Source organism: Macaca fascicularis, chromosome 4 (assembly GCF_037993035.2).
Source record: "Macaca fascicularis isolate 582-1 chromosome 4, T2T-MFA8v1.1".
NCBI lineage: Eukaryota > Metazoa > Chordata > Mammalia > Primates > Cercopithecidae > Macaca > Macaca fascicularis.
This window is the reverse complement of record NC_088378.1, coordinates 155,995,586-156,967,525: the sequence shown is the minus strand read 5'-3', so window position 1 is coordinate 156,967,525 and position 971,940 is coordinate 155,995,586. Positions and strand designations below refer to the sequence as shown.

At 41.9% G+C, this 971,940-nt stretch overlaps 5 protein-coding genes, 2 long non-coding RNA genes, 1 other non-coding gene and 3 pseudogenes across 13 annotated transcripts; 7 read left to right on the top strand and 4 right to left on the bottom strand.

Moving 5' to 3' along the window:
* The first annotated feature begins 130,017 nt into the window (after positions 1–130,017).
* LOC102126530 (malate dehydrogenase, cytoplasmic pseudogene) lies at positions 130,018–131,309 on the top strand (annotated as a pseudogene).
* A 21,016-nt stretch (positions 131,310–152,325) lies between these two features.
* On the top strand, positions 152,326–171,421 carry MYLIP (myosin regulatory light chain interacting protein). Of its 4 annotated transcripts, XM_065544383.1 has the most exons (7): positions 152,326–152,655; positions 153,802–153,992; positions 164,758–164,943; positions 165,857–166,054; positions 166,536–166,700; positions 167,730–168,150; positions 169,824–171,421. In XM_065544383.1, exons 1-7 carry the CDS (start codon positions 152,569–152,571, stop codon positions 169,911–169,913), a joined length of 1,338 nt encoding a protein of 445 aa, XP_065400455.1. In that variant the 5' UTR covers positions 152,326–152,568; the 3' UTR covers positions 169,914–171,421. The 4 variants fall into 4 exon arrangements, with proteins under 4 accessions (XP_065400455.1, XP_073894927.1, XP_065400456.1 ...); XM_074038826.1 differs by lacking the exon at positions 153,802–153,992; XM_065544384.1 differs by lacking the exon at positions 166,536–166,700.
* Positions 171,422–171,547: 126 nt separating this feature from the next.
* Positions 171,548–171,628, bottom strand: LOC123573299 (small nucleolar RNA U3; annotated as a pseudogene).
* A 23,485-nt stretch (positions 171,629–195,113) lies between these two features.
* Positions 195,114–195,502, top strand: LOC102125984 (large ribosomal subunit protein mL42 pseudogene; annotated as a pseudogene).
* Positions 195,503–252,646: 57,144 nt separating this feature from the next.
* LOC123573145 (U6 spliceosomal RNA) lies at positions 252,647–252,753 on the top strand. Its single transcript, XR_006697894.2, has one exon. It is a non-coding gene; the product is annotated as a U6 spliceosomal RNA (small nuclear RNA).
* A 48,180-nt stretch (positions 252,754–300,933) lies between these two features.
* GMPR (guanosine monophosphate reductase) lies at positions 300,934–349,152 on the top strand. 3 transcript variants are annotated; one of them, XM_005553978.3, is made up of 9 exons: positions 300,934–301,112; positions 308,682–308,801; positions 312,142–312,225; positions 316,440–316,613; positions 328,902–328,983; positions 333,273–333,379; positions 340,569–340,611; positions 344,030–344,189; positions 348,620–349,152. In XM_005553978.3, exons 1-9 carry the CDS (start codon positions 301,026–301,028, stop codon positions 348,798–348,800), a joined length of 1,038 nt encoding a protein of 345 aa, XP_005554035.1. In that variant the 5' UTR covers positions 300,934–301,025; the 3' UTR covers positions 348,801–349,152. The 3 variants fall into 3 exon arrangements, with proteins under 3 accessions (XP_005554035.1, XP_065399119.1, XP_073894925.1); XM_065543047.1 differs by lacking the exon at positions 316,440–316,613; XM_074038824.1 differs by lacking the exons at positions 328,902–328,983; positions 333,273–333,379; positions 340,569–340,611; positions 344,030–344,189; positions 348,620–349,152 and adding an exon at positions 321,814–322,702.
* A 3,838-nt stretch (positions 349,153–352,990) lies between these two features.
* On the bottom strand, positions 352,991–811,563 carry ATXN1 (ataxin 1). The gene is made up of 8 exons (NM_001436892.1): positions 811,382–811,563; positions 803,330–803,444; positions 709,682–709,807; positions 637,274–637,401; positions 574,248–574,308; positions 537,490–537,627; positions 380,400–382,431; positions 352,991–360,768 (listed from the first exon to the last, which is right to left on the bottom strand). Exons 7-8 carry the CDS (start codon positions 382,269–382,271, stop codon positions 360,238–360,240), a joined length of 2,403 nt encoding a protein of 800 aa, NP_001423821.1. The 5' UTR covers positions 382,272–382,431; positions 537,490–537,627; positions 574,248–574,308; positions 637,274–637,401; positions 709,682–709,807; positions 803,330–803,444; positions 811,382–811,563; the 3' UTR covers positions 352,991–360,237.
* Positions 382,266–811,563, bottom strand: LOC135970357 (uncharacterized). Its single transcript, XM_065543049.1, has 6 exons — positions 811,382–811,563; positions 803,330–803,444; positions 709,682–709,807; positions 637,274–637,401; positions 574,248–574,308; positions 382,266–382,431 (listed from the first exon to the last, which is right to left on the bottom strand). The coding sequence occupies exons 4-6, from the start codon at positions 637,306–637,308 to the stop codon at positions 382,303–382,305; spliced, it is 225 nt and encodes a 74-aa protein (XP_065399121.1). The 5' UTR covers positions 637,309–637,401; positions 709,682–709,807; positions 803,330–803,444; positions 811,382–811,563; the 3' UTR covers positions 382,266–382,302.
* LOC135970358 (uncharacterized) lies at positions 411,499–422,498 on the top strand. Its single transcript, XR_010586054.2, has 3 exons — positions 411,499–411,764; positions 417,202–417,426; positions 422,003–422,498. It is a non-coding gene; the product is annotated as an uncharacterized lncRNA (long non-coding RNA).
* On the bottom strand, positions 423,618–424,358 carry LOC141410166 (uncharacterized). Its single transcript, XR_012434221.1, has 2 exons — positions 424,130–424,358; positions 423,618–423,843 (listed from the first exon to the last, which is right to left on the bottom strand). It is a non-coding gene; the product is annotated as an uncharacterized lncRNA (long non-coding RNA).
* On the top strand, positions 808,313–814,290 carry LOC135970356 (uncharacterized). Its single transcript, XM_065543048.2, has 4 exons — positions 808,313–808,321; positions 809,461–809,523; positions 810,192–811,295; positions 812,423–814,290. The coding sequence occupies exons 1-4, from the start codon at positions 808,313–808,315 to the stop codon at positions 812,516–812,518; spliced, it is 1,272 nt and encodes a 423-aa protein (XP_065399120.2). The 3' UTR covers positions 812,519–814,290.
* Positions 814,291–971,940: the final 157,650 nt, after the last annotated feature.

The window sequence follows — 971,940 nt, the reverse complement described above, 5'->3', positions numbered from 1 at the left end:
CCTCAAAAAACAAAACAACAACAAAAACCCACAACTGTCCTGACTTGTAACTCTTTAGTTTTTCTGTCTGTACTTTATATGAATGGAATCATACTATATAATCTCTTTCATGTCTGGCTTCTTCACCGGTCCTAATGTTTGTAAAATGCATTTGTATCACGAGTGCAGGTAATTGCATTTATTATCTTTATTTCAATTTCATTGTATGACTGTACCACAACTAAGCTATCTATTCTACTATTGATAGAAATTTTGGTTATTTTCAGGCTGGGGCTTGTGATGGTTAATTTTATGTGTCAACTTGACTGAGCTATGGGGTGCCCAGATATTTTGTTAAACACTATTCTGGGCATTCCTGGATGAGATTAACATTGCATCATTAGACTGAGTAAAGCAGATTGCCCTCCCTAATGTGGGTGGCCCTCATGCAATCACTTGAACGCCTGAATAATAATTTTTTTAAAAAGGTGATCTTCCGCTGGCTAAGTGATAATTCCTCCTGCCTACTGGTCTTTAAATTGAGACATTGGCTTTTTCCTGCCTTTGGACTTGAACCAAAACATCAGTTCTTCCTGGGTGTGGAGCTGCATCATTGGCTCTCTGGGTCCCAGGCCTTCAGATTGAGACTGGAACTTACACCATTGGTTCTTCTGAGTCTCCAGCTTGCCTAGGGCAGATTTGGGACTTGTCAGCCTCCATAATTGCATAAGCCAATTCCTTATAATAAAACTCCTTCTACATATACAAATCCTATTGGTTCTATTTCCCTGGAGAACTCTAATTCAGGGCTCTTATTAATAATAGTACTGTGAGCATTTTTTTTTTTTGGGGGGGGATGGGGTCTCACTCTGTTGCACAGGCTGGAGTGCAATGCTGTGATCTTGGCTCACTGCAACCCCTGCTTCCCCAGTTCAAGCGATCCTCCTGCCTCAGCCTCCTCAGTAGCTGGGACTACAGGTGCATGCCACCATGCCTAGCTAATTTTTATATTTTTAGCAGAGACGAGTTTTCACCAGGTTGGCCAGGCTGGTCTCAAACTCCTGACCTCAGGTGATCCACCCACTTTGGCCTCCCAAAGTGCTGGGATTACAGGTGTGAGCCACCACGCCCGGCCCTGTGAGCATTTTTGAACCTGTCTTTTGGTGTATTTGAGGCATTTCTCTTAGCTATATGTCTAGGAGGGGATTTCTAGGTTAAAAGGTAAGCATATGCTTAACTTTAGTAGATACTAATAGTTTTCCAAAGTGGTTATTATGCCGGCTCTTTACCATCCCTACCTTGCTCACCAGGAGAGTATGAGTGTCTACCTTGCTCCACAGTGAGACCAGCTTTGTGTCGGTTTGGTTTGTCAGTCTTTCAAGTTTTGTCCATTCTGTGAGGTGTGTACAGGTACTGCATTTTGGGTTTAATTTGCATTTCTCTGGTGACTAATGAGGTTGAGACATTTGTCTATCTCCTGTGAAGTGTCTGTTCAAATCTTGTTTTCTCTTTATCTTTACCTCGATATGTATAATAAATTTTAAAAATCACTTACTGATTTCCTCTTCTCTAAATTATTTAAATTCTTCACTTGTTAAAGGTAGTGTTTTTGTCTACTCATTATCAAAGATGAAAATTTTATCTCACCTATTCTATCTCTAAAATTTCTCCACCTCACAATGTGTGTTAGTTATAATTCTTCTAGGCTTTGTCTTAAAATTTTAAGTGATACACTTAAACTTCTGTTTTGTGATCAAATATAGAATCTGTGGATTCCTCACCATATAAAAGAAGTCACCTGGAAAAGTCCTTGGCACGTAGCAGGGCTTCAGCAAATACTTGCTGAAGAAACAGAGGGAGAGAAAGGATAAGAGAGAAAGGATGAGAGATAAGTAGTAGATAGGGAGTACATCCATATTTTTCTCCCCCATTCCCATGCATTTATGTCAGTAATATAATTTTGTTTATATATTGAAGGTTTGTAAAATTTACATTTTGATCTATATTATGGTTGCCTTCCACATTTTATCTATAGGCTGGTTTTAAAAATTCAAACTAAAAAACAGTATATGATCATGTGATCACGATGACCAATTGTATCCCCCAAAATGGCTACAGCAGTATTTTCAGTCCCACGTGATCTTCCAAAGCCTTGCCACTCTCCCATCAAGAGCTAGAATCTAACTCCCCTTCCTTTGAGCCCCAGTGGGTTTCTGTTGACTACCTGGCCTAATAAAGTCCAGTGCCACTGATGCTCTGTGACTTAGTCCAGATATAACAGGCAACATAGCTTCAGCCTGATTCTTTCTTGGAGACCTGAGCCATGTCTGGCTACACTGAAGTTGCATGCTGGAAGGCCACATGGTCACAGAGAGATGCCAAAGAATTCCCAGCTGTCCTAGCCCTCAGCTGTCCAGCTCTCTTCTTCCCAGTCCAGGCACCAGACCTGTGCACACAGAAGCCTTCAAGATGACTCTAGGACCAGCCTCCATTGCACTGCAACCTCACAAGACACTTTGCACCAGAATCATCACCCAGTTGAGCTACTCCCAAATTTCTTGCCCACAGAAACCATGAGAGAGAATAAATGATTGTTGTCTTAAGCCATTATGTTCTGAGGCAATGTGTTATGTAGCAGTAGATAACTAGTTCAATCACTTACTGTAAAACCAGTTAGCACGGTTGAACCCATAGAGAAAAAGGAATATTGTTCTATTTTATTAAACTTGTGCCACTCACAGAAAAATATTTTAAACTCAAAATCAAATTAATGCTCTCTTCTTACTCTACTCAAAACTATGCCATATTTTCATTTACTTCATATCTGAAAACAACTGCTTTGTACAGCTTTAAAAAATTTTTTTTCAGTTTTTATCTGGCTTTCATTTTCTTTGTAAACAGGAAAGATAGTTGCTTTATATTTCGTATTAGAATCTATCTTCTTCTTGAAGGCATTCTTCACAGAGTTCTCTGGTCTATTCACACTGACTGCCACATAGCTGCTATCAAACTGGGATTTCATGTCAGTACTGTCTAGATTAGCACCCAGTATTTTTGGGTCTCTTTCTTGGATTCCTTTGTTCTATTAGAACATACACTAAGGGCTGGGCTTGGTGGCTTGTGCCTGTAATCTCAGCACCTTGGGAGGCTGAGGCCGGAGGATTTCTTGAGGCCAGGAGTTTGAGACCAGCTTGGGCAACATAGCAAGACCCTGTCTAAAAAAAAAAAAAAAAAAAAATTTGCTGTGCATAGTGGTGCACACTTGTCAGGAGGCTGAGATGAGAGGATCACTTGAGCCCAAAAGTTGGAGGCTGCAGGGAGCCATCATTGTACCACTGCACTCCAGCCTGAGCAACAGAGCAAGACCTTGTTTCTAAAAATAGATTTTTAAATTTAAAAATAAAAATAGATAAAAAAACAAATAACACTCATTTTTAAGGATGCATAAATCATAAAGTTTCTGAATCATTGCATATCTTGCAGTCTTCTCAATTTTGCCCTTACTCTTCATTGTTTAGCCTCCAATCATCTAGTCCCCAGTCATTCTCCCTCAATATTTTAAAGACATGACTCCACTGTCTACTAGCTTTCAGTGTTGCAGGACAAGGTCTATTGTCCATCTTATATTTGTTCTTTGGAGGTCATCTATTTTTCTCTCTGAAAAACCCCGGGATTTTCTCTTTAGCCTTAGTGTTCTAAAATTTATACAGACATGTCTAAGTATGGGCGACTGTCATTTTATTCAAATGCTTGACATTTGTTGGGCTTTTTCAAATCAAAGACCTGAGTCTTTTTTCAGAGCAAAGCAATTTTCTTTTTTGTGTCTTGGATTACATTCTCCCTTGCATTGTTTCTAGAACTCCTTTAAGATAAACACTGGGCCTCTGTATCTATTTTCACGGATGTAATTTTTATGTCTTTTTCTTTTTATATCTGGTCTTCTGGGAAATGCCCTTTTTCAACAATGTCCCTAATTTGGTCTTCAGCTTTCATTCTGTTTAGATTTATCATTGATTTAAAAACAAAATTTGACCATCATTTTAAATTTGCAATAACTTTTTCTTGTTCTCTAATTGATCCCCTTTGCCTTCAAAGCAGCCAGTACTTGTTTTATAGATGCAATAACTTCTCAAATCTCTCTGAGGATAAACATAAGTTTAATCTTATTGTTTTTTTCTGTTTCTTCAGAAATGATCTGTGTTCAGCTCCATATTTCTCTTACCTCTCATTCATCAAATGCCTGGAGATCCTTTGTTGATCATTCATATGTATAATTGAAGAATTCTGTTGATTACATAGGTCATATAAGATGTGTTTCATGAAGAGCTGTGTTTATTTGAAAGGCTATTTTTGAATGGGAAGGCTGATCATGATTCTGTGTAAGCGGACGGCTCTGCCACAGTCAAGTTTCATCTAGCCAGCAAGTTCAGTGCTATTACAATTGTCCAAAGGGGAAGGACTTTATCTATATGCAGGGTGGAACTACACTTTGGACCGGAGCTGGGTTTCTGTTTATTGTAGAGGCTCTAAATCCTTTCAGGCTGGACAATACTTCTGTCACTACTCAAGCCCCACATCCCTCCTATAGAAAGTCTGCTTTCTACAGAATATACTCATTGGTGCTCCAGCTGGGGGAAAACAGCTTCTCTATATATGGAGTGGGGAGGGTGGGCCTGGCTGGCCCAGCTGTTCTGTGGTTTGTCTCTTCTGTGGTTACCTAACCTGATCACTGCTCTAGGTCCATGTTTGTTCTTTTTCACTCATTGGCTCCAAGCTTGGAGCCTCTCTAGGTAAGGACTATGAGTGAAGTCGTCTCACTTACATGTTGATGGCTTGTATATTACTCTGCTTTGGTATATCTATATGGATCATATGCTTGCTGACTCTTGGAAATTTATCCAAGTCATTAACATTTCTGCTGATGACACTCTTTCTGTTTCAGCATTCTAATAGACTTATTCATCCTTTATATATCTTTATTCTCATTTCAATAGGATCTTGGAAGAAAGAGTAGGCAAATATGCATGCTCTGTGTGCCTTCTTGAACTGGGATTGTCCAAAAAATTCCTAAATTTTTTAATTACCTAAAAATATTTTATTTAGGCAATAAAGCATTTCTATATTTCCCTGAATCAGAGAAGATAGAATTATGTTACTGTTTCTAATGGAAAAACTGTGGATTCAGAAAGTCAGATGAATAATCTTGTCCACTATTGATATGGTTTGGACTTGTGTCCCTATCCAAATCTCATGTCGAATTGTAACTCCCCAATGTTGCAGGAGGGGCCCAGTGGGAGGTGATTGGATCAGGGAGTTGGATTTCCCCTTTGCTGTTCTCATGATAGTGAGTGAGTTCTTACAAAATCTGGTTGTTTAAAAGTGTGTGGCACCTCCCTCTTTGCTCTCTTCCTCCTGCTTCAGACATGTAGGATGTGCCTGCTTCCCTTTCATCTTCCACCATGATTGTAAGGTTCCCGAGGCCTCCCCAGTCATACTTCCTCTACAGCCTACAGAACTGTGAGTCAATTAAACCTCTTTTTTTCCTTATTAAATTAACCAGTCACAGGTAGTTCTTTATAGCAATGTGAGAATGAACTCTTAAGTAGCATAGTTATTTAAGGCTTGGTCTTTGAGTCAGACAACCTAGAATAGATTCTTGGTTACTTTACTTACTAGCTAGGTGACAATGAGCAATTACTTGAACTCTCTGGGCCTCAGTTTTCTCATCTGTAAAATGGAGATTATGATACCTTCCTTGCAGGGTGATATAAAGATCAGAGTACTCAACAGAGTGCCTGGCATGAAGTAATCTAATGGTATGCAGTAGCAGCAGCTGCTGCAATACTAGCACTATCATCACAGTTATGAGACATTCTCCCTGTTATTATTCTACCTTCAGCTTGATATTGTTTTTCTAATTCACCAGAGCTATAAGACCTTTATGGGTTTCAGTCTTGTTTGGATGACCTTCAATCCCTGCCTCTGCTTTAATTTCCAGATTACAGAAAGTATTTCAAAGATAAGGGAGTACAAATTAAATACAGATGATGGAACAGGATAAATATTATAATAACACCCGTTGTTTTACAGCAAAGATTTTCCAGCATTTATCTCACTTATTCTTTCAAAACATTATGATGTATGTAGTTTAGGTATTTATTGGACATTTATCCAATGAACTTTTTTGAACAAGTTAACTTTCTGGGCACCTGTTATGGGGGACAGCAATTGTTTTTGCAATTAACACAGGATTTTTAAAAGAAACATTTAAATCAAATGTATTTCTCATAATACAGGGGCCCATATTCTAAATTATAGAGATACTCACTTTTAATAACTGGCAGGTGTGCCTTGGAAACTGGAAAGTTGAAAAGCACTGCCCTATGCTAAGAGTTTCTTTTCAAAAATCTCTTTCTTTTAAAAATGGGGCAGTCCAACACAGAATTTCAATATGTAAAATAGACAAACGAGGGGCTGCTCTGGTTGAGAAGGGGGTTTGGGGACGTGGAACTCTGCCTACTGGGTATCCCCTTGCCCTTCAGCAGCTGGCAATGGGAAGGCTGCAGAACCACAACTTTATCCCTCTAGAGCAGCGATCCCCGAACCCCGGCCTTGGATGAGAACCGTGCCTCACAGCAGGAGGTGAGTGGCACGCGGGTGAGCATTACTCCCTGAGCTCTGCCTCCTGTCAGATCAGCGGCAGCATTAGATTCCCATAGGAGTGCAAACCCCATTGTGCATCCAAGGGATCTAGGCTGTGCTCTCCTTATGAGAATCTAACTAATAATGGCTGATGATCACAGGTGGAACAGTTTCATTCCCAAACCACTCCCCATATGGAAAAATTGTCTTCCATGACACTGGGCCTTAGGGACAAAAAGATTGGGGACCACTGCTCTAGAGTTCTAAGGAGCAGCATTTAAAAACCATTGATCTGACTTCTTCCAAAGACGATTTCTCCAGTTTCCATCAAAAAGCTACTAGATTTAAGTGTCTTCTTTATATGCCAGACAAATGTCTACAATATTTTCTTTCTTTTTTTTAAGATGGAGTCTCTCTCTGTGGCCAGGCTGGAGTGCAGTGGTGCAATCTTGGCTCACTGTAACCTTTGTCTACCGGGGTCAAGAGATTCTCTTGCCTCAGCCAGTTGGGACTACAGGCATGTGCTACCACACCTGCCTACTTTTAGAGATGGGGTTTCACCATGTTGGCCAGGATGGTCTTGATCTCCTGACCTCATGATCCGTCCGCTTCAGCCTCTCAAAGTGCTGGGATTACAGGTGTGAGACACCGTGCCCGGCCCTATAATAGTTTTAATCTTCCTGGTTACCACTCCTGGAAGACGTTACTATTCTATTGTTATAGTAAGGAAACCATAGTTCAAAGAGGCGGGTAACTTACCCAAAGTTCCACAGCTCATAAACAGAGGATTGGTTCCCTCACAAATGTCTGACTCCAAATTCTTTGTCTTTCTATTGCCTCAAATTGAATGAGAAAATCTCTAGGCACCTTTCTGGCAATATAATTCTATAATTTCAAAGTACTTTTAAAAGAGAGGAGTATAAATCATTGATCAAAACATACACACTGCTGGGCGCAGTGACTCACACCTGTAATCCCAGCACTTTGGGAGGCCAAGGCCTGAGGATCACCTGAGGTCAGGAGTTCAAAACCAGCCTGGCCAACATGGTGAAACCCCGTCTCTACTAAAAATACAAAAACTAGCCGGGCATGGTTGAGGAGGCTGAGGCAGGGAGAATCGCTTGAACCTGGGAGATGGAGGTTGCAGTGAGCCAAGATCGTGCTATTGCACTCCAGCCTAGGCGACAGAGTGAGACTCCCTCTCAAAACAAACAAACAAACAAACAAACACCCTGAGCCAAAACTGAGATAGAGCGAGCGAGGGAGAGAGAAAGAAAATTTGAAGGCAGCCAGGGATGGATTTTGACTAGTCCATTTTCTAAAGTCATTGGCTCTTTCTAAATTTATTGTAGAGAGAAATATTTTTTTAGATGCTTCCCTCCCAGGTAGTTTTGCCTGGTTCCATCATTCTCAACAGAAACCCTGGTTACTTACTCTGCTGTTCATGGCCCTTGGGGTCTTGTTTAGTTTGTGATGATCTCCTTCCGGACCTGTTCTGTCAATGATTCTGTTGCTGAATTTCCTGGGCTCTCACTACATGCACTGCACTGCACTAAGTGCCCAGAGGCAGAATCCCTGCCCTTAAGGCAGGTACACACAGGTTAGGACAAGAGAGACATATTTGGGAGGATAACAAGGAAGTCATACTACACATGTCAGTGAGAATCACAGAAAAGAGTATTCTAGAATGCACAGGTGGGAGCGCTCACTGTGCTCTTGTCCAGTTAGGAAAGGCTTTGGGGAGGAAGAAGAGCTTGAACTGAGGCTCCAGGATAGATGGAACTTCAAGTAAGAGAGGAGAGGTGAGGTTAATTCCAGATAGAGAAACAGGCAATGGATAGAACGATCTGGCTGGAGAAGAGGGCTTGCGTCTGCCAGCACCGTTATCTACTGGCAATACCGAAGACACTTTCTGTCCACCCCACTTCACCACAGGAATATAGGCTCAGTAAAAGCACCTATTCCATATGAGCCCATCTTGAGTCTTTGAAAAAAATAAAATAGTGTCTCACCGAAAGGGAGAAGAGATCACTTCTACATATGTCTTCCCTTGTGTCAGCACCTTGGGGCAGGAATTCTGTGGATCTAAATCCTTAGGAAATAAAACTCTGGGTCGGGATTGTGTTAGTTTTCTAGGGAGGTCATAGCAAAGTACCACAAACCGGGTGGCTTAAAACAACAGACATTTATTCTCTTACAGTCTGGAGTCTAGATGTCTGAAATTAGGGCATTGGCAGGGCCACATTCCCTCTGTCACCTGCGGGGGAGAATCCTTCCTTGTGTCCTCTGGCTCTAGTGTCTTACTGGCAGTCCTTGGCATTCCTTGTCTTTGCATCTGCAGCACTTCAATTGCTGCCTTTGTGGACCTACGGCTGTCATCTCCCTGTGTGTCTCTCTCCACTTCTTCTTCTTTTTTTTTTTTTTTTTTTTGAGACAGTCTTGCTTTATCACCCAGGCTGGAGTACAATGGCACAATCTTGGCTCTCTGCAACCTCCGCCTCCTGGGTTCAAGCAATTCTCGTGTCTCAGCCTCCTGAGTAGCTGGGATTACAGGCATGAACCACAATGCCTGGCTAATTTTTTTTTTCATGTTTTTTGTAGAGACAGGATTTTGCCATGTTGCCCAGGCTGGTCTCGAACTCCTGAGCTCAGTCAATCCACCTGTCTTGGCCTCCCAAAGTGCTAGGATTACAGGCATGAGCCACTGCACCCAGCCATATTCTCTCCACTTCTTATAATGACACCAGCCCCATTGGATTAGGAGTCCACCCTGCTCCAGGATGGACCCAACTAGTTACATCTGCAATGACCCTGCTTCCAAATAAGGTCACATTCTGAGGTATAGAGTGTTAGAATTTCAACATATGTTTTGTAGGGTGATATAGTTTGAGTATTTGTCACCTCCAGTCTCATGTTAACATGTGATCTGCAGTGTTGAAGGTCAACCCAGTAGGAGGCATTTGGGTGATGAAGATAGATCCCTCATGAATGACTTGGTGCTGTTCTTGCAGCAATGCATGAGTTCTCACTATGTTAGTTCGCGTGAGAGTGGGATGTTTAAAGGAGCATGGCACCTCTCTCGTTCCCTCTTTCATCGTGTGACATGCCTGCTTCTCCTTTACCTTTTGCCATGATTGTAAGCTTCCTGAGGCCTCACTAGAAGCAAACGAGGCACCATGCTTCTTGTACAGTCTGCAGAACCGTTAGCCAAATAATCTCTTTTCTTTATAAATTACCCAGCCTCAGGTGTTTCTTGATAGCAACACAAAATGGACTAACACAGGGGGATGCAAGTCAACCCATCAAAGGAGTGAACAGGATGATTACAGGACCTGAGGAGAAGGGTTTTGGCTGGGAAGGAGAGGGCAGTGAGATTTTGAAGACCAGTTAGCATCTACTTTAGAGACTGATCTTCTGGATGCCCCCTTTTACCCCTATGAACTTCTCTTTGACCTCTTGAAAAACGTTTTTCAAGTGAAACTATGAGTAATTTCCTCACAAATTTCTGTGAAACTTTGGGATCGTGAGTCAATGAATAAAGCATAAAAGCTGGGAGAAAGAGAGGAAGGGAGAAGGGAGAGAAGAGGAGGGAAGCAACTTCCAAGAAGCTAGAAGCACTTGTTTGGAGTTACTCAAGAGTGTCATTAGTAGGACACTGTGGCCACAGAGCAAGATGGAGACTTGAAGCCTCATAAGATCTGGCCCAGGCAAATGGGAAGAAGCTGGAAAGAGTATACAAATCAAATCATATGAAGGAGAATATTTGAAAAAAGTTCACTGTCACTTGGAGTAAGAATAACAGACTTCTGCCGTGATACTAGATGACATTATCTGAAGCTTGCTCAACTTGAATCCAAAGGGAAAGTAGCAAAATCAGCCCTGATACAAAGATGCCTTATTATCAGGGTGTCCACCAAAAGAGCTTAGTAGGAAAATTATCCTGAACATCTGCAGATATGTGTCCTAGTCAAAAATTTCTAGTGGATAAAAAACATGAACTCAATGAAGACATACAATAATAGCTTTTGGAAATATTAGAGGGTCTTCGTGGGAAGGTTCCATAATTGCTATGCAGAAATGAGCCTGTGAAAGACAACCTGTGTGTCTCAGCCCCTGGGCACTGAGCTCCTCAAGCATCTCTGCTTTGCCTGCCATGGTATTTGGAGCATGTTAAGTCCTTATTGCTTGCCAAATACATGAAATCTAACTTCAATAAGAATAAAGCAGAGTGTATGCAGAAAGGCAACAAAATGAGAAAAATTAGTAAAGACTGGCGCTTCATCCACAAATGTAGATAATTATTGAACTTACATTAAGAATGTCATAAGAATGAATATAAAGACAAATAGAACAAAATTAAAAGTCCACAAAGTGACACAAGAACACCTTTGCACAATAAAGATGATATCTCAAATAACTGGGGAAAGTTGGACTTCTTAATAAAATGGATTGGGACAACTAAAAAGTCATTTGGAAAAATATAAAATTGTATCCAAACTTCACACAGAATACCAGGAAAAACTCCAAATGGATTAGCAGTCTCAATGTACAATTGAACCTGTTCATTTTTCCAAGAAAACTTGGGTGAATTTCCAACCTAGCAGTTGGAAAGCCTTTCTGTGACTCCGTATTCAGAAGAAATAAAGAAAAAAAGTCAATATACCTGCCCAAGTAGAAATAAAACCTTTTTTGTGACAAAATAGACCACAAGCAGAGTCAAAAGAGAAATGACAAACTGGGAGAAAGTTTTGCAACTTATATCAGTAAGGACTAAGCTCCCTAATAGTTGAAGCACTCTAAAAAAATCAAGAAGAACAACAAAACTAATAGAAAAATACGGGCAAAATGCATGAATAGACAATTCACAGGATAAGAAAGGAAATGGCTTTTAAGATGAAAAAAATAATCAACCAGGCTTACAAGAAAGAGAGATTCAGACTAAAATATTCTGAAATATTATTCACCTACAGATTGGTGAATACTCCAAGAGTTGAACAATGTGTTCTGCTGGCTGGACTTGGAGCCTCTGGCACTTCACGCATTGCAGGTGGAAGAGCAAAATGCTGCAACCTCTGTGGAGGGGAATTTAGCAACAACTGCCATAATTACATACACATTTATACTTTGACACAGCTTCTAGGGAGCCCCCTAAAACACATCTCTGCCAGTACAAAACAAGTTTACTCAAATCCATTAATTGCAGAATTATTTGAAATAGCACAGGATTGGAAATACAAATGCCTATCAGTGAGGCATAAGCAAATACTAAGGCCCTAGCACACAATGGAGTCCCCAGCCACATGAAAAGAATGAGGAGGAGTTGGGTAAACCGAGTGTCCTCCAGGATACACCGCTAAGTGGAAAAAGGTGGGAAACAGTGATATGGTATGCTGTATTTGCATATGAAAGCAGAGAAAATAAGCAAGTAAATATACACATATAAATATATTACTTATTCATGCATATGCTTCTATGTATGTGTTCCTGTTCTTTTGTAGAAAGAAACACGGGAAGAATAAACCAGAAACTGGAGTCACCTCTAACAGATTTGAGGAGATATGAAGCTGAGGTGATAGGAACAAAAGTGAGATATTTCTGAGAAAGTTTTTTATATAGTTTTGATTTTGAACCATAAAAATGTTTTGTACCTTAAAAAAAATAGTGAAACATAAAAGAAGAAGAAGAAAGTGACCATGCTAACTAGATCTTTAGACAACCATCAGAAATTAGGAGATTTCTGAGTCAAACTTTTCTCCAAAAATTTATCACCACCACTCAACCCCTGTGGCACCCAGCAAACTCTGGAAAGACTGATAAAAATGGAGAATAAGAGCTAAGTCTGGGTGCCCAATGACAGGCTCACAGCCAGCTCTGGAGATCGTCTGAGAAGCAGGATGGTAAGGACTGCCAGCTCCAGAGATAAGTAGACTTGGGTTAAACTGGCCACTTGTGGCTCCCTGAGAGGTGAGCTTAAGAAAGCAACCTCTCTGGGCCTGTTTCCTCCTCTGTAAAGGAGCACAGTAACACCTTCCATGCTAGGTACTATAAAGCTGAAATGAAATAGTGAACAGTCTAGTACTTGGCCTGTGGAAAATTAGTCTCATCCAACCTTGTTGGGGAAGGACCTACCAATTCCAGGAACAAGAGGTGACCATGAGGTCAGGTGACCTAGACTTCGGAAGAAGAGGGGCTCAGGCGGGAAGCACACTCTTCTTTGTGGCATATCTAGCTCTTTAGGTTCTCCTAGACTTGAGAGCAGTAGAAACAGAGAGGTCCCAGAGAAGGCATGGATGGGCATTTCCAAGGGGTGTGCTGTACATAGTGGGCCCCACAAACACTTGTCTGGGACCCAGAATTTAAACTCCTGTCTGCTTCCTTTTCCTTTTCAGTGTGGTTTCTCTTTTTCTCCAGAATTCTCCAGAAATCTCCAGAATTCTCCAGAAACTGTGGTGAAGGAATTTAAATTACTTTGTTTTCTTTTTACTTTTGTCAAAGAAAAATGATTCCATGAGGAAATGAGCTTTGAAAAATGCCTGCAGGAGATTGTTAAATCTTTGAGCTCAGTGTGGCTGTTAGTGGGGACCAGAACTGGAATTATTTTTTTCATTAATGTAATTTTGTTGTCTCCAGAAGAAGCAGAGACAAAGAGGCACCTCTGGGTTCTTGAGACTGTCAAAGATGTCTGCAACTGAGGTACAACAAGGAATGGGCGGGGATACGGGCAGGAAGCAAAAGGGAGCCCTTGGGTCTGGGTTCCAAACTCACTTCCAATACATACTGATCTGGGTGTGACAGTTTATTTCTAAGTCTGACTGATTAAGGTGAAAAACCAACACAACTACAACATTTAAGTAAATCAGTCTTAAAATCAGATTCATTCATTCATTCATTCAATTTGTTATATAAACATATATTGAGTACCTGTTACACCAGCTTGCATTCTAGCTGGGGAAGGTAGAGCCTAAGAAACCTGATTAAGGTAGCTGCTGTGATTGAGAGGAGAACTAAAACGAAAATCAGGATGGGTTCCTTGGTTTGGAAGGAATCTTAGAGGGCAGCTCACATTACCCTTCATGTTGCAGATCAAGAAACTGGGACCCAGGGCAGTACTACCCAAAACCATCCAGTTAATTAAGGGCAGAATCGCCTGACTCCAAGTCCAGCACAACCTTCATCACAACCTGCTGGTTCAGAGAACAACTCGCAAGTGCGTGAAAGAGAAAAAAGCCTAGATGTACTTAGTTGGTAAAATATTTATTTATTTATTTGTTTATTTATTTATTTATTTATTTGGTGAGTTGATGACTTAATTTTTCTCCTCAAAATTCTGGAAGAGAATTACTGAAGGGCAAGTGCTGGGTAGGTAGGGAAAATGTATTTAATTAATCGTTTCATAATTCCCTCACAATTATAGGCTTCTTGGGATAACATCCATTAAGATCCTGAAGGAAGGCTTCGCTGTGCTAATGAAGGATGAGTCACCTTACTATCTTACGTACTGGTTTGCTCTTCAAAATATGTGCCTTTGAATAAAAGGGCTTCGCTATCGCGGCTGAACTTGGATTCACTTTGTCTCTATGGCAACCACAGCAAATCCCCACAAGTCACAGGAAAAGGGCACTTGACATCTTGAAGCACAATAGACAGACCCTTTAAATTATAGCCATTCCTCTCACTGCTAGAAGGTAGAATAAAGGGAGAAGACACCATCAAACGTGCATTCCAGAGCTGCAGAATCAAAACCTTTCTGCACCCAGCCTGATTCTTTAAGCTGTTGCTGAGTTCAAGAGTCACTCATGAATATCGCTACTTAACAAGTGACAACTTCAACTTGCTCTCTGATAGTCTCCTCAACTACCCTGGCCCAAAACCCATGCAGAGTTGGACCTAGTTATAATTTACATACACGAGAAATTGATTTGGCTGCATAAGACAGATGAGCCAAATGAGCAGTGGCTGAAACCCACAAGGTTGTATTCCTTTACACAGAAAGTCGAGAGGAAGGCAGCCCAGTGCACCTATGGCTTTCAACAAAGCCTTTATAAAAACAAGATTCCTTACAGGAAACTACTCCACTCTCTTCCTCATGGTCCCAAAGCCATCACAGCCTCTTTTTAGGTAGCAGAGAAGGGAGGGATGATAAGAAGGAGCAATGTGTGTATGATCTCTTTTAAAGAGGTTTTACTGAAGTTGTCATACAGCTCATTGACGAGTACTTAATTACTTGGCTATACCTGGTTTCAGAAGAGGTAGGGAAATACAGTTTTTATTCCTGATAGTCTTATGGTTCTTTAAAAAGCAGGGGTTCTATTGTGAGGCTGGAAGGATGGAAAGAGTATAGATATCTAGATACTTAGGTAGCCCACAGTCCTAGTACCCTTGAAGAGCTGAACTAATCCCTTGATGCCTCTTGATTCAAATTATAGCTCAATTTTTGCTCCCAGCTTTAGTCCATAAGCCCATTGGTTGAAATGGTCTTGTTATAATTATGGGTCAATGATCCTAAGGTTGTAATATTTGTGGAGGTGTTACCTGTTGGTGTAGAAGAAGTCATATAATGAAGTTATCAGGCAGAGGGATATGGAGGCCTCTATGGCCTGGCGTGGTGCTGGCTGGACCTTGTGGGGGGACATGTTCCCTGGAGGATGTCAGCTCCTGGTCTCAGCATTTTGAAGAGAAGCATGGTCAGGCTGGGTAATAATTGGACATAATATGAAGCAGAGAGATGTCTTCTCCACCCTTGTGACACAATGACTGCTAAAAGTCCAAGCTTGGGTGCCAGCTTTGGGGTGGGGGGAGACTGAGAAAGCTGGAGCCAGCACCTGGAGGCCTCAGCAGCCCCAGAGGCTCAGATGCATGAGAGGCTGGATTCAGGCATAGCATTTTGTGCTGAGTTATTTATGGGAAAACCTCACTTGTCTCTTTCCAGGATTATCAAGGGTCATATTTTCAGGGAGCCTGGACTTATTGCTTCAATGAAGGAAGGCCATAACAGAACAACTTAGATTCAGAATATCACTTTTTCACTTTTGAGGTTCAATAGAAACTTTCAAACTCCCAGAAGATATAATGAGTTGTCAGAAAGGGATTTTGTGTCTCAAGGCCTGGCTCTTGGGTATCAAAAGCAAATATTTCTGCCGTAAGTGACAGATTCGGGGAAAATGCTTGATCATAAGGATATAAGAGCCAATTTTCTCAGCCCATAAGTTTTGAGTCTATCTGGGGACAGGAAGAAGAGTCAGGGAAGAGAATAAGAGAGAAGGGCAGTGATGGGGATCTGTATCCTGCTGCCTCAGGCTCAGTCTGGAAGGGTGTAGGGGAAGACCCAGACTGGTTTGGGGATTTTGTGCTCTGAATTTCCCTTGGGGCTCTGAGTGGAACTAAGAACCCCTAATGTCTCCTGCTCCACGGTGATATAGGCAACAAAAGAAGAGATGACAGCATGGGAGACAGGTTCGAGGTGGTATTACATGAACCCTATGCAAACCACCAATTGTGCTGATGGAGATCAGAATAAGCCACCCAAAAATATGCCACATTGGCATAAGGATTATTTTGAGTTGAAGGCAAATGAAAAACGGCAGATGCAGGAAAAGCTCCCTACCCTTCCCCTTTCTGCCTAAAAGCAGAGTATAAATTTCCCTCTATCAGGGTGTCGCCACTCTCCTCTCCCATAAAGAAAGAGAACTCTTATCATGGGGGATGGTGCCAGCTCAGATCTGCAGAAACAAACCTTACTGAACAGAACAGATGTTCCATTTGTTTCTTCTCATATGTTTGCCTTCCCACAATTTGTTACCCCTAGAAGCCCAAAACCTCTCCCTTTGTCTTGTCACTTCTCCACAAATGTATTGCTCTTTGTTAAAATGGTCTATAAGCTCTGAGGCCTCACAGCTTCTTTGGGTTTTCACTGTCTTTTCTGTGAGACTACTATGCACATATAACAAAAATTAAAATACTAACCTCAAACTAAATATGTATGCTTTTTTTCTGTTAATCTATCTTTTGTCAGTTTAATTTGCAGGGCCCAAGTCACTGAACATAAGAGGATAAAGGAAACAGGTTTCCCCTCCCCTATAGGAACAAGAGCAGCAGTGTTTTCTCAAGGGTCCTAGAGATTGGTAAAGGCAAGAGGTTGACAGAGTGTTTAAGCACAGTGCAGTGTGGCAAAGGGACACATCACAGTCAGCAAATGTGGGTGGACTAGCACATGATGGCATTTACACAAGCCCACACTGCCTTGATTTTTCATCAACTTCTCAGAATTTAGATGGCACCCCAAGGAGTGGGAGGAACAAGTTCTGAATGGACAGAGTTTAAAGCTAAAAGGGCTAAGAATACTGAATTAATCAGATCGAGTCATTTCTGCTATCAGAAAACATACAGGCTCAAGACAAACACTAAATTCAGGACAAAACAAAGAATGCCCTATATTTGGCAGTCCTGAGTTAAGAGCATGAGAAATTTGAATTTGCTACAGAATTGTATATCCTCCAGCTTATTAAAAAACACTGGGCTTTACATCTACCTGAATGAAATAGTAAAAGGAAGATGCTATTAATTCTGATAGGGTCAAACACTATTCAGTCAGGTATTATTCATATTTACTAATAAACAATTGCATAAAAACCTAATGAAACAAGGATCCTCTAAGGAGGAAATAGTTGACTTATCAAGGACTGCCAGAGAGAAGAAGTCCCTCACTGCTAGACCTTCACTATCTTCCAGCAAACCCTAAAATCTCACTGGTTGTTCTTCAAGTTGCTTCTCTGCTCAGCAGCTCCCAGAGGCTCTCACAATTTTATTCTGCCTCCCACTTCATGACATTCTCTGGGGAAGCTGGGTGCCATTGTTCTAGGATAATTACGGGCAAAGTACTGGATGGAGAGTCTTAGCAGTGGTGCCCTTACATGTATGTTTTATCACCTCCTCCCTTCATTGAATTTCATTCTTTAGCCATGAAAAAGAAGCTATCTGTGAATGCCTTCAGTGGAGGTGACCAGATGGTCTCCCCTGGGTTTGTTGGGTTCTTGTCTCTGGTCACTTCATTGGGAATGATTCCATCCATCTTCTGGCTGTCAAGTTTTGGCTCATTATATCACCTCTCTTAATTTTGACTTTCTCACACATATAACTTGGATATTCACTTTCCACACACAAATGTTTAGGAATCAATATCAATCTCTGTTCCTGGCACCCCGTGGGTGCTCATTAGTGTTTCTTCCCTTTCTTTTTTTTTTTGAAACAGGGTCTCACTCTGTCATCTAGGCTGGAGTGCAGTGGCATGATCATAGCTCACTGTAGCCTTGAACTCTTGGTCTCAAGTGATCCTCCTGCCTCAGCCTCCTGAGTAGCTAGAATGACAGGTAGTCACCTCCTTATGAGTCCCAGATTTCTGTGTTTGCCTGCATCTTCTTTTTTATTTTTTTGTAGAGACAGCATCTTATTATGATGCCCAGGCTGGTCTTGAACTCCTAGACTCAAGCGATCCTCCCTCCTCGGCCTCCCAAAGTGCTGGGATTACAGGAGTGAGCCACTGCCTCCCGGTTCTTCCCTTTCTTGATACCTTTTCTGGAGTGAACAATGTCTGAGCATTTCTTCACATCCAGCTTGTATTGGAATGTTTGAGTAGAATTTGCTGAACGTCTTCTGTAACCAGTGCCGCATTTTGAAGCCATCTACAAAACTGTGTACTCATACGTTGCTCTTTATTTTTAACAGATCTGAATATTTCACATCTGTTTAGTAGGAATACTGGGAAAACTTGATTTTCTCAAAGGGAAAAGTTATTTTGTCAGTTGGATAAGTGTATCCAAGCAATAGGAAATCTAACTGACATACAAGAGCCCACTCTTTCTATGGTAAGTATTGAATTATGTTAGACAAAGACCTGAGAACTGTTGCTAAGTTCCCAATGGATGCTAAAAATAGGTAGGATACTGTGGTTTCATTATCTGGAACAGGGGTGAGGAGACTTTAAAAATATCTAGTTAAGGGCCATTCATAGTCAATCAAGGTTTATTTAAATAAATAGCAATTAAATGTAGAGCATTTATACAAAAATAGAGGAAAAATAGAATCATGATCTATTTTGGCTATTAAGATAAACAGAACATAAAACTCTACTAAACAAATACAGTGAAAAATAAAACCATATATTACAAAATTTTGATTATCTGGAGCTCTTTAGAAAGGAGCTGATTGCTGACTTTTCTATGTGGCTCAGGGTTTCTATCTTCAAGAAATGATTTTTTAAAAGACTTCAAATGGAAAGCTCTCTAAAATGCACCCCGTGCTTCCAAGCATTCTTAAACATAGTATGAAGAATACAATCTAACCTCTTCCTCATATGGTTTGCATGTGTGCTCCTCCAAATCTCATGTTGAAATGTGACCTCCAATGTGAGAGATGGGCTTAGTGGGAGGTGTCTGAGTGACAGGGGCAGATCCCTCATGATATAGCTTGGTGCTGTCCTTGCAATAATGAGTGAGTTCTCACGCTAGTAATTCACGCCAGATCCGGCTGTTTAAAAGAGCCAGGAACTCCTCCCCTATCTCTTGCTCCCTCTCTTGCCATGTGACATGCTGGCTCCCCTTCAGCTTCCAGCAGGACAACTTTCCCGAGGCCTTCACCAGAAGTGCAGCAAGATACTGGTGCCACGCTTGTAGAGCCTGTGCCAAATAAACCTCTTTCCTTTATAAATTACCCAGTCTCTGGTATTCCTTTAAAGCAATGCAAAACAGATTACTACAGGGTCTCAATTCATTCATATTAATATCTACTATTCTAGAGTCCTGTGTTAATACAACAATGTTCTCAATATCAGCTTAAGTACATGGAGCTCTTTCTATTTTTTCTTTTCTCTTTTTTTGGAGACAGGGTCTCACTCTGTTGTCCAGTCTGGAGTGCAACAGTGCGATCATAGCTCACTACAGCCTCCACCTCCTGGGCTCAAGTGATTCTCCTGCCTCAGCCTCTCAAATGACTGGGACCATAGGTGCTTGCCTCCCAGATTTCTGCGTGTTTGTCTGCATCTTCTCTCTTTGCCTGGCTGTGACTTCTTACTGCAGCCATATGTCCATTTCTCATACCCCTTATCTCTGTTAGTGATTGGAAAGTTGGGTCCAAGTTTGTGAAAATTTTTTATTTGTAAACTAAAAATATCTTCCTTCTGGTGAACATCTGACACTTTAAGAGGAATGGATATGAGTCTTTTTATTTTTTGTTTTTCACTCTGCCTGTTCCAGATTATATTTTATTATCAATTGATGTATAATACAATAAAAGCTTTTTATAAACCATAAAGCATTAATACAACCATAAAGTAGTGTGAGTATCTTTAGGGATTTTTTGTGCAACCTACATTTCCCAGCTAGCCAGCCATGCCCAGCCCTTCTAGGCCCTGAACCGAAGGCACTTGTCCACCTACTGGTTATCTTTATTAAGTGACTGGGCAAGAGATGGTGCCAGTAGTGTAGAAATAGATTGTACCAGGATCTTGGATTTTATGTTCAGGAGTCACAGCTGGCTCATTTTTACAAGTTCAACTGAGCATCCTGGCCACTATGCTATTCCAGGCCGCAGGCTTGCTAGAAGCGTTGGAGTGGGTGTCCACCCCAGTGTAATTTCCCTAGAGGCCGGTGGGGCTTGGGGCACCTGGAACCCTCAGGGCAGTGTCCTCCTGCCAAGAGAAGCCTTAGTGGTTTATCCCAGTTTGCTGTACAGATTTCATTTGCTGCGTATGTCATGGTGTGAAAAATGCTGGGAAGGCCGGATGTTAGGTGGTTATACTGAATTGCAAGTCGTTGCATTTAAGAGCATGGATGGTGTGTCCTCTACCCTGCTTGGCAGATTTTGCTGTGAATGCATTTTTTGTCCTTGTCACAGTAAACAGAGACATCTATATTTGAGAGTTCACTCTCCCTAAGCTACTGATTCAGTTCCGTGGAAGACAACCAGGCTGGTGCTAATATATGAAAGTGTTTTAAAAGTTAAATTCATTCAGGCCGGGCTTAGTGGCTCATGCCTGTAATCCCAGCACTCTGGGAGGTGGAGGTAGGGAAATCACCTGAGGTCAGGAGTTCAAGACTAGCCTGGCCAACATGGTGAAACTCTGTCTTTACTAAAAATACAAAAATTAGCCAGGCATGGTGGCGCATGCCTGTAATCCCAGCTACTTGGAAGGCTGAGGCAGGAGGTAGGCTGAGGCAGGAGGCTGGGCTTGATCCCAGAAGGCGGAGGCTGCAGTGAGCTGAGTTCGCTCCACTGAACTCCAGCCTGGGTGACAACGAGACTCTGTCTCAAATAATAATGATAATAATAATAATAAAATTCATTCACTGGACATGTATTTCTTGAGCACAGACACTGTAATAAACTCTGGAGACACAGGATGAATAACATAAGACTCTTCCTCCAGTGGGCTCTGGAGGGAGATGGCTGGGTACACACATAATCACCATCTGATATGATGAAAGCCCCGCACAATTCTGGCCTTCATAAGGGGACACTTACCCTGCCTTTTCTCTCCTGTTCCAAACACGACATGAACATAACATGACAGCAAGATTCTCAATCTCGCTAAACACCTCATGGTATGTTTCACCTCCTAGGTCATAGTTCTTTGTGGTATAACAGCTTATTGCATGATTGAAGATTCATGGGTTCATTACATTGCTTATCCCCACATCCTATCTGCAGCCTCTAGTCCGAGACTCCCAAGGGCCCCACGACATCTGATGCATCTTAGCACAGAGCACGCTAACGTCGACTCATGCCACATCCCTGTTACACACAAGCGGTCAGAGAGGAAGCAGGGCAGAGCAGTTTTCCTCTGAGCCAGACCTCAGAGGTGGGCGTGGTATTTTTGTTTTTCCTTCCACCAAACAAAAGGTTTGTTAAGCCTACAAACTTTCCACTGTGAATGAGGTTGAGACTTTTGTTGAGAAAGATCTGGAATGGAACAGATTAGGTTTTTAAAACCGAATTAAGCTTTAAAAAAGATTGAGTCAACTATGATGATAATAACATTTGACCTACAAGAATGAAAGGAAACCACACAAGTAAACAAAGCCACATTTAATGATGGAGGCCTAATTGCTTTGTTTTGAAAATACAGGATTATTTTGAGCTTCAAAAGGAAATGTGCTTACGCACAATTTGAAGGTTGTAGTTTCCTTCTCAAAGAAAAATGATTGAAGATTTCACTTGGGTAAAATTTAAGAGGGCTTTGTCCTTTGAGCACCTAAACTCTTCAGAGTTAAGTTGTGATTTGTCCTTTTTGTCTGATAATGACTACAACTAATGTTAACTGAGCATTTGCCAGGGACTATGCCAATGAATTATCTCTTACTAATCTGAAATACAGGACAGTAGTGGTGAGCCAAATTTTATGTTGCTTTTGTTGCATGACAAAAGATTCAAGAGATATAAAAGACAGAAAAATACGGTGATCTCTGAATACAGCATGTGGCATCGCTGTTGTACTGATGATTATGTGAAGGGCAAGACCACTTTTGAGAACACGCTCATTACTCCTCCAAGACCACATTTAGAGTCTGTATGATCCAAGGACAGCAGCTGTGTTTGTTATCAATTCAGATCCTACTTTGTACTTTGCGGACCCCAATAATGTACCAGCAAGAAACTCGAGTCTCCTATGTTGAGAAAAATGTGACTTTGGCTGTAAGAAGGTTTCATGAGGCAAAGAATTTTAGCCTCCCTGAGCAAATTTTTTTTTTTTTTTTAACCAGGAGGGGTTCATATTAATGCTTGGAATATCTGAAGTACAGGCATTCTGGAATTAATGAATATACCACCCATTCAAGCAAGTCAGGGAGTTGTGTTGAAAACGGGAAGGCTTCTCATGGGCCTGGAAACCAGAAGGCAATTGCAGACCCCTCTTCCCAGGGCAGCCAGCTCACCAAGCTTCTGTCACACTGGCCTCTTTCTGTTTGTCCAACACATGAGTCATCTTTTGCATTGGGGCCTTTGTATCTGCTGTACCTTCTGCCTGGAAGGCTCCTTGAACTCAGCTTTTTTTTTCTTAGCTCAAAAATCAAGATTTTTTTCCCCTGACTGTCTTGTCTAAAGTAGACTCCCTCAAGTTAGGCATCTATTCTAGTCTATAATTGTATGTTTATTGCAGGTCATTATTATCTGGCTCCCTTGACCTCCATGTAAGATCCATGACAGCAGGACCTGTGTCCCTCTTGCTCACCACTGGACCCCACTGTCCAGCATGGTGCTTGACATATAGTTGTTGCTCAATGCACACATGTGTGTATGTATGTGTGTATGCATATATATACACACATATATATATATTTAGAGACAGCATCTCACTCTGTTGCCCTGGTTGGAGTGAAGTGGCACGATCATAGCTCACTGCAGCCTTGACCTCCTGGGCTTGAGAAATCCTCTTGCCTCAGCCTCCCGAGTAGCTGAGACTACAGATGTGTACTGCCACACCTGGCTTCTTCTTCTTATTATTATTCTGTAAAGACAGGGTCTTGCTATGCTGCCCAGGCTAGTCTTGAACTCCAGGCCTCAAGGGAACCTCCCACCTCAGCCTCCCAAAGTACTGGGATGATAGACATGAGCTATTGCACTGGCTCAGTGCATATTTATTAAGTGAATGAATGAATAAGTGAATTCGTGAATACATGAATAATATTGAATTTAGCTATATTAGCAAAATGGGATATTACAGGATAGCACACAAACCTTATTACTGTTGTTTCTCTGAAAAATATGCCCCCTGAGAATGCAACTTGTGAGTGGGTGAGAGACTACATATAAGGGTAAAAACTGGCTAGGGCATAAAAAGTAGAAATAACAATATAGAGACATTAAATTTGCCTTTGAAGAAGCATAAAGGAAGTCTGCTTGACCTGAATAATCTTTAAGTCTGAAAACATTTCATCTATCAAAATCTTGTCACTCATCATTAGTTCCCACTCCCAATAACAGTTTTCTTGAAAAGATAGAAATGTCCACTCACATTCTTTTTTGTTTTTTTTTTTTTTTTGAGATGGAGTCTCACTCTGTCGCCCAGGCTGAAGTGCAGTGGCGCAATCTCAGCTCACTGCAAGCTCCACCTCCCAAGTTCACCATCCACATTCTTGACTGCATCACGCTTCCTGCAAAAATTGCAGATGGAGAGGCAGGGGAGAAAAAGCATCAGGGAGGTGTTGAAATAACTCATATTAGAGACCCCTAATTCCACAGTCAGTTTTAAGTGGGCAACTCTGTCTTCAGAAGGCTTAAGCTTTTGAATCTGTAGAAATCTACAGCTCACAATGTAAGCTGTTGGCTACCAGGAAATGAAGTGATGAAACACTAATCTGATGAGTAGAGGAGGGAGGATGTTTGCTCATAGAGTTGTCTGCAGGTTGTGAGAGAGTGCCAGAATTTGGGCTTCTGGAGGAGGGAAAGAAGGTTGGAGGAGTCTGAAAGAGAAAACCAAAGTCCTCCGGTCCTGAGACCTTCCTCCAGGGATTGAGAGGCTGGGGTAGAGGTCAGGGGCTGGAGGGAGAGAAGTGGGAGCTGCAGTTTGGGAAAGTTCTGGGATCTTCTGCTTCTATCCCTGCACGTAGCAAGCCATTGGGATTTTCCAAAGCTTCAGGATAGATGAGGCAGCGTGGCCCAGTCTGAAATGGCCTCCGCGATGTAGGTGGAAAGATGTTGGTGATGCCTGAAGGTTCTTGTGTGAGCATGAGAGTAAGCTGGCAGCTAACTCCCTGCCACTGAGCCTGCCCCTTCTTATCTTAGGGTTACAGTTTTGGGTTACAGTGTAACTGACATAATCTCCAAAGATCTGATCATGTCTTCTAAGGTGTCCTAGGTACCACTTGAGAGGTACCAAGTCCTGTAGAGATTCAGAGAAGGAAAAGTGCACTTCTGGCTGGGGGTCAGGAAAACGCTCCGGGAAAAAGCTGGCTCAGAGGGATAAGGAGACTTTTAGTGGATGGGGAAAGAAAAAGCATTCAAAGATGAAACAGCAAGAGCAAAGTACAGAGGGAACGCAGAGGTGTTGTCAAAGACCGACATGGAGACCTGCGGCATGTGGTTGGGAAAAGAGGGAGGGGTTAACAGCCACTGGGAACTATGGATGGAGGCAGTGTTCTCAAGAAGAATAAAGAGGTAAAAAAACAAAAAACAAAAAACAGAGGCTGATGACAAAGGAGGCACTTGAAAAACACCACTTTTGCCAGAGATTGATTGGCGTCACCTTCTCCTGGTGAAGTAATCGTTTCTTTGACAATAGATATTTATTAAACTCCCACTACATTGCCAGGTGCCATCCTGACTTTGGGAATAAAGCAAAGGCTAGTAAAAATGAAAACAAAAGTCCCTTCCTTTGTGGAGTTTACATTCCAGCGGGGAAGATAGGAAGTAAACAAATAACAAAGTCAGTCAGAAGGTGGTAAATCCTATGGAGAAGGACACAGCCCATTCAGGGAGCAAGGGCGCTGTCAGTGGCGCAGGAGCCGTGTTGTGTGGGACCCGTGAAAGCAGACGCTCTGCCTCCCAAGGTTTCATGCACACGCTCGTTCATTCATTCATGCTCTTTACTTGTATTTTTTGCCAGGCACCGGAGCAGAGCTATAAACAAGATAAGTAAAATCCTCATGGAGCTCAGGGTCTAGTAAGCAAGTAACAGATAAATAAATAATATTATGGTAAGTAGTGGTAGTGGTCATTGTGACAAAGAAAAATAGCAGAGTGAGGGGATAAGAAGGGACAGAGGGGTAGTAAGGAGATGATACTTGAGCACAGAAGGAGTGAACTACGAGTATCCCAGGAGGAGAAAAGCAAGGACAAATGCCCTGAGAGGAAATGAGTTTTGAGTGTCACGGAACGGTAAATTCATGCATGACAATGTCTTCTCTCTCCTCTTCTCTTCTTTCTTTTATATTAAACACATCTGCTTCTTGGCAAAGGATCTGTGTAAAGCAAAGCATCATCTTACTGCAAGGGGAGACATCGCTGGGGTCTGGTTAGAAGATCCGGCTCTGTTTTCTCTAATGAAGGTCTTTATAGGAAATCTGCATTAGTGCCTTGTCCATGTTCATCGACCCTCTGCTTCATGGCGGAAGGGCACTTACTTGAAGGCCCCTAAGCAGAGAAGAAACGGGAGTTTCTGTCCCCTCCCTAGCTGGCTTCCCTGGCACATGCTGGTTTCCCTCCAATTCTGTAGTGCATGTCATGACCAGGGGAGGAAAGAATTCAGCTGGACCACCTCAAGACCTGTGTGACGGAGTCGAAAACTTTGCTGATGTACATGTTGGTGGTCAAGGAAGGCTTTCTGAACACTTACCTGGTGCCCACAGAGGTGAATCACAGACGTTCTGAGAGCTGGAAGCTGGAAAGAGTCAGTCTGGGGTCCTAAAAGGTATCTTCTCTTCAGTGCCGACATCAGGGGCATATTGGTGGTAGAAACAGGGTCTCCGCGTGGCCACAGGCACCATTAATTGGTTCAGTTTTCTTCCATTTCTCCTGAGCTCATCCTGACCCTGTGCACTGCTGACCAGGAGTTCTAACCTGCAGCATCGTGGGTGGGTCCAGCTTGCAGCCTCATCAGGGTTGAGTTTGTTACTCTTACTGATGAAGAAACTGAGACTCACAAGGATAAAGGCCCTGACCCAGGGTAACGCAGTGGTGGGGCAAGGACATGAGCCCCGCTTCTCTCACTTATGAGGAAATCTGCAAGGACGATCATTGTGCAGAAAGAGGAGGGGGAGGGGGTCTGAACTTCTGAGGCAGCCTCGCTTCTGCAGCGTTGTCTGTGGGAAGGACACACCACCCTGGCTGCACATTAGAATCACCCGGGCAGCTTTTAAAACTCCCGGGGCCCAAGTCTTACCTCGGGCCAATTAAAACAGAATCTCTGGAGGGGAGACCCAGGCAACAGGACTTTTTTTCCAAAACTGCCCAAATGGTTCCAATGTGTAGCCCAGGTTAAGAACAACTGTTTAAGGGCAAACTCTGTTGCAGCTGTTGAAAAAATTTTTTAATGCAATAATCTTGGAATTCTCTTGCTTTAAAAAGGACTAATAGCTTGCTACTTCTTCCTTCTCTGGTCACTCCAGAGTAGTCATTTTTCAAGATAAGGACCTGGGTTAAGTGAGCATAAAAACACGAATAAAAATTAAAATAAATTACTAAGTGAGAAATAAAAGCCATGAATAATGTAACAAGGGGAAGAGCTGGAAGAACTAGGGCAGAAAGCAAAGCTGAGAAAATATAAGAAGAGGGTCACTGGGGAAGCCTCTGTGGGGTCGGAATACAAATGGAGGAAGGAAAGCTGGTGTGTAAATCCTGTCTTTTTGATACTTGGGCCCAGTAAGTACCTTGGATACCTGAGGGATTTCAGTTCTTGCAGATGATTGACAAGCTCTAGCCACGGGCTGCCAGCATCCCCCAGAAAGAGCAGCCACGCCCAGGTCTGTACAGCATGTTCTAGACTGAGCAGGACATGGTGAAGAGCAGTAGAACTGCAGTCACATGGCCACGCATAGTGGCTCATGCCTGTAATGCCAGCACTTTGGGAGGCCGAGGCGGGCAGATCATGAGGTCAGGAGTTTGAGACCAGACTGGCCAACATAGTGAAACCCTGTCTCTACTAAAAATACAAAAATTAGCTGGGCATGGTGGCACGTGCCTGCAGTCCCAGCTACTCGGGAGGCTGGGGCAGGAGAATTGCTTGAATCTGGGAGGCAGGGGTTGTGGTAAGCCGAGATCGCACCACTGCACTCCAGCCTGGGCAACGGAGTGAGACTCTGTCTCAAAAGAAAAAATAAAAAGACCACATAACCATACAGGTGTCAAAAAAAAAAAAAAAAAAAAAAAGACTTGCAGTCACATGACCACATGAGCCCCAGGCCTTTGAATTGGAATCCAGGAGGGATGATGAGGAGGAAGGGGCCTTGTTTTGTTTGAAAAAGCCCCAGTGATTTGGTCACACTCCTTCCCTCTCCCTTCCCTTTTCTCCTCCACCCCTACACGGAGAATTACTGTCCCCACAAGGACTCACCCGTGTGACCAGCTGTCCTGCAGGTCCAAAACAATCCAAAACTTTGTGACTAGCATATCATTGGCACCTTCCAGGCAGCTCCTGAAGGAACACACTCCCACTGGGAAGGGTGATGGGTAAGGATTCCTAGAACCTGTCACTCAATGATTGACATTAGTCTTAGTCATGGTTACCACCAAAACTTCCCCAAAGGAGGGACATCCGGGTCCTTTGATTGACCAATAGTGTGTTCTTCAGGAAGATTTGCTTCCAACCAATTCCCAGCAAGCTCAAGCAATAGATGACAAAATGTTATAAACTCAAATATTGTATCAAATGGTAATCAAGTTTTGGGGCTTCAGATTAACACATTCTTTCTTAGACACAGTCCACTAAATACAGACCTCACCATGAACGATTTGTTTGTTTGAACTGGTGATTCTTTGTCATCAGTTTATTATGGTTGAAAGTTGAGAAGGCACATACAATTGACAGATATTTGGGGGACAACTGGAAGGCACAGAGTTTCCTAAAAGACCTCTATGAAATTGTAGTTGAACTGGGGCAAGACAGGAGCATATTTTGATGAATTTTGTTCTCAGGTATTGTAAAGAGTTACGTATATGTATATTTTTACTCCAACCTATTTGACCTGCAAAAACCTTCTTGAGGTATGGGAGTTTTGATTAACAAGTACTCATTACATTATCTGAAGACCTTGTCTGCAAGTCTAGAACATATAAACAGTTACTATGAACATCGCTGAAAAGGAAAAGTTGACCTTGCAGGGCATTCCTGCCTCCTGGATACACTCCAAGTGGCACCTTTCCCTGCTTTATAAAATGGCATATTCCAGAATGTTATCAAAGTATGTCTTAAAAGATATCAACACCCTCAATGATTTACAGTGTCACTATGGTTCTTGTAAGAAAGAAAAAAAAATCCAAGTTGGCAAACTGGTATAAACGGTGCATAATAATATTTTTTTGATGGCCTGGGACAGCCAATGGGTGCCTTTAATGTGAATGGCTGCAAAGGTGCTTTTGATACCTGTGTGTAAAGGTGGAAACCCAAAGCTTTCACACCACATGGTGTAGACCCAGCAGAAGTGGCCATAGGTGCAGAAACTCCCAAACAAACATGTAACCTAACAACTCTATCAAACTAATCAAAATGTTCCCATTGAATCATCTAAAATAAGATGAGATCTCTCTCGCCTTCACAGAATTAGTCAGGTTCCTCTCCCATGTGATTATATCTCTGGCAAAAGCTTCCTTCGGGCCTAACCCACTTTTTAAAGCATGGCTGGTATTGTACATTTGTTAGTGGGAAAGGGACACCTCTTATCTCTTAGAAATATAATCAGGTTGGGAAAAGGAGAAATAGTCACAGACCATTTGATTGGTGGCCAGGAAAAGAACGAGCCATAGGCTCAGCATTTGGGTGTTTGACCAATCCCTGGGCTCAGCTAGAGTAGCACAGAGAGAAACATGCTTGTTAACCAGATATTCAGAATCCCCAAAGCTACCCAACCCAAAGTCAAGCCATGTTCTGGGAGTCTCACTGATATCTTTTAAATAGATTCCAGCTGGGAAAGATCACGCCCTACCGAGAAATAGTATGAGTTGGCAAACGTTTTGTGAATAAGCATTTCTTTTTTCTTTTTTTGAGATGGAGTCTCACTCTGTGCAGTGGCACAATCTTAGTACCATATCTTAGTACCATATTGTGGCAGAGCATGGAAGGCGCGATCTCAGCTCACTGCAACCTCCGCCTCCTGAGTTCAAGGGATTCTCCTGCCTCAGCCTCCTGAAGAGCTGGGACTGCAGGCGCCCACCATCATGCCCAGCTAATTTTTTTGTATTTTTAGTAAAGATGGGGTTTCACCGTGTTAGCCAGGATGGTCTCGGTCTCCTGAGCTCATTATCCGCCCACCTCAGCCTCCCAAAGTGCTGGGATTACAGGCATGAGCTACTGCACCCGGCTGATAGTAAACATTTTAGGTTTTGCAGGCCACATGGTCTCTATCACAACTACTCAATTCTACTATTGTAGTGCAAAAGCAGCCACAGACTATGTGGAAACAAATGGATGTGGCTGTAGTCTAATAAAACTTTATTTACGAAGACAGGCCACGTGACAGATTTGGCTGAGGGCTGTAGTTTGCCAAATTCCTCTCCCTATTTATATTATTGAGAATGATCTGTGTAGGTGGAAGATGGACGTGTTCACCAAATTATAGAGTATGATTTTTAGAGGCCAGTATAGGGGTAGCAAAGAACATGGACTCTGAAGCCTGAATTCAGATCCTTACTCCATGAGCTGGACAACCTTGAGCAAATTATTATACCACTCTGTGCCTCATCTATATGAGGCACATACTTTGATCTATACGATGAAGTTTTATTCATCTATAAAACGAGGATTATAATAGAACTTAGTATTGTAATTTGGGTTCATCCCAAAGTGGACCCAGATGAAAGGACTTAGATATAAGTGATTTTTTGAGAGGTTATTCCAGGAAGTACAAGTGAAGGAATAAGGGTGGGTGAGAGCAGAGGGAGAGAAGCTCTTGAAGGGGCTGTAAAGGAGCAGTCATTTTCGAGGCAATGGGGGCACCATCATGTGAGGACCTTCACAGTACTGCAGAGGACAGGGAACTGGCATGTTTACCTATGCACGCATGTTCCTCAATGTCATTTCATATCAAACTGTCCACTGTGACTGCAGGTGTAATTGGGAAGTGGACTGAGGGCACATGGATGGGCAATAATGTCTGCCACACGATTTCACAGGGCTGTTATAAAGATGACACGAATTTGTATTTTCAAGGCACATGGGGAAAAAATGCCTGGTCTTCAGGAAATGCCATTTAAGTGATTGCCAAATAAAGAGTGGGCATCCTTTGAAGCAGTAGGAAAGAATATTAGGCATAACAAAAATTAAATTGCTGAAATTTCATATCTGTAAAGGTAATATGGATTGAACACTGAAACAAGTTCCACAGTAGATTATGAAGGAACACTAGAAATGCCAGGAAACATGTAGGTAGATTATAGGCAGTGGCCTCTTCAACTCTGTCAAGTTGTGAGTCAATATCATGTACTACATTAGCTGATGACAGTGATCTGGAGTGACCCTAGGAAGGCAGGGACACAGGAAAGCAAATAAAATGTATGCTATATTTAACCTATGCCTAGTTGTTATAATTTGGCACTGTAATTAGGCACAAATGACATATTCTTTACTTGAATTATTATAATTTGAATTACTTTTATGCAACCTTATAAAGTTTTTTTTTTGGAGACGGAGTCTCACTCAATTGCCCAGGCTGGAGTGCAGTTGCAGGATCTCGACTCACTGCAACCTCTGCCTCCCGGGTTCAAGCAGTTCTTCTGCCTCAGCCTCCCAAATAGCTGGGATTATAGTCATGTGCCACCATGCCTGGCTCACTTTTGTATTTTTAGTAGAGATGGGTCTTTGCCATGTTGGCCAGGCTGGTCTCGAACTCCTGATCTCAGGAGATCTACCCACCACAGTCTCCCAAAGTACTGAAAATACAGGAATAAGCCACCACACACGGCCCCATTAAAAGTTTTTCTCTTATTTGGTTAGTCTTTCAGTATCTAAAATTAGGAAAAGATTGTCCATTTTTCCTAATACAGTTTAATCATTTCAACCACCTATGCATATGAATTAAAGTGTAGAAACGTAATCCACAAACTCTGGCCTTTTGTTTACAACCTTCCTGACTCTCGATTCCATTCATTCTCACCCTGTCGGGTCTCTCCCACATACCCCCATCCGTCCCCTGTTTTTCATGTGATTTTAAGGCATATGCACGTACTTCTGAGAGATCTGCCTGCTGGTAGACTCTGGGGAAGGGTGCTCTTATTGAGAGGTAACAACGTGCTAGCAGCCCTTGCTTGCTCTCGGCGCCTCCTCAGCCTCCGCATCCACTCCACCGCGCTTGAGGAGCCCTTCAGCCCGCCGCTGCACTGTGGGAGCTCCTCTCTGGGCTGACCGAGGCTGGAGCTGGCTCCCTCTGCTTGCGGGGAGGTGCGGAGGACGAGGCGAGGGCGGGAACCCGGGCTGCGCGCGATGCTTGCGGGCCAGCGCGAGTTCCCGGTGGGGGCGGTCTAGGCGGGCCCCGCACTCGGAGGTCCCGGCCCGCGCGGCTGCCCTGGGCAGTGAGGGGCTTAGTACCTGAGCTAGCAGCTGTGGAGGGTGCGCTGGGTACCCTATCACTGACAGTCCGCCAGCGCCGCGCTCAAATTCTCACCGGGCCGCAGCCGCTTCCCTGCGGGCAGGGCTGGGGGCCATGCCCCAGCCCCGCCACACCCCCATGGGCTCCCGCGCAACACGAGCCTCCCTGACAGGCGCCACCCGGTCCCATGAATCACCCAAGGGCTGAGGAGTGCTGGCGCCCGGCGCGGGACTGGCGGGCAACTCCGCCTGCGGTCCCTGGCACCAAATCCACTAGGTGAAGCCAGCTGGGTTCCGGAGTCAGGTGAGGACTTGAAGAACTTTTATGTCTACCTGGAGGATTTTTGTATATGCACCAATCAGCACCCTGTGTCTAGCTCAAGGTTTGCAGTGCTTTGTGTCTACCTGTTCTAGTGGGGACTTGGAGAACTTTTGTGTCTAGCTAAAGGATTGTAAATGCACCAATCGGCACTCTGTGTCTAGCTCAAGGTTTGTAAACGCACCAATCAGCTGTCTGTAAAATGGGCCAATCAGCTCTGTAAAATGAGCCAATCAGCAGGATGTGTGTGTGTGTGTGTGTGTGTGTGTGTGTGTGTGTGTGTATGTGTGGTGGGGGAAGCGTGGGTCAGACAAGGGAATAAACGCAGGCTGCCCAAGCCAGCAGCGGCAACCCGGTCTGGTTTCTTTTCACAGTGTGGAAGCTTTGTTCTTTAGCCCTTTGCAATAAATCTTGCTGTTGCTTATTCTTTGGGTCCGGGCCACCTTTAAGAGCTGTAACACTCATCACAAAGGTCTGCATCTTCACTTCTGAAGTCAGCGAGACCAGGAAGCCACCAGGAGGGAAGAACAACTCCAGACGGGAGGACCGAACAACTGTGCATGTGCTACTCTTATGAACTGTAACACTTACCTTGAAGGTGTACGGTTTCACTCCTGAAGTCAGTGAGACCACGAACCCACCAGAAGGACCAAACAACTCCAGACGCGCTGCTTTTAAGAGCTATAAAACCACGAAGGTCTGCAGTTTCACTCCTGAAGTCAGTGAGACCACGAACCCACCAGAAGGAACAAACTCTGGATACACCATGTTTAAGAACTGTAACACATACTGTGAGGGTCCACGGCTTCATTCTTGAAGCCAGTAAGACCAAGAACCCACCGATTCTGGACACATTATCTTAGTACTATATTGTGGGAGAGATGTGAGGGAGACATCCTTGACCCCAGCGGGCGATAGGAGGAGCACAGTAGATACGAGCCCTGGCTCTTTTGTGTTTAGCAGTCCCAGGTAGATGGAAAGTGAAGGGTTGGGCTTAATGAGAAATAAGGCTCTGAGAAGAAAGTGTGCAAAAGAGTTGGTTCTTGTTTCCAGAATTTTACTACAAAAGCATAGACAACAATCTTTGGCATGGGTCAGTAGGTATAAGAATAAACCTAAAACCACTTTCAATAACCGGGGGAATAATCTTGAGTGGGAAGAGGAGGAAACAGCCATGCCTCTCTATCCAGCCTCGCCAGGCTCTTGACGTTACTGAAATAGAATAATCTTCAGAGACGCTTACAGCATGTGTTGCAGGCAAATGCTTTTGGCTGCAAGAAACAAAACCGACTGAAAGTGGCTTAAAGTATAAGGAAATTTAGTACTACACAAAAGAAAATGTCCAAGATTGCTAAATTCATTGGTTCAAAAAATGTAATCCAGGATCCAGGCTCTATTCTGCCAACCTTCATGTATCATCCTTGTTCTCCCGCTGGCTCTCCCTGTGGTTGAAGGTGGCTACTGCCTCTCTGTGTATCACAACAAACACAACCACATCCAGAGGAAGAAGAAACTGTCTTTATGTGTGCCTCTCTTAGGAGTGAGGAAACCTTTCCCAGAAGTCACCCAGCCGACTTTCTGCCAGAACTGTTTGGTCACAATAGACTGCAAGGTCAGTCCTAAACAAGCCATGGGCAAGACCAGGACCATCATGGCTGACTCAGATGGGTAAGAATTGACTGCTGGAGCTAGGCTGGAGTTGGTGGCTCCTTTGAGTCACATCAAGGAGAAAGAGGTTCCAAAGCAACTTTGGAACTCTGCCAACAAAGAAGGGGGTGGATTGAATGCTGACTACCAACAGTAGGGTTATGAAGATGTCCTGGAGCTCCACTGATACTGTTTCTTTTTTCCAGCTTTTCCTGCTTATTAGCAAATGGCTAAAGCTCCTTTGAAAAAATAAGAGCTCTTTGATTCTACAATTTCAAATGAAAAGCGCTGAAGTATGAATGTAACTAGGAAGAGTGTGAGTTGGATGAGTTTCCCTTTAATTGGAAAAGTCTAACATGCAGTCTTTTCTTCTTTGGAAAGAGGAAGAGTACTAGAAATCAGAAAGGTACTTGGTACCTCAAGAGGTTGGCATAACCTTTTGTATACAAATTTATTGTAGTATTTACCATCTAATGTGGTTATTTACTCATATATGTCAGCCCTACCACTCTGTGAGTCCTTGATGGACAGGGGACTCCACTATTCTTCATCACATCCCAGAAACCAGTGCAGGCCAGCACATATTTCCTGTCCTGCCAAGCTTCACTCATGCTCACCTTGGTAGAAACTGTGATGAGAAACACTCAGCTCCGTCATGTAACGCAGACATACATTATAAGTCTGGCTCATGCTGGTCAGATGGTTCCAGCTGACTAAGTACCTTTTCTTGCTCCCAGTTCCTGATGATATTTTCTTGAAAGAATTTGTGCAAATCTAATTACCCTCTCCCCACACATATTCCTGCCCCTTACATTTTGAATTACTGCTTCTCTCCTGCGTTTTTAGTTATTGCTTCTCAATTCTTCTCCCTTTTAGGTCCCCAGCCAGCTTCAAGCTCCAGAAGACACTCCTCTGCTTTATCTTTAACTAAATACCAGTCTATCGGTTATTTAAACATCTATTAACTACTGTAATACCACTATGGTTTTTGTCTTGGCCGCATTTGTCATTTCCTCTGATACCTTTTTTCTTAGGTTCATGGTTTCCTATTTTCCCCATCAATTTTCTCCTCTCCTGAGACCTATAGTCCCCACTGTTCTATTTCTGCCAATCACCATCTTATCTATTATACAGGAGCAGCCACCAAACTCTGATTTCCATCAACATGCAAAAGATGAATTACGTGTCCACAAAAAGGGGAACAAACACAAAAGAGGCAGTCCTGGATTTCCAAATGCCTCATACAAATGGGCAGTTGTACACGATCCCCCTGCACCCATCCCATTACCCTCTTCAGTGCATATAAACTAGGAGGCTGCAACATGCATAAATTCAATAAGTGCTTTCAGAAGCCTACCAGGAAGAAATCTAATGTTCTTTCCCCTTCTACAGTTGATCCTAGTTTGTACCCATGCAAATGATGCTGATATTTAGACAACTTTAAAGGGCTTATAAAGTCCACAAAGGACTCTGACACCCAAATTAAAGTTGTATCCTTAGTTCACCTCACTGTGCAAAAATATTGCAAAATATTTGGTGAAGTTAATCCCCATCTGACCACCTCCACAATCACTAACCACAACAGGAGAAGTTAAAGAAATGAATTCCGGGCGTGCTTTATGATTTATTTGCTGTGTGAGTTTTAAGCTAAAGCCTTAACTTTTGATATATATTTGATTTTCAGAATAGGCTGCAGAAGAACAACCTTAATGTTAACTGCTTCCCTGTAGTGTGAAAGACTGTCTCAGGCTCCTCTGAATCTGCTGTCGTTTCTGTTGATTCATGAGGTTGGATTATATTTTGCAAATTTTCTTTAAGGAGTGTATATGTGTATTGTGTATACGTTGCAGGTTTTTCTTTACTCCATTGTGGAGATGACTGTATAGGCTGTTAATGTCTATTCCCAGTGGTACATGCTCTCTATTCAGCAACCAAAGAGAGAACAAGTTGATCAGAGATGTGGTGGTAATGCATATGTAAGGGCCTAGAAACCAGTGGTAAGAACATGAGTTTATGGAATCACTGCGTACCAGCCCCTAAGGGAGTAATTACAGATAGACTTTGAAGCTGCTTAATAACTGGCAGCATCATAGATTTTTGTAATCACCTGAGAAGCTGCAGATTAGCCTAATTGAGTTCCAAGTACACAGAGAGTGTGCAACAACCACTTGTTGAGCTGGCTTGAAGCTTAAGAAGAAAGGCTGAAGCCTGTGCACGTGGGAGGGGAGGAGCACCTATCTCGTTCTCAGAAATGAATGAAATCTCAGTCCTTTGTCTTCTACCCCCTTTTGAGTTTGAAGTCAATTTTCCTAAGGTCAGTGTTTGAAGAGGAAGGAGTGGATTGGGGAAAAAGATCAAGGATGAAGTTATAAAGCTAATAACTTGAATTTACTAGGAACTTACTATAGACCAAATACTATCATGATGAATAAAAGGAAACTCTGGACTCAGGAGCTTTAACTCTGCTATGTAATTATGAAATTAATCTATAATATGTCTTCATAGTATTCAGTCTACTCTGGCATTTTAAAATAAAGCAAAGTCATTTTAATTTGCTTTTATACTCAAAAACTGACAATGAAACAATAATAAAGGATTTCATTATGCCAAAAAGAAAGACGACTGTGTATACAACCAGAATTAATGTTGATTTATAAAGAAAAGAAAATTGGCCAAAGTTTAGTACAGTTGTGAACATTAATCAAATTTTTTTTTTTTTTTTTTTTTTTTTGAGACAGAGTTTCACTCTTGTTGCCCAGGCTGGAGTGCAATGGCGTGATCTCAGCTCACTGCAACCTCAGCCTCCCGGGTTCAAGTGATTCTCCTGCCTCAGCCTCCCGAGTAGCTGGGATTACAGGCATGCACCACCACACCCAGCTAATTTTGTATTTTTAGTAGAGACAGGGTTTCTCCATGTTGGTCTCAAACTCCCAACCTTAGGTGATCCACCCACCTCGGTCTCCCAAAGTGCTGGGATTACAGGTGTGAGCTGCTGTGTCCGGCCTAATCACAATATTCTTGAAAATGACTTATTCGAACCAGACTGTCCTTCTCTTCTGTGGCAGGAAGAAGCAACGTGCTGTGGGCCTAACAGCAGAGCAGGACTTGCTCTTTCATGTATTCCTTCAACAAATATTTGTTGGGTCTTATTAAGTGCCATGCACTGTGCTAAACATGGAGGATACGACAATGAATAAAATGAACTCCCTATGCCCAAGAAGGTCATTGTCTGGAAAGGAACAATGTAATGTCAATGTCAATAGAATATGAACATTTTAAGATAGGGAAAGTATCAAGTGTAAGAAGCATATAAAAGGAGCATCTAGTCCAGTTTTAGGGAGAAAAGGAGAAGAAGAGGGCCATCTAAAGCAAAGACCTGGAAGAGCAGCAGAAAGCAAAGATCGGGGCAGAAAAATTTCAGAGAGAGGGAAGGAACAATTGTGCAAGGCCTCAAGTTCAGGGCCGTAGCCAGGAAGGAATGAAAACAATGGTGGAGTCACGCTGGGAATTGGGATGTTGCTCTGGGCATTCAGACCATGTTCCTAAGGGCAATAGGACAATAACCGTTATTCTAAGTGGTGTAAATAATTGAAAAGTCTGCCAAAAGAAGGAAGACATTGAGCATACAAAATGCATCTCATGTGCTTTGGGGCATTAATCTCACTACTTGAGGCTCATAATTTACACTTGGACATGGTTCACTAAGAGAACTAAACAAAATGTACACTGGGATCTAATATTTAACAATACATGCACATGTATATAAGCATAAGCCTATTTACTATTGAGTTGCATGGTAATTGAGCTTCAATAACCATAATCAATAGTACTGTTACAGAGTTAAGCCAATTTTCTTTTCTCTTCTCACTCTGTTAGCCTCTAAATGTGTATTATCATTGAAATATCATCGACTGTTCTTCACCTCATGCTCAAGTGATTAAATGCAAATTAAAAGGCAAAAATCCACAATTGTATTTCCTGGGACATGGGGCACCTCCCATCACTCCACACACTCCATGTTGAAATAACCTACATGTGAATGAATCAAACAAGCGAAGTACTGTGTGCTCAAACAGTAATAGCCTAATAAGGTGGCAAGCAGATAGATTCTGAAACTGTAATTGCTTTGGGATAGGAGAGTTTTTGTGGTGAGGCGTAAGAAACAATCACCAAATAAAGGCTTCTAAGAAAAGTGCAGACACCATCCTGATTGCATAAAAACAGGAGGGCTTACATGGTTAATAATAGACTTTTTGTTGCAGTTGTTTTCTATCAGGCGTATTCCTTTCTTTCTGTGAGTATTTTTATACTAAAGGAGAGGTGTACCTTTCGCAATGGAATAAATTGTGCCATGAACAATTATGAACAGAATAGTAAGTCAATATAAATAAAGTTGGTGAAACCTTTATTTCAGAGAATGCAATCTCAATGATTGCAAGCATGAAAAGAAAAATCTTTGTGACTTGTATATCGAGTCACACAAGCTTGATTAGGCCAACAGGAGCCACCATGAGACACACACTGGAGGGAATGCAGAAGCCCAGGGCCCAGACCAAAGCCGGAATGAATTTTCACCCACCATCATCCTACTGGTTGGGAAGGGACAGAGGTGCATGAATCATGGTAGAACAACACAATCATTGTACTTGAACATATTTCAAGTGTGCTATATGTCTCCCTGTGTGTGGCAGGATGGTATTCTCATTCTTCTTCCTTCCTTTTGTTTCTTTCCATAGCGTGGTGATCTAAAGTTATGCAATAAGTGGCAGTCAGTATCAGCAAGAGACAATTTTCCTTCTTTTTGATGACTTTTGCTCAAACTGTGGACAACAGACCAGCAACATTGGCATCACATGGCTGCTTGATAGAAATGTAGGCCCTTGGGCCCTACCCCAAACCTACTGAATCAAAGTCTGTATCTTAATAAGATCCCAAATGATTCCTATGCTGTGGATAAGCCACTCTAAAGAATATGGGCCAGACACGGTGGCTCATGCCTGTAATCCCAGCACTTGTGGGGGCCGAGGCAGATCATGAGGTCAGGAGTTCGAGACAAGCCTGGCCAGCATGGTGAAACCCCGTCTCTACTAAAAAAATTACGAAAAATTAGCCAGGTATGGTGGTGCGTGCCTGTAATCCCAGCTACTCAGGAGGCTGAGGCAGGGCAATCACTTAAAACCAGGAGATGGAGGTTGCAGTGAGCTGAGATCGTGCCACTGTACTCCAGCCCGGGTGATAGAGCAAGACTCTATCTTAAAAAAAAATAAGCACCTTTTGAGGCTCTCAGAAGCTACCATCTCCTCTAAGATGGAGCCAGGAGTGAAGTCTTCACAACCTTCACGACATGAGGCACCTGCAGGTTGGAGCTAGGACCCTGGGATGAGAGAAGCAGGGAGGAAAGAGAAATGGAGGGAGACAAATGTAGATGGGCCTCTCAGGTGCACACTGAGGCTGGCTCTGAATGCACTGATTGGTGACCCATGAGATAAATAACACGTTGCAGTATTCTCTGGACTTTTCTAAAAGTGCGTTGACTTGCCATGTGCTATTTTTTGTTGTTAGGAGGCACAATGACTTTTCTTTCGAGTTTTTGGAGAATAACTTAGCTTTGTTTAAAAATGGTAATTTGGCACTAAGTGCCCATATTTTGCTGACTCTCACTGAAGCCTGTAGGGGCAACACCCAAGCCCCCTGCAATGGCTCCCCCAAGACTATCTGGGGGAGTTCTGCAAGCGACTTATACATGTGCTCCCAAACAATTACCGTGTGGCGTCTGGACGACATCATGGCCTCTTGTGGGTAGATCCATAGTTTCTAGGGAGAGTTGCCCATGTTGGGCATGGCTGTCACTTTTTTTGGGTTCCACTGTGCCCGAAGGCCCTGTAGCCCCTGCTGACCAGACTCTCCACCACCAATGCCAGAGCCCCTAGGGGGCCAGAGCCAGGCGGAGAGGGCATACACTCTGTCAGAGAGCTACCAAAGCTTGGCTATGGCCAAGTCACTCACTGCTTTGAGACTTGTTTTCCCATTTATAGTAAAGAACAGAACTTCTACCTTGCAGCATGGGTATATAGATAAGCAGAGGACCTGGCTCACAATGGGCACATTAGCTTACTGGTGTGGTCATGCTTTTTACCTTGAATACATTTGCAATGGACTTTATTTGACTGGGCCCTAGGAAGCTATTCCAGGGCCCTTTTTTACTATCAAGAGCATGTGGATTTCTGCGGGCTGCAGAATGTAGGCTGTGAAGACAATCTGAGAGTGACTTCTAGTAACCCCGCTGATCACCAGCATGAATGGGGTCGATCTGACTGGCTTCCATCTCATGCCCCCCATGAGACCATTCCTACCTGAGAAAAGAAGGCAATGAAGGAAATGGGAGACCTTGCCCAGGCGATCCCCTCCTGATCTTGCCGTGCCCTCCCCCTGCATTACATCTGTCCTCCCTGATTCAGTTGCCTGCCTTTGAAAACTGGAGCTGCCACTGTTCACATCCTACAGGCATCATCCGACCACCTCCTCCCTTCTGGCCCAAGTGTTCCCAGTAAACCAACCTCATACATAGACACACACTACCACACACACACACACCACCTTCATACACAGGCACACACACAGTATACTTACACCACCCTCACCCACAGATCCACAGATACACACATGCACTCATGCCCAAGCTGTAAAAGGAGAATAAATCTCAGGATCCCCAAATCACTAAGCCAAAGGGAGAAGTCAAGCTGAAAACTATGTCAGGCAAACCTGACTCTCATTTTTTTCCTAAATAAGACATCTACAAAGGTAAAAAGTCACATACCTCCCTCACGATTTCCCCACAAGAAAATTGCTTGTGGACCAAGGACAGACAGAACTCAAAGTCACCCCTCTGCTCACCTGGGACAAATGCATACCCAGTGGCTTCCTCTGCCCTACCGTTTCACTAAGCCAGACTAAGACATAAGTGACTATTCCTCTATATTGTGTATTCAGTGAAAGGCTAATCAGAGACTCAAAAGAATGCAACCCGTTGTCTCTTACCTACCTATGACCCAGAAGCTCCCTCTTCTGCCTTGAGTTGTCTTGCCTTTCCCAACTAAACCAATGTACATCTTACATATATTGATTGATGTCTCATGTCTCTCTAAAATGTATAAAACCAAGGTGTGTCCTGACCACCTTGTGCACATGTCGTCAGGACCTCCTCCTGAGGCTGTGTCACCAGTGTGTCCTTAACCTTGGCGAAATAAGCTTTCTAAATTGTTTGAGATCTGTCTCAGATACTTTTGGGTTCACAAGACACACACATACCACATCATGGGCATACACATACCACCTTCACACGTGGACACACACACATGCACTTACGCACACACACTCTCAAACACAGACACACACACATACACCACAGTGCACACACACACACTCTCATACATACACGAATTGCCTTTCATTGATACAGTTGACCTCCCTTTTATTATTAACAGTCAGCCATGGAAATTTGAACATAATGCTTCTGAAAGCTCATAAATAACAGTAATGTAGTTTTTTTTTTTTTACTGGTTTCAAATCCCAATTTTCAAACTTCACATCATAACTTAAAAGAAAAAGAATCAATCTCGTGATCAAATATAAGATAAATGTGTTTCCCTTAAAAGGCTCGCTCCCGGGCCCCATGATATTGGGAACAATGTTCCATCACAGAGTATTTTCCCTTCCACATTTCCAGGGCTCCTCCCGACCCCTTCTCTCTCTGGCTTCTGTTCTGTTCCATCATCCATTGGGCAGAAACAACACTACTATTTGTCTACGGGTCATTTGTCTCAAGTTCTTCCATCATGTCCACAAAAGTAAGGCAGGAGAAAACTAGGAAGAAAAACAGTTGATTTTATTTATTTATTATTATTTTTTTTTGAGATGGAGCCTAGCTCTGTTGCCCAGGCTGGAGTGCAGTGGTATGATCTCAGTTAACTACAACCTCCATCTCCCCGGTTCAAGCAATTCTCCTGCCTCCACCTCCCAAGTAGCTGGGATTACAGGCATGTGCCACCACTCCTGGCTAATTTTTGTATTTTTAGTAGAGACAAGGTTTCACCATGTTGGCCAGGCTGGTCTCAAACTCCTGACCTCAGGTGATCCACCTGCCTCAGCCTCCCAAAGCGCTGGGATTACAGGCATGAGCCACAGTGCCTGGCCAAATGAAGTTGATTTTAAGTTATGCCACTTAGAATTGAAGTCTTGGGTTCAAGACCCAGATCTACTATGGACTAGCTGGAAGATTTGGCAAATATGCTTAATCTCTCTGAGCCTCAGTTTATTCATCCAGCAAAGAGGGTTAGTAATATCTACTTGACAAGGTTTGGGATAAGAAAAATGAAATGCTATTTCTTGTTCTTTTTTTTTTTTTCCTTCAGACGGGGTCTCACTCTGTCGTCCAAGCTGGAGTGCAGTAGCACAATCTCAGCTCACTGCAGCCTCGACCTCTTGGGCTCAGGTGATCCTCCCACCTCAGCCTCCCGAGTAGCTGGGAACACCAGCATGCACCACCACACCTGACTAAGTTTTGCATTTTTTTTTTTTTTGTAGAGATGGGGTTTTGCCATGTTGCCCAGGCTGTTCTCAAAGTCCTGGGCTCAAGCGAGCCACCCACCTTGGCCTCCCAAAGTGTTGGGATTATAGGTGTGAGCCATTGTCTCCAGCCATGAGATGCTATGTCTACTTGACTATTCCCTGGCACAGGTGATGTATTATTTGTGAAAGTTCTTTGTCATCTTTAAGCCAACATGTATACATACACACACACACACGTATATAATATACAGTATACTACATATTTTAAGTATAAAAATATATAAATATATAATTTATATAAATATATAAATTATAATAAAATACATACTGTATAGTATATAGCATTTTACTATAACATATTTTTGCTATTTACTATATTTTACTATCATAATATATAATCTATAAGAGTAGTGTGTGTGTATGTATCTATATATATACACACTACCCATTTCTTACACACACATCTCTAAGGGTCTAAGTCTACAGTCTAATAATTGTTTGTACTTTGTAAGTTTGCAAAATAAATAACAGTATTTATTGTAACAAAAATTGTCCTTTTTATAACTGGAAGCTAAATAGCCCTGAAATGAGAAACTGGGAATATGCTGCTAGGACTATTCAAACCTTTTTTTTTTACCGAGACAGAGTCTTGCTCTGTCACCAGGCTGGAGTGCCGTGGCTTGACCTTGGCTCGCCGCAACCTCTGCCTCCCGGGTTCAAGAGATTCTCCTGCCTCAGCCTTCTGAGTAGCTGGGACTACAGGCATGTGCCACCACGCCCAGCTAATTTTTTTTTGTATTTTTAGTAGAGACAGGGCTTCACCATGTTGGCCAGGATGGTCTCGATTTATTGACCTCGTGATCTGCCCGCCTCGGCCTCCCAAAGTTCTGGGATTACAGGCGTGAGCCACCGTGCCCAGCCTCAATTCTTACATATAATAAAACCCTTTAAAAATTGTTTAAAACTAATGCAACTAGAAATATTCTGCAACTAGAAGTGATTCCTGCCCCTGAATTTCTTCCAATCAGGTCAATGAACAAATAACTATTAAGGCAGATTTCATTCAAACAAATTTAAAATTGTAAAAAGACCAACACACATTTTGGTTTACTTTTTGGTAATCACATTATAAATTGAACTTCGTTCACAAGTAATTTTTTTTTCTCAAACTTCAAGAGTGAGCACAAACATCTATTTCCTTTTGTTTTGGTTTTTTCTCTTGAATATCTTATGGAAGTAAAATCAATTTGATATAAAGTTCACCCTTTCTGCCACCTCTAGTCTTATAGCCTGATAGATAAGTCATACGTTTCTTCTCTCAGTTTTAAAAATATTAAACCCCAAGATCAGAGTGTTAATTACACATATTTGATTAGAGTTTTCAGAGAAAGCATCTCAACTCAGAATTGGTGATTTGGCTGTAAAATTAGGTGGAAGGGGAAAAGCCCCTCAGCAGCTCCGTACAGGTGGACCCCACCCTCTCCCCTGCTGAGGTCTCTTTGGCTTCCTAGGAGCAAAATACCCCTAGGTCCCTGGCCAGTTCACACTGGAGCATCCTCCCATGACCTTTTTCTTTCTTTGTTTGTTTCTTTTTATTTTTTATTTTTTGAGACGGAGTTTCGCTGTTGCCTAGGCCGGAGTGCAGTGGCACGATCTCGGCTCACCGCAACCTCTGCCTCCTGGGTTCAAGCGATTCTCCTGCCTCATCGAGTAGCTGGGATTACAGGCATGCACCACCACGCCTAGCTAACTTGTTGTATTTTTATTAGAGACGAGGTTTCTCCATGTTGGCCAGGCTCCTCTCAAACTCCTGACCTCAGGTGATCCACCTGCCTCAGCCTCTCAAAGTGCTGGGATTACCGGCGAGAGCCACCACACCCGGCCCCCATGACCTTTTCTAAGACTGTGCATCTGGAAGACCAGGAGGATGGGTCTTTTAAGCAGCAAGCTGTCATTTACATGAGTGGAAATCCACGTCCTATAGTTCCTTGGTTGTCTCACAGCCTAAGGAGAATTGTTTGGCTTTCTACCATCTTTCTATGCTAAGTGCAGAACTGTAACTCGATTAGCAGTTTGATTTCAATTGAATTAGTGATCCTGTTTTTGACCTTGTACTCAGAGACCTGCATAATGAGGGGTTAATTTAGCTGGAAGGTATAGATTTTTGCCATAGTCGTAACTAAGCTGTTAGCAGTCTTAGGGGAAAAACGTTAAAAGCCGAAGGCATGTAGAATTCATGTTCAGGTACCTAGAGAAAGCTAGAATTGGAGAGAACTTGGGGGAATGGGCTGGGTCTTATGAAATATATCTGATGTTTCTCAGTTGGAAGGTGAGTTGGAGGGCAAGGCTTTGGGGGTCCTTCATTCTCGCTGACCAGCATGCTTAGGTTTCACTGAGCATGGATGTCTCCTGTCTTCACCAGTCTTTCTTTCTATGCCAGTGATCCTCGAGACTACACATCCCATTATACAAAAGCCATCTATCGGGCCAGGCATGGTGGCTCATGCCTTTAATCTCAGCACTTTGGGAGGCCAAGGTGGGCAGATCACTTGAGGTCAGGAGTTCGAGACCAGCCTGGCCAACATGATGGTGAAAACTCGTCTACTAAACATACAAAAATTAGCCAGGCATGGTGGCACATGTCTGTAATTCCAGCAACTTGGGGAGCTGAGGCACAAGAATCTCTTGAATCTGGGAGGCAGAGGTTTCAGTGAGCTGAGATCACACCACTGCACTCCAGCCTGGGCGACACAGCAAGACTCCATCTCAAAAAAAAAAAAAAAAAATCTCTTCAGCGTCAACATTATGATACATTCTCCATGATTTATGGTACGTGGATTTTTCCATGTTGGTAAAAGCTCTTTTTGATGATCCCTTGCAGATTTTTAATATACAAAACATTGAAATTTTCTTGAAATAATAAAAAGTTAGAAGTTGAATGTTAAAAATACCCATGGCACAATATAGTGTTGCCATTTTTTGCTCTATGAAGGGAAATATATTGTAGTATAGGATGTTGGCTCTGGGCTTCAGAGAGCATCTCAACCCTCTCACTTTACAAGTAAGAAACTGGGTCCAGGAAACTGTTCATGACGTGCCAGAAGTACTTCCTTGTCTCGAATTCTTCTGACAATTTAATAATTTCATGTGCCATAATTATATAATACAGTAATTGCTCATGTAAACATTATTTAATAAATATAAACAAATTTACTATAAGTAGTACTTATCTGATGATATTATTTGCCTTATACACTTTCGACAAGGATGAAAACTGAAAAATGTATTTGTTACACAAAGTGTCTTTCCTCCACCCAGAAATCAGACTTGACTGAATGGGTCCTGAGTTGTTGGTTTTCTCCCCAGGTTCAAAGCGATAGGAAATGTCCCACTGCTTAGAATAATAAAGCATCTGATTTTTTTAAGAAAAAAATTATTGAGCTCACTAGAAACCTTTTCAGAACTGAGATATCATTGATGTAAATAGTTTGTTGAATAATAAATATTTAAAATAAGAGATTGCTGGATTTCCACTTATCACTGCAGTATGGTTCTCAGGACTCCGGAAAAGGAAAATATATCTTTCTCCCAAAATCTGGAGATAAAATTTCACTTGCAGTTTTTATGAAAGTTACAAGGTCCTTTAAAAGTTTTGATCAATCCCCCCATTTCCCCTCTCCTATGAGAGACAATTTACTGAAGGACAAATAGAGGATGATACCCCTGGGGTGAGGGGAGGGAACAGAAGGGCTGAACATGGAGCCTGGCTGGCACTAGCCTGAGGAGCCACAGCCTGATCCCCTTTACAGAAAGCAGGGTCAGGGGCTGCAGAGACAGGAAATGGAGGTTCCTTGCAGACGAGGGACAGGACCCTCAAGTCTGGAGAGCTCAGTTTTGTTCCTAGTTCCACCACTACCCACCTACTAACCTTAGGTAAACACCCTCCATGGACCACAGACTGCAGTGACCTACAGGAAAGGGCAGACTGAATGATCTGCCATTTGCCTCCCACCTCTCAAATTGTATGACTCTGTCTCCCAGTCACCCATTTCTTTCAAGAATGGGGCTCTCTGAAAGCAAGTCTGTCTGAAGGCAGCTGGAAAACTGGAAGATAGAACAAAGATACTCATTCTATCTTTATTATTTAAAAACAAAAACAAAACAGACGCTGCCAAGATTGCAGAAACTTCGAGGAGGACCTACATACAGATTCCTGTCAAACTCCCCATTGAGGAATTCTGCCTAGTTCGTGGTCCCCATTTGTAAAATAAGAACCTGCACTAGTTGTGAGTTGATGACTGTTAAAATTAGATGATGACTATATGGTACTCATTACATTATGCTGTCCACATTTGTATGTTTTGAAATTTACTAATTAGATTGCTTAGCTAAATTTGTTATAATTTTGTCTTTTGATAGAAGCAAAACTAATCTAATAAAGCTTTTGGAAAATGAAGTGCTGTCTGGAGAGGTTTCTTAAACAGATTGCAAGTAGCATAACTGTAAACAAAAAGCTGGACAAGCTGGACTACATCACAAAGAAGAACTTTCGTGCATCAAACGATACAACTGAGAGTGGCAAGGCATGTGACAAAGTGGAAGGAAATAGGTGCTTCATTTAGAATAGACACAGAATTTCTACAACTCAATAAGGAAGAAAGAAACAATTGTGCATACATATTCAGCTCTCTGCATTTCATTTTGAGAATAAATCCACAGCTGCTTAGAATCATTTGAGCTTCCCAGTCACAGTTTGTGTTTCTTACCCAGAGGATATTCTCTACTCCTGAATTCTACCAGTAGCTTCAAAATACAGAATTTGATAGCACAGTGATAGTAAAGACAAAGAAACAGAAGCTCAGGTCACTTCTGTTCTATTATCCCTATTATCTAATAGAATAACTGTATTAGAGTTATTCTTTGTGCTTAAAATGTAAAACAATGAAAGAGAGTGCAAACTACAGGGTATAATTTTGCTTGGTAAGTGTAAATTTTACCTCTGCACAAATGATTTTTACTGAATTTTAATATTATTTTAATTGTTAGTTTATTTTAAAACTGAAGGATAAATCAAGAAAATTATTGATAATTATGCAATTACTTCTGAAACTCATTTTGTCACATAAAGTGTCATATGATCCTCTCTAAGTGTCAGATGTTCTAGGTATTCTATTGCTTTAGTATCAAAAGACTTCTACTAAAAAAAATTATAAAATGTTATTGAGATATTAAAGACCTAGACAAGTGGAAGTTAAAGAAGTGAAAGGCAATTATTATAAATATATTAATTCTCCCTGAGTCAGTTTGTAAAGTCAAAAAAACCTCTCTTTTTTTAATGAAGCATAAAAGAACATAAATACATTTCAATACTTTTAAATTAAGAATACGTGTTTACCAAAAGTCACTATTAAGAAATTTAAAACATAAGCCATAGAATTAGACAAGTATTTGAAACATGTATAATTGACAACTAACTCATAACCAGAATATAATAATAAATCAAGAAACAAAATGTTGAATAAAATAATCCAAAAAGCTAGACACAAAATAATGCATACTGCATGATTCCATTTATATGAAGTATAAAAATAGAAGCAAATGTAAACTCTAGTTTTCTAGGGATGCCTTCTTAAGTGGTAAAACCATAAATAAAAGGAAAGAAGCAGTTACTCTAGGAGTCAGAGAGCCCATGTCTTTGTTAGCGCACAGGCTGGGCTTCTGGGAGCTGGCAACGGTCCATTCCCGACCTCTGTGGTAGTTGCACTGGTGTGTGCTTTGTGATCATTTATTGAACTGCACATACGTATACACTCCTCTGGTTCTGCGTTCACAGTCATAACTTTTTTTTTTGCATTAATGGAAGATAATAAAGGGGTGAAATTGAGTCTATCCAGACTTCCCTTTCAAGAAACTTGGCTAAAGAGTCTGCCATAGCCCCTTGAATGAATCAACCACTCCATAGAAACTTATACCAATGCCCTGTTGTAGGCCTCTTTAGTCACGTGTGGTTCTTTTTGGTAGACATCAATAGTATGATAGTGAAAAATATTACCCGTCCTATGATGATATGTTTTCAGGTAAATTACCTCTCATGTAACAATCCTTCAAACACCACTCACCACCACCATATCCTCCCCAGAATTCTTCCAGGCCAGGCTTGTTCTCTCTCTGCTCCTCATTCCCCATCTCTCTTGGTTTCTCTGCCCATGTTGGACTTATACATTGGTTATTTTCCACCCAGACCTTTAGACAGGCCAGGTTTTGAGCTGTCTGTCTACTCTTTGGCTCTGCATCCTCTCTCATATGACAGTTCTGCTTGTGAGCCCTCCCAGTGCTCTCCATCTTAGGTGGAAATGTTTATACTACCCACCAAAGAGAAGTGTGGAAATTGTGCTCAATGGGATTGAAACCTTGCAACAGCACAGATGTTTTAGATATATAGGTCTAACATTGTATATGAATTATGCCCAAGATGGAAGTATTCTAGTCTAATGGAGATTCTGGTCTTGACTATGTGTTCTTTAAACCTATTAGCTCACAAATTTAAACAAAGCAAACATTTTATTTAAAAGTGGTCAAATCCCATTGCTAAAGCATTTTGGAGATTAATTCTTATTTCCAGCAGTTGAGTGCATAAACAGGTTTCGTTTGGTATTCATTAAGTATATGATCTACTGTTATTATTTATGCTCAAGAAGAGGTAGTGGAAGCAATATCTCCTTCTAAAAATGTGCATGCTTCAATAAAAGCCTATATAAAACATCTTAAATACTCCACATCAGTTTTTAGTTTATTTTTTTGGAAATCTTTGCTTTTCCCTATAAATTAAAAATAAAGTAGCCTTCTTGTTTTATTTCCACCTCAAAATCACTTCCTCAGTATGGATAGAATGACTGATTCCAAAACAAGTACTTTAAAATCCTGAAATTGTCAATGTTTATGTTTTTGTAAATGACAAATGACCACAGGGTTCTAGGCACGTATAACTCATTGTTTGATGTTTTGTTTTAATCCAGTTTTTGGTTGACAGAAGCTCTCTATAAGGGAAAAAATGAAAGAATCTTTCTCCCTGGAAAGCTAAACATTTTAGTCAGGTTTAAAAAGTATGTGTGTGAGCCCCACAGCAGTCCTAAGAAATGACAAAGGCCGTTCTCCAAGGAGTTGGTGTAGAGGGGTCATTTTTCATCTCTATTGTTTTCTTGTCATTTCTTTAAAAAATCCACCTCATTGCCTTTTCATGTTATTAGGTGTGCCCTTTTTTTCTCAAGATTTCTGGGCTGTTGCTATAGCAAAAATAATGATGAAATTTAGCCTAATGTCCTTTTGCTCCTGAATTTCAAGTGGGGAACTACATAGCACTACCCATGTCTCTCATGTCAACTACCTTGGGCCTTGTTTTTTTATGCCTGAAAGGAGGGTCTCCTCTGTACTTTGGTCAACCTGCTTATCTTGAACATTGCTGATTTCATCAATGAGTGTCCATTTCTCCATTCCTGTAATCCATTTCCATTGGAATGAAGACTAAAGTTGTGAACTGAATTGGTATGGCACCACTTAATTACCTTCCTTCCAAACTCAGTCAGTGATGCTAGCAGAGTGCTTAGGGATGCTGTAACGTAACTAGCAAGGGTATATTTTATTGATTTATTCATTGATTCCTCAACTATTGGTTGTTACCTACCATTTTGCAGGCACTAGGCTGGATACCAAGGATACAATGTGGAAAAGACAAACATGGTCCCTGCCCTCAAAGGAAAACCAGCTTGTTTCAGACCCAGGAAAGTGCATACAACATCTCAAGCATGATAAATGTGGAAGTACAGGATATTATTGGAGCACCAGGAGGGTTACTGGATCCAGCGTTAGGGAATCTAAGAAGGCTTCCTGAAAGAAGTAATAGCTAAATAAAGATGTAAACTCGAGTAGAAATTAAGCAGGCAATGGCCAGGCACGATGGCTCACACTTGTAATCCCAGCACTTTGGGAAGCCAAGGAGGGCACATTGCTTGAGTCAAGGAGTTTTAGACCAGCCTGAGCAACATGGTAAAACCCCTGAGGGAGATGAGAGGAAGGAACTGGTTAGGCAGATAGTTAGGACAAGGTTCTTGGTAGAAGTCCTTCCAACAAAAGAGCAGCCTGGAAGACATCAAGCTGCAAGCGCAGATAAGGAAGCAAGGTCCAACACCTTTGTCTCTTATGCAACCAGTGTGCTCTGCCTATACACGGTGGGCTTCAGTGAGCACATTTCTTTCCTTTTCAGGCATACTCAGATAAGGGAACTTGCACAGGGGGCTTGCCTAAGACAGACCTGCAGGTGTATAGATAAGGAAAGTTCCACAGAACCAGACACGTCTGCAGTGGAATATTCCATCTCCTGACACATGCACAGTAAGGAAAATAAAACAACATGGAGTAATTCAGGCTAAGGACCTGCATGAACACTAGAAGGATGGGGTGGAGCTGATAAGAATTTGCACCGTTTTTTCGTGCCTTGTGCAAATGAAACAGCCTGCTCCATTAGCTTGTTTATAAAAGCCTTTGCATTCAGCTGTGAAACAGCAACCCTCTCAGGCCCCCTCTCTGCTGCAGAGAGCTTTCCTCTTTCACTTATTAAACTTTCACTCTGACCTCATCCTTGGTGTCCACACTCCTTAATTTTCTTGGTTGTGAGACAAAGAACTCCAGGTAACACCTCAGACAACAAAACCGCTTCAGTGACCCTAGACTACTTCACTCCATCTCTACAAAAAGTACAAAAATTAATCAGGCATGGTGGCACCACCTGTAGTCCCAGCTACTTGGGTGGCTGAGATGGGAAGATGGCTTAAGTCCAGGAGGTGGAGGCTGCAGTGAGCCAAGATTGGACCACTGTACTCCAGCTTGGGTGACAGAATGAGACCCTGTCTCAAAAAAATAAATTAATTAAGAAGGCAAAACAAGGTGACCAAAGGGATCCGTCTGTTCAAAGGCCTAGAACCAAAAAGATAATATTAGCTACTTCAACAGGAATGTGTCTATAAGGGGAGACCTGGTGTAAGAGCAGCACCAAGGGCCAGATTTTGAAAGACAGAATATGTAGGATTTTGTAAGCTGAGTTGAAATATTTGGGATTGATTCTCCTGGTGATAGGAAGCCATGGGAGTGTTTTCAGCATGTGAACCCAAGCTACATCTGGTACTGGAAGTGGTTTCAGAGGAACAGAATCTCAACCGACGGGTCTCTCAATTGGTGATGATTCCATGTCAATCTCACTGGAGTCCTCTGGGGCTGTCATTAGAAAGCTGCTTGATGAATTTAGTTGCTAGAAGATCCTGTGGCACCTTCTGAACTGATGATTGGCACAAAGTATGAGCTGGGTGGAGGTTGAGCTTTGGGATTATCTCTGTTTCACTCAGCTGGGCATTTTCCTCTTGGGCACTCATGTTTACAGTGAATTTGGAGGACAGAAACTAGTGATTAGGCTGTGTCTGTGCTGGAAATGTTCAGTACATTGGACAAGTTGTTCTTTCTGAAGCATCACTAGTAGCTGCTGAAAATATCACATTACTGACTAGAGAAAGGATTGTTTGTGAGGCTTGTTGTTTTCCAGCCTCCTGGTTTTCTGTTCCCTGAAGTATTGGGAGGCAAGTCTCTGTTCAGGACGCAGGGGTGCAGGACCTCTAGGGTATGCAGTGAGCACAATCACAGAATATTTTGTTCTTCACCAAATTTCTAGGCTTCAATTGAGCACAAACTCCAGTGCAGACCCTCATCACACTCATTACTATACAGTTGAGGGACAGTCCTAACTAGTGTCCTGCCTCAAGACCACCCCAACTTTGAGGGGTCAGCTCCCTAGAACATCAGTTCTATTCTACTTTAAAAAGTATTGAGTGGTTCCTCAGCATTGGGAATAGTAGGTCTCAGCTCCACCTGCATGTTAGAGTCACCTGGGGAGATTTAAAAATATCAATGACCCATGTTCACTATATGGGCGATGAGATTGATAGAAGCCCAAACTCAACATCACAAAACATACCCTTGTAACAAACATTCACATGTAGCCCCTGAATCTAAAATAAAAATTAAAAAAAAAAATTCTTAGTGCACAGACTGTGGAGTTCTGACATGACAAGTAAGCAACAATGAGGAAGAGGCCCTAGGCGGGGGAAGGGCCCCAGGTGGGGAAGAACAATGAATAATTGTTCTGAGAGATGGCTAATCACAAACAACTTGCAGGCACAAAGATTTCTGTGGTCACAACGACCTTGTTCTGCACACAGCCCCCTCCAGCATGACCCTATAAAACTTCCCTCCAGCTTCTGCCTCTTTGCAAACAGCCCCTTTTCTGCTGTCCTGCCTGTTGCAACCTTGCAACGTATTATCATTCCTTTTCTTAATAATTCTGCCTTTCTTTACCTATGACTGTCTTGGTAAATTCCTTAACCGCCTGCACCACCAGCTCCAGATAGTCACTACCTGCCACACAGACCACTTGAATCAGCATCTCTGTATTTTTTTTATATCTCCTCAAGTTATTTTAATGTGTAGCAGGGTTGAGAATTATTAACCTACCAAACAATAGAATCCAAACTTCTTAGTTTGGTATTCAGAATCCTCCAGAATCTGGTCGTGACATGGATCTCATAACCTATCTCAGTGACCTTGCATGTTCCTCAAGAGGCCCTACTTCTGAGCTATGGGTCATAACACAATCCCACCTAGAATGCCCCTCACTCTGGTCTGCTATGTCTGTTTGTCCAAATCTGCCTGCTTTCCAAGTCCTTCACCAAGGCTCAACTCCTCTCAGATCCTCCAGCCTATCATGACCTTCCTTTCTGACTTTCTAACACTTCATTTTCCAAAAATACAACTTTATGGTAAGTCATAATGGTGACTTCTATTATGATTGATCTTTTGTATTCTTATTTATTTTTGCTTGCATGTGTGTCTCTTCTCCCCAGCACAATTCTTGAACATTTCCTCAGGGCGCAAGATCTTGCATATGGTAGGTGGTTGGTGAAAATGTATAGAATAAAAGAATGAATGAACACAATAACAGCAACTTTTTAAAAGTCCCTCAAATCAATTGGGGGTAGGAAGAGTGTGAGGAAAGAGTTAACACAGCAGGTCTGATTGCTTAGTTCTGCCATCTCCAAAGGTACCTGGAACCATGATTTACCATCCTCTGGGAATGTGGCCCTCAAAGTATTCTTTATGCTAGTGACAGATTATTTTGTTAGAAATACCTAGATCAATGAACCATGCCACACCAGCTTGTCAGCTTGCTTTGCACAAACATCAAGATTGATAATGTGTAGCTGCTTTTACTGTTGGAGTCTTGAGTTTTCTGTTGCCATGGCTGCATACATTCTAGGAGATGCCTATGTGAGCAGTCCCCTACCCACCACATCCCTACCCAGACTCACGGAGGCTTCCCTGGGTGGAGATACACCACCTGTGTCCCTGTATTTCATTGCTAGAGAGAACATTTCAATGTAGTCTCAGAAGGGAAATGACATGAAAGTCTGTGTCTGGGCTTTCTGGACTGTACTAGTGCATATCTTTTTCTTGTTGCTTTTCTTCTGTGTCATTTGCTGTAATAAACCAGACCTGTGAGTATCAGATATTTTTTAAAAATGAACGAATGGAACAAGTGAAATGAAATGGCCAGAGGATCATGTGTTTCCTATTTTCCAGTGCAGAATGAGTGAATCTGTGTTGAGATGCATTTACCTTCAACTGTAAAACCCACTCTGGCAAAGATGGGCTTTGCTTGGAAAAATATTTAACATATACGATTAAAATAGAATTTAATGAGTGCCTGAGTGTTTTAATGCTTGGATACCTCTTCGCTCACTTAGTTCCAAAGAGACACTTCTTGGACACAAATTCTTCTCACCAAATTGTTTGCCAAGCAAGCTTACCCCCCTGTTGCCTGTCATACTTACCTGGTATAGTATGTTCAGAACACTGTCCTACCCAGGCAAAAAGAGTGCTGCAGTTTCTTTCAACATCTCCCCCAAAGGCAAGTTGAATATATGCCAGCATGTGGGTCACCTGTCTGCACACACAGGTAGTAGAGAATGGCTCAAATAAGAAAGAAAAGAGCAGGCAGGAGTGGTGGCTTATGCCTGTAATCCCAGCACTTTGGCAGGCAGAGGCAGGTGGACCGTTTGAGCCCAGGACTGCAAGACCAACCTGGGCAACATGGTGAGACCCCATCTCTACAAAAAATAAAAAGATTAACTGAGCATGGTGGTACCTGCCTATAGTCCCAGCTACTCAGAAGGCTAAGGTGGGAGGATCACTTGAACCCAGGAGGTCAAGGCTGCAGTGAGCCGAGATCATGCCACTGCACTCCAGTCTGGGTGACAGAACAAGACCCTGTCTGAAAGAAAAAGTAATGAAGGAGGGAAAGAGGGAAGGAAGGAAGGAAGGAAGGAGAGAGAGAGAAGAAAGAAAAAGAAAGAGAGAAAGAAGAAAAGAAAGAAAGAAAGAGAAAGAAAGAAAGAGAAAGAAAGAAAGAAGGAAGGAAGGAAAAATAAAGGAGAGAAGAAAGAAAAAGAAAGAAAGAAGAAAAAGAGAAAGAAAGAAAGAAAAGGAAGGAGAGAGAAGAAAGAAAAAGAGAAAGAGAAAAAAAGAAAAAAGAAAGAAAGGAGGGAGGGAGGAAAGAAAGAAAGGAGGAAGGAAGGAAGGAAGGAAGGAAGGAAGGAAGGAAGGAAGGAAGGAAGAGAAAGAAAGAAAGAAAGAAAGAAGGAAAGAAAGAAAGAAAGAAAGAAAGAAAGAAAGAAAGAAAGAAAGAAAGAAAGAAAGAAAGGAAGGAAGGAAGGAAGGAAGGAAGGAAGGAGAGAGAGAAAGAAAGAAAGAAAGAAAGAAAGAAAGAAAGAAAGAAAGAAAGAAAGAAAGAGAAAGAATTCAGTTTGACGGTGTCTGTTAAGGAAGGCTAATGACACCAGTGGTGGGAAAAAGCAAGACAGCCATAGTTTGGAATCTGAATTCTGTTCACATTATGCACACTTTTGATGGAGAGAACATGGCAGGAACAGAAAAGAAGCTGGTGATAACTTGATTGGTAAGACCTCTGAGAGTGAAGGGCAAGAAAGGTGAGAAAACAAGTGTTACAACAGTCCCCAGACCGTTGCAAGTTCCTTACTAATGCTCATAATCAATTATCTAAAAATAATTTTGATTTTTAAAAAATCTTCCTTCAACTTCCTTTGTCCTCTGTGTTTCAATAAGCTGTGGCAGACATGTTTCCTGACATTGACATTTTCATCCACAGAGAAAGCCTGGGGACTTTGGTAATAGATGATCGCAGGAATCCTGGATGACCGGCATGGGCTTTGTCTCTTTGGTTCTACTCTAATTAGATGATCACAGCCAACTCTCTTGACATATCCACAAGGGGCTGAAGAGCCTTGGCAACGAATCCATCAGTCAAGCAGAGAGCACAAATGGGCTGGGTCAAAGAGGTAGCCAGAAACCGCACCTTGATGTCACATCGTTTGTCTGGAAATTAGTCTACAGGCTTAAAAAGGAGGGTATAAAACTTTGTAGATACATAATATAGATAAATCTTGCCATATTTTATTGTAGGTTAAAAGATCTGAAATTTGAGTTATTTGACAGTAATTTTTAAAAAAAGAAAATTTTCACATAAACCCGGAAATGCTAAGGCAAGCTATAAATAATAAATTTGAGTAAGTCAATCATATTTTGATAGCTAGAATCACTTGATATTTAAAGGAATTCTACAATGGACATTTTTGCAGTATGAAAAAACATCCCATATGTTTCTCTGCATTTTAAACTGTTTTATGATCTGGATTATTCTGAAAGTTGTGTCCACTGAGTAAGATAAAAGATACTGTATTTTTGGTTGTGGTTGTTACTTCTTTGTCCATTGTCCCCGAGCTTATTTAGCCATGATGGCAGAGCGGCATGACTGCAAATCAAGGAATTTTATTGATTTATTTATTTTTTTTATTTAGCTATAACCACATGGGACTCCATTATATTCCACCAGTTCTCTCTGCAGGAGAGGCACAGATAGAAGGCCACCTGAGCATTCACGTCCAGAGCTGTGAGGTGTGGAAGGCAGTCAGATGCCCCTGCCAGACAGGCATGAATCATTGACTCCTCTCTTCTTCCTACGTCTTTCAACGTATAAATGAAGTTGTGTTTATTTCAGGGCTTCAGGTCAAGGAACCCAGGAATGTTTCTGCCCTGGGAACCCTACTGGAAAGTGTGGATTTTTTGACAGCCAAGATACCTTGTGTTCTAAAGCACACATCTTACAATGAGATCAACTCTTCAGAAGTCCAGGAACGGGACACCCAATTGCAAACCCAAACCCTGCACAGCTTGAGCCTTTCAAAGTAAAAGTAATTATGGAGGGCCTACAAGTCTGAGACTGTGCTGTGTAACCTGTATTACCTCCATTAGCCCACGGAATATCACTGTGGGCAGATGTTATTTATATCTCCTTATTACAAACAAGGAAGCTGAGAGTCTCCGAGGTTAAACTACTTGCACAGTCACAGCTAGCAAGTGGCAACATTCGAATTTTAACCTAGGAGGTCAGGTTCCAGAGTCAATGCCCTGAAAGTGTTGTAACTTTACTGGCCACATTCAGTGAAGAGCTGCCACCTCCATCTCAGCTTAGCACTGAGCTGTTATTTCCTATTGAATCCCTTTTCAGCTTTCTGGGTCCTTTTTATATAAGGACCCTAGGCTTGCTGATTTTCTGTATATATATCTGCAAGTGTGTGGGGGTGTGTGTGTGTATGTGTGTGTGTGTGTACATATATGTATCTGTATCTCCTTGCATCCTTCTAGAGTGCACTGCAAAGGAATGGTAATGGGTGCTGCTCATTTGTTTGCCTATTTGTGACCCCTGGTCTGGGGCACCATTTTTAGTCCTGATACAGTCTTCATTTCTATCCGTCTGAAGCAACAAGATGTAGAAAGAGACTCCCCGTCGATCCCTGTCGTAACTGTTAAGCTCCACTGGGACAGAAAGCCCTTGCTAGCTTCTCAAACCTCTGAATTAGGCTTTAAAAAGACCATAGGGTTCCAAGCACAAACAACAAATCTTCCTTCTAATCTGTTTTTAGATCAAATAATTGTATAGTACCAGAGCATAGTAATACGCAAACCTGAAATTTATCCTTAATAATACTCTCAGTAATACTCAGTAGGTCTCATTATTTCAGTCTGCACAGGGTAATGCAGAGTAAACAAAAGTTATATGAAAGTACACAGCAAGTGGTCTCAAAATGCCTACTGTATGTCACTCAATAGAGATGTAGAGATGGATGGGATATTGACCTTCACAACGTAACAGAGGAATGAGACAATAATTATATAAGTTATATATAATGATAAGTGCAAAAGAAGTTCTCAAAAATTTTTTCTCAATATTTCATTTCCTTTTTTCTTCCCTTTCCCCTTACCACCTACACTCCCACACCATATGATGTCCCTCTCTGCTGGCTTTTCTGGGCTACCCACTGTGACTTTTTATGAAGACCTAAATTTTTCCCTAGCAGCAAAGTTGCTGACCTATGTCAGCCTTATCTCACACATCAAAACTTAATCTTACTGGGTTCTGCTTCCTCAAAACAACGAGTAGACTCATCCAAAGATGTCAATTACTATGACAGTCATTTATATGTTAACAACAGCCTGTAATACCTTGACCCCTAGGGGTAAGACACTGAGCAAGAGCTGAAAAGACAAGACATATTAATAGACATAAACATATTGTTAAGAAGCTAAAATTTGTAAAATTGTTTCTGCTTGGGCTTCTTAACATGAAGCTTCCATCATGCCACTGTAGAAATACCCATTATTTATCTGGGCCTTCCAAAGTCTTCCCTGATCTGTATACAGTTTAAGAGAAGAATTTTATTTTCCTCCATAATGATTGATGTTCAAGTCAAAGGCATCAGCAGTGAGTGTACATTTGCATTTTAAATTTAGAATGATTTATTTTTAATGAAAAGTGTCGCTGCTGTAGTTGGTCTAGCTGTGATAGGGATTAAAGATTGATATTGAAAGAATATTAGAAATATGAGCATCCCTATGAAGGAAAAGATTGGCACACTTGACTTCATAATAAAACCTCTGTACGAGAAAAGATTCCATAAACAAAATTACATGACAAACAACAGACCTAGAGAAAATACTTGCAACATACGTAATCAAAGGGTTATTTAGCATTAAGACTCTGTGAGAAGTTCCTGGCACTCAATAAGCAAAAGGCAGGCAACCTAATTTATATGAAGAAAAAAAAATAAAGACTACTCAGAGAAAACCACAAATGATTAAAAAGCGCATGAGATTCAAACATTTAGAAAACTGAAGGAATTCCATTTCTTGAACCTCTATTTGTCAATTTTTCATAAATCCTCAAAATGCTTTGTAAGGAAGTTTTTCTTCTCTTTTCCCAAAGAATTGCTTGGGAAGGGCTGTGTTAATTTCAGTTTCCTTCACAGTAGGTGTCTGACGTTCTACTTCATTAGTCTTCACTGTCTTCAAGTCATCTTGTTTACTTCTGATCTTCCACAGCTCTTCTCTCAGCAGCGCAGTGAAACCTCATCTGCCCAGCAGCTACTTCAATCCTCTGGAATCTCCCGGCTTTCTCACTTAAGCTTAAAAATCTTCTTTTTTCTCAACCATCTAATTACCATCTGCATCCAGCATTTTCAAGTCATGTTTTGAAGTAATGGTAAGATGGACAACCTAGTTATTCACTGATTTCTTAGACACAATAGCATGATATACTCTCTAGAAAAGTAAACAAGTTTTATGAGGGGAAAAACGTACTTGATACACAGAGCCAGTATCAATTCTAGAAGTCCTGATGTTCCTAATAGGGTAAAGGAAGTTAAAAACTTATTTAAGATTTTCCCATCTGTAGCTTAGATCCCGTAAACTTCTTGTATATATTATTTCAGTTAGTTTAGCTGTATATTAGTTGTCTTTAAAATAACACGTACATTTTAATGTCCTATTTGGAAATAGAAGAAAGTATTTACATAGATACAAAAAAATGCTTGAGAAGAAGCTTAACCTGATGAATTAAAGATGTGCGAGCTCTCTGCTTATCAGACTGGCGAGGTTGGAAAAGATTAATATTTAGTGTTAATGTTGGCAAACAGTGCTGAGTGAGAGCATTAACTGGCCTCACTTCTCTGTACAGCAACACAGCAACATTTATCAAAAATATAAATAAATGGTTTTTTTACTCAGCAAATCTTCCAAGAATCTTTATGGCATAAATATTTGCAAAAGTGGATGAATATGCATGTTCAAAATTCTTGATTGTAGCCTTGTAATAATGAAGTGGTGATAACCATTTCAATGTTGGCCAACAGAGGAGTGGATAAACACATTAAAATACATTCACAGGCCAGGCGCAGTGGCTCACGCCTATAATGTCAGCATTTTGGGAGGCCGATGCGGGCAGATCACTCAAGGTCAGGAGTTTGAGACCAGCCTGGCCTACGTGGTGAGACCTCCAGAATCTCCACTAAAAATACAAAAATTAGTTGGACGTGGTAGCACACACCTGTAATCCCAGCTACTTGGGAGGCTGAGGTGGGAGGATTGAATGAACCTGGGAGGCAGAGGTTGCAGTGAGCTGAGATCGTACCACTGCACTCCAGCCTGGGTGACAGAGCAAGACTCCATCTCAAAAAATAAGAAGAAGAAGAAATAAAATAAAATACATTCACACCACACATGCAAAGCAGCTAAAAAATGAGTAAGAGTGTACTCCTATGCAAGGATGTCACTTTCTTTATTTTTTACAGTTCCAGGACAATATATACACTATACACACTTTTGCAATTAGCAACAAACATCATAATCATACATCGAGATGTAAGTGTGGGTATGTGTTCATAGAAAAACGGGTGATTCAAACTGCTGCCAGTGACCTCTAGGGAGGAGCTTGGGATTGGAACAAGGGAATATTTTAAATTTTTATTTTAATTTCTAACGTGCATTAAAAAATAACTTTCATTATTAACATACTAAAAAAAAAGAAGAGAAGAAGAGTTTTAACATTTTCTTATAAAATAGTGTGCCAAATTACCCAGATTCCATTACAGTGCTACTGCATTCTAGCAGAATTCTTCTGTCTCTTCAAATGCCTCCATTGATAATGCATTTACCTGTATTTCCCACCAGTTATTTGAAAGTCTGGAAAGAGCACGACCCTGAAAGTCAGGATGTGTGAGTTCGAGTTCCTGTTGACCTAGCTGTCTGTTTGCAGATCAGTACTTTCACTTATCTGAATCTCTAAAAGTGGACATTGGTAAGATGAGTGATTTTCTAACTCTGCTCCCTGCAGACACAAGGAACTCTTCTCCACAACCACCTACCACCCACCACCCTGCTTTTCAGCCAGAGCTGCTCTGGTTCTCTCTGTTTTATTCATTTTCATATCCACCTATGATTTTGTCTGATTCTGAGCAACAGTCATTTGAAAATATTCAGCAGAGATTATTGTAAAGCTCCTTTTAGAACCAATACTTCTTGCATCTCTGAAACCCAGGTGCTGACTAGGGGAGGAAGTCAACCCTTAAGTTTACCCCAGCTAGGAAGCTGCCTGCCTTCCTCATACATCAGGCCAGAAGCATAGACCTTCTTTATTTTTTCCAGAACATACAGTTGGGCTGTCGAGGCTGTAATGGAGATGAATGAGAAGAAACAAAGTGCGTGTGTCACAACACAAGAGGCAAAGTGGGCTGCTGGGGAAACAAGGAATTCTTGATCTCCCCTTTCTTCAAATGACCACTGAGCCAGTTGGCATTAGTCTTGGCGTAATGATTTTGCTTGTTGTCTATGAACATGCTCTGTTCAGAAATAATAGCTGGCAGAATGCCTTGAGAATACATTCACTAGGGAATTGTAATTCATGCCTTACTGTTAAAGGTCATACCGGAAACTAGCACCAGCTCTTAATCAACAGCTGAATGGGGGAGGGCCAGGGCCTTATCTTCACTTCCAGAGCCGTTGAAATTCAGTGCCTGTGTTCAGGGGCAGCACCATTCAGCCCAGTAAATTGTGTACAATTTAATAATTTGGCCTCCCAGGAAGCCAACAGGCCAAAGAAAGAGGCAGACATATCCAGTTTCTCAGCAAGAAACTTTTAGTAGGGACTTAGGAATAGAAGCCATGTCTGTGTCTCAGGTGGTGGGAAGACAAGATGGTAGGCCCTGTGCCATTATCCCCCAAACCAACGCCTTATGTACCATAGGGGAGGAGTGATTCAGAAGGGATGTGAAGGACAATTGAAGTATGATGACATCAACATTGTTGGACCCAAGGGCAAGATTTATGGTAAGTACCTGCTCTCACGAGGAATAGTAGATAAACTGGAAATTTTAGAGGCCTTCCCAGAACTGGGGTTAATAAGGAACCAACATGGTAGATTAGCAATCTAAGATGGACTTGCTTTGGCCTCCATGCCATCCTTTCAAGACACTAAATATGTCATAGTGAACTCATCTCTAACGACACTGTCTGCATCATGAGTGGCATCCAGTGGCCATGGAACTATTTGCCAAAGTAGGAAGTAAAAAACAGTATCAAGATGGAGCATTCATGTGTCACATTCTCATTTCACAGCCCAGACATAATGACATAGATTGGTCATTTATTCTATCATTCTATTTTTTCCATAGGAAAGTCTTAATACTGTGTTTAAAATATCACCAACTCAACCTACTTGACTTTAACTCATGAATTCCCTGGTTGCCTTTTAACACTTCTATATAGACCACATACCACTGAAATTAATTCTCATCCTTTGAATTTGTGTTATTAAAGGAAGATTCTGTCTCCTATTTCTCTTATATCTCCTCTGAGATCCAAATAAAATGCTAACAGCCAGAAGACTAAATGTGACTAATTTGTTTTTTTGCCGTTAAAGAGACAAGAAACAGGAGAGAAGCAATTTGAGATATGTTACACTGACAAATAGGCATATTAAATGTAACAGTGTGCCTGGGCTGGACACTTTAAAGGGTAAGCTACAAAGGAAGGGAAGAGTGGATAAATAGGGAGCTGTCTCTGTTATTTAAATTAAAAAAAAAAAAGTTGAATCACCAAAAGGCTGCCATATAAACAATTTTTAAGCACCTCTTACGTGTCATTTTGTGTAAGTTATTTACTGACACAATAATGCTGAGAATCCAACCACCCCAAAACTCAGTGGCTTAAAACAATAAGCATGTATTTAGCCCAACACTCTGTAGATTAGTGATTTAGATTGGGTTCAGTTGCAGAATTTTTCTCATCTGGGCTTGGCCCACTCACACTTCTGGAGATGAGTTAGTTGTCAGCTGTTAGCTGGGTCACATGATTGTCATCTTCCAGCAGGCTAGCCCAGGCAGGCGTTCATGGCAGTGTCAGAAGGCAAGAGCAAGAACAAGTCTCAATATGCACGTCCTTTACAAGCCTCTATTTGCATCATGTTTGCTAACAGCCCGTTGGGCAAAGTAAGTTGCATGGCTAAGCCCAGAGGCAGAGAGGGAGGGCATCACACAGTTACAAAATAAAGAATATGAACACTTGAAGAAATAAAGAATTAGGGCCCCGAATACCATCTCCCCACAGACTCTGTGCTCCCTTAATTGATGCCACCTCATTTAACTTCACAATAACTCTAAAGACATTTTTACTATTACTTCCATTCAATAGATATAAATAATAAGGATAACAGAAAGACCAACCAGCTGGTGATGAATAGAGTCACTACCTCTTCCCCTCTTTTATAGGGTCTTCTGTCTGCATATATTTTAGAATTTCTCGAATCTTGATGATTTACAGAAAAGATTGGAAAATTATGGCAGAGAGAGTGAGAGAGATAGCCTTCAAATAGAATGGTGTTTGGCAGAGAATGGCAAAGTTAGGAGCCAAAGAACCTCATCTATATATTCCACTTAACTCGGATCATATTTCCTTTCCAAAAGGAATGAATCTATTGTGTGTAAATTATACCCAAATTTAAAAAGAAAAGAAAAAAGACAATGAATCTTACTGAGCTAATCTATACACAAAAAGAATACCAGATGGAATTGGGGAAAGAGGGAGAAACTAGTCAAGACGATGGTAAAAAACGTATGGAGCCAAGAGCAGTGCCTTGAGCCTATAATCCCAACTATTTGGGAGTCTGAAGTGGGAGAACACCTGAGGCCAGGAGTTTGAGACCACCCTGGGCAACATAGCAAGACTTTATCTTAAAAACATTTTTTTTTAATTAAAGAAAACATATGAGAAAATGAACAAATAATAGCCAAGAATATTCTGAAAAAATTAGAGCATTGGAAAGTCACTTGTCTTTCCATATATTATCATACATTATAAAGCTACAATAATTAAAGCAGTACTGCCACATGAGTAGGCGGATCAACAGACAGACTGAAAGTAGAGAAATATGGCAGATTCACGTAGGAATTTAGAATATGATAAAGGTGCAATCCAAATAATTAAAAAATGACAGATTATTTAATAAATGATGCTGACATAAGTGGATAGTCATCTGAAAGGTTTATTGTATATCTACCATAACGTACAATAAAAATCTTAGATCTGTCAAATATGTAACAGTGAATGAAACACAAAAACCATGAGAAAAAAATGATAATATTTTTAAAATATAATTTCAAAATGGAGGAAGACTTTTTGGGTTTAACACAAACTTAGATCCCACTGAGAACTAGCTGGGAGACTGTGGAACACTCCTCAGAATTATCCCTCTGATGGGTGACGAGACCACGTTATTTATCTAGAACTCCTGTTGGTTGAGGGTACTGTTGGGGCATTAGCCCTCAGAACTTCTGGCTGTCGCAGACGATCTTTACCAGTAGGCCAATGGGATGTGAGAGGGCACCAGTGGCATCTGATAGTATAAGAAGCAAAAATCGTGTGTGTGTCATTAGGTGAAATAGTGAGGGGTGACTCTTCCACGTTTTCCCTTGGTTCTGTATTCATGAATATGGTTTTGGGAGAAATAACATTGTATATTTGTCACTTGTTCAAAAGCATGTAGAACATCTTGTAAGGGAGACCTCCAAATTGTGAAAGCTACAGTCTCTCAGATTCCACCATAATTGATTCTTCTGCAGGCCATTCTACCATTTTTAAGGTCCGCTTTTCCTAGGTGGTGGGATTCAGGGTAAGACCAGTGAATCCCACATGTATGAGCTAATTGCCTCTCTTCTTCTGCAGTAAAATTAATTTCTTGTTTGGAAAGAATATTCTGTGGGACACCCAACCACTTTTGGATCTCTCAGGCCATAAGCCCCAAGTAGAAAAGCTGCTTGAATGTCAATTTGACCCAGCTGAAGAACCTTCTCCAGCTTTGGGCTACAGTCATGACCAGAAGCCTTGAGAGTTACTTGGCAATAGGTTGGAACACTGTGCCTCTTTTTTAATAGCAGAAAATGCAATGTGATGCAAATTGTCTTTCACTTGGAAGGCATATCTTGAAAATCTCAGTTTACTAAGCCCCCAGAATCTTCACTGAGATTCACTGAGGTCTCTAAACTTTCATGGGATTTATTACTCACCCTTGGACACATACATATTTTACCAAGACATCCAGGGTACTTGCTACTCTTGCTCAATCAACAAGATCTAATCAATAGGATGGAACAGAATAGAGCCCTATGGGATGGTGAAGTGACCAAATCTCTACAGACTAGATTAAAGCAGCTAGCTGGATGTTGGTAAAGATGTATTGCTGGAGAATGAAAGTCAACTGCATTGTGTTGTATCTGCTAATTGGTATAGGAAAAAAAAAAGTTTGCAATATTACCGTCTGCATATCAAACACCAGGCATTGTGTAGACTTGCTCCACAAAAAAAGACCACATCTGTACAGCATCTGCAATTGGAGTCACTACCCAGTTAAGTTCCCTAAAGTCCAGCTATTCTCCCCATTTCTGCACAGGTCAAAGACATCAGGTTTAAGAGAGATATGATTGGAATCAATTCCCACATACTCTCCAGGTCCTTGATGATGACATGAATTCTGCATTTCCTCCTGGAGTGTGATATTGTTTTGGCTCACAATTTGGAGGGGAGAAGATTTCATAGTGCCTTTCTTCCCATACTAGCCCTGACTCCATGAGTCAGAGAAAAAATGAGGGATTCCCTCAATTGCCAAATTATGCATTCAGGAACTGGATAAATAAATACAGCGTATATACATAGAATCCACTGAACTCTCTGTGAGACAAACTCTGGTCAAAACTGTCTTTATCACTAGAACCCCAGAGCCCCAATCTGAATGGAATACCTGTCCCTAAGGTTCCAGGAACTCTGGATACAAAAAATGCTTGAAACCCCCAACTGACCATTGTTTCTGTCCAAGGAACTCATTTTACTTCAAGAAGAGAAGTAATGAGCCTACATGCATGGGGTTCAATGAAGACAGTATCCAGAACTGCCCCCAAAATCTGGTATCTTTCCCCAGTGCACAGGTACCCTGTAAATGGCTACAGAACTAGGTAGGGAAGACTAAGATGATTTATAGTATGTACATGTAGGGAACTCTGAGCATCTTCTCTTGAGCAGTCACGGGACTTAAAGTTTCATCGGTTATATAAACCAACCTTAGTAGTAACCTATCTATTTCAGTGCTAGAGATATATGATCAATAATCTGCTGGAAAAAAAAAAGTCCCCAAAGGAAAAACCATTCTGGTCATGGCTCCAGCCCTGTGGCCTGCTACAATAACCACACCCACCTTGTTTCTAATGGTTAACTTGGCTTCTGTCACTCTGGAATCTCACTATCCCCACTGAAATCAGGAATCCTATTCCAATGGCAGCATCTTCCTGATTCATCCTCAGCCTCATTGCCAGGGTCATGTTTGTATCCAGAATGCTAGCTGCAAAACAGTCTGGAATGTAATTGTTAGCCTTCAAGCTCCTGAGATACATGAAAAGGCTGAAAATGGTTGATAAGTGTCAATAGAAAAGACCCTCACAATGAGAGAAAGAACATTTTCTATGAATAAGGAAAAAAGACTGACCTGATGCTAATGAACAGGGTAGATAAATGGATTAGGGATGCCTGTGGGGTATACAAAGAAGCTTATTGAATTTGAAGGAGTATGACACATGTCCTTTTGTAAACATAGCCCTTTGATTGCTCCAAAAATAGGCATAAGAGGAAACACACGACCCCAAAAAGCAGAGAGCTAACAAATATGAATGTTTGCAATTAATAAAAATGATGTTTGCAAAGAACAATTATGCTGTGAGGAAATGGTGATTATATCCCATTGAGTGAAAAAAGAAATGTATGACACTACACTAATGTGGTTTGACTGTGACCTCACCCAAATCTTATCTTGAATTGTAGCTCTCACAATTTCCACATTGTAGGAAGGACTCAGTAGGAGATAATTGGGAATCATGGGGGTGGTTTTCCCCTTACAGTTCTTTTTTTTACTGTTATTATTATACTTTATGTTCTAGGGTACATGTGCACAATGTGCAAGTTTGTTACATATGTATACATGTGCCATGTTGGTGGGCTGCACCCATTAACTCATCATTTACATTAAGTATATCTCCTAATGCTATCCCTCCCCCCTACCCCCACCCCACAATAGGCCCCCGTGTGTGATGTTCCCTGCCCTGTGTCCAAGTGTTCTCATTGTTCAATTCCCACCTATGAGTGAGAACATGTGGTGTTTGGTTTTCTGTTCTTGCGATAGTTTGCTGAGAATGATGGTTTCCAGCTGCATCCATGTCCCTACAAAGGACATGAACTCGTCCTTTTTTATGGCTGCATAGTATTCCATGGTGTATATGTGCCACATTTTCTTAATCCCATCTATCCTTGTTGGACATTTGGGTTGGTTCCAAGTCTTTGCTATTGTGAATAGTGTCGTGATAAACATATGTGTGCATGTGTCTTTATAGCAGCATGATTTATAATCCTTTGGGTATATACCCAGTAATGGGATAGCTGGGTCAAATGGTATTTCTAGTTCTAGATCCTTGAGGAATCGCCACACTGTCTTCCACAATGGTTGAACTAGTTTACAGTCCCGCCAGAAGTGTAAAAGTGTTCCTATTTCTCCACATCCTCTCCAGCACCTATTGTTTCCTGACTTTCCCCATACAGTTCTTGTAGTAGTGACTAAGTCTCATGAGACCTGATGGTTTTGAGAGGAAACCCCTTTCACTTGATTCTTATTCTCTCTTTGCCTGCCACCATGTAAGATGTGCCTTTTGCTTTCCATCATGATTGTGAGGTGTCCTCAACCACATGGGACTGAGTTCATTAAATTTCTTTTCCTTTATAAGTTACCGACCTTCAGCTTTATCAGTGGCAGTAATTAGTAAATGAACTAATTAGTAAATTAATAAACAAACTAATACAGTAAGTTGGTACAGGAAGTAGGGTGCTGTAGTAAAAATACCCAAAAATATGGAAGCAACATTGAAACTGGGTAACAGGCAGAGGTTGGAACAGTTTGGAGGGCTCAGAAGAAAACAGGAAAATGTGGGAAAGTTTGGAACTTCCTAGAGACTTGTTGAATGACTTTGACCAAAATGCTGATACTGATATGGACAATGAAATCCAGGCTGAGGTGGTCGCGGATGGAGATGAGAAACTTGTTGGAACTGGAGTAAAGGTGACTCTTGCTATGTTTTAGCAAAGAGACTGGTGGCATTTTGCCCCTGCCCTAGAGACTTGTGGAACTTTGAACCTGAGGGAGATGATTTACAATATCTGGCAGAAGTAGTTTCTAAGCAACAAAGCATTCAAGAGGTGACTTGGGTGCTGTTAAAAGTATTCAGTTTCAAAAGGGAAAGAGAGCACAGAAGTTCAGAAAATGTGCAACCTGACAACACGATAGAAAAGAAAAACTCATTTTTTTAAGGAGAAATTCAAGTTGGCTGCATAAATTTGCATAAGTAAGCAGAAGCCAAATGTTAATCATCAAGACAATGGGGAAAATGTCTCCAGGTCATGTCAGAGACCTTTACAGCAGACCCTCCCATCACAAGCCCATAGAGCTGGAAGCTAAAAATGGTTTCATGGGCCTCCCTGAAGTATGCAGCTTAGGTACTTGGTGCTCTGCATCCCAGCTGCTCTAGCCGTGGCTAAAATGGGCCGAGGTGCAACTTGAGCTGTGGCTTCAGAGGGTGCAAGCCTAAAGCCTTCACAGCTTCCATATGGTGAGCCTGCAGGTACACAGAAGTTAAGAACTGAGGTTTGGGAACCTCTGCCTAGATTTCAGAGGACGTGTGGAAATGCCTGGATGTCCAGGCAGGAGTTTGCTGCAGGGGTGGGGCCCTCATGGAGAACCTCTGCTAGGGCAGCATGGAAAGGAAATGTGGAGCTGTGAGAAGAGGAACTGAGAGAAAAGGGCCGGCTTCCTGCAGATCCCAGAACAGTCAACTTACACTGGCAGTTCGCACCATGCACCTGGAAAAGTCACAGACACTCAATGCCAGCCCATGAAAGCAGCCTGGAGGGAGGCTGTGTCCTGTAAAGCCACAGGGATGGAGCTGCCCAAGACCATGGGAACCCACCTCTTGCATCAGCATGACCTGGATGTGAGATATGGAGTTGAAGGAGATCATTCTGGAGCTTTAAGATTTGACTGCCCCACTGGATTTTGGACTTGCATGTGACCTGGAGCCCCTTTGTTTTGGCCACTTTCTCCAATTTGGAACAACTATATTTACTCAGTACCTGTACCCTCATTGTATCTAGGAAGTAACTAACTTGCTTTTGATCTTACAGACTCATAGGTGGAAGGACTTGCCTTGTCTCAGATAAGACTTTGGACTATGGACTTTTGAGTTAATGCTGAAATGAGTTAAGACTTTGCAGGACTGTTGGGAAGGCATGATTGGTTTTGAAATGTGAGAACATAACATTTAGGAGGAGTCAGAGACAGAATGATATGGTTTGGTTGTGTCCCCACCCAAATACATCTTGAATTATAGCTCCCACAATTGCCACATGTTGCAGGAGGGACCTGGTGGGAGATAATTGAATCATGGGGGTAGTTTCCCCCATACTGTCCTTGTGGTAGTGAATAAGTCTCACGAAATCTGATGATTTTATAAGAGGAAACCCCTTTCACTTGATTCTTATTCTCTCTTTGCCTGCTGCCATGTAAGTTGTGCCTTTTGCCTTCAGCCATGATTATGAGGTCTCCACAGCCACATGGAACTATGAGTCCATTAAACCTCTGTTCCTTTATAAATTACCAAGTCTCGGGTATGTCTTTATCAGCAGCATGAAAATGAACTAATATACATACATCATGTTCAACTTGTGTGCATGTGTACACACACATATAATGGAAGGAAGCATTTCAAACTGTTAAAAGCTGTCGGACTATAAACAACAAAAGTTTTTTTATCTCATTTTTCAAAATTTTTGCAATTACTTGCATGCTAAAAGTTAGCATTATTTTAATAAAGCATTATACAAAAGAAAATGTAATAGTTAATGAATGTTGTATTAGTCCATTCTCATGCTGCTCTAAAGATACTACCAGAGACTGGGTAATTTATAAAGAAAGAAGATTCAATTGACTCACAGTTCCACGTGGCTGGGGAGGCCTCAGAAAACTTACAATCAGGGTGAAAGATGAAGGGGAAGCAAAGCAAGTCTTCCATGGCAGCAGCGGAGAGAGAAAGTGCAAGGGAAATTGCCACTTTTAGACCATCAGATCTCATGAACGCTCCCTCACTATGACAAGAACATCATGGGGAAAACCACCCCCATAATCCAATCACCTCCCACAAGGTCCCTCCCTAGGCACATGGGGATTACAATCTGAGATGAGATTTGGGTAAGGACACAGAGTCAAGCTGTATCAAATATGTTCTAATTAAGGTCTAAAAAAGACTAGTGTTATCATTATTCAAAATCTCTAAAATTTGTATCTAATACAGTATGCAGAAGGAAACATCAAAAGAACTAGACTCAGGGTTAGAAGAAAAAAGTTGTGTTCCCAAAATCCTCAGTGTGGGTTTGACAAAAAATTCTGGAAGTAAAACCAAGCTCTAGACATCAACAAGTTCACTGACTTTTCATACTTGATTTTCATAACAGAAATCCCTGTTGCTTTTACAAGAAAATATAGATGAACTCAAATGATAAAAATTAAACTGCTTCATTTGAAACCAAACCCTCCAGGAGTATGCTTGAACTCTATAGTAACCTATTTGGAATCCACTGACCTAGTCCAACCCACGACTTTCCAGATGAACAGATCCCCAGATAGAAGGGGCTGATCTTCCTCTTCTTTAACCCAGGGTCAGATAAAAGGAAGCCCCAAGCTACCTCTCAGCAGTCCAGGGCCAGGTGACTCTTATCATCATTGCAAGTCACAGATAGAGAAGAAAATCATGTCCCACAGGACTGTGAAAGGGAAAAGCCAAAGGTACAAACCATGTTGTCCTTGAAGGGCCAGAAGGCAGAGACTAAATCTAAGAGCCAGTGCCTGCTTTTCTGAGACTCCAGTGATGGCTTGCACAACTACTCCAGGTTAGTGTAGGGAGTCAGGATGGGGCAGATATTGAATGTCTTGCTGATGAGGGTCACATGGCCAACTAGTGAAACTCTAGGACTGAAAGCCAGGTGTTTCAACTCAGTAAGATGGCCTGGCTAATTCACACACACACACACACACACGTAAACCTATGTGAACCACATAAACTTCATATTCCAGTGTTCACCTTATTGAAAATGTCCTTCCTGAGATCCTCAACGATCAACCTCAATGCCAATCCAATGAATAATTTCATTCGTTTTCCTATGTAATCTCTCCTTTGTCCTTTCCTTTGGCCATCTTCTCACTATATATTTTCTCAGAACTCTATCACCCTCTCCCATTGCATCAATTAGCATCTAGTTTTAGTGATCAGACTCCAGTATGCTTAAGAGTCATCTGAAAAGTAGGATTAAAATGACGATCTAGGGCCCATTCCCAGAGGAGTTGGCTGCCAGGGTTTTGGGGGTGGGTGCAATGTACACAGATGGTCTTCGAGAAACACTGAACAATATGGTAATGATTCTCAAAGTGAGTCTCCAGTCCAGATCTTTCTCCTGGGCTCAAGGCCTAAAATTTCAACTGCTCGATACATTTGGAGAAATTCTGTCACTTTAAATTCATCATGCTCTTATCCACCCACCCTCAAATCCACTGTGTCTTTTCCTACATGTCCACTGTGGTCCTGCCATCTCTTCAGACTCTGCCACAAGGCTGTATCCAGGTCCTCAATAATGGTGAGTTCCCACCTCTTTTCCCCCTTTGCTGGCCTCTGCTTTCTCTTTCCCTCCCTTACTTATTTCTAATGGCTGAATCTCACCCAAAGATAGGAAGAGCCACTGACTACACAACATTCAGTACTTCCCAAATCTCCGAGTTCAGTCATTACAATGACTGCTACCAGTTTTCATGAAAAAAAGGAGAAAATATGGGAATAAACATATTAATATTTCCATGCCCATACAATTTTTCCAAAACATTATTTATAAAAAGGATATCTAGTAGTCAACGTTGATGGAAGCTTCAAGACTAGTTAGGGGACAGGAAGTAAGAGCAGTTTGCCAGGTTGCTATGGAACTGATGGCTTAAAGCTGAATGTTAAGCAGACTTATTCTCAGAAGTCCTCTAATCATGATCCCCTCCTCACCTCCTCATCTATTCAAGCCCACCCTCCCTTCATCTGACTTTGGCTCCTCTACTTAGCTTTCTTCCTCTCCTCCACACTCACTCACTGAGAACCCCCAACTTCCTGGGCATTGCTTCTGCAGAGCAGTTGAACTCTTCCTATATGTCACTCTAAGCCCATTCCAACTATGTCTAGAGATCAACCTCACTAACTAGAATGAACCACCAATGGATTTTTAAATATAGATATGTTTCTCCTTCAAGAAAAAAAATTCCGTTATCAGCCCTTTCACTTTTTTTTTCCCCTATGGCATAAGTAGGATCTTTTGAAATTGCTTTGATATTAGTCACAGTCTGACCACCATGATTTTTTTTTATCTCTTCCTCTTGTGAGAACAGTTGAACAGAGCCATTACAGTAAATTGCTAGTGAGGCCAGTGTCTCTGGTTCAGTCCTTCTGAGGGTTAGTTAGCTTTGTGCTGTTGCCAGATCACAGCACTCCTCCTCCCTCCAGCTAGGCGTCTTGCCAGGTCAGGTTTATTACTAGAAAGGCCAGTTTGAGGGCGGCAGTTTGGAGAAAGAAAGGAAAAGGGTGTGGGGGAAGAGAGCACCTTTTCTTTTTTTTTTTTTCTTTTTTTTTTTTGAGACAAAGTCTCACTCTGTCATCCAGGCTGGAGTGCAATGGCGTGATCTTGGCTCACTGCAACCCCTGCCTCCTGGGTTCAGACGATTCTCATGCCTCAACCTCCTGAGTAGCTGGGATTACAGGCACACGCCACCATACCCAGCTAATTTTTTTGTATTTTTTGGTAGAGATGGAATTTCACCATGTTGGCCAGGCCATAGCACTTTTTCTTATTAACCTCAAAATATCCAGAAACTTGAAACCAGAATCAATCTTTCACTGTGTTTGAGTTAATGGATTATATGACAATATTCACCGCCCTGCCCGTTTCCCCAGGAGCTCCTTGGTAAGATTAGGTTGCTTCCTTGTGAAATCTCTTCTTAGACAAGAAAACAGACTCTGATTTTATCCTTGGCCATAGTTAGCATCTTCCAATTTCTATTGACAGTAGCTTTGAAGTTTTCAATTTTTAACTTCAGAATCTGAAACTTTACCTGCATCCTAAGTGAGTGGGTCAATGGCAGAACCCAGCCCTTGCTTCAGATGGAACAACATTCGATGGACATGCTTATTTTTCACTTATTTATTTATTTATGAGTCAGGGTCTCACTCTGTTGTCCAGGCTGGAGTGCAGTGGTGAAATTATAGCTCACTATAACCTTAAACTACTGGATTCAAGAGATCCTCCGGCCTCAGCCCATTGAGTAGCTGGGGCTACAGGTGCACATGCCTAGCTAATTTTTTTAAAAATAGAGACAAGGTCTCATTATATTTCCAAGGCTGGTCTCGACTCCTGAGCTCAAGTGATCCTCCTGCCTCGGCCTCCCAAAGTGCTGGGATTACCAGCATAAGCCACTGTGCCCAGCCATGACATGTTTATTTTTAAAGAAAAAAAAGTTTTAAATGTCATTCAACAATAGTGTAGTTATGAATAAAGATGGAAAAGGCTGATGACCCAATGGTTATTTTAACAGTGAACTAATTACAGAAAAAAAAATTATTGATGTGACTTATAGAAATAATTTTAAAGAGATTTAAAAACTTCGGAAATTTATGTTTTTTTTGTTTTTGTTTTTGTTTTTTTTTGAGACGGAGTCTTGCTAGGTCACCCAGGCTGGAGTGCAGTGGCGCGATCTCGGCTCACTGCAAGCTCCGCCTCCCAGGTTCACGCCATTCTCCTGCCTCAGCCTCCCCAGTAGCTGGGACTACAGACGCCTGCCACCACGCCTGGCTAATTTTTTTTGTATTTTTAGTAGAGACGGGGTTTCACCATGTTAGCCAGGATGGTCTCGACCTCATGATCCACCCATCTCGGCCTCCCAAAGTGCTGGGATTACAGGCGTGAGCCACTGCACCCGGCCCGGAAATTTATGTTTTTATAATCAGATATAGAAACTAATAACTTGATGCTTTAAAAAAATCCAACAATATAACTAATAGTAACTCAGTAGCTCTAATTACAAACTATTACTGTTCTCTATCAGTAATTTTTAATTGTAAATTTTGTGGGTTTTTTTATGATGGCAATACAAGACGAGATACGGTCAGTGTATTTCAGTAAGGATTTTCCTTAGTTCCAGAACCATCCAGGTGATCTTGAACAGCACACTATGTAGTAGAATCCCTGGTTTCAACTTCTGTTAAATAAAAGAAGTCATATTTCTAGATCCATTCATCTTAATACTCTATGATCTCTGACGAAAAAAAAAAAAAAAAAAGAAAAACATTTAGTAGGATTAGCAATACAGCCTATGCCAATGACTATTACACACATCTTAACCCACAGCCATCCTTACATAGAGCAATTTCAAAATTGTTCTCCTACTTCCGTTAAGCTTTAAGCAGCAATTCTTTTGTGGCTCACAGACCCTTTAGAGAAGCTGATGGAAGCTATGGCTCTTCTCCTCAATTTGAGAAAAAGAGAGAAATCCATACACAATATAGTATTATAATTTTAGGAGAGCTACTGACCTCTTCAACCCTGTAAATGGACTTTGCAAAGAACCATAGATCCCAGTTTTTAAAACTCTGGATAAGTATTTACTTTTAGTGTCTAGCCTTAAGAACTAAACTCAGACAAGATGTTGAATGAATATAAAACAAGGTTAAGACTGCAAAAAATAATCTTCCCTACCTAACTCATATTTTACACTACCATCAAAATATCTCAAAGCTTAGCACAGGGGCATTTCTCCCTGTTTCTAGCCCTCTGTGACCCCATTACCCCTCGAAGTGAGAGCACAGGCCCCCACATGGCCTGCCAGTCTCACATCCACTCTGGCCTGTTGCCCAGGACTCCCTAAAGACCACGCCTGTCAAAACAGACATGACCCATTTCCCTGTGATACTCACCTGTGTGCCTTTTCTCACATTTTTCTCATTGCCTGCACTGCTACCTTCTTTCCTAGGTTTACCTGTTAACATCTTTCCACTTATTTGCATGTAAGATAGAGTGTCACCTCCTCCATAAAGATTTCCCTGAGCTTTTGTGCTGAGTGTAGAAAGGCCTGCCTTAAAACCCATGGCAATTTATTATTACTTGTCACCTAGTTCCTTAAATTGATTCACACGGCCTGCCTTGCCCAAGTGACACATTAAAGGCTATTGAATGATCAAATGAATGAATGGTAATGGTTATTGAATGAATAAATGAATGAATGAATACCTGAATTATAATAATGAAAGTCTGACTGGATCAGAAGTTTACAAACTTGAGACACTGGGAAGTGAGAAGAGAATAAACAACTGGATGGGAAAAATTAGCACTGGCCTAGGAGCCAGAATTCCAGGGTTCTAACCCCTCTCAAACATTTCTTTAGTGTGTCACCTTGAGTAAGTCATTTAATTTCTTTAGTGCTCACTTTTCTTGTGTAAATTAAATGAAATATAAAATACATATGTATGTGTGTGTGAACGTGCTTTGTAAACTGACATCAAATTGTATATCACTATCATCATTTTATTTCATTATCATCATTCGTCACATGACTGTCAAGAAGTAAGTGGAAAATTGTACAATCCAAATAAAGGTAACCCAAGTAACTCAACTGTTTCAACAACCTTGATTTTATTCAAGCTTTGTAGACATTTACAAATTAAATCAAAAGTACAGGCAATTGGTGTTTCTCAATGTGATGATACTGCCCAACTTTCACTTTCTGTGAATTTTTTTTAATCTAAGTATTTAAACACAGTCAAAATTTATTACACAATAATTGCTCTAAGCAAGCTTTATTGCAGGGGTTCTCAGTGTGGAGTCCATAGACTACAGGGTTGTCAACGTACTTTAGTAGGTTCCAAGAAACCTCTGTAATTTTATGCAAAATTTTATGAATCTGTGTTCAAAAAAAGGATCTGAGGCTGGGTGCAGTTGCTCACAACTGTAATCCCAGGACTTTGGGAGGCCAAGGTGGGCAGACAACTTGAGTCCAGAAGTTTGAGACCAGCCTGGGAAACACAGCAAGACCTTGTCTCTACAAGTAGTAAAAAAATTAGCTGGGTGTGGGCCGGGTGTGGGCCGGGTGTGGGCCGGGTGCAGTGGCTCACACCTGTAATCCCAGCACTTTGGGAGGTCGAGGTGGGCGGATCACAAGGTCAGGAGATCAGACCATCCTGGCTAACACGGTGAAACCCCGCCTCTACTAAAAATACAAAAAAATAGCTGCGTGTGGTGGCGGGCGCCTGCAGTCCCAGCTACTCAGGAGCCTGAGGCAGGAGAATGTCGTGAACCCAGGAAGCGGAGTTTGCAGGGAGCCGAGATTGCACCACTGCACTCCAGGCTGGGCAACAGAGCAAGACTCCATCTCAAAAAAAAAAAAAAAAAAAAATTAGCTGGGTGTGGTGGCACACACTTGTTGTCCCAGCTGCTCAGGAGGCTGAGATAGGAGGATGAAACAGGAGGATCACCTGAGCCAGGAAAGTTGAGGCTGCAGTAAGCCCTAATCACGCCTCTGCACCCTAGCCTGGGTGATGGGAGTGAGATGCTGTCTAAAAAAAAAAAAAAAAAAAAAAAAAAAAAACTGGATCTGCACTTCTTATCAAACCCTCAAAGGGACCTATGACCACAAAAAGTTTAGGAACATCTATTAAAGTTTAATGAAACCTGGAAAACCCCTTGGATTTGTACTTGCCTGACACAATGATAGGAGTAGGACTCCAAAATGTATGGTAATGTGAATCTAGCTAGAAAGTTGTTAAGAGCTGGCCATGGAAGGATTAAGAGGCCCTGATGTGGGGATTACAGTGGAAATAGAAAGGACAAAGCAGATGCAAGGAACATCTTTTAGACAGCCAATCCACCCTTGTGTAATCTGTCAATTTTCGCAGACGAGAGATTCTCTTCCATCACAAGGTATTCTTAGCTCTGTCTGAAAGTTATCTCTGTTTTGGTCTAGGGATTCCATCTTCCTTCTAGTCTTATATAGTTCCAAAACTTAATGCATCAATAATTTATCCCTAATTTTGAAAGGATACCTTGAGGCTCTTGAGGTATGAGTGAGGAATGAACGATGTTTTGCTGAGTTTGATTTGAGAAGCAGTATGGGGAAAAAGGGCCCCACTGTGGGGAAACGTGGCTGGAGATGACACTGAAACAAAAAGGAGTTTCTGGGAAAGAGACAGGATAGATATAAATCTTTAGTCAAAGGAACTTTGGAAAAAGCACAGATGTTAAAAAAGGAATATTTAAGAAGCTTTGCTGTGTGGTGTGCAATGGAACCTTTTATACCCCTTTCGTGCCACTGATGTTTCAGTAAAATCCATGTTGTGCAGTTTGGCATAAACTCATAAATCTAGACTGATCACTGATTTTCAGCTTTCGCTGTCTGTTATAATCACCTGAAGAACTTCCAGTAAATAGTCAATGTTTTGACTCTGCTCCCAGATATTCTGATATCTTTGGTCTTAAGTGGGGTCTCAGTATATTACTTTGAAAAAGTGCTGCAGGTGATCTAAAGTGATCTTAAAACCTACGGTTTAGGGTCTGGAATGGTGATTTGGAGTCTTCCTCTGATTCATCGGAATCATCCTAGGAGATTTTAAACAGTACAGATGTACTGGCTCCACCTTACCCCATTTAATCTGAATCACTGGACATTACAAGTTTTTGTAAAGTTTCTCAGGTGATTCTGATGCAAGATGAAGTTTAAAAACTGCTGGCTCTAGAAGAGAAATACACCAGGTCCTAAAAGACAAGATGAATCCATTAAGAAGCCATATAGACTGCTTCTTAATGGCACTAAGTAACTAATTCCAAGGTGTCTCCCTCTCAAAAGGTACTTATCAGCATTTTATTTCTATGCTAAATGAATGAAAACGATGGTAAGAGCTATCCAAGGTTGATCCTACCCTCTAGACAAAAAAGAAGCGAGATGATTAGGATGAAAGCAAACTTCCAATGCAACTCTTATTGTGCTTTAAGAATTCGTGCTTTCAGACTGCTTTCTAATTAACAGCAATTTGAAGTGGTAACTCATAGAAACTCTAATGTGAAGTCGTATGAGGGAAAAGGAAAAGAAAACCATCTTAGAAGAACAGAGGTCTTTTCTATATTAATCTGGTTTAATTCAGCTTCGAAGAGAAAGAAAGATACACAGCCTGATCGATTTTCAGGGACCAGCAGGGACACGAGGGGCCAAGTAGAATGGGATGGGACAGTGGTGTCCTGTCAGAGGTGGTAGGTGGCCAAGATGTCCCCAATCCTTTCCTGTTCTGGAACATTCTGTGCAGGCAAGCTGGTGGCCTTTCAGGGTGTTCTGGATGGCGGCACCCCCTACACACACAGTTATTTATTAAACAACCACTTCCTTTTGCCAAAAATAATAAAAAAATTGGTCTGATGTAAAATCATGAGGCCTATTATTCCACAGCAAGAAAACCACCTCATAATTCCTCATAATTTACTACTCTGTAGTGTGGGCCATTTTTCTTTTCTCTTTTTTTTTTCTTTTTTCTGAGACAGAGCCTTGCTCTGTTGCCCAGGCTGGAGTGCAGTGGCATGATCACAGCTCACTGCAACCACCATCTCCTGGGTTCAAGAGTTTCTCCTGTCTCAGCCTCCCGAGTAGCTGGGATTACAGGTGCATGCCAACGCGTCCAGCTAATCTTTGTATTTTTAGTACAGACAGGGGTTCACCACGTTGGCCAGGCTGGTCTCGAACTCCTGACCTCAGATGATGCGCCTGCCTCGGCCTCCCAAAGTGCCAGGATTACAGGTGTGAGCCACCGTGCCCGGTCAGTGTGGGGTATTTTTTACTACTGAAGTATTTGGGGCTTAAATTTATAAACAAGCATACACACTCGCACACACACGCGCGCACACACACGCACGCACACATGCACACTCGCGCACAGACACGTGCGCGCACACACACGCACACGCATATGCACACACACGCACACACACACGCATATGCACACACAGTTTCTGGGACATATTCACAGGCATACACACATGCACGCTAGACATTCACTCATATGATTTCTTTCAGCTGATCCTGCGTGTTCTGCTCTTGTTCATAACATGGGAGCAGTTGACTGTTACTGCAGTGACTATTCCAATTATTAGGGCAATGAAATAGGTTGCCAGCGAGCCATAAAAAGCTCATTAGTTTAAAAAACTGCCAGCATTTTGTTTTTTGGTGAGATTAGTTCCTTACTTGCAGAGGACAGACTGTAATTACTCAATAAAGCTGCATTTTGTCACTCTGAAAGCTGCTGGCATACCAGGTGTTTAAGAAAGCGACACTATGATTTTCCTCGTAACACCTGAATTCTAATCAAGAATGTTTAGTGCTGTAGTTTCCATGTGAAAAAGGAAGGAGAAAGACAAAAGGCAAATCAAGAGTCTAACTCTGAGAACTGGCTAGAGCTGGTGAGAGTCCGTGGGCCAGCGCTGGAGGAATGAAGATGGTCTCTAATCATCCCGGATCATCCTAGATCAGCTCAGACCCAGTCCAGAGCCCAAGGGAACAATGCCATTGAGTTAAGACAAGGTTGATTATGAAAGATCTACAAAGCATGAAGTGTACTGATATGAAAAAAGCCTTTCTACTGACACATGGAAGATGATTCAGGCAGGATTTGTTTTGTTTTGTTTTACCATAACAAAGTAACAAATAAAATGAAAACCTTAATAATGAGACCAACTGCTGTTACAGAATTTTTTAAAAATTGCCCTATGCATACAATGGTAGAGTTTTCTGCTATTTTTTCAAAGCACTACTCACATCGATTGAGTGCTCATATTTGTCTTCAGGACCATGTTTACTTTCGCTTTGCTTCTGTGAGTCAAGAGTGAAAGGCATAAATTCAGAGACAAGGTCCATTCCAGCCAGGGAACTTCATGACGCAAGGCTTGGAGTAGGAATGAACACAGTCGTGGGGAAATCAGTATGACAGATGACTCAAGAAAGACCTGGGTTGAAATTCTGACTCCCGTTAGCTATGCTAACCTGAAAAAGTTATGTAATCTCTGTGCCTCAGTTTGCTCATCTATAAAATGGCAACACAAATACTGTCCACTTTATGTAGTCATTAGAAGAATCAAATGAATTAATGCATTTCATGCATTAATTCTTGTAAGCACTTAATTCAAGAGCATTACATGCATTAATTCAAGAGCGCTTAGCACAGCCCTCAGTAAGTCTTAGCTTCTATTAGTCATCTTTGACTCATTCTTGTACCTCCTGCATCCAGCTCACTGCCAAGACTTACTGATTCTATCTCTATCTCTTATATCACCTCCACTTTTGTTTTTTTGTTTTTGTTTCTTTGACATGGAGTTTCGCTCTTGTTGCCCAGGCTGGAGTGCAATGGCACAATCTCAGCTCACTGCAACCTCCACCTCCAAGGTTCAAATGATTCTCCTGCCTCAGCCTTCCGAGTAGCTGGGATTACAGGTGTGAGCCACGCCCAGCTAATTTTGTATTTTTAGTAGAAGCAGGGTTTCTCCATGTTGGTCAGGCTGCTCTCGAACTCCCCACCTCAGGTGATCCGCCCACCTCAGGTGATCCGCCCACCTCAGCCTCCCAAAGTGCTGGGATTACAGGCATGAGCCACCGTGCCCGGCCCACTTTTTTTTTTTTTTTTTCAATTCCTACTGTGCTGTCCTGATTCAGGCAGATCTTCCTTATTTCTGATCTGAATTCCTATAGCACGTTCCACATTGGCCTCCTCACCCTTTATTTTCTCTCTTTCCAGTCCATTCTGTATACTGAGACTAAATTAATCTTCCAGAACTGCAGTTCACATCACAGCCCTCTCTTGGGCAAAACCCTGTGAGTGCCCAGTGTCTGTAGAATGAAGCTCCTGGCATCAAAGCTGTCCAGCGTAGGCCCAACAGACTCTGACTCCCACGATTCTCCTGAACGTCCTCTGTACCTCCAGCCCTAGCATGAGGCATGCATTTGAACAGAACATCGTGTGTGCCTCCATACCATCCCCTTCTTCCACACGGGATACCTCTGTTTCCCTCCTCCTCTTCCCTCTCCTTCGCTTCCTCACTACGGACTCACCTGAACATTTCTGCTTGCTACGATTATAGGTATTCTTTATGTCTGAGCTTAAATGCCGCCTCTATGAATCAGCCTCCTTCCATCTCATCAAACAGATTCTATTTCTCATCCTTTGAATCCCTGCAGCACATTCTGGATATTTATATAAAGTAATTTTCCCTCTGTGGTACAGCCACGTGTGTTTGTGTAATCTTCCCCTCACCGCTGTGAGTTTTCTAGGTCCTGGCCCTGTGTCTTATCCATCGTTGTCTCCACTGCAGTCCCTAAGTGCTGTTGTAGAACTTAGCCTAGATTGAGAACTCAATACATGTTTATTGAGTGAAAGATGTTCATTGATATTAAAAATGTTAATGTTTCAATATCCAATGTAAACACAAAAACAAAAGATGGTTGGGATAAAGTCTTAAGACATGAGAGGCCAAGACTAAGAATTCAAGAATATGTTTCCAGCACTGAGCTGCGCCTACCTGGCATGTATAATATATAATTATTGTGGAGGTAGTGTCACGTAGCCTCTCAAGGCAGATAGAAGATATTCCTTAAAGAATCCCTTGCTGTTTGTCCTGATTATGAATGACTTTTCCCAGGCACTTGTGTTCCTAGAAGGGAGTAGACTCCCTGGTAGTGGCACCCTGAAGTGCTTATTTTCCTCAGTAAATTAATCAACCGGGGCTTTGGTTTGCAAATCAGACCAGTGTGGAATCTTCTTTCAGGGCCTGATCCTTGCTGGCAGAGTGCCAAAGGCTTCTAGGTGTGCAGACAGCCAAGACCTTAGTTCTATACTTAGATGCCATAGAAGAGTGAAAAACCAAGACAAAAACCAAACAAGTGGAAATATCATCCTTTAATAATCTTCCTCTCCTTTTCTTAAAACAAGACTAAATGCTCCTTTGGGACTCTAGTACTTCAGGATCTTCTGATTCATGCCAAACCGACGTAAATCATCTCTCCTGCCCTCTGCTCAGGACCAAGAGGAAAGTTTCAAGGACAGGGCATGGGAGTGGGGGCGTAGGACCAGAAGGTTACATAAAGCAAGAGCTGGGGAGAACCCTCTGCCCACCCAGGCCCTCCATCTTTCCCTTAAAAACCTGTATTCCTTCCAATCCTCCTTGCTCCTGTTGAGCCATCCCCACTTTTTCCTTGGGCTGTTTGTCTCTGCCTGGGAGTCTGAATGTCAGGCTGTGTGTGTCTGTGTGCATCTGTCTCTGCTAATCTGTGATGCTATTAAAGTCGTTGGGATTGTATATATCAATATGCAAATTTATGCAACAACTAATGCGTAACTTAGCATTTTACTTTTGAGCCAAAAGACTACACATGACTACTTACAATGATTCTATGTCCCCCAGAAACTTTTGGGTATGAAAAAAACAAATCTCTGCAGCTCATCTGGTTTAGCCATTGTCTCTGTTGTTGTTTCAGTCACCAGGAGAAAGCAGTCAGGGAATGTTAGCAAAAGGGCTGAAGACTGTGGAATCCGCCCTAAAAAAGAAAGCAAAAAAGAGAAGTGTACAAACTGCTAGCATATGGAAGCCAAGAAGGGAAACTTCATACTGAAGACACTGAGCATAATCATTTTTAAATGGCAATGTGAGCTGGAAAATGTTTTGCTAACCAGTCTTTGGAGAATTGAGCTCTACACTAGAGAAGGAGGAATCAATAATCTTAAATGACCTGAGAAGAAAGCAAATAGCTGGAAATACTCATACACACCATAGAATTAATGAGTAAAGCAAGCTCCAGTTTGCTATATGGGTCTACGTACTTAGAAGAATAGATTTTTTATGCAAGTAAAGTCCTGGTACTTCCTATTTATTTTATTATTCGATAAATCAAGAGACTTAAAGGATCTAGCTATTTTGAGACCTTTGTTATATTTTTAAAAATCAAAAAAGTTTTATTCTCAATTTTCTGCCCTTACCATCCAAGGACAGCCAAGGTCACTTCTCACTGCTAGAACAGACCCATTCTGTAATGTCAGATACTCAAGCTAATGATTCAGGGATTGAGTTTCTTGTCAACTAGCTTCAAATTCATATGTTAAACAATTCTCAGAGGAAGCCTGACTAGTCAAGCAGGTGCTCCAAGCCCCCAAGGGAAGGGGAAAGAGGCTTGGACGGGCCTGTAGGTATAGTGGAAAGCTTGGGCTGCTCAGCTGCTCATGAGTAAACAAAAATGAGAAGGGACAGGAGAGGCAGCTCTGCCCAGCATTTTACATACAGAGATGTTTTGCTGTGCAGTTGCCTCTGTGACACAGCCAATTTCTTATCTTCTCTGCCTCCTTTTCTTTCCTTAGGTTCAGTTGGCTCTAGAATCCCCTCTGACAGGGCTTTTTATGGTGTCCACAATGTGTCAGTTAGGATCACTTTGGGCTACATCTAACAAAAAGCCAACTGCAGAGGCCTCACCAAAGGGGGCTTTAGTTTTTCTAGCTGAATGAAAAGTCCACATGTTGGCAGAGCAGGGCGGAGACTTGAGGAAGCCATGGAGGGTCCTTCAACCAGAGTCCTTCTAGTTTCTTGCTCTGCTGTCCTGACTGTGGTTTTTGTCTTCCTGGTTGCAGGCTGGGTACTACAGGTGAGGCAGCCAGGTGGGAGGGAGTCCTTGGAGAAACTCCAACCAGCCTGCCCACCGGGGTGGAGCCACAGGAAGTTCACAACATTTGCAGCAGGGAGGAGCCTGGCCCCTCCTCTTCCTGTGTGGAACCTGGGATTCAAAGGACATCTAGCAGGAGACTCTGGCCTTGTGGAGAGTCCCTGTTTCCCCCTTTTCTTCCTTTTCACCCAATAAAACCCTGCTTTACTCACCCTTCAAACTGTCTGTGAACCTAAATTTTCATGGCCATGGGACAGACAAGGATCCTGTCTTTAGCTGGGCTAAGGAAAAGTCCTGCAACACAGGTACAGAAATGGTGTAGGAAGAAGTGGGAAAGGAAGAAGGAAAGGGAGTATGCTAGCTGAGCCTTTCTCTTTTCATGAGATAAACAATAGATTCCCAGAAGCCCCTCCCTATAGACTTCAGTTTTGTCACCAATCCGGGTCACATGGCTACTCCTACCCATAAGAGGGCCCAAGGGAGTAAGCATTTTTAACTGAGCCCATCATCATCCTGAATGAATTTACCTTCTCTTTGTAAAAAAGGAGTCGACATTGGGTAAGCAATGAATTAATCAAGACTGTTTTCCTGAGCAGTTATCAAATGCGAGGGTGGTGCAGGGTGTCATCTACATTAGAAGATGTGTCTTACACCTTTCTATTATACAATGAACAAAGTGTTACTTAACAAATGTGTGTTGATTTAGGTTAAATTCAAATAGGTCAGACAGAGGAGCCATAATTTCAATCAGACCCCGAAATCTAAGTGAAATGCAGGTAGGAAAGAATATATGGAAGGATATTTCAACCTGAGACAATCATCTAAAGCTGTGGACTCAAGTTTTTTTCTACCAAACACACTAGACCAATGATATATTTAAGTGTGATGCATGTCACCCATTTTTAATAAAGTGCATATGAAGGCAAATGAAGGTAACATCACAAGGAAACTCTGGAATTCTCTTTGCTTTCTTTAAGACCCTGACAAGCAACTGTATTTATTTTTATTTTTTTATTTTTTTTACTCTTTGAGACTGTGTCTCGCTCTGTCACCCAGGCTGGAGTGCAGTGGCACAATCTTGGCTCACTGCAACCTCCACCTCCCGGGTTCAAGCAATTCTCCTGCCTCAGCCTCCCAAGTAGCTGGGACTACAGGTGTGCACCACCACGCCCAGCTAATGTTTGTATTTTTAGTAGAGACAGGATTTCACCATGTTAGCCAGGATGGTCTCGATCTCTTGACCTCGTGATCTGCCCACCTTGGCCTCCCAAAGTGAAGTATCTGTATTTTAAGTACTACCAGTGACTCCCATTCTGTTGATTGCAGTAAAAAATGTCTACTTCTAGTTGTTATGGTCCCTTTCAACACCCAAGGGAACCGCCTCTTGGATATGCTTAAGCATGTAAACGGTAGCATAAAGAAAATGTTTCCCTTTATAAGTAGCACCTCACTGAGACTTGTTTCTCTGTCAAATGAGTCCACTGAACCAATATCTGCTTTTCTTTCTAACTCAAAACTAGAGTGGATGTCAGTCATCCTGAAATGAGGATGAAAGAAATTGCAGTGTCTTCCCCTCAATTGCTATAGCAGGGGATGTACATTGACTAGCTTCGGACTGGCTTCATGAACACGTCCTATGTAGTTACACAGGGCCCTGCACTTCGTTTAAAGCTCTGTTGTCACCATCTTGAAACTTGAGGAGTTTTTTGACAAGGAACCCTGTGTTTTCCTTTGTCATTGGGCCCACACGTTACGTAGCTACTGTTATAGGCCATTATAGGAGAGTGCCTAAGAAGTCAGGCATGGAGTGGGCATGTCTAGCCCAAATCTCTGGTCTAATTTCTACTAGCTGAGCAATTTTCACAAATGATTTCACCTCCCTAAACCTCAGCTTTCCCACCTGTAAAGTAATGATGATGATAATTGTATCAACATCACAAGGTTGTTGGAAGAATCAAACATGATAATGTGTTTAAAAAAATACTGAGTACTGGCCGGGTGCGGTGACTCACGCCTGTAATCCCAGCACTTTGGGAGGCCAAAGCCAGTGGATCACAAGGTCAGAAGATTGAGACCATCCTGGCTAACACGGTGAAACCCCGTCTCTACTAAAAATGCAAAAAAATTATTTGGGCGTGGTGGCGGGCTCCTGTAGTCCCAGTTACTCAGGAGGCTGAGGCAGGAGAATGGCATGAACCCAGGAGGTGGAGCTTGCAGTGAGCCAAGATCGCACCACTGCTCTCCCACCTGGATGACAGAGCAACACTCCGTCTAAAAAAAAAATACTGATTACAGCACCTGAAACATATCGGGTACACAATAAAAAACAACAATTATGATTTGCTACATTTCATATATTAAATTTATTCAGCAAAATATTTATTGAGCACCTACTATGTGCCAGGCACTGTCCTAGATACTTGGGATAAGTCTGTGAATAAAATAGACCAAGATTTCCACCCTAGGCCTGGGAGAGGACTTTCACAACAAGCCCAGTGAATATAAGTGAATGTAATTGGAGGTAAGAGGTAAATGGGTAAAGAAAAAACAAGGCAGGATAAACAGGGTAAGGCAGATGGGGAGGACAGTTCGCAGCATCAAATGAGGAGCTTCAATGAAAAGACTTAAAGAGGTCAGCTAACTCTTCTGGGAGAAAAGTATTCGAGAAGAGGTTTCCTCAGTAATGGAGGGCAATGCTTAACAGAGCCTCCACTAAAAGTTATATTCTTCCCAGTAAAGGCTGGATAAGTCCATCCACCAGCAATCCCTCTCCACAGCACAGAGGAAATACTTTGTAATTAGTCATTGCTAAAACATTTTATAGAGTTGGAGGTTGCAACTCAAGCATTGGCATACATTTATAACACCCAATTAGGGAAACAGTTCATTTTATTAAAGTGTAGTTTTGAGGAATAAAAACAGAGACAGAACATTTGTTATTTTTATTTTTTATTTTTTTTGAGATGGAGTTTCACTCTTTTACCCAGGATGGAGTACAGTGGGGCGATCTCTGCTCAATGAAACCCTCATCTTCCGGTTTTAAGTGATTCTCTTGCCTCAGCCTCCCGAGTAGCTAGGATTACAGGCACCCACCATCATGCCCAGCTAATTTCTGTACTTTTGGTAGAGACGGAGTTTCATCACGTTGGCCAGGCTAGTCTTGAACTCCTGATCTGCCCACCTTAGCCTCCCAAAGTTTTGGGATTACAGGCATGAGCCACCATACATACAAGTATTTAAAATAACCAAGAGAAGAGTTTCTTCTGAACTGACAAGTCCAGGATGTGAACAACTGGGCCAGCATGGATGATGAAAGATCGAAGGCCCAGTAGGCATTAATGAAGAGAGAAGACCAAGACCAAGCCAGGACCATGGTGCTCCTCTCAGCCACACCTGGCAAAGCTTTGTCATGGGGAGGAATTGTTAGAAAGCACCAGACCCACTCTGTATCCATCCTGTGTGCTATCGGTGGTAGGTTTTGCATAGCAAACAGTTTAGAATATTCTATTAATATGTCATTCCAGAATATGGGATCTGTTCTGCTTAAGGTATAATTAAGTAGATGACCAACTGGCAATTACCACCATAATCCTGGTATCTAGGCTAAAAAGAATAACAAAGCAACCTCTTTTATAGAATAGATCCTAAACAAGATCTGCTGTTATGTGAGAGTGCCAAATTGATCCTAAACAAGATCTGTTGTTATGTGAGAGTGCCAAATTACCAAGTCAACCAGAAGAGGCGGAGGAAGAAGGCAAGGAGGGCTAGAAGGAGGAGAAGAAGGAAGGAAGGAAGGAAGGAAGAAAGGAAGGAAGGAAGGAAGGAAGGAAGGAAGGAAGGAAGGAAGGAAGGAAGGAAGGAAGGAAGGAAGGAAGGAAGGGAGGGAGGGAGGGAGGGAGGGAGGGAGGGAGGGAGGGAGGGGAGGGAGGGACAGAGGGAGGGAAGAGAGAGAAAGAGAGGGAGGAGAAAAGCCACACAAAAATTTTGAGTTCCTAGTCATACCATTTGAGGCTTGTGTGTGCTGTTAGGGAAACCTCCTACTTTGATGTAAAGAAGATGAGCCACAGACAAATTGTCAACTTATAGAGTGTTTAAAATATAAGTCCAAAACCTAAATATAATGGAGTCAATTTTAAATCTTTCACTGAACAAAAGTAAAAGAAACCATGAAGTGAGTATAATTTGACATTCCAAAGACAATATTCCTGCAACTGGTGTATGGGATAATTAGATGTTCACAATAGAAATTTCAACACTATAGTGGTTTGGTCTCTGCAGTAAAATCTTAATAATTTAAATCCCACTAATGCACATAAGAACTGAGCTAAACTTTACCTTTGTACCATCTATGAGGAAACAGATTGCTTAGCAAATTAAATATGAATAAGGATTTAGATGGGTTATTTAACTTACCAAGAAAGCAAAATGCTCCTTAGCAGCACCACTCACATTTAATGTATTAATTAAGGTAAAAATTGGAAAATTGTGTCAGTGTATATTACTGGCTAAAACTTCACTTATTTTAAATACAGTATTGAGTAATGTAGATCACACTTCTTTATTTTAAATTAGTGAACTTTATATCCTTTTAGGCAGATTCTAGGTCTGGCTAAGGCCCATAGGAAAGAGCATCGAATTGCCTAGTCCTGGAGTTAATACAGACGATGATTCTGTCTGGTAATTTCTTCTCAAGCTAACTTGCCGTGAGAATGGAGTCTCTGTTTGCCAACACATCTTTGAAAACAAGCTCTAAAAGGCTGACATGTGGCAACTGTCAAGCTCCCACCTGAATTCTAGTTCCCTGGACATGGAAACTCTTTTTAACCAGCTTTGCACATTTTTCACTAACAAATGATTTCTCCAGCTCCAGCATTGTGCCGCGACTCATCTGCTTTCCTAAGCACAGTCCACATGCAGGCAGTTGTTCTTGTCATAAATCCGCTGTGCCGTTTGGTCTCCTGTGTGATACTGTCTGTGACACATGAGGTGCCTTCCCTCTGCAGTAATACCTCATTCACCATGCTCAGCCACAGGGTTTGTTTGAGCTGAGCACTGGGGTTAATTGCCCACCTGTCCTCAGAGACTGGCCAGCCCTTCTCAGACGTCTTTCATGCTGGCTGAACCTAGGGGATGACTACCCTAAGGGCAGTGCTCAAAGGGAAAGAACAAAGGGAAGGAAATGGCTGGCACTTCATTTTCTTTGGGAATGAAGGGAAGTGGATGATGTAGCCACAAGCTTAGTCACTTCCTCGAATCTGTTCAAGGATAATTGAGATGCATTAAATCCTTCTGAAAAGAAATGGGAGAGTGCTGAATTTTACCTGTTCCCCGAGTCAAAGGCATCCCTAGCAAGATAGTCTCTTCCCATAACAAACACACACACAAGAACACATCAAGTGCAAAAACATAGAGAGCGACAATATCACTAATCATCAGAGAACTGCAAATGAAAACCACAGTGAGATACCATTTCATACCCATGGGATGATGACTATCAAAAAAAAGAAAAACGGACGATAATAATTGGTGAGGATGTAGATAAATTGGAGCCCTTTTGCATTGCTGGTAGGAATGAAAAATGGAGCAGCCACTGTGGAAAAGAGGATGGCAGTTCCTCAAAAATTAAATTCCACTTCTAGATATAAACTCAAAAACATTGAAGGCAGCATCCCAATAGATAGTTTCATCCTCATAATCATGGTGCCATTACACACAATAGCCAAAAGATAAGAACAACCAACTGTGTTCAACTGATGACTAGATAAACAAAAATATGGTATGTCCACACAGTGGAATGATATTCAGTCACATAATGGAATGGAAGTGTGATGCGTGTTACAACATGTATGTACCTTGAGGACATTATGCTCTGTGAAATAAGCCAGTCACGAAAGGGCAAATACTGTATGATTCTGCTGTATGATTGTACTGTATGATTCTGCTCATATGAGATACCTAGTCAAATTCATAGGGACATAAAGTAGTGGTGGTTGCCAGGAGGTGTTGGTGGGGGGAAATGGGAGTCTTTGTTTAAAGGGTACAGAGTTTCGGTTTGAGATAATGAAGAGTAATTTAGAGGTGGATTGTGGTGATGCTTTCAGAACAATTTTTTTTTTTTCTTTTTGAGTCTCACTCTGTCACCCAGGCTGGAGTGCAGTGGTGCAATCTCAGCTCACTGCAACCGCCACCTCCCAGGTGCAAGCGATTCTCCTGCCTCAGTCTCCCAAAGTGCTGGGATTACAGGTGTGAATCATCATGCCCGGCCTTGCAGAACAATTTTGATATACCTAATGCCAGTGAACTGTACCCTTTAAAGTGGTTAAAATGGCACATTTTACGATGTGTATATTTTACCACACACACACACACACACACACACACACACACACAAACCCATGAAGAAGAAATGTGAGCAACAGGGCAGAGGGCTTCAGTAAGACTCATTTCTTTCGCAAAAGGGGAACTTACACGAAAAATTGCTTTTGCCTATTCCTTCCAAAGTCAAAATGGAACTTGCCCTTCATTCTTACTGGTTGAAAAATCTTTCACAGAGTATTTGGTGAATTGAATCTTATCGTAAAATCAGATAAGAATGTTTAGAAATCCAGCCCATTAAAGGAAATTATACAATTTTACAGGTCAGCTAGATAAAATGTTTTCCTTCTATTTTCATAGTCCATATCAACTGTTTCCCTGAGGAAGGTGGGTGCATGGAAGGAACACCTTGGGTGCCATCTCACGTGTCAAGGCTACATTGGTGGGGGCAGGGGAGCCACTGCCAGAGGCACCAAGCAGGAGGATGACCCAACACAGAACATGCCACCACTGATGCCAAGAGAAGTGGAACAGGGCCATGCCAGGGTCAAGGTATACCTGGGCTAAGTTCAGACTTGTTAGGTGAGCACCTTGGGGCTGGGCTTGTTATTTTTAACTAGTTGTGCCCTGCCTTCTTTGTGGCTACCTCTTGTCCATTTTATTTTTATATTTTATTTTATTTATTTTATTTTATTTTTTGGGACAGAGTCTCACTGTGTCACCCAGGCTGGAGTGCAGTGGTGTCATCTTGGCTTACTGCCATCTCTGCCTCCTGAGCTCAAGTTGTCCTCCTGCCTCAGCCTTCTGAGAGGCTCGGACTGCAGGCATGCGCCACTATGTCTGGCTAATTTTTTGCATTTTTTATGGAGATGAGGTGTCACCATGTTGCCCAGGCTGGTCTCAAACTCCTGAGCTTACGCGATTCTCCCACCGCGGCCTCCCAAATTGCTGGGATTACAGGTGTCAGCCACTACATCTGGTCCTATTGTCCATTTTACAAAGGCCAGTCCAGTTAGTGTTTGTCAAATCAGGTTAAATAAGGTAAATTTATCTCTTTATTTTCTATAAATAATTAATGATTTTTAAAATTATGAAAGAAAATTAAACCTGCATTAACAACTCTTGTCAAAAACCTCTGTCGTTGAAAAACCTCCATAGTAACATTAGTCAGAAAGAGAAAGCTTTGAAGTAGGATGATTCATTTCTTTTATGCATATAACTGTAGCATGTTACATAATAGGTCTAGAGCACGTTTTATCTTGTTCAAAGAACATATAGTTCTAATCTCAGGATGTAAAAACACGAACCATTTCATATACAATCACAGACCTCTCTATGGCTGTCTGTGTATTTGGGATGGAAAGTCTTTAAATTGTCATGTTTGGGCCTAAGAAACTAAGGGAATTAAAAATATATATATTGGCATGACAGCAGCTTGGTAAAATTGGAGCAATTATTTTTGGTGGGTAGTATCACTGTCCTCTGTTGGGTGGTTTTTCCAGTTTTCATTATTAGGGCTCAGCAAACTTAAATGATTTTTCATCTTTGTGACGCGCAGCAGAATTTCACACTCAGCTTTCTGTCAACATCTAAATCAACCTGAAGATAGAGTTATTGCTTCTGCTTTCACTGGGTCCTCTAGCTCAGGGAGATTTCTGCTGTTTTTGCAGAAATTTGAATGACCAACACTCCCTAGAAAGCCAAGGGCTTCACAAATTTTGTTTTGCCTGTTTCTTTTCTTTAAAACAACACTTCGAATAATGGTGACAGGGTATACGTTTAAATATGGGTTCTTTGAGTAAGTTTCACTGTTTTTAAAGTTATCTTCATTATGTAACTTCCCTTCCTGAGCCTTGAAAGCCCACAGAGAATTTGCTAGGATAGAAACTACTGAGGTCTTCCATTTCTGGAAATATTGTGGATAAGCTACTCTGGACAACCTGCCTTCTGAAATAACTTGAAATGCTGGAGAAGCTTTATAAAAATCACTGAAAGTGCATCACTGAGCTGGCAATAAAGTAAGAAATCCAGAGAGGCCAAACATGCAGAGATGTCAGCAAGCAGCCAAGCTGGCTCTCACCCTGGCAGCAGGGCCAAGCCCCAGCAACTTGAAGCTTCGGCTTTGGCAGATGCGTGGGGATACAGGGACAGAAAAGCAAAGACACCTGCCCACCCAAGGTGGCATCCTGATAACAGACTCTAATAAAGCTGGAATGCCACAGGACTATTCTCATTGTAAGGGCCTATCAGAAATAAACCTGCCTTACAGATGGAAACCACAAGGAAAAATGCCACTTCCAGCATGGGTTTGGGTGGAAGGGAGGACAATTCTACTCCAATTGAAGTCGAAAGCTAACTCTTGCAGATTTGCTGCCCAAATTCACCCTACATGTGTTGTCCTACAAACTTCCAGCTAATAATTTATTTTAAAGCATCATGGGTTTGTAATACCCCCAGTAGCCTAGAAGAAGCCAACACAAATACTTGCTGCATGAACCAGAAGGAATTATCTATCAATCCTCAAAAAAAAAATTACTAATAAAACATGAACTTATAGTCACACACACATATATATAGACACACACAGACACACACACACACAACAAAGAAGCCACCACATGCAAGAGCCAGCAGAAACAACACATAGCAAAATCAAACTCATGGTAATTTTAGATTTTAGATAATTTTAGACTTAGATATGGGCATAGACTAAAAATTAAACATGATTTAACTATTTGAAAATATAAAAGCGACCAAAGCATGAATAAGAGACAGTAAAACAAATAGAGCTAGGGAAAGGAAAGAAATATTTATGTTATTTATAAACTATAACTATATATTTATATGCCCCATATCTATTTATTTAAAATATAAATATATTTATAAATATATAAATAAGTATAAATATATTTACAAATAAATATTTATTTATTTATAAAATATAAATTAACATGTAAATCCTGAAGGACTCACCAATAGTGGATTAGACCCAGTTTAAAAAAGGCCGAGGCAGGTGGATCATCTGAGGTCAGGAGTTCAAGACCAGCCTGGTCAACATGGTGAAATCTCGTCTCTACTAAAAATACAAAAATTAGCCAGCATGGTGGCAGACGCCTGTAGTCCCAGCTACTTGGGAGGCTGAGGAAGGAGAATCTCTTGAACCTGGGTGGTGGAGGTTGCAGTGAGCCAATATCGTGCCACTGCACTCCAGCCTGGGCAACAGAGCAAGACTCCATCCCATCTCCCCACCAAAAAAAAAAAAAAAAAAAAAAAAAAAAAAAAAAAAAGAAGAAGAAGAAAGAAAAGAAATTAGTGAACTGGAAAACTGATTTGAACAAATTACTCAAAGTGCATCATGGAGCAACAAAGAAATGAAAAATGTAAACAACTAATAAGGGTCTTAGAGACTAGAAAGAACAGAGTTCATATACACCCCATTGCAATTTATTAATAGAATAGACAGAATGAGAGAGAGAGGAGATGTTTAAAGAGATAGAGGTTCCAAAATTATAGCAAGATATCAATCTTCAGATTTTAAAATCCAAACAAAATACAGTGGACATATATATTAGAGTCATGTCATTCTCTGCTTAAAAATAATAACCATTTATTGATAGAGTACTATGTGCAGGTATTATCACAGCATTTTATAATATGGAGTGACTTCATAGTCACAGACTCAGGCATGCAAAAATGTGTCTTTATCTTTGAAAAACTCAATGCGATGTTTTGTCTCCAAGCTGTATTCTGTCTGCTGGAGATACTTAATTCTGTTGCTTCCATGGAAACTCAGTCCATTTGAGTGAGTGAATTCTCGGTCAATTCAGACTTGTAACTCAGTCACTTTCAGGTTGAAATTTCCCTCTTGCTTGTTCCCCAGCCTTTGTCCCCACAAGGTGTGGAGTTGTCGGCTTTTGTACTCAAGTCAGTAGTTTTCAACCCTGGCTGCCTATTAAAATCAGCCGAGATGCTTTTGAAAACTACCAAAGACCAGTCTCCCCATGAGATATTTTGATCTCAAAGGTCTGGGGTGGAATATTCTGCAAGGCTGAAAATCCCTGATCTAAGCATGAGATGGGCTCCCTACCGCAGGTCCACCTGGCCTCGTCTGGTTCTTGCCCAGCAGGTGAGCAGCAGCCTTCTCAACTGTAACACACACATGAGCTCCCTCCGATCTTCTTAAACTGTAGATTCTGAGACAGAAGCTCTGGGGTAGGGCCTGCAGTTCTGCATTTCTAACACATGCACAGGTGATGCTGATGCTGCCAGTCTTTGAGCACCACACTCTAGGTAAGTAGCAAGGGAGGACAGAACAAACCGGATCTGTGGTTCCCAACCTTGACTCCACATTGAAATTACATGGGGGTATCTCCCCTCAGGCTGCCATAACGAAGTACTGTAGACTGAGTGGTTTTAAACAACAAAAATGTATTTCCCACAGTTTTGGAGACTGGAAGTCCGACATTGGGCACCAACATGGTGGGGTTTTGGTGAGGGCTCTCTTCCATTGTAGATGGCCAACTTCTCCTTGTATCCTCACATGGCAGAAAGAGAGCGGGCTAGCTCTTGGTCTTTCTTTCCTTCCTTTTTTTTTTTTTTTTTTTGAGACAGGGTCTCTAGGGTCTCACTCTGTCGCCCAGGCTGGAGTACAGTGGTGCAATATTGGCTCACAGCTGCCTCGTCTTCCGGGTTCAAGCGATTCTCCTGCTTCAGCTGCCTGAGTAGCTAGGGTTACAGGTGTGCACCATCACACCCAGCTAGCTTTTTGTGTTTTTAGTAGAGACAGGGTTTCACGATGTTGGCCAGGCTGGTCTTGAACTCCTGACCTCAAGTGATCTGCCCGCCTTGACCTCCCAAAGTGCTGGGATTACAGGTGCGAGCCACTGTGCCCGGCTTCTCTGGTCTTTTCTTATTAGGGCACCAGTCCCATCTTAATGGTTTCACTCTCATTGTCTAATCACCTCCCAAAGGCTAAACACCATCACATCAGGATTAGGGTTTCAACATATAAATGTGGGGAGTCCATGGTAAGGAGCTTTAAAATATAATACAGTCATGCCTTGGTATATGCGGGGGATCAGCTCCAGAACGCCCCTCCACCACCACATAACCAAAATCCACGCATGCTCAGGTTCCATAGTCAGCCCTGAGGAACCCATATATATGAAAATTCCCTATTCTCAAGTTTTGCATCCCGGGAATACCGTATTTTCCATCTACTTGGTTGAAAAAAATCCGTGCATAAGTGGAACCATGCAGTTCAAATTTAGGTTGTTCATGGGTCAACTGTAATGCTTGCATAGCACGGTCAGAGATTCTGAATGATGAGACCAGAGTGTGGCTCAGCCCTGAGAATTGCCGAAGCTCCCATGATGGAGAACGTCTGTTGTAGAAGATGGGAAATCTACCGATGCTGACACTGCTTCCCCTGGGCTCCCTGGTTCTGGGTATCTGCTCAAATGACAGTTGCCACTCTAAGACCCCTGCAGGCCCACGGACCCCTCACTACTCTTGTCTCTCTCTCACATTCTGCTGACTTCTTCCTCCCACTGGGGACCTTGGGAACTCTGAGACGTGCAGCAGCCACCACCCTCTCATTTAGGAGATGCAAGAGTCCTAGGGCAGCCAACGATCACTCGCCCTGCTCTTCACTATCCTTAGGACAAGCGACTCTAGGATGTCTCAGTGGGCCTGTGGGAGAGGAGGCTTCTCTCACATCCACCAAACTTCACACTAAAGAGGCTGCTAGGACCTTTTCCTGCCCTCTCAGATTTGCCCTGGCAGGACAGGACGACCCATATCTAAGTTTTCTTGATGCTTCTAACTCTCATCTTCCTCCCTGGATCAGGGACAGGGCTCTCTATCTCACTGGGGATGGAAAGCATGGAAACTCTTTTCTCCCTGTTCATCCCCCCTTTTATAGGTGTTGTCTTACAACATCAAGGTGCTTTTAAATTTAAAAGCAAAGCAACTGGTGTGGAGACACAGAATGTGTGTGACTTAGCCAAGGATACTTGGTCAGTAGGTGAAGAGCCAGGAGCCAGGAGCTCATTCTTGTCACTGCCACCCCCAGGGGTGTCACAGCAGCCTCCTCATCACCTTCCTTGTCACCATGCCCTATTTTCTGAGTTAACATCTGGTACCTTTAAACTATACATCAACCCTCCACATGTAGCTTAGAATGCTTCAGAAGGCTGAGGATGGAGAAGAAACTGAGTTCACCGGTCACAGAAGAGAACATATTCTCTGTTCCTTTCTTGTCACTCATTCTCACTCTTTTTGCCTCACACTATTTCTCCCCAGAATCTTCTAGCCATATAAGCAAGTGAACTTAAAAAAAAGATTGGTGTATTTTTAAAAGATTAATGAGTTCATCATGGCCTGAAAACCAAAATCTTGATGCTGAAAATCAAAATCTCTGTCAAAACCTTCATTCTGGTGGTAAATATTCCTGATGCTATATTATATGTAAAAAAACTGGGACATAGAAATGTAGGTGTATTAATTCAAGATTAGAGGAGAGAGGAAGGCCTGTGCTCACATTAAGAATAACTACTTGGCATTACAGAGTCTTATTTCTTTTACAGTCATATAGGATTGCCAGGCTCTAGTCAACAGTGATGTGAATTCAGCTGTGAGTCAAAGATATTTTTACAATTCATAATCTTATATATATATTTGTTTACTTGTGGCAAGGAATGATGTTGGGTAATTCCAGCTGTGACTGCACAAGGCAAATATCTTAGGCTGAATGATACCATATGGCTGACAAAAGAGTGTGTGTGTGTGTGTGTGTGTGTATGTATGTGTATATGTGATTTTCATGTTCCACAGATCCCAATTATAAGGAAAGATACAATATGAAAATATTTTGAAACAGATAAAATTCATCTCTTTATGAAATCTCTTAGAAGCAAAAATTTAAGTCACTAAAAACAGTAATTCTAGAATAAGTCTTTTCAGAACTGAAGATATTTGTTGCAGGATGCTTTCTTGGCCTCATTTCTTGCCCAAAAGCTGTGGAAAATTAAGGATAGTGGAGTGAGAAGTAGCCTAGTAATAAAGCTCTTGTTGGCTCAGCGACTCACATACTGACAGTTAACAAAGTCAGTGTAGCCCTCTGGGTTCCGGAAGGGCTCACCTCATTGTTACTAGAGAGAGATTATTTTCTATGTTTCATGACATCAGAAAAATAAGTTAGTCATAAGCTTCTCCTTACTACACTGCATAAAGTATTTTTAAGTGTTTAATGTGAATATTTAGTATTTAATATTCAATGTCTCCCATATATGGCATGATAAAGAATTATTAATAAGTGCTAGTGAAAAGAAACATCCTTTATGTTTATGAAGCTTGTTAGACGTTCAAAGCATGTCTCTTCTATCTTCACATGACCCCTTAAAACTATATATTCCCTGCTTATGACGTTTTCTTGTTAGGAATTAAAGAGCTTCCATGTGAAATGAAAATCAATGTGTTCATGTGACAATGGCCTAATGGGCATTGATTAATTCTATTTAAATTCGATTGCTGAATTTAGGATCAAAATGTGACTCAGGGGACACAGGATGATGGGACAACAGGGGTTGGGGGACTGCCTACGTAGGCTGGAACTTCGGTGGGTTTTCCACCAGCCTCTGCCTTTTCCCTCTACTGCAAAAGCTGGAAAGAAATGGGGATTGACTGATGCTACGGTGGGTAAAACTTTCCTAGCCACCATTGGGAGGAAAATAAATTACTCTTAATCTTATATTTCTAGAGCCAAACACAGTTGACCCTTGAGTAACATAGGCTTGAATTGCAGGGGCCCACTTATATGTGAAACTTTTTCAATTAAAGTTACGCCATGTACCTGTCCCTCCTGCTTCCCCTTCCACCTCCTCCACCCCTTCTGCCTCTGCTACCCTGAGACAACAAGACCAACCCCTCCTCCTCTTCAGCCTACCCAAGGTGAAGACCATGAGAATGAAGACCTTTATGATAATCCACTTCTACCTAATGAATAGTAAATATAACTTCTCTTCCTTATAATTTTCTTAATAACATTCTTTTTTCCAGCTTACTTTATTGTAAAAATAAAGTATATAATACATATAACATACAAAATATATGTTAATTGACACATATATAATCGGTAAGGCTTCTGGTCAATAGTAGGTTATTAGTAGTTCAGTTCTGGGGGAATAAAAGTTATACATGGATTTCAACTGTGTGTGAAATTCCATCTGGGGGCGCCCCTAACCCCCAGGTTGTTCAAGGGTCAGCTATACACCCAGTATCCCTCAATTTAAGGCCTATCTGCTTAATCACAATAATTCAATCATAGCCAACATGCTTCTGACTATTATAGAATATGAACTCAGGAATTGTGTCTACTTTGTTGTATCCTTAATACTTAATATAGAACCATGTACACAACAGATAATCTAAAAGTCTTTGTTAAATAAAAGAATAAATAGATTTTCATAGAATCGAAAGACTGGAAATCTATGGAAATCTGTCCCTTAGGTTGTTTTCAGCTGCAGGTAACAGAAAACTCAGAGTAACTTCAGAGCTGGTCAACAGAGAAATTCCATGATACCATCAAGGCCTGGGGTTTCTTCATTTCTCATTCTGCCCTCCAGAATGTTGGCTTCATCGTGATTATCTTCTAGATTTTAGGGTGACTTCCTTGAGGAAATGCAGCTGCAGGATTCCCTGTTTGTGTTTCGAGAGAGAGAAGCTGCCAAGAGTTCTTCCTTTCAGCCAAATTGAGCTGAATCAGGCCACCTGCCTGTTTCTTAATCACTATCTGACCCCTCAGGTCTGGGTCCCTGATGCAGCCACACATGGGAGGTATAGGATTAACATGATTGATTTAACCTAATCAGTGTCTACTCTGAAACAGATCTCTTCTGCATGCTCTATTGCTCTTCTGCAATGGATGAGAAAGGGGACGGAGTTGGGGAATCAACTGCAATGTCCACCTAGAGGAAGAGGTGCAACTAGAGATTTAGTTACATAGTTCACATCCAAATAAAGTGATGGTTGTCACATTTTTCCAACCAGTGCTGGAATTAGTAGTGTCTCTTTACAAATATGAAAAGTATCTCCAGCCAGGCGTGGTGGCTTACGTCTGTAATCCCAACGCTTTGGGAGGCCAAGGTGGGCAGATCACCTGAGATCGGGGGTTCAAGACCAGATTGGTCAACATGGTGAAACCCCGTCTCTACTAAAAATACAAAAATTAGCCAGGCATGAAGGCAGGCACCTGTAATCCCAGCTACTCAGGAGGCTGAGGCAGGAGAATCACTTGAACCCAGGAGGAGGAGGTTGCAGTGAGCCAAGATCATACCGCTGTACTCCAGCCTGGGCTGGGCAACAACAGCGAGACTCCATCTCAAAAAAAAAAAGAAAAGAAAAGAAAAGAAAAAAAACTCTCCATCAAAGGTCTATGCTATGGATACCTAGAGTGCTCTTCAATCCCACACAACAGATGAGCAAATCTGGAGTTTAAATTGTGGCTATTGTTTTGTTACTATTGTTATTATGGCTGGGGACCCAGAAACTAAGTGTCCCTTTATTAATGGATTCAGAAGAGCTTGAACCTAAGACAAGGCTCCAAGAAAATGGATATCTACTTCACCAGCTCCTCTAAGTACCTCTAGATTTTAAATCTTGTGCAAAGCATACTTAGATGAGAAGTACAGGGAGAAAGCTCAACAGAGCAAGCCAGTTCTGCAGAGAAAATTACTCACCGCTACTTGCAAGAGGACAGAGAACATAAATGGAATGAATGGACAGGGCTGGGCTGTCCCCCAGGAGTCAGTTCTTGCCTAGGTCTAAGACAAGAAACACAGAGTAAGAAGATGGAACTTGTGCATTTATCTTTGAGTCACACTAACCCCACCCATTAGTAAAATACTGCCCAATGAAGCCCAAATACACCCAATAATATTATCAACTTATCCTCCCTCGTGGGGGACACAGACGAAGTTCTGGTATCAGATGTTCCCCTCTCATACAGTTAGGAGATATTACAGATTAACTGATATCTACAAAGCACTTGACAGTTTGTATTCACAAGAACTCTCTGAGTTTTTCTTCCCCCTTATTCTGTGCACAGTGACAACTACTGCCCATTTTACAGATGAAGAGACTGAGATTCAAGACTAACCAGATTTTATCAATTCCACAGCAGGTGCTCATGGGACACTAGGCTCTGAAAAAGGAAACCAAGCTATCTAAATTTAGAATAAATTGTTTAATAATTGCAAAGGGAGGAAGTGAACAATAAGGGTCAGCTTGTCTAGAAGCTTGCTCCTCAAAGTGAGCTCCAGGAACCAATAGCACCAGCATCACCCATGAGACCTTGTTAGAAATGCAGAATTTTAGGCCCCAGCCCAGACCTGGTCCATCTGAATTTTAGTAAGTTACCTAGAGGATCCAAAAGTACATTAAAATATGGGAAGTATGTATCTAGAAGGGTCTAGAAGAGGTGGTACACTGTCTGGGGCATTTTATCTTCTACTGGAGATTAGGAAGTGGGGACCCAAGGGAGAGGGTATACTGCAAGGACACTGAATGGATGGACTTGAGGATTCAGGGGTGACAAGATGCTTTCTGGGGAGTCAATGATGGGCATTAGACAGTCATACAGCACAGACTGAGGTCTCCTCTATTAGCTTCTGCCTCTGTGTTCAGGGAATTTCTATGCTGCCCAGACTGATAAAGCATTCCATGGGAGTGCTCTGGACATACTTTGGTTGGTGCAAGGTTGGCAAGGCAATTATTCAGCTACATCTTGGTCTTCACCTTTGCTCATGCAAAGTCTGTTACCATGATTGCAAAAATCTTTGCAAACTGCAGGTCAAACTCTCCAGGCAACAGGTAAGGAGATTTTTATATTTTCTCTTTTCTCTCTTATATAAAAGGAGAGGCAAGAGTATTTCTTCCTGCACATTGTAAATTAGTTCAGGCCCTATGGAAAGAAGTTTGCAGATTTCTCAAAGAACTAAAAATAGAATTACCATTCGACCCAGCAATCAATCTCATTAATGGATATATACCCAAAGGAAAATAAATCATTCTACCAAAATACACATGCACATGTATGTTCCTCACAGCACTATTCACAGTGGCAAAGTCATGGGATCAACCTAGGTGCCTATCAACAGTGGACTGGATAAAGAAAATGCAGTACATATAGAGCATGAACTACTACTCAGCCATACAAAGAATGAAATCATGTCCTTTGCAGCAATGTGGATGCAGCTGGAGGTCATTAACCTAAGTGAATTAAACATAGGAGCAGAAAACCAAATACCACATGCTCTCACTTATAAGGGAGCTAGACATTGGGTACACATGGACATAAAGATGGAAACAGCAGACACTGGGGACTCCAAAAGAGGGGAGGTGGGGACAGGAGCAGGGGTTGCAAAACTACCTGTTAGGTACTATGCTCCTTACTTGAGTGACAGGATCAGTCACACCCCAAACTTCAGCATTACACAATAAGCTCATGTAACAAACTTGCACATGTACCCCTTGAATCTAAATTTTTTTTTAAAATAGAATATTTCCTCCTACAGAAGTGGTAACAGTTATGACCTAGCTTCACCATTTCCCGAGGCAAGACGAGTACACTTAAGTCTCTTTTCAAGAAAAGTTATCCCAAGAAGTCCAGTGTGCAAAGCATGCGAAGGGATGATAATAATAATCATAGAAATCAAGTCGTCCAAGAAAATTGGATTTTAATAACTGCTCTGTAAGGCTGGCATAGCCATCTGAAGTAAGGGAGGGGCCCAGCATATACCAGAGGACCAAATGCTAAAGAGAGTCATCATTTCCGCTCAATTACCTTCTGTAAGTTCACACAAGGAATTGTGTTTCATTTTTATGCTTCACCAAAACTCTCAGCAAAGACAGATTCTAAAAGCCAAAATATCCCCCTCCATAAAAAGCCCTTTCACATAATCAAGGCTTTTATTTCAGCTTTTACAATACTCTTTGCCCTTCTGTGCTTTGTCCTGAAATCTCATAAAACCAAGATTTGGCTCTTTTATAATTCATGGCGTGTGATGTTCTTGGCCCTTGAAATTTCTTTAGAAAAAAAAGTGATTACATAGTTCAGTTCTGTTGCATGGGGCAGAGAGTCTTTATTTTTCCATGAAAGTCAAGGATTTAGACTTTTCCTGATAAAGTCAGGTGCCTATATACTGCTCTCTCAGAGCAAAGTCAAACAGAGGAATATAATCAAGTGTCACTATTTTGTTTAACTAACTGGGTACGAGACCAGAGTAAAGCAATAAAAAGTTTGAGTTATGGACTCCACTTTAAAGAAATACAATTTTATTGCTTTCAAGTATATAGAAAACTCAAATTAGGCCAATCAAGCAGTGTTAGATAAAGGTCCTTCGAGGATTTTCTTTAGCAAATAAACAAGGAAGAATTATAATGATCACAGTTCACTGACTAATTAATATTTTCCATTACACGCGTTTGTTATTATTACAGTAATGCCACTGGTTTATTATCAGCTCACCAATACTCCTGATTTATTTTTATTCCTTAACAATCTTGCTTCTAACTATCACAAGAACAGAAAACCAAACACCGCATGTTCTCACTCATAGGTAGGAACTGAACAATGAGATCACTTGGACTCAGGAAGGGGAACATCACACACCGGGGCCTATCATGGGGAGGGGGGAGGGGGGAGGGATTGCATTGGGAGTTATACCTGATGTAAATGATGAGTTGATGGGTGCTGACGAGTTGATGGGTGCAGCACACCAACATGGCACAAGTATACATATGTAACACACCTGCACGTTATGCACATGTACCCTAGAACTTAAAGTATAATAATAATAAATTAATTAAAAAAAAAAAAATCTTGCTTCTATAGCAAAACTCCCCAGTTTGTTCATTTAAGTGATTGTAAAATTTTCCGTTTAATCTTTTTTACACTTTTAATTTGCCCAACAAAGGTTGATTTCAACTTTACCACTTTATAATCAAGATTTAAAGGGAGACAATGGGTCTGTAACTAAATGATTTTTAACTCTAATTTGACGATTTTTTTTTTTCTATCAATGTGGTTTAGTTCGGCGGGGGGGGGAATAAGAATAAGACCTGAGTAGAAATCAAATTATTTACCCTCCCTGATCTTATTTCTTCCTCAGATTGGGATTGCAAGATACCTCAAAAGATTGTGTTGGGATGAAATAGGATTGATGTATATTAGTATTTTGCTTACTGTTCTGTTGACAGAGAGGCAGTATTCAAATGTTGGATATAATTATTAATAATATGTTAAACTCTAGATTAATGAAGCCCAAGTTAATGACTTTTTCTTTTATGTATGAAAAGAACTTGTTCAGTCAGACATTTTTCTATGATGAATCACTCCTTTTCAGTAAGGAAGGTTATTGGTAATTCTCCTATCTTTTTCAGGCCTCTAGAGCGCTACCCTGTTTGCAAAGTATTACCCATGGTTTAGAAAAACAAACCTCTTTTTGGGGATCCAAATTAAGGTCTGCCTTCTCCAAGAAATGTGCTGTGATTACTTCATTTCAGCTATTTCTCTGCCTCCTCTGATTGACTACACCCTGCAACTGGATGAAATTTAACAAACACAGACAGTCTTGACTCAACGAGTTTTCCACTTTATGATGGTGCAAAAACAATATGCATTCAGTAGAAGCCATACTTTGAACTTTGAATTTTGATCTTTTTCCAGGCTAGCAATATGTGGTACAACACTGTCTCATGTAGCTAGGCGGTGGCAGCCCCCAATCAGTCACTCAATCATAAAGGTAAACACCTGATACGCTACAGCAGGCTGTGCTGCCCATGATTTTGCCCAGCTTTAGGCTAATGTAAGTGTCCTGAGCACATTTCAGGGAGGTTGGGCTAAGCTATGATGCTCAGTTGGTTAGGTGTATCAAATGCGTTTTCGACCTACAATGATTTCAACTTCAGATGGGTTTATTAGGACACGGTTAAGTCGAGGAACATCTGTACTGAAAATGCTCTAAGGTTAAGACACCATCCTGGATGCTGGGGTAGGCCGTGAGGAGTGAGAAGGTCACGGGCTCCAACGTGAAGAGAGGGTCAAAGGACAAATCCAACAGAGAAGCTCTCCAGGCCCCAGAATTCATAATCTACTGAAGGGCACACGTCGGACATTTATACCATATGAGGCAAGTAGTGGTAAATGAAAAATAGAAACAGAAAATGTTGAGTGTACAGAAAGAAGAGATTCACTCTGACTGAGAGCGTCTAGGAAGCCTTCTTAAGGAGAGGGGATTCTAGCAAAGTCTTGAAAGGTGTATTCAATCTGGGGAAGAAGTTAGATCCGCAGTTAGACCCAAGCTGCTGGATCTGGGGTAGGATTGCAGAACACTAGGGAAAGGAAGGAAGCTGGACCATGGGGCGTCTAGTGGGATGGACTCTTGACACAGGTAGACACCTGTGTCCCTAAACCAAAGTGTGCCAAGTATCACCATTCTTTACTCTGCTTGAATCAACTTAACCTAGACTCTGAGCTTCTATGTCACCGAGCAGGTGGAAGTCCTATCTCAGCCATGACAGGCTTTTCTCTCTGTCCCTAGGAGTATACAATGCTTTTAGGGACCACAGAAAAAAGGAGCAGAGGCGTCTATGCTCCAGTCCATCACAGTCAGCACTGAGGTCTTCAGAGTCAAAGCCTGGGAGATCATATGAACGCTTGCTCCTTTCAGACGGAGAGTGAGGAGAAGGCATCTTTGCCTTCGCTGGCATCCCAGGGCTACAGTTCAGCCTCTCTAGACCCAAAATTCGGTCATTTCCCTCTTAGGCCTCTCACCTTCCTGGGACTTTACCCAAGAGGTAGCCACTCCCAGGACTTCTATCTCCTCTCTACTTGGGAAAAATCACTGACTCTCTCTTCCTCTAATTTCTAAGATAATGCTTTAATCTTCTTCCCACCTCAGGGATCACTATAGTTGTATGAGTCCATCTAGGCTGCTATAACAGAATCCCATAGACTGGGTGGCTTCAGGAAAAAACATCTCTTTCTCACAGTTTTGGAAGCTAGGAAGTCCAAGATCAAGGTACTGGCTTATTCAGTTCTTTGCAAGGGCCTTCATCCTGGCTTGGAGACAACCACCTTCTCGCTCTGTGCTCACCTGGCCTGACCTGGGTGGCAAAGAGAGCTCTCTTCCTCTTCTTCTCAGGGCACTGATACCATCATAAGGATCCCATTCTCATGACCACATCTAAACCTGCTTATCTCCCAAAGGCTCCACCTCTAAGTATCATCATATGGGGTTACAGATTCAACACATGAATTTCAGGGAGACACAAACACTCAGTCCATAACAATAATATGTGCAATGAGCTTAGGTTTTTGCAAACTGCGGGAATGCTGTCAGCTCTGCAATGCAAGGAGTAGGAACAGTCCAGCTCTTTGTTTGAAACAGGTGGAAGAGTGGAAATACAGAAAACAAAGCTCAAGGTAACAGTATCTCAGGAACAAAATCAGCCACGTGGCTTATAGCTTTTCTCATATGGCTGTATTTTGCTGTTACTTCCCTTTTTATTTGGATGAATTTTCAACCCAATTGTATCATATATACCTTGAGGCCAATAAATATGCTTTACATTTTTTCATCCCCTGTGGCACTGAGGCAAGTTGTATGATTAGAGAAAACACTGATGAATTTTTGTTGAGTGACAAGAAATGAATGTTCTCCAAGTCTCCCAAGGATACTACCCAGGGCGGGCTCTATGTGGAAAGCAGTCTATGGCTTCTCATGAATATGGCATTTCCAACCATGTCCCAACACACACACAGATGTACGCGCACACACTCCTTAGAGCACACATCAATCAATAAATAAGAATCTCAAAGTCACAGAAGAGTTTCTCATTTTGGATGTTATTTCCCTTTTAGCTTTAGGTGATGGAGAAAGTGGCACTTACTATCACTGCAAAATGTTCTAATTTGCTGTGTGACCGTCATACGGGTAATTTACCCAATAGAAAAGGTATCAGATATAGAAGAAAGACTATGCCCCCTTGAAACCACATTTCCAAAGGTTGCTGTAGTTGAGAGTCAGGAGGAACAGTAAGTTGGATAAGTCTTCATTATCATTATAATTTAAACCCAGTCTATAAGATCCCCTTCGTCTCTACAAAAGCACATGCCAACTAGAATACACACACAGGCATGTGCGTGCGCACACGCACGCACACACACACACAACTAGAATTCTAAATAGATGTTGTATTGGTTTCCTATGGATAGAAATATATTTGTTGTAACGTTACTGCAAACTTAGTGGCTTAAACAACAGAAATTTATTCTCTCACAATTTTGGACTCCAGAAGTCCAAAATCAGTATCACTGGACCAAAATCAGGGTGTTTGCTGGGCTACACTCCATCCTGAGGCTCTAAGGCAGGATCCATTCCTGGCCTCTTTCAGCTTTTGGTGGCTATAGTATTCCTTGGCTTGTGGCCACATCACTCCCATCATCCAGGTCAACATTATCGAGTCTCTCTCTGCTCCATCTTCACATTTCCTTCTTTTCTTATGTCAGATCTCTTTCTGCTTCCCTCTTATGAGGATACAGGTCATTGCACTTAGAGCCACCTGCATAGCCCAGGACCATCTCATGACCTCAAGATCCTTAATCACATCTGCAAAGCCCCCTTTTTCGTACCAATTCAGGTAACATTCACAGGTTCCAAGGATTAGGATGTAGATATTTTGGGGAGGCCACTTTTCATCCTACCACAGAGGTGTTCTTATACCAACTCCAGAGCTCCCCTAAACAGTAATTATTAACAGGACAATTATCCAGTGTGTAGACTATTTGGACATTTTGCTTTTCTATTTTATTATTCTCTGGCCTTTCTGGGCCACATTGTTCTAAGAGTAGAGAGATGAAACTCAAAGGGTCAATTTAACAATTAAATTAATGAAAGGTTGATGAGTAGCTTTTCCTTGCATTGCAGCTCTGACAAATGGTTGATGAGTAGTTTAATTCGTTGGCTAAAATGAATATAATATTACCTGAGATTTGTTTATTCCTTGCTCAATTTAACTCAGATAATCAAGAATCAATAATAGAGAGTTGGGAACCCAAAAGGTAGATCAAATAAATCATTCATTTTCTATTTGTGTTTTCTTTAGGCTCTCCTCTTGCTAGTTTCACAAATTATAAATTAATGAACCATGCAGAAGTAGACTGTGAAATCTGTCCTCACGGGCAGGAGTCTCAGTTCTGTTTCTGTTTACTCTGGAATTACTCTGGCCAGTCACTGTGGGAAGTTTGAAAAATGATAAGAATGAATCTATTTATTTCTTTATATTACACTAGGATTCTTTAAACATAATGGATCTAATGAATCCAGTTTCTTTGTTTAACAAAAACTTCAGAAAGTGCTTTTGTATTTCTAATAAATATTTAATGATGTGGGTTTAAATATTTATAAATTCATTCATTCATTTATCTGTTTATTCGGCCACTATTTAATCAATGCCAACTGTGTGTTTGCCACTGTTCTGGTCACTGGGGTACCTTAAAAGTCTGAATGTACCTTGCAGTACTCTTAAAGCAAAGCTTAAATACTGAGAGAATCTAATTTATGTGAGTTGGTTTGCACTTCTAAGATCCTAGGAAGAAGGACGTTAAAGAAATCTAAGTCAACATTGGCCTTGACTCACTCCTTCACGTATCAGGCAGCTCTAGCAGTGCTGTGTTGTGGATAGAAGTGCCTCTTTCCAACTCCCACTAGCCTGACTGCATTGGATAGAAAGCTCTGATATGGTTTGGCTATGTCCCCACCCAAATCTCATATTGAATTGTAGCTCCCATAATCTCCATGTGCCATGGAGGGACCCCATGGGACGTAATTGAATCATGGAGGCCGGTCTTGCCTGTGCTGTTCTCATGATAGTGAATAAGTCTCACAAGATCTGATGGTTTTATAAAGGGCAGTTCCCCTGCACAAGCTCTCTTGCCTGCTGCCATGTAAGACATGCCTTTGTTCTTCCTTCACCTTCCACCATGATTGTGAGGCCTCCTCAGTCATGTGGAACTGAGTCCATTAAACCTCTGTTTCTTTATAAGTTACTCAATCTCAGGTATTGCTTCACAGCAGTATGAAGATGGACTAATACAAGCTCTAAAGCTAGGATAGTGACTGGAAGGCCCCCGTTCGGAGGGTTTAAACTTATGTTTCAACAACCCAACGTAAAATGAAGATCTGATCAATTAACCAGGTGATTGAATTGAGGAAGATAGCCAACCAAAGTTATTCTAACTCTGGAAAGAAATTTTTTACCACCTTCACGTTCCAATAGATGAATCAAATGAATAGTGATTATTATCACATTAGCAGTATAAATGCCTATGTGATTCAGTGTTGTAAATACACACACTTCAATTTTGCCTAGGTATTTTCATTATTCTCTGTACCTCCATCATAACTCCACTGTGTATGCTTATGATTTTTATCATTATAAATAAGTTATTACTCAGACAATAAACTTATTTCTTTATTAAAACTCTTTATTTAGGATGGTTGTATTAGGTTGTATTTAATCTCTTTATTAAGATGATTGGCTTTCTGAATTATTTTGATATGCACTGAAAACAAGAAGTAAATAAATATAACTTAGAAAAAACAATAGGGCAAGAGATTGAAAGGAAGGTTAGATTTCACCATCTTGGCACTGAGCATGTGTCCAACCCAGAAAACAGGAATTCTCTCCTTCTTTTCAGAATGACTATGTTTTGGCAGGCAAAACTGCCACTAATTTATTGATTTCTTCTCTTCCTGTTAAAAAAATAGTGAATATTTCACTTAAGCCTAACTTGTAAGTATCAAGACAAAAATACTATGACATCGCCTTAGTATTTTTTTGAGTTGACATTTGCACAACTCAAACATCCTATCTACTTTTTAACCAAGGATTGTGTATTATTGAAATTGGGTGGCTGTGTTTTACCTCTTTGCTCAGATGTGTTTACGAAAACCATTGAGGGCAGGCATGGTGGTTCACACATATGAACCCAGCACATTGGGAGGCTGAGACAGGAGGATTACTTGAGCCCAGGAGTTTGAGACCAGCCTGGGCAATAAAGGAACACCCTATCTCTTAAAAAATCTTTCTTAAAAAATTAGCCAGGCATGGCTAAGGGCATACCTATAGTCTTAGCTATTTGGGAGGCTGACACAGGAGGATTGCTTGAGCCCAGGAGTTTGAAGCTACAGTGAGCTACTCTTGTGCCACTGCCCTCCATCTTGGGCAACAGAGAGAAACCCTGTCTCTAAAAACAAAAATAAAGAAAAGGGTTGAGTACAAATAAGCATTTATTGGGAAACAGTTGTCAGTTTCCAGCCTTTGATCATCTTCCATTCCTCCCCCTGAATATTTCTTCCTGAATGATTGGTCAGGTGACAGCTTTAAGACTTAGCTCAAACCCATTGGAGCCTGGCTGTCCAGATGACCTGGTGTGGCTGGAAAGGATTTTGCCCTCCATGGACGTGACACTGTGGGATGATGTCAAGGGCTCTGGGGTGGGACAGAAACAAGTGGAAACTGGATCTGCCTGTCACTAGCTACTTGACCAGGGCCAAGAGATTTTTCCCTTTCTGAGTTGCCAATTTCTCCACTGTGAACTGCATACAGTCGTAAGTACAGTGGTCACGGAGTGGGTGTAGTGGGCCTGCTGAGAGAATTCATTTAACCTTCTTCAGGCTCAGGGAATGCCCACCTAGTGGGGCTTCTCTGCATCCTGTTCCTCTGGCCCTTGTCCCAGTCCTCTGCACTCTACCATGAGGAAAATCAAACTGAATTTTGATTCAGTTTGGGCCGCGTCTTTAACAGAAGCCCTATCTCTAGCAATCCTGTACTTTGTCTCTGGTTAGTGCACAAGGATTAATGTACTTCAGGTTTTACCTTTTCCTTTGGACTGTGAATTCCGTCAGGCCACAGAGTTTGACACACTCATCTTTGTCTTCCCGCCATCTTACCCAACACCTGGAGAGGTACAGCTGTTTCATAAGTGTATGTTGAAATGAAATAAAATGAATGTAGTACATGGCAGAAGGTTGTCTCTTTTAAATACGAATATAGATGAATCTATGCATTCATGCATGCATCAAATTTATATTGATTACTTCTTGTGTGAAAGATCTCCAAGCTCTCTCCTCAGCTTCAAATATGTAGAAACCTTCTGTTGAGCTGATGAGGAAAAAGAAACATAAATTTTTTAAACGACCTGTCTAAGGTAATTAAGTTATTAAAATGCTTTTTCAGTGCAAAACACTATTATCTATCTATGCATATGTATACCAGGTTCAGACTCTCTTTTTCTACTTAGGTTATGGGGAAAAGCTCATCAGCTTCAGTTGAGATTTTCACTGCTTTGAAGAACTCATTCCTAATTTTCATTGCCTTAAAAAATGATAAAAACTTCTTCGTTATTTTTATCACATTTTTGTCACATGCATTTATTGTCTTCTCTGCAGTCTCGCTATGCATCCCTCAACAGCCTCGTGACTCCACCGTGTTTTTGCATTGGGTCCTCTGGGGGAGTAGAACAATATGGCCAACACTCATGAAGCACTTATTGTGTGTGAGGTATTTTATTGTAAGCACTTTACACTTAATAACTCATATTTACCTTCTGAGGTAGGTTAAGAAAAAAAAAGGTAGGTAGATAGTTTTTGCACCTGCAAAGCCCCACTTTGCAGATGAAAAAATTGACGTTAAGTAACTTGCTCAAAGCCCCACATTTGGTAAGCTATGGAGCTGGAATTTGAACCCAGGCAGTCCGTCATTAGAATCAGTGCCCATGACCACCATGCTCCACAGTCACAGGCTACAATGAAGATGGTGCATTGGACACATTTGAATGTAATCCACATGCAGATAGGGTTTGCATATGCTAGTGGGAAAACCCTTTGAATACTACCAGGACTCTATCATCTAGTCAATCTGTAACACCCAGAGGGAGTTCACATTTTTCTGTACTGCCATCCGGCGTAATGTCAGCTCTGTATTCAGGCACAGGAGGAGATATAGTGGTGGATACTCAATAAGTACTTACAAAATATGAAGGATCACTAAATAGGAAAAGCAGATATTAATACCTTCACCTCTGTGGTTGTAATCAGTAGGCCTCCCTTTCATGAGATAAGGAATTACTTTATAATGTCAATGTTTTTCTATAAATCTATGTTGGGCCATTCTTGCATTACTATAAAGAAATACCTAAGCTGGGTAATTTATAAGAAAAGAGGTTTGGGTCGGGTGGGGTGGCTCACACCTATAATCCCAGCACTTTGGGAGGCTGAGACGGGTGGATCACCTGAGGTCGGGAGTTCAAGACCAGCCTGACCAAAATGGAGAAACCCTGTCTCTACTAAAAATGCAAAATTAGCTGGCCATGGTGGCACATGCCTGTAATCCCAGCTACTTGGGAGGCTGAGGCAGGAGAATCATTTGAACTCGAGAGGTGGAGGTTGTGGTGAGCTGGGATAGGCGACAGGAGCGAAACTCTATTTCAAAAGAAAAAAAAAAAAAAGAGGTTGGACTGATGACGAGTCTGCAGGGTGTACAGGAAGCGTGGCACCAGCATCTGCTTCTAGGGAGGCCTCAGGAAGCTTAAAAATCATGGTGGAAGATAAAGGGGAACAGGGACTTCATATGGTGAAAGCAAAAGCAAGGAGAAGAGAGCCAGTGGTAGGAGGAGGTGCCACGGTTTACAACAACCAGACCTCGCAAGGATTCACTCACTAACAAGAGGACAGCACCAAAGCATGAAGGATCTGCCCTGATGACCCAAACACCTCCCACCAGGCCCCACCTCCAACACTGGGGATTACAATTCAACATGAGATACTGGGGGGATAGCCAAACGAGATCAGTATCCTTGAATGCAGCAGAATGTAGTGATCCTCTCAAACTGAGTGTAAGGGTTTGCTGTACAAAGAATATTACTCATGGCCTCTTTATTTACACTGGTGTGTTGGAATTTAAGTTGGCTGTTGCTGTAGTTTGATGTTCAGCCACTTGCAATCTTGGCTAGCTAACATAAACTCAGACGTTTGGAGTCATACAGAGATTCTTGTTTCCAATGTAATATGTAATATAGTGACTTGGTGTGGGGGTGTCAATTTGATGACTTCAATATCTGTTACCTAAACATATAAAAAAATACAGTCTGTTTCAGTCTTACAGACTGTTATAAAACCAAATGAGGTCATGCCTGTGAACTGCTTTCAGCTCTTTGGTGGAAAATACATTATAAACAGTATGTCTTCTTCTTATACATAATAACTTTGCTGGGGAAGAGCTCAAAATTACCTTACATGGAATATAAGATATTCATGGAGGTATTTGGAAATTTATGTCAGTCTCCCTTGTACTTATTTTTGGAAATGGCAATTTTTCCCAAATAAGACATAGAAACTTATATGGGCAAATGTGGACTGTTAGAATAAAGTTTTCCTTTATCTAAAATTCTTTCCAAAACTAGACAAACAAGTAAAACCAGGTATGGGGGGTGTGTGTGTGTATGTGTAATTTTTATGAGAATTACAAATTGGGTCTGTTGATCTCAGGAGCTATCACTCACTATATAATCAGAGAAGAAAATGACTTGATGCTAGTGTCTTTGTACGGTAGTTGTTTCTGAACTATACTGTATTGCTTTCCCATCATGCACATTGATATGTACACTGAGGTTCATTCTGCATTTGCAAAATAACTCATGAACAAGCCAATGTTCAAGATAATTCGAGTGAAAATAACATCATAAATGTGTAATAACTATCTAACTATACTGAATCCTGGCATGTTGGGAACTGGCAGAGGCCAGTCCTGGATGTGCTCGCTCACTAACTGGGATCCTAGGTTGTTTGAGAACCTGGAGGCAATGTCATGAGCAGGCAACATGATCGCTCTGACTGACCCGGCCATGAGGCACCCAAAGCCCCATCAGAGGCTTTGGAGATGCCATAGGCCAGGTGTGAGGCTGAGATGGGCACCAGATGAGTGACCAAGGGCCTGGCACAAAGGGCCCTGCATGGATTTAGCAGAGCATTCCCAGCCATTTCAGCTGGCTTCTATGCCTACCTGCTTGGGAAGATTTCCCTCCTTGGCAACTTAACAGGCACTAGACAAACTTGGCCAGATATTTGGAGCAAACAGAAGCAGTTCTACAGATCTGTACTGCAATTATTTGTTTCACACAGATAAATAAAAACTGGGATCAAAACTTTGATCAAGAGAAATAAGTTATTAATCCCCCCAGAATTTTAAAAATTCATTTCTGAATCAATTTCATTAGAACAGAAATAAGTCTACCTCAATGGGACAGATATGGAGAGTAGTCTGAAATGAATGGAAAACTAGCTTGCAGTGCTGTCTGGTGGGTGTTGATAACAATGAGGTGCTTCTTTTACCAAAGCAGTGTGTCCAGGGCAGGTGACATGCTCAGAGATCAGGGTAGGGCAGGACTTCAGGGGGTGCCTGGCCAGCAGGAAAGATAATTGTTCATTTTACAGTTTGACCTCAGGTCTAAAGAATCTGCCCGGGGCTGGCCTTGAAGAAGGTTGCATCGTCCCTGCTTTCTGGCAAAGGTAGACTTTCTTATTTGAATCCTAAAGGCTAAAAGAAAAAGAAGAAAAAGAAATTGTCATTAATAACTGTTGGTGACCTAAAACGTTACACGTCATTCAAACTAATATTCCTGTTGAATGTTGTTATTACATGTCACTCAAACTAATATTCCTGTTGAATATCGTTATTTAATTACATTCAAATGATTGACTTGCTTATTATACTAATGAAAGAAAGAAAAACTGGTAAGTGGAAACCTATCAGTGAAATGGTGCTTCTGACTCAAGAGACTTATCAGTAGAATGACCCCATAAAGTTTTCACCTCAAGTAAGGCAAAGCCATATAAGGAAAAAATTCAGCCGGGCATGGTGGTTCATGCCTGTGATCCCAGCATTTTGGGACACCAAAGTAAGTGGATTTCTTGGGCCAGGAGTTCAAGACCAGCCTGGGCAGCATAGTGAGACCCCTTTTAGTTTATTTGTTGTTGTTGTTGTTGTTGTTAGTGCTTATCTATGTCTTGTTATATTTTTACCCCAAATACGCTATTTGTATTAACTATTTTCAGTTCATAGAATGTGGATGTATTTCCATGGCAGTAAGTTTTTCTGTATAATCCATATAATCATTTCAATGGGTGCATTATATTCTATAATATGAATCCCTCATCATTTAGCTGATCTTAAATTTTAATCTTTTTATTGAACATCCAGGTTTACTTTCTCTTTTTGAACAAAATACAGATGGTAATTCCTATGTATATCTTTGTTTTCTTGCTTAGTGAGGGTAGAAACAAGGTCTCTTGTTTATTGCTGCATTCCCAGGAATTAATAAAGCACACAGTAGACATGTAGTATAATAAATATGAACTGAGTGAATTAATGGCCTGGTTATTTCCATAGGATTAGGAGTGGGACCTGATGGTAAGGCAGGCAGCCTGGTGATTGGGGTGGTTGAGCTGCTTGTGGCAGGGACCAGAAGTCATTTAGGTTTGCTGACGCTAGAGGTTGCCTGGGAGAGAGGAAGAGGCACAAAACTGGAGTTGACTTCTTCAGATATTCGCTGAATGCCTACTGTACACATAAGGGCAGGAAATAAAAATCACTTCCTCTCTTGCTTTGTTTTTCCAAAGTGGTCAATCTCCCTCCTGCAGGAAACCAACGTTTAAGGCCAGTTTCAGGCCAGTGTTCCTTGTCCTTTTCACCCTGTTATGCCAGCAGTAAGTAGAGAAGAATGGCAAAGAGCCTACCAGATTTAAGTCTCTACCACTTACTGGCTCTGTGACCTTCAGTTGCCTAACCCCTGGAACACTGGTCTTATCTCTGCAATATAGGGGTGATAATAATAGCTAATAATAATAGTTGTTGTACCTTGCAGGGAGTAAGAGATTAAGTGTTAACTCTTGCTAGCTAATATTATTATGGATTCGGTAAGCTTCCAATAGGTTCCCTTTCATCCTTTTCCGTGAGAGAAAGCCACTGGAAGCCCCAGACAAACCAATTTACTGACACATGTGTATATGTTGAGTTTTCTAAAACACAATTATTTTATGGATTAGGGACCATCTGCAGCTACACTGGTTGTACAGTAACACACTCTTTGATTGAGCAGAGAAATTTTTGTTCTTGTTCTCCTAGCTTTTAAGTCATGCTTTTTCACCACATAGCTATTAATAAACAACAGTGCCTGGCACCTTGGTGAAAAGAGTCACTATTTACCAACACCCCCAGCCCTACTCCCACCCTCTTATAGTAGGAGAAGAGGTCTGTATGAGCTCAATGGAAAGCTGTTTCTGAGCTTGGGGTTGGGAGAACAAGCTGCAAAATGTCCGTTACGGGGTCCAGAATTTCAATGCATGTTGCTTTTTCAAAATAGAATAAATTGTTCATTTCTTCTCTGCTGACCACAGGTAACTCAAAGGTAACCCTAAAGCCGCGAAAGAGAAGGAAGGAAAGTGAGTCCTGACGCGGAATAAGCAGTATTGTATATTACTGAAAGATGTGGAGCTCTGAATATAAAAAGATAGAGAGTTAAGGGCCGGACACTGTGGCTCACACCTATAATCCCAACACTTTGGGAGGCCAAGGCAGGTGGATTGCCTGAGGTCAGAAGTTTGAGATAAGCCTGACCAACATGGCGAAACCCCATCTCTACCAAAACAAAAACAAAAATTAGCCAGGCGAGGTGGTGCATACCTGTAATCTCAGCTACTCAGGAGACTGAGGCAGGAGAATCGCTTGAACCCAGGAGGCGGAGGTTGCAGTGAGCTGAGACCACGCCATTGCACTCCAGCCTGGGCAACAGAGCAAGACTCTGTCTCAAAAAAAAAAAAAAAAGAAGAAGAAGAAGAAGAGAGAGAGAGAGAGAGTTAAAAGACAGAGAGTATGGTTTACTTTAAGAAAAATTCTTGAATTCCCCACCAAAAGATCTTTCTTCTTTTCTTTGAGATGAAGTTTTGCTTTCGTTGCCCAGGCTGGCGTGTAGTGACGTGATCTCGGCTCACTGCAACCTCCACTTCCCAGGTTCAAGCAATTCTTCTGCCTTAGCTTCCTGAGTAGCTGGGATTACAGGCGCCCATCACCATGCCCAGCTAATTTTTTTTTTTTTTTTTTTGCATTTTTAGTAGAGACAGTTTCACCATGTTGGCCAGGCTGGTCTTGAACTCCTGACCTCAGGTGATCCATCTGCCTTGGCCTCCCAAAGTGCCGAGATTACAGGTGTGAGTCACCACGCCCGGCCCCAAAAGATCTTTAAAAATGGCATTTCTTAGAATCCCATCAAGTTCCAAGGTGTAGAGTTAGAAGATGACAGGTATATGTCTCAGGGACTTACCAACTGGAGCAGGAGCTGCAGGCTCCTGGTGGTAGACAGAAGACCAGGTCATGTGTTCAACTTGAATCTTGGTGATGGGGCAGGTGACCATTCTTCTCTTGAATTTAAGGAGCCATTGATAAAACAACTGTTAAATGTTAAACACCTACCTTGGAGTCACAGAAGAGACTCCAGGCATCACCCCACCTAAATCTCTATTAGTCAATTGTAACAAAACAGGCCATTATAGGTTGAACATCCCTAATCCAAAAATCTGAAATCCAAAATGTTCCAAAATCTGAAACTTTGTGAGCACTGACATGACACCACAAGTGGGAAATTCCACACCTGACCTCCTGAGACAGGTTGCAGTCAAAACACAAACTTCTTTCATATGCAAAATCATGAATGATGTTATATAAAACCACCTTCAGGCTACGTGTATGAGGTGTGTATGAAACATAAATAAATTCTGTGTTTAGATTTGGGTCCCAACCCCAAGATATCTCATTATGTATAGTACAAATATTCCAAAATTTGAAGAAAATGCAAGGAGGTTTCAACTCTTTCCAGCTGTCTTCTTCTGTCCCTTAGAGCAGAGATTGCTGTCATCAACAATCACTTCTATTCCAAGTCCCTTCTTGGCAAAAGTGTGGGCTTCCAGACCAAAACTGGACTGTTATAATCATATCTATACCAGCCAAGTGAGCGGCTGCATGGATTCTCCAGAAAGACCACCTTGGTCCCAGTGGACTGTGCCCTATGCAACTCTCTTGACCATCCTCAGAGAAAGATGCATTCAGTGTAATTTGGCCCTGTACTACTTCCAAAGACCTTCAGTTACCAAGCCACAGCACATCAAAGCTACCATCAAAACATAATGAGGCTGGTATTCTAAAACGTTCAAAAAAAGAAACCCGAATAATCCAGCCCTTGGTATAAACAGGCTTTTATTCTCAAGTCAGGAAGATAAACTGATACATATGCTTCCATTAAAAGGTTGACAAACTACTAAAAATATAGCATATGTACTTAGAATGTTTGCTTTCATCCTTGAGGTCAATATCAACTGGATTTATAATATTCCACACTTCAGATATTGACATTGGGATGAGTGAAAAATAACTTTAGTAAAATGTTTTTTTATTGTACCCTTAAAAACAAAAACAAAAAGGGGCTGACTATTCTGCAAATTTTGGATACCAATTAAGACCTCAGAAAGTCTGGAGGGAACCACAGTTTCCAAAGCCTGCTGGCAGCGTTAGCCTAAGAGAGCAAGTGGCATGCACAAGTGACTGAATCAAGACCACAACAAAGTATGGAAGAACTGGGCAGACAGCATCAGGAGTATTGGCAGGAACTTGAAAACCACCAGACTGGTTCCCATTGCAGTGTGCAATAAATAGTCTTCCCTTTGCTTACAGTTATAGTTCGCTGCTCCCTGTGAGGAAGGCCCTCCTTCCCCTCTTCTCTCCTTGTCCACCCCGCTTAGGTGTCTCTTTCACTGATGATAAATAATGAAAATCCTTGGCAAGGTATAATCATAGCCTGATGACTACACTAAGTATGTGCATTTGTACATCTGAGGGTCAGGGCGATGAAGAGGGAAACCAGTCCCTCTGTAATCAAAATAACTTGATAACACATATCATATATTATAAATATTTAAAACACAGTTAACAAAAATAGTTCTGATTATTTTACTCCCTCAAGGGCATAGGCCCTTTGTTCAACAAATATCATGCCTCCCTTTCTTCTAAAATGTATATCTGAATCTCTTTTCAGACATGAACCTCACTTTGTTTATTACCTTTGATTTCAAAATGTACATTTGAGGCCGGCGCAGTGGCTCATGCCTGTAATCCCAGCACTTTTTGGAGCTGAGACGGGTGGATTACTTGAGGTCAGGAGTTCGAGACTAGCCTGGCCAACATGGTAAAACTCCATCTCTACTAAAAATATAAAAATTAGACAGGCATGGGGGTGCGCACATGTGGTCCCAGCTACTCAGGAGGCTGAGGCACAACAATCGCTTGAACTCAGGAAGCGTAGGTTACAGTGAGCCAAGATGACACAACAGCACTCCAGCCTGGGCGATAGAGCGAGACTCCATCTCCAAAAAAAAAAAAAAAAAAAAAAGTATGTTTGAATCTGGTCTCAAAATACGTACTAGAGTTTGTATTGTATGTTTATTAACTTTTGAGTCCAAGGATTATTTTCTTTGTAGACTGCAAAACAATTTCCAGAAAGGTGGTGAGGAGGAGGGCTTAGGTTGTACTCAGAATAGAACACTTGGAAAAATTATATGTTACGAATTCAGAGGGAGCTGTCACCAGGCTGGTGGATGTCCAACTCATTTCTTCCTGAATGTAGATTTTTTTTAAGGGAATGGCGAAAGCCATATTAAAAAGAAATTCACTAGTAGCAAGAGTATGTGCTAACACAGATCTTCAGAAGATTTTAAAAGCTTACTTAACACCTTCATAAATCCAAAGCGTGGAAGTATGAACAAAAGTGTTATGAAGAGCTGCTGAGTCCAGCTACCATTCCTTTTTCAAGTCTCTTACTTTAACAACACCTACCTGTGTTTTTCCATTTACATTACAAATTAGAAGAAAGTTAGTACGAGACAGACCCTTGCTTCCTTCAATGGCAAGAGTGAGGGCAAGGGCAAAGCCAGTTGATGAGTTAAGTTATTTATTATTGCCTGCATTTACTCATTCATTCATTCATTTATTCAACACTGAAAGATTGCCTTTTGTTGGGCCAGACCCCATGCCCAGCACCATATAAATAAGGCTTTGTGTGGTGAGATAAGGAAAAATTAAAGTAAGTACTATATGACAAGCAAAATAATGGAAGGAGATGTAAGAGAAGTACAGAGAAAAGATGGCTTAATTCTACTTGGGAGAAATTACTCAAAGGAGATCTCTGGGGACTTCAGCCGGTATTAAAGAATGAAGATGTCTTTCATTGGGTTTTAGAGGGAAGGAAGGAAGATTCTAGGCAGAGACAAGAGAAAGCCCAAGTGCACAGAGACATGATTCAGCATGGCTTAGGAAATTTCAACTGTCACTGGAGCACAGTTTGCAAGGGAGAAAGCAGCAATAGATGAGGCTAAAATTTCAGATAATATCCAATTGGAAGTCAAAGTTATTTTTGAAGCAATGGAAGCTGTTGAAGGGTTGCTTGTAGGATATGCTCCGGTCAGATTTTCATTTAGAGGGATCAGTCTGGTGACAGTCTTGGGGTTGGATGAGACGGAGAAGCAGCAGAGAGTTTATCGGCAATAATCCTTGTGACAGAGGGCGGAGCCCAAGCAAAGGCTGGGGCAGTGGGATGGGGAGAACGTGTATTCAGTAAATATTTGGGGGTAGCATCAGCAGGTCTCTAGCCGTAGATGGATGGTACCATAGGTAAAGTCAGAAAGTTGGGAAACCTGCAGCAGTCTCAGTTGCTGGCTTGTATTCATTATAGTAGGCCAGACTAGTGCTTCTCACACAGTTGTAGGGAGCTTTTACTTTCAATTTGTGATCACACTCACTGCCCATGAGTAGTATGTCACTCGTGCCATATGCAACTCACTACAGGAGTTCATCAGTACTCAACCCGGTTATACCCTGCTCAACGAGATGAATCCACTCATGACACTTAGGTAAATGGTAGTATCAAATTATTATAAAAGCTTCTTAATGCTTTACTCTCGAAACTATGCTTCTCTTATTGTGGACTAGTAATAAATTGTTCATAAATCAGCACCAATTCATGAACTACACTTTGAATAGCTAGATTATGATTAAAAAGTACTTTTAAAATCGTCCCCAAATCTCAATGGCTTAACACAAGGGAAGTCTGTTCCTTGCTCACTGTTAACTGTCTGCACCTGGTTGATAAGTAGTTCTCCTCCACTTGGTGACTCAGAGACCCAGGCTCCTTGCACATTCTGTGCACCATCCTCTAGGGCCTTCTCTCAGATCCAGATCTATCTGCCAAAAAATAAAACGACATGGAGGAGAAACATCCACTTCTTAAAAACTGTGACCCAGAATGGCTCATATCACTTCCACTCACATTCCGTGGGTTAGAACTCAGTTGCATGGCCACACCTAATTGCAAAGGAGACTGGGAAAGGTAGTCCAGTATTATACCCAGGACAAAGAGGAAGTGAACTGGGGGGTTGGGAGACAGTCCACGGACTCGGACACGTGAGTATTCTAGATGGTACTCAGAATGACGCTGCTAACAAACCACATAATTCCTTCCAGAAAATATATTCAGCCTGAGGTGCGGTGAAGCCAAAGACAGACTCCTCAGAGGAGTTCAAGGCTTCCCCACAGTCCTGAGCTTCAACCTATCTCACAGCTTTGTTTGGATTAGGGACAGTTCAGATACAAGCGAAGGCACATCTATAGCTTTTGCACAAGGCATACGTGCATGGTTAATTAAATATGCAAGGAGTGCCACATGCATATGCATGGACACTCAGAGGTTGTTTATTACCTTTGATTTCAAAATATATGTTTGAGGCTGGCATATTGTGAATGGACTGGTTCACACTGTGCAGGAATAGATGCCCCTTTAAGCCCAAAGATTTACAATCTTCGTATCTCTACATACGGCTTTTATCTTGGCATTATTTGGCAGTCTTGCGAGTCAAAAGCATACCTTTTGAGGTGGGTCAAGTTGATCATTCTTACAAGACAGACTAGGGGCTTGGAGAGAAAAACAAGATCATTTACAGCAAAGGCTGAGCCTCTAAAACGTTCAATGTGGATTTAGACTTATTTGTTCCCACTTATTCACTGACTAAATAGCCTCTTGGTTCATTAGTTTTAAGTGCTACAGCTAAATCATTCACATTTCATAGAAAATGTAATGAATGCAATTTAAAATGTCACCCAAATAAAGAAATGTAAAAATGTCACCACCACTCTCTGAGTCCTCTTTAGTGCTTTTCCCAATTCAACAATTAGTTTCCTTTACTACCTTTCCATTTTCTCTGCAATATCCTAAAAACGGAATTGAGGCAAACATTTTAAAGGATCATTGGGTTAAATTCCAGACACTTAAGGAAAAGGTTGCCATCCTCTTCAGAAAACAACTCCTTGTGCCACTACGTGACAATGCATCAAATATTTTAATACAATTGCTAAGAAGACAGTAGTTTTGGACCTGGCACAGTGGCTCATGCCTGTAATCCCAGCATTTTGGGAGGCCGAGGTGGGTGCATCACTTGAGCTCAGGAGTTTGAGACCAGCCTGAGCAAAAAAGTGAAACCCCGTCTCTAAAAAAAATACAAAACAATTAGCCAGGCATGGTGGTGCACGCCTGAAATCCCAGCAACTCAGGAGGCTGATGTGGGAGGATGGCTTAAGCCCAGGAGGCAGAGGTTGCAGTGAACCAGGATTGTGTCATTGCACTCCAGCCTGGGTGAGAGAGCCAGACCTTGTCTAAAAAAAAAAAAAAAAAAAAAAAAAAAAAAAAAAAAAAGAAGGAGGAGGAAGAAGAAGACAGTAGTCTTTGTGGAGGTGTGGAGTTGGAATCCCTATCTGAGCTTCTCCATCTTCTAGCTCTGTGACCTGGGCAAGTGACCAAATCTGAGCCTGGGCTTCCTCTTCTGTGAGATTTGGGCAACCCCACAGGGTTATTGTCTTCAGTCACATGTGACACCAAAGCCTGGCATGTAGCACACACTCAAGGAATGGTGGGTCTACTATTGTGGCAGTGGTTTGTGCCCATCAGAGAGAGACTTTAGAGGCCAAACTCCACTCTTCAATCAGTAAGCATCACAGGGATCTACCATTGTCCACTGTCTCCCAGTCTCTATTCTGGGAAGGATAGGGAGGAAGCAGAGCATGGTTACTGCCTTGCTGCATGGCAGGATGTATCCATTTGCTGGGGATGCAATAGCAAAGCACCACAAACTGCGTGGCTTAAAACAACAGAAACAGTCTCTCACAGTCCTGGGAGCAAGAAGTCTGAAATGAAGCTGTTGGCAGGGTTGGTTCCTACTAGAGATTCTGAGGGAGAATCTGCTTCCTTCTCACCCACCTTCTGGGGGCTGTTGGCAGTCCATGGCATTCCTTGGTAGGTGTGTAGCTGCATCACCCCAGTCTCTGCATCTGTCTTCACATGGTCTTCTTCCTTGTGCATGACTGTGTCTGCTTTCTCTCTTTTAAGAACATCTGTCATTGAATTCAATCTCACATTCTAATCTGTTGTGAATGGATATGGTTTGGCTGTGTCCCCACCCAAATCTTGTGTTGAACTGTAGTTCCCATAATCCCCACGTGTTGCAGTTGGGGCCCAGTGGGAGGTGATTGAATCATGGGGGCAGCTACCTCCATGCTGTTCTCATGATAGTGAGTGAGTTCTCATGAGATCTAATGGTTTTATTTGGAGCTTTCCCCAACTTCGCTCTGCACTTCTCCTTGCTGCTGTCACGTGAAGAGGGACATGTTTGCTTCCCCTTCTGCTGTGATTGTAAGTTTCCTGAGGCTTCCCCAGCCATGCAGAATGGTGAGTCAATTAAACCTCTTTCCTTGATAAATTACCCAGTCTGGGGTATGCCTTTGTTAGCAGCATGAGAATGGACTAATACATGAACTCATCTTAACCTGATTACATCTGCAAAGACTTTCCAAATAAGGTCACACTCATGGGTCTGGGAGTTAGGACTTCAACATATCTTTGGGGACCATCACTCAAACCATAACACAAAGGACAGCAAAGAAGCAGCCATTCTTTCTCTTTGTGGTGTTTGATTTCCACAGTGCCCTGGAATCCCTTTCACCCATTGCCTTAGCAAAGGTGTAGCAGGGACAAGAAAGCATTTCCCAGAGAGAATCTAGGGTCGGTTAACCTGCACTAAGCATCACTTGGGCCACTTACCCATTGAAACCAGAGCAGTACCTGGAAGCATCTTGGATGAAAGCTCACTTCCCTCTTTTTTCCTTGACAAGTTTCAGAGAGGAACCTAGTGTTGTCCACGGCTGTCTCCATATCTTCTTCCCTTTGTGCTCTGTCTCACCTCCTGCACTGAGGATAGTGGCAGGGACATGTAAATTTTTCTCCAAGAAATATACTGTCTACTTCCAACACTGCCCCATGCAGCTAGCAAGAAGTTCTAGGACTCAATCATATGGGATCTTTCTCGAAACCTGCTTAACTATCTGCATTAATAATCAGCTTGAGGTCAGAATGGGTAAGAGTTGGTGGTGTTCATCAGCACTCCAAGGTTAGTACACATTGCCACACTTCAATTCCTATATTTTCTCTTTGGTCTTTAGGCTCACCTATGTGGAAAGAAAGACATACATGACATGAAACTTAAAAAATTATTTGCATGCATGAATAAAACATCATTTAAAAGTAATCAAATTGCTTTAATAAAGTTTTTTTTATTCTGAATTGTGAGCACATTGCGAGCATTTGTGAGGGCCTGGGATAAAGAACAGGTGCTTGCAGCAGCTGTTTAAAATTTGCCAGGATCAGCAATGACCCCAAAGCCTGTGGCAATTACCCTCACTGACAAGTTGTCTTAAAAGATATGACAATAAGGGGGCTCACCTTCCCAAATTCATCTTAGATACCCATTTTCATTGTTGTTAACATGATGCTTTTTTACAGATAATCAAAGGGAAGTAGGCCATGGTGTCTGCGTTACTGACTTGTTGAACTATTACTGCTTTACTCAGCCTTTCTTTGTAATTATGAGGTGAGAATAAAAGGTGATAAAGCACAGGTTTTTCTGGAAACAGCAATGCACTTACATTTCCCATTTGTATCTTACTGGGCTCTTTTAAATTGTTTAGAGCCCTCAAGAGAGGCCACATTCACACCAAAACATTCAGACCAAATGAAGACATAAACAATGCACTTTCTCTAATCGTTGAACCCAGTTAGACAACATCTGATGTAAAGCACAAGAATGAAGTCAGCCTGCAGAGGATTAAATCTGCCAGGCAGCACAGCTGCAGGTCAAACTCTCTTCTAAGGTCAGACTCAAAGACCAACAAAAGACCAACAGGTGTGTAAAGTCTGGTAGGTTAAAGGTCTTGCTTGCCGTAGATATAGCACGGGGGAACAAGAGAGCCAAAGGTTTTGTTGAGACTTGTTAACTACAACTATAAGAGTTAAAAGTTGAGTTTGGATGTTGCTATACTTAGCTTATTCAAAGGATTATCTTATTTAGTTTTCTCTACCACTCAGAGATCTTTAAGATAATAGTAATAAGGCTATTATCTTAAAAGGCAGGTACCAACATGGATTCCAAGCACAAAGAAATTATATCAATGGAAAATATAGCAATTTTAACTTAGATTGTTAAATATATTCTATTTTTATGCCAAAATGAAATGCCCAAAGGAAGAATATGAAATCCATGTTATTTTAGTTATACAGAAAGCTAGTCTATTCTTGCTGTTATTGTTTTTGTATGATAAAACTTATAAGAAAATGAAACTATGATTTTTATAAGAACAAATAATAAAACATCTAGAAGCACAAAATATTTCCCCTTTAAAAAATATTATTTGAAAGTAAAAGACTGGAACTGTTGTCTTTAAACTGAGTCGTTTCCTTGTTTGGTCTGATATATTACTGAAATTTACGGTTTTATCCTAAGGTGGAATTGACTAAAATTTAGCATGTAGAGAATATAAAAATCTTTAAATAAACATTTAGAACTTAGGCACGACCAGGCGCGGTGGCTCAAGCCTATAATCTCAGCACTTTGGGAGACTGAGCCAGGTGGATCACTTGAGGTCAGGAGTTCGAGACCAGCCTGGCCAACATGGTGAAACCCCGTCTCTACTAAAAATACAAAAATTAGCAGGGCATGGCGGTGCGTGCCTATAATCCCAGCTACACAGGAGGCTGAGGCAGGAGAATCACTTGAATCCGGGAGGCAGAGGTTGCAGTGAGCCAAGATGGCACCACTGCACTCCAGCCTGGGTGACAGAGTAAGACTCTGTCTCAAATAATAAATAAATAAATAAATAAATAAAACCTAGGCACTGAGTTTACCAAAACATATATACTTGTTGTAACAAATATATATAGATAGATCGTTAAGTGGTAGCTAATGAGGGGGAAGCTATGAGTTTTAGCTTTGTTAATTCATCATTGACTTCAACCTAACGTGTGATATATAAGGATGAATTCTTTCCATTTATTTTATTCACCAAGAGAATGCTTTCTACTGTGGGACTGAATGAGTGGCAGATTATCTTTCTTTGGCGGCCATAAAATGCCAAATAGTACTTGTGGTACAAGTACCTGGATCACAGAAGCATACTGCATGGTCATTTCCATTTTCCTTTTCTGTTTTGTAAATGGAAAATAACAGACTTGATGGTCCATGGTTCCACTGACCTCCACCCCACAGATGCTCTGCCAGATGTCTGGGAAAGCACATGATAAACTACTTGCTACCCAGGGGATGGCATCATTCTGATGTTCGGTGTTTTCCTTCGCTTTTGGCCCTGGGTCTCTGGAGCGCGGGCCAAGGGATCTGATCCCAGCGTGATCCTATTTCAACCCCTGGATGCTGGGAGCGTCCCAGCTAGAAGTTTTGTGAATTACCATACCAGATGGTGAGGGTCACGGTTCTCCAACTGGGGCTGAGTTTTATTACTGCTAAATTAATAACAGTGATTGACACAATAGGAGCTAACAAGAGATTTTTCCCTTCATTCGGGCCACTGTTAATTCTAGCATCTGTAGACATTAATTTCTTTAAATTAATTAGAATATTTGGTAATGCAGGGCAGCAAGGGGGATGGTGTGGTGGGGGGCAGCAACAATGATAGAATTTTGTAGACTTCTTTGAGTCCTGGTAAGAAAACTCAGTAAGAACATACTCTTATTGTGTCCTGAAAACTGGTTAGTTATTATGCTCCCTAAAGAAACAAGACTCTTCATGCTAATTTCTGTCTTACTGCTTCCTCTGGTTAAGAACATCAGATTAATGAAGTATTGTATTACAGCAATCATTTGTTGGGAAAGTACCAGCCTGATTTGGTGCAGGTAGGAGGAGTGAGGGCAGGAACAGGGGGTTGATCCCAACATGATGCCAGAGGTTTATTTATGAACCACTTAGACTGTACCTGTTTAATTAAAGACGGATTTTCTCATTTTGGGGGTAGAGCCAGGAGTAGGTATACCTTCTGCTATGCTGCTAAGGTTATGCTCGGAGTGGGCTGGTACTCGTGAGGTACGAGTGAAACACAGTAAACTTAAATGCCACCTTCCATTAGATTGCTAGCAAAAAATGACTCGAGATTCTGTGTTTCACTGCTCCCGGAGAAGTGCTGAACATGGGAGAGGAAGGGGGCATATCCACAAAACCTGCAGGCAGATCTAGGGGACAAGCTGCACTACCACAAATCTGGGCGGGTACCTCTCAGCAGCAACTCCAACTGGGTTGTCACCTCAGTCAGCCCTGGAGAGACAGCCACCATGTTCTCTCTATTTTTGGAGTCACGTGTCATTGAGAATCCCCAAGCACAAGCAATCCTCCAGTTTTTTCAAAATATGTAGCTATACACCAAAAACATTCTTCAGGTTTTAATGTATTACTTGCAACTAAATTCAAACTGCTGCCCTAAATTTGAGTTGGATGGGCCAGCGTGATATTTTAGGCTCACCAGCTGGCTCAGGGTAGTCTGCAGACCAAAGGCAGGCAGGCTTGTTACAAAGCAGCGTTATTTGAGAAAAAATACCCCAAAAGTGCTAGGATTCTCACAGAGTTAATATCCAAAGTTTCCAGAGTTTCAATGGACATTCCAAGATTACTGGGTTTCATGGAAAAACCAAATGAGGGATACTCTCCCCAGCTTTTCATTCTTGAGTACAACCTAAAAATGGCATCATACAGCCAAGACTCACCCACTTCAGCCTAAGAGACATAAAATCACTTCCTGATCAAACCTGTATTAATTTAGAAGCTTCTAGATTATTGAATGTCAAGCTTGTCCAACTCATGGCCCACAGGCCACATGCTGCTAAGGATGGTTTTGAATGTGGCCAAACACAAATTTGTAAACTTTCTTAAAACACTATGATATGGGCCAGGCGCGGTGGCTCAAGCCTGTAATCCCAGCACTTTGGGAGGCCGAGACGGGCGGATCACGAGGTCAGGAGATCGAGACCATCCTGGCTAACACGGTGAAACCCCGTCTCTACTAAAAAATACAAAAAATTAGCCGGGCGAAGTGGCGGGCGCCTGTAGTCCCAGCTATTTGGGAGGCTGAGGCAGGAGAATGGCGTGAACCCGGGAGGCGGAGCTTGCAGTGAGCTGAGATCCGGCCACTGCACTCCAGCCTGGGCGACAGAGCATGACTCCGTCTAAAAAAAAAAAAAACAAAAACATTATGATATGTTTTTTGCAATTTGTTTTTTTTTTTAGTTCATCAGCTATCATTAGTGTTGCTGTATTTTATGTGTGGCCCAAGACAATTCGTTGTCCAGTATGGACCGGGGAAGCAAAAAGCCTGGACATGCCTGCTGTATTAATATCTATCTATCTATATATATAAAAATTATATACACATAATATATTATATATATTATATATATATAGTGGGTGCTTAGTGCCTGAATCCCTTCTCTGGAGATTGCAGGAAGCAGTAGGATAACCTGGAGAGAATTCTGGGAGTAGCAGATATGGGTTCTTCCACTGGCCCAGAACTTGTTGTGTAATCTTAGGCAAATGCCTTAAAATCTCTGGGCCTACTTTCCCAGTCTGCACAGTGAAAAATTACATCTGGGTCTCTTAAGAACTGACTCATCTCTAAAACTCTAGGAATATCTCATCGTACTATAGGCCAGAAAAATTGTTTAGCATTCATTTTCAAATCCTATATCTAGAAACATGCTTGAGGTCCCTTTATGTGTTGAGTCAATATTTGCCTAGGAGAAGCTCCACAGGAATATTTTAGAGGGATAGTGACTTACGCAGAAAAGCAGAACTCTTAAGTGTTTCATCACATTACTGGTGTCTTTCACAAGACTGTTTCTTCTTCTTCCTTTTATTCTTGAACATTAAAATGTTGTTAAAGATTGTGTCAGCCACGAGGCCACAAGTGTGAAGCAGAGTTGAGTTTGCCTGCGTGAGAATGGGTTAACGTCACCCCTCTAAAGTGGTTTGTTTTAGTCTCTCCACAATTTACAAATAAATTTTGTATTTTACCTAAGCTAGTAGAAAGTAACCATTTTTAACCAGTAATGGGAGATGAAAGTATGCGCATGTATGTTTAATGTATGTTTATACACATATGCAAATATATTTGTGTATATATAAAGGCCATGCTAATTATCATCACAAGTTAAAGTACCATATTCCACCTCAATAATGCTTTAAAAATATAACGCAAAATATATAATATTTATAAAAAAAAGTTTTAATGGGAAAAAGTTCTAAAACCACAAGATATATTCAAATCAAGACTTAAAATACTTTTCTTAAGTCTCTCCTACCTGTCTCATTTCAGACTTCAGTAAACCAGCTCTTTTTTTTTTTTTGAGACAGAATTTCGCTCTTGTTGCCCAGTCTGGAGTGCAATGGCAAGATCTCGGCTCACCACAACCTCCGCCTCCCAGGTTCAGGCAATTCTCCTGCCTCAGACTCCTGAGTAGTTGGAGAGGCTTGCGCCACCAAGCCCGGATAATTTTGTATTCTTTTTAGTAGACACGGGGTTTCTCCATGTTGGCCAGGTTGGTCTCGAACTCCCAACCTCAGGTGATCCACTGCTTTGGCCTCCCAAAGTGTTAGGATTACAGTTGTGAGCCACTGTGCCCAGCCACAAGCCGGATTTTCTTTCACTGGTCCTAAACTTGAAAAATGATTTTGACTTAAGTTTTCTGGGCACTTCTGTCCTGAGAAGTTTCCCTACAGTCTCAATATTATGATGACAGTCTCATATTGAAGAAGACTGCTCTAAGCAAGTCTAGATTCAGAGAACTAGGGATTCTCCTTCCCCAGTTCCACACAACACCAGATATTTTTCAGGGGTGTGTGTGTGTGTATGTGTGTGTGTTTGCGTGCATGTTTTCCCTCTCTTGTTTTAGCTTAACCAAACAAAAGCAGCAATGCCAACTATTTACTTACCATTCCAACATACCTAAGTATGGTACAATAAAAATATTCTAACCTGTTGTATCACAGTAGCTCTAATACCAATCTTCAAGTTATATTCAGCATCTGCCACAAGTCACATTTGTTTTTGATGTAAGTTGAGTTTACTCATGTGCCTATGAAATGGAATCATTTTTATTATTTATAGTGTATGATTTACCTGCTGTACGAATATTTTTGCAGCTTTTTGTATGTGCCAGCTACTTTTCTGAGCACTGGGTATTCAAAAAGCCAAATCAAACAAAATATAAATATATGGTGCTAAAGGCGGTCACAAGTCAGTTGTGCAGTAGAGGTAACCTGACTCCCTGAGGCTCACTTTGCAAGTGCTAAAATTGTCACACAGTTCCCCCTTGTCTGAACCAATCCCAGTCCTTGTGACTAGGGCAGCTGGTCAAATCATATATTCACTGCTAAACAGTATTATAAATGCATCTGTCTTTGGTAAAGATTAGCCTATCATTCTTGTGCCATTGGATATCACCCCTGTGCTTGTTGTCCTGAACAGTGTCCTAATGGAACAGCCAGACTGTGCCCTTCCCCTCCCGAAAGATGTCATCCAAACAAATAAAGAAGTTGCCTTCAAAGACCTGGATGTGGCCATTCTCTTGGACTCTGTGCCAAGAAGGAAAGGTGTAGAGAGGAAAGATTTACTGAAAATGTAAAAATCTTCAAATGGCAGGGTGCAGCCTTGGAGAAATATGACAAGAAGTTCATTAAGGTTATTGCTATGGGAAACCCAGCCAGTATCAACTGCCTGACTGCCTCCAAGTTGGCTCCATCCAGCTTCAAGGAGAACTTCAGTTGCTTGACTTGTTTGGATCACAACCAAACTCGAGCTCAAATTACTGTTAAACCTGGTGACTGCCGACAGTGCAAAGAATGTTACACATCTGGGGAAACCATTCCTTGACACAGTATCCAGATGTCAACCAAGCCAAGGTGAAGTTGCAAGGAAAAGAAGTTGTTTATGAAGCTCTGAAACATGACAGCTGGCCCCAGGGAGAATTCACGACTGTGCAGCAACATGGTCCTGCTGTCCTCAAGGCTTGAAAACCATCCAGGGCAATGTCCACTACAAGAGCCGTCTCCAACCACCTCAGAGACATCCGGCTTGGAACCCCATAGGGAGAGTCTGTGTCCACTGGGGTTGTCTCTGATAGTGACTCCTGTGGTATTCCCAGTCATCGTTCTACTCATTCTCTGTTGTATTCAAGAGTAAGACCTGGACATTTGTTGAAGCTCTCTCTGTTAATGATTCCTCATGTAAGAAGATGGATCTTACTGCAAAGGAACTGGCAGGGAAGAAAAAGAAACTGCTTTAGAATTGCTTTCCTCTGTCTGACTATAAATCATTTTGATGTTACTAAATGCCGCAAACAGGAGAATCTAAATGTCGTCTTTGACGCTAGTACTAAATAGTAATACTGCTATGTGTAAATTACTCGTGAAAAACAACATGTTTTGAAGATTATGTGCTTCTCAGGACAGACCTGTGAGTGACAGTTTATTATCATGCCATTAATCCTGCATTCTAACTAAAAATATATGTTCAAATAAAAAATAATAAAGGCAGTCACAGGTTCCACTCTCTCTGATAGACACTCATTCCATCCAGATTTTGCTTCTTCTCATTTCCTTCAGAAATAGATCCTAAAATGTACAGAGTCCAAGCAATGTGTGAAGTTCTATCCACATCTTCTTACCAGGCCAACCTACTTTAAAAATATGCAAACAGTGTTTGTGTGTGCATAAGTAAGATCAAAATTTATCACCATGATTCCAAGGTGCAAAAAAATGAGAGATTTTCTTTAATTGACCTTATCTTGCTCTCGTTCTCTAAAATGCTTTATTTTTGTCAACTGAAAAGTAACAAATTCTTTTAACGCACTGTGCAGAGTTAACACGGCAGGCCTGAGATTGCTATCTTTAGAAAGCCCTGCTTGCGAGGTTGGCCCTTGGCTGGTGTGCAGGAATTTGGATTTGGGGAGGGTTTCCACCATTCCCAGAACGGATAAGAAGGACTCACTGTGCCTAAACTGTACAAATTATATGGTTTCTGCCAAACAACCTCTTTCCTTGTTTGGGGGTCTGGAATTTGGGTATGTGCCAGGCAGCAGTGCCTAGTGACCCGCCCCCAATAAAAACCATAGATCCTAAGCCTCTAATGAGCTTCCCTGGTAAACAACACTTCAGACCTGAGGTCACAACTTATTGCTGGAGGAATTAAGTGTGTCCTATGTGATTCTGGTGGGAAAGGATCCTTGGAAGCTTGTGTCTGACTTCCCTGGACTTCGCCCCATGCGTCTTTTCCCTTGGCTGCTTGTGCCTGGCATTCTCCTGCTGTAATAAATCTTAGCCATGGGTATGACTCTATGTTGAGTCCTGTGAGTTCCCCTAGTAAATCCCTGAACCTGGAGGTGGACTTGGGACCCCTGGACACATAGTAATTATTGAGGTGTCCTATGTGCTGAGCACTTCTCTGGGAGCTGAGGATATAGTAGTGAGCAAAACAAAAGTCCCTGCCCCATGGATTTTACATGCCTTGGGGGTGAGAGGGTGGAGGAGGAGAGGAAGGAGACAGGCCATACAAAACAGACAAGTAAATTGTGTAATGTGCCTGACAATGAGAAGTGCTATGGAGGAAAATAAAGCCAGAAAGGAGGTAGGCAATAAGGCCTGTCACTTTAAATAGGGGAGTCATAGAAGGCTTTGAGTTAAGATCAGTAGGAGAAGGGGTAGGAATATCTGGGGACAAGGCTTTCTAAGCAAAGGGAACAGCTGGTGCTACAGGCCCTGAGCTGCAAGCATGTTCAGTTCGGGGACAGCAAGGAGGCCAGTGTGGCTGCAGGGCAGGGAGCCACAGGTCGGAGGGGTAGAATATGAGACCCAAGAGTACAGAGGGCTGGATCAGGTGGGCCATTGCCAGCTTTCTGGCTTTTATTCTGAGTGAGGCAGGAAGTCATTAGAGGGCTGTGAGCAGAGGAGCGACATTAAAAGGTTTGTTTTTAAAAGTATCACTGTGGCTATTGATGGAGAATACATTATAGGGTGGCAAAAGCAGAAGTAGGAAGGACGGTCAGGAGATTATTGTAATAACCTGGGACTCATGGGTGAATTAGATATGTGATGGGGGAAAAAAGGGGGAGTCAATAATGATTCCAGGGCTTTGAGCCTGAGAACTTGATGAAGTTGCCGTTTACTTTGGGGAAACTGAGGAAACAACAGTTTTGAAGGGGAAGGAGAAGAGAGAAATTGGAATTTTTTTTTTTTTTTTAGAGATGGAGTTTTATGTTGTCACCCTGCTGAAGTGTTGTGGCACAATCTTGGTTTGTTGCAGCCTCGAACTCTTGGACTCAAGCAATCCTCTCACTTGAGCCTCCCAAGTGTCTGGGACTACAGGCATGCACCACCACACCTGGCTAATTTTTGTATTTTTTTGTAGAGATGAGGTCTCCTTATGTTGCCCAGGCTGGTCTCGAACTACCGGGCTCAAGCAATCTTCCCACCTCGGCCTTCCAAAGTGCTGGGATTACAGGCGTGAGCTACTGCTCCCAGCATGGAAATTTGGATTTTAGATGTGTTAAATTTGAGATGCTTAACAGTCTAGTAAAACCATACGGTTGATATTTCTATTTTGTAGATGAGGAAACTGAGGCACAGAGAGGTTAAATGATTTGCTCAGGGCCACACATCTGAGAAGGTTTCAAATCCTCAGTCTGGTTCCAGCATGCATTCTCTCAACCCCTCCACTATACTGGACTTGCAATCTTCTAAGCTAAAATGACTTCCCATGATGCAATAATAGATATACATTAATAACAAATACGTAAATATTATTCAAATAAGATTAATACAATATAATAAATAACAAATACTTATTTGTAAATATTATTATTATTATTATTATTTTGAGACAGAGTTTCACTCCTTGTTGCCCAGGCTGGAGTGCAATGGCACAATCTCGGCTCACGGCAACCTCTGCCTCCTGGGTTGAGGTGATTCTCCTGCCTCAGCCTGCCATGTAGCTGGGATTACAGGCATGAGCCACCACACCCAGCTAATATTTGTATTTTTAGTAGAGACGGGGTTTCTCCATGTTGGTCAGGCTGGTCTCGAACTCCCGACCTCAGGTGATCTGCCTGCCTTGGCCTCCCAAAGTGCTGGGATTACAGGTGTAAGCCACTGCGCCCAGCCTGTAAATATTATTTATTTGCAGTTTGTTAGCATACGGATGGCTACTAAGTAATCGATAAAAAGTTTTCCCCAGGAAGCTGTCTATTGGAAACAGAAGTTTCAAGACCGTGCATTGCCATTTGATATCGTTGTTCCGCCTATAATTAATGAACGATAACCTAATAATACAATAAAGAGAACAGAGGAAAGAAAAAAGGGAAAAAATATTGTTTAAAACCCTAGGAAGACTCCCACACTATAAGAGTACGTATGCACAAGGTTAGTCTTTGCAGTGTTATCTGTAATTGCAAAGTATGGGAAATGCCCTGAATGCCTGAACAGAAAAGTGGTCAAACTACAGTATGTACACACAATGGAGAATAATGCAACTGTAAAATAGAATGAAGTGACCCGTATGAACTGATAGTGATTTCCAAAATATATTGTTTAGTTTTTCTAAAAAAAGCAAAGTCCAAAACAATGACCGATAGTAGACTACTTTTCAGTTAGGAAAGAAAGGAATTTATATATATGTGAATATACTTACTTTTTCAAAAAGGTATACCAAGCATGAAAGATATTGTTCACCCACTAGAGAACGGTATGAAACAAACGAGGGGAGGCCGGGCGCAGTGGCTCACGCCTGTAATCCCAGCACTTTGGGAGGCTGAGGTGGGCAGATCATGAGGTCAGGAGATGGAGACCATCCTGGCTAACACGGTGAAACCCCGTCTCTACTAAAAATACAAAAAAATTAGCTGGGCGTGGTGGCGGGCACCTGTAGTCCCAGCTACTTGGGAGGCTGAGGCAGGAGAATGGCGTGAACCCGGGAGGCGGAGCTTGCGGTGAGCGGAGATTGTGCCACTGCACTCCAGCCTGGGCGACAAAGTGAGACTCTGTCTCCAAAAAAAGAAAAAAAAAAAAGAAAGAAAGAAAGAAACGAGGGGGCACCATCACTTTTCTGAGTGTATGTTTTTATATAATTTTGACATTTGATCCATGTAAATGTTTTACATACTTTCAAAATAATAATAAGAATAAAATCGACAGGGGGAAAGCCCTAAAATGGAAAGTACCCAGAAACAAACCTAATGCGTTTCAAATGAGTAACAAACCACACTGGGGAAGAAGAGGAAAGAAGGATTCAACCCAAGGGAACTTTGAACACAGTGTTTCAATTACATACTCTCAGATTAAAGGCAAAAAGAACTCTAAACAAATATTGAACTCTAGTTAATAGGTCTTTTGCAGTGGAACGACTGAGCAATTCTAAAACTGGTTTCAGTGAGTTTTACGATTTGACCTAGATTAACAATGGGTGCCAGGTCTCACTATCAGAAATGGGAGCTACAGGCCGGGCACGGTGGCTCACACTTGTAATCGCAGCACTTTGGGAGGCCAAGGTAGGCAGATCACTTGAGACCAGGAGTTTGAAACCAGCCTGGCCAACATGGTGAAACCCTGTCTCTATTAAAAATACCACTGGAGTGCCACTGAACTCCAGCCTGGGTGACGGAGTGAGACTCTGTCAAAAAAAAAAAAAAAGACAAAAAGAAAGAAAGAATACCTATAAATATGGAAAAGTAAAATTATAGAATGAAACTTGTGGTGTTGAACTGGAATTGGAAATATTACTATAAACTTCTGGGGTTTTTTTTTTTGTTTTGTTTTTGTTTTTGTTTTTGGACCATGTCTTGCTCTGTCTCCCAGGCTGGAGTGCAGTGGCGCAGTCTTGGCTCACTGCAACCTCCACCTCTCTGGTTCAAGCAATTCCCCTGCTTCAGCCTCCCGAGTAGCTGGGATTACAGGCACATACCACCACATCCAGCTAATTTTTTTGTATTTTTAGTAGAGACGGGGTTTCACCATGTTGGCCAGACTGGTCTTGAACTCCTGACCTCAGGCAACCCACCCGCCTCAGCCTCCCAAAGTGCTGGGATTACAGGTGTGAGCCATCGCGCCCAGCCAAACTCCTGGTTTTTAAGACAGATAGATAGGTTCATGGATGGATGGATGGATGGATGGATGGATGGATGGATGGATGGATGGCAGACATTGATAGAGATAAGCATGTGTGTAGATGTGTCATCAGTAATCCCTGCTGCCCAGTCTTTTCATGACTGAAGGATTTATTACCAAAAATGCTGGAAACATTGTTGGCTAACAGGTCTCAGCTGCCAGCCCTTTTCGGAATTGCCTTAGCTATTGCCTTAGCTCTCTTGCGTAGAGAGCCACCTTGCCCGACTTCATGAACCCTTCCTAGGGAGGCTCATATTCAATGACTGATTGACTCAGGGGTATGAAGGCCTGAATCCCTCATCCCAACTCAGAACAACTCTAAAGGAACATCCAGCATCAGAGCTCCCATGGGATCAACTGAGGGCTGTCTTCTCCCTGTGCCCCATCCTGCTTCCTTCCCTTGCATTCCATAGTGGTTCATCCCTAGAGCACTCCCTAACAAACGTTCTGCTCACTAATTTCTGTCTGCGTTCAGTTCTCAGGGAACCCTTCCTGTAAACCGCATGTGTGAGTGCACACACACACACACACACACACATTCACATCCTAGCTCTTTCTGCTGAAAGGGCCTAGAAGCAATGACACTCCTGTAGCAATGAGCACTCCTAGTGCTCAAATATTGATATCTAAACATTATTTCCGATTAGCAGGGTGTGGTAGTACACACCTGTGGTCACGGCCACTCGGAGGGCTGAGGTGGTAGAACCACTGGAGCCTGGGAGGTTGAGGCTGCAGTGGGCCGAGATCCCATGGCTGCAGTCCAGCATGGGCAACAGGGTGAGAGACCCTGTCTCAAAAACAAAACAAAACAACAATTATTCTCCACTAAAATGAACAACGGCTCCTTGGAGAAATGGCTGATTCCAGGGTTGGAAAAGAGAAAATAAAAAATGATCCTGAAACATCTTGAACCAGAAAGTAAAGAAGTGTTCAAAGAAGGATGGGGCCATGTCAAAAGAACACGGGAAATAGCTTGAAGGGTTCCCACTAGCCAAATCTTGTACAATTTGAGCATCAAAATAATGACAGTAACAAAGTATAGCTCACTGAATAAAATAAGAATCCATGAGTCTATACTGTGATAAGTAAATAAATGAATAAATAAACGAATAAATCGATGAGAAGGAAAAGCTCTTTACTGTAGTAGAACACCAGCAAAAAATCTAGAAGAAATGAAGTGATAGTCACCACTTGACAAACCTCATTGTTATGGTTGACTTGGGCAAGAATTATCAATGGATGTTAAAAACTATTGGGTAAGAGTTTTGGTGAGGAATAGAATATAATCTATACTACGTAATCTCAAAGTATCTTCCCACAAAGTACTTATCAGTTGCAAGGGGTAAGGGGAAAGGCAGAGGGGAATAATACCCTTACTCCAGGGAAACTGGGTAGATAGCATCTTAACTTAATGATCAAAGTTAACATCACCCATAATGGAATAAATTTACATCCTGCCTCCTGATATCATGCACGGAGAATACAACATCACTTGTGTGGTACTCCTGCCAAAAATGTATAACCTCAATCTAATCTGAGGAAACATTAAGAACACCCAATTGAGAGACATTCTACAAAATAACTGGCCTGTATTTGTCAAAAATATCAAGGTTATCAAGGACAGACTGAGGAGCTATTCCAGATTAAAGGCGACTAAAGAGATTTGGCAATGTGTGATCCTGGAGTGAACTCCGGACTAGATTTTTTTCTTCCTCTATTTTATCTTATTTTCACTATACAGGACATTATTGGGACAATTAACAAAATTTGAATAAAGTCTACAGATCAGAAAATACTATTTTATTAGTGTTCATTTCCTGTTTTAATAAATTATACTGTGGTTACTTTAGGAGAATGTCCTTGTTCTTAGGAAATACATACTGAAGTGTTTAGGAATAAGAGGGAATCATGTCTTCAATCTACTCTCAAATATTATATAAAAGTATCACACACACACACAAGAATAAAGCAAATGTGGTAAAATGTTAACCATTGGGGAATCTGGATGAAGGGAATAGAAAACAACCTCTGTACAAAGAACTCTTTGTACTGTTCTTGCAACTTTCTGCATGTCTGAATTATTTCAAAATAAATAAATGTTTAAAACGTATAGAGGCCATTATTTTTTATTCTGGTAGAAACAAACGTACAGCTCAGTAAGGTTAAGAATATTGCACATTGTTGTGAAACAAAGCTCCAGAACTTTTTCATCTTGCAAAACTAAAACTCTGTACCCATTAAACAGCAACTCCCTGTTCTCCTCCCCCAATTCCTGGCAACACCCATTCTACTTTTTGTTTCTGCACATTTGAGTACTCTAGATACATCATGTAAGTGGAATTGTACAGTATCTTTCTTTTTGTGATTGGCTTATCTCATTTAACAAAAGTCCTCAGGGTTCATCCATGTTGTAGCATGTGACGAGATTTCCTTCATTTTTAAGGCTGAATTATATTCCATTGTAGACTGCACTTTCTTTATCCATTCATCTGCAGATAGGCATCTGGGTTGCATCCACCAGAGGCAACTTTTGAGTATCTTGCTTGATTGTCTGCAAAATCGAAGATATTCACTACTAGGGAAAAAATAAACTGCTAGAGAAAAAAAAAGTTTACAAGTTTGGGGATGTATATTCACTAAGATGAAAAATTTAAACAAGCTGAATCAGAAAACTAAATAAGTATGCTAGATCAAATTTTCAGTATTCTACTGCTATACGTAGATGCTATTTCAGAGGATATGCTATATAGGCTCTGGTGCAATATCAAAAATATTTTTAAATATTGTAATTGGAAAAGTAGAAGATAGTTATACCTACCAAATGATTACAACTGAAGGTGACTTGCCATAGTTTAGAAATGTTGATAAGTTTTTTCAAAATTATTGTAAAGATGATTTAGTATTTTATGTAGATTTTTAGAATATTTTTTACTTTAACATGGCAAAGGAAATGCAGAAATGATTTTAATATACATTTCCATGCAGTCACTGCATAGATATTTTAAGATAATACATTTAACAATTCATTTAAAAGAGGGAAGTATCACTAGAGTCATTATTTGAATAACTTTTGTGCAGTTGTCATTGAAATTTAATACTTTCTATGTGTTTATTTCATGTTTGTAAATATGTAACTTTACTGCATCTGGAAGCTGCATTGATAGTTTTATTTTTAGAAATCATTACATTAACTTGAGAGAAACTACCTTAACCAAGCAATCAAGGTTGTCAATGTCGTGTTTCCATCCTGCATCCTTTCATAAGACACAATGAGAATGTCACTTCGGCTCTGTGGAAATCTTACCCAAAACTTATACTTATTGTTGAATGTTTCATGAGAAAACATCAGACAAATTCAAACTGAGGGAGAGTCTACAAAAATACCTGGCCAGAACTCTTCAAAAGTGTCAAGGACATGGAAAAGGGGGCAAGTCTGAGAAGCTGTCACAGATCTGGAGCAACTAAGGATAACTGACAATTAACGTAATATCTTGGAGGGAATCCTGGAAGAGAAAAAGAACATTAGTACAGAAACTAGTGAAATCCAAAAGATGTCTATAGCTTCCTTAATAGTAATATATAATGTCAGTTTCCTAGTTTTGACAAATGTATAGTAGTTATAAGATGTTAAAATTAGAGGAAACTGGGCAAAGGGTATATGAAAACTCTGTACTATACCAAATTTACAAATTATTCTAATTAAAAAGTTCAACAGATTCTATTAATATAAATTTATTCATAAGATTGCTAAAATCTAACTTGCTTTGAAAGTTGAACACTTATTCCCTCAAAAAGTATTTAAAGTGCCTCTCTGCTATGTGTCAGTTCAGAAAGGACTAAGTTAGCCCACTGAATACATTATTAAACAGAAGCACTCAGATTATTATTAGCCCGCATGACATCCCATTTTCTACTTTTAAGACCAGAGGGGAGAAAATTTTTGAAAGCTTTTATTGGAAGTGGAGGAAACCAGATAATGAAACTACAGACATAAAATAAGAATCAGTGATGATTCCATTCAAACATGGAGTTTTGAAGAATATTAACTATTAAGAAGTTGGACTGATGACCTGGAAAATAACCTCTGATTGAGGAAAAAAGGCTACACTATTTAGTATATATACACATACCTACTTAGTATATATACACATATAACAGTCACAAAGATAAAATCCTTTACTTCCTCTCATCTGTATAACTTTAGATTGTATTTAGAAAAGCTATATAATGTACAATTTAAGTCACAATCAGGAAGGTGGAGACTAAAAAAGGAAAGACATTATTTTATGGAAACAAAGTGATAAAATAGGAGAAGAAAATCCCACGACTGGCATAATTAGAAGTCTATAATTTTAAAACTCTGCACTTAATCTTAAAATCAGTATGTTTGGGGTATGTCTGTGGTGGCTCACACCTGTAATCCCAGCACTTTGGGAGGTCAAGGCAGGTAGATCACCTGAGGTCAGGAGTTTGAGACCAGCCTGACCAATATGGTGAAACCCCATCTCTACTAAAAATACAAAAATCAGCCAGGCATGTTGGCAGGTACCTGTAATCCCAGCTACTTGGGAGGCTGAGGCAGGAGGATTGCTTGAATCCAGGAGGCAGAGGTCACAGTGAGCCAAGATCATACCACTGTATTCCGACCTGAGTGACAGAGTGAGATTCTGTCACAAAAAGAAAGAAAAAAAAAAGTCAATATTTTAACTCAAAGAAATCATTTACCATAAGCCTATTTTGCTAATACTTTTGCTGTTGTTTTTAAGGTAAAAGTCTAACTAAGCCCACCAATAATGAAATTGCCAAAGTGCATTTAGTGACTTTTTAGTAGTTAGTAAAATGAAATGTCATGTAGAAATAACCTCCTATTTAGACATGTAGTCCATACTTGATCATCTACAGCTGTCTACATTGAGTTACATGTTCCATTCATAATCTACAAGTTTTCTTCTGCTGTTCAGCTACTATATTACCTACTTGGATTATATTAGTAGCCAGGACTCTGCTAAATATCTGGCTACCATAACAGGCTTACCTTGTGGGAGCCCAAGATAGAGGGTTATTTAGGACAGTTGTGCCTGGTTCACTACAAAAATAAATCAGGTCCAACAGCAATGACAAAAATGTGGCCCAGGTTAAATATTTTCTCACATATTCAACAAAAAATAAAGGGAAAAAATATGAATTTGAAACCAATAGAACTAAACTCCAAATGAAATAGAATAATTCTAGTTTTGATAATGAAGTTTCAGAATACATACACTAGCCAAAAATGATTTTGATTATTCATCAAGTATGCTTCACTAAAGATGAATATACTAGGGACAAATTCTTTCTTAGGTAGCAGTAAGAAATTGGGAAAATGATTTTGTATATAACCTAATCTAACAGCCTCCCGGCTGGGCTCTGTCACCCAGGCTAGAGTGCAGTAGCACAATCTCTGCTCACCGCAACCTCCGCCTCCCAGGTTCAAGCGATTCTCCTGCCTCAACTCCCGAGTAGCTGAGAGTACAATTGTAATAATAGCCAGTATTTATTGTAGGCTTTCTGGGTGCCAAGGACTCTGTATAATTTCACTTAATCCTCACCAAAATCAAACAAGCAAGCAAATTCCTCAAAGATTAGGAAACCTTGAGTAGGGTTCTGCCTTAATATTTGTCCTGGGACATTGAGATGGTATTATTATAATTAGCAAGATTCAAAGGATTTCATGTAATTAGAGCATATAGTGTTTTAAAAAATGAGAAGCATGGATTTAGTAGAATTTAAAGAGAGGCAGAACTTCCTAATATCTTTCCAGTAACCTACTTGTCCAAATAAAAATACCTGCTAAACATCATTTGGGAAAATAACCTGAATAGTTAATTAGTATCTTGAATTGACAAAGTGGGCAGAATAATATTAATATTTATCCTTTGAAGTGCAACTAATGGAGTCTCGGTCTATTCATATTGGAGGTTTATATCAAAGTTTAATGTTCTTGGTTAGTTTAAAATATCTCATTAATATTTTAACTAATTCTAAAAAACTGCCACACTTGAATATTTTTAGGTATTATTTTTAGATAACAAAAGCCATGGACACTCATTAAAATAAAGTTTAAAATTAAAGTAAAGTCAGATAGTTTTTTTTTTTTTTTTTTTGAGACAGGGTCTTGCTCTGTTGCCCAGGCTGGAGTGTGCAGTGGTGTGATCTCGACTCACTGCAACCTCCACCTCCTGGATTCAAGAGATTCTCCTGCCTCAGCCTCCTGAGTAGCTGGGACTACAGGCGTGTGCCACCACGCCCGGCTAAGTTTTTGTATTTTTAGTAAAGACAGGGTTTCACCATGTTGGCCAGGCTGGTCTCGAGCTCCTGACCTCGTGATCCGCCCACCTTGGCCTCCCAAAGTGCTGGGATTACAGACATGAGCCATCATGCCTGGCCCAGATAGTTCTTTTCTTTAAAATTTCTTTTTGTAAATAGCTACCAGACAAAATAATCATGGCCAACATGAGTGTATGTCCTTCTGCGTTATTTTTCTGTATAGATTTCGTGTGCATTTAATATTCTTGTCACAATATTCTGCTGGTTGTTAAAACTTTATTCAGCCGTGAAGCATTGAGGGAGAGGAGGAGATAAGACATCACCCTAAAGTCTCTGCCAGCTCCATCAGCAGCTCGGGCAGGTTCTGTCTGCAATCTGTTCTTTTCTTAGATGATTTTTGATGAATGAGGGGGTTGTTGAGCCCCCAGCTGCTGTTCCCTCAGAGGTCTGCTTGCTCTTGGGTAAAATATGGGGACAAAGGCTGATAGTGCTTTGAAGTATGTACCTACTCCCTTAGGGCTGGAGTATTTGAAAACATCTACACAGGACTCACTTATGTGCTGCTTACATATTTTTCCTGCCATTGAGTCAATGTGACACTTCATTTTCCATTGCCACAATAGTCGGGCAGGAAAGCTGCAAACAGGAACACGAACGGGAGAGCTGAGAGGCAGCCAGGCGATGTCCTCAACTGACCACAGTCTCATTATTAGAGAAGGTAGAAAGGTTATTTAAGTCGGAGGAATCGAATAGTCCCAGTGGATGAGAGATGGAATAGTGACTAGTGAGCTCCTTTTGTAGTTTACTGCTTTTAGGGACAGCATCCACTGAAGGCTTGCATAGCTCTGAGAAACCTGCAATGTGAAGGTTAGGCCAAGGCGAAATGGCCAATTCTTAACAAAGTTGACTTGCAACCCATCTAACTGGAATTTGATGGGGGGAAAAGCGTGGCCCAACAAGTCAAGGCACAAGTAAGTCTCTAACCTGTTGTCCTTATGATCTTCAAATAAGAGTCCAGATCTAAAAGCCTCTTATATGACCATGAATTTAGATCTGTCCTAGAAAACAGTAAGAGTGTGTGAGGGACATTAAAGAGGTCTGGCTCTTAATAAATCTTTTGTTCAACTTCTCAATGCATGTTACATTCTGCTATCTTTGCTTTTACCTTAAAAATGATTATTCACAAATTGAGGGATATCGTACAAGATCTGTACTCTTCAAAATGCCAATGTCATAAAAGACAAAGAAAAGACTGATGAGTTGTTCCAGATTAAGGGAAGATAAAGAGACTGACAATCTGAATGCAACACATAATCCAGGAGGTTTTCTTTTGCTATAAAAGACATTAATGGAACAATTGGTATAATATGAATAAGGTCCAGATATTAGATAATAGTACAGTAAGGATAAAATGTTAACATCTAAGGACTCGTATGAAAATATATGAAAAGTGTTTGTACTATTATTTTCTGAAGTCCAAAATTCTTTCAGATAAAAAAATAATAAAAAAGATACCCTTTAATTGTTAAAAAAAAAAAAAAAAAAGTCTAAGATGGTTTTAGTAACATCATATAGGCCAGGTGCAGTGGCTTACTCCTGTAATGCTAGCACTTTGGGAGGCCAAGGTGGGTGGAGCTTGTGAGTTCAGGAGTTCAAGACCAGCCTAGGCAACACGGCAAAACCCTGTGTCTACAAAAACTATAAAAATTAGCCGGGTGTGGTGGCACATGCCTGTAGTCCCAGCTACTCGGGAGGCTGAGAGATGGGAGTATTCCTTGAGCCTGGGAGGTCGAGGTTGCAGTGAGCCATGATTGCAGCACAGCACTCCAGGCTGGGTGACAGACAGAGACCCTGGCTCAAAAAGAAAAAAAAAAAAAAATCACACAAATATTACAAGGCACCACTGTAAATACCTAGGATAGTTTCAATTATTGCTAATATGTGTTTTCTTTTTCATGACATTCACCAACATTCTATTGACAAAATATAATTTTTCAGTTACAATAAGGAACAATCTAACTGGCCTTACAATATGAGTATCACCTGGAGCAGCACATCCCATCAGTCATCTGCTAGCAAGAACTGTCTCCTAAGAAAGCGGATTTACACAGCAGGACGTCAAACGGATGACAAAGGCAGGTAACACAGGCAAGCAATTTAAAGGAATAATATCATTTTTGCACTGCACATTTGAAAATCACTTTTCTAAGTATTTTTGCCTCGTTATCTGTTTTTATACTTTGCATATATATACCATTTTTGGCTTGCCGTTTTTCAAGTAAACATTTTCACAGCTAGATGAGATTTTTTAAATATATATATTTGAAGCTGGTTAAAAACAACTACAATCTGAGAAAGACCTCTTATTGACTAAAGTGGAGCTTAAAAAGGGAGAGAAGGATTTGGTTTGTCTCCAAGTGCCTAGAAATGTAAGCGATGCTTATTTTTAATCTATCGCAATCCTGTATCTAAGACCTTCCTCAGACAATCTATGATAAATCAAAATATCTTTGTCATGACAAGAACAGTGATATCCACCCAGGTAGAATCTTGATTTCATGAGTATGTATTTGACATAATTTACTATGGAAAAGTGAATTAAAACTTTGCATTACAAGTCTTTCCATCTAAACTAGACCCCAAGATCAAGAGATTTGGTGTTTATCTTCCTTACATCTGTCATTGGTGGCCAGGTTCTGAGAAGAACAAAGATTTTAAAAGATGACAGAAAAGAGAAAAATAACCATGAATTTTAACTTTCATTATTTTGAAAAGGAGGTGGATTCAAATGTAAGGGTTTCTCACACAGACAATTCCTCAATTACTTGCCTATTTAATTCTATTCAGTCTTCAAAACAAGAAGACAGTAAGCTCAGTAATTTTTGGCAATAGATATAATTCAGATGACATTGTTATTCTGCCTGTCACTCCCTCTTATCTCCCAGATCATTTCTCCCTGCCCCAGACACACTGACCTCAGAACCCTCGAAAGCTTCCTGCATGGACAGTTCCTCTGTTTGGAAGGCTTTTTGCACAGATACCCATCCATAGCACTTGTCCATCCCTCCATCACCTGCTTACAGTCTTGCTTCTGTAACTTTCTTCATGAGCATTCCACGGCCAGTGTATCCAAAACTGCAAATCATGCCTTGCCCACCTCCCCATGTGCCCTATGCCCCTTCCTGGCTTTGTTTTTCTGTTTAGCTGGTAGGTGTTCTAACCAGCTGATCTGTAATGACTCCTCTCCCTCAGGCCTAAGCATGCCCTCTATAAAGGACAGAGGGGCCAACAAGATTCATTGTGTGAGTTTAGTGGGGATGGCTGTTCCCAATATTAATGGCACATTAGGGAGCCCCAACTTTCCAGAGAAAAAGCAACAACTGTTAGAAATGTTACAGATATACCAAGGGTATGCTAAATCAACCAGCGACGTATGTTGTGAAAGTGACAAGCTTTTGATCAAGATAGAAAACAAGATAAAAACTATGAGCGTTTTAGGATGAGGCACCTTCTCATTAAAGTTCACTTACACCATCTCTGCCCAGCTTCTTTACTGCTATTGATATTTGCATAGTTTATAACACTCGGTATGCAAACCTTACCCTCCTTCAGTTATTCAGTGTTGTGTCCTTCTGTGTTCTCTGAAATTGTGATTATTTGAAAATGATTTGAAAATGAAGGTCTCCTATCTCCCTCGCAATCTCTCAGTGGCTATTCATATCTAGCATCCTCTGTCAACTGTTTTCCTCTGTTTCTCTACTTCTCTCCTCTTCTCTCACCCGGTTCAGAATTCATGGACAAGATTGCATGGGAAGCCATGGGCATTCCAGGGTAAGGAGAAGCACGCTGGTTCCTCCCTACCCACATTGTCCCTCTGAAACAGACATCTCTGTTCTCAGAGCTTAGGAACACAGCAAAGATTAGGGACAGACTGCGGACATTTCTCAGGTTGCCAAAAGCAAGAGATTCTGCTCTTCCTTGGGTCCAGATTTGCCGGAGAACAGGAGTCCAAGCATGTGCTCCTCAGTGGTTGGTGTAAAGCCGGTGCCCACTAACAGTTGGGCCAGATAGGTACCTTGAAGCCCGGAAAGCAAACCAAATCTCGCATTGAGCTACCTGCTTTTTGTGTAGTTGCCCTTGGAAATTCCTTAGTCTTATCTCTGGACAGAGTAAGGTGGGAATGGCCTCAGGCCCTCCCTTGGGTCTGAGTTTTAAAGCATCCCACAAGGCCAGTGCAGAGGCAATAGTATTAAACAGTAATTCCAAGAGAGTAATTCTAGAGAAAGGTGGAATGACCAGCTGCTCAAACTGCATGGAATGTTCACTTCTTATCTCCCACCTTGGAAGATCTGGTTTTTAATTTCATTCAGGAAGACAGAAATGTTTGTGTACTCTCACACACGTTTCACATCTCAATGCATTTTCTATATCGTGGGCAAGTTCAAATGCATATCTATTAATGTTAACCTCAGAAAAGAACTGTTAGTTCATCAACTGAGATTCAGGCTTGAGTTGGAGCCTCAGGCAGATTGGTTGTCTGTTCTCTATTCTGTGGCTTCCAACTGCATCCCTAGCATCAGTGAGTCCCCAGCCTCATTCAAAACTAGAATGATGGTGAACTCTGCTGTGGGAGGCTATGCACCTATGTATCACTACCCTTGATAAGTAACTCAAAAACACGTGCCTATTGATCATTTCTGTAAGTAAAAGGTAGGCATCAAAAACATTGTTGTTAAACAAAATGTACCAAGTTGGAATTTTCTCCCGGCTCTGAGCATCTCTCAACGAAATGACACATGCTAAACAAATAAGCATATCACAAAATGTGACCTTTCAGGGCATTTTAGTAGTGAGAAAGAAGACAAACACAAGAAAGGTTAGTAGTCCAGAGAAGAAAAGGAGAGAGCTGAGAAACAGTAATAGTTGTAATTATTTTTGTGTGGTGGTTGTTCTTTCTGGTTATAACTTTCCTAATAGTCATAATACCAGGTTTAGATTTGGAACTCTGTGTCCAAGTCTCTCTTGCTCTCTTAATGTATTTCTGGAAATTAACAAGCAGTATTTGATTATACCATGATAAATATTTAGAGACCATCATATGCAAAATACAAGAGTGAAACATCAATACTAAAGAGAAATGTCTGATAAAATTATAGGTACTTCATTTTTTGCCTTATACTTTTCTCTTTTCCAAGTATTCTACAATGAAGAGTAACTCTCCTAATTAGAAATTTTTTTAACTGCCTGCTAATTAAAACAATGCCATTTCAGATCTCTCAGAGTTTTTAACATGAGTGCTGCCTATTCCTGCTTCATTCCTTCTTTTTCTCTTCAAACAGCCAGTTTCAGAAATGAGATGTTCCGGTTTGATGGTAGGCCAGGATCAAATTAAACTGCTCCTGAGTTTCACAAGTCTAATATTTCAAATGAGAGATTTCAGCTCATTTGACACATTCTAACGTGCTTGTGTTTGATGAAGCATTACTTATGTGAACCATTAGCTTGAATAATGTGTGAAAGCAAAACGATGGTTTTTTTAGGCAGTCACTAATTGTTCTTCCCTCGGTGCTTCTACAAATGAACCTTGAGAGGCAAAAAGAAGGGTGTGGCAGGTGATGAAGGCTGTCCTTCTCTGGAGACCCAGCACAGGGTTCCTGCTGTGGTACACGCAGTGTTGAGAATGCAGTGTGCAGATAGGTACCTAGCCATCCGGATCAGACCCAGGGCTCAATCAGAAGGAAGATTTTGCAGCCAAATGATCATCACATCCCACAAATACGATCTAGTGCTCAGTCTTGAGTCCTAGTATGTGAGACAGAGAAAATCCGTGGTGCTCGGGCGTGTCTGAACAGCTAGGACTCCACTGGGTTCGCCAACTCTACCGTCTAGTTATGGTTTCTATTTTTAAATTCTGTATTCATACAGCTGACCTTTTTTTTTTTTTTTTTTTTTTTTTACTATGCTGGTTAATTTTAATGCTATCTTTAAAAGATGAGAGCTAATTGAGAGAAAAAGAGAGCAGACACAGATAACTTGGGCATCTCTCTGGCTTCAGTCACGGCTCAATCCAATATAGTTCCCACCCCGGGTGTTCAGAGTCTCTTATTTTGGAGTTAGACCCAGCTGGGGCTTGAAACTGGCTCCAGACGTTCAGTAGCATTAGCAGATGGTGGAATCCTCGAGGAAGTAATTCTGCTGTGGGTTTTCTATTCCCTAACCAGGTCTTTTGAGCATAATGTGCTTTCTCACCAGCTCACTCAGCCTCCTCGTTCTGTAACTAACCAGTCTCTCCCTAGCTCTACTCAAGGAAGAAATTACAAAACAGAGATGAGAGAAAAGACAGCGAGAGACAGCGAGGAGAGAGAGGGGTCATGGTTCAATATATTCCATACATGCTAGTGGGAAGCAGAATTTTTTTTTTTTTTTCTTCCTGGTCATAAGGATTCCTTACTGCCCGCCCCTCCTACCCTCAAGTGCCATTTTCCTATTTTTAGCTTTGTTTTTTGTTTTAAGAAATCCTTCTCTTCAGTCTTATCTGGTGATTCTTAATTTCAAAACCACTGAATCTTCACCAACCATCCTACAGCAGAAGCACTATCTGGGTTTGGATTAGAAATATCCCTGTCACGAGCGCAGTGGCTCACGCCTGTAATCCCAACTCTTTGGGAGGCAGAGGCAGGAGGGTCGCTTGAGCCCAGGAGTTCAAGACCAACCTGAGCAACGTAGCGAGAACCCCATCTCTACAAAAAAATACAAAAATTAGCCGGGTGTCGTGGCACCTGCTTGTGGTCCCAGCTCTCTGGAGGCTGATGCGGGAAGACTGCTTGAGCCCAGCAGTTTGAGGCTGCAGTGAGCTATGTTCATAACACTGCCTGCCCTCCAGCCTGGCAACAGAGCTATACTCTGTCTCTGAAAAAAAATTAAAAAAAAAAAAATTCTTTGTAAATCTTATACTTCCAACTATTTTGCAAATGACAATTGTTAAAAATAGTTTGGGGTGGTGGCTCACACCTGTTATCCCAGCTCTTTGGGAGGCCAAGGTGGGCAGATCATTTGAGGTCAGGAGTTCGAGACCAGCCTGACCAACATGGCAAAACCCCGTCTCTACTAAAAATACAAAAAATTAGCCGGGTGTGGGGGCATGGGCCTGTAATCCCAGCTACTCGGGAGGCTAAGGGAGGAGAATTGCTTGAACCAGGGAGTCGAAGGCTACAGTGAGCCAAAATCATGCCATTGCACTCCAGCCTGGGTAACAAGAACAAAACTCTGTCTAAAAACAACAACAATAACAGTATTAAAAATGTGGAGTTTTGTTTGATTTTTGTTTTGTTTGGCACAGGGCCTCACTCCCTTCGGCCAGGCTGGAGTGCAGTGGTGAGATCACAACTGACTGAAGCCTGGACTTTCTGGGCTCAATCCATCCTCCCACCTCAGCACCCTGAGTAACTGGGACTACAGACACATGCCATCATGCCTGGCTAACTTTTTGTATTTTCAGTAGAGACAGGGTTTTGCCATTTTTCCCAGGCTGGTCTCAAACTCCTGGGCTCAAGGGATCTCCTGCCTTGGCCTCCCAAAGTGCTGGGATTACAGGCATGAGCCACCACACCCGGCCAAAAAGTTTTAAACAAATTAAAGCATGTCAGATTTTACCTCTCCTTCTACAAACTATTTTACAAGCTTAGATTTTTTTAAAACAATGAAATCATACTTGCAAAAGAAAAATCCCTGCTAAAACCAAAAATCTAAGTTATTTGTAAAGTAGTCCGCGAAGTGGGTATTTGGTTTGGGTTTTTGCTTGTTTTATTTTATTTATTTTTTTATTTTTTCTTGACCAACCAATATTTCCCCATTCTACTCATTTCCACACCTGGTCCCATTGATTTCTATGAGTTTCCAGTCAGCCAGCTTTAGTTTCTGTTGTTCATAAACAAAAATACTAACCAATACAACTGGTCTCCCTATTGCCCCTTGCCTCTTCTTCCTGTTCTGAAACTTGTAGCAATTAAGCATAAATTAGACAAGGAATGAACCAAATGCTATCTCCCAGATAAATTCCCCAGATTATTAGTAAACTGGAATTCAGGGAATAGGCACCGCAGCTAATACAAGAAGGGACTATTTCAGCCCACAATAGCATGAGGTGTATTTATAAGACAGAAAGATGTAAGAATGCACCTGTCCCTCTGCAACAGTGGGGGTTAGGACTTGGACAGTTTACCGTTTTACTCAGTCAGCTTTAGCAAAGAACTGTGTGTGGGAGGATCCCTCCTTTTTTTTAGCCTTGGGCTCTGATATCGTACCTACTTGATCAGAAATAAAGGCCACTAACAGATCCTTGGGACTTGTGAAGCAGGGTAGGGACAGGAAAAGTCATCATTAAGCAGTGACAGAGCTGACCTTATAGCCTCCCTTACATGCACAGAGACGTTCAAATGCTTTTGTGAACATGATTGTCTTTGCTTTGCTTCCCAACAATTCTGGGTGGAGACAGAGCAGATATTCCTGTCTCCATTTTACTGTTGACAACACCAAGCTTCAGACAGATGAAGTAAGTTTTCTCTTTTTTTTTTTTCTTTCGTTGTTTTCTTTTTGTTGTTGTTGTTCAGACAGGGCCTTTTGCTTTGTCGCCTAGACTGGAGCGCACTAGCGGGATCACAGCACACGGCAGCCTCGAACTCCCAGGCTCAAGTGATCCTCCCACCTCAGCCTCCCGTGTAGCTGAGACTACAGGCAGGAGCCACCACACCCGGCTAATTTTTTTGTATTTTGTGTAGAGATGGGGTTTCACTATGTTGCCCAGTCTGGTCTCAAACTGCTGGGCTCAGGTGATCCTCCTGCCTCGGCCTTCCAAAGTGCTGGGATTACAGGTGTGAGCCATCAAGCTGGCCTGAAGTAAGTTTTCTAAGTTTCCATGGCTGAAACCCACATCATCTGGCTTCTGTAAAGAAATAAAAAAGGTAGCCTATGTAATGTATTGGCAAAGAGGAACAAGCGGTAAATGAGTGAATAGTTGTAGACCTTTAATAGCTACTATTGCAGTAATGCCACCTGTTAGGTCAGGAGATGGGCATCTTACCTTAAGACAAGGACAACATCTGGTTGCCTGGGAGAAGGGACAGGCAGGGTATCAGATGCTGAATGAATGTTTAATGAATGAGTGAGATAAGGCAGGAGATAGAATGAGCAACCTGAGAGAAGGCCTGGTGCCCTGTAAGGCGTTTTGATTCAGCAGAACGAGTAAGGAGAAGCCCTTCTGGAGGGTAACACACCAGCACTAGACCAAGACACCTGGCTCACTGGTCAACTGCAAAAACTTTCATACTCAGACTGTTTTTCTCAATGATGAGGTCTTAATAAGGAACAACGATTATGCCTCCCAGCAACCCACTGTGGCTAAGCCTGGTGGAAAACAGTCTTTTTCCTTTCTTTTTTTTTCTTTGAGACAGAGTTTTTTGCTCTTGTTGCCCAGGATAGAGTGCAGTGACACAATCTCAGCTCAGCTCACTACAACCTCCGCCTCCTGGGTTCAAGCGATTCTCCTGCCTCAGCCTCCCAGGTAGCTGGGATTACAGGTGCCTGCCACCACGCCTGGCCTTTTTTTTTTTTTTTTTTTTTTTTTTAGTAGAGACAGGGTTTCACCATTTTGGCCAGGCTGGTCTCGAACTCCTGACCTCAGGTGATCCGCCTACCTCGGCCTCCCAAAGTGCTGGCATGAGCCACCATGCCCGGCCGAAAACAGTTTCCTTTAGGCTTTGGGTTGCTCCTTTTCCTTTTTGCTTTCACAACCGAAATGCGTGCTCGGAGTGATCCAAGATATCTGAAGAACAGTGGCAGCTTGCAGGTGTTTAATCACCGTAAATTCGAGATGGCAGAAAGGCGTCCCCGCCTGGAGCCCCGGGCGATCGCTCACTCCGAGCAGCGTCGCCCAGCGGGCAGAGGCGGCGGGTGTGCTCCCGTGCCTCCTTCCCTTCCCGCAGCACTTGGCGCGCGCAAGCTGCCACCTCCCGGGGCGGCCGGGGGAACTCAGCCGGCGCTGGGAGGCGGGGGCCGCGGTCGAGGGGCGCCGCTATTGGCTGACCGGGCGGGGGAGGAGGGGCGGGGAGACCGTGATTGGCGGGGACCCGAGCTGAAGGGGGCGGGGCCGTTATATCAGAAGAGTCCCTGTCGCGGCGCAGGCAGTTGAGCTGCTGGAGTGCGGCGCCACCGCGGAGGACAGGGGGAGCTGGCGGGCAGCGGGTGAGGGGGTGGCGGGGACGCGAGTGGCGGCCGCGGGGCGCAGGACAAGGGTCCGCAGAGCTGCAGCCTTCGAGGGCCAGCCCTCTCCGAGTCCGGGGCTGGGTCCCAGCCGTGACAAGGCGGCAGCCCTGCGCACACCAAAGAGAAGGCGGCTGTGGCGGCAGCGGCAGCGGCAGCCCCAGCCATGCTGTGTTATGTGACGAGGCCGGACGCGGTGCTGATGGAGGTGGAGGTGGAGGCGAAAGCCAACGGCGAGGACTGCCTCAACCAGGTGAGGGCGAGGGGCAAGAGGGGGCCCCGGAGGGTCCTGCGAGACCGAGGGGCCTCGCAGCGAAGCCTGGCACCCTGGCGCGCCGCCTACTAGGGGCCGGGAGGCACTGCGGCTGCAGCCGGGGAGGAGCGCGTCCCCTCCTCTCCACGGGCGTGGGGCGCGCGGTCTCCTCCTGGCGTGCGTGGGGTGCGCGGAGAAAGCGTGCAGCGGGGGTCCCCAGCGCTGAGGGCCTGGCGCAGCCCGCAGCCAGGATCCACCCCCCAGCCCCCCATCATCCCCCCAGTCCAGCACTTTCCCGGAAGAAGGCGGCTCCGCACACCTGCGGCAGGTATGTGCGTGATACCGCCTGTCGGGTCCCCGCGGCGCCTGGCAGTGCCACCCGCGTGCCAGGATGGAATGGAGTGACTCGAAGCAGTCTCGGGCCCCAGGGGTTCTTGGCAGATAAGCCGGGCCCTTGTCTCACGCTGCTTCTCAGGCTGCTGCTCTCAAATGCACCGTTCACCTGCATCTCCGGGTTTGCGGGGGACGGGAGGAATAGGTTTGGGTCATCTACTGCTCGGTTGTTTTTAAGCATGTGGTTCCTTAAGAATGAGGGAGATCGGTGCCAAATAGCGCATAGGTGGTATGGCAGACAGCAAATGTGATCCCAGGAAAACGCTATACCCTCAACCCCTCTAGCTCTGAGATGTTTGGGAAACCGCTTGTGAAGCTTAGCTGACACTTGTGGCGTGTTGCCTCAATGTGTTTGATTTTTGGAGTCCAGATGGTTAAAATTGCCCAGATAATAAGTCGCCAAAAATCAGCTGTGCAGAGTATGCTGGTGGAGGGAATTCCGGTCATTGGAATGAGACGGAAAATACCCTGTAGTTTTCCCTCCTCATCTTTTGGAAGGCTACTTTTGAGGACTCTTTTTTTCTCTATTGCAATTGGTCATGCCCTAGATGTTAAAAGGAATTATGAGTCTCCATACTATAGGTCGTAGTTTGGTGTCGTTGGAGCCGTAGAACTTTGTTTTTCCAGTTTAGATCAGGAATTGTAACACTACTGAACTTTGTAAAAAGTACCAGCAGTCGGCCTCCGGGAGTCGTTGGGTTTGCTTTGACATGTACCATTTGCTCATCCAGGCTGCATTCCTTTTTGTTTTAGGTGTGCAGGCGACTGGGAATCATAGAAGTTGATTATTTTGGACTGCAGTTTACGGGTAGCAAAGGTGAAAGTTTATGGCTAAACCTGAGGAACCGGATCTCCCAGCAGATGGATGGGCTAGCCCCTTACAGGCTTAAACTGAGAGTCAAGTTCTTCGTGGAGCCTCATCTCATCTTACAGGAGCAGACTAGGTAAAGTGAGCTAAAATAAACCACTGTCAAATAGACCTTTGGTTCCCTTTAGAAGGGCCGCCGCACCTTCCCAGAGATACTCACAGGCAAGTTTGTTTTGATGCGGAGTTCCATCTTAACTTACGTTTTCCATGCCAGTCCTTTTGTTGAGGTGAAGAGGGAGCTACCTACTTGGTCCGAGTGCATTTTCCAATTCATTTTTTAGTTTTTCTTGTCTTTACAAACTTGATGGGTGAGCAGAGTTGAATTCTTAGGAACACTTCAGATAAGTGCTACCCCAGAAAAAAAAAGAAAGAAAAACCACCTGACCCGACTGACTGACTTCCTGATAGCATCATCTAATGCCCGATAGTAACCTCTGCCTCAGCAGTGTTACTATAGGTCATTGCAGACTGTTCTAACAGAAAGCAGGAAACAGTTCCTCTTGGGTTACTTAAACTTGGTCAGTTTCTTCAGCCTAGTGTCAGATTACAGTGTGCAGCCAAGAGTTCTGTTTGACTTCATGCAGAATTTTTAAAGTTTTTAAGTTTCTTGAAAATGTAATTTCATGAACTCTTCTGAGGCTGCTGTAACTGAATTCCAACCCACAGATACGTTACACAGGATTGGTGAGTTTAGATTGAATTTATCTCTCTACGTTGTAAAACACCACCAGCAGTGGTAGACAACTGAAGCATGTAGTCTCATTTTTCACACAAAGTATGTTCTCCCCTGGACTCACTCTAATACTTTTCTCAAGAACGAGCCAAACTAGGAAATTGATATTTAATATTTATTGAAAGGCAGGAGACTTCAATCTTACAGTGGCATATAAAAAATTAAAAAGGAAAACAGCTACTTTAAAGACATAGCAAACTTTGGATCTAAGTTCTAATGCTTTTCATAATTCTTTGGCTGAGAAATATGCCATGCATGTGAAAAATGTGATTCTAAAAATTTTAAGTAATGATGAAGGAGCGTTATCCTTTAACAGTTTTTTACATGACATTTGCTTGTTTGTTTTACCCAAGGAGTGATAAAAACTCATTTTGAAAAACTATTCATTTGAATTTGAAATCTCCACTTTGCCTTGTAATCGAGCTTTAAAGGTTGAGGCAGATGTTTAATTTTGTTTCTGAATGAAGATGGTATATTGAATTCTTGGTACTCCTGAAAATATCTTGCAAAATATTCAAGTGATTGCATGCTTCAGGATGTTTTAGCTGTCTGTATTAATCAGAATAGGCTTTTAAAAATGATTATTTAAAGCTGATTTGTGAAAGCTTTGTGCTTCACTGTCATAACTTGCAGTCGAATACAAGATATAACACAACATACTGGAATTTTCATTGTGTAGTCCTATTATGATTTTGTAATTATTTCAAGATCTCTAGATGCAACCCAGTTTTGATGGCACAAATTTATTTTTTAAATCTTCAGAAGCTTGAAGTACCAAATAACTGCATTTAAACAATGGCTGCAGTGATAATAGCATAATACATTTGTTGTATTCAGACTTTATAGTTGACTAGTAGATGGTCTCTACCTGTGCTTTCCTGTAATTGGATTAGTAACTATTATCAAATCAATTTTATTCATGTAAGAAATAGGGACATTTTATGAATTATAACTCAAATCAAATTTCCTGTCTTGGTTTCTCCTTTATTGATTCAATGGACTTGGACTCTTGAGATTCATAATAGTACTCAAAGAATGTACATACCTAGTTCAACTAGGTAATTTTAATTGATTTTAATTCCTTTTTGAAATTGCATTGAAAAGTTAGTGTGGCCTTAACTTTTAACTTGCTTTTAATATATTGGTGAATTTTACTTGGTTTTGTGGGGTTGGCTGAAATACATAACTGACACTTAAGTTTTAGTAACTAAAGTGATTTGTAATTAGCATTTATACCTCTTAATTAGGACATCAGAAGCTGTACTGGATCCAGTTTACAATTAGCATTGTTTTTGCATGCATGAAACTATAGAACAAAAATACTTATATTTACAAATGCTAGCAAATGAAGCTGGTTCATAAACTTCTTTGATGTTTAATTATTTGTTGTAAAATACTTACATAAAATGCCATGAATATACAATAGGTCTGTTTATGTAGTGAGTAAATTTAGCTTTGACAATCCAGTTATGAGAGGTGATTTTTTTACTCTTTTCTAAATCATGAGAGTGCATGTAGTATAGTACACTGAAAGTGTCTAGACAGTTTATTAAATGGTGCTGAAATATCCTGGCAGAGTTGTCCTCTGGGGACAATCAAGGTAGCCAAGTTGGGGAGGGCAGTTAACATATTAGTTCATATCAGATTAGGGAGGCCCTTGTGAGAATGATGGGCAGGAAGGCCTGTTTGTCAAAGGACAGCACCAGGGAACCAGGCAGAAGCCCTGTATTGTAGTTTCAGCTCTGCCACCAACTACCAGCCATCCAGACTGCCATGGGCCCAGCTCTGCATCCTACTTGAAAGCCCCTGAAGAGATGGTTTCTAAATTTCTCTTAGCAATAACTTTTTTCATTGCTTTCGTGTCCTCTTTATATTATTTTCCTTAATGTTTTCCTAAATATGTGTCTCCGAAAACAGAAAAAGCACATCAAGTGTTTGTTTGCTTAGAATGGTAGGTAGAGTTCTGATTTGGCCTAATTTTAGATTTGATTCTTCTATCTAGATTATGCTTTGCTCTTGAATATGAACCTCAAATGTAAAAGGAGAGTCTTACTTTTCAGCTGGCATATTTCAGCGATGGAGACAGCAGGCATTTTCAGCAGATGTTTGTGATGCCATGGAATAAAATGAATAGTGAAACAAATTAATGTATTCTGGAAGTAGATCTGAAATAATAATCATCTTGGAAATTCTTGCCCTTCAAAGGCTTTGAGTTTACTGCAATTCTGACTGGATTTTGTCAACATTTTCAAAACCAGAGATTAGAGAAGTATATGCTTCATCTTCACAATGGTAATTATACCATCCACTGCCAATAAAAATCTGTGTTTTTTTTCCTGACTTAGCCACGTTTTAGCAGAGCTCTGAAGTCTTTGCTAGGAGATGTTTTGCTTAGGTAAGGCTCACCAACACATGGATTCTCTTTTCCAGAAAACAACCCCAGTCCAAGAGCTCTGTGAGTCCCAAACTAAATGTTCACAGAAATGCTATAATCCTGGATGTTAAATTTCATCCAGATTTCAATGATGCCAGCAGTGATGAGTTTGACTCTGACTCGTCCCTTGTTAAATCTGTCCTATTCTGACCTCAGCTCCATCCTCAGCCCTTGGGAAAGCCTTCTCTAGCCTTGCTTGGGAGACTAAACTCCCCCAGGACATCATGTATCTTTCCTTTACGGCATTTAATGAGCTTATAATACTACATATACTTATGTGGCAATTTGTTTATTATCAGTCACTCTAATAACCTAAACTCCATTAAACAGAAAGCTGATCAACGTTGTATTCCCAGAATCTAATAATAAGTGGCTGTTGCATATTTGTTGAATCATCGAATTAAGAACTTGGAAGTAAACAAAAATGGAGTTAACTGATATAAATTTTCCTAACAGATGTTGAGATGTTTTTCACTTTGCTTCTATAAACTGAAAAGTTGAGAGTATCTCAAAGAAACCTCACCATTTAAAAAATGTTTTATAGTGATTATTTTCTACTTGAACTTAACTTAGAGCTTCCTCACATTCTTTTGCTTCCTTTCTTTCACCCCCTCTACCCCATCCTAGACCATGTGTTTATTGTGGCTATTAGTTCTTTCCTAAAAGAAACTACCACTTATCTGGGCCATCTATGAAGGTCAGATAGTTTTCAAGTTATAGCATCACTTTAACTGCAACCCATTTATAGTCCTAAGTACATATTAACTAGGTATTTCCGTCTTCCAACAAAAATCATTTTTAGATGTGGAAATCTAGGAAAGATTGCATGCCCAAACACAAAATAGGCCCTGGAAAGTAAAAACAGTAAAAGCAGCCATGTGGTTATTTCCAAAGAAAGTATTTAATCAAATTTTGAATTTCTGATTTAATTTTTTCTTTTGTTAAGGCTATAGGATGTTTGTGTTATTATATGTGTTTATTTCAGCCAAGGAACACCTGTCTGGGTACCTTTAGGCCCTTTTTGACTTTCTGGTGCTTATATATTTGTATGAAATATTCAAAGAAGGTTTTTAAAATGTCATTTAAAATTAAATCTGAGCATTTAGAAGGCACCTAGGGTCAGACTCAGGGTGACCAGTGTTGAGCAGCTGTAGGGACACTGGGTGTGTTTCCTCTGAATGGTGTCCCACTGTGGCCTGTTCCCAGCCCTCTTCTGTACCAGCAGCAGGACCTAGCAAGTAACTCAGGATGTAAAAAGATGATGAGGTCTGAAAATTCCTGAACCTTCCCGGCCTCATGGAATAAATGTACCAAAAGGCATTCCTGGCTAATCTAGATTGTTGAGAAAGAGATTGTAGTTAACACTTTTAGATTTCAGGACTGCCTAGATTGGTGTTTGCCTAGGATAGGTATCTACTGTGAGTGAACAAGCACATTTTTTTAGAAGTGCAGATTTTCTGCTTTCAATTCGAAGTGTTCTTCTGGTGTGGGTTGTGATCACTTTTGAAGTTGGAAATTTTCTCAGCTGCTGCCCTCCACATCTTTTAACCGCTTTAGAGCAGGAACACTTTCATCAGCGATTCTCGTTTTGTACTTTCGGCTTTGAAAAGGATCTCCTTAAGCCTACGTAGAGGCCTAACTTGGTAATTATTTGGCTGTGACAAGTTTCTCAGTGGCACGCCCTCCAGGAAGTAGATAGATGTGGTGGTTCATGTTAGATATGGCTAGTTATTTGAATCCTTGACCCTAAGGGATTTTTACTAGTATTTCTTTATTAAGTTCTTATGAAAATTTTCAAACATACAGGAAAATTGGAGATTTTTTACAGGGAACACCTATATATGTACACACTATATATGTGCACACACACACACTATATATGTACACTATCTATATGTACACTATATATTCTATATAGTGTATATATACTATATATCTACTTCAGTATGTATTACATATTCATCCATTTATCAGTCCTCCACCCACCCATCAATCTGTCTTACTTTTTAGATGCATTTCAAAATAAGTTGTATATAAGTATGTTTCGCCCTAAATACTTCAGCATGCATAACATTAACTAGAACTCAATGTTTGCAGTTTTTTCTTTTGATGTAAAATTTATGTAAATCCTAATTGCACCATTTAATGATTTTTGACAAACGGCTGTGCTTGTTTAAATAAAACTGCTATCAAAATTTAAAACATCCTCACTCCAGAAAGTTCCCTCAAGCCCTTCTGCAGTCAACCCCTCCCCTTCTTCCCCACCCCCGTCCGCCGCCTGCCACACCTCTGTCATGTGTTCTTCTACCAGAGATGAGCTATGCCTGTGCAGCTTTATCTATATGGAATCTTGTGGTATGCACTCTTTGATGTCTGGCTTCTTTTGTTCATCACAGATTTTTCGAGATCCATCCACATTGTCGTACGTATCAGTGGTTGGTTCTTTTATATTGCTGGATAGTATTCCATTGAATGACTCTAGTGTTTGTTTATCCATACTCCTAATAATGAACACCTGTTTTCCAGCTAGTATGAATAAAGCTGCCATAAACATTCTAGTATGTACCTTTTTTTTTTTGTAGACACATATTTTCATTTCTCTTGAATAAATAAATACCTAAGAGTAGAATAGCTGGGTCATGGAGTAAGTAATCATTTCATTTTATAGCTGCCAGACCTTTTCCCAAAGCTATTTGGCAATTGTGCTATTCTGTACTCCCAGCAAGAATGTAAGAGTCGAGTTCCTCCACATACCTGCCAGCTTTCTGGTGGGTGTGTAGTGGTAGAGTGTTGTGGTTTTAATTTGCATTTCTCTGACAATTAATATTAAACACTGGTTCATGTTTTTATTGGCCTTTCATGTATCTTTTTCAAAGTATCCAAGTCATTTACTCATTTTTGTTGTTTGCCTTTTTTTTTTTTTTTTTTTTTTTGAGTTGTACAAATTCTTCATGTACCCTAGATACCAGTCCTTTGTCAGATACATGTTTTGTAAATGTATTTCCTCCTGTGGCTTACCTGTTTTTCTGGTGCCTTTTATGGGTAGAAGTTTTTAATTCTGGTGAAGCCTAATTGATCCACTTTCTTCTTTTGTGATTTTTGCTGTGTCCTGAGAAACCTTTGCTACCTGGAAGTCATGAAGATACTCTTACGTTTAGTTTTTAAAGCGTTACGATTTTAGCTTTTACATTTAGGCCCATGATCCATCTTGAACTGACTTGTGTTTTACTGAAATGAAAGATACAAAACAGAAAACTCTCATAGCAATTCTGTTGTGATTTGAGAGTTTTTAAATATAACTTGGCAGTCAAAGTTTGGTTTAAAATAAACTGTGGTTAGGTGACTCACTGGACTGAAGCGGGCTGACTGATGATGACAGTGGCTTCTGACAAGGGGAGAGCAGAACCAGCCATTACTCCCTATGGCTAGAGTCAGCCGTGGCTTTCCAGGAGAAATACAGTTCAATTATTGGTAATTGAGAGTTTGAAAAAAAAAATAGCCACTTAACTGTTTTAAAGATGTAGGTTAGTTCTTAAATTTTGAGTTTAATAATGAATCTGGATATAGTTATTTTACATTTGTCATTAAAAGCTCTTCAAAATGGTGTAATTGGTGAGGTCACTGGAGGGCAGTAACTGAGAGGGATCCTCTGTGATGCGCAGATCAATAGCTTCCAATTGGTTTGCAGGAAGTTCTGCTTTGATTCCTCGATAATTGCTTTATGAGACAAGCCAGTGTTTAGAGGAAAGTTCTCTGATTACAACTCTTAAAAGATAAATGATCTAACTTCATTCCTTAGCACTGTAAGAAGGAATTAATTTTTAAAAGAGAGAAAATTTGAAGTACTTTGAAGGAAAAATACAGTAAGAATATGTGATTCATTTTTAAAATTAAAATTTGGCATATCCTCACATTCACTCCATTAAAAAAAAAATCGTCCATAATGCTCAGTAAATGTTAATTCATTTGTGCCCATGATGCCAGGACATGAGTTAGCCGTAATCTTATGCCTGGGGCCCCAAAATGTGATCTATGTATTAAAAATGTCAGTTTTCTCAGTAGCTGGGTGAAACTTAGAGTCATGAATTAGAAGGTATAACCCGAAGAATGTTTAAAAGGTGCAGTTCGAGCTTAATTTGTGCTCATAGGACATATTCATGGACATTTGCTTAAGACAAAGAAAACAGTTTTTTCCAAAGGCTTTCTTTCTGTTTGTGATTCTAGGATGTAGCCTATATTGAATTGAATACATCATCTACTTTTGATCTTTAGTGCAAGAGCATTCACTGCAGGCACAACTTCTTTGACCTCTTCTGCTTGTTTTGATATGATTGGTAACCTTTCGCCTACTTTACAAAAAAAAAAAAAAAGAGGGGGCAAAACCCAGGAGCCCAGATAGTTACAATCCAGATGGTTTGAGAGGAAAATACTAAGAGAAAATACTTGATTCAAAACCACCCATAAATATTGAGCCATCATTGAAGTTCTTGTTAGAAACGTATCTCTGAGCTCTGCTGTCCTCTGTCTTGGAAAGAGCCTGTTAGAGTGCTGACCTTTGCTACTAGTACTCCGTCATACTGTTCTCCTGGAGAACATAAACTTGTCACCCAAAAGCTAGATTGTGGCTGGAGTTATTTTGATGGGATATGTCTCTTCATTCTAAAAGGCTATATGTCCATCTAAAAAGGAACTCTCAGACATGTTTACCCTATAACCCCAGCTTAGGGCTGGGCACAGAGGCAATGCAAGACAAATATTTATTGACTGGAAATGAAAAGGTTGCTTTATAGCCATGAAACTGCAAAATGCAGGAAGGGCCTATCAGAAAGCTGACATTGACAGTAAGGAGAAGGATCTTTCATGCTTATCAGGCATCCTCTGCAGTCCAGGCTAGAATGTGGAGTATGTCCAAAAGGTCAGTCATCCCCCTTGCTAGACCTTTTCTTAAATTCTGGCCCATATGCTGAGAAGGATCAGTGGTGCTCTCAGGCTGCCTGCCACCTGTTTACATTCTGTTACTGCTTCTTTGCCTTTGATTTTGGCCACTGTCTCTCCAGAAGTGTAGGCATGGACAGGTTGCAAAAAGACGGGGAATTGATTCAAAACTCTTCTTACTATTTAGTAAAGCAGGAGCTAGTCTCTAACTTTAGACTTGAAAAATAAGTTAAAAGTCACTTTTGCCTGTAATCCCAGCACTTTGGGAGGCCGAGGTAGGAAGATCACAAGGTCAGGAGATTGAAACCATCCTGGCTAACACGGTGAAACCCTGTCTCTACTAAAAATACAAAAATTAGACGGGCATGGTGGTGGGTACCTGTAGTCCCAGCTACTCAGGAGGCTGAGGCAGGAGAATCGCTTGAACCTGGGAAGTGGAGGTTGCAGTGAGCCGAGATCATGCCACTGCACTCCAGCCTGGGTGACAGAGCAAGACACCATCTCAAAAAAAAAAAAAAAAAAAAAAAGACGCCACTTTTACATAAGCAGTAATTAAACTAAGAAGACTTAGTTTGTGGCAATATTCTTCAAATCTTTCAGAGCATAATTTCTTCTTTAACATAAGCATAGATACAGATTTTAGTTTCCTAACAGCACGCCTCCACCACAGTTGAATACAGAGATGGGTACATTCACCAAGATGACGTTTATCAAATGGTCATCTAAGAAACCTTTTGAGGCCTGCAACAGTGTGGTAAACCATGGCTTGCTGAGAATGCTAGATCTCAGTCCTCAGAGAGCTATTTTACAGCAAGTTATTTTTGTGGTGATTCCTTTGCCCCAATGGGGGCTCCCTTCTCAGTTTAGCAGTATGTCAGAAATACTTTAAAGATTAGCAGATGTTTGGGTTAATAAAAAGCATGTTTATCTTCTTTCAGGCTATTACACATTCTTACTATGATTTCTTTACAGGGACTTTGAAAAAAGAAAAAAACTGTAGTATTTGGCAGTTTCATCATTTTAAATATTTCTTTATCATTACAGAATGCACAAAACATTGAATTTAAACACTTCTTAGTGAAAATAAGATTAATGGCTCTTGTCAGCCAGACATTTTAGACTCTAAGCGTAGCACTTCCTTAGATTTGTAGCCTCACTGTCTCCTCTTAGCTGATTCTTACTCGCTCATGTTCCTCTCCTGGAATGTCAGACACAGATATATTATAAACAGAAGCAGTGTTAGGGACGTCGCACCTGGCCAAAGTTATAATTCATTTGTTAATGGGAGGAATATTGTGGCAATGTTAACCTTGTTTGAGAGGTTATGACAAGTCATCAAAGGAAGGTTAAAACTTCACATTGGCCAGGGACACATGTTATAACTGAGGCCAATCTGTCTACAGCAGTTTAGATGCTCTTCAGAGTTTTGGGCAGTGTGACGAGTATCTGAATTTTACAGGAGTTTTTAAGTGTGGCATACCTTTTAGTAAATGTATAGTATTGTATACAACTAGGAGAGGCTCAAGCAGGATGAAACTAAGGCTGGAAAGTAAACTAATCACACATAATATGCAGTTTTATGTACATTTTTGGAGCGCTCTGATGTTCGAGGCACTTAAGAAGTCATATATAATATACATGTTATGTCAAATACTGTAGTAGAGGAATAGAGGATTTGCATGTGATACAGACCAATGGGTATCCAAGCAAGGGGACAGAAAGAATGGCCATCAGGACAGAGGGAGCAGCAAGACCAGAGACACCATGGCATGAACATGCTTCCTGGATTTTCCAGAGAGGAACTGTTCCCTCTCCTGGGGCATAGCAGCTGCAGGGAATGACAGGAGACGTGGCTGGAAAGCTGGGGCCAGATGGCGGAGACTCCTCAGCTCCACGTTAATGACGTGCTCCCTTGGCAAGCCGTACAGATCCCTTGAAGGATTTTGAGCAGAGAAATGACAAGTTTACACTAGAAACAAGCAGCATGGAAGGTAGGCTGCCTGCATGGAGTCTGGAGGAGGAGAGCAGCTCAGAGAATAGCGTAAATTCTTCCTGCAAGTAGTATTGAGGAGGTACAAACAGGAGCATAGAACTGGATTTAAATAGTTTTCAGAGACAAGAAAGTCAAGTGAAATTGGACAGAGTCCAAAGTCAGTCTGTGGTCTCCATTGGGAGAAAAGGGCTTTGGAAAGAATATATGGAGTTTGGTTTTGAATGAGCTGAAATTGAGGTAGTGAAGAATATCCAGGTGGTGAAGCCTATAGGAGATTGGACATTTTTCCTGTGATTCTTAGGAGAGAAGCTGGCACTGAGACTAGAGATAGGGGTATCATTTGAATAAAGGTGAGAATTTTGTCTTTATGTATAGGGTTCCTTAAGATTCTATGAGAATCTATGTCAAGATACATTTTTTCTGATTAAAATAATTTATTTTAAAACACTATAATGCAGAAATGTGTATGTGTAATTATTTTGTTTTGTAGCCTTAATGTTACCAAACTTGTATTAAATAAGTTTATCTTGTTTTTGAGTCACAACTTTTATTCCAAAGAAACTCAGTTCTTACTTTGATTTTGTCTTAATACTGATGGTTTTTTTTTTAAAGTTCTTTAATGTTAAGCATTTTCAGTGTGACTTTTTAAATTGCTCTCCTTAAAAGTGACTGTGGAATTGCTAAGTAGGCTGAGATTGATGTCAGGTTATCCCCAAGCGTAACCTCACTCTCACCTTGCTCTGCAGGCATATCTTTTTCTTGCACATCAAGGAGTCCCTCTTGGCAGGCCACCTTTTGTGTTCCCCAGAGCAGGCAGTGGAACTCAGTGCCCTCCTGGCCCAGACCAAGTTTGGAGACTACAACCAGAACACTGCCAAGTATAACTATGAGGAGCTGTGTGCCAAGGAGCTCTCCTCTGCCACCTTGAACAGGTGAGGCTGCCATCAGGGCGACTGCTTATATTCATAGAGCTATCAAATGTATGAGCATTTCCAGAAGAAGATGAATCTGTGGTACATACACATAATTCATGAGGTTAAGACTGGGCCATTGCCCAATTTAACCAAGTATTTTTTAAAAATTTGTTAGCCTTTTACTTGAAAAATATATAAACACAATATGAAATGCTATATAATGAGAATTTTTTAAATCTCTGCCTTTAAGTACAAATCTCCTAAAATAAAAAAATCTATTACGTATATTGGTGTTTTCTTCATCCCAGCAAGAATTAAACCAGGAGATCTAATAGGCATTTTAGTTATCTATTCCTGAATAACAAGTTACCCCAAATCTTAGTGGCTCAAAACAACAAAAATTGTCTCACAGTTCTGTAGGTCAGAAATCTGGCCATGTCTTGGCTGGGTCCCCTGGCTCATGAGACAGTAGTCAAGCTGCAGGTGGAACTCTGTCTCATCTGAAGGCTCAACAGAGGGTGGCCTCCATGCCAAGTTGACTCCTGTGGTTTGTTGGCCTGCCTCCTTCCCTGGCTACAGGGGCCTCAGGGGTCAGCTTTATACTTATAAACTATATGTGGACAAATGCATGAGACTTTCCAATATGTACATTTGACTTATGTATATTTTTAGAGACTTTCCATAATTCTTCAATTCATCACCCATCCAGCATCCCCAAAGTGTTTTTACCAAGTATTTAATAGTTGAGATCCCAGTGTCTTAGAGGTTTTTTACAGTAAGTTCGCTAAATACATGAAACATCAGTAATACATAAGTTTTAAGCTGTTGTGATTCATCAGTGTTAGTATATTTCACTTGTGAAGACTACATGGGTTTATCTCTAAAGTTAATATCTGTATACTTAATTCTCTGTCCTCTTGGTGTCCTCCAGCATTGTTGCAAAACATAAGGAATTAGAGGGGACCAGCCAGGCTTCAGCTGAATACCAAGTTTTGCAGATTGTGTCGGCAATGGAAAACTATGGCATAGAATGGCATTCTGTGAGGGATAGCGAAGGGCAGAAACTGCTCATTGGGGTTGGACCTGAAGGAATCTCAATTTGTAAAGATGACTTTAGCCCAATTAATAGGTAAGCCAAGACTTAACTTTTTTTGACCTAAGCATGTGTATACATCTGTAGCTCTCAACATAATAGAAAGTAGGAAGGGATTTACTCGACAGTCAGCTCTTAGGAATGAAATATTTCATTTTGGCATGTATATTAATTTTATTCAGGCCTGAATAACCATTTTAAATGTTACTCAAGGTATACAATGTGACAGAGTTAACATTTTCCAAATAACCCATTCACTGCCATAAAAAACTTGTTTTCACCTCTAGACATGCATGTGTACACACCCAGCACTTGCTCCTACACTTCCCTCCACATATGCCCAACTGCTTTTCACTGTATCTTTATGACGAGGCAGCATCATGGTGATGTGATAGCCCCAGAGGAAGCGTCTGATTTTTCTCCTAGGTCATGAGCAAATGGGGATCCCACAAAAGCACACACATGGTGAAGAATCAGTCCTTCTAGATCTGCTTTCTTTTCTCTTCCCGTCTCTTAGGATAGCTTATCCTGTGGTGCAGATGGCCACCCAGTCAGGAAAGAATGTATATTTGACGGTCACCAAGGAGTCTGGGAACAGCATTGTGCTCTTGTTTAAAATGATCAGCACCAGGGCGGCCAGCGGGCTCTACAGAGCGATAACAGAGACGCACGCGTTCTACAGGCACGTATCTCATGTGCTTGGTCACCTCAGCACCGCAGTTCTAAGGTTTTTAGGTGACAGCCAGGTTTCTACAGTTCCTTGGATTGTTGTGTCAATGAGTCTAGTACAGAATTTAGGAAATTCTGAACATTTTGTTTCTGCAGTAGCAGTGGAGTCCTTGTTAATGTAGTCTTGTTTTACCCACAGAAGGTGCATGTGTGTGAGCCACACAAACACATTCTCTGCTTGCCTCCTACCATATTTTCTTATGCCGTTAATCTAGACACAAAGTGTGTTAGGAGATTTCTACGCCTATTTAATCAATACAACAACCCTAAGAGGTTAAGTATTATTACCCTAATGTTAAAGATGAGGGAACTGGGAGAATAAATATTTACTTAGTCTAGCACTCAGGTTCAAAGCCAAGTTTGACTACCCTAAAGGTAACCCTGAGTGGGTGGGCCTGCTCCACTGCCCAGGAGAAGGATAGCACAGGTCATCTTTTCTTTCTGGCAGAGCTGCTATCCTGAATCCTCACTGTGTACGAAAGGATTTTTTAATAACAATATTGATCCCCTCATTTCAGAGGGTACTTTGAAGCCAAGTTGTGATTGGACTCAGGTATTTGGACAATTAAAGTTAAGAAATTTAAGTCGTAGGCATCTTTAAACTTTTTTTATGTTAAAATAGATATACAACTTGTGAAACAGAATGGAATATTTGTAGACATTTCTAACATAAAAGCCAAGACTTCAAGGCAGATGCCCTTTTTCTTCCATAAGCAACTTGACTCGGTAGCATCTGTCCTGCGGAGGAGGTATGTGCTCACTGCCCTCTGTATTTACTGCTTTATGGAAACCATAACGTTAGGAGACGTTAGGGAAACAGGTGTAATCACTGAGGATATCTGCCAGATGTAAAACTGGAAGGACTTACTTTCATACGTGCAGACAAGAATATGAAACATCTGCTTGTTCTTGTTGACAACAGCTAATAAGGGGGCTGCTGGGCTCTTTGGTGTTAAAGTAGATGTTCAATCTTGCCTTGCAGGTGTGACACAGTGACCAGCGCCGTCATGATGCAGTATAGCCGTGACTTGAAGGGCCACTTGGCATCTCTGTTTCTGAATGAAAACATTAACCTTGGCAAGAAATATGTCTTTGATATTAAAAGAACATCAAAGGAGGTGTATGACCATGCCAGGAGGGCTCTGTACAATGCTGGCGTTGTGGACCTCGTTTCAAGAAGCAACCAGAGCCCTTCACACTCGCCTCTGAAGTCCTCAGAAAGCAGCATGAACTGCAGCAGCTGTGAGGGCCTCAGCTGCCAGCAGACCCGGGCACTGCAGGAGAAGCTGCGCAAGCTGAAGGAAGCCATGCTGTGCATGGTGTGCTGCGAGGAGGAGATCAACTCCACCTTCTGTCCCTGTGGCCATACTGTGTGCTGTGAGAGCTGCGCCACCCAGCTACAGGTAGGGGAGTCAGCTGCCCACTTTTGCCTGCAGCCTCACCTATCCCTCCTGTTAATGGGGAGTAGGAGCCAGGTACTGGCTTGCTCGTGCACCGACGGGAAATGCCCATCTTCACCCGGAAACGGTCTTTGTACTTGGTGACCTAAAAGGTATCGACCTTTAGAAACATTTTAGATGAGTGTACTATTTTCAACAACATAATTACTCCAAATTATACAGTGTTTTCAAGTTCTGAAAATGAGGCTCAGATTCCTGGGTAACGTACCTAGTTAGCAGCTGACCTGAGGACTAGAATCCAGGCCTCCTGAGGCCTGGCCCAGGGCTGCTTCCTCTATTTCAAGTTGCCTCCCTTTTTCTGACACTTAGGAGGATGGTCTTTATTACTTAAGATATTTGGGAAAGAGGCCAGGCGCGGTGGCTCAAGCCTGTAATCCCAGCACTTTGGGAGGCCGAGACGGGCAGATCACGAGGTCAGGAGATCGAGACCATCCTGGCTAACCCGGTGAAACCCCATCTCTACTAAAAAATACAAAAAAAAACTAGCCAGGCGAGGTGGCGGTTGCCTGTAGTCCCAGCTACTGGAGAGGCTGAGGCAGGAGAATGGCGTAAACTCGGGAGGCGGAGCTTGCAGTGAGCTGAGATCCGGCCACTGCACTGCAGCCTGGATGACAGAGCGAGACTCCGTCTCAAAAAAAAAAAAAAAAAAAAAAAAAGATATTTGGGAAAGAATACTTCTCAATTATCCATGGATGGATTGTTGACTCTGTGATATTAGTGATTAATTTCCTTTTATGATTGCAAATGCCTCAAGGGCATATGGGTTGACTGTTATTTATTAGCAAGTCAAACTAATTTTAATATTAACAACAATAAAAAGAGAACTCACATATAGTTTTCTTCCTTTCTTGCATGAAGAAGAATTTTAAATTTCCTCTTATAATAAGTTTTTTCAATTTGTTTTTATTTCTCAGGTGTTTGCCAGATGTCACTATGGTTTTATGTAAAACTGATCCTAAATAATACTTAGTCCTTCAGAAGCTGCTAATTTCAGAGCTAATAAGACCAAACAACCCCTGTGTCCTTTCCCCAGAAGCAGTCATAGGCTTGTCTTTTTCTGCCCACCCAGTCCAACTCTCATCCGTAAGTCTCTCCTGAGGGCTGATGATGGGCACGGACTTTCTGAGAAGTCAGCCAGGAATGTGGAGCTGCCACCTACGGCGAGGAGCAGAGCCACCCTCCCTGGCCATGCGGGGATCAGCCCAGAAATGTTGGCCTGACTCAGTCAGCTGAGCTAAGGACACACAATTTCAAGAAGGGTCTGCTGCATTGCTGCCTGAAGTGTTATAGTCTACTCACGTAGAGACCACACTCTGCACAGAAAGATGCCTTCAGTAATTGCTTTACTCAATGTACTTTGTTTAGTGTTTGACTAAAAATATAATTAATTTCCTTCAGTTTATACTCTTTCATAATATTTATGTTTAAGCCCTTGTAAAGTATAAACTTTCAAACTTGTGAGACAGCAAAGATCTCTATCATTTGAAAGCTAGAAATCACTGTGATCACAATTGATTTAGAAAATTAAATGCACTAGAGACCGGGGGTGCACGCAGAGACACAGGACCCCACCAAGGCTTGCATGCTAACAGAGACTGTTGGCTTTTCTTTTCCAGTCATGTCCCGTCTGCAGGTCGCATGTGGAGCACGTCCAGCACGTCTATCTGCCAACCCACACCAGTCTTCTCAATCTGACTGTAATCTAATCTGTTGTGCTTTTATTGGACTTGCCATGTTTCCATGAACTGCACTATTATAAACTATAAAAATGATAGATTGTGGAGAAAGTAATTACTCCAACACCCATCTGCCACGCGATGTTAAAAAAAAAAAAAAAAGGAAGAAAAATAACACAGCTACTCCTCACTGCAAAAACATATCCATGTGTAGAATCAACAACTGCAGTGGTGGGGACCAGGAGGAGCTCTGGGACGCAGACACGTTCCTTGGATGTTGATTTTTTTTATGATCAAGTAAAAGAATAGGTAAAGTCTTTGATGTCAGTGAAGTGGCAACATAGCCAAAAAGTTGGGTACCTTTTAGGAAATGACGTTGTAAGTCTCCTTAATGTATCCCGAGGTAAGTTTCCTACTGGCAGCAGATTTTGTAAGAATTACTTTTAAGAATTTCGTTCTTTTTGTATGGTCATGGAGCTCCAACCATTTTTAATAGGAAAGTTTTCCGTAAGTCGTCGTTTTAATGTCATTTCTGTCTTTATAACTTGATCAAGAATGATTGGAAGGCAAACAGATTTACAAATCAATTCTGTGACTTTTAAAAAGTTGAAGATGTCAGATCTAAACCAGTGTGGCTAGTAAAAAGCAGCTCACTCAATGTGGGTGGCTCCCTATTCCTTTATGCTCCCTCTATCCCTACCCCCACAAGGCTTTCGATTATAAAATACTACCAATTTTGTTATAAGATTACTGTGGAGTAGTCAAGGACTCCCCGGGCCTTCTGCGCTGGTGGAATATTTTATTTCGGACTGAAAACAGAGAGCACTCTCCTTGGGAAGGGAAAGCAGAGCTTGCTGAGTGAGAGACGGAGCCTCATGGTGTACAACTGAGGGTAGTTAACTCATCACTTCTCCCAAGCACTCGATCCAGCTTCACCCACTGGTGTTGCTTTCCTTGAACTGTCAAGCCTTTTATAGCCTTACCATAAGTATTTAGATATTGTGTCCTTTTCTGTGTTTTGTTTTTCTTTGGGGGTGGGGGTGGGGGGAGGTTTTGTTGTAAAGTAACTGCTTAAGTATTAACTTTGGGTTGTCCCCTCTGTATGTTTCAAAGGGGTTTTGGTTCTTTTTGCTTCTGTATTCTTAAACATGTTTTCCACTCCCACTTGGGCATTTTGGAAGCTGGTCAGCTAGCAGGTTTTCTGGGATGTCGGGAGACCTAGATGACCTTATCGGGTGCAATACTAGCTGAGGTAAAGCTAGAAACCTACACTGTCACTTTACTGAGATTTCTGAGTATACTTTTCATATTGCCTTAATGTAGCAGTAATGTGTGTATGCATTTGTTTCTTTGCACAGACATTTTGTCAGATATTAAAACTCTACTTTTTTATGGCACATATTAGCATATAAGCCTTTATTCCAAGAGGTATTTATTTTTTCACTTGTAAAAAAATAATGTTTCCACGTAAAGAACTCTGTTATATCCTAGAGGACTCTGTCTTTTTATATTCAGGATAATAAAGACTTTAAAGCAAACATGGATGTGTGTATTGTCATAGTTATTGTCATTTAAGCCAGTTTTATTTCATTTCAAAGAAATAAGCAAGGGGTAACATCACAGTTGGTATCTAATTTGCTCCTACCTGGAATTTTTTTTTTTTTTTAATAATTTCAGTGCTCTACAAATTCAGAGAAACTTCTCTAGTAACAAACTATAGAAATGATCCTTGAGAGTATAGTCTTCCTTTTTTTTCAAGAAAATTTGAAAATATTTAGGGTATTGGTTCTAATGGAGCTCACTTCACCTAGTTACTCTCTTATTTATGTTTTTGGGTGGCTGGGTTGTAATGTAGTAGAAAATGGGGTCATGTACATAAGCAGATGAAAAGAAAAAATTAGGAAAAGTATTGGAAGCTATTGGAGAAGGAAGGAAGTGGCAAAGTTGGAAGTTAACAATTAAAAAACCCAGCTGGTGCTTGTGCTGCTGGTGTGTGGCCCGCTCAAGACAGGGGAGTGGCCTAGGTCACAGCAGTAAGGGCCTCGGGCTACAGAAGCTCGGACTGTATTCCCGCAGGACTGCTGGTCTACTCTTGCTAGGCCCTAACTGCTCTATGCTTGCCAGTGCATGGTCATCTGTTTCTTCAGAAATACATTTTGGAGTAAAGAATATTGTATATAATATATATAAGTGATCATTATCTGTAGCAATTGGAGGAAGTAAATTTATTTTGTTTAATTGGAGGCGGGGGATTTGTTTTTACTGTGCCTATAACCTAAGTCAATCTTCCATTAATTTCTAGGAATTAACTCATTTGTTCATTCAACACTGGAAATTTAACAGTCATCAAGACATAAATGATTCTGGATGCCTGTATCATGTACTTAGCCTGTAACATGTACTTTTGTCTCTGCATGGAAGTTAGATAATATTCAGAATCCAAGAATATTGGCATCAGGCATACCAGTCTTAAAATGCTAGCCAGGTTGATGGAGGGATGGATGGATGACAGGCCGACAAATAGATAAGATTACATATCGTTCACCCCACTAGACCATATGGATGCCTTAAGCTCAGTGACTAACATGAAAACCACTATATTACATGGTGGCATCATAGAACTAGAAGGGAAGTGCAGTGGAGGCACAAGAGGCAGGGATTCATTCTGCTTAGGAGCCAAGGGTAAAGGTGCTTCACAAAAAAGATCACTGAGTAGAGCGTTGACATTCTAGTTGGAAAAAGAAAGTGCATAGCCCATGCCAGGGCTGGAGCGCAGACTGCTGGGGCTGGCCCACCCCCTGCATGTCAGTGAAGTGGTAAGAAATTGGGCTCTGAAGGAACATGTGAAGTAGAGTCACAGTGGTGGGGAATCTTGAATTCCTGGTTTAACGTGGACATGGTTCTCCACTGCCTTCAGAACAAGGAACTTTTGGGACAGGGGTGGCAATCAGATCTGGTTCTTGCACAGAGAAGGGGTCCAAGAGTAGGAAGAGAACAGTGGCAGAGAACTCAATTTTGACCATCTGTCAACATGAAAAAAATGAGACAGTCAAAATACTTTAGAAATATGGTCAGCATTACCGAGAGAGACAGGTCATACGAAAATCCTGTTTCTGGCTTGGAATAGATAGCCTTTAATGGAGAGACAAAAAAGGGAGCAAGTCCTGAACGTAGAAAGGAAATTGCAACAGGGTTTGGCCACGCATTTGAGATGCCTGGTGATGGGCAAACCTGGAGGCAGTTGAAAGTTTGGGTTGGAACTTCCAGAGGATGAAGATAAAGAGAAACATGTAGTGGCCATTACATTTCATTGATATTTGAAGTCATGACGACTTAGAAGTCATCTATAGGAGTGTGAAAGGGGGGAAAGAATGAAGCTGAGTGTGTGTCAAGGACCCACATCTAAAGGACCCACATCTAAAGTGAACAGTGAGACTATGAAGGTATTTGAGAAAGAACCGGCAATGGGATAGGGATAACGAGGGGCAGAAAGCTAAGCCAGGAGGCAGCTGCAAAGAGGCGGTCAGCTGTGTTAGGACTGCTGCAGGGTCAAGGAGGGGGAGTACCAAGAAAGCCATAACATGTGGCAATATGAGGAAGTGTCAGGGCTTAAGAAAGAGTGGGTGCATGTCCAGAAGTGAGGGGATACTACAAGGTTACCAGATTGCAGTGTGCCATGTTGGTGTGCTGCACCCATGAACTCGTCATTTACATTAGGTATATCTCCTAATGCTATCCCTCTCCCCTCCCCCTACCCCACAACAGGCCCCGGTGTGTGATGTTCCCCTTCCAAGCATGCACCACTGTAGTACATAGGAGAGGCCCTCCTCTCCTCTATGCCTACCCAGGGCCTCCCGTTTAAAACACAAAATCAATGTTCTCACTCATAGGTGGGAACTGAACAATGATTTTGTGCTTTAAATGCGAGGCCCTGGGTAGGCATAGAGGAGAAGAGGGTCCCTCCTATGTACTACAGTGGTGCATGCTTGTAGTCCCAGCTTCTCAGAGGCTGAGACGAAAGGATTGCTTAAGACCAGGAGCTCAAGAAGCGAGGGTGAACGAAGATTCAGCTAAGGGGACAAGAGAGGAATAAATGAAGAGCCGGGATCTTTGGAACACTGGAGAAACTGAAGACTCAACAGGCTGATCTGCCAAAGGTAAAATTTACAGGACTTGAACAAAAGCATTCTTTGGTCTTTTTATTAAGGGTTTCAAAAATCAGTGATGAAACTAGAGAGTTATTCGCATCCTACCCCATTCCAGTATGTTTACTGTATATTTATCTTGTCACAAGATGAGCTCATGCAACGCTGGGAAGTTCTGGGGGGAGGTTCCCCTTACCTCTGCCATTGAACACCAAGTATCAGAAGCCCCACAAGAGAGCACACATGGGTAAACGCATTAGCTCTTTGAAGAACAACATGAGAAAAAAGGTATGCCCTGTAGAACAGAAGTGTGGGGAAATTTCCAAACACAAGCATTAAAGAAAGTGCAGCGGTGGTTCACGCCTGTAACCCCAGCACTTTGGGAGGTCGAGGCAGGTGGATCATGAGGTCAGAAGATCGAGACCATCCTGGCTAACACAGTGAAACCCCGTCTCTACTAAAAAAATACAAAAAATCAGCCAGGCATGGTGGCGGGCGCCTGTAGTCCCGGCAACTTGGGAGGCTGAGGCAGGAGAATGGTGTGAACCCGAGAGGCGGAGCTTGCAGTGAGCCGAGAACTCGCCACTGCACTCCAGACTGGGCAACAGAGCGAGACTCAGTTTCAAAAACAAAAAGTGCATGCACACGTCACTGCATTTGCATGCGTGCCTGAAGAAGGAGGGATCCAGGGATGTTGGTGTGTTTAGAGAGCCAAGAATAAATTAGGAAAGTTGAAATTTTTAATACCGTCTGACCAAGCGATGGGGAAAGGTACCTAAGTGGAATTTAAGCACAATCCAAATTTAAGACAAAAACACAATCATTCTTGTCTTTCTCACTACTTATCACATTGAGTGCCTTCTCATAGACATTCCAAAACATTGAAAATTACTTTTATTCATATCTGCAGAATCTTCTTGAAATTCATTTATTTAAAAACTGCAGGATATTAAAGAGTTAGCCCTATGCCTCTTCAAAACAAAGCTATGTCAGGACCACACAAATGATACAGATTGAACAGACCTCAAAGAAAAAATACGCTTTAAGCAAAAGCTAAACATCTGTTGTTCATAAAGCTTGCCATAGTGCTAAGGGCAAGAAAAACTTAAAGGGGTAAGCTCTTTTTTCTATCAAGGAGCGATTCTTCTAGTTGAGGAGAAGGTATCTATGTGAAACAAAAAGATAAGCAGTTCTAAAACCAAAACTAATGAATATATAGATATATGTGTATTATATATGTATTCTTATATGAAGGGGTGCCAGTGAATGGGGGAGCACTTTTTAAAGTGGGTAAGTTGTTCTTTGTCTTGAAGTAAGTACAGGATTTGGACTGATGGAAAGGGAAAGCATGAGAATGCAAAAGAGCCCACAGGCGAGGAGTAAAGGATATGAGAGAGGACAGCAGTAGAGCCAGTTCATGAAGAGACGTGACTGCTGGAATAAAGATTTCAGCTTTGCTTTGATGCGTGCGTAAAAGCTACAGTAAGGTGTTTATATGTTTGATTCATGTGGGCTTTTATTCCTTAACTTGGGCATTGATTTACTAATTCAGCAAGTGCAGTGCACATTACATACCTAGAATACATCAGGCTCTCTGTTAGGGCTAGGGCAGTGGTTCTGGATCAGGGGCAATATTGGCCCCCAGGAAGCACTGAGCACTGTCTGGAGATGTTCTTCAAGGGTCGCAATGCGGGTAGGTGGCTACTAGCATTTAGTGGGTAGAGGGCCCGAATGCTGCTAAACCTCCTACAATGCACAGAATAACACCCCCCACAGCAAAGAATATTGAAATTTCCAGCCCCAAACATCAATATTGCTGCTGTTGAGAAACCCTGGGCTGCATGGTACAGGTATCTGAGATGTAGTTCTTACCTGCTCTGGGAATCCAAGGGCAGTTGAGGCTGTAAACTAATAATTCCACTCTAGTAAGTTCCCACAATCGAAGCAGGTATCAGGTACTATGGAAGAGCAGAAGATGCCACTCGCTCTGCTTCAGGTTGGAAGGTGTCCTGGAGGAAAGTTGCATTGGACAGGAGTCTTGGAAGGTGAGCCAGAGCTTGCCAGGTAGGGAAGGTGGGTGGAAGGAGCCAGTTCAAAAATGTAGCATATTTGGGGGCCAGTGGGCAGTTTGGCATGACTGAAATACAGCGTATGTGGTTGGATGGGTTGGGATGAAATAATGGGAGATGGGGTTGGGAAGTTAGGTTGGGGTCTTATCCAGGAAGGTGCTAGAGGCCCTGGTAACCCCTACTCCCAGCCCTACTGATAAGGTCAGTGTCTACAAAGATCATAAAAGGGAATCAAGAAGTGCTGGCTTCCTCAGTTCTGTTCACTGCACTCTTGTCTCTTGTCCATAGATCTTACTTCCTAGCCTGGGCTCTGCCGAGCATGTGTCCTCTGAGTTTTTAGTAAAGTAAAGGGAATAGCAAAATAAAACCATTGCTAGTAATGTACCCTAGAGATGGAAGCTGTCAGGTAATCATTTAGAATTTAAAAGCTCGTCTCCACATTCCTTCAGATGAAGAAAACGGTAGGATAAAAATATAGCACAGCTTATTAGTAACATCTTACCCATTTTTTCCCTAAATGGTTAGAACACGCTGCCTTTCCATGCTCTGTACATCAGCGTTTCCGTTATTAAAGCTATTTTTCAGTTCTAAATCCTAGGAGGATTTTCCCCATGAATTTAACATGACTAAGGAAACTTGCTCCAGGGTAAAACTTTGCTGCAAATTATCTGAGATAGGCTTCTTAATAAAGAGACCAAAAATGAATCATAGCCTTTTAGTAGTTTCAAATGTGGAGTTACCGTTCTCCTTCATCCCCACTATCATGATTATTCATAATGGAAACGGGCCAGCTTTATAAATAATTACACACAACAAAAGTCCTTTGTGTTCAACGCTGGAGGCTGCTGCTGATGCGGGCCGGGAGAGTGTGTGTGCAAGAGTTACGGGAGAGAGCACGCAAGCCAGGCAAAGCTGTGGCGTCTAAGCTTCTCAAAAGGTCATCCCTACACATGAGGTACGACACCCCTAGACCCAGGCAGCACGTTCTGAAATGGCACTCGGGTTACCTGTTCAAGCCCAAGGCCCTACAAATGTATCGCCATGATTTTCCTGGTCTTTAGATATCATATAGGCTCTTGTAAATGCAAGTGTGACTTACACAAATGAACAATTGTACTAGAAAAGCAAACTATTAAAACAGCTTTATAAATCCCTCCGAGCACCCTCTCTTCTCTTCCCTCGCTGCAGGACAAAGGGTAAGCCATACCCCTATGCTTTTGTCTGTGGGAGCCATGAGCCCCACCTCTACTTCAGTAATAGATACTAGAGAGCTTTTTCCTCTTCATATCACCTCTATGTTTGAAAGCTCTTTCTCCTTTAAAAAAATTAATTTTTCTTTTTTTTTTTAAGGAGATGGAGGAGTCTTGCCATGTTGTCCAAGCTGGTCTCAAACTCCCAGACCTCAGCCTCTCGAGTAGCTTCGTCTACAGGAACATGCCATCTTTCTCCTTTTAAGAAGAAGCCATGCCTCCCTTCTCCCCTCTGGTATTTAACCTAAGTTTACATGCCGTACTTAAGGATCTTTGGTGGAGTCCCTGAGCGGGTGGTTCTAAAGGTTTGATGGGAATTGGTTCATTTCATTCTCATAACATGTCTATGAAGCAGAGATTCTCCTTGGCCTCATTTTACAGATGAGGACCTGAGGCACAGAGAGCCGGAGTGACTTGATCAAGGTCACAGAGCTGGAAAGAGGAGAGCCAGGAGTCACATACAGGGCTCCAAGTGTTCCCCACCCCCACCCAACCCACAGCACTGCTTCTGAGGGGCAGCCTTACACATGGCCAGGGATGCTTCAAAAGGTTTACCTTACCACAGACCATCTGAAGGGATGAAATGGCCAGTACACTTGTTCTCTTTGTTTTTGTTTTGCTTTGCTTTTAAGGAGTGTGACTAACAGCCCAGACCCTCTCCACTAGTGCCCTGGAGTTTGAGGGCACAACCTTTGATTGCACCAGTCCTCATTAGCAAGGGCTCTTTTGGCTTCCCCCTTTGGGCAGCCCCATCCCAGCCCAGGAAGCCATTTTACAGCAATATATGTGTATACATTAATTACCATGCATTTTTATGGAGAAAACACCTTAAAGAAACAGTTAGAAGGCAGACAGGTAAATCAAATGGGATGACAATTCTGGGATCTCCAGTGCTCTTTTTGACTGACTGAAAGGACTGTAGAAAACAACTGAAGGACTTCAGTCCTGGCAAGCCTTCGCGGTTTCAGAGTTTCCACGTTATTACTCATCTCCTTACTGGCCCTTCTCCTCCCAGCTTCGAATTTCCACCACTAAGCCCTGGGGAGAGAACAAGAGCTGTGGGCCAGTCAGGCCTTAGCAGGGAGGCAGAGAATGCATGCACGGCCTTCAGCTGTGCAGCGGACCCCCAAGGGCAGCTCCTGTTCCAGGCCCACACCCACCGGGAATCTGGCCAAAAGACCAGAGCCAACTCCACAAAGCACTTCTGAGAAATGGATATTTCACTCAAGGCTTTGAGGAAAGATTCTCATTATATAGGAAATGTGGCCAAAAAAAAATACCTAAAACCCCCTAACTTAAGCATCTCTGTTCCTCCCTTCCAGACACAATAAACAGCAACAGAGAGAGGGGCAGAAGAATGAACCTAATGACTAAAGGAAGGACAAAGTGGAAGAAGATAAAGAACAAGGGAATAAAAAACACTTTTCTGTGAATGTAGGTGAACCAAGTATCTTTGTTGGCTGAGTTAGCAAAGGGGAAGTCTATGGGGAGATGACAGTGAAGCAGGAAATTTCCCTGACCCCTTTGCAGATGGGAACTGGAGTGCAGGTGCTGGAGCTAGCCGGCTGCTTCGGCACCAGCAGGGGCAAACTCCACTCACTCGAATCCATTGCCCTCAGCCCCTCGCGGGAGGGAACACACAGGTGAGTGGATGCAGGAACCGGGGTGAGCGCTTTCAGGCACCAGCAGGAGCAAAACTTTGTGTGGGTCCTGTGGCAGCATCTAGAGGGGAGAACTTGTGATGCTGTCCACAGACAACTGAAGTATTAAACAACTCAGTGTTGCAGTGAGCCGAGACCGCGCCACTGCACTCCAGCCTGGGCGACAGAGCGAGACTCCGCCTCAAACAAAAAAAACAAAAAACAAAAAACAAAAAAAAACAAATAAACAGCTCAGTGGGCCCTCTGCCTTTTTGCATGAGGTAGTTGCTTTCCACCAGCAAGGGCAGAAGGTCAGTGTGACAGCCTTTGGTATCTGTACCTGTGGCACCTGATCTCTTGTTCAGTGTCCAGGAAAAAATCAGGTAGCATGAACAAATTGAAGAGTGGTGAATGTGGAGGATTTTATTGCTGAGGAAAGTGATGAAAGTGATGAAAGTGATGAAGGGAAGCTGAAAGGGGATGGAGCAGGAAGCTATGCTGTCAAGCTGTCTCTCTGATGTCAAGCTGCTTCTCTCCAACACCCAGCTGCTTCTCCTCCCTCTGACAGCTGAGCCTGGGGGTTTTATGGGCACAAGACTGGGGGCAGGGTAGGCAGTGGGTGGTTTTGGAAAAGGCAAAATTCCAGCCAGAAAACAGAGATGTAAACTCTCACTTTGGGCCACGGTATGGGTTTTTCAGCTTGAGGATGGGGCCCTCACCACGGACCTGCCCTCTTCTGCCCAGAATTTCTCAGCCTCCTGTCCCTATCAACAGTAAAATAAACATGTGAAATTAACATATTTGCTGCTTCTCTTCTCTTTGTGGCTCTGCATTACTTACGAACCATGAGGGTAAATTTCAACGGCAGGAGAGTGAAGGTGGTGGGATTCTTTCCAAAATTTCTCTGACCATCTCTATGCAGTTTGTCAAGAGAAGGAAGACACAAGCTGCACCTCTTACTGCAGGCCTTACTGAGGCTTTATGCAAGAAATCAATTACAAGTTATCAATTTCTTTATGCAAGAAATCAATTACAAGTTGCTCAACTACAGCTGTAAAAGGAGGATAAGTCTATCTAGCAGAGCCTCAGTTTACTGTCCTAGAACTTGAATATCCATGGCTTGGGAATAAAGGAATGATCACATTTGAATGCAAATGTCCAGGGAAAGCAGATGTAGCTTGTTATCTTGAATAATCTGAGTAATAAGACAATGCCACCTGTTACTTAATGAAAACCAAAGACTGTCCTTGCCTCAATGCCCTAGATGCCAGCCACAAGGGCCAGCACCGTTCCAGGTGTCTCCCTACACATGGACAAGCATTTCATCTGCCAGTCTTGCATCTGTAAACACATCTGCTCAGGACATTCCCTGCACAAAACACTCAGTAACTCCCCATAGCATGCAGAGTTCAACTCATACTCCTCAGCCTGGCAGTAAAAGCCTTTCATCACTTAACATCTACATAACTTTCCATCTCAGGTCCCTGTCCCACCTGCCATTCCACCCACTATTGAGGCTGGCATCAGCTACTCAGCTCCCTGAATGTGCTTTGCATCCCCCTCTCTTCTCACTCCTGGACTTTTGCTGAAATGTTTCAGATGCTTAGGGAGCGCTTTTCTCTTGCTTCCCTGTACTGCAGCGATATTCACCTGACCTAAACTTTCTTCAGGGGCCAGCTTAAATCTCACTACTTGCCAAATTCTTCCATGCAAAATCAATTTCTTCCTCCATTGTAATACCATAGCACTTTGCACCAACACATACCATCAGAGGCGTGTATGTGTGTTTCATGCATATGCCTAGATTACAAAAGTTCCTTCATAGCATTTACCATTATGTGGCATATTATACATTTACTTATGTATTTTGTATTGTCTGTCTCCTCTTCCAGAAAGTACAAAAATTTTGTATGCTTTATTACTGCATTCCCAATGCCTAGAACAGTGCCTAGCAGATAGTAAAGGCTCAATAAATATTTGCTAAATAAATAGATGAATGGGAGCCTAGAGATCCCAGACTGTCTTGTTCATCTCCTCATCACCCCAGAGTGGCTGGCGAAGTGCTTTGCACATGCTTCTTGAATCTGACTGGATGGAAGAGCTGGCCACCTGGGTTTGGCTATGTACATCTCCTCTGCTTTGAACAGAAGACATGGATTTAACTGCCAGTTACGCAGCTGCGGTAAGCCAGGCAGACATGATGGGGGCTGAGACTCATACAGGAAACCCCTAGGTTAATGGGCAGCCCTAATTGCTAAATCTAATTAGGAAGGAAATCAGTTAAATTAGGAATCCTTCATGTAAGAAAACCAAACAAAAAGCTGTTGAGCAAAATTTTTCATTCTTCGTTCGCTTTAATCAGCTTCCTTGAAGAAGAAGAGAGGATAGCAGGATTTCAGGAGGAGTGTTTTATTGGGCTAAAAGCCATGCTCCCACGACTACAGAACCCCAAAAAGAAAGAACAACATGGTCTTTGGCCACTAGGTTCCTCTTTGGCATGTGCTCTGGAGGAAGCTGCCTCGTCACCTCTCCAAAGAGCCTGAGGATTATCGCTGTGAAAGCTCAGGCTCTCAGGCTTGAATCGTTGCCAACAGGCTTCCAATTTGAAGGGCTGATCCTCTTAATTGAGCAAAAGCACACCGTCCCCACCTCCCCCCACTGAAGCAAGCGACGCAGAAGCACCATGCAATTCACCTCTACTGCTGAAGCGGTTACTTGTGTGGTCTTCAGTCATTTGGTCCGGAAAGACTGATATTTTTCTCAATATTTGCCATTTTAATGTGTTTGCATCATCATCTTCTGCAGCACCTTAAGTAACACAGAGCTGCCTCTTTCTTTTTTCTTGAGAAACCCATCAGATAGATATGAAAACAAAGAGATACAATAATATGAATATCCCTAAGAATTACCATCAATACCAACAGGATTGATATTTGTGAAAAACTATATATACATCTATACAGTATATTCAAGGCAAATATTCAGGAAGCAGAGTGGTCACGTTAGTATCAGCTCCATCAGGATTCTAGGTAAGCTCTTTCACAAACCTTGTGAACTGGGACAAGTCGAATAAGCTCTCTAAACTTTGACTTCCTCATCTGTAAAATAGGAATAAAGATAATACCTGTTCATGGTCATTTTGTGAAGATGAAATGAGATAATGCCATAAAGCACTAAACACTGTGCCCAGAATATAGTAACCACTCCGTACATGTTGATTGAATACATTAATAGGCTGCCAGGCATCCTCCAACCACTGGCCCAGACTGGCTACATTTCTGAGACAATGGGACTTATCCTCAAAACAACTGGGTCCTGAGGCTATGTTTACAGCTGTGCTGGTTGCACCATTCAAAGTTTATGCCTCAAGGATCTAGATATTGACTATTACAATTTTACAGGAAATTATCACAATTTCCCAAGAGATGGAAAAAAAGCATCGTGAGGAGTGGGGAGACTTTTTCCACTTTGCACAAAGGCACTCTACGAACAAGCCCTGGCCCTGGGCAGTAAAGACAAGCATTGGCGCCAGCCCCCTGGAAGAAAGCAACTCAAGTTAGATGACTGTTGTTTTAGCCACAGTTGGGCATTCATGGGACTCTAAACACTGTAAGTATTGTGGAATAGGGCTCAAAAGCTGCTCTCACTGGACGGTCTTTTTGGTTTGTAAATGTTAGCTAACCGTGTTTGCTGTCCTTATTATAATTATTATCTTATTTTACTAGATTCTTTGTTGTGTCCAAGCAGTCTGTTCTGTTCAAACACAGTGACCATATCTTTTCATCAGCACAATCCACCTGCCATAATAACGATGAAAAGGCCACCCAAGCTCCCACCACACCATCCTGAAGCCAGTCAGTCTAGCCTGGAATAAGGCTCTCTGCAGACTCAGCCTTCCTCTTTGGAATGGGAACATGTTCTGAATCTGGACAGAGGACTTGAATACCCTCAGGCTGTCTAGCTGAGGGTTGGCAAGAAGGATGAACAGAATAAAGCAAGGAATGTGAGCCCAGGGGATCAAAAGGAACCATCAGGGCAACTACCGCACAGCAACCAGAGATGGGCGTCTGGAATGGTCACCTGAGCAAGGGGTCCTGGGAGCCACAAATAGTCATAAGGACACGGCAGGCCACAGCTCCAGAGTGGGAGCCTCTCGCTTCTTCAAACCCTGATAATATGCTGTCCGTAGCTCCCTATATTAGACTTATACATTGCCTGCTCACCCTCCTGGAAGTTTGTTCATACAAACGTGTAAGAACCATGACTCTGTCCTCCCTCTCACTTGTTTCTACCACAGTAGTAAATCCATGCTGGTTGAGCATAAACCTATCCACTCTCTTTCATCCTATACCTTTCTCTGTCTTGATTGTAGTGATGGTGATCACACAACTGTATGAATTTGTCAAAACCCTAGAGCCATATATACCACAAAGAGTGAATATTACTGAGTGCAAATTAAGAGAGGAGGGTTATGGCAGTCGCTGTTGATTGCCTGCACAACAGCGCTTCTCCCTGACTGCTTCTTTTCTCTCAAAACCCTGATTTTATTTTATTCAGCCTCCTTTAGGGGAGGCTAAACTTTCCCAGCCTCATGGGGATACATCTCGATTAATCTAAACCAATCGGGAATTCGATTCCTCCTGTCACTGATTGGTTTGAAAATGGCATTTGAGAAGATTCTTTTTTTTTTTTTTTTTTTTTTGAGACAGAGTCTCGCTTAGTCGCCCAGGCTGGAGTGCAATGGTGCGATCTCGGCTCACTGCAAGCTCTGCCTCCCAGGTTCACGCCATTCTCCTGCCTCAGCCTCCCAAGTAGCTGGGACTACAGGCGCCCGCCGCCTCGCCCGGCTAATTTTTTGCATTTTTAGTAGAGACGGGGTTTCACCGTGTTAGCCAGGATGGTCTCGATCTCCTGACCTCGTGATCCGCCCGCCTCGGCCTCCCAAAGTGCTGGGATTCTTGCCAATCTAAGGTGTGAGGGTCTGTGCCAGGTGCGGTGGCTCACGCCTGTAATTCCAGCACTTTGGGAGGCCGAGGCAGGCAGATCACTTGAGGTCAGGAGTTCGAGACCAGTCTGGCCAACACGGTGAAATCCCGCCTCTACAAAAAACACAAAAATTAGTTGGGTGTGGTGGTGGGTGCCTGAAATCCCAGCTACTCAGGAGGCTGACGTGGGAGAATCACTTGAACCCAGGAGGCAGAGGTTGCCTTGAACCAAGATCATGCCACTGCATTCCAGTCTGGGTAACAGAGCAAAACTAAAACTAAAAATGAAAATAAAAACAAAATTAACCTAAAACATTTTTTAAATAAGATGTGGAAGCTTCTGCTCAGGTTCTCTTTACAAAGGTGCTTCACCCGGCTCTCTGCTGCCACCCGAGCCGATTATGGACCAGGGCCTGGCGGGGCTCCTGCCCTGTGCTATAGCCTTTGACATCATCACACTGGCTGGCGGGGGCTGGCTGCAGGCGAGTGACCACATCTGCACATCCTCGCTGGAGTGGAGACACTCCCACAAGGGCGGCCGCCAGGGTCTCGTGGGGGAAGAAATGGCGAAGAGCAGCTGCTATGCTCCTCTGTGGCTCTGTCACCTCGAGATCTGTTCCATCCTCTGCTTCTTTGCCCTCTATGGATCCCAAGCGCTTGTCTTCATAGGAGTGACTGGAGCCTCTCGCTCTGGCTGCTGTGTTCCGGATCATCCTTCTGGTAATACACCCGTGAAGTACACCCAGACCTTCAACCTTCATGCCAAGCCTGCTGTCACATCTATAACTGGACTGACAGCTTCAGATGGGTGCCCACAATTATCCTGACCGGCTGTGCCTTCTCCTGCTGCTGCCTCCCAAACTGCGAAGATGACCTCCTGGGCAACTTCAGACCAAGGACTTACATACATCACCTCAAGTGGGGAATGAGAGAGGGAGAAAATTGCTGGTGGGAAGATGGATTTAGAGGAAGGAACTAGTTGCAATCCATCAGAAGCCATGCTATACGATTAGAGCCCAGTTAAACTTGAAATGAAAATATCAAGCCGTTTTTTATCCTTAGGCTGTTTTCCCAGGCTGCTTTGAACCTATTTTTTGGCAGTTGATGTCACTAAACTAGTCAAAAATGCTAGCACAATTTGGGAGAAAATATTTCTTAAATACTGTTATAATTTCATGTTCTTTTTTGATATATGTTTTGTGAAGTTAAACAAGACTTTCTTTCTTCTAATTACCTCTATTTGACAATATTTCCTTATATTATCCATAGCATTTATACCACATTTGTAAAAGAATATGAATATCAAACTTACCTCTTTATATAGTAAAAATGAGAAGGCTTTCAAGATTTAATAATCTGATCAAATTTTTGTTTTTTCTAGATGGAATGGACTGAGTCTATAAAGGGCTAAAAAAAGGAAGATATTGGTAAAAATTGTCAGTGACCAAACATTCCAAAAAAAATGCAAGAAGATAAATATTTTTGCAACCCTCCATCTACTTAAAGAAGCAAAATAGTTTCCTACAGGCATAACATTTGTGAGAATTTGTTATTACTATCCTGCGTAACAGATTTTTTGCTAAGCTTCACGTTAACTTGATGTACCACCCAAGAACGTATTCTTTCATGGCCAAGGCCTGTGTGGTAGTCAGGCCTCCTTAAGAAGTGAAACGTGAAAATGAAATTTTCTCTTTTGAAGTGGTTTATGGGGTTAGGGTGTGGGAAAATGCTGTATTAATAAATCTGTACTGTTTTATGTCTAATGTTCAGGCCCAGAGCAGACCAGATTGAAAGATGGACTGGGTCTAATTCATCATGACTGATAGATTTGATTAGATTGTGTAGTGAAGCATTAGAAGGGCTATTCCTATCACAAAAAGTGCCATTCCAACAGCCTAGGGGTAAGAAATGGCTTGATTTTTGTTTTCATCTCAGGTTTAACTAGGCTCTAATTGTGTAAATACAGCTTCTGATAGATTGCAACTGTAAGCCAAAACAACATACAGTTAAAAATGTGGTCTTCCTTGGTAAATAGATCCAAAATGTCTAATGTAAAACATGCAACAGAAGATTTAAGGAGTGTGAGTTTCTCTCAATGACATATATATATCCAGAGGATTTTTATCTTGTTTGTACTTATACAATGAAATTCATTTTGCGGTCGGGCACGGTGGCTCATGCCTGTAATCCCAGCACTTTGGGAGGCCGAGGTGGGAGGATTGCTTGAGTCCAGGAGTTCTAGACCAGCCTGGGTAACATAGTGAGACCTCATCTCTAAAAAAAAAAAATAAAGAAAAAAAGAAAATCATTTTATATATCAAATCATTATTTTGTAAGTTGTGAAATAAGCAATTGCAGTTTTCAGTATGATTTTTCCCCCAATAACCAGGTATTCTAATTTTTAAAAAGAGCTAGGGGGCGGGGATTCAGCAAGATTATGTGCCCTCTGCTTTTCTGGCTTTTAGTATTGTGTAAGGATGTAATGCCTGGAGCTGCCACTGCAATCTTGTGAAGATGAGGGGTGCTAGCACACATGATGAGGATGGCAGACCCGATAGGTGGAAAGATCTAGCTCATCCTGACAACATTAAGCAGCTGAACTCACTGATCCCAGAACTTCAGGCCACCCCATCCAGCCCTTACCATCTCCTGTCCTACTGCCATGGGAGGTAATACACTTTCTGCTTATTGTTGAAGCTGCTTTATTTGATTTTCCTATTACCTGCAGCCAAAAGCATTGTGATTAATACACTGGTCCCATGCTGCTAGAAATGAATCATGCCTCCTGTAGGGTTGTATCCAACAACAAACACATGGCAGGTGTCTGTTTTGTCATCCACAAGATGCAACGTGTTTGTTTCGCAGAAATTGTCTCTATCACCTGTGGGCTTTTGCTACCCATGGAGCTACTTGTACCTAATTCAACCAATTAAAAAAAAATGCTGGAAACTTAAGCCAACAAAGCTGTCAAAATTTGTCTTGGGTTCTTGGGTTAGACAACTTGTTGAGATTTTATGATACGTTTCCTTTTTTCTCCTCTTTTTCTAGGTTCTTTCCTGCTGGGTGCAGAACACTCAATTATCACCTTCTCATGTGTGTAGGCTCCCTCACTGAGTCAGCTCTCACCGGGGCCTTCCCATGACTTTTTTGTTGTCTTTATCTGTCTAAAGCTTCATCTTCCTTGGACATTTATCTTCATCTGGAAATTCTATATTCTTCCTTTTCCTCTTGTCTTCATCTTACATAGAATCAACATTGTCCACTGAAAGTTATGTTTAAGAAGCAATGTTAACAAAACTATCATGAAGTCCCTTGTACCTTGTTAAAAATCACTTTATTCATCACTTTGTTGTTTTTTCAAATATATTTTTCTCTGGATTGAAACTGCTTACCATGCAGGTCATTGGAAGTCTCTTTATTCCCATCAAACTCTTTTTCAGGTTTGACATCTCTGTCCTCTATTAACTCAACTTTGAGTGTCTCCGTTTTAATTCAACAGAAAAAGCTCCTCCCCTATCCTTCCAGCCCCATGACTGTAAGATAAAAAATTTCCTGCTACAGACATCTTGCAGGCAATGTGCCAGGCAGGCAATGCATCAAACAGCCTACATTGATCAGAACTCAGCCCTTGTCATATATCTCTTCCTAAAATGCCTAGCAGAATAATTTATTGAGTACATGGCTCAATAACTTAAATTGTTTTGAATTAAATCAAATTAAAGTTTTACAGTCACTGCTGGAGGGAGAACAGGCAACATGTATGAATTTTCACTGTTTGGGAGCATATGGAAAAAAACATCAATAGTAGTAGCCTCTTAAGATCCCAGTGGCTAGACTCAGCCTACCCATGACAGTCAAAAGTTTACTATTTATGATGTGGATTATCTCATACCAGTCCATTGCTTCACTTTCTACTGGCTGACACCTCTGGTATATTTCATCCTTTCTTCTTCTTTTTCTCTTTTTAGAGACAGGGTCACCCAGGCTGCAGCACAGTGGCATACTCATAGCTCACTGCAGCCTCGCTCCTGAACTCAAGTGATCCTCCCACCTCAGCTGACCAAGTAGCTGGGACTAGAGGCATGCACCACCACACTGAGCTAAGCACCTTTGATTCTAATATTGAAAATATCATTATAAAATATCTAGTAGGTATGGATTAATGAATGAGTTAAATGGCAGGTGTCTGACCTTAATAAGTAAAGGTTTGGGGACACCAGGGAGATGGTAATATCTGGGATCTTCTTAGCCCTCATTACCAGGACAAAAAGAAACAAAATGAAGTTTCTCAAAATGCCCATTTAGTACATTATTTTTATTGTAATAAACATATAGCTTTTTCAGATCTTATTTTTGTTCCTTCTATTGTTAGTCCTGAGTCCCTGTGGTGACAGCCAGATTTCATTTCATTCATTCATTTATTCATTCTGACCATCACATGGGGGCCAAGCACTGTGGTGGGTACTCGGGGCACACCAGTGAACAGAACAGACAAAGCCCTGTCCTCTTGGAGTTTACATTCTAGTGCAGGCAACATAGAAATATAATAAATCCATAAACTCAGGAAGAGCTCAGTTCTTTTTAGATCAATAAGGCCTAACTGTGAACTGTGAACTGTGAAGGGACGGCTTCCCTGAAGAGGTACCGAGACCTCATTTTAAAAGAAGAATTTTTATTTTTGGACATTCTTTAGATATTGACTTCTTCTGTTCTCTAGTAGAAGTATCTTGCAGCAAGGAATAGAAAGACTGAAGTCAGTTGATGTGATATTGGGAAAGTCCTGTCTTTTGCTTCTCTGGGCCCCTGTGTGGACTTCTGTGAATGAAAGAATAAAAAAAAAAAACAAAGTGTTTTTCCTATCCTCTCACTCAACAACAATCAACACAGAAGACTTCTGTGCCCTCTGGGCAAGAAGAAGTTTGTGGAGATTTCTCCCAACCCACAGCCAATCAATCCATCCATCAATCCCGCAGAGGACACTAGCTGGGTGTCCTCTTGATTCAATTCAATTCTGATGCTATCTACCTGGAGACAGCATCAGATCCCACAGGTTGAGGGCTCAGTCCCACGAAACTGCCCTCCACCAACCCAGGATCCTCTCCTTTTTTTAGGGCCCATTGATGAGCAACCTTAATTCCATATGGAACCTTAATTCCCCCCTGCCAAGTGAGGGGGAAAAACACACCCAAAGCGTTTCCTCTATTCTCTCACTTAACAACAATCAACACAGAAGACTCCTGTGACCCAACTGAGGAGGTGTTTCTCCCATGCACCAAGCAAGCAAATAATTCCTCAGTGGACACCAACGGGGTGTCCTCCAATTCAATTTGATTCTGATGCTATCTACCTGGAGAGAGTGTCAGATCCCACAGGTTGAGGGCTCAGACCCACAAGACTGCCCCACCCCGCAACACACACACCTTCCCATGCAGATCGCAAGCCCCAGGTTGTATTATCTGTGCTTCTGACCAACTAGCTATACATTGGAGTACTCACAACCCTCCCGGGTTCACTTAATTTGTTATGGCAGCTCACAGACCTCAGGGATACACTTAAGTTTTCCTGTTTGTTATAAAGGATGTTACAAAGGATACAGATGAAGAGATATGTAGGGCAAGGCATGCAGGAAGGGGCACAGAGCTTTCAAGCCCTCCCTGGGCACACCACCTTCTAGCCACCTTCCAGGAACCTCCACTATCTGGAGGTTCAGCTACCTGGAAGATGCCAGAACCTAGTCCTTTTTGATTTTTATGAAACCTTCATGAGGGAGGCATGATTGACTAAGTCATTGGTCATTGGTGACCGACATAATCTTCAGCCCTTCTCCCCTTCCCAAGGTTTTGGGGTGGGGCTAATAGTCCCAACCCTCTAATCTTGTCTTGGTCTTTCTGGTGACGAACCCCAACCTGAAGCTACCTAGGAACCCAAAGCTATCAGTCAACTCAATAGCACACACAAATTCATTTGTTACTTTGAAGATTCCAAGGATTTTAGGAGTTGTATGCCAGGAAAACTGGAAGATAACCAAGTACTGTATATATTTCACAATATGACAGCCTCACTTTCCATGATAACAAAATAAGGATATTAGATAATCAACAAGGCTCTCTGTAGCTCTGAAATATTAACACTGTGATTTTATGGAACACATGTAAGAAATCCTCTGGCTTATTTTTTTTATTTGACTTTTCCAATAGTTAACGTCTTTTTTAAATATCAGAAATCTAACTGGTCAATACTCTTTTTAAATGAGCTTGTCTATCAGATCACCTCATTGTATACATTTATTATAGCGAAGTTGCTGCAATCTTAGCATTTCTGTGAACTGGAGAACATGATTCAGACTTGATGACGAGGTCCAAAATAACTGGGGAACATATCTCGGTAGGGTTTAGATTGTCAATCAATGAAATCAAGGAGGTATCTAAAGGAGTTCTGATCTTGCCTAATAGAAAAAGTTCAGGAAACACAGGAGAGAAATAAGCTTAAAAAAAAAAGAAAAAATCTCTGGAGGCAGCAGGATCTGACCAGGAAAAACCACCACTAAAATGTTTGCAAGTGCCAGGGGGAAGGAGGTAACATTCCTCATATTTACAGACCTTTGAAGCGCATTTTAACTTGGGAACTTTATGGACATAAGGATAAGTCCAGGGCTGCCTGGTTACGGGTTGGGTCTCATTACTCCCTAGTTAACAATTCACATTTTAAAATGAAAGAGCCAGATTTGAATGTAATCCTGTCTTTAGGCTTGAAGAGAAGTAAAATGCTATTTTTATCTAATACATAAGTAAAAGCAAGAAAATCCCCTCCAGAGAGTGAAAGATGTTCATGACTCTATTGTAATTTCTGTCTGCAAATGTGTGAAAGAAACTTTCAGGGGAAAAATGTTCCAGAAAGTAACCTTTTAAATGTTAAACCACTGCACTTGAGAAGCAAGATAAAGAGCTTTGTACCCCAAGCTATTTCTCTGTTCCTTTTTCCTGAGCTAAACCTCCTGTGTAATAATTTCTTCGGAATGCTTTGTTCTGAAGAGATGTTTCATGTGGCTGGTGCCTCATCTCAGTAATCAAAGGCACACTGAGGCAGATTTGGCCTTTGGAAAACAACCTGGATAATGACTGCCTGTAATTATATAAATGCTTAGATAAAAACTGATTTTCCATTTAATTTAATGGAGACAAAACTTAGCACATCCTTACCCAATGCCTCTCCTTGTAAATGGCCACTGTGTCTTCTGGGTAACTTGAGAACCTGGCAACTGTAACAGGAACATAGTAAGTGCTTTATAAATAGTTAGTAGATGAATGAATGAGTGAGTGAATGCTTAATAAATGTGCTTGATCTGATCCTACAACAATTTTTTTCCTTTTAGAAATTCAACCGTTTAGTCATCATTTTTTGAAGCATATTTCAAAAGTATACTAATATTGAAGGGCAATTAACAGAAAGCAACTGACACTATGTCTTCGTTAATGCTGTCCCCACTTCCCAAATAAATTTCATGGTTTATAGCTCTCCAGAGGTGAGGGAACAAAGCCACCTGGGAGAAAAGTATCTGCTGGGGTTTTTGTTTTTTGTGTTTCTAAAACTGCCTCAAATTCAGAAAAAAACGCCATAGTTTTCATGGCTATGGGGTCCACACTCTAGTCTCTGTGCAGAATCTTTCCCTAACGACTGGACTTGTTTTGGCAGCCCTCAGGGTAAGTTACCCTCCTCCCTAGCCCTCAGCAATCACAGAGGCTTAACTCAAATTCTTCTTGTAGAAATGGGATGTGCACTTGGTCTTGCCACTTGAAGAAAAAATGTTTAAACACTGCACAGTTTACCAGATCTTACTTTGATGTGTTCTCTGGGGTTAGCCAAACAAAGGGAGAAGGTCTAAGTAAACTGTTGAAGGCTTTCAGCCAATGCTGAAAGTGCAGTGCTGGAACTGCCTTTCCTCAGAGAGAGGGTAACTCTGAGGGTGCAGTTTCTAGATCAAGGCCAGGAGATGCTGACCACAATGGGGGCATGGGTAGAGGGGGATGCCTTAGGCACCACTGAGGAAGCAGAGGAAAGATCTAACCCTGGAGATCTCTTCCTCCTGATTTTTTAGTTTTTCTGGAGAGCCCCTCAGAGTATGGGAAAGTGTATAGCGGACTGGAGTTTGGGAGTGTTACCTTCCTCCCAGCGACCCTCTCCTTTTCTATCCACTTCTTGCTGATACAAAATCTCCAGGTGCAAAATTTTCTTGGTGACCTCTGTGACCAGCTGCAAGCAGCTTCCCTAGAAGGCAAATGTGACCTCAGCATTACACACAGACATTTTCAAAAAATAAAGGATATTATTTAAATTAAGGAACAATTTAAGCAAACGAAAGACAGAATAAGAAACAGACTCTGTGTGCCCACTACAAGGAGTAAACAGACTAGAACATTTTGCTTATTGATATGGTCTGGCTGTGTGTCCCCACCCAAATCTCATCTTGAATTGTAATCCCAACTGTAATCCCCAGGTGTTGGAGAAGGGAACTGCAATCCCAGGTGTTGGAGGAGGTGATTGCATCATGGGGGCAGTTCTCCCATGCTGTTGTCTTGTGATAGTGAGTTCTCAACAATTATCTGACGGTTTTATTAGGGTCTGTTCCCCGTTTGCTTTGCACTTCTCTCTCCTGACACCTTGTGAAGAAGGATGGGTTTGCTTTTCCTTCTGCCATGATTGTGTAAGTTTCCTGCGACCTCCCCAGTCATTTGCAACTGTGAGTCAATTAAACCTCTTTTCTTTATAAATTACCCAGTCTGGGGCAGTTATAGTAGTGTGAAACCGAACTAATACACTTATTTACTTTAGGCCATTTTTTTTTCTTTTTTTTCTTTTTTTTTTTTAAGAAGAGTTTATAGAGTTAAAAAAAAAACCCTCTCTCAATGGAAGTATCTGCACAGCTATTCTTTCTATTCTTTTTTATCTTTGAATTGCTCATAATTAAAATCAAAATAATTTGTGTATCTGTAAATTGTTTTGATTTTAATTATAAGCATTTCAAAGATAAAAAAGAATGGAAAATAATACAATGACTATATACTCACCATTAAGATTACATGCATGATACTATTTTGTCTTATTTGTTTTAATCTTGTTCTAAATTTTTATTGTGGAAAATTTCAGACACATACAAGAGTAGGAAGAACAGTATAATGAGCTCCATGAACCCATCCACCCAGCTTCAACAATTGTCTACTCATGGACAATCTTGTTTTATCTGTGGGGTAATTATAGATAATATAGATTCTACATTCTCCCATATATCATTTATCTACACGTATTTCATCAGGTATCTTTTAAAGAGAAGAATGTTAAAAAAAACTGCAGTGCCATTATCGTACTTAAACATAGCGATAATTCACTAGTGATTGCTATTAGCCAGTATCCAGTCAATGTTTGAATTTTCAAAAGTTTTATTATAAAAATAATTTTTTTTTTCCAGTTTTTGTGTTTGAATGAGGATTCAGATAAGGTCTACACCAAGCTTAAAGCCAACGCGCAGCCTGCAGGCCACATGGGGCCCAGGACAGCTTTGTAAACACAAATTTGTGAACTTTCTTAAAACAGTATGAGATTTTTTTTGCAAATTTTTTCTCTTAGCTCATCAGCTATTGTTAGTGTTAGTGTATTTTAGGTGTGGCCCAAGACAATACTACTTCTTCCAGTGTGACCCAGGGAAGCCAAAAGATTGAACACCCCTCATCTACACATTGACATTGATTTGACAGAGATAGTTATATCTCTTTCTTTCCAATTTTTATTCTTCTAATTGTTTGTTCTTATCTAATTGTATAGACTAGGACCTCCAGCCCAGTATTAAATAGCAGTGGAGATCATGACTATCCCTTGCCTTGCTCCTTACTTTAATGGAAAGTCTCCAGTGTTATCATATTAAATAAGATGCTGGCTTTTGAGCTAAAATACACACACACACACACACACATATAATCACATACATAACATATTAAAAAACACATATGAATATAAAGTATACATTATATATTTCAATAAATGATGTACCATATATAACCATATATAATGATATATGTAATTATATATAATCATATGTATTTTAAAAACTAGTCATCAATCTATATTTTATAAGTGTTATCAGGTACCTTATCTGCCTCTGTGATGATTATATGACCTTTTTCTCTTTAGTTGTCTTAATATGAAGGATTATGTTATTAAATTTTCTAATAATCACTCTTGTTAAAGATGATACGGATTCCTCTCGCAACTAGAATTATAAACGGAAAAGGCTACAAATTATCTCAGAAAAAAAATCTAGATTCCTATTTGATAGGGCAAGAGAATTTATGTACCATATATATGTGTGACTAAAATAATCAACTACTGTTTAATTTTTTAAACCTCCCTGTATAACAACTATAATTAGACATGAGTTTCATATACACCTTTCAGATGCTATTGCCAAGTACATCCCCAGTTTCTAAATATGTTTCTATTCTTTAGCCGAGTAAACAGCAAAAGGTGTTAGAAGGCAAATAAATGTGCAGGGAGACAGAGCAACACATGCCCAGAGTATTTTGTGCTGCCCAAAGCCATCTGGCTTTGAAGAGATTCAAAGGAACAAACATCTGATGTTCAGACACTAAGATGAAAGAGTTAAAGGGCTTCTTCCCAAAAACCCATAACCCTAGACTAATCGTGAGAGAAACATCCTTTGAATCCTAATTAAGGGACATTCCACAAAATTCCTGACCAGGATTTCTCAAAACTATCAAGGTCATCAAAAACAAGGAAAGTCAGAGACACTGTCACAGCCAAGGCGCACCTAAGAGCAAATGACAACTAAATGTAATGTGAGATCCTAGATGGGTTACTGGAACAGAAAAAATACGTTGGGTAAAAACGGAGAAAATATGAATCCATTATGGGCTTTAGTAAATAGTAACAATGTTGATTCATTAATTGTAACAAATGCACCACACAAATGTAAGATGTTAATACTGGCGGCAACAAGATGGCAGACTTGAGCTGAGGAGCTGTCAAGTGATGAAAACTGGTGTGCCTAGAAGCAAATTTTCAAAGCATTTTCTCTTCAAAACATCCTTTTTGAAGATATTTATACCACCTGACAAGCATCTCAACACCCTATGGCTGTAGCAGCAGTAAAATAGATGATAGTAAAGCAAATTGTCTTGAAACATTTATTGCCAATGCAAAATGGAGCTTTATATTGTGTGTGTTATAAATCTATGTATTCTTCTCTACCTGAAGACTATCATTGCAAAGTAGAGCTTGCTGTGACTTCCAATGGCAGGACGTGAGCCTGCTACCACTCTTCTGTGGACATTCCCTATGAACACACAAAATCCATCCTTCAACCAGATTCTGTGCACAATAATGAAGAAATACAAGATCAAGTGCTGAAAACCAGACGGGAAGAAAAACGTGAACACTTTGAGCAAAGACCAATGAGAAAACAACTTAGCAAACGTTCTTTACTGTTACGCACTGTCAGTATCCTCATGGACAGTACTAAAGATGGTGCAAGAAACTAGATCTTCTAAAAGACAGATGACTGAGGTACTCAGGGGAATCAAAGAGAAATGTTCTTCATTTGCCATTTGAGAAAATGCAATCCAGGGTGTTCACTAACATGTTATATAGTAAAGTCAGAATAATGAAATGTCTTTTCATATTAAAAAAACAATAGGGGGTAGTAGGTGTGGAGCATGAGAGGACTGTCAGCACTATCATAATAATTTTTCTGTAAATTCAAAACAGCTGTAAGATTAAAAGTTTATTTTTAAAAGATAAAGGATCTTTAAAAATAATACAGGTACATCTTTTCTCCAGATGCCAAGATAAGTAGAATTATATTCTTGAATTCCCCATCTGCTTTTTTCAAACTACCCACTAGTGCCAGCTCAAGGAGCAGTTTGCTTTTTTCATTTAGAAGTATATTTAGAGGCCAGGCACGGTGGCTCACACCTGTAATCCTACCACTTTGGGAGGCTGACGCCGGTGGATCACCTGAGGTCAAGAGTTCAAGACCAGCGTGGCCAATCTGGTGAAACCCCGTCTCTACAAAAATACAAAAATTAGCCGGGCATGACAGCAGGTGCCTGTAATCCCAGCTACTCAGGAGGCTGAGGCGGGAGAATCACTTGAACTCGGGAGGTGGAGGTTGTGGTGAGCCGAGATCGCACCATTGCACTCCAGCCTGGGTAACAGAGTGAGACTCAGTGTCAAAAAAAAAAAAAAAAAGGAAGAAGTAGTAGTATATTTAGGCTTGTTTTGGTGAAGGAAAGTGGTAGGTGGAGTGAACTGGAGAAGTGATTTGAGAAAAGCCAAGATGCAGCATCAAAGCCCCAGATGGGACATACTGCCTTCCTCTCATACGCATTCACGAGTCAACAGCTGTCTTTCCCGGTCTCTTTTCTGTCTCTCCATCTTTCCTTTTTTATTTTGAGGAGGTCAGGCCTGCAAATGAAGACAGAAACAATACTACTTGAAAACTTCTTTAGCAGCAGTCCTTGGTGCTCCAGGCTGTGGCACGCTCCTCGGTTTGTTTAGCATTAGCTCTTCAGCTCTGGTCTTTGAGTTCAGTATCTCCCAGGAGGCTTGGCTTTTCTGAGCTTTTATTGTCTTGTTATTCTGCTTACCTGACATGGAGATAAAACCCTCTCGCTCCTTTGTAAGCAGCCTGGAGTCATCGCCCAAAGATGTAACTGAATCTTCCTCAAGATGTCATTCTATAAAAAGGGACCTGGCCCAATGCTTCAGATGTATTTCAAAGACATGAAGGGCACATTTGCTGTCTTCCAGCAAGCCATTTAAGTATATAGTACTTGTTCAGAAAACTTGCCACAAAATCCATTGCAAAAGAATTATTTCAATCAAGAAGCAAAACCATCTGGATTTTTATGACGTACCAAGGTACACCAGTCCAAAGACACAAACACCACAAAGGCCTGGCTTAGATATCATGAACCGTGGCTCTTGTTGAGACAGCTGCTGGGGTCTTGGGCATAGCAGGCTGTGCATGGCTGGCTGTGCGGTCTAGTGCACTTGGTATCTTCACCTTGGCTATAGGTTGCCCTTGACAAGGTTTAGCTCCCTTTCATTTACATTCATCTTCTGCTCAGCTCCTTCCTACCGTATTTTCTTTGAATTGATTCAAAAAAAGGACTGTTCATGGTTTGTTTCTGGTCCAAGACAGTGAGTTCATGGGAACAACACAAAAGCAATTTTAAAAGGAGGAAGCTTTCTCAGGCTTTTGGGGATACTCCTCCAGTGATGGCAGGCTTCTAATCAGGGCAGCTCTGCTGTTTGAGATCACAGCCTGATCTCATGGGGCTTCCTCTTTAACTTTTCAATGTGGAATATTTCAAACTATGGAATATTTCAAAATATTTCTCACACAAAAGCAGAAAGAATCGTATCATGAAACTCCAGGTTGAACATTTATCCACTTAATGGCCAATCTCTTTGGATGTATATTTCCAGCCATTCCCTGACCTCCCTTCTTCCCTGGGTTACTCTGAAGCAAACCCAAGATATTATACAATTTCATCTAAAACTATTTTCCTTGCATCTCTAAAAGATTTGGACTCTTTCTGAAAACATAACTATTACTCTTATCACAACAAACAATCCAACAGTAATTCCTTGGCATGTTCAAACATCCAGTGTTCGAATTTGCTCATTGCCTCAAAAATAGTTTTTCTTTGTATTATTTCCTCATTTATTTTATATGTCATTTCAAAGTGGATTAAAATAAGATTTACATATTGCAGTTGGTTGATGTATCTCTTTATAAAGTTTCCCTTTTATCTTCCTATACCACATCCTCCCTCCCCCCTCCCCTTTTTTGAGGCTTTTGTTTCTTTTTTTAACATGAATAAGGTGAAGTAAACATTTAAAAATGGAACTCAAGGAGGACAACCAACCAACCAGTAGATGGGATATTTTCCCTTTCTTTTGAAAAGGCGGCTCCCTCTGGCACTGGACAGTGTTTTACTTTGTTCCCACTGACATGCAAGTCCAGCAGGTTTCTCCTTAATTTGCTTGAGGGTTGAAAGGACAGCAGTAAATTCCAGGTCACAAGCAACACTGTCTATTTATTTCTCAGAGTGTTAAACATAAACACCCAGGCCTTGCCTCTCCAGCAATCAGCATTTGTCAATACAGCATTTGTCGATAAGTATACTATGGTTTACAACAGATGCCTGGGCTTTTCTAGTAGCCTATTTTTACCCATTCACACACTCCACTCCAGCTTGCCATCAGTTCAGCTGCAAGAAAAAAACCAAAGGGAAAGAAAGTTGAAATATTTAATTTATTGCCACATGAATCTGTTTGGGTAGCTTCATAGAATCTTAACACGAACCACCTGCAGAGTTGAGATGTTGACACTAAAATGGCACAGCAGGCCCCTTCACAATCCCATCCCCCTTTTCTTTTCCCTTCTTGTCCCACTCACCCCCTAACCCCCAAATGGTTTAATTAAAAAGTCATTTAAGGCGAGCATTGTGGAGAAAGATAGGCCGAGGGTTTCTCACTCTGGGATTTGGTTCAGATTCATGGTCTACACTCAAAAATCGACCACAAAAAATTTGTACTGTTTTCCAAACACTCTCATTTTCCCTATCCCATTATGAACCCATTATCAGTTCATTTTTCAAAAACTCTGTCTGTCCGTTTGTTTGGAGACAGTCTCGCTCTGTCACCCAGGCTGGAGTGCAGTGGGGCGATCTCAGCTCACTGCAACCTCTGCCTCCCAGGTTCAAACAATTCTCATGTCCCCGCCTCCAGAGTAGCTAGGATTATAACTGTGGCAAACATGCCTGGCTAATTTTTGTATTTTTGGTAGAGACAGGATCTTGCCATGTTGGCCAGTCTGGTCTCAAACTCCTGACCTCAAGCAATCCACCCGCCTTGACCTCCGAAAGTACTGGGATTACAGGCGTGAGGCACCACACTGGCCTAGAGTTATTGTTTTCTTTCTTCTTAAGCTAGGTCTGGCCATGGACACCCTTCAGTAGCAACTGGAAGAGCGGCTTCTCTGAGAGCACCTCAGAGCCTTGTGTTACGCCCACTGCAAAGCAGGCTGAGGCCCCTGTGCTGCACTGCAGGGGACTTTGCTCTTTCCTCACCACCATTCTCAACATCCCATGTCTCTACTCTGTTTTGGGTGCTCCCACTGGGTTGCCCATGGATTAGAGATTCTTGGTTAGTCAAAGAAAAACAATAGCAGGTCAAGGAACCTGCCCCTATTGTGTCATTTCTAAAACAAAGGACATATCTTGAATTAAAATGGGGTGTGGGGGACTGTCTACTAAGATCTGGAGCTGGCTCTATAAGGAGTAAGATCCTCGTCACGGTCTGCCATTGTGCTGGGGATTCTTTGACCTCTGTGGCCCAGGCTGTGTCTTCAGGTGAATGTAAATCCCTCTGTTAGTACACCTGCAGACAGCCTACATGCTCTGGGGTCTTCAAGACCTGAAATCAATTACTTCTGCAATTTATGACTTTATTTAGGCAACTTTACTTCTCAAAGTATCAGGTTTCTCATCTGTAATAAGGAAAATAATATATATATACTTCATATAGTTGTTGATAAAGGTTGGATTTGCATCCCTGTCCAAATCTCATGTTGAATTGTAATCCCCAATGTTGGAGAAGGGGCCTGTTGGGAGGTGTTTGGGAGTCTCCCCACATGATGGTAGGCATCCCCCTTGCTGTTCTCATGATAGTGAGTTCTCATGAGCACTGGTTGTTTTAAAAGTGCATAGCACCTCCCCCTTTACTCCTTCCCCTGCTCCGGCCTTGTAAGACATGCCTCCTTCCTCCTTCGCCTTCTGCCATGATTGTAAGTTTCCTGAAGCCTCTCCAGACATGCTTCCTGTACAGCCTGCAGAACCATGAGCCAATTAAACCTCTTTTCTTTGTAAATTACCCAGTCACAGGTAGTACTTCATAGCAGTGTGAGAATGGGTTAATATAGTTGTCAGGATAAAATAAGGTAGCACAACCGGCCTACATTAAGAATGTTAGATCCCAGAACCAGAAATACCATTTAACCCAGCAATCCCGTAACTGGGTATATACGCAAAGGATTATAAATCATTCTACTATAAAGACACATGCATGCATACGTTTACTTCAGCACTGTTTACAATAGCAAAGACTTGGAACCAATCCAAATGCCCATCAGTGATAGACTGGATAAAGAAAATGTGACATATACACTATAGAATACTATGCAGTCACAAAAAAAAAAAAACGAGTTCATGTCCTTTGCAGGGACATGGATGAATCTGAAGGCCATCATTCACAGCAAACTAACACAGGAACAGAAAACCAAATGCTGCATGTTCTCACTCATAAGTGGGAGTTGAACAATGAGAACACGTGGACACAGGGAGGGAAACATCACACACCAGGGCCTGTCAGGGGGTGTATGGCAAGAGAAGAGAGAACATTAGGACAAACACCTAATGCATGCAAGGCTTAAAACCTAGATGATGGGTTGATAGGTGCAGCAAACCACCATGGCACATGTACACCTCTGTAACAAACCTGCATGTTCTGTACATGTATCCCAGAACTTAAAGAAAATTAAATTAAATTTTTAAAAAAGAATGTTATATCCCAACCTTTCCTTTCTTCTCCCACCCCCAAAGAATAATAAATTGCTTATGAGTCAATAAGATGAATTAAGTCTGCCATTGCTTTCCCAACTGTGGCAGAGTCAAAATGAAATAACAGGTTTTGTCAGGGGAAAAGGCTAATGACATAGCCCTGTAGGTTGAGCAATCCCTGGGTCTACAGGGATTTTTAGAATAGGGGATCAGGGAACTAATGGATGGCAAGAAGGGACTGGAGAATGTAAGAGCAAAGAGAAAGGTATAAAAGGTAAGACAGGAGCACCCCAAAGGTAAATGCCCTCTATGTTGGCCATTTTTGCAGCATTTGCTAATTCCTTTTTAAAATTTTTATTTTTAATTGACAAATAATAATTGTATATATTTATGGGGTACAAGATGAAGCTTTGATATATGTACACACTGTAGAATGATGATATCAAGCCAATTACCATTCTTCACATACTTGTCATTTTTTATGTAGTGAAAACATTTCAAATACATTCTTTTAGCAATTTTGAAATATACAATACATTATCATAACTGCGGTCACCATGCTGTACCATATATCCCGAAAACATATTCCTCCTTTGTAACTGGATCTTTGTACTCTTTGATCAACATCTCCCAATTCCCCACCCCACAGCCCATGCTAGGGGGGTGATTTCATACTCATGTCTATCTCCTTGGAGACCTTCAAAAGTACAGATGCTTGAGAAAGAAAAAATACTCTGGTGGAAATATTATTGGCACTTTTAAGACAATTTAATAAGCTTTCAGTTAGTTTTCCTAGGCCAATGCATATTTTATATAGTAAATGGCAACATCTAAATCTTATAGGTTGAATCAGAGTATCTGTATCTGGTTTTCTCTGGAGAAAACATACGTTAGTTCATCTGTTCGAAGGACACAGCCAAACATCTTTTGAGAATAAGTCATTTTACACTGTGGATATGTGAAGTTACACTCCCTCAGGCAACTACAGGAAACCAGAATTAACCTAAATTTATCTCCAGTAGCAATAAAGTTGATTCAAAATGGTTGAAATATACCCATTTAGTTTATGTAGTCTCATTAGAGCTGTAGACAAGTTTTACCAAACAGACATATTGTGCTATTTCATGTTCTCCACTTTTCCTCATCAGAAAAAAAGGAGTCAGAACAAAATGAAATGCCTCCTAAGCACTGATAAATGGTGCCTCACCGGGCCCTTCACAAGCAACCTGAAACTGGGCTGTTATGAGGAACCCATTTTCAGCCGAGGAATCTTACATCCATAAATAACTTGGCCAAGACGAACATGTTAGTAAGGTAGCATAATCAGGATTCCAGCTGTAGTTTGCTGATTCCAAAGTTTGTGATCTTTTCATTGAAGTTATTTGCTTTGCTGTGACAACAAATGAAACAACATATGAGAAAGAGAAAGTGCTTCGTAGGCACTACGACCCTAAGTCTTCCATTTCCATCTTCAAAATTTAAAGAGCACACAATTCAAAGAGCAAGGGGGTTCTAAGGGCCTCCCCTGCAAGGGTACAGAGTTGAAGAAAGGCAAGGCAGTTTCTGAGTATAACACACACAGTCACAAATATTAATACACAAACAAACAGCACACAAGATCACATTAAAGGCAAAATGGGAAAGTAATGTCGATGTTAAAGATGAAACTATTTTAGCTGCCCCTTACCAAATAGTGAGCAGCTGTAGTTAAAAAACTGAAATTATGGAGGCAGAAGAGTGTTTGGGAGTAAGAGATAAAATTTCAAAGAGTTGTTCTGTCTATTTGCAGAAAACAGCAGCCCGGGTAACATATCTCAGCAGACTACCTTGCACATAATAGGTGATTAACAAACATCTGTGGAATGACTTTTTCAAGTTGGCCATTCTAGTAGCAATTATAGCTTGCCATGCAAACAATCTGGCTACGTCTGTTGTTTTTTAAAATAACGCTGCCTAAAATGAATACAGTCATATGTCAGTTAAAAACAGGGATATTTTCTGATAAATGTGTCATTAGGCAATTTCTTTAGGCAAATCTAGATGGTACAGCCTACCACACACCTAGGCTACACGGTAGAGCCTACTGCTCCCAGGCTACAAACCTGTATAGTTTGCCGCTGTACTGAATACTGTAAGCAATTGCAACACATTGGTATTTGTGCATTGAAACCTATCTAAACGTAGAAAAGGTGGTCAGGCGATCACTCATGCCTGTCATCCCAGCCTTTTGGGAGGCAGACGTAGGAGGCATGTTTGACGCAAGGAATTTAAGAGCAGCCCTACCAATATAGTAAGACCTCGTCTCTACAAAAAATAAAAATAAAAATTAGCCAGGCCTGGTAACACGTGCCTATGGTCCCAGCTATTTAAGAGGCTGAGGTAGGAGGAATGGTTGAGCCTGGGAGGTTGAGGCTGCAGTGAGCCGTGGTCTCACCACTGCACTCCAGCCTGGGTGACAGAGCCAGACCCCAACTCACAAAAATAAAGAAACATAGAAAAGGTACTGCAAAAATACTTTACTATAATTTTACGGTTAAACAGAAGGCTAACCTGATTAAGCTCACCAAATTGAACCTGCTTGCCTGCTTTTAATTGCTTACTTCTAACTGACCTTAAAATTCCCACTGGCTTCCTTGCAGATAACACAGCTCTGACCGTGAGTCACTGTAGTAACAGTTGCTCAAAGCAGCACCTCTTGTCCAATTCAAGTCTATAGAGACCACCAACTCCTCAACTGGACCCGTGCCGGTGGGTGACCTCTTGACATCAGAGGGCCAAAATTTCCACCCTTACATCATGATAACGCCATCTTTTTCTGCACATGGCTCCTATAATGAACCATGCAGCCTGATTTCGCTTAGGCAGAAATCCTGATTGCATCACCTTTCCTACTCACCACTCGCCTTTCCGCACACTTTACTTTCCATTCCGTAAGTATCCTTAAGACCGTTTTAGGGAGGCAGAGTTGAGACTCGTCCTCCCACCTCCTCGCACAGCAGCCTTATGAATAACGTCTTTTCTCTTTCGCAGAAACCCGTTGTGTCCAGAGTTTATTCCTGCCTGTTGGTTCAGGGTCTCGCTGACTTCAAGAATGAAGCCTCAGACCTTCAAGGAGAGTGTTACACCTCTGAAATAACTGCCCAAAAAGTGAGCAGCAGCAACATTTATTGTTAAGAAGGAGAAAACAAAGCTTCCTCGGATTGCTGCCGCTGGCTGGGGGGCAGGGGTGGGGTGGAGGGGGCAGCGTTTATTTCCTTATTTGTCCCTGCCCATGTTCCATTTCTGTCCTATCAGAGTGCCCTTTTTTCAATCCCCCCCACGATTGGCTACTTTTAGACTCCTGATGATTGGTGCGTTTTAGAGAATGCTGATTGGTGCATTTTACAGAGTGCTAATTGGTCCATTTTACAACCCCCTTGCTAGCTACAGAGTGCTGATTGGTGCATTTTACAATCCTAGCTACAGAGTGCGGATTGGTGCGATCTACAATCCTCTTGTAAGATAGAAAAGTTCTCCAATTCCCCACTCAACCCAGGAAGTCCAGCTGGCTTCACCTCTCAAGGTGAGCACATTGATTGGCTTGTAGCATTCAGGCAGAACAAACCTGTTCACTAACAATGAGACTACTGTTGCAAACATGGTCCATCACTGACTGAATCACTGTTTTGTGGCACATTACTGTACATATTGCTGTTGCCTAAATAAGTCAACAAATCAAAATAGCAGGCTAAACCTGGCAGTCAAAGTGTGGGGCATTCCTGGGCCAAGACCCCTGCAGCAGATAGTTCAAGACTTACTGAAAAGTGTTATTCGGAGTCTCCTTACTCAACGCACCAAAGTAGGAGGTGAATGTGAAAAATAATCTGTAGATCTTCACAATGTCTCTAGGGCTTGGATCTGGGAATTGACGCTGTAGAAGAGGCTGACCTCCAGAAAGACAAGGTTTCTTATGTCCACTCCTTTTCTAAGTTAAAGTTTAAGAACACATTGGAACACAAGTGTTTGTGAAGTACCTACTGTCACCCGTTTTTTTGCAAAACTTATTTTTTGAGCCCAAGAGATTCTTTCCAAGCATGTTTTTCCTGTTAAATTAAAAAAAGAAAAGGAAAAAAAGGTTTTCTGTAGGAAATCTAATCCATATGTTTCTTTCCTTTAGTCTTCAAACTGATGCCTGGTTAATGGGAGTTCATGACCAAATACCTTTCCATTAAAACAAGAAATTATATTTTGTTCACTGTAAACAAATTAAAACTCAGAGATGTTTGAATCTCCTTTGAAGTGTGTTGCCCTAAAACTTCTGTTTTTTCTTTTCTTTTCTTTCTTTTTTGAGACGAAGTCTCTCTGTTGTCCCCCAGGCAGGAGTGCAATGGTGCCATCTTGGCTCAATGCAACCTCCGCCTCCTGGGCTCAAACGATTCTCCTGCCTCAGCCTCCCTAGTAGCCGGGATTACAGGCATGCACCACCACCCCAGGCTAATTTTCCTGTTTTTAGTAGAGACGGGGTTTCACTGTGTTAGCCAGGCTGGTCTCTAACTCCTGACCTTGAGTCATTCCTCCGCCTTGGCTTGCCAAAGTGTTGGGATTACAGGCACCCGGCTAAACTTAAAGAGCGATCTAAACTAAAATAACCATTTCCTGAGCCATGCTTTCAATCTCCTGTTTGACTTTTAGAGCTCCTTGTTATATACAAGCCATATACTGAGAATCGGGAACAAAAAGTAATACTGAAGCCACAAGAAAATTAGTTAACCTTATTTGTCTTGTCAATTAACTCTTTAAAATCCTACAGAGCAACTTGAGGACTAGCTGTTCATTCCATTCATGAAAACTGATTGAAACCTTTACCACCACCTAGAGGTCATTGAGCTGTACTGCAAAAACTAAAGTGGCACTGTAAATTCTCAGGCATTTTATGGTTTTTCCATTACCACACCAAACTGACATAATACTGGATCCTTGGGAGAAATAAATGATCCTCATAAAAGAGGCACTTTTTAAACTCCCAAACATAGAGTAAATCAAGGAATGGGAAAGAACAGCTGGGAAAACAGGTTGTTCCAAGAATATCCCTTCCTTGAGCTAAAACTGCCGCTTCCTGTACCAGCAACTAGATTTCGAAGATGCACGTTCAACACCTGCTTCAGAGAGGCAGCCATCAATGCCGCCATCTTGCTTTCTAGTAGAGAATGGCTTGGAAGACAAACAGAAGAGAGTATGTCGAGATCCAACCTTTCAATGGCTGTAGAATTCTGGCGCACCATTCTTTTTATCTTGAACCTGGAATCCTAGTCCATTCTTGATATATTTAGGTAAAACTAGAGTGAGTCAGAAGATGAAAAGTTAGTGTCTCCCATGATTTCATTCCCTCTGGAAAAAAATCATTCAAAAGATGTTTAAAAAACATATCAAAAACTTTCCATCGGAGACTTTGATAAAAAAAAAAAAAAAAAAAAAAGGAAGAAAAATGAACAAAAGATCTCTTTTTCTTCCATGTGTTATTTTAGAGAATTAGATTTAGACTTTGCCTCTGAGTAAGAACCTCAGTCTATTTTGTATCTGCAAAGTTGTCCGTTTGACTAGGGTTGCTAGTGACTCTGAAACCACCTTGGGTCTACACTGGATTTCTGTGGCCTTCTATTCCATGGAACTTGGAGAAAAAAAGGTTAGTTATGAGCCATTGGATACCAAGACCCTTCCCACAATCAAATGGACTTCCTGGTTTTGGAATTGATCTCCTTCTGCCTTGGGTTTTAGAGCCCACGGCCAATGTAGCCAACTATTATCTAGTCTGTAGGGAATCTCACCAATCCACAGCTACTTAATAAATGATCCTCAGAGGGCTAAATCATTACAGTGCCACCTCGGGCTCCAGCCTCTTGACAAATAACAGGCCACTGTGAGTACAATGGTGTGCCCATGGGCTACTGCCGAGAATGAGGAAGGGGAGGGCCCTGTGTGTGAGGTCATAAAATGACTGCTCTGTAGGCAGTGTCTTTTGAGGCTTGTGAGCAAAATTAACAAGTAGTATGTCAAGAACTAGCCTTCTTCCCAATTGAATGATTTCAAAATGAACTTTCTACAGGTGCAACAGGAAAGTGCGTCTTTACCAGGTTTGCCCACTTTTGTGTCTGGGACTGTGGTAGGGTATGGAATAGTCTTCTGTAGCTAGAAGCTCTCTCCTTTTATAGCAATGCCAGGAACATAGTTGGCTCCAGAGATCTCGGATCATTTCAGCTTTCTGCTCAAGAAAATTGCTCCACACTCAACTTACTTATTTGAAACTCAAAGACAATAAAGTTTACTGAGACATTCTGCTAATAATTAACTGCCTCGGGGCCCAGGATATTTAAATCAGGGTTCAGCAACCTTTTTTCATTTAAAGGAGGCCTTTTAGACCTCCTTGGATGAAAGCAACCAGAGTTGTCCATGGAAAGAATTGGTGTGCTTTAGAAACAAGAGCCCAAAGCAACAGACGAGTGGGCTTGAGGCATCTCTTTTAAATTAGTCGAAATGAGAATGGCAAGAAAAAAGCAATGGAAGAGTTTTGAACATGTTATATTATATATTTGCCATAAAGCCTCTTTCAGTAACACCCAGGATAACAGGGGGAAAAGACTGTCACTGGAAAAGACTGCCACTGGATGAGAATGGCACTGACTGAGTTAGAATTTGTGCTAAGGTGAGAGTCTCTGGAGTTCCACCTGGTGGTTCTACACCTAGATCGGGACAATAATCGAAAGACGGTGCTATGCAAAGACTCATACTCAGAGATGCTTCCTAAACCATAGATAAGCCAAGAAGAGCGCTGAAAGTTACAAGTTAAACCAAGAGCAGGTTGTCTGACCAAACTTTGCAACCCCTAGGGGAAGTCAGAAGGGAAAAAGGAGGAGAGAGCTGGGCCCCCAAGAATATACTGCCCTGGTACCAATTTCAAGATGCATCCTCCTACTAAAAAGGGCCATCCAGACTGTGTGTTTTCCATTAAGAAAACTACAATTCACAATCTATTTAAATTACAATGCGAAAGTGAGATTCCAGGACTGAAATGTGAATTTGAGAGGCTTAGCTCTAGTAAAGTGGTTTCCATCAGAAATGGCTGAGAAGTGTGACTTTTGTTTGTTTGTTTGTCTGTTTAGATTTGGGGATAGGAAGAAGCAGAAATAAAAACTCTTTACACATACTTTAGACTTTGTGATATGAAGACCTGGTATTTCTCTAGAGTTTCAAATGGAGTCTTCTATGATGATGGTGATTGGTGTGGTCAAGATTATTACAACGAATTACAACCATTTGTTGGGAATGTTAAGCACCACATAAAGTATTGGATTCATGGGTTTTGTGGTATAGCCTTTTCTAAGGAATTTGGTGTTATCATCTTATGCTGTCACAGTACCGGTTCCCAGACACTCCTTAAAAATATGCAGTCAAAAATACTATTTATAGTGTGGAAACCAAAACATCCATTGTTAAATGAGAGATCTTGGGGCATCCAAGGTGTCATCTGACCAGGGACATTGTCTCCTGACTCTTGTCCTGTTATAGTCACCACTGAATAAAGTTCTCTCCCCACCCTGCCCCTTCCTGCAGTTACCTGTTAATGACACCTAGCTTTCCTGTGCAATTTTAATCATGCTTGCTTGGGCCTCCACTACCCTCACATTAGTGAAATGACCTGGTCTTGAGCTTGTAGGAGGCAGTGACATCACTGGGTAGAGGGAAGCACAATCCAAGTCTACATGTTCCTCTATGGTTGAAAAGACTGGATTCCCTAACAGTTCTTCCATTCATGGCATTTAACTGTCCTTTCTAAAAGATCACCTTTCACCTTCCCACCACAGAAACTGCAAAGAGCTATAAATTCTTTAAGTTTAAAAAGTTGATATGAAGGAACAAGTCCTTGATTTAGAATTAAAGGTTCTCAGCTTGAAGACTGTCCTATCTTCCCCGTGGCCCAAAGTGTATACTCTCGGCCAGCAGTGGTGACCTACTAGCCACTGCTGTGGTAGAATTTTCCTAACATGTACTAAAACCTGTGAAGTCAAAGAAAAGTGTGGGCCGGGTGCAGTGGCTCACGCCTGTAATCCCAGCACTTTGGGAGGCCTACGTAGGTGGACCATTAGGTCAAGAGATCGAGACCATCCTGGCCAACATGGTGACACCCTGTCTCTACTAAAAATACAAAAATTAACTGGGCGTGGTGGAGCGCACCTGTAGTCAGGAGAATCGCTTGAACCTGGGAGCCGGAGGTTGCAGTGAGCTGAGATCGCGCCACTGCACTCCAGCCTGGCAACAGAGCGAGACTCCACCTCAAAAAAAAAAAAAAAAAAATGTGTGACCACTGTGCCAGCTCCCCATGCTTTTGCTAGCTAATAACAATTAAAAATTGAATTGAGTTGAGTTGAATTGCATTAAATTGAAATGTCTTGAATGATGGCTGATTCATGCTTGGGTAACAAATGTTTATTCATTTATTCATGCAAGAAAATCCTGCCATCATGAAGCTCATGGTCAAATGAATGTCTTTCAGAAAAGATTCCCAAGGGCACAGTGGGGATGGAGAAAAGCATTAGGAAATCTAAAAAATATAGGGCCCATACTTGCCAAGTAAATATGACAAGGTCAACCTTATCATAGCAATAGAGGGGGAAGTATATTAGAAGCAATGAAAAAATTATACCTAAAATATGGCAACTTGAAATTTTTTAGATTTTGTTTACTGAGGCTTACGTTTCTGTGCAACTAAAAGATTTCAAAAAAGGGATACATCAGAGGGATCTTAGGGACATGCTTAAAAATAATGAAGATTTTGGAAGCAAAGCATGTGTTGCAGAGTAGGCTGCTCATTTTGGTTTTGGGTGGAATTATTTCCAGGAACACAGATCGGCTGAGTTCATAAAACAAAAGCTCCAATTCCAACAGTATGGACTTTGAGCAGATTTCACTACTCAGACCAGAACATAAACTTGAAGGGAAACAAACAAGGCTGTATGTCCAACTTGAAACTTTCCAGGACAGGCCACTGGTGCTCAGAAAAGTCTGGGTGGGAAACTGGGGTAGCCTAGTCAGAAGTATTTTGTACACCTTCCCAAAGAGGAATTAGCTGCCCTTCTGTCCTCAACCCGTCAGCTTGATTAAGGGCCTTTGGCAACATGTACTGAATCCTGGCACCATCAAGAAGCCCAAAAGAACAACTGCTCACTTGGTACAGATGGCAGGAAGAAAGATCGGATGGGAGACCTGCTTTGATGCTCCACTGATTTTCTGCAGCAGAATTTCTGCAGCATTTAAGACAAAACGACTTCTTTTTTTTTTTTTTTTTTTTTTTTTTTTTTGAGGCGGAGTCTCGCTCTGTCACCCAGGCTGGAGTGCAGTGGCGCGATCTCGGCTCACTGCAAGCTTCGCCTCCCGGGTTCCCGCCATTCTCCTGCCTCAGCCTCCCGAGTAGCTGGGACTACAGGCGCCGCCACCACGCCCGGCTAATTTTTTTTGTATTATTAGTGGAGACGGGGTTTCATTGTGTTAGCCAGGATGGTCTCGATCTCCTGACCTCGTGATCCGCCCGTCTCGGCCTCCCAAAGTGCTGGGATTACAGGCTTGAGCCACCGCGCCCGGCCTAAACGACTTCTTTTTTGCTTGGTTTGAGTGATGTCAGTTTCTGTGAGTCTGAATTATTTACTTAATATGGAAAAGTGGGAGAAGTGTCCCTGTATAATCTTAGAATGTCTGGAAACTCAAAGATAGAGACAAATTAAGCCCTAAAGTTCTTGAATCCTAGGGTCTGGAAATCACTTTGGCTCTTTATAGAGACAGTGAACTGCAGTTAATACACAACCCTCTGTATAAACTGGGAACATTCAGACCCTACGAACAAACTCAATAAATATTTGATGAATGAATGAATGCTCAGACTTCATTTGAGAGAAATCAGTCAACACCATAAGCTTGCAATGGGTCTTTCAGGGCGTGTTTTGGTCCTTTCTCTTCTTTAAGCATCATAGATAACAAATCTTAACTGAACTTGTCTTATCCTAGGACAGCAGTGAAATGAGCCAAAAGTAGGAGTGCCAGGTCTAGATCAGTTACAAAGTGAATAATGAGTCCAGTCACTATTAAATGTTGGTCAAAGTTTGGCAACATGGTTGAGCTCTTCTGAGAAACAGAGATAGTTTAATGACCAGACTCCTGGGGCCAAGAACCAGGAGAAGGAAGCCATGTTCCCTCTGCTCAACCAAACACATTTGCACTGCTTCTTCCAGCAACAATGTACGTCTTCTCATCTGGATTTCTTCACTCTTGCTATCCCAAACTCTTGAAATGCCCTCATATAAAACCCCCACCTGTTGAAATCCAGCTTTGCTTCCTCATCCATCTGAACTCAGAAGCTACCTCCTTCATGAGCCCTTTTCAGTCTGAAGTAATTTCTCCTTCTTTTGAGCCTCTATAGTGCTTTGAATCTCAGGGAACTTAGACAATTCTTTGCAACAATATTATTAGTAAGCTTGTTTTATCCCATCCTACTAGATGGATTATAAGCTTCTGGAGAAAAAAGTACTAGTATTAGTAATACTAATACACATACACACATATACACACTAGATACATACACACACAGTATATATACACAGACATGATATATATGGTATATGTATATATAAACATATATCATATAATGTATGTAATTTAGTGTATATTTACATTTAGTAGTAGTAATATTATAGTGATTCTTGTCTCCCTTGCCTGCTACAGTCTCAGGAACACAATGGATGTCAATGGACGTTAGTTCAGTAAACTAAGTGCCAACACTTGGCACAGGAAAAGACACCCTATAGAAGGGCTCATTCACCTTTCCTCTGAGAACTTTTTGGTCACCTACTCATGTCATCAAGATGTCAGCAGGGACTCCCTGCCCTCAGAGATTTGATCAACTTGGCCTAAACTCTAATTGTCTGGCTAGGATAAGCTGATGCCTTCCCCATGATTTCTGTCAAACTCTTGCACACACCTTGTTTCCTCCCGCCTCTCTCAGTCTCAGCACTCTCAGATCCCAGCTGCCACTGTTTTGCATCACCTTAAACAGTTTGCTGGCCAGGCATGGTGGCTCCAGCCCCATGATGGAATTCCAGGCATGCTGGAATTCCAGCACTTTGGGAGGTCAGGGCAGGCGGATCCCTTGAGTCTAGGAATTTGAGACCAGGCTGGGAAACATGGTGAAATCCCATCTTTCCAAACAAACCAAGAAAAAAATTACCCAGGCATGGTGGTGCGTGCCTGTGGTCCCAGCTACTCAGGAGGCTGAGGTGGGAGGATGGTTTGAGCCTAGGAAGTGGAGGTTGCAGTGAGCCAAGATTACTCCACTGCTGCACTCCAGCCTGGATGACAGAGTGAGACCCTGTCTCCAAAAATAAACAAACAAACAAATAACAACGACGAAAAACAGCATGCCAATCTGCCTCTTCTCTTGTTTTAGCAGAAGTTCAACCACAGCAAGCATCTCTGATTGTTTTGTAGACTTGATCCCTGTGGTAGCACAGCAGTGTTCCGGTAGGTTCAGGGCCCTCTTACCACTCACTCTTCCCCTCCCCTCATCATTCCAGAGTTCTAAATAAGTCTCTTCTCCCTGCCTTATACAGGCAACTATGCCCATGCCATACCAGGTCCCTCAGGGTTCGCATCTGCTGCCTCAAATAGCTTATTAAAGTATTTCTTCCAGACCCAGACAATACTCTCTCAAGAATTCTGAAACATATTTATTCCCTTCTTTGCCTGCCAATCTGCCATTGTATTGAACCATAATATAAGAAGCCTGTTTAGGGACTCTCCGGTTTTCCATATTCCTAGAGCCAGACTCTACTGAGTACTGCTCTTTTCAGCTTTTTCACCTCAGTCTTCCTGGCTTCCAATTCTTAGCTCCTAGATCTCATTCACTCATTCTTTCATTTATCTGAGTACCTATTATACTACAGACCACGCACTTATTTTACAAAAACAATGAAGACAAATCCCTTGTGTTCAGGGACCTCCTTAAAATTAAGTCTGACTTACCTATTTGCTCAGCTGGTCCAAGGGAAATAGTTCTAGGTGTTACGTGTTATGCTAAAAGGAAGCTGCCCCTTACAACAACCTGAGACTCAGTGACCAAGGTTCAAATTCCTGTGTTTTTAATAGAAACTTGGCCAGGCTGTGGTTTCAGTTTCTTAGATTAGCAGAGGGAATTAGTAATACAATTAAACTTAAGACTAACTGAATGGCAGACCAAAAGAAATAGCTGAAAGCCAGAGTAATTAGCTGAAGGATAAAGAATGAGTTAATTTATCCAGTCATGTTGGAACAGATGAGGACACTCTGAAAATAGCCTTCCTTTTATAACCTTTGGAAATGTTCTTGTTAAGACCAAATATTTCTCTTACTTGAATATAAATACCTCCCTTTAAATATCCTTGAAATGTTTGATGAACATCTAGAGTTAAAACACTATGTACTTTCATTAACTATCAAAGAAGGAGCCAAATATTTTGAAATGCTTGTAATACTTTTAAACAGCCATATCAAGATCAAATCTATTTTCTGACCTATTGAATTATAGAAAAAAGAGAACTAGCTATATTAAAAATAGCGTGGCTTGTGCTGACTCCATAAGGGAAAATATGAAAGGGAATTCATAGTTATTAAGTATTCCTATGCACCAAGTGCTGTGCTGGTCATTTTATGTGGTGTCCTATTACCCCATTATCCACATATCCCTGGGGGAAATCGCCTTAAAGCAGATATTGTATTTTTGTTCCCACTTTACAGATAAGGAGATGGAAGTGAAGAGTGGAACCAAACCTGTGACTGCAAAGCTTATTCTCTTTAACGATGGTTCGTTTTCACCAGGGTATTTATTTGTCTCCTTATAGAATCACATGTGAAATCATGACTATCCCCCACCTTTGCAGAATTCCAAAGATACTTTGTCTACAAATTATTAACCTGTAACTCATGATTTCACAGGTAGTTTTATTTGTATGAGGATTATAGTTAGGACATATTAATTTGTAGAAGGAAAACATATTCCTTGTATTTCCTTAGGGAGGTACTAGTCAGAGGGCTGTGGAACTGTGGATGGGCTGTTTACCGTCCTTTTTTATCTGAACTTACCACATTTTGTATTAAACAACATCACTAACCTAGCAGCTGATAAAATCTGTCGCTTTAAAACTCAAAGGGATTCTAGAGGTCGTCTGGTCTGGTATTTCTCAAGTGTTGGTCTATACACAGGCTACGTGAGAATCACTTGGTAAGTGTTTTCAAAACGCAGATTCCTGGGGCCCTCCCTGGGCCTTCTTTGCAAAAGCTTAAAGACAGGACACTGGGAATCTGCATTTTAAGGTTTCTAAATTGATTATTGGGCCTAACCTGATTTTGCAACCTCTTATCCAAGACCATCTCTAACTCAGTGCAGGAATCCCGTCCTACACACCCCTGACCGGTAAGCAGGCAAGGCATTCTCCTCAGGGACACACACAGGAACAACATTGGAGGAAGCATGTTTTTTTGTTTTGTTTTGTATTTTTTTGGAGACAGGGCCTCACTCTGTCACCCAGGCTGGAGTGCAGTGGTATAATCTCAGCTCACTGCAACCTCTGCCTCCTGGGTTCAAGCAATTCTCCTGCCTCAGCCTCGCAAGTAGCTGGGACCACAAGCATGCACCACCATGCCTGGCTAATTTTTTGTATTTTTAATAGAGACAAGAGGCCTCACCATGTTGCCCATGCTGGTCTTGGACTCTTGAGCTCAGGCAATCTGTCCACCTTGGCTTCCCAAAGTGCTAGGATTACAGGGATAAGCCACCACACCCAGCTGGAGAAAGTAATAATATCTTTTTATTATTATGGGGTAATAATATCTTTTATTTTATTTATTTTTTGAAGAGAGAAGATCCCATTATGTGGCCTGGGCTGATCTTGAATGCCTGGGCTCAAGTGATCCTCCCTCCCCAGCCTCCTGAGTAGCTGGGGTTACAATCATGAGCCACTGCACTCAGCTGCTGGGATAACACTAGGTTTAAAAATCCTTTCTACACCATGGAATACTATGCAGCCATAAAAAAGGATGAGTTCGGCCGGGCGCAGTGGCTCATGCCTGTAATCCTAGCACTTTGAGAGGCTGAAGTGGGCGGATCACAATGTCAGGAGGTTGAGACCATCCTGGTGAATGTGGTGAAACCCCGTCTCTACTAAAAATACAAAAAAATTAGCTGGGCATGGTGGTGGGCACCTGTAGTCCCAGCTACTTGGGAGGCTGAGGCAGGAGAATGGCATGAACCCAGGCGGCAGAGCTTGCAGTGAACCGAGATCACGCCACTGAACTCCAACCTGGGCGACAGAGCGAGACTCCGTCCCCAAAAAATCTAAATAAAATAAAAAATAATAAAATAAATAAACAAAAGATGAGTTCATGTCCTTTGCAGTGACATGGATGAAGCTGGAAATCATTGTTCTCAGTAAACTAACACAAGAACAGAAAACCAAACACTGCATATTCTCACTCATAAGTGGAAGTTGAACAATAAGAACACATGGACACAGGGAGGGGAACATCACACACCGAGGCCTGTCGGGGGTGGCGGGCTAGGGAAGGGATAGCATTAGGAGAAATACCTAATGTAGATGACGGGTTGATGGGTGCAGCAAACCACCATGGCACGTGTGTACCTATGTAACAAACCTGCATGTTCTGCACCTGTATCCCAGAACTTAAAGTATAATTAAAGAAAAAAATCGTAATAATGTTTTTCAAAATCCTTTCTAAATTTAATTTAAAATGTTACCTTAAACTTCCATTCATTGTTCTCAACTTGGCCTACAAGAGATACATAAAATACATGGATTCTTTAGAACATCAGCCTTCAGATACTCAGAGACAGCTAATACAGTTTCCCTTGGGTCTTTTCTTCCCTGGGCTAAAATCATTCCTTTAATCTTTTCTAATAGGTCATGAATTCAGTAACCTATTATCTATTAAAAAGACAGTTCATGGAAGATCAAATCCAAGTGGCCAACAAATACAAAAATTAACTAACAGTGGCCGGGCGCGGTGGCTCACGCCTGTAATCCCAGCACTTCAGGAGGCCGAGGCAGGCAGATCACTTGAGGTTGGGAGTTCGAGACAGCCTGACCAACATGGAGAAACCCCATCTCTATTAAAAATACAAAATTAGCTGGGAGTGGTGATGCATGCCTGTAATCCCAGCTACTCGAGAGGTTGAGGCAGGAGAATTGTTTGAACCTGGGAGGTGGAGGTTGTGGTGAGCCAAGATTGCACCATTGCACTCCAGCCTGGTCAACAAGAATAAGACTCCATCTCAAAAAAAAAAAAAAAAAAAAAAAATTAACTAATAGTAAGGAATTCAAATTAAAATAACAATGTAATATTTTCTACCCATTAGAATGGCAAAATGTTCAAAGACCACTACTATTTCTTGTTGCTGGAAATATACAGAGAAGAGTATTCTCTCACATTCCTGGTGAAAATGTAGTCATATAAACTTTATGGGAAACAGTCTAGCTACATCTGTTTAAGTTAAATGCACATAAATATACTGACTTAGCAATTACTCCCCAGACTCTGTCCCTAGAAGAAAAAACTTATGTACCAGAAAATTGCCAAGTTTTGGCAAGAGTGTAGAACAATGAAAACTAACACACACTGGCCGGGTGTGGCGGCTCACGCCTGTAATCCCAGCACTTTGAGAGGCTGAGAGGGGCAGATCACCTGGGGTCTGGAGTTCGAGACCTGCCTGGCCAACATGGCGAAACTCCATCTCTACTAAAAATACAAAAATTAGCCAGGCATGGTGGCACGTGCCTGTAATCCCAGCTACTCGGGAGGCTGAGGCAGGAGAATCGTTTGAACCCAGGAGGCTGAGGTTGCAGTGAGCCGAGATTGTGCCACTGCACTCCAGCCTGGGCAACAGAGTGAGACTCCGTCTTGAAAATAAAAAAAAATTGAAAAAAAAACACACACACTGCTAGTGGCAGTGTGTACTGATGCAATCACTTTGAAATCCTGTTTGCCAGTGTCTTCCAAATCTGAACATATGAATACCTTGCGATGTAGAAATACCACTCTTGGTATATGCTCAATGGAGATGTGTGCATATGCTCACCAGAAGCAATGCAGAAGAATAGTGACTGCAACACTATTCACAGAGGTCTAAACCTGGAAACTAACAGTTATAGTTTGAATGTTTGTCCCCTGCAAAACTCATGTCGAAATTTAATTGCCAGTGGACCAGTATTTAGAGGTGGGCTCTTGAAAAGACGATTAGGCCATAACAGCTCCACCCTCAAGAGTGAGATTGGTGCTGCTATAAAAGGATGAATTTGGCCTTCTGTCACTCTCTCGGCTGCTCTCTTCTGTTATGTAAGGAACAATGTTCCTCCCCTCCAGAGAATGCCATTTTGTATGCTATTCCTTTTAATCCTGGGCTCAGGATTAAAGAGGCCTTGGTCTTGGACTTCCCAGCACCTAGAACTATGATATAAAGTTCTGTTCTTTATAAATTACCCAGTTTCAGGTATCCTGTTATAGCAGAACAAAACGAACAAAGACGATACCCAGTATCTTTGAAGACTAGAATGGCCAGATGGATTCTCATATTCTTTCAGTGGTATACTGTACAGAATAAGAATGAACACTCCAAGCATCAATAGGATTGAATCTCTCAAAAGAAGCCAGGCACAACAGCATACAAATGCATACTTCCATTTATATACAACCTCCAAACACACAAACATAGAAATTAGAAGGTAGCTGTTAATGACTACAAGTGGATAAGATGAAGGCTTCTGGGGAGCTGGTAATGTTCTATTTCTTGATCTAGAAGCTGATAATATGGGTATGTTCGGTGTAAAAATTCATTGAGCTGCATACCTCCAATTTGTCTACCAGGTTGTTTTCTTCTCCCAAACAAGCACACGCATCAGATTTGTAATGCATTGCTCTTTGAGAAAAACTGTAAATAAAGCAAATGCTGATTAGTTGGATGATGGCCAATAAATTAAAAATCTGTATACCCACATTATGGCTATTACGCAGCCACTAAAATAAATGAATTGGTACTATACCAAATTTACATATAATATCTCATTTGGGGAAGGCAAATGAGAACAAAAACTGCATTGTAGCTGGGTGCAGTGGCTCACATCTATAATCCCAGCCCTTTGGGAGGTTGAGGCAGGAGGATCACTTGAACCCAGGAATTTGAGACTAGCCTGAGCAACAGAGTGAGACTCCATCTCTACAAAGAAATAAAAAAATTAGCCAGGCGAGGTGGTGTGCACCTGTGGTTCCAGCTACACGGGAGGCTGAGGCAGAAAGATTGCTTCAGCCTAGGAGGTCAAGGCTGCAGTGAGCTGTGTTCATGCCGCTGCCCTCCAGTCTAGGTGACAGACAGTCCGTCTCAAAACAAAAAGACAACTGCATTGTATATGTTAAACATGTAATCCTCATAACAACCCTAGGATATTGGCACAATTATTATTCCCATTTACAGATGAAGACACAGAGGCAAGAGAGATTACCTAAATAATTCATCTGAAAGTCACAAAGCTGGTATATGGTAGAATTTTTAAAAGCTAGAAATTCCTACCATTTCAATACAGAACCACATCGAGAACTCCTTTTATCAGCATTGAGCCATTAATCAAAACTCTTCAGAAATGAAAATTCCAGAAGATGCAAAGCCAGATAATAATATCACCATCAAGTCAATGGTTAAATGTCTTTCCCAAGACTACTAATAGTTAATATTTGTGGGGTGCTCACCAAGAGTCAGGCACAGGTCCAAGCCCTTAATTTACCTTTCTGTTAAACAATCCTACTGCACATAGACAAGTACTGCTGATCATCTACATCCTATAGATTAATACCCAATTCCAGGTCTCGTTTTCTCTGCCCAATCCTGCCTCTCCAACTTAATGGAATTCACATGAGTTCTGAAGTGGGCAGACCTGGGCCTGCTCAAGTTCCAGCCTCTTATCAGCTATGAACTTCAGGCATGTAAGATAAATAAATCCTGATTATATTGTATTTTTATTTCTTTTCATTCATCTAGGTCAAGCTCAGATGTTATCTGCTCATTCATTCACTCATTCATGCATGCAGTCAGCACAAATTGAGAACTTACATTATGCCAGAGTTGCTGGACTAATAAAAAGATGAGTAACTCATGTTATCTACCCTCTATAAATTTCTGTTCAGTCTTCTGGGAGAGATAGCCTTACAAATGAACATACAAAATATAGTGTCCTATAATATGGTTACTTCCTAAGTTGGAGGAAGAGGAAACAGTCAGCTCTGCCTGGAGAAAAAGAGAAGGAAGACCTTCCAGCCTGAAGAGGAATTCACTCGGCAGCCAAGGAGACTGCATGGGCAAAAATGCAAGAACCATTTACAAGGACAGTGCCATGATCAGATTTGGCTTTCAAACAACTAGACATGGATGTGAACTATAGGTTGACATTTAATTTGACTTTTGAGTAACCTTTAATGTACTTACCTTTTTTGGCCTGGGCTTTTGAACTCATTTGCAGAATTAATTAACTTTTAAAAACATTTTATGGCTGGGCGCTGTGGCTCACGCCTGTAATCCCAGCACTTTGGGAGGCCAAGGCGGGCAGATCACGAGGTCAGGAGATCAAGACCACCCTAGCTAACACGGTGAAACTCCGTCTCCACTAAAAATACAAAAAAAATTAGCCAGGTGTGGTGGCAGGAGTCCCAGTAACTCAGGAGGCTGAGGCAGGAGAATGGTGTGAACCCGGGAGGCAGAGCTTGCAGTGAGAAGAGGTCGTGACACTGCACTCCAGCCTGGGCAACAGTAAGACCCCGTCTCAAAACAAACAAACAAACAAAAACAAACATTTTATTTAGGAATAATTTTAAATGTATAACGGACTGTCAAGAATTCTATGGAGAACTCTCCTATTCCCTTTACCCAAATTCACCAATTTTTATCCACTTTTAACATTTTGCCACATGTGAGCTCTTGTGCATTCATGCACTCTCTCCTCACTCTCTCTGTCTGCACACACACACATTAATTTTTTCTGAGTCATTTAAAAGTACTCTGCAGACATCATGACCCTGTACTCCTCAGTGTATATTTTTTCAGTGTATATTTTCTAAGAACAAGACAGTAATAAAATTCAGAAAATCTGATATTGACATAATGCCTTAATCTGTAATCTTATGCCAAATTTACCAATTGTCCTAATAATATCTTTTAAAGCAATTTTTGATACATTATCCAGTCCAATAACACACTGATGTTCCTTAGAGGCTCTAGGGAACAAATGCATTATTTTGAAAACATTTCATTGTCACAAATTAATTTATTTTTAATGTGGGCTTTGAATAGTTTATTCAAGAACCAACCACCCCATTCCTCTTAAACAGATCAGCCCAGTCTCGAAAAGACAAGGTTTGTGAAGACACATTTCCTTGCCCATTCTCTGAAGTGTCAAGTTGCTATTTCCAACACATACACACACACAAAATTCAGAGGAAAATATCTGGAAATGTTCCTATTTGTTGTGTGCCAGAGGCCTAGGAGGTGACGAGAAACAAAATTGTTCCCTGCTTCTCTGTCAAAATCCTGGCATGTAGACCCTCTGTTTTCTCAATTAGTTATAGAATTTTAACTGCTGAATGGGCATTCTTTAACCTGAGCTGACCATTTGGAATTTAAAATTAGCAGAGTAATTATATTTACTGGGCCACTGATTCAAGGGAAATTGAGCTCAGCTGATGAATTTGCATGTCGTGAAATGGGTCATGACAGCAGATGGTCTTCCAAGAAGCAAAAATAACTTTGAAGTTGGTTGCTCTTTCTCCTTGACTTCTTTCATTGAACCCTGCTCCAATAATGTGAAGCTGAAAGCAGGTCAAGTGAATTTGGGATGTCTGGATGGATAATCAAGGAGAGTTGCTAGTTGTCAAAGAAGAATATTTTGATCTTAAAATAAATCACCATATATCGAGATCTGAATATAAAGCTAATGCTGTGTTCAATCACCACCATCATTAACATTTATTAAGTGCTACCTCGCACAGGTGCTATTCTAAATGTTTTACCATGTATTGACTTGTCTAATCTGCACCAAAACCTATAAGCAAGGATTATTATCATCTGCATTTTACAAATGAGAAAATTGAAAGTAAGAAAATAAATTGACCACATTCAAATAAAGTGTTTTGGTTTCTGCTTTTTGTTATATGAAATAATTGAAGCCTGAGGAGATTTTGTCTATATTAAACTCAGAAAGGTCATATTTAGATTGTGGTTTCTAAATACCATTTCACACTAAAAGAAACCAGGGCACCTTGGAGAAATGGCTGATTTCATATCTGGAGCTGGAAATGTACAAGATGAGCATAGAACATCTTGTCATACCAAGTGGCAGGAAAATGACTGGGATTTTTTTTTTTAAGGCTCAAGAGCTCTTATTGAGCAAAGAGGAACAGATTTGAGCATCAATAAAGAGGAGAATTAAAATGAATGTAAACCGATAGGAAATGTTTGTTGAAACACATGGACTGTGTTTAAATCCATTGGTTTATAATAACACCAAAACAGAAACACATTTGGTATTCTTTAGAGGCTCTAGAGAACCAATGCACTGTTTCGAAAACTGATCAATAGGGAGAAAGAATCAAGCATTTTTTTTCTTTCCTTTTCTATATGAACTGTATCTCAGTGTAACCAAATATTAAAAAGGGTAAGTTTCTTTTTACATAAGTAATCTACCCAATGAATGAAGAAGGAATAATTAAAATATCACTATTTGAATCACTAAGGAGCTAATGTTTCTCAGCAATGATCAACAATGGCAGGTAACATTTAGAAAGTGACATTTTATGACTCTTGATGGAAGTATTCCACACTACCTATATAATAGTCTTGCAAAAAAAAAAAAAAAAAGAAATCTGTCCAAGCCTCATATCTAACAGGAAATACAGAGGACAGAGGAACATGTTAAGCAACACTATGGGGATGAAACCAGAAAAATCCACACTATAAGAAACTCAGGACAAAGGGTCTATTTCTTCTATACAACAACAATAACAAGAGCGAAAGACAAATGTAAGGAGGGATAATGTTTACATTAAAAGAGACTTGAGGACTGGGCATGAGGGCTCACAGCTGTAATCCTAACACTTTGGGAGGCTGAGGTGGGAGGATCTCTTGAGCCCAGGAGTTCAAGACCAGCCTGGGCAACATAGCATGACCCTATCTAAATTTTTTAAAAAGAGAGAGAAACTTAAGGACGTAGTATTAGCCAACAGTAACATATAGAGCTTTGTGGATCCTATTTCAAATGCACTTTAAAACAAAAAACAACAAAGCAAATTAGAACCAGAACATTTATAGATAATCAGGAAAATAGGAACATTGATATTAAAGAATTAGAATTATAATTTGGGAGATAAGATGATGATGTAATTATGTTTAAAACAGAATCTTTAGAGATACATACTAAAATATTTTAAATAAAACTATATAGTGTCTACGAGTTGCTTCAAAATAATTGGGAGAAGCCAGGTACAGTGGCGCAAGCTTGAAGTTTCAACTACTCAGCAGGCTGAAGCAGGAGAGATCACTTGAGCCCAGGAGTTTAAGTACACCTTGGGCAACTTAGTGAAACCCTGCCTCTAAAAAAATAAAAATAAAAATAATTGGGAGTGGATGGGGAAATGCATGGGGATATAAAGAAAAAAAATAACTAATAACCATTATTGAGCTGGATGATAAGTATGTGGAGTTCATTATATTATTCTCTCCACTTTCACATATATTTGAAATATTCCATATAAAAACTGTTTTAATATGGTTCACACATCCAGAAATGCAAATTTATTTGTGGCTGTATGATATAATGCAATGTTTCTTAAAATACGTTCTTTGGAACATTAGTTCCAAATAATAGATTGGTTCCCATTAATAGATTTCCTTCATGTAACAGGTTCTGAGATTAGATTAGAAAATGCTGAATTTGGGAGCAAGACAGCTGAATAGAAGGTTCTGGGCCAGGTGCACTGGCTCACAACTGTAATCCCAGCACTTTGGGAGGCTGAGGCAGGCAGATCACCTGAGGCTGGGAGTTTGAGACCAGCCTGACCAACATGGAGAAACCCCATCTCTACTAAAAATACAAAATTAGCCAGGCGTGGTGTAATCCCAGCTACTTGGGAGGCTGAGGCAGGAGAATAGCTTGAACCTGGGAGGCGGAGGTTGCAGTGAGCCGAGATTGCGCCATTGCACTCCAGCCTGGGCAACAAGAGTGAAACTCCATCTCAAATAAAACAAAAAGTGTCTACCAATTGTCTCTGCCCAAGAACATCAAATTTAATAACTATCTACACAAAAAAATCACCTTCATAAGAACCAAAAATCAGAAGAGCACCCTCGGTACCTGGTTTTAACTTCTTATGACTGAAAGAGCTACTGATGAGGGTAGGAAAAACAGTCTTGAATGCTGATGATGCCTCTCTCTCATACCCTAGTAGTGGTTGTGTAGCTCATGGAAACAATCTATGTGCTTGGGAGAGGGAGGGCACAGCGATTGTGAGACTTTGCATTGAACTCGGTGCTGCCCTGTCACAGTGGAAAACAAAATCGGGCTGAACCAAGCTGATGCGGATCCAGAGGGAGCATTTAGACCAGCCCTAGCCAGAGGGAAATCAGAATCGCCCATCCCAGCCGTTGAAAATTGAGTTCTGGCAAGCCAACAGCTTTAGCAACCGCAGGCTCAAGTGCTCTGGGGCTCTAAATAAACTTGAAAGGTAGCCTAGGCCACAAGGACTGCAACTCCTAGGCAAGTCCCAGTGCTGAACTTGGCTCAGAGCCAGTGGACTTGTGGGCCATGAGAACTACTGAAACACCACCTGGGGTGTCTAAGGGAGTATTTGTGCTACCCCTCCCACAGATCCAGGCAGCACAGCTTTTGATTCCAAAACAGACCCTTTCTTTCCACCTGAGTAGAGGAGAGGGAAGACTAAAGAGGACTTCATCTTGCATCCTGGACACCAGCTCAGCCACAATAGGGTAGGACACTGGGCAGGTTGTGTGACCCCCATTTCAAGCTCTAGTTCCTACATAACATTTCTAGACATACCCTGAGCCAGAAGGGAACCCACTACCAGAAGGACTCAGGACTGGCAGGATCCATCACCTGTTGACTTGGGCCCTGAATAACCAGCAGGGATACGCAGGCAGTACGCCGTCGGCCTTGTGTGAAATTCTGAGACATGCTGGCTTCAGGTGAAACCCTGAACATTCCCAAATGTGCTGGCTATGGTGAGATACTTTCGCTGTTTGAGAAAAGCAGAGGGAAAAGTAAAAGGGGCTTTGTCTTGCACCATAGGTACCAGCTCAGCTACAGTGAAATAGAGCACAAAGTGGGCTCTTGGGGTCCCTGATTCCAGTCCTTGGACCTTAGATGGCACTTGTGCTGGGCTAGAGGGGAGTCTACTGCACTAAAGGGTGGGTCCCAGGCCTGACGGCATTCTCAACAAGCTGAGTGAAGAGCATTAGGGCCTTAACTGAACATCGGTGATAGCCTGGCAGTACTTCCCATGGGCCTGTGGTGGTGTTGGCCATGGGGTGAGATTTCTCTGCCTGTGGAAAGGACAGGGAAGAATGGGAAGGACTGCATTTCATGATCTGAGTGCCATCTCAGGCACAGTAGAATGGAATACCAGGTAGATTGCTAAGGTTTTTGACTTTGGTCTCTTGCTCCTGGATGACATCTCTGTACCCGCTTAGGGTTTGGGGGAACTCACCAACCTGAAAGTAAGGACACAAGCCTGGCTGGCTTTGCCACCTGCTGATTGTAGAGCCCTAGGGCCTTAAGCAAACACAGGTGAGAGACAGCCAGGTAGTGGTTACAGCAGGACTTGGATGAAACCCAGTGCTATGCTGGCTTCAGGTCTGACCCAGTGCAGTCCCACTGGCAGTGGCCACAGGGGTGCCTGTGCCACTCCACCCTGAGCTCCAAATGGCCCAGAAGAGAGAGAGACAGACAGAGAGAGAGAGAGAGAGAGAGAGAGAGAGAGAGAGAGAGAGAGAGAAACTTCATTTATTTGGGAGAAAGTAAGGGAAGAGAACAAGAAGCTCCACCTGGTAATCCAGAGAATTCTTCTGGATCTTATGCAAGACCACTAAGATAGAGATACATGACCATTTAGATAATTCAAAATAGCTGTTTTGAGGAAACTAAAAGAAGACATTAAAGATAATACAGGGAAAGAATTCAGAATTCTGTCAGATAAATTTAACAAAGATATTGAAATAATTAAATAGAATCAAGCAGAAATTCTGGAGTTGAAAAATGCAATTGACATATTGAAGAATGCATCAGAGTGTCTTAATAGTGCAATCGATCAAGCAGAAGAAAGAGTTAGTAAACTTAAAGACAGGCTATTTGAAAATACACAGAGGAGACAAAAAGAATAAAAAAGAATGAAGCACACCTACAAAATGTATAAAATAGACTCAAAAGGACAAATCTAAGAGTTATTGGCCCTAAAGAGGAGGTAAAGAAAGACAGGGGCATAAAGTTTATTCAAAGGGGTACTAACAGAGAACTTCTTAAAGCTAGAGAAAGATATCAATATCCAAGTACAAGAAGGTCACAGAACACCAAGCACATTTAACCCAAAGGAGACTGCCTCAAGGCATTTAATAATCAAACTCTCAAGGTTGAGGATAAAGAAAGAATCCTAAAAGCAGCAAGAAAGAAAAAAATATATATATATCTATATATATATATACACACACACACACACACACAATGGAGCTCTAATATGTCTGGCAGCAGACTTTTCAGTGGAAACTTTACAAGTCAAAAGAGTGGCATGACATTTAGAGTGCTCAAGGAAAAAAAAAAACAAAAAACTTTTGCCCTATAATAGTATATCTGGCCAAAAAAATATCCTTCAAACATGAGAAATAAAAACTTTCCTAGACAAACATAAGCTAAGGGATTTCAACACCAGACCCATTCTACAAGAAGTGCTAAAGGGAGTACTTCAATCAGAAAGAAAAGGATACTAATAAGCAATAAGAAATCAGCTGAAGATACAAAACTCACTGGTAAGAATAAGTACACAGAATATTATAACATTGTGACTGTGGTGTGTAAACTACTTTAGTAGAAAGGTCTTTAGTAGAAAGACTAAATTATGAACCAATCAAAAATAATAACAAGACATAGACAGTACAATAAGACATAAATAGAAACAGCAGAAAGTTAAAAAGCAGGGGGAAAAGTTAAAGTGCAGATTTTGTATTAGTTTTCTTCTTGCATGTTTTGTTTTGTTTTGTTTGTTTGTTTATGCAAACACTATTAAGCTGCTATCAGCTTAAAATAATGGGTATTTGCAAGCTTCCTGGTAACCTCAAATCAAAATTCATATAATGGATACACAAAAAATAAAAAGCAAGAAACTAAATCACACCAGCAGAGGAAATCACCTTCACTAAAAGGAAGGCAGGAAGGAAGGAAAGAAGGAAGAGAAGATCACAAAACGACCAGAAAATAAATAACAAAATGGCAGGAGTACGTCCCTACTTATCAATAATAACATTTAATGCAAAAGGACTAAACGCTCCAATCCAAAGACAAATACCTGGAAAGACATAGTGTGACTGAATAAATTTAAAAAGTAAACCCAATGATCTGCTAGCTACAAGAAACACACTTCACCTATAAAGACACACATAAACTGAAAATAAAGGGCTGGGAAAAGATATTCCATGCCAATGGAACCCAAAAAAGGACAGGAGTAGCTATACTTACATTAGGCAAAATAGATTTCAAGACAAAAACTATAGGAAGAGAAAAATAAAGTCATTACATAGTTATAAAAAGGTAAATTTAGCAAGAGGATATGACAATTATAAATATATATGCACCCATCACTGGAGATGTAAAAAGCAGATATATAAGCAAATATAATTAGAGCTAAAAGGAGAGATAGACTCCAGTACAATAATAGCTGCAGAGTTTAACATTCCACTTTCGGGACTGGACAGATCTTCCAGGCAGAAAATTTACAAAGAAACATCGGACTTCATCTGTTCTACAGACAAAAGGGACCTAAGAGATATTTACAGAACATTTCAAAAAAACTACAGAATACACATTCTTTTCCTCAGCACGTTGATCATTTTCAAGGATAGATTGTATCTTAGATCACAAAACAAGTCTTACAAAATTAAGAAATTGAAATAATATAAAGCATCTTCTCTGACCACAATGGGAAAAAAAAACTAGAAATCAATAACAAGAGGAATTTTGAAAACTATATAAACACATGGAAATGAAACAATATATTCCTGAATTATCAGTGGGTCAATGAAGAAATCAAGAAGGAAAATGAAAATTTGCTTGATACTAATAATAACAGAAACATACCATACCAAAACTTGTGGAATACAGCAAAAGCAGTACTAAGAGGAAGTTTATACCTGTAAGTGCCTACATCAAAAAAGAAGAAAAATTTCAAATAAACAACCTAATAATGCATCTTAAAAACATAGAAAAGCAAGAACAAATCAAACCCAAAATTAGTAGAGGAAAAGAAATAATAAAGATCAGAGCAGAAATAAATGAAATTGAACAAAAAAATACAAAAGATCAATGAAACAAAAGATTGGTTTCTTGAAAAGATAAACAAAATTGACAAACCTCTAGCCAGACTAACTAAGAAAAAAGAGAGAAGATTCAAGTAAATACAATCAGAGATGAAAAGAAGACATTACAACAGATACTGCATAAATTTAAAGGATCATTAGTGGCTAGTAACAGCAACTATATGCCAATAAATGGGAAAACCTAGAAGAAATGGATAATTTTCTAGACACTTACAACCTACCTATATTGAACCATGAAGAATTCAAAACTTGAACAGACCAATAACAAGTAGTGAGATCAAAGCTGTAATAAAAAGTCTCCCCTCAAAGAAAAGCCTGGAGCCCAGTAGCTTCACTGCTGAATTCTATCAAACATTTAAAGAAGAATTAATAACAATCCTACTCAAAGTATTCAAAAAAATAGGAGGAGGGAATACTTCTACAAAACCACTATTTCCCTGGCAATTAAACCAGGCAAAGGTATAAATAAATATATATCTTTATATCAGGCCAATACCACTGATGACTATTGATGCACAAATCTTCAACAAAATACTAGCAAACTGAACTTTGCAACACAGTAAAAAGATGTTTCATCAAGACCGAGAGAGATTTATCCCAGGAATGCAAGTATGGTTCAATATATGCAAATCAATCAATGTGATATATCATATCAACAGAATGAAGGAGAAAACCCACATGATCATTTCAATTGATGCTGAAAAAGCATTTGATAAAATTCAATATCCCTTAATAATAAAAAGTCTCAAATAACTGAGTATAGGAGGAATATACCTCAACATAATAAAACTTATATGCAGCAGACCCACAGCTTGTATCATACTGAATGGGGAAAAACTAGAAGGCTTTTCTCTAAGATCCAGAACATGACAAGAATACCCATTTTCACTACTGTTATTCAACACAGTACTGGAAGTCCTAGCTAGAGTAATCAGGTAAAAGAAAAAAATAAAGGGCATCCAAATTGGAATGAAAAAAGTCAAATTAGCCTTGTTTTAAGATGATGTGTTCTTATATTTGGAAAAACCTAAAGATTCTACTAAAATAACCTTAGAACAGATAAACAAATTCAGTGAAGTGGCAGGATACAAAATCAAGACATAAAACTCAGTAACATTTCCATATGCCAACAGTGAACAATCTGAAAAAGAAATCAAGAAACTAATTCAATTTACAGCAGCTACAAAGAAAATAATATGCCCATACAAAATAATATACCTATACAAACTTAACCAAAGAAGTGAAAGATCTCTACAATAAAAACTATAAAACATTAATGAAAGAAATTGAAGAGGAAGTCACAAAAAATGGAAATATATCCCGTGTTCATTGATTGGAAGAATCAATATTGTTAAATATCCATACTACTCAAAGCAATCTATAGGTTCAATATAATTCCTATCAAAATGCCAAAGACGTTCTTCACAGAAATAGAAAAAACAATCTTAAAATTTATATGGAACCAAAAAAGACCTGGAATAGCCACCACTATCCTAAGCAAAAGGAACAAGACTGGAGAAATCACATTACCTGATTTCAAATTATATTACAGAGCTGTAGAAACCAAAATGGCATGGTCCTGGCATAAAAACAGACACACAGATCAGTGGAACAGAGTAGACAACCCAGAAATAAATCTATACATCTATAGTAAACTCGGTTTTTAAAAAAATGCCAAGAATGTACATTAGGAACAGTCTCCTCAATAAATGATTCTGGGAAAACTGGATATCCCTATGCAGAAGAACGAAACGAGGCCCCTATTTCTCACCACATACAAAAATTATAATGAATTAAAACCTAAATATAAGACCTCAAACTATGAATCTACTAAAAGAAAACATTTGGGAAACTCTCCAGGACACTGGACTGGGCAAAGATTTCTTGAGTAATACTCCACAAGCACAGGCAACCAAAGCAAAAAAGGACAAATGGGATTACATCAAGTTAAAAAGTTTCTGTACAGCAAAGGAAACAGTTAACAAAGTGAAGAGAGAACTCACAAAATGAAAGAAAATATTTGCAAACTTTTCATCTGACAAGGGATTAATAACCAGAATATTTAAGAAGCTCTAACAACTCTATAGGAAAAAAAATCTAAAAATCCAATTAAAAGTTGGGCAAAAGATCTGAATAGACATTTGTCAAAAGAAGGCATACAAATGGCAAATGGGTATATGAAAAGGTGCTCAACATCACTGATCATCAGAGAAATGCAAATCAAAACTACAATGAGATATCATCTTACTCCAGTTAAAATGGCTTAAATCCAAAAGAAGGGCAGTAACAAATGCTGGTGAGGACGTGGAGGAAAAAGAACCCTCATATACTGTTGGTGGGAATGTAAATTAGTACAACCACCATGGAGAACGGGTTGGATGTTCCTCAAAAAAAAAAAAAAAAAACTAAAAATAGAACTACCATATGATTTAGCAATCCCATTGCTGAGTACATAACCAAAAGAAAGGAAATCAGTGTATCAAAAAAATCTGCACTCCCAGGTTTGCTGCAGCACTGTTCACAATAGCTAAGATTTGGAAGCAACCTAAGTATCCATCAACAGATGAATGGATAAAGAAAATGTGGTACATATACACAATGGAGTACTATTCACCCATAAAAAAAGAATGATAGACTGTCATTTGCAACAATGTGGATGGAGCTAGAGGTCATTATGTTAAGTAAAATAAGCCAGACACAGAAAGACAAACATTGCATCTTCTTACTTATTTGTGACAGCTAAAATTTAAAACAATTGAACTCATAGAGACAGAGAGTAGAACAAAGGTTACCAGAGGCTGGGTAGTGGGGGATGAGGGAGAGAGGGTATTGTTAATGGGTTAAAAAAAAAATTGAAACTGAACAAAACCTAGTATTTGCTAGCACAACAGGGAAACTATAATCAAAAATAATTTAATTTACCCTGATGTGATTATTGTGTATTGCATGCTTGTATCAAAATATCTCATGTAACCTATAAATACATGTACCTACTATGTACCCACAAAAGTTTTTTTAAAAAACGAAAAAAAAAAAAGTGATGAATTCAACAGATTTCTTCACTATTCAGAGGCTTGTGTTTGTTTGTTTGTTTGTTTTAGAGATGGGGTCTCACTCTGCTGCCTAGGCTGAAGTGTAGTATTAATAGAGTTTTAAAGAGGCTAACATGGTGGGGCACAGTGCTTCATGCCTACAATCCCAGCATTCTTTTGGGAGGATGAGGCTGGCGGACTGCTTGAGCTCAGAAGTTTGAGACCAGCCTGGGCAACAGGTGAGACCCCAATTCTACAAAAAATAAAAAATAAAATAAGATGCTAATATGACTCTCCAAGAGGATAACACACAAGCTTTTCCAATGTATTTGTTCTCTAGAATCTTTTATTATACAACCTTTTATGGAACTAGCGTTGCACGGAACACATTTTATTAAATGCTGGTGTGATAGACCAAGCCTCAGGTGAAGAGTCAAAGTTTGATTCTTGATTCTGGTTCCGTTAACCCTAAATTGGGTTATCTTTTTTTTTTTTTTTGAGATGGAGTCTCGCTCTGTCGCCCAGGCTGGAGTACAGTGGCACAATCTCTGCTCACTGCAAGCTCTGAATCCCGAGTTCATACCATTCTCCTCCTCAGCCTCCAGTGTAGCTGGGAGTACAGGTGCCGGCCACCACGCCCGGCTAATTTTTTATATTTTTAGTAGAGACAGCGTTTCACTATGTTAGCCAGGATGGTCTCTATCTCCCGACCTCGTGATCTGCCCGCCTTGGCCTCCCAAAGTGCTGGGATTACAGGCTTGAGCCACCTTGCCCGGCCTAAATTGAGTTATCTTAATGTCACTTTCCTGGCCACCTTGGCCAGGCAGAAAATTAATTAATTAATTAAATTGAACAGGTCAGTAGCTTTTTTTCAACATTTTTAACCACTTAAGCTTTGTGAACAATTTTTTTTTTTCTGAAGCTCAGTATGTAAATAGATCAAGGCAAATTAGAAGGCAGTTGAAGAATGATTAGAATCCTAGGGCCAGACTTTTTCCATCCTCCAGCAAAGGCGCTAAAATAGTCTCCATGGAGAACACTGGGAAAATTCTGAAGGAGCTGATGTCTAATATCTAATGTCTTTTTTTCAAGTATCACAACGTTTATTGATAAATGTAAGCATATAAAATCAGAACATGAACATGACTTGATAAATTAAGTAGACTTAATTTTTTTTCTCTCTTTTTTTTTTTTTTTTTTTTTTGAGACGAAGTCTCACTCAGTTGCCCATGCTGGAGTTCAGGGGCACAATCTCAGGTCTCCGCAACCTCCGCCTCACCTCCTGGGTTCAACGATTCTCATGCCTCAGCCTCCTAAGGAACCGGGATTACAAGCATGTGTCACCACGCCCAGCTAATTTTTTGTATTTTTAGTAGAGACAGGGTTTTGCTGTGTTGGCCAGGCTGGTCTCGAACTCCTGGCCTCAAGTGATCTGCCCGCCTCAGCTTAACCGAAGTGCTGGTATTATAGGCATGGGTCACTGTGCCTGACCCTTAATTTCAATACTGTAATAGGAGAGATCAATTCACATTGTCACCATTGGCTTCACACCCACAAACATCACTTCAAGGGCATTAACGATCTCTCAAAACTGATCAGTTTTGTGCAAGTAAACCATGTTTCTTTTTAAAAGACTTGTGCATTTGCCTAGGCTCAAAGATATTAAAATCTAGCAAATAAAGCCCATTACTAGAGGTAGAAATACAGGCAATACACTGTTAGGGCAACAACCATCAATTACTGTAACAACCAAATGGATAATCAAATATTGGATAATCAAATATTGCAACAACTCAAGTATCACTGAGCAAAGTGCATTTCTACAGTATTCAGTCTTGAAGGTTAAGGTTGTGGGGGATTGTTATTTTCTGAAATGTGAAATTCAGAGACGTTTCACAAGGTAAGAAGCTGTTTTTCAACAGTACCTCCAAAAAGTCAAGGTGGGCGGGCGCGGTGGCTCACGCATATAATAACAGCACTTTGGAAGGCCGAGTCGGGTGGATCACCTGGGGTCAGGACTTTGAGAGCAGCCTGGCTAACATGGTGAAACTCCATCTCTACTAAAAATACAAAAATTAGCCAGGCATGGTGGTGTGTGCCTGTAATCCCAACTACTCGGGAGGTTGAGGCAGGAGAATTGCTTGAACCTGGGAGGCAGTGGTTGCAGTGAGCTGAGATCACGCCACTACACTCCAGCCTGGGCAACAGAGTGAGACTCCATCTCAAAAAAAAAAAGTCAAGATGTTCCTCTTGTCAGAGGTAGGATCTGGAAGTTGACCTAATAAAGACGGCGTGAACACTGAGGTTCTGGAACAAACACTTCAGACACGAGTGAAGTCTAGAATTAGAACCGAAGTATAGTGCTTCTGGTTACAGCAACCGTCCTTGTGCTTGCAATTACAGACCAGTCTCACTCCAGCCTATTTAAGGATCTGAAATTTTGACAGTACATAAAAATGAACAAAGGTTGCAGTTCAATATGCATGTTTCCTCTATCACATCACCTTTGAAAGGAAAAGAGGTGACCATCAGTGCCATTTGAATTGTGAGAGTTGACCACTCTGATGAGCGACTTCTCACCCACCTTAGAGATTTCTTCTTCTCATGTTAGCATGTAGGTGGAAGCACATCTAGAGCGGTGGCCCTGGAGTGGTCAGCTCTTACAGACTATTTCAGAAATGACAAAAACAGTTTATTCACTTGTTCATTAAGGCCTGAAGTGTCAATTGTATTTAAGTTTTACCTTTCATTAGTATTTCGGCAGTTTTACATGTCTACATCTCAAGTATTTGGGAGTTTTTTATGCGCCCACAGGAGGTGCAATGGGCTTTTTTTTTTTTTTTTTTTTTTTGAGACAGAGTTTCATTCTGTCACCCAAGCTGGAGTATGGTGCATGATCTTGGCTCACTGCAGCCTCGAACTCTCAGGCTAAAGTGATCCTCCCGCCTCAACCTCCTGAGTAGCTGAAATTCTACCACTCCCAGCTAATTTTTTAAAATTATTTTTTGGGCTGGGTGCAGTGGCTCACACCTGTAATCCCAGCACTTTGGGAGGCTGAGGTAGGCGAATCACCTGAAGTCAGGAGTTTGAGACCAGCCTGGCCAGCCTGGGCAACAGAGTGAGACTCTGTCTCAAAAAAATAAAATAAAATAAAATAAAATAAAAAATTATTTTTTGTAGAGACAGGGTTATGCCATGTTGCCTTGGCTGGTCGGAAACTCCTGGGCTCCAGCAGTCCTCCTGCCTTAGCCTCCCAGAATGCTGGGATTACAGGCTTGAGCCATCTTATCTGGCTGCAGTAGACATTTTGATTGATTTCAGAGCACCCAATCCACTCCTCCTTCACAGCAGTGAGATTAGGCATTGACCCAGCTCCACACATCTAAGCTAATCCTATAATTATATTCTCCCATGTCCATGTTAGGTCTGAGATGAGCACAGGATCCAGAGACAGGCAAGTGACCTCAGCTGGCTCTATCAGATGAGAGGGAAGGAACTCTATTTCCTGGTGACAAAGACTTCTATTTTCCCAACAGATGTAAATTATGAAGCTCATAGCCCCAAACACTGCTGACAACCCTCCTCCTATCAAAACGGGTCTAGTAAGCAGGTGAAGCTGACCCTGGAACAGCATACAAAAGAGCAGGAATAAACAAGGTACTTGTTTACACTGTCAAACCACTGAAATTACCAATCCTAAAGCCACTCAGCTGCCTCTGAACTTCCTAATAAGTGGGATAAGAGATTTCTTTATTGCTGAAACTATTGGGAACAGGGTTTTCTGTCAGTTGGAGCCAAAAACATTATCATGGATACAAGTGGAGAAAACTAGAATTGAGTTTGCAAACGGCAGCTGGTAAATTACTCTTGCTACAAAATACTCTTGATAATTAGTTAAAGGAACCATATCCTTGTCATCACATAGGAGTATGAGGATTTCAAATTATTTTGTTCATCTATTATTCTAATTTACATTTCCCTAATTAATAGGGAGGCTGAAATTATTTTTTGTACATTTATTAGCCAGTTGGATAATGCTTCAGTGAATTGCTTAATTATAGCCTTTACCTGTTTCAGTGAATTGCTTAATTACAGCCTTTACCTGTTTCAGTGAATTGTTTAATTATAGCCTTTTATAGTTTTTCCACTGAATAGTTTGTCTTTATCAACCGTCTTAGTCCATTCAGGCTGCTGTAACAAAACAGCTTAGACTAAGTAACTTATAAACAACACGTATTTCTCATAATTCTGGAGGCCAGGAAGTTCAAGAGCAAGGTGTCAGCAGATTCAGTGTCTGGTGAGAACTGCTTCCTGGTTCATAGATGGTACCTTCTTACCGTAACCTCACATGGCAGAAAGGGTGAGGAAGCTTTCTCCAGCCACTTTTGAAGGGCACTAATCCCATTCATAAGGGCCCCACCCTTGTAATCAAATCACTTCCTAATATAGTTTGGATATTTGTCCTTGCCAAATCTCATGTTGAAATGTACTCTCCAATGTTGGAAGTGGGGCCTGATGGAAGGTGATTAGATCATGGGAGTGGATTTCTCATTAATGGTTTAGCACCATCTCCTTGGTGCTCTCCTTGCAATAGTGAATGATTTCTTGCAAGATCTGGTTATTTAAAAGTGGGCAGCACCTTCCCCTTCTTTCTCTTGCTCCTGCTCACACCATATGTGATGCCTGCTCCCCCTTCACCTTCCACCATGATTGGAAGCTCCCTGAGACTTCCCCAGAAGCAAATGTCAGCATTATGCTTCCTGTATTGCATGTAAAACCCTGAGTCAATTAAACCTCTTTTCTTATAAATTACCGAGTCTCAGGTATTTCTTTATAGCAACACAAGAATGGCCTAATATGCCTCCTAAAGGACCCCTTCTTCCTAATACTGTCACCTGGAGCCTAGTTTTTCAAGATACAAATTTTCAGGGAACACAAAAATTCAATCTATAGCATCTTGATTTTTTAAAGTTTTTAATATAGTATTTTATTACTTGTTATTTGTTACTTGCATTTACTGGAAATATCTTCTCCCATCCTAAGTTTGTTTTGATCTTTGCTCTTGGAGTCTTAATACATAGACATTTAAAATTTTAATGTAGTTGAGATTTTCAGCCTTTTTCACTTTAGCTTGTGTTTTTTTGATGCTATGTTTAAAAAATTACTTCATAGTTAGAGAACATAAAGATTTTCTCTTAATGTTTTTGATAAAAATAAGGTTCTCGGCCAAGCATGGTGTCTCACGTCTGTAATCCTAGCACTTTGGAGACCAAGGCAGGAGGATCTCTTGAGGTGAGGAGTTCAAGAATAACCTGGGTAACATAGTAAGATCCTGTCTCTACAAGAAATAAAAAATTTAAACCATTAGCAGAGTGTGGCAGCATGCACCTGTAGTCCCAGCTACTCAAAAGGTTTGGGCTGGAGGATCATTTGAGTTTGAGAGTCCAAGATTGCAGTGAGCTCTAACCACACTACTGTACTCCAGCCTGGATGACAGTGCAAGACCTTGTCTCTAACAAAATAAAAATAAAAACAGTTTAACTTGTTACCTTTAGATCTGTACTGCACCTGGAATTATTTTATGTTTAATGATAGATGGGGTCTAATGTATTTTTTCTCATTATTACTTATTTTTCCTGAACCATTCATTAAATTGGCTATCTTTTCCCCACTAATTTGTAATGCTAACTCTGACAAATACCAGTTTTCCCACATAGTACTGCATTTTTTTCTCAATTGCTATTTTTTTTTGTTTGTTTGTTTTTAGGTGGAGTCTCACTCTGTCAGCCAGGCTGGAATGCAGTGGCATGATCTCAGCTCACTGCAGTCTCTGCCTCCTGGGTTCAAGTGATCCTCCCACCTCAGCCTCCCGAGTAAGTGGGATTGTAGGCATGCACCACCACACCCAGCTAATTTTTGTATTTTTAGTAGAGACAAGGCTTCATCATGTTGGCCAGGCTGGTCTTGAACTCCTGACCTCAGGTGATCCACTAGCCTCAGCCTCTCAAAGCGCTGGAATTACAGGCATAAGACACTGCTCCCAGCCCTCTATTCTGTTTTATTGGATGATTTGTACATCCCTCTACCAATATTATACTCATAATTAAAATAGTCATATAATGAGCACCCATATCATATATTGGTTCTCTCTTTTCTGTATGCATTTTAGTGTCAGCTTGTCAAAACCACTGTATTAGGATCCTAACTGACATAGAAATTAATTTTTGAAGAATATTAATCTTCCCATTCACAAATATGGTATATTTATTCCTCTATTATTGAGGTATTTTTAGGTCCATCCAGGAAGAAATAAAATCTCTCTATAATCAATAGAATTCCATAATTTATTCTAAAAGATAAAACAATCAACTAACAGAAAATATTTTTGTTTTACTCCCTTGAAGAAATCATCAGTATTAAACTCTCTTTGTTGTGTTGAACAAATACTCTTTCTTTTTGTAAACGTATTTTAAACATCCCTTTTGAAATATAATAGCTGTAAAATCTGAGGTATGTTAATCCCTGTCTCTGTCCTCAATTCTCCCTGTGTGCAAATATTTGGTAAAAGACAAAACTGTATTTAAAAATTTCAAGTTCATAAAGTGTTTCTTCCTCATATGTCTTTCAATAATGTTTTGCAATTTTTTCCCCCAAAACAGTACTCCTTTTATTGAGTTTGTTCTGTGATTCCTATTGCTATTATGAAAGTGTTCTTATTTTCTATTACATTTTTAAATTAGATATTGCAGGAGTAGAGTAACATTATTCAATTTGTATGTCAATTTTATATTCAACAAAATTATGGAGCTATATATACATATATCTATATATATGTATATGTGTGTATATGTATGTATAAACACACGCACATATCTATATATATGCAAGTTTCGTTGCAAAAAAATGTTGAACCTGCCAACATTGCTGGAAGGACTGCAAAGTTGTGCGGCCACTTTGGAAAACAGTCTGGAAGTTTCTCAATATATTAAACATAGAGTTACTATGTGAACAAGGAAGTCCACTGCTAGATATATATCTGAGAAAAACAAATGTCCACACAAAAGCTTGTTCAAGAATGTTCATAGCAGCATTACTCAAAATAGGTGAAGGAGAGGAAATAGCACAAATGCTTATCAACTGATGAACAGATAAATAAAATGGAGTATATCCATACAATAGAATATTAGTCAACAATAAAAAAGGGACATACTCATACTGGTCACAGTATGGATAAATCTTGAAAATGCTATATTACATTTAAAAAGCCAATCACAAGCAATGACATATTCTATTATTTGATTTACATAAAATGTCCAGAATAGGCAAATTGACAGAAACAAAAGGGACTGGGGGTGAGAGGTGGGAACTGGGAATGACTGCTAACCAGTATTGGGTTTCTTTTTGGCATGAGGAAATGTTTTACATTGATTTTGATGGATGTACAACTCTAAATATACTAAAAACAGTTCAATTGTACATTTTAATGGGTGAATTATATGATATAGGAATGATATGTCAATAAAACACTTTTGTTTTTGTTTGTTTGTTTTAATTTCAACATTTATTTTAGATACAGGGGCTACATGTAGGTTTGTTACATTATACTGCACCCAAGTAGTAATTATTGTATTCAATAGGTAGTTTTTCAACCCAAGCCCACCTCCCTTCTTATCCACTCTAGTAGTCTGTAGTGTCTATTGTTCCCATGTTCATGTCCATATGTGAATAGAGCAATTTTTTAAAGTTTCTCCTGAAAATTCTAAAGAAAGCTCGCATTTACAGGAAATATGGGGAGATAGAGGGACATGTTAAATGACACCAGGAAATAAACAGGCAAACTTGTAATATAAAATATTCTACAGAACAATTTACTCAGCTTCCAAAGGGCAGAAAAAATGAGGAAGATGGAGATTTAAGAGCCATAACAATCAAATATGACCTGTGGACCTTGTTTGAAGCTTGATTAGACCAAAACAACTATAAAGAATTGTTTTCAGATTATTGGGCAACTGCAATTAAGGACTCAGAATTGGGTGACACAAAAGAGTTATTGCAAATTTCGTTGGAAGTGATAATGATACCGGCATTTTTTTAAAGAAAATGTGCACATTTTTAGAGAGATATATTGAGGTGTACAAGTGTTAGGATATCTGGGGTTTGTTTTGAAAATACTTTAGCAAATGAAGATAGAGGAGAAGTACATGAAGCAAAAGAGTAAAAAAAGTTAATGTTGAGTCTGGGTGGTGGGTATTCTATTCTCTCTTTTTTGTATATATTTATGAGAGGAAAAAAGAAGAGGAGAAAGAAATTATCTGCATATATTTAGTATTTTTTGTATTGGAAACATTTTTAGAACTTCAGTTTTGTAATATTTTGAGTTCAGTTTGGTATATTTACTTCACAAGAGTTATTTGAGTACTTAAGGTGGTTTTGCTTGTCATGTCTAACAGGCAAAGTACTTATGAAGGGAAAAAAAAGGAACATATTTATAAATATTGGCCTATTAGGGTAGTGCACTCTACTGTAAGGTGTTTTAAGTTTGTAGAAGAAAGCAAATATTATTCAAATTTCTCTTAAAAGTTATTTTTATACTGTTGAATTGAATTGGGTAATATTTTCTTAGAATTTTTACATCCAAATTTATAAATTAGATTATTCTATAATTTTTTTCTAATGTTCTTCTTATCTAGTATTGAAGTTATATTGGTTTCTTAAATTGAGGTGGTTAACTTTCTTTTTTCTCTGTTCTCTAGATTTTAAAGTCTAAAATAGTTTTATAAGATAGGCATTATTTGTTCCCTAAACATTTGAAAAGTTCCCCTGCAAAAGATGCCTGACCCTATTGGCCAGGCGTGGTGGTTCATGCCTGTAATCTCAGCACTTCGGGAAGGTGAGGCAGGCAGATCACCTGAGGTCAGGAGATGGAGACCAGCCTGGCCAACATGGTGAAACCACATATCTACTAAAAATACAAAAACTAGCCAGGCATGGTAGTGCACGCCTGTAATCCCAGCTACTCAGGAGGCTGAGGCAGGAGAATGGTTGAAACCTGGGAGGTGGAGGTTGCAGTGAGCCAAGTTCATGCCAGAGCAAGACTCTGTCTCAAAAAAAAAAAAAAAGGCGGTCTTGTTGACTTTTAATAAGGGATTTTGACTACCAATTCAATTTCTTTAAAGATGTATTAGTTATTTACTGCTGCGTAACAAATAACCCCAAAACCTAACGACTTTAAAACAACATTTATTAACTCATAGTTTTGTGAGTCAGAAATCTGGATGCCTCTTGCTCTGAGTTGCTCACAAGGCTACAATCAAGGTGACAGCTGGGGTCGCAATCATCTCAAGACACAAGTGGAGAAGATCAGCCTCCAAGCTCACTCATGTGGCTGTCAGAAGCCCTAAGGTCCTCACTATATGTTGGCTAGAGACATTAGTTCCTCACTGATATGGTTTAGATGTTTGTCCCCTCCAAATCTCATGTTGAAATGTAACCTCCAATGTTGGAGGTAGGGCCTAATGGAAGGTATTGGATGATGGGGGTGGATCCCTCGTAAATGGCTTAGCCTTATCCCCTTGGTGATGAGGGAGTTCTCACTTAGTTCACATGAGATCTGGTTGTTTAAAAGAATCTGGAACCTCTTTCTTGCTCTATCTCTTGCTCCTGCTCTTGTTATGTGACATCCTGGCTCCTCATCACCTTCTGCCATGATTGTAAGCTTTCTGAGATCCTCTCAGAAGCTGTGCAGATATTGATACCACACTTCGTGTACAACCTGAAGAACTATGAGCCAATTAAAACACTTTTTAAAAAAATAAATTACCCAGCCTGAGGTATTTCTTTATAGCAATGCAAGAACAGACTAAATATACTTACCCTTTGAGCTTCTCCAGAGGGCAGCTCACAGCATGGCAGCTGGCTTCCCTCGGATCGGCCAGCAAGAGAGCAAGGCAGGATGTAGCAGACAGGAGCCACAGCATCTTTGTAACCTAATCTAAGAAGTGACATTCCATCATTTTTGCTGTATTCTATTCATTAGAAGCAAGTCACTAAATCCAAACCAGTCTTAAGGGGAGGAGATTACATAAGAGTGTAAATACTGGCCAGGCACTTTGGCTCACACCTGTAATCCCAGCACTTTGGGAGGCTGAGGCGGGTGGATCACCTGAAGTCAGGAGTTCAAGACCAGCCTGGGCAACATGGTGAAACCTCTTCTCTACTAAAAATACAAAAATTAGCTGGGCACGGGGGTGCATGCCTGTAATCCCAGCTACTCAGGAGACTGAGACAGGAGAATCACTTGAGCCTGGAAGGGGAAGGTTTCAGTGAGCCAAGATTGCGCCATTGCATTCCAGCCTGGGCAACAGAGCGAGACTCCATCTCTAAAAAAAAAAAAAGTACCAGGAGGTGGGGATTTTGGTGGACCATCTCAGAGACTCTGTACCACAAAAAATAATTGGTTTTAGATTCTATATTTCTTCTCCAATCAATTTTGATGAGTTATATTTTCCTATATAATTATCCATTTCATTTGTTTTCAAATGTAGCTTTGTTCTTGTTCGGGTGTATAAAGGCCATAAGAACAGTGGCTTAACTATGATAGAAATATATTTATCTTTCTTTCATAACGTTTTAAGCATGAGCAGTACAGGGGCTAATCTGGTGACCTCATGGTATCAGAATCCAGGTTCCCCATTCTCATTTCATGGCTTTCATTCCATGGTTTCAGATGGTTTATCCAGGTCTCACCACCTACTCCAGCCAACAGAAAGAAGACGGGAACACACCCTTTTATTTAAAGGTCATAACCTGGTGATAGAAAACATAACTTCCCCTTGTGCTATTGAGGACTGAACTCTGATTTTTTTTGTCTTGCCCAAATTTCTATCTAAGGAGCCTGGGGAGTCATGCCCTACAAATCATAAATTCTCATCAGATGGGTTTTATTTAACTCTATATATCGTGATTTACTTTCCAGCCTGACTCTGGCATAACATTACGAGACAAGGGAGAAAATCAAAATATTGACCGGGCACGGTGGCTCACACCTGCAATCCCAGCACTTTGGGAAGCCAAGGTGGGTGGATCATGAGGTCAGGAGATCGAGACCATCCTGGCTAACATGATGAAACCCCATCTCTACTAAAAGTACAAAAATATTAGCCAGGTGTGGTGGCAGGCAACTGTAGTCCCAATTACTTGGGAGGCTGAGGCAGGAGAATGGTGTGAACCTGGGAGGCGGAGCTTGCAGTGAGCCGAGATTACGCCACTGAACTCCAGCCTGGGCGGCAGAGTGAGACTCCATCTCAAAAAAAAAAAAAAAAAAGAAAGAAAGAAAATCAAAATATTTTACCCCAAAACATGTTTCTTTACTATATTTTGAAATGGCCCTGCAAAACTCTTCTTTGTGGGGGAAAATGCATCCATAAAGCATCTCTATTAACATAGCTAGATCTTATTTCTTCCAGACCCTCCCAATCCTAAAGAGATTAACTAAGAGCTGAATAAGAAACATTTGTCACCTATTGTCTCTAAGGGCAGCCATTATAAGACTTCAAAAGAACTTTGGTCTCCACAACCTTTATCTTAAAGTGAACATTCCCTTTCTATCAATCCCAGGTCTTCAGACAAACTCAACCAACTGTCAACTAGAAAATGTTTAAATTCACCTGTAGCCTAGAAGCCCCTGTTTTGAGTTGTCCCACCTTTCTGGACCAAACCAATGTATTTCTTAAATGTATTTGATTGATGCCTCACGTCTGTGTAAAATATATAAAACCAAGCTGTGCCCTGACCACCTTGGACACATGTTCTCAGGACCACATGACGGCTGTGTCGCAGGCCATGGTCACTTATATTTGGCTCAGAATAAATCTCTTCAAATATTTTACAGAGTTCGACTCTTTTGGTCAACACTGTCTTCTTCATAATCTCCTTTCTTCTACTGGCTTTATATTTATGCTATTACTGTTTTTCCAACCTCTTGAGTTAAATCATAACTTGTTTACTTTCAGTCTTTCATGGTTTTTAACTAATACAATTATACCTACTACTTAAATTGTATCCTCAGTTATTAATATGCAGTAATTTCATTATTTTTTCAAAATGACCCATATTTTCAAATTTGGGGTGATACTTTGAATTAGTATTTCTTATTTCTAGGATTTTAATTGGTTCTTTTTCATATCTTCCAGTTTTATTTATACTTGTCTGACTTTTAAAAAATATAATTTCTTTTTCTACCTCATGGATATAATTTCTTTATCTCTCTGAGTATTATAAGCATAACTTTTAAGATCTTTATCAGAATGTTCTTCACAAGTATCTAGAATAATGTTTTTCTGATTGTTAATTTTGAAAACTGTTTTTTATTTCAGTGTTTGTTTTTAAAATAGGATTTAGAATTGAGATTTGTAGGCTAATCTAGTGTGGGGCATTTTTTCCCTTATCATTCTTTCTATGATAATCCCTCCCTATCTAAAAGGTTTGTGATTGCCTCCATGCCTCTTCCTTACAGTCTGAATGTGCCATTCCTACCTTTTGATTATATTGGTGATATTGAGAGGTGAAGCCAGCTGGGCTCCTGGGTCAGGTGGGGAATTGGAGAACTTTTGTTTCTAGCTAAAGGTTTGTAAGTGCACCAATCAGCACTCTGTCAAAAAGGACCAATCAGCCCTCTGTAAAATGGACCATTCAGCAGGATGTGGGTGGGGCCAGATAAGGCAATAAAAACAGGCTGCTGGAGCCAGCAGTGATAACCCTCTAGGGTCGCCTTCCACACTGTGGGAGCATTCCTTTTTTGCTTTTTGCAGTCAAGCTTGCTGGTACGCACTCTCTGAGTTTGTGTGGGCTTTATGAGCTATAATACTCACCACGAAGATCTGAAGCTTTACTCTTGAAGCCAGCAAGACCATGAACCCACCGGGAGGGATGAACAACTCCAGATGCACCACCTTTATGAACTGTAACGCTCACTGCGAAGGTTTGCAGCTTCACTCCTGGAGCCAGTGAGACCACAAACACACCAGAAGGAATGAACGACTCCAGCTGCGCCGCTTTTAAGAGCTATAATAGTGCCTGGGAAGATCGCAGCTTCACTTCTCAAGTCAGCGAGATTACGAACCCACCAGAAGGAACAATGTCCGGACACACCATCTTTAAGAACTGTAACATTCACTGTGAGGGTCCAGGGCTTCATTCTTGAAGTTAGCGAGACCAAGAACCCACCAATTCCAGACACAGTATCACAGACATAGGGGGCAGCTTGCCTCAGTCTCTGATTAAGAGGGCAGTAATAATGTTCCTCCACCTCCCCAGGGATGCATTTTATACATGTTCTGTCAGGTGGCATTTTTCAATAGACTTTTTAAAATTAGATCCAGACTGGTTTCAAGCAATGAGACTGTCTCAAGTCTCTCAATTGATTTGAGTACGTTTTAGTTACATTTACCCTCCAGAAGCTGAATCTTTTTGCCTTTATGTTTGCTTGCACTGGCAAGCAAACCAGTGGCTCGTGACTTTACTTCCTGCTTATTTCATGTTTTTGTTATGGGTCAATGGAGATGTGTATCCCCATGGAGACGTTTGGAACAAAAAGGTGACTCACTATGCGTGGCAGACATTTTTGTGTTTACTAAAATCTGTTTCCTCTGTTTCCAGGGCACAAAACAAAACTACGTTTTCAGCCACCTTTTCAATTAGGTATGAACATATAATTTAGTTATGGCCAAAGAATGTGAGCAGAAGTGACACATGACATTTCTAGGCTTGTCCCAAGAAACCTTTCATGTCATGTTGCATACTATCTTTTTCTCCTGGAGGTGAAGGACTCAGAGATCCTAAGAGAGAGAGGAGTCAAAAAACAGCAAGAGTCTGGGTCCATGAATCACTGCATGGAAGGCAGCCCTCTGGACATCTGGTTGAAATGTACTTGAGTGAGAAATAAATGTTTATTGTATTAGGTTGGTGTAAAAGTAATTGTGGTTTTGTCCATTACTTTCAATGGCAACATTTTGGCAACACTTTCAATATTATTCCACTTAGATTTCAGAGCTTGTCAGTTACAACAGCTAGTATCACCTTTAACTAATGCACAATGTCTTTCTAATTTTGTTTTTATATTTGTATATTTATAATTTTCTGTTTTCCTATTTTATATATTGTTCTGTGTGTTGGAGGAGAAGAAATATCTCAAGGAATCAATTTACAAGGCAATCTTGGCCAGATTGCTGATCATACATTTTGAGTAATGTCTATATAACATTTTCTATTCCCAATCAAGACAAGTATCAGTCATACAGAAATGTGAAACGGTGTTGTCATTGAAATGTTCATAGCAATGTTTTGGTGAATTTCATCTCTACCACTGCAGCAGCACACTGCCCTTGGAGCAAGACATAACTGTTAGCAGCTCTTAATTCATCTGCTGTTATTTTAGGAAGCATCAAGTAACCGACTCTTCAACACAAATCCATTAACTTCTAACTGCTTGATTAAAGACATGTTTTTGCCAAACCTCTTTAATGCATGCCCTTGCTAGGCCAGTGGCTAGTGCTGTGGTAGCCCCCAAGGCACAGTTTTTTCTAAATACAATAGGCACTCCCAATGAATATTTAACCAACTTGCATTTACCCAAGCCATTCTACAGCAGGAGAAAGAGTCGCCCTTATTTGATTAGGACTATTAAAGGGACCTGAGTCATTCTGACCACTCTCAGAGTAGTTTCTCCCTTGTGGTTTTGAGAAGTGAAGCCAGCTGGGCTTCTGGCTTGGTGGGGACTTGGAGAACTTTTGTATCTAGCTAAAGGATTGTAAATGCACCAATCAGTGCTCTGGGTGTAGCTAAAGGATTGTAAACGTACCAATCAGCACTCTGTAAAATGGGCCAATCAGCTTTCTGTAAGATGGACCAATCAGTAGGAGGTGGGTGGGGCCAAATAAGGGAATAAAAGCTGGCCATCGGGGACAGCAGCAGCAGCCTTCTTGGGTCCTCTTCCACACAGTGGGATCTTTGTTCTTCACAATAAATCTGACTGCTTCTCACGTTTTGGGTCTGCACTACCTTTATAAGCTGTGACACTCCCCAGGAGGGTCTGTGGCTTCATTCCTGAAGTCAGCAAGACCATGAACCCACCAGGAGGAATCAGCAATTCCGGATTAAGAGCTGTAATACTGCAAAGGTCTGCAGTTTCACTCCTGAAGTCAGCAAAACCACGAACCCACCGGAAGGAAGAAACTGTGGACACATTTGAGCATCTGAAGAAACGAGCTCTGGACACACCATCTTTAAGAACTGTAACACTCACTGCGAGCGTTGGTGGCTTCATTCTTGAAGTCAACCAGACCGAGAACCCACCGGAAGGAACCGGTTCCGGACACAGTTTGGACATATGCCTGCTCTTCCTTTGATGCACTAAGGCACCTCAAGAGCATACTAAATATGTCATTGAAGATTTGTGTTTAGAGATGACAGCAGAAGTAAAGGCCTCTGCCTGTCAAGTTTAATTCTGTCACTGAGCATTTCCTGCTGGGTCTTTTGAATTCAGACTCTCCCCTCCCAGCCACCCTCTCACATGTTTACTTCAAATTGTTACCGGCATCGTTGCATTGCTTCCTAACAGCAATCTTGCTGATGATCTTACTCTGAGGTCTTCCCTTTCTTGGGTGCTGCTAGGATTAAAACAGGATCAACTCCCTTGTGGTGCTACCATACGGGTTTCACATAATGTATTTTTCTCAATGAGTGTATTTATTTTTATTTTTTTGTACTTCTATTTCCTTTGCGCTCCCCACTGCCTTCCTTTCTTAATTTTTTGCAGTTCTTCATTTATGTTCATTTAAAAAAGAGACTTGCACAATCCTCTTTAAAACTCATGTCCGTAGGATGTACCTATACATCAGTTTTTTGTTTGGTTTTTGTTTTTGTTTTGTGTTGAGACAGATTCTCACTCTGTCACCCAGGCTGGAGTACAGTGGCACCATCTCAGCTCACTACAACCCCTGCTTCCTGGGGTCAAGCCATCCTCCCACCTCAGTCTCCCAAGTAGCTGGGACTGCAGGCACATGCCACCACACCGGGCTAATTTTTGTATATTTTATAAAGACAGGGTTTTGCTCTGTTGCCCAAGCTGATGTTGAACTCCTGAGCTCAAGCAAGCTGTGTTTCTGAGCCTCCCAAAGTGCTGGGATTATAAACACGAGCCACTGCACCAGGTCAGATCAGGTTTTGCTTTAGGGGACAATAATCAGAGTAAGATGGCTTTGGGGGAATCTGTGGTGTTGTGTTTGTATATGTTTTTCTGGGAAGAAGTTTCATACATTTTGTTAGATTCTCCAAGTCATTTGGGACCAAATAAATTTAAAAACTATTATTGTGGCCCAACTAGGCATGTATTTGTGTGTTTATTTGTTTGCTTGCTTGTTTTTCTGCAGCATCCCAAAAGTGTGGGGCAGAGAAGGCTTTTAGGACCAGTTGTTCTCATTTAGATCATGCCTTGTCTTTGGCGAGTGTTTCTGTCAGCCTCAACTGGATATTTAAACCAAAAACCTTGAACTTTTGTAAATTTGATAGCAAGGAAAAAACATCAAGAGCAAGGTTGAAGACTTAAGACTGAAATATAATTCCTGTTCTGTTTCAATTGCAATAAGAAACTCCTTATTTTGAATTAAGTGGTGAGTTTAGAGGAAAGAACAAGTACAATGGGGTAGGGAAGGCTTATCTTTGGAAAGCTCAGTTCAAGCTAGTTAAAAATCCTAATTTCAAATTTAACGTTTTACTGTACATTTTATTACGTGCATTGTATAGTTAAAAATATAAATGTTCACTAATAAAGGAAAGTGAGAGAAGTTAATGAAGAGATTATACTTCAAAGTAATGATATTAATCAGTCCTAAGCCTTCAATATATTAATACAAAAGAATTAATTCCTTTGGAGGAATGTTCATTAAAGAAACAGTTTTTTAAGTCACAACATCCTCCTGCCACTAACTTTCTAAGAGGTCACCCCACTTTCCTCCCCAAAGGCTAATACACCTTTTCGTGCCGTAATATGTTCATTTCCCGTTTCCATGGCTCCTTGAGGCCTGGCTTCACCAAACGTTCTCACAGCTCTGTATTTTGGCTTCTCTCTGGGCATTTACTACTGACCCCCTCAAATCCTCACTGAAAAGTGTGTGATGATTTTTGGTGGTCTAGGAGCTGGATGGAGCTTGCATCCTTTTGCACAACACACAAGCAGCTATAGGCCAAGCCTACTTAGAAACCCAGAGGTTTCTCCTGGGTCCACTTCTGTACTTGACTCTCTGTGCCATCAGCAGCCTCACTGTGAGCCCAGCTGGCTGCTCTGCTGCACTGTCTGCACTCCATGAGCATTGCCTTATGGAGCCGTCACCAGCAAATCTGCCACGGGAGTCCCTGTGACCATAGGGGCCCAGGACACCGTGTATAGACTACCAAGAAAGAAACCCCCTATCCCCAACAATTCCTAGATTCTATTTTAACCAAACAGTTTGCTCCCTTTCCCTGATCAGCTAGTTTACAGGAATTGCTAACATGGGGCAAGATTATGTTTATCCTCTTTTCATTCTTTCTTTCTACCATTTGGCATCGGCTGAGCAGTAACATCACCAAAAGTCTGGAAATCCTTTAAAAAGAGGGGAGGCACTAGGCCAGTGAATCCATGAATTGGATAATCGGCTCCTGAATAATTAGGACCAGACTGTACAGTAAACAACACGCCCCTCCCCGGGAGCCAACAGCAGGCCCAGCCGTAAACTCTCCCTGCTGGAGATGCAAGGGTTTTCCTTCTGCCGGCAACGCCCCCAGTCCTGCCCTGCATGCAAGACCACAAACACTTCCCCTTCAGCGCCGGCATATCTTTCCTCACGTGGAGCGAATTTTCTGGACTTGAATGCGAATGTGACATGCTGACCTGGAATTTGCATAAGCTCCGCTTCACGTCTCGAAGTTTGCTCCAGTGAACAGATTTTATATCTGCTGGCAAAGGCAGGCAGTGGCACTCGGAGACAGGGGCATTTGAAACCACATTTTTTGGCTCATTAAAGCCATTCTGCCGATGTTGCTCCTCATGTCATTCAACCTATTTTCAAGCCGTTTCCTCAATGGTGCACTTCAGGGAGGTTGGGCACGGATTTTGCTAGGAACTGGATTGTGTCCATAAGTCTCGTCAGGGCCAGTTTATTCTCGGGCTCTGGCAACCTTTGAATAGCTCTTCCACCTTTGGGGGTTCCCACACAAAGCCTGCTCTGCGCAGTTTGCCCATGAACCAAGATATTTATTTCATCTTGTTTCTGAAGTCATGGGTGTCTTGACGTTGCTCCCAAAGTGGGAGCAGGATCTGTTTCCCCCTCGCAGCAAATAGCCACCGCAAATATGTACAAATTCAGAAATCACGTTGGATGTCTTCCCTTTCCAGGCTGGTCAGAAAAAGGCTAGAGGCACAGAGTGCTTGAAAGCACCAAGAAAACATGCCTGACTCAGAGCTTTCCTCATTAATTAGGGTGCTTACAGAATTTGTTCACTCCAAGTCTGAAAAGAAAACAGCTTACTTCATTGGTAGACTGAAAAACTGGCTGACTTTCTCTTCTTTATTTTTTTATTTTTTATTTTTTTTGAGAGAGTCTTGCTCTGTAGTCCAGGCTGGAGTGCAGTAGCGCCATCTCGGCTCACTGCAACCTCCACCTCTTGGGTTCAAGCGATTCTCCTGCCTCAGCCTCCCAAGTACCTGGGATTACAGGCACGCACCACCACGCCCAGCTAACTTTTTGTATTTGTAGCAGGGATGGGGTTTCACCATATTGGTCAGGCTGGTCTTGAACTCCTGACCTCGTGACCCACCTGCCTCGGCTTCCCAAAGTGCTGGGATTACAGGCTTGAGCCACCGCCCCGGGCCCTGACTTTCTCTTCTTTTCCATCTCACTCTGCAGTGGGCAGTGTGGAGGGTGGAGGGAGCTGGGTGGTTTGTCCAGGTCACAGCTGCAGTTCTGTCTGTACGTGATTCCCCATCTTCCTTGTTGACCTCTTCCATCCTTATCTCTGGCAGAGGCCCTGAAAGGCGTTAACCCTGGCTGAAAAGATTCCTTGTCTAAAGCTCTGCTGCTTCTCATCCTTTCCTGCCATCCTAACACTCCATCTGGAAACAGTGCTGTGACCTACCCAAGCACACTCCTGATTGATCCCCAGTGCCTAAGAGCTGTATTGCTCTATGGAAATACACACTGGATAGTATGTTTCTCTCGATGTGCATTGGGGGCTGAATGTTAAGCATTGACTACCTGGTTAAAGGAGCCGAAGCACCTAATTCAAATTTCGGTGAGGGCCGATAACAGAAATTCAGTTCCTTAGACAGCTGAGATACAAATCTAGGCCTTCCCCAGGGCAATTAGGCAAGAATGAAATAAAAAGGAATCTATATTGGAAAGGAAAAAGTTAAACTATCTCTACTTTCAGATGACATAATCTTGGATATTAAAAACCCCTAAGGTGGCCACGTGAGGTGGGTCACTCCTATAATTGTAGCACCAAGGCTGGTGGATCACTTGAGCTCAGGAGTTCAAGACCAGCCTGGGCAACATAACAAGACCCCATCTCATTTTAAAAAGAAAAAATTAACAAGAAAAAATAAAACCTAAGGAATTCATTAAAAAACTGCTCAAATGAATAATTTTTTTAGCAAGGTTTTAGGATAAAAGATCAACATGCAGGCTCAGTGCTCATGCCTGTGATCCCAGGACTTTGGGAGGCTGAGGCAAGTGGATCACCTGAGGTCAGGAGTTCGAAACACCCTGGCCAACATGGTAAAACCCTATCTGTACTAAAAATACAAAAAATTAGTTGGGTGTGGTGGTGGGTGCCTGTAATCCCAGCTATTCAGGAGGCTGAGGCAGGAGAATTGCTTGAACCCAGGAGGCGGAGGTTGCTGTGAGCCAAGATTGTGCCTCTGCACTCCAGCCTGGATGACAGAGCAAGACTCTGAATCAAAAAAAAAAAAAAAAAAAAGAAAAAGAATGTTGTTAAAATGGCAATACACCCTCGAGCTGATCAATAGATTCAATGCAATTCTTATCTAAATCCCAGCTGATTTCTTTGCAGAAATTGACAAGTTAATTGTAAAATTTATATCAAAATTCAAGAAATGCAGAAAAAACAAAATAATCTTGAACAAAGAACAAATTGGAGGAGTCACACTTCCCAACTTCAACATGTGTACAAAGCCATAGTAATCAAAACAGTGTGGTACTGGCATAGGGTAGACATATAGATCAGTATAGTAGAATTGAGAGTCCAGAAATAAACTTTCACATTTATAGTCAATTGACTTTCAATAAGGGTGTCAAGGCCATTCAGTGGAGAAAGAATAGTCTTTTCAACAAATGATGCTGGGACAACTAGATATACACATGTTAAAAAAAAAAAATGAAGTTGGACCCCTGTCTCACACTGTATACAAATTCAGAATAGAGAAAAGACTGAAATGTAACAGCTAATCCTATAAAACTCTTAGAAGATAACACGAGTGTAAATTTTCATGACCTTGGATTTGACAATGGTTTCTTGATATGATACCAAAAGCATGAGCAATTAAAGAAAAAATAGATTAACTGCGCACAATTCAGCTAAAAACCTTTTGTCCTTCCAAAGACACCATCAAGGAAATGAAGAGACAAGTCTACAATGAATGAGAGAAAAAATGTGCAAATAATATTACACGTATTACATACAGCTCAACACCAAAAACCAAATAACTAAAAAATGGGCAAAAATCTAAATAGACATTTCTCTAAGGAAGATAAATGCATGGCCAATAAGTGCACGAAAAGATGCTCAACATCATTAGTCATCAGGGAATGCAAATCAAAACCATAATTAAATATCATCTCACACCCATTAGGATGGTTAACATTTTTACAAAACAGAAAATAACAAGTATTGACAAGGAAGTGGAAAAATTAGAACTCTCATACACTGCTCATTGGAATATAGAATTGTGCAGCTCCATGGAATACTATATAGCCATAAAGAAGAATGAGATCATGTCTTTTGCAGCAACATGGATGCAGCCGGAGGTTATTATTCTAAGTGAATTAAACACAGAAACAGAAAACCAAATACTACATGTTGTCACTTATAAGTCAGAGCTAAACATTGGATACACATAGACACAAAGATGGGAACAATAGGAACTGGGGACTCCAAAGTGGTGAATAAGGATGGGAGGCAAGGGTTGAAAAAGCTACCTGTTAGTTACTATGTTCAGTGTTAAGGTGATGGGTTCATCAATCAGCATCATGCAATATATACATGTAACAAACCTGCACATGTACTCCTTGAATCTAAAATTAAAAAAAAAATTAATAAAATAAAGTGGTGCAGCTGCCTTGGAAAGCAGTCTGGCTGTTACACGAAAGGTTAAACACAAAGTTACTGTATGAGCCAGCAACTCTACTCTTAGGTATATACCCAAAAGAAATGAAAACATGTGTTCACACATAAACTTGTCCACTGGTGTTCACAGAATATTGTTTGTAAGAGCTAAAAAGTAGAAATGGCCCAAATGTCCATCAATGGACAAATGAATAAACACAATATGGTATTTCCATATAACTGTATACTTTTTGGAAGTAAAAAGAAATGAAGTACTGACACATGCTATGGTGTGGATGAACTTTGAAAAGATTACGCTAAGTGAAGGAAACCAATCACTAAAGACAACATACTGTATTATTCCATTTGTAAGAAATGTCCCGAATAGGCAAATCTATGGAAACAGAGAGTAGATCATAGGTTGCCTAAGGCTGGAAGGAATCAGGGGAGGCTTTGAGAGGTGATGGCTAAGAAATAAGGAGTGTGGCAGGTTTCTTTTTAGGGTTATAAAAATGTTTTAAAATTGGTTGTGATGATGGCTGCACAACTCTATGAACATACTAAAAACCACTGACTTGTACATTCTACATTGGTGAATTGTATGGCATGTGAATTATGTCTCAATAAAGCCATTGGGAGAAAAAATAAATAAATAAAATCCAGAGACATTGTCCTATGGATAAATACTAAATAGAGTCATTAGGCTGGGCTCTAGATTTGTCTATTCAATGCTTTTGTGGTGTTTTTCTTTATCTTCCAGCTCCGGAAAAGGCCTGTAGTTCCAGCTACTGGGGAGGCTGATGGAAGGATAGCTTGAGCCCGGGAGGTCAAAGTTGCAGTGAGCCGTGATCGCATCACTGCGCTCCAACCTGGGTGACAGAGTGAGACCCCGTCTCAAAAAGAAAAGAAAAGAAAAGAAAAGAAAAGTGCTTGCTTCAGCAGCACATATACTAAAATTGGAATGATACAGAGAAGATTAGCATGGCCCCTGAGCAAGAATGACACAGAAATTCTGGAAAAAAAAGAAAAAAAGCCTGAGCAAAGTGACTTGCCCAGGATGCCACAGTTCACAGTGGTAGAACCACAACTGGAAACCAGGGCTTTGACTTCCAGGCATCCGCCTCTTCCATGAGTTCCATGTCCCATGTGCGTGCTATGTTTGTACTGGGGTCAGTGGCAACTGTCTTATTTGGATATTCTTATTTTCCTCTATGTCCTGAGAAACCTGGTTTGTAGACAGAGAAGGCTGATTTTTGCTTCTAAAAGCTTAAGTTGACAATTTGTGTTGTTTTGTTTTGTTCTCCTGGCCCAACCTAACAAGCATTCACATAGTAGACAACACATGCTTGCTGGACCTTACTTCCTGTCTGGTGACCCAGCTCCCCAGAGACTTGAATCTCAAATAAATATTTCTGTCAGGAAGCTGAGCTCCCAGCTGTGCAAATTGGTCACAGATGTAATTGCATTTGCCCTCTGCCCTGGAAGAAAACATGCCTGCGGTTGGGGGTTTAGATGTCTCAGAATGAAAGACATTACTCCTGACTCTGGGTAATAGCCGTGACGCTCAAAATAAGCTGCCACAGAGACACACCATAGTGTTGCCAGATGTACAGGACTGTTGCTACCCAGAATCCAGACCTGCACAGCCAGTTACCAAACTGTGGCCATGTCATTGACCAATCAGGCATAGTCAAGAACCTAGCTTTTCCACTGACTCCTCATACTTTCAAACATAACTCCATCCCCTCTTCACCTCTCCCTAATGCCCACAGGATCTGAGAAAAGAGCTCCATTTCCAAGTTCCCTGAATGGCAGACAACGGCAGCCCTAGGACATCTCCACTGCACAGGCTGCAATTGCTAGAATCTAATTAAAATAAACATTGTAACAAGCTGCTGAGCCCCGCCCAGTGCCTCAGGGGCCTAACACAGCACTGATTTAACCAAACATTTCAGTAATGCCCAATAAGGAAATTCAACCTTAAAGACCTCAGCAGGAGGCGATGTGCTGAGTTAGACCTTTTCTTTGAGCACTTAAAGCCTGGAGAGGACAAGGCTGTTCAGGACAGAGTCAGGGCAAGTCTGTACTTTGCCAGCATGCAAAGCAGGAGAAAAATTGTCTGACATCCTGAAAATACGGCAAACAATCTTATGTCATGATAATAATATCCCCAGCTAGCTTTGTAAAACTAGATTTGTAGGGTCTGGACGACTGAGCCTTTTTTTCAGGAGCTGCTGGGCAGTAAACCTTCAGGGAAATGAAGACTGGTTGAATGAACTTAGAAGAAAGTTCATGAACATTCCTATTTCTGGAGGTTTTGCTTTCATTAGAGAACTGACCAACAAGTATGTGGTCCAAACACTGGAACAGAATTGGACTTTCTTGTGCCACCTACTGTGAAGGGTGAAGACTAGGAGTGCAGGCCCTGGGGTCAGGCTGTCTGGTCTTGAATGCATCTTCTACCACCTATTACCTTTGTTACTTAGCCTTCTCGGGGCTTCAATTCCTTCATTCTTAAAAGGGAAATAATACAATCCATGCTTCACAGAGTTGCTGGGAGACTATATAAAATAATCCATATAAAATGCTTCAAAGAAGGCCTGATATGTAGCAGAGAGAAAGAGAAAAAAGGAGAGAGAGAGAGAACAAGAAAACTTTTGTTGGGTGCTTAAACTTTCCAGAAAAAATAGAACCAATAGGATATGTGGTATAGAACCAATATTGATATGTAAGAGGAGAACTGGGAATTGGCTATGGGAATTGGATCACAGGATTATGGAGCCAGATAATTCCCATAATATGTGGTCTACAAGCTGGGGACCCAGGAAAGCTGATGGTCTGATTCAATCCTAGTCCAAAAGCCTGAGAACACGAGGAAGATTGCTGGTGTAGACCTTAGAGTCCAAAGATCTGAGAATCAGAAGCTCCAATGTCCAAGGGCAGGAGAGGATGGATGTCCTGGCTCAAGAACAAAGATGGAATTCACCCTTCCTCCTCCTTTATGTTTTATCCAGGTCTTCAAAGGATTGGATGGTGCTATCCACATTGGTGAGGGCAGAACTGCTTTATTCAGTCCACTGATTCAAATGCTAATCTCTTCCAGAAACACCCTCACAGACACAGCCAGAAAATGTTCTACCAGCTATCTGAGCATCCCTTACGCAGCCAAGCCGTTACATAAAATTAACCACCACTTGCTTACTATGTTCCAGGCCCTTTGCTTTTCACCTTTATCTGCTTATTTTTATTTAATCCTCACAACAACACTCAGTGACAGATATACTTATTATCCTTATATTATGGAAGAGGGAACTAGATTTAGCAAGATTATATTAATTGAACAGCATCACACTGGCAATATATGTCAGAATTTAAGATTCAAACTGCCATCTTTATAACTCTGGAACCCTAATTCTACCATATACTGTCTGTGCCCTCAGTCTCCAAAGTGGGGTACACCTTCCCCTGGTGGAAGAAATAAACAGGCCCTGATTATTTAGGGGCATCAGTTACCAGGTCCTCAATGTCTATGAGTCCCCTGAGAACATGCCTGAGGCCAAGGCTTCCCTTTTTACCAAGAAAAGCCTTCCTTCTCCCACATTCCAAATCCTATCAAAGTGCATTGTGCTGGGTATAAAAACTTCTCAGCATGACCGAATGACAAGCTGAGAAGTTTTTATATGCAGCACAATGCACTTTGATACACACAATTTGAATAATTGAATATCTGGATAATAAACCTTTTGCAATTCAGACAATTTCCAATTTGCTTTTAACAAAAGTAGAGGAATACCTAATTGACTTGTCACCTGATATATCATTTAAAGTAATTTTTGGTGAGAGACCATCATGTGATTTTTAGCACATAATTCAGAGTTCAAGGAATGATTAACTTGTTATAACAAAATATATCAAAATCACCACAAGATATCACTTTACACCTGCTAAAATAGCTATCATTGAAAAACCAAAAGATAACAATGATTGGCACAGTTGTGGAGAAATTGGAACCCTTGTGCACTGTTGGTCGGAATGCAAAATGGTGCAGCCCTATGAAAACCAGTGTGGTAGCTCCTCAAAAATGTAAAATCACAATTTTAATTTTTCTATCATAATTGGGTAATCCTGGATATTTACTCAAAAGAATTAAAGTCAGGATCTTGAAGAGATATTAGCATTCCCATGTTCACCACATCATTATTCAACATGTGGAAATAACCTAAAAGTCCATCAACAGATAAATGGATAAAGAAAATGTGATACATGCATACAATGGGATATTACTTAGCATTTAAAAAGATGGAAATCCTGCAATACACAACAATCAGGATGAACTTTGAGGACAGGTTGCTAAGTGAAATAAGCCAGTTACAGGATAACAAATATTACTTGATTCTACTTATATGAAGTATCCAAAATTGTTGAATTCCTAGGGTCAAAGAGTGGAGTTGAGGTTGCCAAGGGCTGGGGGGAGAAGGAAATGGGGAGTTATTAAAAATGGACATAAAGTTTTAATTGAACTAGGTGAATAAGCTCTAAAGATTTGCTGTATAGCAATTATTGTCAACAATAATATTTCACACTTTAAAAAATTTGCTAAGAGGACACATCTCATGTTATACGTTCTTACTATAATAAAACAAAACATTTTTAAAAGTTTTTAAGTACATCAATTCTCATCTAATTATTAAAGAACTAGTTTTATCAGTGTTTACACTTAGTTATAAAAGTAAAATTAGAGAGTCCTGAGGTAGGAGACTTGCTTGAGCCCAGGTGTTTGAGGCCAGCCTGGGCAACATAGTGAAACCTCATCTCTATATAAAAAAGAGAAAATTAACCAGGTGTGGGGTGTTGGCCTCTAGTCCCAGGTATTCAGGAGGCTGGGGCAGGAGAATCTCTTGGGTCTAGGAGGTGGAAGTTGCAGTGAGTCAAAGTGGTACCACTGCACTTTAATCTGGGCAACAGTACAAGACTCTGCAAAAAAAAAAAAGAGTGAAATTAGGAGCTGGGTACTGTGACTTTCATCTGTAGTTCCAGATACTTGGGAGGCTGAGGTGGGCAGATCACGTGAGGCCAGGAGTCTGAGGCTGACATGTGCTCACACCTGTGAATGGCCACTGAGGTCCAGCTTGGATAACACAGAAAGACCCCATCTTAAAAGAAGAAAAAGTAGGCCAAACATGGTGGTTCATGCCTATAATCCTAGCACTTTAGGAGGCCAAGGTGGATCACTTGAGGCCAGGAGTTTGAGACTAACCTGGACAATACAGCAAGAACCTGTCTCTACAGAAAATGTAAAAATCAGCTGGGCATGGTGGTGCATGCCTTCTGTCCTAGCTACTTGAGAGGCTGAGACAAGAGGATTGCTTAAGCCCAGGAGTTCGAGGCTGCAGTGAACTAGGATTGTGCCACTACACTCCAGCCGAGATGACAGAGTGAGATCCTGACACACACACACACACACACACGTAAAACTAGGAATACAATTTATATTTAACCATGTTTCAGAGCTCTAGCATCAAGTAGCATTCATTCACAAATATGTGAACTAATTGGAAAAACACACATCTCATGAATAGATGCACTTCCAATAAACTCTTACTTTTTATGTGTAGCTATTTTCAAAGTATACACAATATATAGGTTGTTTTGGATCAATTGTATAATAAAAATTACTCAATCTATATTTATTTTTAACACTATAACTTAGAGTTACAGGGACTTTAAAATTAATTTTATGGGGGAAAACTGTAATAGAGTGATCAGTAAGAGATATAAAATGTGTTATTATACTAAGATATAATCTATAGGGAAGTAGAATTGAAATACAATTTTAAGGAGAAAGGGAACAATCTAAAAGTTATGCTTATTTACAAAATATCTTGTATTCTTAAATGATGAGTAAATTAATAATGTTACAGATTTTGTTTTTGTTTCTTTGTTTTTGTTTTTTGAGACAGGGTCTCACTCTGTCACCCAGGCTGGAGTGCAGTGTCATAGTCTCAGTTCACTGCAACCTCTGCCTCCCAGGCTCATGTGATCCTCCCATCTCAGCCTCCTGAGTAGCTGGGACTACAGGTGCACACCGCCACACCCAGCTAATTTTTGTAATTTTAGTGGAGATGAGGTTTTGCCATGTTGGTCTTGAACTCCTGACCTCAGGTGAGCCACCTGCCTCGGCCTCACAAAGTGCTGGGATTACAGACATGAGCCACCATGCCCAGCCTTATTTTTAAGTTTTAATATTCTTATTTTGAATACTGTTATAAATGAATACATTTCATCTTTTGCAACAACTTGAAACTTATGACAAAACTTAAATGTCAACCTTAAAATGTGCAAAGCAATAGATAGTAGATCAAAATTATTATGATATATAAGTAAAATGTTTGAGGATGACTGATCTATATTTTCTGTGTGTGTTTGTGTGTGCATAAATATTCTATTGTGTTAACTTCTTGCCTCAATAACATTATGGAGATATAGAGGAGGTCAATCTGTATTTTCTAGATCTTTTCTTCCCCCTATGGCAGTGATCTCCAGTCTTTTCCTGGTAAGGGCCCTTTGAAGGAACACCTAGAAGGAAATATTGAAAATGCAAGCTACTGACAGTTATTGGCAAGGCAGGATTGTTAGTTAGCCTTCAAGATCAAGATTATCTGGCAACTGGTGATCAGACAGCATTGTGCAATATACAATGACTACTACATTGTAAGGTTTTAGTTAAAATGCACTGGGCTTTCAGAGAGCTTGGTGCAGAAAGGATCCCTTAGGAAATATTTCACAGAGGATGTGAGGTAGGCAATGAGTGATTGGTGAGCTCTAGGGATGGCTTTCAGAATGGAATAACAGCCTAAGTAAAAGCATAGAGGGATGCCCAAGACTCAACAGCAGTGAGTAGGCCTGCCAGCCTGGAGCAGACTTTGCCAGCTGAGGAGTGATGGACTCTTTTCCTAATCCCGCATTTCACCAGCACAGTTACATTGAATGGGTCCCCAGTTCCAGTTGGGTTTAAACTCATTCAGGGCAAGGATCTAAACTTCTTCTTCTTCCACCTGCTGGGACCTTCTGCTCTTCTGCATTTCAGTCTCAGTATTGAGGCTATCACACCCTCCCATGACTTTGTCTATTACCCTGGCACGCTATCCATTATTTCTATATCCTTTAGGGCATTGTAAATGGATATCCCTACATCAATCCCTACCTCAAACTCTACCCTCTACATCCTTCACTCGTCTCCCTCAGTCTCTTCACGGACTTCTCACAACTTTATGAATATTCTAAAAATGACTGAATTGGACACTTGAAAATGGAGAATTTGATCATGGGCAAATTATATCTCAATAAAAAGTTAAGTAAACTACACTGAAAATTCATCCATATGAAAAACACAACTAAGAAACAGATTAAAATACAGAATAATTAGTGTTCTATTTATATTAAATCATATTGCTTAGATGATCAATTTAAAAAGTTTTATTATATTTGCTTTAATGTAAAAAAAAAATTCATTGGTGAGCAACTGAATGAAGATAATGGGAAGAGGGAAGAAATAAAAAGAGTGAGAGCTGTTTCTGCAGGAATGAGTTCAGGTAAAAGGTAGAAAAGCAGTGCCAGTGAAGTCAGGGTATGACTGAGCAAGTGGGAGATCTATCTGGGGGGATAATAAATGCTAGCTGAATAAATAAAAGTCCACATTTTTGTATTAGGTTAAATAAGAAATTAACAGTATTTCCTTGCATTAACATTTGAACAAATTTTTACACTGATATGCATGTCAGTGTAGCCAATTTTAAGGACTAAACCATCTTGTTTGGGATACAAGCTCAAAAATGAAATAATTAAGAATCCTGGAAAGATATGCGGATGTCAGTTTTTACTGGCAGTATTTGATTTAGCATTTTAGAAATGTCTTTAAAATGGATAACATCTAAGCTTCTTTGTATAAGATACTGAGGATATTTTACCCCAGATCAGTGGCTCTCAAACTTTTTCACACTTCGTCTAATTCTGGAGTTCCTGGACCTTCCATGTTCTCAAGTGGGGTTTCTCCCAAAGCAAACACCACTTCGCCAAAGATAAAATAGTTTGACCTTTTTACTGAAGGGGAGAGTGACACTATCTTAAGAACTTTCCTTTGTTTCTCCCAACCCGGAAGAAAGCACATAGGGAGTGGGTACATTATAAAGTAGAAACTAGAAAACATGATTATGGAGCAGTGACTATGATTCCTGTTAAAAGAAAAACTTGAGACAAAATTAATTTAACAGAGTACATTTGAGCAAAACCAATTCATGAATTGGGCAGCACTCAAAACTGGAAGGGGTTCAGAGAGCTCCACTCCAGCAATGTGAGCAGTGAGCTTTTATAGGCTGAGCCTGGAAGCAAAGTTCAGACATTACCTGATTGGCTATGGGTAGGCATTTGCCTTATTTGGATATGGTTTGATGGGAGGTTCCTGGCTAAACAACAAATCTACTGGTTGTTTGTGATTGGCTGAGGCTGACGTTGTTGTGGGTTTGTTGTTGTTTTTGCATTTTCTTAAAGTCAGTTACAAGAAATGCATCTAAGTTAAGTTTTGGCTCCTTATGTAAGAGCTCCTGGTGCAGAGACAATCTTAGGCTAATGGCCTTCTTATTTGCTTTAATATCCTCAGTGAAACACAAAAAAAAGGCAAACAGGGATTTAATACATTGTAGCACAACAATATCTTTTGAGCTGAAAAAATCTTTAGAGAATATTATAGACCAACTTCATTTAAAATATGGGAAAATCAAATTTCTCTTCTGAAAAGATGAAGTAAACATACTTTTTCTTTTCTTTTTATTTATTTATTTATTTTTTTTGAGACAGAATCTTACTCTGTCACCCAGGCTGGAGTGCGGTGGCATGATCTTGGCTCACTGCAACTTCCGCCTCCTGGGTTCAAGCGATTCTCCTGCCTCAGCCTCCCCAGTAGCTGAAACTGCAGGCATGTACCACCACACCCAGCTAATTTTTGTATTTTTAGTAGAGACAAGGTTTCACAATGTTGGCCAGGATGGTCTCAATCTCTTGACCTCATGATCCGCCCGCCTCAGCCTCCCAAAGTGCTGGGATTACAGGCGTGAGCCACCATGCCCAGCCAAGTAAATATACTTTTTCTTATCCTTTCTGTTAAGCAAAGTGAAACCTGATATAGTTTGGATGTTTGTACCCTCAAATCTCATGCTGAAATGTCATTCCCAGTGTTGGTGGTGGGGCCTGGTTGGAGCTGTTTGGATCATGGGAGCAGTTCGCTCATGAATGGCTTAGTGCCATCCCCCAGTAATGAATGAGTTCCTGCTCTACTAGTTCACTTGAGAGCTAGTTGTTTTAAAGAGCTTGGCATCTCTCTTGCTCCCTCTCTCGCCCTGTGACACATCTGTTTCCCCTTCACCTTCCACCATGAGTAAAAGCTTACTGAGGTCTCACCAGAAGCCAGGCAGATGCTGGTGCCATGCTTGTACAGCCTGTAGAACCATGAGCCAAATAACCCCTTTTCTTTATAAATTAGCAAGTCTTAGGTATTTCTTTATAGAAAAGCAAAAGAGACTAATACAAAGCCCCTGGACAATATATGGAAGACTGTTGTGGGAAGTCAGGGACCCCAAACAGAGGGACCGGCCAATGCCATGGCAGAAGAACATAAATTGTGAAGATTTCATGGGCATGTATTAGTTCTCCAAATTAATACTTCTATAATTTCTTACGCCTGTCTTTACTGCAATCTCTGAACATAAATTGTGAAGATTTCATGGACACTTATCACTTCCCCAATCAATACCCTTGTGATTTCCTATGCCTGTCTTTACTTTAATCTCTTAATCCCATCATCTTCATAAACTGAGGAGGATGTATGTTGCCTCAGGACCCTGTGATGATTATGTGATTATGTTAACTGCACAAATTGTTTGTAGAGCATGTGTGGTTGAACAATATGAAATCTGGGCACCTTGAAAAAAGAACAGGATGACAGCAATGTTCACAGAACAAGGGAGATAACTTTAAACTCTGACTGCCTGTGAGCCGGGCGGAAAAGAGCCATATTTCTCTTCTTTCAAAAGCAAATAGGAGAGATATCGCTGAATTATTTTTTTTCAGCAAGGAACATCCCTGAGAAAGAGAATGCATCCCTGAGGGTAGGCCTCTAAAATGGCCACTTCTGGGACGGCTGTCTTTTACAGTCATAGACAAAGGGATGAAATAAGCCCCAGTCTCCCATAGCGCTCCCAGGCTTATTAGGACAAGGAAATTCCCGCCTAATAAATTTTGGTCAGACCGGATGTCTGCTCTCAAACCCTGTCTCCTGATAAGATGTTATCAATGACAATGCATGCCTGAAACTTCATTAGCAATTTTAATTTCACCCAATCCTGTGGTCCTGTGATCTCACCCTGCCTCCATTTGCTTTGTGATATTTTATTACCTTGTGAAGCATGTGATCTTTGTGACCCACACCCTATTCATACACTCCCTCCCCTTTTGAAAATCGCTAATAAAAACTTGCTGGTTTTATGGTTCAAGGAGCATCATGGAACCTGCCGACATGTGATGTCTCCCCGGACACCCAGCTTTAAATTTCTCTCTTTTGTACTCTTTCCCTTTATTTCTCAGACCAGCTACCCTTAGGGAAATAGAAGGGAACCCACATTGAACATCAGGGGTGGGGTCCCTGATAGAAGACAAACATAAGAAGGCTCTGAAAGATGGAGAGAAGAAAGCAGACCAGTGAGGGGGCCTTAGGATCCAAGGACAATGTGGTGATGAGTTCCCTCAGTTTTCTTTTTGCCTCGTATATTCCAAACCCAGAGCTAAAGAAGCCAGTGACCCTAAAACTTCAGCAGTTACAGCCAAAAAAAGACCCAAACAAAAGCCCACTCTTGGCCCGGCCCGGTGCCTCGTGTCTGTAATCCTAGCACTTTGGGAGGCTGAGGTGGGTGGATCACCTGAGGTCAGGAGTTTGAGATCAGCCTGACCAACATGGAGAAACCCCATCTCCACTAAAAATACAAAAACTTAGCCAGGCATGGTGGCACATGCCTGTGATCCCAGCTATTGGGAGGCTGAGGCAGGATAATCACTTGAACTCGGGAGGAAGAGGTTGCAGTGAGCCAAGATCACACCATTGCACTTCAGCCTAGGCAATACAGTCAGACCTTTTCTAAAACAAACAAACAAAAAAACTAAACACAAGCCTGAGCAACATAGAGAGACCCTGTCACTACAAATTTCTTTTTAAATTAGTCAGGTGTGGCAGTGTGCACCTACAGTCCTAACTACTGCAGAGGCTGAGATGGCAGGATCACATAAGCCCAGAAAGTCAAGGCTGCAATGAGCTGTGATCCCACCACTGCACTTCAGCCTGGGTAACAGAGCTAGAGCTAGACCTTGTCTCAAACAAAACAAAACAAAAAAAATACCCAAAAACTAAACATACAACTTATGCAAATCTTATGACCCAGACATTGTACTCCTGGGCATTTATCCCAGAGAAATGAAACCTTAATGTTCATGAAAAACCTGTACACAAATGTTTATAGTAGTTTTATTTTAAACACTTCACAAAGGAAATTTAGAAGTTTGGTAGGATACCAGTAGTCATTGAGCATTTATTCAACGTTAACTCTTTAATAGAAGGCTAGACTTCATGACCCTTATTATTTCAAATCTAAAGTACTACAATTTTATGCAAAGAATCCTTTTCTTGTTTTGTTTTGTTTTGTTTTGTTTTGTTTTTGAGGCAGGGTCTCTCTCTGGTTTCCAGGCTGGAGTACAGTGGTATAATCTCAGCTCACTGCAGCCTCAACATCCTAGGATTGGGTGATCCTCTCACCTCAGTCTCCCAAGTGGCTGGGACTACAGGTACATGCTGCCACACCCGGCTAATTTTTGTATTTTTAATAGAGACAGGATTTCACCATGTTGGCCAGGCTGATCTCGAACTCCTGACCTCAGGTGATCCGCCTGCCCCAGCCTCCCAAAATGCTGGTATTACAGCCACGAGCCACCACACTCGGGTTAAAGAATCATGTTCTAGGCTTCTCAGAAAACACAAAGAGCCCCTGGCTTTCAAAAGCTTCATGTGAGAGACCAGGATAGATAAGCCTGGACCCTGGAGACCACGCCCACTGAGGGGTTTATGGGAAGGACCATACAGTTCAGAATGCACTGAGAGGAGGTGACCTGAAAATTAGCTATGATGCCCAGAGTCACAGGTGAGACATGGAATTTGTCAAAGGGAATCTAAGGTGAAACTCTAAGTCAATAGATTGTTCCTCTTGTCAGGGGGGTCAAGGAAGTGGTTTTGTTCTGAAAGTGAGAAGGAATGGACAGAGGCAGTCAAGCAGAGTGGTGAACCTGGGTGCTTCGAGGTCACTGGGCCACTGGGGGAAGACGTATCTCTTTTGCAGAGCTCAATGAGGCTTACAGTCATTCTCCAACATTTCCAATCCAGGTTCTTTCTTTTATGCATTGAGAGTTTGTTCAAGCTTCTTATTAAGTATGTGTATGGTTACAAGTCCCCACCCACTGCCCTTTCAAATACTAGTCATTTCTGCCCAAAGGAAGGATCATGACCTATGTGTACATTTGATCGTTGCTTAGTCCTGTCCTGAGATGTTTCCAATGCAATGATCTCTATACTACTTGGGGCAGGGGCATTAAACAGTTTAAAATGTATCTCCCTTCTTTTCTTTACAGTATTCGATGACCTATTTCATTCAAACTCTTTTGATCTTTCTAGTCCTAAGAAGAGATAGATATAGATAGACAAATAGATGGATAGATAGATAGATAGATAGATAGATAGATAGATGGACAGATAGATAGCTTTTTCTTTTTAATTATCTTTTCTTTTGTGAGACAGGGTCTCTCTTTGTCACTCAGGCTGGAGTGCAGTGGTGTAACACATCTCACTGCAGCCTCCACCTCCCACACTCCAGCAATCCTCCGGCCTCGGCCTCCCAAAGAGTGGAGACTACAGGCATGCACCACCACACCTGGCTAATTTTTGAACCTTTTGTAGAGATGAAGTCTTGCCATGTTGTCTAGACTGGTCTTGAACTCCTGGGCTCAAGTGATCTGCCCACCTTGGCCTCCCAAAGTGTTGGGATTACAGGTCTGAGTTACTGCATCTGGCCAGATAGATACTTTAAACCCAGTATTTGTCTACCTTTCTTCCTCCGTAGAATCTGAGTGTACCAAGTGGCTGCTAGCTACACACCTGTGTAGTATGGGGCTTATCCTATATGTCTGCCCTATTTGTCTTGTTAAATCATATTATTATTCTGAATGTCTTCCTTCTAAGGCAGACAACCAAAGCATACGGTACTAGCTCTTCCTAGTCTTTTTCCAGTCCAAACATTTAGACTGCTTTCTGCTCACCCCTGGGCAGTAACACCCTCATCAATTTCCTCTTAATTGACTAGAATGCATTGTAACTATCCCCATCAGCAATCACATCTGTTAAGGATTGCAGAGTGCCATTGTTGTACAGGGAGAGCATTTCACTGGAGTCACCAAAAATTTACTAACGTGTGGACACAGGGACAGACACAGACGATCGCAAACTCGTTTCTGAAAAACTTGATTCCAAAGCAAGGGGAAAAGTGCCCTCTAGTGGCACATACAGCACACTACACCACAGCGTCCTTTGTCCAGCGCAGAGGACCAATTTCCAAAGATAATGACTGGCCTACTGGAAGCCTGGCTATTTGAATCCTATTTTCTGTTTCTTCCGGAAACGCTGAGGTCCAGACAGGATGTGACACATGAAGGTTTGAGTTAATTAAAATAGGCTGCTGACCTCTAAAACCGGGAAGAAATAATGGGTACGGAGAGGCTATAACTACTTTCATTGAGTGCTATGGGTAAGAATCCTTCACATTTCCTGCCAGTCTGCGCCCCAAAATTGAATTCTGGTAGCAATTTTTCAGCCAGAAGCGACATAACTTGATTGGTTAATGATTTATTGCTTCATTATACGGTAACCTAGAGCAACCATCTCTTCTAAGGCACTTATTCAATTTGGTGACAAGTAACCAACTATCCGGAATGAGCAAGAAATATTCCCTTCCAAACTCCTTGAGAAATGTGGGGCTGGATTTAGACTATTCAAGTTCTTTTGACATATGTATCAAGACGATACAGTTTTTACAAGTGTTCTAACAGCCTGTATAAATTACAGATGATGGGGAACTTTTAATGTAATAATTGAGTCCTGACATAAGAGACAGTGCAATGCTCAGGAAATAATACTGGCCTGAGCTTGGAGATATGGACTCTGTGACATGGCCTCTGCCACTAACTAGGTGACTTCAAGCAAGTCCTTTAAAATCTCTGACCTCAGTTTCCCCATTAACAAATGAAAGAACTGGACTAATTTCTAAGCTTTTGCAGCTCAAAAATGATCTAATTTGGCCAGGCACTGTGGCTCATGTCTATAATCCCAGCACTTTGGGAGGCCGACATGGGCAGATCACCTGAGGTCAGGACTTTGAGACCAGCCTGGCCAGCATGATGAAACCCCATCTCTACTAAAAATACAAAAATTAGCCAGGTGTGGTGACTGGCACCTGTAGTCCCAGCTACTCGGGAGGCTGAGGCAGGAGAATCGCTTAAACCTGGGAGGCGGAGGTTACAGTGAGCCAAGATTGTGCCACTGCACTCCAGCCTGGCAACAGAGCAAGACTTCGTCTCAAATAAATAAATAAATACATAAACAAACAATAAAATGATCTAACTTATAAAAATTCTTTTAGGACAGTTATATTTTGAAATAATATCTTTTGGGGATTTTGTGTGTATTTCCTTAATTAATCCCAGGGTACCCTCCCTTAGCCCACTCTTAAATAAAAACCAAGATTCGGGACGGGTGCGGTGGCTCAATCCCAGCACTTTAGGAGGCCGAGGCTGGTGGGTTGCTTGGGCCAGGAGTCCAAGATTCTCCTGGCCAATACGTCAAACCCCATCTCTACTAAAAATACAAAAAAATTAGCTGGACGTGGTGGCGCACCCCTGTTGGGAGGCTGGGGCATGAGAATCGCTTGAACCCAGGAGGCGGAGGTTGCAGTGAGCTGAGATAGTGCCACTGGATGCACTCCAGCCTGGGCGACAGAGCGAGACTCTCTCTAAAAAAAAAAGAGTCAAAGAACTAGTCGAACTAAGGGTGAGAAAGATGAGAATCAGCCCATGGAAAATGCTTTTGCTGTCCATGAATCTAGGAAATACCGGGGCTGGAGAAAGGAGAAACAGGAGACAGAGAGGTGAATTACTCAAATGAGAGAAAGGGCCCGGATAGGTAGAGGTAAGAGGTCTCAGAGAGAAATGGGAAGGAAGAGCCTCAAAAGGACAAGCTTCCATGTGTGTCCACACACCAGCTCACCACTCCAGCCCAGCCTCGGAGACAAGTGTCTTTCCTGAATAGAGGGGAGGAAGTGCACGCCCTCTGGGGGGTAGGGACATGAAGAATAATTTATTTTACCCCCCCCCCCCGATTACAGAAGCACTAAAGAGAACAAGTTGGGAGCATCTCCAAGAGAGGGAGGGCAGGGCACTGTCACTGGTACTCACAGATCCCAGAACTTTAGTGTACAGATAGACTTAGTAATACTAATATTAGGAATAGAGACACATGCACATCAGTTTTTATCCATCAATCAGGTGTTAGCATAATTTGCTATTTCCTTTTTAAGACAGGAAGTAGTTTTTGGTTGTTGAAATTGTTTCCTCTCTTGATTAAATTAATTATCCCTAAGAACTGAAGGCGTTGGTGATCTGTGAGAATTCTTCCAAATGTGAAATATAGTTATTCTAAGACATTTCAAAGCTCAGGCTATTGTATGTTGGGTCTAATGCTAAGCTTCACTATACCAGAATTCCATTATGTGAAACATCACTTTAAACGAGTAACGCACCACCTAAAACATAGAATTCCTTCTTCGACACGGCAGCGTTGTGTGTAGTCAGGGTTTTGCATTAAATCTCTCAGGCCACCCGGGGTGGCTCATGCCTGTAATCCCAGCACTTTGGGAGGTGCTGAAGTGGGAGGATTGGTTGAGCCCAGGAGTTCAAGACCAACCTGGGCTGCTACATGGCAAAACCTTATCTCTACAAAAAGTACAAAAAATTGCCAGGCAGGGGGCATAGGCCTGCAGTCCCAGCTATTAGGGAGGCTGAGGCAGGAGGATCGTTTAAGTCTGGAAGTTTGAGGTTGCAGTGAGTTGTAATTGTGCACTGCACTCCAGCCTGGGCAATGGAGTGAGATCCTTTCCCTCCAACCCCCCCTCAAAATTAAAAAATTAGCTGGGGGCCGGGTGCAGTAGCTCATGCCTATAATCCCAGCACTTTGGGAGACCAAGGCAGGTAGATCACGAGGTCAGGAGTTCAAGACCATCCTGGCTAACACAGTGAAACCCCATCTCTACTAAAAATAAAAAAATTAGCCGGGCGTGGTGGCAGGCGCCTGTAGTCCCAGCTACTCGGGAGGCTAAGGCAGGAGAATGGCGTGAACCCAGGAGACGGAACGTGCAGTGAGCTGAGATCGCATCACTGTACTCCAGCCTGGGCAACAGAGCAAGACTCCATCTCAAAAAAAAAAAAAAAAAAATTAGCTGGGCATGATGGCATGCATCTGTAGTTCCAGGTACTCAAGAGGCTAACTTGGGAGGATCCCTTGAGTCCAGGAGTTCAAGGCTGCAGTGAGCTGTGATTTCACTACTGCACTTCAGCCTGGACAACAGAGCAAGATCCTGTCTCCAAAAAAAAAAAATCTCTATGTGAAGCTATCCACCAGAGGCAGGACAGATGCCAGAATGTGTTTTAACATTAACATAAATGTATTAAACAAATACATTCAATCAAATATAGTATTAGATGCTACGAAAAAAGTAAAGGCAGTCTTAAATTTGGTTATAGATAGAGGAAGCAATGTGCAACAAAAAAATAAGGTTGTTTCGTTACTAAAGGGAAAACAAGTAAATATGCTTATTTGTAAGTGTTCAAGTTTTTCAAGGAAGACTTCTTAAAACACAAGAATTTCATTTGATGACATTGTGCTTGTTTTTAAGCAGGGGTTGAAAGAAGGCAGAGAAATCAATAAAACTCTCTGTCTGGATAACAGAAGCCGTTTCCAGGGCAACAAGGGAGGAAGAAATGCCATGGATGTAAAGGACACAGTATTTGACTAACACAACAAAAGAGGTGAGAGAACACAGAGGTAGAGACAAGACCCTTGGTCAAACTGAGAAATGGGGAAAGTGGGGTGTAAGTGTTGGAGTTTCTCTATTTCATGCTGCAAATTGCCTTCTCCACCCGTGGGCCCCCCAATCCCTGCTCCAGCTCACAGCACCTTCATGCTTGCATTCTCTCTTCTGTGTTCAACAAAATTTCAGCTCAGGTAAAGATCAGAGACACACTAAATAAAAATCCTTACTTTTCACAGAGGCTTTGGCATTTTAACATAAGAAAAAGGCTTATACTAGAGCTTCCCCAAGGATGGCAAACGCTGCTTCTCCCAGGGGTCTCAGTGGAAGAAACCCAAGACGTGGACAGTGGAATCTGAATGAAGTCCGTGTTTTATCTTTAACACATATGCACATTTTCACAATACTTGTTCATACATCTGAGTTTATTTTCATATAAAATAATGTTAATGATGATATATTATTATATCACAGCTTCCATTTATTAAATGCTATTGTGTTGGGCATAGTCATCAAGACTATGACATTAGTGGCCCCAAACCTTTTTGGCACCAGGGACCAGTTTCATGAAAGACAACTTTTCCATGGACAGGGATGGGATGGTTTGGGGATGATTCAAGAGCATTGTATTTATTGTGCGCTTTATTTCTATTATTATTGCATTGTAATATATAATGAGATAATTATACAACTCATCATAATGTAGAATCTGTGGGAGCCCTGAGCTTGTTTCCCTGCAACTAGATGGTCCCATCTGGGGGTGATGGGAGAGAGTGACAGATCATAAGGCATTAGATTATCATAAGGAGCACAAAACCTAGATCCCTCACATGCACAGTTCACAATAGGGCTTGTGCTCCTATGAGAATCTAATGCTGCCACTGACCTGACAAAAGGCAGGGCTCAGGTGGTAATGCTCCTTCGTCTGCTTACTTCCTGCTATGTGGCCCAGCTCCTAACAAGCCATGGACAGGTACCAGTCCACAGCCCGGGGATTGGGGACCCTGATATACATCCATTATCTTTTTTAATCTTCTTGGGGTTTTTTTTCTTTTTTTTTTTTTTTTTGGTTGTTGTTGGTGGTGTTTGTTTTTCTTTTTTTCTCTTTTTTTTTTTTTTTTTGAGATGGAGTCTTGCTCTGTCGCCCAGGCTGGAGTGCAGTGGCGTGATCTCGGCTCACTGCAACCTCCACCTCACAAGTTCAAGTGATCCTCCTGCCTCAGCCTTGCGAATAGCTGGCATTACAGACATGTGCCACCACGCCCAGCTAATTTTTGTATTTTTAGTAGAGATGGGGTTTCACCATGTTGGCCAGGCTGGTCTTGAACTCCTAACCTGAAGTGGTCTGCCCTCCTTGGCCTCTCAAAGTGCTGGGATTACAAGTGTGAGCCACCGTGCCCTCCTAGCCCTTTTAAGAAGAGACACCAGAGAGCTAGCATGCTCTCTCCCTCTCTCTGTCTCGTTCTCTCTCTCTCTCTAGCTCCCTCTATCTATCTCTTTGTATCTCTCTGTTTCTCTCTCTCACTCTCTCTTCCTCTCTCTCTCCCTACTCTGTGAGGACACAACAAGAAGGCATCTGTCTGGAATCCAAGAAGAGAGCCCTCTCCAGAAATCAAATCGGCTGGATCCTTTATCTCAGACTTCCTACTCTCCAGAACCATGAGAAACAAATTTCTGAAATCTGTCCTCTCATGGGCTCAGGTAGTAAATCTTAATACTGCAGTCTTCACACTGGGGTGTAGGCACCCCTGGACTATATAAAGGCATTCCAAGGGATACACAGGCACAGATTGTTTTAAAAGGGAATCCATGGCTGGGCGTGGTGGCTCACGACTGTAATCCCAGCACTTTGGGAGACTAAGGCAGGTGGATCACCTGATGTCAGGAGTTTGAGGCCAGCCTTGGCAACATGGTGAAAACCTGTCTCTACTAAAAATACAAAAAAATTAGCCAGGTGTGGTGTCATGCGCCTGTAATCCCAGATACTCCGGAGGCTGAGGCACGAGAATCGCTTGAACCCAGCGGCAGTGAGCCGAGATCATGCCACTGCACTCTAGCTTGGGTGACAGAGCAAGATTCCATCTAAATAAATAAATAAATAAATAAATAAATGGAATCCATTTCCATCAATATATTCAACTTGCATCCACTCTCTTTTCTGAAACTGACCTGAGAATACCAGCGATGGAAAGTCCATTTCTTTTTCATCCGTGCCCTTTTATCAGTGCACAAATAAGATTCCCAACTTCCCAGAAGAAAGGTATCCCTCATGCCCAACCTATCTTCATGGTGTTGCATTGCCCTGGCATATAGAATCTCTGGATGCTCTTTGAAATATTCATGTGGGTATCAGGAAAGGGGGTGCCTCTTACCACTGGGTACAAATCATTTAGCAACTTGGATTTCTAAATTGTTACTTTCCATGAAAAAGAAGGACATGATCAAGGTGTTAGCTGGTAGATCATTGTAAACTAATGCTTGTTATAGACAGATCACCATTAGACTTTTAACATATAATTCAGAAAGAATTCAAAGAATTGAGGAACATTTCTCTGGGGTTTGTTTGTTTGGAGACAGGGTCTCACTTTGTTGTCCAGGCTAGAGTGTAGTGGCACAGTCATAGTTCCCGGCAGCCTTAGACTTCTGGATTCAAGGGATAGATCCTTCAGTCTTAGCCTCCTGGGTAGCTGGGTCTACAGTTGCACGCAACCACACCTGGCTAATTTTTAAAATTGTTTGTAGATATGGGTTCTTGTTATGTTGCCCAAGCTAGTCTCAAACTCCTGAACTCCAGCAATCTTCCAGCACTTGGTCTTCCAAAGTTCTGGGATTACTCATGAGCCACCATGCCTGGCCCTTTAGTGACATTTCTCTTTGTGACCAAAATTTCTCATAACTTCTATCTATAAAGACAAACACAATAATAGCAATAAAATCACTTCTGAACTCTGTCTCATCCTAGCAATAAATAATACTCATTCAGGCAGGGTGCAGTGGCTCACACCTATAATCCCAGCACTTTGGGGAGGCTGAGGCAGGCAGATCACTTGAGTCCAGGAGTTCAAAACCAACCTGGGCAACGTGGCAAAACACCATCTCCACAAAAAAATATACAAAAATTAGCCAGGCGTGGTGGCAAGCGTCTGTAGTCCCAGCTACTTAAGGGACTGAGGAGGGAGGATGACTTGAGCCGGGGGCTCAGTTGAGGCTGCAGTGCACTGTGATTGCGCCACTGCACTCCAGTCAGAACAACAGAGTGAGACCCTGCCTCAAAAAGTATAAATATTCATTCATGAACACGTGAATTAGAAGGGAAGTGGGAGGGAAGCCCCAGGTATCTATGCAGGGCTTCGCCTGAATTCCAGTTCTTCCCTTTTGACCATTTGGAAGGTTTGCACTTCTCCAACTCTCTTGAAAGTTAGATGTGGCCCTGGGGCTGGCATGGGCTAATGAGATATAAATGGAGGTGACATGTATCATTTCCAGGCAGCCACATTCCCTTTCTCCTGCCTCAGTGATCACGGGTGCAGACATGGAGAGGAAGCCTGCAGAAGCCTGGGTCCCAGAGTAACCCTGATGAGAAATCATCTTGCTAGGTGGAACAGCAGTGTGAGCAAGAAATGCACTTGTTCCGCATCAAGCACCCGAGTGTAATCCAGCCCAAGATGCACCCAACAAAAGGTGTCTCTTAAAGAAATTTTAGTTCTGATGTTTAATAATTATGTATATATATAATTTACTTAAGTCGTTTTGATCAGTTGTGTCTAATAAAAGTTGCAACTATAATCGACCCTCCCCCAAAAAAAGTTTTAACAAGTAGATCATTATAATCACAGGAAATAATGAAACATTAATTTCAATTTATAGGATTCTTTTTTTTTTTTTTTTTTGCGATGGAGTCTTTCTGTTGCCCAGGCTGAAGTACAATGGCACAATCTTGGCTCCCTGCAACCTCCACCTCCTGGGTTCAGGCAATTCTCCTGCCTCAGCCTCCCAAGTAGCTGGGATCATAGGCACCTACCACCATGCCCAGCTAATTACTTTGTATTTTTAGTAGAGACAGAGTTTTACCATATTGGTCAGGCTGGTCTCAAACTCCGGACCTCGGGTGATCCACCTGCCTCAGTCTCCCAAAGTGCTGGGATTGCAGGCATGAGCCATGGCACCCGGCCAATTTTATAGGATTTTTATGGCAGAGAAGTGTGATAGGATGATCAGGAAAAGCCTCTTATTCCAGTGCAATTTATTTCACAAAGCTGGAAGTGAACCACCCCAGGATAAATTCCTAAGGGGGATTGTAACCACCTGCTGGGTTCATTTTGCCTGCTGTCCAGATAGAGCCGATCCATTAAGGCAGAGGAATTGCAGTAAAGAGTCCAATTCACGCAGAGCAGCTGAATGGGAGATGGGAGTTTTCATATTACTGGAGTTTTATTATTATAAGGCACTTTATCGATCTGGGTGGGAAGGCGGTTTATTTCTGGATATGGCTGCCATTATCTTTGTTTTTTGTTTTTGTTTTTTTGAGACAGAGTCACTCTGTCACCCAGTCTGGAGTGCAGCTCACTGCGACCTCCACCTCCCAGGTTCCAGTGATTCTCCTCCCTTAGACTCCTGAGTAGCTGGGATTACAGTCACCTGCCACCACGCCTGGCTAATTTTTGTATTTTTAGTAAAGACAGTGGTTCACCATATTGGCCAGGCTAGTCTTGAACTCATGACCTCAAGTGCTCCATCCACTTCGGCCTCACACAGTGCTGAGATTACAAGCCTGAGCCACCATGCCCAGCCTGTTATCATCTTTGTTTCAAAGTTAAACTATAAACTAAGCTCCTCCCAAAGTTAGTTCATCCTCTGCCCAGGAATGAACAAGGACAGCTTGGAGGTTAGAAGCAACACGGAGTCAGTCAGGTCAGACCTCTTTCACTGTCATAATTGTCTGTTATAATTTTTGCAAAGCTGGTTTCAGGATATGAAAATAGAAGTACAAGGACAAAAATGAACAATACAATATTTCAACTCTAAAAGTAGAATTTTTTCACGCATTTTTTAAGCAAATGGGGATGGACCCCAAGGAGTCATGATATTAGTTTTCAAAACAATTTGGCTTGAAATCAGCTAGAGATTACACAGTTGTTGTTGTTGTTGTTGTTGTTGTTGTTGCTGTTGTTGTTGTTGTTTTGACAGAGTCTTGCTCTGTCACTAGGCTGGAGTGCAGTGACGTGATCTCGGGTCACTGCAACCTCCACCTCCCGCATTTAAGCAGTTATCCTGCCTCAGCCTCCCGAGTAGCTGGGACTATAGATGCCCGCCACCACGCCCAGCTAATTTTTTTTTTTTTAAGTAGAGATGGGGTTTCACCATGTTGGCCAGGATGGTCTCGATCTCGTGACCTCATGATCCACCCGACTTGGTCTCCCAAAGTGCTGGGATTACAGGCGTGAGCCACTATGCCCAGCCGAAATTATGTCTTTTAAAATTAATAAACTTATGATTAAAAATGTTGATGTCGATTGAAAGTATGTAGAAGAATAAATAGTTTTATAAAATTTTGAAAGAATACTTGAACCAAAAATTTGAAGATGACAGTCTCATCTATCTAAGGTAGGATTTCTCAACCTTGGCAGTACTGACGTCTGGGTTATGTAATTCTTGGTTGTGGGGCTGTGCTGCGCACTGTGGACTGTTCAGCAGCATCTGTGGCTTCTATCTACCAGAAGCCAATATCGCCCCCATCCCCTCTCCAGTCGTGGCAACGGCAAATGTCTCTAGACTACTAAATGGTCCCTGGAGGAGCGATAAAGAGTTGAAAAACACTGACCCGTGAGTAAATATCTATGCCAAAAATGCTTTTCTTGTCTGCTGGCCACGAGTGTCTTCAAAGTCATCAATTGTTCAGAAAACACTGACAGTGGCTCTGAAATCACCTCAACCCTGTTGTCTATTTTCCTCCAAGCGTAACAGAAGTGGGCAGGAAAGGATGACTTATGCCAAAACCAACTGGTGTAAGTCAGCTGACTCATGTATTTTTCCTGCCCGCTCCTGATAAGCATGGAAGTGTGTGAAATGGAATTCGGTTCTGCTGAAGAATGAGAAACTTGAGTTTCACACTACTCAGGACTGTTTCTTGTCTACCTACCTTTTTTTTTTTTTGTGATGGAGGTTCACTCTGCTGCCCAAGCTGGAGTACAGTGGTGCAACCTTGGCCCACTGCAACCTCCACCTCCCGGGTTCAAGTGATTCTCCTGCCTCAGCCTCCCAAGTAGCTGGGATTACAGGCGCACAACACCGCGTCTGGCTAATTTTTGTATTTTTTTTTTTTTTTTTGACGCGGAGTCTTGCTCTGTGCCCCAGGCTGGAGTGCAGTGGCGCGATCTCGGCTTACTGCAAGTTCCGCTCCCCCGGGTTCACGCCATTCTCCTGCCTCAGCCTGCCGAGTAGCTGGGACTACAGGCGCCCGCCACCTCGCCCGGCTAATTTTCTTGTATTTTTAGTAGAGACGGGGTTTCACCGTGTTAGCCAGGATGGTCTCGATCTCCTGACCTCATGATCCGCCCGTCTCGGCCTCCCAAAGTGCTGGGATTACAGGCTTGAGCCACCGCGCCCGGCCAATTTTTGTATTTTTAGTAGAGACGGCCACCCTATTGGCCAGGCTGGTCTCAAACTCCTGACCTCAGGTGAGCTGCCTGCCTCAGCCTCCCAAAGTGTTGGGATTACAGGCGTGAGACACCCCGCCCGACCTCCAGATACCTTGTTTTTAATTCTTTTGAGTATATAGCCAGAAGTGGAATTGCTGGATCATATGGTAATTCGGCTTTTAATTTTTCGAGGAACCTCCATCCCGTTTTCCACGGCAGCCGCACTTTTCAGATGTCTTTTCAGACTTTCACACTTCTGAGGACCTAATGACTCCTCCCAGGGGGCCCTCGGACTCTTGACTCAGCAGTCCTGTGGCCCCCAACTAGAAGCTGGCTCAGTGCACAAGGATCGTTTCCCACACCTCTGTGACTGCATCCACAACCAATCACTAGCGCCCATTCCCCTGCCTGCCAAACCTTTCTTGGAAAACCCTAGACTCTGAGTTTTCCGGGAGACTGATTTGAGTAATAAAACTCCAGTCTCCCAGTCAGCCAGCTCTGTGTGAATTAAACTCTTTTTCTATTGTAGTTCCCCTGTCTTGATAAATCTGCTCCATCCGGGCAGCAGGCAAGGAAAACCCCTACCCTTCCCAGACTCTAGTATCCTTTATTCTAGTTTTTACTTCTATGCTAACTACTTGATGTCCAATTTTATATTAGCTACATGGACATACACATACATAATAATCCAACCTATCTAGAAGAAAAGAGATGTGGATTTCATAAAGATTAGATCTTACTGATCGGAACAATGGGATATTTTTAGTCGTAAAGGAGTAATAGGTAGGGATAAAAAGAGTTCATGAATCAATAGAGGCAAAGATAAAGGCAGCTTATTAAGGAAATGGGCAAAGGATCAGTGGGCCAAGGAGAAAAAAGAAAGAGTAGCAGCCTCCTGCTTTGCACATTCTGCAGGTAAACCAGCATGAACTGAGCAGTGAGGTCTTCATTCAGTTACACAGGAGGGGGGAACATCATAGGCTCATTAAATGTCTGCAGAAGCCAGATGCTATGTGGCTATTTAGCTGTCTGAGTTAGGGGCTGTTTTTCTTGCAGCCTTATTTAACAACCACAGCCCAGCAGGCGCAAGAAGGAGAACATAGAAAAGAAACTAAGCTCTTGGTTTTGAAAGTCTGGAGAAACTAATAATTCAGGTACCCACAGAGTTATGCAAAGAGCCAGGAGACCAGATTTGATTTGGGTTTGTGCCTTCTGGTACTGGGGAGAAGAATCTGCTGCTTGGGCAGTTCAGAATACTTCAGTATTTGATTTCTACTGTGCCCTGCTTTTCAAAGAGACACCGTCTTTAAAACTTATAATAAGGCTGGGCTTAGAATATATGATTAGAATATAATCATATATGATAGAATATAATACAGTAATTGCTTAGAATATAATACAGTAATTGTTCAACAAATGCTAACTAATACTATTATATACCTTTATAGCTGTCACTGACTTTTGCATTTAATAATATGATGATGTGCATGTCTACAGCAGCTGTTCATGTTTGAAGAACTTTAGAAATAATTCTTCTAAACAATACCCTATGTGCTCATTTGCTTTGATTTGTTCAAATAGGGTAAATAAAACAGGCAAGAGGCCCAATATTGGTCAAAGAGCTTCCTGAAGTCTTCCTTAAGTCACCTGAGGTGCACATTTTCACATTCAAGTGGAACAAAGCAATGCTTTACCTTCTTGTTTCAGCTCTCATACTGTAAATAAGCATCTTTTTTGTTTTTTTTGTTTTTTTTTTTGACAGGTCTTGCTGTGTTCCCCAGGCTGGAGTGCAGTGGTGAGATCAGGGCTCACGAAATCCTCCCACCTCAGCCTCCCAAGTAGCTAGGACTACAGGCGTGTACCACCACGCCTGGCTAATTTTTTTAATTTGTAGAGATGAGGTCTCACTATGTTGCCCCAGCTGGTCACAAACTGCTGGGTTCAAGGGACCCGCTTGCCTCAGCTTCCCAATGTGCTGGGATTACAGGTGCGAACCATGGCTGAGTTTCTTTTTTACAGTTGATCTAGTGTCTTGGTTTTCACATAGTTGTGCTTTTTATTGGAAATTTCACTGTTTAAAATGGCCCCAAACTCAGTTGCTGAAGTCCCACGACTTTCTCTCTCTCCTTCTTTGTGTCCTTTGTTTTTTTTCTTTTCTTTTTTTTTTTTTTTTTGAGACGGAATTTCACCCATGTTGCCCAGGCTGGAATGCAGTGGTGCAATCTCGGCTCACTGCAACCTCTGCCTCCCAGGTTCAAGCTATTCTCCTGCCTCAGCCTCCCCAGTAGCTGGGATTACAGCTGCCCACCACTATGCCCAGATAATTTTTTGTATATTTAGTAGAGATGGTGTTTCACTATATTGGCCAGGCTGGTCTCGAACTCCTGACCTCAGGTGGTCCACCTGCCTCAGCCTCCCAAAGTGCTGGGATTACAGGATTACAGGTGTGAGCCACCATGCCCGGCTTTGTGTCTTTTCTTATTTACTTTTTTCTTTCAGGGAATACATACTTCAATGTGACCTCTATTTGCTTTATTTGTTAATCAGATACCTTACAGCAAGGTACTTTTCTCTTTTTTGTTTTTTTTTTTTTTGAGAGGGAGTTTGTTGCGCAGACTGGAGTGCAATGGCGCGATCTCGGCTCACTGCAACCTCCATCTCAAATGTTCAAGTGATTCTCCTGCCTCAGCCTCCTGAGTAGCTGGGATTACAGGCATGTGCCACCACGCCCGACTAATTTTGTATTTTTAGTAGAGATGGGGTTTCTCCATGTTGGTCAGGCTGATCTTGAACTCCTGACCTCAGGTGATCCACCTGCCTTAGTCTACCAAAATGCTGGGATTACAGCTGTGAGCCACCTCGCCCGGCCAAAGGTACCTTTCTTGAGCTACAAAGCTATTCTCTGTGTATTTAAATTCTCCCATTTTAAGCAAACAGCGAAAGTCCACAGCTCTCACTGCCTTTTGTAAAAGTCTAAACCCATGAGGAGAAGATATTGGGTGTCAATCACAGGAGAGAGGAGCAGCACCTTAGAGAGAACACAATGGGATGAGGAAGGAGAAATATTCTTCTGGATCCTGAAGGGGAGAGAGTGTTTTCTGCAAACCTGTCCCCCACCCCTCTTCAAATCAGCACCAGGAGGATGTGCCCCAGAGACAACGGAAAGGACTCCAGGCACAGGGCTCCCAGTCCCAGCCAAGATTCCCTTACCCACAAGTGACAAAGAAGCATCAGAGCCACAAGACTCGAAGGGACCTTGTGGGCCAGGACAATGGGGACTTCTGGTGTGGCAGATGATTAAAACCAAGTCAGCAACTCGGCCTTTGTCACTGTGAGACCTGGGTACATTTGGTGTGGGGAAAGTCCCAGCAATGACTGAAAATAAATCCTGGGCCCCCATCTCAGCGAGGTGAGGGGCCAGAAACCAAGTCCAAGATCTCTGAAAGAAAGTAAAGAAGGACAGCTTTCCTGCATATGGAGTTTGTGAGCTGAGAGTTGTAAGGACCACACAGCAAAAGGAAAGGACAGAGACTTGCTAAATGCGGATGAGAAGGAAAGAGAAATTATTACCCATAGCAGGTGGGTATAGTTACCGGGAAATTGAATTATTTTGGCCTAAGCATTATTAAATATTTCAAGGTGCTTAACTTTTCTTAAAAGTGGCCTTCAAGGCCAGGCACGGTGGCTCACACCTGAAATCTCAATGCTTTGGAAGACTGAGGCAGGAAGATTGCTTGAGCCCAGGAGTTTGAGGCTGCAGTGAGCACCGCTGCACCCCAGCCTGGGTGGTAGAGCAAGACCCTGTTGCTGCGGTAAACTGAGGAACGGAGAGACCAATATGAGAGAAACAGGAGGATTGTTTATTTTAGGTACGCGTCGGCTCAGTAGATTCATATCCAAAAAACTGGGCATTAAACAAAGACAGAGCGGGATTTTTATAAGTGGACTTACAATAAATAAAACAAAAGCAGTTAATCAAATGATAGGTCACATAATCTATAGCATAGCATAACTTGTGGCCTTGCATAGCCAGTGGCCTTGTAGCTGCATTGAAAGAAAAACAAGCACTGGCTAAATACAGACATTTGTAAAACATAATCATGCTTAAGAAGCCTGGGAAAGGAGTAACAGTAAAATAATTTGTCTTTCTCCTTTTTTTTTGTTCCTTCAGCCTTGCTCTGGAGGGCGGGTGTCTGGAGCCCATTCCTTTGACCTTGGCTTCTTAAACAGTGTTATTTTATAACTGTCCTTGAAGCCAGCTTGCTGCACTAGCAGAGGCACACTTGATCTTTTCTTTTTAACCCTTGCCTTGCCTGTTACTTTTCTTAGAGTGAACGAATGCATATTTATTTTTAAATTTCTGCCTCAGTTTCCCCCCTTTGATGCCTTTTATAAAAGAAGTTTAATAGAAGGCATTACTATTGCTTAGTTCTGCCTGTAGAGACAAGTTTTCCTCTTTAGACAAAGGTTGATTTACACAGAGCCATTAGCTGACTGGTAGTTTGCCTAGCTATTATTGCCTCTATAGTTGATTGAAAGCTTCTAACAAGGAGACATAAGAGACAAAGGAGTATAAAGCAACTTCCTAGTATGGCCAGAACCACTCCTACTGAAGTCCTGAACCCTCCGAAAAATGAAAACCAGCCTCCAAAGAGAGACTCTGGAGACCACCCTTTCCAAGTTTCAACTGGAACCTGGGCTAATTTTCTCATTCTTGCAGTTATTTCCATAATTGCCTTTCCATTGTCATCGATTTCTAGGCAGCAATTTGTCAGACTGAACTTTCCACATACTCCTCCTTCCTGGGCTAGGAGGTAGTCTGAAGCTAATCTGTTCTGATAGATAGCATTCCTCATTTTAGTGGCTTGCTGGGCCAGATGGGTCCAGGTTCTCTTTTTGATAACATATAGGAAGGTTGCTGGGTATGTATGTACGTAGACATGTAAGGGGTAACCTGCAGTCCACATGGGTAAGTCTGGCTTTAGAATAGTGAAATTTACAGGATTACAGGTTTTTGCTTCACAATCTGGTTTCACTGGCATTTTGGAAAGTATAATTGACCTTTGCTGTGTGCTAGGGTGTCACGATACGCAATACCAACAATCTTTCTCTGGGGTCCCAGGGGAACAAGGTGGAGTTACTCTTGGCATGCGTATATATTTGTAGTTATTTCTATAGTATCTTTCCAAAGGTAAGTTTCCACAGACGGGTAAGTCTTGATATGCTACCTGACAAGCATCAAAATACAGAGAAATGGGCCCTCAGTAAAAGGGAGGGATCCTGGTTTGGTTTAAGAGGGGAACTTCTTTTGACCCTCCATGAATTTCAAACCATTCACCAGTTGAAAACTTGGGGTCATTCATTTATGCAGCCAACAGACACATGAAAAAATGCTCCTTATCACTGGTCATCAGAAAAATGCAAATCAAAACCACAATGAGATACCATCTCACACCAGTTAGAATGGTGATCATTAAAAAGTCAGGAAACAACAGGTGCTGGAGAGGATGTGGAGAAATAGGAACACTTACACTGTTGGTGGGACTGTAAACTAGTTCAACCATTGTGGAAGACAGTGTGGCGATTCCTCAAGGATCTAGAACTAGAAATACCATTTGACCCAGCAATCCCATTACTGGATATATACCCAAAGGATTATAAATCATGCTACTATAAAGACACATGTACACGTATGTTTATTGTGGCACTATTCACAATAGCAAAGACTTGGAGCCAATCCAAATGTCCATCAATGATACACCAGATTAAGAAAATGTGACACATATACACCATGGAATACTATGTAGCCATAAAAAAGGATGAGTTCATGTCCTCTGTAGCAACATGGATGAAGCTGGAAACCATCATTCTGAGCAAACTATCGCAAGGACAGAAAACCAAACACCGCATGTTCTCACTCATAGGTGAGAACTGAACAATGAGAACACTCGGACACAGAGCAAGGAACATCACACACCAGGGCCTGTCGTGGGGTGGGGGGCAGGGGGGAGGGATAGCATTAAGGGAAATACGTAATGTAAATGACGAGTTAATGGGTGCAGCAAACCAACATGGCAGATGTGTACATATGTGACAAACCTGCACGTTGTGCACATGTACCCTAGAATTTAAAGTATAATTAAAAAAAAAAGAAAACTTGAGGTCATAACATACATAAGGTTGGTTATTTCCTGGGTCACAAATTGAGTAGGTGGTCTGATTATAAGTACAAGTTCCTAAGTGAGTCCCTGCACATTCATAATAAGTATGGTACAATAGAGTTCTAGTTATACTGTTCCCTGACCAAGTAGTATGTGTACAGTGGGGACACTCTTCTATGGGTGCTTCTTCTAGCATGGTTAAGGGGGGTAACAACAGCAAAACAATGTACAGCATATTCATATCCAGCAAGGACAAAAGAGGTCCTTACCTGGGGAAGGAGGTTGAGCACAGCGACAAAACAATAGTAAAACAGTATTACAGGAAAACTACTAGTCCTAAGATTTCTAACTATATTTACTTGCTTGACGAGTCCTCAAGCTTTAGCCCTGCATAAACTAGTCAGCTTCCGGTGTGTGACTAGAGCAAGGCTTGTTGTTTTCTGAAGCTTCAGCCGTGCATAAACTAGTCAGCCTCTGGAGTGACCAAAGCAGGGCTGTTGTCCTCAGCAGCAACTCTGTCTTGTCGCAGAATCAGCCGAGTCAAATGGTCTGCGTCCTGCTGGCTGGTTTACTTATACCTGAGCTGCCAGTTTCAGCCAACTGTGGTGGATCCAAGGTATAACACCTGCAATTTTAACAGCAGTGGGAGTGGACAAGCTTACCATATGGGGCCCATCCCACCATGGGTCTTAGGGAAGTTGGGTTCTACTTTTTAACTTAAACAACAGAGTCTCTAGGTTTAAAAGGGTGTCAGGTTTACAGGCATTTTTTCATGTACCTAATTATGAACACTTTGCATGGCTATTTCTAAAGCCTGCATTTGCTTTCTTAAAGTTAATCCCCTAGTTCCTGGAGGTCACCTTTAATTGGACCTATGATTTGGGGGTGGCCAACTGAACAAAATCTTATAGGGCAAATACCCAGTTTGTTTGGTTGGGGTGCACCTGACTCAGAGGAGGACCATAGGCAAAACCTGATGCTATCTCAGATGAGTTTCCTAGCAATATTTCTTCAGTAGCTGCTTGAGTATCCAGTTCACGCGTTCCACTTTTCCTGAACTTTGCGGCCGATAGGCTGTGTGTAACTTCCGTTTTATTTTTAACAGTTTTGTTAAATCTTGCACTATTTCAGCTACAAATGCCAACCCATTGTCTGACTTTAAAGTTATAGGCAGTCCAAACCTGAGGATAATGTCTCTTAATAGTACTTTAGTCACTTCTCATGCTTTTTCTTTCCTGGTGGGGAAAGAATCCTGAATCCGTCCTGGAAAAGGTGCAAATAAACACTAGCATATACCAGTAGCCTCCGGCATGGGGCATTTTGGTAAAGTCTATAAGCCAGTCTCACAGGGCGTGAAGGCGTGGCTCCTTCTGTTCAGTCTCCCAGAGGAGGGATTCTCTTTCTCCCCACCTTTGTAACTTTATATAGTGGCTTAGCCATCAGTGAGAAATTTGGAATCCAGATATGGCAGAATCCTGCTGCCTTCAACTTCTAATGTGACCATGGGCTCCTGGAGACCTAATGAAAAGGAGCCCGGTCTGTCCTAGTTCTCACATCCTTCGGCTCCTGCCAGCCCAATCAGATCAGTATCTGGGTTTCCTAAGGTGCAGCAGCCCTTGGCCGATGACTTCTTTATACCACAGTTTTTACCACTCTCTTTATTACCTTCTGGACATTTATCCTTCCAGGGTCCTTTCTTTTTGCATCTCGCATATTGATCTCTTTCTAGCCTTGTCAGGCTCTCAAATCCCTGCCTAACTTGACCCCTTCCACGTCCATGTCCGAGTCCACGTCCTCTCACATTGCTAATCTCTTTTTCTGTAAAGACTGCTGCCAACAGATTGGCATTTTTCTTAAGCCTTCGCTCTGCTTTCTTTTTCCTTCCTGAGTTCTCTTGCTCCTACAGCCTGCAGGGCCAGGCAGTGACACCGGCCCCGTCCCCACGCACGCACTGCCATCGGTCTTTTCTGTTTCTTTCCAATTTTCCTTTTTACTTTCTTCTTTCCTTTTTCACACTTACTCTTACTTTCTCCCTTCCTTCTCCTTTGCTATTCTCCCAGTGCAGGTCCCTGCCCCACTCTTTTTCAAGGTAGAGCCAGGCTGGGGAAAGGGACTTTAACCCTTAGCGTGCCTAGCTGCTTTGTGCTGTGCTTGTTGCCTTTGCTCTTTTCCATTTGTTCCCTGGTCACGGTTAACATACACCGTGGTGGCCACTTTTATAAGCTGGGTGGCATTCATGCCTGCAGCTTCCACTTGATGTCACCCTGGGCTTGCCTTACAAATGCTGTGTTTACCATGTGCTGATTTTCAGCAGCCTCAGGGTCAAATGGGGTGTAAAACCAGGATGCTTCACAAAGTCTCTGATAAAACTGACTTAGGCTCTTGTCAGCTCCTTGAAGCACTTCTGAAACCGTCCTTATATTAATTGCTTTCTTTTTATTCGCTCTTATCCCTTGCAAAAGTGACCTTCTGGGTCTCAGTTGGGGCCTTAGTCTGGGAACCAACCCTGAGTGTAGGCTTGGGCATTCACTGTGTCTTCTGGTGCCTGGGCTTCTAGCCAGTGGAGAGCTGCCTGTGTTGCTCTCCTGCACTCCTCAGTGTTAAATAATATGAGGAGGAGCTGCCTGCAGTCTGGCCAGGTTGGATTGTGTGTCAGAAAGATGGATTGCTTCAGATCTATAAGAGGTTGGGGCTTCTCCGTGTAGGAGAGAGTATGGTGTTTTCAGTTTAAGAGATCAGTGGTTGAAAAGGCTAGTAGATGAAAGTCCACTTGCCCCCCTGGACCTGGCCTTGGTCATCATAGTCAATGAGTTCTCATATCACCCTGAGACGCATTTGCATAGCTCGAGCATGGCCAGATCTGAGACGGCCTGCTTGACAATCTTGACTTCCTTCCCTGGTCTCTTGAGGCTCCGATTCTCCCCTTTGGGGTGAAACTTGGGGCGTGCTAGCACCTGAATCTGGTTCCTGGAGGGCTGTTAGCCTTGGTAAAGGGGGCTAGGATGGGACATATGGAGGAAGAATCTCTGTTCCCTCTGGCAGCTCCTGCAAAACTGGCTTCTCTTGCTTTCTCTGGGACTTCCCTTTAACTCTGTGCCTGCAGGTGAAGCTGCTAAATAGGGCTGGATCCAGGCTGGTCTTGTCTGTGCTATATTTAACCATGAATCAATTTAAGGAAATTTGTCTGGGTACCCTGGCTGTCCTCCAACCCCTGTCACCACCTCAAATGCACAGTCAATTACTCCTACCTATAGTTCTTTCAGTCGGCCATCCCACACTAAAAGAAGGTCATTTTAATTCACAGAAAGTTCCCAACCTCTATGGGCTTAACTCCATAATCCCTTGCAAAACCTTTCTTAAATTTGTGTAACATGCACTCCAATGGAGTAAGTTTTGATGACTTTCCTCCCATTCCTCCCTTTACTTCGCAGCACAATCACTCTTGCACACTCACTCTTTCTCTCGTTTAGTCCGACTATACCATCTGCTATTATGAGAGTTTTCAGATGCTGCTTGGCTTTGGAGAGTTCTTTATTTCCACTACAACTCTGAGCTGTAGGGCAGCTCCTATTAGCCATATGCAGATCGCCACTAGTCTTAGTTGGCCCTACACTTTCTCAGAGCATACAGTCCATGCTAAGAGATCTGTGACTCCCGACTTCGTGGCTGATGAATCTAATTAGGTCCCTCCATTCACACACTTTCACACTGCCAGTTCCTGTGTTCATAATTGGGGTGGCAAGCCACTCTTGCCCCCTCTAGTTTCCCAGTCAGGGTGGTGAGCCACTCTCGCCACCTCCAGTTTCCCAGTTGACTTAGCGAGCCACTCTCGCCACCTCCAGTTTCCTAGTTGACTTAGCGAGCCACTCTTGCCACTTCCAGTTTCCTAGCTGACTTAGCGAGCCACTCTCGCCACCTCTAATTTCCTAACTGTCTTAGCGAGCCACTCTTGCCACCTCTAGTTTCCTAACTGACTTAGCGAGCCAGTCTCGCCACCTCCAGTTTCCTAGTTGACTTAGCGAGCCACTCTTGCCACCTCCAGTTTCCTAGTTGACTTAGCGAGCCACTCTTGCCACTTCCAGTTTCCTAGCTGACTTAGCGAGCCACTCTCGCCACCTCTAATTTCCTAACTGTCTTAGCGAGCCACTCTCGCCACCTCTAGTTTCCTAACTGACTTAGCGAGCCAGTCTCGCCACCTCCAGTTTCCTAGTTGACTTAGCGAGCCACTCTTGCCACCTCCAGTTTCCTAGTTGGGGTGGTGAGCCACTCTCACCACCTCCAGTTTCCTAGCCGACTTAGCGAGCCACTCTTGTGTCTTGTGTTGGCTGTGGTGTGAGTTTCACCCAGATTGACGAGCCACTCCAGTTGCCCCAGCCCCTCTGGGTCGGACTATTCAGCACACCCCGGGAGGTGATCAGACTCCCCTTTCCACCCCCATGGGATGGGCCCTAAAACCTTACTGCAGTATCTGAAGCACACTATTTCTGAAATCATCCTGTAGCCCTTCTTTAGGTTTTGTTGTGCTGCTGGGTAGGGGCACGGGGTAATGGGAGAGCTGATCTTCCCTCTGGGCTAAAGTTCTCCTGGTAGCACCTGGGGTCACAGGTTTTCCGAGGCCCGGGGCTCCAACCCCCAGAGGCAAAGGAGACAGTAAACCTACTGTCTCCGGTCCCTTTGTGGTCGCCAAGAATGTGGGAAACTGAGGACCAGAGAGACTGATGTGGAGAACAGGAGTATTGTTTATTTTAGGTACACATCGGCTCAGCTTTTTGGATGTAAGTCCACTGAGCCAGTGCGTATCTAAAATCAACAATCCTCCTGTTCTTCCATATCAGTCTCTCTGGTCCTCAGTTTCCTGCAACACTGTCTCAAACAAAAACAAAAACAAAAACAAGGCCCGGTGTGGTGGCACTTGCCTGCAACCACAACACTTTGGGAGGCCAAGGCGGGTGGATCACCTGAGGTCTGGAGTTCAAGACCAGTCTGGTCAACATGGTGAAACCCCGTCTCTATTAAAAATACAAAAATTAGCCAGGTGTGGTGGCACATGCCTGTAGTTTCAGCTACTCGGAAGGCTGAGGCAGAGGAATCACTTGAACCTGGAGGCAGAGGTTGCAGTGAGCCAGTATCATGCCACTGCATTCCAGCCTGGGTGACAGAGCAAGACTCTGCCTCAAAACGAAACAGAACAAAAATGAAAACAAACAAAAAAAAGTGGTCTGCACAGGTAGGGATTATGAGAAAATCAAGAAAAAGCAATTTAAAAATTTTTTGTTTTGGGCCGGGCGCGGTGGCTCAAGCCTGTAATCCCAGCACTTTGGGAGGCCGAGGCGGGCGGATCACAAGGTCAGGAGATCGAGACCACAGTGAAACCCCGTCTCTACTAAAAATACAAAAAATTAGCCGGGCGCGGTGGCGGGCGCCTGTAGTCCCAGCTACTCAGGAGGCTGAGGCAAGAGAATGGCGGGAACCCGGGAGGCGGAGCTTGCAGTGAGCCGAGATCGCGCCACTGCACTCCAGCCTGGGCAACAGCGTGAGACTCCGTCTCAAAAAAAAAAAAAAAAAAAAAAAAAAAAAAAAAAAAAAATTTTGTTTTAAGGCTGGTCAAGTGAAGCAGAGTAGTGGAGAAGGAACAAAGAAATCTGTAACTGGCTGCGATCAGTTAGTTGTAAACACCACTGCACGAAAAAGCCATGTTACATTCTTCTGTCAGTTAAAACTCAATGTCTGGGCTGGAAACAAAATTGACTTAAGAAGTGGAGGCTCCATCTCAGTGAAAATTGTGGAAAACAGCATTTTTAATAAACTACCCAACACCAGATTAACCAGATTAAAGGAAGACTCTATGGGAATTTTAATGTGGAGATTATTTTCTTCCCTTCTGCCTTATTGCTGACACAGAAGATTTTAATTAAAAGAAAGGAGATCACCAGGTTGGTAATGAGATGATTATGCCAGACTAATTTTGACTCATCTTAATAACAACAACCTTAATAATATCATTACAGGTTTTAATCTCTAACGTTATTTTAAAAATAGAATCATATCCTGAAGGCAAACCCCCTCATTTTGGTGTTGGATTTTGTAGTCTAAATTCCATTATGATGATACTGACTTGTCTATTTCAATAAGTTAAACAAACACACACACACACACACACACACACAAATTTCCCTGCCGCAAGAGACAAGCAAATTGAATTTATATCTACTTTCTCTGCACAAATTGAGCTGGAAAAGTGAGGCATTATTCTTAGTGTGTATTGTCCATCAGCGATGGCAAATTTAAACAACTATGTATGTGCCAGGAGGGTCGAGTCAGTTTTATGCATTAGAGATCACCCACCCACTCCATCTAAGAGACTTTGATTCACTCTAGCAGATGGTAGACCTCTGACGGGATGAAGGCCCGGCTAGCCTCCCAGTCTTTAAAAGTAAGCTGGCTGGCCAGGTGGAGTGGCTCACACCTGTAATCCCAGCACTTTGGGAGGCCGAGGTGGGTGGATCACGAGGTCAGGAGATCAAGACCATCCTGGCCAACATGGTGAAACCCTGTCTCTACTAAAAATACAAAAATTAGCTGGGTGTGGTGGAGCACGCCTGTAGTCCCAGCTACTCTGGAGGCTGAGGCAGGAGAATCGTTTGAGCCCGAGAGGCGGAGGTTGTAGTGAGCTGAGATCTCACCACTGCACTCCAGCCTGGTGACAGAGTGAGACTCTCTCTCAAAAAATTAAAAAAATAAAAATAAAAGGTAAGCTGGCTCTTCGGATTTTCAGTGTGAAAATTCTCAATTTGTAAATGTTTTCAACTAGCTCAAAAATGTTCAAAGCACTCTACTGGCCAAACCAAGCATCTCTTCCATGAATCGTCAGGCTGTAGTCCCTGCTATGTATTATATTAACATTATTGACAATTAGGAATGTTTAGATGCAATATGTTTCAAGCACATGTGTGTGCGTGTGTGTGATTGCATAAGGGAGGAGGTTGTAGTTTGAATAAGGATAAAGAAAATAGAGGGAGGAGGACAATCAGAAATAACAGATTTTGCTCTTATACCCTAAACCTTTCAGAATTTATATTCATTCCTGCTCTATTTCTTTTTGGCCATAAAGCAAAACTCCCCGAGAAGCCCAGCACATACATTTTATTTGGAATGCGGTGCTGGATGTGACCCGATGTTTGGCCCCTGTGGAGCGTGGATTAGTAACTGCCTAATTTTACTGGTGGTTTTCCCCTTGAGTGACCTCTCAGTTGTGACATCAATCTCCAAAGCTACTTGCAAGAACCACATCCTCCCAGAATCTTAGCTCAAGGAGCTCCACATGGAGATTGCCACAGGTTTGTTCCTCGTTTAGGCAGAATTCTCTTTCCATGGGCAATCATAAAATTCTTTTATCAGTACTTGATTACTTAAGTTACAGAGCTGGAAGGCAAGTGAGACATCGAGGGTGAAAGTTTTAAGGAGGCTAGAATATTATTTTGTCATAAAATGGAATGAAGTTCGTGGGTGCAGTGGCTCATGCCTGTAATCCCAGCATTTTGGGAGGCCGAGGCATGTGGATCACCTGAGGTCAGGAGTTCGAGACCAGCCTGGCCAACATAATGAAACCCCATTTCTAATAAAAATACAAAAAATCATCTGGGTGTGGTGGCAGGCACCTGTAATCCTAGCTACTCAGGAGGATGAGGCAGGAGCATCGCTCGAACCTGGGAGGCAGAGGCTGCAGTGAGCCAAAATTATATCACTGCACTCAAGCCTGGGCAACAAGAGCAAAACTTCGTCTCAAAAAAAAAAAAAAAAACAAAACAGGAATGAAGTACTGGTTCATGCTGCAACATAGATGAGCCGCAAAAACATCTATGAAGAAGACAGTTAAACAAGACCACATATGATATGATCTTACTTATATGAAATGTTCTGAATAGGTAAATCCAGAGAGAGAAAAGAGGCCGGGCATGGTTAACCCCAGGAGTTTGGGAAGCCAAGGCGAGAGGATTGTTTGAGGTCAGGAGTGTGAGAACATTCTGGGCAACATAGTGAGACACTGTCTCTATTAAGAAAAGAAAAAGAGATAGAAAATAGATTCGTGGTGGCTTAAGACTTTGGGGGGCAGAGGCAAGGGGCACCAATGAGGAATGGCTGCTAAAAGGATTTATTTTGGGAGTGATGAAAGAGTTCTAAAATTGATTGCGATGATAGTTGTACAACTCCGAATAGAGTAAAAATCACTGAATTGTACACTTTAGATTGATGAATTGTATGGTATGTGGATTATGTCTTAATGAAGCTGTTATAAAAATAAACAAATAATGGAAACGAGACAACTGGAAGTAGCTGTTCTGGGACCCCCCCCAAAAAAATTAAGGCGGCATCATTCTCAGGAGTGAAATCTGCACTGTGCAATCCTAAAATTCATGCCTCCTTAGTACTTGGTTTGCTTCACTGTAGTCGGTGGCCAGTCATGAAGAGTTACTTTAATCCTTAGTTCAGATTCACATGAACCAACGTTAACCAAGCATCTACCACTGGCTCACCATTGGGTTCTATTTAGTTTTTCTCTTTCCTACACATCTACATTCACTGATTCACTCCACAAAACAGCACCTACTTCATGCCAGATCTCAGCTACTCAGATAAAAATAAGACCCCTGACTCCTGACCTAACTTAGAGTCTGGTAGAGGGTAGGGATTTGGGGGAGGGGGTCTTAGCGTTTTTTGGGTCATGAACATCTTTGGATCACTTCTCAGATTCTGTTTTAAATCATACGTATAATCGAATATGGTAATTTACTATCAAACTTTTAAAAAACTGAAAATTTCCTAACAATTTGATTGAAACTGCAAATCTGAGAAAAATGCTTTTTTTTTTTTTTTTTTTTTCTGAGACAGAGTCTCGCTGTGTCACCCAGGCTGGAGTGCAGTGGCGAAATCTCGGCTCACTGCAACCTCGGCCTCCTGGGTTCAAGCAATTCTTGTGTCTCAGCCACCCAAGTAGCTGGCATTACAGGCATGCACCACCACGCCCCGATACTTTTTGTACTTTTAGTAGAGACGGGGGTTTCACCATGTTGGCCAGGCTGGTCTCGAACTCCTGGCCTCAAGTGATATGCCCACCTCGGCCTCCCAAAGTGCTGGGATTACAGGTGTGAGCCACCATGCCCGGCCTAGAATAATGCTTTGAAATACATAAAACACAGAAGACTGTACAGGAAACTATACTGAAATACAGGTATTCCAACATGAACAAATTGTGATGTAATAACTTCAATGCTTGTTTATTAATGTCTTAGATAACAAGATCTACCAGCACGTTTAATAACTACTATACGTCTGAATTTGAGATGAGGGAGTTCAACACTTGTAATCAGATATGAAAATATATGTGATTTCCATGATGACAAACACATAGGCAGCATTAATACAGTCATGGTCTGTGGTCCACATTCAATGTTAATTTCAAGGAGAAGTTAGTGAAAAACCATTCAAGAACCCAGAGACCTCTTGAGGTCTGTCTGGGGCTGGGCACAGTGGCTCATGCCTGTAATCCTAACGCTTTGGGAGGCCAAGGTGTGTGGGTCACAAGGTCGAGAGATCAAGACCATCCTGGCCAACATGGTGAAACTCTGTCTGTACTAAAAACACAAAAATTAGCTGGGCATGGTGGTGCATGCCTGTAATCCCAGCTACTCGGGAGGCTGAAGCAGGAGAATCGCTTGAACCCAGGAGGCAGAGGTTTCAGTGAGCCGAGATCGTGCCACCGTGCTCCAGCCTGGCAACAGAGCGAGACTCTGTCACAAAAAAAGAAAAAAAAAAGTAAAAAAAGAAACTTCTGGTAGGCCGGGAGCAGTGGCTCATGCCTGTAATCCCAGCACTTTGCGAGGCTGAGCCCGGCAGATCACCTGAGGTCAGGAGTTTGAGACCAGCCTGGCCAACATGGCGAAACCCCGTCTCTACTAAAAATACAAAAAAATTAGCCGCATGTGGTGGCACATGCCTGTAGTCCCAGCTACTCAGGAGGCTGAGGCAGGAGAATCACTTGAACTTGGACGGCAGAGGTTGCAGTGAGCTGAGATCACACCACAGCACTCCGGCCTGGGTGACAGAGCGAGACGCCATCTCAATTAAAAAAAAAAGAAAGGAAACTTCTGGTAGTAGAGAAACCACATGGCAGGCAGTGCCAATACAGTGTAGGGGCAGTTCAGCAGCCGGGGTTACAGAGCTCATCTAGCCTGCTTAATTAACCGTATGACTAGCACAATTTTGGAGTCTTGGTTTCCTCAACTATGTATTTTTAATTTTTTTTTTAACGTTTATTTAGCTTAGGGGTACATGTGAAGGTTTGTTACATAAGTAAACTCGTGTCATGGTGGGGTGGGTCTCTTGTAGTTTCTTTCATCGCCCATGTATTAATCCCAGTACTCAATAGTTATCTTTTCTGCTCCTCTCCCTCCTCCCACCCTCCATCCTCCAGAAGATCCCAGCACCTGTTGCTTCCTTCTCAGGGTTCGTAAGTGCTTATTTAGCTCCCGCTTATGAGATCATGCAGCGTTTGGTTTTCTGTGCCTGTTAGTTTGCTAAGGATAGTAGCCCCCAGCCCCATCCACATTCCCACAAAAGACATGATCTTGTTCTTTTTATGTGGCTTCATATTTTATTTTTAAAATTTTTATTTATTTTTTCAGACACAGGGTCTTACTCTGTTGCCCAGGCTGGGGTGCGGTGGCATGATCATAGCTCACTGCATCCTCAAACTCCTGAACTCGTGATTCTCCTGCCCCAGCCTCCTGAGTAGTTCGGACTAGAGGTGTGTACCACCATGTCCAGCTAAGTTTTTAAAATTTTTTATAGATTATGCCGCTGCACTCCAGCGTGGGTGACACAGCAAGACTCCATCTCCAAAAACCAAATAAATAAAAAATTTTTAAAATAGAGATGAGGTCTCACTTTGTTGTCCAGACTGGGCTCAAACTCCTGGAGTCGGCCTTCCAAAGTGCTAGGATTACTGGTGTTAACTATTGCATCTAGTCTTAACTGTAAAGAGGAGATGATGATAGTGACTGTGACATCTCACAGGACTGTTGTAAAGAAAACACACGAAATGCTTAGCACAATGCCTGACACACAGATACGGTAGTGTTAATTAGGAGCTTTTGGTATCCCCGGAAGCAGTTTTTGTTCACAGAAATAGCCATCCAGCCATTTTAAGGTTTTTTTGTTTGTTTTTAATTATTATTCATGCCTATAATGCTAGCACTTCAGGAAGGTGAAGCAGGAGGATGACTTGAGGTCAGGAGTTTGGCACCAGCCTGGGCAACAGCGTGAGACTCCATCTCTAAAAAAAAAAAAAAAAAAGTTAGACGCGTGTGGGGTTATGCCCTGTAGTCCTAGCAGGTCCAGAATTGGTTCCTTCCAATTGGCTCTTGGGCTCACTGACTTCAAGAATGAAACCATGGACCCTCACGGTGAGTGTTACACTTCTTAAAGATGGCGTGCCCATAATTTATTCCTTCAGACAGTCACATGTGGCCAGAGTTTCTTCGTTCTGGTGGGTTCATAGTCTCACTGACTTCAGGAATGAAGCTGCAGACTTTCACGGTGAGTGTTACAGTTCATAAAGGTGGCGCATCCGGAGTTGTTCCGTCCCCCCCGGTGGGTTCGTGGTTTCGCCGACTTCAGGAGTGAAGCTGCAGACCCTCACACTGAGTGTTACAGTTCACAAACATGACGTTTCCAGAGTTGTTTGTTCCTCCCTGTGGGTTTGTGGTCTCCCTGACTTCAGTAGGGAAGCTACAGACCTTCATGGTGAGTGTTACAACTCATAAATGCAGTGCAGACCAAAAGCATTATTGAGCAGCAAAATTTATTGCAAACAGCAAAAAAACAAAGCCACCACACACCAGAGAAAATCTGAGCAGCTTGCCTCTGCCAGCTCGGATGGCCACCTTTTATTCCGTTATTTGGCCCCACCCACATCCTGCTGATTGGTCCATTTCACAGAGAGCTGATTGGTGCGTTTTTTACAGAGTGATGATTGGTGCATTTACAAACCTTTAGCTAGACACAGAGTGCTGATTGGTGTGTTTACAATCCTTTAGCTAGACAGAAAAGTTCCCCAAGTCCCCACACGACCCAGAAACCAAGCTGGCTTCACCTCTCACTAGCTACTCTGCAGGCTGGGGCAGGAGGATCAGTTCAGCCCAGGGGTCCAAGGTTGCAGTGTGCTATGATTGTGGTACTGTATTCCAGCCTGGGCAACAGAGTGAGACCCTGTTTCTAAAAAAATACACAAATAAATAAAAATTACTATTCCATTTTAGCAAAAGTACAAATTTAAAAACTTGTTTCTTTGTTAAGTTTATACAGTCTACTTAAAAATTTTATTCTGATTCTAGTAAATTATCATAATCAACTTTAAGGGGCTTTTGAATAACACTTGGTCCCACTTACAAACTTAAATACTTTCACATATGTTAAGCTGCATTTATAAATACTATCAAATAGATTTCCTTTTTTTTTTTTTTTTTTTTTTGAGACAGGGTCTTGTTCTGTCACCCAGGTTGGAGTGCAGTGGTGCAATCTTGGCTCACTGCAGCCTCAACCTCCTGGGCTCAAGTGATCCTCCAGCCTCAGCCTCCTGAGTAGCTGGGACTTGTCACAGGCACATGCCACCATGCCTGGTTAATTTTTGTATTTTATGTAGAGACAGGGTTTTGCCTTGTTGCCCAGGCTAGTCTCAGACTCCTGAGCTCAAGTGATCCACCTGCCTTGGCCTCCCGAAGTGCTGGGATTACAGGCGTGAGCCACACTGACTGGTCTAAAACTTCCAGTAGTCTCGCTCCTTGCTACTCAATCTGTGGTCCCCAGAACCTCTGCTTCATCTAGGCATTTGTCAGAAGTGTAAAACCTTGGGCCCCAGCCTAGATGTACTGAAGCAGAATCTGCATTTTCACAAAATCCCCAGGGATTATTATGTAAAGTAAAGCAGTAGACTAGCCAACAGGCAGAGCTTTCCAAAGTAATTTAACAACTTTATTATAAATACTCTAAACGTTCCAATAATATACACAAACTTAATACACTTCACCTTGCCTTCATATGTTTAAGTCAATTAGGTAAATATACATTTCGAATTAGTATTAGAAGGCTGCTCTATTAACCCAATGGGACACATTTTGTCAAATATTACAAGTGCACGAAATATCAAGTATTTTCAAATTGTTTTTTCTTTTTATTTTTCCATAAGTTATTGGGGTACAGGTGGTATTTGGTTACATGAATAAGTTCTTTAGTGGTGTTTTGTGAGATTTCGATGCACCCATCACCTGAGCAGTATACACTGCACCATATTTGTAATCTTTTATCCCTCCCCCACTCACTCTTCCCCCCAAGTTCCCAAAGTCCATTGTATCATTCTTATGCCTTTGCATCCTCATAGCTTAGTTCCCACATATCAGTGAGAACATACGATGTTTGATTTTCCATTCCTGAGTTATTTCACTTAGAATAATAGTCTCCAATCTCATGCAGGTCACTGCAAATGCTGTCAATCAATTCCTTTTTATGGCCGAGTAGTATTCCATCATATATATATATGTATGTATGTATACACACACATATATACCACAGTTTCTTTATCCACTTGTTGATTGATGGGCATTTGGGTTGGTTCCACGATTTTGCAATTGTGAATTGTGCTGCTATAAACATGTGTGTGCAAATATCTTTTTTGAATGATGACTTATTTTCCTCTGGGTAGATACCCAGTAGTGGGACTGCTGGATCAAATAGTTCTGCTTGTAATTATTTAAGGAATCTCTACACTGTTTTCCACAGTGGTTATACTAGTTTACATTCCCACCAGCAGTGTAGAAGTGTTTCATGTTCACCGCATCCATACCAACATCTATTTTTTTTTTGTTTAAGATGGAGTCTCACTCTGTCACACAGGTTGGAGTGCAGTGATGCGGTCTCTGCTCACTGTAACTCTGCCTCCCGGGTTCAAGCAATTCTCTGGCCTCAGCCTAACGAGTAGCTGAGACTACAGGTGTGTGCCACCACGCCCAGCTACTTTTTGTAATTTTAGTAGAGATGGGGTTTCACCATGTTAGCCAGGATGGTCTCGATCTCCTGACGTCGTGATCCGCCTGCCTTGGCCTTCCAAAGTGCTGAGATTACAGGTGTGAGCCACCATGCCTGGCCGCCAACATCTAATGTTTTTTGATTTTTTTGATTATGACCATTCTTGCAGGAATAAGGTGGTATCGCATTGTGGTTTTGATTTGCATTTCCCCAATCATTAGTGATGTTGAGCAGTTTTTCATATGTCCATTGTCCACTTGTATATCTTGTTTTGAGAATTGTCTATTCATGCCCTTTTAGCTCACTTTTTGATGGGATTTTTTTTTTTTTTTTTTGAGACGGAATCTCACTCTGTCGCCCAGACTGGAGTGCAGTGGCCGGATCTCAGCTCACTGCAAGCTCCGCCTCCTGGGTTTACGCCATTCTCCTGCCTCAGCCTCCCGAGTAGCTGGGACTACAGGCGCCCGCCACCTCACCCAGCTAGTTTTTTGTATTTTTTAGTAGAGATGGGGTTTCACCGTGTTAGCCAGGATGGTCTCAATCTCCTGACCTCGTGATCTGCCCGTCTTGGCCTGCCAAAGTGCTGGGATTACAGGCTTGAGCCACCGCACCTGGCAGGGATTGTTTTGTTCTTACTGATTTGTTTGAGTTTGTTGTAGATTCTGGATATTAGTCTGTTGTCAGATGTATAGACTGTGAAGATTTTCTCCCTCTTTGTGGGTTGTCTGTTTACTCTGTTGACTGTTCCTTTTGGCATGCTCTTTAGTTTAATTAGGTCTCAGCTATTGATCTTTGTTTTTTATTGCATTTGCTTTGGCGTTATTGGTCACGAAATCCTTGCCAATGTCTAGACGGGTTTTTCCAATGTTATCTTCTATAATTTTTATAGCTGCAGGTCTTAGGTTTAAGTCCTTAATCCTTCTTTTTTTTTTTTTTTTTTTGAGATGGAGTCTCACTCTGTCGCCCAGGCTGGAGTGCAGTGGCCCAATCTTGGCTCACTGCAACCTCCACCTCCCGGGTTCAAGCAATTATCCCACCTCAGCTTCCTGAGTAGCTGGGATTACAGACCTGTGTCACCATGCCCAGCTAATTTTTGTATTTTTAGTGGAGACGGGGTTTCACCATGTTGGCCAGGCTGGTCTCAAACTCCTGACCTCAGGTGACCTGCCTGCCTCAGCCTCCCTAAGTGTTGGCATTACAGGCGTGAGCCACTCACCTGGCCCCTTAATCCATGTTGAGTTGATTTTTGTATAAAGTGAGAGTTTCATTCTCTTACATGTGGTTGGCCAATTATCCCAGCACCATTTGTGGAAAGGGTGTCCTTTTTCCACTTCATGTTTTAGTTTGCTTTGTTGAAGGTCAATAGGTATTTAGGTTTATTTCTGGGTTCTTTATTCTGTTCTGCTGGTCTATGTGCCCATTTTTATACCACTACCATGCTGTTTTGGTCACTATGGCCTTATAGTATAGTTTGAAATCAGGTAGTGTGATGCCTCCAGATTTGTTCTTATCCCCTTAGTATTAAATACTATAATTTTGAATTTCAAAAAGCCTTTAATACTTAACTTTATTTCTGGGTTTTGAGAGATACTTATTTACTAAAAATAAACCATTTTATCACTTCACATAATTTTAGTTCACTGGTTAATTCTATTAAATATTTAAAAAACTAATCCCACGCCTACACAAGCTCTCAGAAAACAGAGCATGGAACATTTCCCAACTAATTCTATGAGGCCACTATTACCCTGATAAAAGCATCAAAAGAAAACTACAGACTAATGTCCCTTATGAGTCAGATGCACAAATCCTTAACAAAATATTAGCAAATAGGATCCATCAATACAAAAAAGGATTATGCACTGTGACCAAGTGGAATTTATCCCACATAATTTTGGAGGTTATCTTCCCATGTAATTTTGGGGATAACCTTCCCCTCCCATAATATAATGTTAACAAATTGAATTCTGGATATCACTTATAGCTTTGTCTAGGCAGTGAGAACTTTAACATAAAGTCATTGTACTGATGGGAAACTATTATTGTTAGTATTAGCGTAATGAGAAGCAAAAATACGTACAAGATGCACAGGATGTTCAAAGGAGTCTCAGTTGGTGTGGGAGTGAAACTGTCCTATGCGTTCTTCTTGCCTGCTGCATAGATAAAGCCAATTTACTGAGACAGTATTACTGCCATACAGAAAGAGTTTAATAAGTGCAGAGACAGCTAACAGGAGACTGGAGTTTTATTACTGAAATCAGTCTCCCCCAAAATTCAGAGACTAGGCTTTTTAAAGGATAATTTGGTGGGCAGGAACTAGGGAGTGGGGAGTGCTGATTGGTCAGGTGAGGGATGAAATAATAGGCTGTCGAAGTAGGTTTTTCTTGCTGTCTTCCATTTCTGAGTGGGATCACAGAACTAGCTGAGCCAGTTTGCTGGTCAGGGTGGTGCCAGCTGGTCCATCAGAATGGGGGGACTGACTGAAACATATCTCTAACACCAATCTTAGGTTTTCAATAGTGATGTTAATCACAGGAGCAACTGGGGAGGTTAGGAATCTTGCGGCCTCTGGCTACATGATGCCTGAGCCATGATTTGTAATCTTGTAGCTACTTTGTTAGTTTTACAAAGGTGGGCTGGTCCCCAAGCCAGGAGGGGGTTTGTTTTGGGAACGTGCTGTTCTCATCTTTGTTTCAAAGTTAAACCATAAACTCAATTCCTCCCATAGTTAGCTCAGCCAACACCCAGGAATGAACAAGGACACCATGGAGGTTAAAAGCAAGATGGAGTCGGTTAGGTCAGATTTCTTTCATTGTCGTCATTTTCCTATGTCAGATTTTTCTCACTGTCATAATTTTTGCAAAGCTGGTTTTAGAAGAATCAGGGACTCAGGCTGACTCTAACAGAAGTATGATTTTGTGTCAGAGAAGAGGGCAGTTATAGTGGAATGTTCGTTCCAGAGGGAGAAGGAATGGAATGTGTAAAATGAACTTCTGTCTATTCTAATAGAAGGAGGACTGGCCAGAAAGAAGGAGGACCAGAGGGAAAGAGCAAGGACAACCTACAGAAGCTTCTCCTTTAAGACCCTGTATGAAACAATGAATAAAGCCCTCACCCACGCTGGCAGATACTTAACAAGGTCAGTTTCTCTTCCCTTTAAGGAGAATAATTTAAAAATAATCATACCATCTAGTAATTATATTTTACTTCTATTTTATCTTTAAAAGATCAGAATTAGGTTTCCTTTCAGTACTTTGCAAATAAGCAGCACATCTGGCCAGTTCCCAAGAATTTGTCAAGGGTGGTAAACATTGCAGAGCTGGACTAATTGTGGCTACTTTCATTCTCTCTCTGATAAATTTCATTTCCTTCCCTGAAACTTCATGAACTTCCTTTGGGGTACAGCTAATGAGAGCATGTGGGATGAGCTGAGACCTTTATCATCTTCAGCCATTTGTGTTAAATTGAATATTATGATGTATCTTTTATGGTCAGCCTTACATGCTAGCTCACGGAGGACAGTTGCTAGCTCAGTTTGAGGCTGCAGAAAAATGGAAGAGAATGAAAGATGATTCTTGCCTTTGTGCAGTTAGCATTCTAGTTTGAAAATACAAAACATAATGCACATAATGTAACATGTGACTACAAATCTGTAACTACCATGCATTGAGCAACTACTATGGGACAGACATTGTGCTTACATAAACACACACACTTTAATTCTCACAAAAACCAGGGAGGAGATAGGGTTAACCCCCTCCTGCCCCACCCCTTTTATGAGAAAACTGACTTAGAGAAATTGACTCCTCAAAGGTCACCTAGCTAGAAAGTGGTGGAACCAGGTTTTGAACTCAGGCAAAGAGATATTCCAGGACAAAATAAGCTTCAGTGAAGAGTTGTAGTAAGTTCTAAGGACTGAGAAATTTATATTGAATTTTTCTGCGACCTTGGGCAAGTTATTTAATTTGTAGGAGCCTCATTTTTCCTTATCTGTGAAGTGGCTCTTTCTTCATTAGGTTGTTCTGAGAGTGAATGAGATGATGCATGAAGCCCGGCAGCACATTCCGAGTGTATAATACCATTCCGAGTGTATAATAAAGGCTCAGTAAGGTCAATAAGTGAATTAATGAACTCACATCACTGGTAACCCCCAGAGGGGACTCAGGCTCCACTGTTTTTCTTAAACAAAAATACTGAAATCCAGGCTGGGCGCAGTGGCTCACACCAGTAGTCCCAACACTGGAAAGCTGAGGCAGGAGGATTACTTGAGCCCAGTAGTTCAAGACCAGCCTGGGCAACACAGTGAGACCTTGTCTCTTAACAAGTCCAAAGGGAATCATGGCCTCAACAATCCCAGTACAGCTCAACAGTTAACTGCCCATGCTCTTTTCCTTAATGCTGTACAACCTCCCTGGGGTTTCTCCTTCTTTGGCAAGTGAGAGGCGTGCCCCTCAGCACCGGCTGAGCACACCGGGCTTGAATTTTAAAAAGGGGGAAGCCTCGGGGCACGGTGGCTTACGCCTGTAATCCCAGAACTTTGGGAGGCCCAGGCAGGCGGATCACTTGAGGTCAGAGTTCGAGACCAGCCTGGGCAATATGGTGAAACCCTCATCTCTAGGAAATAATTTCTAAAATAAGCCGGGTGTGGAGGCGTGCGCCTGTACTCGGGGAGGCTGAGGCATGAGAATCGTTTGGGCCCAGGGGTCGAGGCTGCGATGAGCGGTGATCGCTCCACTGCACTCCAGCCTGAGCGACAGTGAGAGACTCTGTCTCCAAAAAAAAAAAAAAAAAAAAAAAAAAAAAAAAGAAGAACAAGTAAAAGCTCTCGGAGCGACTTTCCCTTGGATAAGGCAGGCACACGCTAAGTCCCCTCCCCATCGGGGACCTTGGGGACAAACAGGACGGTGAGCATTTCCCTCCCCCGTCCCCGTTCGGTCACTGCCACGGGCTGTACACCGGCGGGGGAAGGACGGGGGCGGGGGCGCGAGGAGGAAGGGCTAACCAGCCTGCTTCTCAGCCCCTGCCCGAGACGGAGGCGGCGCCCGGGGCGGGCCAAGCGTGACCGCGGGTCGGCGGGGCGGGTTTAAGAGCGCGGCGTGCGCGCCCTGCCCGCGCCCGCTCCCGGCCGCGGCACAGCAGCCTTGGCGCCCCCCGCGCCGCTGCCCCCGCCCCGCCGTCGCCGCCGCAGCCAGGAGCCGCCGCACCATGCCCCGCATAGATGCGGACCTCAAGCTCGACTTCAAGGATGTCCTGCTCCGACCTAAGCGGAGCAGCCTCAAGAGCCGAGCCGAGGTGGGGGCCGTTCGGAAGTCGCAGTGGGGCTGGGATTTTTTTTACCGGGTGGCGCCGGGCAAGTGGGTGGAAGGGGGGTGGCACGGGGTTACCCTGCCTGCTTTGGTGTTTGAGGCTGGGGCGCTGCATCCCTGTTCCCCCGACCCAGCACCTGCCGGGACGTGAGGTGTCTTTAAGGGCGGTGATACGGGGGCCCTTGAAATTCTCTACACGTCGGTCCCGTTAGGTGGCCTGGGGGAAGTTTACAATGAAACTTGACCACAGATGAGCAGAGATCCAGTGGCCAGTTGGTTTAGAAGGAATGGGGGTATGAGGGCGCATATTGCAAGAAAAGGAAACTGGAGCTAGAGAAGAGAGGACGACAAAAACAACTGCAGATCCCGGTGATTTTTGGCAGCGTCTCCTAGTGCTGAGAATTGCTGCTGCTTTCGCTTCAGGTCCAGCGGTGGAACTTAGTGAATGCGTCTGAAAAAACAGGAGAACCCAGGGCACAAGTTCAGTGTTTCCTTTCGGAGTTTGGCGGCCTTGCTGGCAGTGGGGCTTGGAGACTCTGCGGTCCTGGACAGTCCGCAGTCCCAGCCTAGCCCTGGAGAAGCGGAAAGCTTTGGGGTGGGAGAGGTGGGGGCGAATTGGAAGCCTCGGGCATTTCCCTGGTTCTGCCTGGATGTACTCAAATCCTAAGGAACAGGTGAAGACCAGACTGGAAATAGCCTGGGGCTGGGGGAAGGGAGGTCAGCCCCTGAAGGATAAACTAGTTGCACTGAAAGGCAGAGTGCCCCGGGGTGGTGTGCGCTGGTGACTGTGGCTTTGCTGAGAGCTGGAGCGGAAGGTGAGGAAACTGGACACGGCTGAAGGAGTAAACACTAGGAGGCTGGGCCAACCTGCACAGCTCCGTCCGTCCGGCTCCACAAACAAGACCATAAATAAATCCCCTCAGCAAAGAAGTCCGCTGCCCACTCCGGTGACAGGCCTAACTGCAGTGCCTGGGGCTGCCAGCCGAGGGCTTGCTTGGATTGGGGAAGCCTCCGCGTTAGCCAGTGACTAAACCAAGGGGCCTTCTGTAAGCGGCAGCATTGGCTGGCTGGAGCCCGGCAGGACTGCAGGAGGTGAGGGAGCAATGATTAAAGCTTATCACCCCAGATTGGGTGACCCTGTGCCTGTCCCTCATGACCTTTCAGGTGCTGAAGAGGGGGCCTCTCATGGAACAAAAACAGTTTGGAGGGCAGGCCTGGGTCTCTGGAAGCATGAGCTGTAGCCAGTACCTAAGGCAAGACCAAGATGAAATACCGGGATTCTGGATATGCTAATAATTTGGTGGCCTCAATATTCTTTAAATATTCAAAATGTATTTAGAAGAGAGAAACTTATTTTTCAGAAAATTGGATGTTCAAAACAAAGATATACCTATTTTCTGAACCAGAAAACATGTTGAGAAGGTAAAATATTGAACATAAATGTAATAGGGCCAGGCACAGTGGCTCACACCTGTAATCCCAGCACTTTAGGAGGCTGAATTGGAAGGATTGCTTGAGGCCAGGAGTTTGAGACCAGCCTAGGCAACATAGCAAGACCTCTGCTCTACAAAAATTTAAAAAATCAGCCAGGGCAGTTGTGCACACCTGTAGTCCCAGCTACTTGGAAGGCTGAGGTGGGAGGATGGCTTGAGCTCAGGAGTTGGAGATTACAACAGAAATTTTAAAAATTAGAGCAGTGGTATACACCTGTAGTCCCAGCTACTTGGAAGGCTGAGGCGGGAGGATGGCTGGAGCCCAGGAGTTAGAGATTACAACAAAAATTTTAAAAATTAGAGCTATGGTGCACACCTGTAGTCCCAGCTACTTGGAAGGCTGAGGCGGGAGGATGGCTGGAGTCCAGGAGTTGGAGGTTACAGTGGGCTATGATGGTGCCACTGCACTTCAGCCTGGACAACCCTGTCTCTAGAGCTAAAATGAAATTTATGTAATAGAATGAATTACTCCTCAGAGAACACTATCACATCATGCGACAATGTCATGCAACACTTGGCTTCGCAATTTGGGCAGATTGTAACTACTAATGTTCCAGTTTGGGATGGCACCTTTGCAATCTTCATGTACACATTGCAGTGAGAACTCAGTGCCCTTGAGATGTCTTTTTTACATTTTCACGTTCGTGGGAGTTTGTCAGCCATGGGCCTGGAGACTGAAGTTAACCAGCATTGCGTTTCTAATCGGTTGCCGTGATGGTTTAGCTCCCTGGTGCGTGAGGCTGTTGCCTGGCCGACCACCCCCATGATCTGACTTTACTTGCCTCAGTGGCGTTGAGGATCTAGTTAGGCCTCCCTAATCCCCTCTTAATGTTTTCTCAGTTTGCTTGTTGATGCCTGAAATTTTTCATAGGCAGATAAAAACTTTTCCTTGCACAATCAGAAGCTTAAAATGTGTGCATCCTGGCAGAAGTAATATCTGGAGGCAAATTGGAAACTGAACGGTAGATGACCGACATTGAGCCTGACAGTGGATTTGTGTGGAGCCAGGAAAGAGAACGTACACCCTGGGAGTAGAGTCTGGCTGGGGGAGGAGGGTTTTGACAGCTGATGATGGGCTTATCCTCGTGACAGTTTTGCTAAGAGCCAGGCCCAGCAATGGATCGTCAGGCTATAAGCAGGAAACGGACAGTAAGAGTGATCTCCCCCTCAGAAGCTTCAGGACTCCTGCAAGGACATTTCCACCAGCCTCCCATGAATGAACATGAATGAAATGAATCTGAGGTCACCTCTGAGAGGCAAAGAATACAGGTAGCAGTGGCCCAGGTGGCCTTAGCCTGGATTCTCTAGGGAGGCATTCATCTCTCAAATGTCCAGCCCCTGGCATGGAAGAATAAAGCTCCACAGGGTCATGTGGGGACATTTGGATAATCTTTTTCTGAGAAGTAATGAGTTTGTGGATTGAGACAAGACCTTTGTTTTCATCTGATATGCTGGGGAGCCTGCATTCTCCCTGAGTGTTTTCTTCCTTAGAACCCATTTCTGGCTTAAATATTCTACCCTAGTCTTTAAGCTAGTAAGAATGTGCAATGGTGTCATTTTGGCTCAGCACAACCTCTGCCTCCCAGGTTCAAGCGATTCTCCTGCCTCAGCCTCCCAAGTAGCTGGGATTATAGGCATGTGCCACCACACCCGACTAATTTTGTATTTTTAGTAGAGACAGAGTTTCTCAGGCTAGTCTCGAACTCCCGACCTCAGGTGATTCGCCCACCTCAGCCTCCTAAAGTGCTGGGATTACGCACCTGGAAATTTCTCCTTTTTATAAGAACAACAGTCATATTGGACTAGGGCTCACCCTCTTGACCTCACCTTAGCTTGATCATCTGCAGTGACCCTATTAACTAAATAAGGTCCCATTTACAGGTACTGGAGGTTAGGACTTCAACATTTTTTGTGGGGGGAGACATAAATCAACCCATAACAGTCTTTGTAAATTTTGCTTTGGAAAATTAAAGAGTTTGGCGCTGTTCTGAGTCATGAATGCATTAGAATCGCCTAGGGAAACACTCCAAAATACACATGTGTCCAGCACAAAGGTGGTGATTCATGAAGTTTGAGGCAGCTGGAGCACGAGTATTTTGGAACCACTTCTAAGAGGATTCTGATGGGTACCCGGGTGTGCTGGACCAGCCTCTGAAGCCCTTTCCATTTGTGGAACCCTGCGGCTTGCTGGTAGCACTGCAGCTGGGCATGAGCTTCTCACGAGCCTGATAACTGAGGGTGAGGCTTTCAGGGCTTGGATGCACATTCAGAAGTCGGGCTGGGGCCACCAAACACTGCAAAAGGCTGGAGGCCAGAACACAGTATTCTTACCTTTTAGCCAGGCGTTAGTTTATCCCACGCAATTTGAGCTACTAGAACTACAAAGTTGGAAGACGTTGTCCCTATACTCAGACAGGTGTTACAGATAATGAGCAATCTATATAATTATGTAATAAAATACAATACATAAAAGAATTGCTTTACTCGGTGCCATCCGTAGATCTAGGAAAGGAGCCTCTGACCTGGGTCCCCTGTCTGCCCCCCTAATTGCATCCCTTCTCACCAGGCAGGGCCTGTGGGCTATGCTGTTCCTTAGGCCGTGCTCTAAGTACTCGGGATCCTGGATATCCTTCCCCAAGTGACTTTGAGCTGACTCTAAGGCCTGCATGGGCTTCTTGCCCTGGTATGTTTCCAAGGGCCACCCATGATGCTGTTGTGCTCATCTCCAACCCAGAGCGGGCAAGTGGCAGTTGTTTATGGAAAAGTACGTGGGTATGCACAGAGCTTTATGTGCAGACTGAAGGTGGGGGGGCTATTCCTCTGTGCATACATAAGGATTTAGGTGAGAAGGGAAGAGGGGCAGACTGGGGCCCAGGGCCAGCTCCCCACCACCATTTTCTGATGCCTTTCTGGTTGTGAATGAAATTGTTTTTTTTTTTAGGGTAGGAGGTTAGAACCTATTTTGTGTAGCAGTTTGTTCGTTGGACTTATTACATTGAATTATTTAGGAATGTGGTAGGTGGGCCTCTATTTGTACTTTTTTTTTGAGACAAAGTCTCACTGTCACTCAGGCTGGCATGCAGTGGCATGATCATGGCTCACTGCAGCCTCAGTCTCCCATGTTCAATCAATCCTCCCACCTCAGCCTCCTGAGGAGCTGGGACTACAGGCTCGTGCCACCCAAGCCTGGCTAGTTTTTTGTATTGTGTGTAGAGATGGGGTTTCACCATGTTGCCCAGGCTGGTCTCGAATTCCTGAGCTCAAGTGATCTGCCTGCCTCGGCCTCCCAAAGTACTAGGATTACGGGTGTGAGCTACCATGCCGGTCCATTTACACTTTTGAGCCCCTGACATGTTGGGTGGCAGGACTGGCTTTAATGAAGGCCTGTTAGAGAGCAGCAGAGATGTGTGTTAGCAGATGGGGGAGGAGACTTTGTTACTTTTTGTTCCCTTTCAGGTCAGGCTTAGACAGGGAATCAAATCTATATTTGGCATACTGGCCGGCTGTGCCAGACTAAGTGCCAAGTGCTGTTCCTGTGAGGCTGAAATATTTAAAATATTTATCTCTGCTAGTGAACAACTGGCCTGGGTTATGTGTGTGTCTGGGCGGATAAAGTTGGGGAAGATCACTTTATTTCTCATTCTTAGAATTAATGGTGGCAAAGAGCTAGCTCATAAAAAGGACTGGAAATGAGGGGAAGCGTTTACTGTTAAGGCTGCCCTTTTCCATGAAGAGCTCTGCGTTTTGTGTCCTGCTGATAGGTTTTGGCGTGCCAAGAAAAGCCCATTGTGATCTCAGCCGGGTGCGCAGTGTAGCAGCTAGCCCCATGCCTGTTGGAGGATAGAAGAGTAATTTGAGACCAAGGAATTCTGATTGTTTCAAGCCTGCCAAGCCAAATGTTAGAGAGCCATTAGCCGCATACAGGGTTGCCATGGGTAGATCCCTTCAGTTCTCTTTCAGAATGTCGCTATAACGTGCTCCACTGAAGTATAACCCAGAGTCATCAGGAAGGAAGTGGAGAAAGGGATGCGCCGCTGCGCGTAGGTTCGTGCACTTCCAGCATCTCATTTCTCCTCGCTGATTGCTGTGTGAGGCCTGTGCAGTCATGTTTATGACATCATTCACCCAGGATGCCTTCTGGACACAGAATCCTGTGTTGAGAAGCAAGAGAAATGAAAAGGCTTAAGGGGCGGAGCCGTCCCGTGGTGTTTTCTGACTTAATGCTGATTGCAAAGTGAAAGTTGACTCAAGTGAAAAAAATGAGAGGAGTATCCAGGTAAACATGGCAGAAAATGACTCTTGCTGGCGTAATTCATGAAGCCAGGGTTAATGTAGGCTAAGTTACTTCAGAAGCGTAAGATTCACACCTGTGCTTCTCTGGCCAGTTTCCCTTGGGGAGGCACTCACTTCTAATGTGGTTTGTGTCTATCAGAGTCCAGCCAGAGAAACAAACAATGCTGACTGTTTAAAACATGGAATTGAATGCGGGGCATCCTCACACAACTGAGGATATTGAGGCACCCCAGAGATCAGCAACAGCAAGAAGCCATCCCTACCTTAGGGCGAGGGTCGGAGGGAGAAGACAGTGCTCTGGAGCCCAGGAAGGGACTGGGCTTGCTTCGGGAAAGCTGGAACGAGGAATACGCAGGCCTCTCTGGTCAGAGGATCCAGGCCTGGAGGTGACACAGCTGCTCTGGAGAAGCTGCCTAAGGCAGCGGGGTTCTGGGAGAACTACCCTGACTTCCCCCCACCGCTGCCTGCCACTGTCCTCCAGTTTCCCATCCAGTGTCCTCCATTGACCAATCCCAGCCAGAAATGAACTTGAGAAGTGGAACCTGTAACAGGTAGCCTTCCTGGGATAAGAGCAGGCTGAGGATGGTGGGTGGGTAGACAGGCTGGCATCTGCCCTGGGTCAGAGAAGTAATTCGGACTCTTCCAGCTCTTGGTGAGTGCCTGGCTCTATCTGGCACGTGGCTTCTGTCAAGCCCACCCTTGTGGCTGTGTTGTTCTGGATTGCCGATAGCAGGGTTAGTCCTACATGCCCTGATCTTGAAGTTACAGAAGAATTGGAGCCCCCGCGCCCACCCCTCTGCCCCCCAGCTGCTTGCAAGTCAAAGGAACAAGTGTTGATATGTGGGAACATATGGTTGCAATGTACTTTCCACCAGCTTTTTGAAAGATCCTCATAATTAAAGCAGCCGTGGAGGGTAAAAGGCAAAGGGATTAATGGCGTGGTGCTCACTGCAGGGCGAATTTGGAGTGGGGCTCTAGGTGAAAGGTAAGAAGTGAAGGGGGCCGGGCGCGGTGGCTCAAGCCTGTAATCCCAGCACTTTGGGAGGCCGAGACGGGCGGATCATGAGGTCAGGAGATCGCGACCATCCTGGCTAACACGGTGAAACCCCGTCTCTACTAAAAATTACAAAAAACTAGCCGGGCGAGGTGGCGGGCGCCTGTAGTCCCAGCTACTCGGGAGGCTGAGGCAGGAGAATGGCGTGAACCCGGGAGGTGGAGCTTGCAGTGAGCTGAGATCTGGCCACTGCACTCCAGCCTGGGCGACAGAGCAAGACTCCATCTCAAAAAAAAAAAAAAAAGTGAAGGGATTGTTCCAGGACGAGGGCCATGGTTGGCAAGGAAGAGTGGAGCAGGTGCTCCCAGGAGGGGAATGGTTTCCATAGAGCTTGGAGGTGGGGTGAAGATAACATGTACGAGGGTCTTTAGGGATGCGGCTAGAAGGCGGCAGTGGGGTTGGAGAGGCTGGGAAAGGAGGAGAGAGCTTCTGATTCTGAGGCTTGTCTTGATGGTGGAATTTCCAGTGCCTTCTGCTGGTGCTTGAGCAAGGAAAGTGAGGAGCCCATTTCAGCTTTTGCACCTGAATCCAGTGCCTTACCTGGTTTCCTTTGCGACTCTGGTGTCTTTGGAATACCTGTCTTTGACCCCTAGGAGAATCCAGGGATCTTTGTGTTGTTCTTACTCACTCCAAACTCCAGAAATTCTGCACATTTCACATAAGAGCAAAGCACTCATATCTTCCCACCCCCCCTTTTTTTTGTTTTTGCCAACAGGTGGATCTTGAACGCACCTTCACGTTTCGAAATTCAAAGCAGACCTACTCAGGGATTCCCATTATCGTGGCCAACATGGACACTGTGGGCACATTTGAGATGGCAGCTGTGATGTCACAGGTGAGGCGGTAGGCTTTTGTTTTTTTCCTTTGCTGCTCACAACATGGACATGTTATCAAGAGCCCCCCCGGCTTTATAGACAGGGAAGAGTAGAAATGTGAGATGCTTTGGGTCATTCTCTGTCTTTCCTTTCAATCAGAAAGTAGACAGTGTCTGGATTTTGTGTTCAGTGAGATGGTCTAGATCTGCATCCATTGCTTCCATGAATATGACTGTGATGGTTTTGGAAATTAGAGATACAAAAAGAAGCTAGACAACATGAAGAGTGCCATATTGCAGAAAAGTGACAACCCCTTTAAAATTAAGGCAGAGCTGTTTTGTATGCAGTCTGTGCTGCAGCATTTACTGTATAATTATGTCGAATACATGTATCGAGTGCTTATGTGCAAAACACTGCAGATAATGTATTTCTTTTTTTTTAGATGGAGTCTTGCTGTTGCCCAGGCTGGAGGGTGGTGACACAATCTTGGCTCACTGCAACATCCGCCTCCCTGGTTCAAACGATTCTCCTGCCTCAGCCTCCCAAGTAGCTAGGATTACGGGCACATGCCACCAAACCCGGCTAATTTTTGTATTTTTAGTAGAGATGGGGTTTCACCATGTTGGCCAAGCTGGCCTTGAACTCCTGACCTCAGGTGATCCGCCTGCCCCAAGTGCGGGGATTACAGGTGTGAGTTACTGTGCCTGGCCTGTATCTCTTAATTCTGGACACAGCTCAACAAGATAGGTTCCTTTTACAGATGAGGAAACTGAGGCAGAGAGGAGAGGGGTAGGTCACTTGCCCTAGGCCCTCAGCCAGATAGATGCAGGGAGAGAATCAGGATTCCAACCCAAACTGACTCTTGAATCTAAGGAATTTACCCCTCAACTTAAATGGACAGATCACAGTACAAGCTCAAGGTCTCTTTTAGTCAACTACAACAGCCTAATTTTCCATAAAGAGGGGTTAATATCCTGGCTTTGGCTGGGTGTAGTGGCTCACACCTGTAATCCCAGGATTTGGGGAGGTGGAGGCAGGCGGATTGCTTGAGCTCAGGAATTCAAGACCAGACCGGGCAACATGGCAAAGCCTCGTTTCTATAAAAAAAAAAAAATGAAAATTGGCTCGGTGTGGTGGCATGAGCCTGTAGTCCCAGCTACTCGGGAGGCTGAGGTGGGAAGATCACTTGAGCTGGGAGGCAGAGGTTGCAGTGAGCCAAGATGGCGCCACTGCACTCCAGTCGGCGTGACAGAGCAAGACCCTGTCTCAAAAAACAAAACAAAACAAAACAAAAAACCGAAAAAACAAAACTCATTGTGTAGATCAATCTGAGAAGTACTGTTTGTTAAAATACAATTTAAAAACAGATTAAAAATAGTGTCCTGGCTTTGGGAAAAATAAAGGAAAACCCGTTTGGGCAGGACCTTTATGGGTGAGGGCCAGAGCATCTTCTGCATCCTAGATGTGGAATGTCTGCTCTACTCAGGGGTTCTGTCTTTCCTGTGGATAATGCCTGCCAAGTGAAAAGGTAAATCCAATTAGTTGAGAGAGCTTCTCACTGTGGGCAGCAAGTCTAACCACAGGAGGTGCTGAGATTCATTATTAGCCAGCGATTCGAAGGAAAAGATTCTCAAATAAATTATGAGCTCCCAAAATGGAGTAGGGGTGGTCTGTCAGATTCCATGATCACTTGCATTGTCTGTCAGACCTCAGCCCCTACTGAGCATTGGGCCAGAGGCTAATACATTAATTGCTAAGGAACTGGTATTTTTTTTCTCCTCACCCTTTCCCTGCTTTGCTCTGTCATCAGCCATTGCTACTGATGGATTATGTGTTAGTATAAAAGTGAGGGGAACCAGGGAGCAATCAATTCTGATTAATTAACATAATAGGTTATAGTCCAGGAAAAACCTAGAACTTGCTGTGCTCTTCCCATTTTCCTAGGAAGTCTCCCTGCTAACGGAATAGCGTAGTCTGGTGTAGCTAACCATGGATGGCTACTGTGAATTTCCTGTTTCTAGGATCCATAGAACTAGTGCAAGTTACTAAAGTCATAGAAGTTTAGGATGAGAAGTTGTAGATGGGGACATAGGTAGCCCCAGAGAAGTTAGGTGGGAGGCTTCTGTTAAAGGGCAAGGTGTACAATCTCCATAGTCAGATCCGAGTTTGACTCTGGCCTTCGTCTGTCTCTTCCTAACCATGCATGCAGTTGTTAATTTTTGTAATTTTTTTTTTTTGAGACCGAGTTTTGCTCCTGTTGCCTAGGCAACAAGGCAGTGGTGCCATCTTGGCTCACTGCAACCTCCGCCTCCCAGGTTCAAGTGATTCTGCTGCCTCAGCCTCCCGAGTAGCTGGGATTACAGGCACTCCACCATGCCCGGCTAATTTTTTGTATTTAGTAGAGATGGGGTTTCACCATGTTAGTCAGGCTGGTTTTGAACTCCTGACCTCAGGTGATTCACCCACCTCACCCTTCAAAAATGCTGGGATTACAAGTATACACCATCGCGCTCAGCAAATTTTGTAGGTTTTATTTGTTTTTTGTTTTTTAAATAGACATGGGGGTCTTGCCATGTTACCAGGCTGGTCTCGAACTCCTGGGCTTAAGTGATCCTCCTGCCTCGGCCTCCTAAAGTGTTGGGATTACAGGCGTAGGCCACCATGCCTGGGCAATTTAAATCTCTTAAGCTCCATTTATGCTCGTGAAGCTAATAATGCTGTTCAAAGTTGTTCCAAAAATTAAATGATATGTGGAAAAGACTGACACAAAGCAGGTCAGCAGGTCATAAATGCTGGGGCAATAGTCATAGATTTAGGGTTATACTTTATGTAATTCCCACCGTCAAGAATACCAACTGCCCGATGGATTTACCTTGCAGCAAGAAGTGTTCAGGTTGTGAACACAAGAGAAACTTTCAGGGGTAAGGTGGGGTTCTTCAGGGTTGGCTAAGCAGAAGTTTGCGTTAGGATGGTCCTTCTCCTGGGCGGGGGACCTGCTGCCTGGTTTTCTCTTTGGACCATCTGTGCTGCTTTTGGCCTAATACAGGTGTGGGTGGGAGCCTGGGTGGGCTGGGCAGGGCTCTGAGAATTGTCTTTTATCCCTCTCCTGCCTCCTGGCAGAGCCTCCGTAGTCCTGAATGCAGTATTGTCTAACCAGATTAGAATGGGAAACAGGGTTTTATGATTTCAGTGGTTGTACCTTTGTCTGGTTTTGGCTGCTAGGAGCATATTCAAAGCAAATTAAGCATGGATGGCAGGAACACTGATGCCTTTGTCTTGTTGGATCACCACCTCCAGATGGAGGAGGGAGGGGGGCTCTCTCTTGGCTTCCCATCCTAATGGTGCTGTTTTGTTTCCTAGCACTCCATGTTTACAGCAATTCACAAGCATTACTCCCTGGATGACTGGAAGCTCTTTGCCACAAATCACCCAGAATGCCTGCAGGTACGACTACAACCTGGTTATCAATTAGCAGTGTAGCAGGGGGAGCAAAATCTTCAGAGCTGTCAAGAGGATTTCAGTCAGTAGCAGAGAGACATTGAGAGTTCGGTGTTTCTCTAGCCCTGTGCCATTGCCAGGGATTTGCTGAGAAAACTTGTTTCCATATCGTGTTATTAAAATACTAGGATTTATCTGTAAGAAATGTCTGTTTTCCCTTGAAAGATGAAGTGTTATATCCCAAGAGCTTGGGGAAGACCTGTGTTTCCTGCCAGCTAATTCAAGGTAGAGCCTGTCTTTTGGCTGTAGAAAAAACTTCTGAGTAAAACAAGGTGTTTTAGAGTTGAGTAAACATTATTCCCACCAAGATGGCTGTCATCAAAAAGACAGATAATAGCCAGGCACCATGGGTCATGCCTGTAATCTCGGCGCTTTGGGAGGTTGAGGTGGGAGGATTGCTTGAACCCAGGAGTTCAAGGCCAGCCTGGTTAACATAGTGAGACCTCCATCTCTATTTAAAAAAAGACAATAATTGTTGTTGAGGATATGGAGAAACTGGAACCCTTGTTCACTGCTGGGAATGGAAAATGGTGCATGCAGCTGCTTTGGAAAACAGTTGTCAGTTCCTGGAACATTAACCATAAGAGTTACCATGTGACCCAGCAATTCCATTTCTAAGTGTAGACTCAACAGAAATGCACACATTTCCGCAGAAAAACTTGTACATGAATGTTCATAGCAGCGTTATTCATAATAGCCCAAAGTAGACTCAACCCAAATGTCTATCAGTGGGTGAAAGGACATACAAAATAAGGTATAGCCATACAATGGAATATTGTTCAGCCGTAAGAAGGAGTCAAGGTCTGATACAGGCTACAGCATGGACGAACCTTGAGGACATTTCACCAAGTGAAAAGGCCAGAAGCAGCCGGGTGCGATGGCTCACGCTTGTAATCCCAGAACTTTGAGAGGCCGAGTTGGGTGGATGACTTGAGGTCGGAAGTTTGAGATCAGCCGGCCCAACATGGAGAAACCCTGTCTTTACTAAAAATACAAAATTAGCCAGGTGTGGTAGCGCATGCCTATAATCCCAGCTACTTGGGAGGCTGAAGCAGGAGCATTGCTTGAACCCGGGAGGTTCAAGTGGAGGTTGCAGTAAGCCAAGATCGTGCCATTGCACTCCAGCCTGGGCAACGAGAGAGAAACTCTGTCTCAAAAAAGAAAAAAAAAAGAAAAGGCCGCACGCAAAGGCCATAGCATCTATGATCCTATTTCTAGGAAATGTCTAGAATAGGCAAATCTAAGCCATAAAATAGATTAGTGGCCTGAGGGGCTGAGGAAGTGTGGGGAGGGAATGTGGTTAAAGGGTATGGGACTTTCTTTGGGAGGAATATGAAAATGTTCTAAAATCGATCATGATGGTTACAGAACTCTGAATGTACCAAAAATCATCAAATTGTGCATGTTGAATGGGTATGGCATGTCATTGTATTTCAAAAAGCTGTTAAAAACCCAAGCATTTTAAAAACAACAAAAAGCCCTGCTGCAACATGCCTGCACCTTCTCCTGCGACATTCAGGGGATTCTGAGCCGAAGCCACAGGCAGGTCTCCCTGGGTTAGAGGTGCTCCCTGCTGGTCAGATCATTTATGATTGGAAAATGACTTCAGATTGTACCGTTTTCAAGGACTCACTGGCTTTTTGTTGTTGTTGTTACTGTGCTTTAATTATGTGTGGATTTTGATTAGTGAAAACGTGGTTTTGGAGATAAAATAATTCTGACTCAATAGTAAGTCCTTCATTTTTGCCATATTGTGTTCAAGTGAATTATGCTTGTTTTCACTTTCTTCTGCTTTTCTCTGTAAGTTTGGGAATAATGATTTTCTTTTTTTCTTTTTCTCAGATCTTCCTCCAACTTCTTTTATTGTTTCTTTGTTTGAGGCAGAGTTTTGCTCTTGTCACCCAGACTGGAGTACAATGGTGTGATCTCGGCTCACTGCAACCTCCACCTCCTGGGTTCAAGTGATTTTCTTGCCTCAGCCTCCTGAGTAGTTGAGATTACAGGCATGCGCCACTTAGCTCGGCTAATTTTTTGTATTTTTAGTAGAGATGAGGTTTCACCATGTTGGCCTCAAGTGATCCACCCACCTTGGCCTCCCAAAGTGCTGGGATTATAGGCGCGAGCCAACACGCCTGGCCTCCCTCCACCTTTTTTAAGGGAGCTTTTGGCAATGTATTGTTAACTGGAACTGTGGCCTTCATTACCAAGTGTGATACATCGACTTACTACACAGCCCGCCGCCAAATAAAAGGCAAATTCAAAAGGGATAATGTTAAAAACTTAGTAGCAGTGAGAGAAGGCGACCAATCTCGAGTTCCACGTAGTGTACTTTAACAGAAACGAAGTAAGATTTAGAAAAAGCAGAGCTCTAGTGGGAGGGAGAGTGGGCTTGTGTGGATTGGGCTGGCACAGGGCAGAGCTGTGAACCACGAGGCCCAGGCGTGAATGCACAGAGAAGGCTGGAGTAAATATGTGTGATGTTAACCATCAGCTCACACTCAGTCTCTGCGCTGCACTACATTGTTATGATTTGGGGGAATAACATAAAGGATATTAAGACAGATCACTCATATGTGGCCCAGGATTTTGGAGATAAGAGTTAAAATATAAACAATCCATGTCTTAGTTTCACTGAGGCATAAATTAGTGAAAACAAGTCCTTTCCCAAGGGGCAGATGTTCAGAGAAGGGAGAGGTGTGAGGTGCCAGGGCACTGGTGGAAGTTAAGGGACAAGGGTGTTATAGGGGAGGATGTGGTGGCTTCAGATTTAAAAATGTACAAGTGCAGTTGTGAAAGATTACGTCAGGCTTGTTTGTTTTCACACCTTGGGAAATTTTATCCCTTTAATAGGAAAACAGATTTGCAGTTCTGTGTAGAGGTTGAGATTTGCGTGCTGTATTAGGCTGTTCTTGCATTGCTTTAGAGAAATACCTGAAACTGGGTAATTTATAAAGAAAAGAGGTCTAATTGGCTAATGGTTCTGCAGGCTGTACAGGAAGCATACCGCCACCCATCTGCTATTGAGGAGGCCTGGGGAAGCTTCCAATCATGGTGGAAGGCGAAGTGGGAGAGAGAGAGAAAGAGAGGATGGGAGGTCACACGCTTTTAATGACCAGATCTCCTGTGAACTCAGACCTAGAGATCACCAAGGGGATGGCCCAAGCCATTCATAAGGGATCCACCCCCATGACCCAGACACCTCCCACCAGGCCCCACCTCCAGCACTGGGGATCATATTTCAACATGAAATTTGGGTGAGGACAATATCCAAACTACGTCACATGCTGCACTATTATTTTATTGGGAGTGAAACTCAAAATAGAAAGGAGTTTATCAGAGGCATTTCAGACATCTTCCCCTCTCTTGCTCCCCAAGCAAGGCACTTAGGGTGAAGGCCACAGCTTTCATGTGGGGAAGCCCGAGTTGATTGCCATTTCTCCTTCCTGGAAACTTCCTAGTTCTTGCACATTGTCCTCCCTTGAGTTTCCCTGATATGACACAGTCATGCCAGTAGTTTTCTTTTTTTGGCAGAGGGGGATGGAATCTCACTCTGTTGCCCAGACTGGAGTGTTGCCCAGACTGGAGTGCAGTGGCACGATCTCGGCCCACGGCAACCTCTGCCCCCCGGGTTCAAGCTATTCTCCTGCCTCAGCCTCCTGAGTAGCTGGGATACAGGCACCTGCCACCATGCCTGGCTAACTTTTGTATTTTTAGTAGAGACAGTTTCAACATGTTGGCCAGGCTGGTCTCGAACTCCTGACCTCAGGTGATCCACCTGCCTCAGCCTCTCAAAGTGCTGGGATTACAGGCATGAGCCACCGCACTTGGCTAATTTTTGTATTCTTAGTAGAGACGGAGTTTCACCATCTTGGCCAGGCTGGTCTCAACCTCCTGACCTCTGGTGATCTGCCGGCCTTAGCCTCTCAAAGTGCTAGGATTACAGCATGAGCCACCGTGCCTGGCCAAAGTTTAGATAATTTAATGAATGAATCCCTTTTACCTCTGCTGTTGTATGTGTCTTGAGCAGGTGCATTGTGCATTTGATTAGGGTAGACCTAAAAGGGTTGTTGTACTGTCCCAGAATAGGTGCATAGATGGAGCAGGGTCTGATGTCTGAATGCTACTGTTCATGCCTGTCTTCTTGGTTTATTTTGGTGTAGCACGTAGCCGTGAGTTCCGGCAGTGGGCAGAACGATCTGGAAAAGATGACCAGTGTCTTGAAAGCTGTGCCACAGGTTAAGTTTATTTGCCTGGATGTGGCCAATGGGTATTCAGAACATTTTGTGGAATTCGTGAAACTCGTCCGTGCCAAATTTCCTGAACACACCATTATGGTAAGTACGGTAGAATATTACGGTAGAACATTCTCAAAATGGGGAAGCCACGAGGGAGTTGTTCAATGTGTCGGGGGAGCTGTATTCTCTTCAGACATTTTGGTGCTGCTTTGGTCAAAGATTAATTGAGGATCATTTGGGAAAGGATAGGTAGCCGCTGTGGAAGATCTGAAAACTAGCTTTCCTCTATAAATAATAAAAGCCCCATCAACTTCGTAGGATGTTGGCTCCAGTTTTTCCTAAGTATTATCACGTTTCTTACTATCTGATCCTTTTTTTTTTTTGAGAAGGAGTCTCACTCTGTCACCCAGGCTGGAATGCAGTGGTGCGATGTCAGCTCACTGCAACCTATGCCTCCCCGGTTTAAGCGATTCTTGTGCCTCAGCCTCCCGAGTAGCTGGGATTATAGGCGCCTGCCACCATGCCTGGCTGATTTTTTGTATTTTTAGTAGAGACTGGGTTGCACCATGTTGGCCAGGCTGGTCTTGAACTCCTGACCTCAGGTGATCCGCCCACCTTGATCTCCCAAAGTGCTGAGATTACAGGTGTGAGCCACTGCACCTGGCCCCATATGATACCTTTAAAAGGGTCTATAGTACTTCTTAACAGAGAGTGTCTTTTAATATTGAAAACATGTGACTGGGTTTGAGTGTCACATATGTAGGTCCTCCATGTCCCACCCCTACTGCCAACGGGAAACTCTGCTGTAGGAGTTGGGAGTCCATGATACGAACATTTCATGACAGTCTACTATCAGTGGCGAATCGGTCGGTGGTATATTTTATCTAGGAGCTTTGTTTCTTGACTTTTCCTGTATTTTCCTAATTACTTGCACCTTAACTAGTTAGAATGTAGATTAGTGACTTTTGGGAAAGATGGATTGGCAGAAAAAGGGATTTAGAAGCTCTAGAGTACAACTTGGGCTTTTGCAAAAACCTGTATTGTAATTAGGCAAGGTTTTGCTAATTCTAATTATGATGGCACATACTGATTGACCACTGGATAATTTAACCCTTCGTTTTTTGAATTTTGAACTTCATTTCTTCTCATATATGTCATCATTGTAAGAAAGTTGGGAGGAAGGAATTGTTACGGAGTAAAGTCTTCTGTTAAAGGACTTCCAAGGATTGTTAAGTATTTTTATGCTTTTCAAACACATAGGAAGAAAGGATCAAGAATTGTTCCAGCCGGGTGCAATGGCTTACGTAATCCCAGCACTTTGGGAGGCTGAGGTGGGTGGATCACCTGAGGTCAGGAATTTGAGACCAGCGTAGCCAACATGGCGAAACCCTGTCTGTACTAAAAATACAAAAATTAGCCGGGCATGGTGGCGGGCGCCTGTAATCCCAGCTCCTCGGGAGGCTGAGGCAGGAGAATCTCTTGAACCCAGGAGCTGGAGGTTGCAGTGAGCCAAGATCACGCCACTGCACTCCAGTCTGGGCAACAGAGGGAGACTCCGTCCCCAAAAAAAAGAAAAAAAAAAAAAATTGGCCAGGCGCAGTGGCTAACACTTGTAATCCCAGCACTTTGGGAGGCTGAGGTGGGTGGATCACAAGGTCAAGAGTTTAAGACCAGCCTGGGCAAGATGGTGAAATCCTGTCTCTACTAAAAAAAAAAAAAAAAAAAAAAAAAAAAAGGACAAAAATTAGCCAGGCGTGGTGGCAGGCAACTGTAATCCCAGCTACTTAGGAGGCTGAGGCAGAGAATTGCTTGAACCCGGGAGGCAGAGGTGGCAGTGAGCCGAGATCTCGCCACTGCACTCCAGCCTGGGTGACAGAGTGAGACTGTCTCAAAAAAAAAAAAAAAAAAAGAATTGTTCCAAGGTCAACCACCTGTACCAGTGTTAGAAGTGGGTTGGGAAATAGAAAAATTCACTGTGTTCTCTGTAATAGAACAGCCAACCTCATTGTTTTTGATGATGTTTGTTGAACACTATTAAATAGTAGGAAATGTATATGTGTTTATTGGCCTCAGCCCTTGGTTCTTGAGACAGAACTCTTAAAACCCTTGTAGATAACGGTGCCCAGAGAATCTTTTGTTCTAATATTTGCTCTTTGATCCTGGTTGCTGACACAGCTTCTAGAACCTTTGTAATTTCCGGAGTGATGAGAGCACCTGGCACAGAGCTTCTGAATCCCTTGGGATTTTCTGGGTGGTAGGAGTAGTTTTTGTTCTAATATTTGATCTTTGACCCTGGTTCCTGACACATGGCTCCTAAATCCTTTGGGATTTCCTGGGTGATAGCAGTGGAGCTGCTCTTGTCCTAACAAGACAACTTTTAATGGGCTCCTGTGTGGGGGTTGGTACCAGATAGACCAAGCTATGATGAGAAGCTTGGAGCTTCCAGCCCCATCCTCCATTTTCCAGAGAGAGGAGAGGGCTGGAAGTAGAGTTAATAATCCATTATGCCTCCTTGATGAGGCCTTCATAGAAACCCCCAAAGTATGGGGTTTTGAAAGCTTCCTGGCTAGTAACACGTCTGCAAGCCTGGAGGGTGGCAGACCCCAGCTCTGTGGGGACAGAAGCTCCTGTACTCCGGACTCTTCAGACCTCACCCTATGTCTTGCTTCATCAGGCTGTTCATCTGTATCCTTCATCATAGCCTTTATTAATATGATAAACTGGTAAACGTTCCATAAGTGGTAATCCTTTATATCTTTTGATCTTCTTTTTCTTGATAGTATATTTGAGATTCACCACGTTGCTTTATGTCAGCTGTGTATGTATATTTCTTGGTTCCTGGAGCTAATCTTTAATATCATTTCCTGGAGCTAATCTTTAATATCATTTCCCAGATACCTCACTTGCTGTTTTTCCTTCTCTTTACTTTCCAGCTGGTTGTATCACTGTTAAACTCACTCCTTAATGCTCTTTGTCTGTTTGGCCTGCCATCATAAAATACCATAAACCGACTGGTGTATAAACAACAGAATGTAATTGCTCACAGTTCTGTGATTTTGGACAGAAATCAAAATCAAGATGTTGGCTGATGTAGTGTCTGGTTTCACCGTTACTCATAGGTGGTGCCTTCTTGCTGCGTCTTCATACGGTGGAAGAGGCATTCAGGCTCCTTGGAACCTCTCTTGTGAGGGCACTAATCCCATTCATGAAGGCTGCACCCTTATGACCTAATCACCTCCCAAAAGCCCCGCCTCCTAATGCCATTGGATTGAAGATTCAGTTTCAGCATAGGAATTTGTGGGGGACACAAACATTCAGCCCATAGCACCCCAGAAATCAGTGTGGGCACATGAGCTGAGTCACACTGGGGAAGTTGCATTCTTTGTGAATCTCACTTTCCTCACCTGTGAAAAGGAGGTTGAGGATCCTCGTGGCTGGAGAATGACTCTGGGGCTCAGATGGGATGCAGTTTTATAACAGCGCTGCCTTCACTAGCAGTTGCTCATCTCTGGTGAGTGTCGTCAAGGGCACCTGCTCTGAGAACTGAGTCAGAGATGGAGAAGAAAGATGGAGGGTAATGTGGGGTTTGTTTTAAGAAGAGAGAGAAAATGTGTGTCACTGTTTAAAATGACGAGTGATAGTGGAAATGTATTAGTGTTCCCAAGCTGTCCATTGCGTTCTCCAGACTGGAGCTGCTGTGGGGTGTAGTTCACAGCTGGGCCTGCTGAGAGCTGCAAGCTGCCTGTTGGACAGTCTAGAGAGCCTGCCTGTCGCCTCTGGAAGGACAAAGACCAGGAAGGAGGGAAGTGCAGGAAGGAGGGGGCTGGGTAAGACGAGGGAAAGGGTGTTGTTACCAGTGTAGAACTTAGGAGTTGCTATGGGGGAGTTAACTGGGAGGGAAGAGATTGGTTCAGAGTTCCCACAGCTGTCTGGGAAGCCACCAACAGCGAGACCCTCTCCAGCACCTGCTGGCTGGCTGGCCCAGGGGTATGTTTTCATTGCTCTTACTGGTTTCCCCAGCAATGAACAGGAGACTTTGGCAAGGTAGGTGTTTATTCTTAAGCTGCTCTGTGCCTGCAGTGACCCTTGCAATCTGTGATTCATTTGGAAACCTCCAGTACTTTTATGTCCTTGGTTTTTGGTGTTTTTGAAATATAATTTCTCTTATGGCTTTTGGAGGCATAGTGAAGATGCATTCACATTTATCCAGTGTTTTGGAACTGAATGATGTAATATGAGGACTGAGTGTTAGGGAATGGAGTGTTATTACGATCGTTACACTACAGTGAACAGAAAGGATGCTTGCAAACGTTCCAGGCAGAAGCTGGCAGTTCCCGGCCTCTGCACCAGGAGTGAGGGCTTGTCACTCCCTGTGCTCAGTTTCTCCTGGTTTTTTTTCTTGCCTTTCACCTAAGATGAGCCTTGCCACATAGAGGTAGGAGAAGCAGGGATTTCTAGAGAACAACTTTGGCAGAAAAGGTCATATTGAGGGGCTGGCTGATTGAAGAGTATACCAGGTCCTGTGGCCAATTTGCCTGGTGGCTTTCAGCGAGGAAAGAGAATAATGTGTTTTGGGGTACATTCTCAGTACTGTGGGAAAAGGCACTAGCACAGACTAGGCACTTCTTTTTTAAAAAAAAAATGTTTGTCGAAACAGAATCTTGCAGTGTTGCCCAGGCTGATCTCAAACTCCCAGCTTCAAGCAATCCTCCTACCTCTGCCTCCTAAAGTGCTGAAATCACAGGCGTGAATCACCATACCTGGCCAGAACTTCTTTTATAATAACAAATCTTTGAGTAGAGATAATAGCGCCTACTTTTGTTGACGTGAAACTTAGTCCTAGAGAGCTCAGGGAGCCTTCTGAGGGTTACACCACCAGTGAGAGCTGGATCTGGCATTCAGGGCCAGGTGGCTTGCCTGGGCCTGCGATCCCCCACATGCCACCAACTCAGTCTTGCTGGTGAGAGGTGAAGCTAGCTGGACTTTCTGGGTCCAGTGGGGACTTGGAGAACTTTTCTGTCTAGCTAGAGGATTGTAATTGCACCAATCAGTGCTCTGTGTCTAGCTAAAGGTTTGTAAATGCACCAATCAGCACTCTGTAAAATGGACCAATCAGCAGGATATGGGTGGGGCCAAATAAGGGAATAAAAGCTGGCCACCTGAGCCAGCAGCGGCAACCCACTCGTGTGGTCTTCCTCACCGTGGAGGCTTTGTTTTTTTTGCTCTTTGCAATAAATCTTGTTGTCACTCACTCTTTGGATCTGCACTATCTTTATGACCTGTAACGCTCACTGCTAAGGTCTGCAGCTTCACTCCTGAAGTCAGCGAGACCACGAACCCACCTGGAGGAACGAACAACTCCAGACGCGCCACCTTTAAGAGCTGCGACACTCACTGTGAAGAATGAACAACTCCGAATGCACCACCTTTAAAAGCTGTAACACTCACTGAGAAGGTCTGCGGCTTCACTCCTGAAGTCAGCGAGACCACAAACCCACCAGAAGGAAGAAACTCCAGACACATCCGAACATCTGAAGGAACAAACTCCGGACACGGCATCTTCAAGAACTGTAACACTCACTGCCAGGGTCTGTGGCTTCATTCTTGAAATTGGCAAGACCAAGAACCCACCGGAAGGAACCAATTCTGGACACACTGGGACTTAGAGGTCCCTGTGTTGGCTCTGGGAAACGTTTTTGTGCTGGTGGCTCTTTCTGACCTGGCTGGAGGAAATAGGTCCTTGAGATCTGATCTGTTAAGATTAGATAGAGGCCAAGCTCTACTCCCCTGGGGCAATGCCGAGTCAGCCACCTGGGGCCAGATCTCCGGGAGCCATGGGCTAGATTTCCAGGGCTGGACCCTGATGTTTCCATGCGTGACTGGTGGCATATTGGCTTGCCCACGTTCTTTCTCAAGGTTCTGAGCCACACGGAGACATTTCCACTCTACACCTCTTCACAGAGAGATGGACACATCCTTTGAATGTTCTTAAAGGCTTGGGGCAGGTCTGGGGCATCACCAGTCGAGTGTGCCTTCCCTGAGGCACAAGGGGTGTGTATGGCTGAGAGCACCTCTCAGGCTGTGTTCCCTGGATTTTCTGTATTCACCCACTTTCTGGAATCATAGGTGAAAGCTAGGAAGGTGATGTAATCTCTGAAGAGTCACATAATAAACTCAGTTTAACAATGGCTATTGCCTTGATTCAACTATGTTTCCACCGGCAGGTAGTGGGACATTTTCCAGGTGCTTGGGAGCAGTCACTGGGGTTGATACTCCTTGTTGTTGTTGTTGTCGTCGTTGTTATTGTTGATACGGAGTCTCACTCTGTTGCCCAGGCTGGAGTGTGGTGGCGCGACCTCGGCTCATTGCAACCTCTGCCTCCCAGGTTCAAGTGATTCTCCTGAGTAGCGCACCTGGTTAATTTTTGTATTTTTAGTAGAGACGAGGTTTCACCATGTTGGCCAGGCTGGTCTCGAACTCCTGACCTCAGGTGATCCACCTGCCTCGGCCTCTCAAAGTGTTGGGGTTATAGGAGTGAGCCACCGTGCCTGGCGATATTTCTTTTTTTATGTTAGGGGTTGGCACATCACAGCCTGTGGGCGAAATCTAGCCACCTGCTACCTGTTTGCCAACCCTTGCCTGTTACCATCCAATGGAAAGGATTTTTCTTGCCAGAGGACCCCAGAAAAACCAGTAAAAAGTGGGTGAAGAAGTTGCTGTTCAATGGGTACAGAATTTCAGTTTGGGATGTTTAAAAAGTTCCAGAGATGGATAATAGTGTTGGTTGTACAACAGTGTGAATGTACTTAATGCCACTGAACTGTACAGCTAAAAACTTATTTATTAAATAAATTTTGTATTAAATAATTTAAAATAAAATGAATTTTATTTTAAATAAAAATTTTTAAATTAAAAATTTTTAAATTTATATTTAGGTGTACAGCTCAGTGGCACTAAGTACCTTCACGTAAAAATAAAAGAAATATTTAAGAAACAAAAATTTTATTTTTATTTTCTACATGTAAAATTTACACCTACTAAATTTTATGTGTATTTGACCACAATTACAAAAAAACTAAAAAGAATGGGTAAAGGAGCAGTATACCGAAAGCACTCAAGTGGAGGGACTAACATTTTTAAAGCACCACCAAGAGCTGGGCCCTGTGCTCAGAATTTGAGAGAACTTTCTTTGTAAACCTTTTAAGGACTAAAGTGGGTACATCCACCCCCATTTTATAGCAGGATAAATGGAGACTCTGAGCTGAAGTGATTTGCTCAGAAGTACCAAGTAATGAGGGAGGTCCATCATTCGACCCCAGATCTTTCTGAACTTATTTTGCCATAGATGTTGAGGCCTAAAGGAAAGCTGGAAAAATTGGGGCAAAGCAGTTTTTGTTTTTATTTTTGCCCAGAGAACTTTTGTCATTCTGTTCAGGCTGCAGTAACAAGATACCATAAACTGAATAGCTTATATTAAAAAAATGAGAAGTTGGCCTGGTGTGGTGGCCCATACCTGTAATCCTACCACTTTAGGAGGCTGAGGCAGGCAGATTGCTTGAGCCCAGGAGTTTGAGACAAGGCTCGCCAACGTGGAGAATCCCCATCTCTACTAAAAATACAAAACATTAGCTGGGCGTGGTGTCACATGCTTGTAGTCCCAGCTATTCGGGAGTCTGAGGTGGGAGGATCACCCGAGCCTGGGAAGTTGAGGTTATAGTGAGCTGTGATTGCGCCATTGCACTCCAGCCCAGGCGACAAAGTGAGACCCTGTCTCAAAAATAAATAAAAATACAAATCAGAAGTTTATTTTCACAGTTCTGGAGGCTAGGGAGTCCAATATCAAGGCAGATTGGGTATCTGGTGAGGGCCCGCTTCCTGGCTCATACATAGATGGCCGTCTTTTCATTGTCGCCTCGTGTGGATCTCTCTCAGGCCTCTTTTAGAAGGGCACTAATCCCATTGTTGAGGGCTCCGCCCCCATGACCTATGTAATCACCTCCCCAAATCCCCAGCTGCTAATATCACCACCTTGAGGGTAAAGATGTCAACACATTAATTTTGGAGGGACATAAACATTCAGGCTATACCAACTTTTAAAAAAATGGTACAAAAGTAGTTGAAGTCTTGACTTGGCTACTTTTTTGTCTTTTCCATAACCTTCAACCTCTCCTTGACACAGAGGAGCAATTGTTGCCTTCTAGAGCATGAGGGAGCCCGAAACATTCTTGGCTTCCCTAGGAAGAGGGGTTGACTGGCAGAAACCTCCGTCTGCCTGCTTCAGTGCTCTGGACAAGGGTTCATTGGTTCCATGTTGTCATGGCTGCCCAAGAAATGAACGTGCATGAACTGCCTGGGTGACTGAGCCTGCTGTGCTGCTACGCACAGTGCCATTCTGACAGTCCTCCACTCCACACCCAAGGTGCTTCGTGACAAGATAAAGAAGACTCCTCACTTAATCACCCTGACCAGCTGCTTCCTGGCCCCGGTTATCACACCCCATTCCCAGAGGCTGCTTGATGGCACACCAGGGACTTCACTAAAGCCTGACCGCACTCCTGTCGTATTCTCATTTCTGATTTGGTCTTTTCCTCTTTTCCCTTATTTTGCCCTTCTCGATTTCAAACTTGACAGCTTTTTATTCCTCCCGATGGAAACCTCCCCGTCCTCCTGGCAGCATTCTTGCTGTGCTGTGCTGTGCCTCATGGTCGAGGCATTTCATAATCACTTTGGGTTTTTCCACACAGTAGCAGTGACCACATTTGGACCATGGACAGATTGAGCAGCCTCACATAGGTAGCTGATGGGATGGAGAGACATTTGCACAAGCTTCTGGTTACTAAAGTGGTGTCAGTCTTCTTGATGTTTTTAAACTGACTTTGGCCAGTTGAGGTGGCTCATGCCTGTAATCCCAGCACTTTGGGAGGCAGAGGCAGAGGCAGGGGGATTAACTGAGGCCAGGAGTTAGAGACCAGCCTGGGCAACATAGCAAGACCCTATCTCTGTTTTAAAAATAAATAATTAAATAAGTAAGTAGAACTTACTTTGACTCTACCTGGTTGTACCTGGTACGTCTATGGTGAGCTGACTTGAATTAATTTGTCTAAAGTAGCCCCTTAAAAATAAAATGGTTCGTAGGTGGCGCCAGATTGGGGAAAAGAAATCCACATTGAAAATGAAATTGTGGCTGGGTGCGGTGGCTCACGCCTGTAATCCCAGCACTTTGGGAGGCTGAGGCAGGCAGATCTGCTTGAGCTCAGGAGCTTGAGACCAGCCTAGGCAACAAGGCGAAACTCTTGTCTCTACAGAAAATACAAAAATTAGCCAGGCGTGGTGGCACATGCCTGTAATCCCAGCTACTTGGGAGGCTGAGACAGGAGAATCGCTTGAGCCAGGGAGGTTCAGGCTACAGCAAGCCATGTTTGTGCCTCTACACTCCAGCCTGGGAGACAAGGATGAGACCCTGTCTCAAAAAGAATAAGAAAAGAGAATGTGTGGTGGGCTTCGAGTAGCTTCTCTAAAGTTTTTGTGGTTTGGTTTGGTTGTTTAGCGAGTCAGCCACTGGGGAAGAACTGGAGCTCGTGCCCTGCTTCTTAGGCTCCTGTTAGGGTCTCTCAGGGACAGAGCTCATGCTGTTCCTCGCACTTTAAAAAACAAAACTAAACACTTCTGCCCCCATTTAATTATAAAAGTAACACACTTCCTAGTACAAAATCCAGAAAAGATTAAAGAAGAAAATAATAAAAGTTAGATCATCTCTTCACCTAGACATCATCTGTTAGCATTTTGGTGTATTTTTTCATGCTCACACATACTTTTTTTAATAACAAAATCGAGATCTTTCTATTTCTCCCAACATTATACTGAAAGCATTTAAGCATTTTTCCCACGTTGTTAAACCACTCTTAGGCTGGGTGTGGTGGCTCACACCTGTAATTGCAGCACTTTGGGAGGCCAAGGTGGGCAGATCACCTGAGGTCGGGAGTTCAAGACCAGCCTGGCCAACTTGGCAAAACCCCGTCTCTACTAAAAACACAAAAATGAGCTGGACAGTGGGGAGTGTTCCTGTAATACCAGCTACTAGGGAGGCTGAGGCAGGAGAATCACTTGAACCCAGAAGGCGGAGATTGCAGTGAGATCATGCCACTGCACTCCAGTCTGGGTGACAGAGCAAGACTCCGTCTCAAAAGCAAAACAAAACAAAAAACAAAACACTCTTAAAAACATCACATGGATGGGTCATACACTGTTGGATCATTCCATTTTGGGGAATGTATTTACAGTTCTGCACTGTTACAGAGAATACATCTTTGTAGTTAAATGATTGTCCACCCTTATGATTATTTCTTTGGGAGAGAATCTTAGAAGAATTATTGAATACAAAGAAGTGCATTATTTCTTTTATATGGACAAATTGCTTTCTGGGAAAACATACTACGATAAATTTTCCCAGAAGAAAGAGAGATTCTGTCTGATGTTTTCTCTTTAGTATTTACTGTTTACAACGATTGATAATTTGTTAAGTGAAAAGTAGTACCTCGTTGGTACCTTAGTTTACATTGGGTTATTCGGGAGGTTGAACACTTTTTCCGTTTTTCTTAGCCACTTATTTCTTTCAGTAGTGTGTTCATGTCTTTTTGGCACTTACTCTGTGAGGTGTTAGCTTTTTTCTTACAGGTTTGTAAGAGCTCTTACTATGTTAAGAGCTCTTACATATGTTACCCTTTGTCAAAATCGTAGATATTTTTCTCTACCTGGGTATTTGCTGATTGTATGAATATCTGTGTTTATGTATATGTAAGTTTTTTTTCTTTTTTTTTTTTACATGGAAACAGGGTTTCACTATGTTGCCCAGGCTGGTCTTGAACTCCTGGGCTCAAGCAGTCCACTTACCTCAGCCTCCCAAGTGCTGTGATTATAGGCGTGAGCCACTGCACTTGGCCAAGTTTTTAGTTTTTATGTAGACGGCTCTGTCGTTACGTTTTTTCACTTTTGGGGAGTATAACTTTAATTTTAATTCTTTAATCTACCTGTAGTCCTCTTTCTGGGCCATCTGTGATTTTTCCCTTGTCAGCTGCTGTTTGGATTAAAGCTTTGAGCCTTCCTCATCACCTTTTCCCCACATCCTTTTATATGAAGTTAAAAGTCACTTTGTCTACGTTAAAAAAGAAAAATTCCCTCTGGGAAGCAATTCAGCAATTCCCTTGGGAAACAATTCAGAGGGAAGACACTTGGACTTCAGTGCAAAAAACATGAGTGGAATGAGTAAGGATTCATTTTGCAAAATATGACTTTGCACAGTTGTGAAAACTCAGCCAGGGCATCTTGCCAAGTATCCTATATACTGGCTGAAGAATCCACAGGGCAGTGAGTTGTAATAAAAAGGGCTATTTTTGCACTCCTAGACTCCTGCAGTGAAAGAACTTGTACTATTTCCAAACCAGACCCAGCCTTCTGTTTGATAGATTCTGCCACTTCCTGGAGGCTTGTGTGTTTATTCTTAGGCCAAAGTTTCATGTTCTGCAAACTGAGCACGTGCAGATGCTACGTGGTCCATGAGGGCTCATCTGCCCTTTCCTGTCTAGATGGGAATCCCAGCCCTAGAGAATGGGGCACACTTCTATTTTCTTAACTGTGTTTTTCTAATTCTGACTCTTGGGGGTTCCACAGAGATTCTTCAGGGGTTTTGCAAACTGTGAAACATTTTTTTTGCCCAACACTAAAGATTTTAATTACCAAGAGAGTGTTTCATTGCTGACTTTTCATATTTGGGGTCCCTCTAAGATTTTTTTTTTTTTTTTTTTTTTTGGAGACAAAATCTCGCTCTGTCGTTCAGGCTGGAGTGCAGTGGCGCGATCTTGGCTCACTGCAACCTCCGCCTCCCGGGTTCAAGCGATTGTCCTGCCTCAGCCTCCGGAGTAGCTGGGACTACAGGCACGCACCACCAGGCCCAGCTAATTTTTGTATTTTTAGTGGAGATGGGGTTTCACCATGTTGGCCAGGATGGTCTCGATCTCTTGACCTCATGATCCACCTGCCTCAGCCTACCAAAGTGCTGGGATTACAGGAGTGAGCCACTGCGCCCGGCCCCCTCTAAGATTTTTTTTATTGTTGTTGATTGCTGAGATGTCTGAAAAGCCCTGACCTGGCCATTCTAAGGTCTCTTCTAGTTCTTAAATCATATAATGTTGTATCTTCTCATGCCACCAGCTCACCCAAGGGGCCTTTCACAAAAGTGGTCTCCAGGTATGAAATTCTGTGTTCCTTTTTTGTCCCCCAGCTGCCTGGTGGCTTTAGGACGTGCACATCCTCATGTTCGGGTGTGGAGTTCCTCACCTTTATACCAGCAATAGTAGTTCACGATCGTGAGCTGTATTCTTTCTGTCTCAGGCAGGGAACGTGGTGACAGGAGAAATGGTAGAAGAGCTTATTCTTTCCGGAGCAGATATCATCAAAGTGGGAGTTGGACCAGGTAAGACTTGTTAGGAGCACGGCAGAGGGCGTGTGTGGGGAAGAATGGGATCTGGGGCTTGCGGGGACTGGAGATCTCTAGAAGGGGATGCACGAATGACTCACTCACAGATATTTAAAGCACGCTTTTTCTGGAAGCATCACTGAGCTTCTCAGGGAAGCCCCTGATGCAAAGTATTATTGAACTGCTTTTTGATGCCCCCAGGGACCTTCTGAATGAACTTGGATGTGGTTAGAATATGAGGGCTTGGTTTCAGAACCAACGTGGAAGGAAAGAACGTAGATTTCACTAATGACCTCATGCACCTTGAAGAGGAAAGTGATAGGTGAAGAATCTGTAGAGACAGTTAATAAACATGAATGACTCCAGTTTATGTGAAGGTTTGAGGGACCCCACACATTGCAAATAAGCTTGCAGTGAGGAGGCCACATTTGAACTTGACCCATGGCCTAGGTAATGATCACCTTTGGCTCCTCACCTGATACATATTAGATGTAGATTTTTGACCGTGTTCTTCTCCCAGGCGGGGTTTCTTAGGACCACCCATTGGCATCTTAAGCAGAACAAGGTGGAACCTTCTGTCCTTGTCATGGGTGGTGCCATTTTCTCATGGGGCAGAGTTACTGTTTGCTTGCCCTCTTTGCCATGCATGAAGATGAACTGCCATGTTTTAAATTCATCCATGCACATCCGTTATTAACCAGACACTAACATTGAGGAGCAAGAAAGAAGATACACATTTTCACTTGGGACTAAAAAACAGCAAAGATTTTTCAAAAGAATCTCACACCCAAATGACACTACCAAAAAAGGAAGCAAACCTAACCCAACATGAGAGGAATCTGTGGGAAAATGCACAGCTGGGAGGCACTGAAGACGCTGTTGAGCTGTGACTTGGCTCTGTGATGAGCCTGAGGGAATTGGATGTGTATGAAGAGAGTATTAGGAAGAAGAGCCCTGTAGATTCCTAAAAATGCCCAAGCTTTTAACATACAGAGAGATTTTCAAGGTTACGTTTTTCATATTGCCACTTGTTTAAGCCAGTTAATAATGTATTCTGAGCAAGTGGGAAGAGGTCTTTACTGAGTATCTATCATTATTGAAAAGACAAAGGATAAGGCCCTGTTCTTCCTTACCAGGCTGCCTCCTCGTAGGGCAGGCTGTAATAGATAGACTGATAATAGAACAAAATAGGCTAATAAACTAGGAAGACTCTTTTTTTCCCCAAAGGCAGGGACACTCACTAGTCGCCTGTTTAATCAGAAATATGGACCTGATGCGGTGGCTCACGCCTGTAATCCCAGCACTTTGGGAGGCCAAGGTGGGTGGATCGCTTGAGCCCAGGAGTTCGAGATCAGCCTGGGCAACATGGTGAAACCCTGTCTCTACTAAAAATACAAGATAAAAATTAAAAAGTAGTCAGGCACAGTGGCGTGCACCTGTAGTCTCAGCTACTTGGGAGGCTGAGGTGGGAGGATCACCTGATCCTGGGAGGTGAAGGCTGCAGTCAGCCAAGATTGTGCCACTGCACTCCAGTGTTGGTGATAGAGCAAGACCCTGTCTCAAGGGAAAAAAAAGAAAGGGAAATATGTATTGAGCGTCCGCTAGCTCCCATTGTGTTGGGTGGGTGCTGTACAGGATGTGGAGGTGTGTGAGAAGCTTCTTGGCTCTCAAAGCGTTTTTTTTTTTTTTTGAGACAGTCCTGCTCTGTTGCCCAGGCTGGGGTACAGTGGTGCGATCTCAGCTCACTGCAACCTCCGCCTCCCAGGTTCAAGTGATTCTTCTGCCTCAGCCTCCCGAGTAACTGGGGTTACAGGCATGCGCCACCACACCTGGCTAATCTTTTGTACTTTTAGTAGAGACGGGATTTCACCATGTTGGCCAGGCTGGTCTTGAACTCCTGGCCTCAGGTGATCCGCCCGCCTTGGGCCTCCCAACGTGCTGGGATTCCAGGTGTGAGCCACTGTGCCTGGCCTTCTCAAAGCTTTTCTAGATGTGATCTCGAGCATTTACTACACTTGTTTTCTTCCACATCTTTGTGTCTGCATTCTGTTTCCCCAGAAGCTGTATTGTCCTTCTGCTCTCACTATCTCTTCCCACCCCTCTGGCTGGCTGTGTAGAACAGATGTGACTAAAGAGAACAAGGGGCCTTCTCTGAGCCTGATGTATGGGAGCTACTTCTTTAAATTGTTTGAATTTAAAGTCTCACACATTCATATTTAAGTCTTACACATTCTTTATGGTAAAAACATTGCATATTACATATCTAAATGATAGCAGTACTGGATGTCTATTGATTGATAGATTTCATTCATTATTGAGCAACCCCTGGGAACTGGGAAAAAAGCATCAGAAATGGATTCCCTGCCCCTCTAGTCAGGAGAAAATATGTGCCAACTTTTTTCACCTGGGTGTTAATCAAAACCACCTGTGCCTTATTTAAAGTTGCTTCCTTGGCTGTTCCCAAGAAAGGCAACTGGTCTACCCTTTATAGGGCCCTCACTATGATCAGAGCCCCAGGCCTACTGCAGCTGAGGCCCTCACCCCTGGATCTAGCAATTGAATGGGAGAGGAGGAGAAAAGCCGAGGCTGAACCAGGGGTTAAACCTCTTATTCTGCACAACCTCCGGTTGCAGGGCGGAGGGAAGGCGACTTCGTGGGAATGAGACTTGTTGGCTCCGGGACTGTGAGTGACATATAGCAGGACACAGGGAGCTACAGGACTTCCGTGGACTCGGCCCCACAGCTGATGCAGGAGAGGGGCTTGCCCTGTGTCTCCTGGTTTCTCTGCTAAATCCAGGCCTGGGGAACACAGACATACGTCTCTGTCTGATCTTGTCCCTAAAGACCCCTGACAGAAATTAGCATCCTACAAGGTAGTGGTGGCCGGGAGCCAGAGAAGAGGCTGGGCCTCAAAGCATCCCACCCCCGGGTCTGGTGGGAGGGAGGAGTTCACGTCTACCTTTACCTGTCCTCAGAGCGCCCTCTCATGCACACAAGACATCCGGGAGGGTCTGAGTGAGTGGCAGTGCAGAGAGGGATGTGGGTGACTCATTCATTCTTGAGTCCACACATTCTTTCAGTGACTATTTATAGTGCCTTATTATATACGAGGCTGTGTTCTCAGCACCTGATAACAACAGTGAATGTCCATGGAGCCGACCACCCAGTAGAGAAGAGAGACCCTTAACATTCTCACACAGATCCTGATTGAAATGCCTCTTTTTGAAACTGTGATGAACAACTCCCCTGGGGCAGTGACATTTAAGAAGAAGCTGGAAAGATGAGAAGGGGTTGGCTGGGTGGCTGGTACAGAGGGGAGTGTCCGAGAGAGAGAACATTGTGTCCAGAGTCCCTATGGTGGGAAGAAACTTGCCCCACTGGAGAAGCAGTGGGGAGGGAGGGGAGCAGGTGGAGCTGGATTCTGCTGATCTGGGTAAAGTGGGGTGCTGCGGGGGCACTGGGAAGCTTGAATAAGGGGAGGTATGATAAAAAGGTCAGAGTGTGACTTGGCCTGGACCTAACTGGGAGAACCACCAAGACTGGGGCTGACTGTGGCACAGGCAGGCAGGAGGGTGCTGGTGTGAGCCCTGCCCTGGAAGTGAACCTCCGGCTGGGCTGCAAGGGACTTGAGGCGGGGCAGCCAGGAGGGAGATGGACAAGCAGCTGGGCCCTGTGGAGCACAGAGCTGAGTGAGAGCAGGTGAGGGTGTGAAGGGTGTAGTTGCTGCAGGCCAGGCCCTGGGCCAAGAGGTACCCCTCCCTGTGCCATCTGCCCTCTGTCACAACCCCAGGAGATTGTGTTTCTCTTTGCATTTTACAGTCCAGGCAGTGAGACTTAAAAGAGGTGAGTCATTTGACAAAGTTTGAAGGTAAAGAAGCTGCGAGGCTGTGGGAGGATTGTGAGAGGCTGTTTAAAGCAGAGTGTAGATTTGTGGAAAGGTGGAAAGGAGTAGGCGTTTAAGTGTGGAGAGATCAGTGCTTGGCCACTGCACGGGAGCCGATGCCACAGGGAGGAGTGGCAGTGACAGGTGCATGGTAGAGGGGAAGGCAATGTCTGGGACATCAGCCAGTGACAGTGATGAGGACTGAAGGGGTACATGACCAGGCGGTGTGGTTTACAGCGACCTCCGGCGTGCAGGTGGGCAGCCCGTTCCCCACATCTCCTCTGCCACAAAGGCTCACCCTGGTCACTAGAGCGGGGCTGCGAAGGTGATGGGGGCACATTTCATGTCACAGTGTTCTCATGTATAACCATCTCTTCGGGGGTCAATTTCTTTCTCTGTGCAGGTTCTGTGTGCACCACCCGCACCAAGACAGGAGTGGGGTACCCCCAGCTGAGCGCCGTCATTGAGTGTGCTGACTCCGCCCACGGCCTGCAGGGCCACATCATCTCTGTGAGTCTCTGCCTGGGTCGGGGGGCGGGGCCGGGGGCCGGGGCCGGGGTGTCTTGGGACGCCCTCCTGCACCCTTGCTGCTCTTCTTCCACTGACTGAGCATCCTGTGGGCACGGGAAGGAGCTGGGCACTGCGGTCACAGTGCTGACATTCAGCAGAAACAGAGGCTCTGCTGCCCACAAATTCCACAGTGAGGGTGGCAGACCTGGTAGGCAGAAGCCATACGAGCAGGTTGGGTGGTGCATCCGACGAGGGATGTGCAGGCAGCTTTTAGGGCACAGCGTAGGCCAGGCCACAGCTTGCTAGAACAGTTGTAGCAAAGCCCCACAGACTGGGGGCTTAAATTTCAGTATCTCACCATTCTGGAGACGAGAAGCCCAACATCAGGGTGTTGGGGGGCCATGCTGTCTCTCAGGGCCCCAGGGAAGGATCTGTTCCAGGCCTCTCTGTGACCTTCTGCTGGTTCCTTAGCTTGTGGCGTCCTCCCTGTGTGTGTGTGTCTGTGTGCAAACTCCTCTTTTCCTGAGGATACTAGTCCTTTTGGATCAGGGGCCACCCTCCTCCAGGATGTCCTCATCTGAACTGATGACATGTCCATTGTCCCTGTTTCCAAATAAGGCCATATTCTGAGATGCTAGGGGTTAGGATGGCAACATGCAAGTTTTTGGGGGGACCCAGTTCAACCCATAACAGGCCATGTATCCCGTATTCAGGGTCAGGGAAGGTTTCCTGGAGTATAATAGAGAGACCTGATGGTTGAAAAGGAATTTTTCAGATGAGAAGAAAGAAAGGAACAGAAAAGCACTGGGGAACCAAATCTCAGTCACTGCATCTGGGGCGAGTGAGCTGAGAGGGGCAGGCGTGAGGGGTAGCAGGAGATAAGCTTGAAGGCAAGAATGGACAAAAGCGGTGGGATCCAGCTTTAAGGATGGGACTTCTCCAAGAGCACCAGGGAGCTATTGCAGAGGTCTGAGCAGGCGAGTGCCCAACTCACTGCCTTGGGGCGGATTGAAAGGGGTAAGATAAAAAAGAGCCCAGCTGGGACAGCATTAGTAATTCAGTGGGGAGGTGACTGTGCCCTGTAGCAGGCTTGAGAGCCATCTCCAGAATTGACTGACATTTGGGAGGCAGAATTAAACAAGTGTCGGCAATGGAGGAGGTGCTTGGAGGGTGCTGGAGAAGGAGAAGGAGGAGCAAGGCTATGACTGGGTCACGTGCTGGCTCACCTGGAAGATGGCTGCAAAGGAAGAGGTTCGGGGCTGGTGTGGTGTTCACTATGGCACGTGTCTGTTGATTTTGAGGTGCTCGAGAGGCATCAGAAGGGAAATTGCACATGAGGCATTGTGTTCATGGTTGGAGACCTGGCAGCTTTTAGCCCATAGATGATGAGAGTCTTGGGAATGGTGCTCAGGTAACAACTGAAGCTAGGACCAAGGTCTTTCACTCGCTGTCCAGTGCAGATTGCCTGGGCTCCTTCTAATGCCACATCCAAGTTTTTCACCCACCCATCCATTCATCCAGCAAGTATCTATTAAGCATCTACTGTGATAGAATCTAAAATAAATGGTTAAACGTTTATTAGTTAATGACAGAGTTCTAAGACCCTCCACTCAATACCCTTTGCCCCAGTGAACAAATTAATATCCATTTATTGAGCAACTAGTGTGTAAAGGCTGACATAGAACTGTCGGTCTACATTTGCTAAGAGGTTATTCAACTCACGGGAGCGGCCAAGTGGTAGTACCATTCCGCAGTATGTCAGTGGTTCTCAAATCCTGAGTGCAGCCTTGTCTCAGGCTGGCTGCATGAGGATCACCAGAGAGGCTTTTACAAATCAACATTCCCAGACCCCATCCTAGTGAACTGACTCAGAGGTTGGTCCCCCAAATCCCCATATGTAATTAGTCCTGTCTCCATTACCTAATAATGTTAACCATTGAGCATCTCCATCAAGTCAAAACTTGGATCCTATATCATAAGTGTTACTTGAATGACCACTATTTCCTAAGTAGTGGAGTTGAGATTAATAAGGTTTTACTCTGAACATATTCTGAGATCCTCATGTCTTTGTAGAAACTTCAGACTTGCTTAGTTTACAGGGCTGTTTGGCCAAAGATTGGTGGTAGGGTGGGGTGGAGGCTCTGTGTGTCCCAGAGGTGAATCTGTTTGGAAATCAACGTAGCATCTCTTTACACAGTACCACCTAACTTATAGTGTATCTCAGCAGTTCTCTTAAGCCTGGTGCCCAGACCAGCAGCATCAGTATCAACTGAAAACTTGTTAGAAATTCTTGGGCCCCACTCGTGACGTGACCTACTGAATCAGAACTCTGCAGGTGAGGCCCTGGAATCTGTTTTACAAAAGCCCTCCAGGTAGTTCTGATGTCCTCTTAAGTGTGAGAGCCACTGGCTTATAGAGTAGAGGCTCAGCATACGCTGGCTGGGTGAGTGTTCCTGAACCAGGTCTCATCTGCTGGTGCCCAAGGCAGCAACTTCTCTGAATTTAACAGTTAGGGACAATGACATCCCAAGCCTGGGGTACTGGTGCAATAGGAAGGTAGCACTTCTGATCTTGCTTGTGTTCTCTGAGGTTCTTTTTTTTATTTTTATTTTTATTTTACTTTTCTATTTATTTTTTTGAGATGGAGTCTTGCTCTGTTGCCCAGGCTGGAGTGCAGTGACATGATCTCGGCTCACTGCTAGAATGCCTCCCAGGTTCAAGCAATTCTCCTGCCTCAGCCTCCTGAGTAGCTGGGATTACTGGCCCGTGCCACCATGCTCAGCTAATTTTTTTTGTATTTTTAGTAGAGGTGGGGTTTCACCATGCTGGCCAGGCTGGTCTCGAACTCCTGACCTTGTGATCCACCCGTCTCAGCCTCCCAAAGTGCTGGGATTACAGGCGTGAGCCACCATGCCCGGCCTCCGAGGTTCCTTTTACATCAGTGCTGAGAGGTCTCCTAGATGGGGTTAGGAGTTCCATTTAGCCAGAAAAGCAAATGAATGGACTTAGTAGAATTTGGACCCTTGCCCTCAGCTCAGTCCTTGTAAGCAGCTGAGCGTCTTGGGGTTTAAAGCAGCCATTGCCCCTACACTCCTTTTGTCTAACAGGGCACGGGCGTGTTTCTCTTACTTGCCAGTAGCCCTGAACCTGCTGGAAACCCACCCGATGTTTTGGATCCTGCCACTTGGTCCAATTTCCTTCCAGCTGTCCTATTTTACACTTTATTTGCTGAATTAGCACATTGGTGCTGTTGAAGTTCAAAGGAAGCCACAATGTGGTGTCTGTTCAGCATGTGCTGATACCCAAGAGGCTGGGCTTCAGTCGTGTTTCTACTTATTGTGGCCCACATGGGCTTCAGAGAGGCAGAGAGGAAAAATTCAGCATACTTCCTGCATAGGTGAAGATTAAGGTGGGATCAGTTAATTTTTTGTTGTCACACCATTATTTAGAAACACCTAAACAAATTCATTCAAATAATTAATCTTTTTTTGAGGCTGGAAAATTTTCCCAACAAAATATGTTTAACCTAGGAAAAGTTAGAAATGCAAATAAACATAAAAAGGAAAATAAGTAATAGCGGTAATGCTCTCATCTTAAGATAACCACTGGTTCTAAACTTGTTTTTCCATTTTTACAGCTGTGTGACCTTAGAAGAGTTGCTCAACCTTTCTGAGCCTCATTCCCCCCCCGCCCCCGCCTGCCGCCATCTACACAGTATCTCCTTCAGGTTCTTGACTTTGAATGGCAAAATGACTTTTAAGTTCATAATAGTTGCTGGGTTTTAGTAGGTGACTGACTTGAACTTTTTTCTCTGCCTACTCCATGTTTGCCATCACCATCCTTCCTTTGTTTTAGGAATGAGCAAGTATTTTTCTTTTTTCTTTTTTCATTGTCAGTATTCAACATAATGTGAGCAAGTATTTTTTTTTTCCTTTTGTTTTGTTTTGTTTTGTTTTGTTGTTGTTGTTGTTTTTGACAGAGTCTTGCTCTGTCAACCAGGCTGGAATGCAGTGGCATGATCTCGGCTCACTGCAACCTCAGTCTCCTGGGTTTAAGCGATACTCCTGCCTCAGCCTCCCAAGTAGCTGGGATTACAGGCATGTACCACCACAGCCAGCTAATTTTTGTAGTTTTAGTAGAGACTGGGTTTCACCATGTTGGCCAGGCTGGTCTCAAACTCCTGACCCTAGGCGATCTGCCCGCCTCAGCCTCCCAAAGTGCTGGGATTATAGGTGTGAGCCACCACGCCTGGCCTGAACAAGTATTTTTAAGCAAAAGAAACAGGCTGACAATTCACAAGTTATCATTCATGTCCCATGATGCCGTTTGTACTTAAATATAATGTTAACTCTTTTAGAAAAACAAGAAAAGGACTCCTTGTAAATTACTGCCTTTAATACTTGCACAGAACAAAATACTAGCCCAAATGTTGTTGTTGTTTTTAACAACCTTTCAGCAGCTATGAATTTTACGTGTGAATATACATGTATGTCTTAGATTGCTGGAGCTACTCTGCTTCCCGAGAACATGAAAAGACACTCTGAACACTTTTGGAAATATACACAGTAGCAGGAAGTAGACTGCCCTGTCTGTCCTGAGGCATCATGTGAAGTTGGATTACTCTTGGTTAAATGTGCAACCATTAACCACATATGGTTGTTTGGTCTACGCTGCCCATTTCACAAGTGCAAATACAAAAGCACCCTGTGAGCAGATGACGCCGTAAATATGATTTCCTTTTTGCAGCACGCCATACAGTTGTATTAACTGTGGATCTCTTGGCCCATCCTGGGAAGAGAAAGGCTGATTTTCTCGGGGTCCCAGTGGCACAGGGTTCCTGGTTCAGGCCTCATCACTGACCATAGTAATATAAAATTTTCAGGACACCACGGGAGACACAAATGAGTGAAGAAAAGAGTGATTTTTTGTTTTTTTAGACGGAGTCTTGCTCTGTCGTCCAGGCTGGAGTACAGTGCCGCAATCTCGGTTCACTGCAAACTTCGCCATTCTCCTGCCTCAGCCTCCCGAGTAGCTGGGACTACAGGTGCCCGCCACCACGCCTGGCTAATTTTTTTGTATTTTTAGTAGAGACGGTATTTCACCGTGTTAGCCAGGATGGTCTCGATCTCCTGACCTTGTGATCCGCCCGCCTCAGCCTCCCAAAGTGCTGGGATTACAGGTGTGAGCCACCGTGCCCGGCCAAGAGTGATGTTTTTTTAAAGTCATGTTTTAAAAGGACTTATTTTAATGGGAGCATGAGTTTATTTAATGCGTTTGAGGCCAGAAGTGTGAAACGCTGTGTAGAGCTGGTTTTGATAGAGAGATAAAGCATTTTAACATTAATTGGCAGGGCAAGTGAAGGGCATTTTGAGGTTGTACCTTTGAAAGGTAAAGTAAATAAATATGCCAGGATTTTGAAGCATTAACAAGGGGTATAGAGCCACAAGTCCTGTTCCTGTCTTCACACAGAGGGTTTGGGCCAGATAACATATGAGACCACCTCTGAAATAGTTATTCCTCAGTGCTCTGTGGCCCTCTGGGGGTCAGAGAAGCCATGTATGAATAACACATTTGATTGAGGAAATAACTATGGTCAGTAAATGTTTGTGAAGAAAAGGTACAGCCTTCACACTTAACCTTTTGATCAGAGCTGCAAAGAAGTAGTGAAACAGTATTGGAGTTCTAGCTCCTGGGGTGACAGGCCTCACTGGTAGATAGAGAAAGGGGACTGAGTCACAGAGACCCTATGTTCTCAGTTGGAGATGTTCTTTACAAGGTGGTTCATCCCATTTCCCTGCCCTCCAACTGCAGAGGTGCGTGCACCTTCCTGCAGATTGTAACACGGGGTAGTCTGGGTACCCTGTCTTTTCTCTGTTCCTTCCCAAAGTGGGTCCCATCTTCTGGGGACAGGTGCTTCCCTCTGAGGCCCTGTTGTTTCTCCTAGACCCACACTTAGCTTTGGGCTGTGTCACCATCACGTGAACCCTGACACTGTTGCTGTCTCGCCTTGGGCCATGGTGTCTGGCTGCTGCTCCAGCGTACTGTTGCTGTCCATTTGCCCCTTGAATTGCACCCAGGCTACATTAGGAATAGTAGGTAGCATTCTGGGCATTTGGTGTCTTGGGTTTGTAAGAAAATGCAGCTAGCGGCTGGGTGCGGTGACTCACGCCTATAATCCCAGCACTTTGGGAGGCCGAGGTGGGCAGATCACCTGAGGTCAGGAGTTTGAGACCAGCCTGGCCAACGTGGCAAAACCCTGTCTTTACTAAAAGTACAAAAATTAGCCGGGCTTGGTGGTGGGCGCCTGTAATCCAGCTACTCAAGAGGCTGAGGCAGGAGAACTGTTTGAACCTGGGAAGCAGAGATTGCAGTGAGCCGAGATCACGCCACTACACTCCAGCCTGGAGGACAAGAGTGAGACTCTGTCTCAAAAAAAAGAAAAAAAAAAAAAAGAAAAGAAAAGAAAATGCAGCTAGCTCTGCATCCTAGAAGACTTGTGCTGTGTGGTTGGTGTTTAAACATTACCTCCCACAGCTGAACCTTGCTGGGCAGCCCAAGATAACAGACTGGCCCAGCTACACATTAAACCAGCCCAGGTGTGGTCTGCGTGGGCAGTGTGGGTGGAAGAACAGATGTTTGATTTTAAGGTAACTGTGTACCATACATGAGGAATAGGAAACATGGAAGTACCTGGAAAGCTAAAAGGATTAACTCAATGTCCTTTTCTTGGCTCTTAAAAGAATTCAACCCTTGTACTAAATAAATCTCACCTCACACCAGCCAGAGAGGGAAAGGTGGCTTCTAAGTGAGAATGAGCGTGGACAGTGGAATGGCTGGGTGTGTTATAAAAGGGGCTGGCATGGAATGAGGGCCAAGCCCCTCCACCACTCACAGCCCCTGCTGCCTCCTGCTCTGCAACAGAAGTGCCCAAGCCCAGGTGGGCAGGTGGGCAGTGGGTGGTGCCAGCCTCTGAGCCACAGAGGAAGCCTGGATGGGCCTGGGGAGTGAAAGGTGCAATAATGAGGGGAGTATACTCGATCAGACAACAACAGCCATGGTGGGGGGACTTGGGCTCATGGGCTTGCTGGGGGCTGTGGTGGGTCTGAACCCCCAGTCACTGGGTCATCCGGGGACAGCCTGGCTGAGCTCCCGCTGATGGTGTCTTGTCCTTGCTTTTTCCTCTGTGAAGGATGGAGGCTGCACGTGTCCAGGGGATGTCGCCAAAGCATTTGGTAAGGCCGGGCCCTGGTGCAGAGGGAGGGAAGGAAGGAGGAAGAGAGCTCCTTGCACCTCTCCAGGTGGCAACCTGAATGAGGAGGGGGACCTGCTGGGGAAGTTCTGGGCCTCCTGGAGTTTCCTCTCCCTGGGTTTCAGCCCCAATTGGCCCAAATCCCAGCATTGATTTGGTTCTGGTCCGTGGTAGAGCAGGCCACAAATGCCCTAGGAGATGGATCTAGGCGTAACGTCCTGCAAGCCAGGCGGGGGTGAAGTCAAGGCCTTTTCATCCCAGGGAAGAGAAGGCTCAGGGGACCTGTCCGAGGGGACCGTGACAGGTGTGATGTGTAGGAACTACAGACGGGGTTTTTTGGACCCAGCCTGGAGAAGTCCCGTGGAAGGGACTGGAGGAATCCCGCAGCGATTTCTCACTGGAGGCTGGAGCCTGCCTCCCACTAGGGGGCAGCAGTGCCTGCTGTGAGCCTGTGGGATTGGGGATCAGGGAGCGGTGGTGGGTGGGCAGCAGGTCCTGAGCTTTTCTCGGGAAAGCACTAGACGGTCCAGTCTCTCAACACCACAAGCAGTAAAGTACAGCTGCCGAGCCCCGTGTTGGCCACTGAACTGCAAACTGCATTCAGAAGTCAGAGCTGGCCGTGTGGCTGCGGGCTCCAGAATTGAAATGGGGGTTGTGGGTGCCGGCTGGAGCAAAAACGAAGCTCTCACGCCTCAGCCCTTTGCTGATGCCAGAAAAAAAAAAATGGTGGCAGGAAACTTTCTGTCATAGGAATTCTGGGGTGTGTGTGTGTGTTTTGTTTTGTTTGTTTGTTTGTTTTCAGGCTGGGTGCGGTGGCTCACACTTGTAATCCCAGCACTTTGGGAGGCTGAGGTGGGCGGATCACTTGAAACCAGGAGTTTGAGACCAGCCTGGCCAATACCCCCATCTCTACTAAAAATGCAAAAAAAATTACCTGAGTGTGGTGGTGCACACCTGTAATCCCAGCTACTCAGGAGGCTGAGGTGGGAGAATCACTTGAACCTAGGAGCCAGAAGTTGCAGTGAGCTGAGATCACGCCACTGCACTCCAGCCTGAGTGACAGAGTGACCTGTCTCAAAAAAATGTAAAAAATAAAAATTAAAAAATGTTCAGACAATAACCCTGATAGTGACAAAGGAAAACGTTAGGACAGTGTTCTTAGCAACAAGGTTTCATAGCAACCCAAAGAATGTCATGAAAAATGGGATTTAACCTCATCCAAATCATAAATCCTATCTGTGGAAGGGAATCTACAGACCCTCCAGTGATCCCAGCTTCTTATTTTAAGGTTGAGGGGACTGAGGCTCTAGGAGGGAATGACAAGGTCACAGTCCTACAATCAGGGGGCAGAACAGGGAGAACACAGTGCCTCTGCTAACTGGTGTTGTCACTTACCGTGTAGTGTAAGGATCTTCGGCCAAGGGCATTTTTACGATTGGTTTTTGAGTTGAATCTACTTAATACAGGTGGTGGTCCATCTTGGACTCTTTTGTATTGCCTCACACATGCTCTCTGTACACAGAGAGAGCCGAACACACTTTAAAGTGGCTGGTTGTTGAGAAGGTGCCTTGTAGATCCCAGTTCCTGGCTTTGGACCACACTCAGCTCAGTCTCCTTTGGGTGGCATTCCCTCTTCCACTGTCTCTCAGTCAGTGTAGCCATACCCGTGCCAGGACTCAATGGAGTGAGAGGGACCATGTCAGGGAAGGATGCAAGAGTGTCCCGAAATGAAAATGGCTGGGAACCCCCTCAAAGCGTTCTTTCAGTGGGTCTGTGCTCTGCGCTCCTGCTGTTGACATCTGCTCCTTTGCAGCTGCCGAGGAGGTGCTGTGCTCCTGAATTGTGGTCATCAAGAATCCTGGCTGGACACCAGTTATCCTCTGTCTCGTTAAAATTATGGCAGGAGGACCAGGGAGTCACATTCGTGTTAGGAACCCCAAAAGGGAGGGTCTTCAGAGGTTGCTGCCACGTAGGAAGGTTACGTTGTGCTTTGCTTCCCTGAGTGCCAGAAAAGCGTGCCTTTCCGTCATGCTGAACGGAAGGGGCTGTAACGCCAATGCAAAACCCAGAGTGCTCTGCCAATGTTTAAATGACCAAATCGAAGGTATCAGGACCACTTTCAGGGGTTCCTATGTTTCCTCCTCCTAATTAGGATTTGCCAGGCTCCCCTCCTCCTTCATCCTATTACTTAATACATTTGTACCCGGCTACTGTCTTGTTCTGTTCTAAATGTAAACCCTCAGTAGGATTACTCAGGGGAGGTTGTAGCAGTTTCTTAGTTAATAGGCAGTGAAGAATCCCTCTGCACAGTGATCCATGAACAAGATGGGGAATGATAACTATTTTTATTATTTCTCCCACATGTTCTTTTTACTTTCTTGACAGCTAATCATTCAGCATCTACCATGTGCCATGCACTTGGGATAAACATAGAGCCAGCCCTGGGCCTGTTCCAGCATAGCCCACAAAGACAGGCAGCTTCAGTACCTCTGTCTCCTGTGCCTGTCCTGGAAATGTGCTGTCATTCGGTGATTAGTCTGGCAGAGTGTTTACTCTGGAAGTCTAATGCGTAGCACTGTGGTGGTGCGGGTAGAGTATCACATGACTTCCATGACACTGGGGCTTCTTTCCTTGAAGCTGTCTCTAGTGTAGGCGCTTCAATCTGTTCTGAGGCCCTTTCCTGATGTATAAGCACAGGGAATGTCAGAGTGCGGAGAGCTTCATATACAGACCAGACACCTGAGGGGGCATCATAGAGGAGTCATAGCATTAAGCACAAGATTAGATAACATGCTTTCTAAGATACTGCCCCCTTTTTGTTTTTTGAGATAGAGTCTCCCTCTGTTGCCCTGTTGCCCAGGCTGGAGTGCAATGGCATGCTCTCAGATCACTGCAACCTCTACCTCCCGGGTTCAAGCAATTTCTGGCTAAGTTTTGTATTTTTAGTAGAAATGGGGTTTTATCATGTTGGCCAGGCTGGTCTTGAACTCCTGATCTCAAGTGATCCACCCACCTCGGCCTCCCAAAGTGCTAGGATTACAGGCATGAGCCACCGCGCCTGGCGGAATACTGCCCAATTCTTAATGTTTCTCTGATTCTAAGAGAGTTAGATCTGAGGAAGGTGCTCCTAGTTAGCCATTAAAACCATTCAGCATGGTCCAGTATATAGGACACTAGCCTTCAGTAGGCTGCGTTTGTTTCTCCCAGTGTCGCATGGCCCTGTCTCCCTGCATGGAAGCCTGCCTTTTTCCAGGAGATAGACAGGAGAGGTCCAGCCTTTCTCTTGGCTATAGCTGTTGGGGAGGGGGATGAACTGGGCAAGCACTTGGATTTTTTGAGAGTCTGTTTCCCCTGAGCTCTTTTCTCTGCTACTCCCTTTTATCCCCACCGTCGGCATTTAGGAGCTGGAGCAGATTTTGTCATGCTGGGAGGAATGTTTTCAGGTCATACGGAGTGTGCTGGAGAAGTGATTGAGAGGAACGGACGGAAGCTCAAGCTCTTCTACGGGATGAGCTCTGACACGGCCATGAAGAAGCACGCAGGAGGAGTTGCTGAGTACAGGTGAGGAAGTGGCCCCGAAGCTCACTCTCGAGGCCTGGCCTTGCTCTTGTTTCTTACGGAGATGGGATGGAGGCAGGTCTGAACAGCAGCTCTGTGTATATTAACGTACTGTGGGAAGGGGTTCTTTTAAAAGAGGACTTTGTATCCAGTTAGCATTTGCAGTGTTTGGGGTTCCCAAAAGCAAGTACAGAGAAGCAGTGTTTGGGGACTGGTTGGAAGTATGACCAGGGGTATATGTGAGTGGGTACCAGTCCTGAAGGGAATACTCCAGACCTCTGGGGGTGGGTGGAATTATTGCCTTGTCCTTCCAGTAGAGCCTGTGCTGAGCTATCCCTGTAAGCTTAGATCTCTGGCTTGAAAAGAGTTCAGAATGAAAGGATTGAGTTGAAGAATGGCTCTCCTTTTGCACAGAAAGCCATAGGTGTGCCCGGCCTTTCCTGAAGAATGCTGCATACAGCTCATACTGCGTCTCACCTGCCTCCAGGCTCTGAGAGTTGACACAGCAGCATTTTCAGCCATTTAGTTGTGTCATCCACTGTAGAAGTGGGGCTTACTTCTGCTGATGTGTGTTTGTTTTTTTTTGTTTGTTTGTTTGTTTTTTTTGTGGAGGAGTCATGCTCTGTCGCCCAGGCTGGAGTGCAATGGCATGATCTCAGCTCACTGTAACTTCCGCCTCCCGGGTTCAAGTGATTCTCCTGCCTCAGCCTCCCGAGTAGCTGGGATTATAGGTGCCTGCCATCATGCCCAGCTAATTTTTGTGTTTTTAGTAAAGATGGGGTTTCGTCATGTTGGCCAGGCTGGTCTCGAACTCCTGACTTCAAGTGATCCACCCACCTCGGCCTCCCAAAGTGCTGGGATTATAGGCATGAGCCACCGCGCCCGGCTCCTGATGTGTGTTTTTAATCCATGGTCTCCAAAGACACCTGGGTCTTTTCCTGATTCACTTCCATTTTAACTGTCTGCATGTGTGTTTTAAGAACCTGATGATGGGGCTAGGCACAGTGGCTCATGCCTGTAATTCCAGTGCTTCCGGAAGCCAAGGTTGGAGGACTGCTTGAGCCCAGGAGTTCCAGTTAAGCCTAGGTAACAGAGCAAGACCCTGTCTCTACAAAAAAATTAAAAATTAGCTGGGTGTGGTGTCACGTGACTATACTCCCAGCAACTCAGGAGGCTGAGGCAGGAAGATGGCTTAAGCCCAGGAGTTGGAGGCTGCAGTGAGCTGTGATCGTGCCACTATGCTCCAGCCTGGGCAACAGAGTGATACCCTCCCAAAAAAAAAAAAAAAAGAACCTGATGACGGTATACTCACTGCCTCACCGTGCTCCATAGAGCCTACTGTTATTCTCATCAGGATTAGTGCCGACAACAAGCTATACAAAACGGGGGCAGGACCAAAGGTCCTCCATCCACAGAGGGAAGCTGGCTGTGAATCGGCTGGTTGCTTTTCTCCAGGAAACCTCAGGCTTCTCCCTCCAGTTTTCAGACTCTATCCCGTGCTGGAGTGGAAACCTAAGCCCTCCCTGGCTGGCACCCTTTATTTCTTACCACTCATTCCACACCCAGAGGGTCATTTTGAGGACCTGGGATTCAGATGTATTATATAAGGTTCATATCAAGCTAGCAGCAAAATCTCAGAACTCCATTGAGATTTGTAGGTAGGGGGATTGGGGGGTGGGGTATATTCTACCAGAGTTCTGTTCTTCTGTGGGGTTCTAGCAGACTTACTTCAGTTCTCATTCACCTCAGTCTCTTTCTCTTTTGGTGGTGAACCCCAATAAAGATATTATAATATGGGAAAAGCAGGATGGGAAAGATCGATGGGGACTGCGCCAATCAGAAATGAGAGATGCACTTCTGCCAGGTAGTCCCCGAAGCCCTCTTTCCCCCACGCGGTCCCTGATAGATGAGGAGGTTGCACGGTTGGGTAAGGAGGAGGCACTAAGCTGGACCTATGGCCAAGAAGCTTCGTGCTTTACCAGCAACTGTTGTCATCATCCAAGGGCCTGCATGTGTCTCCTCTGTGCCAGAATGTAAGTGGAGCTTTCATGGGTGAGCAGCAGCTAGGTGCTTTGCCTGGAGTACCTTTTTCACCCTCATGGCTGCATCTTTTTTGGGTTCTAAAAACAATTACAGAATCGGGAAGGCCAGAGCAGGCTATGGCACAAACAGAAGCCAGAGAGCTGAAAGAAAAACCATCTCCTGTAATTTCAGCAGTGTTTAGATATAACAGAAAAAAAAAAAAAAAAAAAAAAGATTCAGCAGTAGCAAGACTGTATTCTGGAAGTGGATTCAAATCTTTAACCAGGAAGAAAATTGCTGAGAAAATTAGAACCTTAATCCGAAGGCTGCAGCCTGAGCCTTGCAGGCTGTACCTGTCCTGCCTTTCTGTTTCTGAGTCTCAGTCTCAGTCTCAGTCTCAGTCTCTCTCTCTCTCTCTCTCTCTCTCTCTCTCTGTGTCTCTGTCTCTCTCTCTCTCTCACGCAGTTTTCAGCCTCATGACCATGATCTCATCATGAGAATGCTTCCTGACTTTCACAAATTACTTGTGGCACAGTTATGTACACACTGCTGGTTCTTTCCCTATCATTTCATTCTCATGCTGTCCCCGGGAATGAAGTACCTTCATTTTACAGATGAGCAGACTTAAGCATCAGCAAAAAATGAGTTCTAGATTCACACCAGTGAGAATCTAGAAATTTCCAACAAGCTCCAGGAAGGCCATGGAAATATCTTACGAAAACGAAATGTCAGTCATTGCAGGCACATGTGTACAGACACCTGTCTGGGGTCACGGAGTGCTGAGCCCTGAACTGTCCTGGGTATGGCCAGTGACTTTGGCTTCCTGAGCTTGGGGCTCTACACTGGCTGATGGTTTAAGTAGCTAGATTTTACCCAAGGGTAGTCCTGCCTGTTCAGCGACCAAGAGTTAACCCCCTTTTGAAATTCTAGGTAACGAATGTCTGGTCAAGAGATGCTCTTCAAGGCAGGTGGATCACCTAAGGTCAGGAGTTCGAGACCAGCCTGGCCAACATGGTGAAACCCCATCTCTACTAAAAATACTAAAATTAGCTGGGAGTGGTGGCAGGCACCTGTAATCCCAGCTACTCAGAAGGCTGAGGCAGGATAATTGCTTGAACCCAGGAGGCAGAGGTTGCAGTGAGCCGAGATTGTGCCACTGCATTCCAGTCTGGGCGACAAATGCAAAACTTCATCTCAAGAAAAAAAAAAAAAAGAGAGAGAGATGCTCTGATGCTTTTTTTCAACAGCTGAAGAGAATGGCTACAGAAGGTTCCAGAATTTGGGTACTTGTTAGAACTTGCATGGCCCTTAGATGAGAACTAGAGTTTTGCCTAGATTTCAGATTTCCTTCTGGTAATACACACATGTGTAATATACACACATTCTGGTAATATATACATGTGTCTGGACCACATCCCCATTTTGCAGTAAGGGGACATGACCTGTGTTACCCAAGTAACAATCAAGCAGTGTTACATGGTGGCCTTGTGAAGAGAGGGACATGGGCTCAGTGGGGACAGTGAAATGTTGCTTAGTGTTCACGCCATAGGCCAGACCTTCTGAATTTCTAAATACTCCTCTGAAAATGTGAAAGATACTATCCAAAGCCTGGAAGCCTCCGGTGCTAAGACAGGTCTCGGTTCTCCTCTGATTCCACCTTGCTTGGACCCACACATGTGCAGGGCGATAGGTGTAGTGACCTGTAAGAACAGGGAGGCAAACTGGGGGTGGCTGGTGTACCCAGCAAAGCAGAAAGACAGGCAGGCTATCAGAATGGAGCCACTTTAATGAAATCACCTTGCTGGTGATTTCCACGTAAGCTAGTAGGACCTGAGTTACCCATTTTATGTCCTCGTCCTGGTCGTCCCCCTTGAAGACACTTGGTTTCTGATCTTAGAGCAGGCAGGAGGTGAAGCTCTGGACTTTCCCTGTTGTTGATCAGGAGGGCAGGAGGCTGTTTCCAGGGGGAATCTGCCAGGGCCACTCTGGGGACATTTTGGGCTCCTGGTTGTTGGGAAGTTGGTGTGCGTGTTGAGGTAGAATAGAAAGGTAAAGGTGGTTTCTGTTAGTGGCAGAGGGGAGCACGTTGCTGGAGAGAATGGCACAAAGCGGGGTGGTATGGGTCCCCAACTCCTTCAAGTGCTACTCACCAGGACTTCCCTCTCCCCAGCCTGCAGGGCAGCCAGCAATGAGCCCGTGCCCTTTGGGTGGGAGGAATGTGTTCGTCTGAGATGCTGGTGATCACGCTGGCACTTGGTAGAAATGTGGGGATGGGGTCAGAGGGTGGGGTCTGGTTTTCTGAGTGCCTTGGGGGCTGCAGAAAGTGCTGGAGCTGGGAATAATTCTAACTGGGCTCTTAAGGGCATGGGGGTGGGGAACTAGATAAAAAGAAAACTTATTTTGTCTTCCAGAGCCTCTGAGGGTAAGACTGTGGAAGTGCCTTACAAAGGAGATGTGGAAAACACTATCCTGGATATTCTCGGGGGACTGAGGTCCACGTGCACCTACGTGGGGGCCGCCAAACTCAAGGAGCTCAGCAGGAGGGCAACGTTCATCCGGGTGACCCAGCAGCACAACACCGTGTTCAGCTAACCCCGGGAATGAAACGGCGTCTGGCTCGAGTGGAAGCATCCAAACCTGCTTTTCCCATCTCCCTCCTACTCTGTTCCGTCAGAGCTTCTGGCTGCTCCCGAATGGTGGAATGCTGTGTCCTCTCTCCAATCTCCTGCTGCCTGGAGGCTTCGGGGCTCTCCCGCCTGCCTTCTCGGGGCCCAGACACAAGGCACCGATTGGGCCAACATCAGAGCCCTGCTGCCCAGAACTCACAACCTCATTGTTCAAACCAACACTCGCACCTTTCTTTTTCTCTTTCTCTCTCCCTTTGTTTTTCTTTCTTTTTTAAAAGAAGATGGTTTCACTTTAATATAATGCTATTAAGACTTGATGGAGTTGCTGGAGTTTGTACTTGCAGGAGTCAAGTTGAATGGTTTGGGATTTGTTTTGCTGTCTTCCTGGATGGGCCGGTGGCAAGCCACTCCTGGTGATTAGCAGACAAGTCACCTTAGGAGGGGCAAGGAGAGGAGGACGGTGCGGGAGCCGGGGGAGGACGGTCCGGAGTCAGAGTAACTGGCATCCCCCATCTCTAGCTTTTGGTTGTTGCAAAAGAACGAAAGCAATTAACTGGACAGATGTAACATGAATTGTTTTCCCAGCTGATACTCACAAAGTTGGGCCAATGTGTTTTCCCCGCAAGTTTCATTACACGTGCTTTTCAGGGTCAAGTCATCTGTTGCTATCAGTTTGCTGTCGCTTTTAGGAAGCTGTCCCTGTCCTGGCTTCTCATTTCGTTTTGTTCTCCTCCATCTTTTTTTCCCCCCTTCTCAGTCCCAACTTGTCTGTCTTTGAAATTCCACAGGATGTTTTATGGGAAGGTTGTCTCCCAAGAAATTAGCAGATGGAGTCACACTGAAAAAGAGCCAAAGCTCTTCGATCAGTGGCATCCTAAAAGGCATTGGTTTGAGACATGAGTTAGAGCCATTCCCTCGGTGTGCCAGTGAATCCTTTCCCCGGGGGAAGGACCACAGGGCACTACTGTATACGGGTCAGTTAACGGGCTGGGAACAATGACATTGTCTTGGAGAACTGGCCTCTGCAGCTGACCTGCAGCAGCCCACCAGGATGCCTGTTTAAATAGTGAACACAGAAGAAGTGATGACCGGCCACTTACCTTTGGCGTATTGAGTTCCAGGCCTGGAAAGCGTATGTAGAGCAGGATGTTTTACTTTACTTTTTAAGGCTGAAGAGCAGGTACACAAGTCAGTTTTCTTTGGAAAGGCAAGCAGTGACCCTGGAGTAGAGAAGATCCACAGGGTGCTGCTGTGCCAGGGTGAATGAATGGCCTGATTGTCCATGGTGACTGACGGCATGAGAAGGGTCCAACCAGAACTGTCACACTGGGATAATACAGGTCCACTGCTGGTCCTTTAAGAATACATTTATAAATCCAGCCAGCAGTGTTGACTCCAATGCAATACTTTCCCCTGCTAAATCCATTAAGAATTTTTTTTTTTTTTTTTTTTTGAGGCAGGGTCTCACTTGTGTCACCCAGGCTGGAGTGCAGTGGCAGGATCACAGCTCACCACAGCCTCTACCTCCCGGGCTCAGGTGATCCGCCGACCTCAGCCTGCCTGCCACCATGCCCAGCTAATTTTTGTATTTTTTGTAGATAGGGTTTCACCATGTTGCCCAGACTGGTCTCAAACTCCAGGGCTCAAGCCATCCACCTACCTTGACCTCCCCAAAGTGTAAGGATTACAGATGTGAGCCACTGTGCCCGGCCCATTAAGAATAATTCTTGGACCTATAGAAACACAAGAGCTGCACTTTGGAGACGGGAGGGCCAAGAGGCTGTTTAACATGGAGCAAGACGTGGGGCTTGGCTGCAGGCTCCCCACCATGCTCTCTGTGGTCCTGTCTGTGTGAGGTATGAGGCTCTCACGCTGGTCCTGTGGAAGGTGTGTTTTACACGCATCTTCAAATGTTAATTTCTAACAGACTATTGCAAAATAAGGGAGAGGTGAAGGAGAGGACATCTTAAAGAAATCTATTAAAAATGGACCAGCAGTAGTAAGGGAGCTTCTTTCAGAATAGAGTGGTCAGGGAGGATGACACCCAGCTGTCGGCTTGCAGCACCCTGAGGGCTGTGTCCCTTGTAGGAACAGGTGCTGCTTTACCCATCTTCTGTAAAAACTTTGCAGACTGGCCCTTTGTTTCCACAAACTAAAAGCAGATTCTTAGCAATCCAAGTTTTAGGGAAGTGGAGACTGAGTAGTTACGAAGTCAAAAACTCCTCAGGACCATTTTGAAACAGAGGCTTCAGAAAGAGAACCTTTTTTTTTTTTGAGACCAAATCTTCCTCTGTCACCCAGGCGGAGTGCAGTGGCACAATCTTGGCTCATTGCAACCTCCGCCTTGCAGGTTCCAGCGATTCTCGTGCCTCAGCCTCCAGAGTAGCTGGAATTACAGGTGCCTGCCACCACGTCCAGCTAATTTTTGTGTTTTTAGTTTTAGTAGAGACAGGATTTTGCCATGTTACCCAGGTGGTCTCAAACTCCTGGGCTCACATGATCCACCCACCTTGGCCTCCCAAAGTGCTGGGATTACAGGTGTGAGCCACTGCACCTGGCCCATAAAGAGAACTTGTAAGGCTCCATCACCCCTTGCCTTAGCAGGTTCATCTTTGCCTCTGAGAGGAATGGGACTGGGGGAGCCCACACCGGAGTGTCCCTTGGACCAGGTGTCCTACACGACCTGGACATGAAACATAACAGCCTTGCTGCCGACCCACTGGGCTTCCTGTGCCGGCGCTGGGGGAGGAGGAGGAGAGCCAGTGAACTCGATGCCATTCACCTTGGGCTGCTCTGGCTGCTCCATCTGAGGGCTCTGGCAATGCTTTTGATGGTTTCAAGGCCTGCCCCACTGCAGCACCTGAAGCTATGGTTTCCCCGAATTGATTTCACCAGCTGAGGTAAGTAGCCCAGCCACTGGACCCCAAACTTGTCAGAACAAACAGCATCTCACACAAAAAGGGAAGGCAGAGATGCAGTCTGCTTTGCCAGGTTTGCCCACAGCACACGGGCACATTTGCCCGGGCTACTCTAGAGGACCTGGGGCAGGCCTGCTAGCCTGAGCTACACCTACGCAGCTCTGGTTTGCTGTGCGTCCTTTCACATATTTATTATATAATGTGTCAGGACCTCAACTATTAAGTAATCAGAGGAGAGTCCAAAACACCATCCCAAGAAGATAGTTCCTCCTTGGCTAAGTGAATATGAATTTAACCCCAAGCGTTCTGCCATCCCTGTGTCACCTTCAGGCTGGACTTGAGGTGGGTGCTGGACTTGAGGTGGCTTCCACCTGGAAGCCACGGGTTCTTGAGGAATTACTTTCTGGCACAACTGCTAAGCTACATCTTTCCAAGACGGCCCAGTGCAAAGCTGTACTGTGGTACTTTTGAGGTAAACGGGGTTCCTCCACGTGCTGAGAGACCTGCTCAAAGAGTTGGGTATTTTTTGCTTTTGAGGCAGAGTTTTGCTCTGTTGCCCAGGTTGGAGCGCAGCGGTATGATTATGGCTCACTGCAGCCTCGACCTCCTGGCCCCACGTGATCCTCTCACCTCAGTCCCCCAAGTAGCTGGGACAACAGGCATGTGCCACCACACCCGGTTAATTTCATTTTTTGTAGAGATGAGGTCTTACGATGTTGCCCAGGCTGGTCTTGAACTCCTGGGCTCAAGCAGACCTCCTGCCTCGGCCTCTCTAAGTGTTGGGATTATGGGCGTGAGCCACTGTGCCCAGCCTGCTCGCTGAATTTCTAATGAGCTTGAATTACAGGAAATAAAAATAAATTTTCCACTTTCAGACCACTAACCAGTTTAGAGCAAATCTGTAAAGAGTGTATAGATTATGCCACATGAGCCCATGAAGCTACCACATGTTTAAAGACAAATATACCTCTTGTGAACAGCAGTGTTCAGCTAGGAGGCATAAACATGAACTGAAGAAAGCAAGACATCAGGTATGGCTGTGTGCCTTTTATCTTAGAACCTCATCTCACACATACTCTTCACCCCAAAACATTAGCAGCGAAGGCAATGCCTCACGTCACACCTCCCCACCTCCGACCTACCCAGGGAGAACTTATGAGCGGGAGTCAGTGAGGAGGAGGAATTAACACTCTTTTCCTCTTCTTTGAGGACCCAACAGAAGGCAAAGACACACATCTGCAATTGGCACTGTTATTTTATTAGTACGAGTATACTGAAACAATAAACTTGTACTGGTATACAGACAATTTATTTAAAACAATTTTGTTCAAATTTTGAATCAAACATTGTTTTATTATAATAATGAAATAATTTCTACCTAGAAAACCTGCAAGCACCATCAAAGAAAGGGACCATAAAATTCAATAAACAGACTCGAGTGTATCCTACAAATAGACACACCACGATTAGAAAATAGAATATGAATTCTTCCATTTTTTAATATTTGTTTTAAAAAAGCTAGTGCAAGTACAATATTTTACACTGGAATTACAGAGAGTATGCACGCATATGGAAAAAAGTTCTCCTGTCACAATAAAAGCTCTTAACTATTATGTATGCACTTAAAATTTTCTTTTCAATAAGGTGCAAAACATCATTCCTTCCCTAGTTCTCCTCTGTACTGGCCATGTCAGTCTGGTAGTGCCCTCAACCCAAGTTCTGGTGTCTGTTTCCCTTGGCCTGTGGGAGGCATACGATTGGAAGTTTGGTGGGTAATGATCTGATATTAAAATATCCAGTGGTACGAGTCTCAGAGATGGCTCTGGAGCCAGGACTCCACTGGCTGGAAATGAAGACTGTCTAATCTGAAGGTCACCACAAGTACTGACAGGACTGTCTTGAAACCTCCTTTTGGCTGACACTAATTTGGGTTAAGAGTTGAGCAGTTCAGGCTGGGGAGAGGAAGAAACCCCGCCAAAAAGGGCAGTATTCACAGAACCAAATGCACAAGTATCAAGTTCCAATGCACTGACTAAAAGGATTTACCCCACTCCTGGACCAGATTACCAAAAGAGTAGGTGGTTCCTGTAAGAACCAGAGAAAACCTGTGCACTGAGCTGCTTGGTAACTGCTCTGAAGACAACAGCTTAAGCTAGTGTCACCTAATACTTGGTATTCTGGAGGACAGTATGTTATCTTGGTAAGGATTACTGTAAACAACGCTTCCAATGAAGGCCTTCAGATGGGCCACAGAAAAGGAGACAGGCTCATTGGCCATCCAGACAGCAAACAAACTAAAGGGAAAGAAAACGTGGGTGAAGCCTCCAATGTATCTGCAGTGGAAGACTTGAGTCCTTTCAGATAAGAAAAGGTATGGAAATTCTCAGAGATTGTTATTGTATAGATACTACCTGTTGGCCAAATGCACTTAATTTTAATACAGTTGAACCATTTGTATGCAAGTCATGAGGACATGAAAAACTGAAGCCGGTGTTCCCTCCCGCCATTACACAGGAGAAAGTTAGCTACCAGAACAATTGCCTTCAACGAGAAGGGAGGGGACGAGATTCTGAATTTAAGAATTGTAAGTGGGGTGCTTAATATCCCCACAGCTGTCCAGTTTCCACTGTCCGGCTTGATTTTTGGACAGGAATACTATTCTGAGAAGTAGATCCGCATTTATTTTGGCCTCTTTATATTCAATAAAAATCAAAATAAAACAAGTAAAATGAGGCATTTACATTGAAATCATGTTTTTACCCCCCCTATTTAAATGAGGTGTGGGGGGAAAGAAGGTTAAATAATTTTTTTTTTGTCCCCATAATGAGTCCTGTTTGATCGGTAGCCTGGATCCCTTGTTACAAACACTTCGTGTTCAAGATTATATTCTTTGGGTTTATAGGAACAGGAAGTGCTGAAAATGTCAAACATCATCTCTGAAGAAAAAGAAGTTGCAATGGCTTAAGAGTTTAGACTAAGAAGGGAGCTCAGAGAAGTACTTTCAGCATAGGAATGAACAGTATTCTCAAATCACAGAATACCGAGTTCCCCTCCCTCAGACGAGGGCTATGTGTAACAAAAAGAACAATAAGCATAGGTATAGTTTAAGAGCCTTTTACGTAGTAATTCTTCCAGGCCATAACCATACAAATCTGATCATTTAGACATGACAAATTTCTATATACAAAAAAACATGTAACTTTCAACCCTTCTCTGCTTTATTTATTTTTTTTTTACAAACAAAGTATGAAACTCATTGTTTCAACAGATCCATATCTTTCAAACACTGAATGAATCATTTCGACATTCATTTTTCTTTTGTGCAATTTTTAAAACATTACCTGTACTCCTCAAAGTGAGTGCTTCAAAATTTTGTTTTCTTCAGCTTCTCAAATTAGGTGTACATTAAAAAAAAAAATTCCCACAAGGTATAGTGCTACAAGAAAAGATCCTATCAGTAAGGTAACATATTTGAAGCGAGGTCATCTATGTAAAAGAAATCTCAGCCCCGGAGTAGAGGTGTGCAAGTTGTTTGGAGTTTCCCTATGCCAGAAACACAACACGGTCCGTAGAAAAGAGAGGAAACCAACCCAACACAATAGCAGATGCATGTGCTTTATAAAAAAGTATATTCTCTGTATATTTATTACTTGATGTGTTCTTAAATTCTCTATTTCAGAAATTCTGGGTTAAAAACAAATGTGGAAGCAAAGGCCTCCACGCCACTTTAAATAAAAAAAAAAAAGTGTAATTCTCTTTCCTTTCATATCACCACCGAAGAAACCGAATTGGGCCACGGAGTCTGCTGGCCCTGTTTTCACCTGGTGCAAATGGAAGTGCAAAGGGTTTCAGAAGGCAACAGACCAGTCTGTTGAGCTGCTTGTGGTTCATGAAACCGTAGCCATGACAACCAATACAGCTCAAGAAGCCTGGCCTTCCGTCCCGAGAGCTCTGCTTCCTCACCCATATCTGAAATAGCATGGCATTAGTGTCTTCAAAAGCATTGGAGATTTTTCTCTCTATGAAAGAAACAGGTTTCCTTAGTAGTCACAGATGTTAAAGGGTATTGTCAATCGTTTCCTTAAAAAACAAAACAAAACAAAATCCAGAGCTACAACAACAAAAATAAATTTTGGCAACATATTTCAGTAAAGATGAAACTATGTGCAAAGAGTGGATTTTATGATTACTAGGAGCTACTGTTCATCTTGAACATGCAGCATTATATTGCAATCTATGCGGTATCTAAGGAGTAATCCACAAGATGCAGGAAATCCAAACATTCCTTGAAATTGTACAACCCTACTCCAGAGCAGTCAAAGTGCTGCTTCTGGACACATCAGTGTACCACACACACACCAGCCCCGTCCCTGAGTAAGAGGTGTGAAAGGTTCCGCAGAGTCCCTTTAGGGGAGAAGGAGGGATGCTGCCACTTCCTGGTGGGGGGAAAAACCCAACACACTCACCTAACAGAAAACATAGAGGCTCACAATTCCGAGTTAGAAATGGGATCAAGAACAACAACAGAAATCAAATCATCCCAAACTAAACTGGGTGAGTTAGGGAAAACGAAAAATTGACCGACATAGAAAATTATCCTGAAAGTCCAAATGAAAATGCAATTTGGATTTCCACTTTAAAAGATCTGAGGTAAGTGGCATCCATTTCTGTATCCCTCCCTCCCCCCTCTGCCCCAGCGTGGCCCAGACAAACTGCAATAATTCTTAAGTTAAACATTCTAAGGAACAGTCATTTTATATATTTAGAAATCCCTAGAGAGGTTCTTGTTTGTTGGTTTCTTATTAATAATATTATTTTTTTTTTCTTTTCGCCCTGACTAATTTCTTGGTGATTGTGTTCCATTGTAAACGCAAAAGGCCTGCTGTTATTAGTTTAAAAATGGAAAACAGGAAAGAAAGAACAAAAGACGGCTGTCGGTAAATATTGCAAAGTGGACATAGTACAGAGGCACATGGCTGATCCTTGTAAGCTGAACGGCACCGAAGAATTTCTACCCCTGTCATCGTTAATGTTTGCTACACAGAAGCGGTGACAGAGGCTGCTCTGGGAGCCTCGGGGCCCACCAACGTCTGCCAACAGGAGGCTCCTGCCCTCTGTGCGTTCTTCCTATTTGAAGAGAAAGCTGCCACAAGGGAGTGGTGACCGTGGGTGGCAGGTGGTCCCCTCCACAGCCACTGGCCAGCACGCTCAGAACGCACACACACAACAGGCCACACTTCCCGTCCAGGCTCAGAGGCGGGGGCTCCAAGTCTCAAGGACACAGACCCCAAGGAGGGGCCTGCCCACTCGCAGAAAAGACCGTGGAAAATGGGTTAACTCCAGGCTACATGGCTCCAGAGTGCGTCTTAGAAATGAATCTGCCTCCTTCCTCTCCACACTCCACATTCACTATTCCGTGTGGTGACAGGGGACACTGCGGCTCCTCCCCCAGGTCTCCTTGGCTGGCTCTTTCTGCAACGTGGCGGCAGACGCGGGGCTCCTGAAGGCTCCCCGCCCCAGCACTCAGCATCCGCAGCCGGGGAAAGGTGGGAAGCTCTCTCCCTCCTGGCTCCTTCCCTCCAGCCCTGCTCTGGCCAGAATGGGAAAGACCAACCAAATAAGGAAAAAGCCAAAAAGGAATGAGCTTTAACTATATAGCACACTGGTCAGACTCTATTGGCACAGAAAGTATTGCACATGCTAAAAAAGCAAGAGAATGAAATGGGACAAGTGTTTAGAAAGAACCAATTATTTTATAATTCCTATACCTGAAATAGAACCACAAAAATTATGATGATGTTCCTATTGCTCCAAACCACGTGTGTTTTCCCATCTTAGTGTTGGTTTAGTGGATCCAGTCAGTTCAATACTCGAAGTAAGCCAAAAGGTGGTGTGTGTTTTTCTGAGTCCACATGAGTTGTAAATAGTGATACTAATGAGAACAAAGTCTATGTGGCAGCCCGTATTCCTCTTACCATCAAAGGTTAAAAAACAAAAAGAAAAAACAAAACCTAATAATTGCAAGTGCCCTGAGCAGAATATATGGAAGATTAAGCAAGTTCTCTGAACAGAAACGTTTAAAAAATACAGCACTAAATAAGCAGTATGACTGCAAGAATGAACCCACCCAGCTCTCTGCAAGCATGCTGAGAGGGTAATGAAATTCGAGGAAAGTCAAGAAACTATTCTAGCTATTCTAAACCTATTCAAATGTTTTTGGTACACCCCAGAAAATGGTTTACAAAAATCATTAGTCCTGGTGAGCCTTAAATGTAAATGAATACTAGACAGCCAAAATGTGGGTTGATACCAGATTTTTTTTTTTTTAATTTGTGAAATGAAGGAAGTACTATTTTCAATGGGGTAAAAGAAAAATCAGGTATTTGTTTAGGTTAGTTGCAGCCATCCAAGTAAGAATATTTAAAAATTTCTCCCTACTTATAAAACTGTTTTTTTAAAGCACTTTAAAGATGCATTCAAAACCCACAAATGATATTTCAGATCTCTGGGAATGAAAGGTTTAAAAACTATGAAATACCCTTTCTGGGTTTGTACCAAACATTAAATCTTGATTTGATTTTGAATAGAAAAAAAAAAAGTCATTCTGAAAATAACATTAATAACAACAATAATAAAATAATTGTTTAAAACAAAATCTTGCTCACATATATAAATGTCTTTATGGAAAACTCTCTCAATGAATCTGAAGAAAATTCTCAGAGTTTCTAAGAGCCTGCTAAGACCTGGCTTTTTGTGACAGATGTGGTAAAAAGACCAAAATGAATTTTCAAAGGAACATAACCTTATAAAATGGCCTAGAGTTTAGGCAGGTTAGAAAGAAATTTTGCTACATTTATTTATGCTCGTTCAGTCCCCCAAACCTTTCCCACAATGTTATTGGATAAAAACTGCAGGAATATCACACAAATTATAAACTCAATATGTGCAAATCGCAAGGTTCTTTAAAAGTTCATCTTAAAAAGAAAAACACTGGACAAAAATGAGTATTCTCTTCTCCATCCCTTTTCTCTCAGTTTCTCTGCCAACTCTGCATATGCCTTGAACTGATTCTCAGACATCAAAGTGAAAAGTGCCTCCCGTCAGGTAGTACTTGGTGGTCATTTATTGTCACATACTAGTTCATAATTCACATTCATCCCTTTAAACCACATTGAAACTTTCAATATCTTGCTCTTCAGCAATTCTGCAGAGCTGAAATGTAGTTACAGTGTTGAAAAAAAGAAAGCAACTTAGTTTTTTTTGTTTTTTTGTTTTTTGTTTTTCCCCAAAGAGTTTAAAGTGAGATACAGTACTTGTTGAATGAGAGACCAAGATGCTTGGTAATAAAGTGTGAACAGTATTTTTAAATGCTTAAAGATAGTAATATATGCTCATCTTCAAAATCTAATTCCTCATGTCACACTGGAATCTGAAAAAAAAAAAAAGTGGCACCCGAGTTGTCCATAGTCATGAACTATAAACAGTACTAGAGTTCAAAGACAAAAAGATTTTGCAAACTCAACGTGAAGAGCTTCTGTGGCTCTCACTGAAGGGCAGTTTGCATCTACCTCTTGGGAGTGAAGTCAATGCAATAACCTGATTGGTTTACCTAACACTGCACAGAAACCAGCGTGGGTGTTCGCTCTCTCCCCCGCCCCCACCCCCAACCCCCCTTACCCCATGTGGGGCCATGACAGCAGGGGCTTCCCTGTCCACCACAACACCCCGGTGACATCGCTGCACTAGTAAAAAGCAGAAATGAAATCCCGCATGTGGCAGTTGCTCTTTAAAAAAAAAAATATATCAGTGCAGTCAGGCCCCATAGGGGGAAATATATATCTATACAATTAAAAGTTGCTTTTATTGTAAAACAGGTTGGAGAGAAAAATGTTCTTTTAAATGGTTAACTTTCCAAATCTGCCGTCTGACGCGCCTCCGCGATGCCCTGAAGCTGGGTTCCTGATGTTGATTTTGCACATGGGAACCCCAGGAGGACACTGCTCTGAACACCCCGTCCCATGCCGATAGCAAGAGAGTGAGGCAGAGGGAGGCAGAGAAAAAGAGACCCTCACTCGCCGCCACAGCACCTGTGCACCCCCACATGCATGCACCCCTGCACCCCTGCAGGACCCTTCCCACGGGACTTTTCTCCTGACACTAGCGGGAGTCAGCGCCCCTGGCTGCTTCTGGGCCGCTACAGAAAGCAGGCGCTGTGGAGCCCGGTTCCTTTCTTCCCCGGGGATGCGTGGAGCCCTGACCGCTCCTGCTGTGCCCTTCCTCCCGCCCGCTCACTGACAGACACTCGTGGAAAAAGCATATGCACCAGTCTCCTGCGACACACCTGCTGTAACTCTAATGACAAGGTTAGAACAGAAACCTAAAATAAGAGGATAACATGTAAATACTGTGTTATTTAGCCTACAGTACAGTAATCTGGATACAAATGATAAGGGAGAGCCACGTTTCCTTTCCCCCACGCTGCCTCTACTTGCCTACATTAGACCGGCCTTCAATGCAAATCTTAACCTCCTGAGGAATTAGAGAAGGCTTAGGAAGAGTCAAAGGTGGTTCGTCTTCTGACTTCTCCAGTTTGCGGCTCTCCGGCGCCGACCACCTCCTCTTCCTCGTGGCCGCGGGCTTGCTGGGTTCTATTTTGGTGAGGAAGGGCGCTGCAGGCAATCCCATTTTCTCTGGAAACTTCAGTTCGCCATTCTCAGAGAGCATCTGGGCACTCCCCTGGTTGATTCCGTTTTCCTGCTCGGCATACCTGTGTCTGCTGCCCGCCAGGCCGTCGGCCTTTGAGTGCTTCAGCAGGACGCTGGCGGGATCCACGGGCTGGCCCTTTTTAACAGAGCCGTTCTTCAGGTTCTTGAGGGTAAGCGAGATGCACACATCCCCAACTGAGAGTTTGGAACACGGCAAATCAAAGAGCTGGCTGGTTCTCTCCGGACAGCAGGATGACCAGCCCTGTCCAAACACAAAAAAAGGATACTCTACCAAAACTTCAACGCTGACCTGTGGAAACAGGGAGAGACAGAGAGAGGAAGGGGACAAATGAAAACATTTTATTCTTGTTTGATTTTATGCGCACACACACGTATGAACTCACACATACACACATAGACACACACAGGCCGAATGGGGGAAAAATGACTCAGTTTGCAAACCTCCCTCTCCCCCAGTCACACCCTATAAATGAGGCTCTTCAGTTTGGGTTGTACCTATACTTACCATAGACAGAAGCCAGTGAAAAGACCATCAATATTCAAAATATTCCACCAAGTGTTAGCTCTATAGCTGGTCTCTGTTAGAACCAGTCAATCAAACCCCAGCAATGACAGAACACCCACTTAGCTTTCAGCACCGAGCTAGGCTCTGCGGGTGGCTCAGAAGCCCAGCATGGTCTTAGATTTTATGAGCTCAATGGACAGCTGTTATTATCATACAGGACACGACTAAACAAGGATCAGAGTGAGACTGTAGGTGAGTTCCAAGAGGCAGGCATGATGTGTTTATCATTGAGTCCCCAGCCCCTGAAAGGATGCTTGGTGGCAGGGCACAGTGGCTCATGCCTGTAATCCCAGCACTTTGGGAGGCCAAGGTGGGTGGATCACTTGAGGTCAGGAGTTCAAGACCAGCCTGGCCAACATGGCAAAACCCTGTCTCCACTAAAAATAAAAAAAATTCGCCAGGTGTGGTGGCGGGCACCTGTAATCCCAGCTACTTGGGAGGCTGAGACACGAGAATTGCTTGAACTCAGGAGGCAGAGGTTGCAGTGAGCTGAAATCATGCCACTGGGCCATCTAGCTTGGGCCACAGAGTGAGACTCTGTCTCAAAAAAAAAAAAAAAAAAAAAAAAAAAAAAAAGGTCAATTTTCAATGTCCTTTCTAGATGTAGTAGACTAGGTAATTTGGACCAACCCTCCTTCTGAGGACAACTAAAAACTCTGAACAAAAATGTAAGCAAACAAATAAATTTAAAAACTCTGGACAAAATGTTTAAAGTTTTTTTCTTATAGTACTGGACAGCAAATAAGATAGTAAAAAGGCCAGGTGCGGTGGCTCATGCCTGTAATTCCAGCACTTTGGGAGGCCAAGGCGCATGGATCATCTGAGGTCAGGAGTTTGAGACCAGCCTGGCTAACATGGCAAAATCCCGTCTCTACTAAAAATACAAAACTTAGCCAAGTGTAGTGGCAGGCGTCTAGAATCCCAGCTACTCAGAAGGGAGAATCGCTTGAACCCGGGGGACGGAAGTTGCAGTGAGCCAAGATTGCACCACTTTATTCTGAGACCAGCCTAGCCAGCATGGTGAAACCCTGTCTCTACTAAAAATACAAAAATTAGCCAGGTGTGGTGGCAGGTGCCTATAATCCCAGCTACTCGGGAGGCTGAGGAAGAAGACTTGCTTGAACCCAGGAGGCAGAGGCTGCAGTGAGCCGAGATCGCAGCACTCTACTCCAGCCTGGGCGATAGAGCGAAACTCCATCTCTCTGTCTCTCTCTCTCTCTCTCTGCCTCTCTCTCTGTCTCTCTGTCTCTCTCTCTCTCTCTCTCTCTCTCTCTCTCTCACACACACACACACACACACACACACACACACACACACACACACACACAAAGTCCCTGGGTTGGATCAGGAAAGCATGATGGCCCAGGCAGTTGAAGCTGGTGTTAGGGGCCTGTTATCTCCTGAAGACACCTGAACATTCCAAAGTGGAGCAGTTGGGAAACCAACTGGACTTTTGATAATGTTAAGAGCATAGGGAAAAGGTAATGAAGTTCAGGGTACATCAAGGGAGGGTGCTCTCTGGTGAACCCCATTCTTTTCAGTTGTGACCCCAAAGCACTGTCCCTTAGAGGTGACAGTGAACCACAAGCCAACAGGCCTTTCAAGGTCTCAAGCTCAGATTTGACTCATCTGAGTTCCTAAAACTGGATTAAGGTCTTGAATTATTTTCACAATTTTGCAAATAAAAGCATTCAATTTAAAAAGGGGAAGTGGTGGTCATGAGGAGACCAGATAACATGTATAAACACTAATAAAATATCAGATCTTAAAAACAGATGCTCCAGGGCTTCTCATATAGAGTCATACATACAGACTTTACAATGACTATGCTTACAATATTCAAGAAGATTAAAGACAGCTTGAGAATTTTGATAGGAAACTAGGACCTGTTTTTAAAAGATCCATGAAGCCAGGCATGGTGGCTCACATCTGTAATCCCAGCACTTTGGGAGGCTGAGACGGGGATGATCACTTGAGGCCAGGAGTTTCAGATCAGTCTGGGCAACAAAGTGAGACCCTGTTTCTACAGAATTAAAAAAAAAAAATAGCCTAGTGTGGTGATGCGCGCCTGTAGTCCCAACTACTCAGGAGGCTGAGGCAGGAAGATCTTGAGCCCAGGAGTTAGAGGCTGCAGTGAGCTATGATCGCAAGATGCACTCCAGCCTGGGCAACAGAGTGAGACCCTGTTTCTAAAAAAATTAATTAATTTTTAAAAAGATCTATGAGAATTATAGAATTAAAATATACACCCATTGAAATCAAGAATGCAATGAGTTTTCCAGTTGAATAGACGTGGATTAAGAAAGAATTCATGAAGTGGATTCTCTAATTAGAGCTTTAGAAGAGACTCCACAGAGTGAACATAGAGACAAAAAGATGGTTAATATGGAGGAGAGGGTAAGAGACAGATAAGATAAATTGAGAGGGTCTAACAGACATTAATATGGAGGAGAGGGTAAGAGACAGATAAGATAAATTGAGAGGGGCTAAAAGACACACAATTTGAATCCTAGGAGGAAGAAGAGAGGGGAGGTAACAGGGCAGAAGTAATATTTGAGGAGGTAATGGCTAAGAATTTTCCCACACTGAAGAAGGATAGTAAAACAGTTTCAAGAAGGCCTAGCTCAAACAGGAAAAATAAAAAGAAATCCTCACTGAGGCAGATGAGAAATAAATTGCTATAAATCAAAGACATCTTGCAGACTACACAGGAAAAAAATATCATTAAGTCTCTAGAACAGGCTGGGCATGGTGATTCATGCCTGTAATCCCAGCACTTTGGGAGGCCGAGGCGGGTGGATCACCGGAGGTCAGGAGTTTGAGACCACCTCGGCCAACATGGTGAAACCCCATCTCTACTAAAAATATAAAAATTAGCCGGGCATGGTGGCAGGAGCCTGTAATCCCAGCTACTTGGGAGGCTGAGGCAGGAGAATCGCTTGAACCCGGGAGGCCGAGGTTGCAGTAAGCCAAGATCATGCCATCGCACTCCAGCCTTGGTGACAACAGAGAAACTCCATTTAAAAAAAAGAAAAAAAAAAAAGCCTTTAAAACAAAATACATATTACCTCCAAATAAGCAACAACTGAACTCACACTTTACATCTCAACAAAAATAATGGAAGCCAGTAGACAATGGAAATAATGGAATATCTTTATAGTGCTAAAGAAAAATAATTGCCAATTGAGAATTCTGTATGGAGCAAAAAGGTCCTTCCAGAATGAAGGCAAAATAGAGGCACGTTCAGACAAACAGTAACTAAAAGAATTCACCATCAACAGATCTGCATTACAGAAAATACTAAAACGTATTCTTTAGGTAGAGAAAAAACAAATCTAGATTGAAGTTTGTACAGGGAGGAATGAAGAGGAATGAAAATGGTAGATATGTGGTAAATCTAAAATAATATTGGCTATATGTAACAATATTTAAAATATTCTGTTTTTTTTTTTCTTTTTGTGAGAGGGAGTCTTGCTCTGTCGCCCAGGCTGGAGCGCAGTGGCACGATCTCGGCTCACTGCAATCTCCGCCTCCCGCGTTCAAGCGAGTCTCCTGCCTTAGCCTCCTGAGTAGCTGGGACTATAGGCACGTGCCATCATGCCTGGTTAACTTTTGTATTTTTAGTAGAGATGGGGCTTCACCATGTTGGCCAGGATGGTCTCGATCTCCTGACCTCATGATCCACCCGCCTCAGTCTCCCAAAGTGCTGAGATTACAGGCGTGAGCCACCGCGCCCGGCCTCTGTTGGATTTTATACACATGCAGACACACAAAACCACACATGCATAATTGAAGTACCAAAAAAACTTTAAAAGTAGTAAATTTCCACGGATTGTGGCTTTTCTACTTCATCTTTTTTGTCTCCTTTGTTAACTCTGATTGATACAGTTGTGATACACTTCTAGAATGACAGAGTTTACTGGATCCACACAAGGCATGTTTTTAGAAGAGACAACTAGAGTACATTCATATGGCAGCCTGTAAGCATGAACCCATACACCTGCGTGTATTACTGGGGGGAAAGTTTCATTGTTCTGGGCTAGTTTTATAATGTGAAGCAAGCTAAAAGTTTTTGAGTGCCTACTCTCTGTCAAGCTCTCAGGTACAAACTTTACAAAAAGTATTTTGTTTAATGTTCACAACAGTATTAGTATGGAATAGTATAGATATGCCAATTTTATAAATTTTATGAATAGTCACAGAGAGATTAAGTCACTTGCCTAATGTCATAGCTATTAGCTGATGGGTTTAGGATTTTATCCCAGTCTTTGGCCCCCAAACCCATTTTCTTTTTTCTATGCCTCCTGACCTCTACCCTTGTGAGCAAAGATATTACAATGCCACCAAAAGAGATGAACTCAGCATTACCACTACCCCGCAACAGTGGTGAATATTGCCTGAAATAAGTAGGATCCAAAGGCATGAGCTCATGGGCTTGTTCCATGGTACAGATAATTGTGATGTAGTGTCTGCCTTATAGCCACTCATACAATTCTAGTTACCCTGTACAAGTGTGCGACACTATTCAGTTTCAAAACTACATTTACATCACACACACAAACATATATGTGCATATATACATAGACAAATACACTTACAAGTGACTGTATCAGATGGGGATACCCACTGTATTCTAAGTAGGAGGACTGATCTGGAACTGGCTCCACAGATCCTCTCCCAAACCTTTCAGAGCCATTAACAACACAAACTGAACAGAAGGAAACCAATCCCACATCAAGTGGAGATTGTTTTGCTGTAAATCCAAGTTGTAAAAATAAAACTCTCAGGTGTTAATATCTATCTCGTAAGACTCTCTACCAGAGTTGCGGTTTGCTTATTCTTGCCCATCACCAGGCAGAGGTAATGTGACATTCAAAAGACCAGAAACCTTATTTCCAAACATGTCAGCCTCTTTTTTGGTTCTGTGTGTTCCTGGATAACTCCCTGCCTCTTTGTTGGCAGACGGCCGGACACCTACCCATGGAGAGGCCCTTGGTGTGTGAGCCACATTATACACACTTCACAGGGCAGGCAATATTTTGTTTTCTGAAAATAACATCTACTACGTGTTCACAGATAAACCTATCTGAGGATGTCCACGTTACCAAGTATCTGTAGGCTCATCAAGAAATGTCTACAAGCCCTTTATAACAGGTACTATAATTGATTACTGCAAAAGCCAGGACACAGATGCTCATGTTCCCCACTAAAGACTTCCTAATGTTGTCGGACGTTTTAAACTCTTTCATTATTTTCACATCTCAGAACTCCAAAGACACCACTCTTGTAATCCCAGCACTTTGGGAGGCTGAGGTACAACTGTGAAATAGCAAAAGAATGAACATAACTAACTTCATTTTTGTTTAAAGGGTTTTACCCTTTCCTGCATGTAGGCTAGGATAATTTTATAGCACCGAGATAATATACACAAACAACAATCATGTACTTTTAGAAACTAACTCTGGGATTAAAGGGGAAGTATAAAAACAACTAACTATATATTGTTAAAGACTGATAGGAGTGGCTGGGCACGGTGGCTCACGCCTGTAATCCCAGTACTTTGGGAGGCCGAGGCAGGTGGATCACCTGAGGTCAGGAGTTTGAGACCAGTCTGGCCAAGATAGTGAAACCCTCTACTAAAAATACAAAAGACTGATAGGAGCATTGTGACCTGACCAAGGACAAAGAAGTTCCCAACCTTCTCGAACCCTCACTGGTGCCCAAATGTCTACGGTCCTCAGTTGCCTCGATACCAACCTCCTTGTCTCCCCCATAGCCCCCTTCCATAAAAACCCTCCAACCAGCCTAAAAAATTGGAGATGGTACTTAATTTTTTACAAATTATTATTATTATTTCTTGAGATGGATTCTCGCTCTGTTGCCCAGGCTAGAATGCAGTGGTACAATCTTGACTCACTGCAGCCTCTGCCTCCTGGGTTCAAGCGATTCTCCTGCCTCAGCCTCCTGAGTAGCTGAGACTACAGGCATGTGCCACCACACCTGGCTAATTTTTGTATTTTTCAGTAGAGATGGTGTTTCGCCATGTTGGTCAGGCTGGTATCAAACTCCTGACCTCAGGTGATCCGCCTGCCTTGGCCTCCCAAAGTGTTGGGAATACAGGTGTGAGCTACCGTGCCCGGCCTGGAGATGGTACTTTAGAAGCCTAGCTCATCATCTTCTCAACTATGCTGGCTTTCCCAATAAACCTGCGTTTCCTCTCACCAACCTCATCTCTCATATTTGGCTTTTGAGTGGTGAGCAGCCAAACCTAAGTTCGGTTACAGAGGCGGGAGGGTCACTCGAGCTACTGCACCACTCCAGCCTGTGTGCCAGAGCAGGACTCTGTCTCTAAAAACCAAACCGAACCAAACCAAACTCCAAACCTCCAAAGACAGGCCTTAGAATTAAATGCTGTGGTGTGAGCCATAGCTAGAATAGCCTACTGAAAAATTCACGAGAGAAAAGTGATGGAGAGAGAGAATATTTGAGATGTGCACTAAAATAAGATGATGTTAATGGATTTTTTGTTTTGTTTTGTTTTCTGAGACAGAGTCTTGCTCTGTCTCCCAGCTTGGAGTGCAGTGGCACCATCTCAGCTCACTGCAATCTCTGTCTCCTGGATTCGAGCGATTCTCCTGCCTCAGCCTCCTAAGTAGCAGGGATTACAGGTGCCCACCACCACCCCTGGCTAATTTTTTTATATTTTTAGTAGACACGGGTTTCCCCATGTTGGCCAGGCTGGTCTCGAACTCCTGACCTCAGGCGATCTGCCCGCCTCAGCCTCCCAAAATGCTAGGATTACAGACATGAGCCACTGTGCCCACCTGGCCTGTTAATGGAATTTATGTTAACCTAGATAGGCTTGGGAGATTCTTCTTTAATCACTTCAAAGCCTTCTCTTTGCTTCTTTTTTGCCTAAATTCTGCCTTTGCTTCCTACCAAAGGAGCTGTGTCACCCTGTGAAAAGATGCCACGACCAGCTATTAGCTGGGTCCATGAAAGCTGAGGTGGGAGCAGAAGATTATTCAGATAATCTGATCATTGTAGGCACATATTGGATAGCCTGCCAGCCCAATGCTAGTTTTCTCCTCACTAATTAGTGTGAACTATCTAGACAATGCACTTTCCCCTGCTTGGGGTCTGAATGTATGTGAAGGAAAATAACTTTTTTTCCCTTTCTTTGGTGAAAGTTAAAATCTTGTTGCACACATCTCAAATAGGTACACTCATGTATTCATAGCGAATCTATTTTTATTTTATAATTAGGTGTGTCATAAGGATATACACATTCTTAAAGGTTAACTGATCATTAACGGTTAATGAAGAAATCTCACTGAGGGATTTTTCAGTAAGAATATATATAATCAAATCGGTTGCTTGCAATTCCCTTGGAGAGGAGCCTTCTCCATCTCAAAACATGCTGTCAGTGCCAGCGGGGACTGGTTTGGATGTGAAACAGAGACGGTGTGATTTTGTAGGATGATGTCATCTTCAACTGGAACAATGAGCCTGTGAATTCCTTGAATTTAAGACTCATATGGGTGCTCCCTATGATGCTGACAGCTTCAAAATATTGTTATTATTATTATTTTTTTTTTGAGATGGAGTCTTGCTCTGTTGTCCAGGCTGGAGTGTAGTGGCGCCATCTCGGCTCACTGCAACCTCCACCTCCTGGGTTCAATCACCTCCTGGGACTACAGGCATGACCCACCACACCTGGCTAATTTTTGTATGTTTAGTAGGGATGGGGTTTTACTATGTTGGCCTGGCTGGTCTTGAACTCCTGACCTCAAGTGATCTGCCCGCCTTGGCCTCCCAAAGTGCTGGGATTACAGGCGTGAGTCACTGCGCCTGACCTCAAAATAATATTGAGTGTTCCTAATGACACATGTCAGGCTTTGCAGCTTTAATAAAAGTTCAACAAGTACACACCAAGCACCTGCGAAGTGTCAGGAACCTTAGAAGAGCAGCTATGGGTTAAGACCTAGTTTCTTGCCTCCCACGAGGAGACAGAACATACATGCAAAACAAAACACAAGGGCACATCTGGACACCAGTGACCACGCTATCTGATGATGTCCACTCAGATGTCAAACAGGCAACTCAAACTTAAAGTGACCTAAAACACATCAGACCTCCCCATGTGCCCGTGCCCGGTGGCCATCCCATGTTCTTCCCCATCTCCATAAATGGTATCCCATTCTTCTGGCTGTTCAGTCAAGGACCCGGGAATCACACTTCCTTTTGCTCTTTCTCTTACATCACATACATCCCAATTATAAGCAAACTGTATGGGTTCCTTTTCCAAATGCACCTAGAATGAGACTATTTTTCACTACCTCCACCACCTCTGTCCTGGCCATGCTGCATCTCACTCGCTCAGTCACCATATGCAAGCTCGATGTGCTCTGCATGTGCACCTTACTCCCTACACCATAGCAACAGTGGTCTCCTTGCTGGTCCTTTAACCCCACTTGCGCCTTCCATCTGGGCACCTGCTACTCTCTCCATTCATTTGGAATCTTTTTTGCCTCACGTACTGTTGCCACCCACTCTCCTTCTCAGAGACAACTCCCCTGACAGCTCTATTTAAAATAACAACACTCTAGTTTCCATAGTTTCTCTTTTCTTTTTTTATTTTGAGATAGGGTCTTGTTCTGTTGCCCAGGCTGGAGTGCAGTAGCATGATCATGACTCACTGCAGCCTTGACCTCCTGGGCTCAAGAGGTCCTCCTGCCTCAGCTGCCTGAGTAGTTGGGACCACATGCATGCACCACCATGTCCAGCTAATGTTCTGTTGATGATGATAATGATGATTATTATGTAGAGAAGGAGTCTTGCTATGTTGGCCAGGCCGGTTTCAAAACTCCTGGCCTCAAGTTCCCTCTTGCCTTGGCCTCCCAAAGTGCTGAGATTACAAGCATGAGCCACCTAGCCTGGCCCCTTCTCCTCTTTATACCAGGGATCCCCAACCCCCAGGCAATGGACTGGTAGTAGTCGATGGCCTGTTAGGTACTGGGCTGCACAGCTGGAGGTGAGTGACCATTCCCAACTGAGCTCCACCTCCTGTCAGATCAGTCGCAAGCATTAGATTCTCATAGGAACATGAATCCTATTGTAAAGTGAGCATGCAAGGAATCCAGGTTGCGTGCTCCTTATGAGAATCTAACTAATGCCTGATGATCTGAGGTGGAACAGTTTCATCCCAAAATCATCCCTGTCCCTCTTCCCATCCTGTGAAAAAATCTTCTTCCATGAAACCAGTCCCTGGTGCCAAAGGGGACTGGTTATCTTCTTATGCATTCCTTTTAATTTACTTGGGTGAGACGGGCTGATCATGAGGTCAGGAGTTCGAGATCAGCCTGGCCAACATGGTGAAACCCTATCTCTACTAAAAGTACAAAAAAATTAGCCAGGTGTGGTGGCGGGCGCCTGTAAATCTCAGCTACTCAGGAGGCTGAGGCAGGAGAATTGCTTGAACCCGGGAGGCGGAGGTTGCAGTGAGCCGAGATCGCGCGATTGCACCCCAGCCCAGGCAACAGTACAAGACTCCATCCTAAAAAAAAAAAAAAAACAAAAAAAACCTGAAAGAATAGTTCTGTTTGCCTTCTGTATGGAAAAACATTGCAATGGTACAACTAGACAACAGGGGGCAATAGAGAGACTGCCTGTCTTTTTTTTTCCTTTTTCTTTTTCTTTTTTTTTTTTTTTTTTTTTTTTTTACCAGCCAGAACTAAAGTGGGCTATGGCCTCCACCAGGGAGAGGAGCAGAGCTTTCTCCAGGTTGTGGCTTACCCGCTAACAGGGAGCTTTCTCAGCGGAGCCATAGCCACCTCACCTTGTCAGATGCTGAGGTCGTCATGATTTTATTGAATCATATACTTCAGTTATTTTCTCTCCACTCTCGTTCCTGCAGCTGTGTTAGTAATCATTAAGTCATTTTATGATCTTGCTGGGGTTCCACACATTTTTCAGAATGGTTTCTGATGAAATCTCAATGAAAATAAACTCATGGGAGCAGTACCACAGATAACCAAAGCATGTTACATAACGCCAGACAGCTCAGTAGAGCCCATTTTTTTCATCCAATAAATATATTCTGTTTCAAACACACTAAGCAGTATGTAGGGTAGCCTTTATAACTTTTCTTTCTTTCTCTTTTTTTTAGATGGAGTCTCACTCTGTTGCCAAGGCTAGAGTGCAATAGTGCAATCTTGGTTCACGACAACCTCTACCTCCCAGGTTCAAGTGATTCTCCTGCTTCAGCCTCCCAAGTAGCTGGGATTACAGGCGCCTGCCACCACACCAGGCTGATTTTTTGTATTTAGTAGAGACAGGGTTTCATCATGTTGGTCAGGCTGGTCTTGAACTCTTGACCTCAGGTGATCCACGCACCTCGGCCTCCCAAAGTGCTGGGATTATAGATGTGAGCCACTGTGCTCAGGGATGGCCTTTGTCAGCTTGAGGCCCCTCTGTCTTTCATCTCTGGATGCACTGTCGCCAGCACCTCTTGCTTTTGAGGGTGGACTGCCTCCCACCATCCTCCACTCTTTCCCTTCCTTTTCCTGCTGCTGCCAGCAAGCCCATTTGCTCATCAGTGCGGCTATAAGAGATCTGCCTACTTCTTCCCTCCAGCCCCCTCAACTGACTCCTCTAAAACCATCACCTCCAACTCCCATTTGGGATGGAGGAACCAAGACAGGGAGACAACACAGACTCACTACTGGGCTCATAATTATTTATTCAGTGTCACCTTCCTAATCTGACTAAGTGACTGGCTTTTAAGAAAAATTTTAGCTCCTCTGTATGAAAATTCAATAAAATTCCTTTTACCACTTAGTCAATAACTACTATATCTAAACACTATGCACATACACACATATTTATGCTGTTTGATTGTATATTTCAATCTTAGATTGGTGCTATGTCTATATACACACATATGTACATATCACCAAAAACAAGATAGAAAGAAAACAAAGCGTCTGTTGTTTAAATATGTCTCCCTTTTCCTTCACAAGAGTCCCTGTTTTCACAAATTGCGAAGGGCATCTGTTTCACAAAACATTTTGTCGTGACACTATCCCAGACACACAAATTTCGCTTGTTGCTGGGAGCAATGAAATCTCTCATAAGCTCGATTTCAGTGAGTATGTCTTGTTTTTGGTGAAATTATTAAATTGGGTATTCTTTTGTCTGCAAGTGAAATTCTCAGTCTTGTTTTACCTGTAAAGGCCGGTCTGCTCTCCTGGAAGGCTAGTCTGCATGGTTACGTTCTCAGCATGAAAAAAATCAGAAAACCCTGTCTCAAGGATGAAGGGGGTAAGCGAGAGACCCGTTTACTGCAATGTTTAAAAATCATTAATAAAAACAGTCAAAACTCTTTGGCTGAGTGTAAGAATCTCTGTGAGTGTTCTATTTAAAACACTGAATCATGTTCACGCAAAGCCTGACTCAGTCCTTGGTGGAAGTGTTTCAGGGTTGTTCAGTAAACCCACACCCTAGCACCGGGATGCCTCCTAACACAAATCCCAAATTAAAAGCTGGGTTTTTCTCACACGTGGTAGCGTGGCTCACAGAGTTCCCTTGTGGGAAGGCCCTGTGGGGAGGCTCAGGGCTGGCCAGGAAGGACACAGTCCAGCGAGTGACCACAGCAGCTGTGACACGGAAGCCCTTAGGCACACAGGTTCTAGCTCACTTGCCTTCCTTTTCTGGGGCCTTAAAATGTGTGCCTTAGGCAGGGCACAGTGGCTCATCCCTGTAATCCCAGCACTTTGGGGACCTGAGGTGGGAGGATCACATGAGCTCAGGAGTTCAAGACCAGCCTGGGCAACATGGCAAGACCCCATGTCTACAGAAAAATACAAAAATTAGCTGGGTGTGGTGGTGTGTGCCTGTGGTCCCAGTCACTAGGGAGGCTGAGGTGGGAGGATTGCTTGAGCCTAGGAGGTCAAGGCTGCAGTGAGCTATTGTGGTGTCACTGCACTCCAGCCTGGGCAATAGAGCAAGACCCCATCTCAAAAAAAAGATGTGCCTTAAAGAACAACATAATATTCAGTGCTAAAAAGAAATGAGCTATCAGAGCAACAAGAAGACATGAAGAACCTGAAATGCATATCGCTAAGTGAGAGACGCCAGTGTGAAAAGGCGACATACTAGATGATTCCAAATGCATGGCATTCTGGAACAGTCAAAACTCTGGAGAGAGTAAAATGATCAGTGGGTTCCAGGGGTTTAAGGTGGGATGTGGGGGACAAATGGTTGATGCATAAGGAATTTTTAGGGTGGTACAGCTGTTCTGTATAATACTGTAATGCTGGATACATGACATCAGAAATTCATCAAAAACAGCATGTACAACACAGAGTGAACTGTAGTATGACTATGGACTTCAGTTAAAAATAAGGTATCAGTATTGGCTCATCAATTGTAACCAATCTATCATACCAATGCAAGATTTTAATAACGGAAAACTTATGTGTGTGGGACCTCTCTCTACTTGCTGTACACCTAAAACTGCTTTAAACAATAGTCTTTAATTTTTTTTTTTAATGCTATAAACAACAATGGTTGGAGAGAATCAAAACATATAAGATGACCCAGTTGGGAGCACGTGTAGCACATAAAGTTTAAAGCAGAGCATTTTTCTCTCTCTTTTTTTTTTTGGAGAGGTACAAAGACCCACAAACAAAAATGCGGTTTGACATAGTTTCTCTGTTGGAGCCTTTCCAGCATCAGAACAGACAGGAAGTGTGTATTACCAACAACTGCGGCACAAATCCAGGGCTGCGCTCTGCACACAGGGCAGTCACCAACTATCTATTTTTTGATACGTTAGGATTCATCGCCACCAAGCTCGGCATGTTCAATGTTGGCAAGTGGGTCTGCCTTGGCTGCAAAGGGACTGACTCTACAAGCTCATGTGCCGCCTGCATGAGGGCCTTAGCTATTTTTAGGTACCAGCTAATCCATTCAATGCATAATGCTACCATCGATGACTCACAGCTCACAGCAGTCAAGCTAAAAAATAGTAGAATGAAAGGAAAGCCATCGGTAGACACCCAGTAAGTACATCATGATAACAACTGCTGTACAAGCACACACAGGCACACTCACACCCACGCCAGGACAGTCGGGAGGAGGAAATGGCACTGAATATTAAGCAGCCACCAAGTCAGAGAAGCAGTCACCTCAGGAGGTGCTGGGAAGCGACAGACGGCCCTAATAACACACAGAGCCTGGCATTTAGGAAAGAAGCAAAGGAACGTGTCAGCCCAGAGCACTTTACCAATAAATTTTACAACTCCACTGAGCAAATGCTGTGTACTCTTCAGAGAAGCTGAACCTAGGAAGGGTGAAACAGAAGGATGGGATAATATAGAACGTCGCCAGATGGAAGCCAAAGGCTCCCTGACTGGGGCCATCCTGGGCAGGGCTGTCCCAGCGGACACATCGCTAAAAGCCTCTTGCAGAAAAAGAAGAGGAGCCCGGGAGCCCTTGTTTCTGCATTGGTTGTCTTACCTATCTGCAGGGCTGCAGCACCAATGCATCCCTCACATCCAGTTCATGCTCAGAAATAAGACTGATATGCTTACGCAGGCTGGCATGACATCATTCAGCCTTACAAACAGGAACGGCGGGAAGGGTGCTCTCCTCGGCCACTCGCGGACTCCACCCCGAGGATTACAGGCAGGGTAAAAACGGCTTATTGTGCTCGTTGGAAAAGTTCAGCCTCTTTCTAGACTTTCATCAGCTGCCTCTCCTTCCAGAAATGCTTTTTAGAACATGAGGCCTTTGATTTATTTTTCAGCTGTGAATCACTTTCTCAGGGCCAGAGCCATCGAAGTTGAAGCAGGGAAGGGAAAACTAACATTGCACAAGGTCCCAGTGCTACTGACGGGTGAGGGATACGTTCAGACTCAGCTCTCTTCAGGGCCAGTTCCTGCATTTTCCAAGCATCTAACCTACTTCCTACATAAGGAGGAGGTGCGAAGCCCCATCCTTCTTTTGAGTCGCATTGGCTCCCACGTTGATGCTATCGCTTGGGGGGTCCCATCTGGGATGCGCCACAGACTTATGGCCTCAAACGTGGAGGATATTAAGTGGATTATATTTGGCAGTGAGGCTCAAGGGAAGTGATTCTGTCATCCTTTGGGACTCTCAACCAGAATCAAGGCATGCCAAAGTAGCAACTCTCTTCCAGGGTGGGGAATGTGCTATCACCTTTCACTGAAGAGGAAGGAGGCTTCCTTTGGTGCACACAGTAACAATGGACAATACCTGGCATTCCCCTTTCCTCCTACAGTATCTAGGTGGGGGCCTGGGGGATGCATAGACGCTTTGCCCGAGCGAGAAATGCTGCACCGGGCAGGGCAATGCCACAGGGATAGTGACAAACACGGAAAAGCATTTTTCTCCTACATTGCCTTGTCTGGAGCGTCAGCTGGGACAATGCTGGGGGCATTTTTCCACAGTCTTAATGAGGAATTCAGCCCCTTAAAAATAATCCCCAAACTAAAACACCCCTCAGTTTTACACGAGATGGCTTTAGTTCCCACGAGGTCTGTATGCCGCTTAGCATGAGGTTCATGCTAAGAGGCATACATGAACATGTTCATCTTAATACCCTTCTTGGTTTTTGGTTAACTGATGCTAATCAATTTTTACAAGGGCTGTGCTGTTCTGGAAAGTATAAAAAGTGAAGCATTAAAGAACCGAGCAGTCTTGAGAGATTATCTCCTATGAAGAATCATATGTGGCCGGGTGCTGTGGCTCACGCCTGTCATCCCAGCACTTTGGGAGACCGAGGTGGGTGGATTGCTTGAGCCCAAGAGTTCCAGACCAGCATGGGCAAGATAGTGAAACCCTGTCTCTACAAAAAATACAGAAAATTAGCTGGGTATAGTGGCACACACCCATAGTCCCAGCTACTGGGGAGGCTGAGGTGGGAGGATCAATTGAACCCGTGAGGTTGAGGCTGCAGTGAGCCAATGGGCCCACCACTGCACTTCAGCCTGGGTGACAGGGCAAGACCCTGTCTCAAAACAAGCAAACAAATGAACATAACCACCACCGCCCCCCACACACAAAAACAAAACTCATTTGCCTGGTTTAGAGAGGAGAGAGCTGCAGCTCAGAAAGGTGAAGTAACTTGTCCTGCCAGAGACCCAAAGCCGCACCTCTGGGTCTGTCACCACCATACCGTATCACACGGCTTTCCCTGGGGGTGTGATGTTGGGGGGGGGGGGTCTTATGAGGTCAGGCATCCTCAAGAGTCTATTCATGCAGGATTTCTGCCTAGAGTCACAATGCCATCTGTTTTGGAGAAAACCATCTCTTCTTCCACAACTTCCCCAATCAAATTTGTGATTTTGCTTAGTAAGCTCAACCATTTGCACATTTCTGAATTTCTCTGTGGGTGCGGTGTCAGCGATGCCTAACCCGTTGAGAAGACCAGGAAGATTCTTCAGGCTAGAGGAGAAGAGCCCTCAGGAGGGCACTGCAGAGGGAGAGAAGGATGTAGCCTTTGGAACCTCAATTAAGTTCAGATATGAATTCTCTCTCTCCCTCCCATCTCCCCCTCTCATGCTCTCTGTCTGAATCTCCGCTGACTCTGAACCTGTCACTTGTGGCAAACACAGCTGGTGGAGTATTTTAGCTGCGATGATGTCAGCCGATTTCTGATAGGCTCCTCGGTAAAGTGACAAATCATTGGTTGCGTCAGGGCCTTGCACTTTTGTTTCTACACCGTGAAGCCCTAGCTGCCTTTTCAGCAGGTCTCAGCACACGTGCCTTTCTTTGCAGAAGCCCTTCCCAGCATGCAACACAGCCACGGGGGCTGACCCCACAGACCTGCGAACAGGCCCTGACAACACTTCTACCTGCTCGTCTGCACCCTGGCTGTCAGGAGAGGGACTTAGTGATCTCACTATGGGAAAAACCATGAGAACAGGGCTCTGACTTCATGGAGAAGCCAATTTCTCTTTCATTCAATCAATACTTTTGCAAAGTTTGGAGTAGGGAAAAACACACCTAGATTCTTCCCCCCCATGAACAGAAGAGGGCTGTAAGGGGCTGGGCGTGGTGGCTCGTGCCTGTAATCCCAGCACTGTAGGATGCCGAGGCGGGTGGATCACCTGAGGTCAGGAGTTCGAGACCAGCCTGACCAACATGGTGAAACCCTGTCTCTACTAAAAATACAAAAATTAGCAGGGGATGGTGGTGTGCGCCTGTAATCCCAACACTGTAGGATGCCGAGGCGGGTGGATCACCTGAGGTCAGGAGTTCGAGACCAGCCTGACCAACATGGTGAAACCCTGTCTCTACTAAAAATACAAAAATTAGCAAGGGGTGGTGGTCTGCGCCTGTAATCCCAGTTACTTGGGAGGCTGAGGTAAAAGAATCACTTGAACTCAAGAGGCAGAGGTTGCAGTGAGCCAAGATCACCTCATTGCACTCCAGCCTGGGTGACAGAGTAAGACTCTGTCTCCAAAAAACAAAAAATAAATAAATAAAAATAAAAATAGAAAAATAAAATAAAAATTAAAAAAAATAAATAAATAATGAAAAAATAGAAGAGCCTGGGCTCTGTGGAGGCTGCCAGGCCTGCGAGGTGTGGCCCACAGCTGAAGTGTCTGCCTTCGTTCTCAAGCTGAAGGAGATGCTGGCCGGCAAGGAACCAGTCGTGTTTCTAAACAAAACCTCTTTTCACACTTGCCTCTGTTCACAAAAATGTTTTAAGGATTCTAAGTACCCTGAAAAGCAATGACTTTTCGCTCATGTTTATTTTCCGCGTTTCACCTTGGGTCTGTGAAGAGTCAACTTTGCTCACAGCAGTGCATTTTCTTTCTCCTAGTACCCACCCCTCATTCATGCAGGAAGTGAACAGCCACTACAGAGGGCTGGTGAGCTCTATTATTATGTCATTTATTTAAAAATCCTGATTTTTTTTTTTTTAAATCAAATCTTTGGGGAAATCTTTCTTGGGCCCTTCCAAAGACTGTAAACCCACAGTGACATCTCATAATACAAAGAAAAGTATTCAGGGCTAAAAGCTCTCGTCAATGCGGGGCCCTGACTTTGTGCAAGCCCCCACATCCTGTCATTCAGGAGCAGTTCTGGAAAACTGATTTGGTCCTTTGCTCACTTGGGCTTTTAAAAAATGCTCAAAAAAGCCAGACATGGGGACTCGTGTCTGTAATCTCAGGGCTTTGGGAGGCCGAGGTGGAAGGATTGCTTGGAGCCCAGGAGTTTGAGACCAGCCTGGACAACACAGCAAGACCCCATCTCTACTAAAATGTTTTTTACTTTTTAAATTAGCTGGCCATGGTGGTATGCACCTGTGGTCCCAGCTACTAGGGAGGTTGGGGTGGGAGGATTGTTGGAGTCTAGGAGGTCAAGGTCACAGGGAGCTATGATTGCACCACTGCATTCCAGCCTAGGAGACAGAGAAACACTGTCTCAAAAATGAAAAAAAAAAAAAAAAAAAGCCCAAAATAATTCAAACCATTAATTACTTTATCTTTTTTTCTTGTTTTATTTTATCTGAATGTCCCAAATAGCAGCTATTGCATGACTATTTTCAACTCAAGCTGGAAGGAGGCTCTGTCCCATTTGAGTGTTTTCAAATCCTAGATGGAAACACTTGTAGAAAGTGAGCTCGATAGCCAGGAAAGCTCTCAGCTGCAGGCTGAACCTGCTGGACTCCCAGCAACTTGGGCAGTGAAAGAAACGGGCTGTGGAATAAATGCATGTAATCGATCTAAGAACCTGGAAAAGGGTGGATTGAAGGAGCCTGTGGAAACTAAGACAGCTAACCATACTTCAAGTGACTCATCTTGGCTACAGATGACTTTACCCCAAGCCCAGCAGGTCACCTGGGACAGCCCTGACTTCTCAGATTGTATTAACCATGCTTTTACTTTCTGATGCTTTGATATTTTAGGGTCTTGCGGATCCCAGAGGTATAGTCTCTCCCAGGATTAGCTAATTCCTAGAAGCCTGATTTTCATATGCAAACCAACCAGTCCAGAGCCCACTCCCCAACAGACTCCTATATTGGTCCATCACACTTGGGGCTAACATTTTTTTTTTATTTTGTCTGAGACAGAGTCTTGCTCTTTGGCCAAGCTGGAGTGCAGTGGCCTGATCTCGGCTCACTGCAATCTCCGCCTCCCGGGTTCAAGCAATTCTCCTGCCTCAGCCTCTGGAGTAGCTGGGACTACAGGCGCCCACCACCACGCCCAGCTAATTTTTGTATTTTTAGTAGAGACGGAGTTTTACCATGTTGGCCAGGCTGGTCTCGAACTCCTGACCTCTGGTGATCCACCCGCCTCAGGCTCCCAAAGTGCTGGGATTACAGGTGTGACCCACTGTGCCTGGACCTTCCACCTGTATCGATCACCCCAGCACCAGCCGCCAGACAACAAGGGACAGCCCCTATGCCCCAGAGCACACTGGAATTATCCACTCTAGCCAATCCTAAACCTGTTTATCCTGCCTCATGAAAACCACAATAAAGGCTGTTGTCTGCCATATTTTCCCTCACTCTCTCTGCCTCCTGACCCACCTGGTGCTTCCCCAGGTGCCCCCCACTTTATGGTGCTCTACACTTCTTGGTGTAGAGTGCCCCTTCCTCTCGGGATCAGAGAGTATAACAAATTATCTCATTAAAGAGAGTTGTCTCCTGATCTATCTGTCGGCCTTATCATACCTAAATAATAGTAAGACATTATATATATGTTAGAGACGGGGTCTTGCTATGTTGCCCAGGCTTGAGTGCAGTGATAGTCACAGGTTCAGCCATAGCTCACTACAGCCTCGAACTCCTGGGCTCAAGTGATCCTCCTGCCTCAGCCTCTGGAGTAGCCGGGACCAAAGGCATATACCACTGCACCCAGCATCCATTTTAAAACATGGATGTTGCAATGGGATGTGATTGCTTCAGCACCTAATCCACTCACTCCAGCGGCATCCTCTGTCTTTTCCTGGTAGGAAAAAGTGCAGAATGACCGCTGGAAGGACCTGAAGTCCAGCAGCCTTTCCTAATCGGGGTTCCTCATCCTGACCACAGAATTCAAGAAACAACTAGAGTGGTGAGTTTCTGAATTGTATCAAGGACTCCATAACTAGCCCCACTTTCCATGCATGGAGATCAATTCATTACACACAGCAGAGGTCATGGGGAAGTGGGGCTTATTTTTTCTAGAGAACGCAGTTGGGAAAGGCCGAGTCTAAGGTCTAGGTGTACCTGAGAACCCTTAATCCTGCCTCATAGAAGCAATTCGTCTTGCCAGGAGATGACGATGGCGTTGCGGTGTGGTGTCCCATCCCTGTGCCACCCGGGCCAACATTACCTGGGCTCGGTGCTCCCCGACGGCGAACTGTATCACGGCCACACCCGGGCTATGGCTGTCTTCGATCCTCTCCACGGTGCTAGAGTCGATCTTCAGGTCGTTGCTTATCTCTGCGCTCTGGATGAAATCTTCTGTTTTTAAGTCTTCCACCTTCTTTAGCTCCCCGTTGGCCAACTGGATGATGGAGCCTTTCATGAAGTAGGGAGGCAGAGTAGGGGGAGCCGCCGCCGGGGAGGCCACGGACTGCACCACGGGCAGGTGGATCTGGGCCTGCACCATGGCTGGGTAGGCGGACTGGGTGACCAGGGCCTCGGGGTTGAAGTTCTCGCTCTTGGGAAGGGCGGTGGTGACGAACGTGTGAGGCACTGCAGCAAACTGGGGGGATGACGTGACTATGGCCGGGGCTGCCCCCGACGCTTCCATGTCAGTGCTGCCCACCGGGATGAGCAGGGGCTGTGTGCCGGGTATCACCAGGTGCTGGGGCAGGCTGCCGGCGTAGGTGATTGCTTGCTGCTGGCCGCTCAGGTAGCCGATGACAGGGGGTTGAGTCCCTGCGTAGAAGGCCGTGGCTGGCAGTCCCACCGGGAGTGGCTCTGAAGCACTGTGTGTGGTCTGAATGACCGTGTGGGGTGAGAGCGCATAGGACCGGTGGCCAGGCTTCCCTAAATGCAGGCCGCTTTTGTCGTTGAGGGTGGAGGGGGAGGCCTCGCGATGAGTGGCCTGTTGCACCTCCAGGTCGGCCGCGGGCGTGTTGCTGTTGGGCAGGACCATCACAGAGGCCCGGACCCCTGAAGGATCACGACTGCTGTAGTCTGAGGGGCTCGGGTGAACCACCACGTGCCTGGACTCGTACGGGTGAGGAACCGACTTGCCACCTGCCTTGCCCAAGCCCAGGTCGGCCGAGGACGGGGCCCCGTACCGCCGGCTCTTCTCCATCTCACCGTTCAGGACCTCCTTGGCCTGGATGGCCTGCTGCAGCCGGCTGCTCTCAGCTTTCTTGGTGGCCTCCCGAGGGACAAAGTGGCTGCCGGAGTCGGCGTATTGCATGACGACCTGGGAGGGGGGCCCCAGGGTGAGCGTGTGTGGGATCATCGTCTGATGGGGGTGGAGGTGGACGGGGATGGCCGGAGGAGAGGCGGTGCGGCCGGTGCTCTGCGGAGAACTGGAAATGTGGACGTACTGGTTCTGCTGGGCGGGTGGGGGGGACCCCGGGGTGATAAGCCCTGGAGCCCTGCTGAGGTGGTGCTGCTGCTGCTGCTGCTGCTGCTGCTGCTGCTGCTGCTGCTCAGCCTTGTGTCCCGGCGTCTGGCTCAGACTGCCCATGTTGGCCAGCAGAGTGGAATAGGCCTCCAGCTGGGAGCGCTGGGATGGAGTGGTGGCCCCGGCGGCCGAGGCCACCGCACTAGTGACGGGGTTGGCGGCTGGGGGGATCAGCTGTGACGGGATGAAGCTGGCGTAGGTCCCACTGTATTGGGAGGACCCAATGAACTGGAAGGTGTGAGGCAGGTGAGCGTACTGCACGGGGGACACCGGGGTCCCCGGCTGCGGCGTGGCGTACGCGGCGGGCAGCGTGGTGGCCACGGGGACAGACCTGGGAGCGCTGGGCGGGGAGTAGTCCAGCCCTGTGGACAGTGCTTTGTGTAAACCTATTCCCTGTTGTAAACCAAGCTCCACCGAGGTCCCTGCTGGCCCATGCCTCCCGCCCCCGTGGCCCCGGCCACCAGGGTTGCCCGGGAGCCATGCTGTGCCCTCCACCCGGTGGTTGTCGCTGGGCAGGGCAGGGGCCTTCTCCTCGGAGGACCGGCTGGTGGCGGGGATCTCGCGCTTCTTGGGAGGCAGGCATTCGTTGCTCCGCTCTTGGTTGGATTTCATTTTTCGCCGTCCCCCCTCCACGGTGACTGTTTCACTGTCTGGCTGGCTCTGATTTTAGTCTGATAAACGGAAAGTCACATTTGATTTCTGTAGGGGATCCAGGCTCTTCATGAGGAATCATCTCCCCGTGGGTACAATCCGCCAACAGCAGCTCTGGATGCTGGGAAAGGGAAGAGGGCAGTGACAAAGGGAAAAGGAAAGGGAGGAGAAAGGGAAGGAGGGAAAGGACATCAGAACATGAGCACCGGGGAAAGAACATCTTTGGCAAGATTAAGACTAGGCCCTGGACTCAGTGTGAACTCCCCAAACCCAATCCTACCCCAAGCACTGAAGCAGATAAAACACTACCCAGCACTTTGAGAGGCCGAGGCAGGCAGATCACGAGGTCAGGAGATTGAGACCATCCTGGCAAACATGGTGAAACCCCGTCTCTACTAAAAATACAAAAAAAATTTTAGCCAGGTGTAATAGTAGCCTGTAGTCCCAGCTACTTGAGAGGCTGAGGCAGGAGAATCGCTTGAACCCAGGAGGGGGAGGTTGCAGTGAGCCGAGATTGCACCATTGTACTCCACCCTGGGCAAAAAGAGTGAGACTCTGTCTCTAAAACCAAACCCAAACCAAAACAAATCAAAACAAAACAAAACAAAACAAAAAAACACTAGCCATGGCAGCTGCACATCGCAAAGGAAGATTATGAAGACACTGGGCAAGTGAACATTCTAACACACACATTTTTTAATGGAGTTAACAACTCCCCTAAGATGTTCTCAATATCCTCTCTCCTTTGTTTTTTTTCTCCTTTTCTTTTCAGAGGGTAGATGATGCAGTTCTTAAATTTCCTTTTCAGAAATGTTGGTTCCATTTCTCACCTCTCCTTCGCCTGGCTGGAAAATAAAATGAAGCCTTTGGAAAGCATGACACCAGCTGGACCCTGCCCTCAGAGCCAGGCATTGAGAAAAAGCAGGTTAGCACTGAAAGTCCAGAACAGTCCTTGCACTTGATTTCTGAATCCTCATCTGCCAGAGCCACTACTCTCCAAGATTCCCCTTAGCTCTGGGTCCATACTGGACCTACGATTTCCTCTCCCCGATACACACACACACACACACACACACACACACACACACACACACACACGCCAACTCAGCAGGGGCCGCCAGAAAGAATCCTGTTCTCTGCAAGTTTCAAAAGTATTCCCAGTACAGTCACTAATATGATAACAGAGTGAGACTGTTAAAAACTGAATTTGACTATGGTTAAAAAACACAAATACCATACAAAAATAGGGCTAGTGCACTGAAAGTTTTCTTAATGGGTTACATGCTTGGTTTGTCCGTCTCGCTCTTCCTTTCCAAGTTGACTTTGAAGTTCTCCTTCACACTGTCCCCTTTCTCCTTGGAAAGGAACAACTCACCATTAACACTAGAAACAACAGCTCTTTCAGATAGATCAGATCAGTGTGTTCAAACCTGGACATACAAACGGTGACCCTGAAGCCAGTTCTTATGGACAAGTATCTCAGTCTCTTACTAACCACTGAAGTCTGAGTTACCGCTGCTGTGTGGGCAAACCAATGCCCAACAGACAAGAGGCCGAACATCAGTGGAACTGCCATGAAGCAGGCTAGCAAGCAGCAGATGTAATTGCTTCTACAGGTAGCAGCTGTAGGTATGCACAGCACCACGTGCTGTGATCCTGAGAGCCTGTGGGATTGGGCTTTGGGAACTCCACACCCTTGGGTTTTGGTATCTCACATCCAGACTGTCTTTTCAATGATCTGATTTTCCTTATTTCTTTATTTCTTTGGAGAGATGGGGTTTTGCTGTATTAACCAGGCTAGTCTTGAACTCCTGGCCTCAAGAAATCCTCCTTCCTTGGCCTCCCAAAGTGCTAGGATTCCAGGCGTGAGCCACTGTGTCTAGCCAATAATCTGATTTTAAAACAAACACAATAAAGTAGCAGCCTTCAGCATTCAATCCTTGTCCATGCTGAAGCAACAGTGAAATCCCTATTGAAACACAACCCCCTTTCTCTCCTCTGCCCTCCTAATTTGTAATTTTTTTTGGAGGGGGCAGTGATTTTGTTCTTTTTTCTTTCTTTCTTTCTTTTTTTTGACAAGGTCTTGCTCTGTTGCTCAGGCTGGAATGCAGTGGCGTGATCTCGGCTCGCTGCAACCTGTGCCTCCTGGGCTCAAGTGATCCTCCCACCTCAGCCTCCCAAGTAGCTGGGACTACAGGTGCATGCCACCACACCCGGCTAATTTTTGTACTTTTTGTAGAGGTGGGGTTTTCCCATGTTGGCCAGGCTGGTCTTGAATAGGTCTCAAGTGATCCACCCACCTCAGCCTCCCAGTGCTGGGATTACAGGCGTGAGCCACTGTGCCTGGCTTGGAAGGGGCAATGATTTAATGGCCCTTGTTGGTTTTGCTCCAGCATCATCAATGAACATCACAGTGAAATGACAAATGACACAACAGAAAGTTCTCAATCCTTAATGTTTTGTGAGCAGATATCTAGGAAGGCAGAGGTTTAGAAATTTGGTGTCTCAATATCAAAGGACATTTCAGTAAGAATAGAATTTCTCATACGACAAGAGAGGAGCTTAAAGACTGGGATGGAAATGAAAAATAAGGTTAAAAAAACCTAAAACACTTATGCTGAAGAAATGAAGTGTTGAAGGAGTAATGTCACTTAGGTGGTTTTTTTTTTTTTTTTTTTTTTTTTTTTTTTTTTTTTTTGAGATGGAGTGGAGTCTCACTCTGTCACCCAGGCTTGAGTGCAGTGGCGTGATCTCAGCTCACTGAAACCTCCGCCTCCTGGATTCAAGTGATTCTCCTGCCTCAGCCTCCTGAATAGCTGGGATTATAGGCACCTGCCACCATGCCTGGCTGATTTTTGTATTTTTAGTAGAAATGGAGTTTCACCATGTTGGCCAGGCTGGTCTCGAACTCCTGAACTCAAATGATTCACCAGCCTCAACCTCCCAAAGTGCTGGGATTACAGGCGTGAGCCACTGCGCCCCGCCAACCTAGGGTTTTTGTAAGGCTCAAGTAACTGTGTTCTGTACAGCCTTCCCTTGTAAAAAGCACAGCACATGATTTACACTCAATACTTGCAAATCAATTACAATGACAGAATAAAATTAAACTACAAAAGCATCAAAAAAGTTGCCCCTTTTGACTGTCTGATAAGAACTAATAATGAACTTTTATTTTTAAATTTCAAGAATCACTCTTAAGAAAGGGAATGCCAAAACGCTCCCACATTTCCATACCAACCAGAAAGGAGAACTCATGCGTGAGACCTACTCAGAGAGAACCGGTCCAGGCGCCCCCTGCTGGCCCTCCTGTAGCACTGATCCAATAAAACCCCACAGGGTTTCGGGAGGGATATTCATGCAAGAGTGATATGTCAGAATGCAAAATGAGAACATTTGCATATAGTAGGCCCAGCCAGTAAGGGAATAGGTTAATTAGCCCAAGGCAGCACTAGAGAAGAAAAAGCAGCGGCATAAAAGTCCTTTCAAAGCCAAGTAAAATGTCAAACACATTCAGGAAGGGTCTATTAGCAATGCAAATGTAACATTGCCTGTACAATTGAATGCACAATACACAAAACTAGAAAACTCCTCTGAAGGTGCTTCTTGGGGAAGCCAGCTTTCGTAAATTTGAAAGAGAATGCTGACTTGGTTCTCAGTAGTGCTCAGGTTTAATTATACTGTTTATTTGAGAGACGTCGGTTTAGTAGGCCCTGAAAACTCACTGGGCTGGTCTTCTGCTAAATGATTGCTAAGATATATCGGCCTTAACACACAAATCCAAATTTATTCTTCTGAAAAGTTATCCATTGATAAACAGCATCTTTTCCAGAGACTGTCAATGAGAAATCAAGGACACAATGATTAAGACAGAAGCTGCAGCGACCGGGGGCCAATCTGTTAAAAATTTCCGCCCATCCTCCTCCTACATTTAGGACTATTTAGCAGTGCAGCACGGAGCAGACCGGGCTGTCTTAACGCTGAGGTACGTGTCCCTTCTCTGGGCCCCCCGTAAGCTTTCAGTACTGATAAGGGGAAACCCTAGGGTAGAGATCGAGTCTTGCTGTATTTTCGATGAACCACCAGAGGGCGCCCCAGGATGGCACCACATTCCTGGTCTCTTGGGTGATTATGGGACGAAAGAACAGAGAAGTAACTTATGAAGGTGGAAAAGTAGATCTGGGAAATAAAGAAGAGGGAAAAAGAAAAGAAGAAAAAAGAAAAATGGAAAGTGGGATTTCTGTTCTTAGAGTCTCCAGTTGCAGACAACTGGCCTGTGTGTCCTGAATCGCCCTCCCGGGGCCCCCGAGGAGTTTATCTCTGGAAGCACCTGCCACAACAAAAAGATTTCTTCCAAACATGGGGCCATGCACAATTATATCAATGCCAAGTTACCAGAGAGCCACATACGCAGATCGCACTGTTTAAACATTACTATTGGAAAAGGGAAATTGGAGGGGGAGTTAACAGATGAATCAAGACAAATGTATTTAGAGTTTGCTACCTATGGTTTGCCTGATAATCACCGTTCTGAATACATTAATCTTAAGCCACTTTGGAGCTACGCTATCTCTCTATCATAATTTCTAATTTTAGCCTAGTGGTATAAGGCCTTGCTAGTCGAAGTGTGGTCCTCTGATCCGTGACATCAGCATCCTCTGCAAGTTCGCTGGAAATGTAGAATCTCAGGCCCCACCCAGACCTGCATTTTAACAAGATATCCAGATGATTCATATGCACAGTAAGGTTTGAGAAATCCTAGTATCTATCAGATTACATTTTCTACTGCTAAACTCTTAAGTAAATTAAATATATCTAGCCTCTTTCTAATGGAGCAGGCACCAGGAAACCAAACTAGGTGTTGTACGTAAACACAGAGTTGATGAGGCTTCGGAGATAAACAGCTAATATTTAGGTGATGCTCCCCTGGTTCCTCTGGGGTCATCTAAACCCAATACAGCTGTAAATGACAAATGCCACTTTTCTTCTGGTTCTTTAAACAACTGCAGAGAAATATACTTTAAAAAGTCTATTACCATAAATTTTATACACAACTCAATCATTCCCAGGAAGAAAAATGAAATTTAACAAAGGAAGCTCCACACTTATATCTTTGCTATAATTTAGTTTCAAGAAATTTTTTGCTATTACCATGGATTCAGACTGCTTGAGAAGTGATAGGAAAACGAGACGCTTCTGTGCTAGGGATGCGGGGAATATATGCTCACTGACTGCAAGTCCAGTAAATAGCAGCTAACTGCTCGGAATGGAAGATGCTCTTAGAATTTGATATATAAAGTCCTAAAAATACATCTCAAACCTAGGGCAAGAAAATGGGTTGCTTTGCCTACACCCCCAATCCTGTGTTTCTCAGTTTGAATGAACCCATGGCTGCCTGGCCTGCATGTCTATGGACAAACAGGGCACAGTTTCAGCTTTAAAGAAGAGGAAGAGCAGGCTGATGAGCTTGGGCCAGGACTGGAAAAACTATGTATGCAAACACTGAAGAGGGCAGAATACCTGGGTGTGAAGGCAGAGGTGACCTGGGCACAGCGAAGATTCTCAAAGTGCTGACTCACCAATCTCCTTCCAGCTTTATTACATCACTAAACTGGAAGGCCTGTGTGGTGCACTGGCAGAAGGCACTTCATTTTGGCCAAGCATTAAAAACAGGTCCAAATCCGACATGCTTGGAGTATTCAGAATGGAGAAAGGTGGGTTGGATGATAGCTATAATTAGATGCCTTTATGGTTGACTGAACAGGCATACCCCCAAAGTGGATCACACATTCATTCATCAAACACTCATTCCATTTCTAGTATGTACGATGGGGACCTCAATTGTTCAATGTCAGCGTGAAGCAAATGGTATGCCAGAACTATTTTTTAGTTCTGTTCTATTCAACACTAATAAAGTGTTTTGGTTGTCATATTTGGAAGTAACAGAAGGCTGGAAGGGATAAACGTTGTGATTAAGATTCAAATATATTTTAAGAAGCTGGAAGTGATGGTACAGAACCAGGAAAATTAAGATCAATGAGAACAAATGTAAATGCCTGCCCTTGGTTTCAACAGCTCAATTAGCCTAGTAGCAGGGTTGAAGAGATCTGGCTTAATAATGGTTTCAATGACAGAGCCCAGGAAGTTTTTGTCTGACTATACACTCAATATGAACAACTGTTTGGTAGGGTTCTTAAAAAGTTGTAGTAATTATAAGCTTCATTTAAAAATGTTCAGGCTGGGTGCAGTGGCTCACACCTGTAATCCCAACACTTTGGGAGCCCAGGGAGCTTGAGGCCAGCCTGGACAACATATCGAGACCCTGTCTCTAAAAAAAATAATAAAAAAATTAGCTAGGCGTGGTGGTTCACATCTGTGGTCCTAGCTACTTAGGAGGCTAAGGCAGGAGGATCTCTTGAGCCCAGGAGGTTGAGGCTGCAGTGAGCCATGATTGCTCCACTGCACCCCAGTCTGGGTGACAAAGCAAAAACCTGTCTAAGAAAAGAGAAAGAAAACAATGTTCAGAATAAAGGAATAAATACTGCAATAACAGATGGCACGGGTAAAGCCACAGTTGAAATCCTGCTGCAAAGGCATGTGGGAAAGATGGGGCATGTCTGTGGGGAGGGATCAGTTGCGCAAGGGTCTGGAGGCAAGCAGGTGAGTAACAGCTGAGACAACTGGGAATGAGTGCCCCGAGGAAGGACAGAAAAAGCTGCAGCATTAGGAAGCAATGAGAATTGTTAAACATGGACTGGGCTGCCTCATGAGTCAGGGATCTCTGGGTCACCCCAAGGGTCAGGATAGAAACTCAGGGATATGGGGTAGGGGTCCCTGCCCTGGTTGGGTGTTGGAGCTACTTACTCTACATTTTTTGCCATTAGGCACATTCTGAGACTGTGATTCCACTCTGTGTCAAGGTGGCTGGCTTGTCATCCCGGCCTACTATCACAGTTTCTTCTTGCTGTGTCCTCAGTGGAAACTGACTATTGACCTTCTCTTCCATGTCTATCTAGCGTGGAGTTTCACGGGGCAGGCTCTTGGTCCAAAATGAGGAGGCTGCTGAAGGGGACTGAAAGCCCTGTCTAGGGACATCCAGGCCAGAAACCACCAGAGAGGCGAGCTGGGACCTGGCACAACTTTGCAGAAGATGTTGTCTGAGAGCCTCACCCCAACGCGCTCGAGTTTCCCTTCTTGGTTCTGCACCCCTGGAAGATGGGATCTTGCTCTTCACAGAAGTGTGATGAGTGAGAAGAGAAAAAGCAAGAAATGAAAGCTCATAATCCAAGCTAGAAGAAGTGCACACGAGGGCCTAAGGACATAAAACATAGATAAATGTATATATGTTAATTTTTATCATGAATAAGCAAGGACAGTGGGTTGAATGGTAGATCCCTAAAAGTTATACCCTCTGAGAACCTGGGAATGGCTTTATTTGGAAAAAGGGTCTTTGCAGATATAATTATGGATTTGGAAATGAGATCATGCTGGATGGTCCAGGTGGGCCCTCAATTCAGTCAAACGTCCTTATAAGAGAAAGACAGAGAAAGGTGTGAGATGTACAGAGGGGAAGGCCATGTGGAGGCAGAGGCAGAGAGCCTGGAATGACGCAGTCCCGAGTCAAGGATCATCCGAAGCTACTAGAAGCTGGAAGAAGCAAGGAAAGATTCTCCCCCAGAGCCTTTGAAGAGAGCACGGCCCCACCAGCATGTTAATTTTAGACTTCAAGCCTCCAGGAGTATGACAGAATACTTTTCTGCTGTTTTAAGCCACCATGTGTTTTGGTAATTTATTATGGCAGTCCTGAGAAACTAATCCAACTATCTTCCATTTATTGATCATTTATTATTATACATGCCAAGAACCTTACTTCAGTATCTCATTTACTCTTCACAACAAATTCGTGAGGTTTGTATTATCATCTCCATTTTCCAGATGAGGACACTGAGGCCTTCCCAAGGCCACATAGTCAGAGGTAGAACCGGCACCGGAAATCACTTTCTCGGTCTGCCCAACCGTGATGCGGCTGACACTCACATCCTGGCTATGGCGATGGCAGCCTCATAGCAAATACGCCTATTTGTTTTTCATGTAGAAAAGGGACAGAATGCACAGGAATAAGTAGGGGAAAAGATGTCTAGGGGGCTTCTGCACCATGTTGACACTAATCGAGGACTGCAGCTGGTGAGACGTTCAGTAAGGAAGAGACTGATCGGTGACCAAGGAAGAGCGGTCAGGATGTCTGTACTTGCCAAGCAAACAAGCAGGGGACCTCAGGCCCAGCAGCCAAGTTCAAGACCACCCACCCAATTGTGATCCAGGCTATAGGAGCGGTGAGACTGCAGAAGGAGCCTCTGGCACAGGTCAGACGTGAGGAACTGAGAGCACTAACATGCTTTTGAAACAAGCTCTCTCCCTCTAGTGTCACAAGAAGCAAGTTCAAGCCTGCAACCCGGCGCAGGCTCCCCTGAGTCCGTGGCAGCCAGCAGCACATACCACATTTTCCTTTTCTTTGAGGCAAGACCTTCCTGGGGGTGGTGGGTTGGGGGGAAATCTGCCACTACCACTGCCAGCTGGGATTACAGTGGGTCAAGGAAAGGCAGGAGAAAAGCAGCCCCACTACTTGTATTATCAGCACCACAAATAGTCGTGTTTTTGGGCTCCGGGCATCTATAGATTTTTTTGGCAATGGATACGACGATACTTGAAGCAATGATTAAAAAATCTAAATCCACCAAAAATAAGAGTCTTATTTGGGTGCTTGCTGGCTTGGGTAGCTCTGCGTCCAGTGTGGAGTTGTTCTTCGATTAAGTGCCCTGAAGGGGAGGCTGGAAAGAATTCCTCAAGACACACAGCTGCACTGGCTGCCATTCTGCTGACCTTGTCTTCTTGGCACGTGGTTAATTTGCTGTCTCCCTTATCCCTAAGTGGGGCTGAGTGATTTGCTACTACCTGTCTACATAATGGAGGGCCAGGCTTCATCAATTCTTAGATTCCTGGCTTCTGCCATTGCTATTCCTAGCGAGCAGGTGAGAGTTCTGGGGGTGCAGTTCATGAGCTCTGCCACCCCTGGAAACATCAGGACGTCGGCCATGTGGCTGGGGTCCCCCTGGTGGCTCATGGCACAGGTCTGTGAGTGCTGGAGGATCGGCCTGGATGAGGAAGGAGGAGGGGCGGGGCCACAGCTGGGCTGGGCCATCCCTAGAAGCCGGCTCACATGGAAAACGCGCTGCAGTGGCTGTGTAGCCAGTGTCTCTGGCGGCCTGCCCGAGCCGGAATTCCTGGAAAGGCTCAAGATGGAAAAATAACCATCTGGATCCAAGCTGGTCCCAAATGAATTGTCTGACAGAGGTTGAGTTGGAGTTTTTAAGAAAAGCTGGAAATGCCTTTCTGTCAAGACCTTTCCTGATTCAATACATAAGCAAATACGTTTTTGCTTTAAAGCATAGTGCAGGCCAGGTTAGCTACCCGGCGGCACCCACGTTTCTGTTTATCCACCACTCTGGTTGAAGGTGGGGACAGTTACACAGGCGCTTTCCACACTGCCTGGAGTTAGCGGTTCTCATCCCAGTCCAGACTAACGTGTTTCAAAGCGAGAGGAAGTGGGCCCTCTTCATTCTCTTATTTCGGAGACTGATGCAAGAAGCTGAAAAGTATTGGCCAAGGTAACACAGTTAGAACTGGGGTCAGGAGGATGAGAACCTGTCACTTTGACTCTCACTTGAATGTTTCTTACAACCACTGTGATAGATCTCACTATACAATGCATGAAGCATTCACATACACTGTCCTATTTAGAATATCAAGATACATATTAATATTATTATTACTAACAATGATGATAATAGATCAATAATATTACTACTACTGCTATTACTACTAAGGACACACAGAATTGTAGTTACAGAAGGCTACGGTGTAGGTAGAGCACAGGTTCAAACCTTGGCTTTACCTCAAACCGCCTGTTATCCATTTTTAAAAATACAATTTTGGCTGGGCGCGGTGGCTCACGCCTGTAATCCCAGCACTTCGGGAGGCTGAGGCGGGCGGATCGTGAGGTCAGGAGATTGAGACCATCCTGGATAACACGGTGAAACCTTGTCTCTACTAAAAATACAAAAAATGAGCCGGGCGTGGTGGCGGGCATCTGTAGTCCCAGCTATGAGGGAGGCTAAGGCAGGAGAATCGCTTGAACCCAGGAGGCAGAAGTTGCAGTGAGCCGAGATCGCACCACTGCACTCTAGCCTGGGCGACAGAGCGAGACTCCATCTCAAAATAATAATAATAAAATTTTAATTTTACTTACAATTATACATGTGCCCCAGTTTAACGAGGCAAAAATTTCATTTCAACAATGTGTAAAGTTGTAATCTCTGCCTGTAAAATGGGGAAAAATTAATGCGCACAGTGCCTAGTATAACACATACTCAGTACATGGTTGCCATCGTAGTTATAATTCAATAAACATTTCTTCATGAATTCTCAGTGATCACCCACACTTATCTGTTGCTCATCTCTCCTGGCCATGATGTAATCAACACAACACCTTCAAACAATCAATTCTTTCAAACATCTGTTTTCTCCTCACACCTGTGATAGAAAAAGAGGAAGTGATGGGTGTTTGAGAGTTCATTTTTTTCTTTATTTGATAGACGGGATAATATTTATAAGTGCCCAGTGTGCAGGCCCTTATGCACACCAACAAGAAGGAAGGCAATTCAACACAAGCAGAATCAACAGAAAGCTCAGACGTTAACCTCAAGGGTGGCATTTCCAGGGAAGGGTTAAGAGCAATGCCTCCGTGTTTCACTCTGCCTGCTTTTCCACAATACTTTTTGGATGAGTAATTCCCAAGACGCATGGTGGGGAAATGCAGAATCCTCCTTCCACATCCCGCAGGGAAGGCTGCCAGCTGTCTACCCGCACACACACTCACGAGCTTCACCACACAACACGATGCAAAGTGCCAGCAACTGCTCCAGGAGGCCTAGGCTGGATCCTGCCAGTCATCAGGGGGCTGGGTTTCCAGCACATTAGACAGCCCCAGTCTACAACAGAGAACATAAAACTCTCCATCAAGTCAGGAAAAAGGTCTCATGGGAACTGAGGTACTCTGGGAGGGTCTTAAACGATTCATTGTCCTTGGTGTGTCCGAATGAACGGAAAGCCAACGCCTCCAGATGATTCACAAACTAACCAGCTGTTCCTCCAGGTGTCACACACTGGCTTCCCTTCTATGGTGGTTTCAGTCACTGAGACACTGCACAATTCAATGCTCTCGACTGCAAAGACCCCAAGACCTCCTGAGACCCAGGCACCCCAAGGCACAGCAGGCAGGACAAGTCACCATGCTTACTTGCTGACTTTGTGCAGGCTACACCAATGCCTTACATATAAGTGACAACTAGCATATGATCACCCCATTTCAAAGACAAGGACACTGAAGCTCAGAGTGTAAGTCACTTGCCTAAGATTACATGGCTGAAAAAGGGCAGAAAGAACACACAAAAAGTCCCAACATGAAAACTTGGGTTCTAGTTCTTGGGTTGTGTAGCGGGTTCACTAGTGTGTAGTGAATACTTTTTTTTTTTTTTAGATGGAGTCTCACTGTGTCACCAGGCTGGAGTGCAGTGGCACGATCTTGGCTCACTGCAACCTCTGCCTCCCGGGTTGAAGCGATTCTCCTGCCTCAGCCTCCCGAGTAGCTGGGATTACAGGCACACACCACCACGCCCAGCTGATTTTTGTATTTTTAGTGAGACCGGGTTTCACCATGTTGGCCAGGATGGTCTCGATCTCTTGACCTCATGATCTGCCCGCCTCAGCCTCCCAAAGTGCTGGGATTACAGGCATAAGCTACTGTGCCCAGCCGTGGAGAATTTAACCTCATCCAAACTGAGGTCTGGCCTTTGCCCCCACCTGTAGGGAGGTGCTCTCTAGGCTTCTGGAATATCCTGCCTCAAAGGAGTATGTTTATCTGCCTGGGGAGATTGGCCACTGGATAGAGTAACAATGTGATTTATGATGGGGGCTTTGGGCCATGAGGTATACGTTCCAACCTCAGAGGAATGAATAATGTAAGATACTTGCCTGACCTCCAGGAGGGCCTAGGGATTAGAGGTCAGTCATGAGGACAGTAGCAATTGAGCTCCAATAAAAACTCTAGACGCTGAGGCTCAGGTGAGCTTCCTTGGTTGCCGATTCTCCAGGGGTACTGTCACACATCATGGCTGGGAGGAGGTAATGCTGTTCATGACTTCATGGGGAGAGGGCAACAGAAGCCCCATGTCTGGACCCCTCCAGACCTCCCCTATATGCCTCTTACCCTGGCTAAGTTTAACATGTATCCTTTCCCTGTAATAACTATAAACATGAGTAGAACAACTTTCAGTGAGTTCTGTGGGTCCTTTTACTGAATTATCAAAACGGAGGGTGGTCTGGGAAACCCCCTGAACTTGCAATTCGTGTTGCAGGCACTGCTCTCTCTAACTTTGTAGTTGGTCACCTTCTTATAGCTAGTGATGGTCACACACTTAAATAGGCCAAGTAATAAAATATAACAATGTTGAAATAAAATCCGTCAGCGTTCAGGGATAAGAATGCCTTGTGAGACAATAATTAGGTTAATCTAAATTGGTGTACCCCAAAACTGTGGCCGGGGAACAGGCAGATGGGTAGTACAGAAAGGAACAGTGATATATACTACTCAGTGTAATGTCACCGGGGCCAAAGGCCACAGAGAAAGCCTGCTTGTGGAAATCTACCCAATGACACACACGTGTAAGAAGCACTGAGTGGATCAATTTTTGGGGTACAGAGTTCAAAGTGTTGGAACAATGGGGGGAACACATCAGCTAACTTCTGGTGTCTTAATATCCTCAGGCAACTGAGTGAAACTGACTTACTAGAAATCTACCATGGTCATTGAATACTGAACATCCCAACAGACCAAATGGAGGAGTTGGCTCCTGCACTTGGCTCTCCAGATTTTGGGGACATACTTCCTCCAGAATACAGAGGAGGATGCACATGAACCTGGGACTCTACTGGTTTCACTGTGTTTGTGGTCATGCTGAATAATGGTGTATCAGTAGCAGCAGCTCTGGCTGAGAGACCAGAACCCTCATAGCCTTAGTACTAGGGCCATACTCTCTCACCTGCAGAATAAGAAATCAATGCTGACGGCACGTCAGACTCACCCAGGCAGCTTTTAAAACCAACACCTGTGTCCAGATCTACCCCAGACCAACTGAATAAGAATCCCTGGATGTTGGGACCACCACTGGCATTTTAGGAAATGCACCAGGGGATTCTAATGTGCAGCCAGAGGTGAGAACCTCTGGTATAGAGGATTTTTTTTTTTTTTTGAGACAGAATCTCACTCTGTCACCCAGGCTGGAGTGCAGTGGTGCAATCTCGGCTCACTGCAAGCTCCACCTCCCAGGTTCAGGCCATTCTCCTGCCTCAGCCTCCCGAGTAGCTAGGACTACAGGCACCTGCCACCAGGCCCGGCTAATTTTTTTTGTATTTTTAGTAGAGATGGGGTTTTACCATGTTAGCCAGGATGGTCCTCTTGATCTGCCCACTTCAGCCTCCCAAAGTGCTGGGATTACAGGCATGAGCCACTGTGCCTGGCTGGTATAGAGAATCTTTAAGCCCCCTAACTCCATCTGTCCTTGGCAGTATGTCTCAGTGATTTTTTTTTTTTTTTTTTTTTTTTTTTTTTTTTTTTGAGATGGAGTCTCGCTCTGTCACCCAGGCTGGTGTGCAATGGGCGCAGTCTCGGCTGACTACAACCTTCACCTCCCAGGTTCAAGCGATTCTCCTGCCTTAGCCTCCCAAGTAGTTGGGATTACAGGTGCCTGCCACCACACCCGGCTATTTATTTTTATTTTTATTTTTATTTTTATTTTTATTTTTAGTAGAGACGAGGTTTCACCATGTTGGCCAGGCTGGTCTCGAACTCCTGACTTGAGGTGATCCAACCACCTCGGCCTCCCAAAGTGCTGGGATTATAGGCATGAGCCACTGAGCCCAGTCTGTCTCAGTGATTTTAATTACAGCAGCCAATCCTTTCCCCCACTTTGCTAACACAAAAATTGTGTTCTAACCTCCTTTAATCATACTTAAAATTATATGCTATGTCCACAATGAGATACCACTTCACACTCATTAAGATGGACATTATATTCTTTTTTTTTTAAAAAAAAGAAAAATGGAAAATAGCAAGTGTTGGTGGAGATGGGGAAACTAGAACCTATATGCATCGTTGGTGGGAATGTAAAATGATGCAGCTGCATGGAAAACATTTTGGCAGTTCCTCAAAATGTTAAATATAGAATTATCATATGACTCAGCAATTCCACGTCTGGGTATCTACTGCAAAGCATTGAAAGCAGGGACTCAGATATTCCACACCCATGTTCATAGCAGCATTGTGCACATGAGCCAAAAGGTGTTAACAACCCAATGATCATCAACAGATGAATAAACTTTAAAAATGTGGTATATCCATATGACGGGATATTATTCATCCCCCTCTCCTTACAAAGGAATGACATTCCGCGTTACATGCTATGACATTAATAAACCTTCAAACATTATGCTAAGTGAAAGAAGCCAGACACAAAAGAACAATATCATATGATTCCCCTTCTAGAGGAATCTAGAATAGTCAAATTCAGAGAGAGCGTAGAACAGGCGTTAGCAGGAGCTGGGATGAGGGGGCAATGGGAGTTGTTTAACAGGTTCAGAATTTCAGTTTGGTATGATGGAAACATTCTGGAGAGAGATGGTGGTGATGGCTGAACAATAATGTGCCACTTAACTGTACACATAAAAATGATTAAGATGGTAAATTTCATATTATGCATATTTTGTCACCAGTCAAAAATTTTAAAAATAAGTAGGTCATGATCTTAAAAGTTTGTGAAGAAACTGCATTTCTGTTTTGAAATGACACAGCGCCCCGTTCCCTCAACTGCGTGGAGTTACAAGGATCTCTGAGATACCTGCTGGCATTAGCCTGTATTCCAGGACTGGACGTCAGGGCATCCTTCAGCCGCTAAAGCTGTATGGCCTTTCTCACATCCGCAAAGGGGACTGTGAGCTGTAAAAAGTGAAGCAGCAGCATCTTAGTGTCATTGCTCTGTCATGTCATTGCTCACGGAAGACTGAAAGCTGGCCGATATCCCTGTATGCCTCTTCTCCCCTGATTCTGTCACCAGGTTATGTCAGCTCCACCCTCTAAATTAGGGGCTGGAAAACCTTGGTGATGGGCCACCTCGTGAAAATGTGTGGCTTTGCGGGCCATACACTTCTGTGGCAATTACTCAGCTCTGCCTCTGCAGGCTGAAAGCAACCACAGATAATTCGTAACCAGTGGGTGTGGGTGGCTGTGTCCTGATCAAGTCTCAAATACGCCTGCCGCAGGCCTCTGGGTATATGTTCCCTCTGCTCTGTTAGAGTACTTTCCACACCAGCCACTGCTCCTCCGCAATGTACCGTCACCTGTTTTCTAATGCAGTGATTCTTATACTTGAGCGTGCGTATCACATTCACCTGGAGTTTCCAGATGCTGCTGATGCTGCTGATCCAGGAACCACACTTCCAGAAGCACTGGCCTCACCCATCTTTCAGGTCTCTCCTTCCATGTCACCTCCTTAAGGCTCTCCCCACTCCAACCCCATACCCTCTGCCTCTCCTCTGTGCCTCCTTAGCACCCTGCTCCATCATTCTCATCCACACACCATTCAGTAACCGTTTCCTCGACTATCCCCCAAGGCTCCAAATAGGCTAACACCAGCCACCCCCGAATGCCTTCACCATGGTGGGCGTGATGGTTAATACTGAGTGTCAACTTGATTGGATTGAAGGATGCAAAGTATTATTCTTAGTTGTGTCTGTGAGGGTGTTGCCAAAGGAGATTAACGTTTGGGTCATGGACTGGGAGGGGAAGACCCACCCTCAATCGGGGTGGGCACAATCTAATCAGCTGCCAGCGAGGCTAGAATGAAAGCAGGCAGAAGAACGTAGAAGGACTAGACTGGCTGAGTCTTCCAGCCTTCATCCTTCTCCCGTGCTGGATGCTTCCTGCCCTCGAACATCCGACTTGAAGTTCTTCAGGTTTTGGATTCTTGGACCTACACTAGTGGTTGGCCAGGGCTCTTGGGTCTTTGGCCACAGGCTGAAGGCTGAGCTGTCGGCTTCCCTACTTTCAAGGTTTTGGGACTCAGACTGGTCAACCACTGGCTTCCTTGCTCCTCAGCTTGCAGGTGGCCTATTGTGGGACTTGACCTTGTGATCATCTGAATCAATATTCCTTAATAAACTCCCCTTTACATATACATCTATCCTACTAGCCCTGTCTGTCTAGAGAACCCTGACTAATACAGTGGGTCCACTAACTGCTACTTCCTTAGGCAATCATTCCTAAAATCTCAGCAAAGCTACTTCGGACTGCTGCAATCCTTGTTTTCATGTGTCTTCCTCATTAGACCATAAACTCCGATGCTGCTTATAGACTGAAGTTCACAACCCCTTGGGCTTCTAGGGTGTTGTCCACCCTTTGTTGGTTACTGTCCTTATCCTGTGTTGATCTCTTGCAGTTTGTCTTCCCTACGAGCTGGTTATTAAAAGGCAAAGGATTTCTGGATCGTTTTCTAGATTTTGGATGTGATGATAAAAAACTGAGCTTGTGATGGAGGGACATAAAATAATGTGTCTGCAAAGAATCTGCCCCTAGAGATTTCATTTCTAACATACTTTCTCATGTGAGATTATTAACTCCTGTTACTTCCTGGATCAGGAAGGACAAGTACAATATACTGTGTGAGATGTTAAAGACACGTGCTATATGGGAAGGCCTCTAAACATTCACATCCAATTATCCAAAACTAATTACAGATTCTCTTAGGCTCAATCTCAAGGAAACGCTTCGGTAGTCTCTGGATTTACCGGAAGAGGTGTGTATTTACAAAGACAACAATTTTGTTGAAACCAGCCTAAACCAATCATAGGAAGGACAAGATCAGCTGTACACATCGGCCAAGATAAGAATTTTCTCTGCAATAAATGTTTGTTTTAAAACTAGGGGTATGACTCACACTCGGTGAATGGGTGGCTGAGTTCTGACCCTCAAAAGATGAATGGTTCATTTTGAAAAGCCCAGCAAGTGGGAAGCCTACTTTCTACCTCCACTGACTTCAGAATGAGGCTGCAGTGTAGTGGAGCCCAAGATGGCCCCGAGTTGTTTCCAATCACCAGCAAGACGGACAATGGGATGACTCGCGACCTGCAGCTGTTTTCAATAAAAAAGCTGAGTAATTACAGCAGCCTCTCCTGGGGCTCACATGCGGCCCAGCACAAAGCCAGTGGAACATTAAGGACACTGAATGAGCTGCCAGAAACCCTTCAGCTCTGGGCTGCCAGACTGCTCCTCCTCCCCCGGCTCAGCGTCATTAACTTAATCAGGTATTCATTCAATAAAAAAAAACCCTGATACTCTCCCTGGATGTAGGCAACACCCTCTGAATGAGGCACACTGTCAGATCGACTGCATCCGGCAGGAGGTGTGAGGGCGGTCCTATATTCTTTTATTTAATTAATTTATTTGTACGTATTTATTTATTTAGAGACAGAGTAGCCAGGGCTGGAGTGCAGTGACGTGATCCCAGCTCACTGCAACCTCCACCTCCTGGGTTCAAGCGATTCTCACGCCTCAGGCTCCTGAGTAGCTGGGATTACAGGCGCGCGCCACCACGCCTGGCTAGTTTTTGTATTTTTTGTAGAGATGGGGTTACATCATGTTGGCCAGGCTGGTCTCAAACTCCTGACCTCAGGTGATCCGCCCATCTTGGCCTCCCAAAGTGGGAGTAACCCACCGCTTGGGATTAGAGGCGTGAGCCACCGCGCTCGGCCTATTTAATTTATTTTTAAATTTAGGGGCTGGGAAGATGGGAATCCTCCTCTAGGCAGTACGCCTCAGACATGCAGTGGAAGGGAGGTTAGAGTGAGCAGCTGGTCACAGACTAAAGAGAAGAAACACCTTGCTCCCTCTTCACATTTAGAGACATAAACACTTGATAGCATAGTTCTGACTCCTGAGCAGGAAGCACATGGTTGACTTCAGTGTCATGTTAGACCGGGCTACTGGCATTTGGTAACTGGTGACTTTATGAAAGTCTTTCAACTTCCTCTGCCTCTCTTTTTTGACACAGGGTCTCACTCTGTCACCCAGGCTGGAGTGCAGTAGCTCGACCATAGCTTACTGCAGCCTCGACCTCCTGGGCTCAAGTGATCCTTCAGCCTCAGCCTCCTGAGTAGCTGGGACTACAGGCTTGTGCCACCACATCCAGCTACATTTAAAATTTTTTTAGCCGGGCGCGGTGGCTCAAGCCTGTAATCCCAGCACTTTGGGAGGCCGAGACGGGCGGATCACAAGGTCAGGAGATCGAGACCATCCTGGCTAACACGGTGAAACCCCGTCTCAACTAAAAAATACAAAAAACTAGCCGGGCGAGGTGGCGGGCGCCTGTGGTCCCAGCTACTCCGGAGGCTGAGGCAGGAGAATGGCGTAAACCCGGGAGGCGGAGCTTGCAGTGAGCTGAGATCCGGCCACTGCACTCCAGCCTGGGCGACAGAGCCAGACTCAGTCTCAAAAAAAAAAAAAAAAAAAAAAATTTTTTTTATACAGATAGGGTTTCATCATGCTGTCCAGGCTGGTCTCGAACTCCTGGGCTTAAGCGATCCTCCCATCTTGGCTTTCCATAGAGTTGGAATTACAGGTATGAGCCACAGCACCTGGCCTATTCAACTTTCTAAGCTTTGATTTCCTCGTTAAGAAAAGGAAAAGGAAGATAGTATGGCCAGGCACGGTGGCTCACACATATAATCCCAGCACTTTGAGAGGCCGAGGTGGGCAGATTACCTGAGGTCCAGAGTTTGAGACCAGCCTGGTCAACATGGCAAAGCTCCGTCTCTACTAAAAATGCAAAAAAAAAAATTAGCTAGGCATGGTGGTGGGTGCCTGTAATCCCAGGGAGGCGGAGGTTGCAGTGAACCAAGACTGCGCCATTGCACTCTAGCATGGGCGACAAGAGTGAAACTCCACCTTAGAAAAGCAAAAAACAAAACAAAACAAAAAGAAAATGAAGATAGTAATACACCTTATCTCATGAAGTTGTTATGAGAATTGCATGAGATAATTCAGTGCCTAGCATGCAGGCAGGCAGTAGTGCCTCAAAAATGCTACCTCTCATGATGAACTGCTTTCCAGTTCAAACTACCTCCTATGGCTGTTGCAGATAACAGCATAGGCTCGGGATCTAGGCCACCTGAGTTGAAATCCTGGTGCCCTTACTCCCCAGCTGTGTATATCTGATGCAACTTAATTAATTTATCTGATCTAAGTACTAACCAGGTCCAACTAATTCATTTCTCTGTGCCTCGGTTTGCTCATCTCCAAAGTGGGAATAATACTAGTTCCTACCCCACAGGCTTGCTGTGAGTTCACACATAAGAAGAACTTAGATGAGGCCTGGCACACTGAAGACCTACAAATACTGGCTGTGGTTGTTCCCATTATTTTCTAAGAAAGGCCCTCTTCTCTACCTCCTTCACTTTGGTCCTATTTTCATCTGCATTAAAAAAATCACATTTTCAGTCCGGGCGCGGTGGCTCACACCTGTAATCCCAGCACTTTGGGAGGCTGAGGCTGGCAGATCACGAGAACAAGAGATCGAGACCATCCTGGCCAACATGGTAAAACCTGTTTCTACTAAAAATACAAAAATTAGCTGGGCATGGTGGCACGTGTCTGTAGTCCCAACTATTCGGGAGGCTGAGGCAGGAGAATCGCTTGAACCTGGGAGACGGAGGCTGCAGTGAGCTGAGATGACGCCACTGCACTCTAGCCTGGTGACACAGCAAGACTGTGTCTCAAAAAAAGAAAAAAAACCCAAAAACCATATTTTCCTCCCTAGAATTCTTTCCCAGGTTACTTCCTGCAAGTCAGCTCCAGCAAAGATGGTGAATGGAATAATTTCTTATTAAAAGTTTCCCTGCCTCACTTCCCTTCATGAGGCATTTCAGGTCTTACCGGTTCAGAAAGTTTACTAAGTCTCTAAAATTGTCTTCTTCTAGAAAATACTCCACACTAGTGCACTGATTTTTTTTCCCCCTAAACTGGACCAAAGCCTTGTTTGCAGAACAAATGGTCAATTACATCTACATTCAAAAATAAAATTCAAATGTGCTCATGTTTTCAATTTAAGTATGTCTGTTGTTTGCTGTTTATTCCTTTGGTATAAATAGAAGCTTTCTGGCTTATTTGAACGCAGAACACATAGTACACTGTTTAGATACAATTACTCATTATAAATTAAATCAATCCTTTTCCTTTTTAGAATACCGTGCCCTAACTACAATCTCTACAACATTATAAAAACATAAAATATGACTAACGATTTAATTTAAGGCCCTAATTCCCAATGAAAGATAAATAATGCTGCTGTAGGCACCAATGACTGCAATCTAAATAGGCAATAAAATATTTAATGGACAAACGGAAATGCAAAAAAAGTAAGTTAGTCTCCTGTTTACAACAAAGCTCATTTTCTGTACTAGCACTGTGGACATGGAAGATGCAGTTAACCTCTGTAAGTCTCAGTTTCCTCATCTGAAATACGTGAATGATGATAATACGTTTTCAAAAGATTGTGGAGATGAAATAAGAGCAACTATAATGCCTAGCATAAGAAAAAAATCCAGGTGTGTTCTTCTTCCTGAACTTCAGTCTCAGCTCAAGACCCTGGGAGGAATTTCCACTTGGATACTTACTATCCCTCTCAAATTAGCATGCACTCTGGTTCCACATTTCTGCTAATGGTTTTGCACCATTTCTCCAAGCATAGGCCAGAGCCTGATATTTGATACTTCTCTCCCTCTTCACTCCTATATCCAGCTACTCCCCTAATTGTGTCAGTCTTTCTTCAAAATGTCTCAACTCTTGGGGTGAAGCTTTAAGTCCCTCTCTTTTTTTCCCCATATTTACTGTGTAGGAAAGAATTTGGCTTTGGCCAAAGAGGGGTTTGCCCTTTGCCCTTAGCTCCTAGGAAATGACCTATGTGATATCTGATAGTAGTGTCCCTATTTGTGGGGAGGGAAGGATTTTGAGTCACAGCAAATTACTGAACCCAAGCCTCGGTTTCCTCATTTTAAAATGGGAATTGGCTGGGTGTGGTGGCTCACACCTGTAATCCCAGCACTTTGGGAGGCTGAGGCAGGAGGACTGTTTGAGGCCAGGACTTTGAGACCAGCCTGGGTAACAAAGTGAGGCCTGTCTCTACAAAATAATAAAAAAATTTAGGTGTAGTGGTGCCTGCTTGTAGTCCCAGCTACTCGGGAGGCTGAGGTGGGAGGACTGCTTGAGCCTGGGAGATTGAGGCTGCATTGAGCTGAGATCGTGGTACTGCATTCCAACCTGGGAGACAGAACAAGACCCTGTCTCAAAAAATAAAGACAATGGAGATAATAACACGTACCCTGCAGGGTTAGGGTGATGACAAAATGAGATGCATTCAACAAATGTGAGGTAGAAAAAAATTCTCTTATTCAGTAGGAACTTTATCAATGTTCATTTCTTTTCCTTTTATAATTATGAGAACATGAAGGAAATGGGCAGAGGATTCCAGGAGAATTCTGCCAAGATTTTCAGTCTTTTCATAATTGGCAGTAGAGTATTTCCATTTTCATTTTGAGTTTTGCTAGTATTCTTCTACTAAGAAACCAATTTTTTCCCCGATGAATGTTTTTTTAATTTCAGGGTTGTTTTTTTTTTTTTTTTTGAAACAGGGTCTCACTCTGTCATCCAGGCTGGAGTGCAGTGGCCCAATCTCGGCTCACTGTAGCTTCAACTTCCCAGGCCCAAGCCATCCTCCCACCTCTGCCTCCAGAGTTGCTAGGAATACAGGCGCATGCCACCACACCCAGCTAATTTTTATAGTTTTTGTAGAGACGGGGTTTCACCATGTTGTCCAGGCTTGTCTTGAACTCTTGGGTTCAAGAGATCTGCCTGTTTCAGCCTCCCAAAGTGTTGGGATTACAGGCATGAGGTACCACGCCTAGCCCATTCTTGAGTATGCAGGATCAATATTTCTCCTTATAATGTAATTCCAACAGAAGGGAAACCAGGCCTCCTTTCAGTATCAAAGCTTGAGCCTCTCAGCGTCCCCTGATTTCAGAACGTAGGCTACAAACAGTCCCAGATGTGTGCTGACGGGCACTACATTCCTGGTCTTTCACAGCATTTACTTTGGATTGGGAAATGGGAAGTGAAGTCTCTCTTTCAGTATGAGATAATTTCTTAGAACAGGTTAGTTTGGCCTTTCCTGAAATATAAATAAGAAAGAGGCTTCCATCCGAAAAACATCTGAGTGTTAAGTAGATAAATGCATCCCTTCGACATTGAGACATTTTATCTCCACATCTGATGCACTCTTATTTTTTCAGCAGGACACGTTTCAGAAACTTGGATCTTCTTCCCTGCTATAGTTTCACAAATAATCCAGTTTGCTTCCATTTTGCTCTGGTTAACCCATGGGATGGTGGGTGGGATGATGAAAAGCAACAATGAGGCAGTGACTGAGTCTCAATCTATAACATTTCCAATGTAGATGATAAAATGAACCCATAATAAACATATTTGGGAAAATATACGAAGAACTGCACAGAAAGCTCTCAACGGAGAGCCTGAAGGGACCAGCCAGGGAGGCTCATGCAAGCCAGGAATAGCCAGGCATGAGTAATGCCTCAGATGGGTGGGTTTTGTTTTCTTTCACAGCTGATTTGAAACTTCCCTCAATGACAGTGTGGAAGATAATGTTTTAACAAAATGCACGGATTTACAAGCTCCCTCACACTCATGCTGACACAGCATCACACGAGGCTCTGCCTGGGAGTCTCCACATCTCAGGCTGGGCTGCATGGAAGGAAATGACCACAGCAAGGCACATCGAGGGCTCCCTTTGTGGCTCAAAAGAAGCACCATGGCAGAGTTATTATCAGATTTCAGTACAGTAGTCCCCCCCTTATCCATGGGGAATAGGTTCCAAGACCCCCCAGTGGGTGCCTGAAACCATGGATAGTACCAAACCCTATATATAAACTATGTTTCTTTCCTATACATACCTACCATAAAGTTTGATTTATACATTAGGCACAGTATGAGATTAACGATAATAGCTAATAATAAAACAGAACAATTATAACAGTATGCCAGCATCACTAAGTGCTTTGGAACCATCATTAAGTAAAACAAAGGTGACTTGAACACAAGCACTTCCATCCCACCACGGTGGATCTAAGCACCAAGACGGCCGCTAGGTGACTCACTGGAGGGGAGCGCTGCGCAGCCCACATGCTGGGGAAAGGGCCGATTCACGTCCTCCGTTAGGACGGGGTAAGGCGTGAGATTTTATCCTGCTACTTAGAACAGCACGCAATTTAAAACTTAGGAATTGTTTATTTCTGGAATTTTCCATTTCGTATTTTCAGGCTGCAGTTGGCCTCAGAAATCAACCTGTGGATAAGGGGTACGTCTGGCTACAGGGTTCTAGGAAAATACTCCACACTAAAGGAGGTATCTCAACAAGGCTGAGAACGAGGTCTATGACAGAAATGTGCCAAGAAAGCAGAAAGGAAAAGCGCTCATAGAATGGGGAATGCTGCTAGTTGGTTAGTGGCTTCAGGAAGGTGTCAGCTTCTCTTAACAATTACAGGAGGCCCGGCATGGTGGCTCACGCCTGTAATCCCAGCACTTTGGGAGGCTGAGGTGGGCGGATCTTGAGGTCAGGAGTTCGAGACCAGCCTGGCCAACATGGCGAAACCCCCATCTCTACTAAAAATACAAAAATTAGCCAGGCATGGTGGCTTGTGCCTGTAATCCCTGCTACTCAGGTGGCTGAGGCACGACAATCGCTTGAACCTGGGGGGTGGAGGTTGCAGTGAGCCGAGACTGCACCACTGCACTCCAGCCTGGGCGACAGAGCAAGACCTTGTCTCAAAAAAACCAAAAAACAAAAAACCACAATTACAAACACACTTGGCCATTAACCTTGAAACAGTAAAAAACAGCTTCGTCTATGAGAATAAATAAATAAAAACTGCTACAGGTATTATGCTTCAAGATCACAAAATGCATGAGGACATTACAGTGAGGGTCCCCTGAGTCGATAATCAGAAATACATGTGATGATGTAAAAATACACATTCGCTGTAGTTTCCCAAGATTGTGTAGGTCTGGGCTGGGACCTAGGAATCTGTATTTTAAAAATCTCTTTTGGTGATTCTGATTGGCAGCTAGGTTGGGGAACTACCACACTAGACCTGTGCTGCTTAACCTTGGTGCTTTTTAACCTTGGCAGCACAGGAGAATCACCTGGAAAGATTTTCAAAAATCTTGCCGGTCACACCACCCCCCAGGCCACTGAACTCAGAACCTATAAGGTGGGAGTGGGCATCAGTGATTTCAATGTGCAGCCATTGTTGAGAATCCTTGCAGTGGACGCTAAGTTCCCTGAGGGAGGAACGTGTTCATGTATGTACCTCCCTAAAACAGTGCCCTCCACAATAAAGTCAGACCCCTTCCTTCTATTTTATTTCATTTATTTATTTTTTTGAGATGGAGTCTCGTTCTGTCGCCCAGGCTGGAGTGCAGTGGTACAATCTCAGCTCACTGCAACCTCTGCCTCCCAGGTTCAAGCGATTCTCCTGCCTCAGCCTCTCAAGTAGCTGGGACGACAGGCGTGCGCCACCACGCCTGGCTAATTTTTTGTATTTTCAGTAGAGACGGGGTTTCACCGTGTTAGCCACGATGGTCTCGATCTCCTGACCTCGTGATCCGCCCGCCTCAGCCTCCCAAAGTGCAGGGATTACAGGCATAAACCACTGTACTCGGACCCTTCTATTTTATAAAGCTGGGTTACACATGGAATTTGTTTGTTTTAAGCCCAACTTTTCCCAGAAAACAAATCGAGTTCTTTTAAACAAAATTTTTAGATATTTAGAGGATAATATAATCATCTATGCTTTGGGGGTGAAAGCTCTCAAAAGAACCTCAGTTGCTTGGAGGCAACAAGTAGATCAAGAGGAAAGACCAACAGGTGCCTGACCACCTCTCTGGGTTGTTCTCCTGATTTGTGATGGGTACAAGAAATACGCATCATAAATGTCAGGTCCCAGATTTTCTGATATGCAGGAAACTCTGCAGAGTGGAGCAGCAGCCATGTGATCTTGTGGCTTATGGTCAGAGCACAAACAACCCCCAGCATAGCTGGAGACTGGTCACAGGCCCTGACAGCTGCACACTATGTCCTGTAACACATTTGACTTTAGGGCACCCTGCATTTCTGCATCACACTGTGCACATCTTTCTTTTTCTCCTCTCTTGGGGGAGAGGTATTTACTTTAATTATGAAGTCCTCTATTATGTATGGTGAACTGTTTAACTCTGGGGCAGTTGAACTGCCTCAAACTCGGCTGCATGAAACAGAAGAAGGAAGGTCCACAGCCATCTTCCCTTGGCTTGGCCTGGGCTTGCTTCAGTTTGCTGAGAAAAGAACCCCGCTTGGATGCCCACAGATGCTTCTGTAATTTTGCACAAACTTACACATGGAGCACCTAAACTCAGGGGCACCTAAAACCAGTAGTGGTAATTCAATTTTATGGAAAACTGCAGCAGGAATTTGCTGCCACCTTCCATTTTCCTCAGTGCTAAGAACACCTATTCTTAGTGACAGGTGACTCATCTGCCACTCTTATAGCGGACTCTTCTAAGTGAAGACACAAACAAGAGCAGTGTCGACCCTGATGGATGCGCTTGGTAGGGGAGGAGAAGCCTCATGAATAAGAAAGGGATGACATTTTTCTCTGCTCAATCTTTCCCCTTCCCGCAGGAATACTCACCCACCATTTTTTTTTTTTTTTTTTTTTTTTGAGACGGAGTCTCACTGTCACCCAGGCTGGAGTGCAATGGCATGATCTCAGCTCACTGAAACCTCTGCCTCCTGGGTTCAAGCAATTCTCCTGCCTCAGCCTCCCGAGTGGCTGGGGTTATAGGCATGCACCACCACACACGGCTAATTTTTTTGTATTTTTAGTAGAGACAGGGTTTCACCATATTGGCCAGGCTGGTCTTGAACTCCTGACCTCCGGTGATCTGCCCACCTTGGTCTCCCAAAGTGCTGGGATTACAGGTGTGAGCCACCACGCCCGGCCCCTCACCCACCCTTCGGATGGGCAACTTGAGCTGCCCTCTCCTACTTATTCTTGTAATCACAAACACCTCTTGCTCTAGCCACCACTTCTTAAAACTGCAGATGAAGGGCTGACTCTGGGCCTGCCATTGGTTGGGCTCGTTCCTTCCCTGGAACCATTCTCCTCCTGAGAGCTCTCAAGTCATTCATCGAAGTAAGTAATTTAGACACATTGCCTTGAATGCTCCTCTTGCTCACATCTGTAAAGTTTAGCAAATAAAGCAAACGCCTGAATTTCCAATCTCTGGACATACAGGCAAACATTGAAGAAGTGATTTCCTCTCTTCTTCCTATGTTTCCTGCACACAGTATGCAAAGTATATCCAGCACTCTGCACAAAAACCTCAGTGACTAAACCATGGCACGGGTCATGGATTTTCTTCCTCTTCCTTGCTTATTCTATGACTCAGAAGGTTCAAAGCAAAGGTTTTTGACCTAATTTGGCCTTAAGTGGGAAAAGGTTCCACTCCTGTCTCACACTGAGTTTCAAAGCAAAGGAGAAATGGAACAGGGCTGTATTTAATTCTGAATATAATCTCTTTGCTGTTGGCAATGTTCTGGGAATAGTAATGAATTTTTGCTTTCCATGAATAAATTTTTCAGAATCTAAAGTTGAGGCTCACATAATTGTTAGTATTTTCCCCACAGTGTTTTTCAATTTTCCTTGGAAGAGAAGTAGATTGAATCACAATACCTCAGTTTCTCATTTTGTAAGCTGCCAAGAACAGTATGAACTGTCCTGTAACTAAAGAAACACAATGACAAACGCTACCAGGAAAGCCGTTTGAAATTCTTTGGGGAAAAAGCATATAACTTATGCAGACCACCCTGGGTTATCTAGTTTTTAAAAATCCCTGCATACTAGACAAACTTCTTTTGGACCATGTTTCTTTCCTAGGAGAAGCTCGAACACAGAAAACTAATTTGCAAATTAGTCATTTGTCAAACATTTTTAGGAAGATGAATCTTGAGCAAAACAAACTTTTGATTATATTTAAAAAACACCAAAAAAAATTCTGCAGGTCTAGATTGAGAAAGCAGGGGTCATATAAAAAGCTAATATGGAGGACTGTGGTGACAATCAGACTGTAATACGGACAGTAATATGTACACCACCCCTTTATATTCTTTTCACCAACAGTCTCAAATGCTGGTTTCAGCATAAGGCCAAGAAACACAAATCTATATGGAATTTATGCAAATTCCTCATCGATTTATATGCATTTATAGTTATTCCATTTATAAAATGCAGCTTATTTTATAGGTGGTGAAACAGGCCTAGAGAGAAATGTGCACTACTAAGGTCCTGTGGGTTTGAGACATTTTATTTTACTTTATTTTATTTATTTATTTATTTGCTTTTTGAGATGGAGTCTCACTCTGTCACCCAGGCTGGAGGACAGTGGCGCGATCCCAGATCACTGCAACCTCTGCCGCCTGGGTTCAAGCGGTTCTCCTGTCTCAGCCTCCTGAGTAGCTGGGACTACAAGTGCCCGCCAGCATGCCCGGCTAATTTTTGCATTTTTGGTAGAGGCGGGATTTCACCATGTTGGTCAGGCTGGTCTCAAACTCCTGACCTCAAATGATCCACCCACATCAGCCTCCCAAAGTGCTGGGATTACAGGCATTAGCCACCATGCCTGGCCAAGATATTTTAATTAAATGCTTAACCGCGTCCAGAATTTGGTCTTTCTAACTCCACTTTCCACTCTATGCCATGGCTCCCTGTGCAGAAGACTGCAATCCGATAAGCTCAGTTCCCAAAGGGTCCAGACTCAGGCAGTGACAGTAAACATGGAAGAGAGGCACAAAAAATTGGCAAGGCTCGAGGAATGACTGATGGAAGCTGGGTTGAACCAAAGGAGTGGGAGCTCTCAGGTAGGAATAGGAAAGGTCCAACTGCAATAAGATACCCAGAATGGAGAGAGTGCTATGCTGGAGGAGAGGCAGGTAATGAAGCTCGTTAATAAAGATAGTAAGACTCGTTTCGCTTTATGAGGCTCTAAGATAAACATACAGCAACTCTCCTGAAAGGACCAAGAGTAGGTAAGGGAATGGGGTGACGGAAGCAGCACCAGTACCCGGGAAGGAAGCTGACACTGGGAGAAATACCCAAGAGAGACAATCAAAAGGGGAGAAGAGCAAACACCTACCATGATTTTGGTTAGACAGAGGAAAAGTAGTCAAGAAGGGCGAAGATGCAAGAATGGCCATAATAAAAAAATAATAATAATAGATATTGGCAGGGATGTGCTGAAAAGGGAACACTTTTACACTGTCGGTGGGAATGTAAACTAATATAACCACTATGTAAAACAGTGTGGAGATTCCTTAAAGAACTAGAAGTAGAACTACCACTTGATCCAGCAATCCCACTACTGGGTATCTACCCAGAGGAGACGTCATACGAAAAAGATACTTGCACATGCATGTTTATAGCAGTACAATTCGCAATCGCAAAAATATGCAACCAGCCCAAATGCCCATCAATCAATGAGCGGATAAATTGGGATAAATTGTTGTATGTATATACCACAGAACACTACTTAGCCATAAAAAGGAGCAAAATAATAGCATTCACCTGTTTGGGGCTGGATACCATTATTCTAAGTGAAGTAACTCGGGAATGGAAAACTGAACAGCGTAATGATGGCCGTGGCTGCTGCCATCAAGCTGGCTCTGCGGCCGGTGCTGCACACTACATGGCGCTGGTGGCAGCCCCGTTCATTCAGTTGGGATGGGAGCCCCGTGTGCCACTGCAGCCATCTGAACCGCAGCTGCAGACCCAGGTCGTCCTGCTCCACCGAGTACGCAGGAGCCCCGCCCTCTTGGGTGGGGCTACAGTCACCCAAACTGCAGCTGTGGATCCCAGCCTCCCCGTGCTCTTGGGGGAGCCGGGAACAGGCAGAATCTGCCTTCCCGGGTGCAGCTGCAGCTGCCGCACCCACGGCCGCACACCTGGGCCTCCCACTCCAGGAAGCAGGCAGAAGCGGGGGACAGGCGGGAGCCCTGCCCCTTCCGAGTTGTCAGGGCGGGAGCTCCCGGGCGCAGCTGTGGCCAACCCTCCCAGGCACAGGACCGGGGCGTCTCTGCAGCCTGCACCCTTGGGCGACCCACGAAGGACACCCCATCCCCGCATGCTCAGGTGAGTCTGAGCCCCACTGCCTGGCCTCTCTCCGTTCCAGGCACCCATTCAGATCTAGGAGCTGGGTTGGGGCCAAGCCCCGGGGCCATGAATGGCAGCAGGAGGAAGACAGACTCCGAGGCGGAAAAGAGGGAGTCCCTAGTTACGTCCCACCTTCAAGCGAGGGAGGGCCTGAAGGCTGGGGGCCGGGCTGCCAGTCCTGCCGACCAGAGTGGGGACTCGTGGTGCCTCTTCCGCCCACCCATGGCCGCCCATGGACCAATTGGCACGTATTTCCTCCCGTCTGAGGTCCATAAAAGCCCTGGGCTTAGCCACAGCAGGCAGGAGGATGGCCAGAGGACAAAGAGGGCAGAGAGAGAATGGGACTGGATGACCAACTGCAGAGAGGAGTACCCTCTCTGCTGATAGTTGGAGACGAAGGGACGACCAGCTGCAGAGATGACCTGCTGCCAGAGAGGAGCTACCCTCTCTGCTAAGAGGAGTGCTTCAGAGACCTGCACAATGACTTGCCTGCAGAGAGGAGCCACCCTTTCCAGGGCCTCCTCTCTGCTGAGAGCTGAACACTCAATGGGACGATCTGCTTACAGAGAGGAGCTACCCACTCCTCTGAGTTGTTCTAACACTAAATAATACTCTTCTTTTTCACCCTTCACTTGTCTGTATACCTCATTCTTTCTGGACGCAGGAGAAAAACTTGGGCTTAAAGTCGTTACAGCCATAGAGGTTTCCAACCCGAGAAATCGACACCCCAGAGATTCTATAACAGTATGTTCTCATGCACAAGTGGGAGCTAAGCTATGAAGATGCAAAGGCCTAACAATGATACAGTGGACTCTGGGGACTTGGGGGAAAGGGTGCAAGGGTGGTGAGGAATAAAAGACTACAAAATGGGTACAGTGTATAGTGCTTGGGTGATGGGTGCACTGAAAATCTCAGAAATCACTACTGAAGAACTGATTCATCTAACCAAACACCACCTGTTCCCCCAAAACCTATGGACATAAAAAATAAAAATAAAAATAAAAAAGACAGAAGAAAACTAAGCCATCAATTATATTAAATGCAGCAGAGAAACTGAGAAAGACTAAGAAAGGCCATTGGATTAGACCATGGGTTCTCAATCTCTGCTGAACATTAGAAGCACCAGGGAGCTTCTACAAGACACTAACCCAGAATCTGAATTAACGTCCACTGGATTAAACTGTATGGCCAGAGACGACTTCAAAGGGAACAGCTCTATAGTCCTATTTTAAAGTAGGGGAACAGATACACCCAGCGACATCAGAAATGTGTTTTCCAGTCCCAAGATTCAATATGTAAATTTGCGTTATTGATTATTTTATTTTTAAGTTTACATAAGTCAATGGGAAATAATGTGCTTGAATAACATATTCAGCATTTGAACATCTCATGCCTGGGATTACACTGGCTGAGCCTCCCACATCACCAAGCAAATGCTTGAATAAACATATGGGCTCTGAGCAAGTGCCCTGAGAGCCAGGGAACATGACTATGTTTCAATTTAAGAGAAGTAAGCCTCTTGCAAAACACTGTTCCTCTTGTTTGCTCCCTCTTCAACGGGTTTTTAAGTCCAGGGCTCATTCCAAAAGCCCTTTCCCCAATCTTAGTTCCTCTAATCGTAACATATTCCGTGAGAAAGGAGATCCTATAAGGTCAGGCAAATTGTTGTTAGAAATGTGATCCAGCAACTTTAGGTTTGAAGAAATCCAGTGGAGAAAACACACACACAAGCCCACGTCCACACCCCACATTCAGACCTGTCTGTCTCCATTATCCCAATACACCACTGAGGTCTTTCCCTGTATTCAAGAAGGAGGTTCTAGAACAGCCCTGTCCATTTGTAAGGAATACCACAAGGTAAGATGCCTGAAACTAGCAAGTGAGAAAGTCTTTACTGATTCTAAGTCAATGACTCCCAAGGACAAGGTAAGATGTAGCTCGCAGCTTCTTCAATGTGGCTGCACATTTACGACACACATTTAATTTATTTTAGCTAATGAAAATGCTCAATAGTGAATATGTCTGAGCCCCTATGGAAAATAAGTAGTGCAATACCCAAAGACATTTAGGTGTCTCTGAGAGGCAAGAAGAATCTGTGTTACGGGTGTGACTCTATATATAGAGACATTAAATTCACAGCCAAAAGGATAATAGTGATTATTACAAAATCAGGGGTAACAAGGGGGAAAAATAAAAGAGAGGGATGAGAGAACGAAATGTTTCCTTCACATTCTGTTTCTGAAACAGGATTCAAGAAGGACATTGTACCATTTGGTAGTCATTATTTTCGTTCACGCACATGGCTAATTATTTCTACAGCATTCAGATCTCTTTAAAACAAACATGTTTTGCACATACACGCCCACCTTTAAAAATATGCCTTTTATCCCCTTTTCCACAGCCTTGAGGAAATATCTGATGGATTGTCTTAGGAGCAGTGCTTTGGGAATAAATGTAGATTATATGCTAAAAAATGTAACTTATCCCTAAAACTTGCATAAACAAATCAAAGGACATTGTAGCATCTCGAGTATAAACAAAATGACTCTCAACTTAACTTGCAGATCTTTTTTTAATGTTCAGTAATAAATTTTACTCCCAAAAGATTATACTGTCCTCTCTCTTCCCAAACTTCTCCTCCTCCTCCAATCCCCCAGTACTTTTAATGTCAGACCCATAATTCAGCTGTCTGGCTTGAACTCATGATGGGAATCATTATATTTGATTTTCCTGTGAGGCCAGCCTTGAGTGAGGGTCTTCTGATCCCAAAATAGTCAATGTTTCTGTAGTTTCAGGAATCATTCTCTGAAAGTGCTTCACCTTCTTGAGGCTGTGGGCATGAGGTCATATGAAAACACGTCGTGTGATTATTTGATGAATTTGGGTGACTCCTTATCCAGCGAACTAGGAGGTTCTGTGTGTTCCTTCCCCTGAATTGCTGGGTCTGACGTGTGGATGGCCTTTGTTCCCTTGCTGGATAAGCCGGGTCAGCCCTGCTGTGTGTTGTCATAACCGTAGACATTCCGTAACTGGTGTTCATGTAACTGCTGGAGCTTGCTTCAAAACCAAGGCAGAAACCCATGACAATGGAGACCATTCTTGCCTTCCCTACACATTAACCAGTTCGTGACTACGGAGAAACAGGGCAAGTAGCTCTTGACCTGAATAGACGGATGGCATTGGAGGCCAGGCTCTGAAGAGCTGCTTGTAAAAATCTGGAGCTTAACACCCCTAAAACAAGAACCTCCTTTAAGCGTTGGCACTTCAGAGAAAGGAGCCATGTTACCCATTTCAGAGCAGGGAGATTCCAGGGAAGTCACCTGGGTGTCAGTTTCTGAGCACTGTCTTCTCACGCTCACACTCCTCCTGTTCCTGGCCCCCACCCTCCCGCTCTCACCAGTTACCCCCATTATCACCATCATCACTTCACTCCCGCTCGGTCCCTCTCCTGTCGTCACCCCCACTCCGGAGTGAAAGAAAGGAGACGCCTTACCACGGCTCTTCCCACCAGCAGCACCAGGAAGCTGCCACTGCCATTTCTATTTAAATGGACAGGGATGTTGGGCAGAGAGACCCTTTCGGAGCCTGTAAGGTTAAGCTAAGTGTTCAGATTATTCTTTGCAGAATATAATGTGAACATCTTGCTCTTGCTTGTACTGTAGAAGGTTCTCTATTCATATAGATGTGATATTCAGTTTATGTATGGGTTTACATTTCAGCACTAAATCTCCCACCCACTCATGTCACAAACCTTTATGGAGTGCCTACTACATATTAGTGATGAGTAGTAGAAATAATAATAGCTAATACCTACAAAGCACTTTCAGTCTGCTAGGGCTTTGCACAGACCAGCTCATTTAAGTAAGCACTCTTCTAGTTTCCATACCACCATCTGATTAAATGAGGTGCTTCACAGGAACAAATATACAACGATATAATCTATATGTATGCTGTTCCTTTATAACTGAATCTTCCCCTTTGCCATCCCTACCCTGCCTACTTTTCTCAGATACCTTATCATGCTATTTCACCCCAACAGACTTTTTCTGGAAAAATGATGGCTTACTACATGTCAATTGGCTGTTCACAGTTTCAGAAATACAAGTGGAGAAACTTGGAAAACATCATCTATCAACCTCTAGATCTAAGCTCTCTGAGAGCAAGAACTATGTTTTTTCTTCTCCACCCTAAGGCTCTGGCACTGTGCCTGATACATACTTGATAGGTGCATGCTAAGTATGTGTTACATAAATTAATTCCATGATGTGCCATGTGCTAATATCCTGTCTAGTAATAACTGCTGAGGACTTCGTAATATTTGCTGACCGGGTAGTCCTGGTGTCTGATGCTCCACTGAAGGACAAAACAAAATTGATCATCGATTCAAGGTTCCACTAAGAGTAAACAAAGTGTGATGTGGGATGGAAGCCATGGTATAAAGAAGAAAAGTTGGTGCTCTTTGACATGAATTGATCTGTTCAGCACCATCTAACCAAAGAACAAGGCAAAGTTTTCCTTCAAGCATAGAATGAGTTCCCTCTGGGATTTATAAAGTGGACCAATGCAGAGGGGGCATGGCTCCCACCCCTACCATTTAAAACTAGTTGATTTTTAGTGTAGTCTCCAATTTCACCTGTCTTTCCCCTCTCAGCAATCTGTTACGGATTTGTTTGCTGGAATGGCTGGGGGTGGCGGGTGGGGTCAGGAGTGAGTTAGTAAGCATTTCATTTCACCCCCAGTAAAGGGTAAGATGATTGAATCAGTCAGTCTGCTGAGATGGGGCCAGAGTTACCTGATAAATATTGGGGCCATGCCACTGGGTGAAATCTTTTCGTTAAGTGACTCTGAAATACAATCCCAGCCTAAATTTGCTGAGTCAGTGGGAATTTCTCAGGGAATCCATGTTCAGCTGGCCCCAGAAATGATTTTGATTATCAGACAAGGTATTTTGGCAACAGGTGCTGGCTTTTATTTTCCAGGTTCAGAACTTGAAAGTGTCCAGTTCATTAAGTTCAAGCACTGGAGTCGATTAAAGGTAGATCCTGAATGGTGTCTGAAGGACCCCCACTGTATTTTCATGACACTAAACAGTGGCACTTAGGCAGCTGCAAAAGCTGAAGTTTGAACTTCTGATTCAGATCATCTCATTTACAGAAAACAGTTCCCCAAACTGAATTGCCTGAACTTGACTAAATATGGGGCACCATTTTAAAAATGGCTTCATGCCGAGGTTCTAGATATTTTGAGGTGGTAAGAGTAAGGTACGGTTTCTCCTACTGCTCAGGGATACTTCTGTTTCTCATATGCCAGGGACCCAGGTGTTGAGCCCAATAGAAAACCATAGAAATTAGCATGGATGTGATGCTGTTCATGAAAGTCACAATCTCCTTAAACTGTTCTTTATTAAACTTTTCAGGGATCCACTCGTTCAGATTATTCAACAAACATTTTACGTGCCAGGCACATCATGGTGGTGGGACATGAAGTAAAATGTGACTTGGTGTCTACTTCAAGGAGCTTCCAGTCCACAAGAGGCTAAGGGGGAAACGAGCGGTGACTGCAGCTAAAGGGCGGTTGCTCCTGTCTTCCCAGCATGGCGGTGACAAGCTAGAGGTACACCCAGGATGGATGACCAGCAGAAGTGAGTCACCTCAATCAGCACTGTTGTTTTCAATAGCAGAGCGAGGAGTTCCAAAACAGAATTGCTGTTTTTTGTTTTGTTTTGTTTTTGAGACAAAGTCTCACTCTGTTGCCCAGGCTGGAGTGCAGTGGTGTAATCTTGGCTCACTGCAACCTCTGCCTCCCAAGTTCAAGTGATTCTTCTGCCTCAGCCTCCTAAGTAGCTGGGACTATAGGCACGCATCACCATGCCCGGCTAACTTTTTGTATTTTTAGTAGAGATGGGGTTTCACCATGTTGGCCAGGCTAGTCTCGAACTCCTGACCTCAGGTGATCTACCCACCTCGGCCTCCCAAAGTGCTGGAATTACAGGTGTTGAGCCACTGCACCAAGCCAAATTATTGGTTTTCAAAGTGTTTCTTCTTCCTCTTCTTCATGCTGTAAGAACATTCCAGTGACATTTGGGGGCTTCACACCCCTTGGCTTTCGCTAGATGTGTCCATGGAAAAAAATGATGACATAACCAAATAGAAAATCTCTAGAAACATGATTTTACTTTTCATCTGTTTTTCAATTTTAGTCAATTCAAAGCATGGACTACAGTCAAAGGGTGCATTCAGTCCCAAAACTGTTTACAAGCAGTGTTTAGGGAAGACAATGGGAATCTGCCTGGGCCCAAACAACCTGCAATGACCTCAATGAAAAAAATTACCTTTTCCTTCCCAGCTGTAGAAACTTTCTGCTGCTCTTCCACATTTATATAGAATTCCTGCGTCTACATCTATATATTAATAATTTCCACTTACATACCTGCCTGTAATGGGTCTATTCAGAGTCCTCTATATCTACATAGCCGTCTATCTATCTAATCCCCATATCTACTATTGTACAATTTTTTTCTGCTTACTTCTTTTTTCCCCTGTGTTTCAACTCATTCTGATCTCTTCTAAGCATCAGAGATTATGTTTATTTTTGTGGCTAAATCTTGGTCAGTCCAACAGCAATATTTAAAGAAACAATCTCGGATGTCTACCTTTTATTACCTATGAGGTCTTGGTGATATATGGAAAAGGGGGACTCTATGGCAAGTTTCATGACAGGTCTGCTTGTTAAAAACAACAGTAGTAACAGTTCTAATACCTTCTCCACCCTCCTGACCACTTGTCCTCTTGGAGGTCAGCTAGATGCTGGCAGTTCCCTAGGAAATGACATTATATTACGCAGAATACCACATTAATTCAGAACCTGCCACCTAGCTAACTTCTGGCTCTGGAACCCTATCTGCTGACCCCTTTGCGACAATCAGGAGCAGGAGTGAATTTAGAATATAACAAAAGGGCCTTTTGGATTTTGTTAGTTGATCAAGAATCTCAGAGACACTTAAATTATATATGCATGAAATAAAATAGGCCAGGCTGGGCACGGTGGCTCACGCCTGTAATCCCAACACTTTGGGAGGCTGAGGCAGGTGGATCACTTGAGATCAGGTGTTGGAGACCAAACTAGCCAATATATTGAAACCCCTTCTCTACTAAAAATACAAAAATTAGCTGGGCATGATGGCAGGCACCTGTAATCCCAGCTACTCGGGAGGCTGAGGCAGGAGAATCGCTTGAACCCAGGAGGTGGAGGTTGCAGTGAGCTGAGATTGCGTCACCACACTCCAGCCTGGGCGACAGAGTGAGACTGTATCTCAAAAACAAAACAAAACAAACAAACAAACAAAAAACCAGGCCAAAACATCCCATCAACCCACATGTCACATATTTACAAAAATATCCAATGGAGGTTCTGACGTAGAATAGAAAAGTCCTGGTTTTAATGAGCTATGAAATGAAGGACTTAAAAAATTACAAATGTGTAATTTCTTTTTTATTTCTTTAACTTTTAAGAACAATCCCATGCATAGAGCCCAAACTGGAGATCTGTAGCTTTCAGTGACTTTCTCTCTCAATTACTCTGGGGGAACCTTCCTCCCCTGTCCTCCAACCTGTCTTAACAGACACAGACACGTAGCATAATTCAATAGTGCTGCCGTTATTAGCAGCCTCTGTGAACCCAAGTAACCTTGCATACAAGTCTCATGGAAAGCACACATTTGCCAGTTGCTATTAACCGTTGACATATTGATAGTGTGGGGGTAACATTGTGTATGCTGATACTGGGGAGGGGGCAGAGATGGGAAAGGGGCAGTTATAAATTGCTGAGTTACTGTGTTTATATTCAGCACATCTTGCAGCAGAGATTCTGTTTCTCTTTCTCACACACACACATACAGACACACACACAATCAGTGTAAAGATTCCGACCTATGCCTGGAAATACAATCCGAAGTCTAGATAAAGGGAAGAGCTAATGAAGGCTCACAGTCGAAGCTGTCTGATTTGTACACACTCAGCACACATTCAGACTTGACTGTATAGGTCAGATTTTCTAGAAACATGCGATCATGGCTTTTTGAGCTCAAAATCTGTGGATAATTGTTGCTTACCCCAATATCCCACTTTCCTTCTTTTCCTTGGAAGTAGAAACCTTGATTTTGAGGTAGACACATTGCTGCCCAACTGAATGACTTGATCTTCTTCCTGCCTTGTAGCTAGGTATGCCTAAATTCTGGTTGACCTGAAGTAAACAAAAATGTGGTATGGTTCCTCTGGCAAGTGTCTTTGGAAAGGGGGTAGGTCCTTCGTCTCTTCCTCCTTTCTGCTTTCTGGAATGGTAATGTTAAAGGCTAGAGCTATGCAGCATCTGGTACCTGAGAAATAGGCTGAGGCAGGCAGATCACCTGAGGTCAGGAGTTCGAGACCAGCCTGGCCAACATGTGAAACCCTGTCTCTACTAAAAAATACAAAAAAATTAGCCGGGCATGTTGGTGCGCACCTGTAGTCCCACTTATTCGGGAGGCTGAGGCAGTACAATTGCTTGAACCCAAGAGGCGGAGGTTGCAGTGAGCTGAGATCATACCACTGCACTCCAGCCTGGGAGACAGAGCAAGACTCTGTCTCAAAAAAAAAAAAAGAAAAGAAATAAATATACTACAGGATGGCAGAATAGAAAGGTGACAATGTTCCTGAGCCTATGCAGTGACCATAATCATCCTGGACTGCCTACCTCTCAACCACTTTTATGTGACAGAAAAATAAATGTCTATTTCTTTAGGCTTTACTTCTTCTTTTTCTTCTTCTCCTCTTTTTTTTTTTTTTTTTTTTTTTTTGGTGATATGGAACTGAACCTAATCCTAACTGTTACAAATAGACCTTAGAGGTCATAATAGACTTCATTTCACAGATAAGGAAACTAATGATTAAAGATCAACTTTGATAAATGTCTCAATCGGGAAGCAGAGTTGGCAAATTAATTACACTTCTGTTTAATCTTCTTTTTCTAAAGATAGATGATGAAGGTTCTATTTTATATGCCTATCAGTATCTGCTAAATGAATACGGTTTTATATTTCACATGTCTGTGAATTTCTGAACCTCTGAGGTCTTCCAACTGGCACATCTAATCCCAAGTCACACATATTCAAGGAATAAGCTATTAAATAATAAAAAATGTGAAGAGGAATAGTAATGAACAGACTTGAGAAAATTTTCTTTTCCTGCTACGTTCATTAGATTCCACATGTCTTAATCTGCATCTTAGTACATAAATCTACAAAACTATATTAATTTGCACTGGTATTTTAGAAAGTGCTAAATGGAGATTTTCAAATTTGGGTGGTAAGTCAGTATCTGGAATGTTGAAAGGTATCTTTACTTCAATATGTGTGCAAGATAATCTATGCTGTAGCCGTAAAATACACCCCTGGATGCTTTTACAGAATAATACTGAAACACTCTCTGAAACTAATGGATATTGCTAAACTGACAAAACTCACTTATTAAATTCAATTAATGGGGTCCCAGAAATTAACGGCCTCTTCCTGGTGCTCCTCCGTGCCCCTCCCAATCTTCACTCCCACAAATCACAAAATAGCCATTAAAAATAGAAGGACATTTTCTTCCTCCATGTTAAAGTAATTTGAAATCATCTACCTTGTCTTCTAAAACTCCTCTCTTGTTGCCTTCTAAATACCCAAATGGAAAATGATCCTGGAGGAATGGGCAGTATGTGGTTTCCCCTATTCTACTAGACTCCAATCCACACAGACAAAGAAACCCGATATCCAACAGAAGTTCTTCCCTCCTTTGTACCTCCACCCACATGGATGAATAAACCTGATATCCAACAGAGGTTCTTCGTTTGGGCCTTCCCTCACAGTTATGGCCCAAAAAGCTAGGAAGGACAACGGGCATCCTTTCAAATAAAGAAATACGGTACAGAAATGAGCAGCAGAATCACAGTCCTGAACTCTGTGATGAATTTTTACTCAGGCGGTGAATGCTCATGGATAGGGGTTAACCTCTAACATTTGCGCGCATCCACCGGTTCGCTCTTGGCTCCTGGTAAGCACTTACAGGCATTTAAAGATGTGCAAAGGGTATAAGTCTTCAATGCTCTCTGCCCCTCACAAGCATCTCTGATAATATCCAACATCTGCTTAAATGCTAGCTTACCTTAAAGATAAACTCTCCTTCTTTATTTCATTCCACCAGGACTGAACCCTGACTTGGAACTATTTGCCTTGAAAAATGAGTTTTCTCTACCTCTGCAGAGGATGGCTGTTGTGTATAATGGTCTCTGAAATGCTAATGGAAGCCAAGAAATCACCTGTCATGAACTATGAAGCTATTAGTTATGAAAAGCAATACTGATATTTACCTTCTAACTCTTCATGCTGGAGGGTAAAGCAGCACACCCTGGATGTGCCTGGTGCCGAGCCAGGATAAAGAGAACATCTGCATCTCTCCTCCTCTGCCATTTTTGAACTGGAAATAATGCTCATGGTGATAACAATGTGGTGACTGTCATTCAAAGCCCCTTCACACACATTATGATCTGATCTGCTCCTCCCAGGAATCCTGCATGAGGTGGGTATTATAAATGTTATAATGTTCAGAAGAGGGAACTGATGTAGAAAGTTAAGTGATGTACTCCAGGCAACCCCGAAAGAGCCTGGCAGGGCTGCTGCTTTGACCCTGGAGTTGAGAGGAGCTGTTCTTTCCACATCAACACCCCTGGGACATATTTCACCAATGCAACTGTTTTTCATTTGGGTCTATCTTTTCTTTGCTGATAGTAATCAAAGATCTAAAAGCTACAGATTTATCAAAGAACTGAAGCTACTAAAATTGTTGGCAATGTGGTGAAAGAAACTGGCAAACACGATTTTAAGAAAAGTTGAGACAACTGTGACAGAAGAAATAAAAGCTTATCCCCCCGGGTGTTTAAGTTATCTTCAGAACTAATATTTCTAATGTACAATGCACAACTAAGATAGCTTTTTTCTGATATAAAAATAAAGTGTGCTCATATTTGGAAACACAGAAAACTTAAAAAATAAAAAACTGCTTCTAATATCTCCAACATGATATATCCACTATTTACATTTTGATTGTATTTTGGCATATATATATATATATATTTTTTTAAAAGCTCACATATATCTGTGTATATTTATAAAGTTAGAATAATTCTGAATATATAATTTTGAATTCTTTCTTTCACTTAACATTGTATTGTAACTAGAATTATAAAATAGAATCAACTAGTTTTTTAAAGCTAGTTAAAGGAAGAATGAAATAAAACCAGAAAAAACCTTAAACTACAGTTTGTAACTAACTGTAAAATCCAAGATCTCTTGGCAAATGGTAAGGAATTTTGACATATAAATTAATGGAGCTAAATTTTAATCACTGAGCAAATATTAATTGAGTCCTAAACACCTGAAATCATTCTAGGAGCCAGGCCTGGGATGTCGTGGTAGCTAAGCTCGAGTCCCTACTATTGGGAGCATACAGTGTCAGAAATTAAGAGAATGCAGTAAGTTCCAGTGGAGATGGGCTCAATTTACTTTCACACCAACTAGAATGGTGTGAAATAATGGTTTGCAAAGCAAATGAATGATGCATACCATCGTCTAAGAATAGCATTTAATTTTCTTACAAGAAGGAACTGCTTTAATTGGTTTAAAAATACTCACTACACACAAATATTTTGTTAATTAAAAATGAGTACCTATTTGAACACTTATATGAACTAAATAGGAGCTAATACATGAGACAAAAATTATGTAGTTACAATTTTTTTTTTTTTTTTGCTTTTCATTAATTGAATCAGACTGGACCTTCTCAAAGCATGTGAATGAGTGAGGATTTATTGTACCATGCAAAAACTTAGAATCTTTACAGGTATTAATATTCCTATTTAACACTAGTCCCATTTCAGCTGGTCAGGTAAGAAGAAATGTGATAGCAAAAGATATGCAAGATGTTAATCTGCTCTTAAAAAGATGAAACCAATATTTGACCTGAATTGATACAAGTGTTTTCTTTTTCTTTTTTTTTTTTTTTTTGAGACGGAGTCTCACGCTGTTGCCCAGACTGGAGTGCAGTGGCGCGATCTCGGTTCACTGCAAGCTCCGCCTCCTGGGTTCACGCCATTCTCCTGCCTCAGCCTCCTGAGTAGCTAGGACTACAGGCGCCCGCCACCGCGCCCAGCTAATTTTTTGTATTTTTAGTAGAGACGGGGTTTCACTGTGGTCTCGATCTCCTGACCTTGTGATCCGCCCGCCTCGGCCTCCCAAAGTGCTGGGATTACAGGCTTGAGCCACCGCGCCCGGCCTTTTTTTTTTCTTTTTGAGATGAGACAGGGTCTTGCTCTGTTGCATCTAGAGTGCAGTGGTGCAATCATAGCTCACCGCAGTCTCAAACTCCTTGCTCACGTAATCCTCCCATCTCAGCTTCCTGAGTAGTTGGGACTACAGGCATGCCACTAGGCCTGGTTAATTTTTTTTTTTTTTTTTCAGTAAAGAAGGGGTCTTGCCATGGTACCTGGGCTGGTCTCAAAATCCTGGGCTCAAGTAATCCTCCTGCCTCAGCCTCCCAAAGTGCTGGAATTACAGGCATGAGCCACCATGCCCAGCCCATACAGGTGTTTTAATTTGGTTTAATCCCAAATGTCTACAGAGGTCAGAGGACTTTACACATTTCTTTGACTTCTTTCTCTACTGGATCATGTGTTATTGTATAATTTCTTTAATATAATGACTGTGTGATTAAACCCAGGGCAAGCCAGAGTCAATAAATCAGTTACATGTATGTGATATTGTTGATACACATTTTTAAAATCACATTTTAGAAAATCAAAAAATTAAGGCACTTTGCAAATCCAATCTACTTTTCTTTTATAAAACAGGAAGGAATATTAGAAACACAGGAAGTTGAACATCTTGATAAATGCCAAGAAAGAGACTGTGCCTTGGAGGAAAGGCTGGCATGGAGCCAGTATCCTTCTGTGCCCCTGGTGTCACCAGACCCAGGATCAGATCAATGAGAAAGAAGGGAAAAGGGAAATTAAAAGAAGCAGGAGATATGGAGAGGAACGAGAGAAAGAAGAGAAGGAAAAGGAGTTGAGAGGGAAGAGAAGAGAAATTCACAGGTAGAATTGGTGGCTGAGCTGTGGAGAAACTGCAAAGCGAGAGAAAGCCCTCCAACGCTGAAATGCAATAAGACTGCATGACTCCATCACATGCTCAGCCCCAACCTTGCCCATTTGGATAAAGTGGATTCCATTTGGTAACGGTTGGCAGTAACTGTCATTTCTGAAATGCCGAGGGCCCACGTATACAACAAGTTGACACCTTTATAGTAGTATTTATAGCTCAGACACTTTAAAACATGACTGTGGGCTGGGTACAGTGGCTCATGTCTGTAATCCTAGCTCTTTGGGAGTCTGAGGCAGGAGGATCACTTGAGCCCAGGAGTTCGAGACCAGCCTGGGTGACCCAGTGAGAACTCATCTCTACAAAAAAAAGGTAAAAATTAGCTGGCCATAGTGGCACATGTCTATAGTCCTAGCTACTAAGGAGGCTGAGGCAGGAGGATCACTTGAGCCTGGGAGGTAGAGGCTGTAGGGAGCTGTGATTGCACCACTGCACTCCAGCTGGACAGCAAAGTGAGATACTGTATCAAAATAAATAAATAAATACATACATACATACACAAATAAGTGAACCTGTGGTAGAGTAGAGAATGCAGAGACAGAAGTTTATGTGGCAGGAAGGGGGCATGTGATACCAGGCTAAACAAGAGGCCCAAGTGGAGGGACACATAGGGCCATGTAGGTGTCCTGTCAACTCCATGGAAGAGGTTTCTGGGGATGTCCCAGGCCATGTTGCCTGAGTACCTGTCTGCCTGAGACTCATTCTATTCCTGAAAGTCTGCAACCATCAGTTGTATTCTTACATTGATTATGGTTCAACGGTATGGTTTCTCCAAATAAATGTCCTGGCCACCACTTAGAAATGATCCATAATTTCTTGTTTGGGTCTTAGTTTTTCCACTTATACAATTTTTTACTTATTTTATTTTTTATCTGCTTCATGGGCATGTTAATGTGTACGGTTAACAGGCAATCATTAGCAGTTACCAAGTGAAAGACAAATGACAGATGGAATATTTTGATCTGTCCCACACATGTTTCTTGGTGAAGGTATTCAGGCCACTCCAGGGGCCAGTCTGGAAGCCTTATCTGATCAGGGTAGGGCATGATATAGTTTGGCTGTGTCCCCACCCAAATCTCATCCTGAATTGTAGCTCCCATAATTCCCACGTGTTGTAGGAGGGATCTGGCAGGAGACAATTGAATCATGGGGGTGGTTTCCCCCATACTGTTCTCGTGGTAGTGAATAAGTCTCACGAGATCTGATCGTTTTATAAGAGGTTTCCCCTTTTGATTGGCTCTCATTTTCTCTTGCCTGCTGCCATGTAAAGCATGCCTTTTGCCTTCCACCATGACTGTGAAGCCTCCCCAGTCACGTGAAACTGTGAGCGCATTAAACCTCTTTTTCTTTATAAATGACCTAGGCTTGGGTATGTCTTTATTAGCAGCATGAAAACAGACTAATATAGGGCATCACACCCAAATTAGACCTGTTTCTCCTCTACTTCCATATGAACTCTGTAATGCTTTTCCTATTGCTGATAACAACCTGGTTGCAGACTAACATGTTTTATCAATGTTTTTCTGTAAATAGGCACATGTTACATAAAGCACCACAGCATAAACCATGTGATAATACATTGTAATGACACTCTAAAAATGTAATAATCACTCAATAAAATCCTTAGCATCTGCTATCTACCTCGAATTATACCAGAAGCTTTTAGGATACGGGGGGTGAGGGGGGAAAGACATGGACCCTGCTAAAAAAGAACTTACAATCCAGCTGGAAAAAATAAAGCTCACACATAAAAAAATTAGGGAACGAGGCCATATTCAGTTAAGTGCAAAATTGCAGAGTATGCTCAATTAGCAAGCTAGAGGGTTTATTAGAAATAACAGTAGCTTAACAACTTCCCTACTATAAAACCATAGTTTAAGCCTGCTTTAACATCAGATCTGGTTTCCCACAACTGATTAACCTGAAAATGGTTTAGCACAACACTAATCCTTTAATTTAACAACCTATAAATGCTGTATATAACAAGTTCCACAGAGCCCTTTCTTGGATTCATAATAATGACCTGCATCTACCACACTATCCAATGTTCATTTTAATGAGCACCTCTGGACTTTAATGAACAATCTTAGGTCTAAGTGAGCATCAATTAAAGAGAAAATGTCTCCAAAGGTATAAATGGTGATGTATCATCTGGGTTAGCAGTGTTGAAAGGACACCTGTGAACATCGTGAGGTTTGGATGGCAAGTATGCCCCCTTGATCAGCAGCTCCCACCTCTGTCTGACACAGAGCGAAGCTGGGGCCTGGGATGAAATAAGAAAGCCCCAGCACATAAATAGTAGGGAAATACTATGGAAAGAGGAAGTCTGAAAGAAGAGAAATACATCTGAGCAACACAGAATTGCCGCAGGATTACCTGCATGCATTCTTACACGTTTCCAAGGACAAGAGGAGGGCATGGCATTAACCCGAGCCCCTGAACATATCTAATTCTGTAGGCATGCAAATGAGAATTGGTCTGACTGACTTTGCAGCAGCAACCAAGCCCTGCTAACTTCCCTTCAGAAGAACTCGGCTTGGGCTAGCAAAGAAAAGACGCCCACGCACCCACCTACCCCAGCGGCTTTGCAGAAGTGCTGCAGGGTGAAGACAATGAAGAAAGGCAAGGCTGGAGAAAGCCAAGGCATTCTGCCCTCTCCCAGCAAAGACAGCCTGGACGTGTTCAGACCCTATCACCGCATCAAAAGAAGAACACCAAGGAGAAAGGAATCACAAAAGCTCTGGCATGCTCAGGAAGGCACCTGGATTTGGAAAGGATACGTTATTGCCCAAGCTTAACTTCACTGATTTCCATGACTAAGCTACCTAACAGAAAACTCCTTTTTTTTTTCAAGTTAAACTTTAAGAACTACAGCTCTGTTACTTAGAGTCCAAAGCAAATATCATCAGGACAAGTGTCTCTGAGGAAACAGCTGTCAACAACTCTGCAATTCCTCTATCCACTACATGCTAACACCCATCCCGAGCCCAGAGAATGTCCTTCTATGCCTGGTTACAAAGATTGGGGCATTACAAAAATTCATCATTCCCCCTTCTCTCACCCTGATAATCACGGTAGTTTCTGGGGGACCTGGATGGAATCCTTTATTAAATTTTGGAGCATGAGAAAGGCTGGGTGGTGCCCACTTGTCATTTGTAAGTGAGTGCTGGATAATTTCCATCAGACCATAATGCTTGTATCTTTTTTTTTTTTTTCTTCCTGCTCATTGCCTTTCTATGATACTAATTTAAGGGTTCTTTCAAACCCAAATTTAGCTCTCTGTGCCCACCTAGATTGCTATGAGAATTGAAATAATCCAAGCTATTTGCTTTGGAAAATATACTCCATTGTGAATGAAAGGCCTATGGCCAAGGTGTTTCCTTCTGGCACCAGAAAAAAGAAAAGACAGAACAGGGAAGGGGCAGGGGGAAGTCTGATAAAAATGGACTCTCTGTTCAGTTACCTACAGATTTTCCCACTGGGCTTTACTTTAGAAAGCTGTACAGGTTAATGCTATCCACAAGCCCTGGGCACTGGTGCCCCATGGCACAGCTGCCTGCGGGATGGCACATGGTACACTAATAGCACACTTATTATTAGATTTTCTGCATGGTTACATAAGCCTACAAAAGGGAAAAATGTAAATGATTCAAGAAGATATTCTTCATGTGGTTCTCATGAAATCTTTAATATCTTAAGACTTAGGAAGAGCTCTCCTGGCAAGATGAGATCAATTTTCACGCTTCATTAGGAAAAAAGCCCTTTCAGTAATGTTACAGAAATGGCTATAGGCAAGAGAGAAAAAAAAATACACTCTGGACTGAACAAAACCCCAAGGCACTTTGGACTAAATCCTTTCTTTGTACCCACAGCATATCTGAAAGGAGAAGCAATGCTCACTTGGGGTGTGTGGGGATTGTATTTTGACTAGTCTGTCTACCCACAGAATTTCATTTAATCTAGGTGGAGTTGTTATCAATCTCCTTAGTCTTTCACGAATTTGAATGGACTGTAGCTTAAACCAACAATCACCCCCAAGGCATTGCAATGATATGAAGGAAACAGCTGACATGGGGCCTGTGGAGGTGGGAAAATGGTGGATTGGAGAGAGGCCATATACACATTGAATTTCTGCAAAGGCAGAGGCACATTACGTCACCTTCCCGCTTTCCTTTTCATTTAAAATTTACAGGTTTTCAAGACAATTTCCCTTTATTTCAGGAGAACGGAGAATGCAAAATATCTTAAGCACACCATTTACATTATTTTTTTCTGACACTTGAATAGTTGACAAACTCTGAAATCACTTCTTTTCAACCTAATGTTGATACCAAATTCTACTTTGTGGACTCAAAAAAAAAAAAGCAGTCTTCAGAATTGTTCAATTTAAAAGCCTTGTCATACTGTAGTTACATATGCTCAGGGAAGTTATTGTATGCAGAGAGCTGCAGACAGTCTTGAAAGGTGAGGAGTATACAAAAATATAACCTGCAGGAACCTAGCAATCTAGCTCCAAAATGGTTTCATTCATTCATTCATTCACATGAGCACTTCCATCAATTTACTTTCAGTATCCCTCATATACGGGATTAGTGCCCATCTATAAGGGACCCCAGAGAGCTACCTCGCTCCTTCCACCACGTGAGGACACACCAAGAAGCTGTCATCTATGAACCAAAAAAATCAGCCCTCACCAAATACTGAAGCTGCTAGCACCTTGATCTTGGACTTCCCATCCACCAGCACTGTGAGAAATACATTTCTGTTGTTTATAACTTTATGGTATTTTGCTATAGCAGCCCAAATGGACTAAGACACTGCCAAAAGCCAAAAATACATCCACCTCAAAGGAAGAAAAGTTTGAAACCATTCAGCTGGAGTGATTGTGGCACACTCTTATTCTCTGCCTTGGAGAATAAGTCAGCTGATATGAGCCTGCTTTTCTGTGTGAAGAATGTACAGAGTTTGAAAGGAACTTCCTTCCTCTTCCCTCTGTCCTTCCCATTGCTGCGCACCTTCATGGATCATACAGGTTCTATGAGGGTCTGGAGGGTCAGAGCTGAACAGGTTACAGCCCCTGTTCCCTAAGAGCCCATGGTCTCGTGGGGAGACAGACACCAAGAAACCAGCACAGCTCACTGGGATTAGTGCTCCAGTGGGGGTAGCTGAACCGTGCTCTAAGAGCAGAGAGGAACAAGACGATGTCTGTACTCCTGTGTGCACAGGAGCGGGTGGTGAGAGGTGGCTGCTGACAGGAATGTGGCACAGAGAAGACAAGATGTAAGCTGAATCCTGAAAGATAAGCAAAGCAGTTACCAAAGACAGAAGGGCAGCATTTGCATAAACGCTGAAGAATGCTTATAAAACTATGGTGGCATAGCATAAGCACATGCAGTGTTTGGGAGAACGGCCTGTGATTTGCTAGGGCTCCATCAGGTCTTTCAAGGTTAGAACAGAGTATCATCACACATAACAGCATGTGTATGTAATATGACAAGCAAGTGAGCTCCATTTGGGAAACTAGAGCTCTAAGCACCTTCTGCCTACTTCATGGCAAGGAGGGCCATCTCGGGCACCACTAGCCCTCTGTGGCAGCCATGGGGCTCGTTCCTATGCCCCTGGTCCACCGCACACTGTGTGCAGGTACTAAGGCCACACTGCTTCCCTTTGTCTATGCCAGGTGGCCTTATTCTTCAAAGCTCTGGCCAAGTTGTAATTCTTGCAGAAGCCTTACTTGCCCACTCCTACCCAGGAACTCAGAACATTAACTGATTGTACCACTCCCCTGGTCTGTCCTAACTCAGATACTGCCTTGTGTCATAAAAGCAACATACCTTGGATTTAGATACCATGTTATCACTCACCAAGCACTTTAATATACATTATACCCTTAATATCCCCAGTAATTCTTTCAGATAGGCATTAGGCCCACTTTTTAGATCAGTAAACTCAGGCTCACGTAGGTTAAGGGAAATTCCCAGGAGCACAGAATATGTAACTTGTGGAGCCAGGACTAATCTACGGATTCTATGGACAGTGCTCTTCCATCACACCACTGGGTCCCTCTTTTGACTTATTGATTGATTGATTGATTGATTGAGGCAGGCAGGGTCTCACTGTGTCACCGAGGCTGGAGTACAATGGCGCAATCACAGCTCACTGAAGCCTTGACTGCCCCGGCTGAAATGATCCTTGGAGTAGCTGGGACTACAGGTGCACACCACCACCCCTGGCTAATTTTTAAATTTGTTTATAAAGAGAAGGTCTTACTATATTTCCCAGGCTGGTCTTGAACTCCTGGGCTCAAGTAGTCCTCCCACCTCAGCTTCCCAAAGTACTGGGATTACAGGCATGAGCACAGCGCCCAGCCCTCCTCCTGACTTATTAAGTTATTATGATGCTGATCCAGCAATCGCACTACTGGGTATCTACCCAGAGGAAAATAAGTCATTATTCAAAAAAGATACTTGCACATGCATGTTTATAGCAGCACAAGTGCCCATCAATTGAGTGGAAAAAGGAACTGTGGTATGTGTGTGTATATATGTGTGTGTGTGTGTATGTATATATATGTGTGTGTGTGTGTATATATATGTGTGTGTGTGTGTGTATATATATATATGATGAACTACTACTCAGCCATAAAAAGGAATGAATTAATGGCATTTGCAGTGACCTGGATGAGACTGGATACTATTATTCTAAGTGAAGTAACTCAGGAATGGAAAACCAAACATTGTATATTCTCACTGATATGTGAGAGCTAAGCTATGAGGATGCAAAGGCATAAGAATGACACAACGGACTTTGGGCACTTAGGGGAAGAGTGGGAGCGGGGAGAGGGATAAAAGACTACAAATATGGTACTGCTCGGGTGATGGGTGCACCAGAATCTCACAAATCACCACTAAAGAACTTATGTAACCAAATACCACCTGTACCCCAATAACTTATGGAAAAATAAAATAATAAAAATTTTAAAAAGTTATTATGATGCCACTTGTTTTGAGTAAGTACATGTTTTATCCTTGTGATGCAATGTGAATGAAGAACGACCTACCATCAATTCTATTCCTTTGTGTCCTCCATGACACTCCAGAACGGCGCTGTGCAAGCAGAAAGTCGCAGCTTATTCATTCATTCACTTGATAACCATACACCGAACATCCAGGAAGTGCTAACCAGGCCCTGCACTAGGTATTAGGGAAACAGAGATGAGTAAAATTCAGTTGAGACTCCATGTCTTGTTGGGAGCCAAGCATGTGTAGAGGTCACTCTTGTGCACTCCTATGACTCTACAGAGGCATCAGCAAGATGCTGGAAGGAGAAATAAGTCAGCAGCAACTCACTCTGCAAAGAAGTGTACAGGAAGCTCTAGATGGGTCATTTTTGAACATATCCTCGAGATGAGTTTTGAAAGGATAAACTCAATAAATGGCTTAAAAAGTAAGAAAAGAGGAAGGAAAGGAAAACAAGAAAGAAGGAACAAAGTAGGAAACGTAGGTGGGTCCACATGGACTGTACACATCCATCCAGCAGGGTGTAGAATGTTTCTCTCCCAAGGGCAATGCATTGGTTTAGCCATGGGATTCTCTTCAAAGGAGGATCTCAACATGCCAGCGGGTACTTCTCTGATTTTGGTCAGGATGCAATCCAGGTGTACATCACTGGCTTGTGACATCTGTGATCTGCCCAGATCATGCGCAGAAACAAGACATCAGATTCCCTCTGCTTAGAACAGAAGCCAGGAGAAGGGGCTGAATACAGGCATCTTTAAGATTCATACCCACGGAACAGAGACTCTACTTTTCATCAGTTCACTTTCAATGAGCGTCTACTATATGCCACGCAGACCACGGTGCAAAAAATTAAGCTTAATAACCCTTAAATATCATTCTCTGGTTCCAGGCCTCTTCAGAAGCTTGGCGATTTATTATCTAATATTCTTGTGAGTTCCTGTGTCTGGATTTCTGTGTTTAGGCTCTTTTAGGGAGATAGTAAGGAACTGGCATCCACGTGACTTTTTTTATTTTTTTAAAGCCTTCTCTGCCTGAAAATGCCAGACACATTTCAGATGTCAAAACTAACGTGGCATTCAGGGTGGGTGACTGATCCATGTGAGTGCTCTTAAGTGGGTGTAGAAGCCTGTCTGGCTCATTGTCTTTTCTGCACACGCACATTCAAATGTGCACAGGCTTGTAGGCCATAAATAGCTCTTAGGGGAGTGTGAGATTACATCACAGACTCAAGAGGGCCCCGTTACCTCAAATCAGTGAATGCTTGACACTCATCTCCCCAAAAAGGCACGCTTGTTGAAAATGCAGATACTAGACTCACCCTGACCCCAAAAAACTACCACTTGCAGCCATTGTTATGGGCTGAATTCTGTCCCTCCAAATTTATATATTGACATCCTGACCCCGTAATACCTCTGAATGTGAACTTACTTGGAAATAGTGTTGTTGCAGATATAATTAGTTAAGATGAGGTCATCCTGGAGGAGAGGGGGTTCCTAATCTGATAGAACTGGTGTCCTTGTGAAAAGGGGAAAGGTCGGCCGGGCACGGTGGCTCATGCCTGTAATCCCAGAACTTTGGGAGGCCGAGGCAGGTGGATCATAAGGTCAGGAGTTCGAGACCAGCCTGGCCAACATGGCGAAACCCTGTCTCTATTATTACAAAAATTAGCCTGGCGTGGTGGCAGGCACCTATAATTTCAGCTACTCGGGAGGCTGGGGGAGGAGAATCTCTTGAACCTGGAGGCAGAGGTTGCAGTAAGTGAGATTGCGCCACTGCACTCCAGCTGGGGTGACAGAGCGAGACTCCGTCGTGAAAAAAAAAGGCGGGGGGAAATGTGGACTCAGGCACACAGGCAGAGTGCTCTGTGTGGACTGGAGTGACACGGTCACATGCTAAGGAGCCACCAGCAGCTAGGGAGTGACCTAGAACAGATCCTTCCTGAGCATCTTCAGAGGGAGCGTGACCCTGCCCACATCTTGATCTCTGACTTCCAGGCTCCCCAGCTGTGAGACGCTCAATGTCTGTTAAGTCACCCAGTTTCTGGCACTTTGTAATGGCAGCCCTGGAAAAATATCACAGGCATATAATGCCGTTTGTGTGTGAAGGAATGACTTAATCATTCAGTGGCTGGAATTTAGTTATTATATGATGCCATCAACAACATTCACTTCCTCTTCACATACATTGTGCCCCACACCTGGACTGCAAAATTCCCATTGCAAGTTAAGACAGGTGCCTTACACAGTGACCTGAGCTGCCTCTCTTCCGGAAGGGACGACTCTGTCAGTCAGGTTATCCACAGTGAACATTACAACACACTCCACTATTTCTCAGGTATCTACGTTTGGTAGATTCTTCTCCTGCTCCTTGAGAAGTCCCCAGTGGTCAAACAGTCATGGAGAGTTATTACTAAAGTACCCAGTCTAAGAGCCACTGACATTTCTATACTGATGTATGTCCACATTTATAGATGTAAGACATGGAGTTATACAGAAGGCAAGTTTATTCAAAACAGATAAAAACATCCCCAATTCAAGTTCCACTAACTAGTAATTGGCTATTAGTAATTTTACTCCCAAATAAATTAATAATTCATTTGGGCCAGGCCTAGTGGCTTATGGCTCTAATGTCAGCACTTTGGGAGGCCAAGGCAGGAGGATTCCTTGAGGCCAGGAGTTTAAGACCAGCCTGGGCAACATAGCAAGACCCCATCTATACAAGAAAGCTTAAGAAAATAGCCAGGCATGGTGGCGTGCACTTATAGTCCCAGCAACTTGGGAGGCTGAGGTGGAAGCATCACTTGGACCCAGGAGTTTGAGGATGCAGTGAGCTATGATCGTGCCAGTGCTCTCCCGCCTGGGTGACAGAGTGAGACTCTCTCCCTAAAGAAAAGAAAAGAAAAGAAAAAAGAATTCCCTTGGAAGGTTTTGCTTTTTTAGAAGTAAGATTAGCTAAGAAAATTAATAATGCAAAGAAGTTAGGGGTGGGTGGGGTGAGAGAACAGGAATATTTAAACTATTTTTTTAAATTCAAAATTGTTTTAAAATAGTTATCCCATTTCCATTCCTCCATGACAATGAAGGTGCTGACTTTCAACGTCTGTTACTGTAGCCTATGTAGAGTGAAGGGTGCTCATCCAAGACTTACATCTAGAGCAAGGGTGTCCAATCTTTTGGCTTCCCTGGGACACATTGGAAGGATAAAAATTGTCTTGGGCCACACATAAAAGACACTATCACTAATGAGAGCTGATGAGCTAAAAAAACAAAAACAAAAACAAAAAACTTGCAAGTCTTGGCCAAATGTTTCTGGGGAGGCCTGGATGGCAGAGGTGAATGGGAGGGTGGGAGTGGGGAGGGTGGAAGTGGGGAGTGGGGAGGGTGGAAGTGGGGGTGGGGAGCATGGCACCATGCTCAGAAAGACTCCCTGAAAGCCTTGTTACTCCTCTCTGTCCCAAGTTCCCTTTTCCCAGGGTGACTGCTCTTCCTCCCACCTTGCCCTCCTCTCTTACAGGTCCCTATAATGGCTGTTCTTATGTTCCCCACTCCCTACCCCACACCATATTTTCTCTTAAGGAGCAATTTGGCCTAATCTCAGTTTAATCATTAACCTTTCTGAGCTCACAAGGAATAGCAAGCTAAATAAGCACAGAATTTGTCCTCCTTAGATAGTAAGGAAAGAGAATTGTAAATGTTTATGACTTGCTATATTTTTCTTCAATTCATGGCACATTCTATATTAATGTAAAAAGAACTGGGAGGACTGTTAGGAATACTCTGTCATACTAGCATCACTCTACTTGAGCCCTTTATGCTATAATATTAATTGCAGTTATAATTATATTTCCTATTTTCCTTCTTTTCAAACTACAAAACTTAGTCTTTCACGTAATGGGAGAGGTGATAGAGTATGGTGCTCATGGTAAATCCTCAATATATTTATCTATTATTAATGATAATTAATACTGGATTTATACTGAAATAATTCACCACTTATTAAAACACAATTCTTAAAATATAAGTTGCCCCTCCCTGCCACGTACACTTTTCTGTTTGTGGTCATTAGATCATGCTGCTAACAGCTTTGCCTAAACAGTTTATTCATTTAACATCTACACACCAGGCACCCAGTTAGTCTGGGGACAAAGACGGGTAAGACAGCATCTTTTTTGCCCCAAAGGGATGATGGAATGGAGACACAAGGACATTACTTTGACATGGGGCACTCCTTTGGCCAATGAAGTAAAGGTCAGTGAGTGAACCTACAAAGAAATGATTAACCTGTCATAGAAAAGGTTATGAATGTAATGCCAGCTACAGGACACTTCAGTTTGCTCTCATGAGATTTGGTCAGCAAAGGAATTATCTGTGTAAAGAGAAAATCAGAAGCAACCTTGCCAGCCTGTGAACAAAAGACTAGCCAATGCCAGTTCCTACCAGCAAGGTCCAAACAGTCATGCCAAGATTATATGGGGTATGTAGAATGTGTTCTCTCTGTACCCTGTCTTGAATTCTATTTTGCACATACAGGAAAGCCAAGAAATGCATGCACCTGATTGCAACATATATAGTCATATTTTGATACCACAGTTTGGATGGCAAGATTATTCAGTCCCTTTCCCTACCAGAGAGCTTCATCTATTTTCTCTGACTTCTCCATGGATCCACAACAGTCAATGCTTTAAAAAATACTCAGGACATGGACCAATACAAAAATAAAGATAATCGTGATTAAACAACTGAACATGAAATAAGGCCACAGAAGGTTCTCTAAAAAGAGTATCTGACCTTGCTCAGACTGGTGTGACCATGAGATATGAGACTGAAGAAATGGCACAGATGGCAAGTAATGCAGGTGTGTGGTATCTCTTCTTCTTCATTCCCACTTCAGTTCAGCCTAACACTTCATTCACCAAATGAGTGATCACCAACTGCCTACTATGCATCAGACATATAAAACAGAAGATCTAAAAGACACAGTTCCTGTTCTCAAAGAGTTCCGTTGATACGGTTGGCATTTGTGTCCCCACCCAAATCTCATGTCGAATTATAATCCCCAGTGTTTGGAGGAGGGGCCTGGTGGGAGATGACTGGATCATGGGGATAGATTTCCCCCTCTCTGTTCTCGTGATAGTGAGTTCTCATGAGATCTGGTTGTTTAAAAGTGTGTAGCCCCTCTCTTTTCTCTCCCTTCCTCCTGCTCCAGCCATGTAGGACGTGCTGGCTTCCCCTTCTCCTTCTGCCATGATTGTAAGTTTCCTGAGGTCTCCCCAGCCATGTTTCCTGTACAGCCTGTGGAAACATGAGCCGATTAAACCTCTTTTCTGTACACATTATCCAGTCTCAGGTAGTTCTTACAGCAATGTGAGAACAGACTAATACATCTGTATCCAGTGTGCAGAGATGATCAAGAAAGCAGACACTAAAAATCCTACATATGAGTTTCATGGGTGGGAAACACAGTGTGGCTCAGTGAGACCAGGAGGGAAAAGTCAGGGTGGGCTCCTTGGAGCTGATGTTGAGTTTTGAAGAGTACACAGGAATGTGAATGCATGTGATGTGAGAGGGAAGGTGGTCTAGACAGAGGAGGGAGCTCATGCAGAGTCACATGAGGGGACATGCCGTATTCGGGGAAGCACAAGTATGGCATACCAGGAGGGGAGGAAGGAGGTAACGAGCGCCCTTCTCTCCCCAGGATATCTCTTGAAGGTATGGAGAATCTCAGAGGGTTAGGCAGGAACATTTTTTGATTAAAAACGTCACTCTGGTCATAGAGTGGAAGATGGATGAGAAGGGACTAGGTTCTACAGGCAAGGCAGTCAGGAAGAACTTGCTGCACTGCCACTGAGCTGTCATCAGGTTTGGCCTGCTTCAGGGGCAGTAAGCATGGAGAAGAGGAGGCAGACACGGGACATGTCCCAGGCAGACTCATCACCGTGGCTGCTGAATGGCTAGACAGGGGCACATGGAGGAACAGGATAGGGCCTTCTGGCTTGGCTAGTGACATTTGCTCAAGGGATACGGGAGAAATCATGGTCTAGTCCTTTCTAACTCAGTGCTTTAATTTCTCATTTTACCTCTAGGATAAAGTTTAAAATCTCTAACTTGACACTGAAAGTTCTCCACAATCCCCGTACACACAGTAGGTACTCGATACATACCAGTTGATTCAGCAACTGAAACAAACACAACAGAAATAACTTTCTCCATCTAACATATCGATATTTTTCTGATTACAGGTTTGGCTTACTCCTTTGCCCTTGTGAAAGAAGAGAAATAGCTTGCAACTTATTCAAAGAATAAGATAAGTGCAAACATTTTTCTGATAACATGCTAATCTCAAACACATTTTCTCTCCTGATACAGGGCTACAGTGTGTTCATCTGATTATCACCAACAATCATTCCTATCTCACTCTGGGTTAGGGTCTGTCCTCTCCTTCATCCTTAAGGCTATCAGTCTTCACGATAAAGAATTCCTAGGTAGAGATAGATGCTTGGGGTTCTAAAAGAACAAGTGGTAATCCTCACATACAATGACACATTCCAACCTCTAAAGTAGTCTGTATTACAGGATCGTTATTATTTTTTCCGGCAAAGAAGCCACAATTCAGGAATCTATGCAAAAATAATGAAGTGAAGGTTGCTCCACCAAGTTTCCATCAATCACTCCTCCTTGCCATTCTGCCCTTCCCGAGATGACAGCATGTCAGCTGCTTTGAACGAGATCTACATCGCGTTCTCTGCATTGCACTTGCTGCTGCTTTGTAGTTTGCTGGGTAGTGGTGACAGCCCGTTAACCATAAAAAAATGGGGAGTTCAGGACTGGAGGGGGCTGAGAACATTTTAACATATTTGCAAAGGCATGAGATTGTAAGAACGGTTATGTTGAGAACTTAAACGTTCACTTTCAGATCAGACTGAACTCTCAACACTTTTACATGAAAGAAATGCAAGGAGAAGCCTATGATGAAACCAATACATTAACATGTGTGGATATCGTGTGCCTCTAGAAAGTCAGGAGAGCAAATATGGGAGCTCCTTGAGTTATTCTGACTTGCTGCACAAGGCCATCAGGGCTGGGTCTCTGGCACTGATAACAGCTCTCTGGTGAAGGACCTTGTGTAAAGAGTATAATGGCAACAAAAATAAAAGAAATGAAGAAATGCATATTAGGACTAAATGATGTACATAGAGAGAAACGAGCATAAGTCCTTGGGCTCATAGGCTGAATGCCTCTGAACAGGAATGGAATGTTACTCCCTCAAATCACTTTAAAAAAATATTTTGATTATTTTTAAAGGAGACGAGTCTCACTATGTTGCCGAGGCTGGTCTCAAACTCCTGCGCTCAAGCAATCTGCCTGCTTCAGCTTCCTACAGGGCTAGGATTACAGGTGTAAGCTACCATGCCCAGCCTCCCCTATATCACTTTTACAGAGATCTGTTTACCACCAGGGCTACTATTTCTTTGCGGACAAGGACTGTGTCTTAGTCATTGTAGTATGATGCATCTGATCGTACCTGACACATAGCAGATGCTTAGTGCATGTTAGCTTGTTAAATACATGCGTCTAGCGCAAGGGATCAAGTGAATCTCTGAATGACGGATTGACTAGGAATAGCGGGAGATCAGTGGCTCAATGGTGGTCACAGATCAGCACTCTCAACTAACCATGAGAACCCGGATGAAGCAGAAGCTAGGTTAAGCCGATCTTTTCCCCTCCTCATTAATTTGCCATTGCTCCCTATAGAGTCATCAGAAAGCCTAGATATGGCCCCGGTGGCAGCACTACATATCTCTGAATGCTGAAGAAGACAGATAATGTAGAGAGACACGAACTTCTTCACTGAAAATTTACTGTGGAAGACCTCTCCATCAGCCACTGAGAGGGAGGTGGTGCCCTGCTACTTTGGTACAGAAGTCAAGCTCAGACTATTCTTGCTGGTGATTCTCAACCAAGGCAGGAGTTACCCTCCCAGGGACATCTGAAAAGGAGTGGGGCCGTTCTGAATCCTTAAAAAAACTTGGAGACATTATTGGGATGAGTAGGTAGGGATGAACCGGGAGTGCTTGTTGTGTTGTCACGAGCAGGAGAGCTCTGCATAGCAGAGGGCTGTCCTGCCTGCTTCGTTATGAAACACTGCAAGTTTAACAAAACACTCTCTAGAACAGATAGCATTGTCCCAGGGTTCTTCTGTATTTAATTCTTCCTTCCACATAAAATATCAAATCAGGCTATCAGATTATCTCCTGTCAAAAATATAATATCTGAGGATGTCTGCAATAATTTTAATAGTTACCATTGACCAAACATCCACTATATGCCAGGTAGTGTACAATACACAACTAAATCTTAACAACAACAACAGTGAATTTAGTGGATACTTTTTAAAACTCCCAATTGCATAAACTCAGCCAGAGAGGAAAAAAGCGACTCATCTAAGCAACTTACCAGTAAGTGGAGGAGCCAATATGTGAATCCAGGTTCCTCCGACCCCAAGTCCATAGATGTGATCATTAAACAACAATCTTGGTTTTCATGATGGCCAATAACCCAAAGCCTACTATGCACAGGGGAGTGTGAAGATCCCGAGAAGCAGGGGCAGAGCCTTGACCTCTTAACCAAAGCACCTGCAGTCAAGGTGAAAGGGGCTGCAGGTCCCATGCAATGCTGTCAGCTGCCGGCCTGGGAAGAGTTCCATCAGCAGTAATGATGCACCGCTTATTATGTGTATCTATCTCACTGCCTTCTTGACAGGATCCCTGCTACCAAAATACAGAACTTTCCTGAGAGTGATTCTTCACATAAAAACACATGAAATTCCTGAAAAAAACTGAGGATCAAGTGGTGGTTTCTCTGAGTGGCACTAGATTGACTAATTCCATCAGACACATGGACTCTCCCAAGACCCGGGAAGACCACAGGCAGATATGCTTTTGAAACAAGGATGCAGGAGAAATTCTGCTACGTCAAATAAAGTGTATTAGATTGGGTCTAGTATTTATCTTCTAAAGGAAGTCTGCTGTCGTCACAGTTGGGAACTTCACAAGTGATTTCTATCAGCATTTTATGGACCGTATCAGAGAGCTGGCATGATTCAATAAGATTCAGAAAAGATGAGACCCCAGGAGGTCATGAGTGCTAACCACAGCCCAGCCAGTGGAATGCTATGTGACCTTTAGTGACTTGTTTTAACATTCTCATGCCTCTGCTCATGGGTTACTGAACTTTTCTAATCCAAGATTCTCTGCATCCTACAGCCTCTAAAGCTACTTCATAGGCTTGTTGCAAAGATAAATAAAATACTCCTATAGATTCAAGTAAGCTCTGGATATGACTATAAGAAATATATAATCATCATTATTTAAAAAAAATAGAACAAGAGACTTTGTATTCTACTTTGTTTATACTGCCCTCCTGACCAACGCTGTCTTCATTCACATAATTACCATCTATCATCTTTGTCTTTTCCTGAGCACTATGTGCCTAGATTAAAAAGATGATAGTGGCCAGGTGCAGTTGCTCACGCCTGTAATCCCAGCACTTTGGGAGGCCAAGGCAGGCAGATCACGAGGTCAGCAGTTCAAGAGACCAGCCTGACCAACATGGTGAAACCCCATCTCTATTAAAAGTACAAAAATTAGCCAGGCATGGTCTCATGTGCCTGTAATCCCAGCTACTCGGGAGGCTGAGGCAGGAGAATCGCTTGAAGCCAGGAGGCGGAGGTTGTAGTGAGTGGAGATGACACCACTGCACTCCGGCCTGAGTGACACCACAGCGAGGCTCCATCTCCAAAAAAAAAAAAAAAAAAAAAAAAAAAAAAGATGATAGCATCCCTTGGTAGCAAATACATATGAAAAAATTCCATGTGGTTTATGCAGTTCCAAAAGAAAGCAACAGATACTGCATTTACTATAGACCCACTTCCCAATTTCATTTGACTTCCTTTTGCCTTGAGAGTCCTTAATTTTCTTGTCTTTTTTAGGCTGTAAGACTACTGAATGAATGAAGGGGAGGCAGCAGTAGTCTTGGTTTCTGAGCTTATCAACAATCCTTTTGCTACAAGAACTATGCAGCAGATAAGAAGCTAGCATGTGACACACCTTCTGCTCATTTTCCTTCTGGAGGAAAAGGAAACAAAGAAGCGAAGAGAAAAGGGTTAATGGGAAGCACTAACTAAACATTCAGGTGTACCCTGACTCACATAGGCACTGCATTCATTCTATTTCAAATAAGTGGGACCAGCCCACAGGGCTCCCAGGTTCATTGCACGCAGCTAAATGCTTAACCTGTTCCTTCCAGCAGCAGGTGTCACGTGCAATGACATGATTAGCCCAGGATCAGTATTAAACAGTCCTGTGTATGTTCACCTTTTGTAAACCCTCTCACTGACTCACTGCACCAAGCTATGTTCTTGCTATTCATTTGCCAAAATTAGATTTCCTTACTGCAAGAAATACATACAGATTTTTAATAAGCCTACTCTTTGTTTTATATATAAGGATAGTGAAGCTCGTTCAAGGTGACATAAAAAGTATATCTGTAATGTCTGGCTAACACAAGCTTCCCAGGCTTTAAGTTAGCAGCTGGTCCCAAACTATAGACTCAAGTCCACCCTACTGCTACTAGTACTCTAACTGTGAGATCCTTGACCCGTAGATCTGTACTTGTTTTACTTTCCAAGAACTTCTGGCAATGGTAATTCTCACCTCCGAATGCCGATGTTTTTTCATTGCAGTATCTGTTGTCCTATCACCTTCCTAGCTAATCTTTATTACCCTCCATGCCCTGGATCTTGGGCTCCACTGGGAGATTTGGTGGGAGTATGCATGCAAGTATCTTTCTCTCATAAACTGCATTGCCTTTTGGATGCCTGAGTTTACACTATTTCCATTACCACCCATCCCTGAAATAGATGAACACTAGGCTTCTCCCTAGTTTAGAACTTGGGTTGTTAGACTCCTTGGGTCTGTCTTAACTTCTCTCCCTGTTTTCAGTTTGGATTTTCTATCTCCATTTGGCTTCTCTATCTCTAGCATCATACCTCCCTGAAGATCCGTGGTAGTGGCAGTAATCCATTTATGAAAAATGAGACAACATAGATTCAAGGAATGAAATACACACACACACATATACACACATGCACACATGCACACAAGCAACCAAGATGGAATAGTGGAGAGTACACCAGACAAGAAGCCGGAAGTGTTGGTTCTAGTTCCAATTCCTCTCCACTGCAGCATCTCAGATGTAAACTGGCATCAGTAACAGGTCCTGTCATCTACCTCCCAGGAAAATTGTCAAAGATAATAATTATAGCCCGGGTGGTGGCTCATGCCTGTAATCCCACCACTTTGGGAGGCCAAGGCAGGTGAATCACCTGAGCTTGGGAGTTCGAGACCAGCTTGGCCAACATGGAGAAACCCCGTCTCTACTAAAAATACAAAAATTAGCTGGGTGTAGGAGCACACGTCTGTAATCCCAGCTAATGAGGAGGCTGAGGCAGGAGCTCTGAACCCAGGAGGCAGAGGTTGCAGTGAGCTGAGATTGCGCCACTGCACTCCAGCCTGGGTGACAGAGCAAGACTCCATCTAAAAAAAAAAAAAAAGTTATGAAGCTCTTCTGAAAACAAGAAAACACTATTCAGATGAAAACTATTATATTTATAGATTACTGTTTTGTTTTTTTTTTTAAATAGAAGCTCTTCTTTGAATTACCTATATTGCAACAGCAGTACCATCAAAATTGTGCACGATTCAGAGGTTCTTAAACATGGCTGCCCATCAGAATCACCACTGTGCCTTTTAGGAAACACAGATTCTCAGACATTCACAGTCTCTAATGGCCCTGGTTTTTCTGGGCAGTGCACAGGTAATGGTATTTTTAAAAAACATTCCCCCCAAGGGATTCTGATCAGTTAGGTTTGGGATCCACTTTTTAAAAATAACATGTTTCTCTGTGACAGAGGAAATTTAAGTATAACTATGATTCATGAATTTGTTATCTGTTTTTTCCTTCAGAGGATATCAGTTTAAGTGTTGGTTTTTAAACTGTAACTCTGAAGGCAAACAACTGGCAAGAAAGAGTTTTCAGGAAGAATGCTGGCTCTGGAAGGCACTGGAAGGTTCTGGAAAAGCAAGGTGTCCTATGAACTAGACTTTTCACCTGTAAGCATGGCAGGAAGAGGCTGTGCAAGGTGGTGGATGACTACAGGGCTTTGCTGTGGACTCCAGGCCTCTAATCCCTTTCAGTCTTTTTACTTCTCTGCCCTCAAAGCCCCGCAGCCTAGAGGGGAGAAGGCGGTGCCCTTGACTGCAGCCTCATGCTTCCTCCTGGCTTCTGGTGGCCTATGGTCTCCTTTACCGTAGGTTTCTGGAGCAAAAATCTAGCAGCCAGGTTACCAGGATCAGTGACAACTATGCAATAATTAGGGGCAGGCACCAGGAAGCAGAGAAACAGCTGGGTGGCAGAAACTCTCTGATACCCCAAAGGAAACATGGAACTCTACTCAGAGGTGGTCAAGAACATGCCAGAAGCTTTGCTTGCCTGGTTGGCAGCAGAAATGGCACTAGCCAGCGATCACCCGTAACCTTGCTGCCTTCTTTACAGATGGCTGCTGTCAGGCTGTTTAATTTGGAGGAAATTCCAATGTCATCAGCAGAGACATGGCATTGGGGAGGGCTGCCAAGCACAAAGACAGAACTTGGCTTCCCCAGCTGATACCCATGGATACAGAAACAGGCTAGTCTTAACAATCTTTTAGACCTGACCTTAGCAGCAAACCGGATAACTGCTAGTCATAAAAGTGTTTCTAAATTGGCCTGATTTTCTCCCCTCCTCTTAGGATCCTGGATGCCTGTAATGCTATTTATCAGTGGTCATTTTGTGCTTACTGATTTGCTAGACATTTTTTCAACCCATTCTTTTTTATTTTTTTATTTTTATTTTTTTGAGATGGAGTTTTGCTCTATTGCCCAGGTTGGAGTGAAGTGGCTCAATCTCGGCTCCCTGCAACCTCTGCCCCCTGGGTTCAAGCAATTCTCCTGCCTCAGCCTCCTGAGTAGCTGGGATTACAGGCATGTGCCACCATATCCGGCTAATTTTTGTATTTTTAGTGGAGACAGGGTTTCGCCATGTTAGCCAGGCTGGTCTCGAACTCCTGACCTCAGGTGATCCACCACCTCGGCCTCCCAAAGTGCTAGGATTAGAGGCGTGAGCCACCATACCCGGCCTCAACCCATTCTTTATCTCTAAACTCACAAGACAGTGGTTCTCAAAGTGAGTCACCCAGGGCCAGCGGCATCACGACCACCTGTAAACTTGTTACAAATGCAAATTCTTGGGCTTTCAAGCAATCTGTGTTTGAACAAGTCCTCCAGGCAATGCCTGTGCACTTGAAATTTGAGAGCAACTCTCATAAGAGTTCACATGGCTCCCCTTAACGTAAACACACCAAAATGAAGTAAGAACCATTTTCTTTCAATAAGTTTCAAAACCTTCAGACATTTTATCCAAGTAAATTCATAAGCAAAACACAAGCACATATTGACTTTTTTGCTTAATAAATTCGATTTTCTTAGACCCACTAACAGATCACGTTTCACCCACACAAAATAGTGTATGACTTACGAATGATCAACAGAGAAAAATCACAACGGTTTTTAAAATTTTTAATTTATTTTTATGTTATTTTGTGTGTGTGTGTGTGTGTGTGTGTGTGTGTGTGTGTGTGTGTATATATATATTTTTTTTTGAGACAGAGTCTGTCTGGGTTACATCCATAACTCACTGGAGCCTCAAACTCCTGGGCTCAAGCAATCCTCCCACATCAGCCTCCTGAGTAGCTAAGACTATAGAGATGCACCACCACACCTGGCTAATTTTTAAATTTTTTTGTAGAGAGGCGTTCTTGCTTTTTTGCCCAGGCCAGTCTTGAATTCCTGACCTCAAGTGATCTTCTTACCTCAGCCTTCCAAAGTGCTGGAATTGTAGGTGTGAGCCATCATGATGGCTCATAGTGAGTTGTTTAGTTTAAAATATATGACTCTATCACCACATTATTTGCCTACAAATATGTCTAGCAAATTCATGAGATATGACCAGTGTGTCTGAATACATACCAGTGCTTATGGCACTGACGTTTTACGTCCTGCTCAGGAAAACAAAATGCACTATTCAGCTTCCATATGTGACTACTTTTAAAATATGCTTTTTAGGCCAGACGCGGTGGCTCACACCTGTAATCCCAGCACTTTGGGAGGCCTAGGTGGGCGGATATGAGGTTAGGAGTTCAAGACCAGTCTGGCCAACATAGTGAAACCTTGTCTCTACTAAAAATACAAAAAATTAGCCTGGTGTGGTGGTGTGCACCTGTAATCCCAGCTATTCAAGAGGCTGAGGCAGGAGAATCGCTTGAACCCGGGAGGTAGAGGTTGCAGTGAGCCAAGATCGCTCCATTGCACTCCAGCCCAGGTGAGTGTGAGACTCTGTCTCAAAAAAAAAAAACAAAACAAAACAATAAAATACGCTTTTTAATAATGAATCTACAATAAAGCGTAATACATTTTCAACATGGGATTCTAACACAGAACCATCTTTGTTTTGTAATTCGTGCCTCCCTCCCCTAGTTTTAACCTGTGCTTGGTCCAGATATCATGGGTCTATGTTTCTGTGGTCTAAGACACTTCTTTAAGATAAGCCCGATACCTAACACACATCTAGGAGTAAATTAACAATTCTGAAATACTGGTTTCTTTGGCTTTTAGACCTCTTAATTGTTTTGGTTATAAAGGTCTGCCTTTAACATTTTTCCTTCTGTGTTCCTAACTAGGCCTCTGAGTCTCCACTGTCAAAATGTGGCTGATCAGACTTGAAGCATCCCTCACCTCACCCTGTGATTATGGAAGGAAGTACAGAACATCGTAGGACTCCTTCCCAGACACGTGGATCATGAATGAGCTAAAATTTCAATCTTTTGTTCTCCACTGGCCATTTTTTCCCGAACCCTTTAGGATAGCCAGAAAAAAATAAATAAATCTCTTCTTGGGAATATTTTCTAGAATGTTTTCATTTTAAAATTTATTTTCATTTTATTCCATTGTTAATTGACATCTGAAAATTTTTTATATTTATGGGGTAGAGTGTGATGTTTCAATACATGTATATATTATGTAATGATCAATTCAGGGTAATTAGCATATTTTTCACTTCAAACCTTTATCAGTTCTTTGTTGTGAGAACATTCAAATTCCTCTCGTCTAGCTTTCTGGAGTCTTCTCTTTTTTTTTTTTTTTTTTTTTTGAGACGGAGTCTGGCTCTGTCACCCAGGCTGGAGTGCAGTGGCGCGATCTCGGCTCACTGCAAGCTCCGCCTCCCGGGTTTACGCCATTCTCCTGCCTCAGCCTCCCGAGTAGCTGGGACTACAGGCGCCCGCCACCTCGCCCGGCTAGTTTTTTGTATTTTTTTAGTAGAGACGGGGTTTCACCGAGTTAGCCAGGATGGTCTCGATCTCCTGACCTCGTGATCCGCCCGTCTCGGCCTCCCAAAGTGCTGGGATTACAGGCTTGAGCCACCGCGCCCGGCCCTGGAGTCTTCTCTTAAGGAGCAAAGAAGAGAATAAAAGACCCTATAAAATTCAGCTCTGTTTAAATCCTATCTTTCAAGTAACTAAAAAGTTGAATACTAGCCCCAATAACTAGATCCATAAACCATTTTTCAATACTAATTTTGTTAGCCAAAGAGATATGCACTAGAGAATGTGAGACCAAGAGTAGACGGCCCATCCAAAGTCCACAGAAATAAAAATCCATTTATGACTGCATTTTCCATGCTGGCTTTCCAGGATGGTTCTGAACTTGCTAGTTCATGGTACAACTTTGTACTGTAACACAGCCAAGGAGAAATAGTAGCACGCTGGAGCCAGGTCTGTGAAAGCTGACAGTTAAGCTTGAGAGCCAAGCGTTCAACATAGCCAATGTTAAAAATTAACTTATATAAACTTATGGTTTAATAAATCATATTAAAAACTCCCGAGGCGAGGCAGATCACCTGAGATCGGGGAGTTCGAGACCAGACTAACCAACACGGAGAAACCCCGTCTCTACTACAAATACAAAATTAGCTGGGCGCAGTGGCACATGCCTATAATCCCAGCTACTCAGGAGGCTGAGGCAGGAGAATCGCTTGAACCTGGGAGGCGGAGGTTGCGGTGAGCCGAGATCGCGCCATTGCATTCCAGCTTGGGCAACAAGAGTGAAACTCCGTCTCAAAACAAAAACAAACTCATCATCATTTCTCATTATTTTACCCTATTTTACTATTATCTGTATGACTGAGGTTAATTACGTCTATTTGTATAATGGATATAAAGTCGTGCACCGCATAATAACATTTGGGTCAATCACGGATTGCATATGTGACAGTGGTCAAATAAGATTATAATGGAGCCGAAAACTTTCTATTGCCTACTGATGCTGTAGCTGTCTAATGTAACAGTATAATACATTACTTATATGTTTGTGGTGCTGCTGGTATAAATAAACATCCTGCAGTGCCAGTCCTATAAAAATACAGCACATGCAATTATGCACAGTATACAATACTTGATAGTGAAAATAAATGACTGTTACTGGTTTGTGTATTTACGATACTATACTTTTTATTGTTATTTGAAAGTGGACTCTTTCTATCTATAAGAAATTAACTGTAGGCTGGGCGCAGTGGCTAATGCCTGTAATCCCAGCACTTTTGGAGGCCAAGGCAGGCGGATCATGAGGTCAGGAGATGGAGACCATCCTGGCCAACATGGTGAAACCCATCTCTACTAAAAATACAAAAATTAGCTGGGGGTAGTGGCATGTACCTGTAATCTCAGCTATTAGGGAGGCTGAGGCAGAAGAATCACTTGAATCAGGGAGTTGGAGGTTACAGTGAGCTGAGATTGTGCCATTGCACTCCAGCCTGGTGACAGAGCGAGACTCCGTCTCAAAAAACAAAAACAAAAACAAAACAAAAACAATGGACTGTAAACAGCCTCAGGCAGGTCCTTCTGGAGGTGTTCAAGAAGAAGGCATTGTTTTCATTGCAGACGATGGCTCCATTCATGGTGTTGCCTCTGAAGACCTTACAGCTGGACAAGATGTGGAGGTGGAAGACAGTGAAACTAACCATCATGATCCTGCGTAGGGCTAGGCTAATGTATGTGTTTGCGTCTTAGTTTTTAACAGTAAACTTAAAAAAAAAAACAACCCCTTTTTTTTTTTTTAATAAGATAAAGCTTATAAACTGGATGTGGCGGTGCACACCTGTAATCCCAGCATTTTGGGAGGCTGAGGCAGGAGGATGGCTTGAGCCTGGGTGTGGGCCTGGGCAACATAGTGAGACTTAGTTTCTACAAAAAGAAGCTTATAGAATAAAGATATAAAGAAAGAAAATATTTTTGTACAGCTGTACAATGTGTTTGTATTTTAAGCTCCGTGTTATTATGGAAGTTATCAAAAAGTTTAAAAAATTAAAAAGTTTATAAAGTAAAAAGTAAGCTGAACGTGGTTAATGTATTATCAAAGAATAATTTAAAACACAAACTTAGTGTAGCCTAAGTGTACAGTCTTCATAAAGTCTATAGTAGTGTACAGTGATGTCCTAGACCTTCACATTCACTCACCACCCACTCACTGACTCACCCAGAGCAACTTCCAATCCTGCAAGCTCCATTCATGGGAAGTGCCCTATATAGGTGTGCCCTTTTAAAATCCTTTCTACTTCACTTTTACTGTACCTATTCTATGTTTAGATGCACAAAAACTTAGGCACATTGTGTTACAAGTGTCTACAGTATTCAGTACAGTTAGGTGCTGAGTGCTATAGGCAATTGTAACTCTATGTCCAAGTTTGTATCCTAGGAGCAACAGGGTGCATCATATAGCTTAGATGTGTAGCAGGCTCTGCCATCTAGGCTTGTGTGAACACACTTTATGATATTTGCAGAAGGACAATGTAAGGATGCATTTCCCAGAATGCATTCCCATTATTAAGTGATGCATGACTGTCCTATATGATGGTGTGCTACAGTGCATCTCTTTACAATCTCATGGTTGGTAATGTCACATTGGTAGTTTGAAATTAGTCACAGTGAGAGTATTTATATTATAGAAATCAGTAAACACTACAAATCAGATGTCCTGTTACTCCCGAGCCAGTAGCTAAACCTTTTTTTTTTTTTTTTTTTTTTTTTGAGATGGAGTCTTGTTCTGTTACCCAGGCCGGAGGGCAATGGCACGATCTTGGCTCATTGCAACCTCCGCCTCCAAGCGATTCTCTTGCTTCACCCTCCCGAGTAGCTGGGATTACAGGCGCCCACCACCATACCCAGCTAATTTTTGTATTTTTCGTAGAGACGGGGTTTCACTATGTTGGCCAGGCTGGTCTCAAACTCCTGACCTCAAGTGATCTGCCCTCATTGGCCTCTCAAAATGCCACTGTGCCCAGCTGCCAGTAGTAGCTAAACTTTTATCAGCACACTGCTGGTATCCATTCTCACTTTTTCTTAAGTGAAATAGAACTAGGGGAGAACAGTAGGAATAGTCAACTTTCCACGATTACATGTGCAGGTACATACCACCAAGCCATATGCCACCAAATCACTGCTGTCCAGAGTTTCCAACTAATCTATTGCTGATTTACTTCCTCTGTTTATCTGCTACTGAAATTAGTCTGACTCAGAAACGTAATTGTATGTGTGTTGGCAAGAACTCACACAAGAACACTATCTTCAAGAAAAAAAACACCACTGGATGTTTGTATCATCCTTCACCATGGCCACAGAATATGATGGATTACCTCATTAACTCCTTGCAACCATTGCCATGTTGAGTTTCATTGTCCCTGTTTGACAGGTGAGATTAGGTGATCTGTCCAAGGCCACATATCTAGTAAGTTGCATAGACAGGACTCAAATCCAGAAATCCAAATCTTGTATTCTTTAGACTTTACCACAGGTTATTGCTTTTATACCAATCTGTCATGAAAATGGGACTTTTTTTTTTCAAAAGGGCAACATCTGGGTTCGCTTCTCTCCTTCCTTTAGTTAGCAATGCAGCCAACTTTGAGGCACCCACATCTACGTTTATGAATATCAACTCCCCCAGCCAAGCTCCCTTCCTGCCCACAGGCAGAAATTACAACCCCATTGCTGCAACGTCTTAGATGAATCAAACGCAAACACGCTTCCACCTGAATTCCTAAAGATGTCCTAGGCATGTGGGCATCATTAGCAAGTGTTTTATACTTTGTGTCTAAGTTATTCAAACCCAAAGAGAAGCCTAAGGCATCTAATTTAAATACAAATAGAAATGATCGTGAATAAAGACGCCAGGTTCTTGCACTTAATGGTGAAAATAAATATATATGTATATGTGTGTAGAATTTATTTTATACACACACACATTTCATGAGGGGGAAACCGAACTATATACATACACATATACACACATATATATATGAACATGTGTGTGCTCTCTATATACACATACATATGCACAAATACGTGTGTTTTGTGTGTATGTGTGTGTCTAGCTTGTTTTTCACCTCCTCCAGGAGTTATACAGCAAAAAAGAAGAAAAAAAATCCCTGCCCTTTATCAGATATGTACACATTTTATCCTTGCAATATGTCTAAAATGATTTTATGACTAAATCCTGGGAAAAATGTGAAGAATGCTTGGCTAGATGGCAAGCTTTTCCAGTAAAAACACAACACTGCTTATGAATTGTAGCACTTGGAGAAGCCTTTTCAACATGATGTACATTTTTGTTCTAGCTTGAGACTAAATCCTGTTTGGAGGTAGGTTTTCTTTGGCTTTCAGAGAAAGTTGAACCAATTGTACAACATGGGTCTTCGGGCCCTCTAGCGTGGACTCACCACGAGAGGACGATGATGTGCTATTCCATTAAACATGCCTCTGCCTCACGACTCCAGCCAGGGTTAAAACCTTCAGATGTTTTCTCAACACATTAAGCAGAAATAACCATCACAACGGCAAAAACTAAACCCATCTGTCCCCTTGTCAGGATTTTTCAGATTGTCAACGGACTGACCTTGTGGCCGCAAAGCATTTTGGAGGCCGTGTAACAAAAGTTAAATGTGTCGGTGAACGCACACAGAGAAATTCTTAGAGGTCACTAGTGAATTACTAACACTGTTACCCTGGGAAGAGATGATGGAGTTTCCATTTTATCTCAGAGGTTTGGTGGGTGTATGGTGATGACTTAAAATGATGTCAGGCTACATAGCCAACACTTTCTTGGAAAGGACTTTCCCGACTGTTCTATTAAAACTGTCAGCAAATAGGGCCAAGGCGCTCACTGGTCTGTGCCGAGGACACCTTAAAGTAATCAGGCTGTCAAATAAAGGCAAACACTTTCTCAGCATTTCTAAAGACGGAAATAGCGAAAAGTGTGTTGCATTCCAAGCATATCAGACTTAAGTCATTTCTGCCTCATGGTTCTAGAAGACAAGAGATGGAGGTGGCAGCAAGTGGGGAGGGGAGCCACATAATTCTCCTTCTAACCCTCTGGCTCTCAACTAGAAGCAATTTTGTTCTGCAAGGGATACCTGGCAGTGTCTGAGGACATATTTGATTGTCGCAATTGCTGGGTGCTACCAGCATCCAGCGCACAGAGGCCAGGAATGCTGCTAAACTTCCCACAATGCACAGGACACTTCCACCCCACTCCATCTTCCCGCTTCCCCAGATAGGATGATCTGGGCCCCAAATGTCAATAGTGCTGTTGAGATTCCCTGCTCTAAAAGATCAGGGAAAAAGATCAGCTGCAGCCAGAGAATTTTCCATTGACCTTCTAACTGTTGCCTGGGCTCCTGGAGGACATCCTCTGAACGTGCTTGCTTCCTTGACCTAAACACTAGCCTCACCGTGGTCCACAGCCCAGCAGCATCAGCATTACCAGGGAGCATGTGGGAAATACCAAATCTCAGTTCCCACCCAGACTCACAGAACCAGAATGTGCATTTCCACTGGAACGCTGGGGGCTTCTTGACACTTGAAACTTTCAGAAGCACCAGACAGACTGCTCTCACCTATCCTTAGGTCTGTTTGTCCTTCTGCTCACTCAGTATTATTTCCACTCTGCCCTCTGAATACACAGTAATCTAGTAAAAAGTAGCTCTCTTCTTGCTTCAGTTTTTCCTCAGAACATTCTCTCCAACCCAGACTTTAACCTTGGCTCACTGCGGAGAGCCCTGTTTCTCCCACAGCCTTCTGAGGTGGAGACAGCTCAACCCCCAAGCCCCTGTGCAGGACTCCATGGCTACTTCCTCTATCCTCATTAGAAAATTCCTTCTCTTCTGACCACATGGCCATGCTCAGACCACATGGCCATTGGCTTCCAATTATTGTTGCAAGGTACCAGTTTTCAAGCCAGTTCTAGGTGCCTGGATCATGGCATTCCTATTTGCCCTCAACCCAACTGTGGAATTCTCCAGTGACTATGTGAATGACATCTTACACAAGAATTCCTGGTTCTTGAACCTTTTCTACAGTGGCAACAACCACCCTCCCCTTCAGAACATTCATGTATTAATCCAATAATTATGATGTCCTATCTGACTCTGTGCTAAAGATATTAAGAAGATTACCATAGTGCCCTTGTTCTCAATGAGCTTACAGTCTAGAAGAGGGAGGGAGGGAGAAGTATTTTGACACTAGAAGAAGCTTCAGGAATTACAAGTCAGAGAAAAGCTCAAAGAAGTTCATGGTCTACTTTTTGGCCATTTTTATTGGCTAACACTCCAACCCAGTAGTTCCCACATGCTGGTCTGAGAACCAGGGCCAATCCATGGAAATGAAGAAAAATAAAGACAACATAGTAAATGTATCATAATACTAAATTTCTAGGACTTATTCTGATATTATACTATTCTCACTTTGGGGCTGTTAAAACATCCTTTCCTTTTTAAAAAGATTGGAAAATTTATTTTAAAGTGTCCAGTGTCCTTACATTAAAATAAAGAGTTGACCCACATATGCTAGTACCCCATTAATTTTCTAAAACTCATCCTTGAAACCTGGAAGTGGCTTTCCAGGTCTACATGGGAGGGGCTTGCATAGGCCAGGGACAGTCTGGTTGTAGCAAGGGTTGGCAAGACTTGCTTTGAAGCCACATTTGCCTGTCTCTTTACACAACACGGGAAGTCACTAACTGTTCTTAAGGAAAGATTCAATGTGCCAAGTCAAGTGGTTAAAAACTCTTGGGGGACCAGGCTCACATCTGTAATCCTGGCGTTTTGGGAAGCTGAGGCAGGAGGATCACAACACCAGGAGGTCAAGATCAGCCTGGGCAACAAGGTGAGACCGTTGACTTTACAAAGCATAATTTAAAAATTTAAAAAAAAAAAAAAAATAGCTGGGTGTGGTACATGTGCCTGCAGTCCCAGCTACTCAGAGGCTGAGGGTGGAGAATCACTTGAGAGAGCTGTGGCTAGGACTTGTAGTTGGGGCAGATGAAATGGTCTAAGGTTAGGACAGCAACAAAAACAACTTTGGCAGATTTTGCCTCCATTGGGAAGAGTGCTCCTGGTGGACACATTTTCAGTCTCAAAAAGGAAAATAATGTTGACTTTTAGCTCTTCAGCTCTCAGCAGCTGCCACAAAAGTACTATGTTTAAATCTCACGAGTGTAACTGAATATTTTTCCCCTTTAGGGTCAATGGCTCTGTCTCAGGGATCACTTGTTTCTTAAATCTCAGGCTGCTACATTTTCTCAACTACCAGTTGTATTAGTCCGTTTTCATGCTGTTGATAAAGACATACCCGAGACTGAGCAATTTACAAAAGAAAGAGGTTTAATTGGAACTTACAGTTCCACACGGCTGGGGAAGCCTCACAACCATGGAGGAAGGCAAGGAGGAGCAAGTCACATCTTACATGGATGGTGGCAGGCAAAAAATGAGAGCGCGCTTGTGCAGGGGAATGTCTCTTTTTAAAACCATCAGATCTCATGAGACTTATTCACTATCATGAGAACAGCATGGGAAAGACCTGTTCCCCATGATTCCGTACCTCCTACCAGGTCACTCCCATACACATGGGAGGTCAAGATGAAATCTGGGTGGGGACACAGCCAAACCATATCACCAGTTGACCTATATAGCTGGAAAAAGCAAGACTTCTCCCCCACAGTTGCCAGTTTTTTGTTTTTTGTTTTTTGTTTTTTTTTTGCTTCTAGTTCTAACACTTGGTCATTTATTTCTCTAGAACTCAGAATATATTTGCTGCACATTATTGACTGTTCTCCTTCCTTTTTATTTACCCTTTAATGTTTTCACAAAACAGGGACAATGTGCACAGGCCAGAGGATTTTATGGTTTTTCTAATTTGTTTTTAAAAATTAGAGACAACTGGCTTACAGCAATTTTCCAGTTAATAACACGCACACAACCCACAAGCCAAGAACAACAGAAGAGGAGAGACAGAGAGAACATAAAACATTACTTATGAGATCTTTCCCACTGCTTAGCATCAGATCTATAACGCATGCGAGGCTTAGCTGGAACAAATGATGAAAGCTGCTCCTCCTTTCAAGTGAGGATCATTTACATGGGCCCAGACCACTCCTGTTCTCATTTATTCAACTTCCAGCCCTCACTGACATTAACCAGGAGCAGAGAACATCTGGTGTCAGGACCAACTCCCGCTGTGCCCAGGGCTGTTGTCTCTCTGTTGCAGAAAAGGCCAGAGGGCAAGGCTGCCTGGCTGAAGATGGGCTTCAGAGGTTCTAGGCTTTTTATGGAATTAGGCATGAGAAGCAGCTTTGCTCTTGTACATCAAATGTTACCTTAGCTCAATAGAAAAATTTCACAAACTCCAAAACCTTCCGTTTGAAAACCAGAGGAGGAAGGTGGTTTTAACCCAGTCTGAATTCAAATCTGTACATACTGAATTTTTTTAACTCTCTTAAAACAATGCTTTGGATTTTGAACATCTTGATTGTATATACATATACATGTAGATGTGCATGTGTATATATGTATGGATATAAATACATCCATTCATACATCACACATGCACACACACGTACACACACATACACTCAGAAAGATTGGGACTCTGGCAGGAACCAGAATTCTGCCACATCCCAAACCTAGCAGAACAAGTTCAGCTTTGGAAATGCATCATCGCCTTCACACCAGAATCACAAACACACGGGTGAGAGGTTGAAATCCCAGGTCCTTGACTTCTCAGCTGACACATCAGAGTTTACACATTTTCTAAGAAGGGGAAGTTGTTCAAGTTCTTTCAAAAAAATTTTTTTAAGACAGGGTCTTACTTTGTCACTCAGACTGGAGTGCAGTGGTGTGATCTCAGCTCACTCCAGCCTTGACCTTCCGGTTCAAGCGATTCTCCTGCCTCAGCCCCCCAAGTAGTTGGGACCACAGACGCATGCCAACACACCTGGCTAATTACTGTATTTTTAGTAGAGACAGGGTTTCACCACATTGGCCAGGCTGGTCTCCAACTCTTGAGCTCAAGTGATCCTCACACCTCAGCCTCCAAAAGTGCTAGGATTAGAGGCGTGAGCCATTGCGCCCAGCCCTAAGCTCTTTAAACTCAGCAATTTTCACACTACATCGATTACCCTGTCCCCTCCCTCAGTCCCATCCTCTGACCACTTCATCTTCTTCCACCTCCAAAACTCTCCTCGTCCTGTAAAAAAGCCCAGACAGCAGGAATGGACAATCTATAGGTTGTGAGGCTGCACATGGTATTTCTGGGTTTCATGTTCTGTTCTTGAAGTAAGCATAAAGACAATAACATACTCTCCCTGCTACGGTTAAAAGAATTTTCAGGATCTTTTGAAAAAAATAATAAAAACTTAAAATAAATATGACAATATAGAGACACTGGAGGGAGCTCTAAACGTCTAGTGATAGGAAAAATGCTGAAATTATATATCCTAAAACTGAATAGAGAAGCTACTGCTTTGTGGGATAATGCGGTAAATTCTGGCTTTAGTGATCTCTGTGCCCATTCTTAATATTGATTCAGAGCGGAAGATAATTAACAACATCAACATGTGTGCACATGGGGCAGGAGGTGGGGGGAGCAAATAAAACTATCTTAATCTTAAACATATGCCTCTTTACCCAAAAAAGGAGGCCATTTATTCTTGGCTTCCACAGGGCCTCTGAAAAGTATACTCTGAAAATATTTTCTTGGAGAGTTCTTTTAAGTAGAAAGATTTAAGAGGCAGGAACATAACAAAGGAAGGATCGGACCAAAGTGAGCCTTGTTGGAACTGAGCCTGTTTTGTTTTCCCATTTTCCACTAAAAGGTGCTTTGTCTTTTGAGAGGAATCTGCCCTCTTCATCCCACCATTCCCTCCCAGAGCCCCCAGCAATGAGAGGGCGTCTGGCTCACCCCTGTCAGGTCCAGAACCTGACTACGCACAACATGTTCTGTCCTGATGGGACTCAAGAGATGCTGAGTGAGGGGGCATTTTGACCCCCTTGCGGCCCCTGTCACGCTCAGCTTCCTGCTCAACTTTTAAAGTACAAGCTTACTGGAGCAGGAGCAGGGCAGACTCTGCCTGGTAAAGTCTTTCCTCTGATTAGGGTCCCTGGGTTGTATTCAAGCTGTCCCCAGCCCCCACCACATGTGCACCATGCGCGCATGCATGCGTGAACACACACACACACACACACACACACACACACACACACACACACTCCACGTTGTTAGTTTTCTGGGTCATTTCCTGTGAAATGTCAGTGTTCCCTCTTTAATGGCCGGATCTCATCCTGGGAGTCTGACTGAGAGCAAGGGGCTGTCGGTACAGGCTGGGGAGAGGGTCCCACCCCCACCTCACACCAGAGTTTGTATTGATAATAATCACATCTCCACTCACCTGTTTCTAGCCTGGGAAACTTTCTTCCTTCATTCAGCAATATTTATTGCGCACCTAAAACATTAATGCCACTGTGTGGGGCTTGGAAAATGTCCTGGTATTTGGGTAATTTCTCAGAAGCAAGACTTTCTCATTTGGGTCTCTGAATATCAAATGTCACCAGCCAATGAGTATGTACATTTCAGTGCCTCACATTCTTCTGGAGAACATAGTTTGATACGAACATTTGCATCAGTGTTCCTCAGCACACACAACAGAATATATATCTGTTCTGGACTAATTAGTATATCACAGGCACAAACAACTCTGTAGCCAACTTTTGATTAAAGAGACAGTCTCTACCATTAAGGAGCAGCACATCTATATCACACCAATAAAAGCCAAGAGTCCCAGCAGTTTGCTACAAACGACTACACAGTGAGAGTTAGGAACTATTCTGGATCCTGTATTTTATCCTAAAGACCTTTATTTAAAATTTCCAGCCTATCTCCTCCCCATTCCACTCAGTCTCATTTGACATTGCTTCCCCCAAGTCCACTGTGATGTCATGCACCTTGTGGATGGCAATGATCTGCACTATAATTCAAAATGCTGTCAGGGAGCTGGGAGCACAGAGAAAATACACCGGTGATGCCGGAAGCAATAAAGCAATCTGTTTGAAAAGCATAGGTTTCATAAAAGGTTAGCGCTGGAATGGAAGTGATCTCAGAGATGAACTCTTGCAAGCACTCTGGCGGCCGAAGCATCCAAATTCCTGGTTGCTGTGGTTGACTGGAGGAGTCTACAACCCCAGCTCCTGCCTTCAACTCTTATTGTAGACTACTTGCAGCTCATCCTGTCCTTGGACTTGGCTAATATTTATGCATACCATGTGCAAAATTTATGCATACCATGTGCAAAGTACTGCATACCATGTGTAAAGTACCTTTACACTCATGAAATCTCAGATGAAGACATTACATTTACTGGAGGTGAAAGAAAAGTCGGGAAATGGGAAGAGGTGCTGGAACTGGGGCTGGGAAGGAATGCTGCACTTCAGTGCTCTTGGTAGGGTTAACTCTGTTCCCCTACTGTTTCATGAAGTGTCAGGGTATGAACTGTAGCATGTGAAGGACCTTACACTGCACAATGTTCACTCTTGGAAAGACAATGCTAGAAATCTGTGTTTGAGCTATTTCTCTTGCTTTCAATGCAGATTCAGCTGATTGTTCAACGTGAGGTCTTAAAGCAACCCTGTCTCCTCACAGCCTTGTCTTCTTTTCCCTTTCTTTTTCCTCCCTATGACTTTCTTTCATTAAATTAAAATGAGAGACTAAAAAAGTGGAACATTTGAAGGAATGATGAGGTCAACAGCATTCTCAGATTCCTCTCTCTCTAAATTAATCATACCAAGGAGAACCCGTTAAATAATTTTTCAAGAATCTAAATAAAACTTTAAATAAAGCTTTATTTGGTTTTACTCACAGCCAACCAATAATTGAGTCACCTCTATTTTTAAAGTAATGTGAAGATCAGGTAGCTCAAACCTAACGGATAATGGGCATTCATAACTTTTGAGGGCATACTAGATACCTTATTTCCTTAATGCAAAAAGTAAAGTAGAGGTTCCTCTTCAAAGATTTTCCTCACCATCTAATTAGGAATTAATAGTACTTTCCCTTAGAAGCAAAATTTATTCAAAGACCTGTGCTAACATTCTTAAATACCTGCTAGCCGTAAAAAAGAAATCAATGTACTTTATGTTCTTAGCTCCCACAATTTAGCCTAAATATTTGCCCTGGCATGCTTATACTGGTCCAAGCAAGCATTAGGTCATAGCCTGTTTCTCTTCCTTATTTGAAGATTTTTTACCTTTCTCAGCATTCCACAAGTTAGTTCCTCCTTCCTTTGTTTTCTTCTGCCTTTGCTGCTTTTAAAAAGTTCTAAGTTACTAGCCAGTCGGGACAAATACAGAATGTGAGGCCCTGTTCCAGCCAACGGAAACCGGACACAGCAGTAGGGTGGACGCGTCAGGTTATAAATGACCCTGTCTCCTTTGTTTGGTGTACTCTCGTGGCAAAACTGCTGGTGAGTGTACCCTTTCTGCAGAAAGTAAAAATGGCCTTGCTGAGGAAATTAAATTTATGTTCAAGTGCTATTTCTTCACGGCACCGAGGAACAAGCATTTCTAACACTTAATGTGTGTACTATGGAATCAGATTTGTAAAAGTTCACAGCGGAAGGAGACTAGCGATCATCTGTGAGGAAGCTATGGCTCAGAGAGATAATGGGGCAGGCCTGAGATCACAGAGGAAGTAGTAATGATGACTGTTAACTTGGCTTCATTTTAAAAGATCGTGTTGTGGTCACTACCCTTATCTTAAAGCCTTAACTTTATGTTAATGAAACAAATACATTATTACATTTTTAAAATGTTCTCCTCTAAGGATATGCCTTTATCATTCAAAATAATATGGTCAGAATGAATGGGAAGGATACTGCTGTGTCTACCAACGCCTAAGCGGATATTTAAATGGCAGAAGCTCTTCTTCCAATGGCACATTGAAATCACTGAGAGATGACCTTCTCATAGTAAGGCTGTCCTAAGGAATATGTTGACACATGCTCCTCAAAAGTATCTGTATCAACTTTTGGATGCCGAAGCTGGTTTTACTCATAACATCTGGTTTGCCTATATAGCGTATCAATTCAATTAGATATTAAAAAGTACTTATTAAAAACCATACTTTAGTTGGTGAAGCTGAAATGCAGAGAGGGGACTAAAATCCCCAAGGGCACAGTTGTGGAGTTAGGCTAGAAAGCTGTGCTGTGAAATCCCAGGCCAGTAGCTTTTCATCATTAGACCACGTAGCTAGAAGCCCCACTGGAGGGTCTGAGCTGCAGGCACACGGTTAACCCAGGCACATCAGGTCTCATCTGGGCATGTCTAGATACGCCTGGGTGGCCTGTGAAGTGGATGGATGTTCTGTTTGTATGGAGGCCTGTTTGACGAGCCTCCTGGAAGAAAAAGAAACAGGCAGTGACAGGAAACCTGCCAGGGATAATGGTGCCACATGGTATCTGAAGTTCAGTAATTCTTCAACCTTCTTAGCAGTTTGCTGTGTGAGGAAGGAACTGACCCACAGTGGTTGGGTTAAGGCGCATCTGCTTGGCATGTGGGATTGGGGGTATGGGGGTGGCAATAACAGAGGATGAAACATTGGGAATATCTACCAACCCAGCCCCTTGGGAAGGGGTGCAGGAAGAGACAGTGGGGCCATAAAGAACATGAGGCCACCATGTTTTGTGGTCTCAGAAGAGAAATTTCACCACTCAGGAATAGAGAGGAAACATATGCCTACTGCACTTGGCAACAAAATAAAAGAAGGACCGATCGTCAACCCTCATGACGTCACCGGGCAGAAACGGGAGTTGATAATAACATTCGAGAAGGGGCCTTGTGAAATCTGGGGCCTTGTGAAATCTCAGTTACTTTGCGTCTCCTTTAAATAAACTATATTTTAAATACTGGCCTCACCAAAGCCTGTTTTCACACTGATTTCTCCCATTTCTATATCCATTCCATTATTAAATATGTTAAAGAATTATTGTCTTAAATACTTTCCTTCATCAACTGGGAACCCTGGAAGAAGATGAGAATGAGGAACATGATGATGATGGTAAAAAAAAAAAAAAAAAGTTAACAATAACTTGGGCCTATCATCTGACAGGCACTAAGTGTGTATCATGTATTTTGTCACTTAATTTTCATGATAACCTTTTCATGGTTTTAATGATAAGGAAAGTAGGGATAATATGGTTAAATAACGTATGCAAACTGAAAAACATTTGACATTTATTTTCTCACAACTAATAAGTAGCTGAAGTAGAACTTGAACCCACGTATGTTTAATTCCAATTAAAAAAAAAAAAAAACCACTGTTTTTAGAGTTGAGGTTTCTGTCACCCAGGCTGGAGTGTAGTGGCGTGTTCTTAGCTCTCTGAAGCCTCAACCTCCTGGGTTCAAGCGATCCTCCTGTCTCAGTCTGCTGAGTAGCTGAGACTACATGGATGAGTTATCATGCTTCACTTAATTCCAAAATTTAATTCTTACCTCAGCAACCAACAGGGTGTTTGGCACACAGTAGGTGCTTCACAAAAATTGGTGATTGAACAAATCAAAACAATACATGTTCTAAGGTTTAGTCAATCAAATGATGCAATAAGCCTCATTCTTTGCCTAAATTGGTTAAGTATACCTCAGTCATTTAACCTAATAGAAACAGTTGTTATAATCAAATAATGTCACAGGATCGATATTTCCTGCTAAGGAATAAATGACTTGGACTTGCTGTGACATTTATTTTCTAAAACTTACTCAGTTTTGCCCCGACATTTATACATCAGCAGGAGATGGTTACCCCGAGAAGCTGCTCCGTTCCACACAATTGCCTTAGTGTCTGTCCTCTTTATGAAAGGCACAATAACAAAAGGAAATTAAAAACAAACCAACAAACAAACAAACCACGGTAACTGTAGTTGTTATGAGCACTGACTTTTAAAGTCTAATTAAGAATTTGACTTGCTGGCCAGGCGCAGTGGCTCATGCCTCTAATCAAAGCACTTTGGGAGGCAGAGGCAGGTGGATCACTTGAAGTCAGGAGTTCAAGACCAGCCTGGCCAACATGGTGAAACCCTGTCTCTACTAAAAACACAAAAATTAGCTGGGCATGGTGGTTCACGCCTGTAGTCTCAGCTACTCGGGAGGCTGAGGCAGGGGAATAGCTTGAACCTGGGAGGCAGAGGCTGCAGTGAGCCGAGATCGTGCCACTGCACCAGCCTGGGCAACAGAGTGAGACTCAGTCTCAAAAAAAAAAAAAAAAAAAAAAAAAAAGAATTCAACTTGCTGTTTATGCAATTTTAAAAGCTGGCTTTTGTAGGTCTAAGATTGTTGTAAGACAATTTTAAAAGCTTCCAGAAATGCAGAATCGGGGCTCTTCTTTGCCCCACCACCCCACTGCCTCACATGTCTTGGTTTATGGCTTTTAACCAGCGAGTTCTAGAGAAGTTCCACAAAACTGGGCTCCACCTGCTGGCCTTCTGGGGAAGCTGCGTCGGGGCTGATGATGCCGGATGCGGGTTGAGTGAAAACAAGGAACAGATTTGAGTTTGTCCAAAGCATGCTTGGTACTTGAAAATTAACCCTTCAAGACTGGGCATGTGTCCAGTGATGCTCTGTGGCTGGCAAAGATGAGTATCAAATCACCAGACGTGCATGGAGAGCGTGAGCTGAACGACCGCCGTGATAGGCTTGAAAGAGGATGAAGCAGAGGGGTGGCACACGAGCCCTACCTGGGTGCTGGCACTGCCTTGATCTCTTGGTTACTATGACCCCGTGCAAATCACAGCATCTAGCGGCCCTCCTTCCCCCTTACTATGACTTCCAATTTTGAAATACTGTGACTCTGCTGTGTACTTAATTGACAACTCTTTCTGAAGGAATTTACGATCCAGTTGATGATATAAGATCCACTATCATAAGCCAATCAGAGAACCAAACAAGTGCTGAAGAGACCTCTATGGAGGAAGAGGACGTGAAACAACCAGTGAAGAATAAATCGGATTTACAAAGGTGAGGAGTAGGGAGTACATTTCTTTCCTAATGCTTGCACTGGGATTTCTGACGAATACCTCAAAGGCTATGTTGGACTTTTTCTGATATAGCGATATTTTGGAGATCATGATTCAACCAGTGGTTTGTCTAAACCTGTTTGAGGATGCTTTCTAACATATCATTTCCTTCCCTACATAAAGGTAATATGCAAAAAATCCAAAAGGGTGCAATCATTTGTTTATTACTAGAGTCTTCTTTATGTTCTAAAGTCTTAATTATGCATTTCTTTCAAATTGTGAACCTCCAATGAACTACAAGCATGTCAGAATTACATCTATTCAGGTCATATACAACATCCGTGGAACAAGGTGAATTTGAAGTTAAGTCTCCTCTTAGTGTAGCAGTACGTCTTTTGAATGAGAACGGCCAGTGGTAAAGATGGAAAATAGGTGGGTGGCCAGGCACAGTGGCTCACGCCTGTAATCCCAGCTCTTTGGGAGGCCAACGCGGGCAGATCACTTGAGGCCAGGAGTTTGAGACCAGCATGGCCAACATGCTGAAACCCTGTCTCTACTAAAAATACAAAAATTAGCCAGGCGTGGTAGCACACGCCTGTAGTTTCAGCTACTTGGGAGGCTGAGGCAGGAGAATCGCTTGAACCCGGGAGGTGGAGGTTGCAGTGAGCTGAGATCGCACCACTGCACTCTAGCCTGGGTGACAGAATGAGACTCTGTGTCCAAAAAAAAAAAAAAGATGTAAAATAATTAGAAAACAAAAGCCTAAAAGATCCTTGCTGAAATCAGCTATTAGTCTGTTCTCTTCAGGAAAATGATATATTATGCATAATCAATAATAATAACATAACTAATCTTATGTCTTATTGACGCTACGGTATGGCTATCTCTATTTACTACTACCATATATGACTTTAATATTGATATTGAATTAAAGTCAGTGCAACATCTGTCGTATATTAGTAAATATGCAAAAATGGGAAATTTGAAGCCCTATTTATAGGCGATACTCAGAGAAGGCCCAGGTTTGGTTGGTGCCAACTGGAAAAAGTTTATATCTGATTATATTAATAGCACTATTGATCTGGCATTTTGCCCTGGCATAGTTTTTTACCTTCTCGAAGGTTAAAAAAAATTCTCCCTGGCTGCATCAGGATTTAAGACATTGGGGAGAAAGAAAGGATAAAGAGGGAACAAGAGCAAAGATGTGGATCATCGATGAGGTTCAAGGATAATTAAACTCCTGCCCATAGCTGGCCTGGGGGAGAAATGAATGTCACCGTAGTATGGATGTTGCTGGCTCACAGTGTGAAGACAGAAGACCTTGTTTCCAGTCAATCACAGCCCTGTTGAGATATACTTTCATGCCTAATTCCTTCACCCTCTGAAGTCCAACATTATTTAACTGATAAGATATGCCACCTATCATTTTGTCCTTTGTGTTTAAGTTGTTCTTATTAATATATATGTCTTATCTCCCTTAGTAGATTGTCAGCTTCTCGAGGTTATCTTGAATGTTTTAACTTAGTTCTCTCTCTCGCACTATCTTGCTTAGGGAAGACACCCAATAAATATTAGTTGGAGACATGACCAAGTGCATCAAGTACTGTATAGGCTTGCTAAATAAGGGCAGTAAAAATGCTGTTGGATCTTGTAGGCAAATTCTGAGGATGTAACATTGGATGAAATTAATATAAATGTTGATTAACTGAATTGTGAACTATAGAATATGAACCCTGTCAATAGGAGAAAACTTTCTAAAAGCCTTCTTCTTTGTTGTGCATGTTTTTAGGGATTCAGTCCAGAACTTTCACCCAGAAACTCAAAGTAAGAAATTTAGTTTGAAATAAGTCAGGTCTTAACAGTGAGAGGTTATTAAGATTAATAGACTGTCTTGGGCAGCCTCCTGCATGCCCCTTATCTTCTAAAGGGTTACTACGAGACTGCATCCTTTTCTGCCTTATCTCAGAGGCCCATTAAAGCATGTAACCAGACTGCTCAGATTTGTACTATACTAATTTTCCCCTTCCAAAAGAAACCAAACAACAAAATGAAACTCCACCAAGTGGCTGAACTAAATTCAAATATCCGTACAATTCTATCCATGGCAACAGCGTCAGTTTTTCAGAAATTTCATTGCCAGGCTCCCCTACTTCAATGGACAATAGAAGAAAATGTGCCTCAATGTCACAAACTTCAATGCCGCTCAAGGAACTAATTAAATCTCCTAGGACGCCCTCACCCACACCCTAAGAAATTTGAAGGGTACGCAAAATCCAAACTCAATTCGACACCATTAAAATAAAAGGCCTTTACATATAAAGCTTAATCTTGACTTTCTTTGTCCTTTTCTCCCCACAAAATAGTAGATTTCCAAATTCCCCAAAGGTCATGAGTTTGGCAATGGAACAATGGCATCCCCAGAGTGACTGCCTTGGGGAGAGAGTTTACTCCTCTCTTGGCCATGCCGTGGGGGCTGCTGTCTCTCTTGGGAGCTGCAAGCATCATCAAAGTGGATGAGGGCTGGCCACAGCAACAAGTCTGGTCTCTGTGGAGGGGGTAGAACACCAGGTACCTGTAACCCAGGTATTGAGAGGCACCAAACCAGGCATTCTGTCCTATGGGAACTGACTGCAAAGAAAAGTCCTCTAGTTTTCTAGTATTAGGGTGATGAGGTCTCTGTCTATTCACAAGAAGAAAGAGTCATCCTCAACCATTCCCAAACTATGTTAGAAATGAAGAAAGGGGAAGGGAAATAAGCACTTGCTGAGCACTTCGTTTAAATGTGCCAGTCATTATGCTGCATATTTTATATTTAATCCTCACACAACCCTACAAAGTAGAAATGATGACTCTATTTAAAGACAAACTGAAACTCAAAAGAACTTCCTCGAAATGATACAGTTAGCACATTATGGATGCAGAATTCAAACCCAGGCCTGTCTAGTTCTTAAATCCATGTTCTTCCCATATAGCATGCTGCCTCTCAAAAGGAAACACTGTGGTTTTTTTTTTTTTTTTTTTGTCTTTTTAAGGTACAAATATAGTTGGACCATTTGGAAGAAGATGTAGCTCGGAACCCATTCCTTTTGTTATAGGCTTGTGCTATAAACACCCATCTTACTCTTAGTTTGACCTTTGTGCCGTGGGCTCATGTCTGTAACACAGGAACCCAATCATTTCTGAAAGTCTATCTAACAGTGATACTGTGTGCAGCAAATGTTTAATGAATGAATGAGTGAATGTGAATCAATGGCTGGGGGAATACATAAATAAATGAATGAATGAAAGTGAAACTGACGAGCCCATACTGGGACTGAATTGGCAACGTGGGCCTCATGAAAGCAGTGCATGTTAATCACTATTTTTTTTGAGCTTTGTGACATGTTGTTTTGGTGTTTGGAGAAAAAGTCTGTGTGGTGGTGGTCTGGGCTTTTTCACTGACGCAATGGCCCACCTGATATAATGCTGATTTCCATCAGCCACTAAACTTAGCCTGAAGACAAAATTTCCTTTGGAAGGATTCAGCTTAGGGGAACAGATAATAAGGAGGTGGTTATTTGGGGAAACAAGAGTTACTTTACATTCCTATAACATATTTCTAAAAATGAAACACATTCTCAAAGTCAGAAAGTAAGGAAAATCAAACATTGCTCTACTTTGGGTTTTGAAATGAAACATTGATTGTTTGTAGAAGTGATGCTTAATTTGGGGGATAAGAAGCGAACTTCTTTCTATAGCCTCAAGGAGCTAATTAAAATGTGACAAGGCAGTGATTATATACTTAGAGGTATCGATAGGCCCTTAGTTTTCCACAGCACAGATAATCTCACGCCAGCTCTCACTTATGTTAAGTGTTAGACACTTGGTACAGGAATGGATTTCTGCTCTTCCCTATCTCTCGCTGTTCAGGGACCCTGGTCAGTTCCTCAGCATATTGTACCCTAAATGAGATGATGAGACAGCATCGAGCCAACTGAACTAACAGAGAGTGAGGTCGTAATGCTTATCGGTCACTGTTAAAACCCATCCAACCCATTTTGGTATGATTCTTGCAGTTACTAAGGCCTGGCCTTCATTCTCTCTCCACTCAGAATTCACTTTAAGCTATTATAAGAAAGCTAAAGATAAAACAGCTTCTGCATAATGAAACACTAATCCCCAGAGTGTGACGCCCACGACACAAATGAATGCTAGACAGAAGATAACCAAATGTCTAGACTTATTCAAAACCGCTTCTCATAGTTCAAACTTGTACTCACTGCTTCATCAGCTTATGAACCATAAACTGATTTAAAAACACACATGCAAAACTGAACAACAACAACAAAAAAACGCTAAGCCCAGTAGAGCCTCTTCAGTCAGGCCTTTTTGTTTGAGTTTATCTATCCAAACACAGTAATGCCTCCTTAAGCAGATACCAGCTTACTGAAAATATACACAATTTGTAGCATCCGAAACAGAATATGGCCTTTGTCCTTCAATCTATTGGTGGACTGGAATGTTTCCAGTGTAGTCCATTTTTCTGCCTCTTTAAAATTAAATTAATAAAAGTATACAATTTAAGGATCTGTAGATTTGTGTTCAGCACAATGGACTAAAAGTAGAGCTACTGGATTCTAGAACAAAATGTCACTTATAATTAGCTGAGTATATATGACATCTCAGGCATTGTACCAGGGGCCCAGAAAATTACCTCATTTCATTTTTATAATAATTTTCAGAAGCACCCACTTTCCTAGCTAGGATACCTACCAACTATGTCCTTAGGCAAATTATCTTCTATCTTGGTTTGTACAACAGAAGAAATAATTTTAAAATATATGGAACACAATACAATTAAAATATGGCCAATTAATTAATATTAGGCAGTGAAACAAAAAGTGGTTTTTTTGTTTGTTTGTTTTTGGTTTTTGGTTTTTTTGAGACAGTGTCTCACTCTGTCACCCAAACTGGAGTGCAATAGTGTGATCTTGGCTCACTGCCACCTCTGCCTCCTGGGTTCAAGAGATTCTCCTGCCTCAACCTCCCAAGTAGCTGGAACTACGGCACCTGCCACCACGCCTGGCTAATTTTTTGTATTTTTAGTAGAGACGGGGTTTGGCCATGTTGGCCAGAATGGTCTTGAACTCCTGACCTCAGGTGCTTCACCTGCCTCGGCCTCCCAAAGTGCTGCGATTATAGGCATAAGCCACCGCCCCCGGCCCAAGTGGTTATTATTTCAACACAGAAGTCCTTGTTTACCCGAAGCAGGTGGGAAATAGGGCTTCGTATAAAACCAGAGCAGAAGTAACAGAGAAAAGGATCTGTGAGTGAGTCCTGCCTGGTTCTCACTAGTCCAGCCTTGGGAAAGAGCTGGGACACCACAGGTAAGCACCTTAATTTACCCTCTGCCTGTTCGGCAAAGACAAAGTAAACTAAGTGCCACTTTTATTAATGGGAAATCATCTTACTTATAGCAAAACCAAATGCTCACAACCTCATTCGTTCTACGGTTATCCGGATCCTTCATGCTGTAGGTAGGGAACAGAATGAGGCTCTGAGAGCTCCCTCCTCCGCGTCTCTGCTGGGAGCAAAAATAATCTCAAAACAGGAAAAAGAAGGAGGGGAAATTTTTAATCGGTTTTTTCCCTCCCTTCAAAATGAGTGGGGAGAATTATACATGGGCAGCTACATATGAGCCAGTACATAGAAGTCAATAATGCAAACAAGATAATCAGGAAAGTGTTTAATTTATTCACAAGAAGTACCAAGCTTTCAAAAAAAACAAAAACAAAACAAAAACAAAAACAAAAAAACCCCAGACTTTCCTCATCATCCATTTTGCAGTCAGTGTGCTGATAACAAATGGTCATTATCTAGTTTCTGGAAAGTAGTGTCTATGAATCGGAAAAGAAAAATTGGTCAATAATTTATATGGCTGTGTGTACTTGAAGTAATACAACTTATTTCTTAGAAGGATCTCTCAATATAGATTAAATTAATGTAAAATGTAAAATGACTTTCTCCTAAAAAATGTAAATTAGAGAGTGTTTTTTTTTTTTTTTTTTGAGACAGAGTCTTGCTCAGTCGCCCAGGCTGGAGTGCAGTGGCGCGATCTCGGCTCACTGCAAGCTGCGCCTCCTGGGTTCATGCCATTCTCCTGCCTCAGCCTCCCAAGTAGCTGGGACTACAGGCGCCCGCTGCCACGCTCGGCTAATTTTTTTTGCATTTTTAGTAGAGACGGGGTTTCACTGTGTTAGCCAGGATGGTCTCAATCTCCTGACCTCGTGATCCGCCTGCCTCGGCCTCCCAAAGTGCTGGGATTACAGGCGTGAGTCACCGCGCCCGGCCATTGGAGAAATTTTATTGGCTCAATAATTAATACTACATCACACATCTACTTTCCTCTGTGCCTTCTGTCCCTGTGGCCTTTTACAGACAAAGCTTTTGCTATAACCATGGAGCACACAATAGCACAAACTATAAAATATAAGAAAGTATAACACCTGCCTTACAGGGATGTTGTGAGGACCTAATCAGACAATGCATGAAAAGTACTCAGTACAGTGCCTGGCCCAGATTAAGTATTCATAAATGTCAACTATAATTATTATTCCTTTTATATAAATTTTTATTTCATAGGGAGATGGTTCCTAAAGAAATCTCCTACTCATCTTGCTTGTACACCCTAAACGTTTAAAATAATTTCACTGTATCCAATACCTCTGACCCCTCTCAATCCCATCACATTTTCACTGCTTAGTTCATGGTTCCTATCTCTTTCTCACTGTGTTACAGCCGAGCTGGTACACACTGGAATTCCTCTAGTAGGCCTTTAGTTTCCATAAAGCAGAAACCCTGTACCATGTACCATTGCATACTCAGTAGAATGTGGTTTATATCTTGGGGTGTAGGCTTTTAATAAGTATTTATTGAATGGATACATGAAGATATGAGTGAATAATGGAATAAATCCTGGGGTCCAACAGGCACCTAACCCTACAATATTTCTAATCTTTTGTCTACTTCCCCTAAGATATTATTTTATTTATTTATTGTTTAGAGATGAGGTCTTGCTCTGTTGCCCAGGCTGGAGTGCAGTGGTGCAATCATAGATCACTGCAGCCTTGAACTGCTGGGCTCAAGTGATTCTCCCACCTCAGTTTTCCCAGTAGCTGGGACTACAGGTGTGTGCCACCATGCTAACTACTTAAAAACAATTTTTTTTTGGAGACAGGGTCTCACTATGTCACCCAGGCTGGTCTTTAACTTCTGACCTTAGGCAATCCTCCTGCCTCAGCCTCCCAAGTCACTGGGATTACAGGCCCAAGCCACCACACTAAGCCCAATCAATAATAATTTCCAACCCATGGCTTTTAATGGAAAGCAGAATAAGAAAGTCTTTCTTGATGTCTACTTCAACAAGTAGAGAGAGGGAGTTACAACTTTCTTTCTTTTTTTTTCTTTTTTTTTTTTTTAGATGGAGTCTCTCACTCTGTTGCCCAGGATGGAGTGCAGTGGCACGATCTCGGCTCACTGCAAGCTCTGCCTCCCGGGTTCAAGTGATTCTCCTGCCTCAGCCTCCCGAGTAGCTGGGACTACAGGTGCATGCCACCATACCTGGCTAATTTTGTGTATTTTTAGTACAGATGGGGTTTCGCCATGTTAGCCAGGATGGTCTCGATCTCCCGACCTTGTGATGGGCCTGCCTCGGCCTCCTAAAGTGCTGGGACTACAGACGTGAGCCACTACGCCTGGCCACAACTTTTTTTTTTAACGGTCTATTCTGTTTCTCAGCTTATGAACACTGTATCTCACTCCCAGACAACTGATGACATTCATGCTTGAAGAAGAAATCCATGACCAGGTACCAAAGAAGGCTATAAAGGCAGTTTTCTACCTGCCACTACCCTAGTTCATCCTTGAAGATTTAGTTCAAAAGTCAACTTCTCAAAACCCCTACATATTATTCCACCCTGAACCTCAGAGCTCTTGAGGTTAAAAACTATGTGAAGGAATGGATGAGTAAATGAATGAATGAAGGGAAGGTGTGTTGTTGGAGACAGGGTGATTAATGGGAGCATGGTCCCAACACTCTGGTGTAGCCAAAGATTGAGAAGTGAACACTGCTGTAGAGCTACCAAAAGATATTTGGCACATAATAGGTGCTTAAAATGTTCATTAAATGAAAGAATTAACGCGTAACCCTTCCTACTGAATGTTTGTGTCTAGAAGATGCACTGTCTCAAACTATTCCCATTATAAAAGTAAATATTGTTCCTGAGTACCATTAGTCCCGTCCTCTAGACTATTAATCCCTGGCTCCTGGCAAAAACTCCTTGCATTTGTACAGAAATGGAATTGTTTTTTGGCCATATTAAGTGATACTTCTTTCCTTAAGCACAACTCCCTCTGTGGCTTTCAGGAATGCTTAGCCTTTGGAATAAAGTAGAAAGTACAGAAATCCACTAGAATATGTGGCCTGGCATATGTCAAATCAAAGAAGAAATAGAGAAGCAGGGAGCATTCATGAGATCTGAACAGTGTGACCATGCAATACTCCCAACACTAATAACTGTAGGTGTTAATGGTAACACTTTGTTATAAATGATACAACATATTTCTATTTGTTCCTTAGCTTTCAAGCATTCGCTTGATGTCATGGTCTGAAATTTGGCCAAGGTGTTCCTATTTTCAGGCCTTGATATGCCCACAGATGCTTCCCTGGTTATCCTTCATTGAACCAACTCCTCCACTTACTAGCTGTGTGACTTTGTACAAGTAAGGTAACCACCCACCCTAAGCCCCAATTTCCTTTTCTGTTGAATAAGGGTAATAATGGTACATATGTCTTACAACTGTCATGAGCTTTTTGTATTGTTTTCTTCTTTGAGATGGATTCTTGCTATGTTGCCCAGGCTAGGCTCAAACTCTGGGGCTCAAGGGATCCTCCTGCCTCAGTCACCTGAGTAGCTGGGAGTACAGGTGCGTGACACTGTGCAGGGCTTCCCATGAGCTTCTGATGAGCTGCTGCATGTAAATATTTTAGCACAGTGCTTGGCACATAATACATGTTCAATAAACGTTATCTATTCCAATCATTATTGTAATTAATAGCCAATCCTATTCTTATGATAGTTCTATCACTATCTACTCATTTGCCTGGTAATCATACAGTCTTTGTATTTTATAAATATATACACTAATATATTTTATAAATCTTTTTATAATATCTCAAATAATTTAAAATGTCCAAATGGCTGTTTTCTTGTGATACACCCATGAAGTGCTTTCCACGGTGGGTATGGCCGTGTGCAAAGAAAAAGGCCTGGCCCTGGGCAGTGCTATTTTCAGCGTGTGTGAGGGCCAGGCTGCACTGCATCTCATATTTCCCCTTGAAGAAATCAGCCAACGTAACAAGCAAGGGTGCCGGCGAGGCCTTGAGGGTACCGGTGTACAGGGGACACTGTTACATGTGCACGCTGAGTGGCTGCCTGGGTCTGCCTTTGGGTACTAGGGGAATGTGTGGTGAGGTTGGAGGGGACAGAGCTGGTAATGTGTGAGAAGGACTCTCAGGGCTGCTGCCATCATTTGGCAGAGTCCGTCCTTCTACTCCAACCCAATCTCACTCTCAGGGAGGGGATGGATGAGGACTGCTCATCCTATTATCTACAGGGTTTTTAAAGAGTGGATCCCCATTCTCTGGCCTGGGTAGCCATGATCCGAGGGCATTTTGCTCTGGTGCACAGATACAAAGACTGGGGATGGGGAGGACAGTAATCTTTCATACAAGGACACATACACCACCACATTGGTGCCTTGGAGAATAGAGCCAACGAATACTGTGCTGCAGCATAAGTGATCGAAAGTCACACACTAATGCAAATTATGTAAATCCTTGCTAAATGACATGAATAGAATGGAGATCACCATAGCACCACTGTTCTCCATAATGTGAGCTGCAGTGTTCTATGCTGTATTTTACTTCCCCGGTATGAAGGCAGCTAGAGAGATGGTGGGATGACTTTCACTGTCTCTGGGGACTTTCAAACAAATTAGTGACCTTGTGAACAGTCCCAGGGTGCCAGCTTCCTAAATAAACATTAAAATGCATTTACTGTCTGTATCACTTAAGAGGTTGAGAATGGAGGGGGGAGCATAACTGCAAACATTTGTGGGTTTTAATTTAACAATAGCTTAGCTATTAGACAATATAGAGTATTAGAAAGACTGTCTTAGAAGACTGAAGAAGTGAAGCTGGTGTTCTGAGTATGTCTACACAGCCTGCATAGAGGCAGATGTATATAAATGATCATGTTACTCTGCCTAAAATGGATAAAACTCGGAATAAAACAATCCACATTTAGTAGTACCCTGAAGCTGACTCTAATTTGTATTCACTGTGACAAGTCCTTACTCTCAAATCTGAAGTAATTATTAGAAAGTGAGAAAACAGACATTACTTTTGGGAAGCTGGGAGATGGCTTTATATTCTAAGTTGCCACTAGATAGAATGGCCCATAACAATGACTTGGAAGGCTATTACCTTATAACCGGAACCTATAAAATCTAACAGTTACAGATTCTCTCTCTCTCTCGCTCTCTCTCTCTCTCTCGTGTGATTTTAATTAAAGATTTAAACTGCTAAGAGACAAAACTGAAAACATGTACGTAATCCAATTTTGCATAATGCCTCTGCAGTTTCGCAGTTGATTTTCCCCATCTGACCCTGACTTCCATATGATATACACACATTTACTGGTTTATGGTAGGAAAACTGCTCTGGCTGGGTACTGGCACTCGCCTTTGTGATTCAGGCATGAAACCATGAGGCACCCGGCTGGAATTCAGAAGAAGTACATTAGGACAGAGGGGCAGCTTTGTATTTATTTATTAGGTTCTTCCAACTTAAGTTGCCAGGGTAGCGTGAGCTTTTTAAAAACAGTTGCTTCTGGCCTTCCTGTTTTAGGCTTTTATCTAATAGAGTGTGAGAAGACATGAGTTCACATACAGCTACGGGTGAGATTATTCAAACTGAAACTAACCCCACATATCAAACCGTGGTGTCATTTTCGTCACTTTAACAGTAGAAAGGACACAGGAAAAAAAAAGAATGAAATCATTTACTGAACTAACAGTTACATTTGTCCCCTCCTGCCTTGGATAAATAATGACTAATTTTTAAATAACGGCTTGGTACGGCTCTGAGATTAGGAGATAGACAGCATGGAAAGGTGTTCAGACCTTTTAGGTTTGGTGTTTTCCTGTTCCTCTGAGTGATCATTTTTCAAAACTATTTTGAATGTAAAAGGCTGTAGAGTTCAACACTGGGCTTCCTCCTACTTTATGAGGTTATACACAGGTTCAAGGGTGAGGGTAAAGACAAGCAGGTGCAGAGTTTCACACGAGTGGGTGGTAGGGGGCGTGAGTGTGCACACATACATATTTGTGGGAGATGAGTGTGCATGCAAATAGGTGTGCAGAAGTGAGTGCACACAAATGCACGCGTGTGGGTGAGTGTACATACAAGTACATGTGTAGGGGGTGTATATCCATACACATGTGCAGGCGTGAGTGTGCACACAGTGTGCAGGGGCCGTGATTGTGCATGCATATGTACACCGCAGGGGCAATATGGAAAAAACATGGAATACAATGCAGTTTAGCCATGATTGGCAGCCAAGATTGACCTTTAAGCCCATTTCATGGTCAGTGCATATGCGTTTTTTATTATATGCCAATCCCAGGACTTGGTGCAAAGCCAGTAAGAAGTAAGACCTTCATCTTCTGAAGTATATAAGCATTTGTTTGTTTGTTTGTTTGTTTGTCTCTGTGCTAAGAAGAATGGCCATATCATATTCCTCTTTATTCCAAGTTGGAGCAGAACAGCCTTAGGTTGCTGCCAACTGTTATCCTTCGAGAGGGCCACACATTTTGAGGTTTCGGAGATGGTGAGGTAGATTCTACCTCGAGGAATATCAGACACTCAAGTACTCTGGCGATACACCGAGCAAATGTTTCTGCCAGCAGAGACATACAGGGGGGTTCACGGTGGCGCAGGTGAGGGAGAGGAAGCTGTGCACAGTACGCGCACTTTCTTCACTCCAGCCATCCTGGCACCACAATAGTTCCCGTTCTTTCTCCTCTTCTGTAATTTCTAAGACCTTTGCCTTAAGTGAATGGATCCTCCGCAGACAACCATAACTGCATCTATTTACGTCCCTGCTCTTTGACTTGAAAAGTTCACCCTTTCTCGGAGAGAGACTTGGAAAAGAGCGGCGTGAAGGGTCTCAAGCCCTGGCAATTCTGCCTCAGTGAATCCAATTTCTGCCTCCACAGTGAAATCTCCCTAGCTAGTTGAGAGGCAGCAATATTAATTGTTCCTGCCTAAGAGTTGTCAAGCAAATCAACCTGAGAACTGGAATCCACCCAAGACACACCTATGCCTCTTACAATAAAGACTCAGTGAAGCAACCTGCCCTTCACAACAGCCTCCTCAAGTGGGGAAAATACTACCAATAATGGACACATGACAACCAGGAACTCCTTCACCCACAGAGAGATGTTTCTTTGATCTACCTTATCTCTGCCATCTATGTTTTCCTAACCCGGGCCAATGTGGTCCAATTTCAGTTCTTTCATATTTTCACAAGTCACAGGGAAACCAGGAATCTTAAAGGTTTACTACTGAAAAGCACTTTATTTTCAGTAAGGTGCTTTAAAAAATAGAATTGTCATATCTGGACTGATTCAGGTAAGAAATTCCAGTAAGGGAACTCTAGAATGCATTTTGCATAAAGGGATAATGAGTGGAATAAAGCGCCAGGGGTAGGGGGAGTCTTTATAATCACATGCCTATCTCTGAATATGTTTCACTTGTTAGCCATCAGGTCTGAAAATTGTAGTGCTGGCTCTGTTCGGTTATTGTTCAAGTGTGATCTCAATGGCCCTGAAATTCTTCTTTGTCTTTTTGCATCAGGCTATTTTTCATGATTTCACTTTGTTCCCATCCTCACAGCCTTCTACTAAGCAAGATCTCATGATATAAATGAAGGTTATCTTCTTTTCCTTCCAGTCACTGCTCTATACAGAAATCTCCTAAATAATTGAGATGCTGCCACCAATCGGTCAAACAACCAACCCTCCTGAACTGGGACCTTGTGATGTTTCAGCGATTTAATTACAAGGAATGCTAGCTCCTAACACGTCAGATACCACGGGCTCGAAGACTTGTAACAAGTGATATTAGGGGCAGCAATGGTTTCCTCTACTGTTCTGGGATTCGGGGTTTTAGGGGCTCTCTTTACAGATGAGAGAATTTTGCAGCTTCTTGCCACTGGCTGCAATGTCGCTCCCCAGTGAGGTGGAGGCCTAGAGAGAGGGGAGGGTGACTTAGGGTGGGCAGGGCCTAGCCTTGATTACAGGTTCTCAAGGGTTAACCTCGGGAGGACAGGACAGGAGAGAAGACAAAGTGAAGCTTTGTGAGTGGAGAGAAGTTAAATAAAGGGGTTTCCAAGTTAAGTACAGGGCTCCTGGAGAAGCAAGTTGGAGGCTGCTGGTATCATGCATCCACATGCAGGGCTATTTAGTGGTACCTGATTATTCTGATCACAAACAATGGGGTTTTTATGCATCATTTTTCTTCAGAGAGTGTCTATCTGAGCTGCTTGAAGCAAATGAAACTTATGGATTGGACTAGCCTTATGAGAATGCTAGTTTCAGGAGCTATGGCTGTGCCTATAGCGCTTTGTAAGAATTTACTATATAAAGTCCTTTTCACCTCTTTGGAGCACTTTTACATCCTTGGCATCACATGATCCTCCAGGTAATCCTATAAGACTGGAAGAGCAGGTATGAAAATCCATGTCTTATCAAGACCCAGTGGGCCTACGTGATCTGTCTAAGGTAGATAGAGGGCAGGTGGCAGGGCACAGTCTGGAACTGCCTTCTGATTTTGTTTCTTTTGTCATGGTTGCTATAACATCATTGCTCCTACAGGCAGAATCAAGAGCTATGGGTTCAAGGGACGAGAGGGAGGAAGCACACAGGCCGGGTGTGTGCATGCACGTGAGTGGAGCCTGTGTGCACAAACATTCGGTGATTTGGAACCATTTACGCAGTTCATCTGGAAAATCACAGCAGAGGAGAGGTTTCCTATGGAGAAGTCTGTTGGGAACCTGACTTTACCCCTCTCTCTTTGCCCCAGGCTGCACTGGCAAACCTTCGGCTATTTAATAATAGTATCTAGCTGATTTATGTCCAGGGTTGCCCAATGTTCTAGTGTGTGCACTGCCAGGCACAAACAAGCACAGACCTGCTCATGCCCCTCAACCAAGTGGCCATTTTATGGGGAATCAACTGGAATTCTCCACTGCTGTCTCTGTCTGCCCTGCTATTCAGAATGACAGCGGAAGGAATCCTGAAGTAAGCTTCTGGAAGATCTCACTGGCCCTGGCTTTGAAAGAGAGGATCAGCTGGGATCTCTGAACAGATCAGGAGTCAGGGTGAAGACGGAAACAGAGAAGTGTTTCAGGGGCAAAGGAAATGTGGGTGCTCCATGACTCTCTGAAGGAGTCCATGGGTTGGACCATTCAGAACCTTCAGGAAGACTCAGAACAGCTCCAGCCTGCCTGGGCTGGAAGCAATGTCACTGTTGGTGTTGTGTCTCCTCTGAGGACCTTCCAAAACCATCCGATGGCATCGGGTCAGAACTAGTGACTGTTGCATTTTGCACTCAAGGCCTTCCATGAATGGCAGTTTCTGGTATCTTTGCAGACTATTCCCTAACGTGCCCTTTACACATGAATTCAGCCAACTGAAATCACAGCAATATTTGAGCTATGGCCTTTTTTCCCTCTAAAATGCTACCAAGTACTGGATCTCCTAGTTCTTTCATATTTTAAAATGCACAGATGCCTGATTTCAGATTCTGTGAAACAGAGCACAAATTAATATTTACAAATGCTTTCTGTCTCAGGACCCCTCTGTAGCTACTAACTTCACATTTGGGAAAATGTAGACCCTGCTTCATCCCACTATGCCAAGTCGTTTACCAAAAGTATCCCACCAGGTACTTGTATTCCTCACCCAAGTGCATTACTTTACAATGCCTTTTGGTAAAGGAGAATTTGAAAGCATTTTACCCGTTAACTGTCTGGGAATGCTCCCAACATAATATACTGAAACACGGAAGACTAGCTGTAGGTCCAGGTCGCCTGGTAGTGAACTATGGAAAGGCATTATTCACGCATCTTAGAGCCTGTGGATTCTCTATGCCTTCTTAATCATTCTTCAGGTTTTACTTTTTCCTTCAAAATGGCAGATTTCAGATGTATTTATGAAACAACTCAGTTGTAATCTGGGTCCCTAAAGCTTCAGTATAGACGTTTATCTTGTAAATAACAAAGATATGGGTAGATTTCCGAAGTTCTCATGCTATCCCACCTCCTGCCTGTGTTATTCACTATTCAAAATTTAAGAATAAGAAGTCATCTGGGAAAAAGGGGATGGGACAGAGCATCCCTGAAACATGGCTCAGGGCTTGGTTCCCTCCTAATGCCCATCACCTGCTCCCTCACTCAACCACAAACATGGCTGCAATATCAGGGTTAGTGTTCCACATCCCGTAGCAGAATGACCCTCTGTTCTAGAACAAAGTGTGCACCCTATAAGCATGATGACACTAGAATTAGACTTCAAAGCTAGCCTCAAGATGCTCACAGACTGATATTAACCACTGTCTGCCACAAGCATATGGCACAAGACAGGCTGAAGCAGATCACAAGGAAAGACTCGGTGGCATATTGGCCCACAATACTGCTACAGAGGCAGAGCTTAGAGAGGGTGCTAGGCAAGGCATTCATCCGCTATTTCACTCTGGAAAGGGGATCAGTTGGGGGAAAAAAATCTGCAAACCTTTTGAGGACAGAAGGCAATATTGCTTGAAAGTTATGAGTAATGAGCCATTTTGGGAGAAGGAAGTTGATTCTGTCATTCATTTTGACAGGGCTTCTTAACACAAAAGGAGGAGAGGGCTGGTGGAGAGGGTGGGGCACTTGTGGGAAGGTGCAGAGAGGACAGAAGGGTGAAGCCAGCCAGGCAAATGAGAATGAGAAATTGCAATTATGGACCTTATGGAGGAGCTGCTGGTAAGCTACCCTGGCCAAAGGAAAATGTTGATTGGACCGGTTTTCAGAGGGAAACAGACAGCTCTTCTGCAAGCAGATGGATGACAAATCTCTAGGAGGAGGCTGTGTTGTTCATGTGTGAAATGGTCTTAGCCAAGGAGTAAAAGTGCCAAGCCATGTATGTAAGCAGAGCCACCTGGCCTGTGTGTGGTGGTGGGGCCGAGTGTGTGTGTGTGTGTGTGTGTGTGTGTGTGTGTGTGTGTGTGACAGAGAGAGAGAGAGAGAGAGAGAGAGAGAGAGAGAGGCAGAGAGAAGGATGGAGAGACACTGGCAGCAAAGTCTCTTGCTGAAAACTCCAGGACACTTTAACCAAGCAGCCTCCATTTGTATATCTCTCTCTGTCTCTGTCTCTCCGTCTTATTTTTTTCTTTCTTGTTTCCCTCTCCCTCTATCCAGCATCCCCTTGCTGCTTTAACCTTTTTCCCCGTCTCTTAGATGTATCTTGTCTTGTGGAACTATAAGATCCAAAAACTGGGGGAAAGAAAAAAAAAAAAAAAACAAGTAGGGGCAGGATCGAGATTAAAGTGGCCAGAAACTAATCTGCCAGCAGAGGCCAAGCTCAGAGCAAGCCCTTCAGTGTCGCTCACCTAAAGCCCCGCCCCCCACCAATAAAGTCTATTCTCATGGACTGGATTGTATGCTGGAGAAGGGCAGGAGGCATTTTTGTGGATGGGCACGGTCTAGATCCAGACATGGAACTCTCCATGTCCTTGACTGGGGGCCATGCTTCTCTGCACTACAGATGTGGCAGACATCCCTTCCCAGGCATTCGAATTGTTCCTTTAAGGTTAAGGTAAACCAGGGTTTGTCTTGGCACTGTTGACATCTTGTGCTGGATGATTCTTTGTGGTGGGGGCTGTCCTGTGTGTTGTAGGATGTTTAGCAGCATTCCTGGCTTCTACTCACTAGATGCTGGTAGCTCCTCCCCAGTCGTGACAAGCAAAAATGACTTCAGACATTCAGACATTGCCAACTTGCCCACGGCGGGGGGAGCAAAATTAGAATCATGGAGGTAAATTTTTACAGAGAGTTGGCTGGTTCTAAGTGGAAAACTACTCTCTTATTGCATGAAGGTTAAATGCACTCACACGTGACACACACACACATTCATAAACACACACACGATATGACGACAAAACCCCTAATACAGAGTGGTCCTCATTTCTGATTTTTCCACACTTCCATTTGCCTGATTTGTTGTTAATGCCCCTAAAGTTTGAGCAGAACATCAAGAGTTCCATTTTCAAAGTGACCTCAACTGCCTCTAGTGTTTCAGGTGTTGAGCTCTAGAAGCCAGGATGGAAGTTTTCAGGCAGATACAACTCCCAGGCTTTCATTCAGCTTCTATAAAACAACAGTGCATACAGGCACATGCCTCATCACCAGTGTCTGCTGTGTGCACCCAAAAAAGAAAGCAGACGCAGAAAGATGATTGAAAATGTATTCCATAGGGCTCTAGGGTTGTCTTGAAATGCTCTGTTCTGAAACACTCTATAAAAATTCCTCACAGATTTTCAGTGACTGGAGGGATGGGACCGTGGGAGGGGGTGCTCAGCTGCACTCTTTTATTGTTGAGCTGATTCAAAGGAACAGATTTTATGTTGATAAATGTACCTGATACTGACTTTAATGTTCACGGACTGGGTCTTTTCTATATGTAAAATATGGTTGCAAGGCATAAAAACATGGACAAGACATGGCCTCTTGTCTCTGGAAGACCAGGCCCTTTTTTTTTTTTCTTCTTTTTTTTTTTTTTTTGAGATGGAGTTTCGCTCTTGTCACCCAGGCTGGAGTGCAATGGTGCGATCTCAGCTCACTGCAACCTCTGGCTCCCGGCCGGGTTCAAGTGATTCTCCTGCCTCAGCCTCTGTAGTAGCAGGGATTACAGCCAAGCACCACCATGCCCAGCACATTTTTGTATTTTTAGTTGAGATGGGGTTTCACTATGTTGGCCAGACTGGTCTCAAACTCCTGACCTCAGGTGATCCACCTGCCTCAGCCTCCCAAAGTGTTGGGATTACAGACATGAGCCACCATGCCTGGCCGACGAGGACTCTTAATAGCAAATACTGGGTTGGTGCAAAATTAATTGTGGTTTTTGCCATTGAAAGTAATGGCAAAATCACAATTACTTTTGCACCAACATAATATTTCTTCAGTGCTTGCACTGTTCTAAGAGCTTGACATTCATTTAATTATCACAGCAACTTTTTGAGGTAGCTATCATTATTAAGCCAAGTTTGCAAATGAGGAAAGGAGACAGGGGGAGGTTCAGTGCTTACCCCAATTACAGCACAAGCTGATGCCAGAGGGAGATTTGAACCCAGGCTGGCTCCCTCCAGCTAACAGCCAACTATCACATGCTGGGCCAACCCGCTCTGCTAACACATTCACACAACTCACTACACAACACCAGGCCGGCTGTGACACTTTCTCATAACCATAAATAATAAAGGGACTTGGAAGCTGCAAGTGGGGTGAGGTTAATGGGTCTGCGGTTAGAAGGCTTTGCAGAAGAGCGGATGGGAGCTGGGCCCTGAGGTAGAGGAAGGATTTTGACGGGCTGGGTCAGATGGAGGGAAACATGGCGATGAACGTGCAGAGAACGTTAGAATTACAATGTGGAGTAAGGTTTGGTTGGGACACAGGCTGCCAGTGGAGCAGTGGGGGCTGTGGGGATAGGAGGCTGGGGAGGTCACCTGCTGGACACCGTGGCGACCTGCTCCTGCCCCTGTTCCCTCCTCACTAGGTGATGGAGGCAGAGAGGACACTGAAGAGAGGAGACATGAGGGCTATGCGGTGGCCCTGGTGCATCATTTCCTACAAACCCTAAATTTAAACTCTCTGCCCTACTATTTCTTCCCCATAGAGATCTCTTAGTTCTTTCAAACTCCTTTTTCCTTACTGACTGTAGAGACCCCAAGTTTCTCACTGGCACTGCAAAATATATGCAGAAATTTGACAATGGGTGATAACAGGATGTTTGGAGCCCTTTTAGCATTAAAAAACAAACAAACAAAACAAAACAAACAAACAAAAAACAGTAGCAATAGCATCAGAGTATTTTTTTTTTTTTTTTTTTTTTTTGAGAAAGAGTCTTGCTCTGTCCCCCAGGCTGGAGTGCAGTGGTGTGATCTCGGCTGACTGCAACCTCCACCTCCCAGGTTCAAGTGATCCTCCTGCCTCAGCCTCCCAAGTAGCTGGGATTACAGGTGCCCACCACCACACCTGGCTAATTTTTGTATTTTTAATAGAGACAGGGTTTTGTCACGTTGGCTGGGCTGGTCTCAAACTCCTGGCCTCAGGTGATCCACGCGTCTTGGCCTCCCAAAATGCTGAGATTACAGGCGTGAGCCACTGAGCCTGGCTGGAGTTTTCTCTTATCATAGAAGCACTCTGTGTTTCTATGAGTTTTAGCCCCTTCGATCCACATAAACACCGCAGGCAGGTATTGCCGCCTCTCTCTTGACAAATGGGGACATGGAGACACAGGCAGTTCAGTGATTCTTTTCTGAAGATCACATGGTGACTGTGGGACGTGGAGCTCAAACCCAAGTCTGTGGATTCCTAGCTGGAGGCAAATTCTACCACATCACATTTTTAAGTACACGTGCCTGAAAACCTTGCCACTCAGGCAAAATCACAATGAGACTCAGAATCCGTAAGCGACTAAATTTGCCTGGAGTGACATTATTTTTGTGGCGGGTGTTGAGACTGAGAATAGAATTAAATGTTAGGAACAAAATTCTGAAGTTTACTGATACATGGCTTGGACCTCAAAGGTCCCTGCACTCCTCAGACAAGCGTTGGAGGAAAACGGCCACTTCAGGGGTGACAAGATGTCGCGAGTCCCCGAATCCCCCACATCTCTGATTTGGTCTTCCAGCAACTATTAGAATAAGGCTATATGATTTGTGTAACAACAATGAAAAGAAGGCAGGAAAGAGGGAAGAAAGGCTAGGAAAAAAAAGAAAGGGAAAGAAAAAGAACACCGTACTCCGACCACTAGTTATTAACAGCGCAGCCTGTGGTACACAAAGCTGACAGCTATTATGAGTAATTAGCACAAAGGAAGGTTCTGTATACACACTATTTCCAGACATGTTTTTGAAACAAGGGCTTTGCCTTTTACCACCAATAATTTGTCTTGTTGTATGTTGTTACTTACACAGATGTTCCATAATTTTTTGCATATGGCTCAGCCAAAGAAAGCTTTTTCCCCTTCCATTTTTGGGAAAGATGCAACTGACTGTGTAAGGGAGAGGAGAATGTCTAGTTTTTACATAATTTCTATGGCGATGATAGGGGTGCAGTGGCTGGTGCTGCTGGGGTGTGTGTGTGTGTGTGTGCGTGTGTGTGTAGTAACAAGATTCTCCACCCAATCTTGCCAACCATATTTTATCTAACTCTCTTGACTGAGTCATTCCTATGGGATTAGGGAGTACTGCGTACATCCAAGGTTCGTGGTGTTTGCTGGGATAACACATTATCAAAAGCCTCTCTAAAAAGGGTTGAATATTTACAGAAGAAAAAAGAGGCGGGAGAAATGTGAATGCATTTGAGATTTTTTTGTTGTTCTTTCTTGGCAGTCTTTACAACCGAAAACAGCAGAGCCTTCTCATGTTTCTATGACCTTCCTCAGCACAGTCCGGAATGCACATATACGGTATCAGAGAGCAGCCCGCCTCCATGTTTTCTTGGGAAGGAGGGTCTGTGCGGATGTGGGGGTTTTTTGGGGGAAGTGGGTGTGGGGGTAGGAGCAGGAGCGTAGATAGAAGGAGTGGTGAGATTAAATCCAAGCATACCAGGTTTTTAGAATAGAGAAATACAACTGGCTGAAGTTATCAGGGAGGAAGGGCAGACTAAAAAATATACATCTCTTTTATTGCGATACCACCAATTGAGAGAACATTCTGCTTGGGGGGGATGTCTGCCAAGGACTTCTAATTCAGTTTGTTCCACCCGTTTTATTTTTAAACTCGAGTGCAGATTTTATTCCTGGAATGTTATAAGATTGGTGTGGGCAGAAATGGGCAAATTTACTTCAGAAGTGCTTTATAACAACTTGGAAAAGACCCTCTAAAATTCTCCAAGTACATTTTAGGGGTGAAGTTCATTTCTTTTTTTTCTGAAGAAAGCTACCTTGATTTTGCAGAAGTAAAACCGGAGTATAATTCTGAAAGCATTTCAAAATAGTGATGCTATCTATTAGGTATTTAATTATTTTCCAGGGAATGTGATAACCATTTGCATAGTCTCTCATTTAATTCTCACCACTACCTCATCACCCCCATTTATGGGCAAGAAACTAAGGCAGGGAGAACTGTCAGGGTTGAGTTCAAATCCAGATCTCGACCATATCAAAATCCTTCTTCGCCACTATGCAACTACGCTTTCGCGTATTCATACCCAGGACATCATAAACTATCAATACAGACGATGGATTAAATAAGTATACAACTTAGCCATTAGGCTACTATTTGTCATTCTAACAGGATGGGGGCAAAAGCAGATTCCTTAGCCTGCTTTTCTGATGAGAGATCGCGGGGGAGCCAAAAGCAGTTTGCAAAAGAGGACCAGTCTCTGCGCAGGAGTTTTGGTGGTAAACATGTGAGGGGATCCAGAGAGTGGTGGAACTGGTGGATCATCTATTTATTTTGAAATGTCAAATGGCACTAATATAAAAACTTGTTCAACCTAACTTTGGCAACATTAAATATGAAGGGAATGTACCTTCTTCCCCTCCTCCAAAAGTATTTACTTCAAAAATCGATTTCCTCTGTCACTGGTTATTGCTGCATTTTGCTCAGTGGTTCTGAGACACCGCATGGAAAATCACAGTGTTACACTTGTTAAATTGACCCTGCAGGCCTCTACCACCAGTACATGCATCATCCCAAGAGGTAAAAAGGCAAGGCTGCCAGGCTCATGCTGAGAATATCATCATGAAATCAAGGAGGATATGCAAATCTGTCTGTTCCATAGCTCATTTGCATAGTTTTTCATTGGTTTTGTAGAACCTCTATACTAAATGTCAATTTCCTTTTCTTTCCTAAAGCTTATTAGCTGCGTGTGATGTTTACAGCTTGAAGACCAAACAGATTTAATAGTTAAAACATTTAAACTATATAATTAAAAAGCATGCAAGGAAGAGGGAAAAAAAGAGGCTCTGATGTAGATCAAACATGTAGATATATTTGTGCTGTTAAAATATGCTTTCCAAGTTTGGAAGATGCGGAGGCCTCATGCATGTCTGTGCACACATAAGCACCACCACAAAATTTGCTTAACCTATTTCTTTTTTTCTTTTCTTTTCTTTTTCTCTTTTCTTTTCTTTTTTTTTTTTTTTTTTGCAATGATCTAGAAAAAGCAGAGACATTTGCTTATAAACTATGAAGGGCTTGAACCCAGTCACTGAGTACACATTTTACTCACAACGAAATCTGAATGGAAGCCTGCCAATGTCTGGGCTGACATTCAAACATTCCGAGTTTCTATGTATTTCAATCTCTCAAAACTAATGTTTTAAAACTCTTGATATTTTCTGAGGCACTACACAGTTCAATCCTCACCTCTCAGTTCAGAGTGAATATACAGCAATAATTCTGCTTGAAAGAAGCGCAAAGAAGGTCTTGTGCTGTGCATTATGTAACTCGATCTACCCCAACAACACAATGAATAGATTATGGGTTTTGTATCATTATTTTCCTTTGTGCATCAGATCTAGAAACAGGGTGAGAAAGGAAGGTTGAAGAAATCATTGAAAAATCTATAAACATTTAAATATTAGTTACTTAAGTAGTAGACAATGTCCTATCACCATGTTTTATGGAATAAAGTGTAGAATCTTTTGCATTTCATGTGGCATCTGAGTACAGTATCTACTGCTACCAGTTATTAGTTCACAGCTCGGCCAAGAAGTAATTGGTGATCCACACCTTCTGAATACTTCTTTATTGGGAACTTTAGCACAATTAGCTGATACCTCAAATTTCACCTGGACTGCAGGAGAAACAGCTGTTCAACATTAATTAAATTGTATAGTTGTTGGCTTTAAGGAGGAAAAGCAGAATTGAGTGCTCTTAGGAGATTTTAGAGGTGGGCAAAAAACAGCAACCTGCCCCTACAAGCAAAGAGAGATGTCCCTCCTGGTTAAGCACCCCTTTGTCACATGCAGCCCAGGGGAAGTTGTGATAAAGCATCATTTGAAAGTTTTAATACCATTGGGGTTATAAGCACATTGTCTTGATGGAATTCAGCTGTGCAGCTCCTTACTGTCAAACATGATCCATCCTGTGTTAAATTCCTTCCTCTAACTGTGACAGGCAGCATGATGAAACAGGTGCATTAAGTGGCAAGAAACAGAACAAAAGTTAGAAAAGTGCTCAAAGGAAGGGCAGAAATAGTGAAGCCAGAGTGACAGTCTGTAGACCTGGGTCTCAGCAGCTCTGCCCAGGAGTTCCTGTCAGAGCCCAGGTGAGCCACTGATCGGCTCTGTGCCGCTACCTCCTCATCTGCCAAACGAGGGCCACCATGCATCCTCTAACCTCAGAGAATTTTTGTGAAATTGAGAAACTTACAACAAGCACTCAGCAAACATGGATGCCAAACTATTATCTCATAATTCAATGTGCCCAAATCAGACTGAGACAAGGAAAACCCCAAATTAATTTGATACCATATGCTATGGGTTATATTTTCCAAAAGCCTTTGGAAATTGGCATTTATAATATTTGTGGGTTCATCCTTTTCCATGTACAGAAACGTGCACACATCAAAACAGACCCAGTTAAGTCTTAATTATCTAGTGGAAGATTATCCAAGATTCTTACTGTTTCTCCCTTTTCCTGTTGCCCATTTTTAGCCTTTTTTTTTTTTTTTTTTTTTTGGCAATTCCTCCACTATTAAAGAAAGGAGATGTCAGGCAAATCAATCAGCCCCTTTCCTTCTTCACTGTAATTTCAATGATCTGTGCTACCTCAGCCTCCGTTGGCATGGATGGGTGAGGAGGTGCTGTCTTTGTCCTCAGAATTGGATGGAAAACATTCATTTGTGTTATTGGGAAATGATGTGAACTTAATTTCTCTTTGCCTTCTAAAACTTTGCTTACTGAAACTTTACTTACTGAGATCTGTTTATTTAGTTCTATATTTATGTACCTTCCTTTAAAAATAGAGAATACATGTTAATGTTTCTTTGATGACTCAGTGTGTATTATCAGTAACAGTCCATTCATGATGTTGCCATACCACACAGCATCATTTTCTATCTGTTTCTGATTGATTCTTCATTCTCCCTTGATCTCAGTTTGTCATTTAATACATCTAAGTTTTTCATTCAACAAATCAAATACTGATGGAGAATCTACTATACACCAGGCACTGTGCTGCTAGGAGCTGAGGACTGAGCGGGGAGAAATAGGAAGCTCCTTGTTCTCATAGTGCTTCTTAGGGAGAAAAGACATTCATGACATAATCACATAAATATCTATTTTTATATGTAAAAAATGCTGTCAAAGAAAAGAACAGGGTGATGGGAATAGTTGGAAGAGGCGAAGAAGGCCAGGGAAGCTGTGGCTCCTAGAGAGAAGGTGGGTTTTAGGACCAGAATGGTGACAGTGGGCCTGGAGAGATGGAGTGCATTCGAAAGATACTGAGGAGATTGCATCAGTAGGACTTGGTGACACATTAGATACAGAGGAAGAGGGAGAGAAATGCTTCAAGAAATGACTTTTAGGCATCTGTCTTGGGTAACCAGATGACGCCAATGGCTGAGATGGGGAATTCTTGGGTATGAAGTTTGGTGGGATGGTGATGGTTATAACTTTGGCTTTGAACATACTGAGTTCAGGTGATACTGTGATACCCCAAAGGAGCTGCAGAGTAGGTAGCTGGAGACACGGGCCCGAAGATGATGAGAGGTCTGGCCTGGAGACATAGATGCAGGAGTCATGGGTCCATTAAAGCACTGTGAGTTTGGATGAGATCATCTAGCAGAAAAACTTAGGTGGAGAAGCAAAGTGGTCTAGAGACTAAGCCATGAGGAACTCCAACACTTAGAGGTGTAGAAAGCAGGTAGAAAGGGAACTAGTGACTAAGCCATGAGGAACTCCAATACTTAGAGGCGTAGAAAGCAGGTAGAAAGGGAACACGTGAAGACTTAGGAAGGAGGTGCCAGAAAGGGATGATGGCATCCGAAGAGAGTGGCGTTCAGGAAGCCAAGGGAGGAGGGTATTTAGACAGGAGGGGGAGAGCAGAATTGGCAAAGCTGTGGAGAAACCGAGATGAGAACTCCTATTAAAAACACACAACTGGTCCAATGACATGGGATGGCATGGAAATCACTGATGACCAAGCAGGAGACACAGGTGCACTGCAGGGGCAAAGAGCAAGCTGAAGTCAGCTAAGGAATGTCCTTGGGCCATCTCCTAGCAGAGGCAGTAGAGCTGTAGTTGAAGGCACAGGCTCTGGAAGTGGACTGTTAGGGCCCAGGTTCCACTTAACCATGAAACCTGAATCAAGTTACTTAATTTCTCTAGGGCACAGTTTTCTCACCTATAAAACAAGAGTAACAGAGCTCAACTACTAGGTTGCTGCGAGGTGTTTTTTTTTTTTTTTTTTTTTTTTTTTTTGAGACAGAGTCTCACTGTGTCACCCAGGCTGGAGTGCAGTGTTGCGATCTCGGCTCTCTGCAATCTCCACCTCCCGCGTTCCAGTTATTCTCCTGCCTTAGTCTTCCGAGTAGCTAGGACTATAGGGCCCTGCCACCATGCCTGGCTAATTTTTGTATTTTTAGTAGAGACGGGGTTTCATCATGTTGGCCAGGCTGGACTCAAACTCCTGACCTCAGGTGATCTGCCCACCTCAACCTTCCAAAGTGCTGGGATTACAGGCGTGAGCCACAGTGCCTGGCCTTCTGTGAGGTTCTTAACCTGTAAGTCACTTAGCCCAGTGGCTGACGCATAGTAGTTGATGAACAAATGCTAGTCTTATATTATTATTAACACCCTCATAACCAATTAAATCAATATTTAGAACCACTCCCAACAACAAATAACTGTTTATCCTCATGGGAATAAAAGATTTACAATGAAGTATTTTCCATTAAATGGTGATAGATGCTAAGCAGAAAAATTAAGCAGAAAATGGGGCTAGGGTAGTGGTCTGGTGACAAGTTTTTCAAGCTTGTCAGTCAAAAAAGGCCTCATAGAGACAGTAACTTTTGGAAAAAAGCCTGAAGAAAGGGAAATAGAAAGCAATGTGGTGATTGGGGGAAGAGCCTTCCTGGCAGAAAGAACAGAAGGTCCTGGGGTGGGCTCCTGTGTGGCATGTTGGAGGAAGAGCATCCAGGCGGGGTTCCTGGCACTGAGTAAAGGGGGTGGGGAGTAGGAAATGAAGTCAGAGGGTGGGGGTGACAAGTTCTTTGAACCATGATAAAGTCTGAGGTCCTTACTCTGAGTGGGCTGTGAGGCGCTGGAGGGTTTTGATCGGAGGAGCTACAGGGTCTGGACTACATTTTCACCAGTTCGTGCTGGCTGTTGCATGGAGGAGATATTCTGAGAAGAAGCAGAGAGACTACTCAGGAGGTTACTGAGGAACTCCAGCCAAGAGATGGTGGCACTGTGGACCAGAGGGATTGCGTAGGAGGAAAAAAAGCCATCAAGGACAACACCAACGACTGTGGCCTGAGCAACTGGAAGGAGATGGGAAGACAGTGGGAGGAGCAGGTTGCGGTAGAATATCAAGAGTTCATCCCACTGGAGGCAGTTAAGAGACAGTGGGATATGCAAACCTGAGGTTCAAAGAAAAGGCCCAGGCTGGAGAAGGTGTCAGCTTTGAGATGGTTTGAAGACATCAACAAAGAACAGACCAGGTTTGAGGACTGAGCCCTGAGGCTCTCTCACATTTGGAAACCAGAGGCTGCTACTTTCCGCTCTGATTGTTCCACTTGTGATTAGGCTGTACCGGCTGTGGGTGGGAGTGCGAATCGGCACCACCCCCGTGGAAGGCTATTTGGTGCAGACAAGTTCCATCAACTGGCAAACCCAAAAGCTACACATGTATATATGGGAAGGGCTGTGCGGCACAGATCTCAGCGCCCTTCACCTGATGTTTCTGCTCTTCCCATGCACTAAGGAGCTGAGCAAACAGCAAGTCAGAAGGCAGGGCCATGGGAAGCAGAGGCCAGAGGAAGCTGGGAATTAAAAGGACAACTTATAACCTTACTGTTCTGCCAAATACCTACAGAACTGATAAGACTCCCTGGATACTTTTGTTGTATTATTTTCTAACGGAAAACATAGATAATCAAAGCTCCCTGTGTCTCTTCCTGCTTTAATTATAATTTGATTAACTTACAAATTATTGGTATTCCCTTTTGTTCCAGCCCATTTGAGGATATAATTTCTCTTCATCTCTTCCTAAATGCATAAGTTGGCTCAGCATACAGTGTAATTACTTGATAACCATGGAAGCTAGTAGCAGAGAGTGTAAGGAGAGCTTCCTATATTTTGAAATGCATTGTCCATGGACCTTGTCTGGGGAAGAGGGTGCCACGCTAATTCTGGCCTTGGCTACTACAGGTGTTCAAGAAGCAGCATCATGCTATAGAAAGATGTGACACTTCTGGTCGGGACTTCTTACAGCAGTGGTCCCCAACCTTTTTGGCACTGCTCCATGAGGCTATGGGTAGGGGGATGAGGCATTATATTCTCATATGGAGGGTATAACCTAGATCCCTCACATATGCAGTTCACAATATGGTTCATGTTCCTATGAGAAAGAATCTAATGCTGCCACTGATCTGACAGGAGGTGGAGCTTAGGCTGGCTGAGCTGGCTAATGCTGGCTCACCTGCCACTCACCTCCTGGTGTGCCACCCAGTTCCTAATAGGCCACAGACCCACAATAGTCCATGGCCCAGGGGTTGAGAACCCCTGTCTACTAGGACCTGACACCCAATTTCTGCCATCTGAAAAGCAAAGGAAGATAACAATGGACTCTGTTGACTTTTTAGCAGAAATAAAAATTTCTTGTTTTTTTTTTCCATTTTTTATCCAAAATATTACAACACAGAATAGGACACAGACACTGAAATAAAACATTTAGTGCCAGCTTTGAGTCAGAGTTCATTGTTGTCAAGAGAAAGGTAAAGGTGACGTTCAATCCATCTCCCTTGTAGACAGTAAATTTTAATTAGTTTTAATTAGAAATGAGAAGTCCTACAATTCATCTTTACAAGTCTCCTGAAACATGCCAAGATATTTTCTTTCTGTAGACTCAGAGCACATATAATCAGATGACTGGTCCACTTACTGTTTATATTGTATATTTTATCCAAGAATGATTTATAGTTATAAATCCAGCAAGGAGGATCTTAGAATAATATTTATGAGATAGGCTGAAATTTAATAGCAACACTTCTTAGGTAGATGGACTATCAAGAAACTCTTAAAATAATAGAATGAAAAAGAAGGTAGTGGTTCTGTACATAAGCCCTGCCAGCTGGTACACGGGAGGCACTCAATCAATGCCGAATGAAGGAGTGACTTTGTAAGAGGGACTGAGAAGCAATTCAAGTTGCTATTCTGGAATCTCTTGTGTAAGATGGGAATCAAGTCTAACAGAGTCATTAATAGAATTTAATAAGGAAAGCTTCCAAAAGAGGAAACTCCAAAGTTACCCTTTCATTACTGAATTTCTTAGATTCTCAGTGGATCTAAGTTTAAACTGCACAGGAAACAAGACCCTTTGCCAAAAGGTGCTAAATCTAACATACACTATAAGAAGCACGTTTGCCCATCCTGCGTTCCATGGTACGAAGGGCCTCCAAGAATTTAAAAAGGACAAACTAGAAAAAGCAGAGAGTTCCTTTATAATATTACTATCTAGCTAGTGAAAGCCAAAAAGAAAAATGTGATGTCAATGGCAATTTGGCAACTACATCTGTAAGGTTATAATAAATCAATTCTCTGAGCTAGAGACTTCTTTTCAGGGGGGAAGAAGGGCTGGGGTGGGGTGGGGATGCTGACTTGCCCATCAGAATGTGTACCAGAGTGACTCAGGGAGCTTTTTCAACCTCAGAGCTACCATTTATTCAGTGTCCGGGTCCTAACCAAGCCTAAACTTCATCTACATTGTGTCTTTTGATGAATGAGTAGTGGTTGGTTTCATACTGTGTTAATTTGGAAAAGATATATGTATTAATTTTATTTTCTACATATGTTAAACAAATAACAAATTGAGCGTGTTTTGTTTTTCAAGGCACTTTGTAGTTTTCTTGTCCCTAAAAAGTATTTAACTAAACATCTGTGACTGAAACCAAACTTTTCACATTTCGAAGTATTTGAGGTTTAATCCAGAGGCACAGTATTTAGCAGAAACATCTTCTCAAGCACTATTAAAAAACTAAAGTGGGGTCGGGTGTGGTGGCTCATGCCTGTAATCCCAGCACTTTGGGAGGCTGAAGCGGGCAGATCATCTGAGGTCGGAAGTTCGAGACCAGCCTGGGCAACATGGTGAAATCCCATCTTTACCAAAAATACAAAAATTAGCTGGGTGTGGTGGCAGGCACCTGTAATCCAAGCTACTCGGGAGGTTGAGGCAGGAGAATCACTTGAACCCAGGAGACAGAGGTTGCAGTGAGCTGAGATCATGCCATCGCACTCCAGCCTGGGGGACAAGGGCAAGGCTTCGTCTCAAAAAATAAATAAATAAAATAAAGTGGGGCCAGGTGCAGCGGCTCATGCCTGTCTGTAATCCCAGCACTTTGGGAGGTCTAAATGGGTGGATCACTTGAACCCAGGAGTTCAAGACCAGCCTGGGCAACATGGCGAAACCCCATCTCTACCAAAAATACAAAAAATTAGCCAGGCGTGGTGGCATACACCTTTAGTCCCACCTACTTGGGAGGCTAAGGTGGGATGATTGCTTGAACCCAGGAGCCAGAAGTTGCAATGAGCCAAAATAGCACCACTGCACTCCAGCCTGGGAAACAGAGTGAGATCCTGTCTCAAAAAAAAAAAAAACCATAAAAAAAAATAAAATGGGAATTCAGGAAAGATGATGGTACCAGTGTCAAAGGTAGAGCAGTTAAAAAAAAATTTTCAGAATCCCTGCCCTCCTCCTCCCTGCCAATAACAATAGCAATGATAACAACAACAAAAACAGACAAACTGAAATTACAGAGCCAAAACCCATGGACCACATCAAGACAAAATGAGGTTACTGTGTAGTCCATAAACCTGAAGACAGGAACGGGTGTGGCTGAAATATTTATAGCAACAGAGTCAGGCGGAAGCAGTATCTGTGCAAGAGAAAGTTGGAGGAGGCGCAGTGGACATCTGAAGGTTTTGGGATGAAGGGCTCCCAAGCTTCCAAAGGCCCTTATGGCACGGTCAGCAGGTTGATGAGCTATTTTTAGCACAGCAGCATCACTGGCAAGGGGTCCTGCAGAATCCAATTCACAGGACAAGGGCAAGGAACCCTGGGAAGGTGTGAAGGTGCTTAGGTGTTATGAAGCCAGGGCACTCTTGAGACCAACAAATCTAAGCTTCCTTCCATGACTGAATCACCCTGAGAAGATACTTTTGAGAGCAGAATCTAAATTGAACATGGCAGTAATAATTTAGTCAAAGTGAAGGGAGGGGGCAGATTCAAGTGAAGGGAAGCAGAGAAGATGAAGCTAAGAAAATATAGGTCTTATTTTATCATTCCATGGAAACCACAGAAGAGGGAGTTCTACGGTCTAGACACTAGAAAATATTTTCTGGCCCATCCCTTATCCCTAAAAATACAGGAAAACTCATTCCACTTAAAAATGAGTAACAAAATAGGATTGTGGTCAAATGCAGTGCACAGTTATTGTAACAAAAAAAATCAGAATAGCATTCTTACCCAGGACATGCCCCCAAAACAGATGAGAACGTTAATATTTCCAAAGAGCTAAAAGAAAATGAGGAAGTAAGAAGAGATAATGGAACACTAATCCCAATAAAAACATTCAGAAATGAAGTGATTGAAGAAAAGAAATAGTTGGATAGAGAGAGGCAAAAGAACATGGGAAAGAATTTGAAGTAAAAGAAAAAAAATCCATTTTCGAGATGAAGACCAAATAAGAAGGAACACAAGAGGGAATGCACACAACAGATAATCCTTGAGGAGTGCTAAAAAATAGAAAGGAGAAAGTGTTAAACATCAAAAAGAAATAGAATTCAAGAGAAAGACTCAGAAAAGGAACACGAGCAAAGAAAATCCAACATAACATAATAATAAGAGGCTCTGAAGAAGAAAACCAAAGCAATAAAAACAGCAAATGCTTAAAATCGTGACTCAAGCACAATTTTTAGCAGTAGAAAAAGATTTGAAACTATATATTGACAGAATACTCCATGCCCCTAGAAAAACTGACCTAGGAAAGAAAACAAAACAAAACAAAAAATTCTTTGGACACTCAGGTAAAATGACTGAGTCACTTATAAGGGACAGAAAATTAGAGTGTCATCCAATTTTTCAAGAGCCAGCCTTCATGCTAGAAGTCAATAGCGTGACACTCAGGAAAGGCAACTAAGCCAAGGATCTTATATCCAGCCAAAATGATCTTCAAGACAACAACGGTCTGTTACGAACATGCGAGGACCCGAGGAATATTGTTCGCAGAAACCCTCAGTAATCTGCAAGGGAGAAGAGTCAGGCACCCAGTCTGGCTGGAAAGGCACTGATACAAAGACTGGGTAAGCATTCAACACATCATCAGCTGTAGGTCTATTACCGAAAGATGATTACAAGGAAACAATATTACATAGAGCCAGAACGATATAATGACTACGTGCTCTGATAATATAGACAGCATAATGATTTTAAAAAAACATGCGGGAAGAACATGAAAGGAATGAGAAGAAGCTCACTAATACAGATGTTAAGTGGGAGTAAAAAGATATTACTTTAAATCAAATGATGGCCAGAGAAGAAAAGAAGAAAAAGGGGTACTAAGAATTTCAAAATCACTCAGAGTTGGAAACGAATAAACAACAGCTAAGAAAAGTGTGGGGGACATGAAGGGTGTTATGATAAGGAATTATTCTAAATGTTTTTATTGGAAGGCTGGGCGTGGTGGCTCACACCTGTAATCCCAGCACTTTGGGAAGCCGAGGCAGGTGGGTCACTTGAGGCCAGGAATTTGAGACCAGCCTGGCCAACATGGTGAAACCCTGTCTCTACCAAAAATCCAAAAATTAGCAGGCGTGGTGGTGCACACCTGTAATCCCATCTACTCAGGAGGCTGAGTGAGGCATGAGAATTGCTTAAACCCAGGAGGTGGAGGCTGCAGTGAGCCAAGATGGTGTCACTGCTCTCCAGCCTGGGTGACAGAGCGAGGCTTGGTCTGGAAAAAAAAACAAAAAAACAAAAAAACAAAACAAAAAACAGCGGGCATGATGGTGCTCACCTGTAGTCCCAGCTACTTGGGGGGCTGAGGCAGGAAGATTGCTTGAGCCTAAAAGTTCAAGGCTGCAGTGAGCCAAAATTGTACCACTGTACTCCAACCTGGGTGACAAAGTGAGACCCTGTCTCTAAATAAATAAATAAATCTGTTGGAGCAAAAAAATAAACATCTACCTAAATAATATGATTGCTTATAATAAAAATGAAGGATATGCCTAAAAATGATTATGCTTAGAGAAAGGAGAAAATAAAGCAGACAGGCACAAAAGACAGACTTCAATGACTTCAACTTGTTTTGTGGGTTTCATTTCAGGAAAATTGAAATATTTTTATATAATTATTGAACAAGAACCACTTTTCAAAAGCCCTTAGAAAGTCTCAAATTAAAATATATGAACTCAAAGTATATCCAGTTATTGGCATAAACACACAGACTGTAACTATTCCAAGTGACCCTAACACATTGTAATACAACTGTCCATCTCTAGCCCAGTGGACTAACAACCAATACAAAACTAAACAAACAAGATAAAAAAAAAAACCTTAAACGTTTTCAGTAAGCATATTGTTGCAGTGTCACTGGCATTTTTGTTCAGAAATTATTGCAAGTATAGTGTGGGATAAAGTAAATGAGTAAATTGTGTTGGTGTGAGTAAGAACTGCTATTTTCAGTTTGAGAGAAAGAAAATACTGATGTAAAATGAATGAAGTTAAGTAAAAGCCTTGTGGCACATCAGTATAAACTCATGATGTATTTTACCTTAAAAAATACATACACACAATCGATCTATATCTATATCTAAAGAGACACAGATTTCCTATCTCTGGCTGTGTCCACTGGAAAGGAGAAACAATATTCAACTCCGTGAGAATAGTCCCCCTGGGGCCCAGCCTTTGGTCTCCAAATATCATTTCTCACTAAAAGAAACCGAGTCTCCTTGGAAAAAGGCTGACCCCAGAGCTGAGGCAAGAAATGTACAAGATGAGCCTGGAACACAGTGTCATACTAGAAAGCAAGGAAACTATCAAAGACAGCCAGTATTGCATTAAAAGGACTCAGCAGCCAAACTGAATAGGATCCCAGTGCTCAGACAGGGGACCATCTGAACATGAAAAAGGGTAATCACTGTCATGGATTGAAACCACAGATATGCTACAATCTATCAATTTACAGTTATGCTTTCAAAACATAGTGACTTGGTTTGACACTGTGAACTAACTGTATCGTGAAAATTGGTAAACAGACAGAATCTAGTATATTATCCTGCTTTTCCTACAGAACCCGAAGCACTGGGTAGATAAATTACAGACGCAAGGAGTTTCTCTTCATGAACAATAATTCCTGCTAATAAATGAACAAAGAATGATAGAATTAGACTACCACTATTTGCAATCCTTGATACATTTCTGAACTCAGATGACAGTCTCGCTGCAGAAGGAGATGCCACCAACCAATCCCTCCTGAAGGAAATACACAACGCATCACCAGCTATGAAGTAGTCAGGCAAAGCAAAGCAAACAAAACAACGCCTCTAGAACTTCCCAGCAATTCCCAAGAAATTCAGGAGACAGAGGGACATGCTTAGCAACACCACATGGAGGCAATCATCCAAACCCAGACGGGTGGGAAATTCTACCAGACAAATGGTCTGGTTTCTCAACAGAAAAAATTGCAACATAAAAAAAGACAGAGGTGAAACCAAGTAGTGTAAAAGAGGCTTAGGAGACAGAAATGACCTTTATTTGGATCTTGGTTCAAATAAACTACTAAAAAATCCTACAACATAAAATAAAATGTATTAATAAGTCAATTAGGAAAATATGAATACCGATGGGATATCTGATGATATTGAGAAATGACGGCTAATTCATTCTTCGGTGTGATGATGATGTTGTAGTTGTGTATGAGAAGAAGAATCCCAATTGTTTATAGAAATACTAAAATATTTTATAGATATTTTGAGTCAACAGCAATCTGTTATGAAGACGCAAGGTCCAGGGAATACTGTTATTTGGAATTTGCTTTAAAATAATCCAGGTGCAGAGGTGGAGCAGAGAAAACGATGTTGATTCTGCTGCTGAATGGGGTGATGGGGCAAAGGCGTTCATTTACCACCTCTCTACTTTCAAATGTGTTTGGTATTTCTATAACACAAAGTTCAAGTTCCTTTGGTAATTCAGCGGTGTTTCCCAAACGTGGTTTCCCACAGCTTTCCTCTGGGATACCTATTAAAATTCACATTCCCGATGTCAGCTTACTCGGGGTACTTCTCCAAATTGAAAGCTGCCCAACCCCAGATTTGTGAATCAGAATTCTTGGGAGTGAAGCCCAGAAAACTGTATTTTACATACACTATGCAGGTAGCTCTTCTGCACAATGCATTTTGCTTTAGTTATTTGCATGAAATAAATTATTTATTTTTCAAAGCGTTTAACAGTTTAAAGTTTTTTTTCTATTAAAAGAACTTCACAGTGACCTAAAATATCCTTCACATGTTGTTTCATTGCAGTAAAATATATCCTGGTGGTGTCATCTATCAACAAGTACATAGTCTTAAAATTTTTATTATGGGAGAAGGGGATCAGACCATACTCTCTACAGTTTGCTGAGCATGTGATTAATAAACTAGAGGAACTAGACTAGTGTACCATGGATGAAGCTACAGCTATGTGCCTTTTGTATGAAAGACATGCTTGGTGACAGAGAAGATAAGTTTGCATTTTTTAAAAAGTGATTTGAACCCAGCTATAGCATTAGCATATAGTCCCAGATTATATAACTATTTCTAGACTCACAAGCACTGTTTTCCAAAAGGAGTGTGTCCCTTATCCTTAACAGAAAGAACATAATTCTTTCTAATGATAGTGCTTATCACTGGAAGCCAGAGGCTTGTTGAATGACTCAGTTTCCCTGGCAAGTAAATATAGTGTACCAGGATGATAGACAATCAGAAACAGACATCAATAGCAAAGGTATTTTTTAATTGCATTAAAAAATTTTTTTAATTAATTAATTTTTTTGAGACAGGGTCTCGCTCTGTTGCCCAGATTGGAGTGCAGTGGCGTGATCTCAGCACACTGCAACCTCAGCCTCTCAGGTTCAAGCTATTCTCCTGCCTCAGCCTCGTGAGTAGCTGGGATTACAGTTGCCCACCACCCACCTAGCTAATTTTTGTATTTTTAGTAGGGACAGGTTTCATCATGTTGGCCAGGCTGGTCTCAAACTCCTGGCCTCAAGTGATCCACCTGCCTCGGCCTCCCAAAGTGCTGGGATTAGAAGTGTGAGCCACCGCACCCTGCCTATTTTTATTTTTTATCAAGACAGAGTCTCACTATATTGCCCAGACTGGTTTTGAACTTCTGGTGTGAAGCAATCCTCCCACCTTGGCCTCCCAAAGTGCTGGGATTACAGGTGTGAGCTACTGTGCCTAGCCTAATAGCAAAGGTACTGATTAAAAAAAAAAAAAAAAAGGAGAGCAGAAAGGGACAGAACCAGCACTTAGTAAGCATCACTAAAATGCTAGTTACAGTCTTAGAAGCTTTATATAGGATTTCTAATTTAATCTTTATTGAAGCATGTAGCTTTTAAACTTATTTAAAAGCCCCAAAGATTCTACCAACGGGCTTCAGAGCATCTGCATTTTATTTTTAAATTGAATTTCTCACTATTAAGTAACTGTAGTTTCAAAAAAGCACTCCATGTGTCATATAGTAGAATAGCACTTAATTCAGGGCCTAGGGTCTAAAGTTCCCACCCAATGCAGAGTGTGTGGGTTCAAAAGCATCCTTGAAATTGTAAGGTGCAAATCAAATCCTAATACTGTTCCACCGAAACCTTTCAACACTTCCTATTACATTTATGGTAAAAATCACAGTCCTGGTCCATGTCAAGGCTTAGAAGGCCCTAAATGATCCGACCCCAACTATGTGAAACCCTCCTCCTCCTTTTTCCTGCCCATCTACTCCCTATGTTCTGCTCCAACATAGTGGTCTCCACACTGCCTTCCACATCCAGGCACAATCCTGTTCCTACCTAGAATGCTCCTCCGGCAAACGAGTTCTCTTCATTCAGGTCTCTGCTCTGATGTGTCCCTCCCTGGTCGCCCTGTCTAAAAGAGCAGGCCCCCTCTTCCCTCGCCCCTCTGATTCTTCTCTTCATTCATCACAGCTGATGTTACACCACAAAGTCCTTGTTGGTTTGTTTCCTGTGCTAGAACGATGCTCCTTATGTATTTATTACTGATATATCACAGGTGTACATATTTTGGGGGTACAAGTGATATGTACTATTGAATGCTAAAACTTACTCCTTCCATCTAACTGTATTTTTGTATCACCCATTAACTGACTTCTCTTCATCTTTGCTCCAACTGCAGCACCTATGAGTCTTAGCACAGAGAAGGCACTCTATAAGTATTGGCTCAATAAATAGAAGTGTCTTACATTGTCCATCAAGGACTCTATATAATAGAGTTTTTGTTTATACCACCCTGTGCAACAATGCTCACATACAGTGGAATTTGAAAACCACTGAGCTAGGCTAAGGCCCAAGAGGAAAGCCTACATCAGATCTGTGTCTGGATGTCCACACCACTGCACCTTTGACATCCCTAGCGGAGATCAAGCTTTCTTGCTTACGTGAAGGGTTTTCTTAACTCCATTTTGTAAGTAAGTCTCAGTATCTTCAAGATTTGCCAACTGATTTGTTTGTTGCTGTTGTTGTGAGGGTTAAAGGGGATAGCAGAGATATTCTGAAGTTAGATTCTTAGTTAATCAAATGTAACTTCCATCCTGGCATCACCACGACTAGTAATGGGCCATACCATACTGCCAGGCTTGTGCAGGTCTCAAAATAAAGGTATCCCGTCATCTCAGTGACATCCTGTTTCTCAGGTAGAAAGGTTGTTGCACTACCATCATTTTTTTTAAACATATAAACTTAAGTTCTCCTTACTTCCACTTGCATGAAATTTCACAAGTGAGCACCCTGGTATAGCATGAGTACATCATGGTCAATTAACGGCCAAGGCCAGACCAAACAGCCTGAGTTCCTGTCCTCAGTGAATTTTGGTATATAATAAACATATAGCATAAAATGGTGTAATAAAATTAAATTATTGGCATTAAACTGTCAGAGACACCATGCTTATGGTAGCCAAATGTCAGAGATTAAAGCTAAAGGTCAAGATTGGACTCGCCATGCAAAGACCATTTCTTTCTTTAAAAATTGAAAAGAAAGAGATGGGCCCTCCCTCAGGCTTATGAGTTTCTTCTTCTTCTTGTTTTTCAAGGACACCAATGAACATCTCATTAATGCTATAATTTAAAAAGTGTTTTCTCCCTCTAATGGAAGATTTAGGCTAGAGGAAGCTATCATTGGTCCTCCAAATTGCAGGCTTACCAATTAAAAAATGTAAATGGTTTCACATTGTTTGTGATTTCAACTTTGAAACAAGTCGTTTCTTCTCTTCCTTTTGTTTTAAGTGAATTCGCTTTAAGTGGATACGTTTAAGGAAAAATATATCCTGAGCTTGCAAGGTAACTGTTTAAAAAAATAAAACAACTCATTATTATTTGCAACTCCTTATTTTAGGGAATCAGAGTTTTCTCAATACTGCACGACAACATAAAAAATATACCTAACAACAAAAGGCAATACATTGGAAACTGAAGCTAAAGAAGACTACAGCTGTCATCTCTAACACTGCTTTCAAATTTCTGTGTTCATCACAAAGCTTCATTGTTCTTTCTTCTTGATTTTATAAGTCAGCATTACAAGCTGAAATCTAACATACATTATGCTATCAAAATTTTCCTTTATTCGTTTCATATATTGAGGTTTCAAGATTGTGCTTGAAAAAGAAGTAGAGACTAAAAATATTTGTAAACCACCAAGTAAAGGCAATGAATGATAGAGAATTTGTACCTGTGGGTGATCACTGCCATGGCTATATAATGCCTAAATACAGGAAAGAGAAGCAGAAGTTTACAAACACCGGTCCTTGTGGAACTATGTTCCCCTATATGATTGCAAACGCTCAGATATAAGTAATGCATGAATGACTTACTTAATCTTCCTCTTCTTTTTCACATGTTTGGGAGCAAGTAGGAAAAGCCTGGAACAATCACTGATGCAACATGTGTTTACACACATGCATGGTTCTTAGAGAATGGAAGGACAGCAGCTGAATAGTTCCATTTGCCAGTGATAACGTAGCTCCCACCACCCTTCCCATCTAGTGCTCTCTGATGCAAGGGAAGGAATGTGCTTTGGAAGAGAGGGCAGGGGTTTATTACTCAGAGAGACGTAGGTTCAAAGCCAGCACATTTATTATTAGCAGAGTAACTCTGAGCTGACTCACTCCCATTCCATCGAGCCTCTCTTATCTGCAACATGGAGATGCTATGAGTTTCTGAAGATTCCTTAATATCTCATAAAAATAACATAAAACCACCTCCATATGAAGTACTCAATGAATAGCATCCTCCCTTCTGGGGACCTTGTAGAAATGCTGATCAGGCTGCTCCAGCAACCAAAATCAACGTCCAGTCTTGGGAAAGGACCTTTTAGGTGAGGGATGCCAACCCCGTTCCTAAACATCATGGAGAGGTCCTCTCAGAAACACAGCTGCCCATCCCCACCCTAACCTCTTTCAGCCTCACTTTAGTGGTCATCTGTGAACGCACCTGATCCACGAGGACTAAAGGACAATGGGGATGGGGGGAGAGAACAAAGATTAAAAGTAGACCCCCAAGGGCCAACTCTATGAAGAGCCAAATGGCCATTCCTTGATAATTACTAATCACGAATCATTCCGTTCTCCAGGACGCTCCTTTGGCTTAAACCGAAGTCAATCTTTTCTAAGCATTAAATGGGGACATCTTCTCTTCCCATTTAAAAGGAAGCATTTGCCACTTCAGCTGTACAAATTATATAGGATTGAAAACAGTATAATTGGCTGGGCACAGTGGCTCATGCCTGTAATCCCAGAACTTTGGGATGCCCAGTCGGGTGGATCACCTGAGGTCAGGAGTTCGAGATAAGCCTAGCCAACACAGTGATACCCTGTCTCTACTAAAAATACAAAAATGAGTCTCTACCAAAAACACAAAAATTAGTTAGCTACTCAGGAAGCTGAGGCAGAAGCATCAGTTGAACCCAGGGGCCAGAGTTTGCAGTGAGCCAAGATCATACCACTGCACTCCAGCCTGGGCAACAGAGTGAGACTCCGTCTTAAAAAAAAAAAAAAAAAAAAAAAAAGGGCCAGGTGCAGTGCCTCATGCCTGTAATCCCAGCACTTTGGGAGGCCAAGGCAGGCAGATCACCTGAGGTTGGGAGTTGGAGACCAGCCTGACCAACCTGGAGAAACCTCGTCTCTACTAAAAATACAAAATTAGCCAGGCGTGGTGGCGCATGCCTGTAATCCCAGCTACCCAGAAGGCTGGGGCAGGAAAATCGCTTGAACCCAGGAGGTGGAGGTTGCTGTGAGCCAAGATTGTGCCATTGTCCTCCAGCCTGGGCAACAAGAGTGAAACTCTGTCTCAAAAAAAAAAAAAAGAAAATACTATAGTTGAAAGAAATGCGGAGTTTGTAAATTAGAGTTCTCTTTTCCCCCTTTCTCATAGCAAACAGAAACAAACTGCACAAAAACGTGTTGTTTAAAAGGTTGCTATCTTCCTCTTTCTATCTTTAGTCTTGCTGCCTTTGTCTTTCTAAGATGCCAGAGAAGTTTCCTCTGCATATAGAAAATATTCTGGGATTTGACTGTCTTGTGGCTTCACTAGGGAAGTCCCCTTAGGGGTCTGAATGTCAAGCCATTCTTAGATTCCCTTTCTTTTTGCCTACAACACACGAGGTTGTAATGTGGCTCATGAACAAGACAGACGCCTACTACAGCAAGGAGAATTCTGCAAACGACATTCAATGACATCCACAGAGAGAAGACTGGAACTTCGTAGAAAAGAAACACGATGTTTGGTCAACTGAGCACCAGACTGTGGGCTTTCTGAGGGCAAAGATTATGCTTTCTCCCAGTTCAGGGTGTATTGCTGGCATTCAGGAAGTATTTAGGGAATGAATCAATGCAGGGATGAAGATGTGATGAACAGGTTACAAATATGGTTCAGAATTCATAACTAGTAATGAATGATATAGGAAAGTAAACCTTTCCAGATTTTGTAGACAGCATAAGATTAAATTCAGGTAGAAAAGGAAAACATTTAGGAGTATCCATCTCTGAGGGATGGTGTATTAGTCTTCAGAGGAAAAACTGAATTTTTCTTTAAAAAAGCCAGTGGGACAGTCGTTTCTGAAAACTCATTTGTGAATCAAAACCAGAGGAGACCAAGTGACTGAGCATTCAAATGAAAGGGTAAAAAAAGAAGAAATATGGCTGATTTTTTTCCCACTCTCACTGGTGTGAGATTTTAAAGACATTCCTTCCTGTCAAAAGGATGGCGTCAAATGTATTTTAAGTATCAACATAAACCTGCCTCTTCATATCCCTCTTGTTCTTATAGTACATCTATTCTCGTCTCATTCCACCACAACAAGTTTTATAATAGCAGGTAGGTTTGTGCATTTATCACTTTATCTTTTGAAAATGTTACAGACAATTAATTCACATTAAAACTCTCTTACTGATTTAGAAGTTCAAGATTTAGAATTTAAGGATTCTGACGAAAGTTTAGCTTAAACCTACTTTAGCTGACTATATTTTTTAAAAGGTTTAGGAATTGTTTACCTCCGTTAAGCGTTATTAAACTTACTTCATCACCATCATTTGCATCCAGATAACATGCTAATCGAAAGTGATTTAGCCTTTAAAGTAAATCTTTATACAATTTTATTAGATTTGTTGTGGACGAAAATTCTTGAGATTTGAAGTGAGGAAATAAAAGAACTGGGTTCAAGGTCTGTTTGCAGTGTGTATCGCTTGTGTAATCTTACATAATCATGTTGCTTTTCTCAGCATCAGTCTCAGTCTTATCATTGATAAAGAGGGGGTGCGCTCCCAGCACTTTGGGATGCCAAGACGGGTGGATCACGAAGTCCTGAGATCGAGACCACTCTAGCTAACACAGTGAAACCCTGTCTCTACTAAAAATACAAAAAATTAGCAGGGCGTGGTGGTGGGCACCTGTAGTCCCAGCTACTCGGGAGGCAGAGACAAGACAATCGCTTGAACCCGGGAGGCAGAGGTTGTAGTGAGCCGAGATCGCACCACCACACTTCAGCCTGGGTGACAGAGTGAGGCTCCGTCTCAAAAATAAAATAAAATAAGATAAAATAAAATAAAATAGAAGGTAAAAAACCATAATTCTCTAAGAATTGCTCCGAGGATTACATCAGTGTAAGGTAATGAACTTTACTGAACTGTATGCAAAATATATTACTTTCCTCATCATCATCACCATCATGATCACCTGGTGATCTCAAAACTTCGAATGAGAGAGGGTAAGAAAGAACCCACTGGATCCCCTACTCTGTACCTGGCATCCTGCTACAGGTTGTGCACATATATAACTTTTTAGGTTAAAACAACAGCCCAAATGTCTATACATAAATTTGTATCTGCTGTATAGGAATAAACTATATTTCCAATTCTGGAAAATGAGGTGCAGAGAGGATTAAGTAACATGCTTGAATTCAGGTATGCTTCAAGAATTAAATCGAAGCTGGGCTAGATGGCTCACACTTGTAATCCCAACACTTTGGGAGGCTGAGGCAGGCAGATCACTTGAGCTCAGGAGTTCAAGACCAGCCTGGCCAACGTGGCGAAACCCCATCTCTACTAAAACTACAAAAAAAGGTTAGCCGGGCATGGTGGCATGTGCCTGTAATTCCAGCTACTCAGACAATCGCTTGAACCCAGGAGGCAGAGGCTGCAGTGAGCTGAGATTGCACAACTTCACTCCAGCCTGGGCAATAGAGCAAGACTCTGAAAGAAGAAAAAGGAGGAGGAGGAGGAGGAGGAGATGGAGAAGGAGGAGAGGGAGAGGGAGAGGGAGAGGGAGAGGGAGAGGAAGAGGAAGAGGAAGAGGAAGAGGAAGAAGAAGAAGAAGAAGAAGAAGAAGAAGAAGAAGAAGAAGAAGAAGAAGAAGGAGAAATAAAATATTTACTGAGTGCTTACAATGTGTGCCAAGTACTGATTTAGGTACAGGGATACAGCAGTGAGCTGAGCAGACAAAATCCCTGCCATCAGAGAGCTGACCAGGAACTGAATTCTCCCGAATTCAAAATCATTGTTTTTCCCACTCCATATTGTGCCAGTGCTTAGAGCTTGCACTTGCGCTCTCTAAAGGAACTACTGGTATAGAAAATAACACCTGGGCAGCAGCAAAATTCATAAATGGTTAACCCCCGCTGCTAGGGGCTCTGTAACCTCAGGGGTCAAGACTGCCTGAGGGCTGAGGCAATCAATACTTTGATATACTTGTAGCCCATTTGTAACAAACTGGCTTCAGAAGTTGCATTATCTACAGTGTAGTCAATGATTCAGGAATATCCCTAATTTGTACTGATTTCCTTCCATGTTAATTATTATTGCTACACAGTACGTATAATTCCTAGTATTATATAGAGACTGGCGACTTAGTGCTTTTGGCAGGTCAGCAAGATGAGGTCAAAACCTTTGTAGTCAGCAGATAAAACTAAACAGCCATCAGAAACATTTTAAAAATATGCTATTAAATTATTATAGTAGAGACCAAAACCAAGAAATTAATGCAAAAGAACCAAGAGATTTCTTAATCTTACCACCAGTTCAGATTCAGCAAAGGAACTAAAAGCTGTGATCTGAGAGCTTGGATATTATAGCAATTAAGCAGCTTGGATATAAAAAGAGATAGATAAGCTCACCTTCAGGAGGACTCAGCAGTGACCACCACTGTTATGTATGGAAAGGAGTAAAGGGAATGGGAGAGGATATATGAATTTGAGGTCAGGAAAACATGTGGCAGGCATTGGGTTGGAAAGACTGTATTTACTGAGGATCTGAAGTGTGGCAAATGCTCTGGGAGACAGAAGGAAGGAAGGAGAGCATCTTTACAAGTAGCACCCAATCTAACCAGGCAGTAAGACTCATCTTGATGTAAAAAAGAAGTAACCACAGAACAGAGCTGTAGAAAACGTCATTATGAGAAAACAAACAACCCAGTTTTTTAAATGGACAAAAGACCTGACCAGACACCTCACCAAATTAGACATAGAGATGGCAAGTAAGCACATAAAAAGATGCTCCACATTATGAATCACTAGGGAACTGTGAATTAAAACAACCACAAGATACCACCTATGAAAATGGCCAAAATCCAACATGCTGCCAACAGCAAATGCTGGCAAGGATGCAGAGCCATAGGAACTCTCAATTCATTGCGGGTGGGAATGCAAATAGTAAGCTACTTGGGAAAACAGTTTGGCAGTTTCCTACAAAGCTAAACATACTCTTACCAGGCAATGTGGCAAGCATGCTCCTTGGTATCTACACAAATAAACTAAAAACTTAAGTCCACACAAAAACCTGCACTCAAACGTTTATAGCAGCTTCATTCATAATTGTCAAAACATGGTGAATGGGTAAATGAACTGTGGTACATCCATACAATGGAATATTATTCAGCACCAAAAACAAATAAGCCATCAAGCCATAAAAATGAGAGGTGAGGGCAGCTGGACTTCCTGGGTTGAGTGGAGGCTTGGGGAACTTTCCTGTCTTACAAAGGGATTGTAAAACACACCAATCAGGAACTTTCCTGTCTTACAAGAGGTTTGTAGCATCAATCAGTGCTTTGTAAAATGCACCAATCAGTGCTCTGTAAAATGCACCAATCAGCACTCCGTAAAACGCACCAATCAGCAGGATTCTAAAAGTTGCTAACTGCAGAGAGGATTGAAAAAAAAGGGCACTCTGATAGGACAGAAACAGAATATGGGAGGGGACAAATAAGGGAATAAAAGCTGGCCACCCCAGCCAGCAGTGACAACCTGCTTGGGTCCCCTTCCAGGCTGGGGAAGCTTTAGCCTTTTACTCTTCACAATAAACCTTGCTACTGCTCACTCTTTGGGTCCATGCCATCTTTAAGAGCTAAAACACTTACCGCGAAGGTTTCTGGCTCCATTCTTGAAGTCAGCAAGACCACGAACCCACTGGCAGTAACCAACTCTGGACACATCTTGGGGGCTCCTCCCGGATATCGCTACGTGGTGAGTACCATCAGACCCCTTTTGCTTGCTATTCTGTCCTATTTTTCCTTAGAATTCAGGGGCTAAACACTGGGCACCTGTCAGCCAGTTAAAAGTGACTACCATGGCTGCCAGACTAAAGACACGGATGTCAGGCTTTCTGGGAAAGGGCTCACTAACAACCCCTGACTCTTCAAGTTGGGAGTGTTGGTTTGTCTAGAACCAGCTTCCACTTTTCCTGCACTTCCAGGTTGAGCCAAGGGTTGACAGGGAGGAAAGCCGTTCAGCTCTGGGGTCTCGACAAAAAGTTGGTTGACCCTGCAGCCATGAGTGGAACTCTCAGTTACATTGCCCAAGCGAGACTCACCCATCTATCCTATCTATCCTGACCCTTGCCTCCTGGGTCCTAACACCTATCAGACAAACTTCCTCCTGCCTCTCTTCTCCAAGGCTAGTCCTGCTTCTAGAAACTCCCTGTCCCTGGTGCTCTTCCAGTTTCTCCTATAAGGATGATTTCTAATATAAATTTCAGGACTCTGCTCCCTTCTTTAGGCACCCAGGCTCACCAATCAGAAAGACATATTTTTTGCCCAAAGCCCCATTGTGGGGGACTATCTGGAATTTTAGGATCCCTCCTCAGACTAGCAGGCCTAACAAAGGCTATTCCTGAAGCTAGGATATGGGGAGCCTCAGAAATTATATCCTTCCTATTCATAGGATAAGTGAGGACAAAAGGCATCACTCTTCCAACCCTGGAGATCCCTTCCCTCCCTCAGGGTAGGGCCCTCCACTCCATTTTGAGGCATATTACCTTTACAGGACAAGGGTAAGGTCCCAATACCAACAGAAGAAAACACTTAGGACTCTACAGGTTTTCGAGAATGCGTCGGTAAGGGCCACTAAATCTGACCTTTCTCGGTCCTTTTTGTGGTCTTAACAGGAAAGGCAAGGGTGCAGCTTTTCAAGAATGCATCGGTAAAGGCCACTAAATCCGACCTTCTTCGGTTCTCTTTGTGGTCTAGGAGGAAAACTAGTGTTTCCACTACTGCTTTGGTGAGCACAACTATTCTGAAAGCAGGGTCCAGGGACCCTTATGGGTTCTTGGGTGGGGAAAAGAGAGAGGGGGAAAAAAAAAAGACCAAAACAACGGGTGTTTTTTTCTTTCAGATGGGAAACACCCAGGCATCAACAAACTCACCCTTGAAATGCATCCTAAGCCATTGGGACCAATTTGACCCGCAAACCCTGAAAAAGTGGCAGCTTATTTTTTTCTACACTACAGCCTGGCCTCAATATTCTCTCTCTGAAGGGGAAAAATGGCCACCTAAGGGAAGTAAAAGTTACAATACTATTCTGCAGCTTGACCTTTTATGTAAAAGGGAAGGAAAATGGAGTGAAATAGCTTATGTCCATGCTTTCTTTTCATTGAAGGATAATCCACAACTATGCAAAGCTTGCAATTTACATTCCACAGGAGGACCTCTCAGATTTACCTCCATATCCTAGCCTCCCTACAGCTCCCCTTTCTATTAATGATGAGCCTCCTCTAATCTCCTCCACCCAGAAGGAAACAAGCAAAGAAATCTCCAAGGGACCACAAAACCCCCCAGGTTATCTCCTTCAAGCTGTAGGGAGAGGGGAATTTGGCTCAACCTGGGTACATGTCCCCTTCTCTCTCTCTGAATTAAAGCAGATCAAGGTAGACCTGGGGAAGTTTTCAGATGATCCTGATAGGTATATAGACATCCTACAGGGTCTAGGGTAAACCTTCGACCTCACTTGGAGAGATGTCATGCTATTGTTAGGTCAAACAATGGCCTTTAATGAAAAGAATGCAACGTTAGCTGCAGCCTGAGAGTTTGGAGATACCTGGTATCTTAGTCAAGTAAATGATAGAATGACAGCTGAAGAAAGGGATAAATTCCCTAACAGTCAGTAAGGCATCCCCAGTATGGATCCCCACTGGGACCCAGACTCAGATCATGGGGACAGGAGTCACAAACATCTGTTGACCTGTGTTCTAGAAGGACTAAGGAGAATTAAAAGCCCATGAATTATTCAATGATGTCCACCATAACTCAGGGAAAGGAAGAAAATCCTACTGCCTTCCTCAAGTGGCTACGGGAGGCCTTAAGAAAATATACTCCTCTGTCACCTGACTCACTCGAGGGTCAATTGATCCTAAAAGATAAGTTTATTACCCAATCAGCCACAGATATCAGGAGAAAGCTCCAAAAGTGAGCCCTGGGCGCTGAACAAAATCTGGAGGCATTATTAAAGCTGGAAACCTTGGTGTTCTATAATAGGGACCAAGAGGAACAGGTCAAAAAGGAAAAGCGAGATAAGAGAAAGGCCGCAGCCTTAGTCATGGCCCTCAGACAAACAAACCTTGGTGGTTCAGAGAGGGCAGAAAATGGAGCAGGCCATCACCTGGTAGGGCTTGTTATCAGTGTGATTTGCAAGGACACCTTAAAAAAGATTGTCCAACGAGAAGTAAGTCGCCCCCTCGCCCATGTCCACTATGCCAAGGCAATCACTGGGAGGTGCACTGCCCCAGAGGACAAAGGTTCTCTGGGCCAGAAGCCCCCAACCAGAAGAACAACAGGACTGAGGGTGTCCTGGGCAAGCACCAGCTCATGTCATCACCCTTGCTGAGCCCCAGGTAAGTTTAACCATTGAGGGCCAGGAAACTGACTTCCTCCTGGACACTGGTGCGGCCTTCTCAGTGTTAATCTCCCGTCCTGGACAACTGTCCTCAAGGTCCGTTACCATCTGAGGAATCCTGGGACAGCCTGTAACCAGGTATTTCTCCCACCTCCTCAGTTGTAATTGGGTGACTCTGCTCTTTTCACGTGCCTTTCTTGTTATGCCTGAAAGTCTCACACCCTTATTAGGGAGGGATATATTAGTCAAAGCTGGAGCTATTATCGACATGAATATGGGGAATACGTTACCCATTTGTTGTCCCGTACTTGAGGGAATCAACCCTGAAGTCTGGGCATTGGAAGGACAATTTAGAAAGGCAAAAATTGCCCGCCCAGTCCAAATCAGGCTGAAAGACTCCATCACTTTTCCTCATCAAAGGCATTATCCCTTAAGGCCTGAAGCTCATAAAGGATTACAGGATATTGTTATACATTTAAAAGTTCAAGACTTAGGAAGAAAATGCAGCAGTCCCTGCAACACCCCAATTCTAGGAGTACAAAAACCAAATGGTCACTGGAGACTAGTGCAAGATCATCAGTGAGGCAGTAATTCCTCTATATCCAGTTGTACCCAACCCCTACACCCGGCTCTCTCAAATACCAGAGGAAGCAGAATGGTTCACGGTTCTGGACCTCAAGGATGCTGCCTCCTGCATTCCCCTGCACTCTGACTCCCAGTTTCTCTTTGCCTTTGAGGATCCCACAGACCATATGTCCCAACTTACGTGGATGGTCTTGCCTCAAGGGCTTAGGTATAGCCTTCATCTGTTTGGTCAGGCACTGGCCCAAGATCTAGGCCACTTCTCTAGTCCAGGCACTCTGGTCCTTCAGTACATGAATGATTTAGTTTTGGCTACCAGTTCAGAAGCTTCATGCCAACAGGCTACTCTAGATCACTTGAACTTTCTAGGTAATCAAGGGTGCAAGGCGTCTAAATCAAAGGCCCAGCTCTGATTATAACAAGTCAAATATCTAGGCCTAATCTTAGCCAGAGGAACCAGGGCCCTCAGCAAAGAATGAATACAGCCTATACTGGCTTGTCCTTGCACTTAGACATTAAAACAGTTGCGGGGGTTCCTTGGAATCACTGGCTTTTGCTGACTATGGATCCCTGGATACAGCGAGATGGCCAGACCGCTCTATAATCTAATCAAAGAGACCCAGAGGGCAAATACTCATCTAGTAGAATGGGAACCAGAGGCAGAAACAGCCTTCAAAACATTAAAGCAGGCCCTAGTACAAGCTCCAACCTTAAGCCTTCCCACAGGACAAAACTTCTCTTTATACATCACAGAGAGAGCAGGAATAGCTCTTGGAGTCCTTACTCAGACTCATAGGACAGTCCCACAACCAGTGGCACACCTAAGTAAGGAAACTGGTGTAGTAGCAAAAGGCTGGCCTCACTGTTTACAGGTAGTTGCAGTGGTGGCCACCTTAGTGTCAGAGGCTATGAAAATAATACAAGGAAAGGATCTCACCATCTGGACTACTCATGATGTAAATGGCATTCTAGGTGCCAAAGGAAATTTATGGCTATCAGACAACTGCCTGCTTAGATACCAGGCGCTACTCCTTGAGGGACTGGTGCTTCAGATACGCATGTGTGCAGCCCTCAACCCTGCTACTTTTCTCCCAGAGGATGGAGAACCAATCGAGCATGACTGCCAACAAATTATAGTCCAGACTTATGCCGCCCAAGAGGATCTCTTAGAAATCTCCTTAGCTAATCCTGACCTTAACCTATATAACGGTGGAAGTTCATTTGTGGAGAACGGGATATGAAGGGCAGGTTATGCCATAGTTAGTGATGTAACAGTACTTGAAAGTAAGCCTCTTCCCCCAGGGACCAGCACACAGTTAGCAGAACTAGTGGCGCTTAGCCGAGCCTTAGAACCAGGAAAGGAAAAAAGAATAAATGTGTATACAGATAGCAAGTATGCTTATCTAATCCTACATGCTCATGCTGCAATATGGAAAAAAAGGGAGTTCCTAACCTCTAGGGGAATCCCCATTAAATACCACAAGGAAATTATGGAGTTATCGCATGCAGTGCAAAAACCCAAGGAGGTGGCAATCCTACACTGCCAAAGCCATCAGAAAGGTGAAGGAAAAAAGGCAGAAGGAAACCGTCGGGCGGATGCTGAGGCCAAAATGGCTGCCAGGCAGAACCTCCCATTAGAAATACCTATGGAGGGACCCATGGTATGGAACAACCCCCTCCAAGAGATTAAGCCCCAGTAGTCCCCGATCGAAAAAGAATGGGGACTTTCACGGGGGCATAGTTTTCTCCCCTTGGGGTGGTTAATGACAGAAGAGGGAAAGGTACTCATACCCGAAGCCAGCCAATGGAAAATACTTAAGACCCTCCACCAAACTTTTCATATGGGTATTGAGAACACTCATCAAATGGCCAAATCCCTATTTACAGGGCCAAATCTCCTCCAGACCATCCAATAGGTAGTCAAAGCCTGTGAGGTGTGCCAAAGGAATAATCCCTTGGTCCATCGTAAGGCCTCTTTGGGGAAAAAAAGAATAGGGCACTATCCTGCAGACGACTGGCAATTAGACTTCACCCATATGCCTAAGTCAAGGGGATTTCAATACTTGTTGGTCTGTGTTGATACCTTTACAAATTGGATAGAAGCCTTCTCCTGCAAGACAGAGAAGGCTCAGCAAGTGGTTAAAATCCTAATTCATGAAATAATTCCTAGATTTGGGCTTCCCCAAAGCTTACAAAGCGACAGTGGTTCGGTTCTTAAAGTCATGGTAACTCAGGGAATTTCCAGGGTGCCAGGGATACAATATTACCTTCTCTGCACCTGGAGGCCACAATCCTCAGGGAAGGTCAAGAAGGCAAATGAAACACTCAAGAGGCACTTAAGGAAACTAACACAAGAAACTCATCTCCCATGGCCTACTCTCTTGCCCATGGCCTTGTTGAGAATCTGAAATTCTCCTCACAAAAAGGGACTCAGTCCGTATGAAATGCTGTATGGACGACCTTTTCTCATAAATGACCTCCTACTTGATCAGGAAATGGCCAAGTTGGTCAAACATACAACTTCTTTGTCGAAATAGCAACAAAACCTTAAAAACCTACCCAAAGGATGTCACAGAGACAAGGGAACAGAGTTGTTCCAACCAGGAGATCTAGTGTTGGTCAAGTCCCTCCCCTCTACTTCCCCACCTATGGATTCCTCGTGGGAAGGACCATACTCGGTAATCCTCTCTGCCCCACAGCAGTTAAGGTGGCAGGAGTGGAATCCTGGATTCACCACACGCGAGTTAAACTTTGGAGATCCCCTGAAGAACCTCAGGGTTCAGGGAAGAACCTCAGTGGGACCGTCAGCTCAGGAGTCCTGAGATCAGCCAGACCAGCCTCGATACACCTGTGAACCACTGGAGGACTTGTGTCTCCTATTTCGGAAGGAAACATCCCAGACTAAAAAGGCTCCTATAGCTGATCCTGAGGAAAAACCCCTTCCTACTTAAAAAAAATAAGTGAAAACCTACATAATCTTTAACACCTCACCTTACCCCATTAATGGAATCCTTTTACTGTTTCATCACATTCTTAAGCAGTATACTAACCATTTTCTTTGCAGTAGGACTATATACTGTAGCTCCTGCCAGGACAAAAATACTAATCACATCAACCTTTTTTACGCACAATCCAGCTTTTACGCCCTTACATTTCCAACCTCACCTATTACACGAGCAATGAAAGGCCCATACGCGGCCCTGTAACCATGAATACTTTCTAAGTCCCTTTATGCATCCAGTGTAAGAGGTTATCAAGCCTGCCCCTGGGGCACCTACTAGCTCATCAGTGTAATTACGCCCTCCAACTTCAAGCTCCAACTGATCATAGTAACTTCCAGGTCACCCAAACAGCTTCATTCAGACAGCTTGTCCACTTCTCAGAGCCTCCCCCCACAAAAAAACATCACCTCCTCCCTGCTTAACAAACAGTTCGGGTTTTGTAATGGCAAACATACTCCCTGTATGACCATTCACCCCTGGACCCCCTCCAGCAGCGCCCCCACCACTAATGACTGCCTTCTCACGCCCTCTTTCAATCACTCTCTTGAATCGTTCCTAGTAGATACAAAACGGTTTTTTCTCCAATGGGAAAATAGAACACAAGGAGTCACTCAGTTTGCTCCCAACACCCCTTTCCAGCCACTCACCAGAGCTACCTTGGCAAGTACTCTAGGAGTATGGGAAAATGAAAACAACAAACTCACACACCTTTTTAACATACACAACCAGTGTCTACCCAGCCAAGGCACATTCTTATGTGGAACTTCAACCTACATCTGCCTCCCTACTAACTGGACAGGCACCTGCACCTTGGTCTTCCTAAGTCCCAACATTAACATTGCCCCAGGAAATCAGACCCTATCAGTGCCCCTCAAAGCTCAAGTCCATCAGCATAGGGCCATACAACTAATACCACTACTTACAGGGTTAAGAATGGCCACTGCTACAGGAACCAGAATAGCCAGTTTATCGACTTCATTATCCTACTACTACACACTCTCAAAGGATTTCTCAGACATTTTGCAAGAAATAACAAAATCTATCCTTACTCTACAATCCCAAATAGACTCTTTGGCAGTGGTGACTCTCCAAAACCACCAGGGCCTAGACCTCCTCACTGCTGAGAAAGGAGGACTCTGCACCTTCTTAGGGGAAGAGTGTTGTTTTTACAGTAACCAGTCAGGGACAGTACGAGACACCACCCAGCATTTACAGGAAAAGGCTTCTGAAATCAGACAATGCCTTTCAAACTCTTATACCAACCTCTGGAGTTGGGTAGCATGGCTTCTCCCCTTTCTAGGTCCCATGACAGCCATCTTGCTATTACTCACCTTTGGGCCCTGTGTTTTTAACCTGTCAATTTGTTTCCTTCAGGATCAGTACCATCAAGCTACAGATGGTCTTACAAATGGAACCCCAAATGAGCTCAACTCACAACTTCTATCAAGGACCCCTGGACCGACCCACTGGCCTAGAGAGACCCCCTCTGGAGGACACTACAACTGCAGGGCCCCTTCTTTGCCCTTATCCAGCAGGAAGTAGCTAGAGCGGTCATCACCCAGTTCCCAGCAGCAGTTAAGGTGTCCTCTTTAGAGGGGTGATTGAGAGGTGAGGCCAGCTGGACTTACTGGGTTGAGTGGGGACTTGAGGAACTTTCCTGTCTTACAAGAGGATTGTAAAATGCACCAATCAAGAACTTTCCTGTCTTACAAGAGGTTTGTAAAATGCACCAATCAGCACTCTGTAAAACGCACCAATCAGTGCTCTGTAAAATGCACCAATCAGCAGGATTCTAAAAGTAGCCAATCACAGGGAGGATTGAAAAAAAGGGCACTCCGATAGGACAGAAATGGAACATGGGCAGGAACAAATAAGAGAATAAAAGCTGGCCACCCCAGTCAGCAGCGGCAACCCTCTCGGGTCCCTTCCATGCTATGGAAGCTTTGTCCTTTTGCTCTTCACAATAAACCTTGCTACTGCTCACTCTTTGGGTCCGTGCCATCTTTAAGAGCCCTAACACTCACCACAAAGTTCTGCGGCTCCATTCTTGAAGTCAGCGAGAACACGAACCCACCAGCAGGAACCAACTCCGGACACAAAAAGACATACAGGAAACTTACATATTGCTACATGAAAGAAGCCAATGTTTAAAGGGTACATACTGTATGATTCCAACTTTATGACATTTTGGAAAAGGCAAAGCTACAGGGATAGTAAAAAAAAAAAAATTCAGGGGTTTTGGGGATTGGGAGGAACAAATAAGCAGAGCAAAAAGGATTGTTAGGACACATGCCATCTATTTGTACACAGAATGTACAACATCAAGAATGAACTATAGACTTTAATTAATAATAATGTATCAATATTAGTTCAATTTCAGCAAATGTAGCATGCAAGATGTTAGTAATAGGGACACGGTTTGTCAGTGGTGGAGGAGGCCGGGAATATAGGAACTCTTTGTACTTTCAAATCAGTTTTTCTGTAAACCTAAAACTGTTCTATAAAAAAGCCTATTAAATAAAAAACAACAACAATAACACTGTACTGACAGCTGTTTGAAGTTTTCCCCAGGTGTCCTTCCAGATACTACCTAGAGCCAAGTGGAATTAATCAGGCAAGGTGCAAAAGCCGGGTGCGGTAGCTGATGCCTGTAATCCTAGCACTTTGGGACGCCAAGGCAGGTGGATCACCAGAGGTCAGGAGTTCGAGACCAGCCTGGCCAACATTGCGAAACCCTGTCTCTACTAAAAATACAAAATTAGCTGGGTGTGGTGGCAGGCGTCTGTAGTCCCAGCTACTTGGGAGGCTGAGGCAGGAGAATCGCTTGAACCTGGGAGGTGGAGGTTGCACTGAGCCAAGATCGTGCCACTGCACTCCAGCCTGGGTGACAAGAGTGAAACTCCATTTCAAATAAACAAACAAACAAAAAAATCAGGGAAGGCCATAAAGATGACTCCCAGCCAAGGTTTGAAGGGCTAGAGGAGAGTTATTTTTTGGCCAAGAACTAGGAGGATGCAGTGATTCAGATGGGGATCAGGTCAAGGGCAGGATTTGGGATGGGATGAATGCATCGGGAAGAGTAGTCATCAGAGCATCATGTTTGACCGTAAGACAAGAGCCACAAGCCTCCAGTTCCTTAGCAGAAGAACTGGAGGTAAAGATGGGTGCATCAAAGATAGCCTGTGATTAGGAGGTTAAAATGAAATCTGAAAGAGAGTCACTCCAGACCCTGGGAAAGGTCATGATGCAATCAAAATGATGTACCAAGAGGTATCTCTGCTAAGTCCAGGCCACGTAAAGACATGAGAGGTAGGGAGGCCCACTACAGGTGAGGTCATGAGTCCTTGCTTTGAGGGAAGGTAAACAGACAATACAAGGACTCTAAGGGAAAGCACAATTTCCAAGAAAAGCCATAGCGAACTGTGTCCAGGAAGCTGAGATGGAAGAGGAATAACTTCTTAAAAGTCCTACATGTGACGAGGGAACCCAAGAGGATAACTCTCTATCAGGTAGGGATCCTAGATTTCTTCTCTTTCAGAATTCTCATCTGATCATATTTAGGACAGAGCAAGAGGGCAGTTCAATTGATATCAGCAGCAAAGAGAAAAGGGGGCATATACAATTGGTGAAGTCAAAGAATTTTCACTCTTATATTCATACACTGGAAAAGTCAGTAGTCAGAAAAACATTTTGAAAATCTGTATTTATTCAGATGGAAAGACATTCACAACTTTTGCAATGTGAGAGAAGAAAGTTTGGAAAAGTGTATCATGCATGATTCCATTTCTGTAAAGTTAGATGTATTTATTTGTGTGTGTGTATATATATATATCTCCATAGAAAATCTTCTGGAAGAAAACACACTCAAATGATAATGGTGGTGAACATCTACGGGCAGGTAGATAATAATGACATGGCAGATTCTTTATATTCCTAGTTTGTATTCCTTAATTTCTCTTCAAGCTATTACAGAGAATCCATGTAAAAGACTAATTTTTTCAATGAAAGGATTAATGTCCTTTCCATCTCATAATTCAAGTTTCCAATAACATCTTCCTTGCTGAGGGTAGAAAAGTCGGTGCCTTACACAAAAGCCAGTGTTTGCATTAAATGACTGTGGTGCAGCCTCGCATAACATAAATGACTTCGACAGCCGCCATCAGCACAAGGGAAAAAAAAGGAATGGAAATTTCAAAGAGCTAAAGTCACAAAGAGTAATGGAAGGAGTAGTAACAACAGCAGCAAAGGGAAATGCCCTGGGCGGGGAGGAGACAGACCCCCACCCACACATCCCTGGCACTTGTTTTCTTGACTCTGGAGGCGCTTTCTTGATTACTCTATTTAAAAAATTGTTATTGTTTCAAAAATTGTAGCTAAAAATAACATCAAAATGCACAACATATGCAGAAACACCCCATGATGCAAATTATGTATGAAGAGGACGCAGCGATGTGACCAGGAATTAGCATGAAGCGTGGTTACACTATCACGGAGATATGTTCCCCATCCACACACCAGAGGGATGCACAGTCCAGTCACCAATGTCAGGTTTTAATGTTTGGTTTTATTTGTCAAAACTACTGCTTTACATGCAAAGGAGGGAGGAGGGGTGTGGTCCTTGAGGTGGGGGTTGGAGGAAGAATTATAGAAGAACAGGCACCCACCCCAGTGACTGTATTTTTAAAGGCTCTATCTACCATCTTTTCTGAACTAACAATTTCACCTTGAAATCTGTTACAATAAGTACCTTTAACCAAAAGCCATCTGTTTTCAATTCTTTTCTATGGGCATACATTCACTATAGCTATTTACTGTAGCTCATTATTTCAGCATATTGCAATTATCATTCTCGTAGCCTTCAATCCTATTGCATTAATGTAGGATCATGAAAAAGCCAGAAAGAAAAACTTAAAACAGTTCATTTTAAACTGCATTGCCTGTTAACAACCCTGTCCAAAATTATAGTAGGTAAAGAAGCTGAACCATTGCCTAAAAGAAGACCAAAGGATGGGCTGAAGATTCCATTTATTACTTGTTTCCTGTTCTCTATAAAACATGGATATTGTCTTGGTAAAGACATTCCATTTCTATTTCTATCTAGTGACCAGGTAACCTGTTTACCTATTAAATAGGGAATTATAGCAATAATCATAGGAATTGCAGTGCCAATAACAATAAAAACCAGAATAATAACTTGTCTCCTATTAGCCTTCACAGTAACATTACTAAGAACTAATAAACTCTGAGGCTAGAGCCTTAAGTAAGAATTTGATTTAGGACTGTTTTATTAATTATTATTTTTATTTTATTTATTTATTTTTTTGAGACAGAGTCTCACTCTGTCTCCCAGGCTGGAGTGCAGTGGCTCGATCTCAGCTCACTGCAAGCTCTGCCTCCTGGGTTCATGCCATTCTCCTGCCTCAGCCTCCTGAGTAGCTGGGACTATAGGCGCATGCCACCACGCCCGGCTAATTTTGTTTTTGCATTTTTAGTAGAGACGGGGTTTCACTGTGTTAGCCAGGACGGTCTAGATCTCCTGACCTCATGATCCGCCTGCCTTGGCCTCCCAAAGTCCTGGGATTACAGGCGTGAGCCACCGCGCCCAGCCAGGACTGGTTATTACCTTATACAGGGAAGTACCATCAAATTGTTATCAGAGTAACTTGTTTCCAAGGAAGCCACTGTGGGATGAATGAACAGTCCCTGGAACCAGTAAGCAAGTCTATGCTATCCCTGGGCTAGGAGCTGCTGGTATATACTGAAGTACACAGTTACAAATCAATGCAAAGCAAATAAACCAAAAGAGGCAAAAGTCACTCCCCTTTCTAAGCAGATTGTTCACAGTGTCCTAAGAGAATGCAAGCATTTTAAAACTGTACATGGCTGATATTGGAAATATTGAGATTTAGAGCAACCACAGAAGTTTTCAGATGCTTGAGAATATACGTTGAAACATCACCTTACTTTTGAATAGAAGAACACAAACTTACTTAGATCGACGCTTCTTCTGAATGGAAGCAGAAACAAAACAAAACAAAACAAAACAAAAACGGGTAGGACGGTGATAGAAAACTATTTCAGAGGTTGATCCACTCATCTGGACCAAGTTCCTGCACCTAAAAATAAAGGAAGTTAGATTTTACGTTTTCTAAAATCTGCCAAAACTGTGCAACAGAGTTGGCCCTTGGCCATTCAAACCTTCTAGAAAGGCAGAGTTTTAAAATGCACTTACAGTGTGGGCACCCAATAAATGCTTGATGAATAAATGAGTGAATGAATGAATGCATGAAAGAATGAGTGAGCAGCTTATTGAAAGTTGTCTGTGACATTCTCTTAGGGTCTGAAAAACCAACAGCAATTATACAAGAATCTTGCCCTTAAGAAGCTTCTATTCTATCAGGAGAAGCAAAAATATAAATAAGTTTAATACAGTATGATACTTGCAGTAATAATGCAAGACCTTATCATGGAGCAATTCGTGAAGAACTAGGCAAGGGGGTAAAGAAAGCTTCTAAGATAGAATCTAATTAAAAAAATTCACACCAAGGTGCTAATATCTTATCTGTGGCCTCTGCCCCAGGATCATATGCATTTTAATAGAAAACTAGCTGAAGGCTTTGCTTGATACTTGAGGACTGAACTATTAGTAGCATTTCAGGCCTCAGGAAAGAGGTCAGCAGAGAGGATGCTTCAAATAACATTACTAGGCAGAAAGTCTACCTACAGTTCTATCATGAAAAAAGGTTCAAAGTGGGTAGCAGGTCTTCAAACACTTGTATCTAACAAAGATGTAAAAGAGAGTTGGTGAAGCCTGGGTGCAGTGGCTCATGCCTGTAATCCCAGTGCTTTGGGAGGCCGAGGAGGCAGATCACCTGAGGTCAGGAATTTGAGACCAGCCTGACCAACATGGCAAAACCCTGTCTCTACTAAAAATACAAAATTAGCCCGGTGTGGTGGCGGGTGCCTGTAATCCCAGTTACTTGGGAGGCTGAGGCAGGAGAATTGCTTGAACCCGGGAGGCGGAGGTTGCAGTGAGCCGAGATCATGCAACAAGAGCGAAACTCTGTCTCAAAAACAAAAAAAGAGAGTTGGTGAATGGTTTCAAAGAGATATTTGCACACTCATATCCATAACATCATTAACAATGAACTAAAGGTGGAAGCAAGCCAAGTGCTCATTGATAGATGAAGGATAAGCTAAATGTGGTGTATAAACATACAACAGAATATTATTCAGCCTTAAAAAGGAAGGAAATTCTGACACATGCTATAGCATGGACAGACCTGGAGGACATTATGCTCAGAGAAATGAGCCAGGCGCAAAAGAACAAATACTGCATGATTCCACTTACATGAGGCACTTACAGTAGTCAAAATAATAGACAGAAAGTAGAATGGTGGTTGCCAGGAGCTAGGGTGGAGGGTGAAGCATTAGTGTTTTATGGGTCTAGATTCAGTTTTGCCAGAAAAAAAAAGAGGTCTGAAGACAAGACGATGGAGATGGTCTCACATCAATATGAATGTATGACTATACACTTAAAAATGGCTAAGACAGTAAATTTTATGTCATGTATATTTTACCATAATAAAAAGAACTGGAAAATTATGTTGGTGAACTATATCATAGCTTTCAAACTTACATGCAAAATTATTTGATTATTATTAAGTTAGTTATTTTATACGGAAAGTTACAGCACAAACGTCAGAATGGGTAGTATAGATTGATTAGGTAGGCAGCTGCTTGTTTCCTAATCTGTTTGAAAAATGACATCCAAAAGATCTCCCCTGGGATCAGTTGAAATCATCATTAAAAATTTCAGGCCACGCTTGTAACTCCAGCACTTTGGGAGGCCAAGACAGGAGGATCACTTGAGGCCAGGAGTGTGAGTCCAGCCTGGGCAACATAGCGAGACTGCATCTCTATAAAAAATAATTCAGAGAAAAATTAAATCCTTCCATCCCTTAGCCCTTGAAAAATGCAATTATCCTAGCCAAGGTCTCTATCAGCTTAATGTGAGTGTCTTAACAAGACTGTTTTTCTCCACAGGCCAACCAAGGTAACTAGACTGATGTCAGGCATTGGAAGAGGGGAAATATCTGACTAGAAAGGCAACAGAGAGTGACCAGCCACTGAAAGGACAGGCAGGAACCACTGGAAACAAACTGTGCCTAGTTTGAAATTTACCCCACAGCACAGATGACCTTTTGCCACAAGTTTTCATACAAGCTTTGCTTTCTCATTCCAACAATCTCCCTGCTATCTGAAAGACTCCTGGCAATTAAAACACACACACACACACACACACACACACACACACACACAGTTCAAAACTTGGAAAGGGCTTTATCAAAAGATGAACAGGTCTTCTACTAAATAATTCCCAACCATCACAATGTAAGTTAATCACAGAAAGTAATTTTGAATTTTTAGTGACATCCTGGAACTGAACTATGGTTAGTAATTTAAGATTGAGATGTACGAAGTGAATGGAGATGACTCTGTTCCTGGTTTGCTGTAATGAGTAGTTACATTTGAAGAATCTAGATATGTGAATGATGTAATAGATAAGGCAGACAGATTGGATCAGAGGGGCTTTAATATGAAGATAAGTGACAATGATAGCTCACAGTTATGACCTTATGCCTATATCATAGAGTGACACTAGACAGCCAGTGAAATGCAAAGCAGCCATGTGCTCTGGATTAGATTCTCACCTCTCTAGCTGGGCAGCTTTCAGTAGAGCATGTCAGGAGTGTGCATATGTGTGCGTGTGTGTGTGTGCATGCAGGCGTGCATGTGTGTATGTGTGTGTGCGCGCGTGAGAGAGAGTCTGTCATTGTAATATACAGGGAGTTTACATAAAAGAAGTTTGGGAGGGCAACAACAATTTGAATTAGGGTAGCCTATTTTTCTTTATAAGACACTCAGAATACTTAACAGGCCTTACTTCATCAATCTCTGCACCATCTGTCAGACCTTAGGTTACAATGACCGCCCCCATGCATTAATCAAGAAGAGGCAACCAAGTGTGTAGCTTTGAGAAAAGTTCCACTCTTTCAGACTTGACTGTATTATTAAAATTTCTAAAAAGGTAAACAACAGGAGGTGGTTTTGATCACAGCGTTGACTTTAATTGCATACCCATGTCCCCGGCAGCTTAGAATGGTTACAGCGCTTAAGGTAACATACAAAGTGCAGGTGAGTAAGAAAAGAACCTGACAAAACTCAGTGAAATAACACGCAGGTGGCAGCATATGCACACCTGCGTCTTCACCCCACTTCCAAAAATAAGAAGACTCTATTTTTTTACTCTCTACTCCATATACTCTAGAACGGATTATATACATATTTTTAAAGAGTCACGTACTGTTTCAATATTTTATGCAAAACTTCATGTAAGGTCATGTGTTGTACAGAACAAAACATGGAATTGGGCATCTCTCCGGTCACCTATAAAGTTGAGCTCATCCCTTCTTCTGGCACTTGTTCTATACTGTGTTCTGGAAGCCAGACCAGATTGAACACAGCAAACCATATCTTCCTTTCAGTATAGAACGCAGTGAGTCAGTGTTTATGCAATGATCTGCTATTAAAGCAAATAAGCAGAATCAGGAATTCCAAAACATGCCATGTTTTCATTTCCATTTCACATGAGTATAAAGCTCGCCAAATTTGGGTACTTTAAATTAGGAAGTCTCCTATCACACACTTCTTTATCAGTCCTCCACATAACTGTTTAACTAAGACTCTGATAAAAATGTCAAAAATGCTTGCCATGGTTCTCAGCAGCAAACAAATGCCTGCAGACTCCGACCATGCCCTGGGGTTTTTCAGACCCTCTCCTGTCTTTGAAAATGCATCCCATTCAGTTAGCAGTGCTGGTGATAAGACATGGCACACAGAGGGGCTAAACCACCAGCCCCAAAGGTGCCAGAGCAGAGCCCTGCATTAAGTTTAATGCTGACACAGCACTCCAATCAGGAAGTGTGTTCGAACTCTTTCATGGGAGAAAATGTCAGAATCTGAGCTACAAAAGTGGCCCGCCTGCCCCTGGAAGATTAGGTTCTGGGTTTTTAGTTTTCCTTCTTGTCTTCCTCTGTTCCCACAATTCCCATTTATTTTCAATTATTTGGTTAGGGAAGGTGTCCCTCAAGGAAAAGAGCACAGGAATGAAGGCAGACTGCCCTACTTTTAGACTCTTCTGTATTTTCTTTTTTAATGAAAAAATTAGAAAGAAAACCTGGCAAATTATTATCTGCATTGCACACATTTTGATGCTCCCCTCCCTCATTTTTATCTATAAAAGATAGCACTTTCAACATTTGAGTTATAACCCCAAGGACTGAAAACCCAGCCGCTCTGACCTGATATCAGGCAGTTTCAGTGACAACAAACTGGTCCCCAAACGTACCGGTGAAAACCGCACGTTCTCACTCTTGGCGACTTGAATTTGGTGAAATGAAACAGTCATTTCTATTTTTGCCTTTTGAAAGAGTTACGCTTAACAGTGTAGTTGAAAGGTCAGATCTGGAAATTAAAGGCTAAGCATGGTCCTATCCGAGGTCAGAGAAGCATTTTGAGAGCACCCCAGAGCCTTAAGAACACATTGTTTATTTTGAGGTCAAAGGGAAAAACATGTTGGAAGGAAAAGTCTTTGGCTGGGTGATGACAATGACAAGAGACTTTCAGAGACTGGAATCTCTTTGACTCAGCCCCTTGGTAGGTGTTTATTTAGAATCCAAGGACATTGGAGTCTGGCAGGATCCCACAGAGGAGCGAGGTAAGGAACACTGGTGGAGTTCTCCCACCAGATTCAAACAGATATTGCTGATGACCTGAGCCTCTGTCTTTTCTGCTCTACCTTGAAGGGCCTCCAACCCCTTTTCTGGTCACATTGTTCTGAAAGTACACGTCAGCTTTGAGCCACCTCTCAGTCAAGTCCTTCCATCTTCTCCTATGCTATCCCTGGGTCATCTCTTTGGAAATTTCCTGAATTGTCTAGGCTAATGAGTGCTTTTAGGCGTTTGCCACCTAACCATGTCTCTACACATCTTATTGATCATGTCAACATCCTGCTTAAACTCTTTCAGTGACCACTCCCCTGTCTTCAAGATAAACTCTAAATTCCTCAGCAGAGCTTACTGAAAAGACACTTTATGATCTGGCTTGTTCTTCATGGGACTTCACATATGCCCGACTCCAGCCACTCCAAACTACTTGCAGTCTTCCAACACACCATGTTCTCTCTCACCTTTGAGCTTTGCTCATGTTGTCCCCCATGTGACTAGAACTAGATTTTCCCCATCCTTTGAACTGAACAAATTAAGTAATTTGCTTTGGTTAAAGGGAAATTAACAAGCATCTTGAAGCAGAGCTTGAAAAGCACTCATGCACTGGGGTTTGCCCTCTCTTGCTGCTTTTGGGAACCCTGAGCCTGCAAAGCGAAGAAACTCAGACTACTCTACAGGAGGATGAGAGGCCACCTGAAGCAGAGACAAGCTGTCCCAGCTGAAGATCACCCATCTCTCAGGCAAACCAGCCTTCTAGTAGCCACATGAGTGAGATCATGATGGATTAACCAGTTCCAGCCAAGCTGGCCCAGACTAAAATAGCCCAGGTGGCCTACAATCATAAGACTGTGGTCTTGGACCTTAACTGTTGGGATGGCTTGTTACACAGTATATGCTAACTGATACATCCACTTCGTTTTCTGGTTAACACCTACTCATCATTCAAGTCTGAGGATGAAAGCTTCCCTGATCCCAGAAGATCTCTCACATACACACACACACACACACACACACACACACACACACACACACACACACAATCTCTCTCTCTCTTTCTGTAAATATTTGCTGAAAGAAGATAAAATAATGTAGATATCCATCTTCAGACTTTCTTCTATCCTAAATTTCAAAGAATTAGACTAGACCGTTTTTTACCTATCACCACCTAGACACGGTAACCACATCAAAATGTATTTTAACGTTTTACTTTTTTAGAGTTCTACTCATATCAATAGCCTTTGGGAATCTCCCTACTCCTTTTATAGATGAGACTATTATAGCTTCCAAACTCACTCTGCCTTTCAGTTTGACTAATACTATAAAATTCACCTAAAATTCCAAGGGCCCTCAGCATATGCACATGGATAATTCTGACAAATGTGTCACCTTCACTGTCATAATTATTCTACTATATACATGTCAAGGAAGCAGAAGGTCTTAACAATACATAACTGAATTCACTGTCAGTGTAATGACAATGACAGTTAATGACAACTCCTATTACAGAGGAAATGTCTCTACAACAAAGAGACTAGCAAGTTGCAACTGCTCACCTGTTCACTTCAGCAACACATCATGATAGATTTTGTTTTGTGAAATGTATCATCATAACAGCATCATGGCTGCCACAGTTATTAGGGAGCAATCACTGGGCTAAAAACTGAACAGACTTTATCGCATTTCACTCTCTTAATAAGTCATCAGGGTAGGTATGGTCAGACCTTCTTTATAGATGAAGTAAATAAGGCTCAGAGAGGTTGGGCAATTTCCCACAGGACACACAGCTAATGAGTGGCAGGTCTGAAATCTGAACCCAAATGTGATTCAAAGAGCCTCTTATATGAACTAATACTTTAAATCTGATGCTGTTAAATGACAGTGATAATGATATTCCTTCAGAAGATAAGGAAATAGAGGCACCCAGAAAGAAAGTAGCTTGCCCTGGTCCAAAAGGGCAGGGATGGGAAGAGAACCCAGGTGTCCATTCTTAGCCTGAAGTTCCTGCTATTGGACAGCGCCCAAGGTGTTCCTATCTTCTCCTTAGTCATTAATTTTTTTTTTGAGATGGAGTCTCACTCTGTTGCCCAGGCTGGAGTGCAGTGGCATGATCTTGGCTCACTGCAACCTCCACCTCCCGGGTTCAAGTGATTCTCCTGCCTCAGCCTCCCAAGTAGCTGGGACTACAGGCATGCGCCACCACGCCCAGCTAATTTTATATATATTTTTAGTAGAGATGATGTTTCAGCATGTTGGCCAGGCTGGTCTTGAACTCCTGACCTCAGGTAATCCACCTGCCGCGGCTTCCCAAAGTGCTGGAGTTACTGCGTCCGGCCTAGTCATTAATATTTTGATTCATGCCTACCCTTGTGATCAACAACAACTTATTCAGGAAGAAGAGACAACGGGTTCTTTCCTTTCTAGTATGTTTCCAAATATTCATTGTGTATCTAGCTAGGTGGTAAAAAGAAAAGAACATGAAGCATGAAGTTCATGAAACCTAACTGGGCTATCATCTGCTTTGCCAAATTTCTTCTAAAAAAGCAACCATCAAACCCAGAGAAGAATTTGAATCTTCTAACTTTAATGCCATTCACATTAGTTGTATTTCTTATTCACATGAGAGAACTATCTTTATTACCTGTGCAACATAAAGAATGATGAGTATTTAAACACTAAGTGTTGAATTAACAGTTATACAATAATCCAAAAAAACAAAACCGTACTTCTCCACAGTATCAAAATGCACTTAATAGGTATTTATTGTTTCAGGAACACACAATGTCTTCTATCATTTAAATCATTTCGGCAATTTAAAATAAGGACCTGGCTGGGCACACCACACCCTGTCAAACAAAACTGATTTACTTTATCTCATATGAAACATCCTGAAAATACGGGATGCTCTGAAAGTGCCAACAGCTACCCTTGGAGTTTTTCTTTTATTTCAATTTCAGTCCCATATCTTCACTACCAGCCCTTATTTCAGCTATGGTAGAAGAAGTGAATACTTTTTGAGTACACAAAAGGTGCTAGAAATGGTCAGTTACACGCTAAATGCCTTTCCCATCATAAGCACACAGTTTCATGCAATTATCTTGGCTTGAGTGTGGTCATTCAGTGGAACAAATGATGAAGGTCAGTGAGACTACAAAAACTCTTTTAGTCGTGAAGGGAAAGGCAACAATGCATACCTCAAAATTCCTTTTATCTGTGGATCTTCAGTGCTCGGGGGACACCCTTTCATCAGTCTTCCTGGTTCCCCATTTCCTTGCAAAGACCCACCTTGAGTATCTTTCTCCGTGAAAAATGTCTTGGCATCTCCAGGACCACACAGACCAGAAGCACTCTAAGGAGAAAATGTCACCAAATCCATTGCCTGGGGGTTTCCACAGAGAAGTGGCCATGGAGGGAAGCCCCCAGGTCTGCCAATGTCACTCGACTGGCCATTTTAGATTTCATCTAGGCAAGGCCACCTTGGACAGGGACTTTAAGATACAATCCACAGTATTTCCATGTTCTTCGGATCCAAATCAGAAAATGGCAGAAAAAGTCATTTAGTGCCAATTCAATGTGGCATAAAGAGAGGAGAGCAATTAAAAAGAAGAGTACAAGGTGAGCCGTATTCCTCTTCAAGGCTGGGAGCATGGATAAGTTACCAGAGCTCTGTAAGAAGGCTCTCGTTACACTGGACAGCTTTCAGGCCAGACCTGTCAACAGGAAAAGTGGCCAAGAGGGACTGTCATGGTGTTTCCCTTCCTTCTGCCTCCCTTGACCTCTGATTCCTCCGAAACATCTACTCATGTCTCCAAATCTGCATGCCGGTGCTGATCAACAACCAGAACATTAACCTGATTCACAAGAAACACTGACACCATGAGATGCCCTGAGATCACCTAACATCTTGGCCCGGCAGTCCCCACATTCTGCCTGGACTACCCATTAATTCATTTGTTATTCTCCATGGGATTCTATCTGTACCAGAAAGACCATGTGGTCCATGATCCTTAGTAAGTGACACTCCCATGATACACTTAGTAAGTGACATCTTCCTCCTGGAGGCCTGCCCAGATGAGGGAAATGGAAAATCCTCTTTGAGCAAGGTGACTGCCAACTCCCTTCTGACCCTCTCGAGGCCACCCTCTTCCACCGCCACTCCCTCACTTGCCTTTAACGAAGTGCCAGCCAGCACATTGCTAGGACAACTGGCGTCACTGCAGAGGCACAGAAATAGATCACCAGTGGGGCTGGGAACCTGGATTATAAACTCCGATGACAGCGATGAGATACTGATTGGCAGCTAATCTGTTCCCTATGGTGAGTGACAGAGTAACACTACCCAGTGGGCAGCTCTCACCTTGACACACTACCCTTTCATCTACATTTGTGCTTGATGTGGTGGTGACTGAGAAGGGGCAAGGAGCTAGCTTTAGATAGACGCTGAATGACTCTGTTTTGAACTATGTGAGCCAGAAGATATGGAGTAACCACCTGACATCTGCACGTTTAATTTGTTAGTTTCCTGAAAATTAGGGAGGAAGGCTGTTCACAAGCAGAAGTATGAGAGCCAGAAACAGGTAGAGCCATCGAGGTTGCCAAAGAGAAGGAAAAAACAATCTGTTTGGACAAGTAATAGCTTTCTCCTTTCTGAACAATAGCATTCTACTCCTCTACCTCCTTTTAGAGATCAAAGAAGACAAAGTCAAAGGAAACCGGAAAACTATGGCTTGCCATGGTAGAAGAAGAGAATAATCTTTGTGCCCAGTTCTCTTTGTTCTCCAGGGTGAGTTTTACAATGCTTATAACGGGTAGCAACTCGTAGGAGCATTGGATTAAGACTGCCTATTAAAGTCTTGGATTTTAGCCCTGGAGAAATTACATTTTTTTTTCAATTCTAGGCAAGCCACAAAGGCTTGGGAAGAAGAAAGGAAAAATGAAATGAAGAGCAACCTAATGGAAACTTTAGAATACCATTTTGTCAAGAGCATTTTCATTTCTAGATGCACAAAGGAAGGCTGGTGAGGATGGCTGATGTGCAGATTGAAACACGTAACCAACAGCCCGGGACCTGTGCAGGGGTCCAGCAGCGAATTCTGCCAACAATGTGGGCAGGTCACCTCCCAGTGCCAGGCACTCAAGACTGGGAAAAGATCACAAGATGCTCTTTATAAAGGTAGTGAGAAAGAAGTAGAATTTAAAAGTAGAAGAAGATGGTTAAGAGTCCAAAGAGCATGATGATAAAAACCTGCCTGAGTTTTGGAAATAAAAGATGACAACAGAGGATCGCCATTTGTATACCATTTATGTTTCCATTTAAGGAGACTCTTCTTAAGTAAGTCGTTTCAGGAATATAAGCACAAATAGAAAAAAAATTACTCTGAAAACTTAATTTCTCTAACATAGGTTTCAAACAGCTAATTTGCTATCACACCTAAAAATCATTTTATACTTGTCAAAAATGACTTTTTCTGAATCATGTAACGTACTTGTTTAGGTGTCTGGAAAAGGTTAACATAATCCTCAGGATTTATAGAAGATGGATTAATTCTTTCAGTCTACGATTCTACTTAGCAATAATTTACTACATAGCTACCACTGGAAATTTAACATGAATTTAAGTTGGAGATGTGGTTAATATTTTTATGGTATAATATGATTCTTTTACGAAAGTGAAAAATTTAGATAATTAAAAAATGAAGTTACCTATTTTTCTCTTTACATTGGTCCTAAGGAGTAATTTATGTGTTGTTAAGAACCAATAGATTTTGTTTGGGTTCTACGACAAAACAATGTCAACTAGTTCTTATTACTATTCATTCATCCCTGCCCTTCTTTCTTGTGGATTCTTGAACATTGAGCACTTTGAACTTATACCACCTAAAAAATATATCTTTAGTTTTGGATGTGTTTTTCTGTCCAAAGTTCAGTTGGAAACACTGCCCTTATTAACTCCGGGAGGCATCATTCTTTAGGCATCTCAAGTTCCTGCTTCAACTTTTACATATAAAAATCTAAAATGGGCCAGGTGTAGTGGCTCATGCCTATAATCCCAGCACTTTGGGAAGCCGAGGTGGGCAGATCACTTGAGCTCAAGAGTTTGAGACCAGCCTAGCCAACATGGTGAAACCTCGTCTCTATGAAAAACACAAAAATTAGCCAGGCATTGTGATGCACGCCTGTAATCCCAGCTACTTGGGAGGCTGAGGCAGGAGAATCACTTGAACCCAGAAGGCAGAGGTTGTAGTGAGCTGAGATCGTGCCACTGCATGCCAACCTGGGCGACACAGCGAGAGAGTTTGTCTGAAAAAAAAAAAAAAAAAAAAAGATCTAAAATGATCCTGAAGAAAATGGTGGCCTGGTGACCATGTGCTACAAATCCTCATGCTATGTTTTTGTCAGTGTTCAAACAATTTCTGATGGAAAGCAAGCTCTGGCTCCGAGCTCTCACATGCCCAGACACAGAAATAGTACACAAAAGACTATTCCTAGTCTCTTCTCAAAGCGTCCTTTGTCTTCCCTAAATACACACATAGATTGGGTTGAAATTCTACCTCTGTTTGAAGGCTCAATTTAGATGTCTTCCCTGAAATTCCAGCGCTGATGACTCTTACCCATAGTCCCTTTCGTACACCTGACTCCGCCACCAAGTACATCCTCCCATAGCACCTTCCTAGAGTCTCAAACAGCGGTAAGTACAGATTACTCAGCACTGGATCCCTGATGGACTCAAGAACATCTTGGTACACAACAGTCTGTTAATAAATATCATGTATTGAGTGAACTCTAAACTTAAAGAGAAGACAAAAGCATTTTACCTCAGCACTATTCAGTTACAAAGCAGCCTGACCAGGCTGTTGATGTTTTCCTCCCCCCATAGAACGCGAAGGTTGTAAAAGATCCATGAACTTTTTTCCTTCCACAACGTCTGAGTGTTCTTTGCATTTTCCTCGTCCTGTCCAAGATGCCGAGAGAAGGAGCTGAGTACTTGAGGAAGAAGGCGCCAAGGGGAAAGGGTGTGCCTGGGATGGGCGCACTTTGTCAGCTGCCTCAGGAGGTAGCTCTGACACCACTTCTTAGAAGCAGTGACTCCTGCAAAGACCCTGCCAAAGGTGCCAATCCCAAATAACACACCAGGGGCAATGGCCAGGAACTAGCGAAGCTGTCAATCAGAAGCCATTCGAGGAAGTCTGAGGAAGAGAGAGAAATGGGTGAAAGAGAAAACTCTAGAAGACTTGAAGCGATTCCCAGCGCACTTGGATGGAGTAAGCTCAGTCAGACCCTCTCTGCCTTTACAATCTGCAGGTCAATTTGCAGGACCATTACAAGCAAGGGTTTAAGAAAAAGGAGATTGTTCTCCCTCACTTGTCCAACAGTGGTGGAATCTCCCCTTCTCTCCTGACCCTCTTACCTACTTCAGATTTTTTTTATGATAGTGCTGGAGAATTTGGTATCACAGATGGCAAATCTAAAAGGTACAAATTGACAGACACAGAGGGAAATTCCCAGATTGCTCTTATTAGAGAGTGTGTGTATGCAATTCTCTTACTCCGGAGATTCAGAGTAAGAGAAATTCAGCTCCCATTTTTTATGACTTATACAGACAGCATAATGCTGTTTACACAGGTACAGACGTATTTATTTTAGTCTCTCCATTTCTTCCTAGGAATAATGTAATGCCTGCACTCAGAGCAGTTATTCTGAAAAGGGACTACGCAGATACACAGAATTCCAGAAACGTTTATTATTGCTGTCCTCAAAAGCTAAATAGCACAATGCCTCCCTAAGAAAGCTTTTGTGAACTTCCCATCACACACCACAGAGACATTAAATGGGTTTCATTTGTACCAGCACACCATTTTTTCATTCTAAGGTGTGCACTGGAATGAAGTGCTATTCAGTCAGCCCCTTTCTAGGGAGATACAGCACTTCGGGCCCGGTCCTACTTTGAAAAGAAACATGAACGTAAGTAGTGATGAAATGATGTGATGATAAGAGACAAAACCACCGCCGTTCACAGAAAGCCAGGGCAGGATGCTCACAAACAAGTGACAAAGCAAACCACTCAAATGGAAAAGGAGAGGAAATACACACAGTGCAGACTTTTAAAAAAAGTATTAGAAAATCCCCAAACTCTACTGATAGGTCTAGAAAACTTTTTTTTTTTTTTTTTACACAAATTGTTCCCTCCTCACATTTCTTTATACACATCAAGTATCCACTTCTAAGGAAAAGAAAATAGTCTAGACTCTCCATCCCTTCCCCACACCCTTAAACTGCTGTCAGATTCAAGCAATCTCATCAGAACAGCATGTATGTTCCTTTTCCTAATGGCTCAGGCCCACACATGAGAGGCCTAGGGATGCACTTACTCTATCCTTAGACATTCATTCAATGAATATTTACTGATTGCCTATTATGGGAACAAGCAGTATTTTAGGTACTATCCATTCACCAGGGAAGAATAAGACTAAGAATAAGAATAAGGAGTAAGAATAAGAATAAGAATAAGAATACCATCCCTCCTTTTGCAGAGCTTGTAGACTAGTTGAGGAGACTGATGATTAACAAATAAATATATAGTATGTAAGATGCTTAAAAGAAAAAACACAGAAGGCTAGAGGACTGAGAGGGATGGGGTGGATGCTATTTTATGTAGATCAGGGAAGGCTGCTTTGATAAGGTAACTCAAGAATTCTTACTTAAGGAAGCAGAGAAGCTTAGGAATGAAATACGGATCTCTCTCTCCTTGCTTAGACTCTAACCAATATTTGAGCACAGAGGTGGTTAGTTTTAGAAAATTCAAGTTTAAAAATGGCTCCTGTTTATTTTCAAAAGGACCAATGAGTATGGACCCTAAATTTAAACAGCTAAAGCTACAGTCTAAGGATGGTCTCAAAGAAATACCTTTGAATTGTCATACGGTGCCTAGGAGGGTCTTGGGGAAAGGGTTTCATGGTAGTGAAAGATGTAATAACTCTTGTTTTCTTGTAACCTTAAGACTGTGCTCAATGTTTTAAAAACAGCTGTAAACGAGGTAGTGCCAAATCATTGATTTTTAGGAACCCAAGAAGGTAAAATAAAGGTTCAATCGGCCTCATCTAAGGCGGATACTTTATGCAACATGAGACTCTTAGGGTGAGAACCACCACTGCAAGTGATTTAACTGAATTTTCTCAAGTTGTCTATCATAAAATGAATCCCCGTGGTAGAGAGGGCCCAAGGTTATATAGCTAACAATAGCACTGTGCATAAAATCCAGGTCTGCTAACTCGGAGTTCAGTGTCAGCACCATTCTCTTCTTGTACAAGATCCCCCATCTTAGAGCCAGTCTGAAACATCTTCAGGGGCAAAGGCCATCTGCTGACAAGTGGTGGCAGATTTGAGAGGCAGTTAATGGGACATGCAGAGGAATGAATGCAAGGAGTAACATCTGCAGGGACTGCTGAGCATGGGAACCAGGACTTCCAATGGCTGCTGTGATTATCACTCACACATTTATACACCCACCCCCAGACCCTGTCCATGTGCAAACACGCGTTCTTTGAAAATCGCCTGCCTTCTCCACTGCAACAGCTCTCCATGGAACAGACTTTGGGGCACGCAGGACACTAAACCCAGGGAAGATAGAAAACCAGTGCTGTGAACATGTGCCCAGACAATGAAAGGTTACCAACATCACAGTTTACTAAGAAAACAAGGAACTCCCACTGCCCCTACCAAGCAAATGTGGTTTTGAAAAGAAAGTACTTAGCATGCAGAAAGAGTTCACTAGAATTTGGTATTTTCTTGCTCTTCAACACACTCCATTTACAGAAGGATTTTAAAATTACTTCAAGTCTGCCATGTGGCATCTTAAAATGTACACTTCAGAAGTTCTTTGAAAACCTCACTTAATCTTTGAGGTCTGACAGGGTGTCACATGAACAGTTCAAAGCAACGGTTAAAACAACAACAAAAAAACCCCACTAGATTTGAAACAAAAGCTATCTTGATTATGGTAACTGCACGAGTTATTTAAATAGAGCCTGAAACCTAAAGCAGTTTTACATAAGACACTCGTTTCCTAGGATAAAAATGCTTTAAACGATACCACCAGAAGTGCATTCTAACAGTTACCTGATTGGGAAAATGATTTCTAGTAAAACACACTGTAACTGGAGTACCCAAATCTAACATGGCTCACAATTATTCCTTGATAGTGATAGAAACTTTTATAATAAGGTTTTTTTAAAAAATAAATAAATAAGTAAGTAAAATAGTGCTTTCACAATGCTCTGCCCCTTAGAGGGACCCTAAACCAAGATGCTGATTGCTTAATAAAAAGGTAGTATGCTCTGGGGATGGTGGCTCACATCTGTAATCAAAATATTTTAGGAGGCAGAGGCAGGAGGATCACTTGAGCTCAGGAGTTCAAGACCAGCCTGAACAACATGGTGAAACTCTGTCTCTACCAAAAATACAAAAAATTAGCCAGGCATGGTGGTGTGCACCTGTGGTCCCAGCTATTCTGAAGGCTGAGGTGGGCAAGTCGCTTGAGCTTGGGATGCAGAGGTTGCAGTGAATCGAGATCACACCATTGCACTCCAGCCTGGGTGACAGAGTAAGACACCATCTCAATTAAAAAAAAAAAAAAAAAAAATTGAAAATAAGGTAGTATGGAACAATACACAGACTTGCAAAATATTTCTTTATAGGGGGTTCGCGACTTGCCCAAGGTTGCCAAGGTACTTGATCTCAACAGCAGGAATAGGATTCAGGTCAGTTGATTCCAGGTTGACTGATTTCCACTAGACCCAACGTGTACAGAATGGAAATACAATGAGGCTTCAGTGTCTCCCGCTGTCTGCTTTCAATGAAGCACTGGGAAAATTTGAATTTAATAAGCTCATATTAATGTTACTAAATTATTTAACCCTGAGGATATGACATGGATACATATGCATATTTTAATACAAATGTTTAGAAATCTATGAAACAAAAAATATTAGGAACTATTTTTTTCCATGTCAATACTTTTCTCCCTGATATATGCTGCACTTTGCGCTTTACAAATCTTGTAGGCAACTGCAAAAAAAATAGGTAATACATGCTCAAAAAAGTTTTCTGGCCGAGTTCACAAGAAGCTGGAAACCTAAAAATATATATATAGATATATACACATACATAAACAAGAATATACATATATATTGCAGAAATATTCATATGTATTTATATATACACAAAAACAACAAAAATTTAGAAGAAATTGGCTTGTCATTTCCCAAAATTTGAAGAGAGTATCTTTTCATCCTCAGAGGTGTTCATAGGCCATCCTGAGTTTCATGCAGCTATATTCTTTCCTAGTCAAAATCTCCTAACTTTGTTTTGTGACACAGTCCAGCAACAAGGTAAACTCTCCAGAAAGTAGCAGGGCTGAGCACCCTTGCATTATTTCCTAGTGGAAGGGCTCCCTGAAGTCACACTATGTCATCTCTTCCATTTCCTGATACTAAAACTTGTCATGCAAGGCGGCCATCAGGTGACAAGTGGGAACAAACTTTTCTAGTCTCAAAATCCCAAGCCAGTAACCTGATCAAAACCAGTAAATCAGCTCATTTTGAATAAGTGAAGTACCACACATAACTGCTTAAAACTTGCATACCTCAAGATTTTAAAAGCCAGAGAGAAAAATGTGATTTTCATCAACTGCACATACAGAAGAATAATTGCTGGATGGAAATGCTGATTGCTAATCCTTAGCCTGGAGAATTTTACCTGCTACTCACCAACCTAAAAGACTTGCAATAGCCCAGTTTAAAGGGGCCGCTCTAAATCTGATACTATTAGGCTGAACCAGTAGAAAAGAGGTTCCTACAATGAAAGAATCACTGCGTTCTATCCTTTTATTCCTGAAGTAGTTAGTTTGCAGCATGCCATAGAAGCTGAGAGAAAGGCAAGTTCCAGCAAATACAAACAGGACTTCTTCCCTTAAAAAAAGAAACTAATTGGACGATCACCTAGAGCTCATGCTAATACCCCTTCAACACCTGGCTCAGTTACATCAAGTGATTCATGAATCCTGACAAGGCAAGCCACTACAGATATTGTTCTTGGTTATTAACTTACAACATTCACTGCGTACTGTTCACAGGTAGCCTCAGCCTATACTTCACCATGGAGACTTCTCACAGGCGCTGGAGGGCTCCTGAGGGCTCTTGGGCTCAGGCGTGGTCTTCCTTCCTTTCACAGAGAAGTGAGAAATACCTAGCATGGAAATAGAGCAGAAGAAAAAGAAAAAGGTAAACGCATCATCAAATCACTTGTTATCTCAACAAATAAAGTCTCACGACCAATTAGACGAATTGATACTTCACCGAAGGTCATTTTCTTAAAAAAGAAGTTCAATGTTCTTGCTCTTTTCTCAAAAAGGACACAGCATGGTACAGCCAGACTCTCCTCACCCTAAAGTTGAAGCCATTTCTGGGAGATTTCAGACACAATCTTAGCTGAGAGGCAGACTTGCAAAAAAGCTTCAAAACAGGCCACGTGGCTTTACTCTTCTGCAAAAGGAGCCAAGGACTAGCACCTTCTACCACTGTCATACCTTACTGGGTCATGGAGAAGATCAAGAGGATCATTCTTGCCAAGCACACACAGTTCCCGAGAAGAAATCCACAATGTAAATGCAAAGCGTTACTGGTGGTCATAAGCCTGTTCCTGAGCCCTGGAGCCAGAATACAAAAGTCAGCACTGGCCAGGCACCAATCATCAGCTATCCCTGGAGCATCCAAACGTCTGCATGCCCGACTGTGCTGAGTTTCAGGAAAGAAAAGGAACAGAAACGAAGAATCTGGAATCTCTGGGGAAAAGAAAGTGAAGGCATCAAGCAGGAAGCTAAGAGAAAGAGTGTAAGGTGGGCCGTAGGGCACATGCGGGAGCGTGGTTATTTGGTACACGGCTCCCTCAGATTGCTGGTTTGCGGCGTTTTGTGCCCTGAATGTTTGCGACGCTGTGAAATTTTCCACTTGGCTGTCTGCCATTTCCGCCCACCGAAGACAACAGTTACACCCACCAAAGTAGCACAGCGAGGCCCTGATGGAAAAGGATTGGATAACTTTTTATTTGCTGTTGCTTTTAATGAAAAGACTTATTCATATCCTGATCATTAATATTTTCCACACCTGGATTTCTTGATTTTTTTCCCCCTTTTAAGGTTGACCGAGGAACAGCTTCTCCTGGAACGATACTATCAACTTATTTTGCCTTGTGTACTTTTGAGAAGCACACTTGAGGCACAGGAACTTATATTAGCGGCTTTGGGGATGACGAGAAACAGAATTTAAGTGCTACACTAGAATCTTGTCTGCTTCCCAAATACATCATCGACAAAGGCCAGTCATGTTTTTTCTTTCAAATCATGAGCATGCACAGAAAAAACAGAGTTGTAGTATTAGCATTGTGGGTGTCATTAATACCATTTCTCAGGGAAAAAAAAGAGTGGTCCCTCATCTCTAAAAGAAAGACAAGAATGAATAATAACAAATCGTAGATTTGGAATTGGTAACACACTGACAAGTATACCTCAAAATAAAGAACTACTAAAAAATGGAGAGACCAAATTAGGGCAGAAGAGAGAAAGGAGGTGTCTGCTACATATAATTAACCATCACTTTCATAATGAATACAGTTTACCAAGTGCTTTCCCATTAATTAAATCATTCACTTGATACAATTTTACTTGGTACTTGCTATATCCACCAGGCTCTGTGTTTGACGGGGGAATACATGGTAAACAAAATAGCTCAGGATCCTGCACCCAAGGAGCTCACTGCCTCAAGAGGAACAGACATTAAATAATTATACGAGTTTTAGTGGATGCATAAAATTTGAAAGCTGGATAGGCAGTATGAAGGAAAAATGAACATTGTGATTTGTAGTCATGATGGGGGTACCTCACTTAGAAGAAGGGTCTCAGGAAGGCTTCTCTTACAAAACTAACATTCAAGCAGGAAAGTAGAAAATGAGTAGAAGTTAGCCAGGCATCAGGTTTCCAGGTAGAGGAAACAGTCTGTGCATTACACGAACTGATCTAGCGAGGTACAACTGTTTTCTGTTATTTCACTCCTTTTTATTTTGCCATTTCAACTGAGTCCCCTTGAAAAAGAAATGAGTGACACAACTGTTCTCCGTACCTTGAAATAAGAGATGATTCATCTTTCTGACTGCTAGGCCATCAGAGCAACACACACCTTCTCTGTGATTAATTTCTGTGAGAGGAACACCCCTGAGGCAGGTGTTATTCCTGATGTGATGGTAAATAATGACCCTGCTCTCTAATGCACCCCAAGTCACTCCATCATCACAGTGAAGTAAAAGGAAGCTCTCTTGTTGACACCTGCATGCCACAGCTGAAGTTAAGAAACCCTCCCCCAAAAAGGACTGAAAACAGATCACATTACTTGTAGACTTCTGAAAAACATCTTAAGTACCTTGGATCAGGTACCAAATTTCTGGCTGCCCCTTGATGATTACAGTATTTTTATCATTTCTCTCTTGAACTTAAACAGCTTTTATGCCCACCATTAACAGTGTTCTGTCAGCCCTCTCTCTTGGTTCTTGGTTCAGTGCTCTGTTTACTTACCCACATGAGCCGCAAGCAAGGTGCAAAGAAATTAAAAGCAGTGGAAATGTCATGTTCATCTGAAGTGTTTTCTTCTTCCCTATCATCCCAGATCTGGCTCAACTTAATTCTTCCACTAAGGAAAATCAGTAGTTTGCTTTCTTCATCCTACAACATTAAAGCATCATCCAACAGGCTCATTCATGTTCTCCCCATGAATGGAGTAAGTCTGAAAGCCTGTCTGAAACAAATATGCCAAACTTCTATTTGAGTCTCTTTCCATTTAAAATACCCAAGATAAAATGTAATTTACTCTACAGGCTTCTCATACAAACAAAAATATTAACAATATTCCACATTCAAAGTCTCAGAGTACAAACCTTCACTTTGACCTGGCAACTTTGACTCACTCAGAAAGGAGAGAGAGGACAAGAAAAAGCACTTCCTGAAGCCAAGCTGTCCAATATCTGGCCATCGGACCTGGGAAATGATGCCGGGCTGTCAGTTTCATCCTCTGCCTAGAGGAGAAAATGACACAATGCCAATTTCTCCTTCCCCAGACTGCCCACAGCACTTACAGTCTCTACCACACATTCTGACCCAAGGTCCTTTTCAGTTCAGCACTTTGTTATACTGTCTTTTTATACTCCACTGGATTTATTTAAGTCTTGAAGGCTCAAAAAGTTTCTAAGCTCCCTGATGAAACAAACCTTGCCATGCCCTTCTTTTGCAACCTCCTAATAGCGTCTAGTGGAAGAGCCTGGATTTAAATTAAATGATCCATATCCAAAACCTGTTCTAGGACTTAACCCTTACGCCGAAAGAATCACCAGTCTACAGCTATACGTTAAGCCCATTTCACCTTTCTCTGTCCTCCAGGGACTTGAAACTCTGATGATGCCTGTCATCATCATGTGTCAGCCCTCCACAAACTCGAAAAAAATTAAATTACAACTAAGCCTTTATATTCTGTTCTTCCAATCCATTACATTTTTAGTCACTAGTGGATTTTGAACAGTTGTCATCTCCTTTCAAGATTTACAAACTCCCCCATTTCCTCGTCACCAGCAGCTTACATCCTTAGTTCTCATAGCTTCTCAAAGCCACTATTAAGGAAACCTTCATGGCATGAGAGGGGAGATGCAGACCTCTGAGGCAGTGATACTCAAACTTGAACAGCATCAGAAATGGCTGGAGAAGGCCAGGTGCAGTGACTTATGCCTGTAATCCCAGCACTTTGGGAGGCTGAGGTAGGAAAACGGCTTGAGCTCAGGAGTTCAAGGCTGCAATGTGCTATGATCACGCCACTGCACCCCAGCCTGGGTGGAAGAACAAGACTCCGACTCAAAAAAAGAGAAGAAAGGAATAGAAATGGCTAGAGGGTCTTGTTAAATCAGAGAACGCTAGGACCCATCTGTGGGATTTCTGATTCAGTAGGCTTGGGGTGGGGTCAGATAACTTGTATTTCTGACAAGTTCCCAGGTGATGCTCGTCCAGGGACCACACTTTGAGAACCACTTCTCTAAGGTTAAATGTTTCTGTCAATTACAGGGCCAGAGAGATGCTAAGGATCTTCTGAGTATATTTAATCACCATATGATAGCTACATTGAAAGCAATGATACCTGTCTATTTTAAAGGAGCGATAAATGACTGAAAAAAAAAAACCAACCCAAAAACCAAACAACAAAAACCTTCACATACTATATAACCCAGGTTATTACACTGTGTGTGGCCTCTCTACTTGGGCTCTTAATCCATTCTCCTCCTACTGGCTCTAGATCCTGCTGGGGTCAACTCTGCCCCCAACTTCCCTTCAGTCTTTTTCCTTTCTACTGGAAATTTCACATACTCCAAGCATACTCAGTCACTGCTATTCCTAAAAGACCTTATCAATACCCTAATACCGTCCCAAATGGCTGTCCCCTCTCTCTTGTTTACCAACAAACAGTTGTACTACACATTCAATGCCAGTATTTCACCACCTATATCTTAAAACTCTGGAGCTTGATTTCTACCACTTTTCTCTGTGTTAGTAACCTTCCTTCTCCTCCAAAGGTCACGAATGGTTTCCTGCCTTCTAAATGCAGTGACCTTTGCTGAGTCCTCCTCTTAACTTCTCTAACAACGTCTGATACAGTTCACCAGTAATAGTTCCTTCCATTTTCTTTTCCTTTTGTTTAGTAGACTAGCATTTTTGCCTCAACAGCATCTTTTCTGGAATGATCTCTCCCCTTGGCTGTTATCTGGGCTGGGACGACTTCACACGTTGGCCCGGAAGATGGACATATGACCCAGGTCTGGACAATCGTAATACAGCAACCCTCTAGCCACAGTCACTGGTCTAGGGGTAGGCATGTACCCAAGGCAAGCCAATCAGAGGCGTCTCTCAGACTACCTGGAACTAAGAGGAGCAACACACTCTTTCCTAGTGAGACCATGGGAGCAGGATGCTACTAACAGCTGATTTCTTTATTCACCTCTTAAGGAAAATCCACTGGAGAAGGCAGCTTCCCAGTAGAGAGCAAAGCTGAAAGACAGAAAATCTGAGTCCTGATGACGGTAAAGTCCCTTGGATTCAGCCATGCCAAAAGTTAGACTGATCCCTGAACTTTTTTTTTTTTTTTTGGTGAGATGAAGTCTTGCTCTGCCACCCAGACAGAGCAGTGGCACGATGTCGCTCACTGCAACCTCCGACTCCCGGGTTCAAGCAATTCTGCCTCAGCCTCCTGAGTACCTAGGATTATAGGCATGTGCCACCACACCTGGCTAATTTTTATTGTTGTTGTTGGTTTTTTTTTGTTGTTGTTGTTGTTTTTTGAGATGGAGTTTCGCTCTTGTTGCCCAGGCTGGAGTGCAATGGCGCACTCTCAGTTCACTGAGAACCTCCACTTCCCGGGTTCAAGCGATTCTCCTGTCTCAGCCTCCTGAGTAGCTGGGACTGCAGGAACCCGCCACTACACCCAGCTAATTTTTGATATTTTTAGTAGAGATGGGGTTTCACCATGTTGGCCAGGCTGGTCTTGAACTCCTGGCCTCAAGTGATCCACCCGCCTCAGCCTCCCAAAGTGCTGGGATTACAGGCATGAGCCATGGCGCCTGGCCTGATCCCTGGAATTTTTAGTTATATTATGATAGACCAAATTCTAATGTAGCCCACAAGATTGCCATGCCCCCCGGCAGACACACACCTCTTCCCAGTTAGTCAATGGTACAGTAATCAAGGTTCTGCTGTTGTGAAGGGATTTTGCAAATATAAGTGAGGTCCAAAATCAACCGACCTTAAAATAGAGAGATTATCTTGGTGAGCCTGATCTAATTAAGAGAACCCTAAAAGAGATGGGGCTGTACCAGGAATGAGAGAGGACATGCTGATGGAGGAGGCAAGTCATGTGGCAAGGAACGGAAGGTGGATGCCAGGACCTGACAGTGGCCCCCAGCTCACAGCCAGCAATGGAACAGGGACCTCGGTCCTACGAGACCACAAGAAACTACATACAAAAAACCATGTGAGCTTGAAAAAGGACCATGAGCTCCAGATGATAAGGCAGCCCTGTCGACACCTCAATTTCAGTCTTATGAAACTCTGAACAGATAATTCAAGTAAGCTATGCCTGGACTTCGGATGTCCAGAAACTGAGATAATAAATAGGTGTTGTTTAAGTCATTATATTTGTAATTTACCATACAGCAATAGAAAACCAATCCACATATAATACAATAAATTCCTTTTTTTGTTTGAATCACTTTGAGTTTAATTTGTCTATTGCAACTAAAGTAAACAAATAATCTTAATTTCTCTGAGATGGTACTTTCTTGGGTTCCTTATATTACTCCTTATAGCCCCTCTTCAGTTTTTTGCTCTCCCTGTTCTTTCTAACCCTACGGGACAGATTTCCTAAGGCTATCTGCTCAGTTCTCTTTACTTTCTATAATGATTTCCTTCTACTGTTTATCATTCTTAAATCTGTATCCTGGTCCCTGGTATCACCCCCTACAAACTCCTGGATATATGCAGTGGAAATAAATTATGTTTATTTCAAAATTTCCCAGTCCCTTGCTCCAAATCCAGCTCCTCCTCTTTCATTTCTGATGGAAGCTGACAGTATCATCATCTTCTCCTCTTTCTCCCACATTCCATCAGTTTTCAAGTCCTACCAATTCTGCACCCTTTCTATCTTCACCGCCCCATGCTAGTTCAGACTGAGTTCCTCTCACAGCAGCCTGCTCATTGGTCTTCTTATCAATGCTCTCTCTCTAAACTATTTGAGTCATCCCTGTTGGATCAAACTTCCTAAAGTAAACATTATATAACACAACTTCCCCATGCCATCCATACCTTCGTTGGTTCCTACAGCTTACTGAACATCTTTGAAATTCTTTATTTGATGTTGAAGATCTTCACAATCTGGCCCCAGCATGCTTTTCCAACTTCATTTCTACTTCTCCCTCATGCACACTGCAGCAGCCACAGTGAGCTTCTCACTTCCTCTATGAGAGCCTGCATTTCTACTCCACGTGTCAAAATGTAAGCCAGACCTCCCAAGACCAGCTCAAATCCCACTTTTTCTATGACTCTTTTATCCTCTTATTCTACAACTTTCTCAGTCAGAAGGTTTTTGTTGTTGTTGTTGTTTTGTTTTTGCAGGTGAACGCCTATGGTTTAAAAATTCCTTTTCCTTGTGTTACTAATCATTTTATTCCTTATCCTAAAATAGGTGTCATTTCCCCAAGTGGAATGTGGTAACTTCCGTAAAGGTAGGGTTTCTGTCTGTCTTCTTTTTGTAAGCTTCATGGTGCTTTTGCAAATGAGAACTCTTTGCTCAATATTCGTTGATTAACGATTGGTAACATGGCATTATATTGCATTATTCTTGAAGATGTTACATGTCTTTGAGTCTCTGTCCTCCATGGTTATCAAATGGAAGAACACCCTTTTGGGTGACTTGGAGAAAAATCATCACATAAGCCTCTAAGGAAACTCCCCAGTCCATCAGTGAAATGTTCCACAAGAGCCTCTTTTCCCAACTCAGGACTAAAGCTAACTCTTTGTATTTTCTTTCTGAGGAATAAAGAGAAGCTGCCAGGGCTGCTAGCAATTGCAGAGTTCAGAAATGCTTCCTCTGAATGAGCACACTCAGCCCAGCAGGGTGCAGAGCCCTGTCTCCACCCTGCCCACCGAGGAGCTTACGTGGCAGGCAAGCTGGGCCAAAAACACCCCTTTCCCAGGGAGAGGCATCTCCAGTGCAGGGCTGGACTGAGGGTCCAGTCAGACCTCAAGAAGAGTTGGAGGGAGGTCAGCGTGGGAGGCAGGCCACAACTCAAGGTATTCTGAAGAACATGATTTATTCACAACATATGTGTTCCCCGTTCAGTCAACATTTGATCATTTATGTGAGTTATCCATTGTACAATTTCTTACAAACTGGCTGTCCTTGGATACCTAGCACGCACTCAGAATATTCTCTGTGTATATTCACTGGTTTGTGTTCAAGGAATGAAATCCAAAATTAGTGTCTGCCTAAAGAACACATTATCACAGAGATAAATACGCTGGAAAAATGTCTATCCTCAAAAGCTTTTTAAAAAATTATAGTTCATGTTGATCCATGCCACTGTTTCTTATCATTAGCATGGCTTATCACATAAAAGTAAGGATTTATTCACACAAAGATTCTCCTGGTGCGTGTATTTGTATGCAGGTTACATCTTATGGATGTAGTGCAAAGTTTGCTACGAAATATAATTATACATTGGAGAAAAGTATGTCTGCATATCAAGAATAAAATGAAAATAAAATGTAAGTTGAACACAGAGATGATAAATACCCAATCTGTGCCGAGCAGCTGTAGAATGACATCTCAGGAAATTAGTATTTTAAAGACAAGATGTCATGTGCTCCTATTGACAACTTATTCCTGGCCTTATTTGTTCAACACACAGGTCCTTCAGGGATTGTTGTAGCATAACAGAAAGAACAGTGGGCCAGAAGACAGGGAGGTCTGGGTTTAGAAGCCCAGAGACTCCACAACCCCTGAGTTACACATCCCCTTTCTGGTTGCCGTGAGTCATCACACACCTTCTGCCCAGAGGAGAGTTTTCTTCCAGCCTGCTTGAAAAGGTCAGTGTTTAGGTGTTGCAGAAGTGCTTGGTGAAAATGGGGAAGGTGGAGACACAGGCTGTGCCTCATGCTTTGATAATTTCTGAAGCATTTGTAAATCATGAGCAGCTAAGGTCTGCAAGATGCTAATGTGTGCAGTCCAGTCCTCTGACTTTAAGTCTCTTTCAGTTCCTGCTCTATTTGCCTCTTTTTAATAACTCAATTAGTAAAAATTCTAAAAAAGAAATAGCTAAATATTTTCCTCTCATTCTTTTTTTGCCATAATATTGGGAGTTATATGATAGTATCTTCAACTGTTTTATTTGGCCTGACTTCACAAAGTACCAAACAGGGAGTGAAGACAAAATGAAGAGACAGAATCCATGTATGCATCTCCCAACTTCTGTCCTTTTGAACAGACACAAGTAACAGAAGTCACCAAAAGTATTAAAAACACGATCTTGGAAGCATCCTATCAAAGCCACAACTTCCTTTTCTTTTTATGAAATATTACTATGCAAAATTACATGGCTACAGCTGGGACATCAAATCATGCTTTAAAAAATGAGTACTGAGGCTGGGCGTGGTGGCTCATGCCTGTAATCCCAGTACTTTGGGAGGCCAAAGCAGGCGGATCATTAGAGGTCAAGAGTTCAAGACTAGCCTGGCCAACATGGTGAAACCCTGTCTCTACCAAAAATACAAAAATGAGCCAGGTATGGTGGCAGGCACCTGTAGTCCCAGCTACTCGTGAGGCTGAGGCAGGAGAATCGCTTGAACCCAGGAAGCGGAGGTTGCAGTGAGCCGAGATTGCACCATTGCACTCCAGCCTGGGTGACAGAGTGAGACTCTCTCTCTCTCTCAAAAAACAGTTAGTATTGGTATATTAGTAAAAGTCACTCAAAGCTCAAAAACAACAGAATTATCTTCCAAACTTCAAAATCAGTGCCAGATTTAACTACTTAACTTTTGCATAACGTTTGCCCCCACAGAACTTTCCATAATAATATTACGTCAACTGCACTCATTTTCTTTTTGGTCTACTTGTTTTACTAAATTAAAAGCCAACAGATACAACAACTCTATACTTTAAACTTCTCTTTTAATACTATTCCGAGTAACTGCCTCCTTGTTTAAATATTACAATTTTCTGACGCAATCAGAACAAAAGTATTGCAAGACAAAGGTGCTATTGAAAACTTCTCTTTTTCTGGAGGAGGCTTCATAAAAGCATTCTAGCTTAAAACTGGGATTTCAATGGTCTCAACTGTGAATACCATGTAGCAGAAATGCCACTTGGCATTATATCTAGGGATTACCTGTTGAAACACCAAAGACAGGTATACCTTGATGTGGGTTACGTAGGGCCGGGTAAGTAACAAGAAATACAATTATTCTTTCTTTCTATGAATGTGGCGCTGAAGATTTGATACCATATTTGGAGCACAGATCCATCATGTGGAGGGATGGGGAAACACAAGAGAGGGGTGCTGAGTGTGACCACATTCCCACACGCCTGTCTGAGCCCGCTACAAGTCACACTGCATCATGAAGGACCCTGTATTCCACTTGCTGCAACATTTCCAATGCAAATAAAGGAAAATATCAACTACTATTTTATGAGTAAAGGACGCTGGCAAGATGCAGCCATGCGTGGTGTGTCTTAAGAGTCCTGAAACTCAGTTAAAATACCTGATGACCACGTTTCATTAAAAACCCCAAGGAATTTCTTTACACTATGAGCATTCTACAAGTTTCCTACCTCTCTTTAAAACTAAATATTTAAAACTCTTTAGAATTAGCAACATCTGTGTGTCACCTGGCTCTAGGACACACATTCTCGGGGAAGAGCATATCCCCATTTCTATTAGTAGAAAGAATAACAGGATTTCTCCCCTCCTCCTTCATCTCGCAGATTTAGGGGTTTATCCTAGTATCATGGCTCAGGGGATTCTCACACTTACAACTCCTAACATATCAAAAAAGGAGAAAATCTCTCTTCACTCCTTAATTGTTTTGTCGAATAAGCTCTCAAAAGTTCATTTTTGTTACCTTTTTCAGGCAAAATAAGAGGCCTTTTACAAAAATTCTATTGCTAAAACAATGGAATTCTCCCGAGAATGACTTCGTTATGGAAATGAAGTGACAGCTTCTTTTATCTAGCCAGGCAGAAAGTCTGCATTTATAAAAGGCATTCAGAGCACTCAAGTGTTGTGTGTGGGAGGACAGAAAATGCTATTTTTAATTCAGATTGCAGCATTCCTCCCATCCAGGTCTTTCAGTATAATCATAATCATAATAAGACTGATCTAAAAAGAAAAAAAAAAAAAGATTCCCATTCCTGCTGACCCCAGCAGAAAAAGAGAGAAAAAAAGAAGGAAAGAAAATTAAGAAAATGATTAATACAGCTTCCTTCCACTTTTAGACCATTCTGTTGTCTTGGAGATCCACCTTCGAGGCAATCAGAGCAGACTATCCATTATCCAGAGTTAAAAGCACTTAAACTCTGCTAGTAACGGCATCACGTCTTCTCACACAAATTTACATTTTTGTTCGTGTGGCTTTCCCTCTCCTAAGTTTGCAGGAATTGCCTGTGCCTGCTGGGAAACGCCGTGCGAGTTCCTCCATCTGTTTCCAAGACTTAACATTCCTTGGTGACAGTGCAATGGACGAGTCTAGCCTGGTGGCAGGGCCATGCTGGGAACTTGACTTCTAATGTCAATCACTGGAATGCCCTTCTAGTAAGGAAGAGGTGCCCAAGCTTCCGTTTGAGTTAGCACAGACCTTTCTAGGTCAGGTGTAGAATCTAGAGTGATGAATGGAAGTGCTGGAAAGGAAATGAAGACCAGTGTAGATGTCTCTTTGCAGAAGTTGGACATTGGAGGAAAAAACAGAATAAGACGAAAATAGAATCACAAAGGGTAAAATGACTGGTTTAAAGCTACACGTGCAGGATTAGAGAAGAGATGGGGTCCAAGGGGTGTTTTTTAATGAAGATGAAATTCACATAATACAAAATTCAGCATTTTAACTATTTTTAAAGTGTGTAAGTCAGTGGCTTTTACTCCATGCACATGTTGAACAACCATCATCACTATCTAAATCCAGAAGATTGTCATCACACCCCTTACCCATGAAACAGTCACTCCCTGTCCCCTACTCCTCTGAGCTCCTGGCAAGGACTAACCTACTTTCTGTCTCCAAGGAGTTGCCTATTCTGGATGTTGTGTATAAACTGAATCATACAAGATGTGGCCTTTTGTGTCTGGCTTCTTTCTCTTGGCATAAAGTTTTCAAGGCTCATTCATATTGTAACATGTACCAGTACTTCATTCTTGTTTTAGTTCAATAATACTCTATTGTAGGCTATACCACATTTTGTTATTTATTCATCAGTTGATGGACATTTGGGATGATTCCATGTTTGGGCTACTATGAATCATGCTGCTATGAACATTCATGTACATGTTTTTGTTTGAATACTTGTTTGCAAATTTCTTAAGTGCATACCTAAGAGCAGAACTGCTGAGTCATGTGGTAATTCTGTATTTAGCTATTTGAGGACCTGCCAAATTGTCTTCTATAGTGACTGCACCATACTACATTCCTACCAGCCAGGTATATTCCCATTTTTTCCACATCCTTGTCAACACTTGTTATTTTCCTTTTTTAAAAAAATTATGGCCATCATAATGGGTGACCATAATAAAGTGGTATCTCATTGTGGTTTTGGTTTGCATTCCCCTAAACACTAATGATGTTGGACATCTTTTCATAAGCTTATTGGCTATTTATATATCTTCTTTGGAGAAATCTCTATTCAATGCCTTTGTCCATCTTTAAACTGGGTTGTTTGTCTTTTTCTTTTTGAGTTGTAAGAGTTCTTCATATACTCCAGAAAATAGACCCTTATGAGATACTGATTTGCAAATATTTTCTCCCATTCTGTGGGCTGTCTTTTGACTTTCTTGATAGTGTCCTTTGGCTCACAAAAGCTTTGATGCTGATGAAGTCCAATGTATCTATTTTTTTCTTTTGTTGTTTGTGCTTTTGGTGTCATATCTAAGAATCCATTGCCAAATCCATGGTCATGAAGATTTACTCCTGTTTTCATGTAAAAGTTTTATAGTTTCAGTTCCTACATTTAGGGTATTGATCCATTTTAGTTCATTTTTGTATATGGTGTGAGGTAAGCATTCTTTTTCCATTGTCTCAGCACCATTTGTTGAAAACGGGTAAGAGAGATTTTGAGTATGAAGTGATTTTAGTCTTTTCTCCTGAAAAAAGAAAACTTTAAAAAATATATTATTTTAAAAATTAATTTTCTGGCTTTTGGTTACACTATGACTGTATTCAGCCAGTATTTAAATGTTTTACCTCATCCTACATTTTAAAGATGCAGCAAGTTTTCCAGAATGATGACCAACCAGAGCCAGGATACTGAGCTTTCAGGGAAGCCAGCCACTTTTTGAGGTGGTGCTTTTGCAAGAACTAATTTCCAAAAGCAACAGTAGCTTAAAATTGCTGACTTTCCTATTCTTTGGGTTGCATTTGCTTCTGTGTTTGTGCCCCTCTAGTGAAGAGCCCCTGTCTTCAGATATCCATAGACTTCTGTTCTCTTTCCAAGCCCAACATCCACCCATTAAGATTGGCTGTTTGGAGAAAACTTAATAAACGAATTCATATCAAACTGTGTATAACCAAGAGAAATAATACACTTTTAGCATGATAGCTAAGACTCTGTTTATTTTAAGCAAAAAGAATACAGTGTAGGTTGTAGAATTCTGGCTATCATCAGTTCAGCCAATGCAAGGAGTGAAAACTTTTAAATTCCCCTAAAGCATCCGTTCTCCAACTTGGCTACACATTGTGATCACCCAGGGAGATTTAGAAAGTACAAATGTCTGGGTTCCACCCACAGAGATCCTTACTTAACTGGTCTGGGGTACAACTCAGGCAACAGAATTTTGGAAAGCTCCGCAAGTGATTCTACTATGCAGCCAAGGTGGAGAGTCACTGCCCTGAAGTCAGCAGAGGTTGCTACCTACTCCTCCCACAAAGGTGGCTCCTCTCATCACCTTGCACCACTTGCAAGCAATTAGGGATGCACATTTACATGTTTTTAAAAGTCTTATAATTTCTGATTAAAACCAACAAAACTTGAATTTCTTTTATCAGTTATCATTCACTCTTCTCAACAACCCTGTAAAAGTAGGTTTATTGTTCCCATATGACAGACGAGGAAACAAACTCTGAGAGATTAATTAAGGACAGTCCTAGATCACAGAACTTGGAAGTGGCAGAAAAATGATTTTAATACAATTATTTCAACCCTACAGTCTGTATCATTATAATCTCCCAGTAATTTCAAAAGGGCCAGCCACTGTGAGTGTGGGCATATAATCTGGTTGCATCGTCATTGTGGCACTCATCTTGTGGAATGGGACGAGGGGATATCAACTCACTGAAGAGAATAGTGGGCACTACCTCGATCGGTTACTATTTACCTTTTTTTCTCTATATTGTAGGCATGTGGGTGTGTGAGTGTATGTAAGTGTACATCCACCTAAGGAAAGTGGACCTCAAGGGTACATCTGAATTGAGAAAAATATGGCCCAACTACAAGAATATACCTGGGTAGGGTTTTCAGAGATGGCACAGGTATAGTAATTCTTTCCAAGATGTGATAAGACTGGTAAAAGGTCATGAAATACCTTCATTATGATAAAAAATAACAAACATTGAGGAATCTACCAATTCATTCATTTATGGATTCATCTAATGCCTATATATAGATTACAAAGCTCAATCAGTAGTGAGTGACAAGACTGAAGAATGTCAGGCAAAAATCTCCAATACTTAAATATTCAGGTTCTTATAATAGACAAGACACAATTTCCACATAATATCATCTTGTCTGCCAATGCATGGGGCACATTAACAAGCCTTGACACAATAGTAGAACAAATCATAATTAGTAAAAACGTATTGCTAATGATGGCGGAAATTGGGAAGTGAGTTTCATGTCACTTTTTTCTCTTATTTCAAACTGGTGCACTCAAACAAATGTGTAGGTTTGTGCATGCGTGTGAGCATGCACATATGCATGAATGCACACGTGCATACACACACTCACACACAAGGCTTGAGAGAAGACTCTATTTTAGTTCTGTCATTCTTCACAGGTCTAACAACTTACTTTTCCTTAAAACAAGGAAAGGAGGGCTGTCATGTTATTATTCTGTTTCCATTATTATGCCATAAGGAAACTGGAAGAATTCTTTATTTTTTAAATGTTTTTAAATTTTACTTTAAGTTCTGGGATACATGTGTAGAATATGCAGGTTTGTTACATAGGTGTGTATGTGCCATGGTGGTTTGCTGCATCTATCAACCCATCATCTAGGTTTTAAGCCCTCATGCATTAGGCATTTGTCCTGATGTTCTCCCTCCCCTTCCCCCCAACTCACCAATAGTCCCTGGTGTGTGATGTTCCCCTCCCTGTGTCCATGTGTTCTCATTATTCAACTCCTACTATGAGTGAGAACATGCGGTGTTTGGTTTTCTGCTCCTGTGTTAGTTTGCTGAGAATGATGGCTTCCAGCTTCATCTATGTCCCTGTAAAGGATATGAACTCATTCTTTTTCATGGCTGCATAGTATTCCATGGTGTATATGTACCACATTTTCTTTATCCAGTCTATCATTGATGGGCATTTGGGTTGGTTCCCAGTCTTTGCTATTGTAAATACTGCTGCAATAAACATATGTGTGCATGTGTCTTTATAGTAGAATGATTTATAATGCTTTGGGTAAATACCCAGTAATGGGATTGCTGAGTCAAATGGTATTTGTGGTTCTAGATCCTTGAGGAGTCGTCACACTGTCTTCCACAATGGTTGAACTAATTTACAGTCCCACCAACAGCGTAAAAGCATTCCCATTTCTCTACAGCCTTGCCAGCATCTATTGGGAAACTGGAAGAATTCTATACAGTAGATTTAGGAGCTGCAAAGGAGTAAGGATTTGCTGAAGATTTTCGTAGGCAAGTATTAGAAGTTGGTTAGACGAGAAAAGTTTTCACAAGTGGGAGTTGTACCTCCTTGTCTCCTAATTGTAGTGAATCTGTCAACTTTCTTTTCAGTGTATCAAGACTTTACTCTTCAAAATCATTCTCAGTATGCTCTGAATTGCTATACTTTTAAGTTAACTACTTCTCAAAGTGCTGTTTAAAAACTGACATCTTCAACCACATTTCAGGCTTAGAATCTATCTAAATTTGCAAAGTCTCATTGGTTCTTATAAAAGTGCTACTTAAAAAAATACACTTGACAGCCAATCTCTTGAAAATGATTTGTGCAGAAATTGTGTTCAAATTACTTTATATCAAGACATTTAAGAGAAAATGTGGTTTTCTTTGTAATAGGCTAAAAATAATGATATCCTTTATCTTCAACTGAACATGTACATATGTTGTATAAGCTGTTGCATTTAAACAAATTGAAAAACAGTAGGATTCTGGCTATAGTCCATAAAGAAACAAAACTTGCCCAGAATATCATTTTAAGCATTAAAAAATACAATTAACTGCTATTTCCCACAAAGTTCAATCCTACATACAGAATCGGAATTGTCAACCAGGTCTAAAGCATCAAATTATAAAACCTAATGTCTCAGAAATAGACAAGAAAATTCAGAAAACATAATTATTACAGTCCAATTGCACACAAAGAAAAGTGAGAATAAAAGGCAAGTTATATAGTTTATATTTCTACAAATTCCTTTTGAGTTACTGGGCAACATTCTACTTAAGTGGACCCTTATGACGGTAGTATAATGAAAATATCCCTAAGTCATATCCCTAAAATAATTCCCACTGAACATTTCATTGAATGCTCAGTATGTGCAAAGTACTGTGAGGTCAGGTTCAGAAATGGAGAAAGCATGTTTATTGCTTTGAATGCAGAATATTGATTTTTAAAACACTAAGCTAATCGTCACCAACTCTAATAATTTTTGATGATTCCTCATTGCCAATAGCATTGATTTTCAAATGTGTTTTTTAAAAGCCAGAGCTCTGCCTTCAAACGAAATCTTATATAGAAATCTAATACACAAAATAAATAAAATTGAGGCTACTTACACTATCTAATTTCATTGGTTCCTCCTACTTCTCGTCCATCACCGCCAAGTACTTCTGAAGGCAGCTCCACGGAGGTTCACAGGGCAGGGGTTGGGAGACTGAGAAATCCTTAGGCTACTGGAGAATGTGGTCTGACCTCCTCCGAGCTGAGGAGTCTGTACTCCTCAACATGGCCTTTGAGACCCTCTGTGGTTTGCTCCTGGCCTCATGACACGTTACCACCAATGGAGCACTGACTGTTCCCTGCACACACTCTGCACCATGCTGTTTGTTCCCTGTGCTTTGTCCATGCTGTCCCTCGGCAGGTGATCCCTTTATGTCCGTCTTCTCTTTGACAGATGCCAAGACACCCCACAACTCTGCACAGCTGGACACAGTCTTAACTCCACATACACAATCATATTTGGCGCACCAGGCTGGCTGGTAATTATTGTTCATATGGCTTTCACTTAAACTAACCTGAGAGTAACACAAGCACAGCACAGAAAATGTATTCATAGTTATACTCCAGCTTGGAGCACAGATGTTGACCTAACAGTGGCTTCATAAATGTTTGTTGAATGAATGAATAAAGATGGATGGATGAGTGGATGACATGACAATACACTTTCATCAAACTAGGGAAAAACCTTTATGCAAATATACATATATATTACATATATACTTCTAAAAATTGTGGTAAACTACACAAATATAAAATTTACCATCTTAACCATTTTTTTGTTGTTGTTGTTGTTGAGACGGAGTTTCGCTCTGTCTCCCTGGCTGGAGTGCGTGGCGCGATCTCGGCTCACTGCAAGCTCCGCCTCCCGGGATCACGCCATTCTCCTGCCTCAGCTTCCTGAGCAGCTGGGACTACAGGCGCCCGCCACCGCGCCCGGCTAATTTTTTGCATTTTTTTTTTTTAGTAGAGACGGGGTTTCACCATGGTCTGGATCTCCTGACCTCGTGATCTGCCCCCCTCAGCCTCCCAAAGTGCTGGGATTACAGGCGTGAGCCACCGCGCCTGGCCTCTCATCTTAACCATTTTTTAAGTATACAGTCAGTGGCATTAAGTACCTTCACAATGGTGCACAACCATCACCACCATCTACCTCCCAAACTCTTCATTTTGCAAAACTGAAACCTTTTAACATACATACATTTTTAAAAGTCTTTAAAATGTAATTTAATGATCTAGGGTGTGGGGTACCCAGGTTCTTCACTTCCCCCTTGCCCCCACCTGCTGTATATCTTGTGCCTTTCAGCCACACTTAGGGCATCTTTAGCAAGAAATGTGGTCAATGTGGTTGAGACATGTGGTCAATGAAACTCCTGCCTACGAGCTTAGCTACTAGCTAGCAGTTTGGGCTGCTCAAAATGAATTTCCTGGATAATTTTCCTAAGCCCTCACTGACTCCTACTCGCATGTATTGTCAGGAGTCAGCTTTCACTCCTGGGACTGGTTTGGGCTTCCAGAAAGCGTGCCTTGTAAAGAACAGAGCCTGTGTGTCAAACAGCCTATATACAATACACATAGCTTATATATGACAACCCTGTGATTTATCATTTCAACATTTCTGAACTCAGGACTTACTTTATATATGATTAGTACATAAAAGAGTGGTAGCACCCCCACCCCCAGAAACTAATCACTAAATCTACAGTGCATATTATCATCAGCGACACCAGAAAAATCAAAGAAAACTGGTGTCTATTTCATATTTGCACAGAATCGTTTTTAATTTTAAATGTTTTTCATATAATGATCACATTGCCGATCTCACACTTGGAGGAGCATAAAGAAAAGAAGGAAAAGGGCTGAAAAGGGTGACAAGTCACTCAGATGAATGGGATGAGGCCGGGAGGTGACCAGGCCTGGATCAGATGTGAACTGCTCCCCACAAAGGCCTCTCCTCGGCGCTCAGCCTCAGACTCCCCCCATGTGTAAAATGACACAAGGGAAATGAGAATCAAACCAGGGTTAAGCTGTTCCTGACGTGCCTCCTGCACCAACATCCATCCAGCTCTCTGACCTTCTTATGAGGCTCAGGAGTCCTCCTGGGGGAAAGAGCTGCAACACCTGCTATTCTACTTTGCATGGTTGGTTCAGGCTCTAGGAAACAGCAAGAGCCCACCTCCTTCTGCAGTCAGCAGTAGCTCTACTTCTGTTTTCCAACTGGGATCGTGGCTACTGCTTTCTACTTCTCAGCAGCTAATTACACACGCCCTCCGAGGAACCTAGGCCACTGAGTGAGGGGCCCAAACTCAGCCGGACACAATCCCCGCTTCTCCCTCTCAGCTGTGGTCAGCTGGACACCTAGGCACACATGGGGAAGCCACTCAGTCCTTGCCTGAAAGAAGACAACATTTCGGCAGCCCAAATCTCAACCTTCTTGACTAATAGGCAAGCTTACCATGTGTTGAATTTAACCAGCCAGCACCAAACCGTCAGACTTTCTGTTACTCAGAAATAAGTAAACAGTATGAAAAAGGTCCCTTATTAGGTGGGCTCAGGGTGCTGGTATCAGGACTATTTTTGCGTACTCTATCATTAGGTCAGGCTGACATCCCAAACCTTAAAAAGTTAATAAGGGAAAGAACGCATAAACGCATATAAGCTTTATATGGAAGGTTAAGTGCACTGGCAGCCTACTAAAATAGAAAGTTAAATACAGCAATGAGATTTTGAAATTTCCCCTTGCAATAAAAAAGAAGGGGCCTTAATAGGAACACAAGCCAGGCTTGCTGGAAAAGCAGTCTTTGTTCCTTAAAACAACCTGCAATAGACCTACTTCTGGAGGACTCAAATTTCCGGAAATATTGTACCATCACTGACCCGTGTACATGGCTATGAGGCTCCCATACCAATAGCACTCTCAGGGAGAATCGACAGTTTAAAGAAAGCAAATTAGGGTCTCAGTAATAAGATGACTGAGAACATAAACTATTATGCATCTATCTTTTAAACACTTAAGTAATTTTAGTGTTGCTTTACTTGCCAGAGTAAATGAGTTATAAAAACCTCTGCTTTCTCATAAAAGCCTCCACATACCCAAGGAATGGTGAATGGCGTTACAATAAGCAGCACGTGTCCCATTTCCTCCCATAAGGAATAATCCTCTTTTTGTGATTCTCCTTTTCACTTCATCTGGAGGGCAGTGTCTTCCCTCCTAGAAGAGAGGCCCAGGCTGAGAGCATCATGGTTTTGGCAGGGAACTCAGAAAATCTTGGCATCAGGGCTTACTATAAGCTGAGTTAAACAGGAATGGAAGATCATTGGAATCCCTGGAAAAATAGAAAATATTTCTAGGGTAGCACAGAAGTTTGGCCTTTTCGCTGGTGATTTGTTTCCACTTGTTCACATGCTGTGACTCATCATTTGGGTGACATGGAGCAGGCAGCATCATTTCAAGCTCATCATTTTATTAAGCAATGAGTCAAACGAAGAAAGTGGTTTAAGGGAAATGGTCATTTTCTAATGATTTTTCTCTAGTATGATTTTATTTAATAGTTTTACATAAGCAAAGCCAATGTCTCCTCTGACCTCCCCCTTTTAAAATTTCCAGAAAATAAGACATTCTGATGGAGATCAGGCCACAAGACAGTAGTTCAGAAAAGGGTAATTTTTGTTTTAATTTTTCTCCTCACTCCCTATTTAATGGTGGCCAGGATATTGAAATTCTCTGGAAAACACAGAACCCATTTACATGATGAATTCAATAATATATTATAACGTCTTATTCAGAAGTGTTAAGAGAATTGATGAGTTAATGTTGGTAAATCACTTTGCAATTCTCAGGTCAAAGATGTGAAATGAACATTATCATTATTTGTTTCAGTGGAGGCTCACTGGCAAAATGTGGTCTAGTGGGCCTAATTAGGAAACAAAAGCTTATAACTTTGCAGCAAGAGGGGAAAACATTTTTTCAGTACTTCCTTTTACCTATTTTCTCTTCTATGCTAAGGGAGTAAAGGGCATGCCAATGATTATTGATAACATCATTCAACTCCATGTAATAAGTTGACACCAGTGAAATAAACCAAAGGATGTAGGGATGTATGTATAGATGGATGGATGAATGGACAGATGGATGGATGGACAGACAAATGGCCGGTGACCAAAATAGATATACTCCTCCGTGTTATATATTAAGGTTGCTTTTTTAGAACACTGTCCTTCTTACCCAAATTATCACTGTAGAAGCAGATCATCATGCTTTAAGCCTTAGAATATGATGGATTTCAATTATCGCATCATATCTGTGAGATTTTTGGTTAGGAACTTTAAATATGAATTTGTCCAATTTTTTCAGTAATGCAAAACTTTTTGGTTTAATTTAATCTGTTGCTATTCCTACCCTTGCTGGCCAAACTCATAAAATAAAGATTTTCTAATATATGGTATTTAGAAATTCTCTACACTATAGAAGGTGTTTGAAGTTAATGAATAAATAAATGGATAAATAGATGGGTAAAAGGCATCACCCAACCACAGCACTGCAATGTCCAAAGGAACCCTGAAAGGTTCCTCATGCCTCTAGGAAAGACTGACATTTGAATACGCCAGACAAGCATTTTTCTTAGCAAACATTTATGAGCAATGGGCTCAATCACTATATTAGTGTTTAAGGGCTTTTACTATATAGAAGCTTTTTCTTTCACTAAAGTCTCCAAAGTCAAATTTATAATTGCTATGTATGCCTGAATAAAAGGTAAGATAATATGAGGTAATTATTCTCCAGACAGCCTTCAGTAAAGCCTAAGTACCCTTAATTTTTGAGTTCTTATGAAGTTTATCACTTTATTTATTGGTCTCTTAAATAAAGTAGTCTTTATGGAAGACATATTACCTTAAAACTACCTTGATAAATGCCAGTTTGGCATGTTTATATGTTTATAACAGCCACCTAACAGAACTGTTTTTCCTTTTGTTTTTTAATGGAAGAAAACAAATTTGACTAGTAATTATTCTTGGAAGTATGACTTTCCTAGTTGCAAGCACTGGATGTCACTATAAATAAAAAAGCATTTTAAAGATTACTTTTTAAAGCAACGCAGTAAGTGGTTAAGTTGCAGAGTTCATGAAAATACACTCACAGGAAGAATGAAGAAAAACATCTCTTAATAATATAGTTTAGGATATTGTTACAACAATGGTCCCCAAAGTACGATGCCTCCCAGTAGCCATGCTCACATTAACTGTGGGCTTGGCTATACGTCTTGTTTTGGCCAATGGGTCTTAACAAATGTAACCAATGAATACAGGAATGGGCACTCGTGGCTTAGGATGAAATTTCTGGTAACAGCATCAAACACAGACTAGATGAACGTCAAGATGATGTGCTTTGAAGAACGGTATTACATGACCTGCAAAGTAGTTCAAAAGATGAGGAAGATATTGATATAGTAAATAAAAGTTGTAAGTAAAATTATTTCATATAATATGAAAGGGTAAGAAAGCAATATGTCTAAATTAATGTATATATTATTTCAAATGTCTTTGAGATTAAATAATTTAAGTACAAATCTGATGGTTTAATAGAAATCTCTAAATCCTTAAATGCTTACAGTCAAACTGGTCAAAAAATTCATTGAAAGGATAAAGGATGGCATAAATGTGAATTTCTATGGTATAATGCAGGCCCAGACTTCTTGAGCTGCAGGCCTGAAGACTCAACTGTCTATCTGAAATATCCCCTAAAAAAAAGTCTCAAACCTCCGACCTATTAGGATGGCTACTATCAAAAAAATTTTTTTTAACCAAAAAATAACAACTGTTGGTGAGGATACGGAGAAACTGGAACTCTTGTGCACTGTTGGTAGAAATGCAAAGTGGTGCAGCCACTGTGGAAAACGATACAGCAGTTCCTACAAAAATTAAAAATAGAATTGCCATGTGATCCAGCAATTCCATTTCCGGGTATATACCCAAAGGAACTGAAAGGAGAACGTCCAATTTGTACACCCACATTCATAGCAGCATTATTCACAGTAACCAAAAGGTGGAAACAACCCAGATATTTATGGACAGACGAATGAATAGACAAAATGTGATATATACAAGAGTGGAATATTCAGCCTTAAAAAAGGAAATTCTGATACATGTTACACCATGGATGACCTTGAGAACATTGTGCTAAACAAAAAGTCACAAAAGGACAAACCCTGTGTGATTCTACTTATAGGAGGTCCCTAGAGTAGTCAAATTCATAGAGACAGAAAGTAGAATGGTGATTACCAGGGGGGAGGGGGATGGGGAATGGGGAATTTATGGTTTACTGGGTATAGAATTTTGCAAGATGCAAACAGCTGAGACTGGATGTGCAATAATGAGAATATACCGGATACCATCGAGCTGTATCTTGAACCCAGCTACCTCTCTCTGATGTCACTGCCACCATTCAAGACCAAACCACTATCATTTTCTATCATGTCAACTATAGGTTTCTTACCTGGCCTCCCTGTTTTTCTTGCCATCCTTTTAATGTCAGACAGTAAAAAGTGTCATGAAAATAGCAAGGCAGGGTAAGAAGACTGGCATACTGTATTAGATAGGATGGACAAGGAAGGCCTTTTGGAGGTGACATTTGTGCATTCATTCAGGTCATTTTTCCATTCAAAAGTATTCGATAGCTCATTCTGACTGTCCTATTTATGATAATTCTGTAACCATTCAGGACTGAAACCCTGACAGCCCCTGGACACCTTCTGATCCTTCTCTCTCTGTATCGCATCTATTCTCTATTTTCCCCATTGCTAAGAGTAATCATGCTATCTGTCCTATCTATTACTCCTTCTCTTGGAATGGGCTGTCACTCCCCACTCCCGTCTATCCTACATACACATGCCAGATGAATCTTTCTAAACTGCAGTTTCAATCTTCTTTCTCGTTTCAAAATCTCTTGTTGCTGGTTCCTCTTTGCTTCCTGAATTAAGTCCAGAGTTTCCATCCCAGACTGTCTGACAGTCTACAATATGGCTTCCACTTACCTTCCCAACTGTTATCTCCCACTTTTCCCCATCACAGGCATACGGGCAGCCCCTAGTTCCCAGAATGTACTCTTCACTTTCCAGAATCTGTGTCTCTGGTCTCAATGGCCCTCACACACCTCCCCCCGATCCCTGTTGCAAACTAAAATCCAATTCCCAAATCACCTTCTCTGTGGAAACTGGCCTGATTTTCCCAATCAGAAGCGATCACTTCTATCTTTAACCCTCTGAAGCATGTTTTTACTTTTATATATAGTTTACTGCCTTCTGTCTTATGCCGTATTTATTTGTATACTTTTCCTAGTTCCTTTTCAGATCACAGGATTTTTGAAAATCAAATATGGCTCCTGTCTTCTGCATCACCTAGCAACTTGTTCCTCGAAGTGTGGTCCTGGGACCAGCAGCATCTCGGGCCCCATCTCAGACCGACAGGATCAGAACCTGCATTTTAACAGTATTCCCAGGGGATTCCGAGCCACTTGATCAGGCTCACAGCAGCCACTCATCTCATACTTGACTGGTTGAACTGACTAGGAAAACAAAGTATGAGAAAACAAACATAACTTACATAACTCATTCAAAGACCACTGTGAGTGAATAATGCTTTAACTATATAAAACTAGGGCCAGCCACAGTGGCTCACACCTAGCACTGGGGGAAGCTGAGGTGGGAGAATCACTTGAGTCCAGGAGTTCGAGACCAGCCAGAGGAACATAGTGAAACCCCATCTCTACCAAAAATACAAAAATTAGCTGGTCATGGTGGCGCACACCTGTAGCCCCAAGCTACTTGGGAGGCTGAGGTGGGAGGACTGCTTGAGCCCCAGGAGGTCGAGGCTGCAGTGAGCTGTGAGTGTACCACTGCACTCCAGCCTGGGTGACAGAGTGAGACCCTGTCTCAATAAATAAATAAATAAATAAATAAATAAATAGAAATAAAAATACAGTAAAGATATAGAGAAAGCAGAAGTTTAATTTTACCAAGCTTCTGAGGGAGGAAAACAAATGTCACCTTGGCCAACCAAACAGATCTGGGAAGATTTTGTCTTTTTATAAAGCTTGTCTATTTATGGGTGGGAAGTCAGCAGAAAAACTGCTTGCCAATAGTACACTTCTCCCACTTTAATGAAATCGGTTGGCTGTGAAAATATGTGCATCAAAGTTTTAAAGAGTTTTCTGTCACATCCAGTAGACTTATTATACAGATTGCTACAGATGGAAGATTTATCCTCATTTGATGTAGCAACAGCACTACGTTCTTTGAACTGTAACAAAGCTTTTGATTTTTTTTTCCCCACGTGGTAGACAAATCTTAGTAAGAAAATACAGACTTGATATGACACATACTCAACTACTGTAAAGTGGGTGCTTAATTTAGTTAGGGATAGGAAGGGTGGAAACTGGGGAAAGTCCTGCTTAGAGGGCACCTCACTGGCCACTAGAGGGCATTAACATGTGAATAAAATCACCCTGATTTCCAGGATTCAAACAGTAGATACCATGCATGGGAATTGATGGGGCTACTGCTTCACTCTTCCTTTCCCCTTATAAATGGCCAGAGAGCTGAGAACTGTAAAGATGTGGAAGTATATCTAAACCCTTTTTATGTTTTAACACAGTAGACATTTAAGGGAATAAACTTGAGCCACGCTAGCTGCAGGACAAGGATTGACATACATTTCCTTCAGGGTGCCCAATTTCCATTCTTCAGAAGTCCACAACGTTCTGAATAGCATCGGTCTTTTCTCCCTCAGAATCAGCCTAGCAGCAAGTCCGAAACCTCCAAAAACGTCTCACACCTGTACTCCTAGCACTTTAGGAAGCCAAGGTGAGAGGATTGCCTGAGCCCAGGAATTCAAGACCAGCCATGTCTCCAAAACTTCCAAAATCTTCTCCAGCCTGCTTCCAAAAAATTCAAGTTGATAATCTATCCATTGCAAAAGGATATTTCCTTGAGGAAGTAGGAGGAAGATAAGCGAGGCTGGGGAAGACTGAAGACAACAGTCCTCAGTCCTGAGGAGAATGAGCGGGAAGTGACTGACGGTCAGTCCCAGGCCACCGCCCTGCCTTAGTGGGTGTCTTTGCCATGAGGTGGCCTTCCAGGTAGCTCGGCTTGCTTCTGCACCTAAGCTTATAATGGCAAGACTCTAACCTCGCCTCTCCAGCCCCCATCTTTCTCCTCAAACGGTCTCCCTAATCTTTGTACATACTCATGGGTTTAATTACCAGGCAGGATGCCCTGAGGCAGCCAGGTGTTAGCTGGCAAGAGAACACACAAAGGCCTCCCCTCCATTCAGCATCAGGGCGATAAAGATATCATTACCCTCAAAGCCAGCTCCTCAGAAGTTCTGCCACCACGGCAGATATGAAAGGCTTTACCACATAGTTTTCATACACAGTTCTTCTTCCTCAGAAAGCACCATTTGTTTGAGTATCCGTAAATAACTCCTACAGAAGACACAATTTGCTCTAATGTTTTGGAGCTATGGAATTTATGATGATCACAGAACCCGGAAATAGCTGAATGTGAAAACAGGAACATCTCAAATCACCCCTCAGCTCTCATAAGAGTAGGGCATTTCCAGTTAAAAGCCAAGTCATTGCTGTGTTTACTGCTCTCTCTCAATGAGGGGCCGCACTCCCAGGACAGTGTCAGCATACTTAGCATTTCAAATACTGAATAAAAACAACAGCATCTCCAAGTTCTCAGCATTTATAAAAGGTATTCTCTTCTAAAGATAAAGAAAACTTTAGAATGCAGGCCCTTTTATTTTCTCCCAATCGGTTAAAAAGTGAAGAGAAATAGAATGGGCTGAACAAAATATATAGCAGGCTCTGTGGTCTGCTTTTTCTAAAAGTTCTGCCCACAGATTTTCAGACACCAACAGCAACAAACAGTCATTCCCTCCCTCCCGCAAGTGAGGGTGAGAGCCAATGCCAGGAGCTACAGCAACAGAAGAATGTGCATTAGAAGAGAGACAGGAGAGTGGCTTAGACCCTCTGCCTGCCATCACCATCACCTCCTAACCAGAAATGACAACAAGCAGCACTTTCTAGGAATTTGTTAGTGCCTGTGATCACGCGTCCTTCTTGCACTCACATTTCTCTTTTGACCAAATATTATTTAGTAAGATGTGGCTGAGTGGCCCCTGGGAATCACCATTGAAACAGAAGGCTTTCTGAGTAAAATATCTGTTCGGTATCTGTTCTTGTGCAAGCACATTTCAAAAGTTCAGCCAACGGCTAGGAAAATGTTTGGGGCACGCAGAATCCCTTCTACGCCTTCTACGTGTCTGCATTTTTCAGCTCCTGAGTTGAGAAGACATATTAAAAACCCAGTAACATGGTTATATTCATGAAACAGCAAATGTCCTTTCAAACAAAATCCAACAGGGCAGAGATTACTGTTTGTGCTAATGGAAAGTGATCAAAAGCCCCAAGATTCTTTGGTTAGCTGACTCTAAAGCCTGTTCCTGCTTGAGTTTCTACACAAAGTACATCAAAAGAATATAGATATCACTGGAGATTCTAAATGTTTAAAGTCTCCAGGACTAGCAAGAAAATATGCTTGAAACTATAGGAAACAGGGAACAGAACAGTACTGTTGACTTCCACCTTTTCTCTGCAACACAATACATTATAATCTATAAATAGCTTAGCCTGTCTGTTTAAATATGCACCTCCCCCGGAAAAGATAGCGGCTTCCGATCATCTTGCTATTTGCAAGGAATCTTACTCACAAATCAATCTAACAGGCCACGGTGATATGACGGGGATGTAAAAGGGATTAAAATGATCAAGAGCACCACGTGTCTTCCAAGTCAAGTGGGGTCCTATGCCGTGCTGGTTTGAAGAAGTGGGAGAACCTTCATCAAGAGCAGCAACTCAGGTGTCTGTCCACTAGAGTAAGCAGGAGGTTCTGACCAGCAAGGGTAGCCTAGGGTGTGGGAGGGAGGGAGACAGTGACTTCAAAGCTTTCCTGTTCTGTCACACTTCCTGCACCTCTACCCAGAGGTGGCTGCTCCACAGACCCAAGCAGAAAGCAGACAAGAAAGGCAGGATGTCAGGAATTCTCTTCTCTCCCAGCAGCATCTTTCCAGTTCTAGCCTAAATGCAGGGAAAAAAGATTTGGGGCTGGGGCACCCCTGAATCCCAGGGAGCTCAGGAGCTCACTGATTCCTTGGAGCTGAAGAGTCGCTGTGCGCAAGCTGCACACGGCCGTGGCTTCTCTCATTAGACTCTCTTCTACCACTAGAGCCTGGCAGCTATGAAAAGTGACATGACAAGCCAGCCCCAGAAAGCAAAATGGGAATGCAATACATTCCTCCTCTCGCCCATCAAACAGCCTTCTTCCTCCTTTCTCGCAAATCAAAACTGACTCCCTCTTGTTGGATCACAAAGACCAAGAACGCAACCTGCAGTGGCCTTGTGGAGCTTAAAAAAAAAAAAAAAAAAAAAGACTGTCAGCTTGTAAGAATTTTACCAACCGGCAAGACATTACCCCTCATGTCCCAGAGCCATGGGAAGGCTGCGTCTGACAGCGAGGCCCACCAGCAGGAGAGAGACGGTTCTCATGGGTGGATGGTGAGCCCTCTCTTATCAACAGCTAGACTCGGCAACCACATACTCCGTTTTACTTTCTTGCCCACATTTAAACCATTTTATCTCCACTAGAGGGCCAGGACGGAGATGAAATTTCAGCCTGGCAGTTCTGCTGCTGATTTAAGATTTGATCCTAAACCTTGGGGAGGGAGGACTGGAAGGAAGGGACGTGGGGTTCCGGCAACTCAGATACTCACAGTGGGCAGATCTGGGTCCCAGGCGATCCCTGGGTTCTGCCACAGGCTGTCTATCTCACGGGATGACACTGTGATTAAAATAATATCCACAGCACTTTGGGAGGCCAAGGCGGGAAGATCATGAGGTCAAGAGATTGAGACCAGCCTGGCCAACATGGTGAAACTCCATCTCTACTAAAAATACAAAATATTACCCAGGTGTGGTGGTGGGAGCCTGTAATCCCAGCTGCTTGGGAGGCTGCGGCAGGAGAATCGCTTGAACTCGGGAGGCAGAGGTTGCAGTGAGCCAAGGTCACGGCACTGCACTCCAACCTGGCGACAGAGTGAGGCACTGTCTCAAAATAATAATAATAATAGTAACAACAACAATATCCACAAAGTATAACACAGGACACTTTCAGTAGCTACCTGGGCTCAAAAATTGGGTTATCTCTGACTCCATTCCTTTCCTTGTTTCTTTTTTTTTTTTTTGAGATGGAGTCTTGCTCTGTCGCCCAGGCTGGAGTGCAGTGGCGCGATCTCGGCTCACTGCAAGCTCCGCCTCCCAGGTTCATGCCATTCTCCTGCCTCAGCTTCCTGAGTAGCTGGGACTACAGGCGCCTGCCACCGTGCCCGGCTAATTTTTTGTATTTTTAGTAGAGACGGGGTTTCACCGTGGTCTCGATCTCCTGACCTTGTGATCCGCCTGCCTTGGCCTCCCAAAGTGCTGGGATTACAGGCGTGAGCCACCACACCCGGCCTCCTTGTTTCTTATATCCAAACAGTTGCTCAGTTTGCTCAACTCTTTCTTTGTAGTGTTCCCCACATCTGTCCCTTTATAACATGCCCATGGTAGTTCTCAAAACCTTATCTCCTTACAACTGCAACTGCCTTCCCTCTGGGACCCCAGTCTCTGTTTTCTCCACCATCTCACAGGCTATGGATACAGCTGTAAAGCTCATCTCACTAAAACATGGTTGGTCACATCCCCAACTTGTTAAAAAGTCTCCAGTGACTGCCAACCCCCAGTTCAGGACCCCTCCCCACAGCACTGCCCATTTACACAGTGACCACTCCTCCCTCCCACCACCACCACCCGCAAACCACACACCAACAACAAGCACCATGTCCTGGGAATCTGTCAGTGGCTGGGACTCGATCCTCCTGGCAGGCAGGTTTCTCTTCACCATATAATACACACGCAGCGAATGTGGTTGAGGGGTCCTCATTCTTTGGTCTGACACATGTGGTGTGACCCCTATCTCCCTGTCCAAGGCAGTCTCCCTCTTTCTCTCTCTGAGTTTTCCATTCTCCACATTGAGTCCCACACGGAGCTTCCCACTTACTTTACATGTTTGGTCGCTGTGTTTTGCTCAGCATATGTGTGGCCCCTGTCTGGAAGTCCCTCTTCATTGATCTGGAGCTGAACTGTGGTCTGTTCACCAGGACCCCAGATGAAAGATGAAAGCATGAGAGAAGTGGATACAGGAGGAGGATGGTATAAGGTGGTCCGTACACCTGGGATGCAATCATGGGAGCATCCCGGACAGGTTAACTTTGCCTTAATAAAGCTTCTTAATTTTTAGCAAGCATAATGATCTCCATTTCATTCAGGAGGAACCAGGTTAGAAAGACAAGATGGGACCAGATAACTCGTGAACTGTGAGTTGAGCTGTGGACTGTTAGACAGTGATGTGTCTAAGACAAGGCCAATGTCTGGCAGGCCAGGGCTTTAATATAAGTTTAGCCACCTGCTGCATTGAGTTTAATTTGCCCGTGTCCTTATGATTGTCCAATCACCATAGCTAATTAATGTTAACTATGTTGTTATTTTTATTAATGCTCTTTCCATTTTAGTAAATATTTTTGAGCCAGATCTGACTGTTCCAAGCCTGGGCTTTGGCGGCTGCCAGGTATATTACTGCTTCAGCACTACCAGGAGCGAGTCACAATGCTTTCTTATGTTCATCCATTCTTTTACCCTACACATTCATCAGGCATTTACCGTGTGCTGTGTGAGAGGACTGGGATGATGTGAGTTATATAAAAGGCTAAAAGTCATGCTTAGGACATAGCAGGTGACAAGTGTCCCTTCTAGGCCAAAGCTTTGAAGCATTTAATTGCTGGTGCAATTTTCCAATTTTTCTCTCTTCCAGTGATCATGAAAGAGGCCCCGAGATGGCTGGATAAAAAGATCAAAGCGGACTGCATCATGGAGTTATGCATGGAGGACAGTTGTCCTGGAGAGATACCGCATCCACAGCGGTCACTGCATGAATGAGAAATAAACTTTTATTTTGCTAAGCTACTGAAAGTTTAGGGTTGATCGTTTCTGCAACAAAAGCTTATCCTATCCTGACTAATATAATAGCTTTTATTTTCTGTATTATTACTGTTTGGTAATGAATCATGTCTAACAATGCCTCATGATAGGCTTTATATTTACTGCCCTCAATATCTTTTAATTGCCTTAATGTCACCTTTACTCACTCCTTGCCACTTAATGAGACAGGAGCCTCTTGAAGACAGTGACCCTGGCTTGTACTTTCAGGGCTTACCTTTTCACCCTCCAGCTCACATTTTCCTTCCTCCCTCACCATTTTCCCAAAAATTTAGTTGTGAGCCTTGCAAGCAGTAGCTGTTTAACTCATAACTGATGACTTGATATTTTCCCACTAGAAAATAATTCCCAATATGTAATGACAATTATCCATTTGCATTAACCAATACCACTATGGAGGCATGGATAATCAGGAATTCAGTGCAATGGCTACAAGAGGGCATTAGCTATTCATCTGTGACTTTATTTTAGCCATGACCTTGATTCTATGTCAACTATGGCTCATCATTTTTACTTATTTGTGTTGACCCTAATGTCTTTAGGTCTACTTAATGATTTTGGTCTGGGCTTCTAAAATTCTCATTCAGTCATTTGTTTATTCACACAAATACAGTAGCACAGAATAAAAGCTATGGAGTCAGGCTAGCTGTGAGACTGTGGGCCAGCCACGTGACCTCTTTATGTTCCCAGTTTCCTTACCCACAAAATGAGAGTTTAAAATGTATCTTGTCAGGTTGTTGTGAGAATTATACAAGTTAATATATGCAAGATACATAAAAGTTATTTTAAATTTTAAGATAAAGCAGTACTGGGCATGTTGTAAGTGCTTAGAATGCTAATATTGTCATCTACTGAGCACTTACTACATGGCAGATATTAGAGGAACAAGAAGGATTAACAGGTTCCCCAGTTCTTCAGGCATTTGCAATCTAGTATGGGTAATAGATATGTAAACAAATAAGTGAAGTATTACAGAGCCTGAGAGAGAGAGAACACAAGTACATACAAATACATATGCACAAAAGGACACAGGTATGTAGGTGCACACACATGCACACAAAGATGCACATGTGCACGCTCACCTACATGAGAGCACACACATGCACACATGCCAACTACTGCCAACTGATGAGCCACATACAGAGCAAGAAGAGACTACGATCACTGAACTAGCTCCTACAGGCTTGCCAGACAAGACAGGGCACCAGGGATTTCCAGGTAATTAAAGAGTGTGAGCAGAGGCATCAAACAACATCTATGCGTTTATTCATTCAACAAATGTTGATCAAATGCCGCCTATGTGCTTGACACAGTTTTAAATACTGAGATACATGCAGTCCATGAGACTGACAAGGCTTTTGCTTTCACTGAGCTAACATTCTAATAGAGGAGACTAACAATAAACCCACAGTTGGATGCAGAAGCCCAAGCGCCATGAAGAAAACACAACAGGTAAGAAGGCTCGAGTGAGCTGGGGGCGGGTAGGCCTGATGGAGTGCAGGGAACAGAAATACGGTCAGAGCAGGAAGGAAACACCACGCCCCGCCCCAGCTTTCTATGGGGGAGGATTTCCCTTACACCCTCTTACCTCTTGCGCCAACCTTTTCTTCCTCAAGGGTGTGGAATGAGTAACCCGGCTGGCGCTAAAGCCAACACGGTCTACGCCCCTCTCCTTGGATAGGGTTAATCTATAAAATTTTGAGCAGGGTTAGCAGGGATTTGGGCCTCTTCACACAGACAGGTGCCTGTAGACTCAAAACTTTCCTGCAGGTGGCCTGCGACCAAGCTAGACTGGGGAACAGGCAGGTGGCAAGTTAGCACATTGCCCTCAGTCACACAGCAGCATTCTGGCCCCCGTCTGCCTCAATACTCTTGTCCTATTTCTCAGTGGGCTTGGAACTTGGGACGGGAAGAGAACTCTTGTAAGATAAAAGTTTTCATAAGATGAAAGCCTTCCCTCCCCTAAACGGACCTCAAAACCAAATTAGGAATCACTATCCTTATCTATCAAACCTAATCTATCTGTCATCTTAATGGAAAAAATCCCTCCTATCTCTTACTTAATAGTTCAAAAAAATTGCTAGACTGAGAAGTCTCGTCCCAAAGACAAATTCAATACAGTGAATATTGGGAGTGAGGTGAGAAAAAGGATTATTTTGGTGCCAGTATAAAACCCAGGGGTATATGCTATGGTCAGTAGCCACAAAGAGGAAGATGAGGAAATGTGAAGATTTTAGATATTCTTACCTTGTGACTTTATATCTACATTAAAAAGAAAACCACATTAGGAAAATAATTTCTTGAGTTTATCTTTTCTTTGAAGAACTGAACAACATTTCCAATATATTTACACACTTGCCTCAGAATTTCCTTGGGAGATAGAGTGAGAATACAAGGTTGTCATGAACAAATATTAATGTCATGGTTACTATCCGCAGAGCTCAGTTGTGAGCATTAGAGAATTTTTTTTTAAGAAGATGAAGAAGAAGATACATGGTTCCTATCCTTGAAGGGCTTAGCCTCTACCTAGAAAGCCACTCAGGCCCCCAAAGCAATAGACACCAAAAAAGGAAATACAAGAGCAATGTCAAATGGATGGTAAAGATTTTTTAAAATGCTTCAGGAGTTCAGAGGGAAAAAAGCATCTGTTGAAACTAAGAGTCCTTACAATGCTTTCATTAAGGATTGTATAGATGAGAAAACATTACAGAAATGTGAAAGCCCCAATCGCACATCAGTAGAGAAACTGCAATTAGAAACTGCCTCTCTGGTCCAAGCTCCCAGAAGATGAGAAATGGGTATTGCCTTTCTTTGTGCAGTCCTACTGGGCCTGGCATGGCAGGCTCCACTGGTAGGTGTCTCCTCAATCTGCAGTGTATTAAATGAGCACTCTGTTTCCCTGGATTTTACATTGCTCCATGTCGCTACCCACACATTTCAGCCAGGAGCAGCTGACCATGATGCACGGGAAGTATCCTCCCCACCAGGCCGTTCTGACAGAGCCGCTGTGCCACAGGGAGGATGAAAAGCACAGACTCTCCACCTCCTTTCAATTGCTAAGGCAGGCAGGTGCTGCCAACCCTGCTGACCCATTCAGAGGCCTGCAGAACGGTCCTACAGGCATTGCCTTCTCTCTCATCAAGTCCCAAGATGGACCGGGACAGGAGGCAAGTGTTAATAGCAGAAGTAGATAGTAACAATTACGAAAACCACATTCTCCGCATATCACAGGCCCCAGGAGGGGAAAGGCAAGAGTGGATAAGGTGGGAAATAAAAGAGGGTATCAGGGCTGCCCTCATCCTGCCCAGGATACACTGGCTGTCACAGTCATTATATGTTTTCTGGCAGCACAGTCATGTTGCTATGGAACCAATGCATGTCATTGCCACCTGGCCTCTAGCAAATAAAATCACAGTGCTGGCAAGAGCATTTCCCTGGATTTCCCTTAAAGAGATACCATTGATGGTGACTGCTGTTTGAGCTTAGAAACAACAGCAGCATTGTTCCCAAGACCCAGCCCCATTGCATACTATGAAACTGAACCCAGGGACTCATGTTTTACAAGGTGTATGTGCATGTGGGGGCCAGCTTCTGAGCTTCTTTTTAGGAAAAAAAAAATACTCATGGCTTCTATCTGTGTTTAGTTTTTTCTTATTTGGTAAAAGCAAACGGCTTGGATAATCAAATATTGGATAATTTTGGATAATCAAATTATTATCCAAAATTTTTGGATAATAATTTGATGCCCTCTTGAATGTCGACATCAAACATGACCCCAGAAGGAAAGCAAAGTAGCCACAAGCTTCTTTCATTCCTTCACCATTTCGTGCCTCAGACCCTTCTCTACCAGTTTATTCTTTACCCAAGGAATCCTATGATGTAGGCATGGAAATGGACATTTCTTCACTTTCTCGAGGCCCTTAATTGCCCCCTTCTTTTAGTCTAATTAATCTCTTGACTCTAAAGAGACCTTTACATTCCCCAGACAGCAACAGGTGTCAGTGACCCACACTGTATCGTGGTGAGCTCTGAGAATAAACCTTTTGGGCTTTTCTCAGATAAGACAGGAAAATGGAAACAGGAATGCCAACTCGTGTAGACCCAGCTCTGCGGACAGGAGAGATCAATATTAGGGTAATTCAGCAGATGATCCCTCACAAATCAGCAATCTATGTTCTATATTCCATTTAATATGTTGGTAGAAACCAATTATGTCTGTATCTACATAAGGAGATGATCAAGTTCCACAATAATGACTCTTAATTAGGAAAGAAGACAAAGTGATTAAGTTGACAAGTTGGATAAAATAATAAACACAAGCTCTTAATGCCACGCTTTGACCACTCCCTAGGTGAGATGAAATGTTTTGGAAATAAGCGCACTTAGTTCACCAACCTAAATGAACACAATTTGAAGCCAGATTTAACCTAGGATGTCTTAAAAAAAAAAATACACAATCAAGTCTACCTTCTGGGATTCTAACTGAGAATCCTGTTCTTAACTTCTCTCCATCTTATCGCACAACTGCACTCTTATGTAAAAACCAACATAACTTTAAAAAAATGAATAAATGGGGCCGGGCGTGGTGGCTCACGCCTGTAATCCCAGCACTTTGGGAGGCCGAGGTGGGCAGATCACGAAGTCAGGAGATTGAGACCATCCTAGGTAACACTGTGAAACCCCATCTCTACTAAAAATACAAAAAATTAGCCGGGCATGGTGGCGGGTGCCTGTAGTCCCAGCTACTCAGGAGGCTGAGGCAGGAGAATGGCATGAACCCAGGAGGCAGAGCTTGCAGTAAACCAAGATCACACCACTGCACTCCAGCCTGGGCGACAGAGAGAGACTCCGTCTCAAATAAACAAACAAATAAAATAAAATAAAATAATAAATGTTTCTCAAAAGTCTCTATGACTGTAGGTCAAATTTGTACTTCAATATAGGAACCCTGATGGGCATTCTTCTGCAGGTGCAGACGACCGCGAGTCGAGTGTGTGGGTCGGCAGCTGTACTGCACACACCTGCAGGTGTACCGTGACTTCTAGCTGCAAAGCAGATGTACCACCAAGTCTCAGCATGTGACAACGTGGCACTGCAGATGCAGTGGTTTGGAAAGGGCGCAAAGGAAAATAAGCTTTCTCAGATGACGTCCGTAACAGAAGTGTTCTGGGTACACTCGCTCTGCCAACCCCTTTACTTAGTAGCCAACTATGATTATGAGAAAGTCAAATAGTCTATCAGCATCAGTCTTGACCCTTGCCTTAGGGGTGATCATTGTTAGATGACCAAGACCACTTTAAGTTGAACTACCTATAATTCTACAGCCTCAAAAAGAATCTGCAGATTCCAAAACCAGTCTTGTGCAGGGCAAACATCACGCAGCTAGGAGCCAAACACACCTGTGTCATAATCCCAGCTCTGCTACACTCCATGAAGCCCCACAAAGGTGATGTGAAGCCTTTGGGCCTCAGCTGCCTCATCTGTACATAGGGCCTTTGCCAGACAAGCTCTCAGGTCTCATCTGGGGCTCACATCCTATTATTCTTGGTCATGGAATTCAAGAGACATCACAGTCACTTGAAGAAATTGGATGGTTCCCCCTTGCCCACAGCTGTACTTCTGTGCACCAGTTGCTGAGAGAAAGAAACTTCCTCTCTGCGAGCTGGACAAGGCAATAGCAATGAAGATGACCTCACAAGAGGCAAAGCATGTGAACACCAAAAAGAAATGGCAGAAAAAATCTACAAGGGAAACCATCCTCTCCAAAGCACCCAGTGATGAGGAGAGTCGATGACCAGGAAAAATACCTTGGTTCCAAGCATGAGAAAACTAGAGAATGCATGCTGTCACACACTTTTTCTTGGCACATCATAGTAATTGGATAACATTTTGATGTGGGTAAAAATACAGGAAAGATTCAAAGGATCACTCACCCTATGAAAACAGCAGGTCGATTTCTTTTCACGAAGAAAATGGTCTAATTTCTTTGGAAAACTGGAAGAGAAAAAGAGATTTTTTAAAAAATTAATAACTCCATTTTCTAAATCAGTCCAAATGAGCAGGCCTAGAGGTGATAAGAAATTTCAGCCCCTAGCACTTTGGCCTTTATTAGGTGCACAATAAATGTCTGAAGAACAATAGATGCATGATTATTTGGCTGACTATATGAAGTTTAAAAGCAGAGCTTTGAACAATCAATACGTAGAAAACAATCACAGGCATGATTCATTTATCATGAGATGTATGGTCCTTGTGACAAAGAGTCCATATTGTGGTGCCCAAGAAATCAATTTTTTAGGTGCGTTTTTTTAAAATGTCATGTCCTCCATGCCCACCATGATGCTTATGGAAGAAGCCTTTTTTGTACTTTTTTTTAAGTAATGTTTCTGTAGAGATGTTGCCCAGGCTGGTCTTGATCTCCTGGCCTCAAGCGCTCCTTCCACCTCGGCCTCCCAAAGTGTTGGGATTACAGGTTTGAGCCACTGTACCCAGCCTTGTTTCGTTTTCTGGGATAGGGTCTTGCTTTGTCACCCAGGTTTGTCATAGATCCATGCCCATTTTATAGTTGGAAACCCTGAGGCCCAGGGGACTGAGCCACTTGCCCACGTGCATACGGTTGTGAGTGGCAGAGTTGAGCTCAGACCCTGGGATCCTCCCTCCAAAGTGCCTCTCATGGGGGAATTCAGTGACCGTGGATGGGGGTGCCATCATAGCTCACTGCAGCCTCAAACTCCTAGACTCAAAATCCTGCCTTAGCCCCCAAGTAGCTGGGACTACAGGCATGTGCCACCACACCTGGATTAAAATGTTGTGTTTTTTCTTTATTTGCAGAGATAGAGTCTTGCTACATTGCTCAGGCTGTGAAGAAGTCTTAGTAAATAACCAAAGTACCCCATTCCTGCACTTTGCTCTTTCCCAAAATGGTATACCCACAGCTTCACTCCCCGCAGTGATTTGTATGTAATTAGGCTCATATGGGAATGTGGACTTGGCAGAGGGGCGCTGGAGGCCACATATCAGGCTGACTAAGTAATCCCGTGAGGAAGCCACGGTGTCTGAGATACTGACGGGTCAAACAAAGTGTGGGAAAGAACAGAGATGATGTGAATGTTGGACAGAGGAAGCCTGAAAGACAAAGGGAGATAAGGGAGCGACGGCAACAGACTGTTTAATCTACACCACACAAGGAACTAAGTTCAAGATCCAACTCAACAATAATTTCCAGAGACTATTTTAAAGACGCCTTTGCAGGCTTAAGAGAGGCTGTGAGGCAAAGCTATTCCAGCTCCTGACGTTCTGTGGGCAAGTTGAACAGGATTCCAGAATCTTTGGGATTCATTCTACGAGCTGTGGAAGGCCACAGCCTTCCCGCCCTTTTCCTCAGAGGACGTGGACTGCATGTGGCCACCAAGGCAGGATAGAGCTTCTTCGGGATGGCCCACCAGCCTGTAGGAAGATTCCCAGACTCAGTTTCTCAGAATCTAAAGGGCACTCCTCCAAGTCCCACAGAGCAGTCCACAAGTATTTAACGTGACACTGACTATGCAGTCGGACTATCCTAGGCTAGGTGGGGCTGCAAAGACAAAGGTTATGCTCCAATTGAAAAAACTGCCAGAAAACCATGCAAACATTGAAAAACGGTAGATACTGACAAAATCTCTGAGTCTCTTCTTTGTTTTAAAGCAACACTTTACGATCCACTCACACGCATTGACCTTTTCATCCTAACAACAGACGAGATGTCTACGGTACGAATTCTTGAGACCACAAAGATAGATTTCAAAGTCAGACCTCAGTCTGAGCCTCAGCTCAGTCACAGAGGAGCTGTGTGGTTCCAGTCACTTAAACTCTCTGAACCCTTTCCTCATTTGTATAATGGCAATAACGATACCGACTTCATAGAATGTTTCTAGTTTTTAGTGTGGCATTTGGTACGCAGAAGAGACTGAATAAAACCAAAAGGCATTATCACCATTTGGCACAACACGTTCATATATCTGTAACAATGGAGGAAAGACACAGGAGACGCTTTGGTGACTTAATAATTCGCCAGAATGTGACTGGGCGCGGTGGCTCACTCCTGTAATCCCAGCACTTTGGGAGGCTGAGTAGGGTGGGTTACCTGAGGTCAGAAGTTTGAGACCAACCTGGCCACTATGGTAAAACTCTGTCTCTACTAAAAATACAAAATTAGCTGGGCATGGTGGCATGCACCTGTAATCCCAGCTACTTGGGAGGCTGAGGCAGGAAAATTGCTTGAACTCGGGAGGTGGAAGTTGCAGTGAGCCAAGATCATGCCATTGCACTCCAGCCTGGGCAACAAGAGCAAAACAAACAAACAAACAAACAAACAAAAAACAACAAAAGAATTACCAGAATGTGAGTACCTGCACCGTATTCCCCTTTTCCTCACCCCTCACAAGTAGATGAGACAAGTAGCCATATGATCCAGAAATCCTACTGCTGGGTATATACTCAAAAGAAAGGAAATGAGTATATTGAGGACAAGTCTGCACTTCCTCTGTTTGTTGCAGCACTGTTTACAGCATCTTAGATGTGGAAGCAATATAAGTGTCTACCAACAGATGAATGGATAAAGAAAGTGTGGTATATACACACAATGGAGTATTAGTCAGCCATAAAAAGAATGAGATCTAGTCATTTGCAACAACATGGATGGAACGAGATCATTATGTGAAGTGAAAAAAGCCAGGTACAGAAAGACAAACTTAGCATGTTCTCACTTATTTGTGGGATCTAAAAATCAAACCTACTGAACTCATGGACACAGAGAGTAGAAGGACGGCTACCAAAGGCTGGGAAGGGTAGCAGGGTGTTGGAGGGGAGGTAGGGATGGTTAATGGGTACAAAAAAAGTAGTTAGAATAAATAAGATCTACTATTTGATAACACAACAGGGTGACTGTAGTCAATAATAACTGTACATTTTAAAATAAAGAGTATAACTGGAATGTTTGCAATTTAATGGATAGATGCTTGGGGGGACAGATACTCTATTCTTCATGATGTGTTTATTTTACATGTCTGTATCAAAACACCTCATGTACCCCATACATATACACACCTACTATGTACTCGCAAAAATTTTTTAAATTAAAAAAAAATTACAGGACTATGCAGTCAAAAAAAGTGGATGAGACAAATGAGAACAAAATAAAACTATTTACTGTATAATAATTAGATAAACAGAAAAACTCAAGTAATACAAATCCACAGAAGTCCCACCAATAATCGCTATTAACATTCTGGTTATATGACCCCAGACTCTTTCCTATGCCCAAGTATACAGAGTATATTGTACATATACATCTAGAAATAAATCTACATATAAACATACAATCTATTTATAACATACTATGATAGTATTCATAGTACTTTGCTGTCTGATTTTTTTTACTTATTAATTATATTGAAAATCTCTTTTAACATCAATAGATGCATCAACATCATAATTTTTGAGGACTGCAAGAGTATTGCATTGAAGGACTGAACCAATAAACATTTATTTGTTGAATTTACAGAGTCTACCAAAGTGTCCCAAGTTTATAAGAAATGACTACATATTGTGGTAGCATGTGGTTTTTTTTCTTCTACATTTTTCAAGATTGAGAAAGGCAGGCTGAATAAATATAAAAAGCCTTAACAGCAAAAAAGTGTTTTGGTTTGAGTGGGTGTAGCGTAGAAGAACACAAACTAACACATATACCACAGGGAATAGAATCACACATTAGAATATTCAGTAGGTGGCCGGGTGCGGTGGCTCACGCCTGTAATCCCAACACTTTGGGAGGTCAAGGCAGGTGGATCACCTGAGGTCAGGAGTTCAAGACCATCCTGGCCAACGTGGTGAAACTCCGTCCCTACCAAAAATACAAAAATTAGCTGGGCATGGTGGCAGATGCCTGTAATCCCAGCTACTCGGGAGGCTGAGGCAGGAGAATCGCTTGAACCCGGGAGGTGGAAGCTGCAGTGAGTCGAGAGTGCACCACTGCACTCCAGCCTGGGCAACAAGAGTGAAACTTCGTCTCAAAAAAAAAAAAAAAAAAAAAGAATATTCAGTGGGTGTCCAACATATTGAAAAAGGACTCAACCTTAAAGACTCGGGATAAAGGGTGAATAGGGATGGCTAGATCAAGTATTAAATCATTAAGTCTGAAGTCAAGCAAATGTCCTTGTTTTCGGCCCAATTATGGTAGAGTTACTTAATGATACAGAGAAAAAGTTAACTGAAAACTGTATGATCTTGAGGGATCCTAGAAATTAAATCACTATTTGAAGGTGAAAACGTAAAAAAAAAAAAAAAAAATCAGGACTTACCATATTTCTTTAGAAGGTATCAAAAATTAAAATGTTCATTTGGTGTTAATATTTCTAACCCAAGTTCCTTCTCAAAGAGAATGGTTGGTTTGCTAAAAATATATGTGATAGGATTTGCTGAAGTCACATGACACACCCTTGCCCTCAATTAAGGGTGCCATACCTCCCCAGCGACTAGTGACACTCCAGGAAAATCCCACTCTTTAGGGGAGCCTGCGGAAGTGAGTGTATCCCTGCAATGGGCAGAGTGTGTGGAAATCATGTCTCCAGTCATGAAGACACGAATGCAGTTAACCTTTTCTGAGTATCCAACACTGCTCCATGAATCAGGCAGCAGATAGGGCTGGCAGAGAGCAGCAGAGGGAGAAAGAACACACAGCAGCAGCAAAGAAATGCCACAGGAGACAGATACTGGCTGCAAAATCCTGGCGAGATCAAAGGTGGAGATGCAAAGTAGAGCAACACAGAGTCTGATCTGTGAAACCAGGGTGCATAACCAATGGTAGGTGACAGTCCCTTACAACAAATGCTCCCTAAATGCTTCAACCCTGGTCCAGCTGACGCAATTTTTAAGGGGAGTGGTAATTTGTGGTGGGGGTCATGCTCTTAGAAAAAACATGTCTATTACATTTTGACCATGTGAAATAGAATCAATGTCAGGAAAAAAGAATACAGACCTTAAATGTCAGCACTGGATGGAGTCAGAGAGAGCATTTCTTAGACAATTCACTCTAGGCACTTACAAGATCATGGAATATGAACTGAGCTACTTTTAACAAATCTCTTTTCCTGGTACAATTCAGAAGCTGGTGAGATGTTTCTAGATCTAACAATGAACTTCTTATAGGGACAGAGTTTTTGCTTTGCCCAACTCTCTTGTAGTCACCGCTTTTCCATGAGTGAGCAGTAGATGGTCAGGCTGTGTTGTATGCTATATAATGGCTTTTTTACACCATCAAGACTAAATCTTGATGGGTGTGGTGGCTCATGCCTGTAATCCCAGCACTTTCAGTGGCCGAGGCGGGAAGATCACTTGATGTCAGGAGTTCAAGACAAGCCTGGGCAACATGGCAAAACCCCGTCTCTACTAAAAATACAAAAATTAGCCAGGTGTCCTGGTGCATGCCTGTAATCCCAGCTACTCAGGAGGCTGAGGCAGGAGAATCTCTTGAACCCGGGAGGTGGAGGTTGCAGTGAGCTGAGATCGCACTACTGCACTACAACCTGGGTAACAGAGTGAGACTCCATCTCAAAAAAAAAAAAAAAGACTAAATCATACATTGCTTCCAAAGGTAGCTCCATATCCTTTGAAGGTATACATGGGAGAGTCCATAACATATCCTGTATTCCAGATCTAGCCATAAAACCATGTGGTTTAGATTCTAACATCCAAATCTAATTGTGTGTCTCTGGTAAAAATGACTTGTCCAGTAAAGCTGTGCTGATACTATATGTTCCACAGTTACGTTATCATCATATTTTCAGACTAACTGACTTTTGGAAATGTTGTCTTGTCATTGTATTGTATCATCCTGAGTAAGCATTAAATTCCTTAATATTTGCAACAACCATTTGCTAAGTGGCTAATTTGTATGAACACATTTTTATCTATTATCTCTAATCCTGACAAAAAATCTCTGTAAAATAGGTTTTATTAGCCTCATTGTACAGATGAGGAAAATAAGGCTCAAGAAAAGCAACCTAACCAAGGTCACCAGTAAGTGACAAAGCTAGGTTTGTCTGGGTTTCACGGCCAAAGAGAAAAGATGAGCTCCCTGGCAACATGCACGAGAGATTAAAGTCTCGATACGTAAGCATTCTGACAAACAAAAGATAAGCACTTGCGGCCGGGCACGGTGGCTCATGCCTGTAATCTCAGCACTTTGGGAAGCTGAGGCGGGTGGATCACCTGAGGTCAGGAGTTCGAGACCAGCCTGGGCAATATGATGAAACCCCATCTTTACTGAAAATAGAAAAATTAGCTGGGCATGGTGGTGTGTGCCTGTAATCCCAGCTACTTGGGAGGCTGAGGCAGAAGAATTGCTTAAACCTGGGAGGTGGAGGTTGCAGGAAGCTGAGACTGTGCCATTGAACTCCAGCCTGGACAACAGAGCAAGACTTTTTTTTTTTTTTTTTGAGGGTAGCAAGCGAGGATGTGAGAACAAAAGTTACCCATGACATTCAGTGGAGAGTTGTGTATTAGTGCCCAACAGGTGCCAGGCAAGCGTTCTTCAGGCAGCACTGCAGGACCAAAGTGCTGACAGTGGCAACGGCACAAAATGTAGCCTTGGCAAGTCAGTCTAACAATTACTTTGCATCATTCTGATTATGAGCCACAAGCATGCAATCAACAGCATAGAGACAGTCTTAAATGATCTCCATCAGCATTTTACTTTAGTTATCAAAGCGTGGCAGATTGAACACACGTTCATCTGACCTAAGCGCAATGTTAATAACCCAAACACAAAGAATGTGCAGGAATAATAATGGCTCAAGAGCACCGGCCTTGCTGGGGGCCATTGGTTATAACAGACGTATTTTATTTTATCCAACTTTTTTCATTTATTACCTCAGAATAGATACATATTATTGCGTGTTTCTCGTCGGATAAATTTATCCACAGTCTAACTCAATTTAAATTGAGTTAGGACTTCAGTGAGTTTACAAATTCCCTAAACTTACTATGGCATGACGTGCATGTCTCCACGAGGAGCACTTTTCACACTCCACAGTAAATTTTTGTCGTACTCATCTTCTCCACTAAATTGTGACCCAGCTCTGAGAGCCTGGATTTTACATCATTTATCTCTGTGTAGCAGACATTCAAAATACGCAGAAATGAATGAATCCTCAGAGAATCATAAATAAAAGGCATGCTTATTGAGTCCGTGAATGTCCCCAAGTTGGAGAAGACACTAGCATTTCAAAGAGCAACATCTGAATTCCAAAATTTGTCTAAAATTGAAAAGACGATTATAAATATATACCATGAAATTTGGTACATATCTGTTCTTAAGGAATTAAAACATATAAATATAAAAATAAGGAACTACTCCTCTGATATTGACTGAAGAAAATCATTTTCAAAGGGACTCTTATCAAAGCTCTATTTTCAACATTCAAGCTTAAAATGTAAGGGGCAGACAGTATTTTGAGAATGGTTTTCAAGGAATGTAATTAAAATCAACATAGGTTGTAGAACCAGATCCAGAAGAGAAATACTGATTGCTATATTTCAGGGGGGAAAAAAGGTCAAATTGTCAAAAAGTAAAGAAAAGGGCATGAAAGTTTTCAATACTGTCTCAATGCCCATCACTTCACTCACAAAGTGAAGCAGTAAGATTCCATGAAAGGGTTAAGGGTTCATTTTGCTTTTAGATAAACATTGTATGTGGAGCAAAAGGTAACCTCTTGTCAGATTCATCCATTGTCAGAATCTTATTTGCACTGTACAAAATGACTACTCCACCGTTTTACTTAAGAAAACATCTACACTGGGACCTATGAGAGGGTGGAGGTGGGAGGACAAAGAAGATCGGGAAAAATAACTAATGGTTACTAGGCTTAGTACCTGGTGACAAAATAATCTGTACGACAAAGCCCCATGACACAAGTTTACCTATATAACAAACCTGCACACGTACATCTGAACTTAAAATATAAGTTAAAAAAAAAAAACACCACCTACATGTAGATGTCAATCAGGTTTTATGATTTCCTGGGTGTCTGTGTTCATGGGTGGGTATGAGTGTGTGTGTATGTGCAGGATTTCTTTCCCATTATCTCAATGGGTATTATACATAATTTTTTAAGTCAATGCTTAATACTCTTCAACTGCCAAAACATATCATATAAACTCTTCAAAGACAGTGTCCATACACCTTAACAAGTCCTCTAACAGCTAGCATAAGTTTACTGTATACATGGTCAAGGCATTGAACAGAATTTGTAAAAAAAAAAAAAAAAAAAAAATCAGCACATCAACAGTATCTCAAAATTCCAAAATTGGCAATCACTGCCTCAGCAAAGCTGCACCTCTGACCTGGAGACAGAGGGGAAGAGAAGCAGGAAACTACCTTTAGGGTGCCAGGCAGCAAGTTGCCTGCGGTCTACGTTTCGGGGCAGGTCCTCTTCCATAACTCCTCTCACCACAGCTAAAGATCAGAGCTACTTCACCAAAGGTTAGTACAAATAGGAAATATCACAGGGGAAAGGCAGGAGTCAGATTCTGTGACTTTAAAAAGTTCAACCCAGGCCAGGCGTGGTGGCTCACACCTGTAATCCTAACACTTTGGGAGGCTGAGGCCGGTGGATCACCTGAGGTCAGAAGTTCGAGACCAGCCTGGCCAACATGGCAAAACCCTATCTCTACTAAAAATACAAAAATTAGCCAGGTGTGGTGGCAGGAGCCTGTAATCTCAGCCATGCGGGAGGCTGAGGCGGAAGAATCGCTTGAACCTGAGAGATGGGAGATTTCAGTGAGCCGAGATCATGTCATTGCACTCTAGCCTGGGAAACAAGAGTGAAACTCCGTCTCGAAAAAAAAAACAAAAAACAAAAAACAAAAAACAGCGCTACCCATGTTAGAAACCTTTTGGTTACATCTGGTAACAGCCCCAGTGATGCTAAGAACATGAAAGCCATTGCCCCAATCAGGGTCTATCTTATTCAATTAATACTTAAAACAGTAATATCTACTACATAAGCTTTATTGTTTTCAAAGTGAATAGCTTGCAGTCAACATCACTACATTATATATATGGTTTGTAAAATAGTATTTCTTAAACACCTAGAACAGCCAAAGGGCAGCAAACTTTTTCTACAAAAAACCAGAGAGCAAATGTTTTAGGCTGTGTGGGCCAGACAGCTCTGCTGCAACTACTCAATCTGTCATTGTAGTGCAAAAGCAGCAATAGAAGATACTCATACAAATGGGCATGTCAGTGTTCCAATAAAACTTAATTTACAGAAACAGGCTGGGGTGATATTTGGCCCACGGTCCATAGTTTGTCAATACCTGGTCTAGAATATTATCACACTGAACAATTATAAGATGGACTCTCAACTTCCTTCCTTTCCTCTAAAGAGATTATTTTTCTTAGTGAAAAGTTAGATGACAATATCATACAGTATCCAAAAGCAGTCAGTGGTGTATTCTGCAGCATCCACCACTGAACCTCATCCACAATAAGCAGATATGGGCAAATCTTAGAATGCCAGGTGGAGTTTTCCAGAGTGGTAAGTCTCTACATATTCATCTCTGCATTACATATGTGCAAAGGGAACAGGCTGCGCCATGGAACCCCAGATAAATGCTAAATAGCCTCTTGAAGCAGTGTACTATCTAGGAATGCAAGAAGACTCTTGAGCAACAATAAAAAACAAACACCTTGATTAAAAAATGGGCAAAGGACTTAAATTGAAATTTCTTCAAAGAAAATATGCAAATGACCATTAAGCACATGAAAAGACACTCAACATCACTAATCATTAGGAAAATGCAAATCAAAACCACAATGACATACCATTTCGCGCACATTAAGATGGCTTTGATTAACAACAACAAAAAACAACCCCCAAAACAAGAAAATAACAAATGTTGGCAAGGATGTGGACAAACTGGAACTCTGTGTACATTGCTGATAGAAATGCAAAATGGTGCAGCTGCTGTGAAAAATACCATGATGCTTCCTCAAAAAATTAAAAAATTACTACATGATTCATCAATTCCACTTCTAGGTATATACCCCAAAAAACTGAAAGCAGGCACTGGAACAGATAATTGTATTCCAGTGTTTATGGCAGCGTAATTCACAATAACCTAAAGTGGAAGCAACCTAAGTGTCCATCAATGGATGAATAGATTAAAAAATGTGACATATATGTGCAATGGAATATTATTCAGCCCTAAAAGGGAAGGAGATTCTGACACATGCTGCAACATGGATATGCAGTTTTGCTTTGGGAATATGAAAAGTTCTGAAGATGGATGGTGGTGATGACTGCAATATAATGTGAATGGACTTAATGCCACTGAACTGTACACTTAAAAATGGGGAAAATGATGACTTTTATCACAATACAAAGAAGAGGAAGAAGACCCCTGTGATCACTTGACCTCATAAGGGAGCTTTTCAGGTGATCTTTTTGGATCAAGATACCCGAAGACATTTCAAATGAGAGTTGAAGCTTGAGAGTGTTGGTTTATGGGAGGCAGCTGATGAACTGTGGCCTCCTTTGAGTGTTCCAGGAAATCAGCTTCCACATCTGGCAATCATTGGACTGAAAAAAAATATGAGAGTTCCTTTGATTCAGAGTGAGCTCTCACATGAGATTTGTAATACGGCCAGAATGCTTGCAATATCCTTTTCTGAGTTTTACAACCTCAGAGATTCCATTTGACAGTGGACCAGGAGTAAAGTCACTGATAGGAACAAAAGCTACGAAAATTTACCATAACTGATGGAGGGGCATAAGAAAGGGCAAAGAGGTAAAAGAAATCCCCATAATTAAGGCAAAGCCAACCTATCTTTCAGGATCACAGTGAAAACTCACAATCTCCAGTTATGAGCAAGAGGAGTCTTCTTCTTTCCCTAACCCTATTCTCCTTCATCACGCACATGACTGCTTTTAGGTGACTTGTTTGAAAAGTAAGCTCCTTTGAGTCTAATTTGGCATAACACTTAACACCATATACCATGCACAAGAGATGAACTCATGGAAACTGTCCCTATTTGCATAGCACTCTTCCCTGGATTACTCAGGTATCATCCTTGCAAAAGTCAAAGTGATACAGGGTTGCATTACCTACTACAAGCAGAATAATGTTGAGTCATGGTTTCTCAGCTGAAGGAAAATGATATCATTTCTTCCTATATTCTTGGTAAGAATCAGAAGATACCTCCAAGCCAGCCCAACCATAAATCCTACGACCACATATATATGACACTGACGATGACCTTCAGGTGACAACAGGTTTTCCCATGCTGCCAAAATAAAGTAGAAGGCTGCATAATGGTCTAGTACATTTGAATCATGCACTTCCAACTCAGTTATTGAGAATGGCCATTAGAGGGTCCGAAATAACCTGGTTAAGCAAAATATTTTCTGACTGTTAAAGAGTTTTAACCAATATGCAGTAAAATGCAGTTTTCAATCAGGGGCACACATCTCTACTGCAACCATTTTTTGACAGTTTTTTTAGAGAATTGAAAGCACCGAATAAAAATGTGGACATACGAAAGACTGCTAGAAGAAAAAAATAAATAAATTCAGGGTAAGAGTATATACTAGATATTTAGATAGCTGAAGCCAGTGATATGTGGAGAAATGTTTAATAAAAGTGGGAGGGGAGAGAGGACCCCTGATTTGTAGCATTTGCAGACTTCTGTAGTGTAAACACTCCCACCATGGCCAATTTCAAGGTAGTAACATGATGTCAACCTGCTCCCCAAATTCCCGAACATTTAATACTTGGCTCATAAAAGTGCGTGCAAGCTGGCTCCACCACACCACTGGTCCATTTCCTCATCCCACCAAGAGCAGTCAACCCTACTTCCTACCTAAAACAAATCCAAGAAGCAAAGTCCTTCATTATTTTTAGCATCCTTCTTATCCATAGATATTTAAGAGACTATCTGTTCCCACTTCCATGTCTTTGCTTCCAGCTGCCTCATCTGGAATAAACCTTGCTAAGTCTGCTCTTGTATAAACAGCTTTCTTTGAATGCTCTTAGGCTAGGTCCCACCAGCCCTTCTGTATTCAGATTTTCCACAGCACTTCTCTGTTACTGTCCTGTCATTTGATTCTAGAGGATAGGGTTCTGTGAGGGCAGGGCATCTGCCCACAGGAATAAGCACAGCACCAAGTCTGACCTGGAATGAGCTGAATAAATGAAATCTGTTGAGTTGACTGACCGGGCGGATTTCTGTCCAGTCTGCCACAGTGAGCTAGGCTCCTCCTGTAGTGAACTAGGATTGGTGACGGACTAAAGTGAATCTGTAGCATGAAGATTTCACAGGGCACTCACTATTGCACACACCAAACTTCCACAAAAGGAAGTGGGAGAGCTAATATGTGTTGGACATAAAATTTCTGCAAGCCCCAGTACCCAAAACTTAGTTCTTAACACCGTTCTCCAATAAAACGAACCAGTGCTCTTTGGAGAAATGGCTGATTCTAGTACTGCGACAGGAAATATCCAAGATGAGCATGGAGTGTCTTGTAGTGTCAGAAAGTGGGAAAATGCTAAATAGATAAATCAATACCCCTCAGTGATGGGGGCACATCAAAGGGGACAATATTCCTAATATTTCTCAAAAGGCTGCCAATCGCCAGAACTAAAACAACCAGAGCAACAAAATAAACAACATGGTACTGGATTAGAACCTAAAGTATAAAATAAACACCCATGAGTTCATACTGATATAAATAAATTTTAAAAGGGGAAGAAAACACACATCTCCTGCGCAGAGGAATTCTAAATAATTCATGCAGATGTTCTGCCCTTGTAGAGGTAGAGTGTAAATGCCCACTCCTTAAGTGTGGGCTGCGCACAGTGACTTCCTTCCAATGAGTAGCACAGTATGAAAAACGGTGTGTGTGAGTGTCTGTGTACAAAGAGTAACTTTAAAGCTGACAAACCCTGACACACACAACCTCAGCTCAGGTGATCAAGATCAACAGCCCGTGATAGGTCACATATGATGTGATGAAAGTGGCAATCTGCTAATTTTAAGGAGTACAGACTAATGATTTTGTGGACTGTCCCCTCAATTTGGGTTTTTCTGGCCAGGCGTGGGGCACTTTGTGGGGCCAAAGAGGGTGGATCACTTGAGCCCAGGAGTCTGACACCAGCCTGGCAAAACCCTGCCTCTACCAAAAAACAAACAAACAAACCAACAAAACAGAAACAAAAACAAAATTAGCTAGATGTGGTAGCCCATGCCTGTAGTCCCAGCTACTCAGGGGGCTAAGATGGGAGGATTGCTTAAGCCCTGAAGGTCAAGGTTGCGGTGAGCTGAGATCGTACCACTGCACTCCAACCTGGGCAACAGAGTGAGACCCTGTCTCAATAATAATAATAATAATAGTTTATTTTATTATTTATTATTTATTTATATTATTTATTCATTTATATATAAATAAATATATTTTATATATAAATATATTTTTATATAAATAATAGATTTTATATAAATAATATTTATATATTTTTATATAAAACTATTTATTATTTATTATTATTTTATAAATAAAATAAAATTTACCTAAAAGCAAGAACTAAAGCCAATATTTTATTTTGATTGAGTAATGATACACATTAACTAGCCTTGAAGGGCACTGACTAAAACATGATGGACTACGGGATGGACAGATGGCTTGATACCTGACAAAGCAAATAGAGCAAAATACTACTTGCAAAATCTAGATGGCAAGTCTATGGGTGCTCACTGTGCAATTCTTACAATTTATTTGTATGTTTGCAATTTTTCATAATAAAATGTTGAGGGAAAAGTCTCTCATGAACAACGGTGCCCAGTCATAGAAGAGTTTCCCAGGAAAGATTTATTCAGCCCAAATATGCATGTATCTGATTTTTGGGGGACATCTCATTTAACAAAAAATTAGGTTCCTGATTTCTCCTTTTAACCTCTTTTACAGAAAGCTGTCCCCCTTAGCAGTGAAAGGCAGCACTTTTGCCAATGCCTTGCAATTAGGCTATTAACAGACAAAAGGCCAATCTTTATTAATTAGCAAAAAGCCATATAGGATATGAGCTCTAGACTCTGCAGAGCTTTATATTCCACATGGACCCTCCAATCATTTTTGTGGCTTGGACGGATTTCAGCACTGGTACTTGTCATGGTCAAAGATACATCATTATTGCTCCAGTCAATAAACGCTTTCGTTAAATAGCACATTTATAACACATCTATTTGTTTTACAATTTCCATAAACTTGGTTATTTACTCATTCTACCTTCAACTCTTACTTGGCCTTAGGTAACGTAAAATCTCTCTCTCTTTTTTTTTTTTTTTTTTGAATAGGAGGTTTTTCTTGAAATAGGAGTTAATTAAATGATTTAAGGAAAACGTGCCTCTTCTGATTCAAATATGAGATTATCTTTTATAAAAAGTAAAATCTATTTCAGAGCATTTTAAGTGTGCATCAACTGTCCCTGAATTCCGATGCTTGACAAATTCATTAGCGCTAGCAAATGTTAAACCTGTCTAGAGTATTTCCTTGCTATTCTACTCAGCAAATCAATGGCTTCGCCAACCACCACAGGATAAAAGTGTGTGTATTCTGCCAATGTGATGCCACCGACAGGGAGAGCCAACTCTGCTCACCCTCTGAGAAGGTCTCTAGTGCTTGAGTGGCTGCCTATGTATTAGGATCTTCTGGCCGGGTATGGTGGCTCACGCATGTAATCCCAGCACTTTGGGAGGCTGAGGCAGATGGATCACTTGAGGTCAAGAGTTCAAGACCAGTCTGGTCAACATGGTGAAACCCTGTCTCTACTAAAAATACAAAAAATTAGCAGGATGTGGTGGTGGGTGCCTGTAATCCCTGCTAGTCGGGAGGCTACGGCAGGAGAATTGCTTGAACCCAGGAGGCGGAGGTTGCAGTGAGCTGAGATTGCATCATTGTACTCCAGTCTGGGCCACAAGAGTGAAACTCTGTCTCAAAAAAAAAAAAAGAAATAATGTTCTAATTGAAATACAACCATGATACAGGCAAAAAACAGACTTTGATTTGGGAGGTAAAAATGTGTCTTGGCCTGGTGAGGTGGCTCACACCTATAATCCCAGCAGTTTGGGAGGCCAAGGTGGGCAGATCACCTGAGGTCAGGAGTTCAAGATCGGCCTGGCCAACATGGTGATACCCTGTCTCTACTAAAAATACAAATATTAGCCAGGTGTGGTGGCAGGTGTCTGTAATCCCAGCTACTTGAGGGGCTGAAGCAGAATTGCTTGAACCCGGGAGGCAGAGGCTGTAGTGAGCCACGATCGTGCCACTGCACTCCAGCCTGGGCAACACTCAAAAAAAAAAAAAAAAAGTCTTACATCTCAAGAATGATATGGTGATATGCGCGGACTGCAGACCACCATCTCCCAACTTGATCATGGTCAGCTTGCTGGCAACTTCCCAGATTAGTACATTTGGTGAAACCCTTTGTAATAATAATTAAATTCCTTCCACCAGCACAAGAAATATGTCCACTGAGAATAGGAATTTCCTTTCTCTCTTTGCTCTCAAGACATTCACCACCCAGGACAGTGAGAGGCTATAAGTGTTAAGGGCACCAGGGGCAGAGCCAATGCCTGGGTTTAAATGACCTTGGGCAAATCACTTAACCTCACTGTTCTCAGATATAAAATTTGCATAATAAAGGTTGCGAGGATTAAAGGATTAATATATTACAAAGCACTTAGAACAGTATTATATGTGTTTGCTTTTATTGACCAACATACAAACAGCTGACTGCTATTCAATGATTCCAAAATAATAATAATAATAATAATTACTATTTTTCTAAAACTGAGACAGAGTCTCGCTCTGTCGCCCAGGTACAATGGCACTATCTCGGCTCACTGCAACCTACGCTTCCTAGGTTCAAGCAATCCTCTTGCCTCAGCCTCTCAAGTAGCTAGGACTACAGGCATCAGCCACCGTGCCTGGCTAATTTGTGTTTATTTTTAGGAGAGATGGGGTTTTACCATGTTATCCAGGATGGTCTCAAACTTCTGACCTCAGGTGATCCACCAGCCTCGGCCTCCCAAAGTGCTGGGATTACCGGCATGAGCCACCGCGCCCAGCCCAAAATAACTATTCTAACCTATCTTCTCCTCACTACTTACCCCCACTATCCTTCACCTGCCCACCCACTCTAAGTCTGTTCATTTAGACTTCTACCTATTCCCATGCAGAAAGGGCCAGTTCAGCAACAGCAGGGATGTTGGCATGTACGTTTAGAAACTGTTATCCGCAAGGCTAACGTGTTGATCCAGCTTAAATGTATAGCTAATGATTCATTCCCCTTTTCCTTTTATAACAAGGGTTTTTTTGAATGCAGATTTTATCATGACGCTTACTTTCTCTCTTCTCTTGTATCAAGCATCTTTTCATCTTCAGCTCTGTCCCACCCCACTGTTGAATTTTTTTAAAAAAGAAAAAAGAAACCCAGCCAACTAGCTCAGAGGCCCATGTATTTTGCTCTGAACTTCACACTGACAATATACACAGTCATGGCAGTGACTGTATTATACACGGTCATGGAAGTGACGGAGAATTGGAATCTAATGAAAAGAGGTAAGAGGGGAGCAGAGAGATAAAGGAACCCTTGAAAATCAGCCCCAATGTCTCACCCAGATCTGGGAGGCCTCAGAGCTTATTGATACAGACTGTGTCTCTCACCAAAGGGCATGCAATTTGCTTGCCATCATTTCTTTAAAACTATTAGTCACTCTCACACCGATTTACCTTTAAACAAGGACATTCTGTAACCAGGGATCCACCTCTGTGGCTTAGTCATCAGATCAGCCTCAAGGTCACCGGCTAGAGTAACCTGATGAGAATTACCTCATTCACCCACTATAGAACAGTTCTATCACCGATCAATACAGGACGCCTCTGCACAACATCAACAAAACCTTCTCAAGGGGGCACCCTGCATGCATCAGAAACAAATTACACCCTTAAAGGCAGAAGACACATGAAGGCAGAAAGATCCTTTCTGCAAAGCAAAGCCTTTGTTTAAGTCTGAGAGGAATGCCAATCCAACCTCGAAAAAAGGAGAAAAGGAGAGGAAAGAGGATCCATGTCACAGAAACAGAGTACTGTTCAGAACTCTTCTCTTGACATGATATTTCCCCTGCCTTTCCACTTGAACACGGGATGCATCTTCTGGGGAAGAGAAAAATGGAAGTGCAATGACAAGGGACTGCAATGCTGAGAATCAAGAAACAGAATTTCACAGTGCATTGGTGAAATCACCAATAATAAACATTACAGAGTGCTTACTCTTTGTCAGTACCTTAATTATTATCATAATTATTTTTGGAGATGGAGTCCTGTTCTGTCACCAGGCTGGAGTACAGAGGCGTGATCTCGGCTCAATGCAACCTCCGCCTCCCGGGTTCAAGCGATTCCCCTGCCTCAGTCTCCCGAGGAGCTGGGACTACAGGCGCGCGCCACCATGCCTGGCTAATTTTTTATATTTTTAGTAGAGACCAGTTTCACAATGTTGGCCAGGATGGTCTCGAACTCCTGACCTCAGGTGATCTGCCCTCCTCGGCCTCCCAAAGTGCTGGGATTACAGGCATGAGCCACCACGCCCGGAACTGATTCAGCTCTCCCAACAGCCCAGTGAGATGAGTTATATTATTATTCCCATTGTACAGATTGGAGTACTGAGGCACAAGAGGGTAGGTAAAGTGCCTGAAGTAACACTGATAAATTGACTGCAGTAGGGATTCGAACCCAAGTAGTTAGGCTCCAGAGTCACTATATTAAACTGCCTGGTTAAGAACAGCAATAATACAGAATGTCAGGTTTGTTTTGTGTTTCACAGTTTACAAAATATTTGCACATGCTTTTCCCCTCTGCTTGGAATGGCTGTCTCACGTATTTACTTAGGAGTTTCTCTCCCAACAGAGCCTTCTACTGAAAGGTGTTCAATACCGTGTTCGTAGAGTGAAGGTATGAATAACTGACTCTAACTAATCCTTAAATTGCTGTGGGAGATAGGCTGAGAATATATGATTAAACTTGTTTTCAAATAAGGAAAATGAGGTTCGGGAAAATCAAATGACTTGTCTAAGGTCATACTGCTTTGAATATGAGCTCATCGTAACTAAACCAGTGGTTTAAAACACGTTTTTTAAACCACAGGACCTTTCTAAAAAATATATTTTACATAGCCTCAGAATATCACAGAGCTGAAGGAGAAGCTGCCCCAGTCAAGAGAGGCTGAGGGCAGCCCACAGCCCCAAGGTTTATGGGGAGCCTCTGGGGCTTGTGTAGGTTGGGGACTCACTACTGTACCACACTACCAGGACACCTGACCCAGCCCTGCAACTCTCAGAGAGGGTGACTAACCACACCTTCATGTCTCACCCATTTACGACTCTGACCCATGGGGGAAGGTAGAGGATTAGCATTCTTTCTCCTTCCACCCCAGCAGAGGGACCTGTTCTTAGCCTCCCTGCTTGCGCATCTCTTTCTGTTTCTTTCTTTGGAGCTCTTCTGTATTTGTTCCTTTTTCAGCCCCGAGGGCTGATCACTGGAAACAGGGCAACCTCTGTTGACCTGGTTTTTCATCACCAGCCAGGGCAGAAGAAGTCAAAGTGTGCTCAAGGGCTTTGCATGCTGCTCCCTAGGACTGGACACCTTTGAGCAAATCTGGGATTCTTCCAAGGGGCAGACTTCATTCCACAGTGGTAGAAAAGCTGGCCAGGGAGAGAGAGCAATTTTGCAAGGCACAGTACTGCAGTTGGACCTGTATCCTGACACCGCCAAATCAGAGGAGGCAGAAAGCCCTGAGTGTTACAGAACATCTCAGCTAGAGGGGGCCTCTAAGAGCCTTCAGTCCAGTCTCCTCACTTAATGAACAGGGAAATTGTATCCTGCTAACGCAAAGTGACTTGGTCAAAGCTACATAGTGGCACAGCTAAAACTCAGGATTTCTGACATCTTGCCCCTGAGCACCAAAACTCTAAAGACAGGAAGTAGGATGTGAACTACAGAAGTAACCAAAGGACTTTCTGGTGATGTCAAATGATGCAAGACAGCAAAATGCTCAAGTTAGGAATAAATTGATAGGTGCATCTATTAAAACCATCTCTTAAGTCCTTCTGGGGGAAAACGTCACCACCAAGAATTACTTGAAGGCTTGTCAAGTGCTTTAAGGCGCTATAAAGGCAAGACGCAACACTGAGAGACATTAAAAACAGATAACCTTTTCCCCACTGCCTGAGTTGCTCTTTGAGCACCTAGTGGGTGAACAGAGGAGGGAGAAGCGCCCAGGCTTCCAATGGGCTCTCTGAACAGCCACATGGTCATTAGCATCCACAATCTGCATTCACTCCAGATGAGATTTCATCACCGCATCCTATTTATTCATTCCTTAATATAAATCTAAATTATGCTCTTCAAATAGCAGAGAGCACTAGGCTTCAGTAAGGGGAAAGAGAAACGATCACATTAAGAGACGTGCTGCTGCATTTTCATCTTCTCCCTCCCCTGTCACTTCGGTCTTGACAGCCTTAATTCACACAGGCCTCACGGAGCCCTTCCCCGGCTCGTCCCAAGGATCAGCAAACACACGGCTGTCTTAGTTTTTCACGTTGGGGCTCTCTCTAGAGGAAAAGTACGTAGCCTTCCACATTCTCAACTACTGTGGGAGTCCAAGGTGTTTGCAGCAGCTGAATACAACTCACAAGTAGGAAAAAGACACTAAGAAATGCCACAATTTTGTTGTGTCTGACACATTCAAAAGACAGTTGTCCCCCCTACCCATGGAGGATCTGTTCCAAGACCCCAGCGGATGCCTAAAACCATGAATAGTACCTATACCTACATCTACTATGTTTTTTCCTATACATATACACCCATGATAGAGTTTAATTTATAAATAAGTCACAGTGAGAGATTAACAACAAAAACTAATAATAAAATAGAACAATCATAACATTATACTGTACTAAAAGTTATGTGAATATGGTATCTCTCTCTCTCTCTCTCTCTCTCTCTCTCTCTCTCTCTCTGAATATCTTATTGCATGGCACTCACCTGTTTTTGTACCATGCTTGACTGTGGGTAACTGAAACAGCAGAAAGTGACACCGAAGATGGGGTGTGAGGGAGAACTACTGTATCAACCTGGATAAGTACACAGGGAACTGAACACATTCTTTCCAGAAGGTGATGCATAAAATCACAGCATGTCCACAAATGGCCTTTGGGAATGACGGGACACTTGCGTTTACAAAATGAGAGACAAGCAAAGCCCAGGGAGCTGAGCTCTGGCCTGGGTCCTACTCATTCCTCCCCACCGTCCTGCGGCCACCACCACCTCTCATTCTGTCGGGGAGGGGACATTGGGCCGAGCACCACCACTTTCCTTATAAAAAGTAATTTATGGTATGTTTTCCCATGACAGGTAAATTGATCGAAGTTTACAGGCAAAAGTATTATTTCGAGCTCTTTTCATTTAGGGATAAGACAAGTCTCTTCCCCCTCTGTGTGTATTTCTAAAATAGTAAAAATTTTAAATGAACATCCTTTATCGGCTTGCACATATGCTAAAGGCAGGGCACATAAGACTCTTATGGGAAAGTATGCCAAGAGAAAAAGAACGATCAATTACATGTGAATTGAACTCCTAAATGTGCCTTGAACCAGGGCATACGTGACAAATTTTATTCAGTAATTCTGTTTGCATGTGTTCTAACCACTACCATTTCAGCTATTTTCCTGGGAAAAAAAAAAAAAAAGAGAGAGAGAGAGAGAGGGAGTTTAAGCACGCCTAGGGCTCAGAGGAATTTAGATGTTTTCAAGCTTTACTACTTGATGCTTTTAGAGCTTCATGCTTGAGTTAAAGATGAACACTTAAAAATTAACTCTAACCTCTGGGTTTAGGGCTAGAAGCCAATGACTTCCCCCAGGGTCACTAAAGATGCTATTTGTTGGCTAGATTTGTCCTGGGAGTACTTACGGGTCTCACAACAAAAGTAACAGGGTGTCACTTCAAACCTAAAGACTCGACTGCAACATGGGAAAACATAATAAAATAGAATAATGTTATCAAGAATCCTTTTTTACTATCAAGTCTGAAGCACTGGAGATGATGAGAGGAATATCGGGGTATTGGGCCATCAGAGAGAAAATTCCAGTTCCGGGTGTGCCATCCTGAGCAAGTCACGGCTCTCCTCTGCACCTCAGTTTCCAAATCAGTAAAACAAGGGAGTTGGTGAATTTCTCAAGTCCCTCGCATGCTCCAGGTCTCCTATTCCACGCTCCTCGTCTTTCTCTTTGCCAGCAGGGACTGAGTGTGTGAGGAAGGTTGTGCCTTTGACCCCAGAGGAATGTGACAACGGCCTTCCTTGCATTGTTCCCACAGTAACCAGAGCCAGCTGTCCAGGCCGGCTGGCCAAGTTGTGGTGCAGGATCACACACAAGTGGGGGCTTTGCTTGGGGGACTCTGCCTCCGGGCCTCCCCCTTCCCCTAGGTCTTTATCTGCAGGTCGGGACCCTCCTGAGAACACAAGAATGGGCCTGCAATCCTTCCTAAATAACTTTCGGGGGCTTAAAATCCTGGGTGTAGCTACAATCATGTGAAACTCCCCCTCATGACAGTTAGAGGATTTGGATACGTGTTCAATGCTCTGAGTCTGTGACCCTACCTCTCGGATGCTGTGGGGTGCCTGCAACCTATAGACAGCAGGTGTTTTCCAGGCGCGTTGGCGTATGATGGCACTAGGATTCAAGTGAGGATGAACATCCAAGATGAGAGCTGGAGTGAGCCACGATTTATAACCATGCAGATCTGAGCAGCAGCGACAATGCAGGCTTTGCTCCTTGCCTGCAGCTTGCATCTGAGATCCTAATAAGGGAGGATCACTGGAAAGTATTACCATTATTTTTAGCTTTTCTAAGGGAGGGAGGAGTTTTCGAAAGGACAAAATGGAAAGGAATTTAGGGCAAGGGTGTGTGTAGGTGGGGAGGTGGTGTGGAAGGAGGCGAGAAGATGAGGAGAAATAAGGCTTTCAGGACAGATAAGCAGCTTCCTTCTCCTTCCTTAATAGACGAGCACAGCCAGGCTTCCAGGCTTATGAAACGCCTGGAAGGTGTTCAGGTCCAGGTATGTAGAGGCAAAGGAGTCTTCACAAGGAAACCGTTTTTCTATGAGCATGGCAAATATGCATTCCACGTTGTGGGATTTTCTTCAACTTCCTCTCTTGAAACATAGCTGATGAGGTCACTCATAGAAGCTTCTTGGAAAAGAGTTTCATAATTCACGTTTGATTTGAAGGCCGCTTTAACTTTCATAGTACCCCTCAAAATGTCCTCTTTGGTCTTACAGAGATCATGAACGTTCCAGATTAATAGGAGATGAATGAATTCTCCTTAAATGACCTTACTATGTTCAAGTAGCAAAGTGGAGGTTTGAGTCCAGTGGCTTCTGGGGAGACAGCTGTATGGGCTAAGAACACATAACATTTTGAGAAAGGATTTCTTGTCTTTTCTTTTTGGCAATAGATAGTAAAAAGTCTCCTTAATGAGCTGAAAAGGCCACAGCATATATTCTTCAATTCAGGGACCTGGTAATCGCTGGAACCACAAGTTCAAATGCCATCTAGACCATAAGGACCCTTATGAAACACAAACCACTTCATCATCAACAAACCTATTTGCCTACTAGAACTTTTAAAGCAAGGATGCAAACTATTCAAGTAAACAGCCTTGTGGTGTGGTTGACATGGACCGACAGCTAACAAGAGAACACTGGAATTAGCTTCTCAATTTCAAAATAGGACCTAAAGGAGTTTGCACTATAGGAGAAGAGTTGCTGCATTTTGTTTAATGGAACTAAATTTGTGCCCATTTAAATCATGAGCAGGTGGCACTTGGTAGCAAAGAAAGCCTGAAAATATTCACATTTAGTGAATGCAGTTGTATGTATAATTAGCTGAGATTTATTTTAAAGTACTCTAATCTTTTGTACTCTTTTCTACAATTCAAACTGGTGAGAAATAGAGAGCAGCTTTTGAATTTATTATGAAAGCACAGCTATCGTATTAGCTGTTAAGAAATAAAAAATGGGGAGGGTGTCGGAAAAGTCTCTAATAATATGTACGTTACGATCAGACCAAAGCAAAGGGCTTTCTTTCAGAGCAGTGAGTCTGCTGCTGTTCCTGAGAAATGAGTGAGCTACACAGGACCAGCCAGTAGGAGGGGAAATGGGAAGAATCAAAGGTGTGCATTTTAGAAGCATAAGGCTTTTTCATGGAAAATTCCAAACATGTACCAAAGACTCACAATAGAACACCAAATACCCATTACCCAGCATCAACAATCACAAATCATGGTTGATTGTGTCTTCAAGCAAATCCCAGAACTGTAATTTCATCCCTAAAGATTTCATTAGGAACCATAGAATTTTTTAGCTCTCTCATTTTCCTGAGGTCCTGAGAAGTTGAATGACCCAGGGCCATCGTGTCCAACCGTGATGAGGCAGGGGTGGAGCCCGGGTCTTCTCACCTGGGGCCAGGTGTGCTCTCCTTCAAGCCCCACCCCCAACTCCCATCTCTCTTGTACTTACCACTCCCCTCACATGTTTTTAACTGGATCCTGAGCCATAACATTAACACAGAAAATGAGCATGACATTGGCTAGAAATCAGGAAATCTTGAATTTTAATATCAGTTTTGCCATTTTTCTGAGCCTTAATTGTCCCAACTATAAGTAGGGATATGAAATTGCTACTACAAGATATAATTACTTCTGACATACTTATAAAAAGGGTTGACTTTCAACTTGTAACCGTTGTTTTTAAGGTATTTTCACGGAGTTTCGTAAAAGTTGTTAGAAGCCATAAAGCTTAGACTGTGAGATGACTTCTGTGAGGTGAGATCTCCTATGTTAATGAGTGGTGGGGAGGCATACATAATTATTACGTAACTGTACCCTGAGAGCATTGCCACGACAAGTTTATTTATTTTTCACATAAAAATTAGAACCATCTATTTCAACATGCTGAAATGGAAGTTTCTATAAAAAACAAATGTTTCATATAATATAAATCAACATTTCCCAAGGAGGAAAAAGGCAGGCCCTCCCCTTGGGGAGGTTCTAGCATCTTCCAGAGAAAGAACAGGCAAGCCCAAGGAAAGGGAAAAGAAACATTCCCTCTCTTTGTCGTGGACTTGCCAAATCCCTGACCGAAGCGGACTTACAATAGAACAGCAAATATTCTCACCAAAGTGTCCAAGCCTGGAAAAATCAGAAGCAAATAAAAGGTTTTGTTTAACAGACTGAAATATACTGTTCAATTACACTCCTGTTCCTTCCAAACGTACATAAAAATACAGTATTCGGGGAGGTGATGGCAATAAGACAATTAGAATGTTTCAGAAATTCCATTCTAAATCTGCCCAAAACCTTGAGATTCGGCTTTCAATGCACCTGCTTTCAAAAGCCAAAGCAGAGGAAATCTTGTCATTTTTAACATCCACTGCCAGCAAATGCCTACCACGCGGAGCCTCACCACAAGACCCAAGCTGTGCACCAGGCGTCAGAGAGAAGTGGTTGTGTGTGGCGATGGTCTACCTGCCTGTGTTAGTTTCCTGGGGTTGCAATAACACAGTACGACAGACCGGGGGGCTTCAACAATAGAAATGCATTGTCTTATAGTCCTGGAGGCTAGAAATCCGAGATCAAGGTGTCTACAGGGCTGGTTCCTTCTAAGGCGTGTGAAGGAGAATCTGTTCCATGCCCCTCGTCCAGCTTCTGGTGGGTTTCTGGATATCTCTGGAGTTTCTTGGCTTTGGACAGCGTAACTCCAGTCTTTACACAGCGTTCTCCCTCTGAGGCTATCCCTGAGCCCAAATTTCCTCTTTTTACAAGGACACCAGTCGTATCAGATTAGAGCCCACTCTAATAACCTCATCTTAACTTGATCATATGCAAAATCTCTTTCCAAATAAAGCCATTGCTCACGGATACTGGGGGGTTTAGAATGTCAACATTTTGAGGGGGGACACAGTTTAACACAGATACCTCCTCAGCCTCACCTACAGGCATGTGTTGGGTAGTGATGGGATATGCTCTGAGAAATGCATCTTCAGGTGATTCTGTTGTGTGGATTTTGTAGAGTCTACTCACACAAACCTAGATGGGACAGCCTACTACACACCTAGGCTAGAGGGTACAATGTATGGCTTCCTGGCTACAAACCTGCACTGCATGATACGTACTGAATACTGCAGGGAAATGTGATACAATGGTAAGTATTTGTGCATTCAAACATATCTCAATATAAGAAAAGGTACAGTCAAAATAAAGCATAAAAGATAAAATATGGTCCACCTGTACAGGGCACTTCCCATGAATGGAGCTTGCAGGATTGGAAGTTGCTCTGGGTGAGTCAGTGAGTGGGTGGTGAGTGAATGTGAAGGCCTAGGACATCACTGTACACTACTGCAGACTTTATAAACACTGTACACTTAGGCTACACCAAATTTATTTTTAAAATTTCTTTCTTCCATAGTAAATTAAACTTAGCTCACTGTAACTTTTTTACTTTATAAACACATTATTTAAAACTTTTTGACTCTTGTAATAACACTTAGCTTAAAACATCATCCACTTTAAAGTTGTACAAAAATATTTTTTATATCTTTATTCAATAACATTTTTCTATTTTCATTTTTTAAAAATTTTAAGCATTTTTTTTTTAATACTAAGGCAGGAGCAGTGGTGCACACCTGTAATCCCAGCACTTTGGGAGGCCGAGGCAGGTAGATTGCTTGAGGCCAGGAGTTTGAGACCAGCCTGACCAACAGAGTAAAACCCCGTCTCTACTAAAAATACAAAAATTAGCCAGGCGTGGTGGTACATGCCTGTAATCCCAGCTACTCAGGAGGCTGAGGCAGGAGAATGGCTGGAACCCAGGAGGCAGAAGTTGCAGTGAGCAGAGATTGCACCACTGCACTCTAGCCTGGGCGACAAAGTGAGGCTGTCTCAAAAAAAAAATAAATAAATAGCAAATAAAATAAAATAGTAAGAAACAAACACGCATTAGCCTAGGTCTATACAGGGTCAGGATCATTCATATCACCTCTACCTCCACATCTTGTCCCACTGGGAGGTCTTCAGGGCAATAACACGCACGGAGCTGTCATCTCCTATGACAACAGTGCCTTCTTCTTAAACACCTATGGAAGGACCTGCCTGAAGTTGGTTTGTGGTTAACTTTTTTTTTTTTAATAAGTAGAAGGAAAACAGTCTAAAACAATGATCAAAAGTATAGTATAGTAAGTGCATAAACCAGTAACAGTTGTTTACTACCATTATCAAGTATTATGTGCTGTACCTAATTGCATGTGCTCTACTCTTACATGACTGGCAGCACAGTAGGGTAGTAGCATCACAGCAAACATATGAGTAATGAGTTGCACTAGGATGTTACAATGGCTACAACATTACTAGGCGATAAAAATTCTTCAGCTTCATTATAATCTTATGGGACTATCATGACATATGTGACCCACTGTTGACCCAAATGTTGTTATGGGGCACATGGCTATAAAAAGCAGTAAGTGAGGGAAGCCGAACCAGCTCCCATATAGGTGTGTGTTGTCCCACAGAGGATGCCACCGATGCCCCAGGTTGTCCACTACTGCTTAAAGGGCACATTCAAAAATAGGCATGCTGGCCAGGTGCGGTGGCTCACCCCTGTAATCCCAGCACTTTGGGAGGCAGAGGTGGGTAGATCACCTGAGGTCAGGAGTTTGAGACCAGCCTGACCAACATGGTGAAACCCCGTCTCTACTAAAAATACAAAATTAGCTGGGCATGGTGGTGCATGCCTGTAATATCAGCTACTCAGGAGGCTGAGGCAGTAGAATAACTTGAACTCAAGAGGCGGAGGTTGCGGTGAGCCGAGATCATGCCATTGCACTCCAGCCTGGGCAACAAGAGCAAAACTCCGTCTCAAAAAAAAAAAAAAAAAAAAGGAATAGGCATGCCATTCTCACTCATAAGTGGGAGTTGAACGATGAGAAGACATGGACACAGGGAGGGGAACAACACACACTGGGGTCTGTTAGGGAGTGGGGTGGGGAGGAGAGGGAACCTAGATGACAGGTTAATAGGTACAGCAAACCACCAGGACACATGTATACCTATATAACAGACCTGCACGTTCTACACATGTATCCCAGAACTTAAAGTAAAATAAATAAATAAAATAGAAAAAAAAAAAAAAAAAAGAATAGGCATGCCATGCTTATGGACACACCCTAGCAAGTGGTCATTGGTTTTATATGGATATCAAGGCTTCCCTCTTGCCTTCCCTCCTGCACCCTCTCAGCTCTGGTCTTGTGGCTATCACATAATCTGCATGTCAACATGGCCTCTTCCAACTACATGCTCCTGTCAACTTTCCATCCTCTTCTGCATATTCAGCCCACATTTGTTTCTCCTTCTTTCATCCCTTGTACATTTGGGGCAATCTGAGAGGGTATCCCAGAAAAGGAATCCAAATACATTTTGATCTATTCCTATGGTAGGCATAATTATTAGGCCATAAGTGAGACCATGATGGTTACTGTTGACTATGCTCTTTTGCAGTTTTAAAAGTGCCTTTCATGCATAATAGTTGCAGAATAGAATTACTTAGCCACCCTAATAAATAGCAACATCATTATTCCCAATTTATAGAAGAAGAAACTGAAGCCCAAAAAGGTTAGGTAAGTCAGCCATGGACACACAGCTAATAAATCACAGGGCCAAAATACTCATCTCTTCGAATGTCAAGTTCTATGTTGTTTTTTTTTTTTTTTTTGCAACACATAATATGACACAGTCTATATCAGATTATCAAAAAGGATTAAGTTTTTTCTTGACTACAAGCAATATGAGCAATATGGTAGCAGTAATATCACCTCATGTTTGTATTCCATCTTTGAAAACATTTTCCAAAATGTTTTAACTTTAGGTCTTATTTTTCCTTATAAAACTCAAGTGAGTTATTCCTAGCCCCATTTTACAGATTATAAATTAAAGCCGAGGTTCTGCAACTTGCCTAAATAAACTAATGAGTTGACAGTGGCCCTGAAGTTAGAATCACTGTATCCTAATTCAAAAACTAGTATGGTTTTTCAGAGGGGATAATTCAACCTAACATCCTTGGAGACATAAAACTGGAGATAAAATAACATAAATGAAGAATAAAAAGAAGAATCTTGGATAAGTTCCTACATATTTTACTGCAGGAAGAAGCCACATATATTTCTGTGATGGGTTTGCAGAATGGATCCCAGCGCTGTGAAGGAGGCCAGTCTAGACGGGCTCCCATATCCCTTAGAACACATAAAGGAAGCTATTCCAAGCAAGTCATACAAGACTCGTGATTGGTGAAAACAGAGAATATATTTTCTAATTCATGATAGGCCCCAACGTTCCCTTTGGTCTTTCACAACCTGAATTCATGAAAGAAGGATTCCAGAAGGAAGTGGAATCTGAGTTAATGCTAAAGGAATAAACAGCTTGAGAAAAAGTGGGAAGAAATGTGTGCTAATATGTTCAAGAGACCCCTGTGGTTGGAAGTGTGTGTGGGGGGAGATAGAAGTGGGAGAGGAGGAAAGCAGAGGTTACATGATAGAGGGTGTCAAAGGTCTTGCTGAGTAATTTGAGTTGATTCTGTAAAATCTGAGGGACTTCTGAAGATTTCTGAACAGGGGAATGCTTTCATCAGATATGTACTATGTCTACTGTTTCTAAGTGAGTGACTCTCAAATCCACAAGTTGAGCCCTGACCTCTCTTTCCAAGATGCAGATCTGTTTTTCCAAATGCCTGCTGTGCGTTTCTACACAGCTGCCCTGCTGTGGCGCTTCCAGTTAGGCATGTCAGATCTCTATAGTCCCTAATGGCCTGCGATTCTAGCAGAAGTTACGAGTCTGAAAATTTGACATTTTCCTTGAAAAGACTGAAAATAAACAAGGAACAGAAAAGTCATATTCGAGAGGAAGAGCAAAAAGAGGAGCATCTTTACATCGAAAAATCGAGTCTATGTTAGTCATTTCTCTCTGGTGGTGCTCAGGCTGTGAAACTGCATGATGCACCTGCACGCGTACAGGAAGGTGGATGTGTGCACAGGTGGATATGTGTGATGAGAGGACACAGGAGGTACTGCTAAGGTACTCTCCAAGGACACGTGCTCTCAATGACAACCCAGAATGGTTTTCTTGCCACTCAAAGATGCAACTCACACGTGGAGAGGCTGGCTCTAGAAACAATTAAAGTCCAGAATAAGGATCCTAAATTGCTCAATATTTTAAACATTCCATGCCACTGTACCCAACTCACACTCATTTTTCTAACCATCTCACTCTATGTCTAATGAGCAAGTCACCCCTAAATCCTTATGAGGCCATGTAGTAGGGAGTGTCCCCCATAAAGACAGGAGAAGAACTCCAAGATACTCCTTTAACAGGAATAAAGGTATTTTTCTATTAAAATTTCCTTCTGCTGCTTCAAAAGAAACAATATTGTGCTCATCGTTACATTAGCAGAGAGGAGAGGAAGCAGCACCTTCACTCACACAGCGTGTTTTGAATAAGGTGTAATTTATCAGGTAGAGAAATTTCTCTTCTCTTTTCTGGACATAGTTTCCAACAGCAAAAATTAGAAGTGTAGGTGGGTTGCCACTCCACTCACTAAATTTATAAAAGATACTCACACTTTTCACAAGTCTACCCCCATCTGCCCACATCCAGCATCTATCTTCGCTGTGACAGAAATAATTACTATCCGCTGTACAGCCTTGACTGGTGGAGCTGGCCAGAATGTTGCCTTACGGGGGTGTATCACCTTGAAGTCTGTTTACCTGCTGGTCCACGTCAATGATGTGCAGCTGCACTCCGCACTTCCACATCTGTTTAACTTCCACTCACACTCATACTAAATTCTACTCCAGAGCCACTTGGCCGGGCCTCTTCTGTCTAAGGATGTGGCTGCTCCATGTATTTCCGATGACAGAATAGCAAACCATTAACACCCCAGAGAACTAAAGGGCTTCGACTTCAGGAGACCTCCTTGTGGGCAATCGCACAGATACCATGACTTTCCAGTCTTTTCAGAGGTATTCTTCAAATTCCACTTTCTTTCAGGCTATTCACCTCTAGGATGTGGACACATCATTGACGTGGACCAGCAAGTAAACAGACTTCAAGGTGGCTATCTTGAACACTTATTACAAATGTGTAATACTCCATTTTTTCCTTCTAGATTAAAGACTATCCCTTTCATGGCATTATTTTACCCAAAACCTCTCTAAAGTAGATCTTGCTCCTGTCCGGGTTCAGGAAACTCTCAATTCACATGGAAGTCCTGCATGGCCTTCCAAGTGAGGGTCAGGTGTCCCTCCAGGATGCTTCCACCATATTTTGTATTTCTGTCTCACAGCACCTTTCTTGGTGCACGGTAATTGACTAGATATGTTCTATCCACTCTCCAATAATAACTATAACGTAGCGCTATGTGGGTAGGGGCCATTTTTACCTTGTCTACCCTAGTATCTTCAGAACTTAGCACTCTGCTTGGTACCTGGTGGACTCTCAAAAATATTAGTTGACAGATTGATTGAAAATAGAATCCATGGTTCTGAATAATGGCTATTTACTCACCCCAGTCCAGCGTGGGTACCATTGTCTGTTACCCTGTGGGCCCTCAGCAGCCCATAGCCATAGGTACTGCCTGGGACTGACCATCCCTACTAGGAATATGTCACACCCCTAAATGAGACTGTGAGCTTTCTCTGCTTAAAGACAATCAGAAACCAAAAGCTATTATAGCTTTCTCCTTCCAGAGACCCAAGAGGCCTCAAAAAATCTTAAAATAGGGAAAGCTTTGAAAGGCAGTATAGGTAAAGCCTAAAGCATTTAGGGGTGGGAGCAGTTATCCCTTTGTGCATAAACATCTTTGAAGGACAAGGCAGCATTGTGAGTCTCCATTTTCATGGAGTGCTAGGCTAGCATATTTTAAAGAAGGGGATATCTTTTATGACACAGATGCTTGCACCATACATTGTAAGCAGATTAGGATATGTTTATGCCACAACACACAATCATTTAAGATGATGTAACTGAGGGACAAAAATAATCTGGAGGCTAAAGTGATCACCTCCACACAAGAATAATCTACTAATGGTGTAACAAGTGATTCCTGGAAAAGATGATCCTGGCAAAACAATAACATTTGTTCAAGTCCATCAAGAGGTTTTTCCTGAAAATCTACTATGCATTTAGCCCTGTGCTAAGATTTGTGGGAAATACAGAAGAAATCACTACCTTGGGCCAGAGCTCATCTCCTCCACCAATCTCTAAACCCACCAAAGAGACACTATTGTCACATTTCCAAAATGCAAACGAAATGCTGTCCCTCACACGTCTACAGCTTTTTGTTGTTATTGTTGTTGTTTTTAGATGGAGTTTGGTTCTTGTTGCCCAGGCTGAAGTGTAATGGTGCAGTCTCGGTTCACTGCAACCTCCACCTCCCAGGTTCAAGCAATTCTCCTACCTCAGCCTCCCAAATAGCTGGGATTACAGGTACATGCCACCAGGCCCAGCTAATTTTTTTTGTATTTTTAGTAGAGACAGGGTTTCACCATGTTGGCCAGGCTGGTCTCAAACTCCTGACCTCAGGTGATGCACCCACCTCAGCCTCCCAAAGTGCTGGGATTACAAGCATGAGCCACTGTGTCCGGCTATGTCTGCAGCCTTTAATGACTCTCCATCATCGTGACTATAGTCTGAACAGGATACAGGGGACCGCACTCAATCCCACGCTGGCTCATCTGTCCTGTCTCAATGAGTGAAACTCCCCATCTCATACCCTGGGACTCAGCCATACCCTACTACAGTTCCCGGGGTTTCAAAGGTTCCTCCACACCCATGCCTTTGAAAATGCTGCCCTTCTATGCTTAGAAGCACTTCCCAAGACCATGCTTCCTGTTTATTATACATAATCCATCTCAACCATCATCTCGGGGGTCTTTCCTACACACACTCCTTCATCCTTGGTCCTGATGTGATACTCTTTCCATCCCTTGCTTCCTGTGCTCCATTTATGAACACTGCCTGACTAACTGCTCTCTACGAGCCCCTATGTGAGGTCCTAGATGTACAACATCTCATAAATACATACAAAAGTCCTGAACTGTAGGCAGTACTTACAGATGACAAACTAGGCTCAGAAAAGTTCAGTAGCTTGGTCAGGTTCACACAGCCAGTGAGCTCGATGCTTTTGGCTCCAAGGCCCTGGTTGGCTTCTAAACACACCACCTAACGATGCTATCATATGTCAAACTTGACACTAAGGCAGACTCGCCTGAGATGCCCACCCAGAGCCCAGTGGTTCTTACAATGGGAAAATCACATACAAGAAAGTTCTGACATGAGACTGGCTGTCAAACAGACACCTCTGCAGGCCAGGAGTGTGTGTGTCTAAAACCAACTGGGTGGCCACACTGTTCTGCAGTCTGTTTGCCCTCCAGTGCTTTCTTTCCTGCCTGTCATGCAGATGATTGTGTAGTGTGTTCCAAACAACAGGACGCATCAGTTTCTCTAATTTATGGAGTCAGCCTAAACTCCTTTTGTTTATGACCACGACACACTAACTCTGTATGTTAGATGTTTCCAACAAGCATCAAAGCCCCAATTGTTACTGCCTTTTGTTTTGTTTTCCAGTTCTGCTAATGCAAGGGACAGCCTGTCCTGGTATTTATTACTAGAGTAATGTCAGGTTTGGGGTTAGCTCATAAAATACCTCTCCAGTTTGGCTTTCTTTGCAAGAGATCAAAACATCCTTTTTTTTTTTTTTTTTTTAATGGCACCATCAAAAAGAATCAACACATAAACATGTTTCAATAGGCATTATTTTTCCTCTTAGTGGTTTCCCAATATTTGGAACTCTTTATTATTATCTTTTGCTTACAAATAATGAAATATTTCACTATTTTCTTGCAAGCCTCTTCTGAGACTCTTTATCATTTTTGTTCACAATTAGTGCTTTGTGTCATTTTTTGGTAATAATATTTTGGGAAAAAAAACTACCCTAGTAATATTTGGTTTATCAGGTGACTTGATTTGGGGGGACACTGAGGAAAATGAGGTACACTTTTATGTCGTTTCTTCCATCCCATTCTTCCACCTTTCTTCCTTTTCTCTCTCAGCAAAAGCCTTTACTACATATTCCTATAGCTTCTTAGTCTTTTCACTTGGTTGGCAAAAGAAAAATAGCATGAGATTAAAATACAATTGCTGCCTTCTTCCTTTATAGCGCAGACTTCCCACTCATAAACTCCTGTCAATGCTGGTAAGAAAAATCAGACTACTATTTTATCACTGCGGGAGAACTAACACAGCATACTTTACCTTTCTGCAAATAATTCAGTCAGATCCAGCATTTCTAAAATGTTTTCTACTCATTATAAAAGCCCTACAAATGCCAAATGGACAATAAACAGGCTCCACCCCAAAGGCAGCCTCACTGTTAATGGGGGAACATGAGAAGCATCCCATTAAAAATAGGAACAACACGAGGATGTCTACCATCATCTCTGTTATTTAACACTGATCTGTTAATCTTAGCCCATTTAACTGCATAAGAGAAATAAATAAGAGATATAAAAATTATAAGAGGCAGTAAAATTGTTATTAATTATAAATGCTATGACCTGAGCAAGTCAGTTGAACAACTTATTAATTAGAGAATTCTGTAGGGTAACTGAAACAAAAGAATATACAAAAATCAATAACCTTTCTAAAGGACAACCAGTAAAAAGGTATCCCATATTTAAATAGCAACAAAAATATAAAACGCCTAGGGATAAACTGAAGGAGGACTATATGCAAGATCTACATAAAGAGGGCCAGGCGCAGTGGCTCAGGCCTTTTATCCCAGCACTTTGGGAGGGCAAGGCAGGCAGCTCACTTGAGGTCAGGAGTTCCAGGTCAGAAGTTCAAGACCAGCCTGGCCAAACATGGTAAAACCCCGTCTTTACTAAAAATACAAAAAAAAAATTAGCCAGGTGTGGTGGCAGGCACCTGTAGTCCCAGTTACTCGGGAGGCTAAGGTGCAAGAATCGCTTGAACCTGGGAGCCAGAGGTTGCAGTGAGCGAAGATCGTTCCATTGCACTTTAGCCTGGGCAACAGAGTGAGACTCCATTTCAAAAAAACAAACAAAAAAATCTACATAAAGAAGATTGTTAAACACTACTGAGGGACACAGAAGGAGATATGAACAACTGCAAAGGTCTGTCTTCTTCTTGAATAGAAAGTCAATATCAAGAAAATAATTCTTTCTATATTTATCTATAAACGTATATGATGTCAAAAAATACCAATTAGAAAGCTAATTCTAAAGCTCCTACGGAAAAATAAACAGGAAAGAATGGCCATAACAATGATAGAAAAAGAAATAAGAAAAGAATAGCATACCAGATATTAAAATTATAAAGCCTTAGAAAGTAAAACAGTGTGCATGGGCACAGGAATACTTAGCAAGGTCAACAGAAAAGAGATCGATCCAAATAAATACTGGACTTCAGTGAATGATAAGGGTGTCACTGCATTTTAGTGGGAGAAAGAACTTCCAATAATTGGATGGCCACCTAAAAACATGACAGATCCCTAATTCATATCCTGCACTAAAATAAATCCCAGGGTGACCAAAGATTTAAACGTAAACAATGAAAGCATAAAAATATGAAAAAGAACCTTGAAAACATTATGCTAAGTGGAAAAAGTCAGTTGTGTAAGGCCGCACATTATATGGTTCCATTTATATGAGATGTCTACAACAGGCAAATCCATAGAGATAAAACATAGATTAAGTGGACACCAGGGGCCAGAAGGTGGAGGAAATGGGGGAGTGAGTGCTTAATGGGTAAAGGTTTTCCTTTTGGGGTAATGAAAATGTAAAATCAGGTTGTGATGACGATTGTATAATTCTATGAATAGACTAAAAACCCATTTATTAAAAGAGTGAATTGTGGCTGGGCACAGTGGCTCGCACCTGTAATCCTAGCACTTTAGGAGGCTGAGGCAGGAGACTACTTGAGCCCAGGAGTTCTAGGTTGCAGCAAGCTGTGACTGCACCACTGTACTCCAGCCTGGGTGACAGAGTGAGATCCTGTGTCAAAAAAAAAAAAAAGTAAATTTTATGATATATGAATTATATCTCAATAAAACTTTTTTAATTTTTATTTTCTTTTAGAGACAGGGTCTTGCTCTGTCACTCAGGCTGGAGTGCAGTAGCACGATCATAACTAACCACAGTCTCAAACTCCTGGGCTCAAGTGATCCTTCCACCTCAGCCTCCCAAGTAGCTGGGCCCACAGGCATGTGCCACCACGTTTGGCCATTTATTATTATTATTATTATTATTTTGTAGAAACAGGGTCTCCCTGTGTTGTCCAGACTGGTCTCTAACTCCTGGCCTCAAGTGATCCTCTCACTTTGGCCTCCCAAAGTGCTGGGATTACAGGCATGAACCATTGTGCCTGGCCAAAACGATTATTTTTAAAACACTAATAAAAAATATGGGACAATTTAAAAATTATAATCACTGGGTAGAAGAGACCTAAGTATGTCAAAAAATTAAAAGCCAAAAAATGAAAATCTGATAAATAAGATGACCTACATTTTTTAAAACCCTGCATGGAAAAAACATAAAGTCAAAAGACAAACAGAAAAAATTTAAATAAAATAGCCTAAGATAAGACAAAAGGACTAAATTTCTTTTGAGCTGTTACGTGCTCCTTAAAAAAAAATCAATTCACAGGATAAACCAAAAACGTTGCAGAAAAATGGGCAATGAGCATGAATATACATTTCCCAGAAAAAAAAATAGGAACGGCTTTTAAACATACGAAAGTATATTCAACCATCACCATAATAACAGAAACCCATATTAAAGCTACTAGAAGATAGTAGTTTTCACCTCTCAGATTGGCAAAGATCGTGAAGTTTAAAAACATCGTCTGTGGAAAAAAGCACACTCAAACAGTGCTAGCAGGAGCATGCAATAGGATGCATGCCAAATTGGAGGGCAATTTGGCAAGGTTTACCAAAATTAAAACTGCATATTCCTTTTGATCCAACAATTCCCCTTTAGTAATTTCTTCTCCAGAGATCCTTGCTGACATACAGCATGCTATTTATAGAGGGTTGTTCACTGAAGCATTGTTCATAGTAGCAAGTGATTGGAAACAACCAAAAAAAAAAAAAAAAAAAAGGTTGTCCATCAATGTGGGTCTGAATATGTTATGGCAAAATCATACAATCAAATACTATTTAGATACTAAGAAAGAATAAGGCTGTTCTATGTTCTGACAAGAAACGTTTTCCAGGACACACTGTTAGGTGAAAAGACGTAAAGGGCAGAATAGTGTGTAAGGTATAAACATTGTTTTTAAAAACCCATATTTTTGCTTATATAACCATAAAATATCTTCAAAAGGACTCACAAGAAAATGATAATGGTACCTGCTTCTAGGTGAGAATTCAAGTGACGTAGACACAGAAATAAGAGAGACAGTTATTTTTCCTTGTACATCTATCGTACCTTTTGTACATTCAGCAATTCAAAACAACATTAACGCTTCAAAAAGAAAGAAAAGAAACCAGGCATGCCAAGGACACTGAAATATAAACGGAGCAAAGCATGTGGTCTAATTTTGGACAGCTTTGTTATTTATAATATATTTAAGAAAAAAAATAAAGTTTTTTAAACCCTCAAAATTGACTGCCCAGGAAACTGATTTCCACTTTTCCCAAACAGAGGCCTTCAGCTAAGCTTCCTGTACACATGTCTGCACCCCCTCATCACAGGAGACGGGACCACCTCCAAGACCAAGTGGATAATTCAATCTTCATAATTCATTCAAATTTGCCCTCTGTTGCAGCTGGAGATATGCCAATGAGAGGGGTTTGTTTAGATTTATCCTCAGGATGCAAAGAAAAAGACCAATTTTATTTGTTCTGCATAGGTGAATTTTTAGGTCTTCCAATGGTCATCAGTTAGGGTTAAAACAAAAATGGCTGTAAAAATGTCCTGACAGGAGTTGGAGGCCAGCCTTGCCAACATGGTGAAACCCCGTCTCTACTAAAAATACAAAAATTAGCTGGGCGTGGTGGCAGACGCTTGTAATCCCAGCTACTTGGGAGACTGAAGCAGGAGAATCATTTAAACGGGGAGGCGGAGGTTGCAGTGAGCCGAGATCACGCCATTGAACTCCAGTCTGGATAGCAAGAGCAAAACTCCATCTCAAAAATAAAAATTAAAAAAATAAAAAATAAAATCTCTTGACAAAGACTATAGTGAGCTCATCAGACACTCCTTTAATATGCTTGTTCTAAAGGGGACAGGGGTGGAGAGAGAAGAGTGGAATCTGTCTGCAGGGCCCAGCTCCTCTCAGACACCCGTGTTGGAGGAGGTTAGCAGAAGAGTGCTCAGAGTGATGGGCCAGCAAAACTGAAATGTCCCAGACTCCAGTGAATCTTTTCATTTTACCTCTCCTGCAGAGATTCTTGCAGCAAATCCCTGGGTTTTTCACCTTGCCTGTCAAGCACAACTTTTTTGATTCCCTTGAAGACACATTCATCATCACAAAAGAGGTGGTAAAGCTTACTTTCCCCCGATTAGGACCATTTTTAGCATCACAGCCGATTTTCCACTGTCCACCTGATGGACTGGAGGGCAGAACTGGCTGAAATTCACAGGTAATTCCAACTTTATTTTAGTCAAACATATCAAACTTGCCTCTTCTAGATGAAAAAACAACCTCATGTTCCTTTCTTCTTTGTTCATAGGAGAACAAAATGGGAGTGATGTAATTAGTGGAGACAATGGGAGTGAGTAATTAGTGTGGTTTGTACACAATGTAGAGAAACTATTGAAAAATTAAATAAAAAGAATTTTATGAAATATTCTATAAAAGTCAGGCTTCCTACCCAGAGGGCCTTCAGAAAAATTTCTCTGAATCCCTGACGCCTTGGGTATCCAGTATGCAGTATATCTGACACAAGAGATTGGAGGATCCAGGAGTTCATTCTGGGCTGTGTAGTGATGCCATAACACTCACTGCTATTTTCCAAGCTTGAGAATAATTTAATATTTCCCTAAAACTATCTGGTTAATTGCAAAATGGTGCACTGAGCAATGATTTGCAATTACAATAGTTAATTATTTTCATTCAGACCATACAACAACCCTCCCCCATCCACCTCTCCACACACACATTTTGCTAAGTTTTGCTTTTCTTCATTGGTAAATAAAAATGGGACATTCACCAACAAGTTCCTATAGAGCCATACTTTTCGCCCCTTTCATTTAGCAAACATTGACCAACACCTTTACTGTGTTGAAGGACAGGGATTGAATTATCAACATACTGTCTGACGAGTCCATAGTTTAAAAGAAATGTGTTTCAACAAATAATTTGAAAACCAAGTAAAAGTAAGAAAGGTCCCATTAAAAACATGAATCGAAAAAAAGATAACTTCCTGGGGTCATTCAAGATTGTGTCCTAAGGAGAACACAGAATTTGATGTGGTTCTGGAAAAGAATACATAGAAATGCAGAGAGGGGAGGCAAGAGGAGGATCCCAGGTGAAAGAAACCAGAGATGCAACAGAAGTAGAAAACCAAGAGAGCTTGAGGTATGAGAGGAACGTGTATATAATTATGGGGAAGCCTGGGCTGCAATGAGTAAGGTTAGGAAGGTAGGCTGTAACCAAGTCACAACACTCCTTCAGGACCTGGAAGATGGAAACAAGGAAGAAAAGTGAGTATACACACTTAGGCAGAATCAATTTTTAAGAATAAGTAGGAAAAGGGACAAAAGAAGGAAGAAATAAAGTAGAAATGATCAGAGCAGTAGAGGGTAAGAGAAAATAAAGGCAGGCAAAGAGTGTTTTCAGAAATAAATAGGCCGATGCAGTGGCTCACACCTGTAATCCCAGCCCTTTGGGACATCGAGGCAGGAGGACTGCTTGAGCTCAGAGTTGAAGACCAGACTGGGCAACACAGCAAAACCCTCTCTCTACAAAAAATACAAAAATTAGCTGGGCGTGGTGGCGTGCACCTGTAATCCCAGTTATTCGGGAGACTGAGGTGGGAAGATCACTTGAGCCTGGGAGGCAGAGCTTGAGCCTGGGAGGCAGAGCTTGAGCCTGGGAGGCAGAGCTTGAGCCTGGGAGGCAGAGCTTGCAGTGAGCCACGATCACACCACTGTACTCCAGCCTGGGCAACAGAGCTAGATCTTGTCTCAAAAAAAAAAAAAAAAAAAAGAAGAAGAAGAAGAAAGAAGAAAGAAGGGAAAGGGGAAGAGGAAGAAAAGAAAAGAAAAAAGAGAAGAAAAGAAAAGAAAAGAAAAGGCTGGCAGCAGCCACCAGAGGAAACACAGCAAAGAGGTCTAGGAGTAACCAGTGAATAAAAGCTTACTAGTTTAGAGTCCGTCTTAGGCCAGTGAAGACATTGGGCCGAAAAGTTTCCAGTGCTTGGATGACAGAGAAGATTTGGTGACTCAGACTTCAGTGGGTAGTAATAATGTGGATGAAGAGAACATAGACTATGTTTTCAAAACATGTTGATGTTAAAGAAAGAATAGAGAAATGGAAATTGCCTGAGGATAACAAGGTCAAAATAAGGGCTCCTTTATTTTTTAAAAGACAGGCCACATCACTAGGCACATTCATAGACTGAAGATAAGGCTTTGGTTAAGATGAAGATAATGAAAGATCAAAGAGGAGAGGGAGATAACCTAGGTGACAAAGCCTCAGAGAAGTCAGGGTAGAGAGGGATCCAGAAAACAGGAGTCTCGGAGCCTTGCGGAGCGGGAGGTCGTCTTGCTCCTCTGGGATCCGTGAGCACAGCATGCAACACGCTTGTCTACAACTCTGAGACAGGAGCAAAGGACAGAATTCAAGGGAAAAAGAGAGTGGAAGGCTTCGTGCCTGGATTCTTCAAGATTTTTAAAAAGCAAGAAGAATAAATGCCCCTCTAACCAAAGCGAGGGTGAGGGTAAGTTTTGAAGATGCTGGAAAAGTTTGGAATAGATCCCATAGGAAATGTGATCATGAGCCCACTAGAGAAGCAATGATGACTCCCCTCAAATTAACAGTAAGAATTTACATCAGGATCCATCAGTTGGGTTTGGGGGCCTCTGAGCAGCTGTACAGGTGATGGAGATCATGCAGGATTCGTGCCTGGAAAGGACTGCATGGCACTAAGCTATTGGGCATGCACAGTGAAACTTTCAAGCCGTGAGGTCTAGGCTGGTTAGAGGGCAGGAACACAGAGCCTGAAGAAAGTGGCTATAGTGACCAAGAGTGGCGGATGAGTCAAGGCTCACAGTGAGGGGACAACTGAGTTCTGAGGAAGAGAGGGAAAGCAAGAGGGTCACGAGGTTATGCCCAGAGAGAACTACAGAGTCTGAGATTTTAAGATTTAGAAAGTTCCAAGTGGGGGATGTGGGGGTTCAAGTTGATACACAGGTCCAGGGTATGGCAATATCTCTGGGAGGCTGAAATGAAGGAGAGGTGAAGTCCGAAGGTGAGGAGATGAAGCAACTGCAGGGCAGAGAGAACGGTCAGGTTAAACTTAACACCGGTCAGCCCTGGGCTTCCATGACACCACTGCACTCAGACACGGGGGAAGTATTCCATCATCTTTTTGTCACAGAGGGACACAAATGCCTGGTCCAGGTCCAAGGACTTAGGATGGAGAGTCTGATTTATATTCTTTACTTTTCAGGATCAAATTGGGAGAAGCCCATGAATAGAAGGATAATTCTCTAAGATTTGAACAGGTGCATGATCTGGGGTCATATTATGAGGGAATCAACAGAGACCGTGGGCCTTGCTGAGTAAACAGGATGTGGATCCAAATCCCAGTCCTTCCACCTTCTCAGCTGAATGACCTCCAGGCTCAGCAGCCTCTCTAAACCTCAGCCCCCATCTATAAAGTGAGGAACATTGTAACACGTATACGATGCCTAGCAGAGTGTCTGGGCATTCATACTTAGCAAAAGTTGGTTGATATTATTACCCTTCTACAATGGTAGAAGGGCATTTTTCTATGTCCTCAAGAAAAATCATTTTTGGGAGAGTGAGATAGGTAAGAAGAGACAGGAAGCCATTGTGAAGCAAACAAATGTGTAAAATGAAAAAAAAAATCATTTACAATCTTAATTTGTAACTACCTAAAAGTAGGCTGCACAGAGAAATGAAACTATGTCTACACAAAAACTTGGAAAGGAATGTTCATAGCAGCACTGTTCATAATAGTGAAAGAGTGGAGACAACCCAAATGTCCATCAACTGATAAATGAATAAACAAAATGAGGTATAGCCATACAATGTTACATTATTCCATCATAACAAGAAATGAATGACTGATATATGCTGAAATGTGGATGATCCTTGAAAGCATTATGCTAAGTGAAAGAAGTCAGTCACAGAAGTCCGCATATTGCATGATTCTATTTATATGGAATGTCTAGAACAAGCAAATCTATATATAGAGAAACAGCTTCGTGGTTGCCAGGAGCTGAGGGTAGAGGATTGGGGGAAAATGGGAAGTGATTGCTAATGGGTATGGGATTTCCTTTTGGGGTGATGAAAATGTTCTAAAATTTATTGTGGTGATAGCTGCACGACTCTGTAAATACACTAAAAAGCAATGCATTGCACTTTTGTTTTTTAAAGTAAGCTATGCAGTCCTCAATGCCTCCTGCTCCCCAGCTCCTGAATAATGAAGACTTCCCTTCCCTGGGTGAGGCTCTTGACAGGTAGAATACTGTATACGGAATGCAGAATTCCAGCAGTTCCTTGACTTGTGAATATCAGAAGATGTCCATCCTCTTTCTCAGGAGACACTTCCAGGTGGACGCCAGAAGAGGTTATTTCTCTTCTTCCCATCTGCTTCTTTAAATCTTAGCTCCTGCATTCTGTTTCCCCATATGAGCACAGTGGTTAAAAATCAATCTCTGCTTTATCTTCACAGGCAAAAGCTTTAAAGTGGACAGGTCTTTCATACCTAAAGTTTATGAAAAAGAATGAGGGGGCTACTCTGGAGTACTGTGAGTTTTTTCTGCTTCTCCACACTGTAAGGACAGGGTCCCTGTGAGCAATCGTCCTCCAAACCACCCCACCTAATAGGCCACTTCATTTTGTTTAGGAAAGAAAGTTCAAAAAGAGATTACTGGAAAATCATTCCCCATAATCTATTTATTTGATGTTTATCTGATAAACAAGCCAAAAAATTGCCTAAGAAGTTCTCACATCGTATTATTACTTCCAGGAAATCAACCTTCTCCATAAAAATCAACAGTGTTTTTAAAGGAACGTTGAGGTTAAAAAAAAATCAGAATGCCAATTTATTCATTTTTAAAAATAACAATAATCATAGTAATAATAATCATTTCCACATGAACCAGAAGGTCTCTGGGTAATGCTGACCTTTAACCACAAACACATACATGCACACAAACAGAAACTGCCTTTGCTATTCGAACATTCCAGGAATCAAATGAAAACACTGCTCAAAAACTTTCCAGGTAAACCATGTTAATATCTAGGGTTCATAAAGTCTCTTTAAATGTTAATGAAGTCTCTCCAGAAAATGTTCAGCCCTGAAGACACAAAACAAATGACAAAACATCATGTTTTATAACAGGTTACTGTGGTCAATGGAGTATCAGCTATAAAACATAAACTTCCACTGAGGCAAGCACATTCGGCGAGTGTAAAACAGCCCACTGGGCCCAATTTCCATGAAGAGGTGCCAGCCCCATTTGGTATGTACAGTCTACAAATGAATCCAAGCACTATCAGAACTGTTAACTGCATGACTCTGGGTGGCAGGGGGAGGCAAGGGCCTCGAAAAAGAGAGAAAAAGGATTTTTCAGGATACTGGAAATTGAGAGCAGATTATAAAAGATTTAAGTTGAATAACAAGTATAAAGCTTTCATGTATCTCTATGTGAAAAAAATAGCCTAGAAATCTGTAAACGCCAACTTGTTATAAAACATAAATCCATGATACTTCATGATTTATAATCTACTCTTAACATTTCATGTTTTTGCATCCGGATATAAGAAATACAATGCCCTATTCTGTTTTTGCTTGGGTGAGGCTAAAAAACTCAGTACCACCATGTTTTTTGTAGGGTCAAAGAGATGGCTAAGAGATCCCCCTTAATTAATAATTTTTCTTGGCATTTTACAACTCTGGATTTCCCCAAACTCTTGTAGCATCAGAGTAACTTCCAGCTACTCTCATAACATTGCTGTAATCTCAAACTCCTGGGCTCAAGTGATCCTCCCGCCTCAGCCTCCAGAGTAGCTGGACTATAAGCACATATCACCATGCCTGGCCAATTAAAAAACAAACAGGCCAGGCGTGGTGGCTCACTCCTGTAATCCCAGCACTTTGGGAGGCCGCGGCAGGCGGATCACGAGGTCAGGAGATTGAGACCATCCTGGCTAACACCGTGAAACCCCGCCTCTCCTAAAAATACAAAAAAAATTACCCGGGCATGGTGGTGGGCGCCTGTAATCCCAGCTACTCGGGAGGCTGAGGCAGGAGAACCATTTGAATCCAGGAGGCAAAGGTTGCAGTGAGCCAAGATCACACCACTGCACTCCAGCCTGGGCAACAGAGCAAGACTCCGTCTCAAAAACAACAACAACAACAACAAAAACATTTTGTAGACGTGGGTTCTCACTATGTTGCCTAGGCTAGTCTCGAACTCCTGGCATCGTCTTTTATGCTTTGGCATTCAATGCTCAGTAACAACCTGAGCATATTTAATTATAATGCCTCACTTTTAAATAGTACTCTACGGTTCATAAAGTGCTTTCTTTCACACTGATGTAGCCTTCCTTGTATTAAATCACAGCTTTGCAGTTCAATTCTTGCAAAACCCTTTCAAAGGTACTTGTCAATTAATGAAGATTAAACATAAAGGTGATCTGGAATCTATGAGGACAATCTGGGGGAAAATGACTGCCAACTGAAGATGGTAGAAAAAAACATGCCATTGAAATTATTCTCACAGTTTTGACAGTAGAAAAAAGTCATCAAAAGATACCACAAAATGCATAAAATTAAAGGGAAATGTTTCTTGCATGGGCTGCAGTACTGTTTTAAACAGAAGGGAAGGACCATTAAACATGACTGGTATTCACTAAATTTTAACTACACTGGCATCAAAGTCTGAGCCCACGAGTGCAAGTCAGAATAACTTGCACTTATTCCGAAATAAATGTTTCTTTCCACTGCAAGGGTGCATGTGCGAGGGGGGAACAAAGTATTCTTTTTAATATGGAAGCACATCACCCTGACAATCTAACTCTGACAAGCTTGCATAGTCCTAGGCATTCTATTTCTACCTCCTAACAGAACAGCATCAGCAACATTTGTGATCATATTCTGTCAGCTGCTCTGCTAACAATGAGACATTTTTACTTGTATATGGATAGTAAGTTCCCTGAGAAGGTGCATCTCCAGGACCAGTGTTCCACCTTTTTACTTTACAGTCTAATGTCAGCAAGAGCATTTTTGTGCACACATTACCCATGCACACAGCTTACAAATAAACAAGGTTTGTAATCTGCAAATTGATTCTATGGAGCAAATAACTGACTCACCAGATAGCTGTAAAGGCAAATATAAAATCCATGAATTGTGTATCTGTATTGAAAAACCATAAAATGCTCAGGACCTTTATGTTAACAAAAGTATTTTGCTTCCATGTGTTAGATTTTTCCCTTATATGTGTAGAACACACACACAAAAGAGAATTATAAACGTCAGAGTTCTTTTAACCTTTACAAACCAACACAGTAATTATATTGCAAAGATATCTGACAACCCAGGGTAATACTAGAAAAGGATTCTTTCTGCGCCCCCTTCTTTCAAATAGTTCTCAATTTTTCTACAATTTATAGGCGGCCTGTGCAAAAGATTTTCATAGCCATGAATCCTACTAAAGATACATTGGGAGATAAAATAAAATCACTATTCCGATTCACAAGAATATTTGAAACTCTGCCAAAGGGAATGTTTCTCCAAACATAAAGAGAGTATTAAATTTTAAGAGACAGGCTATCATCAAAACGAAGGCAGAGAGAAGTACACGTAAGTCAACCTGACAAGCCCATATTGATAAAGCAGAGATAAAAGTTATCTCCAGGTTACATGCCCAGTACAGGCAGTTCTCAATTTGTGAATGAGTTGTATATAGAAAGTTCATTTGTAAGTCATTTATTTGAAACTCCAAACACATTTTCTCAGAGAAACAGTATTATAAATAGTGCTTAGTTTTGCAGGAAGGCAAAAAGAGCTATAAAGCTTATAATACAGACAAACTATAGTACCATGAGCAGGGGACAGGAGGTGAAGAAATCAGGAGGAGGTAGGTGACTTACAAATGAACTTTCTTTTTCAGTACCTGGAAACACCCAAAGTTGTGTGTTTTGTTTGGTTTTGTTTTGTTTTTCCTGGCATCTGCCTGCCTCTCCTATACTTCTCCCACTGTCTAAATGCTTCATCCCAGCCCATATAATAGAGCACCAAAATAATTTAAAATAGTTAACCCCTTTGCCCAAACTCCCCTTCCCGAGTCCAGTCATCCGGCAATCACAGGCTAATAAAGAGCTCAGTTCAGTAAAGACTTGTTTCTAGGTTTCGACAGCAGATCTAATCTTGAGACAGAGGAATGGGGACATGACCAAGCTATGAGTATACACACAAAGAATGAGTCATCTGGGAGGACTGGCTAATTTCAGGAATTTCCTCATAATTTAGTAATGGTAAACAAGAACAGGACCCAGCTCCTAAGAAATGCAGATGAATGAAGTAAAGTAGAAGCAGGTTCCTGACCAATAGGTATAGATCAAAGGCAGGGCTTCTATCCCACACCTGGTTTCTAGTGTCAGTATCTAGAAGGTTCCTTGCCTTTTCATAGGGAGCCACACATGACTGCCTGCTCTTCTTCCCATGAAGATAACATAAGGGACTGTCAGTTCAGACCCGGATGGTTTAAAAGATGAAGAGTCCCAGCCTGGCGTGGCGGTGACTCATGCCTTTAATCCCAGCACTTTGGGAGGCCGAGTTGGGCAGATCACCTGAGGTCAGGAGTTCGAGACCAGCCTGATCAACATGGCGAAATCCCATCACTACTAAAAATAAAAAATAAAAAAATTAGCCAGGCATGGTGGCGTGTGCCTGTAATCCTAGCTACTGGGGAGGCTGAGACAGGAGAATCCCTTGAACCCAGGAGGTGAAGGTTGTAGTGAGCCGAGCTCACACCACTGCACTCCAGCCTGGGTGACAGAGTGAGACTCCGTCTCAGAAAAAAAAAAAAAAAAAAAATGAAGAGTTCTGATACATTGACTCAGTGGTCTCCTGCTGTTCCTGGGACAGAGATGTAATGCCCTGCAAATAACAGGGTACTCATGGCCAAACCTCGGTCGGGGCTGGGATGGGAGTAAAGATGATGTCAGCAAGGTATCCAGTTGTGGCAGAAACTGGTTAGTTGTTGAAAAAACAGTTTCCCTGTACTCCTTGGCATACAGGCTGACAATTCTCCGCTTTACCTGCAGTTGACTATGTCCATGTGACTAAAGTCTGGTCAAGGGAACATGGAAGGAAGCAGTGTATGCCAATACACCAACAAACCTCCCAGGGGACCACTCACTCTCTCTTCCCCACCTCTCTCTTCTGCCAGGTGCAGAAGATCCGTAGGGTCTCCCAACACCGAGGGAATTTCTGAGCCTTGAGGTAGAAGGACCCTCGGTCTGGGAATCACCACTATACGGACGCCCTCTCCAACTGTAGGACACCCCAAATTATCCATAACACCATCAAAAAAGGAACTCGTCCTGTGTTCCACCCCAAAGAGTTGGGGTTGCTTGTTATTGCAACATCCTTGCCCACTGTACCATCACCTCTTTGTTGCATCTCAGGAAATGTCCTTTACATTCACCTGCGCTGGACAATCCACTAGGTTTGTTTGTCCTCAAATGAAATGGCCTCACACTGCTGAGATTTTATAATACCTCAAGTTTTTATAGGGTTTCTCCTTCCTTCACTGTGGTTGGTAAGTTTAACCCAAGAAAGCCCTCTTATTCCTTCTAATCCATTTGGGAAACTGAAGAAGTAAATGTGTTGAATCATTAACCTTACTTTGAGTATCCTTGTGAGTCAACAGGGCTCTGGGTTCACCAGGGCTTCATCTATGAGTACAATTCAGAATTTTTTTGTGGGCCATTTTTCTCCTTCCCAGGAAGGTTTTTCCCATTATTTCCAGATTTCACAAATAGATGAGGGTCACAGAAATAAGTATTCTGCCTAAGAAAACTAGGATCATATCACTTTTATAACTAAATCCATGGAAGTGACATCAAGTGAACTTTGTTGAAAACAGCTTGCTCACTTCATTCACTATTCATTTATTCAGCTTACTTTTAATGGAAGAGGGGAGAAGAGACTGAAGACAGATGAAAGTGAAGAATGGAAATAAGTTGTAACCATTCCCCACGCCTAACTCTGTAAATATTCCCCTTATTCTATTCATAAGTTGTTAGAGGACACAATAAAAACTAAGTTAAGATATAATTTGAAATGGAGTCTGTCTAATCCAAAACCCTAGCTTTCTACCCTTGCTCCTCACACAGCGATTTTCTGAAATTGTCCACCCTCATCACTTTGTTGCATCTCTAGAAAGATCCAGGGATTAAATAATTATGTGCTTCCTGTGTGGCATCCTAAGAATTAAGAGAAGTGACCTGTTTGATGTCTGTGTGCACCCTCTCTTTGACAAAGCATGGCTGATAGGTTTCCCAATCCTTATGGAGCTCTGTTGAGGGTTACACAGCAAAGATTCTGCCTGCCTTTACCTTGCAATTGCTATGAGAATAAATTCAAAATGGTTCCCGAGTTCAGCATGTGACTCCCACTTCTGCTGCCAAAAAAACAAGACAGCTATTGTGTTGAATGCACTCTACTCATCAGGCACTCTGAGAATGAAGGTGACCTGGCTGGTATATATGGGTCTGTGGAAAGACAAAGTATTTTTATATAGAACCATTGACTACCATTACAATTTTGAAATATGTTCCCTATAAAAAAACACTGAAGTCAATACATTAGTTTAAAAGGACATAAAAAGAGTCTTTATTCTGCCAATGTGAACATAGGTGCTTCCACAGCAAGCCCATAAAGGGAATCTAGAGGCTACTTCATGGAGTATTCTGCCATTGCCAATGTCCGCTCTACAAAAGATGTCATTCTTTTATACATTCTTTTCTTTTATTTTAGTTTTTCTAGAGACAGGGTCTTACTCTGCCACCCAGAGGTGTGCAGTGGTGCAATCATGGCTCATTGTAGCCTTGAACTCCTGGGCTCAAGCAATCCTCCCACCTCAGTTTCCAGAGCAGTTAGGACTACAGACTCACACTATTACACTCAGCTAATTTAAAAAAAAAAAATTTTAAAGAGACAAAATCTTGTTCTGCCCAGGCTGGAGTGCAGTGATATGATCACAGCTCACTGCCCCCTCAAACTCCTAGACTCAAGTGATCCTGCTACATAAGCCTCCCAAGTAGCTAGGACTACAAGCTCATGCCACCATGCTCAGCTAGGTTTTAAAATTTTTTTGCAGAGATAGGGTCTCACTATGTTGTCCAGGCTGGTCTCAAACTCCTGGCTTCAAGTGATCCTTCCACCTCAGCCTCTCAAAGTGTTGGGATTGCAGGGGTGAGCCACCACATCCAGCCTCTTTCTCAATTATAAATTCTAATAAAATATGTATTCATAGTATAACATGCAAAGCTATGTAAGTCATGTTTTAGATATGCCATGGCTGGTTCCTATTCCATGGGGAGTTCTCAGCATCATAAAGGTATTTGAAGTTTAAGTCCACATGTAAAGGTGATGCTCAATGCTCAATTCCCAGACTAGAACCAGAACTTCCACAATTTCACATTTTTAAGAATATCAAGCAACTTCCACTTATAATTAACTATAAAAAGGGTTAATTTTCTCTTCAGTTGCCTATTGTCAATAAAATGTTTACTTAGCCTAATGACTGATACCAAAGAAGGTATAAGGACTCAACCATTAAGAAACAATGATGTACAATGTTGACTGAGAAAGGGACGGAGATCTTCGAAGACCTTCAAAACATAAATCTGATTACTGCCACCCATAATCAAATGTGTATGTCTAAGTCTTCCCCAGATGGATACACCTGCGGTTCTGACCCTGAACCGATGCAAGGCCATACCTCGGTGAGGGCTAACAGGCTATAATTGCTGGCAGGGAGGCTATCAGCTCGTCACGGAGATAAAAATATGGTTATCCTTGAGCGATAGGTGGAAATTCGTGAAATAAGTGACGAAAACAAGGGTATAAAGGCTACAGAAACCCTTTCCTACCAAACACAGAGTGAGATACAAGCCTGAGAGAAAACAAAAAGAACACAGCCAATGCCAGCCACAGCATGATGTGAGGATGTGTCTACTAGGTCACATTATCTTCGTTGAAAACACATGGTACCTGAAGATCAAGAGTTTGAGGTTTAAGCATGCATACACTTTTTTCTGTTTTTTTTTTTCTACTATAAAGTTCAGTGTACTTTTGTGGCATTTTAACTTTCAGTTTTGGTACCTTGGGAACACAACATCCTCTACCTTGGCAGAGTTAAGCGGGGTATGAATGGCCTTTTCCGAAGTAGAATGGTGATTTAATAGAGTTTTTATGTGTAAGTATGGTTCAACAGTAGACCCAACATTTTAATCAAGAGGACAGAAGTGTCAATTTGAAAGATGTTCTAACACTGTTCATGGCTACTGCTAGGACCAGAGTACAGCAATCCTTCCCTTCTCTTTATGTGGACAGCAGGGACTCCTTAAGTAGGCTGACCTGGCCATTCATTCAGTCCAGCCACAGGCTTTCTGGTCCACATTCCAGTGTAGGCAGATGCTGTGTTGACGCTCTTTTTAATCCTCCTTCCTCACCTAGAATACATTCTTCTTCTATGTAGGCATGCAAATATCTGCTGAATGGATTATATCAGTTATGGACACCAATACTACCTGTCCAGTAAGTACGACCCAGAAATCATCTTTGACTCCTTCCTCTCCATTCTCCAAATTCATCAATTACTAAGTTATATTATTTTACTCCTTCAAATGCCTTTGAATATGTTGCCCCCTTTGCCTTTCCTGCCATCCTCCCAACACCCTCAAATGAATAAGCTCTCATTACCTATTATTAATTCCTGACTCACCTGCCCCCTGTCTCTCCCAACTCTGGCCACCCTACATACATTGTCACTCATTTCAGATAGATACACACCAACTCACCGAGCCCCTTCCCTAAACAAGAACTGGGAACTCTGTGTCACCTGCTGCATTAATTTCACACTCCTCTGCCAGGTCTTAGTGACCTTTAGCTCTGTCGTCCCCACAGCTGTCAAATTCTCTTTCATACCAATCTCCAGCAATGCACACAGAACTCCGCTGGCCCCTCCAACATATCCCACGCAGACCATCTGTGTCCCTTCCTCATGCTTTCGTCCCTGCTGCCACTGTGCCTAGAAGGACCCCTTAGTTTCCTCCACCTATCATCGCTACACATCCTGTTAAGGTCCCTATCAGGTTTTGCTTCTCATAGGAAGCTCTTCCTGGAGACCCCAATCCCCAGCCATTTCTCATTCCTCTACTGAACCTAACACTGGCACCCCATTACAAATTCTTAGTTGTCTATTGTCGTGGATTGCTCTATAATTGCTTCCTGGGGATTAGTATTTTGCCCTCTGCTAGATTTTTTGTTTTGTTTTTTTGATGGAGTCTTATTCTGTCACCCAGGCTGGGGTGCAGTGGCCAGATCTCGGCTCACTGCAACCTCCACCTTCTGAGTTCAAGCAATTCTCTTGCCTCAGCCTCCCAAGTAGCTGAGATTACAGGTACACACCACCATGCCTGGCTAATTTTTTTTTTTTTTGAGACGGAGTCTCGCTCTGCCCAGGTTGGCATGCAGTGGCATGATCTCAGCTCACTGCAACCTCTGTCTCCTGGGTTCAAGTGCTTCTCTTGCCTCAGTCTCCTGAGTAGCTGGGATTATAGGCATGCGCCACAATACGCAGCTAATTTTATTTGTATTTTTAGTAGAGACGGGGTTTCTTCATGTTGGTCAGGCTGGTCTCAAACTCCCGACCTCAGGTGATCTGCCTGCCTCGGCCTCCCAAAGTGTTGGGATTACAGGCAAGAGCCACCGTGCCCGGCCTAATTTTTGTAATTTTAGTAGAGATGGGGTTTCACCATGCTGGCCAGTCTGGTTTCGATCTCCTGACCTCAAGTGATCTGCCCTCCTCAGCCAACCAAAGTGTCAACTAGATTTTTTTGAAGATAATTTTAGATTTACAGAAAGTGGCAAAAATAGTACAGAGCTCCCTTGTACCTTCCACCCCGTTTCCCCCTATGTTAACAGCTTACAAAACCATAGAACCATGATCAAAACTAGAAAGTTAACCTGGGTCACGACTACTCAACAAACCATAGGATATATTAGGATTTTACCAGTTTTTGCACCAAACAGGCTTTTTTTTTTTTTTTTTTTTTTTCCTGTTTCAGGATCCTATTTAGAATTTTATGTGGTCATATTTCTTTAGTTTCATCTAATCTGTGACAGTTCCTGAATCCTTCCTCAAAGACCTTGACAATTTTAAGGGGAGGGGTCAGTTGGTTTCTAGAATGTCCTTCCATTTGGGTTTGTCTGCTATTTTCTCTTGATTAGAGTGAGATTATGCCTGTTCAGGGAGGATATCAGAGATGACATGCCCTTCTCAGTGGGACACATGACGTCAATATGTATCACTGGTGACATTAACCTTGATCACTCAGTTAAGGTGATGTCTGCCAGGATTCTTCACTGTAAACTTTTATTTTTCTCTTTGTAATTACTAAATGTTTGGGGGAGGGATATTTTGAAATTCTATAAATTTCCTGTTTCTGCATATACTTTTGCCCTCTCATTCTAATCCATCTAATCCACATCTGCCCATCTAATGCATCCATCAGTGGAACTTTCTCATGGCAATTCTTACTATGAGTTCTAATGATGTTTTCATACTCCTTCCTTCCTCGTTTGTTTATTAACTGAAATTCTGCTGTAGGGAAGAGTCATCCCTTTTCCCTTATTTATTTATTCATTGGACTCAATGGATATTTTATTCTTTGGGTTATAATCCAGCATTTATTTCCTTATTCAGTTATTCTAAGCTGTAGCTAGATATTCCACCACTTCAGAGCAGACACGGCCACGTTGTGTCCTGTGTTACAGGTTGCCCCTCATGTCTAAGACAAGGACAGGCACACAGTGGGTATTCGGCTCATTTGTTCATTCATTTGACAAATTATGTTGATGGCCTTGTGTTAGGTGTTAGAGTTACAATAAATAAAACAATCCCTCTTTTTGAGTGGTTTACAGCTTAGTTAGCAGAGACCTGCAGGCACAACTGCAAGTCCTTGTTAAAAATATTAGGCAAGTACAGCAATGGCCCAGAAGAAAATATAGTCAACTCTACCTGGAGAAAAAGGGGTGTGGCAATTGTAGGCAGGAAAGACCTCCTTAAGACCAAGCAGCATCCCGCTTCCCTTCTCTTCTGCTTGCTCTATAAAAATCAATGGGCACATAAAATATCTAGAGACGCACGCCATCACGCAGTTAGCAGGTACTCCAAGCCCCTGAATCTTCTAAACTAATTCCCCAAATCAAACCTCAAGGGCACACTATTTAGGAAGATTTAAAGTAATAAACTCAGACTCTTTATATAGTGACTATGTGCTTTTCTAGGAAAATTGGTAACAGCTACGGTAAAAGAAAAAAAAAAATCTGAAAAAGCCATTTGTCTTAATCCAGTCTTCAAATCCAATTTCATTGTTTTTATTCCTTCACAGGGAATAATGAAGAGCAAATAAGGAATATCATCAGTCAAAGATGGACTCCCCAAGTCTCTTTACTTAATTCAATTTTCTTGTACTGCTCTTACAGTATTTTCCAAACAAAGCTGTTCTTTTCTACATACCATAGTTCAGCCCTGCTAATGTCCTCAGGAATAATAAACAAACAGTGGGGGCACATCTTCTGCCACAAATTACCCTCTGCAACATTCTTCATCCAAAGCATTTTCAATTCCAAGCAAGCAAAGACACAAGGAAAATACATTGCCTTATTACAAGAACTGCACACAATAGAGAATCTGTATTCAGACACTTACTGACACTGAAACCTGTTAATATGTAACTCCTACTATTGTTCTAAAGGATGAATAAGCAAACTCTCCTGCACACACAATGTTACATCATGTACTTTAATTATAATAGTAAATACTGCCGAAGGAATTTTGCTTTCACTGTTTCATATCACCCTTTCTAATTAATGTCAATGTGTCTTTTCCATGTAAGAGAGCATAGAGCAGAGGCACATATGTGTTGTCTTTGCATGTCTGCCCAAACGCACACATAGTCATGAATGCACATACAAATAAGCTCTTATGCACACAGATTCACCCCCACGTTCGCATGCATTTATAAACACAGCTGGCCCCGCCCCTGAGCATGCATGGAGTATACACAAACAGCAAACAGGCCAGTTGACTTCCTTTCGTTAACTTTTATAGGAGATTAAGATAAAAAGCTAAAAAAAGACAAGTAGACACTTCATGGAGCCTGTGATTAAGAGAGACGCTAATGAGACAGATGGGCTGATGCATAAAGGGAACTTCAGCACACCAGCCCACACTCGGTAAAGATTTACCGCGCTCCACCGTCTCCATTTCAAGTCTTCATCACATATGCTACTTACGTTACTCTTGTCTCCAGACCACAGACACTCCTCACTTTTCTCTGCCCAGACCTCCCTAAATTAGGATTATTAAATGACACAAGATAGCAGTCTTCTGCTTTAATGCTGTTATTCAAGGTTTACTCACAGGCAATATTTACTATAAAATCATGTGGTTTGGCCAAGCACGGTGGCTCATGTCTGCAACCCCAGCACTTTGGGAGGCTGAAGGGGGTGGATCACCTGAGGTCAGGAGTTCGAGACCAGCCTGGCCAATATAGTGAAACCTCATCTCTACTAAAAATACAAAAATTAGCCAGGTGCGGTGGTGCACATCTGTATTCCCAGCTACTTGGGAGGCTGAGGTGAAAGGATTGCTTGAACCCAGGAGGCGGAGGTTGCAGTGAGCCGAGATTATGCCATTGCACTCCAGCTTGGGCAACAGAGCAAGACTCTGTTTCAAAAAAGAAAAAAAAAGGAAAAAAAAACATGTGGTTTACAGCTTAACAGAGTGGACAATTCTGTTACAGGGCTCATCAGAATATTTTTGGAAAAATTCTGTAAACATAGAAGAATTTCTGGGCCAGAAAAATGAGGAGCAGAAAAAATAATTCATATTGAATTTTTAAATTTTTATACAATAGATTTTGCCTCTGATATGATTGGTTTTCTAAGCTATTTCCACGTGATTACTGTCTCTAAGAGTTCACTCCATGCCACAAGAAACTGCAGAGTTACAGAAATAGCACATGTAGAGGGCTCTACAATTTACAAAACATTTTCAATGCATTATCTCATTTGATCACCACAATACCCCTGAGACAGATATTATAATTATCTCTATTTTATAAAGATGGGGGGAAACCCTCAGATTTTGAGTCATTTCCCTAAGGTCACAAAGCTGATAAGTTGCAGAACTGAGATTCAAAACTAGAATTTCTGATGTTGTATCTCATTTTCTCCCACTACATTAATTTTATTAAATTTTTCTTGAATTCATTTTTGGTTCTATTTTGTAATAGTAGACTATAAATTCTGCTCATTACATAAATATTTTATGTGCTTCTAAATGAAACTAACTCTTTAATCCCTAAATGTTTTTGGTAACATTCTCTTTTCTGGTTAAACTAAAATGCCCAGGTTCCTTTATCATCTGCTTTCTTCATTCCCTGGAATCTTTCATTTGAGAGATCTGATGTTCCATTATCTGAGGATCTGATGATTTCTAACTATGCTGACAAATCTTCCTTTTGCTTTTTAAAAACTGTTGCTGCGCATATTGTTCAGTAGCTTTCAATTTTATCCACCATGACTTCCACGCTCGTATCCTAATATTTATCACAATGGCTACCCCATTCCAGAAAATCTGAAGAGTTCTACATTTGTATTCAACTACATTTACTTCTCAAATCTTCCTTCTCTGTCACTGTTATTACCAAGATCCTGGAATTAAACAGAAGAGTTCTCCTTTCCGGTCAGTCAGTTCATCCTTCCAGAGCCAGCCCAATGCGTGCTTTAACATCACTCCTTTTCAGCTGAGTACTTTCTGATGTCATAAAATGCTTACCTACAATACTATCTTATGCAGGGGGCAAAAGGAAGAGGTAGCTTTAAAAAGATCCATTTATGTGCCAACACAGCCTGATAACTATAGACTAGTAGGAAAAAGAGGAAAAAAAAAATCACAAGATGATAGCTCAATGGGACATCAGACAAGGCCCCCTTTTTGGGGTATGTGTAGGGGATTCTTGACTATGGTCACTATATTCCAGCAGTGACACAAGTTAGAGCTTCTGGGGCTGAAGTCCACATTGTCTAAACAGGAGAGTCAGACTTTGGGGCAAACCATCCTCCTGTCTTATTGCCCAATTCCACTTTCCCTGCCGTTTTAATGGGATTATTTTGGAATCTGCTATTTCTGTCTCACTCCTTTTCCCAAAACTGTCATATAAGTACTGCAGCTCGACTACTTCACAGCTGCCAAATTTCACTCCAGAGATGGCTGTATTTCAGTGGCAAGTGAAGTGATGATCCCTCTGTGTCATCGAAATACTCATTTAAGGGGTTAAGCATCTGGCAGAGGGTTGCCTTTGTGCATGAACGGAGTGCTTTTGTTTTGGTTTGTTTTATTGTCTACCCTGGAGAAGGAGGTCATTAGCTCCACCTGAGCGTGATGGAAGACACACACACACCAAAAAACACTCTACGCAGCTACTAAAATGCACGGGGGAAACATAAACAGTGACCGCTTTTCATAGGTTCTTTTCCACAGGGACTTCAAAGTCTTAAAGCATCAAGGTTGCAAAATGATGGTAATTTTTAGAGGTGGAAGAAACCTCTGAGAACAAACCACTCATGTTACAGATGGGGAACTTGGAAGTACAGGGTCACTGAGTATCTTGTTCAAAGTCCCCCTGATTCATTCCCAAGTCCAAGGGCGTTTCGCTTGAATTTTGAATTTGGCTTTATCTGCAGACACACTCAGAGTATCACATCTCTGTCAGTCAAGTCAAGCACAGACCCAGCTTCTAAAGCACACGGCATCAGCACTGAATTTCTTGTTTTGTTTGGCTATGTTTATTTGTTTAGGTACTCAGGAAAACCACCAGGAAAAAAACAGGGTGTTGAATAGAAGGGGAACAGAACACAGTAGATACGGCAGCAACAAATGTTTATTGGGCATTGACTATGTGCCAGGCCAGGCATTGTTCTCAGGTTTATATGTATACAATTCTCACAGTGCTCTGTGGCTCCCATTTTAAAGAGAGAGAGAGAGAGAGAGAGAGAGAGAGAGAGAGAGAGAGAGAGAGAGAAAGAGAAGAATGATTATTTAGGAAGACAAAACAAGAGGGACAGAATATAATTGCCAACTCAAAAAAAAAAAAAACTACCTTCCCAAATTTTACTAAAACATTCAGCAAAAATCTAAAAAAATACCAGTGATATACTTCTCACTTATTCTGAAGAGATGATCCTTCTTAATACTACTTGGCATATAGCTGTTTCTTGCTAATAAAAAAAAAAGTACTTCCAAGATGTTCTGTATATTATTTCCAAATCTTACAACAGTTGTTTCAACAATCAGTGAATGAATGATTCACTATTGAACACTGAAGAAATGAGAAGCACTAATGATATTCAGGGAGCACAGGTCTTGAGTTAGGGAGAAAAGGAACTGAATGTTCATTTTCTCTTCCATCTCTAAAGACTATAACGTTAAAAGCTCTCATACCTCACATTCCTGAACTTAGAAAACATATTTAAATGCTTCATTTCATTTGATAACCTCTATGAGAAAAACACAGTAATTTGAAAAGTACCATAGAACACTGTCATTTTGATAAAGCTGTATGAAAGTTGGATTTCTACCTCCAGTTTTTTCCATACTTTGAGTAGTATGGTTTGCCAACATTGAAAGCAGCATTAGTGTACCAGGGGAAGGTCTGAGGAGCAGTCTGCTTTAGGGTGGCAATAAGAAAGACAAAATTGTAAGCTTTGATATCAACCATTTTCTAATGTGTTTTAAGAGTAAACACAGATTACGGAATAGTCTACCTTATTTCATGAGAGTTATTACAATTATGTGACTATTTCCATACTGACACCAGAAATCATATTATTTATAAAACTTTCAAAGAATAAAATGCTTCATATGGAAGCCTGGTAAGTTATTTTAAAACTTTAAAGTACTCCAAAATAGTTTAAAAGCTATGCCTACACATAAAACACAATATACTCTTGAATCTTTGACCCTACATTTTTCATTTTTCCTAAAAAATTCATTAAATGTCTCAAAATAATGCCTTTACCCAAACTGGCTATGAATTATGGAGGCTATCTACAGATTGAAGAAAGGCTGGGAGAAAAGGGAAGGGCATTTTTATGCTGAAAGATAAATTTTGGGGAAGTCTGTATTTTAAATACTTAATATCAGTAGGAGTTTCTTAACCTTAGAGATGTACATTTCAACATTTTGCCTTTTCCTTTTCAACCTTATGATATAGATGTAGTCGAAGGGTTGAGGGGACTCACATCCCTACGGTTTTTCTTTTTGTGTTTCTGTGGGATAAAGGAAACATTTCCCAAGAGCTGAGGGGCAGGGTGAGTTACATACGGTGCCTGAAGGGGAAGAGACCCCAGGTTCCAGAATGCACTGTGTGTGTGTGTGTGTGTGTGTGTGTGTGTGTGTGTGTGTGTGTGTGTTGGATAGGTGTGAGTGGGTGGGGAGTAGGGGATGAAACAGGCAACTAAACTGGACATGTTAAAGAAAGAAGAAAACATCTGGATAGAGTACGTGGTGGATGGTTGAGGTCCCGAAGAGAGCAGTTGACCAGGGAGGCATAAGATAGAGAAAAAGGCCTGTAATCCCAGCACTTTGGGAGGCCGAGACGGGCGGATCACAAGGTCAGGAGATCGAGACCATCCTGGCTAACACGGCGAAACCCCGTCTCTACTAAAAACACAAAAAATTAGCCGGGCGAGGTGGCGGCGCCTGTGGTCCCAGCTACTCGGGAGGCTGAGGCAGGAGAATGGCGTGAACCCGGGAGGCGGAGCTTGCAGTGAGCTGAGATCGCGCCACTGCACTCCAGCCTGGGCGACACAGCGAGACTCCGTCTCAAAAAAAAAAAAAAAGATAGAGAAAAAGGTTCGTCAAAGACAGTAAATCCAAAGCTAAAAATGCAGCCTTTACCAAACGCAGGTCAAGGCCTAAGGAGATAAAAGAAATCTCTGAGCAGATCCTGTTATTTAAGAGACCACTAAAAGCACCCAGGAATGTAGGGAGGAAGGTAAGAAGAACCACAATCCCACAAACAATGCTGAGTGGAAGGGTACCAAACAGTAAAGAGGTCAAGATGTGACAAATGGAGGGGCTGTTATTTAGATCTGGAAACTAAAATCTGTTTAAAGTGAACTAAAGAAAGTTAATTATGCATGTGCACAAAAGGTAGGATTAATTATTCAATTAATCTCACTCTCTGAGACAAATTATAATGGGTAAAGTAAGAAAAAGGATACGGTTAGTAAGAGAATAAGGTACGTGTGTTCTGATGAACCTCAATTCTTCCTTTGGGTGGTTAAAAAAATCACCATACTGTGATAAAGACAGGGTGACATCCATCTTTCTAACATGTTTGTATAGTTATAAAAAGTAAAAGACTCATTTCACGATTTCTTAAGGATATGGACTGTCAATAAGATGCATCATTTACATTACCTAAATTGAGAGATCAGTAGTCCTACGATCTTTACTGACGCCAGCAACTGTGCATTCGAGGGGCATTTGACAGTATGCTTCTCTCTTTACCTTCTTAATTTCCCAACCTGGTCCAGCTGTCAACAATCAAAGCCTCATTGTCAGTCCCCGACTATTCTCTGGTTCTTTCTGTTCTATACCTTCCAGATCAACAGGTCTTTCTCCACTGGTTTCTCCAGTTTCCAATTTCAGATGCACTCCATGCCTCTTTTTAGAATGGTCCAGTTCATCGCCCCTATTCACCCAAACCAGTTATGATGGTGTTGACTGTATCTCCCTGAGAACTGTAAACTCCATTAGGGCCAGTCTCATGTCTACCTTGTTTTCCTCCATTATCTTCAGTGAACCGCCCTATACTGGAACATAGCGGCCCCTAAAAAGGCCTTTGCTAAATTAATAAATGAGTGATGAATGACTGAATGGGATTAAAATTAAAGACCTTGTCTCAGTTTCTCACAACTCAAAAGCTGTGCTTTAACTTTGTGCTGGCAAAATCCTAAGGCACCCCAAAATCTCCGTGGGACTTTGCGAACTGAGATTTCAACAATGATTCTGCCTGGTCTTGCAGACAGGTCTTATAAGTGAATGCACAAATGGTTTGGGCAACCATGTGTAGTATATGGAAACAACCAAAACCTGCTAACCACAGATCTGAGGTTGCAGCACAATTAATATGGTTAAGTATTTCCCACTCTCCTGCCTCCCTAGAGAAATTTATTCTGGTAAGCCCTTGACAACCAACACGTCTGCATTTCTACACACCAGTCAGCGATCCACAGCAAGAGGATCCTTTCTTCCTCTCTGAGTCTCTCTTGATTTTGTAGTTGGGAGGAAGCTAAGTGCTATTCAAATACCAAATGTTCCATATGGTAGTGTTATTACCATTCCCACTACCATTACGTGAGGCCCTCTACCTACACTCACGAGGTGCCTCATCAGAATCTGGCAGAACGTTATGAACTCTTTTCCTGACCTGTATTTGCGAACACATTTGTTGTCCTCTCTCCCTCTATGAACTTATTAATTTTGTTGAAATAATATACATGTGTGTATAAATCCAAGTTTTGTTTTCTTATTCATCCTCATAGTCACTTACAGGGGAATGATTTATGACACATTAAGGAGGTATTCTTAAGCTAACATGTCTTAATTAGGAATTCAGATATTCCTCTTCTGCTGAGAAATACAGAGCTGTTCAAATTAGACCAGAAATTAGGGCCAAAACGAATGCAGCCTCTACATACATAAGCTCATTGCAGGGTAACCAGTGAAAGGCAGAGGCTGAAGACACACAAGTCATTCTGCGTTTGTCTCCTTCATGCTAAATGATTCTTTGACTGCTTTTCCTTTCACTTTGCAGCGTTATGATGGAGCCAAAGGGTCAAGAGATTCACAACCCTACAGCCCTCCCCTTCGTTCATCTGTAGCATAAAGCATGCATTTCCTAAGAGCTGGGTGTGGGGGTCTCTTCATCTACCTTCTCTTTCATTTATTTAGTGAAATGAAGCTTATTTAGTAATGACGGAAAGAGATGAGCCAACTAGGGCAGCTCACATATGGTGCCAGACGGTGAGGGACTCTCTCTGTGCCCAAGGCACTTGCTGTACCACAGGAGCTAGGCAGCCCTGGGTGGGAAGGAAGCTCTGCTCTTAACCAACGGCTGCTCCAAGGGTTCCCCCAGCCAGGTGATCCAGACAGCTATGGTTTCAAAGCTCTGTGAAAAATGAGTCTCTGACTTGAAGACTTCAATCAGGCAGCCTCTCCAGGACTGGGATTACTCCACTAATACAAATTAAAGCCATTCAGAAGTATGCTAAACCCTTTTTTAGATACTAGAGAAGGATGAAAAGAGGGAGGAAAAAGAAGCAAAGTAATTTTGCAAGATTAGGATTATACTGTGGTTTATGCCAATACCTTACATTTGTTTACTTCTATATTGATCATTTTCTCAAATGATTAAATACTCCTGAAATAGGAGCTTTAACAATTTTAAACATTTCATATATATTATTTGCAGCAACACCCAAGGGAGAAGGGTACTATTATTATCTGAATTTTACATGCAAAGTGACTTGCCCAATGTCACACTTCAAAAAAACAGCAGAGTTGGAATTTGAGCCCAGGCAGCCTGAAGCTTGCAGTCTTATCTACTGTGAGCTACAGCTTTTCTATCATATGGCACTAACATAGTTATATTTAATCATGCTCCCGATATTGGACATATATATATATATACACACACACACACATACATACACACATACATATATAGGCACATACATATTTTTAAACTAATGAGCAGTATAACTTCAGATACATGTCTAATAAAGATTTTTTATTAAATACCTTTTCACTCTTTTTAAGAAATGAAACATTATGCTTTCCACTGAAAAATGATTGCTATCTAGTGATTTCATAGTTGTCTAAAAATACTTGGCCAGAAAGGAAGAACTTAAAATTCCCTAGGACCCTTCCACTACTTCTGGATTTAATATTATTTCTGAAATGTCGAAATCTGGTAAGTTTCAAAGATGCTACTGTCTAATGGAGGAAGGTTCTACAAAACAGTACAATTTACTTACAAATGACCCCCCCACCCCAAAACCCAAAATACATGGAAACACCATTTTGCATAATCAGTCAGCAAAAACTCCTTTTGTTTTCCAAATTCCCAGCATTGGAAAATTGTATTAAGTAGACACTCTCATAAACTGCCTCTGGAAATACAAACTGGTATGACTTTACTGGAAAGTAATTTGGGAACAAGTTACCAAAAGCCATAAAACTTGAAAACTCTTACACTTACCAGTGTGCTGCTAAGAAATTAGCCTAACGAAATAATCTGCAATGGGAACTAACACAGAGCTATAAGAATATTTTTGGCACCATTAAAGCAATAAAATGGCTGGGCATGGTGGCTCACGCCTGTAATCCCAGCACTTTGGGAGGCTGAAGTGGGAGGACTGCTTGAGGTCACGAATTTGAGACCAGCCTGGGCAACATGGCAAAGTCCCTTCACTATAAAAAAAAAAATACAAAAGTTAGCCAGGTGTGGTGGCATGCACCTGTAATCCCAGCTATTAATACTTGGGAGGCTGAGGTGGGAGGGTGACTTGAGCCCTGGAGGCAGAGGTTGCAGAGAGCCAAAATCATGCCACTGCACTCCAGCCTGGGTGACAGAGTGAGACCCTATCTCAAGAAAATAAAAAGGCAAAAAATTAGAAACGACTAACTGTCCAGTTAGAAGGGATATAAATTAAATAAATTTTAGAATATTTACTCAATGGTATACTATACAATCATTAATAATTATACTGTAGAAAAATATCTGTTGCTATGAAAGATGTTCAGAATTACATTGTTAGGAGGAACAAGACTCTTAATAATCTCTACTACTTCTACAATCTCTACTACCATTTGATGTTCGTCTCTCCAGGTGAATTTATAAACACTGCCTTCAGAATTATCAGCAACGCCTTGTCATCTATCCTAACCAGTGACCTCAAAATAAGTAGAAGTTACTTCCTTTCCCACAAAAAAGCAAGGGTTTCATTTTTATAAAAGAGACAGTAGGGAGAAATGGAGTCTACGTAAATAGATACATATTTATGTTCTGTGTGTATGTTTGTGTAACCAGATATGTATATACCCCCACCACTATCTTGGGGACTTTACAACTCAGTGATAATTATTTTCCTTTAAAGATTTTGGAGACGTTTACCTGTACCATGTGCTTTCATCACAATGGAGAAGCATAAGCTATCAGTTCCTTGCGGCGGATCTCTTCACGAAGATTTTGCTTGAGTAGAAAGGGTGGCAGTGGAGAATCTCAATGTAAAATGCCTAGACCTGTAATTATAAAAACAATATTCCCACTGAGTTAGGCAGCTTCTGTGGTCTTCATTCACATTTGCTGATGTCACAGAAACGGGAAACATCATATTGCATAATCTCTCTCATACACACATGCACACACACAAGCGTGCACACACACACACACACACACACACACACACACAAGATTTTTAAATCACAATGTCAAAAACTCAGCAGGCAGAGACACAGCAGGTTCCTATCCCCAGAGATGAGTGGGTTCTGGCCAGGGGTTGCTTCCCACCCCATCTCCTCACCTTAGGGACACCACTATCAAAATAATCCTGTTCCTGCCCCTCCCTCTCTGCTTAATGATTCTAAGATTTCTAAGAAATAAAAAGCAGTCAGTTCTTCACAGAAAATGTCAGAAACAATGCTGAATTTGATGCTCTCTTTCTCTAAGACTCCTTCTAGCCACACAATTATGCAAATTCAGTGCATGTATTTACCATTCTGGCCTGACTTTCACTTTTGAAACTACACATGCCTCTTTGTTAATAACTCAGTTAAGACATGGTATCAGCGATGGCCAAGGTCATCACGAACATTGATTAAACATTTACTATGTTCTGGGCCCTGGACTGAGGGTTTTACACACATTGCCCCACTCCATTGCAGTCTGTGAGGTAGCCAGGAATCATGATTACCTCTGCATTATTGACAAGAAAACTGAGAGTAAATACAGCCAACAGATGTTAAAGCCAGCACTTAAGCCAACCATTTACAGAGGTCATGCTTAGGATTCTAGTACTATACCATCGCTTCAAAGCTGATATTGCTATCAACACTTCTGTAGTTAGTATTAAAACATGTCGGGGCGGGGCGTGGTGGCTGACGCCTGTAATCCCAGCACTTTGGGAGGCTGAGGTGGGTGGATCACGAGGTCAGGAGATCGAGACCATCCTGGCCAACATGGTGAAATCCCATCTCTACTAAAAATACAAAACTTAGCCAGGCATGGAGGTGCACACCTGTAATCCCAGCTACTGGGGAGGCTGAGGCAGGAGAATCACTAGAACCGGGAGGCAGAGTTTGCAGTGAGCTGAGATCACACCACTGCACTCCAGCCTGGTGACAGAACAAAACTCTGTCTTTAAAAAAAAAAAAAAGCATCACATCAATATCACCTCATTTTCCCCAGAGGGTTATGTCACCTAAGTCTTAAAATTACTATTATTTGTTTTGGATTTGACTGTACTTTGATTTTAATTCCCAAGCTCAACTAAAACCAACATGTTCATATTTCAATTGAGTGTAAGTTGATGGTTATTTTCGTAAATTAAAAATGCTAAGTAATCCCAAATCCAGATGCCAAAACACTAAGCAGAAACCTAAAATCCATGTCCTGCCGAAGTGGCTACATTTCATTAGAAACAAGTCAGATGATAACATCCAAAGGCATGTGTGAATTCCAAAGTAAAGATACAAAAATGAAGAGAGGAATTTCTATAGCTAATACAGCCATATCTTAAAAAAACACTTAAACATGTTTACCTGTTTACAAAGTCTACATAGTAATACAGATCTTAGAATCACTGCAACACAAAATGGATATGAGCATATCAAGAATCAACAAAATTATGTATGGGTCCCTCAATAACTCTCCTTTTGTATATGTGTAGGCATTTTTTTGCACTATCTTGGTTATGCCTCTGCCTTTGCATATGACACTCCCTTTGATTAACAGGCCTTGCCCCTCCTTGCCATTTAGAAAATTCCTACTCATTTTTCAGCTGGACGCGGTGTCTCACACCCATAAATCCAGCACTTTGGGAGGCCAAGGTGGGAGGATCACCTGAGGTCAGGAGTTCAAGACCAGCCTGGCCAACATGGTGAAATCCTGTCTCTACTTAAAAAAAAAAAAAAAAAATACAAAAACTAGCCAGGCATGGCAGTGGGTGCCTGTAGTCCCAGCTACTCATGAGACTGAGGCAGGGGAATCGCTTGAACCCGGGAGGCAGAGGTTGCAGTGAGCCGAGATTGTGCCATTGCACTACAGCCTGGGCATCAACAACGGAACTCTGTCTTAAAAAAGAAAAGAAAAGAAAAGAAAATTCCTACTGATTTTTCAAGGCCAACCTTGAGATTAAATTCTACTGTGATGTCATCCCCATCTATCCCCTAACGTTTTCTGGAAATCTAAGCAGAATAGATTCTGCCCTCCCCTATGTTCCCTAGCTCAGCAATGGCACCAACATCACTCTGACGTCTTCCTCTCCCAAATTATGCCCTATATTCAACCATGCAGCCATACTCCTCAACTCCCTCCGCTCCTCCTCTGCACCACGCTGGCTCATCTGGACTCTTTCCCTGGCCCCCTAACATGTCTCCCCATGTCCACCCTGCCACCCCACTGCCTTCCTTGGCTCCTGCATAAGGCACTGCAGTGGCTTTCCATTTCTAAACATGGCCCCAAAAACCTGGTGTGGTCCAGCCCCTGCATTCTCTTCCAACTTGCACTACAGCTTGTTGGTTGAAAGCTGTAGTTGGTTGAAAGGTTGGCTTCCTTTCAATTCCTTAAAAGGACCTTGCTTTCCCAGGCCTTCAAGCCTTTGCACATGACTTCCTCCTTGCTAAGACTTCTCCTCAAATCACCCACCCCTTCTATCAAACGACCTTGTATTCTTTTCTCCTTCAGCTCTCAGCTCAGTCCTCTTCTCAAGGGAGCCTTCCTGAGTTCCCCAGCCTGGTCACCACCTCCTGTGACACACTTGTATGGAATGACCTTCCCTGGTTATAGTAGTCATTTTGTAATTTTTACATTTTTTGGTTGACTCATTGATTAATGCTTGTTTTCCCCCACGAATCAATAAACTCCAGGAAGGGGGAACTGTGTCCACTCTCACCCCTCCTTTCATCTTCGGGATTCAATGGAGAGCTTTGCACATTACGGGCACTCAACAAAATCTGCTGAGTGAATAAATGAGCCAAAGAAGGAGGGAAGGAGGAAGGGAGGGAGGAAGGTGGGAAGAAAGGATGGCCATCCCTTAATCATACTGATTTACCTAGTGTTGATTGGATTCATTTGCAGATCATTTTCCAGCACACAGAGTATGATATCTACATTCCTTTGGATAACATGCAAGGCTCCTTGAGCTCTGGCCCCAGCCAGGCGGGTCTCTCCTCTCACTGCACTTGACCCTCAGCACCTCCAAGTCCCTCCCTGTAGCTCCCTGACCCCAACTTGTTTCCCTCATCTCCACACCCTTCTCTCTTCTGTTCCCCCCACACATCTTTTCAAACTCACTCAGTCTTCAAGTCTCAGGGCTGGGGCTGCTGTTCTGTGAAGAACTCCCTCACACCTTCTGGGAAGCGGGGCCCTTTTCTTTCATTTTTCTACAACCCCTGTACCTGTCCCTATTAAAGCAATTATATTTTCCTGTACTTGTTCCTTAACCAAGTCCATCTCTGCCACTACAACCTAAGTCCCTTAAAGGCAAGAAAGAGGTATCCCCTCATCACAGTACAGAGTTTCGTACAGCAGCCTGGCACATAAATTGTTAATAAATATTGGTTGAACTAACAAAATAAATAAATAAATGTGTGTATACACACACACATATTATATATCTGCATTTATACATTATATATATACACTTATATATTATATATACATCATACACATACACACGTTTCATACTGCAAAGTTCCAGAGCTGGGCATTTGAAATATACGATTAATAGAGAATATTATCATGAAGTGTGGTAAGGCATAATGATTACAAATTCATCTGTGAAACGGGCTAACAACACCTACCTCACAGGGTTGTTATGAGAGTTAACTAAGCTACATAAGTAAAATGTTTAGCACAGAACTCAGTATACTGGAAGCACTCCATAAATATTAATTGTACAGCCATTATCACTATCATTATTGTTAGGGCAACTAAGCTGAATTTACAACTCATGGGTAAAATGTAGCAGTTTTATTTGCCAGCATTTTTCATATTAAAGAATTAATTAGCATTAGCACCTGTGTAAGGACATAAACTGGCTAGAAAGGAGCTCAGAAAATTAAGGATAAAGAAGAGTCTTATTCGTTGCAGCTGAAGGACAAATGATTGTTTCGCTAATCTGTGACATATGTGTGGAGGTACCAAAGCATCAACAGCAAAGCATTTCTGTACAAAAATTATCTATGAAATCTAAATGACAGAAACAACACACATTGCCATTCAAGTGCTGTAAACATTCAGCTGACATAATTATACTTACTATACACTATTTCTTTTGCTAAAAAAACAAGTTAGAGATACATATTCATCCACTTCTGTTAATTACTGGACAGAGTAATGTGACTTCATAAATAAATACTAAGGATTTGACTAATGAATATGCCATAAAATGTCTGAATTAATAGCAAGTACGTTTCATATGTGGTCTATTAGATGCCATTCTAATTTAGAATTGCAGAAATTTAATGAAATAGACTGCAAACAGGAAAACAGAGGCAACAGTATTTTGCAACGCATTTTGGAAAAAAAAAATAAGAATGACTTGTTTACAAATGCTACCAGTACATAGTTGAACAGAATGAACTGGTAATAGTTATTTTACGAAGCAACTTATAATTCTGCCCTACGTTGCTTTTCTCTTGCATATTGGCCAAATTTAAATAATGTATATTAGTCTTTTCTATATTAAGTTATACTGAAATATAAAGTACTATCATTATTACATTTTGAGATTTCTATTCTCAATTCCATTTATCACTGATAAAAGATAAAACCCCAGAGCAAACCATATTTCTGATTGAGGCTTTTCCTCAGAGATACTAGAGTTATAGGGGAAGTATAAAAATACTAAATTCATAACATTCTTTTTTTTTCTTTTTTTGAGACAAGTTCTCATTCCGTTTCCCAGGTTGGAGTGCAGTGGTGTGATGACAGCCCACTTCAGCCTCAGCCTCTCCAACTCAGTGATCCTCCCACCTCAGCCTCCTGAGTAGCTGAGACTACAGGCACATGCCACCATGCCTGTCTAATTTTTATTTATTTATTTTTTGAGGTGTCGTTTCACTCTTGTTGCTCAGGCTGGGGTGCAATGGCGCGATCTCCACTCACCGTAACCGCCACCTCCCGGGTTCAAGCGATTCTCCTGACTCAGCCTCCCAACTAGCTGGGATTACAGGCATGCACCACCACGCCCGGCTAATTTTGTATTTTTAGTAGAGATGGGGTTTCTCCATGTTGGTCATGCTGGTCTCGAACTCCCGACCTCAGGTGATCCGCCCACCTTGGCCTCCCAAAGTGCTGGGATTACAGGCGTGAGCCACTGCGCCTATTTTTTTAAATTTTTTAGTAGAGACAGGGTCTTGCTGTGTTGCCCAGGCTGGACTCAAACTACTGGTCTCTAGCCATCTTCCCACCTAAGCCTCCCAAAGTGCTGGGACTACAGGTGTGAGCCACTGTGCGCAGCTGTAACCTATTCATTTACCATGAGCATATTAAACTTCTTTTAAATTGAATTATGATTCTATTCCCTGACCACAGCTGTTGACCAGTTTACCTTAAGTATATGGTTCTTTGCAACATAATTAAAATGAGATGGTAGAATAGACAAAGCCAAAAAAGTCTTAATTTGATCATTTTTATTCAAATTAACTATTAATTTCATTATCATGATGCTTACATTTATGTCATAACATCTGATGGAATCTTAGTAATATAAGGCAAAATTTTCGTTCGTTATGCTGGTCCTTCAATCGGGGATGTCCTCACTCATTCAAGCATTGCTCTTCCTTTAAGATTCAGCTCGATGTCACTTCCTTTGTGACATGCTCCCACACATATTGTATTTTTCCTGCTGTGTAATGATCTGTCTCCCTTTCCAGACTATGAGCTCCTTAGGGGATCCAACGAGGTCTTTTTATTTTTCATAACAACCTGCACAGTTCTTTGCACAGAATACACTCTCAGTAAATACTGGTTTGATGTGTGGGTGATTACACACACTTTGACTATGGTAAAAAGGCCACTAATTGTGATTTCAAGTTAAAGGTTAAAGCCAAAAAAAAAATCCATTTTTTAGTGAAATGAAACTCTTAGCATTTTCACTTCCAGATGCATCAGCATTACATAAAAGATGTTGAAACTATTTTAAAAAATAGTCATGCTGCACATTTTCCTGTCTGAGAATTAGTCTGAAAATACCAAATTCCCCAGGGGCCCCTGGGTGTTCTAAAGACAAATGTTCAGTTAGGTATTGATTCCATGCACTCATTTAATGGAAATCCGGAGTAAGACTCAACCTCCCCACCACTAGCCTGTCACTCATTATTCTGCTCAGCTGTTGCAGAATAAGCCACGATTTCCGAGAGAACTCTACCCACCCCACCCAGTACTGGCCAGCACTTCAGTGATGAATCCCAGCAGCAGAGAATTTCAGTACTCAAAACAGCAGAACATCAGTCCCAACTTACATTTTCCACTTCCACTGTCATTCTTATTCCCACATGGGCTTATTTCTCACATATCCGCCTTTAATTTTTCAAGACTGAACCTTTGAGCCGGTGACAGTGTGCCTGGCTGCTTAACATATTACATCATCACGCACATGTGGGACTCCTGCCTCAGAAGGCCACGTGCTGCTCAGAAGAGAAGGGTGGGCAGCAAACTAACAGGTTTCTCGTAATATCCCACCCAGACCCACAGTCAGAAGTATTAGTCACTGTTGGGACAATGAATATGGGTTTTCCAAGAGGTCACCAAACCTTTATTTGATGGATTTTCTTTCCTCCACGCCCCAAGATTTTCTAGGCTTTTGGTAGGAAGCGCTATACAGAAAGCTCCCACATCTCCTAGCTGATTCTGTGTCTGGAGTTGGTTCCATCCAGTGGGTTCCCAGTCTCGCTGACTTCAAGAATGGAGCTGTGGACCTTCTCCGTGAGTGTTACAACTCTGAAAGATGGCATGGACTCAAAGAGTGAGCAGCAGCAAAATTTGTTGTGAAAAGCTAAAGAACAAAGCTTCCACAGCTGGAAGAGAACCTGAGCAGATTGCCGCTGGTGGCTGCTGTGGGGGGTGGCCAGCTTTTATTCCCTTATTTGTCCCTTCCCAGTTTCTGTCCTATCAGAATGCCCTTTTCTCAATCCTCCCCACAATTGGTTACTTTCACAATCCTACTGAATGGTCCATTTTGCAGAGCACTGATTGGTCCACTTTACAGAGCACTGGATTGGTCCATTTTACAGAGTGCTGACTGGTACATTTACAAATCTCTTGCTAGCTACAGAGCACTGATTGGTGCATTTTTACAGAGCACCAATTGGTGCATTTTACAAACCTCTTGCTAGCTACAGAGCACTGACTGGTGCATTTTTACAGAGTGCTGATTGGTGCATTTTAAAAACCTCTTGCTAGCTGTAGAGCACTGATTGGTGCATTTTACAATCCTCTTGTAAGACAGAAAAGTTCCCCAAGTCCCCACTGGACCCAGGAAGTCCAGCTGGCTTCACCTCTCAGTTCCACTCAGTAGTTACTGTCAGCCTCCCCCTAAAACCTCCGCCACTCAAGGAGTGACACTGTCAGAAGCAGATCTTCTAATTACTCCTATGTGATCTCAAGCCCCCTCCCTGGGGACTACGAAAAGAGACTGTTAGGAAACAGAGATGGAAAAAACAAGCAATAATTCTGACTTATGCTATCACTTTAAAAATATTTCTATCATGCAATGTTTGTAACCTACAAAAGAATGCATTAACATGTACGTAACCTGTGAAGCATAATAATAAAACGAACACCCATACACCAACCACCCTATGTGAGAACTAGACATTTAGGGGTATTTTGCTATTTCCCTAAGCCATCCTCCTGCCTTCTCTCCAGGGGTAATACTATCTTAAATTTTCTATCTATCACTCTCTAAAATACATGGTTTAATTGTGCTTGATTTTAAACTTTATAATACTATCATACTATATATAGTCTTCTGTGACTAGTTTTTTTCACACAATATTGTTTCTAAGATTTAGCCATGTTGTTGCAGGTAGTTACCATACTTCCTTCATATTCACTGCTGCGTAATATTCCATTCTGTGAAGAAAAAAATTATATATATGTGTGTATGTACATGTGTATGTGTGTGTGGATATATATATAAAAAGGTTCTCAATAGACTAATATATATATTAGTCTGGAGAGATAGAAGCTAATATATATATTAGTCCAATTCTTATACATATTAGTCTAATTATTACATATTAGACTAATATATGTCTATAGAGATAGAAGCTAATATACATTACTCAAATTATTATACATATTAGTTTAATTATTATATATTAGGCTAATATATATTAGTCTACAGGGATAGAAACTAATATATATTAGTCTAATTAATATAGATATTAGTCTAATTGTTATATATTTGACTAATATACATATATGTTTATTGATGAGCTTTAAAGTGTTTTCAGCTTCCATCCGCATAAGTTTCCCGGGGTTATTGCCTAGGAATGGGTCTATGAATATTCGCTGTTACACAATAGTGCCAAATTCTTTTCCAAAATGACTACATCAACCTACACTCTCACCAGCAGTGCACCCCACCATTTTTTAAAACTGATAAATCATTTTATTATCAAGAAAGAGATCTATTTGTGCTAAAGTTGGTGTTTCTACTTTACAGGCTGAAATTCCTTTAAAATAATTTTTTTTTTGAGACGGAGTCTCACTCTGTCCCCAGGCTGGAGTTCTGTGGCGCGATCTTGGCTCACTGCAGGCTCCACCTCCTGGGTTCAAGTGATTCTCCTGCCTCAGCCTCCCAAGTATCTGGGACTACAGGTGCGCAACACCACCCCCACCTAATTGCTGTATTTTTAGTAGAGACGAGGTTTCACCACGTTGGCCAGGATGGATGGTCTGGATGTCTTGACCTCATGATCCGCCTGCCTCGGCCTCCCAAAGTGCTGGGATTACAGGTGTGAGCCACCACGCCCGGCCTATAGGCTCGAATTCTAAATATCCATAAAGAAATAAGCATCCTGTCCCTCTCTCTCACATTGGTGAGTTTGTACTTTGTTCAGCACTAAGCATAACAAACAGGAGTTATTTCCTAAGATGATGGTTACTTTACCATCTTCAAACATGGCATTAACTAATGACTTAGACTGGACTGAGGGTTAATAATTTGAAGACTCCCCATGACCTAGTCATTCAATTCTTAAGCAAGGTGGGTACCAAAAGTGTACAAAAATGCCCTAGTGTACCTGAAGTGCCAGGGGCCAAAACCACCCACTTAGAACAGGAAATCACGTACAAATGTAAGTACCTCAAGCTTGTGAAATTGACAGACTTCTTTATTTCCTTCACTATTAGAAGCAGAGGAAGAGAGGGCTGAAATAGATGGGGGGAAGGCTTAGCTTTTATTTTAAAATAGCAAAATCGAAAAACTTTGTAATTAGATTTTGCCAGACTTAGGCTTAAAGGAAAATGATTCTTTCCTCTCCAAAAGACTAAGGTCAGAGCTTAAGACTCCTAAATCTTCAGTACTGGCCCAAAAGGTGAGCTACGAATTGGCCAGTTCTTCATCATCCTCCTACATATACCTATAGATCTGTTTGGGCATGAGTATAGAATTGGCAAATACAGGGTATGCGAAGAGGCAACAATAAAATGGACAGAATGTGGTATTGTTCAGAGGTTAAGAAGTGGCAGGAAAACACCACCGCTGACACTGAAGTTAATCTGGAGGGGAACTAATCTACCTTCTTTAACACCAGTAGTGGAGACCAGGGCAACAGTCTGTGAAACACGGTCAGTGTGTTCTTTCTCCATTATGGTCTCTTTCTTACTGGTTAACTCCAAAAAGCAAGGGCATGGCTGAAAGGCAGGCAGTGAGGAGAAAGGGAGGAATGCGAGGCGTTCACCTGTACAAAGGATGTCTCTGGAAAACGGAATGTTGACACAGAGTAAAACAAGCAAAATATGCTATTAGTGCCTGTTAAGTCACCTTTTTGAGATTTTTTGGTGACTATCCGTGAAGTCTTATGCCTCTTATTAAATTCTCACACTGTTTTAATTAAGTAGGGCCTTATTTTAATCACACTGGTGGTGCCTTCTCGTTTTAAGCTAGTGAGCTGGAACCCAGCCAGGCAGTGTTAAAAAGGAGTGAGAGACTTTTCTTCTTCATCAGCGAACCTTTTGGAGCCCTCTTTTTTGTTGTTTTTCATTTTTTTAGAGACTGAATCTCACTCTGTCACCCAGGCTGTGCAATGGCACAATCATAGCTCACTGCAGCCTCTAACTCCTGGGCTCAAGCAATCCTCCTGCCTCAGCCTCCAGAGGAGCCGGGACTACAGGTGCACACCTCCAAGGATGGCTAATTTTTACTTGTTTTTTGTAAAGACGAGGTCTCTCTCTTGCCAAGGCTGATCCTGAACTCCTGGCCTCAAGCAATCCTCTCATCTTGGCCTCCCAAAGTGCTGGATAACAGGTGTGGCCACCATGCCCAGACTCAGACCTCCTTTTCTCTCCTATCCAAAGCCTGGTAAACAAAGTGAGCTGATTTGCACATCTAAAATCGGGTGCTGGATGCCTGCAAATATGATAGGGAAATATGTATTTGGAACCTCAGGTGAAACCCCAGCAAAAACATTAAAATCATCACATTTTAAAGGAGCCCTTTGTAATGCTGATATGTAAAGATCCCATTAAAACATAGCCATTCTCCACAACTACAAAAATCTTTTATTTAAAAATGACTTTGGATTCCTATGTTATGTTAAAAGTGTGTTGGGCATTTTATCCAGTGACTTAGATTATCCTTTCAGGAGAAATACTGTACTTCATTGTAAGTCCTTAATGAGGGACTAATTAGTCCTTCCCCTCCACTTTAAATTCCTCTGGGAAATGAGGTCAGAATCCACTTCCCACCCAAAGCACCTCATGGAGGCTGCATCAAATACTACAGCAGCATTTATCAAAGGGGGGCCCTTTCCAAAGGCAAGATCGGTATAAGAAGAAATCTTCATCAAGGGCCATGGCTTCCACCAACAGGCACAGAACACAAAGAAGCTCAACATTTATTCTAAGATCGTGCACAGGAGCTGTTGAAACAAGCTGAAGCACCCACCCACATACTCATCTCAGCAACTCTCTCCTTTACCTACTGCCACAGGGACAGCCTTCCTGCTCCCTGACTGGCTGTCTCGCTGGCTGTGCACTCACCTGCAGGGCGCAGGGTGCCCCACCTGCATCCCCCTCCTGCTCCATCTGCCTCATGCACTCAGAGGGGAGTGCCACTGCTCTGGGTCACCAGCCCGCTCTGGCTCTGCCGCGGTCTCCCAGGGGCTTAAGCTCCTACTCCTTCTACTGGAAGGATGGCGAGCAAATTAGAGGTTATAAACACCTCCGGTGGAAGGAGGAGAATTCCTTTGGGCTTTGTAAGGGAATTTCGTCAGTCGCAAGAATCTCCAGGGTATAAGACGTAGGTACATGCTCACCCTCGTCCCTTGGCCCTGTCGGGCATGTGTGGACCATACCTTTTTCTGGCCACAATTATGGCAGAAATGCCCATCCAGGAAAATGCTGCTTGACATGTTCGAAGAATGCCTCACATGACGGGGATGCCCTCTCTCACCACTCCTATTCAACATAGTGTTGGAAGTTCTGGCCAGGGCAATCAGGCAGGAGAAAGAAATAAATGATATTCAATTACGAAAAGAGGAAGTCAAATTGTCCCTGTTTGCAGATGACATGATTGTACATTTAGAAAACCCCATCGTCTCAGCCCAAAACCTCCTTAAGCTGATAAGCAACTTCAGCAAAGTCTCAGGATATAAAATCAATGTGCAAAAATCACAAGCATTCTTATACACCAATAACAGACAAACAGAGAGCCAAATCATGAGTGAACTCCCATTCACAATTGCTTCAAAGAGAATAAAATACCTAGGAATCCAACTTACAAGGGATGTGAAGGACTTCTTCAAGAAGAACTACAAACCACTGCTCAACGAAATAAAAGAGGACACACACAAATGGAAGAACATTCCATGCTCATGGATAGGAAGAATCAATATCGTGAAAATGGCCATACTGCCCAAGGTAATTTATAGATTCAATGCCATCAAGCTACCAATGACTTCTTTCACAGTCAAGCTACCAATGACTTCTTTCACAGAATTAGAAAAAACTAAAGTTCATGTGGAACCAAAAAAGAGCCCGCATTGCCAAGTCAATCCTAAGCCAAAAGCTGGAACCATCACACTACCTGACTTCAAACTACACTACAAGTCTACAGTAACCAAAACAGCATGGTACTGGTACCAAAACAGAGATATAGACGAATGGAACAGAACAGAGCCCTCAGAAATAATACCACACATCTACAGCCATCTGATCTTTGACAAACCTGACAAAAACAAGAAATGGGGAAAGGGTTCCCTATTTAATAAATGGTGCTGGGAAAACTGGCTAGCCATATGTAGAAAGCTGAAACTGCATCCCTTCCTTACACCTTACACAAAAATTAATTCAAGATGGATTAAAGACTTAAATGTTAGACCTAGAATAATAAAAACCCTAGAAGAAAACCTAAGCAATACCATTCAGGACATAGGCATGGGCAAGGACTTCATGTCTAAAATACCAAAAGCAATGGCAACAAAAGCCAAAATTGACAAATGGGATCTAATTAAACTAAAGAGCTTCTGCACAGCAACAGAAACTACCATCAGAGTGAACAGGCAACCTACAGAATGGGAGACAATTTTTGCAATCTGTTCATATGACCAAGGGCTAATATCCAGAATCTGCAAAGAACTCAAACAAATTTACAAGAAAAAAACAACCCTATCAAAAAGGGTGAAGGATATGAACAGACACTTCTCAAAAGAAGACATTTATGCAGCCAACAGACACATGAAAAAATGCGCATCATCACTGGCCATCAGAGAAATGCAAATCAAAACCACAATGAGATACCATCTCACACCAGTTAGAATGGCAATCATTAAAAAGTCAGGAAACAACAGGTCCTGGAGAGGATGTGGAGAAATAGGAACACTTTTACACTGTTGGTGGGACTGTAAACTAGTTCAACCATTGTGGAAGACAGTGTGGTGATTCCTCAAGGATCTAGAACTAGAAATACCATTTGACCCAGCCATCCCATTACTGGGTATATACCCAAAGGATTATAAATCATGCTGCTATAAAGACACATGCACACGTATGTTTATTGCGACACTATTCACAATAGCAAAGACTTGGAACCAACCCAAATGTCCAACAAGGATAGACTGGATTAAGAAAATGTGGCACATATACACCATGGAATACTATGCAGCCATAAGAAAGGATGAGTTCATGTCCTTTGTAGGGACGTGGATGAAGCTGGAAACCATCATTCTCAGCAAACTATCACAAGGACAAAAAAACCGAACACCGCATGTTCCCACTCATAGGTGGGAGTTGAATAATGAAAACACTTGGACACAGGAAGGGGAACATCACACACCAGGGCCTCTTGTGGAGTGGGGGGAGGCGGGAGGGATAGCATTAGGAGATATACCTAATGTAAATAATGAGTTAATGGGTGCAGCACACCAACATGGCACATGTATACATATGTAACAAACCTGTACGTTGTGCACATGTACCCTAGAACTCAAAGTATAATAATAATAATAATAATAAAAGAATTCTTCACATGGTTGAGAATGCTGCTGGTCCTCAACAAGCAGCATAAATCTATTTCCTTTTTTTTTGAGACAGAGTCTTGCTCTGTCCCCCAGGCTGGAGTGCAGTGGCGTGATCTTGGCTCACTGCAGCCTCCGCCTCCCAGATTCTAGCAATTCTCCTGCCTCTGCCTCCAGGGTAGCTGGGCTTACAGGCACACGACACCACGCTTGGCTATTTTTTTGTATTTTCAGTCGAGACGGGGTTTCACCATGTTAGTCAGGCTGGTCTCGAACTCCTGACCTCAGGTGATCCACCCACCTCGGCCTCCCAAAGTGCTGGGATTACAGGCATGAGCCACCGTGCCTGGCCTAAAACTATTCTTGATGTAAGGAGAAGCATATTCCTAAATGTTAAATGCAGTGCTGCCAAATCCATGGCTCCTAGCATAGGCTAAAGTTTTATTAGGAGATCAGGAGTGCACACATCTCTGGCCAGGGACAGCAAAGAAAGGCAGATGAGTTCTAAAGTGTGCTGGAAGGAGAAGCCAGCAGTCTGGGATTTAAAAAGAAAAAAAAAAAAAGAAGCTGAGTTTGCCATTAAGAATGAAGTAAATTGCTAACACAGATTTTTAACGTTCTTACACACACAAAAAATGATAAACTGGTGAAGTGATGAATATATTAACTAGCTTGACTGAATCTTTCTATAATGTATGCATTATAAAAACATCACACTGTACCCCATAAATATACATAACTATTGCCTATAAATATAAAAAAGTTAAAACAAAAAATTAAAAGAATAAATGGTGAAGACGTTTTTCAAAAAATGAATGATGCCTTCATGCATGCTAGATAGCTCGTCACACCCTGCCGGAATAGGTTGCCAATGAGACACGCTTTTAAGATCACAGCCTCTGGCAATGCACTGATACCTGAAACTCCATAATTAAGAGTATTTCCTTTTGTTTAAAGATGCTTTCTCTTTTGAAATTTCAGTATAATATGCTACTTTGGAAGTGGTATATTCAGATCTCCAAAATATATGCATATGCGTATTTTAAAATCAAAGCAGAGTATTGATCCTAACTTTACCACTTTCCAGCTCTGTCACTTTGGGGAAATTATTTACTGGCTTGACCCTCAAGTTCATCCGCTATAAAAGGAGTCACTAATACTTGTCTCAGAAGGTTTTTACGTATATAAAACTACACGGCCCAGACCACACCCACAGCAGCCACTCGGACACTGGTTTTCCCCTCTCTTTCTACACAGCACGTCATAAGAAGTGAGGACAACTCAAGGACGCTGGCTTCCTGGTGTGGAATGATAAGAAGGCCAGCAAGCTGGAGCAGGGGTGGCAGGAGAAAAGGACACCTGGGCTCCACGACAGAATCTGTTTCACAAATGTGGTGAGGGGAGCTCTGCTCCAGTGCACAAAAAGGCTGCAGGCTGACACTTTTTTGCAGTGTTCACTGGCAAGGCTGCTGACATAGAAACTGGCCTCCATCAAAAAGCCACACCTCTCCTTTTCCTGGCTTGGTGTCCAGCTGAAAAGATGAAGGGTTCAGGTGCATCTGGACAGCTGTACCCCAGGGGCACCTGCAAGGTAGTAGGAGCAGATGAGGCTATGGCCAGGTGACAGGGGGACATGCCAGCAGAAGGAACTAATGCAGCTTCCAACTTCCCGGTGCCCTGCCAGACCCCACTGATTTGGAGACTTTCCTGCCAACTTGCCAAAAACTGGTCTGACACCCAATGGTGTCACCAAAGATGTTTTCTTTTCCTACGCGTTAGTACCTCCACACCCAGGGATCATTCTTTCTTCACCTCACTCTAAAGAGTCAGTCATCATTGCCTTCCAAGGTATGAACCAAGAAATCTCACCACTCACTCAGGTGAACAGGTCACAGAGGACTAAAAATGGTAGGAAGGGACAGGCCCTATAGCAGCAGCCTGATGCAAAAATAGATTTGTGCACTGAAAAGACTTTTGAAATTCGAAAGGTCCCTACCCAGAAGATAAACCCTCCAAAGATTTCCTTCTATCATTGTTATTCATTAAAAAAACAAGCAATTCGGGCGTGATGGCTCATGCCTGTAATCCCAGCACTTTGGGAGGCCAAGGCGAGCGGATCACGAGGTCAGGAGATCGAGACCATCCTGGCCAACATGGTGAAACCCCATCTCTACTAAAAATACAAAAATTAGCTGGGTATGGTGGTGTGTGCCTGTAATCCCAGCTACTCAGGAGGGTGAGGCGGGAGAACAGCTTGAACCAGGGAGTCAGAAGTTGCAGTGAGCCAAGATCGCGCCACTGCACTCCAGCCTGGCGACAGAGTGAGACCCCGTCTCAAAAAAAAAAAAAAAAAGATTAAAAAAGTTTAACTTGAATGAATGGGAACAAGAGGGTTATTTTAAAAAATTATAAACAGTAACAGCTATCACACCTAAAGGTGACATTATCTAGAAACATTAACATGTCAAGGCATCAGCCCTTCTGTTCCTCCAAGAGGACTATTTGGAGTGCCAGCAAAATGCATTTGGAGGATCACTAATCTAACAGTGTTCACTGCTGTAGTGTTATGAGAGTGTTTCACTTTTAGGAAATTTCAAAATGGAAAGGTGGGAAACACTGTGTGTCCTACATGGAAATCTCGCATGTGGTTCATTGAGTCTTTTTTCTTACACAGCTGCCATTATATAATTCTTGGCCATTATTTTTTATTTAATAATTAACATGAATAATCTTGGGGTCACCCATTATCTATGTATGTGTAGTAAGTTTAAAAATTCCAGTTGACTTCTCCCCAGCCCCCAGTATACTTCTGGGCTACTTCCTGCCTAAGATGAGCTGTGTGCACACATGTGGCACAATTTCAATACTATCTAAGCAAAACCACAAACCAATAAAAGCATCATCCAGTGCTTCTCAAAGTAAAAGGAAATGATTTTGGAGCATACACATCACTGATTACATTCCATTAATACAGATAATTAAAAGTTGACTGTATAATAATGTTAAATAGCAGGCATAACTTTTTTTGAAAATTTCTCCTCGATATTAGGTATGCAAAAACACTGAATGTTCAACGCTAATCAAATTCATCTCTTCTTAAGAGCAGCGTATAATAAATGGGTAGCCTAAAAGGAATGCTTTGAACAGAATGCTTCACTATTGTCTGATTATTCTAAATTTAAAACTCCAACAAAGGAAAGGATTATTCTTCTAAGGTTCAAGATTCATGAGGGTTTGGTAATGAAATTCCTTAAGGAGAGCAAATTAAAAAATTGCTATCTACAAGCTGCCAATATTTTATGTCTGTATAGTGTTTTAAAATCAAAGTCACTACCCATTCAACAACAAATGTTTATTTGGAATAAATGAATGAAACAGCCTCAAAATACTTTACAAGTTTAATCACCTATAAGTTATGAATTAGGCAGCAACTTCAATCATCCCCAAATGCACAGGCTGGGGCAAGGTAAATGTCTGGCAAGCCAAAGCCAGAACTAGAAACTCAAGTCATTCCTTTGATTGTTAGAAAATGACCCAGTTGTTCGAGCTGGTTGCCTGCTGCAGTTGTCTTCCTGAGTACTCTCTCTCTCTCTTTTTTTTTTTTTTTTTTTTGAGACTGAGTCTCACTCTGTCGCCCAGGCTGGAGTGCAGTGGCCGGATCTCAGCTCACTGCAAGCTCCACCTCCCGAGTTTACGCCATTCTCCTGCCTCAGCCTCCTGAGTAGCTGGGACTACAGGCGCCCGCCACTTCGCCTGGCTAGTTTTTTGTATTTTTTAGTAGAGACGGGGTTTCACCGTGTTAGCCAGGATGGTCTCGATCTCCTGACCTCATGATCCGCCAGTCTCGGCCTCCCAAAGTGCTGGGATTACAGGCTTGAGCCACCGCGCCCGGCCCTGAGTACTCTCAATACAACTTGGAAGGTATGTTATCCAGGCTAGGGGAGGTAAGATGAAGGAGGCATAACAAAGTCAGGCTTGCTCCTGAAATTATACAGTTAGTCAAAAAAAAAAAAGGACCCCACCATCACCCACTAAGCCCCCACCATCACCCACTAAGCTATGTGATGGGTACCTAGCTGGTAAAAGGTGTGTCCAAGACCAGATCTAAGTTATTTCATAGAAAGCATGTCCCAACGTGTCAGTGTTAAATTCATGTGTAATTCCAAACTAGGGTATCAGTGTATGAGGCAGGTAGGAAGTCTAAGTTATGTGACACAGAGCATTTAGCCTGCATCAAAAGCTAAAACTGAAAAATGAAATTCTTATTTAAGTGTGTTGCTATCTTCACTCTAATGAGATACATGGAACAAATTACTGGTGCTAGAATGTATTATAACAATAGTAACGAAGAAAGTTCCTGCTGGATACTTGATAAGAGGTGGGGTCCAGGATTTCCGGGGGACTTTGAGTTTATTCTTCCAACACTGCTAAAATACATCTATTTTCTATTCTGACTTTCTAACAGGATGCAATCTGAGAGCCAGCCAGACACTTAAAATCTATTTATTTCGGCTGGGTGCGGTGGTTCATGCCTATAATCCCAGCACTTTGGGAGGCCAAAGCAGGCAGATCATGAGGTCAAGAGATCGATACTATCCTGGCTAACACGGTGAAACCCCGTCTCTACAAAAAAATACAAAAAATATTAGTTGGGTGTGGTGGTGGGTGCCTGTAGTCCCAGCTACTCGGGAGGCTGAGGCAGGACAATGGCATGAACCCAGGAGGCAGAGCTTGCAGTGAGCCAAGATCGTACCACTGCACTCTAGCGTCAGTGACAGAATGAGACTCCACTAAAAAAAAAAAAAAAAAAAAAAAATCTATTTGTTTCAACAATCCAGAGGAGAAATACAAGTAGAAGATTTTGTGCAAATGCAATCTATTTTGTAAGAAGAAAATTCTCACGTATTTTAGGGTCAGGGTTCTCAAATCATAAATCTTAAAGTTTTCAGAATGCATGCCAAAGGACTCAAGAAAATTAATATTGCCCCCATATAAGCTGTCCTTTGTGTACTAAGCATAAGCAAAGCATCTGCCCCCAACAGCTATTTTACTGGTCCCAGAGGAAAGATAAGCAGAGTTGTCCTTGGCAAAATCATAAAGAAGGTGAAGTTTATCTGTGGGATCCTTCCCCTTAGGCCCTCTAGGTGCCTCCCCATTGGGCCCCAGGGGTTTCTGCTCTGTAATTCCTTCCCACCCCTGCCCTGTCAACTGGAACACTACTGAAACACCAGTGTTTCAATATGAATACGCTTCAGTCAGTGTTTTTGCTCCCCCCGCAAAAAAATCCGTACTTTAAAGCTTTTAATTTTTTAAGCTTTTAATTTTTTTAATTGAAGCATCAAACACTTTACTTTCTTTTAATTTCTAACATCAGTGAGCAGCCACATTTTTTCTTTTTTAGATGGAGTCTCGCTCTGTGGCCCAGGCTGGAGTGCAGTGGCTTGATCTTGGCTCTCTGTAACCTTCGCCTCCTGGGTTCAAGCGAGTCTCTTGTCTCAGCCTCCCAAGTACCTGGGACTACAGGCGCGCGCCACCACACCCGGCTAATTTTTGTATTTTTGGTTCAGACAGGGTTTCACCATGTTGGCCCGGATGGTCCCGATCTCTCGACCTCATGATCTGCCCACTTCGGCCTCCCAAAATGCTGGGATTACAGGCGTGAGCCACTGCACCTGGCCGCAGCCCAAATTCTGAATGGGGAAAGAGGATAAGGTAACTTCTCCTACTTTTATAAGCTTCTTTTGATTCCTACGAAGGCTTGCCATAAAGATGGAAATGCTTTGACATCACAAACTGGGTTCATGTTCCACTGTGACCATGGACAGGCTACGTAACTGAGCTTCAGTTACTCACTTACAAAACAGGAATTGTCATAATATAATGTAATGTAATATAATAATTATGAGATAATGATATAAAGTGATTGGCCCACTGCAATGTTAAAGAGTCCTCTCAGAAGGAGCACCATACTTTCTAAGAGCCGATAAAATAAAAGATAAAAGCAGCCGACTGGGATTAACCCAGCCACCTCTGCTAAGGGCCTGTTACCTACAGTCACCTCACTGGGACCTGGGAGAGCATAATTCTTACCAGTTTCTGAGAGCTTGAGGTCTTGGGCCCTCGAATCAGGCGTCCCCTAAAGGTAGGTCTGAGGTTAGCCCATTTCCCAGTTACCAGTCTCCTTTCCCCTGGCTCTTCTCCTTCCAAGAGCCTTTAACAAGCCTTTCTCACTCCTCCCTCCTCTCCTGCTGCTCCCCTGCCTCAGGTCTCCCAGAGACTGAGAATGCAGTACCATTCCTCACTGGGCCACCTTCCGTTTCCAGGCTCCATAATCCATTCTGTAATAAAGTTCTCATGGGGAGACCTCCAACAGCCCAACCGTTGAGTGTACACAGCCTTGAGTGCTTAGCAGTCAGAACCTCATTGAAAACACAGTTCCATAAGGAAAGGCAGGTTTTAAGATGAGCAGGTGACCAGCCAGGCCCCCACCATAAATGGTGTGAGCTCGCCAAAAGCTAGGGTTGACTCAGGCCTCATTTGGAGGTCTGAGTCGAATTTCAAAAGTCAAATACAAAAACACTGGCAGAAGTCTAGAGAGGCAGAAACGGGCATTACCACAAGAAAAGACGCGGGAGGCTTCACCAGAACAGACAGGAGGAAGTAGATGAGGCACAGCAGGTGAAGTGGGGGAAACGGTCCACCAGGCGAAACTGGCCTGCTGGCTGTGGAGTACAGGGGAAGAGGTGAGCAGGCTGGGGTGGGGATGAAGACAGTGACAGAAGATTCACAAAGGCACTGTGCAGCACCTCATGCAGACGGGCGCCTGTCCGTCACACTTACTGGCATGAGGTTGTGGGGACCAAGTCCTATGAGTTCCTGTATCTCTACCAGGATTTTCCAGGTCAGCATCGAGTGAAACAATCTCTCCTAGAAGTGGTGGCAACTAATGGCAATGACCGTGAAAGCTGAATCCACAAACCAAGGGTCTCCTTATCTTGTCCTCTCATGGATAAGGCTTCGTAAAGCGGGGATTCCTCAAGGTCTTTTAACCCAGTCTGCACATGGGAGAAAATGATGGGAAGCAGATGGAAATGCTTCTCAAGAACCTCTCAATACAAAGAGATAAAGAGGAACAGGCCAGGCACATGGCACATACCTGCAACCTCAGCACTCTGGGAGGCCAAGGCGGGAAGATCACTTGAGCCCAGGAATTCAAGAAAAGCCTGGGCAACATAGCGAAACTGTCTCTAAAAAAAATACAAAAATTATCCTGGCATGTGATGCACACCTTAGGTCCAGCTACTTGATCGACTGAGGTGAGAGGACCATTGCTTGAGCCCAGGAGTTTGAGGCTACAGTGAACCACAATTGTATCACTGCTCTCCGGCCTAGGTGACGGAGAGAGACCCTAGATCTAAAAAAAAAAAGAAAACAAAATTAAAAGAAATAAAGAAAATGTCTCAGTGCTTCAGACAACTGGATTTTGTTTCTCTTCTTCTTCTTCTTCTCTCTCTCTTTTTTTTTTTTTAGACAGGGTCTGGCTTTGTTGCCCAGGCTAGAGTGCGGTGGAACAATCACAGCTTACTGAAGCCTCAGCCTCCTGGGACCAGGTGATCCTCTCACTTCAGCCTTCTGAGTAGCCAGGACCACAGGCACACATCACCATGCCTGGCTGATTTAAAAAAAAAAAAAAATGTAGAGATGAGGCCTCACTATGTTGCCCAGGCTAGTCTCAAACTCCTGCCCCGAGCAATCCTCCCACTTTGGCCTCCCAAAGTGCTGGAAATACACACTTAAGCCACTGCACCCAGCTGACCACACCTGGATTTTGGAAAAGAGGAAAACAGGGAAGTCTGACTGCTAGATGTGAGAGTCAGACGTTTTCATGTTATATATGTGAACTATATTCCATGCACATGTATGCAGTCTCTATCATACCAAGAGAAAGTGTTAAACACACTAACTAGAGACATTAGAAAACAAATCAAGGACTGAGGAACAATAAACAGTGCTGTAATGGTATAAACGTAATACAAATTATAGTCTTTTACGTGAACTGCTTCCACTAATGCCCAATTACTATGCAGCACAGTATCATTTTAGTGGATCATGAACTATGTATCCAATTGACTCACTTGTACAAGTTACATTTTATGACAACACTAAATTCTCCTTTATATGTTCAGGCTCCCTATTTTGTGATGCGTGTAATTGCAGAACTTGGAAGCTAGAATGGACCTTGGGGAGATCCCTTTCACCAACCCTTTCACTTCACAGATATAGACACCGAGGCTTTGAGAGGGCATGACTTTCCCAAGGCCACAGGAGGACTAGTTTACAGAAGAGCTGGGCTTATGTAACAGGGCTGCCCATGATCCCTGCATGGCTCCAGAGCTATTCTTAAGATCCTCTGCATTAAGACAATGCTGCAGGTACATACTCTCTTCTTTATTTTGTAAGAACATTTGCTCACAATTCAGAATTATTCAGAGAATGGGAAACAGGTATGATGCATGGGAAAAGAAGTATGCTCAGGGATTCAGATGCTGGAGCTCTTAGTTAAGCAACTTTTGGATGATACGATACTTAGAAGAACTACCTTCTCTCTCAGTAAGAAAATTAGCAGAAGAATACATGCGGTACAGTAGAAAAATGCAGGTTATTCCAGCAGTGACCCTAGGATGAGCCTCAAAGCTTACTAGCTATGTGATCTGGAACAAGATATAGAAACTTGCCAGGTCTATACTCCCTTAACCATAAAATGGCCAAGATAATGATACTGACCAGGTGTAGTGTCTCATGCCTATAATCCCAGCACTTTGGGAGGCTGAGATGGGAGGATCACTTGAGCCCAGGAGTTCAAGACCAGTCTGGGAAACATGTGAGACCCTAACTTTACAAATAATATTTAAAAAATTAGCCAGGTGTGGTGGCACGTGCGTATAGTCCAGATACTCAGGAGGATGAGGTAGGGGGATCGCTTGAACCCAGGAGTTCAAGGCTGCTGTGAGGTATGATCACACCACTGCCTGGGCAACAGAGTGAGACCCTGTCTTGAAAACAAACAAATGAAAAGAATGATAATTAACTCAAAAGAGTTATGGATAAGGGTCTATATTTAGAACACCTAGCACAGCACCGAGGCTCAATCAATATTCAGTATTCAATCAATATTTCTTTACTATGTCTCCTTACATAGTGCTGCTAAGAAAGCCTTACCTGTGAACACATGTGATGGGTACCTGGATGGTGAAAGGTATTTCCAAGACCAGGTCTAAGTTATTTCATGGATACTATGAAATCTAATGTTATCTTAAGATCCAAAGTACAGAGGATCTTAAGAATAATAGCTCTGGAGCCGTACAGGGTGGGCAGCCCTGTTTTTGTTTGTTTGTTTGTTTGTTTGTTTGTTTTTGAGATGGAGTCTTGCTCTGTCACCCAGGCTGGAGTGCAGTGGCGCGATCTCAGTTTACTGTGACTCCCACCTCCTGGGTTCAAGTGATTGTCCTGCCTCAGCCTCCCGAGTAGCTGGGACTACAGGCGCCTGCCACCAAACACGGCTAATTTTTTGTATTTTTAGTAGAGATGGGGTTTTGCCGTGTTAGCCAGGATGGTCTCGATCTCCTGACCTCGTGATCCACCCCGCCTTGGCCTCCCAAAGTGCTGAGATTATAAGCGTGAGCCACCGCGCCCAGCCCTAAATTGAATTTGGAGGGAAAGTATACAGTTCCATGAGTTTTCTGTGTGTGTGTGTGTGTTTTGTTTGTTTGTTTGTTTGTTTGTTTGTTTGTTTGTTTTTGAGATGGAGTTTTGCTCTTATTGCCCAGGCTGGAGTACAATGGTGAGATCCTGGCTCACTGCAACCTCTGCCTCCTGGGTTCAAGCGATTCTCCTGCCTCAGCCTCCCGAGTAGCTGGGATTACAGGCAAGCACCACCATGCCTGGCCAATGTTTTGTATTCTTAGTAGAGATGGGGTTTCACCATGATGGTCAGGCTGGTTTAAAATTCCTGACCTCAGGTGATCCGCCCACCTAGGCCTCCAAAAGTGCTGGGATTACAGGTGTGAGCCACAGTGTCCAACCAGGTAGCCCTGCTATATAAGCCCAGCTCTGCTGTAAACTAGTCTTCTGTGGCCTTAGGAAAGTTACATCCTCTCTAAGCCTCAGTTTCTACATCTGGGAAGTGAAGGTTGGCGTAAGGGATCTCTCCAAGGTCCATTCTAGCTCCCAAGTTCTGCAATTATGGGCATCACAAAATAGAAAGCCTGAACATACAAAGGAGAATGAAGTGTTGTCATAAAATGTAACTTACACAAGTGAGTCAATCAGACACATAGTTCATAATCCACTTAATTGATATTGTGCAGTATAGTAATTGAGCTTGGAAAGCATGTCCCAATGTGTCAGTGTTATATTCAGGTGTAACTTCAAAATGGAATGTCCGTGTCCACGGTGGGTGGGAAATCCAAAGGGAAGTTCTAGGAGGGAAGCTTGTTTCCATCTGACACGTCAAAATATATGAATATGTACTCATCTCCCTAGGCAACCATGGTCAATTGTTGGGAACCACTTCTTGCTTTACATCAAAATGTGTTAGTAGAAAACAAAAATACCTTGGGTCAAGCATATCCCCAAATTCCTAAAGATGGCTCTTTGCTCATGTTTTACCCCCAAAATCTCTAAGAAATTGATTACAGATCCTAATATGGTCAACCACAGGTCTGCAGCTCACAACATCTTTTTGGACATCGTCTGAAATGCCCAAGGCATCCAAGGAAAAAGAAGTGCCTGGTCTGTAGACAAAGGCCCCGCAATCAGTGGTGAGGCAATAGGATTCTGCAGTCTTCTTATGACATCCACTTCCCATATATAATCTTGTTAGTAAATGAGACATTAAAGTCTCATGGAGAAAAAAGTCAGCAGTGTCTGCATTATGCTATAAACAGATCTCCAGCTGAAATTGCTATGTACCGAATGACATTTGAGTGGGAGCCACTGGCTTTACCTGCAAGCCTCAGCTTTAGTCCAGATCTATTCCACACAGCCCTAGCAATATTACCTCTGTTCTAGAACCATCTGCAACTTGGATGTTCCGCCAAGCAAACAAAGCTGCTCTACATCTGACTACCTATCCAACTCTCTCTCTTTCTGTCTCTCCCCAAGGTCTCTCTTTTTCTAAGTCACTTTTGTTGACAATCATTGCAGCTGGACCAGTGAGAAGGGAAAAAAATAGAAGTCAATAAATAAAGCTCTTCTGGGTTCAACAAGCCTATAACCCACCTTCTGCCCATGTACACTTGATTTCTATCTTCTTGGTTTTGACTACACTGTGTTTGGATGTGGGGAGAATTATTTTTTCACTCTTATTCAAAGACATGTGACATTATTATTCTTTGTTTCCTTAAAATATGTTGGCATTCTTCTCTCCCTAGTAGGAGAGCGCCTGCAAGGATCACAAAAGCTTCTGCTTTTGTGGGAAGCAGTAGTTTGCTGAATAACCAGGCCCCAGCTGCCAAATGCCACTGGGAAAAGTGCAAAGGGTGAATCGGGCACTGCTCTGAATCATAAACATTATTACAGGCGAAGTGACTGGCTGCTACTTGAGTGTTCTTCTGTACCTAATTGGACCATGCGGCATGATACTCCTGGGGACCATTACAGGGATACAGGTGTAGCTTACAATATACAAAATCTGTGTGTCTGACAATCTACGTGTAAGCCCAACTTTATACATTATGTGGTGTGCCAAGTGTCCTGAGGGAGTTCATTATTTAGAGAACTCCATAAATGCTTTTGTAAAATTCACAGTCCTCTCCATTTGAGTTCCGTAAATTTCCTCTCTCTGTCTTTAGAGCATGTCATCAATCTGAACATCCATTTCCCACAAATATAAAGATGGGGGGAAGTCTATACCAGTGCTGGAAAATAAAAGGAGGGCACCCAGCATTTTTAACATTAAGACATTTTGTTAGATAGACCAGAGAAAGCATCACATAAAAGGCTGAATCAGAAACGTGTCTTCGGATTCTCTTTCTTGAAAAGGTGGCGCAGCACTGTGAGAAGCAACAAGAAGAGATTCTGACAGAGCACTTGTTAGAAGTCTTCCTAAAATGAACTGAACACCGGAGGCGAGAGCAGGATAGCAAACCAGATAGTGTCTGGTGTCCAGGGCATTCGCATTCGGAAGGCACTAAGTAAGAGAACCAAGCATAAGTACCTCCATGCCCATGGCTATTTGGTGGGATGTGAGATGTCTCTCTACATAGCAGGACTCTGATGCCAGAAAAATGCATCCTCTGCTACAAAGGGGGCTTGGGGTGAAGCTAGGGTCAGGGAGAAGTTCAGAGTGAGAACACTGTCTCTTGCACGATGGCTTCACCCACTGCCAAGCAGCAACCATGCAAAGAAGAAACCCCAACAGAGATTGCCCCATTGCTCCAGCTCCCTTCAAATTTGTGCAGCTGCTGAAACGCACACCTGGTCTAGTACATTTTTAAGAACCAAGCCTTTAGCTTAAGACCAAGGAAAGGAGTCCAATCTTTCCCTAATGGTACGGAGATTATTTGAGAATAATTTCCAGGCCAGGCTAGCCCTCCCATCATTCAATGATGAGTAGACCCAAAACCGGCAATACTGGGCTTATAAGGACTTGGTTACAAAACAAGAAACATCCAAGAAATAAAGGAAGAAGATGATTTCAAAAAAGATTTACTACTGGAAATAGAAACAAGTTTCAGACAAGATGTGATTTGCACCTTTGAAGGAGGAGGAGGAAAAAGAAGGGGAGGAGACCCAGACTTAGGTATGAATGACAAGTAAATGAAAACAAAAAGAAACACTAAATTAAAAAAAAAATAGGATTTTTCAATGATTGATTTTTCCAACGTATTATTTAAAACTACATTCGATGCAATGAAAAGGAAAAACAGCCTTTGGAGCATCAAACCAGCGAGTAAAGAACAAACCTGAAAAACTCTCCCAAAAGGCATTGGAGAAAAGATGAAAAGTATAAACAAATCAGATAGATGCTAATGGACATGGGAGACAAAGTAGGAAGCCAACATACAGATAGCATGACTTATGCATAGTCAAAGTAAATACCATAGAATCAATTATTAAAGAAATAATGAAAGAAAATTTCTAAACTGAAGAAATACCTGATTCTCAGAGCAAACCAACCAATCAACCAACAAACCAAAAACTCACTCTATACAACAAGAAAAAAATGAAAACTGATGTAAACATTAATATAAATTAATAAATTAAAACTGCCATCTATTTATTTACCTTCTGGTGAAACTTTTGAAGTCAAAACAACTCATAAGCATTCAGTGAGGAGGAAAAGAAATACAGGTAACCAGGTCACCAAGATGGAAAAAAATCAGATTTCTGACAATAGAAGAAATAAAACAACTACAAAGCTCTAATGGCAAAGAGTTCTGATACAAAAATTCCAAACTAACCAACTTTCCTACTGAGGTTTGAGAGTTCAAAAATAAAAAAGGCATTCTTGGATCCAAAGGAGCAATAAAAACACAATGTACTTCATAGAATACATTTGAAGAAGCTCCGTAATCAATCAAAAATTTAATTTTAAACAATAAAGAAAAGGTGTGGTTGTGCTTTAAAATAGTTTACAATCTGTAATCAGGCCCAGCACAGGAGCTCATGCCTGCAATCCCAGCACTTTGGGAGGCTGAGGTGGGAGGACTGCTTGAGGCCAAGAGTTTAAATCCACCCTGGCCAACACAGTGAGACCTCGTCTATAAAAAAAATAATAATAATTCAAGTTAGCCAGGCGTGGGGCTGTGTGCCTGTAGTCCCAGCTACTTAGGAGGCTGAGGTGGGGGATCCTTTAGAGCCAGGAGGTCAAGGCTGCAGTGAGTTATGATCCCAGCAGTGCACTCCAGGCTGGGCCACAGAGCAAGACCCTGTCTCTAATGAAAAATATATACACGTATAATCAAAGCATATAACAAACAATTGAATATGGTTATAAAAAGGAACACAGGTCATATAGATAATCCTTATAAGAAAAGTTATATAAAACTTAAAAGTAATCATAAACTGGATCAAAACATCTCTATGTCTATATCTATCTTTAAAAAAGAAAAGGAGAATTCCAAAGGAGAATAAAATGTGTTAATCTTATCTTATACAGGGAGGAGGTATGGTCATTCAGCTTCCTGACATTGCTCATACAGAAATATAGGTCATATTTTGTCAAATTTAAAAAGATAACTAGAGTAAATATGAGTATTACTAGACAGTAAATCATATCACACAAAATGGAAAATGATGCAAATATAAAGGAATCATAAAACCAAAAGAATAAAAAGATGACAAAAATTAGAATAGGCGTATCAACATTGAAGATAGGTATTAATTCATTTTGAAGAGCAAAAGAACCTCAGACAATGTCATACATTAAAAATGCCCTTAGACTATCTGCAAGAAACCCATAAAAGTTACAAGAAGATTGGGGCAAAGGAATACCAGGAAACTGCACATTTAAAAGTGACAGTTACAACTGTTAGTACAAAATCAGTATTACATATCTAAAGCATTCAACAAGGGTGAAATTTTTACTGACAAGAGATACATTCCAAAGAATTAAGTCAAAATGTTATGTGCCAAGATAGTAGAGCATGGAAATACAGAGATTGAGAGACATGCAATAGTGTCAAAGTCTACCCCATGACATTTAGTCCTTGGAAAAATAAGCAGATGAAAATTTAATAAGGATATAGAGAAGTAGGATAAAATAATAAATATGGCAGATCTGATGACAAGATAAGCCTGATTAGATTTAATTAGAGCATGCATCTTCTATACAGGGGCTCATGGAACATTAACAAAAATGAATCCTGTACTGGAACAAATAAGAAATTTTACCATCTTTCAATATTCTGTGACCACAATGCAACAAAACTCATTAATAAACAGAAGTGTAAACAATTCAAATTAACTTGTGCATTCAAAAAATATACTTCTAAATAGGTGTGGAGTATAAGAGATAATAAATTATGCAATCGCAGACTGAGACAATAAAGATAATGAGAAAATTATGTATCAGAGTGTAGGCAGCTTACAGTCAGAAGCAAATATCTTAAGTATTTTTATCATTAAGAAAAATTTAAAATAAAAGATCAACTCAAGAAATTAGAAAAGAGGGCAGGACGCGGTGGCTCACGCCTATAATCCCAGCACTCTGGGAGGGTGAAGCAGGTGGATCACGAGGTCAAGAGATCGAGACCATCCTGGCCAACATGGTGAAACCCTGTCTGTACTAAAAATACAAAAATTAGCTGGGCATGTTGGCACGACTTGTAGTCCCAGCTACTTGGGAGGCTGAGGCAGGAGAATCACTTGAACCCAGGAGGCCGAGGTTGCAGTGAGCCGACATTGCACCACTGCACTCCAGCCTGGTGACAGAGCAAGACTCCGTCTTAGAAAAAAAAAAGAAGAAAGGGAATTAAACCTAAGAAAAGCAATGTAAAGGTAAAGCACACAAAACTAACAAAACAAATCCAAAAGTTAGATAAAAATTATTTTAAAAGACTATTAATTAGCTAGTAGCAAGTCTATCTTATTTTTGCATATATTTAAAAATATATGCAAAATATTTTAAAATACATATGAAACATACAGAAAATATTTTAAAATATATGCAAAAATAAGATAGACTTACTGCTAGCTAATCTGATATTTCAGAGAACAAACCAAATTAAAAATAAGAAGTGGCATAAATTCACAAATATTGAGGATATTTTAAATGTTTAAAATATGTAATACTTGACTGTGTTAATAAAATTTTGAATATAGAAATGGTCAGGTCCGGTGGTTCATGCCTGTAATCCCCATGCTTTGGGAGGCTGAGGCAGGAGGACTGCTCAAGGCAGGAGTTTGAGACCAGCCTGGGCAACATAGCAAGACTCCATCTCTACAAAAAAGTTGAAAAAGAGCCAGGCATGGTGGCATGCACCTGCAGTCCCAGCTACTTGAGAGGCTGAGGTGGGAGGATCGCTTGAGCCCAGGGGTTCAAGGTTGCAGTGAGCTATGACTGCACCACTGCACTCCAGCCTGGGCAACAGAGCGAGACCTTGTCTTGATAAAATAAAATAATATAATATAAATAGAAATGACAAATTTTCTTGTTTTAGTATTAATTCAAGAAGTAAAAATCTGGATCAAAAAAATTATTGTAGACAATACTTTTAGAGAGGTGGGGGGCTTTCATAATATAACAAGCAAAAAATGACTTAATTCCAATAACTCTGGGGACAGGTAATTTCAAAGCCTGCGGGATGCTACATGTATCTTAATGGGGGCAAAGGTACCCTTCCTTTCTCTCACTTTTCTTCTCTTTGAGGCAACTCAGAGCAGCGATTGTGGAAATTTCCAAAGCTGCTGAATGTCAGCTTGCCCATTTGTGTATGGAATTTCATGGTTTTTGTGACAAGTCAGTCTTTTTGTGCTCATCGCATCTTGAAACTAGAGAGGAAGGGAATCGAAGGGAGAATTGTTACTATCAAAGGCTTATGGAAATCTCCGCTTTATGGTGCACGAGTCTTTCTTAAGAATGGTTCTCTTTACTGGTCGCCATTTTGGCGACAATTGGTGCATCCAGCTCTACCTCTGGGTGGGCTCAAGTGTACTTCAGCATGACCCCATCTCTTTCTTTCTCTACCAGTTTCTATGATACATACATTACATCCTGAAAATCACAGCATCACCATTCAATAGACAAAAATTATCATTATCAAAGTGGCCAAAAAGATTTTCTCTTAAATATTCTGTGGGAAAGAGGGTTGAAAATTAGAATACTATGTATTTGCCACAATAAAAGATACCTACCACAAACCAGTAGCCAATATTATATTAAAAGTTAAAAACAAGAGTCAATAACTAAATTCAGGCTGGACGCAGTGGCTCATGCCTGTAATCCCAGCACTTTGGGAGGCTGAGGCGGGTGGATCACTTGAGGTCAGGAGTTTGAGACCAGACGGGCCAACATGGTGAAACCCCATCTCTACTAAAAATACAAAAATTAGCCAGGAATGGTGTTGTGTGCCTGTAATCCCAGATACTTGGGAGGCTGAGGCTGGAGAATCACTTGAGCCCAGGAGGCGGAGGTTGCAGCGAGCCAAGATGGTGCGCTACTGCACTCCAGCCTGGGTGACAGAGCAAGACTCTGTCTCAAAAAAAAAAAAAAATTAAATTAAATTAAATTCAGGAATAAAGTCAAGTGTATTTGTATCTGCTCTTCCATTATTATTTGTCATACCATCAGGACGTTGTAGAAGAAATAAAAGTTAAAAACATTAAAATATAGGAGACAAAATTATCATTATTGGAAATGCTATTATTGTCTACTTAGAATATTTAAGGGAATTAGCTGGAAGACTCTAGAATTGAGATCAATACTATGGTCAGTTGGCTGGGCATGGTGGCTCATGCCTGTAATCCCAGCATTTGGGAGGCCAAGGTGGGCGGCTCACCTGAGGTCAGGAATTTGAGACCAGCCTGGCCAACATGGTGAAACCCTGCCTCTACTAAAAATACAAAAATTAGCCAGGTGTGGTGGCATAAACCTGTAATCCCAGCTACTTGGGAAGCTGAGACAGAAGAATCACTTGAACCTGGGAGGCAGAAGTTGCAGGCAGCTGAGATCATGCCACTGCACTCCAGCCTGGGTGACAGAAGGAGACTCTGTCTCAAAATATATTTTTATATATATTATATTATATTATATTATAATATATTTATATATATTATATATTATATGATATATGTAATTATATCGTATAATATATATTATTACACTATATGATTTATATATATTATCATATAATATATATTATATATACTATATTATACACAATATAATATATAATATAGTTATATAATATAATATATACACATAAATATATATTATATATGCATAAATATATTATATTAATATATCATATATACATAAATATATTATATTATATATTATATTAATAGATTATATATACATATATATTCTATATTCTATATTATATTTATATTGATAAATATTATATATTATATATTATATATCATATATCATATATTATATTTTTATATATGAATATATAATATGTATTATATATTTACATATTATATATTATATATTTATACATATATACACTAGAAGATATACATATACCCCTCCACACACACTTACATAGAAATACTAATAGTTTTCCTAAAACCCAACGATAATCAGGTGAAAATTTCCCTTATACAGTAGTCTCCCCATATCCACGGTTTTGCTTTCCATGGTTTTATTTATTGGAGGTCAATTTGCTGTCTGAAAATAGGTGAGTACAGTACAAGAAGATATTTTGAGAGTGAGAGAGAGATCACATCCATATAACTTTTATTACAGTACATTTTATATAAGTGTTCTATTTGATTATTGTTGTTAATCTCTATACATTAAATTTTATCATGGTGTGTACATACAGGAAAAAACACAGTCTATATAGGGTTTGGTACTAACTGGCAGTTTCAGGAATCCACCAGGGTTATGGAACATGCCCCCACTTGATTGGGGGGACTACTGTATAAAGAAAATAAAGATTAAGTGCACAATTATAACCAACACTGTAAAATCTCTAAACAAAACAAGAACTGCTCAGATTCTATAAAAACAGAAAATGCATTACTAAAAAACAATAAAGGAAAAATACTGTGCAGGTATCAAAAGTTATAAGAGTTCATTAAAGACTTTCATTCTCTCTGAATTGATATCTAATCTATTAAATTAAAATTTATTTTGAAAAGATGTTTTAAAATCTGACTAAATTAGTCTATGTACACATGAAAGAATAGACTAAAAATAGCTAATAAATGCTGAAAAAATTATATGAAGGAATCTAATTATGTTAAAAACTACTAAACTCCTAGAATCAAAACCAAAGTAGAAAAAAAACAAGTATCAAGATAACAGAATATAAGGCTTAGAAATATACTCAAGTTTCTAAAAACATTTAGTTTTTATTAGTACTTAATAAAGATGATGTCTCCTCTCAGTGGGGCAAAAGACTATTAAATACATAATGTGAGAACAACTGATTTAATATTTGACAAAAGTTCATTGAATCCTCATGTCTAAGATCACACATCAAAATAAACGCTAAATATAAACTATGAGATAATAAAGAACTACAATAAATTATGGGTAAATAGTTATCTGACCCTAGTGAATGGAAGGCTTTTCTAGGTATAAAAGCAAAAAAAAAAAAAAAAAAAAAAATTGCAGCCATAAAAAAGAATGAGATCATGTCCTTACAGGGACATGGATGAAGCTGGAAACCATCATTCTCAGCAAATTAACCCAAGAACAGAAAATCAAACACCACATGTTCTCACTCATAAGTGGGAGTTGAACACTGAGAACACACGGACACAGGGAGGAGAACATCACCCCTATCAGGGGGTGGGGACAAGGGGAGGGAGAGCATTACGACAAATACCTAATGCATGCAGGGCTTAAAACCTAGATGACGAGTTGATGGGTGCAGCAAACCACCATGGCATATGTATACCTCAGTAACAAACCTGCAAGTTCTGCACATGTATCCCAGAACTTAAAGCAAAGCAAACAAAACAAAAGAATTCAGGTGGGGTATGGTGTCTCATGCCTGTAATCCCAGCACTTTGGGAGGCCAAGGCAGACGGATCACCTGAGGTCACGAGTTCATGACCAGCCTGGCCAACATGGGGAAACCCCATCTCTACTAAAAATACAAGAAATTAGCTGGACGTGGTGGCACACGCCTGTAGTCTGGAGGCTGAAGCAGGAGAATCGCTTGAACCCAGGAGGCGGAGGTTGCAGGGAGCCAAGATCGCGCCACTGCACTCCAGCCTGGGTGGCAGAGCGAGACTCCATCTCAAAAAATAAAAAAATAAAATTTTTTTTAAAAAAGCATTCAACTATGGGGGAAAAAAAGCAAAACACTTTTTAAAAATTATTAATATGCTTGACTACACAGATATTTCGATTTTGTAAATAAAAATCACCATAAGTAAAATTCAAAGGAAAATATCAAAGTGGGAAAAATATTTCTAATATCATTAAACAAAGAGTTAATATCCTTAATACAAAATAAATACATGTAATTGTGAGTAAAAGGAAAAACTTTCTAACACAAAAATAAGCAGTGAAGACGAATGGCCAGTTTAAAAAAGAAATGTAAAAAACAGAGAAACATAAGGAAAATATCCACCCTCACTTGAAACTACACTAAAAAAAGCAAATTAAAACAAGATATAATTTTTAACTTATCAAATTGGCAGAGTTTTTGTTTGTTTCTTTTTTTTTTTTAATTACAGTACTTCGTGTTGTCCAGAGTGCAGACACATGAACATTCTTTGTCATGACTGGCAAGTGTTCAAGAAGAGTAATTTAACGACACATCAAAAGCCTTATAAAGGGTCTTACTATTTGAGCCACCAGCTCTAGTTCTGGAAATTTATCCTAAGGAACCAACCAGAGATGTTGCAAAAAGATATATATGTTCAAGAAGCCCAGTACAGCGTCACTAAACCATAGCACAGTATCTGGAAAATTAAATGCTAGATAGATTATGGATGGAAATTACAGTATCTATGAGAGATGTAAAACCTATCATAGGCCCTAAGATGACACTGTGTGGGCTTGAAAATCACACAGCAGCATGTTTACAATATACAGACCCCTGAAAAATATCAGGTAGTTCACAAACAGTAAATCAGCATGATCCCAGTTAAAAAGTCTATATGACTAGAGACACTAAAAATGTTCATGTTTATCTTGTGGGTGATCTGCTCTTCATTCTTTTCTGTATTTCCAGGTTTTCTAAATGAATATATACACCCCTTCTGTGATCAGGGAAACAATAAACAATTTTCTGGGGCATGCTCTGGAGTCAGACTGCTTGGATTCAAATCATAGCTAGACAGCCAGGCATAGCAACATACACTATAGTCCCAGCTATGCAGGAGGCTGAGGGGCAAGGATCGCTTGAGCCCAGGAGTTGGAGGCCAGCCTGAGCAATATAATGAGACTCTGTCTCTAAGAAAAAACAAAACAAAACAAAAACCATAGCTCTATCATTTTAAGATCTGCCACCTTGGGCAAGTTGCTTATTCTCTTAGAGCCTCAACTTCCTGTTCTGTCAAATGGGGCTAATAACACTATGTTGTTGGGCTGCTATGGCAATTGAATTTTACGTGTATGTAAAGCACTTAGTACAGCATCTGGACCATAATAAGAGCTCATTATACATTAGTATTATTTTCATTTTAAAACAATAACCCCCCTCAACCAAACTTTTACAAAAGTAGGAGAAACCTTGATTTTATTTCTACGCTAGAGGAAAAGCAGAAGTCTTCAAAGGCTGTAAACACAAAATGTTAAATATTCACATACATATTCTCTCTCTCTCTGTCTGTCTCTCAAACACACACACACACAGAGAGAGAGAGAGAAAGAGAGAGGGAGAGAGAGAATATGTATGTGAGTATTTAACATAACTAATTTCCATCCATAATCTATTTATCTAGCATTTAATTTTCCAGATATTGTGCTATGGTTTAGTGATGCTGTGCTGTGACTTCTTGAATATATATATCTTTTTTCAACATCTCTGGTTGTTTCCTTAGGATAAATTTCTCTCTCTCTCTCTCTCTCTCTCTCTCTCTCTCTCTCTCTCACACACACACACACACATACACACACACACACACACACACACACGGAGACAGAGAGAGAGGGAGATGAAGATTCTCATATCCTAGGATCCTAAGAAATGGGGCAATCGTTAATATGCACCTTTAAGGAGATCATCTGAGTTTGGTCAACCCAAGTCAAAGAGGTACAGGACATAAAGAAGCTAGATGATCTAAGAAAACAGAGGTCGCTGATCATCAATTGGCCCATATATGCCCCCCAAAAAGGCTTTTGCCCTCCATGGCACAGGTGTATTTACAGCTGGGTGTGTAAAGTGCCAAGGAGGATGCCACCGGGTTTTGGAAGGAGCCTCAGAAAGGGAGTCAGGCTGCACAGGTTCTAGGACCCCCACCTACTCCACTGGCCAGCACCACATGTGGTACCACAGGACTACACTCTCCTCTGTAAGCAAATGAGAACTCTGTGGGGCCCTTTCTAGATCTGAGGTCCTACTAAAAAGGGTGACAACCTCAGCTCTGAACATTAGTTGTTTTATTTCAACTCCAGAGTGGGCTCCTGCATCCCAAAACGAAAGAAAATTAAAAGATAAATAAGGCATTCCTGGCATCCATGAGAGTCATTTTGCTTTCCCCGTTCATGTTATTTCAGTAAATCTCGCAGTGTAGAAAGTGACAAATGAGCGCAGATTACAAGGCAGCACCTGTTCGGAGCCCAGGGTCATTAGATGCCATTAGCAATGGCATAAAGACACATGCATTTAGGAGATAACGCAGCTCAGTGGGTTATCTGTGCATCCTTCCCTCTTGACACCTTGTCAGCTGCTCTCACAGACCTGCTTCAGTCTCAGAGCCATTTAGACAATAGCACTAAACATGGCAAGGGCGTTAGCTGGAGGAGGTTGAAATTAGCTGAAACTGAAATATGAGTAAAGTCTTTGTATATGCAAAACAGAAATAGTCCTAAAAGGAGATATAACTATTTGTTAAAAAGGTACATACAAAGAATTAAACAAGGCCAGGCACGGCGGCTCATGCCTGTAATCCCAACACTTTGGGAGGCCGAGGCAGGTGGATTACCTGAGGTCAGAAGTTCAAGACCACCCTGGCCAACACGGAGAACACCATCTCTACTAAAAATACAAAAATTAGCTGGGTGTGGTTGTGTGCAGCTTTAATCCCCGCTACTCGGGAGGCTGAGGCTTGAACCCAGGAGGTGGTGAAGGTTGCAGTGAGCCAAGATGGTGCCACTGCCCCCCAGCCTGGGAGACAGAGCAAGACTCCATCTCAAAAACAAAAAACAAAGAATTAAAGAAATGATGAGTTGACAGTCTGAAAAGAAGAAAAGATACTCTATGCAAAAAATAAATAAATAAAAAGTCACTGAGAACTAGCAGCAGATGATAGGCAGAAAAGTGGAGTAGCTAAGACAACAGGTTTTGGTGTCAGGCACACTGGCTTTGAATTCTAGCCTCCACCACTCACAGGCTGGGTAAATGTGGGCGAGTCATTTAATCTATCTGAGTGCCACCATTTTAAAAAATCTGTAGAATAGTAACAGCAATATCTACCTCAAAGAATTGTTGGGCTAATTCAGGCATTCATTCACTTGATGATCACTGATTATGATCAGTGAGCTTCTAGGTGAGCCAGGCCCAGTTTTAAACTCTGGAAACACACAAATGAGAGATGTAAGCATGGGCTCTGCTTCCACGGACTTAACGTCACTCTCAAATTTTAGTGAAATGAGAAAGACAAACAAGTACGTGTAAGTGCAATAAGGAAAAATTAAACCAGTGAAGGGGACAAAAACTGATGGGGGTGTTATTTTAGAGCAATGCCAAGACCCTGAGGGAGGAACATGTTTGCATAAACCGTAAGGAGCTTAGCTCAGGGCTCATAAAACCATGCACTCTAGGAGATGGTGATGATGGTGATGATGACCATGGTGGCGGTGGTTGGTGGTGGTCTCATAACGATAACCAAACAAGCAAAGAGTACAACGGATGTGCGAATAGGTACAGCCCACGTTAAGTAAAAAAATGAGCTGACAAAATTAGTATCGAACACAGGAAGTACTGATTAGAACCTTGACTAATTTTCATTTATTAAAGACTACAGTTCTATTTTTAGTTATATCCTTCAATCTAACATCATTCAAGAAAAGCTTCTCTCCAAAAATTCTATTTCAGGAATGTAAATTTTTTAAAGTAAGCGTGTTCTGCATGCATGATTTCTTCTTACCCAGCCATCTTTCTGTTGGTTTTTAGCCTGCCAGTAGTGTGTATGTGATATTTTAAAGACTTACTATGCAGGGTACTTAGAAATTTCATATGAGCATTTAAAATGGCAGAAATAGCTGGTAGCTTTCATTTCCACATGTACTCTCAGAACAGAGAAAAACGAGTTTTAGTCCATGTCTTTCTAAGCTTCTAGCCTTTTTTTTTTTTTTTTTTTTAACTGTCTCAGGGTGAAATTCTACTTTACTTGTTTAATGATGCATACTTTTGAAATTTTACAAAAAGAATAATTTATACTTTGAATTTTTCTGCAACGTAACTTTTTTGGCTTCATATCAGGTTACTGAAATGTATCTATATTGCTCCTATATAGTTTTAGATCATTCACTTTCATTGTTGCATTGTATTCTATCATTTGATTATCTCATAATTTGTTTATCTATTTCACTTTAATAACATTCAAGTAGTTTGGGCTTATTCTTTTAAACCATTATTAACACAAGTAAAGCTGTGCTGGAGAGCCTCCATGTCTCATGGTATACAGTATAGAAATCTCTCTAGGAAACACCTAGAAGGAAAATTGCTGAGTCACAGGGTATACACATTTGTTTTTCTTTACTGGATAATACCTAACTGTCTTTCTAAATGGTTGTACCAATGAATATTCCTATCAGCAGTACATAAACATGAAGTGCCATTTTTCAAACTTGGACCAAAATATTCTTTTCATTACTGGGAACTCCAGATCTCAAATAACTCAAGTGTCAGTTCCATCTATCTCTTTGGTCAATTTCAAACTGGTCTTTGAACAAATCCAGACTTTAAGAAATTTCTGTTCTGTTAAATTTCTATCCAACTCATCACAACCATGCAAGCAAACAGTACCCCATAAGAACAACAATAAGTAATCACATATTGCTGGCTCCAGGAAGCAAAATGAAGACATTTCAATTAAAGCAAGAATGCTTACAAAAATATTCTGGCTATCTCAATTAATCTGAACCAAACTAAGAATAATCTAGATATTTCCCCCAATCTTCTGTTCCCATTTAGTTCATGGCATTTTTATAATGGGACTTGCCAGATAAGAAGCGTGTGTGTGTTTCAGAACTAAGGAAAAAAAGGATTGGTTTTACTCTGTCTTCAAAAACATATCCAATGTGAATAGACTAAAACCATTCAATTCTGCAGTTTGTGAATTATATCCCCATAAGGCTGGTATTAATAATACAGCAGCTAAGTGAAATAAGCCAGTCATAAAAGGACGAATACTGTATGATTCACCCTCGATGAGGTATCTAGAGTAGACATTGTCATAGAAATGGAAAAGCAGCTGCCAAGGGCTTGGGGGAGGAGGGCAAAGAAGAGTTGCTATTAATGGGCAGAATTTCAATTTTGCAAAATAAAAAGACTTCTGGGCTGGGCGCAGTGGCTCACGCCTATAATCCCAGCACTGAGGCGGGCAGATTACCTGAGGTCAGGAGTTTGAGACCAGCCTAGCCAACATGGTGAAATCCCATCTCCACTAAAAATACAACAATTAGCCGGGCATGGTGGCAGGTGCCTGTAATCCCAGCTACTTGGGAGGCTGGGGCAGGAGGATCGCTTGAACCCAGGAAGCAGAGGTTGCAGTGAGCCAAGATCACGCTATCACACTCCAGCCTGGGGGTAAGAGCGAGACTTTGTCTCAAGAAAAAAAAAAAAAAAAAAAGAGTTCTGGAGATGGATGGTGGTGACAGTTGTACAACAATGTGAATGCAATTAATACCACTGAACTGTATGCTTGATGGTGAAGACGGTAAATTTTATAGTGTATGCATTATGCCACAATGTATTACTTATTTATTTACTTAAAAGTAACATGGCCGTGTTTTGTTTCAGTATTAGGTCAGGTTCAAGCAAAAAAGAAGGGTTATTCCTTCATAATCATATAGATTCTGAACCATAGATTTAGCACTGCACCATTTTTTTTATAAGCTATACCAAATTTCAGTGCACAAATGCTATAACAGCATATACTGTGGGTGAGAATATAAAAAATTGTGAAAGTCTAAAGTTACTGCTCACATTGCAACCTTGACACAACGACTTTGCAAAAACAAGGGCTTAAATTTAACTGAATATGCCACAATTCAGAAAATGCTACTACCATATGCCCGAGGGGACTGAGTCACACTTGCAGTTTAACTTCAACTCCTGAATTTTTTGACTTCTGTATGTTTAAATTCTCATCAAACTGCAGCTTCAACCTTTGTTTCTGCCACTGATCGCAGAATGCATCTCTTATCATTTGACATAATCTCTACCGTGAAATACTTGTTTTTGAACAGCCTAAGGTTCGGAGGACACTTTTTTAAATGTTAAATAAAAAACTGTCAACGATTACTGGGAATGGAAAAACAGCCAAGCCTCTTTGATGCCATCTTTATGCCTAGAAAAATCTTCCCACTCCCACTCCCACATCGATCAAGTGAGCTGCCTCTCTTCCTTCTTTCACAGTTCACCTTAATTCACTTCTCTATGATTCTATAATGAAGGCAGCTGTGATTACAGCAGAAGTGAAGAAGAGAGTACTACCTACCCTGGGAGCAACTTAATTTATGGCCATAGGCCCACTAGGGATACACTGAAAGAACTACATTTTTTAATGTATGTCTATGCAATAGCCTGTATATGATTTTTCCATCTTTAAGAATCTTCAACAGTCCCGGATGCAGGGAAGACAGGCCATCCTGGAGAGGGCTAGGGATTTAGGGATGGCATTCCCGTTTTGTTTTTTTTTTTTTTTTTTTTTTTTTTTTTTTTGAGACGGAGTCTCGCTCTGTCCCCCAGGCTGGAGTGCAGTGGCGCAATCTCGGCTCACTGAAAGCTCCGCCTCCTGGGTTCACACCATTCTCCTGCCTCAGCCTCCCGAGTAGCTGGGACTACAGGGGCCCGCCACCACGCCCAGCTAATTTTTTTGTGTGTTTTTAGTAGAGATGGGGTTTCACTGTGTTTGCAAGGATGGTCTCGATCTCCTGACCTCGTGATCCACCTGCCTCGGCCTCCCAAAGTGCTGGGATTACAGGCGTGAGTCACCGTGCCCTGCCGGCATTTCTATTATTTACAAGGCACTGAGTTAGACAGACCATGTGTGACCACGGTGTTCCTGCTCAGAAGCTTACAATCGTTTTGGAGAGGCAAGGCATTTAGCATGTACAGAGAGCTGATAATAGCAGGCAATTTTTCAATCAGCATGCATTTATTCAGCAAATATTTACTGAAGACCTACTAAATGCCAGGCACGATGCCAGACATTAGGGACAAAAATATGACTAAGATGTGGTCCCAGCAGAGAAACAGATGGGGTTCCTTATAGTAACCATGTTATCAAGGAGTCATCAGAATGCTACTAGATGATAAAAATAGCAGCTTTCCCCTCTTCGAAAAATGCAGAGTACACATAAGTAATCTAGTCACTGAGTGAGCATTCTGGCAATGAAAAAAACATATTTGGAATGAGAATAGTGATCTTCAGAACTCTAGGTAGCAAGCATTCCAGATACATAAACGTTCTGATCCCCTTGAGAGACAACTGACCGGCTGACACTGAGGCAAACTTGCCACCATGGAAGATGTGAATTAAAACGAGTGATTATACTAAGGTATAGAAATGGCACTCGTACTTCCTGTTCCATAACAGTCCTCACAAGTTGCTTTTTAAATGTCTGCCATTCCTAACAGACTGCAATCTGAAAAAAAGGAAGAAACTGGGTCTCTCTTATTTACAGGTTTCCCCAGTGCCTAGTACAACGCCTGACACACAGTAAGCAATTAAAAACATTTATGGCACTAGAATTTTCAATGAGCTGGCTGCATATTATTGCAAAGTTAACATCTGAGAACACTACTAGAATGGTCATGTAAAGATTGGGTAACCAATATAATCCAGTTTAATAATATTTATTTACTTATTTACTTTATTATTTTCTTTTTTTGAGTCAGAGTCTTGCTCTGTTGCCCAGGCTGGAGTGCAGTGGTGCGTGCGATCTTAGCTCACTGCAACCTCCGCCTCCCAGGTTCAAGTGATTCTCCTGCCTCAGCCTCCCAAGCAGCTGGAATTACAGGTGTGCACCACCATGCCCAGCTAAGTTTTGTATTTTTAGTAGAGACGGGGTTTCACCATGTTGGCCAGGCTGGTCTCAAACTCCTGACCTCAGATGATCTGCCCATCCACCTCAGCCTCCCAAAGTACTGAGATTACAGGTGTGAGCCACCGTGCCCGGCCGGTTTAATCATATTTAATCAACTAATGAATCAAGTTAACTTATAGATACTGTTACTGGCTGAATTGTGTCCCCCCACAACCACTCAAAATTCATATGTTGAAGCCCTAACTTCCAGTTTCTCAGAATATAACTGTATTTGGAAATTGGGCCTTTCAAGAGGTAATTAAAACAAAATAAGGTCATACGAAAGGGCCCTAATCCACTATGACTGGTGTCCTTATAACAGGAGACTGGGACACAGACTTGGAGCGAAGCCCACAAGAGGACACAGGGAGCAGATGGCCATCTGCAAGTCAAGGAGAAAGACATCAGAAGGAACCAACCTTGCTGACACTTTCATTTCAAACTTGTTGCCTCTAGAATCATAAGAAAGTAAGTGTGTGCTGTTTAAGCCACTCAGCCTGTGGTACTTTGTTATGGTAGACCTAGCAAACTGACACAGATACTAAGCCCTTGTTTGAGACAGAGCTGTGGCCCTGTAAATGGCTATTTTAGAAAGACAATGTGAACTGGCAGCAACGGTACTGGAACAGGAATGAGGAGTCCATATGTCCACTTCTGGTTGCAGTCTGACTTTTTTACTTCTCTGAGTCTCTTTCCTTCTTTAAATATAAGTTTAGATCACATGAGCTCTGAGTTTCAGGTGACCTAGAACTGTATGACTCTATGCAGCAAACTCAATGTTACCTTCTAGGATATGAGAGGTGGCATAGAGGTGTGTCTGTTTTTCCCTGGCTACACTGAGCCACTGGCAGGAGGCTCCCCAAACACTTCCCATCTGCTTCTTGAACCATTTCATCCACATCACCCAACATCACATTAAAGACAGCATCCTCAGCCAGGTGCGGTGGCTCACACCTGTAATCCCAGCACTTTGGGAGGCCGAGGTGGGCGGATCACAAGGTCAGGAGTTTGAGACCTGCCTGACCAACATGGCGAAACCCCGTCTCTACTAAAAATACAAACATTAGCCGGATGTAGTGGCTCACGCCTGTAATACCAGCTACTTGGGAGGCTGAGGCAGGAGAATTGCTTGAACCTGGGAGGCAGAGGCTGCAGTGAGCCGAGATCATGCCACTGCACTCCAGCCTGGGTGGCAGAGCGAGACTCCATCTCAAAACAAACAAACAAACAAACAAACAAACAGGATCCTCTCTCAGCAAGTCTCCTACCACAAAAGGAATATACATCACAACGCAGCCCTGCTGGACCACCCTAGCTCTAAGGGGAGGTCAGCTTGTGAGCAACAAGATGAAGCAACATGAAGAAGAAACAAGGACAAGGTGAAGAACAGCTCCACACACTGTGTAATGTTCATGTATTCCAACCAGAAAAGAGCTGCTCATTCTGATCAAAGATGTTAATGAGCCCTGCAAACAGAAATTCCCACAGTAGAACAGTAGACACTTTCATTAATTATTTTCTCCGGCAATATTAGCACTAATGATTAGAAAATCTTCAATAGCAGCACAAATAAAGATAAACAGACACCTATCTTTGGTACGGCCTCTGTACAGATACATACTGGACTGTTCACTCAGCACCCAGTATTCTGGAAGTTTCCTGTTAACGCAGGTGGAAGCAGTCCTGTTCATACAATATGACCCAAACTCCAAATTCAATGTGAATTTTTGGTTTTGATTTTTGGTTTATTTGTTTGTTTTGTTTTGTTTCTCCAAGGCCCAGCTGGGCCCATCCCTAAAATCCATGGGATATCCACATGCCCTCATCAAAATCCCCTTTTCTTAGAAGCTCCCTCTAGTGAGTTACTTTTACTGGCAATAAAAAATACTAATTAGCAAAACCATATTTCAAACACAAACAAATGCGTCAGGATAGTCTTTAAAATAACCTATTTTTTAAGTTTTTATTTTAGGTTCAGGGGTACATGTGCAGGTTTATTAGAGAGGTAAACTCATGCCATGGGAGTTTGTTGCACAGATGATTTCGTCACCCCGGTACTAAGCCTAGTACCCAATAGTTGTTTTTTCTGCTCCCCTCCCTCCTCCACCCTCTACCCTCAAGTAGGACCCAGTGTCTACTGTTCCCTTCTTTGTGTCCATGAGTTCTCATCATTCAGCTCCCATTGTAAGTGAGAACATGCAGTATTTATTTTGTTCCCGTGTTAGTTTGCTAAGGATAATGGCCTCCAGCTCCTTCCATACACCTGCAAAAGACATGATCTCATTCTTTTTTTATGGCTGCATAGTATTCCATGGTAATATGCACCACATTTTCTTTGTCCAATCTGTCATTGATGGGCATTTCAGTTGATTCTGTGCCTTTGCTACTGTGAATAGTGCTGCAATGAACATTTGCGTGCATGTGTCTAAATTTATGGTAGAATGATTTATATTCCCCTGGGTAGACACCCAGTAATGGGAATGCTGGGTCGAAGGGTAGTTCTGCTTTTAGCTCTTTGAGGAACTGCCACACTGTCTTCCACAATGGCTGCACTAATTTATACACTCACCAACAGTGTGTAAGTGTTCCCTTTTCTCCGCAACCTCATCAGCATCCAACTGGTTATTTTTTGACTTTTTAACAACAGCTATTCTGACTGGTGTGAGATAGCATCTCATTGTGCTTTTGATTTGCATTGCTCTAATGACCAGCAATATTGAGCTGCTTTTCAGATTCTCCTTGGCCATATGTCTTCTTTTAAAAAGTGTCTGTTCATGTCCTTTGCTCACTTTCTCATGAGGTTGAAAGTAACCTTCCCCCTCCGTCCCCCCGAGGCAGAGTCATGCTCTGTTGCCCAGGCTGGAGCGTAGTGGTGCAATCTCGGCTCACTGCTACCTTCGCCTCCCAGGTTCAAGCAATTCTCCTGCCTCAGCCTCCCGAAGTAGCTGGGATTATAGGTGTGCACCACCACACCCAGGTAATTTTTTTTTTTTTTTTGTATTTTTTAGTAGAGATCGGGTTTCACCATGTTTGCAAGGCTGGTCTCTAACTCCTGACCTTGTGACCTGCACACCTCCCAAAGTACGGGGATGAAAATAACCTTTTTTTAAAAAAAAGTTTCGGCCAGACAAGGTGGCTTATACCTGTAATCCCTGCACTTTGGGAGGCCGAGGTGGGTGGATCACCTGATGTTAGGAGTTCAAGACCATCCTGGCCAGCATGATGAAACCCTGTCTCTACTAAAAATACAAAAAATTAGCTGGGCGTGGTGGTGTGCGCCTGTAATCCTGGTCACTCGGGAGGCTGAGGCAGGAGAATCGCTTGAACCCAGGAGGCAGAGGTTGCAGTGAGCCGAGATTGCACCACTGCACTCCAGCCTGGGCAACAAGAGCAAAACTCCATCTCAAAAAAAAAAAAATTTCAAAAATTTCTTAATGTTGCCTGCTTAGCGTCTGTATAACCTTCTTCTCAAAAGGGCATTTTTTTTTAAATATTCTATTTATTAGAGTTTATAAAGGTTAAGATGAAAATGCTTCCCAAGTGCCTGCCATGTTTTTCCTGTCATATAAATCATGTCCATATGGGCAGAATCACAAAGCTAGAATGGGTCTGAGGACCTCTCCTCTCAGGCAACATCCTTCCAACTGTGGGCATTGCCTTGGGTGCCCTCTTACACTCACTGATTCACCCAACATGCATTTGAGCACTTCTGCATTGTATGACTCTTTTGAGGCAAGTAAGAAAAAAATGTATCTGCCCTCAAGGGGAGTCTCTCCTAGAGGAGGACACTAGTCATACCGTTGTTATGCTGAAGTTGCGATGTCCATTTACAGAACCAGCCTTATCACTTAGCAATATATCTCACATACCCATAAAAAAATTCAAGGGCCTAAGTGAGTGGATGATAATGTGGTCCAAAGGTATGCACAGACATATGCTGAGGCACTTAGTGGGCTGATCAACAGGGGATTCATGGAGGAAAAGCTAACAGAAGTAACCACTCCAGTGCATTGATGATATCAGAGCAGGACGGGTCGAGACAGCCTCCTGCAAGGCCTCATCTGCTCAACTGTGAATCGGCATCTGAGGAAATAAGCAACGACCTTACCTCCCAAACGCCAACATTAAAGCGATGCATTATTAAAATAGAGGTTCTCAAGTAGTAAATGAACACTTTAAGAACTCATGCAATCATAAACATAAGAATATGCAGTAAAGAGATAATGATACTTGTCAGAAGATATTAAGAAGACATGGCAATAAAAGGAATCTGTTCATAGAGAAAATGATTCTAAATACAAAATGGTCAGATTGATAGTCAGCAGTATGGCTATTAATAGAAATAATATGAGAGAGGTTTCATTATGTAAATGGCTCGTGTGTCTGCCAGAAATGTACCCAGTAATAATTTGCATTTCTGCTATAGTGAAAATTTCAAGGATGTCTCTTGTTGGCTTATGAAGGACCCTTTCATTGGTAAGCCACAGCTTTTATAATCATCATAAAAAAGATCACCTATGCTCTTTGTTGATAATAATAATAAGAAGACACTCGTGTGTGCCTGGCACTGTGCCAACTCCCGTGTGTGCAACCCTGTGAGGCTGGGTTATTATTCATGTTTTATCGCTGAGAAACCAGAGGCTTAGGTCATCTTGCCCAGGGTCTCAAAGATGATAAATCATGGAGGCTGGATTTGAACTTGAGTCTTTCTGACTCCATGCCCACTCTCCTTCCCCTTGCAGTATAAACACAGTGGCTCAAACTCTGCTTTCATGAATATAATGTTTCACAGGGTATGCCGTGATCTTGTAAGTAGACATGGGTCTAGAAAGACGGACACTCCTGGACACCGCACTGCAAATCTCACTATCTGCTTTCGCTCACTGACACCTATATTTGCCCCTTGAGTCCCCTGAATATTGGTGCCACACTCTGCTCAGCTCTTGATATGGTGCAAAGCACTAAAATCACATGGGTGTCACGGCCAAAAATCCTGTATCACTCCAAAGCTAACTCATCTCCCATCAGTCCCAACTCTGCCCCAGAAGTCTCTCTGAAACAAAGTCTCCAGGATACCTGTCTTGCCACTCTTCATTCAGATCCTTGGTTTCATGACCCACATTTCTATAGGACTCTCCCTTCTTTAGTTCTAATTACTAAAAGTAGGGTTCTGAAATCCCAAGGTGATTGCAAAACTCCCATCTCAGCCACAAATCTTCATCTGAATGGCTAACCAGTAAGAATTTTGTTTCAGATCCCTCCACTTTACGTCCTCTACATGTCCTTTGAAGAATTTTTCAATTTGCTATGATATAACTAAAACTCAAGCATCAACAGGAAAGAGGAAGAGAAGAGCTCAGAAATAAGCCACTAGTGCTTGAAAATAGGGCGTGAGTTTGATGTTAGAGCTGGTTTAGAATCCACGCTCCACTGCATCATAGCTATGGTGGGGCATGGATTCTTATTATTAATTAGTCTTATTCCTTCACTTTTGTCTCACACTACCTGTAAAACAAAAGCAATAATGCTCACCTCATCGGGTAGTGGAGGTATAAATGAGAGGCTACAGCTGATGCTCTTAATGAGATGCCTTCCTTTTCCTCTCTGGCCAGTGAGGTGGATCATGTAACAACCTCCTTTCTCTATTCACCGTTCTTCCCCAACTAATCCCCTCAGCCACTGGCACCATGTTCCACACGCTAGAGGCATCCTTCCCGGGACAGTGAGAGGCATCCTGAATCAGGCTTGTCACCCTAAAGGGCATCTTGCAACGTTTGCTCATAGGTCAATAACACCACACAGAGCTGACATGAGGATGACATGTGACAAGATGACCTAGAGCCTGCTAAATCAACACATGAGCTAAATGCTAGGTACTACTGTGCTTTCCATGAGATTGGTAGGCAGAAGGAAAAAAATGAATCTTTGCTCTCCAAAGTTTTGATTTGAATTCATACAGGCAAGATTCTTGTCAATGACCCGGAACTACTTAAGCTGCGAAGGGGCCATGACATCAGCACAGCAAGGCCAGGTCATGAAGCCCCACTGGGATGCAGGGTTGCGGGGGGCTGTAAGGGTCTCACTGTCAAGATGTGGCCCCACCAGTGCTAAGTTTATAGTGCTCCAAAAGCCAGGAGGGGGGTTAAGAAAAAAAAAATGCAAAAAACAAGAGTTACCATGCCACAAACATGAACCTCTACAGAACCTAGAAAATGTGAAATTGGGCTGGGTGCAGTGGCTCACACCTGTAGTCCCAGCACTTTGGGAGGCAGAGGTGGACAGATCACTTGAGATCTGGAGTTCAAGACCTCATCTCTACTAATAACACACACAAAAATTAGCTGGGTGTGGTGGTGTGCACCTGCAATCCCACCTACTCGGGAGGTTGAGGCAGGAGAATCACTTGAACCTGGGAGAGGGAGGTTGCAGTGAGCCGAGATCGCGCTATTGCACTCCAGCCTGAGCAACAGGAGCAAAACTCCGCCTCAAAAAAAAAAAGAAAAAAAAAAAGAAAGAAATGAAAATGTGAAATTATTAAGACAATTTGGAGTTTAAGAGAAAAGCACATTTTTGAAAGTGGAAAATAGATGAGAAACATACATACATTTGCTATGCATTGTTAGGGTCTGTTATTGATATATGGTCATTTTGTTATAAAGAAACATTTAAAAGGAGGCATGTTTCACCTGTTAACTTGTTTACTTCGTAAGATTCTCTTGTTTGGTAGATTTAGAGATTTAAGGCACTGCCATAAATCTTTTCCAAAGAAGGAAGATTATAAACAAGGTAATTAATTAATTAATTAATTAGGCAAACAAATCACCCATTGACAAGCCTAGAAAAAATGCCTCCCAATGTTTGTTTTTTCAGTTTTCTTTTCCTGTTTTGGAAGGGAAAGTCCTTGAAACAAATATGATCACACTACCCCTGTGAGTTCTCATTGTAATGTTTTTCCCCAAGCACCCACAATCCCAGGTCCTTCCAATTTGCTTCCAGTTCTTGCCCAAGTTTAAACCTCTTAACCAATGCCTACCATCTGCAGCCTCAAAGGGAGCTGAGTACTTGCCAACAGACACCGCCACCTCCCCTCCCCGAGGTTCCTCCCTTGCGAGAGCGTGTCATGTGGCTGCCAGGGCAAGGCAGAAGTGTAGGAAAAGGCACATCTCGCAGGCTGTCCAGGAGGGTTAGAGCAAATATGTCCAGAGCAGTTTCAAGTGACTATAGACCCAGGGCTTCGAGCTAATTAATAGAAAGTGAAGCAATGATAGTGACAGCTCAAGGCAAGGGTGTGAAGCTCATGTCATTCGGTAAAGACAGCCCAAGGAAAAATCTCCTAAGGGCAGGACATTTATGCTGGCACCTTATTTGCTTTGTAGACTAACACATTTCTGTTAGAAATATGTCTTTACACGCCGGAGAGACGTTACAAGGTGTTGGCCTGCTAGTAATTACAGCAAGCCTGCGCTACAGCTAACAATATAACTCTAAATTCACTTGCTTCTGATTACCTACCTGTCACACAGAAGGCTGTTCTTCACTCCAGTTGAACAAACCTATTAGTTGTCTGGTTTCTTGATGTTGAACTCTCATAAGCAATTATCTCCAGCCTGAAATGCCCTTTTGTCTTCTTTATACAAATCACTACTATTTCTTCTTAGAAAACAGTTTAAACCACTTCCTCCCTTAATCCATCTAAACTAACCCCATCTGGTTCTGGCATCCATGCAATCAATAGATTTAGCACTTACTTAGCAAGCACCACCATGGATTTCTCTGTAATGAAAAAGTTAATCCTACACATGCCTTATATGTAATCTTGGGCAGGTCCTCCTCTTTCCTGGGCCTCAGTTTTCTCATCTGTAGAAGGAGGATAATACTCCTTACCTCATAGGGTTGTTTCTGAGAATTAAACATTTATTTTTTTAAAAACAGCTTTATTAAGATTTAATTTACATGTAACTCAAGTGTACAACTCAATGATTTTTAGTATAGTCACAGTTTTGTAAAACCAACATCACAATCTAATTTTAGATTTTCATCTCCAAAAAAGAAACCCTGTGTACACTAGCAGTCACTCTGCATTCCTCTCCCACCTCGGGCCTCTGCAACCCCCAAACTAACTTCTGTCTCTATGGATTTGTCTATTCTGGACATTTCATATGAATGAAATTGCAGTATGTGGTCTCTCAATTCGCATGATGTTTTGAGGTTCATCTATGCTGTAGCATGTATTAGTATTTTGTTTATTGGGTTTTTTTTCCTGATCAATATTCCATTAAACATTTATTTTGCGCGCGCGTGTGTGTGTGTGTGTGTGTGTGTGTGAGGGGGACACATATTTCATGAGTGCAGAGTGCTCAGCTCATTACTTGGGGACACAGCACTCTGAAAATGTCTATAGCTTTCATTACCATTGGCATTATTACTATCGTTTTGTCACTTTTGTTTATAATTGCACTGGTCTCCACCAGTTGATTATTAAGCTCTAGAGCAGCAGTTCCCAACCCCTGGGCTACAGACCTCCTGCACAACAGGAGGTGAGCAGTAGGCGAATGAACGAAGCTTCATCTGTATTTACAGCCACTCCCCATTGCTCAAATTACTGCCTGAGCTCTGCCTCCTGTCAGGTCAAAGCAGCACGATATTCTCATAGGAGTGTGAGTCCTCCTGTGAACTGCACATGTGAGGGATGTAGGCTGCACCCTCCTTATGAAAATCTAATGCCTGATGATCTGTCACTGTCTCCCATCACCCTCAGATGGGACCGTCTTGTTGCAGGAAAACAAACTCAAGGATCTCACTGATTTCTACGTTATGGTGAGTTGTATAATTATTTCATTATATATTACAACATAATAATAATAGAAATAAAGTGCACAATGAATGTAAATGCATTTGAGTCATCCCAAAACCATCCCCCACACCACCCTAGTCCATGGAAAAATTGTCTTCCATGAAACCAGTCCCTGGTGCCAAAAAGGTTGGGGACCACTGGTCTAGAGAGAAGGAGCTCTTCTTACACACTGCCCAGAAACTGAGGATGTGACAGAAGTTCAATGAGAGCTAACTAAACAACTAAGTAGCAACCTGACAAGGGCTCAGGCAGCTCCAACGAAACCTACGCTGCTGCCACCACTTACAAAAGCTCATTCATATGTGTGAGTTCAGGCAAAAACAAATACAGTCGTATCTGATTCTTTAGGCAGGACACTGACCAGATAAATAAATATGTCTGAATCTGCAGAGAAATAATTTCAAAAAGGCTTCAGAAAGACAAAGAAAATCCACTGTGGCCCACAAGCATCCAAATGCATCCTGAAAACATGAGTGGAGGAAGGCTGAGCAGGTGTGGGCTGGGGAGGGAGACAACCCCACACAGCAGCCAGCACAAACACAAAGTGACGCCCACTGTGCCGTGGAAGCACAGGCAGCACAGTCCGTGCAAGGGAAATGCGGCTCCCTACAAGGTGTTTCCAAGGTTCCAGTTTTCCCAGAGCGCAACCCCAACCTCAGGCAGTGCACAGTTCTCCCAAAAAGTCACTCGCCCATGGAGATCACCAAACACCTGAATTGACACCACAGGCATTTCCAACCTGTGTTTCTGACCACCCTCCCCACGACCTGCCTCCCTTACATCCTTTCTGTTTTCCTTTCACATGGTCCTGTGATGTATCTTACTCTTTCAGATGCAAAATGTCACAGCTGAAGGGAACCTCCAAGGATGATCTAGGCTACCGCTCTCCTCTTCATAGGGGAGGAAACTGAGATTCCAGAGAGGCTGGTAACTTTCCCAAGGTCACAAAATTAGCTGTGCAGCAGGAACTGAAACCTACATTGTGTGACCACTCCCCTCCTCCCAAAGCAATTTAGTTTCCAACTGGACCTCATCTGCCTACTTGTTTCTCCCCCAGCCCCCAGGCAGCCCTTCACTGTGGCTGCTGAGTCATCAAGAGGAGTTTTGTTGTCAAGCAAGCCACTGGGACAGGCCCTCATGTCTTCAGTAGGACAAAGTATATTTGGTCACTCCCCACTTTGTGGTCACCCTGCTCTGCCTGATACATGGGCACCTTCTGCCCATGCCAACTGTCATTCACCCTGAATAGTCTATGCCATCACACCCCATTATGACTACTGACTAACATAAAAGGTAAGTGACTAATAAGTGGTATCATGAATTAATATGAAACCTTTTATACAGACAGATACTTGATTCCATAAAAAAAGGGGTTATATTTTCTTGGGGTCTTTTCTTCCAGGTCATAGCAGCGCTGCTTCAACAGGAAATGTCATAGCTTGAATGCCAGGTGCATTTTTAAAAATAATCTAAACTAAATTAGCTTTTACATCTAACAACAGCTTAGGAATAATAAAGGAACTCTTTGAAAAAGGAAGAAAGAAACTAATTCAGCACACTAGAAGTCAACAGCTGTTTCTCCAATCAGAGTCACCTATAACAAGTGAATTCACAGCAGGGAAAATCACCTTAAAATATCCATGTTGAATTAGGAAAAAACGTTTCGTAAAATAGCCATTAAATTAATTTTTCTTGAATTGGCATGGAACAAGAAGCTATATAGTTCAGTTCTGCTAAACACCTAAAAAACTCTGATATACTGCACGCTACGCCAGGCAAATCGCAAGTTGGTGGGGGGATTCCCAGAAATACGTGAATCACAATTGTGACTCATCAGTTTGGGAAATTTAGGACATGATCACTATCAGTCAAACATGATATTATCATCTGCCAAATGTCCAAGATATAAATTTCCTTGGAAACAGCTGGCAGAGGTAGGCAGAGCCCTTTAATTTTCCTAATTTGTGGGCTGGCAGATTTTTTGGAATTTCACATACTAGTATGAAAGAGAAATAAATATGTTTTAATTAATGCATACATATGCACAGTTTATACATATTCATAATCAGGGGTGGATCCAGTCTGTGAGGTCTGCAGTTTATAAAACTAGTTAAGGGGTGAAGGAGCGTGCATGGGGTGTTAGGGTCTTCAAGAAAAGATCTCAAGGGCCAGGCATGGTCACTCACACCTGTAATCCCAGAACTTTGGGAGGCTGAAGTGGAGGATCGCTTGAGCCCAGGAGTTCAAGACAAAACTGGGCAACATAGTGAGATCCCATCTCTACAAAAAATACAAGAATTAGCTGGGCATGGTGGCATATGCATCTGGTCACAGCTACTCAGGAGGCTGAGGTGGGAGGATCACTTGAACCTGGGAGGTTGAGGTTGCAGTGAGCCAAGATCACGCCACTGCACTCCAGCCTGGATGACAAAGCTAGACGCTTTCTCAAAAAAAAAAAAAAAAAAAAAAAAGCTGCGCAAAATTATCAACATAAAATTAGGTACAGGGTCTTAAAAAGGGCCTGCATGAGTAAGACGCCTTGACATTGAAGTGTCACTAGCTTCCACATAAATCTTCCTGGCCCACAATGCATGCACACATCACAGCAGTGGGAACACATATAAATGACGAAGATCAACATATTTCATTATAATTCCCTTCAATGCCAAGTATATGGTAAACACTTTAGTACACATTTTTGCTGAGTACAAGTGGCTACATAGAAATGTTTACACACTATGTTGTCGAGCTGTTAAATGAATTCCAATATGTGGCTTTACTACCTCATCAGGAAAACCTGTATCCCACAGTCATTTATCAGGCAGCAATGTCTAGCTTACGGAAACCCATCTGCAGGTTCCTAAGCAAGTAGCCCGGATTAATATCATAGTGCAGCTGGTCGGTGGCTATAATTAAATGCAGAAGTGGTATTGCAAGTGGAAGCCAGCTGGACTTCCTGGGTCTAATGGGGACTTGGGGAACTTTTCTGTCTTACAAGGGGATTATAAAATGCACCAATCAGTGCTCTGTAAGAACGCACCATTCAGCGCTCTGTAGCTAGCTAGAGGTTTGTAAAATGGACCAATCAGCACTATGTAGAATGGACCAATCAGCGCTCTGTAAAATGGACCAATCAGCAGGACATGGGCAGGGACAAACAAAGGAATAAAAGCTGGCCACCCCAGCCAGCGGCGGCAACCTGCTCAGGTCCCCTTCCACACTGTGGAAGGTTTGTTCTTTCTCTCTTCACAATAAATCTTGCTACTGCTCATTCTTTGGGTCCCTGCCATCTTTAAAAGATGTAACACTCACTGCGAAGGTCTGTGGCTCCATTCTTGAAGTCAGTGAGACCACAAACCCACCGGAAGGAACCAACTCCAGACACAGGCTCACCGCAACCTCCGCCTCCTGGGTTCAAGCGATTCTCCTGCCTCAGCCTCCTAAGTAGCTGGGATTACAGGCATGCACCACCATGCCTGGCTAATTTTGTATTTTTAGTAGAGATGGGATTTCTCCATGTTGGTCAGGCTGGTTCTTGAACTCCCAACCTCAGGTGATCTGCCTGTCTCAGCTTCCCAAAGTGCTGGGATTACAGGCCTAAGCCACCATGCCCGGCCCCTGTGTTTCTTTCTTAAGACTTTTGGAGCTCCAGGGGGCCAGGGAAGTGCAGCTTTAACCAGCAGCAGCCGTTGTTCTAACAGAAATCTGAAAATAACACATTCATTCTGACATGCCAACTCACTACTTTTAATTGTGGCTCATTAAAGATGTAAATAGAATAATTATGTTCACCTCTACTATAATTTCATTGCTGCAGTAAAATTACAATGTTTCACTTCTATGCAGAAAGGAATACTTCTTCTCTGAGTAATAGCACCACAAGTTGAGGCCTATGATTCACCAATTCTCCAACAGTAGGCATCACATGTGACTGCCTGGTGTTGGACAGAGGCAGATGGACAGAATGTTATTTTTCTTTAATGAAAAGAAAGGACACATCAGTTGAAAGATGCAACAGGTGCAACTCATTTTATTGCATTTCACTTTATTGTCCTTTGCAGATATTGCCTTTTTTTTTTTCAAATTGAAGTTCTGTGGCAACCCTGTGTCAAGCAACTCCACCAGCATCATCTCTCCTACAGCCTGTGCTCACGTTGTGTCTCTGCCACATTTTGGTAATACAATATTTCAAACGTTTGCGCTGTTGTGGTGATCTGAGATCAGTGCTCTTTGACGTTACTATCAGCATTGTTTTGGGGCACCATGAACCACACACCCAATATAAGATAATGAATTTAATCCATAAATGTCGTGTGTGTTCTGACTGCTACAAAGACTGGCTGTTCTCTCTCCCTCCCCTTAGGCCTCCTTGTTTCCTCAGACACGAGAATACTGAAATTGGCCAGGCGCAGTGGTTCACACCTGTAATCCCAGAACTTTGGGAGGTCAGGAGATCAAGACCATCCTGGCTAACATGGTGAAACTCAATCTCTACTAAAAATGCAAAAAACTAGCCGGGAGTGGTGGCGGGCACCTGTAGTCCCAGCTACTTGGGAGGCTGAGGCAGGAGAATGGGGTGAGCCTGGGAGGCGGAGCTTGCTGTGACGCCACTGCACTCCAGCCTGGGTGACAGAGCGAGACTCCATCTCAAAAAAGAAAAAAAAAATATTGAAATTAGGCCAACTAATAACCCTAAAATAGCCAGTAAGTATTCAAGTGAAAGCAAGAGTGAGTCACATACCTCTCACTTTACATAGGAAAACTAGAAATGATTAAGCTTAGCGAGGAAGGCATGTTGAAAGCTGACATGTGTCGAAAGCCAGGCTTCTTGTGACCAAACGGTTAGCCAAGCTGTGAATGCGAAGGAAAAGTTCTTGAAGAAAATTAAAAGTGCTACTCCAGTGAACTCACCAATGATAAGAAAGTGAAACAGCCTTATTGCTGATATGGACAAAGTTAGAGTGGTCTGGATAGAAAAGCGAACCAGCCATAACATTCCCTTAAGCCAAAGCCTAATCCAGATCAAAGCCCTAACTCTCTTCAATTCTATGAAGGCTGAGAGAGGTGAGGAACTTGGAGAAGGAAAGTTTGAAGCTAGCAGAGCTTGGTTCATGAGATTTAAGGAAAGAAATTTTCTCCAAATGCTGATGTAGAAGCTGCAGCAAGTTATCCAGAAAATTTAACTAAGATCATTGATGAAGGTGGCTACAGATTTTTCAGCATAGACAAAGCAGCCTTCTATTGGAAGAAAATGCCATTTAAGACTTTCATAGCTAGAGAGGAGAAGTCAGTGCTTGACTACAAAGCTTCAAAGGACAGGCTCACTCTCTTGTTAGGGGCAAATGCAGCTGGTGACTTTAGTTGAAGCCAATGCTCATTTACCATTCCAAAAATCCTAGAGCCCGAAGAATTATGCTGAATCTACTCTGCCTGTGCTGTAGAAATGGAAAAACAAAGCCTGGATGAAAGCACATTTATTTACACCATAGGTTACTGAACACTTTAAGCCCACTGTTGAGACTTAATGCTCAGAAAAAGATTCCTTTCAAAATATTACTGCTTATTGACAATGCACCTGGTCACTCACCTAAGAGCTCTGATGGAAATATACAAGGAGATTCATGCTGTTTTCATGCCTGCTAACACAATACCCATTCTGTAACCCATGGATCAAGGAGTAATTTTTATTTTCAAGTCTTATTATTTAAGTAATACATTCTGCAAGGCTATGGTTGCCACAGAAAGTGATTCCTCTGATGGATCTGAGAAAATTAAATTGAAACCTCCTGGAAAGGATTCACCATTGTGGATGTCATTAAGAACATTTGACTCATGGGAGGAGGTCAAAATATCAACATGAACATGAGTTTGGAAGAAGTTGATTCCAACCCCCATGGATGACTTGAGGGGTTCAAGACATCAGTGGAGGAAGGAACTGCAGATGAGGTAGAAACAGCAAGAGAACCAGAATTAGAAATGGAGCCTGAAGATGTGACTGAATTGCTGCAATCTCATGATTAAACTTCAACAGACGAGGAGTTGCCTCTTATGGAGGAGCAAAGAAAGTGGTTTCATGACTGGGCACAGTGGCTCACGCTTGTAATCACAGCACTTTGGGAGGCCGAGGCAGGGGAATCACGAGGTCAGGAGATAGAGCTCATCCTGGTTAACATAGCTAACATGGAGAAACCCGTCTCTATTAAAAATACAAAAAAGCCTGGCGTGGTGGTGCACACCTGTAGTCCCAGCCACTAGGGAGGCTGAGGCAGGAGAATTGCTTGAACGTGGGAGGCGGAGGTCGCAGTGAGCCGAGATCATACCACTGCACTCCAGCCTGAGTGACAGAGCGAGACTCCATCTTAAAAAAAAAAAAAACAATGGTTTCACGAGATGTAATCTACTCCTGATGAAGATGCTGTGAACATTGTTAAAATGACAACAAAGGATTTGAAATATGACATAAACTTAATTGATGCAGTGACAGGTTTGAGAGGACTGCCTCTAACTTTGAAAGTTCTACTGTGGGTAAAATGCTGTCAAACAACGGTGCATACTACAGGGAAATCTTTCGTGAAAGGAAGAGTCAATAAGTGTGGCAAACGTCATTGTTGTTTAATTTTAAGAAACTGCCACCGCCACCCCAGCTTTCAGCAACCACCTCCCTAAATTAGTCAGCAGTCATCAGCATAGAGCCAAGACTCTTCACTGACCAAACGATTATGGCTCAGTGAAGATGATCATTAGCAGTTGTTAGCAATAATGCATTTTAAAATTAAGGTATGTACATTGGCTTTTTTTACACAAAGTGTTACTGCATAATTAATAGACTACAATATGGTGTAAACATAACTTATATGCACTGGAAAACCAAAAATATTGTGTGACTTGCTGTATTGCAATATTTGCTTTACTGCTATGGTTTATAAGTGAACCCAAAATATCTCTAAGCAGCTGGCACAGTGGCTCACACCTGTAATCCCTGCACTTTGGGAGGACGAGGTGGGTGGATCACCTGAGGTCAGGAGTTCGAGACGAGCCTGACCAATATGGTGAACCCTTGTCTCTACTAAAAACACAAAAATTAGCTGGGTGTGGTGGCAGGCGCCTGTAGTCCCAGCTGCTCAGGAGGCTGAGATAGGAGAATTGCTTGAACCCAGGAGGTGGAACTTGCAGTGAGCAGAGATCGCGCAACTGCACTCCAGCCTGGGCAACAGAGCAAGACTCCGTCTCAACAAAAAGGAAAAGAAAAGAAAAGAGAAAAAATATCTCTGAGCTATGCCTGTGTCTAAAAAATTCTGAACTCTTCCTAACAGGCACTACAGAAATATAAGCCTGGCCAGGTGGGGTGGCTCACACCTGTAATTCCAGCAGTTTGAGAGGCCAAGACAGGTTGATTGCTTGAGCCCAGGAGTTCAAGACAAGCTTGGGCAACATGATGAAACCCCATCTCTACAAAAAATACAAAAATTAACCAGGTGCTGTGGTGCACATCTGCAGTCACAGCTACTCAGGAGGCTGAGGCAGGAAGATCACTTGAGGCTGGGAGGTCGAGGCTGCAGTGAGCCGAGATTGTACCACTGCGCTCCAGTCTGGGAGACAGAGTGAGACCCTGCCTCAAAAGAAAAAAACAAAAGAGAAGAGAAGAGAAGAGAAGAACACAGGACTATAAGCCTGCTTGCAGAAATTCTGAGAAGAATCTGGGCCAAATAGGAGTTCAAATAAAGTGAGGGGAAATCAACTCCAAAGAGGCACATGAAACAAAGAGTTTGATCGTTTGTTTAATAAATGTTATTCTCTTCAGTTATCAAGGAGAAAAAAAGTCTGTATCTTCTCTGTGCCCATATTCCAATACAACCCAGTTTCTGAAATTAGAATGAGAACTTATTGATAATTACTGACATAATAAAGTATTGATAACAAGTACTTCAGAAAAGAATAGTATATTTGAAACAGTGTTATTAAAAATTAAATTATGGGCCAGACATAAAAGGACAAATATTGTATGATTCCACGTGGTCCCTAAAATAAGAAACTTCATAGAGACAGAGTGTACAATAGAGGTTACCAGGGGCTGGGAGGAGAGAATGGAGTGTTACTGTCTAATGGATGCAGAGCTTCTGTTCTGGATGACGAAAAAGTTCTGGAAATGGATAGTGGAGATGATTGCACTACACTGGAAATGTACATAACGCCACTGAATTGCACACTTAAAAATGGTTAAACTGGGCCAGGCTTGGTGGCTCACGCCCCAGCACTTTGGGAGGCCGAGGCGGGCAGATCATGAGGGCAAGAGATCAAGACCATCCTGGCCAACATGGTGAAACCCCGTATCTACTAAAAATACAAAAATTAGCTGGGTGTGGTGGTGGGCGCCTGTAGTCCCAGCTACTCAGGAGGCTGAAGCAGGAGAATTATTTGAACCTGGGAGGCGGAGGCTGCAGTGAGCTGAGATTGCGCCACTGCACTCCAGCCTGGCAACAGAGCGAGACTTCCATCTCAAAAAAAAAAAAAAAGGTTAAAATGGTAAATTTGTGGTAAATTTTATGGTGTGTGTGTGTGTGTATACACACACTATATATTTATATATATTTTAAAAATCAAATTAAGGACACTTTCAGAGTAGAGTATCTGATGGATAGCCTGGTCCCTGAGACACAGCGTGCTGCTGTGTGCTGGCTCTCCCAAGTGGGTGAGAGTGGTTCCAGGCATGGGAAGGGATGACACTGATGTGGCCGCTCACCAGGAAAGTAGAGGTCACCATGTCCATTTTCGCAAAGTGAGCACAGCTGCAGGTGAGCGAAGCCTCTGAAAATCAGCACCAGCAAGGATACCCAATATTTACGCTTCCTGATTTAAATGCATCGAGCGGATTTGATATTTTCGAGACTCTTAACAGTAGATCAATTTTGCAGAGCAGATAACCACTCCAAAACTGTTCAAGCTAACAAACACGGATTTGGGCCAAATTTACATAATATGTGCTTGTAGGTTCACTGGCCATGACCTTTGACAGCTGAAATTGAACCTTCCCCTTTCACTAAATGTCATTCCAAATTCCAGGCCGTCTTTGGAGGCAAACACTGCGCTGCCTGTTGCCATGTGTCTTTTAGATAATAAACATGGGTTCCACCAGATGGAAGAAGCAAAGTGCTTGCCCCAAATATTTAGGGTTCCTGCTAGGTACTCACACTCAAACTGCATCTACTGTGAAGAGTTAGTCGACTTTGCATTCCAACCCAGTGCAGGATGCTGGGCTCCTATAAGTGGCTTGTTTGATGGGCTCCCAGAGATGGCCAACTGCCAGCAGCATCATTTAGAATTCTGGTCCTGAGGACAGATTGTTGAAAATAATCTATTTCCATTCAACCTCTACAAAGTAGATTGGGTCCTTGTGGGGCTTTCCTTTCCTTAAAAGCAACGTATACTTACTTAGCAAAGTGGACTTAAACCAGTGGAAAATACTTAGTGGAGACTGGAAAACAGCAATAAAAGAGAGGTTCAATAGAGGGAGAGGGTGGTGGTAGACTACAGACCAAGGGCCAGGGAGCCGTGGTTTGAATCCCAGCTTTACCATCTCCAAGCAGCATTACATTCTTCAGCCCCACTGACCTCATCCATTATAATATTAATAACATATAATTTAAATGCAAAAATTACACTCTCTACCTTTAAGATTTCCTATGGGGATCAAATGAGTTGAAACATGCACAGGCAAAAAGCAGTCGCTCAATAATTTAACCAGTTTATTTCTTCTTTAAAAAGGAAAAGGTACAAAACGTGTTTCCAGAGTTTTGTTGAGGAAGCTTTGAAAACAGACTCTACCAGTATTTATGGAGTATTCGCCATACTGACGGTCTAATACCACTCCACTGGGGAGCCCAGGATGGTGCAAGATGTATCTCCAAGGCTATGTGTGGTGGCACATGCCCATAATCCCAGCACTTTGAGAGGCCAAAGCAGAATTGCTGGAACGCAGGGCTCCAGCCCAGCCTGGGCAACATAGCAAGAACCCATCTCTACAAAAAAAATTAAAAGTGAGCCAGGTGTGGTGCCACATGCCTCTAATTCCAGAGCTTTGGGAAGCTGGGGCGGGAGGATCACCTGGGCTCAGGAGGTCAAGGATGCAGTGAGCTATGATGATACCACTGCACTCAGCCTGGGTGACACAGCAAGACTCTGTCTCTTAAACAAAACAAAACAAAAAGATGTGTCTACAACTCCAGGGAACTGAAAAAGCAGATAAGTAAATCCCTGCTAAGTGTGATCATGACCCTCTCCTATTCAACAACCTTCAGTGGTTCTCCGCCACTTAAGAAAAAATGGGATTAATCCCATTTTCTCATCTGTAAAATGGGGATAGCTGTGTTGAAGGGAGTTGTAATCAGAGCTAATTTATGTAAAGTCCCAACCACAGAATCTGATATACGGCACCACTCAGTGAATAGTTCACACTCACTGTTATCTATCATTATTAAATCAGACTATCTTTCTCACAGTCTCCCATTGTTCCACCTCACATACCTTAACCCTGGGCTCATACTGGTTCACAACTTTCCTCAAATACACTCTGCTCTGCACTCTCCCTTCTCCATGCCTTTGGGCACACGCCCTCCTGTGTGGAATGCCTTGCTCCCAGCTCTGTCAGGTGGAATCCCAGCCATTCTTCCGGGTCAGCTCCGATGCTTACTCCAAGTCCTCACCACTCCCCAATCAGACTAAATATCCCCCTCCTTTGTGTTCCCACAGTGTTGCTTCACCTTCCCTAGCTGGGCTCACCAGTGTGTTTCCCCTAACAGTATAAATTCCTAAACCAAGTTCGTAGGAAGGCATGAAGAATAAACACTGGAAAAATTTTACTACAAACTGAGTAACTAACGAAATTCCATGAAAGTGATATGATAATAACAGCCACCATTTTTTGAAAGCTTTATGTGCATCGAGACTCATTTAGTTTTTTGTGTTTGTTTATTTGTTGTTTGTTTTCGAGAAGGAGTCTCACTCTGTTGCCCAGGCTGGAGTGCGGTGGCACCATCTCGGCTCACTGCAACCTCCGCCTCCTGGGTTCAAGCGATTCTCCTGTCTCAGGTGCCCGAGTAGCTGGGACTACAGGTGCCCACCACCATGCCCCACTAATTTTTGTATTTTTAGTAGAGATGAGGTTTCACCGTATTGGCTGAGGTGGTCTTGAACCCCTGACCTTGTGATCCGCCTGCCGCAGCCTCCAAAAGTGCTGGGATTATAGGCGTGAGCCACTGTGCCTGGCCTGTTTTATTTTTCTTGTTTCATGGATTGATAAACTGAGACCCAAAGAGATTAAGTTACTTGCTCAACATTAGACAGCTATTAAGTGGAAGTTCTGTATTCAAACCCAGGAAGTTTGCCTCAAGAACCTGCACTTTTCAACACATCATACTGTTTCTAAGCAGAATAATAACTATTTATTGTGAACTACCTCAGAAAACATATGGTAGCTGTAATCAATTGTCTCAGGGCTGGATTTTAAATATTTGAGATTTGGGGATTGAATATACAGCATAATGACTGCGGTTAACAATGATATATTGTACACTTGAAATTTGCCAAGAGAGTGAATCTTAAATGTTTTCACCATGCAAGAAAAAATAACTATGTGAGGTGATGAAAGTGTTAACTAACTTGATGATAATAAACATTTCACAATATATATGTATATCAAAGCATCATGTTGTACACAAATTCTATTTGTCAATCATACCTCAATAATGCTGGAAAAATAAATAAAGCCAGGCACAGTGGCTTATGCCTGTAATCCCAGCACTCTGGGAGGCCGAGGCGGGCCGAGGCAGGCGGCTCGCCTGAGGTCAGGAGTTCAAGACCATCCTGGCCAATATGGTGAAACCCCCTCTCTACTAAAACTACAAAAATTAGCTGGGTGTAGTGGCGGATGCCTGTAATCCCAGCTACTCAGGAGGCTGAGGCAGAAGATCGCTTGAACCCAGGAAGCGGAAGTTGCAGTGAGCCAAGATTGTGCCATGGCACTCCAGCCTGGGCAACAAGAACGAAACTCCATCTCAAAAACAAAATAAAATAAAATAAAACTTTGGGATCCATCAAGGCACTCTGGTCTGGACATAGATCCTTAAGATTTCAGGAATAGTTCACTTGTCTTTTACATCCTTCCTCATTGAAGTTACTATTGCTTATAGACACTTCCTTTCCTACTATAGCCAACAATAGGCAACCTTGGAGAGGGTACAGCCACAATATCACCACATGGACCCATATATACAGTCTGCAGAGGGCAGTTCAACATAAGCACCTACTATACTGAGGGGCACCTTATGTTGTAATGAAAAGTGTCATAGTCTAATTGCCTTCCTGAGTTTTTGTCACTAGGTATTTAGGATGCTTCCGAGCCCTGGCTCTCACAAAAGTGCAACAAAATATAGTCAGTACTTCCTGATGAATGAACTGTGACAGTCACCAAAAAAGTTTGCAACCCCATGGCTAGTGCAGCAGAATGGCTAAAGGGAAACTGGGAGTCTGCACATTCACCTTAGCCATGGTATATTTCATGATGGATCTTGTAAACAGCTGAAGGGTCAGGTTTTTAAATGAATGCCAAGATCAGGACAGACAAAAAAGAAATTCAGCTAAGGTTCTTTACTCTGCAAAACAGACAGGGATCAACTTACATGAAATGCTAAAAAATGACGTGGGTATTTAATGTTTCCAAGTCAGTCGTCAATTAATAAATGTTGGTGACTAATTTCTTAATTAGCTAATCCAATGACAGTTCACCTTTTGTCATGATTTTATAAACAAGAAAACTGAAGGCTGGGCAAGGATATCATGCAAAAAAAAGTGACAAATCTCAAACTGAAATTCTCTATTACAACTTACTGACTCGAAAGCATTAATAGGAAAAAACTCGATTTTATATATGTATATACACATATGCATACATATATAATATAGAATAATATATACTATTAAGTAATCTTCCCCTGATACCAAAATATTATTTTAAAAGATGTGAGTAGCATGCCTCACACACTGATCTTCATAAAATTCCATTCTGAATTCCTTGTCACAAGTACAAATGATGATTTTCTTTTTAGTGGCGTTTTTTACATGTAATATTAAAAAGCATCTTATTCCTTCCTTTGGAAAGAACTTTTGAGGAGCCAAATGAATTTTGGAGATGACTTTTCATTTTATTTAAGCCAAGTTATTTTTTTCTCTTTTGGTATTTTAGCCAAACAGACTTCTTAGAAATGAAAAAAAAAATAGTAACAAGTATATTCCTAGAGTGGAGTAGCCTTTCAGAATCGAAAATGTTACATCAACCCTTTAATGTTACCCAGTCTTGGTTTTTTAAATTCCCTTAAGAAAAAAATACCAGATATTCACAAAATGTGGCCAGAACTGGATGTGTAATTTATTTGGATTTCTGATTTGGCCAACAGGGTTATGCATGACATAGAACAGTTAAAAAAGCAGTTTTTAGTAACCTCATAAATATGGCTTACAGTGAAGCTGAAGCAATTCTATCTGATGTTAGAATTTTCTAATGCCAAAGATATACTCCAGTAGTTTAGTTTAAATGATGTGAGGCTGAATTCAACTATTACCATAAAAATCGTTTAACCAAAAACATCTATTTTTATAATTTTTATGAAATAGTAATTAGTACTAAGCTTATCCAAAAACATTTTTAAGAACCTTACCTGAAGGATTATTTGTGTATTTCTAAGTGGGCTCTTTCCTTTCTTCTTACCTTTGTAAATATTTATTAAACTGTATTATATGCAGGAATGGGCTTAACACTTGGGATACAAGGTTTAAAATAAGTCAATTTCTGTCCTCATGAATCATTTACCAAGATAGCTATATGAACAAAGAATTGCAGTATAATAGTGGTAACACAGCAAGAGGATATTTTCCTTTTTTTTATTTTTTCCTTGAGATTGGGTTTCTATCTGTCGCCCAGGCTGGAGTGGAATGGTGCAGTCTAAACTTCCTGGGCTCAAGAAATCCTCTTGCCTCAGCCTCTCAAAGTGCTGACATTACAGATGTGAGCCACCATGCCTGGCCAGGAATTTCAATTAGGCCTCAACGAATGAGTGGGAGTTCACCAGGCAGAGAACAAGAGTCTCACACAAGAAGAAACAACAGGAACAGGTGCATGGTTATTACATACACAGTATGTTTAGGAAGAAAAGAAATGTTATATGGAGGGATGGAAGGGATGGGAGTCATGGGAGATGAAATTTAAATGGTAAGTTGATAAGGAATTCCTAGGGGCCTTAGATGCCATGCATTGAAATTCACATTTTCCCTTATCAGGAGCAGAAAGCGAACAAAATCCTTTCCATTATTCATTTTACTTCACCATATTCATTTGCTACCAAAGGAGTACTTAAACACACACACACACACACACACATGGATTGCCCTAATATTAAAAATACTTTCATTCTTGTTTTATTTACTTCTAGCCTTGTGGATAGGCATAGATTTTTGTCATTGCTTTGTAATCAATGTGTTTGCACAGTTTTGAAATATGAATTTTCTACTTAACATTTGTTGGCTTTAGCTGAAAGCTGCCTTCTTCCATATTTTAAGTTTGGTCTAAAGGTTTCTCTGCACACAGTGAACTGTAACCTACCTGGATATGCAAACAGGCTGTAACCTATCCTTGTACCAATCTCTGAGTTTTGGCCAATCCCAGGCAGCCAATCGTTCAAACCCTGCTCAAATAAGGCAAACACCGAGCTGAAACCAATCTGGCTGTTTCTGTACCTCACTTCTGTTTTCTGTCCACTGTTTTCCTTTTTCTGTCTATAAATCCTCTCCAACTACACAACAGCATGTCAGAGTTGCCCTGAATCTATTCTGGTTCAGGAGGAGAGGAGTAGGGAGGAGCTGCCTGATTTGCAAAGAGTTCTTTGCTGAATTAAACTCTGTTAAATTTAATGTGTCTAAAGGTTTTCTTTTAACACATTAGATTATGAGTACTTTTCCATATTTCCACATACTACCAAAGATTTTCAAGTGTAGGAGTAATTCAATCAGACCATTTTTTCATAAGATAATTCTCAAAAGAGTAAAATAAATGGAACATAGAAAGAAAAGACTTTAGGCAAGGGACCTCTTGGAAGCCGCTGCGGCAGTCCGGGCAAGTGATGCTGAAGGCCTGCAACAGAACGGGGGCCCGGGAGTGGAGAAGAATGGGTAAACTATCATATTAAAGAGGTGAAACTCAGGCCGGGGGCGGTGGCTCACGCCTGTAATCCCAACACTTTAGGAGGCTTAGGCAGGCGGATCACGAGGTCAGGAGTTTGAGACCAGCCTGACCAACATGGTGAAACTCCATCTCTACTAAAAGTACAGAAAATTAGCCGGGTGTGGTGGCGCATGCCTGTAATCCCAGCTACTTAGGAGGCTGAGGCAGGAGAATCCCTTGAACCTGGGAAGCAGAGGTTGTAGTGAGCTGAGATGGTGCCACTGCACTTCAGCCTGGGTGACAGAGAGAGACTCCGTCTCAAAAAAAAAAAAAAAAGAAGAGGCAAAACTCCAGCATATGAGCTAGAGATGAAGCAGAGGAAGAGGAGGTGTCCAGCATCAACGAATGGTGGGCTAGTGACTCTGGAGTCCATAAATGTAGGATAATGACAAAGTCAGGTTTAGATTCAAGTTGAAGACACCTATGTGATATACAACTGGAGTCATGTGGGAGGAAGTTGGAAATCATTGAGCTTAAACTCTGAAGAGAAAGAGACAGAAATACTAATTGTGTATGCAGAGTTGATGAGGACATCATGATGGTGGAGGTGCCTTCAGGGAAAGCATGTGCGGTAACAAACTCTAGGTCACTGCTTTTCCTTTTTACTCCAACAATGTGCACGTGTGCCAGTTCAATTCTGATTTCTTTTGATGCACGGCACATGCCTCCCTTCAAAGCTCTCAAACTGTCACTAAAGAAGGGGACTGACCTACCATGAAAATCCGCATCTGTTTTGATGATGCCTGTTAGAAGACTGCATTTCCTGAATGGGTGTGGTTTTACTCACAGCTATACAAAACCACACAGCTTCTCTGAAGGACTTAGGCAATTATTAGCCTGTGATAGCATCAGCAAGAGGAACGTGTTAGAACACATTTAACAGAAGGCATTTTGGGTGCTGCTTTACGGAACACTGGCTTAAGTACCTGAAGGGAACTACACTTCCCTAGGCTGGAAAGCACTGGGAGAGCTTTCTAACGGTGGTCTTTAGAGGGGGTCCTGGACTGGTGCTTTTCCTATTTACATCTGTTCCAAAAGCAGTGCCCGTGGTTTAGGTGGTTGTTTGGAAATCATGCACCTCTCAAGGATGTCTCACGGTCAACGATACAAGTGACACAGTTTCTAACTAGACAAATGCTCTTTTGGAATCCATTTTTTCTGTTTTCCTACCATGGATGGTTACTTGCAAGGAAATAGTACATGTGCCACTAAAGACCTCCAAAACAGAAATGCCAGCCTCCGGCATTTTGCTAAAATCCTATACTCTGTAATTTTTAAAAAATCTTGTCCCTCATTACTCCTCCACCTGACATCCTTTTAAACAAAGGCTCCAAGTCAATTATGCAGACAAGTGCACCTTTCTCTTCCGTAGCTGACAACCTGGCTCTTGCCTTCCGCAACCCAAAAACAGCCCATTGGTTCAGCAACTTGGGCTTTTTCCCTTCACTTAGATGAGAATTTGAGAAGAATCCACTAGGTAATACCTTTCTGCTCGCCAAACCTCCTCTAGTCAGAACTGAATAGAGACCTGAGAGAAGATACTTCTCCAACACTGTGCTTGAAGATGCTTGCTTTTTCACACAAACTGAATTCAGGATTGCCACAACTTCTCCAGGCAAAACTGTGAACTAAGCAACAGCCCCCCCCCACCAAAAAAAAAAAGAAAACAAGTTGTCAAAAAAATTTGTGAATGCATTTGGCAGTGGTTAGGTTAACAGCTAATAAATGTCCTGATGGCCACGCTGGTTCCTTTCTAGGTTAGCTAAGCTTCTATGAGTTCTTCTGTTTGGATTCCGTCTACCAGGGCTGGAGCCACCAGCAAGGGCATTCAGGAGGTGCATCAGAAGCAGCAACGCCCCGCAAATCTCTCCTGGATCATCCAAGGCCAGGCATGCCCTTGCTGGAACAAGAGGCGGAGGAAGGAGAGGGCCAAGTGTCACCACCGCAGTCTGCTAACATTGGATTCAAATCCTGAATCCACCACTGTGCACTGTGGGTGCTTTGATGTGCGTCCACTAGAGCTAAACTTGATCCTTTTCAGCAGCGGGACCACTCTTCTGCAACCAAAACTGACAACCTGCGAGGCCTAACAGCTGAAAGAAATACCGCTCAGAATAACCTGCCAAGGGCAGCAGGTGTGGCTTTGGGAGCCAAGGATAAAGCTTCTAGTTTAGCACAGTCCCGTTCCCACCCTCAGATCTTTCTCCCAGCCTACTGCTCCAGCCCAGCTCCTCAAAGCTGACATCCCCACTATCCCAATCTTAGACAGGGGCTCCTGTCATTACCACCAACAGAGTCAGTGATTAAAAAAGATAAAGAGACAAAAAAAGATTTCCAAAAGAGCCTCTGCCCTAGGGGAACACTTTATGTATTTAGAAGAAAGTGGGTTTCTAAAGGTTCAAAGAATATGCTGACCTCACATCCTGAAAAGGCTGGGCAACTGAAGAGGGAATGCAAACTCTTATGGCTTCATGTTGCTTAGATCAACAAGCAAATATTTCCTGGACACCTACCATAGGCTCAGACCTGCACCCTTTGCTGTGGGAGAGGAGGCAAAGAGGAGGATGCACAATTATTTTCAGACAGTTATTCTCAAACCTTTGTGTGCAAAAGTTAACTAAGGTGAGTTTTCTGGGTCCTACATCCCCAGAACTTCTGCTTCATAAGCCTGGTGTTGCTGAATCTGCAACTTTAATAAACACATCCAAGTGATTCACAAGCAGGAGGTACTGGGATTAGACCACCCTTGGGAAGCACTGGTCTGTGATTTGACTCCTGCCCTGAAGCCATGTGCAACCCATGTGCAATTGTGCTGATGGCAAACACTCACAGAGTAATGCACAGCAGTACATTTTATAAGATGCAGGCCCTAAATGTGATAGAAGTTCATAAAGAGAGACCACTCAGGACTGGGCACGGTGGCTCACGCCTGTAATCTCAGCAATTTGGGAGGCCGAGGCAGGTGGATCACAAGATCAAGAGATCAAGATCATCCTGGCCAACATGGTGAAACCCCGTCTCTACTAAAAATACAAAAATTATCTGGGCATGGGGGCGCATGCCTGTAATCCCAGCTGCTTGGGAGGCTGAGGCAGGAGAATCGTTTGAACCTGGGAGGCGGAGGTTGCAGTGAGTTGAGATTGCCACTGCACTCCAGCCTGGCAACAGGTAAGACTCTGTCTCAAAAAAAGAAAAAAAAAAAAAAGAGAGAGAGAGAGACCAGTCAGTGAAGTCCTGAGGGTTCAGGGAAGACTTTGTGAGTGACAGCCAGGATTTGTGGTCAGGCAGAACTTTGACAGAGACAGTCCCCAAGCAACTGTCTTAATCAAACCTTCTGATTCAGCATGACAAGGTGGCCATGGCATACAGCATAAATGGAGATGAAGATACAGGATAGAAAACCACCAGCAAACAGGTAAAGAGGCTTCCTATGTTGATTACAGGAAGGATACTGTCACCAGGAGAATCACAAAACTGGCACTTCCAGATAACACTGTGTTTGCATTTGCTTTCTACCACATTCATGTGGTTTCCTGCACTTCATAATTTAATATTTGTAAGAGAAAAGATGCTGTTATGAAACCCCAATAATGCACCACTTGAAGGCAGAAAGCCAGCTGCTAACAAGAGTGACATCTGAGCATCATTTCTGAAGCTCTGCTTCAGAAAGGGAATGTTTAGTAAGAAAGAACAAGAATAAATGCTATTCAATGTCAAACAAAGTGTGGGGATCCACAGGGTTAACGGGCTGGCAGATAACCAGTAATGCAATGACAGCAAGCACAGAGAAGGAAAAAGTCAGATCCCCTAAAGAAAAACAAAGGACAGTCATTCAAAAGAGGCCTATCTCGCTTATTTGGATATAATACTCAGGCCAGGCACAGTGGCTCAAGCCTGTAATCCCAGCACTTTGAGAGGCCAAGGAAGGATGATTGCTGGAGCCCAGGAGTCCAGACCAGTCTGGACAACATAGCAAGACCTTGTATCTACAAAAAATTGAAAAATTAGCCAGGCATGGTGGCGCACTCCTGTAGTCTCAGCTACTGGTCTGTGATGATCTGCTTCCTGCCCTGAAGCTGTATGTACCCCTGATGAGGTGATGACAAACACTCACAGAGCAACGCATAGCAGTGGATTTTATATGATGCAGGCCCCAAATGTGATAGAAGTTCATAAAGAGAGACCAGTCAGCGAAGTCCTAAAAATTCAGTGAAGACTTTATGAATGAAAGCCGGGACAGTCCCAGTCTCATATAGTCCCAGAACAAGCTATGATTGCACCACTGCAGTCCAGCCTGGGCAACAAAGAGAAAGGGACCCTGTCTCAAATAAATAAATAACAATAAAAATTAAAATAAATAAATAAAAATAAATATCATGTTCATAAAGCACTGTGCCACATTTTTAAAAATGTTACAAGGGAATAAATTATTTACTGCAGGCCAGGTGCAGTGGTTCACATCTGTAATCCCAGCATTTTGGGAGGCTGAGGCAGGCAGATCACCTGAGATCGGGAGACGAGACTATCCTGACCAATATGGTGAAACCCCATCTCTACCAAAAACACAAAAATTAGCCAGGCATGGTGTTGCACACCTGTAGTCCCAGCTATTCGGGAGACTGAGGCAGGAGAATCACTTGAACCCGGGAGGTGGAGGTTGCAGTGAGCTGAGATCGCGCCACTGCACTCCAGCCTGGTGACAGAGCGAGACTCCATCTAAAAATATATATATATATATATTTACTGCAGATGCTGACAGTCCTGTTTGACCAAAAGGTTGGCTTTCAAATGGGCAAATGGGGCCAGGAGAACCACCTGAGGACCTGGCTCCTTTCCTCACTGGTTGATACAATGAGCCCCTTGCAAGCGACCTGCCACGCCCACACAGAAATTCTGTTGGGCAAGAACAGAAGTGGATAATTATTTAATTAATTGCACTAGAGAGAACTGAATTATAAATTTGCAAGAGACCTTGGAGATCATTTAGGCACACAGATTTTTTTTTTTTTTGAGATGGAGTCTCGCTCTGTTGCCCAGGCTGGAGTGCAGTGGCACAATCTCAGCTCACTGCAACCTCTGCCTCCCAGGTTCACGCCATTCTCCTGCCTCAGCCTCCCGAGCAGCTGGGACTACAGGCGCCCACCACCACGCCCGGCTAATTTTTTTGTATTTTTAGTAGAGACAGGGTTTCACCGTGTTCGCCTGGATGGTCTCGATCTCCTGACCTCGTGATCCGCCCACCTCGGCCTCCCAAAGTGCTGGGATTACAGGCGTCAGCCACCGTGCCTGGCCTAGGCACATACATTTTTAAAGGCGAGTCATTCGAAGACGATGAGTAAGTTCTCCAAGGTGACCAAGACAGATGGGGCAGACCTAGGCTTCAATCTGAGGACTCTGCTTTCAGGTAATATCATGAATGGGGTTGATAAAAAAAATCCTTGGAAGTCCACATTATTTTGGTGTATGGTCTGGAATGTTTTTATCATTTATTTATAGTTTAGGGTGTTTGAATTCCAACCTCCAGACTGAGACTGTCATTCAAAGGCCCATGTATAGCTAAAAGTTACTCAGTAAATGTTTGCTGAACAGGATTTGGAAACCCCCATTATCTTTTACCTTGCCCATCACAATAGTCATGCATCGTTTAATGACAGGGATATGCTCTGAGAAATGCACTGTTAGGTGACTTTGTCACTGTGCAGCATCACAGAGTACTTACACAGGCCTGGATGGTACAGCCTACTACATGCCTGGGCTGTATGGTATAGCTTATTACTCCTAGGCTATAAACCTGGACAGCATGCTACTGTAGTGAATACTGTAGGCAACTGTAATACAATGGTAGGTATTTGTGCCTCTAAACACATCTAAACATAAAAAAGGTACAACAAAAAGAAAGTATTATAATCTTATGGGACCACTGTAGTATGTGTGATCTGTCATTGACTGAAACTTCATTATGTGACACATGACCGTATTTGATCACAGAGGCAAAAAACTTGCTATTAAATTGAATCTACTTGCTCTCGTGCGATTAATCCCTTATGCTTTCAGCTAAAATGGAGTATCTGGTGGATGTAGTTTGTTTGCTGTTTGTGTGTTTAGTTGTTTGGGTTTGCTTTGTTTTTGCTTCTGTTCTTTTTTCTAACCACAAATGCATTCTATTCAGATCACACTATTCTGCAAGTTTCAGAAAGAAACACACTAAGTAAATGCGGTTGCTCTCTCAGCGCTCTGACAAGGACAACATTTTCTCAAATGTCCTGTTGTTTGGGATGTAGAGATATAGCAATGCACTTGAAGAAGAAGTTCTGGTACACCAATGAAGTGATGCCTGATGACATTTAAAGCTAAAAAATGTCAAGTCCTTTGGATGACTTACCAAAAACCATTTGTGTTTCAAGACCATCCGTGCAGGCTGAAATCCACTCTTTCTCTCTTGTTCCTGGTCTGCAGCAGCACTACGTTTGAAGCTTCAAAATAGACTTTTTCACTATGCTCCAGTATGCTGCAGTCAAACAAAACAAAACACCAAGTCAGAATGAAAATGCCACTTCAAGCAGTTAGTGGATATTCAGGGGAAAATCCCTGGCCTTTCTCAAATGTAGATTTCATAACCTCAAACAAGCATGTTAATTATCAGGATGAAGCCATCTCACTTCTTATCTACATAAGGCGCCCTAAAATACTGGAGGTGGAGTGTGGGAAGGCCGAAAGAAAAAAAAAAAAAAAAAACAAGCACGACACTGGGGAAGGTAGCAGGTCTTGAAAATCAGGATATACACCCAGTGGGAATGCACTTGCAAAATTTCAAGTTTACCGATTGAAAGATGTGAATAAAGAAAAATTCATTACATTTAAGTGATTAAAAGACTGATGTGCAGTATCAATGGTAGAAAATGAGGAAAGTTTGTTTCAAATGAAAGACTCAGACTGACCAACTGATGTGAATACTTTTTAAATAAAGAGCTATTAAGATGGAACAAAAATGGTAAAGCGTAAGAGAGAGAACATTTTCCATTTTGCCCTATAAGTAGGTAATGGATGGGTTTCCCTTGTGTGATTCTTGATAAATTGATAAAAACTTTCTCCACCCAAGTTGAAAAGCAGTCGTTACTTTACACACTGAATATGAAATGAATGTTTAAAATATGCATGCCTCTTTACCCCCACTCGGAGCAGCTGATAAAGCCTACACATTAGAACCTCGTCTGACAAAGTCACTCTGAAAAGTTCCTTTCTGCCTTGTGAGCTTTTAACGCTCGCTCGTCACAGGCTGTTGTTTAAGCATCTTCTGATGCTTTGTCAAATTCACCCCACTGTTTGTTTTTTGACAATGGCCATTTGAGAGCCTAGAAAGAGTCTTCCAAAGATGTCTGCCTCCTTTTTTAGCCTTTTATGAGCTCATACTCATCTGTGTTGAAAACCCATTAGCCGACTGTCATCCAGTTCCCTAAGTATGGTGGCCACATCATACTTGTAACTCTAAACTCTATAAATCTCCAAAGGTCCCGGGGTGATCATCAAAGATTGCATCAAGTGACCAAGTTGTAAGAAAGAGGATATGCTCGTATGCCTCAGAAGCTTACTGTGTGAATAACTGATTCCTTGAAAGCCTTCTGTAACTATTACTTTATGGAATAGTCAACCTTTTTTCCGGAACATTTGGAGAGTTGTGTCTATCTGTGTCTATCTGTGGTTAAATTCCTGAACACTAAAAACTTTTGAGGAGGAGGAGAAAGTGTCTCTCAGTTAATGTTTAAACAAGTGAGTTGAGTTAATGCCATTCAATTTTCCATCTAGTTGGAAGAACAACTGCCTGAAAATGGCAAAAGTCTTTTTATTAAAATTTTTTTGATGCTATCAATACCCACAGAAAATGGGGTTGTAAGGATTTTATTAGTTTTATGTAACTCAGCTCCCACTCAAATGTGTAACAGTAACATATTGATAGAAATCAACATAAGCCAGGAAGTTCAAAGCATGACAAACTGTCTTTAGTTTACCCGCTTGGTAAAAACAGAATTTGGAGGGAGGAGGAAGATTTAAACAAGCCCACTGCAAGTTACTGGCTTGTATCAATCTTTTCTTTTTTAACTAAAAATATCTTGCTGCATTTCTCTTATTTGTTACCAACTTCATATCTCGAGGTATTCTAGAATTGGAAGAGGTCCTTGACATTTCATTCCAATGTCTTCTGCAAAGGAACCTGCTGACCCAGGGAGGGTGACATACCTCTTTTTAAAGTCATACAGAAAGTTAATATGTACTTTGACTGCATTCTGGGTTGTCACTCATGCTCATTGATGCTTAATGGACATAAACTCATTTAATGAAATGTTACGTGGTTTTAGTTTGAAAAATTTTACCAGTAGCATAATACTTCCTCATAGTACTCTCTGTTTTGTTTTTGCTGTAAGAAAATACATTGCCGTAAGACATAAATTCATTTCTGGATTATATTATTTTCAACTGTCTTGCAGCAAAATCGATCTGGGAGAGGCAGAATGGCCCTATTTGTTACTTTAACAACCTTCACCAGCTGCCAAAGCCAGGTGTCCAGAAAAGTAAGGTTTATACTATTCATAGAGAAGAAAAAAAAAAAAATAAGGACTCATCTAAGTGACAATATTTTCCATTCTTACTTATATCTGTAGATGTGAAGGAGTTGGAGTGATTCATTTTGTCATTTATAGCTGACCCTCATTTGCACATGCTACAACAGCTATAAGGCAATTCTTATCAAAAGAAAACCACTGAAAATTCTACATACCTCTTTTTAAGCAATAATTTCAATATGCTTCCCTCTTTCAACAAACTCTTTATCAATACCATTAATAATCATCAATAAAACAAACTGACTCGGGTTTAATCTCTGCCACCTATCCCTTCTCGTTTACCATTTGAAGTTATGCCTGCATATGTGAAAGCTGGCTATATTTAAAAAAGGATCTCACTCCAGAGGGTGTTCCAATTTGACAGGCATTTTGGTGAAAATTTTCCGAACAGTTATAAGCGACAGCAGCAGCAGCAAAGTATGGGATATCAACAAGCTAGAAACAGTGACCTAGGAGTCATGAAATTTACTTTTTAGTCTTAGTGTTGTAGCTAACTGGACTTTTAAATGTAAGTCACAGCCTTTTAAATAAAATTAGTTCTTAATCTATCAAATAAAGGAACTTATTAAATGTTCACCATAATTAATTCTCAATTATAATTTGTTTTTACATAGGAAGAGACAAACAGGTTCTCAGTAGAATATCAACTCAGGGAAAAAAGTTTTTTTTTTTTTTTTTTTGAGACAGAGTTTCACTCTTTCACCCAGGCTGGAGTGCAGTGGCACAATCTCAGCTCACTGCAACCTCTGCCTTCTGGTTTCAAGCAATTCTCCTGTCTCAGCCTCCCCAGTAGCTAGGATTATAGGCGCCCACCACCACACCCGGCTAATTTTTGCATTTTTAGTAGAGATGGGATTTCACCATGTTGGCCAGGCTGGTCTTGAACTCCTGACCTCGTGATTCACCCACTTCGGCCTCCCAAAATGCTGGGATTACAGTTGTGAGCCACCGCGCCCGGTCTGGGAAAAGGGTATTGTAATCAATAAATAGTGCTGGGAAACCCGGCTCTTCATTTGGAAAGAGATCGCTATCTTACACCATACAGAAAACAAATTCTAGATATATAACTAAACATATAAACATGTGTTTATACAGATATACATATATAGCATTTATTATACATATATGCTCTTTTACAAAATATAGAAAAATAATTTTATAAGCATGAAAGCCTTGTAGGTTATTGTAAAGATGTTGACTTTTAAGTAAAATGGGAAGACCAGAGATAATTTTTAATGCAGTAGTATCATGATCTGCCTTATGTTTTAAGGGCTCATTCGGTCTGATTGTCAGGAATAGACCATAAGGGGATATAAATTAAAGCACAAGTTACTGTTACAAGCAGTCTACAGGATGGCTTCCAGTGATCCCACCTCTTGGAATTCATGCCTTTGCAAAGCCTTCTTAACTTGAGTGTGGACTGGATTTAGTGACTCACTTCTAGCAAGCAGACTGTGGCAAAGGTAATGGGAGATCATTTCCAAGACTGGGTTACACGAAGATGGTGGCTTCCATCTTGGGATCTTGCATCGTCTTCTGGATTACTCACCTGGAGGAGGCTGACTGCCAGGCTGTGATGCAGTCCTGTGGAAGGGCCCACATGGCATATAACTGAGGCCTGCTAGCATCTATGTGAGTGGATTTGGAAGCAGATCCCTACTGTCCCCACCCCATCCTTCAGATGAGACTTCAGCCCAGGTTAACAGCTTGACTACAACCTCATGAAAGACTTAGAGCTAGAGACACCCAGCTATTATGTGCAGGGATTCACACTCAGAAAAACTGAGAGATGATAAACACTTGTTGTTTCAAGCCACTAAGATTTGGAGTAATGACTTACATAGCAGTAGATAACTAATACAGTTACAATGTAGAAACACTCTTCTGGGGACTTTACATGACTTTTTACAGTTGGAGAAACTGAGCCCCAAAGAAGTTAAATCACCTGTTCAACAGCACACATCCATGGTAGAGGCGGGACTCAAACTCAGGCCATCTGACTCCAGAAACCAGGTTCTTAATCCCTGCATCACACTACCCCTCTTAGAACCATTTTTCCTAGGTGTCCATGCCTCAAATTTGACTTCCCACTGTAGAAAGTGCTAAAATCACATAATTTGCACAAGCAACAAACCATCTGCATCTTCATCAAACTTTTTTTTTTTTTCAAGATAGAGTTTTGCTCTTGTTGCCCAGGCTGGAATGCAACGGTGCAGTCTCGGCTCACTGCAACCTCTGCCTCTCAGGTTCAAGCAATTCTCCTGCCTCAGCCTCCCAAGTAGCTGGGATTGCAGGCACATGCCACCATGCCCAGCTAATTTTTTGTATTTTTAGTAGAGGCAGGATTTCACCATGTTGGCCAGGCTGGTCTTGAACTCCTGACCTCAGGTGATCTGCTGGTCTCGGCCTCCCAAAGTGCTGGGATTACAGGCATGGGCCACCACACCCGGCCATTCATCAGGCTTCTTAACCTGCCACATAGCTCTACAATTCTCACATCTTTGATACCTTAAGTATATCATAAACTATATTCAGTCATCAAAGAAGACAGAAAGGTAGCCTCTTGCTGTTTGAAGAGCAACCTCAGTATGGTTCTTCCATTTCAGTCTGGTTAATCTGGGTCATTTAACTATTAGAGAATTTCCAGCACCAGTTGCCAATGCTGTGATAGTCCTATAAACTGAGTGTCTTTTTGCAATTGTAAAGGGTTCTCCCTGAAACTACTCATTGGTGAGGAAAAGAACGAGATACTGAATAAGATAGCCACAGTATTTTCTGTTTGGATTTTTTTTTTTTTTTTTTTTTTTTGAGATGGAGTTTTGCTTTTGTTGCCAAGGCTGGAGTGCAGTGGTGCAACGTTGGCTCACTGCAAGTTCTGCCTCCCGGGTTCAAGCAATTCTCCTGCCTCAGCCTCCCGAGAAGCTGGGATTACAGGCAGCCACCACCACGCCTGGCTAATTTTTGTATCTTTAGTAGAGACGGGGTTCCACCATGTTGGCCAGGCTGGTCTCGAACTCCTGACCTCAGGTAATCCACCCACCTCGGCCTCCCGAAGTACTAAGACTACAGGCATGAGCCACCGCGCCCGGCCAGATTTTTTTTAATATAGGAAAAAATCAATTTTCAGTTGGCAACAGAAAGCCACTAAGGATTCAAACTGTACGAAGTGTTTCAGTAGGAACCGGCAGGACCAACAAATTTTTTAAAAAGAGCTTTTGATTTATAGAAAATACAATGACTATTGTCCCTATAATTATTATAACAAATGAAGATGTTTCTTTCTGTGACATAGACATGTGAAATACAGGAGGAGAAAGAAATTCTGCACTCCTGCCTCAATACACATTTAGAATGGCACTGTGGCAGGAAGAAACTGGTGCTGGATGGTGCAACTATCAATCTCACGCCTTAGGAAGATGATGCTCATCATGCAGCAGTCAGGAACATATTTTTTAAATTTGTTTTTATTTATTTATTTATTTAGAGACAGAGTCTTGCTCTGTCGCTTAGGCTGGAGTGTAGTGGTGTGATCATAGCTCACCGCAGCCTCGAACTCCTCGACTCAAGCAGTCCTCCCAGCTCAGCCTCCCAAGTAGCTGGGACTACAGGTGTGACCCATCAAGTCTGGCCAGGAACATGTTTTGGATCCATATTGATGGAATATTCTTTATTTTGGTCTGACTCTTAGGATTGTACCCACAACCAATGGAAACTAAAGAACTGAAAAGAAAGAATCATAAAAAGAAATACAACAAAACCCACTGCCATTTCTAAATCTTTCTGTTACCCAAAGTGACTGTGTTTTATTAAAGGCATGTGATGCATCACCGAAGGTATTTTTTGCCATTTAAAAATACCAAACAGTAGTAACAGCTCAACAGCTAGGATGCTACCACTTAACCTGCAATTTGGACAATTTTGTGGGGATGAAATTACTTTGTCTTATGACACATGGAGCAGATGCTACTCATTAACACACAAAAATGTCTAAAACAGAACTTTAAAAAAACATATGCATTTAGAAACACAAGTAGAAACAGCTTCAAAGAGTATAAGCAAAACGGCATAATACAATGAATGAAGAGTATGTTTTTTTAAGAAAGTCAATCAGATTAGCAAGTAAATTTTATAGGCCTCTCTCTAAATAAAGTATGGATTTGAAGGAAAATGTCTTGCTTTTGATTTTTTTGTAACGGAAAGAGGGTAGCCCATATCATATACCAGCCAGTATGTTCTATAGGATGTTATATTCATTGTGGAACATTATGTTCTGCCAAAATTAAAAGCAGGATAAAAAAAGGTTAGGATAATTTGTTTTTAAAAGGTTGGGATAAGACTTTGGAGGGACTTTGGTATGTTCATGTGCATTGTAAATCTATGAGAGGGGAGAAAGCACACATCTTGGCCCAAAATATATTTGACCACAGAACACTTTTTCCAGAAGAAAGAAAACCAGTGGACACAGGGTGTAGACACTGACCAGACTACACCCTTGTAAACAATACACTAGGCCAGTGGTCCTCACACTTTTGGTTCTCACACTTAAAAGCTCTTTGGGGTCCTCAATAAATTTTAGGAGTATAAAGTTTGCTCTATACTCCTAATACTTATTGAGGAATCCAAGGAACTTTTAATTAGGTAGATCATATTTAACAATTACTGTACCATATTAAAAGCAAAATTAAGAAAAAAATGTAAAATATCCATTAGTTCATTTAATAGAAATACTAATATACCCATTACACAGTACATGAAATAACATCTTTATGAAAAAATAATTACATTTTTCAGAACAAGAAAGTTAGTGAAAAGAGTGACATTGATTTAGATTTTTCCAGCTCTCTTTAATGCCTGGCTTAATGGATAATGGTTAAATTCTCTTCTGTGCCTCTGAATTCAATTTTCTGTGGCATGTTGTTTGGTTGAAGTATGTGGAGAAGATCTGGCCAATAGTTTCGGTAATTGTGGATATTCTTTTTTATATTATACCAAAACTCAACAAGTGGTAGTTTCTTAAAGGGGAGCAGCACCATGGAATCTGAAACATATAAATACCCTCTAAGTATTCTTTTATATTAAAATTCATTAGTCTATTTTGAACTTTGAATGGATCTTTAGCTATGCATGATTTTGTAACATCATACAATGGTCATGTGGAAAATTATATTAGCTCAGTTAATTATGCAAATCTTCCAAAAGTTGACACATTTCATTACACAGTATCATCACACATCATATAGCCTCTGAAAAACTCCGCTATACACATGTAAGAGAATGGGAATGGAATAGGTAAATAATGTCTTAGTATTATCATAAAAATAATTTTGATCTTACAGATGTCCCTCCAGAAAAGGTCTTGGGGGTTCCCAAAGTGAGAACTGCTGACTAGGCAGACATTCTAAACTCCACAGATCCCTACTGGAAGTAAAAGCACAGAACTCTGGGTTTCCTTCCAGCCTCAATTTCCATAATTCCCACCATTTGTCCTCTTGGGGATCACTGAGTACAACCTGAAAAAGAACATTAACCCATGTGGTCAATAACATGAGATAAACCATGAAGAGTTACCTGTGGGTGGAAAAATGTATTTACTTAGATTCTACCAGGCAAGAATCTGTGAGAAGTGTGCATTTTTTATTTCATTTTATTTTTATGGGTACATGATAGTTGTGCATATTTATTGGGTACACGTGATATTTTAATACAAGCATACAATGTGTAATGGTCAAATCGGTGTATTTGGGATATCCATCACTTCATTTCTTTTTGTTGGGAACATTCTAAATTCATTCCTCTAGCTATTTTGAAATATACAATAAATTATTGTTAACTATTGTTGCCCTATTGTGCTACTGAACACTAGCTCTAATTCCTACTAACTATATTTTTACAGCCACTAACCAACCTCTCTTTATTCCTTCCTACTCACTACCCTTTCCATCCCCTGCTAACCATCATTCTACTCTCTGTCTCCATGATATCATGTTTCTTAGCTCCCTCATATGAGTGAGAATATGTGATATTTGTCTTTCTGTGCCTGGCTTATTTTACTTAACATAACGTCTTCCAGTTCCAGCCATGTTGTTGCAAATGACAGAATTTCATTATTTTGTATTGTTGAATAATATTCCATTGTATATATGTACCATATTTTCTTTATCCATTCCTCCATTGATGGAGAATTAGGTTGATTCCATATCTTGGCTATAATGAATAGCTGCAACAAACATGGGAGTGTAGGTGTCTCTTCAATATACTGATTTCCTTTCTTCTGGATATATACATGATCTTTCTTTCTTTCTTCCTTCCTCTCTCTCTCTCTCTCTCTCTCTCTCTTTCTTTTTGACGGAATCTCGCTCTATTGCCAGGCTGGAGTGTAGTAGTATGATCTCGGCTCACTGCAACCTGCAACTTCCTGGTTCCAGTGATTTTCCTGCCTCAGCCTCCCGAGCAGCTGGGATTACAGGCACGCGCCACCACGCCCAGCTAATTTTTGCATTTTTAGTAGAAAGGAAGTTTCACTATGTTGGCCAGGATGGTCTCATTCTCCTGATCTTGTGATCCATTCGCCTCGGCCTCTCAAAGTGCTGGGATTACAGGCATGAGCCACCGCACCCATCCATGTTTCAAGAAACATGACTAAGAGCAGACTGTTTCTTTACATCAAACTTCTGTGCAGAACTTAAGAAAGGAGAATCACTCTAATGCTTATTCCTAATGACTGTGATAGACTTTTTACCTTGAATGGTGAATGTCCATGACTTTTCTTTAGCAAACACTTTCCTCCAATCTAGACTTTAAAAATCTAGTTAAAATTTCTTTAACTAAAGGAATAAACTTTTAAAGTACACGGAAAGAGATTCAGAAAGACCTTTTTCATGAAATCAACTCATGAAGTAACTAGGTAAATTATAAATCATTATCTATTTAGTGAGAAAGTACGCAAAGAACTACTAAACAACACTGGTTATCTTTGGGTGTTAATGGACACATGCAATGATAACAGCTAACATTCGCATGTCAAGCCCTCGAGTTTCATTATCTCCTGTAAGCCTTAGAACCATCCTAGGCAGTGGACACTTTTATTACCCTCCTTCTAATAAAGAAATGGAGGTGAAGATACATTATGTGGATACATAATGTATCCACAAGTGATAGATTGAGGACTCCAGCCTCCATCCATCTGAGAGCAAAGATTCTCCACCTCCTCAGTCTGCTGCCTCCTTTCCAATTAATAGTTGACTGATCTTCAGTAGATTCTTCCTCTGGCAGGCATTCCACAATCATGAAACATCCTCTTCATTTTCTTGTTTCAAAGTGAGGAGTTGGCTTGATGAATTGGCTCAGAGCCCATCCTAAAACATGTACGTATTGGTAAGATTCTTTTGCCTCTATAAAGAAGACTGGTTATCACATGGAAAAAGGAGTCTCACCCAAAAGCCACACGCTGGATTCTGTGAGGTTAAATCTTTTGATTCTTAGAAGGACATGAGGATAGAGCACTGACGTTCTGTAAACAAAATGATGTTCTGTAAACAAAATTCAAGGTATCCTCAGCCCAGCCCAAATCCCCTGTTTATTCCTCTGAAAACACATTTATGAAACAAGCTCAGCAAAAATGCCAGTCATCTCTAAGGCACCACGGTAAGGCAAGGAGCTACGTAGTGTTATTCTTTTTAAGTGCTTTCTAAACGCTTAGCTCCCTTGGGTCAGTTGATTCACCATCCACCTCTGTCCCCTTTGCTTATTATTTCTCTCACCTCAGATGGCTTTCCTTCTGCCAACCCACAATCGTTAAAAATATACTGAATACTTTCTAGATTATTCTTAGTCATTTTTCAATGCCCAGCTCAAGACATCTGTCTTTCTATAACCACTGCAGCTCACTCTTTCCCCAAAGTGCCTTGGGCCAGGACCCCCATCAAGGTGGGCTTACCTGTGTGCTCTCTGACCCCCTGTAATGTTGCCTCATTTGTGTGAGTCCCGGCTTTTGCAACTATTAATAGATGACAGGTGTTCTTAAAAACCTTCTAGAGAAATCTCTCAAGACAGTGCACATGGTGCCAGATACAAAATGTCATGCTTGCTCTCATTTTTCTCTAATTGAGTGAGGACTAAAGAACACAGGCATGTTTTTAATGTTGATTTTATTTTTAAACATCTTGCCTTTTGGTCTTGCGAGTCAAGATATTAGCCATGTAATTTAACTAGAAGCTTTAGATGTTATTAAAGAGAACAGGAGTCTATAGAGTACAACCAAGGGTGGTCCTACTGCAAACTGAAATAGAATAAAGTAGAATAGTATACTAACTCTTGGCAAAAAATTCTCAGCCATTCTTAATGACATCCATTAAGTTCCATGCCCTGTTCAAGTTTTTTATGTATCTCTGTTTTCAATATGAATGCTACAAACTGGTACGGAGCTATTTTATTTTATTTTGAGATGGGGGGTCTCACTATGTTGCCCAGTCTGGTCTCGAACTCCTGGTCTCAAGCAATCCTCCCAACCTTGGCCTCCTGGGTAAGGATCTTTGCAATGAATATTATTATTTGGATGACAGACTACAGGAAGCCCAGAATCCACCCCATTTTCTTGGTGTCATAATTACTCTTTGAGAAATTGTGCTGTACACTTTGTATAAAATGAGACCATGTAAATCAAGCAATAATAACAACAATCCTTCCATAGTATGTCAAACTCATGAGGCATTTCCTTCTCCTCCAAACCCTCCTTTCTCTCAGACAAACCAAGTAGTTGAAGACATGTAATTTTCAAGAAACATGGCTAAGAGCAAACTGTTTCTTCACCACATCAAACTTCCGTGCAGAAGTTAAGAAAGGAGAATCATTCTAATGCTTATTCCTAATGACTGTGGTAGACTTTCTACCTTGAATGGTGCATTTTCATTTGTAAGCTCCATTTACAGAATCACACAAGTTTTTGCCTTCCTCTGAAACCTAACACCCTGATCTTACCCTTTTTTGCATACATCACTCTTGGTGGAAATTTTCAACAACCACAAAGGTGGGGGAAAGGGCGTGGCGTACACTGACTCCTTAGTCATATTTCCTGATGTTGCCATTTTAGTGTATTTTAAGTATTTACTTATGGCAACACTTAATTATAGTTTACAAAGCACTGTTCTCTTTTTCCATCTGGCAGACCCCCTTGGTGTGCTCTACTACAAAAGGTAGTTTTCTAAATCACTGCTATTAATCAGTAAAGAATTTATGCCCCTATTTGGTGAATAGCAAACTGCTCCCATTGCTCTCAGAAGTCTAAACTCAGCAATCTTTTTTCTTTTCTTTTTTTTTTTTTTTTTCTTTAAGTTCTGGGATACACGTGCACAACATGCAGGTTTGTTACATAGGTATACATGTATCACGGTGGTTTGTTGTACCCATCAACCAGTCATCTAGGTTTTAAGCCCCACAGCCCCACATGCATTAGGTATTTGTCCAAATAGTCAGCAAAATATATTAAATTGGTCAGTTCTAGAATAACTCTTGTTGCCGACCTCCACATTCACATTGGTGATGTCTGTACTCCCTGTGCTCACTCCTGAGCACCTGTCACCCCAGACCACTGAAGCTGACCACCCCACAACCCCCAACCAAGAAACGGTAAGCCAAAGCAGAGAAACCAGCATGCGTGCTGAGAGAGACTCCTGGGTCCAGTCACTTCTGTGGGTCCACTAAGCCTGTTCCTGGTACCCCAATATCACTGAGTGGCGCAACCTAGAAATACTGGAAATCAACTCCTCTGCCTTCCCCCTTATTCCACAGGTCAGCAGGTACCAAATTCTATCAATTCCACTTCCTGGTTATGCTACTTGAACCCTTCCCTTTCTGCCTCTCCAGCAAGTCTGGCTCTGCCATCACTCACCCCTCATGCCCTCTCACCCAGATGTCTGCCTGCTCTCATGGTTCTCCAATCACCTCTCCAGAACGCCACAAAAGCTGGCTCTAGAAAGCACAGGTCTGATCCCTGTGCTCTCCAAACTGAAAACCATGGTGACTGCAGTACACTTTCCAAACTGTCACTAAAGAGGAAGGGGGATATGAAACATACACCAGTAAATGACTCTCTGTGATCTTCCTCTGTGCCGTCAACAAGCAAGGAAAAAGACATCTGGAGAAAACAGATGTGGAAGATACATGCAGAGGACCAAAAACCAAGATTTTACTCAGATTTCCTTCTGGGTTTACTTGGCTCATCTGTATTTTGGGTCAGTTTTTTAGAAACTCAATTTGACTTTTAATCATTAAATATGATCCTAGAAGCATGTCCTGTGAGGCACTGCCAAGTCGCATTGATGCATTTCATTACTGCTTGAAAGGCCACATATTCAAAACACTACTAGAAGTCAGACTAAAGAAAATAAAATGATTTTGGATATTTTTAAAGCAGTTACTAAAACAGAAACAAATGTTATTTTTAATCTCTGGCTCACTGTAAACTGACAAGATATGAATATGAATTTTACCAAGTAATGTATAATAACTGCTTCTGCTCACCACAACCACATGCCAACAACTCAATTTTATATTTCATTTCGATGTTACATGTGGAACATATAATCTAAATTACAAACCATCCTTATTACAGTCCATTTACTCTAGCTAATTTTTGATAGCATGACATCATTAGCATAAAAAAGCTTAGTGAATATTCTCAAATTTGCTTTTATAAAAGTCATTGCAAAGTTTTACATTTCTAAACAAGTGAAAAACAGTATCTGAAAAATTGTAAGATGATGTCATAATTGTCCAAATGTTGGTCAGTTCACCAACAGGCTTACTGAGTAGATTCTTTAGAAAGGAATTCTGCCAGGTAGTTTGTAGTAAGAAGTATCTGCTATGGATCATGCCCTTAGGAAGTTTACATTCCAGCAGGGAGGAAAGCATGTATAAAATTTGCACTTTTCTTTTCTTTCGTTCTTTTTTTTTTTGCAGTAATGTAACAGAATAAGAGAAGTACAAAAGAGCTATAAAGTTCCAAAAGAGGTATCATTTTATGCAGGAGAAGGTGTCAGGGAAGACTCTGGTAAGACAGTAGGCCTTAGGAACTAGGCAGATGGGAATTTTGAGCTCTGAGTGTCTATCTCTGAAGTGAAACTAGTCAATGTGTTTCTACAGTTAACATTTATTGAGCAACTACTATGTGTTACAAAGTTCATAAATGTTATCTCTAAGCTTCCAAACAAACATGTAATGACAGCCTGGTTACAAATGATTAAAAAGGGACTACAGAGTCTATTAACATTCCCAAGAGTCATTAGTTCTTACTGAACATTAGTAAGCCAAAGGCATATTTATATCAACACAAGAGTTAATCACCCAGAAAAGATGACAGTCTTAATAAGAAAAATCAAGGGTCAAAATCATTATATATTTTGAATATGAATATGGTTGAACATGACAAGGATTTGAATATGCCAAAACACAAATCACATTCCCTGACATGTAACTGAAATGACAAGAACGTCAAGAACTTAAGTACATGTTTATTTTAACCTCTAACATCAGTATTGTGCGATGACTTCATTTTAAACTAAATGATTAAAATGTACCTTTGTTTTAAAATAGGTATTTGAGTTTCTACAGCAGTTTTTCTGCAAGTGTGATCCAAGGACCTTTTACGTTAAATGCATCGCAGGAGGGTGCTCCCATTAAAAGTACAATTCCTGGGCCCCACCCCTGACCTACTTAACAGACTTTAAGGCACAGCAATCTGAATTTTCAACAGGACAAAGTTGCACATTCAAGTCTTAGGGCCTCTGGTCTAGAGTTTCCCCCCACATGTTTCCCTCTTGTTTTCTCCCTTACTGAAATGTGTCTTTGCCAATGTAAACAATTACTTTTCAACATCCTCCAAATGTTTTCTGTGTCATACGGCATTAAAAGAAAAATAACTTCTAAAACACTAAGATTATACCACTGAAAAAAAAAGGCTTTTTTAAAAACCCATTTTCATAGCACTTCTTTTGCTCTATCTAGCTCAAGTCAGCAAAATGTGGCTCTAGTAAATGCCTTGGAGTCTGTGGTAGGTAGAACAATGGACCTTCAAAGGACCTTCAAAGACACCCACATCCTAATCCCCAGAATCAGTCTGTGAATACGTGGTAAAAGGGGTTTCACAGATGTGATGACATTAAGGATCTGGAGATGGGGAGATGATACAGGTGGGCCCAACATAATCACAAGGATGTTTAAAAGTTAGAGGAGGAGGAAGAAGTGTCAGCGGAAGATTCAACTATGGAAACAAAACACAGGGAGATACAACATTGGTGGCTTTGAAGATAAGGGAAGGGGCCAGGAACCAAGGAATACAATGGCCTCTAGAAAATGGAAAAGGTGGGCCGGGCGCGGTGGCTCACGCCTGTAATCCCAGCACTTTGGGAGGCCGAGGCAGGTAGATCACCTGAGGTCGGGAGTTTGAGACCAACCTGGCCAACATAGTGAAACCCCGTCTCTACTAAAAATATTAAAAAATTAGCCGGGTATGGTGGTGGGTGCCTATAATCCCAGCTACTCGGGTGGCGGGTGCCTGTAATCCCAGCTACTCAGGAGGCTGAGGCAAGAGAATTGCTTGAACCCTGGAGACGGAGGTGGCGGTGAGCCAATATAGTGCCATTGCACTCCAGCCTGGGCGACAGAATGAGACTCTGTCTAAAACAAAAAAAAAGAAGAAAAACAAGAAAGGGAAGGAGGGAGGGAGGGAGGGAGGGAAGGAGGGAGGGAGGGAGGGAGGGAGGGAGGGAGGAAGGAAGGAAGGAAGGAAGGAAGGAAGGAAGGAAGGAAGGAAGGAAGGAAGGAAGGAAGGAAGGAAGGAAGGAAAGAAATGGAAAAGGCAAGGATATGAATTCTCCTCTAGAGTCCCTATAGAGAATGCAGCCTGGCTGACACTTTGATTTCAGCCTGGTGGGACCTGCGTTGGATTTCTGACCTGCAGAACTGTCAGATAAAAACAATGTTGCTTTAAGCCACGAAGTTTGTGATAAGTTGTTACAGCAGCAATGGAAAACTAACACAGGTGTTCTGAAGAAATGAAAATAAACACTCAGGTCACCTCTAACACAAAGACCATGGCCCAGCCACCCACATACTTTCCCGCTTTACCAAACACATAAAGACAGAATCCCAAATATTCATTTGGCACAAATGGGATATGGCCCGGGTAGTTTATTTTCAAGCAACGCTGCTCCCTCTTTTCTCCGTCTCCTTCCTTATCCTGCTCTTCCCACTCATGCCTGCAGCTTACCTCCTCACCTTTGTCAAAGCAGGCTAATTTATCTGCTGGGAAACTATGAGAAGAAAAGGGTCTAAGGCAGGGTTCCTCAACTCCAGCACTATTGACATTTTGGGCCGGATGATCCTTGGTTGAGGCAGAGGATTGTGTGGTGCATTGTAGGATATTGATTGGTTGGTTGATTGATTTTTTAAAATCGTTCATTCATTCACTCATTCAAGAGACCCCTGACTCTGTTGCCCAGGCTGGAGTGTAGTGATGCCATCACAGCTCACTGAAGCCTCAAACTCCTGAGCTCAGGCAATCCTCCTGCCTCGACCTCCTGAAGTGCTGGGATCACAGGTGTGAGCCAATGCACCCAGCCCCATTGCAGGATGTTCAGCAGCATTTCTGGCCTCTACTCACTAGATGCCAGTATTGCTACCCTGCTTTCCCATTTGAGACAATCAAAAAGCGTCTCTAAACATTGCGGAATGTCCTGCGAGGGCAAAATGGCCCCCAGTTGAGATCCACTGGTTTACAGAACGTGGCAGTTAATGTGGGGGTCTGTGTTCTCTCCATCAGTTCCCTCCCATACATGGAAATGCTCCAACATGTGTGTGTGTGTGTGTGTGTGTGTGTGTGTGTGTGTGTGTATGTATATATATATATATATATATATATATATATATATACTCTTACATTGCTGCTGGTCTCATTCAAATGAGTTTCCCAAGGATTCAGTCTGTTTGACATTTTAAAACAGCTCAAACTCAGAATTCAACCACAGCCTTTTTTTTTTTTTTTTCAAATGACCCCACTACACTTATTCCCAGCCACAGGCAAGGGAAACATGGCTTTTCCACAATGACCCGCAGCCCAACCTAGCCAACAAGCTCACAATCCATGCATACTGCTGCTATAGAGGTGACAGAGGTCAGCGCTTGCCATTTGACTGTTACAGAGAACTTTCTTTTTTTTTTTTTTTTTTTTTTTTTTTGAGACGGAGTCTCACTCTGTTGCCAGGCTGGAGTGCAGTGACATGATCTCGGCTCACTGCAAGCTCTGCCTACCGGGTTCAAGCAATTCTCCTGCCTCAGCCTCCCAAGTAGCTGGGATTACAGGTGTCCACCACCACGCCCAGCTAATTTTTTTTTTTTTTTTGATTTTTAGTAGAGATGCAGTTTCACTGTATTGGCTGGTCTCAAACTCCTGACCTCATGATCCGCCCACCTTGGCCTCCCAAAGTGCTGCGATTACAGGCGTGAGCCACCACGCCCTGCCTACAGAGAATTTTCTAAAACTCGCTGCAACTTTATTACCTAGACTTCATTAATAAAAATTCTTTCAATCAGAAGGTTTAGCAGAGTGTAGACCAAAGAGATCATTCACTGAAAGGTTGGCTCTGATGGCAAAACAGATGGTTTGGAATGAGATCCGGGGAAACGGCCACTGTACTGGAGTAAGAAATCAATGCTCCTAGAGAAACAGATCATTTCCTCAGCAAGTTTTTGCCAAGAACATGATTTAAACAAACACGTGAAGAGATCCTGTTTTGTGTAGTTCTGAATTCTGCTCAGACTTTCAATTTCAAAATAACAAAGCAGTAAACTGGAGACATAGCTCCCATTCTTTCTGAAAGCTTAAACTAACTGCAGCTTCCAAGGCTGGATGTGAATTCAGAGGAACGCAACTCATCGGGTAGGAAGCTGCAGCCCAGCAGGGCTCTCTGAAGTCTAGGGGGAGGTGGGTGTCTGTGTTGTAGATTGGTGACTTACAGAATGTGCTTCCAGGAATGTTAGCATACACACCTCTGGCAACTGAAAGTAACCAATGGCTTTTTAACAGATCCACTTTATTTCAACTTTTAGAGATGAACCCTCAATCAACTACTGCCATATGAGTTAGTGCTAAGACTTCATCATTTCACATTTTCTCTCAGAAGCCTTTCTTCAATTGCACCATCGTCCCATAAAATCTGAAAATATCACAATACTGAGGATCTAAGAGCCAAGGTCCTGAATCAAACAACATACTCATTAGGGAATCTTCTCCCTTTCCCCCTTTCATATATTTTAAAATTAAAATGAAGAGTGGAGGGAATTTATACGTAATGATATTGGCCTGATGGCAGTCAACTTACGGCACACATGAGGGGGAAAGGAGCAGGGAAAGTTTTTTCAGGGAGAGGTAGGGATGGAGCCTACATATATTCAAAATTGGAGGCCAGGCATGGTGGCTCACGCCTGTAATCCCAGTACTTTGGGAGGCTGAGGCGGGCGGATCATTTGAGGTCAGGAGTTCGAGACCAGCCTGCATACCTGTAGTCCCAGTTACTCAGGAGGCTGAGGCAGGAGAATCGCTTGAACCTGGGAAGTGGAGGTTGCAGTGAGCCAAGACTGCACCACTGCACTCCAGCCTGGGTGATGGAGTGAGACTGTCTCAAAAAAATAAATAAATAAATAAATAAATAAATAAATAAATAAATGAAAATAACATACAAGAAAATAAAATAAAATTGCGATGCAGGGCACTGCCAAAGGAGAAACTGACATGGTTATGGGGAAGGAACATACACATCATCATACATGTCTCCAATATAGAAAAATGCTGAATTCCCAAATGTTGCATTATGAATGAAAACATCAAGGCAGGTAATACCACGAAGCCTGTGTCTCCAATCTGGCTACCCAAATAAGGCTACTAATGCTCATCAACAGGGTAGTATTACATTGGTAAGTGTGAGTGAGTTTGCAATTCGATGAAAAATATATATATACAACTGAAGATTTCTAAAAGAGTATTCACTAACTTACATTCACCCTTTTACACGGCTAGTCAAGAAGAGCAAAAGAATGTTCTTACATGGATTGAGACACAGGTTTTAAGACCCTGCCAGATTTAATATCCTCTAACTTTTTACTTTGAAAGTTGCTGAAGCATACCACACAGTTGTATAAAATCAAGGTACAAAGTCGCGCATTATTTCAAAATCCACCATTAACAGCCTATGAAAACCAACTCTTGCTAGTATTCGCACTAGTTTCATACATCCTTTTAAGTGTTAGGGACATTGTAATATCTTATTTCTTCATTCAACATTTACTGAGTGCCTACTTAGTGCTAGGACCTGAGGACACACATGAATAAAATATGGTCCTTGCACTCTCCATCCAGTTGTGGAGAAAATAAACAAACAGTGGCAGAGTATGCCACGACTATGAAAGACAAAAGCAGTCCAAGTAGTGGAATGGATTCTTCTTCCTATAAAAAGAATATAAAATTGGGTTTCCTGTTCTGATTCCCAACTCACAAATTAAAGTTTTGGTTATGGATTGCTTGTTGTGATAAAATAATTTCAGTATGATTCCTTCTGTTGGAAACATCTTCCTACCAGATTTAACTACAAAACTGACCTCTACTCTGGAATGTTCAACTGGCCAAGAAAAGTGTTACACCAACACCAATAACTTTTTTTTTCTATTCCAACACAAGATTGGGGATGTCATCGTGTTCCTTTCCTCTTATGTCCACTGCACCCTCTGCTGTATTTTGTAACCTTTCAGATCTAGGCATTTATCTCATTTTGCTACTTCATTTTATTTTCATTTAACTAGTTAACAATTTTTTTAAAACAATGAATGAATCATGTCTGTAGTGGCCACTGTGAGCAAAGCACCATGGGAAATGTAAAAAGGAACAAGAGGTTGTCCTTGTCCTTAAAGATTTCCAACCTGAGTCAGGGAGACAAACATGTAAACAAACAATACGGTGTGAATCAAGGGGAATGTGGGTGAGTGCTGAGACATGACAAGCAAAGAACTCTGCTGGCAGAGAGCTCCCAGCTGCAACACAGGCATTAATTACGTGTGCCCTGGGGGAGGGGCATCTTCTATTTTTTGATTCCCCTCCCCAGAATCAGTGTTATTTGAAAATCCCACGTAGGTAAGAGGACAGGGAGGCATACAAAGCTTAGCCATGTTATTTTTACAAGTCAAATATGCTACTGCGTTTGATTTTTAATGCTTAGATCAAAATTATTTTTCAGCCCTTTGCTTACTGAATTTTCTCTCTGTGTCCTCATCATTAGGTCAGGAGTGGTTTCCAGTAGGTGATTCACAAAGAGAAAAAAGATGGGGATACAAAACTTGTATAGCAGAATTTTTTTTTCCAAATCCTATTTATCTCATCTGTTTTGCCTGTATCTTGCCTCGTTCGCACCAGAAAAGCGGATACATTTCTGCTGAAGGTTAGTCTTCATGAAATTTAATATGAACATTTGTCCTTTCAAGCAGCTAATTCCTTTTTAAGTAGCTAAATGTTCGCCTATATTTGTCTTTCACTAGATGACTAATTGTGAGTGTAAGCAAGACAATTGATGAAATTCAGATATAATTGTTTACAATTTTCTGTTACTGCTCTTAATTCATTCTGTTTTTGTCAATTATCATACCCTATTTTCTATATTTACAGTGCTCTTGAAATTGTTTATGGACTTAAACAAATTAAATGGTCATCTGAAAAGTGTTTCGTGCACTCGAATGAGATTTTTTTTTCTTGCAACTTTTATCAGGGGCTGTTTGCCTAAAAACTTGCTGCTGTAGCCAAAATGTTTTTAGCACAAAATTCTAGCAATAACCTCAGAGCTATCTTTTCTTTCTTTGCCGCTTAATTTTACCAACAGCAAAAAGAAGGGAAAAATAGTTTCTTCATTTTGCCCTTGCATGGCAAAAATGCACATTAACTTAACTCTTCTATGGCAGAAATACAAATGAAATATGTCCAATGCCAATGTCTAAATTACTTTTAGGAATTCCATTGACTATCTTATTTTTTCATAATCTGACTTCTTGGATATCTATTTTAATTTCTTTTGATTTTGAGAAAATGTACATGTTTGTACCAATACTAAAGTCTTAGCCAACTATTCAATATTTTCAGCGATTTAGGTAAATCTTATTTCAAATTCTTACTAACAATGCCACATAGTATACCAGTCATTATCATTTTCATTCTGTCTTATATTAGAAGATGGCTTTTAAGCCAAAACGTTATTTTCTAACTTACAGTTAGTTTGATATGCTATGCTCACAGGCCCGGCTGTCTTTTGGCTGGGATGTTCCCAGCTAAAAATGAGAAATCAGAGACAGGAAGCTGAGTAGGAACATAGGATGTGGAATTAAGATTGACCTTTATAGAATATTTTTATTATTCCTAAGAGATCTGAATATTCAGCATACTAATATTTTCTGATTTAAATATAAGTAGACATCACTATTTTAATTTCACCAAAAAAAAAATTATGTTAATTTACCAAAAGGAAGGCAGGGAAAGAGAAAAAGAAAGGAGTGAAGGGGCTGGGTGCGGTGGCTCATGCCTGTAATCCCAGCACTTTGGGAGGCCAAGGCAGGCGGATCACATGAGGTCAGGAGTTCGAGACCAGCCTGACCAACATGGAGAAACCCCATCTCTACTAAAACATACAAAATTAGCCAGCTGTGGTGGCGCATGCCTGTACTCCCAGCTACTTGGGAGGCCGAGGCAGTAGAATGGCTTGAACCCGGGAGACAGAGGTTGCGATGAGCCAAGATCGTGCCATTGCACTCCAGCCTGGGCAACAAGAGTGAAACTCCATCTCAAAGAAAGGAAGGAAGGAAGGAAGGAAAGAAGGAAGGAAGGAAGAAGTGATGGAAGAAAGGATGGATGGATGGATGGATGCATGGATGGATGGATGGATGGATGAATAGATAGATGGAAGGATAGATGAATGGATGACTGGGTGGGTGGGTGGATGGATGGGTGGATGGATGGATGAATAGATGGATGGATGAGTGGGTGGGTGGGTGGGTGGATGGATGGATGGATGGATGGATAGATGGATGGATGGGTAGGTAGATGGATGGGAGGATAGATGGATGGATGGGTGGGTGGGTGGGTGGGTGGATGGATTGATGGATGGATGGAAGAATACAAGGGAGGAAGGAAAAAAGGGAGAAAGGGGGAATAGAAGTAGGGAGGCAAAGAGAAGGGAAATATAGTGGAGTGAGTTTTTATGTGGGCAGTTAAGTTCAAAAGTTAAGCAAAAGTCATATATAGTCAAAATTAACTTGGAAAATCCTTTGGCTTTCCCATAAGATATTTCATACACAATTTTATGTATACTGCACAATCCTTTACAGCACTTTTCATGTGCGCTGAAGTCTAAGAACTGTTGGGTTAGACTACGGGAAAGAACTCAATAGAAGAACACATGTAAATGTCTGTCCATTCAAATCATTCCTCTTTTAAAATTAAGTAGTGTATCACTACAGTTAAATGGGGGGATTAGATAAATATCAGTAAAGTATTGGTGTTTTCCAGCAAGTATTACTTCATTCTGTTGTAATATTAAGCTTCTTTAACTTTAATGAATATTAACAAATGTACTGTTGTTAAAGTTAAAGGAATTGTAGGATATCATATTGAGTTCATAGTGTGGTAATATTAAGAGTAATTTTTAAAATAATTTCTTTTAAAGATAAATGTTTAATGTGGTTGCTATATTATCTGCCTTTTAAAAAAGTTAAAGCACATAGTCAAGTAAGTGTCAAAAATTTGCCAAGGCCCAATACACCTTTATTTTTCTTTCCTAGTTTTTCACTGTCTTAAAATATTTTACCCTTAGTCTCCCATATCTGATACAGACAATAAAACTCTATCAGAACGTGTAAAGTTCAAATAGGTATCGGAGGCTGCTGCCCTGCCCCTTTGCTCTGTACTCTTGTTTTTTCTGGTGGGAGCAGAATTGGCCTGTGTGGAGGGTCAGGGGTAGACCCAGGCATCTTTGGGACACTGTAACTAATTACCAAAACATCTGCTTTCAGAAGCCCCAGAAAGGTCCCCAACCCCCAAACATGTCCTTCTTTTCCTTCCTTTTCTTTCTTTTCCTTCTCTAATCTACAGTGTGCTGAGCTCCAAAGCAAATTCTCATCCATTATACTTTTCAGCTTCTTTTTTGAAACATACATTCCTCTGAGAGGACTAACAAACTGAGATACTAACAAGCTCTGTGGTTCATTCATCAGATCCTTCAAGGGGAAGAAGGACCCAGGGCAGCTCTGACACTGGGGCAGGGGCGAGGCATCACCGAGAGAGCGAGGGGCAGGTTCCAGAAAACAAGGGAAACCAGTTACTGTCCAATGCTCTAACTGCCTACACCTTAAAATGAAACAAATACAAGTAATGGGTGTTTTTCACTGTTATATACAAGGCAGCCTGTTGGCCACATAATTCTTAAACAGCCAGAAAAAAAGCTGAAGTATTACCATGAATATGGGACATGGAACATAACAAAAGATCGAAAGATTCTTTCTTCCCCCTCTTTAGGACTAAACAGCTGTGGGCGTAAAGAAAAATATTCATTTCCTTATTTTAGAAAGTATAATATTCCACCCTTCATTATTTCTTTGAGAATGGTTGGAACTGTTATATCAATGAGAGGTTAGCCTGTATCGATTGAGTGATTTCATCAAAAAAATTAAACCAGTGATTGAGCCAAAATAAGTGGTCAAGCTACAAGACCAAAAATTGCGTATGGTCAACAGGTGAGAGGAATGTAGAATTTAGGAGCTACCTAATCAATTCCAAACGAAGGGAGACATGACGATGATGATTCTTATTTCTCCCTACCGATGGGACAGTGTTCTAGTAGACCCCAGGATCTTCTATTTAATCGCTGTTGTTAAGACTCTATCTCTGTTCCTCTTGGAAGAAAAGGTGCCACTGAGGACAAGGGAACAAGAATCTGTGTCAATCAACAATGCCCCTGAAGTAAACCAGGCAAGTCTGCGCTGCACAGTCTCTGCTGTAATTCTATCCCGAGAAACCAGAGCACAGGACCAGAGCCACACTTAAGCCTGCAGTGTAGGGTGATGCCATGGGGTCACGTGACAGCCTGCCTCTCCAAAGCTGTCACCATCAGTAGTATTTAGAGGAAAGGAAAAAAGTTGTAACAAGTGTAACACGAACATTAAGGAATACCAAGTCAGAGCCAATTAGGACGACAATTTGGCACTCCTGCCTCATGCATATGAAAAAGGATCCGCCATCAATGAGCAATAATGCATGGGATTTGTGGGAATGCTCTAACCTCAATACATCAAAGACGCTGCTGCACACCTCCGTCGTTTTTATTCCCATTAGCTCACCCTTGTCTGGGTGAAAGAGCTCAGTGAATCAATTGCTTCTGTTGAACTGTTTATATATTTTTCAAGTCATGATTAGGCCATTAGTCACTGAGCATATTGCACAGTAAATTAGAGTAACTGCCATTATGCAACTTCCCAAGAACATACAGAGAGCATTTACAGTGAGGCCACGGTGCCAGCAAAATGTGCAACGAGACTATTTATCAGCAATTGTAAGAACTGTGCCTTTAAATGCCAAATAAAATATACACGTGGCAGATACAGAAGTTGAGGGGGAAAAGATGCATGATTAAAGTACCAATATCTGCTTTTCTGAATATATTAGAGCCTGAAAATGAAAGTCCCCCTGAACCAGACCAGAATCTTGAACTCAGTCTTGGTTAGCTTGGTTAGCAGCTGTTCTCCTTCCAAATGCTCCCATACCTGCAAACATCTGTATCTGAACACACTCAATGTTGGGTCCAACATAAGGAATTTCCCTTCTTATTTCTCATTAAAGATTCCCAGGACTCAGTATCACCCCCTACCCAAGCACTTGGATAATTCAGTAGAGGTCACTGGGGAGACCTTTTTTTTTTGAGATGGAGTCTCACTCTGTCACCCAGGCTGGAGTGTAGTGATGCAATCTCACCTCACTGCAACCTCCACCTCCCAGGTTCAAGTGACTCTTGTGCCTCAGCCTCCCGAGTAGCTGGGATTACAGGTGTGCGCCACCACACCCAGCTAAGTTTTGTATTTTTAATAAAGACGTGGTTTCACCATGTTGGCTAGGCTGGTCTCGAACTCCTGACCTCAGGTGATCTGTCCGCCTCGGCCTCCCAAAGTGCTGGGATTACAGGTGTGAGCCACTGCACCTGGCCTCTCCAGGGTTTTCTGAAGCCACATAGACTTATATGTTTGAGGATTTCCCATTTAAAGTCCTAAAAACACTAATAGAAGAAAAAGAAAGGACCCTTAGTCACATTCACATACACTGCCCATGATAAGCCAGTGACAAATATGATTGAAGTTTTAAAGTAAATGTGCAAGGGATCAGCTACTCAAAACCTCCCAACAGGAATACGAGAAATAAGGGACCATGAGGAAGAGATCCAGGTCTCCACATTTACTGTACAAGTAATAACATAAGCAAGAGCCTTCCTAAGAGTGTTTTATAGTATTTTACATGGCAAGACTCTTACTCTCCGGTCTGTTAATCCTCACTTTCCTGCTACTATTCATATGCTTTATATGTATTTATTTGTTGAGTTATACATTTCAGCTGAACTTGGAATGACAGTTATTTTTAAGAGGCTGCCAACGTGGGTCAGGAAGAACCTCAGAAACCTGGCTCACAGTTGCTCTGGCATCAGGAGCCTTGACAGCCAAAACCAGCCAGAGAGTTGATGAGCTCTAGGTTTCCAAAACACTAGAAAAAGGTATCTTTGCTTTCTCCCATCTGGCCATTAAAAAAAAAAAAAAAAAGTTATTTACCAAAGAAGACTCTTTTTGTAATACAATCAATCGCTTCCTCATGTGTGTAGGGTTCAAATCTAGATGTCCATATGTCAGTCTAGCTTAGAGCAAAATGTAGCTTTCTTCACCTTGGACTAGAACCGCCTATGGAAGAGAGATGGTGCCCAATGGGCCAGCACACAGCAGCTTTCTCAATTGACAGTCCTGAGCTTCTCCACGGACAGCCTTCCAAAACTAACTGTGGCTGTTAGGATAAAGAGGGCAGTTTCTCAGCTTCGGTGCCTTTAAGGTTATTTCAACTTTCCACCTCTGTTAACTACACTGCAGGAACTTTTGACACTGAACTCTCCTTAATATCCATAAGCCAGAGATGTTCAGATGAAAAATTTCTCACTCCTCATCAGACAGCTGAAGACCTGAGTCCTTTGTCTCCCTATTCTGGAGATCACATTGAAGGGATTTTTGGGCTACCTGAAAGTGTTTATGACAGACAGACTCTTAGATTTAGGCTTAGGACAAGCAAACCTTTCATATGAGTCCTTAAAAACAGACAGTGCTCTGTTTGTATCTTTGAACCCCATTCTAGTACAAACATGCCTGGCAACTAGTGCTGGAGGGTTAACCAAAGAGTTTTCTTCCTGGCAAATTGCTCTGCCACCACCACGGGTATTACCATTCCAGGATCCCTACAACTTCCCCTTATTCCTCTGTTCCTCATCCCCTGTCCCCTGAGATATTTTCTGTGCCCAAGCTGCAGGGGTTGAGGTCACACATCTGGTGCCAAGGAGCTGTCAGTGCCTTTGGCAGTGGCACAGTTCATGGTTCACGGTTCTTCTCCTGGCCCCTCCTTTGGTCTGGCATGCTGATGGAAAACGGCTCTTTTTTTCATCATCTGTCTGTTACTCAGAGGCAGACCACAGGGCCAACAAATCCAGCTCCATGATCATAGCTTGAAGGCACAAGGATATCTAGAAGTCATCCCCCAAACTTCAGGGACTACTGTCAAATCTTCTTGGGATACAGACATATTTCTCAGATCTCCTTTGGAAAGATCTTAGACTTGCTTGATAGGGGTCTTTGGAGATGATCAGATCCAGAACCCTCCTCTCATTTTAAAGTTTTCTTTATTGGATTCCTTATGGGAGACCAAGTTCCATTGGATTGCTTACTGTGGACCAAGGATGATGTTTTCTAGGGACTTATTGAAACTTGAGAGTCGGAAGTGGTCTGAAGGATTGTTTGATTTAGTGGTCCTGTGAACTGAAATTGCCTAATAGCTGTTGTAACATAAAGATTCTCAGGTCTCAGTCCCACCCCTTACCCAAACCCTTGGCTAATTCCATAGAGGCCTGTCTCACTGTGTCGCCCAGGCTGGAGTGCAGGGGCTCTCCAGGGTTTTCTGAAGCCACATTTGAAAACCACTTATATAACCCAACTTCCTCATTTTCCTAAGGCTCAGAGAACTTCGGTTATTTGCCAAAGGCCGCACAACAGTTAATGACAGGCCTGAGACTTCCACCCAGTTCCCAGCGTTTCTCAACCAGTGATGGTCTTTGCGTATACTTTCTGAGCATTCAGCATTCAGTAAAACCTCAATCATTTACTCTCTCCTAATAGAGATAATGTATTCTTAATGAATATATAATTCAATTTCCTTGAATGTATTATATAACCTATAAAATTTTAGAATCTTATTAGCAAGTTAAATGTCTCCTTTCTTAAATTAGGGCTGGTTTTTTTTAAAGAATTAAGGATTCTTCATTAATTCACCTTCATGTTCTAAGAGTGATAAGGGACTTCATGGGAAACAAATCAGAAGCACAAGTGAGTGAAATTTTCTTTAGGACAGCGAAAGAAATGGTCAATGAATTAACATATTTGTTAACTTCTACAGACAACACACACACACATACATACATGCACACACACACAGACACATACACACACACCCTCCCACTTCTGGCTCCAGAAATTACTTGTTACTTACTATGTGGGAAGGAATTTAAGTGGTTTCACTATTATGTCAGGTCAATCTGTTAAGTGTATTGTAAATTTTTTCACATTGGTATCCTACTTTGATCACTAGTGCCATTTGTATATTAGCTTGGAATATACACTGATCATAAAGCAATAAAACTGCGTTTTGCTAAACTTTAAAAATGAAGGCTTTTGCCCAATGACACTGACATCCTCACGCCACCACCTCCCCACCCCCGTTATTCAGAGTAAGTGGAGTGTAGAGCATTGGGTTTTCCCTTTCTGGGGAGGAACAAATGAATGAGTAACTAGTGAGGGCATCTTAGGGAGTTCCCCCGCCCACAGACTATGAGGCATCTTGATTTGAAAGGAATACACAATATTGCTGCTGCACCCACACCACACGCACAGAAAAACACTTTTAAAGTTGACTTCTTACATAAAATCCAGCAGTACTCCCTGCTAGAATCTGAAGAAGAGAATACTATTATTACTATTGTTATTTTACTGGCAAGGCCTTTCAGGGGGTTATGCTTCATTCAATTGAGCCTAACTGATAGAGCTAACACATGTTTACAGGTAATAAAAATGAAGTACAATCCACACGGAAACAAATCAGGGAACAGAGGAACCAGTCATTATTCATTCTTTAAACTGTAAAAACTAAAATGTTCTCTGAGCATTATCAAGTCCCAAATAAAAATATAATTTCACAAAGCAAAGACATTCATTTTATCTTTCAATAAATTATTTTAAGAGCAGAAAGCACTGACTTTAGCTTTACTGGCATATTTATTTGTTATCTTTGTTCTTAAAAATGGAATATTTCCAGGGACAAAAATTGTTAGTAATATATGATTAATGTAATTTCATATATTTTAAAAATATCTGACACTTAAAAGAATATATTAATACCGAACATTCTTAATTAAAAGTCCCATTTTATTTTGAAAAGTCCTCCATACATACATGCCAATTCACAAAAATGCAAATTCCAAAAATTACTCAAAATATATTGTTTTTTTGCTTCCTGATACCATATTTTGCAGTGCATGGTGGTAAAGGCAATAACGTTTTAGGTAATACTTTGTTACACAGATTATTTATACTTATCCCAAAACATATATAACACAGAGTCTTAAATTTTAAAACCATATCAGATACTAAAATATACAACCTATCCTTCCAGGTCTTTCCTAAAAAGTATACATACCCGTCTGAAGTAGTATAAAAAACGAGGATCATTTCAAATCTGACAACACACTGCGAATTAGTGAATTATCTTAACACTTGTCCTACTTAATACCAATAAGAGAGCCATGCATCCAATATTCCGCGAGACAGCCAGGCTTCCGGGTTGTGTAATTATTCACCTCATAGGGGTCCACCTTGAAGGCACGCAACACAGTTTTACGTGGATTATGCCAAAAAGAGATATTTATAATACAGAAGGAATTACTTAGGACATGTGGATGTCCGTGAAATAAAGATTCTTGACCACTCAAGCTACTCAATATTTCTCTCTAGGCTAGAAACAGAAAAGATTAAATAACATATTCATATGGGAAGCCAATGTTTCCATCAATGAAAAGCAAGAGACTGTAAGAGCATTTCAAGGCAAGATCTTTTAAAGTCCTACAAATATTTAAGTATAACCTCTCTACACTTTTTAAAAATACAGTTTATTTAAAGATATAAGGAAAGTCCATCAAATAAACAAGAAATATTTACTGAAAACCTCCTCTGTGGCCAGGATTATGTTTCTATCTAAGTCCCATGAACTTGGAGCATATTTACAAAATTATTTAACTTTAGAAAGTATTTCAATGAATAATACAGTCTTCCAAAATGTGCATGGGGCTGTAATTCCATCTAGTTTCTACGATGACACTACAAGCCTTGGATGGAATTACAGTCTTAATGGGAACAACCAGAGTGCACTACTCCATATGCTCGGAGAATTCAGGATGAACTCAACTTCTAAAATAATAAGCACCAAGCCATTGGCATGTAATTACAACCAGGAGGCCAAGCTGTCTGCTGGCTAGTATATGAGAAATGTTCAATTGAAAGTACCATCTCGCCTTTTTGTAGCAAAACCTATTTAATGTATCTGAAAAACCTCTTCCTCTCCAAAATTAAACTTTCGACTTTCATGATGAGAAAATTTCCACAAGGGTCTACCACATAGAGGTGATATGTATCAGGTGATGACATATGCTCTGGATGCTACCAATAAAATCTAAGAATCTTCTAATATCACCTACATGCACCTAAACTTAAACTCTGAAAACTACAATGTATTAAGAAACAGGAAAAAAAATCATGCTCAAGAGCCCTTTGAAATCACGGGCATTTCTTCTAATTCTTTGGGGCTAGTCTGACATTTATTAGCATAAACAAAGCAAAGTGCCTTGTGTCTGTAAGAGGGGAAAAAAACTTCAGAGAGATTAAACCCAGAGTTGTAGAAAAAGTAAGTTTAGAAACGGATTTAGAATTTCGCAGGGAAAAGAAAAGACAGTGACACTATGAATCAGCATTTTTATATAAGCAGCCTGGAATAAAAGAAGAAACACACACACACACAGAGGATACAGCACCATGAGGAATGAAGACACAAATGCATACAAATTTAGTCTGTAGATTTGTATTTAGAATAAAGATGGCTTCTATCGTCTTTTTGTGCCTTTATCATACCTAACTTTATCTGGTACTCATAGAGGTCACCGACGCTGTGTAAAATCATAGCAACCAGAAAACTAAAGAAAACAAAACACTTCTGGCAGAAATCCTCACCAAACAAAGTATAAGGCATAAAGAAACTATACTTTCATTGGCCACTTTTAACACAGCCATGCTTCTATCTGCAAAGGTATGGGACAATCCCATGAAAACTGAGTTCACGGAGGGCCCTCCTGTGGGTTATGTATCCTGGGTTCCAGCATAACCCGCTGGTTGAGAACTTACTATTAACATTAGCTCTTCAATTTATTTTTCTCATCCAGGGACTTGTGTACATTGTATCAAAGTGGTTACATAAAATAAAAAGTCATCAGATAGGAGACAGTAAAACAATATTGATGAATTTCCATGAGAATGAGAACATATCATTCACAGCTTTACTTAAAAACCTTCCTGCTAAACAAAAAAAAAGGACTAATGCAATGTCTGCTTCTCGGGGTCTCCCATGATTATGACTTGAGAAAACACACTCGATATAAGTAAATAAAGAAACAATAGTTGAAACAGTCCTGAAGTGACAGAAAAAATGGAGGTAGGGTTCTAAGCTCAACTCCAGAGGCAAGTTGGTACAGACAGCTCAAAGCTTCCCTAGTTGAGGGTCTCTATCTCAATGACAGACAAAACTCCTAACTTTGGCTTTCTCCATAGAGCATCAACTAAATTCAGTAATGATGAAGAATCTGCTTAACACTATAGGTTGAATAACTTCACAAGCTGTAACATCCTGTTGATGGAATACAGCCAGCCTTGCTCAACATAATATTGCAAATCCAAAACAGGGTAATTGTGAAAAGAGAGAATTTTGTGTACGTCCTCTTTCCAGAAAATATTTTGGGTGACATCCAATCTGCTTTTACCCAGCTCACTTATTTACAAGTGGGGCTAGCTAAAATGCAATGCCATTCTAAAACTACCAATAAACTATTTTGTAAAATCAAGTTTAGTAACGAGATTCTCATTTATGATATCCCTGACAACCACCAAAACCTGATTAGACATCTCTCTCCTTTGTCTAGGTGCTTTACTGAAAAAAAGCATGGAAATAGACTTGGAGATGCGTGTGTGTATGTGTGTTTATGTGGTGTGTATACATGTGTATTGCATGTGTATGTATATAGTATGTACATGTGTACATGTATATGCAGATGTGTGTATATGTACTCTGTGTATGTGTGTGTGTGCGTGCGCGCCCATGTATTTAAACACACTGCTTTTCCTATATGCAGCAGGAATTTCCTATTTGGCATATCAAGACAATACATACTCTTTTGGACGGAGCTGGTGAGTCAGGCAGTGTTTTGGAACTGCAATGCTGGCGTGTGCGTGACTCATAAGGAAAGCAAGTCTGGGGTCTGGGACTGTTCTATCAAAATGGGAAGGAGTGGGAAAGAAGATGGCTTTTTCTAATTTAAATTTTTATTTTTTATATTATTTTGATTTTTTACTTTTGAGACAGGGTATTGCTCTCTTGCTCAGGCTAGAGGGCAGTGGCATGATCATAGCTCACTACAGCCACAAACTCCTGGGTCCATGGGATCCTCCCGCCTCAGCTCCCGAGAAGCTGGGACTATAGGCAAGAGCCACCACATCCAGCCAATTTTTTCTTTTCTTTTTTTTTTTTTTTGTGTGTGTGTGTAGAGATGGAGTCTCCCTATGTTGCTCAAGCTGCTCTCAACCTCCTGGGCTCAAGGAATCCTCCCACCTTGGCCTAGATTTTTATTTTTAATAGACAAATAATAATTGCATGTATTTGTGGGTTATAATATGGTATTTTGATATATCTATATATACGATAAAATGATATTAAGCTGATTAACATGTCCATCACCTCACATACTTATTTTTTATAATGAGGACATTTAAGAATCTATTCTTTTAGCAATCTTGACTTTATAATACCTTATTATTACTGGGGTTAAAAATGAATAATATTAATAATCCTGCGCAATGGGTCTCAGAAACTTAGCCCTTTTGTCTAACTGAAACGTTTGTACCCTTTGATCAACCAAAGATGGCTTTTGTTGGCAATTCAATTTTTTTGACAAATTCCTCATTTTTGTCTTCATTTGGAGTTTTTATCCACTACAGGAGAGGAAAATGAAACAAGCCAGAATAGAGGAAGATGAAACAAACCACTCGGGATTCTGAAGGGGACACTGGGTTGGGTTTTTTTAATTTTAATTTTTATGTGTATTATTTGCCTTAGAGACGGGATCTCACTGTGTTGCACAATCGGCTTTGAACTCCTCTGCTCAAGGGACCCTTTGGCTGGGACTACAGGAGCACACCACTGCATTAGGCTCATCCAGTTGGGGGTTTTTAAAGTACTGTTTTCGCTCTGATTGGGTAGCCTCAAAGAGGAGGAAGAGTCACGATGAGCTTGATTCAGAATCTTCAGCCCTCCACTCTATCAGCAACCTGTCTTTCTTCAAGTCTACTTGGCCCAGTGCTGTTATTGCTCCTCCACTGGCAACTAGATGTGTGAGTGCCATCGATTCCTATTACCAAAGGGATTAACTCCAAAGTTCTCTTGATGGTTTTACAGTTCTTTTCCAGCAGTTCCTCATTCTTCAAAGGTAATTAACCTCTTGATGGGCTTACAGCAGAAGCAGTGTTAGAAGTCCCAATACATTGATGATATGTTATAAACCAGGGGAGAGGATAATTGGAAAATGTATTTCCAGCCTCATTGGAAAATATATTTCCATTTATTGAGAAAAAGTACACTCAAGTGTTCAGGAACATATGAATCACAGAATTACAGATTGGCAGAGGCCTTAGAAAATCATGCTATTTCGACTTCTACTAATAATGAGAAAATGGAGGTGGAAAGAGGGAGCGTGACCTGCCGAGCCACAGTTACCCAACCAGCACCAATGTAGTCAGTGCTGCCTGGAGCAAGGTCTGACCATACTGTGGGGCAGAATCTCCCCTCCAGTCCTCTTCATAAAGCACGATGGTGCTGTTCAAACGCAATCTGTGCCTCCTGTCCTTAGGTTGCCAGATTACATTTTAGGAGAGGATTAGGAAAAATGACTAAGCTCTGAAAACTGAGAATGAGACAAAGGAAGAAAGGGAGGTAAGAAGGAAGACAATAAGAGACAACAAGCAACTTATTGTAGTGTTTGCAATCACTACTTGTGCCTTTCATTACATTTAAATGCATGTTGAAATGATATGATGCAACCACCTTCATGCATTCTGCAGTGAAAAAGATGGTGCTGGGTTGGAATTTCATTGTAAGTGTTGCAGAAATATCCCTTTGGCATCAGGTCCCAAATCATTATTTGCTCCTTTTATCACTGTCATCATTGCGTATCATGGCAAAGCTCCCTGAGGGGAGGAGCTCTGTCTGTCTTGTTCATTGTTATATTCCTTACACCTACGGAATCCATGGACAAGCTAAGTAAAATTTACTGAAAGGCTGTATAAAAACTTCTACACGGAATGAAGAAGAAATATGCATAGTTTGAATATGCATATGCAGTATTACAGTTTTCTGTAAAGGAAAATGAAAAAAAAAGACCTATTTAAAATTTAAAACCACATTAAAAGATTGAGAGCTTGTTTGTATTTATAAAAAGCAGAAGTATGTTAAAAATGTAAAGCACCTATTAAGCTGTTACTGTCAGTTTCACCTGTTAAGTAGGTACCATTAGTTAAGCCAACATAGTTCCTGAGTTACAAAGCATATACAGGCTGAAGCACAACATCAAGAAAACATGTTAAAGGGCAGTAAATAAATAGCCACTGAGAAGATACCCTGAACAAATAAATAAGAAACAAGCAAATGTAGTTGAAATAAATGGAAGCTCTAGGCAGTGTGTGGACAGACCGAATAAAAGTGGTGACTGTGTATGCCTTGGCCTGAATGTCTGTGTGCCTCTAAAATTTACATGTCAAATCCTAACTCCCAAGGTGATAGTATTAGGGAGTAGAGCCCTAGAACAAGCCTTAGAACAGGCAGGGCATGGTGGCTCATGCCTGTAATCCCAGCACTTTGGGAGGCTGAGGCGGGCAGATCACCTCAGGTCAGGAGTTCGAGACCAGCCTGGCCAATATGGTAAAACCTCGTCTCTACTAAATATACACAAATTAGCCGGGTGTGGTGGCACGCGCCTGTAGTCCCAGCTACTCAGGAGGCTGAGACAGAAGAATCATTTGAACCTGGGAGGCAGAGGTTGAAGTGAGCCGAGATCATGCAACTACACTCCAGCCTGGGTGACAGAGCAAGACTCTGCAAATATGTACTTTATATGATTAATCTATTTGTAACCATTGAAGTAAACATTTTTCTTTGTGCTTTTAAATTCAAACCTCTACCTTAGGAGCCATATCACAGTCACAAATTAACTATATGGCAAGTAATCGATATGATTACTTTGGGTTCTCAGATTACTTGCTATGTATTTAATGAAGTAAAATTATAAGTCAAGTCAGATATAGGTAGGAACAGTAATATTAACAAACGTAATCAAAAGATGTGTCTATTTTTAAAGACTCAAGAAAGTCAGTTACACCCAGTTAACACATACATTCATACAATGGGTACAAATACCTAATTTTTGGAAAACATTTCATATAATTTTGGCCATTGTAAATATATAAATAAGAAGAAGAAGACCACGACCACCACCACCACCACCACCACCACCACCAATAGCAACCACTTTCTAAAAAATGAAGGCTAAGGAATAAGCAGTGTGCTGGGCACTTTACCTATATTCCATTGTGTTCTTACAGGGACACTCCATGTTCTATATCTTTACTTTAGAGATGTGGAAACTGAAGCTCAGGCTAAGTAATGAGCCCAAGATCTTGAACTGTCAGATCTGGGTTCAAAACCTTAGTCAGAACGAGCCCAGACCTCCCATACAGGCACAGGTCTTTGCAGATGGGAAGATACGGATAGATAAGCTTTCTCCTCTACTTAAACTCAGTGTATCTGTACACTGAGTAGCCACGTAGCATATTGGTGGAGTGTATGGGCTCTGGAGCCAAAGCTCTGAGTTCAGATTTCAGCTCCGCCACTTACTGGTGCATGCCCTAACTTCTCTGTGCCTCTCAGTGGCCTCAGCTCTGAAGATGGGAATCATAATAGTACCAGAAAAACTGATACCTACCTACTAACAGGGCTGCTGTGAGAATTAAATGAGTTACTACACATACAGCACAAAGAACATCATAGATGTGAGCAAATGTTTAGTATCCTTTGAAATACTAAAAAGAGCACTGAATTTGAATTCCAGTGGTCTCAGTCATTCATCTGCTGCATGAACTTAGGCAAGTCCCTCAAGCTTCCTGGGCTCCACTGTCCTCATCTGTAAAAATGGAACACCGACGGCCTTGCTTCCTCTCCAGAACATCATAAGAAACAAGTAATGGAAGACAAGGTATGTGAAAGGGCTTTGGAGGCTAAAAAGTGCTATATATACCACGTACATGTGAATTATCGTCATATATATACCACGTACATGTGAATTATTTCAGCCTCTCAAAGCCAAAGAGGTCAATGTTTATTCCATTCTCTCCTGCCTGAGAATTTAACACTAAGCATCAGCTCCAAAGCCTGGACACTGAACTGCCAATCGTAACCGAACACCCGTCCAGTCACCTAGGACTCGATCAAACAGAACTCTATTAACTACCTCCTTCTGCACACCCACCGTGAGAACATAATTGATGTTCATCATGACCCCAAAGCACTCCAAGACTCTGAAGTACCTTCAGGGAAAGATTAAATTATGTTCAGCCTAGTTTATTATGAAGTGTATTTAATTATACTCAAATTCTTTGAAAATTGGTGACCTAGGAAAAGCACAGAGAGTAAGTGACAGGCTCTCTGGTAACTGGAAGCCTCTTCTCACCAGTCCACCCCTGGTCACCCTTCACAGAGTTAACTGTAGAAGACACAGTCCACCCTAGGGCAGGAAAAACTGGGATTCCAACACACTAATTATAAAAGTCAAAAGAACTTGGCCTTGCACAATCTTCAAGATCACTAATGTGCAGAAATACAAAAGTCAAAACTTGAAACAATGAAAAATTTAATCTACCTGTTTACATGTTTCAAATAGACTTTTGTTCTTGCTAAGAATGAATTGCTTGAATAAAAAAACATGAATATATTACTATCTGATTATCAGTACTCAAAAGTACAAAAACAGATGAGTAAGTTAGTATTACGCTCCTGCGAAGAGGAAATTAACATTTAGTTTACTAGGTAAGTTTTGTCCCTTCTTTTTTTTTTTTTTTTTAAGAGATAGAGTCTCGCTCTGTCGCCAGACTGGAGAGCAGTGGTGTGATCTTGGCTCACTGCAAGCTCCGCCTCCTGGGTTCTAGCAATTCTCCTGCGGCAGCCTCCTGAGTAGCTGGGATTACAGGCACGTGCCACCACGCCCAGCTGATTTTTTGTATTTTAGTAGAGACGGGGTTTCACCATGTTGCCCAGGCTTGTCACAACTGTCCCTTCTTTAAAAGAAATTATGTCTATGTTAATGAGGAACATAACAAAATAATGAAAGGCTATATTGTATTATGGTTGTAAAAGCACACCTATTTACTTTGTTTAAATTATTTCAACACTGTAGAATTATGTTATCTTTTCCAATTAAAAACTGGGAAACACATGCCAGCCTTAAGGACTACATTTCAGAGCTGAGAGAGAAACGAGTGGTCATCTACAATAACCTTCTATCCAACTCGCAGCTCCTCTCTGGGGAATACCTGATAAGAGGGTCCTTCTACCTCTGCTTGAACATCTCCAGTGTCAGAAGTTTCACTGCCAAATCAATCAGCTTGTTCCATTTTTAGACAGTCCTGATTGCCAGAATGTTCCTCCTCAAGTGGAGTCGAACTCTCCTTAGCGCTGACTTCCCTCCTGTTCTTAGTTCTTGGTTGCATACTCTACGACCACTTCAGTAAGTGATTTCACTTCCCATAAGGCCCTTTGCTAGCCTCACTCATTTTATTAGTTGGACAATGACTGGCTTCTATTCACAATTGTCACTGTTATTCTGTGAACCACAATGACCATTCCTCATAACCACCTACCACCCACTGAAGTGGTGGCTCTTGGGCACCATGGCTCTTGGCGACCACGGCTCTATGGAGATTATGATGGGAATGGTCCTAAGGCCATTATGGGATATTTTGGACTTTACTGGGATCCTGCCATCACATACACTGTTTCTCTGAGAAATAAATACAAACGTTCAAAGGTCAAACTTAGAATCTTTCTGAAAAGGATCCATTTATAAATTAGTATTTCTACTTTTGGGAAAAATCTGCTTCATGAGAAAGAAGACATAATTTATCACTCTGTCTTTTTACCAGTCTTATGAGCCAAGTCAGTGTTTTGATGCATGCATAAAAAATTCCACAGCTCCTCCTCCTGCAGTAGAAGCAGAAGTAGCAGAGCTGGCAAACCTGTAGTATCCAAATGACCACCTCTGCTTCCTGGAATAACAGAAGCTGAAGATGAAGAGGTCATCGTCTCCCAGGTACCACCCAAGGACCCAAGCAAGCCCACCGGATGCATGGGACAATTCCAGAGCCCTGAAGACAGCTTCTGAAGCTTTGAGTCTACATCCAACAGGCCTCTCTTTCCTCCTTGCTGTGGTAAACACTGAAGTTCTAGAAAGTGTCTTATTAGTACCTTCATCTTGAAATGTGAATGATTTAAGCAGAGAAGTGACCGTATTTATTTTTATTTTACCCAATGTCCATTTGGGCAGTTACTAAACTTAAAAATGCAGCCTGGGCAACAGAATGAGACCCTGTATTTACAAAATTTTGTAATTTAATTTATTACAAAAAATAAATTAAAAACAAAAAATAAGTGTGGTCACACAAGTCTGTAGTCCTAGCTACTCAGGAGGCTGAGGCGGGAGGATCACTGGAGCCCAGGAGTTCGAGGCTGCAGTAAGCTATGACAGCACCACTACCCTCTGGCCTGGGCAACAGAGTGAGACTGTTTCGCTCTATATATATACAAATAAATAAATGAATAAATCAATGAACTGTAATATGATAACATATAAATATCATGCAGACCAACAGTCCTTACTTTATATATTAATGTCTTATTTAACCTTGGACAGCTCTCCTGGGCTCTCCTAGCCTTCACCATTCAGAACATGGCTATCAATGCCTCAGGCCACACTGGCTAGGTGGAGAGAGCTAGGAATGAGAATTAATGCATATGATTCAGTTTAGTGATTTTATAAGCTTGATTATCTGGTTTCTCTTAAGTTTACAGATGTAGGCAAATATGAAAGGAGACTGAAGACACGACAACCAAGAAAAGTAGACAGGACAGAGGCCGCGGCACCAGGAAGAAGTATGAGCTTCTGAGGCATCAGGACGTTACTATGTCAAGGTAATAACTTCATAGAAATGACAATAAGTCAAGAAAAAAGGTTAAATTATATTCACTATATAGTAGCACTCTACTTAGGAAGGGAAGAAATTTTATAATACCTTTTACATTGATTTCTGCCTGAAAATGTTGAGTTTTCTCCCCTTTCTAACAATGTCAGCACTTAATGCATTTAAATAATATTCTGAGTAAATATACTATCTGGAAGAAGTTATTCCAGGAGTCCACAAAATTAAATATTTAAATCTTTACTAGAGAAATATGGAAGTAAGAACAAAAGTGAATAATCATTGAGGAACTCTTAAGAATTACGGTTTTGCATTCTCTGTGTGGAGAGGAACCTATAACGGGAAAAAATAAATTTCCTTTTTGACCTACTGGTGAGTACTGTCATAAAGCCCCTCCAGCTTAGGTGACCTGAGAGAATTTTTAAACCCTCTTTTTGGAATAGTGGAAAAAGGTTTTCTTCCCTTCTCATTTCCAAGAGAAAGGTAGTGTTAACCCTACAAGCTAAGAGAGGAAAGGACTAGATGTGTGTTGTGGAATCCTTTCTCGACTCTTCTTTCTCTAATATTCTTGCTATATAAACACAGTAGTTCCATCAGTAAGAGTTTTAAGGAAGCGCTGGCGAGGCTTGCTCACGCTTTGGGACACAACAGTGACACAATGAGTGGCACCAACACCACCACAGTACAGTGGAAAAGCCACAGCGGAGCTAGTAATAGAGTGTTAGTAATAGCGGGACGAACACACCTGCTGGTGCAATTTAGGTGAATTTCCATAGCAGCACATACATTAGTTAATTTTGCTTTAGATTATGAATTGGGAAGATTCCTTAGCATATTATTAGGATATTATCATATCAGCATATCAAAAAGTATTAAGGACAAAAAATTCTAATTACAAGTGTAAGTTTTTGTCACCAAACTTATAATTTCCACTTCTTCAAATACCTGTTTGCTTTTTCACCCTTGGACTTGTCTAAGACTCTACTCAGGCCTTCTCTTCCCTTCAAATCCCAGTTAAGAAGATGCTATTTAGAATATAGCTGTTGATTCATCTTTTTAACAGCACTCTTTTTTTTTTTTTTTGGTACAAAAATCTCTAGGGCTTTTCTTCTTTCCACTTAAATCTTTTTTCCCACCCAGTGTTCCCTGAAGAGCTAAGGCTAACTTTTTCCTTTTCTAAAGATCTTTTTTTCCCTATGCTTTTTCCCCATAGTTTGACCCGCCCTTCCCCCACCCTCTTCATCTCTCATATAAAAACAACAGTCTCACTGGGCTTAATCCCCAAATGTTTTTAATTGACTCATTTGGTGAGGCTCTCTCTAGCTAAATGAACAGTCTGCCTTTTCAAAGGAACCAAACATTTCTTCCTTCTGAATATTTTAAATCTTCTTACAAAGCCAAACATGGATTAAACAGCATTACATAAGTCTCTTCACAGCACCTAAGTACAAATAAGGAATCAAGTCCCAATAACCAATGGGACATGGATACTGTTCTCACCAATAAATAACCACCCCATCAAGCTGCCCTATCCACCAGGAAGAGACCCACCCAGGCACCGGCAAGCTTTGCCCAAAGAGCAGAATGAGGTTCCTTCTGAAACTATACCACTGCTCTGCAGACACATCTCACCCACAGTGCTTTCCTATTGCCAGGAGCACCGGGAGGGAATATTTGCCCATTCTAATCATCGCTTCTAAAGGCACAGCAAGAGATCATGCCACAGAGGTGACGGGGAAAGAAAGAGCAGTGCCACTACTCTGTGGTTAACTTCTCACCTGTATTGTAAATTAACTACACTCGTTATTCATTTGAACAGCACCTAAAGAACCTTCAAGTCTAAACACATCACTCTATCATTAGTGACTGTTGCTGAAGAAGGACTTCACTGAAATATGATGGTATTAACATGTGAGGAGGCTGAAATGAATTTTCCTTAGAGCGGCTCATAGTACTAACCCCTCCCTGCCCCTCCCATTCTCACTCCCAGTACCTGGGAGATGATGCTTCACTGTTCTAAGCTTAGACTTAATACAACACTGCACTTTTCTTAAACAAATAAACCTTTTTCTAAAGTGGATGAAAACATCTCAACAGCTACGGCGCACATGCAGTCATTAAAGACCGTTCGGCATATAGACAGATAATTTCTACAGTATATGGTTTAAGAAGTTAAACAGAAAGTTAACAGAAAAACTATTCTTGAAGTGTGAGAACGATTAAGTGGAAATGTTAAATTTTCAAGGAAAAGTATTTTTAAAATAACCTCAAAAATTAAAAAATAAAAAAAAAAAGTCTTCCCTGAAGCTAAAAAGACATGACCAATGAAGGAAAAGCTTTAAATTAGGAGTCTGGAGTCTGGTTTTCGGCCTCAGCCATCAAACAAACAGGCTGGTGTGTTGTAGGAGTGGTCATTTAACCGCACTAAGCCTCAAATGTCTCCTCTGTAAAATTAGAACATTAGGTTCAATTAAAGCCATTTAATCTTTAAAATTCTACTATTGTCCTTCCAATTCAATAAAATAAGCGGTATTTAATAATACCTGCTTTTTCAACTAAGCTAATTTTTTAAAAGGCAGAAAGTCTCAAATGTCAAGAAAATCTAACCAGAAAAGAATAAAAAATGTTTGACTTGTACAACATAAACTCGGTCCAGAAATCAGTATCTGCTCTTCCAAGGAAAAAAAGTCTTTTGTTTTCTATTGTTCAGTGTGCAGCTCGCCACTAAGCAAGGAATAAATGTGGTGGCTACAGTCCATCTGTATGTGCCAACATGTTACTTTCAAGGGTTCAGTAGCTCCACGGCAGAAAGAAACTTCTCTATTACTCACCATTAAACTGCATTTCAAAACCTACCAAAACAGCTCCGAAATTAAGCAAGCAAAATGTTGCTGTCATCCATCTGAAACTGTTAGAAATCTCAAGCTCGTCATAGAATCTTTGACCTCACCATTCAATGCTTTACAAATTGAGTAACTATGTCCCTGTCATTTACTACTAAAATGGCAAAAATAAAAATAAAAGGGGAAGAGAACACTGAAGGTTAGGAGTAGGTGAGGATGGGAAAAGGGAAGAACAAACATGTCCAGCTGAATTCAGAGCTAGATTCCAAGTGGGTTTCAGGGAGGACTGAAGTCAGAGAACCGCAAATGTTGCTTCACCGTTTGTTGATTCATGGCTTTCCCTTTGACTCATCAGAGTGAGGTCTGAAGACTGTTTTTGGGTCATAGTAAAAAGAGTTCTGAAGGACAATGTGACTTCCAGGGAGAGGTAAGCCAACCTACACTGCATGAGCCAGCAGAGCAGATACTGAAAGGTGATAAGAAAAAAAGAAGCACTTGTTTTTATTAACGTAAGACCTCACCAACTTCCTCAGACTTCCCCAAATGAAATGTCAGACTCGCATGATTCTGAGTAAGAATCAACTCTGTCCCTTATAAGAAAAACATCCCAAATTCAGTAATAGTCGCGGGCCGTTCTTTTTGACCAAGTAGATTTTACTCACCAACATTTTTTTAAATGTAAATTTCCCAGTAGGAAGCAACACAGTACAGAGTTTTAAAAAATAAAATTCTTAATCCGCTCAGGATGAAACACACTACTTAAAATAAACTGAATGACACCTAAAATGATCCGCTGAATGAAAAGAAAAGCTATTCCAAGTCACAAAATAAACTATTATTAAGCCATGGAAGCTTACTCTGTATTCTCACTCTCCTTTTCAATGACATTTTTATGAAATACATGTGGTAGGCAGTTTGTGCTTTGCAGCAGAGAAAATTCAAATAATGCTTTCCCAATTAAAAAAATCCTGGGGTCTTCCAGGACCGGCCCTTCCTTGTTCTCCTCCATGCTGGTCAAACTGGCGATCTGGACAGGCTCTTTGGAGCAAGGTGCTCAACTCTTGAAGAATAGTACTGGCAAGGACTTGGGGATGTACTTCTCTGCATCTGGGGTGCAGAAAAGATAAGAACACAGTCCCTGTTTTGCCTCTGCCCCTGTTCTTATGTTTCTGCTGGTGCACATCTTGCTGTGCTCTGCAACCCCCACCCTCCCACCCCCGCCACGGCCATTCCTACTTGCTGCCTGACAACATGATCAAAGGAGGGCGGAAGAGGAGAGCCAAGTTTAATAACCTTACCAGGAGATCAGATTGTCGGGGGCCAAGCAGAAGTCCTGAGATAGCGGCTGAATCCTGGCCATTTACAGAGCAGCACAAAACTAGTCCTGTTCCTTTTCCTAGCGCGGTTGCCATGGCCGACCCAAACAATATACCCCAGCTTCAGCCTCCTTCGGCTTCCTAACCGCCACCCACAGACCTCCAAACGTGGGCAGGAGGAGGTGAAAACTGCTCACTGAAGGGAATTGAAGAGCTAGGTAGAGGATGAAAAGGGGATCTGGGCCGCAGCTTAGTCCGAAGGGTGTAACGTGATAAGCAGACGTGCTGCTTTTAGCTGCTAGGCTTTGCTTCTGTGAGTTTTCACCTCATTTCTAAGTGGAAAACAGACGTTAAGAAGAAAAAGAAACCAGCTAAAACCCCAACTTGGGAAAATTACTATCACCTGTAAACTTTGGTTTTAGCACTTTTAAACTTTGGAATGAACTGTGAACCAGCAAAACAAATGGAAAAAAAAAAAAAAAGCAGCGACATCCTGGGTATAGTAATATCTAAACAGAGGCAAGGTTCGGGAGGGGCTATTGGCACACCCTAGGAATGGCATACGCGTTGCGACGTTCTGGTTTAAAACAAATTCCTATTTGAAGATGCCATTAAAAAAATTTAGATGCAGAAACTACACAAAGAAAGAGGAAAAAAAAGAAGATTACCCTAAAAATAAACCACCAATGAATTGTTTATGACACATGTTGAAACTAATAACAGACTAGCCCAGGGAATGGCGCTCAGGCGCCATGGAGCACTTGCGCTCTGGGACCAGCGTGGCCACTGCCCAGCTAAACAAGCCACTGTCCCTTTTGGCCATTCACTTCTTCATCTATAAAGGGGGCGGAGAAGGGGAGAAGGAGTAGGCTGTCTTTAAATTGCTTTACAACTCTAAATTTCTCTTTATAACCTCTATGAAAAGTATTGCAACTAGGTTCGAACAAAATCATATAAATAAAAGACATGGAGACTAACATCTTAATTTTCACAATGACTATACTGGGCTGTGGGGGGTGATGTTTCCCTTCTTCACTCAGTTTAGGAAACTGTGCCTATAATAAATAGTACCTCTATGGGGTGGTAGTGGTGGTTGCACAACGTGGTGAATGTACTGAATGCCACTGAAATGCATATTTAGAAATGGTTAAAGTGGGTTGGGCACAGTGGCTCACGACTGTAATCCCGGCACTTTGGAAGGCCGAGGCAGGTGGATCACCTGAGGTCAGGAGTTCGAGACCAATCTGGCCAACACAGTCAAACCCCGTCTCTACTAAAAATACAAAAACTAGCTGGATGTGATGGCGCACGCCTGTAAGCCCAGCTACTCGGGAGCCTGAGCCAGGAGAATCACTTGAACCTGGAGGGCAGAGGCTGCAGTGAGCTGAGATCACACCACTGCACTCCAGTGCAGGCAAGAAGAGCGAGATTCCATCTCAAAAAAACAAAACAACAACAACAACAACAATGCTTAAAGTGGCAACTTTTATGTTAAGAATCTCTAACCATCGTTTAAAAAATTAAATCTGTATAAAAGAGCGGGCAAAAAACGTCACGGAGCCCACACTGTACGAATGTTTTGGAGGTGCGCACTGAGTTAAAAATAAAAAACATGGAATTTGTTTTCATTTCCTATCTAATTTAGTCTCCAGGGCCTACTAAGTACAGGTTCCATTTCTACTCGGGTATGAGAGAAATGGCTTATTTGTTGTTTTACAGAGCAGTTCCTTAACTATCATTGCCTCTTTCTCCCCTTTCCCCCAAACATTGACTATCAGTCTACAGAATCAGTCAAGTTCTACAAACCACTACTAACAGCTCCTGCAAGGCGCTCCCTCTAAGAATCTGTACAGATCAAAATCTCAAGTGCTTACTTGCCTAGGGACTGCCATAATTTAAGGTGTTGCTTCTTTTTAAAGTATAAAAAACAGATGCTCTAAGCTGATGAAAGTAAATGTCCTTTCAACACATCTCTTCTCCAACACTTGAAAATCTTACCGACAAGAAGTACTTCCCACACTCCGGTCGGTAATTTCTGCACTTTTTTACTTGTCCTTTGAAGCCGCAGTGCAATGTGATTCTACACCTGGGGTGAAACAATTCCTTACGGCGAGCCTTTGGAGAGCACCCCGAACAAGGGGGCTGCTGGAATTCAAGTGTGATGCCCAAGGATACTGTCTGCCTACCTCAGAGCTGAAGTGATCAAATGCTTCTTGACAACCTTCACGAGAAGTCTCAAAGTTACACACACACAGCTTAGTCATTTCCAAACGTCTGCACCAATGTATACCCAGGAACTTTCCTGCCCAGCTCTCTAAGCAAGTGAGGGGGAGGGGCCACAGGGCAAAACATACCAGTGAATCAAGCGACCTCATAGCCCTACACCAGTGCTCTGAAGGCCTCCTTAACTCCTCAGGCCTCACCTCTCTCATCCGTAATTGCAGAGACTGGACCCAGTGATCCTAAAATCCCTACCAGCTGGAGCATCCTGGAGTCTCTGTGACAGGAATATGACACGATTGCGCACAGCAGTTCACACAGAAGCCAAAATCCAGGTAGTGAGCCTATGCTGGGACTTGGGGGAGGGCTAAAGGGAAGGCAGGGACCAGAGGGTGAGCAATGAAATTGACGATGTGGGATTCCAGACCTGCTTCAAACAATAGCCCTCCTGTTTTGTTCACCCCACACTAGGTTCTAGGGAGGGAGATATAAGGATACCTCGTCCTCTGTGAGGTGACTCAACACTCACAGACCAAAACTGAATGATGGAGCAGAATAAAATCAAGTAACTTAAACATCCACATAGTCCAATTCTTTCCCTGATCCAGTAAGTCACAGAGGCCTTTCCTGAGATTGAGACCTATTTATACAAGTGCAGGCTGGGCGCCTTTCCCTGAAGGTCCCACTCAGTTATTCTCTGGGTTTCCCAATCACAGTGAGTGGTGTCATTTGCCCACTCACTTCCTCAAACCAGACACTGCCCCCCTCATTCACTTCCAATATCTAATTGCTCATCAAGTCCTCTAAATCCTTCCTTACTAACATCTCTCCAATCTGCCCATTCTTTCCATTCTGTCACTTCTATTGCCACTCCAAACTCCATGAGAACAAGGGGCCTGTCTGTCCTGGTCCCTGCAGGAGCCGCAATACACAGACCTGTGATTAGCATGGAGCAGGTGCTCTGTGGTTGTGGAATTTTCAACATTCCTCTGTCACCTGGATTTCTACAACTGCTTCCTTTCTGGTCTCCTTGCCCACCACCTGGTCCCTTATCATGCCAAATGCATAGCACTAACAGAATGAAATTACTGAGACACACACCTGACTTTTCACATCCCTATAGTCCTTAAATGGGTCTACATTGCATCCGAGACAGAATCCAAGATCTCTGCTTGACCCAGAAGGGCCCTTCCTAATCGAGACCTTGAGCCCCTCCAGCACTGTCAGACCTGCCTCACTGTGGATGTACCAAACTGCTCATTGCTCCTTCAGCCCATCCATACATTATTTTGCACTTCTTTTGTCTTTCTTTGCCCAAGCTTGTCTAAACAACTCCTCATTCTGAAAAGCTTGGACTGAAGGACGTGCTCTGAAGGCCTTCTCTGCACCCTTTCCTCCAGTCAACCTGACTCAGGTATAAAATATACCCTATCATAATGCTTAACAGAGAGCAATGGTTAATCTGTTGCCTGCTCCCAGTACTGGAGGTCAAAGACCACATCCTCTCTGATGCTTTAGCCCCAATACCTAGAGCAGAATTTGGCATCTAATACGTATGCAAGAAATCTTTGTTGAATTAATGAAGAATGGAGAAAGTGAATGAGAGGCAGAGAGAAAGAAAGAGATCTTAAAGAAGGAGAGGGCCGGGTGTGGTGGTTTACGCCTGTAATCCCAGCACTTTGGGAGGCTGAGGCAAGTGGATCACGAGGTCAGGAGTTCAAGACCAGCCTGACCAACAAGGTGAAACCCCGTCTCTACTAAAAACACAAAAAAATTGGCTGGGTGTGATGGTCCGTGCCTGTAATCCCAGCTACTCAGGAGGCTGAGGCAGGAGAATTGCTTGAAACCAGGAGGCGGAGGTTGCAGGGAGCCGAGACCGTGCCATTGCACTCCAGCCTGGACAACAGAGTAAGATTCCATCTCAAAAAAAGAAAGAGGGAGGGAGGGAGGGAGGGAGGGAGAAAGGAAGGAAGGAAGGAAGGAAGGAAGGAAGGAAGGAAGGAAGGAAGGGAGGGAGGGAGGGAGGGAGGGAGGGAGGGAGGGAGGGAGAGAGGGAGGGAAGGAAGGGAAGGGAAGGAAGAGAGGACCCTGAGAAGGTTAAGTGCTTTATTCAAGGCTAAATAAACCAGTCAGTGTCAGACTGGGACAATAATTCAGGGCTCCTAATTTTTTCTGATGGATCCTCCTTCTTCCAATCCATCCCATAAGTGCTTTTCAAGTTTCTCTTCTCTTCACTTTATCACCTGCAGCTAGAAGAGCTTCTACAGTTTTCCTAACAACTATCCAATCTCTATCATCTTTTCAATCCTAGACTTACATATACAATTTTCTGTCACCTAAATGTCTCATTGGCAGCTCAAATTCAAAAGATGAGGAAATGAAATAATTACATTTCTAACCACCCTGCCACCAAGAAGAAGAAGTTGTTCCTCCTCAGGAATCTGTAGGCTCCTCCTCCCCATTCATACAGTCAGGAACTTGAGACAGAAATGTGGAAGCTAGCATCTATGTTTTTTTAATTACTATTTCTATACTGGGATATATACCATGTGTTTTACATTTCTTACTTCATTTAAAATGGCAGAACCAAACCTTGGTAAGAAGTCATGCAACTGGAATTTGGGAGGAAAGAGAATAGGGTAGGAAAAAATAAAAGAAATCTGGTATTTGCCACTCATACTTGGCACCGTCAACTTCTCTTTCACTCAAACTCCTCAAATACAAATACCAAATCCTCCTGGTTGTTCCACCAGTCCTCCCGCTCTACTGCCACTATTCTAACCTGGACCCTTCTAAAGTCTCCTGGACTTTTTCACGAGTCCCTAGATGGTCTCTCTGTCTAAATAACACCCCAATGAATTCTTTCTTCCACTCTGCCCAGAGAATGAACTTTCTAAAAGTAGAAGTCACTTCTGGTTCCAAACCAGGTGGGGAAGTTGCACAGGCTGGAGGTTGATGCATCTGAGAGTTATTTTCCATGTGGTGGGGAATTCTTGCAGGAAAGAAGGTGGTTAAGTCTCAGTAGAGGAACACTGGGGAAAATAGCAGACTGAGAGAGAAGAGGTCCAGTGGTTATGAGTGGGAAAGTCATTTGGGGAACTTAAAAAATATTGATAATTTTTAGACATAAAGGAAACTATGTTTATATCTAAGTTTACATTTAGATAAAGGTAAATGCTATATGAATAAAATAAAATGTGTTCAGAAAAAAAAAAAAAAAATCCAATCTATCCAAAGGAAAAAAGCAAAACAAAACAAAAAGTAAAACCAAGTAGAAAACATTAAATGAGGCTAAAATGTCTTAATAAAAATGATTATAGTAAAGATAACTGGGTATAAAGTCACTAATCAAATAACAGAGACAAGTACAGAACTATACACAATATGCGGTGGGGGGGAAGAATGATGCATTTAAAATGAACATATACAATGACATTAAAACTAAAAGAAAGAAATATAAGCAAAACTGAAAACAAAAGCCAGGACAGCACTCTGAATATCATCAGGCAAAATGGAATGTAAGGTTAAAAGCATTATAAATGATGGTGAGGGACATCCTAGGCTGGCAAAAGGAACAATCAATAAAGATTATTTGGCCGGGCACGGTGGCTCAAGCCTGTAATCCCAGCACTTTGGGAGGCCGAGACGGGCGGATCACGAGGTCAGCAGATCGAGACCATCCTGGCTAACACGGTGAAACCCCATCTCTACTAAAAAAAAAATACAAAAAACTAGCCGGGTGAGGTGGCGGGCGTCTGTAGTCCCAGCTACTCGGGAGGCTGAGGCAGGAGAATGGCGTAAACCCGGGAGGCGGAGCTTGCAGTGAGCTGAGATGCAGCCATTGCACTCCAGCCTGGGCGACAGAGCGAGACTCCGTCTCAAAAAAAAAAAAAAAAAAAAAAAAAAGATGATTTTATAATCATCAACATATATGCATCTAACAAAATGGCATAGAGATATTTAAAGCAACAACTATGAAGAGAAATAAATAAATAAATATGTAATTAGCAATTAAGAAAAAAAGGGAAGCTTAAAAATTCCCCACATGTCTGTGAATTAAAATGTTTACTACTAGACAATTCCCGGAGGAAAGAAAATGGAAATACAAAATACTGAGTTAAGTGACAATAAAAATATATATCAAAATTTGTGCAACGCAATTAAAACATGAAGGTTCACTGCAAGACCTTGGCTGAAGTCTGAACAGCCTACAGCTCTAACAGCCATATCCAAATCGGTAGATTTCTACATAAGGAGAATTACCAGAGTTAAAAGGTCATTTCATAATAATTACAGGGCGTATTAATTAGGAAGATAAATCAATCTTAAAAGTGTGTGTACCTAGGAACAGAAAAAAAAGACAACATTCAAATCAGTGATATAGAGAAAAGCAAGCAAGCCATGAGCGTTGTCTGGCGCCTGTAATCCTAGTACTTTGGGAGGCCAAGACAGGTGGAGCACCTGAGGTCAGGAGTTCAAGACCAGCCTGGCCAACATGGTGAAACCCTGTCTCTACTAAAAATATAAAAATTAGCTGGGCATGGTGGCAGGTGCCTGTAATCCCAGCTACTCGAGAGGCTGAGGCAGGAGAATCACTTGAACCTGGGGAACAGAGTTTGCAGTGAGCCAAGATTGTGCCACTGTGCTCCAGCCTGGGCGAAAGAGTGAAACTCTGTCTCAAAAATAAAAAGAAAATAAAAAGAAAAAGGATGGAAAATTAAACCCAAAGTAGGGAAAAAGAAGGAAATAATGGGAAGAACAGAAAACAAACAGTAGTTCATTCTTTGAAGAGCTTAATAAAATTATTAATATCTAGCAAAACTAATCACAAAAATAAGTAAATGAAAACATCATTAGAAATGGAAAAGGGAATATCACCATAAATCCTACAGACACTAAATAGATAAGAAGAAAATATTACAAACAACTTTATGTTAATAAATTTCACAACTTGGATGAAATGAAAAACTTCTTGAAAAATAGAAAACATAACTTACCAATAGCAAGAATAAACAGAAAATTTGAAGAGTCGACTACATGTTAAGAAATTGAATTCAGTATCAAAATCCTTGGCACAGTGATGATACAACTGTTCTGTATCCTGATTGTGGTGGTAGTTATGCAACTCTACACATGTGTTAAAACTCATAGAATTGTATATCAAAAAAAGGGAATATTTTACTTTATAATGTTTTTAAATTAAATTTTAAAAACTGCTAGAACTTTCACACAAAGAGAACTCCAAGCCCAAAGATTTCACTGTGGAATTTCATCAATTTTCAAAGGAAAGAAAATCTTACATAAATTCTTTCAGAAAATAGTAAAACCCAGGAGGACTCCACAAATACATTTTATATAATCAGTATTACTAACACACTAAACCCTAGTAAATATTATATAAAGAAACAAAATTACAGACCAATGTTCTTAATAAACATAGCTGCAAAAATACTTAACAAAATATTAGCCAAAATATCCAGCAATAGGTCAAAATGATACATAATTCTAACTGGTTCTTATCCTAGGAACTCAAGGTTGATTTAACACTTAAAACCAATCGATATAATTCACCACATAAAGCAGAAAACCGTATAACATCTCAACAGAGGCAAAAATGAACTGCACAAAATTCAACACACATCCCGATAAGAACCAACCAACAAAAATTCGTAGAAAAAAGAGAATAGAAGGAAACTTCCTCAATCCAATAAAAGGCAAATGAAAAACCTACAGCTAACATCATGATGAAACAGTGGTGAAATAGTTGATGCTTTCCCTGTACGATCAGGAAAAAAGGCCTGGTTATCCAACTTCACAAAGAAGAGAATTTAGTAGCTCACAAAATGCAAGGTCAATATACAACAATCAATCATATTTCCTTATGCAAGCATTAAATAATTTGAAAAGGATGATCTAAAAATTCCATGTATTATATCAAAAAGCATAAAGTACAATTAAGTTTTACCAAAGATATGCAATGTCTCTGCAGGAAAAACAGGGAAACATTCCTGGAAGAAATTAATTAAAAAGGCGGAGAAAGATATACTGTGTTTTTGAATTGAAGTTTCAATATTCTTAAGGTGAATTTTCCTTAAATTTATCTCTTATGATTCAATGCAATCCCAACTAATTTCTAACAGGCTTTTTTGGGGGGTAGGGGGGATTTATATGGAACTCTGAAAGAGCTAGACCACCACCAAAATAATCTTGAGGGACAAAAAAAAAAGAGAGGACTCACACTATCTGTTTTCAACATTTACCATAAAGCTATTTAGTTTTTTATTTTAACATTTATTCATTATTTTTTAATTTTATTATTATTATTTTTAAGACAGGGTCTAGCTCCGTCACCCAGGCTGGAGTGCAGTGGCACGATCACAGCCCACTGCAGCCTCAACCTCCTGGTCTCAAGCGATCCTCCCACCTCAGCCTCGCCAGTAGCTGGGACTACAGGCACATGCCACCTCACCCAGATAATTTTTGTATTTTTTTAGTAGAGATGGGGTTTCGCGACATTGCCCAGGCTGTTCTCAAACTCCTGAGTTCAAGCAATCCTTCCGCCTTGGCCTCCCAAAGTGCTGGGATTACAGGCGTGAGCCACCACACCCAGCCCATTATTATAATTTTTAATAGAGACAGGGTCTCACTCTGCTGCCCAGGTTGGAATGTGGTGCTGCAATCAGTGTAGCCTCAAATTCCTGGGCCCAAGCGATCCTCCCACCTCAGCCTCCCAAGGTGCTGGGATTACAGGCAAGAGCCACAGAGCCCAGCCCATAACAGTATTTTAATCAAGACAATATAGTATTGACCTAAGTACGGACTGCAGATCGGTGGAACAGAGAGTCTTAAAACACATATACAACCAACTAATTTTTGACAAAGGTGCTATGGCAATTTCATAAGGAAAGAAAATCATTTCAATAACTGTTGTTTCATACATTGTAATAAAAACTGAATCTTGACCCCTACACCTCATATCTTAAAATTAATTTGAAATGGCTCATAGACTTAAATGTTAAGGCTAAACTAGAAAGCTTCTAGGTGAAAACAGGAGGATAACATCTTAGTAACCACAGGGTAAGCAAAAATGTTACAAAGACACAAAAAGCATTTATCTTTAAAAAACGATAAATTAGACTTCATTAAAATTTAAGGAAGCTCATCAAAAACACAGCTTAAAAAATGAAAAAGGTAAGCCAAACACTGAGAAAAAAATTCTATTTCTGATAAATGACTTAAATCCAGACTATATAAAGAACGTATATATATATATACGAGTTCAAAAAAATTTAAAAACATCTATACCTATATAGATATAGATTGTTTGTTTGTTCTGAGACAGGTCATTCTGTTGCCCAGGCTGGAAGTGAGGTGGCACCATCATGACTCACTGCAGGCTTGACCCCTCCCAGGCTCAAGTGATCCTCCACCTCAGCCTCCTGAGTATCTGGGACTATAGGCGTTTGCCACTGCTGCCGCCTAGCTTTTGTATTTTTAGTAGAGACAGGATTTTACCATGTTGCCCAGGCTGGTCTCGAACTTCTGGACATAAGCAATATACCTGCCTTGGCCTCTGGCTAGCATTTTTTAAATTAACTGTTGCTACCTGCAACAATACAGATGATCTCCAAAATGATATGCTGAACAAAAGAAAGCAGATACGAAAAAGTACTGACTGAATGATTCCACTTGTGTGAAGCTCAAGAACAAACAAAATTCAATTACAGTGACAGAAATCAAAGCAGTGGTTGACAACGGGGAGGTGGAAAGTGACAGGAAGGGGGCAGGGGGCTCTGGGGTGATGGAAATGTCCCATATCTTGATTAGGATGCTGATTATGTGGATGTATGCATTCGTCAAAACTCATTGAGCTGCTCGCTTAAGATGTGTTGATTTCACTGTATGTAAGTTCTCCCTAAATAGAAACTAATTTATTAGTGAAAAGAAAGATGTACTTTCCACCTGGAGGGCCTGTGGGGATAACCCCTACTCCATACAAAAGAACAGTGAACATGCTTGAGTGAAAACGGCCACGCAAGGCAGACAGCAAGTGAGAAACGCCTAAGGCAGGGGAAGAACGGTGGTCTGGTACAGTGAGAAGAGAAATAGAGAAGACTGAGTCAGAAGGGGAAGGTATACGCCAAACAGGAAGACACGACTGAACTGAACGCAAGAAGTAGAAAGTAAGAGACCTAAATTCGTGTTTCCAAATAATCCAGTTACCACATTACACTCAAAAAAAGAATCAAACGCAGTTTTATTTGGAAATTGTCCTCTTCCTCCCTCGACACCTCTGTTAATCCAATTGGAAGCTAGGGGAGGGGACTGAGTAAAGACAGGAACCTGAACATAGCCCTCTGTTTTGCTCTTTTTTTTTTTTTTTTTTTTTTTTTGTCTTTTGCCCCTTAATCAGCCACCTTCAAAACAGTGCCCTTCTAGGGCTAACATCCTGCCTGTGCCATCTGATCACTGATAAACATCAGGAAGTAACTGCAATTTGCCATTTATAGATTTATATTTACCTGCTAGGATAATGAGATTCACAATCTATTCATTCCCTCAGTAACTGAATGAAACTCTCATCACAAATGGCTACGAGGGAGTATCCTAGTTCACTGAAGCCCAAGCTGGCCTCAGGAACCAGAGAGAACATTTCTCCTTCTTCCAGTTGAATTACTAAGACAAGCGAGAGATGACTCATAATAAGCACAGTTGATGAAGCAATTAATGCCAACTCTTCCTCTCTGAATCATCCCTTCCAGTGAAAGAATCACTAGAAGTATTAACCCTGGCTGAAAAAGTAGATGCCATGTGAGCAAATTAAACTTTACCAAACAATGGAGTGGCAAGGGAAGAGTTGGAAGGTTTCTGTCCAAACTCTCTGAATCTAGAGGGACCGCTCCACGAATAAGTTTCAATACAATTGCAGTAATCAGCACCGCTTCCTCTATTTCAATTTACAAACGCTGGGTTTACAGGAATAGCTTTCTGAGACATTCCTATAAAATTAGCTTACTCACTGAATTTTTAAAAAGGAGAACAAAGCCAAAGGACGCCATTGGCCTCTGGTGGCATATGTGTGTGAACAAGCTGCTGCTGTGTAAAAATGATGTGTCAATATCATTTGGGCTACTTGTGTGAAAACTGCTCAATCCAAGAGTCACTTCTTGTTTCTACTGACTGAACACGAAGAGAGAACCAAATATTCCAGTGAGGGAAAGAATCTCAGAAAACACAGAGTGGAGTGATTTCAGTGTGTGTATATGAAGAAGGGGAACCAAATATAAAATTCAACTGGATGCTTTTCATCCTCCATGGAGTTCTCCACCTGCTTACTACCCCTCACTTGAAGTGTGGTCCTGGGGCCAGCAGCATCAGTTTCACGGAGGGATTTATAGGAAATACATAGTCTCAGGCTCCACCCTAGAACGACTGAATCAGAAACCCTGGGCCTGGGGCCCAGGAATCTGTAGTCTAAACAAGCCTTCCAGGTGCCTCTGAGGCAAAAATTCAATAAGATGTAATCGTCAAATCTTAACTGGCCCCTGGCTGTTCACAGTAACTCATGCCTATAATCCCAGCACTTTGGGAGGCCAAAGCGGGTGGATCACTTGAGGCCAGAAGTTTGAGACCAGCCTGGCCAACATGTGAAATCTCATCTTTATACAAATACAAAAATTAGCCAGGTGTGGTGGCGTGCACCTCTAGTCCCAGCTACTTGGGAGGCTGAGGCAGAGAATCATGGAACCCAGGAGGCAGAGGTTGCAGTGAGCCAAGATCACACCACTCCATGCCAGCCTGGGCGACAGAGTAAGACTCTGTTAGAAAAAAAAAAACACACACACACACACACACACACACACAACAAAATCTGGCCCCATTCACATGTACTACTGCTACACTCATGCCTCACTCCCACCTGCCTTTCGGAGGTAGGCTGCCCATCACTTGATTTAGAAGAGTATCCACTGACTGAAATGAGACACAGCTGGGAGGCACCCACCACCACCCGCCTTTGTAGAACAGCTACCCAAAAAGACAAGGATAGCAAGTCCCCTGAAGCTTTTCCAACCTATTCCTTTTTGTGATTGTTTTCCTTTTGAAATAGTGTTAACACATTTTAAAATTATATACATATTCATTTTGAAAACTACAGAAACGGCAAAGAAGGAAGTAAAAACCTCCCAGCCAACACTTAACATTTGTCCCATCTTTTTCTAAGCATCAATACAGAAATGTTTAACGGTATATACATATTACCTAATTTTTTAAATTTGTCATTATATACATATTTTCTTGTATACATTCCTTTGAAAGCTCTATGATGGGTGTAGGCTAAACTGCAGGGCTGTACTGTTTTAGAGCAAAAAAAGATACTCATGCTGTAATTCTAATTTTTATATGTTTCAAAGGGGGGTATTAATTTATTAAATTAATTTTTAAAATTTACTCAAGGTGAATTCTTATCTAGATCAGTTCCAGGAGTTATGGGGTGTGGAATCTGCTAGATAAGCCGTACCATTCTATGTCATCAAGTCACAGAACCTGGTTTCCCTAAACCCTAAATTGTGCCTTGTCTGTTGCTTTGGGCGTGAAACAGAATGTGGCTTCTTTCATTTCTCACATCATAACCTAAAGTGGACATATACCTTCCCATACTCTGCCTCCCCTCTCCTTCCCTAACCTATCCCCTGCCCACCTCGGCCCCATTATTTCTCGCTTCGATAACACAAAGGTCATACAACTCTCCCTTTTTCAACTCACCTTCCACTCTGGGTGAAATCTAAAATACATCTGCATATGCCACATCCACTAAAAATCATTACAATAGCTTCTATTTGAACATGAATATATCCTGTCAGCCTGGCCCCACGCTACATGCTATTCAGACATTATCATATCTTCATGACAATCTTAAGAGACAGAGGCTATTATTTTACAGTTAGAGATAAAGACTCTTACAGCTGAGGTATGTTAAATAACTTGCTCAAAGTCACAAAGCTAGTAAAATTTAGGGCAGCTTAACTCTGGAACCTATAACATTTGTTAACTCAAAAAATTTCATGATTACTACCATCAACAGCAGTAGTCCCCAACATTTTCTTCAATTAAAAATGTTGCAGACTTCAGGCACTAGATGTTTAACTCTTAATATCTGTTGATCAAGAAGATGTACAATGGTCAAAAAGATACTATGAACTTAGTAATGCTGTGAATGAACTCTGGCTAATAATGACTTACAATATCGGCCAGCTCCACATATTTGGAAGAAAGCTCCTATTTCTGTTAGTGATTCTGATGACCAAATCTACAGACCATGCTTTGTGTGGGTATGAATGTGTAGGTCCTCTTTTATAAGAAATGTGGTCTCCCATATGTTTTGGAATCTACAGATTAGAAAACTCCTAGAATGTAAGCCAAAGTCCGTACTCCTTAGCATTTGAAATGCCGTAAGTTTCCCAGTTTGGCTCCAACTTACTTTTTCAACTATATTTCCTGTTACCCCATACTACATACCCTAAGCCCTACCTCTTGTTGTGTTAGGCAAGCATTCCCAAATTACTGGATACCACGCACACTCATGCCTAGAGGATCATAGCCATTTCTGCTGAAATTCTCTACCTGAAGAACTCAGTCTCCTTTGAGACAGAGCTCAAACATCTCCAACCCTGTGGAGTCATTCCTGACAACACTCCCACCCACTCAAGGCTAAATTAACACATCCTTTGTCCACATGATCACAGCCCTGTGAGGATAAGCAACACACTACAGATCAAAGGATATGCATCTCGGTATCTAACTATCTGACCACTCTTCTCATCCAAACTTCCCAAGGCCGGGATGGTGCTTGTTCATCAGTGTCTTAGTCCCTAGCCCCATTCCTGAAATATGGTAGGTGCTGTTTATAAGATTAATAAATGAATATCAATGCCAAGCTGGCTAGTGATTTTGCCTCGGGAAGTCAGTTTGGAAAACAGCTCTGATCACTAAGAAGCTTTCTTTCAGTATATTATAATAGTTAATCATCTGTAAACCATAAAACTCACAATGACCCTACAGTGTCCTCCAAAAGTATTAGACAAATACATTAGGAATTGGATGATCTGAGCTCAGGTCCTGGTTTTCTTATAAACCAGCTCTGTGACTTTGGGCAAGTCACATTCCCTCTCTGATCTATTTGTTCACTGAATTGTGGCAGGGTTGTGGGGGTACAAAAGGAGGGCTTCTAGTTCTTCCCTGATGCAATTCTCTGACTTGCAAAGGTATAGACTACAGTTGGCAAACATTTTCTGATGAGGATCAGATAGTAGACCTTTCAGGTTTTCTCGGACTATGCTCTCTTTCACCATGACTCAAATCAAATTCTGCCACTGTAGCACGAAAACTGCTATAGACATGCGACAAATTATTGGATGTAGCTGTGTGCTAATAAAACTTTATTTACAAGAACGGGCTGGATTTGGCCCACGGGCCTTAGTTTGCCTACTCCTGGTCTGGATGAATGCCTCCATGTTGCCATTCAGTTCACAGAGCTTGATATGAAGGTATAATTCATGGGACGTCCATCCCAAAGCCTCTACCCATTCCAAAGGGATTTATAAGAAGGATAATAAAGATTACCATTCCCCAACCAGGAACTTGACAACGGGGAAGAGATTGCCTAGTTAGAGGTTTATAGTAAGAACAAAATTTAGTGGATGAGAACATGGAAATACAAAGCCAACTGAAGAAAGATAATTACTACCATCACCACTTCCCCTGCTCCAGCCAGCACCTGATGAAATACAGTCACGAATTTAAGAAAAGACTGTGTCCTCAAAAGGGTGCCAGGGCTCGCTTAGCCAGGAAAGTACAGCGTCACTAAAGTCTATGTAGCCAATGCCAAGGTTGTTGGGGAGAAGACAGTGTCTTCAGAGGCAAGGCCACCCTAGTGAGATGACTGTAGGGAGTGGCAGGCAATGACTGACGAGTTCCTGGTCCCACTAGAAAAGCCAGCCTTCTCCTGAGACGAACAGAGTGGCAGGCTATGTTTGCTTGGTGCCACTTAACAGTCAATTCATCCCACTCCCTTGTTCCGATTTCCTGCTCACTAAGCAACCACCTGACTCCATATGGATCTTCCTTAGAGAACGTGTACACTGTGACTGCTGCTGATACCTGCAGCCAGAGAGCAGCAATTTCTCAAGGCACATCAATAAAGTAGCTTCCAGTTAGGATTTACATTCCTATGCAGCTTGACACAGAGAGAGAATGTGCTCATCATGTGGGCCTGAGAATACATTAGTGATGGTTTCCACTGCGGATTAACATTCTGGCATAACGATCTCGTGGGCCTGAGGATATGCTGGCATCAGGGTCTCAACTCGGGCTCATCTGTGGCATAGCTCTCTGAATCAGCATGGCAAGCCCTGGACACAGACCAGAAGCCATCTCTAGTCTCCAAAAGCAGGGGCAGAAGGTGGCGATCATATGCAGATCCAGCCAGCCATCGCTGACAGCATGGCTTACACGCCACTTCTGGCTCTACTCACTTTGAACTGATTTTCGCAGAGCTGTTTAGGAGGATGAAGCCAAAGAACTTGGTGCTTCAGGACAAAGTTTCTGTTTGCCTCCCTATGCATGTATAGAATGGAAACTGGCACAAGATTCAATTAAATGATGTAAAAACCAGAGCAAAGTAAATAAGAGCAAGAGCCAAATACCCACAGTACCAATTAGTGACTGACAGAGTTGCCACACAACAAGGTGCAATGAACAGTTTATGTGTTTCTTTAAAAAATCTAAATCATAGTGAAGGGTCAATGATGCCCAGAAAATGCTAGCTCTTTTGCCCCAGTAAGCTGGAAAACAAAGGCTTAGTATATAGAAGTTAGAAAACTTTTAGCCACAAAAATACGACAGTGAATTATGCCTCTTAATAATATGCATGGGGCAGAATGAAAGAGCATACCAGAAGGTCAGTGCCTGTTTGCCTAAATCTTGCCAGGATATGCAAGACCAAATGCCCCCAAACCAAGGAAGTGAAACAAAACTAACTGCCAAGGAGCAGGAATGCAAAGCACCTCCTTTCCTGTTAACTGTGACATAATTCATTTTTCTCCTTCTGTTCCAGAACTTCTAACCTATAGGTCATGCTTATACCCACAGAAGAACCTAAGGAGTAAGGAAGTTGCCAGTTTCCAAAGAAAATGCTTACTTTCCATTTGCTAAGCGTTTCGCTGGAAATGCTGTGTTGAGTTACACCATCCAACTAGGAATTAAATATATTATGCTCTTTGGTAAATTATCAAAATGTAAACCAACAGCTACAGTGGAGACCATCTGAACTGCCAAGAGTTTTAACACTGTGATTTTAGTGAGAAAGAACATTTCCCCCTGCTGTTTCGTTTTCAGCTAGGTTCATCCTGGACTGTAATATGTTCACAGATGTGTGCATACAGTGTATACATGAAGACAACCACACACTTTTGTTCATAGGTTTTTACTGGGAATTTTCACATGGGATTCACTAAGTGAAGGTATGTCGCAGAATAAAATTGTCATTTTCTAAGTTTTTCTACCCACCATAATTTGGGAGGTGGCTTTGTTTCTCTGACTACTAGACTTCTCAGGGACTCTGGTCTTTATTTTCCATAACATTTGCACAGTGTCATGCACACGACAAGCGCTTAGTAGACCTTTGTTGAATGATTCGTCTCCACAATAGCAATGCAATTAAGAGAAATCTGGCCTTTCAAGTGAATTTATGATATAAGCAAAATAAGCATAACAAATTGTAAAGCTCTGCAGTCCTCTATCTTCTTATATAGAAAACGATTCAGTATTTCTACATCAAAAATTCTCCAGGGAAGGATAAACATACTTTTTTTTATATATTCCCCCAAAGCAAAGGAAGAAAGAGCAACTTTATTTCATTTGTGCAAACTGATAGATCACCTTTTGAATTCATGCTAAACAGCTAAATGTCGCAAGCAGCATGCTGTCAAAAACTGTCAAGTGAAATAATTATTGATTGGTGCATTAAAATTAAAAGCGAATGTAGGTTAATAAATGAAGATGGCTTTAAGAAAAAGCATGTAATCTACAACTAGAAAAATCTGACAGTGAATCTGCCAGTCAGGGCTGTAGGGCTTAGAATGAAAGATTAAAGAGGAAACAAGAATAATGAGATAAAAATTAACCACACAATGGCCTTTGTGACAACCCATGGCAGCTGAGATAGGCTCTTCAGATGGTCACATCCCACCTGTCCTTCCTTTTCCAGCCCCTGACATAAATGTCACGGATTTCCCAAATGGGTCCTAAATCCAATGACCACTGTTCTTCTAAGAGACAAGAGAGGACCTGTTCAGACAGACAGGAGAAGGCCACGTGCAAACAGAGGCAGAGACTGGAGTGATGCTGTCACAAGCCAAGGAACACCTGGAACCAGCAGAGGATGACAGCGGCAAGGAAAGTTTTCCCAACAGAGCTTCAGGAGGGAGTACGGCCCGGCTGACACCTGATTTCAGACGTCTGCCCTCCAGAACTTCGAGAGAACAAATTCCTGTTGTTTTAACCCACCAAGTTTCTGGTAATTTATTAGAGCAGCCCTGGAAAACTAACAGAGTTTCCCATCACATTTAGAGTAAAATCCAAGCTCTTGCAGCCTCTAGATGAACTCAAAGGCTCCTTCTGGCCTCGGAGCCTTCACCTGGCCATTCTCTTCCTTTGCAGTGCTCATCCTCAGATTCTCATCTCACCCTTCACCACTCCCATCCTCCAGGGCTGGCTCCTTTACCTTACTGCAGTCTCCGTACAAAAGCGCATCCCAAAAGGCTTTCCCTGATTCCACCGAACAAAAGAATCCCCTTCACCCCTGCCATCACTCTTTCTCCTAACATATCCTACCCTATTTTGGGGGGTCTGCAAATAGAGTCTACTTATGCAATTTACTTATCTCCACTATGAGAACATAAGCTCTCTGAGGGCAGGGACTTAGACAACCTTGTTTGTTCTCTGTTACATCCTTAGTGCATAGAATCATGTCTGGTGCAGAAAAGACATTCAATAAATACTTGGTTGTACAAGAATGAATAAATTATTTTTCTGTGCTTTCGCTCAATTATAAAAGCCTGACTTGATTAGCACCATCAAGACATCTGAGCTTAAGACATTCTCTCCATTACAAGTCAAGAATGCTACTATTAATTTTTAAACTATCTGAGGGTTTACAACCTCTCTCCAATGCTTTTCTATTAAAACTCAGTTGATCCAAACATGGCTTTTCTGCTTTTATTATTTGAGTTGAGCTAAAGCATGATATACAGGAGAGGCCTAAATCCTTTACCTACCAGCTACATGAGCCCGGGTAAGTAATTACCCTCTTTGAGCCCATAGAAAAGAATGATAAAACGTGCTGTGTCTATATCCACAGGGCTGCTATGAGAACCCACTGAGGTTCTCATATTTTGTTGCGGTTCTCATCCAACAAAATATTTCTTTAGATACTGTTCAGGCCAGATACTGTGCTAGCAGTGACACAGCTAGAACCCAGGCAAGAAATGTCTGTCCTTATCAAGCATACCTCTAGGCACATTTTGCAAACTGTCAAGACTTGTGCAGAGGTAATGAAATCTGAGATTTGTGCTTGACACACCCAGAGGATAACCAGCTCCCCCATTCCAAATTATTCCTGCTCTGCATACCTCTTAATACAAATGCAAACCAGAAGACGGTTCCCTTAAGACAGCTATTAGTCTTTACTAAATCACTCACACATTTCCCCAAATGCTCCTCATCTGTCTCATACTGAGCAATTTCTAATACAGATAAAAATCAGGAGCTACTACAAACAAGGTTACGGCATGTAGTCATCCCAAAATGTGGATGCCACAAACCCTGAAACATTATTCCTTTTCATTATTTCAAAAGAAACAAACCATGTTTTAAATATGTACCAGGTGGCTGGGCGTGGTTGTTCATGCCTGTAACCCCAGCACTTTGGGAGGCTGAGGCGGGAGGATTGCTTGGGGCCAGGGAGGTGGGCAACACAGTGAGACCTCGTCTCTATAAAAAATTTGAAAATTAGCCAGATATGGTGGCACGTCCTTGTAGTCCTAGATATTCGGGAGGCTGGAGCAAGAGGACTGCTTGAGCCCGAGCATTTGAGGCTGCAGTGAGCTATGATCATGCCACTGCACTCCAGCCAGGGTGACAGATGGAGACCCTGCCTCTTAAAAAAAAAATTAAATAAATACATACGAGGTATATCTGCAATGTAGATTTAATGTAATAATTTACAAAATGGCCATGTCATGGTTATTTTTAATTGGATAAAATAGGTAGCTTATGGCTTGTTTTCTGTAACTCACCCTTAACACCCTCCTTCATTTGTTTTCCTTGGAAGAGGTGCCTATGTCTCAATTCTAAACAAGTGGTTCCTATGAACCTTTTGAGAAACAGAATTCTTGGAGGACCTGATTGAAAGCTACAATCCTCTCCCAGAAAAACCAAATGATACACAGAATCATGTGTATCATTGAAAAACCATGATACACGGAATATCATGCTGTAATACAGTTTCTGGGGGAGCCTCAGGACATTCTGGAAAAGTTCAGTGATCAGAAATGAAGAATTCCCAACCACCTTATTGCAGTGGCCACAAAGGGGCACACTCAGTGGCTTCACCTGACCACCGCAAAGGTTCGTTCTTCTAGCCAGCCTACACAATTAGGCACCAAAGCACAGCAATATCACGTTGCAAACTACGCAGCATTAACTGATGTTGAGGAAATGAAAGGAAATAACGAGTCCAAGCACGCACATTACACACTTCTCCTAAACGGCACTGCAGCAGCGGGTGGCTGTAAGCCAGTCAACAGGAGATGCATTCATGAGCCAAGACCTCCCAATGCCAAGAAAGGGTCCAAAGTTCAGCAAATGGGGATGATTAGAAATTTTACAAGAAAATGGAATCTTGAGCTTTTAATTTTACTGAAATGTGATTTTCTGCTTTAAATTCAAAATGCATTTACGTGTTCCATGTCCTATGAAGTTATAAAGAAAAGATATATTTAAATACATAAAAGCCAAAGGAAGTGCTCACTAATAATAGTCTAATTACAAAAAAAGGTATCTCCCCTCACCCGCCCCACTGTTTGTTCAATAAAACTGATTCCATACACTGAACCATTTCACTATTGCTTTTCTTGGCTGCATGTATATGAGTGCACAACCCACAGTAAATAACAATAATAAAAACTCCAAAATAACAGGAAACATATACAATTATCCAGAGAAAATATGTCAAATTATAAAGTCTCTGAATCATGATAGTAATCAAACCTGAGTCTATATTGGCTTTACAAAACACTATTAAGATTTCCCGTAATAAAAACTGAGGTGTAGTTACTCAGGTTCTTTAGTGAGTCAACACATCTAATTTGCTAAAGCTGAAACATACTGTTGCTTTCCCCATGGCTGAGAATGCAGTGTCAGTAACATGCTAGTTTTCTGCTCTGCTTCAAAAGATCTGTTATGTTTAAGAATTTAAAATACACACACACACACTCTCTCTCTCTTATACACACACAAATGCATAAGTATTTTCTACCAAAGACGGTACAAGGTGTTTTCACCCAAAAACTCCAAATGTGTGTGATAATGCATAAAGTTCTCTTTAAGTACGATTGGTATGCTACGTTTAAAATATTTAAGACTGTGTTTCTATAAACATTTATACAGACTTCTAAGAAATAAAAGAGAATTCTACTAAGGATTAAAAGTCATTGCCGTGATTTATAAGCTATTTCAACTACAAATTCTAAACTTTGAATTATTTAGTTTTCAATGGGAGGGATCATTCCTTCCAGGGATAAGAGTAACATACTGTATTATCATTTTTCCTACGTTAAGTTTCCAGGTGTAACATCTCTGGAGACATTTTCATTTTATTAAAAAAAAAAAAAAATTTGTGTGATCCTTTAAACAACAATCTATCCTGCAGTTGAAATGAGTTCAACTACCCACAGTGAGTTTACACATAACTTATTACTATAAATCAACTAGAAAAACTAAGCTACAATCATTACTTAATCCTAAAAGGAGGAGGAAGAGGCAAAACTCAAATACAATCTTGTATAGATAAAATCATGTTCTATATCGCCCCTTTGGTTAAACCTTTTATTTATGAATCTAGCAAATTTCCCCTCATAGGCTAAATTTCCTTAAGCTTTTCTGGACAAATTCCCTGCATTCAACAGAATAAGTTCCAATGTTTAGTCAGAAAAGAGACTCTGGAGCATTAAGATAATTACACAATTTCAACTTCTAAGTATATATATTTTTAAAATTAATAACATAGTGTACTTCCTTACTTAGAAGGAAATTTAAATTGCAAAGAATCTGACGTTTTGAAATTTCTGAACCCAAAAGCCATTAAAAAATAGCCCATGAGCCAAGCAGCTTCACTAAAAGTTTCTCACAGTGTAACATTTCCACAATATACAAGTTTCTGGCTATCGTGCAATTTTAAATTCATGTCCATTTTCACTCCACTGTGTTTTTTTAACATAAGACTAAAGCATGTTGATTCTAACACAAATCATAAAAGAGACTATGAGGAAAGTTCAAAGTAACCTCAAGCATGATGACTTCATATTCAAAAGATCTTTCTCATGTTAATAACGTTTAAATCTCTGCCTGTGTGTGACTCACATGCCTCAGACTGGAGGTTCAGCCCAATCCGCTCTCCCAACTTGATTGGTGAGGGAAGTGCATACTTCATTGTCTTAAACCCAGAGTGACTGGCATTCCCTTTAACTGGGCAGTGTGTCTAAATATGGAAAAACTTCATGAGAAACTGAAACAGGCAAAGAGGAAAAATATTACTGGCACCGGTCCTTCAGTATGAATCGAGAGAAAATTCATGAAGTCTCCAAAAGAATTCTTTAGGTGTCTTTTTAATGAGCAGGAATTCCAGTGCCTGGGGCTTTCAGTTCTTTGTGCATCAAAGTTTTCTTCTAAGCATGCATGGTAATGGAAGAGCTGGAGTATCTTTCATGACAATGGTTTCTCATCAAACCCAGCGTTCCTCCCTGAGAGATGACCTGTGCACTTCACTCCATCCATCACAGGCAACTAAATATACAACCAGGGCAAGCAACCCCATGAACAGGGTGAAAAACAGCCACTGGAGCTGGCTATTTACAACCTTGCTCTGCTCTAACACTTTCTATGGGACAACCGTTCAGACCCCAGTTCTATGTACAATATGTTTCAGCCTTAGCAAATTAGACAGATGCACTGACTTACCTGCTAAAGAACCTGAGGAACGACGCCTTAATTTTTATTATAGGATATATTAATAGTGTTTGGTAAAGCTGATATAAAGTCAGGTTTGATTGCTGTCATGACTCAGAGGCTTTATAATTTGACATATTTTCTCTGGATAACTTTAGATTTTTCCTATTATTTTGGTACTGGGTTGCAGTACCCAGGTGGCACCTAGTCTTAGGACTGTGAGGATCCCGCCATGGCCTGAGCTCAGTCACTATTACCAGTTTCATCAGAGAAAGACAGAAAGTGGAGAAGTCCAGGCTAACATGAGTTTCCCAGAGAAACACAACTTATATTAATGTCAAACCTGTTAAACTAAATTATGATCCATTTGAGAGAAGGCAGGTCAGATGATTAAAACCAACTGTTTATTAAGTTTTGAAGAATGAAAGTGGCTATATGGTTTTACAACATGATCCCTTGGAAAATTAAAATGAAAGTATGTTAACTTCCTTTGGCTCTAAATGGTGCGTCTTGCTTGTAACGTTGGACACTGGACTCCTCCAGAGCCTTCTTAAGTATGAGAGCTGAGTTTTCTGTGTTTATTTAGGTTTCGAGAACTGCTATTTATTACTCCGATACCGCGTGTTTTCATTCCAGAGGAGTGTGATTGTTAATTTGTTATTGCGAGCTCCTTAAGGAGTCAAAACATCCAGAGAAAAGCATGAACTACACACAGCAATAAAGGCTAGAAAATGTCTCAACAACATGGAAATGACTCACTGCTAAAGACATGGGGGATTAAGAAACACTCTCCCATTCAATTCAGGGTAAATTCGTTCAGATGAAACAAACAAGAAAAAGAGCTAAATCCAGTTTTTGAATCAGAAACCGAATTCAGAAAAACGTCTTGGTTGAAATGCCCTGTGAAAATAGTTTTAAAGTATTTCTCTTCCTTGCTCTCATCAGTAAGGTCAATAATCACTTGCACTCATTGTGCATATTTGGCCCAGTAGCTACTCCCACATTCTCACATTCAACAATATTTATGCCCAGATAAGGGAGAGAATCATCCTTTCACAAGCTGACTATGTTTATTCCAACATTTTCCTGCACCATTTTAAAGGAAGAGAAAAAAAAGCATCAAAAGAAAGCCTAAGCATTCCTAAGGGAAAACACTCAATACATACAGACATTTTTAATCAATTCAGATCCAAGTACGCAAGGAACAAGTGCATATGGGCAGGAACGACTGGTAAATATTCGCTAACTAAAGGTAGCTGATATTTCTCTGCCCTCTTTGCCCCTAGCCCTCTGAGTCCTCCTCCCCACAATACCCACATAATTTTCCTTTTGGCCATAATACAGAATTCAATCACCATATTAAGATGAAGCCCTAGAAAGTAGCTTCTTATACTCTGTGAACTGTAAGAGGGAGGGGTTCCAGCCAGGTGCAGTGGCTTACGCCTATAATCCCAACACTTTGGGAGGCCAAGGCAGGCGGATCACCTGAGGTCAGGAGTTCAAGACCAGCCTGGCCAACATGGCGAAACCCCATCACTACTAAAATACAAAAATTAGCTGGTTGTGGTGGCATGTGCCTGTAATTCCAGTTATATAGGTGGCCGAGGCAAGAGAATCGCTGGAACCCAGTGGGGCAGAGGCTGCAGTGAGCCGAGATTATACCACTGCACTCCAGCCTGGGTGGCAGAGCAAGACTCCATCTCAAAAAAGAAAAAGTGAAGGGTTCCCAGTTCTGCCCACTAATATTAAGAGATTTTAATATGTATAATATCTTAGTGTCATTGCTAAACTAAAACACTGAGGTAGAACTCTTCTTTGTAGATGATACCAATTATCATTTTTAAATGCAAATTACTAAGACCTCTTGCACCCAATGATGTATAACATAGAATAATTTCTTGGCCGGGCCTGGTGGCTCACACCTGTAGTCCCAGCACTTTGGGAGGCCGAGGCGGGTGGATCGCTTGAGGTCAGGAGTTCAAGACTAGCCTGGCCAACGTGGTGAAACCCTGTCTCTACTAACAATACAAAAAACAGCTGGGTGTGGTGGTGCGTGCCTGTAATCCTAGCCACTCTACTCAGGAGGCTGAGGCAGGAGAACCGCTTGAACCTGGGAGTGGCGGTTGGAGTGAGCCGAGATCATGCCATTGCACTCCAGCCTGGGTGACAAGAGCAAAACTCCATCTCATTAAAAAAAAAAAAAAAAGAATAATTTCTTAACAGGGTCCTACTTCAGATGGATTGCTCAAGAGTTCAAGCCACATGAAGTAAAATTAGACATGGAACATACTACTTTCTGGGTCTGGGCCAGTATGACAAATATTACAAAAGCTATTTTTTTCCAGAAGGTCATCACAGTTTGAAACAGACAGTGACTTATTACCCTAAAGCCTTTTCAATTATGAAGTGCCTGCTCTGGTGTTATTACATATACAAAGGTGGTTACAAACATAAATAAGTAACCAAGTCTGTTTTCTCTTTCTCTCCTCCAGTAAATTATGTTAATTAAGCAAATTAAGCTGACTAAAGGTCAAAATCTTTCATAATTGTATACGACGTTCAAGTATCAGTAAAACCACAAAGCAAATAGATGTATCAAATATAATAAAAAAGCAATCATTTTGGATCTAGATGTACTAGTAGGTAAGAGAACAAATGAAAATAAATAATTCCAAAGTGAGGTTTGATGCGAAAATTTGAACCACCATCTCTATCAATTATCCTAACACACAAAAAAAGTTACTACATACTCAGTAATTGGGCTCAGAGAAGACATCTAATATTAATAAGAAAACAAGTCCAAATTACAAAGTTTTTTTTGTTTGTTTGTTTGTGTTTTTGAGACAGAGTCTCGCTCTGTCGCCCAGGCTGGAGTGCAGTGGCGCAATCCAAGCTGCAAGCTCCACCTCCCGGATTCACGCCATTCTTCTGCCTCAGCCTCCCGAGTAGCTGGGACTACAGGCGTCCACCACTACGCCCGGCTAATTATTTTCTTTTTTTAGTAGCGACGGGGTTTCACCATGTTAGCCAGGATGGTCTCAATCTCCTGACCTCGTGATCCGCCCACCTTGGCCTCCCAAAGCAAATTACAAAGTTTTAAGTAGAAATATAGTTTTAACTCTCTTAAGTACTTATAAAAAAACTTCAAAATGATCATCAAATTACTTAATGAATAGACTAAGAGAGCTTATATAATAATGTAATACATAATTATGTATATATAATCATATAATGCATGCAAACAGGAACTTCCAAAGTGCTTAAAAACAAATTTCCTTTATTCTTTACTCTTAACTGTTATTAGTCCGTGACATTATTTATATTATTTTTAGCACAAAAATCTTTTCTTCTTAGACAAATTACTAGTATAAATATTAATTCAATGTGCCCACAAATTTGGACTATAAAATGATCAAAATTAACAAAATTTCTGTCCACTGAAAGAGAAAATTCATCAGAGACCATTTCCTCCATTCACCAAGCAGAGATGCCAGTGGGCACAAAAATAACGTAGGCCACAACTGAGCAACTTGAGACTGCACATTTGTTCATTCATTCGGGCCATATTTATTCACCATCTACTACTCTAAAATGGGGAAGCTGCAAGGGCAAATGTAGAGGTTACGTGGTCTAGACCCTCATTTTGCATGAAGAGGCTCTGAGGATTACAGAGATCAAATGCCTGGAGCATGCTGAGTTTATCACAGAGAAAGGGCTGGAGAGGAGAGCAGGTCCCTTCCCTCCCTGCTCCTTGCTCTTTCTGCCACAGTACCCTGGATGCTGAGAAGAGGCAAACGCCTCCAGTCACATGGAGTCTGACCACGACGCAAGACATCTAAGCCACAAAATGAAGCAATAAATGACACGATCAAGTAAGCTGTGCACATAGGGCAGTGGGGAGGGAAGTTGGTTTGGGCTGAAGCAGTTGGGGAAAAGCTTTCCGTCCTGGAGAAGTGGAGATTCATGCTGGGCATGGACAGTGGGGCAGACTGAGGACAGGTAAAGGAAGAGAGGCTGGGAATCCGCAGAGCAAAGCAGGGCGGTCAGAAACAAACAGGATATGTATGGGCAACATCTGGGATGCAGGGCAGAAACCAGGTTCTGCCCACCCTTTCTACAACTCAAGGTCTCCCTCTCACCAACTCCACTACCACCATCACCCATATGCCTGGTATTTTGCCCTAAATGCTAAACAAATAAATTAGAAAACTCCAAAGGAGAATGTTAATATCATCATAGCAGGTGAAGTGTGAATACTAGGGGTATTACATGTATTGATTTTCTTAGTCCTTCCATTGACTATAATCCCTACTCTTCGGATGAAGAAACTGAGGCACAGAGAGGTTCAGGGACTTGGCCAAGGTGGTAAATGCCAGGGCTGGTATTCGAACCAGAGAGATACCAAAATTCTGGTACAGCCAACCACAGATGAGCACACAGGCACAACCTTCACCAAGTGTGGATTCCAGCTGCAGGAGAGCTTGGCATTCCCTTCCTCGTCACCCAGCTTCTATTCCTTCCAGTTCTCCTTCTGACTATTTAGTCCTAGTTACTAAGAATTTTTAAGGTGCTATCACACCTCCAGGGCTACTTCCAAAAGCCTATTCGAGCTGACTCAAATGGAAGGTTCTTTAGGGACCTCAGCAATCCAAACACAGCAGACATCTGGGAAATCCTGAAACAAGCCTTCCTACAGAATGATGACTGCCTGCCTCTCTGGCAACTGAGAATGGATTTTAAAAACATCCCCCTTTACTGTACAAAGTATCTGGTCACAAGGTTTGTTACTGGCAGAACCAGGATTAAAAATTGTGACCTCTGCCTTTTTTCTCTCTCACCCTTATTCTCCCAAGGTGTATATTTATATGTTTTGCAAAGTAGCCAAAGGCAGACTTCAAAAGGAGCTTTCCTGTGGGGTTAGCGGTAAATGAATAACGGCTGGACTGAGAGAGCAAAGAGAAAATGAGTCATGGATATTGTGTTAAATATATAAGCGTTCGCTGGCTTTCTTTGAAATGTTTTCTCATCTAAACTTGGAGCTGTTGGCTTTGTATTTACTCACCCTGAAACTGCATCTGGGACTCTGGAGTCAAGCTCTGAAAAACATTCAAAGCCTGTATTCTTTCGTTCGACTTTTAGGCATTGCAACTTGTCATACCCATGTCCTTTTTACAGCAATGCAACTTAAATGAGGCAATAACTGAAATGGCTTAACCAGGGAGATGTGGTTGAGCACCATGTTGCAATCCAGCCATCTAACCCTCATGGAGATCTCCGACTTGGGAGAACCTATCAGCAACTGGTTTACTGAGATCTCACAGCCCATACTGTGATGCTTTGGGTGCCGCGAACTAAAAGGTCCCTCTTTTAAATTATCTGTTGCAACGGTTCTATTTAATTTTGTTCTGTGGATTCTGGCCCTCCCACCTGATTCCTGACATGCAGAAAATGGTCCTCTGAACATCAATCACATAGGGCACTCAAGGACCAAGTGCTTAGCAGTCTGTTTGGCACACAGTAGGTGCTCAATAAATGTTGATTACCTTTCTTCCTTTTTCCCCAAATGAATGAAAAATCTCTCCTCTCAGAGGTGGCAACAGATTAAAAAGAAGAAACTTTAAAAATTAGCCAAGCACGATGGCACACGCCTATAATCCCAGCAATTTGGGAGGCCGAGGCAGGCAGATCACTTGAGGTCAGGAGTTCGAGACCAGCCTGACCAACATGGCGAAACCAATCTCTACTAAAAATACAAAAATTAGCCGGGCATGGTGGTGCGTGCCTGTAGTCCCAGCTACTCAGGAGGCCAGGGCAGGAGAATCGCCTGAACCCAGGAGGTGGATGTTACAGTGAGCTGACATCGTGCCACTGCACTCCAGCCTGGATGACAGAGTGAGTGAGGCTCCATCTCAAAATAAATAAATTAATAAATTAAAATGAACCATAACTTGGAATTTCCTTTATAAAATTAAATGTCTGCATATTAAATGAAGTTTGTTACTGCTTGATTACAATTTAAATTCAAGATTATCACTAAAAATCCCTTTATAGGTAGAAGTTATAGAAAAAGATGTATGAACGCAAAGCTCTCTGGAGTTAAAGGGTAAAACAGTATACATATATAAAATATATATTTATACACATATAATATAAAATATTTATGTATAATAACATATTTTTTAATTCTACGAAATATAGAAAAGAATATTACAAGAAAATGTCCTACCTTCCTTAGGAACCACGCGTACTAAGAGTTTTTAGGAATAGCATCCTGCCTGAAGATTGTATTCTTGTCCACTGTTCTTTCCTAACAAAATTTCCCTTCAAGTTCTCCTTTTGTTGTGAACTTCAGTTATTGCCTTTCCACTGGCTAAACACAACCACACATATCTTTCAAAAGCTAATTGAAGCATAAAGAAGTTAAACATGATTTATTCAAGGTCAAATTTCAAGTCAGTGGAAAAGCCATAAATACAGCCCTTCCTCTTGTTGAGTGTTCTGGGTGCCGGGCCACGCTGCAGGGTGAAATTTTGACTTTTGATTGGTGTTTTCAAATTCCTTTGTGTATTTAAAAGTAGCTCATGTTGACAAGATAGAAGGAAGAAGCTTGAACAAATGTCATTAACGTTGCACAATTTCACATTCCTGGACCTATCACATGTGCCATTGGTTATTAACACATTCATTTAAAACTCCCTGAAAGACACTGTATAACTGGCTCAAATGCCTACAAATGGAAGGAGGTTTAGTAGCCTAAAATATACTCTGTTTTTCCCTTTAAGTGCAACTGAAACACAATCCACGATAAGCAGTTTGTGCAAAAAGAAATGCTCTGCATTTAAGAGCTACACTAAACTGCACTAGACCCCATTCTAAGATAAGACCCGTATTAACAGAGCCAGGGGAAAATGAAAAGAAGATTCTGGGAGCGCAAGATGCATACAGGGGGAAAAAACATCACAAGCACTGAGCTGCAATGAGAAATGAGGGCATCAGAGCAGTCATAAAAAAAAAAAATTACAAGCATGTGCAGATTAAACAGATAACGAGAGAGGCTTTTTTTTCTTTTTTCTTTTCTTTTTCTTTTTCTTTTCTTTTTCTTTTTTTTTTTTTTAATAAAAAGGGAGGTCATTCCTCTTGCTTTCAGGAGCTTGAAAAATAAAACAGAGCGGCCAAGGGCTACAAGGCTTTGACCATCTGGTGAACACAGCCTTTAGCATGAGGAACCTAATCCCAGGGAGCTGTCTGTACATTGCTTTCTGCTACCACACTAGAAGACTACTAGTGATCAAACAAATGGGCATCTTTCCCGGTGATATCTCTGTATCATGAAAAAGCACATTTGTCATTTAATTTTTATCTAATTGTATTGCTGTTTTCTTCTCCGCCTCTTTCTCCCACCTACCCCCACCCCTCCTACACTGGCATTCTCTGTGGTCAAAGAATCTGTTTCAGTATTAGTGTTCAATATAGCAAATGTCAAGTAAACACTCTACACATTTCCTGTGCTATTTAAAGCACCCTAAGCAATTATTTGCTCTAAAGTATTAAACTGTAAATTTTCTTAGCTGGTGCCAATTCTTATAGTAATAGCTGTCACAGAAAAGTACTTCAGAGTACTCAAATGCGGCTTTTAAACGGGCAACACTCATGCTACATTTGCCAAGACTTTTCTAGTAATCATATTTTTACGGCATGTTTTTGAGACAATGGACTAACTGCAACAAAGTGTCATATGTAGCTCTTTTTTCATATTTGAAGCTTAATAGGCACACTGTAGTCTTTCAACATAATTTTTCTCCAAGCAAAAAGACAAGAGATAGAACATAAAAATAGGCAGACTCACATAGTCACACTTCAATCTCATTGTTACACTGCTTGGTGGTACAGGCCAGAATCATGACCACTGGAAAATATCACTCCGGCTGGGTGCGGTGGCTCACGCCTGTAATCCCAGCACTTTAGGAGGCCAAGGCGGGTGGATCACTTGAGGTCAGAAGTTTGAGACCAGCCTAGCCAACATGATGAAACCCCGTCTCCACTAAAAAATACAAAAATTAACCGGGCGTGGTGATGGGCGCCTGTAATCCCAGCTACTTTGGAAGCTGAGGCAGGAGAATTGTTTGAACCCGGGAGGCAGAGGTTGCAGGGAGTCAAGATGGCGCCACTGCACTTGAGTCTGGGCGACAGAGCGAGACTCCATCTCGCACACACAAAAAAATCACTCCATTTGATAAAGCTCCAAATCATAATAGCTGATAAAAGGGTCCCCCAACACTAGTTCTATAAAGGGTTCGCACTGTATTTACACATACAAATGCATGCAGCACTAGAAAAATATTAAGCAACCAAAACATACATATGTAAATATGTGCAAATGACTAATATACTTATACACATATGCCCTTATTAAGCACTTTTATGTGTGGCTAGACGTGGTTCTTTTGAAATCTTTTTAACTTCATTACATGTCTTTGTAATTTCATGGAGTAAATTAAAAGTAACATAGTTCTAAATCCTAAGCAGCTAAGACTGCATTAAATTGCCATCTCCTCCTACAGAATTGTATGGCCCTTGAAAAACTTCTATGGCTGAGTGCAATTTGCAACCAAAACCAAAAGCCTGTTTACCTATTTTTTAAATGTAGTGAGTTATTCAAATATATTTTCCAACTGATGAAAGAATTCTCTTATTCCTGCCACACCAGCACCCATTCTGAGTTTCACGCCCACTGTACCAGGTATTACTACTTGCTGAAAGGCTGCATTAAAGCATTAAGGGGCAACAAGGTTACATTATCTTAACATGTTCCACTTAATGGTTTTTGATTGTGTTATGAAGTGCCCTCACATTGGTTCCCAAAAATGTTTGCTATTTTAAGAGCCACACTATTAAGGACCACATGTCAGCCAGGCACAGCGGCTCATGTCTGTAATCCCAACACTTTGGGAGGCCAAGGCGGGAGGATGGCTTGAGGCCAAGAGTTCGAGACAAGCTTTGGCAACATAGCAAGACCCTGTCTCTACAAAAAAATTTTAAAAATTAGTTAGGCATGGTGGTGCACAGCGGTAGTCCCAGCTAATCAAGAGGCTGAGGTGGGAGGATCACTTGAGCCCAAGGGTTCAAGGATGCAGTAAGCCGTGATCATGCCACTGCACTCCAGTTTGGACAACAGAGTGAGAACTGACCTCTTGGAAAAAAAAAGAACCAGGCCAGACACGGTGACTCACACCTGTAATCCCAGCACTTTGGGAGGCCGAGGTCGGGAGTTCAAGACCAGCCTGACCAACATGGAGAAACCTCATCTCTACTAAAAATACAAAATTAGCTGGGTGTGGTGGCATATGCCTGTAATCCCAGCTACTTGGGAGGCTGAGGCAGGAGAATCCCTTGAACCCGGGAGGCAGAGGTTGCAGTGAGCCAAGATCACGCCATTGCACTCCAGCCTGGGCAATAAGAGCAAAACTCTGTCTCAAATGAAAAAGAACCACTGGCTGGGTGCAGTGGCTCATGCCTATAATCTCAGCACTTTGGGAGGCCAAAGTGGGTGGATTGCTTGTGGTCAGGAGTTCAAAACCAGCCTGGCCAACATGGTAAAACCCCAGCTACTCCAGAGGCTGAGACACTAGAATCTCTTGAACCCAAGAGGCGGAGATCGCACCAGTACACTCCAGCCTAGGCAACCAACAGAGTGAAACCCTACAAAAAAAAAAAAAAAAAAAAAAAAAAAAACCAACCAACCAAACAAACAAACAAAAATGTCTATAGAGTTAAGATTTGTGAATTATAACCTGACAAGTTTGTGAAAGATCTGTTGGCACAGTCATATGAAACCATCCTTCTCAGGTGTTCTGTTTGCTACAAAACATAGCACACTTTACTTGGAAGGGCATTCCTCATTTGAATGAGGCAAAAATATTGTCATCTCACCAAGAATTCCCAACACTAGTCATGACACAGGCCTGGGCATCCCAGCAAGGAACACTCTCCTTAACCTTTTAAAGGAGGTTTGTTGTGACCCAGTTCTTCTTTGTGCTCCATGATGGTGCGAGAAAAGAAGGAAGAAGGATAAGAGATGAAAAAGTAGGGAAAAAAGAAGAGAGAAAGGAGAGCAAATAAAACAGTGATCTGGCTAGCGTGCATTTTTGTGTACTTTTGTGAAAAATATATGTATACTTTTTTGAGATGGAGTCTCGCTCTGTTGCTCAGGCTGGAGTGTAGTGGTACAGTCTCAGCTCACCGCAGCCTCGACCTCCCAGGTTCAAGCAATTCTCCTGCCTCAGCCTCCTGAGTAGCTGGGACCACAGGCGTGTGCCACCATGCCAGGCTAATTTTTGTATTTTAGTAAAGATAGGATTTTACCATGTTGGTCAGGCTGGTCTCGAACTACAGACTTCAAGTGACCCACCCGCCTCAGCCTCCCAAAGTGCTGGGATGACAGGCGTGAGCCACCGTGCCCAGTCTTAAAACTATTTTAAAACATCATGTTTCTACAGTGGTTCCTTCTGAGGTGGGAAGAATGTGACAAGACTGGGGAGGTCCACATAGGGGATATCAAATTGATGGTAATTTTAAAATATGGGGGGACAGTTAAAGGAGCGTTCATGAACCCTCATTTTTTATAATTTACATTTATTTTGTGAATATACGTTTGTATTTTTATTTTACCGTATTTTATTTTATATTTAGTAAAAACGATTTTTGAACACAACTGTGCAAGTTCTACGATGACACAGGTGGTAGGCAATAGAGTGTCATTAGTTAAAAGCACAGGCAGGGTCCAAGGTTAAAATGGCATGCACTGGATCCCAGTCCCAGCACTTACTAGCTCTGTGACCTTGGGCAAGCTACTAACCCAGTTACCTTATCTGTAAGGTGGAGATAATAATGACCTATGTAGGTTGACTGTGAGGATTAAGTGATTAGTACCGTGACTGACACATCCTAAATCCTCAGTATGCCAGCCAGCCATTATTATTGTTAAAAGAACAGACTCCCTGCATTGTGACCTTTTTTGAGTGTGTACACTCCCCCCTTATGTTTTTGATCACAAATAAATATGTATTAACAATGATTTATTGAATAAAAGTATCAGCAATCAAGTTCCGCTTTTTTAAGAGACACTCCATATGTCACCAGAAGATGCTCAAATGAATAGGGGAAACAAATCTAATGGTTTATAAGAAAAGTGTGAAGAATCTGAATATCCAGGCACTCTTTCAGGGAAGTCTCATTAATATTAGTGATTTAACTGCTATATATAAGAGAAGACCAAAATTCTGTCTTGGGGTACAGACAAAATCCAGCAGTAATTGAAAGTATGAAGATATCTGCCACTCACCTGTAGGTGTACTCAGAGTTCACAAAATGCATTAAGTCTTAATATTTTACATTGACGAAGAACAATCATTAGGAAGATCCACTTAGCTCTTTTTAAAAGGCTGCAGTGAGCTGAGATCGTGCCACTGCACTCCAGCCCAGGCAACAGTGCAAGACTCCATCTCAAAAAAACAAACAAACAAAAAGCTGTCCCTCAAATAATACAGAGAAAAACAGCAAAGAGTAATCAAAAATTAATTTGTTTGAACATGGGCCACAACTTATTCAGCCTTATTTTTCCCTTCTAGCATAGGACTCTGCACATAGTAGGTTGAGAAAAAATAGAATTAAATTGAATGCAAAATGAGATTAGACAAAAAGATGTTTAAAGACCCTTCTGATTTAAATTTCATGAATGACAAACTGCCTAAATAATCCAACTGTTATTGATTACAGCTGACATTCATAGCTAAACTCCAGAATTCACTGATACATTAATAATGAAATGTATTCCTCTTTCCTTAATTTCAGTTAATGTGAGCATGTTCAATCTACAGCTTTGATTTCAGTGTTTAATTCTATTATCAAAGTATTAAGAATATGCCTCCCCTGGTAAGATTTTAGAAACATAAAGAAACTGACAATTTTGGGAAATATATATGCTCTGGAAGAATGAAATTAAGACATTTCTTTTGTGTTTTTTCTTTAATAGTTCCTAATCTCCCTTCAGTGTATTTATTGGGCATTAGTTGTTATCTAACACAACAGTTCTCCTAGCACAATGAAATCAACCTTAAAACAGAGAGCTTTTCAGGAGTAAAAAGAGACTGTTACAAAAGAAAAATACTAGAGGGGAATTATCTTTATATCACATAGTAATTTATATCTTAGAAACTTAAAGTTATATCACAGCTGTACAATTAGCCAAAACTGGATATATTTTATGAGATACTGATTACTCACAAGAACAAAGGGAAATCCAATTGAAGGATTAAATTCCTGTCAAAACCAGTCACTCACGTGTCTGCACGTATATCACAAAGTGTTTGCGAATTTGATGCATATTCTAGGCACAAACCCCCTTTCCAGAGAGCAGAAATTCCTAATCTGCCACACTCCAAACCGAAATAGATTCACCAGCATTTTGGATACATAAGAACAGCTCCCCACACCATTAGCAAAGGTTATTTATAAGTGGAAAATCAAGAGACATAAAGATGTCTAAGTGAAAATGCAATGTTATTTAGTTTTCTGCAGCACCTAACAAAGCAAAAACTTTCAGTTAGAGAGAAAAGCAAAAGCAAGATCATTGCTCCTTCACAGAGACTGGTAAGTAAAGAATGTATGTACAAAACACCTGGATTTGCTTTCCTGTTTCCTTGCCAGTAACTTTTTTTATACGATTATCTAACAGTCAAACAAACCTTCAAAGCAATGAATTACGCATAGACACACAGACACACTCTCACACAAAAGAGAGCAAAGCTGATGCTATTTAAATAGCATGAAATATTTTCCTAACCATGCACAGATGGAAGTACAGACGTTTCTGCCAACCGCCTGGTTCAGAAACTTTGCTCTATTTTTAATTATTTGGTTCACAGGACCCATTTGTGATTAACTTCTGTGTTGCGCGGCAAAGGAAGTAAAGTTCCTGACCCAAAGCAAGGAACACAGAGAGAAGCTTAATTATTTTGAAACAGCTAGTGTAATATTGTAAACCATGTGTAGAGACAACTCATTTGTCAAAGACCAGTTGATGACTGTTGCAGTTTGAAGCTGTAGGGTGTATGAAGAACAGAAAAATCCAAGGGAACTTGAGGAAGTGACGCCAAAATGAATCTCTTAATGACAACTAGATTTTCATCTCTGAGAAATAACAATGGAGCAAGAAATAGAGATGAAGAAATTGATAGTGTTGTAAGGCCTAATCTCATTAGCAGAAGTTTCAGTTTTGACCAGGAGCAGTGAATGGAATGCCATCAGCCTTAAGCACAGGAAATGGACTCAGATGCAAGACGCTGGTCAGGAAACTCAAGCCATAATATTCAGAATCACACACTAGAATTTTAGCTGAGCAAGATGAAATCCCAGAAGAGAAGTAGAAAGAGAAGCGATGGTTCAGCAATAAGACAGAAAAGATGGTCAAGGTATAAAGAATGAACAGGTTGGAACTGTTTGGAACTGTTTTATATTTTTAAGGGCTATGCATTTACAAAACAAAAAAAAAAGTAGTTTCTAAGTAAGAAAACAATAAACCCAAGTAGTAAATTAGTATAAACACAGAAAGAAAGCAAAATAGAAGGCATCCAGTTAAGAATTTTGAAAGTAGAATAGGGCTAAAACCCAACAGAACTTTATTCCTAGAGAAGCTTTCTCTTGATCAATAACCCTACAATTTTAAGACATTCTGTATTTAAGTCCTTAATGTACTTGGAAAACCTCAAAGTCTACTGAATCATACGGGCCATGAAGAGCCAAAATATTTCAGGAGTAATAGATGTTGCTAAAAATTACATTTGCAGCAGATCCAGGACCAATGCCAGAGTGATCTGGGAATTTAAAAAACAAAACAAAATAATAAACACCTAATTTCTCCTTGAGGAGTGTAGAAATGGAGAATAAAAACAGAACTTCCTTTGCTGGGGTCTCTCAATTCTAAAGCTCAGTTCCTTCAACCGCTAGCACTGGCTATTAGCTTTCAGCTGGGTTGGTTGACATGGCAAGACCCTTAGAAGAGCACATCCATATCTGTGGGTAATTATGGAATTTCAACAATTGGAAGCAACTCAGGGAGCCATCATGAGGAGAAGAAAAAAGGTAATCTGTTTCAGAAAGTCCAAAATAAAGTGACTTTATTATATACATATTCATATGCCTCCTCTATTATGCAAATAGGTGAAGTATGTGTATGGGTGTGTGTACTGGCAAAAGACTAGAATTTTTAAAAACCAGGATTTTAAAAAAAGCACATCTATGACTGAATTATTTATAGTTGCAAATGGCTTCATAATACCAACCTAGTATTATTACTGCAGGCACTGGCCCTGGCTTAGAAATGTTATTTCATTTAGAAATGTTTCTATTTGTTGTAACACTAGCCACTGTGATGGGGTTTGACCTGTCTTTGTCCATAAAACAACCCTATAAGATATGTAAACACGAATTCTATTTTCTTTAAGTGAAAGAAAGCAAAAATATGGTTGTCAGAACAAGAACTGCTTTCTGTGGGATATTCTAGTTAAATGAAAGCTATTCAACTTGAATCAATTGCTGTATCCATTCTCCAATACACAGCAGATTTATATTTCAGAAGGTTTTTGACAGAGAACAAAATGTTACTGAAATATCTCTTCCATTCCTTTTGTCCTACATAACATTCCATGGGCTGAACTCCCAACGAGGGGCATATATTTGTCAGCTTCTGTTTGCACTTGTTCTATTCTAGTTTGTCTTTGTTGCAAATTTTCCATTTTGACCCTTTCCTGACAAAACATTAATATATACCTTTTGGTTGTGTTATGACTTGTATTTAAAAAAAAAAAAAAAAAAAAAAACCTGACATTTTTATTCTGTACCACCTTGAAACACCCATAACTTTTTAAAATAAGCTCTGCTATTTAAATCAGTGATCAAATTTTTTTTATATCTGCTTATGTAAACACTCGAAATCCAGGGAGAAAATTCTTCCAATCCAACAATCCACACATTCCTACACAAAACCAATCACTTGAGTATTTAAAAGCTAGATCTGTGGTGAGAGACAGGCTAGAACTAGCACAAACAAGTCTGTGCAAGATGAATTTATCCTCCACTGCCTCTACTCCAGGTCATCCCAGGACTATGCCTGTGAGCTAATGCCAAGATGGAAAAAAATGGATGGGTGCCTTTTTTCTAGTGTATTTGTGTAAAGACTCCCCAAGAGCTCAAGAGGGAGTTGCTGCTCTACAAATGACAAAAGGTGTGTAGCTGCAAGCCAATCAGGCAGAACATTTAACATCGTCCTGGCCATTAATGACTAAGCCTGCGCCAGCTCAAAAGCAGTCGGAAACAGACGTCAGACTATGGGACGGCTAAAACATTGGTTCTCAGGGATGTCGTCCAAGAGGAGGTCTCTGAAGCTGGGTGTCATCCTTTAGGGTGGCCCAGAATAAAATGGTGACACATTATGCCTCCTGGCGAGTTCATAAACACTTTGAACGGCAAAGACACCAAGTCCCGAGGACTTCCAACGAAGATCTTAGGGCAAGAAGAGATGTCCACCAGCACTTTCTGTTCTGTGACCTGTTAGAGAGAAACATTCTTAGCTACTCCATCACCAAGCAAAAGTCCCCGCCAGGCTATCTCCTTGACTCCTGGGGGAAATGCTGTAAAGAGATTGAGGAGGGCACCTAAGAGAGAGATAGATGGCCTTTGTCTTGTTTGCAGCATCACTAATGAGGTGTCCAGATATAAAATCTGGCTTCCATCGAGTCTAAATGTGAATCAGATTCTAAGTGTTTCTGCAACTAACAATATGGTCACCACCAAACCACTTCTGCAAAGAAAGAAAAGGCTTCATAATAGTTATTGCTTCTGGCACTAAGAGATGGACAGTGTATTTTACTAAAAGATTAGCCACTAGAGTATTGGGGAAGTAACTCATGGTTTTTGCAGTTACAAATGTCCAGCACCAGCTGCTTCTTGCCTAGCAGGATAAAGCTGATTCACAGGTAGCTGGAAGAGCTTCTTCTAACGTCTTCTGTAACATCTAGTAGAAAGACAGCAGATAGCTATACAGAGAAATGATCTGATTGTACAATCTTCCCATCCACAAGGACTTCTCAGAGCAGATGACATCAAATTTCAAGATTCCATATACGAGATCAATTTGATTTCCTGATGTTCTTAACCTTGCTGACACGGGTGCATTAAAGGAAATATAGCTCAAAAAGCTCAACTGTAAAGGGGCAGTGGCTGCAAAATGAAAACCATTCTCTGTTTATCCATCAAGTTTAGACTCAGGCACTATAAAAACCTCTAACATTTAATTTTTTTTTTTTTTTTTTTTTTTTTTTAGAGACAGGGTCTCACTCTGTGGCCCAGGCTGGTCTTGAACTGCTGGCCTCAGGCAATTCCACCGCCTTGGCCTCCCAAAGCACTGGGATTAGAGGCATGAGCCACCGGGCCCAGCCTCTAACATCTAAATTTATAACAAAGCACTGTCTCAAGGGATAACTAGGAATTGCACATATCCAAAGGACTGGACTCCTGCATTTCTTCACCATTCCAGCTCCATCTCAACATTGTTCTAGTGGGCTAACTTAATTAAGCAAAGACATGTCTTTTCATCCTACAACTGTGGAAACGCAAATAATTTCTGGAGTATCTTGGCTGTACAAGGAGATGGAGAAGAAAGCTGAACTACAAGTCAGAAAATCAGGGTTACAGCACAGGCTACATGTATTTCTAACCACTGGAATCCAATTAATCAGTCAACCTCATAGGTTCTGTTTTCTCCCCTAGAAAATGAGGATACTTTTCTACTCAAGGAGTCATTATGACTATCCACTGAAACAATTTATCTGAGCCACTCTGAATTCTGTGATGTGCTATTATCAGCTGAGGCAGACTCATGACACATTAACCACTGCACATGGTCTGGATAACTGTGGTTTTAAAGGCTGTAGTTACTAAATCAGAGGCTCAGACTGCAGAATACCATCAAGAGAAAGGGTAGTTTCGACTAGTCCTACAAGAGAAACAGGAAACATAGGACTTTCCTCCCAGTACACTCTTCAAAGACCCTGGACATTTAAAATGAGAAAGTTTTAAAAACATTTTTCTAAAGGAAGTCTCATTTCTTGAGACTTCAGGGCAAAAAGTGAAATTAAGTGCACCATTCAGAGACAGAAACTTTGTGATTCCAGGTCACCGAATGTTCTCTGTACAGCAGGACAGCCAACAACAGTGTTGGGTCATGTCCATATATTAAAAAGCCCTCCCTCCAGGACTTAAAGATGATATGAACTGTGTTATGCAGTTTAGTCTGAGGAAGGCTCACATACTACTGGTAAGACCCACATTTCAAGGTCCTTCTCAGAAAGGCGTTTCTTCATTTTAATGTTGTTTATTACTCTCCTAATCACTAGGATGGTTGAAACAGCTTTGCAACTCGCTGGGAGAAAAATTAAAGAAAGTAGTCTTCCTCCTTTTATATCTGTTTACACAGATTGTTAAAATAGCACGGTTCATCTGGATGATGTTGAGATGGAAAAAAATACAACCTGTTCCTTCTGAAGAGTAGAGAAAGGTACAAGGGGTTACAGAAGCTTAAACAGAACAGGAAAGTCAAAATAAAACACCAAAATTTAGGCTTAGATGCTATCACCATATTTCCTTCAAACTCAATAGAAAGCAAAGTCGTATGGAAAGAGATTTTTTAAATAAATAACCATGTCATTTTTTTGTATTCTGTCAATACAATAATAAACTTGTCTTATGGGTCTATGATCTTTTACAAAAGAAAAAAAAATCCAAATCAAACCAAACAAAACTGCTATCTTTTGAAAAGTATCAGATCAGACACCAGGAAAGGCAGCAGCTGGGGAACACATTCTTTCCCAGTTCCTTAGACGAAGGCTGTCTCCCAATAAAAGCCACAACTTGGGGTCATACTTCTCTCTAGTCTGGGTTGCAGTGACCCAGGCAGCTCCAGAGGTGAACCGGACACAGAGCCTAGAAAAGGGGAAGAATAATCAAAACAAAATTCATCCAGAGTCCTTTCCGCCTCCACTTGGAAACTGCCAGGGCAAAGCAAGGTTGAAAGGGCCGTAGGGTACTCTCCTCTGGGGGTGCTGCAGCTGTCAAAGGACCCAGGGCTTCAGTTTCTAATGGGAGGCATTTCCATACCTCTTAACAGGTTCTGACATATGGTCCAACATATGGTCGCTCACACCATCGACCACAAACGCACTCCCTCCACCTGGAGAAGGTGTCCTCCCCTACCACCAACAGCGCAACTTCGAGATGAAGTCATTTACAACCCAGAGGCCAACTCAAAAGGGCACAGATAAGATTAGGTGGACCTCTTACCCCACTGGTTTCATACTTGATGAGAAGGGTTTGCAGAAGAGGGTTTCATGGTCACCCTACCCCTTTAAGCAGTTCTCCTTTCCATGTGGTACCTTACCTAAATCCAACCAACAAACCTCACTTAGAACTTCAGAACTACTCTCTTCCAGATCAAAGTATCTTCTTGGGATAACTGTCTCCCTAGAAACTTTCACCTGAGTTGCAGAGTATGACCATGAAAGCACTTAAAGGAAACTGATCAAAGTCAGAAAACAGACGTTAAGAACGTGAACCTCAAATTCATTCATTCGTTCAACACAATAGCTGCGTTTCTAAAAATCTTCATATAATCGAAATTCAATAGGAATTTTTTCAATGAGGAGGAAGGAAGACAGTCTTAGACATTCAAAAACAAAGGCATTTTTCCTGTATTGAATTTCAATAAGAATAGTGTTTTGTGTGGTTATAAGTGCAGTACTATAAAACTTAAATATGACTGAACGAATTCAGCACTCTATTATGTATAGCTTTCATTCCGGAAGATTCATCCTTGGGCCTTTCTTTCTCCTTAGCACAGGCTTCTTACACATTTTCGTCACCTTTATCACCCACTGTGTGATAGACAAAGCACAAAGCCACTGGAACAAACAGGTGCCATAGCTTTTTCACCACTGTGGTTCACAGGACCCCATGCTGGTTCCTGACCACAATTATATACATCACAGTCCATATTAATAGATGGAATCACATCCAATTTGCAACATAAACATCACAGGGGGAATGCCTATATGTACTGCCCATTCACTAGATGCCACATACTGAGGAAAGGCAGCCCTCCTATTGCTGGGCTTGGAGAAGGATTGTGAAGTGTTATACAAGGGGAAGAATGGGATGCTATGGGAGCCCAGAAAAGATAGCAAATAACCTAGTCCCTAGTCCAAGGACTTCGTGAGGAAGAGACTCTAAGTTGAGATTTCAAGAATGAGGGAAAGGTAGCCAGACAGCAGGGGGAGAGGAGCTGGGTTCTAAGGAGGGGGAACAACATGTCTAAAGGCTGGAACACAAAACAGAGTATAGCGCTTGAAAGAGGAAGTGTGATAGGACTGATGTGGGGCGAATACAGGGCAACATGTAAGTGATAAGGCTGGAGATACAAAGAAGGTCCTCAAAACCTACTGATCCACATGAAGGATTCTAGACTTTATCCTGAGGACCATGAGAACCCAGGGAAGAGGTTAAGAAAAACAGAGATGTCAGCAGATTTCAAATACTAACAAATGTTCATTTTGGCTTCAAAGAGGAAAAACGTGTTGGACCAGAACAACAATCCATTTAGACAGGCCATTCAGGAGGTACATCATATGCCAAACCACCCAGCTCAGCAGAGCCACTCGTCTAAACTCAGACTTTGAGACCAGCATTCCTCAAAATTCAATGCCTAGGAAGTTGTTTCCAACCTTCCACTGGAAGAGCTATCTCCAGAGAAGAGCTACAACAGGAAAGGAACCAGGGTAGCATCGTGCCTCTCTGGTTCCTACGTGGATAAAAACCAACACCAAGGAGCTCATCCCTTAGCAGGGCAGCCTGCTAGGTAACAGGGATGTATGACAGAGGATGTGAAGACCCTGACCCCGGAGACTTGGATAATGGTTAGACTTTGGCCAGGCCTGAAATTCCTGACTGATCTCTCTAGGCCCTAGTGAGGGAGGTTGCCAGACATGTTTCTACCCACTGCTTCCAGGGCAGGGTCCCTAAGAAACACACAGGTCAGCAACGGAGGGTAGAGAACTGGGCAGAGAGGATGCCACAGCCAGGAAATCGGCACAGGGTGGGAGAGCATCAAGGAGTGAGGGGCAGGTGGGAGAAGGGGAAAGGGGCCCTTGGAGATAGAAAGACTGGGACTTCGACAGGAAACAGTTCCCAAGGGGAAAAGTGAGCAGAAGAAAGAAAGAGCTATTCCCAACAAAGCCATCCAGTGGACCACTCGCCAGCCTGGTGCAGAATTTGAGCTGCTGTAATCTCATTTCTTCCTTCCAGGTTGGCCCTGGGTACAAGCAGAAGAAAAGAGAGGCTGATCATATAAAAACTTGAACCGTTGTACAACAAAGAGTATTATCATTGAAATGAAAGGAAACCGGACTAGGGAAGTAGCTCCAGCAAATATGACTTTTTAAATGGATTAATATCTAGAACACATAAAGAGCTCGTGTACATAGATTAGAAAACATCAAGACTGTCATTCGCTAATTGTAAAAAGAACAGTTAGTAAACAAACACAGATGGAACTGTTTCGTCTCTGAGAGGGATCAAAGGAATGAAAACTTTAAAACCAAAGAGCCTATTAAATTAGCCAAAAAAAAAAAAAAAAAAAAAAGTCCCACAATTATTAAGATTGAAAGTAGAGACATTCTTATATCATTAGTAACAATGTAAATTGGCACAGCCTTTTAGAAAGCAATTCAGAGCAAGCTCCCTCTAACTTAGTAATGAGCCTTCTGATGCGAGTGTGTCCTCGGTAAATACTTGTGTGCAAAGATATTCACTGCGGCGTTACAACAGTAAACCAGTAGAAACAACTCGAATGTACAAAAGTGATAGGAAACTTAAAAATCAAGATAAAACAACCTGATAGAATGTTACGTGATCCTTGCAAATGAGAACTGTAGAGCTGAAGTTACTAAGAACATTTACCCTAAATGGGAAACGCAAAACTGAAAAAAAGATATATGTTACGTTGTCAAGAACTGAAAAACAACACATAAAAATGAACTTGATTAGGGACTGGAATGGTGGAATCATAGGGAACTTTTGCTTTTGTTGGCTTTCCTTTATTATTGTAAGGTTTGGGCAATACATGTTTTAAAACATAGTATTTTCATGAGTCACGTGTAGTGAACACCCTTTTCTGTAGAGCAGAGCTACCTGCAGAAAACACCACTGCCAGGTTAGCGGAGGGTGCCTGCCTAGTCCTTCCGAAATTTCAAAGGTCCTTCTGAGATTCCAACTCTGCCTACTAAGACTGGCTGCTCTGAGAAGCTCCTCCTACCCTGACTAGACCTCAAATGCAGCACTTTCCTTTGTTCTTGCTTTTTTTATTGAGGTCTTAAATGCTATGCCTTCCGTGTGTGTGTGTGTGCGCGCGCATGCGTGTGTGTGTGTCTTTGCTTTTTATCAGTTATTGAGATACTACCATAAGCAATATCTAGAGAGTGAGTGCACATTACATCTTTCCGGTGATTCTGTGAGTTAGGTGGTATTATCATCCCCATTTAACAGATGAGGAAATTGAGGATCACAGATTTAAGAATGTGACCTGGACCACAGAGCCAGGAGCCAGAGCCAGAAGGATTCAAGCCTCAATCTCCCTGACTTCAAAGTCCTCATTTTCACCCTTCCTCTCTGTCTACGAAACAAATAAATTAAAACAACAAACCCTCTCAAATGTCACCTTTTCTATTTGCACTAGCTGCCTAAAGAAACTATTAATAATTGCCATGAATCAAGAGGCATTTGTATGAACTGCTTACGAATTAACCAAAAAGACAGGGCAATGCCGCACACACTAATTGGCAAAGTTGATGCAGAAGAGAAAAGGAATTACCTAGAGACTAAAACCTGCACCTGCAGGTAAAACCAAATGACATCAAAAGGATTTCTGCTTGCAAATTAAAAGCAGAATATGGCCCTTATGACTACTGCTTAGAAAAGCAGAGCTTCTGCACTCCTCTTGCAAAAAAATAATCCCACAATCAGCTGAAAGATTCTTTCCAGTTATACTGCATTCCACCTCCAGAAATGGATGTTGTTTGGGACATGGTAGCGAGAACAGTAAAAAGGAGCAGAGGAAGTATTCAGGTATGAAACTAATATAGATGGGGTGATAAATGATTTTAGGCACCACTTATGACTTACTCTATAAATAATGACATAATCATAGCTAAAATATAAATTCTAATTAAATACAAAATCTAACAAAGTCAAACAACAGCAAATGATGTTTGACAGATGCAAAGGTCTTGGGGGAGCCGGGAGCAAGAATTACAATAAAATCTATTCGTGGAACTGTACGATGTCACAGATAGAATAGGCCCGAGAGATCATTTCTTTCAACCTCCTTGTGTTTTGGAGACGGGAAAACTGAGACCCAGCAAGGTAGAGTGAGTAGCACAAGTCACCCTGTTGCAGGGCAGGCAACAGAAACTGAGCCTCCAAACTACCAGTCCAACAGCACACTATCCTCACTCTGTAGGGTCCTGGAAGACTACTCCATTTTAAATCAGATTTTCAAGAGAGCATTAAACGTTCTATAAATATTAAATTCCTTTTGGATAATTTTCTAATGCACAGGGGCACATTTTAAAAAGAAGCCTGGTTTTGATTTCTTTTGGAAAACTGCATGCTGCTCGGTGTTTCATCTGGTATTGAGTGAAATATTAACAGGCCATATAATGGTTTCAGTGTTCCTTCAGTAAAGCTAAACAGAACTCGAAAAACATATCCCCCAGGCCTACAGTGGAGTTTCTGGAGCACACATTAAACTCCACGGTCTGCTCAACAAGCCCATCGCTGTTAAGTAACTCATCAGAAAATAAAGAGGGAATTACCAAAGGGGAATTGCCAAGCAATTAGTTCTCTGAAGCAGATGACATACAACTGTGACAGGGAGGAGCTTCCCGGTTAGTCATATGTCAGATTCAGAGCCTGCTAATCTGTAAATAAAAATGCATCACATATGATTACAGCTGTGATGTAGGCTGAAGCTGCCAGGCTAGGGCACGAATAGTAAATCTTGCATCCTCTTCTCAATTTCCGTGGGTCTGTAAAAGCAAGAGATGTTGCCTTTGAAGACCAAAAAAAAAAGAAACACAAAAGTCGTCAGTAATTTTTCACTCAGTGTAAGAAAGACAATCTGGCCTTCCCTGAGCCAGCTAAGAGAAAAGTGATCTTTCTTCTCTATCATCTTGACATGAATGAGCTCAGATTCATTCACTGTTCCAGTGAAGGAGAGAAAATGAGACGGGGCGAGGCAGGGGCAGAGGGGATGGGAGTTCTAAGCTTCCTTACGGCCACCCTGACTGAAGCGTGACCTCCTTTCGCTGCACGTTTTATTCTTAGAGCTTGCGTTCGGTGCCACACCAGCACCTATCACACTGGAGAGATAAACAGTTCATATCTGCCAAGTCTTGCAAGCTGAGCAATGACCCAGTGAAGTTCTTTTAAGAGTCAAAAGTTCATCATCTCGTTGAGACTCTTGATGCTGAATAGCATTTGGAGCCAACTTAAGCCAATCCCCTGAAATGGATAAGCAAATTGCCACTGTCATCATTTTCTTCAATGAATAATTATTGAAAGTGCATAGGAATCTCAAGGAGATATGAGTAAGAGTGAAAGAAAGGAAGAAAACACCACAAAGCCTGCATAGGACAGCCTGTATCAGAAAGCTCATATGTGACTGAACAGACAGGCAGGCATCAAAAGAGAAGGCTCCAAGGAAGGACCCTTCCTTGATCCTGACTTCCTAGACTGTGTTGTACCTGTGTCATGACTCTTCAAATATTACTCCAAGCCATGCCTTGCCTTATGCACTCGACTGTAAGCTTCTTAAGGACAGGGCTTAAGGAACAGGGCTGAGAGTGCAGACTGGAATCCAAGCATGATTCTATCACTTAACAGCTGGGCAACCTTGGGGAAATTATTCACCCTCTCTGTGCCACAGTTTCTTCGCCTGTGCAATGGAGAAAATAATGATGCCTACCTCGAAGGATTGTAATGAGGATTCAATAAGTTAATATGCAGAATAGTAAATGTGAACTATTGATCATCTCCATATTCCCTAGAATGCCTTGTTGGCATAATGCCTCTCATACATTAGATGCTCATTAAACAATTGCAGACAGAACGATCTGCCCCTGGAGTTGTTTGCTCCATCCCTCTTGTTCCTGTCTTAACCTTCTTGTCTTTGGTGAAAGTTAAATAACTCACTGCTTTTATTCTGAGTCCTTTGGGCTATACAGAGAGCCCATCCTAACTAACTCAGGACCAAAAAAAAAAAAACACTTAATCCTCAAATTTTCTCTCATTATATTAAAACAGACTGCTCACTGAGAACATCGTAACATCATTTCCAGCCTTCTCTTTCACTTTACATCATGAAGTCTTAGACTAACTTTCTCCCCAGAGCCAAGATTCACCACTTCTATATCTCTTTATTTTCTATAAAGTATAAATGGGAAGCCAAATTGTTCAAAGGGCTGTGTCTAGTAACTAGGTATATACAGTATACACACGCGCACACAAACACACACATCTCACATTTTAAAGAGTCCACAGAAAGCCTCCAGGGAATCCTCTGAAGTTACCAAACACACCCACATTAATGTGGTTTATCAGAGTACAGTAAATGAATTGCCACAAATGAACAATTGCTACAGAGTCAAGTAGATGGCACATTGTGATTTACGCATATCACATGAGATGAATAAATCAACAGCAGAAAAGATCAAAGAAATGCTGGAATTCTTGTTAATATGTACAGGACTTCACTGAAAATCTTAATAAAACTGTTTAGAGGAAAACAGAAGGATCACTTGTTTAAAGAAATACCGCATACGCTGAATTTCAAACGTGGCATTCGTTTTTATACACACACACATTAGATTTAGCTAAAATTAGCTCAAGTTCCTATTTTTGTAAAGGTCTTAAAGGAAGAAAGGTTTTGACAAGATTTCATTGAGCTGTAGTTCAGCACTGAGTTTCCGAGGTGCCTGAACTTCTGCAGAAGAGTCCTTATGGCCCACGCATACATCACCCAACTCCTCCAGCCACCCAGCCTCCTTCACCCCAGATCATGAAAAGAAGGCAGACGAAGGCCATGCCACATCAATGTTCATGCTACTCTCCGCTGCCTCTTACCTTCTCTCTACACATTCTACACCAGCTGACGTCATCCCTGAATTCAGTCATCCCCCTCCTGTGTGTCAAACTTTTTGCCAGGCCCAAGAATCCAAGGCCTAATTTCAAAGATCACTTTTATGTCAAGGACTCCTCCAAATTTATCTTCAGACTCGATGTCTCAGTGGTTTTATTCCCACAGTCTCTACTGTCGGCTTGAATCCAGAAACTCAGATGTCCACCAGCACCTAGGCTTCAGCCAGAACATCCTGGTCAGTTACATACCGTGCACTGGCTTGTTATGTCCCAGACACACACATGGCCTTCCTCATGCTCCATCCATCTCTTCCCACAGAAATGCAATCTAGACAGCAGAGCTCAACTCAAGCGATCCCTCCTCCTCAAAGTCTTTCCTGATCACTCCTACACAGCGTCACTCTTCTGAATTCCTTCACTGTTAGAACACCGTTAGAACCCCATTCTATTTGTATTCATTATTTCAGAGAGTTTCTTCTTTCCCCTGCCTGACCATGAAGAAAATAACTGCCTTCCGGTGGCTCTTATTCACTTCTATTCCCATAGCACCATGCAGTAGTTTTTAAAAAATTCACAATGAATAAATGAATGAATCATTTCTTTACATAAATAGTGACTGTGAACAAGTTAGGTCATAACTTGCTATAGCTGTATCATATTTATAAAATAACTAGAACCAGAAAGAACTATAATGTAGGTTTAAGAAAAAAACTGAATGAATATACCAGAGTACAACGTGAATGATACTATTTTTCTGCCTACGTTGAGCCGTCAATCGTGAGGACTGTAATGAGGCCATTATTGATGCAAAATGTTTAGATAATGCTTATAAGCTTTCTTTAAATGCAACCATAGAAAATGTCAGCTGCTTAAAATTCAAGGTGACTGTGCTACTTTGTCAGTATTTTAGTATTCTTAAGACACTTAAACTTCCTAATATACTATAAAAACCTAGGTCTCTTCTCAATAAGCTGCCCATATTGACCAAGAGATACGACTTTTTGCTGCCTGTTTTTCCACAATAAAATTCTTGGGATATTTCTGTTATCACAAATGACTCCCTTTCAACACCACAGGTTAAAAAAATGCACATGTACTCAACCCACCTGCAATTAAACTACTTCTCCAAAGATCTAAATGTGAGGATTTTCAGCCTAGCACATAACTGTTAAAATGAGTATCATCCCTAAGAGATAAAGTAGCAGTAAGACACTCTACCTTTTTCTTTTCTTTTCTTTTCTTTTCTTTTTTTTTTGAGATGGAGTCTCACTCTGTTGCCCAGGCTGGAGTGGCAGGGGCGCGACCTGGGCTCACTGCAACCTCTGCCTCCTGAACTCAAGTGATTCTTCTGCCTCAGAGTCCCAAGTAGCTGGGAGTACAGGCACCTGCCACAATGTCCGGCTAATTTTTATATTTTTAGTAGAGACAGGGTTTCACCATGTTGGCCAGGCTGGTCTAGAACTCCTGACCTCAAGTGATTCACCCACCTCAGCCTCCCAAAGTGGCGTGAGCCACTGTGCCTGGCCCACTCTACCTTTTTCATTCAGCTGACATTTGTAGATCTTAAGAGATAATTTGCATGGAACTTTAGGTTACAGTCCCACTTAAAGAACACCTCTCTATTCCACAGCCAATAAAATATAAGGAAACCAGTTCCACATTTTACAAGAATATCGTGTTTGTGATGACTCCTCCCTCCTCCACCTTGTCCCCCACTGGGACTTTTTTGGCAATTTTTCCTGAGGCATAATACTTCAGTCACTCAGGTTTTTGTTTATTTTTACTCAGACCAGAAACAACCCCATTTATGCATGCAATTCATCAGTTCATCTTACAACAATCTAAAAAAAAAAAAACCACACATGTATCCCATCAGTCAGACAGTTGTGATAAATTCAGAATTTAAAATTAACCAAAAACAAATAAAAGGCTCCTTGGCTTTGCAGAGCCGTAGATGTCTACAGGGTGGGTCCAAAGACCAAGGTCCAGGTATATTTACATATTCCTAGTCATGTATGATTCAGGAGCAACCATCATAAAACATGACCATAACAATCAACCTGTTGAGGGATAAGTTACTTGATAGCATCTGTTAAAAGATACAAACCACACACCAGGTACTATTCTACCCACAGTATATCTACTATTTTACTCCATCCTCACAGCAGCCCTATAAGAAAGTTCTAATATTACCTCCATCTTATACATGAATAAACCGAGGCATTGAAAGGACATAGGACTACTCAAGGTCACAGTGGCCGCTCCAGATCTTAAGTCCAGATGGGTTGATTACGGAGCTCCATGCTCTTATCTAAGATGCCAGAGAATTTATATGTAACTTAAAAATTGACTCTTAAGGTAAAGAGGCAGCTCTTTCTTCAAAGAAATGTGGTCAATCATTGTTTAAATGAACATTTGATAAAGCAAATATCCATCCACCTCTTGAAAAATGAGTTTTGAAAATTCGAATTTTCAAATGGGAGATTTGCTAAAAGTAGAACGAGCTTCTCACCAGCTAAGTCTATCCCTTTACTTAGGAAGAGCTGCTGGAAGACTGGCTGACCCAGGGGTTCCCAAACCTGTGGAGAATCACTGCCTAGACAGATCAGTGATTCCAACAGGGAACATTCTGATTCAGCAAGTCTAGGGTGGAGCCCCTGATTCTATTTTGTTTAGGCTCTCCAGGTGATTCTGTTGCCTAGCCAGGCTTGGGAACCTCTAATCTATTCTGTCTTCACAGTTTCAAGCAGGTCCGTTTCCAAGGCAAATAGAAATTGATCCAGTTTTTTATTTCACAATCTCCCTTGGTTACTTACACCCAAACCCTTGTGTTCCGAAGCCCTTACTGCCCCAAGTTCTAGCAAACCTCTTTTTCTCTCCTGGTTTAATTCGAGGCAATATCCTCTGGCCCTTTCTTCAATAGAAAACCATGAGTCATCACCCTTGCATACACCCTGTGTCTGCATGACTCTCCAGGCCAGAAAAATTTACTGTACGTGGGAAAATCAGGAAGTTGTAAAATCCAAACGGCACAAAGAAATTCAAGATTCAACAAATACTGGTTCCCCCTAAACAAACAGGTCTCTGTTTTGCTACGCATATATTATACTACAACAGTAATCTAAAATGTAAAAACTGTGACTTAAGATAGCTGGTAGCATAGCATTCTTAATTGTATTAAGGAAAAGTGACAATTAAAATGATCAGGTTCAAGCCGCAATTGGCAATTATCAATCATCACAAAGTCAAATGAACTTCTTCATGAACCATATAGATTAAACCAAATAGATAGATACCTTAATCCAAGTTTTAAAAAACAATCTTGGCAATTTCTCAACTTCCCACACTATGCCCAAATAGAGCTTGCAAAGAAAATGATATTCAACAGCCAACAAAGTAAGGCTAGGAGGCAATTTTCCAAGTCAGGAATTTATCCTCAGATGGAAAACAGAGAGCATCGCAAAACTCTCACCTGACATGTGATGCACTTCCCTGTAGTGGCAGTGGAGGAGGAGACTGTTGTACAAGGATGACAAATAAATCTGCAGCTTGAATGGACCACCCTGGTGACTTGATGCACGATGCTCCTGCAATGGTCCAGGGAGTGCAGGAGAGGAAATCCAAAATGAAAAACAGAATAAACTGCTTTAAAAAATAAGTCCACCTTAAGTGTCTATGCACCGAAATACAAATGTTAAGAACATCACATTTGGCATTCTGTTGTATGAGAATTACACAGAACACAGCCAGCTCAAAAGGCAGGTCTGGTTTTGTTCAATAGGGCTCAGAGGGAGGCAAACATACAAAACGGTCATCTCTTCCATCAAATTAAGAGGATGGTCTCCCCATTTGAGCCAGCCACTGTCATTCTTTGGTCGAGTGATTCTAGCCAATCATCTGATAAACACATGCTGGTAACTACAAGGAGTATCAGGTGAAAATGGGCATGGATTGAACAGTAATTGAGCCAAAGCCTAATTTTAATGTGGCATATATTATCTATCAACATGCAACTTGAAAGACAATCATGAAAGTACACAGCTATCAGCACACCAGTCCAATGGAATAGAAGAAAGGATAAAATGCAGAAAAAAGTGCAAAGTGTGCATATATATTCACTAAACTTTCCACTAAACTTTAAGTTATTTAAATACTGAATGTATATCTCATTTTCATTTTGCCACAATTCCTTGCACATGGTTAAGTAAAAATTATCCATTGTATGATGAATGAGTGAATGTGTGAATGGATGAATGAAAGAATGAATGAATGAATCTTCCATATACCTTTCCATCAGGGAGCTTGGTGCTTGTAGTAGTTTTTGTGAGGTAAAACCTATGCATAGAAATGGAAGAAGTTGAAGACTTGATCTGCTAACGTATTTTTTCACCCTATCCATTAAAATTATATTCTTAAATACTGGTGATTCCCAATTATCCACATTAAACAGAAAAAAAATTTTTTTAAAATCTGTAGCAGGGTCACTATAAAATAATCCCCAAACTAGTGAATGCTGGACTGATTTTCAGTCGTTGATTACTGGAGCTGATCTGCACATTTGCTTAGGCTGATTTTAAATTTAGTTTGCGTTTCCTAAGCTCACGCCAGGTAACAGTAGGAAGGAGGCGGCCCAGGTTTATATTGGATGTCAGAAAGAAACTATTCTGGAGCTATGAATATGATCTCCAATGTGAATAATCCGTAAACAGGTAAGTGAGCCAATTATCCTTGGGTACATGGCAACACATCTCGGTAGTCATGATTATTTTCATCCATACACACTCACTATTTTTAAGAGCACAGCCCAGCTGGAAAGGAAAATAACTTCCACTTCTTTCCAGCACTTTTCAAAGTAATGAACAGTAGCCAAAATATGCTTACTTCTAACTAATCCATTCACCAAGCATTTATTTAAGCATCGATTGCCTGCCTGGGACTGATATGCAAAAGAAGTAATTCTTGTAGTCCTTGGTTTCCCCACGTGTGATCTGTGTGTACAGAGAAGGAAGGTAAGCTGTTATACACTATAATGTCTTTCAAATCTTTAGAAGGCACAGTCCCTCCATCAAGAAGCCTGTTGAGTTACAAATATAAATAATGGCCAAGTTAAGTAGAAGTTTACAAAATTCTATTTACTCAGTACTTTTTTAAGGGTGAGGGGGCAGGGAGGGAGGATACTGATTTCATCTCAAATTAAACATCAAAATACTTGATTCTCAAACAAGGTGCAGGTACCATAAATCTGCAGACAGTGCTTTTTATGAGCTCACCAGTTGGGAGAGTGTTCGCCTGTATGACAATTTGTATGCACACAATCCTGTTTACATATCACCTGGCAGATAAGTTTTTATAGAGTCCAAATTACAACCTCCTCCTAGTTTGCTGAAGTGCAGAGGAGGGTCAAACATGATGTAAATGCCGTAAAAGATTAATTTACTCTTGCAGGAGTATGCTTTCTTATTTCAAAAGTATTTGTGTTGCTGCACCAGTTAGGATAATAGAGTTTACATAACTTGTATTCCATCAGAGGGAAGAAGGCAAGAATACGAGCAAGGCAGCATGTATTTACTGCAAAAACTTACAAAATTAATATACAAGAAAATAACCTATGGGGCATTTTATACAATGATATACGCCAAAAATGCAATACTCAATATTCTTAAAATCCAGCAGAGCAACATAATACAATACTATTAATAGTGGAAGATTAACAAGAAAGACGGCCTAACCAAAACTGATGTAATGGTCAGTAAATACCAGGAGATAATGTGGGAGAGGGGGCCAAAATTAAGGGCACAAGAAAATAAAGTTTGCCATACACATTGACAGAAAAATATATTTTCTTTGAACGTTAGAAGGACAGATGCTATAGGTTAGCAGCTACAATAACTGTCACGAAAAACTTCTGTTACCTAACTTATTCAAAAGTTGTCATGTTAAAGGGCATCTAAATGGAAAAAAAAAAAAAAAAGAGTTCCTCTTAGCCCAAATCAAAACACCACAATCGGGGAAACCTCTGCCCTATGAAGTCTCAAATTCTGAGTACACTACCATGAATTTTCTGAAAAGTAATTTTCAGGTAGGATACAATTTTTGCTTACATTGTGGCAATTATCATTACATTTTCATTACTCCACAAATGCGATGCATTAAAAGTTACAGAAAAATCAATGAAACATTTCTGCTTAGATGAAATATGTCAAACAAAGTATAATGCTTGTTGCTTTTTTGTCCATAATTGTTCCTTCTAAACGTGTTTTGGTACATTTGGGATGATAGTAATGCATAATACAAATATTTATAGTACATTAGCCTGAAAGTTCAAATTATGAATGTTATAAAATATATTACTACACTGATAAAGACAAATATCCATAAATATAACTATAAAAGAGAAAAATAAAAAACCGTTTCCACAAGTAAAGATTTGTCTAAAACCATTCTTTTTATTACTTCTGTAATTTTAAGCATTTATATATTTTTTAAAATCTCAGTCTAATTATAGCTCTTTCAGCCAACGTTTAAAAATTTCTGTAAAACTGACACTGTATATCACTCCTTAAAATTTTTTTGAATGAGTAAATATGTTTTATTAAACTAAATTACATGAAAATAAAATGTGAACATAATTGATGACTAAAAATTCCTATCTTAGAAGTTCTACATGTAAGGTCCTAAAACAGAAATTATTATTTCTATTACCATTTCTACAATTTTTTGCTTTCGGTGCTTTTAACAAAATAAGGAGGAGGGCCTGCTTCTGATAACCTTGGAAGTATGACCGGAACTAAATCTGTTATTTGAATCAATTAAGCTGCACAGATCTAAATCTCTCACAGAAACTAATCATTCAAACTATTGAGTTACTCTGAAAATACAGAGCAAGGAAAGTCAAATAATCTATCTCTCCGTTAAAAATAATAGCCTGTCTTACTGCACTATGTCACTTTACCGATGCAAGTATTTAAGCTCTTCAGATGCTAATCTATGTGTTATTTTAGATAACCACAGTTTAAAGAATTAACATTCACTCCCACATTTACCTACTTATGTGAGTTTCAGAATTTTAGTAAAATATGTTTATTGCTTAACTTTTAATAGGAAACAAAATGAGTGTTACAGTGTTAGTCATCAGAAACTGTCACTCAAGGTATGTGCAAAAAAGTAAAATCCACTTGACATTTCAGAATGAAAAACAATAAAGGCACAACATTATTCAAAAGAAATGGGAGTCCTTGGACTCTATAATGACAACAAAAATAGGAGTCATAGTAATGTTTACTAATATTTCAATAATCTCAGCACTGGCCTTCCCAGGACTCCTAGGCAACTGACTTAGGTATGTTGAAATTTACGGGCATTTGACATGAAATCTTATGGCTAAAGAGTTTTTGTTTAATCTTCCTCTAAGTGTAAAAGACAATGCAGAAGTCCTGAAGTCTAGTTGCAACATTTTTGACAAAGTATCACTTCTGTTTATCAAACCCTCTTAAAATGAAATCCACAAGGAAAAATATTGCCTTTGGCCATTCCCACCAAGTATATTTTTTATACTTATTTTCACATGAATTTATTTGTGCACTGAAAAATAAATGTTCACATTTTACTGCAAGTAAAGCATTTTTCGATCTGTTGCAAAATAGAATTCAGGACCTCCAAGGCATTGTGTAATATTGACATCCTTGCTTCTCATCTATTTACCACCTTATAAAAGCAGCTGGAAGAAATAATAGCTCATTTTAACTACAGCAATGCTTCATCTGACCAGGCCACAATGAATTTACCAACCACACAAACTCACGAAACGGTAAAAACTCATAAACCCCCTGTGAAGAGAGTTGAGTAGCTCTCTCAATCCTAGCCCTGGGGGAAAAAAATTTACCAGTTTAGCTATATTGGCCATAAAATTGTAAACTGACTGGCAGTCACAACTAAATCAAGATATATTCTCAACTATCTTTTCTTTCAAATACCAGGGTTATTAAAATACTCCCCCGCCCCACTTAGCTGGATTCCCTGAGCAGCACAGAGCTTCAGCAACTAAAGCAACTTTTCCTTTTTACCATAATATTATTTCTCTTTGCTTAGGCAGCTTCATCAGTGGTGCCCTAATGCAAAGACTAGAATACTGCTAACTGCTCACTAAATTACATCCTAAAATAAAGTATATGTTTATTGTGCAAAAGCACCATGCATTATCAGTCCTCTAGCTATAGGCCTCTATCGTTTCTTGCTTAGCTAAGGAAAAAAAAAAATCCTTTTAACTTACTACCAAAGATCATTCAAATCACAGCCAATAGATCCAAATTAAGAATGAATACATTCAGAATGTCTGCCTACTGTCAGTACCAGTTTTTGTTATGATGGCTGTCAAGTTTTAAAATGTGACAATGGGAATATATTTTCCGAATAAGTTATTCCCCTGAGTAAACCCTTTAGAAATCCAGCCATCGCTATGGGCAATGTAGGTTCCAAAGGATGAACGCTCTTCACACTTGAAAGGGTTAAGTGCCTGCAAGGCCAAAGGCACCAGACTGCAAAAGAAATGTTGCTTTAGTAAGCTCTGAAAGGTTTCTAACAAGTACCAAATACTTGTTGATCTGTTCACAATAAACACCAGCAGGATTGTCAGGCTCCTTTCACTGTCTGGGGAGATGCATTTACATACTGCACCTAGGAAGAACAGTATGTTGGTCTCCTTTACAAAAGTTGAGTAACTAGAAGCCTCATTCAGTGTCTCCCATCCAAATGACTGAAAGAAGATGCAATTGAAATCGTGGAGTCTCTCGTCTGGCTTGGGCAGCATAAATGCTGTGCACAAAACACTTGGAGTAGTTCAGGCACAAGACAAACCCACCTGAATGGACGAGGAACACTGTCTGTTGCCATGGCAGCCTGATCTAATTACATGAGCGATCAGGGCTGGAGTAAGTGCACCGAAAACCTACACCACTGACAGGCAGCCAGGAGGTTCAGGGGAGCCCTTCAACCTCTGCTTTATGTAGAAGATGGCATTCAAGTCCATTTATTTGCGGAGCTGCTAAAATATTGACTGATGCATGCACAGTGAGAGGGCAATCAGAGGAGATTAAATGGCACAGCGCTAGCCGTTATGGTGCAATCCCTTTCCAAGAGTTCCTGTGCAGGATTTTCTCTTCTCTCTGGTGGTTTCCTCAGGCATAAGCTTCATTCCAAAAAAAGCTCGAGTATCAAACTACCTTTACCCACCAAATAAACCGAAGGGTGGGCTTAACGGGGGCTTCTAGGAACTGCAGCCTCCTAAAAAACCCAAACAGAAATGTCTTAGCTAACACTGTTGAAAAAGTAACTAGCTATGCCTAAAAATAACCAAGTAACTACCCACTGCTGTGTGCAATATATAACGATGATGTTTAAATATTAAAAACAGCCTGCATTATAAAACACAAATGTCATTGAGATGTGACTACTAGATTGCCAAAGGAGAACTTATTTGCATACACACATTCCCGTGCATGCACGACAGGATGTGCAGGGAGAAAGCCACTGTAAGGCATTAGTTTTTATTCTGTGGGTGTAATAGGGTCTTCTAATTTTGCTAATTGTATCCTGTGGATCTCACAGGGAAGCTATGAATCTCTTCGGGGACAGAACCAGTTTGGAGGAGTCCCTACTGCACAGCATACGGTAAACAAAATAAAAATAGCTTGCCTTTCTTGTTAGCCACATCGCGCATTATATAACCAGCTTCTTCCGACTGGCTTTTTTTTTTTTTTTTTTTCCTGCCCTTACTACTCTTCAGCAATTTCTCAATCTTCTCAAATATTTGTATTACCCTTTTATCTGTAGGATTATATACCAAGAAAGCAAAACAAAACAGAGCAGCCACGGGCTCGAACCTAACCCCCGACGTCCTTAGAAACTGATTTTTTTTGTTTTGTTTTGTTTTCTGGCAGAGTCTCGATCACCACCCTACTTCCACCCCCCACTAAGGTTCTTGCTCAATCTCCCTAGAAAACCTGAATTGTTTCATCCCTTCCAGTCAGCCCCCTACGTGGTCTGAAATAAAATGAAAGCACAAGCCACGGAGTTTAAGAAGGCAGCCTGAAGGCGGGGGGCTGAAGAGGGGTCGGGGCGCTGCAGAGTCAGCCAAGTAGCCAAGGAAGGGCCACCTCCGCGTCGCGACTGCCCTCGCACCCCGCCCGGCGCGCGCGCACACACACACACAAATACACACACACTCACTCACACACACACTCACTCACACACTCACGCCGCGCTTCGACACCGCCTCACCTCTCGCTCCGCCCGTCCGGCCCCCTTCCCTGCCCCCTGCGGGACCGGCCTGCGCGCAGCTCTGGAACCACGTAGGAGGCGGCGGCGGCGGCCCCGGGAGTGGCAGAGTCTCCGGCCCGGCCCAGAGTGAACGAGCAGTGGGGCTCCAGGGCGCATCCCAATCCCCGCAGCGCCTCCTCCGCCGCCGCCGCCTCCTCCTCCTTCCCCTCCTCCTGGCTTCATTCACCCTCCCAGCAGCCGCGCAGCCGTTCACTCCCGGCTCAGGGCAGCGCCTGCCGCGGCTCCTCGGCTCCTGCCGCGGGTGCTGGCGGGGTCGCCGGCCCGGACTGGGGCGCTCGCGGGCTCCCGGCTCCGGGCGGCGGCTGCCGCTGCACATGATCAGGAAGCGGCCGCACCAACAGGGCGGCGGTGGCGGCGGCGGCCAGGGCCGCCACCGCCACTCCAGCCGCTCTCCAGGCACCCGCACACCCGCTACCCCTGCGCGGTCCCCGAGGCCACCCCCTCCGCGCCCCCCGCCTGGCACCCGGCCGCGCGCAAAGTCCCGGCCAGGCTGCAGGAGCAGTCCCTTCCCCGCCCGCAGCCGCACACCCGGCGACGCCGGACCTCCGAGAGGAGACCCCTACCCCGGGGCGCCGAGGCCAGGCGACCACCCGCGTGGAAGTCCAGCCCTCCCCGAGACCCCCTGTCTCTCACCGCCCTCTCCGGGGAGGAGGAATGGGAAGAGGGCGGCCGGGAAAGGGACCACCCCGCCACCCCGGCCGCCGCCACCTCCCCCCTGCGCCACCCGGAGGGAGGAGGACATAGCTCTCCGCACTCGCGACCGGACCAGCAGCCGGGGGGAACGGGGCCCCGCCGCCGCTCTCCCCGCCCGCGCCCCCCGCCCGGGCGCGCCCCCTAGCCTGGCGGGCGCCCACCCAACCCCTGACAGCCCCCTCGCCGGCCGCCCCTGCGCCCACAGTGGGGGTGTCGGCCCGGGAGCCTGGAGCCGGGGACGGTTGTATGTACACACACACACACACACACACACACACACACACACACACGCACACACAGAACACGACGCGTCGATTTCCTTCGCTCCTCTTCCAGCTGTTTTCCGTGCAGCCGATTGGGGTTTTGGGTTTGTTTGCTGGTTGTTGCTTTTGCCCCTCTCGGGAGATCGGGTGAGGAGGGATTTTAATCTAAATAAGGGGAGAAGGGGATGGGGGAGGGGGGAAGAATCAGAGGAGGAAAAAAAATAGCCACTTACTGTAAAGTGTAAATGGATCTGGGGTTGCGTGGGGAAGGGGGGGCAGAGGGAGAGAAACAATGTCTTGCGGCTGCTGTTGCTCTGGCTGCTGCTCCACGGGGCTTGTTTTGGATCCCCCTGCAGTGAAACAGGTCCTGTACGGCTCCGCCACTGTAGTAGAAATGATGTCTGCGGTATACTCTGCTCTCTCCTCCTCCTCCTCCTCCTCCTCCCCCTCCTCCCGCTCCCCTCCCCTCCCTCCTCCCTCCGCCCGCCCGCCCTCCCTCCCTCGCGCTCTCTCGCGCTCGCTCGCTCGCTCGCTCCAGTATGTAAATGTGTAATAGAAGCCAAATATGGAGCAGTTGGCTGCCGCCGCCGCAGCTCAAGGATCCGACTTCATGGGGGTGGGGGGCACCCTCTGGCGGGCGGCCCGGCAAGCCGCACAGAGCACGGCGAGCGCACCGCGCGGCGGCCGGCCCGCGCCCTTAACCCTTCGCTGCGCGCCGCCTGGGGAGGCGGACACCTTTCCCAAAGAGTGGCTCGGGATGGGGTGCGGGGCAGGGGAGACGCGGACCGGAGGGCAAGGTTCCTTCCAGGTTTGGGATGGGGGCGGGGAGCTGGGCGATGAGGTAATTTGAGCGGTGACGGGTCGGTCCTCGCGCGCCTCCCTGGGTCCCTGCACCTAGTTGGAGGGGACTGAGCGACAACGGGGCGCTACTCAGGCAACCTGGGGGACTCCCTCAAGGGGTGTCAGGCTTCAGCTGGGAGCCGATGAAACACCCCAGGGGGGAGGGGAGGTCAGTCAATTCTAATCCCTACGTGCCCTTGGTCCCCGGCGCTCGGAACAGCGTCTAAAAGGGCTCACTCTGATCATCAGCTGCACGTTAACCCGCAAACCGGCGTCGCTTCGGCGTTCCGGAACCCAGGCCCGGGGGCCGCGGGGATTGCCTCTGCATGCAACTCCGGAAAGTTTCAAGGGGCCCCTTGACTGCACAGGCACCCTCACCTTTCCTGCCTGCGAACGCTGGCGACCGCCGGACCCTCCCCTCCCTCTCTCCGCAGGTCCGGAAATCGGCTTTGATATGGAACTACTCCGCTCTAGCCTGGAAAGGAGACCCGCGCACTCCTCTCGCAGCTAATTTGGGATCATTAATTTAATCGGAAATGAGGTAACCAGTGTAGGAGACAGAGAAAGCAACCGGAGCATCAAATGGCAGTTCTCTACAATCGACGAGGAACTTAAATCTGGACTCAGGGTTTCATTGCGGTTCCCGACTCCCACCACCCGGCCCCTCCGCCTGTCCCGCCGCCAGGTGTGACCTCCACGCGAAGGAATCTTCTGCGGATGGGTGCACCTTGCCAACAGGTGTGGCACCTGGAGGATTAAGAGGCGCCTCCAGACTAAAGGCGCTCAATGTGGTGTTCTTGTTGCAGATGATTCTGGAAGGCCAGTAGGTGTCGGGAGACATTTGACCTTCTTCAGGTGCTTAGAACTAAGTGTCTGGAAACATGATCCCTTCGCGTAAGTTTTTTCTGAAAGACACCGCTCTTGACTGTAAGCTGTATTTGAGAGACCTTTTGGCTCAGTTTACTTAAGACCTAACGGTTAGTCACCAACTGAGGCAGGGCACAGGATGACCAAAAAAAAAGTGTCAGTTTTTACACAACTCTGGCCTGCAAGAGTTTACGTGCTTCATAAATAAAAATAAACATCCGAGCAAGGAAGGTGCAGAGCCCCGGAAATATTTTTTCTCACGTTTTTGAAGTACCGTGCACATATACGTGACTATTTAAATGTAACTACTACTGTTCACTGTTACTCATTTCTACAACTTTCTTTTTTCCATTTAAAAATCGATTATTGTTACGGTTTAAACCTCGGGTTGTTCTAAAGTGACATTGTTGGTCTCATTACAGCCTCTAGTGGACAGTTAACATCGGTTTCCTGAAAAGGCTCGGACTGATTTTGTTTTCATTGACAAGCTTGGCCAAGGTGAATGTTAGTACGTAAGAGCATAATCGGGTAAAATGTCCCCCTACCCCTAACCTCACCCCCGCCCCCAACACCCTACTTGGCAAAGACGACTTCGAAAAGGAGCAGTGGCTTGTTGGCTTTGTATAGAAAAGACGTATGCTTTGTGCTGCAGGTATTATTATTACTGGACTGTGAATAAACAGAAAGCTTCTGCTATTCATTTCAGTTTCAGACAGCTTTCATAAAAACTAAATTCATCTCAAATATTTTTATAACAGAAAATATTGGTTGCCATGTTTTTGGCTTAACTGCGATGTTTTTATTCCAACTCATAATCTGCAAACTGTCCAATCCACCTCCACGCTATTTTTAGACATCTTACATTTAGATAATTTTCAGTTAAAAAAAGCTAATATTGTAATTATTACGTTGGCACAAGCAGTTAATTTATGTGATTTTAGCAACCTTGAATTAAAACACATAATTCAGATTAGAGTTAGTCAATTAATTTAAATGTTCTCTCAAGGAAGCTAAATATGTATATTACCCAAATGGTAAAAACAACTAATAAGAAATGTGTCATTTACTTTCTTAGCCATTAAGATTAAAGCCATAAACTGCCACCAAAATCTGTAACTATTTCTTCCTGCAAGATCCAACATAAACACCATACTCATGAAACAGTCTCATTACCTTTAGTACTGAAATATTTTGTTTTCAGATGGCAAAATATTAAATGTACAATCGCAAATAACAGGCACTGATTCTTTAGAAACAAGACTTTCTCGTGCAAATAAAAACTCAAAGAAAAAGGGCAGAGCTTCCAAGAAGCTAGTAGGCAAATATATAGTACTACAGTCCTACTCATAAGGCTGATGTTATATTTGTAAAAGCATAAGTCAACCTTTGAAATTACAGGAAATCAATAAATAAGGCCTGATGAGCTTGACTCATATCCTGTGTCATAGATTGCTTAAATACCATGAAAACTAATTGCAATCACATATCTATTTTACTGTTTTGGTGGTATCTACTCTTGAAGGTTTTAAATGGGCCAGCAAGTATATATTATATAATGACATATTACACCCTTACTTCTTAAAGTATAGTCTTCAAAGTAGCTGCAGCAGCACTTGGGAGTTTTTTAGACATTCAGAGTCAAGGGTTCTACCCCAGACATACCAAATCAGAATCTGCCTTTGAACCAGGCCCCAGGGGATTCCTAAACACATTACCATGTGAAGAACACTGGTCTCTACCACAGGGATCAACCTAAATAAATGCAGGCACAGGTGCAGAAGTTAATTCCTCTATTTATTTCTTTTTTGCTCCTTTTTAGTAAATACAGCCCTTTATTAATTTGTGCTTTTCAATGGAAAATTATTACGTTATATGCTTTGGATAAATACTACTGCATTGTAAGTGCACACATCTGCATCATTATTGCCAAAAGAGAATGCTCTGCTGAGGAATGTACTGGGGTCTTGAGCATGAACATTTTCTTCATGGCAGCAGAGGGAGCACAAGAGTGCTTAATAAAACCAATGCACAGGTCTCTCCAAATCATGACAGATTTTAAATTGTAGTAGATGCTTTTATTGGAAGTAGCCCATTACGTAGTTCAAAATGAAGCAAATCAACCAAGCAAACACAAATAGGCTTACCAGGTCATAGTAACTATGTAATTGAACAGATTAAAAGTTGAATAAAACAAAGATAAAGTTCTTTAGAGTTTTAGGCTTGAATTCTTAAAAGAAAGTGGACCTCAGAAGTGAAAAAGATGCTTTAGCTTTGCTCAAAAACAAAGATAACACAACACAGAATCAGGCAACCCTAAGAGTAGCTCCTGTTTATCTAAAAACAGAGTCAGTTCACTGGACCCTGCATCAGGTAAGTTAATTTCATTTGGTGTCATACATGTTGGTTAAGGTCCATGCGTCTTTCACTGTGTTTACATTCAGAATAATTTTAGGGGTTTGTCCTTAATACTTGCAGTGGTAAGGATTTAGGTTTCAGTTATACCTATGTAGTATTTCATACTTTTCACTACTCTTCCATATTGCATCCTCAAAAACTCCATTGAAGCAGATAAGATACTTGGTAAAAGTCAAGTATCAAAAAAGTTATGGAACCAGGTCGTGCTTTCATAACACTGAGTCATTTAATTGTTTCAGTAATGCTTTGAGGTGTTCATTAATGAGGGAAATTATACAAACTAAAGATCCAGAGCATTTTTTATAGTTTTAAAGGTTTTTCAAAGTTATTCTTAGTTAATATGTTTATATATTTATTATTTATTTACAAGCAGTCATTTATTCTGCATCTACAATAACTAAGACCTGAGAATATAAAATTGAGTAAGACATCTTAGTGTGCAAGGAGATCAGAGCAGAACAGATCTTACCTTTGGAAAACTGTTAATTTTTACCCTGATGAAACACAAAGATTCATAGTTGATCGATCCAGCACCTGCCAGAATCATAGCAATCAGACTTCCAAATATGAGAAGCAAACACTAGAATCATTAAAAATTTGAGAGGCAGGGGGTGACAATTGTACAACTCTTGAGCAAAAGTTGGCTTATAAGCTAATATTAATATTTCAAATTTGTACGACAAACAAATGTGAAGATATAATGTGTATTTTATTTGAATGTCTTCCCTATCACAAAATCACATGAGTCTGTTGAGTTGGTAAACATTTATTTATTTTTATCTTTTCTAAAATGCTAAAAAGAATTTTTCTCCCACACTAAAGAGGGTTTGCCAAGTTTCTGCCTGGAGCAATTTGTTATGGCTGTGTAATAAATCCCAGAAAGTTTGAATTTTTAATGGAAACACTGACAGAATAAAGAGGGTGTAATCCTACATATGTCATTTAAAAATCTGAGCAAACCATAGTGTGCTTGCAAAACAAATATACTTTCCTTAGATTGCACTGACAAATAAGGCTGGGGAGACCAGAAAAGTAAAACAAACTCAAAACAAAAGTGAAAAACACTCACACAATAGACTCTGAGGTCACCTCACCACACCCAGACTAAAGTCACTGGGCTCTGTGCGTGGCACCAAGACTCTTAAAAGACATACTTCTGAATCATCTTTCTTGACCCTACACCAAACTGTAGCAAGACAGGCTTCCTAGGAATGAAAATGACGTTACCATTAGTCAAGAGTGAAATTAAAGTCATTTTACTCAAACATCTGCCAACAGTCTATGATTTCATAGTACTCACCTCTGAAATAAGACTCTGTCTACAATTAAAAACAAAGAAAAAAAGGTACTTTAGGTCTTCACTATCCACTATGTCTATTGAGCACTGGAAATGTGTGATTAGTACAAATTAACATGTGCTGTAAGTGTGAAATATTCCTCAGATTTTAAAAACTTGGTTTAAAAAACATATTTTACATATAATATATATTATTCATTATTCTTACATTATTAATTTTATGTATTATATACACACACACGCAATATCTCCATATTTATATTGGTTAAATGTCGAAAATATTGGGGTTTTTTTAAATAGTGTATATTGGGTTAAATAAAATGTATTATTAAACTTCATTTTACCTGTTTCTTTTTACTTTTTTTTTTTTTTTTGAGACAGGGTCTAGGTCTGTCACCCAGGCTGCCTTGCAGTGCAGTAGTGCAGTCTCTGCTCACTGCAACCTCCACCTCCTGGGCTCAAGTGATCCTCCCACCTCAGCCCCCTGAGTAGCTAGGACCACAGGCATGCGCCACTACGCCCAGCTAATTTTTGTATCTTTTGCAGAGGCGGAGTTTCACCATGTTACCCAGGCTGCTATTGAACTCCTGGGCCTTGGCCTCCCTGATTATAGGTGTGAACCACCCCACCTAGCCTCTTTTTACTTTTCTTAATGTGGCTACTATAAAGTTTAATATCACATGTGTGAAAGGGTTATCTATTTCATTTCTAATGAACAACACTGATACAGATATTGGGGCTGAGAAGGCACAGGAATTGGTTCTAAGAACCCAGTTTGAGACCTTAGACTCCCAGCATGGCTCCCTGCAGTGGTGTGGTAAATAGCTTATTTTTCTTCCTTCTTCATGTTCCCCCCTTGCACTGTGTAACATAGACCTTATCGTACTCTGTTATAATGATCACTGAGAGTAGACTGTCAGTGAATGCGTGATCTCACTGGTAGATCTATTACAGGCCTATGAAACCAAAATTTGTTAGGCTTATCTGTGACTCAGTCTTCTCAGGGGAGGTCTGGTACCTTGTCACCTTGGGAGGCTGATGGAAAACCTATGCTCTGTTTTCGAAAGCGCGAGCACAAGCATCCTAGAGTTACAGCTGGTTTTGCTGCTTGCGGCTAAATGGTTTGGGGCCGATACTTTCTAGTGACAGATGGCTTTGGACACTGATAATGAAAATTATATAATTTGTTGCTTAAATAAAAAACATCAAGGCCACCAAAAGGAAATCTGTTTAAAAATAAAAAAAAATTTTTAAAATAAACTTTTCTAATATATTTAGTACCATAGGATGCTCTGAAAAGAAATGATTATTTTTAACTATCATTATTTATTCTGCAAGCAAGGCCTAGATACATTTTCATCAATGCAGCTCTGACCAAGATTGAATGTAAGGCAAGTATCATAATTTATGGTCTTAGTCATCTAAAGAACACAGCTCTTCTTCCATGGAAAGAAAGCAGACAACATTTTAAGGCTTGGAATGAATGAGTTGAACTTTGGTATTGGCCAGGAGCATTTGGAAATCTATTAAAAGCATTTCATTAACAACTTGGCATGTTGTTTCCTCAAAAGAAATATATTTTCCAAATTAAAATCAAAGCCAGAAGCCACCATTGTTTGAACTGAAGGTAGTGGCAGCTGATGGGTTGAACATGTTAAGCTGAGGGTGCCTTCGAAATAAGATCATGGGCAACAACAGGCTGCAAAAATAAACATCAAATTTTTATGGAAGGAGTGAAGCAATGTTCTTTGTTGTTCTAACTTCGTGACATTAAAATATGTGGCTATAAGCTCTCTTAGTTACTTTATTTTTCTTGAGTCAATATTGGCCAGGAGAAGCTGATCTGAATGAGGGTCAGAGTTTAAGAAAATTATTTTATGAGGAATTTACCAAGTTTACCCCCAAAGAGGGAGAGTGAGAGAAAGATGCATTGGCAAACTTTGCTTTTTGACATAAATAACTAGAGTTCACCAAGGAAACGGCCTGTGTCAGGATTTCAGTGAGGGTTGTCAGGCAGTCTGATATTTGCAGAACCCTTCTCTATCAGGCCTTTCCAAAGTTTAACTGCTGGGAGACCTGGGAAGCTCTCGAGACTGGTGACTGAAGATACTGATTGGCTTTGTGTCTGAGACACAGGCATAAAACGATGGCTATTGCCACAGATGCTTTCTGACAGAGCAGAATAATAGCACTCAGACTTAAACTGTACATTACAAACAATCCCTTTTTGAGTACAAAACGAATGCACAGAATGGAAGACCCTGTCAGCTAGAATACAAGTAAATCAAGTAGAAGAAGACAAATTATTCACTCATACCACTACAGCCAAATTTTTATTCTGCTAACTGCACTGTCATGAGAGAGCTTTTCTTCTTTGTCAGATGTTAACATTTATGCCTAGTGTTCCATTATCGGAACGCTAAGCATGTGGGAGTTATTTATATCCTGCTGCTCAAGGTCATCGCCAAGGTCTGATTGCAAAAATTCAAAAAATTGCAACCCTAAACAGATTGAGAAAATTGATACATCATAGTTATTACAAATATGTGAGGCACTGGATGCGTTTCCTCTGAAAGCCAATCAAATTACAGGATATGTTTCCTAATTCCCCACACCTATTCCAGTTTAGAAGTTGTAGCTTGAGTACCAGGAGTAAGAACACGTGACCCCTTCACTCCCAGGGCTGGCTTTTCCTGCTGTCAATTTCATAATTATATTGCTCCGCCCCTTGGCTTAGCACTTCCTTTCCCCTCACTACCTTCTCACCCCAACCCCCAGCAATGAATCATCATGCCTTTAATGAGACTTAGATGACCCAGTGTGAACTTTGCTGGCATCCTGTACATTCTTATGCCAAAAAAGGGGAGTTGCTCTAAGACAGAAACTAGGCAGACCCTAATGCAGATCTTGGAGGCAACAAGCTTGGGTGCTTATCTGGGAAGATCAGCGAGGAGTTAATTTTCCTAGATCACAATGGTGATTCAGAATTGCATATCTTAGTTCATGATCGGGTTTTTAAGAACCCAGTTCAACCCTTTGTGCAGAAAGGAATATATCAGAGGGGAAAATGTTGGCAGATCTCCTTATGCAATCAGGGCAAAGGAATTTATACCACATTCAACCCTTTGATTTCTCCATATCTGGCTGAGGGTGGGGTTTCCATATTTGTGCTTTGGCAAATGTGTCCAGTAATTAACTCCTCCTGATATAAGCCCCTAGTGTTCTTCCAGGTTATCATGTGCTTATTTGTGCGTTTATTAAAACCAGAGACATTTTTGTCCCTTCATTGTTTAAATACTGTGTCTGAGTAATACAGGTTAAATAGACAACAAGAGCCTTGCCTTTTAAAGACTTTACTCCCTACCTAAGGAGGTAAAAGAGGTGTCGTTTAAATAACATTGTGCATGTGCATACACTTTCTATATGGAAAGCCCTTTCTTCTCCTCCCTCTTTTTTTTTTTTTTTTTTTTTGCTTGGAGATTTTATCCTCATGCTTTTTGAGATCCGGCTCAAGCATCAACACTTCTGTGAAGTCTTTCTTGATTATCACAGGAGTCTGCGGCTCTGCCCAATGTGTGAGTCACAGAAGTGCTATTTTCTTATTCTTTTTATTTATACAATATTTTTTTAAACCTCTAACCGAAAAAAACAGGGCCATAAGCACAGATGGAGAGAGTATCCTAAGTGGGAGCTCTCTTATTTGAATACTTCCTGCTACTCCCAAACCCATTTGACCTCCCTTACAGTTTCAGCATGCAACTGCGCTTCCTTTGTTTATGCTCCAATTATGTGACTCCCCTCCACTGATCAGTTCTTCATGTAACTTTCCACTGCCCTCTGTTACGAGTTGAATTGTGACCCCCAAAAATGCATCAAAGTCCTAACCCCAGTAACTATGAGTGTGGCTTTATTTGGGAGTAGGATTTTTGCAGATGTAATTAGTTAGGATGAGGTTTTGCTGTTTTAGGGTGGACCCTAAATCCAATACAACTATTGTCCTCATAAGAAGAGAAGACACAGAAACAGAGGAGACACAGGGTAGATGACCATGTGAAAACAAGGCAGAGACTGGAGATATGCTGCCACAAGCCAGGGAATACCAGGGATTGCTAGCAACCACCAGAAGCTACAAGAGGCAAGGAAGCCTCATCTCCTAGAGCATTTATTTCAGAATTCTAACCTCCAGAACTGGGAGGGAATAGATACCGGTTGTTTTAAGCCACCCAGTTTGTGGTACTTTGTTACAGCCACCCTAGAAGACGAATGCACCCTCCTGATGAGATCCATGATTCCAGGTCCATTGCACTCCACTTTCTTCTCTTTATTTACATATATGGCCCTACCTCTTTCTGCTGCAGATACTCCTACTTTTGGTCTTGCACCTGTGACAATACCAATAAACAAAAGAAAAGGTCTAATGGAATAGAAAACTTAGAGTTCTAGAACCACCTCCCCGTCATCCCAGAAAAACGTCTGGCCCCAGGCCTCAGAGAGCACAAGTACATTACACTCCTGCACAGGGCCTCAGGTGGTGTCGGCGTCCTCCTCAGCCCTCCTCAGCTCCCTCTGCTGGGCGCCCGATGCACCAGCAACTTCCTTCTTCAGAAGTGGTCTTCCAGCATGTGGGTGGGGTTGGGGTCAATAAGAGACGGAAAAAACTAAATTAATTTGATATTGAGGAAATACAATGCTAATTATTTGGCTTTCTTTTACTGTCTATTTGAGTGTTACCAAAGTGCTTATGAAGACCTTGGTCTTTCTGATTCTCCTTTTTCAAAAAAAAAACGAGCAGCTCATTTGTTTCAGGAAGTTTCCCTCAGCAAGTGGAAGGGGAGGCCTCACACTCAAGCCAGAATACCAAGGAAGTCTCTCCAGATGGACAACACAGTTCTTATATGCGAATCTCAGAAAATGGCAACTCCATCTTGCCACCTGTTCAAGCACAGAACCATCGGCAGTATCTTGACTCTCTCGTTCAGACCCCACATCCAATGTGCCAAAAATCCAACTAAATCTACTTTCAAAACATATCCAGAATCTGATCATTTTTCAGCCCTGGGACTGCTACCACTGGAGTTAAACCACCACCTTCCTTTGTCGGGGTTACTACAATAGTCTCCTAAATTGCCCTTGCTTCTCCAGTTACCAGCCCACACCAGTCTTCTGCCTGCATAGGTCGATGCCACAGCTCTGCTCAGAGACCAAGGGCTCCCCCATAGTCAAGTAAAAGCCTTTCATGGCCTACAAGGCTGCCCTTGATCAGATCCTCAACTTTTCTGATTTCATCTATCACTGTCCTTGCTCCCACACTGCCAGCCTCACTGTCCTCTTTCCTGGTCCTCAAACAAGCCAGCTGCTCTCTTGCTCAGGGCATTTGTATTAGCTGTTTTCTCGGCTTGGAATGCTTTTCCTTCTTGTGTTCACGTGACTCACTCCTTCATCTTCTTCAGGTTCCTTTTTCTAAGAATCAACCTCCTAGTGAGGCCTGCTGTGAACATCCTACTGAAAACTCTACTCCCTCACTTTCCTGATCCACTTTGCCCTGCTCTTTTATCCCACAAATGTGTTGCCTTGTAACATTCTATGTCATCTACTTTGCTTACTTGTTTATTGTCAGGAGAGCGGAGGTTTTTTTAATCTGGCTTATTAATCTAGAATAGTTCTTGGCACATGATAGACACCCACTAAATAGGCACTGACTATTAAATGAATTCATAATATTTTCCAGAACCTACTATGTGCAAAGTTCTATCAGCCCCAACACAATGATTATCTCATTAGGAGCTGATCCAAAACTAATCCATCTGGTCCACACTATGGAATAATACATGTTCTCTTTACTTGACCCTTGCCTTAGTGTCTGACATGACTGTTAAAGTTGAATTGGAATGAACTGAGTCTCACATTCAAACTTTGCAGATGTCACTTCATTTCATCCCCATGATGATACTGTGAGATAGAGATCATGCTTCTCACTTAGTGGGTGATTAACCTGAGGCTTGGAGTTTAAAGGACCTGCCCAAAGTTCAAGGTCACCCAGCACTGGTTTCAAAGTGAAGTTATCCACCTATGCAGCCTGAGAATTGTTAACAAGTCATTACCTGAATGAAATAGGACAGTTAGAGTCATAACACTGCACTGTCATCTTTTGGCTAAGGGACCATTTTTAATACCAATCTCTAGTTTTTGGATTATACATGAATTGTGAATAACACCTGTATCCCTGAAATTAAAGCTGGTGATGCTCATTGAGAACTGAGTATTTCTCCATAAGCGAGTTGGCTTCAGATCAACCTAAGTGGTTTCCCAACTAACAGAACTATATTCCAGCTTATAATTTTTACTCATGCTACTACATGGGCTGGAAATGATTCTCACTTGAAGTTCATGCTTGAATCCCTAGAACCCTTTCCTATTAAAATCCTGTCTAAAGTATCCCATTACGGTAAGGACGAAGGAGATTGTAAAGCGCCAACATGAATTCTCAAGCCTAATTTAATGACTTCATTTCCTTCGGTTACTCTGGGCTGAACTTCTCCTGTTCTACCCGCAAGCTTCCCAGAGTCCTCTGTGACCAGAATCGAAGCACAGTGTCTGAAAGTAGCCTGGCCACACAAAATGTGCGAAACACTATAACCTCTTCACAGCCTCACTCCACTTTGTATTTGAGCGAAATGATTTTAGAAGCTGAAATAGACCAGAGTTCAACAGTCTGGGAAATTTGAAGAAGAGAAAAGGAAGGAAAAAAAAAAAAAAAAAAAAAAAAAAAAAAAAAAAAAAAAAACAAGCCCTGCATTTGCAGAGATGTGAAGAGAACCCAGCTCTCTGAAGTTGGAAGGAAGTGAGAAGACCCTATTTGTGGCTGCAGGAGAGGAAAAGAAAAGAGACCCGCAAGGAAACTACCAACAGATGGTAAATACATTTTTAATTCTTCTGTCATACTGTGTGGACTTGTGCACATTTGTCCTGCTGTGTTAGGCTCCCGAAATAGCTAGCCATGGAATTGCAGAACAGTTCTGCTGCAATTTGAGATTTAGGAAACCATGCTAGCTGACAAAACAGGAAGGGCTCATAGTAGGATGGAGTGGATTTGCTCCCAGTTTGCAGCTCCTCAATGTGGCATCTGCTGTCGTTCTTAGTGCAGGAAAATTCTCTCACATGTCAGGTCTCATTGGTGATGTTTTGCAACATACTATCTCAAATTGCCCTCTGAGCCCTAGTTGTAATTATTAAATGTTGACACTATGCATACAACTCCCAAAGGTTAAAGAGAGTGAGGTCCGTTGATTTATGAATCCTGAGTCCTCCAGGGAGCATCACAAACACACATGGCAGCCCAGAGCTCTTCACCTAGTCTTCCTCGTACTTTTAGTTGTGGCATAATGTTCCCATAGAACATCATGGGAATTCCAGTGCCAGAAAATTAGTTGCTCTACAAGAACCTAAAGAGGTAAGAGATGAAAGCATACTCAATTGACTCCGCATCTGAGAAGTGACCAGTGATTTGTACCAGGAATGAGTTAGGTTCCCAACCCCAACACCATCTCTCAGTGCATCTGCAAAAAAAGAACCAAGTGTTGATGAATCCAGCTGGATGCAGGATAATGAGGAGAGGGTGGCCTGTTACTTAATTACAGTGTGAAAAATATAGCTATACAATACCATTTTATTAGAACTGGAAAGATCCTTACAGAATCTAGTTCAATTTTTTTTTTTTTTTTTTTTTTTTCATTTTATAGACAGGAATCTGGGCCAAAGAGTTGCAGAACTAGTTGTATGGGCAAAGATCATACAACTAGTTTGTGGCAAATTCAGTACTGGAACCTAAGACATCTCCCTCCCAGTCTTGTGTTTGTTCTCCTCTAGTCCTCATAGAAGGTGGGCACTGCTGTGATGAGCAAAATCCAATTCTAGAAGACTTTTGATCATGGCAGCCTGCACACTTGGGTCCTTACAAAGCAAGATGATGGCGTTTCTGTCTGGTCTGTAGATGTTTGGGAAACTGGTTGATATTCTTTACAAGTAAGGTTTCAAGCTAAAATAGATTTGTTAATTTCTGTCCTAAACCCCTGTGGATTGTTTCTAGATTATATCGCTACCACACTATTTGGCACAGCTGGGATCCTCTTTTCATGAAATAGCAGGGAAGATTGGTAGATAAGGATTAAAAAGCATTGGCAGAGGAGACGGGCAGACTTACACAATTACTTCCTACCCAGTGCCTTCCTGGTCTAAGAACTTCTTCCAGCCTCTTTTGGAGACAGAGAGGTAAGTGGGAGGAAAGGGGATTTTTATCTTTTTAGTAAAAGAAAGGATAACAAACACACTTTAGCACTGCTCAATTTGATAGTTTAAGTTTCTACCAGACTAAATATATGCTTGTTCAAAATAACATACATATTCGTGGATCACTTTTCCAGTGGATACATATATCGTTCATTAATAAAAACTCTTCTCAATCAGCTATTTTTAAAAGTGTTCTTTCCTGTTTTCTAGAAAGTTAATCAGTAAGCTTCTCAATAGGTAGTTTGGCAGTAAGGTTCTCTTTAAATTTTGCAATTTTAGTCAGCATTATGCTTTGTTGTTTTGCACATTATTTCAGCAACATTTTATGCTATTTTTGTTGTTGTTGTTGTTGTTTTTGAGACAGTGTCTCACTTTGTCACGCAGGCTGGAGTGCAGGGGCATGATCATGGCTCACTACAGCCTCAACCTCCTGGACTCAAGCAACCTTCCTGCCTCAGCTTCTCAGGTAGCTGGGACTACAGGCGTGCACCATCACACCCTGCTATTTTTTTTTTTTTTTTTTTTTTTGTAGAGATGGGGGTCTTACTATTGTTGCCTAGGCAGGTCTCAAACTCCTGGGCTCAAGCAATCCTCCTGCCTTGGCTTCCTTAAGTGTTGGGATTACAGGCCTGAGCCATTACACCTTGCCCTATCCTATTTTTGTGGTGGCAAAAAATTACACTTGTTAGATATACACATGGAATTCTTTGTTTAGAGAATTAACTTGATCATTTTGAATATTCTTAGAAATTCACTGTCTATCTCCATGATCTAGTAATGGATTTGGAGGTGGAGGAGGGTAAGAATTATCTTAAGTGAATTATTTTCAGTAGAGTAGTAATGAAGGCACACTTTAGGTTATTTCATTCCTATGATCCAAATTTGATTATCTAGCTAAGATCACTAGGGACATTCGAAGCTTTAATAATTACAGCTCAAGGCCTCAGGAAAAAAAAAAAAGAAAAAAAATTACGTTTACTACATATTCATACAGCCTTTCAGAGAGTTACCAAATGAGGGCCTGCTTGGCTGATTTAAAAAATAGATTGATATCAAGATTCCATTTTGAGAGTTCAAACTCTGTTGACATAAAAACAAATGCTAGATTTAAACAATTGTTTTGTGTAGAACAGTTAAACATTGCTTATTTGAAAGAGTAAAAAACATAAGCTATTGATTTTACCTTTCCTTTTGGAGGACAGCTTTAGGATTTTTCCCCTAGAAAGTTTTGAGGCCGTGATTTTTACTACAAGTGCCCTGTTCCCTGACTTGCCAGCACAGCTTTGAAGCTGTCTCAACTTCTAGGTCAAAGGCTCCCTCCCTGTGGCCAGATGCCAGGCTTATCCTTAGACTCCCATGAGCCTCAGAAATAAATCAACTTTTCAGTAAAATCCACTGACAGCTCTGTTTTACATAAAAGCGTGCGGCCTGAGGATGTAATACAGTTTGGAATTTTAGGTGGACAAGGAAAGAAGGCATCCCATATCCCTGAGAGATAATTTCAAGTGGAGTTGCCGTTAGGAAAGTCGGGGTGGCTTGGAGGTATTGCACCCACTCTTCCTGCAGCCTGCAGCCTGTCCAACCCCAGCATGTAGTACTCACACAGCAGAAACCCCTGAAGTACGAATGGCTCTACGATATTCTCGTCCTTGTGTAGCACTGGTTAGTAACATCCACGAATTGAAGAAGTGTTGAGCAGGTCGGCTCCTTGAGGCCAAAATTTCCTCCTTGTGGTGAGAAAAGAAACAGAGAAAAGAAACAAATGAACAAATTCCTCTCCCTACACAGAAGAATCTCACAATGTTGGAAAATACAAAAGAGGCAAGACATAAAAGAAGGCTTGCTACACTGTTCCGTTTGTATAAAGTTAAAAAAATATGAAAAATGAATCAATCATGTTACACTAATTATACTTGTTTAGCTTTGATAAAGAGAGAGGATTAGGATTAGAATGGGACATCATCATGGCCTCTAGGGTGCTAGAAAGTTCTGTCTTAACCTGGGCGGTGGTCACAGAGGTGTGTTCACTTTGTGACAATGCGTTCAGAATAACGCTATTCTAAAACATTACAATAGGGCTGGGCGCCGTGACTCACGCCTATAGTCCCAGTACTTTAGGAGGCCGAGACGGACAGATCACTTGAGGTCAGGAGTTTGAGACCAGCCGGCCAGCATAGTGAAACCCTGTCTCTATCAAAAATACAAAAATTAGCCAGGTGTGGTGGCGGGTGCCTGTAGTCCAGCTTCTTGGGAGCCTGAGGCAGGAGAATCGCTTGAATCTAGGAGGCGGAGGTTGTTGTGAGCAGAGATTGCACCACTGTACTCCAGCCTGGGCGACAGAGCAAGATTTTCTCAAAAAAATATAGCATTTTTGCCTAATTAAACTAATAGATATTGAGAAAAACAGAAAATTAAGACAAGTTCAGGAGAAAAAAAAGACACCACGCCCCATGGTAGGGCAGTGGAAACTCTCATGAGTGGCTCCATGAGATAGAAATTGCAACTGCTCTTCTTGGTTAACTGTTTGGCATTATCTACTGAAGTTGAAGACATGCATATTCAGTGATCCGGATTTCCACTCCTGGATAATATCCAAGAGAAATATGTACACATGAGCACCAGAAGAACAGCAACTCTATTCATAACAATGCTAAACTGAAAATGAGTCAAAATATCAACAGTAGAGTAGATAAATAAAATGTCATATATCCAAACTTGGAATACCATACAGCACTGAAAACAAATGAAAAACAGTACTCTTACAACATGGATGAAACTTATACTGGGCTGGACATGGTGGCTCACACTTGTAATCCCTGTATTTTGGGAAACTGAGGCAGGAAAATCACCTGAGGTCAGGAGTTTGAGGTCAGCCTGGCCAACATGTCGAAACCCCATCTTTGCCAAAAATACAAAAATTAGCTGAGCGTGGTGGTAGGTGCCTGTAATCCCAGCTACTCCGGAAGCTGAGGCAGGAGAATCACTTGAACCTGGGAGGCAGAAGTTGCAGTGAGTCGAGATCGCTCCATTGCACTCCAGCCTGGGTGGCAAGAGTGAAAGTCTATCTCAAAAAAAGAACAAAAAACAAAAAACATTAAATGGTGAGAGGCAAAAAATCATATGCTTCCATATACAGTACTTGAAGTTCAAAAAGTTGAAAAAAAACATAGTATTTAGCACTATATACTTAGGTGTTGAAACAATGAAACAAAGCAAGGTCTTGCTCTGTCGCCCAGTCTGGAGTGCAGTGGTGTGATCACGGCTCACTGCAGCCTCAAGTTCCTATGCTCAAGTGATCCTCCTGCCTCTACCTCCCAAGTAGCTGGAACTATACAGGCACATGCCACCATGTCCAGCTAATTTTTAAATTTTTTGTAGAGACAGAGGTCTTGCTCTGTTGCTCAGGCTGGTCTCCAACTCCTGGGCTCAAGCAGTTCTCCTGCTCTGACCTCCCAAAGTGTTGGGATTACAGGCATGCACCATCATGCCAGCTCTGTTCTGTTTCTTGACTTGAGTCATGGTTATATGAATGTTTACTTTATAAAATTGTATTAAGTTGTTTTTTCTATATCATGCACTTTCCCGAATGTTCGTTATATTTCACAGTAAAAAGGGTGTTAAAAATCACATGAAACCCAATTATTCGGAGATAGTTATAAATTGAACACCTTGATGTTTATATACTCCCAAAACTTCTTTAATGCAATATACTCTGTCCACATTGCTTTGTAGCCTTTAATTTTTTTTTTAATTAATGATATGCCCTCTCAAAAGAATTCCTCTTTAGGTTTTTTCCATTTCCACTTAATTTTTTTTTTTTTTTTTTTTTTTTTTTTTTGAGACGGAGTCTCGCTCTGTCGCCCAGGCTGGAGTGCAGTGGCGCGATCTCGGCTCATTGCAAGCTCCGCCTCCCGGGTTCACGCCATTCTCCTGCCTCAGCCTCCCGAGTAGCTGGGACTACAGGCGTCCACAACCGCGCCCGGCTAATTTTTTTTTGTATTTTTAGTAGAGACGGGGTTTCACCGTGGTCTCGATCTCCTGACCTTGTGATCCGCCCGCCTCGGCCTCCCAAAGTGCTGGGATTACAGGCGTGAGCCACCGCGCCCGGCCCATTTCCACTTAATTTTAACTAAAAGTAAATATCATACAAGCTTTATGCCCCTCTGGAAGCCTAAAGCCATAGAGTGGCTTTCAGGATATTAGGTTGCTTTAGCCTAAGCTACATTGATTCATAAACCAATCTACAGGATTTTGCCATAGCTCATGGGAGACTTTTCCTTCTCTGTTAATAATGTTGCTGCTTCAAAAGAGGAAAGCCTCTTTCCATCTCTTCAGAGTGCTAGCTCTGCAAAAGGAAAGGCCAGGAAATGAGGGGGAAAGGCCAGCATAGGGGAGTGGACAGGGAGCTTGAGCAGGGAATAGAATTAGTTGCAATGTCTGCCATGCTGAGCTTGTGCCTTGCCTGTCCTAGGCAACAACGGGAAGTAGATTTTCAAAGTGATCTGGGGATTCAAAAAAAAAAGTAGTTTCATTGCCTTTTCTTGCCCCTGGGATGGATCCAGTGTGCCTCCTTCTGCCTAGAACACCCTCCCCTTTCCCTTTGTCCAATCTCCAAGCATGCTCCCTGTTCTTCACTGTTGTCATCATCATAGCCATTCACAGTCAAGCCATCAATGAGCATCCAAACCTGATGGGGACCACGCGAGAGCCCCATGGCACCCTGTACTTACCCTGCCACAACATTCATCAGCCTATGCCGAAGTTACTATTTTCTTGTCTACGAATACTCCAATAATCTGTAAACTCCATGCACACAAGGTCAGTCTGTTTCACTGTAGTAATTCCAAGTACCAGGATATATTGGCCCTCGATAATGTATTCATTGGATGCATGAAAATCAGTGTGATGTGTGAAGTGAGATGGGACCTGGGGTGGGGGAAGGATTTATTTTGTATTTATTTATTTGTTTGTTTGTTTTAGAGATAGGATCTAGCTCTCTTGCTCAGGCTGGAGTGCAGTGGTATGATCAAAACTCACTACAGCCTGCAACTGCTGGGACCTAGTGATCCTGCTGCCTTAGCTGTAGCTAAGACTATAGGTGCACACCACCATACCTGGCTAATTTTCTTTCTTTCTTTCTATTTTTTTTTTTTTTTTGACAGAGTCTTGCTCTGTCACCCAGGCTGGAGTGCAGTGGCGCGATTTTGGCTCACTGCAACCTCCACCTCCCGTGTTCAAGCAGTTCTCTTGCCTCAACCTCTCAAGTAGCTGGGATGACAGGCATGCTCCACCACACCTGGCTAATTGTTTTGTATTTTTAGTAGAGACGGGGTTTCACCATGTTGGCCAGGCTGGTTTCGAACTCCTGACCTCAAGTGATCCACCTGCCTCAGCCTCCCAAAATGCCGGGATTGCAAGCATGAGCCACTGTGCCCAGCCACCTGGCTAATTTTCTAAAGTGGGCCTTGCTCTGTTGCCCAGGCTGGTCTCAAACTCCTGGCCTCAAGCAGTCCTCCTGCCTTGGCATCCCAAAGTGCTGGGATTATAGGCATGAGCCACTGCACCTGGCCAAGCAGGAATTTAAATTATGCTTCCCCAGTCCCTTCACCTGTAGAGCACAAATGACTTCGGGTTGTCCAATCTGAAGAAATATGCTAACACAGGATGGCACAACATTATAAAATCTACAACTGTTCAGTTTCAAATACCTACTGGTAATAGCACTTTGCATTTGTATAGTGTTTGATGTTAAGCAGTTTCATGAATTATACAATTTCAACAACAAAGCCTCTGAGGTAAACTGGGCCGATGTTAATATCACCATTTTGCAGATTAGAAAATTGTCTGAAAAAGGGTAAGTACCCAGGCCCACATCACATGATCAGTTGTTTAGTGCAAGCCAGGGACTAGTGACCCCTTAGGTGCTGGAAGGGAAACAAATAGAGTGTGTACTGCATACGGATATATTTTCAGGGACAAGGGACGTTAAATAAATAATGTGACGCCTTTCTGATTTTTTGATCTTCAGTAGATGTTTCTTCTCTGTTGGAGTATATCAAGAGAGAAAGGTAAGAAGTCACATGTTCATCACATTCTTTATGCAACAGTAGTTAAAAGATATGAATCTGGACTAATTGCATCTTATCAAACATAAAAAGATTCCATTATGTGTTGACAATGGGGAAAATGGTTTTGGCTTTTGTTGTCTTGCCCCCTCTCTTCTCTGAACATAAGCTCGTTTTCTTGTGGTGATCTTGGCAGAAGAAACGCAGTAGGACAAAGGGGTTGGAAGAGGAGAAAGAAAAGGGAAGTAGAAGAAGATGGTCAGACATTGACAATGTGGACAGGAGAAAGGGATGGAGAGCAACGGGGTGGGGCCAAGGGAAGGACCCACAGCAAGCTTTGATTCTCTGGGTTGTGCCACTCAAGAAAACCAGCTGCAGCAGCATCACCTGGGACCTGGTGAGAAATTCAGAATCTCAGTCCCCATCTCAGACCTACTCGATCAGATTCTGCATTTTAACAAGATCCCCAGGTACTTCCTATGCACATTACAGCTTGAGAAGCCCTTAGTTGCCCCCAACCAGTCTGAGCCAGTCCTGATCAGTGTCATCAGCCTTAGACCTATTAATAGATGAAACTGGTTTGGTTGCCTAGAGACCTGGAAATCTGGTTGCTCCGTTTAGACTCCAAGTCTCAATGTTCTCTTACCACTTTGACCAAAGCCTTGTGACACCCAATCTGCCTTGGTTTCTCTGCTGAGTATTTCAGTTCTCTGCGGAGGCTAGATCCTTGTACTGAATCCCAGTCGCCTAAGCCTGGGTCCTGATTCTCTGCCAAACTCTGACTTCCCCCACTTCCCTTGGGAAGCAGGATGTGATTTCCTACTCTGGTGGCATCTTCTGGCTTGGGGCCTGCTGTGACTAGACTGACCACCTGGAACCATGCCGGATTTTGAGTATCGTCACCTGGATTTCTTCCAGAACTGTGCTCTCCTGGCAGATAAGACTGACTCTGATGTCCACACAGCCTGGGCCTCTGAGCTAGTTACACCCTTTGACAGCCGCACATGGCCTCCCTGGCTGCCCCTTGGGGATTGGCTAGCTTCTGTCCCGCTGGATCTTGACTGCTTCCCCCTTCCCACTGGTGCATCTTGATGTGGTCCTAGTCTGCTCTGTACCCAAATGTCTCCTACAAAAGAGGAGGAGGCCACAGTCCCTTCTCTCTATTAACATCCATGACTCCATGGGCCTGTTTCTCTGTGGGTGTTGAAATTCCAAAGACTACTCTTGTAGCTCCTTAGGTAAAAGATATTCTAGAAGTCCTAGATGGCTTGGTACAAACAGGCTCAATGGTTTTGCATAGCTTGTTTTTTTCTCTCTTTTTCCAAGGTGGAGAAAAACTTCTTTGTTACCTGACTTACTTTATAAACACAAGGCCAATCCATATAGAAGCTCAATAATTTCTCTGGTTATCACACAACCACTTTACTTTGACTGTTGGTGTTGTACCTCCTGCCATGCTCGATTTATGGTGGTACATTATACAAAGTGTATCACATCTGCTACTGTTTTTTAAGCCAGAATAAAATGGCATGAAGTTCAAAACAATCAGGTTGGCTGTCAGTGATGGAGGCCAAGTTTTAAGCAAACATTACTGTCCATTAATGAATAATAAGAGCATGATTTCTTTAAAACGGTTGCATCATTTTTATTCTTAAAAACGATTCTCATGGTGATTACAAATAAAGGGATGAGGGGAGAAGAAGAAAGAAAACAGAAAGAAAGGAAGTGTGGCAGCACCCACAGTAGCTAAGTAATGGTGTGGGAGTTGTTTCCATTATTTACATACATAACGCTTTTCACAAGAATCCAAATGTCTTGCAAAAGAAAATACAACACACATTGCAATAAGACTCAGCAACACAGTAAGGTATAAAGAAAACAATTACTCAAAGGGAAATTTCAATCTAGCATAAATCATTTGCCTAAAAAGAATGGATAAGTATCCATTAACTGAATTTCTTCATACAAAGGTATGCACAGGGTGGTGTTTGCCAAGTAATATGTGAAATAGAGGTAAAAGATAGTAATAAAAGCATGTATAATATCATTTGAATGAGAAATACACATTATTTAAGGAAGTCACTTCAACTTCTAAAGTTGCATGACAATCTCATTGAATTAGCAGATATGGATATGTGTGTGTGTGTATGTTTATAGACATATACATATATGTGTGTATATATATATATAGATATGTGTGTATACACACACACACATTTTCCAAAACACACTCTTGGCTGACCATATCATTAGCAGATATGGATATGTGTGTGTGTGTATATATATATATGAAATATATACACACACACACAGAGACATACGTGTGTATATATATAGATATGTGTGTACACACATACACATTTTCCAAAAGACACTCTTGGCTGAGCAAAATCAAAGGTCCTAGGAAGATAGGAAATATAAATTTTCATTAGCTATTCATGGCTCAGTTTCATTGCGCTTTTCTTAAGGACCAAATTTACTCAGAGTGGACTTCAACTGATAAATCATGAAGAAACTGTATTAGAAGTTAGAGTAAAAACACCAATTTTGAGGGATATCATGAAAGTACTCCTTTAGTTGCTTTCAGTTTTATGTCTGCTTTTATGGTATAATTTGAGCAAGCTTCCTTCCATTTAACCAACCATTCAAACTTTGGGAAAAAGGGAAGCCCAACACAGGGAAAACGCTCTCAGGAAAAATTGCAAAAATGTTACAGAAGCTTAAAACCTAATAATTATATAGAACATCACATCACATCACTACTAGTGCTATTACAACATTAGTGTGTGCAGTTATAGTCAAACCACTCACATTACGATGTTATTTGTCTTCTTTGTGTCTCTTTTGTTTTCACAAGTCACGTGGTGAAATCAACAAATACTACATCATCCCTCTGAGGATTCAGCTGTGGAAAAAGCATCCACTTGCTCATCTTTAGGGTAGCTATTATTAGCTTGCTTTGATTTTTTCATACGATATATACTCATGCTTATTAAGCTGTTCGTATGCTTCCTTTGTCATATTTTTCCATGGATATGCTATTGCTATGCAGTGCACTCTGGTGAAACCCAAAGGTACCCATTTCCACAGGCCTTTCTAAAATTAATGTAATCCTATCTTTTAAAACATTATTTTTAAAAAGACATGCAACATCACATTTGCAATGATAGTGAACATTTCTAAAGAAAATATTACCATATCTGTACTAGATTAAAGAGTGTGCACCCACATTCCTTTGCCAAAAATTCTTGCCCACCCAGAATTTGTGAATATGACCCTATTTGGAAATAAGCTCTTTGCAGATGTAATCAAGTTAAGATGAGATCATACCGAATTAAGGTGAGTCCTAAATCCAATAGCTGATGCCCTTACAAGAAGGCCATGTGGAGACACAGATACACATAGGGAGAAGATGGGCATATAAAGACAGAGGCAGAAACTGGAGCAAGGTGGCTACCAGCCAAGGAATGCTAAGGATGGCCAGTAGACATCCAAAGCTGGGAGAAAGGCTTGTGCTATGGACTAAACATTTGTCTCCCCAAAATGCCTATGTTGAAATACTAACCCCTAACTTCCAATATTATGGTATTAGGAGGCAGGGCCTTTGGGAGGTATTTAGGCCATGAGAGTGGAACCCTTAAAAATATGATCAGTGCCCTTCTAAGAACAGATGCAAGACAGAATTTTTTCTTTTTCTTGGCCACGTGAAGAGCAAGGAGAAGACAGCCATCTCTGAACTAGGAAAAGGGCCCTCACCAGACACCAGATCTGCCAGCGCTTTGATCTTGGACTTCCCAGCCTCCAGAAACTGTGAGAAGTAAATATTCACTGTTCAAGTCACCCAGTCTATGGATTCTGTTATAGCATCCCTGCCTGGCAAAGACAGCTTGGAATAGATTCTATCGCACAGCCTTCAAAGGGAGTGTGGCCCTGCCAAAACCTTGATTTTTGACTTCCAGCCTCCAAAGCTTGAGAGAATAAATTTCTGTGTCCTAAGCCACACTGTCTGTGGTGGTGTGCTATGGCAACCCTAGGAAACCAATACAACTCTCAATCTCCATATTGTGAAATAAGTAAGTCAATTATACAAAGACTTAATACTAGCTTTTCTGTAAATGATCAAAGTAGGGAAGGCAAAGGTTACTTGTCACAATGAGGAGGCAAGTGTGTACCAAAGGTATGATTAGAAATTGGTCAACATCATTAATCATTAGAGAAATGCAAATCAAAACTGCAATGAGATACCATCTCACACCAGTCAGAATGGCTATTGTTAAAAAGTCAGAAAATAACAGATACTGACAAGATTGCAGAGAAAAGAGAACAGTTATACACTGTTGATGGGAGTGTAAATTAATTCCACCATTGTGGAAAGCAGTATGGCAATTCCTCAAAGAGCTAAAAGCAGAACTGCCATTTGACCCAGCAATTCCATTACTGGGTATATTCCCAGAGGAATAGAAATCATTCTACCATAAAGACACATGCATGCAAATGTTTATTGCAGCACTGTTCACAATAGCAAAGACATGGAGTCAACCTAAATGCCCATCAGTGACAGATTGGACAAAGAAAATGTGGTACATATACACCATGGAATACTACACAGCCATAAAAAAGAACAAGATCATGTCTTTTGTGGGAACACAGATGGAACTGGAGGTTATTATCCTTAGCAAACTAATGCAGGAACAGAAAACCAAATACAGCATATCCTCACTTATAAGTGGGAGCTAAATGATTAAAACTAATGAACACAAAGAAAGAAACAGACTCTGGGACCTACCTGAGGGTGGAGGATGGGAGGAGGGAGAGGAGCAGAAAAGATAACTATTGAGCACTGGGCTCAATACCTGGGTAATGAAATAATCTATACAGCAAATCCCCAAGGCACGTGTTTACCTATGTAGCAAACCTTCACATGTACCCCCAAACCTAAAATAAAAGCTAAAAAATATAAAATAAAACAGTGCTTAGCCCATTAAAAAAAAAAAAGAAATTGGTCATTCTAGCATCACAAGGCAGGTAAAACTACAAAAGAATGAAAGTTTCAGATAAAGCACAAAGGCACAGAGATCACATTTTAAGTGAGGTATGAGAATCTCTGCAAAATTTGCCAAGGAGGCTGTCAAAAACTGATTACATGGCTTTATGTTACATGGTGGATTTCTTTGTAAATAAAAAGTACGTTAATAAATGGTAACTAGAGATTAGAAGAGAGGATTGTTCTGCACAGAAGTAGTCCATGTGCTGGGTATTTTCCCCACTCACCTTCCTTAGTGTAGGAGGGGCAAAGAGGGTGAATGGTTCCCTTGGATCAGACATGAGCCACCTGAATATGGTGAAAGAACTCAACAGACAGAAGCTAGAGGTGGTACCAGATTCCTGGAGGCTGAGGAAAGAGTAAATGATCAGCCACATTCACATGTATTCATCCCTCCATCAGAAAAAGCAGATGACAGATGACTCTACATTGAAATTCTAATTTTAATGAAAAAAAAATGCAAATGAAAGAGATCCTACCCTGAGGTGTCTCCAAAGAACTCATACAACACCAACAAGAGAGACAACTTGAATACCTGTCAAAGTAAGAGAACGCTGATGCTATAGTACCAGGCAGGTAAGAACTGTCCTACTTCCTTTTCCTCATCTTCCTCCTGGTACTCCAACTCTGGAGAAGTGTGAGAGCATGTTTAGAAAGATGAATAGGGACAGGTGTGGTAGCTCACGCCTGTAACCTCAGCACTTTGGGAGGCCAAGGTGGGAAGATGGCTTCAGGCCAGGAGTTTGAGACCTGCCTGGGCTGCATAGCAAGCCCTTGTCTCTAAAAAAAAAAAAAAAAAAAAAAAAATTTAAAATTAGCTGGGCATACCGGTGCATGCCTTTAGTCATAGCTACTTGGGAGGCTGAGGCAGAAGAAATCACCTGAACCTGGGAAGTGGAAGTAGCAGTGAGCTGAGATCTTACCACTGTGCTCCAGCTTGGGCAACAGAGCAAGATCTTGTGTCAGAAAAAAAAAAAAAGAAAGAAAGAGAGAGAGAGAGAGAGAGAAGGAAGGAAGGAAGGAAGGAAGGAAGGAAGGAAGGAAGGAAGGAAGGAAGGAAGGAAGGAAGGAAGGAAGGAGGGAAGGAAAGAAGGAAGGAAGGGAAGGAAGAAAGAGAAAGAAAAGAAAGAAAGAGAGAAAAGAAGGAAAAAGGAAAACACAGTGAACTGTGGAGACACTTAGAAAAGGCACCTGATCCATCTGTAAAAGCTCATGGAGAGCTTGTTAAGGGAGGTGACAGCCAAGTTGAGTCCTGAAAGTGAGGAAAATTTAGGAAGTATGTGTTCAGCAAACCCTAAGTACTGTTCTATGGAAGCATCACTGAGTGCAAGGGAGAGGGAAGAGAGATTGAGCTAGAGACAAGTAGGAACCCAAACATGAAGGGATTTCCATGCTGTATTAAGGCATGTAGACTTAATCCAGTCAATCAGAATATATATTATTCAATTGACTTAAAGTCAATGAGAAACTACAGAAGCATCTTTTACAAGGGAATGATAAGGCCTAGTATCTTAGGTGTATCAGTCTAGTTGCAGTATGGAAAATGACTTTGAGAGGTATAATATAGGCAAGAAGCCCAGTAGGGAAAGTATTAAAGTAATCCAAGTAAGAAAAAATGGAGGTAGATATGGAAAAGGCAGAATAATTTTATAGCAATGTGTTACAGACTGAATTGTTTCCCACCCCCCCAAATTCATATATTGAAACCCTAAGCCCCAGTGTATTTGGAATGGGACCTTTGGAGATAATTAGATTTTAATGAGGTTGTGAGTATTAGACACTCATGATGGAATTACTGCCCTCTTAAGAAGAGACACCAGAGTGCTCTGGTTCTCTTTCTCATTCTGTTTCCCCTCCTGCCACTTGAGAACACAGCAAGAAGACAGCCCTCTACAAGCCAGGAAGAGAGCCCTCACCAGGAAGTAAATTGGCTTGCACCTTCCTCTTGGACTCCCAGCCACCAGAATGATGAGAAAATAAATGTCTGTTGTTTAGGCCACCCAGTCTGTGGTATTTTGTTGTGGCAGCCCAAGCTGATTGAGACACAATAGAAGTGGAATGAAAGATATGGTAATTTATTCAATACAGGAAATAGATGAGGAGTCAAGGGTTGGAGGAGTGTTGAGGTTTAGTGTGCAAAAAGAAAAGTAGACCTAAAATAAGGAACACTGTTAAAGAAAGGGGACCTGATAGAGACCAAAGAAAGCAGCCAGAGAGGTTAAGGGAAAGCAGAAAAGGCTAGTGGGTGGGAATGTTTTCAAAAAGAAGATAATGTTCAATTTGTGCAAATTCTATATGGATGTCAAGTGAGATCAAGTTGAAAGGTATCTGCTGGCTTTGGCGATAAATGTCTCTGGAGATCCTGGCAAGAATAGTTTAAATGTTGTGAGGGCAGAAAGGAAACTGCAGTTGTTAAAATGGGAATGAGGCGTCATAAAGTACAGACAGCAAGTATAGAAGGCACTTTTGAGAATACCAGATGTAAAGTAAGGAAGAGGTGGAGAGGTGATGAGAAGTGGGGCAAGTGAGATTTTTTTGTGGGGAGCTATGATGGGAGACAAGATTTTTGGGAGGAATAGTGTTGAAGAAGAGTTAGAAGAGAGACAACAATTGAAAAGTCAGGTTTCTAAGTGTGCAGGCTGTGATGGGCTATATAGCTCAGGTGCACTGACTGGCTTTAGAAGGAGGGGCTTCATCCTTCATCATGAGAGGAAAGTAAGGATGCTGTCTGTTCTCACATTGTTATAAAGAAACCCCTGAGACTGGGTAATTTATAAAGAAAAGAGTTTGACTTGGCTCACAGTTCCACAGGCTGTACAGGAAGTATGATGCTGGCAGCTTCTCAGCTTCTGGGGAGGCCTCAGGAAACTTACAATCATGGTAGAAGGCAAAGCGGGAGCAGCACTTCACATGATCAGAGAAGGAGTAAAAGAGAGACAGTAAGGATGTGCCACACATTTTTAAACAACGAGATCTTTTGAGAGTTCACTCATTATCATGAGAACAGCACTGAAAGGATGGTGCTAAACCATTCATGAAAAACAACCCCAATGATCCAATCACTTCCCACCAGGCCCCACCTCCCATATTGGGGATTAAAATTAAACATGAGATTTGGGCGGGGACACAGATCCAAACCATATCATTCCATCTTGACCCCTCCCAAATCTCATGTTCTTCTCATATTGCAAAATACAATCATGACTTCCCAATAGTCCTCCAAAGTCTTAACTCAGTGCCCCAGTGAGAACTCTGTGTGGGGGCTCAAACCTCGCATATCCCCTCCATGCTGCCCTAGTAGAGGTTCCCCATGAAGGCTCTGCTCCCACAGCAGACTTCCGCCTGGACATCTAGGCTTTTCCATACATCCTCTGAAACCTAGGTGGAAGCTCTGAAGCCTCAACTCTTGCATTCTGTGCACTGGAAGGCTTAACACCATGTAGAAGCCGCCAAGGCTTACAGCTTGCAGTCTCTGAAGCAGCAACCTAAACTGTACCTGGGGCCCTCTGAGCCATGGCTGAAGCTGGAGTGGCTGGGATGCAGGGACCAGTGTCCTGAGGCTGTGCAGGGAAGCAGGGCTCTGGGCTTGGCCCATGAAACCATTCTTCCCTCCTAGGCCTCAGGGTCTGTGATGGGAGGGGCTGCCACAAAGGTCTCTGAAATCCCTTCAAGGCCTTTTCCCCATTGTTTTGGTTATTAGCACATGGCTCCTTTTTACTTAAGCAAATTTCTGCAGCCTGCTAGAATCCCTCCCCTGAAAATAGGCTTTTCTTTTCTACCACATGGGAAGTTGCAAATTTTTCCAAACTTTCACTTTCTGCTTCCCTTTTAAATATAAGTTCCAACTTTACGTCATTTCTTTGCTCACACACATAAGTAGGTTGTTAGAAGCAGCCAGGTCACATATTGAATGCTTTGCTGCTTAGAATTTTTTTCTGCCAGATACCCTAATTCATCACTCTCAAGTTCAAAGATCCACAGATCCCTAGGGCAGGGATACAATGTAGCCAAGTTCTTTGCTAAGTCATAATAAAAGTGACCAGTTGCCAATAAATTCCTCATTTCCATTTGAGACCTCATCAGCCTGGCTTTCACTGTCCATATCACTATCAGCATTTTGTTCACAACTATTCAACCAGTCTCTAGGAAGTTCCACATTTTCCCTCATCTTCCTATCTTCTGAGCCCTCCACACTCTTCCAACCTCTGCCTGTTACCCAATTCCAAAGCTGCTTTCACATTTTCAGGTATCTTTATAGCAATGCCCCACTCCTCAGTATTAATTTTCTATATGAGCCCATTCTCACATTGCTATAAAGAAATACCCAAGACTTGGTAATTTATAAAGAAAAGAGGTGTAATTGGCTCATGGATGTGCAGGATATACAGAAAGCATGATGCTGGCATCAGCTTGGCTGCTGGGAAGGCCTCAGGAAACTTACAATCATGGCAGAAGACAAAGGGGGAGCAGTACTTCACATGGCCAGAGAAGGAGCAAGGCAGGGAGGGAGGTGCCACCCACTTTAAACAACCAGATCTCATAAGAACTCACTCACCATCATGAATATAGCACCAAGAGGGTAGTGCTAAACCATTCATGAGAAACCACACCTATGACCCAATCACCTCCCATGAGGCCCCACTTCCAATGTTGGGGATTACAACTGAACATGAGTTTTGGGTGGGGACACATATTCAAAGCATATCAGATTGGTGCAGATGTATGTAGGTGTGGAGATAATTCTACCCAATGGATTCCATTTTCTCCATGAGGTAGCAGGCAAGAGTGAGGTAGGTAGGGAGATGTTACAATAGGGGATTGAAGGAGGTGGCTTGAGTAACTGCTGTGAGGTGTGGAAGAGAGACAGAGAACTGACCATAAACACAGTAGGAATGGCCATCAGTGTGGAAACAAGTTGAATTTGTACTCCAAGGAATTTTGATGCTCCAATTCCCTCATCTGTGCAATTTTCTTTTTCCTACTCAGGTAAATATGAAAAGAAGGCAGATAATTAGATTGTTACAAAGTTTGAATTTTGCTATGAATGAGAAAGAAGAATGAGGTGAAAAAAGTTGAAGATTGTGGCAAAGAGAGTGGTCCAAATGAAAGCCCATGAGGTCTAACTGGATAGGGATGGAAGTGAATGTGGGCAAAGGCTCACAGATTATAAAGCAGTAAAGTCAAGACACTGGACATCTTCATGAGGCAGAAAAACAAGTATATTGAGTATAAAACAGCCAGACAGCTAGAAGCAAAAAGATGAAGAATTGAGTGATGTTTGAATTTAAGATTTTTAAGGTATTACAGTTCTGGGTGGGCTTTGGTCATGGGTGGCTGAAATGGAGTGAAAGTAAAGTTGAAAGTATAGTTGAGGAGGTCAAATAATTTAAGTTAGGTGCTCAGTGTGTTTCTACTTCCAGTAAGATGGAGTAGACATACTTTTCCCTAGTCCTCTTCCAAAGTACAACTAAAAAACCATATATATACACCATATATATATACACACACACCCCATATATATATACACCATATATATATACACACCATATATATATACACACACCATATATATATATCATAAGAAGACTGAAAGGAGAAAACAGAAAGCTGACCAGATAAGGATCTTGAGACTGGAGAAATGAAATAGTAGTGAATTCCCTGGATTTTCTTTTTGTCTCATATATTGCAGACTTGGAGTGGAAGAAGCCAGCCAACACAGTAATGGGCATAGACAAAAAACAAAACAAAACAAAAAGCACCAATAAAGTCTGCTCTCTTTAGCCAAAGGACCAGGAAAGAGACAGTTTAGCAAGAGAGAAGACTTTTAAACCTTAACCAGTTGACTATAGCCAAAAATCAAAAAATAACTGTGGTCCACCATAACCAGCAAAGGCCATGTGGAGAGCCTGCACTTCCACACTCACCAGGCTATAACGAAGCATTCCACCTTTTTGCTGGGGTGATGTCAGAGAAGACAGTTGAGCCCTGGAACTTTTGCCCTTGTTGGGTGGTAACTAGTCCTCCTGTGCTCCCCATCCCCCATGATATGGGTTGAGACTACATAGGGAGTATGGACTGAGACCTCATGACTGCAGTGACAAGACAAACCTCCCCTTCCCCATTGGGATGGTGTGAGAGGAGGTCTAGGAGTACTCGAGAGTATCCCCACTGGATTGTCAAAGGAGGCCAAGTGGAGAACTTGAACTTCAACCCTCCCCTGGCAGTCATGAGGCAGCACTCCAAACCCCATGTTCCGTAGAAGCAGTGTCATAGGAGGCTAGCTAAGACAGAAAATTGACTGTATAGCACTCTTAATTATTAACTATAGTCAACCTTATATGTAAGCATTTGGAGCGAAATATCGAGTTATACATATTATACAGTCATGTAATAATGATAGTGATAAGTTGTGATATATGGTATAGCCTGTTGTTCCTAGGCTATAAACCTGTACAGCATGTGACTGTACTGAATACTATAGGCAATTACAGCACAATGGTAAATATTTGTGTGTCTAAATATATCTAAACATTGAAAAGGTACAGGAAAAATATGACATAAAAGATTAAAACATGATCCACCTGTATAGGGCATGAATGGAGCTTACATGACTGGAAGTTGCTCTGGGTGAATCAGTGAGTAGTGAGTGAATGTGAAGGCCTAGAATATTATTGTACACTACTGTAGACTTATGAGCACTGTACACTTAGGCTACACTAAATTTAGGAAAAAATAATATTTCTTTTTTAATTATAAATTAACCTTAGCTTACTGTAACTTGTTTGCTTTATAAACTTTTTAACGTTTTTTAGCTGTTTGGCTTTTTTGTAATAATACTAAGCTTAAAACACCAATACATTGTAAAGCTATGCAAAAATATTTTCTTTCTTTATATCTTTATTCTACAATTTTTCTATTCAAACTTTTTTTTCATTTCTTTTTTAGTTTTTAAACTTTTTGTTAAAAACTAAGACACAAATACACACATTAGCCGAGGCCTGCACAGGGTCAGGATCATCAGTATCATTGTCTTTCATCTCCACATCCTGCTCCATGGGAGATCTTCAGAGGCAACAACATGCATGGAACTGTCATCTCCTATGAAAACAATGCCTCCTTCTGGAATACCCGCTGAAGGACCTGCCTGAGGCTGTTTTACAGAGGCCTCAGCCTCCTGAATAGCTAGGACTACAGTCATGTACCACAGTGTTGAGCTAATTAAAAAAAATTTTTTGTAGAGATAGGGTTTCACTATGTTGACCAGTTTGCTCTCAAACTCCTGGTCTCAAGAGACCCTCCTGCCGCGGTGTCCCAAAATGCTGGGTTCACAGTCATCAGCCACCATGCCTGGCCCAGTTGACATTTAAAAAAGTATATTTATAAGGAGAACACTTTTAAATAATGTTAAATAGTATAGTATTAATAAATACATAAACCAGTAACAAAGTCACTTATTGTCACTACCAAGTATTATGCACTGTACATAATTATATGTGATATACTTTTATACAACTGGCATCACAATAGGTTTGTGTGCACCAGCATTGCCACCAACATGTGAGTAATGCTTTGTGCTACAGTGTTATGACAGCTACAGCATCACTAGGTGATAGGAATTTTTCAGCTCCATTGTAATCTTACGGTACCACCATTGCATATGCAGTCCATTATTGACAAAAACATTGTATATACAGCACATGGCTGTATATACAATTTTTCTTTATCAATTATATCTCAATAAAGCTGGGAAAAAACTTTAAAATACATTTAAAAAGCAAAGTTGAAGTAATAAATACGAAGTCAGAAATAAAAGTGTGAGCAGAGCCATGCTCCCTGTGAAGTCTCTAGGGAAGAATCCTTCCATGTCTCTTCCTTGCTTCTGGTGGCTTATTTGATCCTTGGCATTCCTCAGCCTGTAGCTGCATCACTCCAGTCTCTTCTTCCATCATGACATGGCTTTCTTCCCCATGTGGGTAACTGTGTGTCTTCTTCTTATGAGGACATTAGTTATTGGATTGAGAGAGCATGCTAATATAAATGTAACCAATTATACCTGCAAAGACCCTATTTCCAAATAAGGTCGCATTTTAAGGTTCCAGGTGAACATAAACTTCAAACGTAATGAAATAAGACAATCAAGAGATGGCAACAGGTAAAAGACAGATGTTAGAATTATTTGACAAAGATTTTAAAGCATTGTCACAACGCTTCAATGGGCAATTATAAAAACACTTAAAAATAAAAAAATAGAAAATTGCAACAAAGAAAAGGTATATATAGGAAGAATCGAATAAAATTTCCAGAATCAAAAGATACAACAATTGAAATAAAAAGCTCAGTGGATGAGCTGAACAGGAAAGTGGAAAGTACAGGAGGAATAAATCAGTAAACGGAAGATAAACTAGAAATTACCAATCTAAACAATAGAAAGAAAATACACGGAAAATTGTAACGAACAGAGCCTTAGGCACCTGTGGGACTATAACAAAACGTCTAACATTTATATCATCAGAATGTCTTCGTAGGGAGAAGAGAGGAGAAAGGGGACAGGGTTGAAAAAAGTACTCAGAAATAATGGCTGAAAAGTTCCCAAATTTGGGGAAAGACACAAACCTAGAGATTCAGAAAGGTGAGAAAATCCCAAGCATAAAACCCTTCTGCAAAGCACATGACAGGCAAATTTCTGAAAACTAAAGACAAAGAAAAAAGTCTTGAAAGCAGCAAAGAGAAATGACACCTTACCTTTAGGGAAAAACCAATTTGAATTACAGTGGATTCTCATCAGGAAGTATGTAGCACAACATTTTTTAAGTGCTGAAAGAAAAAAATTATCAGCTTAGACTTCTGTAACTAGGGGAAATATCCTTCAGGCATAAAAGCAAAATCAAGACATTCTCAGATGAAAGAAAACTAAGAGAATCTGTTACCAGCAGACCTAGCAAAAAGAATGGCTAAAGGAAGCCTTTTAAACCTCAGAAGGAAGAAAGAGCCTGGGAAGCAAAAATATGGGTAAATATAATAGACTTTCTTTCTCCTCTTGAGTTTTCGAAATTATGTTTTACCATAGAAGCAAAAATGATAACATTGTCTGACATGGTTCTAAATATATGTACAGGAAATAAGTAAAGATAATTTTTTAAAGAGGTAGGTAAAGAGACAAAAGGGAGATTTACAGTTCACTTAAACTGGTAAAACAACTGCATCAATAGACTGTGATGAGTTATGTAAATATAGTGTAATACTTAGAGCAACCACTAAAAAAGCTATACAAAAAGATAGTCTCAAGAACACTATAAATAAATAAAACAATTCTAAAACAATGTTAAGTAACCAACAGGAAGGCATAAAAAAGAAAAAAGGAAATAATGCAGAGAGAACATGTAGAAAAAGAAAAAAGACTTAAGCCCTAAAATATCAATAATACATTAAATGTCAGTGGTCAAAATAGACATTAACAGACTGGATTAAAAAACATGATCCAACTATATGCTGTCTATAAAAAACTCACTTCAAATATAACTATACAGGCAGGTTGAAATTAAAAGGATGGAAAAGGATATATCATGGGAACATTAATCAAAAGAAATGAGAAATGGTTATATTAACATCAGACAACATAGACTTCAGAATAAAGAAAATTACCTAAGATGGAGAGGGATGTTACATGGTAATCGTAAAGTTCTACATACCAAACAACAGATCTGCTAAACATGGGAAGCAAAAATTGATTTCAATGAAAGGATAGGCCAGGCACGGTGGCTCACTCCTGTAATCCCAGCACTTTGGGAGGCCAAGGCAAGGGGGTCACTTGAGGTCAGGAGTTCCAGGTCAGCCTGGCCAGCATGGTGAAACCCCGTCTCTACTAAAAATGCAAAAATTAGCCAGGCGTGGTGGTGCACGCCTATAATCCCGGCTACTTGGGAGGCTGAGGCAGGAGAATGGCTTGAACCTGGGAGGCGGAGTTTGCAGTGACCCGAGATTGCTCCACTGCACTCCAGCCTGGGCAACAGAGCAAGACTCTGTCTCAAAAAAATAAATAAATAAATAAATTAAATAAGAAGAATAAATGAAAGGATAAATAGACATATACATGATTATATTTAGTGACTTTAAACTCTTTTCTCAACAATTGATAGAACAATTAGGCAGAAAATCAGCAAGGATATAGAAGAATCCAACAACCCCATCAATCCATAAAATCAAATTGGTACTTACACAACAGTAGAATACATTCATTAAGTGTCCTTAGAACATGTGCCAACATCAACCATATCCTGGGCCATGAAATGAACCTCAACAATTTTAAAGAATTGAAATCATACAGAGTTCTCTAACTACCATGGGATCAAACTAAAAACCAGTAAACAGAAAGAAAATCGAAAAGTCTCCAAACACTCAGAAACTAAACACTGCAGTTCTAAATAACTCAAGAGTCAAAAAGAAAATCTCAAAAGAAATTGATGCATTGAACTGAATGAAGATAAAACAAAATTGTGTTTTTGAAGATAGCAAAATTGTGGGATGAAGCTAAAGCAATGATGACAGGGACATTTATAGCACTAAATGTACCCATTAGAAAAAGGAAGAAGAACAAAATCAACGATCTAAGATTTCACCTCAAGCATGTAGAAAAGGAAGAGCAAAGCAAACTCAAAGCAAACAGAAGGAAGGAAATAATGACAATAAAAAGACAAATCAATGAAATAGAAAACAGAAAAACAAGAGGGAAAATCAATAATACAAAAGCTGGTACTTCAAAAAGATCAATACATTTGATAAACTCCTAATAATACTGACAAAGCAAAAGGAGAGAAGACACAAATGATCAATATCAGGAATGAAAGAAGATATCACTACAGACCCTGCAGACACTGAAAGATAATAAGGGAACACTACAAAAAGCCTTAATCATGTACAGTTGACAATGCAGATAAAATAGACCAATTCTTCAAAAATAAGAAGCGACCACACCTGACCCAATACAAAATAAATAATTTGAATAGCCCTATCGTCGTTAAGAAAATTGAATTTGTAATTTAATAATTCCCCCCAAAGAAGTCTCCGGGCTTAAATGATTTCACTGGAAAATTCTATCAAACATTTAAACAATTAGTACCAATTTTGCAGTTTCTTACAGAAAATAAAGGAGGAGAAATCACCTCTCAATTCATTTTATGAAGCTAGTATTATCCTTATACCAATGCATACAAAGGCAGTATCAAATAAAAAAACTTCAGATCAAGAGTCTCATAAATATAGGATGCAAAAATCTTTAACAAAATACTACAAATAGAATTCAGTAAATGTACAAAGAAGTATACACTATGACTAAGTGGGGTTTACGCCAAGGATGCAAGCGGTTCAATATTTGAAAATGCATCAGTATAATCCATCATATTAACAGGCATAGAACCCAGAAATAGACCCACACAAATATGCTCAGTTGATTTTGACAGGGGTGCAAAAGTGATTCAATGGAGAGAAGCTAGCTTTTTCCACAAATAGTGCTAGGGAACTGGACATTTATCAACAAAAAAATTGAACCTCAACCTTATACAATAATAAACTTACAATATGTCACAGACTTAAATATAAAACAGAAAGCTATACACCTTATAAGAAAAACCATAGGAGACTCTCTCTGGAATCCAGGGCCAGGTAAACAACTCAGACTTGACACCGAAAACACAATTCATAAAAGGAAAAATTGGTGAACTAGACTTCATCAAAATTAAAAACTTTTTATCTGTGACAGACACAGGATGAAAAGAATGAAAAGACAAGCTACAGACTGCAAGAAAATATTTGCCAACCACATATACAACAAAGGTAAGCAATCCAATTAGAAAATGAACAGGCCAGGCATGGAGGTTCACGCCTGTAATCCCAGCACTCTGGGAGGCTGAGGCAGGTGGGTCACGAGGTCAAGAGTTCGAGTGAAACCCTGTCTCTACTAAAAATACCAAAATTAGCTGGACATGGTGGTGGGTGTCTGTAATCCCAGCTACTCGGGAGGCCGAGGCAGGAGAATCGTTTGAACCCGAGAGGCGGAGGTTGCAGTGAGCTGAGATGGTGCCATTGCACTCCAGTCTGGGTGGCAGGGCGAGACTCCATCTCTTAAAAAAAAAAAAAAGAAAAAGAAAATGGACAAAAGGCATGAAGAGGCATTTCACCAACCAGGATATATAAATCGCAAATAACCACATGAAAACATGTTCAACATCATTTGCCATTAGGAAAATGCAAATTACAAAATCACAAGATAATTCTTTACACCTATTAGAATGACTCAAAAATGACGACGACACCAGATGCTGGGGAGGATGTAGACAAATTGGACCACTTGTACATTGCTGGTGAGACTATAACCGCAAATGGTACAGTCACTCTAGAAAAGTTTGCAACTAAATATGCCAACTACTTTACGACTCAGATGTTACATTCTTGAACATTCATCCTGGAGAAATGAAGATGTATGTTCAGACAAAAACTTGCACGCAAATGTTTATATTAGTAACTTTATTTACAATAGCCCCAAACTGCAAGCAACCTGGATGTCCTTCAACAGGTGAATGATTAAACAAACTGGTACATCCCTACCATGGAATACTATTCAACAGTAAATAGGACAAACTATTGACATAGGCAACATCCTGAATGAGTGTCCAAAGAATTATGCTGAATTTAAAAAGCCAATTCCAAAGGGTTACATACGATAAGATTCCATTTATAAAACATATTTAAAAAGGACAAAACCATAGAAATGAGAACTGATTAGTGGTTGTAGGGACAGGGAGGGAGCTGAGGCTGGAGAGAAGCTGGTGTGGCTATGAAAAAGCCAACATGAAGGATTTTTGTGGTGATGGAAATATTCTGTATCAGGATTATGTCAATGTTAATATCCTGGTTGGCAGTTAGCATGCTATTATTTCATAAGACGTCATCATTGAGGGAACTGAGTAAAGAGTACATGGGATCTGTCTGTATTATTTCTTACAACTGCATGTGAATCTATAATTGTCTCAAAATTAAAAGTGTAACTTTTTGAAAAAGGGGTTAGGTGCTAGAGCGATCATCCCAACAGACACTGAATCGCCAGGAGGATGGCAAGACTTTGGGTGGAGCCAGCAGCATTTCTGCCACCTTCTCTCACTCTCTGCAAGCTATCACTGCTTTCCAAAGTGGGTGGGCCACTGAGTGCATGGCTGGAGTTCTCTTAAAGACCTGCAGTCACCATAACACTCTGCCCCAACTAGATAGGCTCCTGGTCTCCAGGCCTATTGTGCTCTAGACCAGGCCTGGTCACCAGGCCTTTTGTGTTCTCCAGATTATCTGGATGTCCCTAAAGCCACAGTGGCCTAGGTTTTGGACAAAGGGGCATGATGACTAGAGATTTCAAGACTGAGGACAAATGGCCAAGGTCACATGCTCCAAGGGTGGGTACCAGCACATCATCCCTCAAAGGCCAGACGGAATAAGCTGCATCTTCGTGGTCATCAGTGTGCGGAGAAGCCCAGTTCTCCCATGCTCCAAAAGAGCTCAGTCAATGTTGCAGAGGGCCCTTCTTTCTTCTGCCATGAAAATATGGTATACCTTCCACATGACAGAGTGTTTACCTGTAGAGACTGTCAGTCCACGCTGATGGGGAATTAAAATTGTAATTTGCAATGTTTAAACTGCAAGGCAACTTAATTGGAAAAGACTGAGATATTGTTATCTGAAAAGTCTAAGTTGTTCCTACTGCCCAGCCAGCAGGGTGGGACAGGTGCTTATGAGGTCACTTACAAGGGGGTAAAGATGCTTCCTTTGCTTGCACACCTTTGCTCCCCTATGCCACTTCTAACTACATCTGCTGTCATCAGTGTCTTCTTTTTTAATCTCACTGCCTTCCTTGAGTGACATTCCCATCATCAGGAAAGAAAGTACTCTACTGGCAGAGTTCTTCCACTGTCTCAATTACATACGTATGACCAGGTCTGAGCCTTTTTTTTTTTTTGAGATGGAGTCTTGCTCTGTCACCCAGGCTGGAGTGCAGTGGCGCAAACTTGGCTTACTGCAACCTCCGCCTCCCAGGTTCAAGCAATTCTCCTGCCTCAGCCTCCCAAGTAGCTGGGATTACAGGCACGTGCCACCATGCTAATTTTTTTTTTTTTTTTTTTTTTGTATTTTTAGTAGAGACAGGGTTTCACCATGCTGGCCAGGCTGGTCTCAAACTCCTCACCTTGTGATCTGCCACCTCGGCCTCCCAAAGTGCTGGGATTACAGGCGTGAGCCACCGCACCCGGCCTGAGCCTCATTTTTTTATTTGTAAAATGAAAGACTAGTATTTGAAATATCTCTAACATTTTTTCTAGATCTTGTAATTTATGGCTCTATGAAATGTCCTTATCTTCCAGCACTGTCTTGCCAAGTTTTCATTGTAGCAAATTAAAATAAAAGTATATCAACCAGGATTCACCTTAGAGGGGGCAAAAAAATCTTTATTTAATAAATGTTATTAAAGACATCCATGAGTCATTTGGCTGAAAAAAGTAGGCCCCAATCCACAGTCTAAAGGAAGAATGCAAAATAAAAAATATGATGAATTTATGTGTTTAATTAAATGAATGAGATCGGATTTCTTTTCCTTTCTTTTCTGTTTTTTCTTTTTCTTTCTTTCTTTCTTTTTTTTTTTTTTTGTTTGCTGCCCTCTCCCCCCAAAAAAGAGAAGATGAAGAGAGGCAGCAAAGGTAGGATGAGTGAGAACAAGATGGGGCACCCAAATGATTTTTCAAAGCAGCTATGCCTAATGTGCAATTTTTAGATGTGCACATTACTAGGCTGTACGTTTGTATCCCCCGCACCTGCAGTAATCACTGCATCTCAGAAAGCCTTTGTGCAAGTGGTTTTTGGTGGAAACTAAGAAAAGAGGCAGGGTTTCAGTAAAGGGAATAAATGAATGGCGAAAGAAGCAGGACAGAGCCTGGTGAGGAAGGTGCTGGATTTTCCAGAGGGCCTGGAGTAGGGATTCAGGCCAATGCTACCTAGGTCTTAACGTCTTAATGGCAGGGAGACCCCAGCCCACATCTGGTTTACATATCCTTTTCCCCTTCACCATCTTCTCTACGAAACCTTTGTTGAGCCCTTCCAAATGGCGATTCACCCACAGCACCACATTTTAATAAATTCTTGGGAGACATTTACCCTATTCTACCCTGATTTATAGTTATCTGTACATCTGCCTGACACAGTATACCAGATTGTGCACTATTCAGGGACTCTGGCCTTACAGTGCCAACAATAGTAACTGCTCAATGGTAATTTATTGAATGGAATTTCCTTCTCAACCATCCTCCTCTATTCTCCTGGAGGCTTTTAGTTGGGATGAGTCACACTGTTGACACATAGCAAACAATAACAATGACAATGAATGTGAACACCAGGGGTATTTCATATTTGCAAAAAAATAATATCTGGAGTGCTTGCAAGTAGGAAATCATATATATGTGCTTGGGGTGGGATGAGGAAGGGAGGCTTAACCACTAGTTCTTTTACCGCTTTCTCAACTGACAAAGATCCACATGGAATATACTTTCATCTCCCATATAAAATTAATTGTACAACTGTTCCAGAGAAAACTGTATGAACAAACTTTAACCTCATGACTTCCATTATTTTATAATAAAAGGCTTAAAGCATAATGTGAGCTTTTTTTAGATGTGAAGTTCCGTGTGAGGAGTGTGTTGTTAATTTCATATTAATGCAGGGTGCCAGCAGAACTCAGCACAGAATCTAAAGAAGGAAATCATGTTCCTGCAGCTCTGATATCTGGTGAGCAGGGTTTGGCTAATTCTTTACTTTCTCTTAGGTGAAATGAACATCCTTCCCACAATGATGCAACACAGACCTTGGCAACACGTTTATCTCCCCAGGTTCCCCCACGAACAATCATGAAACAAAAGAGAGACAATCCTTTGCTAAAACATAGCTCTGTTACCAGCAAATATGCAGTGTCTACAGAGCATTAATTGATATTTGTACTCCATCACCTACTTCTCTTTGAGAAGGAGACCTCACAAAGTTGACATGTTTTTCCTATTTGTATGCCTTGGATATAGCTTCTGACCTTACCTTATGCATATTCCTGGGAGTTAGATGTGAGATATTATTTTTGTATACATCAGTGAAAATTTGACAATACTGTATCATCTGCCTATAATGAGCTTCCTTGCAGAGAAGATGAAAATCGAATCACAGCCTTTTCCTCAAACATGCTTCAGGTATTGTCCTATTTCTTTGGAAGGCTTCATGAAATCTATATCCCAGAAATTAAACTAGAATCATTTTCTCCCTGACCACAGGGTTTTATCTGAATTGAAGCCTTCCCCTGAAGTTAGTGTGATGTTCCTTTCTAAGTCCTGCTCTTGCACAATCGGTACGGTGCCTGATGACACATTTTTCTTCCATTTCTGTCTTATCGTATGCCTTTTACTACCAATTAATGTGGTTCTTTAAATAGGTTATGTGTAGAGACTAGGAGGGAGGAGAGGAGCGGAGCTCTGTGTGTAGTCACAGAGCAGGCCACACTACCTGGCCACCAGAAGGGGCTCCAGCAGGCTGTGTGCGAACCTCTAGCCTTGTCATCTTTTCTCAAAATTTTGAAAAACTTCAGGACAGAAGGAAAACAGAAGCTGAGCAATTTCCAGCAGCAGGTGGATGGTCCCTTTAGCAGGGAGAGAATGGGTGCCCAGTGGGCCACGCTCCAGTATCCCGTGACTTGTCTGGGGGTCCAAAGCATCTTCCCTTCCTTCCCCTGCTTCCTCTCCTCTTTGCATTCACTATTCTTGTGGCTAATCCAGTAAAAGCTAAAATAGTTGTTCTAAATAGAAGCATTTGGGAGACTTCGTTGGGAAAAGGAGGAAGACGTGGCATCACCATTAGCTGCATGAAGAAGCTTCCCCTCTGTTTGCTTTTACATATTCCTTGAGGGCTGCCTAGCTCTTTTTGTGACAGTATCATACGAATCCAGGTGTTTAATAAGTTAATGAATATTAGTTAACAATGAAAGATGACTTCACGAAGCATGCAACATTTTACTTGGCTTGTAAAATTAAAACAGAAGCCACTTTGAACTCTTTTGGGGAAAAATATGGATACTTTCACTCAACCACAGTAGCCTTCTCCATCCTATCTTGAAAGCTGCCTGCAGAACCCTGTCCCAGTCATTCTGACAGCTTTCCAGGTTAGGAGACTAACAGACACACAGTCTCCTAACTGTTTTTTGTAGTGGATTCTTTTCTCTTTAATAAGCTACTTGGTTTCTCAGTACCTGGCTCTATTCCTACATCCTTTCTCAGCCGAGGGCTTGGTCCTCCCTTCACCTATTGTCCCACCAAAGGAATTTGGGTCTCTCTCTCTCTCTTTTTTTTTTTTTTTCCTTTTCTTGGCCTGGGGGCCCTAAAGTCTTGAGCACAGCAACCTTCATTCAGATTTTAAAATTAAAACCCGCTGCCAGTGTGAGGCATGTGTGAGTGATCCTGCCGATACAAAATTGTTGGCTCTATTGTAGCCTCTATTTTTACATCTGTCAGCCAGAAAGCCACAAGGAGCTGGATGAAGAAAGGGACGATGGTTTGCCAAAGATGATGTAAGGACCCAGACTGGCTCATATTGTGCATACAGCCAGCAACTGTTGAGTGTTGAACGCATGTTCTAATTCTACCATCTTTCCTGTCTTCCTTCTCATTTCCCCCATACAACTTGCCCACCCAACAAGTTGGGGAAAGTTCGGAGCCAACAACACTGAACCTATATGGCATGGAAGAGATTCCATGCACTTCGGAATGGGCAAAATATGTGCTCATGGTTCCTTACTTTAAAATCCTTATAGCACATTTTTGCCAACATTTACCAATGTGCTACCAACTGTGAATTTGTGTGAAGAATCAAGCATAGCATTTCAAGGTGATAACCCCATATGTAACATTTTGCTAGGTCTCTTTCAGGGAAGTTTTCATGGCCCTCAATGGATTGTACTCCACAAACCAAGGTCGGAAGAAGACTAGAATGCTTGGTGAAACTGAAAGTGGTGAGTTTCATAGAAAATCATGGGAAAAACATCTTTACAGCCTCAAAAAATCCAAATAAACAAGAGAAGCACTCTGAATAGCAGGTCAGATGTTCTATGTAATTTTAAATGGAGTTTCAGATAAGTACTGAATGTTCCATTTTAGATTCATATATAGGAGTTAAAGTAAAATTTTCTCTTCCTTCGTATTGATGATGGCCCAAGCTGATTCAACACAGACAAATGAACCTGTTGTAAATATTCCGAAGGAAAAGTTGATAAATCAGCTCCTATTCTTTTCACTTTAGGGAGAGTTTTATTGGATGATAAATAGTGGAAATGTATCCATTCTGAACTCAGAATGACTGCTTTGCAAAAAAGTCATTTTTAAGCTAGCTTATAAGTTCAAATCATTTCAAAGCTGGCTTTCTTTTTCAGTGGGCGGTCCTTGAAGTAGGGGAAAAGGGGATGATCTGGAGGCTTTACCGAAAGTGGTTGCAGTAAACTAATTCCCAACACTTCTGCCTGGCTTCCTTCTTGTCTCCCTTCCCCACACCCATGGATGTTAAAACCAACATCCATGTTGGTTTTAAAAGCCACATAACTCAGAGAAAAAAAATAGCTGGGTGGAAGGTAGGCTTAGCCAAGACTCCACGTGGCAGCCAAGGTACAGGCCTCAGGAGGCCGCTGCTCTGTCATTCAGCTCTGAGAATTCCTGCTCCTCCCCGCTTTGCCCTGGAAAGAGCGCTCTTGGGCTGCTGCTGAGAGCTCAGCCTGAAACCTCGCGTTCAGGTTCATTACTACTTCAGCAGTTTGCAGCAGGGAGACAGGGCAGAATCCTGCTCTGATTGGCTGCCTGCCTCTGACTTAACAGCGGCCCAGCAAATCACTAGCCTGTACTCCAAGAGCAGAAAGATGAATTGTAACAGCCAAGGCCCTGGGGGAGAAAAAAAGAGCAACCACCACCAAAACAAAACCGTGCACGCAGCTTCTGGAGGGACCCCAGAGAGCCTGCTCTCTTCTGCAGGAAGCCCTTCTGGGCAGGCCCGTTTGCACCCCAAACTCCTGGGCACTCCGCTGAGTTCATACCATTTTCAAAGTAGGTCATTCAAAGTCATCTCAGCAGAGAGGGAGAAGCTGTCAGCAACTGTCATCAGAGCCTGGGAGGAGGCCCAGACCTTGCACTGGAGGGCGGGGAACATAAGGCTGGGGCCGCTGAGGCAGGAGGCGACTACTGAGATGCTCACTCGTCTTTCTGAAACAGCGACAGATAGGCTTAAGCAGATCCACCCCCTTTGCTGTTCACAATCGGTCAGGGACTAACTGTTCCAGGCAAACCTCTAGCAGGACTTAAATGATAACCTGAATGAAAATTCACTCTAAGGAGGATGATGTCATCTTTATTCAGCTCTTTGTTCTACGTGTTCAGAAAATTCATTGTTATTTATGAGGCACGTGGGGTTTTTCTAAGAAGGCATGCTGCTACCCCCTGAGGAAAATGCAAGTAAAAATACATGGATGTATGCAAAATTTTCCTAACTAATGTAGTGAGGAAAATACATACAAAACAAATGCACGTATCATTAGAAATATATACCTCGTACATGTTCTTAAATACATAAAACTCACACAGTGTTATTCACTCTCACACTGATCACAAGGGAAACTCCACTTTCTTGATCCATGACATGCATAGACACATGTTAAATGAGTGCCTGCAAAATATATATTGTCTTTAAACATGACCTACCTTCAGGTATCATTAAGAAGTTACCTTTGCTGTGCTATTTCCTTCATCCTGTAATACCCTCCCTTTCCTCTTCCGGCAAAACCTACCCACCTTTCAAAACTCCTTTTAAATTCTTCCTCTTCAGGAAGCATTCTCTGTCTCCTGATTCTCAGTGATTATTTCTCTCCGGCCAGAACCCTGCAGCAATAAAAGTAGCCGATACCACACACCTAGGAATAGCTTTCATACCATGTGGTTGCTCTCTAATTGTTTACTGCACCATAACTCCTAGAAAGCAGGGGCAGTGTCTCATGCTTCAGTTGTACATCCCACGTATTTAGCACCAACCTATTGCTTTAAGGACAACGGAGAAATGAAGGGGAGGAGGAAGGAAGAAAACTAACATTTATTGAATGCCTAGTAGATACTAGCTACTGCACCTAGATTTCTGCAGATTTCTTTTTCATTTAAAACTCATAATGGCCCTAGTGTGGAAGATTTGCTTTCCACCATTTTAAAGATAAGGAAACAGAGGCTTAGAACAGTTACATAACTTAACCCAAACCAAACAGCCAATAAGCAGAGGAACCAAGACTCAAACGCGGCTGTCTGACTCTCAGCTTTTTCTACTGGCCTCTGATCCTCAAACTTGGCTGATCAGCTTTTAAAATAATCAGCTTCAGATACCTCGGGTCCACCTCTGAAACTTTTTATCTGCATTTCTAAGCCCAGGAGAGCAGGAAGAATGTATTACATTAACGGCAATGTTTCCAGCAATGCCTTGCATAGAGTAGCAGTCAGTAGACACTTGTTAAATGGATAAGTGCATTCCATCCATCCAGAGCAGTAGTTCTCAGGCCTGTCCATAAGTTAAAATCACCTGGACAGCTGATCAAGCAATGACTTTCTCTAGGCCCTACCCCCAGAGAGATTCTGATGCAATCGGTGTGGGGTGGGGCTGCCTGGCAGGCATCCTAGTTTTCAAAAACTCCCCAGGCAATTCACATATGCAGCCCAGGCTGAAAACCATTGGTCCGGAGTGAGGTCATGGCATCTGCAGATTTTTAAAAGCTCCACAGGTAATTTTGATCTGCAGCCAGGGCTGAGAGCTACCGCCTACACATCATGCTGCCTCTCTCTGGATTTTATAAATGGGAAAGCATTACTTTCTAAAAATAATTCTGTCAACAAGTATGGGAGTGCTCACCCAGGCACAGCAGCGTACCGTTTGGGGGATACATTATAGAAGAAACAATGGGGCCTGCTGTCACCTGATTTCTAATCTGTAACTAGCTGAGTGCTAACTTGTTCTTTGATTTTTGTCTGTCATGGGCTAGTTGGAGAATGATTTATGAAAGCAGCAGACCAGGAGCCTTGTTTTGCAGCTAGGAGAAAGAGAATGAATATGTTGTCTACTGAGCTAAAGGATGCCTTTTAACCTTTATGAGCTTGAAAAATAAAATTGTGCCAATGTGTATATTTTCACTATCAATACATAAGAAAGAGTGGGGAATTAAGAATATTAAAATACACAGCTTTCTGCAAGTTGTGAAAGATGGGCAAGAGGAGGAAGAAAAAAGACAATGCCTGTATATAAACCCCACATATGTTTCATAACACCTCTCATGATCTGGAAATCAGGGAAAATTACATACCATGGGTTTATGTGTTGTTAGCTTTTAACATTTCCTAAAGTGAATTATCCAGAGTGTATCAGAAAACAACTTAATATTAGGGAGATATGTTCTTATTACTTTATGTAATAAGCCCAACCGAAAGCAGATGCATTAAACATGACTGTAAAAGTCATTTTGCCATTATGTAATTATTATGAGCACATAAATAGCCACTGTTAAGAATCAAGGAACAGGAACACTTAAGAGTAAATTATTTTAACATTGCGGAAAAACTTTTTATATGCACTGTGAAATTTGTATGCAATTAAATAATAGGTGCTATCTACTGGGCACTTAACTTTGTGCCAGGCAGTCTTCAACATGCTTTTCACTTATTCTTCACAATAAAGAGATGAAATAGATACTACTATTATCATATTCTTCTTTTACAGAGAAAAAAAACCTGAGACACAGAGGGGCTAATCAACCTGCCCAAGGACACACAGCTAGGAAGTAGTAAACCGTGATTCTAATTCTGATTTCATAGCTGATGGTGTTAACCAGTATACAGAAAAAATAACGTTTGCCTGATGCTGATGTTATGTTGTTTTAAGCAATTGCATCTTTTTCATTTTATGAGACCCTGACATATGGTAATCAGAGAAAACAGATTTCCTGGGGGAAAGCCACCACTGCTCATCCCAAACTTAATTCCACATGCTGTCTTTTAGTTCCTACTACTAAATGCAATTTCTAAAATACCTTTCTCACAGCACTGACACCCAGAACAACAAATACAAAAAGCCCCAATTATGTGTAAGGTACCATACAGGGCTAGAAGATAAGCCAAACACAGCCCTTGTATCCCTTGTCTTTAAGAATCTTTTTAAAAATGCAGACAGATCCCCATTTAAAATCTTTCTGTGACTTTTCCCTCTGCACATCCCAAGCCCCCATGGTGACAGCCATCATGATTTGTCCCTCCAGCTCCAGTTCCTCTTGTCCCCCTTGATGGGTTGAGCTTCAGCCACACTGGGCTTCTCCAGAGCTTTGAATGCTTCCAGTCCTTTCTAAGGTAAGGGTTTCCACAGGCACTGTTCCCACCACCCCACAGGATTTCCTCCTTGCCTACTCTTGCTGCCGCGGGGAAACTCCTGCATGCAATAAATCACTGCCCAAACATCCCTTTCCCGGGAGATTCTTCCCTGATGGGTGGGACCAGGTCCTATCTCTTTGCTAGGATTTCTCATAACCTCCTCTACTTTTCATTCCTGGAACCTAACCACTGTATGTGATCTTTATTTGTGTAGTCATTTGTTGAGTGTCTCTGTCTTCCATTAGGTTGCAAAGTCTCATGAGGAGGGAGGAGAACGTGTTGATTACACTAGTCCATGCATCTAGCATCTGATATTCCACCACATGGTAGACTCTAAATACTTGTTTTAAGATATATTCTTTCATTTATTTATTTTTATGTTTATTTGTATATTTATTTTGAGACAGAGTCTCGCCCTATTGCCTGGGCTGAAGTGCAATGGCGTGATCTCGGCTCACTGCAACCTCCACCCCCCGGGTTTAAGTGATTCTCCCACCTCAGCCTCCCGAGTAGCTGGGAATACAGACACCCGCCATCATGCCTGGCTAATTTTTTTTTTTTTTTTTCGTATTTTTGTAGAGACGGGGTTTCACCATGTTGGCCAGGCTGGTCTTGAACTCCTGACTTCAGGTGATCCGCCCACCTTAGCCTCCCAAAAGTGCTGGGATTACAGGCGTGAGCCACCGTGCCTCCTATTCTTCCTTTTTTTTTTTTTTTTTTGAGATGGAGTCTCGCTCTGTCGCCCAGGCTGGAGTGCAGTGGCACAATCTCGGCTCACTGCAAGCTCCGTCTCCCAGGTTCACGCCATTTTCCTGCCTCAGCCTCCCGAGTAGCTGGGACTTACAGGCGCCTGCCACCACGCCTGGCTAATTTTTTTTATTTTTAGTAGAGGCGGGGTTTCGCCGTGTTAGCCAGGATGGTCTCGATCTCCTGACCTTGTGATCCGCCCGCCTCGGCCTCCCAAAGTGCTGGGATTACAGGCGTGAGCCACCGCGCCCGGCTATTCTTCCATTTAAATGTCATCTATCCCTTTGGTCCCAGGGGCTGTCATGGCTCTGCTGTAACTGGGTCCAGGATTCTGCACTAACCTTTGTTCTTCCTCCACAACCCCCTCAAATTATCCTAATTTTCATGTTCCATTTGCTTCCCGCTGGACCTTGACTGATACAGAGAAGAATTAGATGGGCTAAAAAGAAAAAAGAAAAAACCTGAGTGGTTCAGGCAGAGGCGTAGTGATTTACAAAGGTGAAGCCTCTTAAAAACCATTTTAATATTGTCATTTACATGTCTAAATACATAATGCTGGGCATTTACCTGAAAATAACACGCATATTTGAAGAGCGAACTGATCCCAAGTCAGATTACATTGTATTAGGAGATGAAAAGCCCAATTCAATTCTTGTGAAACAGGCTCCAAGTCTCAAGTGCATCCGGCTCCTACTGCTTGGCTAGATGGGGATGGTGAGTGGGGGGCCTGCTCATCTACCTAAACCCCCACCACTCACCAAGAGGAAACACTGCGGAAGAAAAGAGAAGAAATGGCAAACTGTGGACAATGTCTTCTGTATTGTAGCAGCATCTTCTGCCTCCCTGCACACAGAAACACAGCGCCTCATCCTTGCAAGGACACTGCCTACTACTCCAGCTCACATGGCTCCCTGGGAAGCAGCCGCTGGCTTCCTCCACGTGAGCATCTTCACAGTAGGAGCCAGATGAGACCAAAGTCACTTTTTTCATCCCCCTCCCCACAAAGAATATTAAACAAATAAAACTATTTTGGGGGGATTAAAACAACAGAAATGTATTCTTTCACAGTTCCAGTGGCTAGAAATCCAAAATGAAGGTGTTGATGGGACCGTGCTCCCTCTGAAGCCTCCAGGGAAGAATCTTTGCTCATCTCTTCCACCTTCTGGTAGTTGCTGGCAACCCTGTCATTCCATGGCTGGTGCTGCAGCACTCCAGTTTCTACCTTTGTTGTCACATGGCCTTCATCCTTCTCTGCGTGTTGTCTATGTGTCTCCAAATCTCTCTTCTCCTACGGAGACCAGCCACTGGATTCATGGCCTGCCCCAATCCAGTAGGACCTCAGCTTCACTTGATTACATCTGCAAAGACCTTATTACCAAAGAAAGTCACATTCACAGGTACTAGGGGTTAAGGCTTGAATGTATCTTTTAGGGAGTGTGATTCAACCCACAACACTGGCTATGAATATAAAACCAATTATTTTCTTCTTTCCCCTTTCTCCTATTTTCTATAAGGAATGTTGGTGGTGGTTCTTTCTTGTTGTTTTCTTAGTCCAGTTACAGGTCTCTCAATTTTGTTGGTAGTTATTAAATTTAAAATCTAGCCTTTAGGTTATAGGCTATCTGGGTAGAATTGCAGCTGAACTAGAAGCAGAATTAATATCTCCTAGGTGTAGATATGGTAATGGATAGGATTTTGTGCCTTTCTCCTTTTCCTCTTCATTGGAATAGTTGCTTGCTGTTGTTGTTATGCATGGTGTTGCCATCCTTGCAATATGGAAGTTTAAGTACAGTAGTAGGAAGGTACTGAGGAGCCAAAAGTAGATTCTTCTGGTGATTTGGGGGAGACTGGTGGGAGATTGCCTAAAGAAAAGAGGAGCCATCTTTGTTTTCTGCTTCTGATGGAGCTTCCAGAAGCTTCTGAGTTCCTACTCAGGCAACTGCAGCAGCACAGCTCCTGATGGAGCTCCGATTTTGGCAGTGGTAGTGACAATGGTAGGTGACTTGGGTTCCTGTTTTCATTTATTCCTTCTCTAATGCTTTTCCTTTCTTTCTTCGGATCTGACTTTCTGACCTATATCATTTTTCTTTTTTCTGAAAAATTTCTTTGAATATTTCTTTAAGGCAGGCCCATTTGTGACAAATTTCCTCAATTTTTGTTTGTCTGAGGAAGTCTTTGCTTCTCCTTCACTTTGGAAGGATAATTTCACTGGATACAGAATTCTGGGTTGGTGGATTTATCCTCAAATATTTTAAATATTTCAATCTACTCTCTTCTTGTTTGCATAATTTCTGAAGACAAAAGTCCAATGTAATTATTGTCCTTACTCCTCTGCAAGTTAGGTGTTTTTCCCTTCTGGCTTCTTTCAAGATTTTTTCTTTGTCTTTGGTTGTTCTGCACTTTGAATGTAATATGCAGAGGTTATCGATTTTAGGGTATTTATCCTGCTTGGTGTTTTCTGAGCTTCCTGGATCCATGGTTTGGTGTTTGTTATTAACTCTGGAAAATTCTCAGCTATTACTACTTCAAATCGTTATTTTCTGTTTGTTTCTCATTTTCTTTTCCTTATGGCACTCTCATTATACATATGTCATGCCTGTTGTAGTTGTTCCACAGTTTTTAGATAGTCTGTTCGATCTTTTTCTTTCTTTTTTTTGTCTCCTTGCATTTCAGCTTTGGACATATCTGCAAGCTAACTGATTCTTAGCATTCATTTACTGATAAGCTCAACAAAGGTGTTCTTCATTTCTGTTATGATGTGTTTTGATTTCTAGCATTTCCCTTGTTTTTCTGAGTTGTCATCTCTCTGTTTACATTACCAATAAGTTCTTTCATGTTGTCTATTTTTTCCATTAGAGCTTTTAGCATATTAAGCAGAATTATTTTAAAATTCCTGGCCTGATAATTCTCAAGACTGTCATATCTGAGTCTGGTTCTGATGCTTTCTCCGTCTTTTGAGATTTTTTTTTTTTTTTCCTTTTACCATACCTTGTCATTTTTTGTTGAAAGCTGGACATGATGTATTGGGTAAAAAGAACTGAGGTAGTTAGGCCTCTAATGTGAGGCTTTATGTTTATCTGGCTGAGAGTTATCTGGCTCTGGTTGTGGTGTCAGAGGCTACAGTTTCTTCTAGTGTTCTTGTTTTCATTTCTCCTGTTGTCTTTCAGTTTTCTTAGCAACTCCTTGAATAAGGTCTGTGGTTTTATTTTCAATATGTTCAACTTTTTCCTTGTTGTTAGAAAAAGAGTGATAACTTTTCAATTTGCTACAGGTCAGGCTGAAATTTGGCAGTTCAGATACAACTTTTAAAGTTTATTTTATAGAATCTGAAAAATACAGAAAATTATTAACTATAAAATTAAAATCACCAATAATTTTACTACCCAGAGATGGTGGGTGTGCTTTCTATGCCTATAATGTGTATGTTTATATGATATATGTAAAATCATTTTAATAGAATTATGCTATGCTATGTATAGTTTTATAACTTTATTTACTCACAAAACATTGTCATATATTTGCCCATTTTGACAGAAGTTCTTATACTTAATTGCTTATTAATTGCAAATATTGCAGAATATTTGGTCAAATGAGCATATCATTATTTTGCTTATTTAATTGGAGTAATAGCAGAGAAGTTAAAGTCATAAACTCTGGAATTAGATTGCCTGGCTCAAATGCTGCTTCACCCACTTACTAGCTACATGAACGTGGGCAAGTCATTCAACCTCTCTATGCCTCAGTTTTCTCCCCTGTTAAATAGGAACATCAAGATCGCCTATTGCTTCATTGTTTTAAGGATTAAGTAGGATAATAAAAATTAGGAAGACACATAGAGCAAGCACTTATTTGAGCATTTATTGCATTTCACTAGCAAAATAAATTTTAAAATAATGCTATTTTGCATCTTGTATTGGGTGTAAAAATGCAAAATATTTTAATGCATGCTACAATGCACTTACTCAGCAGGAATTTTCCTGGGGACCAGGAGGACAATATTAGTGTACAAACCTAGCTTGCCAGCTTTGGTTGTTTCTCCTTCTCATGTTATGAAATAGGGATAACAGCAATACTACATGTCCTGTCTTCTACCTGTGGAAAAACTCAGTCCTGATGACTTACAAAGCAAAGGATGTCAGAGGCCTGAAGGTTCATGCCTTTCACCCAGAAACATGAATGGAGAAACAGTGGTGAAACGTTGGTGTTTTATAGTTGAAATGCCAAACCAGACGTTAAACTCAAACTCTGTTGTGTTATTATTGCATCATTTTCCCTTCTAAGTTTAATAACAATGCCACATACAAATAAACATATGTGTGGAAAAACTCCTAAACTAAAAAATACTAAAAACTTAAAACAAAAAGACGCACAAAAATCAAAACCCTAAACAAACAGTAACTTCAAACTCTTAAAGCCACTTTTTTTTCCCCTCAAAAACTCATGGTTTCTTAAGCCATTTTAATTTTCATATGTCATTAATTTTTCACTTCCTTGTAAACTCTGTGGATTCTAAGAATCCTTTCATTTGTGGATTTTATTCATTAGGTCCTTGTGAGTGTCCTGTGGGGCCAGGCTGTTAACTTATGTTTCCTAAGTGCTGTTTTTTGGTAAAGCACAGGTTATCAGTCTTTATAAGCATAAAGGAAACCACTGTCCATTGGGTCCACCAGTTCCAGCCAAAAACCTCTGAGTCTTTTCTTCACGTCTCCCTCCTTGTCACCTCCTACATACAATTAGCTGCCAAGTTCCTGTGCATTCTTCAGCCTCTGGAATGTCTTCCAAATCCATCCCACCTAGTACCATTCTAGCACAGGCCCTGATTGCTTATCCTGTGGCCTACTGTAATAGTCTCCAAGCTGTTCTTCTGATTTCCAGGCTTTCCTGTTCAAAACCTTTCTCCATATTTTGGTCTCCCCAAAATACTAATCAGATCATGGAACTCCCCTGATTAAAGATGATGCCCAGATGCTTTTGAATATCATTGAAAGCCCACTCATATTCCTAGTCACATTTTTCCAGTCACATCTTGTGGCAATTCTTCCCCTTCCCAATCTTTCTCCTCCCCATTCCCTGCTTCCCAGGCTACCCTGCCTCATACTCCAGCCCCACCATGTCTTTCTACTTCATCCTTCAAGGCCTTCAAAGGCTCAGATATTAACTTTTTTTGGAAGCCTTCTTCCACTTTTCCTCTCTAGGCAGAATTAACTGCACCATCCTTTGTGCTTTCTTAGTGTCACGTAGGATAACTGGCTTAGAACCACATTACAGAGCAGCTGTGCTTGTGTCTGTGAAAGAGCAAAATTGCCCCATAGAACCAATGTTAAGGGTTTTTTCTGAATAAACCTATAAATTAACCTTCCCTGTCTTAAAACTTGAGAAAGTTACAATTGTCTTATCTGAGTTCCTTTCTCAGGAAACCAACTGTCAGGCCCCCCAGAGAGTTTGAGGAACTGAAACTCAGCAGATCACCACATCTGGACAATGCGATGCCAGACTCCTCACCCATCATGATTGCCTAACTAGCCACCTACTTCCTGTTGACTAACTCCTCTTCCTTACCCCTCCCTAATTCCTGTTTTCCTGCATATAGCTACACTTCTTCCCTGCTATATAAACCTCTGATTTTAGTTGGTCAGGTAGATGGATTTGAGACTGATCTCTCATCTCCTTGGCTGCAGCACCTGATTAACACCTTCTTCTCCTTCTTCATACTCATTGTCTCAGTGATTGGCTTTCTGTGCAGTGAGCAGCAGGACCTAGACTGAACTCCTGATGTTCCGGTAACATCTATATCCCCTTTTGGGTCTGAGCTCTAAATGCAGGGACTAATGTAATTTCCTTTCACTCCCCAAACCCGAGTAAATAGTATGTACTCAATAAGTGCCTTTTGAATAATTGGCATTCATTCAAGCCTAGTTTGAGATGCTGTATATTCTTGCAGGTGGTCACAGAACTAATTTTGGAATTGAATATTTGCTGTTCTCGTTGTTTGTTGCTGTTATATTATACTTCTGCAGGCTCCAGTGATTGGAAATATGCTTAATTGGGACAGAGCTATCAAGTCACTGCAAAGTCCATTTCCTTGCTTGCAAATGTCAATTCTTTTGCTGAGAGATAGAGATATACACGTAAAATAACGTAAGTACTGAGCTGGAAGGATTCCTAGAGGTAGGTTGGCTTAGTGATTTCATTTCATAGATGAGGAAACTGAGACTTAGACAGGTTAATGGTCTTGGCCCAAGTGAATGGAGGACAGAAATAGAACAGAGATGTCATTTCAAGCAAGAGCATTTTTCATTAAATCAGAGCTTTAAGAAACAAAACTATGATTAAGACTTTTGCTAATTCAAATTACCCTTTTTCCCAGTTAGGCAGAATTAAGGAGCTCTAGTTGTGAGTGATTTTTTTATTGTTGTTGTTAACTTCTGCAACTTTTATTAGAATACACAGACCTACAAATGTTAAGGTAAAATGGATCTTATTATCTTTTCTCACCACCTATTATCAAAGAATTCTGGTAATACATTAAGGTGAAGGAAGGTGCCCGTGAACTTGAAAACATCAGCCCGACAATATAAGCGTCCATAAAAAGAAATTGATGAGGCCAACTGTAAGAGTCACCTAAGGAAGAAAATCTGGAAAGCCACCAAGACCATTTGAAGTAACTCGGCTACAATTTCACGGACATGTGATTAGAATGTGATTTTACTATCTTATTAATCATGTTGTACTCTAGGAGATGGCTTGCTTAGAGTCTTTAAAAGAGGAAATTACAGGGGAAGAATTTTTGTTTGTCTGATATTATCCAAGGGCTAGGACACTAGATCTGAGGTTCATGAGTCTCATGATCACTAGAGAGGTGTACTCCATGATAAGGTAAGGGTGGTTCATTCACAGGGCAGTGATTGTGCAGTGGCACTATCACAGCTCACTCTGGGCTCAAGCAATTGTCTGGCCTCAGCCTTCTGAGTAGCTGGAACTATAGGGGTGTGCCATCGCGCTCAGCATTTTTTTTTTTTTTTTTTTTTGAGACAAGGTCTTGCTCTTTCACCCAGGCTGGAGTGCAGTGATGTGATCGTAGCTCACTCCAATCTCAAACTCCTGAGCTCAAGTGGTTCTCCCACCTCAGGATCCTTAGTAGCTGGCACTACAAGTATGGGCCACACATCCGGTTATCTTTGTTTTGTAAAGATGGGGTCTTGCTATGTTGCCCAGGATTGCCAGCTATTTTTAAATTTTTGTAGAGATGGGGGTCTCACTACATTGCCCAGGCTGGTCTCAAACTCCTGGCTTCAAGTGATCCTCCTGCCTCAGCTTCCCAAAATGTTGGGATTACAGGCATGAGCCACGAAGCCCTACCATTCATGGGACTTGTCTATGGCCTACACAAAAAAATCTCTAAAGGAAGTCCAGCCATTCTTTTTGTTCTGATTTTGTCTACCCCAAAACAACCTTTGGCTCCACATTGGCTTTTCTGACATTGGAAAGAGGATGATCTAGATGATACGCTTTAAATTTTCAGCAACAAGAAAGAAATAACTTCTATTACAAACTTCTAACTTGACATGATAGTTTATGTATCAGTCTCTTATTAGGTTGATTAATATGAACCAGACCTCCTGAATCTGGGTGCACCGAAAAAACAAATGTCTACATCTGCAAAGTTGAAGACCAGACTTTGGAATGTTCTGGTTACCATAGGATTGGGTAGTTGGTGGTCAGTTTTGTGTCTCCTTTCTTTAACTTCAACCTGGATTAGTGTATTAGTTTAATGATTCCTTTTGACTTAAAATATAAACTAGATTTTATTTATTTATTTATCTAGAGACGAAGTCTCACTCTGTCACCTAGACTGGAGTTCAAGTGTTCCTTTTAACCTAAAATATAGTTTAAGCTTAACTGTATTTTTGGTTAAAAGGAATCATTAAAAATTATGATAAAGGGGATTTGTTCCCAAAACCAACTTGTATTTTAATTAGAAATGTATATATTCTGCTATTCTCTCTTCTTCCATGGGACCCAAATTTGAAGTTGCTTCTCAGAGTACTGGGAATGGGTGTCTGGAGTCCCAAGAAAATTGCTCTCTCTAGCTACTGAGAATGGGGAACAGGAGGACTGAGCTCTTTGAACTAGTCACTTACAGTCTGCATCCCTGCTCCCCACTGTCCTTACACAAATATCGTTTGTAATGTGTTATAATAGGAAAAAGGGTTGAGAAGCACTGGTCACCAATTTTAACTTGCAAGAGAAGTGGAAGCACCACATCCCACAATTAATTGTCTGGCCACAGCAATGCCCTAAAGGGCAGGGCAGATGGCAGCATTTTTCTCCAGAATTCCTTTTGGTTTGAGTCTGGAAACCCTAGGTTAGGCCTTTATGCTGCTACCTCCTATTGCAGTGTATCTGTGTTGGGCTTAGTTTTCCAACATCATGAATTAAACCTCACCAGGCGTGGTGGCTCATGCCTGTAATCCCAACACTTTGGGAGGCCAAGGCAGGCATGGTGAAACCCCATCTCTACTAAAAATACAAAAATTAGCCAGGCGTGATGGTCCACGCCTGTAATCCCAGTTAGTCCGGAGGCTGAGACAGGAGAATCACTTGACCCTGGGAGGTGAGTTTGCAGTGAACTGAGATCGCGCCACTGCACTCCAGCCTGGCTGACAGAGCAAGACTCTTGGAAAAAATTAATTAATTAAATCTCTACTCCCGGGGAAGGGAAAGTTGTAGGTGCCAAATACTCTTTTTCCCACCAAGAAACACAGATCTCTGAGTCTCTCAACTTTGCAAAAGAGCCCATGGTGTGTCACGTGCCAAGACTGAACAGCCTTGTTTCTGGGCACGCGTGCTAAAGACCACAGACAAAATCGTTTCCACGTGTGCTGCTGTGGTGTTATCTTCTGTTTTTTAGAATGTTTTCCAAAAACAGAGCAAATGAATGAATGAATAAATAAATAAATGGAAACCTCGTGGGCATTGAAATATGCTATGTAAATTCCACAATGTTTTTATTAGACAGAATAATATCTATGGCTGATGCATCCAGGTTTGTTCCAATAACTAAACTGGACAGGAAAAAAAAGCCATCTTTTGGACAAGAATTAGACTACGACCAACCACATAGAAAATTCTCCCTTGAAAACAGTTCACTTTTAAATTTTTTTAGGTCGCCATAAATAGAGCTTTATGAGGAGAATTTCCAGAAGGCTTTAGTGAAATTACAAGTACAAATTAGAACCATATAACCTAACATTGGATAATCATACACCAGGAAAAGGATGACTGTTCTTTAGGGAATTGTCTTTTATCATTTTCTAATTTGGATTATATGTTACCCTTATCTATCAACCTATACTAAATGCTACAATTATTTTTATTTTATATATAATTTACCAAATGTATAGTATACCAAATTTTATGTGTAGCATAGAATTACAGCAGTGATTCTCTTTTTGAATAATATCACGGCTAGTGCTTTCTGCTGCCTTTACTATTTTAGCCCAGGGTAGGAACATTCCATTCATACACAGATAACCTCACCTCCACATAATCAAAATGGTTTACTCTAAGATATATATATGGAGAGAGAGAGAGTGAGAATGAACGCAAAAGCATGAGCAAGAAAGAGAGAGAAAACAACTGGAAATGGGGCTCCCTTGAAAGAAGATTCCAAAGTGTCAGTAAGTATTTTTACCACCTTTCTAGGCACACAGATGCAGAACTACAGTAAACTCAAGGAAAAAGCAAAAGCACTGAAGTTGTGAGAAGGATGATGCAATTGGCACCGTGGAAAGACCCCTTGAAGCTGGAATCCAATTATGTCAGTTTCAAGTCCAAGATCTCCATTTATTGGACCTACAACTTTAGAGTTTCATTAAAACTGTCCAAGTACTTTTTTTGTCTTGAGCGAAAAGTGTTAAGATCTTAATATTAATATTAAAATCTTAATCTTAATATTACGACATTAATACAAAACAGTCTTGAGATATAACCCCCTCCTATTTCACAAAGTTATTGTGACACTCGAATGAATGAATGCTATAATGTTGTTTTGTCTATCATGACAGGAAGGCATTAACTTAAAAAGCAAACAAATGAGCAAACAACTGCAGTTTCTTGAGCATCTTCAAGTGCCAGGCATTGTATCAGATCCTTTGCATGCGTTTTTGCTCTTCACAACACCTCCCATGTCAGACTCCCAAAGTGCTGGGATTACAGGTGAGAATCCCAGCCAAAATGCACCTGGCCAAAATGATCATTTTTTAAGTTGATGATAAACTACTTAAAAATAAAGCTGGGCACGGTGGCTCACGCCTGTAATCTCAGCACTTTGGGAGGCCGAGGCGGGCAGATCACTAGGTCAGGAGTTCAAGACCAGCCTGGCCAATATGGTGAAACCCCATCTCTACTAAAAATACAAAAATTAGCTGGGTGTGGTGGCGTGAGCCTTTAATCCCAGCTACTCAGGGGGCTGAGGCAGGAGAATTACTTGAACGCAGGAGGCGGAGGCTGCAGTGAGCCAAGATTGTGCCACTGCACTCTAGCCTGGGTGACAGAGCAAGACTCAGTCTCAAAAACAAACAAACAAAAAAGTTTTTAAGTAGTTACCTCGGTGAAGTAAGTATTGATATACACATGTATTCATAAATACATGTAAGGATAGAGCTTTTTAAGTATTGATATACACATGTATTGATATATACAAGTAAGGATAGAGCTTCAACTCATATTTTCCACGTTTTTCTTTGCCTTCCTAACACCTAGTAATCCCAGTCCTCAAATCTTGGCTTTGGGGCTGCTGAGGTTGGTGGGAAGAAAGAAACATCAGGCACCTTCGCACCTGACTTTGTCTCCTCTGTCTCTGTAGCACTGAGTGGGTAGCAGGTTGGCACAGACACGGGGTGAAAAAGTTGAGCTAATCTTTAACTTTTTTCTACCACTCTTCTCAGATGTGCCAGACAATGAAAATAGACTGTGACCTTTTCGTTAAAACAAAGTGAAACCTGAAATGATGACACAGTTCTCCAAGGTCGTAACCCGTAATGTTGCAGGCACTTTGAGTGCCCTCAAATTCTGTATTATCTCACCTGGCCCTTCTCTGCAGGTTTTGCTCTTTTCCGTGGTTTGCCGCTTTTTACTGAAGAGCCTCCTCCTCACCTATTCATGCAATGTTTGTTTTCAGCCTGTGTTCTGAAATATCGACGTTCTAGCAGCCAACTCCGAAAACGGCATAGAGTTTGTTCTTGGTGTTCTCCTGTCCATATCGATTGGATCAAAGGGAGATCCATCTGGAACCCACTTAATGTCCTTCCAGATGGTAAGCTTGCTTCCAGATGGCATGTTTAATAGGAGAAAAAGACATCACTAAACACAAGCAACGTAGCGCCAGGGATGGCCCTGTGACCTGATTTCTTTCAGGATTCCTCAGGACATAAACTCTTTTTTTTTGTCTTAGATTTTCACAGGAAAAGTTTCCAATTCTCAGATTGAAATTAGGGGCCTTTGGAGAGTTATGATGTTATTTATAGCCAAATACCGGTCATCTAGAACCGCGCACCTGCTGGTGGTGATTTGAATCTTCTCATTTTGAAACTTTAGATAAACTGATAAACCACTATCAAGCTGCACAAAGGGCTTAGGAGCCTCTGTTGTCAAAGTGCCACCTACTGGATGCAGGCTAATATTTGGCCGATCCTAAAAAGCGGAGAGCTTTCAGCAAGCCTGAGCCGCCTCCAGTTTGTCATCAACTTAAGAAATGACCATTTCGGCCAGGTGCACTTTGGCTGGGATTCTCAACTGTTATCCCAGGACTTTGGGAGGTTGACGCAGGAGGATCTCTTGAGCCCAGGAATTTGAGATCAGCCTGGGCAGCCCCATCTCTCCAAAAAAATTTTTTTTTAATTTTTATTTTACTTTAAGTAACAGTATACATGTGCAGAACATGCAGGTTTGTTACATAGGTATATGCGTGCCATGGTGGTTTGCTGCACCTATCAACCCGTCATCTAGGTTTTAAGCCCCACATGCATTAGCTATTTGTCCTGATGCTCTCCCTCCCCTCCCCGTCCCCCAGTAGGCTCCAGTGTGTGTTGTTCCCCTCTCTGTGTCCATGTGTTCTCATTGTTCAACTCCCACTTATGAGTGAGAACATGCGGTGTTTGGTTTTTCTCTTCCTGTGTTAGTTTGCTGAGGATAATGGCTTCCAGTTTCACCCCTGTCCCTGCAAAGGACATGATCCCATTCCTTTTTATGGCTGCATAGTATTCCATGGTCTGTATGTACCACATTTTCTTTATCCAGTCTATCATTGATGGGCATTGGGGTTGGTTCCATGTCTTTGCTATTGTAAACAGTGCTGCAATAAACATACATGTGCATGTGTCTTTATAGTAGAATGATTTATGTTCCTCTGAGTATATACCCAGTAATGGGATTGCTGGGTCAAGTGGTATTTCTGTCTCTAGATTCTTGAGGAAGCACCACTCTGTCTTCCACAATGGTTGAACTAATTTACATTCAACAGTGTAAAAGCAATCCTATTTCTCCACAGCCTCGCCAGCATCTGTTGTTTCTTGACTTTTTAACAATCTGTTGACCACATAGATGTCTTCTTTTGAGAAGTATCTGTTCATATCCTTTGCCCACTTTTTGATGGGGTTGTTTGTTATTTTCTTGTAAATTTGTTTAAGTTCCCTATAGATTCTGGTTATCAGACCTTTGTTAGATGGGTACATTGCAAAAATTTTCTCCCAGTCTGTAGGTTGCCTGTTCACTCTGCTGATAGTTTCTTTTGCTGTGCAGAAGCTCTTTAGTTTAATTAGATCACATTTATCAATTTTAGCTTTTGTTGCAATTGCTTTTGGCATTTTCATCAACCCCATCTTGTAGAGATGGCAACCGCATTTTGAGGAGATGGCAACACCATCTCTACAAAAAAATAAAAATAAATAAAAAACTAGTTGGGCATGGTGGCATGCACCTGTGGTCCCAGTGACTCAGGAGGCTGAGGCACAACTATTGCTGGAGCCTAGGAGGTTGAGGCCGCAGTGAGCCACTGCACTCCAGCCTGGGTGACAGAGAGACTCTGTCTCTTTAAAAAGAAAAGAAAAGAAAATTTCCATTTGCAAGATAAGTGAGCCTACTAAACATCACAAGTTTGTGCCTCAAAAGAGGCAATGTGCTTTCCTTTGAGCAAAGGTTGGAGAGTGGATGTTTGGAACCTGGGCTCCTAAGCAAGTACTACCAGATAGGACACATACTTCCTAACTCCTTTGCTGCTACCTTGGTAAATGTCCTTCGCTTCAGACTTTTCAACACACAAACTTGTGTGGCCTGGTAACTTCTATTCATTCAACAAAAAAATAAATATTCATTCATTTTATCAAGGGTCTCCTATGCGACAGGCCCGAGGCTTAGAGGTAGGGACACAGAATGATGATGCTGAGCAAATTGTCATTGGAGCCTGGATCATCCAGCTCTGAGCCCCTTCTTCTTCAGCACACATCCCTGGGGCAGTGGGAGGTGCTTAGTGGAATCTTTGCCCTGAACTTTCCCTTGCTCCGTAAATGACACAGGGGTCATCTAGGGGCAACCTCAATCAACCCTACAAGCTACGTGTGCTCTCTTGTGGTCTACTGGCTGTCAACTCAGGAACGAAAGGTTCCAGACCTCATCTAAAGTTCTCAGGGCCTGGATCCATAGACAAGGTAGTAGGTCATTCAACTTTGTTTTTCCTCCTGGTCAGTCAGAGATTGCAGGTATTTGTACATGTAGCCCAGCTGCCAGCTGAACAGTGGTCAAGATCAAAGAGTGGTATGTGACAGGTCCCTATGTGGTCACCAACACTGGCTGCTCCAATGGCCACAGGCCAAGTGCCCTAGCAGTCCTGTGGACTTTGCAGTTTCGATCCCTGCAGCCCTTAGTAATGCAAAAATTGAAATAAAGATTGTGGTGATGTAGCTAGGACTGATGTTTTCATTTGCAGTATCTATGAAGATAGGGTTTGCTTAGCAGAGTTCTAAAAATCCTATCTTGTTTGTATACTTAGCTAAAAATAAAGCAAAACAACAATGTCCCCAAGATGGGGGGTAAGAGACAGCTGATAAATGCTTACATTAACTAAGAGAATACATAGTTATCTTAATACTCAGTAATATAGAATACACAGTAAGAAGAATTAATCTTACATTAATTAAGAGAATACACAGTTTTCAAGTAACCTGGAATGCTCTGTAAACACTATCAGGTTCATGCAACTACAGATCATTTTTATCTGTTTCTAAGCAAACATTTCTTAGGAAGATTTGGTTGTTTTAGATCCCCTTATTTTTATATCTAAAAGGGTTGGATTTGATGGACTGATTGCAATAAAGTCCGGCTCTTCACTAATTCAGATGGGTTCTCTTGCCCCATTATACTGAAATTGATGAGTTGTACAGTAGTCACAGAAAATGAGAGAGTTAGAAGGTGCTTTGAGGTCATTTAGCCTCCAGGCAGAGCTGTTCCTAAAACTATTTTAGATTTATGGTGGCTTATATCGTTATCCTGCGATCTGTATAATCATTCCTATTAAATGTTGCCACCCTACATAGATCATGTTTTATTTTCGTCAAGTGCTTTAACCCTCATTTGAATTATACCATCCACAGCCCTAGAATGATTATTTCCTTCTCTCAAATGAGGAGACTGAGGCACAGTGAGGGCCTCTGATTGGCTTCATGTCTCAGAAGCTACTTGCTATAAGCTAGGAATAGAACTCTCATAGCCCAGCTCATTGTGAATAGCAACAACTTCTCCCAGTCTTAATTGCCTGCTCAAGTATGCTTCAGAGACTGCCTCTTCTCTTTTGTTTGAAGATGCGGGGTCCTATTCTCTAGCTTCCCGAAGATGCCCTGGTTCCCAAAGCATTCAGAACACTGCCACCTCCTGCAGTCATGCAAACCAGCAGGTAGGAGAGTGGGGAGAGAAGGAAATCAGTGAAATAAAGGAGGGAGAGAAGCAGGAGGCATTGTCTTTCGGGTTCCCACAACCTGCTAGCAGGCACTGTCCCTTAGACATCCCACTCAACTTTCAGTTCAGAAACAGGGCAAGGCTGCCCTTAGCAACTACTTCAACGGGAGCTATATACTGGCCCAGAAATAATAAAGCCAATTTTTTGAGTGCTTGTTAAATAGGCAACGTGCTGAGTGCTATCCCATTTCATCCTCACATCAACCACAGAGGTCAGTCATATTACTCTTTCCATTTTGTAGATGAGGAACCCAAAGCATAAAGAGGGGAAGTCACTTGCTGAAGCCCACATGGCCCATGTGCCTGTCTGACTTACAGGCGACTGATAACCAGTGCACTGAACTGCCCCTCCTGAGAGCTTGGGAGCAATGAAGCAAGTTTCAGGTATTTCACACTTTTTAGACAGGCATAGGAGGTGCCCTACTATTTCTGACACATCTAAGTTCATAATGGACAATCAGACAAAGCTGGGCGAATGTCGGGTCTGCGGATTATTGGAATTGGAATCTCTGTCACTGTTTTCAGTTGTTCTTTTTTGTTTTTTGGACGTAACACTTATTTGCCCAGAAAGCGTGAAGCCCTTGGATGGACATGGTGTATCATTCCCAGGAGCTATTTTGTCATTTCTGTTGGCAGAACTTAGAACTGTGCATTTCACAGTCTGAATAGGAGTGCCAAAGTCCAAGGTTTGAGGAAATAAAAGGACCTTCCCTTTTGAGTTTGTTTTCATTGACTCAGAAATAATTATATTAATAATGTGAGCACCAGCATTGTGCCAGGCACTGTGCTGAGCGGTAGGATAGAGGTGAACATAATGGACTTGGCCCTTCTCTCATAGAGCTCATAGTCTAGGACAGGGGTTGGCAAATGACAGCCACGGGCCAATTCTGGCCTGCTGCCTGTTTTTGGAAATAAAGTTTTATTGGAGCATAGCTACACTCATCCATCTATAAATTGCCTAGGGCAGCAGAGTTAAGTAGATGCAACAGGGATCATATGGCCTGCAAAGTCTAAAATATTTACTCTGCTGCCCTTAATAGAAAATGTTTACCAACCCCTGGTCTAGGATGAGATTTATTTTTCAAGTTTGGACATTGTTCTTTTCGATAGAACGCATATTTATTCCCAAACTGATCCACTGTTAGGGTTCTTTCATTATAATGATAAAGTAACTATCAACATTCACTGAGTCTTTGCTACTTGCCGGGCAGTGTTCTAAGCACTGCATGTGTGTTAACTTAATTAGTTCTCACAGTAACTCCACATGGTAAGCATTCTGATTATGCGCATTTTATGGTGAGGACTGGTTAAACAACCTGAACACAGGGCACAGCCAGAAGTAGCAGCACTGGGATTTATGCTCTGCCAAGCTGGCACGTGCTCTTCTCCACTAAGTTAAATTGGAAGAAGCAGCAGAGTGTGGGCTGTACCCAAGCAGGTAAGAGAAGAGGAGGAAAGTCCACCCTGGAAGTGGCTGGACAGTGCTGGCCTAGTGACTATGGGGCCTGTTTTTAGCCCCAAGAAAATCCTGGAGGATGAGTCTCTCTCTCTTAATTTTATACTCAGACACACTCTGATTAGAGGGGGATGGAATCGCTGCACCTCGCTCTGAGCTTCCCTGTAATTAAAGTGCTTCTCAGACGTGGATGTGTCTAATGTCTGCTAATGCTGATCGGTGAAAGATGCTTTGAAACTCAGCGGGGGGGAAAAAAAGGAGAAGCATTGGTTTATTTCATCGGAAAAAGGAAATGGCAAAGAAGAAGGACCCTCTTGATAGCTGATTCCTGTATCACTCTCTTGGGGATTCCCAAGACCCTAACTGGTGTACGCCTCCTTTTCTTCTGACATCCCCTGAATTCCTCCTCCCCAACTTCAGAATATTCTCATCCCTCCCCCAATGAAGATCTTTCTGAGACTGGAGGCCCCTCTTGGGGTTCTCGATACATGAATACCAGGACCACAAAAGTCATAGCAGAGTAACTCCCATATCTTAGTAGGGGAGGGTAGTTTCCTGAGTTCAGGAAGCAATCATAACAGAGTAGAGAAGGCTACGTTCTTTATATACTTCCCCAATCATCACAGAGGCATACCCCAAGGTTACCCAGATTTTCTTAGGAATATGACATTAGTTGGCAAGGTTAGCTGACTTCTCCTTAGTGGGAAGTTTTGCTTATGCTGACTTCTCCTTAGTGGGAAGTGGTTGCCCATGTAGAATCATTGGTCTTCTTCACAGGAACTTGTAGAAATGTAGCTTGTCATAGAAATGTATAGAGGATCTTTTCTGTCTCTCATGCATTGGGGTAATTGGAAAAGATGTGCTGCTGATTGATATAGAAAATCAGAACCACCCACGTAGGCTTTCCCCTGGCATGGGAGCTCACACTGCCAAAGCTTCATTGTGCCTTCTCTGAACATGGACCCACCCATTGCTTCTTGCACTCAAAGCCCTGTGCTACAAGTACTTACAGTGGGATGCTCACCTAATGAGTTTTCTAATAGTTATTCCTTGTTTCAGACAACAGCCTGAGCTCCTGATATAACCTTGATAAAACCATAAGTATAACAAGCAAATGTATATATAGTCTCTAAAATAGGCATGGGATTACAAAAAAGCAAAAGGCACCTGCTTTTAGGTCTGACAAGCTATTCGCTCCATAAAATTTTTGCACCGCAGTTCCTGCTGTTCTGTAAAATCTTTGGGAGGCCCTGCATTTCATATGCAAGCGCTACCAGCACGGCATTCGTAGAACATTTAAATAGCCTGTCTCTATAGAATTAGCTAGACAGCCAGCATTGGAGAAGCTGGGAGATAATTATGTCTCCCACAAAATGAAGATTCTGTTCTAAGGAGGGAATGTGGCCAAGACACCAGGTATATTTTTTCTTTTTCTTCATATCTTGGCCATCTCATGCCGAGACACATTCCAAGCCACCCTTTTGCTCATGCTTCTCTCTTTCATGAAATGACTTTATTTTCTCAGAGCTCACTAGTAACATTAACGCTAAAATGATAGATTTCATTTCCCCCCCAGGTTTTATGTGAGATACACTTTGGGGCTCATGCATAACCCCTTTGAAAAGAAATTTGTGACACAGAATGATCTTGTTATCTGTTTTTCTTTTTATTTAGCTGAAAATTATCAAATTAACAGGTAGAAAAGATTCAAGCTTCCTAAACTTGTGCCAAATTGGCTGGGCGTGATGGCTCACGCCTGTAATCCCAGCACTTTTGGAGGCCAAGGCAGGCGGATCACGAGGTCAGGAGCTTGAAACCATCCTGGCCAACATAGTGAAACCCCATCTCTACTAAAAATACGAAAAATTAGCTGGGTGTCATGGCACACGCCTGTAGTCCCAGCTACTCGGGAGGTTGAGGCAGAAGAATCGCTTGAACCCGAGAGGTGGATGTTGCAGTAAGCGAAGATTGTGCCACTGCACTCCAGCCTGGCAGCAGAGCGAGACTTTGTCTAAAAAAAAAAAAAAAAAAATTATGCCAAATTGATTCAGAGTTAACATATTTTTGAAAGGGTTATCTAATTAAATCTCAAATGGCTCTTGCTAATGTTTAGCACTGTTTCTGATTCCAGCTACCCTGTCAGTCTTTGAGAAGTTAAAGTGCTAGTGACTAGAAAAGTAATAGAAAAGAAGACGAAGAAAAGAGAATTAGGAGATTGATTAAATGCATGCCCTTTATGTGGTGTGGTTAATATAACAAGCATTTTACATCAGTTCCCCAAAAGAAAGACATTAATTTGAAGAAAATAGCTTGGCTACCTCCAATTATATCTCTGGATATTGTGGCTATCACGGAGAACTGCCATGCACAGTTGTTCAGTTGCGCACTGCACAGCTCTCAGGAGCATCATTCTTTACATAATCTGTGTGTACAGACCTGACCACTGACACTTCTTCTGTGGCACTGACCTTCCTTGGCTCCCTGTTTTCCCTCCCTAGCTGTGGTCTGTACTCAGTCCTCCAATCAGGCCCATTTGTAGCCACTTTGCATCCTAGTCTATTGCACTTAGCTTCCTAAGGGTCTGGCCACACAATCCACTCTTCTAGTAGGTCTACCCCATTCTGAAGATAGAGACTTGGATTTCTGCTTTGCTCCTAGCAATGCCTATGACTTCCCGGTGCACCTGTCTCTTGGTCACCATTATGGGTGCTTACGTTTTTGTTTCCAGTTCTTCCCCTACGCCCAGACCCCAAGTTTTCCTGTTTGCTTAGATCCGTTTTGTCCCAGGTATATCTGGAAACAAGAAGGGAATTCCTGTAATTCTCCCTCATTTAGAAGGTAGAGGAAGAGGGAAGAGGAAAGAAGAAAGGAATACCAAAGTTATCTTCCAGAAGACCCAAACCTGTCCCATTTTGGTTAACTTTGTCAAGTACTGGTTCTGACTCTTATCATATGTTTTATCATAGAATCTGCAGTCTGCTACAAAATCTTTATTTTGAGCTTAATGTGCTTTGAAATGGTCTTTTCATTAACTCCATTTACATCTTCCTCTGAGAAGATCTTAAGAAAGTTTGTTTCAGTTTCCAAGGAAGAGATAGCAAGTGCCACTTGTCTCATTATAGATGCACCTCAGAGATATTGTGGGTTCAGTTCCAAACCACCGCAATAAAGCAAATATCACAATAGAGTCACATGAATTTTTTGGTTTCCCAGTGCACATAAAACTTAATTTACACTATACTGTAGTCTATTAAGTGTGCAAAGCATTATGTCCAAAAACAATGTACATACCTTAATTTAAAAATACCTCATTGCTCAGAAATGCTAATGATCATCTGAACCTTCAGTGAATCATACTCTTTCCTGGTAGAGGGTCTTGCCTCAAGGTGGATGACTGCTAATCGACCAGGGTGGTGGTTGCTGAAGGTTGGGGAGGCTGTTGCAATTTCTTAAAATAAGACAACAATAAAGTTTGCTGCATCTGTTGACTCTTCCTTTCATGAAAGATTTCGCTGTAGCATGTGACGCTGTTTGATGGCATTTATCCACAGTAGAACTTCTTTCAAAATTAGAGTCAACCCGTCTCAAATCTGCCACTGTGTTATCAACTCAGTTTATGTAATATTCTAAATACTTTGTTGTCATTTTAACAACGTTCATAGCATCTTCACTCGGAGTAGATTCCATCTCAAGAAACCACTTTTCTTGTTCATTCATAGGAAGCAACTGTCACTCATTCAAGTTTGATAATGAGATTGCAGCAGTTGTCACATCTTCAGGCTCCCCTTCTAATTTTCCCTTTCTATTTCTACCACATCTGCAGTTCCTTCCTCCATTGAAGTCTTGAACCTCTCAAAGTCATCCATGAGGGTTGGAATCCACTCTTCTAAACTCCTGTTAATGCTGATATTTTGACCTCCCATGACTCACAAATGTTCTTAATTGCATCTAGAATGTTGAATCCTTTCCAGAAGCTTTTCAATATACTTTGCTCAATGGAAGCCTAGATTTTTTTTTTTTTTTTTTTTTTTTAGATTCTAGTTCTCACTCTATTGCCCAGGCTAGGGTGCAGTGGCATGAGCATAGCTCACTGCAGCCTAGAACTCCTGGGCTCAAGTGATCTTGCCACCGTAACCTCCCAAGTACCTGGGACTACAGGTGTGCACCATCACACCCAGCTAATTATTATTATTATTATTTATAGAGACAGGGTCTTGCCGTGTTGCACAGGCTGGTCTTGAACTCCCAGCCTCAAGTGATCCTCCTGCCTTGGCCTCCCAAAGAGTTGGGATTACAGGCATGAGCCACAGTGTCTGGCCCTATTTCTCAAATAATAAGACTTGAAAGTTGAAATTACTCTTAAATCCATGGGTTGCAGAATGGATGCTGTGTTAGCAGGCATGAAAACAACATGAATCTGCTTGTACATCTCCATCAGAGCTCCTGGGTGACCATGTGCATTGTCAATGAGCAGTGATATTTTGAAATAAATCCTTTTTTCTGTGTAGTAAGTTTCAACATGGGCTTAAAATATTCAGTAAGCCCTGCTGTAAACGGATGTGCTGTCATCCAGGCTTTGTTGTTCCAATTACACAGCACAGGCAGAGTAGATTTAGCCTAATTCTTAAGGGCCTCAGGATTTTCAGAATGGTAAACGGACATTGGCTTCAACTTAAAGTCACCAGCTGCATTAACCCCTAACAAGAGAATCAGCATGTTCTTTGAAGCTTTGAAGCCAGACTTTGACTTCTCTCTAGCTATGCAAATCCTAGATGGCATCTCCTTCCAGTAGGAGGCTGTTGCATCTCCACTGTTGTTTGGTGTAGCCATCTTTATCGGTGATCTTAACTAGATCTTCTGGGTAACTTGCTGCAGCTTCTCCGTCAGCACTTGCTGCTTCACCTTGCGCTTTTATGTTATGGAGAGAGTTTCTTTCCTTAAACCTTATGAACCAACCTCTGCTAGCTTCACACTTTTCTTCTGCACCCTCCTCACCTCTCTTAGACTTTAAAGAATTAAAGACAGTTAGGACCTTGATCTGGATTAGGCTTTGGCTCAAGGGAATGTTGTGGCTGGTTTAATCTATCCAGACCACTCAAACTTCCTCCATATCAGCAACAAGGCTCCTTCTTTCTCATAATTCATGAGTTCACTGGAGTAGCATGCTTAATGTTCTTCAATAACTTTCCCTTTGCAGTCACACCTTAGCTGTTTGTTGCAAGAGGCCTAGCTTTTGACCTACCTCAGTTTTCAACATACCTTCCTCGCTAAGCTTAATCATTATTAGCTTTTGATTTCAAGTGAGAGACATGTGAATCTTCCTTTCATTTGCACACTTAGAGGCCACTGCAGCCTTAACAATTGGCCTAATCTCAATATTGTTGTGTCTTAGGGAATAGGGAGGTTCAAGGAGAGAGACAGAGATGGGGCAACAGCTGGTAGAGTAGTCAGAACACACACCACATTTATCATTTAAGTTTGCTGTCCTCTATGGGCACGGCTGGCGGCTCCCCAAAACAATGAAGTCAAAGATCACTGATCACAGATAACCAGATATGATTTTATAATAATAATAAAAATGTTTAACCTATTCCAAGAATTTCCAAAATGTGACTCAGAGACATGAAGTGAGCACATGCTGTTGGAAAAATGGCACCAATGGACCTGCTGGACACAGCATTGCCACAAACCTTCAATTTGTGAAATACACAATATCCGAAAAGGGCAGTAAGGCAAGTGCAACAACACGAGGTATGCCCACATTTGGTTCTGCTAAAAATATTCCACAGCCACCTTTAGAAGCCACACTTTGTCTTTGGAGCATTGGCTGGCTGCCTCTCTATCATACCAACCTCTCTTGGTGCTTTCTTTTTCTGTCTTCTCTTTTCCTTTTTTGTCCTTCCTTTTTTTTTTCCCCCAAGCAATCAAGGGACCATTTTCTCTAGAGCTGAAAGAGACCTCAAGAAATTGTCTAATTCAGCGCTTTGCATTGCAGCAAATAAGATGGTTTAATCCTCATTTTACAGAAGAGGTAACAAGTCCAGGCAGAAAGAAAGAAATAACAAAGAAACTTGCTTCAAGTCACACAAACTCGTAGAAGTCGTGAGCCAGCATCCTCAACCTCGGCTATGAATTAGCATCGCCTGGCGACTACGCTTCCAGAGCAATCGAGTCAGAATCTTAGGATGTTGTTTCTGAGTCTAATACGCACCAGAAGTACCTGGAGTGCTCCTCAAGAACAGATGGCTGGGCCTCCCCAGAGTTTCTGATTCAGCAGGCCTGGGTGGGGCCAGACAATCTGCAGGTACAAGTTCCAGGCAATGCTGATGCCAATGCTGCGTGTGCAGGCACTGCACTGTGAGAGCTACCAGAGTGGGAAACACCTTTATGGAGGGGCAAGTCAGCAAAGTGAGACCCACTTGGTGGTGAGTTGGTGATTTTCTGGCCCACTTCAAAGTGTTCCATCCAGTCCCCGGTCAGTGGTCCAGGAAACCTAGCCCATGTGAAGAGCCTCATATTCCACAAGTTTGCAGACAGGAAGTGTGCTGGACTCCCGGGGTTCTCTGTCTCCTTTAGCATCTTCTTCCTGGTCTTTGGTCTTAGCGTCACCCTTCATTGTATACTCCCTTGCCCCAGGCTCTGCAATACTCCTGACCTCTGGGTCACTGCGTATCCAAGGCCCTCCCTCTGATGCAAAATTTTGAATCTTCCCCGGGCTGTGTGCTGTCCTGCCAAGCCTAGCCAATGTCTGCCTGCTTTCAGGTCCCCATGGCTTGGTGCCCAAGATGCAGAGGGTATGTCAATCTCTCTGCCCTGTCCCGTTGCTCCTTCTTTTTTTTTTTTTTTTTTTTTTTGAGATGGAGTCTCACTTTGTCGCCCAGGCTGGAGTGCAGTGGTGCAATCTCGGCTCACTGCAAACTCCGCCTCCCAGGTTCACACCATTCTCCTGCCTCAGCCTCCCAAGTAGCTGGGACTACAGGCGCCCACCACCACGCCTGGCCAATTTTTTGTATTTTTAGTAGAGAAGGGGTTTCACTGTGTTAGCAAGGATGGTCTCGATCTCCTGACTTTGTGATCTGCCCTCCCCAACCTCTCAAAGTGCTGGGATTACAGGCATGAGCCACCGCGCCTGGCCCCTTTGCTCCTTCTTGCCCTGTACTATTTGTTGAAAATACTTACTTGCCAGGCTGCTAGGCCTTTTTGCCTACTGTCTACTTCTCTATGAAGACCAGCCTGAGAAACTGATCATTTCTGCTTCAAATATCCACATTTCTCATGGCTCACTAACTAGATTTCTGATGTTGCTCTGAGAGAGATCTCTTTTTCCAATCCATTTGCTGAGCAGAGCTCATTAACTTACTTCGCTAATTCACCAAACATTTATTGAGTACCTAATATGTAACTAGCACTATCCTAGGTTTAAAGGTAAGGAGAAAAACAAAAGTTATTCCCTTCCCACAAGGAGCAGCAGGGGAGACAGGCTTTAATACAAATCCCAGTTCAGTGTGACAGATGCAAAAATAGAATCGCGTGCCAGGTATGGTGATATGTATCAAGGCAGGAGAGTGCAATCAAACTCTGAGCCCCGGGCTGAGCTTGTCCAGCCCTCCATTTAACTGGAACTTGGGCTTGCAGATTTCCTAATCATTACTGTTTGGCAATACAATATTGATTTATATGCACTGGGTTGTTAACCAACACAAGAGGGCAGAGAATTATACAGCAGCATGCTATTCAGGGCAGTAGGAAGTTTGCACATTGGAAGAGGTTTCACCTGGGATATATGATGCTGAGTAAGAACGGGGGTTTCAGAGGCTGAGTGTGAAATGAGTGAGGGGTTAAGTGACACACCCGAGGAGCAGGGTTGGAAGTGGGAGAGCAGAGAGCCAACAGGAGAGGGAGTGCTCACTGCTGAAAGGGAAGAGCTTAGAAGTGGTGAGCCAGAACCGCCATAGCTGCTGAGGTCCTGTCCCCGCCATGGGGTTTCCTCCTAGGCACTGCTTGGTTGTTGCCCATTTTCCGAGGTCACTTGGATTGAGAAAACAGAAGGAGTAGCCAAGAACCCTGAGGTTGGTCCCAACCTGCGAAGATGACTTGTAGGGTGGGTGACCACCAGCAACTCTGCAGAGGACATCAGCATTTCAAGGTGCTTCAGTCAGTTGAGCAAAGATGCCAGAAACAAACAAAATCCAGCCCTTGAAGGATCACCCTGGGAGGAAATGCCATGTGCCCAGGACCAAGAGAAAGACTGGCTACTCAAACCCTCTGGAGAGGTGATGTCCAGACCATAGAACGTACGTGTAGTTGAAAGATTAAGCGAAGTCCCGAGATGCATGCAGACGAATGCAGAGGGCTGAAAATGACTCACAAAGCAATCCTCTCATTACTTCCAATGATTGGCTGACCCTTTCTCGGATACAGGTGCTTCATTCTATGCTGTGGGTGTGATTAAGTAGGATTTTTGTAAACAGAATTCTTTTCAAAAATATGCCTAGACAAGTTGCTATTTAAAGAAAGGCAAAAGAGAGCTAATCTTTATTTACAAGGATTGAATTTTTTTCATGAGTTTTTTTATTATCAAGAAGTGGGATCAATCCTTCAGCAAAATTGTTCAGGGGACAAGATCTTTTTCGAATATGTTCAGCTTTCTATAGCTTGCCGAGAAAACTCTAGATTCTGATGAGCTTCCTGGTTGCCCAGAGCACCTATTGGTGGGTTCTTTAACCAGTTTTATCCCTCCCCTCCAACCTCTCCTCACCCCAGAGAGGCCTTTCCTGATCTATGTAAGTCTTATGGAAAAAAAAAAGAAAATTAAGTTACCTGTTCTATATCCCATTCTCTAAGCATGCTACTCTTTGCAAACGTGGTAAGAGTATTAATGGATTAAGCGTTTATGGGAACATTTAGTAAAGGCTTTTGAACTAGTGCCTTAATCCAAAGGAATATTTATAATGGTCTTGCGGAAGATAGTTAGAGGAGGTATTTTTGGCCTAGGAGGTTTTCTAATACTCCCAAACACTCCACCCAGTAGTTCCTATTGGGAGCTGGACAGGAGTTGAAGGAATTCCAAATCCAAATGTATTATATCTACTCTAAGCTCCATCATGAAAGAGGCTCAGAGGAGAGCAACAATAGTCCTTAGTACTGAAAAAATAATTTCGAGAAAAATTAAAAGAAATGAGACTCTCCAGAGTGGAGAAGAGAATGCTAGAGAAGAAAGATTAACAGTACCTTAAAGTTCTGTCTATCACAATGGGGGTCTAATAAAAATAGAATGTAAGACCGGGTACGGTGGCTCTCATCTGTAATCCCAGCACTTTGGGAGGCTGAGGCAGGTGGATCACCTGAGGTCAGGAGTTGAAGACCAGCCTGCCAACATGGTGAAACCCTGTCTCTACTAAAAATACAAAAATTAGCTGGGCGTGGTAGTGCGCACCTGTAATCCCAGCTACTCAGGAGGCTGAGGCAGGAGAATTGCTTGAACCTGGGAGGTGGAGGTTGCAGTGAGCCGAGATTGCACCATTGCGCTCCAGCCTGGGTGACAAGAGCGAAACTCCATCTCAAAAAAAAAAAAAAAAAAAAAAAGAATGCGAACTGCATATGTAAAGTTAAATTCTCCACTGGGTACCTTAAACAAAAAGAAATCATTACAGTTAGTTTTAATAATATATTTTCTTTAACCCAACGTCTTGGAAATATTATTATTTCAATCAATATGTAATCAATTAAAATGATTTAAATGAGATATTTTACATTCTTTTGTTTCATGCTAAATCTTGGAAACTGAGTATGTATTTTCTACTTAATTTGCATTTCCATCTGGACAAGCCCGTGTTCGAGGCTCAGGATCACATGGGACTGGTGGCCATGGTGATGGGCAGTGCAGATCCAGCCCTGGAATAAGCCTCCTGCTCAGCTGTCCTAAGTGGCTGTTCTGAGTGTTCATGAGGTGGAAACGAGAAGGAATTTCAGTTAGGCTGGTGAAGGTGATTAGGAAAAACATGGAGGCCTTAAGAGAGTCTGATTTAAACAGTATGGCCTTGGGCCTGGGCCTGAGTATTATGTAAAGGGTTCCCAGGTGATTTTAACGTACAAGCAGGGCTGAGAGCCACTGGGCTGGAGGAAGAATTTCCGAAAGGGAGAGCGTTTACACACTGAAGTGAACGCTTTAGGATGGTTTCTTCATCTCTTGTGTCCAAGTTTCAGAACTGAGAGGAGACTGAAATATCAAGGAGTCCAACCCTCATTTTGCAGATGATGGAAGGTCAGCATTGGGTTTTAGTGTTTGGGGCTTATTGAGGCTTTTGTTTGCTTGTCTGTTACTTCCTCAGTTCCTCCTCCCCTCTCCTTTTATTTATTGATTTATTGAGACAGAGTTTCGCTCTTGTTGCCCAGGCTGGAGTGTAGTGGCGCCATCTCGGCTCACTGCAACCTCTGCTTCCTGGGTTCAAGAGATTCTCCTGCCTCAACCTCCCGAGTAGCTGGGATTACAGGCGCCTGCCACCACGCTCGGCTAATTAAAAAAATTTTTTTTTAGTAGAGACGGGGTGTCACCATGTTGGCCAGGCTGGTTTTGAACTCCTGACTTCAAGTGATCCACCCGCCTTGGCCTCCCAAAGTGCTAGGAGTACAGTGGTGAGCCACCACACCCAGTCTCCTTTTCTTTTTTTAACCTAGAAGAGGTTTTCAAACTCTTTTTCAGTCTAGGTTGAATTTAGAGGGATGTGCCATTGTTTCCCAACACCCCAGCCAGGTACCTTTACGTTGTGAGGTGCTACTGGGTGCACAGGCTGAGGGTGAGGTTTCGGGGAGGGTCTCTGTTGATTCTTCTTCTCCAGAGAAGGGCTCAGTCCTCAGAGTATGATTCACAGCCCACATTTGCAGGGCTATTGCACCTTCATGAGTTCTTGCTAACATAATGGGCAATTTCTGCCAAAAAGTTAAATATTTAGAAATAAGAAAACACGCTTTACTTCCAGGTCAAAGCAGTTTTAATAAAGGTCACAGTTTGGGTTCACTGTGTTTGACAAGATCCCGTGTACAGTTGACACATAAACGTCACCATACTGTGAGATCTGAGTGTAGCATCCATAGAACGCTACACCCCCATGGAGGGTGACAGGACCTGTGCTGAAACCCAACTTGTTGGGAGCTGGGATAGCAACTTTCTCCCTTACTATCCCTACCCTTCAGTGCCTCTTTTAGACGACAGTAAATCCCTCTCTTTTGCTCACTCTTGTTTCCAAAAGTGGGTCACTCTCCAGCGCTTGCCTTTCAGTTTCGGGGGAATGTCTACCGTCTTCTATGTTCTTGCTTAGCAGTTCAGGTCAAAGAGAATAAAAGAGAGAGAGAGACTACCCATTTAGGTCATAGAAAGAGTAAGCCAGAATTTTGTCCTTTGCTCTTTAAGGCTTTGAAACTGATTTGTATGGGATCAGGTTTGTACCAGAAAGGCTAGGGACAGCTTATTATTTAGCTTATTATTCCCTGGTTCTAATAGGTCTATTAACTAAGATTCTTAAGAACCTTCTTCTAAACCTCTTTTAAAAAAACAACACAAAAAAGCCAAACCCACAGTAATTGCTGTTTGGGGCCTCTTTCTGAGGATCCCAGAGGAGGTTTACTGGTGATGAATACTGGAACCCCGGAAAAGAACAAATTGGTCTCACAAGCAGCGAGTGACAGCCTTTCTGAATACAGCTGCTTTCTTCATTAGAAAACTAAAAATAGCCCTGATCATTGCAGGCTGGTTTCACTTTAAGCCTTCTGCCACATCCATTTGTCTGTTTCATTCAGGGTTTCTGCATGTCTGTGACACTGTGATACTATTTCAGACTGAAAGTGCATTGCAGAAATGTTTCCTTTCCCTCCTCCATGTTCAGTGCAGATGTCTGCAACTGTCCAACACTGTCACATATGAGGGGACATCACGGGAATCTTCTGGCATCCTTGCCATCCCCATCTGCCTCACTCATTTTTAGAAAAATAAACACCATCCACATTGCTAGCAAGAATCTACAATTATTTTTGTTTTGTTTTGTTTTCCCCCCAAGGAAATGTTCATTGCCCGTGAGGTTTTCTATGGGTAGCTCAGGAAATACGCTGCAGTGACTACACATTCCAACTGACGCAGGATTTTACTAGGTTCTCTACTCAGGCTTAGCTTGAGGAGGTATCTTCTTTTTTCCTGTAGCCGGCTATGTTTGTGGCCACTAGTAAAGCCAGTTTCCTTTCCAGCTCCAAAATGGATAGGGAAACCCATTGTAGGGTAGCCTCTGTGAGTGCATCCATCTAATCTGGGAGAACGTTTGCTGAGACCTTTCCCTCCCTAATGAAATTGGTTTTGAGTCATACTTGGAGGTGGCACCATGATTGTAGCAAGGTAGTTCCTTGCGTAGTTTAGAGCAGCCTGACATCCTTATCCTTCCCCCTTTCAGCGTCCAGGGTATTGAAGAAATGGAACATAAAAGAGGTTAAACTTGCGGGAAGAGTGAAATAAAACAACCTACTGCTTAATACTATTCATTTACAAAAGGTGTACTCACAAAACATGTATACGAACTCATAACAAGAATCATTTACGATTAAAATATGGAAAATAAGCCTCGATCTTAAATTCAGTTCACATTGTGTATACATTTGTATGTACAAAAGTATTATTTTAATGGCTTTAATAGAACTGAAAATCCTAAAGATGAGAGCTAATGTTGCTATGGAAACTTTGCATGTCTTGACTGCAGAACTCTTAGTTTAAATTTGCAAACTTAGTATCACATTAGCTTTGTTCACATTAGATTTCTGGTTGGTCTTTTAAAAAGATAAAAGGAGAAAAATGACTTATCATCTTAGTGCTTCCTGTTACACTCATAGCCAAAGGAGAGGGTGGTTTGTGATCATTTGACACTTTTTTTTTTTTTTTGGCTGAACAAGGAAACCTCCACAAAGGCGCTTACATAAGGGCTATGCAGGGTGAAGATTTTGTAGCCAAGCATGATTTATTCAGTTTGAAAATTTTCAAAATTTGAATGGCTTATTTTTCTCATAGAATTTAGATGTGTAAGCATGATTCGACAGCCAGGTGGTTCATGGATTTAAAACTAAATTTTACAGAGCTCGAAGCCCTTTAAAGAGTGGAAAAGCGACAGAGCACAGCACTCAGAGGCACGGAGATGCCTGCAGCCCTGTGCTCATTTGCTGCCACCACGCACTCTACTGTACTATGGAATTGGGCCCTACGTAGCAGCAGTGTGAAAAGAATGCCATTTGGAAAACTGCTGCAGTCATAATTTGAGAGGCTGAGTCTCCCTGTCCTCACCCTTTCTCCATTATCTCCTGCCTGCTCTCAGTCCAGCCTCAGCCGTGGAGCTCATGGCAGAAGCTTTGGCAGCCTGGAAGCTTCGTGGGCTTTGGAGTCAGGTAGGCCTGGGTGTATGTAAAGGGAGCTCCACCATGAGGCACATTATTTAACCCCTTTGCGCTTTTTTTTGTCCTCACCACACAGGGATAATCATGCTCATGCCACATGGATGTTGTAAGAATTGAATAACATATGCAAAATACTGAGTTCTTTACTCAAAACACAGCAGGTTTTCAGTCAATCATCTTTCCCTCTAGTTGAAAAATGTGCATCATCAGAGGCTTTGGGGGCATGAAAGGGGCACACTGGATTCGGGTTGTATCTGCTGAATCGTTGTGAAGTGAACGTAAACTCCTCTTTCTCTCTCACCCCCACTATTACATATTTGGCTTGTTTCTGCCTAAATTATACAGGTCATCTATTTACTCTGATACCATTTACTTGTACTCTGATGGCCTTATCTTGTTCCCTACTATATTTTTAGTGTCTGGCATAAGGCCTGGCATAGTACATACGTGTTGAATGCAGGGCAAAATGTGGGAGTATCAGGCACATAAATTGGTGCAGGGGGGCCTCTACCTTTAAAATCTTTAAAAAATTGAAAACAGAATTAAGTAGTGGGCTTAGGAAGGGGCCCATGTAAGTGTGGTACCCTGAAGCTACAGCTCTGTGAGCTTCAGAGGAAACCTACCTCTCTCTGAAGAAGAGAATGTGGTCCTGAGTAGTTGGCTAATGAATGATGATACGCCTTTTCTGTGGTCTTGTACTGTGCTGTCACCCAGTTTGGTCCTGTGATGATTCACTTTAGATCAGCTACTTGAAATGTAGACTAATGATGAGAAACCATTATACCCACAAGGTATGTCCTGAGGTATGAAATGAACAGCCATGAGACTTTAGGGTGTCATGGGAAAAAGTCAAACTCTGGCTTTTGTTAATGCCAATTAACTTAATTAACAATTAAAAACTAACATGTAGGCTGGGCACAGTGGCTTACACATGTAATCCCAGCACTCTGGGAGGCTGAGGTAGGCATATCATGAGGTCAGGAGATCAAGGCCAACATGGTGAAACCCTGACTCTACTATAAATACAAAAATTAGCTGGGCGTGGTGGCCCATGCCTGTAATCCCAGCTACTCAGGAGACTGAGGCAGGAGAACCGCTTGAACCCGGGAGGCAGAGATTGCAGTGAGCCGAGACCGCGCCACTGCACTCCAGCCTGGCAACAGACAGAGTGAGACTCCATCTCTCAAAAACAAACAAACAAACAAACAAAAAACTAACATGTATTAGTCTGCTAGGGGGCTGCCATAACAAAAAACCATAGACTGAGTGGCTTAAATAATAGATATTTATTTCTCACAGTTCTGGAGTCTGGGAAGTCCAAGATCAAATGACCCATTCAGTTTCTGGTGAGGGCTCTCTTCCTGACTTGAAGATGCCGCCCTTCTCACTGTGTTCTCACATGGTCTTCCTTCTGTGTGTGCAGACAGAGATCACTCTCTCTTCCTCTTTTTATAAGACCACCAGTCCTACTGGATTAGGACCCCATCCTTACGACCTCATTTAACATTAATTTCCTCATTTAGCAAGAACTATTTCCAAACAGTCACCTTGGGCATTAAAATTTCAACATATGCAGTTGGGGGAGACACAATTTAGTCCAGAGAACTTGTAAGGCCTACTTCTGCTTTGCCTCTGGCTCTCATATGAGGACTCACTTGCCTCCTTGGGCATTGATCTAAGATATGGGGATAGTATTAGAACAGGTGGGGTAGAAAAATTACCCCCAGGACATAGAATCAAAATGGTGCCACGCATAGAGCAGCTTATCCAACAGGGATGTTGAGTTGCTGTATCATGTTGAAAGAAGGTAGCAGGCATTTCCTTGGTCTCTGATAAACCTTTGCTTTCTTCCCTCCCCGCTTTTATGTTATGTTTACTCCTCTGTTTTCTTCTTTCCTTCTTGTTTCCCTTTTCCTCCTTTCTTCCTTCATTTCCAACAGTATAGTCAGACACGGTGATTCTTGGTCCTTTTAATGATGGTTATCTGCTATTGATTCTCCCAAAATGAAAGGGCTGACTTTGGGGAAAGGAGCAGGAGAGCAGAGTGGGTAGAATAGATTCCAGGAGTGGGGAGGGAAAGTGGTGACCAGGTAGGGCTGGTGGCGGGGCAGGACAAGAGAATGATTGTGTTGTACCATGGCAGGGAGGCATGTGCTGACACAGAGCAGGAAATACCGCCACACGATGACTCTGGGTCTCAATTTTCTCATCAGTTAAAAAATATACCAGAGTAGAAAATCCCCAAGGTGCCTTCCATCTTTAGTGTTCATTACCCTCGGTAGCTCCTTCTACCTTACCTTATGGGGAAATGGCATTGATAAATAAGGCTTTTTGTGTGCCTTGTAAGAAAATCATTATGTGAATTCAAAGTATTGCTCAAATTAATTCTAATGAGGTTCAGGGGGAAAAACAAGTAACAACCAAAACTCTTTAATAAAGTGTTCTAAAAAGAAAAAAAGAATTATCGCCCACTTCTGCACTTCCTGCTTTTGGCAGGGACTAGAAGTGGAAATCTGAAAACACTGTGAGACAGTCTGTTCTCATGGTATTTCTAGCTGAGAACAGGAAGGAGGGGAGATCTCATATGAGTGAGAGAGCCTGTTTTTCAGTGATTAGCAGGCCAAAGAAGCTTCACTGGGCAATCAAGCTTGACAGCACCTCTAAAAGTTTTACCTTTATTTGGTCAGCGTGGCAGATTTTGCCGGCAGCATCACCACAATCACCAAGGAGGCAGCTATCTCCCATCATTACTACTGAGGGGCTACCTCTCTGAGGCTGGGTGTTGGGTGCTGGAGACCCAGACATAAGCAGTGTGGCCCCTACCCTTCTGGAGTGTATAACAAAGCTGGAAGGATAAGGTATCTATAAATGAAAAATAAATACAATTCAAAGTAGCATACGCCAAGTGCTGAATTTGCCATGCAGACAATGCTAGGAAGGCACTGTCCACACATTTCTGGAAATTCCTGATGAGTTTGCATTTGCTCTCCACCCCACCATGGTGCTCTCATCACTTATCACAGAAATATTTTGCACGTTTAGGCAAAACACGTCTCTTCATTCCTTTAATTCTTTTGCCCATCTCCAGTCACAACAGACTTCCCTGTGTGTAATGCAGATGAATCATTGAGGCTGAATCATATTAACAATAAGCATTCAATGATTAATGCATATTGATTGGTTGGGCATGCAGGAAACCAACCAGAAAAATCCCAAAGACTAGACTAGATTGCATCGTCCTTAATTACCTGCCAGAGAGTTATGTGTACTGGCGTCTAAAGCTACAGCAGATATTCCAGGGAATGCCCTTGGTCGCCATGACTGCATCAGACGTCACCAATCTCCTAAGGTGAGCGTCCATGACATCTTTACATCTAGGGCCAATCGAGGGCTCAGGTACAGGGGTGAGCATTCCCTCTCACCCTTTCCCTCCAGCCTCCAGGTGCAGAACACAGGAATTGCCTTTGTGAGAGCAATTATCTCACCTATTAAGTGGAAAACTTTCCTGGAAAAAGATTTTTTAAAGATTTGATTTTCCCCTAGAGATAATGTAGTCATAAGGATTATGTTCTGAACAAGGAATTGAAATTCAGTGCTTTATTGAAATGACCATCGTTATCATGTTTAATCAACTATTTAATTAAATCTGGGTGATAGTCCTATACAGTGAATAGTAAAATGCTTACTAAAGGGCATGCAAATTAGAAGATACAGTTGGCACCCATCACGTTAAATTGACTACGAGGTTTTAACCTGGGTGGGTACTTTGTGCCATGAACCGGTTGGGAGGCTGAAGGAATGCATTCAGTGATGGCATGGAATTCAGAAGGATTTCTTTGGGTTAATTTTTCTTGGATCTCTGAGAAAACCTAGGATTGCTTCATGACTTTTATTTCATGTAGGGGATATAAAAATGAACAAGACACAGGCCCAGCCATCGAAGGAGCATACAAGCCAGCCACCCAAATACATACAGATACCCAAACACAGGGGTTGAGAGGACTTTGGGTGTGGGGCTCTGCAGGATGGGAGTTGAGTATAAAATGTGGCAATCATCAATGTTACAAACCAGAACGCTGATATCAGGTAGTCATGTTTAAGAATAACATACTTCCAAATTTTTTATTATATATTAATTGTAGGAAATTTATAAAATAGAGAAAGGCACAAAAATGAAAGTAAAATCACCCCTAATGTGAAAAATCACCCAAAGAGAATCACTGTTAAAATACTCTCTATAGCATTCTAGTCATTTTTCTTTGCATTCTTAGGTGGAATTCTTAGTAGAATCACATTGTCTGTTATTTTACAAACTGTTCTTTTCATTTAACAATATGCTGTGAAATATACCATGATTATTTTCCCACACAATTTGCTGTCCTGCTACACCATGATGGTTTTTAATGGTTTTATAATGTTATATCCTTTGGCTACACCTCGCTTTATTTATCCAGTCTCCTAGAGTAGGACATTAAGACAGTTTTCAGTGCTTCACTAATATAAACAATGCTGTGATGAGCATCTTTGTATATAAATATTTGTGCATCTCGCTGATTATTTCCTTAGGATAAATTTCTAGAAATGAAATTGCCATATTATAGGCTTGGAAATCCAAGCCTGGCAGCATGGCTAATATTGAGATTACAAAACAGGCATGATGAGAAACCGACCCTTATATTTCAGCAATGCTTATGTTTTTGTTTTATGGTTCCTTCATATGGTGCAAACAATATATTGTGATCCTAGACATAAAAATGTTGGTCATCCTGGGTCTGGCAGGAGAGTCTACCTACTGTTGGCTGCCATTTTGTCAACACTGGCAACTGTACTGTAAATGTGGCCAACACAACTAGATTTACCTGCCTCTAAAATGCACAAACAGACCCTTACTTACCCAGAATGTTCTGTCTTTTGAGTCCTTGCTGTATTTTTACTTCACAAGGTCAACATTACAATTCTGGGCTGATACATGATCAAACTCAAGAGCAAACAATGAGTTTGATAATACAGCCACAATGTAGGAAAAAAGTGTTTATCTCCACTATATGCAAGGTGTATTAGTTTTTATTTTATTTATTTATTTATTATTTATTTATGTATTTATGTATGTATGTATGTATGTATGTATGTATGTATGTATGTATTTATTTGAGATGGAGTCTCACTCTGTCGCCCAGGCTGGAGTGCAGTGGCTGGATCTCGGCTCACTGCAAGCTCCGCCTCCCGGGTTTACGCCATTCTCCTGCCTCTGCCTCCCGAGTAGCTGGGACTACAGGCACCCGCCACCTCGCCCAGCTAGTTTTTTTGTATTTTTGTAGTAGAGACGGGGTTTCACCGTGTTAGCCAGGATGGTCTCGATCTCCTGACCTCGTGATCCACCCGTCTCGGCCTCCCAAGGTGACTTTTTAAAAGTAGATCACAACTTCAGCTACAGCATTCCATGTTAGCAGTCATATTTAGGGTGAAAATGTCATTTGACTATCAGCTAAGGGCACTGCTATTTTCATAAATATACTGAGAGGTATGCATTTAAAAGGAGGTGGCCAAAGGAACCGTATTCAATGTTTTAACGTTCTGCTTTCAGAATTGTTCATGTATGAGATCCACAAGTAATTCTGTATTTCCACTTTAGGGTGATGGGACTCTTTTTTGTTTATTTGTTTGTTCATTCAATCATTCAGTCCTTTCTTTCTTTCTCTCTCTCTCTTTGTTTTGTTTTGTTTTGTTTTTTTGAGACAGAGTTTTGCTTTTTGTTGCCCAGGCTGGAGTGCAATGGCGTGATCTCGGCTCACTGCAACCTCCACCTCCCAGGTTCAAGTGATTCTCCTGCCTCAACCTCCCGAGTCTCTGGGATTACAGGCATGCGCCACCACGCCCGGCTAATTTTGTATTTTTAGTGGAGATGGGGTTGCTCCATGTTGGTCAGGCTTGTCTTGAACTCGCGACCTCCGGTGATCCACCTGCCTCGGCCTCCCAAAGTGCTGGGATTACAGGCATGAGCCACCGCACCCAGCCTCATTCAGTCCTTTCTACAGCTATGTATTGAATGCCAATTCTGTGCCTGAAACGTGATTCAGCCAATGCCCACCAAAGCTTATATTCCAGTGCAGGAACAGAAAGTTAAAAAGCCTTTAGAATATAGTGTCATGTACTACTGGATCTCTTTTCCTCTTCTTCCTTTGAGTCTGCTACACCCTGTCTTTTCCCCTCCCCTACATCCTTATTTCCAGAAAGAGCCTGGGGCCTAAGGCCAAGATGACTCAGGGGTTCTGTGGGGCCCAACAGAGGCTGGGGCCCAGGGAGCACCCACTGGAGCAGGCTTAGTGCTGTAGCTCTGCCTGGAACATTTGTGGAGCCTGGGGCCAGAGTACAAATGGAGGCCACTTACCATCTGTCGAAATATATAAAAGTTGTAAATCAAGTTAATAAGCTGTGAACCGAAATATAGCTTCAGATGGACAAAATTGAAAAAACGTGTAAAGCTACGGTTTTTCTATGATGGAAAGTTGGAAGACTATCAAGCAGTGGGATTTAATTATTGTCATATATGGGTGTTCTGTTGATGGCAGTTTTGTGTAAGTGAAAAAGGATAGGTACTCTCCTGGGAAAAACAGTAATTGTCTCTGGGGATTGGGACCAATGCATGAAGAGGGGTCTTTTACTTCTTGATTTAGCTAACTTCTAAAAAATAATGAGATTATGGAAAATTTTATTTTTTCCTCTGTTTTCTCTGTTTTTCAATTTTTCTAAAATAATCATGCATTGCTTAGGTCATTTGAAAGAAAAATAAAACTAGAAAGAAAGAAAAGTTAAGACTAGAAAATTATTCTAGGATTGGAAAGTGTCTCATTAAGTTGAATTTCCAGAAAAAGGTTCTGTATTTAAAATTTAGCTCTATCTGATTATATCCCACAAAGTTAAGAAATTGATTAAAGTTAACCCCAGAAACACTAAACATTTTTCTTCCAGAGGTCATGGAGGAACTGGAAAAATACCCAACCATCAAAAAATGGGCAAATAGAGAATCCGTATTTTAAAAAGAGAACGAGTACAACCAAGGAACTTATTGCCTGATACTTCCAGGCATAGTATTTTTACAAATAATCAAATATTTATTTTTCAATGACCTTAGACATTTCAGAATTTGGATAATTTCTATGATAAGATATTTCATTTATGTAGTGATTTCAGCTTTTCAAAGTCAATTGTCTCATTTTATCCTTACAAGGACTCAGTGAGAGAAGGAAGATGTCATCCCCATTTTCCAGGTAAAGAAAATGAGGCTTAAAGAATTGAGATTGGGCCCAGGTCTTACGATTGGCCCCCCGTCGAACAAGGACCAGAGCATCGGTCTCCTGGATCTCAGTCCAGTTCCTTCGCCACAGTGCTATTAATAAGCGTACACAATGAATTTTCTAGAATGTGCATGTATTTCTGAAGAACTTTGTAAATGTCTCTACTTTTTTTTAAATTTGTTTTTTATGAAACTCACTTGAAAAAGGCAGCCAAAATTTCTCTATGAGCCACTAAAGAATATTCAGCACCCTTTTAAAGAGATACCTGACTCCCCTATAAGTAATTCCACAAATGAAGATCTTTATAGAAAGTGCTAATTAGTGCTAAGTACCTTTAGAGATGCCTTCCAGGCTAATGTCCAAGGATGTACCAGGTGGGGGAGGAAGTTATAATAACCTTTCCCTCAGGGACTCAGCTGATTTTCTGTGATGAAGAGAGACTATAAGATTATTTTACTTAGTGCTTATGATATGCATAAGTACTATGCTAATATTATTATAAGATCGGCAGTATCTCATTACTTAATCAGTTTTTTCCATTGCTATTATCTTGTAATAGTCAGCATTTTACCCATTCTCTTAAAAAATACACTTTGTAAAGGTAATTCGATTTTTGTGAATTAATTTTTAATTACTTATAGTTTAAAATGTTTCTAATTTAACTTATAGTTTATTCATTATGTTTTTAGTGCAAGATATACAGAGAGGTCAGGCAATCTCCCACTCCCACATCATACATACACAGGTCAACAGCCATAAATGAGGCTGTTGGCCAGGTGGGCAGATCATGAGGTCAGGAGATCGAGACCATCCTGGCTAACACGGTGAAACCCCATCTCTCCTGAAAATACAAAAAATTAGCTGGGTGTGGTGGCGGGCACCTGTAGTCCCAGCTACTCGGGAGGCTGAGGCAGGAGAATGGCGTGAACCTGGGAGGTGGAGCTTGCAGTGAGCCGAGATCATGCCACTGCACTCCAACCTGGGCGACAGAGCCAGACTCCATCTCCAAAAAAAAAAAAAAAAAAAAAAAAATCACTGGGGAAAAAATGCCAAGATAAAACTGAAAATCTCAGGTGGACTTACTTTATTTAATGCAAAAAATCTGAAAAAAAATTTAGAACTTCATGTAAAAGGCTATGGCTCAATTAAAACAGAGCAAAACAAGGGGTGTTTTCTGAAGGGTGCTCCTTGATGGAGGTATTTTGGGATGTGCACAGCTCCCTGGCTTGCCTAAGTCTGAAAGTGAACAGCATTTTCACTGTAATGATGTGATCATTGCCATTGAGGGACTGGAGATAAAAAATTTTAAAACATGGACATCAGATCATTTTTTTCCCTAGGGCAGAATTCTACAGTTCTGTAGATAAATACACTTTCTTCATATACATGCATTTTATTCATGTCCTTAGCATAATTGTGTAGACACACTAATATTAGGTTGCTGCAAAAGTTATTGCAGTTGTTGCAATTAAAAGTAGTGGCAAAAACTACAATTATGTTTGCACCAAGTTAATATAATTAATCTATCCTATTGGAGAAATGAGCAGATTGCTCACATTCTTAGAAAAAGAGCACCTGCTTTCCATTCACTGATTTTGTGACAGCTTTGACCACAATAGCAAAATAATTATAGTAAGAAGCCACTAGCAGGCTTTAGTATTTGCATCGTAGGGCCATAATTGGACTAAAAGTGTTAAGAAGCATGAGAAGGTCAGCTTTCCACTGCCTTTAACATTTGTGTAACACTGGGGAAGTATTAATGCATCTGTTATTTTAGCTGGGCACCAGCCATTCAGAAAGCTAAAAGCAGCCATATCTAAGCCTTTTTAAGTTTTCTTAGCCATTGACTCATGTTTTATCCCCTCAGTTGATGGCAACCTGACTTTAGCCAAGCAAACAATATGCTAAGAGCACAAACAAAATTGGTCCCTCTCATTTTTAGAGCTGAGGAATATACTTAACAAAACCTGTGTATTTCCATGGACATAAGTCCCTAAGCACTACATTTCAGCTGTTTACACATCTAATAACATCAGGACCTACTCTTCTACACAGGCTGTAAACCTAAGCAGAGCTATTTTGGCATAACAGATACGGTTTGCAGGGAGATTTAAATATAATTGTGGCTCATAACTGTCAACAAATAACAAAGTCTCATACCCTTCATCAGAAAATCTGAATTTCAGGTGTAAAAGTTTATTGAGGAGCTGCTCCATCTGCCAGGATCGCCTTGCAAAATATGGGCAGACATCTAGTTTCTTTGTCCCTGTGTTCTGGGATTTCCAGGAAGCTAGCTTTCCACATTTAATCGGGAAATGAGGAGGGCGTTGGCGGCAGCATTGCCTGATGGGAAGCATCATGGTAGCTTGGTGGGAGGGGCTTTGTTCTCCTTCCAAACCATCCCAAATGAATGAATAAGCAGCATGCTTGCTATGCCAATGCGGAGCAGAAGTCTCCTACCCACCTTCACCAGGTTGCCTTTCATAAGCTCCCCGCTACAAAGACATTTTGTGGTGAAAGTAAAGGCTGACTTGGTGAAGTTATTGGCAAATGTCCTGAACCTCGACCTCCACCTAGAATTTCCTACTCACATACAGTAATAGAATAAGACAGAATGAGTACTGAGCTATGTATTTGCATGAGGCTAAATCTAATTTTAAATTGTGAATCCATTTGAGCTGTGCAGCTCACTTGAGGAAGGATGGAGGATTGAGCAATGCATATGTAGAGACTCACTAAAATTTGTTATGTAAATGAATCACCCATACATACAAGCACTGTGCAACTGTGGTGAACTTGGCACTCACCATCCCTGTCCTCAAGGGGCTCTTAGGCTAGTGAGGGTGAAGAACAATGGCAATTCCAAAGCATTCTTTGACAAAACAACACCACCACCACTAACCCACGATGCTATAGTATCAGGCCAGAGGGGCACCCAACTCAGGTGTGCAGAAACTGGGAAGATTTCAAGGGGAAAGCTACATGGAAGTCAGATCCTGAAGGATGTGTAGGCATTAGTTATGGGAGTGGTGGAGAGGAGGGAAGAATATTCTAGGCAGATGAAAGCCCATGCTTAGAGATCTGTTTTGAGGTAAGAAAGGTCAACAAGACATGGTCACAAAGGGCCTTGCAAAGTCATGTTTTGAAATTTGGGCTTTATCCTATGAGCAGTGCTTAACCCACTGAAGGGTTTAAGCAGATCAGTGAAACGATCAGAATCAGATTTGGGTTTAAAAAAAAATCATTCTTGGTTTGAAGCTTATTTCATCAGGATCCTCTCTACCTAACATTTTGCAAATGATGACGACTATACCTGGGTACATTATTGTCTTTTTTACAATGTGGGAGTATAATATTAGCATTATTATATAAATGCATGCCACCTTATTTTAAATGACCATGATGTCGATAAAATAATAAAAATAACCACAACAAAATTTGTTGAGAGTTTACTGAGTGCCAGGAGCTGTGCTAAGCTTCTTATAAATTTTCAAATCTAACCCCTTTGAAATAAGTCCCGTTACTGGCCCCACTTTGTAGATAAGGGAATAGTGAATAAGAAGCTATAAGTAACTTGCTTAGGTCATATGGGAAACATGGATCAAAACTGCAGCGTTGGTGGTCAGACAGCAGAGACTATGCTACTCCCCACTTTCTAGACTACACTTCTGCTCCCTCCTCTCCACCCCCTCCAAAATAAAAAAGTGAATGATCACATCGAAAATAGTCTACAAAATTAGCTGGGAAGTAATTTTCACCAGAATGATTGATTTATTTTTCTAAAACTTTGTGCCCATCAATTAGGCCATTAGAGACCAAATATGCTTGGTGGACATCATGACCCCATTTTTATGTGTGTAGAAATTAGGTATCAGCTTAGTCCCTTGTTGAAAGGCTGTTTGTCATACTCTGGTGCAATGGTTTAAGGAACTTCAAATTTAACTAATTAGCAAGAAATAACAATAATAAAAACACTCAGACTTAGGGACATTGGAGTCTCTTCATCTTAATGAAAAGAATCTTGTGGAAAAGGAACCAAAACTATTAAGAAGAGTGACAACATTAGCCTGTATTGAGGACGAAACAGTGTGAATCTCAGGGTAAAACAACAAGTTTCCCAATACCATTGGATTTTGGATAGGATCTGGGCAATTTGGCCAATGGTGATCTCACCTATGTAATGATATTACAAGCGTAAAGAAGATTTCATCCTCACTAAGCAACTCAAGTTGCTTCTCCAGTATGTACTTCCTTCCTTAATTATGTTTTACTAGTGCACGTCCCTATTTGGGCAATCACATGTCACCTCTGAATCTCATTGGTGATGCTCGCGTTAGAGGAAGATAACAATTGCACTCTCATTAATTGCCTGCTTCTCTGGGCTGACATTTCCAAACCCACACAGGGAGCCCATAACTTTCTGTTCAAGAATATTTTAGTCCACCTAAATGAGCATTTCGCTGTTGACATACTAAATAAAAGGGTTGACTCACTCGTTACCCTGGAACCAAGGCTGTATTCTTAGAGGGTGTCACCTTACAGAGCCCTGGTGTCCTTAAAAAGGATCTGCCTGTTCCTGAACTCTCATGAAATTCTATATTCCATCCTTCCGAATCCCAGAAGCCGGCTAAGTGGTAGCAACTGGAAATGAGATGCTGTCGTGTGGAGAATACTAGGCATGATAGGCTAAAGAAAGGAAAGCCCTTCTTCGGCAATCATCGGATTTAACGTCTTATTCAGGGAACAGGCTTGAGCTGGAAGGAGAGGAAGATAAAGTTTGGTTTTCCTATGACTGACTGGCTGTGCCCACAGAAACAGAGGCCTCCTCCAGCAGCCCAGCAGTTGTGGTCAGGGAACCTCGTGCTGTGTTGGTGGCTCTGCTCCTCTTTGTACAACAGCCGTGTCTCTCCAGCTCTGGTTGGAGCAAGGCCGCAAATAAATTGCTAACATTTAAGTGCATCTGTTGCAAAGAGAGAAGCACAGAGGACACTGGGGAAATTTCGAACCAAATTTCAGGACTGAGCTCATAAAAGCATGCACCATCTGTGGAATTTTGTTCATATGCATCACTATAATGGGAGGGGGGCAATAGAGAAGGGAAAAAAGAGAGAGAGAAAGGATTGAGCGGTAACTGGGTTTCAAACTAAAGTGTCTCTTCTCAGGTTAGTTCTCAGGTGGCATTTGGGCCCAGCAGGATCCTATCTTTCCTTACACTGAAGGGTCTGGCGGTGGGGATTTAATTGCGTGAATCAGCAACCACAAATTCCTTCTGCCCGTGTGTCTAAACACAGTTTCCCCTGCCCTCCGCCCTCCATCTGCCCCCCACCCTCCATAATTTACTGATCCTGTACAAAGATACAAGACTTTCCATCTTTCTTACAGCTGCTTTGCTACTGCCCCAGGCTGGGCTGAGTCTCTTTTCCTCCCATCATCCGTGTGGCAGAAAAAAAAAAAAAAAACCACTAAACTCAAAAACAAAACAAAAACAAAACCCTGATCATTTTCTGATAAGCACTTTACATTTCTATAGCGCAGGAAAAGGGAAGTTCCTTCAGAATCCCTTTATAGATGATCGCTCTCATTGTCTAACAAGCTTTTCATTGTTTGTAATTTTCATTTCCCTCCACAGTTCAGGGCACTTTAGAAAAAAACTCTATTCAGCACTTTTCCACTCATAATTCACAAAAAAAGAGTCATGCAGTATAATAAGGATAATTAGCTCCGACTGAAAATAATAAGCTTGGCACCAGAGAGCCCCCCCATGCACACAGTATCCATTTATCGTTTTGTGTACCCTCTGTCAAGGCTAATCACTACTCCTGTAATTACTAACCTGTTGAAAGAACAAAGGAAAATGCAATGCTGTACTTAAATAAATAACACTGCTTCTTCCCATATCATCTCAATAAAACTCTTTTAGAACAGACTCTTTCCTTACAATTTTAGAGTTTAAAACTGCTGTTGTTTGTCCTCAAAAATATGATTTGCTATTATAAGAATGATTTTCACTGTGTATGCATGGAAGAGGGGTTGCATTTCTTTAATTTAGATTCTTGTAAGATAAAGATAGCTGGGAGTGATGATCTCATGTTTAATAAGGCTCAACATTTATGTCGCACGCTTCCTTTTCATTAATTTGTTAACCTTGGCGTGGTGTGGGAACAAGCACCATGTGAATGACCATATGCTTCCCCTGTTAATGTGTCTTCATCCAGACCTGCAGAAACTTGTAGTTTTCCTCCGAGAAGAGATGCTGCTGGTCATGCCAAACCTAAGTGGAGAAAGATGGAGACTAATAAAGTCCTCTCGCTTTTCTAGGGGTGATGCACCCTGGGAAGGAGTCAAACACAGGTTCCGATTGTCATCCTTTTCATTCCTCATTTATCTGCCTGTCCCACCTGATCCTGCTAATGATGTTTTCTCTTCTGTACACGCTCTGAACCTTGTCTGCTAGGGAACAATTCATGTTCCTGGGGACTGTGCATAAATAAAGAGGGTTGTGGATGCTGGTGTTTTAAGGTAGTGAAGTCTGTTGTCTCAATCCACCCTCTCTCTAAACAGAATTCTGAGTCTTCAGAAATAACCTTCTTTCAGGTTTACATGGAAAGAAGTGTCCACACCAGACACACAGAGTTAACTTGCATTCATTTCTGGGATCCAAATGGTTCATCTCTTATCAAAAGATGAAAATGAGAAATGATGTTAAATAGATTGCTGAGTCATTGTTATGAATCTATAAAGAATTACAGAGACAAGGAAGGTTCAAAAACTGGGCGGTCGTTCTGATTTCCAGAAAGAAAGTGAAAGTGAATGCTGGCCAAGATGCTAGAATGGATTATTTAAGAGAAAAGCAATGATCACTAGGAGCTAGCATTGGTTCACTAAGAACAAATCATGTCAAACACAACTGATTTCTTTCACTGACAATATAACCAGGCTTATAGATAAGGAAAAAAGCCAGATTTTTGACCTTTGTTTTTAGTCTATATTTGAAGCTTCATTAAGAATCTCACAAAATCATAATATTCTTGTGGAGGAGTTGGCAGATTATTAGTGGAATATTAGTATTAACCATTATTATTAGTTATTACCATCAAGCCAGAAAAACTGCAGGTGTTCAGGGAGAAGAAAACAGGGCAATAAGGAATTAGATACTGTATCCATGAGAAACAACAGGGAAAAAGATATTTTTTTTAGGGAGAACAGAAAAGAAAAAGTGTCCTGGGTGATTAGACTTCCGTATGGAACTGTGAGTAGCACTTGGACCATAATGGCAAAAAGTGACAGGGACCTGGATTCCAGCTTGACCATCAGAGCTATCCAAAGATGGAATGGGTTGCCTCTGAAGGTTCGGCAAGTGCTCCATTACTGTAAAATCACAAAGGACTACTTTGCAACAGAGCAGAATTTCATAGTTTACAGAATCTTCACATAACTCCTTGTCTTAAATCTTTCCCAGGCAAGCTGAAACCTGAGGCTCTATCTGAAGCTCAGTGAGTTTTAGGAGAACTGGTCTAGTCTAGAGCTCCTGGATACGGATCAAAAAAGGAACTGAACATTGCATTTTGGATGAAGGCCGTCTTGGGAAGTTCCAAAGTAATCTGAAAAAGATCTTATTGGAAAGGGAGATAGAGGAACAGCAAGGACCTCGTCAGAAACAATGTTGGTCACTAATGCTGAGTGACAGTACTGCTCATGAAATGGAGGAGTGGACAGCGTCTACTGCAACCTCTGGAGAGAGGGCGGCAGCTTTCTGGAGGTCTCCTCTAGACTTCCCTTGTCAACAGCAGGCAGAGAACTCTTTAAGACCTGAGCCAGTTCCAAAATTATCACATTTTATCCTCCTGACGACCCCTCTGGGTGAATAGGAAAAGCGCTTGTGTCTCCATTTTTCAGAAGAGGAACCTGGAACCCCGAGAGCTGGTGTAAAATTTTCCAAGCCACACAGCAAATGTAAGCCAGAGCCATGCGTATAACAGCACAGGTCTTCTGCCTCACTGAGGGCTTCATCACACCAAGGTCAATATGAGAACACAGGTAGCAGATAGATACGTTAACACAGACAGATGGATCTTGCCACCCTGGCATGCTCTGTATTCTTTTCCTCCTGCCCTGATTTCTATAATTTGTTTGACTGCAGAAAACTGCAAAATCTCCTGGGTCTCCCCATTGATCTACTTGTACCTATCTGATACATTTTTGAGGTAGAGTTCATGATGCTACCGATTCTTTTTATATGAATCTGTCTCAAAATCATAGTGTATAGACGTTCATTTGCTCCTGCTTATAATTACAGACTAAAAGATATTATACAAACCTCTAAGGAGCTGGACATTTGGAGCACTCAGACAATTTATAGCTGTCAGTCTAAAGTAAGATGGTGAGTTCTTCATTAGTCTGGAGTCAGATCCCAAAGTGGAGGGTGGGCCCAAGTGGTTAGGACTATTTTGGCTTACCAAGTCACCTGGGCATTAGTGTAATTATTTTGGGAAGAAAACATCCCTTTACTATATTTATGTCTTTAAAAGAAAACAATTTTGGCTGGGCACGGTGGCTCATGCCTGTAATCCCAGCACTTTGAAAGGCAGAGGCATGAGGATCACCTGAGGTCAGGAGTTCGAGACCAGCCTGACCAACATGGGGAAACCTCGTTTCTACTAAAAATACAAAATTAGCCAGGTGTGGGGGCAGATGTCTATAATCCCAGCTACTCAGGAGGCTGAGGTAGCAGAATTGCTTGAACCCAGGAAGCGGAGGTTGCAGAGAGCCGAGATCGTGCCATTGCACTCCGGCCTAGGCAACAAGAGTGAAGTTCTGTCAAAACAAACAAACAAACAAACAAAAAATTTGCTGAATCATTTATTGGGTTTAACCAAATATTATTATTAAAACCCCACTACTTATATTTTTAAAAATGATTTCTTGAGCTGGTCAATACATAGCCAAATATAATAGATTAATACAAAGGCATGAATATGTAAAGAGGACACACCCAGGCATAAATCATTTCAAAGAATCAAAGTTGCTAGTTGTGATGAGAAGAGTGTCTTTGACTTGAAAACCCTTGTAAGTAGGATGCCGTGCTCTTTATGAGTCTTGAGTTTCCCAAAGACCTTTGAGGCTCATGCTGAGTTAGGAGAACGAAGGAGGAATTTTTCTGGGCAGAGCTTCCTTCTCACTTTAGTTGAATATTATTACGAGCTGTCAGAGGGGTAAATAACCTTATAAGGAGAAATTTAAATCTGAATTCCTGGGACTTTTGCTGCAATTGTTTTATGGTGGCATTAGGAATTCTCAGGAGGCTCTTGTCTAATCTGTCACCTATGAAATAACATAGGTAATTATGTAATAAAGAAGGGAATTCTGAAACCCTCGTGGAACAAAGAAAATGGTAGTGTTTAGTCTAAACCAGAGCAGCAAGTTGAACTTCCCTTGTTTGTCTTCTTCATTCTGTCTCAAAATCTCTTCTTTCCCTCCCATCAATCCTCACTCGACAGTTAGGTTCCCCGTCATTTTCCAATTCACTCAAATAGATGCCTCTGATGACCCCGTATTACACTGTCTAGTTGCTCAAATCTCTGAGAATATCTTCTTGCTACTATAAACTACAGATTGTGGGAGATACAAAAATTAGTTAAACACAGTTCTCATCTATTTAGGAAGACTATCCCTGTGTAAAAATAGAGCCAATGAGACAATCAGACAGTGCAATGCCAGACAACGGTAAATGTTTGGCACTTGGTACAGACAATAGGAGCTACATAACTTCAGAAAACAAGTCCCTTTGGATTCAGGCAGTCAGGGAAGGTTTCTCAAAGGTGAGAAGTGAGATGAACAATCCCTGGTGCCCATAGTTCTTATGAAACTATACCTGAGTGACTTCCATATAAGTCTTATTCAAATGTGGCTGTTTAGTTGCAAAATGACTCAACCCAGCTGCCACATGCTTAGTTTATTTGTGGCTACTCAACATTCTTTGTTATTTCTCTGTGCCCAAGCACACTTAAATGGACTTGTTTTTATAGTGTTGTGCTATAATTGTAGTTGGATTCAAGATGGGATGCCAGATATAGGTGAGGCAAGGCAAGGTTAACATGGAAGCAGTTTATCTGAAAACAGTTGAGGTGTCAGGAGCACTGCAAAGTCAGAAATCAAGACAAGGGCAAGAGGATAAAGCTCAGTAAATAAACTGGAACTGGCTCAAAGTATCAGCACTCACATAGACATGGGCATATGGATATTTCAAAACTGAGGCTACCTTCCACAGATTGTCTCATGGACTTCATGCTGGAATAGAATCAAGGAAAGAACTGGATAGGTAAGGCTCTGTAATAGGGAGTAAGTTAACCACCTAGAAGAGGAAGTAATTAGATTGTGGTATAGTAAAGTATATGGGGTAAAACATAGCTAATCTTTATACTCAACATGCTTTTTGGGGTATCAAATAGTTTACTTAGCTCAATTACTAAGTAAACATAGTTTACTTAGCTCAATTTCCAATAATAGAACATGAAAATATATGATTGATTATGTTGAAACATTGGTTGTGGGAGAAAGTGGTCACACTGCTCCTGAAATATGCTAATTGGAGCTCTCTTAGAGTGCTGAAGTTTGATCTAATCCACACCTAGGAACATCAAAAGACTGCTTGAACTGCCAGGTCAATTTTTCATGTGCTTCTAATGGTAGCACTCATCTTTTCAATGTAGACAAATCTTATGATTTTCAATGAAAGTGCTCATGTAAGACCTTTAAAAACCAAGACCTGTGTGTTCTTCATGAAAATGTAAGAGTCCCTGACATTTAGGGTAACAGAAGGAGTTGCTCTGATATTCATTGCTAAATTTACAAGATTTGGCTGAAACTCCAAACGTCTGTCCTATCACGGTGGAGTATTAGTCAGTCTTTAAAACCTTTAGCTTACTGTACTCTGGTGTGTGAGTGTGTTAAATGCCATGAACTATGTGACTGGTGGGCAGCTAAATTGCCCAGATTCAAGCAATTTTTAAAAAAACTATTGACTACATGGAGTCATTTAGATTAACCTAGACATTCAAATCTTTCGTGAGAAGAGCAGAATAACAGACGGGAACCATAGTGTCCAGGAGAGTTAGAACACTCTTTTAAAGATTGTCTAGTGTAGCAGTGTAAAGTAATTTGGTGAGTAAGTTTTTCCACTAATTCTGAGAGATAGCAACATATTACCAGGAGAAAGTTTCCCAGATAAAATAATTTGTGGACACTGTGTTAAGCAAAGCCAAACAAGTTCCCTTGTGGTTCTTAGACATTTTAATATGCTAGTATGCATTAGGAATAAAGAGGACCATCAACTTATTTCACTAAGACTTTTAAAAACTTTCATGAATGTAGTATTCTGAGAAATGCCAATATATTTTCTCTTCAAAATGAAAGCAAGACCCAGAGTGGTTAAGGGCTTTGCCTAAAGTTACAAGCTACCTATGCACAAGGAACTCTAAAATGATTTACCTGAATGAGGGATCAGCATGGTGGTATAACACTGTGTGAGAAATAGACAAAGGAAAGAATCGTGGCCATTTCTGAAACAATTAATGCTACAGATTTGAGGTTTTGAGTTGCATTGGACAAGGAGGCAAGGGAATGGCAGGAAGTAGCTTTACATCAACCAGACTAGATCATACATACGTGTGACCTATTGGCCCTACAGTGCACTTGGGTAAGGCCACAGCCCCTAGCCACCAGAGAAACTCACCATCAGCCATCTTCATACTGACTATCGTTTGCATGGACTGATGGATTTCCAGAGGAATGTGGGGAGGCCAATTAAAAGATGGCATTAATTTTTATAATGAGCATTTGCATTGGCTTATAAATCTGAGAAATACATAACATGGTGCATATTAGTAATACATTTTTGTTGCTTTTAAATTTGCAGTAGAATATTTTCCAACCCTGTCTAGAAAAACACTATTAGAAAGGGGCTTCGCTTTCCATTAACGATTTTAAGAGGAAAATTTTGTAGTAGAATTCATGATCCACAGATCCCTAAGTGTTACATAAATAATACAGGAAACTGCAAAATGATCTTATGTCACTTCCCAAAATGCATGTTTAATTAGCACCTACTAATAAAACAGATGCATATGAAATTATTTAGAGTGACATGTACTATTCTGAACAATACAGTCTCAGCTCAGGTTGCCAAGGGCATGCAACATAACCTGTTTTTAATTGAGCAATTTATCACCAAACAAAATAAGAGACAGCTTGTGTTTTATAGTTTCTGTAGTACATCCTTATCCAACAATAAATGCAAAAATAAATTACAAAAAAACTTTAAATAAGAAAAAAATTAAAGGCACAGATTTTTTGTGTGGGGGGATTTAACAATCTAAGAGTTTTATGTGAAAACCAAAAAGTGGATCGACACCATGCCGGTTATTTTAAAAGCAAAATTGTAGTACTTTCCTTTAAACTTGACCACATTATTTTCAATATGTTGTAAGAACTACCTTTGAAGAATAGCCCAGAGCGGTTTTAAAGGCATGACTCTCAAATTTAGAATCTATTTTGATTTTGTACAAATGCAAAATAGAAGATTTATTTCAGTTGAAATAGGTTGTTTTTCACCACATACACACACACACACACACACTCATAGAGTCAAAGAAAAAGCTGGTAAATAATATGATGAAAACAGTAACGAAGAATATAAATCAGGGGTGCCCTTAGGAGGTTTTAGTATCCAGGACTATCCTGGGAACTTCTGAGTGAGGGATTGGTTAAGCACTTTTTGGCAACAACTCTAACATTTATGATTAAATGAATGTCAAAGGCAGTCTTGAAAGGTTAAAAAAAAAGAAAGGAAAGAAGGAAGGAAGGAAGGAAAGAAAGAAAGAAAAAAGAAAGAAAGAAAGAAAGAGAGAAAGAAAGAAAGAAAGGAAAGAAAGAGAGAAAGAAAGAGAAAGAGAAAGAAAGAAAGAAAGAAAGAAAGAAAGAAAGAAAGAAAGAAAGAAAGAAAGAAAGAAAGAAAGAAAGAAAGAAAGAAAGAAAGAAAGGAAGGAAGGAAGGAAGGAAGGAGAGAGAGAGGGAGGGAGGGAGGGAGGGAGGGAGGGAGGGAGGAAGGAAGGAAGGAAGGAAGGAAGGAAGGAAGGAAGGAAGGAAGGAAGGAAGGAAAGAAACACCAGAGCACTGCTGCTTGAGAGATAATTATGGAAAGGTCAAAGGGCAGTCCTATTTGCCATGAGATCATCCTTGACCACGGCGGTCACCAGAGTTTATTGTGTATATCTAACTCTCATATCTTTTTTATCTCAGGACCAGCTGTATCACCTCATTCTCACCCAGGAACTGTCTCTCTCCCTCTTGCCCCATCCTGCATCCTGTCAACCTAACTCTTGTCCTTTAAAGTCACTGCTAAGCTGCCTGGTGCCTGAGTCCTAACAGCATTGGGTGGGGATCTGAAGTGACCTTATTGCTGGTCTAAAATATGATGAAAATTCTGAATCTCACTCTAACTTATAAGAATTGTGGATTCAGAGGTCATGAAGTTCATTTTTTCTCCATGCAAAATTTGGGAAATATTTTAGATACCTACTGTATCCAAGGTGCTGAGCTAGGTGCTATCAGGTGAAACAGGTCTCTTATCAAAGAGGTGACAAGTAAGCGTCATAAGGGGAGTTTTAAATAGGATGAAGATCAGGCAAAAACTAGGATTAGAACTTAACAGATGTGTGATTCCTTTCCTTGAGAGCCAGCCTATACCTCTGAAGTTAAACAAGTGCGTAGAATCCTGGCCTAATTGGAGAGGAGCTGTTCTCCATCGATCCATGTTTTTGATTAAATATCTCCAAAGTAGTTCTTGGTGCTATACCCCGCAATGGTTGCTGTGCACTCACATCGTATACAATGGAAATTATTTATGCCTATCCTACAGCAGAATAAAGGGCCATACATAGAAAATCGAAAGTTTTATCTATAATAACATGAATCTATTTTAACAGAAAAAACCTCACCATTTTACAAAATATAGTGATAAATTGTTTGAAAAAATATTTTTGAAATGTAAATATTAGCCTCGTATGGTCTTTGGCTTAAAAGTTTGGATTTGTATACACTTGGTTCTCCAAAAGTAATACGTGCATGTTTCTTAGGGGAGTAATTCCAGCGCTGGCTTACGCCTTTACATATTGAGTTCCATATAAACTTTATATACTGGCCGGGCGCGGTGGCTCAAGCCTGTAATCTCAGCCCTTTGGGTGGCTGAGACGGGCGGATCACGAGGTCAGGAGATCGAGACCATCCTGGCTAACACAGTGAAACCCCATCTCTACTAAAAAATACAAAAAAACTAGCCGGGCGAGGTGGTGGGCGCCTGTAGTCCCAGCTACTCCAGAGGCTGAGGCAGGAGAATGGTGTAAACCCGGGAGGCAGAGCTTGCAGTGAGCTGAGATCCGGCCACTGCACTCCAGCCTGGGCGACAGAGCGAGACTCCATCTCAAAAAAAAAAAAAAAAAAAAAAAAAAAAAAAAAAAAAAAAAACAACTTTATATACTGCCCTCATTTTCTTTTGGCTTCATTTTTCTCACTTATTTTACCTGTTTTCTTTTTCCTCTTCTGGTACTACAAGTCTCTATATAAGTTGCTTTAAATCCTTTCTGTAACTAGATAGGGCATTAATTAATTAATAAAATATCAGCTCTACATCTTCTAAGACACAGGATGTCCTCATGTTGATATGCCAGGCCCAGGTCAGAGGCAAAATAATCCCCTTCAATCCCATTGTAGTATTAAGAAAGTTCACTCACTGGGCACTAGTAAGTCCCTGCGGGTTTATAATAGCTTAGCAGCTACTTTCTGATAAGGACCAATGCCTTTTGTGGCCCTAAAAAGCAGGGTACACATTTTTGCTCTTGAAGACATGATCAACATGTTCTGTTGGAGGGGTGTTTCAGATATAACTTTTGCATGTGAATAAGAAAAAAATTCAGGGCTGCCAGCTCTTTAGCCTCCTTGAACATCAGAGGCCGAGAAAACAACATTTTCAAACCTTTTATGTATCAACAGAATAAAATATTTTGAAGACACACTAGTCACATATGGTTATCCCAGAATATCACAATTCATGAATATGGGTGTTATTGTTTTTTTGTTCTGCAAGAAAGCTTCACACACTCTTTCACAGATATGCCAAGTATAGCTTGATTCATAATAGATTCATAATAGACGCTGAAAGATGAACATGTGAACTGCCTGCAAAGTAGTTACCCATGTTTTATTTGTTGTTGACAAAGCTCGCAGCATTTTCTTTGCCTTAGAGTGGGAATCGGGAAATGTAACTATTGGTCTAAAAAGCAAATGAGAATGTGAAACTGAACGTAGCCATGTGATGAGGTGACTTCACTATTCGTCACCTCAGTAAGCCTTCAAAAATAAATACACCTTTTTTTCTTTAACAATTTCTCCCCTACTGGAATGTGAATGGTAAAAGAGAAGTCAACTGCAAAATCCTTTATTATGCTTTGAGGGAAGGTATTATAATAAAATACGTATAACTATTGCAAAGCCAATTATTCCCTATATATTTTCTTTTGTAATACAGAAAACCCAAGAAATAGGAAAACCTGAGTTCCAGTCCCCATTCTACCATTGAGTAGCACTCAAGTCCAAGGTCAACTGAAGATAGTAATTGACCCTGGACTTGAGTCTGATTATCTAGTTCATTCAGTCCACCAACATTTAGATGTATGTTCAAGACACCATTCCAGATAGAGAATATATATGATAAAGCCCTTGTTCTCTTGGAATGCATAGTCATGGACTATAAGGAGAGAGGACAGATACCAAAAAACATAGAATGGTAAAATCAAGTATTATGGAAGTTTAGAAACTTGAACTAAGCCATTTTGTAAGGTCTCTCTGAGCTTTGTGATTCTACAGAAACCTCATCCTGACTAGGAAGATGATTTTACTCTTTCTGATTAGGAGATGTCTTCAGAACAATCTACTAATGAATAGATGATCCTGTTAGGAATGGGGCATGACACTTTACAAATTGTATGATAGAATTGGTAGGAGTTTAATAGGAGAGGAGCTAGCCTTGGGTCTCCAAGGGAGGGCAGGGAGGAGGGCTGGAAATTGTGGAAATTGTGACTCACCATCAGGGCTGGAAATTGTGGAAATTGTGAATCACCATCAGTGATTGGGGCAGGGAGTCCAGGATGGCAAAGCATCCTAATGAGTGACGAGTGCAGTGTGAATTCAGAGCAAGAGATGCAGGCAAACAGGGCAGAGCAGACAAGCAGCTGACATGGAAGAAGGGCATCAGACAGAAATAGTCTCGCAGTCCCCGAGAGGGGGTTCACGGCCATGGCTATTGTTCCTGGGTAAGGAAGAAGCAAAGAGCTACAATCCTGGGGCAAGTATAGTACGAGGCAGTTTCCCACAATAGGAAATTAGGAGCTAGGATCAGTGGAGAAACCAGTTATAAAAACAGCTACAAATGCAAGATGAGAATGGAAGCAAAGGTTGTATGATGCTAAACACCAGGCTGTTTACCAGAAGACTTAAGTCTTGCCACACAAGCAAGGACTATTCTTGGGAAGTGAAGACAGGGCAGAGTCTGGGATTGGGGGTGGTCATGATGGGAAGTAGGGCTGTGGGAAGAAGAGGAATTTAGAAGTGTGGAATCACGCAAAGGACACTGTTCATAATCTAGGTTTCCTCAGGTATAAGGCTTCAGCCTCTCCTCATAGATGGATCTTCCTAAATGATCCATTTGCTAATAAAGCAAATATTCTTCTTATGTAACTGTAGTGGCTTCTGAGATTGTCCCGTCAACATTCACACCATCCCTTTGCCATTGTTTAACATGTTGATCTCCACCTCCAGGGATGAACCCTAATTGGTCTAAGCTGATCATGGTACCCCATGCTGCTGACCAGTGATTGACACAGGAACCCAGACTTAAGTCAATCAATGCATAGAATTCACTTGGACAGGGCCATTTGTCAGGAATAGTTTCACGATGCAATTCAGCCAACAAGATACAAGGGAAGTTTTTTAAGGGTTTCAGGTATGTGTCCTTGCCGTCAACAGAGAGGCACAAGGAGAGATGCTCTTCCTTTAATCTGGACTTTTTAAGAGTGCTGATGTGTGACCTTATAATATTGTGGCATTTCTCTGGCAACTTGAGAATAAGAATAAGGAAGAAGACAGGGCCATGGGATCACAAGGAGAAGTCATATGTAATACCTGACCTACCTCTAGACCTTTATTTATGCAAGGCAATACAATTCTTTATTGCCTAAATCAGTCGATTTGGATTTTCTCTCACTTGCCTCCAAAAGCATCTTATCTGATATAACACCTTTACTATTGCCAAGTTTAACACTTAGGGGCCATTGCATCATTAGCAAGCTAGTCTACAAGTCAGATCTGATCACAGACAATTCTAAAAGCTAGAACCAAGTTATAAGAGAGAGTCAGTTGAATAATACTGAGCCCGCTTCAATCTTTAGGCTCTGTGGCATAAAGCAATAGATCAGACTTGGCTTCTGGCCCTGGTTCTGCCACTCACGACTTCCCTATCCATGGAAAGTCCACCTTGCTTTCTTGAGGACTGAGTTATATCATCCATACAGCTCTGTAATTTTCTTCAGCTCTACAATTTCAATAAACAACTCAATCAAATTCAACAGTCCTGGAGAAAGAACTTATGTGTCAGGCATGAATATAGGCATTAGGAATAGAACATGGAGACATGGTTCCTGATGCTATGGAGCTTAACATCTTCAATAATTCTACCACGTCCAGTGCAACTGAACTAACTTATAGGTCAAAGAAATGGGGACTAAGCAAGAAGGGTGGTCTTCATGCTTCTCTATGAGACTTGACTAAAATGATCAGGAATTTTTGGTCTGAACAGATGAAGTCAGGGAGAAATATGGTTTATGTGAAGAAAGTAAACATGGACCATTGTTTATCTTTCTTTCCCTAAGGACCATTCTTGAAGCTCAAAACAGGAAAGTTTAGGACAAACAGCAAAGAGTTTTCACATTTTCCTCTATTCGAGAATTTGAGGGGTAGAGTACTTTTGTGAGGGTTTCGTAATTTACCCCAACTTAAAATTACAGCTTCTGTCTCTTTGCTTATGGGTTTCCTGAGGGGAAATTCTTGACCTCTGCTTTGCATCTTCTCTGAAGAAGATAGCAAGAAGACTGTGGTTACTGACCTTCCTGCCCACATTTTTAAAGGCTTCAGAGTGTGGGGAGATCTCTGAGCAGCAAAGCATCCTTAACCTGTTTCTAGAGGGGCTCTCAGGGTCTGTGGGTGCTCCCCATCTTTGCCCACAGCAGTGACCAACACGAAGGACTTTCCACAGCTTGCGACTTCTATGAGTGATGGTTCTTACCAGGGTGCTATGCAGGGCCAGCTTCCAGTTGGAGAGCCCCTTGTGATTTTTCTCTTGAGTTCCTTACAATTTTTTCTCTGCATCAAAGGTTGCCATGGGACAAAGCCAAATGTGATAGGAAAAAACACGAACTTGGGGATTCAACAGATTATAGTTTGAATGTGTTGCACATTATGTGACCTTGAGCAAGTCATCTGCACTCTGAGCCTCAATTTCCACACCTGTAAATTGGGGATAATGCCTCATACTGTCCTGAGCACTAACCTGACAGCGTATGCAAAATATCCAGAAAGTGCCTGGTATTAAGACAATGGTTAAGAAATGCTTCTTCACTTCTTCCTTCACAGATCCCTCATCGCCGGGTCAGCTGGAAATTGCTGACATTGTAGAGTGCTGATGTGGGGGACTTGTAATATTGAGGCATCTGTGTCACTGACCCACCTTGCTCACAGCAATGTCCCCAGTGAGCACTCTTTTTTTTTTTTTTTTTTTTTTTGAGATGGAGTCTCACTCTGTCTCCCAGGCTGGAGTGCAGTGGCGTGATCTCGGCTCACTGCAAGCTCCGCCTTCCGAGTTCACGCCATTCTCCTGCCTCAGCCTCCTGAGTAGCTGGGACTACAGGCGCCTGCCACCATGTCTGGCTAATTTTTTGTATTTTTAGTAGAGATTGTGTTTCACCATCTCTACCATTTAGTAGAGATGTTAGCCAGGATGGTCTCGATCTCCTGACCTCGTGATCCGCTGGCCTCGGCCTCCCAAAGTGCTGGGATTACAGGCATGAGCCACCGCTCCCAGGCCCCAGTGAGCACTCTTGAAGCTAAGCTCATGTCACCCACCTCTTTTAAGACATAGATCTTCTGGAGAGCCCATTAAAGCTTCCTGAAAGCTGCATTTGAAAAGTGAACCTGGGTATCATCTTGTAGTTTTCCATTGCTTTCTTCGTCCTCTGCCCTTTTCTTTTTTTCCTTCTTATCCTAGTGTATTAAATAACTCTTTTCTTTCTTTGTTTTGTTTGTTTGTTTGTTTTTGAGAAGGAGTTTAACTCTTGTCGCCCAGGCTGGAGTGCGGTGGTGCGATCTCAGCTCACTGCAACCTCCTCCTCCTATATTCAAGTGATTCTCCTGCCTCAGCCTCCCGAGTAGCTGGGGTTACAGGTGCCCACCACCACACTCGGCTAATTTTTGTATTTTTAGTAGAGACAGGGTTTCGCCATGTTGGTCAGGCTGGTCTTGAACTCCTGACCTCAGGTGATCCACCTGCCTCAGCCTCCCAAAGTGATGGGATTACAGGGATGAGCCACCATACCTGGCTTTTTTTAGACAGGGCTTCACTCTGTCTGGAGTGCAGTGATGCGATCATAGCTCGCTGCAGCCTCAAACTCCTGGGCTCAAGTGATCCTCCCACCTCAGCCCCCCAGGAAACTGGGACTATAGGTGCCAGCCACCATGCCCAGTTATTTTTTAAAAATTGTTTTCTTGTAGAGATATGGTCTTGCTATGTTGCCCAGGGAAGTCTTGGACTCCTAGCCTCAAGTAATCCTCATGCCTCCACCTCCCAAAGTGCTGGGATTACAGGCATGAGCCACTGCAACTGGCCAAGAACTCTTTTCAAAGTCTTCATAGAGCCTTTCTCTCAAAGGGGACATGGGCATATGTATAGATCAGTTCCCAGGAACAGCTATAGTTCCCAAGAGAGATACATAACTCCAGTTTACTGGTAAGACACCTTGACTTAGGTTACAATTGCATGGGAAATACTAAAATGATGGCAACAGCTTCTTTCACAAAGGGAAGATACAGGATAAAATATGATTGTTAAAGATTTAGCTGGATTCATTAAAGACAAAGCCATAATAGGTTTCTAAGAGAGCCTACAGGTTCCTACAGAATGTTTTGAGGCACATCCTCAACCTTTGAGGTGGCAAGTGTAGAGCACTCCTTTTTCTCAATCTCTTTAATTCAATCGGAAATAACATTGACTATTATTTTGTGACAATATGACAAAGCTGATGTTTTCTTGTGCTGATTTTTACTCTTGCATTCATCAGAAATACATTACATAACTACAGTGTGTTAGAATCTTCACTTTCTGCTACAAAGACATAAAAATAAATCAGAAATGCATACTATTGTGAAGGAGTTTCAAAGCAAATTGTTTAAAAATAAAGCAGGCTTTCTTGGAACACTGAGATTTGGTCAAGCACTTTGGCAACTTGATACTGGACTGATAATTATGTTATTTAGCTCACCAGAAGTCTACAACCTGTAGGAACTTCTGTCCTTCCACATTTAAAGTAGAAACAAAATAGAGAGTTGTTGAGTAGTGGATCTCAGGATAAAATTGATCTTATTGAGAAATAAAAAGCACTTTTGCTGTTATTTAATGATAGAAAAGAACATTATCCTCAGCACTTGTGACTACATGGGGCACAGAGGAAGCCCATAGTGTTTTCCAGGAAAGAAAAATCCTTACGCGTGGGGTTGAGAGTTGACACGTTGGCAGACCTCAAGGTAAAAATACAGGAAGGAAAATTAAATCAAAAGAAAAAAGAAAATACTAAATTTATCAGTGGGAAGGCATCTTTCTAGTAGATTAAAAATATTGTGAGGACCAGGAGCAGTGGCTCATGTCTGTAATCCCAGCATTTTGGGAGGCCAGGCAGGCAGATCACGAGGTCAGGAGATCGAGACCATCCTGGCTAACATGGTGAAACCCCGTCTCTACCAAAAATACAATAAATTAGCTGGGCATGGTGGCGGGTACCTGTAGTCCCAGCTACTTTGGAGGCTGAGGCAGGAGAATCGCTTGAACTCAGGAGGCAGAGGTTGCAGTGATCCGAGATCTGCCACTGCACTCCAGCCTGGGTGACAGAGCAAGACTCCATCTCCAAAAAAAATGAAAAAAATTTGAATGTGGGCACTCAATTAGATGCAAAAGCCCAAACAGTGGGCAGGAATTATCCACACTATTCATATGTGAGACTCCTGACTTTACATTAGGAAAAGAGATTAAGAGAGAATGAGAAAAGCCTTCAGAGGATTGAGAGTTGGTTTCACTCTTTCCATATGGAGGAAAACTGTTCTCACCCTATTATCTATTACATATTTAATTATCAGTAGAGCATGGAAGCCAACCAATTAGAATATTATTTCCTCCCAATGCCTATGTGCCCTGACTACAGCTCTTCCCATTTCTTTTTTCTTAATGTGTTTCTTCTTCTTTGCTCTTTTAATCCTCTTCCCCTTTCTCCTCCTCTTTCTTTCATCAAAAATGAATGATGGTCTGGGAGCAGTGGCTCACGCCTGTAATCCCAGCACTTTGGGAGGTAGAGGCAGGCAGATCGCTTGAGCCCAGGAGTCTGAGCCCAGTCTGGGCAATATGGTAAAACCTCATCTCTACAAGAAATACAAAAAGTAGCTGCGCATGGTGGCTCAAGCCTGTAGTCCCAGGTCCAGGAGGCTGAGGTGGGAGGATCGCTTGAGCTAGGGAGGCTGACACTGCAGTGAGCCATGATTGTGCCACTGCACTCCAGTCTGGGAAAGACTCTATCTCTTAAAAAGAAGGAAAAGAAGGAGGAGGAGGAGGAGGAGGAGGAGGAGGAGGAGGAGAAGGAGAAGGAGAAGGAGAAGGAGAAGAAGAATGCCTCTATAGGGCCAAGACAGAGGAAAAAAAATTTTCAGCCCATTTTCCCTACCTCAAATTATTTTTATGGTACACAGCCCTACTACTATGCCATAAGGATTTTGTTTCCTTAATGGATTGGCAATACAGCAAAAATATTGATTGAATAATGTTTTTTTGCAATGAAAATGGCAATTTGCTAGAGCAACAGAAAAACAAAATCATGTTTTAGCTGGAAAAAATATATCCAAAGCCAAAATTATCTTGTGGTCTGTCACAGCCAGAAATGTCAAGAGAGGTTAAGAGCAACTAGTCATCTCCCAATCTGCAGTGCTGAAGGCAAGAAGGAGAAAATAAATATGGGAGTAGGACAAAGGAAATGAATGAGATCCGCAAGAAACTGGAGCAAAGAGAGCCAAGAGCCACTGTGAACAACCTCTGTCAACCTTTTCAGATGTGCTGCCTTCATCTCTTACCTACTCATTGATCATAAGGAAATAAACCACAACACCTTTATAAATTGTTGCTTAACCACTAATGGCCATAAACAGTGGCATAATGTTAACTTCTGTCCTCTTCTATCTCCATGTCTTTCCCGACAGCCTTCTAAAAATGCTTAGTGAAGATGGGGTTGAAAGGTGAGTGATTGGAAATCTGCTCTCATACTGTCTCATCCAAACTCGTAGTAGATAACCTCAACCCCTACACGTGACTATCTGGAATCTGCAGGAATGGATGCCCTGGGAACAAGCGTCTAAAGCTTGAGAGCCTAGGAGTACTCGTGCTCTTGGGGGCTAATGATGGTCTTTGGGAGATATTAGTACCTGAAACCATGGAATAAACTTGATGGTGCTTGTCTTGTCAATTTTATTCAAAGATTTGGCAGAGATAATTATTTTTTATTTTAATGCAAACATGGAGAGAGAGAGAGAGAGAGTGTGTGTGTGTGTGTGTGTGAGATAAAAAATCTGCAACAGTTTTAAAGATAAAACAAGAAACTTCTAAAAATGTTATGCCTGCCTCTGCCTGCTTCAAGCTCTGACCTCAGACCTTAACAGGTATTCCGTCACTCTCCTTTGCCACTAGGGAATAATTCAGAAGAAATATGTAAACACTGCTTCCTTAAGAAGGTAATTTCCTTTTTCCCCGCTATACCAGCACTCTGTTGTACCATCCAGCATCCACCTTACCCCAAAATTAATAGGTAGTGAGTCATTGCTGAGTTGTTTTAATTTTGGGGACCAGGAGGCTTGGTGTCTTTTCCAGGATGAACAGGGGAGAGGGACATGAGATAAGGGAGGGAAGTCTGCCTCTGAGAGCTGAGAATAAAAACTCACATCATTCAAGTAAATAAAATTACATCTGCACTTCTCTGGGAAAAACTTTGGAGGTAGGGGATGGCATTTTCCAATTCTGGGGAATGAACTTAGCTCCTCAAGTTTACAACTTCCTAGAAACCACTGCAGTGAGTTGAAGATGGGGTTGGGGGAGTGATGGGGAGACTTTTATTCCCCTGACTTATCTGTTCTTTGTTTTGGTTCCTAACTGGGTCATTGTATTGGCAGGGGGCCTTCAGCTTCAAACTGTCTTTTCACAGTTTCCAGTCATTTTCATTGAAGGGGAAACCTTCCTCTTTAATGAAGGCTCTCAACAACCTGTTATCGGGAAGAAATCTTGGTTAGAAATGGGTCATCCTTAGAAGGGATCTGAAGGAGGGGTGGATGGGAGGAGGGAAGGACGTCCTGAAAGGAGGTCAAATCACGCTGGAAAAAATCAAAATCGCAGTGTTTGTGGAGATGAGTTGTCTCTTAGCATTCTTCTTGGCTCCCTATCACAACTATTATCATGTTAGAGCCAGCCATTGTCACATGGGGGCCAGCAACGCCACCATTTATTTCATCCATTTATACCAGAAACATTTATTAACCACTTGTGTATGTTGACATGCATGCTAGAGATTCAAAGATGAATGGCTTGGTTTTTCAGAAAGCTCATCATCCATAAATAGGTGATTATAGCAAGGTGCAGTGGCTCGCACCTGTAGTCCCAGCACTTTGGGAGGCCAAGGCAGGTGGATCACCTGAGGTCAGGAGTTCAAGACCAGCCTGGCCAACATAGTGAAACCCCATCTCTACTAAAAATACAAAAATTAGCTGGGTATGGTGGCGCATGTCTGTAATCCCAGCTACTCAGGAGGGTGAAGCATGAGAGTTGCCTGAACTTGGGAGGTGGAGGTTGCAGTGAGCTGAGGTTGTGCCACTGCACTCCAACTTGGATGGCAGAGTGAGACTCCATCTCATAAATAAAAAATTTAAAAAGGTAATTATAAAAAGATGAAAAGGTAATAATAGAAGTAGCCTTGGGTTATTATGAGAGCTCTAATAGTGGTCACCAGGCTGAACTGGGTCGGGGGTCGGGGGAAACATGAAAGCTTGAGATGGTGGCTGGGAATGATCTGGCCCCTGTCTACTTCTTCAGCCTTACCTAATCCCACTTTCCACTATGCTGTGGCTGTACAAACTGCTTATTTTGTTCTTCTCACATGCCACATCCTTTCCTGGTGCAGAGCCTTTACTGCTGCTGTCCCCTCTGCCAGGAGTACTCCTGCTCATGGCTTGACTGCCTCCCTCTCATTCTTTATTTGCATCCAGTGCTGTCCCCTGGGAGAGGTCTTTTCCAACCACCCTAGCTAAAGCACCCTATGTTCATTAGGGTAGGTTAGGCTGTGGTGCACAATGCCTTAAGGACAATGAGGTTCATTTGTCACTCATGGAATAGCCACGGTGGGTGTTCCTGGTTGGCAAGTGACTCTCTTGATGCAAGGATTCAAGGCCCCCTCCTGTGGTCCTGCCTTTTCCTTGGGCTTTCTTGTTGCCGACATCTCACTGGTAAAATGGGGGAGACATGCCCATGTCTATAAAAGTTTGATCTAGAAATGGTGTATGTCACTTCTGCCAACATTCCATTGGGACGAAGATGCAAAAAGAGGCTGGGAAATGTAGTCCAGCGATGTGCCAAGGTAAAGGGCAAAGTGACATTTGTGCATTGTGTGAATTCCCTCATACATCCCAGTAATCCACACAACATCCTCCATTTATAGTCTTTACGGCACTTATTACACACCTGCCATCACCTTGTTTACTGACGTACACTATTGTTAGGTTGGCTCCCTCCACCAGAGTCAGTTCTGAGCAGACAGTGATCTTGCCTGTTTAGTTCATGTTATATCCCTTCTCTTAGCAGAGTATTTGATACCCAGGGCAGTCAGCAAAAAATTGTTTACTGAATTAGCAAATGGATGAATGAGCAGAATCTTAAAGATCAACAAGACTTTGGGAGGCCGATGTGGACAGATCATGAGGTCAAGAGATTGAGATCATTCTGGCCAGCATGGTGAAACCCCATCTCTACTAAAAATACAAAAATTAGCCGGTGTGGTGGTGCGTGCCTGTAGTCCCAGCTACTCAGGAGGCTGAGGCAGGAGAATCGCTTGAACCCGGGAGGCGGAGACTGAAGTGAGCTGAGTTCCCGCCGCTGCACTCCAGCTTTGCAACAGAGCAAGACTCCATCTTAAAAAAAAAAAAAAAAAAATCGAGAGAGGAAAGTGGGAGAAATGCTTCTGAGTGTGTGTGTGTGTGTGTGTGTGTGTGTGTGTGTGTGTGTGTAGAAGGTTCTTCCAGGCAGAGGGGACAGTTTTAGCAATGACATGGAAGTAGGAAATAGCACAATGTGTGCAGAGAATTACCAGCACTGGATAATAATATATGAGTCAAGGAGCAGCTGCAGATAGTGCCAGAGATCTAGGAAGAAAATACCTTGTGCTCTACCATTCTTAAAGACTTTTAATACTGAACATTAGTTTTATAATTTTCATCATTCATGAGCCTCAAGAGGTTCCTTTTTTCTGCAATATGCTCCAAAGGCCTTCCATGGTTTCATCCAACTGTATTCCTCCAACCCCACTTCTCACTGTTCTTGTATCTTCCTATATTCCCCATGTGAATTTCCATCGCCTTTTCTCTGTTACTCCCCTGGTGCTATTCTCTTACCTGGTATATCATCCTTGTTTTCCCCAAGGTGTTACTTGTGTTCTAGTTAAACTTTATATTTTCTTTAATCACTGTGGCCTGCAGTTCTCTCTCCTTTCTCTGAATTTCTTTTTTTTTTTTTTTTTTTTTTTTTTGAGACCGAGTCTTGCTCAGTCGCCCAGGCTGGAGTGCAGTGGCGCGATCTCGGCTTATTGCAAGCTTTGTCTCCCGGGTTCACGCCATTCTCCTGCCTCAGCCTCCCGAATAGCTGGGACTACAGACGCCCACCACTACGCCCGGCTAATTTTTTTTTTTTTATTTTTAGTAGAGACGGGGTTTCACCATGTTAGCCAGGATGGTCTCGATCTACTGACCTCGTGATCCGCCCGTCTCGGCCTCCCAAAGTGCTGGGATTACAGGCGTAAGCCACCGCGCCCAGCCTGAATTTCTTTTATTTAGTATTTAATTAGCTATAAAGTATATAGTAAGTCTCTCCTATGTTATAGTTTAATTACGTGTGTGGTAGTCTTGTCTCACTGACACTACATATATATTTTAGAGAGAGAGTCTTCCTCTGTTGCTCAGGTTGGGTGTGATCATGGTTCACTGCAGCCCTAAACTCCTGGATAGCGATCCTCCCACCTGAGCCTCTTCAGTAGCTCGGACTACAGGCACACCACCACACCTGGCTAATTAAAAAAAAAATTTGTAGACAAGGAGTCTCACTATGTTACCCAGGTTGGTCTCAAACTACTGGACTCAAACAATCCTCCCACCTTGGCCTCTCAAAATGCTGGGATTACAGGTGTGAGCCATTGTATCTGACCATCACTGATGATGCTTTTATGTCCTGGGATACAGGGACTATGTCTTAGACTTCTGATCTGGCATCATCTATTCATTTATACTATTCAAAATGTACTGTGTATCTCACAGCCCCACACCAGAGATACAACGCATTCTGTCACCCACAGTGTTTCCAACAGTGACAAATAATGGAGATGCAAAGTTGCATAAGACCAAGTCCTTATTCTTGAGACACACACAGCCTTATGGCAGAGACAGGTAATTGCAGGGCCAGGAGTAGGGATCGATTTCCTTCTAATCAACATTTAGGGAGTATGTGCCAGTTGTAGAAAGGGTCCAGTAGACCATGTTGTCACCTGTCACTGCTGTCAGTCTCTCCTCTAATCCCTTGGGTAGAAAGAGAGCTGTTACAAATTCTAGCTAATGACTCCATTCACATTGCCAGAGTGTTGTTTTAAAGCTTTCAAAGGAAACTAAAATTTCAGTTAGTTCAGGGAAAAGGGCATTACTACCAAATGTTACATCTGTTGGTTTATGATCAGGAAGATAAACCCCGCAGTTCACTTGGGTTTTATTGGAGCCGCAGGAAGCAAGCTGTTGGCTATCAGTAAGCATTAACCCCTGGCTGGGGTGAGATGATGACCTAAGGACCGTTTTTGGTCCTGCTGAATTTTTAGAGGCAGCCTGTGCTCTGAAAGGAGGTAAAATGGGCAGTGGTGGCACTCTCTTTTTTCCTCTTCCCCAGTCTCGTTTTCCAATGCTGTTATCAGGGCCAGTTGTGACATGTTATGCTTTCTAAAGGGGAGAGGGAGAAGCTCAGGTGGTGGGAATACCTCGGGGAGGTCTGTAGCGGGATGAGAAGGTCTGCTTTCCTCAGTAAAGTCATCTTCTATTCCTTATTCAATGTCACTTTGGGCATCCAACATTTCTTTTGTACTGTTTATCTATATAGATGCCCTCTCTTCTGACTTTATATTCTCTCCTTGAAGGAAAATGCAGCTGGACAATCACAGTGAACTATGGGGCAAGAACCACACACACATATCTGAATCTAGTGCATTTATCTATTCAGTTATTTGCAAGAGTGAGAAACAGGAGGAGGATGGGCGAGTGAACTCCACCTTCATATTTTTTAGAAATTTCTCTCTCCTGTACTGGACCTTTGACAAACAAAAATATCTCTATCCCTTCACACTTTTACCTCTTGACCTTACCCAATCCATTTTCCAGTGGGCTCACAGGGATGGCTAGAGGGAGAAGGGAGAAATTCAGTGGCCTAGATAATTCCTGAGTTGGATATTTAGAGCTAAACTTCTCAGCCAGCTGTCTTGGCATTTCTTGTGTACCCTCTTCCTTTTATCATCCCTCACTCACCCATCTTGTCTATGCCCCACCATTCCAATATTATTGGCTTAGTGCCAATCCAAGACTGAGGTCTCTCAACCTGTAACCTCAGGCCCTTCATTCCATACATTTAGCAAGGGCAGCTGGTGCTCACTAAGTAATCCAGGAGCTCCCATATATTCCCAGGCCCCTTTGGAGTAGATTGGGCCACATGACTATTTCTGACCAATAGTGTCCTAGTCGCTTCAGAATGCTGTAACAAAATACCTCAGAGCGGATGATTTATAACCAATAGATATGTATTGCTCACAGTTCTAGGGGCTGGGAAGTCCAAGATCAAGTTACCAGGAGATTCATTGTCTGGTGAGAACTCATTCTTTGGGAATGGCACTTTTTTTTTTTTTTTTTTTTTTTTTTTTTAGATGGAGTCTCACTTTGTCACCCAGGCTGGAGTGCAGTGATGCAATCTTGGCTCACTGCAAACTCCACCTCCCAGGTTCACGCCATTCTCCTGCCTCAGCCTTCTGAGTAGCTGGGACTACAGGCACCTGCCACCACGCCCAGTTAATTTTTTTTTTTTTGTATTTTTAGTAGAGATGGGGTTTCACTGTGTTAGCCAGGATGGTCTCGATCTCCTGACCTCGTGTTCTGCCCTCCTTGGCCTCCCAGAGTCGTGGGATCACAGGCGTGAGCCACCTTGCCCTGCCATGAAGGGCACCTTCTATGTGTTCCCACATGGTTGAAAGACAAACAAGACCCCATGGATCTCTGTATAAGAGCATTAGTCCCACTTATGAAAGTGGCGCCCTCATGACATAATCAGCTCCCAAAGCCCCTACCTTTAATATTATCACACTGGGGATTAAGTTGCCACATGTGAATTTTGAGGGGAAATAAACATTGAGACCACAGCAAATGTCCTGGGAACAGAAATGATAGGTGAAACTTCTGGAATAAGGCCACTAGGAGCCTGATGTCTCTTCTATTCCTCTCTTTCATTGGAGGACACATACTCCAGCTGTTGTAGCATCAAGAGGAAATTACATCAGATTTTACATAAGCAAGAAATAAACCTTTATTATATTCAGTCTCTGATATATGGGTATTTGTCTGTTGCTGCAGTTAGCTTTAATTATTTGAATAAACCTCATAGCTCAAAGCAGCATTCCCAGACCTTATGTCTTTCATAGCTTATTTTAAAATACTATTTTTTGGAAGCACATTTAAAGGACTTTAAAAGCTTAAAACCAGTCATCAATAATTACTACACAGCTACAGCAGCAGCACAATTATGCCATATAGCATTTACAAATGCATCTACAGTCACTGGACTTTCCTTTGAATGCCCTTCACCATAGTTCTTGTTTGAAAAGGGCTATCTTATATTTGGTCAGGTTGTCCTTTAGAGGTATGGGGAATGTTTTGTATAATTCAGTAAACATGCAATTTTTAAAATTTGCCGCCATTTCTGAAAGGCTCTATGCTATGTTGCATGACCTGCTCAGTTCAATATTTCTCCCACATGCATTGCTACAATGGCATATTTTTTGGTTAAAACACACTTTAGTGATAAATAAAGATCAAACACGTGGCAATGTTTGTGGCGTATTCGTATGCCACTAACCTGTAGTGTGAAGTCCATGTGCATCACATCAGGACCTTATTCCAATCCTTCCTGAACGTTTGAGTCTCACAACTGTCATGCTCAGACCCATGACTGTCTCTGAAACCTTAATTTCCATTGCTACTACTTTCCCTCACATCTTTGCTCATGTTGTCCTCTCTGGCATTAACACCCTCCTTCTTTTGTCCTTTTACATTTCCTATTCTCTCTCTTTTTCTCTCCAAGAGGCCAATTTCTACCTATATTTTAGGATCCAGCTCAAGCATCACCTCCTCCACAAAGCTTTTTCTAACCCCCTCATCGGCTCCCAGAGCATCCTGTGCTTATTTCTAGCACAGCAAGTGTCCAAGTACAATTCAATGGGTTTAGTATATTTATGAATATATGCAACCATCACCACAGTCACTTTCAGACCATTTTTATCACCTCAGAAAGAAACCCCTACACTTTAGCCATCATTCCCCTTGTACTCCCACTCCTTCCCACTAACCCTTAGGAATTACAAATCTACCTCCTATCTCTAGAGATTTGCTGCACATTTCATGTAAATGAAATCACATAATATTATGAATGGCTTCTTTCACTTAACATAATGTTTTCAAGGTTCATCCATGTTGTAGCATCTATCAACATTTCATTCCTTTTTATTGCTGAATAATATCTAATTGTACAGATATACCAGTTTGTTTATCCATTCAAAGATTTTACTTTTTGGCTATTATGCGTAATGCTGCCATGCATATTTATGTGCAAGTTTTTGTGCTTACATATGCTTTCAGTTCTCTTGGATATATCAAGGAGGAGTTTCTCATCCATATAGTAACTCTATGTTTGACCATTTGAAGAACTATTACCCTGTTTTCCAAAGTGCCTGGACTATTAGTAGTGTATGAGAGTTCAGTTTTTCCACAGCATTTTTACTCCTTGTTACTATCTGACTAATGATTTTAGCCATCTTAACGAGTGTGAAGGGTATCTCATTGTGGCTTTGATTTGCTTTTTCTGATGACTAATGATGTTGAGCATTTTTCATGAGCTTATTGGTCATTTGTATACCTTCTCTGGAGAAATGTTTATCCAGATACTTTGAACATTTTAAAATTGGGTTGTCTTTTCATGATTGAGTTGTAAGAGTTCTTTTAAAAAATTCTGTATGTCTCTCATGAGATATATTATTTATAAATATTTTCTCTTATTCTGTGTATTGTCTTTTTATTTTCTTGATGGTGTCCTATTAAACACAAAAAATTGCATTTTTATGAAATAATATTTATCTTTGTATTTTTCTTTATTAACCTTTATTTTAGGTTTGGGGATATATGTGAAGGTTTGTCACATAAGGGAACGCATGTCACAGGGGTTTGTTGTACAGATCATCTCATCACCCAAGTATTAAGCCGAGTACCTAATAGTTATCCTTTCTGCTCTTCTCTCTCCTCCCATGCTTCACCATCTAGTAGACCCATGTCTGTTGTTCCCTTCTTTGTGTTCATGTATTCTTATCATTTAGCTCCCACTTATAAGTGAGAACAGGTGGTATTTGGTTTTCTGTTCTTGTGTTAGTTTGCTTAGGATAATGGCCTCCAGCTCCACCTATGTTCCTGCAAAAGACATGATTTCATTCTTTTTTATGGCTGCATAGTATTCCATGATGTATATGCACCACATTTTCTTTATCCAGTCTGTCATTGATGGGCATCTGGGTTGATTCCATGTCTTTGCTATTGTGAATAGTGCTACAGTTAACATTCATGTGCATGTATCTTTATGATAGAATGATTTATATTCCTCTGAGCATATAATCAGTAATGGGATTGCTGGGTTGAATGTTAGTTCTGCTTCTAGCTCTTTGAGGAATAGCCTTATTGCTTTCCACAACAGTTGAACTAATTTACACCCTCACCAACAGTGTATAAATATTCCTTTTCTCCACAACTCTGCCAGCATCTGTTATTTTTTTGACTTTTTAGTAATATAGTTATTCTGACTGGTGTGAGATGGTATCTCATTGTAGTTTTGATGTTCACTTCTCCAATGATCAGCGATATTGAACTTTTTCATATGCTTGTTAGCTGCATGTATGTCTTCTTTTGAAAAGTGTTGGTTCATGTTCTTTGCCCACTTTTTAATATGGTTGTTTGTTTTTCTCTTGTAATTTTTTTTAAGTTTCTTACAGATGCTAGATAAACCTTTGTCAGATACATAGTTTATAACTTTTTCTCCCATTCTATAGGTTGTCTTTTTACTCTGTTGATAGTCTCCTTTGCTGTGCAGAAGCTCTTAAGTTTAATTAGATTCCATTTGTCAACTTTTGCTTTTGTTCAGATTGTTTTTGGTGTCTTTGTCATGAAATCTTTGCCCATTCCTGTGTCCAGGATGGTATTGCCTAAGTTATCTTCCAGGGTTTTTATAGTTTTTGGTTTTACATTTAAGTCTTTAATCCATCTCGAGTTGATTTTTGTATATGGTGTAAAGAAGGGGTCCAGCTCCAATCTTCTGCATATGGCTAGCTTGTTATCCCAACACCATTTATTGAAAAAGGAGTCCTTTCCCCATTGCTTTTTTGTTGTTGTTGTTAACTTTGTCGAAGATCAGACAGTCATAGGTGTGAAGCCTTATTTCTGGACTCTCTATTCTGTTCCATTGGTCTATTTGATTGTTTTTGTACCAGTACTATGCTGTTTTGGTTACTGTAGCCCTGTAGTATACTTTGAAGTTGGGTAATGTGATGCCTCCAGCTTTTTGCTTAGGATTGCCTTGGCTATTTTTGCTCTTTTTTGGGTTCCATATGAATTTTACAATAGTCTTTTCTAGTTCTGTGAAGAATGTCATTGGTAGTTTGATAGGAATAGCATTGAAGCTGTTAATTGCTTTCAGCAGTATATAGCCCTTTTAATGGTATTGATTCTTCCTATCCATGATCATGGGATGTTTTCCATTTGCCTGTGTCTTCTCTGATTTCTTTCCATAGTGTTTTGTAATTCTCATTGTAAAGATCTTTCACCTCCCTGGTTAGATGTATTCCTAGGTATTTTATTCTTTTTGTGGCAATTGTGAATGAGATTGTCTTCCTAATCTGGCTCTTGACTTGGCTGTTGTTGGTGTATAGGAAAGCTAGTGATCTTTGTACATTGATTTTGTATTCTGAAACTTTGCTGAAGTTGTTTACCAGCTGAAGGAGCCTTTGGGCCAAGGCTATGGGGTATTTTTTCTTTTGTTGCTTGTACCATTGGTGTCATATATGAGAATCCATGATTCCCATCTAAGAATTCAAAGTCATGAAGATGTACTACTATGTTTTCTTCTAAGAGTTTTAGTATATTAGTTCTTAAAATTAGGTTTTATATCTATTTTGAACTAATTTTTGTATATAGTGTGAGGTAGGGATCTGACTTCATTCTTTTCTATATGGATATTCTGTTGTACCACTACCAGTTGTCAAAAAATGATTTTTTTCCTTAGTGAAGTGTCTTGGTACCCTTGTTGAAAGTCAATCGACCATAAGCATGAGAGTTTAATTCTATGCTCTCAATTCCATGATTCATGTGATATACATACAATCCATATGTCTATTCTTTTGCCAGTACCACTTTGTCTTGATTACTGTTGCTTTGTAGTAAGTTTTGAAATCAGGGACTGTGAGTTTTCCAATTTTGTTCTTCTTTTTCAAGATTGTTTTGGCTATTCCTGGTCACTTGCAATTCCATATGTATTTTAGAATCAGCTTGTCAATTTTTACAAAGAAGCCAGCTGGGATTCTGATAGAGATTGCATTAAATATGTAGCTCAATTTTGGGAGTATTGCCATCTTAAAAATATTATATCTTCCTATCCATGAACATGTGGTATGTTTTATTTATTTAGATCTTCTTTAATTTCTTTCAACAATGTTTCATAATTTTTAGTGTATGAGTTTTGTGCTTCTTGTGTTAAAAATTTTCCTAAGTAGTTTATTTTTACACCATTATAAATGGAATCATTTTCTTAATTTTATTTTCAGGTTGCTCATTGCAAGTGTATAGAAATACAATTGATTTTTGTATATTTATTTTGTATCCAGAAAACTAGCTGAATTTATTAGTTCTTATAGTGTTTCAATGTATTACAGAACATGTTCTACGTCAAGATCATGTCATCTGTGAATAGAGATAATTTTAATTTTTCCTTTCTGATTTGGATGAATTTTATTTTATTTTTTTTCTTGCTTAATTGACCTAGCTAGAACTTCTAGTACAATGTTGATTGGAAGTGGCAAGAATGAACATTCTTAATGTGTTTCTGATTTTAGGGGGAAAGCATCCAGTCTTTCACCATTAAATATAATGTCGGCTATTCGTTTTTCATGAGTGCCCTCTATCAGGTTAAGAAAGTTTCCTTGTATTTCTATTTGTGTTTTTCAAGCTACCATTTTTAGTTTAATTCCACTGTGGTATGAGAGCATACCTTGGATGATTTCTATTATTTTAAATTTGTTAAGATATGTTTTATGGCCCTGAATGTGGACTATCTTGGAGAATGTTCTATGTGAACTTCAGAAGAATGTGTATTGTGGCCTTGTTGGAGGAAATGGTCTATACATGTCAATTATATTCAATTAATTCATTGTAGTGATGTGTTCAACTATGTCCTTACTAATTTTCTACCTGATAGATCTGTCCATTTCTGATAGATGGGTTTAGAAGACTCCAACTCTGCTGGTGGATTCAACTACTTCTCCTTGCAATTCTATCAGTTTTTGTTCCATGTGTTTTGCCTCTCTGTTGTTAGGTACATACACATTAAGAATTTTTATGTCTTCTGGGGAAATTGGCCCCTTTATTATTACATAATGCTCCTCTGTGTTCCTCATAATTTTCCTTACTTGGATCTGTCTGAAATTAGTATATCCTACTCTATCTTTCTTATAATTAATGTTAGTATAATTTTCTCTATCCTGTTACTTTTCATCTGTATGTGTCTTTGTATTTAAGGTGGGTTTCTTGCAGGCAACATATAGTTGGGTCTGGTTTTTTGCTCTCATCTGACAACCTTTGTTTTCTAAAGGGTGCATTTAGACCATTGATGTTTAAAGTGATTATTGATATAGTTAGATTAATATCTGCCATATTTGTTACAGTTTTTTATTCGTTCCCCTTATTCCTTTTCCTAGTTTCATCTTCACTCTTTTTCTGCCTTTTGTAGTTGAGCATTTTATACAATTCTATTTTTTCTCATTTCTTAGCATATATATTATACTTCTTTTACTTTTTAAAGTGAGTATCCAAGAGTTTCTAATATACATTTACAACTAATCAAATTCCACTTTTGAGTAACATTATGCTGATTCACATGTAAAGTATACCTCATAATAAGAAAATATTCCCAATTCCTCCCTTCCATTTCTTGTGTCATTTCTGTCATTCATTTCACTTATACATAAGCTATAACCATCAAATACATTGCTGCTAATATTATTTTGCACAAACTGTCATCTGTTAGATAAATTAAATTAAGCAAAATAAAAGCTTCTATTTTATCTTCACTTATTTCTTTTCCAGTGCTCTTCTTTTCTTTATGTAGATCCAAGTCTCTAACTTACACCATTTTCCTTCTCTCTAAAGGACTTTTTTTTTTTTTTTTTTTTTAACATTTCCTTCAAGGCAGTTTTACTGGCAACACATTCCCTCAAATTTGTTTGTCTGAGAGTCTTTTTTTCTCCTTTACTTGTGAAGTATCATTTTGCAGGATACATATTTCTAGGTTTGTGGATTTTTTTTCTCTCAATACTTTAAATATTTCACTCCACTCTCTTCTTGCTTGCATAATTTCTGAGGCTCCATAAGATTTAATTCTCATCTTTGCTACACTGTAGGTAGGGTGTCTCTCCCCTCCCCTGGGCATCTTTCAAGATTCTTTTTTCTCTTTGACTCTCTGAAGTTTAAAAATAATATGCCTAGATGCAGTATTTTGGGCATTTGTCCTGAGCATTATGGATCTGCAGTTTGGCATCTGACATTAATTTCGGGAAAATTATCAGTCATGATTGCTTCAATTATTTCTTCTGTTCCTTTTTCTCTTTGTTTTCCTTCTGATAGTTCCATTATGTTACACCTTTGGTAGTTTTATCACAGTTCTTGAATATTCTGTTCTTTTCTTTAATCAGTCTTTTTTCTCTTTGCTTTTCAGTTTTGGAAGTTTTTACCAACATATCCTCAAGCTCACAGAGTCTTTCTTCAGTTGTTCCAAATCTAATAAAATGTCTACCTTCATTTCTGTTTCAGTATTTTTGACCTCTAGCATTAAAAAATAATAATAATAATTCTTTCTTAGAATTTCCATCTCTGCTTATAGTACTCATCAGTTCTTACATGTTATCTACTTTTTCCATAAGAGGCTTTAGCATATTAGTCATAGTTTTTATTAATTCCCAGTCTGATAAATCCAACATCCCTTCTATATCTGACTCAGGTTCAAATGCTTGCTCTGTCTCATAAACCAAGTTTTTTGCCTTTTAGTATGCCTTGTAACTTTTGTTCCAAGTTGAACATGATGTATGAGCTAAAAGGAACTTTAGTAAATAGGCCTTCAATGATGTGGTGGTAAGCTGTAGGGGCTGAGGGAATAGGAAGTGTTTTAGAGTCCTGTGATTTGGTCTCAGACCTTTGGTGAGCCTATGCCAGTGAGCTGTGAATTTCACAAGTGCTTTTCAGTTTCCTCCATTCCTCCTTCCTCTGAGACGGGACAGGATGTCAACAGTGGGTATTTCCTTTCCCCCACACAGGCAGTTTGAGAGGGCTGGAGTTCAGTTTCCCTTTCCCCCAGGTCATTTGGGTTCTGACAAAATCCTAGCAGATTAGACTCTGGTAAAATAGTTTCTCTTGAGGGCAGGTCTTGTTAAGAACAGAATTCTCTGGTGTATTTCAGAGTGATGGTTTTATCCTCCCCCTGCTGGAAGTACAAGGGGATTTTTCTCCAATATTCACAGTGAGAACCTGGTAGAGCTCCTGAGGGTAAAATTCACAAAAGTGTCAGGGCCACTTTATGACAAGGCTCCCCAGAGGAGTTGTGATTTTTGTTTGTTTGTTTGTTTGGAGATGGAGTTTTGCTCTTGTTGCCCAGGCTGGAGTGCAATGGTACGATCTCAGCTTACTGCAACCTCCACCTCCCAGGTTCAAGCGATTCTCCTGCCTCAGCCTCTGAGTAGCTGGGATTACAGGCATGTGCCACCACACCTGATTAATTTTGTATTTTTAGTAGAGATGGGGTTTCCCCATGTTGGTCAGGCTGGTCTCGAACTCCCGACCTCAGGTGATCTGCCCAGCTCAGCCTCCCAAAGTGCTGGGATTACAGGTGTGAGCCACCGTGCTCATTTTTTATTTTTTAACTATCAGACTTGTCCACACTGAGCCTCTAGCAATTGTTTGGGTTTTCCTAACCCATTACTGGCTTCTGTGGAGGTTTCTCATTTTGAGTTTCTGCTCTAGTAAGTTTTGATTCCCTGCATCCACCTGTCTTTCTCTCCAATTTTGAGGACAGTAATTTTCCCTGAGACCTCACTTCTCTGACAGATCTAAGAAGACTTGTTGATTTTTTTCAGTTTGTTCAGCCTTTTACCTGTTTATAACAGAGTGATGACTTTAAAATTCTTTTCATGCTGGGCCAGAAATCAGAAGTTCTGATGAGTGTTTTTTATGGTCAAAAAGTGTTGGATTTTGTCTAATTTTTTTTCTGAAATTGTTGGGATAATCATGTGATTTGGGTTTTTTATTCTTTTGGTATGGTACATTAATTGATTTTTGGATGTGAAAACAAACCTCTCATTCCTGGGATAAATTCTTCTCTGTTGTCACGTATAACTCTTTTTATATGTTACTGTGTGTGTTTTGCTAGTGTTTAGTTGAGGATTTTTTAGTCCATAGTCATAAGAAATACTGGTCTGTAGTTTTTTTTCTTTTTTCTTTGTGATGTCTTTGTCTGGCTTCAGTATCAGGGTAATATTGCCCTCATAGAATGAGTAGGGAAGTGTTCCTTCCTCTTATTTTTGGGAGGTGTTAATAAAAATTTGGTATTAATTCTTCTTTAAATATTAATAGAATGCACCAGTGAAGACATCTGGGTCTGGACTTTTCTTTGTGGTTATTGTTTTGATTACAAATTCAGATCACTTTACTTGTTTTAAGTCTGTTCAGATTATCTATTTCTTCTTGAGTCAGTGTTGATAATTAGTGTCTTTCTAGGAATTTGTCCATTTTATTTAAATTATAAAATATATTATGGTACAATTTGTTTATAGTAATCCTTTCTCATCTTTTTTATTTTTCGCAGTGTTGGTGGTAATGTCCACTCTTTCAATTCAGTTTCTGTCTTCTCTCATTCTTTTTTGGTCAGTCTAACTACATACTTGTCAATTCTGTTTGTGCTGTCAAATATCCAGATTTTGCTTCATTGATTTTCTCTATAGTTTTTCTGTTCCTGTTTCATCAGTTCCTGCTCTATTTGCTCTTATTTTCTCCCTTCTGCTTGCTTTAGGTTTTGTTTGTTCTTTTCTTCTTTTTCTAGTGTCTTAAGGCGGAAGGTTAGGTTACTGACTCTAACCAATGCTGGCAGTGGTACATGCCTATATTAAAGTGATATATGTCTACATTAAAATGGTATATGCCTAAGTTTTGATATGTTGTGTCTTCATTTTCATTTGTCTAAAGGTATTTTCTTTCTTTTCTTTTTTATAGGAGAAAAGGCCTACACGTTTATTTAAAATGTGCACAAGGCAGCCTTCAGAGTAAGGTCCAAACCCCTAATGAGGTACAGAAGCTTATATACCATCTTGAGGTTATAGAAACTACACAGTCTTGGCCAGGCGCGGTGGCTCAAGCCTGTAATCTCAGCACTTTGGGAGGCCGAGACGGGTGGATCACGAGGTCAGGAGATCGAGACCATCCTGGCTAACACGGTTAAACCCCGTCTCTACTAAAAAATACAAAAAACTAGCTGGGCGAGGTGGCAGGCGCCTGTGGTCCCAGCTACTCGGGAGGCTGAGGCAGGAGAATGGTGTGAACCCGGGAGGTGGAGCTTGCAGTGAGCTGAGATCTGGCCACTGCACCCCAGCCTGGGCGACAGAGCGAGACTCCATCTCAAAAAAAAAAAAAAAAGAAACTACACAGTCTCAGAGCATGGGCAAAAGCAGATTATGTTGGTAAATCTGGTTTTATTGGCAAGACAAGTTATAAGAGGGACAAAGGAAGAGGCTTGGCTAGCACAGGGGGTCTTGTTATGTAGATGAAGCCTCAGAGGCAGTAGCCCTTAGAGACAATAGATGGTAAATGTTTCTTTTCAGACTTTCAAAGGTGTCAGTCTCTCCTAGATTCAGGAAAGGCCTGGAAAGGGAAGACCTGGATGCATTAATGGAGATTCTCTACAGATGCAAATTTCTCCTCAAAAGTCAGCTTTGCAGGGCTATTTCAATCAGCTGGCCCTGTGGCAACTATTCAAAAATATATCAAAAAAATATTTTCAGGTAAAATATTTTGATTTCCTTCAGTCCTCACTTTGAAACTTAAAAAAAAAGTTTCATATATTAAAAGCCAGCTTGTTAGCTTTGGAGAGATTTGGCTTAGAGGTTATTAGATAGAGACAGACAAAGAAGTGGAAAGATAAATTGGGACCGACAGAAAAGAACATGTTAAAATATATAATACCGTATCTCTTTAGTCAGTCTCTTAGCCCTGAGAAGACAGCAGTTCAATTAAACAGCTATGTGCCTCTCCGGAATTTAGCATTGCTGATGGGCTAGGACACTATATATGATGCAAGAAAACACATCTCCTATAGGTATTGTCTAATTTACCTTTTGATTTCTTCTTTCATCTTTAGGTCATTTAGGAATGTGTTTTTTATTTTCCATGTATCTGGGAATGTTCAGTTTACCTTCTGTTATTGAATTCTAGTTTCATTCCATTGCAGTTGAAGTAGATACTTCGTATATTTCAGCATTTTTAAATTGTTGAGACTTATGTAAATCAAAACTAAAATTCTAACCCCTATACAACTAAATGGACCCCTCTTCTATGGTAAGGGCATTCCAAAGTTAACCTGAAAAACTAGTTCAGGTCATGATGGGAAGGAGTCAAACATGCCTGGTTAAATCCTCCTCCCTTTGGAATGCAGGCACAGCTGACCAGCATTAACATTAAAACAGACCTTAAGACTGACAAAACAAACTCTCTGTAGCAATAAGATACCAGCATGACAGATAGCAGGCCCTAAAAGAAATCAAAGTATGTTACCCCAAAATACGTTTCTGAGACATATTTTGAGGTGGCCTTGCAAAGCTGTCTCTTGTGGGGAAAATCTACATCTACAGAGACTCTCCCTCCCTTTCCAGGTCTTTTTCCTGATCCAAGAGAGAATTAACTAAGAGTCCGGCATCTTCTTAAGTCTGATAAGAAACATTTACAGTCTATTCTCTCTGAATCCTGCTTCCTGGAGACCTCATTTGCATAATAAGAATATTGGTCTCCATTAACCCCTTATATTAACCCGGACACCCCTTTCTATTGATTCTAGGTCTTTAGAGAAACTCTTCCAACCAATTGCCAATCAGAAAATATTTTGAATCTACCTATGACCTGGAAGCCTCACTTTGAGTTGTCCTGTCTTTCTGGACTGAATCAATGTATATCTTATACATACTGATTGATGCCTTATTTCGCCTCAAAATGTATAAATCCAAGCTGTAGCTGACCACCTTGGGCACATGCTCTCAGGATCTTGTGGGGCTGTGTCATAGCCCATTGGTCACTCATATTTGGCTCAGAATAAATCTCCTCAAATATCTTGCAGAGTTTGATTCTTTTTGTTGACACTTGTTTTGTAACCTATGATACGGTATACTGTGGAATGTTCTATATGCACTTGAGATAAATGTGTTTTCTGCTGTTTTTGTGTGGAGGATTCTGCATAAGTCTGTTGGGTCTAGTTGGTTATGGTGTTGTTCAACTGTTTTATCCCCTTATTGATCTTCTATTCATTATTGAAAATGGAGTATTGATGTTTCCACCTATTACTGTAGAATTGTGCCTTTCTCCCTTTAATTCTCTGTTTACTTGATATATATTGGAGCTCTGGTATGAGGTACAAATATGTTTATAATTATGACATCTACATGATGGATTGACCCATTTACCAATGTATAATATTCTTTTGTCTCCTGTAACATATCTGACTTAAAGTCTATTTTGTCTGACATTAGTATAGCCAGCTCAACTCTCTTTTGGTTATTATTTACTTAGAATATCTTTTTCTAGTCCCCACTTTCAATCTGTTTGTATCTTTGGATTTAAAGTGTATTTCCCATAAATTGCATGTAGCAAATCTTGTAATTTTTATTCTGTTTAATAATCTCTGCCTTTGAGTTGAATTGTTTGCTTCATTCCCATTAGATACTATCTTTCCTTTTACTTTTTATTTTCTATATTTTGCATATCTTTTCTTGTTTCTCTATTCCTCTTTTACTGCTTTCTTTTGTATTAAATGAGTATTTTCTAGTGTAACATTTTAATTCCTCTAATGATTGTTTTCACTATATTTTTGAGTTATTTCCTTGGGGTTGCCATAGGGCTTACATATACACCTTAACTTATCAGAATCAGCTTCAGATTTATACTAACTTAATTCCAGTGAGATATAGATATATCACTCTTACACAGCTCTATTCCCTTTCCCCACTTTTTATGGTATTATTATTATACATATTACATCTATAAATGTTATAAACCAAGCAATACATTGTTATAATGATTACTTTATATAATGTTATGTCTTTTAAAGAAACTAAGCTAATAAAAGACAGCAATTATATAGCTATAGCTTTTTAAATATTAGCCCTCTTATTTATCATTTCTATTTCTCTTCATTTGTTCTTGTGGAGTCAAGCTACCATCTGGAGTCATTTCCTTAGCCCAGTACAGCTTTGCTCCCACCCACATTCTTATTGCTGTTATTGGCAAAGATATTACATTTCTATATGTTTTGAGACCAACGATACATTATATTCATATTGTTTTACACAATTGCTTTTAAAATCAGTAGAGAGAAGAAAGGAGAAGAAATTTGCATTTATAGTCTTTTTATAGTTACATAATTACCTTTACCAATGTTCTTTGTTTTTTTGTGTGAATTCACATTACTATCTGGGGTCACTTGCTTTCAGCCTGAAGAATTTTCTGTAGTGCTTTTTTCTTTGGTGTTAAATACATACTATACTTCCTTTAGTAGTCTATGTCCTAGCAAAAAAAAAAAAAAAAAAAAAAAAACTCTCAGCATTTGTTTATCTGGGAATTTATATTCCACATTCATTTTTTAAAGAGAACTTTGCTGGATATAGGATACTTGGTTGATTACATTTTTCTTTGGGCACTTGAATATATTATGTCCCTACCTGCTGGTCTCCATTATTTCTGATAAGAAGTCAGCTATTAATCTTATTGGAGTTCCCTTGTGAATGACAAGTCATTTTTCTCTTGCTGCTTTCAAGATTTTCTCCTTGTCTTTGGCTTTCAGAATGTTTACTATAATGTGTCTCTTTGTAGTTCTATTTGCATTTATTCTATTTAGTTCATCAAGCTACCTGGGTGTATAAATTAATGTTTTTCAATAAATTTGGGGTATTTAAGGCCATTATTTCTTCAGATTTTTTCTTCTCTTTCTTCCCCCAACTATAGTCTTATATGTATGCTGGTGTACTTCATGGCATCCCACCTTTCCTGAAGGTTCTGTTCATTTTTCTTCAATTTTTCCCTCTCTGTGCTATCACTCTATCTCCAAGTTTGCTAAATCCTTCTTTTGAGAGTTCAAATCTACTATCGAGCCCCCCTAGTGAATTTTTCATCTCAGTATAGTTGACATCTGAATGACATATGTGAATTTTTTAAAATAAATATTTTGGAAAATTTTTTGGAAATTTGTGACAATTTCAAAACTCACAAATGAATCACATAGCCTAGAAACATAAAACAAAATCTTTTAAGTTAGATATGTCATGAATGCATAAAATATATGTAGATGCCATTCTATTTTATCATTTAGAGCCATAAAATATACACAAATCTATCATAAAAAGTTAACATTTATCAAAACTTACAGACTGTACATGATGCCATTCACAGTCAAGAGAAATGTAAACAAATGTAAAGGGGCAGTATTAAATCACAACTGCATAAAACTAACTGTAGTATATACTTTACTACTGTAATAATTTCATAGCCACCTTCCATTTCTATTACAGTGAGCTCAAGTGTTGTGAGAATATGCTGAAAACAACATGTGATACTAATCATCTTCCTGTGAGCAGTGCTTCTCTCTAATAAATTGCACATTGCAGTAAAAAATGATCTCTCAAGATTCTTATGTATTTTTCACTGTGCTTAGTGTAATGTTGTAAACCTTGAATAACACCATGGGACCCATGCAAAGTAATGCCAGAAATGTTCCCAAGAAGCAGAGAAAAGTCATGACATTCCTGGAAAAAAATTGAATTATTTAATGTATACCACAGACTGAGGTCTGTAACCGTGATTGCCTGCCATTTCAAGATAAAGAAATCTAGAATGAACATTGTAGAAAAAGAAAAGGAAGGCTGGGCTGGGTAGCTCATGCCTGTAATCCCAGCACTTTGGGAGGCCAAGGCGGGTGGATCACCTTAGGTCAGGAGTTTGAGACCAGCCTGGCCAACATGGTGAAACCCCATCTCTACTAAAAATACAAAAATTAGCTGGGTGTGGTGGTGCACGTCTGTAATCCCAGCTACTCGGGAGGCTGAGGCAGGAGAATTGCTTGAACTGGGAGACAGAGGTTGCAGTGAGCTGAGATTGCACCATTGCACTCCAGCCTTGGTGACAGAGTCAGACTTTGTCTTTAAAAAAAAAAAAAAAGAAAGAAAGAAAAGTAAAGGAAATTCATGAAGCCATCATTGCAGCTATACCAGCAGGAGTAAAGACCTTGCCCTTTTTGCAAAATACATTTTTATCTCATACAGAAAATGCAGCTTTTATGTGGGCATAGGATTGCTAAAAGAAAGGCATACTTACAACCTCTCATATGATGTGAGAAAAAGCAAAGTCATTATATGACAACTGAAAGCAAAAAGATGTTGAAGGATCTAATGCTGGAGAATTTAATGCCAGCAAAGGATGGTTTGATAATTTTAGAGAAAAGTTTGGCTTTAAAAATGTCAGGATAACAGGAGAAGCATCTTCTGACAACCAAGAGACAGCAGTGAGTTCCCAGATGCCACTAAGAAAATAATCGAAAGAAAAGATATCTTTCTAAACAGGTTTTTAATGCAGATGAAAGTGCCCTATTCTAGAAAAAAGAAAATGCCCCCAATGGCATTTATTAATAAGAAAGAGAAGTGAGCATCAGGATTTAACACAGGAAGGGATGGGCTAACTCTACTCTTTTGTGCAAATGCAGTTGGATTTTTGATCAGACTCTTTTGGGGGAGTCAAAAGTTATATACAAATTTAATGTAAATTTCATGAATTTGGTTTTTTTAAAAATATCTTGAAATGGCAGGCAACCACAGCTGCAGATCCCAGTCTATGGTACATATTAAGCAATTCAATTTTCAATAAATGTTACATGTAATATTTTTACTGTGTAGAGTGATGGTGCCCCAAACCTGCATTGTTCAAGGGCCAACTGTATGGTACTTGTCAACTCCATGATTTACATTTTATTTGTAATTAGAATCTCTTTATTAATATTGTCTATTTTATATGGCATTATCATTATACCTTCCATTACTTCTTTAATTATGGTTCCCTTTTGTTTTTTGACAAATTTGTAATGGCTACTTCAAAGTCATTGTTATACCAACATTTTGTTGTTTTTATAAGCAGTTTATGTTACCTGCTTATTTTTCCAGTGCATGGTTCATACTTTCTCTTTGTATGTTTCATAATTTTTTGTTGGAAACTGAGCATTTTAGATAATACATTATAGCAACTCTGAATACAATCCTTCCACCGCCCAGGCTTTTTATTGCTTATTTGTTTGATTGCCGCTGCGTAACTTTAGTGAATTCTGTTCTCCTCACTCCTCTATGTTAAGTCTCTGATGTTCTTCAGAGGGTACAACATTGGGTAAGCCTGCAGTCACTCTGGGATGACAGTGGTTTTGACAAAGTGGCACAGCTCTCTTTAGCTATCTCTTTCACTGACTATACCCAGATGTTGAGCTCCATGAATTCCCAGCAGATTTCTAGGGCTCCTCTTTCCCTGGCTGTTTTCTCCAGCAAAATAGCTGACCTACAGTTTAGCATATATCTCCAATGAACCTGTCAATGTCTTATCAACTGTTTTTTTTTTTTTTTTAATTTTTTTTGTTTGTTTTTAAACCACAAGTCCATTGTTTTTGATCATGCGCTTAGGTTTGAACTTCTGCATACTTTCTTGTGAATGAAGTAAGTTCTTTTAGGAAGAGACTTGGGGCTCTCTGCTTTATAGTCTGCCTCTCTACTTGGGCAAAATTTCTGGGCTGTAGATCTGGGGCTGGAAGTGGGGACAATAGTGCGTTTCTCTCTGAGTGACACCTCACTTTTGGAACTGAATGTTTGATGGAAGGGAGAGGGGCTAGTAGCCTCAGGTCTTTTCAGCTTACTTCTCCTGGCATAGATCCATCACCTTGAGAGATGATACAACAGCAATCAGGGCCTTTGTATAATCAACAGCACTGCACCCAACACAAAGCCTTCCCACAAGTGCAGGCTGAATGGAAGAAGGGAGCCTCTATCTCTTGGCTGCACTCACCCAGATTTTAGCCTCAGCAATAGGCAGCTGGGGACAAGATGAGAAGTGCTGACATCCTCTGACCAGGAGCTGTCTGGAGAGGGAGCTATGTGCTCTTAGCTGTCTGGAGTGTAGTTTCCATTTCACTAAGCTTGGAGAGGAGAAGGAGGGAGTGGTATTGGTTCAGATACCACAGATTCTCACTGTTCTTACTCAGTTTTAGTAGGTTCTCCTAAATGCTTCTTTATTTGCTGTATTCCCTTAGAACAGATTCTAGAGACTTTAAATGGTTATTTTTGTTTTGGTTTTAAAAATAATTTTGCTGGGCATGTGGCTCATATCTATAATCCCAACAATTTGAGAGGCCATGGAGGGAGGATTGTTTGAGGCCAGAGTTCAAGATTACCTTGGGTAACATAGCATGACACCATCTCTACAAAAAAATAAAAAATAAAAAATTAGCCAGGTGTGCTGGTGCACGCCATATTCTGGGGGCTGAGGCAGAAGGATCACTTGAGCCCAGGAGTTTGAGGCTGCAGTGAGCTATGATTGTGCTACTGAGCTCTAGCTTGGGAGATCCCATCTCTGAAAGAAATATATATATATATTTTTAAACCAGTTTCACTGGCTAGCAGATTTGTGAAGCTCCTCATGCCATCCTGCTAGAAGTCAAAACCACCTTATTTGTTTTGGTGTTCCCAGCTCCTAGCCCCAAAATTTGGCACACAGTAGGTGCTCATAATGTAGATCGAGCAAACGAATAAATGGCTGGATGGATGGGTAGATGAGTGATGGTTATCAGGGATGGTTGATTTTATGTATCAACTAGTCGGTGCCATAGGGTTCTCAGACCTTTGGTCAAGCATTCTGGGTGTGTCTGTGAGGGTGTTCCTGGATGAGATTAAAACTTGAATCAGTAGACAGAGTCAAGCAAATTGCCCTCCTTAATGTGGGTGGGCCTCATCCAATCAGTTGAAGACCTGAATAGAACAAAAAGGCTGACCCTTCTGAGAGTAAGAGGGAGCTCTTCCTGTCTGACTACCTTGAAAACAGGACATCATTTTTTAAAAAATTCTTTTCCGTCTTTGGAGTTGAGCTGAAACATTGGGTTTTCCTAGGTGTTAAGCCCACCAGCCTTCAGACTGAAACTACACTATTGCCTCTCCTTGGTCTCCAGCTGGCTGACTGCAGATCTTAAGATTTATTAGCCTCCATAATTGCATAAGCCAATTCCCGATAATGTATTTCTTCATAGATAGATATGTAGATATGTATGTATGTATGTATATGTATATATAATTTCTTTTTATATATATATGTGTATATCTATCCTATTGTTTGTTTCTCTGGACAACCCTCATTAATACAAGAAGGAACATGTCAAGAACTAACATATGGAATTTCATGACGTGGTCCTATTTGGTAATCATAGCACTAAAAGTAGCGTCCTTATCATACGTATTGTATCCTGTACATCAGACATTTGTCCTTTGGATCATTAAATTGAGGTATCTAAACATTTTCTATTTCCTTTTTAAAAAGTACCCCCTTTCAAAACAAGTATTCCTTAATTATCCAAATGAAATCAGTGATAATCATATCTACTATTCTTTAAGTATTACCTTCAAAGTATGTGCAATTTTAAAAATACAAATAGCGTAGACGAAACACATATTAAGTTTTGTTTCCAGAACTGACTTCTTGAGAGTTAAAGCAGTTCTGTTTTAAAAATAATCGTCCCAAAATCTTTGGAGAAATCACAAGAAAATGGCAGTTGAGATAGTGGCATTTTTACATTATGCGCCTCAGTAAATGAAAGTCTCAGCTGAATAATTTCTAATCTGCATTAGCATGCTTGCCCCCCGCCTCTCTCTCTCTATTTTGTATTACATTCACACAGACCCTATTATCTGATCCTACAGAGATCTTGTTTAGAGTACACAAAACTTCCCCAGAGAGTTTTCCATTTAAAGCAAAAAAGCAGATCAACAGTACTCTGGTGCAATGCTCTAGAAAGATATAAGCCTACAATTGATTTTCATTGTGGGAGATGTATAGCATTCATCTGCTCACCAGCTTCAGTTCAAACTCAGCAACAAACCTTAGCCAAGAACTGGGAGCTGGCTTCTGAGAACATCAGGGAAACAACAGCCTTTGCTCGACCATCTATTTTTTGCCCAGTTTTAACACTGAAGGGCTTAGGAAGAGAAATGACAACATTTTCAACATGAAGCTTATTCAATGTTTCTGTGTTGCTACAATTAAGCATTTCAGAAGCATATGTGCTGCCTTTCAGTTCAAACCCAGTCGTCCGCTCTGACAGGTCACAGACAAAAACCAGGATAATGACATTCTATCTTGATCACAGGATCCAGACAGACCAGTCTGCTGTAGATCAAAAAAGAAAACAACAACCCAAGTGCTGATTTAATTTCCTTCTCCTCAAATATTGAATTCATATTGAAATTGAGCATACCAAGTGTGAATCTTGCTAAGAATAATACCTCTTAGTGGTATATGAAATCTGCAAGTGTTTCTCCAGGTAATTGCAAAGTCCTAATATAGTATGACCTATGTTCATTACTTTTTCTACAAGTTCAGATCCTACCTTGGACATTATCCTGTTTATCTAGACAAAATGAAAAGGACAACTGAAGAGATTATCTAGGTAATTGATATGGTTTGGCTCTGTGTCCCCACCCAAATCTCACCTTGAATTGTAATAATCCCCACATGGGAAGGGCAGGAGCAGGTGGAGGTAATTAGATCATGGGAGTGGTTTCCCCCATGCTGTTCTTGTGTTAATGAGTGAGTCTCATGAGATCTGATGCTTTTATAAGCGTCTGGCATTTTACCTGCTTGGACTCATTCTCTCTCCTGTCGCCCTGTGAAGAGGTGCCTTCTGCCATGAGGCCTCTCCAGCCATGAGGAACTGTGAGTCAATTAAACCTCTTTTCTTTATAAATTACCCAGTCTTGGGTATCTCTTCATATCAGCATGTGAACAGACTAATATAATAATTTAGAAATTTTAGAAAAAAGTGGCTTTCAAGTATCAGGCAAACTGTGGGAAGAATAATATAAATCATTTTGACTAGCACACATGCTCAACATATTCGAGTGTATTCTTCATTCTTCCTTGTCTTTCAGAGCTGTTACCATTTGAGGTTCTCAATGAGCCAGTTTGCAGAGTTTCATTCAAGATACTCAAGATACAGTGAGCCCAGGCAACTTTCCCCTGGAGTCATGGGGTGAAAAAGTATTATGCTTTTCTCAAGCACGGAGGTCTAATTTCTTCCCATTGCTTAGATTTGGCCCCATTCAGTAACTCCCCTGAAAATATAGAAGCTTGGATGTCAATCAAATACCCACCATCAATTTCTGGCTAACTCTTCTAGCCTCAATGCCAGTCTATTCTCTCAAATAGTGCTGTGCAATGTGAAAACCTTGAAGCAGCCTGTGGTAGGCTGAATGATGGCCCCAAAGATGTCCATATCCTAAATCCCAGAAACTGAATATGTTAACTTACATGGGAAAAGAAACTCTGCATAGGTGATTCAGTTAAGAATCTTGAGATGAGGTGATTATTTTGCATAATCCAGGTGGGTCCAATGCAATCCCAGAGGACCTTATAAAAGGCAGGTGAGAGTCCGAGTCAGAGAACAAGATAGAATAATGAAAGCAGAGGTTGGAGTGATGTGGCGCTATGAATCAAGAAATCAGCAGCTGGGATAGGTAGGGAAACATATTCTCCCCTAGAGCCTCCAGAAGGAACACAGCTCTACTGAACCATTTTAGTCCTCTGACCTCCACAACTGTAAGAAGATTAATTTGTGTTGTTTTAAGGCACTGAATGGGGATGATTTATTACAACAGCAATAGGAAACTAATATATTCTACTTCTCCATTTTAGCCCTACGGTTTCTATACAAGCCTAATAAGTAGTCCTCCCTTGCTGTCTTTTCCTTAATTCTCCAGAGTTCTTAAACAGGGTTTGACTGGCAATCAACCTTCTAAAATTACATTTACAATTTTGTGTCACATGTATTTTTCTGGAAAGGAGTCCATAGATTTCATCAGACTGGCAAAATGATCTGTGATCTTAAAATTGAAAATGTTACTCTCGATTGGGCATTCCTAACTTCACATCTTTATCCCCAGCAGGCTGTGAGTGGCATACAAGAAAAAGTGTAAGAAAGCGAACATTTCAAATGTTCTTATTCATTCATTACGGGTCCTTCCTTCACTCCTAAAAATGAGGCTGCACAGGGCTTCACTCTAGCCTGGTGCTCCCGCATGTCCTTTAGGTACTGCTCTTAATTTTTAGACCTGCAAAAATCTGTTCCTCACATGGAGTCGTAGTTACCAGTGACTTCACTGAGCATGAGGTTGGGTAACTCCACTGCAGCCATCACTGCTGTGCTAGGCATGGTGGCACTGGCGATGGTGTGGAGTGGACAGGGGTGTCAGCATGAACCGAGCATTCCTCTATCATTGCACGAGCCTGGGTTTATATCCTGGTCATTATATGTAGTCTAAGGGCATCTCTGTGATGTGTAGACTTTTTCCATGTTTATAAGGATGTGGGCAGAAGAAAGCATAAGAAAGACTTCTTTTCTGTAGTCCTCAAATGATGCATACTACCATCCTCTCATAGTTTAAGGAGGAGAAAAAAAGGCAGACTGAAACAGAGACAAGGTATCATTTGAAGTCGATTCTATTTGCTGTCAGTGTAAAGCGAAGCAGAGACTAAGAGACTAAGCGTCTACTCTTAGTAGTCATTGTGTAACAGTTATGACTTCGGCTATGATAAGTGCAACTCTATTTTAGTATGATTCTTTGGTGCCTACATGTACAATGAAGGCTCTACTCACTTCACAGCTGCTATACCTTTAAATGGGTGACATGTGAAAAAATTGCTGTCTTGTTTGTGTCAGACAGCCATCTCCCTCTAAAATACTTCTTGTTATTCCATATTTAATAAGTGCCCACTGAGTGCTGGGCAGTGTCCAAGACACAGCCACAGTCCCCGCCCACACATATGCATGTGCCAAAGCAATTTGGCAATCGGTGCTGTGATGTGCTGCTTCTCTGACCATCGTGGATGGCTTTCTTCTGATACAAAGAGTGTCAACAGCAACCCAGCTGTAGATTTCTTCCAAGAAAGCTATAAAAGAAATTGAATGCATTTTGTTTGCTTAGTGAATTATAAAAGAAACCATAACAATGACTTGACAGTACATATAAAGACATTACAATTGCCAAGTACTTTCACAGCAGCTCTGTGTCATTGACTCTCACATTTTTTTGAGGTATTCAAGGCAGATATTACTATTTCCCTTATCCTCTGAAAGGTGAAGGGACTTTTCCAAGAAGAATAAGTAAATGGCAGAGCCAGGAGGAGAACCCCACTATTCTGATATTTCCTCCCACTCCCCAACCCTCAAGATATCACAAAGTCTCTCATTAGCTAAGAAGTTTCCAAGTATAAATTGTGAAATCTTGTATTTTAATCCTACTTTCTTTCATGGGGATAACAGATCCTAGGGAATAGTCCTTTAAATTGTCTTTTCCATCTATAAAAAGTTTACAAAATCTTTATGTATAGATCAGTCACTATTTACCAAAGTTTTGGAATACATAAACCAACTAGGTGAAAGCTTAGTTAAATAGAATTAAAATTCTTTTGGGCTGTGATTATCTGAAAAATGGCACCATTTTCTAAAACAGTGTTTTGCCTTTAGGCATTAATTTGATTTAAACATTTAGAATCATCTTTAATTATGCACACACATACAGAGAGAGAGAGAGAGAGAGTGTATAATCACCAAGTTCCCTAGAGTTCCACAGAACATGAATAAACATATGGACTGTTCTCTTACACCTACTCCACAAGTCTGAGTATTGAGGATTTATATAGTTAGAGACTATGTGGTGTAAATATGTATAAATTTATATTGTGTTAATTTATGGCATGTGGTACAGAAGGCTGTTTGCAAGTTGCAGTGTACTTCTTCCCACGTTTATGCTGAAATATTCATTTCTGGGTTCCTTCCCCATGTTTTCCTTTGTCTCCCCACAGATGTTTAGGCAGCTTGTTTTCAGGGGAGTGAATACATCTTGGAAGTATGCTTGCAGAATGCAATTCAGGTGAAGAATGCACTATCTCTATTGGGATTTGGCTGAAGGCTATTCCCCCTTCACCTTATGTCCTGCCCGCTTCTTCTGTTATGAAGACAATTGCTCCAGGGCAGCCACTCTCTAGGGGCCTGCCATTTCCTGGCCTGGGTGTCCTCAAGGTCCATAGAGCGGTTCTAAGTAGATGAGTGGCATTTCATTATTTGTAAAAGGAAAAAGAAAAAAACAAAACCCTACACATCAAAATTGCTTTATGGCTGTTTGCCAAAGAAGCTAAGTTTTTACTAGAGGGGCTCCGTGAGAGTCCACCTGTAGTTATTTGTGGCTCTGTTGAAGGAGAAAGAGCGGTCATAGATGAATGAAGTTCACAGAGTGCTTACAAACCACAACTTATTTAACCTGCTCTTTCACCGGTGTAAATTGTTAAAAGTACTCATATCGACTTATTTGACTTAATGTCTTCTTTCCTGGTCCTCCCACGGGGAGGTGTGCTAATGGGTAATGCAGATTGAGAAGGAGGCAGTGTGCAGGAAGAGGAAGGAAAACAGAGCCCCAAACTGAGTCGACAGCCCCTGAATGAATAAAACTCTGGCAGCGGATGGAAAGGGGTTTGACTCATCCATGAATGCTCTAGCACGAGGCTACTGCTTTCACAGACGCTGTTTCTCCAAATTTAGGGGAAATTAGTGAGGAAAGTATTTTTAGATTGTTTACTTCTCCTCTGCCCTTACAATGGCGCTACTTATGAAATCTGAGGACAGACCTATTGAGAGACTAACGGAATCATCTGCCATCGAGATTAGACAAGGATTTGTGGATCAAAAGAATTGCTCTGCAGGTTTCTTTTAAGCACTATGAATTCATCAGTCCTTGCAATGACCCAACAATGGCAAACTAACATTTGTGCGGTCCTTTAATATTTTAACACTTAAAAAGTATATATATGGATATGGATATGGATACATATATATATATATATATATATGTATCCATATGTATATATATATATGTACTTTGCCACATCAACTCTTCCCAACTGTCTGGTAAGGTTCAAACTTTTCAGCAGAGGAAAAAAGGAAATTATAAGTGAGTGTCCTAAGGTCACATACTTGGAAAACGTCATTGGTGTAATTCAAACCCTAGTCATCTTTCCAACATAAAGGTGCTGAGAGGTTGCACTTGAGCATTGTGAGTTGGATGAAAAATCGATGTCTAAAATATTTACTGAAATCTAAGTTTTGCCAACTTATCTGGTACTCTTGCCTTTTTCTCCATTGTCTCTGGACTTTATTATTCAACTTTGGCCACACCCAGTGAAAATGCAGGGATACAAGTTCAGCTGGGGAAGAAGTTTCACACCAGCGAGTCATACAAAAATGACAAAAATGTGTTTGGGTGGATTTTGGTCCAAGAGTTGTTTACATGCCGGAGTAGAGTTTGAAATTTCAGTAGTGAGAAGCCATAGAAAGATCATAGAAATAGTGAACACCTTCTAAGAATTTATAATTTACAAAACTCTTCGCCTACAATTTTTTAGTGAGTTCTCCTAACCATCCTTTAAGGAAGAAGTAGTATTATGATCCCAGTGTTACTTTTCAGGAAGTTGCGGCTTGGGGAAGGTGTGATTTTACTAGATTGGGTAGCCAGTCAACGATAAAACTCAGTCTGTAAGCCAAGTAGTAAGTAGTGCTTCCAAAGGTTTGATCAGAGAATGGCTTACAGAATGTAGAATGTATTCAAAGGAGGGGAAACATTTAGAAGCTATTGCAGAAACCCATGGTGTGGAATTTTTTAAGTTAGAAATCTGAATGCAAACATCAGCTTTCAGGGCCATGATGTGGATTGTTGTTATTCTCAGCGTGATGGAAGCAAAGCGATGGTCTCTGGATCTAAAAACAGGTTACACGCAGGCATGTGTCTTTCTCTTCATCTGACAGATAGATGAGTAATTGATTTCATTTACCAAACAGGCTGAGCACAACGTAAAATCATGCTACTCATCTAAACTGAAAAAATTCTCTATTTTCCAGAATAGTCTCAGAGCACCATGTGTGAGAGAACACGACAGAATAGAAACTGATTATGCAAAATGTGCGAGAGAGAACTGCAGCTCTTGGTGACATGTGGCAGCCTCATTGGGAAGGGAGCGCTGTGTAACTCTGGGTGCTGTCTCTGATGGCCACGTGTCACAAGCTGAATGGCAAAAGGGGGGTTAAAAACTGAGTTTGTGAATTATTGCATGTAGCCCTCTGAGACATTCACGTGCCATGCACACATGCAAGGAGGTATCATGAGAGGCCACTCTCAGCAGCAACACTCACCCACACAGAGGTAAGAGGGGAATGCCAGGATTTTTGTCGTTTTTTTGGTGCTTTGTCCCGGAGTCCTTACTCTGGGCTGTGCACACCCCTCTAAAGATATGACTACTCTATGAGAACCTGTCCTCCCCAGTGCAAAGATGGCAAAAGCTCTTAGGAGGATGGAAATGGTTACATGGTTGGATAGAGGGGCAGCAGGAACATGAGGGGCATAGAAGCTTTTTAGTCCTCTAAGAATTCCAGACACAGCAGAGAATCAAAATGGTGTTTGGAAGATTACAAGCCTAGCAAACCTTTTGTGTTCAGGAGCTCTCCAGAGTACTGGGCTGCTTCTACCTCTGGTTCAGCTGAGCGGAGGCCAGAGTCTTCTGCTCCGTATCTGACATCAAGTCTCTGCCTTGGGCTTGGCTTCAGCTCTAATTCATACCAGCTTCCTTCCTTTTTCTGTGTTCTACCGGACTTCGCTATTCTCAGAACCAACCATTTGCAAGCCTTGGGAAAGCCTGGTTTTGATAACCAGCTGCACCCAATGCCACCTTTCCTGTGGTTTTAATAAGAGATAGCTTGTTTCCCTGGATGTTTTCCAGCCATAGTGGACGCACACAGACACACACACACACATGCACGCAGGCGCGCACGCGCGCGCGCACACACACACACATATCATTAGACTTTGCAGACATGAGGTTTATATTTTTAGATAGATTTTTGCATAAGCACATTTGAATTTATGTACAATATGTCAGACCTTGCTTTACAGTGACCTGATTAAAAAAAGTTTTATCTACAGATTGTTCTAATTTAAACACATGTGCATATATACAGAAGCTTATAGCAATCAGTATACAAAAGAATATCATCAGGGAGGGGTTGAGGCAATGTAGAAAGAACTCAGTGCATTGATGTCTAATGCCTATTCTGGCTATGGGGAAATGTACAATGAGAAAATGATGTCAGTTCTAGAACAGGCTGGTGACTTGAGCATAAGCATCTGATTCCCTGCATCTTAATCTTGATGTAAATGAGCAATTAAATGTCTAAAGAGAGTGTCTCAGATTGGAGAGACTCCCACTGGCCAGATCTGGGAAATTCTGAACTAAAATAATTAAGTACAGTAATGACTTTTAAACCATTGGAAAAAAAATAGGAAATCATGTATCCATGCTGATAATAAATAGATAAATAAATAATTCAGGGAGAAGAGAGGGCTCTCATTTACAGTTGAGTGCTAGAGACCAACTGGTAAAAATGGTAAAATCATCATTTTGCAAGTTTCATGGTAAAGACTGAAATAGGCGAGAAATGTGGTTAAATGCTACATTTCATAGGAGATTTAGAAGAGCAGGATATTTACGCATATTAAAGTGTATGCGTGTGTATGAGAGACACACAGAGAGAGATGGAGAGAGAGGAAAAGAAACAAAGAAGAAAGAAGAGGAGGAGAAGAAGGAAGGAAGGAAGGAAGGAAGGAAGGAAGGAAGGAAGGAAGGAAGGAAGGAAGGAAGGAAGGAAGGAAGGAAGGGAGGGAGGAAGGAGAAGGTTTCTGAAATGCAGATATTTTTCCCTGAAATGTTGGTTGGCAGCGATGGAAACTAAGATGGACATAATGAGCCTCAAAGAAAAATTGAGTTGGCCCCGGACAATTTCTCGATACTCTTCAAATACAGTAGATAATGGAAACAATGTCTAAAAAATTTTGAGAGGATGTTGATTCATGAATTTCACATCAAGCGCAATGATTATTCTGAGAAAGACAAAGAAAGATACTGTAGACGAAGCAATGACTTTGAAAATGTACAATTTATATATTCTTTTTGACAACTATTTTAGCTAACCAAGTAATTAACCAAGGTAACGTTCAAGAACATAGAAACTTTGGTACAAAAGTACTAAAAGTGAGCCTTAAAACTATTTAAACCAGAGTTATTCTAAATAATATTTATTAGTATGATTGAAGAGATAGAACGCAAAATGTCATTTATTTTAACATTTCCTAATAGACAAAATGTTCAACATAAAATAATGATGATCATATTAATAATACTTTAAACTATGAAATTACACATAAAATTCCGTATTAACAGCTGAGCGCAGTGGCTCACGCCTGTAATCCCAGCACTTTGGGAGGCTGAGGCAGGCAGATCATCTGAGATTAGGAGTTCAAGACAGGCCTGACCAGCATGGTGAAACCACGCCTCTACTAAAAATACAAAATTGGCCAGGTGTGGTGGCACATGCCTGTAATCTCAGCTACTCAGGAGGCTGAGTCAGGAGAATCACTTGAACCCAGGAGGCGGAGGTTGCAGTGAGATGAGATCGTGCCACTATACTCCAGCCTGAGCAACACAGCAAAACTCCGTCTCAAAAAAAAAAGAAAAGAAAAAAGAATTCCATATTAACTAACAAAAATTGGGGTTGCAGGGGAAAAGGGATGAGAAAGCATAAGTGTGTTAATTTTGATATTTTACACAGTGAGCACGATGTGAATCAGAGAACTGACAGGCAACTGATCACTCACACCCAAGGTATAACTGAGGAGAGTTTAATGAAGGTTTATCATAACCCTTGTAGGAGGTTATGCGGGACCAGCAAGAGATGGTGAAACACTTGGGGATAGTATGAGCAGGTAGCTGCTACCAACTCCTAGGTCCGCAGAGGTAAGGAAAAGAAAAATAGATAATTATAGAAACGCTTCCTGCCAGGAGCTGCAGCCTTCAAGAGAAGCACACAGCTGTGCCAATTCATGGCCCTACAGGAAGGGCACCATGGAAGTAGATAGAATGGGCTCTTTCCTCCCATGCTTCCATCTCCCACCAGAGCCTCATGGGCTGAACCCAACAGAGACCCAGAGGAAGAGGAAACGCAGCTAAGCCCATAGAAGAAAGTCTTTGAGTCATCGAGTAGAGTGGAGAAAGCTGGAAAATAAACCTCAGGAGGAACCAGAGAATATTTAGGGCAGACAACAGTAGTACTTTTATTTACTAATATTTACATAAATATAGGTGCAAAAATGTAAAAATCAGCACCACATTTTTCCAATAGTTTTCTATAAGACAATTGTTTCACTAAAGGTTTGTTGGAAAAGGGATTCTGTGTTCAAATAAATTTGGCCTGTTGTGTATTTTCTGCTGTTGGAGCCAAAAATTCATTAACATATTAAAAATTATAAGAACTACAGTGAGAAGGCTGTTTACTTTAATGTATCCTGAATTTCCCAAACATATTTATTGGCACAATTTCTTTGTTGTGAGTAACAGCTCTTAATATCCCCATGAAACTTTGGGAACTAATATATGAGCAGATTTGAGACTATGATACATACCTTACAAAACAAAACTGATGAAAAATTTATAATAAAAAGATTTTAAGGTGGTAATAGCAAGGAGCCTTACAGGAATAGAAAGCTTAATATTAGTAACAGATGTAAGGCGAGGATATCAATTATGCCAATATGTAAAGGACAAAACTCCCTCACAGAAATACAAAGATTCTAAAAATTTAAAAAAAGAAAATCCAGAAGAACTACTGTCTTCTGTAAGTACATTTAAAACTAAAGAAGGTTAAAAGTTAAATTTTAGAAATCACATGTAAGGAAGTCTTACTTTGAAATATACAAATGTACTTTTCCTTTGAATTTGCCTCCTGGCTGGGCATAGAGAGGGCAAAGGGAGGATGAAAATATTATGGCTGAAATGCAGGAAGAAAGAGTTGGCTGGGTGCAGTGGCTCATGCCTGTAATCCCAGCACTTTGGGAGGCCAAGGCGAGTGGATTGCTTGAGCTTAGGTGTTCAAGACCAGCCCGGGCAACATAGTGAAACCCTGTCTCTACCAAAAATACAAAAGATTAGCAGGGCATGATGGTGCACACCTGTGGCCCCAGCTATTTGAGAGGCAGAGGTGGCAGGATGGTTTGAGCCCAGAGGTACAGGCTACAGTGAGCAAGATCATGCCACTGCACTCCAGCCTAGATGGCAGAGGGGATTCCCATCTTAAAAAAATAATAATAATAAAAGTTAATGTTCAATTTCTGAGATGTGAATCTAGAAAGCCAGGCTATAGAGGAAAAATGATTACAGTATTTTTAAAATCCCTCTTTTACATAACAAGAGGTAGACCTGGTGGATCTGTTTTCTTTATGCTTTGGGCCTGTAGAAGAAACACATGACAAAGAAGAGGTGAAAAGCCCAAATCCCATCTCTTTCAGCTCCCCTAGAATAGTGAGAAAATAAGGGAGCCAGCGTAGGAGAAACGGGCAGTCAGATGTATTCCTGATCCCCAGACTCAGCTTCCAGTTTGGGAAGGGATGTTAGGCAGGTTAAGGAAAATGTTGATTGCAGATCAGCTTGACCCAGTTCCCTTTCATGATGGCAAAAGGTGACCATTCACTGTTCCCACAACATGCTGAAGGTGACCACATGAAACTAAATTCAGTAACGTCATATGGTTAGGCAGATAAAGGATCTTGGTTTAGCCCCACAGCGTTGCCCAAGTTGTGGACAGAATAAAGAATTTCCAGTGTGCCTTGCAGAGAGATGTCAAAGGTAGCTAAGAGTGCTGTCTGAAGAGCTTGCCAGTAAGGGTTTTTGTGCAGTGACCCTATACATGAAGGTTGTGGGACAGATGGGTCAATCTGGAGGAAGAACAAGTCTTGGCCAGAACACAGGGTTTCCGTGGGCCAGTGACCACTGAGATAAAGCCTGGTCATCAAGAAGAGACAGCCATTGCTCCCTAGACACATTGCTTCAGCTCTAGGAAAATAGCCAGGAATGGGACAATTGGGTCTCTGTTCACTAGTTCTGGCTGGTGGCCAGTAAGAACGCACAGGTCACTTGGTTCATACTTAATCATTCCTCTGCAGCCACGGGGATGGGAAGACACACCACTGCCCCTCAAATCAGATTTCATCTTGGATACAAGTTGGAGGAACATACTGACTAACTGTCCAAGTTTGTCTGGGACTTAGTGGTTTTCCAGTGTGCAGGACTTGTAGCGCGAAAACTGGAAAACTTTTAGGAAAACCAGTATAAACTGGTCACCCTAGGAGGATGGCAGAACTTTGAAATACTTGATGTTATTTTCTCATCTAAGCAGAAATTGTGCTACTTACAGAGACAATTTAAACTGATGCATTGGAATGATTCATCCAAATTGGGATAAAATTTATTCCCTGATCCTCCCTCTCTTCCACAGCTCTTCAGCACTGTGAGATCAGAGCAATTACAGACCAATTTTATTACACATCTGAATGTAATGAGATATATCATGCAAAAGAAAAACCATCACCACAATAAAAAAAACTAAACAAACAGCACAACACAAAATATAGTAGAACTTCTGCTTCTGCTTATGAAGGAATAACTGCTGTAGAATTAAGCAACTGTTTTCAGACATTAGACAAAAGAGAGTGCAGGACTGTGATCTCTAGAGCAGAAATATAAATGAGTGAGTCCTATGATTCCTGCAGTTTCTCATCTGGAGGCACTTTCCTGGCCATAGCACAGGGAGGGGAAACCCAAACATAAGCCAGCAGTTGTATTGAGTTAAGAAAGACAGAGATTGACATTCAGGAAGCATAAGACAGCTAAAATGAATGGTACAAATACTGATGGAGGAGAGAGAGAAAGAGAAAGAGGAGAGAAAGATATAGAGATAGGTGTGCAGAAAGATACCCTTCATTTTTTGGCAGAAAAAAAAAATTTGGAAAAGAACTTCCAGAATGGAGGCTGAAAAAATTCCCAAGCTCACATAAGACTGGAAATGGATCACATCCCCAGCAGTCAAAGAGGAGAGAATTTGAATAAATGGGTATTGGGTATAAAACTCAGAAAGGGCTCTCCTTAGTGAGTGGGGCTAAATTAGCCGTAGACAAACTGTTTTTCTGGCCTTGTCCTAGCAAAGGTTAAAAGCAAAGCTTTGATAGGATCAAACTGATTTGAAGTTACATAACTGCATTCCAGAACAAAGTCCCACGCTAAATGAATACCGTATAATCCAGCACTCAATAATGTGAGGTTCACAATGTCTAGTATTCAATAAAAATATTATCAGGCATGAAAAGTGGCAGGAAAATATAGAACTCATAACAAAAGCAAAAAACAATCAATAGAAAAAATTTCAGAAATAACACAGATGCTGAAACTAGCAGACAAAGGCCTTGAAGTAGCTATTATAAATATGGCCAAGGGTAGCCAGGCACAGTGGCTCATGCCTGTAAACTTATCACTTTGGGAGGCCGAGGTGAGTGGATCTCTTGAGCCAAGGAGTTCAAGACCAGCCTGAGCAATGTGACAAAACCCTGTCTCTACAAAAAATACAACAATTAGCTGGACGTGGTGGCATGTGCCTGTAGTCCCAGCTACTCAGGAAGCTGAGGTGAGAGGATTGTTTGAGCCCAGGAAGTTGAGGCTGCAGTGAACCAAGATTGTGCCACTACACTCCAGCCTGGGTGACAAAGCAAGACTCTGTCTCAAAAAAAAAGAAAACCCCAAAACAAACAAATAACAACAACAAACTATGGTCAAGGATATTAACATAATGAGAAAATAAATGAAAGATTAAAAAAAAAAAAAAAACTAAATTGAACCTCTAGACATGGAAAACACTATACCTGAAATGAAAATTATAGCAAGCAGGATCAACAGCAGATTGGACATTGCAATGAACTTGAAAACATAGCAATATAAACGCCTCAAAATAAAACAGAGATTATTTTTAAAGCCTGAAAAAAAGAGAGTGTCTTGGCTCATTTTTGTTGCTATAATAGAATACCTGTGACTGGGTAATTTATAACAGAAAGAAGTTTAGTTGGCTCACAGTTCTGGAGGCTGAGAAATTCAAGGGCATGTAGGCAGCGTCTGGTGAGGGCTTCGTACTATGACATAACATGATGGAAGAGCAGCAGGGCAAGCAAGCACATGTACAAGAGCTCTCTAGAGCAATCTGAGCTTGCTTTTACAAAACCCGTTCTCTTAGAACTCACTCACTCTGCAAGAACTAACTCACCCTTTTTTTTTTTTTTTGAGACAGTGTCTCGCTCTGTTGCCCAGACTGGAGTACAGTGGCGTGATCTCGGCTCATTGCAACTTCCGCCTCCCAGGTTCAAGCAATTCTCCTGCCCCAGCCTCCTGAGTAGCTGGGATTACAGGCATCTGCCACGACGCGCAGCTAATCTTTTGTATTTTTAGTAGTGACGGGGTTTCACCATGTTGGCCAGGCTGGTCTTGAACTCCCGACCTCAAGGGATCCGCCCACCTCAACCTCCCAAAGTGCTGGGGTTACAGGCATGAGCCACCGCACTGGCCAGTCCACCCTTTCAATAACCACACTGATGCATTCATAAGGAATGGGTCTGCTCTCATACCCTATCACCTCTTAAAGGCTCCACTCTGTAATGCTGTTACATTGACAGTTAAGTTTTCAACACAGAAGCTTTTCAGGGACACATTCAAACCATAGCACAGAGTACTAGTAACCTGTAGGAAAATATCAAGAAGTTTGACATACATGTAACTGGAGTCCCAGAGGAGAAGAAAGAAGGAAGGAAAAGCAGAACATTTAAGGACTGTTGGGTAAATCTTTTGAAACTTGATGACAAACATAAACTTACAGATCCTAGAAGCTCCGTGAACCCAAGAAGAAACATGAAACCACACCAGGGCGCATTGTAAGCAAATTGTTTAAAACAAGTTATGAAAAGAAAGTAATAAAAGCAACCAGAGGAAGAAAAACACATTATGTGCAGAGGCAGCAAGGTAAGGACATCAGCCTTCTTGTTGAAAACAACGCAGAGTAGATGACAGTGAGGCAACATCTTGAAAGTACGGAAAGAAAAATCTGTCAGCCTAGAATTCTGCAGTGTGCAAAATATCTTTCAAAAATGAAGACAAAATAAAGCCTTTTTCAGAAAAACAACAGCTAAGAGACCTCATTGCCAAAAAAAAAACCCCTACACTATAGAATTTTAAAGAAAGTTATTTAGGCAGAAGAAAAATAATATTAGATGCAAATTTGGTTCTATATACAAAAATGAAGGAATGAAAAGTGCCAGAAACGAAAAATATGTGGGTAAGTACAAAAGACAATGTTTTATTATTTTAAAGTGTCTCTAAAAGATAATTAATTGCTTAAAGCAAAATTAATAAAAAATACCTATCAAGGCATAACACATATGGAAATCAAATGTATGACAACTCTAGTATAAAGGACAGGAGGGTAGAAACGAAAGTGTACCATTGTGAGTACTAGTGCGAGGCTCTTAAATTATACTTAAAGTGGTATATTATTTGAAGATAGACTATGGTAAGTTAAAAATGTATCTTATAAATCTTGGCATAAGCACTAAAAAATAAAACAAAGGAGAATAGCAATAGTGGAGATTGAGTGGAATCCTGAAAAATACTCACACCAAAAGAAGGCAGGAAAAAGAAAAAGTAACCAAAACATATGAGACAAAGAGAAAATAAGCAGCAAAACGTAGCTTTAAACCCAATAAAATAAAAAATTACATTAAATTTAAATGATTTAAGCATTCCAATTAAAAGGCAGAGATTATCAGACTAGATGAAAAACTGAGACACAACTACAGTATATAGATAAGACATTCATTTTAAATATAAAGAAGGGTATTATTTCAGTTACTTAGTAATAAATGCAGTGAGTGGGCTTGACTTTACAGTTAGACTCCATTATCATCATCATTGTCCTCAAGGAGGTAGTCCTCTGCAACCAAATAGAAATTAATTTTAGTTAATTAATTTTAGTTGGCTACAAACAACTAACTCAGCCACACTCGTGCCAACACAAAAAAAGACGCTTTGTCTTTTTTGGAAAGACACAAAAGTACTTCATGCAACTGTGACTCCCCCTGAGAAACAGAACTAGGAGCTGTAATGTCAGGATCCAGTGCTACTTTCTCTGTGTCTCTCAGTTTCTTTACGCCCCCTTAGTCCCAACCCTCCCAAAGTGCTTGGATTATAGACTGCGCCCAGCCTGTGTACAGGATTTTATTGTACAAATACACTGTAGTTCTTCCATTCTGCTTTTGATAGAGAGATGAGTTGCTTTCAGTTTGGGACACTGCAAACCGTGGGGTTATGAATGGTATCGCACATATATCCTAAGGCACAGGTTTCACAAATTTTTCAAGGATGTTAAATCTAGAAGTGACTTGCTTGGTCACGGAAAGTATCTAATTTTACTAGATACTGCCAAACTGCTTTCCAAAGTGGTTCTACCAAAGTGGTTTACTGGATATTGGCGAACTATTTCCCATCAGTATTTCAGGAGAGTTACTGTATTAGTAACTCCATATCATTACTAGTACTTAGTCTTGTCAGATTTGTTAATTTTTGCCAATCTGGTGGTTGTATAGAAACCTGTGGGCTGAATTTGCATTTCTTTATTTTCTAATGAGGTTGAGCACCTTTTCATTGTTTTTCAGCATGTATGTTTCCTCTTTTGTAGAGTGCGTTTTCAAGAACTCTCTTTCTTTTGGGGTTTTGTAGTGTACCTTTTCCATGTCTCTTTTTCTATTGGAGTTCGTGTCTTTCTTATTGATTTGATAAAATATCCTAGGAACAAGTTATTTATCCAGTATTGCAAATACCTCTTATTCTGTGGCTTTTCTCTTCCCCTTCTTTTTTTTTTTTTGAGATAGAGTCTCGCACTGTCACCCAGGCTGGACCATCGCAGTGGTGCGATCCCAGCTCACTGCAACCTCCACCTTCCAGGTTCACGCCATTCTCCTGCCTCAGCCTCCCGAGTAGCTGGGACTACAAGTGCCCACCACCACACCCAGCTAAATTTTTGCATTTTAGTAGAGACGGAGTTTCACCGTGTTAGCCAGGATGGTATCGATCTCCTGACCTCATGATCTGCCCACCTCGGCCTCCCAAAGTGCTGGGATTACAGGCGTGAGCCACTGCGTCTGGCTCTCTACCCTTTCTTTATAGAGTTTTTAAATGAACAGCTTTTCATTTAAATATGGTTAAGTTTATCAGTTTTTTCCTTTATTAATTCTACTTCATGTATCTTGTTTAAAATATTTTTCTTTTTATTTTATTCTATTCAATTTTTATAAAAAGAGTCAGGGTATTGCTGTGTTGCCTAGGCTGGTCTCAAACTCTGGTTCTCAAGTGATCTTCCTGCCTCAGCCTCCTGAGTGGCTGGTACTACACCCACATGCCACCATACCTGGGCAATATTTTTTTCTATATATTCTAAAATACTATCCTAGCCTATCCTGTGTATATTTTCCAATCTATACTGTCTTCTTAAAAGATTATACTTTTGGCCAGGTGTGGTGGCTCACACCTGTAATCCCAGCACTTTGGGCAGCCTAGGGGGTGGATCATTTGAGGTCAGGAGTTTGAGATCAGCCTGACCAATATGGTGAAACCCCATCTCTACTAAAATACAAAACATTAGCTAGGCGTGGTGGCACATGCCTGTAGTTACAGCTACTCGGGAGGCTGAGACAGGAGAATTGCCTGAACCTGGGAGGCGGAGGTTGCAATGAGCCGAGATCGCGCCACTGCATGCCAGCCTGGGCAATAGAGCAAGACTCTGTGTCAAAAAAAAGAAGAAGAAGAAGAAGAAGAAGAAGAAGAAGAAGAAGAAGAAGAAGAAGAAGAAGAAGAAGAAGAAGAAGAAGAAGATTATGCTTTTGCTTTAGATCTATAATTATGTTTTGTTGATTTTTATGTAAGAATGTGAGCTATGGGTCCAATTCTGTGCAATTAGCATTATTTGTAAAGGGCAATATTTCTAAAAGGAGTCAAGACTCTCTTTTCTCACTATTCTCCAGTGTCATTTCTGACATCGGTCAGGTGTCCATATGTGTGGAATCTGTCTCCCAGCTCTCTTTGTCGTTCCACTAGTCTTGCATCAACACCATTTAATTAACACAGTTTCTTAAGTTTAGATATTTCATAGAGAAAAGAAAGACTCAGCTTTTTCTTCTCCAGGAGAGTTTTGTTATTCTAGGCCTTTGTTATGTTCACATAAAAGTTATTTTACTCTTTTGTCCAATTTCACACAGAAAAACATGTGGGGAGCAAGTGGTCTTTAGAGTTGAATTGGAATTGTATAGCTTTCTAGATCAATATGAAGAAAAATTACATTTTTATAGTATATAGTTTTCTTACCCATGTACATCATTGTAAATATTTCAATTTAACTCTTATTTTTAAAATGCTTTAAAATTTTCTTTGAAGAGTTGTTTTGTTAAGTATATTCCTAAGTAACAGATATTCCTGGTGATGATATAAATGTTATATATTTGTTAATTTTATTACCTGTTTGCTGCTTTTATAGAAAAATACAGTAGCTTTTTCAATTTTGATTTTATATCCTCCAATATTTCTAAGCTCACTTACTGATTCCAATAATTTATCTATAGATTATTTTGAATATTCATACACATTAACCAGGCATGGTGGCTCACGCCTGTAATCCCAGCACTTTGGGAGGCCCAGGCGGGTGGATCACAAGGTCAGGAGATCAAGACCATCCTGGCTAACATGGTGAAATCCGGTCTCTACTAAAAATGTAAAAAATTAGCCAGACATGGTGGCAGGAGCTTGCAGTCCCAGCTACTCAGGAGGCTGAGGCAGGAGAATGGCATGAACCTGGGAGGCGGAACTTGCAGTGAGCCAAGATTGCACCACTGCACTCCAGCCTGGGCGACAGTGAGACTCAGTCTCAAAAAAAAAAAAAAATAATAATATATATTAATATAAAATTAATTATATCATCTATGAAAAATAATAATTTGCTTATCCCATTCCTATCCTTATAGCATTTGTTTTTCCTTACTGATTGGCAGGACTTCCAACACAATACTGAATAGCCTTGGTAACAGTGGTCACCTTTGCTTGCTTAATGCCTTTTCTATAATTTAACATTCTACCTTTTTATATCTTTATGTTTTATATTTCTCTTATGATTATATCCTTGACTTTGACTTTTTTCCTGTCTGACAATTTCTTAATCTTTTAATTGAAGCATTTAGTCCATTTACTTTTTTTTTTTTTTTTTGAGACAGAGTCTCTCTCTGTCACCCTGGCTTGAGGGCAGTGGCGAGAGCTCGGCTCACTGCAACCTCCGCTTCCCAGGTTCAAGCGATTCTCCTGCCTTAGCCTCCCGAGTAGCTGGGATTACAGGCGTCCGCCACAATGCCCAGCTAATTTTTGTGTATTTTTAATAAAGATGAGTTTTCACCATGTTGGTCAGGGTAGTTTCGAACTCCTGGCCTCAAGTGATCCACCTGCCTCGGCCTCCCAAAGTATTAGGATTACAGGCATGAGCCACCGTGTCTGACCCCATTTACATTTAATGTAATTACTCATGTACCTTGGTTTGAGTTTAATTCACCATTTTATTATGTTCCTTCTACTTGTCTCACCTGTTTTCTTTTCTTTTTCGATTAATTTTATTTTCTGTATTATTTCATTTTCCTCTCAACTATCACTTTCTGTTATTTTAATATATCCCAGAAATTACAATAAGGACCACAATATTCCAAAATCAAATGTTAAATTAGTACATTTCACTTCTTTCTAAAAAGTACAAGAATCTTAGAGCATTTCAATTTCATCTGTTTACCCCCAACATATATGCCTTTGTTGCTGTGTGTATTGATTATATATTTATATGTGTGTGTGAAACGTTCACAAAGCAAAGTTCATGGCCATTTCTTCCAGATCAGTGACTGCCTTCAAAGCTAAAGAATCTTTGAGTATTATACTTATTTTCTATATTTCTGGGGTTTTGCCTTCTGTATTTGATCTGAAATTTTCTCATTCTGTTTTTAGGTCTTTAAATCTTTTCTGAATGAATAAATAACATTCCATTAGGAGACAATCGAATAAGTCTAAGCGAAAGATTATAAGACCTTGAACAAAGGTAGTGATAGTGTGGATGGGATGACAAGGAAATATTTAAGAAAAACTAATGAAGGACTGGTTTCAGTTCCTGAGTTCCTGTGAAAGATGCAAGACAAATGTTCCTTCTATAATCATCTATACCTTAAACACTTCCAAAACTTTAGTGCCAGGAAAAATTTCTTTCCATTCTAATTTTTGTGTTTTTCCCCCGTGAGGTTAAAAAATAAATAATTCTCACTCTCTGTAGCCAGTTAGGAGCACAATTTAATGCTCAATCATAGCACTGACTTAGCTTCTGTGTCTTACTTAGCCACTTTGTATTTCAGAATGGCTTTTAATATGCTTTATGCATGTTTAAGTAATGTTTAATGTATTTTTAACATTTAAACTTTCTTAATCCTTTTTGAAAATAAGAAAAATAATAAATTTGGGGGTAGATTTGTTAATAAAATTAAGGTAGTTCCAAAATTTCTCTTATTCAGAGATGTAATTTAATGACTCATTCAAACAAAAGAAATATTATATAAATATAGTTGCATGAATTTGGGGGAATCATTATATAATTTTTAATTTAATTTTAATTTTATCCTCAGCTCCACTACTCTCCACCTCTGAGCTCTAGTCACCTGAGGAGATAATCACATTCAATCCTTTTAACATTCTTTTTTATATTTACAATGACGTTTAAAAATACATGGTTTATGTGTTTGTCTGTTTTCATGCTGCTGATAAAGACATACCCACGACTGGGTAATTTATAAAAGAAAGAAGTTTGATGGACTTACAGTTCCACGTGGCTAGGGAAGCCTCACAATCATGGCAGGAGGCAAGGAGGAGCAAGTGACGTCTTACAGCAGGCAAAGAGAGAACTTCTGCAGCAAAACTCCCATTTTTTAAAACCATTAGATCTTGTGATACTTACCATTACGAGAAGAGCATGGGAAAAACCTGCTTCCATGATTCAATTACCTCCCACCGGGTTCCTCCCATGACACCCTGGGAATCGTGGGAGTTACAGTTCAAGATGAGATTTGGGTGGGGACACAGCCAAACCATATCAGTTGATATTACTATTCATAATTTAAAATTTAACTACTAATTTTTTTCTTTTATGGATATAAAAATTTAACCCTCTTACACCCTTTCCCTTATATACACATACACATAATACTTCCAATTTCTTCAACTTCCCAATATTATTATAATTATGTTAAAATTGTTCAGGCTGAGGTACAAAATGTTATATAAGTATATTTACTCTTTTTGAATGACTTTTTTTTTCTAGAATTTACAGTTGCCTTCTTGTTTTCATGCACTTTTTTTATATACCATAATTTTTTCCCCTAAGCACTTCTGTAAAGATGTAAAATAAATCACTTCCTCATGAGCAAAACACAGGGAACTGAATCTACTCTGTATTTTTCTGATCAGTATCTCTCCTAGAACCCATAACCTCCTGATGTAACCTGAATCTGAATGTAACTTTCATCCTGAGCCTTCTCTTCATCATAACACTGGGAAATCTCTGATTCTGTTGCCTGGATTTATTGTCCTTCTCTTCATTGCTTTATTCTCTTGCTTAAATGGAATGCATCCTCCTATAGCATCACGAGAAAGAGTATGTGAAAAGTTGATTTTTGAGAACTTCAAATGTCTTTTCTTTTGATACTTGATTAATAATAGATTTATTATGTGAATTCTAGGTTGGACTAGTTTTTCCTGATAATTTTCAAAGTATCATTGTGTTGTTTTATAGCTTCCAATTTCACTATTCAAAAACACAGCTACATATGATCACTGATCATTGGTGTTTGATCTCTTTTCTCCAACAGCCTTTATGGTTTATTTCTTATTTTAGGTTCTGAAATTTTACAATTATATTTGATTTAATGTTAGTTTTTTCTTCCTTCATTTTAGCCCTCAATGGACCCTTTCAATCTGCAAATGAATGATCTTCAGTTTTTGACATTTTTCTTGTATAACTCATGTGGCAATATCACCTCTTTAATTTTTCTATTTTTCTATTTTACTAGAAATTTATTAATCCATGTAGACCCCCTAATTTTCTTTTCTCTCCTATTTTTCATATTTTTGTGTTTTTATTGTATTTTCTGAGAGATTTCCTCAAATTTACCATGCATGTTATTATTTTCAAAAAAAAAAATTTATTGATTCAATTCCACAAACATTTGTGGAGTATTTATTATATTGAAGTTGCTATATTTGAGGTTGGTTGTGGGGAGAAAAAACAAGCATAAAATGTCCCTCAGTTCAAAACGTTTATAATCTACAAATGTATAAGCAAATACCTATAAAATAAAAGCTATAGTAATTTGAGTTAACAAATCTGAAAGTAAAGAAGGAAGAACTGTCGTAACTATCACTCTTATTTCTCAACCAGAAGTGCAACTAGTGAGAATATCAGCAAGTTAATTAAAAAATATATTACTAGTGGTGGGGCACAGTGGTTCATGCCTGTAATCTCAGCACTTTGGGAGCAGGAGGCAAGGAGGATCCCTCGAGCCCAGGAATTTGACACCAGCCTTGGCAACATAGGGAGACCCCATTTTCTACAAAAAATAAAAATAAAAAATTGGACTGGTGTAGTGATACATGCCTGTGGTCCTAGATATTCAGAAGGCTGAGGTGGGAGGATCGCTTGAGCCCAGGAAGTGGAGGCTACAGTGAGCCATGATCATGCCACTGCACTCCAGCCTGGGCAGCAAATCGAGACCCTGTCTTAAAAAAAAAAACACCAAATTCCACAAATTACTAGTGATTATATTAAGAAAGCAGACGAGTGTTCTATTCAGATTGACACTACTGAAGATATTTGATTGACATTATAGTTCAGTAATTCTAATGTATGTCTCAGAGCCTGTGCTAGACATAATTAGCATAAAGTTAAATTCTGAAGAAAATATATTCCATCCCATTACAGAATATTTTGAGATCAAATAATAGTGCTCTTAAAAAAGTGTAGGATGTTCAATTACTGGCACAACCTACATGAAGAAATCACTCAATTGGTTTTTGTCCTGGTTAAAAAAAGAGTCATCTAACCAAGGTCACATATGGGATTATTCACAAGTCTTAAATCTGGTAATAGAATGGATAATGGGGACGCAAGAAGGGATATTTCACAGTTTTGACTCAAAATGTCTGAGCAGCATTTATAATAGAGCAACATAAAAGAATTGCTATTTGACACAAACAGCGGGAGACTCTGATCCACTTTTCTCAGTATTATGGAAGCAAGACAGGGTTGGTTCTAGAAAAGGAAGTTGAAAGACAAGGCTGTTTTGCTGTGAGAAAACCCACTCAAGTAAATAGTGGCTTTTCATGCCTCAGGGTCTAGAAGGAAATGCTAGCTGAAATTGTTGGGTGGATGGGGACAATGTTTTGTCTGCAGATATGAAAGATGCTCCTCCGCGGGATATGCTGGCATTTGACATTGCTAAAGAAAGCCTAACTGTTCCGTGACTACTGTTCTTAACTGGAATCCTTCCATTTCAAGGACCTCTCATCACTGGGCCCCAGTCTTGGGAGTAGCTTTGAGAAAGTGGCACAGCACATAGCTTTATTGAGTTTTTTTTGGTCACAATCTATAAGATAGTGTCGGTGTCATAGCAAACCCAAGTTTTGTCAAGGAATAAATCTGCACTAGGGCTGTGGACAGCAAAATGAAGCATGTTTCTGCATGTCTAAAATAAGGGGATTAGGCAACTCATTTCATTGATTTAACTGAATCAGACCTCTGCAAAGCTGATCCAAACAGCTGTGTGGCAATTGACTGGTTGCATGCCATAAAAATTGAGTGGTTCATGAGTGGTTTGTATGCTTAATGGATTTCTTCCTTCACAGCATTAGTTTTGTATCTTAAAAGCTTAACACAGTGTTTGGCACAGCATAGGTGCTCCATAAACATTTACTAAATGAGTTAGCTCTAAGAAGTCTTAGACTAAGCAATTTTGTTCCACTCTTACTACCTGCTGAGCTAAAACTCTCCTTGGCTGATTCCATATGACACTTATGAAACCTTTGTTGTTTTTTATATTGCATTTCATCCGTTCCTATTAGGTTTAAGGAAAAGAGGTGGAAATAGTTTTTCAGCAAATACTTATGGAATATCTACCGTGTTCAATGCACTGTAGAATTCTAAGACCACCTTTGCCCTACAATAGCTTACATCCTCAAAGAGGAGATAAGAGATATACACACAAGCACTGTATCAGAATTACAGATCTCTAATTAAATTTATTTATTAAAAATTTATTTATTAAATTTATTCATATGTAATTGGTATACTCCAAATATTATATATGGGGTACAAATCCCCTTTTGCTTAATGCTTAATATTGTTTAATGTTGAGACTAAAATGACTCCAGGCCATCCCTGGCTATAAGCAACAGTATTTATTTCAGAGTTCACTTTGCTAAGTATTTCTAGAAAAGTTTTGGGGGTTGCTGTGGTGGTTTATCTTCATTTGTCCTTTCTTGAATATATTCTCCTCTTCTATCTGCCTGCTCTGAGCCCCAGGACGTTGACCTCTGCTGGCTGCACTCTCACACCGCTCAAGTTCCCTGATCCACTGACTTCTGGTTGGGTTGGGCCAATGGGAGGCAGTGGCAGGAGATGGAAGAGGGGAGTGTAGAGAGAAAGAATGGAGTGTTTACCCCTCTTCCTCCCTGCCTCGGAGCTGTTCTGAGAGCAGCTGCATATCTCTCAACTATAGATCCTGTCTGGAGACCCACCGCTCAGCTCACTGGAGGCTGTGGTAACATCATTCATCCCTTGCCCCTCGTGATGGTTAATGCTATGTGTCAACTCGACTGGGCCACCTAGTGCCTGGATATTTGGTCAAACGTTATTCTGAATGTGTCTGTGAAGATGTTTCTGGATGAGATTAACATTTGAATTGGTAGACTAAGTAAAGCAGATTGGGTGCTCAATGTGGGTGGGCTTCATCCAGTCAATTAATGTCACAATAGACAAAAAGATTGAGTAAGAAGGAATTCCTCCCATCTGGGTGCTTGCACTTGGACACCAATCTTCTGCCTCTGGACTCAGACTTGAACTGGAATTTACATCTTGGTTATCCTGGGTCTCCAGCTTGCTAACTACAGATTTTGGGATTTCTCAACCTCCATACTCATGTTAACCAATTCCTTACGGTAAATCTCATTCTATAGATGAAGAGGTAGATAGATAGGTAGATAGATAGACAAACAGACAGACAGATATAGATAGATAGATAGATAGATAGATAGATAGATAGATAGATAGATAGATAGATAGAGCTTCCCACTGCTTTCAGCCTCTGGGTGCCTCAATATTCCTTGTTTGTTCTCTGGCTCCATTCTCATCATTGTAAACAGTCCTTCAAAAAATTTCTCAAAATTACAGTTGAATGTACCATCTGTTTTCTGCTGGAAGACTCATACATTTCTTCATGAACATCAATGAAAATTCACGATGCCAGCTAGGAGGGTACAGGAATTCAGACACTCTGAGCTCAGAAGCATATTAAGGCCCACTTCCCAAACTGCTGGCCTCCAGATACTCCCACCCACACATCTAGGTTTATTCAACAAGGCCCCATCTCCCTCACTTGAGTGAAGGTTTGATGTTGCCTAGAAAATAAATAATTTGGATAGTTCATTTACTATAACAGAACTCCCCAGTGTGGAGGTGCTAGAGAAAGAACCTGATATGTAAAGATTTGGTTTTACAGCCGTGCATCACTTAACGACAGGGATGCATTCCGAGAAATGTGTCGTTAGATCATTTTGTCATCGTGCAAACATCACAGAGTACACTTACACAGACCTAAATGGTAGAGCCTACTACCTACATAGGCTAGCTGGTAGAGCCCATCACTCCCATGCTACAAACTTGGACAGCATATTACTGAACTGAATACTGTAGGCAATTGGAACACAATAGTAAGTATTTGTGTATGTAAACATACCTAAACAGAGAAACAGTACAGTAAAAATACAGTATAAAAGATTAAACAATGGTACACCTGTAAAAAGCACTTACCATGAATGGAGCTTGCAAGACTGGAAGTTGCTCTGGGTGTCAGTGAGTGAGTGAGTGGTGAATGGGAAGGCCTGGGACGTCACTGTACACTACGGTAGACTTTATCATTGCTGTATACTTTGGCTATACTAAATTTAGAAAACAAAATTTTTTCTTTCAGCAATAAATTAGCCTTAGCTTACTATAACATTTTTACGTTATACACTTTTTAATGTTTTTAACTTTTTGACTCTCTTGTAATAACACTCAGCTTAAAACACACATGTTATATAGCTGTACAAAAATGTTTTCTTTATATCCTTCTTCTATAAGTTTTTTTCTATTAAAAAATTTTTAAACATATGTGTGCTTGCATCTTTGTAGTAGAATGATTTATAATCCTTTGGGTATATGCCCAGTAGTGGGATTGCTGGGTCAAATGATATTTCCAGTTCTAGATCCTTGAGGAATCACCACACTGTCTTCCACAATGGCTGAACTAATTGACACTCCTACCAACAGAGTAAAAGTGTTCCTATTTTTCCACATCCTCTCCAGCATCTGTTGTTTCCTGACTTTTTAATAATCACCTTTCTAACTGGAGTGAGATGGTATTTCTTTGTGGTTTTGATTTGCATTTATCTAATGACCAGTGATGATGAACTTTTTTTCATATGTTTGTTGGCCACATAAATATCTTCTTTTGAAAAGTGTCTGTTCATATCCTTCACCCACTTTTTGATGGGATATGTTTATTGCAGCACTATTCACAATAGCAAAGACTTGGAACCAACCCAAATGCCCATCAATGTTAGACCGGATAAAGAAAATGTGGCACATATATACCATGGAATACTATGCAGCCATTAAAAAGAATGAGTTCATGTCCTTTGCAGGGACATAGATAAAGCTGGAAACCATCATTCTCAGCAAACTAACACAGGAACAGAAAACTAAACACTGCATGTTCTCACTCATAAGTGGGAGCTGAACAATGAGAACATATTGCCACAGGGAGGGAAACATCACACTGGGGCCTGTCGAGCGGTGGGGGGCAAAGGGAGGGATAGCATTAGGAGAAATACCTAATGTAGATGACAGGTTGATGGGTGCAGGAAACCACCATGGAACATGTATACCTATGTAGCAAACCTGCACGTTCTGCACATGTATCCCAGAATGTAAAGTATAATTTAAAAAAATAAAAAAGAAAGACAAAAGAAAAACAATTTTTTAACTTTATTTTTTACTTTTTAAACTTTTGTTAAAAACTAAGGCACAAACACACATATTATCCTGGGCTTACACAGGTTCAGGATCATCAATATCACTGTCTTCCACCTTCACATCTTGTTGCACTGGGAGGTCTTCAGAGGCACAAACAGGCATGGAGCTGTCATCTCCTATGATAACAATGCCTTCTTCTGGAATCCCTCCTGAAGGACCTGCCTGACGCTATTTTACCCAATGTTTTTGAAAATATAAGTAGGAGGAGTACAGTCTAAAATAATGATTAAAAATGTATAGTAAATACATAAACTAGTGATTGTTTATTATCATTATCAAGTATTACGTACTTGATAATCATGTGCTATACTTTTATACAATGGGCAGCACAGCAGGTTTTTTACACCAGCGTCACCACAAACACGCAATGCATTGCACTATGACATTACCACCACTATATCTGTCACTAGGTGACAGGAATTTTTCAGTTTCTTCATAATCTTATGGGACCATTGTTACATTAATATATGTGGTCCCTCATTGACTGAAACACTGTTAGGCAGCACACGACTACACTTAAATATAGACTGGTAATACGTTACTCATCCTCAGGATTGCCTACTCTGCCTTAATCATCTCTGAAAATAAGATAGTAGGATGAAAGACAGTAAGGTGTAACTGAAATAATCCCTTTTTCACTGTGTTTTAGCTACATTATGTGTTAAGCTGACTTTGGTCAGTTGATTTTGTATTCCAGCCATTTTCAATAACATTATTTATTGCAAAAATGTGTTCTTCTTTCCAAACAACTGACTTGTACTCTTGTTGCAGAATTTCTCTTGTAGTACAATTATTTGTTTATATATCCATAGTAGTATACTTGTGCTTACAAGCAAGATCTTTTATCTTATTTATCACTTTTTCTCCAAAATATAATCTTGTGGTACATAGGCATTATCAGCATTTATTAAATCGTTGAAAGAATGAATAAACAACAATGACGCTTAAAATGTAACTCATTTATAAATTGAGGACTATCTGAAATTACTGCTGCCCCTTGGGTGGCACAGAGAATAATGCCACCAGATTCTTCTCTCCTTACTAGAAATGCCCTATCCCTCATCTCTTTCCAGGCTGTTTCCTAACTATTACACAGTGGAACTCCTTTGAAATTGATTAGCAGGCTGTGAAATTACCCAGAAATTCTGTGCTAAGCTACTATTTCCTGTCTTATGATTTGCATACTTCCTTTCACCGATATAAATATAAGTTGCAGTGTACAAATCCTCACCTGTGAGCATAGGAGTCACAATATATCCCCAGTACTCTTCAAATTTGCATATCTGCACAGGAGAATTAACAGTCCCTGCAGCACAAAGAAATTATTTT

What these genes read in the sequence shown, in the direction of transcription:
- LOC135970357 (XM_065543049.1), bottom strand. Translation starts at nt 637,308, where the DNA reads ATGCTTCTCCATTGTGATGAAAGCACATGGTACAG. An exon ending in GATGAAAGCACATGGTACAG is followed by an intron (nt 574,309 to 637,273) that starts GTAAACGTCTCC and finishes TTTCTCTTCCAG; the next exon opens with TTTTCCAAAGAAATTAGACC. An exon ending in CGACCTGCTGTTTTCATAGG is followed by an intron (nt 382,432 to 574,247) that starts GTGAGTGATCCT and finishes TCCCTTTCCCAG; the next exon opens with CATCCAGAGCTGCTGTTGGC.
- MYLIP (XM_065544383.1), top strand. Translation starts at nt 152,569, where the DNA reads ATGCTGTGTTATGTGACGAGGCCGGACGCGGTGCTGATGGAGGTGGAG. An exon ending in GCGAGGACTGCCTCAACCAG is followed by an intron (nt 152,656 to 153,801) that starts GTGAGGGCGAGG and finishes TTTTTGTTTTAG; the next exon opens with GTGTGCAGGCGACTGGGAAT. An exon ending in GCTGCGCCACCCAGCTACAG is followed by an intron (nt 168,151 to 169,823) that starts GTAGGGGAGTCA and finishes TTTCTTTTCCAG; the next exon opens with TCATGTCCCGTCTGCAGGTC.
- LOC135970356 (XM_065543048.2), top strand. An exon ending in TCCCTACTGCACAGCATACG is followed by an intron (nt 809,524 to 810,191) that starts GTAAACAAAATA and finishes GCCTGCGCGCAG; the next exon opens with CTCTGGAACCACGTAGGAGG. An exon ending in TGCCCCTCTCGGGAGATCGG is followed by an intron (nt 811,296 to 812,422) that starts GTGAGGAGGGAT and finishes CTCTCTCCGCAG; the next exon opens with GTCCGGAAATCGGCTTTGAT.
- ATXN1 (NM_001436892.1), bottom strand. Translation starts at nt 382,271, where the DNA reads ATGAAATCCAACCAAGAGCGGAGCAACGAATGCCTGCCTCCCAAGAAG. An exon ending in TCGGGGAGCACCGAGCCCAG is followed by an intron (nt 360,769 to 380,399) that starts GTAATGTTGGCC and finishes CTGTTTCCACAG; the next exon opens with GTCAGCGTTGAAGTTTTGGT.
- GMPR (XM_005553978.3), top strand. Translation starts at nt 301,026, where the DNA reads ATGCCCCGCATAGATGCGGACCTCAAGCTCGACTTCAAGGATGTCCTG. An exon ending in GCCTCAAGAGCCGAGCCGAG is followed by an intron (nt 301,113 to 308,681) that starts GTGGGGGCCGTT and finishes TTTTGCCAACAG; the next exon opens with GTGGATCTTGAACGCACCTT. An exon ending in TGCAGGGCCACATCATCTCT is followed by an intron (nt 333,380 to 340,568) that starts GTGAGTCTCTGC and finishes TCCTCTGTGAAG; the next exon opens with GATGGAGGCTGCACGTGTCC.